This window comes from Schistocerca nitens, chromosome 8 (genome assembly GCF_023898315.1).
Source record: "Schistocerca nitens isolate TAMUIC-IGC-003100 chromosome 8, iqSchNite1.1, whole genome shotgun sequence".
NCBI classification, from domain to species: Eukaryota; Metazoa; Arthropoda; class Insecta; order Orthoptera; family Acrididae; genus Schistocerca; species Schistocerca nitens.
In genome coordinates this window covers 317787238-318869378 of record NC_064621.1, presented here as the reverse complement: position 1 = coordinate 318869378, position 1082141 = coordinate 317787238, and the positions used below count along the sequence as shown (strand labels likewise).

Sequence of the window (1082141 nt, the reverse complement as noted above, 5' to 3'; positions counted from 1 at the left end):
GCCAGTTTTCTTTCTCCTGATAACAATGTCCTCTTGAATTGTCCCCGCCCGGAGATCCGAATGGGGGACTATTTTACCTCCGGAATATTTTACCCAAGAGGACGGCATCATCATTTAATCATACAGTAAAGCTGCATGCCCTCGGGAGAAATTACGGGTGCAGTTTCCCCTTGCTTTCAGCCGTTCGCAGTACCAGAACAGCAAGGCCATATTGGTTAGTGCTACAAGGCCAGATCAGTCAATCATCCAGACTGTTGCCCCTGCAACCACTGAAAAGCCTGCTGCCCCTCTTCAGGAACCACACGTTTGTCTGGCCTCTCAACAGATACCCCTCCGTTGTGGTTGCACCTATGGTACGGCTATCTGTATCGTTGAGGCACGCAAGCCTCCCCACCAACGGCAGGGTCCATGGTTCAGGGGGGATTATCCCGATTTCACATAGAAAATTATCCCGATATCAGTTTCTATATTTAAAAAGCGCTAAAAATAATGAATAACGCAGTCCCTTTCGAGCTTCACATAGAGTTAAGGAGAACCGGATAATCCTATTAATACGTCGCAATAAGGTAACGTGAGCATAAAATTCATTTATTTCATCTGAAGTCTATTTACGTATGCTAATACTATACACGAAAGTAGCATTTTAGTATTTCACCAAGAAACCTTATGCCAAAGCTTGAACACAGACCAGAAATACTGTTTGCTATCGGATCACATTGAAAATGCCGAACGCACCGGAAATTTGAGAGGAGTTCGAAATATCAAGTGAGTGATTTCTCTGCAAGCGCAGCGACCGCTGAAAATATTGTTGTGCTTGGCGAACGAATACAATTTCCTGCAAGAGGAATAAATTTCCGGACAAATTTCTGGAATGAATACCGGCGGCTGTTAGCAGTGAAGGCGTGGCGCGCCAGCCGACCCAGGTTCGCTTTGTAGTGAGCTGGTCCCGCTGGTGGAAGGAAGGAAGGAAGGAAGGAACGTCGGGGTATGAGGGGGTAGAGGGAAACGCAGGTTTTGGGGTGGAGGACTGAAGCCAGAGCTGACTACTCGCAAACGACGTATGCAATATCGACGCTGGACTGTAACTCGGAGACGAGAGAACCAAAAGTCACGAAATACTTCCCCATATTCTGATTTATTTTCAGACCTAATCATGTGTGTGACATATTCACGCTGCATCTACACTGCCGGAGAAAAATGCAAAACTATCAAGAAGAAGGTCATTTCATTGACGAATGAGGTGACAAGTAATTCATCGTCGTAGGAATATGTGATGCATTCAGACTGAATGAAGCACAAATGTTACAGTAAGGGATGCCTACACAGTTCTATCAATACACAGTGCAACCTCAACCCCATGTGGTGGCAACGAGGACGTGTATTTTCACAGGCAAACTATCATAAAAGTGGCGAATGGCATCCTTCAACAGACAGTCCCAAAAATGAAACTTCCTGGCAGATTAAAGCTGTTTGCCGTACCGATACGCGAAATCGGGGCCTTTGCCTTTCGCGGGCAAGTGCTCACCGTAGAGCTGGTAGAGTAATTGCTCGCTAAAGGCAAAGATACAGAGTTCGAGTCTAGGTCCGGCACACAGTTTTAATCTGCCCAGAAGTTTCATATCAGTTCACATTCCGCTGCAGATTGAAAATCCCCTTCTAGTTCCCTACGTCGTGCACCGTTTCTTGCAAATTCGGCAATACTTCTAAGAGGCTCTGGAAAACGGGTAGGATCCCGTTTCATGATGCCCCTAACATGTTCAATTGGCGTGAGATCTGGTGATCTGTAGCCGAGGCAAGTTGTACTCCGCTGGGAAGAGCTCTGTGCTTTGCAGCAGCTGTATATGAACGTACACTGCTCTGCTATGAAAGTACATTACTTGTGCGCAGAAGAAATGCCACTGGCTTGGCTATAACGGACTGTGCAATACAGCGGGAATTAGTTACTTTACCCTGCGGAAACACCAAGCGTGACCACGACTTGTAACTGATGGCGCCCACACCTTGAAGCTAGGATTAGGCTCTCTATGTTGTGGGCGAATGAATTCTGGAATAGGCAGCTTTCTAACTCTCCGCCATACGTCTGTACGTCCATCACTCACATACAGGCAGAACTCACTCTCATCACTGAACACAACAGATCTCCATTCCACTCCGGTCAATTCTTTCACCACACTAGAGTAGCTATGCTTGGCGGTGTCGTGATGCGAGTGGTAGCCTGGCCAAAGGCGCATGTTAACTTAATCCTGTTGTAAGTAGACAGTTCCCAGTTGTCCCCAATGACACACCAGGTGCAAAATATGTTCGATATCGTCTCTGGACGCTTTTCAGTCGAACAAAACTGCTCTCAGTATGTATAAATCTTGACATTCGTATGTACTACACGGAGGTCCAGAACCCGGTCTACCGGTGTGGGAATGTTCCACAGACCACTCCTAAAAGCAGCGACTCAACACCGAATAACCGTTCGCAAGATGTACAGCCATCCGTCAATATGTCCATCCAGTTTCCCGCAGGCCCACAAACCAACACCGCTAAAATGGCTGGAACTGCTCAAGAGGAGTGTATACACATCAGTGAGGCGTGGTTGTATTCTAAAGTGAATTTAGCAAACACTTTTTACCTCTAAGCTCAGCACATTCACTGCCAGGAGAGTCAACACCGGGTACGAAGATAGGTCTTTTGAGCGCCAACTGATTGTCGATGACCGCGACAAACGAATCACTGAAGCTACAACCTCTCAGTACACGTACATAATACCGTGGTGCCACTGAAGAGGCCTTGATCGTGTTGCATTCTTTTGCCGGTTGTGTACATACGAGTACATACACCACAATGTGCGTGGCAGAGGACGCCTTACAATGTACCACACAGGGTTTCTTCCGTCTCCAGTTGAGTGTGGAGCGCTGTAATTAGTTTTCAAAGTGCCTACGTCACTGATAGATACGTGTTTGTGGTAAAGTGATCGCGTGAGAGTTGTTATATACCTTTGGGTCACTGTTAGTTCAGTTTTTTGAGAACTCTGGGATATTCTCGCACGAGACAGATGAACTTGTCATTTGAATAGTCATACTTCCGGCGTTCCATATGCAACTGGAAAAGAAGGAAACCTTAAAATCTGATACATTTCCAGGTCCTTCTACAATGCAATTCTTATTCATACACTGCTATATCCACGCGTTTGTACTAACTGATTGATACAAGTAGTAACTCTGTGGTATTTTTGTCACAGGATACTACATTGGTACATGTTAAATTTTACTTTTCTGCCGATTTAAAGCAAGTTACTGATGTTTGTTCCAGTTTGAAATAGTATTAACGTCTACATAGATATTTGTGTAGTACTTTTCAACTAACATTTGATCGTAGATAACTGCATCATCTGCAAAACGTCTAGGGTTAATATTGTATCACATTAACTGCAACCCACATCCGTCGGAACCTCCTTACTGTAGAAAAAACTTCGTCACACTCTGCAATCGAAACACCGACACTTATCTACATTATTAGACTGGTGATTCCTTGGGCCTAGGGATGTGTCAAAATAACAAATCCCTATTTCTAGTTACGTTGTACCGTACATTCCGTTTCCATCACTAAGATAGTACTTCCTCATTACTCATTCAATCTCTGTGTTAATCTTCAGTGGTCTTCTGTAACACCACATTACAAAAGCGTCTATTCTCTTCTTGTCCAAACCGTTTATCGTCGACTTTTAATTTCCATGCAGGGCTGCAGACAAGATAAACAAGACCAAAAAATTTACTCATATTTAAATTTGAATTCACGTTAACAAATTTGCCATTTTCAGAAAGTTTTTTCTTGTTATTGTCACTATGCATTCTATATCCCCTCTACTTCCATCGTCATCAATTATGTTTCCCCCAAATAACAAGACTCATCAACTACGAGTACTTCTATATTTGATTACATTCCATTATCCTTGTTTTACCTTCATTCACATCAATTATATAACCTTTCTTCATGACATTAACTCCATTCAGCTGTTTTTCCAAGTCCATCGCCTTCTCTGACAAAACGTTAATGGCCATAACTAAATGTTTGAGAGAATATGTTACATATAACTCGATTCTATAGTAGCTCGACGTCATTGGTATTGGGCTGCATTTCTGTGGATCGCTTCTCCTACCATTACTGTAGGCTGGTGTTATCTGTACTGACTCCCAACCACAGGTCACAGTTTTTTAATCAAGGATTCACCTGCACATTATGGTCACAATGGGAGCTAACTCAGCAAAAATTCTGCATAGGATCTAACACGCATTCCATCGAGCCTTGTAGCCTTGTTTAATTTCAGTAAGTTCAGTTCCCGACGCCATTGTCAATAATATTATACCACACCAGTCTTCACTGCAGCACTAATTAAACTGTGGCACTACTTCTGCATCTTATCTAAAATGGAATATTTGAAAACCGAATTCAGCATTTGAAGACAATTTTCTTCTTATTTTCTTTTACAGTCATTATATGGCCACACAGCTGGTCATATTTTGTCTCGTTGTACTTCTCATCGTATCAATTTTACTCCGTTGCTAGAGAGCCTACACTTAAAAAAAAATGGTTCAGTGTCAACAGCGTAAATCTGCTGAAATATATCTCGGTAGAAGAATACTTCATGGATTGCATAATCAGACGAGAATATAGTTCCTATAACCATACAACAATGAATGATGGGTCTAAGTTCAAATATAGCTAACAGCATCGCGCTTTGCAGCATTTTCTGAGTTTTGGAACTTTCGTGTGTCCTTTAAGAGCGCATTATAAATCCGTACAACGCAGTTGCGGAGTGAGCAGTCAACACACACCTCTTGACAGCCATTACACATATGATACAATGAATAACCCAAAGGGCTACTTTTACTCCGAGGTTCCTTAACTTGCTTTTGAAATTTAATCTTACTAGCTCAGGACCAAAATAAATCACAGAACCCGCCCTTTCTAAGTCTCTCACGTCAACGGAGAGTTGTGAATAAGGTTTTAAGATGTAAGTATACGTATCAGAACGTGTACAAAATTGGGCTAGTATCAGGCTTATAATTACTCCGTGCTCCACGTTACTGGTCCTGTTTAGCTGAGTTCATCATTTCTGGATGTGTTAGTCGCGACTAGATACGACTACAGAGTACTGGCATAGGAGAGTGGCATAGTACTTAGACTACTGACGCACTTCGTGAGGAACGGGTTTGTTGAATCTTATTTCTTTGGTTTTCATAAATATTTTAAGTTGAATTCAACAAGGTTCTAGGTGAATCTGAAATCGCATTCTCTGGTAACGTTGTCGTCGACCAGACGTTAAATCTTAACATTCTTATGTTTCCTAATATTTGCGCGCAGCGTGGGGTAGCCGAGCGGTCTAGGGCGCCTTGTCACGGTCCTCGCGGCTCCACCCGTCGGGGGTTCGAGTCCTCCCTCGTGCATGGATGTGTGTGTTGTCCTTAGTTTAAGTTAGTTTAAGTTAGATTAAGTAGTGTAAGCTTAGGGAGCGATGATGTCAGCAGTTTGGTCTCATAAGACCTTTCGGCAAATTTCCTTTTCCTAATATTTGCGTCCCTTTCTCACAGTATCGTCTGTTTGCTACACGTTTCGGATGTTGGGACATTCATTCAGATTTAATTCGTCTGGCTGTAGTCCTGGGAAGAAGACTCCGGCAGTGAAGCCGAAGAGTCATGAGTGGACATCAAGGGCTGTACTCGGGCAAAAATATGCCTAGAAATTGTTAATTGATAATGACAGCGGAAGCCTCAGTTTAGACACGCCAGTCCTTTCTGTGCGAGTTAAAGTCGTTTCTAAGGGACACAAAACCAGTAGTGTCTAAGTCGGAGACTCTTTGTTTACATCAGACAATCATGCCTTACATAGCGAAAGCTAGTACACTTTTGTCCGTCTTATGACTGCTATCCCTCCCCAGAGGTATGTATCATGACTTGATGGATGTGATACACCGTTCGGGATACAAATTGCTAATAAATTATTATGGATTGTACCTTATACCCCCTTTGAAGTGGATTCGAACTGTTTAGAATATGTCCCGCATATGCAAACAGTAGTGCTGTTGTGTATCGTGTTTATATGATGCAACAGGCAACTGTGAGCAACATGTATATGGACATAGCCTGTTGAGCAAGGTACTTTATGTTCTTAAATTTGATGATATTTTGATAATATATTGTTTTTATCCACTTTACATATTGTGCATTAGATAAGCATAAAATGAACTAATTTTACAAGGAAAAGTAATAAGATTTGAAGATGACTGCATAGTCTGTTCAAACCAGTTGTTTTAACCAAAACTAATACTTTTTGCGATCTTGGTTTTTTAATGGTTTTCAACAGTGAAAAGATCGCCCTTCAGTTCTCTCAAAATGAGAAAATTCAATCAAATTATTGTGGCGCCTTCTTCAAGGATCTTCGTAACAGCTGGTATTCGTTGGTTGGTTACATGTCATTCACCATTACAGTATATCATAAAATTTACTACAATACTCAATTATGTTTCTATGATCACCTAAGGTTGAAAAAAAGTAAGGCTACAGTAAAATATAATACAAAAGCTTGGTAATATTGTTATTACTGAAAGTGTCAGTATTGCCTATATACCCTTGCTATAACAGTGTATGATGAACCAAAATATTATAATAATTAGTTTAATTGCCTGTTAGTCAGCCTTTAGAAACATGTACAGCAGCAATTTCACACGGTATGGATTTAGTAAGTCCTTAATAAATTTCCAGAAGTATGTAGCACCACTTATCTGCACACTGGTCAGTTATTTCTCTTAATTACGGGACTCCGGTTTGTGGGAGCGGGGATAGCACGCAATAGCGTCCCAGATGCTTTTCACCCGGTTCAAGGCAGGAGGATTTGGTGGAAAAGAAATGACTGTAAATTCACAACCATGTTCCGAAAACCACTATCCTGGCCTTGTGACACTATGACACAAACTCATACGTGCTGAAAGCGGCCATCGTTATCAGGGAAGACGTCAAACATCAAAGGATGCCGATGCTTCGCAGTAACGCTGACGTAGTCAACAGTTAGTCAACAGTCTTGTGCCCGTGGAGGAGTTCAGTTTTCTACCAGCAGCTCGTCCACCACATTCACACACGACCATCAACGTTCTGTAACATTAACATGGTAACCTAAGAAAATGATACGTTACTATTGTTCAAGGCTCCAATTTCGATGTTTCTGTACTCACTAATGCGCAGTTGACAATGTCGTTGGGTCAACTTGGCAACACGAATGTTTTGTCTGCTGCGGACCCGCATGTTCAACAATGCTCTCTGAACAGAGTGCTCCGACACTCTTGCCTGCACCAACAATATATTCTGACGTCAGATTTACCACGGACCGCTCGCTGCCCATCTAGCTTTACGGAGAGGTTCTACCTCCGACCTCCCCATTCCGCACTGAGATGTGGACGTCTTACAGCTTGTCGTCAACTCATTATTTCACCGTCCTTCAATTAATTTACATAGATGCTCCAACAGATAATTGGGGACGTAGGTTGCAATTCTCTGAGACTAAGGGCTGGTACAGGATAGGAATCCGTGATGGATCGCATCAAGCCATTTGGAAGTCCGATGACCCAAAAAACGCTCACGTCAATGGCTTTGTCTTAAACAAGAGTATCGTTACCAGGCGCGCGGTCCAGAAAAATCGGGCTCATCTCAAAATTTGCGACATTATCTTCGATGCAATGATTCCTCATTCTTCACCACTCCGAGTATCACTATTCTTACGATGGATAGTTACCAAAAGTTGTCATTCCTGTAGAGATCAATTATATTCTTCAACAGTTATTTCATAAAATATTTCTCACATTCACTCTGTGGCACAGCGTTCTCTAGCTGGACTACGAACTCTTCGAGCAGTGCTAAGGACCTAGAGTGAGGCTCACGTTTTTCTCTGTATTTTCCATTTGCAGTACACATTTACCTACTCCTTTCGCACTTTCGCATCGTCTCTGCATGATAATCCACATCCGGGTTACTTCAATGGCAATATTGTTCCAGCACAGCACCGGGTGCATGTTGCCTCCCTTGCTTTTCTGTTTCCAGTGCCAACAATACTGTCTAGGATCTGGCAAGTAGAATCTCCTTAACATTTGGTGCTCCGTGCTGAAGCATCTGTTGTCACCCATTGTCATAGATATTGCATTCCAATATAGGGTGTCCTGGAGTGCCTTTATCTCCAAAGTCAAACGCTTTCTCTCTTATTTAGGTGCAATCGAGGCATAACCTCTTCGCCAAAGCCTGGTGTGCGAAACAGACAACGCACGTGTCTGTCATAGACAAATTCATCCATATAAAAGTATCTTAAACCACATGATGACGGTCTGACCATAGAAAAGTATTTTGGTGATAAAAATAAAAGTGACTAAAGCAGTTGACTTTATTTATCTAATAAGTCACAGCCCATTCCGAGCAGTCCATAATGCTTGCCATATTTCTCACTGAGACTAAGTCGATGCCGATAACTTGTACGTCAATTTACTCAAAATTTGCTGTTACATCCATTGTCGAATTATCTGGAATAATCCGTGAGTGACGAAGCGATTACAGAAGCCGCGCTTGCGGATTGTGTTCTGTCATTTTTCAGCATTTAATCACTTTCAAATAAAAATCACGGCAGTGTATTACAGAAGCCCCAGTGGCGCACTATATTTACAACAATGAAAAAGTACCACTGCAGTGCTGAAATGCTGAAGGAAGTTTACAAATTTCATCAGCCTTGGAAACTCTCGCGAAGTATTTTTATGGCTTGCTTTTAATATGATATACGCTTCGTGCCACAGGCCGGTACTTAAGACTCTGGCAACTCGCTCCCCCTCCCCACGTTGAGTGTCACCCCTGCGGCAGTGGCTTCGCTGCCCACGCCAGAGCAGCCGTCGTCGGGGCTTCTGCGGTGCGGCATGGCGCGGCACAAACCGTGTACAAATATTTTAGCAGCGCGAGCTAATTGAAAACACAACGGCGCCGCACTTTCGGAAGCTCCAGTCGTAAAGTTTACTGCCGCCCCTCTGCACCCCAATCCCTGCGCCGCTCCCCCCCCCCCCCCCCCTCCCACACGCGAGCGGGCCATAACACGCTGTAATGGAGACCCGGCCTCCTTACGCCCTAAGTCCCGACACGGCGCTCCGACACATAAATAAGATAATTTTCTCCCCTGGCATCCTTCCTAGATGTCGTGCCACGGGGGCGTTTCTCCTCACTCCCTCTCCCCACTCCCCTCCATTTCCACCCTCCCTCCCTGCCACACGTATTGTGAAGTTGGGACGTCTGCGCTGCTCCCCCTCTCCGTGGCCCATCTCGACGAGGGTTGTACTCATTTCTTCTTTTCACAGCTGCTCATAAAGTATCTAAACAGCCTCCTAACACTTGTGTAAGTTACGACTGCTCGTTAAGTAAAATGCAGCGCTTACTGTCTACGTCACACCGGCTACCTGTAATATAACACTCCTCTACGGAGAATCATAGCAGGGCAAACTTCAGATAACCCATTTTGATGTTCCCGCCATTCTGCTGACCTGCAGTGACTTTATCGTCCGCTTCCTCCGCAGGTCATTACCTACAGTTACCTGTTTCTCCCTTCAACACGTTTAACGTCGTTTCAGCGCCTTTCTAGTTCATCTTTTTGACTATGTGCGTCTACGCCTAACATTACTTCTGTTACAAATTCCTCGAACGGTTTTGCAAATCCTAATGCTAAATATCCTACTAGAAAGCCCAATCTGATAATAGCTCACTAAATGGATACTAATCGAGCAATCATTGTACACGAAATTAGAGATTTCATCTTAAGGAATGAACATAAGTATAAGTTACCCATAAGGTATAAATAAAAGTTAACTAATCCTTATACATCCTACCAGAAAGCCCCTTCTGATACAGTTTCTCACTAGATAAATACTAATCGAGCAATCATGGCACACGGTATCAGACACTTCAGCTTAATACAGGAAATGAACATAAGTTTAAGTTGCCCATAAGGTATAAATAGAAGTTAACAAATCTCTAGATATCCGCATAAAATTCCTTTCAGATCTGCTAGCATATTGATTTACTATATGTAAATACTGTTTTGTCTACACGTACTTGCAAACACGCTAGTTGTAATTAATACTTCTCATTGACATTATGCACTAAGCTTTCTACACTAAGCGCAAGACATAGCAGTCCCACCTGCCCCCTCCCTTTCTGACACACACACACACACACACACACACACACATAATTGTCGTGGACAACAGAACCGTAGAAACACTCCTGGCTTTATAGTATATTTTTCATGCTTTTCCTTTTCGCTGCCTGTAAAACGAGGCCAGCTGTACTCTATACTAAATCATACTGACCTTAAGAAAAGAAGATCAGCTTTAACGAGCACAAGGCTTGGGCCTAAAATTTTCCAGTAAAATTTGTGATGCTATCATAGGAAGACGTATAGCGGTGTTTTATTATTCATTAATGTTTCATTTTTGCCACATCTAGCTTCTATTCCAAAAATAGTCATTTCAGATATGGAATGTTTTATTTAAAAATTACAGATTGGTGGCCTTTCAAACGGTTGGTTTTCATTACATTCTTGACTTCCTTCAGTAACTTACTGTGGAGTTTGATTACCTGGTATAATGTATTGTTTTAAATTAATTGTTTAACATTTTTTAGTCAGTGTTATTCGACAGACATTTTCGCCACATAATTTAATTATTCTCTAAAGTTTTTACATGCTGCTTTATTGCCACATTTAGAATACAATTACTTCTTTTTATATCATGCTTACAATGACCACATAATCTAATGTTTATCATCAGCAATTATTCCCTAATTATTAATTTTTAAAACTAATTAAACTCTTTGGAAGAAGAAATTTCTTGTTATCTGAGCTATATTTCTGATAAATAACCGTAAGTTACTATGGTGGTCTGATGTAATTTTTTTGTCCTGTACCGGTTGTATGTTCCAATTGTTTTGGTGATTAGTTAATAGTTTCCATATCAGAATACAAAGGCTCATCCCAAATATAGGGGATTCAATGAAATAAAAAGAGCAGATGAAGATTTTTGATCAGATCAATACACGGTAATATCGGCAGCGTGCGGAAAACTAAAAGAAGGTAGAGCAGAGAGCGAATTACTGTGAACAATTCATGGCATGGTTGCTCAAACCTAAATCGACAGCAAATCACCATCTACAACAATATTTCAAATGTACATGCCGGCGTCGGTAGCAAAATATGGCCCTGTATAGTATATGATGGCACTGAACGGATTAATCAGAATGTAAATGGCGATGAAAATTTAATAATCAAGCTGAATCGCAGTAGTAAGGGAAGAAACAGAAGACAGAGCTATCTGGCAATGTGGACTCTGTACTTGGAATGAGCAACTGAAAAACACCTCGTGAGATCTTAAATGCATGTTACGCGTAATTAATATTCTATTTTATATTTTAAAAGTAAAAGTACAGTGTGGGCGCCGCTGAAACCCAGGACTATCGAGGGAGTTATGTGGTGTGGTAGACCTCTATCCCCCATCCATGAAGAAAGTTCCTGTTTTGACATGAAGGGCGTATTTTTGAGGATATAGGGGCTAGTAAGTTTCACCCTCTATAGCTATTTAGACCATTCCAGAACATACAAGAGTATTTGAGAAAATTCCTGGTTAATCGAGAGTATTTTAGAGCATTCCACAACATTCCAAAATGTTCCGGAATGTTCCACAATGATTCGGGATGTTCTGGTGTCGTCGGGAACAGCTGGATGATTCGTAAAAATTTCACAATTTTCTGGAACTTCCCGGAAATTTCTAGATCATTGTAGAATATTCCAGAACACTCTCGAATGTTGTGGATCGTTCTGGATCATTGTGGATCATTCGAAGCCTTTTTGATGTGTTCTGGAATTCTGCACTGGTGGGACTACCCATTGGTAGGGGTGCGTAAAGGAAGACCCATCGCGGTTTCGAACGTCAGTTTCTTATGAGTGAAGAAGGGAGGACCCGAAAAAGTAGTGCAGTGAGTAAATAAAAACAGACAGTGAAGTGCGTGTAATCAAAGTGACACAGTGACTGAATATACATCGAATACTTAGTCTATTCGTTAATGAAAAGGTGATTTCATTTATATTTTAGACATTATCAAAATTTAAAAGAGCAGGAGATCTCGCCATTTCCAAAGCAACACGGTGAAAACAAAGCGAACAATGAAAAAACGAAACAGATGAAGAGCGCGAAGCTTGTTTAAGTTCCCAACGAACGACAATGAGCACCGTGAGAAGCGAACAATAAAATGAATGGATTTAAAAATCAAGAATTGTGATACAATCTTACAGCAAAAGACTGCAAACTCAAACTAACCATGAAAATATCGCCGTAAGAGAAACGCGGACAAGTAAACTGTCTAACCTAACAAATGAAGTATTCCTATACGACCCGACGAAAGAATATGAAAAACACATCGAAATTTGTAGACTGTATAACATATGTCAGTTTTGCAACACGAAAAAATGTAGTAGAGAAACCCCAGGATTTTGTTGTATAATTGGAAAAATTCAGTTACCACCACTGGAATTACCTACGCAGAAATTTGTAAATTACATCACCGGAGAAACTATAGAATCGAAGTACTTACTTAAGCACATTAAAGTATACAACGCCTGCTTCCAAATGACGCGTTTCGGTGTAACTTCAATTAACAGAGATGAAATCGATTTTTTTTCCATCCAAGAAAAATCTGTCACAACATGGGATCATTACTACCACAACCCAACGAAGATTATAAATTTCGGCAAGTGCATTTCATTGGAAATGAAAAAACACAGATTCATCAGCGATAAATAAATATAAGTGGATTGAAACGAAAAATAGTCCTAGATGTACAGAGGGTCTAACAAAAATGAAGTCAAATGTTTCACATATTCAAAAGAGCACTAGACCGAAAGATTTCTGCTAACTATAAAGTTAAAATTATAGCCAACAAAAGGAAAGCTGGAAAACATGAAGGTCGATTTTATGTAACTCAGATGGACGAAGTCGCCATCGTATTGCGGACAGACACAAGCCGTACATAACTGTACAACGAAAAAGAGGAGGACTACAACGTATTGCTCAGCCACACCGTTCATATGATGCCCTCCAGTATCCATTAATATTTCTGCACGGCAAGGGCGGATACCATTTTAACGTGAAACACATCCAAGATTACCGCTTCATGATCAATGAAAATGAAACATTCTCAACACGCGCTGTTGATTCCAACAATTACTTGTAGATGTATATACAAAAACCGGAGCGGAACGGATGCTTTACATCATACTGAATCAGAAGAAACTATTTACGGAAGAGTACATTCGTCATCGAGACGCAGTCATGAATGACGGAAACATTGACTATATTGCAATCGAATGGAAAACCACACTTGGACGACATACAAACAGGAAATTAATGGTATCCCAAATACAGAAGATCACCCAGTAACGGTGGCTTCACAGCAAAAATGCGACTACGAGGCAGCGACGAACTGTAAATGGATAATCAATGGCTACTACCATGTAATACACTACCTTCCAAAACAGTCAGTGACACGGCAGTATCTCAAATAGCCAAAGACAGCGAACAACAAAACAGAAACGACAAGATCCTCAGCAACAGTAACAAAGCCGCGTCCCGGATTTTCGTTTTTCCCACGCACTAACGAGAAGCAACAGTGTATCATCTAGCAGTACATTTGGAGAGTGGATGGAGAGTTTACTTCCCAAATGACACCGCCAGAGAAATTTCTAGCGAACCGCCTCAGAACACAACGTATCAGCATCATACCAACTGTGCCAAGCGAATCCATAGGCTAAAACATTACCATAAGGTGACTTCCCTACCTACTGTATTATCTTGAAAGACGGAAACAAGGAATTCTTGTAGAAGATCGTCCAAGAATCATGAATGCTGGCGCACTAGGCCGATACATCAGAAGAACACCTAATGTTTCTATCTCCGCATGCTACACGAAATACGGGGACCAACACGTTTCACAGATCTCAGGACTGTTGACGGCTGTCTGTGCTAGACGTCCAGAGAAGCATGCCAACCCTTAGCACTCCTGTAAAACCACTATTACCGGGAATTAACACTACAAAGTGCCAAACCTGAACAAACGAGAGACTTATTCGCCGTAATTATTGCAACATGTAGCCCACCGAATCCAAAACAGCTGCGGGACTCCTCCAAAGAGAGTGTGAGTGATGACGTACTATACCAAATCCGACAAGCTCATCCTGAACTCAACATGGAATTTAACATTTTCAATAAAACACTCATTCGCCTAGAAGATAAAAATTTAGCAATGAACAACCAGCCTTACACAACTTGAGATGCAAGCATCACGAAAAGTCGCTATTAGTGTGTTAAACTTCGAAATTATAAAGGATAAAAGCTACAACATCAACGAACTATTTCAATATAATGCTCACAACAAATCACTGCTCAACGGCAACCGAAAGGAAATTTACAACGTTATCGTAGACCGGATCGACGACAATACAAGCGGAATTGTTCAGTTGGACGCAACAAACGGCACCGGTAAAACGTTTCTAATAAATCTATTGCTGGTGGAAATACGTGCTAAACAACACATCGCACTTGCACTGGCATCATCCGGATTGCAGCCACATTTATGGAAGGAGGATAAACCGCACGTTCCGCCCTTCAACTACCGTTGAATAAAGCAGAAGAACAGTTTCCGGTAATTAAAATCTCAAGAGCATTTGGATGGAGTGTACTTCTACGACAAGCTAAAATTATTATCTGGAGCGAATGCGCAATTACACATACGAAAATCGAAGTCGTAGATAGAACATTACAACACTTGGTAGGAAACCCTGAAGTGACACAATTGTAGTATGTAAACTCAGACAGCAACATCGATCTACAAACAAAAAAAAGACAATCGGCCAATAAATCCATAGCAACCAGAATAACGACACATAAAACAAAATCGGTGTGAACTTATACACCAACCTACTACATGATGAGCTCATGATGTATGTTCACAATTTTTTACGTCTTGTAAAATATGTAACTTTCCTTCTGAAGAAGATGCCCTTCGTGTTATTCATATCTGGTCAAGGTTTTTACATTTGGCTGTATACTTTATGTACTGATAATTTATTTAGGTTTGCTGTTGCTAGCTATGTTTAAAATAGTTAAATACATTCATTTATTATGAGTGAAAAGTACAGAAGTCGTAGTGTACCTGTTGGCAGTCAGTGCGCATTGATAAAGGCTGGTCCCAGTCAGGGAAGTGTGCTTAGCTCAGCAAGTGGCCTCGTGGACAGACCAGCGTTTATCATCGCTTCTTCGAGATGGCGGCACCTGAGTCGAGGTTACCTTCTCGGCGCTCTGGCAGTGTAGCTCAGCGATACGTCCCAGGTAGATGGTCGGCACGCCTTATAGCAGGCTCCACCGAAATCGGTAACGTTGGCTGGTGCAGACGGCTACTCGGTCCAGAGATCAGTCTACCACACGGACATGAACCAATACTTGACTAACATTTACATAATAGAGTCAATGTGTCCGACAAACATACCCCTTTAGGCTGTAAGATGAAGAACCAAAATGAAACAGCTGTTCTTACAATGCGTGATGCAAAAAATGGCTCTGAGCACTATGGGACTCAACTGCTGTGGTTATCAGTCCCCTAGAACTTAGAACTACTTAAACCTACCTAACCTAAGGACATCACACACATCCATGCCCGAGGCAGGATTCGAACCTGCGACCGTAGTAGTCGCACGGTTCCGGACTGCGCGCCTAGAACCGCGAGACCACCGCGGCCGGCTGCGTGATGCAAACGACAGCAAAGGACAAAGATTATATTTCCGTGGAACCTTTCAAAGATAGTTTTTCAAACGCCACATTGAAAGGTGAATATGTACAGAAGAATTAACATCATCACTTCCATCACTGTAGATTGATTTTTTTCGAGCTTGTAATTAAAACATTTCTGTATGCCTATCAAGAAAGTTAACTATTTCCGAACACCACACATGACCTCTGTGACAAAATTAGCATTCTGTTTAAGTTCTGTACTACAATATATTTCATGAGTCAGATCTCTCCTACAGAGGTGGCAGCGACTGACAGGATTCAGAGTAAACCGGAAAGAGACCAAAGTAATGAAACGTAGCAGAAACGATAATAGCGAAAAGCTCAACACCAAAACTGAAGATCACGTAGAAGACGAAGTTAAGGAATTTTGCTATCTCAGAAGTAAAATAACCCATGACGGAGAAATCAAGTCGTACATAAGAAACACTCTACTAGTATCAAAGATAGGCCTGAATCTGAGGAAGAATTTTTTAAGAACTTATGCTTTGATTTCAACGTGGACTGTCGGAAAGCAAAAACAGAAAAAGAATCGAAGCATTTTGGTGGTACAGAAAAGTGTTGCAAATTATGTGGAATGAGGAGGTTCTACGCAGAATCGGATAGGAAAGGAACACATGGAAGATACCAACAAGAAACAGAATTATAGGACACATGTTAAGGGGGGGTAGGATGTCAAACGGGCCGACTTGGAGCAGGAGAGGCACCACAGGACATTTTAATTTCCACTGTCTACACTTTTATAAATAAATTCATAAAACTTTCTCAGTATGACCAGGAAGGATTCAGCATTGACTCTCATACCAGTGGAAGTTCAGAAACACTACAAAATAATTTTTTTTACATGTGAAATTTCATCATTTTTTCACTTACAATTGGCTGCATTTGTTGCTGTAGGTACACTTTTCTTCATAAGTAAGACAGATTCTTCGATGAATTTTGCACAGCATACAAACAGTACTTACAGGTGTCTGAAACTCTACAATTTATTTAATTTATGAAAAAATGAATGGGTTGTTACATTTTAAATTTCACATTTAGAAAAAACTCAAATTTTATAGTTAATTATCACAATTATTACCACAGTTTTTAATAGATCAGGAAAATTCTAGAGTTTCATACACCTGTAAGTATTTTTTGCATGCTGTGCAAAATTCATCGAAGAATCTCTCTTACTTACGTAGAAGAGTGTACCTACAGCAACAAATGCAGCCAGTAGTAAGTGAAAAAATGATGAAATTTCTCGTGTAAAAAGTTTATTTTGCTTTGGTTTTGAACTTCCACTGCTATGAGAGTGAATCCTGAGTACTTCCTGGTCATGCCGATAAAGTTTTATGAATTTATTTGTAAATGTACAGACAGTGGAAATTAAAATGTCCTGTGGTGCCTCTCCTACTCCAAGTCGGCCCGTTTGACGTCCTACCACCCTTAATACGTAAGAGACTAACTTCTATGGTACTAAAGCGAGTTGCGGAGGATAAAATCTGTAGAGGAAGACAGAGATTGGAGTTCATTAAAAAAAATAATTGTGTAGTTACAGTGCTGGAGATGAAGAGATTGACATAAGAGAAGAAGTAGTGCGGGTTGCATCACACGAGTTACAAGACTGATGGCTGAAAAAAAATTCTTACAGCAGCATCTAACTTGTGACACCTGATCACCATCATTCTCCTTGATATACGATATACTGAAAAGCAGGACATCAAGCAAGCACAATTTTTCTCATTCATCATTCCTGAAAACTAATAGTAAGACAACTCTTTCAACCCGAAATGCAACGTAGAATCAGGAAAACTGTCGCAGGCTGTGGTACCAAAACTGCCTTTTTATTAACTTACTCCTACGAAGGACTCTCGGCGATGGCCACTTCACTTGCGGTAGACTTCCAGTGCAGCGGCAGACCGTTCGCCGGGTGTGCCTATGCCGCAGGGGCTGACAGATGGGAGCAGGGCAGCAGCGCCGGCTGATAAATCAACGCCGCCTCTGGCCGGCGCTACGTCTTCCGAGCGGCTCGGTGGTCTGCGTAGGAGGGCGCAGCCACCACGGCCGCCCATCGCTCACGGCCATGTACGCTTGTTCACCGAGGAGCATCCGACCTTCTACCTCAGGTGCACGCTGGCACTGATCTGCAGCTGCTCTCCCTGCGGTAAATGGGGGAAACAAGACTTCATTCTGAAGACAGATGACACTTCCTATCACCAGAAACCTTAACAATGACTAATCTATAAGACAAAGCACTGTGATGATAAAATTATCGGAATCTTAAGTGGCGACATATTCGTCTTCAAACGTCCTAAAGGTCGAAGTTTCGACACTCTCCACTGGGAATATTATTTAGGGATGAGCCGATGTTCCTAGATATCTGAAAACTTTCTAAAGACAGAGTCGCCTTCACTAATAAATGGCTATCTTCCCGAGTTTTTCCCGAGTAATTACAGGGTACAAATCTTCAGATTGCCATAGGTGGGTCACCGTCATTCAGTAAATACTCAAAGGGGGGATTCAAAATGTTCTTGTTGCATCGCATCGGTTGTTTACTCGTACATATTTATGTCACTCGTTCGTTGTACCTAGTTTACTTAAGATATAACGGCTAGTCACGAAGACAGAAGACTATAGCCATTATCTAAATTTAAATTGTACTCATTGTCGGTATTCCAACTGGTTCCCAGACTTGCCTTTTAATAATTAATGGTTTTTCTGGCTAGCATTCACGTGTTCTTAAAATTCATGACTTGGTCTCATTATTCTTGGTTCTCCTGTACCCATGACTCATTGCGTCTCCGACGTAAATTTTCAGGAAAGTTTACCTTCCAAGATCTGCATCTGATAGGAATAGAGCTCGATCGTAAAGCAAAACAGTTTTCGCTTGGTCTATCTACTTCTGAAGTCTTTCTTATTTCCATCACCTGTACTTTCGGTAATCTCAATATTGTGTCGTTTCAGTTTTGATATCAAGAAATTCGTTATTCCTCTTAGTACGATTTTCCATCTTTACCCTTATGACATATTCTGTCCCACGCAAGCTGTAAATTTCCTTCAAAACGTACTTGAAGTGCCTCCTTTTTCCAGCCGGAAATGATCTCTGTACTTCTGCTATGTGTAGTTCAACATTGGTCTCTTTTTCCATTGTACTTACCTCATCCCCCGAAATTTTCATTAATGCTTTCTGACTTACAGTTTAATTAACCACTCTTATAATCTGAGATTATGCCTCATCCAATTCTTCTGTTGTAGATTACTAATCTGCCTCTGCATTTTAGCTCTTACCCTCTAGGCTTGTGAAGATCCGTTTACATACTTATCCGCAGCTGTCCCCTATGGTAATGTGAAATAATGGTTAATGATAGACATGTGATATCAACTGAAACAGGATAACGTTGAAATTTCAACACCTCTCAGAGATTTCACTAATTCCGAAGATGCGTCATCGACTTCTGATGAACCGTTTGATCTCAGATGGTTCAGCGCTCTATCACACTCCGTCTACCTTACTTCGGTGCCAAGTTCTTCCACATTAACTTCTTTCTTCTCCGCTATGACACTGCAGCTTTCTCTTGCCATTACTTTACGACATTAATTGTAGATAAGGGGTTTAAAGACGGATGTATTCGATTCATTTACGCAAAACCCGTAGAAATAACGCGGCAAGCTTCACTGGAGCTACAAGTAACATGCCACTGGCCGAAACGCAAAACTCAGTACTGGCCGAAGTAGTCCATTTGCCTTGACGACAGGGAAAATTTTACCAACACTTTTCTAGAACTTTGGTAATTATTACGAAAAAGTTTTCCACACGAACATACGTAGTCCTATTCGTGGTTTCCCTGACCTTCTTCGATTTCTTCGGAAAGCCTTGATGAGGGAACTCAGAGAAATTTTTTTTCCATGAACTGGTGTACGCTTCGATTTCGATTTTACAGTACTGCCATCCATACTAGATTGGATTGTCGCGTTTGCCATGAAAAGTTTGAAAACAACATAGATCATGAAATTCTACGTTCATTAAACGCTCAACATTATATTTTCACTGACTAATCCAGCTACGTGATTAAAAATAGTCCATATTGTCCGTTATAACCAGTCTGAAGTCCATATCCGGATGTTGGGTGTCCAAAAGTCTCACTTTCCGCAAAGGTGTCAAAATCCAAGTCTCTCATGTTCTATCTCAAGGCCCGTGCTTGGCGTTATACTCCTCTCGGTCTTTCTCCTGGACGTGTAGCAAGTCAGCTAACTTGCTTTTTTGGTCGTGGTTATAAGATATTTCATATAGTGCCGGGTATAGTCCGGCTGAAAGGGAGCGGTGTAATCTCCTCGCAACCGCGGAGCAGAAAGAACTGTATGAAGAATGTAGAACCTTGTTTCACTGATTTGTATGCGAATATCGCGAGGGCAGCTCTGTAACCCTATCTCTCTGCCCAACACCAACGTACATCGATAGCATGTCTGCCAACGTCTCAATAACGCGTTCTGTCAGGCCGTTCACCTCTGTCTAGTAGGCAGTTGTCATCGTGTGGGTGATGTCACAACATGAAATTAAAAACTTTAAGTGGCTCGAAGCACAGTGGGACTTAACATCTGAGGTCATCAGTCCCCTAGACTTACAACTACTTAAACCTAACTAACCTAAGGACATCACACACATCCATTCCCGAGGCAGGATTAGATTCTGCGACCGTAGCAGCATCGCAGTTCCGGACTGAAGCACCTAAAACCGCATGGCCACAGCGGCAGGCTAACACGGATTTACCTTCGATACTAGTTTCGAAAATTTTTCCTCAATCTAAGACTATTAAACGGGGTGCTACGGGATTCAAAACACTGTCTTCTAAGAGGAACTTCTCGATTTACGGAGCTTCAACAGTCGACACATCTCTGGTGAAAACATACAGGAGTTAGTGAGTTAGACAGTGAAGATTATTATTCGTCAGTTCCAGTTTGTCGACTTCAGGAATCTCCGCCAGAGGTCGATTCCAATTCGGTGGTTTTGGCTGCTATGGGTACCAGATGCCTATAAGGTAATTGTCAATTCTGTTCCCGACGTTGGCGGCTCTTACAGAGACTAACAGTGTGTACGATAGGATGATAGTTCCTCTTATACAATGTTCCATTTGTTAATTGACATTATCCTTTGGCCAGTTCCTCGTCCTTCAAGGCACCCATGGTTATTAGTAGTGCTGGGTTTTCCCCTTGTTCAACAGCGGCTCGACTTAGTAAATCAGTGACTAATATTGATTGTGTTCCAACAAAAGATTCGTTGAAAGGCAGTTAGCTTCCTAGTGTTTGTGTACATTTTTGTGTACGACAGTGGCATCGTCCTCCTGAAGTATTAATGCCTATCTCGCCAGTCGACCACACACATCCTCCTGGCTAGTCAGCCGGCATAGGAAGTGGTGGTCCATAACAACGGTGAATGGTTTGCCAAATAAATACGGCCCGAACTTGCTGATGGTTCAGACAAACGCATCAAAATTTCTTGGTAACAGATTACCTCATCTAGAACAAGGAGTAGAATTTGTATTAGAATGCAACTGTCCTCTATCAGCTAGCGTCGGCGTTCAGTTCTCGTCACACTGTGCGATACGGGGTTGACAAATATATGAAAACACCACATACAAAACACATTAACATCCTGTAAACGGTGCACGAAAACCGTTGGCATTCAAAACAGCTTCCAGTCTTGTCGGTACGGATAGATACTGATCCTCTATGGTTTTCAAGTGATCTTATACCATTATTTCAGCAAAACAGTGGCAAGTTCAAGTAATGATGAGGGATCATGCACTCGCCTCGACAGAGCAATCTACATAGGTTCAATAATGTCATAAAGGCGTGGCTAAATATTGGGCGTTACTAAATTGATGTAACACTATGGCAGTCATGTGTGAGGCAGGTAGGCTGTCGCAGACGCGCCTGATACGCAAGTTCACATTCGAGCAATTACCTACTGTTAGGGTGAATCGTAGAAAGGCTTTGCGACGATGGACCGGCCTGTAGTATACTTCCACACTCTTGGAACATGAAGTATCGATTTGTACGTGCTTGAAAGCAGTACAACGGCACAACAAGTGTGCTACTAATAGCTATAAGTACAATCTGATTCCAACACAGTGATTCACAGTCTGTCAGCGCCCTCCAAGGCATTGGGCCCAAGTCAGATTCCAGCAAAATTTGGGCCAGCCAGAGGTCAACGAAGGTCTAGGCAGCCAACTGCACTACACTAGCTCACGATTCTGCCGACCACTGGAGACGTACACTATGTGATCTAAAGTACCTGGCTGAAAATGACTTGCAAGTTCGTGGCGCCCTCCATCGGTAATGCTGGAGTTCAGTATACTGTTGGCTCAACCTTGGCCTCCATGGTAGCTTCCACCCTCGCAGGCATACTTTCAATCAGATGCTCGAAGGTTTTTGGGGAAAAGCAGCCCATCCTTTACGGAGTGCTGCAGTGAGAAGAGGTATGGATGTCGGCCGGTGAGGCCTGACATGAAGTCCGCGTTCCAAAACAAACCAAAGGTATTCCATAGGATTCAGGTCAGGACTCTGTGCTTGCCAGTGCTTTACAGGGATGCTATTGTCGTGTAGCCACTCCGACACAAGCCGTGCATTATGAACAGATGCTAGATCGTGTTGAAAGATGCAATCGCCATCCCCGAAATGCTCTTCAACAGTGGGAAACAAGAAGGTGCTTAAAACATCAATGTAGGCCTGTACTGTCGTAATGCCACGCAAAACAACAAAACGGTGCAAGTCCTCTCCATGAAAAACACGATCACACCATACCACCACCACCTCCGAATTTTACTGCTGGCACTAAACACACAGGCAGACGTTCACGGGGAATTCGCAATACCCACTCCCTGCCATCGGATAGCCACACTGTGTGCCGTGATTCTTCACTCTACACAACTTTTTCCACTGTACAATCGCCCAATGTTTACGCTACTTACACCAAGCGAGGCTACGTTTGGCATTTACCGGCGTGATGTGCGGGTTATGAGCAGCCGCTCGACCATGATATCCTAGTTTCTTCAACTCCCGCCTGTCATAGTACTTGCAGTAGATCCTGAAGCAGTTTGGAATTCTTGTGTGATGGTCTGAAAAGATGTTTACCTTGTACACATTACAACCCTCTGCAATTGTCGGCGGTCTCTGTGAGTCTACAGACGAGGTCGGCCTGTACGCTTTTCTGCTGAACGTGTCCCTTCACGTTTCCACTTCACTATCACTTTGGAAACAGTGGACCTAGGGATGTTTAGGAGTGTGAAAATCTCGCGTACAGACGTATGACAAGTGATACCAAATCCGCGGAACGACCCATTCTGCTCTCTCACGATGTTTGATGACTACTGTGGTCGCTGATAAGGAGTACCTGGCAGTAGGTGGCAGCACAATGCACCTAATATGAAAAGTGTATGATTTTGGGGGTGTACGGATACTTTTGATCACGTTGTGTAAGTAACAATGAGGAGTCATCGCACAGGAGCCATAGCAGCAGTGAGCATGTGCCTTGTAGGGCAACGTTTCGCAGCCAGGATGGTATTTCCGCCATCCCTTCACACCAGGACTAGTTCCTAATCTAGTAGCCGTCGCCACCAGTGGGTATTACGTGAATGTACCCGTCGCTGTCTCTGCTGACTCCGAGACGCATACTGCTCACCCAGGCACATGTCTAGATGGAAGTAAACAGTCAGCAATGCAGGCGCCGACGTCAGGCAGCCATCACACCACCACAGCTTTCTGTTGTCATGGGCATCGACCACGGACCTACAGAGATCATATCGATCGCTCTGACGTTGTAGTCGAAAACGAATGAAATATGCTCTATTTTGAAATGGAGTTTCCCTAGCCACCCCTGACCAGCACTTCAGCCTCCAGATCTCAACACTCCACCATCTCTGGACCATAGCGGCACCATTCACTAACTGGTAGCTATAAGACTGAGATGTGATGACTGTGGTGGTCAAGGAAGATGCGACAATGCATGCTTCTGCTCATGAAACTAGTCCAGGATAACGAGAAATGTGTGGACAGGGCCCTGTCATGTTGAAAAACAGCATCACCATAGCAAAACAAATATTGTACCACGGGATGTACTTCATCAGCTGAAATGGTCGCGTAATCCACGGCAGTAATGTGACCTTGCAAAGTAAATACGGCGTTCGTGGAGTACCATGATACGGCTGCCCATCACCGAGTCCTCGCCACGTTTCACTCTTGGGACATATATTCTGTCAGAAATTTGAAACAATGTGAAACAACACTTATCAGATCAAATGAATAATTCCTTTCTCCTCCAGATTTTATGGCTTTGTCATTACATTTTTCTGTGTCAAGCATTTTCATCATTAACGAGAAACATTGGATTTGCAGCTCGCCTTACAATTCCCTGCTTCAGTAAAAAATTGCCCCTGTTACAGCAAAAACAGTGACAGGTTTTCCTGTGTTAAAGCAAGAAAGATTACTAATTGCTCAAAATTAAAAAAAAATAAAGATTGGGCATATCTTACACCAATGTTGCAACACGCTGCGCCATTCAACGCCATTTGTGCTTAGATTAGTATGTGTGCAATGTGAATATAAGCTACAATTTTGCTGCAACCTAAGGCAATTTATGGTAGCTTTACTGTAACATGGAGCCAACCATTACACATTTTGCTGTAGCATGAGGAATTTTGTTAGGCTCTTTACTGTAACATGAAGCAACATGTTTCAATTTTTGCTGTAAACAGGCGTAATTTGTTATAATTTTTCCTATAAAAAGGGGATATTTTAGGAGTTACATTGGGCAGTTTGTTACCTGTCTTTTTCTGGAATTTAAACATAGATATAACATTGGAACTCTAATTTGATAGTACACAATCACATATTGTACATTAGTTTTGGCAGATAGGGTCATATGAGTGTTCAAGCTAGTGTGTGTGTGTTTGTGTGTTGTTTGTGTGTGGATGAAAATAACATACCGACACTTCATATCTATGATGTATTTTTGTTTGGCTCAAACACTTTTTCAGATATTTGGACGCTGAATTAAATCTTGGTAAACAACGTACAGCTATTTAGACATGGAGGTATTTAATTTGACGGTATGTTACATCAAGTACGGTACAGAGATCGAACTGTGGACATTCATAAGCGTTGCTACGTCCATGGCATTAACATGTTCTGTATGTGTGTGTATGTTTTGCTGACATACGAGTATTTTAGATGCGGAAATACTGCGAGTTATATTATTTATGCAACTTTTTTGAGAAATACAGTAGCTTGCACAACTTGAGAGGGCTCAAAGAATAATGGGTGATCGTACGACAATGAATTTCTGTGGAAACATTTGTAAGGACATGCGGAAGAGAAATATCACATAATCCATTGAAAGAAGCACATTTTAATCTCCACATGAGAGGTAATATTTGTTAACTGCATACCAGATTTAGATTTAAGCGTAGAACCGTTTCCCACTGTGATGACCATCTACATACACGACTGCCGGGAACTGCATTAGAGATTACGCTACCATTGCCCGAAACATCTGGCTTGGAATCTAGGCTACCTCCTTTGCTATGCTGATCTTCAACCTCCAACATGTGTTAGTGTTCCACTGATAAACCCCGTCTTTCAGGTAATCCCACAGCCAGAAATCAAACAGGTATAGATCTAATGATCTTGGCGCCAATGCATTTTGTAATGATCAGCCGATCATTTGGTTTTCTACTGTAGTAACTGATTGACCTCGTGAACAGTGTGTCGTGAGTTCTATTGTGTATCAAAACAGTCGAGAGCAAAGCACTTCTCCCCCATACAGGAGAGTCATTTGTAGTTGCAGCAGATCACATTAACGTTTGCCGCTCACGCTCCTTGGAATTAGAGTTTCTCAAAGAAAAATTGACCGTGATCTTTGCAGTAAAGTCACACCACACAGTCATGCATTCACTAAGCGGGGGAACATTATAAATGTTCGTAGGCAGTGACGATCGCCAAGTGGGACCATTGTGAGTCTTCACGGTTCGTTGAGTATGAAGCATGCTTCATCACTCCACAAAATATCTCAGGGCACCATGTCGTCAAATTCGACCCTGCCAAGAAACCTAAGAACAAAGCTTGCTCGAATGCCCGTGTCACGTGACAGAATTTGGTGACTAATATGAAGTTTGTCTGGATATCATTACACAACCGTTCGCATCACTTTTCGAACGATGGACCATGGAATGTTCACCCATCGTGACGCTGTACATGCACTGTTTAAAGATGACACACTGTGTCCAGCATTCTCAGCCATTACGGCTGTCATTCTTCTACAGCTTGTGTGTAAATTGGCGGTCAGCCTCTCCAAGGAGCAATTCCTAAGTCGCCACTTCATTTGAACTTGGAAATCACATTCTTCAACGCCAGTGTGTAAAGAGGACCTCACCGAATTCCTTTAATGCGTCAATACTCGCAGAGGGCAGCAGTACTATTGCTGTTGTTTTGATAAAACAGCTTTACGTGCCTGATTCACCTTTTCCACGCGACCTGTGTAGACCGTCTACAACTCTAATGTCAAACAGTGCTTATGTTTCAACCATACGTTGCTGTACCAGTACTGGAGCATATTAGGAAGTCATGACGTTAGCATTGCCAACAACGCATATACTACAGTGCACAGTATCAACATCTTTCCTGTGAAGTTGGGTACTAATACAGTTAATATTTTTCCGTATACATTGGCCCAAGAAGGGATTGTTTGGTTATAACAACCCTGCAATTTTTGACATAGTGCTAAAATTCGAATCGTTTGGATACCTTTGAACGTGGTGCCAATTTCCGATCATTCAGATATTTTTGAACAAGGTGCACATTATAGTCATTACAACTCTGGTCAGAATGCCATAAAAAATTCCGATTGTTCGCACCCTTTTTAGCACGACGATAAAAATACAGTTTGCCCCAGTACTTCTCAACAAGGCGCTAATTCGAGATCGTTTTTGTATCTTTGAACATGGTACCGTAATGGCAGTTAGCACAAGTGATCTCTAGCTGGCGTCTTAGTTTTTTTTTTAAACGTTTAACGTTGATTTGAACATATATTTCATTATTTTGTTCATTTACTGCCACTCCGCAGTTTTTAATTCCCCAACAGTGCGATCTTACAATTTTAAATTTATGAACAGTGTAATCTTGGATTCTACGCAGTTTCCTGTGTAGGATTTTCGAATTTCCTGCCCCCACCATCCACTGCAGCGCGATGGGCGCCTCATAAGGGACAAGCCGATGCTACTGATGTTTACTCCGGTGTTCTGTTCAATTACGTCGTTGCTTCTGCATAATGCAAATTAACGCTTCAAAATGGTGGAACACTTAAGTGACCTCGAAATTTCATGTAGTTTGGGAATCTGCAAAGGCACAGTTTGCGATTTTCTTAAAGCTGCCTTGATCTGTTATCATAAGTGGTTAATGGATGTATCGGCAGTATAAACCGACAAACCGCACAAACATTACAAACACCCATTATGACGGACAGATCTGGATACTGTAGGAGAGGGAATTGAACTTCGTGGGATGCACTTTGTCTTTTGCTAGTATGTTACCAGCGATCTTTGTCGGACTGGAAGCAGACAGTAATTCTGAACGCATTCCACACTACTCATTGTTCACTCGGTAAACATCATGGATTGAAGTTATTTTAGACCTTCGGTCCATCCATAATGATGCTCATAATTGGTTCTGTAAGTCACTGACAAATACGGTACAATAGAATTCGCTCCACTAATCATCAGCGGCCATATCGATGGCTGGACAAGACATGGTACTTTCAATGAACACAATTATTGACGGTTCAGATCCCCTGTAACCACTTCCTGTACATCAACAGAAGAGGGTTAAGTGGAAGTGAGGGGTTCTGAAGAGCAGCACACACTTTCCAATCCCAGCTTCCAGCGACTATTGAGAATCAAAACTGTCGCCCTGGGAGTAAAATTGCTACCAACCTGTGCTGTGGTCGTCATTTGACCAGGAACTGCAGTTAGGCTGCCGTAGTCTAGCACTCGTGCAAAACTCGAAACTTCTCTCTAACATACTGAGAAACCACACAGAATCCAGCCTATCGCAGTCCTACGATACAACAACGCTGAAAATCAACTAAAAGCAGGAACAGAGATACTCGATACAGTTCTGGTAAATCACTAAAGTTTTCTAAATCAAAAATCACTCTTTAAGTGAAGAAAATAGATTCGATGTAGATTATGCAATTTTAACTGACACATCCACACTGCCCTACAGAACGAACAATGAAAGTAACGCAATCTAATTTAATCTAATGCTCGTTAGTTGGTGCCTGCTACATCCTCACCACAGTGTCCTGAATCACTGCATGCACCGCACTCAGTGTCCCATGCAGATAATGCATTCCCACGTCAGAGCTTTAGGGCGTTCGCGAACAATTTCATAGTATACTGGCATATATCGTACAACACACATATCGCTGGTTTCTCCATTCTTTAGTAAGACATGATGGAAGCGCTGAAGTGCAGACGTGTAACTGATAAATGTAAATGGTATACTATCAAGCAAAAATTTCATCATTTCACTTCCAGTTATAGAAAGACGGAAGAAACCAACGCGGTAATTCGAAATGTCGATGAGTTGACTATATGTCCAATACTTCTATGAAAGTAAGTGATACACCATATGTAAAAGGATTCGATAATTTGACGGCAGTCTTGTGTTTTTATTTACGCAGCTTATGGTGTAAATTTCTGCTGGAGGAGAACTTTCTGGTTTCGTCCCTGTGTTAGTCTTGGACATAAATGCACTGTCGGCCCTCTCTGTCCCTCAAGAAACCCAGACTAATATATTCTGAGATATGTTTTCCGTTTACTGACCTTACCACTTCAGCGTAAAGCTGAAATTTGAACGCTTCGATTTTTGTACGTACTATGCGGACTCTATTGTGCACGCTTCATGGTCCAAAATAAATTTTAAATTTTCAAATACGTATAGGCATGATAATGAACTGCTTTGGACAAATGATAAGGAAAGCGTGCATACTCGGAAAGTACCATTAAACAACAAACAGAAGGCAAAAGCATAAGTGTTGACAATTATATGGCAAACTGACCGATTAGAATAGATGTCGTACCAAGAATCAATCGAACAGGAAAGGAGTACGTGGTTGTGGATGAAAGAGTTCAGCTGATATCTGTCTTTTGATAGATTTACGTACGATGATCACGATACACGTTTGCATAAATTAGTCCCCATTCAGAATGTTAAACTGTACGCTGTGGGTTTCTATAACAAGTAAGACAATGAAGCTAAAAATACGACAATATCTGGGCGTAATAAATAAAAAATCATGTTGCTCTATTATTAACTGAGCATCCAGCTTTTGTTTTAAAACGAGGAAGTGCGTGTCCTATCTCTCCTGCACGTGTGTGTGTAAATTAGAGCGAGAATGGTTGAGAGTGAGTCCCAGAGGGTGTTTTGTCTGTGTGTATGTATGTGAGTGCACGAGGGCAAACGTGCGTTTATATATCTGCGAACAGGAGACACGCGGACAGCTAATGAGGTCCTCAGAGATAACAGTCTGTTCTGTATCTGTAAATATTTGCAGTACACGTTTACTTCCACTCGCAGTTCCACCGAGTATAATTATTTTGTAATGAAACGCAAATAATGATTCAAAAAAACATCTGGAAAACAATAACACGGAACTGCCTGCCTCACTACGCAATGTAATACACCTAAATCAGGCAGTTAACCTTTCGCTTAGTAATGTCGGTATCGCAGAAGTGACAACAAAAGGACACTTTACAGGATATTTATAATGAAGCCTGTGGGGAATTAGCTCCTTCAGGATGGAAAGAAGGAAAAGCCCAAAATTTGTTTTGCTGTTGCATGACCAAGAGTATCAGTATCCGTAAATCTTAATTTACTGTCTTTGAAATCTCTGCCACTCGCTAGCTGAGAGTCTGGAAATTTGTTTAAAACAAAGCAAAATTATATTTGTCTTTACTCGTGTTGTTCATGAAGTAAAAAACCTAATCTCTTAACCATTCAATAATTATTTTATTAATATCGCACGAAATATATCAGTGTATTACGTCTCATCTACTGGTGCTTCTTAACTACATTCGGCCTTCAGTAGCGTGATTGGTGTCAGTGTTATACTTCTGTGGTATTACAATAAGACACAAATAGATTACGAAGTACTGGTAAGTGAACATGTCACTTCCGGCATGTTATATCTTCATTCCAGATTTACTATAATCATCTGTTACGCAGCAACATCGAGAGAGGTTTTTTTGGGGGGCTTTAGGAAGACACGTATTAGAAATCTTCTATAATTCGACTTGTGTCAGTGTTATATAGGCCACTTACGAGTTGTTTCAAGAATGATTATGTCTTAATAAGGTGCAGTGTGTTATTTAATTTAGGAACAACATACTTTACGTTGCGTACAACCACAGGAGCCCTGAAATTTGTTCGTGATGTGGCTTGCTAGTTTTAGGAGTTGAAGATAAATACTATTAACAGATGTGTCGTTTTGTTCCTGCAGAATTGTTGCCGTGGGGCGGTGGTTAGGCTTCTCAGGGTAAGCGAATGGAGGCGAAAATATTGTTTTGAGTTTGTTTTCAGTTGTTATTTTGGAGGTCAGGATTGCTTAGAATGAGACAGTAGCCTGTAAGTCGAGTATATGGGTAGCGTAGTAATGAGTTTGTTGTTTGTCTGTCACCAGCACCAACATATCTGTTCTTTGAGCAAATTACGAACGTTCGGCTGTTGTGAGTTTTTTGGCTGGTCCTGAATGCTTTCTGCAGAATTGTAAAGTCAGCACCATCTATGTGTAATACTTACATGGCATCCAAGAAATGTGAGCGATTCTAGAGGGTGTTTTGAACACACATACTACAGGAGCAAATGACCGGATGCACCTTCCAACAACGCTACAGAGCGTCTATGTTACAGGAGCCGGCGCCAGCCACTTGGCTACCTCTTCGGTAGCAGACGTGACTTTCCACGCTGACGTAACGTCGGCGGAATGTCTCGTATCGTTATTTGTTATTCAGAGATCGCGACTGATTCCCTCGATCGCTAGTGGAAAAAGAGGAGCTAGCTGCTGCGTAGAAAGGTTTTTGTCTCCTATGAATGCTACGCTCTGTTACTTCTGTGAATGACAGTATTGGACACGGGCTTCCATCACGCAGACCGAAAAGCATAGGAGATTTTAGAGAGTTCCAGGGGAAACATAATCTTCGTAATGTAACCCGTGTCCAAAACCATCATCCGCCAAGGCAGCTGGTGGCCAGCGGAAGTGTTCAGACCCAGACAAGTGTTCCTGGAGCCACTGTGTAGCAATTCTGGACATTTGGGGTGTCGAATTGTCTTGCTGATATTTCCGAAGTCCGTCGGAATGCACAACAGATAAGAATCGATGCAAGTGATCAGACAGGATGCTTAGGTACGTTTCACCTGTCAGAGTCGTATCTAGACGCATCAGGGGTCCCATATCTCTCCAACTGCACACGATCCGCACCATTACAGGTCCTCCACCAGCTTGAACAGTCCCCTGCTTACATTCAGGGTTCATGAATTCATGCGGATGTCTCTATCGATACCCGTACGCTTCCATCCGCTAGAAACAATTTGAAACGAGACTCGTCCAACTAGGCAACATATCTCCAGTCATCAACAGTCCAATGCTGGTGTCGACGGGCCCAGGTGAGGGGTAAAGCTTCGTGTGCTGCAGTCATGTCTCGTTGAATGGTTCGCACGCTGACACTTGTTGATGCCCAGCATTGAAATCTGCTGCAGTTTGCGGAAGGGCTGCATTCTGTCACGTTGAACGATTCTGTTCATTCGTCGTTGGCTCCGTCCTTGCAGGATATTTTTCCGGCCGCAGCACTGTCGGAGATTTGCTGTTTCACCGGAGTCCTGATATTCACGGTACACTCGTGAAATGGTCGTGCGGGAAAATGCCACTTCATCGCCACCTCTGATGGGCTGTGTCCCCTCGCCCGTGCGCCGACTATAACACCAAGTTTAAACTCACTCAAACCTTGAGAAACTGCCATTGCAGCAGCAGTAACCGACCTAACAACTGCGCCAGACACTTTTTGTCTTATATAGGCGTAACGAGCCGGCCGATATGGCCGAGCGGTTCTAGGCAGTGCAGTCCGGAACCACGCTATTGCTACGGTCGCAGGTTAGAATCCTGCCTCGGTCATGGATGTCTGTGATCTCCTTAGGTTAGTTAGCTTCAAATAGTTCTAAGTCTAGGGGACTGATGACCTCAGATGTTAAGTCTCATAGTGCTTAGAGCCATAGGCGTTACCAACAGCAGCGCGTATTCAGCCTGTTTCCATATCTCTGTATTTCAATATGCGTGTCTCTACCAGTTTCTTTGGCGCTTCAGTGCAGCACTCAGGAGACGCAACGAGTCTACTACAGAGACTGCCTACAGTACGCTTGTCCGTCCTCTGCTAGAGTAGAGTATGGGATCTTACGAGATTGGATTTGAAATGTCACCATTCAAGTCTGCAGCTTAATGAAAGACAAGCACATAAAACGACTGGGCCAGGGTTTTATGTACACATCATTCACCATATGACAAACTTTATTACCGATAAAAAAAGCACCGTATATACGAAGAGAAACAATTTCTGAGCTCAGCAACAATTACATTAAGAGGCAGTTAAAATGGGAACAACAGCCTTGATACACTATTGTTATAATACGAAATAGGGCCACTTATCAAATTGTAACTCTTTATAGACAGCCGCCTAAACCGTAAAGTTTTAACATTGTAACATTTAAACAACCACGAAACTAGGGCACAACGGCCTGAATTTTAGAATTACAAAGTAGCAAATACGAAATGTCAGGACTAGACGCTGCCTCTATCTCTCCAGCGAAAAATTAATTACAGTGCCATAGATAAGCTTAGAATAAAATTCAATGAGTGAAGAAATAAATTTAATATTTGGCGTTGCCGCATTTTCTTATTCTTTGCATGAAAAAGAAAGAAAATTCAGTATCAAAGAAGTCCATCTAGAGAAAGACCCGTCACAGTTAACATCGCACGACTAGAACGTATGGGGGAGATAAATCCTTTAAGGAGATGCAAGCCACGCAGTGCACTTTATACGATTTACCTCTTGCAATATTTGACTGGTAACACCGCCGGCTGATGTGGCCGAGCGGTTCTTGGCGCTTCAGTTTGGAACCGCACGACCGCTACGGTCGCAGGGTCGAATCCTGTCTCGGGCATGGATGTGTGTGATGTCAAATGGTTCAAATGGCTCTGAGCACTATGGGACTCAACTTCTGAGGTCATTAGTCCCCTAGAACTTAGAACTAGTTAAACCTAACTAACCTAAGGACATCACAAACATCCATGCCCGAGGCAGGATTCGAACCTGCGACCGTAGCGGTCTTGCGGCTCCAGACTGCAGCGCCTTTAACCGCACGGCCACTTCGGCCGGCTTGTGTGATGTCCTTAGGTTAGTTAAGTATAAGTAGTTCTAAGTTCTAGGGGACTGATGACCTCTGATGTTAAGTCCCATAGTGCTCAGAGCCATTTGAACCATCTGAACTGGTCACACCAAACACAATAAACAGAACACAACAGGACGATGATTCGACTAGATGCATGTAGGCAACGCGCCTACGTCAACTGCGGCCAAACCAAGCGCAAGGTCCCCAAAGCCAGTGCCGTTACAGCGTCGGAAATTGAAAAGGGTGGAAGGGGGGCTGCCACATTAAATAAATTATTAGATCAAAGGAATGAGCAATTTACACCAGCAGTAGCTTCTCACAGTACTTAAAAAGACTTGGCCATGTTTAAAAACGTGTTATTTTTTTAAAAAACAAGGGGTACAAAACTGACATGGAATAACTGGCCCTTACAATGACAGAGGCAGCAGTTACATAAAAGAGTTACTAGATTACAATTACGTAAGTTAGCGAGCGGCAACCTCCACTGACTGCTTAGGCCTTTAGAATGAGGAAAATAGTAGTTGCGTGAAACAGCCTACATTTTACAATTATGTAACTTCGCTAGCGGCGATCTCCTCGGCGATGATGGTTTAGGCCAGCGTGGCATTTAGAAGCACAGTTTCGAAGGCAGTACGGTCCAAGAGGCCTATAAGGTGGCATACCACACTGTACGTGATGCTGGAACAGACTAAAGCTCGTCTTAGTCTAGGTCACCACTGGACGCTCAATACTGCCGCAGTTACAGCGCTCAGCGAGATGCACACGCGTTCTGCGCATTAAAAAAGATAGTGAAATAGAAAATGATTCCAGAAATGCCGCTGGGAATGGGCTAAGAAATCTAATCAGCCAGAAATTTGCAACTCAACTCGGCTCCAATCCTAATTACAGAGGCATTGGGAACGAGCGGGCGGATTTCTTACATGGCCGCAAAAATCACGCTCACTTGTAAAAGTTCAATTTCCCTTTTCAGACAGGAAGTAGTTTTCCCGGAGCTGAAATTCACAGTAGGCGATCAGGCAACAAGGAGGTTTAGCTACGCGCCCACCAATCAGTTACCATGCGCAGCCTGATTACTAAATGGCAAATTAATCAGTTCCGAAAGACCCGAGTGAGCTCTACAATAAGGACGCCCAAAGTCTGTCTCCCCCGCCACAAATTCGAGCCAAGTGACTTCTCAACACCGTGCGAGGAGGATGTCCAGCACTACCAGTACAAGGAAAGGCTGACGGAGGACACAGAAGAAGTTCAAGGAAAGTCAGCACGTTTTGTATTATCGCAGCCGGCCGAAGAGGCCGTGCGGTTAAAGGCGCTGCAGTCTGGAACCGCAAGACCACTACGGTCGCAGGTTCGAATCCTGCCTCGGGCATGGTTGTTTGTGATGTCCTTAGGTTAGTTAGGTTTAACTAGTTCTAAGTTCTAGGGGACTAATGACCTCAGCAGTTGAGTACCATAGTGCTCAGAGCCATTTGAACCATTTGTATTATCGCAAAGTGGGGAAAGAGTATAATGGATATTATATGCGATTTGGGGTGGCAATCATCAAAACAAAGACGTCTTTCCTTGCGAAAAGACCCTCAATTGAAATTTCTATCTCCAACCTTCTTCTCCGAATTCGAAAATATTGTATGGCACCCATACAGGGAAAAATTATCACTGCAATGAAATAAGAGAAATCAGAGCTTGCACGGAGAGATTTAAGTGTTTGTATACTAGCGCACTGTTAGTGGAAAGGTGGAGAAATATTGTAAACCTCGTTCATTGAGCCCTCTGGCAGGCCGTTATGTTAATTGCAGATGAGTCAGTAGATGTAGAATCAGATATAGATGATACTTATGCTAAGGGGACTGATGACCATAGATGTTAAGTCCCATAGTGCTCAGAGCCATTTGAACCATTTGAACCACTTATGCTAATTAAATTAAGTTTCGCTCAAATGAGTCGATTTGAGAATGAGACACTGACAGTAATAGATGAGTTTTGCTATTTGAACAATAAAATAAATAATGGCTGTGGTAGTAAACGATAAGACAGAAGCTCAGTCTGTGACTGGTGCGACTAGTAGGGGTCGGAGGTGAGCCCAGCGCTCCTGGGAATGTTCCTCGGTCATCATTTGATAGCAAGCTGAGCGGACCTGGGACCGTGCTGGAGGAACCGAAACGAGGAAAAGTCGCCGCGCCCATCCGGCTATGAAGCTGAAACCTACAGAGCCGGAGTCAAATGCTCTACACGTAAGACCACGAAGCCAGTTGTTCGAAGTAGAGGGGATATAAAATGCAGACTTTGTATAGCACAAAAATCATTTCTGAAAAAGGAGAATTTGCTAATATCAAATATAAATTTAAGCGTTATGAAGTCCTTTCCGAAGAAATGTGGAGTGTAGTGATTAACGGAAATGAAAAGTGTACGGTAAGCATGCCAGGAAATAAGAGAATGTAACGCAAGAATCCTGAAGACTACGGGGTAAATCACGTAAGTAATGAGGAGGTAATCGAACTGGGGAAGAAATAAATTTATGGCATACCTTGACTAAAAGAAGTGATGGTTTGACAGGACACTTAGTGAGGTGTATGAAGGAATTGTCAAGAGAAACGTGGCGGATGAAAATTGTCGACAGAGGACACATGGTTGCAGTTAGCAGATTCAAGTGGACGTGGATTGCGGTTGTTATTAGGAAGTAAAGAGAACTGCACAAGATGGAGCTGCACCCAACTAGTCCTTGGACTGAAGATCACAACTATTTGATACGAGGACGTTGTCTTCTGCAATAAGTACATATTTACCCACTTCATTGTGATCTGATAGTTAAGAAGAGCACAAAAGATGAAACAGGGATTGATTCAATAAACGCATTTAATAACAACCCAGACAGGAAATGTTGTTTCCCATGGAATTATTTCACTTCTTTCACTACTGCGTCGTTCTGAAGCTGAATCGTAGGTAACTCGTTACTCTTCTTCCTTATTCTGGTCATTAGCTTTATCTTAGCTTTCCAGAACCGTAAATTATTTTCTTTGCTGTGTATGGTGCCAATTCGTTTGAAAATGCTTCCTAAAGAGTGCCCAGCAAATGAATCACCGACTTTAAATATCTCGAAAACTAAAATCGATAGACTAGTACAATAAAATTTATGTTTATTGTGAAAGCTTTGCATCTCGTACAGTATCACCATGCATAAATTAGGCCTCTGTAAGCTGTATTTCTAATCACATTACAGTCTTTTAGATAAGTTCGGCACTTATCATCTCAACGGAAACGGATTCAGATGCCACACAGATGGCCGATTCTAGCTTTCCATCATAGTGGGACGGTTCCCATACACGGTGTCTTCCAATGTTCTGCGAAAAATTAGACACAAAGATTCAGATCCTGCGAATACGGACGACAACTCATCCCTGTGAGAATAAATTTTCAAGAAACCAAAGCAATGACTCTATTTCCGAAGTAATCTAGAAACCCAAACACCTGTTCGGTGCGATACGCTTTGGCTACAACTTGCATATACCAATCGCTGCCTGGTCCATTTTCCTACACCAGCCGTGTGGCGAAAAATTGTTCCACAACTGCAACGTGGCTTCCCATTAGCGTTCGTTTCTCGTTGTTGTTGTTGTTGTGGTCTTCAGTCCTGAGACTGGTTTGATGCAGCTCTCCATGCTACTCTATCCTGTGCAAGCTTCTTCATCTACCAGTACCTACTGCAACCTACATCCTTCTGAATCTGCTTAGTGTATTGATCTCTTGGTCTCCCTCTACGATTTTTACCCTCCACGCTGCCCTCCAATGCTAAATTTGTGATCCCTTGATGCCTCAAAACATGTCCTACCAACCGATCCCTTCTTCTAGTCACGTTGTGCCACAAACTTCTCTTCTCCCCAATCCTATTCAATACCTCCCCATTAGTTACGTGATCTACCCACCTTATCTTCAGCATTCTTCTGTAGCACCACATTTCGAAAGCTTCTATTCTCTTCTTGTCCAAACTGGTTATCGTCCATGTTTCACTTCCATACATGGCTACACTCCATACAAATACTTTCAGAAACGACTTCCTGACACTTAAATCTATACTCGATGTTAACAAATTTCTCTTCTTCAGAAACGATTTCCTTGCCATTGCGAGTCTACATTTTATATCCTCTCTACTTCGACAATCTTCAGTTATTTTACTCCCTAAATAGCAAAACCCCTTTACTACTTTAAGTGTCTCATTTCCTAATCTAATCCCCTCAGCATCACCCGATTTAATTTGACTACATTCCATTATCCTCGGTTTGCTTTTGTTGATGTTCATCTTATATCCTCCTTTCAAGACACTGTCCATTCCGTTCAACTGCTCTTCCAAGTCCTTTGCTGTCTCTGACAGAATTGCAATGTCATCGGCGAACCTCAAAGTTTTTACTTCTTCTCCATGAATTTTAATACCTACTCCGAATTTTTCTTTTGTTTCCTTTACTGCTTGCTCAATATACAGATTGAATAAGATCGGGGAGAGGCTACAACCCTGTCTCACTCCTTTCCCAACCACTGCTTCCCTTTCATGCCCCTCGACTCTTATAACTGCCATCTGGTTTCTGTACAAATTGTAAATAGCCTTTCGCTCCCTGTATTTTACCCCTGCCACCTTCCGAATTTGAAAGAGAGTATTCCAGATAACATTGTCAAAAGCTTTCTCTAAGTCTACAAATGCTAGAAACGTAGGTTTGCCTTTTCTTAATCTTTCTTCTAAGATAAGTCGTAAGGTTAGTATTGCCTCACGTGTTCCAACATTTCCACGGAATCCAAACTGATCTTCCCCGAGGTCCGCTTCTACCAGTCTTTCCATTCGTCTGTAAAGAATTCGCGTTAGTATTTTGCAGCTGTGACTTATTAAACTGATAGTTCGGTAATTTTCACATCTGTCAACACCTGCTTTCTTTGGTAATGGAATTATTATATTCTTCTTGAAGTCTGTGGGTATTTCGCCTGTCTCATACATCTTGCTCACCAGATGGTAGAGTTTTGTCATGACTGGCTCTCCCAAGGCCATCAGTAGTTCTAATGGAATGTTGTCTACTCCCGGGGCCTTGTTTCGACTCAGGTCTTTCAGTGCTCTGTCAAGCTCTTCACGCAGTATCTTATCTCCCATTTCATCTTCATCTACATCCTCTTCCACTTCCATAATATTGTCCTCAAGTACATCGCCCTTGTATAAACCCTCTATATACTCCTTCCACCTTTCTGCCTTCCCTTCTTTGCTTAGAACTGGGTTGCCATCTGAGCTCTTGATATTCATACAAGTGGTTCTCTTCTCTCCAAAGGTCTCTTTAATTTTCCTGTAGGCAGTATCTATCTTACCCCTAGTGAGAAAAGCCTCTACATCCTTACATTTGTCCTCTAGCCATCCCTGCTTAGCCATTTTGCACTTTCTGTCGATCTCATTTTTGAGACGTTTGTATTCCCTTTTGCCTGCTTCATTTACTGCATTTTTATATTTTCTCCTTTCATCAATTAAATTCAATATTTCTTCTGTTACCCAAGGATTTCTATTAGCCCTCGTCTTTTTACCTACTTGATCGTCTGCTGCCTTCACTACTTCATCCCTCAGAGCTACCCATTCTTCTTCTACTGTATTTCTTTCCCCCATTCCATGGAGGAAAATGTCGTGTGACGAGGGCCTCCCGTCGGGTAGACCGTTCGCCTGGTGCAAGTCTTTCGATTTGACGCCACTTCGGCGACTTGCGCGTCGATGGGGATGAAATGATGATAATTAGGACAACACAACACCCAGTCCCTCAGCGGAGAAAATCTCCGACCCAGCCGGGAATCGAACCCGGGCCCTTTGGATTGACAGTCTGTCGCGCTGACCACTCAGCTACCGGGGGCGGACTCGAATGGAGGAAAGACAAACAACCGTATCGGAGCCCAAACAGAAACTCCGGGGGAATACAGTGGTTTCACTTCACGCAAATGGGTACTTTCAAAACACCTGTAAGTAGGATGTTTAAGTTTTTTTAATGGTAACGCCACGTAGCGCTCTGTATGAAAATCACTGGCTGTGCTGTGTGCAGTCTGTGGCTGGTTTGCATTGTTGTTGGGCATTGTAGTGTTGGGCAGCTGGATGTTAACAGCGCGTAGCGTCGCGCAGATGGAGGTGAGCCTCCAGCAGTGGTGGATGTGGGGAAGTGAGATGGCGGATTTTTGAGAGCGGATAATCTGGACGTGTGTCCATCAGAAACAGTACATTTGTAAAAATGGATGTAATGAACTGCTATATATATATTATGACTATTAAGGTAAATACATTGTTTGTTCTCTATTAAAATCTTTCATTTGCTAACTGTGCCTATCAGTAGTTAGTGCCTTCCGTAGTTTGAATCTTTTATTTAGCTGGCAGTAGTGGCGCTCGCTGTATTGCAGTAGGTCGAGTAACGAAGATTTTTGTGAAGTAAGTGATTTGTGAAAGGTATTGGTTAATGTTAGTCAGGGCCATTCTTTCGTAGGGATGATTGAAAGTCAGATTGCGTTGTGCTAAAAAATATTGTGTCAGTATAAGCACAGTCATGTATAATTTTTCTAAGGGGACGTTTCATACACCAAAGTCATAAATTTTTTTAGGCACTACTCTAATCAAGTGGAAAGGTGTTTCATCTGCGAACCAAATGCGACCAGCATCAGATCCCTCAGTATGAACCGCGGGACCGCTACGGTCGCAGGTACGAATCCTGCCTTTAGCATGGATGTGTGTGATGTCCTTAGGTTAGTTAGGTTTAAGTAGTTCTAAGTTCTCGGGGACTGATGACCTCAGCAGTTAAGTCCCATGATGCTCAGAGCCATTTGAAACTCATTATGAATCACTGCGAGAATCTCGTTCGTAAATTCAGCCTTCTGTCGCATAGCTCGTACCGATATGGCATGATGGGTTTTCATTTTGAATAGAAATATGCGATGAGCTGTATGAGTAATTTTAGGCTCTGTCTCACGACTTTCTGGGTGCTGGATCGCTTCAAACAAGTCTCTGATGTAATTCTTTGGACGTATTTCCATGGATTTTGCTGAATAACTCAAGGAATCTTGACGACTTTTCAGAAGTAGCTACAGCTTGCCTGGGACGAACGTTCCCCGCTGGATCATCAGCTAAGCTGCCATCTGTTGCAATTTGGTCAACGGCTTGGGAATGGTGATAAATAAAGGCGAATGGTCTTCGCAACGAGTTCATTTAAAACATTAAATTGAATTTGAAAACTGTACCTGCAGCCGTAGGACTGTGTTCTAACACGTGCTATTCCAGTACCACAAATATATATTTTTTTTAAAAAAAAATGTTAAAATGGCTCTTAGCAGTATAGGACTTAACATCTGAAAACACCAGTCCCCTAGACTTAGAACTACTTAAACCTAACTAACCTAAGGACATCACACACATCCATGTTCGAGGCAGGATGCGAACCTGCCACCGTAGCAGCAGTACGGTTCCGGACTGAAGGTCCTAGAACCGCTCGGCCACAGAGGCAGGCTACATATTTTAACCGCATCATTGAGTACCCTAACGTCCTTTCATATTTCAACGGTGGAAACGATCGTTCTCAGCAGCGACACACTGTTCATAGGCACTACAAATTGTATTCACAGCGCAACCTGTTAGCAGCTTTTTCGAATCTTCTGTATAAAACGCTTACAGCTTTCACAATAAACGTACCGTCCACTGAACTCATCCGTGGTCGACCCCAGAGGGCATTGCTTTCTTTCCACGGTGTATCACTCGTCGCTTGCTGTGCTACGCTCGAATTTCAATGTACTTTAATAATTGTGGTAAACAGCAGTGGAGATCGAGCAGTGTGTACGCATGCATATCTAATAACAGTTCTATTCTAAATGAGATGTCTGGAAGCTACATTAGCGGAAGGGTACCTTTTATGCATGAAGAGTTACTAACGGATCGTGGAAGAGCTTCCGTGGAAATACGGCGCTCTGTATGAAGGCAGGTCGACGTTGCAGCGAACCGTGTCGGCCTTTGTAACAGCACTGGGAAGCGGCATTGTGTGGGTCGCATAGGTGGTATACAGTGGATGCTCAGTGCCTTGAGTTGGTGTCTCATCGGAAGCTTTTTACCTGGTGGGAAGTTTTTCTATGAGGTTGAATAAACGTGAACTCCACTTGGCCATTATTAGGGTAACAACCTGCAAGTCTATAAAACATTGTCCACTGCCAGTGATCTAATCCTTTTAGTGCATTTTGCCGTATGCCTAGTAGCACTGACATATATTAGATTTCTGTGAATTTTGTATCTTTTCTTTATCAGCTGATGTGATAACTGGACTTTAAAAACAGTTTTTTTTATTATATGCCCCGTTAAAGTTGTAGAAGCTTTTTTTTTGTGATTTAGGTTTTACTATACTATTTTAAGTGGTGCTGAGCTCTTAGTTAATTACTCCTACTTGCAATCATAGCTCCATTAGCTTGCGCCAGCAATTGTTCGCAAAATGTTTTTCTGCTGGACGGCTACAACTAGAATTTCATTTCTTACAAGCAATTCAACTGTTGAATCAATATTGCGTGACCATTAACTTATACGGTGAAACTTTTATTTAAATTTCGATTTAAAGAAATGTAAAGCTTCTTCTTGTCCATGAAAGTATTATTTAATAATAATTGTTGTAATTGTTTATTACAGACCCAGAGGTCGGTCGGGTTGCAGGGTTTTAAAATATTTGCATTTTGTTGTTGTATGAACATTACTTTTTTATTTTAGAAATTAACTATGTTGACCTGTAACCAGACTTTCCATGACACTGCAGGCAGCCGCCCCTAGGCATAATATGGGACCTCTTATGTTTATGATTGTTATTGGGCTGCATTTTTTATTGCTTGAAGTTCAGCGTCATATTAATAGAAATACGCACCTTAGTATCAAAGAAATATAACATTCTGATATTCTACTTTGCTGATGAAAATTTGTGGGGGTGGGGGGGGGGGGAGGAGAGGAAATTACAGTCTGTCGGTCCCAGTTTTCGATATATTTAATTCCGAAATCAGGAACTCCTTCTCTGGAAACGCTGCATGTCTTCCGTACGTCTGGCCCTAAATCGATACGTCATCAGAGAGCTTAAGCACTAGCATCTGTTCCCGTTACATGCGTAGGGTCTTTCCACTTGAGTATTCCAAGTTTCGCATCTATACGCCACGGAAACCTTCAAGTTGTTCACTGAGGAGAGACAAGGTATGGGATATTTCCTAATACCATGTTTGTCCTTTTTTTCGCCGACGTAGCGCAATACCTCGAGGTCGCATGGCCTCACCAACTCATTGGAAAACCTGTGCAGAAGTAGTGAGCCCTGCTGCCTCTGTTGTCATGGATACTGCGAAAGTTTTGCGAGTGGAAGATGCTGTGTGCCATCTGACCTCTCGATTGTGTCCCATAAATATTCGACAGGATTCATGTCGGACGATCGGCGAACGAAGTATTTTACTCGAACTATCCAAAATGTTCGTCAAACCAATCACGACAATCGCGGCATGTGACGTGGAGCACTCTCATCCAAAATAAATTCCATCGTTGCTTGGGAACGTAAAGTACACAAATGGCGGCAAATAGTGTCCAAATAGCCAAGCATATCCATTTCCAGTGAATGATCGGTTCAGTTGGACCAGAGGTTCCAGTCCATTCGATGTAGGCACAGCCTATAGACAGTCGCCACTACTTTGCACAGTGCCTTGTTGACAACTTTTGTCCATAGCTTCGAGGGTTTTGCGCTACTCTCGAACTGAATCATTACCTCTTACCATCTGAAATCGAGACTAATCTGACCAGGCCACAGTTTTCCAATCGTATGGGGTCCAACCGATATGGTCATGTGCCCAGGAGAGGTGCTGCAGGCGATGTCGGACTCTTAGCAAAAGCACAAGCGTCGGTCGTCTGCTGCCATTGCCCGTTAAAGCCAAACTTCGCCGCATTGTCCTAACGGATACGGTGATTGATGCGGTTGCTTGCGTGCTAGCACTGACAGCCTGTAAAGAAATGCCGCTGCTTTCGGTCGTTAAGTGAAGGCAGTCGGAATCTGCGTTATCCGTGGTGAGAGGAAATGCCTCAAATTTCGTATTTACTAACCATTGCCAACGTGGAATATCCCAACCATCTAGTTGCAACTGCCATTGAGCGTTCCAAGTCCGTTAATACTCATCGTGCGGCTATAATAACGTCGTAAAGCGAATATGAATCACCTGAGTACAAATGACAGATCCGCGAATACACTGCCCTTTTATACTTAGTGTACGCGATACTAAGGCCATATGTACACTACTGGCCAATAAAAATTGCTACACCACGAAGATGACGTGCTACAGACGCGAAATTTAACCGACAGGAAGAAGATGCTGTGATTTGCAAATGATTAGCTTCTCAGAGCATTCACACAAGGTTGGCGCCGGTGGCGAAACCTACAACGTGCTGACACGAGGAAAGTTTCCAACCGATTTCTCACACACAAACACCGGTTGACCGGCGTTTCCTGGTGAAACGTTGTTGTGATGCCTCCTGTAAGGAGGTCGGATTGTAGCCTATCGCGATTGCGGTTTATCGTATCGCGACGTAACTGTTCGCGTTGGTCGAGATCCAATGACTGTTAGCAGAATATGGAATCGGTGGGTTCAGGAGGGTAATACGGATCTCCTTGCTTGATCCAAACGGCCTCGTATCACTAGCAGTCGAGATGACAGGCATCTTATCCGCATGGCTGTAACGGATCGTGCAGCCGCGTCTCGATCCGTGAGTCAGCAGATGGGGACGTTTGCAAGACAACAACCATCTGCACGAACAGTTCGACGACGTTTGCAGCAGCATGGACCATCAGCTCGGAGACCATGGCTGCGGTCACACTTGCCGCTGCATCACAGACAGTAGCGCCTGCGATGGTGCACTCAACGAAGAACCTGGGTGCACGAATGGCAAAACGTCATTTTTTCGGATGAATCCAGGTTCTGTTTACAGCATCATGGTGGTCACATCCGTGTTTGGCGACATAGCGGTGAACGCAGATTGGAACCGTGTATTCGTCGTCGCCATACTGGCGTATCACCCGGGGTGATGGTATGGGGTGCCATTGGTTGACGGCGTTTTGAACAGTGGAAGTTACATTTCAGATGTGTTACGACCCACGGCTCTACCCTACGTTTCAGCAGGATAATGCACGACCGCATGTTGCAGGTCCTGTACGGGCCTTTCTGGATACAGAAAATGTTCGACTGCTGCCCTGGCCAGCATATTCTCCAGATCTCTCACCAATTGAAAACGTCGGTCAGTAGTGGCCGAGCAACTGACTCGTCACAATACGCCAGTCACTACTCTTGATGAACTGTGGTATCGTGTTTAAGCTGCATGGACAGCTGTACCGGTACACCCAACCCAACTCTGTTTTACTCAATGCGCAGGTGTATCAAGGCCGTTATTACGGCCATAGGTGGTTTTGCTGGGTACTGATTTTTCAGGATTTATGCACAGAAACTGAGAGAAAAAAAATGGTTCAAATGGCTCTCAGCACTATGGGACTTAACATCTATGGTCATCAGTCCCCTGGAACTTAGAACTACTTAAACCTAACCAATCTAAGGACATCACACAACACCCAGTCATTACGAGGGAGAGAAAATCTCTGACCCCGCCGGGAATCGAACCCGGGCGCGGGAAGCGAGAACGCTACCGCACGACCACGAGCTGCGGACTGAGTGAAAATGTAATCACTTGTCAGTTCTAGTATAATATATTTGTCCATTGAATACCCGTTTATCATCTGCATTTCTTCTTGTTGTAGCAATTTTAATGGCCAGTAGTGTATATGTGCATATCGCTTACGCATACCTCTTGCCACATCAGCGTATATAGTTTCAGTTGAATGCGTCACGTACCCCTAATATCGAACTCCTGCATCCGGGAGAGCACGAAAGGCTCCGAACGAAAGGCGCGCAGGGGCTGGCACTGTGTGAGGAACGTAGCGGCGGAGATTTGGGGGCGAGCCGGGAGCGATAATGGCGGTAATGGTAATACTGCAGGCGTCGGCTATCTGCTATTACACGGCTAATTCTGCGCGCGCATATGTCACTGATCCTATCGGCCGGGGCGGGGCAGGCAAGCAGAGCGCTAGCACGGCGCCGCCGTAGCGCTCCGCGGCAGCCGAGGCGAAATAAAAACCAACAAGCCCGGCCTGCCTACCCTGCCCGCTGTGCCGGCGCAGAGTGCAGCTCAAGAGGGGGAGGAGGCCTGAGCCCGCGTTTGAGGGGGGTGGGGGGGGATCAGCGAGATAGCCTGCATTAACATACGTAGTCCGCGCTGCGCCGTGTCCACCTGCGTACGGTCGTACGCCTCTATTTTATGCGCGTGCACGGTCTCCGCTCTGTTTCCTTTCTGGCTGGAAGACCTGGTATTTTTCTTTTAGACTCGTTCCAGTACCCTTCTTTGCATTTCCCAGAACAGCGATACTTTTCTTTTAACCCAGTAGAATACCGTATCACATATAGGTACAATAAAGTTAAAAATAATGATTGTGTACGTGACAACAAGTGCTGATATTTTTATATGTGATACACTAATAAGAACATGCTTAATTTTTTTTCCTATGTATCGAACAGTCGACCCACAAACACGTTACATAATTTACTACCTAATGTCCTTTCAACGGTCGTAACTGCATCCCGAAGTGGACTAGGTCTGTCAGTATAGACTTTCAGTTCCGCGTACATGTGTCTACACTTTAACATTTGACTTGTTACCAATGGAAAAAGAAGCCCTAATGGCTTGCCCTTGCCAAATCTACCGGGTGATCAAGAAGTCAGTATAAATTTGAAAACTTAATAAACCATGTAATTATGTAGATAGAGAGGTAAAAATTGACACACATGCTTGGAATGACATGGGGTTTTATTAGAACAAAAAAAACACCCCATATTGCTAGACGCGTGAACAATGTCTTGCGCGCGTCGTTTGGTGATGACCGTGTGCTCAGCCGTTAATTTCGTCATTCTTGGCCTCCCAGGTCCCCAGACCTCAGTCCGTGTGATTATTAGCTTTGGTTTACCTGAAGTCGCAAGTGTATCGTGATCGACCGACATCTCTACGGATGCTGAAAGACAACATCCGACGCCAATGCCTCGCCATAACTCCGGACAAGCTTTACATTGCTGTTCACAACATTATTCCTCGACTACAACTATTGTTGAGGAATGATGGCGGACATATTGAGCATTTCCAGTAAAGAACATCATCTTTGTCTTACTTTGTTATGCTAATTATTGCTATTCTGATCAGATGAAGCGCCATCTGTCGGACGTTTTTTGAACGTTTTTAATTTACTGGTTCTAATAAAACCTCATGTCATTCCAACCGTGTTTGTCAATTTGTACCTCTCTATCTACATTATTCCGTGATTTATTCAGTTTTCGAATTTATACTGACTTTTTGATCACCCGGTACTTGGAGGTACTGTACGACCTAACAGCATACGGCTTGTAATAGCTATAATTATTACTCCGCAGATTACGTAAATCCTAATGTAGTGTTGTTCACGACATCGTCGTCAGTTACCAGTAAGAACCTGCACAACAATAAACAACTGTCGCACATTCGATTTGAAAATTAGACTTCCATCAGATCGAAGCTGATAGTCAAAATAAAAGGAAAATACTGATTTTGATTTAGAGGTTGTTCTTTTAAATTACAGTTGGTGAATATTGAATGGACAAGCTTTAGGTTGTGATTCCTGGCAGGAAGAGGAAAGAAGAAGTTCATTTCCCTGTACATATAGTGACACAAATACAGAAGCGCCCATAAGGAGAGGGGAGGAGATAAAAGTTTTAAATTTGTGGTAAGGTCTTGTGAGCTGAAACTGCTGGCGTCATCGGTCCTTAAGCTACTTTATCTCACTTTAACTTATGCTAGGGACAACGCAAACACACCCTTGCCGAGGGAGGACTCTAACTTCCAACAGGGGGAGCCGCGCGGCCCGTGACATGGCGCCCAAGACCACGCGGCTACTACACCCGGCGGGAGGAGATGAACTACATGAGACTTCATCGTTGTCTCAATGTTTACAATATCGAATCAAATTTACAAAGAACTTGACAGTGTGAGCGAAATCACCAACATGCCGTTCCACTTATTCTTGACTGGATGTATGGACTGATTCGTACGCAAAGTGTGACACAAAGCCATTCTATCTTTTTCTTTGGCTGCCTGGCGCACAACTTTGGTATTCAGTCATTGATATTCTGGTTACTGGAACACGGACAGAGTTGATGCCCAAGCTGGGTCCCATACATGTTGCCTTCGGGGCAGATCTGAGAATTTTGCGGGGCACCTAAGTACCTCAACATCAGAAGACAAGGCCCCGCGGAGTGGCCCCGTGGTTAGTGGCGCCAGGTCACGAATTGTGATGGCCCTTACGCCGGGGATCTGAGTCCAATGTGTAAGCCTAGGGACCGATGACGTCAGCAGTTTGGAATTCACACACATTTCAACATTTGAACATCAGACAGGCAGTTGATGGAGAATAGGCCTTGTGTCGCCAAGCATTGTCCTGCTGAAAAATGGAAATACAATACTGTCGCATGTGAGGAAAGACATGAGGATATAGGATGTCCGTGAGCCACCATACACCATTACATTTCTCTCAGTCACTTCCATCTGGGACCTGAAGTTATACCCGATGGCTCCCAACACCACAATGCGAGGAGTAACACCGTTCTGCCTTTCCAAAATATTGCAAGAATGGGATCTACCACCAGGTCGGCACTATAATGGTAATGAAGAATAGTGAATCATCGTCGAACACAACGCCACTCTACTCATCAGCAAGTCATGCTTCCATGTCACCACTCTAACGCAGTTCTTTCTTTGTTGTGGTGTTAACGGTAACCTAAGCAAGAGACGGTATTTCCCTAGTCCGTATGCCACTAGTCGCCGTCCAGAGCTGCATATGTGATCAAATTGGAATTAATGTTGAACTCGGAAAAATCAGTATCGTTAAAAAATCGTTAACAGTAAAGTGTAATAACAAATATGTACAGGTAGTAAGAATGCCCGTTTGTAAGGAGTGTTTGGGGTTTAAAGACGTTTGTGTTTGTCTGTGAGTTTTATATTAATGTATGCATTGTTAAACTGTTAGATGACACTAGTGACGCAGAGGAGGGAGGGACACGAATCTGCACATGGAATGTGACAGAGGCCACGAGGAATGAATAACAAATGAGTTAAGGCGCGGTCTGAAGCATCCGCTGTGGCATGAGGAACTTTTCTGGTAGGGCACTCAGTAGAGGCACGCGCCATGCTACCGGTCGCCGTATGCTAACCCAGACAAGCCACTGCAAGGACAATGTGTGCTACCAGCTCACCACTGATTGTGTCTTCATGCACGCTGTGGACCCGACGGAATTTCTGTGAACCCGTCACTACCTCGCCATGAGCGAGCGGCCGGCTGGACGTCTGATGCACAAAAACCTCAAGAGAGGTGTCCTCCAGCAGTCCTGCTTAGCTAAGTAAAATAATTATATCCTGTCCAACATGCATGTAGTTACTGTCAACGAACCACTTTGTGTCGCCCGTTTGCTGAATGGACTTGTTAAATAAAGAAGGAGCTCTAAAACAATCACAAACATACTCACAGTTTCACAGTTCCACAACAAAGTACACGAAAGATATGTGCATTTGATTTTCACATATAACATTTTGGACAGAGCGAGAGGAGATTTCAACTGCTCGTCAAATGAACGCTAAACCAGATTCAGGATGTTAGGCTGTCATAATGGTACTAAACCACTCAAATGGGGTGACATTATCATGTTGAGAGACGTCATTACTACATTGTTCTTACACATGTACGCAAACCAAAAAGGTACAGCTTTGTTAATGTCAAGAACTTGAACTCTTTTAAGTAACAGTCACTGTTACTGCAAAAAAAGAGAAACAATGATTTCACATGTATGTGCAACCGAGACAATAAGGAGAAACTTTAGGTTGAGAACTATCTAGCATTTCATCCAGCTCACCTTCTTGTCAAACCAATATTAATGTTTCACGACAAACTAGACTCATTACAGTGAACCTTACTCAGAAACTAATTCCGTTCCTCTTGTACCAAACAAGTGACTTCTGCAGTATTGTGTGATAAACTTGTTTTATACCTAATACCAACAGTTGTCTTCCATGTGATTTTTTCAGTGTAAATTGATGTTAAATCTATGAAAAGTAGGATTTAAATAACCGAGACTATCCTGCAGTTTTTGATCATGAACAATGAACACTATTGAGAGGTATGCTCTGGCTGAAAGCTAACATCTGACAGTATTGTCATCATCTTAAGTATTTTGAATGTAAGCTGTAATATTCCTCTTTGTTTCGAATTGTTTTTTAAACTATAGCCATATATGTAGAACACATATCTGGTATAATGTGGGACTTCACCATTATAACAATATTTACTTAATATCTGATCATTCAGTTTGTATCACTATTTACAGATGTTTACACCACGTTTGATGCACTGTGACACAAATGTGAGATCTATACGAAAATTTGAAATTTTATGGTACATATCCCATACGTTACGTTAAGTGTATTGGGATATGCGTACTCTTGCAGTTATATGTCTTTGGTTTCATATAGATTTTCTGCAACGTTTGTTGTTCAAAAATGGTTCTAATGGCTCTGAGCACTATGGGACTTAACATCTGTGGTCATCAGTCCCCTAGAACTTAGAACTACTTAAACCTAACTAACCTAAGAACATCACAAACAAACATGGCCGAGGCAGGATTCGAACCTGCGACCGTAACGTTTGTTGTTGCAAGATGATATACTTTCATGTGTGTTTTACTCTCTTTACAGGCCCTAATGCATAAAGTTCTAAAGTGGAGTGAATGGGTCAAATTTTAAAACATATCTTTTTGAGTGATAGTTAACAATTAATTGATACTTTATAAAAGAATGAGAAAAGTGTAATAGAGCCTAAGTCATCAGTGAGTGATTGAGTGAGAAAAGCAATAATGCATAGTTTTTTGAAGGTCAATAAGAGAGAATTTAGGTTAACACAAGAATAGAAATTTTACAATTAATTTTAAAAGGGAATAAGTGGGTTCATAGGTGGTACCCTAAATGAAAATTAGTGTTTAAAAAACTAGCTGAACCTCTTACACCAGCAAGGAAATCAGTAAATATATGGTGGTTTATTAGGCCGACAACGAATATCATGTGTACCCTTGGCAGAATCCTCTCCTTCAATAACAGTGAGTGCCACTTGAAGGTAAATTTCTTTGATGTGCCTACGCATTTAACAAGACTGAATTCAACTGCATCTGCATAAAACTAAAAACTAAAAACAGACTGAAGTGCTGTTTCTTCGAACGCTTGCGTAAAAATGTCTTCTGCGACAGGCAATAGAGGGCAACCCATAGCTACACCGTACGTCTGCTCATAGAAATCCCCTTTCCACCTGAAGTAGGTAGTTGTCAAACAGAGATGCACTAGCTCGTAGATATCAGGTGCCAAGCGTTCCTCTAATATGTCAATGGTGTTCGTCACTGGTACATTCGTGAATAGAGATTTCACGTCAAAACCGACCATCAGATTAGCAGTACGCCCTGAGGAAGGCATCTTGCAATAGTCGCCGAAAAGTCGGATTTTATAATTTGCAATGCGCACTCAAACCCTGAAGAAGTTTACTGACATAATCTATCTAAGGCGATGACAGTGAACAAGGCGGTGAGCAGCATATTTTTATAACTTCAAGGGAGGGAGGAGATATTAGTAGGGAGCTGCTGATTCCTTCGATAGACTAAGCTATTGCTGCAATTATAATGTCCTGGATACCGACCGAATGTGTAATCAGCCGGTTTTCATGTATTTGGCTTGCGGCCCTAAACGCTATTAATGACGTTTTACTATAAATATTTTTGTTCACACTTACCAGAGTTAAGCGCGTCGGAGATATATGTAATTACTGGGTGAGTCACAGCATTAAATTGTACCTCGCTGACCGATTAATTCATGTCCATTTCATTTGAAATGTCCTTTATCATTGTAACTCATAGTATTATATCAAAGAACATGGCTCTTCATTTGCTTGGCAATTAAATAGACGTTAGATGCGCCTAATAGCGTACACACCGGTAGATGAGCAAAAGCGTTAAGTATTATGGGAACGAGTCATATTATTTCTAAGTCCTAAGCGATTAGTTATTTGGTGAGGAATAATCAGACATATTCCGCATCACGGCCCGCTATTTGTGTGGGTGCGCGCTCACTTGTAGCTTTGAGCAAACCATTAAAAGAGATAGAAACAATTTCACTAAACTTAGTTTAGCATAATCTGTACGTATTTATTCTCGACATCAGTCTGTAGGCCATGTAAGTTTCTCCCTTTAGTGTCACACCAACTAGGAATATTAATTTAAATTTAGCGAAGTTCCCTCTCATGTCAGGTTTCCTCATTTCGGGAAACAGTTTCAAAATATTAAGTATTAATACTTAAGATGGTTTTATTTTTGTGGAGGACGTTTTGCTACAGTTACTGTAGGTAGAAACACCCCTCGTCTTCAGTAAGTTGCTCTTCAATAGTGCACACAGTTTCATAGACGTAAATATGAGCAGAACCGCACCTTATTTTAAATATTATACACGTTGTGATTCCTACATATCCTATCACAGACCTGATAAATAGTAAAATTTAGACGTAGATCAGAAGACTGGATCATGTGTATATTTTTTCAGAAGCAGGATAATCTTTCCGATAACTGAGTCGTATGCTAACAAAAGTGCAGTCTTGTCCTTCTCAGAGGAGTTCTGCTTGCGTTTCTTTGGTAAAATGGCTTGTGAAATTAATCGGCTGACGTAACCGTTTTCATGAATATTTCCTGTAGTGGCTCAGTTGTTGTGACAAGTTACCGTCAAACGGAGGAAAAAAATGGTTCAAATGGCTCTGAGCACTATGGGACTCAACTGCTGTGGTCATCAGTCCCCTAGAACTTAGAACTACTTAAACCTAACTAACCTAAGGACATCACACACACCCATGCCAGAGGCAGGATTCGAACATGCGACCGTAGCAGCTGCTCGGCTCCGGACTGGAGCGCCTAGAACCTCAAGGCCACCGCGGCCGGCTCAATCAGAGGAAACATCGTTCTAAGTTCTCTATGACTGAGGTGCCCAACGAAGGAAAAATAATTAGACCACGTAGTGGACACGGGCCTAAGTATCATGGACGTTATTTCCTAGTGTCTTAAAACATTCACTATCATCCTGTTCCCTCTGGTTGTCAGAGTTTTCCTTTCATCGTCGATTTCGCTGAGAAAGTCCTCATTCCTTATCTTATCAGACCACCTAATTTTCGACAATCTTCTGTAGTACCCCATCTCAAAAGCTTGGATTCACTTGCTTTTCGGTTGTCTTACTTCCTTGATTTTGAGGTGCGGTGCTACAAAAGATTGTTGAAAATGAGGTGGTCTGATAAGATAAGGAATGAGGAAATTCTCAGGGTTCACTAACATACAACGGTACATTGTAAGAAACTTCTTCCTCAGATTAGCTTCTATGTTCCACGCTAGGAGGCTTCTCTTGGCTAGCAATCCCCTCCTTCACTGAGGTGTTACGCTTTTTATATTCTCCTTGTTTCGCCCTTCACGTGTTATTTTTCTTCCAAGGAAGCAGAATTCCTGCAATCTTACCGGTACTAATAATTAATTCTGGCTTTATTCCGTTTATTCTCAGTGCGTTACTAGACCACATTTTCTTTCCAAGTTTGAAATTGTATAACAGAGCTTCAGTGACTGTGCAGTTGCAATTTTCATGCAAGACATCTGACAGGAGCCTACAACAGACATTCATACAGGTTCATAATTTTTCCTCGTATTTTTCAAGTTTCGGTTACAACCGCACATGCCGCCAGAGTATGGGAAGCAAAGGTAAAACCGTGACTGGAACAATAAATTAACGGAAGTCACTGGCTTGCATATGCTCTCTTTTATTTTTGAAATAAAAGCTTCGTTTCTTGCTTTTGCATTATTAGCTAGTGTCGCATTTGGAAGATACCTCCAATACAGTGAAAAAGTGCAATCACATATCTCATCTTCCGTTTGGAGGAGCCGCATTTAATGGTATCGCTAATTAAGCAGCAGACAGAGATTGAGGGTACCCTGTTGCCATTGGGGCGGGAAACTGCCACCAAAAGTGGAAGAATGAGCAATGATCAGTGACCTCAGGATGCAGAAGGCAATAGAAACGACTGCATTAAAGACACATAATGTGTATCCACTGGAAATGTGGCCATGAAATTTAAAAAGTGTCACTATGATCTCTCCATTGGCAAAAGATTCCGGAATAGTCCCCCTTTCGCATCTACAGGAGAGGACTGCCAACAGGGAGGTGACCATGAGAAAATGATGGAATAATCAACGAATGGATAACGTTGTACGAGTTGGGACGTGGAATGTCAGGAGCTTAACTTGGTAAGGAAACTAGAAAATCTGAAGCAAAGGCTCAATCTACATACAGCGGGGGCAGTGAAGTGAAATGAGAAGAAGACAAGAATTTCTGGTCATATGAGTTCAGAGTAGTATCAACAACAACAGAAAATGATAACAGGAGTAGGTTTCGATATGTATAGGAAGGTAAGGCAGAGAGAGTGTATTACTGTGAACAGTTCGGTCACAGCATTGTTATCACCAGAATCGACAGCAAACTAACACCGACAACGATAATTCAGGTACACATGCTTAAAATGAAGAGAGATACCGTATGAGGACACTGAACGGGTAATTTACTACATAAAGGGAGTGAAAATACAATTGTAATGGAGGAGTGGAATGCGGTTGTAGCGGAAGGAGTAGAATATTGGCTTCGTACTATAAAAGAGAGTTCTATAATAAATTTCAGCCAGTAATAGAAAATACTCTGTTCAAGAATTACAAGAGGGGGAGGTATACTTGGAAAAGGCCGTGAGATACGGGAAGATTTCAATTAGATTAGATCATGATCAGGTAGAGATTCCGGAATCGCATACTGCATTTGAAGGTGAACCCAGAAGCAGATATAAACTCAGATCACAATGTAGCAGTGACGAAAGGCCGAAGTTTAAGACGTTAGTCAGGAAGAATCAGTACTCAAAGTAGTCGATTACGGAAGTACTAAGGAATGTCTTCATCTACAAGCTTACAGACACTGTAGTAAAGAACATCTCAGCAGTGAGTAAGAATGAAGTAGAATGGACATCTTTGAAACGTGCAGTCACCCAAGTTGGAAAGAACGACATAGGTACAAAGAAGGTAACTGCGAAGAAACCAGGGGTAACAGAAGAAATACTTCAGTTGATCAATAAAGGAAGTAAATACAAAAATGTTCAGGGAAATACTGGTATAAAGAAATACAAGTCGTGGAGGAATGAAATAAATAGGAAGTGCAGAGAACCTAAGAGGAAATGACTGCATGAAAAATGTAAACGTATAGAAATAAAGCCCGCATCTCGTGGTCGTGCGGTAGCGTTCTCGCTTCCCACGCCCGGGTTCCCGGGTTCGATTCCCGTCGGGGTCAGGGATTTTCTCTGCCTCGTGATGGCTGGGTGTTGTGTGATGTCCTTAGGTTAGTTAGGTTTAAGTAGTTCTAAGTTCTAGGGGACTATTGACCATAGATGTTAAGTCCCATAGTGCTCAGAGCCATTTGAACCATTTTTTTTAGAAATAAAAATTACTGATGGCAGGACTGACAAAGCATACATAAGAGTCGCAACAATCCATGGTGAAATTAAAAGCAACGGTGGTAACATTAAGAGTGCAGGAGTACAACGGAGGTTCCACTGTTAAATGCAGAGGAGAGAACAGACAGGTAGAAAGTGTTAAACTTCCTGGCAGATTAAACTGTGTGCCGGACCGAGACTTGAACTCGGGACCTGTTTGCCTTTCGCGGGCAAGTGCCCTACCAACTGAGCTACCCAAATACGACTCACGCCCCTAGTTCGACTCTCGGTCCGGCACACAGTTTTAATCCGCCAGGAAGTTTCATATCAGCGCACACTCCTCTGCAGAGTGAAAATCTCATTCTGGAGGTAGAAAGTGTACTAACTGAAGGCCTCTATGAGGGTGAAGATTTGTCTTATGTGATAGAAGAAGAGACAGGTGTAGATTTAGAAGAGATAGGGGATCCAGTATTAGAATCATAATTTAAAAGAACTGTGGGAGACTTAAGATCAAATAAGATTTTATTTTATTCAGCGTATGGCTATACATGCAACATTAATACATCAAGTGTTAGACAATAAAATCTTATAACAAACATAAATATAATTTATGTTTATATTGGTCAGTTAAAATGTTATATCGAGGTTTGAGATCCATTCTAGCGCCGATGGGGATGCCTCCAGGAAGTCGGACCAGTTCCCTGCATATGCGCGCAAGGAGCATTCACCATGGATGTGTTGGATCGTCTGTCTAGGGGCACCGCAGTCGCATTCTGGTGACATCGCTCTTCCCCATTTGTGTAGTGAATCCGCACACCTGCCATGTCCAGTACGTATATGATTTAATGCGGACCGTGTTTTCCGTGTTAGTTCCATTCCAGAGATGTTGCAGTTATAGCTCTCAAACCAGATCTGTAGTTGGTCATTTGTCTTTTGGTTCCAATCTAGTCTCCATTGTTTCATATGGTCATAGTTATTATTTTGAAGCTGCTCAGCTGTGCGTATGGGTGGCTTTCTTGATTTCAATCGAGTGTGTCGCAGTTGTGAGAATTCTTCTTTAATTGGTAGTTCTGGTTTTGTCTCAATCTTTCTGAATTCGTGCAGTAGGGCCGCTTTTCTACGCAGGTCCGGGGGCAGGGTATTACATAGCACCGGTAACCAGTACGTGGGCGTTGATTTAACAGTTCCAGAAATCAACCTCATTGTGTTATTCAATTGCCTGTCAATAAGTTTGGTGTGACAGCTATTAATCCAGACTGGAGCGCAGTACGCAGCCACAGAGAACACTAAGGCGATAGATGAGGTGCGTAATGTTTTTGCGTTAGCTCCCCAAGTAGTACCGCTAAGTTTTTGGATGATGTTATTCCGTGTTCCAATTTTTGCAGTGGTGTTCTCCAGATGTTTTCGGTAAGAAAGAGTGCGATCAAATGTTATACCTTAGTACTTTGGAAACTTATTATGTTTGAGGTTGGTGTTTCCGAGTTTTATGTTAATAATTTCATTGGCCATTTAGTTATTAAGATGGAATGTAGATACTTCAGTTTTGTTAGGGTTTGGCTTCAGTCTCCATTTCTTGAAATAATTGTATAGTATTTCAACGTCATTATTAAGGACTTCCTCTGTATTGAAGAGATACTTGTCTCTGGTAGCCAGTGCTATGTCATCCGCATAGCAAAATTTTCTTGACTTTGTGTTTGGGAGATCTGCTATATAGAGGTTAAACAGAAGAGGGGCCAATACGGAGCCTTGCGGAAGCCCGTTGTTAATAAGTTTTGTTTTGCTTGTCTTTCCGTTTAGGATGACCTGGAAGGTTCTGTTACTCAGTATATTATGTATTAAGGATGTTAGAATCTGGCAAGGAATCACTCTTAAGAGTTTGTAAATTATTCCATCTCTCCAAACAGTATCATATGCAGATGTTAAGTCTAGAAATACAGCACTTGTTTTCAATTGCTGTTGAAAGCCAGCCTCTATGTAGGATGTTAATGCCAGAACTTGGTCACAGCAACTACGGCCAGGTCTGAAGCCTGCCTGTTCTATAGGTAAGTTCTCCATAATGATGCCGCTAATTCGATTATGGACAAGTCGTTCGAGAAGTTTGTATGTACAGCTAAGAAGTGCTATTGGTCTGTAGCTTAGCGGTTGGTCTGCTGGTTTCCCTGGTTTCAGCAAAGCTATTATTCTTGCCTTTTTGAATTCTCTAGGGAGATGGTTTGTAGTCAAAATGTTCGAAAAGAAATTTGCCAGCCATTTGACTACGTTCTTTCCAGCGTAGGTTAGAAATTCTGGATGTATGTTGTCAAAACCTGGGGCTTTGCCCGGTTTCATATCCTTGAGGGCAGTAATGACATCATCCTCAGTGAATGGTCTGAAAAGCTCTGATGTATTTGGAGTATTTTCTTTTTTTTAGTGTTCTGAGTTCGCGCTTAATCATCCTGGTATGTGGTTTGTCTCTCGGAGCTCTTGACATTTCGACAATGTTATTTGCAATTTTCTCTGGTGTTGTGGTTGGATTTTTCTGGGCTGGTCTTGTCGTACCTCCGAGTTTACGTAACAAACTCCATGCCTTCCTACTTGATTGAGTGAAATTCATTCTTTCAGTTGCTTCAGTCCATCGTTGTCTTCTTGCGGAATCTAGATTGTGGAGGAGGTCATCAGCTATTTCTTGGTCACCACTACTAGTAAAATCCTCATATAGCTGATGGCATTTTGCATCCCATCCTGGGGTGTATTCTTTTCGAAACCCCCTAGGGATGTGTTTTTTAGCTGTGGTAATTATAGCTTTCCTGAAACGATCGTAGCATTTAGGTAGTGACGGTATAAACCGGATGCATTTATCAAGGTCCGCTGAATACTTCTCCCAGTCAGCTTTTTGGAAATTCCATCTAGGTCGAGGGAAGGACCGTGTCAGGGGTATAGTGACACCGATGTCTAAAATAACAGGCCTATGCTGGCTGTGTGGGAAGTCTGTGGCAACCCTTCTATGTATAGGCACTGGTTTTCCCTCGTTATCGGTAGTTACAAAGCAGAGGTCCGGATTGTAGTCCCTGCGCCAGGCGGCCGAGTGGAATGTGCCCCTCTCCCTGGCATCGAATATAAGATGTAGATTGTTCTCGTCGGCCCATTCCACCAGCGCTTCTCCATGTTCATTAATTTGGGTGTATCGCCACATTTCATGATGGCTATTAAAATCACCGGCATATATCGTTGGGTATTCATGTACGGGTAGTACAATACTTGGCCAGATTTGGTTTGGTGGTTTGTAGACATTTATAAGTCTTATGTTGTCTACTTTTATATCGACAACATGGATGTTGTTTTCTGTGCTTGTGGACAGCAGGTGTGCATGTTCAATATCGGATCGGGCATATGTGGCGGTGCCATAGGCGTGATGATATGTTGCGCCTATTTGTTGGAAGCCTTGAATTCGTCCTGTTCTTTGTAAGTCTTCCTGCGAGTCGGTATGTGTTTCCTGAAGGAATACCACATCGATGCTATTGTCCAATAGAAACTTTGAAAGATATTCAGATTTGGATCGACTAATTCCCTCAATATTTAGCTGGCAGATCCGGACTGATGGTCCCAATCTTCTAGTCGGATGGTTCCCAAAGGAATCGTTCGTTTGGTCACTTCGTTGCATGTTTGAATTGCCAGGAGATCCCAAAGGATGGTCTGGTAGCCAAGTTTGTAGACTATTTAGCCGCGATATAATCACGTTGCCCGGGGTGCACCACGTGGAGGCTAGTCTACTACGCACCCCATCAAATAAGAAAGAAGGGATAAACAACATTCGAGCAGAATTTCTAAAATCATTGGGGAAATGGAAAAATTACGATTATTCATGACGTTGGTGTATAGAATGCATGAGTCTGACGATATACCATTAGACTTTGGGGAAAAATGTCATCCACACAATACTGAAGACTGTAAGAGGTGATCAGGACGAGAAATGTCGCACAATTAGCTAATCAGTTCTTGCATACAAGTTGCTGACAAGAATAATACATAGAAGAATGGAAACGAAAATTGAGGATTTTCAGATAGCGGACAGTTTGGTTTTACGAAACATAAGGAACCAGAGAGGCCGTTCTGATATTCAGGTTGATAATGGAAGAGAGACTAAAGAAAAATCAAGACACGTTCATAGGATTCGTCGACCTGGAAAAAGCGTTCAACGTTGTAAAACGGTGAAAGATATTCGAAATTCTAAAGGGAAACAGGGATAAGCTATGGAGAGAGACGGATAATATACAACAAGAGCCAGAGGGCGTAACAAGAGCGTAAGATCAAGAATGAAATGCTCGAATTAAAAAAGGTGTAAGACAGGGATGCAGTTTTTGCCACTACTGTTCAATCTATGCATCGAAGAAGTAATGAAGCAAATACAAGAAAGCTTCCGAAGTGTAAATAAAACTCAGGGTGCAAGTGTATCAATGACACGATTCGCTGCTGACATTGCTATCTTCAGTGAATTTGAAGAAGAATTATATGATCTGCTGAATGGAATGAACAGTCTAATGTGTACAGAATATGAATTGAGAGTAAATCGAAGAAGACGGAAATAATGAGAATTAGCAGAAACGAGAACAGCGAAAACTTAAAATCAGGATTGATGGTCACAAAGTAGATGAAACTAAGAATTTCTACTACCTAGGCAGAAAAATAACCGTTGATGGACGGAGCGAAGATGACATCAAAAGCAGACTAGCACTGGCAAAAAAGATTTTCCAGGCCGAGAGAATTGTACTGCTATCAAAAACAGACCTTAATTTAAGGAAGCAGTTGTTGAGAAAGTATGTTTGGAGCACAGAATTGTATGGTAGTGTAACATGGATTGAGAACGAAGCATTTGAGATTCTGTTGAAAATTCTGTGGAGTGATAAGGTAAGGGATATGGAGGTTCTGCGCAGAATCGGAGAGGGATGGAATATGTGGAAAACACCGACAAGAAGAAGGGACGAGATGATAGCGCATCTGCTCAGACATCACGGAACAACTTCATTGGTACTACATGGTACCAGAGGAACTTGTAGAGGATAAAAAGGTCTACAGGAAAACAGAGACTGGAATACATACCGCAAATAATTGAAGACGTAGGCTGACGAACATCTCTAGGATGGAGAAATAAAGAGGCAACTCTTCTTTTAAGTACAAGTACGTTTATAATCTGCCACCAAAAATCCCGTTGCATCCTCGCAACACACGTGTTCACATATCTCGCTGGTAAAATATAGTGGCTCGTAAAACATTTATGAACCTTGAAAGTTGCCTCATCATTAGGTGCTTCATATCTTCCCATTACCTTTTGCTTTTAGTTGATCGCGACAGTTACTTTTGCAATACTTCACTCATATGCGCTGTATTCAGCCTCTATTGATGGACATAATCTCTTCGAGAAACGAGCCTGCGTGGCCACTGAAAGGATTTAGTACCTTTGGGGAACCAATTTGTCTTTCGATCTGTGTGAAGCCGCCGTGGATTAGAAGTCAGGAGATTGTATTTGTTCGAAACAGCATTCGCCATTCATGTCCCTGGTGTCGTATTACGATTTTCGTGTCCCAACTTGAAAGATAGCTTGGTTCTGTCTGTAGACGATAACTACTGGTGTCGAGAGTCTACAATGATTAAAGGACTGGCTGAAAATATTTCAATTATTTTCTGTGTTGAAGTCTATGCGGAGTAATTAGGTTATTTACGGAAATGCTGATTAAAATTCTGTATCATAACGTTTTAGGCAAGCGACTGTATTCTCCACACGATGAATGGAAACTTGTAGGTGGCTCAGACTTGATTAAACGCTAAACATGGTGACTAGCATTGCCATTTTCATCCATCGTGCTACAGATTCAAAGTTACCATGCTCTCCTAAACTATGAAAGAGTTATTGCTTTGTCTACAGTCGTTTACTAGACTTGTGGTATACCGATTCGTCATTGTAATTTTTAGTATTACCTCTGCCACTCTGAGGAACAATTTATTTCGTTTGGAAGTAATGTACATATACTTTCAACTTATCTTCTTTTTTTTATTTTATCGATCAAAACTCAATCATTATTTACTGCTAATATACAATTGTGCTACGTTACACGGCCACCATTCCCTTGTCTGTCATGGACTCGACATAGGCTCCAGAAATATTCTAGTGAATCGGACACCGCGCATTAAGTAGCACTCAGAACATCAGTAATAAGCAGCTTCTCCAGGCATGCTATCGCGTTACAGATCCAGACAAGGTGCTCCACGAATGCTAATTCGACTTTCACTGCTAACTGTATGTACTCTAATGTTACGTGGCAATAATCTCTATAAATTATAAGTTTATTCTGATGACTTACTTAGTCCTTTCAATTTGAAGTTAATAATTTAAAAACTGAAGAAACATCCTCATTGCGCAGCTGGACCCTACAGGCAGAATCATTTGTTCAGTTGTTAATCACTTTCACTGATTAGTACTCAAGTAGTAGCAACGCAAGCCCATTTCTCGGTTGTGTAAGTAATGAAACTGTGTGTGTGTGTGTGTCGGAGGGTGGGTAAGTGAATGGGAGGTTGGCACGGTGTGTCCGTACTACTGTATTAAGCTTCACGTGTCATGTTGTGTATCAAAATTGTTTTCTGGGCTATAAGATTTATAATTATTGTACAGCTTAAGGCTTTACGGCTTAACTAACACTACTGATGGAAGTAGTTCAATCTTTTTGTCACAACGCACACCTTGCAAACATAAGACACACATCTCATTGAGATTATACTATATGCGACGCGATACGCGACGAAACTCGCGATACGACGCACAAGCAACCCACATTGATGGAGCTCATAGAAAAGTAGTTGAAACGATTTACACGGTTCACACCTGGACGACAGGGGTATAGTGCTGACACTTACCTGTATCATATCGCTCGGCAAAAGATAGTGCTGTTTGCTCCAGACAAATATGTCACACGATGCAAATTTCGGATCATCAGATGTGTCTCCAAAAATATCATATTATGTAAGTAAGCTTGGCTTTCTTTTCGCTGTTGCCCATAGTTATAGTGATACTTCGTAAATAAGTAAAGGAGCGGACATATTTTTTTTGTTAGTTTGCGTTGAAGATTGTAGTCGCTCGCCACTTGACGTATGGTGTGTTTTAGGTGACACATTGATGCGTGCGAAATATAACTAACATATCGAAATAGTTTCTAATAGTGGAAGGAGATCCAGACCTCTACTCGTATTTGCGAGAATACGTGAGATATACACCGAGGTGACAAAAGCCATGGAATACCGATATGTACCTACACAGATGGCAGTGATATCGCATGCAGAAGGTATAAAAGGACAGCGCATTGGCGCAACTGTCATTTGTACGCAGGTGATTCATATGAAAATGTTTCCAACGTCGCCATGGCAGCGCGACGGGAATTAATAGATTTTGAACGCGGAATGGAGCTAGTGGTATGGAACATTCCGTTTCGGAAATCGTTAGTGAATTCAAAATTCCGAGATCCATAGTGTCAAGAGTGTGCGGATAATACCAAATTTCTGATATTACATTTTACCATGGCCTTCACTTGACGACGTTTGCATAGGGTTGCGTAGAGTTGTCAATACTGACAGACAAGCAAATGGCCTGCAATGCAGAGTAGCCACTCTTTTGCACTCTGCCGATACAAGACATGCTGAAAATGAAAAACTTGCTGAAAAGACAATGGGAGCCATCAGCTGATTGTACTGACTGGATGTTTTGCTGTCTACGCCCCCTGATTTCCAGAATCTTTGTGACAGAAGTGAAAGCTAAATTCCTGATAATTCTGAGAGAGCAGCTGGATGAAGGCGGCGTGGTTTTCCTTATCATTATGGGCCCCCTCCATTTCTTCACTCACAACGTCTGCACCTAAGAAGAGTTGAGACCCCACTGCAACACCGTCGGTGTCTGATCTCCATATCTGGCAATATTTCTTCTGAGTACTCCTCATACTGACTCATCAACTACTTTGCGAAATTGAACAATTGTAGAAATACTACCTTTGTTACTTTGTGACCATTATTTGAGTATATACCACATTGAATGAGGTACCTTACTTTTCACTGTTGTGTTTTAACGTCATTCACACACTTTCTCCAAATTAGATACCTTACTACAATGAGTAGCTTCTCAGCAAGATAAATAGCAAGTCGAAAATTTGTTTCCCTCTTTGTTAGAGTATCGGACGCTAGTTGCCCCAAGGAGGGGAAACTTACTTTTCTCAGGCCGTAGAATTCGTGGAATTTATGTTCGTGTTAACAGATCACACCAGAAACGGCAATAGAATTGTGTTTGATATTTATAGCATTTTACGGGTGCACCCATACCTCCTTTAATTTACCAGTTTTTTCGGCTTCAAATAATGGCAAGCCAAAATACCACCGTCTTCAAAAGATCTCATCATTTCATCTGAAACTGAAATAGAAAAATTAGTCGTGCTGTGTTGTTGCTTGCCGTATCGTGAGTGGCATCGTCTACCGTACCGCACATTGGATCGCCCTAGTGAGAACACATGTGTTGCACCGACAAATGTGGCGTCACGCTGCCTTTACTGCAGCGCATCATATAGAATTTCATGAAACTGATTGGCATTTGCAAATTCGGATTGACGTCAGGTGAAAAGCTGTGTCCGACCGGACTCAAACCACAGTTTCTCTCTTAACGAGATTGGCGTCCTTAAACACTTGGGCTATCCGAGCTCACCTCCAACACCGACCCAAAATTCTGTATGTCATGGAGCCCACAAATTTTACACATACACATGTTGTGATCTCCCACAGGGAGAAACAAATATTTTATCATTTTAGACAGTTGAGACACAGGTAATAATTAGTCCCTCCCAGTCGAGAATCACGATATAAAGGGTGGTCCATTAATAGTGACCGGGCTAAATATCTCACGAAATAAGCATCAAACAAAAAAACTACAAAGAATGAAACTCGTGTAGCTTGAAGGGGGAAACCAGATGGCACTATGGTTGGCCCGCTAGACGGCGCTGCCATAGGTCAAACAGATATGAACTGCGTTTTTTTTTAAATAGGAACCCCCATTTTTTATTACATATTCGTGTAGTGCGGAAAGAAAAATGAATGTTTTAGTTGGATCATTTTTTTCGCTTTGTGATGGATGGCGCTGTAATAGTCACAAACGTATAAGTACTTGGTATCACGTATCATTCCGCCAGTGCGGACGGTATTTGCTTCGTGATACTTTACCCGTATTAAGATGCACCGTTTATCAAATGTGGGAAAGGTCGATATCGTGTTGATGTATGGATATTGTGATCAGAATGCCCAACGGGTGTGTGTTATGTATGCTGCTCGGTATCCTGGACGACATCATCCAAGTGTCTGGTCCGTCCGCCGGATAGTTTCGTTATTTAAGGAAACAGGAAGTGTTCAGCCGCATGTGAAACGTCAACCACGACATGCAACAAATAATGATGCTCAAGTGATGTCTTAGCTGCTGTCTCGGCTTATCCGCACATCAGTAGCAGACAAATTGCGCGAGAATCTCAAAAACGTCGGCGTTGAGAATGCTATATCAACATCAATTGCACCCGTACCATATTTCTATGCACCAGGAATTGCATGGCGACGACTTTGAACGGCGTGTACACTTCTGCCACTGGGCACAAGAGATATAACGGGACAATGACAGAGTTTTTTCACGCGTTCTATTCAGTGACGAAGCGTCATTCACCAACAGCGGTAACGTAAACCGGCATGATATGCACTATTGGGCAACGAAACTCCATGATGGCTGCGACAAGTACAACATCAGCGACCTTGGTGGGTTAATGTATGGCGCGGCATTATCGATGGAAATCTAAGTGGTGGAATGTATGCTGATTTCCTACGTAATGTTCTATCGATGTTACTACAAGATGTTTTACTGCATGACAGGAATGGCGATGTACTTCCAACATGATGGATGTCCGGCACATAGCTCGCGTGCGGTGGAAGTGGTACTGAATAGCTTATTTCGTACAGTTGGATTGGTCGTCGAAACACCATACCATGGCTCAACTTTCACCGGATCTGACGTCCCCGGATTTCGATCTGTTGAGAAAGTTGAAGGATATTTGCTGTCGTGATCCACCGACAACGCCTGACAACATGCGTCAGCGCATTGTCAAAGCATGTGCGAACATTACGGAAGGCGAACTACTCTCTGTTTTGAGGATTGTCGTTAGAGGTATTGCCAAATGCATTGAGGCTGACGGGAATCATTTTGAGCATTTATTGCATTAAAGTGGTATTTACAGGTAATCATGTTGTAATAGCATGCGTTCTCAGAAATGATAAGTTCACAAAGGTACATGTATCACATTGGAACAACCGAAATAAAATGTTCAAACGTACCTATGTTCTGTATTTTAATTTAAAAAACCTACCTGGTACCAACTGTTCGTCTAAAATTGTGAGCCATATGTTTGTGACTATTACAGCGCCGTCCATCACAAAGCAAAAAAAGTGGTCCAATTAAAGCATTCATATATCTTTACGTACTTCACGAATATGTAATAATAATGGAGGTTGCTATTTTTAAAAAAACGCAGTTGATATCCGTTTGACCTATGGCAGTGCCATCTAGCGGGACAACCATAGCGCCATCTGCTTTCCCCCTTCAAGCTAGACAAGTTTCGTACTTTGTAGTTTTTTCGTTTTACGCTTATTTCGTGAGATATTTGGCCCGGTCACGATCAATGGACCGCCCTGTATGAGAGTGAGAGTTGTCAACTCCGTGACGTATGGAAGTTTGTATGGGTCCTGTAGATGTGCTCAGGTAGCCGAGGTTGTTAAGGTGACTGCTCACGAGAAATGCGAGATTGAGTTCCGTTCCAGCACAGATTTTGTTTCGTAATAAAAATCTAACGTGAATGCGGGTTTGAAAGTGAAAATCAATTTCGTAATGTTTATTACAGCTTTAATCGTCAGAACAGTATCTTTTCATTGAGACTAGCATGCATGCATGGATGCATGCATGACGGACAATGTGATGTGAGAGAGAGACACTCTATAAACACAGAAATATTGTCAGTTATGTATGGAATTTCGTATTGCCTCAGAGAGCTCCCCGCCTAAGATAGGCAGATCCATTTTACATCTTTCGTCTTGAGTTTGGGCGATGTAAGCTTGATCGCCTACCTTCAGGTGCATGAAATATCCGCTGGGGCAAATAGACAACAACTTCTAAAGCTTGTGTTTATTTTATCAGACTGGTTAATCCTGAGAAAGCCTACAGCCGGAGAACTTCCGCGTGCCCGGCATATTCATTGCGTTACGTAACCTGTCTATCGATTAGGCCGCCAGTGATTCCGTGTGGGCAGCGCGCTCTACAGGGGCGGAAGCTTGCGGTCGCTCCGAGCGTGTCTGGTGCCCGCGCGGCGAGGCGCGGCGCAGCGGAACTGTTACTGCGCTGAGTGCCCCCGCGGATCGTTGGCGCGTGAATAAACAAGGCGCCGGCTAAATAAGTGATGGGCGCGCAGCCACGGCCGGCGCCGCGACGCCGACGCCCCCGCCGCCAGCTGCCGCTGGTATCGACTCGCTGAATAGCGGCCTGACACCCACCCGCGGCTAGTGCGACCGAGTCTCGCTCAGTCGCTTCCTATCTGCGACGTACACGGCGAGTTTCTGCCGAGCGACGTCGCTAAGCGGCACGGGTCGTTCGACAGCACAGTGGTTTCAATAAGCAAACACAACACACTCTGCGACAATCGTGTCCCCGTGCCAACGCAAATTGAACTGAGCGTTTCCGGAGCTCGCTATCCTTGCAACGTGCATTACAGAACGTTAGGATTTAGTGCGTGACAGAGTCTGTGGCGAATAAAAAAATTTAAATAACTGCGCAGTGTTGTGTATTCTCGTACATGATGGTAAGGAGAGGTATGGTAGAGATTAGTGGATCAACTGTTTTCGTAGGAAAGCTGGACAGGAGAAGAAATTTTTAGCGAACAAGTTATCACAATAAACATAATAGTGCAACATGATGCAGAGCGCAGCTATCAGAGTCACTATGCTAATCATGAATCATAGTGTTGAAGGTGAAGCTATATGACATCTGAAGCTACGTGCCGAAGTGGCTCAATCGCAAATGAGCTGTCTGCCGGCTGCCGTCCTTTACAGACGTGACAGAGGGCACTTGTAGTCCAGAGCCGCCGGAAGCGTGGCTCAGCCGGTGTGCTCGATTTGATCAGCTGGATTCCACATAACACTAGACGGAAACTTTAAATTCTGCGGTACACCCGTGCTGCGGTAGCGATACATAATACCACATACCTCCCCCCCTTCCCCCTACCCCTCCCCCCTCAATCCTACTCATCATCTCAAGCTACAACATGGTCTCGATAAAGCAGTTACCCGAATATAGAATAAATTTCCTTTACTTCACGTCTATCGTCACAAATTTTTTTGTCATCAGAGTACCGGTTTCGGTCTATAGTGACCAGCATCAGATGGTTTATAAAACAGATCTTATAATGGTCATTATAGACCGAAACCGGTAATCTGATGAAAAAAAAATGTGACCATAGAGATGAATGAAAGGAAATTTACTCCTCATCATCGTTTTGTAGTGCAGAAAAGCAAACGACGAGGGATGGGGGGGGGGGTGTTGGGGGGGGGGGGTGTTGGAAGGTGGGTCCTGGATGGAGGTGACAAAAAGGCGACCAAATGCAATATGTTGTTTTCGTATGTTAGTCTATCAAAAATCAAATGGCTCTGAGCACTATGGGACTTAACATCTGAGATCATCAGTCCCCTAGAACTTATAACTACGTAAACCTAACTAACCTAACGACACCACACACATCCATGCCCGAGGCAGGATTCGAACCTGCGACCGTAGCGGTCGCGGGTTGCCAGACTGAAGCGCCTAGAACCGCTCGGCCACACCAGCCGGCTTTAGTCTATCGTCTCGTGACGCAGAACTCCATTACGAGTACGTGTATAACTTAAAGATAATCTCAGTTGGAACACTTAATGCAGGACGACGATATGAGTAATGACAGGGAGGAAGCGTATGTAAATTTTCCAAAAGAAAGTATGTGAGGTAATTGTGAATATATGGTCCTGAACCACAACTGACTTCAGTACAAAGCGTGATACCAATTAATGCAATCGATTTAAAATTGCATCTCTCCTCAGAAATGGGGTCAAAATTTGCATGTTGTTGTTCTGGTCTTCAGTCCAGAGACTGGTTTGATGCAGCTCTCCATGCTACTCTATCCTGTGCAAGCTTCTTCATCTCCCAGTACTTGCTGCAGCCTACATCCTTCTGAATCTGTTTAGTGTATTCTCTCTTGGTCTCCCTCTACGATTTTTACCCTCCACGCTGCCCTCCAATACTAAATTGGTGATCCCTTGACGCCTCAGAATATGTCGTACCAAACGATCCCTTCTTCTAGTCAAGATGCGCCACAAATTTCTCTTCTCTCCAAATCTATTCAATACCTCCTCATTAGTTATGTGGTCTACCCATCTAATCTTCAGCATTCTTCTGTAGCACCACATTTCGAAAGCTGTTAGTCTCTCCTTGTCCAAACTATTTATCGTCCACGTTTCACTTCCATACATGGCTACACTCCATACAAATACTTTCAGAAACGACTACCTGACACTTAAATCTGTACTTAATGTTAACAAATTTCTCTTCTTCAGAAACGCTTTCCTTGCATTGCCAGTCTACATTTCATATCCCCTCTAAATCGACCATCATCAATTATTTTGCTCCCCAAATAGCAAAACTCATTCACTTCTTTAAGTGTCTCACTTCCTAATCTAATTCTATCAGCATCACCCAACTTAATTCGATTCCATTCCATTATCATCGTTTTCCTTTTGATGATGTTCATCTTATATCATCCTTTTAACACACTATCTATTCCGTTCAGCTGCTCTTCCAGGTCCTTTGCTGTCTCTGACAGAATTACAATGTCATTGGCGAACGTCAAAGTTTTTATTTCTTCTTAATGGATTCTAATTCCTACTCCGAATTTTTCTTTTGTTTCCTTTCCTGCTTGCTCAATATACAGATTGAATAATATCGGGGATAGGCTACAACCCTGTCTCACGCCCTTCCCAACCACTGCTTCCCTTTCATGTCCCTCGACTCTTATAAATGCCATCTGGTTTCTGTACAAATTGTAAATAGCCTTTCTCTCCCTGTAGTTTCCCCTGCCACCCTCAGCATTTGAAAGAGAGTATTCCCGTCAACTTTGTTCAAAGCTTTCTCTAAGTCTACAAATGCTAGAAACGCAGGTTTGCCTTTCCCTAATCTATTTTCTAAGATAAATTGTAGGGTCAGTATTGCCTCACGTGTTCCAACATTTCGAAGTAATCCAAACTGATCTTCCCCGAGGTTGGCTTCCATCAGTTTTTCCATTCGTCTGTAAAGAATTCGTGTCAGTATTTTGCAGCCGCGGCTTATTAAACTGATAGTTCGGTAATTTTCACATCTGTCAACACCTGCTTTCTTTGGGATTGGAATTATTATATTCTTCTTGGAGTCTGAGGGTATTTCTCCTGTCTCATACATCTTACTCACCAGATGGTAGAGTTTTGTTAGGCCTGGCTCTCCCAAGGCTGTAAGTAGTTCTAATGGAATGTTTTCAACTCCTGGGGAATTGTTTCAGTTCTTTCAGTGGTCTGTCAAACTCTTCGCGCAATATCATATCTCCTATTTCATCTTCATCTACATTCTCTTCCATTTCCATAATATTGTCCTCACATAGATCGCCTTTGAATAGACTCTGAGCTCTTGATATTCATGCAAGTGGTTCTCTTTTCTGCAAAGGTCTCTTTAATTTTCCTGTAGTTAGTATCTATCTTACCCCTAGTGATATGCGCCTCTACATCCTTACATTTGTCCTCTAGCGATCCCTACTTAGCCATTTTGCACTTCCTGTCGATCTCGTTTTTGAGACGTTTGTATTATAAAAAAAAATTACATATAGCCCACATTTAAGTGACGTACGACTTGCATGAGACGGTACCAGCATATTTTGTTGGTGATATAAGGCGAAATTTAATGCTCCAGTATGGCCCGAGATTGACATGTACCTATTACCTCTGCTCCCCCGATCACTTGACCGCAATCGTCTTGAATTTTTTTGCCTCCTCAAAGAAAAATACGCATCATTCTCGTTGATACAGTCGAAGAACTGGAGCAGCAAGTTGGTCCAATGTTACAAGATAATCTGCGGGTGTTTGTAACAAATTGAAATTCACTAAGAGCCAAATGCAATATGGGATCCAAATGCGAATACGACACATAAAACATTTCTTCTAATAGGTAAGAGACAACATGAAACTTAAATATGTAATGTGCCGACTGAGAGGTTTATTTCTTGTGAAAGTAGGCCATGGGTGAAATTTTAGTCCAATTAAATGGGAACTTAATCGAAAAGTTTGCGTTTCAAACACATTTGTACAGTTAAGATATATATTCCATACGGAAAGAGGCGGCTCATAAACACACATTGGCAGTTATATCGCAAACGATTAGTTTGCCTATGCTTGTTTACTAGAAAGTTTTTTCTTCAGTTATTGTAGCCTTACGTCCATGTCAGTGTTCGCTATTAATTATGATACATACTGTATATCTAAAAACAGTAATCACTGTCAGTGACAGGTCGCAGGGATTACTACATTGGACCAAAATTGAAATCCGGGTCCAATCATACAGATTTAGGTTTTTTGTTGTTTCCTTAAAGCACATATAAAGATATGTGTGGATCACATGTCATACTCAGTCGGAAACAGAAATGTTTAGTTCACTCAAGGAACATTTTGCTGTACCGATCACAGTGTTGCTCTAGGGAGGTCAGTGTCAGTGGTGGCCATATTTTGGGTCCAGTAGGTGGAAAGAAACCTTTTTTTCAGTCGTAATTGGCGTCTACCATCCGTTACCTTGTGCCAACATCTTGTGCATACACAGAGAAGTTCATAACGGTAGGTTGTTGCAGTAATGTAGCGTTATTCACATTAGAACTCTGAAGACTACAATGAAGCCAGGAATGGTCTCTCGCCAGTGGGCACTATGCTGCCATACAAGGGCAAAGCGACACAAGTCGTCAAATGGGTGTGTTCAGTCTACTCGTACCTCCTACAAAAGAGGGTCGCTAGTTTTGTTCTCCGCGGACTCAACGACCACGAACACTGTTGACTATAACCTGGCTTTCAGACTGAGTAGACAAAAGTAACACTGTTGAAAGAAGTTGATAATGCGTGATGTTAATTATTGTGTATTGTGTTACGGTTCAAGCAGTAAGCAGGTAACGTAACCAGACGAGTTATATGCTGGTCAACCACAGTCGCATTCCTACAGCTGAACACGTTAGTAACGCTGTCGAAATCTGTCCTTATACCGCCAGAAAACCAGCAACACTGCGTCTGTAATCTTTCGCGTTCCTTATTGGTACACGGTGTGGCACAGCGCCCTGTTTCCACAGCTGAGTATCTGATAGGAGCCTACCTCTTGCGACAACACAGCCAGTTGGAGAAAGGGTAATTAACTCTGGCTCCACTATCAAATTAATTCGGCGTCCTGCATTCTACCAGCGTAGTCTTACGGCCAGCCAATGGTTGAATGTACCTTAACCAAGAGTGGTTCTTACTGCGCAGTGACGTCATGAGTCGCAAACCAGCCTAATGGTTGTGGACTGCGAAAAGGAGCGAAGTTGCTCCGTGACCACCATCGCCTGACACTAGCCAACCTCCGAGGACCATCAACACATGACACCCGCGTGACTCTGCCAAGCACCAGATGGCTTATGCCACGTGGATATGCCATACTATGTGGTTAGCAACGGTGGAATGCCACCAGCCGCTTTAGTGCAGCCTAAACGTACTGCCATACTGAAGTTGCACACTGGCTCTGAGGCACGAGGAGCAGCTCAGCAGCTATCTCCTTGTAGTGACTATTTGGTAATCGGTCGATGAATGATGTACAGATTACTCTTGCAATGCTAACTTGGCACCTACTGCGGTACTGTAGAACCCACCCTGCAGACAGCTCTGAATGAAGACGTGGCCATCCAGTAATGTTTTTTATATGAGCCGTTAATCGCGGCTATATTGCGACGTTACATTTATGAAATAAAACTAAAGAAGGAATGGATGTGTTGGCTAATGTTTAGTGCGAATCTGTGTTCCAGACGGTTAAACGCAGGGGCTCTGCTACATAGGATTGCTTCTCCTAAAGTTGTCACGTGAAGTGCCTGTGATATTCCAGCAGATATAAGTTATTTCATTTTTACATTGTGTTGCTGCGTCATACCAGACAAAAAGCTTTCATTATGTCTTTAAGCGATGCTCTGTGTAGACGGAAAGAGACGGTCTGCTATCCGTTATAAATAAAATAATTTCTAAAGAGGAATTTATTGTGTTCCTTGTACAGAGCGGTCCCACATTAGTCTAGTGCGACGTTTGTTTTATCGGTATGTATTAAAAGGACGGTAAAACACGAAGGATAACCGGTACTCTAGCAGCGACAGCACTGCCATGGCCCTTGCTGACTACTAGTGCCGTGTTTATTTTTCGTATCGGACTAACTGGGGAGCCTATATCGAATGGCCACGTAAAAAATGGTTCTGAGCACTATGGGACTCAACTGCTGTGGTTATCAGTCCCCTAGAACTTAGAACTACTTAAACCTAACTAACCTAAGGACATCACACACATCCATGCCCGAGGCAGGATTCGAACCTGCGACCGTTGCAGTCCCACGGTTCCGGACTGCGCGCTTAGAACCGCGAGACCACCGCGGCCGGCGGCCACGTAAAATTTCGACATAAAAATAACACTATTTGTAATGGGAACAAAACGATGCTTCCTGTTAACACTGGGCGACGCATGAATGACGTAACGGGCAGTGATTATTTCAACTGACTCCAGCTACACAATGCCAAAACTAAATTGCAAATATCCGCAGAAACACGGGAGAAAATGCGCCCGACAGCTCCTAAGGGAGACGCCTGGTATAAGTGCCATGTTCCGCACGTTACATGCCTGCTCTTGATGTAGTCCGTAAATGAAATAATTTGATTATATTGTTACATTTAGAATTTTTCTATAGATGCATTTGGTTTCACATAGTAACACAGAGTTTAACGAATACCTTTGTGTTGCTGTTCACAGTTGCTCTCATGTTCTCGTCGGTTTGTGTTTAATACGCTGCCATTGAAGTGTAGTCGTATGAGTAAGGCATTGAATACATATACTTCGCTTACATTACTGATCGCATATCGTACCATATGTTATCATTTTCGGTGAATATCCCAGTGGCTGTCTAATGCCGGTTCTAACGTTCATTTATGTTATATAGATACAATGCACCTTTTCAGTCTTGTTGTCAGCAGCAGACCTATCAAAAGTAACATCAAGCGAATTCGTTGTAAAAGAACTTGATAAGGTCCTTAAGAAGTAAATGGTCGGCTGATTTTACTATCTTTGTTCCATCCGAGATTACGCTCTATCTTTAATGACATCGTAGGTACGGGGACTTCTTTTCGAGGTGTGTGTCAGTTAGGCAATCACAATCTGGTATACCAACATACTGACGTTTTGTGATATAACACGGAGAAAGTGTAACAAGATAACATACAGTTCACTACAAACTGCTCATATTGAGCACATATCACCCCATTTTTACTTTCTCTAATTATAATTGTTTTGTGTAACAAATAATATTATTGCCGTAGAGCACCTTCAGACAATATAATCAGTCTTGGGAGAGTTCTGTTTTTCCAGTTCGGTACTCTTTGACAGATATATTTTGACGTTCTCTTCATAACAACATTTCACCAGAATGAGATACCACTGAAGGCGATCAGGTTGGTTTTACGAAAGGAAAATTTCCCGGAATGAGATTCTCACTTACTAACACAAGAACTATAAGAAATCGGGATAGCTTCCTAAAATTCGTAGAATCAGATGTTCAAATTTCTTATAATATTGGGTCTGAATTACAGGGACAGACTATATAGTCTACGATATCTACAAAACGCAGGTACGAATAATGAAACTCGAAGTTGAAGGACAAGTTCCTATTAAGGTGAATCATCGCAGCGTTACAGCTTATTATGGCTGTTTTTACGTAGAACAAGGAAGGAAGGTATTAAAAGAGCACTTCGAACGGGAAATAGAAGTACAATGGGATCAAAAACGACTGCTGAATTTCACAGATGAAAAAGCTGTTTGGTAACATATGTGGGTGAATTAAACCTATTTGAAAGATATGGGCATGTCTCGGAGCACAGAACAACAGAACATGGCTTAAGGATAAACAAAGCAACGCAGAAGTTGATGAATAGTGGTAGAAAAAATAATGAAACGTCGAGTGCCTTGCTGCGGGTAGACCAGATCGCCTGGTGCGAGTCTATGAAGGTGACGTCACTTAAGCGGCTTGCTCATCGATGAGAATGAAAGGATGATGACGACACAAACACCCAGTCTCTGAGCGGAGAAAATCTCTAGTACATTTGGGAATCGAATCCGGGTCAACGGCAGGACAATCCGGCGCGCTGTTCACTGAGCTACGGTGGCGGAAGGTAGCAAGAAGAAATATAATGATCTTAATATCAGTAGTAGGAACGATCAATAGTGGAAGAAATAAAAGAATGTTTTATCTAGAAAGGAATGTTATACTGTATGGCAAATGCAAAAGCAAACATTACAACTAGAGTGGTCCAAGTGAAGAAAGTTTTATTCATTATAAAACCTGTAAAATTATCGTAAAATGATATGGGAATGAGAAAGATGTTAAAACTTATAGTCTTGATCACTGAATAATGAAGTGAGAACTTTCTGATATGTGGAGGAGCAGAAACAGGATCCGTTTGAAATATACTGTTGTTGAAGAATGTTAAAAATTAAATCGATATATAAAGCCTGAGTTCAAAAGAGGAAGTCACAAGTTTATGGAAAACCTATATTAGTGGGATAGGACAGTATGGCACTTGCTACATCTTTCATGAATAATTAATTTTCTGCTGGTAGACCACTATACAAGAAAAATTGCTGGGCAAGGCAGAGGTAGAAAATCCAAAAAAGATTGTACAGTACGTTGAGTGTAGTAGTGACGTGGAAGGGAAAAGATGACAACAAGATCGGAAGAAATACACAGAGGCGACGAAAGTCATGGGATAGTGATATGTACGTACACGTAAGGCGGCAGTATCGCGTACGCAAGGCATAAAAGGGCATTGGGTTGGAGGAGCTGTCATTTGACGATTCACGTGAAAAGATTTCCGACATGATTATGGTCGCATGACGGGAACTGACAGACATTGAAGGCGGAATGGTACACTCATGCTCATAAGTGCAGGATAATTGCAGAATGTAGTGCCACACAACGTGGCACTATACAAAATTGGCGCTAATAGCATAGGCACATAGGGAATACATACGACGCAGATCTGTAAGTCCACGGTATTGGTGATAAGACATAATTTGGAACGATATCCCTCAGGAGGACATCCAGAAAGTTAGTCAGTCAACGTCAAGCCGAATAACTACTCGCATGTGGGCCATAGGTGGACCAGCGCATTATTGCCCTGCTGTCTGTGAAGCTCTCTCTCTCTCTCTCTCTCTCTCTCTTCAATAAATCATCCAGTTTTTCGGAAATTGTAATCATTTGTTTGCCTGTACCTGTACTTCACACACGCCTGTTTCCGTCCGATTAGGATAACCGTCCCGGAACACATGTGCTACAAAACGCCACTGTTTCTTGCCCATGTACCCCGACATTAATATGGGATATGATCACCATGCACACGTACACAGGACGCACAACGGGTTGGCATACTCTGTATCAGGTGGTCAAGTAGCTGCTGGGGTATAGCCCCCAATTCTTGCACCACTGCCTGTCGGAGCTCCTGAAGTGTCCTAGGGGTTTGAAGACGTGCAGCGATACGTCGACCGAGAGCATTCCAGACGTGCTCGATGTGGTTTAGGTCTGGAGTACAGGCAGGCCACTTCATTCGTCTGATATCTTCTGTTTCAAGGTACTCCTCCACGATGGCAGCTCGGAGGGGCCGTGCGTTATCATCCATCAGGAGGAAGGTGGGACCCACTGAACCCCTGAAAAGGCGGACATACTGGTGCAAAATGACGTTCCGATACACCTGACCTATTACAGTTCCGCTGTCAAAGACATGCAGGGGTGTACGTGCACCAATCATAATCCCACCCCACACCATCAAACCACGACCTCCATACACGTCCCTTTCAAAGACATTAAAGGGCTGGTATCTGGTTACCGGTTCACGCCAGATGATAACCCAACGAGAATCACTGTTCAGACTATACCTCGATTCGTCTGTCTGGGACCACTGTTCCAATTACCATTTACTGTGTTCTTGACACCAGGCTTTACGGGCTCTCCTGTGACCAGGGGTCATTGGAATGCACCTTGCAGGTCTCCGGGCGAATAAACCATATCTGTTCAGTCGTCTGTAGACTGTGTCTGGAGACAACTGTTCGACTGGCTGGGGTAAGGTCCCGAGCAAGGCTACCTGCAGTACTCCGCGGCCGTCTGCAGGGAGTGTTGGTGAGATATCGGTCTTCTTGTGGTGTTGTACACTGTGGACGTCCCGTACTGTAACGCCTGGACACTTTTCTTGTCTGCTGGAATCGTCGCCATAACCCTGAGATCACACTTTGTGGCACACGGAGGGCCCATGCTACGACCTGCTGTGTTTGACCAGCCTCCAGTCGCCCTAGTATTCTACTCCTCATAACGTCATCAATATGTGTTCTTTGAACCATTTTCAACACACAGTCACCATTAGCACTTCTGAAAACGCATGCACACTTACTCGCTGCACTGTACTCTGACATGCACCAACACACCTCTGCGTGTGTGGACTGCTGCCAGCGCCACCGTGCGACGACCGTAGGTCAAATGCACCGCATGGTCATACCCCGAGGTGATTTACACCCGCTAACCGCCCACCAGAGCGTTGTTTCACCTTGTTTCAGCATTATCCTCAATTTATGAGCATGAGTGTAGTTAGAGCTAGACGCATGGGACATTTCATTCCATTTACGAGCTCCACACGTCAAGAGTGTGTCGAGAACAACACATTTCAGGCACTACCTCTCACCGCGGACAAAGCAGTGCCTGCCGACCTTTAGTTAACGACCGAGAGCAGTGGCGTCTGGGTTGAGTTATCAGTGCAAACAGTAAATAAGACTACTTGACATAATCGCAGAAATCGTAGAGGGACGTACGATGAACGTATCCGTTAGGACACCGTGACGAAATCTGGCATTAATGGGCTGTCGTAGCAGACGACCCACGTAAGTGCCTTTGTTAATATCACGACTTCGCCTGCAAGCGTCTCTCCTGGCCTCGTTATCATATCGGTTGGACCCTAGACGACTGGAAAACTCATGGACCCAAGTCGTCAACAAGGCTCTGTGCAAGCTAGAGGTGGCTCCATTGTGGTGTGATTGTGTTTAAGTGGAATGTACTGAGTCCTCTGATCCAACTGAAGTGATCATTGACTGGAAATGCTTATGTTCAGATACTTCGTTTGCTGCCATTCATGGACTTCATGTTCCCAAACGACGATGCAGTTTTTACAGATGAAAAAGCGCCATGTCACTGGGCCACAATTGTTCGCGATTGAACATTCTAAGGTTAATGATTTGGCCAACCGGATCCGTCGACTTGAATCCTTTCAAACATCTGTGGGACATAATCGACAGGTCAGTTCGTGCACAAAATATGGCACTGGTAACACTTGCATTCATGGACGACTATAGAGGCAGCATGGCTCAATATTCCTACAGGGGACTTCCAACGACTTAGCTCAACTTGAGTAGTTTGTGCAGCGATTCTAGCGATAGTGCTGCGGTGGTGTAACGGTTAGCATTTCTACCTAACAAGCAAAGAGAACCGGGTTGGAGTCTCCACCGTAGTATCAATGTTAATTCATTTCTTCTGCTTCAGTCATTATCGTTCATGATATATATTCAGTGGAAGATAAATTTTAAAAATAGGGGGAGACCATTGCATTGCCCGCATCTCGTGGTCGTGCGGTAGCGTTCTCGCTTCCCACGCCCGGGTTCCCGGGTTCGATTCCCGGCGGGGTCAGGGATTTTCTCTGCCTCGTGATGGCTGGGTGTTGCGTGCTGTCCTTAGGTTAGTTAGGTTTAAGTAGTTCTAAGTTCTAGGGGACTGATGACCATAGATGTTAAGTCCCATAGCGCTCAGAGCCATTTGAACTTTTTTTTTTTTTTTTTTTTTTTGGAGCCCATTGCAAAACAATATGCTGTACTCACTGCAACTTGCAGATGCCTATTCGTTTTATCCTAAAACTAAAAGTATGTTAAGCATGTGTCCAGTAAATGATTATAAGTGTACAGACAATGTGATTCTTAAGCTGTAACGTACAGTAAATAATGGAATAAATCAATAAACTGTAATACATGGTAATTAGCGGAATAAGCAAATATTAGGTATTAAGATATATATGGAACAATAACAGCTACTGAAGAATATTGGTTCAAAAGGTAGGAAACAGGTCAAAAAATGAGGTAAAAAGTTAACTGACCAAATATGAGTACAGCATTTCTTTATCAAATTGAATTCTCTGTGATAACAACGTAATGCACTCAAACAAGGCCGCGAGGGATTAGCCGAGCGGTCTAAGGCGCTGCAGTCATGGACTGTGCGGCTGGTCCCGGCGGAGGTTCGAGTCCTCCCTCGGGCATGGGTGTGTGTGTGTTTGTCCTTAGGATAATTTAGGTTAAGTAGTGTGAAAGCTTAGCTTACTACAAGGAGCTCAGAATTTTGGACAATGAAATAGCAATTAGAGTCAAAATTCCTTGTAGCAGAGGTTAATTCTGAAAATGTTCAGGAATGATATCTGGAAACTGTAAGGCCACAACTTCAGCAAAGCTTGTGACACATACATTTTCATTCACATGGCATTAGGAAACAAGAATCGCCAGATATTTAAAAATTATTAATAATAATTCAAAACAAATAAAAATCCAGATCCAATTATTATCTTACTTTACTAGTAAACTTATTATCACAATATCAGTTTCTACGTTCGAGTTAATTCATTACTTGCTCAACACGGCAGAAACCCTTAAATTCAGAATACATTTGAAATTGCTGCAAAAGTGGCCATTTCTCCGGGGCTGGAGTCAAAGCAAGATAAGAAACTCTGCGCACAAGATCCCTTTTCTGTTGTCTAAGTGCCACCCGACAATACTTTTCCTGCAGTTGGTACTAGCCCTATTTTATAAGGTCAGAAGCTCACCATTGGGCGACCGTTCTGAAGTCATAATGCCTTAGGTCGCAGCCACTCCAATCTCAGTTAACCAGGTTTTCTTCAGATCAACAACCGCAGCAGGAAGATTCACATATGCACGCAATGTACTCTCAGCACTTTTCGCTTTGGGTCAGGGTAAAGGCTGCCTGATCAAGTGTTTGAACAGAATACAGGAATGTCGTTCACATACAGGCGACCACGTCTACGTCGCGCCTTTGCAGTGAGGTGATACCGTCTGCCACTTGCCACTTGCTACGCCATCATCGCAACTACCCCTTGCCTTCTGGGTCCTCATGACGTTATCGCTTCTAATTCTTCACGTTGCTACCGCGCTAGAACTCTGTGGTGCAGCGTGCTGCATTTAAACGACACAGGAGGGGAGGGATACAAATTCAAAGGTAGGAAACAATGTTGTCCGAGACAGAATTTATTCTAGATAAGTAAATTCAGTGGTATGAGCAAGTAATACGATCGAAGAATAAAGGCTTACATTGTATTTAATGGACTGGATCCATATCTGAAGACAGAAAGGGGCAGTGACAACGCACTAATTGTAAACAGAAGATACCATTGTTTATGAGGAAGAAGATATTGCCTAATAAGTATGGATGAATAAACAAGACGAGAAGAAAAATAATTACAATACTTATATCGTTGTCGTTATTCAGTCTGATGGCATTTTTCACTCGGCTGTGCCAATATTTTCATCTCGGAATAGTACTGCAACCTGCATCCATATAAACCTGCTTGTCTCTCTCCAGTATCAAGTAGAAGTTTTACTGATGTCTCAAGGTGCGTCCTATTAACTAATGCCTTTCTCGAATCACGATGTGTGATGAACTCCTTTTTCTTTAAATCTGTTTAACGCCTCTTGATTAGTTACTTGATCTAATCTCCGAAATTTTAAAGTAGCGCGACATAAGAAAAGCTTCTACTTTCTTCTTTAATGAATTGTTTGTTCTAAATAACCCACCTCCGTGCAAGGCTAAACCCTAAGAAATAGCACACTCTACGAAAAGACTTCCTGAAATTTAAATTTGTAGGCAGTAATCCAAAATATGGAAACACAACAATCACAACATACGATCTTGGCTCATACTATACAGGAACCCTGTTGTCAATTAAAACAGCGTTGTGTCGTTCTTGTATTGGATAAGTGCAGGTCCTGTATTCCTCCCACAAAATAGTAGCAAGATAGGGAAACAAAGGTGGAGGTAGACAGCGATCGCGGACCCTTCTCCCCAAAGTAGATCCCAAAGGCTCAATAATATTTATATCTAGGGTCTGTGATGACCAGGGGAGCTGCGATAACTCATCTCCTGCTCACTAAACCAAATCTAGACGTAGCAAGCCGTGTGAACAGAGGCCCTATCTTCATCATAAACACCATCAGAACGGAGGACCAACCAATAGACCATGATCAAACAAAGCTATATGCTTCCAGAGGCTTTCTCCTGTTTCAAACATCTATGATGCATGTATGCAAACTGGAACGACGACTGAAGCCTTGTGCTGAGGCCGGGATTCGAAACGGAATCTCCGGCTAACTAGGCAGATGTGCTAACCACTATGCCACCCAGGGACAGTGATTTGCACAACTGCACGTATTACTCTATCACTCCTCCCCCATCACTAATTCCCATTCACGCCTCAGACCGCTATGGTTTCCCCAAAACTCAAACACCATTGCATGGTATCTCCAACTATACTGATATATACCTCAGCACAGACTGAAAAGGGAATCGTGCTTGAAACCCAGGCATGGTTGGTTAGTTGATTGGTTTGGTGGGAGGAGACCAGTGAGGTCATCGATCTAATCGGACTAGGGAAGAATTGGGAAGGAAGTCGTCCGTGCCCTTTCAAAGGAACCTTACCGGCATTTGCCTGAAACGATTTAAGAACATCACGCAGAACCTAAATCAGGATGACCGGACGCGTGATTGAACTGTCGTCCTCCCGCATGCGAGTCCAGTGTGGTAACCACTGGGCAACCTCGCTCGGTCCCAGGCATTGTTCTTGAATCAGATGAAACTATATAGTTCAGGAGACCTTTCTACGTCTCAGACAAAACGTGAATGGGAATTTGTATTGAGGAAGGTGACATGCTATGGTAGTCCATGCAATCGTGCACTGTGTCAGGTTCGTGTGGTAGTTACCGAGCGAGGTGGCGCAGTGGTTAGACACTGGACTCGCATTCGGGAGGACGACGATTCAATCCCGCGTCCGGCCATCCTGATTTAGGTTTTCCGTGATTTCCCTAAATCACTCCAGGCAAATGCCGGGATGGTTCCTCTGAAAGGGCACGGCCGACTTCCTTCCCCATCCTTCCCTAATCCGATGAGACCCATGACCTCGCTGTCTGGTCTCCTTCCCCAAACAACCCAACCCCTCGTGTGGTAGTTAGTGCATCTGTCTTGTGAACAGGAGTTCGAATCCCAACCTGGGTGCAAATTTTCATTTATTGTTTCAGTCAGCGTAGGTACATCCTAAATGTACCATGAGATGGACCTAATCAGCCAAAGTGGTCACAAAATCCTTAGCAGTATTGCAACATTATAGATGGGGCCAATGGAATTCCGTGATATGGTTGCCCAAATCATCATCGAATACCCGCAATGTTTCACTCTTGGGACGCACACTAGGCCAGAAGATGGTAACAGTGTGACACAACACTCATCCGATTAACTGACTCTCTCCAATTGCTGCAGAGTCAAGGTTCTATGACTTAGACTCCACGTTTTCCTGTTTCGGACAGTCATACTCAATGACCGGCTGACACGATCATTCAACACAAATTTTCGTTGGCGCTACGACTTAGCGCATAATTTTCTTCCGCTTTCTCTGTATGCGGTTTCAATCTTCGTTTCGGTTCATCTTGAAATACCAAACACTTCGCCAACCGTCAGTTCGGAAGCACCCACTAAACGAGAAACAACAATATGCCCACGTTTGAATTTACCTAGCTCCGATATAATCCACTCACAACAACACAGAAAATTGTTCTGACCACGATGGACACTTGACACGTATCTGGGGTATTGCACAAGTGCCGACCGGGTCAACAACAAGAGTGCAACCTGCATCTTGGGTAGCATCTACATTTATTCTAAAGCTTGCGTAACTCGCACTGTTTCCATAATTTTGGCCAACCCCTGTATATTCGATGATAACAAATTCCTCTTCTTTTGAAATTATTTTCATGTACTTTCCACTCTGCAATTCATATACTCTCTTCTTCGGCCATTTTGATTCATTTGGCTCGCCAAATAGCAGAACTCATCTACTACTTCCAGAATTGCAAAGTCACAAGCCCCTCAGAAGCTTTATTTCATCTCCCTAATCTCTTACACCTTTCCAAATATCCCCTTGGTACCCGTCAGAGCTTACAAGCCTGTATCACTCCTTTCTCAACTGATAATGGAGAGAAGTGTGTGTAGCTGAAGCTGTAGAGGGAGATCATGGTTTGACCGTAGTTGCTATTGTCAAATGACTGTAGGCTGCTACAATTATCCTTAGATGAAGAGGCCTGCAGGCGATGGAAAAAAGATTCATCACATCAGTCTTCGGACTGAAAGTTACAGCAACAATAGCGAAGACTTTTGGCAGCCAATAGAACAAAGAGACTACTGAATTTATCGTCTTCATCGGACAGTGGAAATTCAATCAGGCCTTCACTCCGCAAGAAATTGCACAGATGTTCAGTATGCAATACTGAGCATTGATTTCATATCTTGAAATAGGGCTTCGTATCGTCTACCGTGTTACTGGTATAATGTATGTAATGAAGTTCATTGTCATACAAATTTAGTCACTGGTTTACAATTGTAGTGTGACGTCTCCCTGAAACGCAAATTACATAGGATACTATCTCACATGGGAACAGAAAGGGCAATAAATTTTAAATAAAAGGAGATCTCAACCTAAAGTAGAACTGAATCTACATTTCGGAATAAAATCATGAGTTACTGACGTATGACGAAAATAATTGGGAGAATCAACGAAAACTTGAAACGTGAACGCCGTCAACAATATTCCGGAGCCGTATATCGCTTCTTTGTATATAGCTCGAACAGTGAACGTAAATTACTTGTTGACTCATGTCTCCTAGGGAAATTCCAGCTTTTCCATTAAAAGTATCGATCGATTGCAGAGCAAACTTGTATATCTCATAGGAAGGTGCTTTTGACGACTGGATGATTTTCTGTTGGCTGCGTTACTTTCCCCCTCAATTAAATTAATGCCCTCCTTTCTCGTTGTGTCACTAAGCGTAATCGTGACAAGTGCTTTTCACCACTGCCGTGAGCTAAACAGTTGTGTTTTGCGCCTGTCACTCTCCCCTTTTGTTTTTTGTTGCGTGCTCACGGTTTTCCATCGCCTGAGCCTTTGAAAGCGGATTGGTCACGTATTGGTCACGTTGGCTAAGACCAGGTGACTTACAAACACTATGAAACATAAAAGAAATTGTAAAGGCTATCTTTACCTCTACTTGTACCTGTGATTTCCTCTTTCGCGTTCAGTCAGTCCCTGAAGACAATGAACATGTGGCGTTCAGTTTAGTAGGACGTTTTCACTGCAATTAAAGCGATTTTACCCACAAAGGGACTATTACATTATTTCATGACTGTCAAATTACTTACCTAAATTGAATCTATCTAATAATGACCTACCTAATAACGATTAATTGCTGTGATATATTACGATAGACATTCACAATAACAATTTTACGTTCTCCGAGGTACCACCAAGCAATGGAGCTATGATGTAAATGAAGCTCTGCAGATGTTGTCAGTTCATGAATACTGCAGGTGTAACAACTAAAGCGTAATCTACAAAAGCAATAGCTTGCTTCCTTGTGCTCAGTATTTCTGCACTTACATGAGAAATCTTAACATTAATCAGTAGATGTGTTTCGTTCTTCTCAGTTCTTCAGTTTCATCACAGAAATTATCTTCCTTCATTGCATTTTTAATCTCCTCCAATGCACATGAATTGTTATTGTTTTGAGATGTTTTTAATGATACTGATTTATCGATACTCGCGCTCAAAATGTCTCTATACGCATCGCTGACTTTCGGGTTCCGTGTCTTGAGGGCGGGGGAATGCAAGGGCCAGACCAGGCGCTGGACTGGGAGGATGCTCATACGACGAGGACGCCAGTGGGCGGATGCTAAGTGAAGTCAGCGGACAGGACACGGCAAGATGTGAAGTGAGGCTTGAAGTCTGGTGCACGAGGAAGGCATGCTAGAAGAACACAAGAGTGGTGTGTCTGGGAATGATCGAAGAAGTGTGTTTGTATGTGTCCGTGTGTGTGTGTGTGTGTGTGTGTGTGTGTCTGTGTGGTGTGTGTGCGTGTGTCTGCCTGCCTGTCTGTCTGTTACCTGCGACTCACCTCCTAGTGCACCAGCACATGTGGACTTGTTTAATTGAGTTCTGAATTTCTTGACAGTGTGACAACTGGTCATCATTGATGTGTGGCTGTAGAACTATCAAGCTAAATGACGTTGCCGCCTTTCCGTCTTTGTCGGTGCTCGAAGTGTGCTAAGCCGAGGTTACGAACTCTTGCGACTTATTGTGGTTGAGACTTCAAAATGCGTTTCTTTTACAACGCCCTCAGTGGCATTGTTCCTGAATTTATTGAAAATGGATAGCTTCTCGTCCGGTCCCTAGATAATGTGTTCATTTTCGCAAAGAAGGTTAACGCTACTTGTGAGGTAAGCTGTTTGGAGGTAATCAATTTAATTACGTCGTTCCTTTAGTGCATTGAATGATGGTGTTTATTGTGGTAATCAGTGCTCATATTTTCTAAAGGCAAGAGGCTCGCGACAAGCAAAACTGTGCAGCATTTCTTTTCTTGCACTCAATTGCTGTACTCTTGTAAATAATGTTCTCATTCAAAGCAATGGCAAGGCGCCTGCAATTTGTGAATGTAGCTGTACAGCACTTTTCACCGTGCTCTAAAGGACTATATATTTCGTGTGACTAGGGCCTCCCGTCGGGTAGACCGTTCGCCGGGTTCAAATCTTTCGACTGGACGTCATTTCGGCGACTTGCGCGTCGATGGGGATGAAATGATGATGATTAGGACAACACAACACCTAGTCTCTAAGCGGAGAAAATATCCGACACATCCGGCAATCGAACCCGGGCCCTTAGGATTGACAGTCTGTCGCGCTGACCACTCAGCTACTGGGAGCGGACTCTAAAGGACTCTGTTAACTATAGTTATTGGTTGGAAGACAAGGTTGTGCGACATGTGTTTTAGCAGCGTGCCTTTTAAGAGTGTTATCAGCGTTGAAACTGATTGCTGTTATTCTGTTTAGAAAGTGCATTTTCTTTCTGTTACTCACCCGTTTTGTGGGGCAACGGTCTTTTTGTATAATGGCACCTATAAATAGTGGAGGCGTAAGCTGGTTCATTCGAGTCTCAGTAATGAGAGCCATTTATGGGCTGTCATATATTTGATATTACTACGTTTTTAATTTTTTTATTTTTTTGAAACTGTTTCATCGCTGTGAAGCTCATGAGATTATTAACTGCTTTGCCCAAGGTGCTCTTTGTATGGGTAATTTTTAATAATGCTGGCAAGTTTTACATTTCAAGGATTGAGCTTTGGATGTTGAAAATACTGCAGTTGTGTGAAGACTTAACAAAGCATTTTTGCTCTTGGCTTCATTAAGTAATTTATGATGGCTGCTTTATCAGAAAAATTAATTAATTAATATATGTGGGTTTATATCAGGATATAAAGGTTTCAAGCTGATTATGCCTTCTCCTTTTACCTGAGAAAGATGCTGTTTCACCTTTACATGGTCAAGACCACTTACTGCTAGTGTGAATGTAATAATTCTGTCTGGCAATAAAATTTGTTATTGTATTTGCTTATATGGGCTCAGTGGTTTACAGTCCCGGATCCTAATGTCCCGTTATCAGATTTTACCTTGTCTGTTAGTCAGATAGCGAATAATTTCGGTAGATTTTAACTCTTACCTGTTTTCTGGAGGATGTACGTATACACGAGCAGTCGAATTTGGACAAAGAATTTTAGGTGACTTTTACTTTCTGCTTGTGGACGCTCCACGCCCGCAGCTGGGGCATGATCTCAGCGGCCATATTCTAGGGCTCGTTACTTTTTAGTGGGGATATCGGTCTTCTTACTGGTTTGATGCATCCCGCCGCAACTAAGTATCCGAACTCTTCATCTTACTGTACCATTCCACCGTACGTCCAATCTTCATCTTTCTCCCTTCCATTACAGTTTTCACCCTCTGTACCTCGCTTAAGTATGACAGAATTTGTTTCTTGATGTCTTAACACATGCCCTGTCATCCTGTACCGTTGCTCAATGTTTTCCTCATGCCCTCTCCTCGCTGATTTTGTGGAGAACCTCATCACTCCTTATTAGTCGCTCCTTTTATACCTCAACTCGGACAATTCAATTCGCTTGTTTCCGGTTATCCTACAGTTCATGATCCAGTTCCACAGAATGCTGTGCTCTCAACATACATTCTCAGAAATGTCTTCCTCAAATTAAGATCGATATTTGATACCCTAACAGTAGGAATGCCCTCTTTGCTTGTGCTACGCAGCGACCATCATGTATTATTTTCTTTCCAGTGTAGGTGAAGTCCATTACTTCATCCTTTTCGGGGCTCCCAGTATTGATGTTAGATTTATCGCTTATCTTAGTTTTGCTAATACTCATTACTATAGTATTTCTGTGGTCTGTTGTCAGCTCATAGCGGGTGCTCATTTGACGGACCATGCCGTTCAGCAGGTCCTAATTGATTCCTAATCTTCGCTGTGGACAGCATGTAATCACCGAATCTTATCGTGAATACACTTTCACTATGAAATTTAATCCCTTCCCTGAATGTAGGTGATGCTGAGGGAATTATAATGGGAAACCAGACACTTAAAGTAGTAGAAGACTTTTGGTATTTGGGAAGCAAAATAACTGATGCTAGTCGAAGTAGGGAGGATATAAAATGTAGACCAGCAATGGCAAGAAAAGCATTTCTGAAGAAGAGAAACTTCTTAACATCTAGTATAGATTTGAGCGTCAGGAAGTCGTTTCCGTAAGTATGCATATGGAGTGTAGCCATGTATCGAAGTGAAACATGGACGTTAAACAGTTTGGGCAAGAAGAGAATAGAAGCTTTTGAAATATGGTGCTACCGAAGAATGTTCAAGTTATATGAGTAGATCACGAAACTAATGAGTAGGTACTGAATAGATTAAGGGAGAAGAGAAATTTGTGGCACAACCTGAGTAGAAGAAGGGATCGGTTGGTAGGACTCATACTGAGGGGTCAAGAGATCTCCGATTTAGTACTGGGGGGGGAGGGGGAAACGTGTGTGGGGGGAGGGGGCGGGGGCGGGCTGGCGGGAGAGGGGGGGTGAAAACAATAGAGGCAAGCCAAGCGATAAATACAATAAGCAGATTGAGAAGAATGTAGGTTGCGGTAGTTACTCGGAGATAAAAAGGCTTGCACAGGATAGTGTAGCGTGGAGAGCTGCATCAAACCAGGATTTGCATTGAAGACCACAACAACAAACATGAAACTTTCTTGTATTTCCGTCATTGCTTCTCTGCTCTCCCAATTGAACGTATTTCTGTCATACACCTTCTCTAATGCGATAACTGTATTCTTGGTGACACTTTTTTTCTTTCTTGGTTTTGCATATATTGTAGATAAATCGTATTTTCCTGTGGTGTACATCTATTTTCCTGGGAATTTGAAACATTTTACACTATTTTTCAGGGTCTATCTCGTTCCGAAGATCGAAAAAGCCTCAGGAAGTGTCCTGAACTTTTTTATTCTCGATTTCAAGCTTTACTCTAACACGCCTATAGTATATTGTGAGGTTAATGACAATTATGGAATGATTTCAATTCTGATACATTGAATTAAGGATTAGAAGTTTCCATATCGTCATTAAATCGAAAAAACAGGAAAATTATTAGCTGGTGGCAGAATTCGCCAGATTGTAACGGATGCAGCTATAAACGAGACATGGAAACAGCAGAGGATAGCCACGTCGAAACAAGGTCGTCGCCAAGTCAGTGGCAGCTCTCAAGAGGACTACGTGGTTAGCGCCTTCGCAGCGCTTCTGTGACGACAGACCACACTTGTTGCCGATACAAGAGCAGTACTGCTACTCTGTAGGAGTACTGCTACCTAATTATGAAAGGCTTAGGTCTCCGACACCTTCAAGTCAATTCGGCGCTACACGCTAACTAATGCAAACGGCAGAAAAAAAAGCAGTATTTAATGACGGTCGAGACTGCCCGTCGTCAATCAGGCACCTGGGCAGTATGTGATGCCGGGTCTGTGTGAACTGCCGACATCATCGCCACCGGTTCGCGAACCAACGAACGCCGCCTGTCTGCCAACCCCTGGCAGCCAACCCACACCAGCAGCCCGCCCCTGCCCTCCAGATGCCGGTCCTTGGGTCGACCCCAGGCAATGCCATGGCTGTGCCTCCAGGATCTCCGTGGACTCACGTAAAAAACAGCATCGTGCGTGTATGAAACCTCGAGTGGCGTCTCCGTTACCGTCGTCAAGTCGCCCCTCTGGGGCAACACTCCAGTTCGTAGACAGCTAGTCCTTTTCTGCCAATTACCATACGACATCGCCTGCAACTGCAACGCCGGAATGTTAATTGAAGAAGGAAGCGCACTAGCCGAAAGAAATAACTAAACACTTGCTCTTGTCCATGGGGGAATGCAGTTGTATGATTACATGTGAGACTGAGTATACGTCCTCCACTGGTCTGTCTCTTGCTTCCACACACGTCTCCCCTTCCTCACAAACCATCTAAGGACATTAAAACGCCCACAGGAAGAGTCGAACCCATCCTGACAAGCAAAAGCTACTCTTGTTTAACTTATATTTTCTCACAGTTGTCCCAGACCTGCTGTGGCCATTATATTTAGTAACAGAATCTAGATCGTTGGTAACTGACGGATCAACGACGACCAAGAAGATGCGGCACAACAGTGATTCCACAGGGACAGTAAGATATGTAAGTAGTAGCCCTACCTTTTTCCTTCATTCTTGCGTTACTATACTTCCTTTGACTGGATCATCCATTACTTTTTTCTGCAGTGTCGGGATTGAATACCACTGCGGCGTTCAGTAAGGGAGCAAGGGCCGAACACCAGTAATATGCAACATTGCAGTTTATCTGGAAACATCGCCCCTCGCACTGAGTCACAGCTTGTAGCATGAAGGGTTTGCCTTAAAGGGGGTTATCACGAAAGCCAATACAGACATTTGACTGCTTCATGTGGGCGCCCTGAAAACTTTGGTAATTTCATAAGAATAAACCAGAAGAGGCATATGGATTTTTTGTTGTATACAGGGTGACTCACGTGAGACGTAACTCGCCTTTTATTTGGTGAACTGTTACACAAATCGAGATTCGGTTTACGGCGAATGTTAGATGGTCGAGGGACACATATCTTTTGTTTGGTTAATTTTAGAGCTGGTATCAGCTGAGATACTGAAGTAAGTGCTTTATTTAAAGGGAACCGTATAGTTTTTACAACTGCATTCGATAGTTGTTGCGAAGACAATTACAGTGATGCTGACGTTGCAATCATTCGTAAAAACATTCGAGAAATGTCCTAGAATGTGAGATCATAGTGGGTGGAAATGCCATTTGCGGAGAAAATACTGCTGAGCTGGCGTCTCGGACCAGGATGTGTAGTAGTATACCGTAAGGTAGGCCTGCGCTACGAGAATAAAGCTTTATTTCCACTTGATCCAACATACGATCTAAAAACGGGTTCTCCTATAAATGTTGTGTGTGGAATTACGACGTAGGCTAGACTGTAGCTGATCACGAAGGTCTTAGGGAAATTATTTCACTTTTGTGTAAATTGGCAATTTGTTGTTAGGTCTTATGGGACCAAACTGCTTAGGTCTTCGGTCCCTAAGCTTACACACCACTTAATCTAACTAAAAGTAACTTACGCTAAGGACAACACATACACACACACACACACACACACATATAGTCGCAATCACACACACACACACACACACACACACACACACACACACACACACACACACACACACATACACACCCATGCCCCAGGGAGGACTCGAACCTCTTACGGAGGGAGCCTTGCGAACCGTGACAAGAGGCCCCAGACCGCGCGGCTACCCCGGGCGGCCATATTCGTGTGTCCTTCCAGATTTACGAGAACTGAAACAGAGAAATCAGCTGTTCTTTAATTCAAAAATAAAGAGTTCTTATACGCTGCAAAAAGCAACTACTGTATTAAATGTCTAAATGCTAGAAGGAAGATTTCGCCTATCTTTTCTTATGTGGTTGTGTGCTTCTTAGAGGTAAAACACATGCTGCCACAGAACTGTCTCTACCTACACTGCTCTAAATTATATCATGTAGGATACATTCATTGAACTAAACATTTGTTAAAAGTGCGTTGGTGACCGCTTGTACATCACAAGACGTTGTTTCATGCTGAGCGCAAGCGCGTAATTGCAGTGTTACCAGCTATGTGCAATACGCGCTGTCAACTTACATGACACTGCAGTGCAATTTCATACACAGGTAAATGAAATGAACAAATTTTCCAACAGTGGTTTGGTAACAACCCAAATCATTAATATTGTCTTCCAAAAAAATAACTTTATCATTTAAGAATGTGTTCAAAATGTTGACCATATACTGAAACGCACATTTGCAGTCGCCGTTCGAAAGGAGATGAACAGACATAATTACAGTGGATGATATGGTTAGACCACGCACTGACAATTCGATGACACACATCGTCTGGTGTAGTCGGAGCTTCTCTGAGTGCTTCCCAAAGAAAGATATAAAGTGGAATCAAATCGTGGGACTTCGCAGGCCATTTAACAACATAATTTAGTCCTATCCAAAGTCCAGGATAGTTCCCATTCAGTATTTTCGTTGCAACACGGGAGGAGTGAGCTGGACAACGGTCGTGTTGCAGCCACAAGTACCGGGAGAATGTTCGTCAGAAAGTGTGCGTACGAATGTTTATTTAGAACGCCTGAGATGAAGTAAGGTCCCAAAATGTAATTTACTATTCTGCCACACCATACGTTTACGTTCTACAGCCGTTGATGTTGTAGCTGACGAATGCAGGTCATATTTTCGGCTGCCCAGTGGTGCCTGCTATGCAGATTTACATTGGCGTGGTTAGTAAACGTTGCCTCATCGGTAAAGAGCACACGATGGAAAAATTTAGTGCTGTCTCTCAGTTCCTGAAGTACAAACCATCAAACATTTATACGACATTAGAAATCACGGTCATCGAGTGCCTGATGTAGTAACAGGGGTAATAGGTAATAGGGGTGGAAATTCTGTCGACGCAGGATGCGAATGACACTCGTCTGGCTGATTCCACATTCCTTGGTAGTATGTCTGGTACCACTGGGCGTATTCATTAGCACGTAGCTAGACCAGCTTCCTCGTCGTCTCTGTAACTTGCAGTCTTTCTTCTTGTCCTCCTTGTGACGTTTAAGCAGCCTGTCCGCACAAGCGTCTTAATAATTCGTGTAGTTGCATGGTGCGTCCGACACTGGCCATCCGAACAGATAGCCCTACACCGCTGTCCTGGTTTTACGGAATTTCTTTTACACTCACCATATAAAACTAGTATATCCAACTTCTCCTCCTTGGTGTACATGGCTGCACGTGATGAACGTTCAAAAAGAAATGAGCGGCCTGTAGTGCAAACAAGTAAACAGGCAAATGTGTTGACATTCTGACACATCGTCGCACGAGAGGTCTGCTTGGCGGTATTTGCCCCGCTAATGCCGAATGCCGCCACCGTGCTTTAAAAATCTACCACTTTTCTCGAATTTTTTACGAAAAGTTTCAATGTCAACATTAAAAAACGCTATATCACTGTAACTGTGTTCTCGAGAGTTATCGAACACAGTTACAAACACCATACGGTTTCATTAAAAAAAAGAAAAAAGTACATTTGCTTCAGCATCTTCGTTGATTCCAGCGCTAAAAACAGTAACCAAACAAAAAAAAGTTCTCCTCGATGCACTAACATTTGCCGAAATCCGCAGTTCGATATGTATAACCGTTCACGAAATAAAGTGGGTATCACCTCTTATGCGACTAGCTCTGCTTATGAATTTGTATTGACTAAGTGTTTTAGGATGAGAAACATCGTTAAGAGCAATATTCATAGTAGTAATTAGAAATATCTATAATGTAGGTCATGGTTAGCCAGAATTATTGAGAAATGAACGAGTACAGGTTGTAGATACATGGTTGAGGTCATACGGAAGTTTAAATATAGTCGTGAGTCGTGCTCGGGTAGTCTAATGTTACTAATGGAAGGCGATCACTCACGATGAGAGGGAAATGTGGGTTCGAGTCTCCGTCCTGCACAAATTTTCATGGTTGTCAACTCATTATGCAGCTGATGGTTGTTCGTATTAGCAACTGAGAATTAATTCCATGTATTTCACAAACGTTGTAGTCGGTGCAGTGCCTGTTGCTTAGGATATGCATGCATATCCAAAAGGACACTGCGTCGTAATTTGGAATAGCACAGACAATGCACTACAGTATTTATCCTCCGTCACCGGGCAACCGACTTTCACGGAAAAATGTCTCTCCTCTACGGGAATGTTCATAGTGAATGCATGAATGCAGATTTTTAGGCATATGGCTGGCGAAACATGAAATTCTGCATTCGGAAGTGAGTCGTGGTCGGATGGCAAAATGGATTAATCACGCAATTAGCGCAAAATCCAGGATCGAGTCAGGGTTCTGCAAAAATTTTCATCGTCGTCATTCCGGTTGTGCAGCTGATGATTGATCACATTCTCAGTTGCGACTTAATTTCATGTATGTTTAATTCTAATAACGTGCAACTGTTTCCGTGGTAAATTTGAGTGTTTTATGTTGAATAATAGGGTTTCTGTCTGTTATTCGCGTCTTTCCTGCACGATATTTCGACTGAGTGACTCGCAGTCTTCTTCAGGTGCTGTCTTATACTCATTCCAGAGTGGAATGTGTCCGGTATTTATGCCTATCTTGTACTAGGCGCGCCCTCTGCGGTCCGCGCTGCGTCAGCCGACCAATAGCAGCGACTGTAACGTTTTCTTCTAGTCACGGCTTTTCTGCACTCTGTGCGCTTGTTTTACTTTGTTCGGACTCACGACCTACGTAAACTATTTCTATTTCTGCGAAAATTCCATTGCATCGGTGGGAAGCCATATATCAATGGTGTACGATTTTCTATCGATTGTTACACTCAAAGATGTTTTCGAGTACACTGAGAGTGCAACATTGCATTGGCAGCTGTGCTCTGGTTTCTCTTCCTTTTGACGATATGAACCATTCACCGTGTTTGAGTATGACCGGCTGCTCGTTTTATGGCACTTTATTTTTTCACGGCTAACTATTATTTCAGTTCTGTATGGTTGTTTGTGTTAATATGAAAATCTCAGACTAACTGCAGCACAACGGCCAACAAAGACGAAAAGAAGTCGTGTGGATGATGCAGCTGCCGGCCGGAGTGGCCGTGCGGTTCTAGGCGCTACAGTCTGGAACCGAGCGACCGCTACGGTCGCAGATTCGAATCCTGCCTCGGGCATGGATGTGTGTGATGTCCTTAGGTTAGTTAGGTTTAATTAGTTCTAAGTTCTAGGCGACTCATGACCTCAGAAGTTAAGTCGCATAGTGCTCAGAGACATTTGACATTTGACATTCGATGATGCAGCTGTATGTATAGTTTACCTGTGTTGTTGGGGCGATCTCGTGTTGTAATTTATAGTATTAGAAGCTGAGATCGCTTAATATGAAATACTTTATGTCACGACTAGTTTCAACGATATCCATCTATTATCCACAGATTCTCAGATCTCCCAGAAATATAATTACACATTAATCTCGTCGAAGTACTCAGGACTTGCTCCTATTATAAAGCTGGAGCTCAACACGGATACATATTTAAGAAAGCAATGTGGAGTTGTATAATTATAATAGGAGCACTTTATCAGTAAGTCAACAAGAATAGTGGGTATATATATGTCTGGGCGATACGAGAATCTGAGGCTGACGGCAACCGAGATCTTCCTCCACTGTCTTCTAGGAAGCAGGCAGTCGGACAAAAATCATTCATAAATAACTACGCTTTGACCGGACAACGTGGCTTGTTAATGGCAGTATCCTCACAGAGCTAGGTTATCGGCACGGCGCTTGAAACATCATCGCATACCGTACAGGACACGGCTAGCGGAGAAACGTGCGGACGTCGACGGCCAGGTGTCTGTTTTGACGACGCGTAGCCAGCGGCTGCTTTCGTTGACCAGACGGGAAACTTCCCCTCGCGCTTTCTCTGTTGACAGTCGGGCTGCGCCCCCTGGGAACACACAGGGGGATCAAGTCAGTACCATAAACCTCTTCTCTCCCCCTTCATGGCCCAGCTAAAAGGTGCAACTTCAGAAATACGCAACATGCAAGCTATCACCAGATCGGAGCAAATATTAATGTAGGGCGGCCGGAGTGACCGAGCGGTTCTAGGCGCTACAGTCTGGAACCACGCGACCACTGCGGTCGCAGGTTCGAATCCTGCCTCGGGCATGGGTGTTTGTGATGTCCTTAGGTTAGTTAGGTTAGGTTTAAGTTCTAGTGGCTGATGACCACAGCAGTTAAGTTCCATAGTGCTCAGAGCCATTTGAACCATTTGAGTATTAATGTAGGATTTATCGTGTTAATCCTTGCAGTCGCTGATATTATTCATAATCAGCAGGAATATCACTTAGATTGAGATGAACTGCATTAAACGCGATGAAATATGGACCGACGCGTTTCACCAGACGTTAAGAAATTTCAAACAGCAATCCTGGTAAGCGATTACACTTCTTGTCTGGATATTCGGAAACGCGTCAGACTGTGGAAGGAACCGAGAGGTACTGTGAATGCGAACGTAATGACTTTGCTGGAAGTTGCTCTCAATGTATCAGCGCGTGTTACGGAAAAACCATTCGTATAAATGATACCTTATTCTTTTATTTCTCGCGATAGGTAGTAAATTGCAGAACCAGGTAAACAGACACCGTCTTCCTCAGTTTCCAAAAGACTGATAATATAGATATACTCTCAGATACCTGTTGTACAACGACGTTAAGCTTGACCCTCCTGTTGCTGCTATGCCAGAGGAGTAGGCGAACTGCCATATCGGCTTTCACCCTCTCCCTTATATCTAACCTCTGTCAACAAGACAAAAATATTAAAACTTTAAAAACACTGAGTGAATAACACACGTCTTGAAGACTTTATTCTGACGTTTCGCCAACATAAAATTTTCGTAGTACACGGAGGAATTGCTAAATCACACGACTAAACAATACCATTCGATTGATCGTTTCTGTCAGCCCCTGAGAACTTTGCGTAAATTAGTTGTTACAGTACTACCTAATTTAATACTCGAATCCTTTTAATGATATTTAGATGACAAACCTATATGGTAGAGTAGTAAACTGAACAATTTGCTGCAAGACAGTTCAGTTTCCTTACAGGCGAAAAAATGCGGACCGGGGATTCCGTAGAAAGCTTAATTATGTATACGGATAGTTAATGTACACCAGGAATCGAGAATCTCGAAGATTTTTGCCTGTTAGCGACGTCGATATGGGCAAGACACAAGTCTACCCATTCTTGAGAAAAAGGGGTCTTGACACAGGGCTAGACAGATAGCCGGATTATGGTTAAAAACTGTATTCGTGTGGTATATATTAGTTATTTTAGATTTTCTACCCTTACTAGTACTACTTGCCAAATTTCTTGATTCTAGATCGACGAGAGTATTCTATATGTTTTAAGAGATAGTGCCTGAGTATTTAAATATGTGACACAAATAGCCGCAACTGTTGATTCCATAGACTCAGGAGGTTAAATTCTGTACGCCGTCAAGGGACCGTAGAACTTAATATGTGGCACACGTTTCAACTAGGTATGTTCATATGTCATATGTCCCTGAGGTAAAGGATTCTTAAAAGTCAGATAGACCAACGGTAGTTTAGCGTGATGCAGTTATGGATTAAAAGTGATGTAAATGGTCGTATATCTTTATTGCATTCATGTGGAAGTTAACATTTTGACACCGCAAAGATACCGTAGACATTGGTATTTAAGATAAATTTGAACTTGCGGCAACCCGTTCCATAGGAAAGCGGGTATTAACAGACGCCCAGACAGACACTCGGGCAGCAAGTTAGAAAAAATATTTTTGGTCATGTAACTACATATTAACAATTTTCGTTTTTTTCCATTCATTGCACTGTGAAAGCTTGCTTCTTGCTAAATTTCATGGTTCCAACGGGGAGTGCCCTATAGGTGAGTGAGTTTGCAAGCATCAATATACGTTACAGAAATGGTTGTATCATTACTTTGACGTAGAAACTTCAGTTTTAACACCGCCAAGGGATCGTTGACTTTAGTGTCTCACGTAAATGTGAACCTGATTGATCTATTCTCTCCTGACAGTCGGACAGAAAGGCAGACGAACGGACAACAGAGTGATGTAAGGGTTCCATATTTACAAACTGAGGTACGGTGCCTTCAAAACGAATTTTATTTTTATTGTGAAGTCGCCTGAAACTTCCTGACAGATTAAAACTGTGTGCTGGACCGAGACTCGAACTCTGGACCTTTGCCTTTTTTTTCGTAATTATCGCTGTATTTGTTCGGGGTGGACGTCCTATGAAACTTGTTCAAGTTCAGCGTTCATCCATTAATTTTTTTTTAAAATTACAGCTGGCAGCATCTCAGTTACCCAAGCACGACTCACGCCGCGTCCTCACAGCTGTACTTCTGCCAGTAGCTGGTCTCCTACCTTCCAAACTTCACAGAAGTTTTCCTGCGAACCTTGCAGCACTAGCAGTCGTGAAGTCTACTGTTTGTTTACTATAAGTGATGGAAATTTTCAATTCGGTTTGGCATACGGTAGAGCTAATCCCAAAAATATGTGAATTAGAAGTCTCATTTACTAATTGTTTCATGAACAGCAATGGGGAACGCGCTCTTCCGGTAAGCGTTAGCTCAAATTAGCTTCAGCAGCGAGATCTGGGCCATTATTAAGTTCCTGAACTTACGTTCTGCGAATTTAAAGCATTATACTTCACAAGATGTAGAATGTGCATCCTATTAAGTAGCTTATTAGAGTTTTCAGAGAATTTTCCTGATGCTCGTGTAACGAAACAGTTCTCGTGTGAATGACCGACCTCGTAACACATCCACGAACTCCTTTTCTTAAGTTATATGCACCAGGAAAGTACGATTTATTAACTTTTATCAGTATATTTACAAAGTTTTTTCAGAATTTGAATAAAAAGAAGGATTTATACAACTAAATATAAGAAACATGATAACTGACAACTCATTGTTGCATTCTGAGATTTTCAGTACATTGGCATGGAATTAAAGAAGGTTTGTAAATGTCCTAGGGGCTGTCTGATTGCATACCAAAAGTAACGTACTTTAATCCCACCCACCGGACCCTTTCCGCCTACGTACCTTACAGGGCGTGATCGAAACACACGAAAGTCTTAAAGCAGCGCTCTGAGCAGATTTGGCGCTCGATGACGCCTAATCCTACGATCTTTAGAGACTAACAACGGTTTATCGTTCATACAGAATGGATTAACAGTCTGATGCACTTGGTAGATGTATCATTTTCTGATCATTATACATAGCTTGACATTTCTCGAAGTGTAGTTCTCAGTCATTGTTCGTCCCCTATCACAATACTGCATTATGTCTCGCCTGGTAGTGTGAACCACTTCCAAATGTTGTCTAGATCCTCATCATAAGATTGTAACTCCCATTTGCTACAAAAATGCTAAGCCAATTAAACTTTCGTGAACAGTGGTCAACAAGTTGTACCACAGGTCGCTAGTGGGAGCGGGAACTGTATTAAGAAAGTGCACAACGACTGCTTAGCATTTATTAATTAAAAAGATTACATTGACGAAAGAATCAAAATTTAAATAACTGCCTATCACAGCAGTTGAAACAATAGATAGTCTACAATGAATGGCTTGTTTCACTCATTTGAAAGAACGTTCGTCCACCCGTTACAGTCAGTCAGTATTTACGGTCATTCATAACCACTCATGAAACATTATATACAACGGTTACTCGGATGATCTGCAAAATAAATGATATTATGGTTTGTCGTAGCCAAACATTATATGATATATCGACTGACGAAGCATTCACACGTGTGGCAGTTAAATTCCTTCCTCCCAACTTGTTAAAATAGTTCATATGTTATAACATACACCAGACTAGAAGTTTTAAGGAAAGATAGCATGCTAGTGAACAACCAAATTTTATCTCATAAAAAGATAAGCCCGTGTAGGAGAACATGGCCTTAAAGAACACGATCCTGGTTCAGAGTTTAACTCGCATAAAATACCTAGTATGTAGAGGTACAGTAACTTCCAGTCCCTGAAAACAACATCATCTATCATTTATAACCTGTCACATATATTTAATAACAACAAGAAATAAATATTTAAATTGAAGACTAATATAATACTTACTGGCCAGACCTGCAGCTCGAACTTTTTATGTAAGTTTAATACAGTAAACAGCAGGTTAAATGTTCGGTCGATAGACCACTTCTTATGATGGATCCATCTCTCAATCACTCACCAAAGCCACAGTAGCAACAAACACCAACAGCACTGACGCTAGTCCCTACTTAGCCGGGTCCGTGATGATTATAACCAAGCTGAATGGCGCCGGCTGCGACATCTAGTTCGCTTCCCCAAGCTAAAACACCAAAAGTCTATAAACGAACACTGTGGAAACACTGGCAGTTAGAGCGCACAAGCTTTGGGGAATTGGGAAACAAAGACTACAGTTCATAAGTCCACAGTAGATTACAGTGAGAACGTACTGCTTAAAATCTCCATTTCGCTGAGTATAGTGCATCTATAATAACAGCCGTGCGAGGTAGCCGCGCGCTCTGAGGCGCCATGCGACGGTTCGTACGGCTCCCCACGTCGGAGGTTCGAGTCCTCCCTCGGGCATGGATGTGTGTGTTGTATTTAGTATAAGTTAGTTTAAGCTACATTATGTACTGTGTAAACCTAGAGACCGACGACATCAGGAGTTTGGTCCCATAGGAACTTACCATATACCTATCTATGTACATGTTTCTTTCTGGAAATCCTCAAGCAGTTGCCTCAAGGTTTCGTTGTGAAACTTGCTTGGGAACATCCACAGGGCGGGCGCTAATCCGAATACAGGACAGAAGAAAACCAATCGTCTGCTGCAATTACTGTTGCAAACAGTCACGGTAGTGCAACGCTGACTTCATACACATGGTGTCCATGTTAACTGAAGACACTGAAATATCTCGGAAAATTACATAACTCAAATTCGTCTGCCTCGGAGGAGTAGATCCAATTATAACACACTCGACCCCCCCCCCCCCCCCAGCCCATCCCGTGTGTGGGTGGCGGGGGAAAAATTTGAAATATTCAGCTGGAAACCCCATTTTCTTAGTTGCAGGTTACGATTCTGAAGCAAAATCTACAAATGTTTTGTCTGAAGCATTTACCTCGTTTCGCCACAGATGGCGCGGTAATCATAGAAATAGAAATGGCTACACGCTACACAATCGTAATTACGACATTATGCTCAGTTGCCCTGCAATATCCAATGGCACGTCGGACCTCCTCCATTGTGCGAGGGTAGGACAGGTCGGTATTTCATAGCTTCCGATTGGAAACTCCATCCGCAGCATGTATTCCTCCGACATATCGAACAAGGGACTACTAGACGTGCCACTGCGGCCGTGGCTCGAGGCGAATGCTACCCTACTTTTACAATTACAGTAAGCGTTCAAACGTAGTACCACCAACTTCAAGAGAGTGATCCGTCTTTCAAATGGCCGTACACAGAATAGAAGCATATCTGCGGGAATGTCAGCTTAGGCCTTTCTGATGCATTCGACCATGTCTTCTTCACGGCGTGTTGACATTTGCTGGTAGACCTTATCTTTGAAATATCCCCACAGAAATAAACCCGGCGGCGTCAAATACGGCGACCTAACGGGTCAATTAATAGGGCCATCTCTGCCGATCCACAGACCAGTGTAACACGGTCTAGTGCCTCCCGTGCTTCAGTTGCGAAACGCACTGGGCAACCATAATGCTGAGATTACATACGATGTCGAACGTCCAGGGCAACATCTTGCAGTAGTACTGGTGGTTCCCGTTCGAAAACCGTTCGATATTTGCCTCCATTGAGCGTGCCGCCGATAAAATACAGATGAGTTTGTTCCCCATAATACCACACCATATCTTAACCAACTAAGAATGTTGGTAGCCTACTTGCCGTAACCAGTGCGGATTGCCAACTCTCCAGTACTGCACGTTGTGCCGGTTAATGATACCGTGAGACTCATCGGAAAATAGTACCTCACTTAGGAACGTGGGGGTCGTTTGTGTTTGTTGACGTGCCCATTCACAAAACTCTGCCTAGTTACGGAAATCGTTGCCATGAAGTTCTTGATATTGTGATGCGTGGCATAAATGATACTAATGCCGATGCGGTACTGTGACAGTACTACCTACGCACATACCGGATTCGTGGTGTAATTGCCGGGCGCTTTTCCCTAGGTTACGGTGCACTGCCACCAGAATAGCTATTTCGTTAGCTTCTCTTGTAAAAACGTTTGCTTCGTTTCCTTTTGCGGTCTGTACGCTACCATCAGACATAAAGGCGTTCGCAACTGCGCAAAAGAACAAACGAGAAAGAGCTCGACATAAAAGGCAAAGCAGACTCATCCTGTCTCCTACGTCCCCTGTGAATCGGTATCATTTCAATTTTTTCTTCTGTTCTTGCAAGATTCATCGTCCATTTGCACGTTTGTCCTCTGAATGATAGGTAGGTGTGCAGGCAACAGACATTGCGCAATTATTGTTTGCTTAGAGCCGATATCGGTTCCACGTCTAGGCGGTACGTGAGCTCCTGTCGCAATACACTGAGTGTTACTATAAATCTTACAAGGGGAGGCCGCCAATTGTGAAATTCAGATTCGATTCATACTGCGCATACTACAAGCTCATGGCCAGAGGTGTAATGTGGCAAAGCATCAATGCGCACTTCTCAGCCGTTGTCGAGAAAATCGACAGTTAAAAGAAACCGTTGCGGTGAAATACTCTCTACGACTAACCATTTTCTACAGCGTCGTGGCGCAGCGATAAGCGCTCGGGTTTGTAATCCGAAGGTCGCCGGATCCAATCTCGCGACATGCAACTTTTTTTGTTATTCGTTTTTTGTAATTCAAATGTGTTTACACACACACACACACACACACACACACACACACACACACATATATATATATATATATATATATATATATATATATATATATATATATAATTCCCGGCAATCAGTTGCAACAATTATGCATATAATAAGTTGTTGAAAGCCGTTTGTCGTGGAAAAATAATACTTGAAATAAAACACAACATCACAAATAATATTCAAGTGGATACAATTTATTGAAAAGTTCGGTAAACACTCGCACATAATTACATAATTAACAATTAGTGACCAGAAGTAGCTGGAGTATCGCACGAACCAGAGAGATAGTTATCATAGAAACATGGAAAGCAGAAAACAGCACGACATCGAGCACATCTGATAAACGATGCGTTTTTAGAAGAACAATTGTTTTTTAAATTATCTGTTGGGAAACACACCTGATTGACATTCTGAAAAATTGTTCTATCGTTCGTCAGGTTTGATGCATACCACGCGTACCGTATCATATCGGCAAAAATCGGAGAAGACAATTGGTGGTGGACGATGGATTGGATTTTTATGCAATTGTCTCTGGAGTTGATGTCACGGTTTCGCTCGATTAAAAAAGCACAATTTTGAAGGCGCTTGATCAAATTTTTTACCTGCCGGTAAAAATACACGTCACACGGTTGGACGAGAGGAGTGCACTTTGGAGGAATGACTTTTATAGTGCACGTTGGTAACTTCTTATTGTCCTGGAACATCTCATCGTATAACGCCGGGTTCGTTTGCCCACCCCAAGAGTCGATCAGAAGGAGAAATTCTTTCTTTTCTACGTATGGTTGCAACGCTTTACGCAAGAAGTCAATGAACAAACCCGTTGTTAGTTTACCGGATTTGGAGGATGTAATGTCAACGTTGGTATACTTCTTGGCGTACTCGTCGACTGTCTTCTGTACTCTGGGTCCAAACGTACCTGTGGACTCTTGGAGGCATACGAAAAGAAGAGGCAAGACTCGTCCAGACATCGTGATTGAATATTGTGCCGTGTACGAATGCGTCACCTTGTGCATATCGTGTCGGGTTACCAGGACAGCCTTTGACCCTTTTTCGAAGAGAGTTCTGTTGAACGTGGATTGGTACTGGCACCCTGACAAACAAAATATAAAAATATTGTTTATATAAGAAATATAGGAAATATGTGTTGTCTATCATATATCAGATTATCATATTCTATCATCATGTCATACGGCATTTGTGAACAGTTCTTTACGTACCTGTTTGATCAGTATTAATTATGAAATCTTTGTGGAAGTTAGTTATCAACGTTCGCGTCTGGATCCGAAATGTGTCCGCTGCGGCCAAAATTTCGTCTTGGGTAGCGTCTCTTTTCGGGAAACAAATTTTGTGATATTCCTTTGCCGAATCCCATGCTTCTTTTTAAATTCGGTGACCCATGTTTTTGAAGCTTTGAAGTTGAAATTTGGGAATTGACTTGCAGCGCCCAAGGCCCACTGCTGCACGTTTCTGGTAGTAACTTGCTGGAAGTTTTGTAGAGCTTCTTCGAAGAGAACATGCACCCATGAATCGATGGTACAATATTTATCAAATTTGCTACCGCCACGTTTGATTTGCTCTTCCCACCTGGATAAATAGCCCATATTTGTCAAACGACAGCACCCCTTTTTTGTAGAGTTTTGAGACGCCAGCCTGGATGTTCTTTGGCCAGATTGACAGCTCTAAATTTGTAATCCAGAGAAATAAAATCGTACCCCTTTTTTTTCTTCTCGTCCGGCTCGTATTCGTCTGATGATTCGTTGGCAATGGGACTCGTTTCAGCGTCTTCGTAGGCATTACTATCGTCGATTTCATTAATGTCTATCAGTTCCTCATCATGAACGAGGGTTTTTTCGGCGAGCATTTGCACCGTATTCTGGAACATTTCCTCCCCAATTACCATGGCTTCTTCGTTGATTGATGATGAAGGTTCTGCTGCGATGCGATTACTGTTATGAAGGAGGCTTTCAAATTACACCAACGCATCTTTCAATTGTTGTTTCGCCACTTCACTGTGTGTAGAAGCTTCTTCGATCACATCAATTTCATGCGAAGGGTACGGATCGATCTCCAATTGTACCGCCTCGATTTTTCCGTTTGTTTAACAGGGTGTACCAAAGCTCTCACGTACGCACTGATTTTCGACGATGTTATAAGTTGCGCTAGTGACCGCATCTACCGTCTTTCGAAGTTAGCAGGAAACTACGCTGTTATGCGGCGGCTCGTTTCGGCCAATTCAACATCTGTCCTTCAAGTGTAACGAGCGAGTAACGGAGTTTATATTTCATACCTGCCACAGCAAATTTGTGTTCGTGGGGTGTCTATTCTAATTCGAACGTTTGACTTACACTATACGTATTCGTTTCGGAATATCGTTTCTACGTCTTCCGTTAACTATGCGTGGTAAACATTATGAAGACAATTAATAACATTTGTGAAATACATCTTTCTTTGCCGAAAACGTAATGATGTTCGAAGTCGCCAGTTTTTCCACGACAAACGACTTTCAACAACTTATTATATGCATAATTGTTGCAACTGATTGCCGGGAATTATATATATACGTGTGTGTGTATATATACACATCTGAATTACAAAAAACAAATAATAAAAAAAGTTGCATAGCGCGAGATTCGATCTGGCCACCTTCGGATTACGAACCCGAGCGCTTACCGCTGCGCCATGACGCTGTACAAATTATTAATCGTAGAGAGTATTTCACCGCAACGGTTTCTTTTAACTGTCGATTTTCTCGACAACGTCTGAGAAGTGCATCTTAATGCTTTGCCACATTACACCTCTGGCCATGAGCTTTTATTATGCGCAGTATGAATCGAATGTGAATTTCACAATTGGCGGCCTCCCCTTGTTAGTTCACTACACGACCACGGTGGCGCGTCGAGTAGTTCCATATTCGATATGGCGGAGGAATACAACGTAGTGAATGGGGTTTCCAATTAAAAGCTATGAACTACTGGCCTGTCCTACCTTGGCAGCATGGCCGTGGTGTCCTACGTGCCATTGGATGTTTAACGGCCATTAAGTCGCATGTCGTAAAATACGATTATGTTTCGATTTGTATTCCTCCGATTACAGCGCTGCCTGTGGCAAAACGGAGAAAATGCTTCAGACAAAAAGTAGTAGATTTTGCAGCAGAATCGTAAGCTGCAATAAAAATCTGGGGTTCACATTGAAGATTTCAAAGTGGTGCCCCGTCACCCACGCACGGTGTTGGGTGACGGATCGAGTGTGGTATCGTTAGATACCCCCTCCAAGACATACTAATGGCAATTATAATTTTTATCCGATGTGCAGTTTTCGAAATATTTCAACGTCTGCAGTTAAAACGAACATTCTGTATAGTACAATAACACCCGGAGCTTACCCTGCCGACTCCAGCAGTCAGTTTACTATCCCCTTCATCTTGGTGGACTCACAACCTAATAAACCTAAGTGTCTGCGTCAGGTAATAATTCATAGTTGGTGGAGTTATAGCTTGACGCAGTAGATGGTATCAAATTCCGAGGATGGGTCATGTCCATAACACGACTGTAAAGTACTTACTGAAAGCAAGTACTTTACTGCTGAAAGTGCTTTAGTTCTATGCTTTCAGGCGTTTATCTTAGTTGTGAATTCCATTTAATAAGTCACGGAGAGAAAATCTGAGATATTTAGTTATTTAATGACCTGAAGCAGATCTGGGGGCGCGTCCAGTTACCTGATGTTAATATCACAATAAACCTTACTGGAGAGAAAGTCACAGAAGAATTTGTTAACATTTATCAAAGAGATGTTAGGTGGTGCTCTGAAAACTGCCTCTCCCTTAATTTTGAAGAAAGACAAGTAGTCACACCATCAGCTGATGCAGCACGTAGCAAGGAGTCACTAAACAGAATAGAATGTTGCAACTTTGTTGCTCTTTATTAAAGCTGTCAGTTACTGCAAAGGGAGTTCCGTATCCTTCGACAAAAATTTTGGTCATTGTACCAATTGTACAAGTAATACAAAATAGCTGAAAGGTAGTAAAGAAAATTTTAAATATATTACACAGAAGAAGTTTTATTTAATAGCGGGCAGCCTGTGAAAACTAGAGGTAACCTAGTTTTAAGTATGAACAGGACTGAAAAATAATATAATCTTTAATATTACATTTAGAATCTCGTAAAATATCAGTGTCTAGCCATGCAAGTAAACTCATGATGTATACTGTCCTGTAAACTGACTCGTTCTGCATGATTTCAATAAAAAAATCTTTCAATTCATCTATGAAACGAGAGCTATACTTTTATTAAGGTCCGATCGGTCGCGGGGAAAGGAATCACAAAGAAACTCGTCTGAAGATTTTCACAGATGTGTTGGTTGGTTGGTTGGTTTGTGGGACTGAAGGGAGCAGACTGCTAGGGCCATCGGTCCCTAGATGTGTTGGTCAGTGTCTCTAATACACCCTTGATAGAGTCAAATCGTGCTTTTCATTACTGAGCGCACAGTGAGAATGTAACGTTACCTGGAAAATAGAGTTTCCCGCCGAGTATGAGTGCCTACTGAGAGATCCCGCCTGATTTCATGCCCCCCACATAACCTAACTGTCATGCATTTCCTTCTGGATGATAATTCGCGTCCGCACACTGCAGAGTAATGAAGATATACCTGTAGGGTTTTCGATGGGAGTGTTTGAGCACCCACCATACAGGTCGGATTTAACTCATTCTGCTCACATAAACAACTGGCTATGACGACCACTTTTTGACTGAACGAGCTGCACACAGGCGAAGAGGCGTGGCGGAAAACACATGTGCCTGCTTGCTATGACGAAGTTCTTGGAAAGTTGGTACAAAGAAATGGCTCTAAGTACTATGGGACTTAACATCTAGGTCTTCAGTCCACTACACTTTGAAGTACTTAAACCTAAATAACCTAAGGACTTCACACACAGCCATGCCCGAGGCACGATTCGAACCTGCGACCGTAGCAGCCGCGCATTTCCGGACTGAAGTGCCTAGAACCGCTCGAACACAACGGCCGGCAAAGTTGGTACAACGCTTTGACAAATGTCTACGTCGGATGAGCTATTATTGTAGAAACGTAGCCGGAAGGTGTAGCTGACTGTTCCAAGTAAAAGATTTTTGTGGTTACCTGATACCTCCGATCAATGCAAGAGGCTGTCTAAAATTTTGTATCGTAGTCTTATTTTGAAGGCCAATTTATTTGCCAGGATCGCTATGTTAACGTAAGTACTGGGTTACTAGCTGCAGCAAAACGTATTTCCATCCTCGGATCAATAAAAAGGAAATATGACGTGGTTACAGGCTTAAAGAAAAATAAAAATGCAGTAAGGCATACACAACAGTACAGTGACAAAAATTACATACTCATAAAACTTGGCAGTGGTAGTTACATCATACAACGCTTATACAAGACTGTCACAGAGTGGTGTAAGCATTGTGTGATGTAACTTGAACACCACTCTTTCACATGGTTGTGTAAGCACTGTGTGATGTAACTTCCCCTGCCCGGTGTTATGGGTATGTAATTATTATCACTGTGCTGTTGTACAAACGCCCCTCCCTAAAAAACCGTTCAAATGGCTCTAATCACTATGGGACTTAACATCTGAGGTCATCAATTCCCTAGACTTAGAACTACTTAAACCGAACTAACCTAAGGACATCACACACATCCATGCCCGAGGCAGGATTCGAACCTGCGACTGTGGCAACAGCGCTGTTCCTGGGTGAAGCGCCTAGAACCGCTCTGTCACAGCGGCCGTACGCCCCTCCCTCTTACATATAACATTTTTATTGTGAGGCTCTATCTTACACATATTTTCTTTTCATACATCTGAAGACGGCAACACGTATTGCCAAAACTGGGAATCCAGTAATCGTGCTAACATGGCGATTTTGGCAAATAAATTGGTTACCAAAAGAAGACTACAATACAAAACATTGTCGATTTTCAGTGTGGTTTCCATAGTGCAACCGATCGGAGCTTAATAAATGAACACCTCGAATTAAGCAACTCACTAAAACGTGAAGTGGTCACAATCTCCTGTTCGAACTTTCGACGGATACTGCTGATGAATTCTCCTGTCTGTATGGTTTTTATCCTTGTGTTGTTTTTATCCTCGTTCCTGGCGTTTCATCCTGAACTGCGTTGGATATCGTCAGAGGCCACCTGGTACCATCGACTTCCCCGGAACCAGACTAACATCTAAAGATGACTTACTCAGATCTTCCCGAAACGTGAGGAACGAAAGTATTTCGTTCACCACAATCGCGAAACCCTGAAGATATACAAGAAATCAAGCCAACCGGTCCTGGAGACTATATATAGAGGTATGTTCGTCGGATTTGACCAGTCAGTTACGAAACATGCGACAAATGCCACATGTTATGTTGAGACTGTAACGTGATGTTACTGATGATTTTCTCGAAAGGGCAAAAGTACAGATCAATTTGTCACTACACCATGTTTTCTTTAACATCACATTCTTTGGCTCAGCCAACTCACAACCCAACTGTTACCCTACAATCTAGCATACACCTCGGGCTAAGGTTCTGTTCAGTGTCAATACAACCAGTTATTTTACATTTTATTTTTATGTTATTGATTTATTCAAATTCGTTGGAATCGGCAGCTAAAGACAAAACTGTGAATCTATGCACAAAATGTGTGCGATAGTAGCCATTAACATTACGTCACTGGCCTAAATTGGCAACTCATGTCGAACATTCCTGCTGACCAGAGAAGGCCATCACCATGGTCGCGAGTGGCAGGTTCTACTGAGGGGTTGTTTGTGTTCGCAGCACACCGCACGAGCAGTGCGGGCCGCCGGTCGGCGTGGGTTCGCCGGCGGAGGCGCCGCTAGACTGCCGGGCACCGCGGCCGCCACGGCGGTGGGAGCGCCGCGGCGCATGCTCCGTGGCGCCGGCCCTCCGCGGCTCGGCTCGGCCCGCGTCCCGCTATAAGCGGCGGCGCCGGCGTCCGCGGGCCGCAGTCCGCAGCTGGGCAGTGCGCGACGCCGACGGCGACGGCGACGTCGGTGCCGAGCCGAGCCGATCCGAGCCGAGGCGAGGCGAGCCGCGGCGACCCGTGCGCGCCCAGGCCGCGCCATGCGAGGCGGCGGGGGCTGCCACCCCCGGCGGCACCCGCGGGCCTCGGCGCCCGCCCCCCTGCACCAGCCGGCCCCCGTTGCCGCCCCCGCCTCGGCCCCTGCCTCTCCCGGCGCCAAGGGCTACGCGGCCGTCGCTGCCGTCGCGCTAGCCTCCTACGCGAACGCGCTAGGCGGAGACTTCGTACACGACGACATCCCGGCGGTGACGCGCAACAAGGACGTTCTGGGTCTGACGCCGCTGCCCGACGTCTTCCGCAACGACTTCTGGGGCACGCCCATGGCGGATGCCTCCAGCCACAAGTCCTATCGGCCTCTCACCACTCTCACTTTCAGGTTCGTTACTGTTGACGCGGTCACCACTATGTGCCTATTTTGCACAAAAATATGCTTATCATTCAGCTACATGACGGTGTGTCATTGCTACGTAAAGCTGTCAGTCCGAGACACGTTGCGGAAAGAAGGAAGCTTACTTTTGATGTAACAAAACTCATCGACAATCCCGAATCATCATGTCTGTGCATCTAATCACACTCTCATACCACAAATGCGCAGTCACTTGCTGAGAAGGCGATACGAAACAAAACTCCTAACTGCAACTACAGAAGTGTAGATTTTTCACTTCCCTTTCTCATCGATATTTATGAAATGTTCCCTTACTTGAAACAGCATTTGAAATCTACGAAGATGGAGTATGTAGATAATTGCTGAGGAGTACTCCAATTAACACCGTTCTCTTGTTTCAACTGCAGAAAACTATATCCAGCTCTGTGCATCCACTGCACGAACTTACAATCATCATTTGAGACACGTAACGCTTCACCACCTTCCACGAAGGTGTCAAGTCCATGCATGTGGCTGAAAGAAGAATCTTAATTCACGCAAAGAAGCATTAATTTACGTAAAAACCGAACTTGTCAGTAACTCAATTGTTCTAACAACCAAAATCACCGACGCTAGCCACATCGTCACGCTTTTTTACTATAAAGCAGGAAGATATTGTGCAGCCAGTTGATAAGGGGCAACTGTAACTATAGAAACATACGTTTGGAGGCTCAGATTTTTTTCCGACATTAATTTAGTAATCATTCTCCTGTCTCATTCAGCATTTAAAAGCACGAGCTTTCTGATTTATCCACTCGTGTCACTGTCAAAAAACTGTCGTATTCTCTACACATTTGTTAAGGAATACTCAGTGCAAACTCCTCCTGAGATGGTTTCAAATCCTAAAACTTTTTCTGAAAAATTTTGATTTCTAGTTAGCTCCAACCAAACGAGTTTCTGTTATTTTATGAATGTGTTATACACAACGCGGTTCAGATGAGCTACGTGTTTCTTCAGTGAAAACAATAGCAACTGTCATTTTTTGAGGGACAGGTACATCATATAACTGTCTATATAACGTTATACACACTAGTTATTACTCGAAGTTTCTCTAGTTAGACACAGGTATCATCATCTTTAGATCTAAAAGCGAGACTAAAAACCTCATAAACACCATTTTCCTTCGAGATCAGGACTCTTAAACAAAACACATCTTGCACACAATTATCGAACAGTAACATTCCAAATTAAATATGACAGAAGATACTTATACACAGAAGATACTTATACACAAGAAACATTCTTTTCTTATTTGAGTAATTTTCTCACGTTCATTTACTAGAAGGAGATATAATTTTAAGGTCCTCTGTTAACTAAAAACCCCCCTTCCCCTCCCTCTCCTCATCTTACCTCCATTTATGTGGACGTGTAACAAATAACTGTCTCTGTGTTCTCTACCCTTTTACTTCTATTTATTCTAGAAATTCACTTTTTGATGGAATTACTTACCAACTGCTAACACATGTGAAACTCCAGGTAGCAATAAAATACCTCGTTGTCACAACTGTAATTAAGGTCATTAATAAACAATATTTAGTCCTTAGAAACTATCTCTTTACGACGTATAAGTAAACGTCACGCTGCGTTAAATGGAAAAATAAATCTATACAAGAAGTTTCGTAAATTGGGCGGGTGGTCTGACGCCTGTGCCCACAGAAATGCTCAGAGTTCGTTGGTTTTCATCCCCGTTACGCCGTAATAGGTCTATAGCGCTGATGGGCGCCCCGTAACCACAAATTGTCCAATAATGACGCTATAATCGACCAAGTTCGTAACACGGTCTTCTAGTACGACGGAGAGAGCGTAGCCGCAAGTGAAGGGAATTTCTAAGTACTTTTCTTTGTGTTTTACGACAAATGAATGACACGGCGGGTAGAAAACGATTCTGCCTATATAAAAAGGCGTGCGAGCGTCGTACCATTAGCACCCGTGGCAACATTCGATTTTTCTTCGACAATCGTAATTTATTTTGTTACAACGCACCATTTGTATTTTTGTTGCAGTACGGAAAAATATCTACGATACTCGCTATTACTATCATATGCAGATGCGCACTGGAAACAACTGTGGTTCTTTATTTGAAGAATAATTTTCTTATTCTAAGAGAAATGTAAATTTATGTGCTTGTGGAGGACATTAGAAGCAACCTCCGTCTTATATTTTATCGAATACTCATCATAAAGCTGAAATTTCAAAGTGAAGCCAACACCGTGTTTCTTTTTTTAAAAAAAATCTTGTATATTTATCTTGATTTTTTGGGAAGCTGGAGAACAAGTGGACAGCAAGCCTGAACAGCGTTCGCTGTTTATGTTGCCAGTAGTCCATAATGAGCTGACACGCTGCACTGATGACGAGGAAAATTCAGTTTTTAACCTCCCTTTATTCTTATCTTATTTGAAGTAGTGCCTGTTGAAAAAAATAGACGTCGTATTGGGAGTAAGATAACGAAAGTTTTGTTGTTGCAACTTGCTGGTAGAGGAAAGAAAAATTAGCCCTACATTAAAAGCAGGCTCAATATTGAATTGTGAATTACTTTCTCTTATGAACAACGCCCACAAGTAGTAACTGGCGATGAAAAGATTTTAAATTTAAAATGATATTATTGCAAAACACAGTAGTAATATTTCACCAGGTGAATTTAAGTTAAAATGTGGCAAAATTAGTACTAGTGCAAGGATTATCTGATTGTACCACAGTCAATCTGCCAGTACTAAGTAATAAACGTTGAATGTAATGGGACGCATGCGTTCTGCCAAAAATCGCTGAATTATTTTAGTTGTAGCCAGAACGGTTTCATAACTATTATGTTGAGGAATTTCCAGCTCACATAACTGTAAGGCTAAGTCACTAGCGCTGCATAAGGAACCCCGACTTCTTTCCAAACCCCGACTTCTTTCCCCCGTTACCAAGTCGCTCGCATTTCAATACGATTATGTACAACCGTTGTTGTTTTCCACATCCCACTAGATGAATACTGGGCTGGTCCCCACATCCCGCTTCAGTTACACGACTCGCAGACATCTGAAAAACGATGGCACTGTTTCATGGCTTACACTAGACGAGACATTTGGGGTACACTAATTCCGTTCCGGCGGGTACGGGGTGGCGACAGGGTGGGCATCCGGCCACCCTCTAACACCGGCAAATCCGTAGTCACAAGGCCGAGCCCGCGTTGCAATGGCACAAAGGCCCAACGAAAATATGAAAAAATTATATGGACAACCGCTGTTCTTCTGTCATTTTTTTCTCGATGTGTTAAATATGTAACCAGTTTACTCTAATCAATTGGCCTGAAGCTGACATCTAGTTTTTCGCGGTGACATTCCTGGATTAAGTTTTCTGCGTTTTCTTGCATTATCCAGTTTGAGTGATAAAGTTCAGAGGACTTGTTCCTTCGTTTTCTTAGGATTCAACTATGGTAACTGTTGACTGCCAATAGTAACTTAATTTGCACTTTTACCTTCAGTAATTGTTGAAAACATACAACGACGTGCTGAGAAAGAATGCCCTCCGAATCAGTTATTCTGCTCTCAATATCTGCTGAGGTATCTCAAGTTGCATCTCTCTGCCGCTAAAAGGCTCCAAATTGTAGCTTTTAACCTGGCTGTGTGTAAAATAATAACATTGGAGCCTGAGGAACAACATGCTATAATCGAGTTTCTAGCCGGAGAAAAGAGTTACTCCATACATGGGGCATCCTCTCTTCCCGCGTGACAATGCCATACCAGACCACACACGGGCGCTGCTATGTCTGTAACAATCGGACGCCTGGAGTTCACTGTCATCGGTCATCCTCCATACAATCCCGACTCGGCCCATCCGATTTTCACCTGTTTCCTAAACTTACAAAGCACCGACGGGGACTACAAATTGACAGTAATTAAGCAGAGGTGAGGCTATAATTCCGTCAACGTTGTGAGACTTTCCTCAGTGACGGGATCAACAAACTTGCCTCTGGTTGGGAAATACGTGTTCATCGGCAGGGTCACTATGTTGACAAATAAATATATAGACGTAAAGAATAAAGACATAGAATGTGAATGAAGTTGGTTTATTTAAAAACCTTTAAGGGTTTACACATAAAAAATATGGAGGCATCACTTTTGAGAACACCCTCGTACGTTCGATACTGAGATGATACAGAAGACTCCAGTGAGTCATTACTCTCCAGTGCGACATGTAACGAATTGGGAATACCTCTCATGCAAGATCTCAGTATAATCAGCGGTAAATTAATAAATTACTAGGCTATAGCATGACGTTATCACTGTCTCATTAAACTGGTTGTTAGACGGAAGATATCAGAACACCAGTTACATCAGTCAACTGGCGATGACGACGAAGTTGGCCTCCGATAGCTTGTTCCTGAAACTGACAAGGTCCTCGATGGCTTCAAGACATTCAGTTGTTATCATTCAGTTGTTATAAGTAAATTATGTGCAGTGTACAGAATGAAAATCAAAAATATCGTGGGGCTACGTAAAATGGTGGCTATAAAAATGCGTTGAAAACAGAATAACAATAGGAACTTGATAATACTTCTCACACTTTCGGAAATTTGTGAACGAAGCATAGATTTAATATGACTGATTAAATATCGACCTAAAATTTAAACATTTAAATGTTCCCGGTACTGTTAAATGTACAGTGTTACTTAGCTAACATGGGAAACAGGTATCAGTCAGCCGATAGCAGTAACATGTAGCAGCTAAGTCCAAAATTTCACCTCTATAAATGGGGGCAGAGCTGTCATAGAGAACTGTAATCGTATAAAAGCGTGAATGAAGAGGCGGTAGCTGAACATGCCTCACTTGAAAGCCCGTATATTGCATTATGATGACTTCACGTTCTTTGCACAACACGTTCATTTCATTAAACACAAAGTAATTTCAGACACGGATTGGACCGCTTTTTGCGGTTTATATGACGCTCGCATTCCGTTCCATATCAGCGACTCTGTATAAGGTCACTTTATTTTCCTCTAAACGGGCCCGCTATGAATGTTTACCAACCTTTCGAAAACAAAGTCAACCCAACAACAGCATTAAAAATATCACAGTACAAGCGCCATTGTTCACACGACAAAACGTTTACGGTAGGCAACTGGTTTTGTTTACAAACTGTAATATGTTCCAATGTTGACGAAAAATTCGACAAGGGCATTCAGAATCCCGTAAGCCTATTACTGAAATTTGTGAGATATTGGGAAGGAAATTTAACAGAATGGCGCTGTTATTAAGTCTCATTACCTCCTAACATTCTGAAAGAATTCTTTACAAAACGTTGCCATGCTTTCAATTGTTTATAGCCTTCTGCTATTCCGCCTTCACTTAATAAAATCGTTTTGGATTTCTTTCAGTAACTCTTTTTGAAAATTATTTCACTGGTTAAAGCATGTGGCTTCATAATTGTGGTTATAGCAAAAAGATGAGTGCCGGAAAAAAGTACCTTTGTATATTTTCGTCTCGTGTCTTCCTTTCCTCTTCTCATGGGTCCAGTACAGAAAATCTGTTTACAGATCTGCGAATTTTTCACTGTGCTACGTTACCTAATTCGTCGTTTTAATATTAATATCACAAATACTACTTCCGTTAGTGAAGAAAGTGGTGATGCTTATGATGCGTTAATTAATTATAGCTAATGAAGACGTTGGAAACGAATACAGTTAAAGAACTTAAGCTATTCACAAGAAAATATCAGGGCGTCCAATTAGTTAACAACAATGTAGACCAATCACTCGTCTTGTTATGTTAATCAATACAGTATTTGGAAATGAAAAACTGAAAAGTGCTTTGAATTACGTACAGATTAACAATCAACCTATGTATTTCCAAAAATAGCAACGCTCTGTTGACACGGCATTGCATCCTCAACAAGCAATATAATTGAGCAGTTTCTATCTCAGTTATAGAAAATATATAGACCAGAAAACTGGGTCCGAAGTTATTCGCCATCAGAACAGATGTGATCTAGTTTGTACCACTTTGTATGGATAAGATTATCAGATTGCTTTAGAATTATACTATTGGATAACTTATAACTATCATAATAGCACATGTACTTCATAGTGTATCTCAGGACGTCACGCGCTATCTGAACACACATCGCTGTAGAAATGACTTAGATCCACATTTTATTTACAGCAATGACGACAACTGAAAGTAAACGTGCTATAATGAAGATATGTAAAGTAAATAATTTTAATGTTAATTTTGTCAGACATGTTAGTTAAGGTCAGTAACGAAAGTAAAAAATTTATTTCGAAATATTTGCATGTTTTTCTTAGAAATTAATATGTACCTAACAGCTCTATCGCAACTGTTTGTAATTATACTGGCGCCATATTCTACATTTAAGTTATAATTCATTGATCACATTGACTTTCGTTAGGACTGGAGAGCATGGCGAACGAGGTAACTTTTACACAATATTTCATAGTTTATTCTATGTGAGTCAGTGTAATTACAAACATGTTTTACTTTTTCCTAGCGGTGAATAGCAATAACAACTGCGAAATTAATATCGATTTACTAACTTTTGCTGCACACTTAATATAATAACTCTTTGCTGAAAGTAAGTAATACTTGGCACCTCTTGTAATATCGTTTGCTTCAGGAAGGTGTTCATTGAAGAATATGGTAAATTCGCCAGCGCTGATATACCATTTGAGATGTGAGTCTCACTTTTTCTCTTCTTTACATTGTTTGGCACATTTAGCGAAATAAAATTTCACCTAACTAATCTCCCGACTAATAAAGACCGTATTCACGGAAAAATGCAATAAAATCTAATTTTATCCAGTAAATAAAGACGGAATCTGGCGAGTGGCGTGAAAAAAAGAGAAGGAATCTCATTACGCTGCAGTGAAGCGAGCACAAAATATGTCATACGTAAAAATGACATACTAACAAAGCATCGTTGCAAGAAGATAGTGGCTCTGGAATAATGTCATATGATAAGTTCGTGTAGAGTAAACAAACTTTTTCAGTACGCTACTGTCGAAATTAAAGCTTTCCAACTGTTTAAACGTCCTACCAATGAATATCTACCCACTCCGCTCTGATTGGTCGAAGATGATGGGGAAAACTTTATAACGCACGTGTTTTCCTAACAATTCAAAAGCAGATGCAGAATCTCCCCATATGTACGCAAGAAAGAACAACACTCACCAACACCGCTGACAATTTTCATATATTAACACAAAACAGATCAAAATAAAAAAGGAAATTTCTAGTTACTGCAGAAAGTCAAGAGTGACTAGTTCCTGAAGTGGATAACAACAATGACAAATCATGTATGTGGCTTCAGCAATGATAAATATTTCAGAAAAGTCAGTCGCGAGAGGAGCCTTCCCTAACAGTTCATATCTTCGGCGATAGAAATATAGCTGTGAGAAACGCTAGTCTTTGTCCCACGCTCGTGGCCACAAATATATTCCAGTAATCGTCATAGTCGTTAAATAATTCCACTGTAACTTTCCTCTAGAAGGCGATGCTGAAAAGATGCGGTAAGAGATGCTTACCTTCTCCTTGTTGGTTGAAGCGTTGGTGGTCGGAGATACAGAAGAAACTAGACGGGCACTGAACGACCTAATGTCCACCAATGCTTTGTGTATATATCATATGTAAAACCTGGTCGAATATTGTAGTTTTTGGATGTTGGATACATAGGTCGGAGTATATAATCAATGTTAAAACTAGTTCACTCAGTAAATCTGCTCTTTTACAGATATTGCTTTCTTATTCCTCCACGATATAAATTAGTTCACGATAACATACTCATCAACACACTGTAATTCTAACATGGCAGTCCACAGTGTGACTCTAGAAATGTTCCGTTAATAGATGATTGTCTGCGCTACTCACGTGTAAATTTTTATGATAGTGTGTAGAAAATTAATCCAGGGTGCATATAATTTAAATACAATTTTGTTCATACTTTTTATATTCCACAATACACCGGTAAACATCTTATTTGTCGCAGTTAGAATTTTGCCCGTCCATCGGCCGTCGTCCAACCTTTCATAATTACTCCCGTCCTTCCATTGTTATATCAAAGCTCACTGTTTATAAATATGCATCCAAACCCTCAATCTGCATCATATTATCACAATTAAATCCTATTAAAAGTTTTGGGTTTAAACGTACACAAATGATTTGAAGATTAACAAAATATCTCAAATAAGAAATAGTAAACACAGCAAAATAAAATTAATTCAGTGTTCAATAGTCACAGAGATTATAAAAAAGGTGACGCATTTCATTATGGGCAAAAAATCAAACGTATACTTCCAGATCCATGGTTTTATCTTCATAGAGAAAGGGAAACAGAAAAACACAGCCTCCACCCCTCTTTTCTATCATCATCTGACTACTGCCAAGCGTAGCGTGCTAAATACTTCAGAACAGAACATTATCTGTTCAGAACAGATATTTATACCGGATTAACAAGTTTCCGTTACTTATTGCAGCTAAAAACCAAAACTACAAACAGAATCATGAGAAGAAAAACTTTGAAACTTTGTCCAAAAGTAAAAAAAGAAAAATACAGAATCATCTGACGCGCTTTTGAATTATGTTTGAAGTTGCATACAGCAGCTGAAACGCTCACACGTTAAGGGTATAACGAGACCACTAAGTGAAATCCCACGAGACAGATGTGCTCTAGTACTCACGGTCTTAAACATTAAATTTTAAATTCTTAATCGGTACCTCGTTTGATGTACATGAATTAGCGCATTCATTCAAGATCGAATCAAATGTTTCTCTTTTACACGAATCAATTCCCAAAATACTTAACCTTTTCCTTACCAGAATTTATCTTTTATTTTCAAGTTATGTTCAGCAGGCATTAAATACAATATATTTAAATATCGATTCCATTAGTATTGGGTGTATATAGACGAATAAAAAGGAGGAAAGTTTCTATAGCTAGCAAAGCTGCTCATGAAGTATTTCAGTTTTCCTTCAGGTCACTAAATACAATTTCTTAATTAACAAGGTAATTTTCACGCAATTAAGTATGTCCCAACAAAACCGGTCAGTTTGATAACCGATTTGACCATTTCTCTTCGTTAGTCTGGCTATGAAATCTCAGACTAAAATTCATTGTGTATCTTTTAGAGAGCCTAGTTTTCGCTCTACCCAGACAGTAAACCAATGAAATTCGCTTGAAGCACATTTCGATAACCAAGCAGGGTTTCTAAAATGAACCAGTCTTTGTGTCTGAAATAGAAATCTTAACAGGGAGTGCATATTAGCAGTACTGTAGTGTGGCTGTGAGACATGGACTTGTAATGAAAAAGCTAATCGAAGGTTGAGGATAGCTCATGGAGCAACAAAGAGATTAATGTTAAGATATACTGGGAGAGACATAATAATAAACAGAATGAACAGGGAACCGAACGGAGAAGCTACCTTTAACTGTAATGAAAACGGTATGGAAGTGGGTGAAACTCAAAATCGCTCACGGAATAACAAAGTCCTTGCAGTTTATTTTATTTATCGTTATTAGAATTAACGGCTCCGTACCCATGAATCCATTAAAGTGGATAGTCAAGTTCTCGGATGTGTTCTACGAGAATACGACCTAACGGAGGTTGGGTTAGAGGCTTTATAAAATGTTTGGAAGTTCAAAAATGGTTCAAATGGCTCTGAGCACTATGGGACCCAACTTCTGAGGTCATAAGTCCCCTAGAACTAAGAACTACTTAAACCTAACCTAAGGACACCACACACATCCATGCCCGAGGCAGGATTCGAACCTGTGACCGTAGCGGTCGCGCGGTTCCAGACTGTAGCGCCTAGAACCGCTCGGCCACGGAAGTTACGTTTATGTGAATCGCTGGGAACCATATCGAATGAAGCACAGATGTCTAATTATCAAGCAGTTACTGTGGAATGACAGGTAATAGGGAGTATCATTAATATTATTATTACTATAATGAATATTGGGCCGGGGATTTATGTGTACCCCTCAAAGGTAAGACAAGTGACAAGCTGTAAAAGCTTGAAAAGCTCTTTGAGTAGAATGCACAGAACCACACCATACTACGAATGTGGTTATTTAGTGTCAAAAGCAGTAGGTCCTTAATTGTTCGCTATTCTTTTATATGTTCCAGGGGCTCGAAGGAAGTACTTAGGCAGTGCTATGGACGATATACATTTTTTTCTGTAAGCGAATGAGGACATGAGAAATTAACGCTCACTGTATGATAATATTGCACTGCGCACGCTAAAGGGTTAAGGCAGGGGCGGGCAAACGTTGCACGCGGCTCATGAGCGCACAGCGCTGCACGTGTGCTGCTCGCGTGCAGGCGTCGACCGAGCCTGTGGCGACAGCCGGCAGGTTGCGGCAGTGTAGTGCCAGGCTAAGCTGCGGACGTTGATGCGAAGCGAGCACTATGTAGTGAACGTTGTATTTCAAGAAACGGAGAAGTGGAGATTTGCTATCTTTTAAAAAGTAATGGGAGAATCATTTTTTCTTTGTGCAAAAACGTGAAAATTCGAAATGTTTAATATGCGGCAGTATTCTCGCTGGTCAACGGAAGTTTAGTATTGAAGGCCATTATAATAAATTTCACAAGGACGAGTACAATTTATTGTCGGATTCTGAGCGGATGGGGAATTGACTGAGCTTAAGAAGACCGATCTGACGATACCAGATGAATCTGTCGTAGTTGGCCGGCCGGAGTGGCCGAGCGGTTCTAGGCACTACAGTCTGGAACCGCGCGACCGCTATGGTTGCAGGTTCGAATCCTGCCTCGGGCATGGATGTGTGTGATGTCCTTAGGTTGGTTAGGTTTAAGTAGTTCTAAGTTCTAGGGGACAGATGACCACAGCAGTTAAGTCCCATAGTGCTCAGAGCCATTTGAATTTGTCGTAGTTGCTGTTGTCACGAGAGATCTGCAACTTTCTCTCGTCATGTCTCTCATCTAACTGATCTAAAATTTTATGGAGCACTGTTTTCAATTTTTCAGGACGACAACAATAATAGCCCAGCGGTATGTGCAAGTTATAAGACTGCGCTTAATATAGCGAGAGCTGGAAAATCATTTGCTGAATTAATAAGTCTCGGTTAAGAGCAAACATCAGTGATGAAAATTTACGTAACTGTTTGTGTTTGTCTGTATGTAGAAATTTTGTTCCAGATATTAAACGTATTGTAAACTCCACCTGTGACAATTAAATAAAACGTATCGTAGGTAATAGGTAGTCTTTCAAACCATGATTTCTTTCAAGCACTCCTACTAACCTTATTGATTCACTCAATAAAGCAAGCTAGGAAACAAAACGCATTACAGAGGAAGGAGCGGACAGAAGGTATGGTTGGGATGGGAGATAAGCGGGTGGCCAGCTTGCCCCTGTGTGCACGCGGAACACCTGTTAACTGCACGCGTGCAAGTGCACCGCACATGTGCAGGATTCCTGCCCGCCCCTGGGTTAAGGTAATAAGTTGGGACAGCGTCTTTCAGATATATTGCTGAAACTGATTTTAAAAATTGATGTCATAGGGATGGTTCAGTTGTGTCTAAAGATATAACAATATTTCCTGGTGTATTTTCGCTCATTTTCATCACAGTAGCAGAATTTTCGAAAATCTGGGTAATGAATGCTTCTTTAAGTAGATTCAGGTGAGCAAGATTACAGAAATGAGAATGATTTGTGTGCTTGAACAGACTTTCCCTGCGATTTTCCCTTCTACGACAGGGAAAAGAAGAAAGGAAGACTAGAAATTATTACACGGTAGACGCAGAGGTTCTAATAGACCGCATTTTTCGAAGGTAAATTGAGTGCTGGACATGAGAAACAACCGTCCTCTGAGTCATGCTAAAAGTGACCCGGAGAAATCGTGGGAATAAAAATGATGAAGTCCGGAAAGAGATGCTGATTTCGCCTCTTGTGTTCAAACTGCGCCACTAGCTCAAATCCAGCATGAAATATTCAGTTGCCATTCTTGAGTTCATACATTTATTTTTAAATTACTGCATCGTCACCATTTGTTTATAAAAAAGGAGATAAGCAACAGAATTCAACTAAGTGGTACCGTGTAAATTTTTTTCTCGCGGTGTGTTGGTAAGAGAACTCGTTCTCTGATATTCATAGTTTCATACATCATCGCCGGCCGCGGTGGTCTCGCGGTTCTAGGCGCGCAGTCCGGAACCGCGCGACTGCTACGGTCGCAGGTTCGAATCCTGCCTCGGGCATGGATGTGTGTGATGTCCTTAGGTTAGTTAGGTTTAACTAGTTCTAAGTTCTAGGGGACTGATGACCTAAGATGTTAAGTCCCATAGTGCTCAGAGCCATTTGAACCATTTGAACCATACATCATCTGATATTTACAAACTGAGTAACACCGTGTAGAACACAGTTTTATTTGTTTTCAATGACAGTTTCAGCTAGTACACATCCCTTTCAAACTTAAAAACCAGTCGCAACGACTGCTGCTCCTCATAACTTTAATTTACAATATATATCGGCATTTACATACCCTACCAAGATAACTACCAACAGTACCAATACCTTCAAAGAAATACTCAGACACCGCTACTGAAATCTTATTGTCTTTTGTTGGCTACCGTCACGATCCCTGGTACTACGTACCTTGTCAAACGGCGCAGTTTTGGTGGTAATGTCTCTGACGTCAAGTGAGGTGCAGTGAAGCGTAGCTACCATACTCGTGTGTGGAATCTATTATTTAAGTCGGACTTACGAATTCTTGTACAACGAGCAGGTTGGCGCGTTATTTACTGCAAGAGGATTGTCAGAAAATTTAAATGAGTTGACAGATCAATAATAATCCACCATTATACGAAAAACTGTTTTCTCAATAAAGAAGTCACAATTTCATTGGAGATTAGTTGTTTATGCATTCATGTACGTATTTAATTACCATGACACAAAATCTGCGTTATATATTTCCATTTCTCTGCGTGTTGCGTTCCACTCAGAGCAGAATTTAAGCACGTCAAAATTCCCAATGACAGGCTAAATGTCTTAAATTAATACATTTCAAGAAAAATCTTTGACTGTTCCGGTAGCAGTCTTGCCGAGTTTTAAATCGTTTATGGTAAAAAAAAAAGTGAAGACTGTGTGGCGCAACACGTTAAGACTGCAGTTCTTCGCACAGATTACCTTCACAGGCTGTGGCGTTAACTAGTACATTAAAAAAAGTTGAAATTTTTTTCTTAGTTCATATATTTGAATATTTTATCCGAAAATGTCATTAACGTCTATTATTGAAGGAAATGGAAACGTTTCCTCTCCTTTCTTTTATTTGTTTTATAGTAGCCCTGCCTCTTGTGATGGTCCCTAGACTGTAATACTTTGGTGTTGGTTGGTGTAAATTATCAAAATGGCATTTTTGTTTCATAAGCTTCTGCCCATGCTTCGAAAAGAACACATGGCAGTGCGTTACATTTAAGTAGTGCTTGGAATAAACTTATATTATCAGGGGTAATAAGATTTCTTTTCCACTGACAGATGCCATCAGAAGGTGTCGCTCATTGAGAATCTAGTGAGATGGCGTTACATTTTCCATCGGCACTGTCGACCTTTGTATGAGACAAGGCAAAAAGCGATATTCTCCATTATATCTTGTGATGAATGATTCCTAAATGAAACTGCAAATACTGGGACTATTGAAGAGAAAATAGCCACTAAAGCGATGATGATTTCGTCTTTAACTGTTAACCATAAAATATTCGACCATGCTCAACATGTGAGAGCTTACAGTTTGAGTGTTCACCTAAGCTCCTTATTCATTTTATGTTTGCTTGACTTTTGTAGTTTATGTACAGAACGTAATGAATTTTAATCATTTTATCTTCTCGTCGTTAAGTGTACTTTTTTATTTATTGATGTTTCAAACAATTTGCCCCATATGGACAGGGGAGAATTGGCATTCAGCGGTACACTCAAAAAGTAATTAGTATGAAAATTCTTACATAAATCTTTAGAACTGTTGATTTCCGTTGTTATTTAAATTAAAAATCGTAGGACTAATATAAATATAAATAAAATGTTTGTTTTTTTATTAGTTTTACGATTTATATAGGGAAATGCATTCTGTAGGATAGAAGGTTAGGGATTAAAATATAGGCATCCACTGCGTAGGAAACAATGAAGATGAAGGTGGATGTTGGGGGGGGGGCGGATGTCGGAAGACAGGTGAGGAACGAGTCTGGTGAGTGAGTAGGATAGTGTTATCAAGAAGAGGGGGGACGGAGAGTGATGGAGAGGATAGAGGGGGATAATCGGTGTGGAATGGGATAGGAGGGGAGGAATATTTACAGTTTGTAGGACGGATAAATATCTGAACAGGGAGGGAGTCGGTTGAGATTTCATTATTATGATATGGAGCGTGTGCAGTTGTAGAGGGATTTGCTGGTAGAAGCGCGTCATCGCACCGGGGCTGCTGATCAGAGAGGACACAATGGGGCTATGGGAACCTATATTGCGGATAGTGTAAGAAAGGATATACGAAGATGTTCAGTGTAGTGAGGAGAGCTGGAATTTATGGAATTTAATGAGATGTTGGGAGATCCATCAGGGTGAGGACACACGGATACACAAAGCATGGTGTAGTGCGTGATGTTTAAGGATTTCGAGGAACATCTACAACTTAGATGGGGCGGATATCCATGCTGCACTGCATACGAAAGGATGGGTCAGATCACAGTTTTGTAGGTATGGAGAACAGTGGAGGGATGCTGTCTCCAAGTTCAGCCAGTTAGCAGTTTCCAAAAAATCTATTAAATTTTTTTAATTGCTGTAATTTCAGTAAGAAATTAGTTTTTAAAATTCCTTACATGTTTTAGTTACTATACAATAATCTTTAGATCGTTAACATTAACAGTAAACTGGAAATTGTCTTTAGATCGTTATCAAGAAGAGGAGGGACAGGGAGTGATGGAGAGGATGGAGGGAGAGGGGGATAATCGGTGTGGAGTGAAGCTGTGAGGACGCGGCGTGAGTCGTGCTTGGGTAGCTCAGGCAGTAGCCAGCACGGTAGCTCAGCGTGTTCGGTCAGAGAGCTGGTTGGCCTCTGTAATAAAAAACTGAGTGGAAGGATCAACAAAACGAACTTGACCGGTTGACCGGATGTCATGTGACGTCCGCAAAGACCAAACTCATAAAAAAAAAGAAAAACTAATGAGTAGTGTAACTGTCCAGTAATGAGATTTTAAAAAAGCAAAAAAAATTAAAATAAAAAAAGGCGGTAGAGCACTTGCCCGTGAAAGGCAAACGTCCCGAGTTCGATTCTCGGTCCGGCAGACATTTTTAATCTGCCAGGAAGTTTCATATCAGCGCACACTCCCCTGCAGAGTGAAAAATCTCTTTCTCGTCATGTGTACTGCTTTAGTTTTACTGCATGAGCAGCGAAGACTTAGTAAGCGATGAACTTTTCTCCTTTCATCAATTTGTGGGAGGCGTTCAGCGAGAAAAGGTTTGAAATTATGTGGAAAGTTTGTTGGGAGTCGCTAAGTGCTCTCACTACCAAATACCGGATGAATAAAGTCCGGGCATTCGCCGTCCGTAAGTGACGCTGCATTGACAATGTAGTACTGGTCAGATAGTATCAAACTTCTTACAGAGGGTATACATCTCTTTATTAGTAGGTTACGACAGCATTTTAAACATTTAATCTCGGTCTGTAATCAGACTACATTTTGGAAGTCAAATTTTTGTTGTCTCTGGAATCCATTAGTTAGACAACCTGCAAGGGGAATGGCGTCCCGATTTAGTCAATTAGTAGTACAGAGAATAAAATGTTGGGAAGAAGTAGGTCTCAATTAAAAATCGCTTGCGAAATTTTTTAATATTCAAACAAAAACTAAATTACGCTAAAGACAACACCCACACTCATGCCCGAGGGTGAAATCGAACCTCCGACGGGGAGGCAGCGTGAATCTTGACAAGACGCCGGGAGGGCAGCGTGAATCTTGACAAGACGTCCATAGACCGCGCGGTTACCCCACTCAGCGAAATGGAATTTTGGAGACGAACTTGTGAAGTAATAAGAAGAGGCAATATAAGAAATGAAGTCCTCTGAGAAGATATGGCAGTTAAAAAGGATACTGTAGACACAATTGGAAATAAACGGCTAACATGGTATGGACATCTTAGAAGAATGTTAGAGGTAAGATGACGTTTTCCAATAAAGCAAGGGGGACGTTCACAACAAAAAATAAGAGAACGACGTGGCTTCATTGGAACAATAGAGTGAGGCTTGCGATGAAGGACAAGGCCACGCAAGAAACAGATTGGCAAGATAGAAGGAGATGGAAACTTCGATGCGAGAGATACCGCATGGCGTAGAAAACTAGCAGAAGGAAGTAGAAGGAAAAAGAAAATTACACTACTGGGCATTAAAATTGCTACACCACGAAGATGACGTGCTACAGAAGCTAAATTTAACGGACAGGAAGAAGATGCTGTGATATGCAAATGGTTATCTTTTCAGGACATTGACACAAGGTTGGTGCCGTTGGTGACACCTACAACGTGCTGACATGAGGAAAGTTTCCAACCAATTTCTCATACACAAATAGCAGTTGACCGGCGTTGCCTGGTGAAACGTTGTTGTGATGCCTCGTGTAAGGAGGAGATATGCCGACCATCAGGTTTCCGACTTTGATAAAGATCGGATTGTAGCCGATCGCGATTGCTGTTTATCGTATCAAGACATTGCTACTCGCGCTGGTCGAGATCCAATGACTGTTAGCACAATATAGACTCGGTCGGTTCAGGAGGGTAATACGGAACGCTGTGTCGGATCCCAGCAGTCTCGTATCACTAGCAGTCGAGGTGACAGGCATCTTATCCGCATGGCTGTAACGGATCGTGCAGCCACGTCTCGATCCCCGAGTCAACAGATGGGGACGTTTGCAAGACAACAACCATCTGCACGAACAGTTAGACGACGTTTGCAGCAGCATTGACTGTCAGCTCGGAGACCATGGCTGCGGTTACCCTTGACGCTGCATCATAGACAGGAGCGCCTGCGATGGTGTACTCAACGACGAACCTGGGTGCACGAATGGCTAAACGTAATTTTTTCGGATGATTCGAGGTTCTGTTTACAGTATCATGATGGTCGCATCCGTGTTTGGCGACATCGTGGTGAACGCACATTGGAAGCGTGTATTCGTCATCGCCATACTGGCATATCACCCGGCGTGATGGTATGGGGTGCAATTGGTTACACGTCTCGGTCACCTCTTGCTCGCACTGACGGCACTTTAAACAGTTGACGTTACATTTCAGATGTGTTATGACCCGTGGCTCTACCCTCCATTCGATCCCCGCGAAGCCCTACATTTCAGCAGGATAATGCACGACCGCATTATTGCAGGTCCTGTCGGGCCTTTCTGGATACAGAAAATGTTCTACTGCTGCCCTGGCCAGCACATTCTCGAGATCTCTCACCAATAGAAACGTCTGGTCAATGGTGGCCGTGAACTGGCTCGTCACAATACGCCAGTCACTACTCTTGATGAATTGTGGTATCGTGTTGAAGCGGCATGGGCAGCTGTACCTGTGCACGCCATCCAAACTCTGTTTGACTCAATGCCCAGGCGTATCAAGGCCGTTATTACGGCCAGAGGTGGTTGTTCTGGGTACTGATTTCTCAGGATCTGTGCACTCAAACTGCGTGAAAATGTAATCAAATGGTTCAAATGGCTCTGAGCACTATGGGACTCAACTGCTGAGGTCATTAGTCCCCTAGAACTTAGAACTAGTTAAACCTAACTAACCTAAGGACATCACAAACATCCATGCCCGAGGCAGGATTCGAACCTGCAACCGTAGCGGTCTTGCGGTTCCAGACTGCAGCGCCTTTAACCGCACGGCCACTTCGGCCGGCTAAAATGTAATCACATGTCAGTTCTAGTATAATATATTTCTCCAATGAATACCCGTTTATCATATGAATTTCTTCTTGGTGTAGCAATTTTAATGGTCAATAGAGTAGTTGATAACGCCAGAGGATTATTAGTTAAGTATTATAAAAGATTATAAGAATTTTTAATAGACAATTAATTCTCGTCCACACTTTAGATCTTCGGGAAATCATTCACTGGTGAACTTCGTGACAACAGAGGCGTCTTCGGGGCGGGAGAGCTTAGGCGTACACGAGGAGAGGAGCGTGCAGACACTGTGAGACCCGCTGCAGAGACGGCGCGAAAGCCGCAGACACGCGGGCCGCGCTCACCGGCCTGGGTCGCAACCGCGGCGTGGCGCGGCAATCGATACCAGTGGTCAGCGGCCGCCCAATTCTGCGAAGCAGAAGAAGCAGAAGCACGGGGCCGAGCCAGAGGCCAAGGCGCCGTGATCCACACTCTGCCTCGCCGAGGTACTGCCAGGGCACACGTATTGCCACCACAACCCATCGGGCTCGGCCGACACTTGGACTAGGAGGACAAAGCTTGCAGTTGTTGGTAGAATTGTAAAACTACCGTAGGCTACCGTAAGCTATCATAAATATGCGTAGACTACGGCAGTTTTATTATAGTTTCGGTCAGCGATAGTTCTGCGAGCGTTACCTGTACGGTAGACTTATTGCGTATCTAACGGGCGTTACCTCATAACGATCGCTTTCTTTGCGCATGCAATCAATGATTTACTGGAATCACCTGAAAATCGGAAGCGGTCAACCACCTAGAAACTGAGTGGGGATTGTAAAGGACCGGATAGCCTACGGAATGTATTTGTTCTACATAGTTATCCTCCTGTTTGCTACTTAAAACTAGACAGTATTTATAACAAGATTGAACCGGTCAATGTTTAATTCAGATTTTGAATTGTTCCGTGCAAGAGAGTAATGTTTCAGAAAAAATAGGAATACGGAATTTCCTCACCAAAAACGTAAAATTATAAAAGCAAAAACAAAAATATATCAAACATTGCTCCAATACTTCGCCAAAATTATACGAAACAAGTGTCTGTTATTCATAAACAACTTCCACATTTGACATACAGGACATAAAATCTTTTCTGAGGCCTGCGATCATTTTTATGTTAATAATTGGCAACCAAAGCTGTACAATCGCAATAAGTCATGAGATCTTCATTTAGCTCTTTTATTCGAACATGATACGCGTTTCGGGTTTACACCCATCTTCAGACATCACAAACTTCAACTCCTTCCTAACCGACCAGGCTTACAGCCTTGACAACTCAAAGAAAGTGTCCAATAACATATGACTATACCTGCGATACAAGCAGTCTGGAAGCATAGCGTATACTCAACACTGCTTGTTTTGCAATTTTGGACACTTCCTTTGAGATGTCAAGGCTGTACGCCTGGTTGGTTAAGAAGGAGTTGAAGTTTGTGATGTCTGAAAATGGGTGTAATCCCGAAACGCGTAACTTGTTCCAATAAAAATATTAATTGAACATCCCATGACTTTATTGCGATTGTACAGCTTAGGCTGCCAGTTATTAACTTCCACATTTATCAATTGTAACAGGAGTGAGAACGTTCTATCGAATACAAAACAACAACAATAATTACATTGTTTCTGTTTTTTTTTTTTTTAAGTTTGTGCATGAAAATTCCATTTATATCCAAAGTAATTGCTTTGGTTACGTAAAAGCGTAGAAGTTACGTGATGGAAAAATGTTTATTATTTATAGAATACAATTTATATTCTGTAATGATTTCAAATACACAATGGACTAATACTGAATGATTTGCGGTTCCAGTTATGCAGAAAACAAGCAAGAAAATAAACAGGTAAACAGAGAGAAGTGGTCAGCTTCCAGTTTGTCTACTACAGATTCATTTATGTTTCTTCCCCACTACTCGTAATAGCATCCGAATCGTAGTTTTGGTAGAAAGCATTTCTAGTTGTTGTTCGTGGTAGCAGACGGCACTGATACAAAGAAAGCGTTAATGATGCTATGCTGGTACACGTTTCACAATAGCATAACTTATATTTTTTTAAATTAATTACATGATTATTTAAATAGTCTCGTGTCACTTGATCATTTGGATATACAGGATTGCAGCATCTTTGTACAATTCTTTTATTCGGTTTCTCGTCCACGCAAATTCATTAAAAGAAGTACAAAGTTTATGAGACTTTTCTCTTTCTGTGCTCCTACATTTTAAAAATCTCGTCACACACTACTGAATAGTTGACGTATCCTGCTGTGTCGTTACACCGTGCAACAAGCACTTTCATACGTTTCCCAGCCTCTCCTGTTCCTATTTAGATCATTATCACGTGCCCAAATTGTTCTTCGAGCAAGCTCAGAACAGATATAGTTGATGTACGAGTACCTGCTAACAGCGAGTACAAGTAAACTCGACTCTCTCAGGAAGGAGAGTGAGTACTGGCATTCCCCAATAATAAGGTACCATTTTGAAAGAAGTTTCCGCCGTTAGAAAGTAAGTTATTATTCTTTATTTTCACACAATCATGATTTCAGCTTTATAGCCATTCTTAGGTGGAGGTTGAAATGTCACATACGTCCGACCAGCCTAAATGACAGGAGCAAGTAATATACCAGTGCAACGACTGATTGGTTAGCAGTGTATATTTTTGTGCTTATATTTAGATTTATATATATATAAAACTTTTTCGAAGACGCCTGTAAATTTGTTTCAGTATTTAATATCTTTCAGAGAATTACGTTGATATATACACACTTTCGAGTCGTTACCGAGACTGCAAGGGGAATAAGGGAAAACATGAAGAAGAGGAAGAAGTGCAATTTCACAGTGGTGATAATAGATATAAATGGTAACCTACATAACTTGCTGTTAGCCCAAAAATGCAAATTACCATGAGCAAACGAATACAGAAAGAACGCGCTTTTCTATCTAAGGGATGCAACAGTGCCGTTGTTCGGTGCCCACTTTTAGATTAATGCAGCACATATGCCTTCTCATGGTGAAGGTGGAATCCACAAAAGTACAACTATTTTGTTTGCATTCGTCCAGATTTGTATGTTTTGCTTTTGAGGCGTGGACTACAGTGACAATTTTTCCAGGTATCAGTCCTCCTATAACGGAACACATTTACAATTGTGTAGTTTAGATCAGTCAATTTTGGTCTTATACCCTCCAAAGATTCAAAAGATACAGTTTCGTTAAAGACCATCTGATTCCAACAATCGGTCAATTCGACTTGTCAGTGCAACATTACAACAGCAAGGTCGTGTACTCATTTTCCTCATAGACTATAAGTCACGTTTAGGCTTACTCTTTAACGCTTCAGTAAGAGAGAACGAGTCGACGGGTACTGGGCGACCGCAGCGCCACAGTTTTCACAAGAGGAGTCCACGTTGGGATCACGCATTTAATTCAGATTTTGTGTGTCTATAGTACGCCATTAAAACAACATATTGTGCAAGTAGTAAGGTGCTCTACTATGGCAATTCCGAGAAAATTGCAAGAGAAGTTTGACGTGCCTATTATGTAACTAGCGTTCCTGTAAGTAGGTGCCAAACGTTAAGAGTTCATGGTGGTCAAACGTTGACGTTAATGAATTAGGATTTCGAGCTGTTCGCCTGCATACCTCGTGTTCCCGTCCTAGCTGTTATCAAAGATGCCATTCATGCCGACCAAACATGTCTTGTGGGAGGGAGGGGGGGAGGGGTAGCAGTGTTATACAGACGGCAGACGGCCATTACCTCTTGCAGAGATGTGGTGGCGCTCATGCCGGCATGCCGCTTCTAGGCCCCTTGGTTTTAGCTGACCTAGACCACCCGCCTCACCGAGCTGAGCACCATTTCCTGTGGGCTGTCTTAGAGAATATGGGACTGTCCCCAATATCGGCAGGTGTGGTTCTCCGTCTCATTAGCACAGCCCCTTCCCCAGTCCTGGTCAATGGCTACCGATCGCCACCGTACATTAGTAAGCGCTCCGTTCACTGTTGAGCGATCAGTGCGACAAGTAACCCCTCTGTCAGCCTTTCACTTTACCGTTTCCCTCAATCCAGCACTTCATGGTCTACGACAACGTATAGAGGGTATTCGCCTCCACAATCGCAATGTGCACTTTAAATGTTGTGCCTACGCGGATGATGTAGCTTTCTTGGCGAGACTGGTAGAAGATATACCTACGGAGATCGCGTGGCTTCCCCGATACGGCGAGGTGACCGGACCAGTACCAACCTGTGGAAGTCGCATTACAAGGATGTCGGCAGAGGGTTGAATATGAGTACGCAGATGTCCATTGCCAAAGCTCCGGCGATGAAATGTTTGGGAGTGACCTTCCATGGAAACATGCAGCGTACAGCAGGAGATACATAATGTGATCAAAAGTATCCGGACACCCCCAAAAACATACTTTTTCATATTAGGTGCATTTAGCTGCCACCAACTACCAGGTACTCCATATCAGCGACCTCAGTAGACATCGTGAGAGAGCAGTATGGGGCGCTCCGCGGAACTCACAGACTTCGATCGTGGTCAGTTGATGTGGTGTCACTTGTGTCATAAATCTGTACGCGAGATTTCCACACACCTAAACATCCCGAGGTCCACTGTTTCCGATGTGATAGTGAAGTGGAAACGTGGACTGACACGTACAGCACAAAAGCGTACAGGCCAATCTCGTCTGTTGACTGGTAGAGACCGCTGACAGTTAGAGACGGTCCTAACGTATAATAGGCAGACATCTATCCAGGTCATCACAAAGGAATTTCAAACAGCGTCGCGATCCACTGCAAGTACTATAACAGTTAGGTGGGAGGTGAGAAAACTTGGATTTAATGGTCGAGCGGCTGCTCATAAGCCACACGTCACGACGGTAAATGGCAAACGACGATTGAACAGCGAAAAAACGTTGTGTGGAGTGACTAATCACGGTACACAATGTGGCGATCCGATGTCAGGGTGTGGGTATGGCGAATGCCCGCTGAACATCATCTGCCAGCGTGTGTAGTGCCAACAGTAAAATTCGGAGGCGGTGATGTTATGGTGTGGTCGTGATTCATGGAGGAGGCTTGCACCCTTTGCTGTTTTGCGTGACACTGTGACAGCACAGGCCTACAGTGATGTTTGAAGCATCTTTTGTCTCCCATTGTTGAAGAGCAATTCGGGGATAGCGATTGCGTCTTTCAACATGATCGAGCACCTGTTCATAACGCACGGCCTGTGGCGGAGTGGTTACTCTCCAATAACTTCCCTGTAATGGACTGGCCTGCACAGAGTCCTGACCTGAATCCTACAGAACACCTTTGGGATGTTTTGAAACGCCGACTTCGTACCAGGCCTCACCGACCGACAAAGATACGTCTCCTCAGCGCAGCACTCCGTGAAGAATGGGCTGCCGTTCTCCAAGAAACCTTCCCGCATCTGATTGAACGTATGCCTGCGAGAATGGAAGTAGTCATCAAGGTCAAGGCTGAGTCAACATCATACTGAATCCCAGCACTACTGATGAAGGGCGCCACGAAACTAAGTCTTTTTCAGACCGGTGTCCGGATACTTTTGATACCATAGTGTACGTATCGCAGGCTCCTTAATGTGGTCTTCAAGTTCGTCTCCACATCTTTGGAACACTTGACTTGATCATGTAGGCACATTTTGTCAACGTCTACCTCGCTCCAAGGCTTATTCATTACACACACGTCCTCACAATGGCAGCTACAGTTGCTACCAATTTCCTGGCGGCCTTAGGATATTTCGTCAGCGACGGTAGGGTGTTCAAAGACAGTTACGAGACACTAACATTGCCGACTTATGCAGGCGGCAATGGAATGGTAAACGTTCGCCAACAGGGCGTTCGCTCTCTTTCTGCGGACGATGCATCTCATATGTACTTCGGACAAGGACACCCTCCCTGGTACATTGATTGAGGAGGTGGCGTCTTAGTCCCTCCGGCCGCCGATTCCTGTTGGACATATCGCTCCAGCACTGTGTCACGTTCGCACCTATCTGGTCGACATGAGTTATCTGTTGGATGTCCTATCGACCACGCAGGATCTTAGAAGCAAGACTTCTACCGCTACATTCAACGGGCAATGCCTGCTAATCTCATTCCGACAACGTGTGTACATTACACATCATCCCGAGAATATTCTCTGCCCAGATGACCTGCCGTCGACACAGAAATGTACCGTTTCGTTTGTGATACTGCTGCCGACTGGTGGCTCCTCACACGGCGCATTTTGGCTTTGTTGCTGCAACGGACGCTTCAGTACGTAGAGCCCACCGAACTGATCCATCCCGACGTCACTTATTATCCTGCTACTCGTCATAACGCCACGGTGTGTGTTAAGGATATTGCACCGTCATATTTTTTAAATGAGAGCGTTGCCGGGTTGTTACATTTTTGGCACTATTTAACGAGCAACTACACGGTTTTACGGATCAAGGCGTCGTATTGTTAGCTCTTTGCGAATTACTGGATGTCGTTGTTTAAGCTCCCTCCAGACCATTTTGGTGTACCGGGTGTGAGAAGAGATTGAGATATAGCTCATGATTAGAGACATGAATGGTAATTATAATGTGTTTAACCCCGCTGAACGAGAAGACGACGTGACCATCACGCCGTCGGAATCCCTCGGAAGAAGATATAAAAATAAAGACAAAAAGTTACAGATAAAAACATAACAACAAAAAATGAAAAACAATTTAATGCAAGTATTGCCCCCTCTCCTTCGTCCTTTTCTTTTCGTAACAAAACATTCAGAGGAGTATTTAATTTTCTTTTCGTGCGCTGGCCTGAAATGGTGGCAAACATGTCTCCGAGTTAGCTTTTAAGGTGAAAGTGAAGGTGGAACTAGGTTTGTTTTCGTTTTTAGGTTAGATAGGTTTTTCAGGGTAGGAAGAGTGCCAGGGGCCAACGCCTGAAGTGGAAGAATCTATGGGAAAAAGTTGTTTAAGTGACATAAAAAGAAGTGGTTACCGTTCGTACTTCGTAAGACGGACGTGTATGAGACGACGTTTCCACTCCTGCTGAAACCCTCGTTTTCGTAGTTTTAGCGGAAATTCAATAATATTCAAAAAATCTGCATTTACACTATTCGTTCTTGGTGCACTAGCTATATCGCACCGCTATGTAGGTTGACTGCAGGATGCGGCCTGCCTCAGTGTCTGCAGCTCGAAGCGTCGAGCTGCAAGGTGGTTCCGGGTAGCATGTTTAAGGGATTTCGCAGATAGCTACAGATATACATTTTCAGGAGAGCTCTATGTGTCTCTTCATTTACTTGCCGATGGTTATAGATATGTGTCTCCTAATAATTAAATTTAATTAAAAATAATAAGTAATCAAGTAACATGAAATTCAGTAACACTTAAGGCCAATACACGTGTTTCTATTTTTAATTATATTACCTCCCAAATCTCATATAAGTTAAATAACATGACCATGGATGAAAAAAACAAAGACTGAAACTTAAGCTTCAGCAGAAGTTGAACCGTACCCTCATACAGTACTTGTACGTCGTACGTAGCTCAAACGCAAACCACTTTTTTTCTCTTACCGAACACCCTGCGCTACCGCGCCGGCTAAAACCACTGCACCATGACGAATGCTGTCTAGCACCAACCCCCGATAAAACTGTTACATAATAGTTGCGTAAAACTTCTCTTACCATTTCTCGGAACTGTCAGAGTACTGCGCCTTACTACTTGTGCATTGTGTTGTTTTAGTGGCCTACTAAAGGTGTGCAATGTTTGAAGTAAGTCTCGAATCCCGTTGTCAGAGTCGTCATACTTGTGGAAATAGAGCGGGAACGAAGGAAGCCAGTTAGCAAGGACGTAACAGCAGCGTCCTGACTTGTGAAATATGCAACCCGAATATTAGACTCGTGTTGGCTACGTTTCTGACCTCTGCCTGCTACCCCACTTACCAAATCCGACACCCTTAGGCTTCCACCTCATAGCAGAACTAAACATTGCGACAGGAAAAAGTCCTCTATAATGGTCTGGGCAGCTGTGAATGGTCATTTTGCAATATTCCCATAGGCACTTATAACGGGCAGAATCTGTTCACCTTTGCACAAAGTGCGTTGATACGAAAGGGGAATACAAAATACGGAGCAACTAGGAGGAGTTAACTGCACCGAGAGAGTCTTTCATACGTATGTCAGAAGTCAGCCTGTAGTGCGATTTAGATAGTGTCATACTAGGGAGTCGAAGGTAGTGTCATACTAGGGAGTCGAAGGGACGGTGGTTACCGCTTAAACAACCGGTTTTCGGGTACATCGGTATTTTTCATCTCCTGTTGAACCTGGCTGTTAACACCGCTCAAAGAAACCGGTTCTTAAATAACGGATTTTCTATTTTTCATAGCCATTATTTCCAACTGCCTCAAAATGTTTCGTTATAAGTTTTAAGGTACATGAAATCAAGATATCAAATAAAACGGCAAAAAAAGGAAACTTACTGCGTCCACCATTCACTGCTTTTCTCGAAAACAAAACAGGGTTTGAATATACTACAAAAAATTAACCAGTATCCTCCAATTGATTCTAGTATTTTAACGATTTGTTAAAAATGAGATTGTAATCAAGGATCGTTTCACTAATTGAGCTTTACGAATAGTCAGTGCCAAAGAGTATAAAGTAAGTTTGGATAACTCTTTTCTTCCTGTTACGATGTCCGTTTCTAAGGGCAGCCAAGCAGCATGTAAGCTCCTCAGACATGTTATGTAGACACAGACAGAAGATTAGTTAATTTCAGTGTTTATAAGGGGTAATCAAGAAATTTTCGTTTGCAGGTGTTGTTGAGCTTACATGCCACCCAGTGCGAGTCTGATGCTGGTATAGCAGCACCCACATATGTGCAAGGGGTTAATGTGGGATTCGAAATGAAACTTTTTGATCGCTCCTCAGATTATAAACTACAAATTAATTGTTAAGTTTTTAATTTACTTTTTATGCCACTATTTCTTCCCATTTTTATTATTTCATAGAAATAGAAGACAAATAATCAGCTTTCATGTAAAATATGTGTTTTTTGTCTCTATTTCGAATACAAATTTATTTCCTAGTCAAATATATATTGACATTTCAATGGGAGTATGAATACAAGTGATGTTTTTCTCATAAAACCAAAAATCCTCTTTCAAAAAATTGAATGGAACACTTTAGATAGCGCGCAAAATATAGTATTTACCAAGAACACTTACACGACAATAGTTAAAATTCTACTAATGAATTAATCCAATGGCGAATGTTTACTGTCGAATCAGTGGAAAAATTGGCCTACTCGTTTTATAATGTCTTGATCAGTAACCTGACGCCTTTCATCAGAAACAATATCTTTCAAAGACAATATCAATTGTTCAGAAGTCACAGAACACCGTAAAAAACTCGTTTTTTAAAACTTTATTTAAAACCAAAAATTCTAGCACCACTGCTGCGGCACATTAATGCAATGCTTTTGTACATGAATATCAGTAAAAAAATAAAAGTACCCATTATAACCGAGCCCTAAAAAGTATTGAAAAAATGCCGATTATTCAGACCTAAAATGCTAGTATCTGTTTTAACAGGTCTGTTTTTCCAGTCTTCACTGCCTCCTAATATTCCGAACTAGCGCTGTTCCCTTCCACTCGATGTTCGGAGAGCCGAACTAGGAAAGTTTCTCAACAGGCGGCGTCGCAGTTTCAGTGTCGTCGATCAACGTATGTGAAAGTGAGGTTTATAACCCAAGAAGATCTGATCTCTGCTCTAAAAGAGAAACACAAACGACGCATTTACGATCGTTGATTCTTGTCTCAAAATAGTTTCGGCTCTTCTACCACATATAGTACCTACGCTTAAAATGCTTTAGACATATCTATACACGTACGATATCGTTGGAAGGTACTCGCATTATACAGGAACTACCGGTGATATAAGCAAACAATTTAAGTCTCCCACAAATACGATCAAGAACATCACTGTGATCTGTAATAGAAATTTCTCCACGTATAAACAAGACCTTTCGAGATATGTACTGCAGAATGCTACGATTAAATTCAACAGTAACAAGGTCTTCATGAAATCTGCCGTAAGCCATTCTCCGTTATAAGTAAGATACTTAAATATTCATCTTTGATGGAACAAATGGTTCAAATGGCTCTGAGCACTATGGGCTTAACCTCTATGGTCATCATTCCCCTAGAACTTAGAACTACTTAAACCTAACTAACCAAAGGACATTACACACATCCATGCCCGAGGCAGGATTCGAACCTGCGACCTTAGCGGCCGCGCGGTTCCAGACTGCAGCGCTTATAACCGCTCGGCCACTCAAGCTGGCTTGATGGAACAGAATAATCTTAATATCTAGTAGTGAAAATTTATGTATTTCATTAGGTACAGAAAGGAAAGAATCTTCACGGAAGTACGGCAAAACAGTACATTTTACACCTAATGGAACACATTCTAAAATATATTTGATTGATGCCTGTTGTTTAGGTACAAAGAATGGATATGAAGGCAAACTTAACAACAGAGACATAGTGCCAACTGACCTCACGTTAAACAAATGGTCCGACGTCTGCATCACGTAACACCTTTCGTATTTCGTGCCCCTTTCCATGCAAGGAACATTCGCCTTTCAGAGTTCAGCTGCGGCCGTCTTGAAGCAGCTGAAAGTTGTGGCTGCTGACGCAGCTTACAGCCCCAGTACCATAAACAAATCCTTCGCTCCGTCAGCTGTCTGCGGTTACCGATGGGCTTCGCGAGGCTTGTGGTTACGCGGCTTTGAGAGCAGTGCACCTGCAACACTTGTTACTGTGCCAGTTAATGAAAAATTGTCGTTCACAATTGTTGAAGAAAACAAATTACTTCCAAGTCTGGGAGGATCCGTGTACCTCTCTGATAGCGAGACCTGTTTGAAAATCTAAAAGGCATTATTTGAAAGGAAACTGCTAAATTCGGTCAGTAATTTGTTGATGATAGGAGTGGTGTGACCAAAGCCCTTTAGACCTGTTATTTATTTTGTACGTGACATGCACGTACTGTCTCTGTCTTGTATTGTTAGTCAGTACTTGCACTTTGTTATATAAAAGAATTTCTTTTCCCGTAAATTTGTAATTTGTTATAGGCCACTTCAAACATTTAAATTCTGATAAAGGTACTCTTAGAAGTGTTGAAACCTGGTTAATAAGACTAAAAATTGTGACCTAGGGTTAATTTGTTTCAACTTTTATCTCCCTCAGAGAAAGCTTCAGTATTCCAAAAGCCTAAACTCCCACCATGTATTGTTATATTTTTGATGGTAGCGACCAACAGTAATCCTAATTTTTGTTTCTTAATAATGTTTGTTGCTACTGTCTACTTCAACACCTTTACGAAAATGGTGCAGACAAGGTTCTATATTTTTTTAAGCTCTACGGGAATCAACACACAAAAATATACCGTCGGCCGTTAAACTGCAACACTATTAACGATGGAAAACAACGAAATTTTAATTATAGTGCGTATACATTATTATAGGAAGAGCAGGCGATAAAATTAGTACGCGATTTGGGAAAAAAAGGGAATTTACTTCACAGCGGTGCAAGTTTGCAGGATACAGCAGTTATTCGGAGATGAATGGAGTGGAGAGCTGTATCAAACGTCTTTAGACTGAAAATCATATCAGCAACAACACCCAGATGCCACCTATATCAGCTACAACGGCTCTATCCCAGCTGTGCAGTCGAGTCGAACTGAACATGACTGAAAGTTACCATAATGCATTACATGCTTCGGCAACTCTCTGTCGATCGTAATGACTGGTGAGTGATCGTGTACCAATCTTTCGACACTTCATACCCTGATACTTTCAGTAGGGTACAGATTTGCAGACTATATTAAACAGGGCAGCAGTCGACCAATCTCTGGTCTGAGGTAGTGCTGACTGGCAACATGTGATGTCCCTTCGCTGCAGTGGAGACGCTGGTCGTGGGGTCTTTCAGAAGCGGCAGGTCTAGCACTGCATTGGTAATATTTGGAGGAAATCGTCAATTGTTTGAATTGCAGTGAATAACACACAATTTGACTTTTTTTTTAAATGATGCCATTTAATGATTCCTGTGGTTCTTCGCATCACATTCGTTGTACACTTGTACAACTTAGTAATCTACACTCCTGGAAATTGAAATAAGAACACCGTGAATTCATTGTCCCAGGAACGGGAAACTTTATTGACACATTCCTGGGGTCAGATACATCACATGATCACACTGACAGAACCACAGGCACATAGACACAGGCAACAGAGCATGCACAATGTCGGCACTAGTACAGTGTATATCCACCTTTCGCAGCAATGCAGGCTGCTATTCTCCCATGGAGACGATCGTAGAGATGCTGGATGTAGTCCTGTGGAACGGCTTGCCATACCATTTCCACCTGGCGCCTCAGTTGGACCAGCGTTCGTGCTGGACGTGCAGACCGCGTGAGACGACGCTTCATCCAGTCCCAAACATGCTCAATGGGGGACAGATCCGGAGATCTTGCTGGCCAGGGTAGTTGACTTACACCATCTAGAGCACGTTGGGTGGCACGGGATACATGCGGGCCGGCCGCGGTGGTCTAGCGGTTCTAGGCGCTCAGTTCGGAACCGCGCGACTGCTACGGTCGCAGGTTCGAATCCTGCCTCGGGCGTGGATGTTTGTGATGTCCTTAGGTTAGTTAGGTTTAAGTAGTTCTAAGTTCTAGGGGACTGATGACCACAGATGTTAAGTCCCATAGTGCTCAGAGCCATTTGAACCATACATGCGGACGTGCATTGTCCTGTTGGAACAGCAAGTTCCCTTGCCGGTCTAGGAGTGGTAGAACGATGGGTTCGATGACGGTTTGGATGTACCGTGCACTATTCAGTGTCCCCTCGACGATCACCAGTGGTGTACGGCCAGTGTAGGAGATCGCTCCCCACACCATGATGCCGGGTGTTGGCCCTGTGTGCCTCGGTCATATGCAGTCCTGATTGTGGCGCTCACCTGCACGGCGCCAAACACGCATACGACCATCATTGGCACCAAGGCAGAAGCGACTCTCATCGCTGAAGACGACACGTCTCCATTCGTCCCTCCATTCACGCCTGTCGCGACACCACTGGAGGCGGGCTGCACGATGTCGGGGCGTGAGCGGAAGACGGCCTAACGGTGTGCGGGACCGTAGCCCAGCTTCATGGAGACGGTTGCGAATGGTCCTCGCCGATACCCCAGGAGCAACAGTGTCCCTAATTTGCTGGGAAGTGGCGGTGCGGTCCCCTACGGCACTGCGTAGGATCCTACGGTCTTGGCGTGCATCCGTGCGTCGCTGCGGTCCGGTCCCAGGTCGACGGGCACGTGCACCTTCCGCCGACCACTGGCGACAACATCGATGTACTGTGGAGACCTCACGCCCCACGTGTTGAGCAATTCGGCTGTACGTCCACCCGGCCTCCCGCATGCCCACTATACGCCCTCGCTCAAAGTCCGTCAACTGCACATACGGTTCACGTCCACGCTGTCGCGGCATGCTACCAGTGTTAAAGACTGCGATGGAGCTCCGTATGCCACGGCAAACTGGCTGACACTGACGGCGGCGGTGCACAAATGCTGCGCAGCTAGCGCCATTCGACGGCCAACACCGCGGTTCCTGGTGTGTCCGCTGTGCCGTGCGTGTGATCATTGCTTGTACAGCCCTCTCGCAGTGTCCGGAGCAAGTATGGTGGGTCTGACACACCGGTGTCAATGTGTTCTTTTTTCCATTTCCAGGAGTGTATTCTGCAATTGTAAGCCATTATAGGCAGATTACACTTTAATTACTTCCGTCTCCTTAACCACTTCCGACACAGTGTATGTGACCGCTCGATTGATAGGTCCATGACAGTGCAATTATGAATATTTTAATCAAAATTTTAACTAATGACGAGAGTCTCAATCTCAAAGCCCGTTCTCGGTAGCCCTCTCTGCCGGACTGCCGCTACGAGGTTTACCCTTGCCCCTGCCGAAACGAGAGAACCTCTGCGTAGTTCGTTTCACTCGATCCCAACCATGCAATTTTCGTTTTGCTAGATTTATTGAGGCCTAGCTCAGTCACAGATTCCTGACGTGGCTGACGCTGTAAAGCCGAGGCACGTCACCCAGGTGCCACGTAGGAACCTCCAAGTCAATGTACGCAGTATAGTCCTTCAATGCATACGGGTTACTTCACAATCTTATGGAGTCTCAGGTGCCTGTCGTCGAACATAAATGCTACAAGCACAGCTGAACTTAATACTAGTCGTAAATGTAACACCTGCCATACAAATATCCGGCTATGGAAGTCAGAATAAATCATGTTATGTACCCAATCACAGCCCACGCAGTCACGCCATTTGGTGTCTCAGTAGGCCTACGGTAATGTTGTCTGGCAATGTTCGTTGACCTCAGAGCCTCCACAAACGATTCATTTAGTATGAAACTTCACAAAATCCGGACTATTTTGAAAAAGACACCACTGAGCACTATCTGCATGCTCCTCTCTGCTGTGATGACAGCCCTTGGTACTCCACGCATCGTGGCAGTGTCCATGTGGATACTTGTAGTGCTGCCAACAAATCCATCTCCCCACTCGAAATACGTGATTTGGCTGTGCAACCATGCACGGCTGAGAAAACTTCTGCTCTCTTGTGCCCCAGTTGCGTGGTGCCACTGAGCTCGCCAGGAAGCCGTTGAGTATGGTCATCCAGTCAGTTCCTTACCCACTTGAAAATATTCTAATTACGGGCAGCAATACAGTGGAACGATAAACTACATTCTCAAGTGGCTTCTACATGGCTGCATGAACAAGGACCTGAGGAAGAGACTGGCGAATTGTTGAGAAGAGTGGGAGAAGAGAGAGAAATTTTAATGGTAATGAGGAAGAAGAAACGCAATTGGCTTGTACTTTGGATGAGAAGAGATTGTTTACTGACGGATGCTATGAACTAAACGGTGAATGGATAATAAGAAGAAGAGGACGCAGAATATAAATAATAGTGTATAATATAAGGATAGAAAATCGTCATGAGAAAATGGAAGCAAATGACAGGACTGCATGGAGAGCTACATGTAAGGATCTACCATAGAACAGAACACTAATGTCTATGATAAACAGCCAATAACCTACCTACTGCCGAATACCAATGGCTAGGAGCTTTTCCTTCTTATATGGACCGCTTATAAAACACCGTTTATAAAACACTAATACGACCTATTCTTGAGTACTACTCGAGCATTTGGGATCCCTATCAGGTCGGATTGAGGGAGGACATAGAAGCAATTCAGAGGCGGGCTGCCAGATTTGTTACTGGTAGGTTTGATCATCACGCGAGTGTTACGGAAATGCTTCAGGAACTCGGATGGGAGTCTCTAGAGGAAAGGAGGCGTTCTTTTCGTGAATCGCTACTGAGGACATTTAGAGAACCAGCATTTGAGGCTGACTGCAGTACAATTTTACTGCCGCCAACTTACATTTCGCGGAAAGACGACAAAGATAAGAGATTTTAGGGCTTGTACAGAGGCATATAGGCCTTCATTTTCGCCTCGTTCTGTTTGGGAGTGGAACAAGGAGAGATTATACTAGTTGTGGTACGAGGTACCCTCTGCCACGCACCATATGGTGGATTGTGGAGTATGTATGTAGATTTAGATGTATATGTAGACCATGGCACAACCTTCCCTTAAACAACGGATACTCATTTGAGATTCCCACCACGACACAGCCTTCTCTTAAACAACGAATACTCATTTGAGATATCTGATTGAGAAATGAGCTTTTATTACATGGAGAGTGTATACGATGTTAATTGTTCCTACTAAAATTTTGATCATTTATATGTCCAATCACGCAGCAAGGCTCACGTCTGTTTGACGTTTGTCAGTGGTGTGCTTCACGTATTTGAAATGAGGTGTTTCCAGTGCGAGAATCATTTTTTAGCTGTCGATTTGGTTCTCGGGCGCGGCGTCGGATGTCATTGTGAAATTGCCAGAGTATTTCAGCGGCGCAAGTGACCAACGTCTTCAGGTACGGGGAACACGCTGCTGAGTCTGTGACCGAAGCCTTCTATTTATGCCAGTCTTAGAAAAGCCCGTTCGGCGGCGAACGCGACAAATTCGGTGATCCATAGCGCAGATATCCTGATCGGTAGAGAAAGGGACAGCTACGTCACCTGTCAGACGATGAACCAACAGCCTCGACGCACACGCCAAGGCTGTCAGTCACATTGAGCGCTGCCGTCGGATACCTCAGCGCGGACTGCATGGAGAGCGCCAGAGAACATTATAAATTAATAGTCCGTCAGGAACGCCTCAAATAAAACATTTTGCAGCTATCGACACACGCAACTTGCGGGGAGAAGGATTTCCTCACGTTTGTACGAAGAGCAGAAAGCACGGATATGATGAATTTGATATCAATAAACGAAGCGTCTTTGCTCAGACAAAAGAGACGGGGCACGGCTCCCTCTCACCTTTAACAACATTGTCAGTCAGATAAGCATTCATATTTGAGGACATGGTCTTGATGTTCCTCAGTACTACATTTGGTAGGTGTGGTTTATGACATTTTACGTGGGGAAATTGCTGGCAGAATGTTCTTACTGCCGGCCGTGGTGGCCGAGCGGTTCTTGGCACTACAGTCTGGAACCGCGTGACCACTATGGTCGCAGGTTCGAATCCTGCCTCGGGCATGGATGTGTGCGGTGTCCTTAGGTTAGTTAGGTTTAAGTAGTTCTAAGTTATAGGGGACTGATGACCTCAGAAGTTAAGTCCCATAGTGCTCAGAGCCATTTTTTTTTTTTTTTGTTCTTACAACTGCATGTGTAGCCTGCGGAGAACCTGTACACAAGGGTCCGTAACGGAGATGACAGAGAATAGAGAGAGAGAGAGAGAGAGACGAACTGGTGACCATAAATACTGAGTGCGGCGACCTGGCTGTGTGAGTGATAAGGAAAGCAGCGCTCAGCGGATTCTACCCGCAGGTGGACTTCTGGCCGAAGCCCTCTCCTCCTTTTGCTTAGGTCACGCAGAAGGACGCTGGCGCCGGCCGGAGTGGCCGTGCGGTTCTAGGCGCTACAGTCTGGAGCCGAGCGTCCGCTACGGTCGCAGGTTCGAATCCTGCCTCGGGCATGGATGTGTGTGATGTCCTTAGGATAGTTAGGTTTAATTAGTTCTAAGTTCTAGGCGACTGATGACCTCAGAAATTAAGTCGCATAGTGCTCAGAGCCATTTGAACCATTTTAAGGACGCTGGCTCGCAAAACATTGCACTAGGGTCAGGCAGCAGTCGGTTGCGAAAGTGGAAAAGAAAAATGGTTCAAATGGCTCTGAGCACTATGGGACTTACGTGCTGTGATCATCAGTCCCTAGAACTACTTAAATCTAACTAAACTAAGGACATTACACACATCCATGCCCGAGGCTGGATTCGAACCTACGACTGTAGTGGTCGCGCGGTTCCAGACTGTAGCGTCTAGAACCACTCGGCCACTACGGCCGGCGCGAAAGTGGAAAGTGGTTGGAAGAAGCCGTTTAAGAGAGACTACAGTAAACAGGACCTCTGAACAAGGGAAAGTCGTAAAACGCAATGCATTATTATGTTAGAAGCTGGAACGTCACAGATAAGGAAGCTGGTGTACAAGTACATGTTTAGTGGAGGCTAGGAATTAATGAGGTTATTTTGGCGAGTGGCAAAAACATATATTTCATGGGCACGACTGTCTGGGAAATTGTTGGCCCAGAAAGATTAGATCTATCTCTAAATGAGGGACTGTGGTCCCATATAGGTAGATGTTTTAACCAAAACATAGCCATGCCTACCATGGGAACGACGCCTCCCTAGTCTAAAATCAAATAAGAGGGATTTGGAGTCACTGATTGGCTTCTCTCAAGATATGCAAAGTGAAGGCTTGCTCCCCCAATGTGGGAGCCCCGGCGCTGTGTCCACATCTGCTACCAGGCCAATAGAACTGTTAACAGGGGAAACGCAATGTGTAGAGGATGATAGTTCGATTGGTTTGTGCAATGTCGTGGAAGTTTCAGTTTTGGTAATTCGGTTCCTGTACCTAGGTTTGGGAGAAAGTTGTTATGATTTCTTACCTTCTTTGTCTTTTGATCCTCTCCTGGAGGAGAACTACAGGTCTTTCCCTAAGGGGTGAGACATATGGTCTGTATCTTGTGCTGGTCTAAGAGCTCCACCGATAGTGGAATTGCATATCATCTCTGACATATCGTGTGTTACGAGAGTGAACTTATCCGTCCTGAGTCGGCCATCTGACGTTTGACAATTCCAGCACGCACTGTCGTGCCTGTGAAGCAAACTGGTTTGGCCAGGCCAGCGAACAGGAGCACCTTACACTAAAATCTGCTGGGATTCCTGGGCTCTAATAGGAAAATTTCCGCTGCTCTTATAATCAGAACTCCTGACCGCGTAGTTTGCAATATTTTGTGGACGCTTCAGAACATTACAGCTGCCACCGCACGCCGCCCGTTTCACACAACACGCCGTTTTCTGCTGCCGCCTGAATCAAGTACTTTACCGGTGTAGGGTTGTTAAATGACATTCACAGCTCCCTGTTCTCCGGTTAACCATACTTTGTGGTGTACTTGGTCGTAGTTGATTTCATTTGAATAGAATTGGGCCTCACAGTGGATTCATGTAAGCAAAGTCAAATTCCATTATAAAAGGGATTAATTCAGCGGGGGAGAATTTGTATAGCTCCCCCCTCCCCCAGCCCCCGCCCTCCCACGAACAAATGCTCTGCCAATGAAGCATCGTCGCTTTTCTAATTTGTGTCTGTCATTTTTTAAAGATTTATCAGCTCCTTGTAGTTACAAAAGGATAAATAAAACTTGTTATTATTTTTAATCATAAATACGTCACTGTGCTCACTCATACTCCCACAACTATTCACTGTGTTTTACTTCATTGTGGTTATACATGGGTACACGAGCAATTGAAGGTTGAATCTTTTTAAAACATTTAATTTGAATATTAATTTCAGTTCTGAATGGAACCAGAGGCACAGGTAACAAAAGTACTGTGACTAAATTCACTAATTCATATACAGAAACTGAGGGTGTAGCTCACGATTTGAAGGTTATTGAGAAGACACTGCTTTTTTATGTAAAAATAATAACATTTAGTATCACTCAGACATAATTATATTTATGATTATAACAAGCGATGGCTTACACAATCTCGATTAATTGTTTAAATACTTCTGTAATTATACTTACTTCGTTACAAAGCAAAGCGTGTCAGACGTTTTACTAATGTTTAAAAAACAGATGTTTTCACAGGTTGATTTTCTCAAAAATAACTGAAAACAACCATAGTATTTTTCAGTCATGCGAGATCATAAACAGAGGTTTCTTTCGTAACATGAAATAGGAAAAACTAGCTCCTGAAACTAATGTAGGCTTGCTTCGATTATGTACTGATGTTCTGGCAGCAAGGAGATCAGAACACTCAATTTCTTTATGCTCACAAATGCGTCCACTCTCGACTTTTAGAGCAAGCCGCTTCAGCGGCATGGGAATAGAATCTTCACTGAATATGCTTTGTACTCCAAAGGAAGAGCTCGGAGAGCTGGAAATTTTCAAGCCTGAGTTGTAAAAGGCTGCCTGAAACTCGTAATGAGGCGTTGCCGTGTAAACAAAAACAAAATTGCGTTACCTAATTGGTCGTAGTCGGCAAGCGAAGCAGTAGCTCCAAACGCAACCGAGTGTAAGATCTCTGCTGTCGTTTTCGCGATTACACATAATTCAGAAGAATTAGGGGAACGTGAGTGTCGGTGTCTAGCATACTCGGACAATAATTTAGGACTGGATATAATACCAAAAATACACTTTGATCTCTCGCAGATTATGTACACAGCAAGCCATAATTAGATTCTCGAGTGTTTGCACGAGAAAGAACTGAAATGCCTCACAGGTGCCGAAAACAAAGTGTAAACAACTATTCACACCATCATCATACTGGATGCTTTCTATTGGACGTCGACAGCTTCAGTAACGTGCATACCCTCCGTGAGCTATTATCATTGCATGACACCTGTGTGGTATGGTTCGTATAAGTCTACAGAAGTCACCCCGTGTTATCCGCTCCTACATTTCAATGAGAGCCCATGATAGTTCTAGGAGCCCCTGTGGTGGAACATGGCGACCACGATCACGTCTGTCACGCATGTCCCACGTATGTATGATGGACCTTAGGTCGGGAGACACCGCCGGCCATATGCAGGCATCGCAAGGCATCACTGCTGACGTATGCCCATACGCCCTAGCATTAGAAGGAATTCAGGGCCACCACCGAATGCTGCAGGATCAGTCTGATGTACTGCCTTGCTTTAAGGTGACTATAGAGTACGACAAGGTCCATATGGCTGTCAACACTGAAGCCTCCCCACAACATCACAGAACCTTGGAAATCTGTTGAATTCCTGGACAACATCTGGCAGCTGTCGCTACCCACGCGTCCGCGCACGAGATGACGGCCATCACCTTGCGCCATAGGATATCTGCACTCGTCTGTCAATAACACTTTTCACTAGTAACGAAGTTGCCACTTGACATGGGAGCGGCAGAAGTTAAGGCAAGCTGCAGATGTTGAGTAAAGCGTGGTACTCTGACAGGACGTCCTGGTTCGCAAGGTCCTTGATCGGACACTACCCTTACAGTGGCATTTCTGAGATCGTCTTGCTTGGATATGGCGGTATGCTTACGACCACGCAACGGAGAGATTGCCAGATATCGGTCTCAACGCGCGGTTGTAAGGCGTTGGAGAAATTGTCTACTTCGCCTTCTGTAGTGACCTGTCTCCACGTAACATATTACAACCTACAGATGACACATGGAGGGGCACTGGAATCTGTACCAACACGACCGAAATTCCATCGTTTTAGGAACAAACAGACCGCTCTTGCAACTTGTACACAATTAAGACGTCGCATTACATGTGCCTTGTTGAATACAACGTCCACAAATAGCTACTAGAAGAAACTGGAGCACAGTTACTCACTTCCTTCTGAGGGGTCACCTGATACTGTAACACACAAAGCAGTGAATGATTTTAATTATTGCCTACATTAAAAGCGAAGATCTCAAGTGTTGCAGTAAGACTATAAGTACCACATGTATGAAAATAGATTTAACTTACCGAACGTTGTTACTTGTGTTCTCCTAATTCTTTTGAACAATATATGTAGTTGCGACGGATATTGCAGGTTTCTTTTCTGTATCACATATATTATTATCATTATAACGCGGGATTAATAACAACACTTTCGCCTTTTCCTGTTATTTTCTGCCAATCTCCTCTATCCAGTGCATTCTCCTTGTACACTCTGCGATGCACTATTATTTAGTCGACGTCCTTCCCAATAACTTCGTGGTGTGCCATGTTTCGTATGCCAGGTGGTTTCCATTGGAAAATATTCTTTAGCCACCGATGATACAGCATTAACAACTAACTTCCATAGTAGTTTAATGGTTTTCTTGAGTCCTATCACAGTATAATTTTTGCTTATTTTAACTCTTGCTTCATCGACAGTCTTTTCACGGTTGTCGATATTCTGGCGCATATTGGGGAAAAAAATTGTTTCGACAGCTATCAGTCTATAATAACCATACATCTCATCTACAGCTTGGGGCGGATTCAATCATTAGCCTACCTACGCCTTTCTTGAGAAAATGTTCTTGTTCCATAACAAAATATCACATACTCTATTGGTTTTCTGCTTTGGTGTATTCTGGATTTTAGTTTTGTATTACGCAATCCACTTCTGTCGACGTATGTCCATGTATAGGTTATAGCTTACAGAAAAAATTAAGAAGTGCGGAAATGTAATATACCGAAACTACATATTCCTTTGGTGATAGGTAAGATAGAAAAGCGTGTATAACAAATCAAGCCGAAGATATACATTAGTACTGTTTCTTATGGGTCTGTAATAATACAGTAGTCATATCAGAAGTTTCTTCTGGTGCTGAAATAGTTTTAGTACAATTACAGTATTTCAGTTTCGCCAGTATGAAGAACACTGCTCGTCTTCTGGATATTAAACCACTGATCCTACAAGAGTGTTAACAGGGTAATTGATTTACATAACATCATTTTAGTTCGTCTGAAACTGGTCGTTTAGGTTTTGTATTTGCGCTACGTCTTGAGATTTTGTTTGTCGTGAAATTACTGCATTTTGCCGGTGATTGCTTGTAATAATAGTAACTCTAGAAGAAATTCTGCGTCTACAACGGTCTTTTGGCATTTCGTGTGTTAATTTTTCATGAGACTTTATCGGCGGAAATACAATTTATAGAAGCAAACAGCTCGTAGGTATAGAAGTAGTTGTCATTTGTGGAAATCGATGGAAACGTTCCAAATTCAGCACATCGTTTCCTTATTGCAGTACATTTCTTTGACGTCTAGTGAAGAAGGAGGTCATGAATACAGATCGACTTTGGGCTTAGGCGAGAGTGTTGATGTGACCTACACCGGTCAAGATTTCAATCCATGTGTGCTGACTAAACAAAATCATACAAGACACGTGACCGTTCGCTTAATACGAATTAATGGGCTGTATAGCCCAGAAGAAAAAATGCAACGACTTGTCGTATAACGTATGCCGACAAAAGGTATAATTCTTACCATGTCTGAAAGAACAGTATTAGAGATGCTTGGAAATGATTTCCTACTTCCTGTTGCACAGACAGAGTGTTGCCTATCATGCTGAAACTAATCTTAATCTCAGAGTAGCACTTGCAGCCTACGTCCTCTATTATTTACTGGATATACCCCAATCGCTGTCTTTCTCTACAGTTTTTGCCTCTACAGCTCCCTTCAGAAGCATGGAAGTCATCCGCTGATGTCTTCACAAATGTCCTACCATCCTGTCCCTTCTCCTTGTCGGTGTTTTCCACATATTCCTTTCCTCTCCGATTCTGCGCAGAACCTCTTCATTCCTTACGTTATCACTCCACCTAATTTTCAACATACCTCTGTAGCAGCACATTTCAAATGCTTAGATTCTCTTCTGTTCCGGTTTTCTCACAGTCCATGTTACAATATCGTACAATGCTGTGTTCCAGACGTACATTCTCAGAAATTTCTTCCTCTGATTAGGCCTACGTTTGATACTAGTAGCCTTCTTTTGCCCACGAATACAATTATGCTAATGCTAGTCTGCTTTTCACGTCCTCCTTGCTCTGTTCGTCATTGGTTATTTTGCTGCCTAGGTAGCAGGTCTCCTGCACTTCATCTAGTTCGTGACCATCAACCCTGATGTTAAGTTTCTCCCTGTTCTCATTTCTGCTACTTCTAATTACTTTCGTCTTTCTTCGATTTACCCCCAGTTAATATTATGTAGTCATTAGACGGTTCATTCTATTCAGCAGATCATGCAAGCCCTCTTCATATTCAAACAGGATAGCAATGTCATCAGCGAATCGTATCTCACTGATGTCATTTCACCCCGAATTTTAATTTCACTCCTGAACTTTTCTCTTATTTCCATCATTGCTTCTTCAATGTACAGATTGAACAGCAGAGGTGAAAGGCTATGTCACTGTCATATACCCTTTTTATTCCGGGCACATTGTTCTTGGTCGTCCATTCTTATTAGTCCCTCGTGTCTCTTGTACATATTGTGTATTACCCATCTCTCCCTACAACTTACCCCTTTCTTTCTCAAAATTTCTAACATCTTGCACCATTTACCATCGCCGAACGCTTTCTCCAGGTCGGCAAATCCTATGAAGCCGTCTTCAGTTTTCTTTAGTTTTGTTTCCATTATTAACCACAACGCCAAAATTACCTCTCTGGTGCCTTAACCTTTCCTATAGCCAAACATCGTTTTCTAACACAACCTCAATTTTCTTTTTCATTCTTCTGTATATTATTTCTGTCAGCAGCTTGACTCTCTGGGGTGTTAAGCTCACTGTGCGATAATTCTCGCACTTACCAGCTGATGGGTCACTTACCAGCTGATGTGGAATTGTGTGGATGATGTTTTTCGAAAGGCAGATGGTATGTCGCTAAACTCATATATTCTACGCACCAACGTGAATAGTCGTTTTGTTGCCACTTGAATGTTATCTGTCCCCTCTGCCTCATATGATCATAAGTCCTCCAAACCTCTTTTAAATTCTGATTCTAATAGTGGATCCCCTATCTCTTCTAAATCGACTTCTGTTTCTTCCTCTATCACATCAGACAAATATTCCCCCTCATAGTGGCTTTCAATGTACTCTTTCCACCTATCCTCTCTCTCTCATCTGCATTTGACAGTGGAATTTCCGTTGCACTCTTAATGTTACCACCCTTGCTTTTCATTTCACCGAAGATTGTTTTCACATTTCTGTATGCTGAGTCAGTCCTTCTGATAATCATATCTTTGTGGATTTCTTCAAATTTTTCATGCAGCCGTTTCATCAGAGCTCTTCTGCACTTCCTGTTTCTTTCATTCCCAGGGTCTTGTAGTCCTTCATTCCTAAATTTCCCAGATAATTTTTGTACTTTCTTCTTTCTTCGATCAACTGAAGTATTTCTTCTGTTAACCATGGTTTCTTCACCGTTAACTTCTTTTAGCTATGTTTTTCTTTCCGACTTCTGTCATTGCCCTTTCTAAGGATGTCCACTCCTCTTGAACTGTACTACCTATTGAGCTATTCCTTAGTGCTGTGTCTGTAGTCTTAGACAAATGGAAGCATACGTTATCATTCCTTCATACTTGCGTATCCAACTCCTTTGCGTATTGATTTTTCCTGACTGATCTCTTAAACTTCAGCCTATTCTTCATCACTAATACATAGTGATCTGAGTCTATATCTGCTCCTGGGTACACCTTACCATCCAGTATCTGATTTCAGAATCTCTGCCAGACCATGATGTAATCTGACAGAAATCTTCCCGTATCGCCAGGCCTCTTCCAAGCATACCTTCTCCTCCTGTCAATCTTGAACAGCGTATTCGATATCATTAGTTGAAATTTATTACTTAACTCAATTTGTCTTTCTCCTCTCTCATGTCTCGTCCCAAGCCCACAATCTCCTGTAACCCACTTATCTACTGCTTCTTCAAAACTGCGTTCCATTCCCCCATGCCTATTAGATTTTTATCCCCCTTTACGTACTGAATCACCCGTTCAGTATCCTCGTATACTTTCTCTATCTCTCCCTCTTCAGCTTGCGACGTCGGCATGTACATCTAAACCATCGTTGTTGGTGTTGGTTTCCTGTCGGTTCTGATAATAACAACCCTATCACTGAACTGTTCACAATAACACGTTCTCTGCCGTACCTTTCAGTTCATAACGAATTTTGCCGGCCGCGGTGGTCTTGCGGTTCTAGGCGCGCAGTCCGGAACCGTGGGACTGCTACGGTCGCAGGTTCGAATCCTGCCTCGGGCATGGATGTGTGTGATGTCCTTAGGTTAGTTAGGTTTAAGTAGTTCTAAGTTCTAGGGGACTGATAACCACATCAGTTGAGTCCCATAGTGCTCAGAGCCATTTGAACCATAACGAATTTTACACCCATTATAGTTTTTTCTGCTTCTGTTGATATTAGCGTATACTAATTTGACCAGAAATCTTTGTCTTCTTTCCATTTCACTTCACTGACTCCTACGATATCTGGAGTGCGCCTCTGCATTTCCCTTTTAAGATTTTCTTGATTCCCTACCACGATCAAGCCTTTGACGTTCCACGCCCCGATTCGTAGAAAGTTATCCTTTCCTTGGTCATTCACTCTTTTCATTGTCACCTCCCCTTTGGCAGTCTCCTACCGGAGATCCGAATCAGGGTCTTTTCCGGAAATTTTGCCAATGGAGACCATTTGCAATTCCGGGTCACTTATCCTTTTGATACACGGTATGTTTCTTTAATGCAGTGGTTTCCATTGCCTCGTCCATCCTCATTCAATTGATCTTGGTGATTCTTCTTCCTTTTGGGAGATTTTCCCACCCCAAGGGCGGAAGGGTGCCCCGAACCTCGGTGCCCTCCTCCGTCCTCTCTGACAAAGCCGTTGACAGAGTGAAGGTGACTTCTTATGTCGAAAGTCTTCGGCCGCCAATGGGGATTATTAATCAAAAATCAAGCGATGGTGGGTTTGAATCCTGGACCAAGGATGTTCTAATTACTAATCGAAGACTCTAGACAATGGGTGTATCCCATGCAGTTAATGCCTGAAATTGGATATTTGCGTCACACTCCTGACATTGTGGATGTCAGAAAATTGGATTCCCAAACGATATCCGTATTGAAATGTCCTATGCTTCTAGCTGTAACTACTACTCCGCGTTCGAAGTCTATTTATACCCGTCGCGCGGCCATAAACTCGTCGGAAATCGTTTCGGATGATTCCACCAATGCACTACCCTTTTCTATCTTGTGTACGCAATACTACTGCCAACTGTATTTATACATATCTCCATTCCATAACTTTTCACTTCAGTCTAATTTACAAATATTCAGTAACAGTTCTGTTAAAGCCTGTGAGTAATAACGAAAATGTACTTCGTTTGTCAAATGTGTTTACGTATTGTGGCAGTCCTGACAACTATCAGGAAGTTAAACTGTCAAAAACAACGGAAATTATCGCATGAGCGTTATTTACTCTGAATGTTTACCGTTTGGAAATCAACGCTCCAATATTAAGTTTTTCCAGCTGCAATGCAAGTTCAGTAGATTTGTTGCTGGGTACGTGTAAATTGCTGTAATTGCGGTCATTAGAGGGTCGTCTCTTTTTGCAATACAGAGCTTCACACACAGTTAGCGGACATCCTCTGCCCTTGATTTATTTATAGTTTTCTTCCTAGGAGATGTGGTTGAGTCGTACGGAGATGATGTAGTCGAAGGGTTCGTCTTTCGTAAGGCCATTTCCTCAGAAGGAAAGCAGATGACAATGTAATCATCGTAGATGAAATTCGTATCTAACTTTTAAATTCCTAATTCAAAATCTCCCTTCTTTCTGATATAGGAATATTCATATGCAATATCGTCTTTCGTAGAGAGTAAGGAAGGCAGTAAATGTACGCTTATTACTGCAATTCAGATCAGTCACTAATACACTGACGGAAAAAATAATTCGCAGCACCAAAAAAATTATTAACGTAGATAATGAAATTTCGGGAATACATTTGTCTAGGTAGCATAGTTAAGTCATTAACATTCGAAGATCAAACGTTAATATAAGAGCTAAATAAGAAATTGAACATTTATAATGCTTTTACATTAGGAACTAGTGTAACAACTAGAATGCTGAATGCAAGCATACAAATGTGCATGCATTGTCTTGTACAGGTGCCGGATATCAGTTTGTGAGATGGAGATCAACGCTCGTGGCACATGGTCGGTCAATACAGGGACGTTTAATGCTGTTTGTGGATGACACTAGAGTTGTCGTCTAATAATGTCCCACATGCCTCCTATTGGAGACAGATCTTGTGACCGAGCAGGCCAAAGAAACATGTCGACATTCTGAAGAGAATGTTGAACAGCGGTGTGTGGGCGAGGGCTATCCTGTTGGAAAATGCCCTCTTGGAAGCTGTTCATGAATGGCAACACAAGAGGTCGAATCACCAGACTGACGCACAAATTTGCTGCCAGGCTGCGTGGCGTAACCACAAGAGTGCCTCTGCTGTCACATGAGATCGCATTCCAGCCCACAATTTCAGGTGTAGGTCCAGAGCCTGCAGACAGTTTGGTTGCAGGCCCTCAGCTGGCGTCGTTCTAACAAACACATGGCCGTCATTGGCGCCGAGATGGAACCAGCTTACCTCAGATATACAACAGATCTGCACCCTGTCCTCCAATGAACTCTTGCTTGACACCACTGGACTTACAGATAACAATTGTTTTTGGTCAGTTTAATGCAAGTTAGGAGCGTCTGGCTCCGAAGAGTAGTTGGAGTAACCGATTTGTAACAGTTCTTTGTGTCACTGTGGTGGCAACTGCAAGTGAAATTGCTGCTGCAAATGCAGTACGATGCCACAGAGTCACACGGCAGACACGATGGTCTTCCATCTCGGTAGCACCACGTGACCCACCAGAGCTCGGTCTTCTTTCTACCGTACATTCTCATGACCACTGTAGCCAGCAATCATGTACAGTGGCTACATTCCTGCCAAATCTTTCTGCAATATCGCGAAGGAACTTTCAGCCTCTCTTAGCTCAATTACACATCCCCGTAAAACTCAATGAGGTGTTTTTGTCACCTTAAAGGATTTATTGAATAAGATCAAATCACCTTATCCAATCTCAAAGGTATCTAACTTTCAGGAGCGTTTGTGTGTTTGAAGCAAACCTGATGTTCAGAAGCTACTAGAGCCATTCTTACGTTACTGACGCGAAATGTGAATAGACATCATCTTTCAAATGTAGAAACAAGCCGACAAACTTTCATTCATGTCGTACAACTTCTGCTTGTCAACGCCAGTGTTTTCCGTCAGTGTGTTACTTTTGGAGTAGGATCCTTTTCTGCTTAAGTACAACTGTCGTAAATTCGGTCATCAGAGTATTAAGCAAGGCTGTGTACGTTAGTCACGATATTCAGTTTTTTTATATATCTTGAGAGCATATTTTTTAGATGCAATACACAAAGATGAGGACAACAGTAATGGATAGTTATGAGGGCCGCGAAAGCACTGCTCTGATCACAACTCCTGATAACTGAGACTACTATTGGCATTGCCATTCAGTTCCTTAGGAATTTTGGAAACATAATAACTACTTAGTTATTAACGTCACCAAAAGTTTGCTCTGAGGAATGAGTAGCCAATTGTAGGGCCAATAAACTTCCAGAAATATGACAATTGTCTCCGACAGTTTGCAATGAGGGAGGACATCTTTCCTCGGGTAAAACCAATCTTTCCTCGAAGAAGGCGGTAGTAATTCTGGTGAAACGTTGATTTTATAGTGAATAAAGTTGTTCTGGAATTGAGGCCGTTAGCAGTACACCCTGAGTAAGGCGTCTTGCAACCGTCGCCGAAACGTCGGAATTTTACAGATGACAATGCAGCCTCAAACCCAGAAGAATTTTATTTACTGTGACAAAACGGCCGCAGAAGCCTACGTTTACATTTAGTCCATTTTATACTTTATAAAATTTTAAAAGGCTTTATATTTGTACAATGACGTGGTAAAACACCCAGAACAAATTAAATCATATGTGCTAAATGTATTTAAGCAAAGCTCGTAGATACGCTGTACATCACAAACAGATTCATCGACTAGAATAACTAAGGAAAACTGTGGTGTATCGCGATTTTAAAATATAGTTTTCTTCCACTCTCCAAAACTGCTGGAAAAATGAACTTAAAATCACAAATCTAGTGGAAAGTTCTGTACCCAGTCTAAGACATGAGAGACTTCACAACTTATACCTTTCTTTCTAGCTTTCGTGATAGTAAAAGTTTAACTTCATTTTGCTGTTTGCTTACGAGGGAAACCGTTTAACCGTTTCTCCAATATTTCAGTTGTGTAATTCTATCTCTTTCCTCCTCATTGCTCTGTGAAATGATGATCATAGTGCTTCTGTGGGATAAAAAACGCTCTCAGTCCTCTACTCGTGCGGTATCAGAAGTTGATCAGCGGCATCAGTCAGAACGTACTGTAGAGTTACGGCCACCTCTGTGTCAAGGCGACTGCAAGTACTCATATACGGGATAGGAGACAGAATACACGAATATGATTCTCACCTCTTGAAAGGTAAAGATATCTGAGATTTCCTAAATTTACACCTAGAAACCAGCCCTTGGAAAGCCCAAAAAATAAATAAACCGAGAGCATTTGAAATATGGCTTCTGTTTGAGAAGCAAAACATTCATCCAATATGTAGGATATTAAATTCGTACATGTAATAAACAGCTGAGATATATGGTGAACCCTTACCAGAAGAACAGTTACGTTACAAGACTATGACGTAAGGCACTCGGAAATAATTAGACTCAATGTGTAAGTATATGGGAAAATTTTTAAGGGTGAACAGATATTAGAGAGAGAGTGTAGACGCAGTGTGGAGATGAATTTAGGAAATAAAATGTTATTGTAAGAGGGATGTCTTCCAAACTTCGGAAACGACTGAAGTACGACTGTAATAGAAAGTGTAACAGTATTAATAATAACGCAGGTCAATAAAGTGCTTAGGATTTTTAGGTGAATAGTTTCTGAGTTTACTTTATTCTTTTATCCTGCCACTGAACACGAAGCCACAGATCCAGAAGGCAGCCACTGATGCGAACCGCGGCGCTCGTTCAACATACCGTTGATTCATCGGCGTATAATCCATAAATTCAATGTTTTCCAGTTTCAGCGGCTTCGTGACATGCATACGGCGTGTCGCCGCGGCTACTGCCGCGTGACAATAAATTTTAGTAATGCAATGGTAGCACATGAAACATGTATGAGGCGGGCGGAATTATCCGTAAATATGATGCACAGGCAAACGTGTTTCCATTCATACAGCACAATTCATGTGCGCTACTGCCAAAGTGGGATGTTCTCATGTATTTCATTCCCAAAACGTCTGAAATATAACTCAGGAATGACTAAATTAAGTGCTTTTCTTTTACCGATGTGTATCAGGTAGCACACAGTACTGTTATTATATGGTCCGGTCACAGTAATGTGACAACCTATCAAAAGACTGTGTAAACAATATTTGCAGTGCGGACGTGCAGAAAGAAGGTCATTGAGGTTCTGGAAGGTATCGACAGGGCTCTGAAGTCATGCCGACCCTAATGTCGAGGTCACTTGCCCTCAGATTCCTTGCGAACAGCGCGATAGATATGGTAAATGTGACAAAGAACATCAAGCCTACAGCTGCAGGTGTTTCATTCGATTACGTCCAAGATATTTTTATTTTTATACCACTTTTAGTGGTTTATTTTGAAGGGCCAGCGTGTCTTTTGGTGAGAGCTTCCAACCTCTTTTTCGTAGGTCATTTCCCATAGCCCATGACGTGAAGCTGGTCAGCGCCTTTTAAAGATCTTCTTTGACATGTGAAACTATTACTACATCATTTACATAAAGTATGAGTGTTGCTTAGCTGTACAAAACCGTCTTTGTGATGTCTGCTGTTATGACGTTGAACAGTATCGTGCTGAACGTGTCTCCTTATACTACTCCCATTGTGTATGTTAAATTATTGGATAAGGTGCTATCACTAGATACAAAGATGTGGTTGTATCTTACGATGTCTGACAGCACTTTCGTCATTTGTTATATGTTACGAATTAACGGGCTGAGTTTTCAAATAATGTTAACAATGTCAAAGAATTTGCTAGAGTCTAAGACTGTAAAATACTTTTTCCCTGTAATTTTTGGTGTGTTTTGAGGTTGCACTATGAAGCAGTTCACTGCATATAAGGTGCTTATTCCCTTTATAAAACCGAACTGGATATTTGGTATTTGGGAATCTACTTCACCGGTAAGCCTAGAGGTAAACATTTCCGTTAAACTTTTGAAAGATGTGTTTTCGAGGGCTATACTTCTGTAAGAGTCGGGGTTACGGACTGCTTATTCCTGTTTGAAAGGGGATTTTATCGTTGATGTTCTCCATTGTTGTCTAGTTTCTCCTGCGTTCATGCAGTTGTTGAAGAGTACCATCCAGTAGTCTTCTGTCATGTGGTAGCATTCCTTGAAGTTTTATGCATATGAAACTTCTCGTCCTGCTTTTTATCTTCGTTATCACTTGATGTATTTCTTGTCTTGTTATAGGGATGTGACTTTTTGTTCCTTGCGTTGTACCGTCTTCGTCGGCTCTTCCCATCTGTTGACGGTTAGGGTGATTTCAAAACGATTTTCCCACGTGTCCATGGACTTGGAGACGTTGGTTTTCTGAGCGCTATGGCTGAGGCTCTTTGAGCGCTTTCTGATCTTCATCTAGCCTCTTCTTCTATGTCATCTGCCTTCCTCTTCTTGACAAGTATACAGATTGGGGCAAATGAAAGTGGTCCGGAGAACTAAGTTCCATTTACATAGAAACACAGCAGAGGAAAGTACTAACCTGACAATTGCAGATGTTAAAAGTTGCCTCTGTTCATGTCTTCGCACATTTCGGCTCTGTTCAGCAAGTTTCTGAAGGGTAATCGAAGTCAGACTGCCGGAGTTGCCACAGTCATATCCGGAATTTTCTGCTGCAGTTCTTGAAGCCTATGAGTATTTTTGCGATCTACCTTAGACTTGAGGGCTCCTTATACAATGTGATCGCACACTGTCAGATCAGGTGATCTGGGTAGCCAGCTAGAGCCACGACCAGACTGATCTCTGCTAGCAGCTCAACCAGTTGTGAAGACTGTGTAAATGTGCTGCAACCTTCGGCCGTGGCGTACATGCGATGTGCGCGTTACGGGATGTGGTGGTATGCATACATTCACGTCCAATCCTATCCATTCATCTGGGTCACTTTTATTTGCCCCTCTAATGACAGGTCATACTGTGAATTGCCATTTTGGCTCGGTGAAGTACTGCCAGCGTCTTCTGCCGTTCATTACGATATTCCTTGTCGATACATGTTTCGATTTCCAATTTCTTTTTAAATTTTTGTTTGACACTATTGCAGAACCGTTCTGCGTAGTTTCAATGCTCCCACTGACTGGTGTAGCTGTATTAGAAGTTTGCATTTTCTACTTTTCCTAGGTTCTTTTAATTTCTCTACGTCTAATTTCCTGGACACCCTGTTTGACTTGGGCTTTGTTGTTGGAAACGGGTGATTAAATTCAAAAGCTATTGTGACTGCTGTGTGTTTTCTGATATCGTTGATCTACAGAGTGCTTTCTGGTTAATTGCCCTTACGTTTTCTCCTCGGAATAATACGAGGTCTATCGCACTGGTACCATTACGTCCTACGTTGGTTTACGGCTCAAGTTTGTTGATGAGTCTACATCCTCCTTCTAGCGTTTTCAGAGTCAGTTCAGTTTTAGTGTTTCACTTCTCTATCCTTGCGTTGCAAGACAAAGTGGCATTTGGGTTGATTGTGGACATAAATAGATTGATTACTAAAAACATAAAATATATCGGTGTCTCATCCCCTCCACGTAAAAAGAAAACCATAGGTCAGCACCATCTCTTGAACGATATCCATTACACCATTACACGACAGTTTCAAAATCGTCTTTGAGCCTCACTAGCGTCAAAACCTCCATGGAGCCCTAGCTGAACATTTTCGTCAGGTAAAAAAGTGTTTTCCATCTCCTCTTTGCATTCTAGAGTTTTGTGTAGGCAGTGTCTTTACACACTAAATATGAACAATCCAGTAATAGTATTATCGTCGGGATATTTGAGTTACTACACAAACTACGTTGTCAGCTACAGAAAAAAAAGCGAATACCAGAAACGAATGGCTTCCACTACGTAAGTCGCATCTTAATACATACGTTCTACATCTCGCCACAATTACTTTGAAGGGATGAAAAGGAGCTAAGGATTTTTGTCATTGGAAAAGTCACACTCAGTAGCCGAAAGCTCACTAACAGGAAACATTATCAGACAAAAAAAAATGAGGACGTAGATTGTATGAAGATCAGATGATGAGTGTGTCATTTTCACTTGCCGCCTGACTCTAAATAATAAGTATAAAGTTCTAAAGTGAAGTATCTTGACAGATTAAAGAGACAATATGGACCAACGGGCATCAAACATAAAGCTTTCGTGTGAAACAAAGCTACATTTGCACCCGACAGTGTGTGGATTATTCGAACTGTAGATTATTCGTGCATTTTTCGGCAATTTTTCGGAAAAATCAAAAATCAATCCTGAAACGAAGTACTTTCAGCCTTGTGTTAGTTCAGTAAGAGAGTCAGTGGACCAAGATGCGACCAGCTCTCATGAAACTGGTTGTGCCAAAGCAATCAGGCGCACTCAATTTCCGAAGATTTCTGAACGTGTCAGACACAGTCGATTGTAAACTTATTGCTTCGACATGTTGAGGACAACAACCACAGTTCGCTCGTGGAAAAACTGCAACAACTTCAGCTTAAAGGAGTTGACGATGACATCAGAGATACGTGTGAAACTGCTGCTCGCTCATGGAAGAAGTTGAAACCTCTCTGAAGTTGGGTTTGAGATTACAGCTGTACGTAAACCGAGATTGCAACACGGCTAAACGAACATATAAAACAAACTTCTGGTTCATGTTGTTTTGTAGGGCGGATAACCACAGCCAAACTTAGACACTTTTTAAAGAAAATTCCGCTCTTGATGTATGAATGATTTTTCTTAAATCTGTGATCAGTTTCGCACCACTTATCGGTGCATCCTCAGGCAGTATACGCTATTTATAACACACGAACGTTGAACATTTTCACCAGGTTAAGGTATATTGGACGTGAATGGTGGGGAGTGGCTACAGGGCTATTTTCTACGTTAGCGTATTATAAATAGCGTATATTGCCTGAGGATGCACCGATAAGTGGTGCAAAACCGGTCGCAGATTTAATAAAAATCATTCATACAGCCAGGGCGGAGATTTCTTTGAAAAAAAAAAAAAAAACCTTCTGGTTGTTAAGACGTAGATGACGAAACATGCTTGAAAGGCTAAATAGTGATGCCCATGAGCCGGGATTTCATTAGCTAAATGAAGCAGACGTAATGAACTATCCCTCTTCGGTAGAGGAAGAGGTCGAAAACGGATGTAGCTATTGAGAAACCAGTTATCACTCACACCGAGGCACTTAAATGCATTCATGTGTTACTAGAGGCTGCCGAAAAAAAATCCTGGAATTAAACTGAAAGCAAATGACAAGAAATACAGTGTGTCTTAAGTGTAAATTTTGATATAAGTAGTCATTTTCCGACAAGTAACGTCTGGGTTATGACGTGTAACATGATATGTCATACGACAATAGAGTAAATAGCTTTTGCCGTAAACAAGCGCACTTTGGATCATACGTGATTTTCGGTTATCCTGGCAGTCTATATTTCTTTCCTCGTATATTTTACAGGTATTATAAATAACAGTTATAAATTAGGAATTTCAGAAAATATGTACGTAATTAACCATGAAACTTTGACCTAAATGTAACTTATTAGTACGTTACGTTGTAATTTAAATGGGATTTTCTACTATAAAATCTAAAAAGTGCTATATTAAGTCTCCTTTGCATTTGAAATATCTTACAACTTAGATTTTTCAGCGCTATTTTGACTGAGGAAAACAGAAGTCTGTACAGATTATTTGCAATTGTTTGTGCAATCATTCGAAGATAATATTATTTCAGAACTGCCGAATTCTGCTGATGAAATAAATCTTTATTATTTACCATTTGGATCATCTGATCATCTTCAGGTATCGTAAAAATGTTCACACCTGTCTATGTGGTATTTTTGTTACTATGATGCCACATAAAGTAAAAACAACCTTGTTTCGCTCTCGACGGTAGTAACATCAATAGTAACATCCACTGCTATAGAAAACTAATCATTGCACACTTTCAAAATCAGATTCCATACTTTTGTGTGGAGTGAACCTTTTGCATCCTGGAATTTAACTACTAGGACATATAATTCAATATAAATATTATTTAGTTGCACGCTGCGGACCTTCATGAATGCAGAATTGCTAGTTGATAATTTTTCAAAACTCTGCTACAATCGTTCTGTTTATGTATGTAAAGGAGAAGCCCCTGTTGCAGTTGTTATACGAAGCTATGAACAACGTCGTCGGAGAAATACCGCATTCATAAGGTCAGAGGTCATCGGCGAATTATTCACAAATGGGCGTTGTTCTGGCGGATTTCTCGACAGGACGTGTCAAGTTGGTAGAGGGAACGAACGTGATTTAATCTGTCACGGCGAGAAACAGTTTTTTTTTTTTTTTTTTTTTTTCGTCAGTCTACAGACTGGTTTGATGCGACCCGCCACGAATTCCTTTCCTGTGCTAACCTCTTCATCTCAGAGTAGCACTTGCAACCTACGTCCTCAATTAGTTGCTTCGCGTATTCCAATCTTTGTCTTCCTCTACAATTTTTGCCCTCAACAGCTCCCTCTAGTACCATGGAAGTCATTCCCTCATGTCTTAGCAGATGTCCTACCATCCTGTCCCTTTTCCTTATCAGTGTTTTCCACATATTCCTTTCCTCTCCGATTCTGCATAGAACCTCCTCATTCCTTACCTTATCAGTCCACCTAATTTTCAACATTCGTCTATAGCACCACATCTCAAACGCTTCGATTCTCTTCTGTTCCGGTTTTCCCACAGTCCATGTTTCACTACCATACAATGCTGTGCTCCAGACGTACATCCTCAGAAATTTCTTCCTCAAATTAAGGCCGGTATATGATATTAGTAGACTTCTCTTGGCCAGAAATGCCTTTTTTGCCATAGCGAGTCTGCTTTTTAATGTCCTCCTTGCTCCGTCCGTCATTGGTTATTTTAATGCCTAGGTAGCAGAATTCCTTAACTTCATTGACTTCGTGACCATCAATCCTGATGTTAAGTTTCTCGCTGTTCTCATTTCTACTACTTCTCATTACCTGCGTCTTTTTCCGATTTACTCTCAAACCATACAGTGTACTCATTAGACTTCATTCAGTTCAGCAGATCATTTAATTCTTCTTCACTTTCACTCAGGATAGTAATGTCATCAGAGAATCGTATCATTGATATCGTTTCACCTTGTATTTTAATTCCACTCCTGAACCTTTCCTTTATTTCCATCATTGCTTCCTCGATGTACAGATTGAAGAGTAGGGGCGAAAGGCTACAGCCTTGTCTTACACCCTTCTTAATACGAGCACTTCGTTCTTGATCGTCCACTCTTATTATTCCCTCTTGGTTGTTGTACATATTGTATATGACCCGTCTCTCCCTATAGCTTACCCCTACTTTTTTCAGAATCTCGAACAGCTTGCACCATTTTATATTGTCGAACGCTTTTCCAGGTCGACAAATCCTATGAAAGTGTCTTGATTTTTCTTTAGCCTAGCTTCCATTATTAGCCGTAACGTCAGAATTGCCTCTCTCGTCCCTTTACTTTTCCTAAAGCCAAATAGATCGTCACCTAGCGCATTCTCAATTTTCTTTTCCATTCTTCTGTATATTATTCTTGTAAGCAGCTTCGATGCATGAGCTGCTGAGCTAATTGTGCGATAATACTCGCACTTGTCAGCTCTTGCCGTCTTCGGAATTGTGTGGATGATGCTTTTCCGAAAGTCAGATGGTATGTCGCCAGACTCATACATTCTACACACCAACGTGAATAGTCGTTTTGTTGCCACTTCCCCCAATGATTTTAGAAATTCTGATGGAATGTTATCTATCCCTTCTGCCTTATTTGACCGTAAGTCCTCAAAAGCTCTTTTAAATTCCGATTATAATACTGGATCCCCTATCTCTTCTAAATCGACTCCTGTTTCTTCTTCTATCACATCAGACAAATCTCCACCATCATAGAGGCTTTCAATGTATTCTTTCCACCTATCTGCTCTGTCAAAGGTTGTTTTGACTTTCCTGTATGCTGAGTCTGTCCTTCCGATAATCATATCTTTTTCGATGTCTTCACATTTTTCCTGCAGCCATTTTGTCCTAGCTTCCCTGCACTTCCTATTTATTTCATTCCTCAGCGACGTGTATTTCTGTATACCTGATTTTCCCGGAACATGTTTGTACTTCCTCCTTTCATCAATCAACTGAAGTATTTCTTCTGTTACCCATGGTTGCTTCGCAGCTACCTTCTTTGTACCTATGTTTTCCTTCCCAACTTCTATGATGGCCATTTGTAGAGATGTCAATTCCTCTTCAACTGTACTGCCTACTGCGCTATTCCTTATTGCTGCATCTATAGCGTTAGAGAACTTCAAACGTATCTCGTCATTCCTTAGTACTTCCGTATCCCACTTCTTTGCGTATTGATTCTTCCTGACTAATGTCTTGAACTTCAGCCTACTCTTCATCACTACTATATTGTGATCTGAGTCTATATCTGCTGCTGCGTACGCCTTACAATCCAGTATCTGATTTCGGAATCTCTGTCTGACCTTTTCCAAGTATACCTCCTCCTCTTGTGATTCTTGAACAGGGTGTTCGCTGTTACTAGCTGAAACTTGTTACAGAACTCAATTAGTCTTTCTCCTCTTTAATTCCTTGTCCCAAGTCCATATTCTCCTCCAACCTTTTCTTCTACTCCTTCCCCTACAACTGTATTCCAGTCACCCATGACTATTAGATTTTCGTCCCTCATTACATACTGCATTACCCTTTCAATATAATCATACACTTTCTCTATCTGTTCATCTTCAGCTTGCGACGTCGGCATGTATACCTGAACTATCGTTGTCGGTGTTGGTCTGCTGTCGATTCTGATTAGAACAACCCGGTCACTGAACTGTTCACAGTAACACACCCTCTGCCCTACCTTCCTATTCATAACGAATTCTACACCTGTTATACCATTTTCTGCTGCTGTTGATATTACCCGATACTCATCTGACCAGAAATCCTTGTCTTCCTTCCACTTCACTTCACTGACCCCTACCATATCTAGATTGAGCCTTTGCATTTCCCTTTTCAGATCTTCTAGTATCCCTACCACGTTCAAGCTTCTGACATTCCACGCCCCGACTCGTAGAACGTTATCCTTTCGTTGATTATTCAATCTTTTTCTCATGGTAACCTCCCCCTTGGCAGTCCCCTCCCGGAGATCCAAATGGGGGACTATTCCGGAATCTTTTGCCAATGGAGAGATCATCATGACACTTCTTCAATTACAGGCCACATGTCCTGTGGATACACGTTACGTGTCTTTAATGCAGTGGTTTCCATTGCCTTCTGCATCCTCATGTCGTTGATCATTGCTGATTCTTCCGCCTTTAGGGGCAATTTCTCACCCCTAGGACAAGAGAGTGCCCTGAACCTCTATCCGCTCCTCCGCCCTCTTTGACAAGGCCGTTGGCAGAATGAGGCTGACTTCTTATGCCGGAAGTCTTCGGCCGCCAATGCTGATTATTTATCTAAATTTAGGCAGTGGCGGGGATCGAACCCGGGACAGAAGACGTTTTGATTATGAATCAAAGACGCTACCCCTTTTTTATTTTTTATTTTTTTTATTTCTCTCTTTTTTTTCTAGACTCTACCCCTTTTCTATTCTTTTTTTACTTTTTTTAAGTGTTACAACAACAATGGTGGCATAAAAAAGTAATCCAAAATTAAAAATGTAAATCAATGATGCAATTCCAACTAAAAGGTTCTTCAACAAATGTAACTGGTTCCACTTGGTGCTTCGCCATCGTTATCTGATACCTCCAACAGCGCCTTTGAAGGGCATCTTCAACGGAGGCATTCTGCTTCGCTAGTGCCTCGAGGAAAACAGCATCCTTGCAGTAGCCTGTCTCTTCCTTCGCTCATGGCTGACAAGGCAGAATGTTCAGCCGTTAGTGTGATGCGGCACAGAACATTAACCGCAGCTTGGCACTCCCCAGCTGAGTGGGGGATTAAGGAAAACGCTGCGTAAATGATTTGCGAAGAGCGCACGGTATTTCGGTGTGCGTTCGTGGTCATTGTGAGCATTTTGTAGGAACCACCAGTAATCAAGCTGCTCTTTCTCTCCGTCGCTAAAGATATAGGCAACGGTAAGTCCTTTGAACCATGTAAGCGCACGATATTTAGCGGCCGGAAAGTAAGTTTCATCTGGACAGAGTAGGGTCTGAGGGTCAATCATATCAGGTGTGACCCGGAGGTAACGAGATAATATCTTCTGTGTTAGTCGCCAAACTCCGGACGATGATGCGCAAGTAAAACGTTGTTCATCGGTATCCAAGCGGTGACAATCTGGGCAATAAGGTGAGTCGGCCAGTCCAATAGTGTGAAGTCGCTGTCGTGTGGCAAATTTTTTGTTGGTGATCTGATACCACTTCGAACGCACCGTGGATGACAGAAAGTTGTGGTGTATCGTTTTCCACACTCTTGGCCAGTGAACCGTAGGGTACTTGTTTTCCGCCACGTTATGGGGAACAGCCCGCAGAAGGATGGTATAAAAATCTTTCCCCTTTGGTGGACGTGTGGCGGAGAGGTTCGAGCTGACATAGCTGTAATCAAGAATGAAGGTCGACACATGGGAGAGCTGTGGTGCGACGTGCGCAACCGACACCGGCGGGATGTTAGAGACTGACATCAGAACCTGCAGTAAACGACCCGTGGGAGAGGTATGTTTTCCATCGTTTCCTCATGTCGCTGATGTAAAGGGCAGCTGCTCTCGCCCTGACGTTGACAAATCCCCGCCCCCCTTTGTGCACTGGGAGGGTAAGAGTGTCGTATCGTACTTTAAATACATGACCTGCGGAAACGTAGTGACTGAAGGCCGCCTGAACCCGGCGACCTATCTGCAGCGGTAGTGGGAGGACTTGTGCCACGTGATTGAGTTTTGATGCCACGTAGAGGTTCAGGTATTCAACATGTTGTAGCTGATTCATGTCCCGGAGTAGGTTCTGTCGCACCATTGCGCGTATGATCTGTAATAACCGTCGGTAGATTGCTGCTGCTGTTTTACGTACATCGTTCTTGAACGTGATTCCCAAATATCTCAGACCAGAAACTGGTGGGAGGGGAGCGAGGGATTCCGGTCCGAGTCCACGCCCAATATCCAACGCCGCCGACTTGTTGATGTTCAGAAAACTGCCTGCCGCCTGTCCGTATCGCTCAATCCAGGTTAGTACGCTTTGAACTTCGTCATTGGAACGAACCAACAGTAGCAGGTCGTCAGCGTATGTCCTACAGCGAAAGGTGACGTCCCGCAGCGTGATGCCAGATAGGCGGTGCTTAAAGCCCCCTAGGAATGGCTCGAGTGCGATTGCATAAAGGTAGGTAGAAAGGGGACAACCCTGTCGTAGAGACCTCTTAATGGGTACTGGTCCTACCGTCCTTCCATTGACCTGGACGTGTGAGCTCGCTGCGGTCCAAAGTCGCCGTAGGGTGTCGATGAGACCCGGGGGAATCCCATACAGTCCATCACTCGTAGGAGGAAGTTGTGGTGCACTCTATCAAAGGCGCGGTTGAAATCGATGGAGACGATCGCCGCTCTCAGACAGCACGCAGAAGCGATCGCTATTAAGTCCCTGCAGTCACCGGTGGCCATGTGCATGTTGGCTTCTCCCCCCTGCGACGTCTGTTCTGGAGCGAGGATCATCAGCAAAGTCGTCTTAATACGGCTCGCCATAATCCTGGCGAAAATCTTGTAATCGGCGTTCAACATTGTAAGCGGCCGATAGTCGTTAATCGATAGCCCTCCACCTGGCTTGTGTACCGGTATGAGAAGTCCTTCGACAAACGCTGGCGGCACAACTCAGTCTGGAGACATAAGTTCGCGGAACATTATAACCCAGCGAGGCATCATGATGTCACGGAAAGTCCGGTAGAATTCCATTGGCAATCCATCAGGTCCAGGAGACTTATTGGCCGCACCTTTGACCACGGCGTCTTCTACTTCTTCGAGTGAGATTTCCTCTGTTAGTGCATTCACAGTAGCCTCGTCGATAGTACGTGTTACCTGCTGTAACACTTCAGTAGTGGCCTCGTCATCGACGGTTCTTTCCTTGTAAAGATGACGAAAATGATCCTCCACCGCCTTTACTATGGGTGCTTGGGTCGTACATAAGCGACCGTCGTGTGTCCTGAGTTGTGTGATTAAATGTTGGCGTTGTCGGCGCTTATCCGCCACAACGTGGTGCATAGTGGGTTCCTCTGCTACCGTTCGGTCGTGCCGTCGCGAGCGGACTACTGCACCTTCTAGTCGGCGCTTCGTCAATGATAGTATGTGAGCCTTGATTCTGCTTTGGTCATGTTGTCTCTCCGGGGAATGGGGTAAGGCGTCGAGGTCCCTGAGAGCCGCGTAGTAAAAATCGAGGGTCTGTCGATGCCACGCAGTCACGTCCTTGCCATATTGCATAAGTGTCCTACGGGTTGCTGGTTTGGTACAGAGGAGCCACCACTCCAGGGTCGAGATGTATCGTGGGTGGCGGTGGTTCACAGTCAGTCCACGTTGCTGCAACTTGCCGACGGCAATCCAGGTACTGGAGATGAGTTACGTTGAGCTTCCAAAAGCCATTGCTGCGCCATTGTTGGGGGCGTAGGCGTATAGTGCAGATATAGGCACTATGATCGGAGTAGGCCTGAGGCCATAGTTCAGCGTCCACCACACCTTGTGTGAGATCTTGTGACACATATACGCGATCAAGTCGGCTGGCAGAATAACTGGTAAGATGAGTGTGGCCAGAGCGGTTACCGTGGACTTTTTCCCACGTGTCGCACAAGTGAAGTTCTTGGAGCATCGCACCCAGTTCCGGACAGGGCATATAATGTGGGATTTGGTCCCTGGGGTGAAGTACGCAATTAAAATCGCCAGCGAAGACGCTGTGGTCCTATCTTCCAAGGAAAAGGGGAGCGACATCTGTGGAGTAGAATCTGGCGCGGTCGTTACGTCTTGTGGTACCCGACGACACGTAAACATTAATGAATCGGGTGTTGAGCGCCGTAAATGCTATTCCTCGCGCAGAGAGAAGATACGTGACGTCGGTAACTTCAATACCATCACGCACTAATATTGCCACTCCGGTGTCTGCAGGGCTACCGGGCGTCACATGTGTGGCGTAACCGTAAAAGTTCGGGAGTGCAGTCGTTTTCACTTCTTGTAGGAAAGAAAAGTCTACTCCAATGGCTCGTATTGTTTCTTTCAAAAGTTGGATCTTGACAGGAGAACTTATCATGTTGATATTAATTGTCACCTGGTGGTAAGCCTGGCAACGCGTTGTTTGGGCGAGGTTATCCATGTTGATGTTGGAGAGAAGCGAACATCGGAAGTGATGTCACCCCCCGCCGAACGCGGTCCTCCTTGTGCTGCTTAAGCGGCATGATCCGGCGGCGCCTCAGCTGGGCGTGGATCGGGATCTTGTGTCTCGACGTCCTCGGCCCACGAAGCGGGCGCCGATGTCTGTTCATGTTCCATAGTCTCGGAATGTTTGATAGGAAGGGACCGGGCGACTTCGGTGCCTGCACTGGTACCTTCCCGCTGCTTACTGTTTCTGTCAATGGGCTGATGGTCGAAAGCTGCATGTTTTTTCTGTCTGTTCTGCAAGGTTGGAGTCAGTGGAAACAGCCTCAACTTCGCGGCTGGCTTCTTGAGTGGTCAGTTGTTCTTCCCCGTCCGAATGCGAACCGCTGTGTTCCGACACGGTCCGACGACGGCGCTTTCGGCGTTTCGGTGATTGCTGTTTCCGTACATGGCCTTCATTGTCAGAAGACGGCACTGACTCACGCTCCGCCGGGACAAACGCTTCGGTCGGTACAATAAGGGAATCATTTGCCATCCTGCTGTCGTCAATGTCTGTCGCGTTCGGTAGCTCCAGAGTCATAGTACTATTTTCCACCACTGGCCAGGTCGGCGGATCATCCAGGTTTTTGTCCGTGGAAAGTGATTCTTGTACCACTGAAACCGTCAGCTGTGTCTGTTGTGTGGAGAACGTCGTGAGCGCCGCCGCGTAAGTCACGGGTAGAAAAGCTTTCGTCGCTGGTGGTGCAACGTCCTTCGGTGGGAGTTGTGTGATCCGACGCTGGAGGCACTCGGAACAAAGATGACCTTGCTTGCCGCATCCGGAACACGTCTTCGGCTGGTCGTCATAAATAACTATGGCCCGGCATCCTCCTATCCGTAGGTAGGATGGCACGTGTCGTTTGAGATTAATGCGCACTTGGCGTACTCCATTGAGTACTGGATACGTCTTAAACTGGGTCCATTTTTCAGCCACGTGTTCGTGTACCGTGCCGTAGGGGCGGAGCGCCGCTACAACTTCTGCCGCCGGGAGTTCAAATGGAAGTTCGAATATGCGTATAGTCCGCAGTCCCATTGCGGCACGGCCGACCACGACGTTGCCAACATTTCCATCGGCGTGGCAGAAGCGGAGTTCTTGTTTCATCTCACGAAGCACCTTGTCGCATGTATTTTCGTTTATGAGCTTTACATAGACCGTGCTACTGACGATCGAAAAGTGAATGCCGACAATGTCGGCAGCCGGGATCTTGGCTTCCTCTTTTAAAAAGCGTTCGACTTCGAGCGCCTTTGGTCGGATAAAGTCGTTCCGAAATGTGAATTTCAAGGTTGATCTGTATTGGTTTGCCATGGTCTTGTAGCGCTACGGCGTCACGTTAGTGTCGGCCGAAGAAAGTAAACAAGGCGCGCGGGCCCTCGCAGATGGCGGACGGCACACACTGCACGTCTGCGTCGCTCGGCTGCGAGAGCCGCACTGACCCCTAGACCACGGGTACACATTAATAGTTCAGTAATTTGTCCCTGCGTAAGTATTCAGCTATGCGACTGCTTCTTTTTAGATGGACTTCTCAGTGAAAGAGTATACTTTGTATCTATAATTCTTGATCACAAACAAAGGTACAGATCTATGTATTCACATGAATCAAAATTTGTCATTAATATTTCAGCAATACAAGAGAGAGAGAGAGAATAAGAGAGAGAGAGAGAGAGTCTTGTTATACAAGATACAACTTTTTCTACGGCAGCCTAGTACTATGTCAGGTTCACATTACATATGGAGGGAGTGGCAGACAAAACAGATGAGCATCTTGTGTTTGTCCTGATGCACTTCGGAATGATTGTTATGTAAAAATCATTGTATGGATAGCGTGGGTAAAATGAATATGCTCAGCCTGGACATTATTATTGGCTATGTGCGTAAGTTCCTAGCGTTTTTCCATAGGTTTAACAAAAGCAACAGATACACGCAGAAGAGGCATTTCTCATTAATAATATATTCTCCTTATCTAGTTACAAAAGTCTGCCAAAGCTAGGGTAAATTTTCGATTCCGCGACGGTAGAAATCACGTTGTTTTGATGAGAAGGACTCGACGAGACATGTTGGGAGCGCTTCCGGAAAGCAATTCTCTTGAAGGTGGTTCGACAGAGAGCGAGAAAGATGAAGATCTGAGGGTGCAAGATCAGCGGAATAAGGTGGGCACGGAATAAGATCCCATCCCAACTGCTGTGTAAGGTTTTTGTGAGTCTATCAGAATGCAGGGGGGCGTCATCGTGGAGTAACTTTACTTTGTGCAGTCTGCCTGATCGTTGTTCTTGGACTGCGTCTGTTAGACTTCTCGATTGTTGACAGTAAATGTCAGCAGTGATGGCTACATCTCGGAGAAGCAATTCATAATACCTCACCGTCTCTGTTACACAATATGCATAACATTATCTTCGGCACACGCGCAGGTCTTCGTTCATCCCAAAGGTGTTCTATACGATTCAGGTCAGGATTCTTTGAAGGTCAGTCCATTACAGGGATGTTATTCTCGTGTAACCACTCCGCCACAAGCCGTGCATTATGAACAGGTGCTCTATCGTGTTGAAAGGTGAAATCGCCATCCCCGAATTGCTCTTCAGGAGTGGGGAGCCAGAAGGTGCTTAAAACATCAATGTAGGCCTGTGCTCCTGTGCTGTGACAGTGCCAAGCAAAACAACAAGGGTTGTAAGCCCCTTCATGGAAAATACGACCACACCATAACGCCACCGCCTCCGAATTTTACTGTTGGCACTACACACACTGTCAGATGACGTTCACCGGCCATTCGCTATACCCAAACCCTGCCATCGGATCGTCACATTGTGTACCGTAACTCGTCACTCCAAACAACGTTTTTCCACTGTTCAATCATCCAGTGCTTACGCTCTTTACACCATGCGACGCGTCGTTTGTCATTTACCGGTGTGATGTTTAGCCTGTGAGCAGCCGCTCGACCATGAAATCCAAGTTTTCTCACCTCCCGCCTAACTGTCATACTACTTGCAGTGGATCCTGATGCCGTTTGGAATTCCTGTGATGGCCTCTCCAAGTGTCGGCGGTCTCTGTCAGTCAACAGACGAGGTCGGCCTCTTAGCTTTTGTGTTGTACGTGTCCCTTCACCTTTTGACTTCCCTATCCCATCGTAAATAGTGGACCTAGGGATGTTTAGAAGTGTGAGAATCCCGCATACATACGTATGACACAAGTGACTCCCAATCACCTGACCACGTTCGAAGTCCGTGAGTTCCGCGGAGCACTCCATTCTGCTCTCTTACGATGTTAAATGACTACTGAGGTCGCTGATAAGGAGTAACTGGCAGTAGGTGGCAGCACAATGCATCTAATATGAAAAACATATGTTTTTGGGAGTGTCCGGATACTTTTGATCACATAGTGTAGCTGGATCACGCTGCAACTTCGTACAGTTACGCATCGACAGGTATGTAAATGATTAGCGTTGCTAAGCTCTGTGATATGTAAAACGGCCATCTAAGTATGTTAGTGCTGTCAGTGTTTGATGTTGTTTAGAGGCCTGACTGACATTATGAGGCGTCAACGGTGTCAGATAGTAATAACTAAAAATGGTTCAAATGACTCTGAGCACTATGCGACTTAACTTCTGAGGTCATCACTCGCCTAGAACTTAGAACTAATTAAACCTAACTAACCTAAGGACATCACACACATCCATGCCTGAGGCAGGATTCGAACCTGCAACCGTAGCGGTCGCTCGGCTCCAGACTGTAGCGCCTAGAACCGCACGGCCACTCTGGCCGGCTAGTAATAACTGTCAAAATTCCGTTTACTCGTGTGAGGCAGTGTTATGAGCACCTGGCAGAGGTTAATAGGGGCCCCATTGTGGGTCCCTATTTGGCCGCACGGTCCATACTCCAGATCTGTGCGGCTTTCAGATGTGACAGTGGCCCGTTGTTCGAGAGCACGGGAACGTCAGGGCATGCATACCGGTCGCCCGCATCTGGTTACCCCTAAGCAGATTCTATTGGGCACCAAGTACATCGTAATTGCTTCACATCTGTGTCTGCCTTCCATGAACAAGTAATGAACTTCCTGTAACATTCTGCGTCATTTCATACCACTAGCCGGAGACTAAAAGCAACCAGACTAGATAAATGCAAAACTGATCTAATGATGGGGAGATATGAAATTCCTCGCAGATTAGAAGAGTGTACAGGACTGAGAATCGAACTCGGGACCCTTGCTTTTCGCGCACAAGTTCATTGCCAACCAAGGGGTTCTGTGAAATTTGGAAGTGAGGAGATGAGGTACTGGTACATGTACAGCTCTAAGGACAGATTGTGAGTCGTGGTGGGGTGTCTCATTTAGCAGAGCACTTGCCCGCGTTGAAAAAGGGTCCATAGAGCGAATATCGGTCGGCACACAGTTATAATCGAAACTAAGTATCATGTCAGCGCACACTCCACTGCAGAATAAAAGTTTCATTTGTGGGATTATAGACTTACCGTCCCATATGTAACGCCCTGTTAACACCCTAATGCAAACGGCTGCGTATGTAATGATGCTGTGACCGAAAAACATGGTCTGCTGTGTTGCACTGCGTTCAGCGATGAGTTGCGACTATTTACTACCCCAGATGACTATCGTCGGCAAGTATGGCGGCGATCTGGGGGTGGTCCGACTTTTCCAATGTTTTGGAGAGGCACAGCAGCGCGATGTTCTCTGTTGTTATAATAAATAAACAGACACTGTCTGTGTCACTTCTTTTATTACGACTAAGAGTTTCAGTCCGCGCTGCATATCATCAGTAGAAAGGGCAAACAACAATAAACATTACAATATTACGAAAGTTTGGCATTAGAAATATAGCCATCAGGGACAGCACAACCAACAAAAAGATATTATGAAAATCTATACATACTTGGCCCCTCAAAGTGCAGTACGTCAACTAACGTAAAACAGAAAGGTTGTGGGCAGGATAAAATTTTTTGTAATTTCACTTGGTGTGTGCTTATGTCCTAGGCTACAAAAATTTATATAGCCACGTGACGTGTGTATAGGACGTAGGCCAGTATATTACAACAGTGCCAATGAGATTATTTATTTATTTATTGTTCCGTGGGACCCAATTAAGGAGAAGTCTCCATGGTCATGGAACGAGTCAATACATGAAATTGTAACACGATATTAGAAACAGATAAAATGAAATATAAAAAAACATATTCAGGTGATAAGTCGTAAGTTTTAATGAAGAAAATCAACAATGTAACACTGGAATTTGCTTAATTTTTTAGCTCTTCCAGGAGCTCCTCGACAGAATAGAAGGAGTGAGCCATGAGGAAGCTCTTCAGTTTGGACTACTGCTAAGATTTTTGAGTTCTTGTTGTAGCTTATTGAAAATGGATGCAGCAGAATACTGCACTCCTTTCTGCACAAGAGTCAAGGAAGTGCATTATACATGCAGATTTGATTTCTGCCTAGTATTAACTGAGTGAAAGCTGCTAACTCTTGGGAATAGGCTAATATTGCTAACAACAAACGACATTAAAGAAAATATATACTGTGAGGGCAATGTCAGAATTCCCAGATTTTTGAATAGGGGTCGACAAGACGTTAGACGTTCTCGAACTTACACCACATATAGCTCGAACAGCCCGTTTTTGAGCCAAAAATACCCTTTTTGAATCAGAAGAATTACCCCAAAAAATAATACCATACGACATAAGCGTATGAAAATATGCGAAGTAGACTACTTTTCGTGTTGAAGTGTCACTTGTTTCAGATACTGTTCTAATGGTAAATAAAGCAGCATTTAGCTTCTGAACAAGATCCTGGACATGGCCTTTCCACAACAGCTTACTATCTATCCGAACGTCTAGGAACTTGAACTGTTCCGTCTCGCTTATAATATGCCTATTATGTCTCATCAAAATATCGGTTCTTGTTGAATTGTGAGTTAGAAACTGTAAAAACTGAGTCTTACTGTGATTTAGCATCAAATTATTTTCCACAAGCCACGAACTTATTTCATGAACTACATTATTTGTTACTGTTTCAATATTACACACAAGATCCTTCACTATCAAGCTGGTGTCATCAGCAAACAGAAAAATTTTTGAATCACCTGTAATATTAGAGGGCATATCATTTATATAAATAAGAAACTGCAATGGCCCCAGCACCGACCCTTGGGGAACGCCCCACTTAACAGTGCCCCATTGGGACTGAACATCACTACCACTCTCAATATTGCGGGGAATTGCCCTCTGCTTTCTGTTCCTAAAGTAAGAAGCGAACCAATTGTAAGCTACTCCCCTTACTCCATAATGGTCCAACTTCTGCAGTTACTCCGTCAGTAAATCAACAAAAATAGAAAACAAAATCTAGTGCTGAAAAGTGTAATTATTACACATATATCCGCATGCATGATGCGTCACACAATAAAAGATAAAAACAAATCTCACAACAATGTCACAATACAGTGTGCATGGTATACTTTCATTCTCATTTGTGTGCTTTAAAAGGCTGTAAAATTAGCATTAATTCGAACTAGCCGGCCGTTGTGGCCGAGCGGTTCTAGGCCCTTCAGTCCGGATCCGCGCTGCTGCTACGGTCGCAGGTTCGAATCCTGTCTGGGGCATGGATGTGTGTGAAAGGTTAGTTAGTTTTAAATAGTTGTAAGTCTAGGGGACTGATGACTTCAGCCATTTGAATTTTTAATTCCAACTAGATTTTCGAAAACAGCCAAGTCGAACTTTTTTATTGGCCGGTTTCTCTCTCAAATGAACAACAGCGTCATTAGCATATACAGTTTAAAGCTGGCTGACAACATTAAAGATTGTCTTTAAAGTTAGCTGACAGCTCAAATATTTATCGAGTTGTACTATAGCAGCTGAACTTCAGTTTAAGGTACGATTAAAGCGCAGTATCAAATTATGTCATTGACACTGACAGCGCCGTAGATGAATTTCACGCTTGGCTCTGTCAGTATCAATTTAATGACTTACTACTGTACTTTAAACGTAAGTTAAACGTAAATTGAAGTACTATAGTACAGACAGTTTAATCCTTAGAACAGACAGCCAATTTTAAAGGCAATCCTTAATGGTGTCAACCAACTTTGAACTGTATATTCTCATGATGCTCTTGTTCATTTGAAGAGCGAAACCGGTCGATTAAAAATATAAAGTGTGACTCGTGGCTGTTTCCGAAAACTTAATTTTAACAGTCGCTTCCCCTGCAGACAATGCCTGCTCTTGGCAAATTCGAACTAGACATGAAGATTATCTGCATTACAGATTTAAACCAGCAGTCGGCAGAAAAGGAACCGAACCAGACGGCGTTTGCTTACTGTTGAAAAGATATTTCCGGCAATTGCCTATAGATAATGTGTTTCTTTAACAAGTCACATGATTTTTGACGTTTTAATATTTGAAAATGGCCCACGGGTGAAATCTAAATAATGAAATAAACACACTCTATGCAGTCAAAAGGCGGAAATATCTTTCCCTCAATTTTACATGCCTGTGGCTCCAGAAAAAATTCGTCCGTCGTCAATTTCTTTATAACATAATTTGTGAGAGGCTTCCAATGGAAACATATCAATCCCAGGGAATACTGTCTAATGTTGTAACGTAACCGCTTGTTTGATTGTCTCTATCTGAGTGAATCTTCCTAAAACTTTCTACCAAAACTCCCCAAAAATAATCACCAAACAAACTAATTCCCAACTTAAACTCGCGTATCGTGCAAACCTCTTTCTAAAACTGCCTACCAAAACTTCTCAAAAATTGTTACCAGAAAAACGAATTCCTAACTTAAACTCGTGTACTGTGCAAAACACTGACTATATTGAATTATACAAAGACTCTTACTGAACACTGTCTACAAATTGAAGTTAACTGTTTTTATGACAATGTACTGCTACCCTGAATGTATCCTGACTTCTGAAATAAAAAAGAAACTGAACGTACAAAGAAATTCCTGGCCTTAAACTGTATTTTCACTTACCTCACGTGTGGACACACATTTATGCAGATTTCTCGAAAGCAGCGCACAACATACAGCAGCAAAGTAAGATAAAAAATTACGAGTGAAAATTTTATATCACAAAGTGCGATGTGCGTAGGCCTACCTACATAATAAACTGATTGATGGGTGGGAATTGTAAATGGTAGAAAATGACTTCTGACAAAATTCAAATGAAACTTTATATTCGATAGTAATGCTTTAAAAATAAACTGTATGTTCACAATAGTATTTACATAACATCACTTTAAGAAATAACTTTGTGCAAGGGCAATCTCATCTTCCTATCAGGGCAATCAATATAACAATCTTACTATCTGAGCTTCGTAACAGTAACACAAAACAATGCTACGTATTTGTGCGTTTACTTCTATCTCTCAATAGCTTCTCTCTTCATAACTGCATCAAAAATATTTGTACTCCGATTTCACCAATCTCGTATCACACTTATGAATAACATTTCTTCAAAATATTTGCTGCTCTACACTGCTCATTTCAGCATGCGCGTAACTTTGCTAGCGCTCTCAGGCAGAGGCGGTGTTCCAATACACACAAAGATATTGTTATAGTAGTCAAAGATTACTTAGCTTCAAGGTTTTGCTGTGCGTGAGCTGTACATGTCGATAAAATGAAATGAGCGTATGACATCGTTGGACGGGAGTCCCCGTCCGGGGAAGTTCGGCCGACAAGTGTAAGTCTTATTTCAGTCGACGCTACATTGGGCGACCTGCGCGCATGTCTTGAAGATGAAATAATGGTGAGGAAAACCGGACCGTGTCTCGAATCCGAACCCGCTGCACGGGAGACAAGCACGTTAGCACCTCTTTTTTTTCCTCTAAAAGTGGATTTATTTGTCCCTTCAGATTACAGTATAATACCACATATTAGAAAATTTCAGTAATGTAAAACATAAATATAAATTGTATCGTGGCCAAAGTATAACTAGTTACAGTATTAATATTCAGTCATTCATATATTACTCATTTTGTCTCTATGAATACTCATAAAGATCTCATCCACGTAAAGGCTTCGGGCTACTCCTTGCGTTGACCGTCACCCAGGTGAAGATTCAATACATCTACATCTACATTTACACTCCGCAAGCCACCCAACGGTGTGTGGCGGAGGGCACTTTACGTGCCACTGTCATTACCTCACTTTCTTGTTACAGTCGCGTATGGTTCGCGGGAAGAACGATTGCCGGAAAGCCTCCGTGCGCGCTCGAATCTCTCTAATTTTACATTCGTGAACTCCTCGGGAGGTATAAGTAGGGGGAAGCAATATATTCGATACCTCATCCAGAAACGCACCCTCTCGAAACCTGGACAGCAAGCTACACCGCGATGCAGGGCGCCTCTCTTGCCGAGTCTGCCTCTTAAGTTTGCTGAACATCTCCGTAACGCTATCACGCTTACCAAATAACCCTGTGACGAAACGCGCCGCTCTTCTTTGGATCTTTTCTATCTCCTCTGTCAACCCGTCCTGGTACGCATACCACACTGATGAGCAATACTCAAGTATAGATCGAACGAGTGTTTTGTAAGTCACTTCCTTTGTTGATGGACTACATTTTCTAAGGATTCTCCCAATGAACCTCAACCTGGCACCCGCCTTACCAACAATTAATTTTATAGGATCATTCCATTTCAAATCGTTCCGTACGCATACTCCCAGATATTTTACAGAAGTAACTGCTACCAGTGTTTATTCCGCTATCATATAACCATACAGTAAAGGATCCTTCTTTCTATGTATTCGCAATACATTACATTTGTCCATGTTAAGGGTCAGTTGCCACTCCCAGCACCAAGTGCCTATCCGCTGCAGATATTCCTGTATTTCGCTGCAATTTTCTAATGCTGCAACTTCTCTGTATACTACAGCATCATTCGCGAAGAGCCGCATGGAATTTCCGACACTATTTACTAGGTCATTTATATGTATTGTGAAAGGTAATGGTCCCATAACACTCCCCTGTGGCACGCCAGAGGTTACTTTAACGTCTGTAGATGACCCTCCATAGAAAACAACATGCTGTGTTCTGCTTGCTAAAAACTCTTCAATCCAGCCGCACAGCTGGTCTGATATTCCGTAGGCTCTTACTTTATCAGGCAACAGTGCGGAACTGTATCGAACGCTTTCCGGAATTGAAGCAAACTGGCATCTACCTGGGAGCCTGTACCTAATATTTTCTGGGTCTCATGAACAAAATGGTTCAAATGGCTCTAAGCACAATGCGAGTTAACTTCTGAGGTCATCAGTCGCCTAGAACTTAGAACTAATTAAACCTAATTAACCTGAGGACATCACACACATCCATGCCCGAGGCAGGATTCGAACCTGCGACCGTAGCGGTCGCTCGGCTCCAGACTGTAGCGCCTAGAACCGCACGGCCACTCCGGCCGGCCTCATGAAGAAATAAAGCGAGTTGGGTCTCACAGGATCGCTGTTTCCGGAATCCATGTTGATACCTACAGAGCAGATACTGGGTTTCCAGAAATGACATGATACGCGAGCAAAAAACATGTTCTAAAATTCTACGACAGATCGATGTCAGAGATATAGGCCTATAGTTTTGCGCATCTGATCGACGACCCTTCTTGAAGACTGGAAGTACCTGTGCTCTTTTCAAATCATTTCGGACCTTCCGTTCCTCTAGAGACTTGCGGTACACGGCTGTTAGAAGGGGGGCAAGTTCTTTCGCGTACACTGTGTAGAATCGAATTGGTATTCCGTCAGGTCCAGTGGACTTTCCTCTGTTGAGTGATTTCAGTTGCTTTTCTATTCCTTTTACACTTACTTCGATGTCAGCCAGTTTTTCATTTGTGCGAGGATTTAGAGAAGGAACTGCAGTGCGGTCTTCCTCTGTGAAACAGCTTTCAAAAAAGGTGGTTAGTATTTCAGCTTTACGCGTGTCACCCTGTGTTTCAATGCCATCACCATCTCAGGGTGTCTGGATATGCTCTTTCGATCCACTCACTGATTTAACATAAGACCAGATATTCCTAGGATTTTCTGTCAAGTCGGTACATGGAATTTAACTTTCGAATTCACTGAACGCTTCACGCATAGCCGTCCTTACGTTAACTTTGACATCGTTTCGCTTCTGTTTGTCTGGGAGGTTTTGGCTGGTTTCAACTTGCAGTGAAGCTCTCTTTGGTTTCGCAGTAGTCTCCTAACTTTGCTGTTGACCCACGGTGGGTTTTTCCTGTCCCTCACGGTTTTACTCGGAACGTACCTGTCTAAAACGCATTTTACGATTGCCTTGAACTTTTTCCATAAACACTCAACATTGTCAGTGTCGGAACAGAAATTTTCATTCTGATCTGTTAGGTAGTCTGAAATCTGGTGAAGGCCAGCTAAGCAGACGGACTACATATCGATATTTACGTAAGAAACAGAATATACAGAGTGACCAAAATAATATGCAGGCTTCATAATGATAACACAGATGCTGTCACATTTGTATAAAAATCGATCATTTCACTCAGCTGCAACTGTCATTTCGTGAAAAACAGTTGAGAGTCAGAATCGAAATGTTGACTTAGAAAGTCGACATGCAGGGAACGAACGTTCGATAGCCCTTATTTGCAGGTGGACTACCGCTGTGTCATGTCTAGCGTCCCGCTCAAGACTTAGGCGGCTCAGTTGCGAGTTTTATTAGACCTGCGGGCGTATGCGCGCTCGCTCAAACTTCCTCCTGGGCCGTGCCGCGCCGCGCCCCGCAGAACACAATGGCCGGCGGGCGCGAGGAAGCCGTGGAGTGGGCGGCCGGAAGTGACTTATTTTAGCGCAGGCGCCACCTGGACGAGTGCCAAAAGGGTCAGGCGCAAAATGCGAGCATGCCCCGATGGCCGTGCGGGGCCGTAGTTTATCCAGGGTTGCCCGGGGATGTCCCCTATATCCTCCGCGGTTACGGCGCTCGCGGTGCGGTGCGGCGGGACGTGTCGAAGCGTCGCCGTATCGACTGGGGGCTCACGTGGCGCTCCAGCGTCGGCTCAATTAGAGCCGCACTCGCTCACCTGCTCGCCGAGGCCGACGGTCGGCCCGATCATCGCCCACTGCTTCCGGAAATAAAAAGGGACCAGGGCGCCCGTAACCGTGCGCTGCCGGCTGAAAAAATACACCTGCCTGCTCTCTCGCTCTCTACTAACCACGCACAGCGACAGGGAGCCTGGGGTAGTCGCCTGTCACAGAAACGTATGGGTGTGGTACGCGGGGTGAGTATCAAAGGCAGATACATGTAAGAATTATCGAACAATCAGGCAAACAGCACACGCTTCCAAGTTGCCGACAAGATAATGTACAGCGGAATCAAAAAGAAACTTGTGGATATCTTAGGCGACTAAGGTATAAACTCATTTTAGGCAGGATTTCCTGCCAAAAATGAGTTACTACCTTGGTGTCTGTTTACGACATGATATTTTACACCCATGTCTCTTCAGCGGATACATTGGCTCGATGTGTATTTCACATTTTCATCTTCTTTATTGCTGACAAATCTATGTGCTTACACGGTATTATGAGTGGAACGTATTCCCGCTTTGTGATTCATAGGTATGCACTTTAAATTTCCGAAGATCTTAATCGTCGTACCCAGTCTTGACGAAATAAATAATATTTTAATGTCTTGACTTCATATGACACTTCTTCCTATTAAATCGACAGCCCGCTCCCATCACAAGAACAAGCGTAACTTACATGAAACAATTTCACTGCCACAAATGGTGACCTAAGTCACAGCAAGGAAGAATTACATGACTTTTTGAATGGATTGGAGTATGGGGAACGGAATTTGGGTTGAGCGTAACCCGGGGAAAGACGTAAGAAATGAGGAGTAGCTCAACTGAGATTAGTAGGGAACATAAGATTAGCTATTAACTTACCTTGGAGACAACAAAGTAGCCTTAATGAAGGAATTCAGTTATCATGGAAGTAAAATAATGTATGACTGGCGAAGCAAGTACACAAAAACCAGGGTAGCACAGGTAGAGAGGAATTCCTAGCCAAAAGCAGTGTGAAACTTTCTCAGCTTTAACGAAGAATTTTCTGAGAATGTATGTATGGAGCACGGCATTGTCTGGAAGTGACTCATGACCACAGTCGTCATCTTCAGGATGCTGCCTTAGGGTGTACCGGTGGCGGAGAATCTGGCGCGTCATAAGGGACATCTCAGGTGTCGCTTGTTTCGCCCAGGGGCTCTGCTGCTAAGGCATTGAGGCATCTTGCAACGTACCTTACTCGAGAAGGAGAATCAAAGTGGAGCCTGACCGTCGCCCATTCATCCTGTGAGTGGACAAGTGATCGATCCTTCAGCAGGGTTGAGGAGGCACACGGGGCACGTCGCTAGTTATCGTGAGATCCAACGTTAGGCGCGTTGTGGAGTCCCTTAATGAAAGGGGCTTATCCGAGATTTGAGAGAGACCCTGCTTGCGGCTATCGAGCGTGCAGGCTGCAGACCTCTGCAGGTTGTGGCTCATGTCGGCACTAGTGATATCTGTCGCTTGTGTTCTCAGACCATTCTCAGTTACAGTGGGCAAATGCCGGAGTTGGTAAAGGCAGCTGTACTCACTGCCAGGTGCAACCAGAGCTTTCAATTTATAGCTTCGTACGCAGTGTGGATCGGTGTCCTTTGGCTTAGAAATGAATGGAAAGACTCAACAAGAGACTCAGATGATTCTGTGATGACCTTGGCTGCAGGTATTTGGACCTGCAGCATTGTATGGAGAATTGTAGAAGTCCCCTTCGAACTTCAGTGGTGCACTACACAAAGGAAGCCTCTACCCCGTAGCAGGGTACTTCTGGAGAGCATGTAACAGTTTTATAGGATGGGCAATAGTTTTAGGTCCTCTAGTGAATGCTCACCAGTCGATAGGCAGAGAGCGAAATCAGACGCGTACAAAGTAACCAAAATTTAAACACTACATTGTCGGAGTTTTCGTAACAAAGATCTTGAATTTGGTGCCTACCAGGAATTGAATCGTGCTCAAGTTATTTTAGGGACTAAGAGCTGCCTCAAACTCAAAGTAGACAGCTCCGAAACGTTTAGCGAGGCATGGAAAGTATACTGAAAAGCCAGATTAGGTGCCATAGGAGGGGGAGTGTTCACTGCAATCGACAAAGGTATTGTGCTCATTGAGGTCGAAATTGAGTCGAACTGTGAAGCTATCTGGACGAGAGTAACAGCCCTAGGTGAGCTATCAAGTTAATTATCGGATGTCTTTACCAGCCACCGATTACACCGTGACATAAATTCAATAAAAGGAAATCTCCACATAGTAGTGCTGACAAATCCATATTACGCAATATTTAGTCTGGGACGTCTATGAATTCACTGTAAGTGGTACGGCAGACTATCTTGTGAAGTAGTTTTTTCCTCTAAAAATAGTCTTGAGCAGCTAATCTGACAGCTATGTTAAACTATGTCCCTACAAACAGGTCTAATCTTACCGACAGTGCCAGTATAAGAGCAGTGATTAATGGTCATGATGTCAACACTGCGACAAGCTAATGGAACCATCAAGAAGGAGAGGTGAGTATTTTTGCTAGAAAGAGTAGATAAGCAGTTGTTAACACCTCACTCAGAAAAGGAATAGACCTCATTTAGTTCCAATGTGATTGACCCAGAATAGTTATGAACAAACTTTAAAATCAAGCTCTGGAGAAATGTAAGCCGAGTAAGTGGATTAATGATGGTAACGACCCCAGCAGTTTAATAAAAAAATCGGAAACAGTTGAACAAGCAGAAACTGCTCCACTCTCGGTTCAAGAAAGAACTCTCAAATGACGACAGGCGAAGTTACGAGTTCAAAATGGCTCTGAGCACTATGGGACTTAACAGCTGAGGTCATCAGTCCCCTAGAACTTAGAACTACTTAAACATAACCAACCTAAGGACATCACACACATCCATGCCCGAGGCAGGATTCGAACCTGCGACCTTAACGGTCGCTCGGTTCCAGACTGAAGCGCCTAGAACCGCTCGGCCACTCCGGCCGGCGAAGTTACGAGTTATCCGTGCGTCTATAAAATGATCGATGCGTAAAGCGTACAACTACTTCCACTTTAATACCTTAATAAAAGGTCTTGCGGAGATCCCGAGAAAATTCTGGTCCTACGGAAAATCGTTCAGCAGGCCGGAGGCTTATATTCAGTCTGTTGACGAGTCCGATGGGCCAACAGAAGAGGACGAAAGTAAAGCTGAAATATTAAATTTAATGTTGAAAAGAAATCATTCACGCAGAAGGTTAATATAAACATACAGTCGTTTGACCGATACACTGATTCCCGTCGGGAGGACATATTAGTAAGAATTCCTGAAATAGAGAAGTATCTGAAGGAGTCGAACCAAATATGTCGCCCTGGGAATAATTTCGTCTGGATTAGTGTGTTATGTGTAGCTGTCTGCTTCACATTTGGACATAGGACCTATGCCATCAGTTTCTACTGAATCTGGTTGAAAATAAAAGTATTTCGTTAAATATGGCTGAACGTTTTTATGGTACCGTTAACCTACTGTTGCTCCTTTTAAATTATATTTTGAAAGTGTGTCATATTCTCTGCAGTGTAGATCTGGATGCTATAATTTAAGAACTATCAAGTATCTGCCAGTCTAGTGCAGTGTGAAAGAAATTATTTTTAGAAATAACACGGTGAGTGGCGGTGATGCTTTTGTGATTGTGTTTCAAAGTGAAATCACACGGCGAACGTACTTCCAGAAAGTTGAATATGTTGTCAGTGTTGTGTAGAATGTTTGCTGCACTGTTCGTCGTTCTGAACATGAAAGAGGAAAAACGATTTACTAATTATTCCTAATTATTAACTACATAATATTTTCTCAATTTTAAATTGATATTATTTTTATATTATTTTTGCTTGACATTAAATGTCTCCCCTGTCGGTCAGAGGAAATGAAGGAGGTTAGGACATCATATTTTGGTACATCTGTTTCGTGATATGTATTTTATATATTCACAAAATCTTCAATATCAAGACAAGTCGAAAAACTGATTTCTCGGCGAAACTAAAACTGATGAATCATCGGAGCTACTACATGTGCTGCCAGTTACCGGAAGAATGTTTCCCCTAACAGTCAGAAATGTCGCAACGGATGGTTCTAAAGAAATGTCTCGATATCAGTTCTGAAGAATTACTGACATAATTGAAAAAACGCAGAAGCGTGTCTATTTTCTTTACAGCCTCAGATTTAATAACTTTGATGCATTATTAAACAATAACAGCTGGTTTTCGGCATATGTTAATATAATCTATATGGTTTGGTTACTTCATTCATATATGTGAATGTGTGCGGCCGTACTGGCGCGGACGACATCCAACGATATCCAGTCGGTATTCAGTTTCTCTCCTTGTGCATCTGTGGAATTCCACGGCGATATGTTCAAATACATTTTAAATGTGTATATTGATGTTCCAAACGTCTGTAACATTAGTTCAGTACACTAGACCCTTTAGAAAACGTCATAGGAAGAAGTTTATTGGTTTGATGTCAGAAGATGGTGACAAACACAGAATCGGGCCATTTTGTCCACTCCACCTAGCAGTAAATTCATCATCCAGAAACATAAGGCCGTTGAAATCACACTGGAATGTAAGATCAGGTTGCAGATGTTCCAACTGTGGCACAGTAACATGTCTAGGTTAATATCACTGTCAACGTTAGACTCGCTGTAAAAGAATGGACCTGTGACAAATACTCAAAACATCGTCCTGCACACTGACCGCGTGATTCTTTCTGTCCTCATTTGTAATTTTAGGTTGCCCTGATCAACATGTACGAATGTTTGTTCATTTTGCTGCATGCATGAAACTTCCATCTTTGGAGAAATAAATCTTTTCCAAAAAGTCACCGTCTACGTCAGTTTCGGCTAGCATATGCTCCACAAACTCTTCGGGCTGACGTTTATCCTTCAGCTTTAATTCCTTAAGCAGCTGTAACTTGAAGATATAAAGACATAACCTCTAATGCTAAGCTTCTCAACTTTTCGGGCATCTTGAAAACACCTGCCGTACTTCGCCCACGTGGGCAACTTAAATGAGAGACTTGACTCTTATTTGTGGATATCACTCTCTGTTTCCATAAATTACGAGTGCCAAGCATGAACAGTTGTTTGGGTAGGTGTTTTCCACCCATTCTTTGTCAGAAAGTTTCTTAGCATTTGGTTGCTGGACGTCATCTTTGTAAACGCAATCGCTTTTTGCAGAGGCGTCACAAAATTCGTCAAATCTCTGACATCCGGAAAAACTAAAATTAAAATTAAAATTTAGCTTTCTCAGGTACCTTGTCAATTTGTTGTAAAACATTTGTTATTATCTAGTATGTTTTCAAAATCAATAGAGTCTAAAACTGTAAAGGTAATTTATGGACATCCTGTGTAATATAAATGTGTGACAAAAAGCAGATATATACATGAGGACAAGTAAAGGCGTCTGAGATGTGAAACAAGGAAAATGCCACAAGCAACCTCAGAAAAAAAAACACCTATAATCTGCCTCAGCGGAAACATTTTGCGTCTACTGTTAATAACTGTTGACCACTCGTTTTTGGACTATTCAATGACATTTATTAATCGAAACTGATCCGCGTGTATTTGTATCATACGAACGAGGAAAAAAAGTCATAAATATTTAGTGACTACGGTTACATTTGTATTTTAAGAGTTAACTTTTCATTTCAGTGCACATTTTGAAGCTCTAGGTACTTTGTTAATAACAAGCGTTCTCCCACCACGTTATGAACATCGATCATCTGGCGCACACGACTTTAATCCTGTACGAATGGTATCAAAAAGTTTTACGTTATGCAACCTTGTTAGTGCTGTTAGCTACCGCAATTAGTGACCCTTGTTTGGTAAAGGTGATGTTTGACGTGGACGGGTAAAAAGGCTTATACCCTTCCAGAGTATTCCTCAGCTTACGGTTAACTTAAACCTTTCAGACCCGAATTTTTTCTGGAGGAAGGAAAATTTTCATTAAGTGGTAACGCTCTTAGGTGATTCTAGGTGCAAGATGTATACAAAAATATGTACCCCATTTCAAAACATACTTTGACACTTTTTTAAGAAAAATAACTGATCACAAAATATTCTCTATTGTAATATACAGTACTGTGGCAATTCAAGAATAATCATGCAAAATAACGATAACAGTATTCAGTTACAGAGTGGAATATCGGGAATCAACCACATACATGTATTCCGTTGGTCAAAAGCTGCTGCACTCTGCGACATTGACTTCCTAATATTGTCATAGTTGTGCCCAACACAGTTGGCAGAGCTTTTGCATGCTGAAAAGATTCAGCTTCCACAAATGTGTACATCAACTTTCCATTGGGAAAAACACATCTGTTGGAGCTACGACACAGTAAGAGTTAATGTACAACATTGTAGCTAAAGAGCCTGAAAGGGTTAATGCATTATACCGAAACTGTAATTACTTAGACTCCTACAGTTACTTAATTCAAAATCATTCACTATTAACAGAAGTGATAAAAGTAAGTAGCCTATAAGAATTGTCACAAAGTTCTATGTTTGAATATCAGAAAAACAAAGGCAAAATAGCGAAATCTGACGACATCAGATAAATAAATAAATAAAATTAAAAGTAAGAGAGATAGAGTGATCCATCGCTGTCAGTGAAAATGCAAATTAGAAGCGGCCTGCCTGAGAAGGTGTCGAAAATGTCTTTTTTTAGTTTCCTTAAACCAAACAAGATAGCGATAGAAAAATTGGACATGGGACGTTAAGAATCGAATCCGACCCAAAGACTCAGCAGTATTTTGCGCTGTCATCTACGTAATAGATACTAGCTCCCCTCTCTGTGTACAGTTTTAAATATTATTGTGTTTACTTCTAAAATATTCTGCCCTGACAGCAAACAGATGACACGGTTTTATCGATGTTGTAACAATTCCTCCAGAATTCGTGAACCACTCAAAGAATGACGAAGCACTTGCTCTTATTTCGTGCAGAAGGAGCACACTCCCATGTATCATGTTGTAAAAGGTGTGTTAAGATCTCTTTTTGTACAAAGACTTTCGAAAGTATCTGAAACTGGTGCAAATGAATGCAATGTGGGCATCCTAGGTAGCATATACTGGGTGATCAAAAAGTCAGTATAAATTTGAAAATTGAATAAATCACGGAACAATGTAGATAGAGAGGTACAAATTGACTCACATGCTTGGAATGACATGGGGTTTTGTTGGAACCAAAAAAATACAGAAGTTCAAAAAATGTCCGACAGATGGCGCTTCATCTGATCAGAATAGTGATAATTAGCATAACAAAGTAAGGCAAAGCAACGATGATGTTCTTTACAGGAAATGCTCAATATGTGCACCATCATTTCTCAACAGTAGCTGTAGTCGAGGAATAATGTTGTGAACAGCACTGTAAAGCATGTTCGGAGTTACGGTGAGGCATTGGCGTCGGATGTTGCCTTTCAGTATCCCTAGACATGTCGGTCGATCACGATGCACTTGCGACTTCAGGTAACCACAAAGCCAATAATCGCACGGACTGAGGTCTTGGGACCTGGGAGGCCAAGCGTGACGAAAGTGGCGGCTGAGCACACGATCATCACCAAACGACGCGCGCAAGAGATCTTTCACGCGTCTAGCAAAATGGGGTGGAGCGCCTTCCTGCATAAACACCGTAAGTTCCAGCAGGTGTTTATAAGCCAGGCTGGGGATGATGCGATTCTGTAACATATCGGCGTACCTCTCACCCGTCACGGTAGCAGTTACAAAACCAGAATCACGCATTTCCTCGAAGAGAAAAGGCCCGATAACGGTAAATGTGGTAAATCCAACCCATACCGTGACTTTCTCGTCGTCAATGGAGTTTCCACGACAGTTCTAGGATTTTCGGTAGCCCAAATTCTGCAGTTGTGGGCGTTGACAGACCCTCGGGGCGTGAAATGAGCTTCGTCGGTCCACAACACGTTATTCAACCAATCGTCCTCTTCCGCCATCTTTTGAAACGCCCACACCGCAAATGCCCTCCGCTTCACTAAATCGCCAGGTAACAGTTCATGATGCCGATGGAGTTTGTACGGATAGCATCGGAGAGTACGCCTCAGTGCCAACCAAACAGTTGTGTATGGAATGCCGGTGCGAAGTGCGACTGCACGAACGCTGACTTCCCCGTGCATAGACGAACCCGCTTAAGTCTCCATTTCTTCCTGAACTGTCTCAGCAGCATTACGCCTTGTGCTCGGTCGGCCACTACGGGGTCTATCGTCTAAACAACCCGAGGCTTCGAACTTCGAAATCATTCTCGCCACAGCTTCATTTGTCAACGGACGTTTACCCGTTCGAATCCCCTTCCTATGGGGATAGGATCGTAACGCTGAACTAGCACATTCCCCATTCTGATAATACAGCTTCACTAAAAGCGCCTTTTCAGGTGACGTCAACATGCTGCGACTGCTGGCGCATCTGATTCTCTCTATCATTACAGCTCCTTTTATACCCGATTGTCATGCGCAGTCACTGACGTTTTGCTGTCCAGCGCCATCTGTCGGACATTTTGTGAACTTTGTTTTTTTTTTTGTTCTAATAAACCCCATGCCATTCCAAGCATATATATCAATTTTGACCTCTATATGTACATTATTCCGTGGTTTATTAACTTTTCAAATTTATACTGACTTTTTGATCACCCGGTACATCAACTACATTTTAGTTCTGAAAAACGTAACATGCTGCTATTAAAACATCTTGCGACCTAGGACACAGGTTTCAAAGGTTGTTTTACAAAAGAAATGTTTTAGGCGTCCTCCGTTTTGTCGCATCTATGAACACTATTAACTTAATTTCCTGATTTCATTTTCATAAAACAACAGAAATTCTAATTTTTGGGTTAAAATTCCTGCGCCATTACTAGAAACTTGCTTTTCACATGTTTTGTTTACTAGTTCAGGAACTCATAGGCATCTGATGATGACAACGAAGTACGAAATTTCAAACAAAGTAAAAAAGAAAAATAAATGTGGTCAAAGAACGTTTAGGATTCTGCAAGTTTTAAAAATAGGTTGATGTATAGGGCATACTACAATTTGATAATGTCTAGCTTCAGCAATAGAAGTTTTTGTCCCATAAGCAACACTGATTTTCCAGAGGTATCAATTTTTGTGCTCGAATGGTGCTGCACTAAACGTCTTGCTTACTTAGTCGTCTTTGAACTCCGAAAAATACGAGTTATCTGATTTGTCACACACAACACTTACCACATGTGCAATCACAATCTTTCCTCATTACTGTTCCTGAAAGTCCAGTTACATATTTGTGATCGTCTCCCTGCATGTTTCAATAAAATTTATTTTTCTCGCTTCGTCATATTTTGAAATTTTCATCTTTATATGCAAAAGCCGCATGATACAGAACGTGGATACTCAACTTCGTACTGTTCTCACTATTCCACGTTAGTTCCAAACATTTACCACCTAGGTTGACTATTCCATCGTAAATGATCTGGCACGTTGAACGAACAGCGTGGTTAGAGAAATAGTCGAAACTTTTCCTCCCATTAAACCCAAGTACTTCGTAGTGCGGTGCTAATAGCAGCTCCGAAACCGTACGGCAATTAAAGTTTACTTCACGCTGGCGTGAGAGGAATGTGTTTGAGCAGTTTCCCACACCACTTAACTAATTCCGCGTTGGCACCGCTTCCGCTTAAGCTGCAGGCTACGGAAGCAATTAAATGAGAAAAGCATGCACCACACAATATGTTTAACATGTTTGTATGAAACGCACTCAAACAATTCTCTTTCTAGCCAGGTAAGGTTGTGTTAGTCCCGAATGTAATTAAGAAAGACATTTTACCGTTTTCAGAGAAACCGTACTTTTAATTAAAGTAATAATCTCTTTTAGAGATATGGACACTTCAGTTACTTGCGTGACAGGTTTCGTAAATGTTAAGTGGCCAATTTGTAGCCAATTTGTGGGTAATGTAGCGTCGGCCTTGTTTTTAACACACTGCCTAGCAGAAAAAGTGAGGCAACCAGAAGGGAGGAGGAAAGGAAGTAAAATCACGGGTTGAGAGAGTATGTAACGCTATTTAGGCGATTACAACTTCGAGTCAGCGTTACAAAGAACATGGAAATATAAGCCCACTTATCCATACGATGTTGTATCATGTGTAGCCTGGATGCATAAACTGATTCGGGTGGAAGAGGTGTCATAAGCCATTGACGCAATCTAACTAGTGTAATTGGTCTTTGATATCTTAAATACTGGCACTGGGAAGGAAATTACGTTCGAATTCCTCCTACACATGATCTCCCAGGGACACAACTGGGGATCCTGCTGGCCACAAAGTTTCTCAATAACAAGCGCACATGTGGACGAACATTGTCCTGTTGAGAAAAGCAAACAAGATGCTGTTGAATGAGAGGTAACATACGACGAAGCAGGATGTTCGAGACATACCGCTGTCTCTCTTACACGGGGAAAGAATGGGACCTTTCGTCAGGTTGCCGCTTTACTAGTCAACGGCCAGCCAGGATGGGCATTGTAATCATTGCTCAATGCAATACGGCGCCATTCATCACCAGTTCATGCTTGCTAGTCACTTAAAACACAGGCGTTTGTGTGGTTGTGTTAACGACAGCCTCAGTGTGGGATTTGTAAAAAAATGAAACACCTACAGCCGTTTTTATGATGTCATTTACTATGTGACTACCAGTGTCGGTTTTTCAGTGCAGCATCATCAGGCCTTGGCTGATGCCAAGAGGGTTAACACCATCCGTAAATACGATGGTTTTTGCAGATGTTGGCCTGCAAAAACCAGTTATAGATGTTGGCCTCTGATACATCGTGTGTACGGATGGTGTTAACTCTTTCGACATCAGCTAAAGCCTGAAGATGGTGCACTGAAGCACCGAAACTGGTAGCCATACAATAAAGGACATTATAAGGACGGCTGTAGGTGTTTCATTTTCTTACATAAGTGAACGGCTGGGGTACCCCAGACCTCCAATCACAGGGATATACATACAAAAACTTTAAGAGTAGGATAGTACTTTCCTAGTTTGGCACAATTATTCAAAATGACAGTCACAATCGCATTATTTATTTCGCCGCCAACCGGTTTGAACCCGCGATGGGGTCATCTTCAGGGCAATTTACACCATTTGGTCGCTCGCTGGAGTCGGCACCCTGCCTGCGCACAGTTGGTAGTTACTGCAATCGTGGTCGAAACGTTGGTTTTTTCTCCAGCAGCAGTAGCTTTTACATTATGACACGGTACCATAACCAGAAAACTTTTATGTCGATTGACTATGGCCGCGGAAGCCTACGCAATTATAATAACAATATTCATTTATTATATTACATTCCAATCACACTATCATTCATACTAATAAAAACTTATTAAATCAATAGTAATTAATAGAAGGACTAATATTCACAGAAGATACTGTCTTGTTTCCAAAAAATACTTGATTAACTACATACGTTTCAAGTCCATAAGAAGTTGACACATTTCGGCCACAGCCGGAACTACTTACAACTGCTGCTCTTATCAGATCGCACATCTGCCGAGCTAAAACCGTGACTCATGTATGAAGTTGTCTGCTCGCTACTGTGTCAGACTTACATACAGTATGTGCAATTCAAGGCGCTACGCCTCAGTGGCCGGGTACCTCGAAAACAGCTAGTCAGAAAAGGCGAAGCTGGTCGTTTATTCGCGTACTACACCCGATGGATTCTATGGAAAGTGGTTAAGAGACGGTAAAACCACAAGTTAGCGAAAATGAGTGTCCACACCTAATCAATGGCACTAAGGGTGGAGGCATACCCGCTCTCTGAAGCAGGACAGCCAGCAATGTGTGGTAGATATCTCGACAGAGTACAGTGCTGGTTCAGAAACAAGTGTTTCGTAGTACACAGTTCAGTGCACAGTGTTGAACACTGGGCTTCGTGTTCCACGTTGACCCAGTAACAGCGTCAGTTAATTCTGCAGTACGCACGGGATCACAGCGATCAATAGAAAACTGTCGCCTGATGGATGAATCATGTTCCTTGTTACACCAAGTCCCTGGTAGCGACCGGATACGCTGTCACACAGCTGAACAGCTGCCGGAAGCCACTAATGCGCCTTGGACGCAGGCAGGTGCGGGCAGTATTGTGCTGTGGGGTACATTCACCTGTACTTCCATTGGACCTACGGAAGAATCGAATGCTGGATACTTCCATTGGACCTACGGAAGAATCGAACGCAGGATGACGGCTGTGCATTGCGTGAACATTATTGTGCACGAAAGTAACAACATTCAGTTGTCATTCAAATTATCATAAAATTATAACAATTAATAAGTAAAAAGTGATGAGGTGTATGAAGGTGCTTCATTCGTAACTACCGGATTCACAGAAGTATGCCGGCCGCGGTGGCCGTGCGGTTCTAGGCACTGCAGTCCGGAACCGCTGGACTGCTACGGTCGCAGGTTCGAATCCTGCCTCGGGCATGAATGTGTGTGATGTCCTTAGGTTAGTTAGGTTTAAGTAGTTCTAAGTTCTAGGGGACTGATGACCTAAGATGTTAAGTCCCATAGTGCTCAGAGCCATTTGAACCATTTTGAACACATAAGTATAAACGCATCGTCTGGTTTATAATGATTATATTTCTATTATGTACATGGACAATTACGGAGTTCCAGCTTTCTTGAAGTTATACAGGTTAAGAATCAAATGACAGTGGTGGGTTCTCATAATAAAATTGAGTACACACAAAAGCTATTGTCACAATGTACGAAGCATGACTGCTGAATCTGCCAAGCTGGATAACATTCCGCAGAATATAAGATCCGGTAGGCACCAAATGCATAGTACCAATTAAGTAAAACTTAAAATCGAGTGTGGTGTGCGTACTTCCGCCGTATTACCAACAGGTCGGTATGGTATAAGAAGCCCGTGAAGACTAGCACTACACTCCACATCCGACAGTCTGCAACAGTTTATTATTCTAGACTTTCTATAATTTTATTGACAATATGAATGGTTATTCAGTATTAAATGTTGAGTGTTGTTGCTCTCCTCATTAAGATGTTTGCACTAATGTAGACCGCCGGCATACATTCATGCTTAATCTTAAACCCGACGGCGATGATACCTTCCATCATGTCTATGTCACACGACCAAAAACTTGGGTGTCTTGGTCACCATAATCTCAGATATCTTGGTCACCAAATTCGCCTAATATGAGCCGATGAGACACTGTCGGGTACCATCTCCGAAGTCAAAATGTGCCGCACTGTATTTCATGAGAAATGCGTGAATTGTGCGTAGACATCAGGAAAACTGTCCAATCGATGCGATGCATCTATACTGCGTTCCAAAGGTGTGCCAAAACGTAATTAGGTTGGTGGTCGAAGTGTTTCGCCTCGTCAGTGTGCATACTGTTTCCATTATAGTAACTTCACCTTTTTTCAACGAGTGTGGAAGACTGTAGATAGCATCCTGTTTTAATTCGTTTTGAATATCACTGCCAATGTAACCAGAACCGCTGGTAAAATTACCACAAACACAGCTGAATTTTTATATTTTTGTCGTCAATCCACAGTCAAAGAACTGTCTCTTTTCAAACTACGAGGTATAGTCACGTCAATGCGACTACCGCCTACGTTACACGTCAACGTGCAATAACCACTTACAGTCGGCAGTATCTACAAACTGTGAAACTGTGTTCGGGGGGATACGGAAAATAGTGTAGTCATAGTCGTAATGCGTAAACGGAGCGATTCAATTGCATTCCTAATGGGTATGGCTGGCTCTGAGCACTATGGGACTCAACTGCTGTGGTCATCAGTCCCCTAGAACTTAGAACTACTTAAACCTAACTAACCTAAGGACATCACACACAGCCATGCCCGAGGCAGGATTCGAACCTGCGACCGTAGCAGTCACACGGTTCCGGACTGCGCGCCTAGAACCGCGAGACCACCAATGCCGGCTAATGGGTATGATCCTTGGTATCCGGGTCAAGGGTGAAATCATTTCAGAAACAGCTAAGTTCATTAACCATTCACGGGCAGCCGTGGTTAATGTATACCGTGCATGGTGGCTATCTAAAAACCGACGCCGAGGCAATTGTGGTACACCACGGGTCGTAGTATGATAGCGGCGAACGACGGCTGCGGAAATGTGTACGGGCGAATAGATGTGTAACTAGAATGAGATTTTCACTCTGCAGCGGAGTGTGCGCTGATATGAAACTTCCTGGCAGATTAAAACTGTGTGCCCGACCGAGACTCGAACTCGGGACCTTTGCCTTTCGCGGGCAAGTGCTCTACCAACTGAGCTACCGAAGCACGACTCACGCCCGGTACTCACAGCTTTACTTCTGCCAGTACCTCGTCTCCTACCTTCCAAACTTTACAGAAGCTCTCCTGCGAACCTTGCAGAACTAGCACTCCTGAAAGAAAGGATATTGCGGAGACATGGCTTAGCCACAGCCTGGGGTCTCGAATTCGAGTCTCGGTCGGGCACACAGTTTTAATCTGCCAGGAAGTTTCACATCAGCGCACACTCCGCTGCAGAGTGAAAATCTCATTCTGGAAACATCCCCCAGGCTGTGGCTAAGCCATGTCTCCGCAGTATCCTTTCTTTCAGGAGTGCTAGTTCTGCAAGGTTCGCAGGAGAGCTTCTGTAAAGTTTGGAAGGTAGGAGACGAGGTACTGGCAGAAGTAAAGCTGTGAGTACCGGGCGTGAGTCGTGCTTCGGTAGCTCAGTTGGTAGAGCACTTGCCCGCGAAAGGCATAGGTCCCGAGTTCGAGTCTCGGTCGGGCACACAGTTTTAATCTGCCAGGAAGTTTCAGATGTGTAACTGTTAATCAACTGACTGCCCAGATGAACCAAGTGTCTACCGGCCGGCTGGTGTGGCCGAGCGGTTCTAGGCGCTTCAGTCTGGAATCGCGCGACCGCTATGGTCGCAGTTTCGAATCCTGCCTCTGGCATGGATGTGTGTGATGTCCTTAGGTTAGTTAGGTTTAAGTAGTTCTAAGTTCTAGGGGACTGATGACCTCGGATGTTAAGACCCATAGTGCTCAGTGCCATTTGAACCAAGTGTCTACCAGCTGTGGCTCGCCAATGACCGTTCAGCGAACGTTGCTGCGTAGAGGCTCGGCAGCAGGCGCGTGCTTTACGCACTTACGTTGTCTGTTGTTAATCGGTGACTAAGACTGGAAATCGCACGCCATTACCGAAACTGGACGTTCACTGATTGGTGACAGATGGGTTTTTAAAGGAATCAAGTTTTAGCCTCCATCGGAAAGATGGCAATTGGCATGTTCGGCTCTGCAGTCTCCGGCAGGTTTCAGGCCGGAGGAGGGAGCTTTCTGGTTTGTGGTATGTTTTCATGGCATTCCACGTTTTATCTTGTTGTTCTAGACGGTACAATGTATCAACACAAGTATGTGTCTATCCTTGTGGAATATATACAGTCTACATGTGATTTGTTTTTCCACGGCATCTCCCAGCACGACAATGCAACGTATCACACAGCTCGCAGTGGACGTGCCTGGCCCGAAGTGCACAAGGATGAGTCTACAACTCTCCGCCGGGCACAAAAATTTCCGAATTTAAACCCAGTCGAGAATCTGTGGGACCATCTGAATCGGGTTGTTCGCACTATGGATCCTCAAGCGGAACACCTATTATAGCACAGCTAGCCATGGCGGCCTGGTTCCACACCCCTGTACGTGTCTTCCAGAAAGTCATCGACTCTCTTCCTGCACGTCTTGCGCTGCAAAAGGTGGTTATTCTCGCTTTTGACAGGTGCTCCCATTAACGTGAAGGGGCAGTGTTTTTCTAGCGACGAATTCTGACACCGTTGTTATCCCCAAACTTTCCTTATTTCCTATTGTTTCCTACATTTCATCAGTCTCCATATCGTTAGTCAAATACGCATTTATTTTAACGTGTAAGAGACTCATGCAATTCGAATACCACTTCTTGTGTATTTTATACCATTACGCTAAAATCGGATTTTATATTTCGTACCGAATCACTCCTAACGTGGGAAGTAGTGAGGTAGGAAAACTTTGGACATATATTCAGAAAAGCAGTGGTCGAAACACAAGCAGTCCTACAAAAATTACGTTTTTCTATGCTTCAAACAGCTTAAGATAAAAGCTGAAGAGGTTTCAGTGAATAGGGCATAGGCGATTTTCTTCGCCAATTCGAACCTGTTCTTTACTAATATTTTCGTTCTCAGGACTTAAAACACTTTTCTCCATTCTTCGAATCGCTCCTATGTACACTCCTGGAAACGGAACAAAGAACACATTGACACCGGTGTGTCACACCCACCATACTTGCTCCGGACACTGCGAGAGGGCTGTACAAGCAATGATCACACGCACGGCACAGCGGACACACCAGGAACCGCGGTGTTGGCCGTCGAATGGCGCTAGCTGCGCAGCATTTGTGCACCGCCGCCGTCAGTGTCAGCCAGTTTGCCGTGGCATACGGAGCTCCATCGCAGTCTTTAACACTGGTAGCATGCCGCGACAGCGTAGACGTGAACCGTATGTGCAGTTGACGGACTTTGAGCGAGGGCGTATAGTGGGCATGCGGGATGCCGGGTGGACGTACCGCCGAATTGCTCAACACGTGGGGCGTGAGGTCTCCACAGTACATCGATGTTGTCGCCAGTGGTCGGCGGAAGGTGCACGTGCCCGTCGACCTGGGACCGGACCGTAGCGACGCACGGATGCACGCCAAGACCGTAGGATCCTACGCAGTGCCGTAGGGGACCGCACCGCCACTTCCCAGCAAATTAGGGACACTGTTGCTCCTGGGGTATCGGCGAGGACCATTCGCAACCGTCTCCATGAAGCTGGGCTACGGTCCCGCACACCGTTAGGCCGTCTTCCGCTCACGCCCCAACATCGTGCAGCCCGCCTCCAGTGGTGTCGCGACAGGCGTGAATAGACGAATGGAGACGTGTCGTCTTCAGCGATGAGAGTCGCTTCTGCCTTGGTGCCAATGATGGTCGTATGCGTGCTTGGCGCCGTGCAGGTGAGCGCCACAATCAGGACTGCATACGACCGAGGCACACAGGGCCAACACCCGGCATCATGGTGTGGGGACCGATCTCCTACACTGGCCGTACACCACTGGTGATCGTCGAGGGGACACTGAATAGTGCACGGTACATCCAAACCGTCATCGAACCCATCGTTCTACCATTCCTAGACCGGCAAGGGAACTTGCTGTTCCAACAGGACAATGCACGTCCGCATGTATCCCGTGCCACCCAACGTGCTCTAGAAGGTGTAAGTCAACTACCCTGGCCAACAAGATCTCCGGATCTGTCCCCCACTGAGCATGTTTGGGACTGGATGAAGCGTCGTCTCACGCGGTCTGCACGTCCAGCACGAACGCTGGTCCAACTGAGGCGCCAGGTGGAAATGGCATGGCAAGCCGTTCCACAGGACTACATCCAGCATCTCTACGATCGTCTCCATGGGAGAATAGCAGCCTGCATTGCTGCGAAAGGTGGATATACACTGTACTAGTGCCGACATTGTGTTTGGTCTGTTGCCTGTGTCTATGTGCCTGTGGTTCTGTCAGTGTGATCATGTGATGTATCTGCCCCCAGGAATGTGTCAATAAAGTTTCCCCTTCCTGGGACAATGAATTCACGGTGTTCTTATTTCAATTTCCAGGAGTGTATATTCGCACATTTATCGTCTTGCAACTCGTGAACTTTTACGTACTCTGTTATTCTTATTACTATCCATCAGCTTCCGTCGTCCGTTACTTTTTTTCGGTAAATAAGTACTTGACTGCCAACCTAAGATGCGATAATAAATAACACATTCAACAGAAAATGTGTTCTTACGGCAACGAACTACTCCGTATAAGACATCTACTTCGAATCTATCAGGAAAAGTCTCGGAAGAACCAATGGTACTGATCGGCCACCATGTTGTTCTCAGTCTAGAGGCATCACCTGATGCGGATATGCAGGGACGTTAGGTCAGCACACTGCTATCTCGGCGTTTTTAGTTATCGCGACTGGAGCCGCTACTTCTAAATGTAGCTCCTCAATTTGCCTCACTAAGGCTGAAAGCACGCCGCCTGCCAACAGCTCTCGGCAGACCGGATTGTCACCCATTCAAGTCCTAGCCAAGCCCGAGAGCGCTTAACTTTGGTGATCTGACGATAACCGGTGTTAACACTGCGACAAGGCTGCTGGTCCATTAGAATACGCCACCTTCGTATACTCTCTTTTTATGAAGCTTAATCTTGCGGGCTATTTCGCCATTGTATCTGTAGCATATTGATGTGCTTGCTCACATTCAAAACTGTTTAGGCTACATGGGTGTATCCGCATGAGGTCTTAGAGGCGCGGGTGGCTTCGGCCAATGTCTAGCGAGGTCGTGGTTACCTCACATGGCTTGCCGGTTTGGACGATAAACAGGGCGTTCTGATATAGGCTGTTCCATTTGTGCTGCTCTGAACTCCGGCACGGTAGCTCAGCGTGTTCGGTCAGAGGGTTAGCTGCTCTCTGTAATAAAAAAAAACTGAGATAATAGATCAACAACGAACTTAAACGGATGTCTGACGACGTCCGCCCCGAGCAGATGCAACAAACAAAAGCGAACAAAATGAGATTTTAAAAAAATTAAAGAAAAAAAGCGTTCTGCGCGTGTTTGATGTGGGGTGTTAACGAGCACCGTTGTATTGATACACATTGAGTGAGACGGCGCAATGCATGGAAGAAGTATTGGGCTTATATTGACACAGTGATTGTAACAAGCTTTACAGCTCCTCTGCCGGCGAGATGGCTGAGCGGTTCTAGGCGCTACAGTCTGGAACCGCGCGACCGCTACGGTCGCAGGTTCGAATCCTGCCTCGGGCATGGATGTGTGTGATGTCCTTAGGTTAGTTAGGTTTAAGTAGTTCTAAGTTCTATGTGACTGATGACCTCAGAAGTTAAGTCTCATAGTGCTCAGAGCCATTTGAACCATTGAAAGTTGATGTACTTTATTTTGCAACCTACCCAGTCCCAACAAGCTGTATTGAAACAGGCTGGTTTTCATTCTATAAGTTTTTTAAATCCATGTTGTGGAGCAGGTCTTTGTGTGATGTGCTGAGGGCACAAACAAAATCGTGTGACATTAATCTGATAGTTCTGTGTAGATTCCTTGTTATTTTTGCGATCAAATAATAAACCTGATGCTGAAAGAAAATCTCATATCTTTATTGCTGTTCCGTTCCTTTTGTCATTTTAATTTGATGGAACATTACTTTGCTAGATAGTAGAACTGAATATTCAGGAGGGCCGCGCGGGATTAGCCGAGCGGTCTTTGGCGCTGCAGTCACGGACTTTGCGGCTGATCCCGGCGGAGGTTCGATTCCTCCCTCGGGCATGGGTCTGTGTATTTGTCCTTAGGCTAATTAGGTTAAGTAGTGTGTAAGCTTAGCGACTGATGACCTTAGCAGTTAAGCCCATAAGATTTCACAAACATTTGAATATTGTTATTCAGGAGAATAGCACTGATGGAGTATGCACTGATAATAACAGATCTATTATTGTGTTTCGACCAATAGTTCAATTTCGACCCACTTCTAAGAAATTAATTGAATATCAAGGTCTTTATTTTGCATTATTAACTTATTTTAAGCCTCGACAATTTCTGGACAGCAGCGTTTTTGTTTTCTTTTATTATGCTGTGTAACAACATCAAATTAACCCAGGACCGAAGGAAGGTCAGCATCGGTCGTAATATCATCTGCTTTTTTATCGCAAATCTAGGTCTCAACTGACTGTGCCGCTATTATCTATGCTTTGTAAGTAGTCATGTAGACTGAACGTAAATATCATGACACATATTCTAATCTAACTCGGACATATACACTTATTAATTGGACTCGTACGTGCCTAAGTTAGATTCAAATATGTATTGTTGTAATTGCGTTCAGTCTGCATGACTACTTGTAATACAGTGAAGATAGCTGCACCGTCAGGTGACATTTATATCTGCGATGCAATAAAAAAGGCAGCTCACATTACGAGCGATGCTGACCTTCTTTCTGCCCTGATTAAATAGCGGTCGGGGGGCACAGCCACTCCCACGAAGTCGAACATAATAACATTACGTTACTATGTCACCATAGTCATTAAATAATTTCAGATGCCAAGAGAATATTTGATTCGCTGCGCAAGTGTACCAGTGACAAATTATTCCTGAGGCTAATTAGACAGCATAATAATATTATTTCCTTTGGGCCTCGTTCACTTGAAAAACAGAGCAACTTTAATCAGGGCAGTTGTTGAAGTGGAGCTGTCATTTTCATTGCTACTAGAGAAGTCACAGCTAATTTAACAGACACCATACAACATGACCTGCAAGGATGGCTAATTTTCAACCACAAATCGTCATAGTCTGGTGAAATACGTCTTCTTATTGCTCACAATGGATTGTTCTATGGAAGTGGCATTGAGTCTGAGTTCACGACTGTAGAAGACTGCTGTTAATCTGGAGGAAATTCGAGATGTAACCGAAAAATTTGAGGTTCACTCCCTTTCTTGCTTCAGACCTCGTGTCAGAGACAGATATTTAACCTAGGGCATCTTCACGGTGGTATCACTGTGTTCATGGCAACTTGTGGAATGAAGAGCGTTGCTGTGACCCCCACATAGCGAATGGAGGGCACTGTGAAGGAAGCGCCTTATAACTCTTAGACAACCCAAAATCAGATTCAAGGAGGAAGGAGATATATGTGTAGAATATACGAACAGTGGGGAGTACGGCAAACAAATGCAGATCATCTGTTAATGACGACGATTGATATAAGCCATACTGATGCACAATTTAGTTTTTGAACTCGTAAGACACTACTGTTACGCAATGAATCTGCCATCTGATGAGATGGCAGGGGGATGAGGAAATTTTGTGACATATTCTTGTGTAACTTAATGCCCAAGGGCTTATTACAATAGTACCTACCATTTGAAAGGTATAAGTTTTCTCCATAGAATGAATCAGCAATGAAACAGCTGTCCATAAAAATTTTTTGCATTTTCACTTCATTAGAATTAATATCTTGCCTCCTTTTCAGGGAGCATAAGGCAGTATTTTGATACAAGGAGCTAACAGCGCTCGAATGTGACTGACAAAATATAACTTCCGAGCAAATATTTAGCCACTCTACATTTAATTGAATCGATGAGAGACTACTAATTAACGCTATCATGAACAAGCACTTTTACAGGTCTTTTTTCAGATGCGTCGCTGAAGGAAACCTGTATGTCTGGAAAACGTAAGTGAACGAACTGTTCAAAAATATTCACTTCGGAATAACTGAGTGTAGTATCGATATGTAAGATGCCACGGCGTAGGTGCAAGTTCTTAGGTTGGCACTACGACAGACACCGACTACAGCGCCCTCTAGCCGGTTGTACAGATTCAGCCCATTTGATTCTGACGAGACGACCAAGCAAAATGGTTTCTATATCATAGTGGGCAAGCCACTACAGATTTTGCCATTGTAACTTCTAGCCGCTGTTAGATTTGATGGATGAACGGCTTTGCACCTATGTGCTCATCTGTAAACAAAGTAACGTAAAAGAGTTATAACTTAATTGCAGTACAAAAGTGTTCTACCTCACCTGCTCCTCCTGGCTTCCTACATTCGACCTACCCTTCAGTTTTCGGGAGCAGACCCACGCACCGCCTTCCAGGCGGGATACAAAACTGAGTAAAACATAAAAAATTAAATCACTGTGACCAACATCTAATGAAATGAATGGTTCTTTAAACTTCTTATGGTAGTGAACGTAAGGGAACGATAGTGTTAATTTATCACAGAAAGCGCAAAAGATATTTAAGTATGCAATGCAAATATCTTAAATGCTGCCCACCTTTGTTTGCACAGCCTAGAGAATGCCTTGTGTGGTAAATGCTGTAGAGCCACAGTAAATATATTTATTTCGTGGCAGGCATATCGTTTAATCATAACTCCACAGAAAAAAATGACAAACTCTATTAGATTTCATATTGTTGCATGAATTACGTCTGATTTCTCTCTTATATGTGCATAAAAAGAGAGATCATTAAAATCTGGTATTTACCTTTAACTGTGATGGCTTTTGCAGCTATACTGACAGGCGGTCAGTATCCTCTTTAAAAGAAACGAAATAGAATGTTAACAGAGTAAATGCTCTGGCTTTTTTCCTGTTATTTGAAACTGAATTTGTGAAAGAAATAAAGCAGCTATTAATTGCCGTAATCCGATTCGGCGGTGAGTACAGCGTCCTGCCGCTGTGGTCGCTGGAGTATTGCTAATCCGACTCCGTCCACTCATATGAGTGCATGTGAATACAGTCCAGTTATATCTGACAAGATTCGTTGTCCCCCATTCGTTCTCTTCTGTTCCGTCAGACGTTATGTTAACTGTCTTTTGAATTTAATATTTTGTTTTACCATGATTTTTGTCACTGATTGGGTACGGCTAACGATTACAATGCAAGGTAACCCTCTGTGACGTTTGAACTGAACTTTCACTTAGTGTGTGTGTGTGTGTGTGTGTGTGTGTGTGTGTGTGTGTGTGTGTGTTTGTGTGTGTCACTGTATATATATATATAAATCTCTCTCTCTCTCTCTCTCTCTCTCTCTCTCTCTCTCTCTCAATATACGAAATCTTTCAAACGTCTGGAGATGATAGAGATCACTGCATGGGGAAAAATTATTGTTTGAGACAAAATATTTGCCGACCGATGTGGCCGAGCGGTTCTAGGCTCTTCACTCTGGAACCGCGCAACTGCTACGGTGGTAGGTTCGAATCCTGCCTCCGGCATGAATGTACGTGATGTCGTTAGATTAGTTAGGTTTAAGTAGTGCTAAGTTCTAGGGGACTGATGACCTCAGATGTTAAGTCCCATAGTGCTCAGAGCCATTTCAACCATTTTTGAACTAAATATTTTCTGATGCTTCCAGGTGACAATTGGTGCCACTTAAGAGAGGTTATGCTCCTCGGAGACTGCAATATTTAGGCGCTCTTCTGACTTCATATGCTGTGAATTTATATCCGCTTAGACACATTCTTCCTTATGGTTTTCTTGTTGAAAATCACTCAGTCAATTTACTGCCGTGGTTAGCGTGCTGAACAGCTGGTTAGTCGGCCCTGTTAATTCAGTGTAACCTCGTCGATTCAGCGGCAGCAAATACAAAGAATTAGTGAACATACCGTCCCTAACAAAAACTGTTATCATGACATGATGTATCACACAGAGACGTTCGTCGCAAACACTTTGACCCACGTTCCGCATACATCTACGACGTTTACATGTTATGGTTCAAATGGCTCTGAGCACTATGGGACTCAACTGCTGAGGTTATTAGTCCCCTAGAACTTAGAACTAGTTAAACCTAACTAACCTAAGGACATCACAAACATCCATGCCCGAGGCAGGATTCGAACCTGCGACCGTAGCGGTCTTGCGGTTCCAGACTGCAGCGCCTTTAACCGCACGGCCACTTCGGCCGGCCTTACATGTTATGCATAATGTCAGAAAATGTGTCCGCCTTATAGGCGACAGCCAGAACAACTTGGTTTCCATCCCAGTTTACTACTGTACATCCAACTGCGACATTCCTTCTGCAACGGTTGGTACACATATCTCTTATGCTCCCACAAAGTACACCCGTAATTATAACGTACAAAAAAGTTCTACATAAATATTCATATTAGTTTTGCTACTATATCTAACAATAAACTTGAGGAATTTAGCGGCGAAACCGTTACACCCTGATCCATTATTATCATGTGTGTGTGAACTCTTATCAGTTCCTAAGCTTACACACTACTTAACCTAAATTATCCTAAGGACAGACACATACACCCATGCCCGAGGGAGGACTCGAACCTCCGCCGGGACCAGCCACAGTCCACATTATTATCATCATCATAATCATCATCATCACTAAAACTAGGAACTTGGCGTTCACTGTCGTATTTCGACTCTAAATCTTCTGTGGGTGTCACTTTGATGATTTCTCTGGCGTTTTGCGTGTGCGAGTGGCCGGCATTATCGAAGATTCGCCGTCCTGGTGACATAAGTAGGAAACTTCGGATCCGTTATGTGAAATAGGTAACGTAATATACCCTTTTAACACAGATTACACAATGATTGTCCATGGAACGCACGTTTGTTATAATTCTGAATGGAGTTGCACTTCACTATACTACAGTTTATGCTTAGCTGATACTCTCGAAGTTGGCTACGTTCTCATCTTATGCCACAGGTCCGCTTTGTACAAAAAACATTCACCAATGCTGGGGTGCGGAAAGTCTGGTGAATCACTGTCTACGAAATGAAAAATATCTGAACATGCATTCACTTCCATAAAATGTCAATTTCAACTACAATACTTTCTACAGCATCACAAACACACCTTCTCGTTATGTGTATAAACACATATTAAAAAGATAGCATTTGAAACAGAGAGATTTACTTCGCTGTCAAAGACATTAGTGGATAAACGTTTTTCAAGGCGTGTTTGATTTAAATTTATATGTTTTTGTGTTAAAATTTCAAAAATTCATTCTGCACACATTAGGTGTTGATGATTAAGTCAGAAATAATAAATTTTAGTAAGTATAGTTTTACACAAACGTGTAATAAAATCGATACCCGATCGTATCGAAGGATTCTGAATAGTTTCAGGGTTGATAGCACCACAGTACCTAAAATTTCACATAATAATCCATACAATACTTTGCAAACATAAATGAAGCAATGTATTCACACAAAAATCCATACAATACTTTGTAAAGAGAAAAACGAGAACCCCTTCCGATGCCGCAGCATGAAACTCATGATAAACAGTATTTGTCTGAGCTGACTGTGCTTGCACAACGTTAAAGCGAAATTGGATGAATCGATGGAGTTTCAGGACAGGCATCCAATACACATTAAATAATGGAGGTCGATGAAAGTAAATCGTACTCTGAAATGGCGAATGTGCCAAATGATGAAACGTTCCTTTCATCAGTGTCTTCGAACTTACAAGGCTTCGCATTAAATAACAATCGTGGCCATGGGCAGGATTGACGCATTCTTGGCGATGTGCAACGAACGAAATTAATTACACGTTGTCCTGTTCCACAGATTTAATCAGGAATGGAGGTCAATGAAAGTAAATCGTACTCTGAAATGGCGAATGTGCCAAAGGATGAGACGTTCCTTTCATCCGTGTCTTCGAAATTACAAGGTTTCGCATTAAATAACAGTCGTGGTCGTGGGCAGAATCGACGCATTCTTGGCGATGTGCAACGAACGAAGTTAGTTACACGACGTCCTGTTCCACAGATTTAATCAGGAAGGTATATGTGTGCGCCCGGCTGTAACGCTTGTAAAATCATTCTAAATAACGGTCGCCAAACTCAGTTTGGCCCACAAAACAGTGTTACGCTTCCCTTTACCCCACAGTCAACAATTAATGCCTCAATGCAACACCGCTCTGAAATTTCCACGTGAACATAATTTATTTTCGTTAGTGAAAATCAATTCCGTCTCGTTCACTAAACACCAATGTCCAGCCAGCTATTTGAACCAATACGAAGTGTCTCCCTATTGACCTTGTGCTCATCTACTAAATGTCAACAGACGTCTCTAAAACCGAAGTAACTCATACCGGAAGGGATCTCCTTCTCTCGACTTCACACTACGAAAACACAACATCTGCCCCAGATGGCCGCCACTCCAGACGGCTTCAGGAAAATATTCACCACTCAGAATTTTCGCACAACCAGACTAAGTTGTCTGCAGTTTCGTTAGCCGTGTCCGGCTTGCGCTAATGTTCCCACTGCAAAATACTGCGTCCTGTTGTGGCTTTACAAGCGCTGCTAGTGCTTGGAAACACCAACCATACTAGGAAAGTTATTCGTCCTACAGACCCCTTAAGAGGATGAGGGACAAGCCCATCATGTCAAGACTAGAGAAACTTCCAACACCATGATACTGACTATCGTGCAGACATAGTAAGAGCACACCAACACTGTCTGGAAATTGTATTTTACGAGAATATTAAAGGAGGTAGGCTGATTGAGACCAGTAGTTCAAACAGGTCACCATAAAGGAAGACAATATTTAACGACCTTCCTAGCTTTCTCCTTCAGTTACTCTGAGCATCTCGCTATCATGTGTTCGGTCGGAGTATGCGAAACGAGCACACGCCATGACACAAATCAGAACACATTCCGAAGCTGCGCGATTCAGTAGTCAGCGAGAAGTGTTTAAAGATAAACTTTGCGATGTATTATCTGCATTTACACTATACATAAAGACTTAAGAAGTATTCATATCAGATGTCAATGGACCGTCACGTATCGAAATGGCGCTCTGTTCTCGACGGAAGAGACGTCAGGTTAAGGATACTGAACGATGGGAGCGAAGTTACCGTGGACCTCCCGTCCACATGACGGAAGGTAGTTTCACCTTTACGGAACTACCAATTGTAGCAGAGTTTATTGATGGTCGACGCAAAATTCATAATTTGTGCAGTTTAGAACTGGTAGGTGCTGCAAGAATAGGAATAGTACCACCCAGTCATGTAAAACGATTAGCATTTATTAAAGTACATCATGGCCGGCCGAAGTGGCCGTGCGGTTAAAGGCGCTGCAGTCTGGAACAGCAAGACCACTACGGTCGCAGGTTCGAATCCTGCCTCGGGCATGGTTGTTTGTGATGTCCTTAGGTTAGTTAGGTTTAACTAGTTCTAAGTTCTAGGGGACTAATGACCTCAGCAGTTGAGTCCCATAGTGCTCAGAGCCATTTGAACCATTTTGAAAGTACATCATGGTCACACTTGGTTAAAAAATTGTTTACTTAAAAAAAACTATCGTTTCGATTTCGGCTGTGTGGTCATTATCAAGTGGAATGCTGGGAAATAGTACATCATCAAAAGCCAATCCTTAAAAGATATCAGAGACAGTTCGTTTCCTTATGTTGCTTATGTAACGTTGTTATACTATTTTACTTGAACGGTACCAACATTAAATACCCAACATGTCAAAACGTAACGATGATATTTATGTACGCCACATATTTTAAGGTCTGACAAGTGCTGATGCACGATTTCGCAATATTTCAGTTTATAATGGACACGCGGCTGAAATTACAATAGAGGATTTTTTAAAACAGAATGTGTTTACAAGCAATGACGACCATGATGTCCTCTCAACCAAGTTGTGTGAAGTTAATGAACATTTGTATCCACCATACGAAAATAGGGCAACACGTTGCCGACCGGCCGCTGCGTCGTCCCCATCTGGTCGCGTCATTCGGAGACGGTATGGAGGGGAACAAAATCTACATACCGCTCTCCAGCAATTCTCGGTTTTCCAGACCTTGGAGCCAATACTTCTCATTCAAGGCTGAATGTACTCCGTTCCAGCCATGTTCAAATGTGTGTGAAATCTTGTGGGGCTTAACTGCTAAGGTCATCAGTCCCTAAGCTTACACACTACTTAACCCAAATTATCCTAAGGACAAATACACACAACCAAGCCATAGGGAGGACTCGAACCTCCTTTCCAGCCATTCCACAAAGGAATAGTCCCTGACAGTACCGGGAGCTGGGAGTGGGTCTGCGGTATGGTAGTCAAATGTCCTGAACCATTAGCAACGGAAGCGGTCATCACAATTTATAATCTCAAGAAAATATATACGTACAAAAACATAAACGAATAGTTAGAAGAGAATAAGTAGCGTCTTTTTACTTCATCATTTGCGTCTATGTTTCTTTCTAAATTTCAAATTCTATCGAAGAAAATTGTCCGCCTCTGACACAATTGTTACTAAAAACCATTTCCTCTACATAGAGATATCCCTGTATAATTTTTCGGTTGCAAAAAAATGGTTCAAATGGCTCTGAGCACTATGGGACTTAGCTTCTAAGGTTATCAGTCTCCTAGAACATAGAACTACTTAAACCTAACATAATGACAGCACACACATCCTTGCCCGATGGAGGATCGCTTGTGTCACGAGAACGTGGCAAAAAAAAAAATTCTTTGTTTACCTGACATATTTTCGAAAGAGCAATATTTTCCACTTGCGATGTTATTAAACGTATTTATTCACTTTGTTCGCAGTTTTCACCCACTGTCCTCATGCGACAGCTCCCTACGAAGGACGACAATGGATATTGTTCGTTTTAACAGCAGACTATTTTGTTGTGAACCACGTTTACCTATTCCATGCATATAATAAGACAGCAATTACGCTCCTATTTTTGTAGTTCTCAGATACACCTGGTGGACTGGCAGCCGATATTGTGTTCGTAGATGACATCAAATGGTTCAAACGGCTCTGAGCACTATGGGACTCAACTGCTGAGGTCATTAGTCCCCTAGAACTTAGAACTAGTTAAACCTAACTAACCTAAGGACATCACAAACATCCATGCCCGAGGCAGGATTCGAACCTGCGACCGTAGCGGTCCTGCGGTTCCAGACTGCAGCGCCTTTAACCGCACGGCCACTTCGGCCGGCGTAGATGACATCGATTCCGTAGTATTTGTTTAATGAATTGCTATGTTCTTTTACTAATGACATCTTCTTATTACGCACGCTGTACATGTAAACACGGTTTGCAAGTGTTCAGTGACCTCCCTTCATCACGCATTTGATGATTAGCTATTACTTGATAACAGCAACCGAGATCATGGTGTATAAATACATTTAACAAGATCATGGTGTATAAATACATTTAACAACCGTAAAGTATATGTCAGTGGCGCAAGCACATGAGAGGACTGCAGACCGTACTACGGATAAAGTACATCCTTTCGTTTCATTGCGGATCTTGGAGACAGGTGGGTGGTGGGGTCCTCTTTAGCCGTGCCTTATCCACGGGAAAGATTCCCAGTACTCATCTCGACAGCAGGCTGTGTGGGCCTGAGACCGTCCTTGTTTTTTCTTTTTTATTAGAGAGGCCAGCCAGCTCTCTCGCCGAACACGCTGAGCTACCATGCCGGCATCCTCAAAGGACACGAACGACAAAAAATTTCTGCTATTTCCTGGGACCGAACCCAGAACCTTCACTTGCAGAGTCTGGCACTCCACTTCCTAGACCACCACACACACACGTTTCGCGATAGACAAAGCGTAAATTTTGCCTTCTGCAAAAGTCAAGAAAATAAGCCTAATAGAGAATTGGAAAAGCACGGTCAGTAAAACGTTTCGTGAAATTACGTTCTAAAAGTGGTAAAAAAACAAATCAGAAAAAACTTTGCGCTCCTCATTTGCTGTACATGATTTCAAAAAAAAAGGTTTAGATGGCTCTGAGCACTATGGAACTTAACATCTGAGGTCATCAGTCCCCTACAACTTAGAAAACCTAAATAGCCTAAGAACATCACATTATTCCATACCCGAGGTAGGATTCGAACCTGTGACCGTAGCTATCGCATGGTTCCAGACTGTAGCGCCTAGAACCGCTGGGACACATCGGCCGGTCTCGTGATTTCAATCTGAATTGAAAGGCACGTCAAATATTTCTCTAATCTGTTTTATTCCTCATTTTTAAACAAATCGTTTCGCAAAACTCTTGAATGATTTTAGATTTATTTCCTTTTATTTTATAGTTTTGTTCAGAAAGAATGATCTTATTGCCAAACAATTTGTTTTCCTAACGTCTGCCTAGGCCCTGAAATTAGAAAACAATTTTTGTAGTTGAACATGACACTAATATAACTTAATGTAGTATGAAAATGTGGATCTGCCTTGAGACAATTTTTTCTTGTTTTAGCATCCAAACACGTTTCATAGAAGCTCTTCTGTCTTCCGTGGGTCCATTTATTCCCTTTGAAACAACATATCAAGAATTTATACATCATAATACGTAACAGTTTTTGATGCTATAGAATTAACATTAATAAAAGTACGGACAAAAATATTAAAAGAAAAAAAAATTATGTAACTTAGTATTATATTGATGGACACATGGCTGCCTGATATTTGGAGCACAGCTATAATTGTTGTCTTCCATTATGTTATCTGCTATTATTAAGTGGTTTTCTACGCTCTGTTGCGTAATACGCCAAATTTTAGAACGATATGAAATTGTCGATGTATTAGGGAATCTAAAAAAAAATCGGCAATTTCATACTAGCCCAAAAATTTGGCAAATTAGGCAACAAAACTTTGACAAAAGCTTTTACTTGCAGATGACTGGAAAGCAATAATTATAGCACTGCTGTATCAGAACGCCACGTGAACACCAAGGTAAAATTATTTTTCCTGTTAATATTTCTGTCAGTACTTTTATTAATGTAAATAATATAGCTTCAAAAACTGTTCTATGTTATAATGCGTACCTTCTTCATATATCATTTAACAGAGAATAAAAAAACGCACTGAAAGTACAGAAACCAAACAGGATAAGACATAAAGTGAACTTACAGTAATTAAGATTGTATATCATAGTTTTCTATCAAATATCTGCAGCTAGTGCAGAAGACTAACAGGGCTCCACAGCAGTAAGGGCTAACAATATGAGAACTGTGATGCAAAATTTCGAAACATGAAAACATGCTTATGTTTCGTAAGTGAGGAAGTAGTGCGACCGCCAGCGTGTGACCAGATGAGAGGAAATGCAGATGCCCCAAAAACGCGAATAACTATCCCACTGAAGATGCCTTAAAGTAAAACGCGAAACGCGTCCGGGAGAGATAAAACACATCATTGAGGAAAAGGCGCCTTTCATTTTTTTTAAATACAGAGAAACTTCTCGGAAACGTATTTGGATATTAAAACAAGAAACATTGTGTTTGCTCAAGGCGGAACCACTTTTCCTTGTTGCACAATAGGAAGCAAACGTGGACAAGAAGAGAGCTTCAGCCATAAGATGAATATAACCCTATATGCCCAAATTAGCTGGGTATTAGAAAGACAAATTTTTGGGCACCTGATTTATCTCCCTCGTGTCTGCTGTTCTCTTAATGTCGTCAATTTGGTATTTAATAGGAAGGAGCCCATTTTCAAAACGAGATATTACACAAATGCATCGCTTTTTCTTACGCAAAATAGCTACACCTTGAACAGATAAACTTTTTGACAACTCATTTTCCTTGAAATTTACAAAATTTAGGAATTGATTCCGATGAAGTTTTTTTAATAGGTAAATATCACACCAATGTGAATTTTAATCGTAAAATAATTAGATCTCGAACACACGAACGTTTTGACGATTTGCATACCTAGCATCAGCTCTTCCTCAAATATTTACATTTTCCCTCAAATGTTAAGTTTTTCTCAATACCCTGATTACTTTAAAGCAATAACAATTTTTTTGCAAACCTAGACCTCACGCTGGTGAATTATGTATCCCATTTGTCCACCACCCACTCCTCGTTTGGCTACGAAAATTAGGAAAAAATTCATTGTCCTATTTTCGCTCAGTTCTGTGATTAATGTATTCTTTATCATCCTGATTACTGTTAGCGAAATTACCCGTTCTCTGCAAAACTAGACCTACAATTTGATATTCCACTCGTCCATTTCCCATTCTTCGTTTGTTTACGAAAATGCAGGCCAAAAACTATTGTTTAAGGTATACGAAGATTTACGGAGGATATTTGACCCAGAATGACGAAAGTAGGGAATCCTATAATTATAACATCAGCGAAGTCGCCGAAGATTGTATCACGTTCCGATGTTAGCACACAAAGTCGCCTTCAGCATTCAATTTGACATTAAAACAGTCCTGGCGAGCATTATAATCGTGATTCCGTTGCTCTGATGGTTTGTGAGAATAACGCCTTTTGAAGTACACTGTAGTGTGTTTACATCATTGATGTTTACAATGTTTCTGTTTACACAGTGTATCTTCACAATAAAATATCCTTCAGACATAATGCAGCTCTGAAGGACTTTGTATTGTGAAAATACAGACTCTATATAAACACAGACATTACAATCATTAATGATGTATGCATGTCACGAGGAGCTAAATTGACGATGCAATATTTGTCTTCCTGTGTGGGAATCACGAACTGAGAGCGAAAAAACTTTGTGACAACGCGAGGTATAAAATTTTGTATTTGTCCTGTATGGCTGTTCGAATGGCCGAAGTGGTAAAGGCGATCCCCCGCGATAGGAGGGGAATCAGATTCCGAGTCCCGGTCTGGCACAAATTTTCATGTGTAGCAAACGAGGCCTACGAGAAAGACAGGCCACGACGCGTACGTCACGAAGGTAGTCCTGGGCTCTCTCACACGCTCAAATCAGCAGACAAACTACGTTTCTACACCTGTTAACTCTTAACTAGGAGTGTCCGTACAAATGAAAACTGAATCATCTACTAGAATCCGCTATTATGGAATCTTACTGTTAATAGTCTCATAATGATGGGAAGTCCATGGGCCTACTTATAATTTGTTACGGCTGTACTGGCGTACAATAAAATAAAATAATGCTAAAATGATTATCAGTTGCATAAGGCACGACTTACAGCCTGTAATGAGTACTGTTAAGCAGAAGAGACTAAATGCTATAAACAAGCCGTTATACCATTTATATCGAGTATTGATTTTCAATTAAATTTTACTGTAATACTGTTAATCAGTAAGACTTCATAATTGTAGATTACACTGGAAGATTCAATTCTCGTTAGTACTTACACGCTCTAACAACCCTACCACAACAAAGGTCAAAAATTAATTATGATTGTTGTGTTGCTCACGCTGCTAAATATTGCATTTTCGGGAACAACAAAGTTATATTATGTGGCAGGTGTCATTACAGCACAGTTAATAAAGTAATTTCTTGAAATAATGGATAAACTAGGCACTCTTCTTTTCGTGTCTCCCACGCTAGTCTCGTTGTTAACTCATGGCTCAATCGTCGAAAATCTAGGTAGTGATGATTGCAAGCTCGGATGCAAAGAGGCCTACGAGATATTCTGCGATATTAAAAAGTTTTATAGGTGTGTTTCATAAACCACTCTCGAAGATTAAACTTTTGCAAGTTAGGACAATGGTGATGTAAAAAAGTAATCAGCACTCCGAATTTAAGTTACACTTCTTTTTTATTACTTTTTTTGCAATATCATGTAACTCGTTCCAAAATATCACTTCACAGTATCAAACATACTTGAAAATATCTTCCTCACTGTTAAAGTTCACATTTCATAAACTGACTACAGTTTGCGTCTTTTTAACATGACGACCAAAGCTTGACTCCCTTATAACCGCTTACGCGCCCAAAAATCAGAGTTACAAGTACGTCAATGATCATAGTGACTAAAGAAAGAATACACATAAGAATAATATCATTGTAATATACAGGGTGTTACAAAAAGGTACGGCCAAACTTTCAGGAAACATTCCTCACACACAAAGAAAGAAAATTTGTTATGTGGACATGTGTCCGGAAACGCTTACGTTCCATGTTAGAGCTCATTTTATTACTTCTCTTCAAATCACATTAATCATGGAATGGAGACACACAGCAACAGAACGTACCAGCGTGACTTCAAACACTTTGTTACAGGAAATGTTCGAAATATTCTCCGTTAGCGAGGATACATGCATCCACCCTCCATCGCATGGAATCCCTGATGCGCTGATGCAGCCCTGGAGAATGGCGTATTGTATCACAGCCGTCCACAATACGAGCACGAAGAGTCTCTACATTTGGTACCGGGGTTGCGTAGACAAGAGCTTTCAAATGCCCCCATAAATGAAAGTCAAGAGAGTTGAGGTCAGGAGAGCGTGGAGGCCATGGAATTGGTCACCGAATCTGTTGTTGAGAAGCGTACGAACACTTCGACTGAAATTTGCAGGAGCTCCACCGTGCATGAACCACATGTGTCGTATTTGTAAAGGCACATGTTCTAGCAGCACAGGTAGAGTATCCCTTATGAAATCATGATAACGTGCTCCATTGAGAGTAGGTGGAAGAACATGGGGCCAAATCAAGACATCACCAACAATGCCTGCCCAAAAGTTCACAGAAAATCTGTGTTGATGACGTGATTGCACAATTGCGTGCGGATTCTCGTCGGCCCGCACATGTTGATTGTGAAAATTTACAATTTGATCACGTTGGAATGAAGTCTCATCCGTAAAGAGAACATTTACACTGAAATGAGGTTTGACACATTGTTGGATGTACTATTCGCAGAAGTGTACCCGTGGAGGCCAATCAGCTGCTGATAGTGCCTGCACACGCTGTAAATGGTACGGAAACAACTGGTTGTACCGCAGCACTCTCCATACAGTGACGTGGTCAACGTTACCTTGTACAGCAGCAACTTCTCTGACGCTGACATTAGGGTTATCGTCAACTGCACGAAGAATTGCCTCGTCCATTGCAGGTGTTCTCGTCGTTCTAGGTCTTCCCCAGTCGCGAGTTATAGGCTGGAATGTTCCGTCCTCCCTAAGACGCCGATCAGTTGCTTCGAACGTCTTCCTGTCGGGACACCTTCGTTCTGGAAATCTGTCTCGATACAAACGTGTCGCGCCACGGCTATTGCCCCGTACTAATCCATACATCAAATGGGCATCTGCCAACTCCGCATTTGTAAACATTGCACTGACTGCAAAACCTCGTTCGTAATGAACACTAACCTGTTGATGCTACGTACTGATGTGCTTCATGCTAGGACTGTAGAGCAATGAGTCGCATGTCAACACAAGCACCGAAGTCAACATTACCTTCCTTCAATTGGGCCAACTGGCGGTGAATCGAGGAAGTACAGTACATACTGACGAAACTAAAATGAGCTCTAACATGGAAATTAAGCGTTTCCGGACAAATGTCCACATAACATCTTTTCTTTATTTGTGTGTGAGGAATGTTTCCTGAAAGTTTGGCCGTACCTATTTGTAACACCCTGTATATACGAGGGCGGTTCAGAAAGTAACCTCCGATTGGTCACAGTGCGGGTTGTGGGGGGAGTAGCGACGCCATCTGTGCGTTCACGCACTCAACAGGTCAGTCGGCATCAAGCCGTGATCGAGTGAACGTCGTACCTGCGCTAGTTTAGTTTTTGTGGCAGTTTGAAATGTGTGCTGCAATAGAAAACCCCGCCAAATGTGAAGTGCGTGCTGTCATAAGGTTTTTTACAGCCAAAGGATATTCTGCAGCAGCTATTCATCGTGAGCTTTGTGCCGTGTACGGACCAAGAGTTATGAGTGAAGGAGTTGTCCGTGAATGGGTACGTTTATTTAAAAGTGGACGAGAAAACGTTCATGATGAAGAGAGGAGTGGTAGACCATCATTGGTGACTGACGAACTCGTTCAGAAAGTTGATGCAAAAGTTCGTGAAAATCGACGTTTCTCAATGTCGGAGTTGTCTACTGGTTTTCCACAGATTTCTAAGACTCTCTTGTACGAGATAGTGACAGCAAGATTGGGTTACCGTAAGTTCTGTGCACGATGGGTGCCCAAAATTCTTAGCGACCACCACAAAACTCAAAGAATGGCCTCTGCATTAGACTTTCTGTCAGGTTATGAGGACGAAGGAGAACCATTGTTAAACAGAATCGTGACCGGTGACGAAACCTGGATTAAGTACGTGAACCCTGAGACAAAATAACAATCAAAGATGTGGGCACATTCAAATTCGCCTACCAAACCAAGAAAAGCCTCGCAAGATTTTTCTGCCAGAAAACTGATGGCAACGGTGTTTTGGGATGCCAAAGGGGTGTTGTTGGTTGAATTCATGGAACGTGGTATGACCATTAATCAAGACGTGTACTGTGAAACAATAAAAAAGTTACGACGGGCTATACAGAACAAACGCCGTGGTATGCTGACTTCCGGTATCGTTTTTTTGCACGATAACGCCCGTCCTCACTCTGCTCGCAGAACAACGGCCCTTCTTGAGTCCTTCAAGTGGGACGTTATCAACCATCCACCTTACAGCCCAGACCTGGCGCCAAGTGCTTATCACCTCTTCATGCATTTGAAGAAATGGCTCGGGTCACAGCGGTTTGATGACGACGAAGACCTCAAAGATGCGGTCACAGGCTGGCTCCAGGCACAAGCGGGTGATTTTTATGCAGAAGGAATTTCAAAGCTTGTGAAGAGATACGATAAGTGCCTCAATCGCTATGGAGACTATGTAGAAAAATAGTGCAAAGATGTAGTTGTAAGATGTATATATTAAAATATTTTTATTTAACTTGGTGTATTTTCTTAAATCAACCGGAGGTTACTTTCTGAACGGCCCTCGTACATATTGATGTATCGAAGTACCTCTACATTAATGAAATCAAATCTGAATGTTGTCACAGAAGTATGTTCAATATTTTACAGAAACACAGTATAATATTGCTGGTATCTAGAGGTTAAGGTGAGGTGTCGTAATGGTTACGTAATTCAAGCACCATTACAACGCCCAGCTGCCAGTTAACAGGTTTAGAAACGCATTTTGTCTGCTTATCTGAGCGAGCGAGCGAGTTCAGGACTACCTCCGTGACGTACGCACCGCGGCCTGTGTTCCTCGTGGGCCTCGGTCGCAAATAGCTAACGCTAAAGCATAGCTGCAGAATAGGAATCGATTTCGTAGTGGAATGCCTAAACTTTCCGTTCCGTGTCGACCAGTTTGAATCGAACTTTACCAAACGCCACCGGAGCGACCGAGGGGACGGCGAAGACACCTCGAAGTAGCGCCGGCCGCGGTGTGGTGGGGACGCGCGGTGTGGGTGGCATTAACAGGTCGCACGCGGCGCTGCCGCGGACGTGGCTGCGGTATGTTGCGGATGCTAATCGATAGCGGAACGGGAACGGCTGGCCGTGCAGGGCGCGCGGCTGCGGCGGGTCCGCGGGCTCCGGCCGGACACGCTCGGTGCACAGTGCGGCGCGGCGCGGCGCGGCACGCCGGCCCACTTCCTGCCAGTTAGCGGGGCGCCAGCTAATGCGCCGCTTCCGGGACCCCCAGCGCCACCAGGCCACGCCGCGGACGCGCCTGGCACGCACCACCTGCGTAGACTTCGTTCCTCCAAAACGCTCACCTCTCGGATCGTTTCGCTTGAGTGAAGGTTCGACATTTGGATACTGGATGGATGACAATGAACGTACATGACAATCCGCGTCAGTGCATGGAATTTCTTACTTCACATTCGCATATCAACTCCGTTAGCCACACTACTGTGCGTTGTAAGGTATTTAATGGTGCTGTTTTTGTTTGTGATCGTCAGCTCGAGGAAGACTCTCTTTCAAATTCTGAAGGTGGCAGGGGTAAAATACAGGGAGCGAAAGGCTATTTACAATTTGTACAGAAACCAGATGGCAGTTATAAGAGTTGAGGGGCATGAAAGGGAAGCAGTGGTTGGGAAAGGAGTGAGACAGGGTTGTAGCCTCTCCCCGATGTTATTCAATCTGTATATTGAGCAAGCAGTAAGGGAAACAAAAGACAAATTCGGAGTAGGTATTAGAATTCATGGAGAAGAAGTAAAAACTTTGAGGTTCGCCGATGATATTGTAATTCTGTCAGAGGCAGCAAAGGACTTGGAAGAGCTGTTGAACGGAATGGACAGTGTCTTGAAAGGAGGATATAAGATGAACATCAACAAAAGCAAAACGAGGATAATGGAATGTAGTCAAATTAAATCTGGTGATGCTGAGGGAATTAGATTAGGAAATGAGACACTTAAAGTAGTAAAGGAGTTTTGCTATTTAGGGAGTAAAATAACTGATGATGGTCGAAGTAGAGAGGATATAAAATGTAGACTGGCAATGAAGAAGAAAAATTTCTTAACATCGAGTATAGATTTAAGTGTCAGGAAGTCGTTTCTGAAAGTATTTGTATGGAAGTGAAACATGGACGATAAATTGCTTGCGGTCTAGGCGTCTTGTCATGGTTCGCGCGGCTCCCCCCGACGGTGGTTCGCGTCCTCCCTCGGACATGGGTGTGTGTTTGTTGTCCTTAGCGTAAGTTAGTTTAAGTTAGATTAAGTTGTGCGTAAGCCTAGGGACTGATGGCCGCAGCAGTTTGGTCATATAGTCTTTACCAGAAATTTCCAATTTTTACGCAATTCAGTTAGACCTCATTACTTTTTTTTTCTCTATGGTACCACATTTCTAAATCTTATCTACTCACCTTGTCTGAACCGCTAATACACGGCCAAGTCACAGTAATATAAGTGCTGTCAATGTTCGACATCAGTATGCAGTGGTCACTCACAGTCTGCAGGTGGCAGCACACTTGCAGTGGCAGGTATGTAAAGCATACCGCTGTGGTTAAAGGGCGTGTTTGGAGTGTTCGATACACTGTATGTTCAGACACGCTTATACTCTGCCCAGCGTTAAAGTCTGATGTTAGTTTTGCCACATTTCTCCACCCATCCTGTTTTCCCAGTCTCCCCAGCCTACAACGTTCGACATCTGTAATCAGTGGTGGCCGCCAAACTCCACAACGTTTGCTCATGGTTTCATCTTGGTTTCACCGTGTGTGAAGAAACTCATAATAGCCCTCCTCGAACACCCCACAAGTCGTGCAGTGGCCGAAATGCTCGTGCCATCTCAATCTGCCGTCGGTCAAAGTCAGATGGATTACACATCTTCCCCAGTCTACACACGGACAGCTCGCTCACGGATACTATATGCACCCTCCATGTGTCTAACTAGCAGCCATTCCTCGCCAAGTGACGCTGCTATGGCCTGGATGTGTTTATACGGAGATAAGGTCGGGGGTGATCATAATGTTCTGGCTGATCAGTGTAGATGACAGGAGTGATCGATGTCTGCGGAGATGCGTACGGTTGAACACATGTGCAACTGCTGAAGAAATGACCGTTCAAACAAACCAAGAAGCGTTCTACAGTGTCTCCTTAACGAGCATTTCGCGGACGTTGCTGCATATGGGTCTCCGCAGCAGGCATCTGGCAAATGCGCCCATGCTGACCATTGTTAATCACCAACTGAAGGCTGAAATTTCCATGCCAGTACTGTAATTTGATTTCTACTCAGTGGCGACAGGTGACCTTTCCAGATGACAGACGACCAATAGCGTGTACGGCGTGAAGCAGCTGGAACCAAATATGCTGCAACAATCGTCGGAAGAGTCCAGGCAGGAACAGGGACAGTTTTGGTCTGGCGAAACATTTCGTGGTATTCCTTGCATAATCTGGTCTTTCAGAAAGGCGCAATGGATTAATGCAAGTAAGCATCTATCCTTGGGGACCTTGTACACCCGTACATGCATTTCGCTTTTCCGCCGCATGAAGGCATCAACATTAGAACAATCGGGGGCGTAAATACGGTGAAGTGTTTGCTACAGGATTTTTCCTCGATAAATAGATACCCAAAATTTTTTCTTCAGGGCCCCCACTCACAAATTCCTACACCGTTACTGCGTTTGTGTTTAGGAGTTCTTAAAGACAAACTTTGTTTTCAGGAAACAACTATCTGCCTTGGTCCCTCTACTGCTTGCTCAGTGTACAGATTAAGTAACATCTAGGCTAGGCTGCAACACTTTCTTTGTCCCTCCTCAGCTCCTGCTTCCGTTACATGTCCTTCGACTCCAACAAAAGGGTCTGGTTGATTAACAGTTTTATAATAATGCGTGTGACTTCAGAAAATTTTCTATTCGTATCATTATTTTCATCACGTGTTACACGCCCGCAAAATTAGCACAAAGTGCTTTTTGATGTACAAGACAATGGATCTCGTCTGTCGACAGGCGTAATATTTTGCTGTTTCATCGGTAATGAAAACTTCAAATTCTGTCTATATGATGTTGTAATGCCGTTCTATAGTAACACTGCAGTACCCGTCGATTACGCGACTTCATAATAATTGTTCTCTTCGTTTAATTGTAAACGCTTGTGATTATAGATTGCTAGAGTGCCTCTTTTTGTGTCTGTAGCCACTGGAGCTGTGGACTTCTTTTATACCACAAACAAGTAGCGAAAGGTAAACAATGATGACACCACGACTCCGTTGAACTGAAGAATGTCATGCTGACCACACCAAGTCGTGCAGCATTGGGAATTGCAGTGGCCCGTACCGAGGACTTGCGAGAAAGACCTAGAAAACCCGAGATAGGCCTAGCGTCCGTCCACATCAGCCTGCACATCATGTTCGTGTGCTGTCTGCAACTCCGGGGGTGACACAGACTTACTGAAACGCAATAATACCCTACCCAACCAACAGCCGTTATTTTGATATCGTTTTGTTAGGCAACCAGCTACGATGATCCTTTCACGTCATCTGCAGGCCTGTCACATGAATGACATCAACTACCACTCACGCATGTATAAGACAAGGTATAAGTATTCGTGTCTGGTTACGTAGATATCCTAACTTCATAGCTTTTGTGTTCTTCACACACGTGACAGTAACTGCTTGTCTAATAAAAAAATCAAAATAACAGCTGTGGGTATAATATTATTACATTTCATTGACCAGCCGCTGTAGCAGGCTCCTGAATTCAGGATGCCTTACTAAGTCTCTCTACTGTGCTCAAAGCTTTACTACAACCGTCTTACTCTGAAGTTCTTCGAGCATCTTTGTGACACTCACATGCTGACGAAACAAGCTCAGAAAGAATCGCGCACCTCTAGTCCATCTCTTTCATTAACCCACCATCTTAGTAGGGGGTAAAGGATCAGCCAAACAAGGGTTTTGTATGCCACTAATTTCGGGAGGGAATTGCTCTTGTTTAGCATATTTCCAAGTATACGCATGTGCTATTTGACTTCCCTGCTGCTAGAATTAATGGTCCACCGCAAATCTCCCCGAACTCCCAGATACTTGACACCTGTATTAATGTAATAAACTATGCCTAAATTTTCTGGGCATTAAAAGCGGGCCGTTAAAACGTCTTTGAATGGGAACTTAATACTGTATGATGTGGCACAACCATCCTGTCGCTTTGTTTTCAAATCTGACTTATTGGCAAGACTGAAGTATGCCAACATTTAAATGTTTGTGTAATTAATTATTACGTCCAGAATTTCTTAGAAATTACAGTTTTCACATTACCAGTTTCAATATGTGAATTCAGTCTTCATACGTGTTAATTCACTAATGTTTTCGCTGAGACATACAACAATTTCAGTAATGCATTGTGAACGTTATGAAGTCTTATGAAATATGTCAAAGATTCCATCATATCGTCTCATATTAAAGGAAACTGAAATTCAGAATATTCGTGTGCTATTTATTTAGCTTTTATGGAAGTAAATGACACGACACGAAATCACAGAGTTGGGCAGCGAATTAATGGAAAAGTGTCACCTCATGAATTACGTTTCTTGTTACACTAGAAAGATGGTCGTGTTTGGATACACCATAATCGGACCGAAGCGTCTTTCGAAATATGCACGTCACTATATACACAGGCCGGTGGGAGCATTCACTTATTCGTCAGAGGGACCTGTAACTAGCACTGGAAGAGACCGTGATAGCTGTAGAATATGTGAACGGACTACCTGCTTTCCTTCAAGCTCGGTTTTTTTCTCCAAAGGCGATGACACATTCCAACAAGGTAACTGCCCATGTCAGGCTACCGGATTCTCGGCGAAGTGGTTTCAAGAGCGTGGTAGTGGTCTCACGTTGATGGTCGTCCTATAAACCTTATCTGCATTCAATGCAATACATCTGTGATGCTGTCGAGTACAAGTTCCACCAAAGACAGCCGGTCCGTAATTCTCGGGAAATATGTGAACATAATGTAGACATCTGATGCCAATACCATCGGAATCGTACGAAGGATTTGCCAAATTTATGCAACGCAGAATCGTTGTATTGTTTTTCAAAACTGGACAACACTGTATTAAGCCGAAAGTTACAATTTTTGTGCTCATCAGTGTATCTATGTCTCTTGTATTCACTTAAGCTACGTAGAGGGTACTAAGATGACATCATAGCAAAAGGAACGGTTTGAATTTTCCGGAAAATCCGAGAAGCTGTTGATATGACACCACAATAGGCTATCCCTGCAGACGCATTGTTTACTGATATCTTCATTATCAAAACCATTTCTCCTTTCATCCCCTTATGTTGCTCTCTCCACTTCAAAGGGACACTTCCAACCTTCCGTATCAAGCCCTCTGTTCAGTAATGATCTGTTTATAACTATCTCTCCCAAGGCAATACACAGAAAGCCGGAAAAGGGAAAAAAGATGACGAGCAAAATAAAGACGAATTGCAATAGTCGGTGAAATGTGAAAAATGTACCTACCCACACCCCCAGATCCCGTCTCTACAGAAAAAAAGAACAAAGGGAAACCAAGCCTTTTACCAGTTTACTTCCAGTTCCTGCACGCTACAAATTCCGTCCTTTATTGATCACGACGTTGATATCCCCACTGTGGTATTAAATCGGTTCGGTCTCATTTAAACGAAAACCAACAAAGAAAAGTCTCACTGCTTGAATATAATATTTAAGGAAAAATAATATCCTAGCAACAAAAGAACATCATACTGGCAGAGGTAAAAAGTTTGTAAATAGAAAGAATGTGGTGGCTGTCCGTGCGTGTCAAGAGGCAGAACGGTGGGATTTAGTTACTGAAACCGTCAGCACGTTATCAACTTCAGAAGAAACTAGTTTTCAAATCGATGCACATTAGTGGAGTTGCAACTCGACAGAAGTATTTTTCTGACAGACTTTCCAGCAAGTTGAGTGGTACGGGTCAGACGTCAGCCTCTCTCGAGGGTAACATACTCACTACGTTAGGCGTTGTGCAGGTACCGGCTGGTTATAATTAAAGTGCAACTACTCACGGAGGTTCAGTGTAGATTGTAATTTTTGTACTGCTGCGGAACTTGGTAGATATGCGAATGCATTAATGCGGAACCGATTTACTCTGAAATAGAAGTAATTCCAGTATTGGCCACCTAACTCGAATCTGGCGCAGCGCAGTATGTTGTCCGTATCTCCGGTGACATTTTCTCCCCCTGTTCCATTCTCAATCCATTAATTATAGAAATATTCCTATGTGTCTTTTTGTATTCAGAGAGATGGGTTTGCACCTGATGTCCTAAATTAGATCTATTTTTCTTCCAGCGTAAATTGGATCCGTAGTAAAGCATTGCTATAGCTATGAAGTTTCGCTGTCACACTATTATTACAGCCCACAATGGACCTCTGTGAGTAGCTGCAAATAAATTGTCAGCGTCTAGGTCACGCAGTGTAATATGCAGCTTTACGCCGGTAACACTGACACCAACCTCCAACTCTTACGCCGCCTCCACAATCACGCAGTTATTATATTCGACCTGTACTAAAATTTCGGCCAGCAATATATTTCGTTGTGAACAGTGAATGATCATAAGCTGATATAACTGTAGCGAATATTAGCAAAATATTCTGTGACCATAAACATGGAAACGAACCAGATTACTTACTCACACGCAGCCGTTCCCTCAAGGGTACTTGTGGGTACGGTGTTGGAAAATCTGTTTCAGGAAGCATAAGCCCTAATAATGTAGATAAAAACAACTTCCTACATAATCGAAAGACGGGTAATGTAAATGATCGCAAACTTACACCTACTCATATTTCACGTACGGACATACTTCTCATCCAGACCACTGGACTAATACAAGAAACAGAAAGGTCCAAAGAAGAACAGCGCGAAAGCGCCCAGGAAATGCGTATCCTACACCAGTGGCAGACGCTTCTGGAGAGCCATTGTGCATCACCACGTGGCTTACTGTTAAAATTCTTAGAGCCTATCTTCCTAGAAGACTCAACCAGTTCATTGCTCTTATGTATATTTCTCGGAAATACAAAGTAAAATTAGTGTTTAGTGCTCACATGGAGACCTACAAACAATCGTTTCTACCGCTCATTATCCCCTCGGAACACGAAAGACAGGCAGTACCCTGTGCCACACACCATAAAGTTGCTTGCGGAGTATCTAGGTAGATGTAACTGTTAACGTAAATCAAGAGTGTGCACAGCAATGAAGTCTGATTAATAGGGCCCTCTTTCTTCGTAACAGAAAATTACATACTTCTGTTTACTTTTGTTCATCCAAAAATAATATACCACCAGCTGACGACATAAAGTCTGTATATGAGACCGCAGTCATGTTATGACAATTTGCTTGGAAAGGTCCGTCTTGGACACACAATTTTTTTTTCTTCAACTCAGAATTACCGGTTCGGCTACTGCTCTCTTCAGATCACAAAATATGCTGTACAGGAATCAACGTCAAAATCTGTACACGCAGTTACATAGTAAGAGCACTATTCTGTTAAAATATCGACGTCAAAATCTCTATACGTTGTTACACATTAAGTGCACTTAGTCGGAACTGGTACTCCTGAATTGTAAAATTTGTATGATCAAGACGAACCTTTACAAATAATCGTGACATCCCCAGTAAGGGTTTTTATTGCATCTTTAAAGTACACGTCGTGTTTCTCCATTCCCATCACATAACTATAATAAAACCAGTATACTATTACTACTATTGACGTGCTATGACTCTTGTGCAGTTGGTTGTAAGGCTGCATTCATGTTGTCCATTTCTAGTGACATTTTCCTAATGCGTGCTAGTGGTTTCAGCTTGGAATTTTACGTAGATCTGTGGGAACTGAATTGTACGAGATCCTTTTCATAAAGACATATTTCTGTTGGTGTCATAATTGTCGGTTTAAGAGGAAGTGAAACCATTAGATTATTGGCAGCCGTCACTGGTTTCAATAATCATTGGTTAGATAATTGTGTTTCAGTTGATGTAGTTTATCTCTCACAATAGGTAAATATGTCCGTGAGGAAAACGTCGGCACACGAAACCTCATCCTGCACTTGTCTGTTAGTCGGCCGGAGTGGACGAGCGGTTCTAGGCGCTTCAGCCTGGAACCGCGCGACCGCTACGGTCGCAGTTTCGAATCCTTCCTCGGGCATGGATGTGTGTGATGTTCTTAGGTTAGTAAGGTTTAAGAAGTTCTAAGTTCTAGGGGACTGATGACCTCAGAAGTTAATTCCTATAGTACTCAGAGACATTTGAACCATTTGAACTTTTCTGTTGCTCTTTGCTGGGTGGTGGGTGATTCATATTCTAACGGTGAAAGATATTTTTGGCCGTAACTATTCTGCCAACAGTGGGAAGAACGGTGTACCTATCATGATTACCTGGGTTAAATAGAAAACCTTCTTGAGTTCTCATTTGGACAGCAGGTGATTTTCGTACTGGATAGAGACGTTTTGTTCCGTGACTCACTTCGTATTCTTTCAAGAGCTGACAGCAATACAATAAAACTATTTTACTCATTCGCTTGTTGCTGTACTCACTCTCGGTACCACCGATAATTAGTCAACCACTGAATGTAAAACGTTTTTTTAATAGCATACTTGTGATTTAGGTTTAGCGCTTCGTGGAACATCAAAATAATTACGGAGCTATAAGAAAGAAGGGATTAAAATGGTTATTTTAGGAAAATTTAATAATCTCTCTTACCACTATACCTTACTTGAGTGACAGAATCCTCCCACTTACACTTCTCTGCACTAAGCCTCACTAACGTGTATGCCACTGAACATACAACAGGAGTACCGGCGGTATCACATTTGTGCGTAACGAACATTGCGCTGAGGCACGAAACCGTGTGTCGATTAAAACCCCGCAGTCTGAATGCGATTACGTAATGTTCCAGAACCATCGATTCGTGAGATTAAAACGCCTCGCCTTCACGCGCAGCAATAACATGAGTAGCGTTTAATTCAGTTTACACATTTAGGCACTCGATGTCATTCACATGTTTGCTGTTGTGTTGGGGAGGGTACTTTAAAATAGATGTAATCTACATCAAAGAATCAATGAACAACACAGAATCCACATATGGGCTGATAGTGAGGGATGGGAATGCCGATTTTGGAAATATCACACGATTTAGTCTAAATTTCTCGACAAAAGTTGATCTCAGCTGTTAAATAACTATGATGTCATGTGTTTACGTTTAGAATTTGATAAACTTTTATAGCTATTCACAACGGCATGGAGGAAACCAGCTGACATAACATGTAATGTATGAAAGCCGCTTGTACTTACAATAATACTGACTGAAATGTGTGTAGAAGATTGTTACGTGACAAATAGATTTTCTCATCCATTAAAAAAAGGGTTGTCTGAAATTTGTCCACAAGAGAAGATATTGTTTAATACTACTCCACACACTTCAAGATCATTGTTATAATACTAGTTCATCTGGATAAACACATGAGAAAACAGCAACATAGTCACATGTAACTAACGAGATTCACAGAAATCACATTACTTTTCAGTTGCACTAATTTGTGCATACTGTTCTACTGAAATATTAAAGGAATATATTGTTTCCGATAGTAATTAAGTTCTTATGGCGACCAATATATTCTCCACCCATACACCAGCATGAACAGCAACATTGAAACCAGTTGTATAAAAAGGTTAGTCTGTTTAGAAGAGAACAGTAATTTCCTCTGCTGTGCAACGTTCTCTTAATGTTAGTAATTGTTACACAAATGCTAGCGTCATGTGAAACTAATAATCGTACTTAACGTCTTCTTTCTTTGAACTATCAGGTCCGCAAACAAAAGATCTTTATTCTTTCACATATACAGACAAAATTTGCAAGTGAAGTACGGCTACTGACGCCTCTCGTTGCGTTGGGATGCAAGAGGAATATGCCCCTTTTTCTAAACAGCTGAAAGCAGCATTATCCCTAGTCTACAAACCTTCATTCTTCCGTTCGGGTCTGCGAAGGCATTAATCCAGCACGGGAAGAGACTAGCATTTATATCTGTATGTGTGCTGTTTGTTGTTTCGGATATGTCGGAAAGGGCAGGATTCATATCCGCTTCTCCTGCTTAGAAAGCAGATGCATTAACCATCTACGCCACTTTGGGACAGTGGTTAGACGCAACTATCCAAGCACACTTCCAACTGCCCCCATTATCCTAACACCAATTTGCCGCACAGTACGAAAACAACATGCCCTAACTCTTTTTCCTTTGTTTTCTCGGTTCGTCACGCAAAGCCCCGAACGAGGTCGGTCGAAGAGTACTATGCACCGATTAATCATACACTCCTGGAAATGGAAAAAAGAACACATTGACACCGGTGTGTCAGACCCACCATACTTGCTCCGGACACTGCGAGAGGGCTGTACAAGCAATGATCACACACACGGCACAGCGGACACACCAGGACCCGCGGTGTTGGCCGTCAAATGGCGCTAGCTGCGCAGCATTTGTTCACCGCCGCCGTCAGTGTCAGCCAGTTTGCCGTGGCATACGGAGCTCCATCGCAGTCTTTAACACTGGTAGCATGCCGCGACAGTGTGGACGTGAGCCGTATGTGCAGTTGACGGACTTTGAGCGAGCGCGTATAGTGGGCATGCGGGAGGCCGGGTGGACGTACCGCCGAATTGCTCAACACGTGGGGCGTGAGGTCTCCACAGTACATCGATGTTGTCGCCAGTGGTCGGCGAAAGGTGCACATGCCCGTCGACCTGGGACCGGACCGCAGCGACGCACGGATGCACGCCAAGACCGTAGGATCCTACGCAGTGCCGTAGGGGACCGCACCGCCACTTCCCAGCAAATTAGGGACACTATTGCTCCTGGGGTATCGGCGAGGACCATTCGCAACCGTCTCCATGAAGCTGGGCTACGGTCCCACACACCGTTAGGCCGTCTTCCGCTCACGTCCCAACATCGTGCAGCCCGCCTCCAGTGGTGTCGCGACAGGCGTGAATGGAGGGACGAATGGAGACGTGTCGTCTTCAGCGATGAGAGTCGCTTCTGCCTTGGTGCCAATGATGGTCGTATGCGTGTTTGGCGCCGTGCAGGTGAGCGCCACAATCAGGACTGCATACGACCGAGGCACACAGGGCCAACACCCGGCATCATGGTGTGGGGAGCGATCTCCTACACTGGCCGTACACCACTGGTGATCGTCGAGGGGACACTGAATAGTGCACGGAACATCCAAACCGTCATCGAACCCATCGTTCTACCATTCCTAGACCGGCAAGGGAACTTGCTGTTCCAACAGGACAATGCACGTCCGCATGTATCCCGTGCCACCCAACGTGCTCTAGAAGGTGTAAGTCAACTACCCTGGCCAGCAAGATCTCCGGATCTGTCCTCCATTGAGCATGTTTGGGACTGGATGAAGCGTCGTCTCACGCGGTCTGCACGTCCAGCACGAACGCTGGTCCAACTGAGGCGCCAGGTGGAAATGGCATGGCAAGCCGTTCCACAGGACTACATCCAGCATCTCTACGATCGTCTCCATGGGAGAATAGCAGCCTGCATTGCTGCGAAAGGTGGATATACACTGTACTAGTGCCGACATTGTGCATGCTCTGTTGCCTGTGTCTATGTGCCTGTGGTTCTGTCAGTGTGATGATGTGATGTATCTGACCCCAGGAATGTGTCAATAACGTTTCCCCTTCCTGGGACAATGAATTTACTGTGCTCTTATTTCAATTTCCAGGAGTGTATTAGCATTCACGACGTATGCACAGGCACCAAAAAAAGTTTTTCATTACCCCGGTTCCCAGAAGTCCAGATGTCTCTTTGACTGTTCGGAAATGGCACTAAACCCTCCCAAAGATGTAAATAACCATGCGTGAGCAGCGACTATTAGACGGAGAGGGCCCGACAGTCCATCAGTTCCACTCATTCCAACAGGAAAGAGGTACACAGCTCGTGTTGTCTGTATTGAACCGTGCCTAGACGGTCAATACCGCGGTTCGAAAGCGTCCTCTTTGTTGCTTTACGCCAGGAAGGGTTCTCAACAAGGAAAGTGTTCAGTGGTCTTGGAGTGAACCAAAGCGATGTTGTATGGACAGAGAAACAGGAACTGTCTTTGACATGCCTCGCTCAGGCCGTCCAAGGGCTACTACTGCAGTGGATGACCGCTACCTGCGGATTATGGCTCGGAGGAATCCTGACAGCATCGCCACCATGTTTACTAATGCTTTTCGTGCGACCACAGGACTGTGCGCAATAGGATGCATGATCCGCAGCTTCATCTCCGATGTCCATGGCGAGATCCCTCTTTGCAACCACGAAACCATGCAGCTCGGTATAGATGGGCCCAACAACATCCGAATGGACCGCTCAGAATTGACATCACGTTCACTTCACGTAGTGAAGTGTCGATGCGTGTCGCGTATGCCTTCAACAAGACAATCGTCGGAGATGTGTTTGGAGGTAATCCGGTCAGGCTGAACGCCTTAGACACACTGTCCAGCGAGTGTAACAAGGTGGAAGTTCCCTGCTCTTTTGGGGAGCTTTATTCTGGGACCGATGTACGCCGCTCGTGGTCATGGAGGGCTCCGTAACGGTTATACGATACGTGAGTGCTATCCTCCAGCCGATAGTGCAACCATACCGGCAGTATATTGGCGAGGCATTTGTTCATGGACGACAATTCGCGCGCCATAGTGCACGTCTTGCGAATAACTTCCTTCGAGATAACGACATCGCTCGCCTAGAGTGACCAGCATATTCTCCAGACATGTACCCTATCGAACATGCCTGGGATAGACAAAAATGGGCTGTTTGTGAATGACGTGACCCATCAACCACTCTGAGGGATCTACGCCGAATCGCCGTTGAGGAATGGGACAATCTGGACCAACAGTGCCTTGATGAACTTGTGGGTAGTATGCCACGTTGAATAAACGCATGCATCAAAGCAACAGGACGTGCTGCTGGGTATTAGAGGTACCGGTGTGTACAGCAATCTGGACCGCCACCTATGAATGTCTCACTGTATGGTGGTACAACATGCAATCTGCGGTTTTCATGTGCAATAAAAAGGGTGGAAATGATATTTATGGCCGGCCGGTGTGGCCGTGCGTTTCTAAGCGCTTCAGTCTGGAACCGCGTGACCGCTACGGTCGCAGGTTCGAATCCTGCCTCGGGCATGGATGTGTGTAATGTCCTTAGGTTAGTTAGGTTTAAGTAGATCTAAGTTCTAGGGGACTGATGACCACAGATGTTAAGTCCCATAGCGCTCAGAGCCATTTGAACCATTTGATATTTATGTTGATCTCTATTCCAATTTTCTGTACAGGATCCGCTAATCTCCGAACCGAGGTGATGCAAACCATTTTTCATGTGTGTTTATGCGTCGTGAAAGCTAATTTGGTGGTAGAGACCCTACAGATGTTTACACATTGCAGCTGAAAGCTGTCAAAGGTGCTGCCACGTGTCAGGGATTTCCTTAAATCGGCTGTAGAAGTATCTTAGTCCTGATGAGTAAATGTATTGAACCTTCATGCGTGATGCGGAATTTTTCCCCGTGTCCGAGTGTTTACGACGTCATATTTCCTGAACTATTGTAGGTAGGTGGTTCTTACCCACAAAGCGATTGTTGCCTGACAGTAAGTAAACGTGTACCAAGTTTGATTGAAATCGGTCTAGTGGTTTAGGAGATGTGAGGAACACACACACACACACACACACACACACACACATGCACACATACATACGCCCATTTTGTAATATGTACGTATTGCCTGACTGTCAGGGACGACTTTGAAACGTTCACATGAGAACTGCACGAATTGTCGTGGATGCCGTTAGTGCGAGTGAGAATATCACAGAGATGGTTAACAAGCACTAATAGAGAGTTTTCGGAATGTGAGTTAACGAGCATTGCGCTGTCGTATAAATACATGGCCGAAAGAGTTAGCTTACAGGAATTATGAAACGAAACCTGTTGTCGAGGACCGTGTGCCACAAAGGGCGCAGATTCACTACGAGATGGTGAAACCCACAGGAGTCTGTTGTCTGTTGAGGCCTGAGTCGAGAGACGAGAACCTACATCATAGCGAAACACAGTAGAAGCCGTTTGTGGCTGAGCAGACGTAGCAGTGTTAAATATGGGTGACCTCAGATCGTCCATAAAGGGAAACATTTATGAAAACTATTTAACTCTGTAGTAATGCAGTAAATCAAGCCACAGGAATTTGAATGTGCCATCCTCCATAAATTCTCGTGATGATGACAAAACAACTAGAATATTGACCATATCTATAATAGTTCAGGATTTACTTTTAAAGTGGAATTCACAAGTTTCGTAACGAAGACCTGAATGCTAAAATCTGAACGCTTTAGTCGATCTTAACGATCAAAATTTCATATAGAAGCGCATCATTAAAATGACAAATGTAAATATCAACTCTGTAACTTCATTTGTTTAAAACATATAGTAAATTTAAATTATCAGCATTTTCAGTTAAGCATCAGATCATCATTTGCTCCACACAAAACACATTGAACGATGACAGCATGACACCATATTGAATCACTAGATAATAGAATATTCGTTGTAGAGTTTATTGCATAATAGTTACTTTTGTTCTTTAATTATTTATCAGAAAGCACATTGGTGCAAGGCTAGTGGCCGTGACACTCAGAGTTAAGAAGGAAATTGTATTGGCTTTATGTAAAAGAATTTAACGCTTACTATTTAATGGATATTATTGTTCATTTATTAAGAATGTCAAAGTGGTCTAGCTTTGGTTATTTAAATATGTGAAAATGTAAAATAATGTTGAATAAGCTGTAGTCAATCAGATGGACGGCCTCAGGAAAGCGAACTGCTCAAGTCAGTTGAGCGAGGATATTCGGTGCGCGGGTAAACGCGGCCGGGAACGGGCAGAGAGAGTGCTGGTGCAGACGCGAAAGCGGATAGTTTGGCTGGAGACACCAAAGGGTACAGTTCGGATACAGACGCAAAAGCGGACGGTAGGTCTTTAGGCTGCTAGGAAGTGAAACGATTTATAAAATTTCGCTTTGTGTGGTATTGCGAACTTAGTCTGATCGGTGAGAAGCCGCTCGCATGGTGTGAAATCTAACTTTTCGCGTAGATAACTCGTATTTCGCGATGAGATTGTGAATGGCCGAACTGTGTCAAATGGATATGAGCCCGAGAGTAACTCGCTATTAGTTTGCTTTCTGAATAAACATTATTCTAACCAAATCGCAACTGTATAGCCTTCATCATTTATGGGTCGTTAATTTAGTTCCCGATATTATTATTACCGTTATTATATGTTAACTTCATATTTTGCAAATTTGCCATCAGCCAAACAATTTAATCAAAGGGTCACAAATGGCTAATTTAGGGCGTGTAATGCGACACGTGCGGTTCAACCCCTAGACGAGTTTGAGCAAAGACATTTCGACAACGAGAAACCGCGTGTGTGCCCGAACATCTTTGGGATGTTAGCTCGCAAGAAGGATATTGTATATCATGTGGACCATTAAGAAACTTCAAAATCTGTCGAATCTACTAATAAACGAATGAACTTATACAATCTTTCTGCATCATATATATCAAAAAATTCATGTGAAGCCAAGTATAGGGAAATAGATAGAGGGAGTAATGCCGGAGTTTGTCGCGGCGTATCATATGTTCATCACATAGGATGGGGAAGGAAACATGTAAGTTGTGTACTCTCCGACATACAGCAGACGCTGGCTTGCAGGGTACAGACGGACCCAGGTTTCCACGAAAATTCCAACCTGTGTCCCGAAAAGGGCAGGCGTACTAGCAGTAAAACACACATGCCGTAGACAAGACCTGTATACGTTATACACGGACACGTCGCCTAAGGGAACGAGGCCCTTGTGTGTGTGTGTGTGTGTGTGTGTGTGTGTGTGTGTGTATGTTTGTGTGTGTCTGAAAGAGACAAGAGAGAGAGAGAGATAGGGAGAACGGTATGAATGCGACAAAGCAAGTACTGGAAACGAAAGTATAAAATGTAACTGACTAGGATACTAGATGTGAAGAGACTTTATAGTACGGGATTCATTAGATGGAATGGTGGAGAAGAAGTCCAGAGAATGAAGCTGATACCAGCAAACAGACGACGTCAAAATAAAAGCTTCATAAAAAGCTAGGAAAAGAAAAATTGTGAGGATCGGAGAGTTCTTAGTCTGCAATGAGGGATAATTATCATTATCATCTTTTACTTTATCACTGAATTTCACTTGTTTATTAGCGCCTCTCAGTGATGTCTCGCAAGGCCGTTTTATCAGTAAAATGCACATATATCTGATATTTCATGAATTCCATTCTTTCGAAGCAAACCATAGAAACTTCCATGGTAGTGCACGTTCGTGAAATAATTCCAGTCTGGCGTTAGTGCACCTCCAGTTCTAACACGGACAGCACTAATGAACAGCCTATAGAGTGAAAGGGAGGTTCCACTACGGGAGCCTGCTGCTACATACATTCCCTAATTGGTTTATTAATCATCCCGAGCATTAAGCCCCTCCGATGCTCATGGCGGGATGACGTCGGTAATGACACGGGCGAGGCGTGCATGTTAAACATATCGCAGTACGATTACTGGAGAGCGTGTACGTGAGAGATGTTCGGCGCGAATTTCATTCCCCACCTCAGCTGCCTTGTAGGTTCCGCTCTGTAATTCGATTAATGGCACCGATACAGCCTGTTGAGTAATAGCAGAGCTCCATGTACCAACTTCGATGTGCCATGAGAAAAACTGTAGGCTACTTAATGTACTGTTACGTTCTTGTCAGAATTATACATAAAAGTGGCCCTCGGTCAAAAACCTGAATAACTATCTTTCGCTGCGCGCACCTTTGCGAGACGTGCAGAATGAGCATCAGTAAGGTACTGGCAGGTAGCGACAGGGATTTTGAGATATACTGACTGCAGAACTATGGAGAAGCTACGCAAGGTTTCTCGGTTGTGGATCCACGAGACGATCAGTCTGGTCGAGATGGTCCCACAAATTCCGAGTGGTTCGACTCAGGGTAGTTGGTTTCTAGGAGAGTTTATTAAACTCAGCCTGCTGTCCTTCTAATAACGCAAGTACACAGCGAGCTGTGTGACACGTTGCATTGTCCTGTCGTCGTGGCGGTGGACGTTGCTCCCAAGCAGAGATGCATACTTGTGTCTTCCAGAATGACGAAATCGCGTAGGGAACAACAACACTTCTTCCTCCAGCGTGAACACTTCCGCCTTTCATGCCCGATGGAGCATAAAATGGGTTTCGTTTTGCAACATGTCACCGTTCAATAGACGTCCAGTTACAGCACTGGCGACCTAGTACCAGGCTTCTTCGCTGATGCGGAGCAGCTATCAAGGGTGCATGGACTGGACGTCTACTGAGGAGGCCCATACGCAGGACTATTCGCTGAAGGTATGCTGTTGGTAGCCCCTTGGTTCTTCTGAATGGGTCAAATGGCTCTGAGCACTATGGGACTTAATTGCTGAGGTCATCAGTCCCCCAGAACTTACAACTACTTAAACTTAACTAACCTAAGGACATCACACACATCCATGCCCGAGGCAGGATTCGAACCTGCGACCGTAGCAACAGCGCGGTTCCGGACTGAAGCGCGTAGAACCGCACGGCCGCAACGGCCGGCTTTATGGAAATTTTGAACTTGATGTCCTGCAGTATATGTTAATGACGTAAACTGAATCATTTGAAAATGGCATAAAAGGCCGAAAACTGTCATAATCAAATAAACAACAGTACAGTCACATGGTGGTGTGGTCATTGAAAAATCATAATTTTTTGTCTGATCAGTGTAAATCGGCAGCAGCAGATCATTCATTGCACCCAGACTACCGCCGAATTCGTTCGTCCTTCACGTTTTATGTCTAATCATTATCATGCTATGACGTATAGAGGAGCCATATAAATTGTGGAACAATAAAATTTTGCAGAAAAGAAGGTCTGAAATTAGGCAAGCTACTGCCTTTTGGTACTAAATAAAGCCACCAGCCCCATACTTTTCCGTAGTCCAAGCTGCATAAGAAACCTAGTCGCTACTCTGAGATCTTTCAAAGGGGTCGTTGTGATGTTAAAACATAAAGAGTGACTTGCTTAGCTCGTTATAGTTCGCAAATTGACTAAGTCTTTATAGCTGTTGAAGATGTCTCGGACTATGTGAGACGAGACTTAATGCAAAGCGACAAGCCTTAGACCACGTCGAAATGTCCATAAAATAGCAACCACCAAAGATGTAAGTTGAACCTGCTGTTTTGTGTTATAAAATAGAAATATATGAAGAAATAAAGCGGGCCTGACTTAACGAACAGACGTTATCTCAGATCCGGCAGTCCGTAGTGTGAGAAACGTAGCTGGTCGGTTATTCCATCGGCCGTTTCGATATGAAAGTTATACTGGACATCGAAAGGATGAGAAAGCTTTTGGTAGGCAACTGTTTTATTCGTTGTTATTCCTCTCCCTTTCTGTCTCAGTTGCACTGACAATTTGCGTTAATGGAGACTACTTTCAAACGTTTCCGTTTATTATCGAACCACTACCAGCGCTAAAAGTAAATAATTACTCAAAATACGAACCCAAATATTAAAGTATGTAATTAGTCTCCTCGAACTGATAGAAGTACATTGTTAGTCAAAACATAAAGTACAAATATTACACTGAATAAACAGTTCTTCGGTACTCTGTATGTTGGAATCACAATAGTTCATTATAATAGCGGCAACATGTCTCACTGCCTCTAAAATTAATAATGTAATAACATTTGTAAATTTTGCACAACGGTTCTACTTTGAAGAATGTGTGTCCTTAAGGTAAGTTCTTACTTTGTATTGAGTCACCTGTTACTGGTATGTGCAAAAGTATTTGACAGACGACGTCTCCGTTTATTTCGAATTGTTGCGCATTTTCGTCACAAAACCTACTATTATGCTTCAGCTCCCGCTGAATGGTGCCCTTTTTGAGTTTAACATTCGATATTTGAGAATGACATTTATTCACATGTTTTATGTAGCTCTTGCACCAGACTCACTTGTATGATGGTAGATATAACTATTTCTCACAGTATCTGTTAAGTTATTCTAATAACGCTGTTTTGTCAAAAAATGACATTTTGAGCCCGTGGCTGTGTACAAAATTTACGTTGACTCTTACACAGAAGATAACAGCAAACAGATAGTTTGTGACTAATCGGGCTTGTATGCCACCGCTGTCCGGGGCGTCTCCAGACACGTCTTCGGCCTGTAATCTCAATGACTGGAGTAGAACTGTCTTCAGTGATGAGTTCCGCTTCGAATTGTGCCCCGATGACCATCGACGATTTGTCCGACGACGACACCCACGAAGATGGGATACCAACCTGACAGTCACCCGCCATGCGACCCGACAGCCAAGAGTGAGGTTCTGGGGTGACATTTCCTCTTATAACAGCATCCCTTCGGCTGTCATTTGCATTGTTTTTGAAAGACAGTGGTACATCGACAATATGCTACTCCACGTTTTGTTGCTCTCCATGGCAAGACGTCCTAGGCTTATATATCAGCAACGTAATTCCCACTCGCAAACAGTGAGAGTTTCTACTGTTTGTCTTCGTGTTTGCCAAATCCTACTTTTTTCAGCTAGGTAGCTGAATCTCATACCAGTTGAAAACGTTTCGAGAATTATGGACAAGGCCCTACAACCAGCTCGAGACTTAGACTCTATATCGCGCCAATTTGACAGACGTTGGCATGATATCACTCACGAGGACGTCCAACAGCTTTATAAATCAATGCCAGCCGAATAACTGCTTGCATAAGGGCAAGAAGTGGACGAACGTGGTAGTGACTTGCCCAATTCTGAAGTTCTTTCTCTGAAATAAATCACCCAATTTTTCTTCACATCTATCGGTTTTCGTACTATTGGTATAATTCCTTCGTCATGCGCCCTTGTCTTTGTCTTAGAGTTTATGCTGATACTGTTAAGACAATGTAATTAAATAATAGTCTACACCATTTAACTGTTTAAACCCAGTATTGTATGCGTTTCAGTAGTATCTTAACACCAAAGGAAGACTCCTAAGCTAACTAAAATCGTGTCAGAATGCCTGTAAACCTCGAGGATCTGCTTCGATAACAACGATGTTGAAGCAGTCTGCGGAAGACAAATCGGTTATTAGTACTACAGCAGAAGAGCGTGTGTGAAAACGTACGGACTTTTCATAGACTCTTGCGCATACTGGGAACTGTGTAGAAGTAAGGTATACTTCTGTGTTATGCCCTGACCAATGGGACCCGACTGACCGTGCCATAAGTGGCGTCATCGGATGCCCCGTGGAAGGGAATGTGGTCAGCACACAGCTCTTCCAGTCGTTGTCGGATTTCTTGATCTTGCAACCGTCACTAATCGCTCGGAGTTGGGCGATTCCTCTCACGAGCCCCTACAACTCTCCCCGAAGGAAAAATTCCTGGCTCTAGCGGGAACCGAAGCAGGGTCCACCGCATGGTAGCCAGCCAGGGTGAACAACCAACTACGGTGGCGGACTATACTATGGAGAATCTTTCGTGAAGTAGATGCAATTAAAGGTCATGCACATTAGCCATTTCTTTAAAGCCCTCTGCGTATGCTTAATTGTCATACGAAGACACGCACTAATAGCGAAATGTATTGCTTGTTACAAGACTATCCTCAACACGCATGTAGACACTTGGGGTCAATTATAATTTCGTATAGCCCTCCAAAGTTCTAATTTTCAAAACAACCGTCCAGTTTTTAAAAGATGGAATATACTTACAACTTTGAGGTACTGTCTAGGATCAATTTTTTCATTCTCGTTTCACAATCTTCAATACTCCTTCCACCGGAAACACGACCAACATTCAGACGATAAATTAAAAAAAAAAATGTGTATGAAATCTTATGGGACTTAACTGCTAAGGTCATCAGTCCCTAAGCTTACACACTACTAAACCTATACCATCTTAAGGACAAACACACACACACCCATGCCAGAGGGAGGATTCGAACCTCCGCCGGGACCAGCCGCACAGTCCATGACTGCAGCGCCCCAGACCGCTCGGCTAATCCCGCACGGCACGATAAATTTATTACATACTATTGCGAGCACGTATGGAGTTACAGAATTCACTGTTGACAGAACTTTAACGGCGATCCACATAGACGGAATCTTCAAAAATTCTGAAGAAATTCATATTTTTGTGTGTGCCATGGTGGAATGCACTGAGCAGCAGGAGGCCTATCACACCGTTGTAAATGAATGGCGCCTGTTGAGACCGAGAACACAAAATTCTTTGTGTTTTTGTGTTATCGACATCTCTACCCTACGACCGATTCGTATGGGACGAGCAAAGGTTGCCTAGCAGAGCCAGAGAAACTCTAACAACAACTGCATCAACTAGAAACTTACAACTCGTGCCAAAAAAAAAAAAAATATATATATTCGATAATTAAGTTAAAATATATATCAAGTGTCTATCTTCGTTCACGTAGACTATGTAGTCCTGTAAAATTGTATGAATCTTTTTGAAACAATGTGCATACCTTTTCCGTATGCTGCCACCCCTCTCTCCCCCCTCTCATTCCAACTCTCCCCCCCCCCCCCCCAATTCGGAAGACTGCTGTCATTGTTTGGTCCACACATCCCAGAGGAAATATACATCAGGCATTACGTTATGACCAACATTTTCAGCGCCAGAATGAATATTCACTCTGCAGCAGCTTCTGCAGTGATTTGAAAATTCCTGACAGATTAAAACTGTGTGCCGGACCCAGAGTCGAAAGCAGAAACTTAGCCTTTTGCGAGTAAGTGATCTACCAGCTGGTGTATCCAAGCACGATGCACATGCCCTCCTCCCCCCGCCCCCCTCCCAATGATTGCTTCACTCCACCAGTACGTCATCATGTATCCCGGTCCAGCAGGCGGTTTTTATCTGCCGAGAAGTTTCACTTTATTCATCGTGACAAGTTTTCTCAGCCGAAACAGCCGCCTTTCCTTAACGTTGAATGTGCTTTTATCCGACAGACGCGGAACTATTCACGGTTGTCGGATAACGTTTGCACACACAGCGTGTCGTGCGCAACAGACTGATTATGGCCTTGTAGCCCCCTCAGGAGATTGTTTATCTGGTAGCCGCTAATTTGACGACCATTTCCTCCACTTACTGGCAATTGGATTTGAGAGGCTGCAGGAAAGTTCTAATAACTGGTATTAAATAGCAGCATCTGCTGCACATATAAATTTCAATCCATTTGACAGGCGCTCCGCAGCATTCTTGGTCAAGGGAGCGCCGATCTACATGGGCCTGACGCTGCTAGTTTTAGAGATGTGATCAGCTACAACACTGAGATTGTTCCCGTGCGAAAAATCACCTCTAGTGAGATAAGAGCTGACAAACGATACCCTGGTAACTATCAACACGGCAATAAATACACGGGGCATATCTTATTCCGAAGATACGTGAAACTGTATGCTTAAATTCCTTCCACCCTCACTCCAACCCCTACCTAAAGCCTGAATCGTACGCCACCAAGGAATTTAATACACGCTAACAGGTCATCCTCCGTATACAATGTCGTCTTAATATACTGAGCTCTTTTCCACAGCCGCTGTTACACTGAAGAGCCAAAGAAACTGGTACACCTGCATTTTATGGTGTAGAGCCCCCGAGAGCACCCAAGAGTGTCGCAACATGACGTGCCATGGAGTTGAATTATGTCTGAAGTAGTGCTGGAGGGAACTAACACCATGAATAATGCAGAGTACGAGCGGGTGGGGATCTCTTCTGAAAAGCACGTTGCAAAGCAACCCAGATATGCTCAATACGTTCATATCTACAGAGTTTCAACTGCTGGAGCCATTCTGGAGCAGTCTAGACGTCCCCAAATCGGTCGGAATGCACAATGGAAATAAATGGATGCAGGCAATCAGACAGGATGCTTATGTACGTGTCACCCGTCAGAGTCGTATCTAGACGTATCAGGGGTCCCATATCACTCCAACTGCACACGATCCACACCATTACAGAGCTGCCACCAGCTTGGACAGTCCTCTGAAGACATGCAGGGTAAACGGATTCATGAGTTTCTCCCCATAGCCGGCCGTAGTGGCCGAGCGGTTAAAGGCGCTACAGTCTGGAACCGCACTACCGCTACGGTCGCAGGTTCGAATCCTGCCTCGGCCATGGATGTGTGTGATGTCCTTAGGTTAGTTAGGTTTAAGTAGTTCTAAGTTCTAGGGGACTTATGACCACAGCAGTTGAGTCCCATAGTGCTCAGAGCCATTTGAACCATTTTTTTCTCCCCATACCCGTACACTCCCATCCGCTCGATAGAATTTGATACGAGATTCGTCCGACTAGGCGACATATTTCCAGTCATCAACGGTGTTAAAGGGCCCGGTCGAGGCGTACAAGGGTACAAGAGTGAGCGTCCGGAACCGAAAGCCCATATCGATGAGGTTTTGTTGAATGGTTCGCATGCTGGCACTTGCTGATGGCCCAGCACTGAAATCTGCAGCAATTTGCGGAAGGGTTGCACTTCTGCACTTCTGTCAGGCTGAGCGATTTTGTTCAGTTGTCGTTGGTCTCGCACTTGCAGGATCTCTTTCCGGCCGCAGCAATGTCGGAGAGTTTTACCGGATTCCTCATATTGTCGTTACACTCGTGAAATGGCCGCACGGGGAAACTCTCGACTACATCGCTACTTCGGAGATGTTGTGTTCCATCGCTCGTGCGCCGGCTATAATACGACTTATACCACATTAAAACTCCCTTAAATCTTGATAACCTGCCATTGCAACAGCAGTAACAGATCTAACAACTGCGCCAGACACTTGTTATCTTACGTAGGCGTTGCCGACGGCAGCGTCGTGTTCTGCCTTTGAATACGCATGCCTACACTAGTTTCTTTGGCGCTTCGGTGTAATTTCTGTAAACGGTCTTTTACGTGCGTAAGAGATTCTTTTATCTGGAAGATGAACTTTATCTATTAACTGTTAATAATTTTAGAGCGATTGGGCATTTGCAAATCATGTCACACTAAAATGGAAGATTCACAGCGTGTTATGATCGACGGTGCAGTGAGGGAGAAAATAACATGCGATGATGTCTCTTATAACCCTAGAACATCAAAAATGGCTCTGGGCACTATGGGACTTAACATCTACGGTCATCAGTCCCCTAGAACTACTTAAACCTAACTAACCTAAGGACAGCACACAACACCCAGTCATCACGAGGCAGAGAAAATCCCTGGCCTCGCCGGGAATCGAACCCGGGAACCCGGGCGTGGGATGCGAGAACGCTACCGCACGACCACGAGCTCCGGACCCCTAGAACATCCTAGCATTAATATTATATGTGAATTCCATAGGTAAATTGAAAAAAAAGGTTTGAAACATACACAGGAGAATCGACTTATAGTGACTACTGACTTTTGTGGCGAAGAGATAGTTCTCTTTCCTCGGTAGAACGTTCGTTGGCGGAGATATCTTGTTACCAAAGCAACTTCCATAATTACGCTGTGCCTGCAATCGTACATTGCTGAATTCTCCCTATGCGATTTCCACATATTTGGAGCCCTGAAGAAAGACATTAGTGGCCGAGATTTGCTTCGGACGAAGATGAATACGCCTGGGTACAATCGCTACTACGTAGCAGGCAGTTTTCCATGAAGGCATTGACCATTTTGTCTCACACTGAGGTAAGTGTACAGTTATGGCGATTACTTTTGAAATAATAAACAGCGTACTTAAGAGGGGCGTTCAGTAGCAATGCAACATAATTTTTTCTGGGCAAATTACGGTTGAAAAAATGTAGAATTCGTTTTTGGATATCGTGGAATATTCCCGCTTCAGCCCCTATATGTTTTCGAAGGTGTGAGAGGGAACGGCGCTGTACGTAACCTTCAAGGCGGCGTCTGTAACGAAAGTGCTTTCCAACCAGAGAGCTGTCACAAACCTTCCTTTAGTGGAGAAACAGAGCATCGCATATATTCATAGGCGCTTCCAGAATGTTTTGGAGACCAGGAAGTGAACAAAAGCACGGTGACTCGTTAAACGGAGCGTCTGTTATTACCTCAACAAGGTAACGCAATCTGTCCAATCCCCCGACCGCACACAACTGTGACTCCTCTAACTTGTGCACACTGTCATTCATGTTATCAATGACTCACAATCGAAGAGCTCGCTGCTCAATTGGATGTCTCTGTTGGTAGTGCTGATAAACTCATCCGCCAATTGCGGTACTCAAAGCCTTGTACCCGCCGGTTCCTCGTCAACTAAAAGATGATCATAAAAAGCAACGAATGATATCCGTCGAATTGCTTGCGCAGTTACGAGGCGGAACGTGACAATCTCTTATCGAGCATCGTCACAGGTGATGAAGCAAGGGTTCATCACTTGGAACCGAAAACAAAACGTCAGTCCATGGAGTGGCTACACACCATCTCTCCTTCAAAGAAAACGTTCAAAGCCGCACCCGCAACTAGTAAAGTTACGGCGACCGTCTTCTGGGTCATTGTAGGGGTTATTGTGTTTGGTATCCTCTCTCATGGTGCAACGATAAGCTGTAAAGTGTATTGTGCCGCCCTCGGGAAATTGTAGACTTGATTTCAGCGTGCTCTTCACCACAAACATGCAAACATACTTCTCCTTCTCCACAACAAAGCAAGGCCACGCACAAGTCAGCGCATCCGAATGGAGCTCACAAAACTTCATTGGACTGTTTTTCCTCACCCACGATACATGCCGGATCTCGGACCTTCCGACTTCCATCTATTTGGCCCAATGAAGGATGCAGTACATGGCTAAAGAAGTTATTAACAAAGGAAGACGTTTGTTCGACCGGACGTCGACAGAGTGGTATCATGCGGGCATCCGGGACCCCCCCGTAAGGTGACGTAAGGCCGTCGCACGGTTGAAAAATAGAGTTTTGTAGCCAAAAGATTGGGGAAGAATGTGGTGTATTGGAATTCTGCTTTCAGAAAAAGTGTATTGCTTTCTTTACTGAGCACCTCTCGTAATTTATTTCCACCCATCTCGTGTCCATTCGACTGCCTCTTATATATCTGGATGATCTGATGGGGTTTGAGAAGTCGCCTTCTAATGTGAGAAGTAACATTGTGACATGAAGAGAGGCTATTTATTCACAGGAGTTTTGCAGCACCTTTGTGCCCATTCCGGAAGTAGCAATCTGTGGTGTCAGTAGTTTCACGAGAGTGCCAGAACACGACAAGAATCCAAGACTGTTCCGCCCTCGATGCTGTTTTGGCACCGGCGGGTTATCGAGCCCGAAGCTTCCACGTCGCACCGCCAGGGGCGCCGTTGTCGCCGGCCGCAGTGCGTTGGCTGGCGCGCCGCCGCATGCGTTGGCGCCAGTAGGGGCGGCCGCACCCAATCAAAAACGCCAGCGAGTGCTCCGCTAATCGCCGGCGGCGAAGGCAGCAGCCCAAGGGATTCCCGCCCCTTGCAAATTACTCCCCATTGTCCAGAGTCTTCATCCTTTATGGCTCCCGCGGACGATTTCACGCCGCCTATCACTGCACCAATGGGAGCGCAAAAAAAGGTAACCCTGAAAAATCGCTCGGACGCGCAGCAGCACTTGCTTTATTAATTTAATGGGTTATTGATTGTGAACGATTGTCACTTTTTTTTCGCGCTCCCTCTCACGGTCTTCCTCGCCGTGACGTATTGACTTTGCCGTTTAATGAAGCAATTCCGTTGCAAATAACCGCGTTATTAAAGGATGGTTCCGCCCTCGTCGAATCTTAATTAATTACGTTGCCCACTGGAGAGCAGACAACTCGTAGCTGCCCAGCGGAAGCCATAAAATTCTTCGTCGTTGCCGGCGCAGTGTCGGAGCCAGCTGCGATGCGGGTGCGGTAGCTAACGCACTGCCCTTCTACTCATCTCTCGCAGGACGCGTGCGTCCAAGCACGAGCCACCAGTTAAGGCCCCGCAAATAGCGGTCATTACTTTTACGAGCTGCTGGTACTTTTTGCAATTTACTCGTCGGTTAATGTCATACAGCTAAAACAAAAACACCACAATTAGAATGAAACGATGCCAGTTTCGGTGACACTTTTTCGATGGCTACCTAAGAATAATCTTTGTACACAAGCAGTACCGCCTTGCGGTTGAGCACTTTACCACTCATTATGGCAACGCTCCGCAAATTCATTACATGAGATTTTCACTTTGCAGCGGAGTGTACGCTGATATCAAACTTCCTTTCAGATTAAAACTGTGTGCCGGCATGCAGTTTTAATCTGCCAGGAAGTTTCAAAATAGAATTTTATTTATAAATAGAGGAAATCGTTAGGGTCGTAGGAGGCGATCTTTAAATATAGTGTTGTAGTCTTCTTTTTTTACAAGATCGCTAGGGGGAATATAATTACTGGTTTCGACAAGTTAAATGGCCATCTTCAGATCTGAAAGTATACAGAAAGCTACAGGCCAATATTGATAATACAAATAAAAGATTAATTTAATTGTTACGTTATAGTTTTCTTAATTATTAGATTTCGGAAAGAGCCCTTACTGCCATCTTAACAGTGGAATGTCATTTCCGACGATACGAAAGTAATTACAAAACAACACCCAGTATCCGAGCTCCGTAATACAATGACGGAAAAAAATCACAATAAGAATAAAGCGTTGTGTACCATAAAAGAAAGTCTGTAGGCGCGTTTCTACGTCCGAAGGTGATGATGTCTATTAAAATTTTGCGACGTCGTATAAGATGGGCGCTAGTAGCACCACTATGAGGATGCAAATCAGATTTGGATTAATTACACGCAGTAACGGTCGTGCGCCTTAGTTACATTTGAGATTTGACGTGGTGAGTTGACGTTAGACAGGAATACCTGTAAGGCGACAAGGACGCCGTCATCAACGCCTCAGTGAGTTTGAAGCTGGATGCTCTTTATGCGATTTTTCTGAAAGACTTGGCAATAACGTAGCCACGGTACACGATTGCTCGCAGCGGTTATCACGGGAATGTACAGTCGCAAGAAGACTCGACTCCGGACTGCTACGCGACGCGACAGGGAGGGAAGACCATCGTGTCTGGCTTACGGGTCTGGAGCATCGTACTGCATCTGCAGCAGTCATAAGACCAGCGGTTGGCACCATAGTGTCAGGCAGATTGTTACAAATCGGTTACTTGGACAGCACCGAGCCAGGCACCCTGCAGTGTGTATTCCAGAGACCCCAAATCACCACCATTTGCGACTTCAGTAGTGTCAAGCGAGACCACGGTGTGTTTTCTGATGAAATCTGGCTCTGCCTCGGTGCCAGTGATGGCCGTGTGTTGGTCAGAACGAGGCCAGTTGAGGACCTGCAACCATACTGTCTGCGGCTAGTCACTCACTGCCTACATCTGGAGTTATGATCTGGAGTGCGATATCGTAGGACAGCAAGAGCACTCTCGTTATTATTCCAAGCACACTGCAAATTTGTACGTTAGTTTGGTGATTCGACCTGTTGTGTTGCCATTCATGAACGGTATTCCAAGGTTGTTTTCCAACAGGATAACAAAAAAATGGCTCTGGGCACTATGGGACTTAACATCTGAGGTCATCAGTCACCTAGAACTTAGAACTACTTAAACCTAACTACCCTAAGGAAATCACACACATCCATGCCCGAGGCAGGATTCGAACCTGCGACCGCAGCAGTCGCGGGGTTCCGGACGGAAGCGCCTCCAACCGCACGGCCACCGCGGCCGGCAACAGGATAACACTCCCACATACCGCTGTTGTAGTCCACCATGCTCTTCAGAGTGTTGCCATGTTACCTTGGCCTGCTGGATCATCAGATGTGTCTCCGTTCAAGCACATATGGGACACCATCGGATGACGACTCCAGCATCGTCAACGTGCAGCATCAACCGTCCCTGTATTGACAGACCAAGTGCAACAGGCATGGAATTCCATTCCACTATCTGACGTCCGGCACCTGTACAACACAATGCATGCGCGTTTACATCTTGTATTCAACATTCTAGCAGTTATGCGGGTTATTAATGTACCAGCATTTCAAATTTGCTATGGCTTATCTCGAGCTTATCAGTGACCTTGCAATGTTACCTAAATATGGCACCTAGTCAGCTGTATTCACGAAATTTCATTACTCTTTACATCAATTATTTTTTGGTGAGGAATTTTTTTTCCGTCAGTGTGGTTGTACGGGTGCATAACACATAGCAGACAGCAGGGTACACATCGCATTAGTAACAGATGTAATCACTGCTTTCTGTTAAGTGATGCGTACAACATAAAATTTTGATTGTGTGGAAGTTCATGCCTGAAATCCTTGTAAACACTGCAATACACACGCCACAACACAACAGCAAGCCGCTAGAGGAGCCAAATACGGCAGCGCATTGATAGAAGGAGCGTCATTCGGTAACTCGTTTCCTGTAATTTTTTTTTGGTCATCAGTCTACTGACTGGTTTGATGCGGCCCGCCACGAATTCCTTTCCTGTGCTAACCTCTTCATCTCAGAGTAGCACTTGCAACCTACGTCCTCAATTATTTGCTAGACGTATTCCAGTCTCTGTCTTCCTCTACAGTTTTTGCCCTCTACAGCTCCCTCTAGTACCATGGAAGTCATTCCCTCATGTCTTAGCAGATGTCCTATCATCCTGTCCCTTTTCATTGTCAGTGTTTTCCACATATTCCTTTCCTCTCCGATTCTGCGTAGAACCTCCTCATTCCTTACCTTATCAGTCCACCTAATTTTCAACATTCGTCTATAGCACCACATCTCAAATGCTTCGATTCTCTTCTGTTCCGGTTTTCCCACAGTCCATGTTTCACTACCATACAATGCTGTACTCCAGACGTACATCCTCAGAAATTTCTTTCTCAAATTAAGGCCGGTATTTGATATTAGTAGACTTCTCTTGGCCAGAAATGACTTTTTTGCCATAGCGAGTCTGCTTTTGATGTCCTCCTTGCTCCGTCCGTCATTGGTTAGGTAGCAGAATTCCTTAACTTCATTGACTTCGTGACCATCAATCCTGATGTTAAGTGTCTCGCTGTTCTCATTTCTAATACTTCTCATTACCTTCGTCTTTCTCCGATTTACTCTCAAACCATACTGTGTACTCATTGGACTGTTCATTCCGTTCAGCAGATTATTTAATTCTTCTTCACTTTCACTCATGATAGCAATGTCATCAGCGAATCGTATCATTGATATCCTTTCACCTTATATTTTTATTCCACTCCTGAACCTTTCTTTTATTTCCATCATTGCTTCCTCGATGTACAGATTGAAGAGTAGAGGCGAAAGGCTATAGCCTTGTCTTACACCCTTCTTAATACGAGCACTTCGTTCTTGATCGTCCACTCTTATTATTCCCTCTTGGTTGTTGTACATATTGTATATGACCCGTCTCTCCCTATAGCTTACCCCTACTTTTTTCAGAATCTCGAACAGCTTGCACCATTTTATATTGTCGAACGCTTTTTCCAGGTCGACAAATCCTATGAAAGTGTCTTGTTTTTTTTTTTTTAGCCTTGCTTCCATTATTAGCCGTAACGTCAGAATTGCCTCTCTCGTCCCTTTACTTTTCCTAAATCCAATCTGATCGTCACTTAGCGCATTCTCAATTTTTTGTGTAATTAGAAACTTGGATTCCTGTTCTGAACCTGAGTCTAGGAAAGTAACATGTTGAGCGTGACCACACAGCTCTACTAAATGACAAAAATCACGATAAAAATTAACCGAGAAGAAACTTTTCTAAACCGTAAATCAAATTACAAACTGACGTTGCGTCTCTGGAGGTACCGAATAGAGTTGAAGGGTGTATAGAGAAAAGTATGTTGCGTGGGAAAGTAAGTACGCAGTGAGTAGCTCACAATTTGGATCGTGCTATTGCCACTGTAACACTTACATTTCCCCAAAATCAGCAAACCGTGTGCCTATTGGTACCTAACCGCCGCCAGGAGATGCATGAGCCCTCAAAGCGGGCGGCGATCGAATGACCACGAAACACGGATGTCTCTTCACAACACTTTGCTATATCGTGGGTGGTAGGGGGGTTATTCAATGCCGTATCCAATGTGTCAGACGAAAATATTGTTTATTTCCTGACAAAATGGAGAAAAGAGGCAGAAATTTTTCGTTTGTGGCGTATAAAAACCCCATAGCCAAAAAGAGGTTGGTACAGGGATGGAGCAGTGTTTCATCGATTGGTCAGCCTCATTGAGCCAGGCAAGGTGGAGGGGCCACTCAGTTCGACTGTATATGTCAGATTTTGGAGACATTACAACACAGCTCCCACGCTGGTCCGGAGACACCTCGGTGTCTCGCCCTTTAAGCATAATAGTTGAAAATGACATGTTCAGTAATCTACATCTACATACATAGTCCGCAGACGACCGTACGGAACACGGTGGAGAACACCTTGTACCACTACTAATCATTTCCTTTCTTATTGTAAACGCAAATGAAGGAATGAAGACGACATCCAAAAGGTCTCTGTAGGAGTCCTAATTTCTCCCATCTCATCTTTATAATCACTATGCAAAATGTACGTTGGCAGCAGTAGAACACTTCTGCAGTCAGTCTCAAATGTCGGTTCGCTATATTTTGCGAGAAACAGCATCGTCTTCCCTTCACGAATTCCCACACACCATTATACTTGCAAGCTGACCGAACCTACCGCTAACTATACCTCTGAAGGTGGCAATGGTGGCAAGGCGCCTTCTGGTCATTAGGAATAAAGGCACCGGCTGTGCCGACAAAAGCACAAAGCAGGCTGTGGCCTTATCTAAGTGAAAATGTCCAGCTTCCAGGGGACATTCGCCTTTACTTATGAGATTCACTGACCGCCTTCTCACCAAGAAGACCGAGGGACCACAACGAAGAACCCGCATCCGCCCTAGCAAACGTGCCCAGTACACTCCAAATTAAATTAACTACGGAATCGTGGCAACAATGAATCAGTATCGCTTAGCGTTATCTGACTCTAATGCCACAATCATGTGAAGAATTGGAAAAGTTGAGGCCCTGGTGTTTAATACCAGTGTATCAAAACCGAGGCGTTGATAACGTGGAAATCAATCATGGGTTACTTTCCAATAACGTGCAAAACATTTTGAACACGACAAATGTCGTCGCACACTAGGTTCCACTGGTCTTCTACATCACAGCTCTTTCTGCATGAAAACATATGCTGCCACTTTGGAAGACCAAATTTCAACTCAAGGCCTCCTGACATGGTACACAATGACTTCTATTTCTGTTCTCGAATGAAGAGATGATAGCGTTGTGGAAATTTCCAGGTAGTGACGAGTTGATTTTCGAGGTGGAATATTTCGTGAAAAGAAATAATCTCAAACAACCAAGTTATCCGCAACATCATCTTTTGTTGAAAAGGTCTGTCGCTTTGAATGGTAAATGTATAGGGAAGGACTGAAACCATAACCAGGCATCTCATGGTCGCAGCTTGATATTTGAAAAATGGTAGTTATAACTTTACGACAACTGCTGTAGTAAGTATCGCTTTGTTCGCTGGAGACACATCAACCAAATACACCGTCATGCTGTTTGCGCAGATTTCGCATAGTAGTTAGTACTATATGGTAAAATTTATACAGTTGCAGAAATAATGGTAATCTGCTTTCTGGATAAAGGGTTCAAAATGGTTCAAATGGCTCTGAGCACTATGGGACTCAACATCTTAGGTCATAAGTCCCCTAGAACTTAGAACTACTTAAACCTAACTAACGTAAGGACACGACACACACCCATGCCCGAGGCAGGATTCGAACCTGCGACCGTAGCAGTCCCGCGGTTCCGGACTGCAGCGCCAGAACCGCATGGCCACCGCGGCCGGCGATAAAAGGTTCGATATTAATGATATCTCGAAGTTTAGAGACTGTTCATGTTCCTCTTCGCCGAGAGGCGTAATGTAATGTGAAGAGCTATAGAGGAAAGGCCAACCTCCAGGTGCCATTGATCTCAGGAATAACACACACACACACATATACACGTGCGCACACGCACAGTCCCCCCCCCCCCCCCCACACACACACACACACACACACACGCTGCCATGGGAGCTTAGGTTTGGCTACGGATAATCATATTTGTCCACTTGGTACTCTAGAAAAAGTGATATCGGGAAATTGGAAGCGTAGGGTTGAGGTCCCCAACATAAAAACACACCCCAATGGTCTGCGTCTCTACTAGACAAATCTGCAAAGCCAGAGGACAGGTGGAGGAGCTATCCAGTCTGCCGCGATTTGGGCGTAGGGATAATGGCGTTAAAGAGCTAGCTAACGGATTCATCTTGAGCCACAACCTTTGTACGTAGTTGTTCTTGTTCAAAGCTGCTTTCCTCCAGACGAGAACCTTTTTCCTACCACTTTTGGGACCTTCTTATTTGACGCTACTGTCCTCCGCTTATCGGTAGATGGGAACGATCAGACTAGGTCGGTTACTTTCGAACAGATAAGTAGGAACGTGTCCTTAGCAAATCAGTTCAAACAGCTTTGACGTACGTGGTACATCAAAGCAAATTGATGGTGCTTATATTATGCTAACAGAGATTCAGTGAAAGAATAAATATCAGTAGTTCAACATTAATGATTCTGAGCTTGTTTTATTTTGAGACAGGAAGGATTCGTGTATATTATTTGTCTTGCAACTTAAGGCTGATTAATTTTAGCAATCCGTGGGTAAAACAATACAAGTATGTTGGTGTACTAAGTAGTAGGATTGGGGGCAGAAGCTCCGGTCTTTGTGTGTCAAAGGCAACTTTGACTAAAATTCGAATGAATTGTTCATTCATTTGTGCACTTTCTCCCAGGTCCACCATCACATTACCAAAAATGAGACATCTTATGATGATTAAATCTGTTTTCTGATAAGAATTTACTAATTAACAACCTAATAAATAGAAAATACGAAACAGAAATTTTAATAGTTCTACAGAGTTACTTGGCATAAGAATCCTATCACGTGACAAAGAATAAGACTTAAATGAAATAGTAATAAGATTTAACGTTAATTTTCCTCAGGAGAAGAAAACAGTATTGGTTGCGAAGTTGAAAATATCGTTTATTTATTCATCAATAACGAGCGTTTCATCTAATTCAAGGCATCTTGAATTGGCCGATAAATGTTGATTCAGTACTGTGCAATTGGTTGCAGGATGTAGAATGACGTTTCTAGTACATTTACAGTCCTGATCATGCTTGTATTGACTGGACGAAATTACGCGTCCCCGTAAGGTTGTACGATGTTACGCTCTTAATACATGACGACAGCATATATTTACCTTAATTATTTTTTTTGTACATGACGAGGACAAATTATTTTTTTGCGGATGTTTTCCTGTCTAGATCCACAACTTGCTTATCAATATTTTTCGGCCGATCTGAAGATGCCTTCTATTACGCAAAACACGCGTCGATTAAACATACAGTAATTTCAACATCGCAACCAACACTCTTTCCTTCTCGTCATTCTACATACTAGTTGCTGTATCACCACACCATGGAGTGGAAAACCTTTTATTCATTTTCTTGTTACTCTTTCTCCCTTGTGGGACTTCTTTTAATTCATCATCTTCTTTTATAGGCTGGTCCTAACTTCGACGCTGTATTAAAATTTAATGTAGAAGGAACAGAATTACTGATCAGAAACAAAGAAATTAAATGACACAGCTGTTGCCACGGAGAATGCCACAGGGACTGCCGCACATCCCTAAACGATTATTTTTGTGTATAAACAGTTTAGTTATCTACTTTTCGTGCGACATGACAAAGCCAGTGCTTGGGAGGCCTTTCTGAGACGACTTCTTACAATTTATATCTAATGTTTATTTATTGTTGAGAAATCCTTGAAATCCATTGTTATTTTAGTAGAAAAACTCTTCCCCAAATTCCGGCTCTAAATTTTCCCAACAATGTTTGGCGAGGAGAGCGTATCTACTGCCTTGCGCTGTTTTCGTCTTCGGTCCTGAGTTACCGGTTTCCTATATGAGGGGAATGTCGTATTTTAGGTAGAATGGAATCTTCCAGAAATAATTTACTCCGCATCATTTGACCAGATATGTTCAAAAATGGCTGGAAGTGGTTGACTCCTTAGTAACAATGCTTATGTCTGATTCTGTTTTACTCTGTTATCATGTACAGTTCATGTTGTACGGAGAATGTCGTCATCACAATCACAAATAAATGCCGTATACGTAATATATCAGTTCACGAGTGACAATTCGACGTTGTTCTTACTCATGGTAGGTAGAAGTTCTAATCCTCAGATGATACGTTACTGGTACTGTGATTACTATTCATTCTTATGATGGCATCAGCTTGAGTACATCAGCTGTACGAAGTAACAAAAAAAACTGCTATCCAGACTGAATGTAAGGATTCTTATTATTACAGAATTATTTAATACAAAAGTCAATTAATAACAACATTTTCCTGTATTCCTGTTATCTTCCTTTAAGGTTCTTTACCCGGGACATCGTCCTCTAGTACATCGCGTGCTCCATTATTTCGTTGATGTAGTTTCCCCAAGAACGTCGTGGTGCGCCGCGTTTGCGTCTGACGGGTGTTTCCATTCTAAAATTGTCTTTGGCCACCGATGGTACGGCATTCTCAAGAGAATCTGTATTCCATACGAGCGATCTCTTTCAACACTTTGTGATACAATCTATCTTGTTCAACAAATTTTCTCATGTGAAGCATTATTCGCGACTGAAAACGACACAAAAAAACTACACTCTGGAATAGAAACAGAGTTTAGAAAGTTGCTGAACGCATACGGTACATCGACAAGACTGAACAGTTTACATTCTCATAATATATGAGGCAACTTTCAGCAGCTGATGTTTAAAGTCTTAACTGCAGAATTTGTCTAGAAGGTAAATTGTTTATTATTACTTGTGAAGCGTTTCAGCAATAACCGTCATAAGCTCTGTATAAAGATAAAGAAGAACGTTTCAGGACAAGTTCATTCTGACGTAACATACAAACCGGTTGGAGTGATAGATCGTCACACAATTAAGACATACGCAAAATAAAACCTGAGCCACACGTAGGACGTATGACGGCAACAACTTTATTGTACACCGCAGTGAAATCAGCCGGGCTGAACTGGCAGTTGAGTGAGGAATCAACAGCTAACTGCAGCAAGTCTGAGGTAAACGTTACAAATAACTCATGCACTCATGCAGCAAACACGCATCAGCTCAAACTGAATTGCTCCTTGTAAGTCTCATTTTCTTCAGTTGCGTATGGCTATGCCTGGAAAGCGGCAACAAAAGTAAACACACTGCTGTCTACAGAAATTCTTTGTCTAACTGCTTATAATGACGACCGAGCTATACGTAGATCTGCTGTGTAACACAGGTGCCGTCCGCGGTGACCGAGCGCTTCTACACACTTCAGTCCGAAAGCGCGTGAATGCTACGATAGCAGGTTCGAATCCTGCCTCGGGAATGTATGTGTGTGATGTCCTTACGTTACTTAGGCTTAAGTAGTTCTAAGTTCTGGGGGACTGATGACCTCAGATGTTAAGTCGCATAGTGCTCAGAGCCATTTGTAACACAGGTAATTTCATTTAATGAATTTTGTTTAACTTAAAAAAGTAAATATATTAAGAAAATAAATATAATTAGTTGCAAACACAGCGTAGAAGTGACCAGCGTCCCTACGTTTCCCTATTTATACAATGTGGTGATAAATATTTCGCTGTAGATATTACTGAAAGTAACAAATGAAAAACATTTGGTACAGCGGACCCATTTTTAGAACTGGGGGAAATCAAAAGTCATTTTTAAATATAATATGAAGATTCTACTTATAGAAACAAAGACACTCCAATCTTAGGTATTTCAGTTTTAAAGCAGGATGGTAAGAATTCCAAACGGAGACCCAGTTCCTCCCATTAGCAGACAGGAAATACAGAATGAAAATTGAGAAAGCGAAGAAAATAATCCATATGTAGCAACTACACATTATACGGGGTCAAGCAGTGACCTGCTTTTCCTGCAGCTGATCACTTTGTGCTGCCCTGATGTCTGAAAGTGATCATTATGGGATGACACCGAAGGTCTTGTGAATGACGTGTGCACTGTCAGACTCAATGAGAGTTCCCAAGCACCTTATATTACCAAGAAGAGTTAGCCATTATAAAACAGATAGCATTAAAATGGAAACAAAATAACAACGGTAGAAGCGTTACGGAATAATGAAGACAAAAAATGAAAGAAAAAGGAACAAATCACACAAATACGCATGCAAGCAATACTACCGCAAGGAACTGGCATACAGTGGCCTACCACAATAATTTCACATAGAAAGTAGGTAACATATTGAAAAAAAGGACTTTTAATAAACATTGGATACAAAACGAATTGATCAGTACAGAAACACATCGCAAAACTGAAACCAAAACCAAGCCGTCTGTTTTCCAGCAACTGAGTTGCACGGGCGGTGACAAAAATCTACATTGGAATGACTGTAAGTACATTTGACATGAGATATGAAAAGCACCCCAGGACATGGAAATACACTACAAATTACTCACCTGCGGACCAGCTTAAACAGAAATGTTATACGTCAAGCACAATACAAAAATATTTCAAAACATTTGTCGCAAATTGCGAATGTAAATTGATTTCAACTGTACTGTTTATTGATGATACATGAAAACACGAACATCTCGGCTATCCGTGCACTCACCTCAGACAGACTCAAAGAGCATCTGAGACTCGTCAGCAGTGTCTAAGCATGTCTGTATGTCTAAAGGAATGTGTATAATGTGGATAATAAAGACAGACATTGTACCAAAAAAATAATAACTGAACAATACAGACAGATATGAGCATTATAAAAGTAGCTGAAAACTGACACCTCCTCACCTTTCAGCAAAACTCACACATACACAAAGCACTGAAGCACAGTAAACCACTTCTTAAAGGCAAGAGATATATATTGGAAACCTGATACTATACAAAATCATCGCAAAATCACCTTAAAAAAATAAACGATACAAAAAGAAACTTGTCATTCCCCAGTTCTCACTGATATTTTTCCCTCTCTCTCTCTCTCTCTCTCTCTCTCTCTCTCCATCTCTTTCTCTCTCCCCCGCCTTCATCTCCACTTCAACGCCATCTCCACTATGTACATCTCTTTTATCCCGCTTTTTTAACCATTTCACAACTCACTCACCCTTCCCCAATATCGCATTCACTGTTCATTCATTCCCCCAACCCCTTTTCACCTTTCCCCAACTACTCAGCATTTAGATCAACAACTCCATGATTACCTCTTCAGTATACTTACATATAAAATGAATACATAGTAACATAAATAAATGAAGCATTACATTTATGACCAACCCCAGAGGAAGAGAAAGGTTTTAGATCAAGTGAAAATCAAAACTGAAGGTTCAGTTGGCAACACGATCCACACAAAAACACAGAGGAAAATGTTTAGCTTTGAAGTATGCAGGCAAACAATACTGATACTACATTGCTTGTTTCACCAAAAAAAGTGAAGTGTTGCAAAGTTGTGTCGGATTAGGCGAAATGCAGCACTACCAAACGAGGGAAAACACTATGTATGTGCAAGCTTATGACAGTTTCTGATGTGAACAAGTAAACGCAATATATTTTGTAACGAACTGTTTTTAGAGCTAGAAAGCAAGCGAAGTTGTAAATAAGTTTCATCAGAGACTGCTAATGATATTTTTCATCAATAAAACCAAATGAGTTTGTTAACAAAAATATCTATTTTCTTTGCAGGGACAGGTTAATAATACCTACATTAACCACAAAAAAAGTAGCCACACAGATGAGAAATTCGAGTGACATTAGTATTGTATACCTGACAAGGAGTACTGTATGGAAATAACAAATTCCACAAATCTTATTTTTTTACTTCATTTTAAAATAACGAGTTCTCAAAATATTTACATCACGTTTCAATAGGTTCATAGTAGCTGTTGTTCTGTAGTCATCACTTCGAAAAAACATTTTGTGCAGATCCACACGCTAGCCTACTCAGTGCGAATCTTTCATAGATCTATTATAAAGCAAGTACTGGATTCAAATGTTGGTTTATATCAACTTATTTATTCTTGATCTCCTTTTGCACTTTAGGGTAAATCGCAATAACAAGACACTCCCGACTGAGACAAATTTAGCTGTTTCCGACCACACCCAGTACGCGCTTTGTCTTTGTATTACTTTTCTTTTGCGAAAGGTACCGACAGGGAAACAGCAAGCTGCCAGCATTTTTGTAGCTGTGCACGAACTAGACTGTGAAAATTTATTATTTAAACAAGTTGGTAATGATCTCCCTCTAATGCTTTGTTGTTACGTCGCAATCCTTTCCTTGTTTTTATTTTGTGTGAGAAGATTACACAGTGGGGAATAAGCTTCTCATTAACAGCTCTCCCCTCTCCCTACAGCTTACCGTACAAGTAAGATTTATGGCGAAGCGCCGTGACCGTTTACGCTGTTTTCTCGCGTGTACTGGCGCAGACGTCGCGGCACTTCATCATCGTACTCGCTAGTCACAGGGCGGGGGGCGCTGCGTTTCTTTCCTTTTCTGCCGTCCTCACTTCAGGGAGAGACAGCCGCCCTAATCACCTCGTCGAAATGCAAAGCGACCGCCTACGGCGCGGCGGAGGCGGCGCCGAATGCGGAATTGGCGTAATTCGCCAGAGGCGTCGTGTTCCGATGCTGGTACCGGGCGAGGCACGAGCCGGCCGGGGGTGTTTAGCTGCTGGGAGCGGCTGGTGTCGGGGGTGGGGCCGCAGTAGTGCAGCAGGAGGGAGGTAGGGGGGAGGGAGGGGTCACGTGAGAGCACAGAGGGGCCTTTGTGATCACAGCGGCGTACCAGGCGAGACCGGCATGGCTTCAGCCCGCTACTCAACTCGCATCCACTGGAGATGGCTTCTCAAGTGGTACAGAGTTAACCTTCTCCCATATATGCTCGCTTTAAGACACGGCTGTGGGTTGCTTGTGCCTGTACTAGAGATATCCATTCACCCACCGCGTTTTATGAGTTTTGTGAGTCTGCCAACGGCCTTGTCAAAGAGGGCGGAGGAGCGTATGGAGGTTCAGGGCACTCTCTTGTCCTAGGGGTGGGAAATTGCCCCTAAAGGCGGAAGAATCAGCAATGATCAACGACATGAGGATGCAGAAGGCAAAGGAAACCACTGCATTAAAGACAAGTAAGGTGTATCCACAGGACATGTGGCCTGTAATTGAAGAAGTGTCATGATGATCTCTCCATTGGCAAAAGATTCCGGAATAGTCCCCCATTCGGATCTCCGGGAGGGGACTGCCAAGGGGGAGGTTACCATGAGAAAAAAGATTGAATAATCAACGAAAGGATAACGTTCTACGAGTCGGGGCGTGGAATGTCAGAAGCTTGAACGTGGTAGGGAAACTAGAAAATCTGAAAAGGGAAATGCAAAGGCCCAATCTAGATATAGTAGGGGTCAGTGAAGTGAAGTGGAAGGAAGACAAGGATTTCTGGTCAGATGAGTATCGGGTAATATCAACAACAGCAGAAAATGGTATAACAGGTGTAGGATTCTTTATGAATAGGAAGGTAGGGCAGAGGGTGTGTTACTGTGAACAGTTCAGTGACCGGGTTGTTCTAATCAGAATCGACAGCAGACCAACACCGACAACGATAGTTCTGGTATACATGCCGACGTCGCAAGCTGAAGATGAACAGATAGAGAACGTGTATGAGGATATTGAAAGGGTAATGCAGTATGTAAAGGGGGACGAAAATCTAATAGTCATGGGCGACTGGAATGCAGTTGTAGGGGAAGGAGTAGAAAAAAAGATTACAGGAGAATATGGGCTTGGGACAAGGAATGAAAGAGGAGAAAGGCTAATTGAGTTCTGTAACAAGTTTCAGCTAGTAATAGCGAATACCCTGTTCAAGAATCACAAGAGGAGGAGATATACTTGGAAAAGGCTGGGAGGTACGGGAAGATATCAATTAGATTACATCATGGTCAGACAGAGATTTCGAAATCAGATACTGGATTGTAAGGCGTACCCAGGAGCAGATATAGACTCAGATCGCAATATAGTAGTGATGAAGAGTAGGCTGAAGTTCAAGATATTAGTCAGGAAGAATCAATACGAAAAGAAGTGGGATACGGAAGTACTAAGGAATGACGAGATACGTTTGAAGTTCTCTAACGCTACAGATACAGCAATAAGGAATAGCGCAGTAGGCAGTACAGTTGAAGAGGAATGGACATCTCTACAAAGGGCCATCATAGAAGTTGGCAAGGAAAACATAGGTACAAAGAAGGTAGCTGCGAAGCAACCATGGGTAACAGAAGAAATACTTCTCTTGATTGATGAAAGGAGGAAGTACAAACATGTTCCGGGAAAATCAGGTATACAGAAATACAAGTCGCTGAGGAATGAAATAGATAGGAAGTGCAGGGAAGCTAAGACGAAATGGCTGAAGGAAAAATGTGAAGACATCGAAAAAGATATGATTGTCGGAAGGACAGACTCAGCATACAGGAAAGTCAAAACAACCTTTGACAGAGCAGATAGGTGGAAAGAATACATTGAAAGCCTCTATGATGGTGGAGATTTGTCTGATGTGATAGAAGAAGAAACAGGAGTCGATTTAGAAGAGATAGGGGATCCAGTATTAGAATCGGAATTTAAAAGAGCTTTGGAGGACTTACGGTCAAATAAGGCAGAAGGGATGGATAAAATTCCACCAGAATTTCTAAAGTAATTGGGGGAAGTGGCAACAAAACGACTATTCACGTTGGTGTGTAGAATATATGGGTCTGGCGACATACCATCTGATTTTCGGAAAAGCATCATCCACACAATTCCGAAGACGGCAAGAGCTGACAAGTGCGAGAATTATCGCACAATCAGCTTAACAGCTCATGCATCGAAGCTGCTTACAAGAATAATATACAGAAGAATGGAAAAGAAAATTGAGAATGCGCTAGGTGACGATCAGTTGGGCTTTAGGAAAAGTAAAGGGACGAGAGAGGCAATTCTGACGTTACGGCTAATAATGGAAGCAAGGCTAAAGAAAAATCAAGACACTTTCATAGGATTTGTCGACCTGGAAAAAGCGTTCGACAATATAAAATGTTGCAAGCTGTTCGAGATTCTGAAAAAAGTAGGGGTAAACTATAGGGAGAGACGGGTCGTATACAATATGTACAACAACCAAGAGGAAATAATAAGAGTGGACGATCAAGAACGAAGTGCTCGTATTAAAAAGGGTGCAAGACAAGTCTGTAGCCTTTCGCCCCTACTCTTCAATCTGTACATCGAGGAAGCAATGATGGAAATAAAAGAAAGGTTCAGGAGTGGAATTAAAATACAAGGTGAAAGGATATCAATGATACGATTCGCTGATGACATTGCTATCCTGAGTGAAAGTGAAGAAGAATTAAATGAGGTGCTGAACGGAATGAACAGTCTAATGAGTACACAGTATGGTTAGAGAGTAAATCGGAGAAAGACGAAGGTAATGAGAAGTAGTAGAAATGAGAACAGCGAGAAACTTAACATCAGGATTGAAGGTCACGAAGTCAATGAAGTTAAGGAATTCTGCTACCTAGGCAGTAAAATAACCAATGACGGACGGAGCAAGGAGGACATCAAAAGCAGACTCGCTATGGCAAAAAAGGCATTTCTGGCCAAGAGAAGTCTACTAATATCAAATACCGGCCTAAATTTGAGGAAGACATTTCTGAGGATGTACGTCTGGAGTACAGCATTGTATGGTAGTGAAACATGGACTGTGGGAAAACCGGAACAGAAGAGAATCGAAGCATTTGAGATGTGGTGCTATAGACGAATGTTGAAATTTAGGTGGACTGATACGGTAAGGAATGAGGAGGTTCTATGCAGAATCGGAGAGGAAAGGAATATGTGGACAACACTGACAAGGAAAAGGGACAGGATGATAGGACATCTGCTAAGACATGAGGGAATGACTTCCATGGTACTAGAGGGAGCTGTAGAGGGCAAAAACTGTAGAGGAAGACAGAGATTGGAATACGTGAAGCAAATAATTGAGGACGTAGGTTGCAAGTGCTACTCTGAGATGAAGAGGTTAGCACAGGAAAGGAATTCGTGGCGGGCCGCATCAAACCATTCAGTAGACTGATGACCAAAAAAAAAAAAGTATCTAGTGGTCTCAGCTGTGCAATTACACGGAGTACCAATGGTGCCTACACTCGAAGCTCACGGTTGTTGTCCCACAAGTTACAGATGAACTGGTCCGATGTAATTACATTTTCTTGTAGATTTATTGAGTATCGACTTTATCTTTAATGAGGATAAAAGGTGACGTAATACTGACACAAATTTTAGTTCATTGTTCAAAATGTTCAAATGTGTGTGAAATCATGTGGGACTTAACTGCTAAGGTCATCAGTCCCTAAGCTTACACACTACTTAACCTAAATTATCCTAAGGACAAACACACACACACACCCATGCCCGAAGGTGGACTCGAACCTCCGCCGGAACCAGCCGCACAGTCCATGACTGCAGCGCCTCAGAACGCTCGGCTAATCCCGCGCGGCTTAGCTCATTACTTCAGTTTCAGCCCATATCGAAGATAAATTTAATACTCAACATGTCTCCAGGGAAACGTAAATATACTACAGTACTAGACCAAGAGAACACCAGCCCCTGAGGTACAAGCAGGATTTCCCCATTGGGTCCATCTAATTTGCACCCTTCTCCTGTAGCACCACATCTCAAATGCTTCGATTCTTCTATGTTTCACTTTTTCCACAGTCCACGTTTCACTAGATTACAAATCGGTGCTTCCAACGTACATTCCCAGAAATTGCTTCCTCAGATTAAGGCCTATGTTTGATACTAATAGACTTCTCCTGGCCAGGAATGCCCATTTTGCCAGTGCTAATCTGCTTTTGACGTTCTTCTTGCTCTATCCGTCATGGGTTATTGTGTTGCCTAGGTAGCAGAAATCCATAACTATTTTGTGGCTGTCAATACTGATGTGAAGTTTCTCACTGTTCTCATTTGTGCTACTTTTCTTTACTTAGTCATTCTTCGATTTACTCTCAATCCATGTTCTGTACCCATTACACTGTTCATTCTGTTCAACGCATGCTGTGGTCCTTCTTAACTTTCACTGAGGATTGCAATGTCACCAGCTAATCTATTATTGATACTCTTTCAACTTGAACATTTATTTCACTATTGAACCTTTCATTTATTTCCGGCATTTCTTCTTCGATGTATAGATAGAACAGTAGAAACGAAAGGGTACATCCCTGTGTTACACTGTTCTTAATCCGAGCAGTTCGATCTTGGTCTTCCATTGCCTCTTGGCTCTTGTACATATTGTATATTACCCGTCTGTTCCTATAGCTTACCCCCATTTTTCTAAGAATATCGAAAATCTTGCACCATTCTGAGACTGTCGACCCCCTTTTCCTGGTCGAAAATATCTATGAACGACCCTTTGATTTATGTATAGTCTTGCTTCCATTATCAACATCAACGTCAGAACTGTCTCTCTGATACCTTTACCTTTCCTTAAGCAAAGCTGATCGTCATCTAACACATCCTCAGTTTTCTTTTCCATTCATCTGTACATTATATTTGTCAGCAACTTGAATGTATGAGATGCTAATCTGATCGTGCAATGCACGTTGTACTTGCCAACTCTTGCAGTCTATGGAATCGTGTGGATGATGTCACTCCAAATGACAAGTGATATACGCCAGACTCATATATTTCACCCACAGACGTGGATAGTCGTTTTGTTGCCACTTCCGTCAATAATTTCAGAAATTCTGATGGAATGTTGTGTACCCCTCTGCATTATTCGACTTTAAGACCTCCAATGCTCTTTTAAATACCGATTCTAACACTGGATTCCCTATTCTGTATCGTTTTCTGTTTCTTCCTCTATCACGTCATCAGACAAGTCTTCCCTCTCATAGAGGCCTTCAGTGTACTTTTTCCACATATCAGCTCTCTCCTCTGTATTTAACAGTGGAATTCCCATTGCACGCTTAATGTTACCACATTTGCATTTAATTTCACCGATATTGTGTTAGTGAGCCACCTGACGCTTGTGTTCCTTGCAGCTGCAATCGCCACAATGGCATTGTGGTGTAGTAGAAACACATCTACCCAGTAAGCAGGGAACCAATTCCCAAACTTGACATAAAGTCTAATTCATTACTTCAGCTTCTTTTCTTATCGAAGATTAACGATAAATGTTCAGTAAGTATGCTCTTTGAGGAGAGATGTCGTCACTATCGGAAGCAAGTGTCAAAGTGTGAAGAGAGAGCTCTTAACACTAGAGGATATTACGAGGCGGCCATCCATGCTTCCGTACACATAATAATCTGTGTTAGTGATCAGACGTGCACAGAAGCTAGAACTTAAATTAAATAGGAAAAAAATGGTTCAAATGGCTCTGAGCACTATGGGACGTAATTTCTGAGGTCATCAGTCCCCTAGAACTTAGAACTACTTAAACCTAACTAACCTAAGGATATCACACACATCCATGCCCGAGGCAGGATTCGAACCTGCTACCGTAGCGGTCGCGCGGTTCCAGACCGTAGCACCTAGAACTGCTCGGCAACTACGGCCTGCTAAATTAAATACGAAGAAATCATAATGTCAGCATACAAAACAAAATTCATTAGTTCTGATATCGAAAAATGGCCTCGGCGGAATACCAGTACTATATCAGAAACGGTGTTGTACCTTAGTGTTAAGTTTCGAGTGCCTCAGATGGGCAAAACAAAATGTCGTCAAGTGCAAGAAGAATTACGCTTGCCTCGATGCTCTCTAGTTTTTCGTTAATGTATTTTCGCAGAATCTGTAACCTCACAATGCTGACTCTCCACTATACCAAATTACTCCAACACGCCAAATTGATGATTTGAATTAGCAGTGACTACCAGCGCCTTATATCTCCAACACCAGTCTTTTTGACAATTTCTGCCGAGTTTGGATGTTTGCTGTCAGATAGGTACGTAACTAGCGTACGCTACATCAGCTTCGTCGGTTTCTTAGTATAAATACAGCACAATACGTCCAGGATAAAGAACTACAGGTGGTTAGTTTTCTCTCCCTACGTCTTCTCTCAGTTATGCTCTTTTCTCTTTTCGTTTCTCACTCACGCAGTTTCTTTCACCATCTTAATTGATTTCTACTACATTCCTGCCTCTCCCTCTCCCTCTGCCTCTCTCTCTCTCTCTCTCTCTCTCTCTCTCTCTCCCTCACCTACCCACTCTTCTCGTGTTTACTGCTACTAACGCCTTCAGTTTAAATACACCAAATCTTTATCTGCCTTTGTTGTTCCACTTCCCTTGAACTAATTCCGCTTGGTTTTCTATATATTCCGCAATTTATGTAATAGTTTAAGTGTTCTATCCTTTATGAGGTATAAGTCTACGTCTGATATATGTAATGACGGGTGCCCTCCCAGCCCAAAGATGTCTAGCCGGGCCTTCACCTCGGTTTCGTCACGTGTTGAAGACACTAACCACAAAACTCTTAGAACACCCGACAAGTAGTGCAGTTTTGGAAACGGTCGTGCCAACCTCCGGGCCATCACAGTCTGCCCTCAGTCAAACAAGATAGATCTCACACCATCTCCATTCAACAGATGGACAGCACGCTCACTGATGCTACATGCAGTGTGCATGTGTCTGACAACAGGCCGTCCTCGTCAGGTGACCCTGCTATCACCTAGGTGGGTTTGTATCGACAGTAGGTCGCTGCACATAATCGTCTGGCTGATCAGTGTATAGCACTATATTGTTCACTTAGTTATATCAAAATGGAACACTTCCTCACAAACAATCTTGCCAAAAAAGTCTGATGCAGAAATCTGTCTTCACGGTTAATATGCGATACGTTTCTCGTACTGTTAGTATATGCCCGTGTGGCAACTTTTGAAGACGTTAAAATGGGGTCTGAAGTTGAAATAAAATAATTTTTATACGGTTTTGTAACGAGACGGACCACGGAGTGCCAACTGAGACTACTCTCAACACAATATTTTGAAATCTATCTAATAATTGCTGCACATTTACTTTGGAGATGTAATGTAACTATCGCAGGATATTAATTTCCGCTGAAGCCCTCATGTCCTCACCAGAGAGACCTTTTTTGACATAAATTGTGGTGAAGCACGCCATGTTTGCTGCCGAGCAAATCGTTAAACCATCACAAATTACATTCTGGCTTAATGAAAGCTTGAAAAAAATGCGAAATATATTGTGATAAAGCATTGAAAATTCGATAAAAAAGTTTCAAAATTCTCTCCATGCACCTGTTGTTTCTAAATGTGACTTAGTGAGCACTGAATACGTTCTACACATCATAACATACTTGTGTAGACACACGAACGTGCTGCTGAAATCGGTCATTTCAGACTCAATTGGTAATGTCATTGGTACTGAAAGTTGCCTGCAACTTAAATGAAATTCTTAAGAGTGCTAGCGGTGCACAACCTAGATTCCCCATAAAGTGCGAAAAAAACTGTGACGAATTCGTAGCGGTATCTACACAGCCATCGACTTTCCTTCAAGAACAGAGTTTTGAAAGTATTGGAAAAATTTTTGCTATTTATTTCCTTCAGAACACAGAACAATTATAACTGAAGGCAGACGGTAGATGTACAAAGATACCGGATGTGGTGTCTGACCATGCGTCTGTTAACTGACTCATTTACTAAAGTTTACACTCCACTGAACAGAGCCACACTGAAGTACAAAGCCCAGCGCAACAAGGTAGTAATTATGGGGCCCATGAATAGAACACAAGGACGTCAAACTTCAACACGATAGAGTAATAGGCAAACAGATTCAGCCGTAGGTGCGGTGGATCAATGCGTGAATATTAGGGGCACTTTCATTACTAACGGCAGTGGATGTCCGCGCTTCACAGTACTTCAGTGTTATACGAAGTTTAGTACACACGTTGTGTACCAATCAAGAAGGAACAATAACATCACTGTAATGAGCATCGGAAGCAATGCTGTCAACGTTCCTGTTACACATCGTAACCACACTATAATCGATCTCCGTAAGACCAGCGACGAAGGGGAAAAGTAAGTAACAGGCTCTTTAATGCCTTACCGATGCAGGTTCATATGAAAATGAAATGAACAGAGGAAATCTATAGGTGTGAAAAGACTTAGAATTAAGTAAGATATTTCTGCGCGAGTTCTACACTGAATGGAAAATAGAACACAGCGTAGGAGAAACTGCAAACAGTTAATTATTATTTTCGGGTGAGTATGAATAAATAGTGAATGGGTGTGGTAGAATGTGAAGAATTACTATGATGAAGAAGTGAAGACGGAAATCATAAGAAGAATCTTGCTAAGAGGAGGTGTTGGTTGAACGGATGTATAGTAAAACTCTGCAAGGTGCAACTGAACAAAAAATGGACTATGAAATAATGGCTCCACGTAGTGTCAAATAGAGAAATCTGCGGCACCTGAATTACTGAAATGTCTAACATCTGCTCTTACATCGACATGTAGTTTCGTTAAAGTACTTAGTAGCTCCAGATTATAGGAGCTGTAGTGCAGCCAGCAATTTACGGCTGCTGAGTACAATTACTCACGGAAACTCTACACAGAACCGCAAATGACTAATTGCTGTGCTATTACGTTGTGTATTAGAACGAAACCAGACAGCAGAATAAACTGAGCGACATCAGACTAATCAGAGACATTTCAAAATAAATAGCACATTATTGCAGTAGGCTACGAATTCTATAAGTAAGTGGAAACTGAAATCGCTGTACCATGAAGACACCACGCAACAAACCTCTGAATGGCGTGAAGTGTACTACATGCTCCGATATGGAAACTGTTAAGGTTTCTGCGCAATCGCACAAAAGAGCTATTCTGTTTCGTTGTCGAATAGATCAGTATGATTTTGGTTTTCATATTGGTATTCCACTAGCTCTGGGTTTGTTTATGCATTGTCACTTTTAATTTGTAGTTCACTGTTGCTGTTTGAGTTTACATATTGTCATTTTGTCACTTGGAGATAGTGATTAAGGATGTGGACGCTAGAAAATGGAGTGCCAAATAGGTAATTTGGAACATTTCCTACATATTCTCCTGTTTGTGTTCAGCGGAGGGGTGACAGTAGCGGAGGCAGTCTGAAACATTTGTGCCGTGTGTGAGGATAAAGTCACTGGCCAGACCACGGCAAGAAAGCGGATTTCTATTTTTAAGGTCGATCGTTCTGACGTTAACGACTTTCTACATTCGGGAAGGCCTTCCATATTTGATGAAGATCGTTAAAGAGCATTAATTCACAGTGGTTCACATTACTGTATTTGAGGACTGGCAAATCTAATAAACAGTGATCATTTCACTATTATGCGACAATGGCATGCGGTGGCGGAGGTTCAAATACCGGTTCTCTAAACCAAAACAGCAATATTCAGTGGGCGGCCATACGAGCATCTCTACTTGCACGTCATCAGTTGGCTCGTGAATAAGCCTGTCCGTTCCTGTCCTATATCGTTATTGGTGACGAGAAATGGTGTCTTAATGCTAAAGTAAGGAAAAGAAAGGAATGGATGAGCCCAAACAAAGCAGCAACTCCCCGTACAAAAACATCGGTGCATCCACAAATGATAATGTTACGCATCTGGTGTAACTGCGACGATGTGGTGTACTACGAATAGCTTCCCGAGGTGCTATCCTCAGTGCTGACAATTATTCTCAACAACTGAGACGTCCTGCACACGCAATCCAAGAAAAATGACCAGGGAGATTGAGTGAAGTGATGCTACTCCACGATGACTCCCATCCACGTTCTGCTGAACCGACAGACAGACAGACAGGAATTTGGATGGGAAGTCATTCTACCTACACCCACCATATTAATTTGATTTTGCTCCCCAGATTTTCAACTTTGTCGCTTTCTATCGAACAACTTTGACGTAACTTCGTTTCCGGATGAAAATGCCCACCGAACGTTACTCGGCGGATTCTTCGCCTCAAAACCACTTGATATCCACAGTCGCGGACTCGAAAAATTACCCCAGGGTTGGCAATTGTTGTAATTAGTGAAGGAGAATAACTTATGAATAACCAAAGTTTTTGTTTTGTGCATCTGTAGTGTTCATTGAACTTGTGGGAAAGCGCTATGAACCTATGCGATAATGTACCGAAGGAAATATTATGCAGCAGGTTTCACATTCAGAATCCAGAGTGAGGTTTACCTTTCCACGATATTGCTCTCGCATGGGCAGTATCTCATGCACTTCACATATATAGATTCGATGGTTCAGGGAGGTTATAGACAACACTACGTAGGAGCCCAACATCCCTACGCTACTAGCGCCCGAGAGGTCGCACGGAGCCTTACAGCCACGTCACACATTTAGAGTTAGGAAATTTGCTTGTTAGCTGCGAGGCACGTATTTACATCGGTGGTGCGATGACGTATGGAGGACCATTTATGTTACCATGGCGATCGTTGATGAGCCTTCATCTGACGTAGCAGAAGAGGGAGGTGCGCCGACAATGGTGCGCCCAACTACAACACAGGACACAGAAATAGTGGCACATTGTCTTTTCTGCATAATACGAACACCTGTGATTCGAACAGCTGGTTATTACATTTCTGACATGGGAAGATCGGTTGCTTTGCCCACTCCTCGATGTCTCTATGACGTTGCCTTTCGACAACATAAAATAAGACCACACCATGCCCTTGCTGTTCTGATCTATATCGATAAAGAGAATGTGCGAATATTGCGGTGACACATTCTCCGCACTTCTCACTCACACAGTCATCGATTCTCTTGAGACTGACACGCCACCATACGTCAAATATTACGACTGATAAATTCCGACGTAGAGTTTAAGCAGCATGGAGTGACGTAACAATCTATCATCCAGAGATGGCAGCTCTGTATTAGGGATGGCTGTCTCCGAAATTAACTGTTTTCGGTTACATCGGCTCTTATCAACACGAATATGAGCCTTCAGATAGCTTAACATATGTAACAGGTTTCTCGAACAAAAGATTTTTGGTATTTTATTGATATTATTTCCTGAATTAACCGCAGGAATCGAGCAAAGATTGAAAATTTGGACTCCTTCAATTTTAAGACACATAGACTTAGATCTTAAATAGGCAAGAAAAAACTTTCCCATTTATCATTCGCAGTTCGGTAAGTGATAAGCTATTGAATGTTGTTGAGTGGTCTTTAGTCCAGAGACTGGTTTGATGCAGCAATCCATGACACTCTATTTTGTGCAAGCTTCTTCATCTCCGAGTAACTACTGCAACCTACATCCTTCTGAATCTGCTTAGTGTATTCACCTCTTCGTCTCACTCTACCATTTTTAACCTCCACTTTCCCTACAGTACTAAACTGGTGATCCCTTGATCCCTCAGAACTTGTCCTACCGACCGATTCCTTCTTTTAGTCAGGTTGGGCCACAAATTCCTCTTCTCCCCAATTCTGTTCAGTACCTCTTCATTAGTTACGCAATCTACCCACTCTTCTGTAGCACCACATTTCGAAAGCTTCTATTCTCTTCGTGTCTAAACTATTTATTGCCCATGTTTCACATCCATACTGGCTACACTCCATACAAATACTTTCAGAAAAGACTTCCTGACACTTTATACTCGATGTTAACAAATTTCTCCTCTTCAAAAACGGTTTCCTTGACATTGATAGTCTACATTTTATATCCTTTCTACCTCGACGATCATCAGTTATTTTGCTCCCCAAATAGCAAAACTCCTTTACTACTTTAAGTGTCTCATTTCCTTATCTAATTCCTTCATTATTACCTGATTTAATTCCACTATAATCCAGTATGCTCGATTTGCTTTTGTTGATGTTCATCTTATATCCTCCTTTCAAGACACTGTCCATTCCGTTCAACCGCTCTTCCAAGTCCTTCATCATCTCTGACAGAATAACAATGTCATTGGAAAACCTCTACGTTTTAATTCCTTCCCGCGGTGGTCTAGCGGTTCTAGGCGCTCAGTCCGGAACCGCGCGACTGATACGGTGCATGGGTGTGTGTGATGTCCATAGGTTAGTTAGGTTTAAGTAGTTCTGAGTTCTAGGGGACTGATGACCACAGATGTTAAGTCCCATAGTGCTCAGAGCCATTTGAACCATATTTATTTCTTGTCCATGGACTTTAATTATTACTCCAGAATTTTTCCTTTACTGCTTACTCACTATACAGAGTGAATAACATCGGGGATAGCTTACAACCCTATCGCACTCCCTTTTAAATCATTTCTTGGCTTTCATATTCCTCGACTCTTACAACTGCCACCTGGTTCAAAAAATGGTTCAAACGGCTCTGAGCACCACGGGACTTAACTTCTGAGGTCATCAGTCCCCTAGAACGTAGAACTACTTAAATCTAACTAACCTACGGACATCACACACATCCATGCACGAGACAGGATTCGAACCTGCGACCGTTGCTTTCGTAACGGTTGCGCAGTTCCAGCCTGTAGCGCCTAGAACCGCTCGCCCACTCCGGCCGGCTACCTGGTTTCTGTACCTTCAGAATTTGAGAGAGAGTATTCCACCGAGCATTGTCAAAAGCTTTCTCCAAATCTACAAATCCTAGAAGCGTAGGTTTCCCTTTCCTTCTTCTAAGATAAGTCTTATGGTCAGTATTGCCTCGCGTGTTCCAACATCTCTACGGAATTGGTTATTCCCTGAGGTCGGCTTTTACCAAGTTTTCCATTCGTATTTTGCAGCCATAACTTATTAAACTGACTGTTCTGTAATTTGCACACCTGTAAACACCTACTTACTTCGGTATTGGAATTATTATTTTCTTCTTGGAATATGAGGATATTCCACCTGTCTCACACATCTTGCTCACCAGATGGTAGAGTTTTGTATTGACTGGCACTCCCAAGGCTATCAGTAGCTCTAATGGCATGTTGTCTTCTCCCAGGGCCTTTTTTTGTACTGAGGTCTTTCAGTGCTCTGCCAGATTCTTCACGCAGTATCATATCTCCCATTACATCTACGTCCTCTTCCATTTCCATAATATCGTCGTCAAGTGCATCGCCCTTGAACAGACTCTCTATATACTCCTTCCACTTTTATGGTTTCCCTTCTTCGCTTGGAACTGGTTTTACATCTGCGCTCTTGATATTTACAAAGGTGGTTCCCTTTTCTGCAAAAGTCTCTTTAATTTTCCTGTAGGCACTATCTATGTTGCCGCTAGTGATATATGCCTCTACATGTTACATTTCTCCACTGGCCATTCTTGCTTAGCCATTTTGCACTTCCTGTCGATCTCATTTTGGAAATGGTTCAAATGGCTCTAAGCGCTATGGGACTTAACAACTGAGGTCATCTGTCCCCTAGACGTGAAACTACTTAAACCTAACTAACCTAAGGACATCACACACATCCATGCCCGAGGCAGGATTCGAATCTGCGACTGTAGCAGCAGCGTGGTTCCGGACTGAAGCGCCTGGAACCGCGCGGCCGTAGTGGCCAGCCGATCTCTTTTTTGAGACGTTTGTGTTCCTTTTCGCTTGCTACATTTACCGCATTTTTATATTTTCTCCTAATACTACCAAAATCACTAATATTATTCGACAAATGTTTTGAAAGTATGTGCTCAAATATCATGTTGCAATCAAGGATCATAGCACTAATGGCTGAACACAGAGGCTGGAGAACTCTTGTGGCTCCTCATGTTCTTAATCTTTTTAAGCAAATGGAGCACTGTATTTCAGTGAGATGGCACCTGGTAAAATGCTTGCAGAGTATCGAAGGTCCTAGTCTGTAATACATCTAATGTCCGACGATGCCAGCTTCAAACTAAACTTGCAGATCAGGTGGGGAAAGTTTCGCACATTGCATGTTCAGGGGTACCATCCAGTAGGCCATACCACATGGAAACAAAACTGATGACTTTTCACATTATCTATAATAAAACAGTATTACAAAGTAAATCTGTGGATGACATTTACTTGTTTGTTTAAAAAAAGTTTTAATAAAAAGCGCAAAAAATTAGTAGTGCTGCTACGACAAATTGATATTTCGGGATTCTTGCCCGGTTATTAGTAAAATACCGGTTATTCTGAACTAAAATTCCGGTATCGATTTCAACTGTCAGTTTTTCGCTGACCCTGTATGCCCAAATCTCCTTACATTTTTAATCACGTGTCATTGTATTGTACTCTGTACATCCAGTAAGCGAAATATAATCATTTGCTATCCTCCCGGAGTTTCAACAGCGAAACGCATAAATAATTTGTGAGATGTTGCGGCCATATTTTTTAACGCACTAAGTAAGTGTATTAGTCTTCACCGCTGTATTCATTTACACTACTGGCCATTAAAATTGCTACACCAAGAAGAAATGCAGATGATAAACGGGTATTCATTGAACAAATATATTATACTATAACTGACATGTGATTACATTTTCACGCAATTTGGGTGCATAGATCCTGAGAAATCAGTACGCAGAACAGCCACCTCTGGCCGTAATAAAGGCCTGGACACGCCTGGGCCTTGAGTCAAACAGAGCTTGGATAGCTGCTCTTGCAGCTTCAACATGATACCACAGGTCATCAAGAGTAGTGACTGGCGTATTGTGACGAGCCAGTTGCACCGTCACCATTGACCAGACGTTTTCAATTGGTGAGAGATCTGGAGAATGTGTTGGCAAGGGCAGCAGTCGAACATTTTCTGTATCCAGAAAGGCCCGTACAGGACCTGCAACATGCGGTCGTGCATTATCCTGCTCAAATGTAGGGTTTCGCAGGGATGGAATGAAGGTTAGAGCCAAGGGTCGTAACACATCTGAAATGTAACGTCCACTGTTCAAAGTGCCGTCAATGCGAACAAGAGGTGACCGAGACGTGTAACCAATGGCACACCATACCATCACGCCGGATTCAAATGGCTCTGAGCACTATGGGACTTAACATCTATGGCCATCAGTCCCCTAGACCTGATTAAACCTAACTAACCTAAGGACATCACACAACACCCAGTCATCACGAGGCAGAGAAAATCCCTGACCCCGCCGGGAATCGAACCCGGGAACCCGGGCGCGGGAAGCTAGAACGCTACCGCACGACCACGAGCTGCGGACATATCATCACGCCGGGTGATACGCCAGTATGGCGATGACGAATACACGCATCCAATGTGCGTTCACCGCGATGTCGCCAAACACGGATGCGACCATCATGATGCTGTAAACATAACCTGGATTCATCCGAAAAAATGACGTTTTGCCATTCGTGCACCCAGGTTCGTCATTGAGTACACCATCGCAGGCGCTCCTGTCTGTGATGCAGAGTCAAGGGTAACCGCAGCCAAGGTCTCCGAGCTGATAGTCCATGCTGCTGCAAACGTCGTCGAATTGTTCGTGCAGATGGTTGTTGTCTTCAAACGTCCCCATCTGTTGACTCAGGGATCGAGACGTGGCTGCACGATCCGTTATAGCCATGCGGATAAGATGCCTGCCATCTCGACTGCTAGTGATACGAGGCCGTTCGGATCCAGCACGGCGTTCCGTATTACCCTCCTGAACCCACCGATTCCATATCCTGCTAACAGTCATTGCATCTCTACCAACGCGAGCAGCAGTGTCGAGATACGATAAACCGCAATCGCAATAGGCTACAATCCGACCTTTATCAAAGTCGGAAACGTGATGGTATGCATTTCTCCTTCTTACTCGAGGCATCACAACAACGTTTCACCTGGCAACGCCGGTCAACTGCTGTTTGTGTATGAGAAATCGGTTGGAAAAGTTCTTCACGTCAGCACGTTGTAGGTGTCGCCACCGGCGCCAACCTTGTGTGAATGCTCTGAAAAGCTAATAATTTGTATATCACAGCATATTCTTCCTGTCGGTTAAATTTCGCGTCTGTAGCACGTCATCTTCGTGGTATAGCAATTTTAATGGCCAGTAGTGAATCTTATATTGGCTTACGCAATTCTGCCTTTTGCAGTTTTCAAAGGGTATCAGTGAAAATACGTTGGTACGTTAAACGTTCTTCGTGCAAATGGAAGGAACAAGCACTCAGTCAAAAACACTGTTAAAATACATGAAATGTACATCGCAAGAAATGAAGAGAGGTGGAACTGACTAAAATATCCATAGCACATTTCGGGTAAAACGAAACTGAATCTTTCAAATATGGTTAAAATGTATCTGGTCTATATTACTGACATCTGAGTGCAACTTACTCACTGTACACATCAAAGCATCAGCCGAAGAAGACTACCAGATGGCAGTACTATACGGCATTAATGAAAATTTTATGTCTTGAAACACCGAAGTACCGGCACAATTTATTGATATAATGTAGTTTTAAATGACAAGTAACGTTATGTTCTACCTACTACATCATCCAGTTGATTATCTAACAAATATCCATCTAGCGTAAAGAAACTGGCGAAAATTATCGCCGTAAAATTTCGTCAGTATAAATATATAATTACAATGAGTACAACTGTAACTGTTCAATAAAATACTTTATTACAATAAATGCATATTTTAGTACCCATTAATACATAAATAAAAACGCTAAAATGGTATATTGTTATTCCTACCATAAGATAAAAGAAAATTTACAAAGTTACTCGCAATATGACAGTAACCGTATTTGATAGGTAACTGTTTTGCGGAAACAGGCATCAGAGTATAAGATAAAGTGAAAAATATATTTCATCTAAGTCTAGGAACACAGCATATGAGTGTTTAGTATACAGCTCAAGATAAACAGTAGAAATAAGCATCTGCCAAATCTTGGGATATGTATAATGTGCAGAATACTATTCAAAGGTTGTGAGCTACAGTACACTATGAGCGTACCATTAACAACCTAGCAGTCTTGTGTAACAATATTCCCAGAGTCTACAATTGTAATGGCTAAAGGTGTTGTAACGTTTCACAGCATGGTGTGCAAATAGAACTAAATGACTCACATTCTTTTTACTACCGAACTGGAAATTAGCTAGGCCGGAAACAAGAGAACAGTGGTGAATACAGGCACACATACGCTGCAGCCAGCAGAAGAAAATTCTGTTTTTTCATACCTCTGCCTCTTACCTGCATGACGGGCCCAAAGTAGAATCATTGGCGAATGAGACGTTAAGACAAGGTTACATTTCTTATTCATGTAATACAGCTCAGGTTGATATCACTATATATTTCAAGAAAACACAAATACATTGCAACGATTAAAATTAAAGTACAGAGGCAGACAATAGAAACTGATTGTGAATCAGATTTTGACAGGGACCGAATTTTCGTCTTCCAGTACAAATAAACTGTGGAAAGTAAATGATCCACATGTTAATATGTGTAACTAGAATTTTTTAAGTACTTTCCTCAATTGTCGCAGTTCAAACACGAGACAAAATGACTACGTAAGGTGTTCGCTACGTGTTAGGAAATTATTTCGTTCGTTGAAGATAACCGCTGCCGATAAATATGCCTTTGGGTAACATTTATCAAGTTGGTTTCTATAAATGCGATCCCTTGTCCTATATTCTCCACGATTGACATTTTCTCTACGGTCGACGACTTATTTCCTGCGCAGTACTTAGTACAGTAATGGTAGTTATGTGCGAGCAATGATTTGAGTCCACACAGTGACACATGTGCCGTGCAGGCCCTATTCTTGCTGCAAAGGTGAAAACTGGTAGGTAACACATCAGACCACTGAGAAGAGCAGTGAAAGCGCTTTCCGGATCGGACACGTGCAAAACATGAATTTCTCTGGAAGAGGCTCCAAAACAATATTCCACACGATTTCTTACAGCACCGTCACATACTCTTTCAGAGATATCAACGATTGCAAAGATCACACTTCCTTGAACCCACTTGATGTGGAGGGACTATTGGTTTCATTTTCATCAAGGTCAGCAGTAAGCCAATTGGTGTATTAAAATCTCAGTTTCTGCAGAAATGTCATCGCGGTATTTATTTGACATGTTACAGGATGCAAACGAGAAATGACGACAGCGTGCAAAAGAATGAGTGGCTACTCTTCCGCCACAATGGACTCTAATAGTAAATGGCGTGAGTTAGCCGTTCAGTGGTGTATATGTCAAATTTAGCTCAAATAAAAGAGACATTCATTTTTCTTACACAGACAAAGCTCTAGAGATCATCACCGAACTTTCGAGGTCGCATTTGTCAGTTACAAGGCCCTCGTAACATTCTCATAATAAATCGATGGATGTAATAAAGCTCGTTATTATTGTTAGAATTCAGGTATTAAAACAGGAGAGAAATGGTGTCGGAGAATTTCAAATGGGGATGGTAGTCAAAATAAATTAATCAATTTGTTTTTGCTCTTTAAGTTATTAGGATTCGATTTGGAACGGAACGTTGTTTGAAAAACTAAGGTGAAAAATAACTGCCGCCCGGGGTGGCCGAGCGGTTGTAGGCGCTACAGTCTGGAACCGCGCGACCGCTACGGTCGCAGGTTCGAATCCTGCCTCGGGCATGGATGTGTGTGATGTCCTTAGGTTAGTTAGAATTAAATTGTTCTAAGTTCTATGGGAATGATGACCTGAGAAGTTAAGTCCCATAGTGCTCAGAGCCATTTTTTGAAAAATAACTAAACCATGGAGGCAAATTTACGGTGACATTGCAGCATCCCACCTCGATGGAAACTGATTCCAGCTCGTTATGGAATTATCACGATTTGACTCATTTCTTCATGGTTATATTGAATTGTCTCATAAATTCGTTCATTATGCTCTCGCGTTGCATAAATAGTGTCTTTAAACCCCGCACCCGGCGTGTCCCGCAGGGTAACAGAGTCGCTAACTACCCCTGGGACGTAGAGGTCGGCAACATAACACGCCATTTGATTTGTCAGTGTGTGTTTGTGCCTGATGTTGTATGGAACAGTGTGGCCGTGTGTTTACAAGCTATGGAAAGCAAGAAGGAACATTTCCAACATCTCAAGCTGTTTTACTATCGCAACGGTAAAACAGCCTGACAATGCCGGTAGAAGACTGTGATGTATATGGGGACGATGCAGTAACGGCCCGAGAGTGTCAAAAGTGGTTTAGTCAGTTTCGGGCCGGCAATTTCGCCATAATAGACAAGCCTCTGTCTGGACGGCCAGCGGCTACGGAGTGGAACTGCCTAATGACATCATGATCAACAGTTCACGAATGACAGAGTGTTAGCATTGGAGCTCAATGTCGGTCGTGCTACTTCGGCCAGAAACTTGAAGAAGTAGGGGTACGTAAATATTCGAGATGAATGGGTTCTTCATGAAATGAGTGAAGCGAATTTGATTCAGCATGTGTCCATCTGTGACTTCTTACCGAGACGTAATCATAGTGCTCGTTTTTTGAAACGGCTGGTAACTGGAGGTGAGAAGTGGATCGTGTGCAATAACGCATGAAGAATAAGTCGTAGTGTGAGACTGAACAGCCTCCACTATTTGTTGCTAAATCAGGGCTGCTTGAGGGAAAGTCTCAGCTATGCATCCGGTGGGATTTCAAAGGCGTCCTGTATTACGAACTTCTTTCTTATGAGATTATGACTTCCGAGAAATACTGTTCACATTTGGATCGCCTAAAGGCGGTCATGTATCACCACGATAACACCAGACCATACACCTCTATGCTGACCCGACAGAAGCTGCGTTCTTTTGAGTGAGATGTGTCACCCCAAGCGTCGTATTCTCCAGACATTTCCGCTGCAGAATTTTCTGAATAGCAGACGTCTCACATCCTCGGAGGACTGCAGACTGAACCTGGAAGACTTCATTAACCTGAAAACTTCCACATTTCGGAAGTATAGCATTTATACGGCAATGTTCTGTCGGAAATAATGGTGAAGACTGGAGTAAATAAGAAGTTTGTTTAGAATACGGATCCGTCTTATTTAATTACAACGTTCACGACCTTGTGTGTGAAGTGTGTAAGCAGAGAGGTTGGCAATCAATCTGTCATAGATTTTCTGTGGGGAGTTGTGTTCCCAGGCGTTCTTTGTGATCGTACTGTAACGAAAAGCGAACGACTTCTGACACAACCCAATACTACATGTGAAGGCGTGTCTTGACATTCACTGAAGAGAACTACGATCTACTTTTCCTTTAAACAAATTTCCTATTATGGTAGATAAGACACAAGAAAATATTTTCCAGCACAGTCAGTAAAATTTCAAACGATGATACTAGTTTCGGCGAGTATCGGCCATCGTCAGAACAAGAAGTATGTGCCATGTGGACTGACAGTGTTGTTTCCGAAGTGGTGCAGCTGACCAACGACGGCAGTGTTTTATTATCTGAGCATGGCAGATGACAGCTGAAACAGGTCATTTCATTTTAAATTAGTGTAGGTGTGTCGGACTATAAACGGAGACATGCTTAAATTGTATGACTTTTGAAATCTTGTGTGTTAAAGCCTAAACGTTAAATTACATAATTATTTTAAAAATGCCATCTTCACTGCAGGATGTTTTTTATGGTATCTGATTTAAAGAACCTACATTTTGAAAAAAACTTACAAACTACAGCTAATTTTCTAAAACTTTTACAAGCAGTACAGTCAAGGATTGTACAAATTAAGAATCTGGTTTCCTAATTTGTACCAATCAGGATACAAATTGTACTCTTCTAATCTATATCCCGTAGCTTAATGATATGTTCTAGTGTAAGTTTAAGGAAATTATTTATATTTTAGTTTTTTCGTCACCATTGGCAGGCACTGCAATAGATATTTTTCACTCCTTTCCCTACCACTGCACGCACTGCGTGAATCCAAATTGTTTTCTTTCAAGCATCTAGTTATTTCTGCCGTTCGAAATTCCTCGCGCAGTTCGTAACAATATCTCTGTGTTTTACGAATTGTTTCTCTGGTGGTTTCTCGCCAGTCTTAAAAACACTACGTCTCCACAGGTGTAGCTGTAGTTCTATATTTCTTCTGGTTTCCTTCGGCTATATTCTTTTTCCTTTCGTTACTCGTAATCTGACAGTATCCTTGGCTAGGCCGTGAAGTTCTGCTTAGAGCTTTCTTCCCTCGTATCCGGTGATACTTCTTGTCTGGATATCTTTAGGACACTTCTGAAACAAGGAAGAGTAATACGAATTTGGGGAAGAGACAAAGCGGTATTTAGCAGCTATAGCAACCACATGCTCTTCAAGAGATTCGTTAGTCATTCAAATATTTTAAGCAATCTGGAATTTACGTCCAACTACTGGCTTAAGGGGACGAATGGTCTAGTACAATAACGGAATCTTACAGCAGTACTTGTAGGCTACTTGTCATTTTTTCTGTAAGTTTCCTACAAAGGAACCAAAACGATTACGATTTCATGTTTGGCTGAAAACTAAAATTATCCATGAATAAAAGATTATGATTTCACTTACGTTATAATAGGTTTTCGTAACTTACACAAAAGTTAGGTAAAAACCACAACAAAATAAATACCATCTTCGGTCGATCTATTCCTCAACACAGAGAGCACACAACTAACAGTATGTCTCTAAGGAGTACGTAGTTTACCCTGACCTCACTACACTGGAGTGTTAAAAGTAATGAGACAGCTATATGTACATACACAGATGGCAGTAGTATCGCGTACACAATGTATAAGAGGGCAGTGCGTTGGCGGGCTGCCATTTGTACTCAGATGACTTACGTGAAAAGGTTTCCGATCTGATTACGGCCACACGACGGGAATGAACGCGGAATGGCAATTGGCGCCAGACACATCGGACATTCTACTTTGCGAGTCGTTAGAGAATTCAATATTCCGAGATCCACAGTGTCAAGAGTGTGTCAGAATACCAAAACTCAGGCATTACTTCTCACTACGGGCAGAGCAGTGGCCGAAGGCTTTCACTTAACGACGTAGGGCAGCGGCGGTAGCTTAGAATTGTTAGTGCTAACAGACAAGCAAGACTACGTGAAACAACAGGCGAAATCAATGTGGGACGTTTGGCGAAGGTATCCGTTGGGACACTGCGGCGAAATTTGTCGGTAATAGTCTATGGCAGCAGGCGACCGTTGCGAAAGCCTATCCTAACAGCACTAAATCGCTTGCAGCGCCTCTCCTGGCCTTGTGACCACATCGATTGGAACCTAGACATGGTAAGAGCTGATTTTATGATTCAAGTGTGGCGCAGAGCCCACGAAGCTATGGACCCGAGTTGACAACAATACATCGTGGAAGCTGGTGGTGGCTCCGTAATTGTGTGGGCTGTGTTTACGTGGAATAGACTGAGCCTTCTGATCCAACTGAATCGGTTGTTTTCTGGTACTTGGAGACAATGTGCAGCAAAACAGCGATGAAATTTTCGTGAACGACAATGCGCCATGGCACTGGGACATAACTGTTCGCGACTGGTTTGAAGACCATTCTGGACAGTTCGAGCGAATAGTTTGGTCACCCAGATCGGCCGACATCAATCCTGTCGAATATTTATGGGACGGAAACAAGAGGTTAGTTTGAGGACATAATCCTGCACAGACAACACTTTCAAAGTCGTGGGCGGCTATAGAGGCAGAATGGTTCAGTATTTCTGCAGGGGACTTCCAACGACTTGTTGATTACATGCCACGTCTCGTTGGTGCACTTTGCCTGGAGAAGGACGTCCGACACGACATTGGGAGGTAGCCCTTGGCTTCTGTGGTCTCAGTGTACGACAGAGAGTACAAGACACACAAATTTTAAAGCAGTTATACAGATTAGGAACGAGTATAATGTAGTAATTGTCCTCTAATGCCGGCCGAAGTGGCCGTGCGGTTAAAGGCGCTGCAGCCTGGAACCGCGAGACCGCTACGGTCGCAGGTTCGAATCCTGCCTCGGGCATGGATGTTTGTGATGTCATTAGGTTAGTTAGGTTTAACTAGTTCTAAGTTCTAGGGGACTAATGACCTCAGCAGTTGAGTCCCATAGTGCTCAGAACCATTTGAACCATTTTTTTTTGTCCTCTAATTATTTTGAGAACAATTATTCACAGTGTGTCTGTAGATCGTCTGATATATCATAATTTACAAAAGACAAGACACTCTTAAGACCCGCATACGTAAAGCGTGGCATTTCCTTTTTGTATCGACGGGGGCAATTATTAAAAGCGTAACCTTGTTCACATTTTCTTCTGTCGCTCTTTATCTTCAGAAATATATTCGCTGTATATTGAATAGTTACGGGAAACATTATTTTACTCTCTAGGGAGAGAACTGTTGTTCGTCGACCGAAGAATTCCAAGGAATCTCACTGCCTCTTACGCCACAAGATGTATTTTTTTATTACATTACAAAGGCTGGATAACTTTTACGAGGGTTAGCTTTCCTACATCTAAATAATATATATAGTGTGTGACAGCTACCAATGTCCCATTACGTAAATGGTACAACATTTGAGTACCTTATTAGAATAAGCTAGAAAAAAAGGAAATAAAAGAAAAATAATTCCCATTTCTGTGACGTATCCTACCGTTTTGTTTCAGTATGTGTTTCCTGAGGGACTACGAGAGGGTACTTGGATTTTAATGTCTTGTCGACAATGAAGTGCGTAGGGACTAAGCAGAAGCAGAGATTGGACGCGGATGGCCGGCCGGAGAGGCCGTGCGGTTCTGGGCGCTACAGTCTGGAGCCGAGCGACCGCTATGGTCGCAGATTCGAATCCTGCCTCGGGCATGGTTGTGTGTGATGTCCTTAGGTTAGTTAGGTTTAATTAGTTCTAAGTTCTAGGCGACTGATGACCGCAGAAGTTAAGTCGCATAGTGCTCAGAGCCATTTGAACCATTTTTTTTTTTTTTTTTGGACGCGGATGGAACACGTAATTAAGTAGTAACTGATATGAAATGTCATGGTATTCGCCACAGAAAATCTAAACGGGATGACTGGACTAGCTTCAGGCCCGTTACATCAGGGTGAAACAACACTTGCTTATCCATAAGGCTACCATTCTCAGCACATTTAGCTGTAGCGAAGCTGTGAAAACATTAGGATTTTTGTGGTGCTGTCCTACAGCTCTAGAACATCCGTGTTAGTACTTCGTGACGGAGAAATCCTTCAAACGTTGTGTCCAAAGGCCATTAAAACTTTATAATATGAGAGTTTATAGCGTTTGTCGTGCTTTTTCCCCTTTGTCAGGATTCAATTTCTTCAGATATGAAGTGTTCTGGCTTTTTTAAGTGTATGAAGCTCAAAACCTGACACGATGTTAAAAGGGCAACATGAGTGTGAATAAGAACACAGTGAATCGCGCGGCTCTTAATTGCCACAGATATTAATCACATTGGCGCAGTAGGTTGACCGCCAATTAGATTACTTTATGTGCTTTCCAGTTGCATGGAATGGACTGCTTTCCATTCTGTCGGCTGTGCCTGTCACCACTGACAATATAATTTCAGGCATCGGGGAAACCCAAAACTTCAGTCTGATACGATAGTAGAAATTGAGAAGCACGATATATCTCTCTGACAGAAGCCATTCGGTAAAGCCAAATTGTGTGGCTGTAGTGCAATTTACTGCCGTATTGGGATTAATTTCTCTTGCTCATATAATTGATGATACTTCTGTACGAAGATGACCTCTGTAGTAGACAATATACATCACAAAAATAAACTCTGTTAAAATCTGCGCCAGCCTTGGTGTCGAAGCGGTTCTAGGCGCTTCAGTCTGGAATCGCGCGACCGCTACGGTCGCCGGTTCGAATCCTACCTCGGGCATGGGTGTATGTGATGTCCTTAGGTTCGTTACGTTTAAGTAGATCTATGTTCTAGGTGATTGATGACCTCAGATGTTAAGTCCCATAGTGCTCAAGAGCCGTTTGAATCATTTTTCAAAAATCTGCACAGCTCTAAAACGCATAATATTTATTGATTTTTTCACCTCCAAGATAGCGAGTAAAGATTTTACGCAGAAAATGTGCATGAAAACACTAAAACTACTTAAAGATTTCTTCATTGACTAATAAAGTATCAAAGAATCAACACGTTTGCGTAAACTTAGTACATCACTGCTAAGGAATTTGTACTATAAGTCGATCTATTGCTGTGCTTGTAAGTAATTCAGTTTTTTCTCTTTCGTTCGCTACCCAATCGAGAGCGACAAACAGCTTTAGAACTCCACCCATGGCTATAGTATAGTTTAATTATTTTCACCAATACTTTAGTAAAATTCGAATGGAGGAGGAAGCCCTGAACTAGGAGAATTTGTAATCCAGTTTAATTATGATAGTGTAGAGGTAGAAGCAATTTAGAACTTTGACAAATTTGTATCAAGGGAGATCGCCAAACAGCCGTAAGAGTTTGAGAACAGAATTGTTGTCACGTCTGCGAAGGAAGCATTCGAATAATGAATTCACGATATCCAGACACTAATGGCTCCAGTATACCACTATCTAAGCATTTGAATATCTATAAATTAAGTGCATATGCGGCCTGAAGATGGCGTACTGAAATGCCGAAACTGGTGGTCATAATAAAATAAAACAAAATCTCAAATACGTATGACGATCTCCCTTGATCAATATTTGACCAGCGGCTGTCCAGGGACCACAATGAACCAACAGAAATTGGACAACTTTGCTCCAGTTATAACATGAAAACTTAATTCATGTGCTTGAGGCTTTTTCTTATTTGATAAGGTCTAGGATTTGTTCCACTGGGCGTACCTGCTGGCGCACTGAAGTATTATATTTACTTTCAGTTTACCTTTTGTGGTAGATGAATACCTACTCCGCCGGCCGGAGTGGCCGAGCGGTTTTAGGTGCTACAGTCTGGAACCACACGATCGCTACGGTCGCAGGTTCGAATCCTGCCTCGGGCATGGATGTGTGTGATGTCCTTAGGTGAGTTAGGTTTAAGTAGTTCTAAGTTCTAGGGGACTGATGACCATAGCAGTTAAGTCCCATAGTGCTCAGAGCCATTTGAACCAATTCCTACTCCCCCATTCGTTCCGTTCTCAAGAGAGAGACAACTGTTTCAGAAATAATAGCGCGAAGTCTGAATGCTATCCTGCGAGGTAGAAAGTCGTGACTGTGTGGATTGCCTTCTGAAATATGGTGCGTAGGTTCCATACAACAATGGATATCAAGTTATTTCCATCGGATGCAGCCAAGTTTGCCTCGGCAGGGTGGGGGCATTACACAGTTGTTATACCTCGTAGTTATGTAAGACTTATGCATCAAGTTACGGCATATATATCATTACAAAACTGAAAGAAATAACAAGTAAAAAGTATTAACAAATAAATGTATTAACGTATACTTTTCCATAGGCACCTACCGAAAGCAGTGTCATCATCTGCCATTGCGAACATTTGAGGTGGTATGGAGAGGTGCACCACTCTCCTGGCCGTTGTCAGGTTCCGTGACCTGGAGCTTCTACTACTCAGTCACGTTGTTCCTCAGTTGGCCTCAAAAGGTTGAGTGCATCCCGTACCAGACCTCTCACAAAGGAAAAACCCTTGCCAGTATCCGGTATCGAACATGGGTCCTCCGCATGGCAGCCATCCGCACTGACCACTCACCAACACAGGCGGACAACAAATGATAAGTATTAACAAATAAAACCCACATAGGTTATCTCAATAAATTTCTATTATGTTCAGTAACTGGGTAATACTAAGCTACAGCAAGAAGAAACAAAACTTTATGAAGATGTCTAGCAGGAAAAAAAGTGATTGGAATACGTTGTATTTGAGGTAATAATTGTTGAAACTTTCATCCTAGTCTCCAGATTAGGAGCTTCTGAGTCTTACAAATTACCACACATAAATCTGCCTCTACAAACCTTTTTGAATCCACTAAGGAGGCCATCATAGCCGTAGAGGCGACTTCTGTCTCTCAAGAAAGCAAACCACACACTGTAATAGCCACTGGACAAAGCGTATTGACGTATCCAGAAATTTATTCCTTGGCCTCATTAAATAAGTTGTTTCGAACTGAAACCGATAACTTTATGGAAGACAGGCTACAGTCGGGTTTTAACATCCGTCTCCAATAATATACACTCCTGGAAATGGAAAAAAGAACATATTGACACCGGTGTGTCAGACCCACCATACTTGCTCCGGACACTGCGAGAGGGCTGTACAAGCAATGATCACACGCACGGCACAGCGGACACACCAGGAACCGCGGTGTTGGCCGTCGAATGGCGCTAGCTACGCAGCATTTGTGCACCGCCGCCGTCAGTGTCAGCCAGTTTGCCGTGGCATACGGAGCTCCATCGCAGTCTTTAACACTGGTAGCATGCCGCGACAGCGTGGACGTGAACCGTATGTGCAGTTGACGGACTTTGAGCGAGGGCGTATAGTGGGCATGCGGGAGGCCGGGTGGACGTACCGCCGAATTGCTCAACACGTGGGGCGTGAGGTCTCCACAGTACATCGATGTTGTCGCCAGTGGTCGGCGGAAGGTGCACGTGCCCGTCGACCTGGAACCGGACCGCAGCGACGCACGGATGCACGCCAAGACCGTAGGATCCTACGCAGTGCCTTAGGGGACCGCACCGCCACTTCCCAGCAAATTAGGGACACTGTTGCTCCTGGGGTATCGGCGAGGACCATTCGCAACCGTCTCCATGAAGCTGGGCTACGGTCCCGCACACCGTTAGGCCGTCTTCCGCTCACGCCCCAACATCGTGCAGCCCGCCTCCAGTGGTGTCGCGACAGGCGTGAATGGAGGGACGAATGGAGACGTGTCGTCTTCAGCGATGAGAGTCGCTTCTGCCTTGGTGCCAATGATGGTCGTATGCGTGTTTGGCGCCGTGCAGGTGAGCGCCACAATCAGGACTGCATACGACCGAGGCACACAGGGCCAACACCCGGCATCATGGTGTGGGGAGCGATCTCCTACACTGGCCGTACACCACTGGTGATCGTCGAGGGGACACTGAATAGTGCACGGTACATCCAAACCGTCATCGAACCCATCGTTCTACCATTCCTAGACCGGCAAGGGAACTTGCTGTTCCAACAGGACAATGCACGTCCGCATGTATCCCGTGCCACCCAACGTGCTCTAGAAGGTGTAAGTCAACTACCCTGGCCAGCAAGATCTCCGGATCTGTCCCCCATTGAGCATGTTTGGGACTGGATGAAGCGTCGTCTCACGCGGTCTGCACGTCCAGCACGAACGCTGGTCCAACTGAGGCGCCAGGTGGAAATGGCATGGCAAGCCGTTCCACAGGACTACATCCAGCATCTCTACGATCGTCTCCATGGGAGAATAGCAGCCTGCATTGCTGCGAAAGGTGGATATACACTGTACTAGTGCCGACATTGTGCATGCTCTGTTGCCTGTGTCTATGTGCCTGTGGTTCTGTCAGTGTGATCATGTGATGTATCTGACCCCAGGAATGTGTCAATAAAGTTCCCCCTTCCTGGGACAATGAATTCACGGTGTTCTTATTTCAATTTCCAGGAGTGTAATTACAGTAACAACGTGAACAGGAATGGTCACATTCAGAGGAGCCATCCTAGCATTCATGAAAACCCCTGAAAACCCTTGGACATCTGGACATTGTTTGAACCAATTGCTCACCAACATGACCACTGCCTCACGATAACTTTAATGAGTTCCAGAAAAAGCAAAATCCAAATAAAGCTACTTTGCAGAAAAGGAGAAATCTCAGTGATAGAATGTTAAAAAGTGGGATCGGTGGTAAAGAGAAATCTGCCGTACAGAATAGATGACATCCGTGAAGAAAAGTACAACATCATGTTTAACCCTAGAAACACCAAGCACGGATAAAAACTGCCCGTACATTTTTATTTTTTAAAAATGTCATGGCAAATATCCTTCTATGTTTTTGGGTCTTTTTCTATTTGTCTGTTATCTTATAGTACACCATGCTGTATGTTTCTATGGTTAAATTTTTATAATTGCAAGTACAAAATAGAAGTTTTACGCTCAAGAGCACAAATTGCCCGGGGTTGGTACTCCACGCGACCATAATTCTTATTATCTTCCTACAACCACCAAGTATGGGCAAAATTTGCCCGTACGTTTTTCTTTCCTTTATTCAGTTGGCAACCTCGAACTTGAGGTTTACAATGGTTTGTAGAGTTTCACGTTCATTGTAGATTTTAGACTTGCCATTATTACTATTAGCAGTTTGTCACAGTAGAGCGACACCTTTATTGTAAAGTAGCTTTTGTAAGATGAGTTATAGAGGCTTGAACGACGCAAAAGTACTTGTAGAACTGTTTATCGACGACGAATTATCAGATTTAAGTGATTTTGAGTCAGATCATACAGAAGTAGAAAAGGATTCCAGTGAAGAAGTGGAGGACAATGAAGAAGAAGCAAACCATGCAGGTAACGCTCCAAATAAATACGTTACAAGTTTTGGCGATGTGTATCTTGCAGAAGCTCCGAGACTTAGTAAAATGGATTTTGGTAACATAGTCCGTGAACATCAAGGAATAACCAGTGCTGGGAAAGTAACAAGCATATGTGAATCATATAAAAAAATTTTCACTCCTGAATTAGTACGGAGAATACTTGACAATATAAAAGAAGAAGCTGAAAAAGAAAATTTATCTCCCGTTAGTGATTCTGAAATATATACATTGATGGGAATTTTAATTCTAATGGGAGTTTACATGGACACCAATATTTCTGTATCTGATTTACGGTCAAACTTATTGGGAAGAGCGATTTATAGAGCAGCTAAGGGTAAGACGAGAGCATATCAGCTTTGAAAATTCTTCTCTTTGATGATAAAGGCAGCAGGCCGGAAAGACGTGTACGTGACAAATTTGCGCCGCTGCGTGAAGTATTCAATGGAATATTCCCACGGTACTTCAGAAGTGGATCTGACAATACAACTGATGAAATGTTGTGTCTTTTCAGAGGTCGTTGTCCTATCAAAGTTTTCCTCAAAGACAAACCTGGAAAATATGGAATATTAGTCAGAATGCTTTGTAGTGCAATTGAACGATACGTAATAAAAATGGAAGTTTATGCTGGAAAAGACAGTAGACCTGCCAGTGAACGAGGTCCTCTTGAGAATGTGAAGCGACTGGTGGAGCCAATAAAGAATACAGGCCACAATGTCACAACTGACCGGTTCTACACTTCCGTGGAGCTGGCGGACATTCCCTGTCAAGACTACAAACTTACATTGGTTGGGACACTCAAATCAAACAGAAAACATGTACAGCACGAACTTAAGACGACAGCAGGCAGAGAGCTGTATTCCTCCAAATTCGCATTCACAGACCAATCTTCTAAGAAGTCGCTACTAACAATTGTCTCTTACATCACAAAGGGAGAAGGCAAAGAAAAATCTGTTAATGTTGTCTACACAACATCGTAATGCAGGAGTAGAAGTTGATACACCAAAACAAGAAAACACACATAAACCTGTACTATAATTCCAGTAAGAGAGGAGTGGATGCCTTAGATCAAATGGTTAGGACATACTCTACAAAAAGAGGTACGAGAAGATGGCCACTCTCAATGTTCTACAGCCTACTTGATATAGCTGCAGTTAACTCATACACACTGTTCAAGATGAATGCGCCTAAATGGAATGAAGGGAAACCAAACGCCAGAGAACTGTATTTCCATGAATTAGGCCACGAACTTTTGAAACAATGCGCGGAAGAGCGAGCCATGGATTTGAAAGGACTCCAGTTGCCCATTATTTGCGCGATGGGAGACATCCTAGGAAAGAAACTAGAGGTAAACAAAATTGCTGCAAATGAAGAACCAAATAGGAAAGCAAGATGCTACTTATGCTAGAAGAATGCAAGTAACCAGAGAGAAAGAGACAACATCACAGAAACCAAGTTAACATGTGGAAACTGTGGGCGCCATCTGTGTAACATTCATTCAGAATCAACCATTTTGTGTGCAGGAGGTAAATGTCATCTGTAAGCGAAAATGTTCTTTCCAAGTGAAAAGTGTTTTACGAGAGTTTTCAATGTACAATAACATGTATTTTATCAAGTGTTTCCATTTCTGTTTTTGAAACTTTCTCTGACAAAGCTGTATTATTCAGTTAGTAGATGAAAGAGTGCATAGAAACTTTAGACACCCTTTGTATTCAGTTACAAACCTTCTTATCTTGTTTACACAAACTTTCATTGACCAAGATTTGACCATTCTTGGTTGTTATATTCACCCTATGAGTGTTAAAAAATTAAGCCTTCAATTATTTTGTCACTATTTCCTGTTAAACTAAATCTCAGTGGAAACAGAACTACATAAAGTAAATACATATTACAACAAATTACAAGATCTACAACTTATTGTAACACGGGCAAAATTTGCCCTGGGTTGGTCCTTCATGTATCCTAAAATACCTTGGTGTTTCTAGGGTTAAAGACAAGCGACTTTTTATCTTTCTTAGTGATGTCAAGTGGTTCGGGACATTACGTCATTATCACTGGCTGACGGCGTTTCTTCTTACATGTTAATAGATGTTTATATCATGCGTATAGTGGCTTCTAGGTGCGGGGTTGTTATAATGCTCTTGGAATAAAAGTTACTTCTATTAGTAAGAACAGTTGATTTTCTGTACTCTCACATTTGATCAGGTATCGTGGAAAATAAAGAAAAGGAAAGATAAATAACTATTACAGCACAGAGAAATTTAGCGATGAAGTGTAGGAAGTGTTATTTTCCACGGACAAGTTCCTTTCGAGTCACATACGCACAGCTTTTACTTTGGACTAACATCAGGAATTTGTCAATGGTTTTCATTAAATAATCACTTCAATAATAATGACTAGGGGCGTAACAAAAGGTATTAGTGCTAACAGTCTCATACAAGAATCATTACCTTTCTGTAACTTTTATTTCTTCTAAGCAGAACTTCGTAGGAATACAGGGTTTTGTAACAAAAAATGGAAATCAATACGTGCTTATAAAGTACAACGAAATCGTTAAGCTGCAAGGTAAATTAAATAACCGATCATTCTAAATAGTTTTATTGTATTCGTACATAATTAAAAACGTTTCGTGGAAGCTCTGGGGGAATTCTGCGCACATTTCGTCACACCATGCAGGAGACGAAAAAGCGATTGCGAGACCTGTAACACCCTGTTGAATCCCGCGGAAAGATGCAGGAATTCACGATTCACAAGGCGCTTCCTTTTGATGCGCGCAGCGTAAATTGGATTGAAAATTCCTTGTTCGGAAGCTCTCTTCGATGCAGACGCTGACAGAAGTTTAAAAGCAATTTCACTCTAGCTTCTGAACGTATGCCAACGCTTTAAATTTGCTTTCTTCTCATAGCGAAGTAATTACTATTCAAATTAAATTTTTCTTTGCCGCAGAAATGAAATCCTTAGATACACATAGACAACTACATTAAAATGCAGAGATCCCACATATCGAGATGCATACAAACAACGGACGCGAGCGCACACACACACACACACACACACACACACACACACACACACACACAAGCTCTTCAGCTTGCTATTGCACACGGATACAAAGACCACCATTGAGACTGACATTTTAGGCTGTAGTGATTGTTATTCCTGATGGTGCATTGCGTAGGGCTGTAAGACTGACTTACGGCGGAAGGGCAGTGACCTGTTTTGATTCATATCGGGACACCACGTGTAGTCGAACAAAACGAATTACTCTGTTGATCGCTTCAGTTTCGTTTTAAGTATCCGTTTTTGAGATGTTTCGTATACAAAAAGTAAAAAATCAGGTCCGAGTGGGACTCGCGGACTGAGGGTTCCGCACACACTTAACTGTATATACAGACAGATCATTCTTCCTTAGAAGCGAGAATCTCGATGACTCCTGCCTGTTATCGACATTGATACTGGCAAGACGTCAGTCCCAGCAATTGCAAGGTATTCGCGAATTTTAATTTTGTGTGTGAACTCAGATGGAAAATGGCAAAAATAGTTTTTTCGTGCGATATAAGTACAATTCACAATTTTCTGAGTTTTTACATTTACTTGTACTGCGAAACGCTACTTCTTGCCAAATTTAGTGATTATAGGTCAACAGAAAGTACGCTATAGGTTTTGATGAGCGAGTTTGCGACCATAAATGTGACGTACATGGCCGTATCTTCTGAGTAACTGACTTAAAGGCTTCAATTTATTACACCTTGAAGGAACCGTAGACCTTATAATGCAGTATAAAATTTCAACTTGGTATGTCTAACCGTTCCTGAGAAAAACGGTTTTTAGTAGTTCCACAGACAGACAGAAAGACAAACAGTCAATAAAATATAATTGCATAGGCTTTCGCGACCAGAGCCAGTCGACGTAAAAGTTTTCTAAGCACGGTACCGCGTCATATTGTATAAAACTACTGCTGGAGGTAGCCAACGTTTCGGCCACGATTGCAGCGTCCTTCTTCTGGGTCTTCTACACATGATGCGGTACCATACCCAGAAAACTTTTACGTCGATAGTCAACAAAATGATCCTATAAGGGTTCCATTTTTACCGACTGAGGCATCTATCCTAACTAACTCTGATATTTTGTCCACACTATTTAAAGGATATATGGGTCAACCTCGTGTACTGTCAGTAGCGTGAGCTCGAAGGCACCTAAAAGGCAATATAAAAATTTTGTATCTGTAATAATATCCTTACTAGAATCTGTTTACCATTTACGAATCGCATTGTTTTCAAAATGCTAAAAGCTTGACATGATAAACAACACTTTCATCCCACCCCCTTGTTGCAATAATGTTCTTCTACAGACTCCTGAATACGTTTAGTAAATTAGGTGGAAATCATCTATTTTTCGTAATGCACCTGAGTGTTCACTCAAGATTTGAAACGAAGTCGGTGTTCATAAATGCAAATTAAATTTGCGTGTTATGCCATTGTTGGCTGGAAGACACCGTGGTCCAGGTTAAGTAGTGTAATTGAAGGCATTATCTTTCTTCGCGCACATTATTGCATACCCCTCGGGAGTATTGAGTGTTGCGGGATGCGACGATATTTTAGTCTCGTGTGTGTTTCAGACGTCTATCAGAGTGAAGGGAGAAGGTTAAATGTGTTACCGGTTGATAGTACCCCTCTCAATTAGTTCCTACGGGGCCAGCAATGCAGCAATGCTCAACGTCCAAAACTGCTGTAAGGTCATTATCAATAGTGTCATATGTCCTTATTCCATGAGATACTGCAGGGGGTTAGATACACGATGTTAAAAAAATATATCCAATATTTTGAGATGTCGTTTTAATAAAAAAAAAAGTTTAGTAAACATCGACTCTAAAATGCGTAATTTAAGAGCTATGGGCACTTGTTCATTCTTCGATACTATGAAACACATCTATTCTATTGAAGCCCGCCGGGTTGGCCGTGCAGTCTAACACACGCCTTTCCGGGTGGGAAGGAGCGCCTGGTCCCCGGCACTAATCCATAAGGTGGCTTTGTGTCGAGGTCCGGTAAGCCGGCTAGTCTGTGGATGGTTTTTAGGCGGTTTTGCATCTGCCTGGGCAAATGCGGGCTTGTTCCGCTTATTTCGCCTCAGTTACGCTATGTCGGCGATTGCTGTGAAAACAAGTTCTCCACGTACGCGTACACCACCATTACTCTACCACGCAAACATAGGGGTTACACCCGTCTGGTGTGACACGTTCCCACACAATAACCCTGGGTTCGGTGTGGGGCGGCGGAAGGGTGAAGTTGGACTGCCATAGTCGTCATGGGGGTTGTGGACCACTGCGGCTGCGGCGAGAGCGGAGCCTCTCCGTCGTTTCTCGGTCCCCGGTTCACATACAATACAATAGAATTTTATTGAACAAGTGTTCATAGCTCTTAAGGTATGCAGTTTAAACCATATGTTTATTAGACATTTTTATTTTTTTTGGTCCACACTGTCTAATCTCAAAGATGGAAAGCAAAGAGCCTGTAGTGGAAGAAATCTCTTTCATATTAAAGAAGGTGAACACGTTTCTATAGCTGAACACGTTTCCATAGCTCTTAAGGAATCCATTTTAGAGCCCATGTTTACTGGACTTTCTTTCCTGTTGTGGTGAGTACTTTCACCTCTCAAAAGTTTGGACACTTACAGATAAAATGTCGACGAACAGTTACAAATTATTACTGACAAATAAAACAGGCAAACAAATTAGCGCACTTTTGGAACGCAGTAAAATAGAGTCTCTGATTTGAATGGATTCGACAAGACCTAGTTAGGAGCCTAGCTCTGTAGGGCAAGCGGTCTACAGCAAAGTCACGAAAATCCCGTAAATTGTGGGCCGATTGTTTGTAAGTGCGGAAGTTTGCGCCCGAAAGCGTCTCAGACGCGTTGCACTAGGTTCAGATCAGGCGCATTTAGTGGCACGATTCCCGCGGTGTGACATTGATGATCTTTTTTGTCAAGGAAGACATCCGGCATTAACGTATGTATACAAATGGTGGACAGTAATGTCAACGTAGACCACATTTCCCAAGGCCCCTTCCATTACTAACACGGATCTCGTCGAAGCCAGCAGTTGCGCTGGAAGACGGCGAATGCGAACCCGACCACAGACTCTTTTGCTACAAGAAACGGCTTTCTTCCGAACGCACCTCATATTTTCATTGAATAATGGTCCACTGTCGGCGATTCCGCATTCACATCAGTCGTTACTCATGGTATAGTTGGGTCAAAATGGTAACTCGTAGAGTAACATAAAATGTTCAACAACGTATGCTGAACTGTGTGCTCCGAGGGACATTTGCCAGCACCAGCATTGTTCCCCATCATCATCTCTGACGCAGCCCTTCGCTTACCCTGCTTCCCAGAGAAGGCAATCCTCCGACCGCCACGTTCAGTGATGATGAGTGGTTGTCCATCACCTTGTCACCTACTCGTGGTTTCACTGTCCTTTAAGCACTTTCCATACTTGCTCGCGACAGTAGCACTCGAACGACCCACCAGTCGCCTTTTCCGGGATGCTCTTTACCAGGCATCGAGCCATAACTACCCGCCCTTTGTCAAAGTCATCCAATAGCACATCAGGTGTACCTTACAAAGTCGCTTATGCCAGTGAATTGTCTAATTCGTGGCCAGCAAGGTCGCTGCAATGAATCTCCGTTCGCCTCTGCTAAGCTGTATGCTTTCCGAGGTCTGTGCCCGCTATGTCACCAGCAGATGTCATTCAGTCTTAAGGTGGACACTGATCATAATGTCTGGCTCGCTATTGTAGTTCGCATTATAAATCGGCAGTCAGTGCTAAAAATTAAAGTAGATACCATTGGGATGTGTTCAGTTCTATTTCACGGTTACTCAATCAATTTTAGAGAATTAGAAATGTATTCCGTGCTTGAGTGGAACCTGGGTCTTATACCTGAACGTGCCTGGCCCCTAGCGACTATTTAACCAGACATGCTTCGAACCAATGGTCCAGTACATGTTTGAAGAATATCTAACCCTCTCAGCTCCAGCAGCAAAATACACTTTGAAAACAATACTCCTGATGATACGAATCTTCAGAAACTACAACAAACATATAGAAATATCTCTGTTTATGTATCACAGGATTCAAAGTGCAATATTTCGCCGGCCGGAGTGGCCGAGTGGTTCTAGGCGCTACAGTCTGGAACCGCGGGACCGCTACGGGCGCCGGTTCGAATCCTGCCTCGGGTATGGATGTGTGTGATGTCCTTAGGTTAGTTAGGTTTAAGTAGTTCTAAGTTCTTGGGGACTGATGACCTCACTAGTTAAGTCCCATAGTGCTCAGAGCCGTTTGAACAATTTTTTTTTCAGTATTTCTCGCCCTGTTAGCTCAAATAAATAAGAATATCCAGATGGTCGACTATCGTTATAATGAGGCTGGAGAAAAATTTTGAGTGTGTTGGGTGCAGTACTGTGCAGTTAGCAGGAATAAAATACAGGGATCTAAATATCTGTGGCTATTGGAGAAACCATACAGTAGTTACAAGATTCGAATTATATTAAAGAAGTAGCTGAGAAGGCAGAGAAACAGGATTGTAGCCCATTCCTGATATTACTGAATCCACACACTGAGCAAACAATAAAGGAAACCACAAAGAAAATTATTTGGGCAGCAAAATTAATTCCATGGTAAGGCAATGTAAATGAGACGTCTACAGAGGACAACAAGCGATGCATTTTTGAAAAAGAGAAATCTGGTAACATCAAGTATGAGGAAATCTTTTCTTACGACATTTTTCTGAAACGTGAACAATTCACAGTTCAGACAATAACAAAACAGAAGTTTTTGTAATGTGATGCTACTCATGAAAGATGACAGTTAGGAAGGTAATCGGGTACCGAAGAGGCTCATATACGAATTTGGTTGGGGGATGGGTCGGGCAGGGGGCTATGGGGAGGAAATTTGTGGCACACTTGACTAGACTGGACATCACCTGAGGTATCAAGTAACAGCCCATATAATAAAGGAGGGAAATGTGTTTGTGTATAGAGAGGGGGAGGAGGGGGGCGCGATATTTCTTTTTTTTGGGGGGGGCGGGAGGTAGACTGTAAAGGGGAACCAAACCCTTGTTTCAGCAAGCATGTTGAAAATGTGCATTGTAGTAGTGAAACAGAGATGATTTGCGGCTTGAATTGCATCAAAACAATCTTCGCTGTTCAAAAATGGTTCAAATGGCTCTGAGCACTGTGGGACTTTACTTCCGAGGTCATCAGCCCATACAGCTTAGAACTACTTAAACTTAACTAAGGACATCACACACATCCATGCCCGAGGCAGGATTCGAACCTGCGACCGTAGCGGTCGCGTGGTTCCAGACTAAAGCGCCTAGAACCGCTCAGCCACTCCGGCCGACAATCTTCGCTGTAATGAAAAAAATTTGTCACAACTTTTTCAACGACCAGGCGTTTAAAATGGCTCCACCTGTGAAAAATAATTTTCTACCACCAAATATCTCATTTTATAAAAGACTAGTCTGAATAGCAATTGACATAGAGATATGAGCATTTTCATGCACCAACCAGATAGAAACGCGTATCTTATCATCCAGTTTAAAATGTGATTAGTCATAACTACTTCACAGACAGTACTTATTTAGCTATATTGGAAGAATAACATAGCACTTTAAGATATGCTATTGTTTCGGCATGTAAGTAATTCATTACACAAGATCTGTTATGATGATACTCATTAATTAATATGTATTGAGTAGAAGTATCCTCTGTTGTGATTATTTTCTTCCCTAAAATAAATTTCCTGAAAACATTAAGTTCCCCTACATAGGATACGACAGATATACCGTGTTTTTCGGGAAGAAACCAAGGACACATGGCCTATTTAGAGTCTGTTACAGCAATAAGTAGCGGAGTATATAGGGCTCATTAAAAAGTAGAACTACCTGAACCAGCAGGCGTCGATGAAATGTTATTACAAACTCGTAAGTCATTGAAGTCTGTATGACAAATAGTATCTCCTCGGTAGCTTTTCATGCAACAGTTGTTGCAAAGTAGTTTGAAATACATGACGACCAATATACTAAGTTCTCGTCTAGTGTGTTTACTTCTTTCCTTTCTATACTCGTATAGCGATTACTTTCAAACAAAGAAAGAAAATAAATAGAAGTAACGTGGCGTCAAAATAAAGGCGTTTAAAACACCGAACTGTGAACAGTGAAGTGAGAAGGAATGACAGTGAATCTTGCCAAAACTTTAGTTTCTGCTGCACCGAATTTTCCTTTCCGTCCCGAGGCAGAATCATGTTTGAAGTTTCTGGAATCTAGCCAGGTCCATTGATCTTCTGAAGCACTCAGTTCTTCTGAACTTTGCTCTAACAATATTACAACACGGCGGAGGGCGTTTGGGGATAGTTCAGCCCTGGGGAAGTCCCGCCCTCTGGCGCCAGGCTGGAGTTTGTCGAGGGCTTTGTTTGGCTTGCTCTCCTTGGCCGGCGCACCTGTTCTCCCTTCTGCCCGCGTCTGCGTCTGGAGCAACTTTACTCGCAAACGTCCCGTGGCCCATTCAGCCAAGTAGGCCAGAGCGGGGACCACAAACAAATTATTCATACTGGACCGGAGTACCAGCTACTGTGCTCAACAGTTGACCGAGCTGCAACTTGGCAATATCATTAACTGAGATTCGTCGTGCGGAAGAGACACTTAGCACAGCGTTTGAGTTTTGATGTCTCAATTATGTCCATGTTTTTTGAGTGTAGAGCCCTCTTCAATGAGTTGTTGTGTACGTAAGAGATGTACATTTTCATTAGCCGCTTGGGGGAGAACTATTGTCAGCGAAAACGCAAAAAATTATCAAGACACTGTAAATGGCCCAGCCGGAATAGAACGTGTTTCTATGTGTTCAGGCAGTTTATGTTTTACAACTACGTGCCTTCCCCACCTACCTGCCACATCGAGCATGAGACTGCTTCATCCTCCAAAACACTGTTCGGACATCGTTGCTGAAGTCTATAGTACTGGATAAAATCTACTCGTTGTTTAACCTTGTTTCAAAAAATTCTGATCTTTGCAAGACACTGGACTGAATATCTGGACGGCCATTAAAGTTGTTACCAAAAATCTCGAAACACCTTATCAAATTTACTTCAAAATTTTACACGGTTTTATAATGAAAATTCGGATATATATATTTGCCTATGTACATCCGAATGTTCATACCTGACCAATTTCCTTCAAATTATATATATATATATATATATATATATATATATATATATATATATATATATATATATATATATAACACAAATGTTGAATTTCTTGACCGATTTACTTCACACGTTTACACAATGATCAAAAAATCTTTCAGACGGACATATGCTATATATATTATTTAATATAATAGTGTATAGGTTTTTTGTTGAAACCGACTTCCACAAAGAAAATGCAGCGCTGTGCTCTCCTGTGAAAATGTATGATTATTATTTTCTTACTGACGGTCGGTTCTAACTACGATAACAGGGCATTTAAATCATTAACTATTTCTCCCAAACATATTATTCTCATTAAGTACATCTTTAAATAAACGTTTCTTTCTTGCAGTCGGTTATCGCAGAAAACAGAACAGTTGGAATTCTCTTACCAGCTTTAGAATACTACTACACAATCGGAATTTGCAATAACAACAAACTATGCTCAAGGTCAGACAGAGTGAGAAACAGGTAACGGAGATGGGAGGGGGAGGGGGGGAAGAGGAAATGGACTGAGGGCGAGGGAAAAAATAGACGTAGAGAGTGGGGTGGAGGAGATATAAAGGAGGAGATGGAGAGAGAGCTGAGGAGAAAGTGATGGTCAGAGGGAGAGGAAGGAGGCGGACAAAGAGAGGGATAGGTCAGAGAGAGGGGCGAAGGAGATTACGAAGTATATCAAATTTCCATAAATATTCAGCAACTGTAGAGCATTGCTGGATTCGCTGGTGTTAAGTAAGTACAAGGTTCGATATTCAGGGAGTTAGTGTGTACTACAGGCCCTACTACCAATAATTCGACATAGCTGCAACTAAACTTTCAGTATAATCAAAAATAAACACCACACTGTTGTACTCTTCCCAGGCTGCTTTTTACACGTTGGTTAGATTCACTTTGAGAACCAAATTTCCACTCTGCTGATACACTGTTCACTAGATCCGTCCACGCGGCACGACATATATGCGCGGATGTGAACATATATCATGAACGATTTGGCTTAGCCTTTTGTTTCCCTTGAATCATTGGCACTGTCACGAGACACTCGTGCATAAACTCACGTCAGTAAGTATTTTTACAAGCAAATTTCAATCTTTCGCGTCACATTCTGGGTCTTGGCTCAAACCAGTGACCAAGCCAGCATCATTCCTTAAGAATACAGCGCAACTCTTACTACTTTATGTGTCAGCAGCTACGGTTTCCTCACCAAAACAACAGCAAGGTTAAGGGCAATGCTCGATTGTCGATATCGACAATATATGCAGCTTACAGCATGTCGTGATGAATGAACCAGTACATTAAATGACCGATGATAAGTGAAACATTGTTGAATTTAAAGTCTTCATAGTCCGCAGCTCGTGGTCGTGCGGTAGCGTTCTCGCTTCCCGCGCCCGGGTTCCCGGGTTCGATTCCCGGCGGGGTCAGGTATTTTCTCTGCCCCGTGATGACTGGGTGTTGTGTGATGTCCTTAGGTTAGTTAGGTTTAAGTAGTTCTAAGTTCTAAGGCACTGATGACCATAGATGTTAAGTCCCATAGTGCTCAGAGCCAAAGTCTTCATACGCCTGTACATCAACAGAGTTCGAGCAAAGAGTCTGGGATACGGTCGTCGTTGAAAATAAGTAAAAGTGCTTTAATGATAAATTTCGAAGTATTTACAAAATGCCTGTAAGGGAATAACTTCCTTAAAAATGTAACAGTATGTAATAATTATAATTATGCAGAACAGCATACAAAATTAATAAAATTCTCTAAACCTTTCTGATCCCTCTCCATAATCGTTGAAATCTTTCCGTAAAACATAATGAAAGGAAATATATAAATTTAATCTGGCAAACTATCATGCAAGCCACAGGAGTGGAAATGTTTCTTGTCCAGCATATGAGGCACGGTGGTGCAGGTTCCACAACTGCAGTATCGATTTGTAATAAACTGACAGTCCCTGTTATACGACTATTTTTACATTAACAATCACATCGGCTTTCGGTCCCCAAGGCCAAGATCCCTTGGTTATCTAAATAGTATTAAGGTCAAAGTACACTAGAGTCATATAGAAAAGAATGTGTCAAAGTGCACCTCAACAGTAGGCTTAGTAAAATAAACAATGTTGAAAAACAATTCGTTCACAAACATCACAAAAACAGCATATTAAAATAAACAATGCTGTATTTACTTGTCAAAAAACATAAAAGACAATAATAATATAAATGATAATGTATAAACATGTCCACAATTTTAGAAATAGATAAGAGTAACATGAATTTACGTGTCAGACGTTCTGTGAGCACACAACGACTTTTTCGTGTATAATTCTTGCCTTGTGCGGGACATAAAAGCTTATGTAGAGCAACCCATACTGTATTGCAATGACAAATACGAAGTAATCGATTGTGTCTAAATTTCATAGACAATAAACGTACACTTCAAATGAAACACTCTTATTAGTCCTAGGACCACTGCTGATTGTTCTAATGTAGTTGGAACGACCAGATTTCCCATAAGCGTTTTTATTCTCTCGAAATACTCGTGCGAATGGCGTCATTGGAGTAGAAAATACTCTCAGTGTACACGATTATCTTCTATAGTACTTACCTTGCATTCCGTAATTTAACGAGTGCTCTAAATCCGAATAATTATGTGTACAAACTAAAATGATGGACCATCTTGATTAAATACAGAATGGGAAGTAAACGCCAAATCTGAGTGGCAGAGTAAAATGTATAACAGCAGATGATCTTGTCAGGTAACAGTATGGATAGTCTGACTGTAATAACAAACTTTGACATTAATGAGAGAGGTACTGAGTCGACTTTGTTTCCCTCACAATGTCACACTGGACCGATTCTGTACAAATTTCCTATAGAAAGCGTTATCTCTGAGGTCCTTCGACAACCTGTAGTCTCTTTTAACTCTGACTGTGTAACACGCTTATGAGGAAGCTAAGTAAAGTAGTGGTTGAAGGGAGGAGGAAAGAATAGCAGAATAAAACTGAACAAATGACAGAGCGTATATAGTTAAAAGCAGTATTGTCTATCAACATTAATTTAGTGGTAAGAAGCACTGTTACAGAATTATTACATTTTTTTTTCTAAATAGAAGAAGCGAAACGTACGAATCAGCAACCTCCTGACATATTTTGCAAATTTACACTCAATAATGTCTTACAGAATAATCTTCTGCGTAACTCATCTGAAAACTTTAATTATGCACACGTTAATTACACACACTTTAATTATGCACACCCTATATTTTCGATGATGAGATTGGTCATGACTATTCCATCACAATTTGAGAATAACCGTCTGTCATTGTACAAAAGCAAGCTGTAAGAATCATACAGGGCACTGACACTGAGGCGCTCACCCACAGGCACTCTTCAATGAGCAAGCATTTTAAATGAACCGTCAGAATACATAATTGAAGTTACAGTTTCAAAACGCTGTAGAAGAAGGACCACTGCTCAAAATGACGTCCAATTTGTGAGACATATTATTGACGCAGGGGGAAAAAAAGGAATTTACCAATAACTGGTGCTGTATGCGTCAGAATACGCAGGCAAACAGACGAGATGCACACCGATGTTCCTCAGTGTGCGTCGGAGATGCCCAACATGACTGTCTATAAAGGGTCGCACGCTGCTGGTAAAGCTCTTTTGCAAGAACGGTGACTGTGCCTCAGCAGCCCTGCTGGAAGTTCCCTATACTCAAGGGTACCAAAGAAAGACAGTGGTCTGATGTCCTAAAATGATTAGAAAATTCGAATAGGCAGATTCTTTTCAAGCGAAATGTAGCGGAGGGAGAAAAGTGATCCAACTTCTGTCGAAGACATGGTCTTAGCATTGCGGGAGGTGTCAATCGGTGGCGCGCAAACATGCAGAATAAGGGGAACTACCCGGGTGTTGTACGTACCTGCGAGCACTGTGCATAAAATCCTTCGAACATCCGGCAGTGCTGTCCATACAACGTTAGCGATGGTCAATAGTTGCTTCATGCTAACCTGCCAGCAGGACAAACATTCGCTCTGGCATCTAGTACTCGCCAGGAACAGGAGAATTATTGGCCATATGAACAGTCTGTGGACAGACGAAGCCCATTTATGTCTCCAAGGGCATGTCAATACGCAGAGCTGCAGAACAGGGTGAACGCAAAATCCACATGCACTTCAACCGGTACCATTTCATTCTGCGAGTGTGACTGTGTGGTGAAGACTGACAGCATCGTTTATAACAGGGGCGTATTTTTTCGCGGGATGAATCCTGTACCGGCACTATTAAACACTATGTGAGTATTTTGCGCACCAACATCATTTCAACCTTTCTACGGCCTGGATGTATGGGTAGGATAATTTTTATGCAAGATGGCGCTCCTCCACACATTGTACAACCTACGAAGCAGCTGCTGCAGAGGCACGTTGAGTGTACTACAATTATTAGACGCCACTTCCCTACAACCTGGCCGTCCAGGTCACCTGATATTAATCTGGCTCCTGGCTGTGGGGTTATCTGAAAGACGTTGTCTTCAGTGCAGTCTCAACGTGACCCCCGAGACACACCGATTTGTTGTGGAACGTGCTGTTTCTCGATTTCAAATTGCGGCAGAAAACGTTTGGCAGTGTACTGAACACGTATTGCGCCAGTCTCACGACAGTTAGAAACCGATGTCATTTTGCGTCTTGTGCGGTTTTTGGACCCAGGAGAGTTAAAAACCGATGTCACTATGTATTTTTTTGCCTCAGAACAATTTAAAACCGATTTCTACCATCCTATGTCAAATGACCTCGCCACGGTGGATGGGATTACGTAAATAACTGGGCGACAACTGCTGACTGCCGAACTTGTGCTGTCATGTACATTGAACAGTACGGACTGTGTAATATGCCAACGTATTGCGACTCCTCTATCATTTGTAGCAAACACCTTTTCGCTATATGAAAGCATGGTGTCTGTTCTTTCGGTTATTTCTGAAGAAGAGACTGCACGAATTCATATAATTGACTAGCCTAGGAGGACAATGGATCCACCTTCTTCATTGTGGATGCACAAGCACGTCCGACCTCCAGGAGGATTCTCAGAGTAGCTGGAACGCAGGAAGCAACAGGGACTGCGGATAGGAGGAGCAAAGTGGGAATATGGGTCGGCCGTGAGTGGCTCAGAAAGCAGTTCAGTACGCAGAAAAGCATGATAGGTGTCTTTTGTCCAAAACACAAACGCAAGAAAGTAACTTAAAATCATTTCTCCTGGACGACCCCTCCTATTCCACTGACGAATTTTTTTTTTAAAATAGAAGAGATTTGTTCTTAATCTAGCAGTAGGAGTAAGCAGTAATATGTTCATTAATGTTAACATTAAGCATCAATAAATATCCTCTAAACTGACTTTTTCCATACCATTTCTATGAAAGAATCGTTCAGATGACCCATGGAACATGTAACTAACTAACTAACTAAAAGTGTACTGTGTAGAAGTCGAGAAATAAAAATCGTTAAGCTAGTGAAACACGAAACGTCAGTGGGGTGTTAACACTAAGCTTAAGTAAGAGTCATTCTACACGCTGGCGATCAAAACATTTCATGTGGAAAAAATATACTGTAGATCATAACAGAAACGAAGGACATCGTAAAGGCATCCCAAAAGCTGTAGTGTATATCATCTAATTACTATTATAGAGCCGTTGTAACAAAAATGAACTCGTGTCTTCCTTTTCTTGTCGCTCAAGGTAAGATGTTCTCGGTGCGAATGCGAGTTTGAACATCGAAATATTTCCCTGGCATCGTCCTATTGAAGGTCGTACTCTCTTAGCTACCTCTGACCTTTTAACTGAAATACTGTAGTAGTTTCAGTGAGAACGACTATTTAATGTCGATTCCAAACGTATCGACAAGAGCTCGGGAACCAAGCCTCAATGGGAAATTGTTCAGCGGCGTCTTTCAGAAATTATACGGCAAAGTTTCAGACGGACAAGCAAGAAGTGACTCAGCCAACTGTATCTCATTAAATACGTGTGGCTTCGTAGGGATGTAATCGCAGAATATCCCTGTCGTAATCTTCATAAGCAGACTCTCCTCTTTGCTCTGTGTTTTCTGTTCCAATGACATAGAGTGAAAACTTGTCGCTTCATAATGAATACGTCGCTTCTGCCACGGTAGTTCCGTGAATTTAACGCGGTACGTCTTCACAACACAGCATCCGTACGTTTTAACAGGCACTCCACAATGTTTACTGCGGGGCGTAAAGAAAACTGGAAGGAACTTTATCTGGCTCGTCAGGAAACGGCGATGAGAAATCGATACGGAAGAGTACGAGGTCATGGAAACCCCAGACTTTAAATGAGAGCTCTTGTAGCGTACATCTGCGACTCACCTAGTTCATAAACATGCATCCATTTACCTTCTTTCATTCACGGACACTTATAAATATTTTCCCCTCTAGATGATTCACAGCCAAAGGTATTTGCAATCATTAAAGTAACAACAAAACCATTCAGTGTTCATAATATAGTTAAATGAACGTATAAAACATCAGCCCATCAGTGAATGGAGGTTTCACTGCTCATACTTCATATAACTATTGAATTTACTGTCATTTAATTTGTACAGTAACGTAAGGGTGTTAGAAAATTTATTTCACACTAAGAAAAAGGGATCTAAACGTGGACTCTAGCATCTTACACTCCGATAACTTAAATCACCTCAGACATTGGTTCATATCTAAGTGTGTGTGAAATCTTATGGGACTTAACTGCTAAGGTCATCAGTCCCTAAGCTGACACTAATCTAAATTATCCTAAGGACAAACACACACACTCATGCCCGAGGCAGGACTCAAACCTCCGCCAGGACCAGCCGCACAGTCCATGGCTGCAGCGCCTTTGACCACTCGGCTAATCCCACGCTGCACATATCTAAGTAACACATTCTATTTTATAAACTGTTAATACAACAAAATCACCCTGTAACAATTCACTAAGATTTTCATACGTCAGTAACGATGTGTTTCGAGAACTTATCTACATATTCAAATTATCTTTCTCAGTTCATTAGTATATCACCCCCAGTATAACATCACAAAAGATTCCACAGTCTTATGGTATCTGTGTTTTGTGTTATTTTGTGTCGGAACTCGATATTTAAACTGCTGAAAGAACGTATTTGGGAATACAGCTTTCACAATACATAAAACTTAGTAGTTGCCAAACTGTACTGGATGACATATCACAGGGATGTGAGCCTATCAATACGTGTACTAACAATTTTAGTTAAGTAATTTCCGATTTGAACACATTACTCTCTCGTGATCGTGCATGCCTTTCAGTATAGAGTTGAGCAGTTGAGCAGATGTTAACACTTAATGCTCTTATCTTTCGCACGAAGTTTGCTCTTGTCATTTTCATACTTGTTGTGTGGTAAAATGCGTAGTCTGAATCTAAGGAAGTCACATTAGTTTTTTGTCTCTTTTGATATTAAATCTAGGTATGTGTGTCGTAAGACAACAATAAGACACGGTTGTTCTTATTACAAAAGTTTATTCGCCCAGATCGCACAAATATATGCAATGGTTACTAGTTTCAGAGAAATTAAATCATCATCTTCAGATCAATCACATAGACAAAATTTTTGCATGGCCAGTCCATTTTGTCGACTGTTCACATAAACTCAGCACAACTTAGAGATAAGATATTCCATAGTGCCGTCTCTCGTCATACAGTCGTACTGCAAGAGAATATCTGTGCGAACAGTGATCACTAGTTACGAATGAAATGCATAAGAGTTGTATAAAATATTTTCCTGTTGCGTCCTTGTTAATATCTGACAGAAAATTAAACAGTTATTTATCAGAAGTCAATGTCAATGTTCCATTGCTTACAACGTGAATCTCTATTTTATTATTTTTGTAAAGTGAAAGTACCGTGAAGGGTTGGAACCGCCATTTCCCTTAGCGATTCCCATATCGTTTCTTGCTTTACCTTGTCAAACGCCTTTTCAAAATCGATGAAAACAGATCCAAATCCCGTTCTTTTCTCCGTTATTTGCGCCAAAGTGAAAAGAGACCATGTTGTTTCTCTGACATTAGTGCATAAGTGTATTAATATCACGTTTATAATATTAACATAGAGCTTGTAAAACCAATATAGCAGACTGATTCCTCGGCAGTTTGCTCACTTTCATTTATCGTCTTTCTCGAAATAGAGAATGCCAAAGCTTCATTCCATTAGTCTGGAGCATGTATGTTCAGTCAACAAGCATTCACTAAAATTAGCAATCTTTCGTTGATAAGATGAACATTTAATCAGCACGCTGTTTATATTATTAGTACGTGCATACTTCTTTTTTTTTTGTGACGTTTCGCAGCTCTTTCACCGAAACCAGATCTGCAGGGCCATTGGTATTGGTTTTTACCTCAGGTTCTTGTTCGTTATCAGGCCATAAAATTTTAAAGGTGTATATTGAAAATTTTTATGAATCAATCTTACTAGTGTAATATTTTACTGTTTACTAGTTTCAGCTAATTATTTAGACATCTTCACATAACTTTTTTGTGTGTGTATCACAATCTTGTGAGCCATATCGTCATAATTTTGCTTTAGCTGCATTGGCTCTCATACAATTATACAATATTTGTATAGTCTCCATTCGCCTGGCTTAGCAAATTTACAGATTAATAGTGTTATTGTAATAGTTAAATTAGAGTTAAGCGATCTTTGTCAGATCTTCGTACTGACTGTATCAAATAACAAATAACAACAACGCCAGACGAATGGGGACGATAAAAAACATTTTAAGGTTATGTAACAACCAATGCCGCTTAAACAAATTTATGACCATGTTTGGTGATGAACACAAAATAAAAATTTCTTGTGGTCTGAAGATGGTTAATTAATTAGCCGAAACTAATAACCAGTAAAAATTATATTTGCGACCTTGAATGATAAACCCTTTGTTTCTTAATCGACATCTTACAATAAAACAGATCGCTTATCTCCGAGTTGATTATGTCAAATAACGTAAAATACATTACTGACTCCTTTTCGGATATTATACTTATTTTGAAAGTATCTCACTTCGCGACGGACTGATCAATCCTTTCCACGAAGTCATGAAATGGAATCACGTTAAAATCTGGACGCTATAGTAGACTGGAGCCGTCTCAAAAAAGGTCGATACTGCTGGCTTCGCCGCCAGACGGGAGAGAGGGGTGAGGCGCGTCGCGAGGTTGCCTACCTCTGAGGCGGCGACGCTGGCACGACCTGGAGCGATGAATGATACGGGCACCCAGCGCCGCGATCTCGAGATTATTCTTTAATATAGAAGGCGGTGGCGCCCAAGTCGCCACCGACTCGCCCGCTACTCTCCGGGCAAGCGTCTTACTGGCTAGGAATTTCGAATCCAATACTACGCCCGGCTGCTCGGCCGATTCCAATACACATACTTATTGATCTTTTCATCGGCTTCGGCGTACCCTTTACCGCGGTCCTAGATTCCGTCCGCGTAATATAAGGCGGGTTTAATACCACCACTCTGGTAGAATTCCGCACATATTGCCGTCAGCACGCAGATATTGAGCAGTTCCATTTCCCCAGTCTCTCATGGAACGATTATTATTCTTCGCCATCACACAACTGTACACTAATTGCCACTACTTCCAATAACATATACAACTAGAAGCTCCTAATTCGACTGCTACTTGTCTAACGTTCTCAACGTTGACGGAGCGTTGAGAACATCCCTCGATAGGAACATTTCTTTGAAACGATATAAAGTCAGATACCAAAGTCAAATCTATTTAAAACTAACACTACAGGATAATCCTTGAAAATAGTTATAACAGTCTAAAATTCAAGGCACATTTATTCAAAGGTGACTCGTTCCGTTCACGACATGATCCTCTTCAGATTTACAGTTATACTGATAGACAATGGTTGTGCATGGAGTAAGAACCATCAAATGAAGATAGTCAACAACTGAAAAAGTGAAAATAATTTATTTCTCTTTCTGTTGTGGGGAAATTCTTCACGGAAACTGTAGCTGCTGTTATTCATTAAGCAATACGCCCATCAAGACTGTGTGATGATACAAAGATACGCCTAACACTTATGAATTTGATACCTTCCTACATTTACTAAGTGTAGTTAGTAGATACCGTTTATTTTCATTTGTTTATCAATAGGCCTTTTGTGTTCTCTGGTATGTATATTACACTATCGTGAATGGAGAGTACAAAATTTTGATTCATTGTATATTATTTAACTAAAAATCATCAATTCGTCGAGACCTAAAAATAGACCTTTTCGCAATGGACCGTTCATTTCACTTAAGGTCACCTACAGGTGTTTGTAGTTAATTTCTAAACTAACATGTAACACATAGTTTTGTTGCCGTCATCTCCCTCGGCACACTAACTTAAATAAGACCTCAGTCGAATGATATTCATGATTTAGTCGGACGTGGAATCTCTAGAGTTACCTGGAAAAAAGGAAACACCGAACTAGATCAACTGTTATTTTTAGTTCTACGTATAAGACAATTACTGTACCTTTAGAAGGAAAAAGTGAATGTACAGTTATTTATATGTCCAAATCGTTCTTTATTTTATGGCACTATAATGAGAAGTGTTTCCTTCTATATTGGTCTTATTTCCACGCTGAAATTATTTCATCATTAACAATAATGTAACAATACAATACCCTCTTTCGAACCAGAGCATCTTGCGTTTAGTAGTGTGCGACTGTGCTTCCCCCCTCTCCCTCCCCCCCTCCCCCCAACCCCGTACACAACTAGAGGCACATATCTCGGTGCGTAAATGAATAATCCCATTCACTCCTAGACGAAACCAGCCACGCTACTCCAAGATAAAAAGGCAGCTGCAGGTTCAATTTGGTCTTACGACTGGTCAGTGGACAGTGGTTTCCTTTAATCTGAGACAGCCATGACTTCTGTAACCGGCGACCGCAGCATAAATAAACGATTCTCTCTAAAAGCAGGTTGGGGACAATATTTGTTTACATTTGTATTGTGCAGGTAAACAATAGCAAAACGTGTAATCGTCGTTGCTGATTCTAAAAACCAGGATGCGAATTCTATACATAAATTTATCATGTGGAAAAGCATCTTTGTTGTGCCCATTACCACCACATTCGTAAGTAACATTTATTAGAGATAGTATTAAATGGGCCTTCCTCCTCACAAATATGTGTAAGAAACAAATGAGATCACTTTTTTGAATGTGACGAAATAGTTTGAAAATGCCCAAGCCGGCAAGATTACCTAACAACGAAAAATCAGGAAATACAGCGTTTATTTCAAAAATAAATGCAGCCTACGCAGGCAGTGACTTTCAACAAGTAAGCTGGATGCATTGGGAGCAGAAATTGGTGAAATATAAAGGAAGCATTTTCTACATTGTATGGATCTTGAACATACAGGTATTGCCTGGCGGCTAATGAAGAAATACCGGGCGGTATATTTCGCGCTACCGACTCTATCTGCAAATCAAAAACAACTTCATGGATGCGCATTTCCAGTAGAGATTTCAGGACGCTTTTAATTTCTCTGGTCGACGCAAACTATTCGTGAATCAAAGCGGCTCGCAGTGGAACCAGGACGGCTTCGGCGCAACAAGAACTCAACAATCAGTTCAACACTTCTCTGTAAGTACGATCGAAGGCTTTATTTGTTCAACTTTGCCATTGGTGTTGCCCGATGGTTCTTATTTATGAGGAACTGTAGACACTTATTTACTTTTACTGTGTCTTTGTCATCCATGGAATTAATCAGCCTGAGAAAAGTAAGCGTATGATAATACTGAATTAAGAGTGAGACGTAGTGAAACGAAGCAGCAAAGGGACATAAACTGTGAACATTGAAGACTATTGCACGTTTCTCCTTTTGCAGGATGTGGAGACTCTTGAGGCTTTGCATCGATGTATGGGTCTCCCTGTCTCTTCATGCACCTATTTTGCACGGGTAGTTAGTAGCACACGTGTAAACGCACTTGTCGTGGAACAGCTACTAATAACTTCTTCCCATTACTATATTCAAATCTTCTGTACGTGCATACTACCTATAAAAAAGTTTTTAATAGTAATTTATGTAGAGATAACTATTATAAACAATTTATCAACGAGATCATGCACAGCTGGTAACTATCCCCGTTTTCACTCGTGCTTTTGTGCTTCCGTGATTACAAGTAATTTGCCCTAAGCTGTCGTATTTCTTTTCTTGTGAAACCAGAAAGAAGAAAATAGCCTCTATCATCTGTTGGTTGACTTGTGCTAGTCTCCCTGTTTCCTGGGGACATAACGCGATGAGCGATCATGTCTTCTAGCCTACAGCTAGATTAAAATGTCGCTACTGCGCCGTGTAAAGCTGCACATTTGACATACCGCTACCTGTATCGAGTCACCAGGGAGCTTCCGCTGGCGCCCACAGCGAGAGGGTACTTGCTATGCAGAGCTATGCTCAATACGTCCTCCAACTGCATGACGGAGCGAGTGGCAGTTCGAACCTGAGCGCCGTGGAGCCGGGGAACATGTTTGCAAAGTCAAAATGGTCAGTGCAGGCGTGACTAACCTGTATGTGCACATCGTCGGCTAGGAGTGCGGACGGTTTCTTCTCCTAGTGTCCAGCACGAAATGGCAATCCACAACCAGAGACAAGGAACGTTGGAGAGTCGTTATTCAAGAAGTTTGCGGAGTACCAATTGTTATGCTCTTGTAACTCACATCCATTGGTGGGCAGTTGAATATTTTTGGTAGAGTAAATTATCGTTGACGTGGTGACATCAGCTGGTGTCTGTAGCAGTATGTTCAAACATATTGACACTATTGTAAGTTGAAAAGCAGAATTTCTGTCCGTCAAGGCGAGGCTGCAGCATATCAAGGAGCTATATTTTAATAGTTTAGCCTCTACAGCTTCGTTCGCAAAGATTGTATGGTCTGTAAAGACTTTTTTCTATTTCTTTTGTTTTTTTTTTTTTAAATCTGATTTGTGCGTTGTTAGGCCAATTGCTCGTGTGTAAATCTGCACACTATGAAAGAATTTGTGACTCTTTACATGACTAACAGTCTCTGTGTAAGTGAAGTGGCAAACGGGTTTAATTTAATTTCACATAGTGAGCTAAGAAAGAGACAAATCTGAAAAGTGGTCCTAGAATTATTGGCGACAATCTTACACCCGTACTGAAGTCTCTCATCTCAAACGTTGTTATCAGTGAAGGTTAGCTTGCATAGTATTTCAAAGGTAATGTTATAGACATAAATTAGAACTATTGAAAACTTAATGAATTAAAGATTCGTTTCTTTTTATTTTCAATTCCGACAAAGACGATTTGTCCTGTGACTGTTAAACAGCTTTCTTTGATATTATTCACAAACTACCTTTTGAAATTTTCACGCTAATTAAGGCCATAGGAGCATAGCCATTTCCAAATGTACTTCTGAACAAACAGCGATTCTGCTTCCATAATAAGATCAGGTTTCAGCATCCATTTCACTCACTTAGGGGCTGAATTTCCAAAAGTGATGGAAAGCGTATTTTTTTAAATTTCTAATCGAAGAAACAATATCAGTTTTCGTAGTTCCAGCTGTGAAATTATCTCTATTGCGACATATTTTCAAAGGTTTAATCCTCAATGTCACCTTTTTTAATATAACAAATTACTTTCGCAAAAATTGTTATCTCCTACTTCATCCACTTAATAGTAGAATTTCCAAAAACCACAGTCACACGCATATTTTCATTTGAAACCGTGAAGCCAAACACAAATTTTCATAAATTTACCTTTCAAAATGTTTTCATAATGAGGTTTTTGCTTTTTTATTTTTCTTAGATTTACTCTCAATTCCTATTCTGTACTCATCAGACAGTTCACTTCATTCATGTACTTCTTCACTTTCACCGAAGACAGCAATGTCATCATCGAATCGTATCATTGATATCCTTTCACCTTTTATGTTAATGTCACTCCTGAACCTTTCTTTTATTTTCATCGTTGCTTCTTCGATATATACATTGAACAGTAGGGGCGGAAGGATACATCCCTGTCTTACACCTTTTTTAATCTGAGCACTACGTTCTTGGTCTTCCACTCTTATTATATCTCTTGACTCTTGTACATGCTGTATATTAACCGTCTCTCCCCATAGCTTACCCTCTTTTTCCTCAACATTTCGAACATTTTGCACCATCTGACATCGATTAATGCATTTTCCTTGTCGACAAATCCTATGAATGTGTCGATTTCTCTTAAGTCTTGCTTCCATTATCAACCGCAACCTCAGAACTGTCTCTCTTGTGCTTTTATTATTCTAAAGCCAAATTCATGGTCACGTACAACGTCCCAGATTCATGAGCTGTTACGTTGACTTTGCCAGAACTCTCGCGCTTGCCAGCTCTTGCAGTCTTTGGAATTGTGTGGACGATATTTTCCGGAAGTCTGCTGGTATATCGCCAGATTCATATATTCTACACACCAACGTGAATAGTCGCCTTGTTGCCACATCCTCCACTGGTTTTAGGCATTATAGTGGAATAATACGTATCCCTTATTTCATTATAAGTCTTCCAGTGCTCTTTTCAATTCTGATTATAACTGTAAATCTCCTATCTCCTCTTAATCGACTACTGTTTCTTCTTCTATCACATCATACAAATCTTCCCTCTTCCCCCTCTTAAAGGACTTCAGTGTACCCTTTCCACCTATCCCTCTCTCCCATTCTTTTAGCAGAGAAATATCCATTGCAGACGTAATGTTATCAGCCGTGCTTTTAATTTAACCGAAGGTTATTTTGACCTACCTATATGCTGAATTAGTCCTTCGGACAACCGTTTGTTCGTCAGTTTCTTCACACATTTCATGCAGCAATTTCGTCTTTGCTTCCCTGTGTTTCATATATATTTCATTCCTTAGCGATTTGCATTTTTGTATTCCTGTATTTTCCTGAACATTTTTGTACTTCCTTGTTCCATCGATCATCTGAAGCATTTCTTCTGTTACACTTGGTTTCTTCACTATTAACTTTTTTGTCCCAATGTTTTTCTTTCCAAATTCTGTGGTTCCCTTTTAGATATGGCCATTCCTCTTCAATTGTAGTGCCTACTGAGCTATTTCTTATTGCAGTATCTATAGCCTTAGAGAACTTCAAGCGTACTCTTCATTCCTTCTAACTTCCGTCTTCAATCATATCTCTTCATTCCTCAGTCCTTCGTGTCCCACTCTTTGCGTATTGTATGATGTAATCAAACTGAAATCATCCCGTATCTCCCGGCCTTTACCAAATATACCTCCTCCTCCTGCGATTCTTGAACCAAGTATTGACTATTACTAGTCGAAATTAGTTATAGAACTCAATTAGTCTTTCTCCTGTCTCAGTCCTAGTAAGAATCTCAAACTCTTCCGTAACCCTTTATTCTACTCCTTCCCCTACAAACGCATTACAGTCCCACATGAATATCAAGTTTTCATCTTCCTTTACGTTCTGCATTACCCTTTCAATATCCTCATGTACATCCTCTATCCCTTCATCTTCAGCTTGCGATGTCTGCATGCGTATCTGAACTACCGTTGTATTTATTGGTTTGCTGTCGATTCTGCTGAGAACCACCTTATCACTGAATTTTTCACTGTAACACGTATCCTACTCCCGTTATACGATTTTCTACTGCTGTTGATATTACCCTACACTCATTTTACCAGAAATCCACGTCTTCTTTCCATTTCACTTCATTCATCATCACTGTACCTAGATTGGTCCATTCCATGTCCCTTTTCAGATATTCTAGCTTCCCTACCAAATTCGAACTTCTGGCATTCCGAGCTACGACTCGTGATATATTTTCATAAAGCATTTCAACTCTGTTTCACACCCTCGAATGTGACACTTCGAAAAGTACTATTGAAACGCTGCCTATACTGTAAGGTCAACACCCTTTCCAAATCTGTTTTTGGCTGTTTGAACTGGTCGAAGTGTAACAGTGAAACAGGCAGGACATTTTCTTTTATATACAGAGATCGGATTTTAGCTATTGTACCTATGTAGAAATCGTGATTCAGCCTTTATATTATGCCATAAGTTTTCTGTGTTGTGCGTCTTTTCTTGTCAGTATAATACGTAACTGCGTGTAGTTTCTGTAGCATGTTTGGCAGTCTGTGGATTCTGATAGAGTGTAGCTCTGATCTGTGTCAGTTGCTCATTTTAGTTATATTGTGTTATTCTGTGTGTTCACTTCTAAAGCTATTAAGGGCTGCTATGGTGATATCTTTTCTTGACTGATGCCCATTTATTTGTCGCCTGAACCGATTGCATTTATTGTCGAAGAATATTAGATTTCCATTACGATAATTTTGTGTTATTATTATTGCTGTTTTGTTAAAAACTGACAATTTCAGCCCGTGGCTGTGTACAAAATATAGGTTAAATCTTACACAGAATATTACAGCAACCAGCCACTTTTTACAATACCATTTATTTATTTAAACAGCGCCTCTACCTGTTTCGAACCGATAGGTTAATTTTCAGACGGCTAGTTCACGTTTTACATTAGATCTTGTGTTTTGTTTCCCCACCTGACGAAACTTCCTTGGGGCGGTGATGCCAATGAAGAATCCGCACCATTATGTTCAGTGAGGGTTGCTTATCATCTTGCACCATCGAAAACAGTATAATAAATTTTTTGGTATATATATGCACATAATGTAAAGCACCTATCACAAACTTAAAAGTTTCGTCATACTTCTAAGTAACGTGCATTATACAGTTTTCGATATTGCAAGACGATGAGCAACCAGCACTGGAACATAATGGCGTGGATTTTTCATTGGCATCACCACCCCAAGGAAGTTTCGTCAGATGGGGAAACAAAACACAAAAATGTAATGTAAAACGTGAGCTAGCCGTCTGAAGATGAACCTTTCGGTTTGAAACCGGTAACGGCGCTGTTTAAATAAGCATATAGCATTAAAAAAGTGCCTCGTTGCTGTAATCTTTAGTGTAAGAGTCAACCCATATTATTATTATTATTATTATTTTCTGTGCAAATTTCAAACAATATTCTTAGCCAGAATACCGGTTATTTGATTATTAAACTATAGGTGATTTTCTTTTGACATAGTCTGAGCCTTTATGTTATGATATGTGATTGCTAACAAAAATTAATTCAGAATGACTCCATGCTCGCACAATCCCGCGACCAAACAACACTCAACACAGATCTGCGCCACACTACAAAATAATGTTTTGCTGTTGGACAATGTGCTCTACACGGCTTCTGTGAAGACCAAATCTCAGAAGGGTGATACATAGACCAAGAATGTTTCTCACATTGTATAACATACAGCTATGTTATTCGATCTGTGCACTGAGTTAGCTCTAACGAAAAATTTAGAAAAGGAATAAATTTCCTGGAGAAAAACGTTAGGGTTAGCCGATGACCTAGTAATTCTGTCAAAGATGGCAGAGGACTTAAACTGAATCGAATGCACAGTATCTTGAAAAGGAATAATAGAGTGAACATGAAAAAAAATGGAAACAAAGGTTTTGGAAAGTGTCGCATTGTATCAGGCAATGCTGAGAGTATTAGATCAGGAAATGAAACACTGAAAGTAGTAGATCAGTTTCGTTCTAGCGAGGTAGACTGATGATTCTCGAGGTAAGGATGATATAAAATACAGAGTGTCTATAGCAAGAAAAGCATTTCTGAAAAATAAGGAGTTGAGACAAGCCAAAAAATTGAAGTGTTTGAAATTGGTTTACGAAGTGCATCATGAGGCATCATGCAAGTAACAAATTGGCTTTCGAAAGAAGAGACGAGGGTAAAATTTGTAGAGGGAGACGAAATCTTGTATACATTAGGCAGGTTCAAGTGAATGTAGATTGCAGTAACTATACAGACATGATGATTCTTGCATAGGATAGACTGGCACTGAGGGGCACTGAGCGCTGCATCGAAACAGTCTTTGGACTGGGGACAACAAAACAACAACGAACTTTTGCATGGCAACCAGTTATTGGCAAAATTCGTATTTAATTTGGTATTGGTCTCCTGCAAAACGTTCTTGCCATAAAAATAACACGTGTTAAGCCGCAAAAGCTACCGTTCCAATTGAAGATCGTGTGCACTCCCTCTTTTGAAATCATGTACCGCAATTCAGTTTATAGCATACGTATTACTTGTCTACATGACTACACATTGGCCTTTCACACATTAGTAAACAATAGATTGGATTAACGTAACATGAAAGGAGACACTAACACTAGAGGTTATTCATGTTACTAATAAAACACCCTGGAATTTCAGAAACAGAGGACAATTTGTGTGACGTTTATATTTTTCATGCTATCTATTTGATTAAAATTCGTCGTTAGATCAGTCTCTGTATATTTAAAATTATCCTTGCTACCTCTCAGGAAGGTTCCTTTGTTGTATTATGGATACCAAAGTATAGTCACTGCAAAGTGATAACTTTCAAGCCCACCTAAATCTTAAGTGATTAGTCCTTCGACCTGAAATCCACTACCTGCAAAAAGTTTTTCCGTTGCATTATTCTTTTTTATCAGTTATTTTGATATCGCATTTATTAACACGTAACCATGACCATTATCAGTAATTACATGAAAATAAGATACTGGCAGAAGTCAGCAGATAATGTATTACGTGTCAAATACAAAAAATACTACGGCGTGCAATGAAGGTCATTTCTTGTTGCAGTTTTTCTCTGCTGAAATAAATATTCTTTTGTAATTCAGTATGATAGATTATACGGACATTTTCTACCTCCCTATCACGCTTCCTAAACTATTTCGGCTTTAGTTCATCAAGTTCAAATAACCTTATTCAGGGAGACTCCAACACTGACGTAAAAAATCGACTGTTACCTTGAGAGGAAGTTAAAACTGTATCCAGACAAGAAGTCACGTGAAAATATACATATTTAAGACAAATTCTAATAAAGAAGTAAATAAATGTTTGCCTCACTGAAGTTTAATTTTGATTCTACCTGTATTGAACAACGAATGGGTATAACATTTCCACTGCTTTTACAAGCGAAGTTGTTACTATGAGCTAAAAGAATCAAAGAGGAAGGAACATAGTCTGAACTTCAACGCTAATGCAAAAGTATCTTCTGACGTTTCACATAAAAGTAGAATAAAAATTTCGTTATAACGCAGAGTAATATTGTGCAGGGCCTGGGAGCGGTGGATGACGCAAATCCCAATGTTAGTGGGTAGCAGCTGCAAGGGACTTCGTGGAATTTTTCTAGTGCTTGTTACATGCGCTGCACAAAAGTTTTCGAGTAAAAGAGCAGAGGACGTCAGCGGTAATATACTGTGGCACAGAAAACATCAGTTCATCTCAGCGTCCTGGTACAACGAAAGTGGATCTAATTTTCACAGCGTCGAGCACAATTCCCAAGTAACACGTTGGAAATTTAAGATGTAAGAATTATTTTCATAAGGGTATATTATTTTAAGGATGGTATTCACTATGCAGAAGCGCACAACTAGTTTTCTACTTCACGAAGCATATAATATTTGGCATGTCATAATAATTTATTAACCACATCATCCTACCCCGTTGGATGTCATAAAATTTTGTTCCAATAATTATTTATGACAAAATTTTTCACAAACAGTGGTAAAGTGATTGCTTAACATCATATTTAATTCTCACAAATAGGTAGAAGCTTATGCATATCGGAAAAATAATTTGACTTCTCCATGAAATTTTACGTTAATACCATCCAACACAGCGTATTGCATTGATAACATTCTATGTTCAGTCAGGAATTGAGTCCAGAACTTTTTTCCAGTAGTGCTCTATACAACCGAAGAGATTTGTTGATGAGTGGATCCCGGAGAGCTGCGAAGTACAGTGCTGACGAGCAAGGTGTTTCGTGCGCACTATACCCCAATGTCCTTGGTGAAGCTTGTCCTGAATAACTACTGAGCTGAACATGTGCGGCACGCAACGGAGGTTTGCCCAGTTGTTTGTACGTGTCGTGATTGACCAAGGAAACTGCAGCTCCGGTATCGAGCTGGAATGGTATCACTTTGCCTTCAAAGTCCAAGTCTACAAAACGTTTATTGTCCTGCTGACGACAAGAGCGACTTTCACGTGCAATTTGAACTGATACAGGTACAGAAGCACTTGCGACCTGACGAGATTTCCGGCGACGTTGACGCACACTTTTTGTGGGACGAACACAGTCACTGTTTGAGATAGTGGCACCGGATGGGGTGGAATTAACTACATGAATGTCCATGGGCGAAGGTCCACGAGCCTGATTGTCACTGGTTCTATTCCAGCGCGAAGCAAAGGGCCTGGAATGGTTGTGATTGTCTGATCTGAGCTTTTTCTGGCAAACACTTTGAACATGTCCTTTCTTACGACAGTAAAAGCAAATAGCTTGGCATGATGGGCAATTGTCACGCGAATGTCTAGTGGCACACCGCGGGCATGATTTCACTGCATTTGCTTGCCTACGCGGCACACGTGTTTGAGAGCTAGGCCGCAGCTGCGCGGACGTGCGCGAGGGCTGTTTAGCGGTCTGTGCAGCGCGCCCGGCGGGCCAGTTAATGTGACACACGGCTGGCGAAGTTTCAAATGATTCCTGAGCAAAGTCAAGTGTGTCTTGCCTATCCAATATGTCTATCACTTGTTGAAGGGAGGGATTTACTAGTTTCAAAATCTGTTCCTGTATACGAACATCAGAAACGTTCTGTGCAATTGCATCACGCACCATTGTATCTGAATAAGGAAGTCCACATTCACACTCAAAAGCACAATCCCTAGTAAGTCCTTGCAATGTTGCAACCCACTCCCTATTATTTTGACCGGCCGTACGTTTTGTACGAAAGAACGTATACCTTTTTGCAACGACATTGACGGTGTCCTTGAAATAGGCATCTAAAGCAGACAAAATTTCTTCGTAGGACAGAGTTGCTACGTCGCGTCGGGGAAACAATTTCACTATTACACGGTAGGTAGACACACCTACATACGAAAGCAAAAACGGCTTCCGCTCATTACCTTGAATTCTGTAGGCGGCGAGATGGAATCCAAATTGGCGTGACCGTCCAGCTTTCGGTGGCTGGGTCAAAGCTACGAAACGGGGGTGCAACTGCCTGTTGTGGCTGCGGTAGCGGTGAAGCGGCGGCGGCCGCATCGGGTTGCAGTGCACGTTGACCCTGGACGAGCTGTCCATGGGCATCCAATAACGCCTGCGTCTGCTGATTCTGCAAGCGATAAAATTTGGACAGTACATCTGGAGAAGCCAAGACACATAAATGTAAGCAAGTAGAAAGAACAAGACCCTTTTTACTCTTGTCGCCAAAATTGTAGTGTCGGCAAACTTGCCAACACTACGCACACTAATTGAAAGAGGCGGCTAAGATGCATGTGCTAACTCACGAAGGATGGAGTGAGGTCTGAAACAGGATAAGTAATGAATGCTAAAAAGAAAAGTACATAGCTCCTTGAATACTTAACTTTTAATCCATCCTTGTATACATCGTTCTTGATGAGACATCTGGAGATTGTGGCGATACAAGTGAGACTCTTTAGATACATGCAATGTTACAAATGGCGCCTTGCTAGGTCGTAGCCATTAACTTAGCTGAAGGCTATTCTAACTGTCTCTCGGCAAATGAGAGAAAGGCTTCGTCAGTGTAGTCGCTAGCAACGTCGTCGTACAACTGGGGCGAGTGCTAGTCAGTCTCTCCAGACCTGCCGTGTGGTGGCGCTCGGTCTGATCACTGCCAGTGGCGACACGCGGGTCCGACATGTACTAATGGACCGGGGCCGATTTAAGCTACCACCTAGCAAGTGTGGTGTCTGGCGGTGACACCACACAATTCACGCGGAATTCTTGATCGTTATTCTTGGATTACGTCTGCAAGGCGCCTCAGGTGTTGACAATAAATGTCATCAGTGATGGTTACACCTAGGGGCAGCAATTCATAATACACAAGACCTTCACTGTTCCACCAGATATATAACATTATCTTTTGTAGATAAACGCAGGACTTTATACGGTGAGCTGCTGTTTTCTTTGGGTTCAATCATTTCTTTATGTTAGCATAAAGACATAATTTCTCGACACCAGTAACGATACAGGATAGGATTATTCGGTGTTGTTCACGAGCCAACTGATGATGTACAAGCAGAGATGCACCTATGGTCACCCGGTGATTTTGGCTTAAAGCATGAGGTACCCATCCACGCGATTTCTGACCACAGTTCATCAAACAGTGTAATTCTCGAGTACACTGGTGTGAGTCATTGTGGATCAATACCTTTAAACGATCTTGATCAATCTCCGAAAGTCCTCCTGAGCGTGGAGAGTCAGTCACTAACGTGAAAAAGATAATTCTTTAAAAAGGAAAACGATTTTCATGCCGTTCTCTGTCCACTGACGATATCCCCATACACGGTAAAAATGGTTGTGCGTGAATCCACTGTTGTCAACCCACTATGTAACTCAAACAGAAGAATATTCTAAAACGCTCCGATTTTTCTACTTGGCACTACATTTTCTAGCGTCCACAGTTCTACTCACTGTCTCCAAATAACAACACAACAATATGTAAACCCAAATAGCAACTACAAATAAAAATGACAATCGACAAATAAACACACAGCAATCGGAATAGCAACATGCAAAACTTATTCATCAACCTAATACATCGTTCTCACACTGCGGACTAAAAGCCTCGTTGGGAAGTCGGTGCTCTGGAAGTCTTGCGTCATTTCGCTGAGCGCAGTGCACGTCTCCGGTCAGGTAACGTGTTGCCTGGCTCGTTTGGGCTTTAAACCCATTGTCACAAACAAGGTGTGATACAAGTCTCCAGTACGTTTCGGTTAGGATATATGTTTGACACCGCTGATCTTACGCTGTGTTACATCGAGTGGTACACCATTCCTTGCAGACAAGTTCGACACTCCGCTCTGATACAACAGATCGGGTAACTTCACTCACAGACGCGTGCAAACACGATTGCTCCCTCGCGCTATTATGTCTTTTCTCCGCCTTCTATCTTGCGTTGGTTACGTACTACTGAATGGCACATACATACAAACACACTGATTAATATAAGCGGTGGAAAGTCACATGACCTCCTCTTAACCGAGTGACTAACATTTGGTCCGATGAATTTAAACTCAGTGAACGCGGCCAACAATGCATTAGGGAATATTTTCCTTCGGTCTGTTGATTGTATACTTAATAACGAATGCTCACAGTAATATACGAGGTCCTTTCAATTATTAAAGAGACAATGTGGTCTGGGGAAAAACCGTTAGTAGGGCAAGTTTGTTACTTTCATGGCTTTAAGTTGGCGTTACCGGGATGAGCCCTGACCAGCTGATATATCAGCATTGTTTTGTTTATAGCTCAAAAATACATTTCAAGATGACGAATCCGCTTCAAACTTACATATTAGTTGAACAACGTTCTGTTATTCGTTTTTCACTTTCTGAAGGCGAGAAACCAACGAATGTGAACTGTAGAATGTCTAAAGTTTTTGATGAAGGTTGTATGAATCATGCAAATTTTTACAAGTGGGTGGAGCAGTTCAAAAATTGTCGTGACTCAGTGACTGACGAACAGTGGCAGTGGCAGTTTCAATTCCTTCACTTGAATGTCGAATTGCTGACATTTTTCGTGTCGATCGCCTTGTGACTGCGGAAAGGTCCAGTTCGTACTGGTACAGTTTATAACATTATCTGTAACAAGCTGAGGTACTACGTAAGAGGGGTACCAAAGGAGTTGACGCGGCTACGCAAGGAATCAAGGTTGAAAGTGTGCACAGAGCTTAAGGAACGTTATGAAAAAGAAGATGAGTACTTCCTCAACAAAAAGACAAAGCATGTAGTTTAAGCATACCAACTCACTTGTCAATAAAATATTCAAAACCCAAGCATCAGCAGGAAAATTCAGCTAGACAGTGTTTTTAGGATGATGAAGGTTAAGTTTTTTGTGATTATCTCGAAGAGGTGCGTATAATGAACAGCCAATACTACTCGTATTTGCTTTTAAATAAGGTGAAGCCATGAGAGAGAGACGTTGTGAATCTCAGTGGAGAGGTGTAATTCTCCAGCAAGACAACGCACGTTCTCATATTGCTCAACTAACCCGAGAATCCTTAGACAAAATGGGCTGGGAACTACTGCCTCATCCCTCTTACAGTCATGATTTAGCACCTAGTGATTTCCATTTGTATGGTGCACTGAAGGAGGCATTACGTGGGAAGAGGTTACAGGACAACGAGGACGTGAAAAAGTTTGGGGGATATTGGTTTAAACATCAAGATAAACAGTTCTATGCAATCGAAATACAAAAGCTTGTAGCCCGTTGGAACGAGTGCATAAATGTGCAAGCGCATTACATCGGAAAAGCAGAAAAAGTATTTATTTCTAAAAATAAACGCTTTCTTCTCCAGACCAATTTGATTATTGATTATTGAATGACCCTCGCATTAAGTAATCTGTTAGAGTAACATTTTCAGAATGATAGACGGAAGTCAACCATAGGGATATAGCATTGTTTTAACGCTTTGTCTCTGAAGAGAGCATTACACGTAGAATCATTATGAAGACGTTGTAATCGCTCTGCATTAGCGGTTCGCAATTTCTGACGTTCAGCAAGGTGGTGTAAAGCATATTTTAACTTTGATCAAATAGAAAACATGATGTAACTAGAAAAAGAAATGGTAACTGTCATCTGAATAATGTTCTTTTCCTTTTTCACCGTAGGGAACAGCCTCATACTCTGTTCATCTTCGCAAAAGTCTCCTCTTCTTTGGTGCTCGTGTATCTCTTTCCTTTGGGTCCAAGTCTATTACGTGTCTGACTATTCTTTCTGCCCTTCTTCTTTCAAGCTCATTTTTTCAGTTTAATACTCCGTACTCCTTGCTCTCAGCCATGTAAAATGTATTTAATTCTTTCCATACTTTAGAATTCTTTATTTGGTCCCTCAGCATACATCTCTTTACTTTTCTAAAAATTTTCTGACTGTATCCTACTCTAGTCTAAGTTAATGTCCGGGTCTCACTTCCGTAAGTGAGCACAGGTGTTGCCATTACTTTGCAAAATTTTGTCTGAGTTTCTCTGCTGGTTTTATTGACTAGTGTACTATGCATACGGCCGCATATTACTCGATACTTGTTTAATTTATTGGTGGTAATATTATTATTATTCATAATTTGTATCAAATCCTAACAACTGAAAGTCAGGTACCTGTACAACTTATTTTTCAGTAAGTATTGGATATTTTCCTTTAAAAGCCATAAATCTTTGTACACATTCTGATATTTTCTTGTTACAGAGTTTGCCTATTAAGCCCAAGCGATGTACGGCAAGTTATAAATCGTACTCCGTGTGATCAGTATTAATCAATTAATTAATATTTTTCTGAAGGTAAAGCGACTATTTAAGTAATTTTAGTTGAGTTCTGCCCACAATGTCCTTGAGAGGAAGATGTAAAAGTATTGGCCGTAGCAGCACAGTGGTGTGCTAAGGAGAGTCTGTTTTGGTTCGACAACTTAATAAAATTCTGTGTTAATACAAGGAGAAACTTAAAAATAAATTCAGCAGGTGCTGTAACGCGTCTGGACGCATAACAGTATGTGAAATTCAGATGAGTAGATAACAAATGCGGTTGTCTTGCTAAATAGTGGGCTCGACATTAGAGAATGGCTAGTTAACTCCGACCGAGTATGCCTCGGAATACCCGTAGGTACAAACCGATGGGGATGACAAGGCAATCCCAGCACAGGCGTCACTGGATGAGGATGTGGAGGGCCATTGTGGTCAAATGGTTCAAATGGCTCTGAGCACTATGGGACTCAACTGCTGAGGTCATCAGTCCCCTAGAACTTAGAACTACATAAACCTAACTAACCTAAGGACATCACACACATCCATGCCCGAGGCAGGAATCGAACCTGCCACCGCAGCGGTCGCGCGGTTCCAGACCATAGTGCCTAGAACTGCTCGGCCACTGCAGCCGGCTACATTGTGATCAGAACACCACCATTCTCACAGCGGTTGTCAGTTTTCGTGACCAGAGTTACTTTTAAATCATGTGGCTCTTCAATTGGCTTCAGAAGGGCTGAACATGACCCGCTTGCCAAGAGCACTTGGCGGATCCAGACGGTCACCCATCCAAGTGTTAGCCAAGTCCGACAGCAATGGTGGGAACTGATGTTACCACTGCGGTAAGAACTTAAGGTGGGGAACGACGGGATGACTGAAAATGAACTTGTGGCTTAGGATTATACAGGTGTCAAATATTATACGAGTTAAAAACTGTAGACACGAGAGAATCGGTCGTTGATTTCTGTCTAATAACTTGTAGCTTGCCTATTAGTGCTAATGACAGCGATTAATAATTGTGACGTCAACATCACCAAATATCTTGTGCACAGGTAATACGTCTTGGTCCACGGGTGCTCGACGGGTATCAATTATCAACATCTCGCACAATGGTCTGTGATGTGTGGTAAATAGGGTGTAGATAAGATGGCCTGGGAAGCCCCCACCAAACTATAATAACTCAGTTTGTGAGTGGAGAGCTAGTGGAGTGCTCGTTACAGGCATCCCGCAGGCAGCTGTTCACCTACGAAGAAAGGACAGATCCTGTTTCGCAGGCTGATGCGAACCAACATACCGATGATTCCGTGACGAATTTTATCGGCGCTTCCTTTACGTAACTGTAGGGAGAATGTTCTCTTTGCTGTAGTGTTCCTACAGCTGTATGCATTCTATTTATCGGTTACCATCGGCTTTCATCTCGTCAAAAATCTATACCCCTCTTTTTAACGGCCTCCTTTACCCATTCAACCAGGCAACCTTCGGCCTTCATCGTTCTCTCTGAGAGTAGTACATTAAGGGCTTCTGTCATTCACATCACATGTTCCTATCAAGTGACCTGCCGTTCTACTATTCTGTGCTTTCCCAATCTTTGTATTTCTTACACCTACATCTATATAGATACACTGCAGTGTCTGGCAGAGGATACCTCGCACCACTAGTAATTATTTCCTTTCCCCCTACGACTGAGTATTTGCCTCCATATGAGTACTGATTTTTCTTATCTTATCTTCATGATCCATATGCGCAACATTTGCTGGAGGTAGCACAATAATTCGTCACTCAGCCTCAGATACCGATTCTTCAGATTTTCTCACTAAGGTTCCTCGTAAAGAATGTTGCCTTCACTCCAGCGATTCTCATTTGAGTTTCCGAAGCATATTCGTAGCTCTTGCGTGCTGTTCCAAACTCCCAGTAACAAATCTAGCAGAGAGCGTCTGAATTGCTTTGAATTCATTCTTTAATCCAACCTGGTACGGATCTCAAACTCTCGAGCAGCACTCAACAATAGGTCGCACTAATGTCTTACATGCGGTCTCCTAAACAACACCTTCGAGGAACTCTTAAAATAAACCGACGTCGTTTTCCCTACTATAATCCTCACACTCTCGTTCATTTCATATCGCTTTGCAACGTTACGCCCAAATATTTAAACATCGCTTCTGTGTAACGGTAACTTCTGCTAGATTCCGTGTTCCCTCTGAGAAATTATACACGACCTGAGACTGAACATTTCTAAAATGAGTTTGTTTTTATTTTTTCCAGTCATTTCATAGCACTCTCATCCATACATTGCTACAGGCTACACAGGACGTCTACAGAGCAGCTTATTTACTTTCAAACTTGCGTTAAAATATAATGAACGAGGGTTTATCTTCCGGATTGATTTCTACATCTACATCTACATCTATACTCCGCGAGCCACCTTACGGTGTATGGCGGAGGGTACTTATTGTACCACTATCTGATCCCCCTTCCCTGTTCCATTCACGAATTGTGCGTGGGAAGAACGACTGCTTGTAAGTCTCCGTATTTGCTCTAATTTCTCGGATCTTTTTGTTGTGATCATTACGCGAGATATATGTGGGCGGTAGTAATATGTTGCCCATCTCTTCCCGGAATGTGCTCTCTCGTAATTTCGATAATAAACCTCTCCGTATTGCGTAACGCCTTTCTTGAAGTGTCCGCCACTGGAGCTTGTTCAGCATCTCCGTAACGCTCTCGCGCTGACTAAATGTCCCCATGACGAATCGCGCTGCTTTTCGCTGGATCATGTCTATCTCTTCTATTAATCCAACTTGGTAAGGATCCCATACTGATGAGCAATACTCAAGAATCGGACGAACAAGCGTTTTGTAAGCTACTTCTTTCGTCGATGAGTCACATTTTCTTAGAATTCTTCCTATGAATCTCAACCTGGCGCCTGCTTTTCCCACTATTTGTTTTATGTGATCATTCCACTTCAGATCGCTCCGGATAGTAACTCCTAAGTATTTTACGGTCGTTACCGCTTCCAATGATTTACCACCTATGGCATAATCGTACTGGAATGGATTTCTGCCCCTATGTATGCGCATTATATTACATTTATCTACGTTTAGGGAAAGCTGCCAGCTATCGCACCATTCATTAATCCTCTGCAGGTCTTCCTGGAGTACGTACGAGTCTTCTGATGTTGCTACTTTCTTGTAGACAACCGTGTCATCTGCAAATAGCCTCACGGAGCTACCGATGTTGTCAACTAAGTCATTTATGTATATTGTAAACAATAAAGGTCCTATCACGCTTCCTTGCGGTACTCCCGAAATTACCTCTACATCTGCAGATTTTGAACCGTTAAGAATGACATGTTGTGTTCTTTCTTCTAGGAAATCCTGAATCCAATCACAAACCTGGTCCGATATTCCGTAAGCTCGTATTTTTTTCACTAAACGTAAGTGCGGAACCGTATCAAATGCCTTCCTGAAGTCCAGGAATGCGGCATCAATCTGCTCGCCAGTGTCTACGGCACTGTGAATTTCTTGGACAAATAGGGCGAGCTGAGTTTCACATGATCTCTGTTTGCGAAATCCATGTTGGTTATGATGAAGGAGATTTGTATTATCGAAGAACGTCATAATACGAGAACATAAAACATGTTCCATTACTCTACAACAGATTGACGTAAGCGAAATAGGCCTATAATTATTCGCATCTGATTTATGACCCTTCTTGAAAATGGGAACGACCTGCGCTTTCTTCCAGTCGCTAGGTACTTTACGTTCTTCCAGAGATCTACGATAAATTGCTGATAGAAAGGGGGCAAGTTCTTTAGCATAATCACTGTAGAATCTTACGGGTATCTCGTCTGGTCCGGATGCTTTTCCGCTACTAAGTGATAGCAGTTGTTTTTCAATTCCGATATCGTTTATTTCAATATTTTCCATTTTGGCGTCCGTGCGACGGCTGAAGTCAGGGACCGTGTTACGATTTTCCGCAGTGAAACAGTTTCGGAACACTGAATTCAGTATTTCTGCCTTTCTTCGGTCGTCCTCTGTTTCGGTGCCATCGTGGTCAACGAGTGACTGAATTGGGGATTTAGATCCGCTTACCGATTTTACATATGACCAAAACTTTTTAGGGTTCTTGTTTAGATTGTTTGCCAATGTTTTATGTTCGAATTCGTTGAATGCTTCTCTCATTGCTCTCTTTACGCTCTTTTTCGCTTCGTTCAGCTTTTCCTTATCAGCTATGATTCGACTACTCTTAAACCTATGATGAAGCTTTCTTTGTTTCCGTAGTACCTTTCGTACATGATTGTTATACCACGGTGGATCTTTCCCCTCGCTTTGGACCTTAGTCGGTACGAACTTATCTAAGGCGTACTGGACGATGTTTCTGAATTTTTTCCATTTTTGTTCCACATCCTCTTCCTCAGAAATGAACGTTTGATGGTGGTCACCCAGATACTCTGCGATTTGTGCCCTATCACTCTTGTTAAGCAAATATATTTTCCTTCCTTTCTTGGAATTTCTTATTACACTTGTAGTCATTGATGCAACCACTGCCTTATGATCACTAATACCCTCTTCTACATTCACGGAGTCGAAAAGTTCCGGTCTATTTGTTGCTATGAGGTCTAAAACGTTAGCTTCACGAGTTGGTTCTCTATCTGCTCGAAGTAATTCTCGGACAAGGCAGTCAGGATAATGTCACAAGAGTCTCGGTCCCTGGCTCCAGTTCTGATTGTGTGACTATCCCATTCTATACCTGGTAGATTGAAGTCTCCCCCTATTACAATAGTATGATCACGAAACTTCTTCACGACGTTCTGCAGGTTCTCTCTGAGGCGCTCAACTACTACGGTTGCTGATGCAGGTGGTCTATAGAAGCATCCGACTATCATATCTGACCCACCTTTGATACTTAACTTAACCCAGATTATTTCACATTCGCATTCGCTAATAACTTCACTGGATATTATTGAATTCTTTACTGCTATAAATACTCCTCCACCATTGGCGTTTATCCTATCCTTGCGGTATATATTCCATTCTGTGTCTAGGATTTCGTTACTGTTCACTTCCGGTTTTAACCAACTTTCCGTTCCTAATACTATATGCGCACTATTTCCTTCAATAAGCGATACTAATTCAGGAACCTTGCCCTGGATACTCCTGCAGTTTACCAATATTACGTTAACTTTTCCTGTTTTTGGTCTCTGAGGACGGACGTTCTTTATCAACGATGCTGATGTTCTCTCTGGTAAGCCGTCAGGTATTTTATCGTTTCGCCCAAGGGGGGGTCCCTCTAACCTAAAAAACCCCCGTGTGCACGCCACACGTACTCTGCTACCCTAGTAGCTGCTTCCGGTGTGTAGTGCACGCCTGACCTGTCTAGGGGGGCCCTACAGTTCTCCACCCAATAACGGAGGTCGATGAATTTGCAACCATTATAGTCGCAGAGTCGTTTGAGCCTCTGGTTTAGACCCTCCACACGGCTCCAAACCAGAGGACCGCGATCGACTCTGGGCACTATGCTGCAGATATTAAGCTCAGCTTGCACTCCGCGTGCGATGCTGGTTGTCTTCACCAAATCAGCCAGCCGCCGGAAGGAACCAAGGATGGCCTCAGAACCCAAGCGGCAGGCGTCATTCGTTCCAACATGTGCTACTATCTGCAGCCGGTCACACCCAGTGCGTTCAATAGCTGCCGGAAGGGCCTCCTCCACATTACGGACGATACCCCCCGGCAAGCACACCGAGTGCACACTGGCATTCTTCCCCGACCTACCCGCTATTTTCCTGAGGGGCTCCATAACCCGCCTAACGTTGGAGCTCCCTATAACTAATAGGCCCGCCCTCTGTGACTGTCGGGACCTTGCCGAAGAATCGGCCACTGGCCCAACAGGCGAGGCATCCTGTGGTGGCTCGGAAACGATGTCATCACCACTAGGAAGCACCCCGTACCTGTTGGAAAGGGGTAAGGCAGCTGCCACGCGGCCAGATCCCACCTTCGCCTTTCGGCCAGGCACGCGCGAGCCCACCACTGTCCGCCATTCACCCTGGAGTGATGGCTGACCGGTAAGATGCTCACTGCCGGAAGACGCAGCGACATCAGGGGTTCCATGTGATTCCAAGGCCACCGAAGTAGGCATAGGTCTCACCACAGTTGCCCCAACGCCACTACGAGCCGACGCCTGCGCCTCGAGCTCGATGAGCCTAAGCCTCCACCTGCCCCCGAAGAGTGGCCAATTCTCCTTGCGTCCGCTCACAACAACCACAGTCCCTACACATGACTATGTTTACCCTACTCTATACGGTGACAAATTCCCAAGATAATCTTCTGATGAGCTACTCTGATAATCAAGAAACACTCACTGAAATACGAGACGCGAAAACTACGCTAGGTTTTCCCAGAAAAACTATTTAAAAGCTAAGCGCAGCAAATAAGTACAAAATAAATTTCTCTCCTAACGATCAAGAACTGTTAGTTTCTATGCAGAGCAGATAAACACAAATAGAATCCCTTCCTTAGTGGAAGGTCGTAAACAAAATGCAAAATAAACGCTTTATACAAACAGTACTCGCTGCTGCTGGTGCTCTCGCTCTGGCTGTCACAAGACAACTGCTGATTCAAGTGACTAGTGGCTAACGGCCGCGAAACAAACAAAAGACGGTTTTAGGGCGCTTTCTGTTCTAAACAATCAAGAAAACACTAAGAAATCTAACACGAAAACTACGTAAAGTTTTATCAAGAACTGTTAGTTACTATGCAGAGCAGATAAACACTAATAGAATCCCTTCCTTAGTGGAAGGTCGTAAACAAAATGCAAAGTAAACGCTTTATACAAACAGTACTCGCTGCTGCTGGTGCTCTCGCTCTGGCTGTCACAAGACAAGGGAAACCAGCAGCTGTATTTTAATTACTAGTTGTGTCATCTAACAGGATGCAACCCACAATTTTAAGTTTTTAACATGCTTTGATTACGCTGGCCGTCTACTGTTATGCCTCCTACATATTCTCCATTGCGTGGGAATTCAGTCTTTCGAAAATCTACTTTCATTCTCCTCTTACCGCATCATCTAAGAGTGCTGTAGATAAAACAAAAGAAAAGAACATTCCAAAAATATGAAACACGAAAATTGTAAGATGTACGACCTGTTTGAAAATATCAGGTAACAGTTCTATAAATTGCCAATAAAAAAAAAATCATCTAATAATTTTCTTAGCACAAAGTTGATATCATCCTTTTCATTAGTCATCACTATGTGACCATCTGCCTGAAACAATGTACATACATTGATCCTTTGTTCTTTGAATGCACAATCCTGCAAATTTCCTAATGCTAAAGCCTAACACATGTTGTATGCCTGTTTTCAACAGTGTATGAGACAAGCAGGACCCCTGCTGCAATCTTTTTGTAAGTTTTGACTGTACTGCAGTCAGAACGCAAGGGTTCGAAATTTTATTGCCGACTAATAATATTCACATTAATGAAAATCACTTGTTATAGCGGTAGAAACGATGCTGTCTTTTACAAGATTTTGTGGCACTCTAAATGCCTCTGTGTTAGTAAATAGTCCAGACTTCAAATAAAAAAAAAAAAAAACTGCCAACATGACGAACTTAGAGGTAGATATCCTCAGGGTAATGAAGCATCATAAATCACTTCATAAAAGTAAGTGTTCTGGTCTAGGCTTTATACCATTTAGGTACTTTAAGAGTATGCTGATGCCATACTTAACGTTCATATGTAATCGATTGCTCGACGAAAGATTCGTACTCAAGGACTGAAAAGCTGCACAAATCACACCAATATTCAAGGAAGGCAACAGGAGCAGTCCACTGAATTACAGGCCCATATCATTAACGTCGCTTTGCAGCAAGATTTTGGAACGTATGTTGTGTTCGAAAATTATGAATTACCTCGAAGAAAACGCTCTACTTACAACCTCTCAACACGGATTTAGAAAACATTGTTCTTGTGAAACACAAGTAACTCTTTACCCACACGAAGTGCTGAGTACTTTCGACAAAGAATATCAAATCGATTCATTATTTTTTGATTTTCAGAAGGCTTTTGATACTGTACCTCACAAGCGGCTTGTAATCAAATTGCGTCTTTATGGAATATCATCTTAGTTAGGCTACTGGATTTGTGATTTCCTGTCAGAGAGGTCACAGTTCTTTCTAACTGATGGAAAGTCATCAAGTAAAACAGAAGGGGTTTCTGGAGTTTCCCGAATTTACGTTATACGTCCTCTGCTGTTCCTTACCTATATAAACGATTTAGGAGACAATCTGATCAGCCTCCTTCCGTTCTTTGCAGACGATGCTGTCCATCGTCTGTTATAATAATCAGAAGATCAAAACAAATTTCAAAGTCACATAGAAAAGGTATCTGTGTGGTGTGAAAATTGGCAACTGACCTTAAATAATGAAAAGTTTGAGATCATCCGCACGATTGCTAAACGGAGTCCGTTAAACGTCGGTTACACGTTAGCTCAATTAAATCTAAAGGCTTTCAATTGAACTTAATACCTAGGAGCTACAGTTACGAAAAACCTAACTTGGAAAGAAGACAGAGGGAATGTTGTTGTGGAGGCGAACCAAACGCTGCTTTTTATTAGGATAACACTTAGGAAATGTAACAGATCTACGAAAGAGACTGCCTACTCTACGCTCGTCCGTCCTCTTTTGGAGTACTGCTGCGTGGTGTGGGATTATTGCAAAGTAGAATTTACAGAGAAGAGAAGGGCAGAAAATTTTGTACTATCGAGAAGTAAGAGAGAGAGTATCACTTACATGATACAGGATTTGGGGTGGATATCTTTGGAACAAACGCGTTTCTCGTTGCGACAGGAGGATCTTGTCACGGAATTTCTGTCGGTAAGTTTCTCCTCCTAATGCAAAAATACACTGCTGGCCATTAAAATTGCTACACCACGAAGGTGGTGTGCTACAGACTCGAAATTTAACCGACAGGAAGAAGATGCTGTGATATACAAATTATTAGCTTTTCAGAGCATTCACACAAAGTTGGCGCCGGTGGCGACACCTACAACGTGCTGACATGAGGAAAGTTTCCAACCGATTGCTCATACACAAACAACAATTGACCGGCGTTGCCTGGTGAAACATTGTTGTGATGCCTCGTGTAAGGAGGAGAAATGCGTACCATCACGTTTCCGACTTTGATAAAGGTCGGATTGTAGCCTACGCCGATTGCGGTTTATCGTATCGCGAAATTGCTGCTCGCGTTAGTCGAGATCCAACGACTGTTAGCAGAATATGGAATCGGTGGGTTCAAGATGGCAATGCGGAACGCTGTGCTGGATCACAACGGCATCGTATGACTAGCAGTCTAGATGACACACATCTTATCCGCATGGCTGAAACGGATCGTGCAGCCACATCTCGATCCCTGAGTCAGCCGATGGGGACGTTTGCAAGACAACAACCATCTGCACGAACAGTTCGACGACGTTTGCAGAAGCATACACTATCAGCTCGGAGACCATGGCTGTGGTTACTCTTGACGCTGCATCACAGACAGGAGCACGAATGGGAAAATGTAATTTTTTCGGATGAATCCGGAGTCTGTTTACAGCATCATGATGGTCGCATCCGTGTGTGGCGACATCGCGATGAACGCACATTGGAAGCGTGTATTCGTCATCGCCATACTGGCGTATCACCCGGCGTGATGGTATGGTGTGCCATTGGTTACACGTGTCGGTCACCTCTTGTTCGCATTGACGGCACTTTGAACAGTGGACTTTACATTTCAGATGGCTCTACCCTTCATTCGATCCCTGCGAAACCCTACATTTCAGTATTATAATGCAGGACCACATGTTGCAGATCCTGTACGGGCCATTCTGGATACAGATGATGTTCGACTGCTGCCCTGGCCAGTACATACTTCAAATCTCTCACCAATTAAGAAGGTCTGGTCAATGGTGGCCGAGAAACTGGCTCGTCACAATACGCCAGTCACTACTCTTGATGAACTGTGCTATGGTGCTGAAGCTGCATGGGCAGCTGTACCTGTACACTCCATCCAAGCTCTGTCTGACTCAATGCCCAGGCGTATGAAGGCCGTTATTAAGGCCACAGGTGGTTGTTCTGGGTACTGATTTCTCAGGATCTATGTACCCAAATTGCGTGAAAATGTAATCACATGTCAGTTCTAGTATAATATATTAGTCTAATGAATTCCCGTTTGTCATCTGCATTTCTTCTTGGAGTAGCAATTTTAATGGCCAATAGTGTATTCTGTTCGCGCTGCCCTACATACGGAGAAACGATCATCATAATAAAATAAGGAAAATCAGAGTTCGCACAGAAATATAGTGGTGTTCGTTTTTCCTGAGCGCTGTTGGAGTGTGGAATAATAGAGAATTATTGTGACAGTGTTTCGATGTATCCTATGCCGGGAACTGAAGTGTCACTTACAGAGTATCTATATAGATGTAGATGTTTTCCACAAATGGTCAGCATTTAGGGCATCCTTATGCAAGTGCTTTCGCATGTAATGTGATACAACGAAGAGACTCGTGTTCAAGTGGCTATCAGCTAGCTTCGCGGCCTTCTAACGAAAAGTCACAGTAAGTAAATATATAAAAAAGTGGCTATCGTTTCACAATCTGTGATCCAAACGAATTCGGCGTTAATCCCCACTGCGCTGCCACCGCTGCTAGAGGAGCAGAAATGTAGGCCAGTAAACTGTTGTTGATTTCCCCGACGGCGACCGGTCGTGGGGGCGTGGACGGCGGCTCCCGTGCCGTGCAGCGCCGTGACGCTATCGGCCACAGATAGTACCGAATTAACGTCGCCACGGCACGGACGTCGTATTCGTCGTCGCCATTGCGACCCGTGCCTTCGAAAAGCCAATGCTGAATGTGGCTCACATACACCATCTATTCCGTAAGTATTTGAAACCAGCGTCATTATTGTCAAATAGCTCCAAAATTATCACACCCCTGCAGCAGAGAAACACTAGCTGCAGCCGTTTGTAGCCTATGAAATTACTTCTCCCAAATGTAATGGAACACTCGTGTTCAGAAAACAGGACCCCTTGAACGACTAGAGACAGGGCCTTCATATTCAGAGGACATGTACATTCGTATGTTCTCCTGAAATGATTATCATTTCAGTCACTTTGGTCCAGCATGTGTCCTGTTGCCTAGAAGGTACAGGATCCGCCGTGGGCTCTGTTAATTTGGTAATATGGTGGGCCACGGCAAGAGGCTGGCATCCCATGACACAGGAAGGCACGTGTTGGTGCAGCAACATTTGGTCGTGCGTTGTCTTGCTAAATAATTGCAACTGGGATATTATGCAGAAAGCGTATGACTATAGACCCCAAAAGGTCATTCACGTTGGTCGCACCGGTCATACTCCCCTGGACACACACCAACTGTGATTTGTGGGTATACCCAATGGCACCCAACACCATGAGGCCTTGAGTCAGCACTGTATGTTTTGTGTGAATGCAGCCACTGTGACGCCGCTCACTCTGTCTGCGGCGAACCTAAATGCGGTCATTATTTTGAAACAAATACATCCTTGATTCGTCTTAAAACACTATGTGATTCCATTCCTGTCCCCATGACGTCACTCCATAATAATAATACATACACTGCCGTGTGGCTAGGGCCTCCCGTCGGGTAGTCCGTTCGCCTGGTGCTAGTCTTTCGAGTTGACGCCACTTCGGCCACTGACGTGTCGACGGGGATGAAATGATGATGATAATGACAACACAACACCCAGTCCCTGAGAGGAGGAAATCTCCGAAACAGCCGGTAATCAAACCCGGCCCGTTAGGTACGACATTCCGTCGCGCTGACCACTCAGCTACCAGGGGCAGACGTCATACCATACATTGTCGTATAGCATGTTTCTGCACAATCGTCAGAGGCAGGCGGAGAAGTGGACCACACTCACATAACCCCTATCGTAATAAAGGGTGGCTGACTATCACCTGTTGCGACAGAGCCGATGAGGACACAGATCTGTCCTGAAATGCCATTCGGATGAGGTGTCGATCTCCTCGGGTGATACGCATACGTCTCCGAGACATCCAGCTCGAGTAACACTGATCCATTATCTTCGGTTTCTAACGACAACGAGAGCCTCAGGCACAATTTACCGGTAGGTGGTTTTGCTCCAAGAATTGATGTTGATCTTGAACCCTCTGGCCGACATGGTTCGCATGCTAATCATTTCTGCAGAACATACTAATATACATGTCCTGTATATATGGACCTCCTATCACTACACGTTCATGGTGTTCTGTTGTTTTCTGAACATGAGTGGAGTGCACTCATGCATTGTGGTCTTGATGGTACATGTGCTGGCCTAAACTTTATAACCTTTCGCTGCTACAAACGTGCTTTTTGCATTCCGTGCTGAGGGTGCGTTTGTTATGATTGTACTGCTGGCCTAATGCTTGTACCTGCGCTGAGAGACGTAGTTTATATGAAACATATGTCATCCGATTTTTCGAAATCTATTAAGTGAAAAAAATTTGATTCGTGCAAATCTTATATCTTCACACAATCAAGTAGTTCTTTTTTTTTTGTTATCCGTCACACGTACTGTGCTGCATCAAATTAAGTAAAACACTGCAAGAAAATGTAAAGAGTTTTCAGAGGCAAAAACGGGTTGTGTAACTTTCCATATGGTCGATTGTTTTAGTACGTATATTATAGTGAAAGAAATGTGGATAATATATCGAAATTTTATTCAAAATCGAGATCATAACTGTAGGTCATTTGGTTCTGTAGTTATTGGGTTTCATACCCAAATGACGGTCGCATACGACGCACCCATTTACGTCCCTGCACATCGCGAAATATTTTGTCACAACAATCCTCATACATATTGTGAGCGATTCGCCACATCAAAACGAGGTTATCAGCAAATGATATCACTCAATGGGACATATACGCTATACAATAAATGCGCGGAACTTTTTTATTCATCGAGACATGGAAGTAACTAGTCCACAGCTGTGAGAGATCGGCGGACGAGGACGCATTCAGACGTCCAAGCAGCGCGCGTATACACGTCTACAATACTTGTTAACGACGTACCAGGAATTGTACACACGCTCACAGCAGCGAAAGGTTTAATACCTGTATCTTGGCACGCAATATATCGATGATTCTGCGAGGTCTGGATTCGGAAAGTCCTTGGTAGTTCATCAGAGGTATGGCTCTGCTGAAAAGTCACGTAATTCCCGTAAATTACGGATATATGCGGAGCTAACAGCGTTTCTATACGTCCCATTATGTTCATTTCAGACAAACTTACTGACCACTTTCACTAACATATTACTAAAACCGCTGTACCACTGCGAAAAGGACTGATGCCCTATTGGAAGGTGCCATCAAGGAAAACATGCACTCAAACAAAAGTGACCACGTCGTTCCCAGTGGTCAAGATGCCTTCTGTTACTACCACAGGTCCCATGGAAGTCCATACGAAGTCCATACGAGTGTCCTTTGCACAATACTGATCCCTGACTCCGTGGTGAGCTGCCGACCACGTGGATGGCCATTCATCTGGTACACAATGCATCCAAATGTATGTATGTTTCTTAAATCGCAAGTACTCAGCAGGAAGTAGGGGTAATGGCCTTGGTCAATCTATGGCGGACGCTCACACAACACAAATTCAGTCGTTACATGGACCTTTCAAGTGTAGAGCATTGCATGTTTGAAGTCGAGCGTTTTTTTTTTTTTTTTTTTGAAACAATTATTCTATGGTCACATTTCAAACTCATTTCCATCGAAATCTTAATGTCGACTGTCAAGGTGCAGTTCGATGCTTGATGCGTGCTGAAAAAAAACACTACCTGTTCTTCACTGAGTCCAAACGCCAGGATATGTAGAATGAGACGGATGGTTCCTGTTAAAACGAAACGAATTAATGTTAGGCTGGATACGGCACGTGGTTCGATTCATCGCATCTTGCATTATGATCTCAAATTCCAGCCATACAAAATAATGACTGTCCAGCAGCTAAGTGAAAGCGATTTTATTCAGTTCAGTGAATTTTGTAGCATAATGAACGCCACAAAATTCTGTCGTCCTAATAATGATAAGTTACCGAGCCCATTTCCATCTGGATGGCTTGGTCATTGTACAGAATTGTACTGGGGTTGGAGAACCCACGTGGAATGCACCGGAAACGTCGCCATAGCTCAAGTGTAATAGTGTCGTGCAGTGTTTGAAAACTAGGCATCGCTGGTCCGTACTTTTATGAACAGACTGGAAATGTAGCTACTCTGACACCAGCGCATAACATCTAAATTTTAAACGTCTTCCTGCAATACGAACTGGAAAGGCATCAGGTGAATGTGAGACAGATGTGGTGCTAACAGTATGATGTCACAGTTTACATGGTAGAAACGTTCCTGGGAGTGGTTCGACGAATGTATCCTGGAAGCGTCATTTCAAAACTCGGCGATGTTTCTTTGTCCACAGGTTCTCCCGCTCTATCGAAATGTGACTTCTTTTTTGTGGGGTTACCTGAAATCAGGAGTGTACAAGAACGAGCACTCCACAACCGATCGCCTGAAAATTTCCAATCGTCAAGAAACTGAAGGTTAGCCAAATGAAATGTTAGTTAAAGTCATATGCCACTTTTGAGTAGAGGCTATGAATTTGGATCCAACAAGAAGGACGTTCAAACTAGTGGGCTATTTTCTGAATCTAATTAATGTTTATAAATTTCAAAAATGTTATAAAAATAATTTTCACGAAAAACTGTATTTTCTGTAACTACAATAGCTGAAGTTAATCTGTGGTGAAATATATGCATTTCCTCTGCCCCCTCCTCTACAACAAGGATAGTCTTTCATGTGACCAAGGCCATTTTTCCGTTGGTCGGCGGTCTGCAATGATCCTGTACCCACTGCACTTGCTATCTTGGGAAGAAGATGATGATGTTTGGTTTGAGGGGCGCTCAACTGCGCGGTTATCAGCGCCCATACAAATTAACAATCTTTACACAGTCCAACCTCAACACTTTCACGGATAATGATGAAATGACGAGGACCACACAAACACACAGTCCCCGGCAGGAGAAAATCCCAAAACCTGCCGAGAATCGAACCCGGCACCGCGTGATCCAGGGGTAGCAACGCAAGCAACTAGACCACGAGATGCGGACGTTGGGAAGATGGAGGGGTCATCTCCTGCGGATCCTCAGGCTCAACAAAGTGAGCTGAAAGCGGTGTTCCCAAAAACTGGTTCCTACATCAGCACTGTACTCTGTAGTCATATCGACCGCATATCGTCGCCTTTTCTACTTTATAGAGTAGGCAAGTCTCCGACCTCCACGTTCTTCTCACCAACTACCGTCCTTCAGTCATCTTTCATAGACACTCATGGCAGTAGCACGTGAAGAGCGATGAGCTTCGTCGTTTCCAAGAATATCGTTCCAATGTGTCGGCAAATGACAATGTTCTACTTGTCAGAGTCGATTTCTCCATTTTTGGGCCGTATAGTTGCAATGACGGTTCCCAATCAGTCTTTGCTCCGCTAATACACTATGTGATCAAAAGTATTCGGACACCCCCAAAAACATACGTTTTTCATATTAGGTGCATTGTGCTGCCATCTACTGCCAGGTACTCCATATCAGAAACCTCAGTTGTCAGTAGACAACATGAGAGGGAATAATGGGGTGCTCCACGGAACTCACGGACCTCGAACGTAGTCAGGTGATTGGGGGTCACTTGTGTCATACGTTTGTAGGCGAGATTTTCACACTCCTAAACATCACTAGGTCCACTGTTTCCGATGTGATAGAGAAGTGGAAACGTGAAGGGATACGTACAGCACAAAAGCCTACAGGCCGACCACGTCTGTTGACTGATAGAGACCGACGACATTTGAAGAGGGTCGTAATGTGTAAAAGGCATCTATCCAGACCATCACACAGGAATTCCAAACGGCATCAGGATCCACTGCAAGTACTATGCCAGTTAGGCGGGAGGTGAGTAAACTTGGATTTCGTGGCCGAGCTGCTGCTCATAAGCCACACATCACGACGGTAGTGTATGTAATGCCAACAGTAAACTTCGGAGGCTGTAGTATTATGGTGTGATCGTGTTTCTCATGGAGGGGATTTACAACCCCTGTTATTTTGCGTGGCACTATTACAGCACAGGCCCACATTGATGTTTTAAGCACCTTCGTACTTCTCACTGTTGAAGAGTAATTCGGGGATGGCGATTGCATCTTTCAGCATTATCGAGCACCTGTTCATAATGCATAGCCTGTAGAGGAGTGGTTACACGACAATAATATCCCTGTAACGGACTGGCCTGCAAAGAGTTCTGACCTGAATCCCATCGAACATCTTTGGGATGTTTTGGAAATCCGACTTCGTGTTAGGCCTCACCGACCGACATCGATACCTCTCCTCAATGCAGCACTCCGTGAAGAATGGGTTGCCATTCCCCAATATTCCTTCCAGCACCTGACTAAACATATGCCTGAGAGAGTGGAAGCTGTCATCAAGGCTAATGGTTGGCCAACTGCATATTGAATTCCAGCGTTACCGAAGGAGGGTGCCACGAACTTGTAAGTCATTTTCAGACAGGTGTCAGGATACTTTTGATCACGTAGTGTATATAAAGGGCAATCGAAAAGTTCCAGTTCGAAGGCTGTACAATCCCGAATCGGTACGACAATCAGTCAAAATCAAAGTGAGCACTGAAGCAATCATCTCATAGGCGCACAAGGTTGAAGTTACCTTTTTGGTTAAACACAGTGTTCTGCTGCCTGAAGAAGACTGCACATCCTCGTCCGATAGGTGTTTCGATCTTTCACGGCCTTTTTGAGGGAAGAAAGGGGTGATAATCGCATGGGGAGATATCAGGACCATAAGGCGGGTGCTCGAGTCTCTCTCACTTGAGTTCGCGGAACTTACGCGTTACTGGATTTACGTCATCTGACTTTTGTCGCATCGGTACCAGCACAGACCTTGCGTTCCATTTCGGAACGATGATTTTCAAATGGCTCTGAGCACTATGGGACTCAACATCTTAGGTCATAAGTCCCCTAGAACTTAGAACTACTTAAAACTAACTAACCTAAGGACATCACACACACCCATGCCCGAGGCAGGATTCGAACCTGCGACCATAGCAGTCTCGCGGTTCCGGACTGCAGCGCCAGAACCGCTAGACCACCGCGGCCGGCGAACGATGATTTTCAAGACATGCCACCCACACACATTATTCATTTTCCGATGTATGTGTACCAATGTTTGTTCTTCGGGAGACAGGAAAATAATAAGAACATGTTGGTCTTTTTTGGATGAATTTAGTAATAAAGTCTCTATAGTCTATATTTTCGCATTTACAGCACGCGCGTCGCAAAGACGAGAATGCCATACAAATCCCTTGCTTATTGTTGGTGCTTATACGCCAGCCGGAATCGCGCTGCGTTCCTAATGAAATATCCCCTTAGAAAAATTTATAAATTACTGTGCTGGTAAACACCTTGCGTTATATTATTTTCAAACAGCTGAGCAGAACCGAACGTACTCAGATATTTCGCTCATTACTTATTCTGATCAACACTAAACTGACACACAATATTTTTTGCGCAACGAAATCTGACTTTCAATAATCCCTACAAAAGAATGGCACTGACTAACAATAACTTATAAGAAACTTCCTGGCAGATTAAAACTGTGTGCCCGACCGAGACTCGAAATCGGGAACTTTGCCTTTCGCGGGCAAGTCCTCTACCATCTGAGCTACCGAGGCACGACTCAAGCCCGGTCCTCACAGCTTTACTTCTGCCAGTATCTCGTCTCCTACCTTCCAAACGTTACAGAAGCTCTCCTACGAACCTTGCAGAACTAGCCCTCCTGAAAGAAAGGATACTGCGGAAACATGGCATAGCCACAGCCTGGGGATGTTTCCAGAATGAGGTTTTCACTGTGCAGCGGAGTGTGCGCTGATATGAAACTTCCTGGCAGATTAAAACTGTGTGCCCGACCGAGACTCGAACTCGGGACCTTTGCCTTTCGCGGGCAAGTGCTCTACCATCTGAGCTATCGAAGCACGACTCACGCCCGGTCCTCACAGCTTTACTTCTGCCAGTATCTCGTCTCCTACCTTCCAAACTTTACAGAAGCTCTCCTGCGAACCTTGCAGAACTAGCCCTCCTGAAAGAAAGGATACTACGGAGACATGGCTTAGCCACAGCCTGGGGGATGCTTCGGTAGCTCAGATGGTAGAGCACTTGCCCGTGAAAGGCAAAAGTCCCGAGTTCGAGTCTCGGTCGGGCACACAGTTTTAATCTGCCAGGAAGTTGCATATCAGCGCACACTCCGCTGCACAGTGAAAGTCTCATTCTGGTATAATTTGTAACTTTCATGAATCACTTACTTCACAAAAATGTTCGTTACTCGAACTACTGCAATACAGCGAACGCTAATACTGCCAGCTAAATAAAAGACTCTAACTACTGAAGGCATTAAATACTGACAGGCATAGTTAGCAAATGAAAGATTTTGATAGAGAACAATGTATTTACCTTAATAATGTTCCAATGTAAAAAATATATATCCAATATTACAAGTTTACTATTTCTGATGGACACATTTCCAGATCGTCCGTTCTCAAAATTCTGCCATTACTCTCCCCACATTCACCACTGCTGGCGGCTCACCTCGAACTGCGCGCCGGCCGCGGTGTTCTATCGGTCCTAGGCGCTCAGTCCGGAACCGCGCAACTGCTACGGTCGCAAGTTCGAATCCTGCCTCGGGCATGGATGTGTATGATGGCCTTTGGTTAGTTAGGTTTAAGAAGTTCTAAGTTCTAGGGGACTGATGACCAGAGATGTTAAGTCCCATAGTGCTCAGAGCCATTTGAACCATTTTCCAACTGCGCAACGCTACGCGCTTTTAACATGCAACTGCCCAACACTAGAATAGCGAATTCCAACAATGCAAACCAGCCACAGACTGCACACAGCACAGTTAGTGATTTTCATACAGAGCGCTACGTGGCGTTACCAACATAAAAACCTAAACAGCGTACTTACATCTAAACAGCCTACTTATTCGCTTCAGCAGCGCCCCGAAACTGAAAATTTTGGACGGGCCCTCATACTTTCCGTACAGATTCATGTACCCGCAATGCCACCAGACGGCAATAAATACTGCTACGAACAGCGAAAATTTAGACTTATCGGGGTATCTGCCAGAAATAGTAATAAAACTGCGAAATGTGGAAACATCTATATAACTAACTCTTCTATAATTTAAGGGAATACCCAAAGAAATAGTAAGTTAAAATGATATGTCTTTATAATGGTGTCAATCAAGAGAAGAACAAATGCAAGAAAGGAAGGCGGTTTAGGATTAACGGTCCGTCGACAATGAGGCCATTAGAAAGAATATAGGATGGGACACGAATGAAAATCCTCTTTGTCCTTTTATCTGCAACCATCTCAGTATTTTCCCGGAAAATTCACTGAAATGAGGTACTGGTTGAACAAATGTTTACGGTTACTTTAAATCACAAAGATATACCATAACATGTAGAGCACACATACTTAACAGACTGCTATGCGATTTCCGGTAAAAACGGAATGTGTTCCCGATATAGTCGTACAATATAGCAGATTATCAAGCATCACGTGTTCGTAATAAATTGTGAACAGCGGGTAGTATTAAAAATATCACCTATCATTCTCATCAGAGATAGAATACGCTACCTAATTCGAGTGTTTCAGCGACACTTGATGAAAAAATGCCATTTCGTTCATGTTCGGGTGATGCAATAACAAGAAAGGGAAATAAATTCGGATGAACCATATCACTTCGTCCTTTTTTTCTTTTTTTTGGCCATGACCCACGTAGCATTAGATAATGCCAAACCACGTTCGTGTAAATCGGTTGACAAACAAAATTTGATCAGTAGCTGTGAGTTATTCAGTTATTTGGGGGAGAGGCCAAACAGCGAGGTCATCAGTCTCATCGGATTAGGGAAGGAAATTTCCCGTGCCCTTTCAAAGTAACCATCCAGGCACGTGCCTGGAGTGATTTAGGGAAATCACGGAAAACCAAAATCTGGATGGCCGGACGCGGGATTGAACCGCCGTCCTCCCCAATGCGAGTTATTCAATGACTTTCACTTAGCCGCAGATGCTCGCATCAGTCGTCCAGAGTAAAAAAAAAAAAAAAAAAAAAAAACTGTAACAGAGCTTACTCCATCCCCACCCTCCGAGTTAGTATTCCTGATCGAATGACCTCCAAGTCCTACCAAAGCTGACGTTTGAACTCTTTTCCCTTTTTAACCTAATTGGTCCAGCAGTTGAGCATAAAGCATCGGCCCCATGTGGCGTAATGAATGTTTGTCTAAGGCCTCGCTTAATTAATTCATTGTCTTCATTACGTACACAGGAACTCGATTACAGTATTGCGTGACCCACGACGTCCTGCGTCCACGCCACCACTTTAAATAGCTCCGAGCTAACGACACGTGCGTGGGATAATGAAACGGCGTCTTAAGTTGTCAAGCAACGTTTTATGGTGTTATATGCCCTCGCTACTTCCGGGTAGCAAGGCTCGTGTTATACAGTGCACGAGTAATGATACCTCCTGGAAACAAGAAAAATCCTCTTTACTCTTCACAGAAGTAAAAAAAGTTCCTGAGGCTAATTTTCTGTTAGGTCGGGTAGTATCAGAAACTAATGTTTACTGGGTTACATAGAGAGAAAAATTGTTTATTAATATTTATGATATGTGAGAAACTATTCAATTTCGTTTTTGATGCGCAAATAGCTAGCAAGTCCGTAATTATAGCGGAGTATGATCTGTGACTATTGTTCATCCCTGTATAAACTTAAGAGCTTTCCCAGGTAACTTAAACAAGTGAATGTAGCGTCAACTAAAAAATTAGTAAACTGTTCAATCAGTTCTCAGCTATTACAAAAATTGCATTCTCTTAGGATTAATTTTGGTTCTGAAGTCTGGAGAGTTCGGTAGAGGTACTGCAATGGCGGGTGGTGAGTCGTTCCTAAATAGCTCAGTCGGTAAGAGCACTGCTCGCGAGAGAATAGATTTAAGGTTCGGGTCCCCGTGCGACAAACAGTATGCCAGGAATGTTTCACAACAGTGACTCTTATTCTGGAAACGATTCTGGGCTGTGGGCAAGTCATTCCTCCGTAATATCCTTTCTAGCAGCAGTGCTGTCCACCTAGATATGATGGAGGAGTGTGATATTTGGAAAGTAGGGAGAGATACTGGCCAAAGGGGATCCATGAGAGAGATTGTGAGTCGTGCTTGCATAACTGTGTTGGTTAAGTGGCAAGGCTTCACTTTCGAGTACTGATGCAACACGCAGTTTAAGACTGACAGGGAAACTGACATGCTTTGTGTAGTCCACGCAGATATGAAAAAAGGAAAGGCGTCTGAAATAATATCCACCACCGTAATTTTACCGCCACGCAAAGGATCTGGTTTCATTTCCCGGTCTTGCGAGTTAATTTTTCCTAATGCAAGTCTGTGTGATAGGAGAATGAGAAGTACTGGTTCCCGACCTGCGTAATTGTATGGAGCACTGACAGAGGCCTGAATAGAATCCTGCTGTCCCAACCACTCTACTTTGCATGTAAACGACACCTAATGGCACAGGATGCCGCGGCGGTCGGTCGGCACCGCGTTTCCCTCGGGGTCAGATCATGGAGTTTCTTATTTCAGCTTTTGTTTTCCAGGAGGTTACAGCATCACAGTAGAAATTATTACAACTGACAGAAAATATATACAAATGGATCTAAAAAATTATTTACAGGATGTCTACTAAATAATAAAACAATTCCTCAAAACTGTAACAACGCGCTGTGTATTATTATTTACCCTCACAATAGATGGGAGAGGCAAGAAAAATTATACACTTCCAGCGCCCTCTTCATAACGCGCAAGATATTTCTAAAATTATTGAAAGTTTAAGGTTCGAATCAGGCAAGTGACCAGGATAGGTTGAGAAGTTCATTGCTCAAGGAACTGTTTCGTGTCTTGAACGAAATTATGGAAAGGAACCACGAGTATGAATTAACACTTTGTGTAGAATTATTATTTACAATGGAAAATTTTGAATCAGTTTTCTGAGAATCAGTACCCGCATTCGATTAGTTACAGGGTATTGTTTCGGTCTACATTACTGAAGAATACGTACTTCAGTGCTAGTGGTTTTATTAGATTTCACCAGTATATTATTTATGATTTTTGTGCAAATTTAAAGACTTGTTACCTGATCTTTTAAAACAGGTCGTACATACTAAAGTATTCGTATCTTCTCTCTACTTTTCGTTTTGTAATTGCCTGCAACATTTGACACAAAATAAATACGTTTTCGAATTACACATAATTTGAGGTTGAAACGTAGATAAAATTTAGTTGTTTTAAGAAGAATTAGTAAAGACATGACAGAGGACAGGTTTGTTAGTGTCATTATCAATTATGAGTAGCCGTGAATACCTCGGAACGATTTGTTCGCTTTGTAACCGTCAGTGACAACAAGTACTTCATAATTAGTAGTAGAGAAATGGTATTTCTAATCCTGTGCATTATCATTAGGTATTCATCCATGTAAAACATTAAGTGATTTCTTGGCTAGATTTCCAGCACCTTACACTATGTTTAATCTAGTATTCGCTATTCTTAACTAGTGGTTAACTCATACGTATAATCTGTCATCGCATTTTGCTGTAGTATGCCTGATTCATATTTCTGGGTGTTACTCCACAAAGATGTAAGTTTTTGTTGTATTCTGCTGCAGTATTCATCAGAACCGGGAAAATTTCAGATTTTCGACAGGAGTAAAGAAAGGTAAACTGTTCAATAAGACATGGAGCTTCTGAAATGTGGTGGTGTAAAAAATGCTGGGATAATTAGTGTAGACCGAATAACTAATTAAGTAATCAGTCGAATTACAGAAAAATTAAATATCAGGAACAATATCACCAAAAGAAGAATTCAATTGACAGGGCGCATCCTCAGGCATCGAAGAATCTTCAGTTTGGTGATGAAGAGAAGTGTGGGGGGAAGAAATTGTAGAGGGAGTCCAAGGCCTGAGCATAATAAGCAGATTAAGATGGATGTTGCATGCAGCGGTTATGCAGAGACGAAGTGACTCGCACAGGATATACGAGAGTGAAGAGCTGCATCAGACAGGTCTCTGGACTGAAGACCACCACAACAACAACAACATCGTTCCCTGGTGGACCCACTAGCACAGTGGGAACTCTAGATTATTAAGACGTAACAAATTTCTTTTTTTATGGATATTCATTTGTATCTCTAGGCCTTCAGTAGTTGTCTGCAGGGAGGCTACAAGCCATGAAGGAAAATGACATACGCAGTGTCCTAGTACGAATGGTCAGTAACCACGGACATGACAGTACGCTCACTTGAAGGGAATAACTTCAATGGACATATGGCATATTCCGAATGATTTCCTAGATAGAACACATTTAATGTACAGTGTCTTCTTTTATGCACTGATTTACAAAATGCAAATATACAACAGTAAACATTACAACACGCGTTTTACAAAGTATCAGTTGCATGATACGTATATACCTCTAAGCTCCTGTCCGGCACACTCTCAATCTCTTCCAATACTTTACTCGCAACACACCATGAATGGTTACTGGATCAGCGGGCGAGTTTAAGGGCAGAAAGAGATCTAGTGCAAAGAGGTTGATAACAACGAGGTAGGTTGGGCTAAAATCAAATTTCTTTGAGGTTGGGTGGGTAAGACACATACGTGTGTGCCTCTATCCCAAAAACAAATGTACACTAAATGTTTCCTATGCCAGAAACCATTCGGAATGGGGCATAAGTTCATATGAAGTTTTGTGCTTCGAATGAGTGTTCCTATCATACCCCTGAATATTCACTATTGCTCCAGAGAAACGCTGTATATCAAAGGATGGAGCATTTATCAAGCAGCGATTCGTAACACACACCATCGCGTAGCTGCAGAGCACGCCACTGTGGAGGCAGACGTGTCCCAGCTTGATGTCGAAATGTGCGGATTTAGTATCCAAGAATTCCCTAAATGTGAAGCAGTTGTGAAGTTCAGTGATGATTTTGTACCAAAGAACATGTCAAATCTCCATTAAATCGTACAACCGAGCATTGTACAACACGTTCAGTGAGAGTGAGCATGTATGTAGTTCGAAGAAAACACGTTATGCAGGACCAGCCCAGAGAAGCTGTAGTGTGTGTGGGAAACATTTGCCAGGCCCCTGAAGAAATCAACGACACGTCGAGCTCGGAACTGCAAAGAATGCACTCAACTGTCTGACGCATACTTCGTAAAAGTCTGAGTTGTTGCGTGTTCTGACTACTCAGTGCTTTGGGCTTCATTCTGCATTACGCAACGATTTGCCGCGGCTACTGGAGGAAGACACTTTTCTGTGACAACACCAAGTTTGATGCATCTGGAAAGGTGAATCATCAAAATGTGCGAGCATATGGAATAGAACATCCAAGCAAGATTGTGACACATTCGTTATTCAGCCCACGTTAACGTCTTTTGTTTCATATCTTCTCCAGATTTTTATGAACCATTTTTCCTTGTGGAGGGAACTGTGGCTGGTTTCGTGAACCTGGATGTGCTGCAGAAATGATTTATGCCACAGCTGCATCATAGAGAAGACTTAATCATGGAACGAGATGGTGGTTGAGCTTAAATAGGGTCCTGTGATTTCCGTTTTATGGGGTTACGTCAAAGATCATATGTTCTCACCTCCACTGTAACTTGAAAGAGTTGTATGAAAGAAAAACTAATGCTTTCGCTGATACTGATCATTATATTTTTGGAATTGTATGACAGATTTGGCCTATCGTCTTGATGCCTCCTGAATCACAGAAGGCTTATGTACACTATGTACACTATGTGATGAAAAGTATCCGGACATCCCCAGAAACATACGTTTGTCGTATTAGGTGAATTGTACTCCCACCTTCTGCCAGGTACTCCATAACAGTAGACATTAAACATCGTGAGAGAGCAAAATGGGGGCGCTCCGCGGAACTCACTGACTTCGAACGTGGTCAGATGATTGGGTGTCACTTGTGTCATATATCTGTACGAGAGTTTTCCACACTCCAGAAACATACCTAAGTCCATGGTTTCCGATATGATACTGAAGTGGAAACGTGAAGAGACACGTACAGCACAAAAGCGTACAAGCTGAAATCGTCTGTTGACTCACAGAGACTGCCGACAGTTGAAGAGGGTCGTAAAGTGTAATAGGCAGACATCCGTCCAGACCATCACACTGAAATTCCAAACTGCATTAGGATCCATTGCAAGTACCCTGACTGTTACGCGGATGGTGAGAAAACTTGGATTTCATGGTCGAGCGGCTGCTCGTAAGCCACACATCACGCCGGTAAATGCCAATCGACGCCTCGCTTGGTGTAAGGAGCGTAAACATTGGACGATTGAACAGTGGGAAAACGTTGGGTGGAGTGACGAATCACGGTACACAGTGTGGCGATACGATGGCAGGGTGTGAGTATGGCAAATGCCCGGTGAATGTCATCTGCCAGCGTGTGTAGTGCCAACAGTAAAATTCGGAGGCGCTTGTGTTATGGTGTGGTCGTGTTTTTCTTGGAGGGGGCTTGCACCCCGTGTTGTTTTGCGTGGCACTGTCACAGCACAGGCCCACATAGATGTTTTAAGCATCTTCTTGGTTCCCACTGTTGAGGAGCAATTCGGGGATGGCGATTGCATCTTTCAACATGATCGAGCACCTGCTCATAAAGCACAGCCTGTGGCGATGGTTACATGACAATAATATCCCTGTAATGGACTGGCCTGCACAGCGTCCTGACCTGAATCATATATAACACCTCTGGGATGTTTTGGAAGGTCAACTTCATGCCAGGCCTCACCGACCGACCTCGATACTTCTGCTCAGTGCAGCACTCCGTGAAGAATGGGCTGTCATTCCCCACGAAACCTTCCAGTACATGCCTGAACGTATGCCTTGGTGAGTGGAAGGTGTCATGAGTTCTAAGAGTTGGCCAACACCATACTGAATTCCAACATTACCGATGGAGGGGGCCACCAGGTCATTTTCAGCCAGGTGTCTGGATACTTTCGACCAAACAGTGTAAGCTTAAAATTTGTAAATATTCTCTATGGAATGACCTGTGTCTGTTGTCTATATGTATTCATACAGTTGTCTTCTGAGTCCTCAGAGGTACATGTAAATAGGGCTGTGCCTATATTTAGCGGCACGCGGGATAGTAAAAGTCTTGGCCCGCTAGGCAGCAGACAACAGAGCTGCTGACGTGATCCCACCGTCACAGAAAATGTTCGAAACATCCAAGTAGTCGAATACAGTTGAAGGGAGTCCGTTGTGGACAGGGAGTCAGACACTCTTGGAGGTAGCACTGCATCTTTTGGACATCAATGGCAGGACAAACTCTTGATAGCAATGTTGGTCCATATAAGACGCACTGTCCGGTGTTTATTACATCCTGAAGTGATTGGTTCCTGGAGTTGACAACAAGCAGCGGCAGCTCCTCGTATCAGAGTAGAACCTGGGAGGTGAGTCTTGGTAGCAACTGACAACATAAGCAAGCAGTCTCGTATTTTAGAATCGTGGGCCGGCCTGCACTGTTAGGTGATCCAGGAGTGAGTCATGCAACTGTGGAGCCATGGAATCTGTAACAGCTACTTGAGAAGGCAAGTCCTAGTTGTCTGCTGTAAATGGGTTATAGTAACCCTCCACTGTCATGGGAACAGGAGGAGATGTCAGTCATTCCAGGGAGAGTTAATAAGGAAGGACAGGAATAAAGCACCTGAGATGGGTGTGGTCAGTACATGTGGAGCTGCAAGTTTAATGGTCAGCTGAGAGGCAGCCTGAGTGAGGGGCTAGTGGCAATTGTTATCAACATGCTGACATCTGGCAGGGTTGCATGGTGTGTTGATTCCTGGGAAGGTTGTGCTGGTGAGACACACGTCGATGGTACCCAAGGTGTGGACTCTTGAATGGAGATGCACAAGAGGAGAGTCGTGCTAGTGGTGATCAGAAAGTCGGCTGATTGTACAGCCGCCTGTGCTCTGGCTGAGAATCACCTTAATCTGTGCCAGAAGTTGATGGTTCAATGTTTTCATGTTTACTGCTGCCCTAATAGTAGAACCGCTGCAATGTCGAATTGTGTTTGGCTGAAGTACGATTAAGTTGTGGATAATTCTATGTGAATTAGACACACAGATTATGCTTCTTCTTATTATTAAGATGATATTAACTGGATAACTTGTTTTACTTCTCAGTCGGTTCGCCTAGTGTTTGAATTGTTGAACCTGGCTGTTGATGGGCGTCAGTAGAATGCTGGACTGACACATCTCACGTGTCACGTATAATTGATTTTATGTCACTACTCTAGAATTCTACTCCAGTCAAAAAATATTTAACGGTTGCTAGTATTCTGAGATCTACTTCTATACTGCTCGTAGTTCCTTCTCTTTACTAACGTCCCTTTGTATGTGATATTTTCTGTAGTTTAGCAGGGTCGCGAGAGGGACCCAGTGCACTGACTTGGTGTCTGGTTTTGACCCCTGAAAGTTTCAGCTTGGCTTTTAGAGGAGTGGGATGGGACAAAGTACCGGCCCGTGGTAAATGCATGCTGCAACACAAGCATTATTCAAGCTGGGCATGTGGCCAGCACATTCTGGCGTTCTGGGTAGTAAGGAGTCCAGATCTATATTCACAGAAATCGTGTAGCGTAGTGTGAGGAACGCCTTTGTGTACTTAGCATATTAATTTTTTGAAGTAGTGTCATACATAAAAAATCCATTTCAAAGGAGCTTTGTTTATGTGTTGACGAGTTTCCTTTCAAGAATTATGTGCAGCAGTCAGTAACAGAGATGGGCCACCAAGAGTATCCATAAGAGTTTAGCCAATTACGCCCCTTCTTCCGCGTCAGCGCAGGAATATTAGCCTGTGACGATCGCCCAGCAAAGGTGGCCACAAGAATTTTAACCGGTACCCCCGCTTCTCCAACACAAACGCGGGAAATATCTATAAGAGAAAGCGACACTGGTCTCTATTAGTTTTCTAGCAATAGTGGACACCGAAAAATCCTAAAGAAGATCCCAGCAGAGGGATCGAAACGTCGATTATTTTAGAAGGAAATATGACGCGGTCTAGCAAACCCAGAAGATTTTAACTTCAGAGATCTCTGCGTTCTGTGAGAAGTGGCTGAGCTACATTGTGGATATGAATAACTTTTTCTCTGCAAAATGATGGGCTAACCTTCTGGCACATCCTTACACAGGATGAACAACTTCTTGTCTAAAAAGTTGTAAGAGTAGTCATCGTCAATTAGTCTTAAAAATAGCAGAAAAGTGGTATTCAGGATGTCAGTCTCCGAGAAATGCAGACATGTGGGCTAGTGTATTGGCAAAAGCATAAAACTTAGCTGAAGAGTGGGAGAGCGTCTTAGAATTCTTTAGGAACTGCATGTGTGCGAGTGAAACGATTGGTTAACATTTTAAAACTTTTGATAGGCGGGGAGATTGTTACATTGTTAGCAAAAATATCATTGGACAGCATTTTTTCAGAGTATTTTTCATTGGCATATGAGAATTGTGCAAGCATGTATAGAGGAGAAATGTGTTGGTTAGGAACAATTTGGCTGGAGATGAGAAACGATGCACTTGACCTAGGGACACAGAAGAGAGGACAGCACCTGCAGATAAAGCGAAGGCCTATTCTTGCTATAGGCAGCTGATGTGCTGCCGTCTGCAGAAGATCACAGTGGTCACTGATTGCAGAATATGGTGAGAAATTGTTGCTTGCCTGAGTGAAGTATGAGAATTATCGAGTGTTTGTAAGTGCGCTCTTAGGGATGATTTTTTCCACGAATCTTACGCTTTTCTTCAGTGACTCAATCAATTATATTATTAGAATGTGGTAGATTTTCATTCTCTGGATGATTCAGAAAATCTCTAAGCGTCCAATGGAGATTTTTCTTACTGAAACTCAATAATTACCGTTCTATCCCAGCCATTCTTTGCTGGGATATTGAGTCGTTTTATTGGTACTGCCCCACGTCAATAATTATCAGTTTTAGCTCTCTATGCATTTCTCGAGATCGAACACGTGCGTATGTTTATAGCGAAATTTATAGTAAAAATGAGTTAATGTGGCCCGTTGTTTCATTTAATAGATAATCACGCTGTTCGGTATCATTTGTGACGTACAACAGGCATGACTCACGTTTTATAGGACCGTCGCTGTCCTATTAGCTATTCGTTGTCTGTCACCTTTTACTAAATGCATATGAATCTGAAGGGAGCCTTTCTTTTTTTTCTATTTTTTTTTTGGGGGGGGGGGGGGGGAGGGGGTCGTTGGTCTTCTGATTAGTTTGATGCGGCTCACCACGAATTACTGTCCTATGCCAACCTCTTCATCTCAAACTAGCACTTGGAACCTTGCAACCTACGTCCTCAGTTATTTGTTGGATCCATTTCAATCTCTGTCTTCCTCTATAGTTTTTACACTCTACAGTGTCCTCTAATACCATGGAAGAAATTCCCTGATATCTTAACAGCTGCCCTACCATCCTGCCCCATCTTCTAGTCAGTGTCCCTGTATATTCCTTTCCTCGCCAATTCTGCGGAGAATTTCATCATTCCTTACTTTATCACTCCACCTAATTTTCAGCACTCTTCTGTAGCATCACATATCAAATACTTCAATTTTTTTCCCGCAGTCCACGTTTCACACAGTGCGGTGATCCACACGTAATTCTCGGAAATTTCTTCTTCAAATAACGGCCTATGTTTAGAATTAGTAAACTTCTCTTGGCCAGGAAAGGCACTTTTTGCCAGTGCTAGTCTGTTCCGAGTTCAAGGGTTATATAGTTGCCTAGGTAGCAGAATTCCTTAACTTCACCTACTCTGTGATAAACAGTCCTGACATTAAGTTTCTCGCTGTTATAATTTCTGCTACTTCTCGTTACTTTCTTCTTTCTTCGATTTACTCTCAATCCATATTCTGTACTCAACATACTGTTCATTCCATTCAGCGGATGCTGTAATACTTCTTCACTTTCACTGTGGATAGTAATATCATCAGCGAATCTTATCACTGATATTCTTTCACCTTGAATTCTAATCCCACTCTTGCAAATTTGCACTTCGTTTTTGGTCCTACACTATTATTGTTGCCTCTGGGTCCTTCTACTTGTTGTATAGTATCCCGTTTCCCTATAGCTTTACCCCTATTTTTCTCAGAATTTCGAACATCTTGACACTATCGAACTCTTCTTCCGGTCGATAAATCCTATGAGCGTATCTGGATTTTCCTTTAGTTGTGATTCTATTATCAGCCGCAACATCATAACAGCCTCTCTGGTGCATTTACCATTCCTAAAGCCAAACTGATCGTCAACTAACACATCCTTAATTTTCTTTGCCATTGTTCTGTATATTATTCTTATGAGAAACCTGCGTGCATGAGCTGTTAAGCTGTGTGTGCGAGAGTTATCGCGCTTATGGGTTCTTGAAAACTTCGGAATTGTGTGGATGATGTTTTTCCTAATGTGTTATGGTATATCGCCGGTCTCATACGTTCTAGACTCCAACGTTAAGAGTCGTTTTGTTGCCACTTCCCCACACTATCTTCCTTATATCCCATCCCTGTGTACGCTTTTCCTGCATTGTTCGGACTGTCAGTTTCTTGCTACCTATTGTTGATTGGCGGTATGACTGTAAGCTCTGGGGTGTCTTAGGCCAGCTTTCATTTGTATTTTACTTGGGAGTGGTGTCCTGAACTTGTGCCTAACTATCTTCGTTCATAATTGCTCCTTAAGCTTGTAGAGTTAATTATGTGTTGGCATCACTATTTATCTTGCTCTCTCCTTGTCACTGTAAAGTATCATCTAAGTGTTAAGAATTTTACTCAGCTGGTATTTGATATACAGTTCATGTTTACTTGTTTATTTGAGTACAAGTAAATATTATTCTGGTTTTTGTTAAACACGAGTACTGTGATTAACTGGGTTATATAATTAGTTATTCACAGTGAAGCTGACAAGTGTTTCTGCCCCCACAACCTGCAGTTAGTTACTAACCCCAACGTATTCTTGCTTCCGCAACCCTTCGCATACAACGCAGTCAACGCTGGTGTCATACCAGAGCCGACACAGGAGTCGGCCAGCCCTGCGCTGCGCTGGTGGAAGCAGCGGCTCGGTCGCGTGTCGCAGATGCCATCTGGGCTCCTAATCCCGGCGGCACGGCTAATGGTCGTAAAGAACGCCGTTACACCTTGTCACTGCGCCAGATACGGCCCCGGGGTTGCGGCGGGCGTATAACTTGTCCTCCGGCGTGGCTTGAAACGCCAGGCCTGTGAAAGAGCACCCACCAGGGGACGCCCTGAAACACGGCCACATAACGCGTGTGCCGAGTGGCGTCACCTAATGGGGACCTCCTGTGGCAAACTGTAGCCGAGTGCACAGCACAGAACCGAATGCGCGCAAGCGCAGATGCGGATGTTTTTCTAGCCAGTTAAAACAGGATATGAACAGCACACTAAAGTTGTGTAAAGGTTCCGTCAGTTTATATTCGGAAAATAAAATCGTGAATTTATCATTCACCTCTCTCAGTTCCTGAACAGGTCACAAAGAGTGCTTTTGTCGGGTTCTCTTGAAAATGAAAACGTTGCTTCCCAACAACCAAAGTAATTTTTTCAAGAATAAAGCAAAATGAGTTTCAGTGAACGACTGTATCGACATAAATGTCACTATTAAATGGTACTTCGATATTCATGTGCGTCAACAAACCTTCTGCACAGTCAGTTCTTTCATACCTATACATCAGTTGACGTACACATACAAGATGAGGAGCTTAAGGCAACCCTCCCATTCTGAGAACGCTTCAAGATATTGAAGAGTTTTCGACAAAGGATTGTATGCAGACAGGAAGATAATTTTGTCACTTAATCTCTGTAAATATCTACGCGCTGATTTGCCTTCTGGACATGTCTCAAAGAACAGATACTATTTTGACCTTGCAACCACTATGGATTAAAGACATTAGATACTAGTGACTCTGATTTGTATCATCGGGACACAGCGCTCAACTTCACGTCCTCCCGGGTGACTCTCAATATTCAATCTTTCTTGGCTACCTATGGTAAATGCCCGAACGACTAAAGCTATCTGTTATCTAAAGTTTTTGCAACGGAAAACGTTACCTCCATTTGACCCTGCTCCTCATCATTTCATATACTATCTTGCCGCGTAAACTGCACACGTCTTCTGATAGAGCCCAGTCCCACTGTTGTAATTTTCTCGTAATTTACGTAGTTTGGGGCTACATCTCTGCTCCATATACAATTGTTTTAAGCCCGCTTGTCAAATGTTCTTTAGTGTCCTGCAGAGTATTAATAGTGTTCCATACTATGCAAAGTCACTCTATATTACCCCATACTATCCAATAAAGCTTTAGTACCTTCAGTAGTTTTCTTAGCCGTTGCTACTCTGGAACTAATATCCTCGTCACATGCACGGGAGTTATCTATTTTTGTTCATAATATTTGTAGCTATAGGAGGACTTTATTTCCACTTCCTCTGTACCAGTTTAGCCAAATCCTCAAATAAAAAAGAGTGAAGAATATCGTCAGCAGTCTATAGTCCAGTTTACGGTACGCACATTTGACATAGTTGTTCTAATCGCTTCCTGATTCGCTAGAAGTTAGTATATAGTTCCATTGACCATAAGCGTACCTGATTCTCTATCTCGTGTAAAGTAGGGGAAATAAGAAAACAAGTTTTAGCACAGTGGCGTAGATCCATATTCTTGCTGCATCTGACGACGGATCCTGGTACAGCGTCGTAACCAGGTTCCACAACATCTCCCCATGTTTCTCCACAATACGTTGTTGCAATTCCTAATGTTTATGAGAAAAAAAAGTGTGGGCAAGATGGAAAGGCCAAAAAGAGTCATCTATTCTTAGGAAAGACAAATAAACAAGAAAAACTAAACTAATATTAAACAACTATCGAAAGTGGAGCAAACGGGAATGACGCTGAGTGTCTTCATCGTAAGGATTTATACTCATGGTTGACTGAAGGTTGGGGGCTAGTGTTCGTGTCATAAATGGGCTCACAACTCTTGCGAAAGAAATGACAGTCAAAACGCTAAAAATTAACACATCTTTGAATTTTATAAAGCGTTTTATGACAGGCTATACTACTGAGCTCGAATTTTTGAAGAGTTTTCCAATGCCGTTAAAATAAGAATCTCGTTCCACTTAAAAAAATGACCAAAAGTATGCTTTCCTCGAAGAAGAAATAATCGTCATATGTAAGTACCTAATACTGACTCACAATGGAGTTTAAAAGTCAATTCTAAAGTCTAAGATACTGGCCGGTAGACAAGAGGCATTATACTGAAATCAAGGTATAATTAAAGGCAAAGTACCTAATCAGTCACTACTTCTACAATTTAGTTCTAATGTTTGTATTAAACAAATCTTAACTTTATAAAGACAGCTGCCAGAATATCGTGGAAAGTCACATAAGTGCATTGTTTGACGCTTTAAGTGAAAACAGTAGTAGAATGCCTTAAGAGTAAGATCAGTGTCATTTTTTACATTTCTGTTTTTCTCCTAAAATATATAGAGAAACATATTGTAGCAAGAAAACCAGTAACTATTGGATAGATTAGCTTTAGTACTCATTTTTGGTGCGCTTTACAATAGAAGTCTGCAGTGCCAGTCTCTCCGCATTCAGGGGTATCTCGAATCATTTCACATACCTGAAGGTATTCTTTCGATGGAGCTTATAGAATAAAATGCGTGAATGAATGGCTGAATACATGACAAGGAATGAACACATAAATGAATGAACAATGAAGGAACGCTTTTCTCTGAGCCGCTGTGTATGGAACTTTATTACTCAGAGTTGCTCACATAAGGTGTATTATTCCTTCAAAAGCTGAAGACATTGAAACAAATTTCTGCATAAGTGTCTGTGCTCAAAGAGACAAGACTTTACTGTATGCTGTATTCTCGTATGTTTTTGGCATTAAGAGAAATATACAATGAAGCAGTCCTTCTAAAAGTTGAGTTTTGTTCTTTTTAATGGAATTGTAGAGCGTTTGAAGTGAGTACATTCCCAACTGCTTGTCCTGTCTTGCCGCGAAGTGGTTTACAGATTTATTTTTGATGTGAAACATACCAACAAAAGATCAATGTAGGCAATTTTCGCATTATGAATGAATTTTTCATTATGCATAGAAATTTCAGTTTATGTATTTCTCACATTTCCGTGCTTAACACCTCTCTATTGGGGAAAACTCACTGCCAGTCATAACAACCTTTATTGATTCCCTGCCTCAGGAAATGTGCAACTATCATTTGAATAATTCTGATTATAGGCTACTTTATGCCACCCACGTTGACCCGTAAGATACGAATACATAAATATACTGTATTTCATGGCGCCATATTGTTACTGGTAATAAAATTTGGCTAAAACAAAGAACGCGTGATGTTCAGCTACCATCGTGGCAATGTAATTACAATGTGTATGGCTGCGGATTCAGGGCGATTGTATGGTTACAGATTCAATGGGACCATATTGTACCCGTTTCTTTCTGGAGCTTTAAGAGGGTCAGGTCCGAACGATATTCCTTCCTCTGACGAGTTTATTTGATTTCGTTGCCTTCATTAGAAAATAAAATTGACAACATGCCTTTTCTTACATACGGCAACGGCCTTGCCGCAGTGATACGCCGGTTCCCGTCAGATCAGCGAAGTTAAGAGCTCTCGGGCGTGGCTGGCACTTAGATGGATGACCATTTGGGCCGTTGCCATTTTCCGGGGTGCACTCATCGTTGTGATGCCAACTGAGGAGCTACTCGACCGAATAGTAGCGGCTCCGGCCACAGAAACCCATCATAACGACCAGGAGACCGGTGTGCTGACCACATGCGCCTCCTAACCGCATACTCAGCTGAGGATGACACGGCGGTCGGATTCCCGATGGGCCCCTTGTGGCCTGAAGGAGTGCTTTGCTTTTTTTCCTACATATATTACAGGCTGGCAACAAATGACAAGTTCCCTTTGTAAGTCCATTATCATTAGAGATTAGTAGCATTAAATGGGGGGGGGGGGGATTTAAGGCGTGTGTGTCTGGGTGGTGCTGAAACAGTTTCCGTTCGGAAAGGATTGACTAACTGTAGTTCCCACGTCGCACTAAATTCGTAACCAACTCGACAGGGCATGAATTACCTTCCGTCTTAAAGTACTAATTCAAATACTTTGAATTATTAATTTGATGAATTTTCGTAGCAGAAGTATTCCCTAAGTAATTTATAATAAACATCTCAGAAATACTTACCGATGTCTGAATTATTTTTTCTATTTTTTTAACTATGAAGTGATATTTAAAAGAATTGGAAAAAACATGGAAACGCAGTAAGAAATGCAGCTTCAACATAATTGCAGTTGCTAGCCAAGCCTGCAGGTTTCACTGCAGTTTTTGAACACTAGCATCACCTGTGCAATGTTCTCTACATGCTGTAAGCGCCAGTCGTGGTCACAACAGTGTTCTGTGCATTTGTGAGTTCATTAGGTCGGAGCTAAGAAGCTTCTTATGTGGACACATTTTTTATGGTTTTATGGTGCTCCGTGACCAAGATAGCCGAAATGTTGGGTGTATCAACACGCACCTTATCAAGGATTTATCCCGCATACAGTGAAAGTGGAAAAACATCGTGCGCTAAGTAATAACGTGGACGAAAGTGTGCCAGATGGTCATTAAAGAGGATAGTGCCCAAAAATGAGAGGACAATAGCTGTAAAAATCACCGTAGATCTGAATGTCGCACTCGCAAACCTTGTCAGCACTAAAACAACACGATGCGAGCTCCGTAAACAGGGAATTATTGTTGAGCGAGCTAGAATTTCAAAACCACTCAATAGTGATGCAAAATGCTGTAACAGCAAAGAGTGGTGTCGAAGCTGCAAGACCTGGTTTGTGCTACAATGGAAGAAAGTAAATTGGTCGGATGGGTCTTGCAGCAAACTGTTGACCAATTCTGAGCGAGTTTACGCCCCAAGAGTGAGATATCGTAGGATGCGCTGATGATTTGGTCATCCATATTGGGACATTTCGGGGTTGTATTCCATCTGTATATTAAGCAAACAGTAAAGGAAACAAAGCAAAAAATTGGAGCAGGAATTAAAATCAAGGGAGAAAAAACAAAAGCCGCCCGGAGTGGCCTCGCGGTTAAAGGCGCCATCTCAGTAATCGCGCGGCGCCTCCCGCCGGAGGTTCGAGTCCTCCCTCGGGCATGGGGGTGTGTGTTGCCCTTAGCGTAAGTTAGTTTAAGTAGTGTGTAAGTCTAGGGAGCGATGACCTCAGCAGTTTGGTCCCTTGGGAATTCACACACATTTAAAGATTGTGAAGAAATAAAAGCGAGGTCTCCGATGACATTGTAATTCTGTCAGAGGTAACAAAGAACTTGAAAGAACAGTTGAACGGAATGGACAGTGTCTTGAAACGAAGTTATAAAATGAGCATAAAAAACAAAACGAGGGTAATGGAATGTAGTAGAATTTAGTGAGGTGATGTTGAGGAAATTAAATTAGGAAATGAGACACAAAAAGATAGACAAATATTTGCTATTTGGGCAGCAAAATAACTGACGATGGTCGAAGTAGAGAGGCTATAAAATGTAGACTGGCGATGGCAAAGAAAGAGTTTTTGAAGAAGATAAATTTGTTAAAATCGATCATAGATTTAAGTGTAGAGAACTCTTTTCTGAAAGCTTTTATATGGAGTGTTGCCATGTATGGAAGCGAAACATAGACGATGAACAATCTCTACAAGAAGAGAATAGAAGCGTTTGAAATGTGGTGCTTCAGAAGAATGATGAAAGTTAGATGGATACATCACGCATGTAATGAGAAGGTACTGAATTGAACAAGGGATCTGTTGGTAGGACACATTCTGAGGCATCAAGCGATCATCAATTTAGTACTAGAGGGAAGCGTGGAGGGTAAAAATCGTTGATGGAGACCAAGAGATGAATACACTAAGCAAATTCAGAAGGATGTAGGTTGCAGTAGTTACTCGGAGATAAAAGAGGCATGCACAGTACTGAGTAGCATGGGGAGCTGCATCAAACCAGTCTCAGGACTGAAGACCGCTACAAAAACGACATAGTGGTATTTCACGAGCCCCATGGGTATTCTACAAGGTCGCATTACTGCCAAGGGTTAGGTGACCATTTACGCTGAACGTATCCGTCCCACGATAAAATGCTTATTCGCCAATGGTGGTGCTGTGTTTCGAAATGACAGAGCCTCGCTCAGACAGATCGCACCTTCTAGGACTGGTTCGAGAGCACTAGGATGAACTCTCGCATCTCCTCTGGCCACCAGTCACCAAATCTCAGTATTGTTGAGCCTTTGTCTTCTTTTTGGAGAAAAGAGTGCATGATTGCTACCCGTCATTCATATTAAGTGAACTTGCCACTATTTTGCAGGAAAAATGGTATAATATTCTCTTGAAAAACTTGCTGGATGTGTATTTATCCATTCCTAGACGACTGGAAGCTATTTTGAATGCCAAAAGTTCTCATACATTGTGTTAAATATGGTAATGTATTGCGTTTTGGTGTATGTTTTTGGTCCAATATCTGTAATTATTGTGTTGGATTTCTCGGCCGAAGTCAGCTAACATGAAAGTTCTCTAGTTCTTTCACCGTGTCATATCGTAAAAAAACTGTAAATTATGAAACCAACGTTCCGGCCATAGTAACTGGACTCAGAAATATACCACTCTAACCTTGGGCGGAACATTTCTGTTTTTTTTTACATCACGATGCGGTGCTATACCTAGAAAACTTTCATGCTATGAAATCACTATTTCACACTAACGTACATTATTGGCCACTGCCTACTATCGCCTCAATTTGACTGCTGCTTACGGCTCCACCAGGCAGTTACTTCCATAATAGGAGCGTATGTTTTCATCCCACAAACAGTGTTACATTGGAATACGTTATGTCAAAAAGAAAGGAAGATTAAAGGTTACCGTCCCGTTAACAACAGAAGATTATTTGATGGTGCGAATTATAGGCGTCATTGACATAAATAACGATTGGCACACTTTTCGCAAAACTGAATTGAGTATTCCAAGGCATAACAATGAGATCTCCTAATGTTGGTTCGCAACTAAATTATTGTCTTCAGTACTTTATCTCTTTATGTGGGGCCAATAATTTCCCAGTATAGTTAAGAGCATAATTAAAGTGTCACATGAAATTGCCGAGACACGTGCTTGCCAAAAATGAGGAGGAGGAAATGCTAGGCGGAACCCAAGGATGTACAAAGGCTATGAATTAACATACCACCGACATATGCGTTACTAATGATCGAAAAGTTGCTCAGATGGACAGTATGGAACCAGCGTAGTCATTATCGACGTAGCATACATTTGAGGTTAACTAGGAACACTGTAAGGAAATATAAATCTGAATATCTATTAGTCACTGCGACTCGATTGACAATCATTAGCAGAACAGTCATATGAAACTCACGTAACGCCAGTTTTGCATATCCTACCGAAAGGAAAATAATCTCATACTCAATTTTATTGAAATAATATTACGAGATGCACTGTCCTCAGATACATGAGTCTGCAATACATCCTGTCCGTCAACAGTTTCCCTGGTACAGCAGTTTTCAATTTACATCTCAAACCAATGAACATCGGTCGCACTCATTATACGTCGATGGTTGTTAGAATATTATGAGATATCTAAACGAGTATTAACCAGGGTAAGGATATCCGTTACATCCTGTCTCATACTTCAATTAGTTTCAAGACAGCAAGCAGAAGAGACAGGAAGACGAAATATATTCACGACCTCATATTTATACATAGCCGGCCGCGGTGGTCTAGCGGTTCTAGGCGCTCAGTCCGGAACCGCGTGACTGCTACGGTCGCAGGTTCGAATCCTGCCTCGGGCATGGATGTGTGTGATGTCCTTAGGTTAGTTAGGTTTAAGTAGTTCTAAGTTCTAGGGGACTGATGACCACAGATGTTAAGTCCCATAGTGCTCAGAGCCATTTGAACCATTTATACATAATTCTAGCAAAAAACATTGCTTGCGTGAATTCCTCTCGAAGGATATGAATCAGTTCTTAAGCGCTCCTCAGATTACAGAAGCTCTACACCTAATACAATAAAGCACCACTTACTGAGCTTTCCTTTTGTTGAGACCTTAGCAAATTAATTCTGATGTAACAGTTGCACTAGAAAATAAAATATAGAAGCGATGAATATGTAACATGAAGTGCTATTGGTATAACCAAAAGCGACTCACTTACTTAGCTGGTAAATAGAAATTTATCATAATACCAGGTATCTGGCGTGATTATGTGTAACCGAATTTACCTCGTTAGCAAACTATTGCAAAAATATGGCAGCTAACGGTTTGACTGAGATTAGACACATATAACGGTCGTAGTTCAAGAGAAAGCTCCTCCCATTTCCAGACATCACGAATCCGTATTGTAATAATCGAAGTAGTGTGAACATAACTCATGATGAGAGACTAGCCAGTAACCAGACTGTTGCCGTAAATATAGCTTAAATATTTCCCGCTGTCACTGCTGAGATACCTAAAATACACCAGTACTTTATTCAAAGAGATAAATGAAATCAAATAGCGCTCATTATCGTAAATAGATGTTCAGATCGTTCTATTGGATAAATTTCAAGTTCCACTTTTTTCTTATTGTGTAATAGGTTTATTTAATCAATATCTTTTGGTGGAACCTGAATAAATCTTTCTCTAAGGATTCAGAAGCTTTAGATCAACACCTTTTAGGAGAGGCTTTTTCACCAATTTTTTTTTTTTTTTTTTTTTTTTTTTTTTTTTTTTTTTTTTTTTTTTTTTTTTTTTTTTGTAAACGATGTTTCTCGAATCAGAAAATTCGAATGCATTTCTGTTCGGTGGGCGAACAAGAAAGATGCCAGAGGTGTGTAAATATTCTGGCAGACCAGCACAGTGAAAGAGGAAATAGCTAGTTTTAAAGTCACGATGAGGACGTTGTTAGAGACGAAGGACATACACAGAGCGAGGGAGAAAATCGGCCGTGTCTGATTCAAAGAGATAACCGACATTTTTCTTGTGCCGAATGGAAAGCACGGGAAAATTAAATCTGTATGGCCGGTATTCGAGTCCAGTGTCTGGTGCTGCCTGCGTTAGTTCAATTTCCTTAACTGTGTTAGTAGACGGACAGGAAACATCGCACAGGCTCCAACAACACGCTGGGCAAACACAAATCTTGTGCTGTTAGCTGCTAGGGTTACTATTATGTTGATGAGAAACACACATAAGTGTGTCTGCTTCCGGACGCAATATTTTACGAGGGTCATCGTCTGTTGCTTAACATAGTCCAACAAGAACAGATTGTAATCGGTAAAGTTATAAAAATTCCTGATCCGAACACGGACTGGACACTCATAATAGATGATGGTATCATCAACTGACAAAGGCTGAGAACTTTGCCTAGCCTCACTAACTATTATTCTGCAGCATTCTGTAACTACTCCCTAAACCATATGTCATAGCATTTATATTCACCAGAAGATGCGACTTACAAGTTGCGAGACCGATTTCTATAACGGACTTAGATAAATGTAGCTACAGAGGACTTTTGGACTTTTCATTGAGTTTTACATTTCATAATTTCAGTACCTGTATGTAAATGTCTGCCATACTGTATCAGTTGGACAATCAATTATGTACAACGACTTTAGCTGTGGCTGCCATAGTTTTAAAATTATCTGCCGAAACTCTTCGTATGATCACTCGGCAGAACAGAATATTTCTAATCTAATGTGACGCTCTGTAACTGAATGGAATCAAAGAAATATATTTTCTTTCGTTAGACATAGGGATTGTTGAACATGAATAAAGAACTCGGGTTGTTCCTGCGACTGCTACTCAAGGCTGTGGCTGCACGATGTAGAGGCACCGTTATTCTATTATCCACTGTTGTAGAGCGCTTTGGAAAAGTCGGCAGTCGCTGATACTCAGGAGGTATTTTTGGTATGAGGGATACGGAGCTGATGCATGTCTTTAGACCACTGGGTAGCAACTTTAAAATTAGACGAGGGCAGTTGACGCTGGGAGACCGTTTTTTGTGGAACAGTTTCTTTGACGAAACCTGAAGACGAGCGCTTACGTTCCTGAAGTGAAGAATAATTTATGTGGTAAAATGCTGTAAGGAATGTACAAATTGTCCAGCTCCGCTGATTTACGCCCGTTGACGACAGCATGCTTCTTATGTGAAGTAAAAGGAAACAGCTGCCTTTTTCCCAATCGGATTGTTTAAGACCCCGGTCGCCTAGCCGACTTGTACCTCGAAGGTACAAGGTAGACACAGGCAACAGATATGTAGGAAAAAAAGAAGGGATTGAAGTAAAAATCCAGCTTTGACAGGAAAAAAACTTGGTCGGCCTTAGACGCAACGTTAGCTTTGGACGAGGAGTGAAAGGCAGCAGAAAGCCAGGAGAGAAAAGCTGGCGGATTTCTTCCTACTGCGAGCAACGCGTATTATAAATCCGGCAGGGATAAAGATGACCTGGCGCCTGAAAGGGCTTTGATGTTAAACTGGTCGAGAGGGGGCGGTCCCCGTGACTTTTGTAAGCAGAGCTTCTTCCGGAAAGAGGGAAGGCCGGCCGCCGTGTGCGAGCGGACACCTGCGGCCGCGCAGCGAGCTCGGGCCGCGACATTATTCACGAGGCGGCAGCCGCAGGGGCGGAGGCGGTGGCAGCGGCGGCACACAAGAGCGCCGATGGCCCGGTCGATACCCGAGACCCACGGGCGACAGCAGTTTCCGAAGGCCCTTGACTGAGACTTCAAGGAGCGGAGCCGCAACTCGAGCGTCACCACCGGCGCGATGCTCTAGCGCGTAGCGAGGGGTCAGCACCAGCGGCCGAGGAATAGCCGACGCCTCACGAGGCTCTGATGTAGGGGAGGCCGTAACAGGTCGTCACAAGTCACGACTTTCAGTTTTTTACGAAACAGTGTTGTGAGAAAGGCGAAACATATTCTGCGTCCTATTAGCAGAGCACTTAGAATGCGCAATGAATCTACTAAGGAGACTGCCTAATCTTCTCTTGAGATCCTATTCTGCGTGGTTTACGACCCTTACCAGACTGGATTTACCGAGAACATCGAACAATATTTTAAGGTTTTGCCCCATTGCTCGCAAATAGTCGACGAAAATCACATTTACCTCTAGAAGCTGCTGATTGAAGTTATTTATTGGACAACCAGTTTCAATACGTCGTCCATCATTAGTTTCATGATACTAGGCGCTGAAATCAATGGTGCCAAATAATAAAACCCATGCATTCGTTATATAGCATAAGTTACACCGTCAGTCATAAAAGTGTGCCAGACAATGCACTTATTCTTAGCCGGATTAGGCAGGGCATTATGATCACCGACCTACTATCGAATTGAGCCCGTCCAGGCAATAGGAACGTTACATGGCAGGGAATGATTGCTAATCAGACTCACGTACGGCGCATGTACGTGTGCGAGTTGGAATATAAGTTTCCTCTCTCGACTGTGGCCAGAGTTGTGTGTGAAAGGAAAAAAGAAGACAATGAGACATTAAAAATAAGACATATCGTTATTTTTCTACATAATTTCTAAGTACATTGTGACATTACTCATACCGCTTTATAAGCTTCAAAAAGCCTTCCAGGAAAAAATCAGGGTGTTGCATACGCAATGAGCGTTGAACGGCTTGTCTGAGTTCAGCACTGCTGCCAAAGCGCCTTCTGCCGAGAGTCTTCAAAGCAGGAAACAGATGGAAGTCACTTGGTGCGAGATCCGGACTGTAAGGCGGATGGTGTAGGCGCTCCCAACCAAGAGTTGCAGTATGGTTTTGCGTTGCCGTCGCCGTGCGTGGTCTAGCATTGTCATCCAACAGCAAAACGCCAGATCTGACAAGGCCAGGCCGCTATTTCGGAATCACCTCTTTCAATTTCGACAGAGTGGCACAGTATTGCGCAGCATTGATGGTTGCATCCTCCAGAAAGTCCAGCAGCAAAACTCCTTTGGCGTCCCAGAAAACGGTGAGTAGCACTTTACCGGCAGACGGAGTGCTTTCGAACTTCTTTCGGATAGGTGATGACGGATGTTTCCACTCCATGGATGTAGCCTTCGATTCGGTTGTGTACTGGTGGACCCACGTTTCACCCCCCGTCACAATCCGAAATAGAAGGTCATTGCCAGATTCATGGGAACGCACGAGCTGTTCCAGGATGAACACAATGCGTTGTTCCATGTGTGTCGAGGTCACTTGGCGGGGCACCCATCGTGCAGACACCTTTCTGTATCGAAGAATGCCGTGGATGATCTTGTGAGCTCGCTCATGTCCGATTCCAAGTTCTGCCGCTACTCCATCGATGGTGATACGCCGGTTCGCTTTAATCATGTCATCTACCTTCCTGACATGTAAATCTATAGTGGCCGTGCACGTCCGTCCAGCTCCTGTACTTGCAGACGTCTATCTCTGAACTGCTGGCATCATCTCCGCACCATTTGCCTCGACATCACACCTGACCCATACCCCTCAACAAGGCTGTTGTGAATTTTTGTGCCTGATACTCCACGTGCCCATTCATAGCGGATAACAGCTCTTACTTCCGCCATTGACCACGACTCCAAAACGCACCTTCTTCCCATAGCTCCGGGAAAAGTGAGCGGCTGGCCTCCGCTTTGCGCAGGCACTGCGACAGCGCCATTTGCTTGATCGCGGTCGACCTCTTCCCAATGGTGTATCGGTGCCTTGCACTTGTGCGTTCACCTGCCGTGTCGTCGTTCGCCCATATCACACAACCCTACCCATCGTAGTATCAGTGAGCGTGTAGAATACGGAAGGCGAGCGACCTATCTGAATTTGACTGAGGGCCGATTGTGGTGGCCCGTCGGCATTTCGGAACATCCACTACGTGTCGGGTGTTCGAGGAGTGCTGTGGCGAATGTCTTAAACGTGTTGCGAAACCAAGGTCAAACCACGTCCAGACAACGTTGGATTGGGCGCCCTTCCCTTATTATACGTAGGATGGAACTTAAATAGTGGCTACACTGCTGTAGAGACACTACGCAATGGAATCTACTATTGTCGCTGATAGCACACGTTGTTGACATACGTACCTTACCTCCGAGCAAAAGGACTCGCCCGTGCCGGCCGCGGTGGTCTCGCGGTTCTAGGCGCGCAGTCCGGAACCGAGCGACTGCTACGGTCGCAGGTTCGAATCCTGCCTCGGGCATGGCTGTTTGTGATGTCCTTAGGTTAGTTAGGTTTAAGTAGTTCTAAGTTCTAGGGGACTAATGACCTCAGAAGTTGAGTCCCATGTTGCTCAGAGCCATTTGAACCATTTTTTGCTGCCGCGTTAGTGGACAGTCATCGACGCCATACGATTCGTGAGCTTGCCAACGAAACCGGATTAGCACATACAACTGTGCTTCGCATCGTGAAGGAAGGCCTTGGCATGCGAAAAACTGCATCACGATGGATTCCGAATGACTCGACGGAAATGCAGAAATCGAACCGTTACGAAGCTGCTCAAACGCACATGGAGCGCTTTGAGCGCGAATGAGACGCTTTCTTATGCCGTATTGTAAAACTGGATGAGACATAGGCCACATCGTACGGGAAAAAACTGAAACCCCAGTCCAAAGAATGGCGTCATTATGGGTCGCCGCGAAAGTTGAAACTGCGTCAGAACCCCAGTACGGTGAAAGTTATGGTGATTCTCGTGTACGACTGTGATGGTTTATCCTAACGCATTACGTTCCTTCACGGCAGACCGTCAATGCATAGTATTACTCTTCGTCTCTGGAGCATCACCTGCTACCAGCTTTGCGGAAGAAGCGACGACACTTTCTACGCCATCCACCCATCATTTTGCACGACAATGCGCAGGCGCATACAGTGCAAGCTGTGGCTGCCCTGTTCGGTCGATGGGACTGAAAGTACCGTACCATCCTCCATACTCCCCGGACTTAAGTCCTTGTGACTTTGATTTGATTCCGAAGATGAAGGAACTACTTCGCGGCATTGGCTTCAGAGCTGTTCCAGAGATTCGACAGGTAGTAGACCGTTCCATTCGTACCATCAACAGAACAGGCTCTGCTAACGGTATACTATGCTTTCCACGTCGCTGGCAACGGGTTCTACACAACGCTGGTGACTACTTTGAAGTACAGTAATAGGTGAATAAATAGTTGCCACTGTTTAAGTCCTAACCCTCGTAGATTCTGGACGTCGTAGGCTGAGTGGACTGGTGAAACAGGATAAGCGGTGAAATGTGCGGAAACCAACATTAGACTTTAATGTTGGGCAGAAAACAAGTGTGTCTGAACACACAGTGCACTGAACATTCCTAACAATGGACCTCCGCAACCGAAGACTCACGCACTGCCAATGTTAACTCCACGACGTCGGCAAACGCGACTGCAATGGGCACGTGAGAATCGGCACTGGACGTATGCGCAGTGGCGGAGCGTTGCATGGTCTGATGAATCCAGATACCCTCTTCATCACACAGATGTGGGAGAATGAATCCGTCGTCTTCCAGCGGAACAGCTCCTCGACGTCTGTATTGCGGGGCGTAGACAAGCTGGCGGTGCCTTGTTAGCTCTGGGGAACATTCACGTGGGCATCCATGTATCCAGTTCAGCTCGTGCAAGGCACCATGACGGCCAAGGAGTGTTGTACACTGACTGCAGACCACGTACACGCCATTATGAAGACCATGATTCCCGACGGCAGTGGCATTTTTCAGCAAGATAATGTGCCATATCGCAAGGCCGGACGTGTCATGAATTGGTTCGAGGAGCACAGTGACGAGTTCCAATTGACATGTCGCCACACAAATCGAGAGACCTGAACACGATCGAACACATCTGCGATGTGTTTGAACGTGACGTCAGAGCTCATCGATGCCTTCCGGGAATTTACGGGAATTAGGTGACCTGTGTGTGCAAATGTGTTGTCATATCGCTCCAGCGACCCACCAAGGCGTCATTTCTTGCATGCTACGACACGTCGGCGCTGTTATCTGTGCCATAAGTGAACATACCGGCTATGAGGTATGTGGTCACAATGTTCTGGCTCATCAGTGTACTTGCAGTCAGCATTAACGTCTCGTACGGTGGCGTTCTCCACAACATTAATACTGACTGACGCTCAGTAAACTCCAGTGCACATTATGGAAGAGAGGCCTTATGTAACAGAGGGGTAATTTCTATTGAAGTTACGAGTGTAAGTTCCAAGATGAGCCCGGGAACACATTACCGGTACTTTATTTATCTTACGTTCAGCGAAATTGCCACAGCGCGAAAATTAGGTAAATTAAATATGATACGGACATTTATTGGTAGTTGTCCTTCTCATGTACAGCTGGCGAAAGGAACACAAGAGGAGGGAAATGAAATTAGTACCAGAGGTGAACGTCGCAACACTTGCAGTGTGTAGGTGTAGGTACAGATGTGACACATTTCCGTCAGCTGGAATTCAGTTTTCAGCTAAACGGCACTCTGGTTTCTACTGCTGGTTTTTGCTTGGTTATAGTTTTAAGCGCACGTATCCATAGCAGAGATCTCTAACGCACGTTCCTGTTGCACAACGTGTGAGAATGTGACACGGTTGCTTGTGATATGTCTCTTGCTATAGTACGTTAAGCAGTCAGATCTCTTGTTTATAATAAAGAGGAGTGGATCTGGACCAGGATAACAAAGGCAACAACACGTTTGCATCAGACGGATCACCACTGCTACGCCACCGGCCCAGATTATCGAAAGCAGGATTGTAATTAGCAGTAGAGGTAACGGAGCGATTTGAAAGCGGTGAACAGATACAGTGACAATGCTTTTCATCAGACTGGTCGTTGCTATAACGGTTGTGCTCTAAGGAAATGGATGGAAATCACTCTGTTATAGCTATGGATCGGCATAGTGTGCCACCCTGTTACTGCTCTCAATATCATCTTAATTATCATCAAAATCACCGTCACCATCAACCGTAACAATAAACTCAATATGTCACTAAACAACTGATATAGCAACTCTTTATAGGCATGTGTACTCCTCGGCGGGGCTTTCTGGTACTTGTTTTCAAGCTCTCTGACCGTTTGGCCGCCATTCATTGGCTGTCTTAGGTATAACTGATCTTTCAGTTCACTCAAATGAGGGCTTTTTTGGGGCCACGTATACTGAAACGTTAATTATTTTTGTTAGAGTCCTGCAAAACCTCCAGCATTTCTGGGGACCACAGTTACTGTAAACAAAAGTAACTGAAGCGTCATGGTCTCAGGAACAAAATGCTTGTAAATTATGCATCACATATATCTGCGAATTAACTGAAAAAATTTTTTTTGGTACATGCCATTTGTTAGACCACGATTCAATGCTTTTTGGCTACAATCCGCTTCAGCCCTCCCTGCCTCATTCAAGGCGGGTTCGACTTTCTGCCACCGCTTGGTAGATGCTTGGCAGATGGAGATATTCCCTTTATAATGAGGGTTATCATTGTGTTAACTACATTACGTCTCCGCCCAACAACAGCAGTCATTTCTATTTACGTGTGCATCAGAGAGACAGGGTCAAACCATTATGTATCACCAACATAATGGCGGATATGAGTGGGGCAGTCTGCTTGAATTTTTGGACATATTTGAAGTCAAATTCTGCTGCTAGGTAACAATTAGTATCGTGTTACACCACCAACAGCCGCATAATACGCTTGAATTCTCCTACAATGCCGTCCTCAAGGTAGTCCAGACGATGTTTAGTCCTGAACCGTTGTTTACGGTGGCCCTTCTGAAGACATCCAATCAGTGAAGAGCGTTCCGGCGACGAATAGTTGGAAGGTTAAACTGGTTCCAAGCAATCTCATGCCAGGAGATACCGCAAGCTATTCTGTTAGGTCGGTTCTAGTCTTCTGGAGGAATGTTTTCACAAGTTGAAAGCGGTGTTTCCGATCATTATTATTCTGAGAGATGAATCCATCGCCAAGATGTTGACTCTGGAGCGAGCAATAAGTTGCAGCAGCTTTTTGAGATACCGCACAGCTCTTTAATTGCTATACATAGCGAGCGAGAACAGCGGATCAGCGGATCAAGAACAGCGACCAATACGAATAAATAAGAAGCAGACATCCTCGGTATAGTGAAGCAGCAGAAGGCACTTTACGAAGGTGAGACCGCCAGTCGAGATTGTGTTCCGACTGGAATCCTTAAAGAATAACCTAATACGATATCGTCGTAATTAGCAATCACACAAAATCACTCTCTCGATGAATGATTCGTATCTCAAGAATGAAAGGAAACACGAATAATCACCTGAATCACAGACGCCGATTTGCAGTACGATTTTGGAACACATTCTGTGCTCCAATATTATTAATTACCTCGAAGAAAACAATCTGTTGATAAATAGTACAGATTCAGAAAATATCGTTCTTACCTTATGCGAAGTAGTGGGTTCTGTCAACAGATGATCTGAAGCTAACTCCATACTTATAGGTTTCGAGGAGGCTTCTCATACCGTTCCTAACAAGCGACATTTAATCAAATTGTGTGCCTTTGGAGTATCATCTTAGTTGTGCGTCCGGATCTGCAATTTCCTATCAGAATGGTCACGGTTCGTATTAAGTGAAAGGGCATTTATTTCATTTGTCGTGGTGGTAAGTTACTAAGGGACCAAACTGCTAAAATCGGTCCTTAAGTTTACACATTATATACTTAATCTAACTAAAACTAATTTACGCTAAGGACAACACACACACCCATGTCCAAGGGAGGACTCGAATCTCTGACGGGAGGAGCTGCGCTAACCATGGTAAAGTGCCTTTGACCGCGCGGTTACAAAGGCCCGACGCAGTATATTTCTAATAAGATCAAAACGAATTGCAAAATGTATTAGACCGAAATCTGTGGTACGAAAAGTGACAGTTGCTCTGAATAAGGAAAACTGTGACGTCATCCACGTGAATACTATAAGGAATCCGTTCGTTTACGCGATTAATCACACAAATGCAAAGGCTGTCAATTCATCTAAACGCATACGAATCACAGTTACGAATAACTTAAACTGGAAGTATGATGTACAAAATGAGGGGAAAGTGAATGAGAGTCTACATTTTATCGGCAGAACACTTTGAAGATGCCGCAGGTCTACTAAAGAGACTTCCTACACTACGCGTGTCCGTCCTTTCCTGAAAAACTGATGCACGTCACGGGTCTGTATCAGATACGATTGACGGAGGCCACCGAAGAATTGCAAAGAAGGTCAATTCGTTTTCATTATCGTTAAATAGGGAAAAGAGTGTCATAAATATGATAAGCGAGCCGGCCGCTGTGGCCGAACGGTTCAAGGCTCCTCATTCCGGAACCGCGCTGCTGAAACGCTCGCAGGTTCGAATCCTGCCTCAGGCATAGAAATGTGTGATGTCCTTAGGTTAGTTAGGTTTAAGTAGTTTTAAGTCTAGGGGACGGATGACCTCAGATATTAAGTCCCACAGTGCTCAGAGCCATTTGAACCAGTTGTTTTTGTTGAGGTGAGATCTTTTCAAGTAATTTCAATTACCAATTTTCTCGCCGAATGCGAAGATATTTTGTTTCCAGTCACCTGCAACTTGGAAAAATATCAACGTAATAAAATAAGTCAGAGCTCGCTCCTAAAGAGGTAGGTATTCATACATCCTGATTTCTGTTTGACACAGAAATATTGCGAAAGATGGGACGATGAAGTCATGTAGAGAGGTCATGAGATGAGAGACGTCCGACATCCTCATATGGCACCGGTCCGAAAATGAATAACCCACCTACGTTCTACAACGATCATCTCGCATCAAATTACTTATGCACTAGTCGCTGAAGAGTATCCGGTACCACCAACTCATATCCCATGCTCCGACTGCACGACCGCACCACGGGGGTGAATGGTTTGTACTGTGTTGGTCGTGGACGGCTAGCAGTAAAACTAATAAGGTGGAGACCGTTTCCCATTGGCCCAGTCGACTCAGACTTCGTCGTTCCCCCAATTCACGAGCGCTCAAGATTTGTTGCATCCTACTCGAGACCACTACGAGGAAAAATCTGTAAATAGAAATCTCAAGCTCGTGTTGTTCACCATAGGCGAAATTGCGAAGTAGATTTTGAGTATATTGCTACTCTTCAAACCGGCTAAATGATTGAGTGGTAGATGCCATTACGTCGGGCAACCTATCTTGCTGATACCTCTTCTTGTCGTACAGTGACAAAGTACGCAGAACAGTAGTCAGGTTGACGTAATCCTTGAAGACTAATGGCAGATTGAACAGTTTACACAAGCTGCATTATTTCGTTCACGATTATCGACACGCTCATAAAATTCACTGGGAACGCTAGATTTGCTCTTGCCTCAGTCAGATAAAGGGCTGTAAGTAGCGATTTCCTATGATTCAACTAATAATGAGAGCAAGTGATATTTTACCACACCATGTTTAGAGACTAAGCTATCACAAAACTAGAAAAAAATGTATACATTGCAATATCAACTATATAAAAATTGTAATATCGTCCGGAAGTATGACATAACACATCTATGCCGGTAAGCATCTTCAAAAGTAAAAATCAGCTGCAAACATACATTATCAGACATAAAGCTCATCCCAGAACTTCTCATGTTGGTGTGTTATTCCCTCGAGGCAAAGCTGTAAACTAAAGACAGCCGCTTTTACAGGCAAACGTAGAATTTCTGCGTTGCGTTAGAAAGTACTACGTTTGTGTTCGAACTCTAGCGATTGATCGATGAGAGGATACAGAACAAAATAGGTATAGTGAACTTATGTCCGGAAATGCATGGTTTCCATGCGGAGACCTTTTCTAAATCTACATCTACATCTACATGATTAATCTGCAATTCACATTTAAGTGCTTGGCAGAGGGTTCATCGAACCACAATCATACTATCTCTCTACCATTCCACTCCCGAACAGCGCACGGGAAATACGAACACCTAAACCTTTCTGTTCGAGCTATGATTTCTCTTATTTTATTTTGATGATAATTCCTGCCTATGTAGGTTGGGCTCAACAAAATATTTCCGCATTCGGAAGAGAAAGTTGGTGACTGAAATTTCGTAAATAGATCTCGCCGCGACGAAAAACGTCTTTGCTTTAATGACTTCCATCCCAACTCGCATATCATATCTGCCACACTCTCTCCCCTATTACGTGATAATACAAAACGAGCTGCCCTTTTTTGCACCCTTTCGATGTCCTCCGTCATTCCCACCTGGTAAGGATCCCACACCGCGCAGCAATATTCTAACAGAGGACGAACGAGTGTAGTGTAAGCTGTCTCTTTAGTGGACTTGTTGCATCTTCTAAGTGTCCTGCCAATGAAACGCAACCTTTGGCTCGCCTTCCCCACGATATTATCTATGTGGTCTTTGCAACTGAAGTTGTTCGTAATTTTTACACCCAGGGACTTAGTTGAATTGACGGCCTTGAGAATAGTACGATTTATCGAGTAATCGAATTCCAACGTATTTCTTTTGGACCTCATGTGGATCACCTCACACTTTTCGTTATTTAGCGTCAACTGTCACCTGCCACACCATACAGCAATCGCTTTGCAACTGATACTGGTCTTCGGATGACCTTACTAGACGGTAAATTACAGCATCATCTGCGTACAACCTAAGAGAACTGTTCAGATTGTCACTCAGGTCATTTATATAGATCAGGAACAGCAGAGGTCCCAGGACGCTTCCCTGAGGAACACCTGATATCACTTCAGTTTTACTCGATGATTTGCCGTCTATTACTACGAACTGCGACCTTCCTGACAGGAAATCACGAATCCAGTCGCACAACTGGTACGATACCCCATAGGCCCGCAGCTTGATTAGAAGTCGCTTGTGAGGAACGGTGTCAAAAGTTTTCCGGAAATCCAGAAATACGGAATCAACTTGAGATCCCCTGTCGATAGCGGTCATTACTTCGTGCGAATAAAGAGCTAGCTGCGTTGCACAAGAACGATGTTTTCTGAAACCATGCTGATTACGTGTCAATAGATCGTTCCCTTCGAGGTGATTCATAATGTTTGAATACAGTATATGCTACAAAACCCTACTGCAAACCGACGTCAATGATATAGGTCTGCAGTTCGATGGATTACTCCTACTACCCTTCTTAAACACTGGTGTGACCTGCGCAATTTTCCAATTTGCAGCGCCCTCTCCTACCGTAGTAACTGGTAATTCACTTTTGGTGACTCACCTTGTGGTGGATGTAATACAGCGTTGTACACAATGGTTCTGTGTTGGAATGGAGAAGCTGCCGAAATGGTGTTTACTTACGCAAGGGCAAACGGCAAAGGGTGGCGGCACCAGGGCTGTGTCAGGAGACCTACCCCGTCGACAACATTCACAGCATTCAGTGTTTGCAACGGCATTTCACCGTTTGTCTGAGACAGGGTCGTCTCTGGAAACAGGAAGTCATGAAGGACGTACCCTAAATGTTTGGACACCAGCAAATATTAAGCTTCCTGGCAGATTCAAAGTGTGTGCCCGACCGAGACTCGAACTCGGGACCTTTGCCTTTCGCGGGCAAGTGCTCTACCACCTGAGCTACCAAAGCACGACTCACGCCCGGTCTCACAGCTCTACTTCTGCCAGTATCTCGTCTCCTACCTTCCAAACTTTACAGAAGCTCTCCTGCGAAACTTGCACAACTAGCACTCCTGAAAGAAAGGATATTGCGGAGACATGGCTTAGCCACACCCTGGGGGATGTTTCCAGAATGAGATTTTCACTCTGCAGCGGAGCTGTGAGACCGGGCGTGAGTCGTGCTTCGGTAGCTCAGATGGTAGAGCACTTGCCCGAGAAAGGCAAAGGCCCAGAGTTCGAGTCTCGGTCGGGCACACAGTTTTAATCTGCCAGGAAGTTTCATATCAACGCACACTCCGCAGCAGAGTGAAAATCTCATACCAGAAAATATGATTAACACTGTGGAAGGCGTCCGCCGTGTCAGTGCCAGGCAGTTTGCCCGCCAGTACAGGGTAAGCCAGATGACCGTGTAGAACATCCTGCATGACAATTGTTGCTACCATCATTTGTTACTACCATTGCCTCAGGGCTTACTAGCGACAGACTTCCCACATCGGGAGCTGTTTTGTCACTGACTTCTTCCCAGACAACTACGATTCCGGGATTTAAAATTGTGTCACCCATCCTATTCACAGATTACACCACTTCTACGCGGAATGGTATTTCCAACTTCCATAACAGTCATCTTTGGCATAGTATGTAGAACCCCCAAGATATGCTGAAAGCGAATCATCATTACCGGTAAAGGCGGAGTGTGTGGGCTGCGATAAATGGTGGCCGTATTTTGGACCCAGTTTTGTTCCCACGTCACCTAACAGGCCGGGACTATCGGCGTTTCTTGCGGTGACTTTGCCTCCCCTGCTGGAAGAATTGCCATTGATGATTTGAAGGGTTGTGTGGCAGCTACATGATGGAGTTGCAGCCCACTTCGCCGTCAACGTTCGGAGACATCTCAATTGTGTCTTTGCTGGGCGACGGGTCGGAGAAGGGGGTCCAGTTGCATGGCCTGCTCGTTCAACGGATCTCAACCCGTGCGAATTTTGATTATCGGGCCATCTGAAACATATCGTGTACGTGGAGCCCAGTCCAGGTGTGGAGACTTTGGAGCAGCGTATTCATGCTGCCTTCGACGCTGTTCGTATGCAAGCTGTCCCACGTGTCAGACAGAGTATGATTTGGCGCGTACACGCAAAAGCTGAGGCACGTGTACACTATTTTCAACAAATACTGTAAAGTTTGGAAGGTAGGAGACGAGGTACTGGCAGAAGTAAAGCAGTGAGGACGGGTGTGAGTCGTGCTTGGGTAGCTCAGTTGGTAGAGCACTTCCCTGCGAAAGGCAAACGTCCCGAGTTCGAGTCTCGGTCCGGCACAAAGTTTTAATCTGCCAGGAAGTTTTATATCAGCGCACAATCGGCTGTAGAGTAAAAATTTCAATCTAGAAACATCCCCCAGGCTGTGGCTAAGCCATGTCACCGCAATATCCTTTCTTTCAGGAGCGCTACTTCTGCAAGGTTCGCAGGAGAGCTTCTGTAAAGTATGGAAGGTAGGAGACGAGATACTGGCAGAAGTAAAGCTGTGAGGACCGGGTGTGAGTCGTGCTTCTGTAGCTCAGTTGGTAGAGCACTTGCCCGCGAAAGGCAAAGGTCCCAAGTTCGAGTCTCGGTCGGGCACACAGTTTTAATCTGCCAGGAAGTTTCATATCAGCGCACACTCCACTGCAGAGTGAACATCTCATTCTGGAAACATCCCCCAGGCTGTGGCTAAGCCATGTCTCCGCAATATCCTTTCTTTCAGGAGTGCTAGTTCTGCAAGTTTCGAAGGAGAATTTCTGTAAAGTTTGGAAGGTAGGAGACGAGATACTGGCAGAAGTAGAGCTGTGAGACCGGTCGTGAGTCGTGCTTCGGTAGCTCAGATGGTAGAGCACTTGCCCGCGAAAGGCAAAGGTCCCGAGTTCGAGTCTCGGTCGGGCACACAGGTTTAATCTGCCAGGAAGTTTCATATCAGCGCACACTCCACTGCAGAGTGAAAATCTCATTCTGGAAACATCCCCCAGGCTGTGGCTAAGCCATGTCTCCACAATATCCTTTCTTTCAGGAGTGCTAGTTGTGCAAGTTTCGCAGAAGAGCTTCTGTAAAGTTTGGAAGGTAGGAGACGAGATACTGGCAGAAGTAGAGCTGTGAGACCGGTCGTGGGTCGTGCTTCGGTAGCTCAGATGGTAGAGCACTTGCCCGCGAAAGGCAAAGGTCCCGAGTTCGAGTCTCGTTCCAGCACACAGTTTTAATCCGCCAGAAAGTTTCAAATACTGTATCAGTGGCTCAATAGTACAGAGCGAATACGTCAACTCGTAGCAAACTCTGAAAACCAATACTTCACAAATCTTGCTATGTCGCATACGTGTTTAATGGACCAACAGAAAACTCCGCTAATTCGAATAAATTGGTAACTGCTTCCCAAGGAGTTCATCGCTAAAGAGAGCACAGAAGAGCATAACATTCCAACAGGAGGTGCTCTAGGAAAAGTTGTACCTTCGACAAAATGTGTTTCCTGCTAGCTTTACCATTTGACAGTGCCTAATAGCATAGGACGACATAAATAATTTTACATTCTTCTTAGTTCGTGGAGTATTGTGATATTTTGATTTGCTTCCTCGTCTCATAGCGCTTGATAATCGGATAACGTAATCCCGCAACAAGTTGTGAGGAAATATCACTCTCTTGAAAATTGGAGTGTAACATTTTCAGTACCGATTCATGAGGCTTCCCGAGAAATAATGAGAGAAAGGTTTCCTTGGGCTTCATAGTTGGAATCTTGTGTACATTCTGTCACAATGGGCGGCACACTGCAATAGTAAAGTGCGGCAGATCATTACTAGTCACATGGAACTCTGTAACTACAGTCTGAACTTAAAAGATTTCCGTTTTCAGTCATACATTGTAACACTTCAGTTTAGAGTAATTGAAGGAATAAGCTCTTTTACTCTGCGTCACAGCTCAGGCTCATCAAGTGGCGAACATAGACACGATCATTCACAAAGACCCAAAGGTCAGGTGAACGTGGAGGCACAAGGAAAAAGCTCTGTCGTACTGACAATTATGGTCAATCCAACAGTCAGTTACAGCGACGTCCAATCGCTCCCATGTAAAGAGTGGGGAGGGGCTCCATCTTATCGAGAAATAATGTTTCAGGTTCAAATTCTAATGGGGGGAAGAGCCATCCATGCAACACGTCTAGATAACGTCAGCTTCAGTGGAAAAACGGACAGTACTATTAACTTTGGAACACAGCCCAGAAAACATATAAATTTGGCGAATATCCTGAATATTGTATTGGTTCGTGAGGCAGCTCTGACCCCAGAAACGAACATTATTGGTATGTACCTTCCCAATTAGAACAAAAGTTGCCACAGTAACCGCCAAGCGAGTGCGAAAATCATTTTCCCGCTGTGACACTTTACCTGCAAAGTTAAAAAAAAGCGCCATAGTCATCGGGCTGCACAGCATGTACCAGCAGCAACCTGTATGGAAGCATGTGAAAAAGATTGCATAAAATCTTCCATATATTCATCTCTGGTAGCTGAAGTTGAAGACTTACTCTCATAACAGATGTCTTGGGACTGCGAAGGTAAGATGCTCCGACACGGCCAACATCCTCTTCAGATAGTTTTCGTCTTCCTGTGGTTTTCCCTTTAGACGCACATCCGGCCATTTCGAACTGTCTATACCATCATTAGATCTTTTTGCCACATCGGTGATCACCATTAAACTTCAAACGAAACGCACACTGAATCGCAATTACAGATTCTCTCTTATCAAACCGCAGAACACAGAGGGTTTTACGCTTGGAAGTCGCCAATTTGCGTATGTGACGCTGCAAGTGTAAGGAGCCTTCGCTTATGAACTTAGCTAAAACTGAGTGACATTGAACCAGCACTGTACAGCTCTCACAGCTGATACTATTAAAATCTATCACTGGCTCATTCGTTTATGGAAAACGTGTACTTTGTCCAGCCCATAAATCTAACATTCTGTCTCGTTCCTCTTCGCAACATTTATCAAGCTGATGATGCTAGTCAGTTTGCTAACTATCAAATTCCATTTTAATACGTTACAATTAAGAACTGATTATCTTTCTAATTTTAGTCATATGAGTACACATTAAAATATAAGATGTCATGTTTCTCGTGTCGTGGTTTATTTTAGTTTCACTTTCTCTACGCAATACGTTTTTCAATATACAGTGACTTTCGTCACGAAAACATATGAAACTTTAACAGATGTTCTCGATTTTAGGAAATGTAAACTTATATTGCATAGTTAAGGTAACTCAATGACCTAGAAGAAGTCTTATTTTTGAATTACTGCACTGCTGTTATAAAATACTAAAAATTTAGCTGTGTTAATATCAGAGGAGTATACCTTCTTATGTTCTGTAGCAAATTAATTGAGGATGATCAATCTTTAAATTCTCCTAAGATGTGCTTTAATCATGCAGACTGAGATTTTTGTTAACGTATCGTAATGAATCTTCATCCAGTTTACCAAAAGACTAACATCTCGCACATATTATAGAAACTAATTCAGCTGCTCTAAGCACTGTAATTTTGTTTCTTTCACTGATTTATATATTCCTGCACTTTCAATGTTTATACTCCATGGTACGCCGATGTCATTTGATGTGGCAACTAAAGTTTGTTACAGATGAGGAAACTTGTCTAAAAGTGTGTCAAGTTATCTATATTTCGAAGTAAGACAACATGCAGGGCTAAGTATTGATATATTCTCGGTAAGAAACTACTGCTCTCACGCAAACAGAAAGAGAGCACGGCGAAGAAATGTCAGAGTGAACTACCGCTCAAGAGCCATGAATTTTTCCTTGTTCTCGGCAACTACATCGATGACTCTGATCTTGTGCCCAGTAAGCTAAGATCAGATAGTTGTTATTAACCTGTCGTTTCTGGAAGGCAGACCAATTTACGACAGAAAGATTCATGAGTAAGGTGCGTGACCCGCAGTGAAGTTTCGATGTTTAAATGTCTCGAAATAACTTGAACTCCAACTTCCTGTTCTATCCAGAAACAGGACCCTCGGAAAAGCAAATCGTTCAGCACGAAGAATAACTAAAATAAAAAAAAAACTGTTAAATGACACTGCCTGCTTATGGTACACTATAACACACGTGTTTACATACTGGAAGTACAAGCGTCCTTGCAGTGGAGGGAGTGCTACATCCACCTAGGACGAAACTTCAGAATGTATTCGTTCAATTACAATTACTGGATAAATAATAAATAAAGGCACTGTGAGGTACACAGTTTTAATCTTCGACAAAGTTTCAGTAAACAAGAGGGCTCATAAAAGTATCGGAGTATTACTGTATATATAATAGCTGCGGTTTCTTTAAAAAATGTGGACTGCTTTCATTGATTATTCCACACGTTTTTCATCGAATATGGATCTTCGCCTGGTCTCATCATTTATTTTCTCGATTTGTTGTTTGTGTAGAAATAGGTTATGGAAATGGATTATTTAACTATATTGAATGAACATCTGTCTCTGGACGAAAATTGTTTCCATGGGAAATGATCGTCAGTCAAATTGCCTTAAGCATTTTCGCTCATCAGTCATTCGCATCATGTCTTAAGATGGGGGGGGGGGGGGGGCGTAGGACGTCAAACGGGCCGACTTCGAGCAGGAGAGGCACCACAGGACATTTTAATTTCCACTGTTTATACTTTTACAAATAAATACATAAAACTTTGTCAGCATGACCAGTAAGGATTCAGTATTCACACGCATAGCAATGGAAGTTCGAAAACATAACGAAGTAATTTTCTTTACATGTGAAATCTCATAATTTTTTTCACTTATTATTAAAATTTGGGTTTCTTTAAACATGAAGTTTAAAATATAACAGCTCATTCGTTTTTTCATAAATTAAATAAATTCTCGAGTTTCATACACCTGTAACTATGGTATGTATGCTGTGCAAAATTCATCGAAGAATCTCTCTAACTTATGAAGAAAAGTGTACCCACAGCAACAAAGGCAGCCATAAGTAAGTGAAAAAATGATGAAATTTGACAAGTAAAAAAATTATTTTGTTATGTTTTCGAACTTCCACTGAAATGAGTGTGAATCCTGAATGCTTCCTGGTAATGCTGACAAAGTCTTATGAACTTATTTTTGAAAGTATAGACACTGGAAATTGAAATGTCCTGTGATGCCTCTCCTGCTCCAAGTCGGCCCGTTTTACGTCCTACCCCTCTTAAAATATACGAATTAAAGGTATTCCATAGAAAGCTTTCACGTTCATGCACGTACGTCCTAAAATTCTGACGATATTGTGGAAGACGTCTACAATCGCGCCTTGAACTGTTCATATACTTGTAAAAATCCTTAACTGTTTATCTAATTTTCTTTCTGGTGGTATTTACTTTGCCAGCTATCATTTGAAACGAAGAATTACTGTTTCTGCCTAATATATTCTTCTGATCTTTTGTTTATATTCTTACATTTTCCATTATTATTCAATTTTTCAATATCCTCTCACAACGTTTCCAAGATATTTACAAATAAGGTTATTTAATTTTATATCTTGTATCATGTTCCTATTAAAGTGCATGAAACTCTTGCCTTCCATGAAACATCTGTTTCTTTTACACTTCATTACTACAACATGCATTTCAGTTTTTACGAGTATCTTTAGTAATAATTCAAATTTCTATATTCACACTAGAATGATAGTGATAAATGACAGAAAGTCTAAATACATGATGGTGATGAGCTGAAATGAAGGTCTGGCAATAAATGAAGAACAATTTCTCACAAGGTATTATTTCAGAACTGAAAGAATTTATGCCGGCCGCGGTGGCCGAGCGGTTCTAGGCGCTTCAGTCCGGAACCGCGCAACTGCTACGGTCACAGGTTCGAATCCTGCCTCGGGTTTGGATGTGTGTGATGTCCTTAGGTTAGTTAAGTAAAAGGCGTTCTAAGTTATAGGGGACTGATGACCACAGATGTTAGGCCCCATAGTGCTCAGAGCCATTTGAACCATTTGAAGAACTTATACATTAGTGGCAATTTTCCAGTGCAATATGATGATACATCCAAAAGAAAACAAGTAGAAAACAGATTAGGCAATTCCCAAATGCCACAAAAAATTAAATAAAGCGATTATAGGGGACATGACTCTCCTATACCATTTCCTATCCAAAAGTAAATAAAGCGAATATAGAGGATGTGACTCTCCTAAACCATTCCCTATCTGTTAAGATTCAAAGGAAAGTTAGGTGTACTGCCAGAATAATCAGTCTCATGAGAAAGGAAGTCATTAACGTATGGACCGATTTAAAAAAAAAAAAAAATGTTATACCAGATTGACATGAGGCTATCAGAAATATACGCATACACGATTTCAAGAGATGAAAATAGAAACTGTGATTATTCACCGAAGGTACACGTTCAAACTCTAAATTATGTTTTAGGTACGAAGAGTAAACGAAAAGAAAATCTCGAGCTTGACTACGCAGATTTGATATGGGAACCGATAGTTTCGACCAAACTGTAACAGTGGCATGACACAGTACGTAAAATTACACAAAACTATAAGTGTATATCTTCGAGATACGTGACGACGAAGGCTTTGCTAGTTGTCTCTGAAATTTAAATGTTCTAAAGTAAAGAAAAGGGATATCATATACCCAAATCTATTTTCAGATCACTAGTTCAATCAGCTGGAATTTAAAAATGAAGACCTTAACAAGAAAATTTAGACGTGAGGCTAAAGAAAACATTTACAATGGAAATAGTGAATAATCAACACATTGAACAGAAAACAGTGACGATTGAAGAGCAAATCGTAGAACCAGTAGTTGTTTTTGGATGTAAGAATGCTGCTAATACGTAAAGGGTTGTCAGAAAGACGAAATCAGACGATACATAATCGCTAAGAAGTGTTTTTGGTAAATGAAAAAGATTTTCCGTAGCAAACCTATACCGCAAATGAAAGGGCTACAGTTAAAGTGTGTTGTTGTTGTTGTTGTGGTCTTCAGTCCTGAGACTGGTTTGATGCAGCTCTCCATGCTACTCTATCCTGTGCAAGCTTCTTCATCTCCCAGTACCTACTGCAACCTACATCCTTCTGAATGTGGTTAGTATATTCATCTCTTGGCCTCTCTCTACGATTTTTACCTACCATGCTGCCCTCCAATACTAAATTGGTGATCCCTTGATGCCTCAGAACACGTCCTACCAACCGATCGCTTCTTCTAGTCAAGTTGTACCACAAACTTCTCTTCTCCCTAATGCTATTCAATACTTCCTCATTAGTTATGTGATCTACCCATCTAATCTTCAGCATTCTTCCGTAGCACCACATTTCGAAAGCTTTTATTCTCTTCTTGTCCAAACTAGTTATCGTCAATGTTTCATTTCCATACATGGCTACACTCCATACAAATGCTTTCTGAAACGACTTCCTGACACTTAAACCTATACTCGATGTTAACAAATTTCTCTTCTTCAGAAATGCTTTCCTTGCCATTGCCAGTCTGCATTTTATATCCTCTCTACTTCGACCATCATCAGTTATTTTGCTCCCCAAATAGCAAAACTCCTTTACTACTTTAAGTGTCTCATTTCCTAATCTAATTCCCTCAGCATCACCCGATTTAATTTGACTACATTCCATTATCCTTGTTTTGCTTTTGTTGATGTTCATCTTATATCCTCCTTTCAAGACACTATCCATTCCGTTCAACTGCTCTTCCAAGGCCTTTGCTGTCTCTGACATAATTAGAATGTCATCGGCGAACCTCAAAGTTTTTATTTCTTCTCCATGGATTTTAATACCAACTGCAAATTTTTCTTTAGTTTCCTTCACTGCTTGCTCAATATAGGGATTGAATAACATCGAGGAGAGGCTACAGCCCTGTCTCACTCCCTTCCCATCCACTGCTTCCCTGTCATGTCCCTCGACTCTTATAACTGCCATCTGGTTTCTGTACAAATTGTAAATAGCTTTTCGCTCCCAGTATTTTACCCCTGCCACCTAGAGAATTTGAAAGAGAATAATCCAGTCAACATTGTCAAAAGCTTTCTCTAAGTCTACAACTGCTAGAAATGTAGGTTTGCCTATCCTTAATCTAGCTTCTAAGATAATTCGTAGGGTCAGTATTGCCTCACGTGTTCCGATATTTCTACGGAATCCAAACTGATCTTCCCCGAGGTCGGCTTTTACTAGTGTGTTATCAGTTTCTATTTATGTCACTAATGAAATAGTTTTTATTGCGAAAACCTGTCTTTTTTAGGTTTTTAAGTCCCATTTTACTGTATCACTTAAACAATAGTGGTACTTCCGAACGTCAAGACAGATACGTCCACAATAAATGCCCTTGTAGAAATCTTGGTTCAGTAATTGATTTCCGTCAGTATGGTGCAATCTGTCAGACTTCGAAGACTTTTCGAATACATTTCGTTCGTTGTGTGGACGAAAACATAATTTTACTACATAGCATTGTCTCTAGTGTCAACTGGAAACGAAAGGAAGTGGTCAGTGTAAATGTAACAATGTGGAGGCACTAGAAATGCGTAGTGTGGAAAACGTGCTATGGTTGGATGTGTGCGATTATGGCGGTAACTAACAACGCATGTTTACATTTCCGTTATGAAAGAATGTTACTTCAGGTGAAAAATATGTTGCGTCAATGAAAATTGATTTCTTTGTAGAGCCTTTCAAAAACAAACTCTAATTTTCTCCAATTGATCGATATCTTGTAATTTTTGTAAAAAAAATGCTATCAAAGCTTGTATGTTTCTTACAACCACGAAGAACTACACTACAGCATTATACTAGAAACCGAGCAAGTTTGCAGATATAGCCAGTTACTTTACTTGATAACATGCTTAACTAGAATTTGCTATCGTAGAATTTAAGAAACTGGCAGCCGGGTGGATGATTATTTCTTATAAGTCTGAGTATTGCAATAAAGTCACGGACTGAAACAGAGCATTATCAGTATTAGTATTTCCGACGTGATTCCACTTTCCTTCTCAGAACCACCTCTAAAAGCTTGTTTTAGTCTGTGTATAAGTATTTGTCACCTCTAGGGAAAGGATGAATAAATAGGTCACACTTACTGGTATCATACGCTTTTGTTGAACTGGGACACGGTAATATTTCATGTAGAACGTATACTGTTGCTACATCAGATGATGAAACAGCTCAAAATGGTGTGATTCTCACATCTGACCCTGTTACTAGCAACAGCTAAGGGGCTGGCTTTCAAGGAAAAACGTCACCGCTATTGCCACCCTTTGAACACACGGCCGACTTCGAAATCGAGGTTATTCTATTGGAGCAGGTGGCCTCGCTACGCCCGCTCCCAGGCGAATATGTGCGTGCATCTTGATTAACGCTACGAGGGCGACATTACCCGTTAACATGCGCCCATTACGGCAAACGAAGACGGATGTATCAATCGCAGCTGGAACCGTACCAAGTTTAGCAATCGTTTCGTATGGCGCTGTATTGAAAACTCGTGTTAAAGCAACGCGAGTGCTGTCGTAAATCTCAGTTTTCACCCTCTGCCGTCATAAATTGTGTCGGTCGCTGCTTCTAACCGCAGACTGCAAAACCTGGCCAGACTCGGTTTGTGAGGTTTTGCATACAGTTGCACGATCCACTTCATGCGAGCTCCACAGGAACTTCGGCCAAAGCAGACATTCGATCATGCGATATATCTTTTCCTTTCATAGAGCTGCACTTGCCATAGAAAAAAGGTAACAAAAATTTACACAAGAGCTTTCATCAGTGAGTTTCGCTTTACATCATTTCACTGTTGTCTTTCTACAATAAAATAACGTTTGTCACATAGTTTGTTGCAAAAAGAGCTGTAGTGGGAGATGATAACGAAAAGGATTGGTAAATAAATAAGATACTTTGTCAACAACATTTGCTTTGATTATAACGCGTAAAAAGGTAAAAATTTTCTGTCAAAAAGAAACAGAAGAAGCGTTAGCCACAGAATGCTTGCTGTCCCTTGAAAAATATAACACATGAACTGTTAAGTAAATGGAATTAAAATCGTAATAAATAACGGTCATGGAGCATTATAACTGTCAATAACACGCAGATCGTTGGTTACATAGGACGGAATCCGACGCTGAATATAGGATAACGTAAATCGTAATATATACAACCGAAATTTCACAATGATTAAAAAATTTCCAAAATGCATGTTATTACTTACAGCACCGGGATAAATTCGACTACAGAAATTTTTCGCGACATCTACCTTAGAATAAACTGATTAGACGATGGTGTATGAAATGCCCTTAATTACTGTTCCTCTAGCTCGCACTGGGAGGATAGACGGTGGCGCAAAGGAAATACTTACTACTTCAGACATTTTATACATATAAGGATAAAGCTTTCGACTTATGTTTGACGCAACTTTTTTTACAGAAGCCTGATTTCGTACTACTAGTCAATTTTGTTAGTTATCGCTTAAAAAACTTTTTTCGTGGGTCCTATTTCGGTTTCATGCAAATAATCTGGAACCACCAATAATACAGAAATACAATACAACAATGTATAAAGTGATGATGTGAGACATTCTCATAAGATGTGACATGGCCGCGAATGGAACAGTAATGTAGAAAGAGTAGAATAAATTTATTTATTTCGCGTCTATGATCACAGACTTGCCAGGTCCTCAGACTATCGGTTCCCATCTGCAGGGACCATCTTCAGATCTGTTTTAAAAACATGTCCTGATATAACGGAGTCGTAGTGGCTTTGTCAAATGATAAACAGAAAATCATCGTCAGACTCATTTAAAATGTGGTATATAATAGAGTCATCTGGTTAGGCTCTGTTAGCAAGATGACTCTAGTATATATCAAATTTTATGTATGGGTGACGATGCTCGAGCTGATTTCGTGTTTATCATTTGACGATGCCTCTATGACTCCATTATATTACATGGTTTTAAAACAGGTCTGATGATGGACACTGCTGACCAAATCGGGTAGTCCCAGGAGCTAACAAGTTTGTTATCACAGACGTGAAAATAAATAAATTTATGTGACACATTGTTGGAGTGCTGACAATAGATTTTTCTTTACTCTGAGGCCATACTGTTACGGACCGGAAGGCCGTTTTCAAAAAAAGTATTATTTTAATTGATTGCGTATCCTGGTTGTTTTATGGCTGATCTATTTCTTTAATTAATTGTTCATCTAATGTGTTTCGGTTAGTGAATTATCAGTTTAGAACATAAAGCTGTTATGTTGATGAGGCACCTCTTTATTGCGCCTTTCAGCAGAAGATAACGACACTGAATACGTCTCTATTTTTTCGTTTGGAATATTGCGCTATGCCCCTTACGAGTTCAGTGACGTTGTTCTCGGTAAATGACCCAAAAGCTTCGTTCACAATCAGAATCCATGCCGCGCGGGGTAGCCGCGCTGTGTAAGGCGCCTCGCCATGATTCGCCCGGCTGTTCCTGTCGGAGGTTCGAGTCCTCCCTTGGGTATGGATGTGAGTGTTGTCCTTAGTGTTAGTTTGCTAGATTAAGTAGTTTACAAGCCTAGAGACCGATGACCTCAGCAGTTTGGTCTCACAGGAACTTACCACAAATTTCCAATTTTTCCAAATTCCATTCATTCGCCCTGGTAACGAAGCCGCCTGCACCCTCCCCTAATCCGTAAACAATTTACTGACGGAGATTACTCGGGTGACCGTTAAATCAAAATTACATATTCAGATTTACATTTCGCGTAATAGCCACGAGGAATAAGCTGCGTGAATTCAAATATGTACGAAGGAAGAACGGAAATATGTTTAACGTCCCGTTAACGTATAGAGTATTGCTGTTGATGCACCAGCTCATTCACGGGCAAAGAAGAGGAATGAAATGAGCCTTGCTCCTTTCAGAGGAACAGTATTGGCGCCGGTTTTAAGCTGTTTTGAAAAAGCTGGGTGCCCGAGCTCTGTCCAAACGAGAGTACAGTTGTTTCAAAAGATGCCCCACCTATCTCGGGGTGTGCAAGGGGCTACCAACACTCTCTCTCCCTCACACAAACAACAACTGCAAAAGAAAGAGCGCAGTACACCATACACGAAACGCTGCAAAGTGTACGGCGGTGTTTCGAGTAAAGATGTAGACTTGTAAATAATATTACTACCTACAGGAGCATCTAGCTGTATTTGAGAAGGATGCGCGGCGATTTCTGAAATAAGGCGGTGGGGCGCATAGCGGCAAAGAAGCGCCATCTACCGCGTTGGATGAAAGCGGTATGGCGAGAGGCACTTGCCCCGCTGCCACCGGCCTTTCCAGCGATATTAAAATTTATTATCTTCAATGTTTCCTCTTTATGAAGCTAAGAACTCTGGAATACCATAATATTAGCGTCCACCTCTTCTTAATACCAGACTTTAATTGCGAAGTCGGTATTTCAAAGCAAAATTAATTCTTTTGATGAACCCTCGGCTTAAAGTCGACCTGTAAATTCCGTATACCACAGCGCTGTTTCTTTTCGGTGGTCTGTCACAATGTGCAATGTTGGGTCGCAATCGTCTTAACGATATCGTTTACGTACATGTCGTCACTGATATGCGAGGAAACGCGACGACAGGTTTTAATAAAGGGAACAGATTGCGTTGGCAGTGGAATGTCAGATTCTGTTCACACTGACAGGGTAGCCATCAGACCCGTCTATAACGGATTTTCATGAAAATATGTTGTAGAGGGACGTGTCCCATGTACTCGGCTAGAATATTTGCATGCGTCGGCCCCTAGTTTGCGAGAAAATCGATGTTGAAGTTTCATGCGTACATGCTACACTTGTAACGTCAGTATTGTCTCTGTTGAGCGAGCACAGTGCAGCGGTTACAAAACAGATAACACAATTGTCTTATTCGCTGTCGCTAGAGCAGAATTCCGCAAGGTACTCGTCGCACAAGCAACCGAAACATAAATTCGTAGAGCACCATGCACTTTTAATGAGAGCTGCTGCCTTGCAGGCACAAGGATTTTTCAGAAAGTTAGTGCTGGAAAGATGGTTCGTTTTGATTCAGAAAGACTGTTTTTATCTTCGAACAACTTCGATGTGAACTACGCAAATTTGGTCATTCCTGTGAAAGCATTTGCGCTAAATCGATGAGGGATTAAAGAATGTATTTTTTATTGAACCTTTCCTCGAAGCGATTTCTCTGATAGTCCTTCGCAATTCGGGAATATATTTCGTTAAAATTGTAGCCTTCCTATGAAAGTAAACATCATAGTGTTTCCAAAGTGGAGCGGATCGGATGGAATAATTTTTGTGGTGCTGGTGCATGCCTTACTTTCATATATAGAGATTTGATTGCAAAACGTGTGATCAGTCTGCCCTACCCATAAACGGTAATGTAAAGAAACCTTCCTTGTTCCATGTGCAGGAGTATGACAGATTTTAAAAAATCCTCATGCAACATTTCCGTGAACGTCCGTGATTCCATGCCGATCACTTTTTTTTTTCCTTTATTGCATTTCGATTCCCCTCCAGAAGGAGCGGGGGCGTCTGACAGCAGCGTAATATGCTGCTCTACAGCCTACAGAAAAGTTAAAAAACATAATGAGAATATATACAAACAAGAAAAAAGGCGATAAAACGGCGATATTATAAAAAACTGTAAAATGGCGGAAAGCTGTGGAAGTTAAAATACACAAACAGCGCGGTGGCGATGCGGATGAAGACAATAAGTAGACAGGCCCAACAAAAAGCAAGGCAACAGTCTGGTTTCTGTTCGCTGGCGATAAAAAACACAACTAGCGACAGTATGGTGGCTGTTCGCAACACTGACGAGGGGCGCACAACATTGAACACTCACTTAAAACAGCACAGGTGACACGGCGGCAGATGGGGGGCGGGCGGAAGGAGGAACCAGCGATGAGGGGGAAAACGTGGGGGAGGAGAGAGAAAAAAAAGAGGGAGCCGATGGAGGGAGGGGACATAGAAAAGCGAGGGCATGGTGGATGCGACAAGGAGTGGGAAAGGCAGTGGATGGGAAAGCAAAGGGGTGAGAAGCGAGGCAGAGAGAGGGTAGGCAGGGAAAAAACAGGATGGCAATGGGGGGGGGGGGGGCAATGAAACTGGTGCACCTGCCTAATATCGTGTAGGGCCCCCGCGAGCACACGGCCGCAACACGACGTGGCATGGATTCGAATAATGTCTGATGGAGGAAATTGACACCATGAATCGTGTAGGGCTAACCATAATTCTGAGAGAGTACGATGGGGTGGAAAACTCTTCTGAATATGAACTTGCAAGGCCTCTAAGATATACCCAATAATGTTAATGTCTGGAGCGGTATAGTTGGCAACAGAAGTGTTTGATTAAATTAAAAGGAAGTTCAGCGTTGGCCGTAATATTGATGTTTTATTGATAGCAAAATCGATTTTGAATCACATAGTGATCATCTTCATTGCTGTGGTGTACAAATTAAACTCAGACACAGGTATCAAGTAATCAGTAGCCAAAACTGAGGAGCGATCACTCCATGGAGTCGCCAATCAATCAAGAAGTATTTGAACTCAGAACAGTGTTCGTGGAGCAACTCTGTAGCAGTTGTGGACGTTCGCGGTGTCGCATTGTCCTGCTTGAGTTGCTCATGTTCGACGGAATGCACAATGGACATGAATGGAAGCAGGTGATCAGGCAGGATGTTTACGTACGTGTCAGCTGTCACAGTGGTATCTAGACGTATCAAGGGCCCCGTATCATCCAATGCACACGGCGCACACCATTACAGGCCCTCCACCAGCTTGAACAGTAGCCTGCATAGATATCGGGTACATGGATTCATGATGTTGTCTCCATACCCGTATACGCCCAACCGCTCGATATAATTTGAAACGAGACTCCTCTGACAAGGCAACACGTTTCCAGTTATCATTAGTCCAGTGCCGGTGCTGACGTGCCCTGGCGAGGCGTAAAGCTTTGTGTCGTGCAGTCAAGGGTACATGAGCAGGCATTCTGCTCCGAAAGCCCATATCGATGATGGTTCGTTGGATGGTTCGCACGCTCATACTTGTTGATGGCCCAGCATTGAAAACTGCAGCAATTTATGGAAGGGTTGCACTTCTGTCACACTGAACGATTCTCTTCAGTCGTCGTTGGTCCTGTTCTTGCAGTATATTTTTTCGGCCGCAGCGATGTCATCGATTTGATGTTTTACCGGATTCCTGACATTCACGGTACACTCGTGAGATGGTCGGACTGGAAAAATCCCCACTTCATCGGTACCTCGGACATGCTGGGTACCGTCGCTCATGCGCCGACTGTAACACAGCGTTGAAACTCACTTAAATCTTGATAACCTGCCGTTGCAGTAGCAGTAACCGATCTGACACAACACCGGCAGACACTTTTTGTCTTATATAGGTGTTGCCGTTTTCAAATGGTTCAAATGGCTCTGAGCACTATGGGACTCAACTGCTGAGGTCATAAGTCCCCTAGAACTTGGAACTACTTAAACCTAACTAACCTAAGGACAACACACACATCCATGCCCGAGGCAGGATTCGAACCTGCGACCGTAGCGGTCGCACGGTTCCAGACTGTAGCGCCAGAACCGCTCGGCCACCAGCGGCCGGCGTTGCCGTTTTCTGCCCGTTTATATATATATCTGTATTTGAATACGCATGCCTAGAATAGTTTCTTTGGCGCTTCGGTGTATGTTTGTATGTGATGAAACCCTGAGCAGTGGGGAGAGCGCTGATGTTAACACCGTGCCGTGGCTTGCGGTGTGCAGGGCGACGTACTGGCTGGTGGGCGCGGCGCCCGCCTGGTTCCACGCGAGCAACGTGCTGCTGCACGCGGCCGCGTCGCTGCTGTTCGCGCGAGCCTGCTGCGCCGTCGCGGGACTGGCGCCAGCCTTCGCCGCCCTCGCCGGCGTCATCTTCGCAGCGCACCCCGTGCACACGGAAGCGGTGAGTCCGAAACGCGAATGCCCTACTTTACTCTGCTTTCTGGTGCGACAACTCACGCTCTGCTCTATTTGAACTCTCAGCTTACGTAATACACTACTGGCCATTAAAATTGCTACACCAAGAAGAAATGCAGATCACAAACGGGTATTCATTGGACAAATATATTATACTAGAACTGACATGTGATTACATTTTCACGCAATTTGTGTGCATAGACCCTGAGAAATCAGTACCCAGAACAACCATCTCTGGCCGCAATAACGGCCTTGATACGCCTGGGCATTGAGTCAAACAGAGCTTGGACGGCGTGTACAGGTACAGCTGCCCATGCAGCTTCAACACGATACTACAGTTCATCAAGAGTAGTGAATGGCGTATTGTGACGAGCCAGTTGCTCGGCCACCATTGACCCGACGTTTTCAATTGGTGAGAGATCTGGAGAATGTGTAGGCCAGGGCAGCAGTCGAACATTTTCTGTATCCAGAAAGACCCGTACAGGACCTGCAACATGCGCTCGTGCATTATCCTGCTGGTATGTAGGGTTTCGCAGAGATCGAATGAAGGGTAGAGCCACGGGTCGTAACACATCTGGAATGTGACGTCCACTATTCAAAGTGCCGTCAGTGCGAACAAGAGGTGACCGAGACGTGTAACCAATGGCACCCCATACCATCACGCCGGGTGATACGCCAGTATGGCGATGACGAATACACGCTTCCAATGTGCGTTCACCACGATGTCGCCAAACACGGATGCGACCATCATGATGCTGCAAACAGAACATGGATTAATCCGAAAAAAATAGCGTTTTGCCATTCCGTTACAGCCATGTGGATAAGATACCAGTCATCTCGACTGCTAGTGACACGAGGCCGTTGGGATCCAGCACGGCGTTCCGTATTACCCTCCTGGACCCATCGATCAATATTCTGTTAACAGTCGTTGGATCTCGACCAACGCGAGCAGCAATGTCGCGATACGTAAACCGCAATCGCGATAGGCTACAATCCGACCTTTATCAAAGTCGTAAACGTGATGGTACGCACTTCTCCTCCTTACACGACGCATCACAACAACGTTTCAGCAGGCAACAACGGTCAACTGCTGTTTGTGTATGAGAAATCGGTTGGAAACTTTCCTGATGTAAGCACGTTGGAGGTGTCCCCACCGCCGCCAAACTTGTGTGAATGCTCTGAAAAGCTAATCATTTGCATATCACAGCATCTTCTTCCTGTCGGTTAAATTTCACGTCTGTAGCACGTTATCTTCGTGGTGTAGCAATTTTAATGGCCAGTAGTGTAACTTTTTGCACCTTCTTGATATTCATACTCTACGATGAACCCGTTTTCTAGCAACACGAACTGAAAACGATCAAAGATTACTAGTACGAGTGACATTCACTAATTGAGGAGACAAGTCGATGTAGATAAAGAAATTTTACAAAAGACACTTTTATTACCTTTCAACACAATCGAAAGTCATATTAATACTCATGTCGTAACTGTGAACATGTTTTCTTATACCTGATGTAACAAAGGCGTTGTCTTGTTGTTTGAGCCACTTTACCACAAATTATTTGACCGCCCCTTTGTTACTGAACTTAGTGCCCCCTTGGACCATACAAATGAAAATGCGAGGGAACCAAATCCGGGCGGTATGAGGGCGCGCCTCTACGCGTAACAATACCAAGAATTTCCTTTGAGATCCGAGATGTTTTCCTCTCGTTTCTGGATTTTCTTTGTTCATCACACGTCTGAGTAGTAGGCGTTGTTTATTGTGCGATTCGTTCAGATGAGATGGTGAACTTTCATTACACGCTTTATCTTTTGGACTCTGGTTTAAAGTGGCGAACCCAAGTTTCATGCCTATAAAACCTTGTAATCCCTCGGATTACTTTCCCTTTCATAACGTTCTTTGACGTCTGTACTTACTTTGAGTCTTACTTCCTTGCCGCGCGGGGTAGCCTCGTGGTCTTGGTGAGCTTGTCACAGTCCGCGCGGCTTCCCCCGTCGGAGGTTCGAGTCCTCCATTGGGCATGGTTGTGTTATGTTGTCTTTAGAGGAAGTTAGTTTAAGTTTGATTAAATAGTGGGTAAGCTTAGGGACCGATGACCTCAGCAGTTTAGTCCCATAAGACCACAAATTTCCAAATTTTCTTACTTCCTTGTGTTGTTGCGTTAACTTTTTCAGAATGCATTTTGAACTTTTACTGTTGTAATTGATCTTGTTACTGATAAAGGTCTGAACTGTGTCGCCATTTACTGCAACTGTTTTTGCTACATGTTCAACTGTAACACATCAGTATTCACGAATACTGTTGCCGGCCGCGGTGGTCTCGCGGTTCTAGGCGCGCAGTCCGGAACCGCGCGACTGCTACGGTCGCAGGTTCGAATCCTGCCTCGGTGCTACAGACGAAGATTGAAAATTTGATGGACAGATAAGGTAATGAATGAGGAGGTTCTGTGCAGAATCGGAGAGGAGAGGAACATATGGATAACACTGATATGGAAAAGGGACACGATGACAGGACATCTGTTAAGACATCAAGGGATGACTTCCACTGTACTAGAGGGAGCTGTTGAGGCCAAAAACTGTAAAGAAAAAAAAGAAGGTCTGTCACGCACCGTTGATGGCATGTCACAACTTAACAAACCAATATTTTGAATTGTTGATCAACCTCTCTAACTCATAACATACGTTTCGTCGTAATCTATCTAAACTTTTAATAATTAAAAAATTTCCAGTGTAATTTTCTCTGTACATTATTGTTTCCTGTAGCAAGGACTAAGAGGTATATAGCTGACGTAGAGGCACACTTTTATAGGTACTCGATAAATTTCGAATAATGTGTGCATTTAAATGTTTAACTATTTATTTTTTTGTGTTACATTCGTGATAGCGTCGTTTAGCAAAGTTTCGATATAAGTATTAATACTGTAAACAAATGTTATAAGCAGAGTACATTGATTTAACAGTGCGATAGTTCATTATGCGGGCACTGTTTTCTCGTAATATACTAGGCTTAGAAGATGAGCTTTCGCGTATAATTTGCTCTTTAAAGGTTCTACAGGGCTAAGACGAAACTCCTTATGAAATGTGCTTACAAGTGAACCAAAGTGCTGTCCAACAGGCGACGTTCGTGGCTACACTGTTAGAATACGTTCACCGATAGGCTGTAAATCCTTCTAATGATAATCTGCGTAAAGACTGCTACAACGTATCTCGATCGGAGTCCATAGAATAGTTCAATATGTTCGGATCATGGCCTAGAATTTTACATTTTACTTGAAAGATAATTTCCGCGAAGAAAAATTAAAACTTATTGTTCAGTAACATTAAACTACTTATGCTTTCTAATGGTCAGTGTATGTTAATAATTTATATAAACCTTCTTTCAGATAGACTGCTTCAAATTCTAGAAGCACATCTATTTTAGGTGAGCGGGTGCTTTTGAGCGTTGCTTCTGAGGACAGCTTGTTCAGTTCTCTGTGACACAAAGAAGGAACACAAAGGAGAGTTCGTGGGGGCTTAATTACCACGTCTGTGTAAGGTGGAGAAGACTAATTAGAGGAACACTCAGATCAAACTCAAGGAAATTTGCACAGCTTCCGCACGCAAGGAGCCCCAGATACCAGTCGAATGAGATTAAAGTTTGAATTACTATTACGATGATATCACTTTCATTACTATCGCTGCTGCTGTTTTAGAGAGACAATTGCGGATAATAAATTATGTCTGTAAGCAGTGATGTCGAGAATACACCTAAAATTGTGCGAAGATAACGTGGTTGTTCCTAGGAGCAGCGTCACAATAGACTGGAGAGACATAAATAAGTGCTATTACACTCACGCTCATATCTAATTTATTACTAGTTCAGGTTGGAAACCAATCTCGATAATTGTCGTATAATTAATAACCAAGTGTATAAGAAAGGACTTGGCGGGCTGTAACTTCTACCCATTAATTTTTCTTTAAAACTTAAAAATGTCTTTTGCAGTTTGTGTCGTTTGAATACATACCAAACTGCTGTTTCTGCCACATCATAATTTTTGCAATTGCTCTTACATACGTTAGTATATTTCATTGATTTTACTACTGCTTCAACTGGAAATATTTTTCTGATTATTTGAAGAAACTGAATTTTTCGTAACTTTCCCGTTGTTGACTGTAAACGCGTTTACACATTCGTTCAAAAGCTCTCGTATTTCATGTGACTGTGAAATAAAATTTTATGTCGATGTTGTTCAATTGAATGTTGGCAGCACATGTTCTGGATCTTTAATACTCTTCTTGTTGTAACCAGGTGATAGCCGGTATTTCGACAGGAGCACACCCTGTCATTTACATGGCACACATATAGCGAGGAAGCGCTGTGCAAGGCAATTTAAATCATCGCTTTGCCGAGCGTTTTCGGAAAGTTAACTTACACACCCACCCACCCACACACACACACACACACACACACACACACACACTAGCGCTACCGCACAACTAGAGATAACCGACGTCAGAAGTTATCGATAGCAAATATTAATAATCAACAGTTGAGCATTAATGACTCTATGTTTTTTAAATAAAAAGGGACAGGATCCCACGCAGAGTTTAAGAAAAATCCCCCATATCTGTTCATATTATAATCCATGTTTTATTATACCCCATTGAATGACCAGTGCCAGGGCAGTGTACTGCAATAGCAGATTTGCTCGGCTGTCGTCAGCGTGCGAGACGCTTATGTTCTGTACAACGATCCTCCAATGCCCTGATGGTCTGACCAGTATATCGCATTTCACACTTATATACGATAGACACCCGCTTTACGCAAAGCAAGATCATCCTTTACGGACTCTAAAAATGTTTAATCTTACTTGGTGGTCGATAAACACACTTTACATCCTACTCCCTATAAATACTAGCAATGCTATTGGAAATGCTCCCTACTTAAGGCAAAAAGATCGTAGACTTGTGCTTGGTTGATCGGTAGTCCAACGCACGTCTGATCTATCTTTAACCATCATGACGAAAGGTGACTTTACGACTGGCTAGCTCAGCTGACGAACATTCAGGGCCTGAGATGCTGTGTGACCTGTGGATCAGGGCACGAAATATACTTTGAGGCTGAACCAGATGGTGATAACCATCTGCTTGTAGATACAAGGCGGTGTGGGTTAGCCTCCTGTACACGGCATACTCTAACGTAGCGTAAACCTTCATAGTCACCAAAACGTCTAGTGAGGGAAGGTAGCCACCCTTTTGTTGCTCTATCATGAAACAAACATTCGGATAAAATGACTATTAATATTTAAGTCCTCACTACCGTGACACCACATGATATATGTGTCATCTTCATATCTGAAAGAACTGACAGGTTTCAGTGCCCGCGATCCAAGGCAAGGTCCTCGAAGTCTTTAAGAGTGTCAAAGGACACTTTCTGTTTCAGCATATTTTGCTCGTCTTGGTGGGTGAGGGCAGCATTTAGCTTGGACGGCGTTCATAGTTCCCCCCATTCTCTGCGTCAAGGAAGCCACAAAGTCGTTATCATCTAATGTATCTTTTTCTATAGCTTATCATCCTCAAGACTTTCCGAAGCCAAGGACAGCCTACGGTTTCATTGCCCTTTCACGGTTGCTTTACAGGTTAGTGGTAGGAAGTATTAGTACAACACACCTTCGTGTGGCGCTATTGCAACTCATCCAACTATAAACAATTCTGGATTCAGATCATATTCCCAGTACCAAAAGACATCTGACGACTGGGAACCGATAGAAATGGCCAACATTGTTCCTCAAATGCCTAGACGTAATCCAACGAAGTTTGGGGGTTGAAGAGATTTCTCAATAAACTGAGAGGCTGTATGAAGTTTGCATGAGCAATGGCAGCTTTCATTGTTGGTATTATTATGTCCCATTTCCGATCAGTGGCCTAAAACTAAAGAGAGCTGATGTCTCACTGTCTATAGGAGAATGTGGCACCATAGAATTAAATTGGGTTACACACGCAAGAATTCTGGTTACCATCCGGCTCATAAGCGGTGGCTGATATTCAGTGACACGTGCTGCCGTGCTTCAATGTTACGCATCTCATTGAGAGTCCGAGCTACCACTGTCATCTTTCTAACAATTGCACGACATCTGTCCTTGGGAATATGTACAGTGAATAATTGCTGGAATTGTTCTTGATTACCAGGAGCGACTATTCACTAATCTTCCGTCCTCTGCTCATGAGATGCTGAGCTGCGCGAACATACTGTTTAATGAGCATAAATCTTCGATCCAGACGAAGCGACTCTGCGTCATGCAGCACAGTTTATTTAACTATCTTTTTCAAAGGAAATTAGCCATTAATGATGTATTTATTTGCTTCAAAGTACGTTGCTTGTTATTAACAGCTTTTGCTTCATGTCATCTGTTACAAATTCTATAAATATGGTGATGGTTCGAAGAGCTAGTGTTCGGCCAACATTGATACAATTGATGGGACTGGATGGATACTACATCATTTGGCACCACACATGTGGATAGAAAACCAAAGAAAAATGCATACTTTTGCACCCAGCGCTAGGTCAGCCAACTAAAACCACGTGAATGAAGCTCGACTTGTACACATTGGTTCGCAGTATAGTTACAAAAGTGATATCTGATGCATCTGCAACTAATGAATCAGTCAGTATAATTGATCTGAAAACGTGAATACATCATATGCTTAACTGCAGAGACATATAATACCCCGTTTACAAAGTCAAAGAAAGTTTCAGATAATAATATACTTGAAAGTCCATACTATTCCTGCGAATTAGAGAAATATAGTTTTTTACCGAGATTTAGCTTTGGGTTAGCAACGTCATGCGCGGTGTCTCCAGGTATGGTTGACTAACATACTGGTGTTAAGTAATATATGTAAACGAATGACAGCACACGTGAATGTAAGACTTTAGAAGGTTTTTTGAGACTATTTCACTGCGTACTTCTTTGAGTAAACGTAATTTAATTGGTGTTAATTTTAGCGATGATACCAGTTATTCAGGTCCTCAAATCACTTATGTATTTCGTACACGCTTCGGATACTGGTAATTAACAACTCCCAGTAGAAAGAAAGGCACAGTGGTTAATATTTTCTAAGTTATGAGGGCACGTAGTTTAAGTGCCTGTATAAAATTTCTGGAAACAGGTAAAATAGAAATGCTGTTGTTTCTCTATCTTATTGAAAACTTGTCTTTTGATAGCCAGCTCATTATGGTAAAACATGAAGTAGCAGCAAGCAAGAATAATTGCTAGAAGTACTTGTTTGCTGAAACGAAATGAATAAATATCAAGCAACATCAGTGTTGTCACATACTTTAGTATAGTATGTGACCTGGTTGCACCCGAGTCGGAACGAGTTTTTTACTCACATCGCACAATTGAAGACCGAACTTTAGTAAATATCATTTTGCTTAAGAAATTAGCATTCACGTATCAACGCTTTGAACAGCTACTACCGCGATATTCACCGCCAACACGCGGCTCCCCCGTACCCCCACTTTCCTCCAAAGTTTTCACCGCCAAATAAATAAACCAAAAAATAGCCGTACTAGCAACCAACAACGGCCGATGGGTCAGTAAGAATGGAAAACTACCCAAGTCGTTCTGTCATAATTTTACTCATTATCAGTTTACCTGACATAAAGACAGAATCGAAAGATACAAAATAATGTCAGCTTGAAATACCTAATGGCAAAGCTAAGGGCGTCCCCGCTAGCAAACCGTGTTGTTTGTTCGCGAACTGTTAACGTACAGATGCCCTTCTGATTAGATTCCCTATTTTATTTTTCCTGGAATTCATTTCCTTGGGCGGCAACATTACAAAACTTCAGTTGGTGAGTAGCGGAATAAACTTGTTTTTCTTTCGTTTAGATCCACAGCGAGCTTCCTGTTACATTAGTTGGACAAGACTGAGTCAATCTAAAATAACAAACCCACTAATATAAAAAGTACAGTGCCACGTGACCTACGTATCATGTCCCAACAGTGAGTCGTCGTTAAACGTTTTTCCAATCTTCTCAAACTGTGAATGGAGCTCAGTCACGCACAATGAATCTGCAGCGGAGAGTTGATCGACATTCAAGGAACATCATGTACGAGAGCGTTTAAGCGGATGCTGCTGAGAGCAAACTTGGTCCAAATCCGGCAACAGAACTTGATCCTATTAAAAGTTAACAGCGTCTGCTGCGAAAGTAAACGCCGAAAACAACTTCCCGTACAAAGAATCTTAATTAAATTTAGTTTGAAACTCTCAAGATAGGCGCCGCATCTAGCTTCTTAGTCAAACATCAGTTCACGTTGGCGCCACTGAATCAGTATTAGTCAAAATGTAGGATGCCTTTAGGAATTTTATACTGTAAATTGCTGTCAAGAATAGGAATGCACATTTGAAAGGTTCAGCTGTCTTCCGTTTTTCCTCACTATTCCTTTCTACACTGGATGAAGCTACAATCATATCAGCTCCAGTCTTTGTTATTCTCGTCACCTCTTCTTATCACCTAAAGACATAGGAACTTGAATATGTAGACTGTACCACATCAGTTCTTCAAATTAAAATTTAAATAGGTAAATTTTTATATGATTAAATAAATCTCACACTAGGACAACTAGCGCATCATCACCTCCGTACTGACATCATGGCACAGTTGCGCTATGGCTTCACAACAGACGATCCGTAGATATACCTGATCGTAGTTGTACTCAGTATCTTCGTCGTGTAATGCTGTTTTCACCTTTGTTGTCTACTTAATGGCCGAGAAACTACTAAATATCCAAAATTCTTACAGGTCAGGTGGGCTCCAATTACGACCTTGTAGTGCTTCGCTAAAGCACTCATGCGGCTAACTCTGTTCAAGTATATTGATGAAAAACCATGAAACTTAATTACCATCGCAACGGTTAAAATGATGGTACCAATTTTAGTTAGCTGATTGACGACTGTTAAATAATACAAAACGAGAAAGTCTCCAGGCCATGTGTAAATTAATAATTGATGTGTATGGTAACATGCTGGTAATTAACATATTATGACTTTCATTTTTTGCACAGAAAGATTTCCATAAATAGAAATAGTGTTTCCTCCACAGCTTCGTTAGTAGCAAAACAACGGGAATTTTATATTGGCGATGAAAAATCGTTTAAAGTAGGGAGAACAAAATTATTTCAAATTTCATTGGAAGACGGCCATTGTGGTATCATCCGCCAGGTTCCGTACTTGTCGCGATCCGACACAGGACGCCGATCGATCTGGGATCCCATTAGTCGTAACGCGGTAATTACGCCTATTTAAGTGGAAGACAATCGATGAACGGCGCAGTAGTCTTGATTTCCCCATATGTGTTATCACGGCTTCGGCCCCTTAGAAAAGATCTCGAATGATCGGCGGTTCCTGTCGGACGAGGATGTGAAGCAGGCAGTTACAGACTTCTCCAAGCAGCAGGTGACGCTGTTTTACCAAACTGGTATAATCAACGTGGTGCGTGGTTGGGATAATGCCTCAGAGCTCATGGCGTTTTTGCCTGATTGGTACGCCGATTCTGGACCGTACGGCCTTTGAACGGAAACCCTTATAATTGCGTAGTCGCTAATATTTGAACTGTGTTAGGAGTTGAGGTGGAGGGGAAGGGGGGGGGGGGGAAGTGATAAGTGATATGGTGGTGAGGATGCGTTTAGAGGCCACTTTTGTAGATTGTCTTTAATAACTCGAAATCTATGGTCTCTAGCGAAAACTCATCCCAAAAGTAAACTACATTAAATTTCAGATTAAAATGGTCCTATTCATTTTTATCTCTATGACTAATATGTTGTGGAAACAGAGGGAGAGATTTCTGAAAATTTCGTGCGAAGCGTATGTATTGCAGCTTTTATTGTTTTTCTGGGCCTATTTGAAGTATGTTTTCGATTTAGTAGTCCACTAGTGTTGCTCTAGACGTTATCTATACCAATGCTTTTTATTTTTTATTTGTTTGCGTGCAGAAACAACTGAGGTCATAAGCGCCAGTGTCAGAACCTTAGAACACTAACAAGTAAAAGAATTTAAAAGCGACTACACGTGAAGCCCAAACGACGGAAGGAAAGAGAGCTGAAAGCGAGAGATTCGTCTTGAACAAAGGTCCATAAAATACGCCGTAGAGACAGTGGATGTTCCGATACAAAGATTAAATGTCCAACACCATATTGTTAAGACGGATAATACGTAAGACGCAGACATACACTGGAACGCAAGCAGTTAAAAAAGGGGCATTCAGTCAGGAAATATAGAACGTCAAATTTTGATGCCAATGAGCACATAATGGTGGGGGATCATACTTAACAAATGGCAGTGGCTAAAGAGACAGTTTCCAATACGCAAACAAGCTAAAATGAACCCGCAACGAGAGGACCGAGAGGACGTCGGCCAAGTCGCTGGAAGAGGTTTAATTCCCCGGAACTTGTTCCCGTGAAGAGAAGACTAATGGTGGTGCCAAAGTGACACCACCTGCCGACAGAAGGCAACGTTATTGTCGTACATTGTAAACATTTATCGTTTACGCCATGTATTTCTTCAAAAATGTTCAAATGTGTGTGAAATCTTATGGAACTTAACTGCTAAGGTCATTGGGCCCTAAGCTTACACACTACTTAACCTAAATTATCCTAAGGACAAACATGCACACCCACGCCCGAGGGAGGACTCGAACCTCCGCCGGGACCAGCCGCACAGTCCATGACTGCAGCGCCGAAGACCGCTCGGCTAATCCCGCGCGGCCATGTATTTGTACTTGTGGTCGGAGAGATTAGGACTCTAACACTGGACATGAGTGCGGTATCTAATGATTCAGAACTGTACTCCGAGACATCTCTTCTCCTTGCACCACAAATACTACCGACGAAAATTTATCACCTCCCCATGACTCTCAATGGTTACAAGCTAGTCAGGCGCAGCTGTACAACAGTGGCTTTGCCATCTCGGTTATGATGGCATGTGGTTGGAAATGAAAAAGATATAAACGATTGAAAGAGAACAGCACGACGCCTCATGAGCCACAAACTGAAATGTTGGGGGCGTTTAGGAACTGCAGCACAATGTCACTGGAAGCTGTCACTGCCAGAGATCTCGTCAGCGTGTGGGACGTGAGAGGAGCAGAGGCGCTGGTAACGAGCGATAGACACCTGTCTCCCTCTTGACAGGCGACTCTGGAGAGTCCGGCGGCATCGACCCGTCGTGGTCGAAGTGGAGGCTGCGTCGAACGCCATGGCCGCTTTGACTGAATGTAGGCCAGCGCTGTCATTTGCAAACCTTATAAGACTGACGTTTATATCCGGAGGACGACAGAAGTATTCGAAGCTTACAGTACTCTACATTGTACGTATTATAAAAAGTTCAATTCTTATTTAGTAGTGTTGAATTTACGAACGTATAAGCGTTACCAGTTTGTGTCTCAGGAACAATAAACAAGTAAAACTTTTTTTCTCGGTCAGTTTCGGTGTTACAACAGTTCGTGTTGTAGGACATAGTGGTGAATTTCCACTTGAGCTCCTGTGCTTTCATTAAGTTCACTCAGGTATCAGCCCTGTAAGTAGCTTCCGAAATGACGACTGTATTGCAGGTGCGACCCAAGCTAAAGTGATGTCCTCTCTCATGGTGCAACCATCAACTCTGAAACTGAAGAAACGACTTCAGCGTGTTCGCCGCCACAAGAATGGAAACGAACTTTTCCTGCTCCACGCCAATGCAAGGTCGCACAGAAGTCTGAGAACCACCGACAGAAGGTCACAGAACTTCGTTTGACTGTTCTTCCTCATTCACGCTACAGCCCAGATCTCAGACCTCCCGACTACAATCTGTTTCGCCCAGTCAAGGATGCAGTCTGCTGGAAGCAGTACGAAGGTGATGGGGTGGTTATTGATGCAGCAAGATCTCGCTCCGACGTCGACGAGTAGGATGTCTCCATGCGGGCAAGCAGACCCTCCTGGTAAAATGGCATAAGACCGTCGCATCGAAAGAAAATTATGTTGAAAAAGTTTTGTAGCCAAAAGAGTGGAGAATAATGTTGTGTTGGAATTCTGAATAAAATCAATCTGTTTTCAGAAAAATCACATTTCAAATCTCTTAACTGACGTATTTATCACGTAATCGATGCTGTATTTATCCTGCGGTCCCATTTATAGTACGTCATAAGCTTTCGAACATACCCAGACCACTACAGAGACGCATAATTCGATTTATGATTTATGCCCCCCCCCCCCAATCATACATCAGTTGTATTCATACTATCCCTCGCAATAATTGCTCGCAGTTTTGGCGTACTCATGAAAGGGGGCATAAAGATAACGAGACAATGGTGGAAGAGACAAATATTGTAATTAAACAGTACAAATAACACCAACTGCGACGTGGTCTATGTGACGATGCTGTGCTGATTATATTTCTATGTTTTGACGATGCCATTATGGCCTTATCACTTTAGGACATGATGTAAAAAAGATCTGTGGATGGTCACTACGGTCTGAAGCCGGTGATCGTCTAAAGAATTGATATTGTGATCAAAGACTGGAATAAGAAACATTTGAGTACAAGAAGCACAAATACTTCTCCAAAACTGCAGTCAACAGAAGCAGAGGTGGAGGCAGCGCCGAACTTCGTGGATGCTTTGACTGTATTTAGGCCACTGCTGTCATTTGGAAGCAACCAGCAGGATTCTCAAAAGACTAGCGTTGCATACAGATTCCGACTGAAGTATTTAAATACTATAATACTATACATTGTATATATTATTAACACGGCAATATTTATTCAGTAGCGTTGAATTTTTAAACATATGAATTTTCCCATCGTCTGCCTCAGAAACTATGCTTAAAATATGATATTTCGTGTATTTATCACACTGTATGTACTATATTTATCACGCGCTCTCACTTACAGAACGACATACGTTTTCCACCGCATCCAGACGAATATAGAGACACATGATCCGAGCATGCTTTTTGCCCCCACCACACAGCTGTTTTGTCCGTTGTATCCATACTGTCCCTCGCAACAGTCGCTCGCTATTGTGGTGTTAATTGTAAGCGTTCACAATTAAAACTGGGGGGTAAAGGTAATGAGACAACGGCTGAAGAGAGACATGTTGTAATTAATCTGTACAAATAAAACAAATCGCCCTCCGAAATTTCCAGTGCATTCGACAGAAGCCGAACTATTGTGTTCTGCACCATTCAGAGCTTCAAACAGACTAATAGTGTTGTGAACAAATCAAACTGTGCCGCTCCTTCTAAGCCTACTACCACAGACAGGAAGCAAATAATGAAAAGTCTGAAGCAAAATCAAAGGGCGATGGCATCTGAAATTAGAGGAAGCCTTGAACCATATTCTGGCAGTGTGGTCCACTCAAGCATAAATGAACGGGTCTTAAATAATACCGGCTACAAATCCCGTGTTCCTGGGAGGAAGCCATGTCAGTCGCGTCAGTCAAAAAACGCAAGTTGAATTTTCTTACTAGTGTGTGACGTAACCAACAAAATTCTGAGATCACGTTCTCTGGTCGGAGAAGGGCAGTTTCTGCTTACACAAGGGTAATGGACGTGGTACAGTGTGCAGGCTACCAATTACAGAAAGGTAACCTAAGAACATGGTAGCTACAGTAAACATGGAGACAGCAGCTTGATGGTTTGGTTTCATCAGGCATTGGTGGAGCAATTACGAAGTGTGCAGAGAGGCTGGGATTAGGAAATGAGTATTAGTTCCAGCACAACAATGATCCAAAGCATACTGTTGAAATTGTGAGTCTCCGGTTAGTGTACAACACTCCCCACACTCTGCACACACCGACCCAGTCGCACGGTTTAACTCCTATAGAGAGCGTCTCGAATGAATTTGAAGATAGTGTTAGCAAACATCACATCAGAAATAAAGACCATCTGGAACAACATATTCAAACAGAGTGGAGAAATATAGACTCTGCAGTCACCAAAAAAACATGTGCATTCAATGTCCAAAAGAGTAATGGTAATACACTCCTGGAAATGGAAAAAAGAACACATTGACACCGGTGTGTCAGACCCACCATACTTGCTCCGGACACTGCGAGAGGGCTGTACAAGCAATGATCACACGCACGGCACAGCGGACAAACCAGGAACCGAGGTGTTGGCCGTCGAATGGCGCTAGCTGCACAGCATTTGTGCACCGCCGCCGTCAGTGTCAGCCAGTTTGCCGTGGCATACGGAGCTCCATCGCAGTCTTTAACACTGGTAGCATGCCGCGACAGCGTGGACGTGAACCGTATGTGCAGTTGACGGACTTTGAGCGAGGGCGTATAGTGGGCATGCGGGAGGCCGGGTGGACGTACCGCCGAATTGCTCAACACGTGGGGCGTGAGGTCTCCACAGTACATCGATGTTGTCGCCAGTGGTCGGCGGAAGGTGCACGTGCCCGTCGACCTGGGACCGGACCGCAGCGACGCACAGATGCACGCCAAGACTGTAGGATCCTACGCAGTGCCGTAGGGGACCGCACCGCCACTTCCCAGCAAATTAGGGACACTGTTGCTCCTGGGGTATCGGCGAGGACCATTCGCAACCGTCTCCATGAAGCTGGGCTACGGTCCCGCACACCGTTAGGCCGTCTTCCGCTCACGCCCCAACATCGTGCAGCCCGCCTCCAGTAGTGTCGCGACAGGCGTGAATGGAGGGACGAATGGAGACGTGTCGTCTTCAGCGATGAGAGTCGCTTCTGCCTTGGTGCCAATGATGGTCGTATGCGTGTTTGGCGCCGTGCACGTGAGCGCCACAATTAGGACTGCATACGACCGAGGCACACAGGGCCAACACCCGGCATCATGGTGTGGGGAGCGATCTCCTACACTGGCCGTACACCACTGGTGATCGTCGAGGGGACACTGAATAGTGCACGGTACATCCAAACCGTCATCGAACCCATCGTTCTACCATTCCTAGACCGGTAGGGGAACTTGCTGTTCCAACAGGACAATGCACGTCCGCATGTATCCCGTGCCACCCAACGTGCTCTAGAAGGTGTAAGTCAACTACCCTGGCCAGCAAGACCTCCGGATCTGTCCCCCATTGAGCATGTTTGGGACTGGATGAAGCGTCGTCTCACGCGGTCTGCACGTCCAGCACGAACGCTGGTCCAACTGAGGCGCCAGGTGGAAATGGCATGGCAAGCCGTTCCACAGGACTACATCCAGCATCTCTACGATCGTCTCCGTGGGAGAATAGCAGCCTGCATTGCTGCGTAAGGTGGATATACACTGTACTAGTGCCGACATTGTGCATGCTCTGTTGCCTGTGTCTATGTGCCTGTGGTTCTGTCAGTGTGATCATGTGATGTATCTGACCCCAGGAATGTGTCAATAAAGTTTCCCCTTCCTGGGACAATGAATTCACGGTGTTCTTATTTCAATTTCCAGGAGTGTAATTCATAGAAAAAAGGTGATACTGGCTGTGCGCTATTCGAGTACATTTGTCCACATGTAAAAAACTTATTTCGTTCATTCTGGTAGTGGAAGTGTGTTCCAGTTGATTGTCTTGGGTTTATATGTTTGGTAGAACACTCAAGTTTATTTTATTCCAATTGTATTTTTGTCTACTTTCCTTGCATAAGTATAGAAACCACAGAATTGTTAAAAATGTTCATGTTCGAATAATTTGTCTGGCTGTGTATGTACTTCTTGGTAGTTTCGCTGCACAAGACGACATGCCTTGTCTACAATTCCTGCGCTGGTTCAATTTCTCATATAGGGAAAAACACACACCAAACGAGCATTTAATCATTACCACATCCAGGGAATATTCGATCTTGGAAGGTCACGCTGCTGATTTAGAGTTCATAATTTCATTCTAAATATTGATGGTCGTTAATAATGCCCCTAAAACATCGATGCTTTAAACATCGACACTCAATGATTAATTTATAAAATGACGTAAAAAGCAACTTACAAATACATCTCAGCTAACACTTATTCAATTAATACAGCATTATTTAATATTAAACGTCCAACTACTTTCTATAAATACGTATAACTTTTGTTAGAGAAATCTATTGCGAACATATTATGATTGGAAGGTCTTTCGGAAGCTGTAGATATGGATACACAGCCCAAAGGTACGAAGCTCCAAGCATTCAGAATTGTCCTTCTTTACCTATTACACATTTTAGGTGCAGCTAACTACGTGTAGGAGATGCCCTTTATCAGATATTTACAAGTTGAGAAGCACCAAGCATTCAGAATTGTCGTTGACGATGTTTGTCTTACGCGTACTAGGCCCTGCTGCAAGACACATTTCCCTGAAATTTTGTCTTCCGATGCTGAAGACATCATCATAGGCTGGAACGACTCAGAAAGCAGCTACAATCTCAAACAAGCTCAGCAAGCCGAACTGTTTATACGCATTCATGCAACGATCAGTTCATAATATCATAAGTTCGCTGTTTACGGTGGCACGCCAACGTTGACTTTTTGAGCTTGTTTCTTATAACAGATGCTTTCTAAGCTGTTATAACCTCTTCTGATGTCTGCTGCAATGGCAGAGAACTATAATGTGTACAACGGTCTAATGCCCATAAAAATCACCATGAACTCAATTTCTCCTCCTTACACTAGGCATCACAATAACGTTTGACCAGGCAACACCGGTCAAATCATGAAAACACCGCCCGTGAAAGCAGAATTATATATTTCTCTATCGACTGAAACTGTCTCGTTGCATTTTGTCTTAAAGTTTCTAGCACATTCCTTGATAGAACAGAACAAGAAAAAGTAAACTTTTTTTAAAACTGTTACAGCCAACTGGTCTCCCAGTTTTAATTCAAGTCTTTGTCTTTAAATGGGGATTAACCTAAAATGATATCCATGACTAAGGGAAAGAACCGAATTTTAATCGATCGTGATATTAGTAGTAAACTGCTGGAGATAGTCACATCGTCGGATATGATAGCACCGTTAGTTCTGAACAAAAACTTTCTGTAAACATGGACTGTAAAATGCATACCTTAACAGCTACGAGCATGTTGTATGCATTTCAGAGCTCATGTTTACGAAATATTTTTCTTGGTTTTGTCCATACTGCCTCCTACCAAAATACGGAAAACAAAGATCTTGCAGTAGAAACTATTTGTGTTATAGTGTCGAAGATGGGGAAGTGCTCATATGTCTTCAGATATTCATTTTAGTCCACATGTTTAGCACACTGATCCTGTGTGTCATATCCCTAAATACTGATCGTTGCATCTGGGACACCCTGTGAACGGATACTTTGACGGTCAGATTTAGATGCACAAAGAAAACAATGCGAAATGGAATGAATACAATAGATCCATAGCTAAACTGGTTAATGGGAAAATTACATTACTTGTGAGAATTCAGGACAGCTGTGTCGAATCCGATAGGGAACTGCGTGCAGCTCATCAGTTTATCTACAGTGTTTGACCCTCTTAGCAAGCAGGAAAGATGTCAAGCAGGCATCAAATGAGACGCACATATGAGGCCATGAAAGCTCTGTTCAGTACGTCCGAAAATGTGATAAACATTAACTGAAAACAATGGAAGAAAAGCAACACTGATTTAAAGGAATAACTTTGGAACTCTTATTCGAGAAAGAATACGTACCAAATTTTCTACGTTTGTACTGCGGGCTATCTGGGGATATATAAAGAAAGGTGAAGAGGCGTGTGGACTCTCAGTTATCCCCACATTCCAAACACAACAGACACTGGACATAAACTTCGAAGTAATCAACAACATGTAACGTAAAATTAGATTATTTGGTTATAAACGTAAAAGTGAATTCAGTGTTCCCAAGCGTATTGGACTCATCAATTCATACATCCTGATTCATGTCGTCACCTTGCGGTGTACATTTATAGTTCGTCTCCACATTTTTTGTATGTGTCTCTATAATGCCATTTCGTGGTACTTCATCATTTTCTTAAAGGTCACAAACCTCCTGTGAAATTCTGCTCAGTTCGGAATTATAGTTTACGATATTGTCTTTTGTGTTTTGTAAGTTGGCTGCGACTGCTCTAGGTAACATTAGTAAGCAGTCGACTTTAGCAGCACGAATCCTATTACAAAGCGAATTCGAAATAAATAATAAATTTCGAGTATATTATAAAACAATGATGTCTGATATGATGGACTCCAGTGCTCGTCCGTACATTTGATGTCAAAAAACCGTCCTTCCTTATTATATTGATTGTACCTGCCACCCTGATCATGGTTTAAAACAATAAAAATTTTAAAAACAACTGATTATACTGGTTTGAAAATGTTTCAATTCTTTTAGAGAGAGAGGACTGCCTGCAGAAAGCGTCTGTAACGCTTGACGTTTGACTGTCAGGTAATTAGAAACAGTTAGTTTAACGGATGTTGAAGGAATCGTGGGTTTGTATAATGAAATATTTTCATCGAATCGCTATGCATATTATGTTTAGTCCTTTAGTATCACATACTTCTTGGAAATTAACGATTATCAGAAACGACATTTTAATGCATTCGAATGTACTTTTTTATTGTAACGTTAGTAAACACTGCAAATGCTCGTTCAGTCCATATTTGAATATAAATAAGGCAATATCTCGTCGAAAATGGCATCGTAAATTGTTTTCTAACAGGTTATCGTTTCAAAAGGGATTTTATGAATCGTCTGTTTGTCTGCCTGCAATCTTAGCATATAATGAGATGACATTCGGTACTAAAGTTTTAGCGAACTAAATAACGTTTTTAAAAACAAAGCTTCACTTGTGTCTGGGAAGGATAGAATGCATCTGTGAGACACTTGATCTGAAGACAAAAATTATTTAGAAGATGAGAATGATAAAGCAATTTGGTTCTGACGGACATTAGGTTGCACTTACATGATACAATCGTTTTATGAACGGAAAACACTGAATCTTGTAGTAATTTTATTAGTACACATTGTTTCCTCAATTGAATACTGCGTAAGTACAAAATTTTTTATTTTGTTGTGTTAAGATGTCTTAGAAGCGAACAAACTCTTTGTTACGAGAGAGTTTTCCATTCCAGTTGATTTTTCGCAATAGCGACTATATTTGACTGTCTAAATCGAATTATATGAAACCATGTAACTTGTTAGTTAAAACTTTTATCGTATCTTACAGGGTCACCAGCTCTTATTCCCAACGTTCCAGCACCGTTGCAGATTACGCTTTATCGTAGTAATAGACACTTCTCTGACGTCATATGATTAATTTTTGAAAAGTCCCGTAATTTTACAAGATATAAAGAGAAGTTTCGTCGATAAAATAAGCGCGTGTGTGTACATAAATTCTTACATTGTTACGAAATCAGAGCTTCGCACTAGTTTTGGTAACCCTTATAACGGCTTACGGTAGAAAATTAGTTCTAGACTGCAAGTCGGTACTTGTAACGCCATTAGGTTTGAGTAAATCATAGATCCTTTGAACCCTCTCTTCCGTTTTCTCCTCAAGACTGTTGAGCTACATTTATACACATTTGTTATGACTGAACGAGGGACACTACGACTGCATGAACTCTCGTCCATGTAACAATTTGTATAAGACACTAATTAAATAGATACGTTTCTTCTCAAATAAAGCGCATAAAGGGTCTAAGTAAATTTACCTATTTATCGCCGAACTTTTATTCGGTAGGCTCCGTATTTGCGAATTGTGTTAAGGCTGCAAATCAACAGAAAAAGACATAATGACCAAAATTTGTGACGTAGCCCCATACTACATTGATACGATTATAAGCTATGGCAGGAACCAGTCTATTCGACTGGCATTCTGTTTCAGAAAAAGGCCTCCGGAAACGAATCGAAAAACCAATAATTCCCATACTTAGGTAACAGTATATTTTCTCCCTTATCATCAACTTCTTTTGGAACAGAAACAGCAAATTAAATATTAATGAAGTAGGGAAACTTTCTGGAAGTCTTGACAGGTATATTTTAGCAACGCCAGATATTCATCAGAGGTTCGTGACTGCTACCGATACGTGGAAATTTCCCAGCCAGTAACGTTATATTTTTCTTTCGCAGACGATAAACTATTTCTAACTCTTCTACTCAACTTCAGCGGCAGCAAGCAGGGCATATGTTTCTACATATACTGCCGTCAAAAAGTATTACAACTTGTCTGTAGCATATGTTTTATTTAAGTGAGGAAACAAGCAAAAATAAAGGGGTCATTCAAATTTTTTTTACGTTTAATGGCGTTGCTGCAGTGTATAAGCAACATAATGCGACGCCAGTGTGCGTATATGACCACCGACATATTGGGAAGTTATTAGTGTGGCATACGTGTCTTCCCGACCTCGGTGCGGTATGTGCGGAAACGGGAAAATGCCGATTTTAATACCAAATGCATCCGAACAGAACCAACTTTCTGTTGTAGTCAATAAAATTCTTCTGGGTTTGAGGCTGCATTGTCATCTATAAAATTCCGACGTTTCGGCGACTGTTGCAAGAAGCCTTCCACAGGGTGTATAGCAACACCGACAAACTTCCATCGGAGAATAAAGAACGTGTACTCGTACGGGGCAGCATGTACGTCGAAAACGACTGTTACCGAACGATGAACCAAGTTCATGATAAAACAAGTCCCCATATAGTAAATGTTGCAACGTGGAACTTACGCCAAATCAAGTGGGAGACATTCGAGCACCCGTCCTACTGTCTTTATCTCTCCCCATTATGATTATCAGACCTTCAGTGACTTAATGAAGGCCTCGAATGGTCGACTGTTCCCGTCGGACGCTGATGTGCAGCAGGCAGTTACAGACTTCTTCACGCAGCAGGACACGACGTTTTACCAAACAAGTATCTTCAACCTGGTGCGTCTATGGGAGCATTGCCTCAATGATCACGGTGGTTTTGCCTCATCAGCGTACCGCTTCTCGACTCTACGGCCTTCGAACGGCTACTTTATTATCATCCCTTACACTACACATGTAAGGTAAACAACGTTAGTGTAAGTAAAGCAAACATGCAACTCTTTATTTAACAGTACAGTCCAGTATTCACTTCATTTTGCGGTAGTTACACATGACCAGCACTGGCCGCTTCCTTATAGGTGTACGTAGCTTTAGAAATTTTCTTGGTTTTCGCTTTAGCCTGTTTAATACAAATTAGTTCTCAAGACATGAAATCGAGAGAGATGAATTGAAAGTAATAAAACATGACATTCATTTAGAAAAGAGCTATAAATCGGGAGAACGTCAATAATAGACATTTATTTATGGTAATGTTATGAACTTAAATAGTTACCTCGTACGCTCCTTTGGATGGACATCTTCTACAGTCGGCATTATAAGTAAATTACTATTTTTTCTGTTATATACTTACTGTAATTTAGGAGAATGTTAAACCAAACGCATTTCAAATAATAGGTGATGGTTTTTTGTTTACGGCGTATACAAGACATATTACGTATGCAATATTTGTGGAACCACACTTAAGATACTTTGTCAATACAAACTAAACACGTCTGGCGTAAAACTGTCCTCAATTGCATTAAGCATAAGACAGAAATGGAATTAGTAATTAATATCTCCAACGTTTTTAAGCAGAGTACGCATATAAATTTCAAACTGTGTGAAAAAAATTCAGGTGATACATTAGTTTAAAGTTTTTTCTTAAGAGCCTTTATGTATGTTCTTGGAGGTAAAATTTAAATTAGGTGTGAGCTTCTTGAGCAGTGTTATCGGACTGTGTAGGCTGTGTGGAACGTTGCGTACCTTTTTGCTAAGTGACAATGCTTCTGATCAGTTTTTTCTTATTATATCCTTTCATATTGTTGTTAAAGGTACAGTGGTGGCTCGTTCTTCTTTTTTTTTTCATTTCATTTTTTCTCTGCGAGATGAAATTGAAGAATAACGTGTTTCACTTGCTTTATTTCTGAAGCATTTTCAGGTGCGGTTTTGCAAATAAGGTTTACAAACTGCGAAACAGGACCATCTGATGCTATTTTGGAATGCGGTCATTTATTTTAAAGGCAGTAATCTCCCGTCAGAGATATTAAAATTATAGTCGTTGCATGTCTGATCTAGGCCACGCGTTTCACATTTTCCTTTTGTAGATGAATAGCACTATTATCAAACCATTTTTAATCAGTTAGATAAATGATTGAAGTTAGTTCGTAAATTAGTCACTTGATCCATAAAAAATTTCAACAACGTTTTGTAATGCCTGGGGAGGAAAAAATTTACGAGTTATTAACTTAATTCGCATTTAAAAATGTCTCAATTCTGGCCATTTACAGACGATTTCACACAACAGAATATTGAGTTTCATAACAAAAATTTATGTATAAAACTTTTCAGTAAATAAGCTGGTGCGATTAATTAAGTTTTCCTGTCGCATCGCTCCAGGCTAGACCATTTGTCAGTTTTATAGTTCCACTGTTTATCAAAACCGTCTGGGACGTACATGTTTGTATGGGACAGCACACATTTCGGATCTCGATTGATTCGTGTATCGTATAATGACGAGTATGATGAGGCCATCAGTCCTCGAAATCGGTAGCGTGCAGTACTAAAGCCAGTAGGCGCATCTGAAATAAAAGCAAAAAAATTGCTCTTCGTAGCTGAGGCTAGCCTAGCATACAGGGAACCTCAAAGTGCTTAATTTGATTTCATATGACTATATTTTTTTTAACATGAATGTAAATAAAAACTTGTGGTGAATCGTAGCGTACACTTCGGAAATAAAGGGTTGCCTCGGAATCAGTCTTAAATTGCCTCTTCATGTGGTTGTCAACGGCCATGCGGCAGTGGGTATACCGCTTCCTATCCGATCACCAAAGTTAAGCAGTGCCGGGCGTCGTTGCCACTTGGATGGATCGCTACTCGGGCCACTACGCAATGTTGACTAACTGGGCTACACTCATCCTCGTGATGCCACCTCAGAAGCTATTTGACCGAGTAATAGAGGCTCCAGGCTATTAGAACGGCTAGCTACCGGGGAACGGTGTGCTGACCCCACGCCTCTCCATGTCCGCATCCAATGACGCCAGTCGACTGAGGATGACACGGCGATCGGTCGATACCGTTGGGATCTCTGCCGTCTATTCGGAAGTAGTTTCTTATGGTTGCTTGTAGGGGTCTCCCAGGTGAAGCTAGATCGCCCGTTCGTTTATTACACTGTGTGCGTCACTTTGTGATAGTGGTCACGTAACAACAAATTGTGTTTTGCGTCCTCCGTTTCAATAGGTTGCATTTCAGTAACAACTCCGCGACGTGATTTGCATCAGGACTACGGCACTGTACCTACTACAGCGCGGGGGGCGTATGGGTATCGCATTGCATCGATGGCCTCCAAGGACGCCTATTTTCACGACAAGTATTGCTTTCTTTTTTTGCGGGGGGGGGGGGGGGGTAATTCGTGTAATCTCCTCCCTTGCCAACAACTCTGGTGAACTGCAACGCCGCATAACCACGCCAGTGAACACAATAGCTGCAGACACACTCGTAAAATTATGGATTTAACTGGTCTATCTACTATTAAGTGTATTTCAGTAAAGGTTCACACATTAGTTAATGGCTACAGCCATTTTGACAGTCTAGACATTATCAATCGGCACAGGTTTCTGGGAGGATATGTGCGTCAGACTTGTCGATGAAGATTTATTTATGAGCTGCTGATAATGACTAGGCTGTAGGAACAGCTATATCCCTTAAACGATGTGTGTGAACCTTTACTAAAATATTATTGATAGTGGAATGTGATGTACTCACTGATGGTCTGCGACAGTAGCACGACAAATGTGTACGAGTTGTTGATGTCCGTGTGGTGCACGTTGAATATCTGGGCGTTAAATAGAAACTTTGATCCCAGACTTATTTCTGAAATTATTCATAATTTATTGACAATTCATGCTGTATAACACTAGTGTTTACATATAGTTGTCAAAGCACGGAAAATATAAATCTAAAGGAAAAGTTCAATAGCTTCCAATAACTGAATTTGAAGTTCGTACAGTCTGATACAACCGCTTAGAAACTTTTAAGTTGCACCTTCTGGTGTATATCCACGGAGAAATTTTCATAAATAAATACCTTGATAACAGCGCAATGGGGAATTTTTGTAAGGTTCCCCAACGTTGTATTCGCATGCACACAAGGTATTTAACTTAAAAATCACTTATTTTGAAAATAAAAGCTTTGCAGTCCTTTGCATAAGTTGGTATTGACTTCAAGTTTCTTCTTTCATTCATGTATATGAAAGAGTACAGAGATCGATACCGCTACTATGTATCGAATCTTATCCTTTGCGACCTTCCCTGGACCAAAAACGCAGATAGTGGGGAGTTCCCCCTTGGCTAGGGAGAGGCGTGAGCGTTTCTGGCCCTTGCAGGAAAGGGGAGTAGACAGTTTCTTCAGCTGATGGGGTGAACACGTTAGAGTCGGGGCGCGGAGTAGGTCGTGTAAACAGGGACAAACAGAATTTATTCCATGGTTAGTGTCCAGTGACGGTTAGAGAAAACTTTTCCCGACTAGCGACATATCATTTCACGCCTCCCCCTCTGTATATACATATGAATTACGTATGATTTGGCACTAACCTCCGCTTTCAGTCTCTTCCTCATACGTGAGTTACCATTCCTTGGGCTCTATATCCAGTACAGTGGAAATATCTTGTTGTCGCTACTAGCATGTTACTCTTTGTGTACAAATTTTACTATGGCCCCAGAGGCAGCTTGGCGCCCAAAGCGGCCACTTCCGTCGCTCCGGCCTTAAACCGACCCACTCCAATATGGAACAGTAAAGAGTGTTTTCACGGCGACCGAACAGAATCATAAAGGACAATGACTACTCACCTGAAAATATGAATAATGTGTGTGGTCATGTATTCTGAGTAGAGTTTAAATCGACATGGGGACTTTTTCTTGAAGGCAAAACATAACTAACGCAATGTTAATCACAAGTGAGAATGTTATTCATACATTCACTCATCAAATAGTAGAAGCTTTAAGTAACAAGATATCACAAATTGGTGTATAAATCATGTTACTCTCTTATAAAAACTCAAGGTTTTTGGAAATGGTGATATTAAGCTCTGCTAGTTTGAATAAAACTTAAAAAACCAAATGCAAAAGGTTGTGCGAGTAATTTACTCAATGAGAGCAGGATAGAAAATTTTTGTGACTGGAGAGAAATTATAAGGAGAGTTCCACAAGGTTCAATTGTGGATCCACAGCTACTTCTTATCGTGTCATTGATCTTCCACTTAACAATCAACAAGCAGAATTGTTTCTGCAGACAGTACTAGTGTTATAATAGATCCCATGAGGGATAAATCTACAAAAGAGATTGTTAGCGAACATTTTCAAAAAAATTATTAAGTGATTCTCTGAAAATATATTCTCCCTAAATTAGAAAACACCACACTATATTCCATTCTGTGGAACAGATAGAGTCATACCAACATCTGACGTAGGAGATGAACAGTAATCAATAAATAGGGAAGAACCCTTTAAATTTTTGGGTTCCTATACTGATGAGACCTTGAACAGGAAGAAGTATATACTCAGCTTCTCACACAGTTGAGCTGATCTACTTCTGCTCTTCGTAAAATTTGTACTCGTGGAAACAAACAAATTAACATCTTGACATATTTTACGTATTTCCGCTCAATGATTTCTTGTGGTATAGCACCCTGGGGTAAGTCATCTCTTCAAAACCAAGTTATGAACAGTACAAAAGCGAGCGGTAGGAACAGTATACGGTGTTCCCCAACAGTAATCACGTACGAACTTCTTCAAGAATTAAGGCATTTTAACTGCACTATCACAACACATATATTTGCTAATGAAATTTTTCATAAATTATCCATTACAATTCGAGGAGAACAGTGTTGTGCACACCTGAAGCACTAACGGAAAAAACGATATTTATTACCCATTATTAAAGCTGACAGTATGCAACGGCAAAAATCTTTGATCTTTTAAACAATAATGCATAATGCCTGACAGGTAGCAAATCAAGTTTTCAATTTAAGTTAAAACCTATTCTCCTGAATAACTACTTCTGTTTGATTTCTGCTTAAAAATTGGTAACTGGTAAAAGAAAGATTCTTAAGTACTGTTGCATGAGTAGGACTAAAGTAAAAATGAGTTTGTTGATTTTAACGCTTTTATTTAGCGACATCCATTAAACTAACTCGTTCCACATCATCTCGATAAAAAAAATCCTTCAAATGATATATGGAACGTGTAACTAATTAACTAACTAATTTAAAAATCACTTTTCAACATACTACGTTCAGTGAGTCAGTTATACTGAAGAGTGACAGCAACAGACTGAGGAGACATGTATCACATAGGGAGACGTCCATGGTAGTTATTGCGGTGATACGCGTATCTCAGCAGTGAGTTGTCAGGTAGTCCTGTCTAGAAATAGTCCAATGCCGAATCAATAAGACAGAAAACAACAGGTCAAAATTTTGTACTAACCTGATGAACAGTTCATTAAATAGTCAAACAACGGGGCAACGTCCTTAGAAGATATGGCGACGTGAAATAGCTTGACTACTTTTGAAACACTCTGTATTATGAACTGGCATACTTCATGCCAGCGAGACAGTCGGCTCTTCACTCTCGGAACAGCGGGAAGCCTTTATTCGCTCCTGATACGAATGCGGATCCTCCACCAGCACTCTCGACGGTAATGAGTCAAAGTTCTTTGCCAGCGCCCCTGCCGGATGCCCGTCTAATGAGGCGCCACGAATGAAGGCGCTAACTGGCGCCGTGTTCCAGAAATTAGGCCCATTTGAGATTTGCATGCGCCGCATGAGATTACCATATAATAAACATCGGGGCGGCACGCTACACCCATCTCGGGCAACTTGCGCCCGCAATCGAGAGCTCAAGTGCCAACCGCTCGCCCTCTCGCCCTCTGGCTCGTTGGCGGTGTTGGTGTTATCTTTACGGCGGAGCCACTCGGCGCACGCCGCGTCTGCCGCTAATTCCTCGTCGACGATAGCGTCGATGCTCACACCAGTCGTGTTTCGCCCGTAGCGGTGTCGTGGTCACTGGCGCCATTGTCACGCATCAAGAGAGCTGGCGCCCCCAAACAGAAACATTTCACACAGTTGAATCTCTACACTCACAGCCTTGTGGAAACGAAAAACTTTAGTTCACTGACTCCCATAAATTCTAAACACTATCAAATTTAAAATTACATTACTGTACTCCACAACGCCTCAACAGTACGACTCATAAAAAGCATGGTTTAATAATTAAATCATAAATACTACAGCACATTTCATTTTGTGGTTCGTATTAGAGATAATTCAAGATAATGGGATAGGAAAATCTGCCGTAAATCCAAAGATATACAAATGAGGAAGGGAATACGAGGGAACACAAAAGACTTGAATCAAAAGTGCATTTCTAGACAATCAAAAATAATGCAGCTCAAAAGGCAGTAGGAAAACAGAAAAACAACTGATTACAATTACAGAAAAAATTGATGATTTATTCAGGATAAAGACCTTGAAAACTTGGGCAAGTCATTAAGTTCTGGCCCTAATGTAATCAGTTATTCGGCTTGGAAGTTATTGTTAGAGCTGTTGGACGTTCCCCTACGGATATCGGGCCAAATTCTGTCATTTAGGATCGTTAGATCGCCAAAAACTTGAGAAGGTAGGAGGGTCCTGCCCATAATGCTCCACAGGTTGTCAGCTAGGGAAAGATCCGGTGACCTTGATGGCAACGATTTTGCAAGCTCCAAGACAATTAATAGAAACTACCGCTGTGTACGTGTGAGCATTGTCTTGCTGAAATATCAGCCTGGGACGGCTTGCCATGAAGGGGAAAAATGGGGAGTAGAATATCAAAGATCTACCGTTGTGCTGTAAGGATGCCGCTGGTGACAACCGAAGGGTCTTGCGATGAAAGGATATAGTACCGATATAGTACCCGAGGCCATCACTCCTGGATGATGTGCCGTGTGGCGGGCGACAGTCAGCTTGGTATCTTGGTGCCCCACAGCTGTCTCCAGATGTGTTTTCGGCCTGGAATCCCATTGCCTGGAGTAGAACTGACTTCAGTTACGAGTCCCGCTTCGAACAGTCCCGATTACTAGCGAAGACGTGTCTGCAGACGCCTCACACAGTGGCTGGATACGAACCTGACTGTATCCTGCCATACGACCGGATAACCAGGTGTGACGGTCTGGGGTGTCATTTCGTTCTACAACAGGACTTCTTTGGTTGTTATCCGCGACACTCATACAGCGCAGCGGTACGTCGACGACATTCTACGCTCCATTTTGTTTCTCTTCATGGCAAGTCATCCTGCGCTTACCTATGAACAATATGATGTTCGCTCGTTTACAGCGAAAGTTTCTTCTGTCTTCGTGCTTACCGAACCCTAAGTTGACCAGAATGCTTCCTGGATCTCTCCCCAGTTGAGATGGTTGCGAGCATTATGGGCAGGGCCCCCAACCACCTCGGAATTTGACTATCTAACGCTCCAGTTGTACAGAATTTGGCACGATATTCCTCAGGAGAACATACAGGAAGCCTATCAATCAGTGATAAAACGAACAACTGCTTACATAATGGCAGCAGGTGGAGCAACGCGCTATTGACTTGCTCAATTTGTTAAGCTTTTTCTATTGAATAAATCATCCATTTTATTCTGAATTTGTAATTATTTGTTTGTCTCTACTTGTACATCATATTTACCGATTTTCGTACCATTAGGATAATTCCTTCGTGGTATGCGCTCTCTCTTTTTTTCATAGAATGTACTTCAGGCGTGAAAAAGTTGCGACGAAAGTTTGTGATTAGTTGAAATGGTGTGAAATTTTGAAATTACAGTCTGTCACTGTTCTGCCATGTAGTGAAACGAATATTTTTTCACTAATTTATTTGTTCGTATGGCTCACTTTCGGGACACAAGTTCCTGTAGTTGCCAGTTCAAATGAACGAGTGTACACTGATCAAAGTGTAACTGTTTTCATGTACATGACTGTGCTAGGTGGAGGTGACTGTAGTTGACGAATATAACGAGGAAGTCTGGACAGTATGAAATACAGTGTTCACTCATAGCTTACCACTTACAAATACCACCATGCATGTATCCAAAATTAGCGTCCCCGTCTGACAGATAAACCACATGTAAGTGTGTCACCTGATGACTCGCAACGGAGATATCTGAAATTAATCTACGTCTCTTGCTAAGAACATGACGAGGAGACTACACCAAGACATTTTCATTCCTCGTCGACTAGCTAACAGTTAATTAATATTGTATCTAGCACCAAAGTTCAAACTATCAACTTCCTAAATATACACCAGCTGTCAAACGAGCGTTAACGACTATGGCTGAAGCCAAGCGTAAACTGAGGAGGATCTCTTATTCCCAATTGATAATTACTGCTTTCTTTTCCCGTGTAAAATGTATTGTGCGTCGAAATCTGCTAGCGAACACTCACAGGAATTGAACAAATACGTGGAAATACCGCGAGAAATGCATGCAGCTGCTAGCAAGATGGCGTGTCGTGCAATTGTATTTAACCACGAATGGCGCCTGTGCAAAGTCCTTAGTATGTTGCAAACGACGGTACTGTTCATAACTGTGTACTTATGAGCGCATTACCTCGGTGCTAAGTGAATTCGTACGTGGACAAAATTCAGTTTCTCGTGCACTTGACGCTAGGCATCTTTTTAGTGACCTCGCTGCCCCAGGGACGAGGATATTTCGACGAACTAGCAGAGTCGGCTGACCGTATGCTACCTACGCCAGTAAACTGACCGAGTGAGTTTCAATTAGGAAATCCTAAGAATAAGCGTCTCTAAGCAGAGAAATATATTTTAGAAGAGTCAGGAGCTTTATTTTGCTTGGCCCATCCCCATTCACGTGGAGCAGGTGGTTGGATTATAGGCAACACACACTGAGTACCTGCCACAAGTCAGGGGCATAAGCAATAATAAGACATCTAACGTCAGCGTCTCTAGCAATCGTTTTCCCCATGACTTGATTTATCACCCGTAATCGTTTCAGTTAAAGACTGTGAAAGACCCTGTATATTGTTTCACTCGCCCTGAAGGACAGACTGCCTGACACTGTGAACCCAATTCATTCAGTTTGTTCTTAGGTTAATAATTATTTTATAGTGTAATTCAGTTTTTCACCATTATTTATTTTCCTTAAATCTCGTATATTTGGTTATATCTGCCCTTTCGACTGTACTAGTTCGTCTGGCAGCGTGTATCCGTTTTCATGTGTTGATCACCAACTTGACATTTGAAGCGTATTTACCTACTTTTCAGCCCCTGCGGCAAGGGTTATGCTGGTTAGTTTGAGATATGGATAGTTCTAAGAAATTGTTTTCTTTTCTTTGTTTCTATTTTTTTTTCTTTAATTCCAGCCAAATACCACGTGAGTTGATAGTGTAGCAGAGAGAACCACTATTAGAAATGAATATCACTAGATTACCAATGCTGGTGTTTGTCTTGAAACAAGGATAATCCCCTGAAAACATTAATGGGAACCATTATACTGGTACCATTTTTAATTTGCTTTTGGACAAAATTAAAAAAATTCTGCGTGGGTGTGTAATCTTATAAAGGTACTCATTCGGAAGCGAGAACTGGACATTCACGTATGAGAGACCGACAGAGTACCGAACTACTGGATTTTCATCTAATATCCTGTTTTACAAATACATTTGTGGGAACAATCTTTGTAGGAATAGAATTTTACCTATGTATCTTTCGTTAAATACTTAAATACACATTACTGGGTGATAGTCATAACAATAAATGTAGTGAAATATAGTCTCATTGTAAGTAATTACGTCTTTGGATATGTTGTAAAGGAAGCATACGAGAGCAGAAGTCTCAACATATTCTTCTTCAGTGATGATGGCATGAGATAGTTTTTTTAATGATGTCTTGCTGTAGCAACAAGCAAAGCAGAATCTTTCGTTCGCCATTTTAAAAGTATCTATTTTCTTTGCAGGTGACGGGGATCGTGGGTCGCGCCGATGTGCTGGCGTGTGTTTTCTTATTATTGTCGCTGCTCGCCTATCACGGGTGAGTATTGATGAGAAATCTTTAACTGCCACTTGTTACGTAAATAATTTTTAGCTAGTTTTGCGTCACTAAATATCTAAATAATATGAAGGTATTATTTACTTTGAAATTATTGTTTAAACACTTCCTTAAGAACAGATAATTCTCTTACAAACATTGCCGGCCGGTGTGGCCGTGGGGTTCTAGGCGCTTCAGTCTGGAACCGCGTGACCGCTACGGTCGCAGGTTCCAATCCTGCCTTGGGCATGGATGTGTGTGATGTCCTTAGGTTAGTTAGGTTTAAGTAGTTCTAAGTTCTAGGAGACTGATGACCACAGATGTTAAGTTCCATAGTGCTCAGAGCCATTTCCTTACAAACATTGATCATATAACACATTTTCGACATACTATAGGTTGGAAAAATGACTAATAGACTTAAGAAATAATATGTGTTTTAGTCTGCTAACGCATTTTATTTTATTTTTATTTTTTTTAATTTTTTATTTTTTTTTAATTTTTTATTTATTTATTTATTTATTTTTTTTTTTTTGCCTACTAGCTACCAGTTTCGTAACGCAGCACCATCGCCAGACTACCCCCGCACCCTGCGCGACGATTGCGTGCCAGGGGATGGCCTGAGGATGGTACTGTGTAGCAAACGCGTAACAGTAGGCAAAACAGAAAGTCAGTTTCAATTACAGACTAAAACATGTACAGGGTGATTTAGCTTCCCCTGCCTATGTCGTTTTGTGTAAACCCCAGTTTTTGGACGCCCAGAGTGGCCGAGCGGTTCTAGGCGCTACAATCTGGAATCTCGCGACCGCTACAGTCGCAGGTTCGAATCCTGTCTCGGGCATGGATGTGTGTGAAGACCTTAGGTTAGTTAGATTTAAGTAGTTCTAAGGTCTAGGGTACCACAGAAGTTGAGTCGCATAGTGCTCAGAACCATTTGAAACCCCAGTTTTATATGTGGCATTCAAAAACCACGTGCGAGATTTTCATAATCTTTCACTCGCTACGCGTTAACTGTTAGTTCTACAGAAAAAACGAAGAGGAACTTTTTGTAGGAAATTCGGCACAGAAAAAGTTTTTATCGGAGTATGTTTTCCTAGAGGCCGTAGTTATCAAGCTGTTGGTAGAAAACGCACCCCCCGCTCCCACATTCAGCCCCCACCCGTCAGTATTGCCAGTATCTTGTTCATGGCACTCCCTCGTACCACTGTACAACATTTTCGACTGTACTAGTTATTTCCAACATACGACCTTTTTTCGTCTTCATTGGCCACCCATATTACGCCACCGGCTTAGGCGAGCATTTACAAATTGTAAAGCTGATGTTAGACGGCGGAGGTTCGAGTCCTCCCTTGGGCATGGGTGTGTGTGTTTGTCCTTAAGAAAAATTAGGTTAAGAAGTGGGTAAGCTTAGGGACTGATGACCTTAACAGTTAAGTCCCATAAGATTTCCACACATTTGAACAATTTTTAATGTTAGTGTAAGCCTTACTTAGCCTTTTTTTAAAAAAAAAATTAACAGCACAAAGGAAACAATTACTTCCTTCTTCGTCAGGCCTCCCGACTACGAACTAGTGAGTTCGTAGTTTTGGTGTAACGTTTACGAAAATCATTTCTCTTTCATTACCCTCACGGGCACTTTCAAGTCAACAATATTAACGAAATAGGCGACCGTGCTGGTGGCGTAATAGGTCAGTCAATAGAGTTCAGTGAAGTTCGATTATCGGGAACTGTACGTGTAGTAGGACATTTTTTAATAGTGGTACGAAGGAGAACCACGAAGAACACACAATAAATCCTGCCAGGTGAGGCTAAGTGTAGGGGTGCAGTTGCGTTTGGAGGTCGCTTCTGTACGTTTTCCTTGAATAACTAGAAAACCGCAGCCTGTAGTGAAAACGTATACCAGTACAAAATGAAATTACGTCATATTTCCTAAAAAATTTCCTGTTAATTTTTTCTGTAGAAGAAACAGTTTGCACTTAGCGAGAGTGATAATTTGAAAATCCCGTGCGTGGTTTTCGAATGTCAGATTCAACATTGCGGGTTACATAAAAAAAACATCGATGGGGGAACTGAATCGACCGGCATTGCTGATTATACTCGTCTCAATGTTTAGGGTGTTGGAATTTGACGAATGCGTTTTAACTGATTGCCTCGAGCTTTATCAAAGTACTTGGGACATTAACCCACGGAGGCAAGTGCTTGTCACAGAAAACTTCTGAATATATTACTTTCGAATAGACTGTTGTTCTGAACTTTCATTGGAAAATAAAGAGCAGGAAACATGACGGCAATTTGCTTCGAAATATTCTGTTCTTCAGCCGGTAACCCCATTCCATCAACGTAAGGGAATGTGATCACTGTAACTTAAACGGACATTTTGAGATCTAGACAGCAGAGGTCATCTTCAGCTGGAGAGGCTATACACTCTTTTCCAACAAACTTTATTCTTTGCCTTCCCTCCGTAAGTGAACGAAATTGGATGTATTCTGTTTTGTATAATATATACTTAACTGCGGGCTACGTACATGGAAGCGGATGTAAAAGACCAGCAAACTCAAATCAGGATAATCATTTACTGTTTACAAACTTCCTAACGGTTAGTAACTGCTTGCCGGAGCTGTACGCTGATCTGCAGTCCCTAACATTCCAAGGCAATGCTTACATGGACACAACGAACTTAGCACGTTTCATTATCCGACCCAACAGCTTTTATTTCAGGACTACTTCCCTGGTAAATTTACGAATAGTTCAGCAGGTTAACGTACCGAATACGAAAGGCAACTGACAGGATAGAAGTGATGGTTTCAAAACGTAAACCTCACTATGGTCTTAGAGAAGTAAGTCTTCTCCTCTATGAACAAGGTCAAATCCTAGTATCTCCGAGTTTGGATTTTGCTGATTCCGTAACCGTTGTTCAATTAATTAAAAATTTATAAAAAATAATGAAAAGCCACTCAAGTTGCTTAAAGAAACTTTCGGCCTGTTTCGGCCTCTATATTAGTTCATTATCAAGTATATTTGAAAGTTATGCTGTAGAGGAGCACGTCAAATGATTTGACATTGTTTCTCTACATCATAACTTTCGGATACGCTTCTTGACGGCCTAATACACTATCCAGCAAGTTAATGCGATTACCTGTGAAAAATCTGATTAACCACGTTTCACAATGCGGACGGTTGCGAGACGTGCTGGAGAGTTCTGGAAGATACCGACCGGGATATGGAGCCACGCCGACTCTAGTGCGGTGGTCAACTGCACTAGCTTTCTCGGTTGAGGATCCATAATGCGAACAGCCCGATCGAGGTGCTCCCACAGATTCTCGACCAGGTTTTAATCCGAGGAGCCTGGTGACCAGGGAACTACGGTGAATACATCCTGGTCCTCTAAGAACCACACACGTGCACTGCGAGAGCGGCAACACATTGCATTGCCCAGCTGACAGAAGCCATCGTGCCGAGGAGAAACAAACTGGACGTAGGGGTGGAAATGGTTCCCAAGGATAGACACACACTAGTATTAATCCACTGCGCCTTTCAGAATGACTAAATCTCCCACGGAATGCCCTGCGACATCGACGCATACGAAGATTCTTGCAGGGTATTTGCTTCTCCGATGAAGAAGAAAACATGATTGATCTGAAACGGTCACATGTAGCCACTCAGTCTTCAATTACGGTACTGGCGAGCAAATTACAGCGTTTGTCGCTGATGATCAGCAGTCAGTATGTTGCAATAACAAGCTGTGTGCCACGGAGACCAGTACGCAGCAGCGTTCGCCGAACGGAAGTTGAAGAGCCACTGTTGGTAATCTGCTCAATCGTTGCACGTCTATTCGCCAGTACACATCGCTGAAGCAGTCATTTACCCCTGTCATCTATAACTCGTCGTGGACCACAGTTGCCTCAGCGGTGGTTTTGGATATCATCCTTTTTTCATTCACGTTATACTTTAAACATGGGGGCACGCGAACAATTTACAGAATTAGTCGCTTCGGAAACGCTTCCATCCTTGATCCAAAAGGCTCTTTTAGACGTCAGCTCACTCACTCCGTTTCCACATTACAATAAAGACCCCACTGTTTTCCGAGTCCATCCAACACGCCTTTCATACCCTCCAGTGCTTATGGTGCCACATGCGTTCTGTGATTGGTTATTGCACGCTGACGTCGAACATAGGTGGTGGTCACCTTAATGTGACTAGACCGTGTACAAAGGCCGAAAACGGTCGTGTGGACTCTGTAAATTATAGTAAAGCAACTAGAGCAGCTTTTCATTTGGTTTCAGAAAGAAAAGAAGGGTACTTTGGGAGACCTTTTCGATGGAACGCGATTGGGGGGGGGGGGGGGGGGGCGGAAGGCCTTAAGCCTTCCAAGCATCATACCTTTCCGCTTTTGGCAAGAGAAAAGCGCAAGTATTATGATCTGAAAACACCAGAACATACTCGAGAGCCTACAACAGTCGTTAGACAAGCAAGGTGAAAGTATTTAAGAGAAATACTAAGATCATTTTGTTTCTCAGCGGGAAAATAATTCGAAACACATTGTTTAAATTCTTTTATTAGTTTCTATGGCTTTAATACTACAGTAGTACATTGGCAAATAATGCACATAGACGCTGTAGAGGGCAACTTTCATCTCACTCTGTTGTCGGCAGAGATATGTTTTGGATTGGTCTAGGCTAGATACTGACAGTCTTGAGGAGTCATTCCAATCCAATAGAACTGAATCGTCGTCTACGCTCAAGGAGATTGGTCGGAAAACGGTCCAAGACTGGTGGGCTATGCTTGATGGAAGAAAATACGTTCTAAGCAGGAGTCCGTAGAGAACATTCATGTCAGAGGTGCCTTCTTAAGAAGTACGTTTGACCATTAAGGAGAGTGGGGAATCATTTTACGGCATCCCTCCGAAAGTCGGAGCCCTAATAAAGAAATCTGGCTAGGTTGTCTATATCTATTGCTGTTAATTGATTGTTGTTGTTGTGGTCTTCAGTCCAGAGACTAGTTGGATGCAGCTCTCCATGCTACTCTATTCTGTGCAATCCGCTTAATCTCCTAGTAACTGGAAAACACTGATAAGGAGAAGGGACAGGATGCTAGGGCATCTGCTAAGACATGAGGGAATGAATTCCATCGTACTAGAGGGAGCTGTAGAGGGCAAAAACTGTAGAGGAAGACAGATATTGGAATACGTCAAGCAAATAATTGAGGGCATAGCTTGCAAGTTCTACTCTGAGATGAAGAGGTTAGCACAGGAAAGGAATTCGTGGCGAGCCGCATCAAACCAGTCAGTAGACTGATGACCAAAAAAAAAAAGAACTACGGCAACCTACATCCTTCTGAATCTGCTCAGTGTATTCACCTCTTGGTATCCCTCTATGATATTAATCCTCCACGCTTCCTTCTAGTACAAATTTTTAATCCCTTGACGCCTCAGAATGTGTCCTAACAACCGATCGCCTTTCTAGTCAAGTTGTCTGCAAATTCCTCTTCTCATTATCTACGTGATCTACATATCTAATCTTCAGCATTCTTCTGTAGCACCAAATTTCTAAAGCTTCTATTGTCGTCTTGTCTAAACTATTTATTGTCCATGTTTCACTTCCATGCATGGCTACACTCCATACAAATACTTTCAGAAGACTTCCTTGCACTTAAATCTATACTCGACGTCAACAAATTACTCTTCCTCAGAAACGCTTTCCTTGCCATAGCCAGTCTATATTTCATATCGTCTCTACTTCGAACATCATCAGTTATTTTGCTTCCCTAATACCAAAATTAGCCTACTACTTTGTGTCTCCATTCCTGATCTAATTCCCTCAGTATCACCTGATTTAATTCGACTACATTCCATCATCCTCGTTTTTCTTTTGTTGATGTTCATCTTATATCCTCGATTCAAGACACTGGCTATTCCGTTCAACTGCTCTTCAAGATCCTTTGCTGTCTCTGACAGTATTACTACGTCGTCGGCAAACCTCAATGCTTTTATTTTTTTTCCATGGATTTTAATTCCCACCCATAGTTTTTCTTTTGTTTCCTTTACTGCTTGCTCAATATACAGATTTAATAACATTGGTGGTAAGCTACAAGCCATTCTCACTCCCTTCTCAATCACTGTTTTCCTTTCGTGCCTCTCGACTCTCATAACTGCCATCCGGTTTCTGTACAAATTGTAAATAGCCTTTCGCTCCCTGTATTTATCCACTGCCACCTTTAGATTTGAAAGAGAGTATTCCTGTCGACATCGTCAAAAGCTTTCTCTAACTCTCCAAACGCTAGGAACGTAGGTTTGCCTTTCCTTAACCTATGTTCTAAGATAATTCGTAGGGTCAGTATTGCCTCGCGTGTTCCAACATTTCTACGGAATCTTAACTGATCTTGCCCTAGTCGGTTTCTAACAGTATTTCCATTCCTCTGTAAGGAATTCGTGTTATTATATTGCAACTGTAACTTATTAAACTGATAGGTCAGTAATTTTTACAACTATCAACACTTGCTTTCTTTGGGATTAGACTTATTATATTTTTCTTAAAGTCTGTCTCATATGCTCACCAAGGATATCAGTAGTTCTAATGGAATGTTGTCTACTCCTGGAGCCTTGTTTCGACTTAGGTCTTTCAGTGCTTTGTCAACTTCTTCACCCAGCATCAGATCTCCCACTTCATTCTCATCTACGTCGTCTTACATTTCCATAATATTGCCCTCATCAACATCGCCCTGGCAGAGGCCCTCTATATACCCCTTCTGCTTTAGTTTTTGCTTAGGACTGGTTTTCTATCTGAGCTCTTGGTATTCATATAGGAGGTTCTCTTTTCTGAAAAGATCTCTTTAATTTTCCTGTTGGCAGTATCTATGTTGTCCATTGTATTACATGCTTCTACATCCTTACATTTGTCCTCTAGCCATCCCTGCTTAGCCATTTTGCACTTGCTGTCGACCTCATTTTTGAGACGTTGGATTCATTTTCGCCTGCTTCATTTAGTACATTTTTATATTTTCTTCTTTCATCATTAAAATTTAATATCTCTTGGGTTACCGAAGGATTTCTACTAGCCCTCGTCCTTTTATCTACTTGATCCTCTGCTACCTTCACCATTTCATCCCTCAAAACTACCCCATCTTCTACTATTGTATTTATTTCGCCTGTTCTTGTCAATCGTTCCCGGACTCTCTCTCTCTGAAACTCTCTACAACCTCTCGTTCTTTCAGCTTATCCAGGTCCTATCTCCTTAAATTCCTACCTTTTGCAGTTCCTTCAGTTTTAATATACAGTTCGTAGACAATAAATTGTGATCAGAGTCCACATCTGCCCCAGGAAATGTCTGACAATTTAAAACCTGGTTCCTAAATCTCTGTCTTACCACTATACAATATATCTGAAACCTCTCAGTGTCTCCAGGCCTCTTCCACAGATACAACCTTCTTTTATGCTTCTTAAGCCAAGTGTCAGCTATCATTAAGTTATGAACTGTGCAAAATTCCACGAGGCCGATTCCTCTTTCGTTGCTTACCCCCAGTCGGTATTCACTTACTACTTTTCCTTATCGTCCATTTCATACTATCGAATTGCAATACACCATGACTATCAAATTTTCGTCTCCCGTTAACTCTTTGAATAATTTCTTTTCTCCCATCATACATTTTTTCTATCTCTTCAACATCAGTGGTACTAGGTGTCATATAAATTTGTGCTACTGTGGTAGGCGTGGACTTCGCGCCATTTTTGGCTACAATAATGCGTACGCTATGCTGTTCGTAGTAGCTTACCGGCGCTCCTGTTTTTTTTATTCAGTATTAAACCTACTCCTGCATTACCCCTATTTGATTTTGTATTTATAACTCTGTATTCACTTGACCCGAAGTCTTGTTCCTCCTACCACCAAACTTCACTAATTCCCACTATATCTAACTTTAACTTACCCATTTCCCTTTTTAAATTTTCTAACCTACCTGTCCGATTAAAGGATCTGACATTCCAAGCTCCGATCCGTAGAACGCCAGTTTTGTTTCTCCTTATAACAACGTCCTCCTGTGTAGTCCCCGCCCGGAGATCTGAATGGGGGCTATTTTACCTCCGGAATATTTTACCCAAGAGGACGCCATCATCATTTAACCATACAGTAAGGCTGGATGCCTCCGGAAAAATTACGGCTATAGTTTCTCCTTGCTTTCAGCCGTTGGCAGTACCAGCACAGCAAGGCCGTTTTGGTTGATGATACTTAGCGATGTCTTTCAATCATCCAGACTGTTGCCCCTGCAGATACTGCAAAAGTCTGCTGCCCCTCTTCAGGAGCCACACGTATGTCTGGCCACTCGCCAGATAACCGTTCGTTGTGGTTGCACCTACGGTACTCTTCTATGTATCGCTGAGGCACGCAAACGTCCCCAGCAACGACAAGGTCCGTGGTTCATGGGAGGGAGGCTGATTAATTATTGATTGATATACTGATTGGTTAGTGATAAACTGATTGATAATAACGACCTCCTCCTTTCGCCCTCCTACTTCTTCCATTTCTTTCCGCCTTCTCTTCGTCATCCGACCACCATCAACAGTACTACGTCCGCTACTATTAGTAGTACTAATTACTGTTATTGCTTTCTCGTGGACGTAATTGTTAACAGCTTCTATTGCAATGCTGTAGTAGCGGTGTCCATGTCCGTAGTGACCCGTGGCGGAATTGTTTTATGAAAATGTTTAATTTTCTCCGTGTGTTTTGGTGGAAAGCATCACTGGTGACGCAGGAGAACGACGTGTGACGCCCTTGATTCTCATGTGAATGGTGGAATATATCAGCTGAATGTAAATTAATTTCACCACGCACTCCACGTAAAACACTAAAATATTTTAATGAATATTTTTAACATGAACCTCGCGCGTCAGCGTCATGCGTTGCACGTTGCGTTCCAGTGCCACGCGTCACTCGTTCAGCCGAAAATTTTAAAAATTAAAAATTATTTATATCGGTGAAAATAAACACCACCATGCTTCGCTAATGGGTGAGACGTCGCTACTGCATTGCTGTGTGAGGAGCTGTTATCGACTACTACAGCATGTAAATAGTAGAAAGAAGAGACCAAGCATGAGGAGGAAGGGATTACATGACAGGTTGAGAATGGAGTGAGGCAGGCTTGAGGCTACCTTGATTTTATTCAACTTTACATTGAGCAAGCTGTAAAGGAAACCAAAGAAAAATTCGGAGTAGGACTTAAAGCTCTTGCAGAAGAAATAAAATTTTGATGTTGACCAATGACGTTGCAAATCTCTCACAGACAGCAGAGGACTTGGAAGAGCAGCTGAGGGGGCTGGACAATGTCTTGGAAGGAGGATACAAAATGAACACCAACGAAAGAAAAACAAGGATAACAGAATGTAATCGAATTAAAACAGATGGTTCTGATGGAATTAAACTAGGAAACGAGCATTTACAGCAGTACATGAAGTTTGTTATTTTAGCAGCAAAATAACTGCAGTAGAGATTGTATAAAATGTTGAATGTCAATGGCAAGAAAAGCTTTTCTGAAGAAAAGATAGATGTTAACATCGATTATAGACTTGAGTGTTAGAAACTCGTTTCTGAAGGGATTTGTCTGGAGTGTAGGCCTGTATGGAAGTGAAACATGGACGTTAATAGTTTAGACAAGAAGAGAATAGAAGCTTTTGAAATGCGGTGAGATGAGGAGGTCTTGAACATAAAAGGGGAGAAAAGTAATTTGTGGCACATCTTGACTGAAATAAAGGATGAGTGGATAGGACACATTTTGAGACATCAGGGGATTACAAGTTTAGTATTGGAGAGGAAGTGTTGGGGGTAAAAATTGTAGAGGGAGACCAAGAGGTGAAAACAGTAAGCAGCTCCAGAAGGATGTACACTAACAGACCAAAAGTATCCGGACACTCCCAAAAACACACATGTTTCATATTAGGTTCATTGTGCTGCCACCTACTGCTAGATTCTACATATCAGCGACCTTAGTAGCTATTAGACATCGTGAGAGAGCAGAATGAGACACTCCGCGCAACCCACGGACTTCGAACGTGGTCAAGTGATTGGGTGTCACAGGTATAATACGACTGTACGCGTGATTCCCACACTCCTAAACATCGCTAGGTCCACTGTTCCCGATGTGATAGTGATGTGGAACCGTGAAGGGACACGTACAGCACAAAAGCATACAGACCGACCTTGTCTGTTGACTAACAGAGACCGCCGACAACTGAAGATGTCCGTAATGTGTAATAGGCAGACATCTATCCAGACCGTCACACAGGAATTCCAAACTGCTTCGGGATCAACTGCAAGTGCTATGACAGTTAGGCAGGAGGTGAGAAAACTTGGATTTCATGGTCGAGCGGCTGCTCGTAAGCCACACATCACGCCGGTAAATGCCAAACGACGCCTCGTTTGGTGTAAGGAGCTTAAACATTGGACGATTGAACAGAGGAAAAACGCTGTGTGGAGTGACGAATCACGGTACAAAATGTGGCGATCCGATGGCAGGGTGTGGTTATGGCGAATGTCCCGTGAATGTCATCTGCCAGCATGTGTACTGTCAACAGTAAATTCGGAGGCGGTAGTGTTAAGGTTTGCTGGTGTTTTTCATGGAGGGGACTTGCACCCCTTCTTGTTTTTGTGGCACTATCACAGCATAGTCCTACATATATGTTTTAAGCACCTTCTTGCTTCCCACTGTTGAAGAGTAATTCGGGGATGGCGATTGCATTTTTCAACGCAAGGGGGAACCTGTTCATAATGCACTGCCTGTTGCGGAGAGGTTACACAACAATAACATCCCTGTAATGGATTGGCCTGCACAGAGACCTGACGTAAATCCTATAGCACACCTTTGGGATGTTTTGGAACAACGAATTCGTGCCAGGCCTCACCAACCGATATCGATACCTCTCCTCAGTGCAGCACTCCTGAAGAATGGCCTGTCATTCCCCAAGAAACCATCCAGCACCTGAAGATGCGCACCACGAACTTGTAAGTCATTTTCAGCCAGGTGTTGGGATACTTTTGATCACGTACTATAGGTTGCAGTAGTTATTCGGGAATGATGACGCTTGCCCAGGATAGAGTAGCGTGGAGATCTGCATCAAACCATTCTTTGGACTGAAGACTACAACAACTACAGATTAATAATCGGTTAGTGAATGAATAATCAATCAGCCTTTAACCTGGTCAATATCGACAAGTCTTTTGGCACCAACTTCTAATCAAGGAGAATGGTCTGATAAGATGGGTCGAGGGGTGTGCCAGGACCGTTTTTGCTATCCAGCTCAGGAGCGACTGAAAATACAGGTACAGTGCGACGATGTAGTTTGAAAAACGGATAAATCTGATCGCACACGAATTTTCTTCCGATGGCCCACTTATCAAGACCTGCGTCACATGGAAATATTTCAGTCACCCGAATCAAGAGCGCATAACCATCAACATGAAACCTTTCCAACTTCTTCTTTTAGTACAACTACTTGCTAACACAATGATCAGTCAAGGACACCGTCCTCCATGAGTATGAGTCGAAAGTCGGCGTTTCTGCACCCGAATTAATATCTACGCCTAGTTACGTGGTTCAGTAGAAGTTCTGATGGTATGACATCTGAACTGTTTAGCGAAGAGCAGGTTCTGAATAACGAGGCTGCATACCGGTTGTTGGCATCATAATGAACTGTCGCTCATTTTATTTACCCTATAGCCCATCTACCTTGTAACGCAGTACATGAAAACCATCTCTCACAACCTGGCAAAAAATGTAGAAATATCTAGTCATTCATAAGGGCAAGGAATGCATCCAAACGTACAATCTCTGTGGGATCTGCCTGGTGCTGAAGCTGAAATCATTTGACAGAAAGTAAAAATACTAAATTCCACATTTTGAAATTTATTAGCGGAAGCGGCTACTGCTATACAGATGTTCTACCGCCGTACAGACTCAAAGAGCAGAGATATTGGGTGCCTTAGAGAAAGATATTTTTAATAGTCTTTTCATTTGATTTGTGATTTAGTACTGTATTGTTGGTTGTAACTTTGCTGTCAGTTTACCTTGTGAATTACAATTGCGAGTGAAACCAAATATATCTACCAGTGAGGATACGAATTGATATGGATGTCTGATTCAACAATGAATCCTAACTACACACAACTGCAGTACCAGTAACTAAAAAATATTACTTCATTCTTATTCATACCCATATCCTTACACCTCGTTTCGTTCTAAATCCTAATCAAATCCTTCTGTTTCACAATATTCAAAGGCCGTGCAGGGTAGTCGCGTGGTCTGAGGCCTCTTGTCACGGTTCGCGTGGCGACCCCCGTCAGATGTTCGAGTCCTCCCTCGATCAAGGGTGTATGTATTATCCTTAGCGTAAGTTAGTTTAAGATAGATTAAGTAGTGCGTAAGCTTAGGGATCGATGACTTCAACCGTTTGGTCCCATAAGACCTTACCTCAAATTTCTAATTAAAATATTAAAAGAAATCATTTTACTTAAACACAGATGCACTTATCTTTACGTCTACATTACCATGAGCCATCCTCTCGGCGTCTTTCTCATTACTACCCTAACTATAGAACTCCCGGGTTCCCCGCTGCCAAGCAGCTACGACAAATGAAACACATCTTACAGCGACACAACTACTCTGACTAAAGACTGCGAGCGAATAATTAGCGATTGAGGTCGGCCGAGGTGGCCGAGCGGTTCTAGGCGCTACGGTCGCAGGTTCGAATCCTGCCTCGGGCATGGATGTGCGTGATGTCCTTAGGTTAGTTAGTAGTTCTAAATTCTAGGGGACTGATGACCTCAGAGGTTAAGTCCCATAGGGCTCAGAGCCATTTGAAACATTTTGCTACGTAACAATTAGTCCAACGTGACTCCAAAGGAACGCAGATCACGCCTGAATACAAAGAGGATAGAAGACTAGAAGTATAGCTCAATCTGTTAGCGGTAGGTTAGATCAACATGCTAGTATTACGGAGATGCTTCGGGAACTCGAATGTGAATACCTGGAGGGAAGGAGACTTTCTTTTAAAGAACCGGCGTTCGAAGCTGAATGCTGAACGATTCTACTGCCGCCCATGTGCATTTCGTGTAAGTATCACAACATGAGACATGACAAATTAGGGCTCGTACCGAAACATATGGACAGGCGTATCTCACTGGCTCTGTTTGTTAGTGGAACAGGAAATTTACAACATACCCCGGATCACACCGTACGGTTGCTTATGGAATATGTATGTGGATTTAAATGCACCATTAAAAACAAATATCAGTGGCGTCTGTCTCTTTCGGATCCTACAGCATTTTCTATGCTCAAATAGTATGGAAATCGTCGAGGGATATTGGGTCATATTAAAGGGAGCTTGCTTTATTGAAGCAGAAACAGTAGTAGCAGATGACAGCATCCACCAATGTTTTTGAAAAGTGTTCGGCACTGTACGGCATCGTCGACTACTAACCAACACACAATCTTACGGAGTATCTTCGCTAACATATCACAGTCTCGACAGATATTTGAGTAGTAGAAATTGTGATGCGTTCCATTCTTTTTTTTTTTTTTTTTTGAGGGGTACCTATTTTTCATAATTTTATGTTTATCGTGACTCAGCATATAGCCGAAGTCAGTTTGTTGCATTAAGCAGCATTGTAGAATAATTCGATAGTGAACCGAAAGCTGATTCCCACAAAGGCAGAGGTAGCAGCAGGTGAATATTTTCACTTAAAACTTCCGTGCTGATAGGCCTTGATAGATGCCCGGACTTTTTAAGTGAAGTCAGTACCGGTCGTAATAGCCTACATTGTATGATCAACCACACCATACGACAGGATGATGAATCAACAGTGTGGGAAGGGAAACGCGAGCCTTGTAACGGATTTCACTCTGCAGTAACAATGCATTGGAAACACTAATGGTCTGGTGCGAAGGGACGACTACGTTTTATTAAATATTGACAACGGAATTCTTCTTTTTGACATAACTGGTGCTAGGACGAGCCTACAGGTCATAAGTTTTCCATCACAATAATAACGCTATGCAGTAATCCAGTAAATACAATAAAAAAATCGGTATTGTTAACTTACCGAAAATTAACAGGAGTAAGAAGGATTACCATGTGAGCAATAGATTTCGCTTGCAAGCCAAGCTCCCGAGACTGCAAGAGGACACATTCTGAGCCTGTTCACATGTGAGAGTCAGCGATATAATGTAATCCGATACTGTTCGTATACATAATTGGAGTTACTAAACATTAACCTTGTGGAAGAAATAGATCCGCGATACAATAAGGTGACAAAGGTCATGGGGTACAGATATGCACTTATACAGGTGGCGGCCATATCGCATACACAAGGTATAAATGGGTAGTGTATTGGAAGAGCTGTCATTTATAGTCAGGTGATACGCGTGAAAAGGTTTCCGACAGGACTTTTGGCATACTACGGGAATTAACAGGCTTTGAACGCGGGATGGTAGTTGGAGTTAGACACGTTTGACATTCCATTTCGGATATCGGTGGGGCATTCAAAATTCCGCATGCAATTGAGTCAAGAGTGTGCCGAAAATACCCCATTTCAGGCATTGTCTGTGCTGACAGACAAGCATCACTGCGTGAGATAACCCCATAAATCAATGTGGGACGTACGACAAACGTATCCGTTAGGACAGTGGGCCGAAGTTTGGCATTAATAGGTTATGGCAGCAAACTACCGACGCGAGTGCCTTTGCTAACAGCACGACATCGCTTGCAGCTCCTCTCGTGGGCTCTTGACCGTATTGGTTGGACCGTAGACTGCCGGAAAACCGTGACTTGGTAAGATGAGTCCCGGTTTCAGTTGGTAATAGCTGATGATATGGTTCGACTGCTGCGCAGATCCCACGAAATTATGGACCCCAGTTGTCAACAAGACACCCTGCAATTTGGTAGTGACTCCATAACGGTGCAGCTCTGGTATACATGGAGTAGTCTGGGCCCTTTGGATGTTCGGCTACTTGAAGAATATTTGTAGCCCTTCACGAACGTTATGATGCGAAACAACGACGACATTTTTGTGGATGACAGTGCGCCAAGCCTTCGGGCCACAATTCTTTGCGAGGGAACAATTCTTCGCGACTGGTTTGAAGAACTTTCTGGACAATTAGAGTGAATGGTTTCAAAAATGGTTCAAATGGCTCTGAGCACTATGGGACTCAACTTCTGAGGTCATCAGTCCCCTAGAACTTAGAACTACTTAAACCTAAATAATTTACGGACATCACACACATCCATACCCGAGGCAGGATTCGAACCTGCGACCGTAGCGGCCTCGCGGTTCCAGACTGTAGCGCCTAGAACCGCTCGGCCACCTCAGGCGGCGTGAGTGGTTTGGCCAACCAGATAGCTCGACGTGAATCCCGTCGAACATTTATGGACCTAATGGAGAGGTCAATTTCTGCATAAAATCCAGCACCAGCAACACTTCCGCAGTTATGGAAGGCTATAGAGCCAGCCAGCATGGCTCCCAGTTATTGCAGGGGCTTCCAACGAGTACTTGAGTCCATGTCCCATGGAGGTGTTACGCTACAGCAGGCAAAAGGTTTCCATTGACTTTCTTTACCTCTGCGTATTAAAGTGTCAACATTTTATGCTATTGGCAAATAAACACATCGTTATGGCATCCTGGAACTTATTTCGTACAAACCCGAATGAGATTTTCACTCTGCAGCGGAGTGTGCGCTGATATGAAACTTCCTGGCAGATTAAAACTGTGTGCCGGACCGAGACTCGAATTCGGGCCCTTTGCCTTTCGCGGGCAAGTGCTCTACCATCTGAGATACCCAAGCACGACACACTCCCCGTCCTCACAGCTTTACTTCTGCCAGTACCTCGTCTCCTACTCTCCAAACTTTACAGAAGCTCTCCTGCGAATCTTGCAGAACTAGCACTCCTGCAAGAAAGGATATTACGGAGACAGGGAAGTAGGAGGTACTGGCAGAAGTAAAGCTGTGAGGAGGGGGCGTGAGTCGTGCTAGGATAGCTTAGATGGTAGAGCACTTGTCCGTGAAAGGCAAAGGTCCCGAGTTCGAGTCTCGGCCCGGTACATATTTTTAATCTGCCAGGAAGTTTCATAGAAACTAGCTGCCCTTTACCGTTAATAAGAATCAGAGGCCACATGCTTGCATCTTCTGAAGAATTCGATACACTATTAGATCTGCTTTTCGGGGCATCATCTACGAGAACATCATAGAGTACTTGTGTGAGGAAACAGTATATGCCGATTCACTTAGGTAATCCAAGGAAGGATCATGTAAACAAGCGTAGTGTCTGCAGGGAAAGTTTGACCCGTAGGCTGTACGTCACTTATACCACTTTCTATGCAATGCCAACAGAACTGAGATATGTGTGTGGGAGTTCAAATATGCGAGGGGAGATTGGTGTCTCCGTACACCACACAGTGAATTTTCTACAGAAAAGAAAACCACATCGCTTGTGCCCTAATTAATCATAATGACATCTAATAGCAAAATGTAAGCCATCGAAATTGTCATAGATATTAAAATACTATATGTCTGATGCAGTTACAACAGCATATGACTAGCTTTGTTGTGAAGAACGTTGGTGAGTAAGTAAGCTGTTGTACGTAAAATAAAGCTATAAAGTCAGGTAGACTCACGTATCTGCCTGTTCAGGATTGCATAGCTGATGTGTATCTCCCCTTACCCTACCTCCCGCCACCAAAATGCACAACCCACGACAACAGGGCACGAGCACGGGCGTGCATCTATGACCCATGCTACTGAAGTTATTATACTTATACAAAGTGTAAGTTATGGATAATTTTAATACCTTTTTAACGTAGTATATGTTCAGTGACCTAATAAAATATGTTTCAGTCCCTGTTTCAACGTCTAAGGGTCCGAGTATATATATATACTTTCTTAAGTAGCCTACGTTCTTCCTCAGGGATCAGGCTATCACCAAACCACATTTCATGGAAATCAGTTTAGCGATTTAATCGTGGATACATAAGAGAAAGAACTTTCACATTTAATAATATTCGTCCACATGCATAGATTCAACGTTTTGACGATTATGTAAGAGTTGTATCGATGACAGTGAATCGTATTAAGTACAGCTTTTCAATCAATAAAAGCATTTTCACGAATATGATAAAGTTCAAAAGTCAAAGAGTAAACTGCTTCTACAAAGAGTTATTATTTTTTTCTACACGCGTTGTATTTCTGAAATCAGTGACCTGTACTACACGTTTTCTAAAGTAGCCTCTGTTCTTCCTCAGCATTCCAGCTATCTCCACACCAGATTTCATCAAAATTGATTCAGTGCTTTAGTCGTGGAAAGATAACCGAGGTAAACATTGTAGCGATCAAGATTGCTGTCCCCTGCGTTTGTGTTGTGTGTTTGCTTTTGTTGCAGCTGTCAAAATATTTACACGCCAGGCGCCAGAGGTGCTGTGCTTCACCATCGACAGTTTCCGTTCGTTCTTTGACTGTTGAGTTCATCCTTCTTTATTGTCAATACTGTAAATAATTACGCGTTATTCTTCTTTAGAGACGGTTCTATTCATAGGTAAAGCTTCTGTGTTGTGTTAAAAATATCCTTGCTCGATGTGCATGTATATATTTCGTATACAAGCCTGACTGAATATTACGACATGCAAAATTAAGTTGTTTTTCGACGGTTCAAACATAGCTTTTCAGAAGAAATTTTCCTATTTACAATTAAGCGATACACAAACGGTTACAAATGCCTAATATCCAGTAGAGCCCCATCTAGCAGGCAGAAGTGCCGCAACGCGACGTGACATGGACCCCACTAATGCTTGAAGTAGTGCTGGAGCGAATTGACACCATAAATCGTGCAGGGCTGTCCATAAATCCGTAAGAGTACGAGGGGCTTGAGATATCTTTTCAACAGCACTTTGCAAGGCGTCCCAGATAAGCTCAATAATGTTCATTTCTGGGGATTTTGGCGGCCAGCGGAAGTGTTTAAATACGGAAAGTGTACTTGGAATAACTCTGTAGCAGTTATGAACGAGTGGTGTGTCGCAGTGTCCTGCTGGAATTGCCTAAATCCGTCGGAATGAACAAATTGTATGAATGTATGCAGGTGATCAGACAGGATGCTTACAGCTGTCAGATTCGTATCTAGACGTATCAGGAGTCCTATATCACTCCACCTGCACACACCCCATAACATTACAGAGCCTCGACCAGCTTGAAGAGTTCCCTGCTGACCTGCAGGCTCCATGGATTCATGAGGTTGTCTCCATACCCGTACACGTCCAACCGTTCGATACAATTTAAAACGAGACTCGTCGGACCAGGCAACATGATTCCAGTCATCAACAGTCCATTGTCGGAGTTGACGGTCTCAGGCGAAGCGTAAATCTTTGTGTCCTGCAGTCGTCAAGGGTATACAAGTGGGTCTTCGGTCCCGAAAGCCCATATCGATGACATTTCGTTGAATTGTTCGCAAACTGACACGTGTTGATGACCCAGCATTGAAATCTGTAGCAGTTTGCGGAAGGGTTGCACTTCCGTCACGTTGAACGATTCTCTTCACGTGTCGTTGGTCCCGTTCTTGCAGGATCGTTTTTCGGCCGCAGCGATGTCGGACATTTGATGTTTTACCGGATTCCTGATATTCACGATACACTCGTAAAAAGGTCATGCGGGAAAATCCCCACCTCACCGCTACCTCGTAGATGCTGTGTCTCAATGCTTGTGCGTCGACTGTAACGCCACGTTCAAACTTTCTTAAATCTTGATAACCTGCCATTGTAGCAGCAGAAACTAGTCTAACAACTGCCCCAGACACTTATTGTCTAATATCGGCGTTGCTGAGCGCAACGCTGAATTCTTCCTCTTTACATATCTCCGTACCTGAATATATATGCCTATACCAGTTTCTTTGGCGCTTTAGTGTATAATATTTGTATGAATTACTGGCTGTTACGCCATGATCGAATGAATTTCTTATTTAAAGAAACATTTAATCCCCGATTATGGAGAACATCTTGAAGGCAGTTTTAGCTTTTTCGAAGTCCTATGCATATTTCGGATCTTTGATGACTGAAGTAAACTTCCGTTGCCGCGTGTTCCTGCACAGAGGCGTGAATTCATATGTTTTGAAACTCGAGTGCAATAGTACGTTATCGATTGCTGTCATTCGCTATTGCTATCACCACATGGTGGGAGACTAGTACCACCCTCCTCAACACTGAGATCCAAATCCGTTTAGCTCAACACTCCCTCCCTTCCTTTTAAAATTAAGGAGGTTTTTTGTAATCTCTACGGCCCACCTCCATAGCAGGGAAGTACATAATTGGTAGTAGCCCGGGCCCCAAAAACATATCACAGTGGCTACGTAAGGGCCGAAAGGAAAAAAAAGATCACATAATTTTTGTCACACATATTCGTTTTACTTAACAAATGTAATTACAAAACGTATTTTTAAGAAAACAAATTTTAAGCAATTTAATTTGAAAGGCCACTCTCCACTGATTTCACAGTTGCTTTGCTTTTGGGTCATATTTTTTTTTAGTTTATGAGAAATAGTGGTCAAAGGGGCGGGGGCGCCACTAGAACCAATAACGGACAGCGTATGGCCCGCGGGCCGCGGTCTCTACATGCCAGCTAAGGTTACCAAACATAAAAAAATAAAAATAAAGTATATAGTCACTCCTATACAAATCATTACAAACATCATTTAATACTGTGTAATTCCGCTCCTGGACATGATAACCGTCTGTATTCGTTTAGGACGTGGATCCACCAGGTTCTGCAGGAACGCAGTATCCAGTTTCAGCCACTCGCTGAGGATTTGATTACAACTATACACTAAATTGCGGGGATGCTGATATGCACCAAATAGCGGAGATGCTGCGTTTCACCCGCTTTTCCAACATGTCCAACAGGTTTTCCGTGGGGTTCAAGTCAGATGATTTTGCAGGCCAGTCGAGAAGTAATAGTGTTGGAGGGTGTTCAGAAACCGCTCACATATTCTCCAAGCGCGGTGAAGTTTTCGGGTATGGTCTTTATGTGTCTTTGTGTGTCTTGCGAGGTGATCAACTCTAAATGTTGGCAGCATTCAGTTCCTGTCGCAATGTTCTCTCGCTAACAGGTTGCCATGGAATTCCATTCACTGCGTGCAGCAATTACTATCGGGTTTGGAAGGGATTTTGATTCACGAGCCGTGAAAACCGACTCTGTTCCTTTCCACTGGTAGAACACGGCAAGTGTCATAATCCGATTTTCCAGGAACATTGCTCAGTGGAGGAGGAGCCAAAATAAGCGAACACACGCTTCGGGGTATCCGTAGATACTAGACCGTTTCTGAGAAAACTATGGTCAAAGTTTTCGATGTATTAAATATCCCGTTCAGCACAGCTGAAATACACTAGCTGATGGCATCGTGGACAGTAGTTTCGGTCTCTCACATTCTGCGGCGTGTGTTCGAAACCCGTTTAATGTTTTTATTTTTATTTTTATTTTTTTTCATTCACTCATATCAAAGTCCGTAGAAAGCTACAGCACGAACGTATCTTATCAAGTTAAGGGAAACAAGGTCGTTATATTAAGTGTAAACTTACAACTGGGTTTCACGTTTAGTGTCACATTTATTATATATTATTGTTGTTGTTGTTGTGGTCTTCTGTCCAGAGACTGGTTTGATGCAGCTCTCCATACCACTCTATCCTGTGCAAGCATCTCCATCTCCCAGTACCTACCGCAATCTACATCCTTCTGAATCTGCTAAGTGTCTTCATCTCTTGGTCTCCCTTTACGATTTTTACCCTCCACGCTGTCCTCCCATACTAAAATGGTGATCCCTTGATGCCTCAGAAAATGTCCTACCAACCCTTCCCTTACACTAGTCAAAGTGTGCCACAAATTTCTCTTCTCCCTAAATCTGTTCAATACCTCCTCATTAGCTACGTGATCTACCCATCTAATCTTCAGCATTCTTCTGCAACACCATATTTCGAAAGCTTCTATTGTCGTCTTGTCTAAACTATTTACTGTCCATGTTTCACTTCCGTACATGGCTACATTCCATACAAATACTTTCAGGAAGGATTTCCTCACACTTAAATCTATACCCGATGTCAACAAATTTATCTTCCTCAGAAACGCTTTCCTTGCCTTAGCCAGTCTATATTTTGTATCCTCTCTACTTCGACCATGATCAGTTATTTTGCTTCCTAAATAGCAAAACTGATCTACTATTTTAAGTGTCTCATTTCCTAATGTAATACATTCAGCATCACCCTATTTAATTCGACTACATTCCATTATCCTCTTTTTGCTTTTGTTGAGGTTCATCTTATATCCTCCTTTCAAGACCCTGTCCATTCCGTTCAGCTGCTCTTCCAGGTCGTTTGCTGTCTCTGACAGAATTACAATGTCATCGGCGAACTTCAAAGTGTTTATTTCTTCTCCGCGGATTTTAATTCCTATTCCGTATTTTTCAGTTGTTTCCTTTACTGCTTGCTCAATATACAGATTGAATAACATCGGGGAGAGGCTACAACCCTGTCTCACTCCTTTCCCAAACACTGCTTCCCTTTCATGCCCCTCGACACTTATAACTGCCATCTGGTTTCTGTACAAATTGTAAATAGCCTTTCGCTCCCTGTATTTTACCCCTGCCACCTTCAGAACTGCAAAGAGAGTATTCCAGTCAACACTGTCAAAAGCTTTCTCTAAGTCTACAAATGCTAGAAACGTAGGTTTGCCTTTCCTTACTGTATTTTCTAAGATAAGTCGTAGGGTCGGTATTGCCTCACGTGTTCCAACATTGCTGCGGAATCCAAACTGATCTTCTCCATGACCGGCTTCTACCAGTTTTTCCATTCATCTGTAAAGAATTCGTGTTAGTGCTTTGCAGCCGTGGCTTATTAAACTAATAGTTCGGTGATTTTCACATCTGTCAACACCTGCTTTCTATGGGATTCGAATTATTATATTCTTCTGTAAGTCTGAGGGTATTTCGCCTGTCTCGTACATCTTGCTCACCAGATGGTGGAGTTTTGTCATGGCTGGCTCTTCCAAGGCTATCAGTAGTTCTAATAGAATGTTGTCAACTCTTGGGGAATTGTTTCGGCTTAGGTCTTTCAGTGCTCTGTCAAACTCGTCAGGCAGTATCATATCTCCCATTTCTTATTCATCTACATCCTCTTCCATTTCCATAATATTGTCCTCAAGTACATCACCCTTGTACAGATCCTCAATATACTCCTTCCACATTTCTACTTTCCCTTCTTTGCTTAGAACTGGCTTTCCATCTGAGCTCTTGATATCCATACAAGTAGTTTTCTTTTCTCCAAAAGTCTCTTTAATTTTCCTGTTGGCGGTATCTATCTTACCCTTTTTGAGACATTCCTCTACATCCTTACATATGTCCTCTAGCCATCCCTGCTGAGCCATTTAGCACTTCTTGTAAACCTCATTTTTGAGACGTTTGTATTCCTTTTTGCCTGCTTCGTTTACTGCATTTTTATATTTTCTCCTTTCATCAATTAAATTCAATATACTTTCTGTTATCCAAGGATTTCTACTAGCCCTCGTCTATCTTTATAGATCCTCTGCTGCCTTCACTATTTCATCCCTCAAAGCTACGCATTCCTCTTCTACCGTATTTCTTTCCCTTATGCTTGTCAATCGTTCCCTATTGCTCTCCTTGAAACTCTCTACGACCTCTGGTTCTGTCATTTTGTCTCCTTAAATTCCCATCTTTCTGCAGTTTCTTCAGTTTTAATCTAGAGTTCATAACCAATAGATTGTGGTTAGAGTCCACATCTGCCTCGGGAAATGTCTTACAATTTAAAACCTGATTCCTAAATCTCTGTCTTATCATTATATAATCTATCTGGAACCTTCGAGTATCTCCAGGCCGCTTCCAGGTATACAACCTTCTTTTATGATTCTTGATGCAAGTGTTAGCTATGATTAAGTTATGCTCTGTGCAAAATTCTACCAGGCGGTTTCCTCTTTCGTTTAATACCCCCAACCATATTCCTAAAATCGAATTCCAGTCACCCACGACTATTAAATTTTCGTCTCCCTTTACTAGCTGAAAAATTGCTTTTATCTCATCATACATTTCATCAATCTCTTCGTCGTCTGCGGAGCTAGTTGGCATATAAACTTGTACTACTGTGGTAGGTGTGGGATTCGTATCTACTGTGGCCAAAATAATGCGTTCACTATGCGGTTTGTAGTAGCTTATCCGCACTCCTATTTTTTTATTAATTATTATACCTACTCCTGCATTAGTCCTATTTGATTTTATATTTATAACCCTGTATTCACTTGACCAGAAGTCTTGTTCCTCCTGTCACCGAACTTCAATAATTCGCACTATATCTAACTTTAACATCTCCCTTTCCCTTTTTAAATCTCTAACCTACCTGCCCAATTAAGGTGTCTGACATTCCTCGCTCCGATCCGTAGAACGCCAGTTTTCTTTCTCCTGATAACGATGTGCTCCTGAGTAGTCCCAGCCCGTAGATCCCAATGGGGGACTATTTTACCTCCGGAATATTTTACCCAAGAGGACGCCATCATCATTTAACCATACAGTAAAGGTCCATGCCCTCGGGAAAAATTTCGGCTGTGGTTTCCCCTTGCTTTCTGCCGTTCGCAGTACCGGCACAGAAAGGCTGTTTTGGTTAGTGTTACAAGACCAGATCAGTCAGTCATCCAGACTGTTGCCCCTGCAACAACTGAAAAGGCTGCTGTCCCTCTACAGGAACCACACGTTTCTCTGGCCTGTCGACAGAAACACCTCCGTTGTGGATGCACCTGCGGTACGGCTATCTGTATCGCTGAGGCACGGAAGCCTCCCAAGCAACGGCAAGGTCCATGGTTGATGGGGGAGGATTATGTATCATATGTGTGCGTAATATTTTCAGGGTTCAAAAATGGTTCAAATGGCTCTGAGCACTACACGACTTAACTTTTGAGGTCATCAGTCGCCTAGAACTTAGAACTAATCAAACCTATCCTATGGAAATCACACACATCCATGCCCGAGGCAGGATTCGAACCTGTAACCGTAGCGGTCGCTCGGCTCCAGACTATAGCGCCTAGAACCTCAAGGCCACTCCGGCCGGCTGGTTTCAGGGCCTACAAGCTTTTTAAATTCTCGTATTCTTAGATTTCATACCTATATCAGTCCTTAATTCTTATATTTTGTTTTTATGTTTGTTCCTCGGGATGATTTGGCGCATTCCTTTGGATGATACCGATCATGGAAACATTCGAAACGTAAAATTGCCAACAACACGAACACCGTGCGAAGTAAAGTTCGCCACAGCGACATTTCTTCGTATGAATGTCACTCGGGAAAGATAAGTCGTTAACAATGCTGAAGATATCACCCATTGACAATTTCGCAGCAAACAACGCATAATTGATCACTTTTCCGAAAACTGGAGCTTGCGATTGATTATGAATCAAGATACACTACAAGAATCCCACCGTAAACGAGTTCAAATAACTTTTTCATCCTTTAAATTTTTTTTTTAATTTATTCACCAGTCGTACAGTTAGTAGACGAATAAGGAATACCTTGTATCAATATACAATGAAAAACATTTGCGTAGTGATCTTCTACGGACGTGGGTAAATAAATGAAAAACAAAATAATAATTATAATAATAATCCGGCTTAGAGCACGGGCTGCAAACGTGGGGAATCATTTACTGCAGTAGTCACTGTGCTACCGCTTCAGTTAGACTGTTGATGCGCTAAAAGGCACATACATTACAGCACAAACTATGGTCGGTGTTTTCTCAGTAAAGGTCGAATATTTACGGATAATCCGAGAAACGTCTTCGTTTATTTTGACCCCTGCTCCACACAGTGAAGTTTCTGGGAAGTCTGGCAATGGCACTTGCCGTGTTATTCTCGTGAGTGAGCATCTTTCTCCGACAACAATTGTGACGCTGCGTTTCGTGGCCTCGTGTTAGACTGTTGACTGTAGACACGCTGAACAGTCCGCTGCGAAATCAAGAAATTCACACGCTGTATAGCGATGTGCACGGCGAAACACTATTGCCCCTTTGTCCATGTTCACGCACAACGTTTGCTTCAAACATAAATGTCTCACTGATAGCTGTTGCGTTATGCTCCCGTAGAGGCACTGTGCCTGCGGTTGAGTACGTCGCTCGATCAATGCGCCACCTGCAAAGTTTTAACGACTCATCTGTGCTTCAGCACTGGTGTGACAAATTTTTTGTCTGGTGAGCATACATAGTTTTTCAACTGGACTGATGTTACCGGTATACGTAAACCATGTATCAGCTACAGTCGTCGTAGGAGGCTCGTAACGAATTGCCGAAGTACTTGAAGAAAATTTTCATTTGGTAGCAGTCTGTAACTGCGAATGAATGCAATGTCAAGTCACTAACGAAGAAAAAGTGCCAGATAGTATCTGTTTACAAGGTTACTGGTGAGTCTTGTGCATGTCACATCACGTACATTCGTATTGAGCGTACGAAGAAGGATGTTTGCGTGACATCAGTATTAGGGAACTCGAAAGGAAAATTTAAAACTTCTGGACATTTTTGGGAAAATGCAACATACCTGTGAAAGCAACGGCATGCAATATGCTAGTGTGAAAAAGTTTTACAATATTGTTCCAGAATAGGGACTTCTTTTCAAGTAGTCATGAAAACAGCCTTCGAACGTGTTCAGAAACGCTGTTAAGATCCTACTAGTACGATGTAGCTTTTAGGAAAGTGTTAAGTAAATTTAAATAGGAATACTTGTAAAAAGAGCTGCTTAGATCTGGTGGAAACGTGTGGGGTAAATATACAGAACCTCTATTCGAGTAAGACTAAGACAGTATTCGGCTACCGCCATCCCACATGTCGTGTTGTGATAGTAGCAATGAGAGAGAGATTACACCGAACCAAGGTGAGAACTGCACACCATTGACAGGTTGTTAGGTGATTATCTCACGAGGGGATGCCACGACGTTCGGATCACGGATTTGCTTCAGACTTTGTACAACTTAAACAGCCCCTTAGGACAACATAATTTGCAAGTAGTAAGGCCTACTACTTCGTCGATTTCGAGAAAATCGCAAGATAATTTAGCGACTCCGTGATGTGCTGGTGCGCTGTGACCGTGCGCACTAGCTGCCGGCTGTCCACGTGGTTAGGGTTGAAGCTACGTAATCGGCGGAATGCTGAACCTGGTCCCGCACATCTATTTTTTTAATTTAAATTTTTTCAACAGTAATTATACTATTTTGTGCATAGTACATTTCAAAGGTTGAAACGTCCCCTTTTGAACAATTATATACGAGACTGTGCTTATCCTGACACACAATATTTTTTAGCGCAACGCAATCTGACTTTCAAAAAAATCCCTACGAAAGAAAGGCCCTGACTAACATTAAACTATACCTTTCACAAATCACTTACCTCACAAAAATCTTGGTTACTCGAACTACTGCAATACAGCGAGCGCCACTACTGCCAGCTAAATAAAAGATTCAAACTACGGAAGGCACTAACTACTGATAGGGATAGTTAGCAAATGAAAGATATTAATAGAGAACAAACACTGTATTTACCTTAATAGTCATAATATATATAGCAGTTCATGACAAATTTTAAAACTCCGCCATCTCTCTCCCCACATCCACCACTGCTGGCGGCTCACCTCCAACTGCGCAACGCTACGCGCTGTTCACAGCCAGCTGCCTAACACTACAATGGCGAGTATTACAACAATGCAAAGCAGCCACAGACTGCACACAGCACAGCCAGTGATTTTCATACAGAGGTGGCGTTACCAATAAAAAAAAACCTAAACAGCCTACTTACATAGCCCCCATGCTCCCCACAAAAAAATTTTACAAATTGTTTTGGGCACTGGGCAATACATATTTGTTAAAATTTTTCATAATCGTAATTACAATAACAAAGAAATCAAATGCACACACTTATTGATACAATGTTGGTCAAAAGCTAAAATTTTCTCACAGTCCATAAAGATAGTCCTGATCATTCATCATAATAGTAATTACAGTTTTTTTTCACAAAGTCTCATTAGTAAAAGAAATTGCACACAGAAGTAGTGGATTTCCATGCAGTCTTGAAGAAGTAGTGTTGTCCTTCCAATGGAAAGACAGTGCTGACTCTTGACGTGCTGACAGGTAATAGGCCACAACAGAGCAAACCCACAGCAGAGTCAGTCGAAGTTTTGAAGAGTATTGGTAGGTAGGTCATCACAGAGCAGACCCACTGTAGTCCTGGTAGAGATTACGGTACTGGTGGGCCACCAGAGGTGCAGACCCACTGCAGTCCTTGCAGAAATAATGGTACTGGTGAGTCAGCAAAGGTGTAGACCCACTGTAGTCCTTGTAGAAATGGCCAGCAGCCATCTGTTGTGACTGTGCAGGTGCACAATCACCATTGAAGAGTCTTGTAGATAATATAGCAAGTCCATAACCATCACTTGTGCACTCACAAAGTTTTTTTAACTGTCCTTAGAACCAGCAATGCTGTTATCCAGTCCCTTGGTGAATTATTAACACACATGCAAACACTAACAGTCCCTACTTCTCACAAATTGTCCATATACTATGACCAACAGAAACATGTGCAGTGAAATGGAACTTACAAGTTACTTAATTTGATAAACTGGTGTCAATTACAATTTTATAATATGAGAATACAATTACAAAGGTACAAAATACCTCATTAAAAACATAATAATACAGATAACATTTGTAGTACCGGCTTTACAAAAGAATCAAAATAACATATACGTCAGTGTTACAGGAATTATGACATGAGTACATACATAAAAAATCAGAATAACATTCGAAACATCAACTTCACACATGAGCATTAAAACAAAACAGAATAAATAATGTCTAAACATTTTTTACAAAGAAAATAACATATTATCAGAAAAATTCTACAACATAACTCTTATTAGCTAAACACATAAAGACAGGAAAAACACAAATATACAAGAGTACACAAACACATACCAGAATAACACAGGGGGAAAGTACAGGATTTGTTTTACTGCAGTATTTTGCAAACAAAACTTTCTTTACTTCTTGGAGATCTCCCTTCATTCATCATTATTCCCAAAACGTCCTATCTATACCTCCTTCCTGTATTCTATTCATATTTCTTTCAAAATAATTATTTCTCATTGTACAATACTCATTTTGGCCCAAATCTTTTTATATAACTTCTCAATGCATTCTTTCCCTATTCTTCATAGTCAGTTTCTTATATAGTCTACCCCTCTTAAGCTAACTTAAATCTATGGAGCTCAGATGCTAAATTAAGGGACGAGGCAATGCAGCAGCACAAAACAATTAACACAAACATCAATGACAAAAAATTTAAATAGGCAAAGCAATTGCAATATTACAACTAATATAAAGCACTGTGCAGCAACAAGAAAAATAAATCAGTAGTAAAACTAGCTTAACAGAGTAATGCAAAGTGAAATTTAATAGCACTATGCCTGGCAAACAGCAGCAGCAAAAAAAAAACTTATCTCTAAACATGACATAGCTCAAGTAGAAAAAATATTACACTAAAAATGGCCATGTCTAATACCTATGTCACATCTTAACACTAGAGTGATGCATCACGATAACTTACTCTACCAAAAAAAATTACCAAGTAGTTGAAAAGAAAATTATGTATGCAGTTCCTGTTACTAGTCCCTTCTTATTGTTCTTTCCATTCCAAGAGCTCCTTTTTCGAAGAATGTGGATCATAAAGTAATTATTTAATAGATCTGTTGACAGAAAGTGTTCACATTAGCAAATGCATTTTATTTTATTTTATGAAACCAATGCTGCAAGACAGCTGGAAACCAGATATCAAATCAAATAAGCAATTACGCAAACCAAAGCATAAAAATATCATTCAATAGTCATGTGACATTTCATAAGTTAGTAGAAATTCTCTCAACTTTCGTAGAAAGACGCTTGTCAGAATCAGGAGTGCAGATGTAAAAATATTTCTCGTCATTTCATTAGGCATTTCTGTAAATATCATAAATTAAGAGCTCCACAGTGTCAACATATGTTTTCAAGTTCGACCGTGTCGTTTTTGCGATGCTCTCTACAAAGAAACGTCAATAGCGAGGATAATGGCCTCCCTTTTTTTTTCTACCTGTGCCGCTGAAAAGGGCTCGCAATAATGGCTTTTTCTCCAGGCGTCTGACACACCTGGCCGCTCAGCTGGGTGCCCACGACGCATTACGTGCAGGTGGTCACTGAACTTTCTTACCGAAATATTTATGACACCAGTTTCCGCTACAGTGACAGTCTCATATAAATATATTTCACAGGTCAAGAATTTGGGTTACAAAATGGTTCAAATGGCTCTGAGCACTATGCGACTTAACTTCTGAGGTCATCAGTCACCTAGAACTTAGAACTAATTAAACCTAACTAACCTAAGGACATCACACACATCCATGCCCGAGGCAGGATTCGAACCTGCGACCGTAGCGGTCACGCGGTTCCATACTGAAGCGCCTTTAACCGCATGGCCACACCGGCCGGCTTTGGGTTACAAATCTGTAGAAACAAAATCCTATAAATATAACAGCGTCCAAAAAATTTTCGCCAGCATTGTGATACATTCACGCATATACACACATTTCATAACTCTTAAAGTATGATTCTTGGTTTCCAACGACCTTTTTCACAAACCATAGTCCCTAACTTCTATTCATTATTCATATACATATAAACACGTAATCACATTCCTTATATAGCATCAGCTTATTGATCATAAACATACCTCAACAGCATAATACACATCGTCGTCGTAAAAATAACATCATAACACCTCAGTCAAATCTCAAAAACGTCGTAGCTTTCTGCAATAATTTCAAACCCTAAAAAATATTCTCTGCTCATTTCAATAGTGTCATCTACCTCAAACGTAACTTAAAAATCATGATCTCATACCAAATACATCATTCAAAGCTCTCATAGTATCACAATGGTTCCAAAAAAATATGAGCATTTCACAAAGTACAGACAAAATACAATTTCATAAGTGTGAAGTTATCCAACGGTGTAATTACGTAAACATGTGTCACTGCCATAGTAAAAAGAATGTTTGTTTCTCTGTTAAATAATCAGATAGCTGTGTAATTCTGTGTTAGAGAAATATGGTACCGATGTGTAAAGTTGTATAAGCAAATGCCATAATAGCTAGGGCTCCTTGTGCTTGCCAAACACATGGTGCACAAAGTAGGCATGTACCCCCCTGAGGATTAATGTAATTATATCCTCAGGTGTTACAGATTACAGCAATGGAATGAAATGTATCACGGAAAACCCTTGTATCATTGCACTTCAAATATCTTTAAAAAAATAAATGTTTTAAGTACAAAATTAAACACTCAAATACGTGTCCTCTAGCGCTAAACTGTGTGTCATGTTGTAAGATAATCTCTGTGGAAGTCTCGTAGTTATCGTCCTCCGAAAGCTAAGTTCTGTAGAAGTCAATGTACTTACCTCATGATAAACAAAAGTGAAATGCTTTGCGTATAGATATCTTAGTTATTACGCTTATTGTTGTGATGAAGAAAGTACTGTGCTGTGACGTATTGTTGTGCCATGGAAAAGGCTGTCTCATTGTAGCTATACCACAAAAGTTAAATACTGAAACATGTTTTACTTTCCAGAAGAATTCAGAAAATTGTGCAGATATAAAACAGATACACCGCAAAAGCAACATTGTAAATTGTCACTCATTAGTAGCGTCGTGATAAAATCGTGTAGCTGTCACATAAACTAACCTCTGTGTCATCCGGTATCTCTCAGAAAGCACTTTAATTTCAGAATGTATTTTCAAATAAACCAAAATGTTGCATTAAAATCTCATTAACAGTACTGGTAAATGTTCTAAGTATGTGAGCCTTTTAACACACTGCTTTCGTTTTCACTGTCATTTCGCAGTTTACTTTGGAGCCTAGTATTACGTTTTCCACACGCCATTATTGTCACAGTATTTCACACGACAACACAGAAAAACACAATTTGAAGAGCAAAAATAAGAGAACACATTAACATAACACTGAAAATAATATCTAGTTAATTGCAGCTTCGAAATACTTGGTGCAAATCTACATGCATGCCACACCTGTTTTACTGTACAACAATGAAAGACTGCAACTACAAAGGAGATTCTCTCTACAATTACGCGCTAGCAATAAACAAAATCTACACTAATTACACAAACTACAAGAAAAAATCAGAAGATTCCAGTGAGGTATCCTAGGCTAAGGGTCGACATATGTAACGTCCCCTTTAAACAATTTATACACGAGACTGTGCTTATCCTGACACACAATATTTTTAGCGCAACGCAATCTGACTTTCAAAAAAATCCCTACGAAAGAATGGCCCTGACTAACATTAAACTATACCTTTCACAAATCACTTACCTCACAAAAATCTTGGTTACTTGAACTACTGCAATACAGCGAGCGCCACTACTGCCAGCTAAATAAAAGATTCAAACTACAGAAGGCACTAACTACTGATAGGGATAGTTAGCAAATGAAAGATATTAATAGAGAACAAACACTGTATTTACCTTAATAGTCATAATATACATAGCAGTTCATGACAAATTTTAAAACTCCGCCATCTCTCTCCCCACATCCACCACTGCTGGCGGCTCACCTCCAACTGCGCAACGCTACGCGCTGTTCACAGCCAGCTGCCTAACACTACAATGGCGAGTATTACAACAATGCAAAGCAGCCACAGACTGCACACAGCACAGCCAGTGATTTTCATACAGAGGTGGAGTTACCAATTAAAAAAACCTAAACAGCCTACTTACAAGGTGATATGATGAAAATACACGTGTATCTACTTGAAATTTATTGAATTCTCAATGTTATTGTCTGTTTATAATCTTTATTACAACAAATATTATGTGGCTTTTATTTCTATGCGGAAGTTAATAGCTTTCTCAAGTGGCTTCCAAGTTGTCCATTTATGACTGAAAGCGAACGAAAAATAGCTTCTCGTGAAGATGCTGTTAAAATACTTTCAGTCGTAGAGCGACACTTTTTGGCAGTGTTGTTCGTGACATCGTTAAGTTAAGCATGGTTTGCATCCAAACTGTGGAAAACTAGATAATTTTTTCAGAACCCTAAGGAACTTCATTCTTCCTGAAGCTTTGAAGATTCCTTGCATATGCGGGAAAACTGCACTCATTCGATGCAGTAGGTGACGTTATAATTTATGGTTTTTGTGTCTGTATGTAAAATATCATCCTGCAACATGTACTGTCGGAAGCACATCCGACGATTAATCCTATAATCCCCTCATATTCTGGTATACAGCTTATTATTGAATAGAATAACTTACAACTATCTTTATCAATGTTTGACTTGGGCTTTCCAAGCTTGTCTCTTGTCCTTGAAATCTATGACTGCAGATCGAAGTGTCCAGGAGCAAGGCAGTTGTTGGTAACTTACCCGACTGGAGGTATAAGGGAATTCGGAAATCACGACTGGTATACATTTTCAGGAAACTTTGCCTTTGGTCGTTTACTTGTCACAATATTCGTTGTGATAATAAAAATTAACAACCATTGGAATTTTACTAAATATTGATGCAAATACAAGTGTTTTGTCATATTACCTTTGAAATGTATAACGCATGGAATAATATGACTATTGTTGAAAAAATATGAATTAAAAAAATAATCGTGGTTTGAACACTAACCATATGGCCGCCGCCAATTGGTGTTCACAGTCGCAACGCAACCGTACATCTTGCTCACGCGTCAAACTTCGGTTGCGATTTTTTCGAAATCGCCTATGTAATACGCCTAACTAATCGCACGTTATCTTATCCTAATGGACGATTAAAGGTCTGCAAAGTTTGAAGTAAATCCATGATCCAAATGTCGTGACTTCTTTTTGCCAGAGTATTTCCGACCTCGAAGTTTTTCCCTTACGTGCCCGTGATCAAAAGCACTGATTTTACGCGACCTGGACATCCGAACTTCCCTGTTGCAAAAGCAGCTAATTCATATTCACATGAGTCTCTTTCCGTAATTTGTTATTTTGCATGAACTGTAATCAGATTACTACCATCCATTTCATCATTAGAAGGGTGACACACAATAGCGCATTTTAACCAGTAGCGAGATCAAGGAGAAGCGCAGAAAGTAAAATTGACGTTTTTCACGTTGTGTTTTTTTCATACGGAAATACATTTTCGCACCAAAAGAACAAAACACTGCTCTTTCGTTATAACCCCCCCCCCCCCCCCGGTACATTCTTTTGCAGCACTGAAGGGCGAGAGTAGCTTTCGCATGACGTGTCACTGTCAAGTGTCAGAGCTCAGTGAAACTTGGACTATTGCTGCTAGAATGTGGTACACAAGGTAATGAAAAGAGATACGCAACACGATGATTAAATATTCAGAGACAATATTTACACCGAAGTCACTGTGATTCGTAATGTTCTGCTGAACTTTACATGAGGTGGGACATGACACTTAACACTGTGTGTGATCAACACGGACAACAATGCACACTCTCCAATGGCCACAAGGATGGCAAGGAGTTCTTACGTTAGGGCACTCCTAGGTCTCCAATACGCATGTTACAAAGCTTGATAGGATTTAAGTCGGCATAGCAGGGAACTCAGTCTATTCGCCGAATATCCTCACGGTCCAACAATACCTCTATGTACCCCGTTCGATGCGGTCGCACATTGTCGTCCATAACATTGAAGTCAGGGCAGACGGCACCCCTGTGAAGAAGTACACGTGAAGGAGTACTGTAACTCAATCACTTTGACCGGTGAGTGGACCGTTTTCAGAGATTTGGAGGTCAGAATGCCCATGGTGCACTATGCCTTCCGACACCACCACACCTGAACGACCAAAATGATCATTTTCGACGTTGTTCCTGGGTGCGTTACGTGTTGCCATCTCTTGCCATTTGAGAACACATACAGAATCAATAATCAGACAGCCGGCCGGTGAGGCCGAGCGGTTCTAGGCGCTACAGTCTCGAATTGCATGACCGCTACGGTCGCAGGTTCGAATCCTGCCTCGGGCATGGATGTGTGTGATGTCTGTAGGTTAGTTAGGTTTAAGTAGTTCTAAGTTCTAGGGGGCTGATGACCTTAGCAGTTACGTCCCATAGTGCTCAGAGCCATCTGAGCCAATAACCAGACAACTTTCTCTCACCCGAGAATAACACATGACTTCTCTTCGTTTTGCCAGTCACTTGTTCTTGGTACCGTCGCAAAAGTTACCTCCGATGCGTTTGTGTCAATGACATACAATGTACTATTCGTCTGCGAAAGACGCGACCCCAATGCAGTCATCGTACCACTGTGGAGCGTGAGATTGCGTGCCTTGTAGCCCTGTTAAATGTGATTGCAATTGCACCTCCTGCTTGTCTTCTCCAAAATGTAGCGGTTGACCGTGGTCAACCACTGCCTGTCCTTCGGGCGCAGTGCGTGTTGTTAGGACCGCTCCCCATGCTCGTGGAACAATGGAGCGAGCACTCTTCGTCCTCGTTCCAGTTTCCCGGTGATTCTTCCCTGACTCTAGTCATCCACATTATGTCTCCAGGACATGTAGAAAAGAAGAAACCACCACACTACACCGTTACTGCTCGCTGATTAACAAAGGCTGTGTTTTCCCGTGTCCTGAAGTGCCTCGTGGTGCGGGGCCAGTTCCATTTGGTCCTGTACCTGTGCTGACATCACGTCACGTTCAATTTTCTCTGCGTGACTGGAGGGATCTGGCAACATGTTACTTTATCTAGCTCTTTCTTCAGTTTGGCAGACCAACGTACTTGTCAATAAGAACATTTATTCTCTACAATACTTATCTTACAACAGTCTTAAAAAACACATCTAAGGCGTCAGGAAGTTGATTGTTTACTTTGGAAAAGTTATGACTTCTGAAATGTGTTGCAAATTAAGACAAAAGCTGGTCATCCCTGGTAACCTAATTGTGACATAACAGTGCACAACACAACGAAGTATAATTAAATGAAAAGGAGGACGAGAGATAGGGAAAGACACAAACATTAAAGAATTGTAGTTTAAAAGCTGTAAGCTCATAAGAATCTAATATGAAGGGAAAAATATTCAGAAAAGACGTTCACTAGAAGAGAAGAATTAAACTGATCTTTTGAAATGTACTGTGGAATGTGTGCCATATGTTTCTTGATCTAATGGGCTTCTAACACAGTCATATTTCTTCTTAGTTCTTCTAGTGGAACACATAGGACTGTGGCTGATACCTATGATATTCATTCAGTACATTGTTCACTAAATGTTGTGTCATACTTCTAGAACCTACAGATACTCTAGTTTCCAAACCTCTGCCAGACTGATCAGTCATAAATGTCTTGTAAACCCATGTCTTTTAAGCCTGAAATTGTCGTATCAAATTAATCAATAATGTAGAACATACACAAGTTGATTTACCACTAAAAATTATGCAGGGAAGCTAATATACTGTCAGCTGCCAGTGGTCCGCAGTTCTTGAATGATTCAGAAAAGACGTCTTAAAAGTGTCAAAATCAGTTCTATTAATTTTTATTGTGTTCGATTGATTTGTCTTTTATCATCGTAAGGTCGACAATTAGTATCAATGTAACTTGTATGAACGTTCGGTTGAAGTCAAAAATACTCTTGAGTTCTGCATTTGCCGCTTATGTCAACATTTTGTCCTAGGTTATGCTAATAACATTTATAGACTCAAATTTAAGACTGGAGCTAGACGAAAACAATAAAAAATATTGTAACATTTCACAGGAATTTTTGAAATTTGTTTTCACTTAAGAACCATAGCTTCCCTGTGTAACTGCGTTCTACGCTCTGTTCGAAGACCGTGAGGAAAGTGTTTTTGTGAATCAGATCAGTGAGTATGCCATAAGTTACTTTTCTGTTGTATCTGTCGAACATAATTGAAAGTGAAAGAAGTCTTTTTCCCCAAATATGGGTCAAAATTAGCTTTCGTAGACAGAAATAGGGAAATGGCAATTTGATTTCGTGTTGTTACAATAATTGTTGCCATTACAGACTATTTTGAGTGTGCAAATTTTATCTTGCGTTGTGGTAGACGCTGAGTAAATAAGATTTCCTACGAAAACTGTTTCTTATAAAACAATTTTAATTTTTAGTACCTTACCTATTTTTTGTTCTTTCATTTACAATTTCAGCATGTAATCATGTGGGATTTAAAGTGATATATCGTAAATTTTAGTTGATTTGAAGTTCTGAGATTGTGTCTTTTTTCGGTTTCTATCATGTGACGGCGCATTGTTCTGAAAAATTCCTCTCATATGACACAGCTGCATATCGTGTGCTCAAATTTTGATATTACTGGCTACGCAACACACTTGTGTTTACATATCGAATACAGAACTATTCCATCCCATCAATCACGTCGGAACCATACAGCGCACCTATTCCACTTATGCAAACTATCTGAGGACCCACCATTTGCGTTATGAAAGTGCTCTATGCTTTCTCAATCAGGAGAATGAGTTGACACAATGAAAGCTGCGCGAACGTTATCGGCTTGTAAAAAGGAATGACATAATTCGTAGGTCTTCTTCTGACGTGTTCCCCTTACCCGTTCAGTAATACGTGTTGACACGATTCAATAGAAAATTGAGTGGATACAGAATGTACTTTATAAAGTATTAGCTCCACTTGCCAACAAAAATCGTAAGCGCATTCGAAATCCTGGAATAGGAGTTCCCTTCCCTTCTGTAAAATATTGTATTGAGTACGCAGCTTGCGGGTCTGTTTATCGTCATAAACGTGCAATTTGTGTGAACTTGCTACAAATTGTGTCTTGGCACACAGCTGAAAACCGCAATTTATGGCCATCCTCTTTGTTTGGGAAACCGCTGAACTATCGGTAGCTCCTGTATAGGCACGGAAGACGTACGACACCAGGAATGGAACTCTTTAATTTGGTTTCAAAGAGGAACGCAGTTGTTCAAGATTAACGATACAAAACAATTCATTGTACTCACTGCTGACGTTACTACAAATTAGCGTCAAATTTGTAAGCGCCGTTATCTACCTGTTTCAGTATTTAAAGTGTTCACTTGCCTGTTGTTGTTGTTGTGGTCTTCAGTCCTGAGACTGGTTTGATGCAGCTCTCCATGCTACTCTATCCTGTGCAAGGATCTTCATCTCCCAGTACCTACTGCAATCTACATCCTTCTGAATCTGTTTAGCGTATTCATCTCTTGGTCTCCCTCTACGATTTTTACCCTCCACGCTGCCCTGCAATGCTAAATTGGTGATCCCTTGATGCCTCAGAACATGTCCTACCAATCTATCCCTTCTTCTAGTTAAGTTGTGCCACTAATTTCTCTTCTCCCTTATCCTATTCAATACCTCCTCATTAGTTATGTGATCTACCCATCTAATCTTCAGCATTCTTCTGTAGCACCACATTTCGAAAGCTTCTTTTCTCTTCTTGTCAAAAACTAGTTATCGTCCATGTTTCACATCCATACATGGCTATGCTCCATACAAATACTTTCAGAAACGACTTCCTGACACTTAAATCAATACTCGATGTTAACAAATTTCTCTTCTTCAGAAACGCTTTCCTTGCCATTGCCAGTCTACATTTTATATCCTCTCTACTTCGCCCATCATCAGTTATTTTGCTCCCCAAATAGCAAAACTCCTTTACTACTTTAAGTGTCTCATTTCCTAATCTAATTCCCTCAGCATCACCCGACTTAATTCGACTACATTCCATTATCCTTGTTTTGCTTTTGTTGATGTTCATCTTATACCCTCCTTTCATGACACTGTCCATTCCCTTCAGCTGCTCTTCCAAGTCCTTTGCTGTCTCTGACAGAATTACAATGTCATCGGCGAACCTCAACGTTTTTATTTCTTCTCCATGGATTTTAATACCTACTCCGAATTTTTCATTTGTTTCCTTCACTGCTTGCTCAATATACAGATTGAATAACATCGGTGATAGGCTACAGCCCTGTCTCACTCCATTCCCAACCACTGCTTCCCTTTCCTGCCCCTCGACGCTTATAACTGCCATCTGGTTTCCGTACAAATTGTAAATAGCCTTTCGCTCCCTGTATTTTACCCCTGCCACCTTCAGAATTCGAAAGAGAGTGTTCCAGTCAACATTGTCAAAAGCTTTCTGGACGAGTGAAAAGGGTTCGTTACAAAAGATATAACAGCGGCTATTGAATTTAACCACTTCCCTGGATCAACGTGGTCATTCTATCCCGTATGTACAGGAAATTGTAATTTTATGATCAACGATAAAACTCACTACAGTTGCAAAAATTATTTATCGAATCTTATCATTGATGAAGAATAACAGTTGTGGATGCCCCGTCAAGAGAAACGTGTGAATTTCTGTGACTGTTTTGAAACGATAACCGTCACTCCTTTCAACCACAGTTTGTGTGTTCACTAGTTGCAAGTTTATGGTCCGTCACCAGTCTCTCTGTCTAACATTACTCCGTTGCTTTCAACAATTTCAAGGTACGAATATTTCAGTAAGATAATTAGTTTAAATGGTTCAAATGGCTCTGAGCGCTATGGGACTTAACATCTGTGGTCATCAGTCCCCTAGAACTTAGAACTACTTAAACCTAACTAACCTAAGGACATCACACACATCCATGCCCGAGGCAGGATTCGAACCTGCGACCGTAGCAGTCGCGCGGTTCCGGACTGAGCGCCTAGAACCGCGAGACCACCGCGGCCGGCAGATAATTAGTTCATCAAAAATTTTTCACGACTGCTTCTAATATTCAACTTATCAATACCGTCGCCTAAGAAATTACTTTGCCGTGTACTACTAATAACGATATCTACGAATCACTTCGCGACCTTCAAACTTTTCACCACAAACAGCTACACAAAATTACTTCCCACAAATATTCAGCCACTGTCAGGGGTCACTTATTCTCGTCACTTTCAAAATATTTATAAGATCATAATTAATTCATCAGTAAAATATACAGTCACGTTCAAAATAACAGAACACCTTGAAAGACTGCAGATAGGACGTTCATACTCACAGGAGATTTATATTAATATGTTCTGCAGGAATGACTTCAGTCACCTCGTTTTATTATGTCTACTGTTGCCTAGTAGGCACAGGGTCCGCCATGAACCCTGATAATTTGTTTCATGCATGATAGCATCGATGGCTATAAAGCACGAATAGTGTCCTCTGGTATAGCCATCCATGCTGCTTTCACCTGGTTTCAAAGTTTATCTATGGTGGTTGGCACTGGGTGTCAGAGTGGCACCGTCTTTTCACCATACCCCACACGTTTTCGATTGGCGACAAGTCTTGTGATCTGGCAGGCCAGGGCAAAAGGCTGAAATCCTGTGACACCAACAAGGCACGTATTCTCCAGAAACATGTGGTCGTACATGTGCCTTGCTGAAAAGTGGCGTCTACGGTGTTGTGCAGAAAGAGTATGGCTACGGGTGGCAGGACGTCATTCACGTACGTCACACTGGCCACAGCGCTCTGGACAGGCACCACCTGTGATTTGTGGCTGTGCCCAATAGCACCCGACAACGTGAGGCCTTCAGCTGACGCTCTATGTTTCGTGCTAATGCAGTCACTGTGATGCCGCTCCCTCTGTCTGCGGTGAACCAAAATACAACCATTTTCAAACAGACAGAACCTGGATTTGTCCGAAAATCTTATGAAGCTCCTGTCCCCAGTGACGTCGTCCCATACACTATTGCCGTCTAGCAGTTTCCTGCACATTCGCCAAAGGTATGCGGACAAGTGAATGGCGCGCACGTAACCCATGCAGTAATAAACGGCGACGGACTATTATCCCTGATAGGGTGAGACTGTTCCACTGTTGTGCCAGGTACAAGGAGGATGCCGATCTGTCGTGCAATGCCATTCGGATGTGGTGTCGATCTTCTTGCAGTTGGTCTGGGTGGTGCATATATGGTTCATATGGCTCTGAGCACTATGGGACTTAACTTCTGAGGTCAACAGTCACCTAGAACTACTTAAACTTAACTAACCTAAGGACATCACAAACATCCATGCCCGAGGCAGGATTCGAACCTGCGACCGTAGCGGTCTCGCAGTTCCAGACTGTAGCGCCTAGAACCGCTCGGCCACAATGGCCGGCTGGGTGGTGCAACCTGACCCATCTTGTCGTGTTCTACGGCATTCCATGAACCATTCTGCACACACCCTTTACACTACCGAAACACTTCGTCCCACACGGGCAGAAATTTCTCGGATGGATGAATCACATTATCTCGTGCCAATAATGCGCTCTCCTTCAAACTCACTGATTGACGGTAGGGTTCACGTATACGTCTGCGAGGCATCCTGGATGTCTGCTCAAGTCACACTGATGCATTACCTTCGGTTTATAGCGACAGCGAAAGCTGCAGACACATCTTACCAGTCGGTGGTGTCGCGTCACGATGTCGAAGTTGACGTTGAATCAGCGGGCCAGCATGCTTAAAATTCTAATGACATCTGCAGAACATACAAATATACATGTGCCGTGAATATGAACGTCTTACTTCTAGTCATTCAAGGTGTTTTGCTTTTTACCTGAACATGAGCGTATGTTCAAGAGACATATGAAGTCTCATCTTTGTCTACGAGAAATACAGGGAGAAGTAATGTAATTAGGTCATCTGTCTAGTGAGCGGAAAACACATATTCGAATTCTGGTCTTGGTACAAAATGTAGTTCTTTACTTCGCACTGGATTCTATTCAAAATTAATCTTGTGGCCACCCACTGCGACTAGCGTCCTTGACCGTTAGCCACCGACTAACTCACTTCAACTTCTCACTACCATCACGCTCTCTAACTGGGATTCCCCGACCGTTGGGGCGTAATTGTACCTTCTTGGATATATTACAATATCAGCTGCACCACAGCTGCCGGAAATATCGATCTGTAGTACGGGTATCGACAACGGTAACGGTACAGGCTCAGTTGACAGACTTTAGTAGAAAGCGACTTTGTTCCATTACAGAACCTCAGCCGAAAATGTCACATACTGCGGTAGGGGCCCCTATGAAATTCAGTTCTGCTTTTCACCGTCTAAGTGTTAAATATTTTGCGTTGGCTACTGTTGACCGATGCTGCAAATTGAGATTTCATATTTTCACCCCCTACTTATAAAGCTGATACAAATGTAGGTAACCTGATTCATGGATTATTCGTTGCACAACACATCCAACTGCTGGACGACAAAGCTTCTTAAATTTTTCTTTTGATTTTTAGTTTTGTGGACAGTGAGCATTCCAGTCCCACAAGAAATGAGGAAATCGTTGTCCAATCAGATAGAGCCGAGCTTGCCTGGGTGAGTCATAAAACCGGGACGCGACAGGTTCCCCAGACGTACGCATCGGTAAGCAGCAAAAGTTGAGATTAGGTTGAAAATGGTTCAAGTGGCTCTGAGCACTATGGGACTTAACATCTGAGGTGATCAGTCCCCTAGAATTTAGAACTACTTAAACCTAACTAACTTAAGGACATCACACACATCAATGCCCGAGGCAGGATTCGAACCTGCGACCGTAGCAGCAGCGTGATTCCGGACTGAAGCGCCCAGAACCGCTCGGCCACCACAGCCGGCTTGAGATTAGGGTTTACGTTACTGAGGTGTGTATGTAATTTGATATCTCTACGGTTAAGATGAGGTCGGCACATCCTGAGAAACACAGCCTTCCACCATTTGACGTCACGGTGGTAGCTGAAGCATGGCGGTGCTCACCAGTACCGAGCGCAGGGTATGCCGGGTCCCCAGACCCATATCCAGACAAAGAAGTCTGCGCACAAGGATTTAGTCGCCGTTTGGCATAATTCAGGAGGTAGGTCTATGTATAGCTGATGGAGTGCCATGGTTTGGGTCCATTCCCCCTGCGAACGCCCTAGCTGGAAAGGTGGAGACTAATAAAAATATAAAAATAAAAATACACGATTCATTCGCATTATGTATGACCACTATCTACGTTCTACGTCAAAATGTAATAAATACTCATAGACGGCAGGTCACATCACTATCAGTGGAAAGGATACGAAGCGTTTCATCAGGCCCGTAAAGGAGTGCAGTGATTGTCGTTGTGTAGAAACGGAGTGATTTATGTCCAAAACGGCCAGATAATTAGCTTTCAGGCCAAGGATGGAAGCATTTTCGAAACGCCTAAATCTGTAAACTGTTCGCGTGTCGCCGTCGTTAAAGTATACCATGCATGGTAAAATAAAGCTATCCAAAATCGGCGCCATGGCAACGGTGGTGCACCACAGGCTATAAATGACAGTTATGACCGACGGCTGCGGAGATGTGTTAGGCGAACAGACCTGTAACTGTGGAACAACTGTTCACCAGATGAACGAAAGGGCTACCATCTGTGTCTCCTCAACGACCATTCAGCGAAAGTTGTTGCGTACGCTTCTCTGTTGCATGTGCCTGGTTGATGTACCCAAGCTAGCGGCTGTTCATCAGCGATAAATTTTGGAATTTGCGACACTAATACCGCAAATGGACGACCACTGAGTGGCGACAGGTGGCCTCTTCAGAGGAATCACGTTCGTGCGCCACTGGACTGATGGCATTTGCGTGTACGGTGTGAAACATGTGAAAGAAAACACCCCACAACAATCGTCGGAATGATCCAAGCAGGAGGGCATTTATTGGGTGACCTCGTGATTCTGAAACCACAATGGATCAACGCCACTATGTACCTATTCTTGGGGACCATGTCCAACCCTACATGCAGTTGTTTTTCCTCGGCGCGATGGCATCTACCAGCAGGACAATGCAATGTGTCTCACAGCTCGCGGGGTTTATGTGCGTGGTTCCAAGAGCATCAGGATGACTGTGCCAAACTCCCCTTGCTATCAAACTCTCCGGATTTTAGCCAGTCAAAAATCTGTGGGCCCACCTCTATCGGGTTTTTCACGCCAAGGATATTCAACCGAGAAACCTAAAAAAGCTGCCCACATCACTGGTGTCGACATGGCTCCATATTCTGTCAGTATCTCCCACAACGTTACTGACTCTCCCTGCACATCTCGCAGCGGTGCGAACAGCAAAAAGTGGCTATTCAGGCTTTTGACAGGTGGTCACCTTAAAGTAACTGGACAGCGTATTATCTAACAATGCGGGGGATCACCACAACTCACCAAATCCCCAAGCACTGGTTCAGATGCTTATACTAAATATATCTTCTTCACCAATGGCGTATATCTGAAGATCGACATAAGTTACGCCACGGAAGAGCGTCACGGAACTGCTGATAAAAGTCAATTAGCAGGTGCTTGATGATGTATGCTATTTAGATTGCGAAAACTTACAATGTTTCCGGAATCAATATTAAGAAAATAATGTAATTATATTCCTTAGCCTCGTAAGTAACGTTGCCGTCGATGTCGCGGTGGCAGGAGTAGGGAATTAAGGCGCTCACAAGGAGATTCGAGCAGTCATTCTCCAGCGCTCACTACGCACGAACCCTAATATTTGGAGCAATGCTAAGTGCTCTGCTATAGACTTCATAGTGGTGAGCAGAGTTACTAATGTAAACAGAGCTGTAAAAAGAAATGCTAATATAATAGGAAAACATACGTGAATGACGATAAAAACCATTCTACTTTGACAGTCTGAAATAAAATAAGACGGTGTTAAATTATTTAAAATAATCGTAAACTTATTGTTAAACACAAAGATAGTAATTGACACTGGTACGCGTTTATTCGGTTCTGTAGAAAGCTGCTACAACAGCAGCACACGAAGAACAGGACTATATGGATATTTAATAATCGATATCCATTGTTACTCGCTGGAATGAAAGCTCGCAATTTCAAATGATTGTAAACATACTGCTGCTGTGACACTTGGGATTTGTGAGTTCCGGTATTATACATATTGAGCTAATGGGAGGTAATTGGTTATTTGGCCAACCACAATTACAGTTCCTGCTCTGCTTTCAGATAGAAGGACAAATGTTACCTATCGATTCATGTTGATGTTGTTACACTGTGGCTGCGTAAATAGTATTTTAGTCGCTGGTCAGATTTATGATTACTGAACACTTGTAATTTGTTCAAGAAACCACACCGTTACAATAATTAAATGTATAAACTGCTTAGCATTCCTTATAAAAATTCTGCAGAACAGACATACGAAACGTATTCAGTGCAACAGTGTTAGCTGAAATAAAGTATTAAAAAGTGACTGAATGGTCTTGTCGTTAAAATTTATTGTTAGTGTAAACACGGTACAGTATGATACAGCAACAAAAGAAATGTTAAAGCTGTTTCTAAAGGTACACGTGTACTGCAAAAATATTTAACGAAACAGCATATTTATTCTAAGTACTCCGATCTGAATGACAACCTACTGGTAACGGGAGCAATAACAAGTAAGTACGGTGCTCCGGCTGGTGAAACATACTTTGGGGAAGTGTATATTTCAAAGAAAAACGATCATTTAGACGTAAAACGTATTTAGAATTGTTGTAATCACCGTAATCATAAATGTTTGTTTCAAAATTATGAAATGGTCTTATTATTAACTTTATGTTGTAGTTAGTACTAGCTGAGTACCTGGTGTTGCCAGGGTAAGTATTTCTGTTTCCATTATCCCATATCCTCCTTACCCCCTCTCTCATAATCTCCTTCGCCGTCCTTTCGGTCCACCTCCTTCCCCTCTCTGTCCATCTCTTTCACACCGTTGCCTATCTCCTCCTGTCCCTCTCTCTGTCCATTTGCTAGTCCAGTCGTTCTTTCTGAACATCTGATTCTACCAACTGTCTCTGTCCATCTCCTCATCTGTTTCTTTACCTCTTCCTCCCCCTCTGTCTATCCATCTCCGTCTTCCCAATTCACTGTCCATTTCCTCCTCCCCTTCTTTCTCCTCCTCACTCCAGTTATACCCTCCTATGATTCTCTCTACCCATGTCCCCTCCATATCCCCTCCAGTTATACCCTCCTATGTTTCTCTCTATCCATGTCCCCTCCATGTCCCGTCCATGTCCCCTCTAGCTCTTCGTCTCTCACCCTCTCACTCATTACACATCATCTTCCCTTTCTCCATTTATTCCCTCCTCCCCGGCCGGCCGGTGTGGCCGAGCGGTTCTAGGCGCTACAGTCTGGAACCGCGCGACCGCTACGGTCGCAGGTTGGAATCCTGCCTTGGGCATAGATGTGTGTGATGTCCTTAGGTTAATTAGGTTTAAGTAGTTCTAAGTTCTAGGGGACTGATGACCTTAGAAGTTAAGTCCCATAGTGCTCAGAGCCATTTGAACCATTTGAACCCTCCTCCCCGTCTCTCTCCTTATCTCCTCCTCCACTTTCTGTTAGTCTCCACCTCCCCCTTTCTCTGTTCATCTCCTCCTCTTTCCTTCATCTGTCCACCTCCTCCTTCACCTCTCTCTGTTTACCTTCTCCTTTAGCCTTTCTCTGTCCATTTCCCCCTTCCACTCACTCTGTTCTTTCACTTCCCACAAAAGTCGTCTTTCAACCCCTCTGTCTGTCCATCTCTTACTCCCCCTTCTTTCTCCACCTTATCATCCCACCCCAATATGATGTTTCTGGTAGTTACCACCACTGTATTTCTCGCCATTAACATGTGTACCATTTTTGGTAGAAGTCGATCCAGAGGTTTAGGAGGAGCCTTTTAGCCATGGATTTGCCAGAGTAAGCACATGTCACAAATGTTCCATATATATTTAACATATTAAGTACATATTTGTACACATATTTCACCTGAACGTGTAGCTAATTTAGCCCTGCAGTTTCGATTTAACACAGATCAATCTCTATGACGTTATATCTTCTGAACAATGTTTCAAACAATAACGTAATTTTGTGAGTACATTAATTGGTATACTTTAATACCCAGATTTTAAAACGCCATACATGATGCTAGAGTTTTTCACGCATCTCGGTGTGTATGATGTCATATTTCCTGAAATCCTATCGTATGATGATATAATTTTGCAGGTACATTCTGTGATATATGTGGATACCATAAGCGAAATGTGTTGCGAACAGAGTCAAGAGCAGAGAAGTAATAAACGCACGATGCGGCATTTTTATTGCATGAACAGCGAAAACGTAGTAACCGATAAAGATTTTTCCTTTCATAATTTTATCTGGTTTGTCAGCAACAGAGCGTTTGAAATTATGTGTTAAGTTTGTTACAAGTCACTGAGTGTTCTCATTCTCAAACACTGGACGAATAACTTACACCAATTCAGGTGTTGTTAGCTACACTACTTTTTCATCCTCACACCTATTCCTGTAGTAGGTAGGTGGTTCTTACTCCCACAGACATTCTCGCCAGGCAGTAAGTGATATGTGTAGTAAGTTTGGTTGATATCGGTCGAATCGCTTAGGAGGAGATGTGGTACATACGTACATATACATGTACCTGAATGAAAATTGCTCCTATCACAGCACAAAAAGGCGACTATTGGCTGGGCAGGGTTAGCGCTGTAAAAGAATGGAACTACCTTTTCGACTTATCTGCAGCTTTAAAGATATCTAAATCAAAACATCTTTACATATTCAAGATTCTTTTTAGTTGTTATTATTCGTGCCCATGTCATGTAATAAAATGCACCGTGTCAAGTAAAATAACATGATACATGACGCCATGTCATATATCATGACACATGCCATTATGCCATCCAACATGGCATTTGTCATGTCATCGAATATGAGACAACGTGTTATTAGAGTTTAGGATGCATGAATTCCCACTCTGGGGCAATTCCTATTATAGATGCTTTCCACTCTCTAGCAGCACATACATTTTCGTGTATTTGTTCTTACACCCTCACCATCCATATAACAGGTGGTGAGTTTGGGGGAGAAGTGGTAGGCAGATGAAATTAAATCGCACGCCCCCCCCCCCTCCCATCCAGGATTCAAATAATTGATTTGGCGTACCCTCCACCCCCAAGAAACAAATCCACCCCTAGAAATATTATCCTAACACAAAACCTTTTAGCTATTACATGTATACTCTTCAGTTAAATGATATTGTATATTGGTTAGAAAATCTTTTGCTTTTGGGCACGGGATGAGGGACTTTAGCCTATACAATGCAAGGTGCAGGTGTTCCAACACTTTGCTGCTAAGAGAATTCTCGTGCTCATGAAGTACGGTAACTCGTGAAAAAGTGCAAGTATGTTACGATGTTTTGATTGAAATGTTTTAAAGCTGCCAGATAAGTCGAAAAGCTAGTGCCCTTCTAATTTACGTTTTTTTTTCTTTTGAGGAAAGCATTTTTTCATTCTGGTTCCGAACTTTCACTCCACCATAATTTTGCCATTAGACGGTCATAGCCTGATAAGCGATGTCCAGTTTTGTTGACTCCACCGACGACTGATTCAGTATAAGTTTTTTCATTGTCTTACGTACCATACTGCTTGATTTGCGCATCGTCAAACTGGATTCTCTACTGTTGCCTTCCTGGTACGATTGAACCTGTCCAGTAAAGTATGCTGTCTTCTCAGAGCGCACAAACCTCAGCGCCATGTCAAGGTTACATGTTTCTTTTTGGTTTTTTGTTTCTTTTTATTTTCTCATATTTTTTATTTTTTCATTTTCCCCTCATTCTGTTTTATATTTGTTATTTTTAAAATTTCTTTTTTTGAGTGTGTTACAGATACACATATTTTACGTATATAGAGCTACGCCTGTGGGTATATGCTGAAACATGTGGAAAATAATCATAAATACTTAATACAGAGCCCAGAATAATAGAGACACTGTGCGATGTTTATGATAACACTGTTCGTGAAAATTGGGAATCTGTGGTAAGGACTACGGGACCAAACTTCTGAGGTCATCGGTCCATAGGCTTACGCACTATTTAATCTAACTTTAGCTAACTGACACCAGGCGCAACACACACACCCATGCCCAATGGAGGACTCGCATCTCTGACGGGGGGAGGGGCACGAACCGTGACTAGACGCCCTAGACCATACGGCTACTCCGCGCGGCTAATGTACGTGAAGAGTTTATATTACGTAGTTAAACTTACAACACGACCATTTTATGGATAAACTTATGATACGAAAAAAAATGTAGAATGGTAGTAAAAAAATGACGTGGTTACATGGGTCATGTGAAGTAGTAGCTTCGAAATTTAGGATATTGCGTAGCTCTCTCCGTGTACACATACCACTGTTGAAAATGGCCAATTGTTAAATTTTGTCTGGAATGCGAAAGGCTTTCGCCTAATTTAACAGCAGAACGAGACTGTACATTATTTTACTTCTTAAAATTAGTTGCAAAGTAGCCCGCCATAGCCATGTGACCTACCACGCATTGCAATAGTACGAAGTAATTCACAGAAGAAGTTACTTAGGACCATTATGAAATGTGAAAGTATGTTTGCAATGAATCACGAAATGAGCGCAACAATGTGCTAGGTTAGGCTGGCTCTTCGATATTCAAAGGTCTGATGACCAGTAAGAAGAAGCATCCTAGACACAAAAAGAAGGAACTGACGTTTTAATTAATTTGACTCATTAACAATCCACTCAAGCATTCAACTGAGGATTTAATCTGTTGTCAAATTAACTGATGGACCAAAGTGTGCCCAGCTTATAGGGAACCCTACCTATCTGTGGTTAAAAATAACTTACCTATCATCTGAGCGAATGTAACGTCTCGAAACATTTGAAAATTTCCCGAATGATATTGTAAATGAAATGTTGCACATGAAACTGTGCAATGAATCATGCATTACATCAACGCGGACCGATTCACGCAACAATAAATAAAGCATACATGTTACTTTATCTTAAAATTCCTGTCATTGTTTAAATAAGGTATAGAGCAATAAAAACTACAGATTAAGAAAACGCCACAAGAAAAACTCACTTGAATAATTTTGGCACAAAATGTTCCAATAGCCAATCTGAATTATCAGTATTTTTGGCTGAAATAAGCAGGGAAACTGCGAAACCATGTACGCACGACAAAATACTATCAACTTGTCACTCCTGTTCGAAAATTGACGAAGCTTGTTTTGTTCAACAATAAATTTTCTCTAGATAGCGTAGCAGTTTTTTGAAGAAAAAAAGCAGTAAAACATATACTTCTATTGCTCGGAAGTTAGGTGACCCCTCTTCTGACAGTTATTTTTACAGCAGAATTCAGCTTAGTTTAATTTTCTGCCTGGTCATTGACATAGCCTTACACGCTGGATCAAACAGTATATCATCTCGACAACGGATAAAGATTATTAGCTAAAAAATAGGTTTAAAATTTATAATTTATCTATAATTGCGCAAAGTTCGTTGGTTTCGTACACGTTTAAAGCACATATGTGGTGCGCTTCAAAAAACTCCCAGAAAAATCTGTTTTTCCACGTAAAACCCAAAGGACGCAAGACTTTTTCAAATAGTTAAAACTTCCCTTACACCCACATCTGATACACAGGTAAACCAAATTTGAACTATCAGACTGTCTCTGTTCCGGAAGTATTTCAGAGTGACAGGTTTTGCACGTAAAATCCGAACTGTGCTCATACATATGAGCATCACTTTCAGCCGAACTAAAAGCTTTTGCAAAAGAAACTAGTCCATTTGCAAAATTCTCCAGGGCGGCAGCTCTGGTTTGTCCTTAAACTGTAACACAGCTACAGCTTATATGCGAAAGGCTATATAAATGACCGCTGGTCCGGCCTAAAACGAAAACTTATATTCAAATACCGCATGTTCCCAGCTCAAGTAGCAACCGAGCACTATTTCTACATCTACGTCTACATACATACTCCGCAATCCACCATACGGTGCGTGGCGGAGGATACCTCGTACCACAATTAGCAATTCTCTCCCTGTTCCACTCCCAAACAGAACGAAGGAAAAATGACTGCCTAAATGCCTCTGTACCAGCCCTAATCTCTCTTATCTTATCTTTGTGGTCTTTCCGCGAAATATAGGTTGGCGGCAGTAAAATTGTACTGCAGTTAGCCTCAAATGCTAGTTCTCTAAATTTACTCAGTAGCGATTCATGAAAAGAACGCCTCCTTTCCTCCAGAGACCCCCACCAGAGTTCCTGAAGCATTTCCGTAACACTCTGATGATGATCAAACCTACCAGTAACAAATCTAGTAGCCCGCCTATGAATTGCTTCTATGTCCTCCCTCAATACGACCTGATAGGGATCCCAAACGCTTGTCCCACTTCATATCGCTCTGCAATTTTACGCCCAAATATTTAATTGACGTGACTGTGTCAAGCGCTACACTACTAATGGAGTATTCAAACATTACAGGATTCTTTTTCCTATTCATCTGCATTAATTTACATTTATCTATATTTAGAGTTAGCTGTCATTCTTTACACCAATCACAAATCCGGTCCAAGTCAAGCTTCCGCGCTGTAAGATACACTGCATGGGGGCTTAATTAAATAGAATGCAAATAATTTTGATTTTAGTCGCTGTATGTCCGGCTACGAAGTCTCGTAACCGGTTGGCCCTGACTAGTATTAGTACGCAATCTGACTGCATAGAATAACAACAAAGAATGAAAGGAAATTTCCGTTACCACAATTAATTAATTAAGTCCCCAGCAACTATAAAAGCTACGAAACAAAAACTACGAATAACAAAGCACAAGTGTAACTGTTCTGTGTGTGGAAGTGTGATTCGACGTACACATCTGGCACGGTTCTTCCTCAATAAGACAAGATATTTTAAATACCATTTACACTGAATTAATTAAATAAAACTGAAATACTATAATTGCACATAGAAACCCGAATTACAGTCTAATACATGAACACAAGCCAGATGCTTTGTTGACTGAACCTGTGAGCAAGAGGCATTGTTAGTTAGGAAATTTAAAAAAAAAATTAAAAAAAATGTTTTTACCTTCGTATATATTGACTAAAAATACACTCTGATCATTACAACATCTCCATTCGAACAAGATCTGCTGTCTAGCCCATCAAAACAACTGCACACGACATGGCCTCAAATAATACAGCTATCAGCATCCTCTCAGCAAAGCACTAACCACCACAACTTCCGAACAAGCACTGCCAGTGGAGGCGGTGGAATAAAACTCTTTGGCGCAATCTCTGGCGCTGTGACTCAGTGTAGCCACCTTTCATATGCCCTTCCTCCACAGGCTAGAATTTGATGGTATTTTTGCCAGCATTGGTGGTGAAAATACCACCAAATTCGTCAAAAAAAATACAGACAAAAATAAAAGATAATATTAATAAGTAAATATCACATAACTAGATAAATTTTGGCTTAGCACTGACCCTTCAATAACCTAATATACAAAATACAGTAAGGAATACAAATGCTTTCATACATGTGATTTTACATAATAGTTTACACAAGTATCGTTCAGTCAATGGCACCAGCAATGACGAATAGGTGTAGGTAAGAGTCTCATAACATTTCATAAACAGTAAATACACAAAAAATCAGTTTATACAAATATTCACATAAAATCCTTTCACTAGTTCAATAAACAAGTAGTACTCCTCAGAGTAGTTTCTAAGTTCCAACAGTAGCACCCGGCAATGGTCAACAGGTGCAAATAGCAGTCTCATAACATTTCATCAGCAGTATATAAACAGCTCCAACAGTGGCACCCAGAAATGGCGAGATGGTGCAGACACCAACAAGTGACATCATTTCAGTAGAAGCAGTTCCATCAGTGGCACCCAGTAATGTTGAACAGGTGCAGACACCAACAAGTGACATTATGTCAGTAGAAGCAGTTCCATCAGTGGCACCCAGCAATGTTGAACAGGTGCAGACATCAACAAGTGACATTATGTCAGTAGAAACAGTTCCATCAGTGGCACCCAGCAATGTTGAACAGGTGCAGACAGCAACAAGTGACATTATGTCAGTAGAAGCAGTTCCATCAGTGGCACCCAGTAATGTTGAACAGGTGCAGACACCAACAAGTGACATTATGTCAGTAGAAGCAGTTCCATCAGTGGCACCCAGCAATGTTGAACAGGTGCAGACACCAACAAGTGACATTATGTCAGTAGAAGCAGTTCCATCAGTGGCACCCAGCAATGTTGAACAGGTGCAGACACCAACAAGTGACATCATTTCCGTAGAAGCAGTTCCATCAGTGGCACCCAGCAATGTTGAACAGGTGCAAGTAACAGTCCATAATATTCACTGCAAGTCCATAATATTCACTATCACTAAACAGACAGTTCATCAGAGTTTATCAGCAGAAATTAAACATTTCCAAGTGGCACCCATCATGTTGAACAAGTGCAGATAACAGCCCATAATATTCACTACCACTAATCAAACAGTTCATCAGAGTTTATCAGCAGAAATTAAGCATTTCCAAGTGGCACTCATCATTTTGGACAATTGCAGGTAACAGTCCATAATATTCACTATCACTAATTAGACAGTTCATCAGAGTTCATCAGCAGAAATTAAACATTTCCAAGTGGCACCCATTAATGTTGAACAGGTGCAGGCATGAACAACAGTTTGAATGCACACACAATTGCTTTTACAAAATTATTCTCAATGCTCTTACACTAAACATACAAATAATAATAAACACACAAATGATATCAGATAATTGTCATATTAACTATTACAGTACACAAATAACAGTAAACCTATAATATTTGTGGGTGTCAGTGCAAGCTACAACAAACACGTAAAATAATATTTAGGAAATAGGTCGGTACCAATTATTTGGGATTAGGAAAGGAAAACACACAAAATACACTCACTCACCTTTCATCCACATTAAGTACTACTGTGTAATTGAATAGTGTTAACTGTGTAAATGCAATTCTGTCAAAGATTTGATGTTCGACATGTGTATCAAGTAGTAGTGGCAGCACTGTATAACAGTCAATAATAGTCAACGTCATAGTCATCATGTCAAGACCAATGTTTGCCAAGCCAAATCAAATGTACGGTTGCTGAAAAACTGTCAGTGTGCCAAGATATGCAATTACTTCCTCTCTCCAAAAAAAAATATATACTGCTTATTGATTTAACAAAGTGTGTGTGTAGACAATCTTCCTTTCACTTGAGTGTTCTAGTCTGCCATCTTCATCCTCCTTGTTCCATATAAACCAACAAAAAAAAAAAATATGCTCCTCACTTACTTTACCTCTTATCCACCAAAACTCCAATAATCATCAGCATCACATAATCTTAATACTTCAATAATACCTCTTACGTCGATACATATAAACTTTATCATCAATATCATTTACCTTACCTCTTGTCCACCAAAACTCCAATAATCCAATAATCATCAACTTCACACAATCTCAATACCTCAATAATACCTCTTCAATACGTCGACACATATAAACCTTATCGCCAATATCATTTCCCTTCCATAACAACTCTTTCCTCTAGTCAGTCTCCTCGAACAAGTACAGATAAAATCCTAGTGCAGACTTCAATTCATCATCCCATACAATCCGAAGACATAATGTCCACACACAACCTCTGTGTAATCCATCTGATCCAAATCTTCTACTCATTATGAATTATAAAATACATTTTGGTTACCTTGTCCATCATTAAATAAAAGAAATGCATACATGACCTCTAACAGCCTTTAGTTTGAATAACTTTCAGTAAGTAAGTACGAGTACGAAGTGTGAATGATCATAATATTTCACAGTGTGTACACCACTTCAAGAATCATAGCAAAACAGAAGCAAACATGTGGAGTATTTCTTGTGTCAAGTGTCACTTCCTATTTCAATTGCTCACGGAGAATGCAGTGTAATAACTGTCAATGGTCTAAACCTAGTGATGGTGTGTCATGTCGTTAGCTTCCTTCCTATTAGCATAAATTTATACAGCTTCCATAAAAGCTCCAGCTCACGTGATTTCAATTAAGTTTCTTGTACCAATGTCATTCGTAGAATTATAGCAGTTCATTTTCTTATCTTAAAATATAAGGCACTGAGCGTAAGCAAAACATGCAATAGCGAGTAAATATACCAGTAGAGAACAGAATGTCAACAAGTGGATGCAGCACAATCCCTATAACGAGTCTCTGTCAAGCGAACAATCTATAATTAACACCATACTGTGGCCTAAACTCCATGTTCGTAAACCTTATATCAGCATTTCTATTTACCAAATTAGAGTATATTTATGACAACAAAACAGAAATGTGTAAATATGCAACCCATATGCAAGCATCAATTATGTATCTTACATAATAAACAGGTCATTAGCATCATATCAGCATAAGGTAATAAATGTTCATATGTAATCTTAATAAGTAAACATGAAGGCGTAAGCAGATAAATCACACAGTATAACTTACATACATTAACCACAGTCAGCGCAATTAATCAGGTGACAAGTATAATTTAAATAAATAAGCACAGCTGGCACATAATAAAAAAAAGTGACATCAGTGAAAAAGCATAGCAGCCATGCAATGCATAATATACACAAATAACAACCCTGTTCATTAATCAATCATTGTCAAAATCAGTTAGTGTACGCAAGCACGTCGCTTCACAAGTAAATTCATAGAACATGAAATTGAGCACAAAGTATGAATCACGTAATCGCGAGCAGCAAATTACGTCTAAAGTACGTACCTAAGTGGAAATATGTTACCTGAAACACAAACTCAATTAATAGTTACCTTTTTAGTTTATTAGTTTGTTCTTCGAAATTACATTCTTCCTGAAAATTTTCTCGATAGCAAGTCCTCTTAACACCGGACACACAGAATTTACCTGAAGTTCTTAAATATTTTATACAACCCTATCCTGAAAAATACTGAACGTTAATAATTTATCAAGTCACTATACCTTTATACTGAATTTAATCGGAGAAATTAGACTGTGTATTTGTTTACGGCTGTCAGTGCATTCGCACTGAGCGCTCGATCAGCTGTAGGTACGCGTGACGTAGAAAGTAATTGTTTGCGGTCAACGACTGCCTTGTGCGCCGCGCAGACTTGACTGTTGCTTTGAGTATGTGCCGCCGCCGGAACACGGCGCGGTATCCTCGTACACTCCGTGTGTTTACGTATAACTGTTACTTTCTCAAAAGTATGTCATTACACAAAAATTTTAACGTTCGATATATGATGTATTCCCTTAGAGCGCCGAGATTTAGGAGTTTCTACTTCAACAGTGTTATCTTGAATAATTTTGCGAGCTCTATATGGACCGTTATAAAGCAGAAAAAATTTGCGACACAAGCCTTTTCCTTTGTGAGACAAACGATGAGACTTAACACCTTTTGACCATCTGACAAGGTTTTTAAACGACCAGGACGTTTAGCTCATTTCTCTCTTCTAACAGCTGCAGATGCAATATTTTGTAGAGCCAGGTTGACAACTTCAGAATGCCGCAGTTTCCGTGAAGGCGGAAAAGGAACTATTTAAGAAATGCGATTTGTCGGTGCTTTATTTTTTAATATCAATATAGGAGTAAAGAAGTTGAATCATTAGGGAGTTCATTCAGAATGGTTTGAAAAATATGAAGATACTGATCCCAAGTTGCGAAACACTCGAAAATAATTAGTGTTCTCAAAAATATTAAATTTATTGTAAAACACTGAGTGTTGGACGCAGTTAATGTGTCTTTGAAGTAATGAAGTTGCTTCCGCAGTAACTAAGAAGTTTTGTTGCCGCATAGTAACGTTTTCTTCGTTTCACTTTCGGTATATCTAATGAATGTCTGTATAATATGAATTCAGAACTCACTGGATATTCTGTATTTTGTAAAATTTAATGTTGCTCATTTTAGTGTATATCTTTGATTCATTTTAAATACAGCAGGGCCCACGATGCAATCGATAAAGCAGTTCACTCACATTTCCATCTTTCTTCTGGAAATTTCGTCTACATCTAGCCTCACAAGCTATCAGTGTTAGTTTCTCTTCTATAAAAGTAGCAAAAATTGCTGTGTTGGCAGACGAGCCAACACTGTGTTGCTATAGGAGGCCGAAATACACGTGTTTAAGCTCACGCAGACTGGCGTGAGATCTGGAACAATTACAGGAGTTGAGTCTAATAGCCGGCCGAAGTGGCCGTGCGGTTAAAGGCGCTGCAGTCTGGAACCGCAAGACCGCTACGGTCGCAGGTTCGAATCCTGCCTCGGGCATGGATGTTTGTGATGTCCTTAGGTTAGTTAGGTTTAACTAGTTCTAAGTTCTAGGGGACTAATGACCTCAGCAGTTGAGTCCCATAGTGCTCAGAGCCATTTGAACCATTTTTTTGAGTCTAATAAATAAAGAACGTAGTGGCTTGAATACTTAACTTTAATCCGTAATTGGTGTACATCGCTCTTGTTGATTCGTTAATAACAATCTCAATATAAACTGGTCATGGCGCCTTGCTAGGTCGTAGCAAATGACGTAGCTGAAGGCTATGCTAACTATCGTCTCGGCAAATGAGAGCGTATTTGTCAGTGAACCTTTCCTAGCAACGTCGGCTGTACAACTGGGGCGAGTGCCAGGACGTCTCTCTCGATCTGCCGTGTGGTGGCGCTCGGTCTGCAATCACTGACAGTGGCGACACGCGGGTCCGACGTATACCAGCGGACCGCGGCCGATTTAAAGGCTACCACCTAGCAAGTGTGGTGTCTGGCGGTGACACCACATTCCTCCCCCGCAAATCGGCGTACGGTTGTGTTATAAGGCTTCCGCCCGCCGTTAGAAGGACCCCATGTTGATGTATGCGACGAGGTGGGGAGCCTAACAGGCGAGGCTGTGCCACCCGCACCCGGCCATTCGGTCCGAGGGGAGCTAGGAAACGCCTGAAAACCTAGTCCAGGGTGCACGCCAACATGCGGTGTATGCGCCCGTAGAGAGGAGGGGCCGAAGGGTCGACCTCCATCGCGTCGGGGTACCCGACGGGCGAAGACGCCATCTGGTACGGAGAGGGCAAGAGTTCCATCGCGGAGGACAGCTGGTCACGGGAAGCGATCGGCGGCGCGTGACCCAGGGAGGCGCCCGGCGGCTGCAGCGACGCGTCCACTGCGGTCGGCGCCGGCGGGAGAACAGGCGGCGGCGGCGGCGCGTCGCCATGGGGGAAAATGGAAGGCATCGTCGGTAACACCTGGGGATGAGGCGAGCCAGTAGATGGGTCCCCAGGGCGCTGACCGGACGGCACCGTCGCTGAAAGCAGACGGGGAGCGGCAGAACCCGTGCGACGACAGAGGCGCAGCTGATTGAGATGCCGACGCACCTCACCAGAGGCCCCCAAAACCAGATACATAGCGCGGCCGAGGCAGCGAAGAATGCGCCCTGCGAGCCAACGCCGTGAACCTCGATAGTTGCGATGGTATACAACGTCGTCTGGAGCAAAAACAGGTGGCTGCCGCTGCCCAGTAACCTGATGCGCCGGATGTAGCAAAGACATCAAGGTGCGATGAGGACGACCGTGGAGCAACTCAGCCGGCGAGAGACCATCTCGGGGCTGAGAGCGATACGAAGACAAGAAGAGCAATAACGCGTCCTCCCGAGAATGAGACTCTTTCTACTGCAACATCTGTGACTTGAAAGTCCGGACCAATCGTTCAGCGGCACCGTTTGACTGTGGCGAAAACGGCGCGGATGTCAGATGTTGAATACCATTGGCCTTGCAGAATGACTGAAATTCTGCGGACATGAATTGTGGGCCATTGTCGGAAACAATAGTCTGTGGAAGACCTTCAATGCAAAAGATAGCGGATAACGCTTGGATGGTGGCAGATGACGTCGTGGAAGACATCCGGACAACAAAAGGAAACTGAATGAATCTACCACAACCAACCATCGAGCTTTCCAGAATGGACCAGCAAAATCGATGTGCAAGCGGTGCCAAGGGGAAGTGGCTTTCAGCCATGCAAAGAATTTCCGCGGTGGTGCGGATTGTTGTTCGGCACACGCCATGCAAGAAGAGCACATATTCGTAATCGCAGCATCGATTCCGAACCAAGTACAATGCTGACGAGCAAGGTGTTTCGTTCTCGCTATACCCCAATGTCCTTGGTGGAGAAGCCGTAAGACAGAGGACTGTAACGAACGTGGGACCACGACCCTGCACTGATCATTATCAGAACGCAACAGCAAAACACCACGTCGTGCAAAAAGTCTCTCCTTGTGTGCAAAAAATCGGCGAACCAACGGATCCTCGTTCCGTGACTTTGACAAGGGCCATTGCGTAGCAACAAAACGCATAACGGTAGCAAGGACAGGGTCTGCAGCTGTGGCTGTAGCTACACGACGAAAATCAATCGGAAACGATTCGGCCACGTCATCGGTTTCCGAATCAATGAACATGCAAGCAAGTTCGGAAGAATCGAATGCTCTATCCTCAGCAACAGGCAAACGGGACAACGCATCAGCGTTTCCGTGCTTAGCAGTGGACCGATACAAGATATCGTAGCGGTACTGCGAGAGGAAAATAGACCAGCGAATGAATTTCTGCGCTGTACGTGGAGGTACAGGCTTGTTCGGATGAAAAAGCGATGTCAAAGGTTTGTGGTCTGTGATGATGGTAAAGTGACGACCATACAAGAAATCATGAAACTTTGTAACACCAAATACGAGAGCCAAAGCTTCTTTCTCAATCTGTGAATAATGCCTTTGCGCAGACGAGTGCAACTTGGACGCAAAGGCAATAGGGCGATCATGCGATCCATCTTTGTGCGCAAGCACAGCACCGATTCCGAAATCCGATTCATCTACCATCAACAAAAGGGGTTTCTGGGGATCGAATGGCGTAAGGCAAGTATTTGAAAGCAACGCCGATTTCAACTGCCGAAAGGCGCGTTCGCATTCCGTCGTCCAGACAAACGGAACACCTTTACGGCGTAAGCGATGAAGCGGAGCTGAAATGGAAGAGGCGTGGCGCACATATCTGTTGTAATAATTAATTTTTCCCATCACACTCTGTAGCTGCTTCAAATTTTGCGGCGAAGGCAAGTCGTCTATGGCACGGAGGTGCTCGGGTCTGGGATGTATGCCTTGGGCATTGATGACATGTCCCAGATAGGGTAAGTCACGAGCAAAAAACACACATTTGTCCTTCCGCAAGCGAAGACCATTTTGTCGCAAGACCTGAAATAATGTTCTGAGATTGGCTAAATGTTCTTCTTCCGTCTTTCCAGAGAGCACAATATCGTCCAGATAGTTTGCTGAAGTAAGGACCGAGGCACAAACAGTTTGCAGATATTGCTGAAACAATGCAGGGGCGGATGCACTCCCGAATGGCAGTCTTTTGAATCGGTACAAACCAAGATGCGTGTTAACCACCAAGACGCGCTGGGATTCATCGTCCACTGGTATTTGCAAGTACGCATCCGCTAGGTCCAACTTCGAAAAATATTTACCCGGGCACAGTTTGTCAAAAAGATCTTCCGGGCGGGGTAAAGGATAAGTTGCAATCACGAGTTGTGGATTCACTGTAGCTTTGAAGTCCACACAAAGTCTCAATTTTCCGGAAGGTTTTGGCAAAATTACTAAGGGGGATGCCCAGAGAGAAGCCTGCACACGGTCAATCACACCTTGTGATTCCAAATCGTGTAATATTCGTGCGACCTCATCACGCAATGCGTGGGGAACATTGCGCTCTCTGAAAAATTTCGGTTGCGCGTTTACTTTAAGTTCCAAATGTGCTTCATAGTTCTTAGCGCAACCAAGGCCCGGTGCAAAAATGTCAGCAAATTCTTCACATAGACGAGAAACACTGGCTGAAGGCACAGTCTGGTTCACTGATAGGACCTGATTGACTATAGACAAGTTAAAAAACGGAAATAAATCTAAACCAAACAAGTTCACAACAGAAGAAGAACGAAGGACGTAAAAAGACACAAGTTTTGTTTGTCCCTTGTATGTTGCAAGAAGGCTGCACTGTCCGAACACAGGGATATTCTGACCGGAATAGCTAGTTAACTTAACATTTGCGGCATGCAAGGGAGGTGTGCCCAGTTGTTTGTACGTGTCTTTATTGATTAATGAAACTGCAGCTCTGGTATCGAGCTGGAATGGTATCACGTGGCCATTAATGTCCAAATCTACAAAAAGTTTATTGTCCTGCTGACGACAAGAGCGACTGTCTCGTTCAACGTGAACTGACACTGGTACAGAATCACTTGAGACTTGACGTGATTTCCGTCGATGTCGACGCACACTTTCTGTGGGACGAACACAGTCACCGTTAGAGAGAGTGGCACTGGGCGGAGTGGAATGAACTACATGAATGTCCATGGGCGAAGGCTCACGAGCCCGAGTATTCTTGGTTCGATTCCGGCGCGAAGCAAAGGGCCTGGAATGGGTGTTAGTGTCTGATCTTAGCTTTTTCTGGCAAACACTTTGAACATGTCTTTTTTATTACAGAAAAAGCAAATAGCTTGGCGTGACGGGCAATTCTCACGCGAATGTCTAGTAGCACACCGCGCGCATGACTTTAGCACTGCATTTGCTTGCTGGCACGGCAAACGTAGCGGAGAGCTCGGCGGCAGCTGCGCGGACGAGCGCGAGGGCTGTTTACTGTTCCGTGCAGCTCGCCCGGCGGGCCGGTTAATGTGACACACAGCTGGCGAAGTTTCAAAAGTGTCTTGCCGATCCAGTATGTCCATCACTTGTTGAAGGGAGGGATTGACTAGTTTCAAAATCTGTTCCCTTATACGAACATCAGAAACGTTCTGTGCAATTGCATCACGCACCATGGTATCTGAATAAGGGAGTCCACATTCACACTCAAAAGCACAATCCCTAGTAAGGCTTTGCAAAGTTGCAACCCACTCCCGATTAGTCTGACCGGCCGTACGTTTGGTACGACAGAAAGTATACATTTTTGCAACTACATTGACAGATTCTTTGAAATATGCATCTAATGCCGACAAAATTTCTTCGTGGGACAGAGTTGCTACGTCGCGTCGGGGAAATAATTTCACTATCACTTGGTACGTGGATACGCCGACGCATGCTAAGAAAGGCTGCCGCTCGTTACCTTGAATTCTGTAGGCGGCGAGATGGAACCCAAATTGGCGTGACCACTCCGTCCAGCTTTCCAGTGCCACATCAAAAGGACGAAAAGGTGGTACAACTGCGTGTTGTGACTGCGGTAGCGGTGAAGCGGCGGCTGCCGCAGCGTTCCGCAGTGCCCGTTGACCCTGGACGAGCTGTCCAAAGGCATCCAATAAGGCCTGCCTCTGCTGATTCTGTAAGCGATAAAATTCGGACAGTACATCTGGAGATTGTGGCGAAGCCATGACACAATGAAATTTAAGCAAGCATAAATAAGAAGACCCTTTTTAGACTCTTTTTAGACTCGTCGCCATGTGCTGTGTTGGCAGACGAGCCAACACTGTGTTGCTATAGGAGGCCGAAATACACGCGTTTAAGCTCACGCAGACTGGCGTGAGGTCTGGAACAATTAAAGGAGTTGAGTCTAATAAATAAAGAACGTAGTGGCTTGAATACTTAACTTTAATCCGTAATTGGTGTACATCGCTCTTGTTGATTCATTAATCACAATCTCAATATAAACTGGTAATGGCGCCCTGCTAGGTCGTAGCAAATGACGTAGCTGAAGGCTATGCTAACTATCCTCTCGGCAAATGAGAGCGTATTTGTCAGTGAACCTTTCCTAGCAAAGTTGGCTGTACAACTGGGGCGAGTGCCAGGACGTCTCTCTAGACCTGCCTTGTGGTGGCGCTCGGTCTGCAATCACTGACAGTGGCGACACGCGGGTCCGACGTATACTAGCGGACCGCGGCCGATTTAAAGGCTACCACCTAGCAAGTGTGGTGTCTGGCGGTGACACCATAAAAATGTTTTTGTCAAATATGTTCACGAGATGCTGACATGTACTTCATCGGAGTGTACAGAAGTTTGTAAAGTTACTCTTTGAGTTGCTTTCCATGCTCACCTACTGGCAATCGTCTACCGCTTTGATAGTTTAATCGCCACAGTCGGTTAGCACTGCTTCTCCTCGGGAGACGACGGCATTGTAAAATACACCAACATGACGTGGATCTGTATTGTATTCAGTTCATGTGCTCACATTCGTAATCTTTGCACTAAAATTTGATATACGTAAGATACTATTTGGAATTTCTACATACTGGAATACTTATATACAAATGTAAGTAAATTTTATGTCATTAATTTGTTGTACATTTCATTCCAAAGCTTCAGTCTGATGATGAAATTTTGAAACATATAACGCTTAATAAAAACTGAGCCATGAAGACTTTTCTGTATTTCAAAGTTGTGCACTATCAGAGTAAATAAATAAGTAAATAAATAAAAATACTAATTATAAGATTCCTTCACGCTTCGGGATATGTCCTATGAACCGATCCCTTTTTTAGACAAATTGTGCTATAAATTTCTTTCTTACTAAATTCAGTTCAATAACCCTTAATCAGTTTTCCATCTACCCATCTAATCGAAAACATTTTCCTGTAGCACCAAATTTCAAAAGCTTTTAATATTTTCTTGTCTGCGTGCTTTTAGTAATCGTTTCCGTACTTGGCTCCGCTCCACAGAGACACTTTCATAAAAGACAAGATGACACCGAAATTTGTATTAGGTAACAAATCCCTCTTTCAGAAATGCTTTTCCTACAGCAAGTCAGCGTTTTACATGCTCTCTACCGGGACTATCATCAATTGTTTTGCTACCTAAATAGGAAAAATTTTCAAGTACTTTTAGTCCCTCATTTCCTAAACCGAATCCCTCAGCATCGCCTGATTTATTTCGACTATGATCCATTTACTTTTATTGATGTTCACTTCATAACCACTATTGAGGCACTATCCATTCTGAGCAATTGCTCTTACAAATCCTTTGCTGTCTCTGATAGAATTACAGGAACATCAGCACACTGCAAAGCATTTATTTCTTTGCCTTGGCCTTTAATTTCCTTTCCAAATTTATCCTCGATTTCCTTTACTGATTGCTCAGTGCAGAGATTGAATAAAATCGGGGAATAACCTCGAGGGATAGACTGCAAGATTCAACTGTACCTCTTACTACAGAAATAAGCTTTGACTTGACACCGACTCTAACAGGAAGAGAGAACAAAATTGGAACTTGACAAAGTTATGGGAACAATGAATTCAAATGTTTTAATACCTTTCACGATTGAAAGCCTGATCTTGATGTGTTATGATAGCTTTAAAACAGAGTGATCATCACATGTAGAGGAAAGAGAACTCTTCTTTTCCTCAACACTATCGAGAAAACACTGCTTGAACATAACAAATGACCTACGAATGCTACTTCTTTCTTCTGATATTTGGTGAGATGCTTACCTTTAACACGTATCTGGTATGTACGGAAAAGTGTTAGTACATATCCTTACCTGGATAATTATCAGCTTAATGTTCATGTGAAAATTCCGGAAATAGTAGGAGTTATTAATTTCGAGTTGGAAGGAAGGAGGAGTAATGAAATTAGCAGTTTACGTCCCGTCCACGATGGAGTCATTAAAGAAGGAATTGAACGTTGAATTGGAAAAAGTAGGACATAGAAATCGATTGTTTGCTTTTCAAACGATTCATCCCAACATTTGACTTATGAATTTATGTCAGTCACAGTAAATACGCGTTTGGGTAGGCCACTGAAAGTCTTGTGTCTTAATTCAGCACTGTTTTGCTCGATAAATTGTCAGTTAAGAGTGCAAGGCGGTACTATCCTCACCTGCCAGCTTTTACAATTGCACCGTTAAACTGATGGCGACATGAGATTTCCACAAAGTTGTCTCAGGTTAGTTGTAAGGCAGGTATAATAATGTTTCCCATACCGTTAGTGACTAGGTAAGGTAAGAAATACAAGATCGAGTACTTAGGAAGTCGGTCGACGTCCTTCGAAAGGAACAATGCCGTCATTTGGCTTGTACGACGTAGTGAAAGCGTAGAGGCTAGTTCTAGAATCAATACGAATAACATTGATAATGAACTGCTGCTGGAGATAACTCATTCACGCTGGACACCCGAGTGCTCTTTTTTCCAGTGTATTAAAACCTCCGAACAAAAAATGCAACCATCCGGAATTCGAGATGTCGAAAGAGCTGAAAGCGTACATCGTATCATATCTAAATGATCAGTAGTGGTGAGTGAACATAAACGGCATTTTCAGCGAAGCCGTGCACATTGAAACAGATATCTGATGCTTCACTCCGGTGCACTTGCAGTAGATTGTGTGGTGTCACCGCCAGACACCACAGATTGCACACATTCTGCCTCAAGAAACAACAGTCAACGGTAAATTCAACTACACGTTTTCATCGAAAAAGAACATTCGCGCGAATATGATAGGTGGGCAAGATAAGATGCGCACTCCGCTAGCGGTAAAAAAAGGAATGTTCGTGAAATATTTTCTACCTTGGAGAACGGTCGGATATCTTATTTAGTTATTTACAGAAGATGAACATTTCTCACGTTATGGAACATTGATTGGCATGCACTCTGCAGGTCATATAAAAAGGAATGATTTTTAAATACTTCCTAGCGTGTAAGGCGTTCATTTTATCGCCACTTTATGTTTGTTCATTCTGAAAACTTAAGTGACGATGCCAGACTGAAAGGACTCCTAACCTCTGGCTTTTATAATTTTATATGTCTCAATGAATGCACACCACATATATAACGAAGACGAAGACGGCCAATGACACCTTCAGTGCTGATGGACACTAAGCAGGAATCGGCGACGACTAATGAGGATAGTGGGCAAGGGGCACTACATCTGTAGTGTGTAAGTCGAGAATACTGGACTGACGGGAGGTATGCTAAGGTAGTCCATGTTGATGCAATGACCACTGTGTCCATATGGTATAGTGGCCTGCGCATCTTCCTAGTAAGTAGGAGACCTGGATTCTAATCACAGTGCGGCGAAAATTTTTAACTTCTCCATTGATTTAAATCAATGCCCATAGGCTGCTAATATCTTTAGTTCTTTTGAATATTTTACCCAACTGTAGATCACAGATACATAGCACTTTCGAACCGTGAGATTTACTTTGGTTGTAGATTAAAAGATGACGTGAACTTTACGATTTGTTTCCCAGAAAACGTTTTTTCCATCTAAATTCTAACACTGAGTTACAAATATTAGTAATTATAACTGCATATATCTGAAGAAGCGCTGTTAGTGTAGAACATATCCTTTGACATAAATAACAAACCAACACTGTGAATGAAACTGGAAAATAATTCTGAAAATGGAATCACAATAAAATGAGCTCGTCAAGAATCGTGACTGCAGAACTCTTTTCGATACTAGAATCATTTCGTTCCTGCTTGCAACAGACAGAATCTCTATATTTCTTACACAATGACTCTTTACTGCTTTAACACTAGGGGATAGTGTTCTACATGGGAACTCTTTACACTTCCGCCACAAGTCAGTCCTGTAATTGAGATTTAATACAGTTTCTTGCTCAATATTAAAACGATAGCATTTAGTGTCGCGGGCTACAGTGTTTTCCTGAAGTTAGAAAAATTACTCTGTAAAAGAAGGGGTTTCACAATCATAAAAAGTGTTCCAAACTACAATATGGTCCTGTACCTAGGAACAAATATTCTATTGAAATTTAAAAGTGCTGCGCCAGCCGTTGTGGCCGAGCGGTTCCAGGCACTTCAGTCTGGAACAGCGCTGGTGCAACGGTCGCAGGTTCGAATCTGCCTCGAGCATGGATGTGTGTGATGTCCTTAGGTTAGTTAGATTTAAGTAGTTCTAAGTCTAGGGGACTGATGACCTCAGATATTAAGTCCCATAGTGCCTAGAGCCATTTGAACAATTTTTTTTTAAAAAGGGCTGCACTCGAAACAGTCTTGTCAGTAGTGTATTTAATGTTCTATCTGTTACATGATTACTCCACTAGACACCAGTAACCAGTAAGTGAAATCAAATTAAGCAGAAGTATTAGAAAACATCAGTTTCAACTCAAATACATTCAAGAATGTGAACTATGGTATTTTCAAGGCAAGTGAAATTATTATAAGAGTAAAGAAACTCGTTTCATTTTCTAATGTCACATTCATTCATTCGTTTCCGTGTCTGAGCAGCATTTCCAAAAATTTGAATGGAGACCGGTTGTGAAGCCGTCAACGCGCTTATTAGCGTCTTCTGAAGTCGCCCAGGGTTCACCCGATTGCTACTACTAATATCACATGTACCACAGTCTTATTGCGTTTCAAGGTAAAAGATGGTGCCTTCCTGATGAATTATGGCTTAACCAACCACTCACGGTATAACTAATTTTGACAAATGTGCAGAATTCTACTCAACATAAAATTCTACAACTGAAGTAAGCATATGTCCGAAATAGGTTTAATGTATTATACAGCACTTAAATTTGTAGAACTCAAACCATTTACAAAAGGTGAAAAATCAGCAGCCTCATGGCTAACAACAACAAAAACATTTGAAAATGCCAGAAACGGCTTAGGTCTGACTCTAGTGAACGTTCCTTGATGTCATCTTGGTCACTAGATGTAAACATCAACCAGGAAACATCATGTGTTCCTTGGTACAGTATCTTCAATGTGTAATGCTCTTCCCTATTCAAAAATTTTAAAACCCGTTTCACTGAAAACCCCATTGTGTACTGGATTATCGAAATGGCTTGACTGGGTGACGTCACACTGTGGGACCACTGACAATGGTCCTGCCGATCACTTGGTCCAAGAACCTGTAGTGACAGACATTCACTCTGGACTGCAGTCCCAACTATGGATTCTCGGTATGATCTACACTGATACTTGACAGAAAACCATAGAAGACTAGCTATAGAAATGCATGGAAATAACAAGACACAAAGGCCACAAGTACACAACAATTCACCCATTGGTATACTACTACACGAAATCTCATACAAATTCAGCGCCTCCCTAATAGACAGACTCAAGCTTAACCACTGACGTTTCCATAAACGTCTTCACAGCCAGCACGTTATGGAGACACCTTTTTATGTGACGGTATTATTAGCAATATGGTTCATATACTTTTCTACATGCTGTATAGATACACTGTTGTCACATGTATCCACATTTGAGACCAACTTATCACTGCCAGTGTAATGCAAAAAAAATTTCTATAATATTTGGCCTTATACCTTACTGGTATATCCGGAACTATGTATGTTCTGTCTACAATGTGCGTGTGCGCGCGCGCGTGTGTATGTGTATGTGTGTGTGTGTGTGTGTGTGTGTGGGCGTGTGTGCGTGTATGCGTGTGTTTACAAAGAACACTTATTTTCTATCTCTATATTGAAGCTAAAGGCCAATAAATTCAATCAGAAAATGACTATGCGGTAGCTGTAATATCTACATGTATATGACCACTATGTTGCTCCCGTTCACGTGAATGGCGGAAGGTTCAACAAACCATCTCAAGACTATTTCTCTACTCTTACACTACTGAAGAGGGAAATAAGAAAACGTAAAATTTTCTGTAAAAGCTCTGAAGGCTGTTATTTTATTAATGTGTTCATTTCTCCCTACGTAGTTCCGCATTCTCAGGAGAATGCAGGTGACTGAAATTTCTTGAAAAGGGCTCGATGCTACGAAAAACGTAATTCTTTTAAAGATTACAACCGCAGCCTGCGTATCATATCCGTGACACACTGTTCCCTATTTAGCGATGATATTAACGGAGCTGCCCTTCTTCGAACTCTCTCAAAATCCTCCGTCAATTCCATCTGGCAAGGATCCACAAAAAGACTGACGAACATATTATGGACAGTCTCTGTAGTAGAGCTGTTTCATCTTCTGAGTGTTCTGCCAATAAAGAGCAATCTTTCATTTGCCTTCCCCACAAAATATGGTTTGTAACTATAACTGTTCCACCTTAAGTTGTTCGTAATTAGTTGAGATATTGATTTAGTGAACTGACAGCCTTCCGACTCGTGTGATTTACCGTGTAATGGAAATGTAACATATTTATTTTAGTACTCACGTGGATGATTTATTATTTAGAGTCAATTGTCACTTCTCGCACCATACAGATATGATGTATAAAATAATTTTGCAATATTTTTGATCTTCTGGTAACTTTTCTAGATACTAAGTACCAGCATTCTCTGCAAACACTCTAAGAAAGCTGTGCAAGTTTTCACCTAAATCGTCTATACAGATATAGTACACAAGAGCAACCACATCACTTCGTTGGGAAAAGCCAGATATTATTTCTTTTTCTTATGACCTGTCTCTTGCTACGAACTGGGACTATTTAGACAGGAAATTACGATCCTAATCTCATAACTGAATCGATAGCCACAATATTTCATTAGAAAGGAATGATGTCAAAAACGTAGTAGAAATCTAGCAATATGGAATCAATTTGAAATCGCCTGCTCGATAAAACTCATTACTTCATGAGAACAAGGAGGTTGTTGAGTTTCACAAGAACGATATCTTTTGAATCCGAGCTCACTATGTATAAATAATCCACATAATGTCTGAATACAATATGTGTTCCAAAATCTTAATGCAAATCGATGTCAGTGCTATGAGTCTGGAATTCAGTGGACTACTCCTATTTCCTTTCTCGAACTGTGCAGCATTCCAGTGTTTAGCTGCGTATCTGCGGTTGAGTGAGCGGTGGCATAAGGTTACTAAATACAGAGCTATAGTAATAGAACACTCTAAAAGAAACGAAATACTATCTGAACCGGAAAACTTGCCTTCATTAAGTAATTTCAGATGGCTGTTTCTTATAATTTACTGGCTTTCGGGCCCAACCAGCCATCTCAATAGTAACGTAAATTATGACGATACGAATGTAAGGACAACACAGCACCCATGCGCTTAGCAATCCGCTGCGCTGAACATTTTAAGTGGCTTCGCTACACTAAAAATATCTGCAAAGTTACTGTTCTCGCTTTGAATTCTGGAACATTTATTTAGTTTTCTTTGGTGAAGGAATTTCGGAAAGCCGTGTTTAGTAACTCCGTGACAGAGACTCTGTCATCGGTAATAATACAATTGCTATCGTACAGTGGAGATATGGATTGTGTCTTGCCGGTGGTGTACTTTAAATACGACCAGAATCTTTGTATTTTCTGACAGTGTCGAGAACGGCTTTCAATCTGGGAACTATTAAAAGCATCTCGCATTGAAGTCCATGCAAAATTTAGAATTTCGTAAATCATCGCCAATAACGGAGATTATGCGTTTCTTAAAACTCGGCATGCTTTTTTCGTTGGTTCTGCAACAATGTTCTGACCTGTGATCAATTTCGTAACTGATTCATTTATTTAGTAAAAATCTCTCAACTGGCCTCGAAACTATTTCTGGGAATCTAAGTCACATCTGGTCTAAGCTTATATAGTTTGGTGCACTTGGATATTACATTATTCATTTTCACTACAAGGACCTTGTCATCACTAACCCATTCATCCATCATGATGCTCCGTATTTGTTCATAATTACTTCTAGCTGAGAGGTCAACTAAATTTTTGCACTAGACGGTTCATAATCCGAAACAAATGAAATTAGCTCCGTAGCTTATATGAACTACAGTGAGGAAAGGGCATCAATAAGATTGATTCCTATAAATTTGTCATAATTGGGAAGCCCAGACATGCTTCTATAAACTTCTTTACACGTTCTATCGTTGAATCGACCAGATGTCGACTGTAGTCATAAAGCATGTCATTTACAATTAGTTTTGAGTGTATGACTTATTCACATGAATGAGATGGCGTTATGTGATATACTATCTACAGGGTGTCCATTATTAAAGTTCCAATTCCAAAATGCTGTTGAAAGAGAACCATTTGCTCAGAATAAACTCAAAATTTGAACGTCATATTATTGACGCAGGGGGAACGTCACAGAACAAATAAAAAATTTAACGAAAATTTTACCAATTCTGTAAGCCTCTCAACCTAAATGACCTCGGCTACAGACAATAGGAATAGACGGCTATGGTTTGAGGTGTACATTACACCATCCGTACTGTTCAATGTACTTGACGTTACCTAACTGTTAGTTAGGTAAGCCCATGCCCACGTCAAGGTCGTACCTAATTGGATAGAAAATGTCGTTCTTTAAATTACCTGAGGCCAAATGACCACACAAAAAGCAAAATGACATTGGTTTTTAATTGTCATGGGGCCAAAAGCCTAAAAAAAAAAACAGAATGGCATCGGTTTCTAATCGTTAGACTGGTACAACAAATGTTCAGTGAGCTGTCCACCGTTTCCTGCTACTAGGCCAAATCGAGAAATAGGACGTTCACCAACAGATCGGAGTGTCTCTGGGCTCACGTTCAGAATGCGTTGCTCAGCGCGTACCTTCAGTTCAGCTACGTTGGTATTTGGAGCACTGAACACAACATCCTTCAGATAACCCCACAACCAGATGATTAGGTGCTCTGTACTACCAATCAGTAGGGAAATGACATCTGATAATTCTAGCATTTCGGAAATGACTCTGCAACAGCCGCTTCACTGGCTGTGCAATGTGCGGAGAAGCGTCATCTTGCATAAAAATGATCCTAACCACAGACTCACGCTGTTGAAACGTTGGAATGACGCTGGTGCGCAGAACACCACTCTCATAGCGTTTCCCAGTGCCTGTGCCGGTAACAGGACCAGCAGGACTTATTTTCTCGAAAAAATACGGCCGTGTGATAAACGATGGCGTTAAACCGCACCAAACAGTCTCCCTTGCAGAATGAAGTGGTACCCGTTCATTAGAGTGAGGATTTCAGTTGCCCCTATACTGAAGTTCTGCGTATTGGCTTGTCCTTGGAGATGTAAATGGGCTTCATCTGTCCACAGAATGTTCATTGTCCGCTTCTATGCGAGCAAGTAATTTCAGAGCGAACGTTTGTCTTGCTGGCAGGTCAACAGGAAGCAACTCCTGAACATGGGTGATTTTGTATGGATAGCAATGCATGATGTTCGTAGCTTTTTAAACAGCAAGCTGCCAGGCATGTCCAATATTAGGGCAGTTTCTCATGTACCGCATATCTGAATACCATCCCTCGGCGCTTTCTGAAATGCTGCGGCCGCATCTTCAACAGACGTCGGTTTAACTGCTTTCCTCCCTCTGCAGCATTGCATTTCAAAAGAACCTGTTGCAGCGCGGCACGTTTCTTTTTACCACCCTGTCAGTGTCCAGCAATTTTCATTTGTCTAGCTAAAAGCTGTAGTAGAAAATACTAGACCACTACTGTCTATTGCAGGTCGCAATATAGATAGAATTGTCCGGTAAACGGGATGTGGCTAGCTACTGAAATAAAAGTTTTAACTTGGCAATGTAAGTTTTCAGGTGTATTTTTACGATAAAGATCACAGTTAATACTGCCAAGTCCGTACTAAGTGGCAACACAATATAAAGTTCACACGCACACCACAGTCACACACGTAGCCAGTTTATGGTATCTACACCCGTTACCGAAGTGAATAGAGTTCACTGGGTCGTTTAGTTATGAAAATGCTCGCTCAAATGTTGTGCACCCTGCTCTACACGTAATACCTGTTCCAGTCTTAGATCGCACAACACGCCACGCGGTTTTAACTGACAGTCAAAAGCAATAACTTTGATGTTTCGTCCGAAATTCCACACGACTTCCACTATACCGTTCACTTAAATACACATTGTACTACTTCGCGAAATCGTAATTAGCATTTTTCTGCGATTTTACAGTACTTTCGTCGGAGCTGCTTTCAATGAGATGTTACTAGTTCGAACCATCAGCCCCGACCAACCCAGATCACACCAAAGGTTTTGTTCCCAGCGTAGACTGGCGCGAGCCTGCAATTTTCTGATTGGCTGATATCACAAACAGCAAATCAGGATGCAGTATTAACCCGCGCTAACCCGCGCTTTACTTTAATGCCCAACCATAGTAAAACACTTCTTTCCATGGCAATTGCTAAATAAATAAATTTAGAAAAGTATCAAATATAAAATTACTCTTTCTGAAATTACTAATTAATTTGTGTTCTACTCACGATTTATTAGTACCATAAACTGACTGCACATTTAATTATAGTAAATCCCCTGTATGGTTTAACTGGTACTTCGTGAATAAACAAAACATTTTTCATTTACTTCTCTTCTTCTTCACTCATACAGCACTCACACTGCTAATTACTACACATGTAAAACAATTATAATTATGCAAATACATTAAATATTAATCAGTCATAACTTTACAACATTGTTTTGACTACGACTGCTAGCACTGTCTGTCAACTGCTGACCTCTGCCGCCTACTAGTACGACTACGTGCAGCTCTGTAGCTCAGGTCCATGTCAGCTGGTGACATCTAACGATGACTCATGCCTATAACGATATCATCCTAACAAGTGACAGGAGCGATGCGAAAGCGCTACGTCTCACTGTCTTTCCGATTTTTGTAATCATTTGCATCTGATGCTTAGCAGACAACGGACCAACTTATTTTTTCATACCCTTTAGCTTCCGGAACTTCGGCAGGTCACCTGGGACACAGTAACCTTTCTTGTAAAAGATTTTTATCAGCAGCTCGTGATTCTTCATGAAGTTCGTCATATTCCACTCCTAGGAGGAAACTCTGCAGTGCGCCTGTTGGTGTGCATATTACGACGCCTGGAGCGTCACCCTTTGATCACATTTTCGGTAATTTTTCCATGTTGTTTCGTCCCTGCTTCAACTATAAGTTGTTCAAATTTGACGTCATTCTCAGCAGTGGTCCGCTTTCTACAGCGTTTTGAAACAGGAACATTAATGACGTACATCCTGTAATGCTTCAGGCTGAATCAGCAGTATAAGCAGCTCAACGTTCTCGTTCTGGCGAATCATTCCGTGCTGCCAATAGTGTCAAGTGGATGCAGTATGGTGGTATAAGGTCAGCTGAATACTCTCCAGGACACTATCAAATTCTCAGTCCTTAAAGCCTCTACGTCCCACTCACGTAGCTGCTCAATTGGCACAAATGCACGCTTTTGCAGTCTTCCCATCAAGAAAACAGCTTTAGAATAACAGACATTCGAACCTGTCTGCTCCGTTCACTATTCAGACACCGACCAATCAGCTGCGGAGGTAACAGGCTTTATCATACTGACGGATCATTTCTCTTAACACAATTCGATAGATGGAATGGCGCGCTGTGTCATCTGGACAGTGCTGTAGGCGAACAAGTGGACGGACCGTGGCACGTGTAAAGCGAAATACCTTCACAACCTAGGAGAAGGAGCGTAGCACGAGTCGGTCGGCTTTGATCTAGACTCGTACAAAGGCGTTGGTGCAGCTCGTGTTGTTCGCTTTGCGGTAGACTGTCCCTTTGACAGCTAGTGCAAAATCTGACATCTGAGGCACGTGGCATGCCGGACTATTGCACCCGCCGTAGGAACAGCTGTGATCTCTCTGCAACACAATACGTATCCCTAACTCAGTCCCTCACGAGAACACGGCGCTCGTGCTGACAGACAACAGTGGAAATGCACAAGTCTTCCACCGCTGAAGCAACTTTATAGCTAAGGCTTCCAGTCGCTAAAAGCCGCGATGCCGAGGACTGGGACATACCTTAATGGAACTAAATTTAAGGGTGTAATGTCCAGCTTACGATCCAAACGGCTCTCTTCATAAATGCCTAATCTGAACCTGACTGGAAAAATTTAGAAAGCTGTTCAGGGATGTTTCTAGATATTTCTGCATAAGGGACCCTCATTCTCCAATGACTATTCACAGACTAATTGCATTTCATTTAATTTCTTGCCCACATCATTCCTTGTATCTGTACTGCATTGTAAATATCTCCAGAACAGCGTAATGTCAACGTTCTGAGTCTGTGGCAAACAGTTTTAACCCATCTGCTCGTAGTACTTGCTGTTGTCATTATTAATACACGCGTTACTCTAGGCCGCCAAGATTCAGTTCGGCACTGTTTGTTTTTCTGGCAGTGTTAATTGCACAACGTTGATACACAGTAGGGTTTGCTGATGAGAAGTTGATTGACATGGGTTCAATGAATGCAATAGAACACTGGCAGAACGGCGCTATGGTGAGCTGATTATCAGTGACGACAATGACGCTACAGTAAGTCTGCATCTGTGGATTGTTGCATTAGTCTGCGTTTTCGGTTGTTGATTTTTGTTATTGCATGTTGGAGGCTCTTTCACTGCTGCGAAGGTATTTTCACAGTATAAAGGCAATATTTGGGCTACCAAACATTATAACGCTATACTGAGCTACGCGGAAACCTCGGGTATCCTACACTAAAATACTCAGAAGGCATCCCCAAACTACATGCCAAATTTTATCTGTGGAATTCGGATTTTGTATACATTAATTAATCCAGCTGGATTTTGACCCTACAGTCTGAAATTACGACGTAGACGATGACTCCACCTTCGTGTTCAATTATCTTGACGCCAATGACATATATTTATTCACAACGCAAAGTTCTTTACTTAGTACCAAAATGTAATTGTATTTCTTTCATCTCCTATTTCCTGCGTTGAATTTCCCATAATTTTCATATATGCTGCAAGTTTCCTTCATGAGACGGTATTAGTTCAAGGCTGCACTTAATTCATTCATTATAATGATAGAAAATTTCATAACTCATGAATATATTGCAACGGGACACATACCTCCCTAACATTACTCTTATCACAAACGACAATCTTCACATAAGAAATTTAGATATAACACTCTTAACCACAACTTGATAAAAAAAATTATAAAATGAACAATACTTGATTCATTATTATTGTAAGATCTCTAGTATTTAAACTTGGAATAACAAAAATCATAATATTTTGGGTGTTATCAGAATTCACTGAATATTGCACTCCCTCGAATAGATATAATTGCTGATATTCACCGAAACAGGGAGCTGACGATTCACAACGGCTCTTGAATACTATTGTGACGAGTTGTGAGGTGCAAACGAATTCTAGCCAACATGTACTTGTCAGATGTAAAGTTTTCAAGCAGTCTAAATGCTTCACCAAAGAAAACTCCCTCATTCTTTTGTGACTGGTTGGACCCACCTAATGTAATGGCACACACTGTACGACACACATATTTTACTAGAACACTGCATAAAACGTCGTTTAATTCGACATAAAACAGGAATAAACATCCAAAATAAATGAGTAACAAACACAAATGATACAAATTTATGTCATATATTTAGTAAAAGGTGGAGAATACATTAAAGGATAGGTAACAAGTTGTAAACGTAACTTCAGCGAAAGCATATGGTATATACACAGTTATTTTTGTAACGGACTGCGGAAAGGAGATTTCCTTCATTTAAGGGGAGATTTACTAGGAAAAATACTGTTTTATCGTATGTAGATTTCTGCAACGAGTTCTATTCCACTAACATAAACTGTAGACATTGGTAAACGCCATCTTTAACAAATCACAGAAAACATTGTACATTTTTCCGAATTAGAAAGACTACTGTGGGAAATAGTCCACTGATATTCAACATAATTTGTATTGAAGGCAATACGTATTGATCATTCAGTACACTGCAACACCTGAAATTATAATTTGCAACCCTTACGTCTTTTCTCAAAACAGTTAGGGACACTTAACTTTTATGTAGTTTTCATCCTAAAGGTTTGTGACACCCTTTACTATCAGCAGTGTCAATACATTCACTCAAGAAAATCACGTTGTGATACCAATGTTTTGTGTAAATGAGGAGATGGCTCTGTGACGGCGTTGAAGTTCCTAAGAATTTCATTAATTTAGTTTACAGTGTAGCAGTGTTCGGTGTAGGTTATATTTCTACATTATTGGACGCAAGGGGGTCTGCACTTGGGAAGTGGCGAGTAGTCGTTCTCAGAAACAGGCGAACGTGAGGCGGTATATGCTGCGGCAGAGGGCTCTGTATCCGAGATCAGTGGTAGAGCAGGCCACGTTCGAGAAAGAATCTGTTTGGAAGAAATACTGTAGGGCGGGAAACATATTTGGTGGGGGATATACACGTACAGTGTTCAAGGGCAGGAGGACAGTATAGCTGACTGCGCCCGATAAGTAACATCTCCATGGCATCTCTTTCTGTCTTGAAACGACTTCAACAGAATCCATACGTTCAACAGTAGCAACATACGTAGAACCTTCTCAAGCGAGTGTCTTGAAGTAGGAAACTGTGATGAGTAAGAGCACCAGAACTAGTACTTACGTTAGACAGTAGTCACCAACGATGATTTCAAGAATTAACAAGCCTCTGTGAGTGCTACATATGCGATCACGCCCAAATGCACAAGGTGGACACTGTGTAATCTAGGATAGGAGAGTCTTGGGAAAACTCAGTTGAAAACATTGATGAAAGGGCAACTCCTGATTTACAACAATGTTGAAATGAACGTCACAGTTTACGTTCATGGTAACCTAGGACCTAGTCGTGAAACATCCCAAAAACCTTATAGGATCATGTCTTGGTCGCACTACATCCTCCAAACACTCAGAGTTAAACGCTCGTTCTACCCACCGAGGATATTAGTCTTTCTATGTTGCTGTGAGAAATGGTCTTTTACAATGTACCCTACCAAAAATGACCACTACGTGTAATACCCCTTGCAACTTCCATTCCCTTAGAGCAGAAGTTCTTGTCGGATTTGAATGCCCCATTCAATCAAGACCAAAACAGATCGAATAGGGAGGAGAATCAGGTAGTAGAAAATCCTTGTGCGTTGGTAGGAGAGAGTGCGATGAACATCATCCCAGAAGATGGGGTTGGTTGGTGGTGCGGAAGGGGAGGGGAGGGGGGAGGCCGCGTTTAAAGATCACTTTTTCATTTTTTGTGTAACTAGAAAACAGTGGCTTATAGCGAAATTGTTTCCCGGCTGAAAATTAAACTGCATCAAATTTCCTACAAGTAAAATATTAACTCTCGCATTGCAGGGACGGAAAACTTCGCAATTAAGTAAAAATATAGCTTTAATGGTGCTAAATAAATGTTTATTGTTAAATGAAGTGCGTTATTAAACGTATGCACCATGTCTAAGTGCAGTAGGTCAGTATCAGCTACAATATAAATAATGATCAACTGTAAAAAAAAATGAAAAGCAGACATTATCTTCTTCAGATTAATTCTATTCTTTTAAACTTCTTTTCTCTAGATAACTTACTTAGCACTCGTACTGTGAGCATCGTTTAGTTTTAGGCTGTATGTGCTTTTAGGTCAAAATAAATACCAATGAATTTGCTAAATCGTGAACAAAAATGACGTGTAACTCTCCATGCGAGAAAACAGGTTGTGATAAATACACTCCTGAATTTTAAAGCGTCTAATGTTGTGCTTTACTAACAGTCATAGCGAAGGCTGCTTTTACTGGGTATTGTCTTCTTATCATTGGAAATGTGTGGTTGGATCACAAGGCATTACAGGTATGAGCATAGTTTTTCGGATTCAATAAATTCAGCTCTCATGAACTACTTTCATAACTGAGTTACAACTTATCTTGCAACTTTAATGAACCTCTGATTTGCGTTAAGGTTTCTAATTACACAACAATAACATTTTTCTTTAAAAGCATATGATGACATGATAAATTGGATAGATTTAAAGAGTTCAAAGGCTCTACAGAGTACAGTCGTACGATTTTTATATCATCAAGCTGGACAGTGTCAGTACTGAGATAAAACTTTGGCACTCCAGCTAACACATTGGAAATGACGTATTCATTATGTGTTGTACGTACAATCATCATTCTTGAACATGGAATCGCAGTTGAATGGAACAGCGAAACGTTTCGTTGATTGATTTCTGTGGCACTTAATGTGGTGGTAATAAAACTATCGTAACTACAATAACAATAGTCTTGACGAGTTTGCCGCCGAATCATGTTGCGCAAATTCCACAAATTTCCTCGGAGCGAGTGTCCGACATCTTCAGGTGGTTCAACCTTGCTGGTGGCTAGGTGTGTCTGACGGTATCTCCACGTTGACGCCCCGTTTCTAGAACACGTGCGCGAAGAATGCGCAGACGCGGAAATCAAGGCATGCGCAATGATTTGCAGATAGATGGTGCCATACTCAAACACCCTCTGCCGACAATAGCAGAGCGGCTCACCTATGCGTGCTCCGTCTGGTTTTACTGACAGTGCTACCAGGCATTACTCACTAAATTTCCTCGCGCTTCTGTAATGTAATTAGTTACTTCAGAGATTTGCAAACTAAAGAGGGTGCAAGCGAGCCCCCTCTGTTTCTACCTGACGAAGTCTCGAGAAGTAACTACAGTATGTTTCCGCAGCGCGTCTTACGAATCACTGGTGACGCAGTGGGCAGACATGCCTAGGGGGGGTGGGGGGGGGGGGGTGGAGGTGTGTTTACTACCCGTAAGGTGAGTCAAGAGCATATGGAATTCAGCTATATGTCACTAATAATGCCAACGCAAGAAATGTATATGGAGAGAATCTATTAATTTTTACGACTGTTTTTACACCATGTAATAATATTGCTAGTGCTACACTATTTCTTGTACACATTAAGGCGTTGGTAATGGGAAAATGGCACTACATCAGCATTGTTTGGATAAGTTGAGAATATGAATAGCATTCAGAACGCTTTATTCAAGGTGCGATCACTGGAACGTCCAAATACGATAGCTACTTTCTGCTATTTTATTTACTTATTGGTTTTTTTATCTGTTGTAAGGCGCCACTCCGTATTATTTATTGGTTTACACTTAGTTATTACTTGCTACACTGTGGCTGGTTGGAAAATTAGGCTTCGCATATTCATAAGTAACCATTTCTGGAGAGCGTACTTACTCCCAATGTACATGCTCCGATGACTAAATTTCTGACACTGTGCTTACGAAGCATGCCTCATCTTTCACCCACTTCACAGTTCACTCACTCCCTTCCATAAAACCGTCGTCTCTGTCTGTTTGTCTTTGAACACGTTAACCTCCAAAACTAATAGATGGATTTCTATAGGGTTTTTCACGTAACTTCAGCCTAGCTTAGGTCAATATTACAAGCTTTACTTCATAGATCGTCGTTTAAGGTTTTACCAAAATTTTCAATTATTCTAGTAATAATGAGGTTGCGATATATGAACACTTTTGTACGAAGCAGTCAATTTCTTTCATTGTAATTTCTAGTATCACGTCCGTGCTTGTTTTGATCGTATTCACACTACTATTAAAATCACTCTTATATCACGATCTTACATTAGTTCACCATTGCCGATTCATTACAGTACGGTGGTCGTTTTATTGTATAGCAACTCCCCTAACAGTAAATTAATCCTGTGCTTCAAAATTATTACTTTAACAACTATCACTTTCCTCAAATACATACACGTCCCACTATCGTGATAGCTCCGGCACGACTGATTCACTCCCTCACGCCAAACGATCTCCAGGCGCCAACCCGACCGTCCTAGAACTACGGGGCTTTACCATCAGTGATGCCGCTGCATTGTAGCAAAGAAGCGTATGGGTATATTCGATCCGCCAAGCACACAAGCGATATCTGTATCATTACAGAGTTTTTGCTTGATATTTTAACACATGTCCTGTCATCCGGTCTCTTCTTCTTGACAAAATGTTCCACATGTTTTTCTTCACACGGCAACATCCTACGGAAAGTTTCCTGCGTTGGCTTCAGTCCAGTCTAGAGATAAGGTGGTGGGATGCCTCGACTACCTCTGAGGTAGCAAGCAGTTTACGGGTGAAGACTGCAGTAAATGCTGCTCAAATGATTCACTCGAACCAGAGCTGAACGTTTCAGCAGCGTCATCCACTCGCGCTTCCCCGCTTACCGTTCGTGTGGGGGACGCACGTGTTCCGCTAGTTATCAGAGTCACGTCATGACGCCTCGCGCCGCCGAGGCCGCTGCGAGGCAAACGCGGTGATTTGCGAACAGCCATACATAAACCAGCGGCCAACTTGTAATAAAGCCGTCTTTACGAGTCTCCGCGGGCGGGTCCCCGCCGCTTAGAGCGGCGGGTAATGCTGGCGCCGCCAGCGCCAGAGGTCCACTAAAGTTCATATATTTCTGGCGCTGTTTATGTGCCGCGTCGGTGCGCCATTGTGCGCTAATAATTGATAACCCCGGAGGCTTGCGGTGAGCGCCCGCGTCACTCCGACATCCCGGCAGTCATTCGCACTCGTTTAAATCTCCACACACGTGTGCGCACGTCCACCATCGGAATATTTTCAGCGGCTCTTCTCTATTTCCCAAGCTGTCACGACTGTGGACAGGAGTACTACTGTGATAACAATGTGCTATACACACAACCTGCCATTAAAATTGCATCAAGGTGAAGGACATCGGAAATCATATTAGTCTCATTCTGGATAAAAATGGTTCAAATGGCTCTGAGCACTATGGGACTCAACTGCTGAGGTCATAAGTCCCCTAGAACTTAGAACTACTTAAACCTAACTAACCTAAGGACAGCACACACATCCATGCCCGAGGCAGGATTCGAACCTGCGACCGTAGCGGTCACGAGGTTCCAGACAGTAGCGCCAGAACCGCTCGGCCACCAGCGGCCGGCCATTCTGGATAAAAACGTAGTAGTATGCGTGATGAAATTTTTAGATGATCTGAGGTAAAATTGCTGCTACATTTAGTAGAGAGAGCTGACGGCTCCCTAGTTTCTGCTGCGCATCTAGTTGAACTGAAATGACTAGAGTTAACGGTATACATTCCTTACATTTTCAACTCTATGCCAGTCATCTGTCGTAGTTCCTGGCAAGAAATAGCAATACTTGATGTCGCCAATGAGTGGGAGAATGGAAGAACAAGCCGGAAGTGCGGTGAACACTCTTTGTATCGGAGTAGGTCAGAAAAGCATGGAGAACTTGCAACTTAGATTATCATGTTGGAACATATGAAGACCCCGAAGACATGGCATAAAACTTGGCGTTTCTTTTTCGATCATCAGTCTCATGACTTGCATGGTGTGGACCCCCGCGAATTCCCCTCGTGTGGCACATTTTCACCACAGAGTAGCACTTGGAACCAACGTCCTCAATTATTTGCTGGACGTATTCCAGTCTCAGCCTTCCTCTGCACTTTTTACAATCTACAGCTCCATCTAGTAACATGAAAGTTTTTCCCTGATGTTTTTTAAATATGCTCTATTACCATGTTCCTTCTTTCCCATATTCCATATTATTAATGCTCTGACCCAGGCGAATAGTCTAAGAAATTTCTTCCTCAAATTAAGGACTATGTTTGACACTAGTGGAATTCTCTTGATCTTTTTCTCCAGTGCTACTCTGCCTTTTACGTCCTCCTTGCTCCATCCGTCACATTATACATTCCTCCTTATATAGCAGACTTCTTTCATCAGTTGGTTAGTTACCAATTATGATGTTAAATTTCTAGCTGTTATCATTTCTGCTACTTCACAGTACTTTCGTCTTGCATCGATTTACTCTCGAATCATATTCTGTACCTATTAAACTGTTCGTTCCACTCAACAGATCCTGTAATTCTTCTTCACTTTCACTCAGGACAGCAATGTCATCAACGAATGTTTTTATTAATGTTCTTTCACCTTGCACTCTAATCCAACTCTTGAATATCTGTTTTATTTTCGTCAGTGCACCTTCGATGTATAGGCTGAACAGCAGGTGCGAAAGGCTACATTCCCGTCTTACATACTTCGTTATCTGTGCACTTAGTTCTTGGCCTTCAACTCGCTGGTGGTTCTTGTACATATTCTACATTACCGGCCTTTCCGTAAAAATTATCCCTACATTTCAGATAATTCTTTACATCTTGCAGCATTTTACATTGTCGAACGCTTTTTCCAGGTTGACAAATTGTATAAACCTGTCTAGATTGTTCTTCAATCTTGCTCCCATTATCAACCAAAACATCAGTTCTTCTCTGGTGCCTTTATCTTCGGCATCTAACAGATCCTCTTATATTTTCCATTCTTCTATATACGAAATCTTGTCAACAACCTGGATACATGAGGTGGTAAGCTGATTATGCGAAAGTTCTCAAACCTGTCGGCTCTTGCAATGTGTGGATGATATTTTTCCGAAAGTCTGATGGTATATCACCTGTCTCATGCATTCTACACACCAACGAGAATAGTCATTTTGTTGCCACTTCCCCAGCCATTTCAGTAATTCCGATGGAATGTTATCCATCCATTTTGCTTTATTTGGTCTTAAGTCTTCCAAATATCTCTTAAATTATGATTCTAATATTGGATCCATGTCTCTTCCCTATCGATTTCTGTTTTTCCTTCTGTGATCAGTTAAGTCCTCCTCCTCATAGAGGCCTTCAATATATCTTTTCCATTTATCCATTCACTTCTCGGCATTTAAGATCTGAATTCCCTTTGCACTCTTATTATTACCACCCTTTCTTTTAATCTCACCGAAAGTTGTTATGTCTTTTCTACTTACTGAGTCAATTCTTAAGACAATAACTTCGTTTTCGATTTCTTCACTTTTTTCATGCAGACGTTGCGCCTTAGCTTTCCTGATTTCTTGTTTATTTCATTCCTAAGTGAGTTGTATTTCAGTATTTCTCAATTTCTCTGAACATTTTAGTACCTCCTTCTTTTGTCGGTCATCTGAGACCAGAATTTAGTTATGATGAACAGTAGGACATAAAAAGTCTTAAGTGTAGTGGTTGCATTAGAAATTGACGACTGTACGATACAATATGATCGAATTGAAAGCAATGTAAAAACGAATGTTGATGGTGTTAGGACAGCAACCAGCCACAAATTTACTTTGAGTTCCTTCATTCAAAGGAAACCGTTACCGGTTTCGAATCGTTGTGATTCATCCTCAGACGGTTTACACGCTTTCTCTATAACATTTGGTGTGTCTTTATAGATTAATTGTCCTAAAATATAAATAAAACCGCATTATAAACACGCCACACACAGATGGTTGCGTTACAGATTTTCGTTGCATGTGACTTTCGTGAAACGTCGGTTTCGAGTGTTTGTTTTCATAACATTCGTCCAAACGCTGTAAATGCATTCCCACTGCATTCTCGTTGTTGCACACGTAAATAGTTCTCACTGTACACTTTAGATTTGTCGCTGAGATCATTTCAACCACGCACCACATGTTTTTATACATACGAAGAGCTTAAAAACATATGAGTATCACAGGTGCTATGATATATCGTAACATTTGACGATGATGTCCTATGTTTAGAAAGGATCATATATTCATTTACAAAACTGTAATGCCTTTTACATTAGTACAGAGACATTAAATTTTTCAGTTGATATTGCTAAATTTATTATAAAGTTTTATATATATATATATATAGAATTGTATAGGTAAAATAGTACATTATTTTATTATATTTGGCATCATGAGAATTATAGTAACATATAAATTTGTTACTTGATCTGCAGATAGGTGTATTAATATTATTTGCTTTGGAGGCTGGAAAGTAATTTTTGGAAATTTTTCAGGAAAGGGGTGTTAGCTAACTCTGGTTGTTCGTTAAGGATATAGTCTGGGGTGCTGTTTTTGTGTGTGTATGTCTTTCTAATTCTTCTAATATATTCATAGTGGCTCCTTTTTCTCCTAGATGCAAAATTTTTAAGTGGTAAAGGAACTCAAAGTAAATTTGTGGCTGATTGCTGTCCTAACACCATCAACATTTAACAACAGCCACGGCCTCCATTATGTCATCAAATGTAAAAATGGTTGTTCTCTTTGCAGTCTCCACACAAGATTACCTCCATAATGATCCTGTATGTAGAACTGGGGCTCATCTCAAAAAACGACATGGCAACACTACCACCGAATAACGTAAACACTGTAACTTCCTGGCGGATTAAAATTGTGCGGCCGACGGTGATTCGAACTCGAAACCTTCTCTTTTCGAAGGTAAGTGCTCTACTGACTAAGCTACCGAACGAAACTTCCTTACAGTTTTACTTACGTCAGTACCAGGAGTTTTATTTCCGTAAGTTTCGCAGGAGAATTTCTGTGCAGTGCGGGAAGGGGTGGGGGTGGGGGTGGGGGGGGGGAAGAGATGAGACACTGGCGCAAGTGAAGATGTCAGGACGCGTTGTCTCTCGTTCTTGGGGGAACGCAGTCGGTAGAGCACTTGCCCGAGAAAGGCAAAGGTGCCGAGTTCGAGTCTTGGTTCGTCACACAGTTTGAATGTGACAGGACATTTCATATCAGCATATCAGCGCACACTCCACTGTTGATTGAAAGTTTGTACTGGAACGAAAATACTGCCCACCTCTACGAACGTCTACACAATGCAAATCGTTGTGAAGTCTGCCTCAGTTGACACACTCACGTTTACTACCCAGCTTTCCCCACTCTGTAGTGGATTGTATTTCATGCACCAGTATACACTTGCAGATGACGCGAGAGGAGGATATAGGCATATTTCGGTACAAGCTCGAATCTGTATACTATTTGGGTGAAGGCGTCAGATTAGGTGCGATGACGTATGACTGGACACCACATACACGTGGCGGACAAGACATGGAAACACGACAAACAGAACTCGCTACCATCCATAATAAGGTGTAGGAAAACTGTTGGCATTTAAAAAAGTTTCCAGTCCTCTCGGAATGTATAAATACAGGTCCTGCATGATTTTCATAATAATCTTATACTCTCGTTCTTGCAAAATAGTGGCTAATTCGGGGAACGATGATGGAAGTGGATAGCGATCTCTCCTAGGTAGTCCACAAAGGCTCAATAATATTGACACTTGCTGACTGTGTTGCGCAGGGAATATGTGACAATTGATCATCGTGCCCATAAAACGATTCCTGGATGTTACGAGCTATGTTAACAAGGGACACCACATGAGCGTTGGGGAGCAAATATTGTACTGTAGGATGGAACTGATCAGCCAAAACGGTTACATAACTCTTGGCAGTAAAGCAACGTTACAGAGTAACTAGTAAACATGTACGCCATGGAATACCGCGAAACAGCCGGCAGGTGTGGCCGAGCGGTTCTAGGTCGCAGGCTTGAATCCTGCCTCGGGCATGGTTGTGAGTGATGTCCTTAGGTTAGTTAGGTTTAAGTAGTTCTAAGTTCTAGGGGACTGATGACCTCAGATGTTGTCTCATAGTGCTTAGAGCCATTTGAACCAATACCGCGACATGGATGCCCAAATCATTAGCGAACACCCGCGATGTTTCACTCTTGAGACATAGAAGCAGTCAGAAGTTGGAAACGGCGAGAAACAAGACTCATTCGAACAAAAGACTTCCTTCCATTGCTCCATGTCTAGATTTTATGGAATCAGCTATGGGAGGTTTCAGGATTCCAGCTTGCCCTGTAATTTCCAGCTCATGGAGCTCCCTTCGTGTTGATGGTCGAAGGGTTCGCGAATGTAACATTCAGTTATGCAATGAATTCGCCACTGCCGTTTTCTTATTTTTCGTCACAATCCTCTTCAATGACCGTCGGCATGATCATTCGACACACACGCTTTCGTCCACTTTGTCAGTTAGCGAATGAAATATCTTCGATGCGGTGCCTCTTGAAATACTAAAAACTTCCTCCTCCTTGGTTACGGAAGCACACACCATTCAAGTACCAACAATTTCGTCAGGTTAGAATGCACTGAGGTTAGAAATAATACACTAACGACTGCACAGACCACTGTTCTGACCACATGTGGAACTTGCAACATATTGACAGTGTAGAGGTGCCGTTTTTTGTCAATTAAAGCAGCAACATGCAGGCTTCACTAGGATCTGCATACAAATTGTTAGGACCTGTATGGAAAAATAGGCACCACGTATACAATTAAGGCGTTGGTGATGGGAGAATGGCACTACATCAGCATTTTGTGGATAAGTTGAGAATATGAGTCTAGCAGTAGGCGCTTTAGGACAGTCCGTATCATTAATTAATTGGTCTCACAATTTTATTTGTCTTCTCAGCTTCTACGAAGTACTAGATTCGCTAAAGTTGTTCAAAGTGTGATCCCAAAGCTTATGTGCAGGTACGAAACCTCAGTTTCGTACGAGCCACTCATCAACTCCCTAGAATGTGTGCCAGGAAATCCTCTTCAACTTCAGGAGGAGTCTCGTTTATGGGACTACCCACAACGATCCCGCAACCAGAAATGAAATTGGGGTTCGCACGATATGAATAACATGGCTGCGAAAAAGAGCCTCCCTTTCTTCTCCACATTTTAGAGAAATAAGGCGCATATATTAACAAGTTTGTCTACACTACGATGTTACTAACAATGTACGCAATAAACGAAATTAATATTGTACAAACAGCGATTAGTTTGTTACGGCTCTCCACTGGCAACTTCGCAGTTGTGAACTAAGTTGCTTTCGGGCCAGGAGGATGATTTGATGCAGCTCTCCATGGTACTGTGTTCTGCCGAAGTCCCTTCATTTCTGGATGAGCGTAACTACTACATCCTCCACCCATTTGAACCTGCCTTGCTATAGTCGATTCTTGGTCTCCCATTATAATCTGTGGTCCGTGTGCTCCCTTCCGTACTCTTAGATGTCACAGAATACATCTCATTAACCCACCACTTCTTATAGTCAAGCTGCCATACACACATTTCCATCCAATTCTTTCCAGTACATTGGTTATCCCACCTACCTAAACTATCTTCAGCATCCAAAATATTCTATACCGTGGTTCTCTGTAAAGTTTGTCATCCCATTTTACTTACATTTAAGGCTATATTCCACATACTCGATAAAAATAGTTTTTCAGTTACTATTCGATATAGTTTCTCTTTCTCAGGGAATTCTTTCTTTCTATTGGCGGTCTACATGTTATAGCCCATTTACTTCTGCCGAAGTCAGTTACGTTAATTCTCAAAATAGCAAAACTGGTCGGTTTTTCTTGTCTACTTTCCACATCTAATTCTCTCATTGTCGCTGGATTTCTGTTGACTGCTCTTCATTACCACTGTTATACTGGTACTGACGATTACATTCATAAAATATTTATTTGCAGCTCTATCCATTTAATTGACGTTCCAAGTCCTTTTTCGTCTGACAGAACTACAATGTGCTCTCCAATTACTTCTAGAAATTTCTCCTTAATTTATTTCACTGCTTGCTCAATATAAAACTTAAAGGAAAGAAGATAGGTTACAAATCTCTCTCAACCCTTTCTCAATTACTTTCTCGTTGGAATGCGGTTCGAATCACTTTACCGCGGTCTGTTTTCTATAACAGTTATGGATAAGGTTCTGCTCCCTTTATTTTACACGTGCGAATCTTCATCCAAATAAATGCAGTCTGCAGTAGAAAATAAAAGAAAAGGAATGAAGCAGCGGTATTCAATCTGAAACTGATACAGTAGCCCTGTCCATCTATGTTATCGTTGTCACGGAAATTTCTTCGTATTTATGCAGTCTGCTGGAATAGAGAAAACTGTGATTTGATGTACAGTAAACGGCTGCATTATTAGTTTCCAGTACACGGATAAAGTTGTAGCACTGTTGGCGCGAGGTTTACGCTAGAATTCATCCCCACTTGCTTGAGTACGCAATGCTAACACAATGAGTGCAGCCCTTTGCAATTTTCACGATGGCTATTCAGACTGAAAATCTGCTGTTATATTTGCTACAGTATGAACTGCTCCTCGTACTTAATAGCACATTGGTGCTTCGTACGTCAGAATTAAAAAACATACGAAGTACTCACCTTACGCAACGCACCACACTTCCACCCTTACACAAACGCCGGTTGTGGAGCTATGGGAAACAAAATACGTTTACAACGACATTTAAGTTTTCTCTAATCGATTATCATCAGTGTCCGTACACCGATAGGTTCCTTTCAGAGTATGCTGATGCATTATCTCCATACTTCACAATCATATACAACCGTTCGCTTGACGAAAGATCCGTACCCAAAGACAAGAAAGTTGCACAGGTCACACCAATATTCAAGGGAGGTAGTAGGGGTAATCCACTTAATTGCACGCCCATATCATTAACGTCGATATGCAGCAGGATTCTGGAACATTTATTGTGTTCGAACATTATGAATTACCTCAAAGAAAACGGTGTATTGACACAAAGTCAACATGGGTTTAGAAAACATCGTTCTTGTGAAACACAACTAGCTCTTCATTCGCATCAAGTGTTGAGTGCTATTGACAAAGGATTCCATATCGATTCCGTATTCTTGGATTTCCAGAAGGCTTTTGACACTGTACCACACAGAGGCTTATAGTGAAATTGCGTGCTTATAGTACTCGTATATCGTCTGTTATTTGACTGGATTTGTGACTTCCTGTCAGAGAGGTCACAGTTCGTAGTAATTGATGGGAAGTCGTCGAGTAAAACAGAAGTGATTTGTGGCTTCCCCAAGGTATTGTTATAGGCTATTGCTATAGGCCCTCTGCTGTTCCTTATCTACATAAACGATTTGGGACACAATCTGAGCTGCAGTCTTAGGTTGTTTGAGAATGACGCAGTCGTTTATAGACTAAACAAGTCATCAGAATATCAAAACAAACTGCAAAAAGATTTATAAAAGATATCTGAATGGTGCGAAAATTGGCAGTTGACCTTAAATAACTAAACGTGTGAGGTCATCCGCATGAGTGCTAAACGGAATCCGTTACACTTCGATTACACGATAAATCTCTCAAATATAAAGGCCGTAAATTCAACTAAATAACTAGGAATTACAATTACGAACAACTTAAATAGGGAGGGACACACAGAATATGTCGTGGGGAAGTCTAACAAAAGACTGCGTTTTATTGGCAGGACACTTAGAAAATGTAACACATGTACTAAGGAGACTTCCTGCACTAGGCTTGTCCATCCTCTTTTAGAATACTGCTGCGCGGTTTGGGATCCTTACCAGATAGGACTGACGGACTACATCGAAAAAGTTCACAGAAGGGCAGCACGTTTTGTATTATAGCGAAATATGGGAGAGAGGGTCACTGAAATGATACATGATTTGGGCTGCACTTCACTAAAAGAAAGGCTTTTTCGTTGCGACGGAATCTTCTCACAAAATTCTAATCACAAACTTTCTCCTATTTTGTTAACACCGACCTACATAGGGAGAACCGATCACCACGATAAAATAAGGAAAATCAGAGGTCGTACGGAAAGGTATAAGTGTTCGTTCTTTCCGGGCTCTATACGAGATATGAATAATCGAGAATTGTGAAGGTGGTTCGTTGAATCCTCTGCCAGGCACTTAAATGTGATTTGCAAAGTATCCGTAAAGATGTAGATACATGTAGATGAATATATTCTGACTGAAGCGAAGAATGTGAATTTGTACCAAAGCGAGTCTTCGAATGCATGTCTCTTGCTCACGAAGCAGATGCGCTAACCACTATGCCATATTGATACAGTGGCTTTGCACAACTACACAGATTACCCTAGTACGCCTAACTCCTCAATTAAAATTACCACTCACTCGTCAACCACTTGGTATTCCCCCTAAATTCAAATAACATTTCATCCATTCATCCATGTATGTATGCTGACTCAAACCAAATGCAATGCTATTTGAGTTTGCACATAGGCATGCTTTGCTGTTTGGATTAGGGGAAATACCAAGTGGCCTAAGGCGTGAATGGGAATTTTGGATTGAGGAAGGAGGCATGCTATGGTAATCTGTGCAGCTGTGCAAAGCTACTTGCCAGGGTGGTGTAGTGGACAGCGCATCTGCCTCATGAGCGAGAGATACCGGATTTCAATCCCGGCTCTGGTAGATATTGACATTCGTCGCTTCAATTTGCATACGTACATCATAGATGCTTAACACATAAAAAAGTATCTAGCGCCATATAGTTTCATTTGATTATCGTCAAAATTTTCGGGTTAGAAACTTCTTTGTAAGCCATGAACGTGATGTCATAATTCATTCCAAAATATTCCCCTGTAGATATACATTCATTCCAATAACTGCATTGCATAGCAGGATGAACTGGATTTTTTTGGATTCAGAACAGCAGTTGTAAAACTTTTCGCATAATTTCGTAAGTGGAAATTGATAATCACATTATATTTAGAGACTTGTCTTATTATCTGGACATATTTTGTGATGAAGTGAGAACCAACCTTAGCTCGTAGTAGACTGGCCTCCGTATTCGGAATTATAGGTCATCAGCAACATTAGGAAAAAGTATTTATTATTCTGGAGAAGAGGATAGGTGCATTATTGCATTATTCTTTCGTGACCAAGCTATGTCCTCATGTCTTCTACCACCTGTGCGGAATGTAGTAAATGCAGCAGAACCTGCAACCATGCAGCTGATCTGTTATGATGACTTACGTTGTTGAGTCATAACGTTATCGTCTCAACAACCCCGGGACTGAATATCCCCTGATGGCGTAGACAGCACGTGTCATAAGTCCATAACTGGAGTAGCAACAAGTGGAGAATCATTCCAGTAGGAAGCTCTTTTACCATGCGACGGCAAAATGTCCAGTTCTCATGGTTGTAGAGTGCACGTAATTCGAGTTTATAGATCATAACTAAATTATTTGTCGTTAATTGTTAAAATTAAATATGGCAGTTAATACACCAAAGGCGCTAACGTGCATATTTATAGAGATTAGTGGCATTTGTAGCGCAATAAATTATTGTCTGAATATTTAAGCGACAACAGAATAGAGAAATTCCAAAATGGGGGAAATCCACAGAAATAAATCACTTTGACAATAGGCTAATTGTTAAGGCACGGTCAAGCAGGACGGTTATTTGTGTGATACTGTTGTGATCGTCTATAGAAAATGGCTGAAAGAAGATAGAAACAGTAATAGTCGACTAGGGCGCTCGAAGCCCAAGCTTCAACAGACAACGTGAAGGCTTGCTCGCTCTGTAAAGTAGGGTAGGAGACAATCGGTGGGAGATCTGACGACGGGGTACAATGCCAGAGAACACCGTTCAGCGTACATTCCTGAATACTGGGCTCAAAGAAAGACGGCCACCACGTCTTCACACGTACACCCAATGACATCGTCATTTACGATAGCATCTGACACGGTATCATGAAAATTGGACCATGTATCAATGGAAATTTTTCAGCCTGTCCGACAACCACGTTTCTTGGAACACCAGTTCGATGATTCATCTACGTGACATCTACATCTACATGATTACTTTGCTATTCTCAATAAAGTGCCTGGCAGAGGTTTCAATGAACTACCTTTAAGCTGTCCCTCTACCGTTCCACTCTCGAACGGTGCGCGGGAAAAACGAGCACTTGAATTTTTCTGTGCGAGCCCAGATTTCTCTTATTTTATCATGATGATCATTTCTCCTTAAGTACGTAGATGCCAACAAAATGTTTTCGCAATCGGAGGAGAAAACTGGTGATTGAAATTTCATGAGAAGATTCCGTCGCAACGGAAAACGCCTTTGTTTTAATGATTGCCACTTCAGTACACGTATGATTGTGTCCGGACACGCAATATTCTACTCGACTAGATATTCAAACATGAAACGTGCAACTGGTGCAGACCAGTGGCTACATTATTATTTTACAGGGGATATTTACCTGTTCTTAAGGTATGTGTGATAGGCACTATGACTGCGGGGGACCACATCATTATTGTGGACCACCTGTATCCTTTTCTGTTTGAAGTTTTTACCGACGGTGTTAGTATTTTCCAGTAGGATTACTATCCATGTCACATGATCAGAGTCGTGCTGCAGTGATCTGAGAAGCATGACCAAGAATTCTCGTTGATGTTTTTCCATCTTATTTGCCTGATGTGAACCCGAAGGAACACATCTGAGATCCTCTCGGGAACCAGCTCCACGGCACAGACCGACGGACTGCAATTTACGGGAATAGCTTAAGTTGCGTGGAGACATCTTGTGGAATATCATAAACCTAACAAGGACTTGTCGATCAACACCACACAGACCAGGTACTCTTTTCTTTTTTTGCTTGAGCCACCAGACTGGTTTGATGCATACTGCGACGAATTTCTCTCCTTCGCTAATTTCTTCATCCAATAGTAGTATTTTCACCTTCCTTCCTAAATTTGTTGAATGTATTCCACTCTCTATCAGTCTCTATATTTTTTACCCTTTACAATTTCTTCTAGTACCACGAAAATTGTTCCATCGATCCTTAACACATGTCGTATCATCCTTCCCTTGTCTTAGTCAGTGTTTACCAAATATTCCTTTCTTCACTGGTTCTGTAGAGAACCTCCTCATTCCTTATCTTACCGGTCCAACTGATCATCAACATTCGTCTGTAACACACGCCACAAGCGCCTCTATTCTCTTCTATTCCGGTTTTCCCACTGTCCACGTTTCAGTACCGTACAATTCCGTGTGACAGACGTAAATGCTAAAACTTTCTGCGTGAAATTGCGATTGACATCAATACATTAATTCTCTTGACCAGGAAAACTCTTTTTGTCCGTGTTGTTCAACTTTAAATGTCCTTTATTTGAATGTGCAGTGTCCGTTCCTTCGAAAGAATGGACACCACGTAGATCTAGCAGCTGTGAAACATTATATGTAGACTGAAGTGGTATCACTGCTATCGGCTGCAGCGGGACGTCAAACAGAATCAGCGGAGACGATGAAAATGTCTACCGAACCGGAATTTGAGCCCTGGAGCTCCTGCCTATTAGGCAGGTGCGGTACCCACTGTGCCATCCGGTACACAATGTTATCGTCGCCGCTGATTCTGCCTGATGCCCAGCTGCAGCTGATAACAGTGATCACCTTTCAATTTACATCTTATATGTCCTTCTTGCTTCCTCCGTCATCGGATATTTTCCTTCAACGGCTGCGCAAATCCTTAATTCGTCTAACTCGTGACCACTACTTCTGTTTTTAGTTTTTCGCTGTCATTTCTGCTTCTTCTAGTTGCGTTTGTCTTTTCCTGGTTGATTTCCAGTCCATATTCTGTACCCCTTAGGCTGTTCATTCCATTCAACACATACTTCTTCTCCACCTTCACTGAGGACAGCAATGTCATCAGCGAATCTTATCACTGACGTCCTTTTACCCTGAATTTTAATTGCTCTCTGGAACTTTTCTTTATTTCCAACATTGCTTCTTCGATATACTCGTACATATTGAAGAGTAGGGGTAAAAGACTGAATCCCTGTCATGTATCCTTTTTAAACCGAGCACTTCGGTCTTTTTGCTCTGCCTTGATTCTTGGGCATAACGAACGTCACCCATCTTTGCCTGTAGTTTACTCGCATTTTTCTCAAAATTTCGAACATCTTGCACCATATCGCAATGTCGAAAGCTACTTGTAGATTGACAAATCCTACGAGCGTATCTTGATTTTCTTAATCTTGCTTCCATTATCAAGCGTAACGACGGAACTATATCTTCAGCAGCAGTACCAATCCTAAAGCGAAACAGATAGTCATGCAACAGATCATTAGTTTTCTATTCTATTTTTTCGCCTATACTCGAGACAACTGAACATATCGGAAACGAGTCATCTAATGAAAAATATGTTGTAAACGATAGTTAACATTAGTAAAGGGGCATCTGACTGTGCTACAACTGAGTTTATCCGAATCACATCTCGCGCATGGGGAAAGGGGTCAAATTTGTTCTTTCAAATGGTAACTCCTCCATTTTTACTGCATATTCGAACTGTACGTCCTTTTTCCTCACCAATCGGGTGCTTGATTTCAATGAGTCCTCATGTCTGTCACCATAAACGTAATTAACAAGGAATGCTCAAAACATCGACGTAGCACTTCGATACATTTATTAATTCTTTCATGGACTGAATGTACACAATGTAAATCCATGGTGAATTACTATTATGAAGGGAGGCAACGGGACTCATCGAAATAAAGCACCCGAATGGTTAGAATCAAGGGGACTAATTGACATTAAGCATCCCAATGGATACAGAAAACTATTACATCCACGCTAAACGTAGTTCCAGACATTGAAACGGCTACCAATATTGTGCTCTGCGATCACAGTAAATTTCGAACATAAATATGAACCGATTGAACAGAAAAGTTTACATCACAAATGAAACGCAAAATCTCATGCGTCGCTTCTTAACTGCATGATCAGGCACACTTGAGATTCGCCGATTACAGCGCCATCTACTACGAGTAGAAAACAATGGATTGAGTAAACCATATATTCTTTTGACGTAGAATCCGAATACTGGAAAAAATGAAGGAAGCGGGGGGGTTCAATTAGAAAAAAACAAAGTTGACCCCGCCCACGTGGGAGGGTTGTTATTAAGTGACCAGTTGTAGCACAGACAGATGTCCTTACTACTACATATATTTTTTTTTGGTGCTTCGTTTGGGAGATATTCAGTTGCCTCAAATTAAAACAAACACCCTGTTTATTGTTATTATTGGCAGCTTCGATGTATGGAATGTTAAGCTGATTGTACGAAGGTTTATGCCCTGGCTGTCTTCAGACTGCGTGTATGATATTTTTCCTAAAGTCTGATGGCACATCGCCAGTTTCAGAGATTCTACGCAGAAAACTGAATAGTCTTTTGGTTGCCATTTTCCCCAATGATTTTGAAAATTCAGGCGTAATGTTATCTATTCCTTCTCCTTTATTTGATTTCACGTCTGCGAAAACTCTTATTTTAATACTAGATCCGCTATGACTTCCTTATCGACTCTAGTTCCCTCTTTTATCATTTCATCAGACAGTTCCTCCTCTTCATAGGAACCTTCAGTGTACTCTTTGCATCCATACGCTCTTTCCTCTGCGTCTACAGTGGAATTCCCGTTGCAATCTTAATGTCAACAACCTTCCGTTTCATTTCACCTAAGGCTGTTTTGAATTTTCTTAATGCTGAGTCAGTCCTTCCGACGATCATCTTTTTTTTGATTTGTTCACATTTTTCCTTTGCCATTTCCTCTTGACTGCCCTGAAGTGCCTGTTTATTTAATTCATACGTGAATTATATTCTTGAATTTCCCTGAACATTTTTGTACTTCCTTTTTTCATCTATCAATTGAATATTTCTTCTGTTAACCAATATTTCTTCGTAGTTACCTTCCTTATACCTATGACTGACTGCCCGACATTTGTTACTGCTCATTTTAGGGATGTACAGTCCTCTTCAAGTGAACTGCCTACTGTGATATTTCTTACTGCAGTATTCAAATTCTTTGCGACCTTAAAACGAGTCTCATCATTTCTTATACTTCAGTATCCCACTAACTTCCACTCTGATTCTTCCAAACGATTCTCTTAAATTTCAGTCTACTCTTCATCACTATTAAATTGTGATATGAGTCTACATCTGCGCATGGGTGCGCTTTTCAGTCCTATATTTGACTTCAGTAATCATTCTGGAATCTTCCCGTGAGTCTCGGTATTTCCCAAAGCAAAAGGTCTCTACATGAACAACAAATCAAACCAAATCAAATCACATCTTTCCCAAATAAACTTCCGTCTCTCGTGATTCTATTAACATCTGAAACTTACCGCAGAAATCAAATAGTCTTCCTTCTCTCTCATGCCTAGCTGCAGGCCCATTTGTCCCGTAACACTTTCTTCTAGTCCATCCCCTACAACCGTGTTTCAATCCCCCGTGTTTACTAAATTTTCCTCGCCCTTTACATAATGAATTACCACCAAAACAATATTTTAATATACCCTCTCTATCTCTTCATCCTCCGCTTGCGGCGTCGGCATGTACACCTGATACTTCGCTGTCTGCTTTGGTTTGCTGTAGCATCTGATGACAACAATCCTACCACTGAAATGCTCACTGCAGCTCACTCTCTGTTGTATTTTCCTATTCATAAGGAATGCTGCTCCCGTTATACCATTTTCTGGTGATGTTGATATTACCCAATATTCTTTGGAGCAGAAATCCGTACCTTATTTCCATTTCACTTCACTGACGCCACTATATCGTTGCTGTACTGCGTTCAGATATGGACTAGCACTCTGTTAAGCAAATGGTCAAAATTTTTAGTTTATCGGAATAAGTTAAGCGCTTTTGCAGTTCATAGTGATAAAGTTACTATGTTCCTACACACAGTCGAGGTTACCTCCTAACGGTAGTAGTTTAGAAGAATGTGACTGACAATGGGTTGCACTTAAAAACGTTTTCACACGCTGTTGCACGCCAAACACAACAATTCCGAGACGATAGACGACTGGGATAAATAGCTCAGAGGAGGGTAAGAAGTGACATGAGGTGATTTCGATATCAATAGAGGAGCTCCGAAAGCTGAATTGGATTCAGTGGGTCAAGGAAACCCAATATAATAGTTAGTGGTCAAGTTGAGGATTCGTTTAGATTTTTTCAGTACCATAGAGTGATAACGTGAAGTGGTAATAAACGTTACGAACACAAACTTAGCAGCAGGGATAGCGAAATGTAAGAGATTGACTGAGATGACTCTGGAAAGTTCCGTGCACTTTCAAAAGCAAACAGTAAAGCAAACAGCACACGAAATACAGTGACATTGCTCCAGCGCTTCGATTCCTTATCAAGGAAGCTCGACAGATGATATTCACAGAATTCAGAGATATCGCAATGTTGTTATTATTGATTGTTTATTTGTTGTAGGCCTTTTGCCTCTACCATCTTCCATACACACGTTTACATAAAACACACACTCAAAATATAAACAGTAATCCAGGAGATGAACAGCTCGTACGGCAGCAACGATTGAATACATCAAAGTTTTACATTAGTAATAGAATAATTGTTAAGATATCATAAGCATTACAATCATAATTTTCTATTCATTGACGTAAATTTTTTTAACGTATATAGGTACTTTTCTTATCATGAGTATACCTTATGTTTATGAATTACTTTTGTTTCGATATTTTATGACATGTCGTTGATGGGAATTACTCCTGCTTCCAAAAGATTGCAGTTGTACATGCGGAGAGGTACATTTATCCGCAACAGATTCTTCAGTAGTTCTCCTTGCTGAATCTTCATCAGGACGCAAGCAAATAGACGGTGGTTCACATCAGCAACTGCTTCATGTCCGCACTTAGAGTGAGGTGTCCCATACAAAAATCGTTCGAAACTTTAGGAATGACTTGGAAAATTACCGTGGTCCAGCCCATATGAAAATGAGCGGACACTGATCTTTAGGGTAATTAGTTGTCACAGAACGAAAACACTTACAGAACCGTAGTCGAGACAGACTGTACGGTAGCTGTTCTGCTTCAATCTTATGACTCGTTTACGAATCACCACAGAAAGCTCAGAGAGATTAAGTAGCTTATCAAAGCATTTTTAATGAAACAATGCAGTTATTCGCTAATATTGCCACATAGTAGCCTCCGCCGTGCACTAAACTTTGATTTGCAATGTACATACATTTAGATATAGAAATCAGGCTTCGTTGGGCCACTAAATATACATTTAGATACAAATATCAGGCTTCGTTGGGCTACCACGTTTGATCACGTAATGGCACTGTTCAGTAGAGTGCTTTGTTCATGCGGCTGCTGTCTGATTCCTAGAAATCTCTGATTAAGAGGGTGAATAGGAGATAAATCAAATCTCTTTTTTTCTTTTTTACAATGTCTGCCAGCACAATCCCCGATATCGAGCATTGCATGGTCACGTTAAAGGAAAATCAGTCAGCTGAAAGAAGCTCGCGTTTTGCAGTCTTCTACATCACACAGGTGCCGACCAAATTCGCTGTCAGAAGCAACACGCAGTACCCATGTTATCCAAAAACTACGAGCACTCTGCGCTATTCCGAATACATAATCTGTTGCTAAGTTGCTTGCACCTCAACTCATTATTTCTTAGTTTTTAGGAAAAACATTTTCTCCTTTATGCTTTATTTGTTCTTCGAGTAAAAAATTTTGGTACTAGGAAGCGTATATGGAAAACGTACTCTGGCACGTTATTTAAAAATCGGACAATAAAACTATACACTAGCATTATCCTTTGCTGTAGCTGTAGACTATGTATTATGATGAAAATAAGTGATCTTATCAATTATGGTTATATTCGTTGTTTTCTCGATGAAAGCTGACGATTTTCCGTTGTAAACAACATCTTACTGTGGCTTTACAGACATTTTGTTTATATATTTTTATTTATCAAGTTCATCCTAGTCTGACTGAATAACTCGTCTCAAAAAAAGTACTTAAATGTTTTATTCATTCACTTAGGTGTAAGTACTTTACCCAGACGTAACTGAACTATATAAATAATCGGTTAAAATTGTTTTATAGACTTTAATACAATCCAGTTTCTACCGTTTGTTTGTACTCGTAGCACATTTGTACTGTCGCTGTGATAGAAAGTGAACAACAACGGAACCGTGGGACTGCTACGGTCGCCGGTTCGAATCCTCTCTCGGGCATGGATGTGTGTGATGTCCTTAGGTTAGTTAGGTTTAAGTAGTTCTACGTTCTAGGGGACTGATGACCTCAGAAGTTAAGTCCCATAGTGTTCAGAGCCATTTGAACCATTTTGAGCATACAACGGACGATAATCAATAATAGTTATTATTACAGTTATCTTTAAAAAATGTTTGCGACATCCAGGCAGTGTTGGCATATCTGACACGGACTTCCTGTCTGGATTTATATGCATTTGGTCCTTACCAACTGAAGGTAAAAATTTTATTTCCTCAATTGATTTACATATTCCTGAAATGATAGGGAGCTAGGATCTGCGAATGGTAAGGTGCTGAGCAAAATGAAAATAATCCTTTAAACATATTTACTTACTACAGGGGCCAAAGATAAGCAGTAATTTTTTACCACAGACGGCAAATTTGATGTAACCAATTACGCACCTTTTAGCTCACGGGAAAGCCGCAAATAAAAATAACCAAATTATAGTTTCAGTAATTTTACAGAGAATTACTTCTGCAGTAAGAAGAAATAAACTTTTTGCACTTTATAAATACTAGAAAATTGCCCCAGAGAACAAGATTAAATGGAAGCCCTCTTACAATAGGTTAAATATTTGCGCGAACTTGTCCTTATTGTCGGGATGCTGATCCACGTTAAGAACATCAGCCGAAAAACGGCCAAAAGTATAAACCAAATCAACTTACTGTGATCCTGTAAAAGCACAGGGGTTTCTCGCACACCCCGATTGACAGCTTACCGCACGTAAGAAATGGTGCTCATCGCTATTCATGTATCAGGCGAGGAGGAGTAAGGACGGATACACGTATGTGGACACGTCTACCAACCAAGACGGGATACAGCCCCAGTCGATGACCCGCTACTGCACAGGCAGAGGGAAGCAGCGACTCTCCAGCAGGTGTCGGTACGGTCCTCAAAGTAAACACCCGTCATACAGGAGTGCTGAGTAGAACTCCACAACTAGATAACTTGGGCCACGATCGAGTGAGACTTCTTCGGACACAGTCAACACCCAGCAGATGGATCTCTATTGTGAGCAAGGGCGTAAATTTCCACTCGAGACGCTGAAGGGGTGTCACCTACGGAGACGCCAGAGAAACCGTAGGTAGGTAACGAAACCCAAAACGTTGCGAAAGGTAAGGTATCAATATAAGCGCAAGCACAGCTCAATTTCATTACGCTTTCCTGATCAAAGATTAGCAAGAAGAGTGAATAATTCATTTGTTTCGGGCTGTACTCATTTACTTTTGATGCCACCAATCGACCACACAGATGATGTTTGTTCTCATCTACATCTATCAAGAACTACATAACACCAAAGTACTTTCTCTCAGATCTGCAAGTCTAAAAACCAGTTAATTTCATAAGTGTCACTGATTTCGATTAGTTTCGTTTTCAGTTAAGATTTCAAATGCAACTGAAAATAAACTGTTGGAAGCCTTGAACTCTCATATGAGCTTAATATGCATATTGAACATACTATGTAAAAAAAATTATATAGAGAACATAAAACCACGTATTTGACATGAACATGGAGAAAGAGGGCAACACATTGCACACCGTCTGAAGACAAGTATCCCCTATCGTACGGCGGCGAGTTAGTAATAAGAAATAAGAAATAATGTTCGCCGTCTTTTACGAGAGCCTGAAAACTATTTCTGTGGTCATCCAGAAAGCGATGGAGAACATACTGACCGTAGTTTCCAGTCTGCAAGTCCTTATTCTTCTTTTGTTCACTGAAAGACATGTTTCTACTGTTTGCTCATCGGGATCAGGAACTACAATTATAAATAAAAGTTTTTTGTTCCAATTGATTCAATTATATTTAAGAAAAGTTCACACGCGAAACATAGTAATTTTACTGGTAATAATAGTAATAACAATAATAATAATAATGTCTAACATAAACAGCATTGTGAGCAATTCAGAGACGCCTCTACGGTAAGTTCCCATTAAATGGTCTTTCGCTCTGGCTTTTATATGATCAAAGTTACTTGCTCGCCACAAAAGTGGAAAATAATATCACCACTTGCTGCGCAATTTCGGTAACGTTACGGGTGGCGCACAAAAGGCTACTTCCGAGCAATCTAAACGATCCAGGACGGTGTACAGTCCGCGAGAGTTCACTTCCTATTTGTACCGAGAACATGCGTTTAGTTGCAGCCTGGCTGTGACGTCATTCAAGGCAGCGCTTAAGCAGACGTTTGACTGGCTCCGACAGACTGATGGCACGAAGTGAAGTTTGCCACTGCCTCTCAGGCTTTGTTCATACGAGTATATGGGCGCAGCGGACGGCCGATGGGAACACCTATCGTCATCCTCTGTATGCCCCGTTACCAGGCTGTAAATGAGCATTTTCTCCGACACATATTATTTTATAACTCTATCATGAATCAAATTAGAATCTTCGTAATTTTGTATAAATGTCTTTAAATTGTCTACAATCACTGAAAAAGCTTTAGCATGCCTGTATTTAAACTGTGCCGTCTAAAATTTTGAGAACGGAAATGACAGTAGACCATGACCTCTGAACGGCATCTTTAAGAGACCTCGTATTCCCTGGCATTAGCATCAAAGTCCCTGCTCCCCCCCCCCCCCCCCCCTCTGACTCATGGACCTTGGTGTTGGTGGGAAGGCTTGCGTGCCTCAGCGATACAGATATCCATACCGTAGGTGCTACCACAACGGAGGGGTATCTGCTGAGAGGCCAGACAAACGTGTGGTTCCTGAAGAGGGGCAGAAGCCTTTTCAGTAGTTGCAGGGGCAACAGTCTGGATGATTGCCTGATCTGGCCTTGTAACACTAACCAAAACGGCCTGGCTGTGCTGGTACTGCGAACAACTGAAAGCAAAGGGAAACTACAGCCGTAATTTTTTCGGAGGGCATGCAGATTTACAGTATGGTTAAATGATGATGGCGTCTTCTTAGGTAAAATATTCCAGAGGTAAAATAGTTCCCCATTCGGATCTCCGGGCGGAGTCTACTCAGGGGGACGTTGTTATTAGGAGAAAGAAAACTGGCGTTCTACTGGTCGGAGCGTGGAATGTTAGATCCCTTAATTAAGGAGGTAGGTTAGAAAATTTAAAACGGGAAATGGACAGGTTAAAGTTAGATTTAATGGAAATTAGTGAAGTTCGGCGGCAGGAGGAACAAGACTTCTGGTCAGGTGAATACAGGGTTATAAATACAAAACCAAATAGGGGTAATGCAGGAGTAGGTTTAATAATGAATAAAAGAATAGGAATGCGGGTAAGCTACTATAAACAGCATAGTGAACGCATTATTGTGGCCAGGATAGATACGAAGCCCATGCCTGCCACAGTAGTACAAGTTTATATGAAAACTAGCTACGCAGATGGCGAAGAGATTGATGAATTGTATGATAAGATAAAAGAAATTATCCAGACAGTGAAGGAAGACGAAAATTTAACAGTCATGGATGACTGGAATTCGATAGTGGGTTAAGGAAGAGAAGGAAAGGTAGTAGGTGAATATGGAATGGGGGTAAGTAATGAAAGAGGAAGCCGTCTGATGGAATTTTGCACAGAGCACAACTTAATCATAGCTAACACTCGGTTCAAGAAACATGAAAGAAGGCTGTACACATGAAAGAGCCTGGAGATACTGGAACGCTTCATATAGATTATATAATGATAAGGCAGAGATTTAGGAACCAAGTTTTAAATTGTAAGACATTTCCAGGGGCAGATGTGGACTCTGACCACAATCTATTGGTTATGAACTGTAGATTAAAACTGAAGAGACTTCAAAAATGTGGGAATTTAAGGATATGGGACCTTGATAAACTGACTAAACCAGAGGTTGTATAGAGAGATTACAGAGAGTGTCAGGGAGAACATTAGGAAACTATTGACAAGAATGGGGGAAGAAATACAGTAGAAGAAGAATGGGTAGCTTTGAGACATGAAATAGTGAAGGCAGCAGTGATCAAGTAGGTAAAAAGACGAGGGCTAATAGGAATCCTTGTTAACAGAAGAGATATTGAATTAAATTGATAAAAAGAGAAAATACAAAAATGCAGTAAATGAAGCAGGCAAAAAGGAATACAAACATCAAAAAAATGACGTCGACAGGAAATGCAAAATGGCTAAGCAGGAATGGCTAGAGAACAAATGTAAGGATTTAGAGGCGTATATCACTAGGGGTAAGATAGATACAGCCTACAGGAAAATTAAAGAGACCTTTGGAGAAAAGAAAATCACTTGCATGAATATCAAGAACTCAGATGCAGAACCAGCTTTCCCCAGGCTCACATGTTGGATTGCAAGTGAAAAACCATTTAACGTATTTGCTAAATTTCTTCACTTGAAACCAATGCCTCTCTTTAGCGTCACCCAGAGGGTCTACCTTAATTGGGACCTAAGCCGACCTCAACTTGAAGATTAGTTTGAACACTGCAGAGTTTTACTCTCAAGCACTAACTGGAAAATTTATGATCCTGTTACCTCCAAAAGCTTGAACTGACTTAATCAGCTACTTTACAAATGCATACAGTTTAACGTTTACTCCAAACAACGGAGTGTCTTCACATTATTCATATTATAAAATGATTACCAGCTATGATACTAGCAGTAAGTAACAGGAAAATACTAGGAATGACTACCGACTGACGCCAAATCTTATTGGTGGTCACAGTAACGTACCTCACTTGAGATGGGAGCCACTTCCCCAAGAACTGGGATAGTGACCAGTTCAGCTACAATGGACAGTCTACTTGCAGCAACTCCGAAACTCGAACACATGTCTCCTACCCACTTCGTAGATGATCCGACCATAACGCCGGCCTGGGACAGTGAATTTGCGCAACTTCAGCAATCACCGGAGCACGCTTCCCTCCCCAATTCAAATTCCAATTCGTGCCTCAGCCCACTTTGTATTCCCTCTAAACTCGAACAGGATTCGTCGCTCCAGTCTGCATAAATGCATCATAATTGTTTGAGACTTGAAAATTTCTCTGGAACCGTGTGGTTTCAATTTATTAAAGCACATGTGCCTGGGTTTGAGGGATGATCCCTCGTTTCGTTCGACACTGAGGTACTGTTCCTATACAGTTGGGGAGCCATTACAATGCTGTTCGAGCTTACGGAGAATAGCAAGTGGGCTGAGGCATGAATGCGAATTTGGATTGAGGAGGGGGGCGTAGTGGTAAGCCCATTTGCCTAGAGAGCATCGATTTTGGTACAAATATTATTCGTCGCTTTGGTCTGCATATATACATCATAGATCTATGAGACCTGCGTAGGTCGTTGAAATCATATAGTTCCGTTTCATTACTTCAGTATATTACCCACCTCTGTAATCTCGGCGGGCCGCGGTGGCCATGCAGTTCTAGGCACTTCAGTCCGGAACCGCGTGACTGCTACGGTCGCAGGTTCGAATCCTGCCTCGGGCATGGATGTGTGTGCTGTCCTTAGGTTAGTTAGGTTTAAGTAGTTCTAAGTTCTAGGTGATTGATGACCTTAGATGTTAAGTCCCAAAGTGCTCAGAGCCATTTGAACCATTTCTGTAATCTCGAATCCCTGGTTTCTGGTAGAATGACGAAAAAGACACTCATTTGTTTGTCAGCCGTTATCAGGTGATAAAATTAAAGATAGATATAACATTTTGTAACAGGTGATTACAAGAGGATCTTTTTTAGTTTTGAGAAAATGAGTTAGAACGTCTAGCACCGTTGCCTTTTTGGATGGCTACACGGCGCCTTTAACTAGCCGTGATACATCTGTGAACAACACTGAGAATTTTCCCTGGTAGAAGACAGGCAGATGCTGTGTTGTTTTCCACATGCCTTCAAAAAGTTGTAATGATTTTATTTACACTCGTCCATATAGGTGTGTAACACACTTTCATTGTAACTTAAGGCGCACAAAATGCAGACCCTGTTCGGAATGTATATAATTCAACAAGATTAGAAGGGGCTAATAATTAGTCTCTAGCTTCAGTATGTTCCAACTATATGTTCTAAATATTAAAATATGTGGAGAGAGCCACAATTAATTACACTGTATTTAACGTGTATGCCTGTCTTATATGTCACCAGCACAATATTACTCTCAAGAAAATCCATGCATTTGTGATTCTTCTGCTTGAGTTGCTACAGATGCATTTGTAATAAGACTGGAAAAGAAGTTAGTTGTATTTATACAGTCAAAAAAATTTGTTAGCTACTAAACTATATTTCTGAGCCTTTTGTAACGGAAGTTGCTACTATGAACGTGACGTATTTCACTTAGGGAGATATTGTCCTCCAGTATCCGTGTATTCTCGCTCTCTGGTGTCCGCTCTCGCACTCCATGATGCCTTGCGTCATTGACTTGGGTGTTGCCCCTTCCCTCTTTGAACACTATTGGAATAATTTACAATCGGTATGTTGGCCATAATATTTCTTCCACTTTCTCTGGTCCAGGGACCAGATAAATATCTGCTTCTGACTCTGCATTTAAGGAATATTTAAAATGTCCGTAAATACAAAGTTTATATGACTTTCTTTAATTATAAATGGTGGGTGGGGGGGGTTGGGGGGTAGGGGGGTGTCCCACAGAACGGGGGGTGTTGGTGAATCGCGCAATCGTTCAACCTAATAAATATTTAGGACAAATACTTAGTTACAAAGTGTCATACCATAGAAAAGAGTATGTTGATGCTATAGACAATCTAGTAAATCATAATATGAAGAATTCCATTTCGATTTTCGATGTTCTAAGAAGGGTGTACTAAATGGGTCTATTGCGGAAAAACTGAATGTTGTTCAGTTTTGTAATATTTCACTGCGCTGCGTATCCATTGCCACTCGAGGCCTTTCCAAATCGTGAGAGATGCTCTTTACGTAAGTACTTCAGAAAATTACCGTGGAGTAGCTTCTGAGACTATAGTCCCTGATTCGTAAGTCTAAAGTCCAAAAGCAGAACACGTGTGTGTAGAAAGTCGATTTTCAATAACTTGTTGGCAACTCTTAGTAGCTTAGCTGCTTATGGAATGTGGTTTAAGAATAGCCTAGAAGATTTATTTGTGGCCAATAGCGAGGATGGAAATAAATGATGTATTAAGCAGGAAAAATGCCATTTAACTTGAGATTAATGTTATCTATGATGCTGCACTAACTTAGAGGAATAGCACTGTTTTCCTGCATTTTTGGCTTCAGAAGAATTTGTGCAGTATAATATTGTGCATTTATTATATTGTGATATATTTTTATTACTTTGTAAATGGCAATAAGTTTAAAATTTTTGAGTTATTCCGCTTTCTTCAGGAACTGTTCAATAAGGGCGTGTATAAGGCGCTTCAGTATGTCTATACTTAAGTAAAAATGTTTTGCACTTTTCTATTTCTCTGAAACCTTCCATATTCTCGAGAACATAGCTGAAGGTTTAGAGGGCAGATTTGGAAGTGGTTGCCATTAACACCCTCCTGTGAGTGAGAAGACAGCTATCTGTGGTCTGGAATGCTATTCACCCGCTCTTGGTAGCCTGAGGGAGAAATTACTATAGTAAAATTCTAGCACACATATTCGAAAGACGAGTAACCCAAATTCCTACCCAGAAGTTACAAAATGATTCACCTTTCTTTTGAAATTAGGTTTTCACTCAAGACACCAACCACAATACGTCACAAATGTAACTTTCTTGAAGCTCAGCTAGGTTTCTTTCTTGTCCTATGCATATGTCGTACCTGTGGGAGAATCACACGCACTGTATGTTATCGTTTAAGGACTCCCCATTAACTCTCAGTGACACTCAAAGCTGGACCACAACTGAAAATTAGTAATAGGGATCTTCCAATAACACATGAATATTGTGTCTGATGTATGATTGTCCCTTAACACTGGTTGATTATGTCTTGCAGTGTACTTATGGATCATTTTGTCATAATATTGACAAATTAGTGAACGAAATATATTGAGACAGCCCATCGCTCAGACGTAAGCTAGCGAATCGCACTGCTGGAAGCAGCTTTCTAAACGTGTTCCACAAAGTGAATACGAACTTCTCTCTCATGAAATGAAGAGTAGACCGAGATTTAACTGTATATGTAGAAGTACTGTGTAATTAATAGATACGTCTGTTACATATTGATGACAGACCTCTAAGCTTACGAAGGTTTCAAATTCCTTTTATACCGTGAATTACATGTTTCACTGCTCTTAAGTTGTTAAAGTTTATCTACAAGTGTCAGTCAAAAGGTACTGTAATCAAAATTAGAAGCGCCCCATTTTTCTCGTCAGTGTGCGAAAATACGATCTCAGTTATGCGCAATGTAATATTTGGTGAACATTTTGGTTATTGTACGCGGTACTGCGCATAACTGAGACTATATGGCTTTATTATGAGTGAATGCCGCTATACAATGTGAAGTTCATTTCAGTCAATGCTCACATAAATCCTTCAGTAGCTAAATCGGTTTCTACTAATCATTTTCAATATCTCATATAAAGGGCAATTCAAAAGTCATGTCCCATAGGGAATAGTCTACATTGGTAATTCAATAGTATTGGCCCATGCGAAAAATTCATATTCATTATATACAGGGACGATCATTCGAAGCAAGGCCCTAAAATGCATACTACCGAGGATCACTGCTTCATCTTCGATGCTGCGCCAGAAATGTCTAAACTCTTTGCTTTCCAGAAGCATGGGCTAAAAAATACACACCTTAATAATTATGAATACTTCTTTAGTAAGATTGTTGCCTTTCACGGAAGCGATGATCAACAACTCATAAGCATCCATTTACGAAAATTAATTTGAAATTTTAGCGTAGATGGTCTCTCTCATCAGTCTGTAAAAGATAAAGCTTATTAATCGGTGTATCTATTCACACATTGTCTGTAGCTATGGAATTATTTTGGGCGGAGGGGAGAAGGGGGATGGTGGGTGGCCTCAAGCATTGACAACTTCCACAAACTGCAGAAAATACCCATTACAACGACAACTAAAAGCAGTAACCAAGCTCCCTGTAAAGATTTTATTAAACGGCTGTGGATTCAAACTGCACCATTTGAGAAAATCAACAAATCCGTTATGCACTTCAAAAAGATCATCAGCATAATATCAGAAACAGCAACCCTCTTCGTCATGAGACAATATCGAGACTAAACTTACATTTACCATGAATAAGCGAACGAGAAAAAAACCGCATTTTTTACGAGGGGATAAGATTGTAGAATCAATTTTTCCGTGTGATTAAGGCGATAGCTAAACTGTAAGTATTTAAAAAGTCAGTTAAGGTATACCTCTTAAGCAATTTATATCGCAAAGTCAGAGTTTACTTATATAACAAAGTATGGAACAATAAAAATTAACATCATTTAATAATAAAAACGGTCGTTCTACAGCAAACGCTAACAGGTTAATGAATTTTGCTGTAAAATCCTATGCCCAGGACGTAATGGGGGAACTCTTCCTTTTTCTCGAGCTTGAATTCTCTTTTGTGAAGAAAAAATTCAGCTCTTAACAAAGGGGTCGAGGGTACACACTTCATGCCATCCCAAAACAAACCGTACCAAAATTAAAAACGTCACATGGTAACTGAGACCTACATTATATTACTGTATGCATGAATTACTTAATTTTTTTTAGAAATTGTTTCCTTTTTCACTTAATATGACCTCTGGTATCTTTTTGTAAATGATCTGTGAATGAATAAACAACCAAGTAACTGAGAAGCACACGTACATAACTCGGCAGGAGCCCCCTAACATGCCAAAACCAATACTACATAACATTGCGATGCACGGTTTTAAAAAGGTAACGGAATGTTATTATTACGCACGCATACACACACACACACACACACACACACACACACACACACACACTGTTACTTAAACGCTTCTTCTGCCACTCCATGATGTCGCGAGCGCTACATCCGTCACCACAAATGTCACCGTGTGTTATCCTTCTCTTGTTAACGACCGCGCTCTCGGTGGCTTGAGTGGTTGGCAGGGGATTCCTTTGTATCTAAACTAATTTAAGATTTCTTTGTTGATCTTGGCCTTGTCCTCTATATGCATTGCTATTGATTTTACGGTATTTTTATGTATGATTTCCCTTTCGCTTTTGTTATAATTAGGAAACAATGCTTTTTCTTTAAAATTATCACCATTTCGCAGCGAAAACTTACGCATTCACAAACTTGGCTTCTGTTCTTTAACACCACCTCATCCCCACTGCTTCTGTGGCCTACTTACCATGTACACTAAGGTGACAAAAAGTCATCGGATACCAATATACACAGGTACAGGTGGCGTTAGTAACGCTTACACCAGGTATAAAAAGACAGTACATTGGCAGAGCTGTTAGTTGTAAACAGGTGATTCATATGAAAACATTTTCTACATGATTATTCCAGCATGACGTGTGTTAACAGGCTTTGAATGCGGAATCGTAGTTGAAGCTAGACGCATGGGACATTCTATTTCTAAATCGTTGGCCAGTTCAGTATTCCGCGATCCACAGCGTCAAGAGTGTGCCGAGAATACCATACTTCAGACATTACTCTCACCAAGAACAACGCGATGGCCGACTGCGTTCACTTAACGAGCGAGACCAGCGGCGTTTGCGTAGATTCGTCATTTGCTAACAGAAAAGCAATACTACGTGATATAATCGCAGAAATCAATGTGGGATGTACGACGGACGTATCCGTAAGGAGAGCGCGGCGAAATTTGGCATTAATGGACTACGACAGCAAACGACCAAAGCGAGTGTCTTTGCGAATAGCACGACACCTCCTGGGCTAGTGACCATATCGGTTGTAGGCTAGGCTACTAGAAAACCATGGCCTCGTCAGATGAGTCTAGATTTAAGTTGATCCCGTTGAAGCAATGGACCCTAGTTGTCAACAAGGTATTGTACAAGCTGGTGTGGGCTCCATAATGGTGTGCACTGTGTCTGTTTGGGGCGGGTCGGTGTGGCCGAGCGGTTCTAGGCGCTACAGTCTGGAACCGCGCGACCACTACGGTCGCAGGTTCGAATCCTGCCTCGTGCATGGATGTGTATGATGTCCTTAGGTTAGTTAGGTTTAAGTAGTTCTAAGTTCCGGGGAACTGGTGACCTCAGATGTTAAGTCCCATAGTGTTCAGAGCCATTTGAACCATTTGTGTCTGTTTTACATGTACTGGGTCCTCTGATCCACCTGAACCGATCGTTGACACGAAATGGTCATGTTCGGCTACCTGGAGACCATTTTTAGCCATTCGTGGACTTCATGTTCCCAAACAACGAAGCATTTTTTATGGATGACAATGCCCCATGTCAGTGGGTCACAGTTGTTCGCGATCGGTTTGAAGAATATTCTGGATAAGTCGAGCGAATGATTTGGGCAACCAGATCGCCCGATATAAATCCCACTGAAAATTATTGGACATAACCGAGAGGTCAGTTCAAGCACAGAATCCTGCACCGACAACACTTTCGCAATTATTGTTGGCTTTAGAGGTAATAGCATGGCTCAGTATTTCTGCAGACTGCGAATGACTTGTTGAGTCCACGTCACATGAAGCTGCTGCACTACCCCAGGAAATAGAGGTCCGACCGACATTATGAGGTATCCCACGGCTTTTGTCATCTCAGTGTACAAGGCAAGACTCTCGCACATCAGAGATTTCTACTGCTGGAGTGAGCGTGCCAGAGAATGAGCTACAGCGTCACTGGTCTGTTCCCGAAATTGAGCTCCAAAGAGCTCCAAAAGCAACGCACTCCCCCCTGTGAGCAGCGAGTGAGGCGTGGTATTTGCCCTAGGCGTGAGCAGCCGCGCCTGTGGACCAGCGTGCTGCTGGCTGCGCTGTCCATGCTGGCCAAGGAGACGGGCGTGGCCGCCCTGCTCGTCAACCTGCTGTTCGACGCCTACCGCTCCTGGAGCTCCCTCAAGAAGTAAGTACCCCGACAATCTTCAAAGTCTCTAGAGCACTAGCATTGTCCCGTGAAACGTAAAATTTTGTAGTAGCATTCTTGAGAACGTTTGCTTTGACTAATTTCTCTTACACTCAACCAGCAATCCTTGAGTTTTTTATAGCCATCCTCAATAGTCATTTTTAATAGTTGTGCAAACTTCTTCATGTACACTTCATTGTCAATTATAATATGCGTCGTATATATTAATGAAAGACTTTAGTGAATATAAAATGCCTCATGATGCACTCGAAAGTTTCTTTCAAATGGAGACGTTTCGACTCCTCTGCGGGGTTTATCTTCAGGACTTCTCTGGTGTCCCGAGTAATCTGAACTCCATCGAACATCAATGTTCCGTCCATAAGCAGAACGCTTTATTTCTTCAGGGTAACATACGTTGACCTTCCACATGTTTTGTTAATGCCCTGGAACCGGAGGCTCCTGAAGAAGATGCCGACAGAGGGGTGTGAAACGTCGATAGCTAAAGAAGAAATATTTAGAAAGTAACATGACGCGGCCTAATAACCTATACAATTTTACCACCAGAGACCAATGTTACTGAGATCGGACGACTTAAATAAAGTGTTTTATTATTTGTTTCCTGTTTTGGCTTTAACCGTCTACAGAAGCGGTTATTGTCCATAAAATCGATGTGAAGAAAGCAATTCAGCTCAGGTTAGGTATTGCTAGTGCACCTCATTATTGTACATACCTTTTCTCAGAAAGCTAATCGAATCTGAAGAAGGATTGAGTACAATTGGGTAACTAAGCTATTTTGACCAAGGAGTTTACTACAAATAATCCTTCCATATCCCACAAGACATTATGTCAATCATTATTTTCACCGTTTGAAATTTCAGCTGGACCTGGTAAATGTGTCATGGCCCTTGTAGGGTGTAATAGCGTTTATAACACCCTTTCATCTGAAGAGGTTTTCTTCCTTTTATTTGATAATCAATTTAACTTCCAATAATCATCTTCCGGTACGATTACGCAACAAACGAAAGAGTACATGATAATGGTCGGTCGTGTACCATGATTATAAATTATTAGAAATAATATCTACATACAACGTGAAAACACTACGACATGAGTACAATAAAATCGTTGTAGAGCAACATAACTATGTTAACAAATAATAAATATTATAATATATGGTCTAGATTGTCAGAGTCATAACGGAACACATGATGAAAAAGGTTAAAGATTCTGTCTGAGCGGTGTCAGCATCGGCACACTGTATTTGCAGCTACGGCACAAGCAACGGCAAAAGATTTGCTGCTGAGGTGCCTCTGTCTGCATACACAGTTTACTAACGCATGTATCACTTTTAGGAAGAAACAGTTATGCAAAGGGGTTTAACAAATTAACCGTTAGTGAAGAGTTCAGTAAAAAACTGAATTGCCCAATAAAGCTGACCTATATGATGGCGATCAAAGGCTGGTATAGAAGATACATTTAGTCTTAGAGCGTGCTAGTCTGAGTTCCCAAGAGTCACAATAAGAGTTGTCCCATTTGAATATGTGCAGTATATGAGGCTCAGTTATTCCGACTGGGAGTAACGTTTGGCATCACTGTACACACAATAGCCACGCGGTCTGTTACAAGCAGGCACGGTGCTAAAACGTAACCGCGCAGTTAACCGACTACACAAGTGTGATGATCACTGATGTAACTCTCATGGGCATGGCCTATAGGAGATTATACCACGATTTCGTGCCTGATAGGTTAACAGTGTCCCTGGTCGACCTTCAATAATAATTCAGAAATAATGTCCCCACACTTGTAAAATGCTGCATGTGATGACCATCACGTTTGATGATCGGACTTAACGTAGCGTACGCATTTCCGCAGAGGGAGATTTGCAGTCTGATAAGTGTCAAATCTCCGCTGATTTAAATGTGCGACATCGGAAATGCGTTATATCAGGATTCGACAGAAGCAAATGTATTCCATAGGCTTTGGTAGATACGAATTATTCGTGCCCCTTCGCCTTCGCTCCTGCCGCCACTCAGTGTACAATTATTGTACATTGCTTGACAATTTTAAAGGAACAATTGACACTTACTAAGGAACGTGGACGTGTTGAACACAAAAAGGCAGTGCAAGAACGCCTTCTATGCACTCGACAGTTCACGGAGTACGGTGTTTGGCTCAAGTTGTTGTGGAGCTGATTAGTGGGACATTCCGTGTGGTACGACAACATTTCTGCAAGACATCATTTTGAGTACATACGACCTTGGGAAAACTGCTGGATGGCTCGAAGCCGGTCGAACCGCTGGACGTCTCGAAGGCGGTCGAAGCGTCGCTGCTGTGGCCACTGTAACGGGTATGTCATAAAGTGTCACCTCGTGAATATAAAAGACTGTTGAAGGCGGAAATTCGATGCGAAAGCATGCCGATGGTCGTAGATGATCGATACGTAGACTTAGTGGCGAAAAGGAGAAGACGTCCAAGGTAGATCGCAGCACACCTTTCAGCCGCTACCGGTACATGTTTCTATGCCAGAACAAATTTTTGAGGATTAAATCAGGCTGGTTTGCGTGGTCGGAAACCTGCTACAGGTACCCCTCTTCCACAACGCCATCGTCGAGAAAGAGTTCGTTGGTGTAGGGAGCATGTCGGTTGGGGCCACCAACAGTGGAACAGTGGTCCAATGTGTTCTCCGACGAGCCTCATTCACACTGTGGAAAGTTATTTTGGCCAGTAATTTGTGTGGCCAGAGAGGGGAAGTTACACACAACAGAAAGCTCATGAAAGTCATCGGTCTAAGCGTTATCGTGTGATCAGGAATTATGCACAACGGCAAAAGATCGCTGCATACCTCAGAGTGAGGCGTCGTCACAACACAGCGAGATTGCAGTGAAATCATTCTGAATCATTTTCCTCTGCTTAGGGTTGCGGTACGTCCCGAATTTCTGTTTGTGAACAACAATGCCCGCTCTCAAAGCACCGCTGAGTTGTCGGACGCACTGGAAAGTGAAAATATTGAATGAATGGAACGGCATGTATACTTCCCGGGACTAAACCCTACGGAGCATGTCTGGGATGCTCTTGGCAGACCTCTTTCTCAACGAATTCCCCCTCCATGAACAGTGCAAGAACTGAAAATTGTCTTATGAGGGCCGTGGGACAACATCCCCCAAGGACATCATCACAGTTTAGTAGGTAGCTGAATAACAGGTGCAAAACGTGCATTAGTGCCCAAGGAGGGCATTTCCTTACTGACAGTATGATATCGACCTTTATACTGGGAGTGTCACCTGAGTCAAACATGAAATGGTTATGTCTGTTATCCTGCTTTCACATGTGGTGAAATTGGTACCAATTTGTTATATACCACTCCACCTCTATTATGTGTACACCGTGTTCCATATTGTCCACCATCCTGTCCTTGTCAAATGTCAAGCAGTGTATTTTTATCGTAACGATGCTGTCTTTCACTAATAGGATTTGCTTTCGGGTGCATGTCGGTTCGAATCCACGTCGGACCAACCAACTTTAGGTTTTCTGGGATTTCCCTAAATCCCTCCAGGCAAATGTCGGCATGGTTCCCGCGAAGAGGTCTTAGCCAGTATCCTTCCTGTCCTTTCGTAATCCGTGATTCGACTCCATCTCTTCCCTTCTAATAGGATATTCAAATACAACTCTCGTATATGTTCTGCCTAATATGTCCTTTGTCATTTTGTGAGTCAGCTGTGGTGTGGTGGTCTAGCGAGTAGAGTACTACTCTGCGGCGCTGCAGCACCCTGGTTCAGTCCCGCTTGGGAAGGGGAGGGGCTGCGATTCTTTGTTCCAGTACTTCCAGGACGGCCTCAGGTCCAGTCAGCCTGCTGGCACATGAGTATCGGCGATCGTTCCCGGGGGCAGTGAGCCTGTACCCCTCCACCTCATAATGCCGGGCCGAAGAAAGTCCGATCTCGATCTACAGTCACGCCAGTAGTCCGGTAACAGGCTGTGCGCCACACTCTTATCACCACAGTTACGTTCTCAATTACTGAAACAATTTTCCGGTGCCACATTTTTGAACAGTCTTTCGTTTCAAAGACAGCGAGATTGAAAAGCAGTTGTAACGTTCGAGGGGTTGATGAAATAAAAAAATAATAGTAGAGATTGTTCAAGACTCACTAAGAAATACGTGTCCTAGCGTCCTACTGGCAAATTTGTTCATTTGCATGCATCAGTTTAGCAACTAAAATTTTGTAGTACAATGATTATTGCGGACTAATGTACAAAACAAGACAAAGAAAGTTCCATAGGGTATTTTCATAAACTTATGTAGGTTTCAACCTCTTCTTATTAAACATTAATTTCAGTTAATGACCGCCTCCTTATCAGAGCTAAGGAGATATGACGTCGTAAATAACAATATGAGTGGAGAACTGCCACATCATGCCTAACATTTAAGTTTATTACTTCCGTGCTATTAACTCTACTCGCAATCAATGGCGCAGACATTATCTACTTACGTAGCTGAATGCATCTACAAAATTATATCGTGGTACCACACATAGTTCAGGAGATATGACGTCATAAACAGTCGGTTTCGTGAAAAACTGCCGCATTGTCTATGATTGTAAAATTTGTTACTTCTTTGCTACTAACTCTAATCACAACGCATTTTGCACAGAATATCCACATATGCCACTGATTGTACCTACACAAACATATAATTTTACGACACATAGTTCAAAAGATATGACTACAGAAACACCGGAATGTGTAAAAAAGTGCCGCATCATGAATTATTTCTTAATATTTTATTTTTTATTACCAACATACTCTACAGTCGAGTCAAGGAAATCCCTGACACCTGGTAGCGCTTTTAACAGCTTTCAGACGCAAAGCGCTAATGGCTCTACGGAAGCTGTGAAGAGGTATCGCCATAGAGATGTTAACACATTCACGTCGTAGAGACTCGAAGCAGATGCGCCAAGCGTACAGAAACCCTCCGGGACATTACACTGCAAACACAGTTCATTTATTTTCATTTCTTATAGAACATTAGCAGATTGAATATCAGGGATGTGCCAGGTTCGCGAGCTAGTAAAAAATATTTCTGCTCACGCTGTACTTAGGTGTGAGCTGGTTTGCCTGGAAACAAAAGCAAAAGGATATCGACAACGGCCTCGTGATAGTTCAGAGGTGATGCTGCTGACTCCATTTACTTTCTATTTTTCTACAGCATCCCACTGAATATACTGCAAAAAAATTAAGAAGTATTGTTTTAAAAGCAAATTCTTAACAATATTACATAATTTTATTCCAATTAAAAACGGCGTTTTTCAGAGAAAATATTAAATATTATGAAAATTAACATTAAATTCTAAAGTACTGCATGAATACCACCTCAAACTATACAATATTAGTTGTTGTTTTGTGATCTTCAGTCCTGAGACTGGTTTGATGTAGCTCTCCATGCTACTCTATCTTGTTCAAGCTTCTTCATCTCCGAGTACCTACTGCAGCTTACATCCTTCTGAATCTGCTTAGTGTATTCATCTCTTGGTCTCCCTCTACGATTTTTACCCTCCACGCTGCCCTCCAATACTAAATTGGTGATCCCTCGATGTCTCAGAACATGTCCTACCAACCGATCCCTTCTTCTAGTCAAGTTGTGCCACAAGCTCCTCTTCTCCCCAATTCTATTCAATACCTCCTCATTAGTCATGTGATCTACCCATCTAATCTTCAGAATTCTTCTGTAGCACCACATTTCGAAAGCTTCTATTCTCTCCTTGTCTAAACTATTTATCGTCCACGTTTCACTTCCATACATAGCTACACTCCATACAAATACTTTCAGAAACGACGTCCTGACATTTAAATCTATACTCGATGTTAACAAATTTCTCTTCTTCAGTAACGCATTCCTTGCCATTGCCAGTCTACATTTTATATCCTCCCTACTTCGACCAATATTACTTACATTTTGAATTTCATTTGAGAATTTTACTTTGTGTAGTTGCAGAGCTACGTGTCTTAGAATCACGTGATTTTATTAAATTACAGTAACTTGAACTCTTAAAAAATACTGAACACTTGCTTATCACAGATGGAAGGTTTCAAAAGGTATTAATTAACCTTCTACGTTAGATTACAGAAAACTTAGCCTCGAGAAAAAATGCATTGTGTCCTGCACTCTGAAATGAAATGGCACTGCCCGTATGCCGGTTGGCTTTGTTTGTCTGTCAATACGTTTACGTCACACACAGCCTTTCGGTTTTCAATCACGAATTTCGCTACATTCACGGGCCCATACTCACTCAGTTTTCATTATTATTACTGTCGTAAACTTCGCATGAGGGATAGGTATTTCGTACCTATACGACATCGTGTCACTCAGTGCACCGAGAGCGAATAACAAGTTCCATTTTCTAGGCTTCCGATACAAAGGAACAGTTGCTACCCCTTTTCAGGTACAGTGTTATCCATGGCAGCTATACAACAATGCTTGGTATAGTCGTTTCGTAAGATCCAATTAGCCAGGGCGAGAATTCGTCGACGAAAAGAACAGTAGGCTGTATGGAGGTACATCAGAGATGAGAACATACCTGTCTGTAGCTAGGCGCAAGTAATCTTTTCAATTCCGCTGTGTTTGCCATAAATCTGTTTCTGTTTTAGGAGCCTGGTGGAGGCTCGCTGCAACACGGAGACCGTACTCTTTAGTCGAAGGGCAGCCAAATTGCTGATGGCGGTAAGTAATGTGAGCGTGCCAACTCCCTGGCCCATCCTTCCAAGTATCTCTTATTTTCGTCACTGTCAACATCCCTCTGCAGACCACGTTTAAGTGCTTCCATGTTCTCCCTTAATTGATATCATATGGTCCACGTTTGCAAACTACACAGTGGTGTATTCAGGACAGACATTTCGAGAAACTTGCAACTCAGTTACGAAACAATATATCACACAAGAAGAGTTCCTTTGTTAAACAAAAGGGTCATTTTGTTTACGGTTTTTTCAGCTGAGCTTTTCAGTTTTAAAGAGAAACTCAGTAGGCAGAAAAATCTAAACAAATTAGAGAGAAACAGTTAAGTAAAATTTGAATATCCCGGAAGTACTGCCGCAAGCAGTGTATAAAGCCGCTGTATGGTGTGGAAGGTGGCAGTTGACGCTAAATAAGGAAAAGTGTGAGGTAATCCACATGAGTTCCAAAAGAAATCCGTTGGAATTCGATTACTCGATAAATAGTACAATTCTCAAGGCCGTCAATTCAACTAAGTATCTGGGTGTTAAAATTACGAACAACTTGAGTTGGAAAGACCACATAGATAATATTGTGGGGAAGGCGAGCCAAAGGTTGCGTTTCATTGGCAGGACACTTAGAAGATGCAACAAGTCCACTAAAGAGACAGCTTAAACTGCACTCGTTCGTCCTCTGTTAGAATATTGCTGCGCGGTGTTGGATCCTTACCAGGTGGGATTGACGGAGGACATCGAAAGGGTGCAAAAAAGGGCAGCTCTTTTTCTATTATCACGTAATAGGGGAGAGAGTGTGGCAGATATGATACGCGAGTTGGGATGGAAGTCATTAAAGCAAAGACGTTTTTCGTCGCGGCGAGATCTATTTACGAAATTTCAGTCACCAACTTTCTATTACGAATGGAAAATATTTAATTGAGCCCAAACTACATAGGTAGGAATGATCATCAAAATAAAATAAGAGACATCAGAGCTCGAACAGAAAGGTTTAGGTGTTGGTTTTCCCGCGCGCTGTTCGGGAGTGGAATGGTAGAGAGATAGTATGATTGTGGTTCGATGAACCCTCTGCCAAGCACTTAAATGTGAATTGCAGAGTAATCATGTAGATGTAGATGTAGATGTAGGATAGGTGCCTACGCGTGATACTATTACATTAGAAATTACGGACAGAAAATTTGGTTTGCAGCACACCGACAACTGAGAGACATGGTTAATACAATGACATCCACTTCAACTATAATAATTACTAATTGAAACCACGGCCGGTTTCTAGATGTTAAAACCGCATTTTCTTGTGTATAAAACTATTTCATTTGGTCATGCACAATACTAGGTGAGGCCAGTCAATGTTCCAGACCACTGCATATCAGACGATAGACTTCAGCCTATGGCGCAGTGACTGTCATGGCCGCATATTACGCATGACCAAATACAACAATTCTATAACCTAAGGATGGGATTTTAATAGCGCGAAATAATCATGATTTGAATAAATCATTACTACAACTGAAGCAGCAGTCATTCTGTTACTCATAAATCACTGAACCTGGGTCAAATATAGTACACAAAACAAAATGCAAAATTACTTTCAGAATCTCCGAAGAGTGAAACTTTTCCAAAAGCAGCATAATTCATATCTGTTCATTTTTCCAAGAAAGGTTTTGTAACCTACTGATGTTACAACTTCCAACAGACTTCATCAGAATACAGTATAATAAGTAGTGGGCTAAGGATTTAGACAAGATGATTCCATACCACCAAGAAGGATGTTCAACAGTGTTACAGGAACTTTCGCTTCCTGAAAGTGCGAAACAGAATAAATGCGCGTCAATGGAATATATCTGAATTAACTTCATTGTACTATTTGCATTTTAGTGTGGATATACTTCTACAGATATGGAAGCAAGTTTTAAAGTATACCAAAAAATAAGCTGTTAAAAGAACATACAAAATCAGGTCGTCGATAATAAAGTAGCAGAAATGAATAATGAAACCACAGTACCACTTAATGAGTTTCTCTGTTTTCAGAATTGAAGACAGTGACTGTTTCTAAAGTTCCATTAAACGCACAATTTCGCATTTCTCAAGACTGAGAGAAAGCCATCCGTTTTTGTTTGGGGCAGATTCTCTCAAGACAGCTCGGTGGATATTAATGCAATTTTTGTGGGATGCAGCACAACTGCAGATCCAAAACCGTTAAGAAAGAAAAGACACACCATATGAACTTGGATTCCTACGCCCCTGGCATGGAGAAATTTTAGATGTGAATAGAGGAGGAATTTTAGATGTGAATAGACCGACTTGAGTTTCACTTTACGATCTGTAACTTTTCCCCTCCTGCCTCCATCTCGAATCAGTATTCAACGATAAGTTTGGTAACGAAGGGTCTAATATCGGAACAATGATTTTTAGAGCCACCAAATTTTATAATCATATTGGAATTTAAGTTCAGTCATATGCTTGCAGAAAATAATAATGTACTGAAAGTGTCTGCCTTCTTGTAAGAAATTTTTTTTATTCGCCACAAGTGTGAAAATTCGACAAATTTGTTGAAACATAATTGGGGGGGGGGGGGGGAGGTGTGGATAAAACAGAACTGTGTCCTTGAAAGGAAAAGAACCCTTTTAATTCACTGGAATTTAATTCATTAATTTTTGATTCGTTAAAATTTCATAATAAGGCAGTAAGACTGCGCCAGGAGGTATTACTATAGAGTTTTTCATCAAAATAATTATCTCTCTGTCCATAACCCGGACGCGTGACCTCATTTCATGTATACCCATTGCGAAGACTCCTTGTTTTCAAGAAAAGTATCAGATAGCGACAAAACTAAGAAACTTATCACACAAAGCTACTCGTTAAGCATAATCACTACTTAATACAACGTACAGAAGGATTTCATCAAAGCAACTAACTCTTGTTGTTTTCCTTTTTTTGTGTTACTTGTATTTCCAGCCTTTCAGACGTAGATCTAAAGAATAAAGACATTTGTGTATTGGGTCACAAGGCGAAATTTCATTATTGGATAAATTATTTCTCCATCTGAATTCTGACTTCAGGATCTCGAAAGGACTAGATGCAAAATGAAATGCGTATCTGGAGTATCGAATGTGTTGTCAGTCCCTAGATAAAACTCAAACGCTTCTCATATGCAATCTGCGCACGGAGCGAGTTCACGAACTTTTATGGGAGGGTGGTGCCCTGCCAGGTTCAGAAAAGTTGTATGACGATCACAGGTTAACAAATGCAAAAAAAGGAAGAAAGGCTACGTCGCCTCCACAAGACACCCACCTTGACCATTAATTTTTCTAAAGACCATGAGCCACTAATGTACTGACAGCTCTGCACGTAAAACAAATCATATTAGGCCTTTGGGATCCGCGGCAGAATTGACCTAAACTCAAGCAACCGTGGCTCCTTTCGCTTATGACATCCTTCTCCAAGTGTGGGATAAACAAACTGTAGTTTCGAAAAATGAATAAGAGTATCTATAGATCTGATATAATTAAATTTTCCTTTAGACATATGAGTCTCATTTTTATCTACAACAATGATAGAAGTCGAAGAAATGATTTTCCAACTACGTCCAATTGTGGGGTGCTATTCCAATGCTGGAGAACCTCGGAAATAGTGATGAAAAAGGGGGAAATATGCTGAAGACGTGAACTGAAGTTGGTGTTACGGAGGGCAGTAGGTTAGGTTAGTCCGTGCAGCGGTGTTAGCTGTAATGCTATGGTGATGTAATGGCTAGCACATTTGCCTAGCAAGTACAGAGATCTGGGTTCAGGTCTTTGCTGTAGTACAAATTTTAATTCATTTCTTCGGTTGCTATCATTAAGGTGAAGAAGAGTAGTTATTTCTTTACTAGTTGTTCGCATAACACATTTTACACAACACTTACTGTTATTACATATTATTCATGCAACTACATCAATTATCAGCTTCTCTAATCTCGGCACAAGATTCAAAATTGCGATTCACATTTCTTTCTTCACTATTCGCGATCTGTATTTTGTGTTCAGTACCACCAATGCTGAAAACGTACCTCATATGAGTAGGATGTTACAAAATGTATCCAAATTTGCTGATATTCTTACTTCATCAAGATACAAAATTCAAGCAGTAATGACGAAACCAACTTAGGTTTCAGTGTGGAATCTGAAAATGTATTAATAAACGAATTTTGCTTTCCAGTGCTATTTATGGGAGTTCTGTACTGAAAGAATTTGGATTCAATTGTATTGATCAACTTCTTTTCGAAAGTAATTCAGAAAGTAAACGCTGCCAGGGAAACGTAAGGTATATCTTCATCACTCAATTTTTTCTTTCACTGTACTAACCTGCCATTCACCATTCTGCTACAGTAACAACAGTTACTTGCCAGCTCGCACAACTAGTGCACATCCTTTACTCAGGAAGAAAATAAACTAAATCATAATTTTTATGTAACCAACGCGACGGCCCTACTTTGAAGCTGCGACGCGCCTAGGAATCGTGACGCATAGTTTGAAAACACCTGTACTGAACAATAATCGTGCCAGACCAATGTGGCCTCCAACCAGATGAGAACAACCTAACCTCGCAGGCATATCCCCATACAACGAGTCTTTCTCTCTCTCTCTCTTTCTCATACCACCCACCCACACACACACACACACACACACACACACACACACACACACGCACACGCGCACACACACACACACACACACACACACACACACACACGCACACACACACACACACACACACACACACACACACACACTCCCACACACGCACGCACGCACACACATAGAACACTGCCTGCATGTACACAATGGAGTATAATTTAGAAAAGCGCTTGAAGTCCCACATGTATGGGGACATTATGCAACAAATCGACATAAAATCGGGACATTTGAGATACTGCTCACGGTGTGTTGTTGCTGTCCACAGCTGAGCGCGCTGCTTGTGTTCCGTTTGGCGCTGCTCCAAGGTTCGCTGCCACGCTTCTCCAGCCAGGACAACCCCGCTGCATTCCACCCAAGCAGGCTCGTCCGGTGAGTACCAAGCCAATTTTGTCCTTACGATTCCAAGTAGTCACGTTATTCGTTGAATTGAAAGTCGTATGTCTAAATCGATGTAAGTTGACAATTTCTGTTCTTTATTCTGTACTGTAGTTTAGACTCTCCTGACAGTCAGACTATTTAAAGACCTTCAGACCTTCGGATAATGTTTTTATATTTGATACGCTACTGACGATTTCCAAACTTCTATACACTGCCACATTTGAACAGCCATATCTTGGCAACCATAAGTTCAGAAGGCTGTGAATTTCCCTATTTTTGATGCAACTGTTACCTACCAGAAGTTGCCATTACGACTAAGCAAATCAGTGCTCTGTTTCTGGTACAAGATTGTTTGAAAATACTGTTCTGTCTCTTCCATAGGCCAGAGTGGAGGCAATCAAACATATAATCACAGATTTTTCAAATATGGAGCTACCAAATGAATGTTTGCAGGAAAAGACACATAATGTGAACAATTCCTTCAATGACGTTGTGTGGTGCTGTTTATTTAAAAATGTTTTTTGGCCTCTTGATTTTAAGGTTACCAGTGCCTGATGCTGATAAATATGGGGACTATAAAAGAATGAAGCTTCAGTATAGGTTAGGCGTGAGATTATGGCAGAACACAGCACGAGGAGTGCGAGAACTGGATGTGCTTCATGTACGCTAAGCACACTTTCATGGTCAGCAAATGACACAAGAAGCAAGAACGAAAAGAAGAAGGAAGGCAATAGGTAATTGCGACAATGGATAGAACAAATAATATGAGCCTGGGCAGTTCTAGTGCGTGAAAGAATCAGAACTGTACGTGTATGTGAAAGACAGCAATTAAAAAACTTCGAACATCAGTATCTCGGAACTAGTTTTCTGCTAGACATGACCAATCACCTCAAAAAGTACTGAATGTACAAACATGAAATTTCTGCAGCGTTCCAAGGATAACGTTCAACACATACGCAACTAGAGCAATAAAAATTTCTTGTGTTCTTTAATTATGTGCTGAGTTATAAACAAAATTCTCCGATGAAATCGAGTGTTTGAAAAAAATAACAAATTTTGATATTTTAACATTGTCACCCTAGGACGTACAATCACTCCTTAAAAGATTCTGCATAATGGGATAAATTTTGCTGTGCTAGTCTGTCTGTGAATCCGTTCGCTCGTGACTGTTAGGCCGTTCACAAAGGGAGCGACTGAAACGAAACACGTTGGTGACGCGAGCTGGTAACCGGTCACTTTCGATGACTTCCCGTGTAGTTAAATATGGCTCCGAAGAGAGCGCGACTGCACGGTGACTCACCAATAAATCGCTTTCAACGCGTTATCGGGCTGTTGCTAGCGACTCGTCGCCCGTGTTGCCAAGCGATCTAAGTTGCGCATGTCCAGCTAAAAAGTGAGGTATGGTGGTCTCGCTGACCCCTATTTAATACCTCCCATAAAAACCATACAGTTGATAAGAGTAGAGCTATTTTTGATTAAGTGGCCAATATAACTGGACACTTCTACAGTAGTTTTGAAGTTAATGACGGTGCATTTAGCTTGCAGAAATAAGGAGCAAGAACCTTATTTTAAAAAGTTTCACTATTCGACGTTAATTACTACCTTTCAAATCAAATGACAGTCTGGGGGAAATACTCTATAGCTGAGGAACATCATTACGTTGTCGTCATCCGTCTTAGTTGGTATATTTTCCTCTTGTTTCTTTCTATTGTTTAATTACAAATGGTTCAAATGGCTCTGAGCACTATGTGACTTAACTTCTAAGGTCATCAGTCCCCTAGAACTTAGAACTACTTAAACCTAACTAACCTAAGGACATCACACACGTCCATGCCCGAGGCAGGATTCGAACCTGCGGCCGTAGCAGTCGCGCGGTTCCGGACTGAGCGCCTAGAACCGCTAGACCACCGCGGCCGGCTGTTTAATTACAGGCAATACATCGTCGTTCCTTGAGGGTTGGCACCACATTAGGACCTAATGTTTTTTACTTGAACATGTAGCTGCAATTTTTTAAAACAAAATTACCTTTGTAACTTTTCAGGCTTTCCCGGCGAGATCTTGACATGTGGAACAATCGGGTCTACTGCCGGATGTTTGTGTCGCTCTCGCACAATATTTCGGCCACGTAACTCGTTGCCTTCTTCAGGTGCTACCTGAGACCGCCGTGTTGGAGGATCTTGTCCAGTATTTATGCCCAGAGGGCTCAACGAAATGAACCAACTAACTCCTGAAGAAGTAGTATCACTGCAGGAGTAGCGCCAGGCGGGTGCGGACCGCGAATGCAACTCCCGACGCAGGACGGGCCTCTGACAGCCGCCACGACCGCAGATGATGGACGAGCCGAGCACGGACGACCGTCGGAGCACCAGGGAAGCGCCAACACCTCAGGAGCATCGCCAGACAGGCGCGGACCGCGGATGGGGTGCCCAACAAAGGACAGGCCTCAGAGAGCTGCCACAGATGGAGACCAAGTCGGGCGCGGACGTCCGAGGGAGCACCGCGGAAGAAACAACACATTACAAGCAGCGCCAGGCGGGCGCGGACCGCGAACAGAGCCCCCGACGCGTGACGGGCCTCAGACAGCTGCCACAACTGCATATGTTGGACTAGGCGGGCGCGGACGTCCGTCGGAGCACCAGCGAAGTGCCCACACCTCGGGAGCAGCGCCAAGCGGGCGCGAACCACGAACGGAACGCCACATGCGTGTCCGCCCCCAGACAACTGCCACGACCACAGATGGTGGACGTGCCGAGCAGGACGTCCGTGGGAGCTCCATGGAAGGGGTAAAAACCTCAGGAGCAGCACCTGGCGGGCGCGGACCGCGAACGGAACGCCCGACACAGGACAGGCCTCAGAGAGCTGCCACAGATGGCGCCAAAAGTCGTGCGCGTACGTCCGAGGGAACACCTGGGAAGAGACAACACATTACAAGCAGCGCCAGTCGGGTGCGGACGGCAAAGAGAGCACCCAGCGCCCTCTGGGCATAAATACTGGACAAGATCCTCCAACACGGCAGTCTCAGGTAGCACCTGAAGAAGGCAACGAGTTACGTGGCCGAAATATTGTGCCAGAGCGACACAAACATCCGGCAGTAGACCCGATTGTTCCACAAAACTACTTTTGATTTTGTAATTCAACTTGAACAGGAAGCAGCTTTCTAATTACATCTTATAACCAGTCCAAGGAATTGACAAATGTTGTTGCCTTAGTACGTTGTAAATATTCAGCATGTTCATTAGATACAGCAGGATGTTCTTTTGTGTAAATGGTGTATCTTATAACTAAATAATATATAACTTGGAAATGAATATTTTTTAAACATCCACACAAAGTAAATATGCACTCGAAAAGGAAAATTTAACTGAGGATGAACAACCAAGCAGGAATTATGGTGTTCGAAACACAAAATCCTTTTTTTCCTAAAATAAGAGATTTCTATACAGTATTTATGTATAGCGTCCTTCAGATATGTCTGAAGATTTTTAGGGAAATTCCATCAATAGATATTTCTGGTAAAAAGCAGAAAGTGTATGTGACTATTTCCCTTGCTACAAAACAAAAGAAAACAACATAATTTCTTTATACTGTTACGAAAATACCGCGCTGTCGACAGGTAGCCCCATATATTGAAGGGTGGATAAAGTACCTTCAATACTGCGGGTCAATGGTTGACAGTACGTAAATACTGAATGACGGTACAACAATCTCCACTTTAATTCGTTTACTTTAATATTATTCCACTTCACAGATACGTAAATATGTGCCACTGCGATTAATTAGAAATTTGTAGACCATACGTCGTAGTTTTATTGAGCCCTTCTTCGTACAACATTAACAATTCAAGTAAAGCTCGTGCATTCGGCGTTCTAGACTTCGAGGTAGTCTGTGGCCTACATTATCGCGTAGTAGCAGCTTCTGACTGAATGTAACATTAACGATACAAACTGGAATTAAAAACAAAATTGCTCCAATAAATTTGAGTGGTGAGAAAGCTGGGGGTTCTTACAGAAAGAAGAACCAGTATCACCGTAATGTTCTAACTAGCTGTGTCTCTTCTACACACGATTACACTGCCAAATAACTTTTCACGAATCATTTGACTGCTTTATCTACGAGAAGTTTCTTCCACAACGTATCACACTGTTTCTGTGAAGTTCCAGACTACCGATAATACTCATCTGCTTTTGTTGTATCCAAGTTACTACATTATCTCGCAAAAGATAGTCTGTTGACAAAATCGTAAACCAAAGGTTTCCGCAACTTAGGTTATTCTCATTTGTTCTCTTTATTTCGCCGTCATTGTCGTTATGAGATACAAATTTCCAGAAATCTATTTTTTCTTCAAGTGAAATATGATTGACATATTACGAGTTCTTCGGCTATTAAACTGAGATATTTTGAAGCTCTTTATAACTCTGACGAGTTAGTGGAGGGCAACAACTACGAGTGTCTCTAAAACCAAGACTTCGGTCAAAAGTTAAAAAGTGATGTTTCGTTCTCTTCAGAGAGTAATGGGTGTAACGTCACACTCAAAATAGGAAGGCATCTCCACAATGAAAACGTTGAAAGGTCACACATAAACACGAAAACTTTCCAAATAAAATGTACAGATTTCACGTATGGATGTCTTTCCCAATATTCCATTGGCCTGTTATTTATGGTAAGAAGATCGTTGCAACTAAGGTGACTACTTTAACTGAATATCAGTTTCAATAACGAAGCAAGATAAAAAGATTATAGCGGAGACTAAACAAAACATTTACGTGAGAGGTCATTACATTTGGTAGCACAGCATTTCACCTAAAGGTACGTTTACACTGGGATACATGTATCGCGACATGTATGAGCGACATGTCAATTTGACATGTCGCGATACATCACCTCATACAAAAATTCACGGAACTTGTATGCGGACCCTCGAGCTCATACATGTCGCGTATACATTTTGTATATCGCTTTTTGGCCATATACGCGACATGTATGAGCGACATTTGAAGAACTCGCGCATGCGCAGTACTATCATTTCCTGTCGCCTTGTCGACTGCCGCTTATTTCGACGATTAGCGCATGCGTAGTACCAAGCTCTTTGGCGGCTGTTTGAGTTTTGAAGGTGCCGACTGTCGTTTCGACGTTAATGTATCTGCATAGAATATCAAAAAGTGCCATATGCAACATTATTCTTCATGTTTGCGAGGCCATTGTGCAAGTTTTATCCCAAGAAGTGAAGGTAAAAGTTTAATATATATCAGAGTATGTAATACATTATATAATTTTTTCATGCATCTGGCACGTATATCAATGTTTTGCTGTTATTCCGGCGGCCTCGCGTGATAATGTTGACAACGGATGCCGACAATCATGTGTGAGACGTTGGCATTAGCAATCGCGCGACAATGCAAATGTTTTGTCATGAAATCTTCGTTTTACGAGGAATCCCCAGTGGCTAAAAAACGGAGTGTTACTGCCAACTTATCCTCTGGTGGAATCGCTTCCCGAAAGTTTGTGTTGGTTTTGGACACAAGAGGAGCCACAAGTGATAACAAACCGCGGAAATCCTCCATACTCATCCTAACATAATTTCTAAAATATGCGCCATCCTCTAGCGTTAATTCGCGAGAAACTCTCTGTGCCACCATCTACGCTTCCTCCGCCTTTTCTTCCTATCATCTTCCAAAAGAGCAAGTGTATCAGCACATAAAAATGTGAAAACTTCCAAATCGTCGTCGGAAGCTATCGCACAGTGATACATATCAACCAGTGTAAACGCACGCTCATACATGTATGAGGTTGATACTTGTCAACTCATACAAGTCGCGATACATGTCGCAAAGTCGCATATACATGTATCTCATACATGTGCCGATACAAATCGCAGTGTAAACGCACCTTGACAACAACAAAAGGTAACAAAAGATTTGGTCTGTGCCAATGGCCACCCGTGTAATCCACTGACCTCGGGGAACAATCAGACAGGAAAACTACTGCTAAAGCTGACTTCATACGGGCCGTGCGTTCGAACGTTGGGCGTTGAGCGTACCGCATTTCTGACGTCATAGACCTGAAAAAGTATGTTGGGAAATATTTCCGAACCTGTAGGGCAATATTTAGCGTGTCGCGTATTCTGAACGTATGTTTAAACGTAGACCAGTGAAATGGAAAAACAGCACCTACGTCGCATGAACGCCATCTCTCTTCAGTATAGAGTGGTGATAAGGCATCTTGGCTTTCAGTTGAAGCCCACATGTATTTATGCCGTTCCCTCAAAATCACAAAATTAGTCTCTCCCAAAAACCCGACGTTAATTATGTGATTTGTTGTGGTAAAATGAAGAGAAAGTCGTACTTGTGGTTAAAGAATTATTGTAACTTGTGTATTACGAAAGCGTACATTTCAAGGCAACGGAACATTGATGATTCATCCAAAACGGATTCTTCTTGGTAAAATTTTTTGATTAAATGTCAATCAATAATATTCTATGATTAAAGCTTTCAGTAGAAGGTAAGATGCAAAGTATGGTCGTAAATCATTCACGGTGGGGGTAGCAGAGTCGCACAATTGTAAAACATTCCGTGAGTTGTTGCTGTTTCGCGTTTTTCTGGATCAAAAAATTTTGTTATTTAACCTATGTGTTTTCTGATACTTTCTTATAAAAATAGGTTCGTTATGATCAATGCTACGTAAATATAAGTGCGCTCTTTTTGGGGAGTGATTTAGTTCGAATGGATTAATCTACAGAAAAGCTACATATTTTGCATTTCCTTGTTTTACGTGTAGTATTTCACATGTTATAAGGATTCTGAATGGACATAGTGCTCACGTAAGAATGACCTTAGGGTGGAGAACTAGTGTTAACTTGTATAGCTCTATTTTTAATGGGACTTGGGCATGGCACTTTCCCTTTTACCCTACAACACGTTCAAGGACATTGAAGCATATATAACTAACGAAGAAATTTTACGGTAGTCCACTTTGTAAACGGTATAATTTGTGAGCCAGATATAGCCGACAACTGCCTCTGGACCCGTTGCGATCTCGTATACCACTTTGGGGAACACGTACCGCATGTGCGTTTCTGAACGTTCAACTGCGTGCTGAACTCGGCATGCTCGAAGTTGACGTTCCAAAGCAAGGTCCTTGTGCCGACGGCTTGTGCTTGTAGTTGTGTTAGAGAGTAATTAAAGGCTTCACCTTCACTGCGATAGCAACAGTAGTTAGGTCAGTTTCTGCCAGAAACTCTCATGCCTCTGGAGCAGTTTATACCTACTAATTTGCCCGTCCTCTGGATGTGGTGAGAGAACACGAACATCGGCAGAGTTACTTGTGATAGTGACGTCGCGTACAGTTACGAGCCGACGTCGGTGGCCACGCAGCGAGAGCGTGGAGAGCGGGGCAGTGAGAGCGGAACGGACGGCCGCCCGCTGACAGAGCCGGCCCTCCAGCGGAGTCCCTCGCAGCGGCTCTGCGCTGCGCGGTGCTGTGCGGTGCGGCGCGGCGCGGCTGCTCGCAGCGCGCTATTGTGCCGGTCCGCCTGCCTCTGACAACTGTATTATGGGGCAGATATCTCTCGAAGCGCTGCGCGGGCTGCGGGCCGCCGCTGGAATTAAATAACGATTCCTCCACCCCCGATCCCAGCGCGGGCCTCCCGCCGCTAAGCCGTCCGCCGCGCCCGCCTGCTCTTGGCTTAGCAGACACCCCCGTTCCACACTTTCACTCCCCTCCCTGCCGCCTCCTCCTACCCATCCGCCCCTCCCACCCACCACAACCAACCACCCACCTCGTCTACTGCGCCGATCCTACCCCACTTGCTACCCCGTAGAAGGCGTCAGCAGAATCTCTGACCGAGAACGAGCTGGGGACACGCGATAAATTGTACGTCCACCATGGTCGCGCCTATACTCCTCCGTTACAAGTGGACCTGAGGCCTCAATTCATCATACGAGTTTTCCAAACGTACTGCGTAAGTTGACGAGATTGTTGGTTTGCAACTGTCCGCGACTGAATTCTCGCAGTCATCGTCCTTGGGGAATCTTATATGCAGTAATAATAATACCTTCTGTAGTAACCGCGCGGGGTAGCCGGGCGATCTAAAGCTTCTTGTCACGCTCCGTGCCGCTCCCCACGTCGGAGATTCGAGTCGTCTTTCCGGCATCGGTGTGTGTATTGTCCATAGCATAAGTTAGTTCAAGTTAGGCTAAGTAATGTGTAGGCTTAGGGACCGATGACATCAGCAGTTTGGTCCCATAACACCTTACCACAAATTTCCATTTCCTTCAGAAAAATGCATGAGCTTTTATTTATTTGTGATCATTTTCGGTGATACTCTCCACTATCCACCATCTTCAGTCCCTAGATACTGCAAACATTGCATTTATTACTGTACAAAAAGCATGATTATCGTATCTGTTTTTACAATTTAAATGATGAAATTTTAATCCATTAGACTAAAGCAGTTTTAATTACACAGGGTTTTACAGGTATAAGTAGATTTTTTTTTATATGTGATTCATTAAGACATCCACACATCAGTGTGCCGCTTCTTTACTTCCTTTGCCTCAAATATTCTTCATACAAACACATCACAAAATTACTACCTCGTGTTTTCCACGTGGTCCTAACTGAACCGCAAATTGGACCACGCCTGCAGTAAATACTAATAGTTTGGCATCCACACTTTAACACATGACTTGCTGCCCAGGAGAAAGTAAGAATTAATGGCATGCTCCAGCCACATGTACTTGGAGATACTAACCAAACTAAAAACATACTCGTAATGCCTATAATGATTACTCTACAAATGAAGAAACTACTGATGTGATATTATTGAGTACATTGTATTCTGTCACTAATGAAAATTTCTGTATTTGTACCCATAACACACTTTCAATGTGTGTGTGGCCAGTTAAGTACTAAAACTGTAAAGACATCACTTAGAGATAGTGCCTCCACTGTATCAAATTTGTAGCAGTTATTGTGAAGCCATATATCCTATACTGCACTCCTTAACAGTCTTAAGAGCAGGACAGTATTCCTCCTGTATGACACACATAAAACTGTCAAATTCTGTTATGTACAATGTTTCATTTGCATGGTAAAAGATTAACCATATAACTGAACAGTTGTAGCTAAACTGGTTAAAATTGAAATCGAATATTGCATTATATAATGTATTAGGATTTGAAGGCACATCTAACGCGAAAGTGTAACAGGATTACTCCATTAATGCCTGCTTAACTATCCCATATGTTCTTATTACATACCTTCTAGTTTTACAGCTAGAAACCAAATCGTATGTACAACCACAGTACACCATCTGAACAGATGTATTCGCAGATAATATCTTTACCATAAATGGAAATGTCTTCAACCAGATGATTCACTCTCAAACAACTATTATATCTTTACATCCCATTCCATACCAATGACACACTGTACACCACAGAATTTGACGGCTTTTTGCGACAGAGGCATAGGAATACAGTTCGCTTCCGTAGCCTAAATAGGTTCAAAAATGGCTCTGAGCACTATGGGACTTAACATCAGAGGTCATCAGTCGCCTAGAACTTATGACTACTTAAACCTAACATAGGTTTTAGACCCCATAATAGATACAGGGTAAGCTATTTCGGTTTCCGATACCTATTACAAACTTAACGATGTCTTTAAAGTTTTAATACTATAACAGCCACACACACACACACACACTCACACACACACACACACACACACACACACACACACAAACACACAGATAACGAAAATTTGTTCAATATAACGTAGTTAACCTTTCATCATTTAACAAAGTATGTGTACATATTATGATGTTGTATTTTATATAGCATGATAAATGAATTGTTTGCTGTATCTAGGGGCCTGAACATGGACCACATCACCGAAACCAGTCGCACATATGTTACATATAGTACATACAGCTGGAGGTGTTATCATTATTGCCCATAAATACAACAGCTGCTGTCCCAGTATAAATCAATGGATCTACGGAAATCGGAGATCTTTATTTTATGCGCCTTAGGCTCTGGTCCGACCATATTTCTGTGCCTAAGGTGTCTCTCCCAAAGCTGAGAACATCGTCAGAGGCTATAAAGACTCAGATATCACTTTCAAACTTATGCAATCTAAGTAACTGCATTACCACGCAACTGTCTGGTAGTGGCGTCATCAGATTGTTCCCCGAATTTGCAGAGTCACTCCGACATGTGTTATGGAGCTTGCAGTGGGAAAGAGTTGATATATGCTATATTTGTTAGCACTAACTCCCACAAAAGTCTAATAACATTTCCTCTCCCTTTCTGTTAACGTTGTTTCTGAGCTTTAGAATTTCCGTGACCTCTCCTCACAAACCTAGCATAACTACTAATCGACATGGATAAAATTGTAATATTGAAGAAACGAGCTGATGATTCCCTTGCCCCAGTTATTCCTGATTTGCGATGGCTCCCAGAAGACATTTGCTCTTGTGTTACTTAAACCGAGAGTTAATGTTCCTTATTTTTTATTTCCCATCTGCGCTTTACAGTATGTACAAGAGATTTTATGTACTCCTGCTGTGGCATGCGGCGGGCGTAGGTCTTTTCAAGTGTTCGCGTATGCACGCACCTTTCTTGTTGATTTAAACACTGTGTGAACGCCATATCTCACCGATACGATCTGTGACCTTTTTTACAAATGGCAGTAAAACTTTCCTTTTAATACTATTCACATAACTTCCTTTCCGTTGGTTCCTTTCCACTAGAAGTACCAGTACTTTTCGCGCGCGGTGACCGACTTCTCTTCTTGATTTTTAGCCATTTCTAATAAAAGTAATTCTTAACGATCGAGCTTTGCCTCCAAGTACAGTGATTCACTTTTTGTTTAGTCCAGTCCACCAACTTTTGATCACATTTCCTTTCTGATTGGAATGGTGGCTGATATTTTTCTGTAGGTATTTTTTCCGGTTTCGATCGTAATGCCTCATGAGAACACCTGCCAAATAAACCATAATCGCTGTGAAAGTACAACCACAATGTATAAATAACAGAAGAGCAAAAATATTTAAACATATTAACAATTAAATTTAATACCACATGATATGACTTTATATACAGGGTGTCACAAAAAGGTACGGCCAAACTTTCAGGAAACATTCCTCACACTCAAAGAAAGAAAATATGTTATGTGGACATGTGTCCGGAAACGCTTACTTTCCATGTTAGAGCCCATTTTATTACTTCCCTTCAAATCACATTAATCATGGAATGGAAACACACAGCAACAGAACGTACCAGCGTGACTTCAAACACTTTGTTACAGGAAATATTCAAAATGTCCTCCGTTAGCGAGGATACATGCATCCACCCTCCGTCGCATTGAATCCCTGATGCGCTGATGCATCCCTGGAGAATGGCGTATTGTATCACAGCCGTCCACAATACGAGCACGAAGAGTCTGTACATTTGGTACCGGGGTTGCGTAGACAAGAGCTTTCAAATGCCCCCATAAATGAAAGTCAAGAGAGTTGAGGTCAGGAGAGCGTGGAGGCCAAGGAATTGGTCCGCGTCTACCAACCCATCGGTCACAGAATCTGTTGTTGAGAAGCGTACGAACACTTCGACTGAAATTTGCAGGAGCTCCATCGTGCATGAACCACATGTTGTGTCGTACTTGTAAAGTCACATGTTCTAGCAGCACAGGTAGAGTATCCCGTATGAAATCATGATAACGTGCTCCATTGAGCGTAGGTGGAAGAACATGGGGCCCGATCAAGACATCACCAACAATGCCTGCCCAAACGTTCACAGAAAATCTGTGTTGATGACGTGATTGCACAATTGCGTGCGGATTCTCGTCAGCTCACACATGCTGATTGTGAAAATTTAGCCGGCCGCGGTGGTCTCGCGGTTCTAGGCGCGCAGTCCGGAACCGCGTGACTGCTACGGTCGCAGGTTCGAATCCTGCCTTGGGCATGGATGTGTGTGATGTCCTTAGGTTAGTTAGGTTTAAGTAGTTCTAAGTTCTAGGGGACTGATGACCGCAGATGTTAAGTCCCATAGTGCTCAGAGCCATTTGAACCATTTTTTGTGAAAATTTACTATTTGATCACGTTGGAATGAAGCCTCATCCGTAAAGAGAACATTTGCACTGAAATGAGGATTGACACATTGTTGGATGAACCATTCGCAGAAGTGTACCCTTGGAGGCCAATCAGCTGCTGATAGTGCCTGCACACGCTGTACATGGTACGGAAACAACTGGTTCTCCCGTAGAACTCCCCATACACTGACGTGGTCAACGTTACCTTGTAAAGCAGCTACTTCTCTGACGCTGACATTTGGATTATCGTCAACTGCACGAAGAATTGCCTCGTCCATTGCAGGTGTCCTCGTCGTTCTAGGTCTTCCCCAGTCACGAGTCATAGGCTGGAATGTTCCGTGCTCCCTAAGACGCCGATCAATTGCTTCGAACGTCTTCCTGTCGGGACACCTTCGTTCTGGAAATCTGTCTCGATACAAACGTACCGCGCCACGGCTATTGCCCCGTGCTAATCCATACATCAAATGGACATCTGTCAACTCCGCATTTGTAAACATTGCACTGACTGCAAAACCACGTTCGTGATGAACACTAACCTGTTGATGCTACGTACTGATGTGGTTGATGCTAGTACTGTAGAGCAATGAGTCGCATGTCAACACAAGCAATGAAGCCTACATTACCTTCCTTCAATTGGGCCAACTGGCGGTGAATCGAGGAAGTACAGCACATACTGACGAAATTAAAATGATCTCTAACATGGAAATTAAGCGTTTCAAGACACATGTCCACACTACATCTTTTCTTTATTTGTGTGTGAGGAATGTTTCCTGAAAGTTTGGCCGTACCTTTTTGTAACACCATTTATAGTATATATATTTCCCCACATGTATATTCTCAGAAACATGTTAAAAACAGTTGAAATCCCCCAACTGAAAGCAATATCTTTCTATAATTACGTTGATTGTTAAAAATTACCGAAACCCAGAAATCCCTTGTAATTAGGTATAGAAGATTAAAGGAACACTATTTTATATGATAGAAGTGCCACAGAAGCACCACTTTTGTATGTCCATTCTTCTGATTGGAGGTTTGAGAGCTTCGGCCGTGCACACCTACAGCCGTCCTTACGATGTTATTTATGATACGGCTACCATATAATAAATAACATCCTAAGGATGGCTGTACGTGTTACATTTCATTACGTTTCCCGCTATGTCGCTAGCCATATTGACAGACAGTTTTCAAGCCGCCATGAGATAATTATTGTTTTATAGATGTTGCTAAAAATTACATCTGCGTATCAGTCATTGCCTAATAGCCTCAAAACGAACCCGATGTTTAGTGAACAATTGTTGCAACTTCAGTGAAACGGGCAACCAGCGCCTCTGCAACGACTACCACTGTCTTGTACACCAAACTTTCCATCTCCCCAAACAAAATGAAATACATAGGAGTGAGACTGGGAAACATGGCGGCAACGGTCCTTCACCCCCTCACCCGTAAAAAATCAATATTAGGGACAAACATTGTCTAAATATTCTGTGACATCAACAGCATACTATGGTGCGGTCCCGTCATTATCATTGCCTGACTGCTATCGAGGTATTCTCCACTATTTCCTGCAGTACTTCTTGGAGAAAGATACGTTTAGGCAGAAGATGCAGTCCAGTCAGATTGTCCATAAACCACAACTGTCGCCCAGAAAGGAGGTAACCTTCCTGGATTGAAAAATAGCTTTGTAGATCACGGAGGATGCCACTACTGACCTCCCGAGCTTCGCAGGTCGAAGAGAGGTCATTGGCCCTTGTTGCGACCTTCGTTAAGAGCCGACGTGGCTCACTCGTATAACTAGAATCCATTACGATGAAAGCGAGCCTACAAGAGACGGAATTTTCGTCTTGGATTCCGCTTGTTGTAGGTACTATGGGAGAGATTAGGTGTATTCTCACGTTATGTCTTTAGGATCCGATTAAGTTGTTGTGACAGGAAGGTCTCTACATCACCTGTAGGCGTTGCTGTAGATCAGCTCCTACAGGCGACGCTGTAAGGTAAATATTTAAAACCGAAGTTGCTACGTGTCCTGTGGTAGTGTCAGCTCAGCAAAATTGACTAATAGAGGACATCTTCGAAGAAAATGGAAATCCCAATGTACCAATACAAGTTTAGTAATTACGTACGTTCTGTCTTTCAGCACAAATAGCTGTGGAACTGAGAGTACAAGTGACATTTCTGAAGGAATGATATAACACCAAATGTTTTAAGGTTAAGTTTGGTTCTCTTCAGAGTATAATAAGTACAAGCTATATGCGGTACAGATCTGCGCTCTGTGATGATAAGGGTTAGACTCTAAGCGAAAGCCTGGACCACATTTGGAATACCACTACCCCGTCAGATGTTCGGCGCAAAATGACTGACTGACGACGAGAGAGAAATGTCTAATGTCTTTCCTTCCAAAAAATGTTTAAGGTAGTGACTGTCTTCACAGACCTCAGTCGTTCCGTTCCATTGATGAAATTGTAGACGGTGGGACCAAACGAAAGACCGTTGTCGCTTCTAACGTTTGTTTATTCGCATCAGTTAGTGCTTCTGTTTCCGCATCTCGGTTTCTTCCATATTAAACCTCAGGGCCGTTGCAAGGTGTTCCCCCTCCCCTCCCCCTCCTGGAAGAGAATTCAAAAATGAAAACTCCTCTCTTTTACAACATCGGTTAGCCGGCGTCCCGCCCCTCCACAGATCAAACGTCACAACAATGCAGATCTATTATAATTTTAATTTCACTTAATCAGAATAAAAAGTTACATGACATACAGGTAATCACACTATGGTTGAAGATGTCTGAGCAAAAGTGCTCTCGTCAAACAGAAATTTCACCGGAATAAAAACTAAAAAGTATAACATGATTGTCAACTGGACCCAGTTGACAATCATGTTATACTTTTACAATTTAGTTTCAGTTTTTAGTTTTCCTTTGAAATTTTTGTTTGGCGAGAGCACTTTTCTCAGACATCTTTAACCGTAGTGGGATTACATGTATTCCATGTACCTTTTTATTCTGAAGAAAATTGCCCTAGTGCAATCAAATCCATGGTCAATTGACAATTATTTTGTGCAACCGAAGTGGCTGTAAACAGATCCTGTAAATAATTTTAATTGTGAAACGAAGCTGATCTGACGTCCTCATTTTCTTGGGATACTCCTCAGTTTTCATGCTTTGTCTTCATTTCTCTTAAAAAGGACTGAGGACAACAAATGTCCTTATTTTTTTTCCTCTATTTCCCAAAATAATCGAATTAAGGAGAATTTGCTGAATATTCAATATAAATGACGCGATAAATGGTCTGCAGAAACAGAAACAAAAGCAGGGACTGAGGAAGGTATGATAACAAGTGGGAACGTGATCGCAAGCGAGCACACGTGCCTCCGCTGCAGCGCTCGTAAAAGATGAGTCAAGGTCACGTTTGTTCCCACTCCGTACGCAGTAGCGGCTGCTTTAGTTTTGAAGCAGGCAAGGCACTATATTTATAGAATGAGATTTTCACTCTGCAGCGGAGTGTGCGCTGATATGAAACTTCCTGGCAGATTAAAACTGTGTGCCCGACCGAGACTCGAACTCGGGACCTTTGCCTTTCGCGGGCAAGTGCTCTACCATCTGAGCTACCGAAGCACGACTCACGCCCGGTACTCACTGCTGTACTTCTTCTCTGGTAGAGCACTTGCCCGCGAAAGGCAAAGGTCCCGAGCTCGAGTCTCGGTCGGGGACACAGTTTTAATCTGCCAGGAAGTTTCACTATATTTATTTTCGTCAAAGTAAGTAAAAGACTTATCAACTAACTGTTCCGAAGAATTTTGAAAAGAGACCAGAATTTTAATTATTCCTCTTTTTCATTTTTTCTTCATTTGCTGAATTATTTCGCTGTTGGATTTAAAATTAATTTTTTCGCCTTTGCCGCCCCTAAAATGTTGCCACTCTCGGTGGCCGCCTAGTGTTGCCTAATAGTAGAAACGACCCTGGTCACACCGATGGTTGTTGGCGCAGATCAGAGCAAAATTATAACCCATTCAGTTGTACACATTTTTCTGTTGACTGATTTTGATGCAGCCTTAGCTCCTTGTACGTGTGGGCGGGCAGTAATCGTGGCGGTGCGCAGGTTCCTGACATTCTGCTACCTGGCGGCGTTCAACTGCTGGCTGCTGCTGTGCCCGGCCACACTGAGCCACGACTGGCAGATGGGCTCCGTGCCGCTCGTCACCCAGCTGTCCGACTCGCGCAACCTGGCCACCGCCGTCTTCTTCCTCTGCAGCCTCGCCGTCGTCTACCGCGGGCTCAGCGACCTCGAGGTAAGCACCACATCCCTCAGCGTGCAGCAGTGCCACAGCATCAAGTGCATCACTTCACGGCTTTACACCACGAAACAAGGGCATTTCAGACACCAAATTTCTTAAAATTAAACATTTAACTGGGAAAACAACGTCGTAAGTACCATCACATCTGTACCGGATCTCCCTCACACTTGATGCACTTGGTGCATCTCGTTCAAGCTTCCCGACTCTGAGGTGGAAGAATCATGCAGATTCACTGCTTCATCATTCCACAACCTCTTCACCCGACACAACAAACTTAGAATCACCTGCATCAGACATTAAAGGTGGAAACCGCTTTGTCTTATGTGAGTACTGAACGATACGTGCGCCAACAGATAGAATTCAAAATTTTGAGTTGTTGTTGTGAACTGAGAATCCTCCTATCTGACATGGTGACTAATGAAATCGGCCAACGTTGAGGGCCAAAATGTTCTGAATCCTTCACTAAACTTTGATATTACACAGGATGCCAATACTTAAGCGACATCAGTAGCCGCGCGGGATTAGCCGAGTGGTCTAGGGCGCTGCAGTCATGGACTGTGCGGCTGGTCCCGGCGGAGGTTCGAGTCCTCCTTCGGGCATGGGTGTGTGTTTGTCCGTAGGATAATTTAGGTTAAGTAGTGTGTAAGCTTAGGGACTGATGACTTTAGCAGTTAAGTCCCATAAGATTTCACACACATTTGAACATTTTTTTCGACATCAGTAATGAAGTTAAATCAAAAATCAAAACCTATGACATAAGGGAGGGATTAGCGAATGGAGCAGACTGTTTATATAAATACAAAATGAAATGACTGCATTTATTTCAATAACTTTTATACGCAAAACAGAACAAAAAAATTGAAAGCTCAGAGCTGACCTGACTGGGCATGGACACGAGTCAGTTATTAAGGGAAATGAGGGGGAAACGAATCATCTCACGATTTTTCATATTTTACGTTCAATGCTGAGGCGCTGTTACGGAACATGGAGATTCTTGGTGATTCTACTAATGTGTAGATTACAATGGGACGGCATGGAGAATTTGGATCGAGGAGGGAGGCGTGCCAGGGTAATCCATGCAGCTGAGGGACCCACTGTGTCAAGGCACCTTGATGACTAAGCCATCTGCCTAAAAATCAGGAGACCCGGGTTCGATTCCTGGTCTTGGTACAAATTTTCAGTCGCTGCTTCAGTCTATGTACATAAAATCGTAACTCTATGAGACCAGAAAAGTCTCTGAATTTGTGTTATTTCGTTACTGTAAGTACCTGCACTTTGGTTACGGACTGGGTCTCCCTTTTTGTTCGATGCTGAGCTGCTATTACAGGAACATGGGGAGCCTCGTCAATTCCGATCGTGTTTAAGGGCAAATATAAGATAGACTGGAGTGGCAGTGAAAATTTGGATCGAGGAGAAGCGTGCCATGGTAATCCTTGCAGTTGAGTGAGCAGCTGTGCCAAGTTGACTCAGTGGCTATCCCAGGAAACCCGGTTACGATTCCTGGAATTGGTACAAATTCTCATTCACTACATTAGTCTATGTGCATAAAATCATATCTGTATGAGATTAGTAAAATCTCTGGAATTGCCTATTTTCATTTGTATTTTTCATATTCGTCTGTGTGGTGATGGCCGGCCGCTGTGGCCGAGCGGTTCTAGGCGCTTCAGTTCGGAACCGATCTGCTGTTACGGTCGCAGGTTCAAATCCTGCGTCGGGCATGGATGCGTGTGATGTCCTTAGGTTAGTTAGGTTTAAGTAGTTCTAAGTCTAGGGGACTGATGACCTCAGATGTTAAGTCCCACATTGCTTAGAGCTATTTGAACTATTTTATTTTATTTGTGTGTGTGTGTGTGTGTGGTGATGACGGTGGCAGGTGCTGAATCTGGAAGGCGTGTCGCCTCGTAGCTGTGTGACACGATTCGGCAGCTCTACTAGGTGTGCCGCGCCTGCACAGCGGGTCCCCGAGCGGTCTCCACGTTGACCAGTTGCCGCGTGTTCCCGTAGCCGAAGCAGCGCATTCCCGGTGTCGGAAGGTGGATGCTTGGTCGAAAAGCCTCCATGTCCTCTCACTTCCGTGCAGTCTCACCGACCCACTCTCTCTCCTTTTTCCTCCATCTCCAGCCCAACGATTCTCCTCTCAACGTTATGCATTGCCGGACTAAATTGGCAATGCCGCCATATGACTGATCACTGTTTCATGACCACGCCTACCAGTGCCGGGTGGATGTTTCCTAGCAGCCACATAACATTCCTTTGTAATGGTTCTCTCTCTGTGAGGGGCCTGAATAGTCTCGTGTTGAATCTTCTGGCGTTCGTGAACTGTATTAAAGTCCTTCCTGCCCAGAATCCGTCACTTTAAGCACGCTGACATGTATCGCAGTTCTCTAGCTTCACACACCTCCCTCTGTGAATAGTTGGCGTTTTGTGTATGATGCTTTCCAGTGTCTGTTAGATGTTGGAACCGTCAACACGTTCTTGCCTTCTAAGACAGGTAAAAGCGGTTGCCGCGAGCAGGAAGAATTCACACGTCCCCGCGGGTGCATTCTTGACTCTCCGCTCCAGTGATTGGAGGGGTCCATAGTTTTTAGCACGCTTCTCCTTGTCTGCCACACTGTTTCCAAGGTGTCCATTCTTAAGTGAGGCGTGAGCATCCGACAGGCTACCCTGTGTATGCTTGCGAAATGGCTCCAACATCTGCGTTTCGGGTGCTAGCTGCATGGGCTACGCGTCTCTCCATTGCCCTGGGTGGCTGCATTTTTGAACAGGCGAAAGTGGCAGCCGCCGGAGGTATATTGTATATGCTTCCACCTGTCAAGCGAAATCACACATTTCTTAGCTGAATTCTCGTCCTTTTTTTTATTTTTGGCGTCATATTTCGCTGTACCTCACACTGTCAATATCAACTTTTTAGGAGTGTAATGAATCAGCAGTAGACTTCTCTTACGAAAAAGCACTGTCATCATGAACTCCTCTACAGAAGTTTCACTTTTGAACTGTTTTGCCGTAGGAGCAAATTGACACTTACACTGTATTTTATCGACTATTACTAACAGGAAACGTTAGATGTGATTTTGGAATTTCCGTAGGTAAGTCATTGTCTGTGTTGCTAGTTGAAGTGGTACTGAACTTCGCGGTAGCTAAGAGACTGAAGAACAGTTGCAAATGCTAAACCGTGGCGAATATGCATGTCATGGCAATGTCACCTATTGTGGCCCGACGATCGTCGTGGATCATTCACATACCTGCCTCGACATTGATGTTCGTTTCGAAGTGGGGGCCGGGGGGGGGGGGGGGAGGAGATACCCGACAAGTATCTCTACACTAGCCACGAATAGAACAATGAACCAACGAAGCCAACACCCAAGAACAACATCGAGTTTAGGCCATATTGCAGCTGTGTCACGTTGTCTACCTATGAAGGAGAAAAAATACACTTTACTTATTAACTTGTCCTCGAAGGGTATAAAATACAAAATGAGGACGTGCTAGAAATAACAGACGACAAATGGGTAGTCAGATACTGTTCTAATTGTGGTGCTCACCAACTTTCAGATGTTGAAATTCTGATTATTGCCCTATCTGCTACTACTACATATTCTAAATAGAATGTCACAAATCACCACCAAGTCCATGAGGGTCTATAGTTACCATTGCTGAGGTCGCTTACATTCGTCTGTGCTGTGGGGATCATCCTGGAGGTATGCAGTTCGTGCCCTGGGGGTGGTATTCACCTACATCCGGAATTAAAATCTAAACCTCTGCACAACAAGTCCGTTGGGTATACTGACCTCGTCAATAACCTTGATGCTATCGAAGTGGAGTAGATTCCCCTACGTACCGGCAAAGGACTTCATCCTCTCCTTGTCTCATCAAAATAATACAGAAAAATGATACCATTCTTTACCCACATTCTGTACACACACATATTTCACTCACGTATTTTCAACAGATACACTTAATAAAGGCATCATTGCGCGCGAACATTCCCCTCTGCAACTTCCGGCAATAACACACATTCTTTACAGGAAGCTGGGGGCAAGTGCTCTACCATCTGAGCTACCCAAGCACAACTCACGCCCCGCCCTCACAGCTGTACTTCCGCTATTACCTCGTCTCCTACCTACCAAACTTCACAGAAGCTCTCCTGCGAACCTTGTAGAACTAGCACTCCTGAAAGAAAGTATATTGCTGAGACAGGGCTTAGCCACAGCCTGGGGGATGTTTCCAGAATGAGATTTTCTCTCTGCAGCGGAGTGTGCGCTGATATGAAACTTCCTGGAAGATTAAAACTGTGTGCCGGACCGAGACTCGAACTCGACCGTGAAAGGCGGTCTCGGTCCGGCACACAGTTTTAATATGCCAGGAAGTTTCATATAAACACCTATCACTTAAATAATAAATATGCTAAATCAGTAATAGTCACCCAAATTACGGACACTGGCCACCCACGCCAGTTTATCGCAGTTGTTCTTTACATGTTACGTATATAGGACCACGAGTGGGCTTGTTATAAATTGTTATTTTTTATTATAAATTTTTTACTTATGGCACAATAAAAGGTCTTGCTTACTGGTAGGCTAGAAACTAATAATGTAAAGTTTTTCAAAAAGAATCTCCATTGCGGAATGATTGTTTCATTAATATTACAGGTACTTTGTTAATTTAGTAATATCAAAGTGAAATAGTCTCGTCAGCCGCAGTTCCTCTGAAATTTCAGCGGATATTTGTATTGCGTATTTCTGCGATATATTGCTGTATTCGACCAGAGCAGTATTGCTTGTCACGTCTTCCATGGAGAGCTTAACGCCAGCGACTGATGAGCGCTTCTGCATGGCGGTAGCGGTGAGCACGGGCCAGGGCGGCGCCGTTGCTGCTGGAGTGCTTGCTGGCCTTCGTGTTTTAATGTCCCCGTTAACACGCAGCGACAAAACGAATATCGTACTAGACTGATTTTGGGCCGCTCTATTATAGGAACGTAAAACTCTGATTTGAAAAATCATTTTGTTCGTAAATGGAAATAAATCTACGCTTACCGTCGCACGAAACAGTTGAAGAAAAGTGTCTGCTTGGGATGACTAGAGATACACATCGCAAAAACGAAATCGCTATACATGTGTCGAAAGAGCAGAGAAAATGCCCCTGACGACTCTTGGGAGAGGCACCTTCCGTATATTCTTCGCCATCGATCACGACATCGACCACGCCATCGACTACCGGTCCGCCTCACTGTCACTGACCATAAACCATAAAAGGCGTTCTAACAACGCCGAGTAGGGTTTATATAGGGTGTTTTTCCTACGAATCGTCAGACGCTGCAGTCATTCCAAACAAATACTGCCCATTACGTCTTTCATGCCACGCCCAGTGTCGACGTAATGTGTTTGGTTTGTTCCCTACTGCAAAGTAAACGCCTTTAAAGCGGAATTCCCAGATTATTCTAGAGCGATATTCGTTTAATCGATATGTGTTAACAGTGACAGTACAACACGAAGAATAACCAGCACTCCAGCCAAGACTTAGCACTGTTCTGGGCCCGCCGGTACCGCCAAGCATACAGCGCTGCTGAGTTTCTGCTGGATTGCAGTTTATTCTTAGAGTCTTACTGTCCCTGTTAACATATCTCGATAAAACGAATATCGGGCTACACTAATTTTGGAGCAGTCTTTGGAATGGGCACACAAAATTACGAATTAAAATTAATTCTGTTTGTAATGAGAAACAAACCGATGCTTTACGCTGAGTTAACAGCTCATGGGATAGTTCCCTAAATAACTAAAAGTGTGAGGTCATCCACATGAGAGCTAAAAGGAACACGTTTAACTTCGGTTACACGATAAATCAGTCTAGTCTAAAAGCCGTAAATTCAACTAAATAACTAGGTATTACAATTACGAACAACTTACATTGGAAGGAACACATGGAAAATGTTGTGGAGAAAGCCAACTATGCGTTTTATTGGCAGGACACTTAGAATATGTAACAGACATACTAAGAAGACTGCCTACACTACGCTTGTCCGTCCTCTTTTAGAACACTGGTGCGCGGTGTTGGATCCTTACCAGATAGGACTGACGGAGTTCATCGAAAAAGTTCAAAGAAAGGTAGCACGCTTTGTATTATGGCGAAATATGGGAGAGAGTGTCACAAAAATGATACAGGATTCGGGCCGGACATCATTAAAAGAAAGAAGTTTTTCGTTGCGACGGAATCTTCTGACGAAATTCCTATCATCACCTTTCTCCTCCGAATGTGAAAATATTTTGTTGACACCGACCCACATAGGAAGGAACGATCACCAAGTTAAAATAAGGGAAATCAGAGCTCGTACGGAAAGATATAGGTGTTCATTCTTTCCGCGCGCTATACGAGATTGGAACAATAGAGAATTGTGAAGGTGGTTCGATGAAACCTCTGCCAGGGACCTGAAGGTGATTTGCAGAGTATCCATGTAGATGTAGATGTAGATTGTAATGGACGTTCTTGTCCTCGGCTCGATGTGGCATGGACTCAACAAGTCTTGGGAAGTACCTCGCAGTAATAATAAATGATGCTGCCTTTATAGCCATCCACAGTCGCGAAAATGTTGCCGATGCAGTATTATGTGCATGAACTCAGCTCTCGATTATACCCCATAAATGTTTGATGGGATTCACTTCGGCAGATATGCGTGGCCAGATCATTCACTCGAACTATCCAAAATAATTTTCAAACCAATCGCGAACAATTGTGGACCGGTGACATGGCACATCGTCTTCCATAAACATTCCATCGCTGTTTGGGAACATGAAGTCCATGAATGGCTTTAAACGAGTAAGCCGAAAATATCCACTTCCAATCAATTAGCGGTTCCGTTGTACCAGAGGATCCAGTCCAGTCCATTCCATTTAAACTCAGCCCACACCATTACAAAACCATCACTAGCTTGCACAGTGCACATTGTGTCTGTGGCTTCGTAGGGGTTTGCGCTACACTGTAGCCCTACCATCAGCTCTCATCAACTGAAATGTGGACTTAGCTGAGCAGGCCACGGTTTTCCAGTCGTCTAGAGTTCAACCGATGCAGTAACAAGCTCAAGAGAGGCGCTGCAAAGGGTGTCGTGCTATTAGCAAAGGTACTCGCGTCGGTCGATTCCTGCCATTGCCCATAAACTTCTAATTTCGCCGCATTGTTCTAAAGGATAGGTTCGTCAGTCACACATTGATTTCTGTGGTGCTTCTCTTTTAGCAAACGCCGCTGCTCTCGGTCTTTAAGTGAAGGCCGTCGGCCACTGCATTGTCTGTGGTGAAAGGTAATGTCTGAAATTGGTTTTTTTTCGGCACTTTCTTGACACTGTGGGTCTCGGAATGTTGCATTCCCTAACAATCGCTGAAATTGAGTGCCCCGTGGGTAAAATTCCAACTACCATTCCTCATTCAGTCATTTAATTCCCGTTTTACGGCCAAACTCACGTCGGAAAGCTTTTCACGTGAATCACCTGAGAACAAATAAGAACTCCGCCAGTGTACTGGTCTTTTGTATCTTGTGCACGCGGTACCATCGCTGTCTCTGTACATATCGCTATCCCGTGACTTTCGTCAGTTCAGTGGATGTTGACAAAGTGGGTCGCATGAAAGACGTGACGAGCAGTTATTATCTGGGCTCACCCCAGATACACATTACAAAAACTAAATTGCCAATATCTACTGAAGCACCAGTGAAAATGCACATGGCGACTCTTAGAGGAGATATTCGGCGCATGCCTCTCGGCGAAAACAGAACACAAGTTTATAGTTCATAATCATTCGTACTGGCAGCGATCCAGAGACCAATGGTCGATGATGATGGATGCACGAAGTGAAAGCTAGCTAGTAGTCGAGTCTTCACTGTGCGTAAACAGTCCAGGAAGCGATTCGAGTCAAAAACCGCAAACACGGCCAGCTGGCCACTATCAGTGGTGTGTATCGAAGGCCTCGAATAACAGTTAAGGCCGAAGGAAAAGTTCTGGATCGCGGTATTTGCGGATACGGTCGCTCCAATTGACCGACCCCCCTGACATGTTGCGACTGTGACGATGTTCTCCGTGAAGAGCATCCTGCTCTGACCTTTCCCCCACATCGGTACTCGTCCTGGGCGGAATCTGTAATTAAATATTCATGTACACGTAATTTTAAGGCAACTGATGACGGCAGCATGCTGCCGAAACGCTTTATGCCAAAATCAGTGACACATGTTTACGCAATTACACAGTTGGATAACTTCACACTTATGAAATTGTATTTTGTCTGTAGTTTGTGAACTGTTCATAATTTTTCGGAACCATTGTGATACTATGAGAGCTTTGAATGATGTATTTGGTATGGGATCATGATTTTAAAGTACGTTTGAGGTAGATGACAATATTGAAATGAGCAGAGAATTTTTTTAGGTTTTGAAATTATTGCAGAAAGCTACGACGTTTTTGAGATTAGGCTGAGTTTTTATGATGTTATTATTACGACGACGATGTGTGTTATGCTGTTAAGGTATGTTTATGATCAATAAGCTGATGCTAACGTATATGAGGAATGTGATTACGTGTTCAAATGTAATCGCAAATAAAAGTGACAGAAGCTGATAAATTAACTTATAAATGTAATTTCACGGCTCAAATATGTAATCGATGAGGGGGAAATGACAGCTGCCGTGCGGTGGTGAGATGATGCGTCTGCTCGGTGGTGAGCCCCGCGTGGTGCAGAACAGCTGGTGGGAACCAGGCAGCAGTGGCGGCTGCGGTCTCTCTGTGGCGGCACCTCAAAGGGTTCGCCCAGTGCCGACCCCACCCACCGCCGCGAGCGGTTTCCGATAGCGCCCAGCCCGGCAGGTAGTCGGCAGGGCGCGCGCGCCGCCGGTACCGCGAAAACACGGCGGATCAGCGACGGCAAAGCTCTAATGGCAGTCCGCTTAACTCTGCAGCAGTCTGCGGATGTATCAGCGAAGCAGTGAGAAACCGGCGGTCAGTGCGCGATATTGGCGATAGTTGTTGGAGATGCCAGCGCTCCAGTGCGGCCTTCACACACTTGAGCAGTTTTTGCTTAACCTTCATGTCGAGAAAATGTTTTGCCCCGACGTTTCCCATATACGTTCACTGTAGAACGCAGGGTGACTCCTATTCACGTTTAGAAGGCCTTGAAGTGACGTAGTTGACGCTGAGAGAAGTAATTCCATATAAGAGACGTGGGGACACAAATGTCTGGCAGTACCGGGTGATCAAAAGTCAGTATAAATTTGAAAACTTAATAAACCACGCAATAATGTAGATAGAGAGATAAAAATTGACACACTGCTTGGAATGACATGGGGTTTTATTAGAACTACCCCATATTGCTAGACGCGTGAAAGATCTCTTGCGCGCGTCGTTTGGTGATGATTGTGTGCTCAGCCGCCACTTTCGTCATGCTTGGCCTCCCAGGTACCCAGACCTCAGTCCGCGCTATTATTGGCTTTGGGGTTACCTGAAGTCTCAAGTGTATCGTGATCGACCGACATCTATAGCGATTCTGAAAGACAACATCCTACGCCAATGCCTCACCATAGCTCTGGACATGCTTTACAGTGCTGTTCACAACATTATTCCTCGACTACAGCTATTGTTGAGCAATGATGATGGACATGTTGAGCATTTCCTGTAACGAACATCATCTTTGCTTTGTCTTACTTTCTTATGCTAATTATTGCTATTCTGATCAGATGAAGCGCCATCTGTCGTACAATTTTTGAACTTTCGTATTTTTTTGGTTCTAATAAAACCACATGTCATTCCAAGTATGTGTGTCATTTTGTACCTCTCTATCTATATTATTCCGTGATTTATTCAGTTTTCAAATTTATACTGACTTTTTGATTACCCGGTACCTAAAAGTGGACGACAGATGTTGAACATGTAACGTCACCATATGACGCATCTCGCCGCACGTCAGCGGTTAGGCTTGTCCATCGTACCCTCACCGGTATGGCAGAGTGCTACAAATCGCCACGATAGGCTACTCTGTTTTCGTTCTTGCTTTGTCCGATGTGAAACGGTAGTGTTCGCACATAGTACCGACGTATAAATCATTTCATATGCTCGATCTTGCTGATGAAATCTTCTCGGGCTTCCATCCGAGTAGCTGCGTCGAAAATCCGCGACGTTTCGATGAGTGTCATTGGCCAGAAGATGATGAGAATGACACTCATCGAAACGTCGCGAATTTTCGACGCAACTACCCGGATGGAAGCCCGAGAAGATTTCATCAGCAGTATACACCGGGAAAGCCTACATTCACATACGTTAGATCTTGTCTGATAACTAACCATGGTTTCAGAAGACAGAATTTTCGGCCCTGTGTTACCTTCCTACAGTATATTTTTTGCCTCTAGTGTTCACTTACTTGCAAGGTCCCTGTTCCACGCATTCGCCATTCACTGAAGAAAACGATACGAGAGAAGATAAAGACGCTATGGGAAACTTTCTCCGAAATACGTAGTGATGCAAGCGGATTGGAATTAGCAGGAGCATAACACAGATGCATGTCTGCAAGCTTGTTAAATGTAAACCGTTTCATAGCAGTCTTGTACGCTCCAGTATCGCTAGCACTACCATATCACATCGCATAGCAGAAGAATGGAATCTGAGTAGCCCAGCGTAGTGACCTGTAACACTACACTCTAACGGCAAGAGTGGGACCGACAAGTCCAACCGCTGCACGTGTGACAAGGAACGTCATCTGGTAATCTCATATGATCAACAACTGTCACCTACTTTTGTGGTATTTCCTGAGATTTTCACCCCAGTGTGTCTCATATTAAATTATTTGTCTCGGCCTAATCTGAGTTGATTCAAATGGCTCTGAGCACTATGGGACCTAACTTCTGAGGTCATCAGTCCCCTAGAACTTGGAATTACTTAAACCTAACTAAAGTAAGGACTTCACACACATCCATTCCCGAGGCAGGATTCGAGCCTGCGACCGTAGCAGTCTCGCGGTTCCAGACTGTAGCACCTAGAACCGCTCGGCCTCTCCGGCCGGCCCATCTGGGTTGCTTCAGGGCTGTTTCAAATTAGTAAGAATCACCTTGTGTAGCTGTCATCTCCTTGAAACAGCACGCTGGTTGCTACAGACCGCTCGTTACGGGTTGACATTACAGTGAAGAGTTGTGTGTGTGCCAGTCGCCACAGTCTGCCAATACATGAGCAAAACAGTGAGAAACCGGCAGCCAGTGTGCGGTACTGGCGACAGATGTGCGAGTTTCCAGCAGTCCTGTGCGCCTTCTCACACTCGTGCAGTTTAACTCTAGCAATGACAAAAGGGTAGAGGGTGTACTTTATGCCCAGAAACAACAACAAAAACATACACCGTCCGAACAGGCCTTGAAGGGCCAACGGTACCGTCCGACCGCCGTGTCATCCTCAGCCCTTAGGTGTCACTGGATGCAGATACGGAGAGGCATGTGGTCAGCACATCGCACTCCTGACCGTTGTTAGTTTTTGTGACCAGTACCGCTACTTCTCAATCAAGTAGCTCCTCAACTGTCCTCACATGGTCTGAGTGCAACCTGCTTCCTATATTCTTCAAAATTTAAAAACGTATTTACTGTTTGTAACAAATTCTTTTACCGTATTTCATTGTGTATTACATTTTTTAGTTAAACATCATCCAAAAATGTAAGTCTCAATACCAAATGCCACTTTCCACAGTGAATATCATATTCAATATTTCGAGATCAGGTCCTTACTTATGCCTCTTTAACTCTTTAAAAAGTTTGTTGAGAATAAAAGTCAAAACTACAGACGAAATTAACTTTACTTAATTCTTTTGTGGTAGTCATGAAAGTCGGTGCTAGCGGTCCCAGATACTTGGCGGAGAAGTTACGGCTCCGGTAACGAAAACTGACAACGGTCGGAAAAATAAGTGTGCTGACCAGAGGTCTCCCCAAATTCGCAACCAGTGACGCCTGTCGCCTGAGGATGACACAGCTGTCGGTCGGTATCGCTGGGCCTTCCGAGACGAACAGTTCGTGAAGTCGGTGCTACACGTTGATATTGGTAACAGAGTGCTAAAGGATATTTTCAGTTTCTGGACTCTACTTACGTATTAGTGCCTCTTTGACAAGTGTGTTGTTGACATAATTCAACAGCAAGTAACGGCCTTTTTCAATTTCTTTTAGGGTGGGCAGGTCTCCGTGGTACTGCATGTTATGGAAAACGCCTTGTAACTCTCTTGTTCGTATTCGCAACTGCGACTACATTTCCTTTATTTCACAACGGCTGTAGTCGTCGCAGTGCCTGTTCCTTTTGCAACGCATGCATGTCCGAAAGAAGATTGCACCATCCTACTTAACAACGCAGGAACTACAATATCTTGTTTCTTCTTATGATCTGAAGATGCCCAGTGACATGCAAAACCATTTACATATTTTAAATGTGTTGTGACTATAGTGCATAATAAACTAAATTGAAATTGTTGTTGGAATTAATTAGTTACTTGTTCCATCGATTGCATTCACAACGAATATAACAATGAAGAAAAAAGGCATTTAAGTGGCTGCGTGTTGTCTGGTTACAGGTTTTGTGCTGCAAAAAAGACTACTTATTTCTTGTAAAAAATTTCTATGTAGTATAAAGAGTTTTTAAGGAGATACGTCCTCAATGTACTTCTGAAAATACTTTTCAATCTGTCAGATGTTTTTGCCGTGGGTAGACTGTCAAAGTGTTTTATAGCTGCATATTTCAACCTATTCTGTGTCGAAGTTAGATTAATTATAGTATAGTGCTGATCACTTTTCTTTCGAGGGTCGTAATTGTAAATATCAATGTAACCCTCAAACTCGATAAAAGTTTTCGTAAGTCAAAGAATGTAACGTGATATTGTGCTGCTTAAAGAGATGCCTGTAAGATGTATGCTCGTCAGTCTCACACGTATGTGTATGTAATGTCTTTTGTGCAAAGAATACTATTTGGGTAAGTGAGGAATTATCGCGTAATGTTATCCCATAAAACGTCAGTAATGAAGATACGCAAATCAACTTAACTTCATCGCTTCCATATCTTCAAAGTTGACAGTCATTCCTATGGCATAAGTTTCGGAACGCATTCAGCAAATCTACTATAAGGTCTTTTGAGTTTAATTTTTCATTAATAAGCACAACTGAGGACTTAGAAACGCTAGCCAGTTTTTTATTTGTTAATTGCAGGTGGGATATTTTAGACAGTAAAGCATTGGACGAGCTGTATTTGTTCAAAATTTCGAAGCCTATCCACTCGTGAAAAACCTGTCAGTACCTATCACAAGAACTTTATTCAGTCCTTACTCTGCTGACATTTCTTCGTTCGATTCTGTAACAAAAAGGCTCGTATCACGAGAAAATGGGACTAATTTTTCCTCCTCGTAGGCAAATTCTTCCCCGAAATTCAAATAAAACTGCAGATCATTAGCATAAAGCAAATTCGACAAAAGTCGAAGCCTATTGGATACCCACTGTAATGAAATATGATTGTGCGTAAAACTATACCATTTCTAAAACGATAAACACTAACTGCCATCTTCAACACGACCACTACGTCGTTTTCTAAATATAAATTCAAGCTCGAACAAAGGCGTACATCCAGACTATCACATGCACCATCAGTGAATGGAACTCGAAGAGACTTTAATGTGTAGTACAATAAAAAGTAAGCTCTGAGTAGGAATTTATAGTGATATTGTGGGTGTTGGATGCGCAGGTACATACTATCATGCTTAGCGATGTCGTTACGTGCGTTATGTATTAGACACGTCAAGAATGTACTAAGGAGGATCACTGGCTGATCCATAAAAACTCGCACAAAGGATGTATGAAGCAGTCAGTATCCTTGTCAACTACAGCAGGCGACATCTATTCATGCTACACAGGCCAGTTACAGAACGAAGCGCCTCAGGGAGATAGTATTCTTAGTCGCACTATTGCCCGGAGTCACAAGTCGTAAGATCAAAGACATGTCACGTTAAAAATATTACAAGTGGCATGTGCAACAGTGAAAGAAGGTATCAATTTATTCAAAATACTATGCTATAGGGCTTCTTGGTCAACAGTTTGATATGCACAGCTCCATATATTCGTTCTCATTCCCCTCAAAGTATTTTTGTTTAATTCCATAACCGTCCATAGTGTTCCTGCATGTTTCCTAATGTTATCTAATATCCTTTCGTTCTTTTATATATCTCTTAGAATCCATCAAAGAACTTCACTAGCATATCTGCCTTCTGACTACATGCATTGCCAAACTTCATTTCTTTTTTTAATTCCAGTGAAAAACATGTAATAGATTCTACATTTTCTTCAATAGTGCCAAACACAAAATCTCATCAAGGGGTTCTATGTCTTCATTGTGAATTTGTACTGTTTTCTTACGAGTTTGTAGATTACAAATTATTTCAGTGCCACTATCACTGATTTTCAGACGTCAGTTCACGTTTGCAATATTTGATACGGCCAGTTGTAGTAGCAGCTTATTGACACCACACGCTCACTTTTCAGTACCACCAGCAAAACGGAAATGTTCGATTTGTGGACATCAATCCTATTGCATGGACGACGGACTTAAGCTGATGACATATATGAGAAAATGTACCACCACAGATGTGTCTTGAGTATGTCTTTATTCCGTCACACGAGTTTTTTTGGCGGCACATTACTGCCATCCTCAGACCCTGATTACCGAAAAACAATAACACAATGCCAGTATTTGAAAACTAAACAATTATAAAACAACAAACACACTAAACTATGGTACTAAAGTGTATTAGTTGAAGTACCCTTAAGATAATATTTTACGAAGTAGCAATAGAGGACATTTGTCAGTATCTGAACTCATTATCAAAATTACACCATGATGGTAAGACAAGAACCAGCAAAATACCACATAACAGGTGGACAAAATAGTCACAATCGTGAATCATTTGGTATTTTGCTTGTTCTTGTCTTACCATCACTGTGTAATTTTGATAAAGAGCTCAGCTGTAATTTATATTTTACCAGCCGTTGTATCATGATTACTAAGGGTACTTGTTCTGTAACACATTGTAAGTTCCAGAGTTCGTATAGGGGTTATTAGGGTTAGTAGTTCTTCTCATGGCATGCTGCTCATGCGACTAGGATAATGGGTTGGAACCACTGTCAAGTTGTCTGTGTCTACTTAGGCCATAGATTTTTATCATGGGTTATGTTAGTCTGCCCATACTCTACTTCTTACTGCAAGATACTTGGCGGTTTGGTATCATGGAGGTCAAGGTTTAGTTTGAATTTCTTCTTTCCCTTTGACTCTATATATATTACATCGGTATACAAAAGCATGTGACGTTTCAGGTATTATGGTTTACAGTCATGGTAATAAATAATGGATGTTTCAGAAGGGATTGTACCACATTTTTTATTGTTGTTACACCTTATCTGACGGTGTGCTGGCCAGCATGTTTATTTATCGTGTATGATTAGAGATCAGAGGGTACCAGATTGTCTTAGGCACCCATGCCCAACACTTCAAAATGGCTCTGAGCACTATGGGACGCAACTGCTGTGGTCATAAGTCCCCTAGAACTTAGAACTACTTAAACCTAACTAACCTAAGGACAGCACACAACACCCAGCCAGCACGAGGCAGAGAAAATCCCTGACCCCGCCGGGAATCGAACCCGGGAACCCGGGCGTGGGAAGCGAGAACGCTACCGCACGACCACGAGATGCATGCCCAACACTGAGATAATTAAGTTGTAGCAGTTGGCTTGTAGATATCCAAATGTGTTTTCGGTTTACTAGGTTTTATTTCTAGAAGGGTTTTTAATATTCAGGGATGTACTGCTTAAATTGGGTATTTTAGTTTTGTTTCTTGCGGTTAGATGTTTGTGATTATCACACAAGGGTGCAATGGTGAACATAATATTTGAGGCCTGGTATGTATGGTTTATTTAAGGGCACAAAATTGTTAAAGGCTTTGAAAGGGGGACCTTTTCAGTTCTTGAAAATAGGTTGTCACAAAATTTTATGGTTCATTTACAGTTCCAGTGAGTCCATAGTTGACCAGTACCAGGTTGGCTGTACTTTTGCCGTTAGGTGCTTACATGAGGTATTCGCCTTTGGCATAGGTCTTTAAACATTAACGAACATTTTTAGTTGGATCTTTCATACCCGATATTTGGGACTCTTTATTAAATTTATAACCGAGCTACATTGTGTTTTTTTTAATAATTTGGTTTGTAACGAGCGAAAATTGCCTTTATAGATGTCCTTTGTTTTTACATATGACGACATTCGTCCGTTTTATGACTGTGATTCGGGTTTATGTTTTATACGCTTATACATCTCTGGACTAGAACAGGACGAAAAAAAGGAGATATTGGCATATGTGCTCTACTGATACTTCGTAGAATATTGCCTTAAGGTTACTTCATTTAATACATTAGAGTACCATAGTTTTATATGTTTTTGTTTGAAAGATGTTTAGTTTTCAAATATTGGCATTGGGCTACTGTTCTTTTTTAAACAGGGCCTGAGAATGGCGGTAATGTTCTACCATAACTAGTCGCGTGACAAAAAAAAGGCATTCTCAAAATACAGCTGTGGTGGTACTTTTTCTCATATAAACGGAAATGGCTTAACATGTTCCATTAAGCAGCATTTCCGCATCGATTTCCGCGTTTAAGCATCTGATAATAGTCTGTGCCGCCTAAGGGTAGCTTTCTAATATGGACTCTCATTGTGTCTTTTCTCTGTCGATGCAGAATTTCCGATTGCCCTGAGGAAGAGATGTGAAAGTTACAGCTGTGGTGTATATTTATATTTTTCAGTGTACTAAAATAGGTTGAATTAATTACTCGGTTATTGAAGGCCATTTGCCAATATTTAGTTTAAAAAGTGTTTGACAAGCGTTTTTCCGGTACTTAGTACCCATTACCGTCTTCTAGTGCTTTATCTGATGAAAAGTATCTGGGCACCTAGAATTCGGCATTAATATGGTGTGTGTGCCCACCATTTGCCTTTATGACGGCTCGAAATCTACTGGAGATATTTTCAGTGATAAGTATGAATGTGTGTATGTCTGTGGAGGAACGGCACGTCATTCTTAGGCCTGCTCAAGACTCGATATCAGGCAGGTAGTGATGTTGGACGCTGGGGGTCTGGAACGAATTAGACCTTCTAACGCATCCAGAAATATTCCTTTCGATTAAGATGTGGACTTTAGAAATGGCAGCCATTATCAGGTGTGCTATTGTCAACAAACCATTTGCTCGCATATCCTGCTATATGGCATAGAGATTTGTCCTGCTAATATGGTCGTGAATTCTGTTGTGTTGGCTGAAGAGCCAACACCGTGTTACTGGAGGAGGCCGAAATGAACGCGTTTTAGCTCACGCAGGCTTTCGTGAGGAGGGAAGAACTATACTGGCGTTAGGTCTGGAACATGACAAGGAGTTATAATTCAGAAAGCGGACGTAAGTAGTTTGATAGTTAACTTTAATCCATTAATGATGAACGTCGCTCTTGACGGTACATGATGCACAATATTTTCTGTTCAGAATTCATTCTAATTACTGAATATGGCGCCTTGCTAAGTCGCAGCAAATGATGTAGCTGAAGGCTGTGCTAAACTATAGTCTCTCCAAATGAGAGCGTATGTGGTCAGTGAACCACCGCTAGCAAAGTCGACTGTACAACTGGGGCGAGTGCTAGGGAGTCTCTCTAGACTAGACCTGCCGTGTGGTGGCGCTCGGTCTGCAATCACTGATAGTGGCGACACGCGGGTCCGACGTATACTAACGGACCGCGGCCGATTTAAGGGCTACCACCTAGCAAGTGTGGTGTCTGGCGATGACACCACAGATTCTGAACTGTTCTTCTGCTATATGCATAAGACAATGTTGTAAAATGAGTTCATATTCTTCCGGTTTTAGCGTTTTCTCATGCGCAAGAAGGTGACCACAGCATAACCACGAAAAACACCTCCGCACTGAAACACCACCTACCTCCGTACTTCACCGTTGGTCGTATGCAACGATCACAGGTATCGTTTTCTAGCCATTCACCAAACTCAAACTCTTCCGTAGAACTGCCTTAGGATATGCCGTGATTTTTCGCTTCAAATCAGTTGTTTTCATGTATCCATTGATTGGTGGCTTCGCTTTTTACACCACCTAAAGTAGCATTTATTACAGAAATATGCAACTTATAAGAAGCTGCTTGATCATTGCACCATCTTGTTTTTGGCTCCCTGCTCTCTGCAACTGTGGTAGCTGCGCTTATGGTACCACTTTGCAATTCACCCTCCGCAACGCTTGATCGTCCTTGCCCTTCAGTACATTTGGTGTGTCTGGTCTTGGTTTAAATGTGGTTGTTCCCTTGCATTTCCAGTTCACAAGCACCTGACTAACAGTCGTCTTGGGTGGATTGAGAAAGGCCTAAACGTCCATAATGCGTCTGTTACTCAAAGTGAAACCCAATAATGTATCCACATTCTTAATCACTGAGCTCTCCAGAAGATCCCTATCTGCTGTTCGTGCTTCTTTACCGGCAATACAATACGCCCGCCTTCTTTTATACTGGCGCGTCCATCTATTGTGACATCTAGTGAACATTTCCCCATTACGTGGGCGTGTTCGGATACCTTTGATCAGATAGTGTTATCCACTCACAACTTGAAAATGGTCCACTCTACTGAATCAATTAATAATGACAGACTCTTCCTTTCTAGACGTAAGTTAAATGTGTCTTCTACGCTGATAGTAATACTTCTGGTAAAGCCAAGTTCATCATACAGCTGAGGTCTGGTTTTGGGTAGCTCTTTTCCTGTACAGACATTCCATACAAATATATACAATAATTTTATCCATATTCGAGAGACGTTTTCTTTCATTAATTTTTTAGTTAGGCTGTTGAGAAAGCTTTTCACAATTTTTCCCATTCTAAGGTGGAAGTTCCGACAGAAAGTAGTCATCAGTTAATTACTTAGCACTTTCCAATGTTTTACTCTGTTTATTTATAACTGCCACAGTTCTCAGCTATCTGTTTTTGTCACATAGCGATAACAGTGACCTGGAATACCGTATTAGTTGTGTCGTGTGCCACAGGTAGAAAGCTTATTGTTTAACATGTAGAAATTTCAATCTGAAGGCGTCAGGCTTCGTTCACAACAAGTTCATCTCATGAACTGTATACTTATTCTCATCTCAAGAATTCTGAATCAAATATCTGTTACCCTAGCTCTGAAGGCAATCACGTCAGCTACTGCAACAGGAGCAGCCACTGAAATAATTTGATTGCATGCCTGGTCCATCGTAAGATTATCACGTCGTTGGATTTATGTTAGTTTAAAAACCGCGTCCCATAATCTACAAATCTGTAAAACAAATAACGTTTCCTCTGCATCCAGCTGATGTCCTATAGAAAAATAATTTTATCTGTTTTCCATTTACTGAACTGTAAACAGCATAGCTCTCCGTCCGATGCCACCTAATAACTCGACTTCATTTTAATCTGCAAATATATAAGTCATAACTACATAATTGCGACCATTGCATACTTTAAGCTTCTTGCATGATTCATGTATAATTTATATGCAAATTAATACTAGAAAACTCATTACTGTTTTCATATTCGGTCACAATCAAAATTAAAATACTTTTCCTTTGTTTTAGCGCAATTATTGCTCCGCTGGTGACAAATAAAAAGTCGTACACGAACCCATATTTACAACGTTCGGGTTTTATCTCCTCTCAGTATCTGATGCATCTGTTCGTTTATTTTATCAAATCTATAGTTCAGATGTGACTAAAACCAGCTATAATCCATGAGCAGCATCTTCCACAGTTGCTGGACTCTGTGTCTTGTAGTGACGTACATGATTTATCATCATAGAAATTTTCTGCAGTAAGGAAAAGAAATTGTGTTGTACATGCTAAACTCATTTCTACAGGATAAGTTTACTAGTACTTCCACTTTTAAATTTAATGCTTTCGCCGTGGTGGCAGATGTTGTATCACTTACTGATTATGAGAGGATAGTCGTCAATTACTTTCAAAGTTTCTCTCCGTATGTTTGTTCATTACGTACCCACAATACAAACGCCGGAGAGTTTTCCGTCATTAAAACATACCAAATATTCCAAAAACATCGTAGTATTTAGTTATGAATAAATTCTCAAAATCGTCTTGAACACTCAGTACTGTCAGAACGTGTATAATAAATAGGAGTAGGAGGTGGGTTCAGAACGTGGAACTTGGGATATTTTACTCACATCTGTGACTGCACGCCATGTTATATGCTTCGCCGCTGTGCTGCTACAGTCAATGCTATACAACAGACAACTATTTTTTCCATAAACGTATCGTTGTTTACTGCTACATCTCCTACAAGAAACATTTTTATATAGGGAGGGCTTGAACTCAATCGATACAATTTAGAAGGCTCTTCACGAATATTTTCAGAGTCTTTTTTGTATAAGGGACTCGTGACCTCCAGTGGACAGCGACAGAATAATAATGCAATTTTGATATATTTGGTTTGTAGCGCCAGTTACCTTTGATCCTGTGACAACACCTTCACAACAGCGGTAAATCCTGTAATACACAATCACGAAAAGCAGAAGATAAAACAGAGTAATGCGAATACCCTCCCCCAGATCATGTATAGCGTGATGCTGTCACTGCAGGAAACACTTCAGCATAGTGTCATTGTGACACACTTGAGTTTACTGACCTCACGCATTGGCGAATTTTCCAGTCCGTACTGCTGTGTATCATTAACCTATAATTAATACTGCTGGAAAAAACAAACCCGAGACAAGACCCAGCAATACACAACCACGAGAAAGGAGAGTATAGTGGACATTACTATTGTCAACAGCGTGTACTGTGAATGACTGGAACAAATGTGTTCCAGACGAGACACACAGCACACACCGTCGACATTTCCATTGTTGTGCAGGTATTGTCAGTGCAGTACCGAAACAAAAATACCTGGAGGCAATAATTATAGGACAGTGTTCCCAGTGGTGCAGTGCAGGCTGAATATATTGCAGGACGCTCGAACGTCGCAGGTATGTCCATTAATACTTACGCTCTCAGAGTATGCACTAAAAAAATAATAGTTCCAGGTGAAAATATGGTGCTGTAAGCCGTCAGAATGTGTTCTGGGTGTAGGATAAAGCGAGAAACAGTAAAGCACAGCATAACGGCCGCTCTGGCACGTTTGTTAGGATATGGTTAGAGATGATGAGGTCTTTACCGAAGGCGTCTCGAAGCAGATCTTTCACCTGGCAAGCAGCAAGAGGTGTTGCCCCGTCTTTCATGAAAACAGTGGAGTAGACACAGTTGTATTACTGCAAAGCTGGAATCATATGTTGCACACAGAGGTCCTTGTAACGTCTTCTCGAAGAAAAATGGACCGAGAATAAAGGAGGATGAGACACCATCACGGCACCACACAGTCACATAAGCTGGTAGTAGTGGGTGTTCTTGCACGACATGTGCCTGAGTAAAACCTTATATGCGCCAATTATGTGTATTCAAGGCACCACACAGAGTAAAATATGCCTCGTCCGTCCAAAGAATATTCCCTAGCCACGGATCATTCGTTTCCGAGCGTGCCAAGAAACGATTGGCAATGTCATGGCGTTGTACCATATCTTGCGGCTTCATTTGGCGCACTTCCTGCATATTCAAGGGACACGGCAAACCGGTTGAACTGTAGAACTAACGAAAGACGACACCAGTGAGACAGCTACAGCATGGTCGGCTATAGCTACAGTAACTCCATCAAGAACTGGTATGGGCATGGGCCGTCCCCCCTCTCCCTGCTGCACCACCTAATTCACCTATTTATTCTAAATTTTTCATCATATTCTTCAGCCCATTTACTGATATGGAGCCTCTTCGCAACTGTTGCTGTCGGCTATATCCCTGCAATGCCACGGTGCTATTGCTGCCGTTCTGATGACAGAACTTTACCAGCAGTGCACGGTCCCACTTGTCAATAGCCAAACGGTTTCGCATAGAAAACTTCAACCTCCTTAACCTTTTACATCAATAGCCAGATCACAAAAGAGAGCAACATGCATCGCCAAGCGATATGCAGTATAGTAACGTTAAAACACGATATATTTCACATTCTCACTACTTACAGCACTATAATTTCACCTTGTGGCAGAAATAGGACCTATTACTAATGAAAATACGTACGATGTTTCAGCATCCTGCCCGATGTAGGCATTCAGAACTGTAGCACTTAGAACACCATCAGTTTAATTGTTAACAAAGAGTAAGAAATTACTCTCCAACCAGCCATAGGAGGTCCCGGGTCGCTTACAACAAAATACGCCCAACGTATGGCTGCAGAATCGCCGAAATTTTATGCTGAAGTTCTGGTACACCCTTTATAAGAATACTTCAGCGAGTAGAGGACAGTGAACCCGCACCTCTTCCCTTTGGCAGGTCCCCGGCTTTGTGCGTGAACAGTGCATCTTCACGCGCCGGAGGTCGTCGCCAGTGCTCGTGTGTGTCTTCGCGTCAGTGCTTCAGTGTCTCTCCGTTTGTGCTCCTCCGTTCACGTGTGTAAACTCGTTCTTCCCTGTTGCGTACAATGATGAACGTTTTTTATCCAATCAATACGCCCGTGAACGGCTTCATTTATTTTTACTGTGTCTGTCTCCCAAATTTGTCCAGCATCTTTGTTTCTTTTTCTGTCTTTCTGTTTCTTGTATGTGTTCACTGTGGCCGAAGAGCGGCGTAGATAGGCCGTTCCTGGCCTACCTTTATTGTAAAGGTATTAGAATAATAATAAATAAAAAAATAGGGGACAGTGAACAATCGTTTGCTTTCGGGTGTGTCACCAATTTGTCTTTTCCGATAGTAGTAGGGTAGTGGGATTTGTAGCGCAATTCTGATATCAAATTGATATGCAAATTGATTATATTGATCATTTAATCACCCCCGTCACCGACATAGCATCGCACTGATAAAAACACCCTGTCATAGAGTACTAACAGCTACGTCCTCTTGAATTATAGCTTCTTGCTGTCAAACGTTAAATGAATTTCTTTCCCCGACATGTGTGCCAATGGCGTAAAAGACTGTCTGAAATACACACGAGCATGACAGTTTATTTACAGACTCTGAACGCGAGAGACACTCTCAAATCATGTAATTGGTTCAAAAAGCTGAAAGAATTTGCTAAGTAAAGATTTTTTTCTTATGAGTTTAAATTCTCGCTTTTTCTTTACTCCGATGACGGTTTCGAAATAACAAGGATATTCAGCGGTGATCGGTAGTTCTCGCATCAAAACAGTCGAAGTTCCTTTTTATTCCTGATACGGTGAGCATGTCTCTGCTGACCATTTGTGATCGGTGGCGGTACATCTCCCTGGACGTCATAAAATAATGAGATGCGACTGCAGTCGAACGTAAAAACTATACCAGTTTTGCTCATGAAACTAAAAGAAAATGGACTTTCCCTATTTTCGTGGAAAGAGGATATTTGTTATGGTCGCAATCGTAGTGTTTTTTTTTCTTAAATACACTCCTGGAAATTGAAATAAGAACACCGTGAATTCATTGTCCCAGGAAGGGGAAACTTTATTGACACATTCCTAGCATTCGGTGCACTGTGCGTTCAGACGACCCTGTACTCTGACCAGCATTAAAGTCTGATCTTAGTTCCACAGTTAGCCGCCTGTCCAATTTTACCCGTCTGCCCATCCTACGACGCCCGAGATCTGCAATAACACATTTACCACAGTAGTCTTCGAATACCCAACATGTTGTGCTCGTGCTGAGTTCCTGGGCCAACGCAATCTACCCTCTGTCATACTCAGATACATCACGCCCTCCACATTCTACACACGGACAGCACGCTCACTGATACTACATCCACAGTTCGTGTGTCTCACTAGCAGTTATTCCTCGCCGGGTGACACTGCTATCGCCTGGATAGTTTCATATCGATAATAGGTCGGTCGTCATAATTTTTTGGCTGATAGATCTAGCGGTGAGAAGCAGGTTAATTTTGAACTTATTTGAAGCAACAGCAGATGTTGTAAATCCATATATGATGTCTGAAGATGATGAGATTGTCGAAACTGGCAGTAAGAAATTATTAGCGTTTGGAGATGTTGTGAAATATGAACCAATTTTTGGCAAATAACTACGAGCTGAGGGGCACCACCGGTGCAGAGTGTCTTACGTGGGCGCCTGTCTGACTTCCCGCAGCACCAGCGGCCTCCGGCGGTCTTCCTGAGCGTGCTGCTGCTCGCCCTGCCCTTCCTGCCCGCCACCAACATGCTGCTCACTGTCGGCTTCGTCGTGGCGGAGCGCGTCCTCTACATGCCCAGGTAAAGTCTACAGCCGCAACGTTCTGCGGACCTCACTTGCTTCTGGCCGTAGCAGTAGTCAAGATTATCTATATACATAGCTTGACTTTAATCAAAGATTTTCGTTAAAAGTCGCTGTTATTCATAATGACGTGATACAATAAGACTTTTAGGCATGTGTACTACACTCCTGGAAATTGAAATAAGAACACCGTGAATTCATTGTCCCAGGAAGGGGAAACTTTATTGACACATTCCTGGGGTCAGATACATCACATGATCACACTGACAGAACCACAGGCACATAGACACAGGCAACAGAGCATGCACAATGTCGGCACTAGTACAGTGTATATCCACCTTTCGCAGCAATGCAGGCTGCTATTCTCCCATCGAGACGATCGTAGAGATGCTGGATGTAGTCCTGTGGAACGGCTTGCCATGCCATTTCCATCTGGCGCCTCAGTTGGACCAGCGTTCGTGCTGGACGTGCAGACCGCGTGAGACGACGCTTCATCCAGTCCCAAACATGCTCAATGGGGGACAGATCCGGAGATCTTGCTGGCCAGGGTAGTTGACTTACACCTTCTAGAGCACGTTGGGTGGCACGGGATACATGCGGACGTGCATTGTCCTGTTGGAACAGCAAGTTCCCTTGCCGGTCTAGGAATGGTAGAACGATGGGTTCGATGACGGTTTGGATGTACCGTGCACTATTCAGTGTCCCCTCGACGATCACCAGTGGTGTACGGCCAGTGTAGGAGATCGCTCCCCACACCATGATGCCGGGTGTTGGCCCTGTGTGCCTCGGTCGTATGCAGTCCTGATTGTAGCACTCACCTGCACGGCGCCAAACACGCATACGACCATCATTGGCACCAAGGCAGAAGCGACTCTCATCGCTGAAGACGACACGTCTCCATTCGTCCCTCCATTTACGCCTGTCGCGACACCACTGGAGGCGGGCTGCACGATGTTGGGGCGTGAGCGGAAGACGGCCTAACGGTGTGCGGGACCGTAGCCCAGCTTCATGGAGACGGTTGCGAATGGTCCTCGCCGATACCCCAGGAGCAACAGTGTCCCTAATTTGCTGGGAAGTGGCGGTGCGGTCCCCTACGGCACTGCGTAGGATCCTACGGTCTTGGCGTGCATCCGTGCGTCGCTGCGGTCCGGTCCCAGGTCTACGGGCACGTGCACCTTCCGCCGACCACTGGCGACAACATCGATGTACTGTGGAGACCTCACGCCCCACGTGTTGAGCAATTCGGCGGTACGTCCACCCGGCCTCCCGCATGCCCACTATACGCCCTCGCTCAAAGTCCGTCAACTGCACATACGGTTCACGTCCACGCTGTCGCGGCATGCTACCAGTGTTAAAGACTGCGATGGAGCTCCGTATGCCACGGCAAACTGGCTGACACTGACGGCGGCGGTGCACAAATGCTGCGCAGCTAGCGCCATTCGACGGCCAACACCGCGGTTCCTGGTGTGTCCGCTGTGCCGTGCGTGTGATCATTGCTTGTACAGCCCTCTCGCAGTGTCCGGAGCAAGTATGGTGGGTCTGACACACCGGTGTCAATGTGTTCTTTTTTCCATTTCCAGGAGTGTATATACATCTAGCAGGTGAAACGCAAAATTTCTTTTTTCCGTCGCAGCAAAGCAATTTTTAATATTTAGAAAGACCGTGGATCAAAATATGGGGAAAATAAGAAACACAACACATTGGCTTGCCCAATACGGTGTAGGAAACAGATTCCAGTCTTCTCGGAAAGGATAAATTGAGTTCCTGTACGGTTTTCAAGGGAACCCTATCCCAGTCTTCCTGTGATCAGCACGCTTCTCTTCAACAAAGACCACAGAAATAGCTACACTAAAAAGCTGAAAATTTTATTTGTCAGTCACTTCAACATAGCTGCCAAATAACCCCTGCCTCGAGGGGTAGCCGTGCGGTCTGAGGCGTCTTGTCACGCTTCGCTCGGCTCACCCCGTTGGAGGTTCGAGTCCTCCCTCGGACATGTTTGTATGTATTATCCTTAGCATAAGTTAGGTTAAGTTATATTAACTAGAGCGTAAGCCTAGGGACCGATGACCTCAGCAGTTCGGTACCATAGTTCTTACCACAAATTCGTAATTTTCCAAATAACCTTGGTAAAGGCGCTAGGAGGCAGTTCTGACGTTGCGGCTGATACTGGAATCAAGACTAAAGAAAAATCAGGACACGTTGACGGGATTTTTCGACATGGAAAAACCGTCCGACAAGGCAAAATAGTGCAAGGTGTTCGAAATTCTAGAAAAAATAGGGCTAAGCTCTAGGGAGAGAAGGGTAATATACAGCATGTTCAAGAGCTAAGAGGGAACAATAAGAGCGGAACACCAAGAACGTAGTGCTTGGATTAAGAAGGGTGTAAGATAGGGACTTTGTGTTTCACTCCTGCTGTTCTAATTGTACATCGAAGAAGCAATGACAGAGACAAAAGAAAGGTTGAAGGGCGGAAATAAAATTCAAGATGAAAGGATATCAATGATAAGATTCGCTGATCACATAGCTATCGTTACTGAAAGTGAAGACAAATTACAGAATATCTTGAGGGAATGAACGATCTAATGAGTATAGAATATGAACAGAGAATATGGACAGATAAAAGAAGAAATACGAATACAATGAGAAAAATGGCTCTGAGCACTATGGGACTTAACATCTGAGGTCATCAGTCTCCTAGACTTATAACTACTTAAACCTAACTAACCTAAGGGCAGCACACATCCTTGCCGAGGCAGGATTCGAACCTGCGACCGTAGCAGTGTCGCGGTTCCGGTGTGTAGTGCCTAGAACCGTTCGGCCACAACGGCCGGCCGATCTACGAGTAATGAGAAGTAAGAGAAATGAGGAAAGAGGGCAGCTTAGCATCAGGATTGATGATCACGAAGTAAATTAAGTTGAGGAATTCTGCTACCTACGCAATAAAATAACTGAAGTCGGACGAAACAAGGAGGACATAAAAAGCAGCTAGCACTGGCAAACGGAGTATTCCTGGTCAAGAGAAGCCTACTAGTATCAAATACAGGCCTTACTTTGAGTAAGAAATTTCTGAGAATGGACGTTTGGCGCACAGTATTGTGTGGTAGTGAAAGATGGACTCTGAGAAAACCGGAACAGAAGGTAACAGAAGAATTGGAAATGTGGTGCTACAGAAGAATTTTGAAAATTAGGTGAATTTACTAGGTAAGGAATGAGGAGGTTCTCCGCAGATTCGGTGAGGAAAGCAACATTTTGAGAACCACTGACAAGAAGAAGGGACAGGATCATAAAACATCTGTTGAGACATCAGGGAATAACTTCCATGATAGTAGATGGAGCTCTAGAGGGGCGAAATGGTAGCGGAAGACAGAGGTGCGTATTCATCCAGCAAATAATTGAGAAGGTATGTTGCAAGTGCTACTCTAAGATGAAAAGGTTGGCACTTGACAGGAATTTGTGGCGGGCGAATCAGCTTTAAGTGAGGAATATGGGAATACACCAGAACCATCAGCTTATCATTCCCGTAAGTATCGCAAGGGCCAGATTAAATTGGTTACATCGAGCAGAGATAATTTTCAGCAGTCATTCATACCTTGAGTCAGACGCTAACAGAAGGCATTGATACTGTATGTAGTGCTATTGTGTAAAGTATCCTTCTCTTCGCGCTTCAGAATGGTTTGCACAGCATGGATGTACTGGAGGTGGACAAAAACATGGAAACAACAAAAACATAACACATCCCCGTGCCTAATACGATGTAGGAAGCAGGTCGGTCCCAGTCGTCTCGGAATGGATAAATTTAGATTCCGCATATTTTTCAAAGGAATCTTATACACTTCTTCCTACAAATAGTGCCACCTTCAGGTAACGATGATGGAGGTATGTAACGTTCATGTACCTATCTTTCCAAAGTAGACCGCAAAGAGACAATAATATCGACATCACAGTTGTGACCCGCGAATTAGCGACAGCTCATCCTCGTGCCAACTAAAACAAATGGTTCAAATGGTTCTGAGCACTATAGATTTAACATCTGAGGTCATCAGTCCCCTAAGACTAAGAAGTACGTAAACCTAACTAACCTAAGGACATCACACACATCCATGCCCGAGGCAGGATTCGAACCTGCGACCGTAGTGGTCGCGTGGTTCCTGACTGAAGTGCCTAGAACCGCTCGGCCACAACGGCGGCCCAGCAAAAACCGTCCTGGGCGATACGAGCTGTGTGAACAGGGGACCTTTCGTCTTGGAGCACAGTATCACAATTGAGGAAAAATCAATGTATCATTGGTGCGTTATGATCAGCTAAAATGCGCACATAATCCTTGGCAACAATGCAGCCATGCAGAATAAACATGGGGCCCCTGGAATACCATAATATGGATGCCAAAGTCATCTCTAAACCTCCGCCATGATTCACTCTGTGGTCATATAAACGTCCTGAAGATAATGTAAAATAAGACTCAGCCGACCAAATAACTTTCTTCCACTGCTCTACTATCCAGATTTTGTGGCGTCGGCGTCCGGTTTTACTTTTCGGAGCCTTTTCATCACTGATGAGTGGTTCTGGAATTCCATCTCGCCCTGCATTTTCCTGATTGTGGAGCTACCTTCGCGTTGTTTTGATGCTGACAGAGTTCGCGAGTGCGGCATAAGTTCTACACTGACATTTGATTGTGTCATCCTCTTAGTTTTCGTTACTGTGATCGTCAATGACCGTCCTTCACAATCACTCAACACCCAGTTTCGTCCGCTTTCTGGCTAAATGGTTGACGTTTTTCAACTTCCCCACACGCGGTATGAATCCTCGATACGGTGCCTCTTGAAACTCCAAACACTCCGGCTCCCTTGATGACGGGAGCGCCCACAATTCAATAAACACGAATTTTACCATTTTCGAACTCAGTTAGCTCTGCGTTAATGCACTCATTGCAACATACTGAGGATGTTGGACATTTGCCGTTCGTGGTCAAATGCAACAGCACAGCATCCAAGCTTGGCTACCATCTTCATTAAACTTTATGCATGCATTTCACGTGGTTTTTCCATATATTTGTACAATCCGTGTACGTTCGAGTGCGTGTTGTTTTCCTTGCTGTTATTGTTGTGATATTATTGTTATTGTAATCGTGAGTCAAAAGACTGATTTAATGCAGGTACATCTACATTTACGGCAACAGATAGATCAACATCGATACGCTCTTGGTCTCCATATGCCTGAACAATCTGCGCTTATGGTGAGCAGCAAACTGCGGCTGTTTGCTAATGCCCAGCAAACAGGAAAGTATCGTTATTGATTGACTGTAGGAGACGCAGACACATATGAGTAGGACAAATGTAAAGCAACTACTTAATTTTATATAATCAAACAAACTTTTTCTTTTTAAAACCTAACCTTATTAAAGGACCACAAAAGAGGTGTATCTGAAATAAGAATCATAGTCAGAAAATGATAACAAATTATTCAATACATTTGATCTTCGAATATAATACTAATGATATAATGATTGACACAGTCACATCTGCTATGTATCCAGACGTAAAGGTGCAAGGGACATGAATCAGATCGAGATCGCAAGGTGAGTAGTAGGAGAGGTGAATGATCCATTTCGATACATTGGGAGAATTTTAGGAATGTGCTGCACATCTATTTGTAAGAACGCATATGGAACAGTACATCTACATCTACATCTACAATTATACTCCGCAAACCACCCAACGGTGTGTGGCGTAGGGCACTCTACGTGCCACTGTCGTTACCTCCCTTTTCTATTCCATTCGCGTTCCTTTCTTGAGTACTGTTAGAGTGTTGGGGTATCCTGATCAGGTAGGACTAAAGGAATAGTTCGAAGCAATTCAGAAGCGTCCTGCTATATTTGTCACCACCACTTTCGACCAAGGTACTACGGAGATGCTTTGTGATCTCTAATGGGAACCCATGGGTGGAAGACAGTGTTCCTTCCGCGAAGCACTGTTGAGAAAATTAAGAAAAGCGGCACTTCAGCTTACGGCTGGACGGCCCTACTGCCACAGGCGGGAATTTCGTATAAGGATCAAGAGGACAAAATGAGAGATATTAAAGTTCGTACGAATCGATATAGCCAGTCGCTCATCCTTCGCTGCATTTGAGGGTGGAACAGGAAAGGGAATCGCTAGCAGTATTTACAAGGTACCGTCCCACATACGGTAGTTTGTAGATTTAGGTAGTCGGAAAGCCCAAATTATCCCAGATCATATTCTTTCGAAACTGTTGTAGTAAATATCTCACTGATGATCAACATCTGTCTTGTAGCGTCTGCTACTGGTGTTCGTTGAGCATCATCGTAAAGCTCTCTCACTGACTGCATGATCCGTGACGAAATGTACAGCTCCTCATTGGACCTTGTCGAACTCTTATGTTAATCCAGCCTAACTGCTGTAAGACTACTCTGTGCACGTCTATTCATCACCCCAAAGTTACTACAACCGACGTTCAATTCAATGTTCACTGCAGTCGGGCCATGATCTAAATCTACAAGTTTTTACCTCTGTTACCAAGTGAACTATTCTGTGATGTCTCAGGATTTGTCCCTTCATCCTGCCCACTTTTTACACCAATTTTGCGTGAAATTCGTTCGATCATAACAATCAGCTGTTTATATAATCTTCCCTTTAAAACACCATTGTCCCTCTCCCAAATTACTCAAAGTAGTGAATACTGGGAGGCACTGACAATGTCACTATGTCAGCGTTCTTTGCCTAAAATAACTTACGGATAATGTTCTGCTACGGCTACGAGAATGACGAGATAAGGGTAATTATCTGGGAAGCAAGTACTCAGAGAATCCCACGGAAAGCAGAAGCATACATTTAAGGAATATGAAAAATTTTAGTTAAATGTTTAATAAAAATCGAGTCAAACTACTAGATGTCGCATTGCCGCTCGGCGTTTCAAGATGTTGAACATTCTTTTCCGTCTGACATTTGTCGTCTTTCCGTAGGTCAAAAAATTACAATTTTTCTTCATTAGCCTTCCCTTATTAAAATGAGCACAAATATATTTTTTCGAATAACTAGATCAATTCTGTGTCAAATAGATCCTCGTCAAGAACGTGTCCAACTGAAGTTTGACAATAATGCGACTTTGGCTAACACCTCTGCTACACCACCACCGTGAGAATTCCGTTGTTTTAAAATTTCTTACAGTAATCAGTACACAGTACGTCGTCCAAAACATGTGAATCATTAAAAGAAGTCATATCGTGAGAGTATAGCATTGAGGCTCCCACTTTAAGCTGTAGCTTTAAATTTGTTTCTTTCTTGCCGCAAGGAGGGATAACGATCAGAAAATTCCGATAATGAAGACTGATTTGAATGAGCTCTTGACTTCAGCACCAATGAAAGTAATGTGACAAGTGAAAGTTATGTCGACAACAACCTAATTCTGTGACAACATCCATTATATGTGTGATCGATATCTCGCGTTTCTGTTCGTTCGTAGATAAAATTTCACGCTTCAGAAGACTTCATGAGCAGCAATCAGTGGACGTGAGCACTGCGACGACCGGAAATATAATCACCTCCATCGATCGAGCTGTCAAGCTACAAACTTATTTTCTGTCCCTATAGCGTGCTTGTAAGCTAATTTGTACTAGTCGCACAAAATTACCATTACAACTTTGCCTTATAACTCTAATGGAACCGTTTTCGTCGTCAATAGGACATAAAATTGCAATTTTCTAGACAGCCATGCGATCGATCATCACTTCCGGTCGTACTTACTATTTAAATTTGCAAACTTGATAAATTGGTTATCTTTAGGCGCGGTACGTAACATAGTGAGGCAAATTTAGTTTAGGATACTATCTCTCACTTCGATATCAAAGGTTATACATGCATTCAGATTAACATTTATCAGCCGGCCGATGTGGCCGAGCGGTTCTAGGCGCTACAGTCTGGAACCGCGCGACCACATCGGTCGCAGGTTCGAATCCTGCCTCGGGTATGGAAGTGTGTGATGTCCTTAGGTTAGTTAGGTTTAAGTAGTTCTAGGGGACTGATGACCTCAGATGTTAAGTCCCATAGTGCTCAGGGCCATTTGAACCAACATCTAACAGTTATAAACAGTACAACGGACTTCAGTACTGAGCATTGATGAAGACAGAATTATAAATACGTATGCTACAAGCAACTACTCCGTACTATTTGTTGATTAATACTTGATTATTACCTGCAGAAGTGAAGCGACATGACGTGGCATGGACTCGACCAGTGTCTGAAGTAGTGCTGGAGGGACTTGGCACCATGAATTCTGCAGGGCTGTCCATAAAACGGTAAGAGTACTAGGGGGTGAAGATCTCTTCTGAACAGCACATTGCAAGGCATCCCAGATACGCTCAATACCGTTCATGTCTGGGGAGTTTGGTGGCCAGTTGAAGTGGTTAAACCCAGAAGAGTGTTCCTGGAGCTATCTGGACGTGTGGGGTATCCCATTGCCCTGATGGAATTGCCAAAGTGAGGCCTAGTTCACAATGGACATGAATGGATGCAGGTGATCGGACAGGATGTTTATGTACGTTTCACCTGTCAGAGTCGTATCTAAAGGTATCAGCGGTCCCATATCACTCCAACTGCACACGCCCCACAGCATAACAGAGCCTGCACCAGCTTGAACAGCCCTCTACTGACATGCTTGGTCCATGGATTCATGAGGTTGACTCCATACCCGTGCACGTCTATCCTCTCGATCCTATTTGAAAAGAGTCTCCTCCGACCAGGCATCATGTTTCCATCCTGTCCGACCACCTGCATCCATTCATGTCCACTGCGAATTAGGCCTGCCTTGGGCAATTCTATGAGGACGATGCGATAACCCACACTCTTCTGAGTTTAAAGACTTCCACTGGCCACCAAACTCCCCAGACATGAACGGTATTGAGCGTATCTGGGATGCCTTGCAATGTGCTGTTCAGAAGAGATCTTCACCCTCTAGTACTCTTACCGATTTATGGACAGTATCTGAGTTTAATTTGTACAGCACTGAAGATGATCACTATGTGATCGAAAATCGATTCTACTATGAATAAAGCATCAATATTATGGCCAACGCTGACATTCTGTTAATTCAACATTTATGGTCGTTGTGCACACAGCATTCCATGGAGTCGCCAATCACTGTTTCCAGGCATCAACAGTCCAATGTAGATGTTGACGGACCTCGGCGAAGCGTAAGGCTTTGTGTCGTGCAAAGGGTAAAAGAGTGGGCCTTTGGCTCCGAACGCCCACATCGATGACGCTTCGTTGAATGGTTCTCACTCTGAGACTTGTTGATAGTCCAGCAATAAAATCTACAGGAATATGCCGAAGGGCTGCACCACTTCTGCCACGTTGAACGATTCGTTTCAGTCGTCCCTGGTAACACTCTTGCAGGATCCTTTTCTGAGCACAACGATGTCGGAGACTTGGCTACTTGAAGCAACGCTGGACACAAGGGTGAAGTCACACGGCTCCACGTTTCCGAAGGCGGTAAGCCTCTTCTAACTAAGTTTCACACTTCTGCGCCACAAGGGAGAGAAATGACGAGGTTTTAAAAAAAGTTACCCTTTAATTCTTTTCCGAAGTGTAGATAATAAAACTAGTGGATCACTACAGCCACATCTAGAGTTGCGCTCTACCAAGACTACGGTTCGGTCGTTTTGGTAAATACGAAAATAACGTAAATACCAAGTATGTCGCAGTTGATAAATAACGTAGTAAATCTTAGGATTACCGGTAGTGGTGATAGCATTGGTAGGGAAAGGAACGTAAATGAATCTATAAGAGAGAAACTGGGAGCTGGCTATTTCTCTTTGCTTTATGTTTGGTTTTCACATAATTATAACCGCACATCATCAACTGTTAGTCCATTCTGTATTCCATAATCTTACTAAATATGAATTGCATTGTGTAGTTCATAAAAGTAAGTTAATCGTATAACTTCAGCGTTTTCATAGAACCTAAGCAATTATTCTTGATATTGTTCCAGTTTACGTGTACAAACTTCAAAATATCTGCATTACGAGAACATTCAGTAAGTAGCGCTACAAATTTTTCTTCTGGAAGCAGGTTGGTTTTATTCAGCATTCTAACTCACCATATTATTGCCCACTCTTTTGCCTACAAATCCCTGTTTTTCAACATAATCTCCGTTCAATGCGACGGCCTTACGCTACCCTATTGGGATGGCCTGTATGCCCTCGTAGTACCACTCTATTTGTCTGAGCCAAAGTCTTGGTGCATCAATAACCTCCACAACATCCACGTACTGCTTCCCGTGGAGAGCATCCTCCATTAGGCCTAACAGATGGAAGTCGGTAGGTGCGAGAGCTAGGCTGCAGCGTGGATGAGGGTGAACAGTCCAATGAAGTTTTGCGCCCTCCTCTCGAGTCTGTCTGCCGGAGTGGACGAGTGGTTCCACGCGCTACAGTCTGGAACCGCGCGACCGCTACGGTCGCAGGTTCGAATCCTGCCTCGGGCATGGATGTGTGTGATGTCCTTAGGTTAGTTAGGTTTAAGTAGTTCCAAGTTCTAGGGGACTGATGACCTCAGAAGTTAAGTCCCATAGTACTCAGAGCCATTTGAACCATTTGAATCTGTCGAGTGCGCAGGCTCGGGTGAGACCTTCCGTTGTCTTGGAGGAGAGAATTTCGTTTGCATTTTTGTGGAGTCGAACACTATGAAGCCGATTCTTCAGTTTCCTGAGGACACCACAGATGTGTGCGGCTGGCCGAACTGCGAGATCGTACTAGTTTGCGCGACCTCGCCCAACGAGGTACCGGGCTTTTGTTCACTGCCAGTCCCCGTAGACATTCTACAAGCGCTTATGAATACATTTTGCGATTCTCTAGTTTTCCACCAAATGAAACTGAATGGCAGCTCTCTGCTTGGAATGCATTAGCCTAAATGCAGGCATTTTAGAGGCTACGTATAGCGCCCCCACCTATCAGAATTCCATGGAACTATAGCGGCTGAGGCGGAAATATTCCACAAAGTTCCACAACTAACTCCGCATTTTTTCAACCGAAATGGCCCTAAAAAAATTGTTGCACTAGTTACAGAACGGCGCTCGTAGTATTGTTGTTTTTTCTACGAAATAGAATGTTCTTCCTCATCAGCAAGGCGAGATTCATGTTATTATTGATAAGAGCGAAAGTGGTTTATGATTAACAGAAACATGTTTAGAGAACCAGCATTTGAGGCTGACTGCAGTACAATTTTACTGCGGCCAACTTATATTACGCGGAAAGACTACAAAGATAAGATAAGCAAGATTAGGGCTCGTACAGAGACATATAGGCGGCCATTTTTCCCTCGTTCTGTTTGGGAGTGGAACAGGGAGAGAAGATGCTAGTTGTGGTACGAGGTACCCTCCGACACGCACCGTATAGTGGATTGCGGAGTATGTTTGTAGATGTAGATGTAGATATATACGTTCTGCGAAATATTGAAACGATATTTTTTTGGGTAATAGCGTTTTCCAGCACAATATAATAAATATGCACCGTTTTATTACTTTTACTACAACATCCCTATGTTTCACGTTACAAGTTTTGAATAAAACGTGTATTGAATATTGACAATTTCCTTTTGCTATAAATGCTGTATCAGTAACAGACTGGAGGATAACTACGCAGAACAATAATGTTCCCTAGGTTATGTATCCACAATCAAATTTCAGGCGATTCATCGCTTCCGGTTTCCACGGTAATCTGGTAAAACACTGGTCGCTTACGAAAACAAAGCGATCGAAATTACGTAACGCCCGATAGGTAGGCAACACACCTAACTTACAGGTACTACGGTCACAATGCTAACTGCCCAAAGCTACTAGGAAAACTGCTGCAGTCTACGCATACTTGAGAAAGTCTAGAAATTCAACGGCAGCATGACACAGCAGCAAGTTAATCGAACAGTCCTGAACTGCTAGACACACTCAAACACATTCACTTACTGGGAAAAGTTCCATACGCTGGTCATTGTTCGGCTGTCGTTTTGTGGCGGTAGCTCCGCAACGACGCATTTAGCAGCTGTGGTTCTACTTTACTCGACTCGACTTCCCCTGCTGTCGCTTGCCCGCCCACTAGATGTGAGTGCAGATGTCGCTAGGCTGGCGGCGGCTGACGCCTGACTCGTGCCGTGCGCAGCCTGGGCGCTGTGCTGGCTGCCTGCTACGGGGCGCAGCTGCTGTGGGCCGGCTGCGGCGGCTGCAGGGCGCGCCTGTGCGCCGTGGGCGCCGCCTCGCTGCTGCTGGCCGCCGCCTTCTGCGGCCGCTCGCTGCTCAGGAACCGCGACTGGGCCTCGCGGGAGACGCTCGTCAGGTGAGCATGCGTCTGCGCGACAGTGCTGAGAAAAAAAACAGGTACTGTACAAATGTGGGGTGTTGTACTAGTGTCAGTCTGTAAATTACAAGGAAAAAATAGGTTATGTCTCGGAGAGGATTCAGCACAAAGTCTAAAGTAACCAGTGTACAAAAGTGTACAGAAGTAACCAGTGTACAAAAGTAACCAGTGTACAAAAGAATCAGGTTCACATTAACAAAGTTATTTTACATTGCGGGCAACCACACTGAGACTTCGACATTTTGAATGAAATGGTCCGCACTTTAAAAAAAATTCACGACCCGTTTTGCGTCAGTTGAAGACGCATCCTCAGGCGATCTGTACAAAATTAAAAAGGAAACATTTCTTAACGAAGAACTCTTAATAATATTCTGAAGAATAAATGTAACACTGAGTAGTGGTACTCACAGAGATTCTTTTTAACAACTCATAGAGGATAGGCAACTGCCTTAGAGTCACTCCGCATCATTCACATCAAGTTACAAACAACTATCCCACTAAACACAATAGAGAGTAGGTAAAATTAAGGCGGGTCACAGAACCTGTATAAATAAAACCTGATTAAAAACCAAACTGGCCAAACAAAACTTAGACTAGTAACGCATTGTCAATATCAATCTATGAACCCCTACAAACAAGAATAGCGTCACAGTGCCATGTGGAGAGAGCTGGTTGAGCGGTAGCAGACAGGACAGTACTGATGGCTCTGCAATGCGAAAAATGTTTACAGATTCTCCAGCGGCTACGAGGACAAAATCGTCGCCAACGAATGCGTGAAAGTGGGGTGGGGAGGGGGGGGAGTTGCACATATCCAAAGCTACAAATATGTGTAACACAGTAGAGAAAAAAATAAGTTCCATTCATAAGAGTACCAAACGTGAATAGTTAAAATGTAAAATATTCATACAGCCTGAGTGATGATATAAATTCTTTCTTTGACTTTATCAGTATTTTAAATTTTAGCTGTCCACTTTAAATATACCGATAAACGGCCTCGAATCTTTACTACACTGTATTGCATATCGTTAATAGTTCAGGCTCTTCGCAACTTCTATACCGAAGGTTTTGTTTCAGTCGCCACTGGCACCATCTGTAAACGTCTTGCTCATTGCAAAGCCGTTAGTATTGCCTTACCCCCTCCCGCAGAAGGATCGAGTCCTGGCTCAAATGGTTCAAATGGCTCTGAGCGCGATGGGACTTAACATCTGAGGTCATCAGTCCCCTAGAACTTAGAACTACTTAAACCTAACTAACCTAAGGACACCACACATACATGCCCGAGGCAGAATTCGAACCTGCGACCGTAGCAGCAGCGCGGTTCCAGACTGAAGCGCCTAGAACCGCTCGGCCACACAGGCCGGTGGTTCGAGTTCTCCCTCGGGCATGGGTGTGTGTGTTGTTCTTAGCACAGGTCAGTTTAAGTAGTGTGTAAGTCTAGGGACCGATGACCTCAGCAGTTTGGCCTCTTTGGATTTCACAAACATTTGAAGATTTATTGCCTTCCCTGTTGCCGCTCAGCCACCTACCTGTCCATTTTGTAAAATGAAGAAACCGCACCACAATTGATTAATCCGCCATGTTTTGTGTGTACCTGACCGATTTCGGAACACATAACGTTCCAGCATTTGTTGTAACTTGTAATAATGAAATTGTTGTGTTACACGAGAGTGGGGGAGGATCCTCGAGTCTGAAACATCAGATAAGGAACTACGCGGATAAAAGATTCTATATTAAGCTACTGTTCAGTGGTTTCTTAATTTTACAAAAAGAACTTATAGTGTTGCGACTGCCCTCTAAGAAAAGTCTTCGTGCACCTTCCTGCTCGTGACATGGTAAGACTCTTCTCGTTTATGGGATTGATAGAAAGAGGTCGTCTAAGTGCAGTGTTAGTCTACAGCTTTGTTTGGCAACTTTGGTTTTCATACAGGTTTTCTTTCTATAGGTTCTGCTATCCCCTACATTTTAACTATAAATTACCGCTTTTAGCGCGCTATTTGTTTATAACTTGACTTGAATGATGCGGAGTATATTTACCCTTACGCAGTGCAGTTACATTTCCGCTATGACTTGTTAAAAGGAATCTCAGTGAGTCTTCTCAAGTATTTTTATATAATACTACTTTTCAGACTATGGTTAAAAATTCTTTGTAAGAAAACCCACATTTGTACAGCTCATATGAGGATGCGTCTTCAGTTTATGCGAATCCGATCGTAAATTTTATTTTCTTTTTTACAGGTAGTGTTGATCATTTAATTCGAAACAATAACCAAGTTATGAAAAAAAATAAACTAGAGAAGAACGTTTACTCCATTTTAACTGTTGTGAATGATGGAAGATATTTTGTATCATGTATTATCACACAGAAGAAGGGTAATTGTAAGTGCTTTACAAACTACCAGGAATAGCAAACTAAACTTTTGAACTCTGTTCTTTTCTGTACTGAATGTACCGTAGTAGCGTATTCCTCGTTATTCTACTCTAAAGATTGTACTAAGGAAACAGTAAAGAAAGTACATTACTTGAATATGTAATTATAATTTTATATCGTGTGACTGCTTACAACGAATATTTACAAACAGGGACTTGTGCAAGTCAGATTCAAAGAAAAGTCTATTCACTTTCATTTCTTCATTCTTACAAAGCTGAGGAAGCTGTTGTGGCTCTGTGACATGGTAGGTTGCTGAAGCAATGATGTACTGAGAGAATATATAGCAGTAAATCCTCAATGTTCTTTTTCTTCGCTTTTGGTAATGCTCGACGTTTGGTATCAGGATAGATGTAACAAAGTATGTCAAGGGATGACTGGGCTTATTTGTTATGTCAACTTAGTCAAATTCTGCATTAGGATTCAGAGTCTGCTTCAACATTACAGCAAAAGAAGATTGTATTTCACAATGAATCCATCACTTGATCAGCCAGTTGGGGCCACAACCATCAACTTTTTTTCTTCTTGTTACGGAAGTTCTGGTCTTATGTTAAATCAGTAAGTGGCTCGAAACAGCATATCCAGACACTCCGGGATGATGATGGCATTGAAACAGAGGATGACACGCGTAAAGCTGAAATACTGAACACCTTTCTCCAAAGCTGTTCCACAGAGGAAGATCCCATGCAGTTCCTTCTCTCAATCCTCTCAAAAACGATAAAATGGCTGACATCGAAATAAGTGTCCAAGGAATAGAAAAGCAACTGGAATCACTCAACAGAGGAAAGTCCACTGGACCTGACGGGATACCAATTCGACTCTACACAGAGTACGCGAAAGAGCTTGCCCCCCTTCTAACAGCGGTGTACCGCAAGTCTCTAGAGGAACGGAAGGTTCCAAACGATTGGGAAAGAGCACAGGTAGTCCCAGTCTTCAAGAATGGTCGTCGAGCAGATCCGCAAAACTATATGCCTATATCTCTGACGTCGATCTGTTGTAGAATTTTAGAAAATGTTTTCTGCTCGCATATCATGTCGTTTCTGGAAACCCATAATCTACTCTGCACGAATCAACATCGATTCCGGAAACAGCGATCCTGTGAGACCCAACTCGCTTTATTTGTTCATAGACCCAGAAAATATTAGATACAGGCTCCCAGGTAGATGCCATTTTCCTTGACTTCCGGAAGGCGTTCGATACAGTTCCGCACTGTCGCCTGATAAACAAAGTAAGAGCATACGGAATATCAGACCAGCTGTGTGGCTGGATTGAAGAGTTTTCAGGAAACAGAATACAGGATATTGTTCTCAATGGAGAGACGTCTACCGACGTTAAAGTAACCTCTGACGTGCCACAGGGGAGTGTTATGGGACCATTGATTTTCACAATATATATAAATGACCTAGTAGATAGTGTCGGAAGTTCCATGGGGCTTTTAGCGGATGATGCTGTAGTATACAGAGAAGTTGCAGCATTAGAAAATTGCAGCGAAATGCAGGAAGATCTGCAGCAGATAGGCACTTGGTGCAGGGAGAGGCCATTGACCCTTAACATAGACAAATGTAATCTATAGCGAATACATAGAAAGAAGGATCCTTTATTGTATGATTATATGATAGCGGAACAAACACTGGTAGCAGTTACTTCTGTAAAATATCTGGGAGTATGCGTGCGGAACGATTCGAAGTGGAATGATTATATAAAATTAATTGTTGGTAAGGCGGGTACCAGGTTAAGATTCATTGGGAGAGTCCTGAGAAAATGTAGTCCATCAACAAAGGAGGTGGCTTACAAAACACTCGTTGGACCTATACTTGAGTATTGCTTATCAGTGTGGTATCCGTACCAGGTCGGGTTGGCGGAGGAGATAGAGAAGATCCGAAGAAGAGCGGCGCGTTTCGTCACAGGGTTATTTGATAAGCGTGATAGCGTTACGGAGATGTTTAGCAAACTCAAGTGGCAGACTCTGCAAGAAAGGCGCTCTGCATCGCGGTGTAGCTTGCTGTCCAGGTTTCGAGAGGATGCGTTTCAGAATGAGGTATCGAATATATTGCTTCCCCCTACTTATATCTCCCGAGGAGATCACGAATGCGAAATTAGAGAGATTCGAGCGCGCACCGAGGCTTTCCAGCAGTCGTTCTTCCCGCGAACCATACGCGACTGGAACAGAAAAGGGAGGTAATAACAGTGGCATCTAAAGTGCCCTCCGCCACACAACGTTAGGTGGCTTGCGGAGTATAAATGTAGATGTAGATGTAGAGTTCCTCAAGTTTCAGGTGGATAGTAAGTCTGAGAATTGCATGCCAATTACCTGAAACCTAAGGTGCATTTCCTATGCTTTTCTAGCGATAAACATGAAACGTGCGAAATTTTTTCACTGGATTTTTCCACTAAACCGAAATCAATTAGCTAAGTAAGAATCTCTTGAGACCAGGAATTCGTTATCTATGGCTGAAACTTTACGTTCGGACCTTGACATAAATTCGTAAGAGACAGTAACATTTTAATTATCCTACTTTGGCCGATACAACAGTTGGTACACGAGATCATTTTATTGTGTATAGAGGTTCAAACCTCAATCCAATCCTTAAGAAATATTTGAAGCTAATACGTTGAAGAATTGCAAAGCCAACTCTTTTACGATACCTTATAAACGGATCTGACTGAAAAAGGCCTCGAAAGTAATATTTCGCCCTATGTAATCACGGAGTTGCTTTTTTTTTTTTTTTTTTTTTTTTTTTTGTCATCAGTCTACTGACTGGTTTGATGCGGCCCGCCACGAATTCCTTTCCTGTGCTAACCTCTTCATCTCAGAGTAGCATTTGCAACCTACGTCCTCAATTATTTGCTTGACGTATTCCAATCTCTGTCTTCCTCTACAGTTTTTGCCCTCTACAGTTCCCTCTAGTACCATGGAAGTCATTCCCTCATGTCTTAGCAGATGTCCTATCATCCCGTCCCTTCTCCTTATCAGTGTTTTCCACATATTCCTTTCCTCTCCGATTCTGCGTAGAACCTCCTCATTCCTTACCTTATCAGTCCACCTAATTTTCAACATTCGTCTATAGCACCACATCTCAAATGCTTCGATTCTCTTCTGTTCCGGTTTTCCACACAGTCCATGTTTCACCACCATACAATGTTGTACTCCAGACGTACATCCTCAGAAATTTCTTCCTCAAATTAAGGCCGGTATTTGATATTAGTAGACTTCTCTTGGCCAAAAATGCCTTTTTTGCCATAGCGAGTCTGCTTTTGATGTCCTCCTTGCTCCGTCCGTCATTGGTTATTTTACTGCCTAGGTAGCAGAATTCCTTAACTTCATTGACTTCGTGACCATCAATCCTGATGTTAAGTTTCTCGCTGTTCTCATTTCTACTACTTCTCATTACCTTCGTCTTTCTCCGATTTACTCTCAAACCACACTGTATACTCATTAGACTGTTCATTCCGTTCAGCAGATATTTTAATTCTTCTTCACTTTCACTCAGGATAGCAATGTCATCAGCAAATCGTATCATTGATATCCTTTCACGTTGTATTTTTATTCCACTCCTGAACTTTGGCTACAAGGAATGAAATGCGAGGGTTATTCGGGGAGTAGAGAACTATCGGCCGCGAAATGGAAACCACAGAAAGAATACGATGAAGCTTTGCACAGATGCGCTCTGCAATTTTTCCAGCACTTGAGTATCTCCAATTACTGTCAGTTATATTGATTTGTGTTGGCAAGGTGTCACCAACACAGATTAATCTCAGAACATAATGGTCTTTTCAGATTTTTCCCATAATATTTGATTCCCTGGAGAGGAGTAAAAGTGAACCGTTTGTGATTTCGACGCTCTGTAGAGCATTATTTCAGTGAGACCCAAGAGAGTTGGAATTGGTTCAGACAAATTTCCAGACGCGATAGAATGGGAGCCGATTTCAACATAAGAATTTCCCTTGGTTTATCAGGTAGATATGATTTCCTCCATATATCCAAAAATCTCCAGAATTTATGACGAGTACTCTTTATTAATTTCTTATCCCACTCTGGGTTACAGCAGGCTTATGCTGAAGAAATACAACCAAGCTGAGAGGATTATGAAGTGATTCCCTATTGGAGATATGTTTGAGGTGATTACCAGCCCCGTTATCCCTGGATCCTTCCAAGAACTTTCTTAGGAAATGAAGGTTGGAGATAATTTTAGTTTCATTATGGGCCTTTATGTCCACAACAGAAAGTCGAAAAACTACTACAGGTAAAGAATAACGACGATGACTGTCTCGACATGTACAGCACTGTGAGCTCAATGACAATGAACACAAACGCCCTTTTTTTCCATTCCACGGATGAAAGTTTGTGGCAAGTTTGTAATGCGGCCCGATGTGTGAGATCTGTTTGGAAAGTGAAGAAATCGGCACGTAAAGATGCCTAGAAAATATTTTCTCTGCCATGTTTGGCTGCCTGCCGACGCATTTACCCCCGATTTCATGCAACCCCACTTAATGTAACTGTCATGTAGTTCCTTCTTCATGATACTGTAGTTCTCGGCCGTACACCGCAGTGGCAATGAGGACGCTGTTGCAGCCTTTCCGTTAGAAAGTGTTTGATCACCCACCATACAGACACGGACTTGGCTCTCTCTAGTTCTGATCTCTGCGCAAATGAACCGCTGTTTATGAAGACAATATTTTGACACAGACAACGAGCTGCTGTCCAGCGTAGAAAATTGCACAAAAGCACAGGACGCTTCCTTTCGCAATCAATTGTTCCTAACTTTCAAAACCGCCGTCTTATTCTTTCCCTCCCCTCTTCTTAAGGCCGATAGAGTCGTTGCAACTTGCAGCAGTGGGTGTTAGCAGAAAGGCTTTTAACTCAAACTCTCACGCACTTTCTTGTAGCATCCTCCTGCCCACAGTTCCACAACTGATGCCTAGTATTCCTTTTCCATTTCTCACGATGCTGAAATGTCTGCTTCCTCCGCTCTTCGTTCCTTTTTGATTGAATACATTATTTCAACTGCTGTAGAAGCACCACCTTCCTTAGCAACGGTGTCCTCTCCTGCGTTCGAAGAAAAATGTGCTAATACAATACACAACAACTGCGAAAGTACCATAAAATAATGTTTTTATAAATTGAAGCTCAAGAGCCCGGTCTGGCTGTTAACTCCTTAAGTAACTCACACTTGTCAAACTGGGAAAGTAGTTATTAGCTTAATGCGCTAGAATTCTGATATTCCGATGTATTCCATATCTTCAGAAGCATTACTCATAATCATCATCAGTCTGCTTCGCTAAGACCTCACATACCGACAAAAAAGCCATGGAAACTGTGGCACTGGAAATTTTCCCTTTGCGCTTTGAACAAAAGACTGTTTCCTTTCATGCTGAATAATATTGTCAATAATGCTGCACCTATTTATAATATCTGGATTTGAATCTTTTGTACTCTAAAAATAGTACCTAAAACTGGGATAAGTCCAGAATGACCAAACATGGACTTCATTCCTTTGTGCTCTGAGTCCCCGAATGCTGTCTTCAAAGCAATCCAGATTAATAGCCCGGCCTTTCTGAGTGACCTTTTAGTCATTGTCAAAGATGTGAAATGAGCTATGACCCAAATAAAAGTTCTCAGATGAAAGAAAAAGCAGCTCCACAGCATTCGATATCCAAAGCAGCATAAAATATCCCCCAATAACAGAAAACAGGTTTCAGAAACGACAAAAAAGTTCAAAACATTAAGTACCTCGGAGAAATCATTCAAGCCTATGACTGATCAAGGGAGGAAACTGATAAATTTTAGACAGAGATGGCACGTGAACTCTCCAAGGGCACCTACAAAAAAAAATCAATCATAACTTGAAAACCAGACACTGCTAAACAACTATAAAATTGAAAGCGCTGTTTGCAGCGGAATGAATACCAATCTTAAAGTAGGAGACATATCGAAATAGAGAAAAAGGAGAAGATAATCTTTCGAAACTTCTGGCACCTACCTTAGAATAAAATGGCAACAACAAATTTTAAAAAAATCTCTAATTCGCAGCTGATGGTGTCACTATAGCTGGAGGATTGGAGGAAGGCACTAGAAGAAAGAGGGATGAAAATTAGCTGGACAAAGTCAGAATATTTAGCACTGAAGGATGTGCAGATGAGGTCTAGCAAGATCCAGGATGATGAGCTGAAATCGGTCTGCAAATTTAAATACGTGGGGTTGTAGATACAGAGGGACGGAGGACTGGAAAGCGAGATACAACACCGAATAAATTGCGGCTGGAACAACTGGAGGAAAATGAGTGGAATGTTGTGTGACAAGAAGGTGAGCATTGGGTTGAAAGAGAAAGTGTACAAGTCGGTGGTAAGGCCTGCTATGATATACGGGACAGAGACATGGCAACTCATAGTAGCCCAGGAAAGGAAGATGGGAGTGGCGGAAATGACGATGCTGAGGTGGATGTGTGGGGTAACAAGGAAGGACAGAATTAGAATGAGGAGCTGTGAAAGTGAGACCCATGGGGAAAAAGATACAAGATAGTAGACTAAGGTAGTACGGACACTTACAGAGAAAAGGAGAAGAGTATCTTGGAAACAGAGTTGAAGATATAAAGATAGAAGGAGCGAAAAGGAGAGGAAGACCGAAGAGGAGGTGGAAGGATAAGGTATCCGGGGACCTAAGAGAGAGAGGATGGAAAAAGGAAGAGGCAATCGATAGAGTCCTATGGAGGAGAAGGATCCAGAAAAGCAACGCCTACCCTACGTGACGTGAGACAAGGCGACGATAAAGAAGAAGAAGAAGAAGAAGAAGAAGAAGAAGCACAAGCTGTCACTAAAGCGCAGTTACTAAATACAGTTTACCCTAATTCCTTCCTGAAAGAAGACGAAGCAAATATTCCAGAATTCGAAACCAGGAAACCTGTTAGCATGAGTGACAGAAAAGTAGATATCTTAGGTGTTGTGAAATAACTCTAATCACTTAAGAAAGACAAGTCTTCCGGTCCAGATGGTATACCAGTCAGGTTGCTTTCAGAGTATGCAGACACAATACCGCCTTTCTTAGCAATCATATACAACCGCTCACTTGACGAAAGGTCTGGTCATAAAGACTGGAAAGTAGCACAGGTCACACTATTATTCCAGATAGGAAATAGGAGTAACCCACTGAATTACAGATCCATATCACTGACCTCAATTTTCAGTAGGATTCTGGAGCATATACTGTAGTCGACCATTATGAATCACCTTGAAGAAAATGACTTATTGATACGTAACTAACACGGATTCAGGAAATATCGTTCTTGTGCAACGCAGCTAGCTCGTTATTCCAATGAAGTAATGAGTACTGTCGACAATGAATCTCAGATCGATTCAATATTCCTAGATATGCAGAAGGCTTTTGATACCGTTCCTCACAAGCGACTATTAATCAAATTGCGTTGATACGGAGTAGTGTCTCAGTTGTGTAACTGGATTAGTGATTTCCTGTCAGCGAGGTCACAGTTCGAAGTGATAGACGGTAAATCATCGAGTAGAACAGAAGTGATACCTGGCGTTCCGCAAGGTAGTGTCATAGGTCCTTGATTTACATAAGTGATCTAGGTGATAATGTGAGCAGTCTCCTTAGATTGTTTGCAGATGACGCTGTAATTTACCGTCTAGTAAAATCACCAGACGATCAATTCCAACTATAGAATGATCTAGAGAGAATTTATGTATGGTGCGAAAAGTGGCAATTGGCACTAAACAAAGAAATAGTGCGAGTTCGCCCATATGGGTACTAAAATAAATCCGATAAATTTTGGGTATACGATAAATCGCACAAATATAAGGGCTGTCAATTCGACTAAACACCTAGGAATTACAATTACGAGCAACTTAAATTGGAAAGACCACGTTGATAATACTGCGCCGCAGCCGAAATAAAGGCGGCGCTTTGTTGGCAGAACACATAGAGTATGCGACAAAACCACTAAGGAGACAGCCTACATTTCTCCATCCTCTGCTGGAATATTGCTGCGCGGTGTGGGTTCCTTACCAGGTAGGATTGACGGAGGACATCGAAAAAGTGCAAAGAAGGGCAGCGCGTTTCGTGTTATCGCGCAATAGGGGTGAGAGTGTCACTGATATGATACCCGAGTTGGGGTGGCAGTCACTAAAACAGAGGCGGTTTCCTTTGCGGCGAGATCAATTTACGAAATTGCACCAACTTTCTCTTCCGAATGAGAATTTTTTTTTTTTTTGACAGCCACCTACGTAGGGAGAAATGATCATCATAATAAAATAAGAGAAATCAGAGCTCGAACGGACAGATTTAGGTGTTCCTTTTTCCCGCACGCCATTCGAGAGTGGAATGGTAGAGAAGTAGTATGAGAATGGTTCGATGAACCCTCTGACAGGCACTTAAGTGTGAATTGCAGAGTAACCATGTAGATGTAGATGTAGATGTAGCTGTAGACTCAGTACTGAAAATGCAGGTCAGTTTCTTTAGACATGTGAAAATAATTGAGGACAATAAATTAACTAAAAGAAACTTCCAATATTTTTCTAACAGAGATACGAAACATCAATAGAGCAAAGATGCTCTTGAATACTTACGAGAAATGATCGTAACCGAAGAAAACATTCAAAACTTAAAAAAATTCCGATGTAAAGTAAGAAAATTCAATAGCCTTCAAGAGAATGACAAGAAATGTGGAAAACTCTTCGCCAAGGAACAAAACCAACAGCAGAGCAATGGAGTGAGAAAGTACTGGGAAGATAGGGAGAAGCAATTGCTATAGGTAATTCTTTTACATTGTCTACAGTTAGCCAGAATCGACGTTAGAAGATGAGTTCCCAAAGCATGCGTTAGAATGATATACAACGAAAGCGTAAACATCGAAAGAGGAAGATAACCTGAAAATCTCATGCATTAAAAAAGAAAAAAAATTAATGAGTGGCATCGAGACAATGAAATAAATGAAAAATTTGGCAATATAAGAAGATTTAACAATATTTACAATCATCAGCAAAAATCACAGTTACGCGTTTTTGGCGGACTGATCGCAGGCAAGTTCTTTACGAAATAACTAAGAGCCTGGTGACGAAGCTGTGACTTGTAAATACACAACGGTAAGGTCACGAGTGCTCGTAGGTATCGATTATAGAGGTCGATGCGCCTGCGTGCACTGTGTCAGTGATGTTAGCTTTACGGTAGTCGTGTAATGGAAGTCAATGGTGGTGGTAGAAACACAGAGGCTGTGCGGTCGCCCTCAGCGCGGCCAGACCCTCAATAATAGCCGTAATCAGAATTTGTGCTATTTTACATGCTGCATGTTACGTGGGTCACCAGTGTGGAGAGTATGACGATTAATAATTGACTTTGACCCATGTACAAATTACCCCTCATTAGTTTTTTGAGACGAACAACTGATTGTCTCACATTTGTGTTAACAAATAAATTCATTTGCCTATGCTAAAACACAACACGGACTTTTAGACACATGCAACCTAAATTCCCTCCGTTTGGCATGCAGCCCTCTAATACTGCTGTAACATTTATAATTCCGAGCCTGTCACCCTTATCCACTTGCCACGATCATGTATCAGCTTCAAGCAGATTTGGGTATTTCAATTAATAGTGCCAGAAAATGTGTAGGAACAGGTACAAAACGCAACTGAAAATTCGTAAGGCTATTATTTATTATTAATACAAACATGAAACAGCTAAAAGGAAATATAAATGAAGGAAAGATAACTCAGTTTCAGAGGGAGAATATTAGAGGTGAACAGATACAAACGATAATATCTGTGAAAATGAAGAAGTTTCACAATTTTTGTTGAACGGGTAGTGTGCTGATCAATGAATATGAAATTCGAATAAACTAAAGAGAGACGAAGTAGAAATAAGGAATCCGTGATAAAATTCCGATGTTCTTTTGTGTTAGTTGTGTGCTGGCGTGTAAACCGTTGTATCAGTAATACTTCATTTGTTAAAAGTTTCGAGCATAGATCATACATGATATCGTAAATCATGTATTCGGATAGTGACTCAAATAAATGGATGCAATCGTGTTTAGATATGGTCTCAATTCGAAGACTGGTTTGATGGTGCTCTCCGCTCTACTCTTACCTGTGGAACCTTCATGATAACTATTGCATCTTACATCGATTTAAATCTGCTTTCTACAGTCAAGCTTTGGTCTGTCTTTACACATTCTACCTTCAGTTTTCCATTACAGTACCGTAATAATGTTACTTGATGAAAAGGAATGCGTGGCATCAACTGATTTCCTTTTACTGAAGTTGTGCCATGAATTTCTTTTCTCCCAATTTGATTTAATATTCCCTCAATAGCTATAAGATCTGACAACCAAGTCTCCAGCATTCATATCATCTCAAACGCTTCTATTTCTGTTTTATCTAAACTGTTCATCGTTCACGTTTCATGCGCGAAGAGCGCTACGCACCACACAAAGACCTTTGGCAAACACTTCCTAAGACTGAAATTTGTATTCAGATATATTTTTCTTTTTCAAAAATGCTCTCATTTTGTACTACTTCGTCCATCGTCGGTTATTATCGAAACTGATCTATTAGATCCTGATATGACTCTTAGATGCTCAGTTGTCACATAGTTTTACAAATATGTCATGGAAAGTCAGTTTGTAGTTATCGCAGATATATGTGAGCTACAGGAGCCCAGTGGATTGAGCAACACGATGTCATAAATACTTCAGGTACGAGTATAACGCCTTTAAAATTTACGTCAGCGATAATATAAAAGGTAGCACTATCACGGACAATGAAACAACTTTTACCTTGTATACGCAGGCAAACGTCGGAAGCCAATGAACATGTTTGCATGCTTAATTAAAACAGAAGTCAGTTGTCGACAGGTTGTAGTGAGCATATGTCAACGCCAGGTAAACCTGTAAATGAAGGTCTGCGGCACATGTTTACAGCGTGTGGTCAGAAATACATCGTCCGCCCAAAAAGTTCCCAAACTGGTCTCATTCTTGGGGCACAAGCGACGGCAGCACATTAACTACGTTGGCGACTTGAATTCACAAAGCCAAGCAACAGATGTGCATTCGAAAGTGTCAGTCAGTGATAAGTAGTGGATGAGTGGCGGGTACTGTGTCAGCGTCGTAGTGTCACAAATCTCAATGCAGTAACATCACTAAATCAAGTTTTACAAATTATAGAGTGCAGCAATCAGTCGCCCTTTTTTAGATTTTAAACACAAATCCAGATTTCGGCTAGTGGCTAGCCATTCTGAATGCACTATTTGCTATTCTAGATGCATGTAAGTCCCTGTTTTTCGGGTGTCAGTCACATTTCTTTGAATACTATTCAGTTGGATAACTTCAGTGGTGCGTAACTTGGAAACGGCGCAAGGTTTCGAATTTTTCTTAGACTAAGCAGATTCAGAAGGATGTAGGTTGCAGTAGGTACTGAGAGATGAAGAAGCTTGCACAGGATAGAGTAGCATGGAGAGCTACATCAAACCAGTCTCAGGACTGAAGACCACAACAACAACAACCAGTGAACTGAACAACATTACATCCGTGTTGACTTCATTTGCAGAGTAATAAGTGCAGGTATTACAAGTAGTATGGCTTTAAAAAATGGTTCAAATGGTTCTGAGCACTATGGGACTTAACATCTGTGGTCATCAGTCCCCTAGAACATAGAACTACTTAAACCTAACTAACCTAAGGACATCACACACATCCATGCCCGAGGCAGGATTCGAACCTGCGACCGTAGCAGTCGCGCGGTTCCGGACTGCGCGCCTATAACCGCTAGACCTCCGCTGCCGGCAGTATGGCTTTAAATTTGATAGTACCACCAAGTGTGAGGGGCACAAGCAAGCCATTAATGCTTCTTTCGACTGGCCAGTAGACCAGGTAGTGAAATGTGGATGTGCAGAAGCAACACTGTATAGTCTATACTGATAGGCATAGTCCACCTTACGGTGCAGTTACGACCGTTCAGAAAGAAACAGATAGTGCATTATGTGTTGGTGCGAAGACTGTCAGACGCGGAGAAAAAACATGTGACACACTAAAGTGGTACACATTAAGATACCAATGATGACAATACCTGTACCTGCCCATACAATACCTGTACCTGCCCATAATACCCTGTATATGTAGCAATATCAGGAGTTGCCGCCGGGGAATAAAGAGGAGCTGATTTCTGTACAGCTGCTGGAAAACTGAGCGTTATGTTGGTAAATATTTGGTAAATATTTATTTATTTATTGTTATTAACTTTGAGTTTAAGGCACTATAATACGTCATGTTAGATCTACGATTGTTACTTTTATTTTATTCTACGTTTATTTGGTCAATGGAATTATAACAAAATCCAGCTCTTACAATTATGAGTCAGTAAACTACAATTACGTCTCATAGTAGTATGTTTGTGTGTCACAACGTTACACCTAAGTTAGAATTAACTTATAATGTACTACAATTACAAGGGATATGCTCTGTGGTATACGTTTATGGCATTGTTATACTACTTACTATTATTATATGAAATTACTATACCTATTCGACCATGCCTCGTGACAGTAATGAGTCAGAAAACGAGAGAGCGTATGCAGGTGTTTCTACAACTACCATTCAGTTTCAGTCTCTAGCCAGGACAAACGGACACAGTTCCTGACCCTAACCAGCACTTGTTACTGTACTGTTACATGGCCTGTGAGATGATCACACGAGAAGACGTACATCTAGCACTGAGCCAGGAATCACCATACACTCTCTCTCCATTTCGCCCCAAGCTACCGTCCTGTACCGCCATACTCTCCATCTCCTTAGGTTTCTGGGGCACAATTTCCAAAATTGTCCTTCTACAGACCTCCACGACTAACAGTAGTCGTTGCTTGAATGGCGAGATACAGCATTTTTAGCTTCAGGTTATATGGCTTTACACTAACTAATCGGATGTATCCGGACACCTGTTAGTAGATATTAGTATGCGTTGTGTCAACCCTTCGCCTTAATGAATGCTGGAACTCTGATGGGGACACTTTCATTGATGTGTCTGAACGCCTGGGGAGGGTTGGCAACCAGAGACGCATGGCGCTAGGGTATGGAGCAAAGTCGACGTTCTGATTCTTTCCAAAGGGATTGCAAATGTGTCCGAAGGAACACTGCGTCGTTCTTTGTTAACAACACAGACACTACAATACCATATTTCTACGTTCTTCGTTAACAACACAGACACTACAATACCATATTTCCACACCTATACAAGGGAGCAACTTTTAATAAAATGTCCTCCCCTGTATGGGAATTATATAAAGTGTGTACGAGAACAGGTTGGGACGCAGGGACGACGACATATCGAAGTTTGGGTCTGGCCCTGAGTCTTTCACGGATAGCCAAATCGGTTTACGTGACTGCTCGTGTAAAGAGGGAAATCCAGGTTCGAGTCTAGATCCGAAACAAATTTTCACTTTCACCACTCCCTCGGACAGTTAGTTCTCGTTAACGCAAATATTATCTTGTTTCAATCATTCCCTTGGAAAACGTGATCAAAGGTTTTTGTATTACGGTAAATTAATTTTTTTCCCTGAGAACTTGTGCTAACATGGCATGTAGTTCTGTATGTATAAGATCTGTCATAAATTTTACCTAGGTTAAACAGTTCGCATTTATTATGGAAATAATACTTCTCACTTTAGTTTTACATCAAATGTTAATAATTGTCACGTTTTACAGACAGTTAAGAGATACTTTAGATGAACCATTTTGAAATCATTATGCGGAAACCCGCAACCGCACATGTTTACCTTTGTACCAAATGTTTGCAGTTGTGGGGTGGAATGGACTTCCCAGCAATTGTTAATATATCCACGTGTGAGACGGTAGGACGCAGCCGCTGCTGGAGTGTCTGGTGGCCAGGAGCTGAGCCGGTGTGTGCTATCGGTTGCAGGGCCGGCCTGAGAGCCCTGCCCCATAACGCCAAGATGCACTACAACCTGGCCAACGTGCTGCGGGACGCCGGCAACGCCGACCTGGCCGCCGAGCACTACCGCGAGGCTCTCAGGTGAGTGGCGCCGCATCTCCGCAATTAGTCTGAGCCACCGACGGGCACGGGCCGCAGCGGCCCCCTCACTGCGCCGTTAAGCTGTGTCCTACAAGACAGCCGCGTTAGGCAACGCTACTTGTGCTTCGTGAAATTGTTCATTTTTACCATGCAGCTGGCCGAGGGCAACCGTGAGCACATTACTTTTCACTATAAGGTTTATCCTAGTCAACTATTCTCACAAAACTTTATGGTGGCTATTTCGGTTTCGCATTAAGTGAAGCATTCGATGCCACTTCTGAGCTCACTACTAAATTGTCAGCTTTCTTACTAAACTAGACATCTGGAGACGCATAAGCTCATTCTGTCACCACAACCTTCCTTTTAAATCTAATGTAGTCGTCACATAAATCCTCAACGTCATGTTACGAGATAAAGACGATATCAGTAATCGATAGGTTCCTTTTACAATTGCTTTACATTGTGTAAAAATTACCAGTAACCCAACAAAAATAAGAAATATGACGTCACATAAATCGTCATCGTTGCGCTCCGAGATGCTGCCCACTTCTGGTATCAACAGATTCAGTTGATCCCTAGTTTCGACTGTCTAGACATTACTAACAGTTGTATAAAAGTAAGCAGTACTATGCAAGTACGTATATGGCGCTATTACGGCAACAAACAATATAATAACTTACTAAATTTAAAAGTAATACCATAAATATTTCATCAAAATATACTGGAAGTCAACATTTCATGGACGCTGCTACTTGAGGTCTGGCTGGGATTATCCGCCGTAAATCCTCGTATAGAGAGTCGTAGCTGGAGAACCTAAGTTTTGTTTACATCATGCCCACGCTTTGCAAATACACTCCTGGAAATTGAAATAAGAACACCGTGAATTCATTGTCCCAGGAAGGGGAAACTTTATTGACACATTCCTGGGGTCAGATACATCACATGATCACACTGACAGAACCACAGGCACATAGACACAGGCAACAGAGCATGCACAATGTCGGCACTAGTACAGTGTATATCCACCTTTCGCAGCAATGCAGGCTGCTATTCTCCCATGGAGACGATCGTAGAGATGCTGGATGTAGTCCTGTGGAACGGCTTGCCATGCCATTTCCACCTGGCGCCTCAGTTGGACCAGCGTTCGTGCTGGACGTGCAGACCGCGTGAGACGACGCTTCATCCAGTCCCAAACATGCTCAATGGGGGACAGATCCGGAGATCTTGCTGGCCAGGGTAGTTGACTTACACCTTCTAGAGCACGTTGGGTGGCACGGGATACATGCGGACGTGCATTGTCCTGTTGGAACAGCAAGTTCCCTTGCCGGTCTAGGAATGGTAGAACGATGGGTTCTATGACGGTTTGGATGTACCGTGCACTATTCAGTGTCCCCTCGACGATCACCAGTGGTGTACGGCCAGTGTAGGAGATCGCTCCCCACACCATGATGCCGGGTGTTGGCCCTGTGTGCCTCGGTCGTATGCAGTCCTGATTGTGGCGCTCACCCGCACGGCGCCAAACACGCATACGACCATCATTGGCACCAAGGCAGAAGCGACTCTCATCGCTGAAGACGACACGTCTCCATTCGTCCCTCCATTCACACCTGTCGCGACACCACTGGAGGCGGGCTGCACGATGTTGGGGCGTGAGCGGAAGACGGCCTAACGGTGTGCGGGACCGTAGCCCAGCTTCATGGAGACGGTTGCGAATGGTCCTCGCCGATACCCCAGGAGCAACAGTGTCCCTAATTTGTTGGGAAGTGGCGGTGCGGTCCCCTACGGCACTGCGTAGGATCCTACGGTCTTGGCGTGCATCCGTGCGTCGCTGCGGTCCGGTCCCAGGTCGACGGGCACGTGCGCCTTCCGCCGACCACTGGCGACAACATCGATGTACTGTGGAGACCTCACGCCCCACGTGTGGAGCAATTCGGCGGTACGTCCACCCGGCCTCCCGCATGCCCACTATACGCCCTCGCTCAAAGTCCGTCAACTGCACATACGGTTCACGTCCACGCTGTCGCGGCATGCTACCAGTGTTAAAGACTGCGATGGAGCTCCGTATGCCACGGCAAACTGGCTGACACTGACGGCGGCGGTGCACAAATGCTGCGCAGCTAGTGCCATTCGACGGCCAACACCGCGGTTCCTGGTGTGTCCGCTGTGCCGTGCGTGTGATCATTGCTTGTACAGTCCTCTCGCAGTGTCCGGAGCAAGTATGGTGGGTCTGACACACCGGTGTCAATGTGTTCTTTTTTCCATTTCCAGGAGTGTATTATGATCTAGTCATGTAGGTTATTGAAATCTTAGAATTTTGAAAAAAGAAAATTGTTTTTAATGATTGCTTCTGCCTGATTCCTTAACTGTTTTAAAATTTTCAGTAAAACTTTAAACATAAACTTAAGTGTTAGTAGTGAGTCGACTTCTCACAATACATGTCATATTCATATTTTCAGTTTCACGACCCTCATTACATATCAGTATATATATTTAACAGCTACGTTGTGAACAAAGCTCGACGATAATGAACGGAGTTTCTGTTTTTTAATATTTTTTGTGGTAGTCGTAAAACAATCCCTCTCCTCCCGCAGTTACAAGTTATGGATAATTCGTTGGTATTTCTACGGTTTTATGAAACAAATTTTCAGGATCTGGACCATACTTAAGGATTCACTTATAAAGTAAGTTGTTAATAAAACGTAACAGTGCAATGACACATTTTTTTTTGGTGGGCATAAAGTTCACCTCACAACTTAACTAGAAGAAAGGATCGGTTGGTTGGGCAGGTTTTGAAGCGTCAAGGGATTACGAGTTTAGTTTTGGAGGGAAGCGTGGAGGGTAAATATCATAGAGGGAGACAAAGAGATGAATACACTAAGGAGAATCAAAAGGATGTGGATTGCAGTAGGTACTCGGAAACGAAGAGGCTTGCAAAGGATAGAGTAGCATGGAGACCTGCACCGAACCAGTCTTTGGTCTGTAGACCAGAACAATAACACAAAGTCCAGCTCTCTCCCCCCAACCCAACTGGTAGTACATGTTACAGAAAATGCGCTGGCGTTGCTAGGGTTAACTCTAACGTAAAACAATAACCCTAACGTAAAACAACACATGAATTATTTACCATAATGTAGAGGTGTCACGATTAAGCAGTGTATTTTAACAGCTATATAGCGTCGGCACATGTGTAGAGGTCGTAGCCACTGGCGAGTAATGAGGTGACGTGTTGATAGGCAAAACAGGTGTCATAAGGTCAGGTCTATATGAAAGAGCCAGCAATGTGTTCAGTGAACGTGGTCAGCATCAGTTGGTTAAAACGCACGAAAAATCAATGCTGGCTGGGCCGCATATTGTTCCTGAAACTAAGTTTACCCGGGCTATAAAACTTGCTCATTCCCTACAACATGACGCGCTATTTTTGCCACACCCATTTTAGTCAAATGCTCGGCAAAACTGCCAGCCACTGATGACCGACAAAGCTTGCGGCAGTAATTTCCGAGTCAGAAGTTTTTACGCGGACTTCACTATGGCAATGAAAACTGCGACAGCAAAAAAGTGGAAGGGAGTGCGGCTCTTCTGGATTTCCATTCCACAAGGAAAAAAGGCAACAAGGAAAACTTAATCGATGTTTGTAAATGCGTTCTTTTTAAGTAGGAAACTGCCTGGGAAACTAACACATGTGCTGGTACTGAATACATACTTTTTACAAAATGCAGAAACCTTGTCCGAGTATTGATAATACCAATCAAAGTTTGGAATCTCCTTATAGTAGTTGGCCAAAACGCTTTAGTTTCTGCCTACTGGTGATTCACATAGAGGTTTTATGTAGCACTGTGAAGTGCACTTCTCTTCGACGTACCTCTTAGTAACAGGACGTTTGTAACGCTTTAGTGGAAAGAACCTAGAAATTCATTAGACTACTATGAAATAACAATGAGATTTTAATGTTTACATGTTATTGTGTTTCACCAGTATAGTGGTAAAGCTATGACTATCACAAATACAAGACATCTACGACTGCCGTTATGGGACGTGAAAGTATTGTACACAATTACCGTAACTAAAAAGAGAGAACTGGCAAATTGCTGTCTTTGGACACGAAGACAATAATAAAATTATATAAATATTTTGAAATCCTAGGAACCTGTGTAGAAGAAAATTTGGGCTCACTTTAGCAGATCTTTGTACATATTACTATCGGTGTTCCAGAGTTCTGGTAGTGATGAGATAACACATAATTATATGGAATCCATGGTTGTGTCGTTTACACACCTCTACATTCCAGCAGACAACAAAAGTCGAGTGCCTCCACGTATGCACGCTTACTTTCGAACGAAAGAGAAATAATACCACACTCCTGGAAAATGAAATAAGAACACCGTGAATTCATTGTCCCAGGAAGGGGAAACTTTATTGACACATTCCTGGGGTCAGATACATCACATGATCACACTGACAGAACCACAGGCACATAGACACAGGCAACAGAGCATGCACAATGTCGGCACTAGTACAGTGTATATCCACCTTTCGCAGCAATGCAGGCTGCTATTCTCCCATGGAGACGATCGTAGAGATGCTGGATGTAGTCCTGTGGAACGGCTTGCCATGCCATTTCCACCTGGCGCCTCAGTTGGACCAGCGTTCGTGCTGGACGTGCAGACCGCGTGAGACGACGCTTCATCCAGTCCCAAACATGCTCAATGGGGGACAGATCCGGAGATCTTGCTGGCCAGGGTAGTTGACTTACACCTTCTAGAGCACGTTGGGTGGCACGGGATACATGCGGACGTGCATTGTCCTGTTGGAACAGCAAGTTCCCTTGCCGGTCTAGGAATGGTAGAACGATGGGTTCTATGACGGTTTGGATGTACCGTGCACTATTCAGTGTCCCCTCGACGATCACCAGTGGTGTACGGCCAGTGTAGGAGATCGCTCCCCACACCATGATGCCGGGTGTTGGCCCTGTGTGCCTCGGTCGTATGCAGTCCTGATTGTGGCGCTCACCCGCACGGCGCCAAACACGCATACGACCATCATTGGCACCAAGGCAGAAGCGACTCTCATCGCTGAAGACGACACGTCTCCATTCGTCCCTCCATTCACGCCTGTCGCGACACCACTGGAGGCGGGCTGCACGATGTTGGGGCGTGAGCGGAAGACGGCCTAACGGTGTGCGGGACCGTAGCCCAGCTTCATGGAGACGGTTGCGAATGGTCCTCGCCGATACCCCAGGAGCAACAGTGTCCCTAATTTGTTGGGAAGTGGCGGTGCGGTCCCCTACGGCACTGCGTAGGATCCTACGGTCTTGGCGTGCATCCGTGCGTCGCTGCGGTCCGGTCCCAGGTCGACGGGCACGTGCACCTTCCGCCGACCACTGGCGACAACATCGATGTACTGTGGAGACCTCACGCCCCACGTGTGGAGCAATTCGGCGGTACGTCCACCCGGCCTCCCGCATGCCCACTATAAGCCCTCGCTCAAAGTCCGTCAACTGCACATACGGTTCACGTCCACGCTGTCGCGGCATGCTACCAGTGTTAAAGACTGCGATGGAGCTCCGTATGCCACGGCAAACTGGCTGACACTGACGGCGGCGGTGCACAAATGCTGCGCAGCTAGTGCCATTCGACGGCCAACACCGCGGTTCCTGGTGTGTCCGCTGTGCCGTGCGTGTGATCATTGCTTGTACAGTCCTCTCGCAGTGTCCGGAGCAAGTATGGTGGGTCTGACACACCGGTGTCAATGTGTTCTTTTTTCCATTTCCAGGAGTGTATTACACCGATCGGATAACGTGACTTCTCATTGCGGCATTGCAGGCTCAGACAGAGAAAGAAGCATTTACACCCAAGGCCATATGGTCAGACAGTATGAAATATTCTTCAATCTCGGTCGACAGCAGCAAGACATCGGCAGTATGCTTGCAGCTGAACGCAGAAGCCTCCTCCACTACCTATATAGGCCGCCTGTACCACAAACTTCCGCGTATCGCAGCAACATTACTTCAATTTTTATGGAAACATTATTGCAGCCACACAGTGCCGTCACTTACGGCCCCTGTGAACGTACCTGAAGTGCCGGTTGTGAGGTAACGGGCAAGTTGTGGCGCCCTGAAAATATTCTAAGTTCGGAACTGGCGAAGCCACACGGGCCACTCGACAAGCCGGTGTTCGTCAGCAACTGCGTGGTGCCGAACATCAGCTGGAGCAAGAGGGGTAGCCCCAGCGCGTGGTCCAGACCGACCACGTGGCTGGGAATTCCATGTTGACGCTGTGCCGAGGACTGTGTTTTGTGTCAATGAAGGAGATTTGCATGCCGGGAGTGCCAAAGATGGTGGACTTCGTCAAACCATAATGGTAGACATTTCACAGTTCATGTAGAAATTAGTAATAGCAAGAGAAATCCTACTACCTTAAATAGAAACAAGTAAATTACCATTATTTGCACAACGATTCTGTTGGTGTTATCAGATTTTCAATATCTTTATTAGTTTAAAGTTTAGTATCTGAGTGCAAACCTAAATTGATACGAAGTACAGGCATGTCACTTGAATAGCACAGGAGTTATTGGAGGTCAAAGGGGCTGATTACTATTGATCGAGTCAGGCCATAAGTACTCCACAGTTACACGAGGAAACAGTAGCAGCATGCTTATAAATACATTTATTTGCCTATGTCCTTATTTATATCCGATATATACTATTAATGAAGAAATTGGTCAAATATTTACTGTGTTTTAGAAGGCACAGAGACATTAGGGTACTGGCCTACTTTTGTTTCTGTTCCTTTGATATATGTTTATGTGACTTGTTTATGTATCTAATGATGTGTGTTAGAGAATGTTTATGGTCCAGCCGAAGGAATATTTATTTAATTTCAAGTTATTTAAATGTAAATTCAGTATTTCGTATGTGTTTCAGTATGTTTGTGAGTGTGCGTTAGCTTGGAGACATGGTGGGAGCGCTCTAGCCAATCACAGCGCTCGTTACTATGGCAGGCGACTAACGAAGTCAATGGAAAGAATCGATGGAAGTGGGGTAGGAGGATCGGGTGGCACAGGAGGGAGCGAGTGCTGGACAGGAAGGCTCAACGGACGGTTACAGGAAATACTGGGAGAGTGTTGAGCGGTTTGTGTTTGGTCGCGGCAGATAGAAATGTTTCATGGTGCCAACTTGTGCTCTTCTGAGATTTCCGTGGCTTCTACAGTGAAGACATAGTATGCATTTAGAATTGAATATCTCGCGAGCTGTGTTGTTGTTTATAACTAATTACCTGAAGTAGGAATCTATTGTTTCACTGTTATTCAACTTATATTTTATTTAATCGCTGGACCATCGACACCAGTAAGGGTTTTGCAGTAATAAACGGCATTCTTAAAGGTACTTCTACTATGGTACTCATCATTTAAACTCGTTAAAAACAGCACCTGCAGATTTTACTTAATTGCAATCTTTCATTTACAAATTTCTATGTTACATTCAAAATTCGCAATTGCCGAGTGGTAGGAACCTTCGACCATTCGATTCATGTGTATATTCTTATTGTATACTGTTTACTCATGAGTATTTGGCTTGTTTTGCGGAAACTACGTGTCCCAGCCCCTAGACAACGAAACCAGCCAAAACTCCGAGTCCGAGTGTACGTAGTTGAGGGTCACATTTTATTCGAAAGCTCGCACGGTGCTGCCACCGATGCTTTTTGCTTTGGTGACGTTGCCAAGATTCAGAAGTAATTTGTTTTGTACTTTCTTTTAACATGCCAGATGGCAGTCACTGGTTTGTTACATTCACTGTTACCTGTTTCAGCAGTGATTTACTGACCTCTTTATATTAAATTTTGCTGCGAACAGAAATTGACTTCCTTTACACAAATATACAACGACAAATACATACTGACATTCTTAACTCAAATGCACTTGCACAGGCAATGTTGCGATCATCGCTCAGTATAATAAGAGGGAAAAAGCACTAATACTGGCTTCAACATCAGACATATTTCGTAAAACTTTTCGAGTTCTACATCTGCTTAGGCCTCAGGAAGCAGTAAAAATGACAGTTGTTCAATGAATATTAATATACTTCATGTGGCGTGCCACAAATTAAAAGAACAAAACTCGGTACGGTCAAAGCACTGGAGGTTTCACTCTGTAGAGGTGCATAAGTGATGTAGCGACTTTCACAGGGGCAGTGGTAGCCGTTGTCCGAGGACGTATGGCGATGCCAGAGCTCGCTTGCACTCTTTTGCGTCAGTACAGTAGCGAGTGTTTGTCTCCGTACACAAAGAGACGTCATTTAGGTGTCCAAAACGGAAGACTCGAATCACGTCTGCTGTCTGTCATGAGGCGAAACCATGACAAAAGGGAATGTGATGAATCCATAGGAGCTATAATGTTCACCAATCCTACTTGGTGGTTACATAGGTAACAGCTTCCAGAGACAATAAAAATTTGATTTTTTCAGTACTTCTTATAATTATTGAACAAAGTTAAGAAGTTAAAATGTTTCACTGAGAGGTATAACCTGTTCACTTTACCATCGCTGTTTCAGATGAGACTGCTGTCCAACTGTTTATATGTTCTGCTAATGTTTATTTCGAACGACGCAGGAGCGGTATAACTGTGTTGAATCAAAATGTATCGTATTTTCTGAAGTGACTTGGTATAGTTGCAGCAGACAAAACACATTCCATAAACACATTCTTTTATAGAGAAACAATCGAAAAGAACAACTAGAAAATAAAAATGTTTGTGCACGGTCGTACAATGCAGCTGTGTCTGTGTGTGTGTGTGTGTGTGTGTGTGTGTGTGTGTGTGTGTGTGTGTGTGCGTGTGTGTGTGTGTGGCGTCCTGCCCACTCGTCGCGTATAGGGTGCCTAAGGGATGCTGCGTTCTCGGAATCGTCGTCGTCGTCGGGTGATACTCGCATCCGAGTTTTCATTTCTCTCCTGAGATTTCCTTTGTCACGGTTCAGGCGTGGAAGTGCAATCCAATCATAGCGTGGAACAGGTGGCCACGGACATTACAGCTGATGGAAGGTGGAGGACGTGGCTGAGCCTGGAGGAGTTCATGTCCCCGGCGTTTGCCATTCTCCATTCGTCGACGTTCCATCTCAAAGTTTTGAAGAGCATTTGAGGTAACTGGGCGCCAGCGACATCGACCTTCTGCTATTGTGGACCAGTTACTCGGATCGATGTTCAAGTTTTTCAGATTTTTCTTGTACTGGTCCTTATGACGTTTGAGAGGGGCACCTCGTGGCCTTTTACCTGTGCTCACTTCGCTGTACAGCGTTTGGCGTGGAAGTCTGTCATTTTTCATCCTCTGGACATATCCGACCCATCTGAGTTGATGCCCAATGGTAAGAGCTTCCATGCTATACACTTCTGCTTTCTCAAGAACAGCCGTGTTGGATATAAACTCATCCCATTTCAGGTTCATGATAAATCTTAGCTTCTGTTGGTTGAAGCGTTCTAGTTTCTTCAGATCACAGCAATATAACGTTCAGGTTTCGCAACCATATAGCAGGGTGGAAATGACTACAGATTTGTACACCATCAGTTTGGTGTACAATGTTGGGTCTTTATTCAGGAAGACACGCTTTATAAGACACCCAAATGCTACATGGGCAGCACGTAATCTATTCTCCACATCTTTTCCAGATGAGCAGTTAGATGACAGTATGCTTCCTAGGAAGAGGAAGTGGTCCACTTAGTTCCAAGGGTGTATCATAAATGGATATGCTGAAATCAGGAACGGAGGAGCCAGGAGTTGGCAGCACCATCACCTTTGTCTTTGGGATATTGAAGGAGAGACCATATCGTTCGTACGCCCTGCTGAAGGAATCAACTGATAGCTGCAACTCTGCAGGTGAATGAGCTGGAGAAGCTTTGTCATCAGCATACTGCAGCTCTGTCACACGAGTGGTACTGGTGAACCTTTTTGAATGGAGTCTGGACTGGTTGAATAATCCTCCATCGAACCTGTACTTTAGTTCTATTCCTGCATTGTTTACGGATGTCTCGTAAAGCATGCATTCTCGGAATGTCATACAACAATTCAAGCTAATAACATTACTAGTTTTATTTCAGTTAAGAAGATTGTCAATACTTAAAATGGAATTGACATTGGTGTCGCAAGAGATGGGTGGCATGCAACATAAATCCGAGTCCTTTGCTATATACAATGTGCATGCAAGATTACACACAGTTTGTCGATCACTAATACCTGCTATTGTAGCATTCTCTGCTAGGCCTGTCCTTATGATGTCCGAATGCTGAGCAAATACTGAGCGCCCGCGGCTGGCAGGCGCGGAGATTATATTCTCCTCTTGTTGAGGCCGTTGCTGCACCATTCGCCTACGTGGTTTCACCGCCTTCTCTTCTCTTGCGTTCTTCATCTTCGTTCCGGCGCTTATGGGTACGCCAGATCATTCCTCCCCCCCTCACCACTCCTCACAAAAGCGACGGTCCGTCGGCGTGTAGGGAGTACGACCACTTCGGGGGAGGCAGGAGTTTGGGTGCATCGCCGGGCCGGAAGCTGTGGCTGCAGGGGACGTCAAGCTTCCGGCCGTACCCCGCCATCCGGCCTGCGCTCTGGCGGGAACGTCCCCCGGAAAACGACCAGAAGGGTACGCGTCCATCTGCGGCTGTCATGAACCAGATGAAGAAGCGTGGCTGCTGCGGTGTGGGCGGGCCCAGCTCCATCGGTTGGACGAGAGGAGGCGGAGGAGGCGAAGGCTCCATGGGGTCGTCCCGTGGTGTCGTGATGACACCCTCTGGTGGCTGCTGTGGCCGCGCTGTCCTCTGGATCCGTGAATCTGGGGGAAGAGAGACTGAAAGATCATCGTGTACACGACAGAGGCGGACTTAATTTTGATGGCGGCGCTGCAAGCCATGGGGACCTGAAAGACGATATATGCAAGCGCCAAGTCGACGGACGATCTCGCCTCGCGCCGACCGTCTGCTGCCGCTAAAAACCCTGTAAAAAACAATATCATACGGCGCGGCCTTCCTTCGGTGCCTGATACTGAGGATGGTAGAGCAGTGTCCGATGGGGGCGACCGTGAAGCAATTCCGCCGGTCCATCTCTTGGGAGCCAACGATATGAAGCTAGAAACAGCTGCAGAGCTAGATCCCTGGTGTGTGCAGAGTTTGGTCATCTGCTGCTTGAAGGTTCAGACAAAACGTTGCGCTTCGCCGTTTGACTGTGGATGGAACATCGCAATAGTTAGACGCTGTATGTCATTGCGTTCACAGAATATTCAAAATTCGTTTGACGTGAGCTGAGGTCCATTGTCTGACACTATTACTTCAGGTAAACCCTGGTGGCAAAAAATCGATGACAAGACCTGAATTGTGCTACGTGACGTTGTCGAGTTCATTGTCACAGCAAAAGGAAACTTGCTGTACGAGTCAACCACAGTCCACCAGCGAGTGTTCCAAAAAGGTCCCCCAAAGTCTATGTGCACACGTTGACATGGCGACTGCGACGTATACCAAGCAGAGTATTTTTGTGGCCGAGCAGACTGATTTTCCGCACATGTGTGACACTGTGACGTCATCTGTGCTATTTGGGCGTCCATACCCTTGCAAGTACAGTGTCGACGTGCTAACTGTTTCGTACGAACAATCCCCTAGCGCCTTGTTCTAGTAACTGCCACAATTCCTTTTGCAAAGATTTAGGGATCGACACACATGATTGTCCACTATCATTCTGAACAATAATCACACTTTTCTGTACAGCGAGGTTATACCGACGGGCAGACCAAGATGTGCGAATGTACGTTAGCAAAATGTTCAAACCGGAATCAGCTTCCATGGCCTATGCAATTTTCTTGTAGTTCAGCTCAAAATTCTGAAGCAGTTCAGAATTCTGAGCATCCATGTGACAAGATGATGCAGCAGAAGCGTCAAAGTCTGTATCAGGGCCAATGGCAAGACGTGAATGCGCGTCCGAATTACTATGTTGAGCTGTCGTAAGATACACAATGTCGTACTGGTACTGAGATAACAACAAAGTCCATCTTCGCAATTTTTGGGTAGTTCGTACAGGAACCGGTTTCGTCGCATGAAACAAGGACTGAAAAGCTTTTTGATCCGATACTAAGTAGAATTTTCTGCCATACAAATAGTGGTAAAATTTGGTGACACCAAACACAACAGCCAAAGCCTCTTTCTCAATTTGTGAATAGTTACATTCAGCGTTGGGCAACACTTTTTATGCAAGGGCATAGGCCTGTCTTTATCACCAATACTGTGCGAAATCACTGCACCGATTCCGTGAGAGGAAGCGTGAACTTGCAATACAAATGGCCTGTCCGGATCAAAGTAAACTAAGTATCGAACACTGAGCAATGTATCTTTAAGTTTTTTAAAAGCTACTTGGCACTCATCTGTACAAACAAAGGGGACATTATTGCGACGCAAGCGATGCAGTGGAGCTGAGATTTGTGCAGCATTCGGTATGAACCGACTATAATAGTTCACACCGGCCTGTGTGGCCGAGCGGTTCTAGGCGCTACAGTCTGGAACCGCGCGACCGCTACGGTCACAGGTTCGAATCCTGCCTCGGGCATGGATGTGAGTGATGTCCTTATGTTAGTTAGGTTTACGTAGTTATAAGTTCTAGGGGAGTGATGACCTCAGAAGTTAAGTCTCATAGTGCTCAGAGCCATTTGACCCATTTTTTAATAGTTCATTTTCACTAAGACTGACTGCAATCCTGTGCCGTTGCGAGGAACTGGAAAATTTCGTATGGCTAATAAATACGACTGAAGAGGATGTACACATCGACTGTTTATGAGGTGACCAAGATACTACATCCCAGATTTAAAAATAATCACACTTGTCCCGTCTAACTGTAGTCCTGCATCAGAGAACAAACGAAACAAAGCACGTAAATTTGCAATATGTTCTTCAGGTGTACGACCTGCTACTACAATATCGTCCAAGTAGTTTGGACAGGTTGTCACTTGTGCAGTCAGCTGTTCCAAATTCCGTTGGAAAATGGTTGGTGTGGAAGCACTGCCAAAAGGCCAACGCAAATATTGAAACAAGCCCAAATGAGTATTTGTAACACGCACTTTTGAGAATCTTCATTGAGCGGTATTTGAAGACACGCGTCGTGCAAATTAGTATTTTAAAAATAGCTTCCAGCGCCTAATTGCTCCATTAAATCCTCTTGACGTGCCAAAGGATAATAATCAATAACGGTTTGCGGGTTGACTGTAGACTTATAGGCAAGAAAAAGACGAATGCCACCTGAAGGTTTGGGGAGCAAAACCTATGGACTTGCCCAATGACCAGCTGATATGGGTGCAATAATTCCACTGTCTTGCAATTCTTTAAGTTCAACAGCGACTTTGCCCCGTAATGCAATGGGAACAGTTCTGGCCGCACAAAATTTCGGCTGAGCGTAGTCTTTCAGCGTAATACGTGCAACAAATTTGTTAGCTTTACCTAAAGCTACACGAAAGAGCTCTGGGAATTCTTTTAGCTAGCTAGCTAGACTAACTTTTGCATTGAATGCAGACACTGAAAAGACATTGTCCTGAATATTAAAGCCAAATAAATCAAAAGAATCAAGACCAAATATGTTCTGACACTCGCGTGATTGTAGCACTGTGGAAGTCACTGTTCGCGTATGTGAGCGATACAAGGCAGGCAAAGCACATGTGCCGATAACGGGAATGTCTTGTCCATTATAAGCCGTCAGTTGCGTGCTAGTTTTAGACAGGCGTGGGGAACCTAATAGTTCATGTGTGTGACGATTTAGCAATGTGACAGACGCACGCGTGTCCAATTAAAATTTCACACGTTCCCCACAAATAAGTAAATGAATAAAAAGGTAGTTTGACTGGTGTATCACTGTAGAAACTGCACGCTTGCCTCTTGCTGACTTGGAATATACTGCATTGATGAATGGGCCTTGTCACTAGATTTTAATGAGTGGGCCGAATTATTATGTGTATTCCGTTGCAAACATACGGATTCTACACGTCCTTTCTTGCCACAAGCGTAGCACCGAACTTGTCTAGAGGGGCAGTCGTGGCGACTGTACCGTGAATAACACCTAGGGCAAGTCAAGCTTGTGTAGCCGCCTGTTTAGCGAACTGTGTACGTGGCGTGGAAAGATGGTTACTCGGTGTGGCTAGCGCGAGCCGCTGGTGCGGAATGGGGTGACAGGAAGCAACACGACAAATAACTGGCTGCTCAAATGTATGAGCCGACAAGGCACCGGAATCGTACTGCTCTAGTATGTGCAATACCTGCTGAAATGATGGACTGGACTGTTTCGAAAGCTGTTCTCTGAGTTTGACATTAGGCACATTGAATTTGCTTTTTGGAAGTCGTATAGTAATTAAATACGTCGAACATTTACCTTAGGAGTGTGTACTTCTACAAATATGGAGGTTCTTACATTGTATCCTGTTGTATTTGCTTTAGGTTTCCGTACCTCAATCGGCAAAAACGGAACGGTTATGGCATCATTTTATCGTCCAGCTCCTTGCCCACCTGCTAAGGTCCGCTTTTTTAAGGAATGGGTAGAAGTACCAAGTTGAAATTTATGTCAAATACTAACGTGTACAGTTTTTTGACGATGTAAAAAATTTAAGCTTCAAAATCAAGGCAGTCACACATATTCTGATCCTCTCCAATTCACCCTTTAAAACTTATCGTTCACCTATCTATGTACATAGATAACGGCCTTACCACAGTGCTAATATCGGTTCGCATCACATCACCGAAGTTAACGCTGCCGGGCTTTTCTAGGAGTCTGCCAGGTGCTGTAGCCATGTGGAGTGCACTCAGCTCTTTCGACGTCAATTGAGGAGCTACTTGATTGAGAAGTAGTGGCACTGGTCACTAAAACTGAGGCCGACTGGCAGAGCGGTGTGCTGACCGTATGCTCCTCCGTACCTGCCTAACGCCTGAGGATGACACGGCGGCCGGTCGATAACGTTGGGTCTTCAAGTCCTGTTCGGACCGTGTTTGCTTCTCATTTTATCTACAAAACTCAATTATATGTACTCGTATATACGGACCCCTCAGGGCGAGTGTCCTGCTCGATGTTTGCGTTCTAGGATGTACCTCAGAGGCGACTTTGCTAAGGGCATGATATGAATATTTGTTGTTTCAACACAGTTTTCCATACTACATTTTCACCTCGCATCTACGTTACGCCAATGAGTGTGCTGTGTTTATACATACATCGACTTGTCATGGTCCGGGACTAGCGACGAAATCGGAACTCCGCACAAACTTACTGAGTTTACTTACGGTAAGACGTTATCGCCAAACTGCTATATCTGCAGTGCTATAGCACGCGAAATGGAAGACTAGCATACTGGTATGTAGGACAGTCGTCACTGGAAGAATTAAAAGGAAATATAACTTACGCTCGAGTGGAGCAGTTTACACTTATCTCATTGAGACGCAGATCAACCACCACTCCCACCCCACAACCCACGTCAGTCATAGTTTTGGCGGACCATATTTGCCTACGATTTTAATGTTACAAATAAAAGATGTAATCTTTTTAATATACATATTTTACGTGTATCCACAGGACATGTGGCCTGTAATTAAAAAAGTGTCATGATGATCTCTCCATTGGCTAAAGATTCTGGAATAGTCCCCCATTCGGATCTCTGGACATGGATTAACCAGAGTACAGATCTGCTTAATATTGAATAAAGGGGTAGCATTATGAGCATCTATCATTGGTATGAAAATGTACTGGTGTGCTGCGGACTTACATTGCAGTTACATACAATCATTGCAGTTTACGATTGGCAGTGTGTAATGGTCGACGCCGACCCGCTATATCCTCAGCACTTACGAATATTAAAACACGGTGGACCACCTTTGTCGTATGTGTCGTACCGACAGGAGATCCTACAAAGTGATATCAGTAGCATGCTTTGAGGTAAGTACCTACCGCCTATTCACCCGAAAATTAGTTAAACTTACCTTAAAACCAGTCGTTGAATATCAACCGTGCCGATGACGTGTACAATTAGGACATAATTGCTGCAGATAGCAAATGTTTCGTCCTGTTCAAGTGAATGACCCTGTAACAAAACTTTTATTGTAAGATGAAAACTATAACGAATAATGTTCTATTCGACACGTGGAACAGGATTAATCTCTGAACTGGCGTATACGTGCAGAAATGAATTTCAGAATGAGATTTTCACTCTGCAGCGGAGTGTAAGCTGATATTAAACTTCCTGGCAGATTAAAACTGTGTGCCCGACCGAGACTCGAACTCGGGACCTTTGCCTTCCGCGGGCAAGTGCTCTACCAACTTTTTTTTTTTTTTTTTTTTTTTAAGTAGTGGACCGGTGGGGGCTCGGGGGGCAAAGTGGGCAGGGGTCGAAAACGTGAGGCCTGGCCACAGTGTCCCCCTCACCACCACGGAGCCTGTGGTGCTTAGGGAAGTGGGAGAAACAGGAAATAACAGTAGTGGAAGGCGTTGCTATTTATTTATTTATTTGCATGTGTTTTTGTAATATTCACTAATAGCATGAAATTATGGGAACACATATGCGAAAGAGAAAAGAAATATAAATTCTGGGTAAAGAAAAAGAAAGGAAAAAGGAAAAGCAAAAACAAATAAAATCCGCGCAATCTGCGACGCGCTCTCCCATCCGCGGAGGTCAGAAGTACAATAGATCGTAGGCGGTTGAAACTCAGACACCGCCGGGGGAGGAGGGGTGGGTGCCCTCTGTGCCAGGCACCCCCCAACTCAGTGGAGGTCTAACAAAGACCGCTCGAAGATAGCAAATAATGTTCACCAACTGAGCTACCGAAGCACGACTCACGCCCGCTCCTCACAGCTTTACTTCTGCCAGTATCTCGTCTCCTACCTTCCAAACTCTACAGAAGCTCTCCTGCGAACCATGCAGAACTAGCACTCCTGAAAGAAAGGATATTGCGGAGACATGGCTTAGCCACAGCCTGGGGGATGTTTCCAGAATGAGATTTTCAGTCTGCAGCGCACACTTCGCTGCAGAGTGAAAATCTCAGCCGGCCGAAGTGGCCGTGCGGTTAAAGGCGCTGCAGTCTGGAACCGCAAGACCGCTACGGTCGCAGGTTCGAATCCTGCCTCGGGCTTGGATGTTTGTGATGTCCTTAGGTTAGTTAGGTTTAACTAGTTCTAAGTTCTAGGGGACTAATGACCTCAGCAGTTGAGTCCCATAGTGCTCAGAGCCATTTGAACAATTTTTTTGAAAATCTCATTCTGGAAACATCCCCCAAGCTGTGGCTAAGCCATGTCTCCACAATATCCTTTCTTTCAGGAGTGCTAGTTCTGCATGGTTCGCAGGAGAGCTTCTGTAAAGTTTGGAAGGTAGGAGACGAGATACTGGCAGAAGTAAAGCTGTGAGGACCGGGCGTGAGTCGTGTTTCGGTAGCTCAGATGGTAGAGCACTTGCCCGCCTTGCCCGCGAAAGGCAAAGGTCCCGAGTTCGAGTCTCGGTCGGGCACACAGTTTTAATCTGCCAGGAAGTTTCAGAAATGAATTTACTCATTGACGGTATTGTGGTGAGAGCCTATTACATCAGCTTAACCGATGAAAATGATTGCGACCGCTGTCCCAAAATATTAATAAGCAGACCATGTCAAACTGGCGATCTGTCATGAGGGAGCAGAGTCGTGTACCTCCCGCAGTAGTTGAGCAGACTGACCAGCGGTTTGGGAGAGCGCTTTGCGCGACGTGTTGCACGGTTGCGGCAATAACACAAAGCATTAAACCTAGTATCCAGTACCACGCAATCGATTAAATTAACTAAGTAAACTAAATGCTGTGTATTTAGAGTCACTATACCTGCGCTGTAGCTGATGACCAAACTGACTGAAGGTAACTTGCTGTGAACTATTAATATGCTTTTTATATTGAAATTACAATTGCCATTTTTTTCGTAATGAACATGAATGTTATTGTAAAAGCCGTCCAATGGAACTTATAATACTGCTTGAAAGTTCTGTAAACCACGTGTGAGAATTTTAGCTTTAGTTGCCTTGGTTTGAAATTTTGTTTTAATACAATGATAATAACAATTAGTCTACATAATTACTTCATACAGCGCTTTATCATATCAGCCAAGGGAATAACATGTGCCATTGGATTAATAGAGAGTCTAGCAACTTTTGAGATCGTTGTTCAAATGGCTCTGAGCACTATGGCACTAAACATCTATGGTCATCAGTCCCCTAGAACTTAGAACTACTTAAACCTATCTAACCTAAGGACATCACACAACACCCAGCCATCACGAGGCAGAGAAAATCCCTGACCCCGCCGGGAATCGAACCCGGGAACCCGAGCGTGGGAAGCGAGAGCGCTACCGCACGTGAGATCGTTGTAACTGAGACAATACGAAACCGAAGTGTCCACTCAACGTATCAGCATTTCATTTAGCACTACAAATCGAAAGTTATGGATATGAAAGTGTGCAAAATAGTGAAATGCGAGTGTTTCCAGTTTCATGCCCCTACGTACGGGAAGTCAGTCATTCCGTTTAGTTTTTGTAATTGAGACTTCGTTCCTTTTCTGTCTTGCCTTACTGTCTTGTCTGTTTTGCCTGTGGACTTACGAACCGTGTCAACACTGCTGTCGATAACAGGTAAAATCAGATAAGAAAGGTGTGCATTCACCTGGCTGAAATGTTACCAGTCAGGCTGTGAGCCCACGTGGGCCTGGTCTCAAGGAGCACTATCGAAAAGTAACTTGGGCTAAACATAGCTGGTGGTTTAAAGAGTTCCTTGACAATCTAGAGACTAAGTTCTCGTTTTTCCTCCGAAAATTAATTGTGAATTGAGGAAACAGATATACGCAGATTGGCCAAAACATTGTGATTACTGTTCATCGTGAAATTTTTATGACACCTTGTGGCGTTACAAACTTGTGAAGGCCGCTTGGCCGAGCGATTCTAGGCGCTTCAGTCCGGGACCGCGCTGCTGCTACGGCCGCAGGTTCGAATCCTGCCTCGGGCGTGGCTATGTGTGATGTCCTTAGGTTAATTAGGTTTAAGTAGTTCTAAGTCTAGGGGACTGAAGACCCTAAATGTTAAGTCCCATAGTGCTTAGAGCCTTTTGAGCCAGACTTGTTAAGCGATAAGGAAAGACTGTAGATGGGGCAGAGACGAAGAGGGTAGCATCCACGTGTTTCGGCAACAACTGCAGACCAGACTTTGCACAATGCTGCTCTCCCATAGCCACCTCCGTGACAAGAGGCGGTCACCTGTTACAGAATAGCTGGTCAGAGCGATAGTAAATACACGCCGCTCAGCCATTGACTGGTTCTCGGACTACAGCCGATATCATGACAGTCCCCACACCAGCGGTCTATCCGTTGTAGCGCCGAGCAGCTTCAGGCTCACCAAGAAACGTCATCAGTTACCTGCTGACCTACGACCTGCTGCCAGACTGATTGCTCTGAGTCTCGTGCCAGCGCAACCAAGTGAAAGCCACGTTTCGGGTTTCTTTGTATAGCATTCCGGGTAGTTCCAAGAATCCTCGTTTCGGCGAAAGACCTCTGCACGCCTTACCTGCTGTTGAAAACAGCCTTCAGCGTAAGCTTACTTACTGCTGGGTGGCGTCTTCCTTGATTTAGCACCTCGTCGGCCGCTCATCTTTTGCTGAGGTGTGACAACCCACTGCCTGACGTTCACACCAAATGCGGTTGGGTCAAGTACGTTTTGGGGAGTTACGCTGAAGTAGAACTCCGCTACTTAGATGATCACACACGCTGCTGGAACGGCGAAAGTCTGTTCTAGGAATGTTGTGCTGAATGAAGAACATGTATACTCAATGAGCTTCTCTGACTCTACGCTAACAGCGGAACTGGTAAAGCCCGCAGTTGCCACAGCCGCCTCTCTGAGCAGATGCAATGTCCTGTCTAATAGTAATGACAGCATCGCCGATGGCATTACACTAACGACATTACTGGCAGCAAAAGGGGAAACATGCTGACATAATGCCAGATTGTTACGACGCAGCACTTGGGAACGAGCAACTCGGAGACGATGAACCTAGTCGTGTTTTCCTGTGCTTCTGTGTTGAGCATCTACGGAAAATGGTTGAGCCTATGTACACACCAATAACACTCTTAGATCCTTCCTATAAGTACGATACTGGTCGCATCAGGAGATACTGAACAGCTGGCACCAGAAATGAGGGAAACGTTTACGACAACACACACACACACACACACACACACACAGCTGGAGACGCTGTCCCAATTAGAGCTTTCCAGGAAACGCCAGGAACAGAATCATGTGTAGCAAACACCACCGGGCATTCAAACAGCAAGCTCTTCGTATGGGCATCCGACTAGAACACAGCTATCACGGCGTCCACTCAAATAGGTCCCATTCGGCTGCTCGGTGGTACTTCATGTTTCCCCATGTACGGTGTACTCCCAGTTCTGCTCTGTGTGTCCATTTGATCTCGCAAGCTGCTTCGCACCTGCGCTGGTGTCATGACGCTCTCGGTAACAGCGCACTCATGGAGCTGTGCTGCCTCATCCGCAAATCTGTTCGTGTGGGTTTCCAAACTGCCACGACTGAGTGACGTCTTGTGATGGCACAGCTCCACGGAAGCGACTAGACACAGGTGTAGACTAGACTAGAACATAACAGATTAATGGAAGTGCATGAAGTGCTATTTATCTAACAAGGTATCCTGATCAAGGTACGAAGGGCGTTAAGTAAGTAATACAATGGTTTTTTTTCTGAAAGTGACTGATTTATTTAGGATTACAGTACACCATTTTATTCTCCAGTCTTGTGGTTCCAAAACCCTATTTTCCAACATAATCTTCGTTCATGCAACGGCCTCACGCCACATTACAGGGAGGGCCCGTATGTCCACAGGGTACCGTTCTACCGATCGCCATCGGAACCAAAGTGTTGCTGCATCTATAACCTCCCCATCATCCACGTACTGCTTCCCGCAGAGTAAATTCTTCTTTGGGCTAAACTGATGGAAGCTCCGGGCTGTAGGGTGCATGAGGAAGAAACCTCCAATGAATATAAAGAAATTCAGAGCCTGCAGCCGTCCCTTCGATAATATTTATTACTTAGATGCCTGTTTCGGTGATTCAGTACACCATCTTCAGGCGTTAGTCGACGCTGACGGGATGACATCTAATCGTATATTGGTAGTTGATGTTAGTAGACACAGCATCGCTGTTGCAGTTGTCTACTGAAGCTTGTTCTTAGATGTTGGTCACTGACAGTTTCATGTATACAATTGGAGTTTACCCCCTCAGCCTGAGACCTGAGATGATGTATTGAATCAATAAAACTAGTGGTTATATAATAAATAAAATTGATAGGATGGCTGCATCTGTTCCATTTTATTACGTCCTTCAAAGCTTCTATCTGAAGGATGGACGAAGAAAAACAATCTACTGAAGTACAGGCCTGTGTGAGGCCTTGCACCGTCATGGAGAAGGAGAAGTTCGTTTGCATCCGTCGATCATCTCGAACGAGAGTGTCCACACGCTCCGGCACTGCAGGAGTCTCCGCCACGTGCGACCGGCCGGCACGCCGGAGAGCGTACAGGTATGTGCGACCTTGTTTCAGTGAAAGACGCCTCGAACAACGACTAATAGTGCTCTTTTTCACTTCCACGTCTCCGTAGACATTCTGCATGCACCTGTGAATATGTAGGATGCTCTTGTTTTCCACTAAAAGTGGAAAGTCAATGAGGGCTCTCCGCGTGAAACGCAGTTCCGTTACAGATGCCATTTTGAAGGCTGCGCGTAGTGCCGACAGTATAGGGACTTGGTGAAACAACTGAAGCTGAAGCAGAAACAATCCACGATGTACTACAACAAATTCTCCATATTTTCAATCGGAGTCGGCCGAGAAAAGAAGTGTTGCAATTCTTATTGAATGCTCGTCGTACAAAGATGATTTTACAATGTTATTAAGATAAAACATAGTGTAGGTTGCATTATAGTACGGTCAAATTTTCTGGTTTTTATTCTTGATACATGGTCATTAGGAATAAACCTATGAGAAATATCAAAAAGCGCACACTGTTCCACCAACATGACTGTCTATTTAAAATTTGTATGCGATAACTTTCTATAGCTTACTGTTCGTATGTACAAATAGAATTCGAGAGATCGACTTTAAGTCCCAATGATTCTGGTGGAAACTTTCGTAAGTCCTGTCAGTAGCATAACATCCAAATATCGGGAAATGACATTTTAGCAAGATTAGTAAAGACCTACTGTAATTCATGGGTGCACCAGTGTATATGGGAAAACGACCTTTGCCCGATAACGCCTGTAGTAAAAATAAAACGGCCCTTTTAACATTCATACTGATTTGTCGACTGACTGCCACAACAACTGTGGAGTACCTCTTTCGTGCGTTTAAATAACAGTGAATAATGCTTCAATGTCGTTGTCAATAACATCACACGGAATAAAACCTCCTGCCCTCCACTGCCTCGCCAAAATAATTCGGTGTTAACAAATGCTTTCGCCAAACCAATGTTTTCTTGCCTATGACAAATAGTTTATTTCCACAAACATACTCACATCCATATTTACATGAAACAGGTACAAATATCAAATCACAATACTTTTCATACACCTATTTACATCGATAAGTTACTCGTCCGTTTTAACTGAATGGTCGTGCATTATTTCAGCTAGCTTCTATATGTAAAAGTGGAGATCAGATGAAAATGGTAGCATAAAGAGATTGTCATTGCGTTATGATCGCAATGCAGGAAATCATGTCTGTCAGCTATTTTTCATTTCCATATGTTTCCATGAAATAGTGGAAACAGACATGCATTTACAGAAGGTAGGGTCTGTTCGGATATTTTGTTATTCTGAATAACCGTCTCTATCCTTAATATCTTTTTCCAATGCCTATCCCTTGGTTAGTGGTCGTACGTGATGTTAGTTTAAACACCCACTGATGCGACGAAAATAATGGCTGCCACCAGAAAGATATAACTACCGCCTCACGTGAGAGGGGCAACGGCCTTGCCGCAGTGGATTCACCGGTTGCCGTCAGATCACCGATGTTAAGCGCTGTCGCGCGTGGCCGGAACTTGGATGGGTGACCACCAAGCCGCCATGCGCTGTTGCCATTTTTCGGGGTGCACTCAGCCTCATGATGCCAACTGAGGAGCTACTCGACCAAATAGTAGTGGCTCCGATCAAAGAAAACCATCACAGCGACCGGGAGAGCGGTGTGCTGACCACACGCCCTTCCTATACGCATCCCAAACTGAGGATGACACGGCGGTTGGATGGTCCCGATGGGCCAATTGTGTCCTGAAGGCGGAGTGCCCTGCCTCACGTGAGAGCTACCTTCTTCCAGAAGCTGTCTATCGCGGTAGGCTGTACGGCGTCCAACGTTCTGCGGTCCACTGGGAGGTGCTAGGTTGGAGACGAATTCTCACTGCAAACTCTGATAATTAAAAAGAAATCACACTTCTTACAAACTGGTGTTCTAGAGATTAATGTGATAACATGAACATTTCAGGTGAGTTGTAGAGATGGCTTTTCGCTGGGTTATATATTAAATACACTGTTTACCGAAACATAGTGTGATTTGACCGATAAAAAATCCACTCACCAAGCGGCGACAGGAGAAAATGCATATAAAAGTTGTGGAAATGTGCAAGCATCCTGAGCAGTTCTTCTGGCAGAAGGACTGAAAGCGAAAGAAGAGGGGTGAAAGAAAAGGCTACCGAGTTCTAGGAAACGGAGTTTTCGTGTGCAACAATGGACACTGGCTACTGTATATCACAACTCTGTCATTTAGACAAAACACCACCTTCCTTTATTTCCTACGCAGTTTCTGTTAGCGAAGCATATACTCACATTCTCTGATAACGACTGATCTCTTCTTGTACTTTCGATATGTTGATTATTCGTATCGATAAAGTTCACTTGTTTCGCAGCAGTTTTCTGATGAAGTTGAAATTCTCAAAATCTTGCTTCTTGCATCTTCTTTCTCTTATGTCTCTTCGTCTTCAGCGATGAATTTCGAAAATCATGGTGTCACCTGAAATTTTGTGATTTCACTGCATCAGTGCTGATATAATTTGCTGGCAACTTCGACGCTACACTCGTCCCTGCAAGCTTAAACTGGTTTTTCTGTGTCAGTACTATAATTATCTCTCCACGTAACATCTTCTGATTATAATCACAAAAAATTACCGCCTTTCGCGTAGTTAGCACTGTTTAGTACTAACTAAAAGAGGAGCCCGTTCTGTCCTTCCTTACATAGCCGCGTTCAAGCTTCAACTAAATTCGCATAAATATATGGTGTTATTTTTTTTTTTTGCATATTACACCGTTACTACTAAAAAAGCATCTTCCTTTCACAAGAAATGACTGATTTTATTTTTACTGGCACATCCCTTCCGTCCAACGTTGCACTACCCCTCCCGGTATCAGCTATCCATCTTCAGTTGTCACTTCCTTCTTAACAGTTATTTTCCAGATAACATTTCTCCTATCGGCAGAAAATAGTTTCTTTCTCATGCACATTACGTAGAAATCGTACAGAACACGAGACACAAACTTTTATGTTACGTAGAACACGACAAAATAGAGACGGAACACTTAGGAAACGTCACGTTTTATATATTACATAAAATTATAATTTCATGTATTGTTTACCATTGAAATTTTTTCGTTGTCATAAGACTGAGACGAGGACTTTTCCATTCTCTAATACATTTACGCCAAGAAACACAATATATTTGTACCGTTCACTGTGGCCTGTTAACTGTATAATGTACTAAAACAAACCCTGCTCGCCATCACTCCAATACTGAATCTGCATGTCATGAAACAAAACGACTGTATGGCGTAAATGAGCGATACGCCTCCATTAGCGTTGTTCGGCTCAAATGGCTCTGAGCGCTATGGGACTTAACATCTGAGGTCATCAGTCCCCTAGAACTTAGAAATACTTAGACCTAACTAAAGGACATCACACACATCAATGCCGGAGGCAGGATTCGAACCTGCGACCTTAGCAGTCGCGCGGTTCCAGACTGAAGCGCCTAGAACCGCTATGCCACCACGGCCCGCCGTTGTTCAGCCTCCTATCATTCTGTCTGAAGTCACATTTGCAGATATTTGTGTTGAAGATGAGATAAAATGATTAGGACAACACCCAGTCCCCGAGCGAAGAAAATATCTGACCGTTCAGGTTATCGAACCCAAGAGCCCGAAACCGAACGAAAGCGACGCTAACCACTAGACACGAGCTGTGGATTGTACGTGATGCATGTATATCTAAAATTTTGTTCCTTTCGCAATAGTTTCAGACATTTCATCACTTTTTGTACTGATGTCATCATGTCACTCTCTAAATGAGTTTTATACTATTCAAGACGGGTTGAAAGAATTTCCAAACCCATAGCGCGTCTGGCCTGGAAGCTGTATTCGGATGTTGTTACTGCGGAGGTCGTCCGCGAAACGCGTTACATGTCGCTTCGCGTTACGTCACGCTTCCTGTTTACAATTCTGACAGTATTTCGTAATAGAACGCCACCCGTGACAGACACATGCAATTTCCGGCTTCCGCGTGTTTCGCTCCTCCCCTGGGCCGTTCTCTCCGCTATCCCTTACTCTCCACCTCCCGCACCATCCTCCATCCCCCACCCCCCTCTCTCTCTCTTTCTGTGTGTGTGTGTGTGTGTGTGTATGTGTGTGTGTGTGTGTGTGTCAGGCTGCCCGAGGCACGGTCATTACTTACGGCTCCACCACAGAGGCTATTGTTCGCCGGCACTTCAGTGAGCGCGATGTACGCCGCGTGTCGCCGAAGTGCAAGGGCGCAGTTTATTATGCGTCCTTTCTTCCCCGCGCCAGGAAATACGGTGCACGGGGTTCCCAAACAGCTGACGCTTCGCCAAGAGACCCGACGCCTCTTGTGGCTCAGCGTTCTAGTCTTCCAGAAGGTACCAGACACTGTCAGCTTCCTGTCAGTTCACTATAAACGAAGGAATCCACACCATATCTCCCCAGTTACGGGAAGGTTTAGAATCTGACGACACCTCAGTCTGTCGTTGTTACACGCCGCCACCTAAATATATAAGTTGTCCTCTCCTCAGTTTCAAAGCGCCATAATTGCCCGGAACTATAATAATAATTAACTACATGAAAAATTTCTGAGACAGTAATTATTTATGTATGACAGAGCTCAGGAGATGACTTAAACCCTACTTCCAAGTAATATCACTTCAGAGAAATACTTCACTTCTAAATCTCTTTCAAAACTAAACATGTGATGCAACTGACATCAGAGCTCTACAGCAACAAACTGGAGCAACTCAATCAACATCATAAATTACATCATAAAATAGTACTTGTGTATCCCAGTTTATCTTTATTGCATTGTTGATGTTATTGTTGTCTTCAGTCCTAAGACTGGTTTGACGCAGCTCTCCATGCTACTCTATCCTGTGCAAGCTTCTTCGTCTCCCAGTACCTACTACAAACTACATCCTTCTGAATCTGCTTAGTGTATTCATCTCTTGGTCTCCCTCTACGATTTTTAACCTCCACGCTGCCTTCCAATTGGTGACCCCTTGATGCCTCAGAACATGTCCTACCAACCAATCCCTTCGTCTAGTCAATTTGTGCCACAAATTCCTCTTCTCCCCAATTCTGTTCAATACCTCCTTATTAGTTATGTGATCTACCCATGTAATCATCAACATTCTTCTGTAGCACCACATTTCGGAAGCTTCTATTCTCTTCTTGTCCAAACTATTTATCTTCCATGTTTCACTTCCATACATGGCTGCACTCCATACAAATACTTTCAGGCACGACTTCCTTACACTTAAATCTATTCTCGGTGTTAACAAATTTCGCTTCTTCAGACACGCTTTCCTTGTCATTGCCAGTCTACATTTTATATTCTCTACTTCGTCCATCATCAGTTATTTTGCTCCCCAAATAGCAAGACTCCTTTACTACTTTAAGTGTCTCATTTCCTAATCTAATTCCCTCAGCATCAGCCGACTTAATTTGACTACATTCCATTATCCTCGTTTTGCTTTTGTTGATGTTCATCTTATATCCTCCTTTCAAGACACTGTCCATTCCGTTCAACTGCTCTTCCAAGTTCTTTTGCTGTCTCTGACAGAATTACAATGTCATCGGCAAACCTCAAACTTTTTATTTCTTTTCCATGGATATTAATACCTACTCCGAACTTTTCTTTTGTTTCCTTTACTGCTTGCTCAATATACAGATTGAATAGCATCTCGTAGAGGCTACAACCCTGTCTCACTCCCTTCCCAACCTCTGATTCCCTTTCATGTCCCTCGACTCTTATAATTGACATCTGGTTTCTGTACTTTATTTCATACAGAACTATAACTGAGAAAACATGTGTGTAAACAATCCAATCGCGTAAATAGTGGGTTTGCTGTTTCTCTGAGTTAATAGGCTACGACTTGTTCGTAGCTTTTAATGCGGTGTGTTTCTTTCCTGTCTTCCTACACTCCATTTCCTGTAGCTTGCCTGTTCTACAATTAAATCACGAAAAGTGCCGGGTTTCTTGTTGACAGCAGATATGGTCACGCTATTAATGTGCACCTGTTCAACTCTGTAACGTTATCAGCCGTTGTCTCTATTAAACCCAGCACATGTGAGCTATATTAATTCACTGAACCTTGATAATTCATGAGATATATACAAGGGCCGTTTTTTTCAACCTCCTATCACTTACTATAGAAGCCACGCGAGTGCAGTAAGTGGACAAGCGCTGTATGCTACTGCGCAACTCTCGCACTACACACTCCGACATTGCCGACCTCAAGGCGTCAGACTACGTTGCTCCCATCAAATGTGAATTACGAAGTGAAATTCGGTTTCTGCAAGCATAAGGGCATAGTGCAGCTGAAGTTCATCGTAAAATGAGGCGAGTGTACGATGATAACTTCATGACTGATGGTGTTGTGCGTGAATGGTGCCGAAAGTTTAAAGATGGCCGAAATGACGTGCATGATGAAGGGGGCCAAGGACGCAAGTCTGTCGTTACAGCCGACCTTGTTGAACGAATTGAAAGAATGGTTAGAGATAATCACAGGTTCACCATAACTGCTTTGTCTATGGAAATTCCGGAAGTTTCAAGATCTCTCTTACACTCTATCGTTACTGAACATTTAGGCTACAAAAACTTTGTGCTCATTGGGTTCCAAAAATGTTGACGGATGCCCACAGAAGCCACCGAATGGCGTCGGCATTGAATTTCCTTGAGCGTTATCACGATCAAGGAGAGAACTTTTTGAAATCAGTAGTTACTGGAGATGAAACTTGGATCCAGTACGACACACCGGAAACAAAACGAAAATCACAACAATGGATGCATTCAGATTCACCAAACAAACCAAAGTAATTCCAACAAACATTCAACAACAGAAAGGATATTACTACTGTGTTTTGGGACCAAGAGATGTGTTGCTTGTAGAGTTCATTCAGCCCAGAACAACTATCAATGCAGCTGCTTATTGTGAAACTTTACGATGTTTGAGGAGAGCCATTCAAAGCAAACAATGAGGAATTCTGACTTCAGGAATTGTGTTGATCCATGCCAACACTCTTCCACACACTGCTGGCACAACCCAACGGCTCCTTGAACAATTTCAGTGGGACATTTTCGATCATCCGCCGTACAATTCTGACCTGGCACACAGCGGTTTTCGCCTTTTTCATTAACTGAAGACATGGCAAGAAGGGCAGGACTTTCAACCAACGCAGACCTACAAAACAACGTCAACGCTCATTTGAAATTATTGGCAGCAATATTTTTGCAAGAGGGTATTGCAAAGCTTGTCCACAGGTACGATAAATACATCAATCTTTTCGGTGATTATGTTGAAAAGTAAACGTAAGTGTACAAAACTTTTGGTATAAAATAAATGTTTTCTATGAACTTGACTTTCATTTCTAGCCTATCGGATGTTGAAAAAAGAAACGGTCCTCGTAATTTGCTATCGCAGGAGACATTATAATAATATAGCGCAACACCACCATTAGCCGTAATAATGACTTCCCAAAGAAAGCAGATGCTGACAGATGTGAAAATTACCGACCTATCAGTTTAATAAGTCACAGCGGCAAAATACTAACGCGAATTCTTTACAGACGAATGGAAAAACTGATGGAAGCCGACTTCGGGAAAGATCAGTTTGGATTCCGTAGAAATATCGGAACACGTGAGGCAATACTGACCCTACGACTTATCTTAGAAGATAGATTAAGGAAAGGCTAACCTACGTTTCTAGCATTTGTAGACTTAGAAAAAGATTTGAGAATGTTGACTGGAATACTCTCTTTCAAATTCTGAAGGTGGCAGTGGTCAAATGCAGGAAGCGAAAGCTATTTACAATTTGTACAGAAACCAGATGGCACTTATAAGAGTAGTGGGGCATGAAAGGGAAGCAGTGGTTGGGAATGGAGTGAGACAAGGTGGTAGCCTATCCCCGAAGTTATTCACTCTGTATATTGAGGAAGCAGTAACGGAAACAAAAGAAAAATTCGGAGTAGGTATTAAAATCCATGGAGAAGAAGTAAAAACGTTGAGGTTCACCGGTGACATTGTAATTCTATCAGATGAAGCAAAGGACCTGCAAGAGCAATTGAACGCAATGGACAGTGTCTTGAAAGGAGAATATAAGATGAACATCAACAAAAGCAAAACGAGGATAATGGAATGTAGTCGAATTATGTCGGATGATGCTGAGGGAATTACACTCCTGGAAATGGAAAAAAGAACACATTGACACCGGTGTGTCAGACCCACCATACTTGCTCCGGACACTGCGAGAGGGCTGTACAAGCAATGATCACACGCACGGCACAGCGGACACACCAGGAACCGCGGTGTTGGCCGTCGAATGGCGCTAGCTGCGCAGCATTTGTGCACCGCCGCCGTCAGTGTCAGCCAGTTTGCCGTGGCATACGGAGCTCCATCGCAGTCTTTAACACTGGTAGCATGCCGCGACAGCGTGGACGTAAACCGTATGTGCAGTTGACGGACTTTGAGCGAGGGCGTATAGTGGGCATGCGGGAGGCCGGGTGGACGTACCGCCGAATTGCTCAACACGTGGGGCGTGAGGTCTCCACAGTACATCGATGTTGTCGCCAGTGGTCGGCGGAAGGTGCACGTGCCCGTCGACCTGGGACCGGACCGCAGCGACGCACGGATGCACGCCAAGACCGTAGGATCCTACGCAGTGCCGTAGGGGACCGCACCGCCACTTCCCAGCAAATTAGGGACACTGTTGCTCCTGGAAACAAAAGAAAAATTCGGATTAGGTATTAAAATCCACGGAGAAGAAATAAAAACGTTGAGGTTCGCTGGGCTACGTTCCCGCACACCGTTAGGCCGTCTTCCGCTCACGCCCCAACATCGTGCAGCCTGCCTCCAGTGGTGTCGCGACAGGCGTGAATGGAGGGACGAATGGAGACGTGTCGTCTTCAGCGATGAGAGTCGCTTCTGCCTTGGTGCCAATGATGGTCGTATGCGTGTTTGGCGCCGTGCAGGTGAGCGCCACAATCAGGACTGCATACGACCGAGGCACACTGGGCCAACACCCGGCATCATGGTGTGGGGAGCGATCTCCTACACTGGCCGTACACCACTGGTGATCGTCGAGGGGACACTGAATAGTGCACGGTACATCCAAACCGTCATCGAACCCATCGTTCTACCATTCCTAGACCGGCAAGGGAACTTGCTGTTCCAACAGGACAATGCACGTCCGCATGTATCCCGTGCCACCCAACGTGCTCTAGAAGGTGTAAGTCAACTACCCTGGCCAGCAAGATCTCCGGATCTGTCCCCCATTGAGCATGTTTGGGACTGGATGAAGCGTCGTCTCACGCGGTCTGCACGTCCAGCACGAACGCTGGTCCAACTGAGGCGCCAGGTGGAAATGGCATGGCAATCCGTTCCACAGGACTACATCCAGCATCTCTAAGATCGTCTCCATGGGAGAATAGCAGCCTGCATTGCTGCGAAAGGAGGATATACACTCTACTAGTGCCGACATTGTGCATGCTCTGTTGCCTGTGTCTATGTGCCTGTGGTTCTGTCAGTGTGATCATGTGATGTATCTGACCCCAGGAATGTGTCAATAAAGTTTCCCCTTCCTGGGACAATGAATTCACGGTGTTCTTATTTCAATTTCCAGGAGTGTATATTACGAAATGAGACACTTAAAGTAGTAAATGAGTTTTGCTATTTGGGGAGCAAAATAACGGATGATGGTCGAAGTAGAGAGGATATAAAATGTAGACCGGCAGTGACAAGGAAAGCGTTTCTGAAGAAGCGAAATTTGTTAACATCGAGTATTGATTTAAGAGTCAGGAAGTCGTTTCTGAAAGTATTTGCATGGAGTGTAGTCATCTATGGAAGTGGGAGATGGACGATAAATAGTCTGGACAAGAGGACAATAGAAGCTTTCGAAATGTGGTGCTACAGAAGAATGCTGAAGATTAGATGGGTAGATTACATAACTAATGAGGAGGTACGAAGAAAATTGGGGTGATGAGAAATTTGTGGCACAACTTGACTAGAACAAGGAATAGATTGGTAGGACACATTCTGAGGCGTCAACGGATCACAAATTTAGTATTGGAGGGCAGCGTGAAGGGTAAAAGTCGTAGAAGGAGATCAAGAGATGAATACACTAAGCAGGTTCAGAAGGATGTAGGTTGCAGTAGATACTGGGCTGAGCAGTGTCTACATTACGGGAACAACTGACACTAGCTGTATCTGGCATGCCGCTTGAATTTTTGCGTGCAACAGCCGGACAGGCTAACTTCAGTGCCAATTAACTTTGTAACGACGTAACGTAGCCAATTAATTTGTCAACAGTAATTGATTTATCAGCACAACCTACTCTGAAACCCTCTTGCAAGCTTTTCTGGCCCTTTCTGGCCACACGGTAGAAACCGCGCTTTAAATGTTTCCGTGCAGTTCACTTACCAGTACACTTTTGCGGAAAACAATTTAACGTCCTCTGCACACACGTATTGCCTGGCAGACTTCGTTGTGAGCTGTCCTACAATATCGGTCCTGCCCGCTCTGTGTACGCTCATGATTGCTGGATTATAACCACCAGTGAAATTTAACATCCAATGAAATCATTAGTTAAGCTAGAATGTGAATTTAAAGTCACTGAAATCATAATTGCAAAGGTGTCAATGTGAGTAGTGTCATCAGAATAGTTGCAAATGTGTAAAAGTGCCGGCGAAAGTGGTCGTGCGGTTCTAAGCGCTACAGTATGGAGCCGAGCAACCGCTACGGTCGCAGGTTCGAATCCTACCTCGGGCATGGATGTGTGTGATGACCTTAGGTTAGTTAGGTTTAATTAGTTCTAAGTTCTAGGCAACCGCTAACCTCAGAAGTTAAGTTGCTTAGTGCTCAGAGCCATTTGAACCATTTTGTGTAAAAGTATTTCAGCAGAAACTTAAATAATCAAAGTTATGCGCTTGGCGCCAATACTTACAGTGAAACATAACGGTCTCTAAGCACGCTTCAGCGCAACGCTTTTTTCGTTTCTCACGCTCTCCGGTCATCTGACTTTATGGGACGGGCATTTCTGTTGATCTTGCCTGCTCGTTCACTCGCAGCAGTGCGAGCGTTCATACTGTCTGTGGTACAACACGATAAAGCTGGGCTGATTTTGGGCGTCGGTACCACAATTTCACATTAAACAGCCAATTTAATTTTGACATTTATCATATCCGTGAGATGACAGAGCTCCCCATAAGAGCATGCAAATTAGAAGAAAGCAACGTCGTGCAGTGGCTTATCAAATGAAAAATATCAGGAGTGATTAAACTATGAAATTTTGGGTGATGCACTTCACACAGATATACTGATAAAGAAATTCATCAAACTATGAAAGGAAACTGTGGTGTCACCACCAGACACCACACTTGCTAGGTGGTAGCCTTTAAATAGGCCGCGGTCCGTTAGTATACGTCGGACCCGCGTGTCGCCACTATCAGTGATTGCAGACCGAGCGCCGCCACACTGCAGGTCTAGAGAGACTTCCTAGCACTCGCCCCAGTTGTACAACCGACTTTGCTAGCGATGGTTCACTGGCAAAATACGCTCTCATTTTGCCGAGACGATAGTTAGCATAACCTTCAGCTACGTCATTTGCTACGACCTAGCAAGGCGCCATTATCAGTTGCTAATGATATTGTAAAGAATGTACAGACAAGAGCTACGTTCAACATTAATGATTAAAGTTAAGTACTCCACCAAGTACCACCTTTTTTCTGAAGTCTAAATTCCTTGTCCTGTTCCAGACCTCACGCCAGCCTGCGTGAGCTTAAACGCGTGCCTTTCGGCTTCCTCCAAACTCCGTGGGTTGGCTCCTGCCAATCCACAACAGAAACAAAGGCTCGCTATAACAATCTAATCTATTACTAAAAGACATCAAACTATTTTATTCATTGAATCTAGGATACAGTCATTTATCAAGTGGACAACACACTGGAAATACATACTATGGCGTTGGAACAGGTAGGTAGATACGGGATAGAAATGATATAAAACCGTGTTGCCAATAAGGCCTATGATTGTGGAAAAAAGTTAATGAAATAAAGAAGGGTCCCGAAAAAGTAGAAACAAACATCAGTACTCTGCGCAAGGTTATGGTGGGTTCAGCTAGCTGGATGTGATAACAAGATCAGCAAAACGAAAAACCTGATGCTAAATAAACTATTTTTCACCCACCCCGCTTGGTGAATGAAAATACAGCCCATGCGTACGACTATAAATCTGTAGGAGAGCAAAAGACTGCCGCAGTATTGGCTGAGTATTCTAAGGAAGCACCAGCATCTGAGGGCTGCTCTCAATCAGATACATCTCACTCTGCAGCTGTAAGACGTTCCAAGAAGAAGTTTTCTATACTGTAGGCCCAAAGCAACTGTTCTATGACACCCTGAGGAGAAGAGTGTCCTTACTCTCCTCTATAAGACCTAGCTGGTTCTGCCAGCATCAATATGTCGCCGGACAACTGCACAGACCTTATGGGTTTTGGCCAACGATAATTTAATACGATTTTTCAGTGCCTGTGTTATTCCTATTTACGATGCAAAGTACCTTTGAACATGCACGCCTACGCAGGCCAAGCGCCTTTCAAGTAAAATGTCTCGTGTAAACGGGAATATACATAATGGATGTACGAATACAAGTTGTTGACACATGGTTGATTAAGTATGGACGTCTGGGTATAGCCTTGAGTGGTGTACGGACAGCCAAATTATAAAGCTATCACTCGCCATAAGCGGGAAAACCAGCGTTTGAGACCCAGTGTGGTACAAAATATTCATTGTCGTCATTCCATTCTGCAGCTGATGGTTGTCTACAAGGCAATTTGACGGACATGCAAATAAACGTCCTACTTTTATGGATTTTGCCATAGTAAACCATTGACGCATTTGGTTCCTTGGTGTTGGCAGTAAGGCAGAAAATATCCCACATTATGTAACAGATTTCTAGTAATGGCCAAGGAGGAGGAATCCATGTGCATACGCGTGGGACCTACCCCTTCTAACAGTTACTATCAGTCAATCACAGGACTCATTACTTAAACTTTACAAATATTCCAGCTCGCCTCTTCTGGCCATAACGGTCGGTCCGTCGTCACTTAAATTTGAACATATAATCCAGATGACCTCCTATGGGCATAACAGCAGGTCTGTCCTTACCTCCGATGAATGTAATGGTTGGTCCACCGTCGGAGCCACGTATTGTCTCGTGCCCTTCAAATTTATATGTCTGCTAAAATGGATTCCTTTGTCTCATGAACATTGAAGCTTAACGTTAGGTTCTCTGTCCCAGCTAACTGCTCCTGCTGTGCCCGACGGCCAGACTCCTTTACTCTGCATTTTACCTGCACAACGCTCTGCCTTTCAATAGAAATATGTTTACAACCCATGCGGTTCCCCCAAGTGATTATTCGCTGTCGCCAGCCAGTTAAAGGCCACAAGACTGTCGTAATTACAAGGCTTCTTCAACGTACCAAAAGAAAAGACATTAAAAACATAATGTGTGCAAGCTGATATTCGATGAATAAATATTAGGGCGACTGAAAATCTCAACGTATATCACTGAAACATGGCAAACAACATGACCGAGAATACAAAAGGCTATCCTTCGTAGTTAAAATTACAATTTTCGTAGGGTGCAAAGTCAATGAATAAAAAACTGAGTGAATGAAAACATCCCATCCCAAGCCATGTTTCACCGCCTCACTCTGCACTTGCCGATGGTTGCTGCGGGTCGCATAGGTGGCTCCATGTTGTCCTGATTATTGTTGGTAGATCCTTGTTACATGGCACTGGATGTTTTCCACCACTGACATTGTAATTCATTGGTTAGTCGCCTATGGACATTATGGTTTTAACTGTGGAGGTTTGGCCTCCTATATTTTCCGACATATTATTTTTCATGTTTTGGTCTTTATGTGCACCTCATCATGAGCCTATACGTCACGAATCCAGTAGTGCCTTTACATAATTGGTTCCAAATAGGGCAACTTACGAAGTTCTTTCCAAAATTATTGCACTTATAATTTAATTCTAGTTCTTGGCAAACAATTAACTTTCACAGCTGACGATGATCCTACCAAAGACTCGTTTGTGAAGAATTGTAATCATTCCCAGCTGTTATTATTGCTTGCAATTTTCAGTCAGAGTTAGTGGCTTGAATTGATTGAGTAGTGGGATATGCTAACTGGATTTTACAGAAGGTCACATGACAGTTCCTGGTAAAAGCTGCCTCTTAACGCAATGTAACTTTGACAAAGCAGAGCCCTATATGTTGTGATCCTTTGTACGGACACAAAGATTAACGCACGGACACTGCCTGTGCAGTTCAAACATTAAAATTCAGGAGCGACCAAGAACAAAATCAAACGGAACTTTTCTGCGCAGTCCACTTTTTGTACAGCTGCCGGAAAAACTCTTCAAGTCACTCCAGCTGCTGCCTCCTTTACAATGGTTGCATTATGTGCGGTCATCTTCGATATTCCCAACTACCTTTCGCCAGAAACGAGAAAACCTCTAACTAAGGACATTGAGGCTTTTACTGTGCCACGATTATTACTGCACAGATTCCAGCGATATTATGTCAATCTTACAATTGTGGCCTCTATTGCCCGTAGCTTGTTAAAATTTGCTGTCTCTGTATGATGTCTTTAGGGGAGTCCATTTCTCATTTGGGTGTGTAAGTACCTTGGAACATGAAGCACTGCCTGCCGTCTGTCGTGAAGACAGATACAGTGACAAACTGTGTCTGTGTGTGTGTGTGTGTGTGTGTGTGTGTGTGTGTGTGTGTGGTGGAGACCTGAGCGTTTCGCTAAGCAGACCTGCTTTGTGCTGCCCACAGACTGTGGCCAACGTACGCGAGCGCGCACAACAACCTGGGGACGTTGCTGCGTGCCGACGAGGCGGAGGCGCACTTCCTGGCCGCCATACGGCACGCGCCCGGCCACGTGCACGCCCACTACAACCTGGGACAGCTCTACCGGTGAGTGCCGCGCCTGTTAGTGGGAGCAGAAACTGGCCAATGAAAATTACTACATTCTGCTTGTGATACTGATTGCGTGAAAAGCATAAGTTTAAAATTATGGAATGGAGCGGCTTGGGACTACGGAATTCGTAGAGTCGCCGGCGACCCATGTGGGCTGCCGAAGTCGTGTTCCCTCTGGGCGGAGGTGGTGCTTCGGTTATGTATTTCTGAAGAGGGGGGGGGGGGGGGGGCAAGTGATACGTTGTGATCAACCAGGTTACTTACTGTAAAGTGTATCTCGGCTCGAAATTAGGTTACGGATCGTTATTTAGATTGATTTGATAGTGTAGGAGAGCAGAGACTTAATAGGAGCCAGACGAAACACGATTCGGCTTACACCCGCGGAGCTGTAAGGCACGTAATTTGTCTCGCGTTCTGCAAATCACCAAGTGTGCTTGGGTTCTGGCTGCAGCCGCGATTGAAACATCGTATGACGCTCTTAAGAAACTTTGACTTATGGACGAAATGAACGTTTCACGGTTACGAAAACTCACTGTGAGTTTAAGTGCGAATCAGTGGAGCGAAGGAGGCGATCATATACATAAACGCTATTGACCAAGTACAGACAACTAGAAATTTCAACAGACAGGAGGTATTTTCAACTGCTTCCTTCTTGGACCGATTTGGCATCGCACACTTACATAGACATTCACTTCTTTCTAGTCGGAAATGGATTAGGAAAGGGAATGACAGTGACATAAAGTAACCACTGCTGTGCTCTGTACAGTGGCCAGACGAGTACATATGTTGCAAAGGGGCCGCCCCTACTCGCTGTCGCCCATTTCGTCCACTCTTACGGTTTATGTAACGCTTGGCCAGCAATGAAAGTGACTGAAGTCTGAGAGCTAGAACGCCACAGTTTTGGCACCAAACTATGATTTTTGGTGTGGGTAGGGCGAGGTGTGAGCCATTTATGTTAGATTCCAGGCAACGTATGACACCGCGGAAAGAGCACGGAACGGTAATCCGAGGGCCGTTGCGTCCAGTCTCTAGCGAGATCTTATTTACATTTTTTTAAATTTTTGCGTTACTTACACTGCAAATAAGCCTTAATTTTCCCAATAATTCATTTCCTAGTATCTTCACAAAAGGCATAAAAGGAAAGGTAAATGAAAATTTCGGATAGAAAATAAATTTTCACGAACGTATTTTACTTACAGCGTCCATGACGACTCTGCAAATAACTTTCGAAGAAGGGATTGTAATTAAAGTGTAAAAGACTTCGTATTCCATTAGTTTCATTTTGACCTTCGATCAACGTTGCGCTCATTTGCTACGAACTGTGCGATGTGAGAAATCCTTTTATGAACGTACACCAAGTTTGGTTTTCTATAGAAACCTTAAAACAACACTGTTTTGTGAAAATGCAGCGTTTATAACAGCTGCAAGATACCAAAAGACAAACTGCTTCCTGGGTTTCACGGTGAGTATAGCCCCAAGACGTGTAAATCATTAACTGGAGAATAATAATAGGATCTAATTTTGTATAAGAACTTGTCGTGTACTCCTTACATTCTTTACCTGGAATTTTATACGCAGAGACTTCGTGAATCTATAACAACAATCCTTTCTTCGAAATTTATTTATCATCCTAATCTTTCATTTACCTTCCTTTTTGATGCCTTCTATAAAAATATTAGTAAATACAATAAACTGAGGACTATTTCGCCTTATTTTCAATGTAAGTTAAGTAACGTAAAAATCGAAAATAAATGTTTTTCTGGGTAGGGACCAGATTCCATAACGCTCGGATTACCATCCCCTACTTTATCCGCTGCGTGAGCCGCTGCCTGGAATCTATGCTGACAAACATGGCTCATCCTTCACCCGACACGCGATGTATACGCTGGGCCATCCCGAGCTTCCACGACTGTCACTTTCATTTCTGGCCAAGACCTAAACAAACCATAAATTTTGACGAAATCGCTGATAACTAGCAGGAAGGGTCCCCTAGTCAGACAGAGAATGGAATACAAGAAGGTAAAACCCTGCGCCGACTCCACCCCATCTCGAATAGCACCGACGTGGCTGTCAAGCTTGTCCTCAGCCGACTGGTGGATAATCGTCAACTTTCATATGCCATCACTTCAGATACTGATTTGGAATTTAACCCTGGACATGTGAGCAAAATTTTGCGATCGGGGTCATGATGCCCCCATCTTTCAACCCTCGTCGACGAAGTAGTTCAAAAATGGCTCTGAGCACTATGGGACTCAACATCTCAGGCCATAAGTCCCCTAGAACTTAGAACTACTTAAACCTAACTAACCTAAGGACACCACACACACCCATGCCCGAGGCAGGATTCGAACCTGCGACCGTAGCAGTCCCGCGGTTCGACGAAGTAGTGGTGGTGGTCACTTCTTCCACCGTCAGGAGTCTGACGTATTAAGTACGATTCCAGCACAACAACAGCTCGTTGTGGTGACCTCGGTTTTGGATGCTGGTAGGCTCCGTCCCTTACCAGAATAAATCTTCATCTCGATATCACACACAAGGGAGAGGATTCTTTATATGGTCTACGGTTTCTATTCAACAGAATACGGGTCCTCTGACCTGCGCGCTGTGTTTCAGAGAGTAAGGGACTTCCATGAAAAGCTACTGAGGCGTACAGGAAAAGTAGGATACTGTTAGAACTTCGAGTAAGATAAAAGACAGTGTCAAAAATTTGATTAAGGTAATCCGGCGGAAGTGATCTTTATAATACGATCACCGTTCAGTCAATTGATTAATACTACAGCAGATTCCCTTATGGTGACACAAAACGCTAATTGTTGTGTAGTCGGCGAACATCATTTAATTTCAAAAGATTTTTCTGCTGTTGTATTGCTTTCACATTCGTGTTTTCTGCAGATAGTCAGGTATGAAGCTGCTAATTTCTTCTCTTACAAGCAACACGCTCTGCATGGGCATGTCTTTAGACGGGACCGCAACATTATTCTATGGCTTTGTGGAAAAAGTTAATGTTATAGGTTTTGTTACAAACTGACACCTTCCCCCGAAACTGACGTAATTCCGTTGAATACGCCCGATCCCAGGCTCCATCAAGCTTACGGACTGCACTTCTGTTAATGAGGTACCCGGCGGCGCGCCAGTGGTCTCATATATGTATCGGAATCCTAGGAGAACGAGGCGGAGGACTTCAGCCTTCTCTTTCGGTGTCACCATTTCTTACGCATCGTCTTCGTTCTGTAATTGATTTCTAGATGTGACCGCTGAAGTCTGAGTGTTTGGTAGTCTCATTAACAGGAATTCTACCTCTCTGCTTGAGAATAAAAGAGGTCTGACGCTTTCACTGCTGAAAGCACTTTTCGCGGTAGAGAAGTAATCGATGGCAGACGGCTTTGACTATTTCAGAACGAACACTCGGCTCTTTCATACAACTTTCCTGTTCCTGAGTAACCTGCTTCACAAAGTAACTTTAGCCTACTTGCCTGCTGTTACAGGTCAGAATAGAGACAATCAGTAGCGATTGTCTGAAGATGGCGAACAGCCGTTTATATAGATTCCGTATAACTCTTGCTCTCGAGTACATGTAAGTGCTGTAGTATTGATATTGGTTTGTGATTGTGAGCCAATACCTTTGCAATATGTTGTTGAAGCTGAGAATGCCACTCCTAGACATCAAAGATACGAACATATGTGAATTCGAGAACGAATATTCTACTCAGGAGCGGAGTGTGCACCATTCTGAAATTTCCGTTCAGTTTAAAATTTTGTATCGGACGGCAAATTTGCCTGGAACACTGACCTTCCGCAGGCAGCGACTCGTAAAATAAAAGAAAATCATAGACGATAAGTTCAAACTAAGAAGGATTTTATTGAAATATTTGCACGCCGAAAAAGCCTACTATTACTAAATTTTATAGGCAGGAGATGAGCAACAATGTACAGAAATTAGTAGCTTTGGAGTGTCAGTTCAGAGTTTAAGCATATCCGTAAGATTTTGTAAGCCTGGTCCCTGGTAACCTACAGAGGAGGTAAGCCCCCCAGAAAACGATACAGATTTAACAAGAATGGAAATTTGGCATTGAAGGAAAATTACTAGAGGTGCCTCCATTAAATGTGAAAGTATGGGTACCACACACACGAATATATTAATGAAAGAGCCCATATAGCTACAAAAGAAAGATCCTGGAAAAATAAATAACGTGTAAAATAAGTAAGAACACCAGAAGAAACTCCAAAGTGCACGAAGAAAGCAACGAGCTGGCTGCAAACGTGAAAACTTCTGTTAAACACTGATTTAAGTAAGGTAGCCTTGCGTTTCCCGCGATCCGGTGATTGTATCACCAGCTCATTGTTACCACTGCTATATGGTGTTAATGTAGAAGATTGTGGCAGTAACGGCTGGAATTTCTGAGTTCCGCTGCGCTCTGTTCTCCGTTGTAATATGGAGAAATCCTTCTGTGTGACAGCTCAGCAGCAAGGATGTACTCATCAATCTCGGTGCAGCAAGTCTCTTCTGACCTAATTACTCCAAACTTGGTTGCTTCTGCCCATGTGGGAATCTCATCCGCCAGTTGCAACAGACATGTTGATTTCCAACCAATAATATCTTATAAATAAGTTTAACAAACACCTACACTACAAATTTCCTCATGATTAATCAGTGATGGTCTGTAATGTGGAGGGAGCCAGAAAATCTCTCCCACTCCATGACAGATTTATAAAGCTGGCTAACTAAGGGGATTACATGTAGACGCATATGGGAAAGTGTGCCTACTAAAGAAATAATTGTTGCGACCCAGTTATAATCACTTTTACTATGGTTTTAAATGAACATTATCTCATGAAATGACCGCAGAGAATTGGACAGGCTCACACCTCCCTGTTCTGGTCGCGACACTCGCTTTACATTACCTTTTCAAAAGTATTTCTTTAAACATCTCAAACAACAGAGTGTTACAGCAGTTTCGGCGTTCCAAGTCGTCCACTGTGATGAGGTGGGACAAACTGAATTCTGCATCTCCTGCCTTCTAGGGTGGACACGTTTAAGCTCTGAACGCATTTATGATGCTCTCTGATCCTCCTAAGTAAACTTCTATATTGCACGAGCTATCTTGAAAGGGATCCTGAGCCTGGAGGAAGTAAGAGTTCCCTATCACTATACTGAGGGAAAAGCAAGAAAAGAAGTAATTACTTAACCAATAATTATCATTATTTGAATATTGTCAGCAGTTACAATGACGCATTAAATGGTCGACTGCTTTGACCTGTGGGAAGTGCAATTTACATTATAAAATATGTTATGTGACAGTTTGGTGTATAAACTGCCACGTAACACAGTGCTCAATAAACAGAAAAGTAAACTGCTACATGTGTTTCTGGACAGGTATCTCTATCCCTACAATATACTTAAATTTCTACAGATAAGCATCAGCCTGAGTTCCAACAAAGCGATGAGCACATGTCAATGGCGTAGCTGAGACCTGCTACATGATGTAGTTGAATGTCTCTGCAGTAAGGCATTTACTTGGGGCTGTAGAGCCTGCATTTGTTCTTGGCTAAGAAAGGCAGTGCAATCGGAAAGAAATCGACAAACCAATACAGCTACAAGTGTAATAGATATGAACTTTGCCTGGCTACCACTACATGACCACAGCAAAATCCCTGTTCTGCACACTTTACAGGTGGTTGTGAACACTGCAACAATACTGTCAGTAACACAGCCGTAAGAGTGCTATCCAAAGTACTCGTCAACGCTGGAGCTCTGTTAGGTACACACAGAATAAATGATCAATGAAAGCCTTTCTCTGAGAAGTACCCTTGGCAGAAGCAGAGAAAATAAGACTAGAGACTTTCAGGACTATGGTATGTGCAATGCCGTACCAAGGTAATGTTGAACAACGTGCAAAGTTAGAACTGCGAAATAGTCGCCACTTTGTAGCGTTACTAGTTTACATGGGTAACGCTATAGTCATTATTAACACAAAGACAATGACAAAGATGAGTTAGACAGAAGCAGTCTCTAATCAAGGAGTCACAGGTACAAGAGATTACATGATTAGCTCAACATGCTACGCAAACATCACACTGGAGACAGTATGAAACAAAGACATAACTGACGCAACCATGAAATATAGATTAATTAGTTACGTGAATAAAATACAGCCTTTATAACGAGGCAAGGTTGAGTTTCCGAAGTGAGAGAAGTACAATATCGCCCATTACAGAGTTAGTGCAAGTGGTACTTGAAGCTCTTGACATGAACGACTGTTGAACACACATTGTATGTATGTATGTATGTTAACCGGGGACCTAGAAACGACGGAGAGGCTCTATCCCCGCCGCAGCCTCAGTGGTCCACAACCCCACGACGACAACCGCAATCGACATCACCCCGCCACCGCCACACAACGAACCACTCACTCAGGGCTATTGTGTGGATCGGCCCCTGTTGGACCCCCACAGGGAACGTCTCACACCAGACGAGTGTAACCCCTATGTTTGCATGGTAGAGTAATGGTGGCGTACGCGTACGTGGAGAACTTGTTTGCGCAGCAATCGCCGACATAGTGTAACTGCGGCGGAATAAGGGGAACCAGCCCACATTCCCCGAGGCAGATGGAAAACCGCCTAAAAACCATCCCCAGACTGGCCGGTTCACCAGACCTCGACACAAATCCGCCGGGCGGATTCGTGCCGGGGACCAGGCGCTCCTTCCCGCCCGGAATGTCGTGCGTTAGACAGCGCGGCCAACTGGGCGGCCCTCAATGGTACAGGCATGGTAATAGATCTGCCCGAGGCTTGTGACACAGTTGACCATAAAATATTACTAAACAAGCTACAAGCACTAGGTGGAAGAGGAATAATAAATGAGTGATTCCAGTCTCCCCTGGAAAACAGAGTACATAATCTAGAGGTGGTTGACTCTTCTGCTGATGATAAACATTCATTGCGTTTGAAAGCATATTTTGAGCTATTTATTTTCATTGTATTATAATGACGAATCCTAGGTCATTCTCATACGTTCACTTAGTGATCAAATAAATAAAATCAGATCAGTGAAAATTGGATGAGCTTTCACGTGCTTGTGGCCGCTACATCAGGTACACAACGCACCACGCCATCTTACAATAGATTCGCTGAGGACAACCAATGAAAACAACAAATCACTCAACAGTGGCCCTTCATCTTCATCTTGTCACCAAATCAAAGCCAAAACACCAGCAGTTTCCTCTTAATAAACAAAAAGCTTCAAATACGAGAAATAAGTAGTGATCCTGACAAACGCTACCTGCAATAACAGGTGGCACATTGGTTGTCTTATCACATCTACTCCAGTCACACATCCTAAACAACTTATTGATGTAACTAGACTTTCCCCAGCTATTTCACCCACTTATGCATTCTACACCCGTGGCCTATGGGTAACATCTTTGATTAGTAATCAAAGCTTTCTCGGTCCCGAATTCTGCCGCTTAAATTTAGAATAAAAATATTCAGCTTTGGAAATCAAAGACTTGCAGCATAAAAAGTCACCCTCATTCTGCCAACGGCCTTGTCAAATAGGATGGGTGAGCGGACCGAGCTTCGCGGCTGTTTCTTCCCTTGGAGTGGTGAACTGCCCCAAGGGTTGGAAGAATCACCAATGATCAATGGTATGGGGATGCAGAATTCAATGAAAACCGCTACATTAAGACATATAATGTTTTTACACAGAACATAAGGCCTGTAACTGAAAAAGTGTCATGATGATCTCTCCACTTCAAAAAGATTCTGGAATAGTCGCCCATTCGGAACTCCAGGAAGGGATTGTCGCTGGGAAGGTCACCATGAGATGAAGATCGAGTAACCAAAGAAAGGATAACGTTCTATTATTCGGGGCAGGGAATGTCAAAAGCGTGAACGTGGTAGGGAAGCTAGAAAATCTGATAAAGGGAACGCAAAGGCTGAATCTAAATAAAGTGGGGCTCAGTGAAGAGAAATGTAAACAAGACAAGGATTTCTGGTCAGATGAGGATAGGGTGACATCAACAGTAGAAGCAAATGGGATAACTGGAGCACGATTCATTATGAATAGGAAGGTGAGGCAGAGAATGTCTTTCTGTGAACAGTGCAGTGATAGGGTTGTTTTCACCAGAATCGCTAGCAAACCAACACCGACAACCATACTTCAGGTATTCATGACGACATCGCCAGCTGAAGATGAAGAGACAGAGGAAGCATGTCATGATACTGAATGGGAAATTCAGTATGTAAAGGGAGATGTAAATCTAATAGTTATGGGGGACTGGAATGCTGTTGTAGGTGAAGGAGTAGGAGAAAGAGATAAGGAAAAATATGGGCTTGATACTAGAAAACTTAAGAGAAAGAAGACAAAGTTAGTTCTGCAATAAATTTCAGCTAGTAATAGCAAAATATCTTGTTCAAAAATCGCCAGAGGAAGAAGTATACATCGAAAATTCCAGGAGAAACAGAAAAATTTCAGCTATGTTATATCATGGTCAAGCAGAGATTCTGATGTCACATAATGGATTATAAAACAAACCCAGGTGCAGACATAGATTCAGCTCATAAATTTGTAGTGATGAAGAGTAGGCTAGAGTTTAAGAGACTCGTCTGAAAGACACAATATGCAAAGAAGTGGGACATGGAAGTACTAAGGAATAAAGATACGGCTTGAAGTTCTCTAAGGAGAATATCAAAGGTTCATTAGACAGATCAGTTTAAGAGGGATGGACATCTCAAAAAATGGCAGCCACAGAAGTTTTAAAGCAAAACATATGTTCAAGAAAGGTAACTGCGAATAAACCGTGGGTAACAGCAGAAATATTTCAGTTGAACAATGAAAGAAGGAAGTACTAAAATGTACAGGGAAATTCAGGAATACAGAAATAAAAGGAATGAAATAAATAGGGAGCTTTGAGGCGAAATGGCTGCATGAAAAATGTGAATAAAGAGAGAAAGAAACTATTGTCGGCAGGACTGAATCAAATGAAATTAAAAGCAATGGCGGTAACATTAGTAACGCAATGGGAATTTAACTGTTAATGCAGAGGAGAGATCGGGTAGGTGAAAAGAGTACATTTAAAGCCGCTACGAGGATGAAGGCTTGTTTGATGACGTGGTTGGAAGGAAAGAGATAGAGAATTCAGTATTAGAATCAGAATTTAAAACAGCTTTGGAAGACTCAAGATCAAATAAGTCACAAGGGATACATAACATTCCATCGTAATTTCTAAAATCATAGGTGGAAGTAGAAAGAAAAGGACTATTCACGTTGGTGTGTAGAATGTATGTGGCTAGTTGCATACCATCCGAATATCGGAAAAGCATCGTCCACACAGTTCCGAAAATATCAACAACCGAGAAGTGCAAGAATTATCGCATTATTAGCTTAACAGCTGACGCACCCAAGCTGCTGACAAGAATAATACGAAGGAAAATGAAAAAACAATTGAGGATGTGTTAGATGATGAGCAGTCTGGCCACAGGAAAGGTAAAGGCACAAGAGAGGCAATTCTGACGTGTTTTGATAATCGAAGCAAGACTAAAGAAAAATCAAGACGCGTTCATAGAATCTGTCGACCTGAGAAAAGCGTTCGACAGTGCCAAATGTAGCAAAATGTTCAAATTTCTTGAAAATAGGGATAAGCCTTAGGGATACAATATGTACAAAACCAAGTGAGAGTAATAAGAGTGTAAGTAGAAGAACAGAGGGCTCTTATTAGGGACAGGTAACCAGTCTTTCGCCCCTGCTGTTCAATCCATACACCGAGGAACCAATGATGAAAATGAAAAAAACAGTTCAAGAGTGGAATTAAAATTCAGGCCGAGAGGATATCAAATGGTAAGATCCACTGATGAAAATGTTACCCTCCTGAATGGAATAACCAGTCTGAGTACAGAATATGAACTGAGAGTAAATCGAAGAAAGACAAAAATAATGAGAAGCAGCAGGAATGAGAACAGCGAGAAGCTTTAATACCAGAAATGATGGTCACGAAGTAGATGATGTTAAGGAATTCTGCTACCTAGGCAGTAAAGTAACCAATGTCGGACGGACCTGGGAGGACATCAAAAGCAGCTTAGTACTGGCAAATAGGTCAATCCTGCCAGAGATAAGTCTACTAGTATCAAATACAGCCCTTAATTTGAGGAAGAACTTTCTGAGAAGATACGTTTGGAGCACAGCAATTTATAGTAGTGAATTCTGTGGAAAACCTGGAACAGAAGAGAACCGAAGCATTTGCAATGTGGTGCAAGAGACGAATGTTGAAAATTAGGTGGACGGTTAAAGTAAGGGATGAGGAGGTTCTCCGCAGAACTGGAGAGGAAAGGAATATATAGAAGACGCTGACAAGAAGAAAGAACAGAATGGTAGGACGTCCGTTAGCACATCAGGGAATAACTTCCATGGTACTAAAGTAGTTGTGAAGGGTAAAAGCTGTAGAGGAAGACTGATCGCAACACATTCAGCAAATAATAGAGGATACAGGTTCCATGAAACCAGTCAGAAGACTGACAACTGAAAAAAAAGTACTTGACAAAGCTATTGAACGCACATCCTCCTGCCCATATCTGTGTCACTTCTTCCTTCCTTTGTCTGCCACCTCATCCTCTCTCCTCTATCTGTGCTTCTCATCCTCCCAACTCTCCCTGTTATTTCTTCTTCTTCTCCCCTCTCTTTGTCCATTTCCACGTCCCTTTCTCTATATCTTCCTCCCTGTCCCTCTGACCATATTCTCCTGTCTCTCTTCCTCTCTCTATTTGCACCTCTTCCTTTCCCACCTGCCCAATATTTGTCTACGCCTTCTACCTCTTCAGGCATCTCCCTGTCCTCCCCTGTCTCTGTCCATCTCCTCCACCTCCTCACTCTATCCATAATCTCCTCCAGTCTTCTCAACATGTTTCCAAATTTGTTCATCAGCACATGTAGCCCTTCAATAATGTTCAATGAATCAGACCGATACTACTCCCAAGACATGCCTGTCATGCGTTGCGAGGCTACAAACTGAGCGCTTGAAAGTCACTTATTTACCCCTAATGGCACCATGCAGGCCACTGTGCAAAGTGGGTCGATAATGCAGGCTAATGCTACTACAACACAAAACACTTGTTAAACTGTTTAGGCCCCAAGAACCATTTCCAACTCATGAAATATAGGCTGCCAAGCAGAGCAATTCGATTTGGCAAGCCACCACAGTTCGAATACAACAAGCCTGCAGTGAAGGGCAGACTATACAGCAGGGACTGAAAAAAACAGATTTTTGGTTATAACTCTGCTTCCCTTGGGGCTAGGGAGTTACGAGGCCTGCTGATCCAGTGCCAAATTTGGCTGACATTGATCCAAGTGTTTGAGCGGAGATCTTGGACTTAACATGTAACTCTTGCGCTCTGCTTTATATACATAACAGGGTTATAATTTTATGATTCTAAACATTATTTATTTTAATAGATTCTTGAAATAAATTGAAGTACACAGGAAACAGAAAAATAGTTCGCAACACAGTGTTGTGGTGCAGGGATCTAATGGCAGTGGTAAGCATTGGTGGGCATGTTGGCGTAACTTCTAAAGAAAATGTAATTCCATTTATAAATAGATATGAACAATCTAGAGCACACGCAGAATAAGCAACCACCGAAGAACTCAACACTCAGAAAAACAAATCAAAACTCACGAACTAATATAGATCAAGCATTTTTAATCAACTTTCCGCCATAAAACTCAATCGACGTTACGATATGAGGCCACAAATGAGTATATACACTCCTGGAAATTGAAATAAGAACACCGTGAATTCATTGTCCCAGGAAGGGGAAACTTTATTGACACATTCCTGGGGTCAGATACATCACATGATCACACTGACAGAAACACAGGCACATAGACACAGGCAACAGAGCATGCACAATGTCGGCACTAGTACAGTGTATATCCACCTTTCGCAGCAATGCAGGCTGCTATTCTCCCATGGAGACGATCGTAGAGATGCTGGATGTAGTCCTGTGGAAAGGCTTGCCATGCCATTTCCACCTGGCGCCTCAGTTGGACCAGCGTTCGTGCCGGACGAGCAGACCGCGTGAGACGACGCTTCATCCAGTCCCAAACATGCTCAATGGCGGACAGATCCGGAGATCTTGCTGGCCAGGGTAGTTGACTTACACCTTCTAGAGCACGTTGGGTGGCACGGGATACGTGCGGACGTGCATTGTCCTGTTGGAACAGCAAGTTCCCTTGCCGGTCTAGGAATGGTAGAACGATGGGTTCGATGACGGTTTGGATGTACCGTGCACTATTCAGTGTCCCCTCGACGATCACCAGTGGTGTACGGCCAGTGTAGGAGATCGCTCCCCACACCATGATGCCGGGTGTTGGCCCTGTGTGCCTCGGTCGTATGCAGTCCTGATTGTGGCGCTCACCTGCACGGCGCCAAACACGCATACGACCATCATTGGCACCAAGGCAGAAGCGACTCTCATCGCTGAAGACGACACGTCTCCATTCGTCCCTCCATTCACGCCTGTCGCGACACCACTGGAGGCGGGCTGCACGATGTTGGGGCGTGAGCGGAAGACGGCCTAACGGTGTGCGGGACCGTAGCCCAGCTTCATGGAGACGGTTGCGAATGGTCCTCGCCGATACCCCAGGAGCAACAGTGTCCCTAATTTGCTGGGAAGTGGCGGTGCGGTCCCCTACGGCACTGCATAGGATCCTACGGTCTTGGCGTGCATCCGTGCGTCGCTGCGATCCGGTCCCAGGTCGACGGGCACGTGCACCTTCCGCCGACCACTGGCGAAAACATCGATGTACTGTGGAGACCTCACGCCCCACGTGTTGAGCAATTCGGCGGTACGTCCACCCGGCCTCCCGCATGCCCACTATACGCCCTCGCTCAAAGTCCGTCAACTGCACATACGGTTCACGTCCACGCTGTCGCGGCATGCTACCAGTGTTAAAGACTGCGATGGAGCTCCGTATGCCACGGCAAACTGGCTGACACTGACGGCGGCGGTGCACAAATGCTGCGCAGCTAGCGCCATTCGACGGCCAACACCGCGGTTCCTGGTGTGTCCGCTGTGCCGTGCGTGTGATCATTGCTTGTACAGCCCTCTCGCAGTGTCCGGAGCAAGTATGGTGGGTCTGACACACCGGTGTCAATGTGTTCTTTTTTCCATTTCCAGGAGTGTAGTTGAACAACACATTACACAAATAAATAGAATGCCAATAATTCAGACCCTTCCAGTTCATTCAGGCGAGACCGAAATGTCAACACACAGTGAAAGCGTACGAGACACTCAATAACAGATCTCATCCTCAAATCGAATTTCAAAAATACCTAACCAAAGTTGACACCGTACTTAAAACTAAGCAGACAAACACAAGTGTCTGTATACTCCGGTGCCCACAGAATATCAGAATGGCAAAAGAATGAGATCCAACAGCGACGAGAATTAAAATTTATTAGGTACTCTTTCTTCAGATAGCACCCTTTCCGTTTAGTAGACTAGACCCACCACGTAACCACTTGGCAACTTACCACAGTAACTAGGCCAGTGCCTCAGCCGTTTGCACTACAGCCAGCACTTACCACAGCAAACACACCTTCCACCAGCAGAAACCAGCTCTTGGTTCCCAGCTGCACGGCATTCCTTGGAACCGCGAAGCCCAGAGCCATCCACTGCTCCAGCCAGAACGAATTTTCGTGTTGATACCAAACGCCTATCAGCCTCGGCCGGCCGCCCACCAGGCTACCTCGCTGCTCCACCACAAGTTCCTGTTTCGTCACTCCAAAAGGATAGGAGGAAGAGATTAGTGTTTAACGTCCCGTCGACAACGAGCATAAACTCGGATTAGGGAAGGATTGGGAAGGAATTCTACTGTGCCTTTCACAGAAACCATCCCGGAATTTGCCTGAAGCGATTTAGGGAAATTACGGAAAAATTAAATCAGGATGGGCGTATGCGGGTTTGAACCATCGTCCTCCCGAACAAGAGTCCAAAAGGAGATCCTCGCCCTCCAATCTGCTACCAGTCTTCAGTTCGCTGGCCAATTATCTTCTTCTCCGCCCCACCATGGGTGCCTGTCGCTCGCCAGTGGTGGCGCTACGAGCGTTTGCCGTGCTCTGCTCTCGACCTCTCGCTTATATGGCCGCCAAATTAATTTAGACACGCACTGCCAGCGGCGGGGATGACGAATGTGTCACATATCACCGCTCACTATCAATGGTTTTAAAGCCTTTTATGTGGTTAAGGAAAGGATTTTGAATTTCAGTTACTTAATAATGTGCAGGGGAACCATGGCATAGCGTGTACAGTGAAAAGACTCGGTACTCGGCAGACCGCCACTGGCCGCTGTTGAGAAGGAAGGAGAAAGGTGCGGCCATGCATTAGACCCCGTCTGGATGGAGCTTTTAATGAGTTTCGGCTCCTGAACAAAATTGCTGCGATCGAAAATTCCGAAAATCGAAGATGCTGCCGGTGTGCCAATAAAACATTGTCAGGTCGGAGTTATTAATGAGTCAGAGGTACAGCTCGAAGTCACTGCAATGGAGAGTTTTCAAGTAACGAATACTTGCAGGGTCGCTTGTAACACACTGACCTCACAGAGCTGTCTCTGTTTCGAGGTGGAATTTTGAGGAAGGCTATTTCAGTGACAAGTCACGAATGCGTCAGCAGGGATAAAGACGTTATGATAAAAACAGAACAGTTTTCTCTTCTGAAAAGTCAATTTACTATTAGTCAATAAAAAGTGTAATGTGGTCCAGCGTTGAATGTATTATTGGTTTAACAGCAATTCTATTTTGATACAGTGGTGTGCAAAACGCAAGAAGAAAGTAACTTTGTCGCTGACATATAACATACGTATATGAAACTTGGACCATACCTGCTACAGTGTAGAACAAAAGGTAACTCAAAGCAACAGCCAGTGACACTAACAAAATAGACACTTTTGCTCAAGGACAACGATTACACTGAAGTTACAGCGTCTAATGTTGTTTCTCTGGTCACTAAATAGGTGGGGCATGGTTCTTAATATGCTGTGTGATCACCGCGGACGGAAATGTATGCTCTGTTACGTTCTACGAATCTGGCCACAAGTCTGGTAAGGTGTTCCTTTGGTACGGCATTCCGTTCCTCCTCTGGCACTGCTCACACTGTTGGATGGTCGTTGGTGCATCTGGAAGAGTTGCAATACGTTTCCCCACTGCATCCTACATGTGCTCGATGGATTTAAGTCGGGAGAAGGAGTAGGCTAGACTCTTGGCCTAATATCCTCTCTTTCCTTGAACTCCTTCACCTGCAATGTTCGATGCAGTCGCGCAATGTCATCCATAAAACTGAAGACAGGGCCGACTGAACCCTTGAACAAATGCACGTGGGAAAGGAATACATATGTCACAATTACTTTGACCAGTGAGTGTACTGTGTTCAAAGATATCCAAGTCAGTAAGTCCATGCAACGTTACACCTCCCAACACTATAACACCTGGACCACAAAATTATCATGATCGATAATATTTTCTGGATCCATTACGTGTTCTCACCTCTCACCATATGAGAACTCGTTCAGTAGTGTCGCACATAATCATTTTGGCGTTCCAAATATTTGACCACGGTATACTCAGCAGTCAGCGTTATTGTGACACTGTTTTGTACGCATAACAATCCGCGACCGCATTGAATTGCGCAATTTGAGGAGCTGTTGGAACATGACGATGATCTGCAAATGGCATGATCTTGCCATTTACCCGACTTCAATCGTATCGAGCACACATGGGATGCATCTATGAGACGTACTGCAGCTCGTCCACATACACTTCGGCCCTGGATGTCCGGTGTTTAATCCTCGATAGGGGCGGGAAGCTTACGCCATTCCATTCCGTCCAGGACGGCCCACCACCACCTTGCTTGTTATTAAATGAGTACCGGGGTTCTTTCCCAGTGGTGAAAGCCTGCTTCGATTATGGGCTTGCACCGTGGACTTTAATTTCGAGTACATGGTCCAAGAATTATTCCACAGTGGACGTAGGCGACTATTCCAACTTGCCACATATTGCAATTATGGAAAAGTCTTGGTCGATCTGTCCTCCATTAATTGTTACACATGTAGAAAAATCATCGTCAGATCTTGGTTACAGATGTATTTTTAGGCTCAACAAAACGAGTGCATTGAATTTATACTGTAATACAATTCTCATTTCATAAATACATGAAATGGTAGTATACTCACATCATTGAATTCACAGCTGTACCATATGCAGCATTTATTAAATGAAAATTATGTTCTGCTTACAGTCCATGTGCAGAAGTTGTTTTGTTTAGCCTAAAACTAGAGCTACATCTTAGTCTGACACTGATTTTTGGAAAAGCATAACATGCAATAAAGAATGCTCCAATCAAGACTCTTCATAAACCCAGTTCGTGAAAGGCTTTACTTTACTAGGGATTTTCTCTGCCTCGTGATGACTGGGTGTTGTGTGATGTCCTTAGGTTAGTCAGGTTTAAGTAGTTCTAAGTTCTAGGGGACTGCTGACCATAGATGTTAAGTCCCATAGCGCTCAGAGCCATTACTTTACCATTCCGTTTGGCCCGGCCCTATGAGTGTACACCGAGCGATGTGGTGCAGTGGTTCTAACCCTTGTCCGACCGTAAATCGTTTCAGCCAAACGCGAGAATTGTTCCACATCGTTCACTAATCCATTGTAATCGATGACCTCGCTGTTTGGTCCCTTTTCCTCCCGCCGCCTCCCCCCTCCCCACCCTCCCATATCAACCTAAAAACCAAACCTATGTGTAGGTTCTTGTGCCAAATTTTGTCAGATACTTTTGCAGTTAGAACGGTAACACCGGAGAAGGAATCGTGTGAAATGACGCACTGCTGGCAGCTCACTGCCAGAGCTGCAGGTTCAGACACTTTGCAGCGTCCTACATTTAGGCTGGGGGCGGAGCGCGGTGGAGGTGGAGGGAGGCGTAGCTTCCGGCAGCTGATAGCGGGACTCCCTTCGCTTCGCTGCTTCGTCCCCCCCCCCCCCCCCCCCCCGCCCGGGCACCAATATATCTGCGACGCGGTCCGCTGCGCTGCGCCGCCGTAATTAGCTAATCAATTAAATGCATTGTGGGGCCGCGGCGAACTGCGCGCGCACCAATTGAGGCAGCCAGCAGGCGATAAATCCACCCTGGCCGCCTCCCAATGAACGATGCACGCTCGAGGGAAGGAGAGCAATACGCCAAGAACACGTCGTCCCGCGACTGCGTAGCATCTATTCACCTGCTGCTGGGAATGGTCTTAGCAGTTTCACTGGCATTTCGTAGTCTCAGCTCCCTGAAAGAGGAATGACTCATGATAGAGTTTGGCAGAATGTTAGTGGAAACCGAACATTATAGTAGCCTGTACAGATCGTAAATTACCCGTGTCATCAAAGAATAATGTTGCTAAAGGAGTTAGTGGTGAGGAAGTAACGCATTGAAACGTCATGGCTGATGCCGAAATTTTACTGTATAAACAGCGAAAATGTTTAAGAGATAATTTTTCTTCCATTCATCAATATGTGCGAGGTTTCAAAGGAAACAAGTTTGAAAAGGTTTGGAATTACCTGTGAAGTGTTTGGGAAATCACTAAATACTCCCAATTTTCAATACTGGAACAATGTAGTTTGGGTAAGCTCCGCGCTGTGAGTTACACTGCTCAAAATACAAGGTAATTATAAAAGACTGAAGCGACTTCATAGCTTCACTGTATCCGCATAAACTGACATTTGGTCATGAAACTCAACAATCGTTGAGAAAAACTGAAAAAGTTTGTTATTGTTGCTGCTGCATTTCACATTTGTGACACTAGAGTGCACCAGTGAGCAGCTAGGTAAGATGACAGGCGTTGAGAAAGCACATATTGTGCTTGCCATCAATCCGTCGTAACAATGCAATGACGCTTCAGAACAAAATTCAACAACGGTCTACCAACGCCCAGCTCCATTCGGCAATCGCAAGAGCAGTTTAAAGCTTCAGGATATCACTTAGAGGGGAAATAAACAAAAGTCGGCCTGCAATGAGTAAAGAAATGTTTGACCCCTTGCGGCCGAGTTCAGCACGTAGCCCACAGAAGTCGACGAACAGGGCAGGCAGAAAGCCGAACATATCACAACAGGCAGTTCGGAGTAACTTAAGAAAATGACTGAGGCTAAAGTCTTACAGCTGGTACATGCGCTGACACCGTATGACAATGTCAGTCGCCATTTTCGGCACAACTGCAACGGCGTAAGCAAGAGATTGGGTTTTGAGAGAATCTTATCAGTGCTGCAGCAACATTTTTTGTGAAAGAGACAACGTTCAGGCACAGTGTGCGAATTTGTAGGACAGTGATTCCTCACGCTATCGTACAGCACCTTCCAGATTCACCAAAAGTTAATGTGTTCTGTGTAGTCTCACGGTTAAACGTTTATGGTCCCCTTTGCTTATGCAAAAAGATCGTAGCAGGACACGTGTATCTGAGCATGAGGGAAAATTGACTCATGCCAAAACTGGACACTGGCACTGTGGACTTCATCTATCAATAGGATGGTACTCCACACCACTTCCATCATGATGTTTGTGAATTCTTAAACAAGACAATGAGAAACTGATGGATTGGTAGTGTTCTGACACGATCAGTAATTCATTTCATGGGCCTCCACGATCTCCCATCGACCCCTTGTTTCTTTTTTTTTCTTTTCTTTTTTTTTTTTTTTGTGGGATTATGTCGAAGATTTAGTCTTTACGCCTCCTGTACCAACAAATCTACTGTTAGCTCACATCAACAGTAATTCTGAAGAAATTGACAGAGCCATACTGCGCCGAACTTGGGACGAATTTGCTTATCGGCTTGATGTCTGTATAGTAAATAGGGGGCACATATTGAGCATTTTTAACACGTAAAAAAGCTTTTCCAGTTTTTCTCTTTGCACAGAGCACTACGAAATATATCAAATGATGTAACTGTAGCAAATCTGTGTAATCGGTTCAGTCAGGTATAATAATCTTGTATATACACAATTTCAGCTTTAATACTTGTCTCATTGCGCTCAAACATTAAATGTAAGATCGTACCTCTCGATGACTAGATTATGGCAGCATTTCAAATTTTTAGGTTCGGTCAATAATTGTATGAAATCTGATAACCAAATCTTTGTTGCACCTGGAAGCCGTTAGACAGGAAACCTTCCACTGAAATTTGGTGTTTTTAGCTGGTTGTGTATATACACGGTGAACCAGAATTCCATAAGAAAAATTTCGGAGTTTTTCTCAGTATTTTGGTACAAGAGACCCGTGGTTTCGGGTGACTTGCTACAGAGTAACTATTTATTCAGTGTGGCACCACAATTACCTCTGTTTATATGGAAATACCTTCAAAACAGTGAAAAAAAAGTAATACTTCAACACAAAGCACAGAATAGTGCAACAGTTCCCAAACAAATGGAAAAGTAGGGTTCTGGGGTTACCGTTGATGGAAGAAAATATGAAAACAGCCGCACTGTGTGCCTTGCACTGCATTTAGTGAACTCATACACGAGATGCACTTTGACCAACTCTCCATCAGTAAATCTATCTGTAATGATCAGGCGAAAAAAAGAAAAAATATCAACGAAACAGTATCGACCAGTACTGAATGCAGTCTCGAAGTTCAAGAGTAAAGTGAATTTTACTCTTGTTAACGACAAATGGAACAAATGTTTCAAAATAAGAAACACAGTGCATACAGTAGACTTCTGCACCGTTATGGAGATATTTCCAGTGCAAAAGAGGTTCGAAGATAAATGAGGGCAAGGAACCAGACGAAATGCAATTACTCTGTAGCAAGCCATCTGAGACTACTGTCCCTTATACCAAAACACTTAGAAAATATACCCGCACAACCTCCGAAATTTTGTGGGTGGAGTTCCGGTTCACCCTGTAGACGTAATTCACTAAGTCAATGACTAGTGGAAAATTATTCTCCGTACCACTGACTTCTAATAAATTATAAATTTTGTACAGGAATGAAATCGGGATTTGCCACTAAAAATCTTCAATTTCTTAGATTCTAAGTATGATTATTGCTGTATATGATTAGAAAATCATATTTTTTGTGAACTAATGTTCCACAGCTGCAATGGTTCAGTGAAAGACATGTTTATGTTCCTACACCATCAACTGCTTTGATACATTTTATTTAAGTCGCTGTTAGTGTTCGTCCATAATGGACCATCTTCTGGCGCTGGTCAAAACGTTTGTTATAGTATGCATAAGACATTAGCATCAAGGTTAACAGTCAAGCATCAGTGTTGTTATTACATGTCACTATCGCATCATTCTATTAGTGACATGAATTAACAGCAATGATTCTTACATGTTTAACTTCAGGATACTATGGGTAATGCGTCAGAATGCAAAACGCTATAAAGAAATCTTTAACCACCACCATGGACCATGTTCAGATCAAAATTAATTGCGAGTTTATAGTTTTGACAGCAGCTTGTGCTGTAGCTACATAAAAATGATTTTCATAGAAAATGGCCAGCCGGAGTGGCAGAGCGGTTCTAGGCGCTACAGTCTGGAACCGCGCGACCGCTACGGTCGCAGGGTCGAATCCTGTCTCGGGCATAGATATGTGTGATGTTCTTAGGTTAGTTAGGTTTAAGTAGTTTTAAGTTCTAGGGGACTGATGACCTCAGCAGTTAAGTCCCATAGTGCTCAGAGCCATTTGAACCATAGGAAATCATATATATTTTTCTTCCTTAAAACTGCTGCTGCGTTTGATTAGCTAGTCGTGGTCTAAGAAAGACTGCATTAAGTTTTCTTCGATAAGTACTTCCAATGCGTGTGTGGATCAGGCAAGTTGATTGTCAATCTCTTTCAGGAGCAAACTCTTGCCGATGATCCAGTCTGCCCCTCTGGTGATACTAACATGTATTTAATTTACATCGTAAACGAAAAAAAGTTACACGTGTCACTCACTTTTATTTTCTTCCTCGACGCGTTTCGAGGGATCACACACTGTTCTTCAGATTATCAGTGGATAATACTAAAGTTTCGGGATGTCTCTTCTACCCTTAGTTTTGATGCAAATAACTTGTTATGTGACTTTATATCATAATATGACACGGAATCATACATTACATGCTAAAACATTCTAATATTATAACAAAAGTGCTGATGATGATGTCCCATACTACGAGGAGCGTAGGGGACGTATCGACTTGCCGACTAGGCAAGATCTTAGCGGAGGTGGTTTGCCATTACCTTCCTCCGACCGTAACGGGGAATAATGATGAAGATGATGAAGACGATACAACACCCAGTCATCTGGAGGTAGGAAAAATCCCCGACCCTTCCGGGAATCGAAGCCGGGATCCCGTGCGCGGGAAACGAGAACGCTACCGCAAGCCCACGAGGTGCGGGCATAGCAAAAGTTCTTAGTAGATTTTTCAGAAAAGATCGCTAAAGATTTTTATAAATATACATCACGTTTAAATGTGCTGTTGAGTGCCACTAGTGTGTTTCTATAACAAGTGAAGGCCATGGAAACAGATCAAGTTCCGTGTGTCGCCTACACTATTGTTCTTTTTACTATTACAGAATTGTATCAAGCAGTGAAGTATCACAACTAATAATCGAATTTAATAAGGAAATCACGATGAACAGAAGTGAGCGTGCGGTAGTTATGAAATCCAGAAGAGTTCAGATTTAAATTGGTGATTGAAATAAATAGAGCAGGTAAGATTTTCATTTATACAGTCAAACAAGCTTGTTTGCATATTAATCACAGGAAAGGAATACACTAGCAATTATCATCCAGTTCCACTGGTTATAAAAATCCTCAATGAAGAAAAAGTTATAAAACGAATAACATTTTATGTTTGGAAATGCACTCAGTAGTTGAGATGAGTGCTTCATGCACCGTACTTTAGAAGCATTCAATTTTCTTCCATAATTTTTCAATATGGCACGCACCGGACGATCGAAATACTTCCAGATGAGTCAAATTTGTCACATAATCTTACGGACATAGGTTATTGCTATCACTGATGTTGCTATGTCGCATCACTGCTCACCTAAAGTGGAGGAAAGAGACACACTTAGGGGAAGTCTTTCACAACCCCCCTCCCACGAAAAAGAAAAAAAATGAGAATAGGAAAAGGTTTTGCAGCGAAGTTCACTTGATATTTTGTTTTAATTTCACAATGACCGGTTTAGACATAATCCTTGTGTCATCAGGATCTTCGGAAAAGTGTTATTAACACGCATGTATGTCACGAACACAATGGGGACACTTTCCGCTCTCGTGAAACCACACTACGTTGCCATGTCAAACACATAAAAAAGAATGTATAAAATATCCATTGCACCAACTCCGTGGGTATTTTGTATATTCTTTTTTATGTTTTCGATAAGGCAACAATGTGTCTTTCCCCGAGAGTGAGAAGTGTTCTCATTGTACTAGTGGCATGTATGTATTAAGATGATTTTTCCGAAGATCCGGTGATGACAGAAGGATTCTGGCGAAACCGGTCATTGTGAAATAAAATTAAAATACCAGACGATCGTAACTGCAGGAGATTTCCTATTCACGAACGGCGTACCGCTCCCTAGGAAAAAACTACAGAAAAGAAACACATACCATGAGAGCAGGCATCCTTGGAGGTTGTGGTGAAATAAGAGAACCATACTGCCCTTACGCTGCCGCAAGTGGAGTGCCGTAATGTCGGTGGAATGTACACCACATAATTGAAAGAGAATGGTACAAGTTGGAACGGGGAACGCGAAATATCTTATAGTAGCTGCGTTGTTGCCACAACAGGATTCTCATAGGCTAACGAGCGAGGGAGCAGGCTAATATCTCCAGGGGCTCTCCTACGGCAGCTACGTCAACAAGCAACTTCATTTAGCACCAAAATAAACCTTTTGTTTCAAAGCTTAAGTTAAAATTCATCTCAATTCTATCTTCGTTAAGATTGGAGGTATAGTATTACGAAAGCATTCAAATTTTTTTGACCGGGAGGTCAGAAGTTAACAGTGACACCCCTCGTAGACGTTACATGTAGGCAGCTGTAGAAAACTGACAGGGCCGGCCGGAGCGGGCCGTGCGGTTCTAGGCGCTACAGTCTGGAGCCGAGCGACCGCTACGGTCGCAGGATCGAATCCTGCCTCGGGCATGGATGTGTGTGATGTCGTTAGGTTAGTTAGGTCTAATTAGTTATAAGTTCTAGGCAACTGATGACCTCAGAAGTTACGTCGCATAGTGCTCAGAGCCATTTGAACCATTTTGAACCAAAACTGACAGAAGTGGGGCTGACTAATCGCAGTGCTTTCGATAAGGATACCTTCCCAGGAAGAAATGAGCATGCTATTGTAGTTACTACCATGTAGAAGTACAGATAGATGTAGATTTACTGCTGTCCACCGTAAAACAGAAGCTCCTAAAAAAGTACGTTACGGACGATCTCTACAATCCTGTTAAGTTAGTGTTACTTGGCTTCTCCTGCAGCAAACTACGAGCCAACTGTGATATCCTTTTGCTCATGGCATCCTCCTTCATATAAAGGAAACGGTCTGTCACCACTCTCTTCATACAAACCAATAATAAAAACTGAAAGATATTGAGCGTGAAAATCGTGCAGAAGTACTTGTGCACGTAACTTCAGATGTTATCAAATGAGTCCCTCTCACAAATAAAACACTTATAACCTCATTTTGGCTATTTTAGTAATTATTTTATTTATCTTTCTCGCTGAACATAAGTCACACACCAATCTCATTAAGTGACCTAGATTTTTCCCATATCGTTCGCCAGCATCGTTTAATTCAAGAAACGTGGTATTACAAATGCTTTCCCAGTTCGCCATTTGTCACAGAAAACAATAACAATTTGATGACCCTGGAAAAGTACATTCGGACGGGATTCTCCCCCTATATGAAGCTCTGTTGCTGATATACTCGAATGGACATCAAATTGCCGTCTTCATGTTACGTGCCTCAAGCCTTCTTTCACAACTTCTATTAACGGAACGCACAAGTGCAGCTATAGGTAATTGAAACATGATAATTAGCCAAACGCTACATAAGCCGACTTCATGTTACCGTTTATTTAGTAGTTGCACATACCCGTCTGTAGACACAGTGACCTTTACAAAGAGCGCTGTGTACAAAAGGTTTCTCCCGGCTAACAGCCCTGTAGCAGTCAGTAAATACGAGCTATCCATTTGCTGACAGGGTTCTTTACAAAGCAGTGCTCTCGACTAACAGTGGCCATATATTGAGTCCGCCACAGCGATACAAAACCTCTACCAACGTCACTCGAATTAAGTGGGTGGATTCATGAGCTCCATCACAACAACCAGGGAATCATCCTTCTTCTCTTTTGAGAGGTCGCATTGCGATGTATTGAAGAAACTCGTTTCTGTATGTGAAAGAAGGCACCTTCAAGACGAAGAGTAAATATTTAAGGAGATAGTAGATCTGAGGGAAATGTTTTGTGCACCTACATGTATACAAACCTATAGGGGTGGTGACTGAGGGCTTTCAATGCTACACATGAAATGCTCGATACAGCCATGATGTACGGACTCCCATGCAATCAATGAAATCCGAGTTTGTTTTTGTGGCCATCCTCCGCAGTAAGCATATAAATGCTTGTATTGCAAATAAAACTGCCTTTTCCTGCTGCAGCAGGAAAAGGCAATTTTATTTACGAAACAAGTATTCAATGAATTCCGGTTTAGAATAAGTCTTCCGAAATTCCAAACTGAAAATAACACTTCATCTCCCTTCACAACTATATGAGTAGTTACTTTTCAATCGACTTTCCATCTCGTTAAATATATAAGAATATTTACAGTCAGTTACAATTTACTTCTCCATACGTATTTTTTACCTGCTGGTGTCTATAAAACACACATATATATATGGAGAAAGGTGTCGTCTATACCAACGCGCATTAAATATTACAACTGTGGTAGTTCATTGCCAGAATGTATTAGGCCCAGACATAGGGAAAGAACGTGGCAGTAATCCAAATTTACAGAATTTTCCAGAGGGAGGGTAAAGTAAACAATGCCAAACGAGTTAGTTACGCAGCGGAAGTTGTTAGCAGGTTCTTAATCAATCACACGTGTACTGAGAAAAGCGTTTTAAATACATAGTTACAGTGATCTCAAATTGAAACTGCCTCTGAAACAGGTTTTTCGAATATGCAGTCAGAAATATAACATTGTCTGCTTTACTGTGCTCTGTCATGAAGCGAAAATAAATGGAAAGAAAAATAGAATCATCCCGTTTTTTTTAATTTTTTTAGCCATATGGACAAGTGCATTTCTGTAAAGTCAGCGAATTCGCCAGCACTATAGATCGTGTCTCGACTGTCACCGTCCACCAGAAGAGTAGGATAAGCGTAACCCGTTTTCTGCGCAGCGCAACTCAGTCCTGTTACAATGACTTTCTATCGAGATAAACTAAAATACATTATACAGGGTGGTCCATTGATCGTGACCGGGCTAAATATCTCACGAAATAAGCGTCAAACGAAAAATCTACAAAGAACGAAACCTGTCTAGCTTGAAGGGGGAAACCGAATGGCGCTATGGTTGGCCCGCTAGATGGCGCTGCCACAGGTCAAACGGATATCAACCGCGTTTTTTGTAAAATAGGAACCCCCATTTTTTATTACATATTCATGTAGTACGTAAAGAAATATGAATGTTTTAATTGGACCACATTTTTCGCTTTGTGATAGCTGGCGCTGTAATGGTCACAAACATATGGCCCACAATTTTATACGAACAGTTGGTAACAGGTAAATTTTTTCCAATACAGAACGTAGGTACGTTTGAACATTTTATTTCGGTTGTTCCAATGTGATATATGTACCTTTGTGAACTTATCATTTCTGAGAACGCATGCTGTTACAGCGTGTTTACCTGTCAATACCACATTAATGCAATAAATGCTCAAATTGATGTCCGTCAACCTCAATGCATTTGGCAATACCTGTAACGACATTCCTGTCAACAGCGACTAGTTCGTCTTCCGTAATGTTCGTACATGCGTTGACAATACGCTGAAGCATATTGCCAGGCGTTGTCGGTGGATCACGATAGCAAATATCCTTCACCTTTCCCCTCAGAAAGAAATCCGGGGACGTCAGATCCGGTGAACGTGCGGGCCATGGTATGGTGGTTCGACGACCAATTCACCTGTCATGAAATATGCTATTCAATACTGCTTCAACCGCACGCGAGCTATGTGCCGGACATCCATCATGTTGGAAGTACAACTCCATTCAGTCATGCAGTGAAACATCTTATTGTGACATCGGTAGAACATTACATAGAAAATCAGCATACATTGCACCATTTAGATTGCCATCGATAAAATGGGGGTCAATTATCCTTCCTCGCATAATGCCGCACCATACATTAACCCTCCAAGGCCACTGACGTTCCACTTGTCGCAGACATCGTGGATTTTCCGTTGCCCAATAGTGCATATTATGCCGGTTTACGTTACCGCTGTTGGTTAATGACGCTTCGTCGGTAAATAGAACGTGTGCAAAAAATCTGTCACCGTCCCGTAATTTCTCTTGTGCCCAGTGGCACAACAGTACACGACGTTCAGAGTCGTCCCCATGCAATTCCTGGCGCATATGAATATGGTACGGGTGCAATCGAAGTTAATGTAGCATTCTCAACACCGACGTTTTTGAGATTCCCGATTCTCGCGACAGCAGATAAAACACCTACTTCGTCATCATCATTTGTGGCAGGTCATGGTTGACGATTCACATGTGGCTGAACACTTCCTGTTTCCTTAAATAACGTAACTATCCGGCGAACGGTCCGGCACTTGGATGATGTCGTCCAGGATACCGAGCAGCATACATAGCACACGCCCGTTGGGCATTTTGATCACAGTAACCATACATCAACACGATATCGACGTTTTCCGCAATTGGTAAAATGGTCCATTTTAACACGGGTAATGTACACGAAGCAAATACCGTCCGCACTGGCGGAATGTTACGTGATACCACGTACTTATACGTTTGTGACTATTACAAGGCCATCTATCACAAAGCGAAAAAAGTGGTCCAACTAAAACATTCATATTTCTTTATGTACTACACGAATATGTAACAAAAAATGGGGGATCCTATTTAAAAAACCGCAGCTGATATCCGTTTGACCTATGGCAGCGCCATGTAGTGGGCCAACCATAGCGCCATCCGGTTTCCCCCTTCAAGCTAGCCGAGTTTCGATCTTCGTAGTTTTTTCGTTTGATGCTTATTTGGTGAGATATTTGGCCCGGTCACTATCAATGGACCACCCTGTATGTGACAGTAGAGTAAGTGGAATGGTTATGAAAGTGAAGAAGTGTGACGATGTTGTACGGTGATACAATACTACAGAAAGGCGGTGGAAAATCTCTTGCAGTTGAGTGTGACTTCAGTCAGTATCCGGCGGAAAGTGCATTCCGTGTATTCCTTCTTCCATGTTACCACAGATGACCCGTAACAGCCCCATCTATTCTAGGAATGCAGGACGTGTCAGAGGCCCATTTTTACTCTGTCGCATGAAAGCAGGATACGGAGTAGTCCACCCACCCGGTGTCCTCTAAAGATGTCAGTGCGTAGAAGCGCGCAGGTCACAGACGCGTAGTTCGTGATGTGAAACTGCAAGAATTACACCAAGCTGACTTAATCTTTGTATGCAACTGTATGAATATTCGACTTCAAATGAGATGCCAATGGCTTTAAATTGACAAAACACGTAGCAGATAGTCATGAACGCCTAACAAGCAAATTAACGAACATACGCCTAGAATGCCACAAGTAACGCAGCCTAAGTACGTAGCATTTAAAATCTTTGTGCATTATATACGATGTACATATTTTAGTCACAAATCATCCTATTCTGTATTTCTCTTTGCAGTCCCCGCTGAGTTGCGATTTATTAAGATAATATATACCTTTATATATGGAGCAAGTCATGGAAATTAATCGTGCGGCCCCTCGCTTGCAATCGAACTGTATTTCAGCCCCAAACACCTCGGTCGGCGTGCAGTCTTGGCGTGAGCCGAAGACGCACGTAGCGCTTCGTCATCGTATCGTAATTCTATTGTCAGTAAAAATGCCGTAAAATGAAAGCTGAATTGCTTGTATGAAAGCTTACTATTAAGAGAAAAGCTTCTGTAACTGTCAATGAAATTAGAATTATTTTTTAAAGAAATATTAATAAACGAAAATTCATCCGCACCTCATTCCATTTCATGAGTCATACATCAGATAATGCTTCCTTTATCAGCTACGAAGTGAAGCTTGGGAGTGGTCATAATGGATCTAAGCGCAGTGTATCTAACGCTTTGTTGGAAGTAACGGGCACAGAATCAGAACTGTTTGTATTCAATGAAGAGATGTTTCAATTATGTGATAAGTAAAACTACTTTACCTGTGAAACGGCAGTGATTCTTACAGTGCTTTAATTGCGTAATGAATGAAGGTAACAATTGTTAAACGAAAATTGTGAATTACCCGAAGTTTTTCGGAATCGAAGTAACTAAGTTCGATGGTTTTATATTGCTTTGTGAAAATCTGTAAAGAAACATTCGTACAAAGATAATTCCTAAATTAATCCGTGGAAATTAGTAGCAAGTAGATCAAAATTTTACAGAAACTATTACATACTTATTACCTAGTAAATAGACGTATTGGATTCTGTTTGTTGATGCTTGAGTGATTACTCGTATACGCTGCGAAAAGCTGTTAATAATGTGGTAGAGGGAATGTGTTTGCACAATATAGTTATGGTTTCACCCTGTTCATTTAACGAAAGAATGGTGTAAAGTGTGTCTACTTGCAAGTCTCTTTGGGAGCTGTTATTCACCGAACTTCAAAATGGTTCAAATGCCTCTGAGCACTATGGGACTTAACTGCTGTGGTCATAAGTCCCCTAGAACTTAGAAATACTTAAACCTAACTAACCTAAGGACATCACACACATCGATGCCCGAGGCAGGATTCGAATCTACGACCGTAGCGGTCGCGCGGTTCCAGACTGTAGCGCCTAGAACCGCTTGGCCACTCCAGCCGGCTCACCGAACTTCATATTCACCGTATGTATATACCGGTACATATTGTATCTGATACGAGTCGGTCATCACGCGTTTGATTCACGAAACACACAGTTTATTGCACTTATCTAAAATACAAGTACAAATTTAACGGTATGCTTCTTACAATTTTCTTACATATAAAGGCAAACGTTTTCTAGAATGCTCTTCTCCTAATTCTGTTCTCAGGTATTTCAAGGTTACACTTAAGTCCAACTCGTTTTAAGATTTTTCTTTTTTGGATGTGTCTTACCTACAATGAAGGCTGAATTAAACCACACGAAGAGTGATCGCAAACAGTGTTTTGCAGACCATATCTTCGTATTCTGAAGTTCACGCATTAGATATTCAGGGACTGGAGTCTTTGTAGGTATGTGTTAAAGTAAGTGCTCAAAGGTGACGTATACCAAGTATTCGTCGGTCATAATCATGGGTAATTTCGCTTCCAGCTTGCTAAACACAAACAGTTACTACATCATTTTGTAGTTATTTGAACCATTATCTACCTTCATGACGCCCCTTCCTTCTGGCTTGCGAAAACACGGTGGAGGGTTGTTAAATTTTTTCACTCTGGTCGTAGTGTTGCCTCTCTATGGTATTCTGTTCCTTCGACGCGGCTGCATCACTGACAACAACAAAGAAAAGGTTTTATAATCTGACTGGCATATGTCAAACCAAGCGGTGGTGAATTATATGGCTACGTCGTCCCACGCTGCTTCAGCTGTATGCCGAGATCATCATTCATAGAGGATGCTGAGTGGTGACGTCCTAGTTTCTCGGCAGCTGACGACAAAATGTGTTCAGTGGATGAGACATCCAAAGAACGTGCTAACGAGGACCACTGTGAAACATACTCTGTTTGGAGGTTATCCAAGATAGCATGGCCCACGTGTGGTCTTGTATTAGACCATAAAACATTAGAAACAAAGAGGCTACTGAACAGAATTGGAGAATATCGTGGATAGCCAGTGACAGTCAATACGGCAACGTCAGGTGCTCGGCCCATATGATGATGACGAGTCTAGTAACATATGTTCTTTTCTGAGCCTCAAACGTGGATAATTCGAACAAGATGCAATATCTAGAAATGGACTTACCTCAGAAGATGTCCTGGTGCCCTTCTCGTGTCCGCTGGTCTGGTTGAGAGCTCCTCTGTCAGCGCTGTCTGTTGCCCTGTCAGGGGAACAACGATCGCCGTAGTGACGTCCGAGGCGCTCCACACGCCGTCGCGGTATCCGTGCAGGTACGAGTGTTGCAACAAAGAAGCCCTTTTCTTAGCTGATGCTACCTGACGTCGCTGTATTATTCTGCAAGACCGAGTGAACAAAATGTCCATCCTATCAGTTGATAGTTACGCGAATCTGTTGAGATTCTCCGTGACGTTGATTACGGCACTACTAGACTCATCGATTCCATGTTTGCACAATAATCGTGGCTTGCTGACCAACGCTAGAGAGTAATATCGTGGTGTTACGTAACCGCAGTCTCGATAAACAGCTTCCGACATTGCAGGACGACACTTCTTATCACAAGTGGCATAATACGATCTTCTCATGGATATCCATCTTTCAGATGCGATTTTTGGAAGAAAACCGCTGCATAGTTTCTCCTTGCGTACACAATATACTCCTTGCTTCTTTGTCGGGTGACGTTGAAAATGATGTTAATTTCCACACTCAAGCAAGTCGTACACTTCATGCCAGTTTGACATTTACTGCATTACTCCATTATGGTGTTGCAATATGAATGACTAGATATACAATCTACCTAATAAATGACTCAATAATGAACAGCATCATCTCCAAGTCTTATAGTTTAATTTTACGAACATATAATAACAGTCAATTACAATATTTCTTGAAATAGAAGCAAATTTCTCGGCAAAGTAAAAACTGCCATGGAACTAAACGGTGCAGAGTAAACTTGTGTTTGTAATCCACTTACTCAAACACAGATTTAACGCGTCGGCCGGTCTTAGAAGCTATATTATGTAATTCACGGTATATCTAATCATCATACTGGGTGGTCCGCACCACCCTGGAAAGCTTCTAAGTTGTTGCAGGGTAGGTCGTCCTGAGAAATACACTCCTGGAAATGGAAAAAAGAACACATTGACACCGGTGTGTCAGACCCACCATACTTGCTCCGGACACTGCGAGAGGGCTGTACAAGCAATGATCACACGCACGGCACAGCGGACACACCAGGAACCGCGGTGTTGACCGTCGAATGGCGCTAGCTGCGCAGCATTTGCGCACCGCCGCCGTCAGTGTCAGCCAGTTTGCCGTGGCATACGGAGCTCCATCGCAGTCTTTAACACTGGTAGCATGCCGCGACAGCGTGGACGTGAACCGTATGTGCAGTTGACGGACTTTGAGCGAGGGCGTATAGTGGGCATGCGGGAGGCCGGGTGGACGTACCACCGAATTGCTCAACACGTGGGACGTGAGGTCTCCACAGTACATCGATGTTTTCGCCAGTGGTCGGCGGAAGGTGCACGTGCCCGTCGACCTGGGACCGGACCGCAGCGACGCACGGATGCACGCCAAGACCGTAGGATCCTACGCAGTGCCGTAGGGAACCGCACCGCCACTTCCCAGCAAATTAGGGACACTGTTGCTCCTGGGGTATCGGCGAGGACCATTCGCAACCGTCTCCATGAAGCTGGGCTACGGTCCCGCACACCGTTAGGCCGTCTTCCGCTCACGCCCCAACATCGTGCAGCCCGCCTCCAGTGGTGTCGCGACAGGCGTGAATGGAGGGACGAATGGAGACGTGTCGTCTTCAGCGATGAGAGTCGCTTCTGCCTTGGTGCCAATGATGGTCGTATGCGTGTTTGGCTCCGTGCAGGTGAGCGCCACAATCAGGACTGCATACGACCGAGGCACACAGGGCCAACACCCGGCATCATGGTGTGGGGAGCGATCTCCTACACTGGCCGTACACCACTGGTGATCGTCGAGGGGACACTGAATAGTGCACGGTACATCCAAACCGTCATCTAACCCATCGTTCTACCATTCCTAGACCGGCAAGGGAACTTGCTGTTCCAACAGGACAATGCACGTCCGCATGTATCCCGTGCCACCCAACGTGCTCTAGAAGGTGTAAGTCAACTACCCTGGCCAGCAAGATCTCCGGATCTGTCCCCCATTGAGCATGTTTGGGACTGGATGAAGCGTCGTCTCACGCGGTCTGCACGTCCAGCACGAACGCTGGTCCAACTGAGGCGCCAGGTGGAAATGGCATGGCAAGCCGTTCCACAGGACTACATCCAGCATCTCTACGATCGTCTCCATGGGAGAATAGCAGCCTGCATTGCTGTGAAAAGTGGATATACACTGTACTAGTGCCGACATTGTGCATGCTCTGTTGCCTGTGTCTATGTGCCTGTGGTTCTGTCAGTGTGATCATGTGATGTATCTGACCCCAGGAATGTGTCAATAAAGTTTCCCCTTCCTGGGACAATGAATTCACGGTGTTCTTACTTCAATTTCCAGGAGTGTAATTGTTAAGATAAAAATTCGATACGTTGCACCGTTTCCGAGATAATTAGAACAGAAGTCAGCCAATCGGGCGACCTGCAAGCCAGACACACTAAGCGTCAGTTTTTCTCATAGACTGGGTGATGCCGCACGAGACTGCTCAGCCATTGCCTTGGGCTCGATTCTTACTTTCATACCCAATTTTTGTATCTCTCTTGATCGGTTTTAGGAAACCAAACGAAGTAAGCGTGTAGCGATACCGTCTCTGAGAGGCCTCTTGAATTGGTGCACAAAGACCTGATTGGCTAACTTTAATGCTAATTAACTCAGAAGCGACACAAGGTAAGTAATGGTTTCATAACAGTTATTTCTCTTGAAACAGCCTTGAAACAGCCTTACAAGTATTTCAGATTGCTTCTAACCACCCTGCATACTAATACCTTATATAGTCACAAATAGTAATTTGATCTGGTGTTCCAGATGCAGTAATTAAGTGTAATTACACTATAACCGCTTTTAATCCTATAGAAATTTACGAGCTAGTCCCGTGGTTATCATGATTATAGACGATCTTTGCAAAGTTACATAATAGCTTGTTGTGACACAGTTGATATTTCAATACTGTAAAAACAATGTAAACCGTTGAACCACTATAATGATGCTTTGAACACACCTAATCCTGTATCACTCACATCGAATTATAGCAGAATTAGTTGAAGATAGACCACCCTGATTTTAAAACATTACGACGTACCTGGAATAAAACAGTATTTTCGTAGGAAATCGTGCAAGACTCAGTCTCACTCTTCAGAACATATTGCCCTGAGTGGAATGCACTGATAGAACCACAATGAAGCGGTGTTTCCAGATTTTCGAAAAACGGTCGACTGAATTGCATTTCGATGCCTTCTAAAGAATGTGTTTTCCCGTGTGACGTTGACCCTGATTTTGCGAGTAGATCAAATGTCTTCCGACAGTAACAACCAGTTATACCTCGACAAAATATAACCTTATTGCGAAGACTGCCAACTTACTCTTAATGTAGAGGACTGCAAGTTGTGCGCTTCACAAAATGTAAACGCCTGGCTTGCGTTGAGTAACGGATTAATGTGTGTGAAGTAGAGTCGCTCCTGTAATACAGATAGTTGGTAGTAACAATGTGTAGAGACATGAAGCAGAATGACCAAATATACCCAAATGACGTAGAGAGGGGGATGTCGCCGTGGTAGGACACTGGACCTGCCCGTCCGACCATCCAGACTTAGGTTTCTCCATTGTTTCCCAAATAACGTTAGTCAACTACCGGGACTATTCCTGTGAGAAACGATCGATTTCCCTCTCGTATATGATCTTGAGCTTCTTCTCTAGAGCTATAGTTCTCTACCATGCTTCAAACCCTTTTCACAGTTGTAAGTAAACAACGGGCCATTGCAGGTCATCTACCAAAAGGATTACTTACAAAGCCCTTTACGATGACGTATCTGAGTACTACTGAAGTTTAAGTGTTCCATATCAGGCCATACAGAGAATATGAAGGACTATGCGGGTGACTACCGGCCTCTTTGTTTGGTGAAAGAATGTAACAGAAATTATGAAAAATTTTCTTTGGCGGACAATGGAATTTTCGTTTGAATCCGTTTCTAAAACATCAAGAACCATTTCTCATAACGGACAGCACGAATGTTCTCCAACCATTCAACATTTAAGAAACCGCTTAGCTAAACTGGCCTCCTCCTGAATTAGTTTCTCGTCTGCTTATTCTTTTGATTTAAGCTTTGCACAATGACTGCCCACATGTCACAGCATACGAAGAATATTATTTATTTAGGAGTCTGTCACAGTTGTGTGTAACTTCTTGGTGAGGACTAGTTCCGAATGTTAACGTTCATTCTCAACGCTAAAGTTCGAAACTGTTCACCACCAAGAAATTGTGCGTAGCTCTGAGAGAAACCTTAATAATAAAAAAAAGGATTTTAGGTTGGTGGTCCTTTAACCAACAAAATGTTGGAGTTGCATAAACACCAAGACTGTTTCATAGAATAATATGCGCTTTCTACTTTGCTTACGAAGAGCTCATATTACAATTTGAAGTCGTAATTTAAAACAACTAACGATCTATTCACAGGAAATTACAGACTTTCCTGTCTGTAATCCATATTTTCTAAAATAAAAGCATACTTCATTTAAAATATCCAGAAAACAAGATAAACAATTATAGGAGAACAGCCTGCTGAGGCTGCCAAAAGCTGTATCACTTACTTTACAGCATTCATTCACAGTATCTTCCATCCAACAACTATGTTTTCAGTCATGGCAGAAATTTACGATGTTATGCTACTCACGTTTCGGAAATACGAGGCCTGTTCAGAAAGTAAGCTCCGATTGATTGCCAAATTGAAACCACAGTGAACATCAGAAATGTTTTACTTGTAACAATTAGCTACACCTTTCAGCTACTTCTCTACGTAGTCGCCGTTCTGACTTAGACTTTTGTCATAGCGTTGTACCAACTTTTCAATAGCCTCATCATAGAAGGCAGCCGCCAGTGCTTTCCGCCAATTCTCCACGCTGGCCTACACCTCGTTGTCTGTGTCAAAATGTTGTCTTCAAAGACAGCGGTTCATGTGACCAGAGATGAAACTCAGGGGGAGACAATTGAGGACTGTATTGTGGGTAATCTCACATTTCCATTTGAAAACGATGCAGGAGCATCTTCATTGCCCCTGCAGAATGCGGCTGAAAATTGTCTTGAAGAAGAAACAGCACGACAGTTATGTAATGTTAGCTGCATAGCTTCAGGCGAAATTTCTCACCAGGCCGTCGTACTTGGCGGCAGACACTATTTTCTAGACATCTTTACGCACTCACTGCGAGCTCAGAAATGAGAAGAGCGACGTGATGCTAACTGGGGTTATACTAGAGACACTACCCAACACATCTGTGCAAAGCTTTATCGGATTTTCGTAGTCGTTTCCATTTCGCGACCGATCGGAGCTTACTTTCTGAACGCCCCTCGTATTACAAAGTATGATGGAAGCCTTTGTCAGGCTTCTCCATTGCCACAAAATTCTCTGCATGTCATGGTGTATGCCATGGAGCACTTAGAAAAAAAAAGTTTTACTACAGAAGTAAACGAATCATCACTGTCCTCAAAACACAGCACAACTACAGAAAATATGTCAAAATATATGCATCAATCTTCACCCTGTCTTCGATATTTACGCGCGCAGTTACACTCTAAGCACACGGCAAGTACGACTCTGGAAAGAAATTCAGCAACTGTGTAGCTTACAAGACCATACACTAACTGTCCGCTTTTAAACCAATCGCAGTATTACTTCTCAAAACGTGGAGACTAGAAATGGTACGGCGTGGCACTGCAGGAGAGCTGAAAATGTGCAAAAATGGTTGAAATGGCTCTAAGCACTATGGGACTTAACATCTGAGGTCATCAGCCTGCTAGACTTAGAACTACTTAAACCTAACCAACCTAAGGACATCACATACATCCATGCCCGAGGCAGGATTCGAACCTGCGACCGAAGCAGCAGCACGTTCCGGACTGAAGCGCCTAGAACCGCTCGGCGACAACGGCCGGCGAAAATGTGCCACAGCCTTTCTATCTGCCGTCTACCTCTCTGACCTATGTGAACTAACTTTCGCACACTGTGCGCTCCAGATCTCTAAGAAATTAAAACATCTCTTCATTACACAAAAGTTTATTTCACGGACGCAATATAAATTTTATGGCGAATAAAGACACCGCTGCTGCAGTTTGGTAACTTCATTACAAAAGCGCGGTTGGTTTCGCAATGTTAGCTACATCATTTGATGAAGTCCTGAATAGAAAAAAAGTGAAAAGTACTGGGAAGTGACAATCCTGTATAGAAAGAAGGTCTAATCTTTTGCCCAAACAGGCTGAATGCAAGTAATATCAAGTATAGCAATGAGCAATACCTACATTCTCAATATGATGCTGTAGTACATTTGATACCGAATTTTTCCCCTGATTCCAAGAAATTTATTCTATTACGAGAATCATGTCGCCCCCGTAATAGGCAAATGTAGAAGGGGTGCCAATAGTCGGAACCTAACAATGAACATAAATAAACCGTTAAAATCGGTTGATTAGATTTTATGCAAGGTAACAGACAGAAGAATGCACCAGAGCAAGCCGTGCCATGTTCTAGTGGATCCTGCTCGCGGAGTACAGGGGAGCGCCGTTACTGACCGCAGACTAATGCGGAAAACATATGATGGTCCACTGGACAGGTGACACATGCGCAGAAGCGCTTGGCAGACTCTGGGTGTGGGAAAATTACCTGGAATCGGGTGTGCACTAGATTACAACTTCAAATATTATAACAGATAACAGAAAATGGATAGTGTTGGAGAGCCTGACGGCATACTGTGGGAAACCATTAAAAAAGTTAAAAAGTCTTTGAAACCTAGAAGGAGAGTTATCTACAAAATATCAAACCATAAAAAGACCCGAAGAGGGGGAATGGGGGTGGCAGAAGGAGGCAATACACAAACAAGCAGTCGTACTGGGCTATCCATTGAGATAATCAAAATTAGCTAAAATGGATTTATTCGGTTTATGTTTCAGTTCTATGTGTTACTAGTAGATGGCTTTAAGGCACGGTAAATCGCTAGTTCTTCCAGAAAATTGAGAACATTGCACTTACGTCCCAAGTCAACACTGAAAGCCGACTTAGAACCGAGCCAGATGACTGTGCATTAAACCTGACCTAAAATGGTTCCCGTCTGGCCGACATTCGTACGCGGGCAGGCATTACAGGTAATTCATCATACAGTCGGAGACTTGAAAGGATCACACTTCATTTTTCACTATGTCTGAACCTCACTACATTATGCCTGGAAATGAAATATGCAGGAATAATCTTGTATATCGAAAGTTGTTCGCGAACACAGCATGAAATCCTACCATGTTATGGAACTCTCTCCTTATTTTACGCCAGGGCCTCATCTGATGATGTAACCAAATAGGAAACAGATCGTGATTTGTAATAAAGCAACCATGCAGCTGCAGTGGTGTTTTTATTTAACATGTATTCTTTCTCCTCTGTTGTTTACGCAGAGTAACTAAAATTTGTAATTTTGACGACCAACATGCAGAATGCTAAGGATTTAAGTGCTCCAGCAAAGATGTTGTGCATTAAGTGTATTTTGCGCCGGTGCAGGAGGGACAACCGCACGGAGGACGCGGCCGTGATGCTGGAGCGCTGCATCCGGCTGGACTCGGGCTACACGCCGGCCTACCTGCTGCTGGCGCGGCTGTACGCGGGCGCCGGCCTGCAGGCCAGGGTGGGCGAGCTGCTGCGACAGTTGGTACGCCTGCAGCCTCTGTCAGCCGACCGGCTCGCCGACTACGGCGATTGGTTGCTGCAGCAAGGTAGGCAACCCACGGTGTCTCCAAAAGTGTAACGTCTGCTTCTTCTCAACAGTATCAGGACACTGTGCGTCAGATTGTTTTGATATTATGAGAGGTTTCTGCAGTAGACGTCGGTTTACATAAAAGATTTTTGGGTATGGTACAAGGTCTAAATGGAAAATACCTAACACTGAATAACAATACAGCGGCCTTCATCTGCTTCTATTTATCTGCCAGTTGTCTCTGTAAATGCCACTGTAACGTCAGTATCGTTCAGTTAATAGTTCTCTCACAATAAGATGCAGTAGCATGCATAGCCGCGCGGAGTGGACGCGTAGTTTTTTGGCGCCATGCACGGATTTCAGGACTCTCCCGCTCGAGATACGAGTCCTCCCTCGAGCATGGGGGGTGTGTGCTGTTCTTAGCGTAAGTAAGTTTAAGTAGTGTGTACGTCTAGGGACCGATGACCCAAGCAGTTTGGTCTCTTAGGAATTCACACACATTTGACCATTTAGCATGCACAAAAAACTTCTATATTAAGAGATGGGTTTTACTTCAATAATCTTCAACATTTGTAGTGACGGTCGGAGGAAGGCAATGGCAAACCACCTCCACTCGGACCTTGCCTAGTAAGGCGGCGCGGGTCTCCCGCGTCGCTCCCCTACGCTCTGTAAAGAAGTATGGGACTCATCATCATCATCATCATCATTGTAGTGACTACATGGTGTAAATCTGCTGGTGCGAGAATTTTTTAAAATAACGATTTAAAGAGAGGAGTGTTTTCCTTTTGCCAATTTGGAAAGCCAGTTCTAATTTAAAATCTTGAAACGTATATTACATTTATTGATCATGGACTTCGAAGCTGTGGCTTCGGTATACTCGTCTGTTACATTTGCACCCGAAAAGGATTTGGTGAAAAGTGGGGAGACTTACTGTCCCGCTTCTTTTTTGAAATTTATATTGTCTTTTAGTTTTCCCCTGTGACGAAAATCATTAGTCTGTGCCTAAGATCTGTCACAAGTAGCGAAAAATCTATTGATGACGGAAATAAAAAGTGATGATACGAGGCAGTTAACGTGATATAGGGACTATGGTGACGAGATCTCTTGATATTACTTGTCACAAATAGGATGGCGGGTGGGGGGGGGGGAGGGGGTTGGCGGCGAGAGAGGGCAGAGGCGGACCGGGAGGGTGGGGAGGGGTGGCAGGAGGTATGTGGACTTGTATGTGGGATCAGGTAGATGTTCCTATAGAATTAATGTCAAATGACTGAATGGGAATGAACTGACGGATAGAATATAGGTATTGAACAAAGTTTTGGAACGAGACTGAATTTGGAGAATGGATGCCTTTATTTCGCAAAGAAGAGCAAGGAGTATGCTACAGCTGATAGCTTTCCTCAGTCTTAGGAGTGCGGGAAGGAGATGTGGTTAGAATTGCATGGGAAAATACATGATTGATTCAAAATTTATACACCAAATAGGTGTTTAAATATATGTGTTAAAACTCGTAAATACAGAACTGAATGAAAAGTCCAGTAGTCCACTGTAGCTGTATTTACTTAAGTCGATTATACACCCACACTATTGGTTTCGCAGCTTCTAAGTTGCATCTTCTGGTTTATATTAACACTGTGTCACGTGGTATAGGGAGTTACATAATGCCGCAGAGTAACAGTTGGCGTGGCCGGCAAAGTTCTCTGCTCTCCTCAACTGATGGATAACCACCATCAATGACGAATGTCATGCCTGTGCTAAAATCACGAACTGTTATCACTTTACCTATTAAAATTTCTTGTCGGACTCTTCAATGAACAGAGAATGTCCCTCGTAGATATTATCCCGGAAAATACAAGGTCGAAAAGCCAGCAGTCGTATGTGCTCGTCATCAACATAGCAGCTGACAACACAAGCTACAAGCGTCCCGTGCGTTGTGGAAACGTGTGCTATGGTGCCGTCCGGGTACCAAACCAGGGACAGAAATTGACATGGTAAAAGCATGTGGAATGTGGGGAGATGCAAAGGTCTGAGGTACAGATAAGTCCATGTCAGCAGACTATATTTGTGTAGAACATGGGTGCAGATCAGCACGAGCACTCTAATTTATGTCATTTACTTTTAGTTGTTGGAGGTGAGTGACTGATCTCAGATTTATTTGTACTGGTACAATAATTTGAAAAAATTGCTCTGAGCACTATGGGACTTAACATCTAAGGTCATCAGTCCTCTAGAACTTAGAACTAGTCAAACCTAACTAACCTAAGGACATCACACACATGCATGCCAGAGGCAGGATTCAAACCTGCGACCGCAGAGGTCGCGCTTCCAGAATGAAGCGCCTAGAACCGCTCGGACACAACAGTCGGCAATATTTTGAAAAGGAAAAGAAATTTTTTCTAGCAGGTGAGTAAACCTTATCCAAGGTGGAGGAAAATAGTCAAAACTGCTACACGTTTCATGTCCTAGAGGATGCCCATAATCTTCTTTTTTCAGTACATGAACAAACTGCATTTAGCTGTCTACGTTTCTGTTATCCAGTACATGAAGAACCTGCATTCCCCTTCTTTTGGGTCCTCGTGTCCTTCTAGCCTAATGTGTGCGCCTGTTTGATTGTTACCGCAGCTAGTAGTTGTATGTTCCCTAAAACTTTCACTAATCTTTCTACCCATCTGACCGACAGTGATTTTTGCACTTGTTCCACAGTCAATTGTACTAATACCTGCATGAAAAATAACAATGACGTCGGCAAATATAGGATTCTTTATTTCTTCTCTTCGTACATTATTTTCCTTCCATAATTCTTCTTTGGTTTCCCTTAATTGCTTGCTCAATAGATAGATTTTTTCAACTGCTATTTCCGTCTCATGTCTTTCGACAGTTATAACTGCAGTCTGATCTCCGTACAAATTGTCGACAACCTTCTTCCCGTATTTTATCCATTCTACCTTCAAAATTTCGAAGTGTGCATACCGGTTAATATTTTCAAATACTTTCTCTGAAGCAGCGAATGCTATGAACGTAAGTTTCTCTTTCTTCAACATATTTTCTAACCTAAGTCATAGGGCCGGCGTTACCTGGTGTCTTTCTCCGAACCCAAACCGATCTTCCCAGAGATCGTTTAATCAGTTTTTTCCGTTCTTCTGTACATAATTAGTGTTTGGTAACCATGACTTGTTTATTATATTTCAGTAATACTGTCAACTGTCAGCGCCTGCATACTTTGCAGTTTGAATTAATACATTATTCTTTACGCCTGAGAGTATTTCGCCAGTCTCATTTATTTTGCACAGAGATGGAATAGTTTTGTCGTGGTGGGACGTCCCAAGGATTTCAACTACTCTGAAGGAAAGTGGTCTACGCCACGAGCCAAGCTTCGATTTAAGGCTTTCGGTCCTCTATCAAATTATTCGGACAAATGATGTACCCATTCTCATCATTATGTGCCTCCAGTTTCTTTTTTAGAACACTGTATTCAGCTTTATGTCGGTATAAATTGTTTTTACATATTAGTAAGGTGCACTACTCTGACAGTTCCGAGAAAATCGCAAGGTAAGTTTTATGCGTCTTTATGTAACTGATGTATCTGCGCGTAGGTGTTGGGCGTCAGAGTTCGTGGTAGTCAAGCGGTTAGCTTTCGAGCTGTGTACAACGAATGTCTATGAGGCGACGGTTCGACTCGCCGGCACGGTAGCTCAGCTTGGTCGGTCAGAGGGTTAGCTGCTCTCTGTAATAATTAAAAAAACAAAAAAAAAAAAACAGCGTGAACGGATAAACGATGAACTTGAATGTACGTCATGGGAAGTCAGCCACGAACAAATGCAATGAGCTTTAACGAACGAAATGGTGGTCATATTATTTAATTTATATATTATTTCTGAGGTAATATAATTTAAAATGCCACGTGTATTTCGATGCAGTTTTAGTGAATTTAATGTTTTTTGACTACTTAATTTTTTAATTAAATTAAATTATTAGAACAGACATATTCGCATCTACCGATAGATAAATTAAGGAACACATACATCCCAAATACATGCAGTTTGGCAAGGTACCCAGAATTGTTTTGCACCTCGTCGCTTTTAGCTGCAGACACAGAGGTGGGCCCCATTTGGCAGTCAACCTGCTTGGGGATGAGACGTTGCTACGGTAGCAAGAACGTATAGTGTAGGTGCAAATTTTTCAAATATAACAGAATTTTGATTTGTACTACAAAAATGAGGGTTTGAGGAGGAGTCAAGCTGTCGCTTCATACATGTTCGTCTGATTAAGTTCTAACACTAACCACCTGACCACCATGAGTTCGAACGTGCGGTATCTATGCACAGATACATCACTTACACAGCAGTTGTGTCAAACTTCTCTTGCGATTTTCTCGGAACTTCCAGAGTACTGCCGGTTATTACTTGCTCATTATGACATTTTAATGGTCTACTAAAGATGTACAAAGTCTGAAGTATATCTCTGACCCCAACGTCTTGTAACATATTTCCCACTCAGCCTAGGTGCCAATAATGTGAAAAAAGATGATTACTGTATCAAGGCGCATTTTGTAAAGAGAAAGCGGCCATTACAGTTTCCAGCGTACAGCCATTTTCGAGAAATTACTAAGTTCTCTCTTGATGACCGTATCAAAGATCATATCCTTTCAGTATGTAAGCTATCTGGCTATAATAGTCTCTTTACTTTTCAGTTCATTCTCGACAAGGAAATCTGCTTGTAAAGCTATACAGACATCGAAACGAAACTAATATTAAGAAGTCTGAGACATCCTAGTGTTAATTGTATCGGTAAGGACGGAAGGAAGACACCTCCGTTCCGGTCAACAGAGCACTTTCTCACTCTCCGCCCATGGCGTCGTCAGGGGGCGGCATGGAGGGGCGTGGGGGGAGCACACCACTCCCCCGGCCATTGTCAGCACACCAGACCTCGGAGCCGATCCTTCTCACTCACATAACTCCTCAGATGGCATCACGAGGTTACGTGTACACTGTTCCAGTCCACCCACCAAGAAAAACTCAATGGCAGTACGGAGAATCGAACCCGGGTCTCACGCTTGGCAGTCAACGCGACGATCCCTTTTGCTGTCCTTTTCCATCTGTTCCTTCGTCATTTTTCTTATGCATTTCTCTTCGGATATCGCATGACATTTCTGAGATACCACTGACGGAAACTTTATCATTCTTCTATTGAAAACTAGCTGCCGTGTCGGCTGTAACTCAGCTACGTAGGCAGACGTTAAATAAAACGAGGAAATCAGTATTCCATAGGAATATAACCTTAATACAATTAATTGGGGCATCTTTCTTTAATATTTGGCCTCGCACGAACAATCTAGTGCTCATTTTGACACTTGTCTAGGCTGTTTAGTGTTATACCATCACAAACAACGGTAATGCTGGAAGCTGCAAAAAAAGGGAGGAAGGTTTATCTGTTTAGCAAGAGTAATAGAAGGCAGATTTCAGACTACCTAAGATGAAAACGAAAATTTCTGTTCCGACACTGACAATGTTGAGTGTTCATGGAAAAAGTTCAAGACAATCGTAAAATGCGTTTTAGACAGGTACGTGCCGAGTATAACTGTGAGGGACGGGGAAAACCCACCGTGGTACAACAACAAAGTTAGGAAACTACTGCGAAAGCAAAGAGAGCTTCACTCCAAGTTTAAACGCAGCCAAAACCTCTCAGACAAACAGAAGCTAAACGATGTCAAACTCAGCGTAAGGAGGGCTATGCGTGAAGCGTTCAGTGAATTCGAAAGTAAAATTCTATGTACCGACTTGACAGAAAAACCTAGGAAGTTCTGGTATTACGTTATATCAGTATGTGGCTCGAAACAGCATATCCAGACACTCCAGGATGATGATGGCATTGAAACAGAGGATGACACGCGTAAAGCTGAAATACTAAACTCCTTTTTCCAATGCTGTTTCACAGAGGAAGACCGCACTGCAGTTCCTTCTCTAAATCCTCGCACAAACGAAAAAATGGCTGACATCGAAATAAGTGTGCAAGGAATAGAAAAGCAACTGGAATCACTCAACAGAGGAAAGTCCACTGGACCTGACGGGATACCAATTCGATTCTACACAGAGTACGCGAAAGAACTTGCCCCCCTTCTAACAGCCGTGTACCGCAAGTCTCTAGAGGAACGGAAGGTTCCAAATGATTGGAAAAGAGCACGGGTAGTCCCAGTCATCTAGAAGGGTCGTCGAGCAGATGTGCAAAACTATAGACCTATATCTCTGACGTCGATCTGTTGTAGAATTTTAGAACATGTTTTATGCTCGCATATCATGTCGTTTCTGGAAACCCATAATCTACTCTTCAGGAAGTTTTTGGAAACCCAGAATCTACTATGTAGGAATCAACATGGATTCCGGAAACAGCGATCGTGTGAGACCCAACTCGCTTTATTTGTTCATGAGACCCAGAAAATATTAGATACAGGCTCCCAGGTAGATGCTATTTTTCTTGACTTCCGGAAGACGTTTGATACAGTTCCGCACTGTCGCCTGATAAACAAAGTAAGAGCCTACGGAATATCAGACCAGCTGTGTGGCTGAATTGAAGAGTTTTTAGCAAACAGAACACAGCATGTTGTTATCAATGGAGAGACGTCTACAGACGTCAAAGTAACCTCTGGCGTGCCACAGGGGAGTGTTATGGTACCATTGCTTTTCACAATATATATAAATGACCTAGTAGATAGTGTCGGAAGTTCCATGCGGCTTTTCGCGGATGATGCTGTAGTATACAGAGAAGTTGCAGCATTAGAAAATTGTAGCGAAATGCAGGAAGATCTGCAGCGGATAGGCACTTGGTGCAGGGAGTGGCAACTGTCCCTTAACATAGACAAATGTAATGTATTGCGAATACATAGAAAGAAGGATCCTTTATTGTATGATTATATGATAGCGGAACAAACACTGGTAGCAGTTACTTCTGTAAAATATCTGGGAGTATGCGTGCGGAACGATTTGAAGTGGAATGATCATATAAAATTAATTGTTGGTAAGGCGGGTACCAGGTTGAGATTCATTGGGAGAGTGCTTAGAAAATTTAGTCCATCAACAAAGGAGGTGGCTTACAAAACACTCGTTCGACCTATACTTGAGTATTGCTCATCAGTGTGGGATCCGTACCAGATCGGGTTGATGGAGGAGATAGAGAAGATCCAAAGAAGAGCGGCGCGTTTCGTCACAGGGTTATTTGGTAACCGTGATAGCGTTACGGAGATGTTTAATAAACTCAAGTGGCAGACTCTGCAAGAGAGGCGCTCTGCATCGCCGTGTAGCTTGCTCGCCAGGTTTCGAGAGGGTGCGTTTCTGGATGAGGTATCGAATATATTGCTTCCCCCTACTTATACCTCCCGAGGAGATCACGAATGTAAAATTAGAGAGATTAGAGCGCGCACGGAGGCTTTCAGACAGTCGTTCTTCCCGCGAACCATACGCGACTGGAACAGGAAAGGGAGGTAATGACAGTGGCACGTAAATTGCCCTCCGCCACACGCCGTTGGGTGGCTTGCGGAGTATAAATGTAGATGTAGATGTAGATGTAGTTGTAGGAAGCAAAATATTCTATAGAACAGTCTTGATCGCATAAAAAAGATTTTTATTCATAAGTGATAATCGGCTTAGACCCGATATACATCATCTTCGTACCATACTCTGTAATTTAGAGTACGATAGATTAGAGGGAAAAATTTAATATATGAAATTAAAAATAAATTATACGAAGTTATACGCAGTGCTGACATGAGGAGACGATGGCATGGAGCAGGAACTGGGGACACCACCCTCTAATTTAGATACAACTTACGATAGTATCCACCATAGTATTAAGGTTTATATTCATGGTGTATGAGACGTATCGCGCCAATCACCGAAGTTAAGCGCTTGCACTCAGGTGGCTGACTGTTGGGATCTGCCCATTTCTGTTAGCAAGCGGGCTGCACTGTGTCCTTGGCAGACCTATTGGGGAGGTACTTGACTGAGAAGGAGCGGATCCGGTCACGAAAACTAACAACGGTGGGAAGAGACGTGTGCTGACCAAATGTCCCTCCATATTCGCATCTACTGACGCCTAACGTTGAGGATGACACGGTTGTCGGTCGGTGCCGTTGGGCCTTCAGAGGATTTTTCGGACGTAGTTTACTTCAGACATGTATCGCATACGTTGTATCCTATTAGCTCCTGATGACGTGTGGTTGCAGGAAAGAAGCGGGCCACCAGCTATTGAACTACATGGCACCGCCACATAGTCACAGACGACATCAGTCACTGGTAACAACAGTACCTGCTCCGTGTTATCGTCCCCACACGTCATTACTGCGTATAAAGTCGCATACAGAATTTGTAGCTTAATGTTCGATACATGAAATACACTACTGGCCATTAAGATTGCTACACCACGAAGATGGCGTGCTACAGATGCGAAATTTAACCAACATGAAGAAGATGCTGTGTCATGTAGATTATTAGGTTTTCAGAGCATTCACACAAGGTTGGCAGCGGTGGCGACACCTACAACGTGCTGATAGGAGGAAAGTTTCCAAACGATTTCTCAAACACAAACAGCAGTTGACCGGTTTTGCCTGGTGAAACGTTGTTGTGATGCGAGGTGTAACGAGGAGAAATGTGTACCATCACGTTTCCGACTTTGATAAAGGTCGGATTGTAGCCTATCGCGATTGCGGTTTATCGTATCGCGACATTGCTGCTCGCGTTGGTCGAGATCCGATGACTTAGCAGAATATGGAATCGGTGGGTTCAGGAGGTGAATACGGAACGCCGTATTGTATCCCAACGGCCTCGTATCAATAGCAGTCGAGATGACAGGCATCTTATCCGCACGGTTGTAACGGATCGTGCAGCCACGTCTCGACCCCTGAGTCAACAGATGGGGACGTTTGCAAGACAACAACCATCTGCACGAACAGTTCGACAACGTTTGAAACATCATGGACTATCAGCTCAGAGACCATGATTGCGGTTACCCTTGACGCTGCATCACAGACAGGAGCGCCTGCGATGGTGTACTCAAGGACGAACGCGGGTGCACGAATGGTAAAACGTCATTTTTTCGGATGAATCCAGGTTCTGTTTACAGAATCATGATGGTGGCATCCGCGTTTGGTGACATCGCGGTGATTGGAAGCGTGTATTCGTCTTCGCCATACTGGCGTATCACGCGGCGTCATGGTATGGGGTGCCATTGGTTACACGTCTTGGTCACCTCCTGTTCGCTTTGACGGCACTTTGAACAGTGGACGTTACATCTTAGACGTGTTACTACCCGTGGCTCTACCCTTCATTCGATCCCTGCGAAACCCTTCATTTCAGCAGGTTGATGCACGACCGCATGTTGCAGGTCCTGTACGGGGCTTTCTGGATACAGAAAATGTTCGACTGCTGCCCTAGCCAGCACATTCTCCAGATCTCTCACCAACTGAAAACGTCTGGTCAATGGTGGCCAAGCAAATGGCTCGTCACAATACGCCAGTCACTACTCTTGATGAACTGTGGTATCGTGATGAAGCTGCATGGTTAGCTGTACCTGTACACGCCATCGAAGCTCTGTTTGGCTCAATGCCCAGGCTATCAAGGCCGTTATTACGGCCAGAGGTGGTTGTTCTGGGTACTGATTTCTCAGGATTTATGCACCCAAACTGCGTGAAAATGAAATCACATATCAGTTCTAGTATAACATACTTGTCCAATGAATACCCGTTTATCACCAACATTTTTTCTTGGTGTAGCAATTTTAATGGCCAGTGGTGTATTTCCCTCTTTTCTGTTGCACCCTAAATTACAGGCATGGTCCGAAGAAGATCCACGTCGGGTCGAAACCACTCACAACTTCCCAATCAAAGTGTTTTTTTTTTTTTTGCTGAAAGTGCTGTTCTACACAATATTTTATTATAGTTCATTCTGATCGCTGCTATGGCCTATACGTTTACATATATGTTCTGCGCAAGATGAAATCTGTTCGTGTGTGATAAAATCCACATGACCAGGTAGCTCGATGTCCGCACAGTATTGGAACTTACAGAGCGTGTTGCTACTGTGCCGGCAGGTCGGCGGCTGGAGGCGCTGCAGCTGTACCAGAGGGCGCTGGCCGTGTCCTGCACGCACCGGGCCGCGCTGCTGGGGGCGGCCAGGATCCTGCGCTCGCAGGGCCAGCTGGCGCGCGTGCACCAGCTGCTGCTCAGGTGAGGACACCTGACCTCACTGTGCATTGAAAATCAGCCAAAATGCGACTACAGATGTTGCAGTCCGCACAAGAAATGTCAACCAATGCTTATACTTGGAAGAGAGGTCTTTGTCCTGTACTTCATTTTGACGGTAGCGAACGAAGATTAGTGTCAATAATTCAAGAACAGTCTTAATCGCAATCTACGACTACCTGACTTGGTAGATTACATAGATTTTTGGACAACATGGTTGTGGAGAGAAGCAGCGATTAGTATGATCAATCAATAACTCAAGAACAGTCTTAATCGCATTTATTATTGTTATAATACCGCCACCTGGTTTCATCTCGACGTAGGGGTCATCTTCTGGGCGTTTACACCGTTGGTCGACTGCTGGTGGTGTCACTCCTGTCTACATAGTTTCCTGCTGTTATGTAGACAGGAGTGACACCACCAGCAGCCGACCAATGGTGTAAACGCCCAGAGGATGACCCCTACGCTGGTTGAAACCGGTTGGCGGTATATTAACAAAAAATAAGACTGTTCTTGAATTATTGATTAATCATAATAATCGCTGCTTCTCTCCACAACCATGTTGCCCGAAGATTAGTGTGCCCTCTTCGTTCCACAGGTATCCAACACATAAAAGTCACTCTTTTGTCCACATATCACATGACCGAGTTAGTGGCATTTGTGACAGATAACGAATTTCTACTCTGACCCATTCGGACAAGCGCGCGCATTGTTACACCGCTTCGGGGTTCGGCGAATCGCACCAGCCGCCGTATCCACCTGCCCGAATACTCCCGGCGGATTAACGACGAGGGCCGGTGACCGGACAGCCTGGTCATGATTTTCAGGCGGTTTTTCACATCGCAACATGTGATTACCGGGCTAGCACCCACGTTTCGTCTTAGTTCTACAGTCAGCACACATTTCGAAAATGTTCTCACACTTTTACACGGGCTAACACTAGACGCAGACAGATGGAGTGCACAAATTCCGTCCCAGGGGTGGGGGCTGGAGGGGGGGGGGGGGGGACGGTGCCAGCCGCAAGGTAATCCGGCCACTCTCTAGCACGAACGTTGCCAATTCCCGATTAACATGCACACGCCGTGAGGATAAAGAATAAGGCCATGAAAAAGAAAAAGAACCAGTTTCCACTCTAAATAGTCGTCATGAGAACCTTATCTTGTTACAACAAGCCGCTGTCGAGCCCTGGTACATAAATATTCAATCAAAGGCACACTTTGTTTGAATATTTCCTTCATCTGACTGTAAAACTTTTTTATTTCATATTACGATCATGAGTTCGTACAGCAATATAGCATACAATTAGACTTTGTTGAGTGAAGTCGTCGACAAGATCTACTGAGCTGGAAGTCGCAGCGTGTAGATAAGTACAAAATCAAAGAAATGTATGGCAGACAGGTAGCAAACATGTTTTCCAGCCGTAAAACAATTGAAAAATTGGCTGGAAAGCATGTTTTCTACCTGCTTTCTGGAGAGTTCCTTCATTTTGTAGTTATCTACTCGCTGGGAGACTCAGTTCAATAGATCTTGCCGATGACTTCACTTAACGCGATTTATTGCAATTGATAATGGCTTTAGGCCGAAATCATCATAGTAATATAAAATAAAGAAGTTGTACAGCTAAACAGCGGAAACATGAAAAGTCACACTTAACGGAACGGAAATACAACTAGGGGACTTAATGTTATCATTAGAGATGCTACGTAACAGTTGTTAATATTTACAGAAATAATAGGTGGCATTTAATCGTAATATTTGTTCTACAAACAGATCAACAGAATCTTACAAGAGAGAATGCTCTCTTGAGGCAATGATCCTGCTACGTACTACTTAAATCAACAACATTGACGAAAAACTTTCACATAACTAATTAAATGTATTATTGAAGTAAGTAAATCAAAAATACCAGAGGTTGAAAATACCGCTTCAGTTGTCAAATTCTTTTATCATCACACGACCGGTTTCGGTCTCTTATAAGCCCATCTTCAGGTGTCGTAACTTGTCCTAACTTGTTGCAAGCGCAGAACGGAGAGTCTGTTTTGCGCTCGTAGGTAGTACACCGCGCCTACTACATAAGAGACCGAAACCGGTCGTGTGATAATAAAAGAACTTTATAACTGAAGCGGTATTTTCAACCTCTGGTATAATGCTCAGTTGCGGTTGTTCCACCAACAGGATTGTTTGAAATTGCAAATAGCGTAAACTTTCCAACGAAACAAAAAGTAAAATGGAACCTGAGAATTAAATGTCTCTAGAACGAAGACCGATAGATATGTGCAATAAACGGTATGTCTAGAGTGAAAGCTGTAAGAATTTGATACAGGTTTTATATATAAAGTTTAAAACAGTCCATAAAGCTGGTATAGGTGGCACTGCAGCCGCAATATGTAATGCCTACAAATACTGCACCGCAGTTCAGAAAGGTCAATTCCACCATTAGAAGGCGAACGGAGGTTAGCGTGCTGACTGATATGGTTAAAATGTAGTGCCACAGGTTGCAACACAGTTCTATGCCAACAAGGCGTAGTTTTCAAACATGATTTTATGTTCCAAAAGAATCCGAAGGGAAAACTGTTCGCTGGCTCGTCGACAAATATCAATGGGCAGGCAGCGTGGTTGACGATCCACCGGGGAAACCTGGCCACAACCAAACTGTAGTTACACCTGAAAATGTCGACTCGGTTTATGGAATTATTCAGCAAATTCCAAGGAAACCCGTCTGAATAATTGCAACAGAGACTGGTTTAAAGCGATCCAGCACGCATAACATACTGAGACAGATCCTGCAAATGCTAAGATAGAGCCTACACATATCTCCATTCAAAATCCAACGCCATAAAGCTATACCAGTACGAACTATGCGACAGAGGACTGACTTTGCGACCTAGATTCTCACAATGATTGATAAGAAGGATTTGATGGTGGCTGCACCTCATTCATAGATGAAGCACACCTCCGCCTTAATAGAGTCATTTATACATTAAAAAACCTAGTGATTTTGGGGTATCGACAATTCCTATTTTTCTCAATCGAGAGCACAATATCCTCCCACAGCTACTGTTTGGTCTGTGGTGTGCTGCTGAGGACAATATTGCGTTGTTGGTTGTTTTTGATGTGAGAAACTATCACTAGTGAACATTACGTTGGAATTTTGGAACAATGTGTCGTCATACGGCTGGCGATGGAGGCTGGACCAGCTGCCTAGTAGTTTACACAAGAAGGGGCCACAGCACATCGCACCGAAGAGCTGTTTCACTTTCTTGATGAACAATTCGGAAACAGAGCCATTGCGTTGGTTTATAACAAAGTTACTGACGCAATGTGGATTGTCTTCCTTATTAGCCGGACGTGACTCCTTGTGGCTACTTTTTGTGGGGCGTATTGAAAGACACTGGCTACTTGAAGCAACCCACCCATCTGCATGGCATCCTTTTCCACTAAGACACTATCGCATGTGATGACAAATTTCATTGTTCGTTTTCACCACCTCTTATCTGCTAGAGGTAGATATTTCGAATAGCCTAAGATGTGACTGCAAAATCTGATTGCAGAAGACGAGTTTAATTATGCAATTTGATACTGTACGAGCTGCACAGCGTACCACGACATCTGCTAGCAACTTTTCAAGTAGTTTAGAAACTTCTGTATAAAATTCTTACAGCCTTTACGATCAACATACCTTTTGTTGCATTCATCTATCGATCGTAGTTTCCGAGATATTTAATTTTGAAATTGGGGGCTCCTTCGCTATATACCTTTCTGATGTATGGTAAAAACCGGATTTTTTTTTTTTTTTGCTTCCTGTAAATAATATAGGTGACACTTACGGATTGGGACCTACACCTGTTCCGACTGGCCGCCTGCTCCCTACAGGGCACTACAAGAAGCGATCTATGATCGTGCTACATGCGAACGGCAGGTTACCAATCCCTCCCACCATTAGTGCCAGCAGGTGAATCCTAATACTGCCACTGTTTCTTTATTCAAACAGCTCCTCATTTGCACTCCCTACTGCCTACAGGAAAATTAAAGAGATCTTTGGAGAGAAGAGAACCACTTGTATGAATATCAAGAGCTCAGATGGCAACCCAGTTCTAAGCAAAGAAGGGAAGGCAGAAAGGTGGAAGGAGTATATAGAGGGTCTATACAAGGGCGATGTACTTGAGGACAGTATTATGGAAATGGAAGAGGATGTAGATGAAGATGAAATGGGAGATAAGATACTGCGTGAAGAGTTTGACAGAGCACTGAAAGACCTGAGTAGAAACAAGGCCCCACGAGTAGACAACATTCCATTAGAACTACTGATGGCCTTGGGAGAGCCAGTCATGACAAAACTCTACCATCTGGTGAGCAAAACGTATGAGACAGGCGAAATACCCACAGACTTCAAGAAGAATATAATAATTCCAATACCAAAGAAAGCAGGTGTTGACAGATGTGAAAATTACCGAACTATCAGTTTAATAAGTCACAGCTGCAAAATACTAACACGAACTCTTTACAGACGAATGGAAAAACTGGTAGAAGCGGACCTCGGGGAAGATCAGTTTGGATTCCGTAGATATGTTGGAACACGTGAAGCAATACTAACCTTACGACTTATCTTAGAAGAAAGATTAAGAAAAGGCAAACCTACGTTTCTAGCATTTGTAGACTTAGAGAAAGCTTTTGACAACGTTAACTGGAATACTCTCTTTCAAATTCTGAAGGTGGCAGGGGTGAAATACAGGGAGCGAAAGGCTATTTACAATTTGTACAAAAAGCAGATGGCAGTTATAAGAGTCGAGGGGCATGAAAGGGAAGCAGTGGTTGGGAAAGGAGTGAGACAGGGTTGTAGCCTCTCCCCGATGTTATTCAATCTGTATATTGAGCAAGCAGTAAAGGAAACAAAAGAAAAATTCGGAGTAGGTATTAAAATTCATGGAGAAGAAGTAAAAACTTTGAGGTTCGCCGATGACATTGTAATTCTGTCAGAGACAGCAAAGGACTTCGAAGAGCAGTTGAGCGGAATGGACAGTCTCTTGAAAGGAGGATATAAGATGAACATCAACAAAAACAAAACGAGGATAGTGGAATGTAGTCAAATTAAATCGGGTGATGCTGAGGGGATTAGATTAGGAAATGAGACACTTAAAGTAGTAAAGGAGTTTTGCTATTTAGGGAGTAAAATAACTGATGACGGTCGAAGTAGAGAGGATATAAAATGTAGACTGGCAATGGCAAGGAAAGCGTTTCTGAAGAAGAGAAATTTGTTAACATCGAGTATGGATTTAAGTGTCAAGAAGTAATTTTTGAAAGTATTTGTATGGATTGTAGCCATGTATGGAAGTGAAACATGGAAGATAAATAGTTTGGACAAGAAGAGAATAGAAGCTTTCGAAATGTGATGCTACAGAAGAATGCTGAAGATTAGATGGGTAGATCACATAACTAATGAGGAAGTGTTGAATAGGATTGGGGAGAAGAGAAGTTTGTGGCACAGCTTGACTAGAAGAAGGGATCGGTTGGTAGGACATGTTTTGAGGCATCAAGGGATCACAAATTTAGCATTGGAGGGCAGCGTGGAGGGTAAAAATCGTAGGGGGAGACCAAGAGATGCATACACTAAGCAGATTCAGAAGGATGTAGGTTGCAGTAGGTACTGGGAGATGAAGAAGCTTGCACAGGATAGAGTAGCATGGAGAGCTGCATCAAACCAGTCTCAGGACTGAAGACCACAACAACAACAACGTCAGAAATAAATACAAGGTAGTCCCGGAATCGAACGCAGTTCTTTCCGCTGCGAAGACAGCGACAATAAGCCTTCCGCTATGTAGACAGTGCTGCTCCGCGTAAATAATTTAATTATGCGTGGACAATTACATCAGGACATGAAGACTAAGAGCTCTAAGCGTCAGTTGAGAAAATTTTCCTATCCGAGAATATCTGTTCTTTCATATAATTACCCTAAAACCACTGGACAGCGCCTGCCGTAAACTATAAAATACAGATTTTGTTTTACTTAAAATATTGTTTTGCTATAGTTATACTGTGCATTTTCTTGCTCTGAGAAAAGGAAATTCATTGGTTATGTTACTGACTATGATCAGTGGCAAAGCCTACTTTTGTTACAATGGGAGTCAGCATACATGAACAGAATATACAGTAGCTGTCTATTGTCACAACTGCTACATATTGTTTTTCAGCCACAGAACAATTATTCCGTAATACCTTTTTTATTTTCAAAACAAACCGTACCAGTGGAAGCATGGGTGAACTTAAAGACTAGCCAGAGGAACAAGAACAAGTAAAGCCCACACATATCATCCAGCCTTTTTGCTTCGACCGTCCGCTCTCGCTCCAGTCCTCATTCGGAAGAAATCGACGAACATTTGCTGCAGCACCTGCCCACAGAACTTTGATGTTCCATGATACTGCAGCGAAGTCACATCCGTTGTTGAAGATTAGTGAGCAATGTAGGCAGCAGATATATGGATCTGGCACATGGTAGCCAGATAAGCTACTTACACTGTTCATAAACAGTCGTTTTTATGATGCTTATTACGAGGAGAACACGACGAATGCAATAACCCGACTTCCCAAAAACGTCACTCATTGAATGAGGTGTCAAAATAGGGACATGTGTCTCGGCTTATCCATAGATACTCGACGGTTTCAGAGAAAACGAGTTCAAAGTTTACGAGGTATTATACATGATGACTTCTGGCGAGTAAATAAGTCAATAGAAGCGGTCGCACAGTGGGTAGCGTCCCGACTTCACATCTTTCTGTCCCGTGTTCAAAACTCTATTTTTCTTTTTACTTTTTTTTTCTTTTATCCACCCATGTCCGTAGGAGATTAGTACACGAATGTATTCCAGTGTATAATTAACTAACTTTGCCTTTATCGTCTACTGATTGCATGTCTGGGAGCGAATTAAGAAAAAAATGAATGAAAAATTATTTGAAACCGTTTTCATTGAAATTCGTGTAGAGTATCTTGATTCAAGATCAACTGCAAGCTCCAGTTTTCTCTAAAGGGATCTGTTATGCATGGTTTGCCGTGAAATTATTACCAACGTGCGAAATCCTCAGCAGTGTTAACGACGTTTCTTCCCGAGTGACATTCATACGATGAAATGTCACTGTGGCAAACCTGCCTGCGAGCAATGCTTGTGGTGTTCGGAATTTCTGTTTCGAATATTTCTAAGGTTGAAATCATCAAAGGGAATGCATCAAATCTTCCTGAAGAATAGACATAAGAATAACATATGAGAATTAATGGATGAATGAGATACAACAATATGAGAATTTAAAAAGTTAGGCGGCCCTGAAAATACCATATAGACATATATTATATAATAAACGTATGAAATTCATGGAAATTTTGGTCGGTCCTGCAAGCGTGGCTCGGATATCCAAGCTGTTAACGTGACCGTTCGTGAGAAGTGGGGAATCTGGGATCGAGTCCCGGTGCAGCAAAAATTTTTATGTGCCACCAACAGGTAATATCTTCATATCTAGTGTAGGTAAAGTTAGAAAGGTATCGCAACTGCGAATGAATTTCATAAATGCAGTATAGCTGCAAAGTCGTCACTAATGTCTGTTTCTTTAGACAATTAAAAAATAAAGGAACAAAGAGTTGTTATGAAAGCTAGTTGTAATTTTGCATTTAATATTAAGCCCTTCTAACACCTAACTTGATAAGAAACATTTGTGTAGTAATCTTGTGCGGACCTAAGTAGACATATAAAATAAAATGAAATAAATATAAACAATAATCAGGTTTAGAACACTGAGTGCAAAAGTGGGGTGCCGAGACGCTAGCTTCCTTGGCGCGCTAAAAGACATCTACATTACATCGAAAACTTTGACTGTTGTTTTCTCAGAAACGGTCGATTACCTTCGGACAAGCCGAGACATATATTTACTTGTTTAGACTCTTTTTCCGCTAAGCGAATTTTCTGGGATATCCGATTATGGCACTTGCCGTGTTCTCTTCGCTAGACGAAATCGTACTAGAAACGACGCTGTGACAACAGCATGCATCTTCAGTCGCGGGCCGAGGGCCGAAGGGAAAAGGGTTTTCTTCGTGAGCGGGTGATAGAAACACAAGAGAAACGAGAACTCATGTGCATCTTTTGCTTGTCCTGATTTCTAGTTTGTATTTTTTTTTACAGTCAGTATTGTGCGCCCCTTGGTTCCTGTATGGCCCTGGCTGTTAGGTATTCATGGTATTTTAAGACATTTAAAGACACTATAGCAACAGAGCAACGTTTCCACATGCATCACTCTTTTGGAGACTGAATGGTGCAGCACTGTGTAGCAGGAGGTGAGACGTGCGGCGGTTTGCTTCGCAGGAGTCTGGCGATGTCTCCCCAACACCGTGGCGGCCTCGTCTACACGGGGGACCTGCTCTTGCGGTCGTGGCAGCTGGGCTCCGCCTACCACCAGGAGAACGTCCCTTCTCATCCTCCCAGAAACGCAGACGACACCTACAGGGAACATGTGAGTGGCTGCATGGGTTTCTTCTCCGATGACGAAAAATGTGTACGCTATGTCTCTATTGATTAATGATCAGCTATCTGAAACAGTGAAGGTATTTCTTTTCACTTTTGTCCTGCAGGTATCACAAAAATGTGGTGATGTAATGACTCGTACATAGTTCCCTTATGATATAGAAAAACTGGGGTGAAACGATATGCGATACGCCACGTAACTACGAGCAGCCAATGTTAGGTGGTGAACGTGTGGCCGTTGTGTGTCAACGTCATTGAGTCACAAATCGCAATGGAGCAATGTCTCAAAATCAAGTGTTCTAGACGTCCTCAGACTGTTTTGAAGGAGATAAACGTTCATGCTAAGTATGTCCAGCACACCTTGACTCCCTAGAAAAACGACGACGCTTGGACGGCTTCCGCAACTTGATTCAAATGAAAAACCTGGACAGTTCTTTTCTGGAAAAGGTAATTACGGGAGTCGACGCTTGGTGGTGTCAATAAGAATCTACTGCAAACCGACAACGTGCAGAATATGTACCTGATGGTTTACAAAGATCGAAGAAGTAAAGAATTTGACGCACGAGGAGGACGACATATCGAAGAAGGACTCTTCTGAAAGTTTCACATGGTTATACGAACTTTCTGTGTGGCAGACTAAGTGAAACAACTGAAGCATTAAACCGGGTCTTAACTTCAATTTATTTTTTACTAATCCAGCCTCGAAACTTTAGTAAGCCCGTCTGTAAACTTCTCTCCCAAACAGTGTAGAATGCTTTTTTTCCCATTACTGTTAATAATCGTAAGTGGCCCGACATTCTTCCAACTGAGAACAATGAACTTACAGGTATGTACAACTTAACGTGTCGCTGGCCAAGAATTAAATCTTCCCCAAGACGACGTGCATTCGAACCCTTCTGTCGCTGATGCATGTAATAATGCTCTACTACAGCAAATGCACACATTATTTGCAATTGGTCCCAAAAGTGGTTTGGAGAGATACAGATATTACATGGGTGAAGACGATCTACATCGTTTGCGAACTATGAATGACAATACAGACATTCATTTCACGTCAATCGCGTGTAATGAGACTTTGGTTTCAATTGAGGCCGTATATTTGGCAATCGTTAACAAAGCACTGTTACAACTAGGAATGGGTGCACCGCTTCGGTTTCATATGACCTTTAAGATCACTATTTGCAAAGAGGAACACACTTTGATGACGAATTGGTTACACTTATTCACTCGAATCTTCCTAAACTCCTTCAAGAACAACGCATAGCCAATGATTGAATTATGCACGCAATTAAAAGACAAAGAAACGGCCCTTATATCCTAGACGCGTCCGACGGCATAAGCAAGACTTACGTCATTTCGCTTACCCTGGCAATCATTTGATCACGAAAAAATGTAGCACTGCCAATGTCACAATCTGAATTTGCTGCAAGGATTTTGGGTGGAATTGTCACTGAATATGTTAATCATGCAGATACCAATATGCAGTATCAACAAAAATTCAGGCATGGATAAAGTACTGTGTCCAAGCTCCTGATCACACAACAGAATATTGAGAAGAAATGAACAGCTCTTCAAAGAACTCTACTTGATATATCGTATTTAACAGCCACTGATGAACCTAATGCATATCAAATATCATCGCTTTTAAGGTGACTCACACAGAAATTGACTCTGAAGACCAAAGTAAATTGACAACTACAACACGATGCATCCATTGAGAGTTTCGGAAAACCATTGCAGGATACTGCGAATGGGGAAATGGAAATCGACTAATCCACACAACGTATCACATTGTCAAAACTTCTATAAAATGAGAGCAATAATAGATGAACTCATTGAAAAAGTTTTCGCAAATATCGCACCGAATAACAGAACTCATCCGTGGCTCGCGCATTTGTTATATTACCATCCGAAAAAACCAATGTCATTGTCTTCAATTTCAGCATTCAAAACTAAATACCAGGTGAGGTAACGATACAATAATGAATAGTGATGAAGTTGTCGCTTACACAACTGAACTGAATTCACTGTCTTGCTTTACTAAACATGCCGCAGCACTATTCAACAATGAACATCCGCATGCTTGTCGTTCTTCTTAAAACAGAAATTCACCATGACATTGTAATGGTACCAGGCTTTTAGTGAAAAACATAATGAACATCATGAGGGAAGTTACAATATTAAACGGATAATTTACAAACGAAGGTATGCTGCCACGCATCCCAAAGATTCCTGCATACGTGTCATACCAGTTCAAACGCTTCCAGTTTCCGATGAAAATGACCATCACAAAACACAGTGTCAATCTTTTCAAGTGTGTGGTCTATACTCGTATTTGGAAAATCCCTGATTCTCCCACGGACAGCGGTATGTGGTCTGCTAACGCATCGGAAAATCTTTTGATTTATTCCTCTACGAACCAGTTGGAGAAAAAATTGTACTGTGTGTCCAAAATCACTTACATAAACAAACTTCAATCAGAAATACTTCCTTTCTTTGAGTGGCATTGCAATTCAAGCCTTTTACTAGATAGTCATGTAATGAAATTCACATCAACATTCGTCTGCGAATTAGTCATTTTGGTTCGTAAGGTTTAGACTCCCAGCATCCACGACAGAAAATTATAACGAGCTTACACGCAATAGCAATGAATGATAAGGATACTTGTTATAGTAGAACTCAAATGTCAAAAGCATCTACTTTAATTAAATAAGGAAGTGTGAAAATCTTCTTGACTCGCTGCATTGAAATTTCGATTTTTCGTAACTATTATTTCATAAAAATATATATATATATAACTTCACCCTTGTTGCTAATAACGCCAGTTTTCATTTTTATGAATTACAACGTCAGTAAAGCATCAGATCGGCAACAGAATATCAAGAAATCGCAACCTGCGACGAGAAATCAACAAATCGACGCCGGTGAATCCAAACCGATATTTGCATGTTACAGCCGAGGAAATGTGAAGATAACCAGATGTTAGGATTCATAGTACATCCAAAACAATACATCAGGATTCATCCCATGAGAACAGTAATGACCCACGACCCTGATGTAATCCAGAACAGAAAGAAGATCCCGTCCGGGAATCCTGATTTAGTTTTTCCGCGATTTCCCTAAATCGCATCAGGCGAATGCCGGGATGGTTCTTCTGAAAGGGTACGGCCGAATTCCTTCCGTATCCTTCCCAATCCGATGGGACCGATGAACTCGCTATTTGGTCCCCTCCACCATATCAACCAACCAACCAGAAAGAAGATCACTATCGATCGTAATGTCTTCTGTATGTAATTGCCGATCTAGATTTCAGCTGACTACCTGCAAAGTGTTGATGATAGCAGATCTCCATTAAAATATTGATGACATTACGACAGATACGACCTTTCTTCTGCCCTGGAAAGCGATACAGCGGTAAACTACTTATATGATTCAAACAAGCCAGAACATCGACCTTGATAATATGGTATGGCTTTCATGTTTCAACACTGATAGCCCAATCATACGTGCAGTCACGTCGAAGAGGTGTATGCAGAGGGAAACCTAGCCAGTGTTTTCTCAACGTATTTCAGTAGTTTCAGGGCAGCAGTCTGGATGACTGACAGACCTGGTGTAACAGAATTAGTCATTGTGGTATTTATATGTAAGCAGAGAAATCAAGTGAAAGTAGTGTTACTGGGTACTCACCGCAACTCTCCGCACGGTGGATTGCGGAGTATCTACGTACATATAAATGTAGATAAAGTTTTGATATCAAGACGCATGATTGGATATGAAATAAGTCTGAAGATCGGATCACTTTCCGATCTCCCGCTCAATAGCAAGCACATACGGTAGACAATGAGCTGTCACCTGTGTGCTCTACAGGAGCTGTCGCACGCAGCAACCATGCTGTTGGTTGCACAAGGTGTATCGGCAGTCATCCTTACATACACACTGTTCACAAACTATGGTGCGCGTCCGTGTGCCACCTCAGACAACCATCCCACTTACTAACGCACTAGTGTCTCGCAGCAGTTGGTGTAGACGGACGAAAATGTTGTACGATGGACGGAGGTGATTCGCGAAAAATTCTCGACACATACGTTGTTCAACTGTACCATTACTACCGACGTTAAATGGATTTTGGAATTTATTTTGTATCCAAAAGATACATTTCCGGACGTGTATCATCATCAAAACTTTAACTACCAAGTCCCCTCAGCAACCCCTAGGGCCTATGTGAGGAATTTTGAAACATGCTGTAGAAAAACAACAATGAACTTCGTGTAATGTTTTTGGACAGATAAATCAAGACCCACATTAGATGACGCATACGTGTCGCAACATTTCTGGTTAAATATAAAAATGCAGTACCTTGTCTTTTGCTGATGGTGCAGTTTAAAAACCCCTGATATAATTTATTATATTAGGTTACTAATACTATCCGTTCCAACACAATCATGCTGAGAATGTACGTTTCATAAAAACAAGAATACACAATAAATATTTACAAAGACAAACAAATGCCCCAATGTATCTTCCACAAAAACCAAGTGATGTAGTCCTCATGGATGGGGAAGAAGTAAGAAGAAACCTCACACTTATTTTCATTGAAATGGTAATAATTAACTTGTCCCAAAACATGTAGATGTCGGTACCCCTAGGTGCATGTGATAATTAAAAAAATGTTCAAATGTGTGTGAATTCCTAAGGGACCAAACTGCTTAGGTCATCGGTCCCTAGACTTACACACTACTTAAGCTAACTTAAACTAACCCCCATGCTAAGAAAAACACACACACCCATGCCCGAAGGAGGACTCGAACCTCCGGCGGGGGGGGGGGGGGGGGGCGCTGTCCGTGACATGATGCCTCAAACCGCGAGGACATTCCCCCGGTCATGTGATAATTGTTAGGCTGTTGCAGCCATACAGCCTCATCCGAACAAATTCATCAACGCAGTACCACGAGTTGCTCACCAAAAAATCCTGTAGGCTTCTCTTAAACTAAACATTTTGTACTTAAACATTTTATGACTGTGTGTTCATGAATAATTGATACCTTTCTGAACCAAAGTAAATGAGTTCAAATCCTTTTGAAGATCATTTTTATTTCTAGTACCGATACCGTGAACTAATCTGTTGGTTTGAAAAAGAGTTACAGTTTTAATGACAAATTTCATTAAGGAATAAATATACTAGGCACTTGTGACAGTATCTGTAGTTCGCTAAATAGGCGTTTGCGGGATTCTCTTGAGCCCACATCACAAAGAACTATCATAACACATTTTTTGGAGCTGGTGAACCTTAGCCCATTCTCCCTCAAGGAAAAAATGTACCATACTGCATTATGTAAGCACAGTACTTTGTAACATATCTCTACCATATATGTAACATGCTCCTCCCAATTGAGTTTGTTATAAAGTTCTAATCCGAAGAATATGACTGTCAACTTCTAAATTGTACGTACTGTGTAGCTTAAGAAATGTCTCCTTCCTAATGATATCTTTGATGTCGTCAGACAGATAGTATTTGAACCATTTTGAAGCATTCCCTGTTATTAAGTAATATTCTAAATTAATTAAAAGTATATCATGATTTACACAATCAAAAGATACCATCAGCCTATAATTTACTCTCTGAATATTTAAGCACATTTTCGCCCTATGTTTATATAACATTCTCAGTATCCTCACCCTTTAGTTGGATGATGTTGATGATGATGTTTGGTTTGCGGGGCGCTCAACTGCGCGATTATCAGCGCCCGCACACATTCGCATCCTTTTCTCAGTCCAATCTCGCCACCTTCATGAATGATGATTAAATGATGAGGACAACACAAACACCCAGTCATGTCGCGGCAGGTGCAAATCCGTGACCCCGCCGGGAATCGAACCCGGGACCGAGTGCTCGGAAAGCAAGAACGCGGCCGCGAGACCACAAGCTGCGGACATTTAGTTTGAAATCCGATCTGTATCTGTGAAAATACATTATTTGTTATTTTATGATTGTCTATGTGACCATCCAGCCACCATGCGCTGTTGCCATTTTTCGGGGTGCGCTCAGCCTGGTGATGCCAATTGAGGAGCTTCTCGATCGAATAGTAGCTGCTCTGGTCAAAGAAAACCATCATAACGCCCGGGAGAGCGGTGTGCTGACCACACGCCCCTCCTATCCGCATCCTCTACCTAAGGATGACACGGCGGTCGGCTGGTCCCGATGGGCCACTTGCAGCCTGAAGAGGGAGTTCTTTTTTTATGATTGTCTATGCGATCGGTCTGCAGCTGTAATGAACCTTTTGAATGATTTCGTTATGATATCAGCTACCAATCTCTTTATTCCAAGTACGATTGTACATTTTCAGCCATAGGCAATTGCTCGAAAGTAACGTGCTCCTAAAATAGGAAAAAAGCTTTGCTAATTTGTTTTGTGATAAATACATGCAGCCATTGGAGACAGGACGTGCATGGCGTAATGCATCACTAAAAAGCGTCCATAAAAGACTTGAAAGTGGCTCGAGAACGAAATTATACAGCCGGTCGGTGTGGCCGAGCGGTTCTAGGCGCTACAGTCTGGACCCGCGCCACCGCTACGTTCGCAGGTTCGAATCGTGCCTCGGGCATGGATGTGTATGATGTCGTTAGGTTAGCTATGTTTAAGTAGTTCTAAGTTTTAGGCGACTGATGACCTCAGTAGTTAAGTCCCATAGTGCTCATAGCCATTTGAACCATTTTTGAAATTATGCACAACTGTTTTTGAAATAAAGAGAATGGCAGCTGTAGGCATCACGAAATCATTAAAAAAACATTGTCTGTTGTGCTGGTGCATCTCTAGCCATACCGCATGAACAGAACAGAAAATGCGAAGCCTCGTCTAGACACAGGCACGCGCCAGCGCCATTACGCCGTTAACATACGCGGAGAATGGAAGAATCGGCACTTCTCACTGCGCGAGGGGGAAGGAAAAAGCGCTGCTCGGAGACAGCCAGCCGTCGCAATCAGGCGGCGAGGCGGCGGCGTCCTCTGGGCCGAGTGCGCCCTCCACCGCATTCCGGCACGGCGCGGCGCGCTGGAGCAGCGAGTACCGGCCCATCCGTTCCCCGCCGCTATCCAATTAGGCGCTATTCTCGGAACGACCCGCATCTGCTTCCCCCGCAACGCCGGGGAAGTCCCGAATTCCTGCCGGCGCTCGCCGCCCGCATGCCGCGCCATTTGCTGCTCCTGCAGTTTGTCTTCTCGTCAGACAGTCGGCGCTTTCGCACGCGCCAGAATTCTTTTGTGCGCGCTCGCCTCGCCCTTAAGGCCCTCCCTGCCCGGGGCAAGGAGTTGCCGCTGGTGGGTCCGGCGCGGGGCCGCGGTCCGCCCCCGGCAGCCTGCGGGAGCCTTCCTTTCATCTTGCGCACACTAATCAAGTTCCCCACATCTCTTTGTGTCTGGCGCGTGTCCTACGGCTGCGCGAGCAGCGACAACGACGGGACGAGACGAGCTCTTCTGCGGCACCGGGGAAATATTAATTAAATACGGGCTGGTGTGGGGAGCAGACACCGCGGCAGAGCGGAGTGCGTCGGGTGACGCGAGGGCCGTTTCCATTCAGGAGCACCGCGAGAGAAAATTTGTGTGTCGGGGCGTGCGTTACTGTTACCACCGTGCGAAGTCTGTCAGTCTTAAAAATTCATATTGTGGGGAACGGTAAGGCAGTGTGAAAGTTGGTGCATAACGTTCAGGCTCTCTGACCTAAGTTCAATATGCTGTCCTCAAAAAGATCAAGACAACTCCTTCAGCGTTCGTTTGAAACAGGAACATCCGATTTCCTTCTCCAGCACTGTCCAAAACGGACTGGAAGACCAACTCTAATATAATCGTCAACGACACGCGAAAATTAAATCTTCGATTCCTTTTAACATAATTGAACAGCTTGTATCATCATTGATATTATTAGATTTGTAGAATGACTATGAAAAGGAAGGTTGGGACATGGATCCAGCTTCGATTTTTGGGAGGGGGGGAGAGTGGCGGCAGTTACTGATACGATGCGGTCCACCATGACTAATTTGCTGTGTCAATCTCTTCACCTTGTTCACCTCACAGTAGCGCTCGAACCTTACATGAATCTTACATCTTCAGCTCTTACCACCCTTTTAATGAGCAACACCTGCTTATTATTTTTATAATGAAAATACACTACTGGCCATTAAAATTGCTACACCAAGAAGAGATGCAGATGACAAACGGGTATTCATTGCACAAATACATTATACTAGAACTGACATATGATTACATTTTCACGCAATTTGGGTGCATAGATCCTGAGAAATCAGTACCCAGAACAACCACCTCTGGCCGTAATAACGGCCTTGATATGCCTAGGCATTCAGTCAAACACAGCTTGGATGGCGTGTACAGGTACAGCTGCCCATGCAGCTTCAACACGATACCACAGTTCATCAAGAGTAGTGACTGGCGTATTGTGACGAGCCAGTTGCTTTGCCACCATTGACCAGACGTTTTCAATTGGGGAGAGATCTGGAAAACGTGCTGGCCAGGGCAGCAGTCGAACATTTTCTGTATCCAGAAAGGCCCGTACAGAACCTGCAACATGCGGTCGTGCACTATCGTGCTGAAATGTAGGGTTCCGCAGGGATCGAATGAAGGGTAGAGCAACGGGTCGTAACACACCTGAAATGTAACGTCCACTGTTCTAAGTGCCGTCACTGCGAACAAGAGGTGACAGAGACGTGTAGCCAATGGCACCTAATACCATGACGCCGGGTGATACGCCAGAATGGCGATGACTAATACTCGCTTCCAATGTGCGTTCACCGCGATGTCGCCAAACACGGATGCGACAATCATGATGCTGCAACAGAACCTTGATTCATCCGAAAAAATGACGTTTTGCCATTCGTGCAACCAGGTTCGCCGTTGAGTACACCATCGCAGGCGCTCCTGTCTGTGATGCAGCGTCAAGGGTAACCGCAACCATGGTCTCCGAGCTGATATTCCATGCTGCTGCAAACGTCATCGAACTGTTCGTGCAGATGGTTGTTGTCTTGCAAACGTCCCCATCTGTTGAGTCAGGGATCGAGACGTGGCTGCACAATCCGTTACAGCCATGCGGAGAAGATGCCTGTCATCTCGACTGCTATTGATACGAGGCCGTTGGGATGCAGTGCAGCGTTCCGTGTTTCCCTCCTGACCCCACTGATTCCATATTCTGTTAACAGTCATTGGATCTCGATCAACGCGGGCAGCAATGTCGGTATACGATAAACCGCAATCGCGATAGGCTACAATCCGACCTTTACCAAAGTCGGAAACGTGATGGTACGCATTTCTCCTCCTTACACGAGGCATCACAACAACGTTTCACCAGGCAACGCCGGTCAACTGCTGTTTGTGTATGAGAAATTGGTTGGAAACTGTCGTCATGTCAGCACGTTGTAGGTGTCGGCACTGGTGCCAACGTTGTGTGAATGCCCTGAAAAGCTAATCATTTGCATATCACAGGATCTTCTTCTTGTCGGTTAAATTTCGCGTCTGTAGTACGTCATCTTCGTGGTGTAGCAATATTAACGCCAGTAGTGTAGAATATGTAACAAACAATCAGAGAGTTTCCATCTGAGGTTGTTGCAGCGTACATGGAACATGATGCAGCTCCAATGTCGATATATATGCACTGTCATGTAGACAAGACTTCGGTCTTTTCAATACGGACGTGGTAAGTGCGGAAACGAGAACTATAGTGATGTTATTACCTAATGCATTCAAACAGGACCAAAGTGCTATCTTTTCTTTGCTGCTGAAGGACAAGCAACAGTAGACATCAATTAGAGAGTGAAGAATGCGTTATGAGGCAGCATGTCTACCGAACGTCGCCATTGTAGAATGGTGCGCCAAGTTCAATGCTGATCAAGATTTGACACAAGACGCCAGCCGACATAGGAGTTAAGCAGAAGTTACACCACCTCAAGTGCGAGATACTCCTGCTCACGCCTTGTAGTCTTGATCTCTCCCCATGCAATTATCACGCCTTCGATCACTTAAAAAAGGCCTTGAAGGATCAAAGATTCCTGTCATACGAATATGTGCAGCATGCAGTTATAAACTTCTTGACACAGAAGGGTATGTTGTCCTATCCAAGGGGTATTTTCAACATGATGCGTTAGTGATATGATTGCCTCAATGCTCACGGCGACTTTGCCTAATCAGCATACCGGTCCTGGACTGTACAGCTTTCAAAATTTTTATATCACCCCTTATACGAATATTATAATATAATACCAATAATTTGTTTATATCGGTGACTGACACATTAATGTACTGGAAATTCAGAGAAATAAATCATATGAAAGGCATGCTTCCAAAAGTAAGAAGAGATACGTTTTTCATCCCATCAGTTTAAGGTCTATAACAGAAATAAAGTGTCACGACCTTGGCAAAGTCATATTCTCCAAAATGTGAGATCACAGCATTGACTGTTGTCGGTATTTCACTAAGGTCTAAGACTTCGAAGATACGTCTGAAGACGCTGGCTATGCCAGCATGTAAATGAGAGGTATACTGTTTCTTCCAGTAGTTTCTGCCCTCGTTCCAGAAAGTTTTTGGTAATTGGAAGGCTTCGGTCACTAAGCTGTTTATGGCTTGTCGGTTCTGCCAATGGATTCAGGAACTGTGTCTTATCTTTTTGTTTGCAGCAGCCTGGGAATGGGTGTATGAGTAGTTTCATGCAACAAGTCAAAAATGTCAGTATGACACTGAATTGTGACTTTGCTTTAGTAATCTGGAACCAGAGGGTATAAAAGTGTTGCCTGCCTACAGGGGCCTAGTACTACTTCACAGGTTGTCTCTGAGTTGGCACATTTTTAAAATTCTTAGTAAAGGTGGGCAGCTGTCATCGAGAGTTTTACCAAAAGTTTTATTCATGCATGTGTCTATGGCATGTCCCGCCCCTTCAACCCCCCACTACACACCATCATTATGCCACAGGAGAGCGCAAAACAGAAACACTGAAAAAGCGTAAGTACCCTTTGCTGCGTTGAATCTTGTTCATATCTCGTCTAATGGTACAGGACGGTATCTAGTGGTTCCAACCTGTACATGGAGCATGGCTGCACTGCACTCCAAAGGCGTGCCACCACACTCAATGGAGATTCAGCCCCACATGGCCTTAGAGAAGTGTCCAAATGTCCGGGGGTGTCAGCGGAGTCAAATATTATTAAGAACGTTGTCCCGTGCTCTTCACATATTTAACCAGCAGTTTTGACCGCAAACTGTGTGGGGAATCAAAGCCCCAACGTAAGGATTGCTTCATTGACGCCCTTAATGCCACGCTTTGAGGCCTTTTCGAGTAGATTCCGAGCAGTGGTGTGTCTGAAAGGCTTCCCTCGGCCAACTGTATGAAAATAGAGTGATTTCAATGATGGCCATCGCCTAATATGAATGTTGCATCTGAAAAACTTATACATTTTACGTAACATCCTCTTAATGTAAGCATGTGTGCAAAATATGAATACATACCAGCACTTCGAGACATACAACGATTTTGGCTATGCCACCCTTAGTTGTATATTACGTGATGCAATACACATAAGATTTTCAGATGCAATATTCATTCTTTTATCCCACAACTTATTTTGGTGTCTGAGGGTCATACCTCGAAACTATACATCCGTTCTTGCCAAACGCTGGAATGACCTCCTAAATCACCTGATATTAATCCCAAAGAGGATGTCTGGGATTACTTTGGACAGTGGGTGATTATTAACAATTCACATATCCACAGTTTGGTAGCTCTTTGGGACATGAGAGACTTCAACTCAATCTGGCGCACCAGACGAAGGCCATTGTCAAGGCTAGATCTTTAACTGGTGTGAACGAGTTAACTCGCGATGATCCACTTTTTAGCGGGTACTGAAAGGTGGCTACACTGAGCCACAGCGCCAGAGATCGCTAGAGAGCATTGTTCGCCCGCCTCCACTGGCAGAGTGATTATTGAGATGTCGTAGTAGTCAGTGCTTGTCCAGGACTCGTAGTAGTCAGTTGGTGTTCAGATGTGCTAGTAGCGAGTGCTTGCTGAGATGTGATACTGAAAAGTTCTTGTTGAGATGTGGTAATAGCGAGACGGTGTGGAGATATATTGTAATTATGAGAGTGATTTTGGTCAATATATGAAGGTAACGAAACTTGATTTATTTTTCATTATTTCCATGTTTTAAATAATGTGTCATTACAGGTTCAGTCAACAAAGCATCTGGCTTGTGTTCTTGGATTAGAGTGTAATTGTGGTTCTCTTGAGTAATTATGGTATTTGTATTTTCTTTAATTAATTCAGTATAATGTTATTTAAAAATTGTTGTGTTGTTGAAGAAGAACCGTGCCAGATGCGTACGTTGAGTCATACTTCCACACACAGAACAGTTACACTTGTGCTTTGGTTTCGTAGGTTTTATAGTTGCTGGGGACTTAATTAATTAACTGTGTTAATGAAAATTTCCATTTCATTCTTTGTTATTGTTCTAAGCAGTCAGATTGCGTAATAATAATAGTCAGGGCCAACCGTTACGAGACTTCGTAATCGGACAGACAGCTACTAAAGCAGAAATTAAAATTATTTGCATTCAATATTTTTATTAAGCCCCCATGCACGTGGCGACCCTGCCAGGATCGTCCCTTGGAATTCTTCTGATTGTAAAAATAGTAGACAGTAGTATTGTTGTAGTAATTTGTAGTTTAGTAATTGTAGTCTATATTGCATGTGTAGATTTGGTAATTGGCATTCTTCTGATGGTATTTTTCAAAATTTAATATTGGTTGTCTTGTCTATGGGTTTGACAAATTAGTGCAATTATTTCAATTGTTCGTTAATCGTGTTTGAAGGAAGCGTTTCGTGTGAATGGTATTGTTGGTGATAACGTGTTATATTCTCTGTAATTTTCGTACTGTGACGAGTTTTGTATGTTTTGCAAATGATTACGCGATCGATGAAAAAGGTAAAAATGATGAATAGTGAGAATGACGAAATTGTTAACATGGCGAACTCGCCAACAGAGGAAAACAGTGTGATAAATAATGAAGTTGAAAACAATTTAATAAGCAGGGAAAATAGTCCAGAACCCTTTCAAAATTTTTCTCAATCAGAAAATTCAGAGAATACGAGATTACCGATAGAAGATTCTGGAATAGTATCGAACACAGATAGCTTTACAGCTATGACGAAGGAAACTGGTTTTGCGGGAAATATTAGGGGCGAAAAGAATTTCGAACCGGCTATTATGGAGCAGTTGTTGGGTGCAATATTAAATATGGGATCACAGTTACGATCTGAAATTAAAACTGATATAGCATCTGAATTAAAAACAGTGGCAACACGTTTAGAAACAGATATGGGAACAATGGAATCACGGTTAGACTCACAAATAGGAACAATTAGAACTGAGATGGGAACAATGGAAACACGGTTAGATTCACGAATAGGGACATGTTTCAAAAACATGAAAAATGAATTAAAGAAAGAAATCAGAGAAGAAGTACAACCGATTTTGAATTCTCACAATAATAGATTAATTGCAGTAGAGATTAGACAAAGGGAACAGGATAGAGAACAGGAAGAAAGAGATCGCGTGATAGTACAAAAATTTTCAGAGTTAAATTTACAACGTGCACACGATAAGGAAGAGATATTTGAGAGAATCGAGGAATCCGTACCAAATGACAGATTAAATAACCTAACACAACAATATGAACAGTTAACTACCAAATGTGTCAACACTGAAACCCGAGTCGCGACACTTACGGAAGACGTAGGTAAACAGAAAGAAAAAATAGGTGACTTATCGGAAAGAGTTGAGGAGATTTCAGATAAATTGACAAATCTTAGTTTACATGGGGACAGAGATTCAGATGATACAGCACCATTGCCATTTGCAGAAACCGAAGAGTATCAGGACATAAATAAGCATGTTGAAAATCAGGGAAAATTTAATGAACTCGTGAAAAGGGAATTTGAGGCATTAAAAAAGCAAGTCAAACAAATTGAAGGCGAAATCGTAGGAAAAGACGGCGAAAGAGATTTAGAATCACAGATACCAGAGGGATTTGAAGAAAATAATTTGTTTCATTTACGGGATGCAACAAGAGAGCGCCAGGCGCGCGAACTTGACAATAATCGACATTCAAACTGGGACAGACGCGGTAGGTCTTTGTCGCCACGAGGCGGAAGCTTTGACTGTAAACACTTCTTGTCTGTTCGGAAATTTAAGATCTTTTGCAATTCTAGGAATGACATACGTCCATGTTCATGGTTGGATCGATTTACGTGCGCACTTCCGCCAGATTTGCCACTGAGTCACAAACTGAAATTTATGTGCAGCTATTAAAGTCCTCAGGGGATTCACTACTCTAAGTGAATATGTGGCGTAGCGAGCATAGTGCCCCGAGCTGTAGTGGTGCTATTTTCCTTTTAGTTTTCTGCACCGCTGCCTACTCTATCACTATTCTTTGTACCTATAAAAACAACTCTTCTACTATCCATCTATCTAGACAGTAGGTAAAGATAAACCGGATATGACGATTTTACCCAAAAGTGACTTTGAAATTACCGTTTGGACTTACTATATTTTCTGCAGCATTCATTCGTAGCTTAAATGAAATCTTACCTGTTTATCTTCGTGACAATATTACTTCATATGTTGACGACATTCTTATTGCTAAACGTTCTTGGAGTGAGCACAACAAAATTTTGGATTCATTATTACGTATTTTTGCACGAGTTGGCATGACAGTGAACTTGGAAAAATCAGAATTTGGTCGTTCTCAGGTGAAATTTCTCGGTCACATTATTTCTATAGAAGGTATTCTTCCTGATCCAGAAAAACTAGACGCTATTCGTAATTATGCTGTGCCTTCCACAAAACGTGATGTTCGTAGTTTCCTTGATGTCTGTAATTTTCTTAGACGCTTTGTTAGATTGGATGATTTGGCCACACCTCGTTTACACATTTCAGTTATGCGCACTTTGGTCCCAGAAAATGCTTTCATAAATTACGAGAAAATTGTTACTTCAGTAATATGGAAAAACGTATTCGATCTGTTCTTGCCAAATGCAAATTATGTCAAATGGCTAAGCCTCCAACGATTTCTCACAGAGCACCGTTGTTTCCCATCATTCCAGCGAAATTAAAGGAGATGGCTGCAGTCGATTTGTTTGGTCCAGTGGTTCGTTCTACTAATGGTTTTGCGTACATTTTCGTAGCAGTGGAACTGACATCAAAATATGTGTGTTTTACACCGTTACGCAAAGCAACAGCTCGTTCAGTATCTAACGCTTTCATCAAACATTTTCTTAAAGAAGTTGGTCATGTTGATAAGGTTATATCAGATAATGGATCACAGTTTCGCTCTAAAATTTGGCTTCGTACTCTACAGCGTCGTAAAATTAAACCAATTTTCATTTCACTTTTTCACCCTCAATCTAATGCTTCAGAGAGATGGATGAAGGAAATCAATAAATTGTGTCGTCTTTATTGTCATCAGAATCACAGAACGTGGGATCAGTATCTTCATCTTTTTCAAAACATTCTGAATGAACTTCCTAATGATTCAACTTCTTTACCGCCTATACTGATATTAAAAAATAAAGCACCGATAAATCGCATTTCTGAAATCGTTTCTTTTCCGCCTTCACGGAAACTGCGGCATTCTGAAGTTGTCAACCTGGCTCTACAAAATATTGCATCTGCGGCTGCTAGAAGAGAGAAATCAGCTAAGCGTCCTGGTTGTTTAAAAATCTTGTCAGTTGGCCAGAAGGTGTTAATTAAGTCCCACCGTTTATCTCATAAAGGAAAAGGCTTATGTCGCAAATTTTTTCTGCTTTATAACGGTCCGTATAGAGTTCGCAAAATTATTCATGATAACACTGTTGAAGTAGAAACTCTTAAATCTCGGCGCTCTAAGGGAATACATCATATATCGAACGTAAAAATTTTTGTGGAATGACATACTTTTGAGAAACCAACAGCTACATGTAAACACGAAGAGAGTACAAGGATACCGCGCTGTGTTTTGGCGGCGGCACATACTCAAAGCAACAGTCAAGTCGGCGCGCCGCACAAGACAGTCGTTGACCGCAAACAATCGCTTCCTACGTCACGCGCCTACAGCTGATCGAGCGCTCAGTGCGAATGCACTGACAGACGTAAACAAATACACAGTCTAATTTCTCCGAATAAATTCTGTATAAAGCTATGATGACTTCATAAATTATGTTATTAACGTTCAGTATTTTTCAGGATACGCTTGTATAAAGTATTTAAGACCTTCAGGTAAATTCTGTGCGTGTCCGACGTTAAGACGACTTGCTTTGGAGAAAATTTCAGGAAGAATGTAATTTCGAAAAAAAAAAAAAAAAAAGTAATAAACTAAAAAGGGTAACTATTGATTGAGTTTATTTTTCAGGTAACATAATTCCACTTAGGTACGTACTTTAGACGTAATTTGCTGCTTGCGATTACGTGATTCATACTTTGTGCTAAATTTCATGTACTATGAATTTACTTGTGAAGCGACGTGCTTGCGCACATTAACTGATTTTGACAATGATTGACTAATGAACAGGGTTGTTATTTGTATATATTATGCATCGCTTGGCTGCTATGCTTTTTCACTGATGATATATTTTTTTATTATGTGCCTGCTGTGCTTATTTATTTAAATTATAATTGTCACCTGATTAATTGTGCTAATGTGGTTAGATATGTAAGTTATACTTTGTGATTTATCTGCTTGCGCCTTCATGGGTACTTATTAAGATTACATATGAACATTTATTTGCTTATGTCGATGTGATGCTAATGACCTGTTTATTGTGTAAGGCATGTTTGCTGCTGTGCGTATGGATTGCATATTTACACATTTCTGTTTTGTTGTCATAACTACTCTTCAATTTAGTATATAGAAATGCTGATATACTGTGTACGAACAGAGTTTAGGTTACACTGTGGTATTAATTATAGATTGTTCGCTTGGCAGAGCCTCGTTGTAGGAATTGTGCTGCATCCACTTGTTGACATTCTGTTCTCTACTGGTATATTTACTCGCTATTGCATGTTTTGCTTACGCTCAGTGCCTTATATTTTTAAGATAAGAAAATGAACTGCTATAATTCGACGAACGACATTAGTACAAGAAAGTCACAGAAGTCACATGAGCTGAGGTTTTATGGAAGCTGTATAAATTTATGCTAATAGGAAGGAAGCTAACGACATGACAGACCAAAACTAGGTTTAGACCATTGACAGTATTACACTGCATTTTCGTGAGCAATTGAAATAGGAAGTGACACTTGACACAAAAAATACTCCACATGTTTGCTTCTGCTATGATTCTTGAAGTGGTGTACACACTGTGAAATATTATGATCATTAACACTTCGTAATCGTACTTAATTACTGAAAGTTATTCGAACTAAGTCTGTTAGAGGTCATGTATGCATTTCTTTTATTTAATGATGGACAAGGAACCAAAATGTATCTTATAATTTATAATGAGTAGAAAATTTGGGTCAGATGGAATACACAGAGGTTGTGTGTGGACACTGTGTCTTCGGATTGTATGGGATGATGAATTGAAGTTGCACTAGGATTTTGTCTGTACTTGTTCGAGGAGACTGACTAGAGGAAAGAATTGTTATGGAAGTGAAATGATATTGGTGCTGAGGTTTATATGTATCGACGTATTATTGAGGTATTGAGATTAGGTGAAGTAGATGATTATTGGAGTTTTCGTGGACAAAAGGTAAGATAAATGATATTGATGATCGACGTATTGAAAAGGTATTAGTGAAGTATTGAGATTAAGTTGATGATTATTGGAGTTTTGGTGGATAAGAGGTAAAGTAAATGAGGAGCATATTTTTTTTGTTGGTTTATATGGAACAAGGAGGATGAAGATGGCAGACTAGAACACTCAAGTAGAAAGAAGATTGCCTACACACACACTTTGTTAAATCAATAAGCAGTATACACTTTTTTTTGAAGAGAGGAAGTATTTGCATATCTTGGCTCACTGACAGTTGTTCAGCAACAGTACAATTTGATCTGGCTTGGCAAACATTGGTCTAGACATGATGACTATGACGTTGACTAACTATTATTGACTGTTATACATTGCTGCCACTACTACTTGATACACATAATGAACATAAAATTTCGACAGAATTGCATTTACACAGTTAACACTATTCAATTACACAGTAGCACTAATGTGGATGAAAGATGAGTGAGTGTGTTTTGTGTGTTTTCCTTTTATAATCCCAGAGAAGTGATCCCAACCTATCTCCTAAATATTATTTCACTTGTTTGTTGTGGCTTGCACTGACACCCATAAATATTATAGGTTAACTGTTATTGTGTACTGTAATAGTTAATGTGACAATTACCTGATATCATTTGTGTGTTTATTATGATTTGTATGTTTAGTGTAAGAGCATTGATTATACTTTGTTAAAGAAATTGTATGTGCATTCAAACTATTGTTCATGACTGAACTGTCTCAGTAGTTATGGTGAATAGTATGGACTGTTACTTGCACTTTTTCTACATGATTGGTGCCACAAGGACATGTTTAATTTCTGCTGATGAACTGTGTGATCAGTGATTGTAAAAAAATTATGGACTGTTACTTGTACCTTCTCTACATGAGTGGTGCCACTAGGACATGTTTAATTTCTGCTTATAAACTCTGATGAACAGTGTGATCAGTGACAGTGTATTTTATGGAACTGCTTCTGCTGAGAAATGTGACTTGTTGCTGTGTGTACCTGCTCAGCTTTGCTGGTGCCACTCATGGACTGCTTCTACTGAAATGGTGTTACTTGTTGGTGTCTGCACCTACTCAACATTGCGGGTGCCACTGATGGACTGCTTCTACCGAAATGATGTCACCTGTTGATGTCTGCACCTACTCAACATTGCTGGGTGCCACTGATGGATTGCTTCTACTGAAATGAAGTCACCTGTTGCTGTGTGCACCTGATCAACATTGCTGGTGCCACTAATGGACTGCTTCTACTGAAATGGTGTTACTTGTTGGTGTCTGCACCTACTCAACATTGCTGGGTGCCACTGATGGACTGCTTCTAATGAAAAGATGTCACCTGTTGATGTCTGCACCTGCTCAACATTGCTGGGTGCCACTGATGGATTGCTTCTACTGAAATGAAGTCACCTGTTGCTGTGTGCACCTGATCAACATTGCTGGTGCCACTAATGGACTGCTTCTACTGAAATGGTGTTACTTGTTGGTGTCTGCACCTACTCAACATTGCTGGGTGCCGCTGATGGATTGCTTCTACTGAAATGAAGTCACCTGTTGCTGTGTGCACCTGATCAACATTGCTGGTGCCACTAATGGACTGCTTCTACTGAAATGGTGTTACTTGTTGGTGTCTGCACCTACTCAACATTGCTGGGTGCCACTGATGGACTGCTTCTAATGAAAAGATGTCACCTGTTGATGTCTGCACCTGCTCAACATTGCTGGGTGCCACTGATGGATTGCTTCTACTGAAATGAAGTCACCTGTTGCTGTGTGCACCTGATCAACATTGCTGGTGCCACTAATGGACTGCTTCTACTGAAATGGTGTTACTTGTTGGTGTCTGCACCTACTCAACATTGCTGGGTGCCGCTGATGGATTGCTTCTACTGAAATGAAGTCACCTGTTGCTGTGTGCACCTGATCAACATTGTGGGTGCCACTGATGGACTGCTTCTATTGAAAAAATGTTACTTATTGGTTTTTGCACCTGTTGACCATTGCTGGGTGCTATTGCTGGAACTGTCAACTGCTTATTCATGGGCTATGGAAAGCGTTTATGTGAATATTTGTATAAACTGATTTTTTTGTGTATTACTGTTTGTGGAAAGTTATGAGACTCCTACCTGCACATATTCGTCATTGCTGACGCTATTGATTGAACTGTTTAACCACATAATACTTGTGTAAACTATTATGTAAAGTCACATGCATGAAAGAATTTGTATTGCTTACTGTATTCTATATAATAGGTTATTGAAAGGTCAGTGCAAAGCCAAAATTTTATCTAGTTATATGGTATTTACGTATTAATATTATCTTTTATTTTTGTCTGTATTTTTTTGACGAATTTGGTGGTATTTTCACCACCAATGCTGGCAAAAATACCATCAAATTCTAGCCGTGGAGGAAGGGCATATGAAAGGTGGCTACACTGAGCCACAGCGCCAGAGATCGCTAGAGAGCATTGTTCGCCCGCCTCCACTGGCAGAGTGATTATTGAGATGTCGTAGTAGTCAGTGCTTGTCCAGGACTCGTAGTAGTCAGTTGGTGTTCAGATGTGCTAGTAGCGAGTGCTTGCTGAGATGTGATACTGAAAAGTTCTTGTTGAGATGTGGTAATAGCGAGACGGTGTGGAGATATATTGTAATTATGAGAGTGATTTTGGTCAATATATGAAGGTAACGAAACTTGATTTATTTTTCATTATTTCCATGTTTTAAATAATGTGTCATTACAGGTTCAGTCAACAAAGCATCTGGCTTGTGTTCTTGGATTAGAGTGTAATTGTGGTTCTCTTGAGTAATTATGGTATTTGTATTTTCTTTAATTAATTCAGTATAATGTTATTTAAAAATTGTTGTGTTGTTGAAGAAGAACCGTGCCAGATGCGTACGTTGAGTCATACTTCCACACACAGAACAGTTACACTTGTGCTTTGGTTTCGTAGGTTTTATAGTTGCTGGGGACTTAATTAATTAACTGTGTTAATGAAAATTTCCATTTCATTCTTTGTTATTGTTCTAAGCAGTCAGATTGCGTAATAATAATAGTCAGGGCCAACCGTTACGAGACTTCGTAATCGGACAGACAGCTACTAAAGCAGAAATTAAAATTATTTGCATTCAATATTTTTATTAAGCCCCCATGCAGTACTGAGGAAGTTAAGAAAGAAAATCGGCCACAGGGTTTTCCTGAAGTGCTGTTGATGTGGTTCTACGTTCCGCCTCGCCGACATCTCACTGCTGTGGATGAATTACTTCCATATCTCAGTGAATATAATATCTTGAGTATTCATTGTACAACTTACATACCTGATTGCACGCTGTCATTTGCAAAAACAGTGATTCGATATCCTGAACCATTTCTGAAATTTGAGGGTTGGTATGATCACATGATTCCCGATGTGCACGGCCAGAAATGGGCGGGTTGCGCGCGCCTATCAACCGGAAAGACCAATAACTAGAGAACGAAATGAGATATCGTTCTGCTCTCACTTTTAAATAAAATCACAAGATCTTACCTTCATTTCATACACAGCAATGTACATTGCAGAGCCAAAGAAACTGGTGCACCTGCCTAATGTCATGTAGGCGACATGCGAACACGCAGAGCTGCAGCAACACAACATGGCACAGACTCTACTAATGTCCGAGGTTATGCTGGAGGAAAGTGTAACCTCCCCACGGAAAATTTCGAATGACAATACTTAATAGAAATGGAGCCACAGCTAAGTGTAAACTCCCCACAACAATATTAATGGCAAAGACAATTAAATGAAAGCTCGCTATCTGACTCAAGTACAAGTTCCCATTAAATAATGAAAGATAATCTCATGACAATGAAACTACAGTGATAACCAAAACTCAATTAAACCGAAATGTCGGTGTTTGCCCTGTGCGAATTCAGAATAAATTTCTTACCTTATTAAAACTGCATGTCAAAATTCTGCTCTTATTCTGCGGCACAACTTGCAATAGATGTATCGCCATAACTAAATTTTTTTGAAGTTAACTGAAATTTTTTGTTTAAGGAAATGCAAGGGAATCAAATGATACTTTTGTTAAAAAAATTGCTTTCAAAAAATCAAAATTATTATTGGGGGCGATTTTTACAGAAAATTACACTTAATTAACATTGCTAGTTGAGCGCGAGGCTGATTAACAATATACCTTATCCTGTATCTCGACCATTGCGGTGCCGACGCCCGCCGACTGCTCTCCGCTACTGCTAGCAACCGACTCCAAGCACTACTGAGGACTGACTACAGCAGACTGACTGACTGCTCGCTACTGCGAGTCGAGCGCAACTGCTCTGGTCAGAGATTCTACAATGTCTCAGCATCGCTGCCGCACAACATACGTGTTTCATAACCCTCCACTGGGGGGGCAAAAATTTGGCAGCGATGGTGAGTCATTTGGACTTGCCATCGTAACAAATTTTTCCTTTAATTAACAAAATATTTAGATGTATCACATGAATTAAATGTTGTGCGCATGCACCGATTACAAAACATTACAGACAAGACAAAATATAAGTACAAAACAAATCAGGAAAATGTATATACAAATTATTTGACAGATAATAAAGTGTACACACACTGAAAAATTCTTTAGCAGTTTCATAACAGGCAAAAAAAAAAAAAAAAAATCATGTTGACAAGTGTCATGAGTGCACATGCACTGCAGTGGAGAACATATCAGTAAAAGACGAAATGTATATACAAGAGTAACAAATGACATAAATCATAAAAGGTATACAGAATGAACACAAATCATATCGAAAATTGAGAAGAGTGCACAGGCACTGTAGTTCAGTTGAAAACATATTCACATAAGTGCACATGCACTGAAAACTTTTGAACATTTTTATAACAAATAAACGCAAGAGTAGAAAAAAATCATCAAATCACAAAAAGTATATACAATATAGATGACAAGAGTGCACACATACTGCACTTCAAAACAAATCGAAAATGTCTTTAGTATTTTGACAACAAATGGCAAAAATCATGTCGACAAGTGACACAAGTGTACTCGCACTAGAGTTCAACAAATCGAGAAAAAAATGTATATGCCATGAACATAAATGGTGTTAGTAAAAAAATGATTTTCACTATTAGGATAGGAAAGGAAGGATTGCATCATGGTTGTAGCACTTTAGTTTGCACATAGCTGCACTGAAAGTCCATATCTTTCCACAGAATCACAACTAAGTGATACAATCTGCAGTTCCGTTCCCAGAAGTATTTATCAGCTTATCAAGACAGTGAAACGTCGTAGTAGTATTCCATACTATCATTTGGCAGTATACCAGGTACATCAAACAGTGCGACCAGAATAACGTCTTCATCGGTTACGGTGGTGGACAGCATGTCGTGTCAACACCACGCTCTTAAGAGGCGGCACACAGTGCTCCATAACAAAGTCTTGATTAGTGATTACATAAGTAGTTTCTTCGCCTACAGTGGTGGACAGCATGTCGTGTCAACACCACGCTTTTAAGAGGCGGCACACCAACGTAGAATTAGTGCAAAAACCAAATATAGTGCTCCATGATAATGAGGATGGACAAGACAAATGGATGTTACAATAATTTCAGGTAGTTAGGTCAGAAGGTGAAGGACATTAACTAACACACAAGTCTTGATTAGTGATTACATAAGTAGTTTGCGGTATCCATACTCTAGTCATTGAACATTTCTGTACCATGAATGTAGTATTACAGAAAAATGTTCATTAATTAATTTAAAGACAAGAGTGGTAATCAATCGCCATCAAGTATTGAGTATTACAAAACATTTTTCCTCATTCAAATGACATATTTACAAGTAACTATTAACATTCAGTGGCCTAGCAACTTTCGATTAGTACAAAATATTTATCATCATTCAGTATTAATATGGGAAGTCATCATTGAAAACACTAACAAAACATTAAGTTACATTAATTATTGGCACTCAGTGGCCAGCAAGTATTGAATAGTATAAAACATTATTCATCATTCAGTATTCTTCATATCATTAAGAAATCATTATTAGAAAAATCAGTTAATTACAGTCATAGCATTAATAATCATGGGCATAATAAGTAATTACATTAATTATGGGCACTCAGTGGCCAGCAAGTATTGAATAGTATAAAACATTATTCATCATTCAGTATTCTTCATATCATTAAGAAATCATTATTAGAAAAATCAGTTAATTACAGTCATAGCATTAATAAGCATGGGCATTATAAGTAATTACATTAATTATGGGCACTCAGTGGCCAGCAAGTATTGAATAGTATAAAACATTAGTAGCATTAATAAGCATGGGCATAATAAGTACTCTCATTACAATTGATAGTGGCAATTATGTTTTGGTATCATTAAGAAGTCATTATTCAAGTGACATACTATTCAGAGCTGATCAGTGTTATTCAGAATTATCATAAACTAGTGACATTATCTGCGACTGTTAATACATTTTGTTTTTTTTTTTTTTTTTTTTTTTTTTTTTTTTGCTAGCAATGCATTGCTTTGGGTAATTAGAAGGGAAAGCAAGAAGAAATAAGAGAAAAAATTGCTTCTAGGTTGTTCCTATAAATGAAAAGATTGTGTAACGTCATTCGTCATGAGTCAGCTGTAGCAAGGTTATCACATTTATAAATGATAGACACAAGTGGGTAAAAAAAATGCAAGTACTAGAACAGGTATAATAAGTAACAAGTTTAGTAAGTATCATAAAAAGCTTCTCCTGAAAGAAAAATACAAAATGGATTATTGAACTGAAAGAAGAAACGCAGACTATGCTGAAAAGTAGTGAACTTCGAATTAACAGGTAGTGAAATGTGTATAAAAAATGTGTTCCATAGCTGTCCTTTCCAAAACCTTCAGTCATCCTACTACGCAATATAACACCTGCTGTCAAAGTAAACTGCAACAAATACTTAAATAACTACATAGCATAAATACATAACTTCAACATTATCCTCATCTGTAAAGAAAAACTTCATTATTCATATCATCATAACTCCATCATTATCATCACCTGTAAACAAAAACTTCATTATTCATAGTACCATATTCTTCATCATTGTTCATTATCAGCATTCATTATCATCTGCAAAAATCATTTCATTATTCATCACACAACTATTCCTAATCCCTAGCATATTTCATCACTTAAAACTAAAATGTGTAGTTCTGTCTGACAGCTTGCATCAATCGCTTTGTATTCTGAAAGAAAAAATTAGTTAAGACTGCTATTCTGCGATGTGTATAATATATTCTGGTTAATGCTTGTTAATTCTGATCCATTTACTCGTCCTCATTAGCTTATTGCATCTTCTTTCGTTTATTCCATAGTTGAAATTCCCACTTCTGTTTAATTCATTTCCTGTATGCATCATTTATTTCTGAAATTGATGAACAAAGATTAATGTCTTGCATTTAAATCATATACCCATTAAATAGTGACTGGTTAATGGTGACTCAATTAAGCATACAACATAACATGACAGAAAACGTAATATCTCAAAACACAGACAGTGTTTAAAGGCAAAAAGTGTACAGAGAATATCGTAATGCAGCAGCAAAAAAGGAAAATGTAAAACAGTCACGATGTTGAGATATCACAAAGCAAAATGTCAAAGTCAAATGGTGTGTGTTATACCTTAACTAGTTCACAGTGCATACAAACAAAACATGAAAACAATCGTACATACATAAGAAAGACAAAATGTGACATTCGTTGTGTTCAGCTTGTATGTTGTGTAGTTAATAGAGGCGATAATTAAAGACTTCAATGGAGAAAGAATTTGATAAAATTAATGCGTCATTATAGAGAATTGCATAATTATTCATAAAATGCGTAAGTTCATCTGAAAAAATGCACGGTCTAGTGTGTAACGACAAGAAGAGCGACCTGCTAACCTTACCTTGCCGGGCACTTGCCAAGAAAAAATACGATAATCATCAGTAATTAGTAATGTCAATATAATTGCATAAGTGGTCATAAAATGTGTAAGTTCATCTGAAAATATGCACGATCTGATGTGTAACGACAAGAAAAGCGACCTGCTAACCTTACCTTGCCGGGCACTTGCCAAGAAAAAATACGATAATCATCAGTAATTAGTAATGTCAATATAATTGCATAAGTGGTCATAAAATGTGTAAGTTCATCTGAAAATATGCACGATCTGATGTGTAACGACAAGAAAAGCGACCTGCTAACCTTACCTTGCCGGGCACTTGCCAAGAAAAAATACGATAATCATCAGTAATTAGTCATGTGAATATAATTGCATAAGTGGTCATAAAATGTGTAAACGGCCTCATAGCATGTTACATCGTAAAGTGGTTTCATTCGATAAAGGGTTTAATGTTTGACACATGATGGTTGCCTTTCGATTTTCTGGTTCTCAGAGTTTCGACGTGTACAACATTGGGGTGAGGAATGCTGCGAATCCGATATGGACCTGCGTATAGAAGTTCAAATTTACTGCACTTACCTTTTAATTTGCTGGATAAATAGTGTGTACGTACTAATATCTTCTGTCCAACGTGAAAGTCTCGGTGTCTACAAACCTGTTTTTGCTGTCTTCTCCGGCGCTCTGCGGTACGTTTGATGTTGTTCAGCGCAATGTCAACTATTTCGTGGTGTCGTAATCGACGAGATGTAGGAAAATTTACTAACTCTTTGATTTTGTTTGGTGGTTCAACGTTTTTCAGTATAACAGACGGAGGTAGCATAGTGGATTCATTTGGAATGGAATTAATTACATCTTGAAATGAGTGTACGTGTGTGTCCCAATTAACATGTCTTTTGTGGCAGTATATTCTACACAGTTTACCAATTTCTTTCATTAGTCGTTCACAAGGGTTCGAAGAGGCGTGGTACTTGGATATATAAATCGGAGAAATGTTTCTAGCTCGTAACATGCGTGTCCATATGACAGAACGAAATTGTGATCCATTGTCAGAAATTACTTTCATCACATGCCCTACATGAAATAAGAAATGCTTTACAAATGCTTTCGAAACAGTTTTAGCAGTAGCTTTGCGTAACGGAGTGAAGGTAACAAATTTTGAAGTGAGTTCAACAGCGACAAAGATGTAGCAAAAACCTCTATTAGTTCTCGGAATTGGACCAAAAATGTCTACTGCGGCCATATGTCTTAATTTAACAGGTACAATGGGATATAATGGAGGAATGTGTGAAGTTGTGTCAGACTTAGCTTTCTGGCAAATTTTACATGACGCTAAAACTCGTCGTATACGTTTTTCCATGTTTGAAAAATAACAGTTCTGTCTCAGTATAAGAAAACATTTTCTGGCTCCGTAATGTGCGTAACTTAAATGAGTGTACCAGATTAATTTGTTAACCAGTTCGTCAGGAATGCATAATAACCAATTGTTGCTGTCTGGATGAGAGCGGCGAAACAGAATGTCATTGCGTACAGTGTAGTGGTTCCTAATCGTAACATTATTCTTATCGTGCCAAAGGTGTTTGATTTCTTTCCACACATTGTCTTTGCTTTGCTCTCGTGCTATGTCCTGTAATGACGATGAAATAAAATTTTCAAATGCTACTTGCTGAATGTACATGACACTGAAGTTTGCTTTGCAAAAGTTGGTTGCGACGTCTTGCTGATTGTTGCTGAGAGAACGAGAAAGTGCGTCTGCTATAACATTTTGTGTGCCGGGAATGTGAACAATCGTAAAATTAAATTCTTGTAAATACAGTTTCCATCTGCTTAATCTATCATGAGTAAATTTAGCCGAAAGTAAGAATTGAATAGCTCTGTGATCTGTGTAAACGGTCGTGTGTCTTCCATAAAGAAAATGCCTAAATCTCGTAAAAGCCCATACAACACATAATGTTTCTAGTTCAGTAACGGAATAATTTCGTTCAGCAGGTGACAAAATGCGGCTTGCAAATGCGATGTTTTTGATTACTGTTGAGCCATCTTCTTCAATTTCCTGAAAAATATGTACGCCTAAAGCTGTGTTGGAACTGTCGGTGGCAATAGAAAAATTTCTGGTAAGATCTGGGTGCGATAAAAGTGGAGCATTCAACAAAGCATGTTTCAGGTTCACGAATTCAGAATGTGCTTGCTTATCCCATGACCAAATAGTGTTTTTACCTGTTAATTGGCATAATCTAGGTGTGTCTAGTGCAGAGTGATGAATAAATTTGCGAAAAAAGTTAATTAAGCCCAAAAAACTGCGTAATTGCTTCTTCGTTGTAGGAACAGTAATGTCACGTAAAGCTTGAAGTTTTTCCGGATCAGGCGCAATGCCTTCTGCTGAAATTACGTGTCCAAGAAATTTTATAGAAGTTTTGCCAAAATGCGATTTACTGAGGTTAACTGTAAGTCCTTGTGCATGAAAAGTTTGCAACAGTCGTTCAAGAATCAGATTGTGCTCAGACCAGTTAGCTTCTGCGATAAGAATGTCATCTACGTACGTCGTAATTCTGTCTTTAAGTTCTGTCGGAAGTATTGTGTTCAAACCGCGAATAAAAGCTGCAGAGGAAATAGTTAAGCCGAATGGTAATTTGCAAAACTGATAACAGTCGCCAAAACAGAGAAAAGCTGTGTACTTTCTGCAATTCGGATGAAGTTGAATTTGCCAAAATCCCGATTTCAAATCTAATGTAGAATAAATAGCTGTACCATGAAATTTCTGTAAAAGTTCCTCTAATGTCTGTGGTCGATCTGTTTCATTAATAATAATGTCATTAATGTGACGTGAATCAAGTACAAGGCGAAGTGAGCCATCTTTTTTCTTAACAATATGCAGCGGGTTTATGTACGGGCTAACTGCTGGTTCAATAATTCCTTGATCGAGCATATCCTGTAACTCTTTTTTAACTTGTTCTCTATGAATATATGGAATGGGATAATGCTTTGCTTTAAATGTGTCGTGCTGTTTCACCTGAAATTCATACATAAAACCGGACATAGTACCAGGAATGTTGTCGAAAACTGGAGCTTGCTGTAAAAGAATTTTATGTAATTGCGTTCGTTCGTCATCTGTATTTGCACTGCTTTGTTTAACTTTATCTGAAATCATCTGCATTACGTCGTAGTCAGCTTCGTCTGGAGTATGATAGTTGTGTACGTACGTGTCTGTGAACAATGCGGAATTACAGTCTATGTTACGTGTTGCGAAAATGACCTCTGTGCGGTTAATTGTTTGTTCTTCCGCAGATAAAGAATGCTGAAACTCTAAAGCTAATTGTACATTGTCGTCCTTCAACATTAAATAAGAATTTTGAAAATCGACCACTGCGTCGTGTTGTACCAGAAAGTTCATGCCTAAAATAACGTCTGTTGTCAACAAGGGAACAATCCAAAAATTTGAATGAAAAGTATGACCTCCAATACAAAATGATAAATGCGTCTGTAATTTAACATCCACTCCTTTACTCGATACCGCTCCTTTCACTTTTGTTTTGCCTAATGGTAATGTGGGATAAGTGTTCTCTTTGTTACATTCGTTAAAAGTTTCCTCATTTATTACTGACATAGGTGATCCGGAATCAATTACTGCTGAAAATTTTGATGAACCTATTTTAATTTCGATGACAGGATGTGAAATGATTTTTTGAACAACTGGTTTTTCCTGCAAAAGAGTGTCTCTGATGTCGTCAAACGTAATTACATTCTCGTGAACAACACTTTGTGTGTCAAAACTAGTGCTTGTGTTATTGGAAGATGCGTCCTGTACGGTATCTAGTCAGATTCTATCTGACGTGTTATTATTTTCTGGATGATGTTGTGGCATTTCTACAATTTGAACAGTTCTATTACTTCTTCCAGACGCATTACGCTCTGGATGATACCTACTATCGGGTTCATTTACTAGAATATGTTGTTGCTGATCATTTTGTTGCTGGTAGGACCGGCTGTTATTATATGTACGCTGATAATTGTGCTCATCGTTTTTACGTCTGTCGTGATACTCATTCCTATACGGTGCATTGCGATAGGAATTGAAATACTGTCTTCTCTGTACGTAGTTATTTCCTTGCTGCCGTGCGTTACTATTTGTTGTATCAGGGACTACACGTGCACGCGGCGAAACATTAAAGCCTGGTTGACCTTGTGCATTCCATTGTTGGTTAGGTACGCTAACCGGCTGACTTTCATGTTGTTGTGGCGGAAAACGTCTATTGTTACCAAAATGTGATTCCTGTTGCCCATAATTTTGGCGATATTGATAATCAGAATTTTGCCTGCTGTTAAAGTTCTGGTAGTTGTCGTTCCTAAAGCCTCTGTTATTTTTCCTATTGAAATTACGTCCCTGATCATAATTACTGTACGTCTGTTGGCCTTGGTTGTTATACGAAAAATTTTTGTTTACAAAAGAATAATCAGATTGCTGCACTTCTAGAAGCTGCAATAGATCCCTGAATGCCGAAATGTTTTCTTTTTGTTGACCGGTTAAAAGTGACACTCTTAATGAGCGTGGTAATTTAGAGATACATAGTTGAATGAGTGCGGATTCACTATAGGGTTCACTTAAATACTGGTTTTGTTGCACCATGTGCTCAAAGAATTGCGTCACACTCGGAAAATTTGAGTTCTCATAGTTCGGTAGACTAATTAACTGATCTTTAATTCCGCGCTGTGTCGTCTTCGACCAGTACGCTGACAGAAAAGCATTCTGAAATTCCTCTACTGAATAACATTGTCTCGCGATCGGCCTCATACGAGTTGCCGGTTCGCCTTCCAAAAAGCTGCAAATAAATTCCAGTTTGTGCGTAACGGGCCAAGTCGGTGGAAAAGCAAAGCTAAACTGTTGTATCCAATCTAGCGGGTGAATCTGTGTTCTGTCGTTTTTAAATATTTTAAACTTTCTCACTGACAGAAAATGTTTGTAATCGAAATTATCGTCTCTGTGTGATGGAACAGGTTCATGGTTGTAAGAGAATCTGTTGAACTGTGATTGTTCGGAATCAAAGTTGGGTGCTCTTTGTAGATTACCCAAATTGCACGCGTTGCGCGAATCTGACAAATGTTCGCAAAGTGGCGTCTGCTGTGATGCGTTATTAACCGAAATATTTTTCAACTCTGTTACTTCCTGCTGTAAACTTGACAGTTTTCGACGCAATGTGTTATTAGATGAATCTATCTCATTAATAGTCTGCTGTAGATTTTGAAATTCCGGTGTTTGATTAAATGAAACCGGTGAAGTGTCGTCTGATTTGCTGTCATTAGTACTTTCAATAGCATCAATACGACTGGCCAATTCATCATATTTTTCAGTCAGTATTTTTGCCTGATCATCGTTTTTAGAATCGGACGCATTAATCTGTTTTTGCAACTTACGTGTAATTTCATTCAGTTGTTTAATGTCAGCTTTGACGACATCGGAATCCTGTGTTATTTCTAATTCTTCAAATCTGTCTGTCACTGTCTGAATATCTGCTGTATGTGTATCTGTTTTTGATTTAAGATCAGAAATTTCATCGCGTAATTCCGCGTTCAACTGTTTGATGGAATTAATTTCCTCGGACACTGTGGCAATATTATTGTCTACATATGTTTTTGCCTTCGCAAACATTTTGCGTTTGTCTTCCTGTCTCTGAGCAGTGATTGTTTCCATTACTTGACGTTTTACTTTATTTTGATCATCAATAAATTTGCGGAAACGCGTATCACTGTTTTGTATGTGAACACTAAGACGTTCGTTAATTTGTGAGTTCTGTTGTTCGAATTTCGCGTCAATCTTTGCATCTACTGTGCGCGAAAGTTCTGCTGTCATTGCTTTAAATTCGTCGCGTAATTGTGTAGCTTTTTCAGAGCATTGTTTAGCGACTCCGCTAATTTCGTCTCTGAGTGTTTCTGTTGCAGCTGTTTGCAATTCCCTTAATTCCTGAGCAACAGCCTCAATTTCTTCGCGTAACTGTTCCTTAGTGTCATGACACTGTGCGGCAACGGCTCTAATTTGTTCACTAAGCTGCCTGGAATTGTTGTCTAATTTTTCACTCTGTTGTCTGACCTGTTCACTAAGTTTGTCTTGTTTTTCACTCTGTTGTCTGACCTGTTCACTAAGTTGTTTGAGATTTTCGTCATTGTTGTCTAATTTTTTATTCTGTTTGTCTTGTTTTTCATTAAGTTGTTTGAATTCTTCCTTAAATTGTAGCAGTATTGCCATAATTGGATCCGAGCCAAAATTAGCATTTCTATTCTCAGTGCTGTTTAATGGTGGATCTGGAATTGAATCGCTTTCTGTAACCATTTGGTTATTCTGAGATTTACAAAAAGGTTTGCCAGTCGAATGTACACTGTCGGTCATTATTTCTGAATTGAATGGATCCGTCGTACTTTCAGTACACTGTCCATTTTCATTACACAAATTTGTCTGTACGTTATTTGAATTTTTCAAACCGGGTGTATTAAGCTGGGCAGCGCTCATTACAATAGAGCGCCCCGCCTCATCAATTCTCGTCAAATTAACAGAGGAGACAATTGAGTTCGCTTGTTCATCATTAAGACAAAGGTCATCATTAGTAGTTGGAACGCATTGAATGTCAGTGAACGCAGGATTGTCATCATTACACTGCGTGTCACTAGTACTATCGGTCAAGTTGTTTAAGTCGATAAATTCGTTCACTACACCTCGCGACGTACTATTAATAGTCTTTCGCGGCATTTTTACAATAGTCACAAATTATTCACAAAACAAATAAGCACAAATGCAAAAAGCAACAAACAAAATTACAACAGAGCAACGAATTGCCGATGATCTGAGGAAAAAAGTCACAAATTAGTAAAAGCGTTGCGCCAAATTATAATTATATTTAAGCAAATAAGAGCAGATATCCGACTGTTTTTCAAAAGATTCTCAACGAAATACGATCCTGGACTGGGTGTCGCCAAGTGTAACCTCCCCACGGAAAATTTCGAATGACAATACTTAATAGAAATGGAGCCACAGCTAAGTGTAAACTCCCCACAACAATATTAATGGCAAAGACAATTAAATGAAAGCTCGCTATCTGACTCAAGTACAAGTTCCCATTAAATAATGAAAGATAATCTCATGACAATGAAACTACAGTGATAACCAAAACTCAATTAAACCGAAATGTCGGTGTTTGCCCTGTGCGAATTCAGAATAAATTTCTTACCTTATTAAAACTGCATGTCAAAATTCTGCTCTTATTCTGCGGCACAACTTGCAATAGATGTATCGCCATAACTAAATTTTTTTGAAGTTAACTGAAATTTTTTGTTTAAGGAAATGCAAGGGAATCAAATGATACTTTTGTTAAAAAAATTGCTTTCAAAAAATCAAAATTATTATTGGGGGCGATTTTTACAGAAAATTACACTTAATTAACATTGCTAGTTGAGCGCGAGGCTGATTAACAATATACCTTATCCTGTATCTCGACCATTGCGGTGCCGACGCCCGCCGACTGCTCTCCGCTACTGCTAGCAACCGACTCCAAGCACTACTGAGGACTGACTACAGCAGACTGACTGACTGCTCGCTACTGCGAGTCGAGCGCAACTGCTCTGGTCAGAGATTCTACAATGTCTCAGCATCGCTGCCGCACAACATACGTGTTTCAAAAGTGATACCATGAATCCTGCTGAGCTGTCGATAAATCCGTTAGAGTATGAGTTGCTGCAGATCTTTTCTGAACAGTACGTTGCAAGGCATCCCAGATACGCTCAATAATGAGCGGTTCTAGGCGCTTCAGTCTGGAAACCTCGCGACTGCTACAGTCGCAGGTTCGAATCCTGCCTCGGGCATGGATGTGTGTGATGTCCTTAGTTTGGATAGGTTTAAGTAGTTCTAAGTTCTAGGCGACTGCTGACCTCCGCTGTTAAGTCCCATAGTGCTAAGAGCCATTTGAACCATTTTTGAGAGAGGACGCTTACGTACGTGTCACCTGTCCGAGTCGTATCTGGACGTATCACGAGTCCCATATCAATCTAACTGCACACGCCCCACACAATTACAGACTCTCCACTAGCTTGAACAGTCTCCTGCTGACATGCAGGGTCCATGGATTCATGAGGTTGTCTCTATACCCGTACAAGTCCACCCGCTCAATACAATTTGAAACGTGACTCATCCGACCAGACGAAATGTTTCCAGTCATCAACAGCGAAGTTTTGGTGATATGGGCCCAGGCGAGGCGTAAAGCATTGTGTCGTGCAGTCATCAAGGGAGGAGAAGTGGGCCTTCGGATTCAAAAACCTATATCGATGAAGTTTCGTTGAATGTTTCGAACGCTGACACTTGTTGATAGCACAGCACTGAAATTTGTAGCAATTTGTGGAATTGTTCTACTTCTGTTACGTTGAACGATTCTCCTCACTGCCGGCCGCTGTGGCCAGCGGTTCTAGGCACTACAGTCCTCAACCGTGTTGTTGCTACGGTCGCAGGTTCGAATCCAGCCTCCGGCATGGATGTATGTGATGTCCTTAGTTTAGTTAGGTTTAAGTAGGTCTAAGTCTAGGGAACTGATGACATCAGATGTTAAGTTCCATGGTGCTTAGAGCCGTTTGAACCATTTCTTCTCTTCACTCGTCGTTGGTCCCGCTCTTGCAGGATCTTTCCCCGGCCGCAGCGATGTCGGAGATTTGAGGTTGTACGGGATTCCTGATACTCACGGTACACTCGTGAGATGGCCGTACGAGAAAATCCCCACTTCATCACTACCTTGGAGATGCTGCGTCCCGTCGCTCGTGTGCCGACTCTAACACCAAGTTCAAACTCACTTACATCTTGATTAGTTGCCATTGTAGCAGCAGTAACCGATATAACAATTGTGCCAGATACTTGCTGTCTTATACAGGCGTTCCCGACCGCAGCGCCGTATTCTGCCTGCTTTTATATCTCAGTATTTGAATATGCATGCCTATACCAGCTTCTTTGGTGCTTCAGTGTATGAGTTAAAATCAGCCATAAGAGAAATTTACACAGTGTGTTTTTACCGCAGCAATCTCTTTAAAATTTTGTGCAATATTTTCCTTGATTTGATGCACAGCATTAAGTATAATGAGTACCGAAAGGAATTGCCATTGATCGAGCGAAGATATCAGATCATAATAAGTGCAAAAATTAGACTTTTTCACGTAATACGAGGGCTATCCACAAAGTACATTACGTCTTGGAATTAAAAATAAATAAAGTATTGAAAATTTTTTTATTATATACAGATGAAAGCCACACTTAAATACTACTTTTCTACATAGTTGCCATTTAAATTAAGGCACTTATCGTAGCGATGGACGAGCTTGGGAATTCCTTCGTCGTAAAATTCGGCCGCCTGCGCCTTCAAACACGTGGTTACCTCTTTGGGGACAGAAAAGGTATGATTTTTGTGGATTTCCTGGAAAGAGGCACTACAAGAAACTCTCAAAGGTATTGCCAAACTCTGCACAACCTCAGAAGAGCAAGACACAACAAGCGAAGGTGAAAGTTGGGCTCAAAGATCTTGCTGATTCACGACAACGCCCGGGCCCACACGGCAAATGCCACTCGTGAAGCTCTCGAATCTTTTAAGTGGGAGTTGTTTCCTCATCCACCGTACAGTCCCGACCTGGCACGGAGCAACTTCCACTTATTCCCTGCAATGAAGAAGTGGTTGGCTATGCAGCGTTTTGATGACGACCCACAGCTTCAAGAAGAGGTAACCACGTGGTTGAAGGCGCAGGCGGCCGAATTTTACGACGAAAGAATTTCCAAGCTCGTCCATCGCTGCGATAAGTGCCTTAATTTAAATGGCAACTATGTAGAAAAGTAGTATCTAAGTGTGGCTTTCATCTGTATATAATAAAAAAATTTCCAATACTTTATTCATTTTTAATTCCAAAACGTAATGTACTTTGTGGATAGCCCTCGTAGTTCCTTAAAATCGCTTGATAAGTATTTTATAGCAGCCGCAATTGTGTCTCTCAGTGCAGATAACAGCATAACAATGTCGTGCTCACCAGGGAAAGGGCTAGAGTCTGTTTCAGCGTCATGTCTCCTGTGGTTCCTTAATTCTTTGACACATGTGCTGATGTGGGGTTGTGAAACATGAAATGTGTTGGATAATGTGGGACTATTATTCCCTGGGTTTCTAGGTAAAATGGTTACATCCTTGCATCAAATATTTTCTGCGTTGCTACTGTCAGTTTTCCGTTTATTGGGTCACATGTAAAAAGTGGAACAGTGTCACAAATTTCCGACGCTCCGTTGCAGAGCCTTTTAGTAAGGACGCTGATATGTTTCCAGGAAGCGGCAGCGGCTAGGCAGCCGCCCGAGAGGCCGAAGACGAGCCGGCGGCCCGGCGCGAGCGACAAGTGGCGGCGGCGCGCGGCCAGCCGCAACCGCACGCTGGTGCTGCGGCCCGGCTCAGCGCCGCGGCCCGGACCTGCCGGCGAGGCGGAAGGCGTCGCGGTGGCGGCGGCGGCGGCAGCGGCTGGGGCGGCGACGGCGACGGCGACGGCGACGGCCGCTAGCAGGCCACTCTGGCTGCACCACGTGGGGCAGAACTCCGGCACCGCCGTCTTCCACCAGGCAAGTGTCTCCACTGTGCACCCGTCTGCCAGTCGCGTGCGAGGGCTATTTTTTGTCCGATCGGTGGCTAAATTAAAACCACAGTGAAAACCCAGTGACTCTTTGCGCAGATGTAGTGCGTAGTGTCTCTAGCGCGTCCGTCTATGGCGAAACATTGCGCTTTTCAGTTCCGACCGTACACTGAGCAGGTAAAGATGCCTAGAAAAATATTCTTCCTCCAAGTGTGAAGTTTCTTCACGCTGAGAGGATGAGCCTGATATCATGTAGCCCACATAACGTAAATAGCATGCGTGACGGCAAAGTGAGGCAGTGTTGCAGGAACTTCGAAATAGCACGAGCCGACAGTTACGATGCTGGCGGTCGGGGGAAGGAAGCGACTGTCGACCGACCATAATGGTCAGCGAGTGGATCAGGCGATTCGAGAAAGTCGTCTGCCGGGAGCAACTCGGAACGAGCGATGAGGAAATTCGACGTCAGGCACTGCCTTTCTTCATGAAAATGCTGGGCCGCACACTGCAGCTGCAACCAAGGCCTTCCTGCAGACTTTCCAGTGGGAAGTGTTTAATCACGTTCCATTTAGCCCCGACTTGGCCCCCTTTGATTTTCACCTCTTTGCCCACCTGCAACGTTGGCTGTGAGAACAGCATTTTGACACAGAAAACGAGCTGCAGACGAGCGTAGATAATTCGCGGAATGCAGAAGTGACTGCCTTCTATGATTAAGGCACTGAAAAGTATGTACAACGCCACGACAGATGTCTAGCTCTGACCGGCAACTACGTAGAGAAGTAGCTGCAAGATGTAGCGAAACATGGCATGTAAACTGTGATTTCCATTACGCAGTCGATCGGGTCTTGAGAAAAGAAATACTTTGCCAGAATTTCATCCGACAAGTGACCTCATCACTGCTCCATGTCGATAGGAAGGAATTGAACTATGGGAGAGGGTAATACGTCTCCACAAACTGCTGATCATGCGTAGTTTCTGGGTATACATTTAAAGGTCGTGTACACTCACGACCATGCTATATAAAAGTGTTAATGCCGACGTCACAAGCTGAAGATGAACAGATAGAGAAAGTGTATGAGGATATTGAAAGGGTAATGCAGTATGTAAAAGGGGACGAAAATCTAATAGTCATGGGCGACTGGAATGCAGTTGTAGGGGAAGGAGTAGAAGAAAAGGTTACAGGAGAATATGAGCTTGGGACAAGGAATGAAAGAGGAGAAAGACTAATTGAGTTCTGTAACAAGTTTCAGCTAGTAATAGCGAATACCCTGTCCAAGAATCACAAAAGGAGGAGGTATACTTGGAAAAGGCCGGGAGATACGGGAAGATTTCAATTACATTACATCATGGTCAGACAGAGATTCCGAAATCAGATACTGGATTGTAAGGCGTACCCAGGAGCAGATATAGACTCAGATCACAATATAGTAGTGATGAAGAGTAGATTGAAGTTCAAGACATTAGTCAGGAAGAATCAATACGCAAAGAAGTGGGATCCGGAAGTACTAAGGAATGACGAGATACGTTTGAAGTTCTCTAACGCTATAGATACAGCAATAAGGAATAGCGCAGTAGGCAGTACAGTTGAAAAGGAATGGACATCTCTAAAAAGGGCCATCACAGAAGTTGGGAAGGAAAATATAGGTACAAAGGAAGTAGCTGCGAAGAAACCATGGGTAACAGAAGAAATACTTCAGTTGATTGATGAAAGGAGGAAGTACAAACATGTTCCGGGAAAATCAGGAATACAGAAATACAAGTCGCTGAGGAATTAAATAAATAGGAAGTGCAGGGAAACTAAGACGAAATGGCTGCAGCAAAAATGAAGACATCGAAAAATATATGATTGTCAGAAGGACAGACTCAGCATACAGGAAAGTCAAAACAACCTTTGGTGACATTAAAAGCAACGGTGGTAACATTAAGACTGCAACGGGAATTCCACTGTTAAATGCAGAGGAGAGAGCAGATAGGTGGAAAGAATACATTGAAAGCCTCTATGAGGGTGAAGATTTGTCTGATGTGATAGAAGAAGAATCAGGAGTCGATTTAGAAGAGATAGGGGATACAGTATTAGAATCGGAAGTTAAAAGAGCTTTGGAGGACTTACGGTCAAATAAGGCAGAAGGGATAGATAACATTCCATCAGAATTTCTAAAATCATTGGGGGAAGTGGCAACAAAACGACTACTCACGTTGGTGTGTAGAATATATGAGTCTGGCGACATACCATCTGACTTTCGGAAAAGCATCATCCACACAATTCCGAAGACGGCAAGAGCTGAAAAGTACGAGAATTATCGCACAATCAGCTTAACAGCTCATGCATCGAAGCTGCTTACAAGAATAATATACAGAAGAATGGAAAAGAAAATTGAGAATGCGGTAGGTGACGATCAGTTTGGCTTTAGGAAAAGTAAAAGGACGAGAGAGGCAATTCTGACGTTACGGCTAATAATGGAAGCAAGGCTAAAGAAAAATCAAGACACTTTCATAGGATTTGTCGACCTGGAAAAAGCGTTCGACAATCTAAAATGGTGCAAGCTGTTCGAGATTCTGAAAAATGTAGAGGTAAGCTATAGGGAGAGACGGGTCATATACAATACATACAACAATCAAGAGGGAATAATAAGAGTGGACGATCAAGAACGAAGTGCTCGTATTAAGAAGGGTGTAAGACAAGGCTGTAGCCTTTCGCCCCTACTCTTCAATCTGTACATCGAGGAAGCAATGATGGAAATAAAAGAAAGGTTCAGGAGTGGAATTAAAATACAAGGTGAAACGATATCAATGATACGATTCGCTGATGACATTGCTATCCTGAGTGAAAGTGACGAAGAATTAAATGATCTGCTGAACGGAATGAACAGTCTAATGAGTACACAGTATGGTTTGAGAGTAAATCGGAGAAAGACGAAGGTAATGAGAAGTAGTAGAAATGAGAACAGCAAGAAACTTAACATCAGGATTGATGGTCACGAAGTCAATGAAGTTAAGGAATTCTGCTACCTAGGCAGTAAAATAACCAATGACGGACGGAGCAAAGAGGACATCAAAAGCAGGCTCGCTATGGCAAAAAAGGCATTTCTGGCCAAGAGAAGTCTACTAATATCAAATACCGGCCTTAATTTAAGGAAGAAATTTCTGAGGATGTACGTCTGGAGTACAGCATTGTATGGTAGTGAAACATGGACTGTGGGAAAACCGGAACAGAAGAGAATCGAAGCATTTGAGATGTGGTGCTATAGACTAATGTTGAAAATTAGGTGGACTGATAAGGTAAGGAATGAGTAGGTTCTACGCAGAATCGGAGAGGAAAGGAATATGTGGAAAACACTGATAAGGAGAAGGGACAGGCTGATAGGACATCTACTGAGACATGAGGGAATGACTTCCATGGTACTAGAGGGAGCTGTAGAGGGCAAAAACTGTAGAGGAAGACAGAGATTGGAATACGTCAAGCAAATAATTGCGGACGTAGGTTGCAAGTGCTACTCTGAGATGAAGAGGTTAGCACAGGAAAGGAATTCGTGGCGGGCCGCATCAAACCAGTCAGTAGACTGATGACAAAAAAAAGGCGTGTAATTTCAAATTTTTACTCCTTACAAGGATTGTGTACCCCCTTCGGTTATTCTGTAGTAAAAGACCAACGCCATAAACTAGCTATTAGCTCTAACTAGCTCTAATAGATACTTTAAAATTACAGCCTGTTAGGAACGATGTTGTTCCACATCACTGCTGTCAGATAACTGCCTAAATATGACTGTTATGTATAGACTGCACTGTGGTCTAGAGGAGTCGAAGGACTTGACATGGAAGTAACAGAGTGGCGACGTGGTGAGAAAAAAAGAAATTTTCGATAACAGCTTGACTACGAGAAGTGCCGAGACACATGTTGAAGCTTCAATAAGTCGGTTTCGCAATGGAGGAGACTATGAGTGGCAAAAAATGTAGAGCGAGCCCAAGGCATTAATACATTGAACAGATTCAAAAGGTTGCAGTCTGCACTAGTCAAGCAGAGATGAAGACGCTTCAATAAATCGGTCTCCAGACAGAAGACCACATCACAAGCTTCATAAAACAATTCTCCAGACTGAGAGACCTCATCACAAGCATCGAACAGCTCTGTCTATATATCTCTCCGTGCTAGTGACGCTAGATACTAGAATTTCATGTCTTAGTAATATTGTTCCGCGAAGAAGCTGCACAGCATGGTTACAGGTTTTACTGCAGTTGACACGTATGCTGCCCTTCTCGTTACTCAAAGGGTTCTCAATTGTTGTACAATATTAAAGGTGTATCCTTCCAGATGGGTGGCATATAGTTTTTGGCAGTCCGGCAGTAATTTACAATGATGAACATGAATATTCTGCGCTCTCTTGATTTAAGCTGATTATCAACCTATCCTCCTGACATGTTTGAATAATGGTATGTGCTTGTGATAATTATTACAAAAAATCTTGGAAACTATTATGATCAATGTGTAGTTGGAAAATTCACAACTTCAAGTCACGTTTCTCCACCTAACCTTACAGGCGCAACTTTGGTGATACGAAGTGAACGGTAACTGAGGTTGTGTCCGTCCGACCTGTAATGTCATAATGGTGTTGGGTACAAATTTACGCTATCGCACAAATCTACTTTCAGGATTCTTAGACACCCACTGACATGCAGTCTCATAAGGCTGGTGCTCTTAGCACAACGTCGCTCGCAGTATCTTTAATAGAAAAATTGGTATTATGCACTTCCGTAGCTTTACCATGGCCTTATATTGTACCAAAGGAAAGTTGCAGTAAGTTAGTATACAGTATTAATGGATAAGCAGATATTATTAGACTAATTTACAGGTACACGCTCGGACAGTCATACGTGTTAAAGTGACGCTACGGGACTGGGAGGTACGCCGGAACCGGATCAAATCCGACCGTCTGATGAACGACGAAGGCTGGGGTGCTGGCGGGCCTAGGTGACTTTTAGGTGGTTTTCCCCGTCCCACTAGCTGAATACCGAGCTTGTAGCCATGTCCCAATTAACGATTCGCAAACATTTAGAAATATTTCGCTCGCTTCAGGCAAATAACGCTGCACGCAGACACATGGTGTACACATATTTTGTCCCAGGGAATAACGGGATGGCGACACGAAGGTCACCAGACGACCCATTGAAATTAACGAAGTCAAGTTCGTTCATAGCTTCGATATTGTTTTAAAAATGACGACAAAAAAGAATTGATTGTGATAGTACCGTTACCAACACTTGCTAAGGACACAGACGTTTGTACGGATGTTAACAAGTCACTGACTGAAAAATAGATTTAAGCAAAGTTGTTTCTACAGCGAATGCTACTGCTACCCAATATGGTGCGCAGTTTTTTTTTCTTTTTTTTTTTTTTTGTTTACTTCATTCCAAGCGCATATTGGACAGTCTATTATTCATTTCATCATTAATCAAGATGATTTGTGTGCAAAGGAAGATTTGATTCTCCTTGATAATATAACAGATTTATTAGTCACAAAAGTAGTAAACCTTACATCGTCGTAAGCTTCTAATAAAAAAGAAAGATGGAAACGTTATTGAAGTTAACTCGGCGTACAACGGCTTACTGACATGCAACAACATTCGTTGTTTGAGTAGAAGCAACGTACATCAAACCTATGTGGATTGTTTGCAAGAAATCAGGCTGTTTTTAAATCATGAGTGAAAAATTATGTAATACTCATAGTTAACTGATGTGCAATACTCATAGTTAACTGATGTGCAATACTCATAGTTAACTGATGTTACTTGGCTTGCAAGATTGATGTTCTCTGCGGACATGTGCCAGCATTTCATTTCAATGATTTACACACACTGAATTAAAGCATTAAGACCCAAACGAAACAATTATTGTTATGATAGCCCACTTTAATAACGATATTGTTTCCTAAAACTACAAATATTTATCAAATTTGGAAAATTACCAATGTTTGATTTTACACGAAAATCCAGACTAGGTAAGAATCACTGAGGAATTTTCTTAACTAACATACTCTTAAACGGAAGAATTTTCGTTGATAATTTCTCAGTTTTAAGAGTTGTTGGAGCTACTAAACTTTTGATGCATGCAGATGCAGTTTCACTGCAGAAACTGAACTTGGTACAAATTATTGGCTGAAAACGTAAGAAATTGAAATACAAGTGTCTGATTTCAAATATGTTTCAAAATGGACTCCAAAATTTATCGAAACATAAAAAAAAAGGGTTAGATGTAACAAAGTTAGAAGACTATCTGGCAATGTGAGCACAAAATGCTGACATTAAAAATTTAGAAAATTAGAATTTAATGCAGGCACATATAGCTGTCCAAAGAAGCTGACGTTTGCTATCTTGCAATATTTTCATCTACCTGTGCCTGTGAGTCATTATTTTCGGAAATGATTAACATTGTAGATTCCCTAAGGAATCGTGTGTCAGCTGACTCAAGTTTAGCTTTCATTCTGCTAAAAGTTACAAAGTAAGCAACTAATATAAATTATTTGGCATTGAATGTACAAATCAGGAATCACATATGTTATTCTTTCATTTAGGTAAATTAAAAATGTTTATTTTACGAGCGCCGTTTGAACGATCTATTTCTGAATGGAAATAAACAGTTGTAATATGGGCGTATTTAGTTTCTTTTTTCGTTGATAAGTCGATACCAGACTTTTGTGAAATATCAGATCTTATAATAAGCATCCGTTCATAATGTACCACATGAATAAACACATACAAAATAGGCCAGATAAATAGAGCAATATGCGGTATCAAAATTTAGCTGTAGGATTAGTTTGATGGCACGCCATGGCCGTATTAAACATTTCTTTGTAGAAATGTATATGTATGAATTAAATGTATATGTATGAAGGCTCGCCATCCCAGAACTATATGAAGCACTCAGATCGCAGTGAGGAAACTAAATTAAACTTCACGGATTGAGAGGATATGTATTTTATTTCTGTGATTACAAAACAGAGTCAAAATTACAAATAAGTTGGCACTATTATCCCACTTATCAGTATGACGGCCGGCCGGAGTGGCCGAGCAGTTCTAGGCGCTACAGTCTGGAACCGCGCGACCGCTACGGTCGCAGATTCGAATCCTGCCTCGGGAATGGATGTGTGTGATGTTCTTAGGTTAGTTAGGTTTAAGTAGTTCTAAGTTCTAGGGGACTGATGACCTCAGAAGTTAAGTCCCATAGTGCTCAGAGCCATTTGAACCATTTGAACCATCAGCATGACATTGCATCCCCTCTCACATGGATGCATTCACTTTTTCGGTCAGCATGTGTGCCATGAAGCCGATGTATCATCTCCTGAGACAAGCAGGCCCACAGCGGTTGTAACTGGTGACCGTTCCTTCATATCCTGTATACCGGCACTGGGACAGAGTACAAATCCGAGATGGTCACACACATATTCTATTCCGGCCAGATATCGGGATCTTCCTGGCCGTAGGAGTAGCACAGCGTCACGCAGAGAGTTCATGGAAACACTTGCCTCGTATGGACGAGTATTGTTCTATTGAGAAATGACGCCACGATACTTTTGCTTGAGCGATAACACAGGAGGGTGCAGGATGTCCGTAACAAGCCATTTTGCCATCCGCGTTCCCACAGTCAATACCTACAGTTACCTTGAATACCAGACGGGTCCCTACGCCATGAAACCAAGAGTAACACCTCTAAATCTCCTAATATCCTTCAAAGAATGGAATCTCTACCCAGGTTATCACCAGACTCGCGGACGGTAGTCATCCAGATATTGCATAACCACAATTCATCGCTGAACCCAGGCAATTTATCAGAAGTCCATGCTTATCGTCTAAGTCACCATTGCAAATGCGTTCATTAGTCCCGTGTTGCTAACGGCGACCTACACTTGGAACCGCAATTCCCTAGTCTGCCTGCTGCTGGTCCCCGACCGATGATGCGGGATGGCAAATCACAGTGCAGGGAGTCCATTCCTTGTTCTTGGAGAGCAGACAAAGATATGAGGGATACGATGTGCTTGGTGCGCAATACGGCGATTCCCCCTTGTGATGGGCAGACGTGGTCGCCGGAAAACTAACGACGTGTACGCTTGCCCTCACTTTTCCATGCTGTCCAGCAGTGGATCGCTGTTACATCCGAATGCCCAAAAGATCTGGATAACGCAAGATTAAGTGAGCCTGCCAAATGGAGGCTCACAACGACGCCCCTTGCAAACTATGTACCAGGTGCTAATAACGCTATCTCACATGTTTTCTCCACGCAACATATGACGCCTCTTACATACCCTACCAGGTCTGGTAACAACACGAAACAAAAAAAAAATACTTATGCAGACTATTGGCCGTTTTACGTGTCACAAAATTGCAACTCCAAACATTTTACTCCTCAACGATTATGTCGGCGAGTAATTACGATTACAGTGGCATATGGCCATATGTTCTTTGTGTTCCACATTTTTTTATTTTTCACGCATTGTATTTACATTTTATGAACATGAATGTTGACTACTATGATTTATGCAGTGTTCCGAACATTTTCTCTTTTTTGTGAGAATTTTTGTGCAGGAACCTACTTCGGACTGCAGTATTTATACATCAATACGTTGAGTCCCTTTGATCCTTAGCCGTTTTGCTTTTATTTGCCGATGTCACACATTCAAGTCAATATGCTTCAGCTTCCATCTGAACTTCACAAAGGGTTTTAATCATTTTCTTCAAGTACATATCTGCCAACGCTGCATCGATTAATCTCTTCACACTGCCGTGTATCATTGTTAATTCTTAACGAATGTTGCCAGGAAAGCAGGCATACAAAGAGCAACGGAAAAAAGACGTCAGAATTAACCAGAATTGAGTGAGCCGCTCGAGACCACGATCCCTCTAAAGAAAATACTCATAAACTCATAAAAGTATCTCTGAATTTTCTCCGAAATTTTTTCGCTCAGGTCTAGCTTGTAAAATGTCAAGCCTCTCTCTAGATTGAAATAGTTCTTAAAAGAAATTAACTAAAGAATCTCGATTATTTTATGGGTCAACGGCACTCAGATACTGGTTGAAATAATATATGTCTCCGTTCACTGTATAACATTATGCTATATCTTTATTTGCTGTGTGGGAAATTCATCTTCATGGTCATTAGTAAGTCATGAATTGACTACGCTGACTAGAACACGCCTCGGCATTCTTGAAAAAATGTCACTCTTTAACTTCATGTTGTGCCAACAAACAGTAAAAGTACGACCACTTACATGCAAACGCTTGATAATGAAAATGAGGTGACACTGGTCAACCTCTAAAAATAAAAATGTTAATGTCTGTTTGTACAAAATCTCCATTCTCTGAAAGTTCTTCACCGATTGCTTTGAGCTGTTAACACTGCATTCAAATACGTGTGTGTTTTATGTACCTACTAGAGCGCCACACATAATATATAAATATATATGGTGTGATTAAAGGGGAAGAGAAATCAATAACAATGTAAATGTTTGTTTGTGAAAAACCTTAAATCTGCTTCAGTTCTTCATTGAGTGCTTTAGAATTTTACAAAATGCTGGACTCGAATATGCGCATGTTTTTCTATTTTTAAAATATATATTGTATATAAATAAATCCGTAATACACAGACGGGAAAAATTATTGCCAATAATTTCGAAAAGATCTAGAGTGATTTTCCTTCTTACATTTTTACACAATACTCTAATGAACATTGAGATATATATATATATATATATATATATATATATATATATATATATATATATATATATATATATATATATATGCCAACGGCCTGGCCGCAGTGTTAAAATTGGTTCCCGTCAGATCACCAAAGTTAGCACAGTTGGACTTGGCTAGCACTTGGATGGGGTTACCGTACGGGTCTGCCGAATGCTGTTGGCAAGCTGGGTGCAGTAGGACTTTGTGAGGCTAAGTGAGGAGCTACATGACTGTAAAGTAGCGGCACCGGTCACGAATACGGGAAACGGCTGGGAAGCGGTTAGCTGACCACATGCCCACCATATCCACACCTGCTGACGCCTAAGGGTTGAGGGTGACACGCCGGCCAGTCGCTACCGTTTGGCCTTGGAGGCCTGTTCGGATGGTGTTTTTGGTGTTGTTGGCAAGCAGGACAGTCCTAGTTAATGGCTTATCGACTTATGATTAGACTACAGAATCTGGATAGGCAAAAATAATGAACAAGACTCAAGGTCAGAGAGAGGGGGGAAGGGGGGAATAGGACATGGACAAAGGATGAGAGAAAATGGAGATAGAAGGGTGGAAAAACGAATGGACAGAAAGAGGGGGCAGGAGGAGATGGGGAAAGAGGGGGCAGGAGGAGATGGGGAAAGAGGGAGAGGAGAATATGGACAAAGAAAAGGAGAAGAGCTGATGGACAAAAATGTTCAAATGTGTGTGAAATCTTATGGGACTAAACTGCTAAGGTCATCAGTCCCTAAGCTTACACACTACTTAACCTAAACTATCCTAAGGACAAACACGCAGACACATGTCCGAGGGAGGACTCGAACCTCCGCCGGAAACAGCCGCACAGTCCATGACTGCTGCGCCTAAGACCGCTCGGCTAATCCCGCACGGCAACTGATGGACATATAGAGAGCGGACGAGAAAGAAATGACAAAGTTAGGAAGAGGTGAAGGTAGACAGAGACAGGGGAGGAGTTGCTGATTGTGATATATATCCATTTCAAAACCTTAAAGATGGCTGCGAAACAGCAACTGTGTAAATCCGAAGAGGTTGAAAGATCAGCCAACCAGTTGCTAACAAAGGTTTATTAGTTCTTTACCTAGTATGTGATGTAACAAGGCCCACTCCTTCTGAAGAAGATATTTTTATAAATATCGAAACCTAGGTCAATGGCTACTAAATCTTTGTTTGCAACTGGTTAGCTGATTTTGCAACCTCTTCATATATCTGTTTCCAAAGTTGCAGCCTTAGTTGTAACGTGTCTTCATTTAGGGGACTTGAGCCCTGCCTGCGCTTTCCTTACGACGTCCGTGTGTCCTCAGGGCTACCACTACAGCTACTGGTCGGAGGAGCACTTCCCGCCGCTGTCGCTGCCTACGGAGGAAGACTTCTCGACGGAGCTGACCACGGGATGACGCGGCCGGCCGCCGCCGCGCCGCCACCTGCTGTGACGTGGCGCCGCCACACGAGGACCACACTCTGCGACTGAGCCGCCGACGGCACCCCCGCCCCCACCCCTCACCCCTGGACCACCTCTCTGCCCGCCCCGCCTCTATAGCTCTAGTTTTGGGTGTGTATTCTCACCACTTCAATAACCGAGGAGTGACTCCCTTCTTCTATCCTAAGATACGTAGCGAAACAATCTACGATACATTATTTATGTACACACATATTTAACAAACTCCTGTTCTACTTTTCCATTAATAAACACCTTCGTACATTGTGAGCTTAAAATTCTCCTTATATACAACTTGTAACTTTTGGTGAAAATGGGGAGAAGTTGTGATACGAATACAAATGGTACAGGCGACTGAAGACATGGTCCAATTCATGGGAGCGAAGGAATATGCCGAATGAATAAAGATACTAGCGTATGTGAACGTGTGAGGAAACGAGTACAGTTTTCAGTACCTGTGAAGTTTGGACGTAGCGAAAAACCGTCGCTGTGAGACAACTCCACATCCTAAACATAAGAATTAATTGTTTGTGCCTCCTTATGATTCTACTAACGTATAGAAGAGGCATGCTCTTTCGCTCCTTACATACCCATTTTGTGAAGCGCTTTTTACCCAGACAGGCACCAATTATCTGTTTCTAGAAGGAGATCTGTTGTCCTAATGGCATACTTTTAATTATTTTACTTGAAAGCGTAACGTTTCTGTAATAATATAATCACTAGTTTAAATTTGTAACCGCATTTTTTAGCACGACACCCTTTTTTAGTTTGGTGTACGAGTGTTGGTTACCAAGCACAAGTTTCTCTTCTGCCTCTTAATTTGCACTAAATTCATTCATTAATTTAGCAAATGGCGAAGAAAATTTCCTCCACGTATTGTACAGATATATTAATTAGTTAACGCTCGGAGAGGAAAATTTTTGTATTAAGCGACTATTTTATCCTACTAAATGAATATCATTATTACAGTTTAAGACTATAGTGAAAAATTTCCTTATCGGTTTCAATTTTGCTAAATTTAAAATAAAAGTACGCGTTTTTAAGAAAATGAGATGGGGCTGAGAAACATGGGGCATCTAAGTTAATGCAGCGACGCATTGTAAGATCAAAATCATGTCTGATTCGAAATGAAGGCCAAAGGAAATAGCATGCCGTCTTGTTTCATAGCAGTCGTCATTATTCAGAATCCCATAGATGTTCCTAAATAATGTGAAATTATTACAAGTAAAATTGCTTTTATAACTTAACCCTTCAGATTTTCTTATTGAACACAATGCTTCGTTTATTTGTAAATGACCAGCATTCGAAAATGCACTGTTTGTATTTCATGAAATGCTATGTTTACACAGACAGGAAGCTGACAATAAAGTGTATATTCAGAAAACCAAATGTATTTTATTTGTATGACGTCTCCCTCCCCCTCTCCCCCCCCCCCTAAACACACACGCAACACTTCCACTGTGTAAACGTAATTTGAGTAATATGACAGGAAATGCATGGACAACAGTGCTCGACATGTAGGACCTCGCCTACCATGATACTCAATATGTGGTAACTTGAAAAGCGAATTACCAAAGTACGTGAAATGACAGAAGTTTTCGAGCTTTCCGGAGAGAAATTGAATGAAACATAGAAGACTCGGCGTGTGGTAAATACGTAAATCGATAGACGTCAGACCACACACTCAGAAACTTATAATGACTATTTTCCAAATTAAATGTTTATTCGTTGGACGTACGGTAGGGTGAACTGTTGGAAGATAGGCATTTTTTTTTTTTTTTGAAATTTTCGTGATAAGGAACGACAATTTTGTCACTTAATGGACTTCACGTAGACCACACAGCCAAAGGTGCAAATAATATTGTTAGAAGTCGAATAAAAGCTTTCGTTCATCAGAAGAGAAATAATTGTTTGCGATGAAAGTATGGGCTCAAGAAGTTCATACTGCAGTATGAATCATGTCTGTGGATGTTGATAATAGCAGGAGGGGGGGGGGGGGGTTGGTAGGTGTTTTACGCCGGCCAGATGGTCATGCAAACATCTACATATACATGGATACTCTGCAAATCACATTTAAGTGCCTGGCAGAGGGTAACCGTGTTGTTTGCCAGGGGTAGAGTATGGTTTCGTGATCATTTCAGAATTATGTACATGGTATGGCTAGGTGCAGTGAAAGTTACTCAAATGGTACAGAAGAAATTTTAAGCAACGAATCGTTTGCGATAGCTCTGTGTAAACCAATTGGAGAAGAACAGGCGTATATAAATTAGATTTTATTTTGAGTTATCTTCATCAGTAGGAAAAAAGAAAATCATTGAGTTCGAGAGTTCGCACCTGTTGACGTAAGTTGCTTTTACGCTTTTCCGCGTGAAGATTATTGAAATGATGACAAACATTATATCACATGGATCAACGGTACAGGTCTTTCTTTTTACGGAAGTGCCGTTGCTGTTTCTTTTGGTTTTCACATTACTAACCTCTATCCCATGCGTCTAGCTTCAACAGTCGTTTGGCATTCAAGGTCTGTCAGTTCCCGTAGTGGCATCACAGTCACGTGGAAACCTATTCACGTGAATACTTGATTACAAATGACTGTTACGTCTATGCATTACTCCAATGGACTGTTCTTTTATTCTTCGTGTACGCGATACTACCGCCAGATGTTTATGTGCATATCGCTATCCCACGACTTTAGTCATTTCACTGTATCTTTAAATTAATGTGCTCACTACAGTCAGTATCAAACATCCGAAGAGCTCCTTTAACTCAAAATTCCCGACCTTATTAACTGCACATATTTCAAGCAGGTATGGAGGATACCACGATGCCACAACAGAGCCCAAAATTTAATGCCTGTTTACAAAATATGTCAACACAGCTAGGCAAGAAATCCCCAAGCAGACGAACTTCCGGCAACGGTCGCGTAAATGACAGCCAAGTTCCCAGTCTGCGTGCCAATACAATTCTCCAGGCGAGACGGCCACCATGCGTCAATGTTCAGCCAATGCGAAGTACTCGCACGCTCTGAAACAATATGGACATTCAACTACCACAGCTGCAAGCTAGTCCCTCAATAGCTAGCCGTGTAGTGGCTCATATCCCCTCCGTCACTGTTTATGTGCTCACTCTTTCGACGGAACGTCCTCTGCTCCCCCAGCGACGGGCCAGAAATATGCCTAGTGTAGGTACCATCGATACAAGTGGCAAGCGCACAGTGCAATCCTCCTCCCCTTCTCCTTAAACTGGAACCTGCGGGGATGGGAGGGGCAAGGATTGGAAAAAAAACTGGCATCCTGGTTTCCAGTGGCGACTTAAGCTGGTTGACGTGAGCTAACTATTTTAGAGATGGAGAGGTTCTGGATCAAGAATGTCACATGACAAGCGGTTTGGACTACCTTGTACTGTCCCACAAGCCTTGGTGACGTTTTAGAAGTGACTTTGACATCCCCCCCCCCCCCCCTTGCTTTGTGCCCAAAGGTTCTTAAGGTAGACCTTGTCTCCTGGGCGTAGCAAGGTCTGAGACCTGCTTTTGTTACACAAAGGCGGCTTCCCTTCAGTGTTCAAGCCTGCTGTTATTTCTTCCAGACACCGAATTGTTCTTAATAAACTTAAGGTCGTTGTCCGCAGGAAGAGCACAGTTTCGGAAGTGGAGAAAATAGGGAACGATGACGTAAGTTTGTGCGGAGTGGTCTTGTGAGTGACATGGACCGCTGTGTTAATGGTAAAAGTGAGATAACCAATCGAATTCCACCGCATCTGCGACTTCGCGTGACATAAGGACTTGAAGATGTGGTACACAAGCTGCGCAGAAGATGGTTGTATATAGTGGACGGTGGTGATAACATAAGAAATACTTAAATTCACAACACATAAAACTAACTAGAAATTTTGGGGTGGTAAAGATAGAGAAAACATGATTACGTTGGTTAATGGCTACACGTGGAGGATGCTGTATCCTCTCCGAGCAAAGCTCCCCCATCCAGGTATTGGAGATGGATTTTGCTCTCAGGCATTCCTCACAGTGGCCCACTAATTTACGAACATTGTCATTCAATATAGGTCAAGTGAGATGCTCCTCGGTCCACGTAATAGTGTTATACACCCCTTGGCACCCTCCGCAGAGAGTGACGAAATACCCAATAACCGGCGGGGTCTGGTCCTGGGATAGCCAGATTTAAACCTCGTTGTCATAGCGGGTACAGAAGCGAGGTAATCCCTTCTCAATCGAATTCCCTGGCACTTCTTCCCCTCCCTTAACTGTTAACGTGACCTTACTTTCACATAATCAGCAATATGACTCTTAAAAAACCCTCAAAACAGCCCTGGAATCTACCCAAGGGCTGCCCCCATGCAACCTACTTCTTCCTCACGTTGCAAGGGACCCGCTGCCTCATATCCGTATTGTAACATACAGCTAAACGCTTCAGTCATCCGATTATCCTCCCCGTTTACACGATGAGCATTAAATGTATATATATCTACACAGGTCCTCTGGCTATCCCTTCGGCCCAGCTAGCACCCATGTTAACGCCTGTCTGCCTCTAAGAGGAACGGCTTATATTCAAGGTGAAACTGGAATGATTCTAATGGAAACAATACGACTAGCGCTTCTATTGTTATATAGACTGTTTTCACTCCACATTGTACAAAGACCTGAAGACGTCACTGATAGGTTGCCTCCTTCCTTCCTTCTGTTGGAGGGGGATGGCTACGACGCAAGAATTGGAAACGTCTATCCAATGTAAACTCCCCATCGAAGTCTGGCCCAGCTAGGACGGTAGCAACAGCCAATGCTGCCTTCAGTGCATCGAAGGAGCCTGTTGAGTATTAGTCGACTGAAAATGATTACCCTTTCTCCGCACTTGGTTAATGGGGACAGCCAGCTAGACAAAACTGGCAATGAATTTGTAAAATAACAGTCACCTTGCCCACAAACCTAGCTACATAATTTTTCTCCTTGCGTGTGGGGAAGAGATGAATAGTTTCGCTATGGTCATGGTACACACTCACTTCTCCGCTGGACACAACATGACCGAGGAATGAGATCTCTTTCTAGATCAGCTTGACCTAGCTGATTTTACAGTTACCTCGACTTCCCGGAGGTTGTGAAGGACTTTACCTATCTGATCGAAGTGTTATCTACGGATTTTTGTGTCGATAACAACACTGTAACGACAGTATAATGACGGGTTGCCAGAAGAAAAGGAAATTCATGTAAGTATGAAAATTACCTATACACCTTGTAACTTAGGTAGCACAAGCCACATTCGCCTATCCATTAAGAGGTCATGAACTGTGACAAACTGCTGATTTCACGCACACTGATAGCGAGCTGCAACTAAAAAGCGACACAGTCACTTCCCATCTCTAAGCAAACTGCTCTAAATGACGTATACACGGGCCCTCAAACGCCAAGCAAGGGGAGTCCAGCAAGCAACGAAGTCCTGTGATCAGGAGAGTTCTTGCCTCAGATGACCGACAGCCTACAGGGGATACCACGTGAGTGGGCATTATCTTCAGTTAAACTTGTTCGCTAATGACTCGCAAAAGCCTGCCTCTACATACCTCTGGACTAGGATTACTAGTTTCCATTGTATATTTGTCTGCATACAGTCAACAGCCAGATCATTATGCCTACCAATCTACTATCGATATAAAACCGTCCAGGCTGTAGCAGCATCACCTAGCGAGGAATTACTGCTAGTCAGACATACGCAAGCTGCGTGTAGCATCATTGAGCGTGCTGTCCGTGTGTAGAATGGGAAAGGCGCTCCATCTGTCTGAGTTTGACCGAGGGTAGTTTGTGATGGGGTGGAGCTCAGCACGAGTATTTCGGACACTGCAAGACTTGTTGGGTGTTCGAGGAGTGCTGTGGTGAGTGTCTTCAATACGTGGCGAAACCAAGGTGAAACCATGTCTAGACGTCCTGCGGCAGGGCGGTCACCCCCCTTTATTTGTACAGACGTCGGACGTCGTGGGTGGGGCAGACTGGTAAAACAGGATAGGCGGAGGACCTAATATCAAAGTTTAATGTTGGGCAGAGTACAAATGTGTCAGAACACACAGTGCATGAACACTCCTAACGATGGGCCTCCGCAGCCTAAGATCTATGCATGTGCCAATGCTAACACTACGCCATCAGCAACTACGACTCAAATGAAGACGTGACCATCGTAATTGAACGTCGGAGCAATGGCTGCGCGTTGCACGGGCTGATGAATCCGAATACCTTACTCATCAAGCCTATACAAGGGTGTTGATCCGTCTTCTTCCAGGGGAACAGCTCCTTGGCAACAGTACTGCACGAAGGACATGAGCTAACGGCGGCCTAATTATGCTAGTACAAAGCTTCAGTGGGTCCAGTGCAGCTCGAGCAAAGCACCATGGCGGCTTAAGAGTATCTTACACTGGCTACAGGCCATGTACACCCCTTCAAGACGATCATGTTTCCCGACGGCAGTGGCATTTTTCGACAAGATAATGCGCCATGTCACAAGGCCAGGAGTGTGATGGTGCGGTTCGAGGAATACAGTGGCAAGTTCCAGTTGATGTGCTGCTCATCCAATTCTCCAAATCTGAACTAGATCGCAAATATCTTGGATGTGGTTGAACGAGGCGTCAGAGCCCGCCGTCCTCATCGCCGGAATTTACGGGAAATATGTGACTTGTGTGTGCAGCTCCCTCCACCGATCTATCAAGGCCTCATTGCCTCCAATGCCATGACGCGTCACCGCTGTTATCAGTGCCAAAGGCGGACGTACCGACTGTTAGGTAGGTGGTCATAATGTTCCGGATCATCACTGTGTACCTGTGTGTGTACGTAGTCTTCATTGTGACGAGTTCTTGAAACTAAGAGTTGAACTAGAACAATAGAATCTGGGCGTCCATTGCTCACGGTGTATACCACCAGACACTACTGTGTATACCTGAACCTTTAAAAACTTATAAGTTGGGGTGACCGTTTCTTCTTGAAGTTTAATGGAGAATCTTGCGCTTCATTAGCTGAATGGTCAACGCATTGGATTGCCACGCCCGGGTTCGATTCCCGGCTGGGGAAGGAGATTTTCTCCCCTCATGGACTGGGTGTTGTGCGGTCCTCATCATCATTTCATCCCATTGTCCACGCGCAGTACACCCATTGTGGCGTCGCACTGAATAAGACCTGCATTAGGCGGCCGAACTTCCCGACTGGGAACTCCCGGCCACTGGCGCCATACGCTCATTTCCATTTCCATTGGAGAATCTGATAAGCCTCATCTATGTTTTTATAAACCATTGCCCGTGTTCTTCTAATTGTCGCTGCAAACACATGAAGAAGCAATAAAAAGCAGACCTGTAAACCAGCGCAGAATCTGATTTCCCTATCATCACCATATTTACCTCCTCATATTAATATGAAAGCTTTTCTGTGGTGTCTCCTACGACAATGGCCCGAAAAATCTCAGCCTGACCCCGCCGCCGTTACACTCCTGTAGATAGCCACTCATGTACCAAGAAATGGATGACAGACTCTGCATCACCTCTGAGTATGATCTTCTAAATAAGTACGTCGTGACCCACATCGGGTTAAGACATATAAAACTGTTTTCAGATGTGGCGACCAGGATTCCAAGTCTGGCTGAGTACCTTTACTAAAATCTGAGGTAGTAGATTAGGTGGACTGAAAGGGCAGAACATCCCTTTTTATTGTATAGCGGGGGAGAAGTAAGAAAGAAGAAAGAAAAAGAAGACAACATCCTTTACCACAGATTGAAATAACCACAGCGTGCAGCCCACTGCAGTAAACAACAGAAGACGGCTTTTGGAGCAGTTCCGATAGTGGAGATCAGGGCCACCGACACTTCAATCAACGGCAATGTGTGCTGACTGCATCGAATTCCAACGTTACACTTGCACGAGGCGCCAGAACAGTACCGCCACATGACCAACAAACGTGGTGAACGGATCACAACGTAGAAAGTTAATAAGGTCTGCAGCCGCGAGAAAGGACGAAAAAACATCTAATATGAATCTGGAAGGTACTGAGGTCCCACTCAGAAAATAGTTCTGTTTTACACTTTTGAGTTAATTCCATGGGATTTTAACGGAAATGAAGATGAACTTACAGAATTCATAGAGAACTATGACCTAGCAGTCGAACTAATGCCAAGCCACAGTCGTAGTGTTTTGTTAAAATTCGTTAAAACCAGGATTGTAGGTGTACCTCGAAATAAACAACTCGTAAGCGATTTGACAGCAACATGTGAAAGAAACATTATTGGAAAAATACAAGTCGAAACACACTTTCGATTAACAAGCGCATTTACACTCCTGGAAATGGAAAAAAGAACACATTGACACCGGTGTGTCAGACCCACCATACTTGCTCCGGACACTGCGAGAGGGCTGTACAAGCAATGATCACACGCACGGCACAGCGGACACACCAGGAACCGCGGTGTTGGCCGTCGAATGGCGCTAGCTGCGCAGCATTTGTGTACCGCCGCCGTCAGTGTCAGCCAGTTTGCCGTGGCATACGGAGCTCCATCGCAGTCTTTAACACTGGTAGCATGCCGCGACAGCGTGGACGTGAACCGTATGTGCAGTTGACGGACTTTGAGCGAGGGCGTATAGTGGGCATGCGGGAGGCCGGGTGGACGTACCGCCGAATTGCTCAACACGTGGGGCGTGAGGTCTCCACAGTACATCGATGTTGTCGCCAGTGGTCGGCGGAAGGTGCACGTGCCCGTCGACCTGGGACCGGACCGCAGCGACGCACGGATGCACGCCAAGACCGTAGGATCCTACGCAGTGCCGTAGGGGACCGCACCGCCACTTCCCAGCAAATTAGGGACACTGTTGCTCCTGGGGTATCGGCGAGGACCAATCGCAACCGTCTCCATGAAGCTGGGCTACGGTCCCGCACACCGTTAGGCCGTCTTCCGCTCACGCCCCAACATCGTGCAGCCCGCCTCCAGTGGTGTCGCGACAGGCGTGAATGGAGGGACGAATGGAGACGTGTCGTCTTCAGCGATGAGAGTCGCTTCTGCCTTGGTGCCAATGATGGTCGTATGCGTGTTTGGCGCCGTGCAGGTGAGCGCCACAATCAGGACTGCATACGACCGAGGCACACAGGGCCAACACCCGGCATCATGGTGTGGGGAGCGATCTCCTACACTGGCCGTACACCACTGGTGATCGTCGAGGGGACACTGAATAGTGCACGGTACATCCAAACCGTCATCGAACCCATCGTTCTACCATTCCTAGACCGGCAAGGGAACTTGCTGTTCCAACAGGACAATGCACGTCCGCATGTATCCCGTGCCACCCAACGTGCTCTAGAAGGTGTAAGTCAACTACCCTGGCCAGCAAGATCTCCGGATCTGTCCCCCATTGAGCATGTTTGGGACTGGATGAAGCGTCGTCTCACGCGGTCTGCACGTCCAGCACGAACGCTGGTCCAACTGAGGCGCCAGGTGGAAATGGCATGGCAAGCCGTTCCACAGGACTACATCCAGCATCTCTACGATCGTCTCCATGGGAGAATAGCAGCCTGCATTGCTGCGAAAGGTGGATATACACTGTACTAGTGCCGACATTATGCATGCTCTGTTGCCTGTGTCTATGTGCCTGTGGTTCTGTCAGTGTGATCATGTGATGTATCTGACCCCAGGAATGTGTCAATAAAGTTTCCCCTTCCTGGGACAATGAATTCACGGTGTTCTTATTTCAATTTCCAGGAGTGTATTTTGCTCTAGTAGGCAGAACGTGGCCGAAACTATGGCACACTGTAGCACAAATTTCGCTAATCCATCCAAGCACTGATGAGGGAATTAAACATTCCCGGCATCCTAGAAATAACTGCGACGTTGGTGTGAGCAGTGTTCGTACATGGAATCAAAGGTGGGAGTATCAAAACAGCGGTGAGGGCAAGAAGAGAGGATTTAATGTTAGCCCAATCAGTGACTCAGCTCTTTATTTATACATTTGTTCTTGAGATGCAGAAGGGCAGGGTCTTTCCACTGTTCTCTAGAAATTACTGGCAAGGATGAGGATATATTATTTTCAAATACTACATTTTCTAGATGATAAAGGCTAAAATGGTTTTCTTCTGGATCTCCTTCCATTCACTCGGCTAGATCAATATGTGAATGTGACAGTGCATCTGCTATGATACTGTTAGAGCCCAGCACATGTGTATGTGTGATCATAACGACGAATTTCTGGAGATGTGGCAGTCACTGGTCAAGTTTCCATATGATAGTTTCCGTGTAAGTACGAACTATATCCCTACCTTTTCAATTTAATCTTTGGTGTTGCACCCAGGTAAGAAGCATCATAACTTTAGGAAACCCCGTGTAATGGTGAGAACTTCTAATTCTGTAATGTAAAAATTTTTGTCCATTTTTATGATACTGTGCTCCCAAACACGACAGGTATATTCGTCATGGTTTCACCTTCTCAAATTCGTGAAATAAAACCAGTCCCAAACTAGTTTTGTCGCTACGCATGATCAAGCCGAAATCACGGAATAAATAAGATTGTTTTAAAAGTTGGGCAGTCATGAGTGCATTCTTCAATAACTGGAATTCGCTTTCGGCTTCTATATCCAACTTCCAAAACCTCTTCTTACCTGTAGGTTCACACAAGTGAAGTGTCGGTAAGGTCTCCACAGTAATAAGCGTGTATAGAAGTTAAAATTTAACTACGCCAAGTTATCCATGAATCTGTTTCTTGATTTTGAAGTGAGCTATCAGCGGCTTCGATCTTGCATGTGCCACATGAAATCCCTTGTCTGGTGATTAGATGTCCCAGGAATTTGATATGGATAGTTCCAAGACGGGATTTGTCAACATTTGCAGGGATTCTGTGATTCTAAAGTTCATGGAGCATTGCACTTAGTACTTGGTGGCGTCCTTCCCTAGAATTTTCCACTAGTGAGATGTTAACCATGTACTTTGTCACTGAGTGCCATAATAATTCATAAACGACACCATCTGAACCACAAATAAATGGAGTGGAGCAAATGTTGAGTCGAAAGGGGAGATGCTTAGATTGATAACCCTGGCTAACAGGAAGGAATATAATGTACTGTAAGCAGTGTCGAACTCGATTTGCCAATAACTAGAGTGCATATCAATCGCCGCAAAAACTTGTAAACCAAGGAATTTTTGTAACAGCTGTAACAGGTTTCTGGTCTGTCAGTTTCTGGAACAATGATGGTGTTAATCTGGCACGAATGAAGTACCAGGTGAATTGTGTCATTGTTTTTCTGCAGTACCAGCAGTGGGTTATTACAGAAGTGGGTTATTACAGAATAAAACGGCAGATTTGACCAAGACGTGAACGAGCATTAACCACATCTACTCAAAATTATTTGTTTGTTCACCAGAGGTATCATGTAAGGCTGCACATTAAGCTTTGCACGTTTCTCTACTTCACTTTTGTAATGGAAGTTCTTTAACACACCCAGATTAAGTAAGGAGACCGTTGAAATACACTACAAAATTTCCGATACCACTCCTTTTCAAGTTAACTGGTATTTCTAATTGTCTCAACTTTCTCCTGTATTCTTAGTTGGATTTCGTTTCCCATGGGACGTTCATCACCTGGAAGATACACTTACAGACGCAATTAAAAGCTCTCTAACCTTTCATCATTGCGTTCCGATTATAAACATAGATAACTTGTTCCTCGATACAGATGCGTACAGGATAATCTTTTTGCAATACTATTTCACCATTCTGAAGATGTAGGACTATCTGATTTTCCCTCAGAAAATCCATGTCGTAATGGTAGTTTCCTCACAACATCGTACACAGTCAGGTAGCGATGCCATTCGTGGGTTTTCCCATTTCGATTCTCATGGTATCTGCCCATCATTGCAGTGATGATTTCCTTGCATTAACACACGTTTGTGAATTGGAAGATTGAATGTCAATGATCTCAGTCTGAGGGCTGGGCCTCTCTTGCCTGTTCAACCCTGGCCAAAATAGGTAACAACTTTGTTGGTAGTTGTACCAGTTACTTTTACTCTGTTGATAGGGGAGAAAATATCCCTTATCTTGAGATCAGAATCGATTATTCTCACATTCACCGTCATGGTAGAAGGCCCAATAAAATAGCATTTTTGCTCCCAGTGCCTGTCTCAAGCTTCATCTCTCTGGGTGAACTCTTAACTCTCGAAGCAAGCGTTTGAAAGGTTCAATATCCTTCTCGTCACATTCAGCATGAACACGCTTGTAACTGGCGGGTAGCTTGAGGTAACATAAGCGTATGATTTTTGAAGAAGTGAATATTCCATAGCTTCAACGATTTTTCGTGAACTTTGGAAACCACTTCCTTCAAGGTACTGTCTGATTATTATCTCCTGCTTGATTCTCTTCTGTGGTGCCCTGGACCAGTAATTAGCTAATAATGCATCCTTAAATTCCTTGTATTAGGTGCACTGTAGCACTATTGGTCGCATTCTTGTCACTGTTGCCCCCGTGCAGTATCAACAGAGAAATTCCAACTGATACCTCGACGGCCATAAAAGTTAAAATGTGTGTTCAAACTGTTCAGTTCAAATCTTCGGATTAAATACATTACCAATATCTTTAAAGGCTTGAAATTTCCGCCGAAGAAGGAAGTGCTTGTTATCAGAAGATTCTTCTTCTAGTGACCTAGTTCGCTGTGCTTGCCAAATCATCGGAATGTTCCTGTTCACGACTTGTTCCTGGACAAACACGTCCTGTTTCACGCACAAGGTTATCTGAAAGATGCACACAGTTACGTGTATCGGTCATTTTTCACTAGCCTAACACCTCCACAAACTTTACCTTAAAATCTTCACAGCTCTTTGCCGAAATCTCACTCCTTTGGCAATGTATTTGATCTACGTTTTCCTGTCTCTGATTTAATGTGAGAAACTATTTCACTTCTATATTTTCTGCTGTTAACATGGGCCACACACCGTGTGATATTCTCACATATTCCTAACTTCCTGTTGGCCCATCATGCTGATCATAAGCTGTTCTGTTGCTCCACAAAGCTGATTTTTTGTCTGATGGAGCACCTTACTGAGTCTCTTCTCTATATTATTTAGCACTTCTCCATATTGTCTATATGACTCTAATCTGCTACTGCATTATTGTAATTTGCTCCAGTGGGAACCCAGTTTCGAGCAAATTTGCCTCCTATCTACTAAATAACCTTCTCGTCTCTTTACTCTCCTTACTCAGCACTTCCAGTTTTCATCTGCTTTGTCATCGCCTATTGTGTTACACTATTTTGCCTCCTAAACTCTTTGTACGTTCATTCATTTCTACTGTGAACTGTAGTAATACATCAAACTTCTTCTTTTCCATAAACAGTATTGCTAATGTTGGGCAAGGTTGCCTTAATTGAGTGTCTCTAGGTATGGAAAAATTACTTGCAGCAACAGTCTCTAAACAGGATATTTTATGAATCTTTACTGAATCTTCATTTTGTAACACTACCGAATTTTCATTTCTGCCTACATCGGCACTGCTTTAGGCAGTTCCCCCTCTAGTCCCTGAGTAAAAATCAACTTCTTGCGCACTCACATCTCCTAGGAGCACTGTCTGCACTTTGACTAAGTGCTACCTCCGTATTTCTTAATTCGCCTTCTTTTCCTGATTTTTCCTTTTCCGTACTCTAACTCCCTGTCTGCATTTGTTTGTAGTTCAATGAAAAGAGAAATCTGTCGCTACTTAACTAATCAGTACATGACAAAACAATACATACTCCTAAAGTATCACACACTAGAAGCACTTCAAAAATTTTACAACACTGTTACAATGCTGGTAACGAAATCTAAATGAGCTAAAAATACGATAGAAAAAAATACTGGAAGGAAACATGGTTTTCATTCAATGCGCCAGCAACTTAAATTAAACATTCCCCATATTGCAACATCTGTTAAAAGCATTCCTAAAAATTCGCTGTAAGCTCAGTTCAAGTGAGTCGTAATTAGTGTCACTAACTGTTACGCAATAAACAATAATTTAGGAAAGTGAATCGGACCAGGTTGCTCTGACAGTACATCAGAATATCCCAGTAATGAGATTATTTGGAGCGTTGCGCAAAAATGAGAGATGTTAACCAACATAACAAGCCTTTTGACTGCCGTAATAATCAGTACTGGTAGGGTCAAATGAGAAACTCATCGCTTGCCATAAACCCAGATGCAGAAATGAAACAGTCACGAAACTGATATATTGATACAAATAGAGTAGCCCCTATAATATTGTTGGTTCTAAAATAATCCATTAGGGGTTTAATTAATGAGAAAGAGCACATCTAACAACTGAGTTGAAAGACTGGCACAACTGAACCCCAGTTTATTGCAATTACTCCTTGAAAGCAGATATAGAAACAAGAAAGCAATAATTACATATTATCATGGGCATAAATTACAAAGTGAAGGAAATGCCAATAATAAACCTTGAAACGAAGTTCAGTCAGAGGCAGTCTCGGTTAGCAAAGCCTCCAGCAAAGAAGTGTGATGAGAGGAAACTTTGCTCAAGATGCCTTTCTCGAAGAAGCCTGGATTCAGATAGGTGTGCAGTGACTGACCCGATCACGAAATGAGGAAGCTTGAAATCTGCATCCAGATGACAAAATATGTTCCGTTGTGGATGAATCCCTGGCTCATTAACCATGCATTAAATCACAGGATTTAATGAAGTTGGGAAGAAGCTAACAGAATAACGCCTAACTGCTTTCCTTAAGTGGTAGCCTGTGCAGAAAGATAATCTCCCTATAGTTGTTGAGACTGAGAGTCGATTACCACATACTGTGCGGCCCGCTACCAGCCACTAGTCATCCATTAGTCTTCAGCCATAGAGTGATGCAAGCCGAGATTCTGCTCCATCTACAAAGTCAAAACGCCCACTTTCCTACATTTCTAAGGACTTAGTGTCTGGTTACACGTCTCCATCGAGCGCGTCCAAAAAATTCTGTCTTGGTCTGTACAAGACCTATGCAAAAAGTACTGCACTAATGAAGTACTCCCCTGAACACTGGACAATGAGATACCCATTTATAACAGTGATCCAATGCCCCACCTAGGAAGTGCTGTGTAAGTTATCCAATGCATTACCTTCGAGTGTACACATTTCAGAGAAAACCGAGCCCCAAACACCCACTTCTCAGACATCTGTTTATGTCATCCAGTAGGATGTTTGCCTGCGTCTGAAATTTTTGTAATATGGCATCCTGACCTCAAACCCACTGATTTAGTTCTAGATGATACAATGAGCTACTTTCCCGCTAGTGAGAGAGAGACATTCTTACCCCTCATGGAGTGGTCTACCACACTTCCTCCACAAAAGTGTGAAGAGCAAATGTAACAGTAAACAGCCACTAAGCGTCCTACCAGAAATTAGAGATAAATATCTCCTAACTAGCTGGGCACTCCTAACCAGCTGGTCACTCTCCAGTTTTCCAGGAAAAGTGTTCCTGGTGAAAAACGACACCCCACCAATGTACTCTGAGGAGAGAACCTTTTTGAAGAAACAAGTTAATCTGCACAGTCTGAGCACGTGACATGATTCATTATACTGATCTTTCTTAGCCAGAATCGGGGATCGCGAAGTATATGGCTGCAGTCTGTGGAGCGATGAGCACGTGCTATCGGTGTCAAACCAGACAGTAAAGGGCCCTGTAAATGCCTGCCTGTGAGTCAGTGTCCAGGTCTCTGCCCCTGCCTAGTCCTTGGAAGCTGACTGTTCTGCCAATGGGATTGCATCACAAACACACAGCACACACAGCACATCAAATACAGGACATTGCAATTTACTGCAGAGATAGAGGGAAATTGAGACATGTGTTACTGTCCTGATTTTTGCCATGAACTACATCACCCGTAGTATCAGCATCAGATAATCACCAACCGGTAAAAACGTGATGTGGATTGTGATGTTGTGAACAAACAGCATTGAAAAAATTATTCCATTCCATTGAGGAACGATCTCCTGCAAAGCGTTTCGAATCATTTCAGAAAGAAGCAGTATTGATTGCGAAATAATTTAATATCAATGAACTGTTTCACCCCTTTGAGACTTCATCAGAGTGTGTAAAGTAGCTGGTTATGTAACGCATCCGTCATAAAGTCATATAAAATGGAAAATGTATGTAACAGTTACTGTATATATAACCATAAGTGATAAAAATTTATAAAATGCAAGGTAGACCTTGAGCACACCAGGTCTCCACCATAGCAGTACAAAATAGGTTCATGCTTATAAATGGGGTATGACCCGCACATAGCACAGTCTCCCTTTGGCATGCACGCAAATGCTAGTAGTATTTCTGTGCACGACAAAGGGATAGTGTGCTGTGTGATGCTCATGCCACTTTTATAAGTGTTTTGTAAGCGTGTTCATATTTTTACTGCTACAGCAGAGAATATTGGTGTGCTCATGGTCTACATCGCATGTTATTTGTTTCTATGGTAGTTCTATTACACATACAGGTACTATTATGGCCATTTACCTTTTTATATTGAGAAAGGACAAGTTACTCTCTCTCAAATTTTTCTTGTATGGAAAATTATTAACGATTTAGTTACAGCATGACGTACCTTGAGCACACTTTGCAACCTCTATTTACCTCCAAATTATATATTTTCACCTTTACATTGTCTGCATTACCTTTCAAAACATGCACAACTCTCTTATTGCCAGTGTTTACATAACGTACAGGTTAAGTACTGCCTTAAGCAGTTTGTCGGTGAATATTTGTGAGCTTACATAATATTTTAGGTAAATACTGTCGAATTTGAGGCATAAAGAGCATTCAGATACTTATGAACACTTTTTGGGTACTTGTGTGTGTATGTGTCTTACGTAATTCAGAGCCAAAGCGTTTAGCATGGATTTACCAGTTTTATGGGCCATTTATTACTTCACTGCTGTGAGGAAAAGGGGGAAGTTGGGGAGGGGGGTACATGGCTTGCTTGTTCTTTAAATTTTCCCATCAGCTCCATTGTACTCGTTTCACCACCTTCAAATTTCATTGGATGTTTCATTGTAATACGTCCTCTGACTGGCCGGAGGGGCTTGGCGAGGGGAGTGTCTGCGCATGTGTTTTCATTTTCATACTAGCACAACTGGAGTACTCTTTACCATCTTAGTCGTTGGTTAATCGTTTCATTTTAGTACCATGTTGTGAATGGCTAGAGGGATGATAGGGAGCAGAAGAGGGAGGGGTGAGATTCAGGGTTAGGGGACGGGGGAGATAAAGGGAATCTGGTGTAATTTGAGGATGTCATGTGTCAATGCCTGTTGACAAACCCACTGAAAAGCACAATATGGTGAAGAAGCCATATAGCCATACCACTGGTGTTAGTATTCAAGGGTTCTTTGAAATAATTCAAACTGCACGTAATGAGTCAGGACAGATAGTTGCAGGGGGTATTATTTTATATGTTGTTCCTATTATTTGTTGTGTTGTATCATCCATTATCACAAGCCAGTTCACTGAAAGATGTAAGTGGAAAAAGTCGACGTCTATCTCTTGGCCAGGGGAAAGTCGTATGATGTCAGTCATGATAAATAGTTTTCTTGTTATTATCCTACTTTGGGAATGTAGAATTTAATGGTAGTCAGCTGGTCATCATTAACATGGTAATCTGTAGAATTGCAGCAGCTTTGAATATAAATAAAAACACTACAGTGAAGGATGTTAAGGAAACGTCCTAGAATCAAAAGGAAGTTGAAAAACACATTGAAGCGTGAAACTCTAGGAAAAAAGTTTAAATCCGTCAGTCAAACGGTGGACTGACACACTTCATTATCATTGCGATTGTTTCAGAATAAAAGCAGTCTTCGTTGCAAATCAAAATTATTTCATATCAGTGACGCACTTCACATTTTTGGCCATCATCACATTGTATAAGAGTTCCCAAATATATAACCCATCCGTCATAATGCAATATAGAAAGTTAACCCATGGGGTTGTTATATAAAATGATTGAGGACGTATGCAAAATTTAGATTACAGACAACATTTATATTCCCTAAACAAAGACAGATATAAATTATGCTAAACAAATTGTGACTGAATACCGTAAACAACTAACAAACAGCTGGTTTAAGACCACAATTGACCATGATCCTTGGTGGCAGAAGTGAGTCAAGTACCCTGACCCTAAAAATGTGGATAACGCAGTCTGAAATGATCTGACGCTGAGCAGACTTTGCTTGTTAAAATCTACAGAAGTTTATATAGGTGTGATTGAGCTCTGTATGCCCTGACAAGGGCTGGAGCAGCAGTATGTTACCCTGTTTGCTTCATGCAGCGATGTAACTTGCAGCTGGCGGGATGTGTGCGGCGGAGGTGATACGTGAGGCAGCACCTGTGAATCGATCGCGGCCAGAAAAGAAATGCAGAAAATCTCACAATCTAGCGATCAGGCAGACGGATCACAATTTACTTTCTACCAAAGCAATGAATTCACGGTAGATTTCAGTGTGTGACACACCCATTCGTTGGTTGTACCAAAGACCAATTTGGCTCGCGCACAAGTATACCAGACATCAAGACTGGTAAACCAAAATCGAGTAAATGTGCTCGTGACAAACGAGTAGTCTGAGACGTTTTAAGTCACACTGTCGGTACAGTAAGAACTTCACCACAGGCTCCCCAGTCTAAACTACTCACAAGTGAAGTCAGTCTCAGAACAGGTCGCAAGCACCAACCACACATGCCAGAGCATCGACCAGAAGTTGCTCTTATCAGACCAAAGTCCAGCACTTCAGTGCTACGCACCTCTTCAGAAAAATTTCCGTTTTGCCGCAAAGTGCAAAAACGACACCGCCTTCACGCCGTCTTGAGCCAATCATAGGGCTCTAGAGGCGCTAAACCTCCCCTCCCCCTCCCACACGACAGCACAAACACATTTCCAATCAGGGCAAGAGTTACAGAACATTCATGTCCGAAAAAAAAAGAAACCACTAATTACTGGCGTTTTTAAGTTTTCACGGCGGCGGAATATGTTTTTCTCCGAAGTCACGTTGCTTCCCACGGCAGGAAGCAAACAGGTACTATCTTATAGGTCTTTATCTAAATTGCCTGTGCCTTGGAGCTTGTTAGTCCTAGGTATGAGGTGTAATAAAGATTCTACTTCTAAACGTTTCTCAGATGCCAGAGTTTCTTGCACAACTGAGGCAGCCAATGGAAGTGGGTTCAAATGGCTCTGAGCAATATGGGACTTAACATCTCAGGTCATCAGTCCCCTAGAACTTCCAACTACTTAAACCTAACTAACCTAAGGACATCACACACATCCAGGCCCGAGGCAGGATTCGAACCTGCGACCGTAGTGGTCGCGCGGTTCCAGACTGAAGCGCCTAGAACCGCTCGCTCAAAAGAGGAATTGTCAATTATGAACTGCTCGGGTAATAGTTATCATTGAAAAAGATGTTTTTGGGGGGAGGGCGCATATAATATGGTGTGCCTAGGGGCGCAAAATGAGAGAGTAAGAAAGACAAATTTGACCGCTTACATTCACGTACATTAAACTACGGCGACCATACAAATTTGTGCCGTTTACATCTACATCTACATTTATACTCCGCAAGCCACCCAACGGTGTGAGGTGGAGGGCACTTTACGTGCCACTGTCATTACCTCCCTTTTCTGTTCCAGTCGCGTATGGTTCGCGGGAAGAATGACTGTCGGAAAGCCTCCGTGCGCGCTCGAATCTCTCTAATTATACATTCGTGATCTCCTCGGGAGGTATAAGTAGGGGGAAGCTATCTATTCGATAACTCATCCAGAAACGCACCGTCTCGAAACCTGGCGAGCAAGCTACACCGCGATGCAGAGCGCCTCTCTTGCAGAGTCTGCCACTTGAGTTTGCTAAACATCTCAGTAACGCTATCACGGTTACCAAATAACCCTGTGACGAAACGCGCCGCTCTTCTTTGGATCTTTTCTATATCCTCCGTCAACCCGATCTGGTACGGATCCCACACTGATGAGCAATACTCAAGTATAGATCGAACGAGTGTTTTGTAAGCCACCTCCTTTGTTGATGGACTACATTTTCTAAGGACTCTCCCAATGAATCTCAACCTGGTACCCGCCATACCAACAATTAATTATATATGATCATTTCACTTCAAATCGTTCCGTGCGCATACTCCCAGATATTTTACAGAAGTAACTGCTACCAGTTTAGGCGAGTTCCCACCAGAACAGTTCCACATTTTCAGATACGACGACGAATCGCTGACGTGGTGCAGTAGAAGACAGTCTGGTTCACACAGAAATGGTAATTTTGATTACAAACACTTTTTGACAGTACGTAAATTCAAAGTGTCCTGGAATTTCAGTGATGAAATTCACACCGTCCCCCCCCCCCCCCCCCCCAGCTTGGAGTTATCATTCTTATATTCTTTACCACCAAATTGGCCTCTTGAACACAAATTAGAATTTCTCTGCGGTTATTTGGAAAATGAATCTGCGACAAGAATGCATTCAATAGTTAGAGATTACGATGGTGAAAAGGATTTCTGTTGAGCCACACAAGATCGAGAAAAACAAAGCATTATAATGTTACGGAACTTTCATAAAGAACTTTCAACAGTCTGATTTCTCGAGCCCAGCAAAATATTCGAAGACATGGTACGCAGGAATCAGTAATGACAAAATCCATACAATCCGTAAGAACTAATTCGCATAGCTTAACAAAGTTGCCTATACTTTTGAGACATGCAATTTTTGCGGCAGATGTAAAGATGATTTAGAAGTACTTCGAGCGTTACTCCAAGAAATGGAATCGGACAATGACAACGATTTAACGAAAAGACAGACTAACAATCACAACAAGATGTAGGACACCCACGACACCTTTTTACCGCGAGAAAGCAAAAATTATGGGAACTCGCATAACAAACACAACTACAGAATCAATTACAGACTGGATAACCGACATCGTCCATATGACGTGCAATTCTCGCAGCTGAATAATGGTTATTGCGATAAAATTACTTTCCGGGGAGACGACTGCAAAAGTAATAAGGATTCACAGTAACTTCGATATTGATTAGTTGCATACAGTACTAACACTCAGATGGTAATCGTACAAATTCTCATTGGTACACTTTAGATACATGAAATTCGCATAGCGACCAACACAATCACAGTAATCAATAGTAACTTCGATATTGATTAGTTGCATACAGTACTAACACTCAGATGGTAATCGTACAAATTCTCATTGGTACACTTTAGATACATGAAATTCGCATAGCGACCAACACAATCACAGTAATCAACATCTTAATTCAGAGTGGAAACATTCTGGAAGGGCAAGACTACCACGACAGTTACACATAGTTCAAGTCAGATTACCAAATCCAGAGATAATCAAAGGCGAGGAAGCAATACAGGACAATGACTCGGGACTATGGCACCAAGCAATCCTGTAGATCACGGAAAACACGCCGCTGCTGAAACTTTGAACTTCGTGCGTTTTGAAGAGATTAGAGACATTTTACGGGAAGATACTGATGACAAACAAAACTCTGTAGTAAATGCAATGATAAACATTTCAGTAGACAACACACTCTCCGTGGTGCTTGACTCTGGTAAGTCTATTTGTGTGATCAGTGGCACCGCAATCCACAAATGTATGACCACAACAGATAGTCCACTGTACCAATACGTAAGATTAAATTGCAAGGAGCGATTTCTAGAAAAAGTGTTGACGTGAAGCGTCAAACCTATTTTTCGCCTTTTTGTGTCAAAGCTAAAAAATTTGCGATGAATTTCTTGTCCACTGAAGTAATATTTATTAGGGGTAGATTTTCTAAACAAATATAAAGTTGCTTTGAATTTTAATGAAGCCGAAGTAGGAGTGGAAGTCGAAGGTAAGTCAGTTTTCAAGACTGGATCTCGAAACAAGAAGAAGATATAAAGTCTTAACTCTTTTTTGACAGATAACGCATAGAAAATTCCAAACGAGTACTTTTCGTAATGACACAAGTTGTGCATAATCCTTCTACGTTGAAATGAATCAGAAAATCGATAAACAGAGTCTCATTTAGCAAAAGGTGGATATAGCAGAGCAATGTACAGAAACAGAAAGGATCTTCGAGACATTCTGAGCACACATTCCATTGTTCTTACAGACCGTGCAGGAGCTATTAAGGGTTTTCCATACAAATTCCAGGTCAAAGAACAAAACCTTACATCATTACAGCTTGCTGTAGAGACAAGGTGAAGGCAGAAATCTGATCCATGCTAGAACAGGTAATCATAGAGCCCGCAGTAAGTTCATATAACAGTCCACTACACATCGTGAAGAAAAATGATAGATAGATTATGCTTGTATTAAGGTCTAGGCATATTAACACTATCATTTAAACAGAACCACATGGACAACAAACATTAGGAATACTCTTGCTATATTTGTACGCTGTGGAAATTTGATCTTCTCTAGACCTCCGTATAAATTTTGGGAAACAGTTACGCCCAGATTATAGAAAATATACTGCGTGCTTACGTTTGGTGTGTGTTACCAGCTTCGTAGAATACCTTATGGCCTCAACATTTCGTCAGCTGACTTCGTTAGAGGTTTGAACACTATTTTACCAGACTTCTTGAAAAGACACATAAAACCTTTTGTTGATGACAAACTTATAGCAGATAATCTTGGCCACAGCATAAGCATATTTTGGGAAGCTTATTGTGCATTTTCAAGGAATCGGGGATCACTGTAAACTTAGGAAAAGCAAAGTTAGGAAAAACAAGAGAAAAATATCTTCGTCATATAATTTCACACGAAGATACTTATTTTGCAAGCAACACACCATCTTTTCCTGCTGCCAACTAATTCACTTTTCCCAGAAGCGTGTCGCCTTTAACTCTAAGGCATCTTCAGTGAGATCTATAACGATGAAGTTTTTTTTTATTTTTAGACTGTCAAACAGTTCACGTCGCGCTTTTTTATCTACACAGTTACTTTTTATGTAAATCAGTAATTAATAAATCACATAAATAATGCGACGAGAACTGTCTGATAATCTAAAAATAACAAAACTGTATCGATATAGATCTCACTAAAGATGCCTTCGAGCAAGAAAAAGGCGAAACGCTTCTAGGAAAAATAAATTAATTTGCAGCAAGAAAAGGCGGTTTTATTTACAAAACAAGTGTTTCTGTGCTTGCTGCGGACGATGGCCACGCAAACAAATTTGGTCATCAGGAAGTATTGAACCAGACCCACAGCAACTTGAAGCAATTGGGGCAATCTTCCCATCTCACCACAAAATGTCAAATTCTAAGTGTCCTTGGTTTAGCAAGTTTTTATGTCCGTTTTTTAACTATGAAAAGTCCTGCCACTCCTAAATCGCGTTCAATTATTCTAAATTATACGGCACTGGGATGAATAAACACAAAGTTTCAGATTTTAAAAGATGCACTTAATGCTCCAATACTTGCTCATCCTGACCTATCAACAGACTTTTGTCTATCAACGGACTCATCAAAATTTGGGCTTGGCGCTCATCTGTTCCAAGAATTTGAAGAGGATGGTTTAACTGTGCAGAAAAGTATAACCTTTACTAATTGTGTATTACCTGAATCTGAAAGAAATTATTCTGTAACTGACTTGGAAGTATGGTTAATTATTTGGCATTTTCTAAATTTCGGTTCTTCTAATTTGGGAAACATACAAAGGTGTACACTGATCATCCAGCACTAGAGCTTCTAATGACATCTAAACTAAAACATTATCGTTTGAAACGATGGACTTTGTATTTACAAGAGTTTAACTTCTCTGTTGGTCACAATTCTGTGACTCAGAATGATGTAGCGGACCCTTTATCCTGTGTTCCTATTGGCTTTGGCAAGAAAACTTCTGAAAATAATTTGGAGAAAAACTTCAGTTTGTTGTATATACGAATGGTAGCATTTGAAACTTCATTTCCTCTTCTTTACGAGACAGAGCCCAGGAACAGGATAAAGATACTATCTAGAAGGATGTAAAAAGTTAATGGTATGACAAAATAAGCACTGCAATACAACGATTTTGTTTGGTACGTAAATAAATTTGTACAGTCAGCCATTCTCTTTAGGTTGTGTGCATACCCGATGATTTTGTAAATAAGTTCATTTGGTATTCACATCCGGACTATGCTCACTTTGGTCCGAGAAAATGCTTTCACAAACTCTGTACCACGTGTTACTTCACTAACATGCAGAAAAGAATACAGAAAGTTTTAGAAAAATGCAAATTGTGTCAGAAAGCCAAACCATGAACCATTACACATCGAGCACCAGTATTTCCTATAATTCATTATAAACTAAAAGAGTTGGCTGCAGTAGACATTTTGTCAGAGCACTCAATGGATTCTCAGACGTTTTGATGCTGTTGAATTGATTTCAAAAACCGTTTCATTCACTCCTTTACGAAAAGTTACTGCCAAAACACTATGAAAAGCCTATGTCAATAATTTTCTACTAGAGTTGGTAACATTGATAAAGTCATTTCCGACAACGGTCCACAATTTCGCTCAAATATTTGGTTACGCACTTTACGACGTAAGAACGTTATATCTGTTTTTATTTCATTCTATTGGCCTCGCTCCAATCCTTGAAAACGCATCATGCGAGAAATTAACAAGCTGGGCAAAATATATTGTCATCGTCAACACCAGGCTTGAGAGAAATACATTCATACTTTCCATGAGATACTCGATGAACTATTGTAGGATTCAACATCGTTATATCCTTTACTTTTACTCTAAAACAAACAACGACCAGTTCGTATCACGGAGCTAATATTTCCAGATGCGAAAAAGTACGTCGTAAGGAAGTTGTAGATATAGCGCTAAAGAACATAAAAAAGGCTGCAGAAATAAGAAATAAATCTGAGCCGGGACAAGTAAACACCAAAGAGCTACATGTTGGACAGAAAACTATGGTTAAATTCACCCTTTACCTAGTAAAAGCAAGCATCTTATTCACAAATTCCTTATTGTATATAAGGGACCTTATAGGATTCGTAGAATTGTACACTTCAATGATATGGAAATTCGGACACACAAGAGCAAGGGACTTCATCATGTTTCACATATCAAACCATAAATAGAGTAATCCTATATACTAAAGTTCTACCCAGGTGGCAAATTACAGCAGTTAACGACAATGCTATTGCACCACTTGCCAGAGCACCTTCTGTCATGCAGCAGGCTACTTTTGACAATAATTGGGTGACTATCGTCGAGTAAGAAACTACATTTATCGCGCAACAACTCGAGGGATTTGCTGTCATGACACGTACGCTAAACAAAACTGCTACCAACCTCTAAGTTTCATCTAGAATTCGTTTAAGAGTAAACATTTTCTAATGACACGAACACTGGTAGTATTTTTTAAACCAGTTCTGAGAGCATACATAGGTTATCAGCAATGTGTCGTTCACTTGAGAAATATTTCTGGCTGTAAATAGTGATGATAGTACAGAGACATTTAACGCTTTCTACTACTTTTTATGAGGAATGCAGACTGTTAGGATGGTAATTGTGTTGTCTGGAAAGAAGAGTGTTCAGTATTTTGATTTAAGTTTTTCAGGATCTGTTGTGAGGGAGTAATGCCATGTTTACAGAACTGTAATTTGTTGCGATTATAGCTATGAAATGTTGTTTATGTGGAAATGAGTGGTCGAATACAGAGCAAGGACTTATTATTTGAAGTGTATATTGAGAAAAAGATAGTGAATATAATTACTATTGTAATAAGATAATGAGATTTATGAGGATAAAGTACATGAAATGACTATTATGGGTATTCCGATGTGTACTGTAGTAGAATGAGGCAATAGTAATGATGATTGATGAAGGGAAAGAGTGTGTAAGTAATTATTAGGGCATAGGGACCCTGTTTCTTGTTACGCCATGTGGATGCATTCCATGTTGATAAGTGTAAAAGATAAGTTTTTGAAATATGTGCTGGATGACAATACTGAATGAAGGTAGTGTGACTTAATTACAACCCAGTTACTTCTTTGATGTCGAGTGTATAATTATATAATGCTAATAATTTAACCCTTTTACTAAACATATACTGGCATTTTTCATTGGACCAACACAACATGTAAGTTATACATTACAATAAGTCGAGAAGTGTATATTTTTGTCTCCATTAGTCCACGAAAAATGTTTTGCAAAGATTTGGCTCAGTATTGGTTCCTATTCTGTACCGTCACACACTCTTCATTAAAATTTTTGTAATTTGTCTTTGTGGTAGTGTCTATTTTCTTGTTTATGCAGATAAATGACATTATTCTTTTCTGATTTTTATATAGCTCTATGCACTCAAAATTTAACTTTTACTGAATTTTGTACAACTAATCAGCCTTTTCTTTGTCTAACAGACAAACTTCAAGTATGTATGAAACGATGTTGTAACAATCTAGGTGTTTGGGAAATTTTAAATTCTTTGGAGGTGACGATGCGACTCATGACTTACGAGGTGACATGGATATACAGTACACTTAATAAAAGAAAGGGCAGGCAAGAAGTATGTGGGATATTGATGATAATTTTTTATTTTTCAGCTTTATTGTCTTTTCCAGTGTTGTAGGATAAGATTCTTTTACATCAATTTTTCTACTAACATGTGTGACATTCCAAACTGTCTTCTTGTTTTTACATATGATGGAATGTAATAACATGCATTGCCTTAACTTACAGAATTTTCAGGTTGTATTTGCCATTTACACTGTCTTTCATAGAGTTTCTTCATAATGCATGTTCGCTGTGTAAATTGCTACTATAGCTAACCCGTGATCCAGGACAGCCGGCTCGGTAGCTCAGCGTGTTCGGTCAGAGAGCCGGTTGGCCTTTGCAATATAAAACTGAGTAGAAGGATCAACAAACGAACTTGAACGGATGTCATATGACGTCCGCAACGACCAAACACAGCGATCAAAAAAAAAAAAAAGGGGGGGTAGCGTCTTTGATTCATAATCAATACGTCTTCTGTCCCGGGTTCGATCCCCGCCACTGCCTAAATTTTGATAAATAATCAGCATTGGCGGCCGAAGACTTCCGCGGCATAAGAAGTCAGCCTCATTCTGCCAACGGCCTTGTTAAAGAGGGCGGAGGAGCGGATAGAGGTTCAGGGCACTCTCTTGTCTTAGGGGTGGGAAACTGCCCGTAAAGGCGGAAGAATCAGCAATGATCAACGACATGAGGATGCAGAAGGCAATGGAAATCACTGCATTAAAGACACGTCGACATGTGACCTGTAACTGAAGAAGTGTCATGATGATCTCCATTGGCAAAAGATTCCGGAATAGTCCTCCATTCGGATCTCCGGGAGGGGACTGCCAAGGGGGAGGTTACCATGAGAAAAAGATTGAATAATCAACGAAAGGATAACGTTCTACGAGTCGGGGCGTGGAATGTCAGAAGCTTGAACGTGGTTGGGAAACTAGAAAATCTGAAAAGGTAAATGCAAAGGCTCAATCTAGATATAGTAGGGGTCAGTGAAGTGAAGTGGAAGGAAGACAAGGATTTCTGGTCAGAGTACCGGGTAATATCAACAGCAGCAGAAAATGGTATAACAAGTGTAGGATTCGTTATGAATAGGAAGGCAGGGCACAGGGTGTGTTACTGTGAACAGTTCAGTGACCGGGTTGTTCTAATCAGAATCGACAGCAGACCAACACTGACAAAAATAGTTCAGGTATACACGCCGAAGTCGCAAGCTGAAGATGAACAGATAGAGAAAGTGTATGAGGATATTGAAAGGGTAATGCAGTATGTAAAGGGGGACGAAAATCTAATAGTCATAGGCGACTGGAATGCAGTTGTAGGGGAAGGAGTAGAAGAAAACGTTACATGAGAATATGGGCTTGGGACAAGGAATGAAAGAAGAGAAAGACTAATTCAGTTCTGTAACAAGTTTCAGCTAGTAATAGCGAATACCCTGTTCAAGAATCACAAGAGGAGGAGGTATACTTGGAAAAGGCCGGGAGATACGGGAAGATTTCAATTAGATTACATTATGGTCAGACAGAGATTCCGAAATCAGATACTGGATTGTAAGGCGTACCCAAGAGCAGATATAGACTCAGATCACAATATAGTAGTGATGAAGAGTAGGCTGAAGTTCAAGACATTAGTCAGGAAGATTCAATACGCAAAGAAGTGGGATACGGAAGTACTAAGGAATGACGAGATACGTTCGAAGTTCTCTAACGCTATAGATACAGCAATAAGGAATAGCGCAGTAGGCAGTACAGTTGAAGAGGAATGGACATCTCTAAAAAGGACCATCACAGAAGTTGGGAAGGAAAACATAGGTACGAAGAAGGTAGCTGCGATGAAACCATGGGTAAGAGAAGAAATACTTCAGTTGATTGATGAAAGGAGGAAGTACAAACATGTTCCGGGAAAATCAGGAATGCAGAAATACAAGTCGCTGAGGAATGAAATAAATAGTAAGTGCAGGGAAACAAAGACGGAATGGCTGCAGGAAAAATGTGAAGACATCGAAAAAGATATGATTGTCGGGAGGACAGACTCAGCATTTCATCAGAATTTCTAAAATCATTGGGGGAAATGGCAACAAAACGACTATTCACGTTGGTGTGTAGAATATATGAGTCTGGCGACATACCATCTGACTTTCGGAAAAGCGTCATCCACACAATTCCGAAGACGGCAAGAGCTGACAAGTGCGAGAATTATCGCACAATCAGCTTAACAGCTCATGCATCGAAGCTGCGTACAAGAATAATATACAGAAGAATGGAAAAGAAAATTGAGAAAGCGCTAGTTGACGATCAGTTTGGCTTTAGGAAAACTAAAGGGACGAGAGAGGCAATTCCGACGTTACGGCTAATAATGGAAGCAAGGCTAAAGAAAAATCAAGACAATTTCATAGGATTTGTCGACCTGGAAAAAGCGTTCGACAATATAAAATGGTGCAAGCTGTTCGAGATTCTGAAAAAAGTAGGGGTAAGCTATAGGAAGAGATGGGTCATATACAACATGTACAACAACCAAGAGGGATTAATAAGAGTGGACGATCAAGAACGAAGTGCTCGTATTAAGAAGGGTGTAAGACAAGGCTGTAGCCTTTCGCCCCTACTCTTCAATCTGTACATCGAGGAAGCAATGATGGAAATAAAAGAAAGGTTCAGGAGTGGAATTAAAATACAAGGTGAAAGGATATCAATGATACGATTCGTTGATGAAATTGCTATCTTGAGTGAAAGTGAAGAAGAATTAAATGATCTGCTGAACGGAATGAACGGTCTAATGAGTACACAGTATGGTTTGAGAGTAAATCGGAGAAAGACGAAGGTAATGAGAAGTAGTAGAAATGAGAACAGCGAGAAACTTAACATCAGGATTAATGACCACGAAGTCAATGAAGTTAAGGAATTCTGCTACCTAGGCAGTAAAATAACCAATGACGGACGGAGCAAGGAGGACATCTAAAGCAGACTCGTTATGGCAAAAAAGGCATTTCTGGCCAAGAGAAGTCTACTAATATCAAATACCGGCCTTCATTTGAGGAAGAAATTTCTGACGATGTATGTCTGGAGTACAGCATTGTATGATAGTGAAACATGGACTGTGGGAAAACCGGAACAGAAGAGAATCGAAGCATTTGAGATGTGGTGCTATAGACGAATGTTGAAAATTAGGTGGACTGATAAGGAATGAGGAGGTTCTACGCAGAATCGGAGAGGAAAGGAATATGTGGAAAACACTGATAAGGTGAAGGGACAGGACGATAGGACATCTGCTAAGACATGAGGGAATGACTTCCATGGTACTAGAGGGAGCTGCAGAGGGCAAAAACTGTAGAGGAAGACAGAGATTGGAATACGTCAAGCAAATAGTTGAGGACGTAGTTTGCAAGTGCTACTCTGAGATGAAGAGGTTAGCACAGGAAAGGAATTCGTGGCGGGCCGCATCAAACCAGTCAGTAAACTGATGACAAAAAAAAAAAAAAAACCATGTGGCGCACGTAAGTTAAGTATAGTACTGCAGACAGCTCTCGTGAGCCATGTAAGAGATCATGAAAGAAGTGTGAGGAGGAAACAAAGCGAAAAAGGTAAGAAAGAGTAAAGAAATGGTTATAAAAATGAAATATGAGAAATGATTGGGTAGGCCAAAGATGACAAAAGGTTAGGAAGGGCAATGGGGCTAAATAACATGAACTATGAAAATGTATGAAACATAGAAAGAAGCAAAGAGTGCGGTAAACAGTGGTACTCGATGAAAGTTTGTTGAAATTATAGTTAACAGCATTAAATGATGCACAAACTAATGGATGAAACATAACTGCATGGAATGCTAATTATTGACCATATTAGGAATGATCATAGAGTGACGTTTGAATGATTTCATAAATATACTTTGATGTGAACCATGGTTACTGCCTAATCCGTGTTTTCCAAAAAATGGTTCAAATGGCTCTGAGCACTATCGGACTCAACTGCTGAGGTCATTAGTCCCCTAGAACTTAGAACTAGTTAAACCTAACTAACCTAAGGACATCACAAACATCCATGCCCGAGGCAGGATTCGAACCTGCGACCGTAGCGGTCTTGCGGTTCCAGACTGCAGCGCCTTTAACCGCACGGCCACTTCGGCCGGCCGTGTTTTCCATATTTATGTATTATTCTCCTTTTTTACGTGTGTTCTTCTTATTTTTGTGTGTTAGACCACTATCTTTATGTGGGTATTTCTTGTGTGTGTTCACTATCCTTGTGTGTCTCTTTCTACCTCACTAGTTTTGTGTATTTCTCACGGATTGTATGCATATGCATTTATTCCGATACATATAGAATTTTCTGCAGCTCATTCTCTACACAAATAATAAGTTTTCTTATCATTCCTATTACTGAGCACTGTTTCACATGATTTACTTATTGATGTTTCTGTAACTTATTGTAAAACCACCACGTTATTTTCATGGGATTTTTTATGTGAACGTTGTTACCATTTCACTAGAACTATATTCCACATATACAGCTATGTAAAATATTAGTACTGCTATTTTAATACAGGTAACTGTATACTGTAAATGTAAAAAATCGTAACTGATTCACCATTCACTCCAAATGGTTGAGACTTGCCAGGACAGAAGAAATACACTTCTGGAAATTGAAATAAGAACACCGTGAATTCATTGTCCCAGGAAGGGGAAACTTTATTGACACATTCCTGGGGTCAGATACATCACATGATCACACTGACAGAACCACAGGCACATAGACACAGGCAACAGAGCATGCACAATGTCGGCACTAGTACAGTGTATATCCACCTTTCGCAGCAATGCAGGCTGCTATTCTCCCATGGAGACGATCGTAGAGATGCTGGATGTAGTCCTGTGGAACGGCTTGCCATGCCATTTCCACCTGGCGCCTCAGTTGGACCAGCGTTCGTGCTGGACGTGCAGACCGCGTGAGACGACGCTTCATCCAGTCCCAAACATGCTCAATGGGGGACAGATCCGGAGATCTTGCTGGCCAGGGTAGTTGACTTACACCTTCTAGAGCACGTTGGGTGGCACGGGATACATGCGGACGTGCATTGTCCTGTTGGAACAGCAAGTTCCCTTGCCGGTCTAGGAATGGTAGAACGATGGGTTCGATGACGGTTTGGATGTACCGTGCACTATTCAGTGTCCCCTCGACGATCACCAGTGGTGTACGGCCAGTGTAGGAGATCGCTTCCCACACCATGATGCCGGGTGTTGGCCCTGTGTGCCTCGGTCGTATGCAGTCCTGATTGTGGCGCTCACCTGCACGGCGCCAAACACGCATACGACCATCATTGGCACCAAGGCAGAAGCGACTCTCATCGCTGAAGACGACACGTCTCCATTCGTCCCTCCATTCACGCCTGTCGCGACACCACTGGAGGCGGGCTGCACGATGTTGGGGCGTGAGCGGAAGACGGCCTAACGGTGTGCGGGACCGTAGCCCAGCTTCATGGAGACGGTTGTGAATGGTCCTCGCCGATACCCCAGGAGCAACAGTGTCCCTAATTTGCTGGGAAGTGGCGGTGCGGTCCCCTACGGCACTGCGTGGGATCCTACGGTCTTGGCGTGCATCCGTGCGTCGCTGCGGTCCGGTCCCAGGTCGACGGGCACGTGCACCTTCCGCCGACCACTGGCGACAACATCGATGTACTGTGGAGACCTCACGCCCCACGTGTTGAGCAATTCGGCGGTACGTCCACCCGGCCTCCCGCATGCCCACTATACGCCCTCGCTCAAAGTCCGTCAACTGCACATACGGTTCACGTCCACGCTGTCGCGGCATGCTACCAGTGTTAAAGACTGCGATGGAGCTCCGTATGCCACGGCAAACTGGCTGACACTGACGGCGGCGGTGCACAAATGCTGCGCAGCTAGCGCCATTCGACGGCCAACACCGCGGTTCCTGGTGTGTCCGCTGTGCCGTGCGTGTGATCATTGCTTGTACAGCCCTCTCGCAGTGTCCGGAGCAAGTATGGTGGGTCTGACACACCGGTGTCAATGTGTTTTTTTTTCCATTTCCAGGAGTGTATATCTATTGATTATATACTGAAATATTGCGTGTCACATGTTGGCATACTTTGCTGACACAAGCCGCAGCTGACTTTCGATAGTACAGTGTGGCTTTTGAGTTATCAGTCGACCTAGCGTCTGCTTTAAGTAGGTATTACGACACTTTTACTGTTTGAGTGTGTGTGTGTGTGTGATTGTCAGCTGAGACCGGGGCTTAGTGTCACTGAGTCTGCTTCCAGAAAACTTGTCACATCAGTGACGTTATTGCAACGAGCTAACGAAAGTTTGGTCGTTTGTGACAAGGACATTCTTCTGCCTAATTTCATCGCGCAAATCACTTCTGCCATAAGCGACAATGCTTCAGAAATGTAGGGCTTGTGTGATATAGACACTCTAACGTACTTCTTGTGTGCCAAAAATGCAGTATAGACACTAATACTACTTCAATACAAAATGTGACATATGAAGTTTCAAAATAGCCCTGTGAAGAAAGTTCTCATAGACATCATAAAACAATAAATCAACAGTGAATTCTATTGAGTAACCATTCACACGTTCTTGAATTTGGTACAATTTTTTTTACTTAAAGCTCTTTAACCCCCATTCTTGTAAAACTATATTTCCCTTTTTATTTGTAATATGTTTTTTTATATTTCTATCCATAATGTTCTCGTCCCATTCCTATTTGAATTGACCCTCATACAAAATTCTACTGGGGGAAGGTGGAGGATATATAAGCTGGTCCTGTCATTTTGATTTTTGTAAGTCATCGATGTGCACGTCAGAGAGAGATAGCAAGTTACGATATTGTTAAACAATCTTTGTTCTTGTCATGGCCCAGTCTTTGCCTCTGCACAGTCTCATACATTATTAGTTTGAGTGTGGTAGGTGATTGTCTGTGTCAGATGAAGAAAGGACAGCAAGGCTGAGTGTTTTGTACAATGAAAGGAGAAAGGACTACAAATTTGAAATAATGTAACTGTTTTTGAATAGAAGAAGTTTCAGGTATGACTGCAGCACTGCACACTTAATGTCGAGATGATTGCTAGTCAACTTGCTCAGAGCCGAGAGAAAGACCACCCCACTTCCCTGAATCATTGATTAACATATTAATTGATTAAACTGTTCGATTTTTGTTGAAATTCTCTGTTAACTTTGAACCCTTTTTACATTATTGTTCACTTTGTTAAGCAAAGTATTGTTCAGATCAATATTACGTGTGAAGATCACGAGAAGTTTTACTCTGTCCTTCTGAATACATATATCATTCAAAACTCGCTATCTTGGTTTATCATTTCATAGGAATATTTACTCTTCCAACCCTAATGTTTATCATTACCCATTACCACAAGCTAGTTTGAATATGTATTTAGAAATAGAAATCTAGCTTAGTCGGCACCTCCTTGTTGTTTGCTGTTGTGCTTCCGAGAAATCTGCAATAATCTTAAAAGGACGCGAAGTAAGTTGAAATTTTGATTAGGGCCAGCTAATTGTCTTACTTCAGTGGCATTCTGATCAGTTACAGTTCATTTCAAATTAGTGTCTGTTTAGTCAAAGGTTAGCACACGAATGTAAGTAGGATAACTGTTTAACACATAGTTTAGTTAATACGTAGACATTTATAGAGTGGCAGGTAAATTTGTGCTAAATTTCAGACATAAGCAACTGTGGGGATGTCACAAGTGATCTAGGAGTAGCGTCTTTGATTATTAATCAAAACGTCCTCGGTCCCGGGTTCAAACCCCGCCACCATTCACATTTGGAATAAAAAGCAGTATTTGTGGCCGAAGACTTCCGGCATAACACCCTCATTCTACCAACGGCCTTATCAAAGAGGGTAAAGGAGCGTAAAGGGGTTCAGGGTACACTCTTCCTTGTGGAATTGGAATATCGCTAAAGGTGGAAGAATCAGCTATCATCAACCACGGAATTAAAGGCACATAATTTGTATCCAAAGCACCTGTGGCGTGTAATTTAAAAAGTCTTGTGATGATCTCTTCATTGGCAAAATATTCCGTAACTGTCCCCAATTCGTGTGTCCAGGGGGGGGGGGGGGATACTAACGGGGAGGTTACCATGCGAAAAAGACTGGATAACGTTCTACGAGTCGGGGCGTGGAATATCAGGAGCTTGAACGTTGTTGGGAAGCTAGAAAATTTGAAGAGCGAAATGTAAAGGCTCTGTCAACATATAGAGAGGGTCAGTGAAGTGAAATGGAAAAATTACAAGGACTTAACAGATTTCAGGAATATATCAATAGCGACAGAAACTGGTATAACAGGAGTAGGATTCATTATGAAGGTAGGGATGAGAGTCAGTTAGTGGAAATAGTTCAGTGACAGGGTTCGCTTCACAAACGACTGCCAACCAACACTGAGAACAATGCCTTAAATGCCGACGTCGTAAATGAAAGATTAAGAGATAGATAAAGAAAAAGAGATAGAGAAAGTGTAGGAGGATAGTGACCACGTAACTCAGTACGTACAGGTGATGAGAACCTAATAGTCATGGAAGATTTGAATGCGGTTGTTGGGGAAGGAGTACAAGAAACGGATGTGGAGGATATGGTCTTCGTACTGGGAATGAGAGAGGAGAAAGATTCATTGAGTTCTGCAAAAAATTTCAGCTAGTATTAGCGAATACCCTGTTCAAGAATCACAAGAGGAGGAGGTATGCTTTGAAGAAGCCGGGGCTACTACGGCAAATGCAGCACCGCGTGGTGAAGACTCTCACACACAGCGAACGATAGTCATTAGTTCGGTTCGCTAGCTGCTTTCCAGCATTCCAGTTGCTGCACACCCACGCCGACCAAATATCAGATGTAATACTAGAAGGTTTAGTCTTCTGTAAGTAGTCACCTTCGATCGACTGGGAAAGGTAATTAAATATAACAACAATTACTACAACTGCAAACCACTAAAAATTACGACGACTAACTCAACTTACTTTTTTAGGTAACTCGTGCGTAATCTACACGATAGAATGAATAGTTGCCGGCCGAAGTGGCCGTGCGGTTAAAGGCGCTGCAGTCTGGAGCCGCAAGACCGCTACGGTCGCAGGTTCGAATCCTGCCTCGGGCATGGATGTTTGTGATGTCCTTAGGTTAGTTAGGTTTAACTAGTTCTAAGTTCTAGGGGACTAATGACCTCAGCAGTTGAGTCCCATAGTGCTCAGAGCCACTTGAACCAGCCAGAATGAATAGTTTCACGAAAAGGTAGCCGCATTTCTCCCAGAGAGTCATGTGTGAAGTGTTTGAACACATTCGTGACACCTTGGTACCACCTTCGTAGCCAGCACGCCTTTTACTTCAGTCAGTCTCCCCATTTAATCTGGCCGATTGAGGACCTCATTCGCTCGTGCAGCTGTCAAAAACACTTCATTTATGGTATACTTCTCACACCGTTAACGTACTTTAGTTGACTACCCATTCTCACACAACGTTTTTGTGTGTACGGTTGAAGCTGTTCGTTTGAGATGGAAGATTCCGGACTAATACCAATAACGCTGTGATCCTTAGATACTTGCTTAATTTCTCAAACAGATACACATTTTACCATGTTTAAAAACAGTTCTTCTCTTCGAGTTGAGATTAGAGATATTCCAAAATTTTTATGATCGACAGTAAAAGACGTGCCTATCTTTGTGAGAGGTACACTGTAAGTCATTCAAACCATGTAATGGGTCAACGATCACAGAAATGTTTAACTCTTTGCTTCAAAATGTAGTTGCCACTGGCATATACACTGACGGAAAAAAATTTCAACACTAATAACAAGTTGTGCTAAATAAACGAAAGATGATAGGCGTGTTTTTTCGTTTGAAAGATAATGTGTTTTCAAATTACGCGCCAGTCCCATAACACAGGCGCCAGTAGTGCCACTATCAGCATGAAAATCAGGTTTGCTCTAAATACACGCTGTAGTGTCGTGAGCGTGAGTTACCTTAGAAAATAGACGTGGTGGGTTGATTTTGGTTAGGAGTGCCATCGCCGTATGGCTCCGGCTCATCGTACTGCATCTGCAGCAGCTATTTCAGCAGCAGTCGCCACCACAATGACACGACGAACTGTTACAAATCGGTTACTTCAATGACAGCTCCGAGCCAGACGCCCTGTAGCTCGCGTTGCCCTGACCCGAACCCACCGCCATTTGCGACTTCAGTGGTGTCAAGCAAGAGTTCACTGGAGGGCTGGGTGGATGTCTTTTGTGTTTTATGATGAAATCTGGTTGTGTATCGGAGCCAGTGCTGGCCATTTGATAGGAGGCCAGCTGAGAGTCTGCAATTAACCTGCCTGCGTGCTGGATGCACTGGACCTACAGCTGGAGTTAGGGGCTGGTGTGCATTTCTTAGGACAGCGGAAGTATTCCAGTGATTATCCCTGATAGCCAATTTCTACGCCCGTCTGGTGATTCGACCTGTTTTGCTGAAATTCCTGTACAGCATTGAAGGGGATGTTTTCCAGCAGGATAACGGTCGCCCATGTGCCACTGTTTGCAATACAACACGCCCTACAGAATGTCGATATGTGGCCTGCTCGATCACCAGATTTGTCTCCAGTCCAGCAGATAAAGGGCATCATCGGTCAACAACTCCATCGTCATCAGAAACTAGCATTAACCGCCCTGTACCGACCGATGAAGTTTAACAGACATGGAACTCCAACCCACAGACTGACATCTGGCACCTGTACAACACAAAGCGTGCTCGTTTGCATACTTTCATTCAACATTCTGGCGTTACACCGGTTATTAATGTACTAACATATCACATTTGCTTTGGCTCCTCGTGCTTAATTAACCTGTGACCTAGACAAATGTATTCCCGAAATTTCGTTACACTACATTGTTTTTCAGTGTTGGGACTTTTTTTCAGTCTGTGTATTTTCTTATATTGGCACTCAGTAATAAGTTGTAATTTAAACCGCAGCTACATCGGCGCTATCCACAGTTGTGTATACCATAGTTGTCAGAAGGTAAACGGACTGCAAAGGCAAAAAATCGTTGTCTTCTTTCGTATATAGAAAGATAATTCTAAAGAGACGCAAATGGGATCGAACTGCAAACGCTCACTGCCTATTAATCAAAAAGGTGCGAACTGCCCCCACCCCCCTCCTCCACAATCATAGCACCAGTACTTGAGTGGGATAAATGAACAGGGGCGAGCCCAATCACTGTTCGTCCCAGTCCGTTTTAAATTGCCTGGCTTTGTTTTTAGTAATCGCTAGCTTCCGTATACCAACACTCACTTCCATTTCAGACTCAATAAATATTAGCGAGGCCTTTTAAGAGCTTTGTAGCTCATTTGAAATACCAGTTCACGATGGATTTTTTTATTTATTTTGCTGAATAATGCGAGCTTTTAATACAGTCAAAACTAATACTCGCAGATTTTAGTGTCTTTCCTTTTGTACACTGTGTTCGGTAAAATCTGATTCAAAAGTCTACAAAAGAAGAAACTGTTCGCCGTAACTGTTGTAATTATCTCATTAAACGGGAACATTTTTCAACATGTGCTTCAACTGATTGAAATTCTGTAACGTGACAAGTGAAATGGGTGATATGAAAACTAGAGCATAATATTTTAAAACTTTAACATAAGCCCCCAGAATATCGAATAAAAAAACTCTACGAAGATGAAGATCTACACTGTAAGAAAACATCTGCACTACTCCTGAAATATATGGGTAAGTCTAGATAAAAAATTACATTTAGCAGGAAAAATCTAAACTTGTGAAGAAATGCGGTACAAATATTATGATCACTCCCCAGACTTGTAGACCAAAGATCCCAGTTGCCACCTACCTTTCGTGCAGTAGCAATAGCAACAGACAACCGAAAAAGGTTTATGAGGAAACCACGCTCGCGTAAGAATGAAGCAAGGTGTATTCAGCTTGAATGAAATGGGAAATAATGGCAAAGTCATTAACAGCTTACAGTGTGGATTTTGAAGTGTAATTTATGCAAAATGATTAGAACTTTGATAACGCCTTTCCCACTAATAGACGCTTGAACCTAATATTTATAAAAGTTTAAGTAGCACTTCCCGTGCCAGACACAGAGGTACTTTTGAGCAGAACAGAAAAGTAACGCAGATTCATATACTTTAGATTAATTGTGGTGCAGATCATTCACAATCACAGAAATGCTCAGCATTGCAGCACGAAAACAATAGTGGCGATAATCTTAGGTTATCTATTAAGTTCATTACTATCTCAGGAACCAATGTTAGAATTGTCTCGGAGATAAAGACTCGAACCTGGGATCTTCGTTTACATGGTTTCTCAACTGAGTTATGCAGATATGACTCACAGCCCGATCTCAATACTTCACTGGGGCCGGCACATCTCATGTGCTCTGTGATCATTACAGAGGATTTTCTCAATGAAATGATTCTGCGTTCTTGAACGTGGCATACGTGATGCAGCTACCGACATCTCTGTTATTATTGCTGGGATGGCTTCGTCAGGTTTTCAACTTGTTGTTTCTGGTTACTGCTTCGAACATATTATTCGATTACTGCTGAGTGTACTGGCACACTGTTTCTTGGTTGGGCGACGTGATCAAGTGAAAGGGATGGTTATTGTTTGAAGTACGTCGTGTTAACCTGTAAGGTGACTACTCAACTTAAAGTATATAGCCTATTACTACTGTAACTGAATCCGAAGATGATCTGATTTAACAAGCCACATCCTATCATAGGCAAAGTTGTTGCAGGTGTAATTAGTTAACAAACGCAGTACGACTAAAACACAAGAATGAAAGTTACTGCGCAGTTTTAACCTAAGATTACACGCGCTGTGCTACATAGCAGACATATAAATAGGAAACTGGACAACGTGAACATTAAAGATCATCTCCAAGATTCCAGCAATAGTGAATGGGTTTTAGGAACTCGACTTGTAACTGGACACACACTGGCAAAGAAAACCTCATACTGTGATTATCACAGTCAAATACGCAACAGCGAAAATACGCTGTTATATAGAAAAAAAATTTAATCCGTCTCTTAGTTGAGAGATTACCGCACCTTCCAGCCATGCGGAGGATCCAGTTTCTCTTCCTGACTCCTTCATGATGCAAACTGAGACGCTACTTGACCGATCTGTAGCCTCTCCAGTTCACTAAAACTGACAAGTGCACGGAGACAGGTCTGCTGATCCCACGCTCTTCCGTAACGCATCGAATGTCGCTATTTACACAGGGTGACACGGCGATCGATCAGTATCGATCGACCCGCCAGGGCCTTTAGGCGGGTTTTCATTATTACGGTTTCCTACATCAATCAATAAGAAGGAGACCCTTATAGAATAACTTCCTGTTCATCTGTTCGTTCGAGTGTTTAGACCCCATTTTCTTAGTACCGGGTACAGTACCAGCCAACGGGCTTGCCGCCGTGGTAACACCGGCTCCCGTCAGATCACCGAAGTTAAGCGCTGTCGGGCTAGGCTAGCACTTAGGTGGATGACCATTCGGTCTGCCGAGCGCTGTTGGCAAGCAGGGAGCACTCAGCCCTTGTGAGGCCAACTGAGGAGCTACTTGATTGAGAAGTTAAGGTTCTGTCTCAGAAACTGACATACGGCCGGGAGAGCGGTGTGCTGACCACGTGCCCCTCCATATCCGCATCTTATGACGGCTGTGGGTTGAGGATGACACTAATAACACAGTTCACGTTTCCGTCGCACTTCACATAGCGTAGATCGGGAACTGTCTCCTAGGCATGTCCGATGTGAACTGACTGGGCACGGCCCGTGCTGCCTGAGTTGTTGTTGCTATTGTTGTTCCGCCGGCAGAGGTCGCGGCCGAATTCTCGCGGGCCCTCTGGTGGACGGGACTACTTGCGGCAACTACCGTCCGTGACGCGCCGTGCCGATGTGCGCCTCCCGCGATCTTTCTGGTGGCTACTGCTGACACGACGGCAGGTCAGTACCTAAGGGCTTTCATGGCCTGTGCGGGAGGGTACAGTACCAAGTTGACATTGATGTCAAATACTACGGCCTCGGTCTCTTAGTGGTGTAAGTTCCTAAGTCAATGGAGTCAAAAGATATAGCCTTTTACGTTACATACTTTGATACTCGCACTAATTCATCAACATCCATAGATGAACTGACTACAAACATAATTAAGTTTGTACAGAACATTCAGAGAGGGAGTTCTACCTGTTCTTGACGGGTTTTCTTTTTCTCTGCAAGACACACCAGCGTCACAGTTACCTTGATTACTCAACAATTCAGAGACAGATCGGGAAACCTAGCATTCAGAAAACAGAGACCTAACTTTACGTTAAATGAAATATGAATGTATTAGAAAGCATCAATATAGATTGCCAATACTTTCATATTGTACTGCAATATCAGATTATGGCTACAGAATATCAGTTATGTTGATATAGTTAAATAAAAAGTAGGTGACCGTTGTTGTTGTTGTGGTTTATAGTCCTGAGACTGGATTGATGCAGCTCTCCATGCTACTCTATCCTGTGCAAGCTTCTTCATCTCCCAGTACCTACTGCAATCTAGATCCATCTGAATCTGCATAGTGTATTCATCTCTTGGTCTCCCTCTTCGATTTTTACCCTCCACGCTGCCATCCAATACTAAATTGGTGATCCCTTGATGCTTCAGATGTCCTACCAACCGATCCCTTCTTCTACTCAAGTTGTGCCACAAATTCCTCTTCTCCCCAGTTACATTCAATACCTCCTCATTAGTTATGTGATCCACCCATCTAATTTTCAGCATTCTTCTGTAGCACCACATTTCGAAAGCTTCTATTCTCTTCTTGTCCAAACAATTTATCGTCCATGTTTCACTTCCATACATGGCTACACTCCATACAAATACTTTCAGAAACGACTTCCCGACACTTAACTTTGTACTCGATGTTAACAAATTTCTCTTCTTCAGAAACTCCTTCCTTGCCATTGCCAGTCTACGCTTTATATCCTCTCTATTTCGACCATCGTCAGTTATTTTGCTCCACAAATAGCAAAACTCCTTCACTAATTTAAGTGTCTCATTTCCTAATCTAATTCCCTCAGCATCACCCGACTTAGTTCGACTACATTCCATTATCCTCGTTTTGCTTTTGTTGATGTTCATCTTATATCCTCCTTTCAAGACACTGTCCATTCCGTTCAACTGCTCCTCCAAGTCCTTTGCTATCTCTGACAGAATTACAATGTCATCAGCGAACCTCAAAGCTTTTATTTATTCTCCATGGATTTTAATACCTACACCGAATTTTTCTTTTGTTTCCTTTACTGCTTGCTCAATATACAGATTGAATAACATCGGGGAGAGGCTACAACCCTGTCTCACCCCCTTCCCAACCACTGCTTCCCTTTCGTGCCACTCGACTCGTATAACTGCCATCTGGTCTCTGTACAAATTGTAAATAGCGTTTCGCTCCCTGTATTTTACCCCTGCCACCTTTAGATTTTGAAAAAGGTTATTCCAGTCAACATTGTCAAATGCTTTCTCTAAGTCTACAAATGCTGGAAACGTAGGTTTGCCTTTCCTTAATCTATTTTCTAAGGTAAGTCGTAGGGTCAGTATTGCCTCACGTGGTCCAGCATTTCTACGGAATCCAAACTGATCTACCCCGAGGTCGGCTTCTACCAGTTTTTTCCATTCGTCGGTAAGGAATTCGTGTTAGTATTTTGCAGCCGTGGTTTATTACACTGATGGTTCGGTAATTTTCACATCTGTCAACACCTGCTTTCTTTGGAATTGGAACTAAGTGATCAAGGAAACTGAAATAACCAAGAACTTTTGAACACCATGTCATGTAATTTGCCTGTAAAATGAACTAAAGAGAATCACATACGCCTTATTGATGCATAACAAGACCTTTTGAGTAAAACGCATACATGTATTTATTACATGAACAATGTTTCCATACACTACACAGAGTACTTAATATGCAGAAATGAAGGGAATAGTGATAGAAATGACTGTATAACACAATTAATTGACTATACTCAGATTCTTTCCTACCTATCGTAGCTACATACACCACAAAGGAACATAGAGAAAAGATATAGAAGTCCTCCTGCAATAGCGTATATGCCAAGGTGAATTATTGAGAACTTCAAATCTGATACGATAGCACCAAGCCGATGATTTAACGAAACAACATTGAAGACAAGCAATTCCTACGCATAAACCCAATACTACGAACCGTCTCACCAAAGCAGCAACTTAGAAACCGCTGTAATCAACACCAGCAAGGCTTCCACATATCAGACTGCAAGCCCCAAAGAAGTAGAAGAAACAAGTGTTTGGAAAGCTGCATAACAGTATGAATTAGTGCCAGACTAGGTGCTCGCTGGCTTGCTCCTCGAAGAAGCGTGTGATAACGCTTCTCCAGACCCTGAGATAGGACAAGCCACTCTCTCACCTATTTTTCATACATGGAAAATTATTAAAGATTTTGTTACAGCTTACAAAAAAATACGCACATTCAGAGAGACTAGAAAGTTAACGGCCTGAGCAGACGCTGATGGAGCCTGGTAGGGTGCTAAAGGCATGAGGTATTTTTATGTTTCTTAGCTTGCAGAAACGGCGTGTTGGGAGATGAAAAAAATTGGTGGTGAACCCATGCCTCAATAAATATTGCCGGACAGGCCCACAGCCATATGGGGCATACAGAGAAGCCCCTTGTTGAGACAGGTCTCCAACAGAATGATGCTGTTATACCTGCATTGGCCCCAGCCGAAGGCTGCACTGGGGCCTACGGACTGAAGGGACGAGTCTACACAGTGGAGTCGTAAACCAGGCATTGTGTGCAGAGCCATGCATAATATAATTCACAAGTAACTGTTCGCCGATAATGCAAACAGGCCTGTGACTCACTTCCATCGAATGCCTCGGTTTTTACAAGAAACTGTGGCGCCTGAGAAACGTTTAGAAATAGATTCTCAATTACACTTCACAGCTAGGACTAACATGCTCCAAGGTACAGGCGATTTAGATGAACATCGTTAAAACTGTATCTGATCGCTTGTTGCCACGGGAAGCGACGCAAATCCAGAGGAAAACATCTCCTTCTGTGAAAACTTAAAAACAAAAACAAAAAAAAAAACAAAAAACAGTAATTATCAGATTCTTTTTTTTCCAGTGACGCAGGTTTCTTAACCCTTGCGCTGGTTCGACATGAGTTTGTGCTGTCGTGTAGGAGGGGAGATTTAGCGCCTCTAAAGCCCTGTGATTGGCTCAAGACGGGGTGAAAGTCGTGTCGTTGGTGCACCCCGCGCGAAAAAACGAATTTCTTTTATCAGGAGAGGCGCGAGGCACTCGGGTTCTGGACTTCGGTCTGGAAGGGATCTTCTGGTCGAAGCTCTGGTATATGTGGTTGGTGCTTGGAACTTGTCCTGAGACAGACTTCACTTGCAAAGAGTTAGACTGAAGAGCCTGTGGTGAAGCTCTTACTGTACCGACAGCGTGACTTCAAACACCTCGGACTACTTGCTTGCTGAAGGTACACTTATTCGTTTTTGGTTTACCAAACTTGACTGTTGGTATCCTCGTGCGCTTTGTCGTATAAGTGAGCCAAATTGGTCCTTGGTACAACCAGCGAAGGGGTGTGTCACGCACTAAAATCGAACGTCATTTCAGTAAATTGCGATCCGTCTACCTGATCGCTAGACCGTGAGAGTTTTTGCATTTCTTTGATGGCCGCGATCGATTCACAGGTGCCGCCCTACGCCTCGCCTCCACCGCACACATCTCGCCAGCTGCAAGTTACATGGCCGCCTGAAGCTAACAGGGTAACGTAGTGCTGCTCCGGCCTTGTCAGGGCGTACAGATCCCAATTGCCACTTGCTCTCAGTTGCATATGTATAGACATATATAAATTATCAATAAAAGTCTGCTCAATGTCAGATCAATTCAGATTGCGTTATCTACATTTTTATCGCCCGCGTACTTCACTCACTTCTGCCACCCAGGATCCTTGTCCATTGTTCTCTTAACCCAACTGTCAGTTGTTCACTGTATTCAATCGATAACGATAATTTATGTCTGTTTTCCTTTAAAAAAATAAATGTCGTTAGTAAATTTTGCTACATTCTGAATCATTTTACATAGGCAGTACCACGGGTTAACTTTCATTGTGGCATCCCATCCAGGATAACTTTCAACGCAACACAGAAGAACCTCAAAGACAGCGAATGCATTACTCGATAATTGCTACAGGAGCAATATGGCATTAATTCTGAGACAACTATTTCTCGAAACAGTGAAAGTACTCACCGTCCACAAGCTCTGGTAGGGTCGTATTAGAATCAACCAACAGCCGCGTCGTCCTCCCCAGTTGCATCATTGGCTGCGATATGGAGGTGCGTCGGCTCAGCACACGGTTCTCACGGCAGTTGTTCATCTCCTTGATCTGGAGCCACTATATCTGGTCAAGAAGCACCTCACTGTCACCGTGGGGCTGAGTACAACCCCTCCCAATCCCGTCACAAAGGAAGTAGTTCTGGAAATACTGGGAATCGATTCTGAGTGTTAAACAGGACAGTCACCCACGATAACCACTCACATATGGAGGCAGACAAATCAAAATACAGGGGACAGAAAATTGAGCCCTTAAAGTGAAGGCTAAATAACCAGCTTTTAATTTTAAATTGGTTTTCATCGACAAATCTGATGGAAGATACTGTCCTCCCATGGTGTGCAAACGTATTACCCGTTTCCTATTTTCTCCAGTCGTGTAGGGAAGGGGTATGGTATGGATCAGCAGGAGATGCGGAAGGGGGAGCTGGGCGGCTCCACAATTCACAAGCTCCGCCAGCCCACTGGTGTGCTAAATCTGGTAGTCTCCATGTGGATCATGGTAAAGAGCCGCTTTGTTGTCGCAACAGCCTCTGAATTTTTGCTTATTTGAAGTGGTTGCCTAACAAAACAAGCACTTCTTTAAATTGTGTGGACCTTATAGCTGTGCGGCGTAATACTACCACTGATAATAATGGGCAAAATTTGTAGCATGCAACTGCAGTGGATTAACAATGTTTTGCAGCATAAGAACAGAACGTTGACTGGCAGCTGTAGAAAAAGTCAATCTCAGCTTGTGAATGACTGCAGTTTCCAGCCACTGAAAAAACTAATCCAAACTTTCAAATATGACGGTCCAGGTTTTTCAGTTGCTTACGACTGGAGCACATTTCTCATTTTAATCTTGGCCATTTAAAACGATCGCTTTCAATCGGACAATGTAAAAACAATCTTTTACTCATCGACAGAATATTCGCAAAAATTTTTTTCTCTCTCTAAAAGCTTTTGACTGTTGCAACTCCGAGCAGTCTGAGTAAATAAGAAGCACAGAGGACCAAGGTCACGTACGACAGACAATTATTTCAGTCGCAACCATGCCATTTTGCCGCGATCGCTAGTTCAAAGATGACCTTATACCAAAGATAAATATTTGAATATTTAAATCTAAGTAAATGTTCCCTGTGTATTACAAAGTTGTCCTCCAAATTTGTATTCGTGCAATAATTTGTTTCATTATATCGTTTCTAATTTACAAGATACACCATTTCACTCATTTTCACTTAAACTGATTGTACCAATTATCAGGATCACTGGCTTCCTGGAGTGCAAAGATTCTCACAGTAACAGTCTACCAAATGTTTTCACACTTATCAAGAAGCTTAAAGAAATACACTGCCCAGTCACATTAATATGACTACGAGTCAGAAACCTGAATAACCACACTTTTCAGCCCGAACCGCTGTTAAGTGTGCGGCGTGAGAGTCGATGAGGTTCTGGAAATTACCGACGGTGATCTAGAAAACCACGTAAAAGTATGAGATTGTTGTCTTCAACAAGCCTTCATAATATTTATCTTTTAGACAATTTTTAATGTGTCCGATATTATTTAAGATATAATACTGGATTCGTACAGTATTTAACTATTGCTATTCCGAAAAACTCCATAAAGTGTCATATCTACAGCTATATGGAAAATATATTAGTTCACTGGTTGGTGTGTGAATTAACCGATAATCAAAGCGTTCTTGTGCCTGACGAGACCGGTAATGTGCGATCACCGGAGAGATGAGAACTTTCGTGTGTGAACATTTACTGAGGAACGAGTCATACATCATCGTACTCATCAATGCGTAAAACTCTACGTCACATACGTTTTGTGCAAGTTGGTCACTGTTGATGAAACCTGGATCCATCGTTACACAACAGTCAAAACGGCAGTTAGAACAATGGACAAAGGTTGGTGGACGTGCACCAAAGAAGGCTAAGACTATTTTGACAGCTGGTAAGGCGATGGACACTGTTTTATTTTTCCCTTAAGAAATAATACTCACAAATCAGTTGCAAAAAGGCAGGACCGTAACTGCACCCTACTATGCTTCGTTGATGGATCGTTTGAAATTAGCGTTGGATGAGAAAATCCAAAGGGTGGCACGCAAAAAAGTATTCTTTCACCACAATAATGTACAATCCCACACATCAGCGACAACAATGGTGCCAATGCATGGATCGGGGTTTGAACTGGTTTATAGTGCATCCTATGCACCAGACTTAGCTCTAAATGACTTCTTTCTGTTACTTAATTTGAAAATTTGGCTTTCCGGGAAGAAATTTCCATGAAATGAGAAACCGAAAATTACAGTCAACGAGAATGTCGCGGAATTTGGTAGAACCTATTATTCTGATTGGATGAAAAAGCTGGATGACCGTTGGACAAATTTCATCCGCCTCAAGGAGACTTATTTTGAGAAACAGGGTGAGCCGTTTACGAAACAGACTTTTCTCTCATGCTTTCTTACCAGACTTATCAAACTACCATCGTATAATATGCGACGAGCCCACAACACTAACTCGTAGAATTCCAGACGTAAGCATTGCTCCTCACGATGCCTCTCCATTAAGCACGGAATGTTGAGATCTTTTCTAGTGGAAGACTTTGGCCCAGTCTCATATCTGTGGAAGTATGTGATATTGGCCTACTTCGATTACAAGGTGACGGAACGGAAACGTATCGGATGTCGTGCCTCGCCATCTCTTGTGTGCTGGATTTCATGAATGAAAAGAACAAGATAAGTGCCTTGAGACCGGTGAGTGCGGAAACCATATCATCTGCTTCAATTTCATTAACTGTTTACTAATTATGGTTTTAGTTCCTGTAATTCTTTATACTATTTAAAAGTAGAGATGTTCTTTTCTTCTTGGAAACTGACCAGATTTGAAGACTTCATTCGCGTTTAAGTGGTACAAAATCCATTGCAGCGGGTAAAGTGATACTTTTGTGTTGTGTTACTGAACGTTTACCGACACTAAACAGAAGGTTAGTGCTTATACGCCACCGCAATCTCAGAAATGGGGCGTGAAATTGCTGATATTCACACCAGTGTAAAATATAATAACATTTTTTTTTCTTTCAGCTTGTTGTGTAATTGTTTTTCGAAGCTGATGTATTGCGCCTCTTTTTGGCCGCAGACTTGTAGACATCCTGATGAGATTTTCATATCGCAACTTACAAATGATGAATCACGTAAATAATATAAAAGGGGCTGAATATTCGATACGTATGTGAAACGGGAATATCTACACATCTCAATGGTATGAGCCAAAAAACGACAAGGTAAAATAATAGTAAACTGAAGCAAAATATATTTACACTTGTCTCAACCGGAGATACTGCAGTATTCATATGAACGAGTAAGTGTCGGCAGTAAGGTGTCACGCAACATGACGCACGTATAAGAACCAGACTTTGATCAAACTAACTGACCTGATCTCACATTTCTAATTTGCATTTAGAGTAGAATGTACCCAGCCTGCAGCCTTTCTGATAAAAAGAAGAGCCTTCTGTGTTTTCACACAAAGATATTACAGAGCGTACATCATTCTCTTTTTTATTATCAAAGCTAACACTACAAATGCACTGCCATTATAAAGCAACATATTTTGGTTTCCACCACAGCAGATTACATCCAGTTTAAGTTTACATAGCGGTACAGTGCTACAGTACAATTCACTGCAGAGCGTAGGATAGCAGCTATATATCGTCTTCTATTAGTAAAAGCCAGAACATGACGATATTGTTTGAAGCAAATAAGTAGGCCGATGTGTATGAACCCCAAAATCTGTTAGTTTGAAGAATGTTATCCGATGATACACTTAAAACAGTTTGTGATGAAGCATACAATCAACTCCCCCCCCCCCCCCCACCGCCACCCCACCAAAAAAAAAACTTTGCGCAGATGGTGCCCAACAGCTAATAAATACGTGAAGGAAGTCATATTTAAGAAACACAAAGAGTGGCTCATGAAACAGACCTTAATTAAATGCCAGTTTCGAGCAAATGACAAGCTTATTTATATCACCCTGCACGCTATCGTATTTCTTGAGGCATTGAAAACAAAAACAAATACCATCCGGTGTTACAGAAATCGTCGTCGAGAAGAAAATGCATTAATACATGCTAGTATACATTCCATATTCAAGTTAGGCACTCCTCAGTGAACTGCATGGAACGTGAAGACACAATACGTTCTACGACACCTGAACTTCATAAATACATTTTTCCATTGATAGTTGTTTCAGTGGAACAAGACTGTATTTTTACTTAATTCTTTAGGATACTTTATTAATTATAACATGAAGGCTGGTGTAAATAGTTTTATGTACCCGGATCATTGCTTGAGTGGAACTCGTAGCGCATGAATTTTTGTTTCATTAGTAGCACTTGATGAGTCTTGAATATCACTTTCATGATTCACATTACACTTTATAATACTACTCTCTCTTACTGAATAAGAGACCATTGCGGGAACTGGATACTGCTAAAATCTACAGACAGTGGATTCTATAAACAGTTCCTTTGCACAAATTGTCCTGATGGCTTGTCAGATGCAGCTCAGTTACGAATAGGGAACTATGCGAAGCACAAAATTACCTGGTACACTTACGAAAGTGCGAACGCACATATAAACCAACTTTGTCGTCTTCAGTCCAAAGATTGGTTTGATTCAGTTCTCCGCGCTATTCTATCCTAAGCAAGCGTGTTCGTCTCTGAACAACTGTTGCAACGTAATTACATTTGAACCTGCTTCCAGTACTCATTCCTGGTTCCCTCTCTACAATTTTTCCCCTCACACTTTCCTCTTAGACCACATTAAACATTCCTTGGTGCGACTTAATGTGTCCTGTCAATCGATCCCTTGCTTTAGTCAAGCTGTGCTCTAATTTCTGTTCTCCTCATTCCGAGTCAGTACCTCCTCATCATTTACACAATCCACTCACATAATTTCCAGCTTCCTCCTATGGCCTTATATTCCGCAAGCTTTTATTCTCTTATCTTCTGCACTGCTAATCGCGCACGATTCTTTTTCTTACAAGGCTATATTGCAGGCAAATACGAAGAAGATTTATTAGCATTTAAATTTATATGCGAGATTAATAAATTCCTATTTTTAAGAAGTGCTTTCGTTGGTATAGCCCCTCCACTCCTGCCATCATCAGTTACTTTACTGCCGAAATAATAAACCCCTTTGACTACCTTTAGTGTTGCACTTCCGAATCTAATTCCCTCAGCATCACTTCGACTACATTCCACTTTCCTGGTTTTACTTTTATTGATGCTTACCTTATAACCCCTTTTCAAGAAAATATCCATTCCATTCAACTCTCTTTACAAGTCGTTTGCTGTATCTGATAGAATTACAATGGCATCAGTAATCCTTAAAGTTTTTATGTCTTCGTCCACAACATAGGTTCCTTCATCTGGTTTTTCTTTGGTGTCCTTTGCTATTCGCTTTGCGTACAATTTGAAAAACATCGATGACAGACAATAACCTTGTCTCACTCCCTTCTCAGCTACTACTCCCTTTTCTTGATCTTCACCTCCTTTAACTGCAGCCTGGTTTCGGTATCGGCTGTATACAAGTGTAATAATCCGAACAGCAGTGACTATCCCAGAAATGGAGTTTTTGGAACACGTGGATTGTGACTGTAGTGTAAATAAAAATTAGGTACTGTAGAAACACATTACTGCACCCTGAACAACAATGAATGCAGTGGCCATTTAAACATTGTATAATCTGAAAAAATATCACTTTATTGTTTTGTTGAGAAATGATATGCAAAAAATGCGTTTGATAGGGTACGTGTCACTGTGTGTACTGTTGGAAAATTAAATAGTTTGACGGATGTTCCTTGGTTATAAGGCTGTCCTGTAATGCTGTCATAAACATAATAATTCCATGCCAATTAATTTCGACGGGAAACTAATCAGGAAACAAACTTTAACTAGTGCTGATGGAGGCTTACCAGTCGCATAAATTACTAGAGTTCGGTATCTGCGGAGTCTTTCACGGTGTCATGCTTCAATAACGTTTTGTCAGTTTACAGGCCGCGTTATTTCGAATAAAACACTCGAGCATTCCTTAACTGTCTCCGGCATCATCACCAGGCGTTGAGATCACTGACTACCGGCGCTGGCACATTGTTTTGTTTATATAGCTGTAATGACAGCGTCTGGAACCTTCCTCCAACCCTCCGGGATTTTGCTGTCAAAGAAGTAGCCGAAATTAAACAGCAATAATAGGGGAGCACACTTGGTAGGACATGGGGACGGGCTTGACACTTGTAGGGACGTGGGGGGTGGCAGTTTCTAATGTGGCGCTGGGTGCCCGCTCCATGTGACATCAATCGGTCCCGCGCGAGGCCAACCAGAAAGACAGGTCGGGAGGCGTTCGTCACAGCACATGACACTACAGGTCTTACTAGTGCCAGCAGACGTCTCTGGCGGGGAGCGAGTTACAATTTCAGACGAGTTTCATAATTCTTGACTGCGTTTTTAAATGTATGCACGTTGTCTATAGCGCACGACAAAATTACGACCTTTATTCGATCCTTTTTATTTTAGGTAAATATTGATTTCCCGTGGACCCGGCATACAGCTTAACTCTCACATATTGCAGCCGCCAAGCTGACGACTGTTATGTCACAAGTTTGTGTAGTGCCCATGTGTCCCGTCGGCCGTATTCCCACAGTGCGAAGGAGGCGCTAGGTGTTGCGCAACTTGGCTTCCACGTATGCGCCATGCCCCCCTCTAGAAGGTTCATAACGCTGCCATTACATTTATATAACCTGAACACCGAGTCAATCCCGGTGTTCCATGATTTCATTTGTAGATGGTGATGGCGGAGACAGATTTCAAATGGGGGTGAGTTTCATATGATGTGGCAGGCTTGTAAACCACGAAGATCTTATTGAATATTACAGTTCTGTTTCTTCAAAAAAGTTGATGTCGATATATTTGTAAATGAAACAGCTATGAGAAGAGGTCATACATCGTTTAGTGAGCACCTTATTTCAGTTTATCTAGGTCAAAAGAAAATTATATCTTGAATATTTCCAGGAGATTTTGAGAGAGGACAAGTTACTCTCTCACCTATTTTTCGTATATGGAAAATTATTTAAGATTTTGTTACAAACTGACGTACAGTCGTGGACAAAACGAGCGAGACCCCTCGCCTTTTCGTTATGCTGATCCGCACGGCTTTAAAGTCTGCTACACAGCATAACCGGCAAGGCGACGAAGTGCTACCAACATACTATGCACAGGCGTGAAATTGACAAGCTATCTGAACTTTTTTAGGCTGTTTTCAATAATTTGTAATACTATATTAATGCTGATTAGTGTGGTAAATGCAACACGTAAATATAAGACAGAATGAAAGAAGAAACGCTAATTGGTATGAACTGTACCAATAAAAATGAATTTCAACTTATCGAGATAACATAACTGTTTTAGTAAGACAAAGAACGCCGGATCGTTACGAATTAGCAAAATATTATCCGCTTTCGGCCGCGAAACGGTCTGTGTCAACGTTCAGACCAGTCATACTGGATTAGCGTTGCTGACCTACCATGAAAGTGTGCAAATTTAGCAATGCGTGAAGATTCATAACGAAATTCAGTTAAAAATCATTCAGTGCCACACTTAAGTCAATTCCATTATTGACAGAAGCGGAAAAAGTAGGCAGTAACATGTATGAAATTCTACAAGAGTGTCATATTGACATGCACAGGGCGCCAGTACAGAATAAAGGTAGCGATAAAAAGTATTGGGGGCGCGAGAATTTCTTAAAATTGCTTTACTGATATTCTACCTGCCTCCATCGAGATTAGAACCGAAAACAAACCAGACCTTCCTTTCACTACGCTAGCAGACAACCCAGGCAAACAGCCCTCTATTATTACCCCAGACATGAATAAGTCGGCAATTCGGCAATGAAAATGGTAAAATGATCTACAGATTCTGTTGCATAGAGCTTTCTGGGCTCCTTTATGTCACCGCTTATGTGACAATCATTCGGGATGTTTATCGAAATAACAAAATACTGTTATTAGAGGGTAAATTTAGTAGGATAATTCTGCACCACCTCAGGAAATAAACGGCTACATAGCTGCCAAACATATTCTACACTGTTTCGAATTCTCCACTAGACTCGCCACAGCCAGAAAACGTTCATTAGCCTAAGTGTTTCTTAAGCTAGCTAGCAATGGGAATGTTCACACTTCTAAAACGCGGTAGCATTAATACTGGGATGTGAATTACCACGTGTATAGGCAAATGGATTCTATTTGCATTCCTGTAAACATGATTTGGATCGAAAGCGTAGCTACGATTAATATGCTGATGTATCGACTACAACTAGAACATTTCGAATAAAGAGTAGGGGGTGTTATTTATGCGGCCCTCATCTTCAGTAGCTGTCGTGGCTGTTTTCGTTGTTAGGATTTCGTCACCTAAACCGGTAAAAACGGAACCCTACAAGTCTCACTTTCTTGACCGTCTATCGGTCTACCCAACCTTTAAAACCCGTTTACCTCCAGAACGGGTGAACATAATAAGCGGAAATGTATCGCACTTCTTGCGGTAACCGGTCCCTTGGTGGTGTAAAAAAGTGAGCTTCTACGTCAACGCAATCTAAAGATACGGCCGTTTATGTAAAGGAAATTTACGCGAAAGGTCAAAAAATGGCTTCAAGAACTATGCGACCAAACTGCTTATGTCATCGGCCCCTAGACCTAGAACTTCTTAAACATCAGCTAGTCTAAGGACATCACAGACATCTATGCCCGAGGTAGGATTCCAACCTGCGACTGAAGTAGCCGTGCGGTTCGTGACTGAAGCACCTGGAACAGCTCGACCACAGCACCCGGCGGAACCCTATTCACCTCATGTATAATGATAAACTGTATTCGCCAGCAACTCAGATCGTTTGATCACGGAACTTTTACGAAGCTACATTCAAACTTTGTTCGAAGTCGTCTGCAATATCCATTTATAAACACCCTAGGAACGTCGTATGCGATATCCACTTCTGAAGACGCTGGCAGATACTGCAGTACCATAACAAGTAGGTAAGAATTTATTGTTATTGGCCCATGCATCACACTTTATTTCAATATCAATTTAACGCGCCTAGGTGTTCGTATATGGCTGAAACTAATGAACAAAAAGTAAATAAATAGCAAACAAATGGCTCTGAGCACTATGCGACTTAACTTCTGAGGTCATCAGTCGCCTAGAACTTAGAACTAATTAAACCTAACTAACCTAAGGACATCACACACATCCATGCCCGAAGCAGGATTCGAACCTGCGACCGTAGCGGTCACGCGGTTCCAGACTGAAGCGCCTTTAACCGCACGGCCACACCGGCCGGCTAAATAGCAAACAACTTCGATGTTCAAATCAAAGTCACATGTCGCAATTACAACGTAATTTCGTTGTTACATCTACATGACTACATCAACAAGATTTCTTTGCAATCCAGACTTACGTGCCTGGCAGAAGGTTCGGACTATTTCTCTACCGTCCCAGTCATTAACAGTGTGCGGGAAAAAGGACCACTTAAATCTTTTCTTGCGAGCCTTGAATTACATTACTACTATGGTTTCTTCCTGTGTAAGTTCCCGAGGATTGGCATTCAGAACAGATGTTGGTGATTGAAATTTCGTGAAAAGATCTCGCAGCAACGAAAAACGCTTTTGTTTTCATGAATGTTACCCCAACTCGATTATCAAATCTGGGACCCTCTCCCCTATTTCGTGACATTACAAATCGTGCTACCGTTCCTTGGACGTTTTTTGCGTGCGCAGTCAATCACGTCTGTCAAGGATATTATAGCAGTGGACGGACAAACGTAGTGTAGGCAGTGTTTTCAGTTGGCCTGTTGCGTATTCTTAGTGTGCGGCCAATAAAACGCAGTCATTCGTTTGCCTTCCCCACAAAAGTATGTTATCGATCGTTCCAGTTTGAGTTTTACTGGGTACTGAGATGAACTGACAGTGCTTCGACTTCTGTTTTGTCATGTAACCGAAAGTTAATTATTGTTATTGAACGCAGCTTTCGTGTTTAATGTATTCCTCATTCAACAGAGTACACTCCTCCTACACCACATATAACTGTTTCAAAGTATTAAATTGTTACTGATGTTACCAAGTTGCAGTGGTTATCTTAACTTGCCGTTTTGAAACAAAGGAAAATATTATAGCGAAATGTAGCAACTAAGAAGCGGAGTATCCAAATAAATAAACATTTCCGGTTTAAGAAGTTGCAGTAGGTCTACTACACAGTAACGTAAATTAGGAGCAAAGTCCATTAGTAGATCGTTATCACGAAAATCAGCCCTCATAATGCAAAGTGCCACTACAAGAAAGAAAGTTTCCAAACATGTCAATGAGTAGTCGAGGAAAGTGGACGCATTCTGTCTACTGAATCCCAACGCACGCCACTTACGAGGGGACACGCCAAGCGTCATACCCCGATCTTGCTGAAACTTCGCTCAGTGAAAGAGGGGACAAAATAAGCGAACACGTGTCTTGGCTTATCTGCTTACACTCTACCGCTTCTGAGAAAACGACGGTCAAAGTTTTCAATGCGCTGTTGCTATAGTGTAGATACCTCTTAGCGGGTAAGGATTCAACTGAAGCGGTGGCTCTGCGGCTACCATAGCGACTTCGGAACTTTGCGCTGCGAGTTCAAAACCCGGTTTTTCCTTCCCTCCCCCCCCCCCCCCTCACTCTCTGAATTATCTACGAATGTTTATTCCAATTTATGTTGAAACACTGTTGTCGTTATTCGTCAGTTAATTTACTGTGTAAAGAAATAAGTTAAAAAGGGAACACATAGTGCGTAGTGGGGCGATCACTCTGTTGTAGAAATAATTCAGAAGCCAAGATCGCTTAAATACTGTTTGCTGGATAACCGGTTTCAACACACTAAAGGTGCCATAATCGGATCTGAATGTAGATTAACATTTATAAACCATTTGGATATAACGATACATGAGGCAGACCAGATGATTTTAGATCAGCTTGTCTCATTCGTTTATTATTTTTTTAATTAATTTATTACACATAAAGTTAATTGGCGAATAATGACAACATTATTTCAACATAAATTAGAAAAAAACATTCGTAGATAATTCTGATAGAGAGGCAAGAAAAAATAGTAATAAAAAAACCCAATATGGTCTCGAACACGGGAATCAAAGTTAAGAAGGAACGACGGTAGCCACTGAGCCACCGCTTCAATTGCGTTCTCGGCTGCAGAAGGTATCTACACTATAGCAAGAGCGCGTTGATAACTTTGACCGTCGTTTTCTCGGAAACGGTCGAGTGTCTGCAGTTAAGTCGAAACACATGTTCGCTTATTTTGTCCTCTCCTTCACTGAGCAAAGTTTCCGGACAATCAGCCTATGACACCTGGCGAGTTCTCCTCGTTAGTCGAGTCGCTTCTTACGCCCGGCGAGAATTATGTATGCCTCAGAGTAAACTGCGCCACTTGGAAACACGGCGAGCGAGGATAAACACGTTTTCCTTCTTATAAGGCAACCTTCTACAGCTAAAATTCACGAAGTGTTCTTCAGGTTGCCTCATATATTTCAGAAATGTTTCTTGCTTTAGGCCTGCCGCATATGCAAAACGTAAACATTTCATTTCATGTAATATTTATCAGGATAAGACATGACAAGAGTGGACCAGTCCCTTCTGAGAAAAATTACAGATTCTAAGTTGCTCAACTATGTAATGACACGGGTACGGGCTTGCGACCTCTCGTTTATGTCATCGATTTCCGTGTCACACATACTTGGCCACTGCGTTGTGGCTGCCGTCGTGGAGGAGGCAGTCTGTTTCCTACTAGCGCTGTTTCCGCAGCAGATATTAACCGCGACGAATCATTCAGTCAACGCTAAATGGCCCATCTGGCTGAGGAAGACAAGGGCGCTATAATAGCACTCCATGCAGAGGGATCTTCAAATGGCTATATAGCAAGAACTATGGGTCTTCCCAAGTCGACGGTAGCCAGGTGGATCAGACGAAAGGAAGAGAGTGGTAACCTGAATGGGAGGCCTCATGACCGTCGCCGCAAAACAACAGCAGCTCAGGATCAGCAGATACGCCGTTTCAGTGATAACCACCCATTTGTCAACGCACGACAAATTCAGCAGACTTTGGGTCTCAATGTTAGTAGTAAGACCGTCACTCGTCGTCTAAGGGAAGGTGGACTGAGAGCAAGAAGCGCTGCTGTGAAAGTGACATTGACTGTTTCCCACAGAGAAGCTCGCCTTGCTTTTGCTGCTGAAAATGTCGACAAACCTCTCCAGTTTTGGAGGCGAGTGATTTTCACGGACGAAAAAGTTTTCTCTACGGCATCAACCGGATAAGTACTTGTTTACCGGCCTCAAGGTGCTAGGTATAATCGAAAATATATTACAGTTGCCGAAAGAATGGCAGGGAGTCGGTAACGGCATGGGCATGGATATCAGCCGAAGGGTGTGGGCTCCTGTGGGAAGTGGAAGGAAGATTCTATGCGCGCAATTACATATCAATTCTGGAGAACGTGATGTAGCCTTCTGTGACAGCAAGATTTGGCGATGATCAGATCATGTTCCAACAAGATCGCTCGCCTATTCATATGGCACGTGTGGTTAAGAGGTGGTTCGACGACCATAGTAATATTACTGTAATGGAATGGCCACGTAAAGGAGCTGACATGAATCCCATTGAGAATATTTGGGCAGAAATGGTCAGAGTAATACGAGAAAAGGGGCAGTCAACGTCGACTCGCCGACAGCTTTCTGATGTGATTCATGACGCTTGGAATGAGTTACTTGAATCTCCTAGTTATGTGGCTCGAGTTGTGGGCTCAATGCCCAACAGACTTCGAGCTGTTGTGGAAGCCGAAGGAGGCTATACGCGATACTAAGCAGCATCAGCGGAGGTGTTTTTTTTTTTTTTTCAGCCCTTCACCAATCAGCTGCAACAGCTGTTTCAAGTTTTTTCTTTATTTACAGACGTATATTTTATATAATTTCAAGGAAACGCAGTAAGTGGAATGTGGACAAACAAATTAATTCACAGCAAGATATGTAATATTTAATTTGACAAGAGAAGAAATACACACCTTATATATTCATGCAGTCTGTAAAAAATACATGACACACGTGTATATGCAAGAAGGGTACGAAACAATTCAGCACAAATGAAAAATATTGAGGAGAAGCTCGCCGATGAAGGCGTAATTGGAGAACAAAGGTTGGGCTAGAAGGAGAGGTAAGGAGGCCCGAGAAAGCAGAGAAAAATCAAATACTAAGTAGACTTTGAGTCGTTGTCGGAGCAGAGGGCGGTTGGTATATGCGATTCGGAGCAACAGTAGAAGAATAGTTTTATTTACGATTTTTGAGGCTTTATTTTGTGACGGCTAAACAGTGCTGCATCATGAGACCCACTATTTGTCCACATGTGGCTAAACATCAGAGGTGTAAAAAATTTTGAGAGATGCCGAAGTTCTCTGGAAGAGTAACGTGTTTTAGACAAGAAGATGATTTTTAGTTCATTTCATTTTAACCATTCACACTATGCTTTGACATTCTAATCTTTGATTTCATTTTATTATCATGTATCTTTTCTTCAGTGAAAGTCAACGGTAGTAAGTTTCAAGATATGAAGAATAACTGGAAGTTTTTAATTTGTGGAATAGCGTATTTAACAGTTAATATTTTCAACAAATCTGTAGTTATAGGACATATTAAGAAGCAAGTCAAAAATGGCATTGTGGAAAGATCTGGTTGGTTTCTAAAGGGTAACGACGGTAAAATAGCAAATACGAAACTATGGGTAACAACTATTGTTGATGGTGAGGAGCCATAATCGATATGTCACTATTCTGTAATTGTTTTTCTGATGTTTATCGTCAATCCTAGGATTGAAACCGATACTCTGTTTTACGTAAAGAATATAACCTTCAAAATTTATTTAGCAGCGCAGAATATTAAATCATAGTTTATAGATCAGGAACCTAATCCAACTGCCTTTAATTTTATTCTCACGGATGACATTGAGACAGTAAATAACAAGAGAAATAACAAAACTCTCAGAATCAATATAGAGAATTCAAGTGTCCAGTGGATTCAAAAGTTTGCTATAATAGCGAATAATTGCTTTTACTGACTCCTTCATGCCTACGTCTTCTGTCAGACAATATTTGAAACTAGGACTAGCAAGGTAAACAATTTTTCCACAAATTATCAAATTAGAAGTCGGAGAGCCAGATACATAAATTACGACGACAACAAACGTTTTTCAAGTAAACTGATCACAGGAGGCATCCAACACATTTATTGTGTGTTACATGCACAGGATGTAAACTGGCAACGCCACCAACACACAATACCACTAACAAGGGAACATCCCCATCGCACCCCCCTCAGATTTAGTTATAAGTTGGCACAGTGGATAGGCCTTGAAAAACTGAACACAGATCAATCGAGAAAACTGGAAGAAGTTGTATGACAAAAATAAGCAAAATATACAAACTCAGTAGTCCATGCGCAAGATACGCAACAACAAGGACAGAGGAAGCTCAGGAGCGCCGTGATCCCGTGGTTAGCGTGAGCAGCTGCGCAACGAGAGGTCCTTCGTTCAAGTCTTCCCTCGAGTGAAAATCTGAATTTTTTCTTTTCAGACAATTATTATCTGTCCGTCTGATGCGAGGTAAATGCGCCGTAGTATGATGACGCTACACCGAAACAAACATCGAAACACATGACGTCAGTCGACTACAGCGCACGAAAGAGAGAGTATTCCTGCTAACGAGGCTCCCTGGCTGGCAGTTGACTGTTCGCTACTTTGGAAGAGAGTGCATTAAATACGTGAGATGCATTCCGTGGGCAATATGAATCCAGCAAATAGAGCTCGCGACTTCAATAACAATGTCAATGAATATTTTCCGAACTGTAAGGCATCGGAAAGTTCCTTAAGGGATCGAACGATTGTCGAACATTTGTATGATTATTTCCTACATTTGTTGATAAACAGTACGTGTGGTGATGATTGTCTGAAAATGAAAAATGAAAGGACTCACTCGAGGGAAGACTTGAACCAAGGACCTTTCACTCCGTAGCTGCTCATGCTAACCACGTGACCACGGCGCTCCCGAACTCACGCTATCCCTGCGCATGGACTACTCAGTTTGTATATTTTGCTTATTTTTTTTTTCATAGTTCCACACAACTTCTCCCTGTTTTCTCGATTGATCTGTGTTCAGTTTTTCAAGGCCTATCCACTGCGCCAACTTATAACTACATCTGAGGAGGGTGCGATGGGGAGGTTCCCTTGTTAGCTATGAAACAACTGTAGCAAAACGGAGCATCCTCGTTATCCATGTGATGAATAAGACGACTAATTCGCAACATAAATGTCAATGTAAGCATCAATTTATGTTGGAACGTGCTTCCTGGACCAAATAACATACGTTTCCTAAGTATTCAATACGAATCATGAAGCAAATGTAATTTAAAAGACATAAAAATATCGAGTGATTTTACTAACATAATTATGAACCAACCACGAACATAAATCGATGATCACATAGTTGTCAAAAAGTATTCTACAGTATTGCCATTCTCCATTAGACTAGCAGCAGGAAGAAAACGATCGCTCAGCTGTGCTGAGATATCTTGCACTGACGAAGCTCGCGCTTCGAAGACGCCACAGCATCGTCTGCCACCATTTCATGGGAAACGAAATATCTCAAGTGAACAGCCTTAGACATAAAAACACCGCCGGCGCAAGCAGCCGTGCGATCCGCGATATGACGCCGTTGAAAGCACGGCTAACCCGCGCCGGAAAGCTGTTAATATCATCTGATGTTGCTAACAAGTTATTTACTTCTGGTGAATCATTTTCTGCGCAGTTCATTTAAGATAGAATAACTAAAATATATTTGATGTTACGGAAGACGAAGGACGCCTAATTCATTTCCCTCTCTTTACTTATGATGTTACATTCGCAATCTGAGCATACGTATTATCCATAACCGCACTTTAGCGCCACACAGATACGTGAATGAAACACATTGGCGTGCAGTTTTAGACATAAAAACTGACCGCCGGCCGCCTGCCACAGAGACTTAAGTCCGAGTCTATTCATTAGGAGGAAGTGTTGTCTACTTCCGAGATGTTCTCGGATTGTGTGAGCCCGTGGTCTAGTGCTAGCCGGCACGGTAGCTCAACGTGTTCGGTCAGAGAGCCGGTTGGCCTCTGTAATAAAAAAACTGAGTGGAAGGATCAACCACCGAACTTGAACAGGATGTCCTGCGACGTCCGCAACGACCAAACACAACGATCAATAATGAACAATAAGAAAAAAAAGAAAAGAAAAAAATGGTAATCGTCATGCATTCTAAGCTTATGGTCGCCTGTTCGTGTCCAACTATATTTTTTTTTAGCACATTTCGGTCTAAAGTTGTGATTCTGATCGAAGATAATTCGCTTAACATTCTACCCACCAGCAATGACAAGTATTCCAGAAACAACTCCGCAGGACAGCTCGTGGCTGCGCCGCGATCATAACAGCTTACGCTCGAGCGTTTCCTTGCGCTGCAGCGGCTACCGGCCACCGGCCAGACGCCACCCGCCGCCTGAAATCCGGCGCCGCCCATGTGAACGCGGCGCCACGCTGTTAGTGTATGTATCAACTGTCATTTTCGAATTTGAAGTTCTAGTTGTCGTCTTGCAGTTAAACATTCGATTTTGCATACTTGAAAATCATGAACTACAGTTAAGCATTGTAAAATTGAGTCGCAAGTGGAAAAAGGTGTGACACTTGAAACACAACGTTTACTTTTGGTATAACAGAGGGGTGAATGCAGAGGAGGCAGCTAGAAAGATTTGAACTGTGTTTGCAGCGAGTGCTTTTGGTAAAAATACGCCAGAAAAAGATATTCGTGTTTCAACAAAGATCGTTCTGGCATGAATGATTTTCCACATTAAGGAAGTCTCGACTACTGATATATGTGATAGATTACCATTTAACCATCATGCGACATTTGCATTCAACAGGCAAAGTTCAGACGTCTGGTGTAGGAGTACTGCATGCTCTAATTCGAAACAACAAAAATCAACGGAGTGACTATTATTGAACGTCATCAGGTCACTCATCGAGCATTCCTTTCGGTCGGAGTGTAAGAAAATCGAGCAATAAAACTACATCACCTGTGCTACTGCACGATAACGCACTCTGTCGATTTGAGAAACAAAACAATCCAGGAGATTGATAGAAAAGTCGTCTCTCAGGCACTTGTATTGATAGGGAAGTCCTCTCTCAAGCACTTGTCCCTCTCGTCATATATTTGTAAAATTTTACCTTTCCCGCTCTTGATCGATCAACCGTCAAAGCAATTCATTTCTAGACGGAAATGCTCTTAAAACTACTCTGGTTTAATGACATCGTTAGAACCAGTAGGTTTCTACAGGCGTAGAATTTGTAAACAACTTTAGCATTGTCAGATCGTTTTAGATATCGTGAAAGAAAATTCTGCTGCTGATTAATTTCTCTTTGATAATTACTGTTGCGTTTAGTAAACTAATGGAAAATGCAATTAAAATATTCACTGTACTAATACAAATTAAATTCAGCTTACTACAGAAACATCACGACGGCAGTCTATCTTAATAAAGTATTAAGTGTCTGTGAGACGATTGAGCCTATTTTAACACGAATTAGTAGGATATTACCGACTTTTGACTTCGAAAAGATCTGTATTTATTTCATTTCCTGTACCATTCGTAAGTATTATGAAAATGTGACATTTCATAGATAAAAACAACAAAAAATATGTCGGCAGAAAACAAAAGTGGCATTATGAATTTGGCAGTACCGTAAGGTTTTCGCTCTGACACTAATAGTTACTGAAAGTAGCAAGGCGAATTTTGTCGAGCGTTGTCTTACGATTCCCTTATTGAGTTTTTATCAGCCTGCTTGTAGCTGTGCTACAAAAGAATTAAAAATCTGGCTTTCAGCGAATCGCGAAAGGCGACGAAAGCAGCTTGCACCTGTTAGCTAAGCATGTTACCTGGGAACTGGTTTTTTCCTAAAGTGGGAAGACGTCCTTTTGTGGTTGAATTGTTGGCAAATGTCAGTCAAACGTGTGCCATTGGTCTAAGCGTTTCGGTGTGTTGAATTTGTGCCAAAGATTTTTCTACAGGTTTTTTCTGTCCCAAATAGAGAGTTGAAGTCTCCCACTAGTATTTTCACGTCATCCTGGTGAATTTTGCTCATAGTATTTTCGAGTGTTTTCCAGAAATTTTCGACATTTTCGGAGTTTTTCTTATTTTCGTTGTTGGTGGGGACACGTGCATTGATGAGCGTATATTTTTTACTGTGGCTCTGAATGAGCATAGTCATAAGTCGCTTGTTGATGGGTCTGCCCCGGTGGCCGAGCGGTTCTAGGCGCTTCAGTTCGGAACCGTGCGACTGCTACGGTCGATGGTTCGAATCCAGCCTCGGGCATGGATGTGTGTGATGTCCTTAGGTTAAGTTAGGTTTAAGTAGTTCTAAGTTCTAGGGGACTGATGACCTCCGGTGTTAAGTCTCATAGTGCTCAGAGTCATTTGAACCTTTTCATTGTTGATGGGTGTGATTTCTTTGAGAAAGTTGATGATAGATCTGTGTTCGAGAAATGCAATGCCGAAGATTGGTACGCCTTTCGCTACCTTTTGTTGTATTTTGCTTTTGAAGACGCAATGGTTTCCCTAATGCAAGGTTTCATTGTCAGTTAGTCGTGGTTCTTGAAGAGCAAGGATGAGAATTTTTTGTCGGTGGATTTCTTTTGTGAGATTATTTAGTTTTCGTGTTTGGATCAATGTATCGATGTTTACTTTTAAATGCATGTTTCTTCCTTGTAGGGAAATTTACCAGAGATCTTCGATATTCTCTGCCGTGCTAACCTGGACTCCCCAGAATCCGAAGATCCAACTGCCGCCTGTCGACAGCCGGGTTGTGTACCACCTGGGGTAAAGTTGACTTTGCTTGCATAGTTCATGTTTGCTTGTGTTTCATTGGTTTGGCTTGGGTGATACCAGGACCGGACAGGACCAGAGGGTGTTGAAGCCTTTGAAAGCAAATATTTTCAGCCAAGCTCATTGAGCTAAGAGACGGTGACCAGAGTAGCGGTGATTTTAACTCAGACGTGTCTGGATCTTGGGTTCAACGGATTTGGTAGCCGTTCAGGATTGTGTTAATATTTGGTTCACCCCTAGTATATGATTTCCTCGGTACCACCCATATGGGGGAGGGTTTCCCCTATCCGCCACACGCGATTATTATTATTATTATTATTATTGTCATTATGTCATCAGCAAATCCGATATGGTGTATCTTCCCACCACTGAAATAGATGTGTATTGTTCGATTCAGTATTTCCATCACATAAATGTGGGTTATAATTACGTTACATTGCTGCTAGAAGACATATTTCTCACTTTTTCTTAGACAGTTGCTACCTGTTACTCCATATAGGAATTTATGTGCGCAGCATTGTTGCAATACAGACGTTCAAATTATCCGATTTCTGTAATTTCGTTTCGATACCAGATAGTTCTAATCGGATTCAGCTAGGCAGTCTTAATGTGGATATCTGACTACGACTCTCATCATGTGATAGACTGGGCAAATCACATTCTTAATCGGACTGTTGAATATAGATCACTTATCTAAGACAGGGCCTGAATTCTTAAACACTGTGGAAAATAATAATCCAATGTGCTTATTACAAATACGTTATTTAAATATAAATACATGGACTAACGAGATAACAGTTTATTTACAGGAGCAGAGCCCCATCCATCATAGCAGAGCAGTGCGAGATTGGTTTCAGGCCCAAGAGAGGATAAAGCTGTTGCCGTTTGTTCCACGATCACCAAACATCAACCAGATAGAGAATATGTGGGCCGAGGTAACAAGGCCATTGCCACGTGGATCTACAAACGCAAGCGACCTTTGGACAAATATAGAAAACATATGTTGGGAAGTAAACCATCACGCTACACTGTCGACGACTCAATGAAATCAATTCCCTAAGCCTTCGAGAAATCTTACGTAATGATTGTGGGTGGGTTGGTTACTAAAAGTATAAAAAAAATGTTAAATGTGTGTGAAGTCTTATGGGACTCAACTGCTAAGGTCATCAGTACCTAAGCTTACACACTACTTAACCTAAATTATCCTAAAGACAAACACACACACTCATGCCCGAGGGAGGACTCGAACCTCCGCCGGAATCAGCCACGCAGCCCATGACTGCAACGGCCCAGACCGCTTTTTTTTTTTTTTTTTCAATGTAATTTTGTTCGCTTTTGTTCGTTGTGTCTGCTCGGGGCGGACGTCGTAAGTCATCCGTTTGAAGTTCGTTGATGATCAATTAACTCAGTTTTTTTATTACAGAGGGCACGTAACCCTCTGACCGAACACGCTGAGCTACCGTGCTGGCAACCGCTCGGCTAATCCCGCGCGGCTACTTAAAGTATACTCGTCCACAAAACCCATGTGGACAATTATCTGATAATCGGTCAAGCTTTGCTTTGTCGCAGCTCTTTAGCATACAAGTCCATTTACTTTCAGGCTCCTCCTTACAATTCTTGCAATGCAAGGTAATTGAAAAATCCCATCCACTCGACGCCAACTGAGGAACTGACTGGTGCATGTGTTGTTCATCACACAGTAGTTGTCAGCCTCACTAGGATCAATGACTGTGTGTCTCTCTCTCTCTCTCTCTCTGTGTGTGTGTGTGTGTGTGTGTGTGTGTGTGTGTTTTCGTGTTCATGCACAATCTGAAATAATACTATTAACATTAGAGAGACAACCAACAATAAATAATTCATCAAATATGACTGTAAAGTATTTTAATGCGATGGGAAGCTACTAACTGAATTTTCACCCAACCCACGTCCTGCATATTACGTTAAGTAAGATGTATTAACTCCATAGTATCGTTAGCAGAGACAGTGCGCTCTTGTTGTCGAGGCACGCGACAAGCACAGCGATCAGCAGTGCCCAATGCCGCCGAGATTTGTTTATGTTGGCTGAGCGTGGACACTGCAGCAGACGCTTCGCCATAAACAGAAAGAAATCACCTTGGCTCTGACCGCAGTGAGCGGATATCACTGCCTGCGTGTTCTTATAGTAACCAACGTGAGACTCTACTCACAGGTGCCATGGAGCAATTGCAACGGGTATCATGTCATTAGTCATCAGAATATTAACCAGTGATGAAATGTCCACTCTATTTGAATCCCAAGAAAATAGGAACCTTCTCACAAAGGAATGTGAGGTGATATCAAAATTTATCCAACATACAAAAATTAACTGCAGGGCTTTCAAGTATGCAGTAGTAGCACACAAGGAAATATTATGTCTTGGAAGCGTATATTTCATTTCCTCTTCTGATATTAACGCCCTTGTTTTAGTATGAAGTGGGAAAATAAACACGAAAAACTTAAGTTCCTGAGAAGCATATAAGTCATTTCCTCTTCTCATATCATAACTTTTGTTTTAGTATGAGGTAAAAAAATAAACAGTTTAGGGTTCTGAAACATAATATGACACCAGATTCTTATCGTAGGCGCTATCGGAAACGCAAAAAGCAGGGAGCTGTCCATTGTTTTGTCCAAAAGTCTGTTTCCTTTCATGCATTACTCACGTTAGGAGATTCTTATTTAAGGACTTGTGGGCATCAAGTTCTTCAGCAGAACATGCCTTATGTTATTGTGCTAATTTCGGTATGGAAAAAACGCAACAAAGACGAGTTCCCCTGGAGCAGTGAGGATATTTGCACATGTCTGTATTCAGCAATGACCGCCAGCTGCCACAACACTTCACAGAATCCTTGCGGCAGGCAACACAACTGTGCGTGAACTTCAGATTTCATTCAGTAAGACGTCAGGAGTTGGGTTGAAACGTCAAAGTCGTATTCAGTCCAGAATGAGGTGTTATTAAGGTAGTTGAACGTTCTAGCAATTACACTTCTATAATTCCCATATGCGTATTCCGATAGCCAAAAGAACCCGTTAGTGCGAAACCATCTGGACCTGCATTAACATCAAACTGCAAGAACTTGAGACAATACGTGGACTCTTCTCTTCGCTAAGTGACCTGTTACTGATATTTAGGATTCTCTCCGTCCTAGGCGTAGTGGAAATGGAACTTCAGAGGCGCCGGCCCGCGTGGTCGAGCGGTTCTAGGCGCTACAGTCTGGAACAGCGCGACCGCTACGGTCGCAGGTTCGAATCCTGCCTTGGGCATGGATGTGTGTGATGTCCGTAGGTTAGTTAGGTTTAAGTAGTTCTAAGTTATAGGGGACTGATGACCTCAGCAGTTAAGTCCCATAGTGCTCAGAGCCATTTGAACCATTTTTTTTTTAACTTCAGAGGAGCTTTCGCTATTCTTGACAAACATGAGAAACTTGTAATCACTGCGAGTTACAACTGCGTGATGATAATGGTTTAGGTTGTCAGTAGTTTTGGTGTTGTTATGCTGTCAAACTGCTTACAGCAACGTTAATGGTGGCGCACATAATTTACCGCTGACTACCTACTTAAGTAAAGATAGTGTTGTGGCTGTGGTGTCACCGCCAGACACCACACTTGCTAGGTGGTAACTTAAATCGGCCGCGGTCCTGTAGTACATGTCGGACCCGCGTGTCGCCACTGTGTAATCGCAAACCTAGCGCCACCACATGGCAGGTCACAAGACACGGACATGACCTCGCCCCAGTTGTACGGACGACATAGCTTGCGACCAGACGTACGAAGCTTTCCTCTCATTTGCCGAGAGACAGATAGAATAGCCTTCAGCTAGTCCATAGCTACTACCTAGCAAGGCGCCATTTGTATCAGTGCTTATAGCTAACGAATATTCAAGAGAGATGTATTCCAAGGATTCATTAAAGTTAAGTATAAAAGAAGCTCCCTCTTTATAGTTTTCATCCAGTATCCTGTTTCAGACTTCACGCCCGTCTGCGTTAGTTTAGCGTGCACCTAGCTACCTCATTGTGTGTATGCTTTATGAGCTAGACACAACAGTGGCGTCGTCGCTTGTCTTTATTTGGCCTCAGCTTGAGTAATCCGATTTAACGAACATAGTACTACATTCGCGGGCTGCTAATGATACAGTATGACTACAGAGATCATCGTGCGGGTATTACTTTAATTCTGCAATGAATTGCATAAAAAATATTACCCTCAGCTATGCAGCTGGAATGACTCATTACACAGGTACTCTATGTTGCACTTGGTTAAGTGATCAGTTCGCTGCAATCCTGCTTCTTCTGTTTTTAAATACTTGAATACTTCAAAAATGGTTCAAATGGTTCTGAGCGCTATGGGACTTAACGTCTTAAGTGGTCAGTCCGCTAGAACTTAGAACTACTTACACCTAACTAACCTAAGGACATCAGACACATCCATGTCGGAGACTGGAGTAGAACCTGAGACCGTAGCTCTCGCGCGGTTCCAGACTGTAGCGCCTAGAACCGCTCGGCCACCCTGGCCGAAATACTTGTATACTGACCATTCGTTATTTGACTAAATATGAAGTACAATCTAATTCGCATGTATATGGCATGGGTTAGCTCCGGCACGAAGGTATGACTAACGATTGGATGCCGTTGGAGTCCCGTTACTTTGATGGCAAGACAAATGTTCGTAAATCACCTCTATTGCCTCAAAAAACAATTGCATCTTAAATATCGAAGGACCGACGTCCACACTGTCACAACTTTCTGCAGTCAGTCTAACGATCGCATGTCATGGTCCTTCAACACGGTTCCGATGACATTAAGTTTCCGCTCCCAATTGTTCGTGGCCATGCGCTTGGGGGTCGCCCTTAACCACAATCCGAGATGGAGACTCACTTCAGTTACATCTAACCAGTGCGCACTTATTGCACTATTGTAGGAACCGAGATGCAGTATTTTGGATTTAAAATTTTGTAAATTTGTGGTGAGAACGTATGGGACCAAGTAAGCTTACACACTACTTAATCTAACTTATGAGACCAAGCCCCCCGACCATTATTTCACTCGCTCGCGGCCACACTGTATTCCCGCGTGGGTTTGGACGATGTCGTGCGCCTAGCACTGAAAACTTTAGATGAGCCGCCGAGACCCAAATAATTATACAGGATGTTTCAGGAGGAATAGTAAATATTGTAGGAGGTGGTAGTATAGACAAGTTGCAGAAGAAATGCCATATAACATGTGTCCAATTTTTATTTCGTACATACAGCTGGGTTCAATGCATTTCCGTTTCGTATGTTGGTCCTTACAGGACCCAGTTGTCGACATTTCCTTGAAAATGACTTCCAGCGTTATTGGAAGAGGTTTATTTGGCTACAGGAATGCCTATGTTCCTCCAGCATGACGGGGCTCCTGCAAATTCTAGTCGTCAGGTGACACATTATCGAAACCTAACATTTTCTGGAAGATCGATCATTAGATATCGGCACTTTTCTTGGTCTTCAAGGTCCCTGGACGTTCACTCTTTGGATTTTTGCCTGTGGGGATGGTTAAAGGCGAAGTCTACAAAGAAAAAGTAAACCCAAGAGCCGATTTGACCGTTCGGATTATGAATAGTGCAGCCCTCATAAAAGAACGCAAAGACGACCTCAGAAGAGCTACACGTGGTGTTATCAAGAGAAGTCAAATGTGCATTGAAGTTGGTGGGGAAATTTTTGAAAATCAACTTTGAACGTCCTCATTTGCATTTGATTTGAGTTTGTTAGGGTTACGTACTAACAGCTGTATCTCTGTCCTCAATAAAAAGTGGACGCATTTATATGGAATTTTTTTATGCATTTCGTCTGTACTACCACTTGCTAAAATATCTACTATTCCTCCTGAAACACCCTGTATATGGATATATGTGTGGTGTCTGTTCTTTCGGACATGTCCGAAAGAAAATGTTTCATTGCATTCTGCAACGACCTTTGATCTAGTTGTACGGGCTGATAGAGATTTCAGAGCTGCTTGGCTGTCTGAATAAAAGTAGATGCTACGATTTTTGTAGGGTCTACTCTAATTCTCCTCCGTGCACTTGCTGATAGAAGATGTCATGTAATACTGTGGCCATCTTCCCTAAAGAGATTCTAGGCAGTACACCAGACCCGGTACATTCATCTGTTTTCGACCTGTCAGCAAACCACTATATTATGTCTCCTGCACGGTTTAGTGGTTCGTTCTTCCACTGCTCCCTGCCTCCAACTGTTACATGGCAAGGTTTATTGGAACAGCTACAAGTTATTGTATAGTTAATCGGCATTTCCCGAGCCAGCGCCATACTGATTTGGGATTCCGTATATTCTAACTATATCCAGCTATTTCCAATTTTTAGCCTTTATGTCCCTGCCGCTGTCTCCATTTTAAGCCACAGGTATAAGGCGGGCATGTCTAGCGTAATATCAATCCCAAGAGTGGATGTCCTGCTAATTCCATCTGTTTGTGAAAGCAGATCAGTCTCTGCACTTTGCCAGACTCCCTAGCAGCCACCTTCTGTTCGACTTTGTTCATATTATAGGCCTATAAATTACCAATGGTCTTTTTACAGAGGTGTATATCCAGTAAGTACTGGGTTTAGACCCCATTTTACCCTACAGCAGCTTCTAGTGCTAATAAGATTGTCTTTCGCAGTGGAACACATTATTTATGTGAGGTGTTCATAATATTTTTCCATCTAGGGCTACCTCTAGATTCATTACAACCCAGCTATATGTATGTTCAATAAAAATTGGACACATGTTATATGTCATTGTTTCTGCAATTTGTCTATACTACCATCTCCTACAATAATTACTATTTCTCCTGAAACATCCTGTATAATTATTTGGCTTTCGACGGGTCATCTAAAGTTTTCAGTGCTAGACGCACGACATCGTCCGAACCCTGACGCACGACATCGTCCGAACCCTCGCGGGAATACAGTGTGGCCGCGAGCGAGTGGAAAATTGCCGTGGATGGAGAGGGGGGGGGGGGGGGGAGAGGGGTACCACGCATGTGGTATACAGCAAAGATGGGAATTCGCGTCTGATGAGGAGCGTGTGTAGATATGTGCTGCAGAGAGGTTGGTTGCTGTGTCCCGACAGTGCCCACCGTCGGAGCTTCGAGTCCTCCCTCCGGCATTGTCCATATTTTAAGTTAGATTAAGCAGTGTGTAAGCTTACTTGGTCCCATACGTTCTCACCACAAATTTACAAAATTTTAAATCCAAAATACTGCATCTCGGTTCCTACAATAGTGCAATAAGTGCGCACTGGTTAGATGTAACTGAAGTGAGTCTCCATCTCGGATTGTGGTTAAGGGCGACCCCCAAGCGCATGGCCACGAACAACTGGGAGCGGAAACTTAATGTCATCGGAACCGTGTTGAAGACCCAGCACATGCGATCGTTAGACTGACTGCAGAAAGTTCAGTTTATAAATACATACATACTTAGCAAAATTTATCATGTCACAGCAGTCTTACCGATACTGCAGGTCACTGCACATAAAATATTAGCTGTAGCCTCTTGGTATGTGTGGAAACAAAATATTTTCAAAGTACCCTTCCACACGGCGACTTTGCAAAGGCAAAACAGAGGACTTGGAATTAAAGACGTGCCTTTAAACTAATACATGCCACTAAGATAAGCATCACGAAACTTCTGTTCCTCTCGTTAGATCCTGGAGATAGGAACGCTCCTGTTAATGTAGCACGCCAGCCTAGATTACGTCCGAAAGTACTATGGCGATTGGAGCTGTATAAGACTTCCACCAGCACAAACCAACACTAGAACCGTCTATGATTATATTACCAGACATCGTCTACACAAACCAATTCCGGTGAATTAACCTACATAAAACTGGAGGACCGTCTGGAAAAATATCAACAATAAAATTATACCAACTAGAGTCAGTGCCGTATGGTGCGACGTTGTAAACGAAACCATACCCACAGCGGAACGATTATGAAAAATTAAATTGAGACCATCTTCATACTGCGACAAATGTGGGCTTGTAGAAACTGTAGCGCACACCTTCTTATGTGAAAATAGAATCAGAATTTGGAACTGGACTAGGAAGAAATTAGCACTAGCCATAGAACTGCAGAAAGTCATATACCGATAACTGAAGCTTTAAATCTGACTGGAAATGTTACCCATCCGCAAAGAATAACAGTTATTCGTGGCTTCTGGGACAGTTTTTGTTTTAGGTCGTAATAAACAAAACTTAGAACTTAGAAGAGTGCATGTTTTATATTGCAGAAGAACATTTTAAGCTGAAGAAGAATAACAAATATAAGGAATGGTTTAAAATTTTTTTATCTATTGCTTTATGTAGGCTACAAAGAGGTGGACAGTTTTATTGATTAGAAGCAGAATACTATTCTTTCACTTTTTTTTATTCCTGGAATATTCTTTTACGTCGGTTCTTAAATCAGAACTGTTCTAATTTGGCAAACCCCCTCCGGCTCCGAAACTTCTTCCATTTGTTGAAAAATATATGGCTTCCTTACAGACTTCATATGCATCCAGTGCATAATAACTTAAATTGTGAATATATTTCCGAATGAATGTTTGTTATTTATTTTTCCGTCACCCTGTTCACTGTTATAAGTTATGTTCCACAAGGAACGCACGCCATTGGAGGCGACAATCTGTAATTTATTTTACCTTAATTACTTCTTCAATTTTGTTCAACAATTTAGAGGAATATATGGGTGCAAACATGGAATACATGTGAATAATGCAGCTGCTCAGTGACAGGTATAGGGGAGGCATTGTGGCCAGGCCTCGGATTTTCGACCCCTGCCCTCTTTGCCTCCGCCTACCTGGTGCTGAAAGACTTCTCAAACTTAAAAAAAAAAAATAGTGCAATGGTCAGCACGTCTGTCTAGTAAGCAGCAGGTCTAGGTTCGAAGCTCAGTCGGTCACAAATTTTCATCTGCTGTCGTTGCTGTATTTCAACGCGCTATGACAGTGTGGACGTCGGTCATTCGATATTTAATATGCAATTGTTTTTTGAGGCAATAGAGGTGATTTGCGAACATTAGACTTCCCATCAAAATAACGGGACTCCAACGGCATCCAATCCTTCGTGTCGGAGCTAACCGATGCCATATACATGCGAATTAGATTGTAGTTCATATTTAGTCAAATAACGAATGGTCAGTATACAAGTATGCCGGCCAGGGTGGCCGAGCGGGTCTAGGCGCTACAGTCTGGAACCGCGCGAGAGCTATGGTCTCAGGTTCGACTCCAGTCTCCGACATGGATGTGTCTGATGTCCTTAGGTTAGTTAGGTTTAAGTAGTTCTAAGTTCTAGCGGACTGACCACCTCAGACGTTAAGTCCCATAGCGCTCAGAACCATTTGAACCATTTTTGAAGTATTCAAGTATTTACAAACAGAAGAAGCAGGATTGCAGCGAACTGATCACTTAACCAAGTGCAACATAGAGTACCTGTGTAATGAGTCATTCCAGCTGCATAGCTGAGGGTAATATTTTTTAAGCAATTCATTGCAGAATTAAAGTAATACCCGCACGATGATCTCTGTAGTCATACTGTATCATTAGCAGCCCGCGAATGTAGTACTATGTTCGTTAAATCGGATTACTCAAGCTGAGGCCAAATAAAGACAAGCGACGACGCCACAACACTATCTTTACTTAAGTAGGTAGTCAGCGCTAAATTATGTGCGCCACCATTAACGTTGCTGTAAGCAGTTTGACAGCATAACACCACCAAAACTACTGACAACCTAAACCATTATCATCACGCAGTTGTAACTCGCAGTGATTACAAGTTTCTCATGTTTGTCAAGAATAGCGAAAGCTCCTCTGAAGTTAAAAAAAAAATGGTTCAAATGGCTCTGAGCAATATGGGACTTAACTGCTGAGGTCATCAGAACCCTATAACTTAGAACTACTTAAACCTAACTAACCTACGGACATCACACACATCCATGCCCAAGGCAGGATTCGAACCTGCGACCGTAGCGGTCGCGCTGTTCCAGACTGTAGCGCCTAGAACCGCTCGGCCACGCGGGCCGGCGCCTCTGAAGTTCCATTTCCACTACGCCTAGGACGGAGAGAATCCTAAATATCAGTAACAGGTCACTTAGCGAAGAGAAGAGTCCACGTATTGTCTCAAGTTCGTGCAGTTTGATGTTAATGCAGGTCCAGATGGTTTCGCACTAACGGGTTCTTTTGGCTATCGGAATACGCATATGGGAATTATAGAAGTGTAATTGCTAGAACGTTCAACTACCTTAATAACACCTCATTCTGGACTGAATACGACTTTGACGTTTCAACCCAACTCCTGACGTCTTACTGAATGAAATCTGAAGTTCACGCACAGTTGTGTTGCCTGCCGCAAGGATTCTGTGAAGTGTTGTGGCAGCTGGCGGTCATTGCTGAATACAGACATGTGCAAATATCCTCACTGCTCCAGGGGAACTCGTCTTTGTTGCGTTTTTTCCATACCGAAATTAGCACAATAACATAAGGCATGTTCTGCTGAAGAACTTGATGCCCACAAGTCCTTAAATAAGAATCTCCTAACGTGAGTAATGCATGAAAGGAAACAGACTTTTGGACAAAACAATGGACAGCTCCCTGCTTTTTGCGTTTCCGATAGCGCCTACGATAAGAATCTGGTGTCATATTATGTTTCAGAACCCTAAACTGTTTATTTTTTTACCTCATACTAAAACAAAAGTTATGATATGAGAAGAGGAAATGACTTATATGCTTCTCAGGAACTTAAGTTTTTCGTGTTTATTTTCCCACTTCATACTAAAACAAGGGCGTTAATATCAGAAGAGGAAATGAAATATACGCTTCCAAGACATAATATTTCCTTGTGTGCTACTACTGCATACATGAAAGCCCTGCAGTTAATTTTTGTATGTTGGATAAATTTTGATATCACCTCACATTCCTTTGTGAGAAGGTTCCTATTTTCTTGGGATTCAAATAGAGTGGACATTTCATCACTGGTTAATATTCTGATGACTAATGACATGATACCCGTTGCAATTGCTCCATGGCACCTGTGAGTGGAGTCTCACGTTGGTTACTATAAGAACACGCAGGCAGTGATATCCGCTCACTGCGGTCAGAGCCAAGGTGATTTCTTTCTGTTTATGGCGAAGCGTCTGCTGCAGTGTCCACGCTCAGCCAACATAAACAAATCGCGGCGGCATTGGGCACTGCTGATCGCTGCGCTTGTCGCGAGCCTCGACAACAAGAGCGCACTGTCTCTGCTAACGATACTATGGAGTTAATACATCTTACTTAACGTAATATGCAGGACGTGGGTTGGGTGAAAATTCAGTTAGTAACTTCCCATCGCATTAAAATACTTTACAGTCATATTTGATGAATTATTTATTGTTGGTTGTCTCTCTAATGTTAATAGTATTATTTCAGATTGTGCATGAACACGAAAACACACACACACACACACACACACACACACACACACACACAGTCATTGGTCATTGATCCTAGTGAGGCTGACAACTACTGTGTGATGAACAACACATGCACCAGTCAGTTCCTCAGTTGGCGTCGAGTGGATGGGATTTTTCAATTACCTTGCATTGCAAGAATTGTAAGGAGGAGCCTGAAAGTAAATGGACTTGTATGCTAAAGAGCTGCGACAAAGCAAAGCTTGACCGATTATCAGATAATTGTCCACATGGGTTTTGTGGACGAGTATACTTTAAGTAGCCGCGCGGGATTGGCCGAGCGGTCTAGGGCGCTGCAGTCAGGGGCTGCGTGGCTGATTCCGGCGGAGGTTAGAGTCCTCCCTCGGGCATGAGTTTGTGTGTTTGTCCTTAGGATAATTTAGGTTAAGTAGTGTGTAAGCTTAGGTACTATGCTCATTCAGAGCCCCAGTAAAAAATATACACTCATCAATGCACGTGTCCCCACCAACATCGAAAATAAGAAAAACACGGAAAATGTTGAAAAATTCTGGTTCAAAATGGTTCAAATGTCTCTGAGCACCAAGCGACTTAACTTCTGAGGTCATCAGTCGCCTAGAACTTAGAACTAATTACAACTAACTAACCTAAGGAAAAAAATGGCTCTGAGCACTATGGGACTCAACTGCTGAGGTCATTAGTCCCCTAGGACTTAGAACTAGTTAAACCTAACTAACCTAAGGACATCACAAACATCCATGCCCGAGGCAGGATTCGAACCTGCGACCGTAGCGGTCTTGCGGAACTAACCTAAGGACATCACACACATCCATGCCCGAGGCAGGATTCAAACCAGCGACCGTAGCGGTCGCTCGGAACCAGACTGTAGCGCTTAGAACCGCATGGGAAAAATTTTGGAACACACTCGAAAATACTATGAGCAAAATTCACCAGGATGACGTGAAAATACTAATGGGAAACTTCAACTCTGTATTTGGGCAGAAAAAACCTGTAGAAAAATCTTTGGTACAAATTCAACACACCGAAACGCTTAGACCAATGGAACACGTCTGACTGACATTTGCCAACAATTCAACCACAAAAGGATGTCTTCCCACTTTAGGAAAAAACCAGTTCATGCTTAGCTAACAGGTGCAAGCTGCTTTCGTTCGCCTTTACAGACTCGCAGAAAGCCAGATTTTTAATTCTTTTGTAGCACAGCTACAAGCAGGCTGATAAAAACTCAATAAGGGAATCGTAAGACAACACTCGAGCAAAATTCGTCTTGCTACTTTCAGTAACTCTTAGTGTCAGAGCGAAAACCTTACGGTACTGCCAAATTCATAATGCCACTTTTGTTTTCTGCCGACATATTTTTTGTTGTTGTGAATACATAATTTTATCTATGAAATGTCACATTTTCATAATACTTACGAATGTTACAGGAAATGAAATAAATACAGATCTTTTCGAAGTCAAAAGTCGGTAATATCCTACTAATTCGTGTTAAAATAGGCTCAATCGTCTCACAGACACTTAATGCCTTATTAAGATAGACTGCCGTCGTGATGTTTCTGTAGTAAGCTGAATTTAATTTGTATTAGTACAGTGAATATTTTAATTGCATTTTCCATTAGTTTACTAAACGCAACAGTAATTATCAAAGAGAAATTAATCAGCAGCAGAATTTTCTTTCACGATATCTAAAACGATCTGTCAATGCTAAAGTTGTTTACAAATTCTACGCCTGTAGAAACCTACTGGCTCTAACGATGTTATTAAACCAGAGTAGTTTTAAGAGTATTTTCGTCTAGAAATGAATTGCCTTGACGGTTGATCGATCAAGAGCGGGAAAGGTAAAATTTTACAAATATATGACGAGAGGGACAAGTGCTTGAGAGAGGACTTCCCTATCAATACAAGTGCCTGAGAGACGACTTTTCTATCAATCTCCTGGATTGTTTTGTTTCTCAAATCGACAGAGTGCGTTATCGTGCAGTAGCACAGGTGATGTAGTTTTGTTGCTCGATTTTCTTACACTGCGAAAGAAAGTTGTCTCAGTTGTTGGCAACAAATTCCAGCTGTGTTGTTGCACACAACCTGGGGGCAGAATTCGTAGCCCAAAACACACTTTTGGAATTATCAGATGTAAAATATCATGTTCACGTTACTCTTTCCTCGAGTTTACGTCTTTTGGTGGGGCTCAGCCTTTATTTCTTCTTAGGAAGTTAACAATAAAGGCAACAAAATACGTCACCAGTAACAGTACTGCATAGGAATGCTCAATGAGTGACCTGATGACGTTCAATAATAGTCACTCCGTTGATTTTTGTTGTTTCGAATTAGAGCATGCAGTACTCCTACACCAGACGTCTGAACTTTGCCTGTTGAATGCAAATGTCGCATGATGGTTAAATGGTAATCTATCACATATATCAGTAGTCGAGACTTCCTTAATGTGGAAAATCATTCATGCCAGAACGATCTTTGTTGAAACACGAATATCTTTTTCTGGCGTATTTTTACCAAAAGCACTCGCTGCAAACACAGTTCAAATCTTTCTAGCTGCCTCCTCTGCATTCACCCCTCTGTTATACCAAAAGTAAACGTTGTGTTTCAAGTGTCACACCTTTTTCCACTTGCGACTCAATTTTACAATGCTTAACTGTAGTTCATGATTTTCAAGTATGCAAAATCGAATGTTTAACTGCAAGATGACAACTAGAACTTCAAATTCGAAAATGACAGTTGATACATACACTAACAGCGTGGCGCCGCGTTCACATGGGCGGCGCCGGATTTCAGGCGGCGGGTGGCGTCTGGCCGGTGGCCGGTAGCCGCTGCAGCGCAAGGAAACGCTCGAGCGTAAGCTGTTATGATCGCGGCGCAGCCACGAGCTGTCCTGCGGAGTTGTTTCTGGAATACTTGTCATTGCTGGTGGGTAGAATGTTAAGCGAATTATCTTCGATCAGAATCACAACTTTAGACCGAAATGTGCTAAAAAAAAAATATAGTTGGACACGAACAGGCGACCATAAGCTTAGAATGCATGACGATTACCATTTTTTCTTTTCTTTTTTTTCTTATTGTTCATTATTGATCGTTGTGTTTGGTCGTTGCGGACGTCGCAGGACATCCTGTTCAAGTTCGGTGGTTGATCCTTCCACTCAGTTTTTTTATTACAGAGGCCAACCGGCTCTCTGACCGAACACGTTGAGCTACCGTGCCGGCTAGCACTAGACCACGGGCTCACACAATCCGAGAACATCTCGGAAGTAGACAACACTTCCTCCTAATGAATAGACTCGGACTTAAGTCTCTGTGGCAGGCGGCCGGCGGTCAGTTTTTATGTCTAAAACTGCACGCCAATGTGTTTCATTCACGTATCTGTGTGGCGCTAAAGTGCGGTTATGGATAATACGTATGCTCAGATTGCGAATGTAACATCATAAGTAAAGAGAGGGAAATGAATTAGGCGTCCTTCGTCTTCCGTAACATCAAATATATTTTAGTTATTCTATCTTAAATGAACTGCGCAGAAAATGATTCACCAGAAGTAAATAACTTGTTAGCAACATCAGATGATATTAACAGCTTTCCGGCGCGGGTTAGCCGTGCTTTCAACGGCATCATATCGCGGATCGCACGGCTGCTTGCGCCGTCAGTTCGAATCCTTCCCCGGGCATGGATGTGTGTTAAGTTAGGTTGGTTTAAGTAGTTCTAGGTCTAGGGGCTGATGACGTAAGCAGTTTGGTCGCATAGTTCTTGGAGCCATTTTTTGACCTTTCACGTAAATTTTCTTTTCATAAACGGCCGTATCTTTAGATTGCGTTGACATAGAAGCTCACTTTTTTACACCACCAAGGGACCGGTTACCGCAAGAAGTGCGATACATTTCCGCTTATTATGTCTACCCGTTCTGGAGGTAAACAGGTTTTAAAGGTTGGGTAGACCGATAGACGGTCAAGAAAGTGAGACTTGTAGGGTTCCGTTTTTACCGGTTTAGGTGACGAAATCCTAACAACGAAAACAGCTACGACAGCTACTGAAGATGAGCGCCGCATAAATAACACCCCCTACTCTTTATTCGAAATGTGCTAGTTGTAGTCGATACATCAGCATATTAATCGTAGCTACGCTTTCGATCCAAATAACGTTTACAGGAATGAAAATAGGATCCATTTGCCTATACACGTGCTAATTCACATCCCAGTATTAATGCTACCGCGTTTTAGAAGTGCGAACATTCCCATTGCTAGCTAGCTTAAGAAACACTTAGGCTAATGAACGTGTTCCGGCTGTGGCGAGTCTAGTGGAGAATTCGAAACAGTGTAGAATACGTTTGGCAGCTGTGTAGCCGTTTATTTCCTGGGGTGGTGCAGAAATATCCTACTAAATTTACTCTCTAATAACAGTATTTTGCTATTTCGATAAACATCCCAAATGGTTGCACATAAGCGGTTACATAAAGGAAGAAAATTCATGTTTTTGAGTCCAGAAAGCTCTATGCAAGAGAAACTGCAGATCATTTTGCCATTTTCATTGCAAAATTGCCGGCTTATTGATGTCTGGGGTAATAATAGAGGGCTGCCTGCGTTGTCTGCTAGCGTAGTGAAAGGAAGGTCTGGTTTGTTTTCGGTTCTAATCTCGATGGAGGCAGGTAGAATATCAGTAAAGCAATTTTAAGAAATTCTCGCGCCCCCAATACGTTTTATCGCTACCTTTATTCTGTACTGTCACCCTGTGCATGTCAATATGACACTCTTGTAGAATTTCATACATGTTACTGTCTACTTTTTCCGTTTCTGTCAATAATGGAACTGACTTACGTGTGGCACTGAATGATTTTTAACTGAATTTCGTTATGAATCTTCATGCATTGTTAAATTTGCACACTTTCATGGTAGATCAGCAACGGTAATCCAGTATGACTGGTCTGAACGTTGACACAGACCGTTTCGCGGCCGAAAGCGGATAATATTTTGCTAATTCGTAACGATCCGGGGTTCTTTGTCTTACTAAAACAATTATGATATCTCGATAAGTTGAAATTCATTTTTATTGGTACAGTTCATACCAATTAGCGTTTCTTCTTTCATTCTGTCTTATATTTACGTGTTGTATTTAACACACTAATCAGCATAAATATAGTCTTACAAATTATTGAAAACAGCCTAAAAAAGTTCAGATAGTTTGTCAATTTCACGCCTGTGCATACTACGTTGGTAGCACTTCGTCACCTTGCCTGTTATGCTGTGTAGCAGACTTTAAAGCCGTGCGGATCAGCATAACGAAAAGGCGAGGGGTCTCGCTCGTTTTGTCCACGACTGTACCTAGAGGGAAGCTCTAGAAAGTTAATAGCCTGAGCTGACGTTGATGGAACCTAGTAGGGAGCTAAAAGCATGAGGTATTTTTATGGTTCTTAGATTGTAGAAACGGCATGTTGGGAGTTGGAAGCAATCGGCGGCGAGCCCATCCCTCAGTAAATCTTGCCAGACAGGCCGACAGCTGTACAGGGCAGACAGAGCAGCCTGTTGTTGAGACAGGTCTCCAGCACAACAATGCCACTATACGTCCATTGGCGCCAGCCAAAGTCTGGGATGGGGGCGAAAGACTGACGTGACGTGTCTACACAGTGGAATTGTAAACCAGGTAGTGTATGAAGAGATAAACACAATAAAAGTACACAAATTTTTGTGTTCACCGATACCGCAAACAGGCCTCTGACCCCCATCCATCTGCCACCTCAGTTGTTTAAGGATATCCGGAATCTGAGAAACGTTTAGAGATATAATCATTATTACACTTCATAGCTGGGACTAATAAGATACAAGGCACAGGTGATTTAGATAAAGATCTTTAAGATTATCTCGGTTCGCTTGTTGCTGCAGGAAGCAATGCGACTTTGGAGAAAAACATCTTCCCGATCTGTGAAAACTTAAAAAAAAAACAGTAATTGGCGGTTTCTTCTTTTTCCAGAGACACAGGTTTCTCAATTATAGCCCTGGTTCGACAGGAGTTTGTGCTGTCATGTGGGAGGGGAGATTTAGCTCCTCTAGAGCCCGGTGGTTGGCTCAAGATGGCGTGAAGGCAATGTCGTTCATGCACATTGCGGGAAATCACATTTTTTTCTGAAGAGGTGCGAGGCTCTCTCGGCTGCTGGACTTAGGTCTGGTAAGAAGACATCTGGTCTATGCTCTGGCATGTGTGGTTGGTGCTTGGTTCTTGTCCTGAGACTCACTTCACTTGCGAGTAATTTAGATTGGGGAGCATGAGGTGAAGTTCTTACTGTACCGACAGTGTGGCTTCAAACCTCTCGGACTACTCTTTTCCTGAGGGCACAATTATTCGTTTTTGGTTTATCATTGTTGACGTTAGGTATCCTTATGCACTCTGTCGTATAAGTGAGACAAATTGGTCCTTGGTATGACTAGCAAACGGCTGTGTCACACACCGGAATCTACCGTGATTTCAGGGCTCTGGTGGAGAGTGAACTGCGACTCGTCTGCCTGAGCGAAGACTGTGAGATTTTTTGCACTTCTTTCTTGGCCACGATTGATTCAAAGGTGCCGCCTCACGTCTCGCCTCCACCGCACGGATCTCGCCAGCTGCAAGTTACTGTTGTTCTTGTGGTCTTCAGTCCTAAGACTGGTTTGATGCAGCTCTCCACGCTACTCTATCCCGTGCAAGCTTCTTCATCTCCCAGTACCTACCGCAACCTACATCCTTCTGAACCTGCTTAGTGTATTCATCTCTGGTCTCCCTCTACGCTGCCCTCCAATACTAAATTAGTGGTCTGACCTACCCATCTAATCTTCAGCATTCTTCTGTAGCACCACATTTCAAAAGCTACTTCTCTCTTCTTGTCCAAACTATTTATCGTCCATGTTTCACTTCCATAAATGGCTACACTCCATACAAATACTTTCAGAAATGACTTCCTGACACTTAAATCTATACTCGATTTTAACAAATTTTTCTTCTTCAGAAACGCTTTCCTTGCCATTGCCAGTCTACATTTTATATCCTCTCTACTTCGACCATCATCAGTTATTTTGCTTCCCAAATAGCAAAACTCCTTTACTACTTTAAGTGTCTCATTTCCTAATCTAATTCCCTCAGCATCACCCGATTTAATTCGACTACATTCCATTATCCTCGTTTTGCTTTTGTTGATGTCCATCTTATATCCTCCTTTCAAGACACTATCCATTGGTTACTATGTCGCGCGAATCAAACTGGGCAATGTACCGCTACTCTGGCCTTTCCATAGCGCACAGATCTCAATCACCACTTGCTCTCAGTTGCGCCTGTATAGAGATAACTCTGCAGATTTGAACAATCAAAGCCTGCTCAGTGTCAGATCAATTCACATTTTTAGGGCCAGAGTACTTGGCTTTCTTCTGCCACCGAGGATCTTTGTCCATTGTGTTCTTAAACCACCTGTTAGTTGTTTACGCTATTCGATCATACTTTGTTTAGCATAATTTATGTCTGTCTTTGTTTTCGGAAAATAAATGTGGTTAGTAAACCAAATCTTGCATACATTCTCAGTCATTTTATATAGCAGCCCCACGGGTTGCATTTCTATTTGAATAATCCTAAAGCTAATTGAGGATGTGTGACTGGTAACTCAAGAAACGTTCCAGAAAATTTGGGTGAGCAATTTAGCCAAATTATCCTTCATGTTGTACACAGTGCCACCAGATAATTAGTAAAGCATTCACATGTTACTGTAATGGAAATGAGCGTTTGGCGTCACTAGCCGGGTGGGGGGGAGGCTCCTTACGGTGCAGGTCCGGCCGCCGTGGTGCAGGCCTTATTACATTCGACGTCACATTGGGCGACCTGCGCGCCAGATGTGGATGAAATGATAAATACAACACAACACCCAGTCCCTGAGTGGAGAACATCCCCGACCCAGCCGAGAATCGAACCCGGGCACGTGAGGACGGCAGTCTATCACGCTGATCATTCAGCTATCGGGACGGCCAAATGTTACTGTTAAAAGCTTTCTAACCCTCATCCAAGTCTTCAAATGCTATAGGTGTAAGAGTACCTTTCTGTAACCTACCTCCTAATATAAGTCGCCGGGTCAGTATCGCCCCGTGTGTTCCTGCATTTCTGCGGATCCCTACTTGACCTTCTGCGAGGTCGGTTCCTATGAGATTTTCCATTCTTCTGTAAATAATTCTTGTCTATTTTGCAGCCATAACATTCAAAGGTCTCTGTGTACTGTATCACTATAGAAGTACTTAAATTATCTAATTGTTCGTTTGCAAGCCCTAAATTAGATTTACATTGAATATATTTTATGGTCCTTGATTTCCATCCTTCTCATTACCGTCTGTGTGAAAGTGCATTCGCATCTTTCGTGTCTCCATTGGTAGCAGGTAGCACGGAACTTGCTGTCTGCTGTGATCACTCTGGCCAACTTTGGGAGTTCAGTGAAAGCAAAGACACTTGTGCCTTCTAAGTCGTCTTTATCGACAGTGGGTAGGTTGGTACCGGAAGCAACACCTTTGGTCCGTTCTGGCTACCTGCGTAGATTCGTTGTTCTCGGGAGTGGTTAAGCTCTTGACGCTGGCCAGTCGGTGAGTGTGGTCAGTAGCTGAAGACTGAGCTTGGGGTGAGATGTGTAAGTCTTCAGGCTAGCGGAAGTCTTTTAGTTCACATTTTATTATAGCGATAGGTTCATAATATGATCCACCGTTTACGCAGGATAGGCCATGGTGCAATTTACCAATTTTAATAAGTGTTTTCTGGTACTTCATTGTGGTAGCAAAATTTCTAGTATGCCAAGGCTTCCCATCTAGAGATGCTGACATTACGTTACAGTAGATTATTCTAAGTATGTACGTGTGCATGGTTACATTCTCTTGTGAATGTTTTCATTTATTATTGCAGATTGAATTCTTTCCCTTTCACCTGTGATTTGATAAATTGGTCTTTATGCTTCGCACCACACGGCACGGACTTGGCTTCTGTGTTGGTCAGCGGTAGTCAATCGTGTTCCCTTGAGTGAATTTAGGTTGTGTTGAATGTTCTGAGTAATTAATGGATTTTAGAGTATTTTACCGTGTGAAATTTCAAATGGAAAGCGTTCTTGCTTTGTTAGCCTGAACTAGGTGCTTGGACGAGCCCTAAGCTCTCCGTGCTCATCGGGGCCTAAATTCCTTGCAGTTCATTGTATCATGTAATTTAACCGTCTTGTGAAAATATTCAGGCACCTGGGAAATGTGCTAGCTTTTTTTAAATGTAATAGCCACATGGTCTGCCCTCCCCCCCTTCCATCGGTTGTATTTATGTGAGAATATTTTAAGCAACTGCATTTGTCGAAATATTACTACTTCGGAAGGCACGAATCTCTTTCCCTGACTCTTTAGTGAAGGCGTAATGTGCCGTGAGCTTTATTATTTAGTATGGATCTTGCGTAAGTACCTGCATTCATCCTATCCTCCTCCCAGAATTTTCACATACCTTCTCCTTCATGTGGTCAGCCACCATTCAACCACTTAAAACAATGTTAAATTTAACTCAGGCAACGTCAAGCGTTATTACAATCTGTGTATTGTATAGTGTTTAACTTGTGCTTTTGCTTAAAATAAATTATGTTTATAGTTCATTAGCGTCCATCAACGCCACCCCCCTCCCCTCCCCTTCCGAAATCTAGCAAATACATCCAACCTGTCGTTACCAAAGCGCAGTATTCTTGCATGCCCAAATTGTGAATTTAAATTAGATTCTAAACTGATTTCATTCAGTATGGTCACGCTTTGCAATAAATTAATTTCAGTGTTCATTTGATGTGAGTGTTGATATCTTTATGGTTACCACTCAACAAGTTAATAATTTCTTGTAATTAATCTATTCCCAACTTTGCTAGATGGCGACCCTAAATAATTTTCTATAAAAGAAAATATCAGAGCACTTATTTGCATTAGCATTCGGTAGTCCAGTAAGTTTAAAAAGCCACGCATCCCGTGTCAGTAGAACACATTTAACTTCTTAAATTTTTTGTCTGGTACTGAAATGAAATTATCGTATGGCATTATTGGCCTGGAAACCTTATCTGGAGTATCTTGGCCGCCTAGACGAATTATGTCTATTTGACTCCACTTCAGCGACTTGCCACGAGAGTGATAATGAGGACAAACAATCACCCTGTTCCCGAGAGGCGAAACTCTCCGAGCCGGCCGCGGATCGCACTTGGGACCCCGGGATGTAAATGCAGCAACGCTATCCACTAGACCTCTAGCCGCGGACAGTTAGTAGTATTCACATATGTCAGCACTTGCTTTCTTTGAGATTGCAATTATCACATTCTCCCTCAAGTCTGGAGGTCTTCCGCTTCCTCATACACTCCTGGAAATTGAAATAAGAACACCGTGAATTCATTGTCCCAGGAAGGGGAAACTTTATTGACACATTCCTGGGGTCAGATACATCACATGATCACACTGACAGAACCACAGGCACATAGACACAGGCAACAGAGCATGCACAATGTCGGCACTAGTACAGTGTATATCCACCTTTCGCAGCAATGCAGGCTGCTATTCTCCCATGGAGACGATCGTAGAGATGCTGGATGTAGTCCTGTGGAACGGCTTGCCATGCCATTTCCACCTGGCGCCTCAGTTGGACCAGCGTTCGTGCTGGACGTGCAGACCGCGTGAGACGACGCTTCATCCAGTCCCAAACATGCTCAATGGGGGACAGATCCGGAGATCTTGCTGGCCAGGGTAGTTGACTTACACCTTCTAGAGCACGTTGGGTGGCACGGGATACATGCGGACGTGCATTGTCCTGTTGGAACAGCAAGTTCCCTTGCCGGTCTAGGAATGGTAGAACGATGGGTTCGATGACGGTTTGGATGTACTGTGCACTATTCAGTGTTCCCTCGACGATCACCAGTGGTGTACGGCCAGTGTAGGAGATCGCTCCCCACACCATGATGCCGGGTGTTGGCCCTGTGTGCCTCGGTCGTATGCAGTCCTGACTGTGGCAAGCACCTGCACGGCACCAAACACGCATACGACCATCATTGGCACCAAGGCAGAAGCGACTCTCATCGCTGAAGACGACACGTCTCCATTCGTCCCTCCATTCACGCCTGTCGCGACACCACTGGAGGCGGGCTGCACGATGTTGGGGTGTGAGTGGAAGACGGCCTAACGGTGTGCGGGACCGTAGCCCAGCTTCATGGAGACGGTTGCGAATGGTCCTCGCCGATACCCCAGGAGCAACAGTGTCCCTAATTTGCTGGGAAGTGGCGGTGCGGTCCCCTACGGCACTGCGTAGGATCCTACGGTCTTGGCGTTCATCCGTGCGTCGCTGCGGTCCGGTCCCAGGTCGACGGGCACGTGCACCTTCCGCCGACCACTGGCGACAACATCGATGTACTGTGGAGACCTCACGCCCCACGTGTTGAGCAATTCGGCGGTACATCCACCCGGCCTCCCACATGCCCACTATACGCCCTCGCTCAAAGTCCGTCAGCTGCACATACGGTTCACGTCCACGCTGTCGCGGCATGCTACCAGTGTTAAAGACTGCGATGGAGCTCCGTATGCCACGGCAAACTGGCTGACACTGACGGCGGCGGTGCACAAATGCTGCGCAGCTAGCGCCATTCGACGGCCAACACCGCGGTTCCTGGTGTGTCCGCTGTGCCGTGCGTGTGATCATTGCTTGTGCAGCCCTCTCGCAGTGTCCGGAGCAAGTATGGTGGGGCTGACACACCGGTGTCAATGTGTTCTTTTTTCCATTTCCAGGAGTGTATATCCTGCACACCATATGCATGACACTCCCAAAGGTCGGTATAATTCTGAGGAAAAGTTTCGTATTAGATAACTCTGTGCTCTGTCAAAATCACATCCCCGCAAGGCAGCATGATACTTTCCAGCGAGTGACAGCTCACAAATACGTAGTTACCCCTGGCGGTGCAGTCGAAAGCGCTGCCATGTGGTGGAGAATAATCTGTGGGAAACTCTGGGAGATAGATGAGTGGACAGGAAAACACTTCCACAGTTAGAACGAGTTGCGTGAGAGGACTGGACAGAACTGGCTATTTTTATCTGAAAAAATGAACTAAGGTAGTACAGGACAATCTCATCGGTCCTTTGCGTTGTAGGCGTGAGTAGCATTGTTCGTTCTACGACAGGTATGTCTGAAGAAATTGCAGTGGAGGCAATATTTCTTTCAAATGATCTGGTGATATGGAGAAACCATTACGCTGATTCTAGAACAAGTAATAGTTGCGAACTAATTGCTATTTGGGGAGCAAAATAACTGATGATGGTCGAAGTAGAGAGGATATAAAATGTAGACTGGCAATGGCAAGGAAAGCGTTTCTGAAGAAGAGAAATTTGTTAACATCGAGTATAGATTTAAGTGTCAGGAAGTCATTTTTGAAAGTATTTGTATGGAGTGTAGCCATGTATGGAAGTGAAACATGGATGATAAATAGTTTGGACAAGAAGAGAATAGAAGCTTTCGAAATGTGGTGCTACAGAAGAATGCTGAAGATTAGATGGGTGGATCACATAACTACTGAGGAAGTATTGAATAGGATTGGGGAGAAGAGAAGTTTGTGGCACAGCTTGACCAGAAGAAGGGATCGGTTGGTAGGACATGTTCTGAGGCATCAAGGGATCACAAATTTAGTATTGGAGGGCAGCGTGGAGGGTAAAAATCGTAGAGGGAGACCAAGAGATGAATACACTAAGCAGATTCAGAAGGATGTAGGTTGCAGTAGGTACTGGGAGATGAAGAAGCTTGCACAGGATAGAGTAGCATGGAGAGCTGCATCAAACCAGCCTCAGGACTGAAGACCACAACAACAACAATTGCGAATTAGTTGCCAAGAGCGAAGTAGTAGCAGCAACACGGGATATGAATTGATTCGATATCAAAATTTGCTGCGGAGCAGTGCTGCTATAAACAGTAGGCAGCTTCAACTACTTAGGTAATGTGGTTGAGGAAGGCGAACTTAATAGAAGAGAGATAAATCACAGCGGTAGAAAAGCGGGAGAGTATTTCAAGCCCAAAATAAGTTTAATATTCTAAAATAAAGATAACTTTTTGGCTGTTGTTGAAATCTTGTGGTTCATACAGTACATTTTGTATTGTCCGGTGTCGATGTCGACCAGGGTTCAGCAATCGGGGTTGCAGTTCGTGCATGTTGCCTGCCACACTTGCGAACTCAACAGTCAAAAGACCAGACAAGCAAGCAATTCTTACTTCGATGGATTACAAAAAAGTTGTACTGCTGTTACGGTGATAGTTATCCATGCTGCTAAGTGCTAATGCAGCTGTAGTTTCATTGTCAACAAAGTAAAGTTCAGTTAAATTCTGGGAATAGAAAAAGACTCAGCTAACGATATTTATGACACTCAAAAATGTCGTCCCATCAGAAGGCTGTGGGAGGAAATGATCGCGCAGAAAATGTTACTCTCAAAATATAGATTTACTTCTCTTCAATCAATATTGTTGAAGATGATGTTAGATTAATTTATAATTATCTTCCTCAAAAATGTAAGTATCAATATGCGTACAACATCAAAATCGTTTCTTTTTTTCACCAGCATGATAATCTTCATAAACGGAAACACTATATCTGTGCAGAAGCCATCTCTATGTCCTCTATAAAACAGTAAATAGAGAAGCAAATCACTTTCCAATTCTGGGTAACTCACAAAAGGGGCATATACTGTATAGAATTGACTATTTATCTGAGTATGGTAGGGGACTGTCGATAAAAAGCAATCACATCCAAAACAAGACCAGCTAATCGTGGGGTATGCAGTGCAAAGACACTGTAAACGTTATATGTGACACTTGCTCGGAAACAATTTAAGAAGCACCAAGCAGACGTTAGGCTAGAAAGCGCCTCTCCAGTGCAGAGACGCGACAGCTACCGTGCACTGGCCCCGAAGTGACTCCTGAGGGACCCTCGACTCGCATACACCTCATAAAAAATTACCGTAGGACAGGAGAAAATTGCGACGTTCGCGACAGTCACGACAGATATTTGCCCTCTCTCTTACTTCTAACATTCTGCGTGGTGTCTGTTATAAGTCCTTGTCTCCCTACCACTTTCGCGCAACGACGCTGTGAGCGTGTTTTTTAGGGAATTGACTAGTTTGAACCTGGGACCTGTTGTTGGTAAGGAGACGCCAGACCACACATGACATGTAGAGTTCAAAAGACTTCAGTGAGACTAGCGATGATATAACCAAATACTTAAAGATTTCAGCGTCAGCTCCACTGCACTCCCTGTAAAAGAATCTTAATACTAACTAAATTTAGTGAAAGGGGTTCAAGGCTTTCCTATATTTTGTTAGCTGGTAAAATAACGTCGAAAAAGCAGTTAAGTTTACCATTGGAAACTTTATTCTACTCACAAAACATTGTTTATAAATTGCACTATTGATAAAAGGAAATATTTTAATACAGGATGATAAAAACCAACTGCGTTCAACAAAAATGTTAACGAATATTCCTTGAGTGGGTTTCCAAGTTCTACAATGGATCGAAGGATGACCTATGCCATATCACATCTATAATCTAGGTTTAAATTAAGTTTCACAAAAGAGAAAACTATCAAAATGGTCTACAGTTGAAAGGTCTCTGTTGGATTCCTTTCATGTTAATTTCTTAAATCTGTTGTCATTTACGGCATAAATTCCTGTTCTAAATTTACTGTGGTATTTCTGACTATCTGGGAGGAGACTGAGCAGTGAAACGTGTTACTTTTACACATAAACAAGAACGATCTGTCACACTACTACACTTTAAAACACAGTTTATATGTAATTCATGTCACACAGTCTCATACGGAACCTACATCCGCTTTCTTTTATATACTGTATATGATAAAATACTGTCATCCTCCTTCCCTTCTGTGTGAGAGGATGAATGAGCAAATGTATTTGTAGTTGCATGCTGGATGGTAGCAGACAAGCCTGTCTGCTAGAGAACAGTAGGACCAACGTCGGAACAGGTAGCTACGCTTTCTAAAAGCAGAGAGGTTTCTATGCTTAGTATGGTCCTGTCTGTCCCTTGTCCTGTTGGTATAGGAAGCTGCCTCTCTGGTCACTTCCGTTTGTATTTGGGAAGCCCGCTCGGTAGGAGCGCAGGTCAGTCGGTCCGCGGCGAGCGTCTGAAGTGGTAAGATCTCCGGCTAAGCGCGTGTCTGCTAAGTCCGTAGGACAATGGATTTCTTAAGTTCAGCCTAACTGAAAATTTAATCACCTTTATTTCAGGTTTAGCTCTAAAATATCTGATGTTATCTTAACTTGCAACGCAGTGTAATTCGGGTGTGAAGTTCAGAATATCTTCCAGTAGTTGGTTTGTCACTAATTTGTGAGTAAATTGGAACCACTTGTTGATGAGTAACTCTAACTAAGATCATCAATCTTAAATGCGAATGCTCGTGTGATTATAACGCCTCGTCTTGACAATATTTTTTTTATATAGCAACTTTTCTTTATGTTCAACCCACGTGGGGTGTACTTTATGAGACCAGTACCACTATACAACTGTTTGACCCATCAGGTTAATAGTAAGACGTTAGTAACCAGCTCGAGGTTTTTCTTTTGTAAATTGCTTTTCGATATAATTTATTTTAATTATCAAAATTATTGTGGAGTTACACTCTTTGGGTAAATCAAGTTGACCACGTGAAGCGTGTGGTGTAATCATCAAAGTAGCCCTCAGCTATTCTTTTCGGGAAGATTTCACAGGGAGTTAGTATGAATTTAGTATACCAGTGTGTGGTAATTACATGACGGACAGGATTGTGCTACGAACGTAACTTCTTTGGGTGAAAATTGAATTGGTTGGTTGTGGTTAATTTCCTGTTGCATATGTTCCAACGTTCTTCGTGTGTTATTTTATGAATGCAGTGTTGTATGCAGTCTCCCAATCTTGGCTCCATATTTGATGTGTTCCTTAAGATTACAAACTCACATTTTCACAATCCTAAATAAGGCACCAGTCTAATTATGAATCAAGTTTAATATGCTGAAATTTCAATGATCAATGTTAAAATAAATTTCCAAATATAAACTGATTTATTTCTTTTTATTTAAATTCTCTTTTATATATATATATATATATATATATATATATATATATATATATATATATATATATATATCACCAGTTGTCGTATGACTATTGAAAGATTATAATTAATGTTAGTCTGGTTGGGAATTCGGTAAGCTAGACTGGATGCTTGGTGAAACAGTTGCTCAGTAATGCAAGGTTAACTTCCCCAGACAGCTCACAGCTTTAACCCGCTTTTATTGGCTATCAGTACCGCTTTCATAGCAAATTAAAGTAACAACGTTATACAGTGACCCTCAATTATCTGTAATTATTTATCTAACTTGTCTTAAATCACAGTGGCTGATGTGGCTTCTCAATAATTATATAACAGAAAAATCATCGCATTTGAGATTTTAACTTACATACCAAATGTGAATACCATGAGCTTTAATTGACGATCGACACTAGTATTACGCAAAAAGGGGGTGTAACAGATGAGACTTCTGCAGTTCTGAGTGAAGCTTTATGCGCTGTTATGCGGCATCACGTGCGTTCATTACCTTGTCGTTGGTTAGGCAGTGTCAGGGGGTGGCGGGCGGCGCAGCTCCATACAGCTCGCCGTCTCGGAAGCAACTCTCTCCTAACTCCTCCTTACTACAATTTACCGAAGTTGGTTTAAAAAAAACTATCTGGCTGTGATTTCATCTGACCAATCAGGGTCTCAATGTTAACCTTAAGATCCGCCTACAAAAATTCTGTCTATCCAATGAGAAACGTTATACTTTTCGTGGTGGGGCAATGTTTTTAACGTTTGCAACGTAACAGAAACGCGAAAAAGTCTCATGCTAAAACTTGCAGCTGGTGTGGCCCTTTTAGTGTTATCGTAAGATCTATACTGTTGTTATAGAGGGCTGGCGGTTGGCTGGCGACGTGGGTGCCCGTCCTTTATCGTAGGGCCTACTAGCTTAACACAATTCTGCTCTCGGCTTCTGTTCTCGTTTCTTCCCTCGGAACTGCGTCTGTCTCACGGTGGGAAGGTATGACATGCATTTAGGCATTTTTGTGTTAGTCTGTGGTATTCCATTTGCTCACTCGTTACTCGTATTACTTTGGTTAATTTAATGTCACGATTTATTCGGAGCTATGTGACATACTGCTGGATTTGCTTATCATGTCAGTGTTTTCATGGAAGGTGTTGGATTTGCCTGACACCTTACGTACTGTATAAAGAGAAAGCCTGCAAAATTTACTTCCCCAGCTCTTATTGTGCTCTCTGTCACCGAACTAAAGGTTGACATTAAAGAGACTCTTGCATTATGACTGGTGGAGAGTTGTCGCTGCATTAAAATGCAGTTTGTTGCCATGCTGTTTACGGAAACATAGCAGTGGCTCTTTCTCTGCATCCGCCCCTAGGAAAACCTGTGGGGTTTTGATGTTCATGTGAATCACACTGATTTGAAAGGCCCTTTTGAAGTACTCTGTCTTAGGAGTTACCCAAGACAGCTTAATCGCCTGTCCACTATCCATGCGAGTTATTGGTGGGAAATCTTCCAGATTTCCGCTATTGTCTACCCAACGCCTAAAGATTGCAGCTGCTCTTTCTCACCAATTGAGTGGAAAAACACAAGCAAAAACGCCAGAATTCATAGGCCCTGCTCTTACGCTCAAAAGTCAACGAGAATGCAACATCAAATTATTATATATATATTGTCACTTAGCAACATAAGACACAGCAGTATCGTCACACTGTAAATAACTAAATATTTCTGTTAACTCCAATGAAATTTCTTTATTTAATGACATAACAATTGGTGAAGATGCTGTCCTGTTTTAATTGGCTGTACTCTTGAACCTAGAGCATAAAAATGAAACAGGGCCTGTTTTGGAAGAAAGATGTGTCACAAAAAATAGTTCGAGGATTCGTGATATGAACACATGAGAATAATGGATGGATAGATGATACCGAAAAAGAAATTTTAGACGATTGTTCAATGAGGAAGCTCTCGATATAGATGGCTGTTAGGTCCGCAAAGTACAGGAAAGAAACAAAGAACTGAATTGTGCCGGAGGAAGGAACAAAACAAAATCGTAGGAAATGATGGAGTCGTCTGCATTCGCAGATAATTCTGATGTACGGCTTGCTTGACGAGATAAGAATGACATCAGAACCCACCATAGTAAAATAATGTGTCTCTGTTGAAAGTGAGACCATTGCTAACAGAGTAATGGGTATAACAGTTCAGTAAATGATGGCAATGTGACGACCTCATGATGAGTTTCTATTTTCAGCTGAATAATAATAGACGAATATCAAGCAAAGATTTTTGTAATTTTATAATCACCTCGAATATTATATGAATAATTGGAGAAATTAACGATCTCTGTGTATCTGTGGGAGTTGTGGATTTGAGCATCTACTTAACGACAATTCTAACTTTCCTGTTGCTTTTACTCCTCATTAGACCCAGTGACGTACTGAAGATGATGCTGTTACTCACCCCGTTTGGATTCCTCACGATCGTTCGGCTTTTTTCATGATTTCGGGGAAGACAGTACACCCACATTACTAAAAACCTACTGTGGTGATCTGCTTCCTTTGTTCGGATGCTCCACTGAAAATCAGTCTCTATCTGAAGAGGTTGGTCTACGACACCATCAGTGCTGTAGCCCAGACTAAATATTATATTTTGAACTTTTGTTTTTCTGATGTAGGACATATAGTTCTGCCAGACAAAATAACCCTTATCGGCCCAGTGATGGTTTCTTAGATTTACATCAGATGGAGGCCGAGTTGATAATGTAACAGATACAACTTACCAGAACACTTTATTATAACTCGTTGAAGACGAAACGTTCAACTTTTTTAACTATTCAGTGCCTCATGTTTATTTGTCACTGTCTCTAAACACTAACACATCACTTGGTACAGTACAAGATAGTAGACTCACCTCTCAAAGCAAACTTCACTACAGTATGCAACGTAATTAAACGATCACTTTTCGAAACCCCGCAATTGTCTCTCTTTGTGACGTATGAGCTTAAAATTTGGTGCAATGGTGCCTGCAACATTCCTCTGCAATGATATGAAAGCGTGGCAAACTGCGACGTCACCCTCGGGCTTGGCGCCGCTTCAAACAGCAAGGTGTCAACACTTTGGAAGAAAAAGATCACAGCATGCATGTGAACAGTAAGGTGTGAAAATGATGTCACATTAGCACAAAATTTCACCAAAATTCTGCAAAACCTCACCGTGCACGTGTCACACGATGGAAAGGTGGTCACACACCCTCTTACCCACATTTCAACCTCTCTTTTGACGCCGCTTCGATGGAGGTCAGAAACTTGTTACCAAGCGTTGAAATCACGCGATATTCTTGTGCGTGGCCAAGGTAAATTACCACTGGGTCGTTGATTCCCACACATTTCGCGGTCAAGAACGAAGGATCTCAGTGTCATGAGCAACAGGATGGCTTTCTAAACGAAGTTCGGCACTGCTGCCACCACCTTGGTTTTTCGAACCTATTTAAGGATCACTGGGTCTGCAACCTCACTGAAAGTGATCTGACTCGTCTGAAGTATAGAGCGACAGCAAGTTTTGCTCTGGTATACACGGTGTGACCGCTAGGGGCCATTCTAAACCATTCTACGAAATTTAAATGTGGTCCGAAGCAGCAAAAGGTCTGTATTCTTTTTAAGGTCTCCTGTGACATGATCACAAGGGGTGCTACTTTCACATGTGAGTGAGTGAAATGGCAAGGGGTTGCTTTAAGACCTCCCAGTTCGGCAACACCTTCGGTGCCACCCACGCTCCTTTGTTGAGCATGTTGAAAAGAATCCACGATACACGTTCAACATCGTGGCTGCACTAGCGCCTGAGGGCATCGAAGCATTACTTAAGGGCTGTTGAAGGACTTACCTGTCAGACGCTAGAGCAGCCCCGAGGCTGATTTGGTGTCTATGTTCCTCACGGGATTATTTTCAACATGCTCAGCAAAGGTGCTTGGGTGGTAGCGAGGGTGTTGCCGAACTGGGCTGTCTCAGAGGGACCCCTTTGCTGCTTTATTCGCGAGAATGTTAATGTCCCTTCCCCCCTATCCCTCCATGATCTCCCCACGGCAGGACACAGAATAGAACGGCTGAAAAGCCAAAACAGCCTCTGCGGCTTTGGATCCCGTTCAAATTTATGTGACTGGTTTTGAACGGTCCTTAGTGGTACCACCCTGTGTAGCAGAGTAATGACTGCTGTTGCACTACTCTCCAGAGGGGTTAGATCATGTTCAAACGTTCTGAAACGTTTTCCTCGACCACCATAAGAAAACCCCGTGATTTCAACGCTGGGTGACTCGTTTCTGGAGCAGCCGCAATCCAAACAGCTGAGAAATCCTCCGAGTGAACGGAAATATTACCGTTCAATCATGATGCCTTCACAGTAGAGGCTTCAAAAGAACGGCTGAAATGTGTGTAAGAGAGATTGTGACGATCTTTCCATCGTGTGACACGTTCACAGCGGCTATAGGCAGACTTGTAGTGAAATTTGGTGTCAGTGTGACATCATTAATCCAATTTACCGGTCACATGAACTTCTGATCTGTGGTCTTTTTTTCTCATACGTCGACGCCTTACTGTTTGAGGCGTCGCCGAGCTCGAGGTTAATGTCGCAGGGCGCCAAGCTATCGCACCACTACCGGGGAACGCTGTATGCATCTTCGAGGCAAATTTCATTCTCACACGTTGCAGTCATTTACGATGTTTCAAAATAGTGATCCTAAAATTTTGTTGTGCAATGTGTATTCTTTGTTTCATATTCCGTCTGTTACAACTCTCGCGCTACTGACTAGAAAGACGATGCATTCGTCTTCGACGCGCCGACTTCTCTCATTTTTACACCAGTAGATGGTGTCTGTCTGGTTTTGCCTTAGCTGTGGTTATGAATGGAACTCCCATAGAAAAGCTTCAGATGTCTGATTACTTTAAAAATAAATTAGTGTGTTAAATATACTGAAATGCCAAAGAAGCTTGTACACCTGCCTTGTATCTTGCAGCGCCCCCGGGAGCACACGAAGTGCCTCAACACTTGTCATGGACTCGATTAATGTCTGAAGTAGTGCTGGAGGCACCTGACGCCATTAAACCTGCAGGCCTGTCCATAAATCCATAAGAGTACTGAGCCATGGTAAAAAAAAATTGCTGTTTTGGAGAGCGCGCCGCAGCGCGTTGTGTGAAGCAGTCGCCCTCCGTTTCTGGCGGTTGCTCCGCTGTGGTAATCGCAGCTTTGGTGTCTCCCTATGGTGGGAAAGCGGAAAGGTTGCCTGTTCACGAGCATTTAAGGGGCGCTGTCAGCTCGTCTGGGGTTCGGTCGGAGTGAGGCTAGGTCAGTCTCGCGTCACCTGTTGCTGGTCTGTCTCTCGTTTGCATTTGTGCGGCAGTTAGTGTCTGTCTGTCGTTGGAGTGCTACTTTGTCTGTCGTTTGGGTCAGACCTTAAAGCCAGAAATGAGAGTCTTGCCACTCCGCCAGTAACAGAACTCAGCTAGTGGTCGCCCGGTCGGGGGCTGAGTTCCTGCATCTGAGTCTGCGCGTTAGGCCGCCAGTCTGCACGAGTTGCTCGGGCAACGGTCATTGGCGGATGGATTGGTCGGTTGGTTGGTCGCGCACTGAGACACGAGACTTGTCCGCCTTGAGCGTTGGCGCATGTGAGGTCCCCACGTGAGTCCAGTGGGAAGCGCCGTATAGAAAGGGGTAGTAGCTTCGCGATTCACAAGAGAGCAACATGAGCGAAACCGCGACATCGGACTGGCCGGGGCGAGCTGCGACGCCGTGAGACGGGAGACCGGCGCTCCTTCCTGCGTCCGTTGAAGCGGCTGACAGCGGACGGTTCGGAAGAGCGTTCGGGGTGCTGCGCCAGGTCTTCGCCAGAAATTGCAGTTTATTAGAAGTTAAGTGACTGGAGATATGTTGTTTCATTTACTTGTTAAATTCTACTTGTTTCCTCGGTGAGGTCACCAGCCGCTTTGTTTTGGGGTCGTCCCACCATTCTTCTCCGTTTGCCCACCCGCGGGAAGGTGGTTATTGTGAATTGCGTGGTCCGTTTTTCCCTTGCGGAATTGGAGAGGTTTAAAGCAATCTGCGGTTCGGGTTGTTTAGTAACCCCCCCCCCTCCTGTCCAATTGCCATACGTTAATAGCTGCCTCTGTCGTAGTTGTCGGATTCGGTGTAGACGAATTTATTGCTTAAAGGCCGAATTCCTGAAATATCATCTTGTGAGGTGGTATATGTGTAATGTAGAGCACGTTGTACATTTTATGTAAGTCTGCATTTTATGGGTTTTATTTTAATAGTTATTTTAGGTTATAAGGTTGCCACCCTTCCACCGTAAAAGTCCTATAAAAAAAAGAAAACTAATTGCACTTTCGGTGGCAAATAATTTGAGGGTTTTACCATTTCTATTCCTCATACGGGGTGCATAGTTTACATGTTTGTGTGAGTTGTTAAAAATTTTTGTTTAAAGTAATCTGGTGTGTTGCAGATTTGCATCAGTGTATTCTTTCAGAGGTTGTTGTGAGCGGTCATGACTACGGCTGTGTTGAAAGGGAGCAGGCAAGCTTCTCAACCCGAAGGCTCCTACTGTTAATATTGTTCTTGGCCTCTAAATAAAACTGTAACTTGATATTTCGATTGTGCTTCTCTGCTTATAATTTTAAATCTGTTTTGAAAAAGCTTTTAGGAATAAATTCATATTTGTTAAAAGTAATTTTCCATCAGCTACTTCCTGGCAACTACTTCCACGTTCACCTAGTGTGATTAACTGTGTCAATGTTCTTGATGAATCGCCAGTAAATGAAGTAAATTCTTTTTAAAAAAAATTGAAAGTAAATTCACTGTTCAAGTACGAGGGGTAAAGATCTCTTCTGAACAGTACGTTGCAAGGCATCCCAGGCATGCTCAATAATGTTCATGTCTGGGGAGTTTGGTAGCCAGCGGACGTGTTTAAACTCAGAAAAGTGTTCCTGGGGCCACTCTGTAGCAATTGTGGACTTGTGGGGTGTCGCATTGTCCTATTGGAATGGCGCAAGTCCGTCGGAATGTACAATGGAAATGAATGGATGCAGGTGATCAGACAGGATGCTTACATACGTGTCATCATCCAGAATCGTATCTAGAGGTATCAGGGGTTCCATCTCACTCGAACTGCATACGCCCCTCACCATTACAGAGCCGCCACCAGCTTGAACAATCCCCTGCTGACATGCATTGTCCATGGACTCATGAGGTTGTCTCCGTAACCATACACGTCCATCTGCTCGATACAATTTGAAACGAGTCTCGTCCGACCAGGAAACATGTTCCCAGACATCAACAGTCCAATGTTGGTGTTGGCGGATCCTGGCGAGGCGTAAATCTTTTCTCGTGCAGTCATCGTGGTTACACGAGTGCTTCGGTCCCGAATGCACAATCGATGTTGTTTCTTTGAATGGCTCGCACGCTGACACTTGTTGATGGCCCAGCAGTGTAATCTGCAGCAATTTACGGAAGGGTGGCGCTTGAAAGATTCTCTTCGGTCGTCGTTGGTCCGTTTGTTGTAGCATCTTTTTCCGGCCGCAGCGATGTCGGAGATTTGATGTTTTGACTGATTCCTGATTTTCCCGGGTACACTAGACAAATGGTCTTGCTGGAAAATGCCCACTTCATCGCTACCTCCGAGGTGCTGTGTCCCATCCTTCACCCGCTGACTATAACACCACGTTGGAACTCCCTTAAATCTTGATGAGTTGCCACTGTAGCAACATGATAACTTGACATTGTAGCAGTTGAAGCTGATGTAACAATTGCGCCAGACACTTTGTCTTATACGTGCGTTGCCGATCGCAGCGCTGTATTCTGTTTGTTTACACATCTCTGTATTTTAATACGCATACCTACACCAGTTTCTTTAGCGCTGCAGTATATTTGCCTTTAAGTATATAAGTGACAAAGAGATAAGTAAAGGTTTGAAATTAGACTTAGAGTTGGTTGGAGGTCGCTGAGTTTCCTCATTGTGAAACACTGGATGAATATAAAATGGGCAATTTGCACTCCACTCTAAACAAAAGCTACTTTTACACGCATGTCCATGTTTATGATGTCATATCTCCTGAACGGTATTCTAAACTGATATAATTTTGCAGGTATTTTAAGTGTAGAGATACTGTGTGAAATGTGCGTGTCGAGTAGTGTTATTAGTAAATAAGTAATAAATTATTTTTCATGCATTAGGTTGACGCGAGACCTTCCAAGAGAACGAAGGGATTGAAATCGCAGGAAAGAGACTGGCATACTTAGCCTATTCAGACGACACCTGTTTACACTCTAGATCGGAAGAGGAGTAGGAGCAAATGACCAAAGCACTAAAGGAGGCTGCCAGCAAATTTGGGCTAAACATAAACGAAGCTAAGACAGAGTACCTCGTTATGACGCGTGGTCATTGTCAGACTGCTGATCATCTACAATCACTGCAGGTTGGGGATCTTTCCTACAAGAGAGTGCAAGAATTCAAATACCTAGGGCCACTTTTCACTGAGAACTCGTCATGTGAAGCAGAGATCAATGCCAGAATACAAGCAGGAAACCGATCTTACCACAGCCTAGCACAACTTCTTCGGTCCAAATCTCTCTCCAGACAGTTCGAGATTCGACTGTACAAAACCCTGATCCAGCCTGTTGTTCTATATGGCTGTGAGACATGGAGTATCCGGAAACAGGACTTCCATAAGCTCCTTGTATTTGAGAGAAAAGTGCTTCGGAAGATCTTCGGTCCGGTTCTGGATGCAGATACAGGGGAATGGAGGATCAGATACAACCAAGAGCTTGAGGAACTATACCAGCAGCCCAACATAGCAGGAGCTGTCAAAGCCAAACGAATGCAGTGGGCTGGCCATGTGGCCCGGATGGAGGATCACAGATGGCCTCGGAAGCTCCTGGATTTCACACCTACAGGAAAGAGACCGCCAGGGAGACCCAAGAAGCGTTGGAGGGATGGACTCCATGAAGATTTAAAACAAATGTCAATAGATGTGGACGAATGGCGGATAGCAGCAATGGACAGAATACAGTGGAGGAGGAAACTTGTAGATGCGTGCGGTCCACTGGGCCTGATCACGTAGTAGTAGTAGTAGTAGTAGTAGTAGGTTGAAGTTTTACTGAGCGCTTTTTCACGCATCTAAATATTTATGACATAATATCTCCTGAACTTTGGGTCGTACAGTGATATAAATTTGCTGGTACATTTAATGGGGAGTAAGTGGGTATCGCCAGGAAACTATATTGCGAATAGAGATTTTAGTAAAGATATAATAAAGTAACGAGTCATGCAAATGCTGATGGTTTACGGCATAAACCGTGAAAGTGTAGTAAGCGATAAGCTTCTTTCTTTCATCGTTTTGTGGTGGGTGTCTGCGAGAAAAAGTTTCGTAAAGGTTTGAAATTTTGTGTAAATTTCGTTGGATGTCGCTAAGTGGCCTGATTCTCAAATACTGGTTAAATGAGATCCGTGTATTTGCACGCTGTCAGAAACACAGACTCGAGATGAACACGTTGTTTCTGACCAAATACTGTTATTGGGTTAAACTTTAACATCAGATTATATATCTTAGCCAGTGGAATGTGCCAGCGTTTTAAATTTTTAAATCCGGTAGAATTTTCCGTGAAATAATGACAATAGAGCTTTATTGTCCCTACGCTGCAACTGCTACCGCGTTTCGGAATAATTTAGATACTCGCCGCCTGTTTTTATACTGGAGGGTCCGCTTCTCATGACATCTACAATTCAGTTCCACATTACACTGCGGTGTCGGGGTAGTTTTGACCAGATGTGTTCCTACTGCAGATAGTATTGGTCAAAACTAAAATAAAAGTTCTTATAATTGTAACTTCAAATACGCACTGATATGTTCACCGTTCTGCTTGCGACGAGCAATGTGTAGTATATGATGATGTAGGCAGTCACAGGAGATGGCACAGTAATTTACCAGACGTTTCGACAAATGCGAATCCTTGAGCCGGATCGTTTCAGTATCAGTTTATTGCCACAAATTGTCGTTGACGGGCTCGCGGGCCATACACTTGACCAAACAGATTAATAATTGCAGTTTATCTCCGATTTATGCTTAAGGAATCAGCAGTATTGCACGTACTACACATTACTCGTGCAGAAGGGCAACGACTGTTGTGTAAGCACTACGGGGCGCCAAAGTATTTTCCACGGATCGTGCGACACTCCTTTACGGCAGCATTTCATGGGCGGTGAGGCCATGGAGGGAGTCCGGTAGCACTGCCTCCCCGTACATAGGGCTTGAGTCTGTTGGATTTGTGACTTCGCAGACATTTAAACAGTCTAGTGTATGCCCAACCCATCCATAATGTCAGACTTTACAGGAGCATATGAGCAGTGCGTGTGACGCAATTCAGATGGAGCCAGATTTATTTGGAAGAGCGTGTGATCCATTGCGAAGAAGGTCCGAAGGATATGACAGGATGGGTGGTGACGATATGCAGTTCTGCAGAGTCTACTTCTACATAACAGACAGACCGTAACGGACATATCAACATTGAACGTTTTCTTCTAGTCTTGAACAATACAATCTTCTGTAGGGATATTAGACACTATGTAAAATAGATCGGAATCATTTCATCCCGTTGCATGTAGCGATCGTTATATAGACAATGGAGAAAAAAGCAGCAATCAATCGTGAAATCCGTCGATTTACAACAGACCTAGATTTCAACAAATACATAGTCATCTTCAGAGCTAAAAATTACAAAACAGGACAATCAGGGAAAAAATAACAAGACAGCTGACACAACATCGTAAGTGCAGATATAGAGGAAATTCGGAAAAGAGTACGCACTTAGTATTCTAACCACTCTTACCTAGTAGACGAGAAGGTGGAAACAAACTTTTCTTGGATTATTGCTGGTTTATTTTCGAACAACGAACAACATGTATCAGTTACATCTGCATAATTTTTAACATAAACCTTGAAAGTCAACCTATGTGAGATACTACTTGCTCGCATTCTTAGCATTATCGTCTGGAAAGAGCGCGATATGTAGTCAAAGAGACCGCACCAACATACAGCACAGAAAATTTACTACGCCCATCACAAGCTGCGCATTCTTCATTCGACTACTGGGAGCTATTGTCACATTTCATCCAGTCTTTGGCGATACGCTCCTTGTAGACTTCACCACACCCTGGGCAATTCAAGACATCAGGTCCCTCCTAGAATTGTTATTGAGAATGCTGGCAAGTTTATGTCCATATTAGCCCTAGAGATTCTGCGTTGTTAGTACTGGTATTTCGTCTCTTATGGTTTTGTCTGGTCTGGCTTGTTTGCCTAAGTATGCAGTATTCACGAATTTCCATGACATTTTCTTCTTTGTTGTGGGTCGATCATATTTTGACAGTGAATAAATACTGGATAGGCCTACAACAATTCGTACACCAGTTCTGCGGACTTCATTTGCGTTACGTTCTTGGTTTTTTTTCCTGGTGACTGCACAGGCAGACCATCCGTCACTAAGGAACGGCATTTGTCCATGGGCTCCTGTTAAACTCCCTATGAACCATGGACCTTCCGTTGGTGGGGAGGCTTGCGTGCCTCAACGATACAGATAGCCGTACCGTAGGTGCAACCACAACGGAGGAGTATCTGTTGAGAGGCCAGACAAACGTGTGGTTCCTGAAGAGGGGCAGCAGCCTTTTCAGTAGTTGCAGGAGCAACAGTCTGGATGATTGACTGATCTGGCCTTGTAACACTAACCAAAATGGCCTTGCTGTTCTGGTACTGCGAACGGCTGAAAGCAAGGGGAAACTACGGCCGTAATTTTTCCCGAGGGCATGCAGCTTTATTGCATGATTAAATGATGATGGCGTCCTCTTGGGTAAAATATTCCGGAGGTAAAATAATCCCCCATTCGGATCTCCGGGCGGGGACTACTCAAGAGGACGTCGTTATCAGGAGAAAGAAAACCGGCGTTCTACGGATCGGAGCGTGGAATGTCAGATCCCTTAATCGGGTAGGTAGGTTAGAAAATTTAAAAAGGGAAATGGATAGGTTAAAGTTAGTTATAGTGGGAATTAGTGAAGTTCGGTGGCAGGAGGAACAAGACTTTTGGTCAGGTGAATACAGGTTTATAAATACAAAAGCAAACAGGGGCAATGCAGGTGTAGGTTTAATAATGAATAAAAAAAATAGGAATGCGGGTAAGCTACTACATACAGCACAGTGAACGCATTATTGTGGCCAAGATAGACGCAAAGCCCACGCCTACTACGGTAGTTCAAGTTTATATGCCAACTAGCTCTGCAGATGACGAAGAAATTGATGAAATGTATGATGAGATAAAAGAAATTATTCAGGTAAGGAAGGGAGACGACAATTTAATAGTCATGGGTGACTGAAATTCGTCAGTAGGAAAAGGGAGAGAAGGAAACATAGTAGGTGAATATGGATTGGAGCTAAGAAATGAAAGTGGAAGCCGTCTGGTAGAATTTTGCGCAGAGCATAACTTAATCATAGCTAACACTTGGTTCAAGAATCATGAAAGAAAGTTGTATACATGGAAGAACCCTGGATATACTAAAAGGTATCATATAGATTACATAATGGTAAGACAGAGATTTAGGAAACAGGTTTTAAATTGTAACACATTTCCAGGGGCAGATGTGGACTCTGACCACAATCTATTGGTTATGAACTGTAGATTGAAACTGAAAAAAACTGCTAAAAGGTGGGCATTTAAGGAGATGGGACCTGGATAAACTGAAAGAACCAGAGGTTGTACAGAGTTTCAGGGAGAGTATAAGAAAACAATTGCCAGGAATGGGGGAAGGAAATACAGTAGAAGAAGAATGGGTAGCTTTGAGGCAGCAGAGGATCAAATAGGTAAAAAGACGAGGACAAGTAGAAACCCATAGGTAACAGAAGAAATATTGAATTTAATTTATGAAAGGAGAAAATATAAAAATGCAGGCAATGAAGCAGGCAAAAAGGAATACAATCGTCTGAAAAATGAGATCGACAGGAAGTGCAAAATGGCTTAGCAGGGATGGCTAGAGGACAACTGTAAGGATGAAGAGGCTTATCTCACTAGGGGTAGAATAGATACTGCTTACAGGAGAATTAAAGAGACCTTTGGAGAAAAGAGAACCACTTGCATGAATATCAAGAGCTCAGATGGAAACCCAGTTGTAACCAAAGAAGGGAAAGCAGAAAGGTGGAAGGAGTATATAGAGGGTATATTCAAGGGCGACGTACTTGAGGACAATATTATGCAAAAGGAAGAGGATGTAGATGAAGATGAAATGGGAGATAAGATACTGCGTAAAGAGTTTGACAGAGCACTGAAAGACCTGACTCGAAACAAGGCCCCGGGAGTAGAGAACATTCCATTAGAACTACTGACAGCCTTGGGAGAGCCAGTCCTTACAAAACTCTACCATCTGGTGAGCAAAAGGTATGAGACAGGCGAAATACCCTCAGACTTCAAGAAGAATATAATAATTCCAATCCCAAAGAAAGCAGGTGTTGACAGATGTGAAAATTACCGAACTATCAGTTTAATAAGTCACAGCTGCAAAATACTAACGCGAATTCTTTACAGACGAATGGAAAAACTGGTAGAAGCCGACCTCGGGGAAGATCAGTTTGGATTCCGTAGAAATGTTGGAACACGTGAGGCAATACTGACGCTACGACTTATCTTAGAAGAAAGATTAAGGAAAGGCAAACCTACGTTTCTAGCTTTTATAGACTTAGAAAAAGCTTTTGACAATGTTGATTGGAATACTCTCGTTCTAATTCTGAATGTGGCAGGGGTAAAATACAGGGAGCGAAAGGCCATTTACAATTTGTACAGAAAGCAGATGGCAGTTATAAGAGTCGAGGGGTATGAAAGGGAAGCAGTGGTTGGGAAGGGAGTGAGACAGGGTTGTAACCTATCCCCGATGTTATTCAATCTGTATATTGAGCAAGCAGGGAAGGAAACAAAAGAACAATTCGGAGTAGGTATTAAAATCCATGGAGAAGAAATAAAAACTTTGAGGTTCGCCGATGACATTGTAATTTTGTCAGAGACAGCAAAGGACTTGGAGGAGCAGTTGAACGGAATGGACAGTGTCTTGAAAGGAGGGTATAAGATGAACATCAACTAAAGCAAAACGAGAATAATGGAATGTAGTCGAATTAAGTCGGGTGATGCTGATGGAATTAGATTAGGAAATGAGACACTTAAAGTAGTAAAGGAGTTTTGCTATTCGGGGAGCCAAATAAGTGACGATAGTCGAAGTAGAGAGGATATAAAATGTAGACTGGCAGTGGCAAGGAAAGCGTTTCTGAAAAAGAAAAATTTGTTAGAATCGAGTATAGATTTAAGTGTCAGGAAGTCATTTCTGAAAGTATTTGTATGGAGTGTAGCCATGTATGGAAGTGAAACGTGGACGATAAATTGTTTGGACAAGAAGAGAATAGAAGCTTTCGAAATGTGGTGCTACAGAAGAATGCTGAAGATTAGATGGGTAGATCACATAACTAATGAGGAGGTATTGAATAGAATTGGGGAGAAGAGGAGCTTGTGGCACGACTAGAAGAAGGGATCGGTTGGTAGGACATGTTTTGAGACATCGAGGGATCACCAATTTAGTATTGGAGGGCAGCGTGGAGAGTAAAAATCGTAGAGGGAGACCAAGAGATGAATCCACTACGCAGATTCAGAAGGATGTAGGCTGCAGTAGGTACTGGGAGATGATGAAGCTTGCACAGGATAGAGTAGCATGGAGAGCTGCATCAAACCAGTCCCAGGACTGAAGACCACAACAACAACAACTTCTGCTGTTGTTGGAAATTCGGCTCTCTCAGTGGAGTAAATACTTATGTTGTGAAGGCATCCGGATTGAACGGGAGTATTACCGTTCATTCCGAGGATTTCTCAGCTGTTTGGATTGCGGATGTTCCAGAGTTTGCAGATCGAAACGAAACACATCAGTCTGCCTAATGCGTCTTCCTATATTAGTAACTGTTAGAGACGGAGGGGGGTTAGAAGTAATCGTGTAGTCTTTCCCGCTCTCAAACAACATTCTCGTAATCGATGCCTCACACAGTTCAAAAAAAGATCACAAAAGCAGTCTGCTTGTTTCCGCTGTTTATCGTGTTGTAGTTTGTTACTCACAGAACAGTGATCCTTTTGCCAAATAATTTTATTTTCTGGTACATACCTAGATATTGCATACTGTTTATGATGTACAATTTAAAGATTACACAATTTGAAACAAGAACTTATATTTACATGCTACATTCAAAAAATCTGTCGGAGCTCTTCAAGATTACATTTGGTGACGTCAGCTTGGAAACAGGTGAATGTAGTTTTTCGTTTTCGGCCAGTGTTGCCAAAATAAGGAAAATGGCACTGCGAATTCTTACCAGACGCGTATTCTTACCCGACCTTACCCTAAGCACCACATAGTTGCACGCCATATCACAACTGGTGGCATTAGTCGAAAGTGTCACGTAGTTAACAGTTTTGGTGTAGAGCTTACGGTAGTCTACATGTACTGAAGTAATTCATTAAGTGGTTCAAAGGAAGAAAAAGTGACGCCAGAGCCATGTGGCACCCTCCATCGAAACACAGCATAATAGTTTCTTGATAATAAAGCTATACAATGTTAAATTATTTTTTGATGTTCAGAAAAACAAAATCACAACTAATGGTTAAACATGGAAAGCAGATCACATGTGTGGAGCCTTAAGTATAGCTCTTTCGAAGACAGTAAGTACAGGATAATATGTCATGCATTTTTCAATTATGAACTAATGGCGGAGGATTCATTTACAATTCCATACAACCCGAAAAGTTCATGTTAAAATAATGTACCAAAGTAATTAAAATTTAAAATAAATGAAAATAAAATAATAAAAGAAGATATGCCCTCTCAGGACATAAGCTAATATTCTGAAAATCGAAAAAAATACATTATCGCCATCTCTGGGCTCACAGTACAAACATGTGGAATGATAGTAAGGATGGCCATCTTGTTCTTTGGATCGATTTATGGCTTATGTCATCTCAGAGAGGGCACACGTTTGCAAATTACCGGGTTGTCACTTAATACCAATTGTCGGAACATAATTTATTTCTAATGTGTTACATTCCTTTATTTTACTTATTTGTCCATTTCTTATGCGCCACTGGTTAGTATACTTTTCGATATTTATGCTGTTTTCCTCCACATCTTAGTACTTTGAGCCCAGAAATGGCGCTAATGAATTTTTACGATGTGTGCGACTTTAGTTTAAGAGCAAAGACTGGAAACCATTTTTCATAGTACTACCATCAATCATTTATTTTACTTTCGTGTTCATTTATACGCCACTGGCCAGCTTCATACCTTCAAAATTGTAGTGCTATTTTATACTACGTGATTGTACCATAAGCCAGAGATGGCGCTAACGTATTATTACGAGATGTGTGATCTTAGTTCATACCCAGAGAAGGCATACTTTCATTTATTATACTACTTTCATTTCTTTTGAATTTTAATTATTTTGTTACATTATTTTAACACTGAACTTTTCGTGTTGCATGTTTTAATTGTAAATGGCTTCACTCCCACTTGTATGAAATGCAAAAATACTGTACTTACTGTCATCGAAAGGGCTATACATATGGCTCCACAACGTGTTTTTCTTTCCATGTTTAACCAATACTTATGGTTTTATTGTTGAGTAGATTTTCTAATGTTTTTAAAAGTAATTTACCTTTACTGTTGTGTAACTATTCAACGACCCACAAGGCTTTGACGTCATGTTTTCTTCCTCTTCAACCATGCAAGCAATGGCTTCAGTTCTTGTTAGACTACTGTAAGCTCTACAACAGTGTTTACTGCGTGACAGTATGGACCAATGTCACCTGTTGTTATATGTCGAAATTAGAATTATATTAATACCTTCAGCTGTTGACGGGCGTTGATATATATCAAAGGGGACAGGTGAAAATGTTTGCCCCGACCGGGACTCGAACCTGGGAGCTCCTGCTTATATGGCAGATGCTCTATCCAGCGGACCCACCGAGGGCACAGAGGATAGTGCGACTGCAAGGACAATCTCACTCACGCCTCCCGTGAGACCCACATTCCCACCTTGTATGTCCACACACTAAGTTCGTAGTGTCCCACCCCAAAACACTCATTACTAATGGAAGACATCCTTTCCAAGTCCCGTAGGAGTTCGGGGAATGTGTGTGCACCGGCACAGAAGAAGAGGGTCATGGCCGGTATTGCCAGAACTACATACTTAAATGGATAAGGTGTCTGTTCTTTCGGACACTACGAACGTAGTGTGTGGACATACAAGGTGGCAATGTGGGTCTCACGGGAGCCATCAGCCACGTAAGCAGAAGATCCCGGATTCGAGTCCAAGTCGCGGCACACATTTTCACCTGCCCGCGTTGATATAAATCAACGCCCGTCAACAGCTGAAGGTATTAATATAATTATAATTTCGTTCTAGACAGCTGCGGGTCCTGTAGAGTGTAATTAAACACTCCTCCACAAAAAAACAGATGGGCCATGCAAAAACACCTGCCCATGAACATTATGGACATTAATGTCAATTTTGTCAACAGCCTTATAAACTGTGTGGCGTGAACGCCTGCTCCTCCTGTAGTGTATGTCTGAAAGAACAGTACCATAGCCATGTAAGTTGTTATATGGTACGTAAACGTGTCGTGCTCAAGTTTGCTCTTACGAGACGGTGTCAAGTATATTTGTTCCTGATTGTCCTGTTTTGTACTTTTTGAACTGAAGATGTCTATGTAGTAGTTGAAACCTAGCTCTGCCGTAATAAAACGATGGATTTCTCAATCGATTGATGCTCTTTTCTCCAATTTGTTCAGCGGAAGCTTAATGAATGAAACTCCCCTTATTGCAGCGGTACGTCACGAATTCCAGCACACCTAATTAGGTCCTTTCTTTTCCGCAACACGCATCGGGGCACTTTTTGCGGCAACGAGACGCGGCAGTCGCAAGTGCGGACGCCGCCGCCGTAACGTACAGCCCGTACGGCGCTCCGGCGATAAATCGCGGCTCCTCCTCAGGAGCCGGTGGCGGTGTCAGCGGCCGCCCTATCTGGGGGCGTGTCCCTGAATACCAACGAGGCTGCGCCGTGCCTGATGAAACGCTGCGCATAATCCTAAGTCTGCGAGCGCCAGCCGCGCCGCCAATGAGGGCTGAGGGCGCTCCGCTGTCCGCCGCCTCTCGCCGCATCTCCACTCGCTCAGTTTTCCGCCGGCGTGTCCTCTCTCTAATGTTCCAGTGCGTGTCTTAAACCAACGCATTTTTAATAATACTGTCAAAAAATCCACTGCACGCTAGTGACGTGTCAGTTGGTTAGAACCTTTCACCACCATTATTTCGTCTGACAAATCGAAGAGCCGCGCGGGATTAGGATAATTTAGGTTAAGTAGTGTGTAAGCTTAGGGACTGGCGACCTTAGCTGTTAAGTCCCATAAGGTTTCACACACATTTGAACGTTGTGGACATATCTAAGATGCGAAAGAAATTTTTACGTCGCAACAAAACCAGCGACCGCCGTGTCAGCGTCTTAGCCGTCTGGTGTCGCATGTTTTCGAATATAACAGGTTAGCGACGGTAAATTGTAGACTTTAACGACCGGAAATTTCACAGTTAATAAAATGATTCGCGATATTATGCCGTGGTCGACTGGTTTTCTCATTTAAATCCAATTTTTCGTCCCATTGCGTAAGGTGTTTTCAAGGATGACCACCGCGTAAAAATCCTAGCGACGCACAAGCTCCTGGGAAATGGGATATTTTCCTACTTTTCATTAAAGACAGGACAGAAGTGTTGATTAAACGGACCATCGCGGTAATCTATAAATCCACCAGGAACATACTAGGTCATGTAAAATTAGCCAAGGATGCTAGTAAACCACCAAAAAAAGTTGGATTTTTCGGGATTCCGTGTAGCTTTGGGGAGGTGTACATGGTTGCTACAATAAGGACGATGAAGAAACGACCAGAAGCGCACAAGGACAGTTGCAGGAGGGGGAGATTGGCAGATCAGCTGCTGCGGAACTTACCTTGCAGCCAGGAGACCACGAATTCATTTTGATAGGACTCAGGTACTGTCAGCTAAAAGCGAATACCATGAAAGGCTATACAGTGAGGCCATAGAGATTGTAAAATACCCCAGGAATTTCGTTGGCCTGCCGCTGTGGCCGAGCGGTTCTAGGCGCTTCAGTCCGAAACTGCGCTGCTTGTACGGTGACAGGTCCGAACCCTGCCGCGGGCATGGACGTGTGTGATGTCCTTAGGTTAGTTAGGTTTACGTAGTTTTAAGTCTAGCGGACTGATGACCTCAGATGGTATGTCTCATAGTTCTTAGAGCCACTTGCACCATTTTGAATTTCGTAGGAAAGAGGAGGGTGTGAAACTGAGTGACATTTGGATTCAGATGCTGAAGAAAATGTGTACTAGTTTTCCATCACGGGGTGACTGCACAGCGGACGACGGCAGTCGACCACGGCCGATTGCGTTCAGGTATTCAAATCGTGTGACGTCACGCCACAGCGCGGATTCACTGATTAACGGAATTTTGATGCAGTAATTAGGGTGTGAATCGGACACTCAAAGAAGGTACAATCCCCACCCCCACCTGTAAATATCCTCCGTCGCTGGGGACGCAACGTTGGATTTAACTGTGAAATTCATTCGACCACGGCATTATAGCCAGGAACATTTGATTAATTGTGAAGTTAGGGATTGAACACATCACACTTTAGGTATTTAGAATGAGTATCTAGCTCTGCAGTCAAGAGTGCACCGTTACAGATCTTCATGACAGGTTAAAATCATGTGCCATAACCGATACTCGAACCCAGGACCATGCTTTTGGCAGGTAATGCTCTTAATGACGAAGCAATGACCCACGACACTCGTCACAGCTGAAAGCGGTAGGGAGCTGGTCGAGTGTTAAAATAATGCAGCGCAATAAGTTTATTAAAATCTAAACAAATCACTTTACTTAAAGAAGCAAACAATTTTTTGTACAAGACGAACTATGAGATAAGTTTAAAACACATCAGATAAGAACAGCACCTGACACCAGTATTTATTAATGAAACTTCAGCAAAAGGCAATTGCTGGCGGTGCTAAATATACTCTTCCGATTTTACGAAAGCAACAGTCTGGAATTTTAATACAAACTAATTAATGACATCAGCATGAAGATGGTTTAGAGTAATGGTCACTACCGAATGCTTAATCACCGATTGCTACAAGATAGAACTCAGCTTATGAGGGATGCCGTAACAAGCCAGGAGGCCATAACGTCTCTGAGGTCACGTTGAGACGGGAAGCGGCGCGCCGCCCGAACCCACGTACTCAGGCGATGCGAACAGGCTACTCCCGGTGGACCGGTGGATAACAAATAACACCCTGGAGTAGCGCCTCCAATTGCTCGGAAGGCCTGAAAAAAACAAGAAAACATAAATCATGGCATAATAATCGTGGAACATACGAGAATGCTCGGAATAAGACAAGAAGCACAACGCCAGCGTGGCCGAAAGTCCCAACCAAACCTTACGTGTAACAACAAGAACTTTACTGCAGGAATTACCATGGAGTAACCGGTTAGCCTTGCAATAACATATAACTACTTAATGTAATAATCACTCAGCTCTGTCATATTAACTTAAATGGCTTACAAGTTAGCAGGAAAACGTTGGGCTAACACTCAAACAACTACAATCGTAATATTATTTGAAGTAATAAACTTTAGTTTTCCTGAAATGGCAAAATCTCATCAGAATTGTGGAACTCAGTTTCCTAAAAGAGCCAAGATTTACAGGGCCGCCAGGGTTTGCTTATTACAGCGGTAGGAAATTTTGGAGTTGCTAAATAGGTAGGGGAAGCAACAACTTCCAACGCATATCAGACTCTATTTCGACCTCAGTGGTCACTAACACACGTGGCAGCTTAGAACATATATTACTTAATTTCAGGCGCAGCTGACACTTAAGCAGACATAGAACAAGCTTTAATGAAAAGAAATTTTAAAATACACTAATGTGGCGCTCAAATAATTTCAAATAGATGAAGCAAGGGTAAATTCAATTCTCCAAACAGGGTGATGGAATACCACAGGCAATCCAGTGTAACGTGAGCAACTTCAACATGGGCACACATGCGTAACTCAATTAACGAGTACCTTACTCCCCAAGGGCAGAACGGATGGCATCAGAGAATGAACAGTACTCCAACACCCACACCAGCAACTATGCCTCCTTCCCGCAAGGTAAATGAGCTGCGCCGGGAAGAAGCCGAAGTATTGCCGACCAACACAACTCTAGCGACATCCGGGCGCTTGGACAATTGTTCACCCGTAAAGCCCTTGAACAGCCTGCCTTACGTCACATGTGCCTCTCATCTCTCTCTGCCCTGACTGCGACTGACTGGCCGCCGATATGGTCAACAAGGTGTCCAAGGAACTACAACCAAAGACTCAGCTAACAGGCGACCGAAGCGTCACCCGGCTACTAGACAAAGACAGATCGCGCCAGTAGGCAAAGATGTAAAAATATAGAACGAGGCTACATGGCTCACTTTTTCCGTTGCAAGTGAAAAGCCTGTTCTAGTAAAGGCGTTACCTGTGATATACTGGCCCCATTTCCGGGGTCCAAGGATACAAAGAATAAGAAGACAAAATTACGTGGTCCTCTTCCTTTACAACCTTAAAAACTACTAAAATACGAGTATGTATATACAGAAAAGAGTAAATTCAGATTAAAATAACCGCTGTTACAAGATACCATAATCAACCTTAAATAAAATTTAGCTGCCATGTCGTTTTAGTCACTTAATTCCCATGAGATTTTGAGTTTTGAGTGAGACACTCAAGCAGGAATTCGCCAAGCGGCTCCACTAGTACCGCACGATCAATTACAGACAATCGCTAGAAAACCATTTAATAAACTACCTGACGTACCTAGTCCTCTGACTCTACTGTGCTTCTGACAAAATCGGGCTACCGGAATGGCGAGCAACACAGATGAGATCACAATCAACAAAACAACCGTTAATACAGAGAATAAATGCTCTACGTCATTCCAGAGCCAACAGCGAAACAAATAACAGAGACTGTAAGAAAGCTGTCGTTTCCACAGTACAACCGCGACGACGTAATCCGAAGGCTGCCCTTGTGGACAGGGCTCGGAACTGGGTGACAGGTAAAAAACCCGGCACCACAGCTGACACAGGTTTCTTTCGGATATTCAAATACCAAGCCCAAGTCTCAAATGACTCTGAGCACTATGGGACTTTGCTGTGGTCATCAGTCCCCTAGAACTTAGAACTACTTAAACCCTTACTAACCCAAGGACATCACACACATCCATGCCCGAGGCAGGATTCGAACCTGCGACCGTAGCGGTCACGCAGTTCCAGACTGTAGCGCCTAGAACCGCACTGCCGCTCCGGCCGGGAAACTTAAGTCTCACCGGAATATGTTTTTCTCAGGGCGACCTTTGCTGGCCAACCCACAGCAACTGGCAACTCGTACCAGCACTGAGTATCGTATTAAACATAAATGCTTGCCCAAGTGTACCGTCGTCCACGAAGCCACTGCCCTTCCTACACGCCGTCGCTTGATAGAAACTCATTTCCTGCGCACTTAACCGACGAGGAGAACACAACAAGTGCTATAATCCGATTTGCTAGTAACTTCAATCAGTGGAAGAGGGTTCAAAATAAGTTAACACGTGTCCCGGCCAATCTGTAGATACTCGACCACTTATGAGAAAATGATAAAGTTTTCTTCGTAATTTAGATGCCTTTTAGCACACACTAAACGCTTTTTAACTGGTGGCACGGCTTTTAATTTTTGTATTCCGTGTGCGAGACCCGAATGTTGATTTTGCTTGTTGTGTTTATTAAACTTTTTTACCGATCCTGGTCCGTATAAGGCTACTAACTGAATATTTATTATCAAGTTATGGGATAAAAACGTGTTATATTAACTTTATAATTACAACTGAGTTTCACAATAAGTCTCGTTCAGAGTTATATAATATACGAGTATGTATGGATGTGCTTTCCAGGTGTTACACTCTTTCTAAATTCTCATATTATTCCATTTCATTCTTATAGCGCTTGTTGTATTTTATTCTTGTCTATTCTGCAGGAAGATTATATGACATCTCTTGGACGATACCGATCGTAGGAACATTCGAAACATTGTAATTTCGAACACCACGAGCGTCACGTAATGGCAGGTTTGCCGCAGTGACATTTCATCGGAAGAATCTCAATCGGAAAGAAACGTTGCTAACATTGCTGAAGATTTCACACGTTGGCAATATATTCGCGACTCTCTGTGCATAACGGATCATTTTTCGGAAAACTAGCAATAACAACTTATTACGAACCGAGATCGTCTACAGAGCTTTCACCGAAACCAATTAAAAATTGTGTTCCATTCATGTATTGTTTTCTACGTTTCCTTACTCCATTCACCAGACGTGCGATTAGTAAAAAAATTAAGTCGACGTTATTTCAATATACACTGGAAGACATTCTTGGAGTAAGCTTCTACACGCTTGGATAGACAAATGAAAAACAAAAATAAAAAGTGATAAAAATTGAAGTTTCTGTTGGGAAGGGCACTCAACTTCTGTAGTTCGTGCAGGACTGTTGACAGTTGTTTTGGGGTGGTGTAATGGTTAGCATTTCTGCATAACAACTAAGACGACCCGCGCTCGAGACCCTGCTGCAGCACAGATTTTAATTCATTTCTTCTGCTTCCATCATTATCGTAGAAAGTAAAAATAAAGAAAAAATAGTAACTGGGTTTAAAAACCGGGGCTTAAAAGTATGAAACCGCAACGCTAGCCACTGTGTAGCCGCTTTGACTTGAACTGCATACTCGCTAAGAGGCATAAAAAGTGCATTGAAGCTTTGACAATTGTTTTCTCAAAAACGACTGTGTATCTACCGATAAGGCGAGATGCGTTTTATCTTATTTTCACCGCTCTTCCACTGAACGAAGTTTCTGGAAAATCGGGTTATGGCACTAGCCGTGTTGTCCCTATGAGTGACACAATGGCAACCGTGGCGGTGCTTAAATCACCCGTCACGGGACACTCACTCTCCTCTGGTGGCTAAAACACCGTTCGTTGCACAGCCACCACCAGCGATGCTGGCAGCCACAGCTTCCTATCTATAGTATGCGCAAGAGGAAGAAGTACCCCGCACAGCACAACAGCTTGAAATCCATCAGTATCCCTGCCCTGCTTTCTAAACTTCACAGAAAGGTGAAAGGCCGTTCACACTTCGCACTCTTTCGCTATGCTTAAATCACTTGTCAACTAAAAGACGATCAGACGTCGTCGGTGTCCTCGAGAGTGGCACATCTCACCCAAACAAGAAGAAGCAGGGCTGGCCAATCAGAGAGCTAGGCGCGCATAGTTCGGCCGGTTCCCTCATTCTGTTTGAGACCCAAAGCGCACTCGTCTCGTCTCTCTCTGTGGGTAGCACGCCAAGCGGAAGTAATCGTTGTCTTGTGTATGTCATATAGGTGTATTCGACCAGCGACTTTGAATATATTGGTGAGATCTCAGTAAGCATCGAATATTGAGGGTGTAATCGCATAATTGGAAACGGCGCTTGTATTGAAGTCAGGTAAAGTCATGTAACTATCGCCTTGCCTGGTGCATGTGGACTTGTTCTCAGAACACGTGGTGAGCCGAGTCCGTCTTTTAGTTAACTGTTTGTAAATTCAGTTGACACAAAGAAGCAACTTCTCTCACTCCCCATTATTTTTACACAATTTTTTATGTTATTTTACGTAATTTTGTTGTATTATGTTCAGTTCGGATGTTAAATGTTCTGACTCAGTCCCTAACTCGTAACCACAATGGTTAGCTTCTACATCAGATCTGACGTAGGGTATTGTTATCTAATACATCTACATCTAAATACATACAGCCGAAGGCATTGTGCGCTACACAGCTGCCGGCCTGATTGGCCGCGCTGTTCTAGGCGCTACAGTCTGGAGCCGCGCGACCGCTACGGCCGCAGGTTCGAATCCTGCCTCGGGCATGGATGTGTGTGATGTCCTTAGGTTAGTTAGGTTTAAATAGTTCTACGTTCTAGGTGACTGATGACCTGAGCAGTTAAGTCCCATAGTGCTCAGAGCCATTTGAACCATTTGCTACATAGCTGAGGGTACCACGTACCACTTCTAATCATTTCCTTCCTGTTCCATATGCTAACAGAGTGAGGGAAAAACTAATGTCTATAAACGTCTATGCGATTCCTTATTTGTATCTCATCTTCGTGGTCTTCCCGCGAAATGTACGTCGGCGGCAGTAACATCGACATGCATTCGGCTTCAAATACCGATTCTCTGAATTTCCGCGTCAGTGTCTCGCGATAAAAGTGTCGTCTTCTCTCCAGGAATTCCCATTTAAGTTCATAAAACATTCACGTTATACTTGCATGCTGATCGAACCTACCGGTAACAAATCTAGCAACAAGCTTCTTTATTGCCTCAATGTCTTCCTCAGTCTAGCCTGCTGAGAATCCTGAACACTCGGGCAGTACTCAAGGACTGGTTGCACTAGCGTCCTATGCGCCGTCTCCTTTAGAGATGAGCTATACTTTCGCAAAATTCTCTCGATAGAACGAAGTTGAATATTCGCCTTCCCGACGCGTGACGTGGTCTTCCCATTTCATATCACTTTGCAACGTTACGTCGACATATTTAACCGATACGACTGTGTCAAACAGCGCATTATTAATGCTGTAGTCGAACCTAGGACTTTTTTCTGTACTCAACCGCATCAATGTAACATTCTTCTACGTTCAAAGCAAGCTTCTATTCATCACACCAACTAGAAATTAAGTCTAAATCATCTTCTATCCCCCTACAGTCACTAAGGGGCGACACCTTCCCGCACACCACAGCGTCATCAGCAAACAGCCCTAAACCGCTGTTCATCCCGTCCACCAGATTATTTGCACATAGAGAACATGTGCGGTACTATCACATTTCCCCCGGGCGCTCCTGACGATACTGTTGTCACCTTTCCTTTGTTCACAGATTCTGATACGTGTACCTTTCCTCCATGTTTAAGTACTTGACCTTCGTTCCATGCAAATCGTGCACCACTCACTTACACAGCATTTTATTTAGGGTCTACTGTACGCATTCATGCAGTTATTTTCCGTTAGAAATTTCAGTGATATAGTTAAGGCGTCGGTGTTACGCTTCGTCGGATACGAAGTCATCGTAAATGACTACTCTCACCATACAAGCAAGTTTCCCGTTATTAGATAGTGTAAGCAAAATATTGCAAAAAAGATTTTGCCCTGAACAAGTCTAATCTACAGGGGACAATTTACCACACACTGAGGCGGTATCGAATGAAGTTTGCAGGTAAAATTCTAGTGAATACTCAAATGTATTACTTCTGAGTACCGCGCTGCTTTGTTGTGCTTTCTGTAAGTTTTACCAAATCCAAACTTAATCGTTAAGGTCGTTTAGTGTTAAGGGTCAGATTTCAGAACATAAAACGGGGCCAAGATTATGTCATTACGTGCGAACATTCAGTTATAGTCTCAGTATGAATGGTAGGCTTACAAGTTCTTCTTAGCAGGACTGGCGTTGCGGAAAAAAGGATGTTGCAGAGATATGACTTAACCACAGCCCGGGTGATTATTCTGCAGCGGAGAAGAAAATTACTTTTGACAAACAGGAAGAAGCTCTTAGGGTACCAGTTACTGTAAAACATTTTTGAGGGCTGATTTGGTAATATATAGTCATGGTTTGAAAAATAAATGTACAGATATTGCCTCTAAAATATCAGTGTGTGAGTACGCAGCAGCAAGTACACTACATATGTCCTTCTATTCTGTAGGAAAAGAAAACCGAGGACATATTTCGAACTGTGATTATGTCAGTCTGTTTCGCAGTTTTCGAAACAGCGTAATTTTGTTCCTGGCGCAGGTAGAAGCAGACTAATTCAATATTAACTGTTATTTCTCCTGCTAACGGCACTACGGTGCCGAAAAACATTGTCCAACAACGCATCGACGACCAAAGATAAATATAAGCAGATAGAAGTACGGAGAGGAAGCCCGCTGATTTGTTGTCGCCTAAACAAAACCACCAAACTACCGTATTTAAATACGAACACACAAACAGAGACGGAGAAGCGCGTAACTAAGTGGCAGTTAACTATCCAAAAGGCTTTATTCAAGAGTTTGTAATAAATGTTAAAGCAAATTACTGTACAAGAACATAAAAAATACCACTCTGGAGCTATTTCATACTAAATAACCGTGATTCTCGCTATTTTTATGTAGTGAATGATTTATGTGATAACAGTCCTGCATAACATGATTCATATTGGGGAACAGTCAACAATTTTCTGCAACAAGGGGTTTGTCCGACCGGGTAATGTAACTTTGAGAAATGATATAAATTAGTTGTGTTGTTCAACTCCAAAAATTTGGATGCCAGAATAATTAATTAAATTTCTGTTTTGATTGTACGAATGAAAAGTTAAACTCTAACTTATCAAATAATGCACCAAGTGGAAAATCAAGGTGCAATGGCAAATTACTATGCATTTTTGTTATATCAGTAATCCATCAGATTATATATATGTAAAGTGTCTGATAAAAAGGTGCGGGGTGCACTCATAAGGCATGATTGGATGTCAGTGTAACTTCATACACTTGCGTACCATCGGCGATTATGCTGCATTAGAGTCGCTGCTCTTTGACAAGTACAACGGCTTGAGTGCTTTATTGTTACTGGTGTTAGTGTTGTTACAAGGCCTAGTAAAGTATGTAAGGGACGTAAAAAACGTCAGATGTTGAATGATCACTGTGAAGGAGACTCCACTTACTCGGGTGTGAGTGCGTGATCAGCGCATGACAGAGTTCAAAAGTGGCCGGCTAGACGAATCGTACAATATTCATTTGTCTTCAAGGTTCCGGACGACCACGTCTGATCGTGCGGTAGCGTTCTCGCTTCCCACGCCCGGGTTCCCGGGTTCGATTCCCGGCGGGGTCAGGGATTTTCTCTGCCTCGTGATGGCTGGGTGTTGTGTGCTGTCCTTAGGTTAGTTAGGTTTAAGTAGTTCTAAGTTCTAGGGGACTGATGCCCATAGATGTTAAGTCCCATAGTGCTCAGAGCCATTTGAACCATTTGAACCACGTCTGATCACCACAACGGAAGAACGCCTATTGTGGACCAAGTACATCACGACAAGTTCACATCTCCGCCTGCCACCCGGGAACAAGAAATGACTCCCGGCAACGGAACCGCGGGACTGCTACGGTCGCAGGTTCGAATCCTGCCTCGGGCATGGGTGTGTGTGATGTCCTTAGGTTAGTTAGGTTTAAGTAGTTCTAAGTTCTAGGGGACTTATGACCTAAGATGTTGAGTCCCATAGTGCTCAGAGCCATTTGAACCATTTGAACTCCCGGCAACGCTAGCGCCACAACACAAACCTCTGCATTTCCAATGGCAGAGTGATCGAGTGTGGCTTTGTTTCCTTTGAAGAAACGTGATTCCACATCTCCTTGGATCACCATCCCAACCTACCCCATTCCTATGTTTTGCAGGGGCACAGCGGTGTTACTCTCGGTATTATGATGTGACAAGCTATCGTGTTTGACTTCAGGTCACAGGTGGCAAAGATTTATGGAACTCCGACGACGCAGCGGCACCTCACGGATATTCTGCTTCCTCTTAAGTGTTACCTCCTACGTGGCAGAATCGCTGTTCCGTTTCTTCACACACAATGCACGTCCTAATGCGGCACGTTTCTCCGTGATGTCTTCATGATGCTGAGGTACATCCGTGGTCAACAACATTCCCAGATTCAGATAGAACATTGATGGGACCAGATCGGGCGTCAAATCCTTCCCAGTGCCAATATCCGTGATATCTAGTTGTCGGCCAGCTTGCCTCAGGGGAGGATGAAATGGCTTTATGACAACCTATCCAACCGATCCTGGCCAAAATGTCTGCAACGTGTTACTGGTGAGCTAATACCACTAGTTCCTTCGTAAATGTGACACTGCATAGCCATCACCGAAATTACATCAGTCCACGAGTTTCATTTCATTTTTCCCTGACCTGGCTGTTTCACTGTTCTTATCAGGCTGTCGTCATATCAACCTACTCTCGTAGTAACGATCTTGCATTGTAGATCTATTATCTGGTGACACTGTGAATAACGAAAAATATGCTGTAATTCACCAACCTGGAGAGACGCTACCAGATGTAATATCCTGTTCGAGAACATAATTTTAGAGGCAGAGGTACGGAGACATAACTGGGAAGGAACGAAATACTGAAAAACACAGTCAGTCAAAAACCAAGAAAGTATATGTTAAGGACGTGATTAATACACAATGCACAGATCTGTTGAATGGTAGTATGAGCAAACAGTGTCTCGGGGGGAAAAACGAACCAAATGTAGTTTGGGAAACAAACAAAGACTTGTTGAATTCTCGTGGAAAGGAACCTATTCTGGACATTTAACGGCAGAAACCGTAGTTCAATCCGAAATACATATGTAGCTCAGACACAAGCTTGTTTAGTTATAAGGCAGCAATATTTGTCCTTCGTACATGTAATATTATACCAGTTCGTCTGCATATTTTATTCGATATAAGGTCGTGATTTAGGATGGGTGATTTTGATAATTGATCATTTCTTTGATTCATACTGGATAGCACCACATAGTAACATATTACTGTTCTGTTGCATGCCTGGAAATTAATTTGAGGTGGACGCTGAGAGCAGGGAGCAGTGACAGTCATGTATTCCTGTAAAAGTGGCGACCGGGAGAACGGAGACAATAAAAAAGCTTGTATTCACCTGTGATGCATGTTTTACTGCTCTGAAGAGAACAGAGTGAACACAATGTTTTTACTGCCATACTAGCGGGCTCCCCCGTGGCAAAGCCGGTGAGAGGATGCGAGATGTTTCTGCCGCCAAAGAAGTCTATGAAAACAGCTAGGTGATGGGAGCCGGGGGGGTGAAGAGCAACAGCATCTCACAAGGCAAAGGGGGGGGGGGGGGGGGGAAATCTTTCTAGAATGAAGGAATGCGCGGGGGTCACGAAAAGTAGACGACAGTTCACTCTACGCAGATCTTCTCACGGGAAATGACTAGACACGTTTCCTACCAAAAACACAGAGGTGAATTTCATTGTCAGAGTCGTAGGAGGAGTTGTACAATGTTCTAGAACGGTGTTCTATACGGAGCAGGTACTGCAGGCGATTGGCTGTCGACTTCATGACCTGTGTATTGGGAAGCAATGCTTTTCTAATGGTTGCAGGGAATCGTTGCAGGGAGGGAGCACGCAGATGTCGGTAGCCTTGCTGGAAACTGGCGTATGGCATGTAATGGAGTTTTCCTGTGAGAGGCGAAACTGGACACATTGCGTGGTTAGCAACTTAAAGACTTCGCGGACAAGGCGTCAGTGAAGAGTCTCAACGGTAGAATATCCGAGGTGTCGATTTCACCCTAGAAGTGAGTTAAGTCGTGACGATTCTTTGTTTCTCTGTGGAGTCTGAGGCAAGTAGAGCGAATACTTGGGCTGAGTTTCCATTCCTGGCTAAGGAGCAAACAGAAATCGTGACTAATGTTCTGTATTGTACCGAAGTTTTTTTCAGCTCTACGAGTTCTGCGGATGGTATTTTACGTCCACTATGCAGACGGATTGTATAGGTATGCAACGTGTATCCTCTGCACGCTTGCCAACGCCACGGAAGACGTGGACGCTGCGGTACCTCTCCTCCCAGCACTGTGATCGATGACATACGCACGGTGGCTCAGCAGATACAGAAATAATTACAGTAAATGTGTTGAGTTCCATTTTCGTGTTCTCTGAGCTCTGTAATGTCAGTGATAGTCATGGTGGAGGTCTTCTGTTTCTAGGAGGTAATCAGTAACATCCAAGTTAGTGTGTCCGTCAAATAAACAGGGGCGCGATTTTTGAGAAAGTCACCGCTGTCCTTCAAAACCAGATGAAGAGTAAGATTCAGCATACTGTTTTCGGTTTACGCACTATTGTATTTCAGTGTTGTTTGAAAGTAAATAATTTTACTTTATCTAGTTACGTTTGTGCTAATAGGATATCTAGTCAACATTATCGAGATCCTAATGAAGCTAGAGTAGAATGTCATCACTACTAGATACTTCATCTGAAGTATTCCTCTGGGCGTAGGTTTTCAATGGGAGGGCTGTTTTGAATTCATCTTTCGTACACAATGTTAGGTAACCACTCACACATACGCCGTATGTACACCAACATGGGAGTGAATACATAGCTAATCGTGTAGCTCGTCGAAGGTGACACAGCAGAAGATGCTCGACAGAAAATTTTATCAACATTTTACAGTTCCCTTTTGTGCCCGGTTGTTTACCCAATTCCACAGTACTTTCGAAGGCTTGTGTGACGTGTTTCCGACTGATAAGTTTAATAACATTTACCTAAAGTAATAGGAGAATGAACGCTAAAGCCTTTTCGATTAAGTATAGATTTTCCCGTAGTGTTGTATTATTGCTTTTCCGCCATGTACAAGAGCGTGACGAAAAGTAATGCTTCCAAATTTTTTAATTCTGTTTTCAATATCAGTTGAGGTATTACATATAATGCATAGAAGTCGGTCGAATTTCTTAAATCAAAGACCCACGTTTCAATCATCTGCCGCCTGAGGGCTACCACTGTGTTGTGTAACATGGGTGTGTGTAACGTAATTACATCGGTGCACGAGATACAACTTAGAAAACTGAAAGCACGTATTCGAATAGTTCATCCAGACATGGGGCACCGTCTTCCTTCAGCATGGCAGTGCCAGACCATGCACGAGCGCTACGAGACCTGCAGCAATCGGACGTCTTGCGATCACTATCATCGATCACCCAACATACAGACCCCACTTGGCCCCATCCGATTATCATTCGTTTCCAAATCTTCAAGAACACCTTCGAGGTCTTTCATTTTGATAGTGATAAAGCGACGCAAGATGAGGTAAGACTGGCTCCGTCAACTATGTCAAAAATTCTACAGAGATAGCATCAACAAAGTGGTTTCTCGTTGGGAGAAATGTGTTCCTCGCTAGCGAGAATATGATAAGAAATAAATATGTACACAAAAAGAATACAAATGCAGAATAATAAAGTTTATTTTATACAGGGTGTTATAAAAAGGTACGGCCAAACTTTCAGGAAACATTCCTCTCACACAAATAAGGAAAAGATGTTATGCGGACATGTGTCCGGAAACGTTTAATTTCCATGTTACAGCTCATTTTAGTTTCGTCAGTATGTACTGTACTTCCTCGATTCACCGCCAGTTGGCCAAATCGAAGGAAGGTAATGTGACTTCGGTGCTTGTGTTGACATGCGACTCATTGCTCTACAGTACTAGCATCAAGTACATCAGTACGTAGCATCAACAGGTTAGTGTTCATCGCGAACGTGGTTTTGCATTCAGTGCAATGTTTACAAATCCGAAGTTGGCAGATGCCCATTTGATGTGTGGATTAGCACGGGGCAATAGCCGTGGCGCGGTACGTTTGTATCGAGACAGATTTCCAGAACGAAGGTGTCCCGACAGGAAGACGTTCGAAGCAACTGATCGGCGTCTTAGGGAGGACGGAACTTTCCAGCCTATGACTCGCGACTGGGGAAGACCTAGAACGACGAGAACACCTGCAATGGACGAGGCAATTTTTCGTGCAGTTGACCATATCCTTAATGTCAGCGTCAGAGAAGTTGCTGGTGTACAAGGTAACGTTGACCACGTCACTGTATGGAGAGTGCTACGGGAGAATCAGTTGTTTCCGTACCACGTACAGCGTGTGCAAGCACTATCAGCAGCTGATTGGCCTCCGCCGGTACATTTCTGCGAATGGTTCATCCAACAATGTGTCAATCCTGATTTCAGTGCAAATGTTCTCCTTACGGATGAGGATTCATTCCAACGTGATCAAATTGTAAATATTCACAATCAACATTTGTGGGCTGACGAGAATCCGCATGCAATTGTGCAATCACGTCATCAACATTGATTTTCTGTGAACGTTTGGGCAGGCATTGTTGGTGATGTCTTGATTGGGCCTCATGTTCTTCCAGCTACTCTCAGTGGAGCACGTTATCATGATTTCATACGGGATATTCTACCTGTTCTGCTAGAACATGTGGCTTTACAAGTACGACACAACATGTGGTTCATGCACGATGGAGCTCCTGCACATTTCAGTCGAAGTGTTCGTACGCTTCTCAACAACAGGTTCGGTGACCGATGGATTGGTAGAGGCGGACCAATTCCATGGCCTCCACGCTCTCCTGACCTCAACCCTTTTGACTTTCATTTATGGGGGCATATGAAAGCTCTTGTCTACGCAACCCCGGTACCAAATGTAGAGACTCTTCGTGCTCGTATTGTGGACGGCTGTAATACAATACGCCATTCTCCAGGGCTGCATCAGCGCATCAGGGATTCCAAGCGACGGAGGGTGGATGCATGTATCCTCGCTATCGGAGGACATTTTGAACATTTCCTGTAACAAAGTGTTTGAAGTCACGCTGGTACGTTCTGTTACTGTGTGTCTCCATTCCATGATTACTGTGATTTGAAGAGAAGTAATAAAACGAGCTCTAACATGGAAAGTAAGCGTTTCCGGACACATATCCGCATAACATATTTTCTTTCTTTGTGTGTGAGGAATGTTTCCTGAAAGTTTGGCCGTACCTTTTTGTAACACCCTGTATAAACATTCTTAAAAATTACCACACATAAAATTCTGAGGGAATAGTTTTCAGCATGCACTTGTACGTCGTTACGCCGGTATCCTTGAGGGGAGTGCTAAATCTTTTTCTTTCTTGTGTTAGCAAGTGAGTATGTCATTGGTAACCACGCTTCCACTGACCGCCTTCGTAAACATGTATCTTAGCAGTATTCTTCGGACATGTATTCTTCGAGCAGACACTGTCGACGACCTACAACCGTATTAGACTGAAGAAATATAATAGAAAATTGCAAGTATAATTATTCGTCAGATGTACAAATGATTAGTGACATACGAAAATTTATGCTCAACCGGGACTCCAAGCCGGGTTTCTCGCTTATCGCGAGCGGTCGCCTTAACCAATTTTTGTAGTAGTAATAGTAGTAGTAGCTTTATTCATCCGTAGATCTCTTTCTCATACGCAAACAAGCTAGCCCCTAGTTTTTCCAACTTAATCACTTCTTTGTAGTTTTTTAACGTCTTTCTTGAAACATATTTTAATAACCAAAAACCGGGTGGTTAAAGTAATGTGCAGCTACTCACTGAGGTCGAGAGTGGGCTGTGTTTATCGTACGGCAGTGAAACTTGTTAAATATTCTAATGCGTTAATGCCAAACGTATTTACGCTGGAAAAATTTCGTTCCAATTTTCGCCATCAGGAGAAAATGTGTCGCTGTGAACGCAAGAAAGACTTACAGAAGTGTTTCCAAATGTAATAGATTAGAGGACGTCGGCAGAGAAAGTCAAACAAATGAGAAAGGCATAATACTGATTACTAACCACATCTTACAAAGTTTGTTCAGTATGAGCACCGGAGTCCTCGACGAGATGCTGCATCCTTAAAACGACGTGATCAACATTGCTCGCACCGGATCAGGTGAAATGTGAGAAACGTATTCCCGTCTACTGACCTTCAGATTAGGTAGAGACCGGACGTGTCCCTGGTAAACGTGTTCTTTTAGAAATCGCCGGAACCAAAAGTCACATGAATTCGGAGCAGGTGGCCTTGAACGCTATGCATTTGGAAAACCTCTAGACACAACACTTACATGGAATTTTGCGTTAAGCAGAGATTTCACTGGGCGAGCGACAGGATGTGTTGTCCCATCTTGCATGATGACAGTGGTGTTTCCAAGTACCGCTCTTCCAAAGCAGGAATCAGAAGTTGTACAAGGAGGTCTCGATAATGTGCGGATATCATGGCACACCTGACGAGTTTGCTTGGTGTATTCTCTTCAAAAAAGGAGAGACCGAGAATAAAGGTGCTAGTCAATCCACACCACACAGTTGCGTATGCCAAGTGCAGTGGCTTATGTTGAATAATATGCGTATAACAGAACTTAAAATTCGGCAGACCTGTGTATTTAGCGCACCCTGTAATGTAAAACGTATCTTTTCGGTCCACAGAATATTGCCCGGCCACATTCATCTTCTATCCTTGCCAAAAATCGAACAGCAACTTCAGAACGTTGAGGTTTCAGTTGCTGCACCGTCTGGATCTTGCATAGGTACCAGTGTAACACCGCAACACTTTCCGTAGTCCTGACCGCGGGATGGATACTATCGTGACATTGCAGGATTACTAGCACTACCCGGAACACGTGCTGCACAATCACCTGCAGTAACAGCAACTTCATCAACCGGTATAGGGTGCGTTACTCTTACAGGTGCCACACCATGCTCACTTGTGTTTACGAATTTCGTTATCATCTTCCTTAAACCATTTAATGATATAGTGGATCTCCTCAGGCCTCTATATCAGCGATACTCTCTCAACTCAGTACTGGTCCGCAGCTTGTGGTCTAGTGGGTAGCGTTGGTGCCTCTGGATCACGGGATCCAGGGTTCGATTCTCTGCCGGGCTGGGGATTTTCTCTGCTCGGTTCGTCATTCATAAAATTGGCTAGTTGAACTATGCAAAGATTGGGACTTTGTACGGGCGCTGATGACCACGCAGTTGAGCGCCCTAGAAGCCAAACATCAGAAATGCATTACTGCAATTGCTACCATTCACAAAAAAAAAAATACAGTTTCATTAAAAGCGAATGGTCTAACTTCTCACCAGCTATATTGCTCACTCGCTGCATGACTAATTAAATAAATTTTTTACATTAAAAATATTTTTAATGACTAAGCAGCGCTTTCCGTCTCACATTTATGATAGGAAAATTGCTGAATAGACATTAAAAGTTTGACAGTGTCAGACTTCACCACTGTATGATTTGTCAGATGACGACGTCGTTGTCCTGCCGTTATACAGTGTGCAGCGCCAGATTTACACCTTGTGGCCAAAACTGGAACTAATTTTTTTCCAGTGTAAATCGGTTTCGCATTAACACAGTAGCCTATCTACCAAGGTCCGCTGCCACGATATGCAGTTTAATTAAGGCAACTCAGTACAGTTCTTCGCTAGACAGTTTAAAATTGTCTTTTCTGTTTCAAACCGAAATCTGTCTTCCTTTTGGTGTGATAGTTGTATCACAAAAAACGAAAATTATTTTTTCTTCGTAAATAATAAATTAAAATGTACCTCTTTTCCGTTATAACTAAGAACTTCACTGACATAAGATAAAAGGTTAAAAGAAAGACTACAGTAAAAGTAGTTTTCTCTACGGATAAGGCTGCGAATTACATGGCGCTAAAAGAAATTACATGTGTTAGATAAATTTATAAGAAAATAAATAACTGTAAGTAGTAATTAACTTCTTTTGATCTATCTTCTGTACTTTATCCAAGTACGTTCCATACGATTGTTGATGTGTTCAGTTGAATTACACTAGGAAATTTGCGTACTTATCCTTGTACTTTTTCGTCTTAGCCAACGTTTGACGTTATGTGGCGGGGTAGATGCAGTTTTCATCTTTGGTTTTGTGTCTCACTTTTAAAATAATGTTAGTAGTTTGTCCCTTAATCCAGTCAGTTGCATTACGTTTTGCAGTTCGAAATGGTATCTCGTCTGGATATAGGAAAGCTGCTGGATTTACAGCGTTTGGGGACGTTCTATCGATGGAGAGGACTTTTTGCTTTGCACAGTGACATATTTCGTCCATGCAGTTGCATACAAATTTGTGCTCTTCAGCGTCTGTTAAATTACATATGGAACACGTCGGTGAATCCGCTAAATGTCTGCTGTGTAGTTCTGAGTTGGTAGCTATTTTCCTGTTAATCGAGGAGTCACGTAGATTTCGCTTTAGATGGTAACTCACAAGTGTTGATGTTTTTCCAGATCGATGGCCAATCAAAATCTGCGTGTTTGTGTCTAATTATATTGCTATCCTTGCCTTCCATTATCTTCATATATATAGCTCTCGCTCTTTGCCCCTTGCCATTTTCTGGAGTTGTTAGCTGAATGCAGCTATATTCTGCGAAGAAGGGTTTGAGATAGAAGAGTGCACTGGATATGTGTTGCACATTAATTGAGGGAAGCAGACTAACTCAAACTATGTGAACATACACATATGCACACATATACGTATTGCAAACATACTATATAAGGCTCTTGACTTTTTAAATACTTCGGAGAGGTTCAGTTCTTGTTTATTAGCAGCGACTGTTTATGTGTCGCATTTTACTTCAAAAACATGACCCCGGGTCACAAAGCGATTCTTTGCGCTACGCTCCGTGGTAGTGGCAGGTTTTCTGCCACACGGTTAATTTTTGTTGATTTAGCTTCAGAAGCGACTTAATACTTGTTTGTAATATCTAGAGCTGTATATACTTCCGCTACACTTCCAGAAGAGACGTGTATCATCTGCATACTCATTACACACGATTTTTCCCGTCGATAAGCAATACTTGCAATTTTTCCGCTGGAGTAGCAAGCAGAGGTGGGTATCCCTGCCTTAGAGAACTGTTAATCTTGATATCTGTGCTTAGTTGCCCATGGATCATCATTTTGGTTGTAGCACTGCATAAAATATTTTTATGATATTGGTGAATCGTGGGGATCCTACCACGTTCAAGCAAAAATTGATGGTTAATCTGCGAAACGCTTTCTCCAAGCTTATGGGGATGATTGTGCACTTTATTTGACACTATTCTGCAGATGATATTATGTCCCTGTATTCGTTAACATTAGTTAGTATTTTTCTGTCTCTTCTGCATTCAGCAGCTTGTTTGGTACCATCCTACTATTGTATCCATTCCGGTTTATAGACTTTTTGCTAAGACGCATGTTTTAGTTTTATGGTAGCCATCAGATAGGCTGGTCAGTCTTGATTCCCTATTGTTTTGTTTTCTATTTGTTTGAGCTCTAAGACCGTTATTCCACGAAAGAGCTCCTTCGGAATCCCACTGTTCAGGTTAACCATCTCATCACAAATGCAAATTAGTTTGGTCTTTATTTCTGATCCGAATACTTCAAAAATCCGCACGGATACGATATAGTCCAGTGATTTGTTTTTCAGACTTTGTAAGACAGTACCTTCCATCTCGTCTTGACAGATTTCCATAGTTAGGTTTCCTATTTCCTCGGCACTGAATCTTCCTCATAAGTTGCTTGTTAACACTTTCTGAGCACATTAATCAACGAGTTGACCGACCATCATTGCTGTGAGTAGGTTAAATGTAGCTGTCACAGTTTTTCTTTGTTTCGTAAGCGTTGTCCCACAGTTTAGCTTACGTTCAGTGAATATTTTCTCATTAGCACATTTTCTCCCTCGTATCAGATGGCATGTAAATGCACCATCTCCTTTTATCGTATTCTTCATTCTACATCTTACTGTGTAGCCTTCTGTTTGCTGCTTCTTTAGTGTCAATAGTTTTGCTTTTATTTGTTTTATCTTCATAGTTTACTATTACTCTTACGTGTAACGGAAATGGTTCAGGTCTCTGAGGGACTGGGTGTAGAATTTCGTCGTTTTCCGGCGCCAGAAACTTTTGGCTCTTGAGTATGGCATAAGCATTTTTTTAACTTCAGTTTTGCGTATTCGAGCTACCATTCTATTGCTGAATTATGTTTCCGAATTTATTCTCAAATTCTGATCAAATCGGATGGAAATCATCGCGACATTCTGTGCATTGCAGATGGGTGACGTATAGTTTTCACAAATATTTTCTGGATCTGTTTCTTGTTTCTCCATGTTTATTGTGGTTATGTATGCAACATGGTCAGAAAAATTATCGTCCAAAATTCAGACTGTGTAACTGTTTTTTTAAATTTAAGATGTAGACTCGGTTCAGTTGGCTGGTTGTGCAGTCGGTTGGTTGTGACTCTCCATATGTGTGAATCCAGGTTATGTGTCATGCTACAGTTCCCACATATCTCAGGCGAAGTTCTAGGGTTGGACGTTCTGATTCCATGCATTTATTATGGCTAGGCGTTTGGTCCTTAACTCTGAGCAGGCAAGTATAGTTTTGCGTGAAGATAACTTTTTCTTGGTGTTTTCCGAAAGGAGGAACTTTTTCACGTTTAAAATTCCGCTCTCCCTAGCTTATTAGTGCTTCTAGACGGTGCGTAGATATTGATGGTATGGCTGAAAGAACCTGCCATTCCTCAACTGTTTGGGAGCCGTTCTGTTTCTTTTAATGATATTCCTACTCCTTAGAGAATGACTGTCCCATGTCCATCACATTTCCCGCATTAATTATGGCATTTTAAGCTATTAGTTTTTCTAATTGGATACATATTACCTTCTGCTCAAAGGTATCTCAGTTTCTGCGGAGTGTAAGAAGTTTTGTAGGTTACCTAAGGATAGTGTTGAATGTACTTTATTGGTGTTTCCTGCCGCGGCTCTGTATGCTTGTTGCGAGTTCATGTACTCTTTCCTGTGACTAGTTGTTAATATTCTTCTCCGCAGACACGGTTTGGTACTCCTATTGCAGATTTCCCTCTCATAAATGTATTGTCCTCTCTGCTCGTCTCGAGTATACGTTGTTCTGTTACTGCTTCTTCCGCTGCTTAAGAGATCTCCATCATTTCTGCGTCCTCGCCGGTTTCTTCTGTTTCGTATGTCCACTCCATTGAAGACAAGGATTTGAAAATCAATTTTCTGTGAACAGTACTGGTAAATTCAAACAGTTATTTTGTACCGAGTAGAACAGTAATTTTTTGTGGATATTCCAAATCAAACACGCAACGTTCATAATGTACGCCGACACTGAGTTTTAGTTTAATAGTTTCATTGAGCACGTACTTAACTTCTTTTTGTAATTTAACTGGATTCATTTTATTTCAAAGTCTGCATTTCATTAAGTTTAAAGTTTTATTTTATTTCACATGCTCAACACAGGGCTAACCAACAGTCAGTTTTATTTAACAGTTGAATTCGATAATAAAGTACATGTTACGTGAGGAGGAAGTTTTTGAAATCAATGTCTTCAGTTTTCTCTTAGACATATAATATTTTATAGAAAAATTTCAAAATTCCTTCTCCCCTCTGTAACCTCCCCCTCACTTATCGACTTTAATGACAGTGAAAAATTAAACCGCGTGTACCTAATGGAAATTTGGGAAAGCAATCGTCACCGAAGTTAATCTGTCGGTAAAGAGGGAGGAAAGGGTTACATCTAAATGAAAGGAAAAATGCAAATGAAACTGGTGGAAATTAATTTTGAAAAGGGGTAAAGTTAATAAAGAAAGTAAATGTGCGGCCGTTACGTTAACAATTAACTAGCGGTAATTAGATATTTGAGATTTGGGGGAAATCACAGTCGCCTGTCCTAAGGACAATTACTATAGTAACTGAAAAAGAAAGGTTATTACACATATAATTAGCACTAGAAGCGTGGCAACTGAAGGTTGACACGTGTAGTGTGAAAACTGAAAGTTTGTCAGAAGTAATAAATTTCGCTACACTCTGACTTAATTTAGCAAAAGAATTAATAAAACCGGAAAATCGAAAGTTAATTTAGTGACTGAAGTTAATAGTGAGCTTTCTTTCTGAAGCACATCGAAATCCAGTAAAATACGGTTAGTCTTGGACTACCTCAACATCCATTTCAAAAGCAACTTGACTCTACGCAATTTAGAAACAAGAGATTTAACTTTGAACTTGAATTAAATGATTCTGAACAGTTAACAATAGTAAAATTTAGTACGTACCAAGCTGAGCTGCAGTCACAGGTAAGCTAAAATATGCTAACAAAACTCGCACTCTTAATTTGTGCTCGTGTAATCTAAATATTGTAACCAGCTATGAATACTTTAACTGTACTTTGAAATTAAAGCAGTGAAATCTAATTATATTATTTTAATGCTGGAGTTTGAATTTCAACGACACTCGGGTTCATTTCGGAAAAGGAAGGGACCCTGCTTGGCAATGCAATTTGGGACAATAAGCACCAAAGGTTCATGCTAAGTTGCTGTAATTTTGCGAGGCAAATGGAACAATTTGAAAAGCTGAGGTCTGCCATACCGTTCTGAAACTTTACGTGCTTTTAGTCTTCCTTGTTGGTTGATTGAAGGTTTGAAGCCGTCGATCGAGGAGGTGGCGACAGTCACTCATTGTCGGCCGTAGCTGTTGCAGAAGCTGGATGCTGGCGCGCCTTCTTCTCGACACGGTCACCAGGCGAAACGGGCTCTTGATGTGCGCCAGCTAATGCTTCCCGTCCGCGACACAATGTCAGAAACTATCATCGCAAGTCGAGCGCAATTACATGCTGCTAAACCCCGAAAGCGCGGCAACTCGCGGGAGCATCACACAACACACCTGCTCCACTCGCTACTCCAGCCAGACTCTCTTCTGCCCGCGCTCCCCGCGGCAGAGTTCACACTACCAAAGATCCTCCACACTTTGATTCTTCACACGACCTATCGATGTAATCGGTCGATAGCAGTTTTCCCTAGGCAAGATCCAGCGTAAAAATACAAATAATATTTACGAAACAAACCAATTATACATCGACAAAAATGCATATATATATATATATATATATATATATATATATATATATATATACAAATAGTAAAACAATTACAATATATAAAGGCACAGAAATGTCATATATTCAGGTAACAAAACAAGGAAAAAATTCACAGTACAATAGATGGAAATAGGAGGATATGCATTTCCGGCGTTACACGTGCCCCACATTGTCTGAGGGTGTTCGTGTAACCTAAACAGACTCAGAAAATGTCCCAAAAAAGAAACAGCGGAAATGCATATGCTCAAAACATCATCAAAATTTAGCATTCGTCTAATTAAGCATAAATCAATTTTTTAGACCATAAAAATTGAGTGGAGACAGTCCTAATCTTATTCCACTCTGTCATCTTGCACAAAATAAAACAGGTTGACAACATATTAAAATTCATAGAAAGCATAGAAAATGGTTTTGCTACTTCAAAATCATTAAAATTCGTAACACTATCAAGAAATGGAATACTATTTACAAAATCAATCAGAGTACATGGTCATAAAAACAGGTAGATCAAAATACGCTAATTAATTATTAATTACATAGAATACACATTTTATATAACCTTTTCATAATTATTATCTCGTCATGAGATACCACTTAACGCTAAACAAGAAAATAATATTCAGTAGATCGAAAAAAACATAATAATTGACAGCAGAATTCTTTCACATCAGCTGTCCGGGAAGAAAAACTATTCCGCCTTTCGTACCCGCAAGTACAAAGAATGCCGAGAGCGGCACGGAGAGCCTACGGCGGCACAAGAGCCGACAGCGGCTCCGCCTCGTCAGTATTGTTGCGCCCGCCTGTGCGGCACGCTTCATCTCACTCGCCTGTCTAACGGCATTTCCAGAACGTCCGCTTCACTGAATTCTTTGGGAAAAACTCACTCCCGAGTAATCTCAAGGAGTCCATTAACACTATCACAGTGGATAACTCAACTCTGTCCATCATCACACGCATGTACTAGCCTGAAACTTAAAACAGCGTCTAAGTTCATCGGCAACGACTAGTAAAACACATATTCATGAAATCTTACAGCTAGTTACAAAATCATATTTACATTACTTAATCTACTGTGACTCAGCTGAAAACTTAAACTAGCAGCTTGGATTTTTCAATTGATAAATAATCACTCTCTGTTAAATCATTTAGTACAAGTTAATTACTTATTAATTACAACTTCTTTAATGTCCTCTTGGTCAGGCAAAAGCATGACAATCTAGCAAATCGTTTAAATCTTACACTCTATATTCACATACTGTACAAATTACCCATTCTGTGGTATTAATCAATTCTAGGTTGGTACAATTTCAAGTCTACAATATTCCGTATACCTAATCGTTTTCCAGAGCTTGGATACTCTAAGCAATAAGCATTTGTGTGAGGTATACCAATGACTTTATATGGTCCATTATAAACAAACTTAAATTTAGAGATTTCATTGTCTATCTCGCTCGATTTCTCATGAGCTTTAACAAGTACTAAGTCTCCGATTGCAAACTTAGCAAAACGCGCTTTAGCGTCATGACGACGTATGCGAGCATCAGCTTTTAGCTTCATTACTTCTCGCAAACGATCTTTTTTCACACCAATACTAATGTCAATCCGTGGAGGGAATTTGATTATCTCTTCCACTAAACTTTTACTTCTGTCATCCAACAGGATTTCCTCTGGAGAAATTCCCGTAGATTCATGTCTCAAGGTGTTCATAATTCTCTCAAATACTGCTACATATTTGCCCCATGGCCTATGGTTGTGATGGCAATAGGTACGGCAAAGTCGGCCTAGCTCGCGCATATACCTCTCAGCGGGATTCCCAGCCGGACAATAAGCTGAAATATGGATCACCTCGACCCCATTACTTTCATTGCCTTCATTCCACAACTTAGAAGTAAATTGTGCCCCATTGTCTGATAGAATCGCCTTGGGCTTACCAATATGAACAAAATAATCGTTCACAAGCTTGCTATAGACCGCTTTGGCTGTAGCTTTCCTAATCGGGTATAGCTTGATGAACTTGGAAAAAGCTTCTAGCACTACTAAAATGTAGGCAAAGTTTCCTGATGACTTGGGCAAAGGTCCGTACAAGTCCACGCACAGTAATTCAAAGGTGTCGTTAGGCCTTATACTTTGCATAGGACCACGACTCGTACAGTTGGTAACCTTCACCTTCTGACATAAATCGCAAGTTTTCACTCTGTCAGTAACGCGTTTTAACATGTTGTTAAAATGCACTACTTCAAACAGCTTTTCCGTACATTTCTTCGGTCCACAGTGACCATACGCCAAATGGTAGTAGTCTATTATTTCCGTGACGAATCTGGTGGGCCAGCATACCCGCCAAATATTACTATCTTCACCCTTACGTATGTACAAGATATGATCGTATATCTTGTAATACTTCCTTAATTTCTCTCCTTCTGGACTCCTTTCGTCATATTGGGTTTTCACCATATTTAAACAACCATCCTCGTTCTGATGACGACGTAGATTCTTACAGATGTTCACTATTAATTTGCGTCCCTCAACTTCTTTAAAATAGTATAATTTGACCACTCCATCTGACTCCTCTTTCAATACATCTTGGTTAGACTCGGGCAACCGCGACAGCGCATCCGCAACGCAATTGTCGGTCCCTTTTACGTAACAGATGTCATAGTTAAATTGCTGTAAATATAGCGACCACCTAGTCAGTCTTTCGTGAAGTAGTTTACAATCCTTCAGATAAGTGAGCGCCTTATGGTCCGTATGAATAATCACCTTACGGTCCCATAGGTAACCCTTGAACTTCTTGAATCCCCACATGGTAGCGAGACACTCTTTCTCAGAAATCGTGTAGTTTCGCTCACTTTTTGATAAAGTTCGACTCGCGAACGCTATCGTCCGGTGTTCCTTATCCTCTCCTTTACCAACTTCTTGGAACAGTTCTACCCCCACCCCGTAATTCGACGAATCCGTTCCCAGATGGAAGGGTAGCGATAAATCAGGATGAAATAGTATGTTAGATCTTAACAACTCGTCTTTTAATCTCTCGAGAGCGGCCTGACACCCGTCAGTCCACACAAACGGAACATTTTTGCGTAAGAGGTTTTTCAAATTTTCATCATTAAACACTTGTCCTTTTACAAATTTACGGTAAAATCCTGTGAGCCCTAGAAAACTTTTTAACTGTTTCCTAGACTTGGGTGGAGGACAATTCCTTATTGCCTCTAGTTTCTCTGGGTCCTTCGTAATACCAGCAGTGGTAATTACAAGCCCTAAAAATTTCAGTTCCTGCTTTACAAATTCGCATTTCTTTAGCTTTAGAGTCATTCCGCCACGGCGCAATGCTCTAAAAACTTCATCTAACAGGTCACAATGGTCATGCCAAGTGGCATTGGCCAACAATAGGTCGTCAACATATACAGTTAACCTTGAACTCAAAGCCGGTCCTAGCACTTTATCTAGGGCCCTGATGAATACGGACACAGATATATTAAGTCCAAACGGCAGTACTCTATACTGATAACACCTGCCCGCAAACAAGAAGGCAGTGTATGGCCTAGATTCTTCTTCGAGTTCTATTTGCCAGTAACTAGCCGTCAGATCGAGGCAAGTCATGAACTTAACGTCATGAAAACGTTGCAAAATCTCCTCCATACTCTCTGGTCTGTCTGTTTCACGTTGAACGACCCTATTCAACGTGCGTGCGTCAATCACAATACGCACACTACCATCCCGTTTTGCTACAATGACCAAACCGTTATTGTATGGACTCGTACTTCTTTCAATCACTCCCCATTCGATCATCTTATCTATCTCCCGTTGCACTGCTTCCTTTATGGACAGCGGTATAGCATACGGTCTCACGAAGAATGGTTCGTGCGGAATTACATGCAACTTGCATTTATATCCTTCCACAAGTCCCGGTTTGTCTGAAAACACACTCTTATTCCTCATTATCACTTCATACAGGCCTCGTCTTTGTTCGTGTGTTACGTTTGACACACCGTCTACAATACTTTCCAATTCACTTTCTACACTATTGTCAATGCCGAGATTCCTCACATTACATATATATATATAAAGGCACAGAAATGTCATATATTCAGGTAACAAAATAAGGAAAAAATTCACAGTACAATAGATGGAAATAGGAGGATATGCATTTCCGGCGTTACACCTCATTACAAAATTGCCTACATAATTATGAAAAGCCATGCATTTCTTTCAGGTAATATGTCTTCATTGCAGAGCTCTTCAAGCAACGTAGTATACTTTCACATTGCCGGCCGACGCTGTTGTAGCGTCTTCGCCTAAAATTTGAAGTTACCTTAAAGGCGTAATAAAATTTTGCCATGTTTTTTTCTAGACATCCTGTTGATTGTGTATTGGCTAAGTTTTAAGATAATGGATAAAGCCAAAATATATCTGCAGTTACTATACTGTTACCGTAAACTTTAACCTATGTATTCTTCCGCTTTTTTTGAAAACTCATTGTGTTTCGTTTCACGGGGAGCGAAAGACTAGCTATCTCGGCTACAGACAAGTCGTCTCAGTGATACACTATGGGATCGATCGTATCCGGACACACCCAAAGACATACGTTTTTTATATTAGGTGCATTCTGCTGCCACCTACCGAAAGGTACTCCATATCAACGACCTCAGTTATCATTAGAAATCGGAGAGAGCACAATGGGGCGCTCCGCGGAACTCACGCACTTCGAACATGGTCAGGTGATTGGGTGTCACTTGCATCATACGTCTGTACTCGAGATTTCCACTCTCCTAAACGTCCCTGGGGCCACTGTTTCCGATATGATAGTGAAGTGGAAACGTCAAGGGACACACGTGCAGCACAAAAACGTACACGCCGACCTTCTCTGTTGAATGACAGAGACCGCCGACAATTGAAGAGGGTCGTAATGTGTAATAGGCAGACATCTGTCCAGACCATCACACAAGAATTCCAAACTACATCAGGATTCACTGAAAGTACTATGCCAGTTAGGCAGGAGGTGAGAAAACTTGGATTTCATGGTCGAGCGGCTGCTCATAAGCCACACATCAAGCTGGTAAATTCCAAACGAGGCCTTGCTTGGTATAAGGAGCGTAAACATTGGACGATTGATCAGTGGAAAAACGTTGTGTGGAGTGACGATTCACGTACACAATGTGGCGATCCGATGGCAGGGCGTGGGTATGGCAAATGCCCGGTGAACATCATCTGCCATCGTGTGTAGCGCCAACAGTAAAATTCGGAGGCGGTAGTGTTATTGTGTGGTCCTGTTTCTCATGGAGGGGGCTTGCACCCCTTCTTGTTTCGCTTGGCATTATCAAACCACAGACCTACATTGACGTTTTAAGCACCTTCTTGCTTCCCACTGCTGAAGAGTAATTTCAACACGATCGAGCAACTGTTCATAATGCACAGTCAGTGGCGGAGTGGTTACACGGCAATAACATCCCTGTAATGGACTGGCCTGCCCAGAATCCTGACCTGAATCCTGTAGAACACCTTTTGGATGTGTTGGAACGCCGACTTAGTGCCAGGCCTCACCGACCGATATCGATACCTCTCCTCTGTGCAGCGCTCCGTGAAGAATGGGCTGCCGCAAGGAACCTTCCAGCACCGATTGAACGTGTGCCTGCCAGAGTGGCAGCTTTGCTTTTATCGAGGCTAAGGGTTGGCCAACACCATATTGATTTCCAACATTATCGATGGAGGGCGCCACGAACTTGTAAGTCATTTTCAGTCAGGTGTCCGGATACTTTTGATCACATCGTGTAGTTCGGGACCACAGCTTTAGCGCCGGATGTAACCTTGGCAGCTTTGGCCAGACAGGTGGTCCAACTGCCCTGCATTGATGCGAACAGTTGCAGCTGAGCCGGCCGGAGTGGCCGTGCGGTTCTAGGCGCTACAGTCTGGAACCGCGAGACTGCTACGGTCGCAGGTTCGAAACCTGCCTCGGGCATGTATGTGTGTGATGTCCTTAGGTTAGTTAGGTTTAAGTAGTTCTAAGTTCTAGGGGACTGATGACCTCATAGTGCTCACAGCTATTTTTTTGAGGTGCAGCTGAGACGTGAAAAATAGACTAACAAGGAAACAACAGACCTTCTAATGTCATGTAATTTATACACAACATGAAATAATATACGGCGAAACTCCGATAATAGCCTTCTTAGAGCACCAGACGGAGAACATAGCATGCTCCCATTCTTAGTTAACACAGTACTGTAATTAAAAACAGGAGTGATGGAAATTCCTAAATTAAACACCGGGTAATTTATCTACGCGACTTATGTTAGACGTAGAAGCTTATTGCAGGGATTTCAGCGCACGGTTAAACGTTGAAACCACTTAAAGTATTACTTCCAGTCAAGCGCTTAGTAATCTCAGAATCCTTCCATATCCGATTGCGAAGAATGAATTTCAGTACTGGATCTGTCATTTGCTATGTTGGTAATGAGGCGATCAACAACAGAATCGACTACGCTACCCCAGCGTCACATTTTCTCCTCTTCCTTTATGATATACTATTCTGCATCCCACCAGCGTTCGGCAGTGTCGTGTGACAAAGCTTCGTTCATTAGTCCCGGAACGTCCAGCAGGTTAAATGTCTTATTACTTCTCGTGGTAAATCCCTTAACTGGGTTCCAGATGAGTTCAATAGGGTTCAGATTACATTGGTACGTTAGTAAGTACAAAAATGTTTTAAACGTATTCGCAGCTGTGAATGTTGACGTTCATCGGCTGTGTAATGGAATCACGAAAATGAAAATTTGAGCCCGACTGGGACTTGAGCTCAGAGTTCCCGCTTAATGCGAGGGGTCACCTTACCACTTTTTTTAAATTCAGAATGAAACCAAGCTACCCGGCCGCGATTCGAACCGCAACCTTTCGATTCTTGGCTAGAAGCTCTACTACTAGTCCATCATTTTTTCTACTTAGACCACAAGTATCGATATGAAAGGGAACAGGCCAGAAGTATGTAGAAAGATGGACATCTTATCGCGAATACAATCACTGAATACACGGTCTTTTTTATTTTTTCAACAAAAACTATGATCAAAGGCATTTCGATATTAATTAAGAAAACTTGAAGTACCTGACGAGGATGGAAACCACGACCTACTGCAGGTTAAAAACCACCCCAACAATTTTTTGTCAGTTTTACCAAAAGCAAGATAACATTATTGAAATATTGAACCGGAAAGGATCCTACACACCATTCAACTCCTTGGCGATTAAGGACAAGATATAACATTATTTTCAACATGACAGCGACAACAGCAACCGTTACGATATTGTTTCGAATAAAAAACAGCCCACAGTTGCACTAAGTAACGTTTATTTTAAACCTTGACCATGGTTTCTGCTATAATAATATAGTGTGTCTATGTACAACGACTACGGTCGGCTGGTAGAATTAGCCCTATAAGCTATTAGAGCGTATAATGTAAGATGAAGTTATATTTGCGTATGAGAGTCTCATTTCTGAATCATGCATCAAATAGTGATGCGACAAACTTTGTTATATGAAACTGTTAATGTTCTACCACTTCAGTGATCGTATGCAACAGCATTTCATCTGTTGGACATTCGTATTAATAATACACGGCCCGTCATTTGCACATGTAGGCTTGTTATTAATTTATTGTCGTACATATTGACTAGTTGCCTGATAAACGGTGCGACATATCTCACTGTGGTCAGCGCCACCTATGGTGCGCGGGATGCAACACATTTGACAACCGTGCGCCCAGTATAACAGTGGTAGTGGCGGAGGACATACGGTGTCATATCTAATTTTACTTATGTTCGAAACAGGCTTACGTCTGTTTAAGTTATTTTATTGGTCTTGACGCAGCCGCTGGGCTAAGTAAAGGTCACTGTTACAGCAGGCTCAGACATGGTAATTGGATGTCTCTATAGGCCCCCTGGCTCAGCAGCTGTTGTGGCTGAGAACCTGAAGGATAATTTGGAAAATATTTCGAGTAGATTTCCCCACTATGTTATAGTTCTGGGTGGAGATTTTAATTTGCCGGATATAGACTGGGAGACTCAAACGTTCATAACGGGTGGCAGGGACAAAGAATCCAGTGAGATTTTTTTAAGTGCTTTGTCTGAAAACTACCTTGAGCTGTTAAACAGAGAACCGACTCATGGCGATAACATATTAGACCTTCTGGTGACAAACAGACCTGAACTATTTGAAACAGTTAACGCAGAACAGGGAGTCAGCGATCATAAAGCGGTTACTGCATCGATGATTTCAGCCGTAAATAGAAATATTAAAAAAGGTAGAAAGATTTTTCTGTTTAGCAAAAGTGACAAAAAGCAGATTACAGAGTACCTGACGGCTCAACATAAAAGTTTTGTCCCAAGTACAGATAGTGTTGAGCATCAGTGGACAAAGTTCAAAACCATCGTACAATATGCGTCAGATGAGTATGTGCCAAGCAAGATCATAAGAGATGGAAAAGAGCCACCGTGGTACAAGAACTGCTGCGGAAGCAAAGGGAACTTCACAGCAAACATAAACATAGCCAAAGCCTTGCAGACAAACAAAAATTACGCGAAGCGAAATGTAGTGTGAGGAGGGCTATGCGAGAGGCGTTCAATGAATTCGAAACTAAAGTTCTATGTACTGACTTGGCAGAAAATCCTAAGAAATTTTTGTCTTATGTCAAAGCGGTAGGTGGATCAAAACAAAATGTCCAGACACTCTGTGACCAAAATAGTTCTGAAACAGAGGATGACAGACTAAAGGCCGAAATACTAAATGTCTTTTTCCAAAGCTATTTCACAGAGGAAGACTGCACTGTAGTTCCTTCTCCAGATTGTCGCACAGATGATAAGATGGTAGATATCGAAATAGACAACAGAGGGATAGAGAAACAATTAAAATCGCTCAAAAGAGGAAAGGCCGCGGGACCTGATGGGATACAAGTTCGATTTTACACAGAGTACGCGAAGAAACTTGCGCCCCTTCTTGCAGCGGTGTACCGTAGGTCTCTAAAAGAGCGTAGCGTTCCAAGGGATTGGAAAACGGCACAGGTCATCCCCGTTTTCAAGAAGGGATGTCGAACAGATGTGCAGAACTATAGACCTATATCTCTAACGTCGATAAGTTGTAGAATTTTGGAACACGTATTATGTTCGAGTATAATGACTTTTCTGGAGACTAGAAATCTACTCTGTACGAATCAGCATGGGTTTCAAAAAAGACGATCGTGTGAAACTCAGCTTGCGCTATTCGTCCACGAGACTCCGATGGCCATAGACACGGGTTCCCAGGTAGATGCCGTGTTTCTCGACTTCCGCAAGGCATTCGATACAGTTCCCCACAGTCGTTTAATGAACAAAGTAAGAGCATATGGACTATCAGACCAATTGTGTCATTGGATTGAAGAGTTCCTAGATAACAGAGCGCAGCAAGTCATTGTCAATGGAGAGAAGTCTTCCGAAGTAAGAGTGTTTCAGGTATGCCGCAGGGGAGCGTCGTAGGACCGTTGCTATTCACAATATACATAAATGACCTTGTGGATGACATCGGAAGTTCACTGGGGCTTCTTGCAGATGATGCAGTGGTGTATCGAGAGGTTGTAACAATGGAAAATTGTACTGAAATGCAGGAGGATCTGCAGCGAATTGACGCATGGTGCAGGGAATTGCAATTGAATCTCAATGTAGACAAGTGTAATGTGCTGCGAATACATAGAAAGATATATCCCTTATCATTTAGCTACAAAATAGCAGGTCAGCAACTGGAAGCAGTTAATTCCATAAATTATCTGGGAGTACGCATTAGGAGTGATTTAAAATGGAATGATCATATAAAGTTGATCGTCGATAAAGCAGATGCCAGACTGAGATTCATTGGAAGAATCCTAAGGAAATGCAATCCGAAAACAAAGGAAGTAGGTTACAGTACGCTTGTTCGCCCACTGCTTGAATACTGCTCATCAGTGTGGGATTCGTACCAGATAGGGTTGATAGAAGAGATAGAGAAGATCCAACGGAGAGCAGCGCGCTTCGTTACAGGACTATTTAGTAATCGCGAAAGCGTTACGGAGATGATAGATAAACTCCAGTGGAAGACTCTGCAGGAGAGACGCTCAGTAGCTCGGGACGGGCTTTTGTTAAAGTTTCGAGAGTCAAGCAGTATATTGCTCCCTCCTACGTATATCTCGCGAAGAGACCTTGAGGATTAAATCAGAGAGATTAGAGCCCACACAGAAGCATACCGACAATCCTTCTTTCCACGAACAATAAGAGACTGGAACAGAAGGGAGAACCGATAGAGGTACTCAAGGTACCTTCCGCCACACACCGTCAGGTGGATTGCGGAGTATGGATGTAGATGTAGATGTAGATGTAGTGTAACCTCCCCACACTAATTAATAAATGAAAATTGACCATAAACCCACAATAATATTAATTAAATAATGAACCATGAACGAAATGTAACCTCCCAACAGAAATAATATTATCTGGTAAATTTTATAAGGACAGCAGCGCTGACCTTCGGCCCTGTATTCTGAATAAAAAAGGCAGAAATTCTTACCTTAATAAAATTGCAATTATATCTGCTCTTAATTAGTCATTTTTCGACACAGCTTCGTGCAATGCTGGCATATATTTTTATTTTATTCTTGGAAGCAATGATAATGCATTGGAAAAATTCTTGAAATTGAAATGAATGCTTTTCTTTAAAAGAGTTGCTTTATATTATAAAAATTATTATTGGGGCATTTTTTTCTGAACAAATTAAATTACAATTAACATACATTATTAAATATGCCCAAGGCTGCTTCTTTACCTTCTACAACATTACTCATCGTCCAGAGTCCTGACCAGAGTCGCGAGCAGAGCACACAGCCGACGCATGCCGACTCCCGCACACTAGTACTGTGCACTCGCCACTAAAGCCGACCGACTACTGTATCCGACTGACTTCTACCGTCGACTCGCTGCTAAAGACTCGCGCAGAGTCGCGACAAGCAACAACTAACAATAAACTACTCTCTGGTCAGAGATTCTGTCATGCTTCGCCCATCGCCGGCGAAGCATACGCCTTACAGTAGATGTAGATGTTATCACTTACCTAATTTAGAAGTTCATGTGTAGATTGTATCACTGGTCTAGATGTTATTTTGATGATTTTTAGACCTTCTGCCGAAGTCTATATTATTATAGCAGAAACCATGATCAAAGTTTAAAATAAACATAATTTAGTGAAACTGTGGGTGAGCCGTGTGCGGCTCGCGTTGATGCCGTTCATAGCTTGGCACCTTGTAATAGCGATAGTGGCGTCACATTTTCTTAGTGTGTTCACTGGCGCCTCTACGTTTGCTCGCCTTGTATCTTCGTGAGTGGTAGCAACAGCGCTTGTCGATAGCTCGTACTGTGGTACCATCTTTGAAGAGGCCTCTAGTATTTCTAGGTCGTCGTGTGTCGAGCTAGTGGAAATGGGACGGAGCAGCAGTAAGGGCCGGACAGCCAGTACTCATCCGACCGCTGGTGACACAAATGCACTGTCTGACGGAAAGGCTGGCCGGGGTGGCCGAGCGGTTCTAGGCGCTTCAGTCTGGAACCGCTTTACCGCTACGGTCTCAGGTTCGAATCCTGCCTGGGGCATGCATGTGTGTGATGTCCTTAGGCTAGTTAGGCTTAAGTAGTTCTAAGTACTAGGGGACTGATGACCTCAGAAGTTAAGTCCCATGGTGCTCAGAGCCATTTGAACCATTTTGAATCTGATAGAAGGATGTGGTCGCGAGAGTGCACGACCCCGTCAAGGGCCGGATTCAGCGAGTTTCAGTTAAATGGACCATGATATTCGAGTAGTGCAACTTTCACTTGTGTGTGTGTGTGTGTGTGTGTGTGTGTGTGTGTGCGTGTGTGTGTGTGTGTCCGCCCGTCGAAGTGACCTCATGGCAATAAGTTGTCAGTGGACGATTTACACTGGGATCTTTCCCGTACCTGAGTTGAGTGGGGATGACCATTCGTTGGTCGTTCGGTCAGTCGTCGCAGCGAACGATGTGCATTTGGTCTCCCGACCGCTTCTGGCTTCCCTTTGCTTGTGCCGACTTCTAATTCGTCGGTATTGTTCCACAGTGACTGATTTTAATATTGTGAGTTGTTGGTGGAATTGTTTTCCCAGATCTCTGTGTGTGTGTGTCTTGTGGTTTTGAATGAGCAGTTATTTTAAAGCTGTCTGCGTAGTGGATTTGGTGAGGGTCAGTGACCAACGGACATCAGGTCGGTTGGGGGCGCAGCAGCGCGTAGGTCCGCGCAGCGCTAGGGCAAGCTGGGGCCGCTGGGTGTGTGCTGCCACTGCCGGATCGAGGAGGGGTAGTTGTGAAAGCGACGACATCGGTGCACACCGTACCCTGGACGTTTAAGTTGAGTGAAGAGTTAACTGCTAATGCAACCTCGATTATTCTGAGATTTCGCCTTTGGTCGGTGTGTTGTTGCTCCCAGTGCCACTGAGTCTGGCTGCAACGAGTAAAGTGTTCCGAGGTAGTGAAATATTACAGCTGGTTTTCTCTATTTGTTATTCATCATTGAATTTAGTATTATTCTTAATAGTGTACTGCCACCAGCGGTATTTTCTGCCTTGTGGCCGCCAACGCCCCATTTACCTGCCATGGAGGTTAGCGTACTCTTCCGGCAGTGTAACTTTCCTCGTCGTATTCATGCTGTCCAACACGGAGTGTAGCTCGACAACCTCTTGTAGTGTGCATTTATTTTTATTTTATTTTATTTTATTTATTTTTATTTTTTTTTTTTTTTTGGAGGTCTATCTTGGTTCTAGTATTTTCTTTCGGCCTTTGGTGTTTTCTGAAGACGTAGTGCTGTCTGTCTCTTCGCCCTTGCCTAAAAATATCCCATCGTTGTACCGGTGATCGGATGTTAGGCGGATAGGTTAGTCCTCGGTCGGCACTTAAGCTGCCCCTACTTTGAGTTGCCATCCTGTTACGTGAGTACAACTCTTGGCTATCTGTCTCACCTTACATTATGTTTGAGTTACCTCCCTAGGCCGACCCTTGGAATACTTGCTGAGAACTGCTCGGCCAGATTCCTTAGATTGTATTGTTGTTTTAAGGATATTTGTAATTTTCTAATTAGTGTTGGTGTGGCCTTCAGCTGAACAATAATTTCACTTCTTTCGTGATAAGGCCTTCTGCCGTGTTACAGTAAGTTATTTTAAGCAAACTTGTTTTAAAAGCAAGGGGTTTATTTTAATATTGCTATTTGGAATTGTTCTGACTTCTAATATAGGCATTCAGCCGTTTGTTGTTTAAGACAACGAGCTATAACATTTTCGCAAAGACTCCACGATAGCGTGGCATCCTTTGCCATGTCCAATGGGCAGTAACCATACTCTGATAAAAGACACAAGGATTCGGGTCATACCCGCTCCCCGTCACGTAATGAAGATAATACCCTACACCCAACATTATCGTAGTGTTCTTCGTTCTGGGAAAGAAGGTTTCATTGGGACGCAGGAGAATCTCACCGGAGGTTGCCGCTTCCGTCGTTCTGGCAAGAACGGCCCATTGGCGGCGGGGACAATTCCATCGTCTGTAGCTGCAGGAGAGAAACCGACGACAATGTATGCGCTTCACGGCAACGACTGCATTGGTCTGTCTCACTAAGTTAAATTGGAAAAAGTCGAACGTTGGTGGGGATAAGGTTACGAACGACTTGACACCACGAGCAGGCCAGATACATCGGAAATATAGGTAGACTGTCACTGGATCAAACAGTCTTCCAGTCCGTCTTTAGCGACAGGTACTCCACAGAGGAAACACAATTTGGAAATACCATTATTAAAATTGTAAACAGCCGACCAGTTGCAATGGGTAAAGAAATCTTTACCTAGGTTTCAACAAATTTAAATTTGTCTTCTTCAGAAGGTGGCAATTTTACATTAGTATGGACTGATGTATCATCGCCGTTTTTACAAATGTCTGCATAGATCCATTTGTCCAAATTAAAATATAGCCCTAAAATAGAGTTTGTCATGTAAATATAAATTAGTACATGGATGTTGCAGAGCCGTGCCTCTACGCTTCAGTTGATCCCTGCGAAACCCTACATTTCAGCAGAATAATGCACGACCGCATCTTGCAGGTGCTGTACGGGCCTTTCTGGATACAGAATATGTTCGACTGCTGCCCGGGGCACCACATTCTGCAGATCTCTCACCAATTGAAAGCGTATGGTCAATGGTGGCCGAGCAACTTGCTCGTCACAATATGCCAGTCACAACTCTTGATGAACTATGGCATCGTGTTGAAGCTGCATGGGCAGCTGTACCTGTACACGCTATCCAAGCTCTGTTTGCCTCAATGCCCCGGCGTATCAAGGCCGTTATTACGGCCAGAGGTGGTTCTTCTGGGTACTGATTTCTCAGGATCTATGCACCAAAATTGCGTGAAAATGTAATCACATGTGAGTTCTAGTATAATACATTTGTCCAATGAATACCCGTTTATCATCTGCGTTTCTTCTTGGTGTAGCAATTTTAATGGCCAGTAGTGTAGCATTTAATGGCGTTCTGCCTCTTCCTGTGAACATTCTCAGCTGGAATTCCCACAAATCTATGTTAATGTCATGACTTAACTGTGTCTTTACAAATGGCGTGTATAATTCGCCGTTCACCACGACAATCAACACCACCATCAGTATTATCTTTCCAAGTAACAGACCGTGTAGTCGTTTACGGTCTCCTTCCTCCTCTAATAGGCCCGACTCACTGATCTCTTTCCTCTTGGCCATGTAGTTTGCAATTAGCCGTAGGAGCATGGAACGTCTAATTCTCCAAACATGCTAAAGCCAACACTGTTTGTATTCAGTTACAGTTATCATATTTCATTACGATTGTTACTGCGATACTCAAGGAGGATACGTAGCCATTCCATCGAAATCTCCTTTTAATGGTTATAAAGTACTACGTTTATTGGCTTCCATAGGCCAATACGTCGCCGCCATAAGGAAAGGATGCTCGGGCCAAAAGTTGGAAGCACTTAACCTAATTTCTTCAAGAAAATTAACTCGATGATTCTGATGGCGTATTGTAGTCAATATTTTTCGAACGGTAATCCAGGAAATGAAGATAGAATGGACGCGGCCAAGATCAGTCATTTCAACGAATTCGCGGAGGCATCCCTTTTCTTACATACTTACTAACATAGTCCTTGGCGCTACAGACCATGTAGGGCCTGGGCCTCTCTGATAATCAGAGCCCAATATTGACGATTTTCTACTCGTTTCGTCCATCTCCTGACTCCGATCTTTCTCAAATCATTTTCCACATCCTTTAGTCATCGTTTCTGGGGTCTCCCTTTGCTCCTTTTGCCACCTGGATTTTCGGTGTAAACCTTTTTGACAGCTCGATCATCCATTTGCTCTACATGGCCCACCCATCTCAATCTGTGACACTTAATTTTAGTCACCAAGTCAGGATTTATATACAGCTCTTCCAGTTCCTTGTTTCTCCTTATACTCCATTGCCCGCCTCATACACGGCTCCAGAAATCATTCTTAATACTTTCCTCTCCCATCTTCTCAGGAGCTTTTCTTCTGCTACAGTCACTGTCCATGTTTCTGAGCCATACATTACCACCGGTCTTATGACTGTTCGATAGACAGTCACCTTCGATTTTCTACTCAGGCTACGTGACTGAAGGATCTTGATCAGGGCCCAGTAAGCTCTATTTCCTGCAGCAATCTTAGATTTTCTTTCTTCTCTTATTCTAATATCCTCCGTAACCTGCACTCCCCGGTACTGGAACTTCTCACATCTCTCATAATTGCCTCTGTTCAGTTTAATATAGCTCACGGGGAGCATGCAAGGGATAAGTCCCTGCAAGTGCCGTATCATCTGTGCCCTCGGTGGCCCAGATGGATAGAGGGTCTTCCATGTAAGCAGGAGATCCCGGGTTCGAGTCACAGTCAGAGCACACATTTTCAACGTGTCTCCAATGATGTATATCAACGCCTGCTTGCCGCTAGGTTGTCAATTTAATTATCATTTCATTCTAAAGAAGCTGCACGATCATCAATGGGATCTGTTTTCTCGGGAACAAATACTACCTTCATAATATACAGTATTTCTCTTTAACAACTGCATTTTCCCTGGAAGCAAAGAGATACTGTGTTTTTGTGTTGTTTACTACGAGTCAAAATATTCATAACTACGTTTTTTATACTTTTGATAGAGCACACTTGTACGCAACATTGGCAGACGGACGTGTCGACGGTAGTATGAGCTTAATGAAGCAAATACAAGAAATAATAATGAACAAACACATTAGAATCTTCCGGTGGAATAAAAGTGATCGTGGGCACAGCCCTACTTTTTTTTTAAAAAAAAGGACGATGCACCGAGAAGGATTTGTCTGAACCGAACGGAAATCGGTAGATGTGATGTACATGTGCACACTATAATGATTACATTTTCAGAACAAAACTGATGATTTATTCAATAGATTGTTTCACAAACCGAAATATGTCATTAAGGCATTGGTCCACCTCTGGGCGTAAAGCGGTCTGTTATTCGGCTTGGTATGGACTGACAGAGTTGTTGGATGTCCTCCTGAGACACATCTCGCCAAATTCTGTCCAACTGCTATAGTGTCAAATCGTCAAAATCTCGAGATGCTTGGAGTGCCCTGATAATAATGCTCCACTCATCTGAGGAGAGATCTGGAGACCTTGCTGGCAATGGTTGGTTACAAGCACGAAGAGAAGCAGTGGAAACACTCGCCATTTGCGGACGGGGATTATCTTGCTGAAATGAAAGCCCAGGGCGGCTTTCCATCAAGGGCAACAAAACGTGGCGTAGAATATCGTCCAAGGACCGCTGTACCTTAAGAATGCCGCTGACGGCAACCAGGGGGGTCCTAGTATGAAATGGAAGTGCACCTTTGATCAGCACTCCATGTTGTCGGGCGGAATGGGGTCGACACTCTGATTGGTAACCCACCTCTGTCCGGAGCTTTTCCATACCCGCCTTCACTGGTCGTCAGGGCACAGCTCGAATTGGGACTCATCACTGAAGAAAATTCTACTCCAGTCAAAAATAGTTCAAATGGCTCTGAGCACTATGGGACTCAACTGCTGAGGTCATTAGTCCCCTAGAACTTAGAACTAGTTAAACCTAACTAACCTAAGGACATCACAAACATCCATGCCCGAGGCAGGATTCGAACCTGCGACCGTAGCGGTCTTGCGGTTCCAGACTGCAGCGCCTTTAACCGCACGGCCACTTCGGCCGGCTACTCCAGTCAATGAGATCCCAGGCCACAGGCGAGTCTGGAGATTCCCCAGACAGTGGTGGGATATTAACATCACTGTCACCCGCCATACGGCCAAACAACCAGAACTAATAATCTGGAATATAATTTCTTTCGATATCAGGATCCCTTTTGGTTGTCCCCCTCGGCTCCCTTACAGCACAGCGGTACTTTGACGACATAATACGCCCCGTCTTGTAGCCCTTTATGGCAAGCCACATTCGGCTTTAATTTCAGCAAGATAATGCCCGTCTGTGGACTACTGCTTGGCTTTGTGCTTTCCAAACCCTACTTGGCCGGCAAGTTCTCCAGATCTATCACCAGTTAATAAAGTTTGGAGCATTATGGGCAAAGTATTTCAGTTATCTCGGGGTTTCGACGATAAAACTCGTTAGTTCGACAGAATGTGAGATGATATCCCTCAGAACATGGAATAACTATCAATCAATGACAAGCCTAATAACTGCTTGCCTCAGGGCCAGAAGTGGGCTAACGCGTTATTGACTTTCTTCCATGAGTAAATAATCATTATTTTCTGATATTGCTTATCCGTACGTGGACATCGCATCTATCGATTTCCCCTAAGTTCGGATAATTTATTCGCGATGCATAATTTTTTTTTGTCTTAGAGAGTATTTTTAAGTGGTTTTCAATCAGGGGCCCGTCATTTTCTGTGGTTCGTTTCAGAGTAACAGTATTTTGTTTGATTTCTCATCGGCACTTATCTTTGTATCTGCCTTGCTCTGAAAATATCTGAGTAATAAATAATGTAAATATCGGCGCTAAGCTCGGTGTGTCCCATTTGGAAACGAAACGATTTCTGTTGACAACAATAATTTCCGCTTTAATCTCTGCCCTAAGGCTGGCATTCCTTGTTTTCCAAGCAGTGTTAGTTGTACGTTAACATTGATACGCAGCACTACGAACAGGTTTACTGATAAAGCGTTGGGCGATTGGCATCTAATGTATGGAAGAATGGCTCATAGACGCTGCACTGAACTGTTCCCACAGCGACGCAGCAGTAATTTTGCATCTGCCAGCGAGTTGTTGCATCAGTCCGTGTTCCGTATTGCACGTTGCAGTAGTTGCATATTATAGGCGTTTTCATTGGTGCAAGGTGCTTCCAGATAAAAAATTGTTATCTGCAGTAACAAAACGCATAAATCGTAATTCCACTGTAATGAGCCACTGGATTTAATGTCTCAGCACAACTTCCTAAGTTGTCGGTGGAGATCAGGTGGACATAGTGTAGCCTATACCGCAAATGTTAAGCTTCACGTTTAGTCGTTAGAAGGTATACTATTCGACCGGCATGATTACTGAGTCCTAAATCATAAAAATGTTTTGTGTCCAGTACCAAGTCGTTATTAGGATTTTGAAAATACTTACCTTTTTGTCCTCTGCTTTTTGTTAACTGGATTCCTCGAGGCCGATTGACGTCAGAAGGAAACTGTGCCTATGTATTACTGTTTGCTTACCTTAGATGCCTGACGCTATTGGCAACCACTTTTTCCATAAATTTCTACAGAAAGACCATTTCCTAATTTTTCGAAATACTTTCTATTTCTACATGTGAAATAACGAATTTAATGCAAAGTTTGGGTGTTGGTACAGAGTAATTTTTTCTGATGTGTTTGGTTAGTTAAAGATCTCTTAGATGTCGATCAGTTTGGCTTTATGAAAGGTACAGGCACTAGAGAGGCAGTTTTAACTTTCCAGGTGATAGTGGAAACGAGACTAGAATTTGTCGACTTGGAAAAAGTGTTCGACAGTTTCAAATGGTGTAAAATGTTCGAAATGAAAAGTGGCTCTGAGCACTATGGGATTTAAGATCTGAGGTCATCAGTGCCTTAGAACTTGGAAGTACTTAAACCTAACTAACCTAAGGACATCACACACATCCATGCCCGAGGTAAGATTCGAACCTGCAACCGTAGCGGTCACGCGGTTCCAGACTGAAGCGCATAGAACCGCTCGGCCACAACGGCCGGCTGTTCGGATCCGAGTGAGCCAAAGAGAATGACATTTAACGGGCCATGCACAAGAACCAAGTGGTAACAATAGCAATCGAAGACCAAGAACGAAGTGCCCGGATCAAAAATGGTGTAAACAGGGATGTGGTCTTTTGCTCCTGCTGTTCGACCTATACATCGAAGAAGCAATAACGAAAATAAAAGAACGGTTGAAGGTGAAAGAAGATCGCTGATGATGTTGCAATTCTTAGTTAAAATGAAGAATTACAGGATTTATTGACTGGATTGAACAGTCTAATCAGTACAGGATACCGCTTGAGAGTAAATCGAAAAAAGGTGAAAGTAATGAAGTAGCAGAAACGAGAATAGCGAGAAATTTTACATATCCTGGTTATCACGAAATAGATAACGAATTCTGCTACATAAGCAGGAAAATAATCCGTGATGGACGGAGCACGGGGGACATAAAAGGCAGACTGTCACTGGCAAGAAGGGCATTCATGGCCAACACATGTCTACTAGCATCAAACATAAGCCTTAATCTGACGAAGAAGTTTCTGCGACTATGCGTGTAGTACTGAACTGTATGGTAGTGAAACTTGAACTGTGGGAACATCGGGACACAAGAGAACCGAAGCATTTGAGATGTGCTACTACAGACGAATGTTGAAAATTAGGTGGGCTGATAAGGTAAGAAGTGAGGAGGTTCTCCGAAGTCTCAGCGAGAAAATGAATATATCGAAAAAACTAACAGCAAGATGTGACAGGATAATAGGACACCTGTTAAGACATCAGGGTACAACTTCCGTGGTACCAGATGGTGCTGTAAGGGGTAAAAACTGTAGAGGACGACATAGACTAAAGAACATCTAGCAAATATTTTAGGACGTAGCTTACAAGTGCTACTCTGAGGTGAGAAGGTTGGCACAGGAGAGAAATTCGTGGCGATCAGCATCAAACCAGTTAGAACACTAGTGTAAAAAAGAAAAAGGAAGGAAAAGGAGTTTACGGTTTTAAGGACTAAAAACTTCCATCTACTTTTCTGTACATTTTGATTAACAATGAGGACGCGCTGAGCATTGTCTGAAGCTGTGAGAAGCACTTGGAAGTAATCAGCATTGGTACAATAAGTTATATGCCGGCGACACACTATGCGTAACTGCTATTGTTCTTTTGAATGAGTGAACCCGCACCGCATCTGATCGCTTTCGTGCTCAAGATGTGAAGCAGTCACAAGCAGTTTGTGATTGAAACTACTCCCCATAGCACTACTTCGCTTTATTGCTTCTCCGCTCTGCTCCATCTCCCTACCTCTCCAGGGATTTTAACGTAAATGCGCTTAACAGCTTGACTTTTGTAGTCCAGAGGCGAACGGAAGCGAACTGTCACATAGTTGTCAACGGACGCTCTTGCTGTGCAGAATGAATGAAGCTTTCGATCCGCAGCGGCTTAGTTGGGTCACGGCGTGAATAATTCGGGGCCGCAGCCCAGACTGGGAGCGGGAGGACACTTCTCGCTGATTGCTGTTGAAAAGGGCGCCCTGTTGTGGGCCGGACAGCGGTCGTTAACCTTTTATAGGACAGCTACGTCACTGTGCCTACTGCCAGGTGCCCCTTCCCTGTGTCCCCTTCCTGTTGGTAAATTGTTAGTGTTGAAAGCTGATGTATGGCAACACTCTATAGCGGTTTTCAAAATATAGCCATGGTCTACTAGTATGGTCTTTCACCACTGATCCATAAGTGCTGGTCCATGCGTATCGCAATCAACCACTTCTAAATCCCGAATATAAAGTTCAGTCGTAGCGGTCACCCACTTCTGCTATAGGCAGTTAACTTCGTTTTTCCAGCTTCCTCGTGCAAGAAACGGTGAAGAGCGCGTAGAGATTCGGAACATCCTCTTGCCTGCAGGTACGAAAATTAGTGAAAGGGCGAAACGCTGAACAGCAGGCAACAGCATGAGGTCCCCGAATGCTCTGGAAACTACACATTTAAAGGCATATAATGTGCATCCACAGCAAATATGGCTTTTAATTGGGCGAATTACTGTAATCATCTCTAGATTTGCAAAATATTGACGACTGGTGTGCATTTCTGACCTCCAAAAAGAGGATTGTCAAGGCAGAGGCGACCGTGACAAAAAGATTGAAAAAGCAAAGAAACGGTAGCATTTTCGAGTTGGAACGTGGAATGTCAGAAGGCTGAACTTGGTACGGAACACAGAAATCTTGAAAAAGGAATGTAAAAGCTGATTCTACTGGTGGTTATGTTGGATGGAATTAAGTGAACGGAAGACAAAATAACGCAGGTCATTTGATGTAACGTAACAATCAGTTAAAGAAGATGATACAAGATGTCCAAGGATTCGTTATGATTAGATAACTGAGGCACTGAGTGATTAAATATCAACAGTTTAACTGTGGGTTTCTATAGAGTGTCGCACCTCGATACACTTGTCTGACTTTCGTATTGCTTTATTATTATTTTTATTATTTATTTTATGGCCTTCATTGGACCACTATAGTCAAAAATACAAAGTTGTAAACAAGTTGTTGCACAGGGATACAATTTGGCTCAACAATAACTTAATATGATATTTAGGTAATATATTTATTAGAGTCTATTCTTATATGAAAGGTGTTTTGCTCTTCTGTCTGCCCTATTTTTCTTTATTCTTCAGATATTTTCTTTCTTTCTTCATCTGATACCACTCTTCCTGTATTCCTTTTATTGATTTTCATTTGTAGTCAGGTTTGCGGGTCTTCCAGTATTCTGGTTTTCTCTATCTTGTTTCTTAGGTCATCTACTGTAATTTGGAGTTCTTTTATATCTTCCTTAATTTCTGTGATCCATTTAATGCCGCTCTTTCTATTCCACAATTTTTGTATTATTTTTTACTAATTCAGTTTTCTGGAGTTCTCATCAGATGTCCAAAGAATGAGATGCGTTTCTTCCTGATCGTGCTCATGAGTGGTTCTATTTTCTTATATACTATTTCATTTGATGCTATTCTCCATTGTCCATTTATTTTATACTGTTTATTGATACATGTCCTAATTATTCTTCTTTCTATTTTCAGTATTCTGTCAATTTCTGCTGTATTAGTTGTTTCGAAGATAGTTTCAGTTGCATACGTTATTTCTGCTTGTGTAACTGTTTTATTGTGTTCTAATTTTGCATCTATAGATAGGTTTTTTTTGTTGTATGTAGTTTTGGTAATGTAATTTGCGTAGTTCAGTTTTTTTATTCTGTTCTGCCATGATGGCTTCTCATTTAGATTCTATGTTATTATTTCTCCTAAATATTTAAATTTATCAACAATTTTGATTTCCTGTTCTCGTATTGTAATTTTGTTTACAAGTGGTGGATCAGTTAGCATAATCGTATTGTAATAGAATTTAATATATTTTGTTACTCCATTTGTATTCATTTTTTATGCGCTGTCGTATTTTCCCGATGTTACAAGAATTATTCTGGGAAATTGATGTTTTTTTTCCTAATGTGACAACATGTTCTATTTCATATTAAAAAACAGTCATGGGTTGCATAATGCTCTTTACTGGCTCAAAAACCACGCGTTTCAACCGGGTAAGGCATCAGCAAGTTACCTGGCCGGTCATCAGTCATAGCAGCGTAGTGTACGACAACGCGCATAACATGTAAACACTGCCCCGAAACATAGTGCCGGTGGCCAATCTGCTCTCATTGACATGCTGCAAAGTAAAATGGTCATATATCTAGGAACAAATATACGTCTGAAATTTCAGTATGTTGCAATAGAGAAATTCTTGTCGATACTATGAGGGGCAACCCAAAGTATTCCGACTGAGGGCGTTGCTGCAACGTCCATGCAACATAGCGCGACTCCGATGCTGGTATATAAGCTCCATCACATAGGCTAGGGATATGTGTGGCATTCGTGTCTTCCCGACGTGCGTGCGGTAAATGCAAAAACCTTAACTATGACGACATCATAGCCGTATGCGTTCAACCAGGACCAACGTTCTGTTATTCTCTTCTTGAGTACCGAAGGACAAACACCGGTAGACTTCGAGTCTCTGAATGTGGACAGAAACAAGGTACAGGGGTGGACAAAAGTACGGAAACACCAAAAAACATAATCATACGTTGTATTAAAACCGTTGGCATTCAAAACAGCTTCCTGTCGTCTAGGAATGCATAAATTCATGGCCAGAATGACTCAATCTTCTTCATAGGAGTTGAAGAGGATTGGTTCTCAATAACCACTACCTCCTGTGAAAGTTCACCAATTAGTTTTCGGATATAACTGTTCTAAACTTCGACTTACAGTATATAAAGTGAACATTGATTAACGAAAAACGAGGAGAAATCAGAGCACAGAATGGAAACTAAGAATACTTGGATGACTCAAACTGAAACTGCAGGGAGTGGTTTGGGAATTGGTTTTGAGATGAATCCACTGAAAATTACAAAATATCTATCAAATATTTTTCAGTCAACATTTTCTCCAATCCAGTGTCTAACACGGAAACAGTCGCAAATCATACACTTAAAAAAAAAAAAAAAAGCGAAAACCAACCTTTCTTAAATGCAATTCTAACTCAGTGAAGAACATTCGATCATTACATCTGCAAAAACACTCACGAAATATTCGCCACTAAATATACATGGAAGCTCCAAAGAAACTGGTATAGAGGTATGCGCACTCAAATAGAGATACGTAGACAGGCAGAATACGGCGCTGCTGTCGGTTACGCCTACATAAGACAACAAGTGTCTGGTGCAGTTGTTAGGCACGTTACTGCTGCCACAATGGGAGATTTAAGTGAGCTTTAACTTGGGGTTATAGTCGGCGCATGAGCGATGGGACGTAGCATCTCCGAGGTACCGATGAAGTTGGGATTTTCCCGCACGACCATTTTACGAGTGTATCTTGAATATCAGGAAACCGGTAAAACATCATATCTCCGTCATCGCTGCGGTCGGATAAAGATTCTCCAAGAACGGACCAATCACGAGTGAAGAGAATCGTTTAACGTGACGGAAGTGCAATCGTTCCGCAAATCGCTGCAGATTTGAATGCTGGGCCATCTACAAGTGTCAGCGTGCGCAACCATTCAAGGAAGCATGATCGATGTGGGCTTTCGGAGCCGAAGCCCCCTCGTGTACCCCTGATGACTGCACTACACAAAGCTTTACGCCTCTCCTGGGCCCATCAAAACTGACAGTGGACTATTGATTACTGGAAACTTGTTGCCTGGTCCGACGAGTCTCATTTCAAATGGTATCGAGTGAATGAACGTGTATCGGCACGGAGACAACCTCATGAATCCAGGGGTCCTAGATGTCAGCAGTGGACTGTTCAAACTGGTGGAGGCTCTGTAATGCACTGGGGCGTGTGCAGTTTGAATGATATCGGACCCCTGTTACATCTAGATAATACTCTGACAGCTGACACATACGTAAGCATACTGTCTGATCTCCTGCATCCACCCATTGTACATTCTGACGGACTTGGCAATTCCAGCAGGACAATTCGACACCCCACACGTCCAGAATTGCTACAGAGTGGCTAAAGGAACACTCTTCTGAGTTTAAACACTATCGTTGACCACCAAACTCACCAGACATGAACATTACTAAGCATATATGGGATGCCTTGCAGCGCGCTGTGTCGTGTTGCGCCTTTTCTGCGTGCTCGCGGGGGCTCTACACGATGTTAGGCAGGTGTGCCAGTTTCTTTGGCTCTTCGGTGTATGTATCTAAAGTTTTACTGAATTACTCTCATAGCTGTATGCATGAGGATGGTTCCAGAATAGCATTAAATTAAAATTACTTGTCTTCTGTAAAAGAGTATGTGGTCGAAATGGAGACCGCCCCAAAAACTTTTTTTAATAAGGAAGACGCTTGATCTTTCAGACGAAGCCCCTTTGGATATACAAAATAGAAATACTGGAAACTTTCACCAAGCAATAAAGTACGAAGGATCTAGGACATAAATCTTAAGACTAGAAAACAAAACAATCAATAATAAGAAAACACATCTCAAAATGTTATTCTAATAATCGAAACCAATACACAACTACAAATATTCACAGACGACAAGTTACAGTTTTTGCCTGATATAAGATATTCACGGCCCAAATTATTATTCTAACAACTGTTTAAAAATTCGCTAGATTTCAATTAACCGGCTTTTCAGCGGAATAGGTTTTAATTACGGGGCATGGGCAAATTTAGCACGCAGCCACATATGACATTAAATGTAGAATATTCTGAATTATTAAAGGTCCAGTCTCATGTTCTAAGGCAGCTTTACTGATATCTAAGACCATATATGAGATCAAGTGGCCAAGGCGTGACTTCCAATAGTTCTAAAATTATTTGATAAATGGAACTTAAAAATTGTGATCTTTGCCATAAATTTTGTACAGCAAGCAGTTTAAGTGAGTTGATAGTTCAGTGTGCTAAACTTATTATTATCATCATTATTATTATTATCATTATTGTTTACTTTTACTAAAATAAGTTTATTAAATTTGCTTAAGTTTGACATAGACAGCAGTGCTAAGGCTCAGGAACAATCAAGCAACGATTTTATCATATCTTCTGACTACGGACCAGTTACGTGGTAATAAGAGCTGTAATTGTTGTGCTCAGTACATCAGGCTAATTGGCCAGCAACGACTTAGTAGGATCCATTAGACGTCTTGCAACACAATAACAAATGCAGATGGGTCTGAAACAAACAATCTGATATTATCTTGCATGGTAGACGACAGATAATAATAATGGTGCAAATGGCTCTGAGCACTATGGGACTCAACTGCTGTGGTCATAAGTCCCCTAGAACTTAGAACTACTTAAACCTAACTAACCTAAGGACAGCACACAACACCCAGCCATCACGAGGCAGAGAAAATCCCTGACCCCGCTGGGAATCGAACCCGGGAACCCGGGCGTGGGAAGCGAGAACGCTACCGCACGACCACGAGATGCGGGCGAGATAATAATACTAAGAACATTTCTTCAACCAGTACCACAGTGAGGTTAATCAAAATACAAATAAGCTAATCGTTTTTCCAGAGCTGTAGCTGAATACCAACGGGACTGACAATGCCTGCAGGTATTCCACCAATAACAAGAACAATAATAATAATAATAATAATAATAATAGTAATAGTAAACTATATAATATCGGTGGTAGTCGTCAGTATAGAATGTGGGCGGAATTGGACAGAAGGGACGTGCAGCTGTCGTCATTTAATGGATAACGTGTACAAAACTAAAAGCCCACAGAATGGCGAAGCTGAACCAAGAAACTACTTAACATCACAATTCCTTATTCTGCAGTGAAATCGTTCCAGTAACGGCTTCCCTATGAATCCCTACCCAGTAGTTTACACAGAGCAGACGCTACAGGGTAGGTCGGGAGGCTGACAACACACACTGCAACTTAACGCCATTGCCATTGGCTTACCGCCGATATCAGTAAGCCGCAGACAGTCATGTTACCACACCGCACTCGCGTTTCTCCGTCCTGGCCACTCTCCACTGCCCTGCCTATGCTATTCCTTAAATATCTGTCCCTCGGGTCGAGCACACTTCACACTACTTTTTGATATCGCGACGTTACTAGTTAGATCTGGTGTATCGGCTTTCCCGCAGGCATGTGAACGACCCCTGCGTGAACTGTGTGGATTTTGATTATTTATGTACTTTGTACTTAGTGCGTGCCCCAGTATACCGCTTCAAAGTAATGCCCCAATGAAAATGTATAACAGACACGCCAGTTAATGTCGATTAGTAACGCAGCAACGACACAAGACTTGAAGAACCATTACGATAACAAGATTTGTGGTAAAAGGTGTGTCATTATGCCTTACCGTAATGGATATGGTCATGGTTTACGGAGCGAAAGAGCGTAGATTCACATTCCGCTACATGTCAATGATTTTTTCGTCTTAGCCTTGTTAATACAGTCTGGGAGTTTATTATGAATGTAACAGAAATTTGTTCTGACTTGGCATTTCCGTCTCATTAGAGAACTAAGGATGAAAGAAATATTTGTGTTTTTATTTCGGAACATGTGGTGAATTCCGAGTGCGTGGTTAGGCAGGAACCTAAAAGGACAGCCTTACACTGCTGCGTGTTGTACCAGCATCAATAAAATTCGTATTGTTGCTTGTCACAAATATTTCGCACGTTGCGCAACCACAAATACATTACCATAAAGAGTTCTCGCTACAACTGTAAAATTCTCCTGTCATTAACAGGTCCATAAACGGCAGCTCGGCGCTATAGATATCGACAAATCGATAATCTCGTTTGTGGCCGCCTTCGCAGTGTTACTAAGTCAGGACTGCGTCATTTCCTACAAAAAGTAGCGTGAAACGTACTCGACAGTCACCCGCCGACCCCCGACCCCGCTCCTCCTCTCCCTCGCTACCCCCCCCCCCCTCCTCCAAGGGTTCCGCAGTTGGCACTGCGCCGCCTAGGAACCCTGATGTTCGTCCCGACAGGAACAGTAGGGGACAAGTCGGAAGGATTGCTGACGCACCACACTAAAACAGGTCGTTGATAAAAATAAACTCATCTGCAGCAAGTAATGGTGGAAGTATTTGTTGAAGTTTTACCTAAAACAAAGCTATATTGGTAAACAAAAGGAATTTAGAGTATTGATAAACGAAACAGAACACGAAATCAATAGACGTCCAACCTTAGGGACCACTCATCACTACTTTCTACTCATGAACAACAATTCTAGACGTTCGTGAACGTGCTAACAGTGTGCCGCTAGAACTCAGTTTCCGAATATATGGACGACGGGACTTAAAGTAAATACGTCGTCAGAGACCACCACTGTGCACCAAGTGTGGCGTATTTCCAAAAGAGTGTACGTGTCCTGGGTTTCCTTTAGACATAGCTCCGCTACGGTGCAACATAGCGTGGAAGTGAAGTGGCGCGACTAGTGGAAGCGTACTCCAGTGTCGAAGTGCGCGGAACAGTGCGATTCTTGTCGTCAAAACGTCTAAACTGTACACAGTCTCACCGTCACATTCTGGTGGTACAATGGTTCAAAGTCAGTCATACTGAATTTGTTCCTACAATTTGACCAAGCTCACACATGAATGCGTGATGTTCACCGGGAAGAAAGAACATCGACGTAGACCACAGGCGACAATGTCCAGGCAGTCGAGGAACTAATACGCAGCAATGACAGACTTTCCGACGGTGAGGACATTCACACAGTGTATGAAGATGGTATCTGTTCTTTCGGACATGTCCCCGATCGGGACTCTAACCCGGGATCTCCTCCTTATATGGCAGACGCTCTACCCATCTGAGCCACCGAGGGCACAGAGGATAGTGCGATTGCAGGGATTTATCCCCGTGAGACCCACATTCCCAACTTAATTTCCACACACTACATTCGTAGTGCCCCTGCCCATTATACTCATTACTCGCGGCAGACAATCTTACCGATTCCCGTAAGAGTTTGGGCAATGCGTGTGCATCCGCACAGAAGGTCTATGGCCGTTTAGCCTTAACTATATGAAGACTGTATCTGTTCTTTCGGACATGTCCGAAATTTAAATATTTCTCTCACGTTTTATCTTCCGGAAAGGAAATATTTCTATTTCCATATGAGAGACGTGGTCATAAATATGTCATTCTTGTCGCATTAATGTAACTGACCTTCGTTACTAAAATGGAATATAAATTAAAATAGGGTATATAATATTGATGCTGGCGGTCCCTTCATGTGTGTGATCTCATTTATTTTAGACTAGATTTCGAACATTATTCGGGATATCTTCAAATGATACGAATTTCGCGTCTTTAGTTGACGAGTTTTGTCCCCTGAAAACGAAACAAAGAGAAATTTAGAAACTAGGACCTTAAGATCAGTATAACAAATCGGGATAATCTATAGTCAATACATTGACTCGAATGTACATCAAAAGCAGAGTAATAAAAAATAAGGTAATTAGTTGTATTTAGGACAACTTAAGACAAAAATTAGATGGAAGTCAAACATATAAATAGAAGGGGAAGACCTTGAAGAGTGTTTTGGAAAGCAAAGTAAAGTTTCCTGTACTAAGACTCTACGAGTCTGGAACGGAATATTTTCAATGTTTGTCATCAGTTCCGTTTTAGGGCTGTGAGACATGAGCCTTTAGAGAAATATTCAGAAACTGAGGGTTGCTCAGAGACGATTGGATAGAAACAACACGATCAAGAAAAAAAATTAATCAGGTACAAGAGAGGAGTATGTCAATCAAGTCAGAATATTATGACCAGTGCCCACCGCGACGTCGGATCCGCGTCGTGGCCTCGCGGGCACGTGGCGCGGTAAGAAAAGTAGTTACTCGGAGCAGACATCGACAGGAATCACCTTAGCGAAAATATTGGCTGCAACTGGTGAAATCTATTGAGATAAGCGACTTTGACAAAGGGTAGATTATTATTACGCGGAGTCTATGAACGACAGGTGGGGCCGTTCGATTGTTGACGTACTACTGTCGTGAGCATCTACGGAAGGAGGTAGGAGGACAGCGAAACTAGCACCAGGCGCTAAATAGTTGGACGTCCACAACTCTTCTCAGAACATGGGTTTTGAAGGCTTGTGTACTCCGTAAAGTAGGACAGTTTGTGATCCGAGACATCTTTGGCGAAAGACAACAATGCCGGTGCACGCTCACCGTTCACCTACACTGCTGAACATGGCACTCCGCAGCAGACCATCCCTAGGTGTTCACACGTTGACTCAACGACATCATAAATTATGATTGCAGTCGGCACGTGACCATCGGAATTCGACCGCCGATCAGCGTGTCGGTTCTTCGGGTGAATCCCATTTTCCTTAATATCTCGATGGTCATCTCCACAAACCCCAATATTGACATGAACGGCAGCTTTAAACGCGCAGCGCGCCAAGAACACAGGCACTTGCATGGAATCTCTGGTTCTAATCGAAGACACGCCGACAGCTGCAAACCACCTGCATCCCTTCATGCTAGGGGCCTGCCACGACGACGATGTCATCTTTCAGCAGTGTAATTGTCAGTCTCTCAGAGACACAAACGTGCTATAGTGGTCTGAGGAGAATTATAGCGAACTGACGTTGATGTCTCGGCGACCAAATTCGCCTGATGTAAATCCTCTGGAACCCAGCTGGATCTCTATCGGGCGCTATCGCCGCATACGCAAATCAGCAGCCAGTTACTTACGCGAAATATGTCACTTGTGCATAGACATCTAATTCCACATACCTCCGCAAAACTACCAACAAATTGTCGGATCCCTGATACGCAGAATCAGTGATGTATTTCTTTACAAAGACGGACAAACAAGTTACTAAGCAGGTGGTCAAAATATTTTGGCTCGTCAGTGTATGTTACTGAAACTGAGACGGCCAGGACAAGTACGGGGTGTTAAAAGGTCTCTCCGCAGTGCCGTATGATTGTTAGGCGCGTGTGCCGTATACCGCAGTGAATATATTGAAATGAAATTCAGTGAAATACAAGTTATCAATTTATTGAATATTCATTTTTACTTACAAAATTTCGCATTAAATGTTGAAAGTATCCCCCCTGTTGTTGAATACACAGTTCAATTCGTATAATCATCAACAGAAGCAGTGAAAGTGGATATTGCAGTTTTCAATTCATCGATGGATTTTGGACGGTTTTGATAGACAGTTGCTTTCGCTGCACCCCAGAAGAAAAAGTCAGGTGGTGTCATGTAAGGAGATCTTGGAGGCCAAAGTCCATTATGTGATCACCAAAAACATCAGCAATAAGTGACATTGAAACGCGAGCTGTATGCGCGGTTGCACCATCTTGTTGAAAATAACCGTTCAGTATTTCCCTTAACACAAATTCTCCTATGAATATCACTGCAGTATCGTTGTGCGTTTGTTGTTTCGTTGAAAAATATGGGACCCATAATCCGACGTCTAGAAATTGCAATCCAAACTCTTATTTTCACAGAATGAAGTGGTTCCTCATAAATACACAATGGATTTGCAGTATTCATACGAAAATTTTGCGTGTCCATGTTCCCGGATAAATGAAACCACACCTCAACAGAGGAAAACTCTTCATTAAGAATATCCCTTCCATTTTGTGTAATAGAATTTTTGAACCATTGACAATAAATCAGTCTCTTGCCATGATCAGTGTTTTTCAGTTCTTGCACGACTGTCACTTTGTATGGGAAGAGTTCTAATTTTTTCCTAACTGCTGTGTGGGCCGTTCCCACACTAACATCGATTTCCTGGTCGAGTTTTCTTACTGACTTGTTCGGACTCATGAACATTTTACCAGAAATATAGAGTAGTTTATCCTCAGACAAAACGCTTGGACGACCACTTCTCGGTGCATCTGTCACTGAAGCCGTACTTCCAAATTTGTTAATCAAATCTCGCACAGTATCGCGATGTGACAGTGTTGACTCCGGGAAAACTGAATTAAATGTTTGACGAACTGAAACTGTGTATTTACCGCCAGCTTTGAACAGATGTACGACTAAAAACACACGTTCTACAATGGTTAGCATTTTAACAGTGACAAAAACGAAACAAACGAACAAAGGAACTAAACTTAAGCGTTCAAGTCAACATGTAACGACACACACCAACGATACTACTGACGCCGGCTGAGACTGACGAAACAGTGAAATGTTGGGAGAGTCCACATGAAGGGAATAACTCAGGCAGGCAAACCATCATACAGCACGTGCGGCTAACAATCATACGGCACTGCGGAGAGACTTTTTGAACACCCCTTAGTAGGACGTAGAATTTACTCTGCCTCTAGCGACGCAAAACACGAAAATGTGGGTCCAATGAAGGTGGGTACATGAATTCCGCAGTGGTAAATATGGAGTATATGGCCATGGAATAGAAAATAAACTAAAAGTACTCACAAATGGAAATACAGCTTGTTCGAATGTGACACCAGTGACGTTCTACAGAGTATAGATGAAATAGCTTACGCTTCTTCTAGCAGTAGGTTATCGTTGGTGTCTGTAGCAACGAAAGGTACATAGCGACTGGCAAAAAGCGCAGTTCATTCCCGGGTTCAATAAAGGCCGTCGGACAAACGCGCGTAATTAAAAGCAAATATCGCTGATGTTAGTTTGTCGTAGAATTACGGAACATGTTTTATCCTCACGCATTACGACAGTTTTGGAGAACAAACATCTACTTTTGACAGTCAACATCGATTACGCAAACAGAGCCCTTAAAAAACTCAGTTCGCTCTATTCGCCCATGATATACAGAGGACCATAGACAAAGGCGCTCTCTGTTTGTTGCCTTTTTCCTTGACTACCGGTAAGCATTCTACACAGTTCCGCACTGTTATTAATTAGTTAGACATGGTGGGCTAACAGTTTTCAAGGTAACTCATCGTGTTCGGTCAGAGGACTGACTGACCTCTGTAACAAAGGGAAATGAGTGAAGTATTGAACGACGAACTTGAATGGGTGTCATGTGACGTCAGCCCAGACCAAATGCAACAGAAAAAACATACGGTAAAGTGCTTGATTGGGAATCGAATGCCCGTCGGACCTGGGATTTTTCAGGTTGCGTTTTAACTTAGCCCCACCTCACTACTATGTGAGAAATCGGCAGGAAAGCACGTGGTCCGGATTCCATGTTAAACAGTAGATCCTCTTTCCCGTTGGATAATTTGGGTTAGGCTGGGGACACGTAAGTCGCCGAAGTAGCGTCCATTTGAATGACTAGCAGCAGACCAACGAGGCATACAACTTTTTTTTCTTTTACTGATGTTTGAATAAAATAGAAGCTTACCGAGTATTCAATATCGGCCCAGATTTGTAACTAGATAAAAGACATCCTTGGGGGAAGAACTCAACAAGTTTGTAGCGGAACAAAAATCTCCTAATGTAATTTCGGCAATAGCCGAAGGGAGTGTTAAAGGGTCTTTCTTACATTTATGTTAATGAAATAGTGGATAACGTAAGAGTTTCTGTGAGGCTATAAGGGGACGACGCTGTTGTCAATAGCAACCGTGCTCAAACTGTTGTTGGGTACGCCGCCTGTGGCGGAGGGGTGGGGGAGGGGTGGGGGAGGGGTGGGGGAGGGGGGGGAGCGTGGTTCACAGAGGCCGTCAAAATGTGCAAAAACATGCATCGTAGAGGAAAGTTTGTAGACAGTCTGTCGGCATTCCTCTCAGACCATACCGTGAGTCCTCACACTGACACAACAGCCACTGTCTTTAAATCAATTGCTATCACGTCTTCATGATAGCCCAAAATTCGTCCTGCAAATTTTTATTACAGTAATAACATCGGAGTCTTTCCAGCTTCTTGTTTTTGTACCCTGCTCTTATGAAAATGAAATACAGGATGACTTGCTTTTTTCTAATGTTCTTTGAAGAGAGGACTACAGAGAAAGATATTTTCTTTCTTGGGAATTGCTGTTTTGTCGATCACCTGTCGTAGACAAATTGTGTTGGTAAATGCACCTTTGGGAAGGGCGCCATCATTTATTGGAACTTTAAAGGGGTGCATGACAAGACTGTCTGCTGATCTTCCTATTGTAAAAATCACGTATAGCATGACACACGGGGAGGCGCTGACTTGGAAAGTTGTGCAACTGGAAATAATAAAGTGCTGAAAGTTGCAGTCACTGTTGTAAATTTTTATGAAGGCACACGCTTTAAACAAAATGGTTCAAATGGCTCTGAGCACTATGAGACTTAACTTCTCAGGTCATCAGTCCCCAAGAACTTAGAACTACTTAAACCTAATTAACATCACACATCCATGCCCGAAGCAGGATTCGAACCTGCGACCGTAGCGGTCGCGCGGTTCCAGACTATAGCGCCTAGAACCTCTCGGCCACTCCGGCCGGCACGCTTTAAACATGTACCATTCTTTGCGAGGAGATAGTTCTGTGATAGTCCGCTCCTGTTGCACATAGAGGTACGTTGGTTGCATCGTGGTAAAGTTCTTCGTCCCGTTGTGGAGCTCAAAGAGGTACTTCATCTTTTTCTGGATGGAAAGTGACTTCTGATATTGTGCTACCTGACAGACGTTTTGAGAAACTGGATGATCTTACGGCAACAGTTCAAAGCCGAAATGTTAATATCGTCTTGCTAAGAGTGAAAGTGGTTGCGTTTAAGAGAAAACTTGAGCTTCGGAGAACCCCGATGGAGAAGGGTAACTGCGAGATGTTTTTCTGTCTGAATCATTTCGTGAAGGAACGCTAAAGGTAAGAAGAAGTAGTAAAACTGGCCTATACATCCACAAAATCTTCGTCAAGAATTCACGGGTACATATGTCTGGATCCACAGTACATTCAACACAGTCATAACAGACCACTTGTCGGCAGTAGAACAGGAAGAGCAAACAGAAGTCTCAAGTGACAGAACACTTCAAAATGAATGTAAATCTAAGTCTCTCGAAACCTTTTAGGTTCAGATTCGGAATGAGTACCGCAATTTGGCAACAAGTGCAGTGGACGTGTTATTATCTCTCAAATCAATTTACTTGCGTGGGGCAACATTTTCGCTGTGGTTTCACTCAAGATGAAACATCAGTCTCAATAGCAGCTGGAAGAGAATCTGCAAGCTCCTGTTTCGAAAATGTATTCAAGACCGGAACTGCTTTCTTCATCACACTAAACGTGCAAATGTCACAATTCTGAACCGTCTGCATTGTTGTCCCTGTTATTTCTCTTTTGCATGATCAGTTTGAGCATAACAGTATCTTAACGTTGCCTATTGTTCTTTCAGCATTTGTACGTTATGATCTTCCAAATATAAAAGCGGTGTAGATTGAAATAGTTAAACTTAAACTAAAAAAAAAACTTATTTGTGAACAAATTTGTAAAAAAAAATTAGTGAAATTGTGTTTGCTCAGTTTCAATAACGGCACAAGCAGCAGTGGTTTATTATAAAATAGTTGTAATTGTTAAGTTTCAACAATCTGAATAATACAGATGCTTGATAATTTAAAAAAAAAAATCCTTAACTCTGATGTGTTTCGAAGGGAACGCTCAAATTATTATTATTGTAACTGTTAGTTGCAATAGTTACAAGTAGACAGATATCACGGGCCCTTTCCGTGTCAAATATGAGAATCGCTGAGGAAGGAAAGAAGAATTTGGAAGAAGGTGAATAAATTATGTTCAAGAAGGGGGGAGGGTGAATAAATTATGTTCAAGAAGGAACACCTACCGAGGGCGGACGATTGATTTTTGGACTGGCAGTTGATCAGGAATGTAAATAAAGGTAACATGTTGTCCGTAAATAGGAAACTAGATCCACTCCTGTTGATTTATACTCCACACGAAAAATCACAGTAAACTTTAAGTACCGTAAAATATCTGTGAGTAATCATGCGGAAGGAACTAAGGCGAAAGAAACTGGTGACTTTTCCTGATTATGCTTCATCAGTGATGAACAGAAGAGACAGTAATGATTAAAAGAAGAGCTTCACGTTTCATCACGGGATGGTTTAATCTGCAGTAGAGCTTGTTACGGAGACGCTCAACAAACTGCAGTGACAGGCAATATAAAAAGCATTGTGCATGACGTAAAGATTAACCGTTGTAATTTCTGTTGCGTCTGATCCAAAAAGGGTCGCGCGACATATTTCTTCCGCCTTAAGTCTCGCGAAATATACGGAGTTTTACCGGCAGTCATTCTTCCCTCACGTCATTCGTGAATCGAACAGTAGAGGTGGAGGAGTTGGTAGAAGCGCTCTTCACCACACACTGTTAATTAGCTTGTGGTATACAGATGTGGACACAGATGTAAGTATGGGTGTCCCTAGCAGACGAGAGAAGTTACATGAATACATATGTCTGAAGACCATAATGCATGGGAAAGATTGGAGCAGCGCTTTATCCGGCCATGGGTGTCAAATGCGTGACTAATTTTTGTATGGTCCCCAAGGAAAAGCAAAGAAACCTTCTGTTGCAAAGTACGGAATTGTAGCTTATGAAGAAACTAGTTCAAATGAACTATTCCGAGAAATGAACTTTTGGGAGCCGTTTTTCTTTTAATGAACTTCCGTTCCTTTACTCCTAGCTTTCCCTATCTCCTGGAAGCCATAATCTGATTGCATGAATCTCCCGTCCTTTCATACTGAGTACAACACACTCACAAGACTCAGCCTCCCTAGTTCTGAATTCCTCACGGTGAACTATGCGAATTGCTTCTAATCGGAAGACCGAAACCGTTCGGTTAGTTCATTTCATTCATTTCAGACTCTAGTTCCGAACTGTGCGAACTACGTCAGATCAAAAATTCGGAACGGAATGCATTAGACTGCTACAGGGAATCAGTAACAGGCTGATATCAAAGGAACATGAATTAAATCTTGACTCAGCGTTCCTTGACCGCATTTTGGAAAGTATGCATCTATGTCCTCTGCCCTGACTGCACTAAACTTATTACAGATTCGGGAGCAATTCGATACAGAAACTGTGGCTGTAAGTGGAAAACAAAACCTAAAAGCCGCTAAAATTATAGAAACCGACAAATACTTAGCATAACCACCTTTCCGCAGGCTGTGTGAGCCATTACTTTGGTTGGAACAAGAATATTAATATACCTACACTTGTACTATTCTTTTGAACAATATATCAAACAATGACTGGGAAAAGGAAATACGTTACACACAAACAAGTTATTTAAAAGAACTTTTTCTACAGTTAATATTTAAAACCTTGAAATGTTAAACAGTGTAATTATTTCATTAACGCTGTTAAGATATGTGTAACATTATTATTGACAAACGTTTGTTACACTAATTTCACAGCTTTTTGTCTTTTTTACAACTTGTTTACCCTCTATATAAATATTTCTATCCCACCTTAAGAATTACTTTTTATGAACAATTCAATTAGAGCAACTGTTTCCTTTTCAAAACTTCAGATAAGAAAAAGATCTAGGAAGCAGAAAACATAGTAACAATGACAATATTTTAAGAGTAAGTGCTTCCCAGTATCCCGGTTCACAAATTAAGCGCAAGACAAAACTTTAAAGCACTCAATCATTTCTGAGAAAGATGAGAAGGAAATTTGAAGAGACACCACGTAAAAAGGAAAGGAACAGGCCCTGAAGGCTCAATGGTATCGACCGACCGCCGTATCATCCTCACACACAGCCGAAAACACGAAAAACAAAAAGCTCACTGTCAGACCAGGCCTCAAAGGTTCAACGGCATTAACGATCGCCGTGTCATCCCCACCCCACACGTGAAAAAAAAAAAAAACAAATTACGCACAGTCCGAACAGGCCTCGAAAGCTCGACGGTATAGACCGATCGCCGTATCATCCTCACCCGTCACGCGGAAAAGCAAAAAATCAAAAAAAAAACGCACGGTTCGAAGAGGCCTTGAAGGCTCAATGGTATCACCGAGCGAGGTGGCGCAGTGGTTAGCACACTGGACTCGCATTCGGGAGGACGACGGTTCAATCCCGTCTCCGGCCATCCTGATTTAAGGTTTTCCGTGATTTCCCTAAATCGTTTCAGGCAAATGCCGGGATGGTTCCTTTGACAGGGCACGGCCGATTTCCTTCCCAATCCTTCCCTAACCCGAGCTTGCGCTCCGTCTCTAATGACCTCGTTGTCGACGGGACGTTAAACACTAACCACCACCACCTCAATGGTATCGACCGACCGCCATTTCATCCTCAACACACAGCCGCAAAAACGAAAAACAAAAAGCTCACTGTCAGAACAGGCCTTGACAGCTCGACGGTATCAACTGATCGCCGTGTCCTCCTCATCCCACAGGCGAGATACAAGAAACAAAAGACTCACTGCCCGAACAGGCCCTGAAGACTCAACAGTATCGACCGATCGCCGTGTCATCGTCAGCACGCAGGCGGAAAACCAAAAACCCCAAGAACGGACTGTCCGAACAGGTGTTGAAGGCTCAGTGGTATCGACCGATCACTGTGTCATCCTCAGTCCAAAGGCGTCACTGGATGTGTATGTTGAGGGGTATGTGGCCAGCTTTTGAGACCAGAGCTGATATTCTTAGAAATGCACACCCTACGTTTATAGGCAAGGGTCGTTCAGTTTTTGTAGGAGGTAAAAGTTTGATGGTTTATTTATTAGTTGAAGGGTCTTCGTAAATGCACTTATTTCTGCCACTTTAACATGAATTGTGAACTATCTACATCATTCGAACTCGTTCCTATAGTTAGTTCAATAAGAAGAACTGTTACGGCGCTCGCTTATTTCCAGGTGTGTATCGATCTTAGTGCTGAGTTTTCACTCAGATGGCGCTTTGGCGTTAGCCGGTTGTTTCCCTGTGTGATCGCTGGCCGCGGTTAGCTGGAGGCGTCTGAGGAGGTGAGAGCTGTGGCTGCCTTGGCGTGGACAGTTCGGCTCGGCGGGGGTTTTGTTTGCGTCTGGACGCCGACTGGGGCCCGATGGGAAGACCGGACCGTGATTCTACGGTTAATAGTGTGGACAGCGCCGTCGTGTGCCGTTTAACTTGATTCGTAAAGGGCGCAAAATCTCGCCTGTTGTAGTTTGTCGAGCCTGAGTTAGTAATACCTTCTAAGTGCGGTTGGATGTCATTTCGTCCTCCTGACTCTCCGTCGCTGGGATTGCTATCGTCGTTTACCGTCCCATGGATGTATATCGATGGTCTACGCTGCTCTCCGTACTCTACTAGACGCTGGTGATGGAAATGCGTCGTTCAGCGGCACGTTAGTTTGGGTCCTTTATGTTTGATTTTTAAGTGCATAGTCTTCGAGTGGCACTTGTAAGGTGTATGCTTCGCCGGCGATGGGCGAGGCATGACAGATTCTCTGACCAGAGAGTAGTTTATTGTTAGTTGTTGCTTGTCGCGAGTCTGCGCTAATCTGCGCGAGTCGACAGCGCTTGTCTGCGCGAGTCTGCAGTAGTAGTCAGTCGGATACGGTAGTAGGGAGTCGGCATGCGTCGGCTGTGTGCTCTGGTTGCGACCCTGGTCAGGACTCTGGAGGATGAGTATTGTTGTAGAAGGTAAAGAAGCAGCCTTGCGCATATTTAATAATAACAGTTACGCGATGAGTTTAAATTGATGACAGCAGAACTTTTGCGCACACTGGATACAAAAATACACGCGAAATTCGACCAACAGAACAGTCAAATTGACGAACGTTTTAATCACCACCTACAAAACAGTGAAACGCGTTTCCGTAAATTTATACGGGAACAAAATAAAGTAAAACGACAAGTCATGGAAACCATTACCGCACAGAGACGGGAAGATAAACGTAAATTTTTTACGAAAGCTAAAATATACGTAGACAACAATATTGCTACAGTATCGGACGAAATTAATACAATCAAGCAGTTGAACACAGAATTGCGTGATGAAATTTCTGATCTTAAATCAAAAACAGATACACACACAGTAGATATTCAGACAGTGACAGACAGACTCGAACAATTAGAACTAACACAGGATTCCGATGACATCAAATCTGACGTTAAAAAACTGAACGAAACCACACGTAAAATACAAAAACAAATTAATGCTTCTGACACTATGATCAGGTAAAAATACTGACTGAAAAATATGATGAATTGGCCAGTCGTATTGACGTTATTGAAAGTAATAATTATAACTTCACCGATTTCGTTTAACCAAACACCTGAATTCCAAAATTTACAGCAGACGATCAGTGAGATAGATTCGTCTAATAATACATTACGTAGAAAATTGTCAACTTTACAGCAAGAAGTGACAGAGATAAAAAATATTTCAGTCAATAACACGTCACAGCATACGGCACTTTCTGAATATTTGTCACACTCACACAGCCAGTGTAATTTAGGTAATTTACAGAGACTACGTGACTTAGAATACGAAGTGACACAGACAAACAGATTCTTATGCAATCGTGAACCTGTTCACACATTCAGTGACGATAACGTTGATTATAAGCAATTTGTATCTGTAAAAAAAGCTAAGGTATTTAAAAATGACAGAGCACAGGTACACGCTTTCGTCTGGATACGACAATTTGCTTTTGAATTTTCACCGGCATTTCGTACAATGCAGAAACTAGCATTGGCTTGGATACAACAATTTGTTTTTGAATTTTCACCGCCATTGCCTGTAACGCAAAAGCTAAAATTTATTTGTAGCGCGTAATAGACCTCAGGGGATTCATTACGCTTTAACGAGTATGTGCCGTAGCGTACACAGGGCCCCGAACTGTAGTAGTGCTGTTTCATCTTTAGTTTTCTGCACTGCTGCCTTCTCTTCTACTATCCTTTATATCTATCAAAACAGCTCTTTAACTATTGCTCTACCTAGGATTAAGAAATGAGTAAAGAAAACCTGATGCGACAAGTTTTACCGAAAGTGACAATTTTTTATTAGACACTCCCGAAATGACAACTATCGCCGTAATTTTAATAACAGATAAAATTTTAATCATCAGTATGTGTAAAATTATCAGCAACAGGAATCACATTTTTAGTAACAATAGAGGTTTTTCCCAACAACAGCAACAAAACCATACCTAACCAACAATGTAATGTACAAGGTCAACCAAGCTTTAATGTTTCGCCGCGTGCACGTATCATCTCAGCTCCAACAAATAGTAACGCACAGCAACAAGGAAATAACTATGTACAGAAAACACACTATTTCAATTCCTATCGCAGTGCACCGTATAGAAATGACTATCACGACAGACGTAAAAATAATGAGCACAATTTTCAGCGTACATTTAATAACAGTCTATCTTATCAGCAGCAAGAACATCCGCCACAACAAATAAGCATGAATGAACCAGACAGTAGGTATCATCCAGAACGTAATATTTGATTAAATACAGTACAGTTGCATATTCCAGTAACGCAAGCAATACTTTTGATACGCAGAATCTTGTTCACGAGAATGTTATTTGAAAGAAGCTATGTTGAATGCACCACTTTTATCGCACCCAGATCTTACCAGAAATGTTTCCATTGCCACTGACAGTTCTAACACCGCTTTAGGCGTACATATTTTTCAGGAAGTTGAAGAAGATGGCTCTACAGTAATTAAAAACATCGACTTTGCGAGTCGCATTCTGTCACCTGCTGAACGCAATTATTCTGTCACAGAACTTGAAACATTATTTGTTGTATGGGCTTTTACCCGATTTAGGCATTTTCTTTATGGAAGACACACTACAGTTTACACAGATCATAGAGCGATACAGTTTTTACTTTCCGCTAAATTTACACACGACAGATTAAGTAGATGGAAACTTTATTTGCAGGAATTTAATTTTTCGATTGTTCACATTCCCGGCACACAAAATATTGTAGCAGATGCGCTATCCCGTTCTCTCAGCAACAATCAGCAAGACATCGCAACCAACTTCTGCAAAGCAAATTTCAGCGTCATGTACATTCAACAAGTTGCATTTGAAAATTTCATTTCGTCGTCATTACAAGACATAGCACAAGAGCAGAGTAAAGACAACGTATGGAAAGAAATTAAACACCTTCGGCAAGATAGGAATAATGTTACTATTAGAAACCATTACACTGTACGCAATGACATTCTGTTTCGCCGCTCTCATCCTGACAGCAACAATTGGTTATTATGCATTCCTGACGAACTTGTTAACAAATTAATCTGGTACACTCATTTAAGTTACGCACATTACGGAGCTAGAAAATGTTTTCTTATACTGAGACAGAACTGTTATTTTACGAACATGGAGAAACGTATACGACGAGTTTTAGCGTCATGTAAAATCTGTCAGAAAGCTAAATCAGATACGACTTCACATTTTCCTCCATTACATCCCATTGTACCTGTTAAATTAAGACACATGGCCGCTGTAGACATTTTTGGTCCGATTCCCAGAACTAATAGAGGTTTTTGCTACATCTTTGTTGCTGTTGAACTCACGTCAAAATTTGTTACCTTCACTCCGTTACGCAAAGCTACTGCTAAAACTGTTTCGAAAGCTTTTGTAAAACATTTTCTATTTCATGTAGGGCATGTGTTGAAAGTAATTTCCGACAATGGACCACAGTTTCGATCTGCTATATGGACACGTATGTTACGAGCTAGAAACATTTCTCCGATATATATATCCAGGTACCATGCTTCTTCGAACCCTTGTGAACGAATAATGAAAGAAATTGGTAAACTGTGTAGAATTTACTGCCATGAAAAGCATATTGATTGGGACACACACATACTCTCATTCCAAGATGTAATTAATTCCATACCGAGTGAATCTACTACGCTATCTCCGTCTGTTATACTGAAAAATGTTGAACCACCTAACAAAATTAAAGAATTAGTAACATTTCCTGCATCTCGTCGACTACGACACCATGAAATAATTAACATTGCGCTGAACAACATCAAACGTGTCACAGAGCGCCGGAGAAGACAGCAAAAGCAGGTTTGTATACGCCGTGACTTTCACATTGGACAGAAGATATTAGCGTACACACGATTTATCCAACAAAGGAAAGAGTAAATGCAGTAAATTTGAACATCTATACGCAGGTCCATAACGGATTCGCAGCATTCCTCACCCCAATGTAGTACACGTCGAAACATTGAGAACAAGAAAAACCAAAGGGAACCACCACGTGTCGAACGTCAAACCTTTTATTGAATGAAAATACTTTATGATTTATCACACTGTAATGCCATTTCCTAATTTTTTATGACCGCTTATGCAGTTATATTCTCATGAACACTTACTGATGATTATCGTATTTTTTTTTTCTTGGCAAGTTCCCGGCAAGGTAAGGTTAGCAGGTCGCTTTTTTTGTCGTTACACATCAGACCGTGCATATATTTCGAGATGAATTTACACATTTTTTTGACAACTTATGCAATTATATTTATGTGACTACTTACTGACGATTGTCGTATTTTTTCTTGGGAAGTGCTCGGCAAGGTAAGGTTAGCAGGTCGCTTTTCTTGTCGTTACACATCAGACCGTGCATATTTTCCATTTTTATGTATGTTTTCTTGTTTTTTTTGTATGCACTATGAAATATTTAAGATATAACAAACACCAGTTGACTTTAACATTTTGCCTTATGATAGCTAAACATTGTGATTACTTTACATTTTTTGCTGCTACATTGTGATACACTGTGTACATTTTTGCTTCTGAACACTGTCAATGTTTTTGACATATTACGTTTTCTGTCATGCTATGCTGTATGCTCAATTATGTTACTATAAACCAGTTTTTATCTAATGGGTATATGAATTAAATGCAAGACATTAATCTTTGTTCATCATTTTCAGAAAGAAATAACGTGCAAACGAAATAAATTAAACAGAAACTGGAATTTCACCTTCGGAATGAACGAAAGAGGATGCAATACCTCGTGATGAAGAGTAAATGGAACAGAATTAACAAGCATTAACAAGAATATACTATACACATAGTAGAATAGCGGTCTTAACTAATTTTTTCTTTCAGAATACGAGGCGATTGATGCAGGCTATCAGACAGAACTACACATCTTAGTTTCAGTGATGAAATATGATAGAAATAAGGAATAGTTGTATAATGAATAATGAAGTGACTTTTTTGCAGATGATAATGAATGGTGATGAATGAAGAATATGCTACTATGGATAATGAAGTTTTTCTTTACAGGTGATGATAATAATGGAGTTATGGTGATATGGCTAATGAAGCTTTTCTTTGCAGATGAAAATAATTATGAGGTTTATATATTTGCTGTTAGTTAAGAGATGCTATGTAGTTATTTAAGTATTTGTTGCAGTTAGTTTTGACAGTATGTGTTATATCGTATGGTATGATGACTGAAGGTTTTCGAAAGGACAGCTGGAGAACATACATATTTTTATACACATTTCACTACCTGTTAATTCGAAGTTAACTACTTTTCAGCATAATATGCGTTTCTTCTTTCAGTTTCATAATCCATTTTGTATATTTTGCAGGAGAAATTATTCATGAAATTAATGTGGTATAAATAGTTGTTTATTAAACCCATGTCGTTTATGAATGTGATCACATATACTCTACTTGTTTCATAGCCTTGCTACAGCTGACTCATGACGAATGACGTTACACATCTTCATTTGCAGCAATGACTCAAAAGCAAACAAAGTAATTACCAGTCCCAAATAATGCTACTAGTTTAAGAGAGTTCTGAATAATACTGATCAGCTCTGAATAGTATGTCACTTCAATAATGACTTCTGAATAATACAAAAAAAAATGCTTTGTAGCTGGCCAATGAATGCCACTGTTTATTATAATAAGATTATTTATGATGCCCATGATCACTAATTATGTGTAAATGCTATGCCAATAATTAACTCATTTTGAATAATGACTTCTGAAGAATACAAAAAAAATGCTTTGCAACTGGCCAATGAATGCCACTGATTATTGTAATAAGATGGCCAATGAGTGCCAATGACTACTATAATTAACTGAATTATGTTAATACTATGCCATTCATTAGCTTCTGATGGTTTGTAGCTGGGCAATGAGTGCCAATGTTCTCTGTAAACAAACGATTTATGAACATTATTCTGTAATACTACATACATGGTACAGAAATGATTAGTAACTGGGCGATGAGTGCCACCAATTACTCAAATCAGTTGTTAGACTAGTGTAATTCTCAATGAAGACTACTATGTGACTTAATGTCCTTTACCTTCTGACCTAATTACCAGAAATTACTGCAATATCCATTTGTCCTGTCTATCCTCATTATCATGGAGCACTATATTTGGTTTTTGCACTAATTCTATGTTGCTCTACTTTACAAGAACATGGTGTTGACACGACATGCTGTCCACCACCTTTAGCGATGGAGATGTTATTATGGTCCCACTGTTTGGTGTACCTAGTGTACTACCAAAATGATAGCATGGAATATTATTACGACATTTCTGTAGCCTGGCTACACTGGTTAATACTTCAAGGAAAAGAGCTTCAGATTGTCTCACTTGGTGTTGTGCTTCTGTAGAAAGATATGGACTTTCAGTGCAGCTGCGTGCAACCTAAAGTGCTACAACCATGACGCAATCCTTCCCATTCCTTTCCTAATTCTTGTATAATGATAAAGGCATATACAGTGCGTGTGCACTTCCTTTCATTTGTTAACAAGTTCAGTTGTCCTAAAAATACTAAAGACTTCTATAGTGCATGTGCACTTTATTTCACCCCTTAATATGTTTATTTGTTGTAAAAAAAATATTAGAGAGTTTTACAGTGCGTGTGCACTTTTGTCATTTCTCAATATGATTTGTACTCGTTGCCTATACATTTGTGATTTCCTGATATGTTCACTACTTCAGTGCGTGTGCACTTTTGTCATTTATCAATATGATTTGTACTCACTAGGTTTATTTGTTTTAAAAATATTAGAGTGTTTTACAGTGCGTGTGCACTTTATGCCATCTGTTCTCCTTACGTATACATTTTGTGATTCCCAGATATGTTTTGTACTACAGTGCGTGTGCACTTTTGTCATTTTGTTAACATGATTTGTATTCGTTGCGTATTCATTTTGTGATTCCCTGATATGTTCTGAACTACAGTGCATGTGCACTTTTGTCATTTCTCAATATGATTTGTACTCGTTGCCTATACATTTGTGTTTTCCTGATATGTTCACTACTACAGTGCGTGTGCATTTTTGCCATTTGTTAATATGTTTTGTACTCATTTTGTATACATTTTGCCATTGCTTGATATGTCTGTACTCAGTGCGTGTGCACTATATTTTATTTCATGTTCTGCACCTATATATATCTGTAAATATTCTGTGATTCTAAAGTTAATTAATTATGAAAAATTTGCTGCTCATGGCAAGTCCAATTGACTCACCATCGCTGCCAAATTTTGGCCCCCCCAGTGGAGGGTTATGTAAGGTGTATGCTTCGCCGGCGATGGGCGAGGCGTGACAGAATCTCTAACCAGAGAGTAGTTTATTGTTAATTGTTGCTTGTCGCGAGTCTGCGCTAGTCTGCGCGAGTCGACAGTAGAAGTCAGTCTGTGCTTGTCTGCGCGAGTCTGCAGTAGTAGTCAGTCGGATACGGTAGTAGGGAGTCGGCATGCGTCGGCTGTGTGCTCTGGTTGCGACTCTGGTCAGGACTCTGGAGGATGAGTAATGTTGTAGAAGGTAAAGAAGCAGCCTTGCGCATATTTAATAATGTATGTTAATTGTAATTTAATTTGTTCAGAAAAAATGCCCCAATAATAATTTTTTTATGAAGTAACTCTTTTAAAGAAGAGTATTCATTTCAATTTAAAGAATTTTTCCACTCTTTTGAAGAAAAAGCATTCACTTCAATTTAAAGAATATTTCCTATGCATTCCTTCCAAGAATCAAATATATATATATATATATATATATATATATATATATATATATATATATATATATATATATATATATATATACGCCAGCATTGCACGAAGCTGTGTCGATAAATAAGAGCAGAGTTGCAGTTTTTATTGAGGTAAGAATTTTGCATTTGTTATTCAGAATACAGCGCTGCTGTCCTTATAAAATTTACCAGATATTATTATTTCTGTTGAGAGGTTCCATTTGGTTCATGGTTCATTATTTAATTAATATTATTGTGTGGTTTTTGGTCAATTTTCATTCCTTAATTATTGTGGGGAGGTTACGCATGGTTCCATTTTCTTATTTTTCATTTAATTAAATTTCTGCGGGGAGGTTACACACTCCTTATAGTTTGCCTTGCGCAGTTAGATTGGAGTTTATTTTGTCTTGTGGTGCTTCTGCTTTCCGTTAAGAAGGTTAAGATTGATTCGGCACTCTGTACGACGCTTGGCACCTCAGCAGGTGTATTTACGCAAGGTTTAATAGTGGCACATGCCCCTTTACCTTTCGTAATCTGTTAATTACCGAAAGACCTTAAGATCATACTCATACAATGTGATTTTCTTAAAGTATTGTATTTTTATGTCATGTTATTGTTTTTAAATTTTCTGATCACTGGTGTACTGTACAAAGTATTAAAATGTTTCAGGTAGCTATTACTTTGGTGGAACGCGCGGAACCGCAACGTAGGGAGTAGTTGCGTGCCTTACGTGCCCGTTGTTGGCGCGGCCTGGTGTCCGTTATTTGTTTCTGTGCACCTGAGTTAAGTATTGTGTTGCCTCCTCCCTTGCGGCCTTCTTCGTTCAAGACACTTTAGTTAATTTTGTGCTAGTATTATTTTAATTTCTTACATTGGTAAAATTGTGCGGCCTTCATTATGCACACTGTTTGTCATAATGTCTCATTTATCATGATGTGCGTGTGTAATGGTTCAATAAATGGATGATTGTTATTTCTGTTGGCGCCCTTCATGCCTCCTTTCTTGTGTCCCTATTGGTACGCTATCCTTGTGTTGTTAACCACCCCCCCCCTCCCCCCCCAACAAGAAGTACCTCAAAGGGAACGGTGTCGTAAAAGGAACTACTTTGCTCATCTGTATTGCAAACGATGCGCCAGATGTCTCGGTGGCACGGAGGACAGTTGACACTGTAAATAGCGTTTTGAAGGGAGCTCTAAGCCGATGTAAACCAGTGAAAAACGGCGGTGAGCGGGCGCTGCTCCACGCCGGCGGTTCATTAAGGAGATGAACGGCGCGGCCGTCGGTGCGCAGCCCTGCTCGGCGCCATCGGTGGGCGTGCCGGCGCGCCCCGTTCGCACATTAAGCCTATTAATATGTATAGGGAGGGACTGCGCGGGCAATCCGGCGGCGCGGCGCGTTCCGAGGCACGGATTGCAGCCGCCCGCGCGCATCCTCCGCTCGCTCGTCTGGCCTGCGGCGGAAGCGGGTGGCACCACGTCGGCTGAGCCACGGCCGACAGCGGTTCTCTTCAAAGCCGATAGCTCTGCTGTGGCAAGGGGACCACTGTACAGCCTTCGTGTCCTCTGCTTGCATAATACGACAGAGACAGTGCACAATGGAACGCTCTGAGAAGAAGAGCATGAAGGCTGTGGGTGGTACTGCGTTGAATCTCTCCTCATTTTTCCTACCATCAGGCATCTATAAGATGATTCTTAAAACTCCGTTGAAAGTTGTGATAGCGTTTCCATTTCAAAATCATAGACAACCTTCAAAATTAAATGCCTCCACCTTCGTAACCCTTCAACAGGTTGCAGCATTGGTATGCGGCAGGTACTGGCTTTGTTAGGTAACCTCTTCTCTACAGTTCCTTGTGGCGGGAAGATGAACGTCGCTCTTGACGCTACATGATTCACAATATTATCTGTGCAGAATACATTCTTGAAGATGGTAATTATAGTAGCTGAATATGGCGCCTTGCTAGGTCGTAACAAATGATGTAGCTGAAGGCTATGCTAAACTGTCGTCTCTGCAAATGAGAGCGTATGTAGACAGCGAATCATCGCCAGCAAAGTCGGCTGTACAACTGGGGCGAGTGCTAGGAAGTCTCTCTAGACTAGACCTGCCGTGTGGCGGAGCTCGGTCTGCAATCACTGATAGTGGCGACACGCGGGTCCGACGTATACCAACGGACCGCGGCCGATTTCAAGGCTACCACCTAGCAAGTGTGGTGTCTGGCGGTGACACCACAGGTGGTGTCACCCCAAAGGATATTCATCAGTTTATGGTGAATGTGTTGATGGGAGTAGTGTGCCTCGTTGGGCGAATACGTTTAAAAATGTTGAGGCAGGAAATCTGACCTCCGTGACAAAAAAAGAGTTGGACGTTGTAACATACCCTTTTATTTCATCCCCTTACAACGTCCTGTGACAGCAACAACCGACATTCGCAAGCAAAACGTAGACAGATTGATTTAGGACCATTGTCGTATCACTCAGAGAGAAATTGCAAGCACAGTCGGCATTTCACAAGAACATGTGGGTCACATTATGGCTTTGCTTGGCTATCGAAAGACCTGCGCACGACGGGTACGCCGGACGCTGACTCCAGAAATGAAAGCGCACAACCTGAAATTTGCAAGGAACTCCTCTCGCGTTACGAGAATGAAGGTGACGCCTTTCCCCATACAATTTTGACAGGAGACGATCTGCTGGAACATCATTATGCTACTGATGAACACGTTGATAGATCTGTGAGGCTTCTTCCGTGTCGACGTCTTCCGTGACGGCTTCAGACAACTTATTCATCGTTGGCAGAAATGTATTCAATTGGCTGCTGATGATGTGGAAAAGTGAATATTGGTAATTAAAGATCACATTCTAAGGATTATTTCTGCGTTTGGTTCATTAAAATATTCCCATCCAAACCCAATTAACGAAGGTGGAGCCATTACTTTTCATTCAACCCTCGTATAGCATCACCAGACTAATTATTAATCAGACCTTTACAAGAGTCCGCTGGTTGCTTTAGACCCCTGTAGGCAGTGTGGAACTGGTTTTAGGTCGTCGTGTGACACACCACATCTGATCGAAGTCATGGCAGTGAAGGGGTGTGCATGTCAGCAGTTATATGAAATGTGCCCATTAAGATGGACAGACATGCAAACATCTGGAAACTTACTGACAGAGTGTATGCCACACAGTTCCAATCTGCCACAAGAGACGATCAGTGCACACTCCGCTGCACAGTACAAATTCGTTATGGAAACAATCTCCTAGGCAGTGGCTACGCCACGTACTAGTGCATGACGGCCCACACACCCAACCAGGCTCCAAGAGTCAGGTAACGAATCTCGGTTCACAACACCCAACGGTGCCAGCACAGTAATTTTCACAGTTCTTTGGAAGTGCACCTGTTATTCTAATGGATCGGGCTAAATCAGTACCTAAAACATAATTTAAAGAGCACATCAATCATAAATGTTACTGACGCTACCAGTAGCACCAGCGCCCGCCGTTATATTCCCACCACTTGCACAGACGGTGACAGCAATAATGTTAGACATCATTTGCAAACGAGAAACGCTGTTAAAACCAAACAATAAAAAACTATCACCACAGTCATCACAAGCGGGGACCCCATCTTAGTTAATTTTTAGGACAGCAGAACAGGGCACTCAGCGAACACAGAGGTGGCCACGCTCAAACAGTTTCTACGAGCGATACATATAACACTAAGGCGTATCTAACTTCCCAGAAAGCACAAATTCACTACTCAGGGAAGAATCACTTAGGGCAGGGCAGTAACAACAGAGCCCGCTAACGCCGCCAAACCAGGTCGCACAACACGGCCTTACAACAGGAAGAAGGTACCACTTCAGAGCATCGCCTAATCGTCAAGTCGTTCCCACTGCAACGGTTCCCTCAGAGCGAATCGGTCCAGGTACCGTCCAACGGCGCGTGACAACACTCGTTTCATCCTCTCGACTTTATTTTCACTTATATTCCGCCGAATATTTTTGTGATGGCACTTTGGGTCCTCTTAGTGCATCGCAACTTTTCGCAGTGACACCCGAATCAGTGTCGTAACTTAACGCATTTCCACGCTACATCAATTTAGAGCTTCACACAACGCTAATTTGCAACAGTGGCGGGAAAGCACCTACAGTGTTACGGTGACATCACAAGCAAAATAAAACGCGACATGACGTATCCGTTCGGGCTCAAATATTGTTCACGCATTCTCAATTTCGTAGTTATTAGCGATTACAATGTGACGATATCTTGTCACACAAGAAATTCGAGCGAAGAGCGAGCGGAAGTTTTCACTACAAATAAACTTAAAGAGAGAAAGCGAGAAACTTTCAATGAATTAGACAATAAAAATTAATTTATCCATCTGACGAATATTCCTATTTCGGTGCTACCTAACGTTACTGAACGGATGAAAATTGTCTGAAATGTCGCTCAGTGATCATACTTCTACTGAAACAGAGAATAACATCGAGAAAGTGGAAACGGTTCGTTTTCAGTCACTGGACGGACGCAGAAATGCCCGTCACATATTAAGTGACTTTCAAAAGGTATACAACATAATTGTGCACTGTGTGCTTACTTAGTATCGGGTTTGATTACGGATTACGTTCAGAACTTCCAGGAAGATATGACTGAACACGTCGTTTTTAACTGCGTGAGTTGCTCGAATGACTTTCAGTTTGTCCCTGAATGTGTATAACCGTACTTACTGCATGTAAATAGACGAAAGTGTATATTACGAGTACATGATGGATGGACGACCGATGGATCAAAACAGTGATAACGATAACATTTATACGAGTCTTGAATGATTTGTGGTGGAACCCTCACACAAATCTAGTTATAAGAGAAGCAAGTACCTGACAGTTTCCTTGGAGGAACCTTTTGAAATTAATTAAGTCAAGAAAGAGGCTGTTCATAAAACCCTTATGCTCAGATTTTTGAATATCCATCGTCAGTCTTGAACAGTTATCCGGTTACCTCAGTACAGGATAGGGGATATCCATAGACAATTGACCGTTTTTTCAAGGTTTTCCACAGATTCGTTTATTAAGCGCGAGTACGTCGTGGAGGTTCCCTTGAAACTCCAATACCAAATGTGATACGTGAGGATAGTAAAACATCGCGAAACGTCGATAGCGTAAGTGAAAACACCATAAAATATAAGTACAAAATTTTGTGTTCTAGTTAGCTTAACGTGTAGATACCAATGAGTTTTAATAACTTAAACAGTGTTTATAAATCCGATTGAATTTATCTCTTACCTTTTATTATAGCTCATTGGGCAACATGTCCATTGAATGGTCAGCTTTGTTATCCTGTCCTGCTTTGATGGTGGATTGTTATTTGTAATTAGTTCACTAAAGTGCAGATGATTTGAATCAGACTGAATATTAAAGGTACTGAACTTGTGTGTGGCATTGGAATGTAAGAACAGAAGTGTTACATATGTCACCAGCTGTGGCAGGATTATATCAGCTTCTTTTATTCGCCTCGATATGTCAGCTGCTGTAATGAACGGAATGATTATTGCAGCTTCTTTTGTTCGTCCAAAACTAAGTTTTCGAGAGGTCGTTTGTTCAAATCCACGTCCCGCCAATAAGATTTAAGTTTCCAGTGAGCTCTTGATACAAGGCAAACCCTTCCGCAAAAATGATTGTTTATAACATTAAGCTGTAGCTCAGGGAATGCTGCGACATGCTTGCGTTTCACAGTCGTGATTGGAGCGCAACAGGCTGCAGCTTTCTGTACATGGTGGCTGCAGCAGGGCCGTTAAGGACCATGGGTCACTCTGCAATGACTAATTGTAACAGTCAATATTTGTACTCAGGACCAAAATCCATAGAATCCTCACCCCTTCACATGTAGCAGTAAAATGTCTAAGTACACGCGTCTTGAGGTCTCTGTAATTCCTTTAGTCCTAAAAAAATCGTCCTACGTTAGTGTAGTTACCAGCTATGGCACATAGTTCAAGTTTCCACCAGCAGTCGGCACTGCTGTCGTGACGGTACAGTCAGTGGCGATGGTAACAAATTAAGAAACCCAAGATGGCGGCAAGCCATGGTCGCTTGTCCACCATGTGACGAAGCTACGCTATCCTTATCTGCGATGTCTTTATCATCCTCATGTGATTACCCATATCTCTCCAGTTCCCATCCCCATACCCCTCTCCTTCGCCACTCCTGCTAATATCAGTGCGGTATTAAAACGAAACAGCCAGTCACATCATAATATTTCAGAAACTATTAAAATAAATTCACAATGTAAACCCAGAGTCGTCATGTTGGCTGTGGTCAAGCTATTCAAAGGAACTGAAAATTTTAAGCATAATTTTCTCAAGTATTTATTCAGAAACTTACATAAAGGATGTAACTCGTAGTATTTCCACATTTAAAAAACGTCAGTGAAACTCAAACACACACACACACACACACACACACACACACACACACACACACACACGCACACACATATAGTATTCGTTAAAGTTGATTATAAAATATGATTGTAAAGTCTCGAAATAAGTGTGCAACCGCATAAATCCCAATTTTTCTTCTAATTTTTCGGCCTTGTACCTTTCGGCAATCTTCAAAATTCTTCTTTCAATCTACTCTCAAGACTGCTGAACAGTATGCAGGCAAAATATTAGAAAACTGGAATTTATGCGGCTGCTTGCCTGAAACTAAATGGAGCGTTCATTGTGTCATAAAAAACATAAAGATGCACATCACGCTATGTTAATGGTGTCACACAGAACTAATTCTCACAGCCTAAAATTTTTTCATTGATGTTTCACCTGAGCAAGCACAAATTTAGTGAGGCAGAATGTAACGTTCATATCCTACATTATATTAACAAGTAAATATTGCTTTTTATTTGATTTTTTAAATAGACTGACTTCAATCTGTCTCTAAAAATAGTTTTATAGGAATGCTCCGATACTTACAAATCAGAACAATGGAGCCAAAGTTCTCTAAATGGTTTATAAACAATTTCTTATAGTTAACTATATCACCAAAAAACTAATCAAAATTTGCAATATAAAATCACACACAAACACACACACACGTACACATGCACGCACATCCACAACATAACCAAACGACAAATGAACTAAAACAGACAGAATTTAAAGAAGGAAGGAAGGAAGTGTTTGTCTAGATTTTTGTTGTAATATCATATTTTAATTTCATCTGACTCCATGACACAGTGGTCAACTGCTGCATTAAAACGGAAATACCGCGTGGCTAGGGCCTCTGGTCCGGTAGACCGTTCGCCTGGTGCAAGTCTTTCGAGTTGACGCCACTTCGGCGACTTGCGTGTCGATGGGGATGAAATGATAATGATAAGGACAACACATCACCCAGTCCCTAAGCGGAGAATACCTCCGACCCATCCGGGAACCGAACCCGGGCCTTAAGGCATGACATTCCGTCGATCTGACCACTCAACCACCATAGGTGGACAATTGATGCGCTACAAATGCTGAAGTCTTGCGTCCAGTCACCAGTCAAGCGTCCTAAGATACTTAGCTATCACTTAAAACAAAACGAAAAAGCTAAATTAAACCACGTTCAACCGCATGTCCCGTATAACTGGTAGTGTAAGTCGGTTCAAGGTCGCAAGAAGGCAACGGCATTCCACCTCCAACATGACTGTGACTAACGAGGCGTTGTGGTGCAAAGTACTCTTCAGATGGATGACTGCTTTAATTTGTTTTCATAATACATAAAAAGGATTTTATAATACAAAACGTATACAAACTACATAACATACCCAAGAATGGTGGTGGAACAACACAGACATGAAATATGTCCAAAGATAATGTTGCAGCAACAAAGACGTGAAAGATCTGTCTCGAAAATACGATACTTGCCGCAGTTACGTTATATGACGACATGGTTGGAGACCGTGGCTGTTATTTGAAGACGAATGTTGATGGTGTTGGGACAGCAACCAGCCACAAATTTACTTTCAGTTCCTTTATTCAAAGGGTACCGTTACCGGCTTAGAATCGTTATGATTCATCTTCAGACGGTTTACACGCTTTCCTTATAACATGTGGTGCGTTTTTTACAGATTAATTGTCCTAAAATATAAATAATACATAATTATAAGCACGCCATACACAGATGGTTGCGTTACAGATTTTCGTTGGATGTGACTTACGTGAAATGTCGGTTTGGAGTGTTTATTTCGTAACATTCGTCCAACAGATGTGGATACATTCCCGCTGCTTTCTTATTGTTGCACACGTAAATTTTTCTCACTGAACACTTTAGATTAGTCACTGAAAAGATTTCTGCTACGCACCACATGTTTTGATGCACACAAGCACTAGTACAAAGACATTGATATTGTTACATTAATTATAAAGTCGTTCCTCTGTTTTTATTTTTATTTTTTTAGTACTATGTAGGTACAATAGTACATTATTTAATTACATTTAGCATCATGAGGGTTATAGTAACATATAAATTAGCTACTTGATCTGCAGATAGGCATAGGAATATTATTTGCTTTGGAGGCTGGAAAATAATTTTTGGAAATGTTTCAGGAAAAGGATGTTGGCTATATCTGTTTGTTCATTAAGGATATAGTCTGGGGTGCTGTTTTTGTGTGTATGTATTTCTATTTCTTCTAATATATTCATAGCGGCTCTTTTTTCTGATAGCTGTAAAATTTTTAAGTTGTCCCCAATGTTTCTCACTGAATGGTTTTCTTCAGCAATAGGGGCTGCAAATGCACATTTGTTCAAGTTTCCGAGTCTTAAAGCGTTTGTGTGTGTGTGTGTGTGTGTGTGTGTGTGTGTGTGTGTGTGTGTGTGTTCGTATTTCCCAGACATGGAGAGTGAGAGCGCGAGAGAGAGAGAGAGAGGGTTGTGGATAGGCATGTGCAATTAATGGTGTGCACTAGGGGGAGAAGGGTATACGATTTTAGATGCTGGACATAAGCAGTTTTTGGGGGTGGGTGTTTTTTATATAGTTGTTCTGCTGTAGCAAAGAGGGTTTTATGGCACAGTGACGTGTTCGTTTAGTACTTTTCTTGTTTGGGATACTGATTTTGTAATCTGGTAGTTTTCTTCTATAGTTAGTTTTTTGTGTAGGCTGTCCCTAGTTTTACGGATTTTGAGCCAGTTTTTGTATCAGTCAGGTGGTGATTTTCTGCTGTCAGGCGATTTGCAAATATTATGTTATGTTACGTTAAGTTAACCGGGGACAGAAACGACGGAGAAGTTCCGTCCCCGCCGCAGCCGCAGTGGGCCGCAACCCCACGACGACTACCGCAGTCCACTTCACCCCTCCGCCGCCCCGCACCGATCACAGAGTTATCGTGAGGTTCGGCCCCAGGTGGACCCCCCAGGGAACGTCTCACACCAGACGATTGTAACCCCGATGTGTGCGTGGTAGAGTAATGGTTGTGTACGCGTACGTGGAGAACTTGTTTGCGCAACAATCGCAGACATAGTGTAGCTGAGGCGGAACAAGGGAAACCAGCCCGCATTTGCCGAGCTAGATGGGAAACCGCATAAAAACCATCCACAGACTGGCCGGCTCACAGGACCTCGACACAAATCCGCCGAGCGGATTCGTGCCGGGGACCAGGCGCTCTTTCCCGCCCGGAAAGCCGTGCGTTAGACCGCACGGCCAACCGGGAGGGCTGCAAATGTTAACTATGAGCTACATTTTTTTTAATGCTCCGAGATGTTCTCAATACCGGGTTCTAATATTCCTCATGCTGAGCGACATACAGACTGACGGCAGTTGTACCGCTGCCCTCCGGGTCGGGACATCGTCTCAAGTATACTTGCGGTGTCCTCAACGAATGTGACGAAAAGAGTGTAAAAAAGTATTAAGGCCTAACATTGTTGGTAATTACGCCTGGCAAGAGAGTGAATAGAGCACTTATTTAGCGGAGCGGACACAAGAAAGAATAATGATAATGTGGGCGGACCGGGATCTGTATTTACGCAAAATAGTTCTTTGAGCTCTGGTTATTTAACAGCAAGCGACTCAACGCCTTGTTAATACAGGATTGCGTGAGGCCCTTTCAGAATTTGTTGAAATTGATGTCTATGTGGTGCGTTCGTAGAGACAAAAACATAAACGTAATCTTGGGGATCATATTTGTTCTTATCACATTAAAATATTGCTGCAGGGTATCATTACCGTAGCGAAATTTAATTAAAAAATCCTTTGAATTAAAGAAAGTATTGTCTTTTTTCTTAAACGGATTAATCCTTGTTTTGACGAGAAGCGGCCATGTCAGCAATGAACTGAAAGTTTTTAGTTTTTACTTTAATAGAAAATAATTTATCCCCTTTCTTTTTTTTACGAATAATGATGCGAGTCTTTTAAACCGTCTTTTAAACTCGATTGTTCGACCATTCTTGTTGTGTATTCAGCGTACTGAAAACTTTGAAAATAAACCTTATTATTACTTCTGCATGAAGGACACAATATACACGAAAGAAAAATACGCAGTTAACATAAATTATAATATATTATTTTAAATTCGCAACTTACAATGCGAAATGGCCGCCGTAGCGTGCGTTTTCTTAAAGGCTGGAACAGAGAGTGAGTGTAATAACGCTTGCATTTTTCGTTTCTTGCACCAGCGAGTAAAAGAACAGTTACATTGCTATATACACTCCTGGAAATTGAAATAAGAACACCGTGAATTCATTGTCCCAGGAAGGGGAAACTTGATTGACACATTCCTGGGGTCAGATACATCACATGATCACACTGACAGAACCACAGGCACATAGACACAGGCTACAGAGCATGCACAATGTCGGCACTAGTACAGTGTATATCCACCTTTCGCAACAATGCAGGCTGCTATTCTCCCATGGAGACGATCGTAGAGATGCTGGATGTAGTCCTGTGGAACGGCTTGCCATGCCATTTCCACCTGGCGCCTCAGATGGACCAGCGTTCGTGCTGGACGTGCAGACGTGCAGACCGCGTGAGACGACGCTTCATCCAGTCCCAAACATGCTCAATGGGGGACAGATCCGGAGATCTTGCTGGCCAGGGTAGTTGACTTACACCTTCTAGAGCACGTTGGGTGGCACGGGATACATGCGGACGTGCATTGTCCTGTTGGAACAGCAAGTTCCCTTGCCGGTCTAGGAATGCTAGAACGATGGGTTCGATGACGGTTTGGATGTACCGTGCACTATTCAGTGTCCCCTCGACGATCACCAGTGGTGTACGGCCAGTGTAGGAGATCACTCCCCACACCATGATGCCGGGTGTTGGCCCTGTGTGCCTCGGTCGTATGCAGTCCTGATTGTGGCGCTCACCTGCACGGCGCCAAACACGCATACGACCATCATTGGCACCAAGGCAGAAGCGACTTTCATCGCTGAAGACGACACGTCTCCATTCGTCCCTCCATTCACGCCTGTCGCGACACCACTGGAGGCGGGCTGCACGATGTTGGGGCGTGAGCGGAAGACGGCCTAACGGTGTGCGGGACCGTAGCCCAGCTTCATGGAGACGGTTGCGAATGGTCCTCGCCGATACCCCAGGAGCAACAGTGTCCCTAATTTGCTGGGAAGTGGCGGTGCGGTCCCCTACGGCACTGCGTAGGATCCTATGGTCTTGGCGTGCATCCGTGCGTCGCTGCGGTCCGGTCCCAGGTCGACGGGCACGTGCACCTTCCGCCGACCACTGGCGACAACATCGATGTACTGTGGAGACCTCACGCCCCACGTGTTGAGCAATTCGGCGGTACGTCCACCCGGCCTCCCGCATGCCCACTATACGCCCTCGCTCAAAGTCCGTCAACTGCACATACGGTTCACGTCCACGCTGTCGCGGCATGCTACCAGTGTTAAAGACTGCGATGGAGCTCCGTATGCCACGGCAAACTGGCTGACACTGACGGCGGCGGTGCACAAATGCTGCGCAGCTAGCGCCATTCGACGGCCAACACCGCGGTTCCTGGTGTGTCCGCTGTGCCGTGCGTGTGATCATTGCTTGTACAGCCCTCTCGCAGTGTCCGGAGCAAGTATGGTGGGTCTGACACACCAGTGTCAATGTGTTCTTTTTTCCATTTCCAGGAGTGTAGATTCTATACAGTTATCTTATAGAGTCTGTTCGTACCGTAATTATTTCGTTTCATTACAAGTTACCGTTCTGACAGTTATATATAGGAGCATGTTCAGAGTCCCTGCGTGATGTTTTGAGTAATTTAATGTTCTACAATTTTCATTTTACTTCGTTTTGTGTCCGACCTGTCGTCGGACGCTTTAATATTTTGAACTGCGTATCGGTACACAGTGGCAAGTTGGTTGATGTATACCAGAATGTCTGTATTTGTCAGTGTTGGTGGTATTTCTTCCACAGTCTCTTATATACTGCGTTGTTGGTTCTGTGTGCTATGTTGAGCGTATGTCTTTTGTATATTGTCCACCCTGCCCTTTTTTACAAAGTTTCAGCTATTTCTATTACAGGCATTGGTCTATTTTTCTCCCTTACACTACTTGACGAGTGAGAACCGCTTGGTATGATTGAATAATCCCTGTAAACTACATTTTCAAATGCCAAAATGACCCAAAGGTGGTGCGTGTATAAAATTGCATTGTCGACTGCATCTGCAGACCTATTCACCATTGTTCCGATCCCTCTCGGTTTCTATGAAACAAGAGACCATCATGTACTTTATAGTTTTTGTGTAAGCTCCCAGTCGGGTTATCTTAGAGCAAAGTCTTTATTCTGTTCCACACAGGGTCTGCCTGCTGTTGGATTTGCATATTATTGCACATACCTAAAAACGCCTGTTTACCGCTTGCGTCTTTTGTCAGCAAGATCTTATACTCTGTTGATAGCTCCACCAATTATGTGAATATCGGCGAACCTTTTGGTAACCTGAATTATGCACTTGAAATTAAATTGTCACTACCTTTGACATGCCTAATTTGGAAGTCGTAGTCTTGCAACGCAAGATACTACATAGTTAAACGTATGTGTAGTAATCGGCATGTAAGTCGGTAACTTAGAGCCAGGTGGTCGCAGAAGATAAACGCCCTCTTTCCATAAGCGTAGTAGTGCTACTTCTTTAGTGCCCACACTACAGCCAGAGCTCCTAATTCAGTAGCTGAATATTCACCCTCACATGCAGTTAGTACGCGGCTTGCGAAATCAATTATTCTCACTTCAGGCTGTCCCTCATTTTCACCTAGTTGGAATAAGCAAGCTCCAAGCCCAGAAAAGGAAGTATCTGTTGCCAGATAGAAATCCTTTGCCATATCTCGGTGGTGAAGGATTTCTGATTCCAACAGTGTATCTCCTATTTTGTCGAAGGCCTTTCTACAATCCTCCGTGTACACCCACGGTTTATTTTTACGTAGCAACCGTAGCAGGACATCATTAAGCAGCAGCAGTGGCAAAAACACCTAAAGTGACACCGTCCCAAAAAAAGCCTTCAATTGTTTCATCGTAGTGGGCTACGGCAAAAGTTGGATAGCTTCCCACTTGCCTGGGTCGGAACTTATGCCTATTGGCGACGCTGTATGCCCTAAAAACTTTATGTCAGACTGGGCAAACTTTGATTTCTTTAAGTTGGCGGTAACTCCTGTGTCTGCGAACCTAGCTAACAACCGGTCTAATAATTCTAGATGTTCATCGCACATTTTCGTGGCGATTAATGTATCATCAACACAAAAAGTTACCTTTTCAAGTAAGTCCAGTCCGAGTCCGGTATGAAGTGCCTCAATAAAGACTGCCACAGTTACGTTAAGTTCAAAGTGCAGAATTCGGAATTGGTAACTGCGACAGGCTAATATAAAGGCTGTATATTCTCGCGAGGCCTCTGTTGGTAACACTTGCCAGCAGGACGCCTTGAGATCAATAATAGAAAGGAATTTAACTCCTTGGAACTTTTGAGTCTGTTCTTCGAGGTTTTCAGGTCGGGTTCTTACAGGTATAATGATTTCATTAATGCCTTGGGCATCCAGCACTAACTGCATACTTCCATCTGCTTTCACGACTGCGAGCAATGGGCTGCTATATGGTGACAATGAATGTTCGATTATTTGCCATTTAAGCATTGCTTGAATCTCTTTAGATACGGCTTGCTTTTTAGCCCATTGTACAGAATACGTGGCATGGCAATACGTATCATGCGCTTCATTTTGCATGTCGTAAGTGTATCCACTTATTACACCAGGTTTCTAGGAGAATACCTGACTATACTTGTTTAGCAGGGGAGCCACTTACTTCTTTTGGTTACTGTCGAGGTAACTCGATTCCAAAACCTTTATTTCAATACCTTGTCTTGTTTCTTTTGTTTCAGATTCGGTAGCATGGGCTACCACTTTGTAAGTCCTCCTGTAGAAGTTTTTGACCTCTGGGTTGGAGATATCCACTTGAACCTGCCTACAGTAATTATTATATCTGGCAGCAATCTTTATCAGTGTTGGTTCAATAACCTTATTGTAGTTTTTCAGGATTCATGTCGCACGAGAGACGTCTGTCTGTGCGTTCCTCTCACGCAACATATCAAAACACAGTATACAGGATACTACTAATTTCCAAATGACAAGAATTAGCATTTCATCGCTTCTTTTTCTATGTCTAGGAAGGCCTATACCTGATTTTTAATGATCTGCACCTGGCCACGTAAGGGCCCCACAATTTTACAGTTTAGCGCTGGTAAAATTAGCAGTCTCTTAACCTGGTCTACGGATTTATAAAATTCATTATCCATAACTGAAGCACTTGCTCCTATATCAGTAATGACAGTCACGGGTATCCCGTTTATCTGATCCTTAAAACAGCTTGTACTAACTCAACTTTTTGTTGCTGTGTCTGTCTCAGTTCAGCAATTAATTCCTCCCTGAGTTTTTCACCTTCATTATATCTCAATATGAATGCTTGCACGCTTTACCTGCCTTCGCCCTGTGCCATACCAACCCCATGTGAAGGGTCTAAATAAGTCGGTTGGAGTTCACCGCTCCCGAACATCAGGGTTGCGGCTTTTCAACGGCTTCCACAATGCGTACTGTTTCATTTTGTTTCTATTGTTGCAGTTGTGGCACATATTGCGGTTGTGGTGCCCGATGCTGCTGCGTAGGTGGCGGCGGCGTTGGTGTAACATTTATGTTATTCACCGGCACGCTCCAGCGGCGAAAACGTGGTGTGTATGCCAATTTAAGCGCCAGATTTGTGCCACAGCTCATTTGCAGTTCGCATATTTTTCTTAGCAAAGGAAGTGTTAAAACCTCCATCGTTCCTTCTTTTCTATTAAAATTTCCGTTTTAATTCGGGGAACGGTTAATACTTCCATTGTATTGGTAGCCAGCCGAACCACTGCGATTATTTTGTTTGTTGCTCTTGTGGTCGACGTGGTAATCCCTTTCTCTATTCTGTTCACCTTTTCCATTCAGATTTCTTAGCTTATTGTTACTACTGTTCTATCCTGGCCCGCCATTGCCAAATTCGTTTTGCCTGGCGTCTCCTTCTATTAAATCCAGTGAGTCTATGGTGGCCACAGATTGTTGGAGGTCCATATTGGACACATGAACAAGATTTTCCCTGACTGAAATTGGTAACTTACCTTTTAATATACGCAATACACCTCTCGGAAGCATGGTTTGAGCCCAGTATCGTGTCTCATTAGGTATCTTTCAGAAGTACTTTTCTAAGATTGCCTTGCGGTGGATTGAAAGGCTGCGTCGTTCACATGACGACCAGAAACGAGCTAAAAACATCTTCTCAAAGTCTGAGTATACATGACAATTGTTTGCAGCCTCCATTGCCCAGAGGACTGCATTTGCGTTTATAAAACAAATTACAAACTGTATTTCTCTGTTTCTCCGTCCACGGAAGAGAAAAACACTTCTAAACCTCTTGATAAATATCACTGGGTGGATTAACTTTCGTTCCTCAGTGAATATTTGGAACTGCCTGTGCTTAATAAGCGACTTCTCATGTTTTACCTGTGCGGCAGTGGACACTGTACCCCACATCTGTAGCACCAACAATACTCCCATAACTACACGGGCTATACTGCTTGGCATTATCGCAAACCAACCGCTCGCCGTTTGACATATTCACAGGTACGTTTCCGTACCGGGCACTAACGTGTAACCGGCCGCTGTGGCCGAGTGGTTCTAGGCGCTTCAGTCCGGAACCACGCTGCTGCTACGGTTGCAGTTTCGAATCCTGCCTCGGGCATGGATGTGTGTGATGTCCTTAGGTTAATTAGGTTTAAGTAATTCTAAGTCTAGGGGACTGATGACCTCAGATGTTAAGTCTCATAATGCTCAGAACCACTTGAACCATTTGTACTAACGTTTGGTGGGCTATCATGTTCCGTACGACCATTTTCCCTTTCTATAGTGGAACTGCGCTGCTACATCTCACTTAGTTCAATGTTTAAGTGCGTGTTCAGTCCTGGCTCTCATACTCAACCCCTATATTTAATCTCTGTAACGCATTCGTTACTTCTTGTTCTATTTTTGTTTCTACAATGTCAGCTATTTCATCTAGATTTTCAGCTATCGATTTCATCTGACCCTCCAGTGCTTGTTGCGCTATGTCGAGTTCGGTTACCTTCTCGTCAAGTTTCTGGACTTTCGTTGAAATACATTTCCTTTGTGCTATCAGTCCCGCAGACCATCTATTTCTCCCTTAAGACGTGAGACGATGACTTTATCTCGTTCATCTAAAATCTGGTTTAGTCGACCGACTAAACATTCATTACGTTCCACTCCTTTCCTTTTCCTTTCCAAGAGTTCTGCTGTTACTATCTTTGTAACGTGATTAAGTATCGATTTGTCATTTCCCACACGCTCTACATGTAATATAAAATTGACTTGAGCAGTTAGAGCCTTTTCTCTTTCGAGATGCTCCTCTTTTTCGCGTTTCTCTCTTTCTATACGTTCCTCTTTTCTCGAGTTTCTCTCTTTCTAAACCTTCCTCTTTTTCGCGTTTCTCTCTTTCCCGTTCTCTCAAATCGAGATTTGTCAGGAACACAGCTAGAAAATCATTCGTCGGTTCTGGTTGTGCTAGCACATCAGCAGTGTCTACAGCTGTGTTGTTTTGTTTGAGTCGTCAGCAGAGCTGACGCCTGTCTGCTGTTCCACCTGTTGACCGCTAGCAGCAGGCAATATTTCCTCTACATTGCTCTGCTCAGTTTCCAAATTGTGGATTGCTGAAACAGGTTCATCATCTATCTCTGTTGTATCGTACATGCCTAGTTTTCTCTCTTTGCGGGTCTTAACCATCCTTGTATTAACACTGTTACCCACAAAAGACACAAAAAACTCAAAAATACACTACTTTGTCTAACACAGACATATACATTGTACACACAGTTACACACTATATCCTAACCAACTCACACTGAAAAACTCAGTCGTAGCACATTGGCAAGAAAAATTACAATTACTCTTGAACTTAACTTTTAAACGATCTGTAGCCAAATAGCTGACTGTGTTGCTTATCACACAAAATATCTATGTCAATTGAAAGAATGGACTGTAATGAAACAAACACCTTTTTTAAACTTATGTAGATGGTTGCACTAATCAATGTACTGAATACCGCGCTTTCTTTAATCAGTAAGCACTCTGCATGGCCCCCAGTTACCTAATACTGAACTCGAGAGCTCAAGCAATCGCATCCTTACCTTGATAAGCAATCCCTGTTACTCGTCGCCCACATCAAAGTTGCGACATCTGTTTTCTACAATAACATCATAGCAGCTGCAGTGTATCCCAGTCCAGCAGTTCGGGTTATTTATTTTCCGTGCTCACTAAGGGATTGTAGTTATTGTAAGTACATGGAACAGAACACGTGCCGAATTACACACTTTAAAAAATTTTTATTATATGCACATAAACATAATCTGGTATTATTAATTTTTCAATAAATATTGTACTAACTACAGCAATCTTTCTGACCTATAAGGTGCATACCGAACAGCAATAGTTGTTTAGTTCGAGCCCCACGCTTGGCACCATTTGTACGCTACTGCCCAGGTCCGGACACAGTCTCCAGTATACTTCTGGTGTTCTCAACGAAATAGAACACTTATTTGGAGGAGCGGACACAAGAAAGGATGATGATAATACGGGCGGACGGAAATCTAGACGTAAAATAGTTCTCTGAGCTATGATATTTAATAGCATGCGATTCACTGCCTTGTTAATATAAGAATGCTAAGGCTCTTTTAGGATCTGTAGAAATTGATGTCTATTTGGAGCGTTCATAATGACAAAAACGTAAACGTAATCTCAGGAATTATATTTGTTGTTATCACATTAAAATTTTGCGGCAGGGTGTCTTTACTGTAGTGAAATTTAATTACATGGAACCTTTGAATTAAAGAATGTATTTTCTTTAAAAAAAAAAACGGAAAAATCCTTGTTTCTCCGAGAAGCGGCCAGTGTCTGTGCTGAACTGAAAGTTTTTAATTTTTATCTTAATACCAAATAAATTAATTTATGCACTTTCTTTTCTTTACGAATAATGATGTGAGTCTTTTAAAGCGTCCGTTGATGATGACATTTGAATCGTCCCCTTTTGAACAATTATACATGACTGTGCTTAAACTGACACACAATATTTTTAGCGCAACGCAATCTGACTTTCAATAATCCCTACAAAAGAATGGCCCTGACTAACATTAACCTATACCTTTCACAACTCACTTACCTCACAAAAACCTTCGTTACTCGAACTACTGTAATACAGCGAGCGCCACTACTGCCAGCTAAATAAAATTACTTTTGAATGCATTACGGGAACAGCAGTGATCAATGTCTTATAAATAATTACTATTAAAAACAGTCTTGATCACGATTTATTTAACAAGGTGACCGGTTTCGACCACTACTGTGGTCATCTTCAGACCTATGAGTTGTGTACAAAGCTCTAATTAGAGGGCTACATACATTAAACAAAATACATAAAGTTATAAAACGTTGAATGACGATTGAGTAGGAACCTCTTTCTGTTGGAGAAACACTACTGGAGAAACCAGTGCACGTCTTACTATATATAATGGAGGCTCCACCCACTTCTGACTGCATGATGTCATTATTAACCAATGAGTTATAAGTCGAATTACAATTTAAAATTTCTTAGTTAAAAGAACATTGTCAAGAATTAGAAATAAATACACACTAAACTTAGCTTATTAAACAGCTATTGTCAATTAAGAAGCATTAAAAATATTTAAATATGTAGGAAAATGAACTTCGGTTTGGCAGTACATGGGTTGCCCTCTCAAGGCCTGTCAGTGAACCATTTGGAACCACTGGTTGCTATGGTGAAGTTAGACGCCGTTGCAAAGATGAAGCAGCAGGCTTTTTTCACTGAAGTTGTTGTAAAGTCGATAGTCGGACTAGTGGTTGCCATGGTGAGGACAAACGCCAGTGCAAAGATGTGGCAGCAGGCTTCTTTCCAACGAAGTTGTTGCGAAGTAGAATGGCAAAGACTGTGGCGTCAGACGATGTATTATTGAGCAGAAACTTGTCTTTATTGAAACGAAAAGGGTAAGCTACAATAATCTGAAGCTGACATGTATACTACATGCTGCCCAAATACGATACGAAGTAGTTGTCCGTATATATGAAATATTATCTATGAAGTTGATATGTAGATTACATGTGCTTTTTTTTAAGGCATTGCTATTCCTCAAGTCATTGCTATATTTCATATATACAGACAACTACTTCGTATCGTACTGGTGAGTCATCAAAGATGCAGACCCACTGTAGTCCTTGATGGCCAGCAGCTATCTGTTGCAACTGTGCAGGTGCACAATCACCATCGAAGAGTCTTGCGGACAATATAGCAAGTCCATAAAACACCACTTGTGCACTCACAAAGTTTTTGAAATTGTCCTTAGAACCAGCAATGCTGTTATCCAGTCCCTTGCTGAATTATTAACACATGTGCAAACAGTAACAGTCCGTACTTCTCACATATTGTCCATATACTATGACCAACAGAAATGTGTGCAGTGAAATGTAACTTACAAGTTAATAATATGATGAAATGGTGTCAATTACAATTTTATAACATAAGAATACAACAACAACAGTACAAAATACATCATGAAAAACATAATAATACAGATAACATTTGTAGTAATAGGGGCTTTACAAAAGAATAGAAATAAACATATACATCAGTGATACAGGAGTTATGACATAAGTAAATACATAAAAGATCAGAATAATTATTGAAACATCAACTTCACACATGAGCATTAAAACAGAACAGAATTAACAATGTCTAACATCTTTACAAAGTAAAGAACATATTATTAATGCAAATTATATTTGAGGATAACAGTATTCCTCATCATAGTTCATGTAGCTAAGTATTAGAAAAATTCTACAACATAGGTCTTATCAGATAAACATATAAAGACAGGAAGAACATAAATACACAAGGGTACACAAACACATAGTGGGATAACACAAGGAAAGGACAGGGTTTGTTTTACTACAGTATTTTGCAAACAAAACTTTCTTTACTTCTCGGAGATCTCCCTTCGTTCTTCATTATTTCCTAAAAGTCCTATCTATACCTGCTTTCTGTACTTTTCTCGTAGAGCCTCTCAGTGCATTTCTTCAAATTCATCGCAACTCATTCTCTTATAGGCTACCCCCTCTTAAGCTAACTTAAATCTACTGAGCTCAGATGCTAAACTAAGGGACGAGGCAATGCAGCAGTACAAAACAATTAACACAAACAGCAATGACACAAAATTCAAATTGGCAAAGCAATTGCCATATTACAACTAATATAAGGCACTGTGCAGCAAACAAGAAAAATAAATCCATAGTAAAACTGGCTTAGCAGCGTAAAACAAAGTCAAATTCAGTAACATTATGCCTGGAAAACAGCAGCAGCAAATGCAATAACTTATATCTGAACATGACATAGCTCAAGCAGAAAAAATATTATGCTAAAGACAACAATGCAGACAAGGGAAATGTATATTCACATTTTAATGTCTATGTAATTAAAGTGGTACACCACAACTTATTCTACAAAAGAAATTAGCAAGTACTTGAAAAGTAAATTATGTATGCAGTTCCTGTGAAGGGAAATGTCTTTGTGCTCCCTCATTTTTTGGGAAGTGTATTACAAAATTAGTATTTACTGGATTTGTAGACAGAAAATATTTATATTAGTACATCTATAAAATTCTATTTTAACCAATGCTGCAGTGCAGCTAGAAACTAGATATTAAACAAAATGAGCAAATCTCTCAACTAGAAAGACAACAGATGTAAAATGTTTCTCATCATTTCATTATGCATTGTAGTAAATATCATAAATTAAGAGCTCCACAGTGTAATTATATGTTTTCAAGTTTGAGCGTGTCTTATTTGCGATGCTTTCAACAACGGAATGTCAATAGCGAGGATAATGCCCTTTTTTTTCTACCTGTGCCTCTGAAAAGGCACACACTTATGGCTTTTTCTCCAGGCGTCTGACACAGCTGGCCGCTCAAGACGCATTACATTAAGGTCACTTGGCTTTCTTGCCAAAATATTTACGACACCAGTTTGCACTACAGTGACAGTCTCATATAAAAAATTTCACAGGTCTAGAATTTGCGTTACAAATCTGCAGAAACAAAATCCTGTAAATATAACAGTGTCCAAAAAATTTTCGTCGGCATTGTGATACATTCACGCATTTACACACATTTCATAACTCTTAAAGTACGATTCTTGGTTTCCAACAACCTTTTTCACAAACCAGAGTCCTTAACCACAACTCATTATTCCTTACCTTATTCGTCGACACTTCTTCAATATTACATCATAACAGATATGTAGCATAATCAAATAACTCATATAGCATCAGCTTATTGATCATAAACATACCGAAACAGCATAATACACATAGTCATCGTAATAATAATATAATAACAGATGAATCACATCTCAGAATCGTTGCAGCTTCTTTCAATAATTTCAAAACCTAAAAAAAAATACTCTGCTCATGTCAAAAGTGTCATCTGCCTCAAACGTACTTTAAAAATCATGATCCCATACCAAATATATAATTCAAAGCTCTCATAATATCACAATGGGTCCGAAAAAATATGAACAGTTCACAAAGTACAGACAAAATACAATTTCGTAAGTGTGAAGTTATCCAACTGTGTAATTACGTAAACGTCTGTCACTGCCGTAGTAAAAAGGTTTGTCTCTCTCAGTTAAATGATCAGATAGCTGTGTAATTTGTGTGTTAGAGAAATATGGTACCGATGTGTAAAGTTGCATAAGCAAATACCATATTAGCTAGGGCTCCATGTGCTTGCCACACACATGGTACACAAAGTAAGCGTGTACCCCCCTTAGGATTAATGTAATTATACCCTCAGGTGTTACAGATTACAGCAATGGAATGAAATGTATCACGGAAAACCTTTGTATCATTGTACTTCAAATATCTTTGAAAATAAATGTTTTAAGTACAAAATTAATCACTCAAGTACGTGTACTGTAGCGCTAAGCTGTGCGTCTTGTTGTAAGATAATCTCTGTGGAAGTGTCGTAGGTACCGTCCTCCGAAATCAAAGTTCTGCTGAAGTCAATGTACTTACCTCATCATAAACAAAAGTGAAATGCTTTGCGTATGGATACCGTAGTTATTACGTACCATAACGTGATCAAGACAGTACTATAACGTAACATATTGTTGTGCTACGAAAAAGGCTGTCTCATTGTAGCTATACCACAAAAGTTACTACTAAAACATGTTTTACTTTCCAGAATAATACAGAAAAACAGTGCAGAAATAAAACAGAAACACTGCAAAAGCAACATTGTATATTGTCACTCATTAGTAGCGTCGTGATAAAATCGTGTAGCTGTCACATAAACTAACCACTGTGTCATCTGGTATCTCACAGAAAGTAATTTAAATCCAGAATGTATTTTCAAGTAAACCAAAATGTTGCATTAAAATCTCATTAGCATTACTGGTAAATGTTCTAAGTATGTAAGCCTTATAGTCGTTACGTAATCGTGCAACTAACAAGCAAGAATGTACACACACAATAACACTGTGACGTCTGTTCACTATAACAATGCATTCGCAATTTCTGTTTAAATAAGTTCTCTTGGTTCTTGATTGGATATTTAACTTCAAACATTGTTGCATGTTAACAGATTCTAAGTCTGACAAGCATACTGGTAATGTAACGTGAAAAGTTATATGGCAAAGACAAAGTTAAAAAGCAGATTATCTTTCAATAAACGGTTTTACATGTGAAATGTGGTGCAATCCTTTACTCTTCCTAGTATGCAGAGTTTCAGGTTCAACGCAATTATCATGTGATTACGTCAGTAAGGAACACTGGAATTTTTCTCAAGGTTAGCTTATGTTATTTTTCTCAAGCCCAGCCGGCGCACGTGGCTGCCTGCCGGTGCGAGTCGTTGTCTGTTTCTTTGTTGGCGCGCGTCGTTATTAGGATTAGGAGACCTAACTTCTACAAATTCAACTTGTCGAGAGTGCCCTGCTCTGTTTGAATCACGCCAGTTCTGATGGAATTCAGGTCTGTCGTTTTGTCGGTAGTTCACATAGTTTCCTGTTTGTCGGTCATGCGGTGGAGAATTTCTCCCGGAATCGTAACTGCGCGCTGAACGGTTGCGTCTGAAGTTATTCTGTCTCCCTTGATAATAATTGTTTTTGTTCCCATATTGTCTGTTTCTATGGTAATCTCTGTCATATTCATTACTATGGAAATGCGATCTGTCTCTGTAACTATTATTACTCTGCCAGTGGTTGTCATATGGGTGGCGTCTGTTTTGGTCACGATTTGCGTTGTAAGAATAGACTTGTCATGTCCAGTTAATGTTTCTGTCGTCACGGAATTGTGACGGATGTGACCTGTAGTGATTGTTTTCCTGTTTTCGGGTTCCGCGATTGTCAGTGTCAATTTCCAGTTCTTGTAACAGTCCCTGAAAAGCTTCAATGTCGTCTTTGCAACGTCCTGCTAAAATAATATTTCTTAAATGTTCAGGCAATTTCATTAAGCAAATGTGGATGAGTTCTGAAGGGCTGTATGGGTTTGACAGGTACTGATTCTTGTGCAACATGTCTTGAAAATATTTCACAAGACTGTAAAATTCAGATTGTTCGAAATGTTTCATCATTATGATGCTATGTTTTACTCGGTCTTGTGTAGCTTGAGACCAATATGCTGAGAGGAAGGCATGATAAAATTCTCCTTCACTGTGACAATCGTGAATGACCGATCGCATTCTTACAGCTGGTTCATTCTCTAAATAGCCACACATAAATTCTAATCTGTGTTCTAATGACCAGTTGGGAGGAAAACAATGAGAGAATTGATGGAGCCATGCTTGTGGATGAATGTCGTTGCCAGAATTCTTAAATGTTTTGAATTTACGTGTAGTAATGAACAGCTTACAGTCAAAATCATCATGTCGGAGAGTCGCATGTCGGTCATTGTTACATCGTGTCGGCGGTTCCATCTCAAAATTCGGTGTACATTGCCAATTTCTTTCATAACTTCCGAAATGCCCTGTGTTATTATTTTGTGGCTGTTCCGTATTTCTATGTCCCTCTTCCCGTATTGGGGTGCGAGTGTCCTCTGAAATACGTAATTCTTGTATTACCTGTGTCAGCTGATCTTGTACTTCCCGGATTTCTCTTTTGTACTGTGTATTGATATGATTTTGATTTTGTTTGAATTTTCTAATTTGTTCGCACTCTTCTGTGTCATTAAAGACTACCGGTTTTGTGTCATTCAGGTTATCATCTACCTTCGTAGATAAATTATTTAGCTGATCCGAAAGTTCAACTACTTTCTCTGATAATGAACAAATTTCCTCCATGTGTCTTTCTGAATCAATTTTCAGAGTATGTACTGTGTCCTTTAAGTTTTCCTGAGTTTTTGCAAGTTGCGTAACCAAATCGGTAGATGCAACTGAGTCAATTTTAGCTTGCAAGGTCTCATGATTTTCATGAAAAATAGTTTGCAGTTCTTTTATGGCTGCTTCGTGATTCTGTAATGCATTTTCATGCCGCGAAAAAATAGGTTGAAAATGCTCACAAATTTGTGTTTTTACGTCATTACAGACCTTTTGACATTTCGATTCAATGTTATGTAACTCAGTAGTTAAATCTTCACGTGTTTGTTCAAGCGTGGTGTCTAACTTTTGAAGATTTTGTTCCATTCTGTCTAACTTATGAAGATTTTGTTCCATTGTGTCTAACTATTGCTGTGTTTGTCTCTGGTGTTGTTCCATTGTGTCTAACTATTGAAGCTTTTGTCCCATTTGTTGCATTAATTGTAATAACAATGCACTGGTGTCTGAAACATGTTCCTCAGTGCTTTTCGGCAGTGAATTTGCACCGGCAACATTCACATTTTGACAAACGGAAAATGTGTCTTGACTCATTTGAGAAAACGGTGAGAACCCAAAACCTGAGTCTACAGTATTTGCAATATTGTGTTCTGTCATTCCCGATTCCTGAGGCGAGCTGTTGCCGACCGATCGATCGATAATGCTTCCCTGTTCACTACCTGTTTCACTGTCTACACCATTATTTGACGCCCGCTCCATTTCCCTATGCACAGTTACCAAATTACTACTTTGAATATTAGCTAATTCATTACATGGTGGCGCTAACACACTGCTTTCGTCTTCACTGTCATTTCTCAGTTTACTTTGGAGCCTAGTATTACGTTTTTCACACGCCATTATTGTCACAATATTTCACACGACAACACAGAAAAGCACAATTTGAAGAGAAAAAATAAGAGAACACATTAACATAGCACTGAAACTAATATCTAGTTAATTGCAGCTGCGAAATACTCGGTGCAAATCTACATGCGTGCCACACCTGGTTTGCTGTACGACAATGAAAGACTGCAACTACAAAGGAAATTCTCTCTATAATTACGCGCTAGCAATAAACAATAGCTACACTAATTACACAAACTACAAGAAAAAATCAGAAGATTCCAGTGAGGTATCCTAGGCTAAGGGTCGACATATGAAACGTCCCCTTTTGAACAATTATACATGACTGTGCTTAAACTGACACACAATATTTTTAGCGCATCGCAATGTGACTTTCAATAACCCCTACAAAAGAATGGCCCTGACTAACATTAACCTATACCTTTCACAAATCACTTACCTCACAAAAATCTTCGTTACTCGAACTACTGCAATACAGCGAGCGCCACTACTGCCAGCTAAATAAAAGATTCAAACTACTGAAGGCACTAACTACTGATGGGCATGGTTAGCAAATGAAAGATTTTGATAGAGAACAAACAATGTATTTACCTTAATAGTCATAATTGACATCCAGTCTTACAAATTTCAAAACTCCGCCATCTCTCTCCCCACATCCACCACTGCTGGCGGCTCACCTCCAACTGCGCAACGCTACGCGCTGTTAACATCCAGCAGCCCAACACTACAATGGCAGACAACAATGCAAACTAGCCACAGACTGCACACAGCACAGCCAGTGATTTTCATACAGAGCGCTACGTAACGTTGCCAATAAGAAAACATAAACAGCCTACTTACACATTCTACTGGAATTATTCATACGCAAGAAGTCTACCAAGAATGGTCGATTGTTCGACCATTCTTGTTGTTTATCCAGCGCACTGAAAACCTTGAAAATAAACCCTAATGTTACTTATTCATTAAGGTCACTATATACATTAAAGAAAAATGCACCATTAGCGTAAATTACAATATCATTTTAAATTCACAACTTACAATGCGAAATGGCCGCCATAGCGTGCGTTTTCTTAAAGCCTAGAACAGAGTGTGTCTACTAACGTTGTATTTTTGGTTTCTTACAACAGCGAGTAAAAGAACAATTACATTTCTACATGGATTCTATACAGTTACTCTGTTTGTACCGTTATTATTTCGTTTCATTACAAAATACCAATCTGATAATTAATTATACGCATGTTTTCAGAGTCCCCGCGTCATATGTTCTGTAATTTAGGGTTTTACAATATTCATTTTACTTCGTTTTGTGTCCGACTTGTCGTCAGACCATTTAATAGTTTGAACCGCTTATCGCTGCACAGTTGCAAGTTAGATGACGTGTACCAGAATGACTGTATTTGTCAGTGTTGGTGGTATTTATTCCAAGTGTCTTATCTATTAAGCTGTTTGTTCTGTGTGCTGTGTTGAGCCTATTTCTTTAGTATATTGTCCACCCTTTGTGTCTTTGTTGTTGAAAGTCAAAATGTGACATTTGTTTCTTACTACCTAATGGTTTGTTGTGTGTGTGTGTGTGTGTATGTGTGTGTGTGTGTGCGTGTTTTTAATTATGATGTGTTGCTTGTTTTTGTATTTTGTTGTTTATTTTATCTACAGTCTTTTTATCATGCCCAGTTTCTTTTACGGTTTTCAGTTCTTCTGTGTACCCATATTTGTTCATGCATGTGTTTTGTTCAGTCTGTGTAGTAAACCTCTGAAGCTGGCCTCTTTGTGAGATATGGTGTGATAAGATTGATTATGACAGTTGCTGGTTGCTTGTTTCCCATAAATTGTGAACTCAAGTTTGTTACTTTTGTTTATGGTGAGACCTAAGAAACTGAGCTTTTAATCTGTCTGTGTTTTAATGGTGAACTGTATCTATGGGTTGATGGTGCTTATGTTCTCATGAAATTCTTTTATGTGAGACTGTGGTTTATCTGTTATCCAAATCACATTGTCTACATATCTGTACCAATATTTTACTTTGTACTACTTTGGTATTAGTATTTGGCTAAAGATATGATTTTCTATCTCTCTAATGAAAGTGTCAGCTAGGGGACCCCTGACTGGCGATCCTGTAGGTAGTCCTCCTTGTTGAGAGGGACCTTCGTTGATGAATGTGAAGTAGTTTTGATTTGTGATGAACTTGAGTACTTCTGGTATTTCTTGTATGTTTGTTATGGGTATGATTAATTGTAATTGGACATTTCTGTACATGATGTTTATGGTTTCTTCTGTTGGAATATGTGTGTACATGGCAATTATGTGAAATGTAATTAATCTTACTGTTTGGTATGTTTTCATTCCCTATTTTTTCTATTAAGTCACTTCAGATCTTTAGTCTTTTGTTTTCTGTGTGTTTGCATATTGTCTGTGGCAGTGTGTGCTTGTGTGTGTGTGTGTGTCTCTTTAGCTAAGTAGTATGTTGCTCCATTGGTAACGCTAATCAGCGGGTGTATAGGGCTTCTCGGTCTGTGACTTTTAGGCAATGATTTTAGAGTGGGGCTTTTACGATTTCTTTCTGTCATTCTTTCAATCTATGGACATGTGAAAATTGTTTCTATACTTTTCAGAGTTTTCTGAAGTTTCTTTCGTATATAATTGTCAGATCACTTGTAGCTTCTGTGATATTGTTGCTCTGGATGAATTCTAATTCTTTCTCAATATATCTCTTTCCTTTCATGAATACAATCTGGTTGCCCTTGCCTTTTATTGTGACTGTGACATTTTCTTAATTTCTTCTATAGCTTCCTGAATGTATTCCTTCAGTTGTCAGGGTGTTTTATTTTATGGTGGTTTTGTTTCTTTTCATAATGTGCTTTATTTCCTCGGTAACTACCTCTCTTGTAATGTTTGCACTGAACTCAGGTTTGTTCAGTCTTCTCTTTGCTTCATTATGTGTTTCGTTTTTATTGTGATACCTTCCACTGCCCTGTGTGACACCTTTGTGTTTATGTTACGTTTGGAACCCTTTTCAAGCAGGTTGTGTCGTTGTGCAGATAAATTTATGTCGTCAGATTAATCATGCTTTCTTGAGTGGAGTGGTTATTGAACTGATGTTGTGATTGATGGACATCTATGTGGTACACCATTTTTATATATTCTAACTGCATGCGTTAATTCATCAACAAATGGTAAATATCTTATGATTTGCTACTTCAATGAGCAAGCTGCATACTTTTTATTCAGTGCCTATCTTCTCGAAAACAAAGATGAGATTTCTTGTTTTCTCCACATGATTTCAGCCATACGTTTTGTCTCTTCTGCGAGGTTTGATGGTTGTCTTCCGGAATTTGTTGAAGAACTGTGAATAAAATACCTGGCTTGACGTAGAAAAAATCGTCTTGTGAATGTTGCAATTATTCTTTCGATGCTTGATAAGGAATCTGGAGAGAAATTCCACCTTATACAAAACATCTTTGTCGTTTCGTTTTCACCCAGACATGTTTCAGCACTTTTTGTGTTGTCTTCAGTGGGTTTATTTTACTTCTGCAAAACTGTTACATGTTAAGCTTTAATGAAACTTTTGGGACGAAATATTTACATTTGTAAAATGAGCGATTATTGTCAAATATTTTTACATCGTTTTGTATGCAATACAGAGTTGAGACATGTCCCTGCGTTGAGGCATTCTATGACAACGATAGTTAAAGTGTACATGCCGATGTCGCAAGCAGAAGATGAAAAGTTAAGATATTTTGAACGGGTAATGAAGTATTAATCAGATTGTAAAGGGAGATCAAAGTCTGATAGTCATGTGGTATTGGAACATGGTTGTAGGGGAAAGGGTAGCAGGGTTTACAGGAGAATATGGGCTTGTTTCTAGGAGTGAGAGAGGAAAAAGACTAGTAGAGTTCTGTATAAAATTTCAGCTAGTAACAACGATTACTCTGTTCAAACAACACAAGAGGAGGTATATTTGGAAAAGCTTGGAAGACACAGGAAGATTTCAATTACATTACATCATGGTCTGGCCGAGATTCCAAAATCATATACTGGATTGCAAGGCGTACATTGGAGCATATATAGATTCTAATGACAAATTAGTAGTAATGAAGAGTAGACTGAATTTTAAGATACTACTCTGGAACAACCAGTGTGGAAACAAGCAGGATATGGAAGTACTAGGGAATGAAGAGATACGCTTGAAGTTCTCTAAAGTTATATATACTACTATAAGGAGTAGCTTAAACTATAGTTCAGCTAAAGAGGAATGAATATCTCTTAAAAGTGCAGTCACAAAATTTGCAAAGAAAAGCATAGGTACAAGGAAGGTAACGAAAAAGGTACTTCAGTTGAACGACGAAAGAAGGAAGTACAAAAATGTTCTCAGAAATTCAGGGATACAGCAGTAAATTCACTTACATATGGAACCAATATGAAGTGTAGGGAAGCTATGGAAAATTTGCTTCATGGAAAACGTAAAGAAATGAAAGAAGAAGTGATTATTAGAAGGTCTGTCTCAGCGTACAGAAAACTCAAAACAACCTTCAGTGAAACTGAAAGCAAGGATAGTTACATTAAGAGCGCAAAAGGAATTCCATTGTTAAATGCAGAAGAGTGAGAGGATAGGTGGAAAGAGTACTTTTCACGCCTCTATGAGGGGGAAGACTTGTCTGAAGGAGTGATAGAAGAAGAAACAAGAGTCGATACAGAAGGAGGTAGGGAATGCAGTATTAAAAGCTGAATTTGTTAGAGCTTTGGAAGACTTAATATCGAATGAGGCAGTAGGTATAGATAACATTCCGTCAGAATCTCTAAAATCACTGGAGAAGTGGCAACAAAACACCTATTCATGTTTGTCTATAGAATGTGTAAGTCTGTCGAAATACCAACTGACTTTCGCGAAAACGATATCCACGATATTCCGAAGATTGCAAGAGCCGAAAATTATCGCACAATCAGCTTAACAGCTCATGCATCCAAGTTTCTTAGAAGAATAATACACAGAAGAATTGAAAGAGAACTGAGTTTCTGTTAGATGACAATCAGTTTGACATTAGATGAGGGAAAGGCATCATAGAGGTAATTCTGAAGAGACAATTCTGAAGTTGCCGTTGATAATGGAAACAAGACTGCAAAAAAAAACTGAAAACGTTCATATGATTTTGTCGACCTGGAAAAAGCGTTCGGTAATGTCAAATGTCACAAGACGTTCGCAATTCTGAGGAAAAAAGGGGTACGTTAGGACAGAGACAGGAAACGTACAACGCGTCCAGGAGCAAAGAGGTAATGGCAAGAGTGGAAGACCATGAACGAAATGATCGGATTAAAAAGGGTGTGGGACACGGACGTAGTCATTCGCCCCTACTGATCTATCTATATAACGAAGAAGCAGTGAAAGAAATAATCTAAAGCTTCAAGAGTGGAATAAAATTCTAGGTGAAAGGATATCAACCATAATATTCGCTTATGACATTGCTATTTTCAACGAAAGTGATGAGGAATTGCAGGATTTGATGAATGGAATGAACAGTTTAATGAGTAGAGGATATGTATTGAGAGTAAATGGAAGAAAGATGAAAGTGATGAGAATTAGCAGAAATGAGAACAGAGAAAAACTTTACATCAGGATCGGTGATCACGATGTAGATTACATTAAAGAATTCTTTTGGTTAGGTAGCAAAATAACCCTTGATGGAGGAACAGGGAGGACATAAAAAGCAGACTAGCGCTGGCAAAAATGGAATTCCTGCCCATGATAAGTCTGCTTGTATCAAACATACGCCTTAATTTGAGGAAGAAATTTCTGTGAATGTACTTTTGCAACACAGTATTGTATGGTAGTGAGACGTTGACTGCGAGAAAACCTGAATAGAAAAGAATCAAAGCATTTAAGATGTGGTCCTACGAAAGAATGTCGAAAGTTAGGCGGACTGACGGTAAGGAATGCGGGAGATATCTGGAATATCGTGTAGGATAGATATATATGGAAAAAACTAACAAGAAATAGGAACTGGACGATAGTACACCTGTTAAGGCATCACGGAATGACTTTCATGCAACATATGCATACATCCACATTATTTCCAAATACACTATAAAACTAGATACTTTACACATATTAATGAATAACACAGAACGCTTCACCTCAGTGGCATGTCTCTACTCTGTATTCTATGAACAAATGTAAAAATATTTGACAATAATCGCTCATTTAACGACTACGTATCAAACGTGGTTTAGGGTTAATGAGTAACAATTTTTCAGAAGAAAAATAAACAAATAAATCCACTGCAGGTAGCACAATAGGTGCTGAAACATGTCTGGGTGAAAGTTAAACAAAAGTGTCCTGCTTAAGACTGAATTGCCCTCCAATTTGCTTAGCAAACATGGAAAGAAGACCTGCAACATTCACAAGATTTAACTATTGATTATTATGGAAAAAAATCAAACTCTACATCCAGATATAATTGTATTATGCAACAACAAAAATGGCTCTAAACACTATAGGAATTAACACCTGAGATCATCACTCCCCAAGACTTAGAACTACTTAAACCTAACTAACCTAAGGGCATCACACACTTACATGCCAGAGGCCGGATTCGAACCTGTGACCTTAGCAGCAGCGCAGTTACGGACTGAAGCGCTAGAACCGCTCGGCCACAGCAGGCTGCTATTCAACAATAGATGTTAAGATTTCAAGCACAAGATACACGTGACACTGTTATATAAGCTTTAAAAAATACATGACTTTCGTGTTGCTGCTACTGATAAAGCATATGGGTTAAGCAGCACTTGTTAACAACCAAAGTTAGAGTGTTATACCATACTTTGTATGCACTCTGTATCTTCCTATGAAATATTTTCATATGTAAATTGTCTATATTAAGTATTAAAATCCGGATATATTGGGTTCGGCACTACTGAAATAAATTATAAATTACTAGATCAGTGCAGGTAGATCTTTGTACCAGGCAAAAATTCTATACATTATAGTCACAAAAGCCTAAAAATTCGTTCAGTAACACTGCAGAAGACACATGAGCGTTACTTATGACCCATTTTATAGCTTAAAGTGTAATATTCACCGAGAATTTCCAGAGCGAACAATTTTATTCTCATGTTTAAATTCGTGAAATCTCATCTCTAAAACCGATATCAAAGTCAGCCAAACATTATAGTTACCAAATGCTAGGATATGAACTTCACCTTTCAGGCAAAATCTTTTGTCATCTTTTGCTTCACATTGATGCAACACCATACTGAACATAAACAGTTATGTAGGCAAGAAATGAGGGCTATTATACTTCAAAGTCACCCAGACACTATAGTGACGCCCTGTTGGTATATTAACTATAAATAACGTTTGACAGCCCCTGCTGAGAACGATAAGCAAGTAAGACCATGACTGCTGACACAAAGAAATAGACATTATGATATGAAATAGTACCCAATAGCCTGAAGCTGCCAGTAAGATAAATGCGTAAGGAGAGTAATGAAGCTACTAACAAGGGAACCTCCCCATCGCAACCCCCTCAGATTTAGTTATAAGTTGGCACAGTGGATAGGCCGTGAAAAACTGAACACAGATCAATTGAGAAAACAGGAAGAAGTTGTGTGGAACTGTGAAAAAATAAGCAAAATATACAAACTGTGTAGTTCATGGGAAGATAGGCAACATCATGAACACTGGGACCGCAGGAGCGCCGTGGTCTCGTGGTAACGTGAGCAGCTGCGGAACGAAAGGTCCTTGGTTTTAATCTTCCATTGAGTGAAAATTTTAATTTTTTATTTTCAGTTTATGTGACATACTCTTATGTTTTCATCAGTTTTTTGGGAGTGATTATCACATCCACAAGAAAACCTAAATCGGGAAAACGTAGAAGAATCTTTTTACCCATTCGCAAAGTGTACAAGTTAGGTGGGTCGACAACATATTCCTGTCATGTGACGCACATGCCGTCACCAGTGTCGTATAGAATATATCAGATGTGTTTTCCTGTGGAGGAATCGGTTGAGCTATGACCTTGCGATCAAATGTTTTCGGTTCCGATTGGAGAGACACGTTCTTTCGTCTACTAATCGCACGGTTTTGCGATGCGGTCGCAAAACACAGACACAAAACTTATTACAGTGAACAGAGACGTCAATGAACGAACGGACAGATAATAACTATGCAAAAATAAAGAAAGTAAAATTTTCACTCGTGGGAAGACTTGAACCAAGAACCTCTCCTTCAGCAGCTGCTCACGCTACCTCGAGACCACGGCGCTCGTGAGCTCAGGTTCTCCTTGATGTTGCCTATGTGGGACATGCACTACTCAGTTTGTATATTTTGCTTATTTTTTCACAGTTCCACACAACTTCTTCCTGTTTTCTCAATTGATCTGTGTTCAGTTTATCAAGGCCTATCCACTGTGCCAACTTATAACTAAATCTGAGGGGGGTGCGATGGGGAGGTTCCCTTGTAACATATGATTAAATTGAAATGCCAATGCCCCTTGTGTATTGAAGAATTGGAAATACCAATCTAACACTGCACAGGGACAATTGAACATCTCGTATGTGGAAACATTTTGGTTTTCCATTTTGCCTTACAGCATGTGTAGGTCAAGAAAAAGAAAATAATTAATTTCTGCCAGCAGCTGATAGTAATTCAGTTGACGTATTTGTGTGCATTCCTACATAACATAGTATTTCAGCCAACATATTTTCTACAGTCATTGGTGTGCATTCCTACATAACATAGTATTTCAGCCAACATGTTTTCTACAGTTATAAGCTTAAGTAGGTTAGTTTAACGGTTTTATCTCATTCAAACTTAATAATGAAGTTTAATTGCCTGTTTAACACATTATTTTATAGCCACACACATTTAGGCGTTGAAATGAAATTAGGACACCATAATAAGAGTCAAAGTCTTATTTAAGCACCAATTTAACACACACACACAACCTGTACTAAACAGAGAATGGAAAGCTGAAATGTGGAAGGACTAGACAGAAGCTCTACACAAGTAAAATGTGCTTGAAGGCAATATTATAGAAAGAGAAGAGGATGTGAGTGAATATGAGATGAAAGATACGACACTGCAAGAAGAATCAGACAGGGCGCTGAAGCATTTAAGTAGAAAAAAAAGCTCCCTCCCCCCCCACCTCCACCAGGTCCCTTAGAACTGCTGATACCCCTGGGAGAGCCAGCCAAAACGAAACTATTTCTTCTGGTGTGGGAGATGTATGAGGGAGGGGAAATATCCTCAGACTTTAGGATGAATGTAATAATTCCAATTCCTGAGAAGGTAGGTGCTGATAGGTGTGAACATTAGCGACTAGCAGTTTAATAAGTCATTGTTCCTAAATACTAACACAGCTTAAGTACAGAAGAATGAACAACTCATAGAAGCCAACCTCGGGAAACATCACTTTGAAATCCACACAAATGTAGGAAAATGCGAGACAATACTGACCCTAAGATTTATCAAGGAAGATAGGCTAAGGAAAAGTAAACATACTTTTATACGAGTTGCAGATATGGAGAAAGCTTTTGGCAATGTCGACTGGAACATACTCCTTGAAATTCTGAATGTGGGAGGATTAAAATACAGTGAGGAAAAGGCTATTTACGAGTTATACTGAAATCAGACAGCAGTTATAAGAGTCGAGGGACATGAAAGGGACGCACCGCTTGAGAATGGGTTTTAGTGTATTCCCGATGTTAGTCATCCCATACACAGAGCAAGCACTAAAGGAAACCGGAGAAAATTAGGCAGAAGGAATTAAAGTTCAGATAGAAGAAATAGAAACCTTCAGGTTTCCCGAGGGCAAAGATAGCAAGGGACTTGAAACAGCTTAACAGTATGGACAGTGTCTTGGAGGATGTAAGACGAACATCAACATATAAAATGCGGATAACTGAATGTAGTCGAATTAAATCAATTGATACTGAGGGAATTGGGTTAGGAAACGAGACACTGAAGTAGTAGATGAGTTTTGCTATTTGGGCAGCAGAATAACTATTCAGAGGAATAACTGATTTCCAACTGAGCCGTGTCGGCTTCCTTTCCTATTACAAGTTACCCTGACTCGTCGACATGAGTTCGCAGCTGCGGTGTAGGGTGTGCTGTTCATCTAAGCGGCGTGATTGTGGCGTCGCGACGGGGGAAGAGAGACGTGACCGAGGGGAGCAGGGAGCTGGGACGGGTGGTGCATGGTGTCAAGTGGTCATGTGGCTCGAATTTGTGGCGAGGCATACTGACTTTGGACAATGGGAAGTTTGTGTGTGTACAACGGCTTTCGTACTACAGAGTTCGCTCAAGTCTACCGGAACTGATTAATTTATCATACGATAATCCAGTTGCGCACTATAGCAGATTTTTGACGGCAGAATTAAGTCCCCGTGTTGTTGTTCAGCCAGAGATTATTTTATCTCCGACACACTTCTCTTGAAGGGATACATCGAACTTTTAGAAGTGAGCGTCATTTTTCCGGCCGTGTAAGACTGACTGCCCCACCTATCTTGTCACCAGTGCCTTTCTAACGGAGATGAGTAGCGAATTTCTGGCTGTTTAGGCTTCTTGGTCCGTGCTCGGCTGTACTTCTGGAATTATTTTTCTGTCCTATCATCTTTCGTGATACCAAAAGTGCTGAGCGATGTAACAGCTGCTGCGCTGAGCGTGTAGTAGTGGCCCGGACACAGACGCGCCTTTAGTCTGTTCCAGCGTCATAGACTGTGTGGTATGACGACGTATGGGACCCTTGGACCTTACTGCCTTCGCAGCTGTGCTTCTACACGCTGCGCGCCGGCCTGCACCATCTTCGCCGAGGAGAGCGCCGTTCGCCAAGTTACGTCATTGTAGTCTGTTAACTGCCTCAAGTAACAGCAGCTTCCCTCAATCTAAAGGCCTAATTGGTCAGTGCAGGTCGCCGCTCGCTAACTTTTGTAATTGTAATCTAGTTGCTCTTGTGTGTGACTGCTGTTATGTATCGTTCTAAGGGCCTAAGCGGCAAGTTATTCTGTGCCAGTTTGGTACCCCTTCTTATAACAGTTTTTTCTAGTTACTATGGGACGTGGAGGGCTGTATCAAACCAGTCTTTGATCTGAAGGCAGAAACAACAACGGGAAGTTAAGTTTTCTGGGTTAAGAGATAATTTTCCCTATTGCACCATCTACCATTTCTCGAGCTGTTATTTTTAGTCATTGCTGCTTCCTTTATTGTATTTGCTTATAAGTACATTGTCGTAATAAATTATGTCCTACTTGGAGGAGTATTGCCAAGCACGGTGTTGCACCGTTGTCCTGTTATTTCCTTCCTTCAGGAAGATCTTTGGGTCGTTGAGGCCAGGATAAACAGATGCCTTCCGATGGAAGTGTCACTAGGTTAGTGGCTCGTTTGCATACAGCATCGGACAGCTCGTTGAATCTCACCGTGGATGCTATAGGCGAGGCAGGTGCCACATGAGCTGGCTTCGCCGCTGCCGTACCAGGCTTATGCCAAAAATGTAGGCCTTCTAAGAACGATTCAACTCACCCACTGGAACAGCGGTTTGAGTGATGTTCAGCAGCAAACTTAATTCCGAAAGGGGAAGATTTCCATAAGCAGATGCGTCATTTTTAAGCTAGTATAGCCCATTTTCGTTCAGAGAACTTGGGAACGGTGAGTGGCGACCAAGAATCCTCGTCTGTACAACTAATACTCGAAAGCAGTGCTCAGGTGGTGCTTGGGGTAACTTTGACAAACTGTGTCACCCTAAGGGCTATTTGTTCCAGTTACTAACCTACTCTCACTGGAGAATCTGAGCGGGCCAGCGTCCATTTTGCGACTTACTGTTAAGTTTGAATTCTATGCTAACGGTTTGGGTATGTCACATGATAATGTGCTTCAGTTAATGTATCCTCTAACATGTGGTGTGTTAAGCCTTATATTTTCCCTAGTTTTATAAGAGAAAGCTGCTTTAAAGGGTGTATGAAAGCGTACTGTTGAGTTCAAGCTTTCACCCCGCTTTAAAAATGAACTCGAGCGAAAGCACTTTTAATGTGTTCAGGCCACCAATGAATCTTTGACAAGGTAAATTGAGAAAATTCGGACAGCATCTCAGCATTGAATTTGCAGGTTACCGAAGCCCAGATAGTTGATAATATATTGGAGGGTATGAAGCTGTCGACCACTCGCACTAAGTATCTCGCAGTAGCTTTTGCAACTAATTACATATTTATCACTTTCAGTGCTATTTTCGCGTTCCTTCCTATTTTATGTTTTGAAATTGTATTTTGTGTGTTATTGAGAAAAATAGTGTGATAATTATGGTGAGTGAAAAGCGTAAAACTAGGCTGCAAAGCAAATTGAGAAATGACCGTGATGACGAGCGTAGCTAGTTAGCACCATCCAGCAACGAACTGGCAAATGTTCAAGACAATAATTTGGTAACAGTGCATAGAGACATGGGCCATACAGTAAATAACATGGTAGAAATTCAAACAATTCGTGAACAGGGGATTGCTGACGATCGATCAGTCGGTAACAGTTCGTCTCAGGAATGCGGATTAACATAACAAAATCTTGCAAATACCGTAGATCCAGGTTTTTCGTGAATACACTTTTCTCAGTTAAGTCAACACACACTCTGCTTCACAAAATACGAATATTGCCGTTGCAAACACACTGACATAAGACACAAAGGAACATGTTTCAGTCACTAATGCATGGTTATTGCTATTAATTCAAAAATTTGATCAAACAGACCTAAAGCTTCAAAAGTTAGACACAATGGAACAAAATCAGAAACAATCACATTAACAACTTCAAAAGTTGGACGCAACTGACGAAATTAAACAAACACTTGAACAAACAGGAGAAGACTTAACAGCTGAGATACACAAAATCGAATCGAAATATCGACACATTTCTGAAGATGTGAAAACACGAATTTGTCAGCATTTTCAGCCTATTTTTTGCGACATGAAGACACATTACAGGATCATGAAGCAGCAATAAAAGAACTGCAGATCAATGTAAACGAAAATCACGGCATCTTGCAGGCTAAAAGTGACTTTGTTGCATCTACCGATACGGTTGCGCAACTTGTAAAAAATCAGGAAAACTTAAACGACGCACTAGATACGATTACGATACAAATGGACACTCTAAAACATGGCTCAGAGAAATCAGCACATTATCGAAAAAAATAGCCGAACTTTCGGATTAGTCAGCAAATTTATCTACAAAGGTATATGATGACTTGGACGATAGAAGACCAGTAGCTTTTACTGACACAAAGGAGTACGACGAAATTTAAACAGTTAGAAACAAATTAATACGCAACACAAAAGAGAAATACGCGAAGTTAAGTTGGCACAGATGATAGAAGAATTAGATATTTCAGAGAATACTTGCACTCCTACACGGGAAGAGGAATTTAGAATTACAGTCAAGTCACGTGGTGATAATACAAGGACCTTCACAGATCTTGAAACGAGTCGGCAGGGTCCACCGAACGTTGAGATGGAACCGCCGACACGACGTAACAATGACCGATTTGCGACTCCCCAACACGATCACTTTGACTGTAAGCTCTTCATCACAACGCGTAAATTTAAAACATTTAAGAATTCTGGTAATTACGTACATCCACTAGCTTGGCTTCATCAATTTCTTATTGTTTTCCTTGAATTGATCATTAGAGCATAGATTAGATTTTATAGTTGTCTATTTAGAAAATGAATGAGCTGTAGGAATGCATCGGTTATTCGCGACTGTCACAGTGAAAGAGATTTTTGTCATGCCTTCCTTTCTGCATAGTGGTCTCTGGCTGCACAATATCGAGTAACAAACAGTATAATAATGATAGTAGGAGGACAGAAGGACAAGGGGGATGTCAACCCGAAGTACCGTTATCAAAGACGGCGGCGATGATGTCATCCAAGATGGCGGCGATGACGTCATCTGATGACGTCACCCAAGATGGCGGCTTTTGGCAGGAAGTTAGAAATGTAGTGGCAAGATAGGTCAATTCGGCTACCCCCACTAACCCAACCCGCCCTTCGCCCTCCCCTCCCCCTGAAAATGGCAGGAAATTCAAATTACATCAAGACACTGCAACACACCTCTACTAACCTAAGAGAATGGAGGGAAGACAGGTCACTTCGGCTACGTCCACTAACCTAAGACATGTGACTTCAACATCTTCTTAGGAACTGGCCAGAAGTTTGAATTTTGGAGGGAAGATAGGTCAATTGTGCTATCTCTACTAACCTAAGAAACTGGCAGGAAAGAAATGGCAGTTGGGCTACTTCCACTAACAGAAGTCATACAATTGCCACCTCATCCTAGGAAATGGCAGGAAGAGGACTCGACCTGTGCTGGAGATAAGTCGTTTTTTGCAAGCACTATTTATTTAAACAATTAGAGGCAGTACCACCATCAAGTCTAGTCGCCATGGGGTCTGGAGTCCAACTGACCTAGTACACTGTACTGCCACCAGAAGGCACTGTCGTCCATTCTGTGACATAACCCAAGATGGCTGTCTGGAGGGGAAAATGACTCAGCCTGCACTGGAGTGTACTTTATTTATTTAGGAACAATTTATTTAGGGATTGATTTGAGATAATTTATTTATTACACTGATACAAAAGACATGCTCTGACATACTTGCGGTCACACCACACAGCCTACAGACCTGTAAACTACACCCAGGATCCTGTCCCCCCGCTGGTGGACCAAACTTCGAACACAGAGCATGTGTTCGGATGTAACACATGATTGGTCCACCTGCGAGCCCTACCCCAGATGTGACATGTGGTTGATCCGCCTCTGAACATCAGTCTTGATATACATAGTGCACGGCAGTTGCATATTCGAATGCTATATAAAATGTGGCATATTGTGGATCTGCATGGCAACACCACTCCATACATTGTGCGTGACGGATAGACCTACAAACATTATCCTGCGTGCGGTACATTGTGGATCCGAATCGCAACATCTTTCCGGATATAACATTCAGTGGATCCACACTCGAACGCTAACTCAGGTCTATTGCAGGCCCTCGGAGCTATCTGCAACATATGGATATACGAGGGCCGTTCAGAAAGTAACCTCCGGTTGATTTAAAAAAATACACCAAGTTAAATAAAAATATTTTAATATATACATCTTACAACTACATCTTTGCACTATTTTTCTACATAGTCTCCATAGCGATTGAGGCACTTATCGTATCTCTTCACAAGCTTTGAAATTCCTTCTGCATAAAAATCACCCGCTTGTGCCTGGAGCCAGCCTGTGACCACATCTTTGAGCTGTTCGTCGTCATCAAACCGCTGTGACCCGAGCCATTTCTTCAAATGCATGAAGAGATGATAATCACTTGGCGCCAGGTCTGGGTTGTAAGGTGGATGGTTGATAATGTCCCACTTGAAGGACTCAAGAAGGGCCGTTGTTCTGCGAGCAGAGTGAGGACGGGCGTTATCGTGCAAAAAAACGATACCGGAAGTCAGCATACCACGGCGTTTGTTCTGTATAGCCTGTCGTAACTTTTTATTTGTTTCACAGTACAAGTCTTGATTAATGGTCGTACCACGTTCCATGAACTCAACCAACAACACCCCTTTGGCATCCCAAAACACCGTTGCCATCAGTTTTCTGGCAGAAAAATCTTGCGAGGCTTTTCTTGGTTTGGTAGGCGAATTTGAATGTGCCCACATCTTTGATTGTTCTTTTGTCTCAGGGTTCACGTACTTAATCCAGGTTTCGTCACCGGTCACGATTCTGTTTAACAATGGTTCTCCTTCGTCCTCATAACGTGACAGAAAGTCTAATGCAGAGGCCATTCTTTGAGTTTTGTGGTGGTCGGTAAGAATTTTGGGCACCCATCGTGCACAGAACTTACGGTAACCCAATCTTGCTGTCACTATCTCGTACAAGAGAGTCTTAGAAATCTGTGGAAAACCAGTAGACAACTCCGACATTGAGAAACGTCGATTTTCACGAACTTTTGCATCAACTGTCTGAACGAGTTCGTCAGTCACCAATGATGGTCTACCATTCCTCTCTTCATCATGAACGTTTTCTCGTCCACTTTTAAATAAACGTACCCATTCACAGACAACTCCTTCACTCATAACTCTTGGTCCGTACACGGCACAAAGCTCACGATGAATAGCTGCTGCAGAATATCCTTTGGCTGTAAAAAACCTTATGACAGCACGCACTTCACATTTGGCGGGGTTTTCTATTGCAGCACACATTTCAAACTGCCACAAAAACTAAACTAGCGCAGGTACGACGTTCACTCGACCACGGCTTGATGCCGACTGACCTGTTGAGTGCGTGAACGCACAGATGGCGTCGCTACTCCCCCCACAACCCGCACTGTGACCAATCGGAGGTTACTTTCTGAACCGCCCTCGTATAAAGACATACGGAAAAGAGAGCAAACGCTCTCCAAATGTGGAGGTGACTGTATATAATCCAGTGCAGTGTCATACTATGCCTCCCGATCAGTGCATTTGGGCTAGAAGTTGGCAGATGTACATTTACAAGCAATTTTATAATACAGAACGAGAGGTTATGTCATGATCGTAGAGATGGAACTAAGTTAAAATTGATATAATTGCACAAAATGATGGGGGGACGGCTATAAATTGATAGAATATACACCGAAATGTAGGGAAATTAAGAATGTACTTGTGTATCTTCTGGTTGGCACAGAGAAATTTGCACACAAGAACAAATATGCGGCACCAGAATGAATCCAAAAACACGTCGACATGGAAGCGAAGGGAATCAGGGAATCAGTAATTTTTTTTTTCGTCGAGGCAGCATTATAGTGTATGTCTATTGAGGTACCACTGATACCTGTGAGTTGATTACTGTATTTGACGCTTTTCAGGAAGACAGAGAATCATCTGCCTCTGAGCTTATATACATCTGCGTTAAAGGATGACACAGAGTGGACAGGGTGATCGATTGAGATGGAGCTGTAACGATGTACGATTTCATTTTAGACTGATGCTGCATTATGGATAGGGAGAAGTTGCTGTAAGTCAATTCCTCCATTGTTCTGTCGGAATGCATCAGTCATGTGACATAGCCTGCGTTCCACTTGTATACAGCCACATGTTCTGACTGTGATTTAAACCACTGTCTACTTGGGATCGTTAACGGCAAAACTGTCGGTCATCAGAGGACTTCCATCTTATGTATGATAAAACATGACAAATTCCTCTCAACGAACTATGATTTATGCGATGTACTCCATCCCCCTGTCGTATCTTGGGTGTAAAATCAAAACTTCAGCTTCATAACTAAGTTAGCGATAGGTGCTTGTGAGGCCCTGCAATCCCTGTGTATACATTTGCAACACAGATGTCCTGTTTACAGAGTTAGTGGCGGAATGACTTGTAATTTTCACATGTCGGACACTGTTGCTGTGTGTTTATCTGTTTCCTTGTAAGAGGTACACCACGTTACTAACCATAATTTTATGTAGGGCTGATGGAGGCATAGTATAATTTCTGAAGCGTGATCTGATGTGAACTGTGGACGCTATACATCTCTGGAAAGCTAAATTGTGCTCGTATCACACAGAGCCAATGTATTAAGGAAGTAGATTTCTCTTTTTACAGTTCGATAACATAGTTTATCGTAGAGTAACTGGGAAGAAGGACGTATGTCACGCATTTGAAATATAATTCTTACATTGAAATATTAACAGCACTACATGCCATATGACTGATAGGTCGGAAACGCAACCGATCTAACAATACAGTCCATTTTAAATGTGGAACGTTATAGCCTTAGGAGTGCATTTATTTATGTTCTATCTTACCAATACCTTCCAGGTACTGATCCTAGACTCTAGAATAATACTTTAATGTTGATAGCTTGGTTGATTTACATAAAAGTGCTTCAAACTCCGTCCATCGGGAGCTCCAATGCGCATAAAAATAAACCGCGTCTTATCCATTTACACTGTCTGATATTACATCACAACACTTTCAAATCTGTTACTATACATCGATAAGGAATGCTAACCTGGTCGACATAGGCGCATCTACAGAAATCTTGTACACTTCGATGGGCAAGGACTCAGAAAGCTCCATTCATTCACGAGATGTGGAATGTAGCGGTCTACTTCTGGTCGAAATGTGTGTGAAATTTTATGGGACTTAACTGCTAAGGTCATCAGTCCCTAATCTTACACACTACTTAACCTAAATTATCCTAAGGAGAAACAAACACACCCATGTCCGAGGGAGGTCTCGAACCTCCGCCGGGACCAGCCTCACAGTCCATGACTGCAGCGCCTCAGACCGACTTCTGGTCGACTACAGATTAAATTTGTAATGGTGCTGCAGGGTGGGTTGGTCAATGGTATTGTGAGTGGGGTCTTTCTGTGCCCTAAGACTGCGAGAATGCTCTGTTACTCCCATCAGCATAGCAACAGATCGTAAATTAAGCACTATGCTCGAAGTGTTCGAAATATTATGTGCTGTCTGATATACTTTGATGATGGATGGAGAATTAACAAATGGTTCAAATGGCTCTCAGCACTATGGGACTTAACATCTGAGGTCATCAGTCCCCTAGAACTTAGAACTACTTAAACCTAACGAACCTAAGGACATCACACATATCCATGCCCGAGGCAGGATTGGAACCTGCGACCGTAGCAGTCGCGCAGTTCCGGACTGAAGTGCCTAGAACGTCTTGGCCACCGCGGCCGGCTGAGAATTAACAATGAATGGACGTACTGCGCAGTCATCTGTCCACATTCACAGTGATACTTGTGGGGAGGGGTGGTTTAGCTATGATACTGAAAGTGGGAAACATGTTGTCACATCATTGGTTGGTGTTGAAATTACTGTAAAATTGATAAAATCGTTCATACAATCAACTATGATCCTTATTAATTCAGTACATCTAGGGCGTCTTTTCCATCCCATGTGTCCGCTGGTACGCTGTTGGTTACCACATAATGATTGACTGACATCGTTTCTTTGAGATGGAGAAAGAGTTTTGGTGGAGGGTCAACTACTTCTCAGAACGGATAGCAACGAAACGGTGATCACATACATGACTGTAATATAAGGAATCAGTCGAAATGGAGGCTGGCTGTTGTGGCCGAGCGGTTCTAGGCGCTACAGCCTGGAACCGCGCTACCGCTACGGTCGCAGGTTCGAATCCTGCCTCGGACATGGATGTGTGTGATGTCCTTAGGCTAGTTAGGTTTAAGTAGTTCTAAGGTCTAGGGGACTGATGACCTCCGAAGTTAAGTCCGACAGTGCTCAGAGCCATTTGAACCAACCAGTCGAAATGGAACGCAGCGTCATCACCTATTGCGTCAGTTTGACAGATGAATTTAAATGTAGATGTCATCAATCACTTTCGGACAGCAGTTTGGAAACACTCCATAAGACCACCAAACGTTTCCAGTTTCCTTATGTTGTAACTGTCTTTTACTTAAAATCACCCAGTGTGTGCATCGTGTTGTGGTAGCCTGAGTAACAAGATGATTTACACCGTGCGATGTTTAGTTTACAGCGAGAGGCAATGGATCAGAACATGTTAATGTCAGTTTTTAACCTGACACAGACCTCGAAATCGTGACGGAAAAACAAAATGTATAGCAGTGTACAAAGTGTGTTCTAGCAAACAAAAAAAAAAAAAAAAAAAAGTTATTTCAAACAACGATGCAGGGTCACATGATTCTCTGGCAATTTACAGCATGGTCTGCGGAATACGGTAATTCTCCTACAGTACAGGTGATGAAACTTTAAACTAGTCTGTGCAGTGGATCAATACCTGTATATTTAATAGGATTGTCCCATGTGCTCGATGCTGGCACGCATACAGTATTTGTTTTCGATATATGGGAGGAGAGAGATGCGGTTAAAATGTTAGCGTGTTCGCTGTTGGATGAAGTTAGTGGAAGCATATATAGTCCTTAATTTTTCTCTGGGGGATGGAATAGAATAATGATGATAGAATGTTGGGATGATAGACGTGAATGGGCCATGAGGGACGTGGATCTATACTACCTGCTTGTAGTTTGGACAAGCATCATAATGCAGTAGCGAAATACATGTCCTTCCCCCCAGTTCCCGTACTGTCCTTTATACTACCTCGTGTTGCAGGAGCAGGCTTCGTTTCCATCAAATGGTCAAAACACAGTTCTGTCACAGTAACTCAGCTTCGCCTGTTCCTACATGGGTTGCAGAAGATGGTATATACAGTTTCCTCCGACTCCTACTCAGTTACGACTAACATTGGAACGATCACGTGCGCAAAGCTGCAGGGATGGTAGCGCAAAGTCTGACGGGGCGGTTGCAGGATGCATAGGGACTACCAAAAACGAGGCGGGAATTTTACTGTGGCAGATAGGTTCGAGAAAGGTGACTCGAGATATGAGAATGCCAGAAATATGATTCACTTGTGGCTGTAATCATTAAAAGACTTCTCCATAATATCCAGCGCAGGTATGTGGTTGAAAGGAAAGACTTGATTCCAAATCATATACATCATTTCTAGCAGATAGCGTAGCACTAGAAATCTGCAGAGCTTGTGTACATTTCTTACGACCTCAAGCAGCACACCACCTACTACTGTTTCTGATCCTTCTCAATCAGTCATCGCCTATAACTCAGTGGATATATCGCAGAACCTCTGACATGATATCGAGACAGAATATGTTACAAATACTGGAGAAATATCTAGTGGCGGCGGCGTGAGGGGGGTTGCAAACAGTGGTTTCATACCACGTTCCTTAGCCGAATCACTTTCCAAATTCAGCGATTTTATGACTAGATTTCATCGTGGGCTACGTGTAACCGGACTGCTGTTCTGATAATATACACTCCGGCGATCACCATCTCGGTATTTGTCTCGAAAACCATGTGATTCGTAGGTAATACCATACGTGGATTTATGAAGCCGATATAGCTTTTGACATGGATACTTGTGTGCACATGTAGACTCAAGACTGCTTATGACAGTAACATAAAGTAGTTGTTGGGATCGGGTTTTTCAACATCTGGAGATTTGTAAGACTATTAAACCTCTCTTTCTAAGACACAGTTGTAGCACTTGCAAGAAAAACTTATGAGACATATCCACCCAGTAGTGATTATTGGTCAGTATTATTTCGTATCGCCAGCGAGAGTAGTAGGGGAGGTGTGATAGATTCGCCTTGAGAATCAAGCTTGTGAAGTATATGTTTGTATTCCGACATGTGCCAAAGAAATGACCATATCCATTCGTAAGGAAGGTATGTATATTACATCGAGTACTGTGATAGCATAGGGAAGAGTATGTCAAGTCATAAGAATGGTACTAATATTTCTGTTTCCAGAGACAAAGCCGTGAACAGGGTATATTTGCGATAATTCACTCCTAGTCGAATGTTGTTCAACTGAAACCATAAAATGTAAAAGTCATGTGACTAGGGCCTCCTGTCGGGGAGACCATTCGCCGGGTGCAAGTCTTTCGACTTGACGCCACTTCGGCGACTTGCGCGTCGATGGGGATGAAATGTTAATGATTAGGACAACAGGAGACCCAGTCCCTGAGCGAATAAAATCTCCGACTCAGCCGGGAATCCAACCCGGGCCCTTAGGATTCACATTCCTATGTGCTGACCACTCAGCTACCGAGTGCAGACAAGTGAAACCACGATCGTAACATTTAGTTCTAAGTACAAGGATGAAATATATATGTGACCGATTTCTTAGGATGATGAAGCTACATGTGCATGCTAAGCGTGAAGCACTCCTGTACAGGGATGATTCACCTTTCCTATTAACAGTAGGAGCTGCCTGAATGGAGAGGCTTGTTGGAGTGTAGGAACATAGATGACTTAACCGTGTTGTCCTCTAGGCGACCAAATAGCAAACTAATACTTAATATGTGTTGAACAGCTTTCATGATCGCATGGAAATTTGAGAAGATTGAATACGGAGGTGTGTTTGCACTGGAGCATTATTCACTCTCATGTAATTGTTTGGTTGGCTGCTTGTTCACATTTCGTGTCTTTATTTAGTTGAGAGAAAATCGATTGTGGTGTGTGCATCTAGCAGGTGGAAGTCATGTTTGCTGGTTCTCTAGACAGGAGAAACACCTTAGTTGGCTTTGTAAATTATAGGGAGGATTTGGAATGTGGAAATATCATTATTCTCTATTTGTTTCAAGTTCTCTCATAAAGGTCGGGATAAGTTTCTAGTTACTCAGTGGTCTAGAGCACACTCCACCTTGCTAAGGATTGGAGTTTGTAGAGAAATAATTTCCAGTCTATATCTTCGCAATTATGTCGCGCAAGCGATTGGGATGATACTGCTTTGTGCTTGATATCAAGACGTACCGCGAAAATGGTATAATATTATGTCAAACCATGCGAAAATACATGTGTTCTAGTAATCCCAGAGTCTGGAGATGGGTGTAGAAAAGCAAGCACGGAAGCAGGTTCGGACCAGAAGCAGTAATACATTTTTAACCAGGGGGAACGAGCCTGAATGTGTAGAACAGTTGTGAGAATGACTTCAGTCAGCTGAGGGTGCTCTGGTCACCTATCAGGGGTGGATGACCACCAACCGTGCAGGAAAGTACCTAATGCTGTGAGGAGTGTATATGGTGTTGTCTGTCTTCGCAGAATATGTACGAATGATATGAAAGGGTTGATTTTGTATGGAGCAGGATACCAGTTGTGTGTTTACTACATCGGCATGGTACGTGGTGATATATTGCTGGGTTGGAGATAGGTTTGGCACCCTAATAATCAAGCTTCTGTCCTCAGTGGGAGAGCAGTGTAATTTAGTCAGAGTTTTTCAGTATTTGACAATATGTATGTGCACTTTGTAAGGTTTAATGGTCGATGCAATGTGGCGATCTGTGTTAAATACTGTTTTTGCCACTGAAAGCCTAGCCTGCACAAAGAAAAAAAGGTGGATGGTGCTTCCACACCGGTGGCTTCAGTAATTCAGCGAGTTAATTCGATAAGAGCCAATCATAACGTGCAATTCATTCAGAAGACATCCTATGTGCTTGGATCAAAGAGTCTCTACATGGCAGTGAGAAAGTTTGCGTATATTGAAAGCAGGAAGGGTAACATGTGATGGACCGGGTGCCACATTAGGATTGCGAGGAAGATGCATTCGACATTATTCTGCGCTATTTTCGGAAACAGGTACTGTTAGGCCAAGAATTTCTGTGTACACAAGCTAAGACATCAAAAAAGCTCTAACAAATGTGCACATTGAGTATTTCTGCGACACAATACAATTTCCGAGAGTTCGACTAGGTTCTTATTTTAGATAGCCATGTGACTTCAGTATAGCATTGAGAACGTTGTTAGATGCGCTTGTGATGGTATGTAGCTACGCACAGCGATGCATCATTCACACATCATGCATGTCCCATTAGAATCGCTGGGGACAAAGTAGCCTGTGCTAATCTTGAACAGATTCATGAAAAGTCTGTGATCGTGAGTCGCTCGGCAATTAGCTGTTCGCAGGACCACCGGTATAGAGAGTGATCACACCAGCAGGGGTGAATACTTGCACGTGTGGCCAAGGGGATGACTTTGCGCTTGTTTATATAGACATTTGACGTCGATATAACACTTGAAGAACTTTAACTGTAGAGGTTACTTTGACAAGCCGTCAGCAGTGGCATGAGAAAGATGGCTCACGCTGGCTTGCATCTGCTGGTGGCTCGCGGTGGTGTCGACGCGTGCGCGCCCTTGGAGCGTCTGCGCTCTGTAACTACGTCTTTACTCCCACTTTCTTGCGTCAACAATGGTGCCAAGGTGATCACGTGTTTCGAGAGGAATTTCTCAGGTGTAAAGTATGAAAGGGGTGCCCCTGCCTCATGCTTGAGGGACTCGAACCGGCACCTGTGTGTGGCTTGGCAGCTGACGCCCACATCACTTCGTGGGGGCTACAGGTGTATCCCGATTTCTGGGAGCGAGTGTGGTAGTCTCCTGTGTGGTCCAGTGGACAGGGGTGGCAGGCGATGCCTCTGCACGTTGCTTGCGTAGATGTAGCATTATTTTGTGAGCAGGTCTGCAGGCTGTGCTATGCGTTATTTGGACAGTCTACAAGATGATTTCGTGTCTGCAGATCAGTGTACTGCGTTATTTAGGAGGAGTTTGCATGTTTGTGTGCTGTGTACTGGAATTATTTCGGTGATTTATGAGCTATTTTTGTGTCTGTAATACATTATTTAGGAATAGTTCCCCGGTCTGTAGGCTGTGTGCTGTAACCCCAAGCATGGCAGAGCGTGTGTTTTGTATCAGTGTGATAAATATACCATCTCAAATCCATCCCTAGATAAATTTTCCAAAATAAATAAAGTACAATCCTGCACTCACTGAGTCATTATCTCTTCCAGACAGCCATCTTGGTTTATGTCACGGAATGGACCACAGCATCCTCTGGTGACAGTAGAGTGTACTAGGTCAGTTGGACTCCAGACCCCATGGCGACTAGACTTGACGGTGGTACTGCCTCTAGTTGTTTAAATAAATAGTGCTTCCAAAAAACGACTTATGTCCAGCACAGGTCGAGTCCTCTTCCTGCCATTTCCTAGGATGAGGTGGCAGTTGTATGACTTCTGTTAGTGGAGGTAACCCAACTGCCATTCCTTTCCTGCCAGTTTCTTAGTTTAGTAGAGACAGCCCAATTGACCTACTTTCCCTCCAAAATTCAAACTTCCCATCGAAAGCCGCCATCTTGGATACGTCATCAGATGACGTCATATCCGCCATATTGGATAACGGTATTTTGGGATGACACCCACTTTGCCTCTCTACTAATGATGAAGCATTGCGATCAGTCTGAATTTTCCAACCCTGTAAAGTATTTTGAAGATATGTTACACCAGAATCAGTATTTGTCAAACCTGTACAGCTCTTCAGAACTTATTCGCATTTTGTTAGTTAAATTGTCTGAACACTTAGGAAATATTATTTTGGATGGATGTTGTAAAGATGATATCGAAGCTTTTCAGGCACTTTTGCAAGAACTGGAAATCGACACAGACAATTGTATGATGAGAAAACAGGAAAACAACACCAATTATAGGTCACATCCACCACAATTTCGTGACGACAGATAAAATTGCCATAAACGACAAGTCTACCATTATAACGCAAAGAGTGTTTCGTGACGACAGATAAAATTGCCATAAACGACAAGTCAACCATTATAACGCAAAGAGTGACCAAAACAGACAGTGCACGTATGACAACCATTGGCGGAATAACAATAATTACAGAGACAGATCATGTGTCCGAGGTAACGACTATGACAGTGACAACAGTAGAGATAAAAAACCTAGGAACCAGAAAAATTATTATCGAGGGAGACAAAATGACTTCAGACGCAACACTCCACCCCGTCATTACGATTCGGGGAGAAATTCTCCACCATTTATTTGACAAGAAAGAAACTACGGAATTTATCGAAAGACGGCAGACGCTATAATCATGGTAACAGACCTGAATTTAATCAGGACTGGTAGATTCGGGACCCTCTCGACAAACTGAAATTGTAGAAATTAGACCTCAAAATCACAGTAACGACGCGTGACAACAAAGGGATGACTCGCATAGCAGGCCGCTACAAAACGTATTTATGAGGCTCACGACGTAGCTGGCTTGACTATCAATATTACTCACATTTTACTCCAGGAACATTTATTTATTTATTTATTTATTTAACCTGGCAAGATTACATGACATGACATGAAACAGAAAAATACTGCATATCCTGTAATTCACATGATAACAAATGGCGTAAAATTTACGGCAGTAATTGACTGCGGCAATCCTATTTCGGTAATTAGTGAAATAGCTTTCAGTAAATGCAATAAATCTAATGGTTCCCCACACTTCCTTTACGCAAAATTAAATTACAAGGTGCAATTTTTGGAAAAAGTGTTGCTGTACGCCAACAAGCTAACTTAGAATTCTTCTTTTGTCAAAGAAACAATTTATTATGAATTTTGTTATTGTTCCATTATTGTCGACGAAGATAAATATTAGGTGTACATTTTTTGAATGAGTATAAAGCAATTTTAGACTTTCATGACGATTAAATAAGTGTAGAGAAAGAAAGTAAGTCAATAGCTTCGAAATTTGAACATAGGCTTTCCAACTATGATGAGAAAATCAGTCGGTTTTTACCTTTTGTCAGATCACAGTTTGGAACTTCCGACAGAATTGGACACTAATGATCACTTTGCAAGAGATTCAGGAAAAAATTTAAACAATTGAGAACTGTAATGACAGTAATAGGCAGGACCTTTTCGACGTCTTACAGTCACATTCCACTGTTTTTACTCACAAAACAGGAACAATTCAAGGATTTCAGTACAAATTTCGTGATCGGGAGCATACAAAATTTTGCATCAGACGATACTTAATTCCGGCACATTATAGGGACAGTGTTAGAACGGAAATACAGTCTATGTTTGACGAGGGCATTATTGAACCAGCGGTCAGCTCATACAATAAACCATTACATGCTGAGAAGAAAAACAGATCGATCAGGCTTGTCTTAGATTCCAGACAAATAAATACCATAATCAATCCAGAATTAGACAGACCACAAACGTTCGAAGAACTTCTTCAAAATTTCAACGGCGTAAAAGTGTTGTCTTCTATTGATCTCAGATTCAGCTTTTGGCAAACTGACCTGAATCCAGAATGTCGAAAATATATGGCTTTTATTCGTTTCGGTGTTCGTTATCAATTTCTGAAACTTCCTCTTGGTTTGAACATTTCTTCGGCAGCATTCATTCGTGGACTGAATTCCATATTACCGAGTTTTTAAAACGACATATTACCTTGTACGTGGACGGTAATTTAATAGCAGAAGTCTCTTGGGTACAACATAATCGTATCCTCAATAGTTTGTTGCGTATTTTTGCTGAATCTGGAATTACAGTTAACTTGGAAAAATGTAAATTCAGTAGGTCAAAGGCCAAGTTCTTGGGTCACATTATTTCTTCTGAGGGTATTACGCCGGATCAAGAAACGATGGAAGCAATCAGAGCTATTCCTGTTCCATCCACAAAAAGACAAGTTCGCCGTGTTCTAGGTCTCGAGAATTTCTACCATTGTTTCCTGAATACGAAAATTCTAGTTACCCCAATACTTTGTCCTCTCACTGTCAAAAACACTATTTGGAACTGTAACGAACAGGCAAAGTTGGAATTCGATTCTTTGAAAGAAGCTCTACTTAATGCTGCCATCTTAGCTCACCCAGATCTGTCACAGGATTTCTACCTGCGCACGGACTCTTCTAAAGTTGGTCTTGTTGCCAATTTATTTCAAGACGTTATAGAAAATTGCATTACCGTTCAACAAACCATCGTTGTTAGCTGCGAGCTAACAAAATCTGAGAAAAATTATTCCATCGCTGACTTGGAAGCTTTAGCTATCGTTTGGGCATTTGAGAAATGTCGTTTATTTCTTTCTGGCAAACATGTAAAAGTGTGTAATGGTCATCGAGCATTGCAGTGTCTTATGTCTTCAAAATTTAATCATGTCATGTTGATACGTTGGGCATAGTTCTTGCAAGAATTTTGCGTCACCATAGTCTACATTCCTGGCACGGAAAATATTGTTGTGGACGCACTGTCACGTGCACCGGCTGGCCTTGAGAAAAGCAACACAGAAGCTAAGCTTGAGAGAAATTTCAGTATTCTTTACATTTAAAAAGTAGCTTTTGAAAATTCCATCACTGCATCTTTAAAGGACATGGCTCATGAGTAAGGATCCGATTTAGAAAAATTTTAAAAGTAAATGGCATGAAAAGACACCAACGCCGATTCGTCACTATTATCTGGTTAGAAATAACATACTCTTAACACGTTACACTGTTAATGAGAAACTATGGCTACTTTATATTAGTGACATTTTTGTTAATAAGCTCATCTGGTACATTCATTTCAGCTACGCACATTTTGGCCCACAAAAACTTTATCATATAGTTCGGGGCAATTGTTATTTTAACATCATGGAAAAGACAATTAGAAGAGTTGTGACTATTTGCTAACATAGTCAGAAAACTAACCGTCTACCACCTCACATCGTGCTCCATTGTTTCCTATTATTCCAACTAGATTAAAAGAATTAGCTGCAGTTGATATTCTGGGACCCCTTGCTAAAACACTGAATAGATTTTCGTACGTTTTCATCGCTATTGAACTTACCCCAAAATTTGTTTCTTTCACACCGTCACACAAGGCCACTGGACGTTCTGTGTCCAACGCCTTTGTTAAAAACTCATTGTGGGGATGGGACACGTTGACCATGTCATTTCAGATAGCGAACCACAATTCAGATCTGCTATTTGGTCACGCATGTTTTGGAATCGTAAAATCAAACCTGTTTTATTTCATTCTACTCTTCACATTGTTACCCGCCTGAACACATTATGAAAGAAATTAATAAGCTTTGCAGACTTCATTGTCACAGGAAGTATCAGTATTGGGACATTCAACACTTATTTCAGAATGTACTGAATGAATGCATCATGACTCCACTGCTTTACCACCTATTCTTGTACTGAAGAATGAGGAACCACCGAACTGAAACAGAGAGCTCATACCTTTCCGAGTACACGTAAACTTCGACATAGAGACGTAACTGATTTGGCTATTAAAATATCAATTCTGCTGCAGAAAGAAGAACCAAACTACACGGTAAGATAATTGCAAAGAAACTACACATTGATTAAAAAGTTCTCAATAAAGTCCATTCATTGTCACGTAACAAGATTTGAGTCATAAATGATTTACAATGGACCATTCAGGTTCCGACCTACACCGCGTGATAACCGCGTTGAAGATGAAACTCTGTAGACTAAGAAAAGTACTAATTACACCACATTTCTCATATAAAACCATTTATTGAGAAATAATTACCTTTCTGACTCAATCTTTGCTATAGAATTTTTCACTTAAAGTTTCTATTGCGCTTTGTCACATTTAAAAATTGTTAACATGCAGCGATGTTTTGAAATTAACTACCCAGTCAAGAACCTATGGAGCATATTAAGACAGTAATTTTACGAGCACGCTTTTATAGGGAACAGACGACACAGTCTTATATATAAAGTATAATCGAACTTTTGCACCATTTCAGTGCAGTAATGTGTTCATTGTAGCCGGCCGCGGTGGCCGTGCTGTTCTAGGCGCTCCAGTCCGGAGCCGCGCTGCTGCTACGGTCGCGGGTTCGAATCCTCCCTCGGGCATGGGTGTGTGTGATGTCCTTAGGTTAGTTAGGTTTAAGTAGTTCTAAGTTCTAGGGGACTGATGAGCAATGCAGTTGAGTCCCATAGTGCTCACAGCCATTTGAACCATTTGTTCATTGTAAACAAGTGTTGTAACAGTTCTATTATATAATGTTACTTAAAATACGTCTTTTAAGTAACATTACATAATCACTGATTGTTGTTATCCCATAAGACATTATGTCTGTTTTCGCAAAGTTCTATTATATGTTTATTACGTTATGAATAAAAAAATATCTTTAATTTTAAATGCACTTCATTAATGCGATCTTAGTAAATGAGTATTGTAAAATTATCCTTTCATATAGTGTTCATTAAAAAAAAAAAAAGATCATTCCACTTGGGACCTGTGGAAGATACATTAGCTTACTTGGTTTAGATGTAAATACTTTTATTGTATTATTGTTTGGAGAACCTCCTCACTACGGATCAATTGGAATGAAAGTAAATCTATTCTAGTCTAATCTTAATCTGTTGCACCATCGCGGACAGTATGGTATGCCGTCCTTGGGGCCGTAGTGCCTTCACAACTGCGCTGCTAAACGTCACGTCGGCCTGCACTACCTTCGCCAAGGAAGTCGCCGCTCGCCAAGTTACGTCATTGTAATTTGTTAACTATTTCTTGTAACAGCTGTTTTGCTCATTATCAACGCCTAAGCGGTCAGTGTAGGACCCCATTAGCTAACTTTCGTAATTTTAATCTAGTAGTTCCCTTATGTAATTGTTGTTTTCATCGTTCTAAGGCCCTTAGTGGCCAGTTGTTCTGCACCAGTTTCGTACCCATTCTTTCAACAGTGTATTATGTTTTTAAACATAGCCAAGTGTTTTAATTACTGTAGGAAGCTGCTCCTGTTGTGAACTGCTCATTCTTTGGCGGGGTGTTGTTAACTGTGACAGATCTTGCATGAGTAGAGTTCCTTGGTACAGAACGTTTCAACAATAAAAAAAGGCGGGGGGGGGGGGGGGGGGAAGATGGAGACCAAAAGTCCACAGCACTAAATCTGTAATTTGTTTCTTCACTCATGGACTTCTAAGGTTGGCTAAGGCGCCGTAACTTCTCTTGCTGGAGATATGAAGGCAGCACCTATTTCTGACATTTCATATTTGTAATATTTTTTAATTCTAAAATTCAGGCCGTTGCATTGTAGGTCATGGTTGTTTCAATGTTGAGTCAGCCATGTCGGGCAAGTTTGAAACTTTCTTCTAAAAATTTAAAGGAACTGTAATTCATTTATTTGTGTCTCTTTCTGTTTTCCCAAGCTGTAACTTTTGTTAGAATATACACAATCTGTGGTTTAAATGATCATAACATTTGGTCCTTATTGGACTTAAAAGATTTCCAGTTTATGAACTTGTCTGTAAAAAGTTATTATTTAATAAAAGGCACTGTTTCGTTCTAAAATTGTTGTTTCTATCCAAACTATTGTTCACTTCTTATTTGTAGTTTAAGGTGAATGTTGCTTATTCCAGACATTGTTTCTTTTATACATGTAATGGTACTTAAGTTTGCCAAATGGTGAATGATGCGAACTTAAAAGCCCAGCTCAGCCTTTACGTGGGTTTGATTTTGGTTAAACTGCACTCTGCAAGATTTCATATCACCAATTAAACGCAGTTCAAGCGGTAATTCAACATGTTGTTGTTGTTGTTGTTGTTGTTGCCGTCTTCAGTCCTAAGATGATTTTGCAAAATACACAGTTGAAGATGGCTGAGTAGTTGTTGACGTTATCTGGCTACAATCCCGAAACCTCATCAAATACCAATGATGCTTTCTTACATCTGCAACATGCACCAACAACAAAACCCTTAAATTTTAATTATCTCGACTACACGATCACTTTCTGCGTTGCAAACATTGAACTGTGAAATCACGTGCCTTATTAAATACGAAAAGGTACGCATTTCTTCCCAAAATTAATTTTCTTTTCCTTTGCTTACACTTTTATCATAATGTTACAAATAGTTGTTGTTGTTGTTGTGGTCTTCAGTCCTGAGACTGGTTTGATGCAGCTCTCCATGCTACTCTATCCTGTGCAAGCTTCTTCATCTCCCAGTGCCTACTGCAACCTACATCCATCTGAATCTGCTTAGTGTATTCATCTCTTGGTCTCCCTCAACGATTTTTACCCTCCACGCTGCCCTCCAATGCTAAATTTGTGATCCCTTGATGCCTCAAAACATGTCCTACCAACCGATCCCTTCTTCTAGTCAAGTTGTGCCACAAACGTCTCTTCTCCCCAATCCTATTCAATACCTCATCATTAGGTACGTGATCTACCCACCTTATCTTCAGCATTCTTCTGTAGCACCACATTTCAAAATCTTCTATTCTCTTCTTGTCCAAACTGGTTATTGTCCATGTTTCACTTCCATACATGGCTACACTCCATACAAATACTTTCAGAAACGACTTCCTGACACTTAAATCTATACTCGATGTTAACAAATTTCTCTTCTTCAGAAACGATTTCCTTGCCATTGCCAGTCTACATTTTATATCCTCTCTACTTCGACCATCATCAGTTATTTTACTCCCTAATTAGCAAAACTCCTTTACTACTTTAAGTGTCTTATTTCCTAATCTAATTCCCTCACCATCACCCGATTTAATTTGACTACATTCCATTATCCTCGTTTTGCTTTTGTTGATGTTCATCTTATATCCTCCTTTCAAGACACTGTCCATTCCGTTCAACTGCTCTTCCAAGTCCTTTGCTGACTCTGACAGAATTACAATGTCATCAGCGAACCTTCTTCTCCATGAATTTTAATACCTACTCCGAATTTTTCTTTTTGTTTCCTTTACTGCTTGCTCAATATACAGATTGAATAACATCGGGGAGAGGCTACAACCCTGTCTCACTCCTTCCCAACCACTGCTTCCCTTTCATGCCCCTCGACTCTTATAACTGCCATCTGGTTTCTGTACAAATTGCAAATAGCCTTTCGCTCCCTGTATTTTACCCCTACCACCTTCAGAACTTGAAAGAGAATATTCCAGTTAACGTTGTCAAAAGCTTTCTCTAAGTCTACAAATGCTAGAAACGTAGGTTCGTCTTTTCTTAATCTTTCTTCTAAGATAAGTCGTAAGGTTAGTATTGCCTCACGTGTTCCAACATTTCTACGGAATCCAAACTGATCTTCCCCGAGGTCCGCTTCTACCAGTTTTTCCATTCGTCTGTAAAGAATTCGCGTTAGTATTTTGCAGCTCTGACTTATTAAACTGATAGTTCGGTAATTTTCACATCTGTCAACACCTGCTTTCTTTGGGATTGGAATTATTATATTCTTCTTGGTCTGTGGGTATATCGCCTGTCTCATACATCTTGCTCACCAGATGGTAGAGTTTTGTCATGACTGGCTCTCCCAAGGCCATCAGTAGTTCTAATGGAATGTTGTCTACTCACGGGGCCTTGTTTCGACTCAGGTCTTTCAGTGCTGTGTCAAACTCTTCACGCAATATCTTATCTCCCATTTCATCTTCATCTACATCCTCTTCCATTTCCATAATATTGTCCTCAAGTACATCGCCCTTGTATAAACCCTCTATATACTCCTTCCACCTTTCTGCCTTCCCTTCTTTGCTTAGAACTGGGTTGCCATCTGAGTTCTTGATATTCATACAAGTGGTTCTCTTCTCTCCAAAGGTCTCTTTAATTTTCCTGTAGGCAGTATCTATCTTACCCCTAGTGAGACAAGCCTCTACATCCTTACATTTGTCCTCTAGCCATCCCTGCTTAGCCATTTTGCACTTCCTGTCGATCTCATTTTTGAGACGTTTGTATTCCTTTTTGTCTGCTTCATTTACTGCATTTTTATATTTTCTCCTTTCATCAATTAAATTCAATATTTCTTCTGTTACCCAAGGATTTCTATTAGCCCTCGTCTATTTACCTACTTGATCCTCTGCTGCCTTCACTACTTCATCCCTCAGAGCTACCCATTCTTCTTCTACTGTATTTCTTTCCCCCATTCCTGTCGATCGTTCCCTTATGATCTCCCTGAAACTCTCTACAACCTCTGGTCCTTTAGTTTATCCAGGTCCCATCTCCTTAAATACCCACCTTTTTGCAGTTTCTTCAGTTTCAATCTGCAGTTCATAACCAATATATTGTGGTCAGAATCCACACGTGCCCCTGGAAATGTCTTACAATTTAAAAACCTGGTTCCTAAATCTCTGTCTTACCATTATATAATCTATCTGATACCTTTTAGTATCTCCAGGATTCTTCCAGGTATACAACCTTCTTTTATGATTCTTGAACCAAGTGTTAGCTATGATTAAGTTATGCTCTGTGCAAAATTCTACAAGGCGGCTTCCTCTTTCATTTCTCTCCCCCCCCCCCCCCCACCCTATCCATATTCACCTACTATGTTTCCTTCCCTCCCTTTTCCTACTGACGAATTCCAGTCACCCATGACTATTAAATTTTCGTCTCCCTTCACTACCTGAATAATTTCTTTTATCTCGTCATACATTTCATCAATTTGTCTGCGAATATTAACTATTTGTCTACATCCTTATGAACTGTAATATGGCCGACGTGATAAAAGGGCTTCAGTGTTGAAATCTGGCTAGGGAAAAAGAGGCGATTAATAAAAGACACAAAGTACTTGCCTGACTGACGCCAACACATTTATTTTGTACGCAGATCTCTCGATTCTCTGCTGTGAGAGACCACAAACTGGGAAATATTTCATTATGCCACGACGTAATGTTTCCCTCACTCTAATCGTTGATTTAGACTCTCTTGTAGGCATTACAAACAATCGATACGTCAGTAAGACGAGTTATAAAGGACGGAAAGTATTTCTTAGCTCCCTGACAGCGCCGGCGGTAATATCGTCCGTCGTTCCTCGTGTAGTGCCTCGTTTCTCTCGGCGTACGATTTCCTTCTCCCTTGTCACAACGCGCTGAATACTCCCTTGTATTTGAATGTACGCGCGCCTGACAACTGCCTTTCTACTGCGCATCTGACACATTCCATCGCCGGCTTCAAGGAAACTAAAACACGGCATAAACAGCTTACTGAAAATAGGAGAATCGATTGACAGAGAACATTCCCTCCTTCTCGTGAAGTACGTTGTAAAAATACTGCAAGGTACAGTTCTGAAAGCAGGAAGGTCTTTCGTGAGCTGTTTATTCCGTCTCTCTGAATCAACAGCCAGAAACTAACAACGGAGAAGAGATCGTTTCGACAATGCGAGCGAGTGTCAGGTCCTCGTATGCGGTAGTAAAAGGCTACTAGATAAAATAGTTTAAAACACGTAGGAAATGTTAAAGTTTACATCATGCATTGTACAGTTTCGAATAAATTGATGAACATTTACATTGCGCATTTAAATGTGTGGATCAGCGTGTTGCAACATTACCTCCAATGGGACCTTAGAAAGAATTTTAAACCGCTATTATACAATTTACTGCTGAAAAAATGGTTCAAATGGCTCTGAGCACTATGAGACTTAACGTCTAAGGTCATCAGTCCCCTAGAACTTAGAACTAATTAAATGTAACTAACCTAAGGACATCACACACATCCATACCCGAGGCCGGATTCGAACTTGCGACCGTAGCGGTCGCGCGGTTCCAGACTGTTGCGCCTAGAACCGCTCGGCCACCCCGGCCGGCTTACTGCTCAATTCCTCGATTAAAAGTAATCTTGTAATATCCAAAATTATAAATTAAATTTCCATACATCTAGCTACAAACATCAAGGTAGTTCGTACCTCTCTCGCCAGTAAGAAGTGTATCCAACAGCTTAGGGAAAATTCTGTGTTACTTAAAGAAATACAGAATACTAGTGAGCTAACCGTTTTTGCATCATCTAGGCGGTTGTAAATATAAGTATCTCCACAACTCGTTGTTGTCGTGGCGACCAGGCAAGCTACAGGGGGTGGACAGGAATAACGAAAAACCACATACACAAGACATTGGCATGCCCAATGGGGTGTAGGAAAAACTGTGGGCTTTCACAGAGCTTACATTCGTCTCGTAATCGATAAATACAAGTCCTATATCATTTCCGGGGAATATTACACCATTATTTCTGAAAAATAGTTGCAAATTCACGTAACGATGATGGAGGTAGATAGCAATTGTGCACCCATCTCTCCAAAGTAGTCAACAAGGACTCAGTGAGATCTGGTGACTGGTGGCCAGAGGATATGTGACGATTCATGCTGTTCCACACAGTACCAGTCCTGGACGATGAGAAGCGTGTGAATAGGGGCCTTCTCCACTTGGAACACAGCATCATTATTGGTTAACAAACACTGTATAATTGAGTAGACCGGATAAGCTAAAATGGTCGCATAATCCTTGGCAGTAGCGTGACTAGCAGAGTAACCATGAGGCCCTTGGAACACACGATGTGGCTGCCCAAATCATAATCGAAATCCTGCCATGTTTCACTTCTTCGGATGTAAACACGGTCAGAATTTGGGAAGAGTGTCAAGCAACACTTATTCGACCAAATGACTTTCTTCGCTTGCTCCAAAGTCCAGGATTTATTGTTTCAGTACGTCGTTTTCCTGTTGCAGGCCTTTGAATCTCTAGTTAATGGTTTGAGAATTCGAGCTTTGCTTCCAATTCCTGGCTTCTTGAGTGACTTTCGTATTGTTCTTTTGCTGACAGGGTTCACGAGTGTTACATTCAGTAGTGAAGTGACTTTTGTAGCTGTCATCCTCTCACTTTTCTTCACAAACCTCTTAAATGACCGTCCACCGCCATCACTTGACGCACACTACCGTCCGCGCTGTGACTAACAGAAGTTTTTTTTTCCGATTTCCTTGCCTGCGGCATAAATCATCACTACAGGTCTCTTGTAACATCAGACACATTGCCTATCTTGGTTAGAGAAGCGCTTATGGTACGAGCACCAGCAACTTGCCCACGTTCGAATTTACGTAGCTCCCACATAATGAGCTCACAATTACAGAGAACACTGTTCTCATCACGACTGACCCATGCAGCGTATGAAGTCGGTTCAAAAAACTCCAGAATATTCGTAATTTTGTGCCAGTGGTGTGTTGAAGCGAAATGGCGTTGGTATCCCAGCACACGCCAGTGTTTAATGTGTAACTGCTGGAAGTTTCATTGTTGTATGTCTGTTAGTAATTCTTCAGTGCCGTATTGTGTAGAACGTTGTGTCGCACAGTTTGGGAATTTGGAGACGGCAGAACTAGAGGAGCTCCGAGCCTGCATTAAATTGTGCATGAAACTCAAGAAAACCTCCACAGGGACACGCCATATGATGCATGAAGCCTCCGGTGAAGAGTGCTTAAGCTGTACTCGCTATTAGAATGGTTCACACGGTTAAAAAAAAAACCGGACGAAAGTTAAGATAGTATTCGTTCAGGACACCTTTTGGCCTCTACCGACGACGTTCATGTCAGGAATGTCAACGAAATTGTGCGTGCCAATCAAAGAATGACAGTCCGAGATTTTGTAGAAGGATATAACATTTCAGTTGGATCATGTCATTAAATCCTGACACAGCAGCTTAGAATTAATCGTGTTGCCGCAATGCATCGTGTTGCCGTTAAGTTCGTACCTCGACTCATGAGTCAAGACAGGAGAGATCTTCATCTCGCGATCTGTGAAGAGCTTTTGGATCGCGCAAATGAGAACGAGATGTACTTAGGAGAATCACAACTGACATGTTGTTGAGACCAACATTAACTGTTCAGAATGGATAGGGGAAGGTTCTCCAGGACCAAGAAAAGGCTTGTCAGGTCAGATCAAATGTCAAAGCCATGCTGATAGTTTTCTTTAACTTTCTTTGAAGGATTAGTTCATCATGAATCTGTGCCACAGGGAGAATCTGTTAATCGATGGTTCTATCAGGACGTGTTGCGACGCCTTCAGGAAAATGTGGGAAGGAAACGGCCTGAAACGTGGCGAGACAATTCATGGCTCCAGCATCACGATAATGCACCCGTACATTCATCTCTGTTGCTAAGTGACTGTTGCACAAAAAGCGAAACCACGGTGCTGCCTCATCCTCCGTACTCTCCTGACCTGGACCATGCGGACTTTACTTTTTATGTCAAAAGCTCAAAACCCCGTTCAAAGGTTGAGGATTTGCAACGATAGAGGAGATAAAGCAAAATTCGCAGACGGCGCTTGATGCGATCCAGGAAGAGACGTACCATGGCTGCTTCCGGATGTGGAAACGACGTTGGGAGCGGTGTATCAATTGTGGAGGACAGTATTTCGAATGAGATCATGCACACTAAGTGAAAGATGAGCGCAGAAAAATTTTGGGGACAGAGTTCCGGAATGTCTTGAACAGACGTCGTATTGAGGATATCGTGCAGTTGCCGTTCGTGGTTAAATACAACAGAACTACCTGCAAGCTTACGTACACAGCACTCAACGGGTTATTTCTTTTAATACCCTTCCGAATATAAGTTTAAGTAATAATAATGATTTCGCGTAGCTGGACGCCACATAGTGACTTGCGCGTCCCTAATTTATCCACTTTTCCAACGATGGAAAGGTCTACAGTTGGTATGATGAATGACACCTTTCTTTAAATGTACAGAAGTGATTGTTAATACAGATGAGTCGGAAAAACAACCTCATAATGTTCGAAAACAGCATTAGTAGTGTGCTGTTTGATACAGTCACGTCGGTTAACGCAGAATCCGTCCCATGTGTCGTTACTGGCGAATCCTTACATTATTCGTGAGGCACAGCTACATTACTAGCAGACCGAAAAGTCCCGTCGTAGGACAGATAATTATTTGTCGCAGCTAGATTGCATACTAAATGTAAGACCATCTTTTAACACATGTATTATTGATCCTAATCTTATAATATGACAAACACCCAGTTTTAAGAGCTAACTTATCAAGTAAATGTATAAATAACTTTGGAAATCAAACCTACTAACTCGGTCTTACGTTTGTTTTAACAATTCTCTTTAATGCATATACAAAAACACACTAATTAAATGGAGTAAAAGATTGTCCAAGAGAAGAAACCGAAATAGCTGTTGAATATTTCGTGTACGATTTCTGTAGTGTTTCATTTTCTGACTAGAAAAGTCATCGGTTTTGCCTTGGTGAAAGAATGTTCTTAAGTTTCCTCCCAAAACTAGTTCCAAAAGTAATACCTGAAGCTCATTTTGCTGGGCGTTCACTGACATTTTCTATGCATCATCAGTGATTACGACCAAGTTCACTGACTGTATTAGTAGAAGAGAAACGTTAATTAGGTGGTGGTTTTAGGGTCATTTCACATTTGTCCGGTTGCATCGTAAACGGCGCCGGTACCTGGTTGACGGGGAGGTGCATTGTATGAGACATTTCATACTTGCCCATTGCCGGCTGCCGTTCTGCTGCTGTGTGAAGCCGGCAGCCCCCAGTACCACAGCCGGCTGCCTGAGGCGCCAAATCAAACCGACCAACGGCGTGGCATTGTTGGCGATCACACTTGCTGTATTCGACCTTTGTTGTTCTAGTCTTTTCCCTGCTTGTGTGTTCTTTCGTGTGAAATTATATTTGCTTAATGGTGGAAGTAGACCTAGAAGTACTAATCACATCAAAGAAAAGCATCACTAATTTAAACCGAATTAGGAACTCAGATCCAGATGATTAGCGCTGTGAAGCAAAAGCCACATAGGCGTAAGTCGTTTTTGAACGGAATAATTCCGTCCTACCAAGATGACGTAGTGGAATTCCTGTTTATAGGATCAGAAATCATTTCTAAAATAAAAAAATAAGGAAAAAAACGCCAAGTGTGGCTGCTTATAGTAACACATCCTGGGGATTCCTTTCAGCGCAGAATAGCCAGCACCTTACCCTACAATTCCGCTACCAATTCGTAGGACAATGAAATGCCTACGGTCATCCTTATGATTTTATTTATTATATAGCTTATTTTCTTATACAGCTTTGTATAGTTATTCTTCCAAATGATTGATAAAAATATGAGCCCGTGTTCCCTACAGGTGACGCGCAATTGCTAATCCCATTATGCTGCTTTAAAAATTCTTCTCTAAATGATAAGTAATTGTATGACAGAACTAGTTCTAACAATTTTAAAAAATCATCAATCTCACCTGCGGACATATGACAGTACTTAATAAATATTCAGTCTTACAAGAGAAATGGCTTCATTTCGTGGGACATTTGTGTAGAAATTTATAATTTCTAGCGACATCAATATGTGCCGAATACATATACTTTTTGAGTGGGTTGCTGGTCAAGTAGCTAGCTAATATGTACGTTTCTGTCATTGACCTCTATTTAGGTGCTTGTTGGTAGAACTGTGTACGATAGTCCTAGAATTAAAACTAGGTATCTTTGAATGTCTCCTTCTCTTCAATATACAATTACTTTAGTTATATGTGACACAGTCAGTGCTTATGTACCTGTCTTCGATTTTACATGGATTTGCATTACCCACACTTAAGTTCCTCTGGATATGACTCATGACATTGCGAATGTCTCTGTTGTATTAGTGTATGTATTGCCAACTTATAGATTGCTATCACAAGGAGTCCCCAGCTTTATATTTAACAGAATTACTTGTGATTTAATAAGTGGCACGTTGTGTGGCCTCCTCACTGGTCATTTAATAATATTGCTTGTCTTTTACACGGTATATACGGCTGGTATTTTCGATTGAAATTTTAATTCCATGAATATAATGGTTTTTGGCTTTAATATAATCGAGAGACCTCGGTGTGTATTCGTTACATTATTATGTTACTTTAGATCTCATTTTATTTACTAGTGCTCACTTATATTTAATAAATATCAGTACTTTTTCAGTAACTTGCTAGTCAGATAGACTTTCTAATATTTCATGCATATATACTGCTGTGTCATCCTTTATGGTGCACTGTATCCTCGCGGACTACTTAGTATCCCTGTGTGTTATTGTTTCATGGCAGTACGTCGTATACGGATCCATTCGCTCATGAATGTTTTTCGTCATGAACAGTTTCCTGTGGGGGCTTCTCATAAGTTCTACATACGCTGTGATCTGAAGTCGGTCTTATATTTGGTCCTCTAACACGTCTTGGACATTCCTTTTATTTGTATGACATAAGTATGCCCCTCAACAGTGTGCAACTGAGCATTTTATACTTAGACACGACACACGGATCATATTTCTCCACTTCACGTGCTTCTGAGGGTGTAGCCTCTTACATACATTTCACAACTCAGCATTTCGTACTTTGACACGACACATGTTGGTCATGTTCCTTCGCTTTACTTGTTTTTGAGGCGTTGTCTCTTTCATACATTTATCATCTTCTACAGTTAATTTGTCTTTCATGAGGTTATGTCAGGGTTGTGCAGCTAATGTATGTCCGACTGGTCAGTAAAAATCATGGCGTGCACAGTAGACCAATAAATGAATTTTACATAGTATGGCTATGTTCCAAATCGCAGCTTTTAAATGTGACTGTTTCGTTATTGCAGTACCATGAGTTTTTTGTAATTTGATTGTTTTCAAACTGAAGTTCTTAAAATGCAACTTTGGGGCAAATAATATTATGTTTTGTTATTGCAACCATGGTTCACATTCCTTACCCCTTGGCACCGAAAGTATACTCTCACTAGCGATAGTGTGCTATCCCTTCTGAATGTGTACTGCTTGGCAAAACAGGAATTAGTAATCCATTTTCACTAAATTGGTCAGCGGAAGTGCACCATCACCAGTGATTGTATACCTCCCCTGAAAGTTTCACTTCCACTATAACATGTAGAACAAATAAATGAGGTGGTATTCTGAGATCAAAAGGTTAAGAAAGGAAATTAATTCCTGCCGGGCTGTGTCAAACCAGCCACAAGACAAATGATTCTTCTTCGCTACAGCGTTGCCAACCTTTCAGCGTTAATGGACCTCATAATTGCAACGAAATTATCGTACGTTTCGTGAAGGGATCGTACTTTACTACAGTCTACAATATGAAATCCGTTTTTGGGTGTCTGTCGCGGTCTTTTTGTTGGAGTTGTCCTATCTAACAACAAAAAGTTCACTGTCAGTATTTCGAGTAACTGTTGAGCGAGTTTAAAAATTTAACATGTTTCATATTCTGCTCTTTAAGAGTAAGTTAACACGGTGAGAATTACAATTAGAAACTAGATATTTTCCTTGAAGCTGATGGCGCTCAAATATTCCAACTTTGTTCATCCATTACTATTTAGAAAACGTAAAACTTAGCAATTTCCAACAAACTTCACATATAACTTCAGACATCTACGAAACTTTTTCTCACTGACAGTCCCCACAAAATGATGGAAGGAAAAAAGTTTATCGCTTACTACATTTAAGTTGTAAAGTGGTCAAACTTCAGCATCTGCCATGACATTGTAATATTTTATTTCTTTACTACTAACATAATTCGCTCACGCTTTGCAAACAGTATCTACACATATCGCCGAATTCACCTTCCAAATTATGTCACTGTAAGGCGCATAGGTCAGGGAGGTACGACGTGATAAGACGCATAGACGTTTCCAAAATTAGTTGCTGTTTACATTGGTGTGCAGTGAAACTTCAATATCAGGCCTGACGTTTTAACGTATCACTTCTCTACTACTAATGCCATGCGCAACACGTTTTGCATATAATATCTACATATATCAATGAATGCATCTCCTACATAATATCTCTGACACCAAATAGTTCAGAGATATAACGTCAGAAATAGTGAGATGAGTAAAAAACTCGCTTCAGTTCAAAATGTAGCGCACTTCACCTATCCCATCATCATTCCGATTTCATAATGAAAGCCCTTAGGTACTTTTCCAACAAAATTCATGGACAATTTCAATCCTTTTCTAAACTTTCTCTCACTAACATGCTTCTCGCCAAGAATAACGGAATTAGAGCGGTATTATGATAGTTGTAGTGCATTGGGAAGAAATCGTGGCTGGCCTAGGCCGGGGTTTAATACTGGCACCACATAAAAATGGGCGTTACGTTAAGTAACGAGCCTATTCCTACATAAGAGGTACAAGAGAGGGAGATCTTTTCCTCTTTCTTTGTTTCAAGGAGGTCTTTTAGGTGTCGCAAGCAGTGGCAATAAATCATCAACAATGTTATATCTGCTTTTCAGTTCTGAACATCCCGTCTGTACGAAACCCCCACATCTGCGCCAAGTCTTTCACGGCTTCCAGTTCATTACACATTTTTAGTTTATGAACTGCCTTCCGATCTTCAGTTCCTAAATACTTTGACCGGTTCTTGGGGTCAATGTCAGTCAATTTATTAGTTACGACATACCGCCAGTCCATGTATCAAAGCAATTATTTCCTTGCACCATTGTACCATCTTTTCGTGAAAGTCAATAATAAAAACATTACCCCTCTGGAAATACTTATTTAAGTCAGCGATTTTCAGTAAAATATGAGCCAAAAACTTTTGTGAAGTTTGGAAGATAGGACACAAGGTACTGCCGGAAGTAAAGCTGTGAGGACGGGACGTGAGTCATGCTTCGTTAACTTGATCGCGAAAGGCAAAGGTCCCGATTTCGAGTCTCGGTCCGGAACATAATTTTAATCTGCCAGGAAATTTCAAATAAAATAATTTAAAAACTAATTGTCATTGACGGATTAGTGAATTTCTTCTGCCGCAACCAGCCTCTCCTGTAGGTATTTTGAATCAAAATAGAGTCACAAAGCATTCCACTGTTCTAAAATTTTCACTACAACGGCCCACAAAGGCAGCCATCTTGTCTGTGATGGATGCAAATATTTCTACAACAAATCAGCAGTACAGAACACTAAGGACAGTGCAGGATGAAAACTGAATTTGGAGAGGCCCACTTACTGAAGAAACAGGCATTTAGCTTGAGGAGGAAGTTCAGAGAGGCTATAGAAATAGCCATGCGACCCGACAACATGAACAGAAAAAAATGGCTCTGAGCACTATGCGACTTAACTTCTGAGGTCATCAGTCGCCTAGAACTTAGAACTAATTAAACCTAACTAACCTAAGGACATCACACACATCCATGCCCAAGGCAGGATTCGAACCTGCGACCGTAGCAGTCGCGCGTTTCCGGACTGCGCGCCTAGAACCGCTACAACATGAACAGAGAAAACGAGTACAGACTCCCAGCATCTTGGCTGCCAGCAGTGACAGCTTTGTGGAAGGACATATCTCGCAAAGCAACAGGCGCGGTAGACCACAGCGGCGGAGGGTGCACACAGTGCTGACACACCCTAGCCGATACTAGGCAGTTAGTAAACAGCGCTACGCTGCAGTCGCCGCTCAGGTGCCTAATCGCCGACTTCCACCAATGGCAAGCAATAAAGAAACTCCAATGGAAAACGCCAATTCCGCCAGTGACAAGATGCAATGCAAGACCAATAAAAGGACATCTAATACTCTTCGTCTCACCCTAATATCCAATGACGGCACTGCTCCACAGTATATAAGAAATTAAACCAGCGCCCATTCAGCAGTTATTAATACACCCTGAGGAAAGCGTCATCCAATAGTCCCAGAAATGTCGGAGTTTTATAGTTGACAATGTGGTCACAAACCCAGAAGGATTTGATTAACTGTGACAACGGCCGCGAAAACCAACGTTTACATTTATTACGAATTTTGAAATTCGTGTAGTTGTGCCTTTCTCTTCGCCCTAGCTTTAAAATGGTTATTAATGTTCCTGACTAGGTCTTCGCAACGTCTGGGAAGAAATTTACAAGCCTTACTGGCACATATGTGAAGCAAATGAAGTATACTTTTGAGAATAATTAGTCTAGCACAGTTTTCAATTAACCGGGTACCAACAGACTTTCTTCTAGAACTACAACCACCGGAAGCAAATCCTATCATATCGTTTTCAGAAATATTGTATTCAGAAAATGAAAGTATTAGATTCGAATAAAAATTTTGCTTTTTGCATTTTCGTTTGCCTTATCATAGTCACGGTGCTTCAAAATTTCACAAAGAGTCAGAAATTTACTTTCAGTTTTAATTGCGTCTATATCAAAATACCAACCACGACACAGGACGTTTTAACAGATGCTACATCTGTTGACTCCTCAGTAATAACCCTGAGTTTTGTACCTCTCCGTTTTTGTGCAAGCTCGTTCTTGTGACTCTCTTGTATCTCGTTCTTTACAATCTGGAAACATTTACCGCGAATCAAATGTACAGCGTTGGTGATTTTAGAATTAGGAAAGCAACTCATAACTACGCCCTCCAGGTGATCGGCAGCACTGAAAGGAAGACTGTGTTCTGCACGAATCCTATGTAATCAAAATTGTCTGGCTTTTGGATGACACCACCATCACTATTTTTATATGATTTTCACTTAGACTGTTTTTAAACACGTTCCAGTCCTGTGGTAAAAGTTTTGTTACGGATTCTACATCTATTCCTTTCAGAGTTCCTTTCATCAATGCGCCACCAATTCTTAAATTCAGGATTAGTTTCCAAAACTAAGTTTTTGTTTGCTATTCGTGCATTTAAAAATGGCCGCTGAAGATTTTTTGGGAGTATAAGGACCACAATCAGTGTTTTCTGGGTCCTTTGCCACAATTTTGCACTGTTTAACACCTTGTAAGTCGCTCATTTTCCTCGCCTGTGCCAACAAGTCTTTTCATGTATATACATCGCTTAGGATGGAAAGTTGTCATTACCATGAATTCCCCATGAGATTCGTCTTGGGGAATAACCTAAGCTGACATATGCAGATGCAGCGTAATGAAAGTGGGAAATCGATAAAACTACAGTAGAAGAGCGATCCCAAGGGCGGACCGTATCTTCACTCACCATCTTAAATTATCGTACTTCTACTACCGAACTCGTACCATTGACAACGTTGCCTCACACTTCGCCACGTTAAATTGTTAACGCCAATAACTTTGGTGTGACGTCATAAGCGAGTGACTGCGTGTAAGATCGCTCTCTAAGTGTCATATATTTTTAGGTTTCAGATACATATTTTAACGGTTTTTGTTATAATATTTACTATATAAGTGATTTATTAGTGGTTTCTTCATTCACCTCCGCCTTTCTTGTGTTGTGTCCTGATATTTGTGAGCGTATTGTATAGAGCAACTTAACCTCTTACCTGTGTTTACATTCCGCGCTGACCAGTTGCAGCTGTAGCGGCGCATCGAAAGCTAAGTTCTAATTAATTGTTTGTGTATAGTAGTTTATTTAGGAACTTTAGTAGCCTTCAACAGGTGTTCTTGGTGTTGTCTAGTGAAATAATTTCAAAAGAAATTTTTGGGAACTGTTTTCAGTTTCGTTACTGTGTCATCAGACGTTTGATTTTCTTTCTGTGTTAGTCTTTTGTTATATTCTCATTTGCTGTTTATTAATACTGTTCATAACAGTAGTTACTTCCCTTGTAGAGTAAGTTTGTGATAGCTGTAGTCAGTTTTTTAACTTCTTCTTATTGTACTAGCGGAACTTAGATGAAGTAGTTTCCTTTTTACAATAACTGTAAAATTTTACCATGAGTGAGAAGTGTGGCCTTTGCCGTAGGTTCGTGAGTAGTGGATTGCGGTGGGAGACTTGTTCGAAGTATTTTCACTGTGGGGGAATGCAGTGGGGAAGCCGGTGGGCATTCTGGTGAGATCCTCTCCTGGAACTGCAGGTTATGTAGCAAGAGTAAGTTGATAGAGGAGCAGGAGCGTAAGATCTGTGCCCTTCAAGTGCAGTTGAAAACCACACAGGAGGAGCTAGATAGGATGAGGAGGGAGAAGGGGGTTGGGGAATGGCAGCTGGCTGTTGGCAAGAGATCTGCTAGGATAAGGAGATTTTCAGATAGTTTTACTATTGGTGTTTGCAATAGATACGACCAACTGTCAGAGTCTAGTGGAGAGGAATCTCTAGTAGCTGTAGATGTAGGAAGTATGCAGCAGACCTCAGCAGTTACGGTGGCTAGGACAGTTGCAAAGTCTAAGAGAAAGAAGAAGGTTCTGCTGTTAGGTAGTTCTCATGGTAGAGGTGTAGACCAGCAGTTGCAGGAAGTTTTGGGGAGTGAGTACCAGGTCACCAGCATTGTGAAGCCTAATGCAGGATTGGCTGAGGTGACTGTTGACATAGGGGGGGTTATGTAGGGATTTTACTAAAGAGGATCAGGTAGTGATTGTGGGTGGGGCTGGTTATAGTACTGATAGGGATGGGGAGTATGACATAGAGGGTGACCTGGAAAAGATAGCCACTCAGACTGGCATTTCGTGGAACTGTTTCAGCGTCACGATCGGCCTCATCTTAATACAGCCGTCAAGCGTAATAACATGAGACTTGGGCGTGCGCTGATGACAGAAGGCATGAGTCACATTTCAGTGGTGTTGGTGTAGTCTCTCAGCAGGACGGGTTTCACTAGACATAGCCTGCACCTCAACAGGAATGGGAAGGGGAGGTTGGCAAAGCTTATAGGTGACAGCATAGGTGGGGGTGGTGGGATCACTCATGGGAAAATTCCTGTACTAGTGGGTGTTAGAGCTGCACCTTTCTTAGATTGAAGTCAGCTGATAGGTATTCCTGCTTAAGGGAAGTCTAACAAAGAAACCACTTTCGACAAAGCTTAGGTATCCGAGTAATGAGGGAATTAGTATATTTCATCAAAATATACAAGGTATTAGAGATAAAGTTAGTGAACTGCTTATAGATGTTGACTCTGAAATTATTGGTATATCTGAACACTTCTTAAATAAGGAGATAATTCAGAGGCTTCCTTTGCCAGGATACAGATTGGCTGGCAGCTTTTCGAGGAGCTCTTTGCGGTGTGGGGGAGTAGCTAAGTATGTGAAAAACGGTATCCCATTTGAGTCAATTGATGTTTCAAAGAACTGCACTGAAAAGGTGTTTGAATACTGTGCAGGCGTGGTTAAATTTAGTGGAGCTAAACTTTTAACTGTTGTTATTTATAGATCCCCAGACTCCGATTTCACAACTTTTTTCTAAAGCTAGAGGAGGTTCTTGGTTCACTTTATAGGAGGTACAAAAAGTTAATTATATGTGGTGACTTCAGTATTAATTGTATAACTGATTGTGCAAGGAAAAGAATGCTTGTAGACCTCCTAAATTCATATAATCTTATGCAAACCGTATTATTTCCAACGAGAGTGCAAAGGGAACAGTAGAACAACCATAGACAACATTTTTCTTCATTCTTCATTAGTAGAACAGCATTCTGTTAGAAAAAAGTGAATGGTCTTTCAGATCATGATGCACAAGCTTTAATTCTAAAAGATTTTTGTGCTGCAACACATGTTACATTTAGTTATCAACCTTTTAGGAAAGCTGATCCAGTTGCGGTAGAGACCTTTGCAAATCTTATCAAGGAACAAGAGTGGCAAGATGGTTATAGTGATGATACATTAGACGATAAATATAATGCTTTCCTCAAGACCTTTCTCGTGATCTTTGACAGTTGCTTTCCGTTAGAACGTTCAAAACAGGGCACCAGCACAAACAGGCAGCCTGGATGGCTGACTAGAAGGATAAGAATATCATGTAGAACAAAGTGGCAATTATATTAAAACGTTAGAAGCATTCAAAATCTAAATGCAGCAGCCAATTACAAACAGTATTGTGAGGTGCATAAAGAAGTTATTAGGAAGGCAAACAGTATGTGGTATGCATATAGAAAAGCTAAGTGTCAGGATAAAATTAAAACCATATGGTCAGTCTTCCCCCCCATGAACCATGGACCTTGCCGTTGGTGGGGAGGCTTGCGGGCCTCAGCGATACAGATGGCCGTACCGTAGGTGCAACCACAACGGAGTGGTATCTGTTGAGAGGCCAGACAAACATGTGGTTCCTGAAGAGGGGCAGCAGCCTTTTCAGTAGTTGCAGGGGCAACAGTCTGGATGATTGACTGATCTGGCCTTGTAACATTAACCAAAACGGCCTTGCTGTGCTGGTACTGCAAACGGCTGAAAGCAAGGGGAAACTACAGCCGTAATTTTTCCCGAGGACATGCAGCTTTATTGTATGATGAAATGATGATGGCGTCCTCTTGGGTAAAATATTCCGGAGGTAAAATAGTCCCCCATTCCGATCTCCGGGCGGGGACTACTAAAGAGGACGTCGTTATCAGGAGAAAGAAAACTGGCGTTATATGGATCGGAGCGTGGAATGTCAGATCCCTTAATAGGGCAGGTAGGTTAGAAAATTTAAAAAGGGAAATGGATAGGTTAAAGTTAGATATAGTGGGAATTAGTGAAGTTCGGTGGCAGGAGGAACAAGAATTTTGGTCAGGTGATTACAGGGTTATAAATACAAAATCAAATAGAGGTCAGGCAGGTGTAGGTTTAATAATGAATAAAAAAGTAGGAGTGCGGGTAAGCTACTACAAACAGCATAGTGAACGCATTATTGTGGCCAAGATAGACACAAAGCCCATGCCTACTACAGTAGTACAAGTTTATATGCCAACTAGCTCTGCAGATGATGAAGAAATTGATGAAATGTATGATGAGATAAAAGAAATTATTCAGGTAGTGAAGGGAGACGAAAATTTAATAGTCATGGGTGACTGGAATTCGTCAGTAGGAAAAGGGAGAGAAGGAAACATAGTAGGTGAATATGGATTGGAGGGAAGAAATGAAAGAGGAAGCCGCCTTGTAGAATTTTGCACAGAGCATAACTTAATCATAGCTAACACTTGGTTCAAGAATCATAAAAGAAGGTTATATACCTGGAAGAATCCTGGAGATACTAAAAGATATCAGATAGATTATATAATGGTAAGACAGAGATTTAGGAACCAGGTTTTAAATTTTAAGACATTTCCAGGGGCAGATATGGATTCTGACCACAATCTCTTGGTTATGAACTGCAGATTGAAACTGAAGAAACTGCCAAAAGGTGGGAATTTAAGGAGACGGGACCTGGATAAACTGAAAGAACGAGATGTTTAGAGAGTTTCAGGGAGAGCATAAGGGAACAATTGACAGGAATGGGGGAAAGAAATACAGTAGAAGAAGAATGGGTAGCTCTGAGGGATGAAGTAGTGAAAGCAGCAGACGATCAAGTAGGTACAAAGACGAGGGCTACTAAAAATCCTTGGGTAATAGAAGAAATATTGAATTTAATTGATGAAAGGAGAAAATATAAAAATGCAGTAAATGAAGCAGCCAAAAAGGAATACAAACGTCTCAAAAATGATATCGACAGGAAGTGCAAAATGGCTAAGCAGGGATGGCTAAAGGACAAATGTAAGGATGTAGAGGCTTCTCTCACTAAGGGTAAGATAGATACTGCCTAGAGGAAAATTAAAGCGACCTTTGGAGAGAAGAGAACCACTTGTATGAATATCAAGATCTCAGATGGCAACCCAGTTCTAAGCAAAGAAGGGAAGGCAGAAAGGTGGAAGGAGTATATAGAGGGTTTATACAAGGGCGATGGAAATGGAAGAGCATGTAGATGAAGATGAAATGGGAGATACGATACTGCGTGAAGAGTTTGACAGAGCACTGAAAGACCTGAGTCGAAACAAGGCCCCGGGAATAGACAACATTCCATTAGAACTACTGACGGCCTTGGGAGAGCCAGTCCTGACAAAACTCTACCATCTGGTGAGCAAGATGTATGAGACAGGTGAAATACCCACAGACTTCAAGAAGAATATAATAATTCCAATCCCAAAGAAAGCAGGTGTTGACGGATGTGAAAATTACCGAACTATCAGTTTAATAAGTCACAGCTGCAAAATACTAACGCGAATTCTGTACAGACGAATGGAAAAACTGGTAGAAGCGGACCTAGGGGAAGATCAGTTTGGATTCCGTAGAAATGTTGGAACACGTGTGGCAATACTAACCTTACGACTTATCTTAGAAGAAAGATTAAGAAAAGGCAAACCTACGTTTCTAGCATTTGTAGACTTAGGGAAAGCTTTTGACAATGTTGACTGGAATACTCTCTTTCACATTATAAAGGTGGCAGGGGTAAAATACAGGGAGCGAAAGGCTATTTACAATTTGTACAGAAACCAGATGGCAGTTATATGAGTCGAGGTGCATGACAGGGAAGCAGTGGTTGGGAAGGGAGTGAGACAGGTTTGTAGCCTCTCCCTGATGTTATTCAATCTGTATATTGAGCAAGCAGTAATGGAAACAGAAGAAAAATTCGGAGTAGGTATTAAAATTCATGGAGAAGAAGTAAAAACTTTGAGGTTCGCCGATGACATTGTAATTCTGTCAGAGACAGCAAAGGACTTGGAAGAGCAGTTGAACGGAATGGACAGTGTCTTGAAAGGAGGATATAAGATGAACATCAACAAAAGCAAAACGAGGATAATGGAATGTAGTCAAATTAAATCGAGTGATGGTGAGGGAATTAGATTAGGAAATGAGACACTTAAAGTAGTAAAGGAGTTTTGCTAATTAGGGAGTAAAATAACTGATGATGGTCGAAGTAGAGAGGATATAAAATGTAGACTGGCAATGGCAAGGAAAGCGTTTCTGAAGAAGAGAAATTTGTTAACATCGAGTATAGATTTAAGTGTCAGGAAGTCGTTTCTGAAAGTATTTGTATGGAGTGTAGCCATGTATGGAAGTGAAACATGGGTGATATCTAGTATGGACAAGAAGAGAATAGAAGCTTTCGAAATGTGGTGCTACAGAAGAATGCTGAAGATAAGGTGGGTAGATCACGTAACTAATGAGGAGGTATTGAATAGGATTGGGGAGAAGAGAAGTTTGTGGCACATCTTGACTAGAAGAAGGGATCGGTTGGTAGGACCTGTTTTGAGGCATCAAGGGATCACAAATTTAGCATTAGAAGGCAGCGTGGAGGGTAAAAATCGTAGAGGGAGACCGAGAGATGAATACACTAAGCAGATTCAGAAGGACGTAGGTTGCAGTAGGTACTGGGAGATGAAGAAGCTTGCACAGGATAGAGTAGCATGGAGAGCTGCATCAAACCAGTCTCAGGAATGAAGACCACAACAACATGGTCAGTCTTAAAGGAAGTGGCTGGTATGCAGAGACAGGTCGAGGATATAGAATCAGTGCGTTGTGGGAATGTCCGTGTTACTGATAAGTCGCATATATGTACAGTATTTAATAATCACTTTCTGAATATAGGAGGTGAACTAAATAGGAACCTAGTCCCAGCAGAGAATCATATAGCGCTCGTAGAAAAAAGTGTTCCGAGACTATTACCTGAAATGCTCCTCCATGATACTGACAAGAGGGAGATTGAGTTAGTAATTAAGTAACTAAAGACCAAGAACTCTCATGGATATGATTTGTTATTTGGAAGAATACTGAAGTATTGTTCTATGTATGTTAGCCCAGTACTTAGCCATATCTGTAACTTTTCCTTTACGAGTGGTCGGTTTCCTGACCGATTAAAGTACTCGGTAGTGAAGCCACTTTATAAAAAGGCAGACAGGGATAATGTTGACAATTATAGACCTATTTCTATTGCATGGGGGCTTAATAATATTATTAATGCAAATAATTTTAATTTTTTTTTTGCTTTAGTAGCTGTCTGTCCGATTACGAAGTCTCGTAACGGTTGGCCCTGACTGTTATTGTTACGCAATCTGACTGCTTAGAACAATAACAAAGAATGAAATGGAAATTTTCATTAACACAGTTAATTAATTAAGCCCCCAGCAACTATAAAACCAACGCAACAACAAGCACAAGAGTAACTGTTCTGTGTGTGGGAGTGTGACTCAACGTACGCATCTGGCACGGTTCTTCTTCAACAACACAACAATTTTTAAATAACATTATACTGAATTAATTAAAGAAAATACAAATACCATAATTACTCAAGAGAACCACAATTACACTCTAATCCAAGAACCCAAGCCAGATGCTTTGTTGACTGAACCTGTAATGACACATTATTTAAAACATGGAAATAATGAAAAATAAATCAAGTTTCGTTACCTTCATATATTGACCAAAATCACTCTCATAATTACAATATATCTCCACACCGCCTCGCTATTACCACATCTGAACAAGAACCTTTCAGTATCACATCTCAGCAAGCACTCCCTACTAGCACATCTGAACACCAACTGACTACTACGAGCTCTCCCCAAGCAGTGACCTCTAGCACATCTCAATAATGACTGTGCCAGTGGAGGCGGCGGAACAATGCTCTCTAGCGATCTCTGGCGCTGTGGCTCAGTGTAGCCACCTTTCATATGCCCTTCCTCCACGGCTAGAATTTGATGGTATTTTTGCCAGCATTGGTGGTGAAAATACCACCAAATTCGTCAAAAAAATATAGACAAAAATAAAAGATAATATTAATACGTAAATATCATATAACTAGATAAAATTTTGGCTTTGCACTGACCTTTCAATAACCTATTATATAGAATACAGTAAGCAATACAAATTCTTTCATACATGTGACTTTACATAACAGTTTATACAAGTATTATGTGGTTAAACAGTTCAATCAATAGCGTCAGCAATGACGAATATGTGCAGGTAAGAGTCTCATAACTTTCCACAAACAGTAATACACAATAAATCAGTTTATACAAATATTCACATAAACGCTTTCCATAGCCCAAGAATAAGCAGTTGACAGTTCCAGCAGTAGCACCCAGCAATGGTCAACAGGTGCAAATACCAATAAGTAACATTTTTTCAATAGAAGCAGTCCATCAGTGGCACCCGCAATGTTGATCAGGTGCACACAGCAACAGGTGACTTCATTTCAGTAGAAGCAATCCATCAGTGGCACCCAGCAATGTTGAGTAGGTGCAGACACCAGCAAGTAACACCATTTCAGTAGAAGCAGTCCATTAGTGGCACCAGCAATGTTGATCAGGTGCACACAGCAACAGGTGACTTCATTTCAGTAGAAGCAATCCGTCAGTGGCACCCAGCAATGTTGAGCAGGTGCAGACATCAACAGGTGACATCTTTTCAGTAGAAGCAGTCCATTAGTGGCACCCAGCAATGTTGATCAGGTGCACACAGCAACAGGTGACTTCATTTCAGTAGAAGCAGTCCATCAGTGGTACCCCGCAATGTTGAGCAGGTGCAGACATCAACAAGTAACACCATTTCAGTAGAAGCAGTCCATCAGTGGTACCCAGCAATGTTGAGCAGGTACACACAGCAACAAGTCACATTTCTCAGCAGAAGCAGTTCAATAAAATACACTGTCACTGATCACACTGTTCATCAGAGTTTATAAGCAGAAATTAAACATGTCCTAGTGGCACCAATATTGTAGAAAAGGTACAAGTAACAGTCCATAATTTTTTTTTACAATCACTGATCACACAGTTCATCAGCAGAAATTAAACATGTCCTTGTGGCACCAATCATGTAGAAAAAGTGCAAGTAACAGTCCATACTATTCACCATAACTACTGAGACAGTTCAGTCATGAACAATAGTTTGAATGCACATACAATTTCTTTAACAAAATATAATCAATGCTCTTACACTAAACATACAAATCATAATAAACACACAAATGATATCAGTTAATTGTCACATTAACTATTACAGTACACAATAACAGTTAACCTATAATATTTATGGGTGTCAGTGCAAGCCACTACCAACAAATAAAATAATATTTAGGAGATAGGTGGGTAGGATTAGGAAAGGAAAACACACAAAACACATCCACTCATCTTTCATCCTCATTAAGTGCTACTGTGTAATTGAATAGTGTTAACTGTGTAAATGTAACTCTGTCCAAGATTTGATGTTCATCATGTGTACCAAGTAGTAGTGGCAGCAATGTATAACAGTCAATAATAGTTAGTCAACGTCATAGTCATCATGTCAAGACCAATGTTTGCCAAGCCAGATCAAATTGTACTGTTGCTGAACAACTGTCAGTGAGCCAAGATATGCAAATACTTCCTCTCTTCAAAAAAAATGTATACTGCTTATTGATTTAACAAAGTGTGTGTGTAGGCAATCTTCTTTCTACTTGAGTGTTCTAGTCTGCCATCTTCATCCTCCTTGTTCCATATGGACCAACAAAAAAAAATATGCTCCTCACTTACTTTACCTCTTATCCACCAAAACTCCAATAATCATCACTTAACTTCAATAATACCTCATTTACCTTACCTCTTGTCCACGAAACTCGAATAATCATCAACTTCACATAATCTCAATACCTCAATAATACGTCTATACATATAAACCTCAGCACCAATATCATTTCACTTCCATAACAACTCTTTCCTCTAGTCAGTCTCCTCGAACAAGTACAGACAAAATCCTAGTGCAACTTCAATTCAGCATCCCATACAATCCGAAGACACAGTGTCCACACACAACCTCTGTGTAATCCATCTGACCCAAATTTTCTACTCATTATAAATTATAAGATACATTTTGGTTCGTTGTCCATCATTAAATAAAAGAAATGCATACATGACCTCTAACAGACTTAGTTCGAATAACTCTCAGTAATTAAGTACGATTACGGAGTGTGAATGATCATAATATTTCACAGTGTGTACACCACTTCAAGAATCATAGCAGAAGCAAACATGTGGAGTATTTTTTGTGTCAAGTGTCACTTCCTATTTCAATTGCTCACGAAAAATGCAGTGTAATACTGTCAATGGTCTAAACCTAGTTTTGGTATGTCATGTCGTTAGCTTCCTTCCTATTAGCATAAATTTATACAGCTTCCATAAAACCTCAGCTCATGTGACTTCTATGACTTTCTTGTACTAATGTCGTTCGTCGAATTATAGCAGTTCATTTTCTTATCTTAAATATATAAGGCACTGAGCGTAAGCAAAACATGCAATAGCGAGTAAATATACCAGTAGAGAACAGAATGTCAACAAGTGGATGCAGCACAATCCCTATAACAAGGCTCTGCCAAGCGAACAATCTACAATTAATACCATAGTGTAACCTAGTCTCTATGTTGTACACAGTATATCAGCATTTCTATATACTAAATTGAAGAGTAGTTATGACAACAAAACAGAAATGTGTAAATATGCAATCCATAAGCAAGGCAGCAAATATGTTATCTATCATAATAAACAGGTCATTAGCATCATATCAGCATAAGCAAATAAATGTTTATATGTAATCTTAATAAGTAAACATGAAGGCGCAAGCAGATAAATCACAAAGTATAACTTACATATCTAACCACATCAGCACAATTAATCAGGTGACAATTATAATTTAAATTAATAAGCACAGCAGGCACATAATAAAAAAATATGACATCAGTGAAAAAGCATAGCAGCCAAGCGATGCATAATATATACAAATAACAACCCTGTTCATTAATTAATCATTGTCAAAATCAGTTAATATGCGTAAGCACGTCGCTTCACTAGTAAATTCATAGAACATGAAATTAGCACAAAGTATGAGTCACGTAATCGCAAGCAGCAAATTACGTCTAAAGTACGTACCTAAGTGGAATTATGTTACCTGAAAAATAAACTCAATTAACCGTTACCTTTTTTTGTTTATTACTTTCTTCTTCGAAATGACCTTCTTCCTGAAAATTTTCTCCAAAGCAAGTCGTCTTAACGTCGGACACGCACAGAATTTACCTGAAGGTCTTAAATACTTTATACAACCGTATCCTGAAAAATACTGAACGTTAATAACATAATTTATGAAGTCCTTATAGCTTTATACAGAATTTAGTCGGAGAAATTAGACTGTGTATTTGTTTACGTCTGTCAGTGCATTCGCACTGAGCGCTCGATCAGCTGTAGGCGCGTGACGTAGGAAGGTAATTGTTTGCGGTCAACGACTGCCTTGTGCGGCGCGCAGACTGACTGTTGCTTTGAGTATGTGCCGCCGCCAAACACAGCGCGGTATCCTTGTACTCTCTCCATGTTTACGTAAACTGTTGGTTTCTCACAAGTATGTCATTCCACAAAAATTTTTACGTTAGATATGTGATGTATTCCCTTAGAGCGTCGAGATTTAAGAGTTTCTACTTCAACAGTGTTATCATGTATAATTTTGCGAACTCTATATGGACCGTTATAAAGCAGAAAAAATTTGCGACACAAGCCTTTTCCTTTATGAGACAAACGGTGGGACTTAATTAACACCTTCTGGCCAACTGACAAGATTTTTAAACGACCAGGACGTTTCGCTGATTTCTCTCTTCTAGCAGCCGCCGATGCAATATTTTGTAGAGCCAGGTTGACAACTTCAGAATGCCGCAGTTTCCGTGAAGGCGGAAAAGGAACGATTTCAGAAATGCGATTTGTCGGTGCTTTATTCTTTAATATCAGTGTAGGCGGTAAAGAAGTTGAATCATTAGGAAGTTCATTCAGAATGTTTTGAAAAAGATGAAGATACTGATCCCACGTTCTGTGATTCTGATGACAATAAAGACGACACAATTTATTGATTTCCTTCATCCATCTCTCTGAAGGATTAGATTGAGGGTGAAAAAGTGAAATGAAAATTGGTTTAATTTTACGACGCCGTAGAGTACGAAGCCAAATTTTAGAGCGAAACTGTGATCCATTATCTGATATAACCTTATCAACATGACCAACTTCCTTAAGAAAATGTTTGATGAAAGCATTAGATACTGAACGAGCTGTTGCTTTGCGTAAAGGTGTAAAACACACATATTTTGATGTTAATTCCACTGCTACGAAAATATACGCAAAACCATTAGTAGAACGAACCACTGGACCGAACAAATCGACTGCAGCCATCTCCTTTAATTTCGCTGGAATGATAGGAAACAACGGTGCTCTGTGAGAAACTGTTGGCGGCTTAGCCTTTTGACATAATTTGCATTTGGCAAGAACAGATCGAATACGTTTTTCCATATTACTGAAGTAGCAATTTTCTCGTAATTTATGAAATCATTTTCTGGGACCAAAGTGCGCATAACTGAAATGTGTGTACCAAATCAATTTATTGACCCACTCATCAGGAATACAAACTAACCAAACAGAGTTGTCGACCGATTTCCGTTTAAAAAGAATGTCATTGCGAACTAAATAATGCTGTCTAATCGCTACGCTTTCCTTTCTCCTCCACTTCTCCTTAATGTCCTTCCAGATTGGATCCTTATTTTGCTCCTTAGCGATGTCCTGGAGCGAAGACGAAATAAAGTTCTCAAACGCCACACCTTGAATGTACATCAAACAATAATGGTTTTCTTTGCAGTCCTCTTCAGCACTTTGTTTCAAACCCATAGGTGCACGTGATAAAGCATCAGCAACAATATTTGAAGATCCCTGTATGTAAACAATACTAAAATCAAATTCCTGTAGGTACAACGCCCATCGTGACAATCTGCCATGAGTTAATTTTGTCGACATAAGAAATTCCAGAGCTCGATGATCGGTGTAAACCTTAGTATGTCTGCCAAACAAAAATGTGCGAAATTTTGTGAAGGCCCATACAACAGCCAAAGCTTCAAGTTCCGTAATCGAATAATTCTTCTCTGATTTAGAGAGAACACGGCTTCCAAAGGCAACAGTTTTCTGTACTACAACGCCGTTTTCTTCTATCTCTTGAAATAAATGTGCACCTAGGCCTTTGTATGATGAGTCCGTCGCCAAACAAAAATCTTTAGATAAATCCGGATGTGAAAGAAGTGGGGCAGCAACTAAAGCATCACGAAGTTGTTCAAATTCTGACTGAGCTTCCTCATCCCAACACCAATTAGAATTTTTTCCAGATAATTCACATAAACGAGGTGTGGCCAAATTGTCCAATCTAATAAAGCGTCTAAGAAAATTACAGACACCAAGGAAACTACGAACATCACGTTTTGTGGTAGGAACAGCATAATTATGAATAGCGTCTAGTTTCTCTGGATCAGGGAGAATACCTTCTGTAGAAATAATGTGACCGAGAAATTTCACCTGAGAACGACCAAATTCAGATTTTTCCAAGTTCACTGTCATGCCAACTCGTGCAAAAATACGTAATAATGAATCCAAAATTTTGTTATGCTCACTCCAAGAACGTTTAGCAATAAGAATGTCGTCAACATAAGAAGTAATATTGTCACGAAGATAAACAGGTAAAATTTCATTTAAGCTACGAATGAATGCTGCTGAAGATACAGTAAGTCCAAACGGTAATTTCCGAAACTGGTAACAGTTACCAAAGGCTAAAAAAGCAGTATATTTTCTACAATCAGGGTGGAGTTCTATTTGCCAAAAACTTGCGCGCATATCAATCGTGGATAAAACTTTAATTCCATGGAAATGTTGAAGAAGTTCATCTAAATTTTGTGGACGGTCAGTTTCAGGAATAATAATATTATTTATCTGTCTGGAATCCAGAACCAAACGAATTGACCCATCCTTTTTAAGAACAACGTGTAATGGGCTGGTATAAGGACTGACTGCTGGCTCAACAATGCCCTGATCTAACATGTATTGAAGTTCATTCTTAACCTTGTCTCTGTAAGCCAAAGGAATAGCGTACGTTTTTCCGCGAAATGGTGTGTGTTCTTTTACTTTAAATAAATATTGTAAGCCTTGTATAGTTCCTGTGTGATGACTAAACACTGTAGCATGTGAAGTCAAAATATGGTGCAGCTCTTCTCTTGCAACGTCATCTGGCACTTCAGCTTTCTTAACCTTTTCATTAATTAATTCTTCGCTATTAATTACATCATCCATCGCGTCCCTGTATCTATTGTCATTGTCATGAATAAACACACTGTCGTCATAATGCTCAACAAAAGCATCAGAAGTAAGAAACCTTAAACATTTTGTATCTGATTCAGATCTTGCTAAACACTCGAAAAATTTCAAACATTTCAGCATTCCGGCAACAGTCAAATTCACACTTCCTTCTTTAAAGTTCAAAATTGCCTTATGTGCGTTAAGAAACTCCATACCTAAAATAATCTGTGTACTGAGTAATGGAACAATAATAAAATTAGCAGAAAATTCGTATCCTTGACAAATGAAATTTAGGTTGGTCTGTTGTTTAACTTCCACACCTTTTCCAGAAATCGCTCCTCGAATTGTAGTTTTAGAAATAGGTAACACGGGACAGGCAATAGTTCTTTCACATATACGAAAAACTGATTCACTAATGACGTTCAATGGGCTCCCAGAATCTAAAACTGCAGTGAACTTATTCTTACCCACACATACTTCAATAACAGGATGTAAAAATGCGTCTACATTAGTTTCCTTTTCGTCTAACAAAATGTCTCTCATGTCTTCCAGTCGTACGTAGTGTAAAGTCGAAGTGTCATTACTTTCTGAACCGTCTATATTGCTGCCAGAAGCCGAAGCTGCTAGTCATTGTCGATTGTTTGCGTCACGTCTTTGATTATTCGCGTCATTTCGCGGATCAATTTCTACTAATTGCACTTGTCTCTCTGAAGTTCTGTCACGTGGAGGATGCCAATTAGGTCCTTCCTGTCTGTTAGATGCAAATTCTTGGTTGTGTCTGTTATTAAAATTTCTGTTTTCCTGTCTGTCTGCATAACTACTTCTTGTGTAATTTCGACTGTCACTTCTGAAATTATTGTTGTATCTACTACCCTGGTTATTTCTGTAGTAAGAATTTCTGTTACTGTATGAATAATTTCTATCTTGATGATACCGATTACTGTTTCCGTATGGTTGATCATTCCGGTAGGAATTACCGTTATTATAATTGTCTCTGTAATTTCTGTTAGAACGTCTGTTATTGTCATAAGGCTGGTATCTATTGTCCTGTCTGTTACGTCTGTCATTCTCAAAGTTACCCAAATAACGTCCGTTCCGATCACTATCCCTTTTCTCTGAAAATGTATTGTAATTACTGCTACTGAAAAAATTACAAGAAGTCCCGTCGTCGTTGTCATACTCAAGTTCTTGTAGCAAAGTCTTAAAAGTCTCAATGTCGTCTTTACATCTTCCGGCTAAAGCAATTTGTCTTATGGATTGTGGCAGCTTAGTTAAACAAATGCGAATTAATTCAGTCGGACTGTAAGGGTTGGAAAGGAACTGATTCTTTCGAATCATGTCTTCAAAATATTCTGCTGGCGTGCGGAATTCAGACTGTTTGAAATTACGCTGCATAATAAGACTGTGTTTGACTCTGTCTTGCGTGTTTTCGGACCAATATGCCGATAGAAATGCATGATAAAAATCATTCAGATTATTACAATCTCTAGTGAGTGCACGCATCCGCGTCGCCGGTTCGTTTTCTAAATATCCACACATAAATTCCAGTTTGTGACTTAGTGGCCAATTTGGTGGGAGTGCATACATAAATTGATCTAACCATGCACATGGATGTATGTCATTTTTAGAATTGCGGAAGATCTTAAATTTCCGAACAGTCAAAAAGTGTTTACAGTCAAAGTTTTCGCCTCGTGGCGACAAAGACCTACCGCGTCTGTCCCAGTTTGAATGTCGATTATTGTCAAGTTCGCGCGCCTGGCGCTCTCTTGTTGTGTCCCGTAAATGAAATAAATTACTTTCTTCAAACCCCTCTGCTATCTGTGATTCTAAATTTCTTCTGCTGTCTTTTCCTACGATTTCGCCTTCAATTTGTTTGACTTGCTTTCGTAATGCCTCAACTTCCCTTTTAACGCGTTCATTAAATTTTCCCTGATTTTCAACATGCTTATTTATGTTCTGGTACTCTTCGGTTTCTGCAAATGGTAATGGAGCTGTATCATCTGAATCTCTATCCCCATTTAAACTAAGACTTGTCAATTTATCTGAAATCTCCTCAACTCTTTCTGATAAATCACCTATTTGTTCTTTCTGTCTATTTACGTCTTCCGTAAGTGTCGCGACTCGGGTTTCAGTATTAACACATTTGGTAGTTAACTGTTCATATTGTTGTGTTAGTTTATTTATTCTGTCATTTGGTACGGATTCCTCGATTCTCTCAAATATTTCTTCCTTATCGTGTGCACGTTGTAAATTTAACTCTGAAAATTTCTGTACTATCACGCGATCTCTCTCCTCCTGTTCTCTATCCTGTTCCCTTTGTCTAATCTCTACTGCAATTAATCTATTATTGTGAGCATTCAAAATCGGTTGTACTTCTTCTCTGATTTCTTTCTTTAATTCATCTTTCATATTTTTGAAACATGTCCCTATTCGTGAATCTAACCGTGTTTCCATTGTTTCCATCTCTGTTTTAATTGTGCCTATTTGTGATCCCAACTGTGATCCCAGTGAGTCTAACCGTGTTTCCATTGTTCCCATCTGTGTTTTAATTGTTCCTATTTGTGATCCCAAATTTAATATTGCACCCATCAACTGCTCCATATTAGCTTGTTCGCAATTCCTTTCGCCCCTAACATTTCCCGCAAAACCAGTTTCATTCGTCATAGCTGTAAAGCTATCTGTGTTTGATGCTATTCCAGAATTTTCTATCGTTAATCTCGTATTCTGTGAATTTTCTGATTGAGAAAAATTTTGAAATGGTTCCGGACTACTTTCCCGACTTATTAAATTGATTTCCACTTCATTATTCAACATACTGTTCTCCTGTGTTGGCGAGTTCGCCATGTCAACAATTTCGTCATTCTCACTATTCATCATTTTTGCCTTTTTCATTGATCGCGTAATCATTTACAAAATATACAAAACTCGTCACTATATGAAAATTACACACAATGACTCTTTATCTCCAACAATACCCTTCACACGAAATGCTTCCCTCAAACACGATTAACGAACAATTGAAATAATTGCATTAAATTGTCAAACGCGTATACAAGGCAATAAAAATTAAATTTTGAAAAATACCATTAGAAGAATGCTAATTACCAAATCTACAGATGCAATATAGACTACAATTACTAACTACAAATTACTACAACAATCCTACTGTCTACTATTTCTACAATCAGAAGAATTCCAAGGGACGATCCGAAGCAGTGGACGCCACGTGCATGGGGGCTTAATAATATTATTAATGCAAATAATTTTAATTTTTTTTTGCTTTAGTAGCTGTCTGTCCGATTACGAAGTCTCGTAACGGTTGGCCCTGACTGTTATTGTTACGCAATCTGACTGCTTAGAACAATAACAAAGAATGAAATGGAAATTTTCATTAACACAGTTAATTAATTAAGCCCCCAGCAACTATAAAACCAACGCAACAACAAGCACAAGAGTAACTGTTCTGTGTGTGGGAGTGTGACTCAACGTACGCATCTGGCACGGTTCTTCTTCAACAACACAACAATTTTTAAATAACATTATACTGAATTAATTAAAGAAAATACAAATACCATAATTACTCAAGAGAACCACAATTACACTCTAATCCAAGAACCCAAGCCAGATGCTTTGTTGACTGAACCTGTAATGACACATTATTTAAAACATGGAAATAATGAAAAATAAATCAAGTTTCGTTACCTTCATATATTGACCAAAATCACTCTCATAATTACAATATATCTCCACACCGCCTCGCTATTACCACATCTGAACAAGAACCTTTCAGTATCACATCTCAGCAAGCACTCCCTACTAGCACATCTGAACACCAACTGACTACTACGAGCTCTCCCCAAGCAGTGACCTCTAGCACATCTCAATAATGACTGTGCCAGTGGAGGCGGCGGAACAATGCTCTCTAGCGATCTCTGGCGCTGTGGCTCAGTGTAGCCACCTTTCACTATGCCATCGATGTTTGGTAAAGTTATCGAGAAGGTTGTATATACAAGGTTACTGGAGCATTTAAATTCACATAATTTGCTCTCAAATGTACAGTTTGGTTTTAGAAACCGTTTAACAACTGGAAATGCTATATTCTCTTTTCTCTGTGAGGTTTTGGACGCATTAAATAAAAGGTTGCGAACGCAAGGTGTTTTTCTTTGATTTAACGAAGGCTTTTGACTGTGTTGACCACAAAATATTACTGCAGAAGTTGGACCATTATGGAGTAAGGGGAGTAGCTTACAATTGGTTCGCCTCTTACTTTAAGAACGGAGAACAGAAAGTAATTCTCCGCAATATTGAGAGTGGTAGTAATGTTCAGTCCCAATGGGGCACTGTTACGTGGGGTGTTCCCCAAGGTCGATGCTAGGACCACTGCTGTTTCTTATTTATATAAATGATATGCCTTCTAGTATTACAGGTGATTCAAAAATATTTCTGTTTGCTGATGACACCAGCTTGGTAGTGAAGTATCTTGTGTGTAATATTGAAACATTATCAAATAATGTAGTGCATGAAATAAGTTCGTGGCTTGTGGAAAATAATTTGATGCTAAATCACAGCAAGACTCGGTTTTTACAGTTTCAAACTCACAATTCAACAAGAACTGATATTTTTGATCAGACAGAATGGGCATATTATAAGCGAGACGGAACAGTTCAAGTTCCTAGGCGTTCGGATAGATAATAAGCTGTTGTGGAAAGCCGATGTTCACGATCTTGTTCAGAAACTAAATGGTGCTTTATTTACTATTAGAACAGTATCTGAAATAAGTGACATTTCAACACGAAAAGTAGTCTGCTTCGCATATTTTCATACGCTTATGTCATATGGTATTATTTTTTGGGGCAATTCTTCTGATTCAAAAAGGGTATTTTTGGCTCAAAAACTGGCTGTTCGAGCTATATGTGGTGTAAGTTCGAGAACCTCCTGTCGACCTCTATTCAATAGTCTGGGAATTCTGACATTTCCCTCACAGTATATATTTTCATTAATGTCGTTTGTTGTTAGCAATATTAGCTTATACCCAAGAGTTAGCAGCTTTCACTCAGTTAATACTAGGCAGAAATCAAATCTGCATGTGGAATGCACTTCCTTGGCTCTTGCGCAGAAAGGAGTGCACTATTCTGCTGCATCCATTTTCAGTAAGCTACCACAAGGACTCAAAAATCTTAGCAGTAGCCCAAACGCTTTTAAGTCTAAACTGAAGAGTTTCCTCATGGCTCACTCCTTCTATTCTGTCGAGGAGCTCCTGGAAGAGCTGAAAAATTATGCAAATTCCAGTGTTACATTGTTGATTCTCTTTATTTAAGCTTACCAATTGTCGCCTGAATACGTTCCTTGTATTTCATTTCATCTGTTTCTACTATCGTGTTATAATGTCATGTATTGACTCGTTCCGCAACCATGGAGACTTCTCCTTAATTTGGTCCCACGGAACAATGAATAAATAATAGTTATATAAATATTATCATAATAAATAAACTCTACTAATGCTTCCACGTGAGCTGTTGATCAACAATAAATTTGATATTCAATTTCGTTGGATACTGTAAGTGTTCTTTAGTTATACGTTATTTTAATACATACGACTGCGAGAAAATAACAGAATCCGGCAAACTACACTACTTTAACGAATACGTCTGCGAAAAGAGCACTGAATAGTGATTCTCAAAATACTGCCCATGGGCCGCATGCAGCTGGAATCTACACTACTGGCCATTAAAATTGCTACACCACGACGATGACGTGATACAGACGCGAAATTTAACCGACAGGAAGAAGATGCTGTGATATGCAAATGATTTAGCTTTTCAGAGCATTCACACAAGGTGGGAGCCGGTGGCGCAACCTGCAACGTGCTGACATAAAGGAAATTCCTAACCGATTTCTCATACACAAACAGCAGTTGACAGGCGTTGTCTGGTGAAATGTTGTTTTGATGCCTCGTGTAAGGAGGAGAGATGCGTACCATCACGTTCCGACTCTGATGAAGGTCGCATGGTAGCCTATCGCGATTGCGGTTTATCGTATCGCGACATTGCTGCTCGCGTTGGTCGAGATCCAATGAGTGTTAGCAGAATATGGAATCAGTGGGTTCAGGAGGGTAAAACGGAACGCCGTGCTGGATACCAACGGCCTCGTATCACTAGCAGTCGAGATGACAGGCATCTTATCCGCATGGCTGTAACGGATCGTGCAGCCACGTCTCGATCCCTGTCAACAGATGGGGTCGTTTGCAAGACAACAACCATCTGCACAAACAGTTCGACGACGTTTGCAGCAGTATGGACTATCAGCTCGGAGACCATGGCTGAGGTTACCCTTGATGCTGCATCATAGAGAGGAGCGCCTGCAATGGTGTACTCGACGACGAGACTGGGTGCACGAATGGCAAAACGTCATTTTTTGGGATAAACCAAGGTTCTGTTGACAGCATCATGATGGTCGCATCCGTGTTTGGCGACATCGCGGTGAACGCACATTGGAAGCGTGTATTCGTCATCGCCATATTGGCGTATCACCCTGCGTGATGGTATGGGGTGCCATTAGTTACACGTCTCGGTCACCTCTCATTCGCGTTGACGGCACTCTGAACAGTGGACATTACATTTCAGATGTGTTACGACCCGTGGCTCTACCCTTCATTCGATCCCTGTGAAACCCTACATTTAGCAGGATAATGCACGACCGCATGTTGCAGGTTCTGTACGGGCCTTTCTGGATACAGAAAATGTTCGACTGCTGCCCTGGCCAGCACATTCTCCAGATCTCTCAGCAAATGGAAACGTCTGATCAATGGTGACCGAGCAACTGGCTCATCACAATTAGAGATGGGCAAAACTGTTCTTTTCAGAGATTGGATCAGAACTGTTCGCTCCCTGAAATGAATTAGCTCTTTTTCATGACTCACCACTCACTTACAATAGAAAATAAATGGAAGGCACATTGCCCTTTAAACTTGGTTTATTCCAGTACTATACCTGTATTTTGATCTTATTTGATCCTATTTTGAAGTAACACAGATAATGAGTAAGAATTTTGTATTGTTTATTGAAATTTCCACGATATAACAAAGTTTTTGATTATTGATTTATTTTGCACTATCGTGGTTTTTTGGGTGATCGGAAAATGTTGTAACTTGAGATTTACATTAACAATATATTTGGCTATAATGTATTAAAATTTCATTAACCTCATACAAATACATCGCAAGCCATATATTTTTAAAGTGAACGTTTCCTTCCGAAGACGCCTAAAATCGCAAAATCCGTACCAGAATAAGAAAAAAAATATAAATTTGACTGTAAAACGAAAGTGCTGCATATAGCCTTACGCAGAATAAAACAAGGAAAATATTGGTGTATCACATTTTGCGATACGTTTATCGGTTCGCTCGTAATTAAGGCGTAAATTCGAGTATCCATAATAAAAATCCTATGGTAAGAGGAGTCGTCAGGAACCTAATCTAATCAGTTTAAACAAATAAAAATAAAATAAAAACGATTGATGTATCCATAACATAATAATGTAATATACATAGCGGTATTACTACGAAGAACAATATCCAGTAGAGAGGAACTCCGATGCAGAGGCGCTGAGTCGAGCAGGTCGAGCCGCGAGCTGTATTACTGCATGAGCTGAGACCGCAGAGACCAGAGTGACACCTGAGTCGCTTTGCTCAACGCTCTGGCTAGAGTCGAGACGGTGGGGTGAGCGTTGAGTGGGCGAGTTCCGAGGGTGGGGGGAGCTCACCCGCTCCGAGCCAAATCGTCGGTTCCCTTGCGAGCAGGTTTTTGCAAGTAGTTCCTATGTTATCCGCTAGGTGGCTCTCTGTCCTGTTGCTCGCATCAACTGCCCAGAGGGCAGGACATGCGACTGAAACGATCGCCGACAGAGTGCGATGCGAAGTTAAGCTGCGCCAGACACTGCACACGGCAGACGACGCACAGAGATGGCACGACATATGTGAAACACAAAATCCAATGGGGCACTGCACAATGCAGGCAGCCAAGGTAGAAGCAGGGCAGAGGCCGGCGCTGGCTGTGTTGTGTGGCGTGCACTGTGCTCTGACCAGCAGAGGCGCTGCTGATATGCTCCGTCTCTCTCTCTCTCTCTCTCTCTCACTGACGTGGGAAACGTTTGGAGCTACCGTTCTTTTTTTCTGAATCACTGATTGTTCACTCCTTTGAAAGATTCAACTCTATGAATTAGTTCAAGAGCGGATCCCCCATCTCTAGTCACAATACGCCAGTCAGTACTCTTGATGAACTGTGGTATCGTGCTGAAGCTGCATGTGCAGCTGTACCTGTACATGCCATCCAAGCTCTGTTTGACTCAATGCCCAGGCGTATCAAGGCAGTTATTATGGCCAGAGGTGGTTGTTCTGGGTACCGATTTCTCGGGATCCATGCACCCAAATTGCGTGAAAATGTAATCACATGTCAGTTGTAGTATAATATATTTGTCCTATGAATACTCGTTTATCATCTGCATTTCTTCTTGATGTAACAATTTTAAAGGCCAGTAGTGTAGAATTCGCGCGGCTCGCAGTTCTCGATTGTATGTAATAGTAATACGCATCTTGCAACTAATAGCAGATTCAAAAGACGTCAACTAACTTTGAGCCTCTGAAGAGTACAGTTTTCCTGGTCAGTAACAAACAAAAATCGTTATGGAGATGGTAATATTTTTAGAGGCTGTCAAATTTAATTCACGTTCGTGAGTTTGACCGTAGGGTAGATTTATTTGTGCAGTATTTTAAACATGACTGAAGCAGCAACTGTTGAAAATCTTCACGGTAAGTGATAACAGCCAAAGATAATATTTATTGAAATCCTTGATCACGGTTTTGGTATATCTGAATATACCTTCATCAGAAACAAAAATACACGTGAGCAAGGAGACACTTTAATTAGCAAAAAACTTAGCTACATAACTGAGATAAAAAAAACATTTATAGCTTTAAGTATCATGAAAATTACTAAAATCACATTCTCCGCTGGTGCATAAAATAATCGAGCCAAAGGCGTTGTCAGTAGTTGATATTAAAATATCACCTCCACCTGTACAGCATATTTATGAAGAGATTGTCGATGCAAACACGGCATACTGTCAGTACTTAGCCTGTGAACTAGCGTGAAGACGGTGTGGAAGCACGGAGAGAGGGCACTTGTGATATGCGCGAGACAATCGCGCACATTAAAACCCGGGATACATATTCATACGCATCAAAATTTTAAAGGTTATGTTACTTCAAATCCTCTGTCTTTAAAACATATCAGAACCATTTAAACACCTGCATACAACAGAAAATATGAATACCAATTTGCGTGTGTCCTAGTGTCAAGCAGGTGAAGCTTGCGCAAAGGAACATATCTAATGAGACAGGTCATTAGTGTTACGCGCGAGAATTTCGCGCAAAGTAAAGGCTAAGGATACATACTAGCGAAAACGAAAAAAGTGTTATAGTAAATCGAAACCATCCGGCGCCATGAATGAAAAAACGTAACCGAATCAAGCCACACCTACATATCAAAAACCACGAACAACAATCATCGAAAAATACGTAAAATCCCAACAAGACAGGAAAGGAGCATCTCACCAGCATCAACAGACAAGAAAACTAGCTTCTAGTCAGCTAGACTATATTACGTTAGAGCAAAAAGGGATTTGAAACTATCCAAGAATTTTTTGATTCTAAGCTGCACCTGTTCGTTAATAATAAATCCTTCTTTTTCAGATAGCTATTTTAAAATTTTTAATTCCTCGAACAGGTCCAGTATGTAACCCTTACTCACTCCGTGTAGCAATTCTACGTCATCCGGTTTACGTGGCGAATGTTGTAATAGTAACAGATATTCAGCAAACATGGAATTGTACATGTTTTCCCATTTTTGGCTAGCATTTGTTGTTTATATGTTACTTTAATAGGTCTACCTGTCTGTCCAACGTAATAGTTGGGGCAGTCATATCAAGTAATTTTGAGAACTCCGGATTTAATGCCCAGTTCTTCCCGTGTCCCAATAACAAACGGCTACAGAGTTGCCTTTTCCGTAAACAATAGCTTAAAACCAAGTGTGATTCACACTTTATCCTGCAACTGTTTGTTTATTTTTGCGTTTACCTCAGGTGTGCAGTGGCAAGTACCGCACCGGCAGTGGTGTTAGAAGTCGTAGAGAGCTAATGTTTTCTTGTTTACCTTCCAGCACTGAAAACTCAAGGGCGTGCACGAATCGTACCGATCATCTACAGTTACATTAATTTTGGCACGGACGAAATATGGATTCATGAATGCACATTACAGATCTTATCTTCACATACGCTATTTATTTGTAGCAAATAACATTACATTAAGGCTGTGCAATACAATTCAGAGTGTACAAATGTTGTTGTTAATCTTAGTAATTCGCACTTGTTTGAAAAAAAAAACAGCTTTCAATCATGCAACAGCTAGATCGCTGAGGTTACCAGCAATTTGAAGTAGATTACAGTAGAAACCAAGTGTTCCGAATGCTCCCGACATGCCATTATCGGTACTGTGGGGTTATCGGTCAACTTATAGCACCCTTACTACGGCTTGGACTACTAGGGCTCACAACATAGATTACCAATTAACAACAGCATCCGTTACATATGCTACCCCAGGTGCCACCAAACAATGTCAGTGTTGGCTGTTGAGCAATTAAGTTTGTTTACCACGCGTACAATCAAGCAAACTCCACATAGTGGTGCTCTTTTAGTTTTCAGAGTTGACTTATATGTAGCGTATCGTTTAAACTCCACTTTAGGTTTGTTTACGTGCCTGTTTCATTCAGAAACTACTCACGGTTTTGAGATTTACCAAACAATGCGAGCGTCGTGGTAAAGTTGTATTATCGTGAAAAAGCATTAATGATGTGGTGCGGCTGTACGTGACTCGATATGTCATCGTCTCAGTTGATGGTTCTGCAACACATCTGCAGGTGTTTTCACGAAGATCTTAACACAACTTGTTTAATGGCACCGGATATTAACAAGTCAACTTGTTTAATGGCAGAACTCTTTGTCTCCTCCTATCCGACGTCTGAAAAAATTGAAAAACTTCAAATTTTCCGTAAAATTAGAGACTTTTTCACGGGGATCATAAACATGGCACCTTGAGCAAAAGAGAGAAATTCTCTCAGAATTTGTGCCTGATCAGAAGTTGCGTTTCCTATCATCAAAAGTAGTAAAATTTGTTGAAACCTCTCTCTCGAGCTTTAAGGTCTTAATTGCAACGTATTAGACATATGAGGGAAACGGCAATGGTTTTATACATAATACGCCACCCATTCTAATTCACTGTACCGATAGCCTCCACAACATAACCTACTGTTCGAAATGTACAATGTTTAATGCAGATATAAGTAACAGCAGGCAAAAATACAAAAAAAGGAAGAGCTAAGTAGTGGATGGGGTCAAAAATATAGAGCCGTATGATCAGTAGTTCTCAGATTATAAGTCATCATGTTTCGAATGACATAAACTGTATTGCCTCCCGGTATTTGCTGCCTTTTATGACCATTTCAAGGGGGTTTTTGTGTCGAAAAACGTCTCGGAGGTGCCACTGGTGTAAATAAATTTCGTATGTATGTTAATTAAAATATGATTTCCTCTAGAGCGATGTCCAGGCTTGAATAGCCTCATGTTTGCGAAGTTGTTCACGTATTGAGTGTTATACGCTGTCACTCACATTAATGTGACCGTGTGTCAAAAGCCTGAATAACTACCTTCTGCAGGGCGAACCACTGCGAGATATGCAGGAAGAGAGTAAATGATGTTCTGGAACATACTGCCAGGGATGTGGAGCCATACCTACTCCAGAGCTGTGTCAACTGCGCTAGATATCTCGGTTGAAGATCCATGGCGCGAACATCCCGATCCAGGTGGTCCAACAGATTCCGAACGGTTTTTGAGGAGACTCTTTTGGTAGGCCTTTGGTTCATCTGGGCGGTTAGTTGCTGAACAGTTGCACGTCTAGTCTCCCGTACACGTCTCCGTAGCCATCGTTCACCAGTGCCATCTGTCGCCCGTGGTGTACCACAGTTACCGCTGCCCCGGTTTTGGATAGCGCCATTTTGCCATGCACGGAATACCACAATCATGGCGTCACGTGAACATTTTACAGATTTAGCAGTTTCGTAAATGCTTAGCTTGAAAGCCAATGACGATGTCCTTTTGGACGTCAGATAAACCGCTCCGTTTCCGCATTACGACTACGACTCCACTGTCCAATCCATGTGCCTGACACATTTTATATACCCTCCACTGCTAGTGCTGCCACCTGCCGTCTGTGAGTGGTCGTCTATTGCAAGTTGACGTTGAACAGTTAGTGGTCACATTACTATGACTGTACCTTGTTCACCAATGTGAATAAGCAATGTCGTTGCATTAAACACAAAATCACAATCCTGTGTCTAGTTCTTATAAGAGCTCAGCAACAAATCTCATACAGTGATCAACGTTAATTACATGAGCTGCTATGTTCAAAACTGTTTGTTTTAGTGTCATAGTAGGTATGAACACTCTCGTCACTATTCTTTGGATTTCATCAACCTTTTGATCAGTTACTTTCACTAAATTCTCATTCATACATTCTTTCTGCTAAAGTATCTTCTTTCGGACTAAGTTTGGTTTAGGATAGACTCAACTGCATTCTCCTTATTTACCATTCCTTCACTGAATTAATATCTGACCGAAAAGTTAATATCTGTTAACACACTCCACTTTGTGCTTCAGCTTCCGATCACACTGCCAGATAGCCGTCCACGTTAAGGTGTTCGTTCCCGTGCACGAGGAGGCGCGCTGGCAGCTGTTCAGATCGCCTCGGCGGATTAACGAAGAGGGCCGTTGTGCCTACCTGGCTGGATTTGGTTTTCAGGCGGTTTTCCACACCCCACTAGGTGAACACAGAGCTAATACTCACGTCCCGCCTCAGATACACACTGCGCAAACATTTAGAGCACTTAATCACACTTGCACATACAGTTTACTCCTGACACAGACAGATGGGGTACACCGATTCCCTCATGGAGGATGAACAGGAGACTGATGACCTTAGATGTTTATTCTCCTTCTCAGCAGCAGCAGCAATTCACCCACCTCATCGGTTTGTAATACAATTCAAAACATAAGCTAAGCATAAATAGGCTCTTGTTGTTTATTTAAGTCACCTAATCTAGAAATGTCCACGTAAGTTGCTTTCTTTATAATTTACTTAATCTTCCAATAGACACTATATTTCTTAATACAAATATAGGGAACTCCGTATAACTTCATGTCCCCAGTTCCAAATACTTCGCCTCCGTAGGTCAGCTGTTAGAGCGACGGGCTGCCATGCGTTGGGCGTGCGTTCGATTCCCGGTATTGTCGACGATTTATCCTAGGTGGATGAAGTGATGTGCGGCTGTAAGTGTCTCTATATGTCATCACCCTCTGCCAGTGGCTTGTTGAATGCGGTATCGAGGGGTGTGGGATCAGCACAGCGTTTCCCTGGCCATTGACAATGAGCCGCTACTCGATCAAGTAGCTCCTCTGTTGGCGTCATGAGGTTCAGAAACGCTTTCCCTGCCATTGCCAGCTACATTTTATATCCTCTCTACTTCGACCATCATCAGTTATTTTGCTCCCCAAATAGCAAAACCCCTTTACTACTTTAAGAGTCTCAATTCCTAATCTATTTCTCTCAGCGTCACCGGACTTAATTCGACTACATTCCATTATCCTCGTTTCGCATTTGTTGGTGTTCTTCTTACATCCACCTTTCAAGACACTGTCCCTTCCGTTCAGCTGCTCTTCCAGGTCTTTTGCTGTCTCTGACAGAATTACAATTTCATCGGACAACCTCAAAGTTTTTATTTCTTCTCCATGGATAGTAATTCTTACTCCGAGTTTTTCTTTTGTTTCCTTTATTGCTTGCTCAATATACAGATTTAATAACATCGAGGATAGGCTAAAAACCTGTCTCACTCCCTTCCCAACCACGGTTTCCCTTTCATGCCCCTAGACTTTTATAACTGCCATCTGGTTCCTGTACAAATTGTAAATAGCCTTTCACTCCCTGTATTTTACCTCTGTCACCTGCAGAATTTCAAAGAGGGTATTCCAGTCAATATTGTCAAAAGTTTTCTCTAAGTCTACAAAAGCTAGAAACGTAGGTTTGCCTTTCCTTAATCTATCTTCTAAGATAAGTCGTAGGGTCAGTATTGCTTCACGTGATCCAGTATTTCTACGGAATCCAAACTGATCTTTCCCGAGGTCAGCTTCTACCAGTTTTTTTTATTCGTTTGTAAAGAATTCGGGTTAGTATTTTGCAGCCGTGACTTATTAATCTGATTGTTCGGTAATGTTCACATCTCTCAACACCTGCTTTGTTTGGGATTGGAATTACGAGGGCAGTTCAATAAGTTTTTCTGAAACAGGGGTTGTTTTATTCAGCATTGAAATACACCAGGTTATTCCCCAATCATTTAGCTACACAACACTATTTTTCAACGTAATCTCCATTCAATGCTACGGCCTTACGCCACCTTGAAATGAGGGCCTGTATGCCTGCACTGTACCATTCCACTGGTCGATGTCGGAGCCAACGTCGTACTGCATCAATAACGTCTTCATCATCTGCGTAGTGCCTCCCACGGATTGCGTCCTTCATTGGGCCAAACATATGGAAATCCGACGGTGCGAGATCGGGGCTGTAGGGTGCATGAGGAAGAAAAGTCCACTGAAGTTTTGTGAGCTCCTCTCGGGTGCGAAGACTTGTGTGAGGTCTTACGTTGTCATGAAGAAGGAGAAGTTCGTTCAGATTTTTGTGTCTACGAACACGCTGAAGTCGTTTCTTCAATTTCTGAAGAGTAGCACAATACACTTCAGAGTTGATCGTTTGACCATGGGGAAGGACATCGAACAGAATAACCCCTTCAGCGTCCCAGAAGACTGTAACCATGACTTTACCGGCTGAGGGTATGGCTTTAAACTTTTTCTTGGTTGGGGAGTGGGTGTGGTGCCACTCCATTGATTGCCGTTTTGTTTCAGGTTCGAAGTGGTGAACCCATGTTTCATCGCCTGTAACAATCTTTGACAGGAAATTGTCACCCTCAGCCACATGACGAGCAAGCAATTCCGCACAGATGGTTCTCCTTTGCTCTTTATGGCGTTCGGTTAGACAACGAGGGACCCAGCGGGAACAAACCTTTGAATATCCCAACTGGTGAACAATTGTGACAGCACTACCAACAGAGATGTCAAGTTGAGCACTGAGTTGTTTGATGGTGATCCGTCGATCATCTCGAACGAGTGTGTTCGAACGCTCCGCCATTGCAGGAGTCACAGCTGTGCACGGCCGGCCCGCACGCGGGAGATCAGACAGTCTTGCTTGACCTTGCGGCGATGATGACACACGCTTTGCCCAACGACTCACCGTGCTTTTGTCCACTGCCAGATCACCGTAGACATTCTGCAAGCGCCTATGAATATCTGAGATGCCCTAGTTTTCCGCCAAAAGAAACTCGATCACTGCCCGTTGTTTGCAACGCACATCCGTTACAGACGCCATTTTAACAGCTCCGTACAGCGCTGCCACCTGTCGGAAGTCAATGAAACTATACGAGAAGAAGCGGGAATGTTTGAAAATATTCCACAAGAAATTTTCGGTTTTTTCAACCAAAATTGGCCGAGAATAAAAATGTGTTTCATTACTTATTGAACTGCCCTCGTATTATATTCTTCTTGAAGTGTGAGGGTATTTCGCCTGTCTCATACATCTTGCTCACCAGATGGTACAGTTTTGACAGGACTGGCTCTCCTAAGGACGTCAGTAGTTCTAATGGAATGTTGTCTACTCCCGGGACCTTGTTTCATCTTAGGCCTTCCAGCGCTCTATCAAACTCTTCACGCGGTATCATGTCTCCCATTTCATCTTCATCTACATCCTTTTCCATTTCTATAAAACTGCCCTCAAGTACATCGCCCTTGTATAGTCCCTCTATATACTCCTTCCACCTCTCTGCTTTCCCTTCTTTGCTTAGAACTGGGTTTCCATCTGGGCACTTGATATTCATACAAGTGGTTCTCTTTTCTCCCACAGTCTCTAATTTTCCTGTAGACTGTATCTATCTTACCCCTAGTGAAATATGCCTCTACATTCTTACATTTGTCCTCTAGCGAACCCTGTTTAGCCATTTTGCACTTCATGTCGATCTCATTTTTGAGATGTTTGTATTCCTTTTTGCCTGCTTCATTTACTGTGTCTTTATATTTTCTCCTTCCATCAATTAAATTCAATGTATCTTATATTACCCAAGGATTTCTATTAACCCTCGTCATTTTACCTACTTGATCCTCGGCTGCCTTCCCTATTTAATCCCTCAAAGCTACCCAATCTTCCTCTACCGTATATCTTACTTCATTCCATAATTACCTACTACGTTTCCTTCTCTTCCTTTTCCTACTATCGAATTCCAGTCACCCATGACTATTAAATTTTCGTCTCCCTTCACTATCTCCATAATTTCTTTAATCTCATCATACATTTCATAAATGTCCTCGTCATCTTCAGAGCTAGTTGGCAAATGGCCCTGAGCACTATGGGACTCAACATCTTAGGTCTAAGTCCCCTAGAACTTAGAACTACTTAAACCTAACTAACCTAAGGACATCACACACACCCATGCCCGAGGCAGGATTCGAACCTGCGACCATAGCAGATGCTTATATTGGGTGTTCTGTTCTACGTAGTATGGCAGTACGTAATGAATGCAACGCTAATACAATTCCCAAAATGTTTAATGAATGCTTCCATATTAATATTACGACTTACGAAACTCGCACTTTCACAAATAAACCCCTGGACCTATTCAGATGAAATGTGATCTCGATATGAATTAATTGAAAAACCAGAAATACTATAATTGCACATAGAAACCAGAATATATGAACACGAGCCAGATGCTTTGTTGATTGAACCAGTGACCAAGAGGCATTGTCATTAAAGAAACGTGAAATATTTTTTTACCTCAATATGTATTGACGAAAAATACACTGTGATCATTGCAACATCTCCCATCTATACATTACACCAACCGAACAGCATCTACTCTCTCGCCCCACAGAACAACAACTGCACTCGACATCCTCTGAACTAGTACTGCCCTCGACATCCTCTCAACTACTGCACCAGTGGAGGCGGCGGAATAATAATCTTTGGCGCAATCTCTGGCGCTGCGACTCAGTGTTGCCACCTTTCATATGCCCCTCCTCCACAGGGTAGAATTTTACGGTATTTTTGCCAGCATTGGTGGTGAAAATACCACCAAATTCGTCCAGATACCACAGACAAAAATAAAAGAAGATATTAATAAGTAAATATTACATAACTAAATACGTTTTGGCTTTGGACTGACCCTTCAATAAACCTAATACATCAAAATACAGTAAGGAATACAAATACTTGCATACATGTGATTTTAAATATCCGTTTACGCAAGTCTCATTTCTCAGAGTAGTTAAACAGTTCAATAAATGGCACCAGTAATGACGAATAGGTGCAGGTAAGAGTTTCATAGCATTTCATAAACAGTCTATTCACAATAAATCAGTTTATACAAATATTCACATAAAATATTTTCAATAGTTCAATAAACAAGTAGCACCCCTCAGAGTAGTTGACAGTTCCAACAGTACCACCTAGCAATGGTCAACAGGTGTAAATAGCAGTCCCATGACATTTCATCAGCAGTATTTGAACAGCTCAACAGCGGCACCCAGAAATGGTCAAGAGGTGCAGACAGCAACAAGTAACATCTCATCAGTGGTTGAGCAGTTGCAACAGTGGCACCCAGCAATGTTGGACAGGAGCAGACAGCAACAAGTGACATCATTTCAGTAGAAGCAGTTCCATTAGTGGCATCCAGCAATGTTGAACAGTTGCAGACAGCAACAAGTGACATTATCTCAGTAGCAGCAGTTCCATCAGTGGCACCGTGTAATGTTGAACCTGTGCAGACAGCAACAAGTGACATCATTTCAGTAGAAGCAGTTCCACCAGTCGCACTGTGTAATGTTGAATAGGTGCAGACCGCAACAAGTGACATCATCTCAGTAGCAGCAGTTCCCTCAGTGGCAGCCAGTAATGTTGAACAGGTGCAGACAGCAACAAGTGACATCATTTCAGTAGAAGCAGTTCCATCAGTGGCACCCAGCAATGTTGAACAGGTGCAGACAGCAACAAGTGACATCATCTCAGTAGCAGCAGTTCCCTCAGTGGCACCCAGTAATGTTGAACAGGTGCAGACGGCAACAAGTGACAACATTTCAGTAGAAGTAGTTCCACCAGTGGCACTGTGTAATGTTGAACAGGTGCAGACAGCAACAAGTGACATCATCTCAGTAGCAGCAGTTCCCTCAGTGGCAGCCAGTAATGTTGAACAGGTGCAGACAGCAACAAGTGACATCATTTCAGTAGAAGCAGTTCCATCAGTGGCACCCAGCAATGTTGAACAGGTGCAGACAGCTACAAGTGACATTATCTCAGTAGCAGCAGTTCCATCGGTGGCACCCAGTAATGTTGAAGAGGTGCAGAAAGCAACAAGTGACATCATTTCAGCAGAAGCAGTTCCATCAGTGGCACCCAGCAATGTTGAACAGTTGCAGACAGCAACAAGTGACATCATCTCAGTAGCAGCAGTTCCATCAGTGGCACCCAGTAATGCTGAACAGGTGCAGACAGCAACAAGTGACATCATTTCAGTAGAAGTAGTTCCACCAGTGGCACTGTGTAATGTTGAACAGGTGCAGACAGCAACAAGTGACATCATCTCAGTAGCAGCAGTTTCCTCAGTGGCAGCCAGTAATGTTGAACAGGTGCAGACAGCAACAAGTGACATCATTTCAGTAGAAGCAGTTCCATCAGTGGCACCCAGCAATGTTGAACAGGTGCAGACAGCTACAAGTGACATTATCTCAGTAGCAGCAGTTCCATCAGTGGCACCCAGCAATGTTGAACAGTTGCACACAGCAACAAGTGACATTATTTCAGAAGAAGCAGTTCCATCAGTGGCACCCAGTAATGTTGAACAAGTGCATGTCAGTCCATAATATTCACGAGGAATAATTACACAGTTCATTAGAGTTCCTCAGCAGAAATTAAACATTTCCAAGTGGCACCCACCAATGGATGTAAGCATGAACAACAGTTTGAATGCACACGCAATTGCTTTTACAAAATTATTATCAATGCTCTTACACTAAACATACAAATCATAATAAACACACAAATGATATCAGATAGTTGTTATATTAACTATTACTAATATACAAATATCATTAAACCTGTAATATTTATGGGTGTCAGTGCAAGCCACAACAAACAAGTAAAATAATATTTAGGAGGTAGGTCGGTACCAATTATTTGGGATTAGGAAAGGAATACACACAAAACACACTCACTCATCTTTCATCAACATATTAAGTATTATTGTGTAATTCAATAGTGTTAACTGTGTAAATGAAATTCTGTCAAAATTTTATGCTCAACATGTGTATCTAGTTGTAGTGGCAGCAGTGTATAATCGTCATTAATAGTTAGTCAACGTCATAGTCATCATTTCAAGACCAATGTTTGCCAAGCCAAATCAAAATGTACGGTTGCTGAACAACTTTCAGTCTGCCAAGATATGCAAATACTACCTGTCTCCCAAAAGAAAAGTATATACTGCATATTGATTTAACAAAGTGTGTGTGTAGACAATCGTCCTCCCACTGGAGTGTTCTAGTCTGCCATCTTCATCTTTCTTGTTCCATATAAACCAACAAAAAAAAATATGCTCCTCACTTACTTTACCTCTTATCCACAAAAACTCCAATAATCATCATCATGTAATCTCAATACTTCAATAATACCTCTTCAATACGTCGATACATATAAACCTTATCACCAAAATCATTTCACTTCCATAACAACTCTTTCCTCTAGTAAGTCTCCTCGAACAAGTACAGATAGAATCCTCGTGCAAACTTCAAACTTCAATTCATCATCCCATACAATCCGAAGACACAATGTCCACACACAACATCTGTGTAATCCACCTGAGCCAAACCTTCTACTCATTATGAATTATAAAATACATTTTGGTTACCTTGTCCATCATAAAATAAAAGAAATGCGTACATGACCTCTAACAGCCTTCAGTTTGAATAACTTCCAGTAAGTAGGTGCGAGTATGTAGTATGAATGATCACTTAAGACTTTGAATGAATTAATCGTAATATTTCACAGTGTGTACACCACATCAAGAATCATGGCAAAACAGAAGCAAAAATGTGGAGTATTTCTTTGTTTCAAGTGTCACATGCTATTTCAATTGCTCACGAAGAATGCAGTGTAATAAATGTCAATGGTCTAAAGCTAGTGTTGGTATTTCATGTCGTTAGCTTCCTATTAGAATAAATTTATACAGCTTCTATAAAACCTCCAGCTCATGTGACTTCAATTAAGTTTCTTGTACCAATGTAGTTCGTAGAATTATAGCAGTTCATTTTCTTATCTTAAAATATAAAGCACTGAGCGTAAGCAAAACATGCAATAGCGAGTAAATACACCAGTAGAGACAGAATGTCAACTAGTGGATGCAGCACAATCCCTACAACGAGGCACTGCCAAGCGAACAATCTATAAGTAATACCATAGTGTAACATAAACTCCACATTCGTACACAGTATATAAGCATTTCTATATACCAAATTAAAGAGTAGTTATGACAACAAAACAGAAATGTGTAAATATGCAATCCATACACAAAGCAGCAAATATATATCTTACATAATAAATAGGTTATTAGCATCATATCAGCATAAGCTAATAAATGTTCATACGTAATCTCAATAAGTAAACATGAAGGCGCAAGCAGATAATTCACAAAGTATAACTTACATGCATAACCATATAAGGAAAACCAATCAGGTGACAATTACAATTTAAATAAATAGGCATTGCAGGCACATAATAAAAAATATGACATCAGTGAAAAAAACCCTGTTCATTTAGAAAACATTGTCAAAATCAGTTAACACAAAGTGTAAATCACGTAATCGCAAGCAGCAAATTACGTATGAAGTACATACCTAAGTAGAAATATGTTACCTGGAAAATAAACTCAATTAATAGTTACCTTTTTAGTATATTACTTTCTTCTTCGAAATTACATTCTTCCAGAAATTTTCTCGATAGCAAGTCCTCTTAACGTCGGACACACACAGAATTTACCTGAAGTTCTTAAATATTTTATACAACTGTATCCTGGAAAAAACTGAACGTTAATAACATAAGTTATCAAGTCACTATAGCTTTATACTGAATTTAATCGGAGAAATTAGACTGTGTATTTGTCTACGGCTTTCAGTGCATTCGCACTGAGAGCTCGATCAGCTGCACGTAAGCGTGAAGTAGGAAGTAATTGTTTGAGGTTAACGACTACCTTGTGCGCCGCGCCGACTGTCTGTGGCTTTGTTTATGTGCCGCCGCCAGAACACGGCGTGGCACCCCTGAATTCTCTACGCGTCCACGCGCGTAACAGTCTGTGAGAAATAGTTGGCGGCTTAGCCTTTTGACATAATTAGCATTTGGCTAGAACAAATCGAATACGTTTTTCCATATTACTGAAGTAGCAATTTTCTCGTAATTTATTAAAGCATTTTCTGGGACAAAGTGTGCATTACAGAAATGTGTATACCAAATCAATTTATTAACCCACTCATCAGGAATGCAAACTAACCAAACAGAGTTGTCAACCGATTTTCGTTTAAAAAGAATATCATTACGAACTAAATAATACTGTCTAATCGCTACGCTTTCCTTTCTCCTCCACTTCTCCTTAATGTCCTTCCAGATTGGATCCTTGTTTTGTCCCTTAGCAATGTCCTGGAGCGAAGACGAAATAAAATTTTCAAACGCAACACCTTGAATATACCACAAACAATAATTGTTTTCTTTGCAGTCCTCCTCAGCACTCTGTTTCAAACCCATATGTGCATGTGATAAAGCATCAGCAATAATATTTGAAGAACCCTGGATGTAAACAATACTAAAATCAAATTCCTGTAGATACAGCGCCCATCGTGACAATCTTCCATGTGTTAATTTTGTTGACATAAGAAATTCCAGAGCTCGATGACCGGTGTAAACCTTAGAATGTCTGCCATACAAAAAGATGTGAAATTTTGTGAAAGCCCAAACAACAGCCAAAGCTTCAAGTTCCGTAATTGAATAATTCTTTTCTGATTTAGAGAGAACACGACTTCCAAATGCAATAGTTTTCTGTACTACAACGCAGTTTTCTTCTGTCTCTTGAAATAAGTGTGCACCTAGGCCTTTGTATGATGAGTCCGTCGCCAAACAAAAATCTTTAGATAAATCCGGATGTGAAAGAAGTGGAGCAGCAACTAAAGCATCACGAAGTTATTCAAATTCTAATTGAGCTTCCTCATCCCAACACCAATTAGAATTCTTTCCAGAAAGTTCACATAAACGAGGTATGGCCAAATTGTCCAATCTAACAAAGCGTCTAAGAATATTACAGACACCAAGGAAACTATGAACATCACGTTTTGTAGTAGCAACAGCATAATTACGAATAGCGTCTAGTTTCTCTGGATCAGGAAGAATACCTTCTGTAGAAATAATATGACCAAGAAATTTCACCTGAGAACGACCTAATTCAGAGTTCTCCAAGTTGACGGTAATGCCAACTCTTGCAAAAATACGTAATAATGAATCCAAAATTTTGTTATGTTTACTCCAAAAACGTTTAGCAATAAGAATATCGTCAACATATGAAGTAATATTGTCACGAAGATAAACAGGTAAAATTTCGTTTAAACCACGAATGAATGCTGCTGAAGATACAGTAAGTCCAAACGGTAATTTCCGAAGTTGGTAACAGTTACCAAAGACTAAAAAGGCAGTGTACTTTCTACAATCAGAGTGGATTTCTATTTGCCAAAAACTTGCGCGAGTATCAATTGTGGATAAAACTTTAATTCGATGGAAATGTTGAAGAAGTTCATCTAAATTTTGTGGACGGTCCGTTTCAGGAATGATGATATTATTTATCTGTGTGGAATCCAGAACCAAACGAATTGACCCATCCTTTTTAAGAACGACATGTAATGGGCTGGTATAAGGACTAACTGCTGGCTCAAAATGCCGTGATCTAACATGCATTGAAGTTCACTCTTAGTCTTGTCTCTATAAGCCAAAGGAATAGCGTTCGTTTTCCCCCGAAATGGTGTGTGTTCTTTTACTTTAAATAAATATTGTAAGACTTGTATAGTTCCTGTGTGGTGACTAAATACTGTTGCATGTGAAGTCAAAATTTGGTGCAATTCTACTCTTGCAACGTCATCTGTCACTTCAGCTTTGTTAACCTTTTAATTAATTAATTCTTCACTATTAATTATATCATCCATCGCGTCTCTGTATCTATTGTCGTTGTAATGAATGAACACATTGTCGTCATAATACTCATTGAAAACATCAGAAGTAAGATACCTCAAACAATTTGAATACTCAGTGAAAACGTTAGAAGTAAGAAACCTTAAACAACTTGTGTCTGATTCAGATTTTGTTACACTCGAAGAATTTCAAACATCTCGGCATTTCGGCAACAGTCATGTTAACACTACCTTCCTTAAAGTTTTAAATTGCCTTATGCGTGTTAAGAAACTCCATACCTAATATAATTTGTGTACTGAGATAATAAAATTAGCAGAAAATTCATATCCTTGGCAAATGAAATTTAAGTTGGTCTGTTGTTTGAGTTCCACACTTTTTCCAGAAATAGCTCCTCGAACTGTAGTTTTAGAAACAGGTAACACAGGACAAGCAATAGTTCTTACACATATATGAAGAACTGATTCACTAATAACATTCAATGGGCTCCCAGAATCTAAAACCGCTGTGAACTTATTCTTACTCACGCATACTTCAATAACAGCAAGTAAAAATGCGTCTACATTATTTTCCTTTTCGTCTAGCAAAATACCTCGCATGTCTTTCAAGCGTACGTAATGAAAAGTCGTAGTGTCATTACTTTCTGAACCGTCTATATTGCTGCCAAAGCCAAAGCTACAAGTCATTGTCGATTGTTTGCGTCACGTCTTTGATTATTCGCGTCATTTCGCGGATCAATATCTACGATTTGCGCTTGTCTCTCTGAATTTCTGTCACGTGGAGGATGCCAATTAGGTCCCTCCTGTCTGTTACATGTAAATTCTTGGTTGCGTCTGTTATAAAAATTTCTATTTTCCTGGCTATCTGCATGACTACTTCTTGTGTAATTTCGACTGTCACTTCTGAAATTATTGTTACATCTACAACCCTGGTTATATCTGCAGTAAGAATTGCTTTTATTGAATGAATAATTTCTGTCTTGATACCGATTACTGTTTCCGTATGATTGATCATTCCGGTAGGAATTACCGTTAGTATAATTGACTGTGTAATTTCTGTTAGAACGTCTGTTATTGTCATAAGTCTGGTATCTATTGTCCTCTCTGTTTCGTCTGTCATTTTCAAAATTACCGCTATGTCCGTTCCAATCATTATCCCTTTTCTCTGAAAATACACTCCTGGAAATGGAAAAAAGAACACATTGACACCGGTGTGTCAGACCCACCATACTTGCTCCGGACACTGCGAGAGGGCTGTACAAGCATTGATCAGACGCACGGCACAGCGGACACACCAGGAACCGCGGTGTTGGCCGTCGAATGACGCTAGCTGCGCAGCATTTGTGCACCGCCGCCGTCAGTGTCAGCCAGTTTGCCGTGGCATACGGAGCTCCATCGCAGTCTTTAACACTGGTAGCATGCCGCGACAGCGTGGACGTGAACCGTATGTGCAGTTGACGGACTTTGAGCGAGGGCGTATAGTGGGCATGCGGGAGGCCGGGTGGACGTACCGCCGAATTGCTCAACACGTGGGGCGTGAGGTCTCCACAGTACATCGATGTTGTCGCCAGTGGTCGGCGGAAGGTGCACGTGCCCGTCGACCTGGGACCGGACCGCAGCGACGCACGGATGCACGCCAAGACCGTAGGATCCTACGCAGTGCCGTAGGGGACCGCACCGCCACTTCCCAGCAAATTAGGGACACTGTTGCTCCTGGGGTATCGGCGAGGACCATTCGCAACCGTCTCCATGAAGCTGGGCTACGGTCCCGCACACCGTTAGGCCGTCTTCCGCTCACGCCCCAACATCGTGCAGCCCGCCTCCAGTGGTGTCGCGACAGGCGTGAATGGAGGGACGAATGGAGACGTGTCGTCTTCAGCGATGAGAGTCGCTTCTGCCTTGGTGCCAATGATGGTCGTATGCGTGTTTGGCGCCGTGCAGGTGAGCGCCACAATCAGGACTGCATACGACCGAGGCACACAGGGCCAACACCCGGCGTCATGGTGTGGGGAGCGATCTCCTACACTGGCCGTACACCACTGGTGATCGTCGAGGAGACACTGAATAGTGCACGGTACATCCAAACCGTCATCGAACCCATCGGTCTACCATTCCTAGACCGGCAAGGGAACTTGCTGTTCCAACAGGACAATGCACGTCCGCATGTATCCCGTGCCACCCAACGTGCTCTAGAAGGTGTAAGTCAACTACCCTGGCCAGCAAGATCTCCGGATCTGTCCCCCATTGAGCATGTTTGGGACTGGATGAAGCGTCGTCTGACGCGGTCTGCACGTCCAGCACGAACGCTGGTCCAACTGAGGCGCCAGGTGGAAATGGCATGGCAAGCCGTTCCACAGGACTACATCCAGCATCTCTACGATCGTCTCCATGGGAGAATAGCAGCCTGCATTGCTGCGAAAGGTGGATATACACTGTACTAGTGCCGACATTGTGCATGCTCTGTTGCCTGTGTCTATGTGCCTGTGGTTCTGTCAGTGTGATCATGTGGTGTATCTGACCCCAGGAATGTGTCAATAAAGTTTCCCCTTCCTGGGACAATGAATTCACGGTGTTCGTATTTCAATTTCCAGGAGTCTATATTGTGATTACCGTTACTGAAAAAATTACAAGTAGTTCCGTCGTCGTTGTCATTTTCAAGTTCTTGTAGCAAAGACTTAAAAGTTTCAATGTCGTCTTTACATCTTCCGACTACAGCAATGTGTCTTATCGATTGTGGCAGCTTAGTTAAACAAATGCGAATTAATTCAGTCGAGCTATACGGGTTGGAAAGGAATTCATTCTTTCGAATCATATCTTCAAAGTATTCTGCCGGCGTGCGGAACTCAGACTGTTTAAAATTACGCTGCATAATAAGACTATGTCTGACTCTGTCTTGCGAGTTTTCGGACCAATATGCCGATAGAAATGCATGATAAAAATCATTTAAACTATTACAATCTCTATTAAAGTGCCCGCATGCGCGTCGCCGCTTCGTTTTCTAAATATCCGCACATTAATTCAAGTTTGTGACTTAGTGGCCAATTTGGTGGAAGTGCGTACATAAATTGATCTTACCGTGAACATGGATGTATGTCATTCTTAGAATTTCGAAAGATCTTAAATTTCCGAACAGTTAAAAAGTGTTGATAGTCAAAGTTTTCGCCTCGTGGCGACAAAGACCTCCGGCGTCTGTCCCAGTCCGAATGTCGATTATTGTCAAGTTGGCGCCCCTGGCGCTCTCTTGTTGCATCTCGTAAATGAAATAAATTCTTTTCTTCAAAACCCGCTGCTATCGGTGATTCTATATTTCTTCTACTGTCTTTTCCTACGATTTCGCTTTCAATATGTTTAACTTGCTTTCGTAACGCCTCAAATTCCCTTTTAACGCGTTCATTAAACTTTTCCTGATTTTCAACATGTTTATTTATATTCTGGTACTCTTCTGTTTCTGCAAATGGCAATGGAGCTTTATCATCTGAATCACTGTCCCCATTTAAACTAAGACTTGTCAATTTATCTGAAATCTCCTCAACTTTTTCCGATAAGTCACGGATTTGTGATTATTTACGTCTTCCGTAAGTGTCGCGACTCGGGTTTCAGTATTGACACATTTAGTAGTTAACTGTTCATATTGTTGTGTTAGGTTATTTATTCTGTCATTTGGTACGGATTCCTCGATTCTTTCAAATATTTCTTCCCTATCGTGTGCACATTGTAAATTTAACACAGATAATTTTTGTACTATCAGGCGATCTCTTTCTTCCTGTTCTCTATCCTGTTCCTTTTGTCTTATTTCTATTGAAATTAATCTATTATTGTGAGCATTCAAAATCGGTTGTACTTCTTCTCTAATTTCTTTCTTTAATTCATCTTTCATGTTTTTAAACCATGTCCCGATTCGTGTGACTAACTGTGTTTCCATTGTTCCCATATCAGTTTTAATTGTTCCTATTTGTGAGTCTAACCGTGTTGCCAATGTTCCCATATCTGTTTCTAACCATGATCCCAAATTTAATATTGCACTCATCAACTGCTCCATATTAACTGGTTCAAAATTCATTTCGCCCCTAACATTTCCCTTGAAACTATCTTCCTTCTTCATAGCTGTAAAGCTATCTGTGTTCGATACTGTTCCAAAATCTTCTGTTGTTAATCTCGTATCCTGAAAATTTTTTGATTGCGAAAAATTTTGAACTGGTTCAATGCTATTTTCCCGGCTCATTAAATTGTTTTCTACTTTATTATTCACCATACTGTTCTCCTGTGTTGGCTAGTTCGCCATGTTAACAATTTCGTCATTCTGAATAACCATCATTTTTGCCTTTTTCATCGATCGCGTAATCATTTACAAAACATACAAAACTCGTCACTATACGAAAATTACACACAATATAACACTATATCACCAACAATACCATTCACACGAAATGATTCCCGGCAAACACGATTAACGAACAATTAAAACCTTCAGAATTGCAGAAAGTTGTCAAACCCGTATATGAGACATCAAAAATTAAATTCTGCAAAAATGCCATTAGATGAATGGCAAGACAACTAACTACAAATGTTCAATTACCAAAATTACACATGAAATATAGACTACAATTACTAAACTACAAATTACTACAACAATACTACTGACTGCTATTTTTACTATCAAAAGAATTCCAAGGGACGATCCGAAGCAGCGGTCTCCTCGTGCATGGGGGCTTAATTAAAATGCAATAATTTTAGTAGTTGTGTGACCGGTTGCGAAGTCTCGTAACCGGTTGGCCCTGAGTAGTATTAGCACGCAATCTGACTGCATGAAATAAAAATAAAGAATGACAAGAAATTTCCGTTAACACAATTGATTAACTAAGTCCCATGCAACTATAAAAGCTACGAAGCAACAAAGCACAAGTGTAACTGTTCTGTGGGTGGTAGTGTGACGCAACGTACATGTATCTGGCACGATTCTTCCTCAATACGCAAGATATTTTAAACACCATTTACAAAGAACGAATTGAAAAAACCAGAAATACCATAATGGAACTTAGAAACCAGAATTACAAGTCTAATACATGAACACGAGCCAGATGCTTTGTTGATTGAACCTGCGACCAAGAGGCATTGCCATTAAAGAAACGTGAAATAATTTTTTTTTACCTCAATATATATTGACGAAAGATACACTGTGATCATTGCAACACCTTCCATCTATACATTACACCAACCGAACAGCATCTACTCTCTCGCCCAACAGAACAACAACTGCACTCGACGTCCTGTGAACTACAACTGCCCTCGACATCCTCTGAACTACTACTGCGCTAGTGGAGGCGGTGGAATAATAATCTTTGGCGCAATCTCTGGCGCTGTGACTCAGTGTAACCACCTTTCAATGTATAGCCACAGAACAGGGAACTGGACCATCCGCGCAATCCAGGGATCTGGAAGCAGTTAGTGAAGAACGTCTCGCATAGTTCGAGCAAATGGTGGTGGTGCACATCTTGTGGGAAAACTAATGTGTCTTAGTTTCCAGACAGTATTCGTAACGCTTATAGTATCGGCATCTTAAGGTAACTGTTGACTACACAATGCGATCAACCTCAAACAAGACTACACGTTAACTTCAGAGCTGTCACGCACCACTTTCATAGCAGAATGCAGTGTGGTTGTGCCCAACATGCTAACATCTTGTTTGTCTACCACGCATTGGAATGTTGCCTCCTCAGAAAGTGCTACGTAATTTAGAAAAATTCGATCCTCCTCTTAGCGGTAAAGAACACTCACAGTAAACTGCAATCTTCTGGCTTTTCGTATGGTTACAATGCGTGCAACAGTTGCTGTCGGTGTGGATACATCAATAAATGTTTACAAGAAACGTGGTGCAATGTCACCCTGGGGGCAGCCTTGGCGAAGTGTGGCTTCCGACACAATCCTCTCCAGCGAGTGCTTCCCCCTCCAACTCGATTCGTGTGTGGTCGTCAAGGCCCCGTCACAGCCATGCCTTGAGGCGACTGTCAAGTCGTCGTGGGTCGGGAGCTGTACCTTCTTCCTATCCGTAAACGTGATAAGACGTGAACTACTTTGATATTTACTTATTTCTTTATCAGAAACTACTGTCATTACTTTAACGAGTTATTTAAATATTTTAATTGGGTTTATTGAACTTAATCTTCACAAGTTCTGCAAAATCGATTTCAATTTTCGACGTAGCGAAACGAACATGATCTTCATTGGTCATCAGATGATCCACTGGTCATACCATTACGCTGAGATGATTTAGTCTATTTCATTGAAGAAAATATACTTTCACTAATGTATGTTGATCCGAAAACAACATTTTATTTTTAGAGCGAAGTCGGCGAGTTTTGGGTACCGATCTTATGGCATGACTTCCAAATCTGCTGCTTCTCTTTCTGTTCCAGATAGCATGAGGGACGATTTTGCAAACTGCGCTCTTTTTCTTGAAGATCACTTCTAACACGATCAAGACTAATTCTCATTGGATTATTACAGAAAATGCTACCTGGTTCTTGAGATTTATAAATTTCAAAATAACTTTGAAAGTCATTGGAGACATCATCAATAATGGAAGTAAAAAGCCGGCCGTTGTGGCCGGGCGGTTCTAGGCGCTACAGTCTGGAACCGCGCTGCTGCTACGGTCGCAGGTTCGAATCCTGCTTTGGGCATGGATGTGTGTGATGTCCTTAGGCTAGTCAGGTTTAAGTAGTTCTATGCCTAGGGGACTGTTGACCTTAGCTTTTAAGTCCCATAGTGCTTAGAGCCATTTGAGCAATTTTTTTAAGTAAATCTTGTACATTTTACTTTCATGTCTTCTTGTTGAAGTTCGGAGCAACTCCGAAAATGATACAAATTTTTCTTGTTTGGTTGTAATTTAAACAACGTAAGTTTACAGCAAAACCCAAAAACATTACTTGAACCTAACAGAAATATTCCGTTCCTGTCTTTGCAAATGATCATTCTGCTTCTTTTCAAAGTTTGTAGTATTCGATTTTACTTCTTTATTCAAAACCTTTAACAGATTTTTACTAAGCGCAAATAAATAAGTAAATAAGTAAAAAATAAAACTAGCTAAACATCTTCCTACATTGAAACAACGAATTTCGAAATCAAGATCTTCGTATTCCGCATTAACTTCTTCCGAAAATTATTTTAATTTTCGATTAGATACCAATCGATTTCTTGTACGTATTATATTCGTAATTTTTGTTACATCTTTCATTGCTGACAGCATTCTGACACTTTCCCCACTTACTGCTTCCTTATGCATAATGCAATGATAAGTTAAAGCATTTACTCCACTTCTTCTCAATGTACCAACAATGCCACTTCCGCTACCGACCATAGCTGGTGCACCGCCAGTGCAAATTGCAGAGTACTTTAAAAAACCACCAATTCTGTTAACCGCATACGATGTAGTTAAACTCTTTTCTGTAAGAGTTGATGATTGAGGTAAATGTTGTAGCTCTTTCTTTGACTTATCCACTATAGCACATCGTCCCTCAAGAAAGTGTGTTGCTTCATGGAACAAGATTATTGCCATTGTTTTGACAAGCATTTCTTTATAGATTAAATGTTTGGGTTTGTGTACAAGGAAGTGCTTAATTTCCCGCTCCTCATTGAAAACTTAGTTTTCAGTGTTCTTTCTTTGCAACATTCATAAGATCTGTAACCATAGTAAAAATCAGTATCAAAACCAGAATAATACGCACCATAATACTGAACCTGATAACCTGAGTGATAACGCAGTATTAGGGAGACTAAAACTGGAAAAAACACCGGGCACAGGAGGACTAACGAAAAAGCGGTGTCTCTTCGGAGTTGGACAGCCAGTGAAGGGGGACGAGCTTACGCTTTGAGGAAATTGTCGACGAGAGGCTGTCCCATTCGATTCCAGATAAACAAGTGAACCGCAGGCTGCGACCAGTCTGTGACGCCTCTTCGCGAGCAGAGTTGGAAGGGCAAGTGATCGCTGTACGGGAATGCTTCGACAGCCACGCTTTGCCAAGCCGGCCCAAGGAATATGCGACTCCTGCGACGCCGTCTGAACAGATTTCTGCGGAGAACGTCGAAAAGCCAAACGTATCCGTTCTGTGTCAGATTCCCGTGTTTCAAGTCGTCCAGTTTGATGCTTCGCATCAACGCTTCATATCTACGTACAATTCCTGTATCACCAGCGTATCGACGTCTTCAAGAATGAGTGCTTCCTATACTGCGTTTGAAAGTTCCTACGAAACTGTGGGCCAGATTTAGCCTGAATAAACCATTCCACAAGCTGTATCTTTTCTTGAATAGTTGTCGTTATGCTTCACTCACGACAATCTGGAGCACACGTAAAAAACGTTTGTGATTTTGTCACTCACGTAAACTAAACATGGTGTGAATATCTTATTTATTAGTTTTCGAGCTATAACACATGGAAATGGTAGCGTACCATCTGAGACACCCTGCATATTGCGTGTGAATCGCCCGGTTCGTCAAGCTTACAAGGGAACTGCACGGAATTCCAGGTTCAGAGGTAGTGTAGGGCAAGTCTAGGACTTCAGTATATGTAAATAATAAGGCGCAACACCCAACCGTTTAACAGCAAATTTTATTTGAAAGCTTTTGGTGCACTTACGTACTTTGTATGTCCAACAGTTATCGAGAAGTCCGCAGTCGACCCCTTGCAAAGAACCTCCCCATCGCACCCCCCCTCAGATTTAGTTATAAGTTGGCACAGTGGATAGGCCTTGAAAAACTGAACGCAGATCAATCGAGAAAACAGGAAGTAGTTGTGTGGAACTATGAAAAAAATAAGTAAAATATACAAACTGAGAAGTCCATGTGCAAGATAGGCAACATCAAGGCGAATGTGAGCTCAGGAACGCCGTGGTCCCGTGGTTAGCGTGAGCAGCTGCGGCACGAGAGGTCCTTGGTTCAAATCTTCCCTCGAGTGAAATGTCTACTCTCTTTATTTTCGCAAAGTTGTGATCTGTCCGTTCATTCATTGACGTCTCTGTTCACTGTAATACGTTTAGTGTAGGTGTTTTGCGACCGCACCGCAAAACCGTGTGATTAGTAGACGAAAGGACGTGCCTCTCCAATGGGAACCGAAAACATATGAACGCAAGGTCATAGGTCAACCGATTCCTCCACAGGAAAACACATCTGATATATTCTATACGACACTGGTGACGGCATGTGCGTCACATGACAGGAATATGTTGTCGACCCACCTAACTTGTACACTTGGCGAATGGGTAAAAATATTCTTCTACCTTGCCCGATTTAGGTTTTCTCGTGGATGTGATAATCACTCCCAAAAAAGTGATGAAAACGTAAGAGTTTGTCACATAAAATGCAACAAATGAATGCAACAGTTTCACAGTCGCACAGTTTTCCCAGTGCTCTGTCAAAACATATGTTTTTAACGTTTTCAAATTTTTCGGTGTGTAGACCGTCAAATCCTGCATATGTCCAAGCAAATCTGAACATGTCCTGGAATTTTGGAGAGATAAGTTGATTATGTGTGAGTGCCTGAACTTTGATAATTGTCTGAAAATAAAACGTTAAACTTTTTAATCCAGGGAAGACTTGAACCACTGACCTCTCGTTCCGCAGTTGCTCACGCTAACCACGGGACCACGTCACTCCCGAGGTCACGCTCTCCTTGATGTTACCTATCTTGCGCATGGACTACTCAGTTTGTATATTTTGCTTATTTTTTCATAGTTCCACACAACTTCTTCCTGTTTTCTCTATTGATCTGTGTTCAGTTTTTCAAGACCTATCCACTGTGCCAACTTATAACTAAATCTGGGGCGGGTGCGATGGGGAGGTTCCCTTGTTAGTTCCTTAGACTCAATGTATCTGGATCGAATATCTCTCCCAGTACTTTTTGTTCATTCTTACTTAATTGTAACTACAGACTTATTACAGCGATTCATTTATTATTTCATAATTTTTGTCCTGAAAATAAGAGATAAAGTTTTTTCGTAAGGAAACTGGAAATAAAAAATGGTATACACGAGAACGTTCATTCAAATAAGTAAAATGATTTTACTTATATCACTGTACCGACATTTTTAATAAGTATAATGTGCAACGTATGGACTGTTGTCCGGAAAAGGGTGATACTGATCATAGTAACCTGGAAAAGAATAATTATTGTGACATACACCACGTGTAATGAACGCGACATGTTAACATGTGCATCGTTTTTTCAATCTGATTTTTACAAAAGAAACTTGATTTTCATTGATGTATGGTTTTCGGTCATTGTCACAATATGATGGCGTAACACGCATCTCGAAGCATATCACCGAGTATAGGTGCAGATAACCGTTTGTGGAGGACTGATTGAATATTTATGCAATCTTTTCTTGAAACCATCTCTCTATTTTGTTCCATGATGTACGCGCAATTTTGTAGTTGTTTTACTATGTTCTTCACCTGTCTGTGAAAGTAAACGTCGCAAGGCTGCACCAGAGGGTTACATTATGGTGGAATTTCTTTAATACTGCACGATGGCGGATCCTCTCCAGACAAGTTTCGTTGTGCAAACACAGGTTCGTTTGCACTACGCAAATATCGAGGAGCAAAAGAAACAGTTCTTGTCTCATGAATTGATGCCCGTAAAACGAAAAGAAATACTTCTTCTCTCACGAACTGATCAAGATAAAATGGGTTTATAGTGAGCAGCAATGTTTCTGCAGGAATAACGTTATAATGGGAAACTACTTCGAAAACTCAGTAGAAAAAAGCTATTTATCAGGATTGATTTACGAAAACAATAAATGAGTGATAAGACATTAATAGTTTGCATTGTGATACTAAACCTGTTGTTACAATTACAAGGCAATGAAAGAAAGAATGTAGCGGATGAAAGATTCGAACCACAGACCTACCGCTCACGAAACGAAGCACTTACTCGGTTTCCTGCAGTCTCGGCGAATTTCGGAGACCATACGGACAATATAAGCATACCTAAAAACGTTCAAATTCGTTTTCTCCGGAAATCGTTGAGAGTTGCGTCTTTCTGTTTACATATGATCAAGTGCTAGTCGTACCCTACGCACCCTGTGTATTCGAATCATATTTGTGGAAGAAGTTCTTGCGGTTTCCGAGCAAGTTTTCGCTTGTGTTATAGAGAGAACAGACATTACGAACACCACCTTAATTAAAAAAGAAATTTCTAATAACACAGGTGATATGAAAGTTAGTATAATCTCTTATAATGATAATAAAGACAGAGCTAGTTTTTGCTTCCTATCTAAATAAACTTTTAGAATACACGTAATAACCTAAGACACAGAATTTATTGCTCCACTAATAAAGAATGCCAGACATGTTACATGTTGTTGATGTGGTCTTCAGTCCTTGGTTTGATGCAGCTCTCCATGCTACTCTATCCTGTGCAAGCTGCTTCATCTCCCAATACGTACTGCAAAGTACATAAATCTGAATCTGCTTAGTGTATTCATCTCTTGGTCTCCCTCTATGATTTTTACCCTCCACGCTGCCCTCCAATACTAAACTGGTGGTCCCTTGATGCCTCAGAACATGTCCTACCAACTGATCCCTTCTTCTAATCAACTTGAGCCACAAACTCCTCTTCTCCCCAATCCTATTCAGTGACTCCTCATTAGTTATGTGATCTACCCATCTAATCTTCAGCATTCTTCTGTGGCACCACATTTCAAAAGCTTCTATTCTCTTCTTGTCCAAACTATTTATCGTCCATGTTTCACTTCCATACATGGCTACACTCCATACAAATATTTTCAGAAACGACTTCCTGACACTTAAATCTATACTCGATGTTAACAAATTTCTCTTCTTCAGAAACGCTTTCCTTGCCTTTGCCAGTCTACATTTTATATCCTCTCTACTTCGACCATCATCAGTTATTTTGCTCCCCAAATAGCAAAATTCCTTTACTACTTTAAGTGTCTCATTTCCTAATCTAATACCTTCAGCATCACCCGACTTAATTCGACTACATTCCATTACCCTCGTTTTGCTTTTGTTGCTGTTCATCTTATATCCTCCTTTCTAGACACTGTCCATTCCGTTCAACTGCTCTTCCAAGTCCTTTGCTGTCTCTGACAGAATTACAATGACATCGGCGAACCTCGCAGTTTTTATTTCTTCTCCATGGATTATAATACCTACTCCGAATTTTTCTTTTGTTTCCTTTACTGCCTGCTCAATATACAGATTCAATAACATCGGGGAGAGGCTACAACCCTGTCTCACTCCCTTCCCAACCACTGCTTCCCTGTCATGTCCCTCGACTCTTATATCTGCCATCTGGTTTCTGTACAAATTGTAAATAGCCTTTCGCTCCCTGTATTTGACCCCTGCCACCTTCAGAATTTGAAAGAGAGTATTCCAGTCAAAATTGTCAAAAGATTTCTCTAAGTTTACAAATGCTAGAAACGTAGGTTTGTCTTTTCTTAATCTAGCTTCAAAAATAAGTCGTAGGATCAGTATTGCTTCACATTCTCCCATATTTATACGGAATCCAAACTGATCTTCCCCGAGGTCGGCTTCTACCAGTTTTTCCATTCGTCTGTAGAGAATTCGGGTTAGTATTTTGCAGCCGTGACTTTTGAAACTGATAGTTCGGTAAATTTCACATCTGTCAACGCCTGCTTTCTTTGGGATTGAAATTATTATATACTTCTCGAAATCTGAGGGTACTTCGCCTGTCTGATACATTTTTCTCACCAGATGGTAGAGTTTTGTCAGGACTGGCTCTCCCAAGGTCGTCAGTAGTTCTAATGGAATATTATCTACTCCCGGCACCTTGTTTCATCTTAGGTCTTTCGGCGCTGTATCAGACTCTTCAAGCTGTATCATATCTCTTTCATCTTCATCTACATCCTCTTCTATTTCTATAACACTGCCCTAAAGTACATCGCCCTTGTATAGACCCACTATATACTCCTTCCACATTTCTGCTTTCCCTTCTTTGCTTAGAACTGGGTTTCCATCAAAGCTCTTGATATTCATACAAGTGGTTCTCTTTTCTCCAAAGGTCTCTTTAATTTTCCTGTAGGCAGTATCTATCTTACCCCTAGTCAGATAAGCCCCTACATCCTTACATTTGTCCTCTAGCCATGCCTGCTTAGCCATTTTGCACTCGCTGTCGATCACATTTTTGAGACGTTTGTATTCCATTTTGCCTACTTCATTTACTGCATTTTTTATTTTCTTGTTTTTTCAGTTAAATTCAATATTTCTTCTATCACCCAAGGATTTCTACTTGCCCTCATCTTTTTACCTACTTGATCCTCTGCTGCCTTCACTACTTCATCCCTCAAAGCTACCCATTCTTCTTCTACTGTATTTCTTTCCCCCATTCTTGTCAATTGTTCCCTTACGATCTCCCTGAAACTCTCCCTGAAACTCTGTGTAACCTCTGGTTTAGTCAGTTTATCAAGGTCCCATCTCCTTAAATTCCCAACTTATAGCAATTTCCTCAGTTTTAATCTACAATTCATAACCAATAGATTGTGGTCAGAGTCCACATCTGCACCTGGAAATGTCTTAGAATTAAAAACCTGGTTCCGTAATCTCTGTCTAAGCATTATATAATCTATCTGAAACCTGTCAGTATCTCTAGGCTTCTTCCATGTCTACAACCTTCATTTATGATTTTTAAACCATGTGTTAGCTATGATTAAGTAGTGCTCTGTGCAAAATTCTACCAGACGGCTTCCTCTTTCATTTCTTACCCCCAATCCATATTCACCTACTACGTTTCCTTCTCTTCCATTTCCTACTATCGAATTCCAGTCACCCATGACTATTAAATTTTCGTCTCCCTTCACTATCTGAATAATTTCTTTTATCTCGTCACACATTTCTTCAATTTCTTCCTCATCTTCAGAGCTAGTTGTCACATAGACTTGTACTACTGTCGTAGGCGTCGCCTTCGTGTCTATCTTAGCCACAACAATGCGTTCGCTGTGCTGTTTGTAGTAGCCTACCCGCACTCATATTTTTTTATTCTTTATTAAACCTACTCCTGCATCAACCCTACGTGATTTTGTATTTATAACCCTGTATTCACCTGACCAAAGGTCTTGTTCCTCCTGCCACCGAACTTCACTAATTCCCACTATATTTAACTTTAACCTATCCATTTCCTTTTTTCAATTTTCTAGCCTACCTGCCCAGTTAAGGGATCTGACATTCCACGCTCTGATCCATAAAATGCCAGTTTTCTTTCTCTTGATAACGATGTCCTCCTGAGTAGTCCGCTCCCGGAGATTAGAATGGGGGACTCTTTTACCTCCGCTATATTTTACGCAAGAGGATGCCATCATCATTTATCCATACAGTAAAGCTGCATGCCTTCGGGAAAATTACGGCCGTAGTTTCCCATTGCTTTCAGCCGTTCGCAGTACCAGCACAGCAAGGCCGTTTTGGCTAGTGTTACAAGGCCAGATCAGTCAATCATCCAGACTGTTGCCCCTGCAACTACTGAAAAGGCTGCTGCCCCTCTTCAGGAACCATACGTTGGTCTCGCCTCTCAACAGATACTCCTCCGTTGTGGTTGCACCTACAGTACGGCTATCTGTATCGCTGAGGCACACAAACCTCCCCACCAACGGCAAGGTCTATGGTTTATGGGGGGAAATGTTACCGTCAAGTATTTATATCAAGCTCTTCACTGGATTTTACACAAAATATGACATGTTACATATTTTGTGTAAAATCCAGTGAAGAGCTTGAACTAAATACTTGACGGTGAGTGAGTACACTGCGATCTGAATATGAAGCTAAAATTTACGTAATAGTCAGAGTTTTAGGCAGATACTGTCATTGTTGTCTTCATTTCTTTTCGCTTTTTTCTCCCAGTGTTGCAGTTTTTCAAGTTGTGTAGGTTCAACACTGTCTTTTGAATACGTAATGGAAGTCTTATAATGAGCAAACGTGTTTCGCTTTGTTCTGAAGTATCTTCAGTGGTCATAGTACCAACATTATTTGTCTTACCATTTTGTTTACTAGGATCATGAACAGTTCGATTGCTTTACTTACTGATGTGCACAGTGTTAATTCTTATTGTTGCTCAACATCTGGAAGAACAGGAAGATTGATGTAAACAAAAAAGTCATGAGTAACAATCGGATTCAAGTCTGTTTATAGTAATAGGTAAGGCATTCGAATTGTTCATAATGTTGGCGAACGAAGCTGTAAGAGAATAAAAATATTGTTACAATAGCCACTGAACATACTTTAAAGTAAAGCGAAGCGTGTTTGGTCTTAAGCAGAATTCCATTACAGTTAGAAAAGACGGTATTTAACTTATACAACTAATCCTGCATCCGTTGATTGATAATATTGTTGTGTTGTTTGAATGTATGAAGGAGTGAATGCGAAATACATGTGAAATAGGAACGACATTCGAGACAATCTGTCGATGGGAAAGTTATTGGCTTTAGCCTATAGTCGCACTTTTATTTTGCAACGAAACCTTACTACCGGTGGTGTAGCTAAAACTCGACCTGGTAGGAAGATTACCGTCGCTTAACATGTCCTACAGTTTCCGCAAGCTACCCTCTGTAGCCCTGGTTTATTCCACGAAATTACCGGCCCCTGTGAGTTACAGCTGGGGTATTAATAATTTCTATCGGGTGGGTTCAACCAACCGGTAAAAATTTGAAGGCAATGGATAACACAGTCCTTATAACCACTACAGAAGGCACCTATGCAGGGTTTGATAGGCAGCATAGAGCTTTTACTTACTTTCATTTGTGAACCCAGCATTCGACTGAGGTAGTGACTTACTTTAGGTTTCACCTATTCTTTATGTTGTTTATTGTAAAGGGAGAAAATAATCAGTCAAAGATATAGATTAATTGATGTTTATTTAATGGCTATTTCATTTCAAAAACTAGCCGTGTATTTATTGGAATAGTTATGGCCCAATCTTATGCAATAGCCGGGGCTCTCATATTACACATCATCAAAATTGGTCTCTGTAGTTACCATGATTTACTTTCGCCACCTAATTATGGAAAGTGAGAGGGGAGCGCAGTTCTGGCTTCAGTGGAATTTTATGCAGGCACACAATTATACTTTTAATTACTACAGGTCACGCAGAATAAGTTCAGCAAAGACACCAACAGGGAATTTGGTCAGGGCGGAATAGTATCTGCGTAAATATTTCAATTTTCATTAAAACGTACGCTGAAGAGGGAGCAGCAAGTGGTGCCCTTAACTATGACTGCCGATTTTGGTTTAATCCTGCATTACGAAACAAAACTACGCTACTGAGCAGGGAGGGGGGGAGGGGCGGGGACATTTATTATCGTATAAGAGGAAATTTTGCAAGTCTTTATCCCATCAATGGGCATTAAAATCTGAAGTTTTCCTAGATACAAGAGTTTAAACCGTGTATTCTATGTAACGCACATCATTATAAGCAAATCAAGTAGTTGTGGGGGCGCACATGAAACATTTACTAATTATCATCTTGATATTATTCCACACACGTGGCCAAGTTGCGGTAGCCAACAGAAATGCAAAAATACCGACACACTAGATTATTCCTTCCCTGTCATACCCTCACGCTCTACCGTATAGTCATTCACTGGCCTACTGTATTTTATACGACCTAAACTGCACTTTACCAATGTGCTGGTTGTTCCAACCGACCACGTGGCGGGAAACCAAGTGCAACAAGAAAACATATCAGAAATTAAAAAAAATCCCCCAAAATATTACTATGAAAGGAACACCACATTAAAATACACTAAATGAGTTGATTTCTGTTACACACCGAGCAATAATACGACCGTAAGCTTAAAGCCCTTGATGCGTGCCTGACCAAGCCACAAACGCTAAGTTCTGACTGAAATTTGACCAAATTACGAAAATAAACTCCCTTACGGGGGTTTCTTGGTAGACGCACACATGATTTCAAAAAATGGCACTAAGCAAATGGACTTAACATCTGAGATCACCAGTGCCCTAGATTTAGAACTACTTAAACCTAACGTCATCACACACATCCAAGTCCGGGGCAGGATTCGAACCTGCGACCATAGCATCAGCGCGGTTCCGGACTGAAGCGCCTAGAACAGCTCAGTCACAGCGGCCGGCCCTGATATCAACATCAGGACTTTCGTAACGAACAGATTTGAAACATTCAAATACCTTTGATAATATTACCATAAGTCTAGAGCAGCGTCTTCCCTGTCTGTCCAGCACCGCTACCCACGAACAAGTCGACCTGTGGCCACATCGCCTAATAGTTGCTCATTCAAAAGATGGTGGAAGAGGTGGTTCGCCAACCTAACGGAGCCAATATTCGTGCCTATGAACCTCTCCGACCTGACTTGCACTCTTTTTTGCTCAACTTCTTCGCGTTTAGGGGTTGGCACTATTCTACCACAGAACCACTCCGCTCATGCAGTGCTACAACCTCTGACTAAAGCTTTCTGCTACAGCACATAATACCTCATTCATACAGCCGAGGTCGCACAAGGGAACGATGCAGGGAAACGTGACACACACGAAACAAAATCAACAAATAGATAATCAAACATCGCTTCGTCCATTGTTTCCTGCTTGGTACAAATTGATTTATTCCTGCAAAGTTAAAAACACTCTCACTATAATTCTCCTGTACCGGAATTTATTGAGAAAAATATTGAACGGGACAATTAGTTCTGTCTCAATTTTGTCAACTGGATATCATTATCAGACCATCCTCTGACAAGCAGTCATCGTGCTCGCTTCCAAGGTAAGTGTGTCATGAAACTTATCGGCAGATTAAAACTGTGTGCCGGACCGAGACTGGAACTGGGGAACTTTGTCTTCCGCGGGCAAGTGCTCTACCAACTGAGCTACCCAAGCACGACTCACGCCCCGTCCTCACAGCCTTACTTCTGCTCGTACCTCGTCTCTTACCCTCCAAACTTTACAGAACCTCTCCTGCGAACCTTGCAGAACTATCACTCCTGAAAGAAAGGATATTGCGATGACATGGTTTAGCCACAGCCTGGGGGATGTTTCTATAATGCACTTTTCACTCTACAGCGGAGTCTGTGCTGATATGAAACTTCCTGACAGATAAAATACTGTTTGCTGTACCGAGACTCGAACTCGGGAGGTTTGCCTTTCGCGGGCAAGTGCTCTAACAACTGAGCTACCCAAGCACGACTCACGCCCCGTCCTCACAGCCTTACTTCTGCCCGTACCTCGTCTCCTACCCTCCAAACTTTACAGAAGCTCTCCTGCGAACCTTGCAGAACTATCACTCCTGAAAGAAAGGATATTGCGATGACATGGTTTAGCCACAGCCCGGGGGATGTTTCTATAATGAACTTTTCACTCTACAGGGGAGTCTGTGCTGATATGAAACTCCCTGACAGATAAAATACTGTTTGCTGTACCGAGACTCGAACTCGGGAGCTTTGCTTTTCGCGGGCAAGTGCTCTACCAACTGAGCTACCCAAGCACAACACACGCCTCGTCCCCACAGCTATACTTCTGCCAGTACCTCGTCTCCTACCTTCCAAACCTTACAGAAACTCCCTTGCGAACCTTGCAGAACTAGCACTCCTGAAAGAAAGGATATTGCGGGGACATGGCTTAGCCACAGCCTGTGGGATGCTTCTGGAATGAAATTTTCACTCTACAGCGGAGTGTGCGCTGATATGAAATTTCCTGGCAATTTAAAACTGTGTGCCGGACCGAGACTCGAACTCGGGAGCTTTGCCTTTCGCGGGCAAGTGCTCTACCAACTGAGCTACCCACCCACGACTCACGCCTCGTCCTCACAGCCTTACATCTGCCAGTACCTCGTCTCCTACCTTCCAAACTCTACAGAAGCTCTCCTGCGAACCTTGCAGAACTAGCACTCCTGAAAGAAAGGATATTGCGGAGACATGGCTTAGCCACAGCCTCGGGGATGTTTCTAGAATGAAATTTTCACTCTACAGCGGAGTGTGCGCTGATATGAAACTTCCTGGCAGATTAAAACTGTTTGCTGTACCGAGACTCGAACTCGGGAGCTTTGCATTTCACGGGCAAGTGCTCTACCAACTGAGCTACCCAAGCACAACTCACACCCCGTCCCCACAGCTATACTTCTGCCAGTACCTCGTCTCATACCTTCCAAACCTTACAGAAGCTCTCCTGCGAACCTTGCAGAACTAGCACTCCTGAAAGAAAGGATATTGCGGAGACATGGCTTAGCCAGAGTCTGGGGGACGTTTCTAGAATGAAATTTTCACTCTACCGCGGAGTGTGCGCTGATATGAAACTTCCTGGCAGATTAAAACTGTGTGCCGGACCGAGACTCGAACTCGGGAGCTTTGCCTTTCGCGGGCAAGTGCTGTAGCAACTATTTTTTTTCTTCTTTTGTGTCTCCTGCTTACTGGACAGATCTATTGTCCACTTTTTTTATATGGATACAAATTAGGCAGGTCACAAACACTAAATGAAATGCATCCTCTGCAAAAAAAACCACAAAAAAACAAAACAAGACAAAAAAATCATTGTAAAACGAATCACAAATGTAGAGGAACAGGGATACAGGGATGTTGTTTTTATTTATTTTCCATAAAGATCACTCTGTTAAAAAGGACATGTAGATCATTTCATGGTGTAGTATGTGCATTACATATGGAGCGGTGAGAGAAGCGTGAGGTCCATTATCAGCTGTCAAACGTGCTCACCGACTGCACCCGGCACATCCCAACTGCGTGGGGAGTCGATGAAGACTGCCTGAAGATAGTTGGCAAAGGTTTTCCGATAGTGTGACCATCTATAAAACTTATTGTGGGCTTGCTGCAAGAAATACCAAAAGTCGAGTCGCGACTTGGCAGCATCCCCATAGAGGTACGCGATCGTCCAACCTTTGGCCCAGATAATCGACTGTGATTTAGTCGCCGGAAAGTAGTCACTCTCCGGATGTAAGAAGGATGCAGGTGTAATATGTTGTGGGGTCACACGGAGGTAGCAAGCCACCCTCTGTTTTCCTAGGAGCCATACGTCCTCCACCGCGATACGAGTTAAGCGGTGATGGTCGTCATCCACTTGGAGACATTTCGGGCATAGTGGAGTGTCCACTAGTCCAATTGCATGGAGCCGTTGGTTGGTGTTGAACTTGCCACACGTGACAGAGAACCACAGTGCCCGAACGAAGGTGGGAAGGAATTTTTAGTGCACATGTCTCCAACTCTTCGGCCAATGCAACTTGGGGTGTTTGAGTTCAATGACATTACGACTTATCCGTCGTAGCAGCCAAACATAAAAATCCTTCGCTCATGGCGGTCTCGTGAGCGGAAGCTCGTCTCTGATATAACTAAGTTCCACGATAAATGTTGATACATGCGCAAATGTGGCGTAATGTTGCCCACCGCCACCGGAGGTGTGAGGGACGCTGGAACTAGGAGATCCAGTGGGCGGGATGTGAGGGAATCAACCGTGCGACTGCTACGGTCGCAGGTTCGAATCCTGCCTCGGGCGTAGATGTGTGTGATGTCCTTAGGTTAGTTAGGTTTAAGTAGTTCTAACTTCTATGGGACTGATGACCACAGATGTTAACTCCCATAGTGCTCAGAGCCATTTGAACCATTTTGTGAGGGAATCACGCCCGCTACGCCATTGCTTGTACATCGTGGCTAGAAGGAGCGCCGTCGCTCGGCAGTGAACATTGGTAAGTCCGAGTCCCCCTTGTCCGTAGGGATCGTGAGCGTTGCGTATCGCACCTTGAGGGGCGACCCAATCATCACAAAATAGCCTAGTGCTGATTGAAGTCGACGTCCGAGCGTGAGTGGTAGGGGCAGGATCTGCGAAATATGCACCATTCGAGAAACCACATAAGTGTTCAGATATTCGACTCGCTGCAAAGGATCAAGGCGTCGTAGGAGATGTTGTCGGACCATGGTACGTCTTGTCTGTAAAATACGTCGGTAGTTAACTGCCGCAGTATACAGATGAGGTAAAGTCTATGCCGAGATAGCGGAATCGTTGCACGTAAGGAAACGGACTGATTTCTTCCGGCGTAAGGCCCCTTCCAACCGGCATTGCTGCCAATTTGTTCATGTTCACTGCACTACCCGCCGTCACACTGTGGTCCAACAACAGTTCAAGGACCGTCTTCACCTCTTCCTCAGAACGAACGAGCAGCAGGAGGTCGTCCGCATAGGCACGACATTTGAAGGTGTAGCCCCGCAGTTCCATCCCAGAAAGAGATTTTGTTAGCCTCCCAAACAATGGTTCCAACGCTATCGCGAACAGCAGCATCGAAAGAGGGTAGCCCTGGCGAATGGATCGTCGAATTTGAATGGGCCCTGCTATACGCCCATTAACCTGTACCAAGGATTGTGCGCCCCCATAAATCCTTCTAATGAGACCAATAAAACGGTCTGGAAATCCCATTTGTTCCAGTACAGCGTACAGATAGTTGTGGCGCACCTTATCAAAAGCACTGTCAAAATCAACCGCCACCATCGCCGCTTTAAGCCGGCACTCCTCCGCCAGCGCTATCACATCACGGAATTCGCCGGTAGCTGTTTGCACATTCACCGATCCACCCGGTGTCGTCTGTTCTGGAGAGAGAACGCTACGAATTAACATACGACATCGGGACGCTAGCAACCGTGCAAAGATCTTATAGTCGGCATTAAGCAGTGTGATGGGGCGATAATGTGTGACCGTAATTCCTGGCTTCGGTTTATGTACTGGCACCAAGAGGCCTTCCATAAAAACCGGTGGAATAGGCGCATCGGAATTTAACATCTCGTTGTACATTTCCGTCCATCGCGGTGCCATTTCGTTGCGAAATTCTCGATAAAATTCAGCAGGAAGTCCATCAATGCCTGGGGACCGATTCAACGCACCCTTTGCGATCGCATCATGTACTTCCTCACAGCTAATGGCCTCCAGTAAGGTTCCCGCGGCTTCCACCGTCAGTGTACGGGAGACGTACGTGGCCATACGTTCGAGGTCATCGACAGGGGCTGCTTCTTCCCGATAGATGTGTTGATAATGGTCGACGAATGCAGAGACAATGTCCGCTTGACGCGTCACTCTTCGGTCTTCGCGGGTAATTAATTGCCGTACCAAAACGCGTCGTCGGTGCTTTCGTTCATTCACGACGTGGTGCATGGACGGAATCTCGTGCATTATCGTATCGTGACATCTGGCGCGCACCATGGTTGCCTGAAGATGTTTCCGATCTAAAGCCACTAGTTTAGCTTTTATCCTTTTGCGTTCGATCCCGACGTTCTGTCCCGGCGGACCATCGTCCAGGTCGCGCAGCGCTGCAAAATAAAAGTCGGTCGTACGGCGGCGCCATTCTGCAATCTCCCTGCTATATGAGATGAACGTACGGCGAAGCGCCGGTTTAGCACAAGTCAGCCACTAATCAAGCTTCGTCGCATATCTTCCAACCCTTCGCTCGCACATCGTCCATGTCTCAAGGATCCGTTGACGGCATTAAGGATCATGTAGATGTTGAATGTTTAATTTCCACGGGGCCTTACTGTTCCACACGTCTCTACGGGGAAGAAGCACCGTACAGATGTAAGCGCTGTGATCGGAAAATGCCAATCGCCAGCGTTCCGCGTCCTGGAGATCATTTGCATGAGTCCGTGAGATATAATTGCGATCTAACCTGCTCGCCGAATGACTTGTCATATAGGTGTATCCCGGTGCATCTCCATGTCGTAATTCCCACTTGTCACTAAGTACAAGGTCGTTGACAACGATTCGCAACTCCTGTCTGATGTTTGATTGCGGCCATTGGTCTTTCTGGCTGAGAACACAGTTGAAATCTCCACCAATTATTACACATTCATAACGGCCATGGAAAAGTGGGGTGATGTCTTCTGCATAAAATCGCGCCCTTTCCCGCCGCCGATTGTTTCCCGACGGTGCATAAAGATTGATGATGCGTGTCCCAAACGTTGTGAAAGCCATTCCCCTGGCCGACGGAAGGTAACACACGTTTTCCACTAGGAAGCCATCTCGCACGTAAACTGCCACACCACTCCCATTGTGATCTCCATGTGACGAATAGGATTGGTAGCCTGGGATGTATGGGAGTGCAGCTATGTGGACTTCCTGCAGCAAAGCAATATCAGATGCCCAAATCGTTTCCTTCATTAGGTGTATTTTGGCCGGTGAACGCACGTCATTTATATTTAATGTCGCAATACGGTTCGCATGGCGTTGAATCCCACTTTGTCGAGGCGCAACAACATCTCCCTGCATCCGAGCTGGAGGCTGAGTTAGAAGACGTTCTCTCGCCCCTCTCCCTTCACCTTCAGCAATTATTAGGCCGTCTTCGTGAGTGCCGGCTGCCTCTGTATGACGTCCGGCGCCTCCTCAATATCGTCATACCACATCTTTGCAGGCAATGATATATTCGTGTCCATAGCCACAGCATCTGCGTCTGGAGAGCCAACTGGTTGTGATTCCTCTTCAGCGTCACCACGTCCCGGTACCGTCAATGTGACAGACCGCTGCGGGTCTGATCGAACAGTTTCCATTGCCTCATCCTGTTTCATAGCGGCTGTTGTGTCGTCTTGGTCCACAGGCACATCGTCGTCGGGGCAAGGGGAGTCATCCCTAGGAGATGTCGTGCGACGACGCCGTTTCCTCCTTTTCGGGGAACGTTGTTTGCGTGATCTTCCTTCCGTGTCCTCAGATTGTAGGGAATCACGGCTGCCCGAGAGAAAAGCATCTGTAGGAACTGGAAGTGTTTCGAGTCCCATCGTTGTACTTGGCGGGAGTTCGGTCGAAACTGATGTTGTCGTCACAGAGTACGTTCCAGACGGCACAGCATCCGTAGTAGCTGGAACTGCTTCGTGTACTATCGGTGTGCTTGGTGGGAGTTCGGTCGCATCTGATGTTGTCGCCGTAGATTGTATGCTCGATGGAGCAGCATCCTCTGTCATCCCGACGTCTGCTACAAGGTTTCGGAAAGGACCATCTTGTTCTTCCACCGGGGCTGTGTCCTTTCGGTCATCAGCGGACGCAGTGAGGGCTTTGGCATAGGTGATCGGTAGTACTGTCATCGCCGGCAACGGCTCCCGCACATCTGAAGGCAGTTGCGTAATCCGCCGTTGCATACAGTTCGACCTGAGGTGTCCCTCCTGGCCACAGCCAGAACATGTACGTGGTTGACCATCGTAAATCATCACCGCCCGACAACCACCAATTGTCAGATAGGGCGGTACTTGCTTCTGAAGATCAATGGTGATCTGTCGCACTCCGTTAAGAACGGGGTACGGGGTGAATTGTGTCCAGCGTTCTACTGTGTGACCATGTACCGTGCCGTATGGCTTAAAAGCCTCGATAACTTCGTCAGCCGGGAGCTCAAATGGCAGCTCAAAAACACGTATTGTCCGTACACCCAGAGCAGCATGTTCTACAGTTACCGTGCCGACATTCCCGTCTCTATGGCAAAATCGGACACCTGCTTTTGTTGCCTGTAGAATTCTCTCACTCGCCGCGTCATTTACCATCTTAACATACACCGTGGGACTAACGATGGACAGGTGAATTCCGACAATTTCGTTTGGCGGTATCTTGACGTCCTCTCGAATGAATCGTTCCTCTGCTAAAGCCTTTGGTCGTTCGTAGTCTTTGCAGAAATTGAATCGTAATGTAGTTTTCCTGTACTTGTTCGCCATGATCGTTCTTACTAGCCCGCGCGCAGATTAAGTCCACAAGTAAACAAACACTCGCACACGCCGCACAGGCGGAAGTATCGGACCTCCGCTTCGCACGGCCGCTAGCGCCGAACTGTATACCAAATGAGCTACCCAAGCACGACTCACGCCCCGGCCTCACAGCTTTACTTCTTCCAGTACTTCGTCTCCTACCTTCCAAACTTTACAGAAGCTGTCTTGCGAGCCTTGCAGAACTAGCACTCCTGTAAGAAAGGATATTCCGGAGACATGGCTTAGCCACAGCCTGGGGGATGTTTCTAGAATGAAATTTTTACTCTGCAGCGGAGTGTGCGCTGATATGAAACTTCCTGGCAGATTAAAACTGTGTGCCGGACCAGCCGCAGGCTGTGGCTATGCCATGTCTCTGCAATATCCGTTCTTTCAGGAGTGCAAATTCGGCAAGGTTCTCAGGAGAGCTTCTGTAAAGTTAGGAAGGGAGGTGACGAGGTACTGACAGAAGTAAAGCTGTGAGGACGGTGCGTGAGTCGTGCTTAGGTAACTCAGTTGTTAGAGCACTTGCCCGCGAAAGGCAAACTTCCCGAGTTCGAGTCTCGGTCTCGGTCCGGCACACAGTTTTAATCTGCCAGGAAGTTTCATATCAGCGCACACTCCGCTGTAGAGTGCAAATTTCATTCTAAGTGTGTCATGTATATGAGCTATATTGTAAATACGACTACCGGGGAGTGAGAGAGAGAGAGAGATTGGACCAGCTGAGAACACAACTTTTGTGCATAACAGATATCTTACGCAAGGATTTTTATTCATTTATAAGGGACATTGAAAGAGAAACGAAACAGAGGGTGCAAAACTTAAACTTCTGATGGGATCGTAATGTCGTTGTTTACGGAAGATGGTCCCTACTAGAGCGCTGAGGCCCTAGACTCGCCGCTAGACGGTCACGGGCACACACACACACACACACACACACGTGATGAAACGACAGAGCGAGCACGTGAACGCTTCGATGGTCCTCTGCATTCGATAGTGCTGAAATCAGAAAGACTCTCAAAAGAAGCTGAAAGGGGTGTAGTGCGTTTGTTTACAGCTGAAGGACTGTGGGGAATGGATATTCGCCGAAAAGTGGGACAAGTGTAGAGCGAGCCCCGCTCGTCCGTTGCAGTTCCGAAAAGCTGCCACCGTAACTCGCCGGTCTTCAATAATGAGACAGCGGTATCGGTGATGGTGTGTGCCCTTGAAACACCGCCCTTATTGGGGACCACACCACCCTCCCTAGCCAGTGCCATTACGATCCCCCAGCGGTTTTCTTGACACACCCTCTGACTCATTTCCACTTGAATTCCATTATAGTAGTTACAGCCAGACCCACTGAAATTACATATATCAGACCGTTAAATAACAATGTGCATCGTGTTGAGATGTGTAGTGTAGTAGACTATTACAGGTTTTTATCTGAAAGACGTTATACGCCGCGTAAGAGCATGTCGTACAGCTGAAGAACTCCCCAAGGTGCGTAAACTGAGAGATTTGTAGACAGATGCGGGGGACGTGCCGCCATAAAGCATAAGCCAATTTCGTGAGTGGATGTTTTGCTGTTGCAGCTTTAGGTTATATAGCAAATAATTTTCAATAGCTCTTCGTTCACAGCCAACAGACCAACTTTAACTGCTGTATATCACTACCATTTCTTACTTTATACTGTGATGCCACCAGTTCAGTGAAGAAAGTTGAAAGAAAGGTGCTACAGGTATTTATTCGTCAAGTATCTAAGAGGATTGCAGCACTCTGACATATATACTTACAATAGGTTTTCACAAGAGCTGAAAGGGTTTCTAGTTCCAAACAGGCAGCACATATTAAAGCTCGTTCATATATTTTTCTTCGGTAAGACTTTCACTTGTAGTATTATTCTAGGTACTGTGAAATATGTTATGGAAAGTCAGTTCTCTCAAATCCAAGATATGATAAATTATGCAGTACACATATTCAACTAAAGTCCTGAATGTACTATACCGTACTGTTGTGCTTTTCTGCCGCAAGTGGACAATGGAAAGAACGAGATCAGTCCATACATAAAATATACTAGCTATTTCACGTCAAAAAGTTTTTCTGTTATATCTTTCTCGTAAATCATTCCAGTCGAATATCACCATAACTGATACTTATAAGTCATAGTTGACACTTTTCTCTTTCCTTTCTTACTCCAAAAATTTATCAAATGAACTAAATTCTTTTACTGAAGCACTGTATCAATTCTATGTCGTTGTTCAGTAAGATATCATTCTCAAATTTTTCAGTGTTTTTTGTTTTCTTTTCATTTTAACATTTATGACTATGTTCGCCTTATTCTATGAAACTGTGCCACTGTCCAACTGAATAAAATAGGTACACTGGATATGCAAACCCTGTAACTGTAGGAAAACACGAGCTTTGTACCAATATCCAGTACGGACGCCAGTCATCCTGATTTACATCTCCCGCGTTTGTCTTAAATTATCTTTGACGGCTACGTATGCTCTGTCCGTAAAAGACTATAAGTGTGTCCTATTTCACAGTTCTATTCAAATGAGAACGACACGTGTGTCAACATGACAAAACGGCGTATCATGCCAAACTCTACTTGGATGACGAGTATTTCAGCAGTGGCGACACGCGCTTTTTCACACTCTTACAATAGCCTGTGTTTTGGCCGGAAAGGGGAGGAGAGATTGCGGCGTAAAGTTCCTGATCACCAGACTTTGGTTCAGTGTCTTCGTTTAAAAACCAAACTTCTTCGCAGTATCTCATCAAGTGAGGGCGCATGACACTGTCGACGGCAATCCGTCCGTCGGATGCGGACACTAAGTTTGGAGCTCTCTTGGGTGCTATTCTGGTGGAGTGGGCTATGTGCCAGCATCGGATTTCACACCCGCTTCCCTCAACTTCATCATCATTATCATCATCATCATCATCATCATACATCACAAGCATTTCACTACATTCCACACTCGCAATACATACATGTAGTATGACCAATATTGTAATGGAGCATGTTGTAAAAAAAAAAAAAAAAGTAGGTGATGCGTCTTACCGGAGCAAACTGAAATACAGAAAAGATGATAGCTCCCTGAAATGTTTGTTGCTTACTCGATCTCTGTTTGAGATGAAAATTACGGAATTAGGTGGACTATTTGTAAATAAAATATCAGTCATCTGCTTACTAAAACTGGAGATGATATTGCAGACTAAATTGAGCCACATATTCAACAATGATTTATCATAAGGCTGATTTATACAACTGGGACGGAACTTTGTTATTGTATTCTTCAATCCGAAGAGACGTTTGATGCGACTCTGCATGCTATTATATCTTGCCTGAGTCATTTAATATCTGTGTCACTATTAAAAGCTGGCCGGTGTGGCCGAGCGGTTCTATGCGCTTTGGTCTGGAACCGCGCGACCGCTACGGTTGCAGGTTCGAATCCTGCCTCGGGCATGGATGTGTGTGATGTCCTTAGGTTAGTTAGGTTTAAGTAGTTCTAAGTTCTGGGGGACTGATGACAGATGTTAAGTCCCTTAGTGCTCAGAGCCATTTGAACCATTATTAAAACTTACATGCATTTGAATCTAATAATGTGTTGAGGGGTTGTTAATCCTTTAGCATTTTAGCCCCCCTTTAATAAACAACGGATGCTTCCTTCGATACAAAAAGGAATTAAAGACATTAACTGCCAGTCGGCCTTGATTTATACCAATGGACAAGTAAAAAATTTGTGCCAACCTGGATTCGAATCCGGGTCTCCTGCTTATGAGACAGATGTGCTTATCACTACGCTATCCACACAGCAAACTCTCCAAAACTGCACAGACTACGCTAGCACACCTCCCATCGGACGTAAATTCCCAACTTACAGCACACACTACACATGCAGTTCTCCTGCTCATTAGCCTCATTACTTATGGTATCTCGCCTGCTCTCTAGGAATTAGAGCTTGGTCTGCATCTGCTCTGAATAGATAGATGGCTGTCATCACCTTATTTATATACATGTGGTGTCTGTTCCTTCGATTATTCGATGGTACAGTGAGTGCACTAATCACATATACCTACTTATAGTCGAATTGTGCCTAAAAGCCCTTTTCAATTTGACATCGAATAATATTTCTTAGACCATAACTTAGTATCCATAAATCCAAATGTAACCTCTTCAAAAATTCTGTTTATCGTTTCGATGGGAATAAATGTTATTCGTCTTTTGCTGCTGACTAGACGTCATAATTTTAAACTGAACATGTTTCTTTTATTTTATAACACGCACAAAAACGGCCAATAAAAGAGAAAGGTAAGCAGTACCCAGTCTGTCTAATCTGAACTATTCTCAAATACCAAATTTTAAATGAAGAACATGCAATAGGAAATATTTCCCTATTTTTGAGGTGAATATATACCGCGTGCTGAGTAACTACAACTGAAGTCTACGTGGCAATGAACTCGTAGGCTACAATGCTTTTTCATACCTACGTTTGTTTCAGAGTGAATAAAATTATATGAGCGATGGACGAATTAATCAGAAACGCAGAAAAAGAATAATTTTTCTGTCAATAAATATGATTATAGTATAGTTGGAAGTATGGGAAAAGCTAGTCTTGAACGAGGAGTAAAACTTCAGTATAGAGTATAACATGTATTGAAATTCCTTGCAATATTTCATGCGAGCATAGAGTGAACGTACAAAACTCAGAATATCGACTATCGAAATAGGTGGCACAGAAAGGACTCGTTTGACAAAGGAAACTGAATACAGAAAATTATCAAAAAATTTTTGTGTCCCATAGGAAGCGAAACTGGTTGAGAAAATATGACTGTAATGAAAAAGATTGGTACAGAGCCATTGTTCTTCTTTTAAGTGAGTGCAGCTGTTTTCAGCAATTTTATTTTTAATTCGTTGCTCTCTCGGAGGCAAAACGGCTGAGCTGCTGAAGGAAAATTGCCGACTTATTTATTCTAACGGGGAAGCACAGCAGTGAATACTTGATGTCCCCTTCTCTTGCTGATCCTTTTGTAGCTACCAGGGGAAATTACTCACGCCCCAAGCTTCTGCAAAATTGACAGAGTCACACTGGAACAACAGGGTTCTGCCTTAGTTATCTACATAAGTGACGCTACATCCTTAGAAGACCCCTTCCCTTGTTGATCAGTTTAGAACCCAGAAGCAATGTTTTCTTTTTACTTAAATGCGCTTAAATAAGTATTGAGTTGAATAGTGTTATTCTCTTAGAAACTTACGAGAGCAGAAACGGACTGGTCTCCTCAGCATATTACAAGAACGATAATTATTTCTTGGGAAATGGAAATTAAATAATTATTTACGTAAAATTCAATTACTAACGTAACACGCATTTAAATAGGGCTAAAAAGTATAAAATAATTTCTCTTAGCCCCATACTGTTCCTAACCCCGTTACAGATTGTCCAGAAAATATTTTATTGAAATAAAAATATATATATATATATAAAACTTTTACTGCCTAAAGCCCAGTTTACTTTAGACAATGGAAACATAATGACTAGTTTCGGTTGGGCATAATAACCAGTCTCATATCTATAAAAAAACTGAAAAAGGATTCGCCTCAGAAAAATTATTAATAACGTAATAATTATACAGCTTAAAAATGGTAAATCCTGACGTTAAACATGTAGGGAGAGCATTCTCAAATAGTAAAACGAACATACAACAGAGTCGAGTTTGCAGCGTTGTATGGATAATAATTTACTGCTTTCAGAGTAACCTACCGTTCAAATTGCAAGTGCGGGTGAGTATCAGTAGTCAAGGTTATGGAAAACATGCATTCGTTTCAAAAACCAAACCAGACTAAGCAAATACTGACATAAAAAGCGTCTTCAAGTGCAAGCGAGGTCGTAACCCTGCAGAATAAACGACAAATATCTTAGAAACTTAAATGTTGTGCATTAATCCACATAATCTCGAAATTTTACAGTAACAGCAAGAGACACAATTACAAGAATTGGATCCAAACCACACAACAAGATTCCACGCACAAAGGCATATCTTATATAATTGTCAAAAAGACATTAAAACGATAGTGTAGCTTCTCAAATACGTACGATAATCTTTCGAGACCTAGGTAAAAAAGAGGGGAACGGGGCAGTTGTAAAAGTAAAACTGTATCAGTCATTCACTGTGTAACATGTTATTTTTACTAATGGAGCAGGAGCTCTATAAGTATATTGTGTCGGCATTAACATTTTTAAACTGTATGTTATTCTGTCAAGAATTCTTCTGAGGCTACTTGTTTTTCCGATATTTTACAGATATGCAGATGGTTGTTAAACACAACCGAAACTAGCCACCATGTTTCAACAGTATAAGGTAAACTGCGTTTTATGCGGTAGAAGTTTTCGTACTTTTTTTAAAAATCTGAAACCATTACAAGATGACCGCTGTCTCCTTTCCTAATAATGTCAGGCTAAAGGCTGAAAATTGGCGAATGTGAAATTTTAATAAGTTGGTGCGAAAGCAATAGAAAATAGTAAGGAGGAGAATTATTTGTGCATGAAGTATGTATGCATGGGCCACAAGATTTCGGTGTATATATTACAAGTATATTCATAGTTATCAAAAGTTTACAATCACATACATTCCGGGATATCTGTGGGGTGTGGGAAGCTGTCCAGGGCTGGGAGAAATTATTTTATACTTTTTAATCCAATTTAAAAACGCGTTATATTAAAAATTGATTTTTTAATAATTTTTCTCTGCGTTAAAGTATTCAGTGTGTGAAACTTTTCAGTAGATTTCAAACATTTCGATGAAATTATATATGATATATAGGGCAATTTTCATGTTTATTTCAATTCCTGTTCAACTGAGACAATTAATGTATTGATTGCTCCTGTGTGTATCTCGTAAGGAGGCAGCGAAAGTAAAAGCTAGACAGATTGGACACGGCGGCTTACCAGCAAACATTCTTCTCGCTTCGACTAAATTAGAAAAAAAGGAGGAAACGGCAGTCGGATACAAAGTAATCCGCCCCACACAACAGACACGAAAGCGAGTTAATATTACTTTATTATCCAGTTCTGAGCTATGTTGAACGTCTTACATCTTTACCTCATCGGGAAGATAGTTTACAATCGATAGTATAATTTCCACTGAACAGACAGTCCTAATGAAAACGTGTTAAGTAGGTAACGTGAAGACTGGTAGAACATTGTCGAATCATAAATTTAGAGACACTGTCGTATAGCTTGTGAAATGCTTGGGATACAGTGAAGAAGATATACAACTGAATGCAAATAGTTGAAGAGACTTAAATGTCCCTTTGGCTTCGAGATTGTCGGATCATTCCGTCGGTTATGTAAGCGAGGACCTTGGGAAATTAGCAGTTGGCCACCGAAAGATTTGCCTGAGGAAACCCACATGAGGCTGGACTCCAAATCATAAATCCGGAGCTTAAACTATTGCGTTACTCGCAAAGTAGATTAAAACGTAAACGTACCTTTTAATGGCGATAAATTAAAAGGTAAGTATCAGGCAAAAACAGCCAAAAGCGTACTTTGCTTTGATTTACAACAGAAATGTTACTGAAGGCGTCCTTGGTTGTGAAAGTTTTCTCTTGTATACGGAGTGTCACACACCTGGAGAACCAACATTATTCGGACGTCAGGTGACCCCACACTGATTATTTTGAAAAAAGTAATTAAAGCATTATGTTGAAGCGATACGGATCATGTTCAAACTTTCCTGACCCATAAACTATTCCCTCAAAACTTCGGGCGAACTGCTAGATGTCAGTAACTTGCTGCCCAGATACTCGTATTTCCACTCAGAAAGACTCTGCATCGAAGTATCGTGGTACAAGTTACTGACATCCGGCAATTCGCCCAAATTTACAGAGGGACTAATTTGTAAACTGCATAAGTCTCATAACAAATGACTGCTGTGTCGATGTTGCTGGTGCTAACTCTAAAGTCATTGGACAGTTGCCTATGATGTGCCCATAAATTAGTTGACGACTGTGTATAATTTATGAGTGGCTGTCGTCATTGGACAAATTACTGATTACAATAAGTTTCAGATGTCTGTATAATGCATGGTTCAGCAAATCGTAGATCCGAAAACGCCGAAAGGGTGTATAGGTAAAAGCTTATAAGCAGGCATTATCATAAGCGGAAGATGTCTATCGTCATTGATATCAAATAAAGGGAGTCTTAGTCATTCAAGACAGAAAAAGCAGCACAAAATACGCAAAGAATTTCTGGCAAATTGTAATTTCAGGAGATTATACGAGTTCGTGTGGAATAAATTTCATCAAATACCAACAGAAAAGTAACTCATGAATTGTAAAGCTAAGTAACAAAGCGTAGAAAAACTACTGGAGCAACAGGTACACGTGTCTCAGAAAATGGGTGCTAGTAGAAATGTAAAATAATTTTGTAGCCAGAGTTCAGTAATGTCGATAGATTGTATTGTACTCATCCGTTGGTACAGATGGGTGTCGCTTGGGACATCTACTGTGAGCTTAAATTGTCGCTTTAAGGTGTAAGTCAGTTATGTTAATAAGAAAGGAAAACTGCTTACTTGCAACCATAAACTCTAATATCATTCTAGGAACGTCTACTGTCTTCATAATCTTGACTTTCAGGATTTGGGACATCCAGGATGCCCCAAATCCTGCGGAGTCCAATACTGTTCAAAATTTCGCAGGTAAGACGTTACCTAGAAACTGAAGCCGTAAAACAGCAGACCCTCATTTAGCTGACAGTAGCTTATGGTAATTATTGTCACTTGGTGTGGCAGCTCCTTCATCAGGTCATTTTTTGTGCAGCAAACCATTTGGTATCTGACGGCATCGCTTGTTAATGGTATTCCCTATTGACATTCGCAACACAGACATAGAGATCTGTTCGTCCAAGTTAGCCTGTTTCCAATATCTTAGCTTTAATTATATAGTGCTGTAAACTAATATTCCAGCTCGTAAACTGAAATACGTAAATCACTACCGTCTGCAGGAACAAGTAAGTAGAGTTTTCTGGTAATATTTGCATTTGGATTTCAATGTAACTTTCTGTGTTTATACTCACACCGAGTCAGAAGGAATGCCGAATACGACGATGTAGTTGTTTATTTTATACACTCCTGGAAATAGAAAAAAGAACACATTGACACCGGTGTGTCAGACCCACCATACTTGCTCCGGACACTGCGAGAGGGCTGTACAAGCAATGATCACACGCACGGCACAGCGGACACACCAGGAACCGCGGTGGTGGCCGTCGAATGGCGCTAGCTGCGCAGCATTTGTGCACCGCCGCTGTCAGTGTCAGCCAGTTTGCCGTGGCATACGGAGCTCCATCGCAGTCTTTAACACTGGTAGCATGCCGCGACAGCGTGGACGTGAACCCTATGTGCAGTTGACGGACTTCGAGCGAGGGCGTATAGTGGGCATGCGGGAGGCCGGGTGGACGTACCGCCGAATTGCTCAACACGTGGGGCGTGAGGTCTCCACAGTACATCGATGTTGTCGCCAGTGGTCGGCGCAAGGTGCACGTGCCCGTAGACCTGGGACCGGACCGCAGCGACGCACGGATGCACGCCAAGACCGTAGGATCCTACGCAGTGCCGTAGGGGACCGCACCGCCACTTCCCAGCAAATTAGGGACACTGTTGCTCCTGGGGTATCGGCGAGGACCATTCGCAACCGTCTCCATGAAGCTGGGCTACGGTCCCGCACACCGTTAGGCCGTCTTCCGCTCACGCCCCAACATCGTGCAGCCCGCCTCCAGTGGTGTCGCGACAGGCGTGAAAGGAGGGACGAATGGAGACGTGTCGTCTTCAGCGATGAGAGTCGCTTCTGCCTTGGTGCCAATGATGGTCGTATGCGTGTTTGGCGCCGTGCAGGTGAGCGCCACAAGCAGGACTGCATACGACCGAGGCACACAGGGCCAACACCCGGCATCATGGTGTGGGGAGCGATCTCCTACACTGGCCGTACACCACTGGTGATCGTCGAGGGGACACTGAATAGTGCACGGTACATCCAAACCGTCATCGAACCCATCGTTCTACCATTCCTAGACCGGCAAGGGAACTTGCTGTTCCAACAGGACAATGCACGTCCGCATGTATCCCGTGCCACCCAACGTGCTCTAGAAGGTGTAAGTCAACTACCCTGGCCAGCAAGATCTCCGGATCTGTCCCCCATTGAGCATGTTTGGGACTGGATGAAGCGTCGTCTCACGCGGTCTGCACGTCCAGCACGAACGCTGGTCCAACTGAGGCGCCAGGTGGAAATGGCATGGCAAGCCGTTCCACAGGACTACATCCAGCATCTCTACGATCGTCTCCATGGGAGAATAGCAGCCTGCATTGCTGCGAAAGGTGGATATACACTGTACTAGTGCCGACATTGTGCATGCTCTGTTGCCTGTGTCTATGTGCCTGTGGTTCTGTCAGTGTGATCATGTGATGTATCTGACCCCAGGAATGTGTCAATAAAGTTTCCTCTTCCTGGGACAATGAATTCACGGTGTTCTTATTTCAATTTCCAGGAGTGTAGTATTAAAAGTTACAAAATTATTAGGTAAAACTTACACGAAAGTCAGTTTTACAATTTGTAAATGCTCGACTAGGCTGGTAGCGTCACAGCGCTGAACAATGAACATCAAAAGAGGGAAATAATTCGTGCAGTCGCAAATTTATATACAGTGATAGGGGATAGTGCCATGAACAACATACTAGAAATCCTGATCGGTGGGAGATGAGTGTGGGAGTGGGTGCACGTTTTGAGATCAGTTTTGTATGTTTTTCTTCAATAACTCCAAAATTATGGCCTCTAGCGAAAACGTATCCCCAGTACAAAATTCAACTGCATTAAATCTCCTACTAGTTTGATTCAATTTTTTCTATGCAAATAACGGTTTACGAGTACCGAGCTCAAGAATGTGAAAATCTCGTTCGTGGTTGATAACGGCCAGTTATAAAATTGTAGGGTGAGTCACTATTGTGACCTTGAATAACTCCGAAAGTATGATAGTAGCTGTAAAGTTTGTGGGACAAATGTTGCATGGAACAACAGGGGCCATAATATGACATTGTGTTTTTGTTGCTAGGTGGGGTCGCTTCAGAGATATGAAGGTCAACTTAGTTTTTTTTTTTTAAATGGGATTCTATAGTTTGGTATTTATTTTCTGACAGCGGCTATCGAGACGAATTCAATGATGTGTAACAGTAAGGTCAACGAAGGTCAAAAAGGTGGCATGAACGTCCATTTACAGAAGGTGTTCTAACTTATGACCATTGGTATCTATGCAGAGTTGCAATCTTCTTATCATGGTTTGAGTGGTATTCCTTATCAGTTCAGCACTTATCGAAGCACATGCTCTGACAATTCACTCTTGTACATAGTGCAAATAGTAAATGTTCGCTGAATACGGCGTATCCGTCTAACGTGCCATTGATACGTAAACACCATTCGACGGTTTTAGAATACATCACTAATAGGAACGTGAAGACTAGTATCGTCGAATCAAGCGAATGTGAATAATCTATTCCATCGAAGAAAAAGTCGATATGCTTCTCATCTACGGAGAATGACAACGAAGTTCAGTTAGAGCTAGAGACTTATACGCTGAAAATTTTCCTCAACGTACTCACTTTACACGTCGTACATTTAAATACGTGTATTATAAATTGAGAACCACTGAATATTTAGCACACCGGAAACATATCTGCCAAAGGAAAGTTACTAACGAAGAAACGGAAAGTGGTACTCTTGCCACTATGGTTCGAGATCATTGTGTTAGTTCGCGTCAAAACGCAAGGAAATCCGGCATGATCAAGAGTAGTGTTGTTCGTGTTCTGCATCACCTTAAATATTATCCGTACCACATCAGTCTCCTTCAAGAATTAACTGGTACGGATTGTACGCGTCGCATTGAATTCTACCGATGGGCTCAATTTCAGATGCAGAGGGATGACACATTTATTAATTTGATTTTATTTACTGACGCGGCTACATCCACGAACCATGGATATGTTAATTTGCATAACATCCATTACTGGGCAACTGAAAATCCATGTTGGATGCGGCAAGTTGCAAACCAAAGACCTTGGTCGGTGAATGTATGGTTAGGGATTCTGGAGGACAGAATTATAGGCCCCTATTTCATGGAAGGAAATCTTAATGGTAGGAAGTACACAACATTCCTGCAAGAAACATGAGGTTTGTTATTGGAAGAAATACGTTTAGGAACGAGGAACAGAATGTAGTATTAAAACGGTGGGTGTCCAGCACATTTTTCGCTGATGGATAGAAATGAGTTGTAGAAACAATTCCCAGATAGTTGGATGTGTCGTGGCCAGCTCGTTCGCCAGACTTGACGTCTCTGGATTTTTTCTTGTGAGGATTCGTGAAAGACATTGTTCGTAAAGACGTTTGAACTACACCTGAAGATTTGCGAGAGGTAACTGTCAGAGCACGTGCTGCGATAAGTGCCGATGTGGTAAGGAATACCACTCAATCACTGATAAGAAGATTGCAGCACTGCGTTGATACCAATGGACGTTCATGCCACCCTTGTGACCTCAGTTGACCTTCAAAGACCTTAGTGTTACACATCATTGGATTCGTCTCGATAGCCGCTATCAGAAAACAATTAACAAATTATAGGAACCCATTTAAGAAAACAAATTTGTCCTTCATATCTCTGAAGCGAGCCCACCTAGCAACCAAAACCGATGTAATATTATGGCCCCCGTTGTCACATGCAACTTCTGTCCCACAAACTTTTCAGCTCCTATCATACTTTCGCAGTTATTCTTGGTGGCAACAGTTAGTGACTCACCGTGTATACTTTGTACTGGGTGTCTCTTATGTGCGACATCAGGTGCACTTTCTCTGGTGTTCAGCAGATAATTGCAATTTCGATTTCGCAAGATGTAGCTGGCGTCAGCAGAAACCAACCCTGTTTTCACGTCTTTCATACGTTCTCTAGCGTCGTTTTTTTTTCTTTTCACACAAAATGATTTTTACATATGAATTTTAAATCCTCATTCGACGGACCACTAGCTGGTTAGTATAGTGCGATATTCGTTTTACTGATAGTGAAGGCTGATGAATAATCAATACTCCAGTAGTGACTGAGCAGCGCGCATCTGCATGACAATAGCAGTCAGCGCGGGTCAAGGCAGTGCTGCCTCTGCTGGAGTACTTGTTACTCCTATTTTACAGTCTCTGCATAATGAAAAAACGAATATCGTAACAGACTACTTTGACACCGCTCTGTCTAATGGTCAAGTAAGATGCCACTTCAGAAATCATCTTGCATGCAACAAGACTCGATCTGACGCTTCTCACCTGTACTGGGCCTCTCACGAAACAAGTGATGAGCAA

The 1082141-nt window shown here is 42.2% G+C and overlaps 1 protein-coding gene across 1 annotated transcript; it reads left to right on the top strand.

The window, feature by feature from the left end:
• The first annotated feature begins 107917 nt into the window (after nucleotides 1-107917).
• On the top strand, nucleotides 107918-756326 carry LOC126199544 (protein O-mannosyl-transferase TMTC1-like). Its single transcript, XM_049936465.1, has 18 exons — nucleotides 107918-107943; nucleotides 108508-108851; nucleotides 108896-109148; nucleotides 393000-393177; nucleotides 424146-424219; nucleotides 534171-534302; nucleotides 540945-541017; nucleotides 545961-546064; nucleotides 562252-562441; nucleotides 586675-586796; nucleotides 598955-599128; nucleotides 615489-615602; nucleotides 652021-652161; nucleotides 689957-690168; nucleotides 700224-700359; nucleotides 708716-708863; nucleotides 744905-745189; nucleotides 756234-756326. Exons 1-18 carry the CDS (start codon nucleotides 107918-107920, stop codon nucleotides 756324-756326), a joined length of 2799 nt encoding a protein of 932 aa, XP_049792422.1.
• Nucleotides 756327-1082141: the final 325815 nt, after the last annotated feature.

Bases quoted from the DNA above. Each gene is read 5' to 3' on its own strand.
- LOC126199544 (XM_049936465.1), top strand. From the start codon at position 107,918: ATGACTTACTCAGATCTTCCCGAAAC. The intron at 107,944-108,507 runs GTGAGGAACGAA...TTGTGTTCGCAG, and splicing joins TACTCAGATCTTCCCGAAAC to CACACCGCACGAGCAGTGCG. The intron at 546,065-562,251 runs GTGAGTACCAAG...GGCGGTGCGCAG, and splicing joins CACCCAAGCAGGCTCGTCCG to GTTCCTGACATTCTGCTACC.